The sequence below is a fragment of the Microcaecilia unicolor genome, chromosome 6 (genome assembly GCF_901765095.1).
Source record: "Microcaecilia unicolor chromosome 6, aMicUni1.1, whole genome shotgun sequence".
In the NCBI taxonomy this organism is placed as follows: domain Eukaryota; kingdom Metazoa; phylum Chordata; class Amphibia; order Gymnophiona; family Siphonopidae; genus Microcaecilia; species Microcaecilia unicolor.
Window position 1 is genome coordinate 120,230,995 of NC_044036.1, and position 1,020,078 is coordinate 121,251,072.

Here is a 1,020,078-nt window from a genome sequence, read left to right on the forward strand (position 1 = left end):
AATTGCAGATGCAATTCATAACAGTTTGGTCTTTTTCTTGTCTAATGACATTTCCAAATGACCATCTAGCCAGATTTATTGAAGTCAGATCAAGTTTCACATTTCAAGTATATTTGATACACTGCAAATCAAACAGACATCTACACAGTTTACAAAATAAATTGGGGAGAACATTAAACAGGGGTTGGATGTAGAAAGAGACATATGGGAGGAACAAGATACAAGATTACAATAAACTCGTAAGGTACATAGGAAACAGGGAGGAATGTGAAGGGCCTGGATGGAAAATCATACTGCTGCCATTCATATAGGCGGGACAGGGCAAAAGAGGCAAGGAGCTGTACTTATGCCCGGGGAAAAGCATGGGAGAAAACGTAGGCTTTAAGAGAGCCTTTATATTTTTTTTAAAGAGTACTAAGCTCTAATGTATGGGGAGATGATTCCAGAGAGTGAGAGCAATTATGCTAAAACAAGAGTGCCAGGTACAATCGGCAGATCTGACAATGGGAGCAGTCAAGAGGTTATGCCGAGAGAAGTGAAGTGTTCTCTTTGGGGAATATGGAATAAGTAAGCTAGAAAGGAATAAAGATAAAACAGTGTAGAAGACTTGGTGGGTAGTAATCAAGATCTTAAAGGGAACCCTATAAGCGACATGGAGCCAGTGTTTGGGGAGGAAGAGTGGGGTGATGTGATCAAATTGTTTCATATCAAAAAGTAATTTGATATCTGTGTTTGGACTAGCTGCAGTTTCCTAAGCTGCGTAACCTGTAAGCCATGATTTTAAAAAACATAGTTACAATAATCCATATGGGAGATGTCAAAGGCAAGGAGAATCCTAACAGAGGGCAATTTGAGGAAAGAGCAAACAGAACCTATTTGCCTCCAAGCAAAGTAACATCTTGTGACAACACTAGAGATTTGGGGGTGGCAAGGGAGTGTACAGTCATATTTGACCCCACTTTCTTAACTCTTCAGGATTACTTCAGGATTCACATTACTATAGTTCCTAAAGACACGTGTGGCATCTCTTTCAGGATGTGCCTATAGCACCCAAAGGCTATAATAAGAGAACCATGTCAGGACGGAGGACTGTAAGTAATGTAGCAGCCCCTAGGCAATAAGTAGAAAGTAGAAAAAGGGAAGAGGGACCCAGCCTGGTACTCACCTACTTCTTTATTACTGTCCTCCTTCCCTAGAAGATCCTTAGAAGCCTTACATGCATGTAGGGTTCATCAATCTTATACTAAACTGAGCATAGTGAAGAAGACCTATCTTATCAATTTAATTAACACCTTGGTTAACTATCCCAAAATATTTTCTTAGTATTATGTAACCTAATTCCTTGTAATAAGAGCACCTCTTCCTTATTCTCACCTTGTGTTCTGCCCCCTTATTACTGGAAGCAGGGTACATAAGTACATAAGTATTGCCATACTGGGAAAGACCAAAGGTCCATCAAGCCCAGCATCCTGTTTCCAACAGTGGCCAATCCAGGTCACAAATACCTGGCAAGATCCCAAAAAAGTACAAAACGTTTTATACTGTTTATTCCAGAAATAATGGATTTTCCCCAAGTCCATTTAATAACAGTCTATGGACTTCTTTTAGGAAGCCGTCCAAACCTTTTTAAAACTCCACTAAGCTAACCGCCTTTACCACATTCTCTGGCAACGAATTCCAGAGTTTAATTACACGTTGAGTGAAGAAACATTTTCTCTGATTCGTTTTAAATTTACTACATTGTAGCTTCATCACATACCCCCTAGTCCTAGTATTTTTGGAAAGCGTAAACAGACACTTCACATCTACCCGTTCAATTCCACTCATTATTTTATAGACCTCTATCATATCTCCCCTCAGCCGCCTTTTCTCCAAGCTGAAGAGCCCTAGCTGCTTTAACCTTTCCTCATAGGGAAGTCATCCCTTCCCTTTTATCATTTTCGTCACCCTTCTCTGTACCTTTTCTAATTCCACTATATCTTTTTTTAGATGCGGCAACCAGAATTGAACACAATATTCGAGGTGCAGTCGCACCATGGAGCGATACAAAGGCATTATAGCATCCTCATTTTTGTTTTCCATTCCTTTTCTAATAATACCTAACATTCTATTTGCTTTCTTAGCCGCAGCAGCACACTGAGCAGAAGGTTTCAACATATCATCAACGACGACACCTAGATCCCTTTCTTGGTCCATGACTCCTAACATCGAACCTTGCATGACATAGCTATAATTTGGGTTCCTCTTTCCCACGTGCATCACTTTGCACTTGCTCACATTAAACGTCATCTGCCATTTAGACGCCCAGTCTCCCAGTCTCGTAAGGTCCTCTTGTAATTTTTCACAATCCTACCGCGATTTAACGACTTTGAATAACTTTGTGTCGTCAGCCAATTTAATTACCTCACTAGTTACTCCCATCTCTAGGTCTAGTCTACTGGTAAAGTTGTTACTTGGGAATGGTTTAGCTGGCTATTGAAGCTTTGACACCTACCTAGCCTAGAACAGCTGAGGAATCAGTTGAATATTTTATTTCTAATATCTGTACTGTCCTGGCAAGTTCCCCCTCCAGATAGGACTGCCCAATTATTGAGCTCCAATCATCCACTATCAAGTTCCAATCAAGAGGTATCAAAATCTGACTTACTTTCACAATCATGGTCATCTTTTAATTTGGTTTCAAACCTCTTGTTATCCAAATTTCTTATCTCTATCCGATTATCTGCCCATTAGATTCTATCCCTTTCAAATTGGATCAATATCCCTATCTGTGACTTCCTCCCTTTAGCTCTTATTACGGTTAATCGTAGCTTATCCTTGAGAACTGTGCCAAGCTCTAGGAAACAAGCTATTGTTCACCATCTTTACAGCTTTTTTTTTTAAAGTCCATAGTATGGTAAAGTGGCATTGGAGGTTTCCTTGGACCTGTCTAGTCCCTTTGATCTTGTGGACCATAATCTGCTGCTCACCAAACTCGTTGAGTTTTTCAGTGGTTTACATCCTTTCTGCAAAGGTCATTTAGTTACAGTATCCACTGCCTCTTCTGTTATCTTTTATTTACCAGCTGCCTTGTGGTGTGCCACAGGGTTCAGTTCTTCCCCATTATTGTTTAATATCCTACTTAGCCCATTAGTTACTCTTATACAAGACTTGTGGGCTCATTTTCGAAACAGAAGGACGCCCATCTTTCGACACAAATCGGAAGATGGACGTCCTTCTTCCAGGGTCATCCAAATCGGTATAATCGAAAGCTGATTTTGGACGTCCCCAACTGCACTCCGTCGCAGGGATGGCCAAAGTTCATGGGGACGTGTTGGAGGCATAGCAAAGGCGGGACTTGGGCATGCCTAACACTTGGACGCCCAGTTGGTGTCTTGGCATGTCAGGGGGACCAGTGCACTAAAAATGCTGGCTCCTCCCACAACCAAATGGCTTGCATTTGGTCGTTTCTGACATGGACATCCTTGGTTTCCATTATTGTCGAAAATCAGAAACGACCAAGTCTAGGGGCGGTATTTTCGAAACGAAAGATGGACGTCCATCGTTTCAAAAATATGGGTTCACCACCCCTGGATTTCGCTGTTTTGCAAGGACGTCCAAATCACAACTTGGACGTCCCTTTCGAAAATGCCCCTCCACGAGGCTCATTTTCAAAGCACTTAGACTTACAAAGTTCCATAGGTTACGTATGAGGCTCATTTTCAAAGCACTTAGACTTATAAAGTTCCATAGGTTACTATCTGGCTCATTTTCGAAAGAGAAGAACGCCCACCTTTCGACACAAATCGGAAGATGGGCGTCCTTCTCACAGGGTTGCCCACATCAGTATAATCGAAAGCCGATTTTGGACGGACCCAACTGTTTTCCGTCGCGGGGATGACCAAAGTTCACGGGGGCGTGTCAGAGGCGTAGCGAAGGTGGGACTTGGGCATGCCTAACACATGGGCGTCCTCGACCCATAATGGAAAAACGGGCGTCCCTGACAAGCACTTGGATGACTTTACCTGCTCCTGTTTTTCTTACGACCAAGGCACAAAAAGGTGCCTAAACTGACCAGATGACCACCAAAGAGAATCAGGGATGACCTCCCCTTACTCCCCCAGTGATCACTAACCCCTCTCACCCTCAAAAAAAATCTTTCTAAATATTTTGTGCCATCCTCTATGCCAGCCTCAAATGTCATACTCAGGTCCATCACAGCAGTATGCAGGTCCCTGGAGCAGTTTTAGTGGGTGCAGTGCACTTCAGGCAGGCGGACCCAGCCCCATCCCCCTTCTACCTGTTACACTTGTGGTGCTAAATGTGAGCCCTCCAAAACCCACCAGAAACCCACTGTACCCACATCTAGATGCCCCCCTTCACCCATAAGGGCTATGGTAGTGGTGTACAGTTGTGGGTAGTGGGTTTTGGGGGGGTCTAGGAGGCTCAGCACACAAGGTAATGGAGCTATGTACCTGGGAGAAATTTATGAAGTCCACTGCAGTGCCCCCTAGGGTGCCCGGTTGGTGTCCTGGCATGTCAGGGGGACCAGTGCACTACGAACGCTGGCTCCTCCCATCACCAAAGGGCTTCCATTTGGTTGTTTCTGAGATGGGCATCCTTAGTTTCCATTATTGTCGAAAATCAGAAACGACCAAGTCTAGGGACGACCATCTCTAAGGACGACCTAAATTTCAAGATTTGGGCATCCCCGACCCTATTATCAAAACAAAAGATGGACGTCCATCTTGTTTTGATAATACGGGTTTCCCCGCCCCTCCATCGGGATGTTTTGCGAGGACATTCTCAGCAAAACTTGGGCGTCCCTTTTGATTATGCCCCTCTATGGGGCTCATTTTCAAAGCACAGACTTTCAAAGTTCCATAGGTTGCTATGGGGATCACTCTTAGACTTACAAATGGACTGATGATCGAAAGCACTGAACTGTTCCAAGCAGCGCTCTAAAAATAGCGCTGGAACAGCGGGGATGCTTTGCCGCCCCATGATCAGACATAATAGCATGCAAATTTAAGCACGCTATTCTCTCTGATCATAGGGTAAAAGTGCGGGAGGATTGTGCCTGAGCATGCACTCGGGCACAATCCTCCCGCACTTGTTTGACAGGTCTAGGCTGTCAAACGCCCAGACCTGTCAAACACAGGGGTTGGAGGTCCATGGAACCACCAGACCCCAAGTACCCCCACCCGAGCCAAGTGACTCCCCTATATGGTGTGAAGACCCACCCAGCACATTCCAGGATGCACTGAGCAGGGCTGGGCACTGCCATTTTTGAGGCGGCGCAAATGGAAGGAGAGAGGCCACCTCCCTCCTCCACTGAAGGTAGGGGTTGGGGATGGGCTGCTAAGACCATCAGGGGTGGGGATTGATTCGCAGCCCACTGGGCCACCAGGGCTCCATTCATGTGAGGGGATGCCAGGGGGCTAGGGGGGCTGGAGACCCCACGGGTCTCTAGCCCCCCCTGAACCTGTGTTGGGGGGGGTCAGGAGGGACTGGAAGTCCACCAGGCCTCCAGCCCCAGTGTCACTGGGGGGGGGGGGTGTCAGGTCAGGTTCCTGCTTCTGCGAGGGGTGCGTGGGCTGCTAAATTGGGGGGATTGGGGGTCCTGCTAGCATGCAAATGCATGCTGGACAGGGCTCACCATTCCTCCCCTATGGTCTGCAAACCCTAACGCTAGCTCTGAGCTGGCATAGGGTTTGGCGCGGCCAGTGAGCCAATGTTTGGAGCACTGGTCACTGATCATTGGGGAGGAATGGGTTTAGCATGCATTTGCATGCTACTTGCGCTGAGCCCTGTTTTGCATGCATTTGTATGCTACTTGCGTTCAGAGCCCACAAGCATGTTGTTTCACGCGCTTGGGGGCTCTGATCATGGGGCGGGAGAAACGCAGGTGCTAGTATGGTACTAACAGCCTGTGTATGCTTCTGATCATTGGTCCAAAAGTTACATAGTTTACTATTAGGCTTATTTTCGAAAGAGAAGGGCGCCCATCTTTCGACACAAATCGGGAGATGGGCATCCTTCTCTCAGGGTCGCCCAAATCGGCATAATCGAAAGCCGATTTTGGGTGTCCCCAACTGGTTCCCGTCACGGGGACGACCAAAGTTCCGGGGGGCGTGTCGGAGGCGTAGCGAAGGCGGGACTGGGGCGTGCCTAACAGATGGGCGTCCTCGAGCATTAACGGAAAAAAGAAGGGCGTCCCTGACGAGCACTTGGCCGACCTTACTTGGTCCATTTTTTCTTACGACCAAGCCTCAAAAAGGGTCCACGACCAGATGACCACCAGAGGGAATCGGGGATTACCTCCCCTGACTCCCCCAGTGGTGACTAACCCCCTCCCACCCTGAAAAAAACAACTTTAAATACTTTTTTTGCCAGACTCAAATATCATACTCAGGTCTATTGCAGCAGTATGCAGGTCCCTGAGGGGGGGAGGTGTGTGTGTGTCAGCGGAGGCATAGCAAAGGCATGGACGTCCTTCTTTCAAACATTTTGGACGTCCTGAACTGCCCCCCCCCCCCCCCCCACAGGGATGGCCAAATTTCAAGGGAGTGGAGTGGAGGAGTGGCCTAGTGGTTAGAGCACTGGTCTTGCAATCCAGAGGTGGCCAATTCATATCCCACTGCTGCTACTTGTGATCCAAAATCGAAATAAATAAATAAAGGGGGTGTCAGAGGCATAGCAAAGGCATGGATGTCCTTCCCACAGAAACATCCACATTTTGGACAACCTCAACTGCCCGTCGCAGGGACGGAGGCATAGCGAAGGTGCCTAACACTTGGACGTCCTTCACCCATACTAAAAAAAAAAAAGACGTCCTTGACGAGCACTTGGACGTTTTCACCTGGACTTGTGTTTTTTTTAAGGTTGTAGATGGCTATTATACACGCAGAATGTCCAGAGTCAGGTGAGGGGCTCCAGAGAGCAGCTACTTCTGGCAGTTTCATCACAGACAGGTGGACTGTTGGACTACCCTGGTGTGGATGTCACCCTCAGTCTGGAACTAAGAACCTCTCCTGCATTGCCAAGTGCATCTTTTTCCCAGACCATGGGAGTCTTACAGACACATACCAAAGTTGTTAGCGTTCTGCAGGCCCAAGATGGAGTGAGCAGATAGTGGGGGTCTGTGTCCCACATCTAGGAGAATTGGTAATGGGCCTGAGGGGTCAGAAGTGGATAGAACTTTGGACTTGGTTGTTAGATTTGGAGGCTTTCCTTCTGAAGACGCTGATCAGTTTTCTTTGAATTCTGCTCCATTGCATTTTGCTTTAAGTTGTCCTGAACAGTTTACCATGGAGACAATATAGCAAGTTTATTTTGGATCTGGGCCAAGCTTTAGTCCCTCCGTGAACAGTTTGTCAGAACAAATTAATGAGCAGGGAAATAAGCTGTAAGTCCATGCTGCTGAAGTTATAAATTGAAGCAACTTGTGGAAAAGTGTGAGTCTGATATAATGGCTATTCAGTCTCGTCATGCCTCCTTGATTAAAGATAATTTGGCTTTTAAAATGAAGATGGAGGCTACAGAAAGAAGCTCATTCTTCAAATTTACATTTAATAAATTTTCCTCACCTCCCACTTAGTTTACCGAGGGAGACTCATTTGATATTTGACTGACACTTTCAACATAGCTCCTGATTCAATTCCTCCAATAGTGATCAGTTCCTCCAATGGTTAATTACTTGCCTACAGCTAAGAAGAAACTCCAAGTGTTTCTATTGAAGTTGTACCATCTGCTCTACTGGATATCTTTGATGTCTTAGAATTTTTTTATAGGGTTCTAGCAGTATCTGAAACATTAGTAGTCTCTTTTGATAAATGGTTGCTGTGACTATTTTTTAAACATCAGAATGAGCCATTTATAAATTACAGGAAAAGGATGCGTCCAGATGTTACTAAACTGACACACAAACTGGCTATTTACTTCCTTAAATTCCCCTGTCAATGCATTGTTAAGAAGAAATCTGTATATATTTTTCAACCTTTACAGTTAACCTTTTAACTGTGAATCGACCAGTTGTTCCTGTGATCACTACCCCTCCTGTGGCTGCAGATATGGAAATTTCATATAGTAATGCTTGAGAAGTTAGTCAACCCGTCTTTTTCCTTAATTCTGAAATTATAATTGTAATTTTTTTCTTACTAATAATCAGTGGATTCTCTCCATAATTGGTGAACTTTAGTGTACTGATCTAATTTTTTCTTTAATTTTTTTCCTATCACTTCACTTTTTCTTTACAAGTAATTTTGCTTAGCTATTGTTCCACTGGAACTTTTCTTAAAAGAAAAGCAAAATTAAACTTAAAATTAAAAGATCAAAAAGATAAAGGGGATGGAGTAGGGTTCTTCAGCCTGGAAACTGACAGCTGAGAGGAGACATAAGAGAGTTTTGCAACTCATGAATTGAGTGGGACGGGTTAGTAGGAATGCTTATTTGGACTTTCCAATAGCACTAAGACTAGAGATATCTCATGAATCTTACAAATAACAGGTTTAAACTAACTTGAAGAAGTATTTTTTAGCCAATACAGAAGTAACGTATGAAATTTGCTGCCAAGCTTGGAATGAGCAGTATGAAATGGGGTTCACTGAGTTCTCCATATAACCTGGACTGGCCACTTTTGGGGCCAAATACTAGGGGCCCTGTTTTCAGTGCCGTCGCTGTGATTAAAATAAAAGTTTTATCGCAGAGTGGCAGGAATGGAGAGGAGGACTCTCTGGGAGCTGAGGGGGGAAAGAAGGAATCGAGAGCTGCCTGCAACCGGCCCTGCGTTTGGGGGGCAATGTCCCCTCTCCCCCCCAAACTATGCCCATGCTCTAAACTATGTGTCAGCTTTCTCCCACATTCCGCTTTAAAAGCTGTTCTATCTCATTTTTAAATGTTAGCATAAACAGTCTGCTTCCATCCTGGTTAAGGTGGAGACCACCTTTTCGGAACAGGCTTCTTTCTCAGAATCTAAATCCCTCATCCCTGTACCACTGTCTACCTCTTGGATCCTGCATCTGTAATGTAGCGCTAAACAATAAAGACACCAATGTATTCCTATGGGTGTCTTTAGCGTGCACCTATTTTTAACGCATGCTAAAAACGCCAGCGCGCCTTAGTAAAAGACACCCTTAAATTCTTATCTTTTGAATTCAACAATCAAAAAAGTTCGCAGTTCTTCATCCTCCCCTTGCCGGATCATAAAGATGTCGTAGATATATCTCTGCCTTTTAGAAGCAAAATCAGATGTTTTTAGATGGCAACATGTTTCCAGTACTTTTTCTATTGTGCCCTAATCCCAATTATGTCATTGCTGTGTCATTGGAAAGCACAAAATTAACACTGGTACACATATGATTTTCTGGCATTTTTAAATCATTTTTACAGTGTTTTGATGCAATTTGTTAGTGATTCTAGAAGAGCACTATATACTATTTTGATTTCAATCATCATTTTTGATTTTTAAGGATGTCACAAAAATGATCAATTTTAAATGCACAACGTAGATTTTTGATGTCCTTCTTAAATTCTGTCAGCGTCTTTTAGTGATGATAATGCTGGAATCACACCTAATAGAGATTTCTACTTTTTTAAGTATTCTTAATAGTGATCTTTGACCTATAAGCTTGGTTGATTTCCTGAGAGAATTCATGCTGAGAGTTGCTGTGGCTGTAAGTAACATTCATTTCAATGTCTGAAGTCCAGGTCTAAGGCATTGCTCTCTATGCACTTCATTTATTCAAACATCCTTTAAATATATATTTTTTTAGATTTGCCAATATTACTGTTAGTTCTAGATGGAAGTGCGTTTGAATCATTCCCTGTAGGTAATTGTCATAGTTGGTTCTTTTAGTCACTATCTCATTACCACACAGTACAAATGAATATTATTATGAATCACAACACTCTGCTCTGTACTGTAATTACTTTTAGTTCACTTTTCACTCTTTTAAGCTCACATTTTATGTCTCAGTTGTCACAGTGACTGTTTCAATGGTTGGAGTGTACATATGCATGTTCATTATAATCTTTCATCAATGTGTTATCAAGTAATGAGTTCATCATTTTAATTCATTTTTGTCTTATGTGTGGTTAAGTTTTAAGATATTATTTATTGATTATGTTCGCTATGATTCAAGTTTTTAGGATTTTGTTTTTAATTTTATGGCTGTTTAACAGTTATTTGCCCCTGATGCAGCCTTATATAGGTGAAATGTGACCATGTCAGGCGTTGTTATTTTCATCTTTTCCACACCAATAAATTGTATATTGATGGATACCATATCTGCTGGATAGCTAGACTCAGGTAGGCTGTGGAGCTGCTCATTCTAATTCCAAGGCAAATAAGAAAGATAAAGAAAAATTAAACATAAAAATGAAAATAAGAAAAGCAAAAATTTGACACCCCCCCCCCCCGACCCTGGAACTCCCTTGAGGCATTTCATATCTGGGACTTGGCAGCACTTGCTCAGGAACCTGTACTGGAAGGCCCCATGCCAGCGCAGAGCACTTTTGGAGTGCCAGAAGAAGCATATGCTGACAAAATACCACAACATCACCCTGTATTTGTTCACACCGGAGCCTGCAAAGGCCTCTCCGGTACTATGTAAGCCACATTGAGCCTACAAATAGGTGGGGAAAATGTGGGATACAAATGTAACAAATAAATAAATAAAATTTATGAGCTGACTGAGGAAATGGAAGAAGATCTATTAAAGTTTCAAATCCAGATCGCAGTGCTACAGACTTCTCAAAAAGAATATCCATTGTACAGAAGAAACTATGAGTGATGAGACAGCAAAATTAAGATAACAAGAGTAGACCAAGTCAAAAACAACAAAAGAAGGAAAGCAAGATGAGGAGATTATTCAGATTTATATGTTTCTGCTAAGCACATAATGTTTTCAGGGTATAAGAAGCTCAGCAGACAGGAAAGGAAAGGCTGAATATGCAAATTGTTCTTACGTTACTCAATTCCTTTCCACTTGATTTGGCAATGCCAAATATTCCCCTGCAACCTCTAACTTTACCCAGTGGATTCACTTCCTACTCAGCTCCACAAAAATGGCTTCCAAAATATACAAGCAAATTCATGAACTGGAACCTCACTCCAATCACTCACTTGAAATAACATGGGAACAAGATCTAGGTACAGTATCTCCACTGACAAAATAAACTGGCAAGAATTATGGTTAAAATCTACTAGGCCAATAATGTCCATGTACATCAAACAACCATCATTTTTTATACTCTACAAACCTTACTGGACACACTCTAAATTGGCCAAACTATCTTCTAACTCATCACATATCTCTATATCTAGCAACTGCTGGTCCTGCCACCAAAAAGCAGGAGATCTATCACACTTTATCTTCTACTGCCCTAATGTTCAATCCTTTTGGAAAGGGATCTGGGAAAGAATAACTGTTACTCAGATGATAAATGCACCAGCTATATCTTATGGAATAGTCATCCTTAGATCCTTACACCCAGATATATCACTACCAGAAAAGTCTACCCGATTATTCAACATATTGATGGCTAGCATCATCTATCTCATTGTGCTGCATTGGAAAGACAATTTGAAATTGCACTTCAATGAATGGCAGTCTACTATCTGTAAAACTAGGAAATATGAAGCTTTAAATGCCCTCTTACTCCATAATATACTACACATTTCAGAAGACATGGTGCCCCTTAGATGACTTTTGTATTGACTTAGGACCCTGTTTAATAAGGTGTGTTAGCGTTTTTAACACGCCTACAATTAGCACATATGCTAACCGTGTAGGTGCCTATAGGGCATCTACATGGGTGCCCTATAGGAACGGGTAGATGTGAAGCGTCTGTTTACGCTTTCCAAAAATACTAGGACTAAGGTGCATGCGATGAAGCTACAATGTAGTAAATTTTAAACGAATCAGAGAAAAGTTTTCTTCACTCAACGTGTTATTAAACTCTGGAATTCGTTGCCAGAGAATGTGGTAAAGGCGGTTAGCTTAGTGGAGTTTAAAAAAGGTTTGGACGGCTTCCTAAAGGAAAAGTCCATAGACCGTTATTAAATGGACTTGGGGAAAATCCACTATTTCTGGGATAAGCAATATAAAATGTTTTGTATTTTTTGGGATCTTGCCAGGTATTTGTGACCTGGATTGGCCACTGTTGGAAACAGGATGCTGGGCTTGATGGACCTTTGGTCTTTCCCAGTATGGCAATACTTATGTACTTATTGTAGGTCTATAATGTGGCTTTGTAAACAGGGCCCTTAAACTCCAATGTGTGACCTCTACTTCATTTATGAAAAGGTGCTGTAACCTCCCTATCCCCCCCTTTTTTTTTTGTTCTTTCTTCCTTTCCTTATTTTCCTTATTCATTCCATTCATTATGATCTGTTAACAATGAAAAAAGAGATTTCTTTTAATCATGATTAATCCAATGTTTATGAACAATTATTGTTATTCTAACATTAGTTTTTACCATCCTGTACAATATTTGACTTTGTTAAAATTGTGAAAAGTTAATACAAAATTTAAAAAAAACATATATACTTGTAACCCACCTAGAATTTTAGATATTGCAGGATATATATTTTTTAAATAAATAGAATATATCAAGACAGCCAACTCCTCCCTAGTACTGTCTAAAATCTTACCTAGGTGATGTATGAGGTCTGCCACCTTCACACCAAGCAGGCAAGTGATCAAGCGAATGTCATGAAAATCCAGATTACAGTAACTAAGCTAACTCACCAAATGGTTTCCATATTAGAGAAGTACACGATAACTACATGACATTTAATATTTGGATGTATTTTCAAACCTATAGCAAAAGTCAAAAAACAGTATCTCTCGATAAATGGGAAATATGTTAAGCCAGAACACAGTACTGTGTTTTGGTCTGACTTCAGTTGGCAAAGTAGCTAAAAGAAAGAACTAGTAACAAGAATATTTACAAAATTGCCATTATAAACATTGTCATTATTCCGTTATCACTGAAAGTTGCTTCTGAGACTGATTTTCTTTAAAATCATGAATATCCAAGTAAAATTCATTCAGAAAAATATCATTCATGTAATTGTGTATTATTTCATCAAATATCAAAGTTTCATTGGACTTTTAATGTTTGAGCTGGCAAGGGCGAAAGTTGTGGTGCAAATAAGAATATTTGAACATAAGCATTGCCATTCTGGGACAGACCGAAGGTCCATCAAGCCCAGCATCCTGTCTCCAACAGTGGCCAAACCAGGCCACAAGAACCCGACAAGATCCCAAAACAGTACAATACATTCCATACTGCATCCCAGAAACAAGCAGTGGATTTTCCCCATCTCAATAATGGCTCATGGACTTTTCTTTTGGAATGTCATCCTAACCTTTTTAAACCCCACTAAGCTAACTGCTTTTTTCCACATTCTCTGGCAATGAATTCCAGAGTAATTACACATTGAATGAAGAAATATTTTCTCCGATTTGTTTTAAATTTACTACTTTGTAGCTTCATTGCGTGCTCCCTAGTCCTAGTATTTTTGGAAAGAGTAAACAAGCCTTTCACGTCTACCTGTTCCATTCCACTCATTATTTTACAGACTTCTATCATATCTCCCCTTAGCCGTCTTTTCTCCAAGCTGAAGAGCCCTAGCCGCTTTAGCCTTTCCTTGTAAGGAAGTCGTCCCATCCCCTTTATCATTTTCATTGTCCTTCTCTGTACCTTTCCAATTCTACTATATCTTTTTTGAGATGCAGTAACCAGAACTGTACACAGTATTCGGGGTGAGGTCTCACCATGGAGCGATACAAAGGCATTATATCGTCCTCATTTTTGTTTTCCATTCCTTTCCTAATAATACCTAAATTTCTATTTGCTTTCTTAGCCGCCGCAGCAAGTTGAGCAGGTTTCAATGTATCATCAATAATGACACCTAGATTCTTTTCCTGGTCGGTGGCTCCTAATGTGGAACCTTGCATCACATAGCTATAGTTCAGGTTCTTCTTTCCCACATGCATCACTTTGCACTTGTTCACGTTAAATGTCATATGCAATTTGGATGCACAGTCTCCCAGTCTCATAAGGTTCTCTTGTAATTTTTCACAATCCTCTTGCAATTTAACAACTTTGAATAACTATCAGGCTTATTTTTGAAAGAGAAGGGAGCCCATCTTTCGACACAAATCAGGAGATGGGCATCCTTCTCCCAGGGTCGCCTAAATCAGCATAATTGAAAGCCAATTTTGGGCGTCCTCAACTGCTTAGTTCCCGGGGCCATGTTGGAAGCATAGCGAAGGCGGGACTGTGGCATGCTTAACACATGGGCATCCTCGGCCAATAATGGAAAAAAGAAGGGCGTCCCTGATGAGCACTTGGCCGACTTTACTTGGTCCATTTTTTCTTGCAACCAAGCCTCAAAAAGGTACCTGAACTGACTAGATGACCACCAGAGGGAATCGGGGATGACCTCCCTTTACTACCCCAGTGGTCACTAACCCCCACCCACCCTAAAAATATTTTTCCCAGTCTCTATGCCAGCCTCAAATACCATACCCAGCTCCCTGACAGCAGTATGCAGGTCCCTGGAGCAGTTTTAGTGGGTACTGCAGTGCACTTCAGGCAGGTGGACCCAGGACCATCCCCCTCCCCCCCACCTGTTACACTTGTGGTGGTAAATGTGAGCCCTTCAAAACCCACCAGAAACCCACTGTACCCACATGTAGGTGCCCCCCTTCACCTATAAGGGCTATGGTATTGTTGTACAGTTGTAAGGAGTGGGTTTGGGGGGGGTTGGGGAGCTCAGTACACAAGGTAAGGGAGCTATGCACCTGGGAGCAATTTCTGAAGTCCACAGCAGTGCCCCCTAGGGTGCCTGGTTGGTGTCCTGGCATGTCAGGGGGACAAGTGCATTACAAATGCTGGCTCCTCCCACGACCAAAGGGCTTGGATTTAGTCGTTTCTGAGATGGGCGTCCTCGGTTTCCAATATCGCTGAAAACCAGGGACAACCATCTCTAAGGACGACCATCTCTAAGGTCGACCTAAATGTTGAGATTTGGGCGTCCCCGACCGTATTATCAAAATGAAAGATGGACGCCCATCTTGTTTCGATAATACGGGTTTCCCCGCCTCTTTGCCAGGACGTCTTGCAGCGACGCCCTCAGGAAAACTTGGGCGCCCCGTTCAATTATGCCCCTCCACATGTTGTCAGCAAATTTAATTACCTCACTAGTTTCTCCCATCTCTAGATCATTTATAAACTAGTAAAAAAAAGGCCTGTTTCTGAATGCAATGAAACGGGCACTAGCAAGGTAGTGATTTTCTGCCATTAATGTTTCCACAGTTGTATTCAGAGTATAATTGTTGTTAACATTTGTAAGATTTCTTTATATTAAAGAGACTTTCTGTGACATGAGGAAGACATATGAAACATATTCAGTGCAATGGTTCCCAAACCAAGTCCTGGAAGAAACCCCAGCCAGTCAGGTTTTCAGGATGGCCACAATGAGAGATTAGCATGCAGTGGAGGCAGTGCATGCAAATCTCTGTCATGAATATTCATTAGGAGTATCCTGAAAACCTGAGTGTCTGTGATGCCTCCAGGACCAGGTATGGGAACCACTGAGTCAATACATGCTACAGTTGCTGAAAAGAATGCAGCATCACAGTAACAGAAGAAAAATTAAAACAGGGTGGGGGGGAACTTGGAGGGTGGGGGCAAGTGTCTATATGTGTGTGATAGAGATTGTGTGTGTGTGTGTGTGTGTGTGTGTGTGTGTGTCAGTGTGTCAGTGGCATAGCCAGAAGGCAATTTTTGGGTGGGCCAACAGGTTGGATGGGTGGGCACTAGAGTTGCCAACTTTTTTGAAAGAGAAAAAACAGCAACCTGATGCACCCATGCTCTGTCCCTACCCCACTCCCCATAACTTCAATGAAGGTTGCAGTGCAGGCTTCAGTGGCTGCAGGCAACTTTGGCAAGATGTGCATTCCAAATCCAACATATTATATTCACAACATTGAAAATAAAATAATTTTTTATACCTTTTTGTTGTCTGGTCATTTTTTTCTCAAATCATATTGGTCCCAGTCTGTGGTTTCTGCTTCCCTCTGTCTTCTCTTAACTCACTTGCTGGGGTCTCCTATTTGACATTTCTTCTTTCTCCATGTGCATCATCCATCTCCCATCTCTGTTTTCCTACATTTCCTTGTCCAGTATCTCCCCTGTGTTCATATCCCCTCATCCATCATCATTCTTCTGTGCACCTATGCACCCCATGCCCAGCATATCCCTTCTGTGTTCCTATTCTCCCCCTTGTCTGGTATCTCTCCCCCCCCCCCCATGTCCATATACCCTCCTCTCCAGCATTTTATCTCTATTCCATATCCCTGTTCCCCCCCCCCCTTGTCAGGCATTACCCCTCTGTGCCCATGTGCCATCCCCATACAGCATCTCACATTTGTGTCCCTGCCCCCATGCTCCCACCTAATGCCCATCATCTCCCTTTTGTATCTGTATACTTCCCTATGTCCCCTTTCTCCCTCCTCCACACCAATGTGTCCCTCTCCTCTCTGATCCCACCCCCCAACCAGCTTCTCTTCCTCTTTCCTTCCCCTTATGCATCTGGATCTTTCTCCTGCAACCTCTCCCCTTCCTTCCAACCTCCCCTCTGCAAATCCCAAACCTCTCCCCTTCCTTCCAACCTCCCCTCTGCAAATCCAAAACCTCTCCCCTTCCCTCCAACCTCCCCTCTGCAAATTCAAAACCTTTCCCCTTCCCTCCAACCTCCCCTCTACAAATCCAAAACCTCTCCCCTTCCTTCCAACCTCCCCTCTGTAAATCCCAAACCTCTCCCCTTCCCTCCAACCTCCCCTCTGCAAATTCAAAACCTCTCCCCTTCCTTCCAACCTCCCCTCTGCAAATCCAAAACCTCTCCCCTTCCTTCCAACCTCCCCTCTGCAAATCCCAAACCTCTCTCCCTTCCCTCCAACCCTCCCCCCCCCCCCGGCAAGTCCAGCACCCTTCTGTTCCCTTCAGGCCCCTCCCCTCCCAGCCTCCCCTTACTGGGCCAGCACCCCACTGACTTCCTCACCCTCTCCCACCCCTGCCGCCGCAGCGCTTCATTTAATGCTGTCGGTGCTGCTGTTGCACAGTCTTCCACCCCCGCGGCGGCGCTTATACTTCGCTATGGCGCTGCCTGTTCTCCAAAGACAAGCAGGCTGATATTCTCACAAGTGGGTGACGCCACGTCGGCCCCGGAGGATTTTAAAGCAAAATCTCAAAATCTCTTTACGGCGTTCCGTCGCACGAGCGATCGTACTGCGCATGTGCGCACACCTCTTCCCGCTCGCCGTGCGGACACGCCCCTCAGTTTTTCTTTTTCCGCGTCTGAGGAGACACGGAGTTCGTTAGGGCTTCGTGTTTTCTTCAGGTCTTCGGAGTTAAATCTCTTTTTTATTTTTTCATTTGTACTTTTCATGGCAGGCTCATTGTGGCTTATATATACAGGTATTTTTTGTACCTGAGGCAAGAAAAAATTTAAGTAATTGCCAGAGTCACAAGGGGCTGTGCCTGAACAAAGCATATAAGCTTCTCTTTTCTTTTTTCTTGAAAGTGCTGGTATATTGTTATCTGTGGGCTCTCTCTAGCCAGCAAACTAAACAAGCCCACATTTTTAGGATCCATTTATTAAAACTTTACAAATGGCTCTCCAGAGCTGTGACAGCCTGCTCCAGCACACCACTGTCTTTAAGCCCCAACAAGTGGTAAAGGTGTATGTCACAGGAAAAACCAGGAACCTAAGCAGGTGCATCCCTGGTCAGCCACTGAATGGGCAACCTGGTGACACAATATCAGTGGTGTAACCTTTGAAGTGAGTCTCCACCCGCCTCGGCGCCTCCTGCTCTGCAGGTCATTCGGGCGCATCGGAGGATGTGTCTTGGGCCGGATCATCTCCCTGTGAAGCGCAAGTAGTGTCTCAAAGAAACGAGACGTATTCTACTCTGCCAGGGATGCCCAAAGGAGATCATTCTGGAGTCCGACAGAGACCGATGCACGCTGGGTATAGTTATGCATCGAATAGGTCTCCACCTGCCTCGGCGCCTCCTGCTTGGCAGGTCATTCGGGCGCATCGGCGGATGTGTCTTGGGCCGGATCATCTCCCTGTGAAGCGCAAGTAGTGTCTCAAAGAAACGAGACGTATTCTACTCTGCCAGGGATGCCCAAAGGAGATGCCCAGAGCTTTGCTCCCTCGGTTATGGAGGTATCCGGGCTTCAGACATCAGTCGGTGCCGAGAGCGTTGCTCCCTCTGTTATGGAGGTATCCTGGCATTGGACGTCGATGCACCGGTACGTCGGTACCAGGTATCATCGGTACCATGGGTCCCGTCGGCACCGGGTATCATCGGTACCATGGGTGCCGTCGATGCCGAGTGTCATCGGTGCCATGGGTGCTGTCGGTACCGGGTATCATCGGTGCCATGAGTGCCGTCGGTACCGAGTATCATCGGTGCCATGGGTACTGTCGGTACCGAATATCATCGGTGCGTCGGTACCGAGGAGTATCGATACCAACTACATTGGTACCATGGTCGGTGTCATGGGTCCCGTCGGTACCGGGTATCGTCGGTACCATGGGTCCCGTCGGCACCGGGTATCATCGGTACCATGGGTGCCGTTGATGCCGAGTGTCATCGGTGCCATGGGTGCTGTCGGTACCGGGAATCATGGGCACCATCGGCACCAGGTATCATGGGCACCATCGACTATCGGTACCAGGTATCATCGCCCATCGGTACCGAGTATCATGACTGCCATCGGTACCATAGTATCAGGTATCGTCGGTACCGTGGATACATGGGTATCAGGTATCATGGATGCCGTCGGCACATGAGTACCATCGATACCAGATATCATGACCAGGTACCATCGGTGCCATGGGTGCCATTGGTACCAGGTGTCATGAGCACCGTCGGTGCCATGTGTACCATCGGTACCGTCGGTGCTGTTGGTGCCGGATATCATGGGTACCATTGGTACCACATGTCATGGCTACCATCGGTACCAGGTATCATGGGTACCATCGATACCAGATACCATGACTATCATCGGTACCAAGTACCATGGGTACCATCGGTACCATGTGTATCATCGGTACCATGTGTATCATCGGTACCGTCGGTGCCATGGTCTAGCAGTCTGGTTTCGATTCCCTTGCATTTCCAGACTTTGTCCTTGGCTTCGGGACCATGGGTACCATTGGATGCCATGGGTGCTACCGCCTCCTGCGGCATCTGGCTTTTCACCTGGTCTCCTTCACCGATGCTGCCTCTGGTATGGGTGTTCGCACCCTACTGGGGCAACTTCTCGACCCATAGTAGCCTCCATATCGGACGTGTTTGGATCTGAGCTGCTCTGTTTGAGTAGTTAGTTCAGTTCAATGATGGTCATCTGACATTACAGTGGAGATTGTGAATCCCAATGCCCAGATGCTAGAGGTCCTGGACTACTATCTTCACCTGAGTCTTCTGCACTCAGAACAGATAGGAGTTCTAAGAACTTACTTCGGCGCCCCCGGGGCCAGAGCATACATCCTTAGCCTCTTTTGGAGAATGGCGTACCAGGCTGGCATGATCGCATCCCAAATCAAGTCTTGTCAGATCTTTACGAGCATTCCCACCGGAGTAGGCTAGACCTTTTCACCAAGTGGTCAGGTAGCACACGGTGTGTCGCAGGTTCCTGTCCAAGGGCATTTTCGACACTTGTAATGTAACACCTAGATTTCTGCTCTAGGTACAGTGATGCGCAGACTCTCATGACTGTGTGCCTCTCTCCTGGAGGAGGAGACTCAGCAGAAAACTGTAGATATGCTGTACATACACTTCCACATCTTGGAAGTTCTTTAGAGAGAGGAGTAGTTTTCCTTGTGCCTTAAGGGGTCGTACCTATACTCCTACTTCTCGACAGCCGGTTCGGGCTATGCCTCAGCACGCTCGTTCTAGTCAGTGGCGTGCACCTAATCAGGCCCCTGCAGCTATTCCCCAGGAAACAGAGGGGTTTTTGACTGGCTCCAATTCAGTATAGCCATTAAAAAAAAAAAAAAAAAAAAAAATGTCCGTACCGGCCATTCTGCCTGTCGGGGGGGAAGTTTACATTTTCTCCACCAAAGGTGACTTCTTTTATCCTCCAACCGGTGGGGTTTTTCAACTAGTCCGGTTAGGATACATTCTCAATCTGGAATCAAACCCTCCACATTGTTCATTGGAAGCTTAATCCTTTAGCTTCCATCAAAAGTGAGTACTTGCAGAGGAACTCTCTGCTTTTCTCAGCGCCAATGCAGTCGAGCCCGTTCCACCAGGGCAAGAAGGGTTGAGATTCTATTCCAGGTCTTTCTTTGTGGGTTGCGTCCCATCATAAACATAAGGGGCCTAAACAGATTTGGTTCAGGATGCTTTCCCTGGGCATCCTTCTTCCCATACTTCAGGAAAACGATTGGTTATGCTCTCTGGATTTACAGGATACTTATACTCTCTTTGCATCCAGAGTATGTTTTTTTCCTAGTGCCTGGCTGTTGTTGCAGCGTATCTTCATGGACTGGGAGTGCATGTGTTCCCTTAACACGATGATTGCCCGTCTCAACAGATTACAGCACAGTACATATTGAGACTTCTAGACACATGGCTTCCGCAGTTCATGTAACTCCCATGGCACTTTTGCACATGACATCCGCTCAGTGCATCCTAGCTTCCCAGTGGTATCAAGTTTAGGGTATCTAGAGGATGTAACCCAACTGTTCGCCAGTCTTCGGTATTCCCCTCAGAGGTGGTTAATTCTCTCTATTTTGATTCTGAGGCATCTTACTCAGTCAAAAGCTGCTGACGAAGGTTGCATCCCTCCTGGCTATCCAACCAAATTATTTTAATTCAACAAACAATCGGGTTGTGATGTACTCGATAACAAAGGAGTACTGGATCTTGCCCTCTGAGTTAGGATGCCATGCAGATGTAGCGGTGGGCCCGCAATGCGGCATGTTTTCTCCAAGCCACTTATCTAATTGGCGTAAACAGCAGTCTGGCTGACAGGCTGAGCAGGATAATGCTACAGTTGAGCATGCCTATAGTTCGAAAGACCCCTCAGTGGATCTTTTGCTACTTAGTCCAATCGCAAAGTCCCTCAGTTCTGTTCCAGGCTGCAGGTTCACGGCAGGCTACCATCGGATGCCTTTCTCCTTCTTTGGGAGACAGGTTTTCCGTATGCGTATCCTCCCATACATCTAGTGGAAAAGACTTTGCTGTTTCTCAAGCAAGATTGTGGAGCCATGATTCTGATTGCTCTTTTCTAGCTGCGTCAGATAGGATTCCCTCTTCTTCTAGAGTTGGAATGTTTTCCAGCTCTCATTACGCAGAACGAGGGGGCACTTCTACATCCCAACCTCCAATCTCTGGCTCACACGGTCTGGATGTTGAGAGTGGGGTTTCGTTGAGTTTTCCAGAGTGTCTCCCGACTCTTGCTTGCTTTCAGAAAAGATTTCACAAAGAGGTGTTATTCTTTTTCATGGAAGAGGTTTGCCGTCTAGTGTTACAGCAAGGCCCTAGATCCTGCATCTTGTCTTATACAGACCTTGCTTGAGTTCTTTCTACACCTGTCTGAGTCTGGTCTCAAGACCAACTCTGTCAGTATTCATCTTTGTGCAATAGAGCTTATCATCAACGTGTGAAAGGTCAGCCTTTAGCTGTCCACTTCACGAGAGGTTTATCTCTCCCCCAATATTGAGAGAATTCCTTGTATGTGTCTAGGGGAGATTATTTCTGTTGGGCTTAGCACCCACAATAATTTTGACAGTTGGCTCTTATGCTTCGGTCAGAGTTCCTATCACTCCTTATCCAGTATCTTGGGGTCCCAATGTCGTTTTCATCCAGCTGCTGCAAGCTCAATTCGGGCCACTGGATTCCTGCCATCTGAAGTATTGGACCTGGAAGGTCATTTTCCTTAGTGGCTGTTCCTTCAACTCGTAAGGTCGGTGAGCTTCGGTCTCTAGTAGCTCAAGCGCCTTACCTTACTTCTCATCTTAACAGAGTAGTTCTCTGCATGCAGACAAAGTTCTTACTGGCGCTGGAATCAGAGTACCAGCTGATCCAGTCAGTTGTCTTGCCAACATTCTTTCTCCCTCATCTTACAAGCCCTGGCGAAAGCAAGCTCCGCACTTTTTGCGTGGAGCAGACGAGCTCCCTCGGACGGTCCGCCCAGTTGTTTATTTCTTTTAATGCCAGTTGCTGTCGGAAACTGCATAATTTCTTCTTGGATAGCAGAGTGCATCTCCTTCATTTTTGTCCAAGCTGGACTGACTCTAGAAGGCCATGTCACGGCTCACAAAATTAGAGCCATGGCTGAGTCGGTGGCTCATCTAAGATCAGTCACTATTGAATAGATCTGCAAAGCTGCGGTGTGGTCATCAGTCCACACATTTTCATCTTACTACTGCCTTCAGCAATAGCCGACTCGTCAGTCGGTTTGGGCAGTCGGGGCTGCAGAACTTCTTTGGTGTTTAGAATCCAACTCCAACCCTCCTAAGCCCATTTTTGTTCTGTTCCAGGCTACACTCATTTAGATATTTCTTCTTTTCAGGTCAATTTTATTCTGGCCTCGCCGTTGCGAGACTCAATTGACCACTGTTTGTTGTGTTGTGTAAGCCTGGAAGCTAGGGATACCCCACTTGTGAGAATATCAGCCTGCTTGTCTTTGGAGAAAGAGTAGTTACTTACCTGTAACAGGTGTTCTCCGAAGACAGCAGGCTGCATATTCTCACAAACCCTCCCACCTTCCCCTTTTGGAGTTGTCTCCTCCATCTTTTGGATTTAACTGAGGGGCGTGTCCGCACGGCGAGCGGGAAGAGGTGTGCGCACATGCGCAGTACGATCGCTCGCGCGACGGAACGCCGTAAAGAGATTTTGAGATTTTGCTTTAAAATCCTCCGGGGCCGACGTGGCGTCACCCACTTGTGAGAATATGCAGCCTGCTGTCTTCGGAGAACACCTGTTACAGGTAAGTAACTACTCTACATCAACACTACAGATGCTGCATCAACGTCCAACATCCTGCTCCGGGGCCTTCCGCGTCCCACCTCCGTAAACAGGAAGTTACATCAGCGCGGCAGATGGAAGGCCCTGGAGCACATCGGACATCGGTGCCGCATCTGTAGCGTTGCTGTCAGGCAGCGCCATAGTGAAGTATAAGCGCCGCCGCGGGGCTGGGAGACTGTGCAACAGCAGCACCGACAGCATTAAATGAAGCGCTGCGGCTGCAGGGGTGGGAGTGGGTAAGGATCTGCTTCTGGGTGGGCGGGCGGGCCTGAGCCCATCCAGGCCCACCCGTAGCTACGCCCCTGGTGTGTGTGTCAGAATGACAGAGGGGGGGCTTGGAGTGGGGTCAGCGTTGCTGGGGTGATACAGAGAGAGAGAGAGAGAGAGAGTGTGAGTGTCCATCTATCCATCTCCCGCATCAGTGTGTGTGTGTGTGAGATTGACAGATGTTGGGGGGGATTGGCAGCAGGTGTGTGTGTGTCACAGTCTATAGAGAGATCATGAGTGTCACACAGAGAGATTGTGTGTGAAAGTGATAGAGGGTGGGGCGTAGTTGGAGTTTGGATGTGAATATCTGTGTGTGTGTGATAGAAATTGTGTGTGTGTGTGTGTAGCAATGTTTGAGGGGACGTGTGTGGTGGGAGGTGGTGTACTTGGAGGGGTTGGCGGAGGGCTTGTAGGGTGTTGCTGTGCGAGGTTGATGAATCCTTCAGACTGTGTTGTGGTTGGCTGTCATTATTGTACCTTTTGTTTGGTGTGTGATAATGTTTAGAGTGTTGCTCATTGTTTTTGTGTGAAGTATCTTTTTTTTTCTGTCTTTCAGCTTTGGGAAATGCATTTCTCTGAGCCTCCTCCTCCCTAAGAGGTCTCCCTTGTTCTTAGTGTTTTTTTATTTTATTTTTTTGAAGGGGGGGGTACCGGGCTGGCAAACTGAGAGGGAGTGCTGGGGGGGGCTTTGATTTTGTTGATTGTTGCTGGAGTGTTAGAGAGAGAGAGATCTGAAGGCGCTGCAGCAGGCATCAGCTGTTGGTTTCTGTTCCGGCCTCCCTCCTTCCCTCCCTGTCCCGTCCTTGTTTTTCGTAAATTATGTGAGTACAGCTTGGTTTGTGTGTGTGTGTGTGAATGTTTGGGGGGGTTGACTTGGAGGGGGGTCAGCATTGCAGGGGGGTGGTCTTAAAGTGAGAGACGGTGGTTTGCCTTGTTAGTTTGCCTTGTTAGGGGTGTAGGGGTGAGGGGTAGTGACTTTGGGGGGGCGTGGGTGTGGGTGAGCAGCGTGTAGTGGTGTACATCGATGTCTGCCACGCCCTCGCGTCAAACGTGATGACGTGGAGGGCGGAGCGATGCGATTGGTTGAGTGCCATTGCTCCACTCTTAACGTCATCACGTTTGACGCGAGGGCGGGGCAAACAGTCATGGGCGAATTTGGGTTTCACCACCATGCAGTTAGAACGTTGGGACTTGTGGAGGCTTCATTAGAACGTTGGGGTTGTGAATTATGTCTAGATGGGGCGTGGCTGAGGGTGGGTCCATGAGTGACAGTGAGTGGGGTCCATGAATGACACTGAGTGGTGCTGACAGCCTAGCCTACCAATAGTACAGAGATTGTAAGCTCTCTTGAGCAGGGACTGTCCTTCCCCATGTTTAAACTTGTACAGCGCTGCGTAACCCTGGCAGCGCTAAAGAAATGCTAAGTAGTAGTAGTAGTAGTAGATTCAGTGTTTCCCTGCCACAGAGTGAGCTTCAGAACGTAGGAGGTGAGAATTATTTATATAGATATGTTAAAAAGCAGCGGTCCTAGCACAGACGCAGATCAATATAATTCCAACACCATTGTAAAAACAAGTTTTGTTACTATTTCAGCAGTTAGTATTTTAGAAATCATTCAGTCTGCCAGATCTTCGAATAATTACAGTGAAGGAGAAGCACCTGAAAATCATAATGAAGGGTCTGTTAGTATTTTCTACCATAGATTCACTTTCAGCTCATTTGCCACAGTGGTATCAGTGTTATGGAGGAGAAGATACAAATGATGTTGATGACAGTGACCCTGATGACTTTTCAGAGAGCATTTTAATAAAATGTGAAAGAAAACTAACTGCTAGAATACAATCAGCAGCAGCAAAACATCAATTCAAAGAAATTGACTGCCAAAAGGAATGTGAAAAATTACTGGAATGAAGAAAAGATACACAGTCAATTCTGGAAAATGAGCTACGATGGCAAAAGGAAATGGCAGGGAAATAAAAGCAGCAGACAGTGAGTCATGTGACTAAATGTCAAAATTCATACACATATTCATTAAAGGACATGGATGGACAAGCATTTCAGGTATACAAAGTATTTTATTTCTTTCCACAGTTGACTGCAATTACAGCTGTTATGAAGGCAACACCACTAAATTCCATTATGGCTGTATCTGATAAGTGTGGTAAACATCCTCCAGGCCAAGAAATGCAACATAGTAACATAGTAGATGATGGCAGAAAAAGACCTGCACGGTCCATCCAGTCTGCCCAACAAGATAAACTCACATGTGCTACTTTTTGTGTATACCTTACCTTGATTTGTACCTGTCCTTTTCAGGGAACGGACCGTATAAGTCTGCCCAGCACTATCCCCGCCTCCCACCACCAATTCTGGCACAGACCGTATAAGTCTGCCCAGCACTATCCCTGCCTCAAAACCACCAGTCCCGCTTCCCACCACCGGCTCTGGCACAGACCATATAAGTCTGCCCAGCACCATCTCCATCTCCCGCCACCGGCTTTGCCACCCAATCTCGTCTAAGCTCATAGATGCTATATCTGAACAAATTGAAAGGTACAGTCCATAGATAAGTCATTATCGTTGTGAACATGCTTCTCTTCGACAACATCTGCCAATCAATGTAACGGTGGTTGACATGCAGGATTCTAGGGTGAAGCATCCTGAAATCATATGTTGTTACCAAATATATCACAAGGCTGTATAGGCAAAAACCTTAGTTTTACCAAACTTGGAGAGGAGCAAAGTGAACTCTGCAAAGAGCATGATAATTGAAAGGAAGAATATAATCATGGGCAGCAGCTTGATAATAGAGTCATGGATACTGCAACAATCGACTGCACAGAGTTCACAATGTGAAAAAGTCACCTGCAAAAGGCTAAGACAGAAAGAGAAATGTACAGATTGGGTGGAAGCCCAAGACACACTGGTCAGCTGTGAGAAGTGTTCTCACAGCTGACCAGTGTTGCTCTGCAAAAGATGATTATGTTGCCCCATATGCCAGGAGTAAAAAGAGCAGTATTTACTAAGTGAGTTGTTGCTTTTCATGAGACTTTTGCACCATCGGGTAACAAGAAAAAAATAAATGTAGAAAGAAAACTATTTCAGTAGCGTGGCATGAACGAATCACTGGTTGAAAAGTGGAAGAAGTTATGGCATCGTTTGTCAAAGCAATACAGAATGAGTGTGAGGCCGTGCATATCATATATTGGCTGGGCAATTGTTCTGGCCAGAATAAGAAGTGGTGCTTGTACATGACACTCATCTGCCTGGTGAATTCACCTAGCATTAAAGTCAAAGATATCATCCTCAAATGCTGCGACACTGGGCACCATAGTTTCACCATGGTGTAGAAAAACGCAATGTTTATGATTTCTGCAATGTTATCCGAGGTTCACATGGCAAAACTGTGAATCTGATAACTCTGGAAAATGACTTCCTGAAATTTACAAGTTTTTGTTTTTCATTTTATTTGGATTTTGCTCACACCTTTGTCAGTAGTAGCTCAAGGTGAGTTACATTCAGATACACTGGGTATTTTCCTGTCCCTGGCGGGCTCACAATCCAAGTTTGTTCCTGAGGCAATGAAGGGTTGTGACTTGCCCAAGATCACAAGAAGCAGCAGTAGGATTTGAACTATCCATCTCTGGATGTCAAGACCAATGCTCTAACCACTAGGCCACTTCTCCACTCAATCTCAGACAAAGCTGAAAGATGGCAAAAGACCTTTGATGTCTGGCATTGTAGTGGCACAGTTCTATCATGGGTCAAGACTTGCATTTTAAAACTGACCATACACAATTTTCATTTGCCACTTTTAGGGCTCTTTAGACAAAGCAGCGCAACCAATTAGTGGTGCACTGAATGCGAAGAAGCCCATTCAATTCTCATGGGCTTCTTCGCATTCAGCACATGCTAATCAGTAGTGCCGTTTTGTAAAAGGAGCCCTTAAGGTTTTGAAAAAAAAAACATTCAAAACTGCTATGCCCTGTATACTTCTTCAAGCACAAGCTTGAGGCATTCACAAAAACAGGAAGAATGACATTATAAAGAATCTGTACCCTCTCATGCCAACCAACAAACAATTATTCTTTGTTATCATCTGACAATGTTGTTGACTTGGTTCAAAATTATCAATAAGATTGAATTATAAGAGATCCCAAACAGATTAAATAACAAAATGACTCAGGACAAAGCAACTATTAAAATTAAACTAATATTTGATGTTAGACTTGTTCTAGACTGTTTGCTGCTGTCATCTAAAGATTCTGTAACTTAGCTGAAAATTACATTAAGCACAGCAAACATGCATATTAACTAAGATATTTGATTCAACTATATTTTTGCTTTGCATTGTAAGTGAAAACCTTTATAACTGTGTAAAGCCAAAACACAGCCAGAATCAAACTTCTCATATTTCTACAAATTCACTTAAAGTGACAAACTGATTTCAGTAGAGAATAAACATCACACCTATATAGTAGTAAAAGATGAAATTAGTTTTGGTCAAGAATTACACCATGGGGATTTATTCAAATTTATTTCAATACTCAACAGTTACTATGTTTTCGGTTTTGACAATACTCATTATATCCACCAGCCACCCAGCTATCTATTTGCTTAATAATTCAATCTCCAATTAAAATGGCCATTCTAACCCTTCCCTCCTGGGCAGAAGCCAATTGAGACACAGCCTTTGTGCAACAGGATACTGCACCCCCTGGAGGGCAGGTCCTGGCTGCAGGATCACTTCTTGTGATGCTCTCCTTTCAGGTGGTCTTTCTCCTCCATGGCAGCACAGAGGTTGCCAGACTGGAGGTGGAACTTCTCTACTATGTCCCTGTAGGTCTCTTCTATATACCTCTGTGCCTGAGCTTCTCCAAGTCTGCAGTTCTAGCCTCCAGGGATCAGACTCATTTCCTGAGTGTTAGCAGCTTTTTTCACCGAGTACACTGTGATAAATAAGAGGCTGTCCTAGCCGGGGCAGGCCACTAGATGGCGCTGTTCCCCTAAAAATGTCCAGGATGTCCGGGGTATGCCACTAGAGGGCGCTAGGAGAATAGGTGGAGGTCGCTAGGGCCGGGGAGAGCCCTGGGAGGTCCACAGGTGAAGGAGGTTATGGGCTGGGTCCTGGGTAGCTAATTAACCACTTTATACCCCACCTGAGATGGGAAAGGAAAGGAAGAGAGCTGGTAGCTGAAGAAAGAGAATCCCCCTGGAAAGAACTGGCTAAACCCTATGGACTTGTGGTGGACTGTGTGCTCAAGGAAGAAAAACAGTCTGGGGTAAGAAGTCCCTAAAGCATTAGTGTTGGACTGTGTAGCCTCAGTACTTAGAGGAACTGTGAGTCTAAAGAAAGAAAGGACTGGGTGTCCAAGGAAGGAAGGACTGGGTGCCCAAAGAAGAAGTAGGGCTGTGTGTCCCAATACTGAGAAGCAGGCTGCAAAGCCTGGAGGTTAGAAGTCCCCAAAGTATTGAGGTTAATGCTGAGCCCAGGAATCTGTGTGGGGAGGCTCAGTGTGAAGATATGTAAATGTATAAAGTATTTAAGCTAGAAGAACTGTGCCCAGGGGCTGGAATAAAGAGTTGCCTGAATATGCTGTTGGTAAGACCTGTTTAATTTTGCCTCTAGAGAAGCAGGTCACCCTGAGCATGAAAGGATAACATGCTAATCTGCATACAATTTGCATACTGAGAACCAGCTCACCCTGAGTGAGAAAGGGGCCCAGGAGCTTGAGGTTGGATTGCTCAGGATGTTGGGAAGAGACTGTTTGGAATCCTGTTCAGAGGCCACAGGCCAGTGAGGCCTGCTGGAGAGTGGGAGCAGAAGCTTCATCTTCACAACACGCATATGACATCTCATCAAATAGGAGATAATCAAGCATGTGACACTTAGGGCCCTGTTTACTAAGCTGCATTATAAGCATCTTAGCATTTTTAATATGTGTTAACCGTGTTCGTGCCTATAATATTCCTATAAGCGCCTACACGATTAATGCACATACTAATTGTAGGCACGTTAAAAATGCCAATGCTCCTTATTAAACAGGGCCCTTAGTGCAAAAGTCAGAATATCCCCATCTCACTGTTGGACTGCTTCCTGCATCTTAATATTCATGAGTTGTTAAATTGCTATTAGAGCAGGAAAATGAAAACTAAAGTGTCTTAAGATTACTAGTTATATGGTATGCTATTATTTAGTTATTTTTTAGGTTTTCCTTTAAGACCTACAAACACAGTATTGCTAAAAGCTAATTACTGGCAGATGAAGATGCCCTAATTAAACCTCCAACCAGTGGTGTGCTGGAAAATTTTTAACAGGCTCTCTTTCCGGGCATAGCCAGCCCTGCAATTTGGGAGGGCCCTGGGTGTAGGGGAGCAATGCATTCCTCTCTCTCTCTCTCCCCCTCCCCCCATGCGGGGATGCTAGACATACCTTTGCTGGTAGAGAGGCCGAGCCCCACCAGCCAAATCAATGGACCACCGCCACTCCCCGCTGCTTATTTCTGGCTCTGAGCAGCATGCCAGGAATTCTCATGCATACTTGCGTAAGAAGTCCTGGCATGCTGCTCAGAGCCAGAAACAAGCAGCGGTGCTTTGGCTGGCTGGACTTGGTATCCTTGCCAGCAAAGGTGGCCTATCTGAACGCTGGAGATTTACCATTGCTATTCTGCTCATTGAAGACCAATGAGTAAGGTTTTTCTTGTGAGCCCCAGGCCCCCAGCCATGTCTAAAACCAGTTCTGGCAGACGCACATTCCATAAACTTACATATTCTAAACAATAAATAGAAAATAAATGTCATTTTCTACCTTCATTGTTTGGTCATTTTATTGTTCTTATTGTGTTGGTCCCAGTCTCTGATTTCTGCTTTCCTCTTTCTTCCTTAACTGTTTTGCCAGAGTCTACTTGTCCATTTGGCACTTCCTCTCTCTTCATGTCCACCATCCATCTTCTCTCTCTGCATCCCTATCTGTCTGATCCAGCATCACCCCCTATCTTCCTACCATGTTGAGCATCTCCCATCTCTGTGTTCCTATTCTTGACCTGTCCAACATCTCTCTTCTGTGTCCCTATGCCCCCTGCCACATGCTAGCATCTCCCCCTCTCTCTCCCCCCAGGGGACCAGCAAGTATTCTTCGCTCTTCCCTCACTTCTTTTCTGTCTCCTTTTTACAGTGTCAGCACTTCTCCCTCTTCCTTCTTTCCCCGCACCTCTCTCTTTTTCTTGTCCTTCCAATCCTCATCCCCAAAGTCCAGCACCTCTTGCCATAGGCGGTCGGTGGCCCAACTGTTGGGGAGGCTAATGGGGGTGGGGTTAGGGGTGGAGCCAGGGGAGGAGCTTATAGCCACAATTAACACAGGAAAAAAATAAGTAAAAATAAAATAGTCACAATTAATACCTTTTATTAAATTTAGACATTAGATATGTATCATATGTCAAAGAATAAAGTGGTTGCTCAAAGCATATACTAACCACAATCGCTCAACTGCAAAACACTATGCACAAATTTGTGCAAAAACACACTCAGAACCTTACTGTACCATAACACTAGGCAGACCCTAATACACCAATATACCACCCATATAGAAAATGCAGACCGTCAACAATATGAAACAAGGGATCATAATATCACAATTCTCATGCAGAGCCACAAAACACCCTTTCAGGGTGGATAGTGTTCACAATGAGCTCCTTTTATTAACAACTATATGCAGATCCTTCAAGAGGTAGTGTGTCATGATTTAGGCTCTAAAACCCTTTCTGATGTTTTGGTGCAACCTCAGTAATGCCAATACACAATCTCTCCACTGCAAAACACTATACACAAACTTATGCAAAAACACACTCATATCCTTAGCAAACCATAACAGAACTAATTCCAAGGACAGGACGAGCTACAACCTTATGCGTGGAAAAGCAGCACTGTAATTACACCAGGCTCTAAAACACCAGTACACAACCTAGTGAAACAAAAAAAAAAAAAACCCAAAAAGGCCTGTAAATTCTAAACACTAGTAGAATACTGCACCTTGATTAGCCTCCCCAAGCCTCTTATACCGGGCGCCTATGCCTCTTGCCTTCTCTGTGGCCCTTCTCTTCCTCATTCCCCTCACCCTCCTGAATTTCTTTCTTTGTTACCTAACCTCCCTGTCCAGCACTTCTCTGCTTATTTGCATCCATCTTGATGCAGTACCTCTGTCCCTCATTGACTCACCCTTTATTCAGCAACTCTGTCCCTCTCTACCCCTCCTGATGCAGCACTACACTCTCTCCTTGCCCCTCCCCATGCAGTACCTGTCTCCCTCATTGCTCCCTGCAATGCAGCACCCCTCTCCTTCCTTATCCCCCATGCAGCACTTCTCTCCCTCCCTCCAACCTCCTCCCATGCAGTACCTGGCTGCCTGGCTCCCTTGTTCCCCCCCCCCCCCCATGATGGAGTATCTGTATCCCTTGTTGCCCTCCCCCTAAGCAGCACCTCTCTCCCGAGTCTCGACCCTACCCCTCTTGATGCAGCATCTCTCTCTTTCCCTCCCTCCTCTTCCACATGCAGTACCTAGCTGACTGTCTCCCTTGTCGCCGTCCCCCCCCCCCCCCCCAAGCAGCACCTCTCTGCTCTCTCCCCTCGCACTTCCTTGCCTCTTGCCCGTCTTCTGTGTTTAATTTTTCTTTAAGCTGTGCTGGCACCAGGGGCGTAGCCAGGCAACAGATTTTGGGTGGGCCTAGGCAAGAAATGGGTGGGCACCAAGTGTTCTCCCAACCACCACCCAAAAAATATCTTAGCTGGCGGGAAAACGCTTCTTTCCATCTTGGCAGTCTGCAGCAGGCATGAGCTGAAAATTGAGCATGTGCATGTGCTGGTATCATGGAGAGTAGAGTTTTCGTTACCATCAGGGAGAAGTCTTCAGCTGGCAGAGAGTGGGATCTCCACCAGCTACCGCTAAACATGTGCTACTGTTGGGTGGGCCTGAGCCCTAAGTGGGTGAGCCCCAGCCCACCCAGGCCCACCTGTGGCTACGCCACTGGCTGGCACGTCAGCAGGAACAGGCTGCTTCAGCCAATCCCAGGGGTCTTCCTTCAGCGTGTTCTACCCCTGAGGGCTGAAGGAAGGCCCAAGGGATTGGCTGAAGCAGCCTATGCTGACATGTTAACACTGCTTAAAAAAAAATTAAGCTCGGGTTCACATGCAGCAAAAGAAGAGAGGTTGGGAGGGGAGGAGGAGAAGTGCTGCATGTGAGAAGAAGATGCCCAAAGCCACAGGGGATGCCATCGACACTGCCAGGAGGAGAACAGAGCCCAAATTTTGGGAGTCGGTTGTTAAAGTAGCTACTTTAACAGCCGGCTCCCAAAATTCTGAAAAAAATAACCGGCGAGCCGGCTCCAGCACACCACTGCCTCCAACTCTTTTAATTGGCTTAAAAGTCTATGAATGAAAGATCAGGCAAGGGTGAGTGGGACTTAAGCTCTAAACAGAAGCTTCCATTATCTACCAGGTATGTTCTAATATTATGGTAAACCATAAAACAGCAACTTTAAATGCAGACATAATGTCAAGTAAATATCAAAATTGACTCAGATTGCGACTCTATCTGGAATACAACATAAAACATACCTGCCTCTGCCAGACTTTATGGATGCTGAATAATGGCTTAAATAAATAATATTCTTAGGATTACTGCTGGTTTTATAAGTTGATAAATGACCAAAGTTATCTGGTTCAACCTATTTTAAGCTTATTTTATAAAGGCAAGCTAGGATCTTATGTGCCTTTATAAAATAGGCTCACAAAGCCAGCCCCTGAAATCAGGGCTGTAGCAAAGTATGTGTGGCCGGGTGCAAGGGAGATAGGGGCACCAAAACTATGCCCCATCCATTCCCTCCCCTGCTTGCCCAGCATCTCCAGTTGCTCGCCCTATGCCACCACTCCAAAAACACTCACCCACCTTCCCATAGGTTCCACCCTTCACAGCCTACCTGACTAATGTCCTGGTGGTTTAAGGTAGAGTGGGTAGCAGCGATACTCACTCACTGATACCCATACTGGCTCTGGATTCCAAATGTCTGCCACAATATCTAGTGGTAGTCTTGCGAAAGGCAATAGGAGATTTTTTAAATATAAGATATATAACAGATTGATATAGGCTAACATGAGATATAACTTGGTTGCTATACCATATGTATAGACCTCTAAGGTTCTGCCCTGCTTCGATGGCAGAAACTTCTAGTGGCTCCACTAACATATTGTATTATGAGCAATTCATACACTTGGAATTTCTAGAACAAGGGAGGGCTCTCTTAACCAGTGAAGTAATGGTGGGAGGAGATCTTTCTTGGATAGAACTGGAACTGGTCTGTGGCTGGCCAAATCATGGTATCACAAAGGTGCATGTTGGGGGGGGGGGGGGGGGGGGGTGGAGGAAGGGTGGCATGCCTAAACCAGCACATTTAAAAACATAATATGTCATGGGAATTCCAGGTAAGTAATCTTGTTAAACACTGTTTCTGGCTGATGAGTAAATATTTAACCTTAACCTTACAGACTTTTCAACTGCTAGTGCAAGCATTAATACTTACAAAGCTTGACTATTGTAATATTGTATATGTTGGTTGTATGAAAAATCTATTAAGAAGACTTAGAAGCATCCAAAATACAGCAATTTGTCTTTTATGTGGTTTGGACATATTTGATGGAGCTTTGCACAGCATGAAGAAACTCGATTGCCAGTGGAAGCCAGAATTTTTTATATGCTTTGTTGTTTTGTTCATAAGATTCTGAAGGAAATGGCACTATATTATATGCCTTTGTTGATTAATATAATGACTTCTAAATACAACACTCGTAATAATTTAGACCTCTCTGTTCCATCTTATACAGGTTTATGTTCAAAGAAATATTTAACTGCTTTATTTTCATATCAAGCCTCTCAAATTTGGAACTCTATACCAATTCAGGTTACTTGATCTTTCATAAACTTCTAAAAGCAGAGTTATTTAAAAGATTCGTGTAATCTAGCTAAATATTGATGTGATACTGTTACTTTATATTACTGTCAGGGGCTCATTTTCAAAGCACTTAGACATACAAAGTTCCATAGGTTACTATCCAGCTTATTTTCGAAAGAGAAAAACGCCTATAGTGTGACCTAAATCGGGAGATAGATGTTTGTCTCGCAAAGGCGCCCAAATCGGTATAATTGAAAGCCAATTTTGGGCATTTCCAACTGCACTCCGTCGCAGAAACGAATAAAGTTGACGGGGGCGTGTCGGAGGCATGGTGGAGGCAGAACTGGGGCATGGTTATCAGCTGAGGAGAGATGGGCGTCTTTAGCTGATAATCAAAAAAAAAAGGCGTTTTTACCTCAATTTTGGGTCACTTTTTTGGACCCTTTTTTTTCATGAACAAGTCCCAAAAAAGTGCTCCAACTGCCCAGATGACCACTGGAGGGAATGGGGATGACCTCCCCGGACTCCCCCAGTGGTCACTAACCCCCTCCCACCAAAAAAAACCCCACTTTACAAACTTTTTTTCCAGCCTCTATGCCAGCCTCAAATGCCGTACCCACCTCCATGACAACAGAATGTGTTCGATCCTCTCACAGCCTTTCCCAGGGTTAGATGTGGCTCTCGGGTGCACTACAGGGTCACATCAGCATTGCATTGTGGTGGGTGTAGGGTATTGGGCTCCGTGATTTCATTAGCTTGAGTTACAGTCTCACGATGTTGGTAGTTGGTAGGCTCTTCTCCCATGGTGCTTTTCCCCCTCCCTACTGGGTCAGAGTGTGCCCTGTTGTGTTTCCTGTTGTAGTCCATGCGGTAGTGGCCATTTTTGTAAGCCAGTTTTAGATCCCTTTCACCTGTTAGCCACGTTAGAGAACTTAGTTCTTACCTTGAATGTGGCTGAAAGAGGGCATTGTACAGCATTCTGCCAGCTCTGACCTACTGCTAATCTCAGTACCAGGGAGACTCGTTGCCAGTGGGGCACAACCTCTGATCTGCAGTTAACTGTGAGTAAAGGCGGTTATTCCAATAAAGGACGTTTTCGGAGAGATTAGTCTTCAGGTGTCAACTGGTGTGCCAATGTTATATAGCAGCAACCAGTCCTAGAGGCCTGCGTGTATGCAGGTCCCTGGAGCACTTTTAGTGGGTACCGCAGTGCACTTCAGCCAGGTGGCCCCAGGCCCATCCCCCCCCCACCTGTAACACTTGTGCTGGTAAATGGGAGGCCTCCAAAACCCACTGTACCCACATGTAGGTGCCCCCTTCACCCCTAAGAGCTATGGTAGTGTTGTACATTTGTGGGTAGTGGGTTTTGGGGGAGGGGGGTTGGGAGCTCAGCACCTGTGGTAAGGGAGCTATGCATGTGGGAGCTTTTTCTGAAGTCCACCGCACTGACCTAGGGTGCCCAGTTGGTGTCCTGGCATATCAGGGGGGCCAGTGTACTACGAATCCTGGCCCCTCCCACAACCAAATGGCTCGGATTAGGACGTTTTTGAGCTGGGCGTTTTTAGTTTCCATTATCGCTAAAAAAAAACAAAAAAACGCCCAGCTCAAGAACGTCCATTTTTTCGAAAATTCGGTTCGGCCCGCCCCTTCACGGACCCGTTCTCGGAGATAAACGCCCATGGAGATAGGCGTTTCCATTCGATTATGCCCCTCCATGCAACTTTTGTAAGTCTCTAAGTGCTTTGAAAATACTCCTCCAATTTGTCTTATTTTACAAATGTGAGCTCCCAGTCTTATTGACTAGTTAAGTTGAATTGTAATCCACTCCGAACCTATTATAGGTGTTGAGGGGAATATAACATTAACATAAGGACCTGGAAGCTCCATTCCCACTGGCAGATGGCTAATTAAACCTTTCAGAGCTGTGGTAAATTGTTTTCTTTACCCCAAAGCAGCTGTTGTGGAAGATGGATGCCACCACTAGCCTCAACCAGGTAACTTTTTATGTTAGAAAATATCTTCTTGCTGTCTTATTGTGCAAAGCATGTCAGTCCTTTGGTGATTTTGGCAAGGCTGACAAGCTACCTAAATAGCAGTCATCTTATTTTATAGGGTCAATCTCCAGTTAATTTCCTATAACCTTGGTTGCTTCTTCCTATACATGGGCCAAAGGGAAGCATTTCATTCTCCTGGTCAGAACTGTTGAACTATTACCCAGAACGGGGAATGAAAAATGCAAGATAAATATAGATGTATTGTGGATCTTCATGGTTGCACTAATTGCTTAAACAAAAAGATTTCTAGAGTTTAGGCCATACAGTCTTTATCTGCCATCACATTGTAGGTTTCTACATGGGACAAACAGAGGATCTCAAAGGGAGAGGAAGGGATAGTAGATATTAGTAGGTGGTATGGATGGGCAGACAATATAGGTCATTATGATCTTTATCTGCTGTCATTTTCTTTGTTTCCATGTTAAATACAAGTCCAGTTGGAAGAAGATACTTGGTGCCATCTAGTGACCAGGCCTAGCAATGCATGCTTTATGTTCTTTACTCCTGGGGAAATGCTGTGCAAAAAAAAATTGAAACTTCTGCAAAATTCTGTATACTTTTGCTGGGGTTTATTAAGCCGCTAGCACAGCTGGCTGTGCGCTAGTGCCGACACAGCCCATTCACTTTGAATGGGCTGTGTCAGCAATACCGCGTGGAAGCCGCTAGAGCAGCTTAGTAAACAGACCCCATTATTTGTAACTTTTTTGTGCAGAATTCCCCCAGGTATGAAATACCCCCACCACCACCATAGCAGTTTCCCTCCTCAAGTTCCATCTGTATATAACCTATGTAAAACCGCTTTGGTTGTAACACAGAAAGGTGGTATATCAAAATCCATGACCCTTTACCACTTCTCTTTTTCTCTCTTAGCTTCCATCCCTTCCCCTGGTAAATTCAATCCCCAGCTTTCTCTACCCCTTCTCCAGGGTGAATACCATCAATTTTTCTCCCTCTCCTCCACACCCTTTTTGATCACCCATTCTCTACCCTCTAGCACAACAGCAAGGGGTGGAAGCAAAACCAAGTCCGAATGACCAGCCCAAACAGAAGAAAAGAATGTCGAAAAAGTTTATTGACACAAAAGACCCTACACAGTCCCTGTTTCGGCAACAAAGCCTTCCTCAGGGGTCTAAAAACATAAAAACAATGTTTCAAAACAAATATTTAAAAATATAAATTATAAAAATATGAATTATAAAAATTGTAAAAATGGAGATAATAGTATTAAGAATACACACAGCCTATAAATAGAAAATAGTATAAATATAGAAATACAATCAGATAAAACATCAGTATTAAATTATGACAATAAGATGAAGTCAAAAGGAAGTAAAATCAAAGTTTCAATTCGAAAGTATACAGTGAATATAGATGCATCAGGGAATAAGTCTTGTAACTAAAAATACAGGAACCATCACATAAGTAATGCCACACTGGGAAAAGACCAAGGGTCCATCGAGCCCAGCAACCCGTCCATGACAGCGGCCAATCCAGGCCAAGGGCACCTGGCAAGCTTCCCAAATGTACAAACATTCTATACATGTTATTCCTGGAATTGTGGATTTTTCCCAAGTCCATTTAGTAGTGGTTTATGGACTTGTCCTTTAGGAAACTGTTTAACCCCTTTTTAAACTCTGCCAAGCTAACTGCCTTCACCAAGTTCTCCGGCAACAAATTCCAGAGTTTAATTACGCGTTGGGTGAAGAAAAATTTTCTCCGATTTGTTTTAAATTTACTACACTGTAGTTTCATCGCATGCCCCCTAGTCCTAGTATTTTTGGAAAGCGTGAACAGATGCTTCACATCCACCTATTCCACTCCACTCATTATTTTATATACCTCCATCATGTCTCCCCTCAGCTGTCTCTTCTCCAAGCTGAAAAGCCCTAACCTCCTTAGTCTTTCTTCATAGGGAAGTCGCCCCATCCCCGCTATCATTTTAGTCGCCCTTCGCTGCACCTTTTCCAATTCTACTATATCTTTCTTGAGATACGGCGACCAGAATTGAACACAATACTCAAGGTGCGGTAGCACCATGGAGCGATATAACGGCATTATAACATCCTCACACCTGTTTTCCATACCTTTCCTAATAATACCCAACATTCTATTCGCTTTCCGAGCCGCAGCAGTACACTGAGCAGAAGGTTTCAGTGTATTATCGACAACGACACCCAGATCCCTTTCTTGGTCCGTAACTCCTAACGTGGAACCTTGCATGACGTAGCTATAATTCGGGTTCTTTTTTCCCATATGCATCACCTTGCACTTGCTGACATTAAATGTCATCTGCCATTTAGCCGCCCAGTCTCTCAGTCTCGTAAGGTCCTTCTGTAATTTTTCACAATCCTGTCGCGAGTTAACGACTTTGAATAACTTTGTGTCATCAGCAAATTTAATTACCTTGCTAGTTACTCCCATCTCTAAATCAGACCCCTGTGGAACCCCACTAACTACCCCTCTCCATTGTGAATACTGCCCATTTAACCCTACTCTCTGTTTCCTATCCTTCAACCAGTTTTTAATCCACAATAGGACTTTTCCTCCTATCCCATGACCCTCCAATTTCCTCTGTAGCCTTTCATGAGGTACCTTGTCATCGCCTTTTGAAAATCCAGATACACAATATCAACCAGCTCCCCTTTGTCCACATGTTTGTTTACTCCTCCAAAGAATTGAAGAATTTGTTTGTTTTACAAACAAAGATAAATGTATAACTGGAAACCAAAATACAAATACAGGTATAATCATTTTGGAGTGTCAATAGGAGAGAAAGAGAGAGAGAAATGTAATAAATAAAGAGAAACGAGAAGGGGTAATAGAACAAGAAGTGACCCACTACATACACACCAAATGCTTGGGAGTACAATAGTGCTGCAGAGGGCGTAAAAAGCCCTTTTAAAACAAGCAACCTGCGCTAAAATCAAAACAGAGGTGAATGAAATGACAGGCAAACTATACCCTCCATGTGCATTGCAAAACAAAGGATGTCACCATATGGAAGAAAGGCTCATGAAGAGAAACGACACTAAATCGATGTATAAACATATAGAAACCCAAACACAGATAAACCAAAAGAAATGAGAGCGGTGGCAAACTGCGTGAACCAGAAGAAAAAAACGTGAACTGTGTTACTGAAAGGTAAGCACAGAGGTGTCAAAACAGTGAACCACCATGAAAAAGTGGGGGCAAATGGTGAAACAATAGAGGCAACACTCTGCCTTCTAGAGTTCTCTCTTCCCTTCTCTCAACCTTCACTCTCCTCCCTATGCTCTACCACTAACTCCCATCAAGACCTCTGTTCTGTCTACCCTACTTTTCTCTGCCCCAGTCCCCACAGCATATACACTCCATCCATCTTTTACTAGCCCTCCCCCTCCCATGGTGCATGCATCCCCCATCCACCCATTTCTAGCTGTCTCAGACAGCCTGAAAATTCTCGTAGTAACAATCGACCGTAACCTATCACTACAGACCCAAGTGAAATCCACCATAAAGAAAATGTTTCTCTCAATGTGGAAACTCAAACGCATAAAACCATTCTTCCTGAGGGAAATATTTCGTAATCTGATACAATCAATGGAACTAAGCCACGCAGACTACTGTAATGGAATCTATGCGGGATGCAAAGATCAAAGAAACTTCAGACCGCCCAAAACACTGCAGCCAGGCTTATATTTGGAAAAAACACGTTTTGACAGCGCCAAACCACTCAGAGAAAAATTGCACTGGCTACCAATCAAAGAACGTATCACTCAAAATCTGCACGACTGGTCATAAAATTATTTACAACGAGGCACCAGGATACATGACAGACCTCATAGACCTGCCAACCAGAAACACCACAAAATCTGCATGATCATATCTAAACCTCCACTACCCAAGCAGCAAAGGACTCAAATAAAAGTCCACCTATGCAACCAGCTTTTCCTACCTAAGCGCACAACTATGGAAAGCATTGCCAAAAGCAGTAAAAACTACGCTCGACCACCTACATTTTCGGAAAGCACTAAAGACAGACCTGTTCAGAAGAGCATACCCCAACAACCCAATATAAAAATACCTGGACACTTGCGACACAATGTAACCAAAGACCGTAATGAATATTACCTGTCTCTTCTTCCCCCTTTTCCTCTCTAAGTTCCTCCCAACTGTACCTACCTTACATGTACCTCATTCTACCACAATATCACTTTGTATTCATTCATACCATGTATTTGTTCAGACCGTAAGCGGCTAACGCTGTTATCGGTTATATGTAAGCTTGGGTGATGGAGATTTAGGTATGTGCGTGTTGATCTTGTAGTGTTTCTGGCTGGGAGGTCAATGAGGTCTGTCATGTATCCTGGGGTCTCGCCATAGATGATTTTATGCACTAGAGTACAGATTTTAAAGGCAATGCGTTCTTTGATCGGGAGACAATGTAGTTTTTTGCGTAGAGGTTTGGCACTTTCGTATTTCATTTTTCCAAAAATAAGTCCGGCTGCGGTGTTTTGCGCGGTTTGGAGTTTCTTTATGATTTGGGAGGATATGCAACATATTCAAAGAAATACATTCCAAATAAAACATTTTTTCCTTACCTTTGTTGTCTGAGCACTGTATTTTTCCTTTTGATTTGGTCCAAGTGTCTCTTTTCTGCATTTCTGATTTCCTCTTTCTAGGGTCTCCTTTCCATTTGATGTTTCTAATCTCTACATGTCCACCATCTATCTTCCCTCTGTGTTGCAATCTGTCCTGTCCAGCAACTGCTCTCAGAATCCCTTTCAAATCTCCCCCCCTCATGTTCAGCATCTTCCCTCTCAGTGTCCCTATCTTCCCCCATCAGCATTTCCCCCTCTATGTCCCTATCCCACCCATTTTCCAGCATTGCCCCTCTGTAACCCTGTCCCTATACTCCACCCATGCAGTGGCGATCCTAGCCAGCATGACACCCGGGGCGGATCGCCGATGCACCCCCCCGGGTGCACGCCGCTGGGGGGGTGCCGCGGTGCGCGCCTGTCAGCTGAGTTCGCTAACTTCGCTGCAGCTCCCTCTGCCCTGGCCGGAACAGGAAGTAACCTGTTCCGGGACAGAGGGAGCTGCAGCGAAGTTAGAGAACTCAGCTGACACATGCGGGCCGCAGCACCCCCCAGCGGCGTGCACCCGGGGCGGACCGCCCCCACCGCCCCCCCTTGGTACGCCACTGCACCCATGCCCAGCATCTCTTCTGTGTCTCTGTCCCTCAACTTCTCTTTTCCCATCCTCACCCACACCCCACCCTGGGGCCAGCATCTCTATACATAAGTATATAAGTATTGCCGTACTAGGGCAGACCAAAGGTCCATCAAGCCCAGCATCCTGTTTCCAACAGTGGCCAATCCAGGTCACAAGTACCTGGCAAAATCCCAAAACAGTACAATACATTTTATGCTGCTTATTCTGGAAATAAGCAGTGGATTTTCCCCAAGTCCATTTTAATAATGGTCTATGGGCCTTTAGGAAGCCATCCAAACCTTTTTAAAACCCCGCTAAGCTAACTGCTTTTACTACATTCTCTGGCAAAAAATTCCAGAGTTTAAGTACATGTTGAGCGAAGAAAAATTTTCTCTGATTCGTTTTAAATTTACTGCTTTGTAGCTTCACTGCGTGCTCCCTAGTCCTAGTATTTTTGGAAAGAGTAAACAAGCCATTCACGTCTACCCGTTCCACTCCACTCATTATTTTATAGACCTCTATCATATCTCCACTCAGCCGCCTTTTCTCCAAGCTGAAGAGCCCTAGCCGCTTAAGCCTGTCCTCGTTGGGAAGTTGTCCCATCCCTTTTATCATTTTCGTCACCCTTCTCTGTACCTTTTCTAATTCCATTATATCTTTTTTGAGATGCGGTGACCAGAATTGAACACAATATTCGAGGAGCGGTCGCACCATGGAGTGATACAAAGGCATCCCCAGCACACATGGATCCAGCATCTTTTCCTCTCCCTCTATACTCCCCCTCCCCCCAGCAGATCCAGAATATCTCCCTCTCTCTCCTTCCCCTTCCCTGGTGGATCCAGCATCTTTCCTTCTCCCTCCCCCTTCTCCTAGAGAATCCAGCATCTCTTCTTCTCTCTCTCTCCCCTTCACCAGTGGATCCAGCATCTCTTGAATCCTTCACACTGAAGACCAAGAGCAGTATCTTGAGTCATGTGGTGCAATAGTGTTAGCCAGTGTGCAGATTTAAGAAGTGGATTTACATGATCATATTTCCTGCTTCCAGTAATGATTTTTATGGTTGTATTTTGTATGATCTGATGACGGTGAAGGTCTTTTGCCTTGTTACCTTTGTAGAGGGCATTGTAGTAGTAGTCCAGTTGATTGATGATCAAGGAATGAACGAGGTTGTTAATGGCAGGAGGGTTAATCAGTTTTTGATCAAAGTGGATCAGACATAGTTTGAAAAAAGAACATTTAACAACTGCAGATACCTAGGAGGAGAATGCGAGTGAGGTGTCAATGATGAGTCCTAAAATTTTTATAGCAGGTACAAGTGGAACTGGGATGGAGCAGACTAGGATAGGAGTTATCAGCATCTAAGCTGTACTTTTTGTGAAGAAAAGGGATCTAAACTTACTAAGGTTTAAGTTGAGCTTCTTATCTTGCAGCCAGTTTTTTATTTGAGCCAACTTTGAATTAACATCATGGATTTGGAATGGGACAGAGGGATTGAGGGTGCAGAGGACATGAATGTCATCAGCATAGACATATCAGGAAGTCTAATGATTGAAGAAGTTTGAGAAGAGGTGTCAGAAAGATATTAAATAGCACTGGAGCCTTGAGGGACTCCTGATGCCAACAAAAAAGGTGCAGACTGGTCACCATTATGTTTAATAAATAACTTTGGTTGGAAAGGTATGATGAGAACCAGAAAAGAGCAGTATCCCTTAACCTGAACTGTTGAAGTCTGGAAAGTAGAATGGTATGATCAACCATAACAAAAGCTGCAGACAGATCAAGGGAGAGGAGGACAGACCTGGCATGGTCTAGTTGGGAGTAGATGTAGGTCATGATATCAAGGAGAGTTGTCTCTGTACTGTGGTACTGTCGAAAACCAGTCTGGGGGACATAGCCATCAGATAGGCTAGTAGAGATCATGGATAAAATAAATGGAAGGAAGATATCTAAGAACCTTTTGACTAGACAAAAGGACAAAGGATCATGTGATCATGTGGAGCGCTTGTTAGTTTCATAGTCATAAAGGCCACGTAGAGGGTATGGGGGGAAGGAACAGTGAAGGCTCCTAGTGAACTATGTGGCAGATGCGTGAGGGAGATTGGTATGGTAGGGACTAAGGTAGAAGCAGTTACTAGGGTGGTGCATAAAGCTGATGTTTTGAAAAGCAGTCTGGCTGCTACTAGTCATTAAATTCCCCAAGTAAGCTGTCCATGATGCTTCTGGCCAACCAGCCAGGCTGGCAGTTCTTTCAAAATTGTCAGGAAATAGTCCAGGTCATCGTCCAGTACCATCTGTGGTAACACAAGGACCAGAGTGTGTAACCTAGAAGTCTGTAATACCTATGTCACTTGGGTCAGAGAGTTCTGATGGACTTGTAGGGTTCTCTGGGAAGCCTGCTGGTACTCCCATTGCCTTGGTGCAGCTGCTACTGGCCCTCCATTAAGGCCTGGAGTAGCCTTTCCATGTTTTTGCTGTATTGTTAGCAACCCAAAGTGCACACTGCATGAGAGAACAAAAATAAAACCCTGCCTGTCTGGCACTAATTATACTTCCCCTCCCCCCCCCCCCCCCCCCCCCCCCCCCCCCCACTACTAACTAGAACAGGGTTAACTCCTTTTGCACAATGTTCCAGCGTGGCAGTCCTATAAAGTCCAGAGCCCTGGAGACTAAGGATTCCAGCTTTTCAGGCAGGGTAAACTCAGTCCAGCACTGCTGCCACCATATCCCGTGAGCCAAGGCGAGCCTGGAGCCGAGGTAAGACAGACCACAGAGTGGTTGAGGTAAAGACAAATAGTTTTTATTGAAGGTGTTGAGAGAGGGGTCCTGTTCAATTCACAGGGAGGAAGAAGGCAAACTCATAGCAAAATCCTTGAATGTGACAATATCTTTTGGTGGCCTGATCCTGCAGGGCCACAGCACAATAGCACACTCTGCTCTTCTCTGGCCTGGCTCTCCAGTTACTAGTGCATGTAGCCTGGTGAATGGTAGTATAGCCCTACCTGTATTCACTTTCCTTTCACACATGAAATTTCTATCCATAAGGATTCCACATCACTCTTCACCCCTCCCCCAATTTGATCTACAGCTTCTCTGCTAGAGCCTAGAAGGGTTTTTAATGGTCACTATTGGGGGGGGGTCTCAAGGTCCACTAGAGAAACTGTACTTTGTAGGGATATAAGAATACCAAGAGGCGTATTTTCAAAGCACTTAGACTTACAAGTTACATATAAGTAAACTTTGTAAATCTAAGTACTTTGAAAATGAGCCCTCAAGTCACCCAAGCTTAAACAAACTGGTGATTTTGTTCTATTGCACACAAGGAGAACTAGTTCTAATTAGCCCATTTGTTTCCTTTTTTTTTTTTTTTAATAAAGTTTCACTTTTAGTTACAGAAATATATTAAGAAATAAAAATATACAATTAAGGAAACACCATAAAAATCATTCAGTTCTTTTAATCAAAACTAGAAATCTATGTAGCAAAACTAGAACCAATCAGCCTGTTTAGCTGACATGATGAAAGTACAGGCAACTGTGGGGTTTAGGTAAAGGGTTATGGATAGCTCTTCTCCGCATACTAGAGAGAGAGACGGAGAATGTTTTGTACTGAGGAGGTACTTCTTTTGACTTGAGGGTTAGATTATGTATATCAGGGAGCATATGTATATTGAGACTAGAGAGGGGACTATGGTTCAATGGAAGTTGAAGAGTCCAACCTCTTGTATCTTCCCCTCATAATCTGCAGGGGCTGATGCCTGCTCAGCTGTCACTGCAATTATTAGCTGAAGGGTGAAGCAGGGGCAGGACAATGGAGGAGCATGGGCAGCAACAGGTGGTGAGGTTTTCTGTTTCAAAAAGTTGGCAACCCTAGGCCCAATGCTCAAAACTCTGGTGCTGTACAGAACAACTCTCTAATGCTCAATGCATGCAAATATAGGTGTGATGTTAGCGTTGAGCATTAGGAAGTTAAGGGGAAGGATTCTGCCTTACGCATGTGCTCAAGAGTTGTGCATCAAGCACAGCTCTTGTGCACTTGCCCAGTTAAACTGGGAACAGGAGCAGAGGCGCAGCTAGGTGGGTCACCAGGGGAGTGGCATGCTTCCCCAAATGAACTTCCGACAGCACCGGCACCTATTTTTCACGTGATCTGTTGCATTTAAAATACCCATCGGAAGTCTGCTCTCCTCTCCCCTCGCGCACTCAATCTAGCTACTCTACTGAACAGGAGCCTGCACCGATGAGTGGAGACCGGTAGGGAGGAGAGCAAAAACTGCTGCCCCTCCACGTACAAGTCTGAAATCAAGTTGTGCAGTTACTTCTTTATGAATAACTGGTGAGGCTCTCTTTCCAGGGATTTTTTTTTTTTAGGGGGAGGGGCCAGTGATATCATTCCTAATTTTTCCTGCAGCAGAAATTCCGTGTAATATTTGCACCTGGCTGGATCTGCCTGCAGTAATGGGCTGTTACAGGATTCAGAGCTGGCATAGGATTTACAGGGTTTACAGCAGTAAGGGCACCCTTGTAAAGCACACTGTTCTCTAAGATTCGGAGGAAATAGGAGATGCCCTCATTTACATTCTTCTGCCTACATTAGCAAGATATATGCGCTGTTCTTTCCTGCACTCGTTTCCTGACCTGCAGTGAGGGACTCTGAGTATAGTGCACTGCTAAATGAAGGCACTAGTGCAGTGCTAATGGCCTTTAGCACCCGCGTTTACTTCTGAGCATTGGAGCCCTAGTGAGAAAGAGAGCTGGGGACCTTGCTGGAGAGAAGGGGATGAAGTGATAGGGCTTAGGGAAAGAGAAGAGGGGAACAGAGAGAAAGAAAGCTGGAGTGGGAGGAGTAAGAACTAGGGAGCTGAGACAGACCCAGAAGTTCTCAAGCCAGGAGGGGACAGAGAAAGTTGAAGGTTAGACTTGCTGGGGGAAGACATCAGGCCTGGGGAGGGGTTTAAGATGAAGCTAGGGAGAGTCAAGCTTGATGTAGGAGAAAGCTGGGAGTCTGTCAGGTCTTATGTTCAAAGAATTCTACACAAAGAAAATTACAAAAGAATTATGTAGAATTTTGTTGAATTTTAAAATATTGTACAACCCTAAGTTAAGGGATATCCTGTCAGAATATCTTTCTCCCACTCTAACCTGTTGGTATCAGTCAGTAAAAAAAAATGACTTGAACCATTCAAGAACAGAATCACTTAAAGCCCAAGGCATAACTGAGTAGCTTAGCGTATCAAAGGCAGACAAGATATCTATAAAGACCACCAAAACAGCATTCCTCATCCCTCTCCTCCCTCCAATTTAGCACTCAGTACAGGGAGTCCAGCAGAGAGGCTAATAAGATATCTGTGCTGTACCTCTGAGAAATCCAGATGGTCCCCCAGGAAATCCTCCGTTTTGAGAAAGTATTGTCTGTTCAATCACCTTCCCCATGAAAAGGAAGATTAAAAGGTGGGATAATAATTTCTAGGTCCGGCATATCTAAGGATGATCTTTTTAGTACTTCTGGGCAGTTTACAAAAATAACATTCATAATAAAATCTACAGAAAAAATAAAAACAAACACTCCAATAATAAAGAGGAAAAATTAACTCAGTATGGGAGGCATCAATATTTACAGTCACATCTCAAACAGGGAAGTTTTAATCGCATTAACCACCCACGATGGGCAGGGAGCCATTGTACAATAGGAGGAATTCATCTGAGAATGTGGTTTAGCTACTTCAGTATCCAACCTAAAAGTATCCCAAAGCCACAGTCATCCAATTTTAGATCCTCTAAGCAAATTAAAACTTGTTTTTGTTAAAGCTAAGCCAACTTGATTTTTGACCTGTTAAGAAGGTTACTAAACTAATGTTTTGCTTGCTAATAAAAGTAAAACACAGAATTTATCATAAACCTACAATCTGTCTTCTTTGCCAAGCTTTAAGTACCAAATTTCCCAGCAAAGCAATATTTACTTACTGAACCTGCAGAGGAAGGAGTTAGCAAATCTACCTGTCCCAGCTTCTCTTTCCATATTTCAATCAGTTTATCCTTCCTACTACCACCACAGGATGGACCAATAGTATTCACTAAAGGTCATTGAGAGCCACAAATGGTTCAGGATTTCAAGATATCCCTACTGAATATGCATAATCACAAAACAATCAAAGGACTAACACATTTCAATATAGTTACAAGTTGTGTAGGGGACGAGTCTGGTTGACATTTAAGCTTACTACCCAGGTGTTTCATCACCTGTTCTCTACTCTCTAGCAACACTTTGCCTTCTAGAGTTCTCTCTTCCCATCCCTCAACCTTCACTCTCCTCCCTCTACTCCTAACTCCCATCATGACCTCTGTTCTGCCCACCTTACTTTTCTCTGCCCCAGTCCCCATGGCATGCACACTCCATCCACCTTTTACCAGCCCTCCCCCTCCCATGATGCACACATCCCCCATCCAACTTTTTCTAGCCCTCTACCCTATGAAACATACACACGCAAACAGCAAGGGTCTGTGTTGTGGGTATGTCTAGAGTGGGACTAAGTAGAGCCCAAATTTAGGACATCCAACAGCGATATTCAAACAGGAAGAATCATTCAACTAATAAAAGAAGAGTGTCCTATGCTAGACCTGTTTCAATCACATCCAGAGTATAGAAAGGTGCCTGGACTGAATAGCAGACCACTGAAGGGATTAAGGCATGACCTCCTTAATCCCCCAGTGGTTAATGTCCTCCTTCCTCACCACTTAACGTGACACTGGAAAGGGAAACTAGGCTCCTTGACAACATCAGGTATTATGGGCATTCTGGACACAGTAGTAAGCAGGTCTGAAGGGTAGCCTAGTGTTCAATGCAGTGGAATGTAAACCAGGGGACCCAGGTCCAAATCCCACTTCCGCTCTCTCTTTTTTTTTTATCTTTAAATTGTGAGCCCTCCAGAAACAGTGATATACCTACTGTACCTAAATATTAAAGACACCTGCAAGCCTGAGGGCTGTTGAGGTGGTACACATTTAGGTACAGTGGGAATTTCCCTGCCTCTGGAAGGCTCACTGTGTAAAATAACAGAATCACAGTGGAATTTTCATTGCATGTAGTGAGTGATATATTGTATGTATATATTTTTAGTTTCAACCCAGAAAAATGCTTTCTTAGCGAAACATGGCCTATGTCGGGTTTTGAGGAGAAGAACTTGACAGCGATTGCTATTTTCTAATCAAGTCTGCTTAAGCTGATATAACACTTGGAAAATGTTTGGACATGGAATTATGAGAACTTTCCCTGGATTCAACGATTAGAGAGAACCTGGAAGTGGTCACCATAAATCCCAGGGAGCAAAGCACTTAAACAGATACTTTTTTTAGTTATTGAACTGTTGAGTATTATCAGGTCAATGACACGCAAGCTCCAGAAAGACTGTGTTATATAAGGGATATTATTACGTTTCCAGCAACCATTGTGCAAAACATTTGCATGTAGAAATTGTATGTTGAGTGGAGTATAAGATCATAAGTATGTGCAATGAGGGGTATGTGTTTTATTAGAACATATTTTGGGATATGAATAAAAGTATTTTAATGTGGTAATAGTTACCTATATTATTTGATATTACTGAATATGCATGAGATAAATTAGAAGAGATATCACTTCCATTGTATGCAAATCTCTCCAGTGGTGTTTTCAGACAAAAGGGAGGTTCAGCAGCTGAAAGACAGCAGAGCCACAGTCCCAGAGAGGTAAATTGCAAAACACACAATATATCAAATAGAGAAGCTTAAACCTAATTCTGAACTGCAGTGGTAACCAGTGCAGATTCAATTGCTCTGGTGTAATGTGAGCTAATCTGCTACAACCTGTAATGAGATGAACTGCCATATTCTGTATCAACTGCAACAGTCATATATATTTAGCTGCAATCTATTTTAGTGGGTTCCTGAAAAAAATGTCAGCTGCTGAACTGTGTGCAGATATGACTCTAACAACAGGTATTTCAACTGCCACAATAATTTGATTTTGAAAAAGATATTATGCAACACTGAAATTATGTTCCTTGTGTCAACCTTACTCCTTCCAATTGCTTAATCACAACTGGCTGAATGTGCTTGCTGTGACCTACCACCATGAATTGGATCAAGGACCTGACTAGTCAGTTGTCCTACATCCCTGTATCTCTGAGGAACTGTATAGCCAACTGAACACCATCAGCATAAAGCTTTTAAATTACCCCTAACTAGATAACAAAGAGCAAACAGTACATACGTCTTGACACACTGACACAACTGAATGTGAAAAATGTTTAACAGCCACTGTAGGTTCCAAATGTTTATTGCACGGATTTTAATAATTGTTTTGGACAGTGCCACAGAACAGCTGTGCATGTAAATATAATATGTCAGTCATAGTTATATTTCAGAGGACTGGACTTTGAATATCTCTGTGTGTCATATACTTAAATGTTCAATTACCAGATTCTCCTTTTTCATGTGCAATGTTGAAATGGCATGCTTATTTTAACTATTCAGGCTCCACAATACACACTCTCCCACCACATACAAATCTTGCCAACACACTCTCCTCATCAATACACAAACACACGAGCATTCCTATACACTTATCCTAAAAAGTATCAATCAGTCCACACTTAAAAACTCAGGCTCCTACACACACACTATCTTTTTTCCCTCCATTCCTGTCCCCTGTGGTCCAGCATCTGTCCTTTTCTCTTTCTCCCTCCCTCTTGTCCAACATCTCTCTCTCCCTCCCCTCTGTATCAACATTCCTCCACTCCCCTCCTGCCTGTGATCCTGCATCTCTTCCTGTCAACCCCACCACCAATACCACAACCACCTTTAAACTTGCCTTTATCTCCAGAGGTCACTGGCACCAGAACCTTCCCTGTACTTCCCCCCCCCCCACCCCAGCAAAGACAAGAAGTTAGGTCAGAGGGGCAGGATACAGTACAGGGAAGGCTCTGGGAACAGCCCCAGTAAGCATGTGTAAATCGCTGTTAGCAAACTCTGAAGGTAAAGACAAATTGAAAAGTAGACAGGGGAGTGGTTAAGAGAGATGGAGAGATGCTGGACGGCAGGCAAGAGGGGAGGGGAAGAGAAGGAGAGAGATACTGCACACATCATCTTTCCTGCCAGGCAGCAACTATAGGAATCAAGGCACCTACGCACCACCACAAAACAATGTGACATCTTTACATTACGTTATGTTGATTCTTGCATTCCACAACTAGCCATAAACTTCAATGCGGATCACAGAAAGACAGGCAAACTCTGCGAGCGAACAGCGCATGATAAAAATGTAAAGCTATACTATACAGCGATGCAACATAAAACTAGTGGAACTTGTGAAGAAACAGTATGTTTTAAGCCTGTAAAATGTAAGGGATATTGTCCTATCTTAAATATGTCTGAAGTGTATTTCTTCTATGTCACCAGCAGATGGTGTAAGTTTATGCTTAAAGCTGTTATGGAGGACTGACTTCTCTTTCTTTTAGTTGGCACACAGATAATAGGAAGTGCCTGTAGTGATGTAATCAGTTTTTATTTGAAACTTGATTGTTCAGGCTCCGATTGGCCTGGAGTTTGAAATTACCCAGCAGATGCTGACTGTTGCTTCAGTTTCAGCCCGGGAGAAGGAGAGATCTCTTTGCTGAAGCTCTGTGAACAGATAGATGCCCTGATCTCCCCAGGTACTTTCTAGGAAGTATGCAAGTGTTTTGTTAGTGTTATAATTGATCCATATTTCAGGTACCTGTTATTGTTTAAATCTATATAAATGGAAGAACAAATGTAAATATCCCAAGTCAAACTTACTACCTTATACAACAACTTGGACAAGAACAACTGTTTTTTAACTTAATGCAATTAAAGAATTTTTTTTATACAAACAAATTTTATATGTGATTAAATGTGCTCAGTCCGTGCCTAGTGCGACCATTATATCCCCAGGAAGAATATGTGGTTGTATCACAGATGGAACCATCATTGCACATTCGATGTTCCGCCTCCTTATACGTATGTACATACACCTAGACCAAACGTAAGGCCTTCACCATGTGCAAGATAATACAATAACACAATATAGCAATCAAATTTTACACAACAAAATGATATAATCACTTCCCTTAAGGATATAGCATGCTCATGTCAGTGCTCAAATCACCTCATTCATCCACCTATTGAACACCTATTGAAATGGCAAGAATGAGTGGATGAATGAGTTTGATATGAGCACTGACACGAGCACGCTATATCCTTAAGGGAAGTGATTATATCATTTTGTTGTGTCTTTGGACAGATTTGTATGTCTTGATTGTGGGGTTAGCAATATGGGTGTCACTGAATGTGCATGTACCTCCATATATATTTACAACAATTAAATTACTGGCATGTGCTGGATCTATAGTCTAGCACTTCATCATGTAGGATACAACTGGCAGTGTCAGAAATGTTGGGAAATGTTTTCTAATACACAGTAAAATTTGATTGCTATATTGTATTATTGTATTATCTTGCACATGGTGAAGGCCTTATGTTTGGTCCAGGTGTATGTACATATATATAAGGAGGCGGAACATCGAATGTGCAATGATGGTTCCATCTGTGACACGACCACATATTCTTCCTGGGGATATAATGGCCGCACTAGGCACGGACTGAGCACATTTAATCACATATAAAATTTGTTTGTATAAAAAAATTCTTTAATTGCATTAAGAAAAAAGTTTTAAAAAACAGTTGTTCTTGTCCAACCTGTTATTGTTTGCCAATTGCACTATTTTGTTCCACAGTTCAATATTTAAGAGAAGCAGTGCTTTTTTTATGCCAGTATGCACCAGTACGGCGTACCGGCACCTTTTTTGTGCGGTCTGGCTCACCTGCCCGCTCCCTTCCGTTTGTGCACCCGGCTGTGCTCCCTGCGTTGTAAAACTTTTGTTTACCCGGTCGCGGCGAACCGGCAGTGAAAGCAGCAGGCAGGCTCGCCTCCTCATTGCTCACTTCACTTCCCTTCCCTCTCAGCACGTCCCACCCTCCTCTGATGTAATTTCCTTTCCGCGAGGGCAGGACGCACTGAGAGGGAAGGGAAGCGGAGCGAGCGACGAGGAGGCAAGCCTGTCTGCCTGCTGCTTTCACTGCCAGTTCGCCGCGACTTCGGTAAACAAAAGTTTTGCAACACAGGGAGCACAGCCGGGTGCACGAACGGAAGGGAGTGGCCAGGTGAGGGTCGAGCAGGTTGGGCTGGAGTTTGAATGATCTTGGGGGCAGGTGGAGGCAGGGGCAAGTCAATGGACATGGAAGGGAGGGGGAGGGGAGAGAGGAGAATCGCTGGACATGGAGTGGAGGGGAGAGAGTAGAGGAGAATTGCTGGACATGGAGGGGAGGGGAGAGAGGGAGAAGAATCGCTGGACATGGAGTGGAGGGGAGAGAGTAGAGGAGAATTGCTGGACATGGAGGGGAGGGGAGAGAGGGAGAAGAATCGCTGGACATGGATGGGAGGGAAGGACAGGGGAGAGAGGAGAATCATTCTGGACATGGATTGGATGGGATGGCAGGGGAAAGAGGAGAATTGCTGGACATGGATGGGAGGGGAAGGCAGGGGAAAGAGGAGAATTGCTGGACATGGATAGGAGGGGAGGGCAGGGGAGAGAGGAGAAATGCTTGACTTGGATGTAGGAGAGAGGAGAGAGAATTATTGCTTTATATGGATACAGGGGAGGGAAGAGAGAGGAGAAATGCTGGACATGAATGAAGGGGAAGAGAGAGGAGAAGTGCTGGGGCTTATTCTGTTTAATATATTTTGTGGGAGATATTGCTGAAGGGTTGGAAGGAAAGGTGTGCCTTTTTGCTGATGACACAAAAATAGCCAATAGAGTGGATACCCTGGAGGGAGTAGAAACCATGAGAAGGGATCTCTGAACGTTAGAATGGTCTAGAGTCTGGCAGTTAAAATTTAATAAGTTATTCAATTGATACCAGAATTATAGATGCATTACCTCAACAAAAATGTTTATTGTTATACTATTTTTTTCTTTTTTATTATGCAGTGCTCAGTATGTGTTGCTGTGCCTATACCATTTGCCATGGTAACTTACCAGCACTTCAACTTCAAAACATCACAGCACTGGACCTACCTCCACCACCCATATTAAATGCTGTTAATATTGAGGCATATTTTCAAAGCACTTTGGGAGGCTAAGTTCCATAGGTTTCTATGGAACTTTGGGAGGCTAAGTGCTTTGAAAATGAGCCTCAATTGTATAATAAGAAAACAAATAATTATGTCCACTTATCTCAAATCCACAAAAACGGGCTTTTGGTGTAGTTTATATTGAAGGTAGAACACTTGTGGTGCTGTGCTGTTAGTAGCTGTGGCTATCATTCATCAATCATCGTGTCTGTGCTCTGTGATTTAAAAACGATTTTGAAGGCACACCAACACATACTGAGCAGTGCATAATAAAAAAGAAAAAAATAGTAATAACAATAAAACATTTTGTTGAGGCAATGCATATATAATTCTGGTATCAATTGAATAACTTATTCATAATTTTTATATACCAGTTAGCAGAATCTTAAGCACCCACATAGGTAGTTTTTGCATAGTTAAAATTTAATGCCAAGAAGTGTAGAGTGATGCACTTAGGGTGCGGAAACCCAAAAGAGAGATACCGGATAGGAGGGGGAGAGATTAGTAAGCTCGACTCAGGAGAGAGACCTTGGGGTGTTGGTGTCGGAGGATCTGAAGGTGAAGAAACAATGCGACAAGGCGACGACCGTGGCCAGAAGGATGCTAGGCTGCGTAGAGAGGGGCATAACCAGCAGAAGAAAGGAGGTGTTGATGCCCCTTTACAAGTCATTGGTGAGGCCCCACTTGGAGCATTGTGTTCAGTTTTGGAGGCCGTATCTTGCTAAAGATGTAAAAAGACTGGAAGTGGTGCAAAGAAAAGCTACGAAAATGGTATGGGATTTGCGTTGCAAATCGTACGAGGAGAGACTTGCTGACCTGAACATGTATACCTTGAAGGAAAGGAGAAACAGGGGTGATATGATACAGATGTTCAAATATTTTAAAGGTATTAATCTGCAAACGAACCTTTTCCGGAGATGGGAAGGCGGTAGAACTAGGGGACATGAATAGAGGTTGAAGGGGGGCAGACTCAGGACTAATGTCAGGAAGTATTTTTTCACGGAGAGGGTGGTGGATATGTGGAATGCCCTCCCACAGGAGGCGGTGGAGATGAAAACGGTAATGGAATTCAAACATGCGTGGGATAAACACAAAGGAATCCTGTTTAGAAGGAACGGTTCCGTGGAATCTTAGAGGAGATTGGGTGGCAACGCCGGTAACTGGAAACAAAACGAAAGCTGGGCAGACTTCTACGGTCTACGCCTTGATCATGACTGAATAGATAGGGATGGGCTGGAGTGTAAATTTTAAGGGGCTTCGATGTTAGCTTCAAAACTTAGTACAAGAACAGTGCTGGGCAGACTTCTACGGTCTGTGCCCTGAGAAAGGCAAGGACAAATCAAACATATAAAGTATCACATACCATGTAAAATTAGTTTATCTTGTTGGGCAGACTGGATGAACCGTACAGGTCATTATCTGCCATCATTTACCATGTTACTATGTTACATGGATGGAGGGGAGGAAAGAAAAAAGAAGAAGATGCACATGGATGGAGATGAGGGAAAGGGAAGAGAGGAGAAAAACTGCACATGGATGGAGAAAATAGGCAAAAGCGGGATCCACGTTATACCTCCTCCAGTCAATTCCACGAAGGAGGACCCAGCTTTTACTTATGGATGCAAGGCAAGAAATGAAGAAGAAAGGAGGAAAGTAAAGAAATAAATAGAAAGGAAGCCCTGGAAATGGAGTTAAGAGAACAGATAGAGAGCAGCAGAATCAGAGACTGGGACCAATATGGATAGAAAAACAAAGTCACCAGACAACAAAGGTAGAAAAAATCATTTTATTTTCATTTTAGTGTTTGGAATATGTCCAAATTGAGAATTTACATCTGCTGTCTTATTTTGCACTGGGTATACTGGAGCTGTAACAGCTTACAGAAATTATTTATAATGAAAAAAAATCACAAGTTATTTTTTTCTCCTATACTAGTATAATATTTTCAATGATGTCTGTTTATATGCGCCATGGCTGGTATAAGTGGTGTGGCTAATATGGGTGTAGCTATCATAGGGGCGGAGCCATATGTGATTACCCAGCCCATAATGAGTACCGGCACCTTTTTTTCTACAAAAAAAGCACTGAAGAAAATAAACATAATTGAATCCTGGTGGTTTGTGTGTTGGGCCTGTGAATGTTTTCTGGGAACTGTGGGACCACTGGGAGTGTGATTTCAGTAACCTAGAAATCACTGGGGATAATTGGAGAGCGGGAGACTCGCACAGAGGCGGTTGTGACCAAGTCAGGCCTAGGCGTTTTGTGACAGAACTCAAATATTAAGCTAGAAATTTCTTAAAGATTTCCTGAAATCAACATAATTTTGAATTTTTCTTAAATACAATGGAACTGAATTCCAAATGGCAGGTGCTTGGTAGAAAAGACTAGCAGAAAAAGTGGTCTTATGTACCCGTACACACTCAGCTTAGAGGGAACACTGTTCCGCGCTATCTTCTTGAAATGCCTCTACCACTGGACCTCACAGCTCCATCTGAGCTGCTTGGGGTCATATGTCATTGCAGCCCTGCCTGTCAGTTGTGTCCTTTGAGTACCATTTCTCCTCTGCCACCCCACCTATGGGCTGTGTCATCTGGACACCATCTCTTCACTGCCACCTCACCTCCAGGCTCTGTCCTTCAGGTGGAGCAGAAACAGCGTAGAGGGCCTCTGATAGAACAGACGACTGAAGCCAAACTACCAAGGAAGCAATTTTATTAAAGGACTCGACATGGCCTGCGTTTCGGCAAGTGTCTGAGTTAGGGGTCTGCATATAGAAAAAATATGCACAGGGAAAAATAAATAACAATAAAAACATGCCAATAACAATTATTTGTTATTCTTTATATAGTTGTATTGGCATTTTTTGAATGTTTTTATTGATATTTATTTTTCCCTGTATATATTTTTGTATGTGCAATTCCCTGTCGCAGGCATCTACTGAAACATGGGCTATGTCGGGTCGTTTAATAAAATTGCTTCCTTGGTAGTTTGGCTGCACTCATCTGTCACATCAGAGGCCCTCTACCACTGTTTCTGCTCCATGCCTATTTGTGTTGCCGTTTCCCTCCGATCTGCTGGTTCTGTCCTCCAGGTGCCATATTTCCACTACTGCCTCTCCTCTAGGCTGTGTCCTCCAGGCGTGGCCTCTCTGCCACTACATCTCCACCTCCAGCTGTGTCCTCTGGATGCCACCTTTCTTCCTCAAAATTTGGAAGGTCTGTCCTCTTCAGGAGAGATTTCCCTTGGCATAGAATCCCTGCTAGGTCCAAGGCTCTGCAGTTCTAACTCTTCTTTTTTGTGTGAGAATCCAACTCTTTACGAGTGCTACTCAGAGTCCATGGACTGCATTTGGGAGGATTCCTCCCCCCCCCCCCCCCCCCCCCCCCCAGCCAAAGTGCCAAGAACTAGGTAGAATAGTGAATGGTCTCGCCTGCAAATTTCCTGTATTTGGAAAACTAGAGTAACTCTGAAGTCAGGGACTGGGGCAGAATCCTAGCCTTTCTGATTATGGTGAAAGGGTTGCTCCCCCATTGAACACATTTCTGCTATCTCCTTACAAAATGTATATCCCAGTACATACGTTCTTACCCTTTGACTTTGAAGGTTATTATTTATGTGTGTTAATAATAGTGGCATGTGATTTTCCTCACAGCAGTGAAGCCAGCGAGTTGCATGCCCTGCTCCTGCTGTCCCCTCTATTCTGGGAACAATTAGCTAGATTACAGCTTGTATCTTCTGCTTTCCTGTGCTGGCAGTTTATTCCAGCTTTCAATAATAGCCCCTTCTTTTACTTTTGCAAACAGTTAACTCCTGCATAATAATTCTTGATCTCTCCAAAACCCCAAGGGAGGGGGGGGGGGTTCATTGATGTCTGTGGTATAAAATTATAATGTTCTCCAGAATCCTCTCCTAAAGCACACTGTGCCGGCTGTGTAATCTGTGGATAGTCTCTGGACACACACACCAAACCCACAGTGGAAAAAAGGGGATGATAATGATTAGAATAAAAATATCCATGTATTGGATCCTCCCCAAAGGCACAAAAATACACAAAAGTTGAGCTATGAGAACCATAAGATACATGGTCCATAAAAAAAATACATAAAGTCATAGCAAGAAGTATCAAAAGTGGTTAAAGTATTTACAGTCCTTCATTGCCTCTGTGGTGTGCTCTTTTCTCTATTCTCCTGCATTTCTTGTGCTCTTCCATTAGTGGATGGGGTTTTGAACCTCCTCTGTTGAACCTGTTGTTGAACCTGCTCTCAAGACTTTTAGAAGCCTCAGCCTGCGCCTCCTAGATACTCTTAGATACTCTTAGATATAGTCAACTTTTAAGGCATGGTATATACCCTGGACTCCAATATCTCATTCCTCTCCTCTTTCACATTCGTCACAGCCTGTGCAGTTTTTCAGTACATAAGAAAACTCCCTTCTCTCTTCTCTATGACTTAATTCTCTCATTCCGTAATGTATCCTCATGCTCAGCCTCTCTGGACTAGCCAAGAAGTATGCACCCATGATTTTGGTTCCACTTCCTATTACAGAGGCTTCCAGAATTAACTCATGATTAGGGTTACCATATTTTGTCCTCTGAAAAAGAGGACACATGTCCCGCCCTTGCCCCGCCCTGCCCCTTGCCCACACCCCACCCCCTGTCACATATTCCCCTCCCCTGCCCCCGTCACCTCCCCTGCCCTTACTTACTGTCTACTGCCGTGGTGGTCTCTTCGGGGCAGGAAAGAGCCCCCTCTTTCCTGCCCCGAAGAGGTCACTAGACCACCAGGGCAGTAGATAGTAAGTAAGGGGAGGGGAGGCTAGGATAGGCCCGCCGCCCGCTTGTCCAGAAATCCGGATAAACGGGCGGACTGGCAAAACCCGTCTGGACGCCCGGACATGTCCTCAAAAAGAGGACATGTCCGGGTAAATCCAGACGTATGGTAAACCTACTCATAATGCTTCTAGGTTCCTCAACTCGGATGTGGAATTGGTTTTGTTTTCTGTCTCTTTACTTTTCCTTGAGGACAGGACAAAATCTCTCCAATTATCCCTCCTTTCTCCTCCTTAAGGCAACTTATGCCCTAGGGCTCAACTGGTTTTCCACTCTTTATTTACAGTACCAGACCTCCACTCCTGGCCTTTCCCTTCTCCTGACTGCTCCTCCTTAGCCTCTTGGGTAGAAGACCAAGGTTCCAATGGGCCCCAGGGCAGGAAACATACCACTCTGAGCACTATATTTTCCCTCATTACTAGACTCCTATGAGTGAGGGAGAGAAAGGCTCCTCCTTGAAGATCTACTGCTACAGGGCTACTTCCTCAGAGTAGACCAACACACCTTCATTAGTTTGACTGGAATTACTCTTGAGCAGGTATAATGTTCCTCTTGCCACTGCATAAGGCACATTGTGATGCTCTGGTACAGGAAGTAAAACTTTTATCTGGGTTGCCCCACAGCTATGGACTTTATGGCCTTTAGAGATACAGTTTTGCAAAGGTTTGAAGACACGGCTTTTTGCAGAAACATTTAGGTGCCAATGCTCAGAACCAAATGAGGGCACTAGAACTGACAAGTGCCAGACTAGCACCTGCATGAGTGAGCGCAGAATGCTAAGAGGCTCTAGAGCTGAGACATGTATGTCAAAGAATAGCACAAATAGCATGCTAATGTAGTCAAACAGATGATAATGATGTAATTTCCTATTCCCTCCCAATACTCAGACAACAGCGCACAAAACAAAACCACCTTAGCACTGAAAAAATAATGCCAGATTGGAGCAGGCGTTAGTATGTTTGAAGAGAGTATTTCTCATAATTCTTTCTTTAAAATCTGCCGTTTTTATAATATAATTTGGAAGCAGAAGGAAGCCTGTGAAAGCCCCTTAGCACTGTTAGTGAGAGACCAATGTGTGCGAGTCAGAGCAAACCCAAAAGTGAAAGCACACATTGGTGCATGTTTCCTGCCTTGAAATATAAACCTAAGTGAAAAAAAATGGAAACACTTATATTTAAAGGTGCAGAAAACAGATGCCAATGTGTGCTTTCTCTTTCAGGTTTGCCAGGTGCATGCGCACAAGAGTTGAACTTACTGCAAAACTGTTCTGTGCATACGCCAAGCATGGTCCCCCCCTTGCTTTCACTTTTACAGCCCGCATATAATTTAAATACCATTTCCTGTGAGCACTGGCAAGACAGGCTTCTGCACTGTTCCAGTGGTATGGTTTCTGCACTGTTGGCTTACCACGGCAGTTCTGAGCATCAGCTTATTAAGAGAGACATTCTTTAATAGGGTGCCCACTACAGGCGCTGGTTATGGTACCTGTTTTAAGCCTACTTTTCTTTACAGAATACTAGTGTACATGACCAAAAATGTATATACATCAAGGTGCAATCATTTGCGCCAGCCCTATAGCTGGGGGTGGGGGTAACAGATGCCAGATGGTAGGTGAGGGGAGAGAGAGGGAGTGATGCGGCGCCACAGGAAACACTTATCTAGTCAGGAGCAGTTTGCAGAGTAGTAGTTTTTTAAAAAGGTGTGAAGCCATGAAGCCTAGAGGGAACAGTGTCAGGATACTCCTTGTAGCTGTGGGACCCACAGCAACACCAGCCCTGGCTGTGTTGGGTTTGTGCTAAAACATTGTATTTTGCAATCAAAGACAAAAAGTTCTAATTTATTTTTCTCAGACCAATAAAATAATTTCTTGTGTGTTTCTTTATATATATCAAATGGGATTCAAGATAGGCTCTCTTTAGTAGTACCTTCTTTATTGTTATACAGGTCAGATTTGGATATTTCTGTCAAAAACATACATACTTCTCTCTTGGCCACGGAAGCCTGTATCTCCATCAAATTTGCTTGGGGCAGAGATGCCAAGTTACCTAGTTCAATGCTACAGATTTCAGGACAATCCTGGATTTCTGACCACCACAATCTGGTGCATTATAGGACTTGCTTCACTGATTTCAATGGACAGGATCAGGCACTACAAATTCCACAACGCTTTGAGATATAAGTTCAAAACCAAAACTGTCCAAAAATCCCCAGTCTAGAACTGGGTAACTTGGCATCTCGGTTGCAGGTTTGCCTCCTTCATCAGTTTCCTTCCTGCTCAGCCATCCAGTTCAGATGGATGGCTGGTGTAATCCAGGCAAGGTCTTGGTGGTAACACCCAAAAAATATATCAAAACATTCCACCCAATGTAAGCCAATAACTATCCTTAAGCAACACAACATTAATACAATACGCAATATTATGTGACAGAATAGCACATGGAAATATTGAGAACAGGAAGGAAAAAGCCTCAGAGAAGTTCAACAGGCTCAACCATCAATATAAAAAGCCATCCTGTGCCACAAACAACATTTCTGCAGTTAATTTTTACCAACAACATTTTAAAAATAAATTTAACTTAAATATTCAGTCCTCCTCCTATGGGGGGTCAGCATTTTACTGTCACTTAACATGCTGCTGCTTCAGGGAGTTAACTGGACCCAGGGGCAGACTGACCATTGGGACAATGGGGCAGTACTCAAGGGCCCACAACAGTAGTGGGCCCACTCTCCCCTAGCTTCCATCTATTTTTGATCACTTTTGATAGGTGGTTAGGGGCCCAGATTACTGTCAGTCCACCCCTGACCGGAACATCAAATCTGGTATTCTGCAACCTGCTCACTTCTTCCTGTGGCAGTGCCATGTGCCTTCCAGCAATTTGCAATTCTTTTATACCCATTCCTCAATCTATGCCTTTTCACAACTTTGTCCCAGAGCTCTTGTAATCCGTTGGGTTGGTCGTGAGCCCTTGGGCCCTGGCCGAGGCCAGCAGGGCGCCGACCCAGGCCAAGGGGAGACCGACCCACCACCGCACACCCCAGCTACACAATACCCCCTAAGCTACCCCTCCCCCCAGTCCCTCAGGAAGAAGGGAAATAGGCATACAGGCGGGCCTCGCGGCCGAACCGGAACCCACGCAGACAGAGCCACTCGTGCGAGCCTCACGGCTGAACTGGAACCCAATCACACACAGGGAGGGGTGAAAGAACCCAGAGGGCCCCAAGATGCCAGACACGCGCTGAACACCAGCAATAGGGCAGAGGGGGAAACAAAGGACCAGAGCGGGCCACGCCCACGCAGGGGACTAGCGCAGGACAGGGGAACTAACACAGCAACCCCCTCCCCACCAGGGTAGGAGCCCCAGGCAGAAGCCAGAGGAACCAAACACAAAGGAAGGCAAAAAGCCTTTGCCACAAACACACTGGCAGAGGCAGGAATACAATACACACAGTACACAAAGGGTTAAACTCACTGAGCCAGCAGGCCAGGACACTGGGAAGAGAAATCCTTAAAACAAACAAACAAAGGAGAACGCTCTCACTCAGCCCAGAGCCCCCGGAGGCTGAGCAATGCCCAGCCCCCACTAAACAAACGAGCAGCTGACCCTGATTACAGAGCTACGCCCACACACACACACACACACAGCAGCAGCTAACCCAGAGGGAAGGAAAAGAATACTCTAAATCAACACAGATCCCTGTCAGAACCTAGAGCACGTTCTGAGAGAAACCTATCAGGCTTTCCTGTTACCACCAGATAAGTAACGCAAAAGCAGAGAAACTCTTCAGCTGCAGGCTAAAGTACTATCCCCTGACGTCAGCACAACCCCTGGCAGCCAATCAGAAGAGACGTCCCCCCTCCCCCTCAGCCAAACCGGCAGAATCATAACATCACCCCCCCTTCAAGGGTCCCCCCTACCCCATCCACGAGGTTTAGGTTTGTGAGGGAAAAGGCGATGGAACCGTCTGACTAGGATTGGCGCGTGGACATGAGTAGCGTCCTCCCAGGAATTGTCTGCCGGTCCATATCCCATCCACGCAATGAGATACTGGAGATGTCCCCGGAAGCGCCTTGCATCCAAGACATCCCGGACTTCGTATTCCCCCTGGGAGGCTGAGATGGCTGGACTAGCAGGCAACGCGGGCAAAGCCCCTTTTCTCAGAATCACAGGCTTCAGCAAGGACACATGAAAGGTGTTATGTACCCGTAATGTAGGTGGTAACTTTAGCTGATAACAGACCCGATTCACTTGCCTCACAATGGGATACGGGCCCACAAATCGAGGTGCAAAGCGGGAGGAGGGAATCTTCAGACGAAGATTACGCGTGGACAACCACACCAAGTCGCCAGGCTGGAAGTGCGAGAACGCAAAAGCCATGAGCTCGACCGATCCATCCCCCATGCAGCTGCTCCAGCAATTGCATGCTCAGCTACAACAGGTATCGGGAGTCGTGAACGCACTGTCTCAACGGGTAGACTCGCTGACTGTCACGGGGGCTGCGGAGGTCCCGCCAGCAGCTACTCCGCCTAGTTCCCACGCATGTGGCCGAGAGATTCGGGTGGCTACGCCCCCGAGGTACGAGGGCGACAGTAAGACCTGCCGGGGGTTCCTCAATCAATGCCAAATTGTCTTCGAGTTGCAGGCCCGGGATTTTCCTTCGGATCGGGCGAAGGTGGCTTATATTATCTCTCTACTGGCAGGCCCCGCTCTGGCCTGGGCCTCGCCCTTATGGGAGAAGAAGGATCCCCTCCTGGATAATTTGGCAGAGTTTTTGAAACAATTTCGGCTCATCTTTGAGGAACCCGGGAAGCCCTCCTCGGCAGCGACTCAGCTGTTGAACCTAAATCAGGGGCGACTCTCTCTGGGTGAGTACGCCATCCAGTTTCGGACTTTGGCCGCAGAGCTAGGTTGGGATAACCCAAGCCTGACTGCGGTATTTTGGCATGGTGTCTCGGCCAACATTAAGGACGAACTCACAGGCCGGGAGCTGCCCTCAGATCTGAATGACCTCATCCGTCTCTGTACCCAGGTGGACATCCGGTTCAGGGAGCGGGCCTGTGAACGTCGCGCTGGTCAGCAGGTTGCAGGGGCTAACTCGAGGAGCTCGCACAAGAGCCCTGCTTCCCCGTCGCTGGGTGTGCCCGATGGGTCTGAACCTATGCAGGTTGACCGGGCGGCCCAGGAGAGACAAAGGAGAACGCTCTCACTCAGCCCAGAGCCCCGGAGGCTGAGCAATGTCCAGCCCCCACTAAACAAACGAGCAGCTGACCCTGATTACAGAGCTACGCGCACACACACACACACACAGCAGCAGCTAACCCAGAGGGAAGGAAAAGAATACTCTAAATCAACACAGATCCCTGTCAGAACCTAGAGCACGTTCTGAGAGAAACCTATCAGGCTTTCCTGTTACCACCAGATAAGTAACGCAAAAGCAGAGAAACTCTTCAGCTGCAGGCTAAAGTACTATCCCCTGACGTCAGCACAACCCCTGGCAGCCAATCAGAAGAGACGTCCCCCCTCCCCCTCAGCCAAACCGGCAGAATCATAACAGCTCTTTTGCCAATTATTTGGTACTCATGGTAGGATATTTGCTTTGAATTGCACTACCAGCAGAGAAACAAACAAGTATTTCTGAATTTATCCTACCATGTCAATCAATACAATTCAAGAAAGGGTGGGTCAATTCACTTTGGTGTGTCCTATTGAAGAGGATAGAATATATCAGAACTTAAAGTATCTAGGAATGCCTTAGAAGTACAAAGGGGTGGACACTTATTCAACCAAGCTTACCCATGTTTTCTTTCTACATCATTTTCTAAGGATATCTGGAATATATTTTTCACTTATATCCATGCATCCTACTCCACAACAGCCAACTGAAAGCACTCTTAAGGTATTTTACCTACAGGCAACAAAGAACGAACATTTTGGAAAGGGACAAAAAATTAATATAGCAAAACTGCCATACCAAAATAGCACTATCTCACAGAATCCACACAGCAATAGCTCTACCTAGGAAAAGACAGCACTGTAAATAGTGCATTCAGCCCTAGAACACCAATACATCTTCTAGTAGGAAAACTGAGCAAGCTAAACTGCTATAGATCGCTATACAATAATTACATGCTAGAAGAATACTTCACTGCAGTCACACAGGCAGCGCATGCACAGACCGACTAAATATAGTCAGGCAAGCAGTGCGTCTCAGCCTGCTCTTGGAGGAACATCTACAGAATCAGGTTTTTAGGATTACCACAATGAATATGTATGAAATAAACTTGCACACAGTGGATCTTCAATATACTCAAGCCTATCTTATGCATATTCATTATGGTAATCCTGAAAACCTGACTGGATAGCTGCGATTCCACAGGACTAAGAAATAATAGAAATGTGATAATTACTCTCAGTCTGCGAGTGGTGCCAACATAGGTTTTCAGGATATCCCGTATGAATATGAATGAGCAGGCCTGCCATTGGGAATGAAGACCTAGGGTGCAGACAAACCGGAACTGGAAACCTCAAAAAGAAAGACGCTGAATGAAGTGCAGTACTAAAGCTGATATATTGTACTAAAAGAGCTGAAAATAAAATATTTTTCATAGATTTGCTGTGTGAACATTTTATTGATTCCTTTTTTTTTTTTATAAATGTTTTTATTGTTCCATGGATTCATATACAGGCATCAAGAGCAACATTAATACAAACAACAAAGCATGTCTTGACAACTCTGCCAACAATCTACTGAATTCCATGTTTTTATTTTTATTCCCCCCCCCCCGTTTCTTCCCCTCCCCCAGCAAAGACCCCTCCCCCCTATCCTTTATCACTTAAACAGCGCACTGACTTAATCAATTATACTCTTCTTATGTAGGCATCATGAACAAGGCACATGTTCTTCCCCACAAGTCACGATATTGACGAGCACCCAGCGAGGTCACAAATTTGTATCTCATAGCCACCCAATGAGCCATCTCAAGCATACTATGTTTCCACACTGCAAGGGCCGGGGGCTCTCTCTGCACCCACTGTTTCAGCACACACCTTTTAAGCAAAATCAAGGCTAGCAAAACAAATTTACATTGTGAGACTCTCAACCCCTGCTCCCTAAGAGCCTGCCCACAACCCATTAATGTGATTGAATATTGCCACTCCACTGAGCGCTGTAATATCTCTTCCAAAGTTGTTAGCGCCCCAGACCATAGTTCCTGCAGAGTAGGACATTCCATGAAGGAGTGCAAAAAGGTGCCCACTGCCCCCCCGCACTTGTCACATGTATCACTGTCCCACATTCCCAGGGCTTTCCCCCTAACTTTAGTGATATGCACCCTGTAAAGGATTCTATACTGTGTGTCTTGTAAAGACGCATTCGGTGTTAGCCCCCGCAGACCTCGAAAGACTGCGCTCAATCTCTCTACCGACACCTCTTCCACAGTATCCTCACTCCACGTTGCAGCTAGTGATTTTAAGTGGGGGGATTGCATGTTCTCCCTAATCAACTGACACCAGCCAGTCAGCCTATTATGAAGCGGGGTCATCTGCATAAAGGTGTGATCAAGTTTTGTAAATCGTGCTATCGCCTTGCTCTGACGCTCCACACTCAGTACGTAATCTCGCGCCTGGAGGTATGCAAAGAAGTGAGAGCTAGGAATCTGTAATTCGTCACACACTGTGGCGAACGTGGGAAAGACATCTTCCCCCTCCCCCCGGAATTGACCTATAAACCGACAACCTTTATCCCTCCATTTACAGAAGACTGACCTTCCCATCCCCGCCGGGAAAGCCGTGTTCCCCACCAACGGTAGGAACGGGCTGATCCCCACTTTATTTCCCGCCTGTCCTCTCCACCATCTCCAAGCCAATTGAAGGGCTGCTACATAGGGATTATCCACTTTCTTTCTTGCCCCCTGTACTGCCCAGGATTCTAAAGCTGTAAAAGGGTCATTTGGCCTGCACCAGCTCTCTCAAAAGCCCCGGGGGGCATAAAAACCCTTCTCCGTAATCAATTCATGTATCCACCGCATCAGTGCTGCTACATTATAAACCCGTAGGTCTGGGAGTCGGAGTCCCCCCTGCCCATTATTCCTAGTCAATTTGGTAAACGCTATCCGCGAGCATTTGGCATGCCAGATGAAGGTACCTACAATACCTCTATAGGAACGCTCCTCCGAAGCCCTAACCCATAAAGGGAGCATTTGTAACGGGTAAAGTATCTTGGGCAATAAGACCATTTTAACCAGCGCTATGCGCCCTAAAAAATTCACAGGTAGGTCTTTCCATTTTTGGCATATGTTTTTTATCTCTCCTAATCGGTCTAACACATTTTTTTTGTATACCCATGCCAAATTTGCACTAATGTGGATCCCCAAATATTTAATACCCTCTGTAGCCCAACGTAATGGAAAGGAGTCTAATGCTCTACTAATACACGGGTCATTTACCGGTAGGGCCTCGGACTTGTCGAAGTTTATACTGAGGCCCGAAAAGCTCGGATAAAGGACATAACCAGTGGCAGGGTCCGAGATGCCTCATCCAACAAAAGCAGCATATCGTCTGCAAATAAATTAATAATATATTCCTCCCCACCCACCTTTAGTCCTTTCAGCGTGGTGTCCTGCCTTAGCTTTGCTGCCAGGGGTTCCAGAGTCAGAACAAATAGCAGCGGTGAGAGGGGGCAGCCCTGCCTAGTCCCTCCCCCCAAAGTAAATGTATCAGACAGGGACTCATTGACAAGAAGCTGCGCTGTTGGGTGGCAGTATAGCGCTTGAACCCATCCCAGAAAATCTCCCTGAATACCAAAGCGGTCTAGGATCCAAAACAAGTAAGGCCAAACGACCTTATCGAAAGCCTTTTCTGCATCAAGGCTTGCCACTATTGCGTCTCCCTTTCTGCCAGCACCCTCCATTAGTATTCGGCTCACCTTCAGGATGTTAGCTGACGCATACCTCCCTTTGACAAAACCCACCTGGTCCGGGTGGACCAGGTCGGGAACCACCTTCCCCAATCTGTCCGCCAACACCGCTGTCAGGATCTTGATGTCTTGATTTAATAACGATATGGGCCTGTAGGAACCCACCAATTCCTCATCTTTTCCCGGTTTAGGGATCAACACAATATGCGCATGATTTAATACCGCCCCCAATGCCCCCTTTTCCTTGCTCTCTTCACACATAGCTATAAAGGGTGCAACCATGACATCCTGCAATATTTTATAATACTCCACCCCTAGGCCATCTGGGCCTGGCGCCTTGGCCAACTTAAGGCGCTTAATCACTTGTTGCACTTCCTTACCCTGAATAGGTGCGTTTAGCCCCCTCCTCTGTTCCTCAGAAATCCTGGGCAGCCCTAACCCTTCAAAGAATTCCAGGCATTTATCTTCTGAGAAATCCCCTGCTTGGTATAACGCTGAATAATACTCAACAAACTCTTTTTTAATATCAGCTAACTGAGTTCTAACTTCACCCTCCCTATTCCTTATTTTAGTTATAAATCTTTTTGCCGTTCTTTGCTTCACTAGGGATGCTAGTAATTTACCCGTCTTATTGCCCCACCGGTGTAATTTGTATTTGTATAATTTTATGTTATATAGTGCACTTTCCTCCAACACTTTTTGCACCTCTTTCCTCCGTTCCATATATGCCTTCCTAGTGGAGTCAGAGGAACACCCGATGAGCGCTCGTCGCGCTTCTTTCAATTGCGAGGTAAGTGTTCGAGTTCTCTCCCCTCGTTTTTTATTCATTGAGGCCACATACGAGATAATCTTCCCTCGTAGTACTGCCTTTGAGGCCTCCCAGAATACTCTTGGGGTCACATCCTGTACATCATTTTCTGCGACATAATCTATCCAGCTCTTTCTCAAATAGGTATGGAACTCCCTGCTTTGATACAGTGCCGGGTTCATACGCCACCGGTCAGCCCCCTCCCGTCCTCCCCCTTGCCACTCCATCCACACCGGTGAATGATCAGATACCTCTGGCTCTCCCGATTGACACACCCCCAGGACTACCGAGTAAGGCACGAGCAAGTAGTCAAGGCGAGAGTGCGTCCCATGAGGGTGCGAGAAAAATGTATAATCAGCCTCATCTAGATGTTGGTGTCGCCATATATCCACTAAATCTAACTCCTTCATCAAAAAGTTGACTCCTCTGTCGTCTTGATCTTTGCCTGCCCTTCTGGGGGGTTTACAATCTATAGAAGGGTCACTGACAACATTAAAATCCCCCCCTATTACTAAGTGATATTGATCAAATGTTACCAATTTAGCGGCCAGCAAGGTGAAAAAACTGTGTGAGTATACATTGGGTGCGTACACACTACACAACCCCACCCGTTTGCCCTGTAGTTCTCCTGCTACTATGAGAAATCTTCCATCTGGGTCTTGGTACATTCTGTGTAAGTTAAAGGAAACAGATTTCTTAAACAGTATGGCTACCCCTCGTTGTCTCCCATTGTAAGAGGCAAAAAATACGTCTCCTACCCAGTCCCTTTTTAATTTTAAATGTTCCATCTTACTTAGGTGGGTCTCTTGCAACATAGCTATATCAGCTTTCTGCCTCTTGAGTGCCTGCAATATTTTCGTACGCTTAACTGGGGAGTGCACTCCATCAACATTTAAAGTCACATTCCTCAAATTAGCCATTCAACTGCCATTCATCGTCTCCCCTTGCTGGAATTTCCTTTGCAGGACCCAAGAGCCTCCCAGCTAAGCCCTCGGGCCATTCGTTCACTCTTGTCTCTTTCCGTTCTGTGCCTTGTCTACCTACTAGTTTTCCAAATCTCCACCCCTTGGTGATCGTTCCAGTGCTGTTCAATGGTTTAACCGCTAAGCCCCCCGATTCCCCCTCTCCCTGCTCCCTTCCCCTAATCCCACCCTCCCTCTCCCCCTTCCAGGTCCCCATCTTAATAATCCCCCCCCCCCAGAACCTTTTCCCCTCGCTCACCCAGTTCATCATACACACACCCTTCTGACACACCACCAACTCTTCCCGGCTGCTCCACCCCCTTCCTCTTCCCTCCCTTTCCCTGACTCCCCAACATTTGTCCCGGTTAATAACGATAACCTTAACACATAACAATGTACAATACAACCTGTCATCAATGCATACTGTCAGAAAGTTTTCATCAGGAAGCCCCCACACTTTTAAAGTCTGATAATCTGGACTTATTATTGCAGCGGGTCGGACCAAAAGCTTCTCATAACCGCAGGGCCCGCAAGTGTAGTAGCCATGACCTTCGCCACCCTGTTGTCCTGCCCTGCTGCTTTCATTATAATCGCCATCTCTGGTCATCAAGACCAACTCGTGCATGGTGGCTCCCTTTCCTTCAAGATGTCTCCTGACGAATGCTTCAGTGTCCTTCAGCCCTCCTCAACTAGCTGTGTCACAAAATCCTTGCAGTTCAGCAGCTCCCACCTCATTTTAAGTTAGTCACAAAGGTTTCCAGAGCTTCCGATTTCGTGAAAAACAAAGTCTTATTCTCGTGCAGCACACGTACTTTAGCCGGGTACAATAGAGAGAAGCGAACTCCCTTCTCATACAGTCTCTTACACTGGCGACCCATAATCCTCCGCTGGTCAGCCACCACCGCCGAATAGTCCTGAAAAAGCAGGATTTTTTTACCATTGTACTCCAAGTCAGGTTTTCGTCGGTAGGCCTGCAAGATAGCTTCTTTATCCATATAATTCAGTAACTTCGCCAGGACCTGTCTCGGTCTGCTATCAGCTGGCCGTTCTGCTCCCACTCTGTGTATGCGTTCCACTTGTGGTGGTTTCCCGCCAAAATCCAGCCCTAATTGTTCCGGGAGCCAGTGTTCTAAAAGTTTCCTGAGCTCCGACGCTTTGACCGCTTCGGGCAGGCCCACAATCCGCAAGTTATTGCGCCTACTGCGGTTTTCTAAGTCATCCGCCTTTCTCTCCAATTGCTCACACTTCCGTTCCAGCGCTGCAATTCTCCCGCTCGCGCCCGAAGCCTCATCTTCACACTGTGACACTCGGTCCTCAACTTGTTGCAAACGGGCGCTCTGGCGTTCCACCGCTTCACGGATATTGTCCACTGATGTCTGCAATTTAGATAGCTTTTCCTCTAGGACCACTGACAGCTGCTGCGCCAATTCTTTAATTAACTCGGGCGGGATCGGCCCCATTATCGCAGTCTCTGTAGCCGCCGCCATCTTGTTTTCCTCGCAGCAGGTGCTTTTCTTCCCCCGCGGGGTCTTTGCTGGCATACCCTGCTTCTCTTTCTTTTTATAGGCACTCGCGAGCTTCTCAATTTGTTGCGCTCACAATCCTGTGCACGGATATCTCGCTGAGGGGTCACTTCGGGAGGGATTAGCGGGTTATTTCGCCGATTTATTTAAGGGCGGGCTGGAGCCGGTGCTTCGGGTGTCCGCTCAGCTCCGCGTCATCACGTGACCATTTTATTGATTCCAATTTATTTATTTCCACTTTTCTCTTGTTGATCTAACTGCAGAGCACCAGGTACACACAGTGGATCCAAAAAAGAGTCCTCTCTCATGTAATGTCTTCCCAAACAATGTCTTTATTAAAATCAATAAAAGCCTGACACGAATCGTGTTTTGGCCACACCGGCCTGCATCAGGGGTTTATCAGCTTTGGTTGGAACAGATGAAACAGCTGAATTACAATGAAATTGTAAAGAACAAGGATGTCTCGTCAGGTTACAGGCAACGGCAGGAGTGAAAAGCACGCTTTTCACTCCTGCCGCTGCCTGTACTCGCACGCTTTTCACTGTCCCCCCTGCCCCCCCTCGGTGGCCCTGCTGCTGTAGGGCTGTTAACTAACTGTAGAGCCTATGATATGATCATGGTATCACATCTAAAATCCTTACTTTGGCTGCCTATCATGTGAACTCTATAGTGATTTATCAAATGTCTGCTAGAGCCCTGCAGACCTCTAACACTGGCAATTCCTTCTATAGTTACTATCTGGGCAGCTTGTTGCCACTCATATGATTTGATCCTTTCAAGTACTGTCCATCTTAATTCGAGTTTGGAGTCAGACTTCCGCACTTTTCTCAAAAGAGGTAAAGACATTAGTTCTGTTAGGTTATCCAGACTATTTGTTTCTGATGCTGCTTTGTATATTTTCTAGTTATATGTTCTGGATAAATATATTTTTCAGATTAGCATGCATTTAAAACTATTGAAATTAATAAATATGCTTTATGTGGAAGGCGTCTTATGTCACTTTATAAATAGGGAGCACCATATTGAAGGCTTAGAACCGAATTAAGAAGCAAGAGTGATTGCAGCAAACAAGTGAGGTTATGCTTGAGTTGTATACAGAAAGTGTGAAAGCACAAGGGAAGCTTTGTAATCGGCTACAATATTTGAATTTTTGCTTTAGAAGTTGTGTGACCACAGACCCTGAAGCAGGACTTGAAACTTTGGCCACAGTCGGCTGTGGACAGCATCAGACTGTATGACTGCAAAGATAATTGTATATATATAAAAAAAAGTTTGAACATTTCACTTGACTCTGATTTAGAATGATTAAGGTTCAGTATTGAATAAATAAAGTTGGACACACTGGCGTTTTTTATGCCAATGATGCAAGTGAATACTCCGTAAGTGTACGACAGTATAACTGCGAAGTTCGGAGTCACTTCACGACACTGAGGCTTTTCCTCCACTTTATAAAAGATGACAACACACTGTTGACAATAGAAAGGATTCCATTTGATCAGCTTGTATGGTTATGTGGGCCTCTCTGTGGGAGGCTCTGACAGTTTGTACTCTGTGTGTGTAGTACCTGTAGCAATGTGTGCTGCTCTTTGTGTGCTCCTTTGTATGTAATACTCTGTATCTCTTTGTGAGGCAACTGCAGTATGTGGCTCTGGCATTGTATTTTGCTCTTTGTGTATCAGTTTGTGGCTCTGGCAGCATGTTCTACTTTGTGCCTGTATATCAGCTTGTGGTTCTGGCTGTGTGTGCTCTTTGTGTGTCCGTGTGTGGCTCTGGCAGTATGTGCTGCCCTGTATGAGTGTGTACTGCCCTATGAGTTTGTATGGTATGTGTGCTGTTGTATGTGTGTGACTATGGCAGTATATGCTGCTGTGTGTGTGTATGTGGGCATGTGTGTGTGTGTGTCTTTGGCAGTATGTGTTGCTCTATTTGTGTGTGTGTCTGACTGATAGTGTATATACTGCTTTGGTTGTCTGCGTAAGAGTTTAGTCACTTGTGGTGCTCTGTGTTTGTATGGGGTTCTGGCAGTGGGAGCTCCCGTGTGTTTCTGCTTGCTGCTCGGGTTTTGTGAAGTTCTTCTAGCACGAGTTGGTGTGTGTATATGGGACTACAGCCGTGCGTGGTTGGCAGTATTATATGTGCTGGTTTAGTATATGACTGGGACTCGGTGTTTCTCACTCAGCCTGCTTCTGTTGCTCTGGTTATATGTGCGCGCTGTTTGCTTTGCTGCTCTGTATGTGTGACAGAGAGACACCCTGTGTTGTGTGTTTCTCAGTCAATATGTTTATTGCTGTGCCAAGAGTGTGTTTCTATTGCTCTGGTTGTATGTGTGCCTGGAACAACGTGTGCTTGTTACTTGTGTCACTGTGGGTGTATGTGTGTTTTTCGGTGGGTGTCAGTGCGTGTTGCTCACTCGCTCACTCACTCACTCACTGTGTTTCCGTTTCTCGGTGTCTTGTACCGCTCCTCCTCCTCCCTCCCCTCGCCCCCTCCTCCTCTTCCCGAGCTGCATTGCGGTGTTGCCTCTCGTCTCGCCATATTGCTCCGCTGCTAGAACCGGAGGAGCCCTGGTGCTGTGCCGCTGCCTTCGCTGAATGGTGAGTGCCCGGGACCTCGGGTCGCGGGCGAGTCGCGCGCTCTCTCTCCTTCCCGGATTCAGTGCAGTGTGAATAAGGGTAATGGGGTGATGGCAGACCAGGAGCTCGGTTCCTGCCTTTCTTCCCCTGTACAGACCCTTCGTCTGGTGCTCTCTGCCTCTTCCCCGGGCTCCCCTCAGTCTGTCCGGGAACCCCACCACCCCTCCCCCTCTCCAGACTGTCCTTGCTTTATTCCTTGGGCTCCTGCTACCCCGTAGTTTCTGTACGCACTGTAGCAGCCCCCTGATTTCATTCACTCCTCAAAGACTTTCTAACAATAGCCCCGGACTGCGGGGTTTCGGGGATTACATTGTGCGAGAGTTCCAACCCGCAGCTCCTTTGCTCTCTCATACCTGCTCTTTGCTGAGGGGGGGAGGGGAATGGGATTGGGCCCTTGCTTTATGTTTACATTGCACACACAGCTGCACGGTGAGGCAGCGGTGTTTTCAATAGGTCTGCTGAACTCCAAACCTTTTCGGTTGCTTCTGCACCACCGAGTGTGTCAGTCAGTGCTGGTAGCCTCAATCATCTTACTGCTAGTGCTACTGTAGGTGCCGGCTTTGGGGTTGCTGTAGCCGCTTAAGCATCCCAAATATTGAGCAAATTCTTTCTCTGTTTCTAGAGATTCATAGTTTGTGTTGATTTTAGCACCTTCGTCCTCATCTTTTTGAAAAGTTAACTCTTGTGCCTTCTACTAAGGCAGAGGGATCCAGAACGAGTCCCACAGTCCATCCCATTGTGTTGCATCTGAGGGCTGTGCTGTTGTTTAACACTGAGATGAGCTGAAATGCTTACATTTAAAGGGGGGCATGGTTGCTGTCAGATCATTGAAAGACAAGATGTGCTAAGACAGAGGTTGGGTTTCAGGTGCCTGTCACATTTTTTTTTCTTTCTTCAGCTGAATCCGTGGTGGGTGCACAATAAGCCAAGCAGTCTCATTACAAATTGCGGGCATCCAAATCTAGGACTGGACCCAGTAAAATTGCTTTGTTAAAAAAAATATTTGCTGAAAGATGTGATTTGGTTTATTAACTTGATGGTTTTAAAGCTGTTTACAAAAACACAATTAAAATATAACATGATAAAACAAACAGCAATGTAACAGAAGCATAGTTAAGCATAATAATACATGTGGAGGGGAGAAGAAAGCCCAGATATAGTAAGAGATTATGGTATTCAGGAGGAAGAGAATGGGGAAGAGATTGTTGCAGGAATCATTCCTATGGTAATTGGAGAAAGTTGGGACTCGTTTAGTGACACATTGGAGATAAATTATCTTGTAATTCATAGTGATGCTATCATCTAACCATGTCCTCAGGGCATCTAGATCAATATTGTTTATATGCTGTTTTGGCTTTGAGGTTTTGTGTGTTAAACTGTATCAATTTTGAATATTCGCTGGTTATTTAGTATGCTTCTGCAACTTTTCCTTGAAAGCATTCCATAAATAAGTTTTAACACATCTATCTTCTTTCCAGTGATCCTGTTAGAAGAAAAGAATTTTTAGAGTTGCTGAGAATAACTTATTCTGGTGTTTAGCAAGAGTTTTCTTGGTACTATCAACAAGAGAATTTGCTGCCCTTTTTTGTATCAGGATTTCAGATCATAGGGAAATAGAAAGGGCAGAAATGGATCATTTAATGATGGTGCTTCAGAAGCTCAAACCGTGCAGAAACGGTGAGGTTGAGCAGTATGGCCTCATCATATCAACAGTTTGTATCCTGGGCACAGAGCAAGAAGATGATGTGATTGTGCAAATCCTTCCACATCCTCGCTACCTTTCATCAGTGCTTGTAGCACTATAATAGTCTGAATCGGTGTAATGGGATGGTGTACATTTTCTTCCAATGACAAAAAAGGTTACAAGAAGCCCAAAGATAGTATACCGAAACTCTATATATAATACATTCAAGGATTTATAATGCTCAAGTTAGTTCATCGGCAGAGAGACACTCCAAAGCACTCACAACCGTAAGTGGAGAAAAAAGCCTCATAAAGCCACCTAGCCGACCAAAATACTAAGGCATGGGACCAGCTCACCATCATCTGGCTAAAAAAAAAACTCCACTCGGACCTCAAATTATTCTCTCAAAAGAACTCTGTCAATGTAACAAACTTGAGTATATCTCGCAGGAGTTGCAAAAATAGAATCATAGTCCAGACTTAATTCAAAAACATATTCTTGACATCATTGTAAACGACTTATCTTATCTGTTGATGGACACTTCAACCGCATCGCCTGGACATCACACCCAACAGGGAAACCCCATTTCGCAAATCTGCATCAGGGTATTAATCCTGTGTCTTGTCTACTGCATCTGAAACTCCTGTGAGATATACTTGTTACATTGATAGAGTTCTTTTGAGAGAATAATTTGAGCATTCTGGTCCGAGTGGAGTTTTTTTTTTTTTTAGCCAGATGATGGTGAGCCAGTCCCATGCCTTAGTACTTTGGGCGGCTGGGTGGCTTTACTGAAGCTTTTTTCTGCACTTACGGTTGGAGTGTCTCTCTGCCAATGAACTAACTTGAGTATTATAAATACTTGAATGTATTAGAGTTTCGGTATTACATTTTCTTCCTCCATGTGTTGAGTTCCAGCAATAAAAGCAAAGACAGTGAAATGAATTTGTTTATTTCTTTACTTGATATACTGCCTTTACATAGGTGAGGTCAGAGTGGTTTATATACAATAATAAAAGAGGGAAAGGAACTCCATATAATTAAAGAAAAGAAAACAAGCGAGTGAGGATCCTAGAATGACACCTGTAGGGTGGGGGGCATACCTGTGTACACATCTGATGGGCTGTGGAGAATATGGCATTAGTAAGCAATGGGAGTGTCCAGAGGTGGGACATGACGTGCTAAAATGACATTACGGGAGTGAGCAATGAGGAATGTATCCTGCCAGGTACATATGACCTGGATTTTCCACAGCTGGAAACAGGATACTGAGCTCAATGGACCTTTGATCTAACCCAGCATAGCATATCTTGGAGGTCATTTTTAGAAGCTTCATGCAGCCTATAAACTTGTAAATAGCATTTATATGTGTATACTGCATGCGACATGTAAATGGTAATTAGAATGCTGCTGTTTACATGGAGATGAGCTGAAATGTTTAGATTTAAAGAAGGAATGGTTTGGGTGCATCAAAATATTATACGTGAATTTTAGTTTGTCAGCTCTTGGGAGAGATGCATATAGTTCTGCAAAGTGCTCATTTCATCTAAGACTAGAGTGATTGAGCGCAGTGCTTTCCCAATCTTTTTGTGTCTTTGAGCCCCATGTTTGCAGCCAGATAAAATTGTGTGCCCCCCCCCCCCCCAGAGGTGCTAAATAATGATGTATGTATGGAGAGCCAACCTAGGTTGTGACCCCAGTCTAGGAAGCTCTGCATTGAGGGGTAATTCTGCTTAGCACCCAGTACTTTGTTTCACCTTTCAAAATTGTAGATTTACATGTCAGTGCCTTGTTTCTTTAATTGGATGTACTTATGTATTAAGTGTCTAGAAGAGTATAGCTCTTATGTATAAAACTGCCTCCTTATATGGAAGAAGCAAGTATTGGTACTTCATATATATATTACTGATAATTATATGTGGAAGATGCTAAGTGATCCCACTCTTTTTCTGTGAGGTCTTGAGATCGCTGATTCTTCTGTATCTGCTGGTAAATACATTAGTATTTGCTGGCAACCTTATAAGTATTTTATAAAAAATCTCTGCATTCAGCAGAGCCTTTTTTAATACTGGGGAAATTTTGAATATCCTGACCAGGACATCCCAGTTCTTACCTTAATGCCTTATGCTTATGTAAAATGGGCCTTCACATGTTATAAATGTATTCATTTTAAAAGTCTATAGCCCAAATGATCTATAATTCTCAGCAGATTACAAGTGAAACATCCTATAACTAAAACAAGTACAACTCAGCAAGAGCTACTTAAAAGGTGAGATCACCATTATCGTTCACAATTTAGGGATGAGCCCGTTTAAAAAAAAAAAAACGTTTGCTTGCAATTGCTTCCAAAATGGAGCCAACCATTCAGTGCCATGGAACACAGTGCATTCCAAAGTTATGGACCCTCTGAAATACGTGAAATACGCCCCTGCTGCATTAAGCTGTCTGCAGTTACACCAGGTGTGTAATTTTTTGGCACTGGTGCCAGGTTATTATAGAATAGGTTCTCAGTGTGCAGCATCGGGCTGCCTAAATGGAAGTGCCCACTTAAAGGATTTCCCCTGAAGTGTCTGAATCCCCACTGGTCTCCACAGGTGATAAGTACAAACACCAAGATAAGAAATGTTCAGTCTTGGACTTGACACAGCACAAAGGCCTGCTTCAGGAGTCTAAATGACATATACAATATAAATTATAATTTACATATAAAAAATGATTACAAATAGTCTAAATAAAAGACATACAATTGATAAATATAAAAAAAACATAAATATAATATAAAACTATAACATATTGCAGGGCTCATACATTAAATACATGTATGTGTACACATATTAAAGACTAATAAATACAAATGTGTACATATGCTGGAGAACAATACATTTGAATAACAAAAAACTATCCTTTGTATTTATTGGCTTTAATATATGCACACATGTATTTAATGTATGAGCCCTGCAGTATTTTATAATTTTACATTATATTTATGATGGGTTTTTGATATATATCAATTGTATGTCTTTTATTTAGACTATTTGTACTCATGTTCTTTATATGTAAACTAGTAAGAAAGGCCCGTTTCTGAGGCCAATGAAACGGGTGCTAGCAAGGCGCTTTCGTTACCATCCCCCTCCCCTTGTTGCTGGACTTACCCTCCGTGCTTGAGGGTGGTCATGGGCGCCTCGCCCCGCGACGTAGAGAGTGGCTGGCTGGCTGGCTCCCTCGCTGCGTGTGACCTACAGCCTGCCTGCCTCACACTCCCTCCGTTCATCCTCATGTAATAGATCGATGTATGTCCCGCCCTCACGTCAAACGTGATGACGTCGAGGGCGGAGCATTGCGATTGGTGAAGTGTCATTGCTCCGCTCTCGATGTCATCACGTTTGACGCGAGGGCGGGGCAAAAAGTAATGGGGATAAATTCCAATCGCTGCCGCCTCACAAACCGGAAGTTGCAGCTTCATTAGAACGATGAGGTAGGGAATTATGTGCGGAAGGGGCGTGGCTGCGGGGGCGGGTCTATCAGTGAGAGTGAGTGGTGCCTGAGTGACAGTGAGTGGTGACAGCCTAAGTGCAGGGCTCCAGTGTTTCCCTGCCACAGAGTGAACTTCAGAATGTTTGAGGTGAGAATTATTTATATAGATGTATATGTTATTTAGACGCCTGAAGTAGGCCTATTGGCTGAAACATAGTGCTGTGTTGAGTCTTCTATCAATGAATATTGTTTTACTGAAGATTTGAAGTGTCCCTTACTTGTCATGGGAGCGCCTTGGTCCACTTCCCACTGTCCTTTCTGTTTCGCATTCTTTGTGGGATTTCAGCATTCCATCACGGTGGAGTTTCTTTGCACCGGAAATAATTAAAATCTTCATTTTCTTCTGGTGATGCGATAGACTCATATCCTACTTTTCAAGGACCCTTTAAGTTCTGCACAGGGCTGATTTATAAAACTTCTGCTAGTCCTACAGATTTATCAATGGCAATATCTCTGCATTTTTAGAGGGAATAATTTGAGCAGAAAAATATTAGAGAAACTCTGAAGTGATATTTCCATCATGCTCACCTGCTGTGCCCAAGGAAATAGTTTGCTTTGTGTCTCTGTCTTTTAGTACTGCCAGTTCTCACATCCTCCTGGGCCATCGTCCCACTTCAACGTGTTGTACAGGAGGGCACATCCTTGGCTGGCCTGATGACAGGGCTGCATGCTGCAGTATGGAAACGGAGGCCTATTTCTGCTTCTTGGTCTGGCTGAGGAAGATGTGGATACTGTGTTTGTGGCACCCTGTCAGATGCGAGAATTTCAGCTGTGGCACAACAGCAAGATACACTGGTTGGCTGGGAGTGTGCTTCTGCTTGGTTTGACTTGATATATTGCCTCTTGAACACATGGCCTTTTAGCCAGGCCACTGTTTATGACAGAGCAGAATGGGAGGGGTTAAAAGTAGTGGAGGGAGAAACATTGATTAGCTGCAAATGCAGGCTTATGGTGCCCTAGTCCTAATAAGGTTGATATGGATGGAAGCCCAAAGGAGCAGGTGAAAAACACTAGGTCAAAAAAAAAATCTAAAAAACAAGTATAGGGCTCCTTTTGTAAAACTGCAGTAAAAATTGACTTTAGTGTGTCCTTGTACCATTTTTACCTCGGCCGTAAATAACTTCGATTTTGTATAATTTCACTAATGACAATGCGCTCATGTTACCATTAGTGCATAGCCATTTTTAAAAATTACTGTGGGGACACTTCCGTATTTTGTAGTCAGTAAGGAAGGGCTCCCTTGTTATCCATGTGCTAACCAGTAGATATGCTAAGTAGTTAATGCAGGAATGTCCATTCTCTGCCCCAACACGCCCCCTAAAAAAATACAAAAAATATTTAGTGGACAGCATGCATGCGTGGCAAAACTACCAAAAACTTTAGCATGTTCCACGTTGGGTCATTTTGCTGTGTTAGGTGTGCGTTAGCCCCTAACGCAGCTTAGTAGAAGGACCCAATAATGAACTGAGGTAAAATTGAGGAGGGGGGAGGAGATGAATCTTTTAATCCTTATCTCACTTTTCAGTACAATAATGTTCCCCCATCGGCAATTAACGCACAGGGTTCATCCCTCCTGATCTCAGACCACTTGAAAATCTTAGGAATAACAATTGACCGCAACCTAACGCTTGAAAGCCAAGCTAAGAACACGACCAAGAAAATGTTCCACACTATGTGGAAGCTCAAATGTATGAAACCTTACTTTCCCAGGGAGTCATTCCGCAGCATGATCCAATCCATGGTGCTAAACCATGTAGACTTCTGCAATAGTAAATAAGTATGCTGCAAAGATCAAATTATAAGAAAACTACAGACAGCACAAAACATGGTTGCCAGACTCATCTTCGGAAAAACATGCTTCGAAAGCGCGAAACCCCTCCTAAGAAGCTTACATTGGCTTCCTATTAACGCTTGCATAACATTCAAAATATGCACAATAGTTCACAGAATCATCTACGGACTCACACCAGATTACATGACGGAACTTATCGATCTACCATTAAGAAACGTGACAAGAACAGCAAGAACCTACCTAACCCTTCACTTTCCCAATTGCAAAGGTATAAAATACAAATCTTCACGTGCCACCAGCCCTCCTTTATAGGCACGCAACTTTGGAACTCAGTACCCAAAGACCTGAAACTTGCAGAAAACTACCTACAATTCAGAAAAAACCTGAAAACACATCTTTTCAGAAGTCTTCCCCCTGGATCTGCCTAATCTCACATCACCATACATCACAAAAAGTTCAGAAATGGAAAACAATAATATTAACCTCTCTCACAATATGCTAATATATCAACCTAAGCGTTTATTGTACTTCTGTATTATGTACTAGACTTCTACAAATCTAAATTTTGTAATCACCTTTTTAGCAATATGTAAGCCACATTCAATCTGCCATACGGTGAGAAAATGTGGGATACAAATGCAATAAATAAAGCAATCCACTTAAAGCTCCATCGCCAAGAGTCCTATTACCAGCCTCCTTCTTCTCCCCTCATCCCTGTGGGGGATTTTAAAAAAAATCTTTCTTATGGGAACAGCCTGATAATATTTATTAGATAGAAGCAAACTTAGGGGTCCTTTTGCAAAGGCGCATAAGGGCCTATGCGAGTCCAGCGCACACCAAATCGGCATTACTGCCGGGCTACCGCATGCCCCGGGCGGTAATTCTGAATATGGGGCACGCTGAAAACGCGGTAGAAAATATTTTCTATTTTCTACCATGTGGCGCTTGCCCACTGCCGTTTATCACTGGGTACGTGCTGCATGCCTACCGCCTGGGTAGCATGTGAGACCTTACCGCTAAGTCAGTGTGTGGCGGTAAGGTCTCGGGGCAAAATCGGACGCATGCTGGTTTTAATTTTGCCGCATGTCCATTTCCAGCCTAAAAAAAAAAAGGGCCCTTTTTCCAGGACACGGTAAAAACTGGCCCAGCGCATGCGCCCAAAAGACGCACTGCCGCAGATTAATATAAGGGCCCCTTAGATAGGAATTCATTGAATGTACCGAATGTGTTTTCGGAGTACAGATATCCTCTGGCTAATATTTTCAAATCTCTGTATAGTTTGCAGCATATTTGAGAAAATCACTTCTGATGCCCAGAACAGAAAAAAAGCAGATTTAGTTTGTATACTGGGTAATATAGAATTTTGTTTTTAAACCACAAAATAATTTTATTTTTCCTCTGGGCTTTAGATTGCCACTGAACTGCTAGGGTTAGAAGAGCAGCTTCCGGTGCTAGGTGCCTCCAGGCTGGCTCCACTTTAAAGCAGCAGTGGAAGAGTAACAAACTGCAAACAAGTCCCATTTCTAACACACACGTTACAGCTCTGAGCTAACTGAGAAAATAACCCATGGGTCTTCGGCTTGCTACTTCCTACTCTGTAGTTCTCTCAGTCTTGGTGGGCATAAAATGAGTTGTGGGGTGGAAGGAGAGGCTGCTGGTCATTTTCTCACTGTTGTTTTAGAGACTTGTGCTGCTTTATTATCTACAAAGGTATCTGTGTTAGTCTGTAGTAGCCAAAATGTGCAGGGCAGGTGGCAGATTTATTGAGACATAAGTTGATGAGTTAGACTCTTGTCCTCAAGAGATTATTCTTCAATAATGCTGTCAAGGCTGTGATGTTTTTGTATTAAACCTCCTCCGTTCACTCTCATCATCAGAATGTTTAATGTCTTTCCCCTGTTTGTGTGAGCAGTGACCACATGACCTTTCCTACCACCAAAGGATGGCTGAGCAATCTGTAGTTTCCTATCTGTTCATGCCTTTGTCCCAATCCAGTCCCATGGCTTTGTCCATATTCAGTTTTGTAAATTCTTCATAAAACCTTTCTTCTGTGAGTGGTGTGGTATCTAAGCTATCCCCATATATATACTTTGTATGTTTGAGATTCTTGAGATACCACCTTTCAGTGGTACCCCTAAGTGCATATTATACAGGTCCTTTCTCTGTTCTTAATGAGCTCACAATTTAAGTTGTCAGTCCTATGTAGCCGTTCTCCAGGTTTTTCTTTACTGAATACTGAACAGAAGTAATTGCTGAGTAATTCTGCTATTCCCTCACATCTATCTACACATCTCAATATCTTTGAATCTTGAATTCCACTGCCTTCCTCCTGTATTTTATTCATTTATTATTGCAGCCACCTCTTTGGAGAACTGTATTGGTTTCCTTTTCCTCTTGTTTTTACTTACTTATATAAAGATCTGTTGCCCCTTTTATGGTCTTTCAGTTTATCTCTTCCCACCCTGCTAGTTCTTACTTCAAGTGCTTCTTCATTTTGATGAAATCTGCATGTTTGAAATCCAGGACTGAATTTGTTGTGACTGGACTCTACTTTAGCTCTTACATCAAATCATACAGTTTAATGATGACTGCAGCTTAGGTGGATGGCTAGGAATGACCCTACTCTGGTAGGTTCTCTAACGATTTGTTTAAGCAAATCACCTTGTAAGACATCCACAGTCTTTCTACTTTTCAGATTTGAGGATGGGATGCTCCAATCCATGTCTAGTAGATTAGAGTTGCCCAATAGCAGTTCCTCTCCCTTCATTCCCACCTTTGCTGTATCATCAATCAAGTCTCCTTTCAGTTTTTCTTTCTGAATGAAAGGTCTGTAGAGTACACTAAGGTGGATTAGTGCCATCCTCTCTTTCCAACACAACCCACAGGGCTTCCCTTTTACCCCACACCTCCTACAGTTCAGCTGCTTTAGTATTGTCTTTACATAGAGAGCTGTCCATCCTCCTTTTTTCCCTTCTCTGTCTCTCCTCAATAAGTTATAGCCAGGTATAGTGAGATCCCTTTCAAGAGGTGAATAGGCAAACTGTCCAAGCCTTTGTCCACCATTAGAACTTCAAGTTCAAGTGTTTCATTGGTTAGACTATGAGAGTTTGTACCTATAGCCTCTCACTAATATTTAGTTTGCTTGTGTCACCTCTTCCTCTTTACTGAGATCATGCCTCTTGTTCTTTATACTGAGGGTGCCTTCCTGAAATTATTTTATTCCATCTGTCACCCCCTTCCTCTAGTTTAAATGCTTTTCCACATATTGATTTTCACTTGGGATCCTTTTTACCTGCCACAGAAAGATGTAGTCCATCATTACAGTATAGCTTCTTGTTCTTCCATCTGTATCCCCAGCTACCTATATATTTCCACCTTATTTACACCAGGCATGGAACCAAGTGTTAAAGTCTGTTGTGCATCGCAGCCTCGTTTCTACCTTCCCATGAACAATTAGAAAAGTACATAAGTACTGCCATACTGGGAAAGACCAAAGGCCCATCAAGCCCAGCATCCTGTTTCCAACAGTGGCCAATCCAGGTTACAAATACAAAACATTTTATACTGCTTATCCCAGAAATAGTGGATTTTCTCAAGTTCATTTAATAATGGTCTATGGAGTTTTCCTTTAGGAAGCTGTCCAGACCTTTTTTTTTTAACTCCGCTAAGCTAACCGTCTTTACCTCATTCTCTGGCAACAAATTCCAGAGTTTAATTACACGTTGAGTGAAGAAACCTTTTCTTTGATTCGTTTTAAATTTACTACACTGTAGCTTGAAGAGATAGCTTCATCGCATGCCCCCTAGTCCTAGTATTTTTGGAAAGCATAAACAGACGCTTCACATCTACCTGTTAAACTCCACTCATTATTTTATAGACCTCTATCATATCTCCCCCTCAGCCGCCTTTTCTCCAAGCTGAAGAGCCCTAGCCGCAATTTCTCCTTTAAACCCCAATCTTTAAGTTCCCAAAGCACAAAGCAAAATAGCGTTCACTTACCAGAGAAATGTTCTCTTCTCTCGGAACTTCTCAGAAAGAAAGTTCAGTGGGACCTTTCCTCTTTATATAGTTTTGAATCTAAGGGGCCTTTTTTTAAACAGTCTCTTTGAAGCTGACTCAGCAACCTATGCAAGTATTCTATTTCCCCACACCTTAAATAACACTTAATTGAGGTCCCTGGATGAGCTACCTCTCCAGCAGCCAAGGAACAGAAAATAACTGCCTTTTAGAACGTCTGTAAATGCCACAATATTGACAAATCTTCCCCCACCTCCCTCCAAAATAAAGAAATTGGAAGTCTTTCTACTGCAGAGGTGCTATTTTCTATCCAAACCATTTGTACCCAAATGGATAATAAAATCAGTTTTATCATCTTTATTTTATTTTCTGATGTCACTAATAATTTGACTGTGTTCCTGCTAGCTGAGAATCCTGGGAGGTGTTTATTTAATCTTTTTCTGTCCCTTGGACTGTGATCCCAAGCTGATTCCTCTAGTTACTAGCTTTTTGATTTTACTTTTGAGTTCTTTTGACATTATATAAGGCACATAAAGCACGTTTGGTGTAACTTAACTTTACAGAACTCGCTTCAGATTTTATTCCTGGAGCTTCCTCATTTTCCAGGGCAACCTCTGGAAAAGTTACTGGGGGGGGGGGGGGGGCATCCTGTGGAGAAATGGGTTTTTCTATGTAATCAGTCGTACCCTGCAAGAGCTCACAGTAAGCCATTTATTCCTGGATTTTTTGAGTGTGAGAATGGGGGTGGATAGTCTTCATATTGAGTTCCTGGGGAAGCTTCTTTTAGTACCAAAACTCCCTCTTTTTTTCTCTGGTTTCCCAGCCCTCTTCCTAATCTAGTGGAGGAGTGGCCTAGTGGTTAGGGTGGTGGACTTTGGTCCTGAGGAACTGAGTTCAATTCCCACTTCAGGCACAGGCAGGTCCTTGTGACTCTGGGCAAGTCACTTAACCCTCCATTGCCCCATGTAAGCCGCATTGAGCCTGCCATGAGTGGGAAAGCGCGGGGTACAAATGTAATTAAAAAAAAAAAATCTACTGTGGGTGGGTTAAGCTAGAGAGTTGGAGGACCATAAATGGGATTGATTTTCAAAGTAACCTAGCAATGCAAATGACACTTATTCTTAAACAAAACACATGCAGGGATATCTCATAAATATTCATTGCAGTTATCCCAAAAACCAGATGTGTGCAGCCCTCCAGGACTGCAGCTGTGCACATCAGTTTTGCTCTCCTCAGTAATGTACTAGATACCTCATACTGTTTGTTTCCATGCTGTTTTATGTACCTCTCAATTCTTGTTTTTCCCCTGTTTGTTCTGTTCTCAGTCTTTGACTCTCCCTTGCTCAAGACAGGCTACTTCGAGTTTGCCTCCAGCACACTGGGGAACAAAGTATCCCTACACACTGTCACTGCTGTAACTTCTCTTTAGTTCAGCGCACTTCTGAAGACCTGTCTTTTTTTTTCAAAGCTGTTTGCCTTGAAACCTTTTGGCCAAATCTGTTTACTTCTCACCTGGGTTATCTGGCTGCCACTTCTACCATTCTGTTCTTATTTTTTGTAAGGTGCCTTGATAAACATGAATACAAATGGTTTTGCTTCTGCTTTTTGTTGTTGGCAGATCTTGGGTGATTTAATATCCATGTTTTGTTTTCGTTTTGCTTTGACTTCTGCTTATGGAGATTCTCAGCACAAGTTAGCAGCAATTAGCAAGGGGTATGTGGAATCTCATTCACAACACTAGTAGGAGCATTGTGTTTAAGGAAGTTGTACATGGATGAATCTTTGTGTGTTCCTGGGTGGTGTTCTGCATCATGACATCTTGATTTCTTGCAGAGCAGGAGTGAGATGAGAGAGGGTTATCTTCAGGTTAGGAATGTGGTGGTCTCCTGCTGCCTTCAAGATACCAAACCTTCATTCCAAAATTGTATGCAAATGAACTCTTGCATTCCCAGAACTGTTCATTGAGTGGTCAGGAGATCAGAGCAAGAGACTTCTACAAGGGAGCTGTGTAGCATTGTTCCTGCCATGGTTCGGAATATTTCCAGGCACAGCAACCAAATATATCAAGCGTGCTTGTGAAAATTGAAATAGTGCTGTTTACCAGAGACAGTGGGGGGGAGGGGGGTTGTTCTTATCCAGAATGGCTGGACCCTGCAGGGCCATGCCCTCCTGATTAATTTTCAGGAGGGCAGATGATACATAGCTGGGTGTATTGGCAGTCTCTGTGGGGAACTTTGCCTCATACTCGCTCTTTAGCGTGAAAGAAAAAGGTAATTTCCTGTAGCATGCCTTCGAGGGAGTTGAAACCGTCCTACACGCCTGTGTCTGGAGCCAGTAATTGAACTAGGGGAAGCAGCACCAATGTGCCTGCTAAAATGGTTTGCTGTGCCTTATTTTGAGAGACTATAATAGAATGATTTAATTGGCTTTCCCGTTGGTAGATGTCCCGTCTTGTCTCTCTGTGTGAAGGGTTCCAGTCATGGCACCCATGTTGGCTTTATTTGGTAAAGTGTGTAGCCAAAATACTGACAATTATGCACATTGTTGGTGGCCTCCTTCATAAAATTACCCTCCCTGCATAAGTGATTAGAATAATGGCAAATATGCACACGTGTGCACAGATGCACATAATGAAAAAATTCACTTTAAGCGCTGTTCTGTGAATATGCACAAATCTTACAGATAGGCAGAATCTGGGCAGGACTCATATTTACATACATAATTATTGTGAAAAATTACAAGAGGACCTTACGAGACTGGGAGACTGAGCATCCAAATGGCAGATGGCATTTAATGTAAGCAAGTGCAAAGTTATGACCCCTTCCCGCTGCCTCCTTTTCTTCTTACGGTGCTCTTTTTTTCTTTTTGTATATCACTTTGCTAACCTTGTGATGAAAAGTGATTAAGTCCCAATAAATAAAATCAAATAAATTCCAGCTCCAATGTGCTGCTTCACCTCCCTCACCTCAGCTGACATTGCAATGACCTTCCATGGCTGAGGGCAGCTTCTTATGATGCACTATCCCTAAACACTTCTAAGCTACCAGCAGGTATCACTGGCTAAGCAGTGCTTCAGTCACCTTCATCTTACAGCTCCCTGAGGGTATGAGCACTACAACAAGCCTAGGAATTTGAGATGAACTGCATGTACCGAGAGTCTGCTTACTCCTGCTGTGCTTGAAATTATATACTGTTTGTGTAGCACAGGAAACATGACTAGCTTTCAGCTGTAGCCTGTACAGTGTGATTCAAGGCCCTTTTTTTTTCTTTTGTTCTGCGTCTGTCTTGTGTACTGTTCTGATTCTTACTTTTCATTTGCAGCGATGGCACAGGCTGTGCAAACCAACGGGACGCAGCCACTCAGTAAAACATGGGAGCTCAGCCTGTATGAGTTACAGAGAACACCTCAGGTTTGTGTAATGCACACAGATTATGGAACGTTTTATAATGTTCTCAGATTGTTTTTGCATTGGGAGAGAGAGGATGAAGGGAAATCGAATGTTAATCCTTGGGTAATTGCTTGTATTTTATTGGGGTAATTTTATGAGCAACATGAACACGTAGACCAGTGTTCTTACATGTTCAAATAAATGCTTAAAAACAGTGCCCCAGCGTGTATATCGGTAGTTCTCAAACCTGGTCCTGGAGGCACCCCAGCCTATCAGGTTTTCAGGATATCCACAATGAATATTCACGAAAGAGATTTGCATTTAGTGGAGGCAGTGCATGCAAATCTCTCATGAATATTCATAGTGGATATCCTGAAAACCTGACTGGCTGGGGTACCTCCAGTTTGGGAATTACTGGTGTAGGTGCATAAAAGTAGGCGCTCAGTAAACATAGTAATTCTGTAAAGGGGAGAGGGGCCTGTTTAGAAGTGATTTTATAAAGAAAAGTAGGTGCCTACTCTCTTTTATAGAGCACTAGCTTAGTGGGGCAAATATATACCACTTATATCAGCTGTAGAGCAGGTGTGCCTAGACGGCTTATAAACCGCATGTAAATTATAGTATTGAATAATAGGCGTAACTGTGTGCACTGCCCAGAATTCGCCCATATGTGCACTCTCGTATTACACGGCATTGTGTTATAGGCGCCGTTTTGTAGAATAGTGTGTAGCCAAAATATTGACAGTTATGCACATTGTTGGTGACCTCCTTTATAAAATTACCCTGCCTGCATAAGTGATTAGAATAATGGCATATATGCACGCATGTGTGCACAGATGCATACTAATGGCAAAATTCACTTTAAACGCTGTTCTGTGAATATGCACGAATCTTACAGATAGGCAGAATCTGGGAAGGACTCTTATATCTACGCATATAATTGTACAATAAGATAAGTTACACGTCCATCTCTGACATCTCTGACATCTAGACACACCAGCTCTCTGGCTAGCACGTGTGCTGGTTTCCAAATTATAGGCACTTATGTCACCTGTTATGTTTGTAATCGGAAAGGAAAATAGCTGTCTACTTACCTTTATAGAAGAGGCATACTCTTACAGAATTGCCCTCCCACCAAAGGTGTTTTTATTTATTTATTTGTCATGCATTATTTAAAAATCCTAAGCAGATAATAAAGTATGCACAATTTGTAAAAAAAAATGTACATATGAAAGTAATACAATTGTGATTATACATGTAGTCATTGATAAGATTGGGTGAGGAGGGGGGTTGGCTGTTCAGATCAAAATTAAATCAAATACTAACTTGTTGGTTGATCTCTAGAATCCCTGCGTTGGGTTCAGTAAGGTGTACAAAGTAGATAAAATACAAAATTAATTCAAATTAAAATCAATAAAAACAACAACAAAAAAGTCCTACTAATCATTAGCATTTTAAAGAAATAAAAAAAGTTTTCAACATCTTCCTGAAAACAACTTAGATATGTTCAATCCTAATATAAGAAAGAAGAGAATTCCACACTGATACTCTCAAAACTGAGAATATAGCATTTACTATTTTCAAAACCTGGCATTTTTATAAAGAGGTGGACATAAGATCAGTTGATCTCAAAGACGCAGAGAAGGTCCAACAAAAAGTGAAGTGAGTTTAATCAGTAATTCTGAAGTGAGCCCATATAGAAATTAAATGAACTGCTTTAACTTTAATTCTCTCATTAACAGGGAGCCAATGTAATTTCTCAGTATATGGTGAGATACTGCTGTTTAAAAATTAATCTTAGCGCAGTGTTCTGTATCAGCTGCAGTTTTTAAAGGTTATTGGAAAGCAAACCAATAAACAGGACACTGCAGTAATCCAAATGAGACAGAGAGACAGAAAAAAAAAAGTGGAAAAACAACTTCAAGGGATCAATCCAAGACAAGAGATAAGATGCTCCCAAAAACTTTATTGAGGACCCAACACGGTCCGTGTTTCGGTTTTTGAAAAAACCTTCATCAGGGGTCAATCAGTAGTTGCACAGAAGATATACTGACAGACATTGGAGCTCATAAAATGTGGTCTCTTAAATGTATAGAAGAGTGTAGCCTAGTACCAGCGTATTCAGTGTAAAATAATGTCAAAAAATCCAAATGAGGCAGCATACGCATTTGAACTAGCAAAGCATAAGTATGTTAGTAAAAAAAACAAAAAACAAAAACCTGACTAAACGTAACTGCCTCATTTTAAAAAATGTTGTCCGCCAGAGTTGATTAATTTGTGATCCATAAGTTAAAGAGGAGTCAAGAAACCCCCCCAATGTGTGTATAAAATGCATGCATATGTGCTGATTTCTACTGATACATACATGGAAAGAATTGCTGCTACTTTAGAGCAGGGGTAAATTTGTGCTGGAGATTTTGGTAGGCTGTTTTATAAGGCACATAGGCTATATGTTGTCTTTTTATAAATTAGGTGCCACCTCTGTGCCTTCACTGACTGGGATCTCTGTTTTAAAATTACCCTTCAGATGCGTTACTGTAGATTAAAAAATTATAGTTCCTAGGCTATGATCTATTATCTGGAAAACAAATCTTATTATCCAAAATTGTTTTATTAAGAAATGTCCAGTATCCTGAGAATTCTATTGTCTGGGACAGCTTTGGCCCTAATTGTATAGCACCTTCCTGCATTTATATTGTCAACCCGATTTTTATATCATATGGACTTGGGTTAGAAGCAGATAGTGGGGTTCCCCAGGGGTCTGTACTGAGACCGCTGCTTTTTAACATATTTATAAATGATCTAGAGATGGGAGTAGCTAGTGAGGTAATTAAATTTGCTGATGATACAAAGTTAGTCAAAGTTGTTAAATCGCAAGAGGATTGTGAAAAATTACAAGAGGACCTTACGAGACTGGGAGATTAAGCATCCAAATTACAAATGACGTTTAATGTGAGCAAGTGATGCATGTGAGAAAGAGGAACCTGAACTATAGCTATGTAATACAAGGAGTCCCCGACCAGCAAAGGGATCTAAGCGTCATCGTTGATGATACATTGAAACCCTCTGCTCAGTTTGTAGCGGCGGCTAAGAAAGCAAATAGAATGTTAGGTATTATTAGGAAAGGAATGGAAAACAAAAATGAGGACATTCTAATGCCTTTGTGTCTATCGCTCCATGGTGCGAAAAGACGGCTGAGGGGAGATATGATAGAGGTCTATATAATAATGAGTGGAATGGGTAGATGTGAATCTCAGATTTCCAAAAATACTAGGACTAGGGTGCAAGCAATGAAGCTACAAAAAAGTAAATTTAAAACAAATCAGAGAAAATATTTCTTCACTCAATGTGTAATTTAAACTCTGGAATTCGTAGCCAGAGAATGTGGTAAAAGCAGTTAGATTAGTGGGGTTTAAAAAAAGGTTTGGCTAGGCTTCCTAAAAGAATATGTCCATAAGCCATTATTAAGATGGATTTAGGGAAAATCCACTGCTTATTTCTCAGATAAGCAGCATAAAATGTATTGTACTTTTTGGGGATTTTGCCAGGTACATAAACTGGATTGGCCACTGTTGGAAACAGGATGCTGGGCTTGATGGACCTTCGGTCTGTCCCAGTATGGCAACACTTATATAAACTGAATTTTTATACAATAAAATGAAAAACATGCCCCCATCCTCCACTTTACATGTTATAATCTCTGTCTGGATGTTCTCATGCTGTGAATTTCTTCTTCTCTTGCAGGAAGCAATAACAGATGGACTGGAGATTGTGGTGTCCCCAAGGAGCCTGCACAGCGAGCTCATGTGCCCTATCTGTCTGGACATGTTGAAGAACACTATGACCACCAAGGAGTGCCTGCACCGCTTCTGCGCAGACTGCATCATCACCGCGCTACGCAGTGGGTCAGTAGTGATGTTGAGCTCAGTCTTTCCGTGCATTCTTGGGCAGGGAGAGCTTGCTAGTGTGTGGATGAAGGCTAACTGGTGCTATTCCTTGATGCCAGTGGAAGTGTTATTCCTGGCAAAGGGGCTCTAGGGTCTACTTCTTGAGACCCTCAAACAGGTCTGATGTTCAAGATATTTAAAATATGCAAATTAGCCTAGCTTTTAGTCTCAAATACTGCATAAATATTCACTGCAAAGTAGTCCATTGTATACTTCCAGTATGTTTTATTTTATTTTCCTTATATTGGTTATTAGTGTTAACAAGATTCCTCAATTTGATGTTTGACTACATTGATTTCTTTTTGGATCTGTTTTTATTCACCTTATATTTATCTGTATTTATGTTTTATGTTGCTTTTGGCCTCTCTTGCCTTTCTCTCCATAAGAGCTTTCAACTAGTTTGACTCCTATGACAGGCTTCCTGCTCCCTCCCATTAGGATAGGGATGAGTGAAGGTGAACATAAGAATAGCCATAGTGGGTCATACCAATGGTCATCTAGCCCAGTATCCTGTTTCTAACAGTGGCCAATCCAGGTGACAAGTACCTGACAGAAAACGAAATAGTAGCAACATTCCATGCTACCAATCCTAGGGCAAGCAGAGTGGCTTCCCCTCAATAACAGACTATGGACTTTTCCTCCAGGAACTTGTCCAAACCTTTTTTTTAAACCCAGATACACTAACGGCTCCTACCACATCTTCTGCCAATGAGTTCCAGAGTTTAACTATTCATTGAGTGAAAAAATATTTCCTCATATTTGTTTTAAAAGTATTTCAATGTAACTTCATTGAGTGTCCCCTAATCTTTGTACTTTTTGAAAGAGTAAAAAATAGATTCACTTCTACTCATTCTGCACTAAGACACCGTGCATCCTCATTCGCAGCCGCCTGGAGATTTTAAGCCAGTGAGGACCTCTTTTTTTTTTTTTTTTTTTTTCCTTTATTCAACCTAGCCATTACAGCATGAGTTGTTTTAAGTGTACTTTGGAGCACAGTTCTGTTTGTAGCATGTTTGCATCCTGTATCCTACCTATTGGTGGCACTGTTGTGATGTGGCCAGAATTCCCTCCTTCCTGATTTGGACCCCTCCCAGGAGGTGTAAAACCCCTTATTATTTTTAAACAACATTTTGACCATAGTCTTTTTTTTTTTTTTTTTTTTTCTTTTTGCTACCCACTCTTATGCTGCATTTGCTGTATGCAAGCACTTACATATCTGTTGATGATTGGTATACTCAGTGGCATAGCTAGGAGTGAATGGGCCCAGGTGGAAAAACTGAGATGGGCCCAGTGGTGTGCTAGAGCCGTCTCGTGAGAACCAGTTGTAAACTTTTCATGAATTTTACGAGCTGTTTGTTGAGCCCTCCAGCACAGCTCGCTCAACAAGCAGAGCAGGAAATGAACCACTGTATAGCAGATCACTTCCTCCTCTTGCTCCAGCTTAGACTCGACTGTTTATGTGAACCGCGTGGTTTACGTACTACTACTACTATTTAGCATTTCTATAGCGCTACAAGGCGTACGCAGCGCTGCACAAACATAGAAGAAAGACAGTCCCTGCTCAAAGAGCTTACAATCTAATAGATAAAAAATAAATAAAGTAAGCAAATCAAATCAATTAATGTGAACGGGAAGGAAGAGAGGAGGGTAGGTGGAGGCGAGTGGTTACAAGTGGTTACGAGTCAAAAGCAGTGTTAAAGAGGTGGGCTTTCAGTCTAGATTTAAAGGTGGCCAAGGATAAGTACATAAGTACATAAGTAGTGCCATACTGGGAAAGACCAAAGGTCCATCTAGCCCAGCATCCTGTCACCGACAGTGGCCAATCCAGGTCAAGGGCACCTGGCACGCTCCCCAAACGTAAAAACATTCCAGACAAGTTATACCTAAAAATGCGGAATTTTTCCAAGTCCATTTAATAGCGGTCTATGGACTTGTCCTTTAGGAATCTATCTAACCCTTTTTTAAGCTCCGTCAAGCTAACCGCCCGTACCACGTTCTCCGGCAACGAATTCCAGAGTCTAATTACACGTTGGGTGAAGAAACATTTTCTCCGATTCGTTTTAAATTTACCACACTGTAGCTTCAACTCATGCCCTCTAGTCCTAGTATTTTTGGATAGCGTGAACAGTCGCTTCACATCCACCCGATCCATTCCACTCATTATTTTATACACTTCTATCATATCTCCCCTCAGCCGTCTCTTCTCCAAGCTGAAAAGCCCTAGCCTTCTCAGCCTCTCTTCATAGGATGGGGCAAGACGTAGGGGCTCAGGAAGTTTATTCCAGGCGTAGGGTGCAGCGAGACAGAAGGCGCGAAGTCTGGAGTTGGCAGTAGTGGAGAAGGGAACAGATAAGAAGGATTTATCCATGGAGCAGAGTGCACTGGAAGGGGTGTAGGGAAGGACGAGTGTGGAGAGATACTGGGGAGCAGCAGAGTGAGTACATTTATAGGTTAGTAGAAGAAGTTTGAACAGGATGCGAAAACAGATAGGGAGCCAGTGAAGGGTCTTGAGGAGAGGGGTAGTATGAGTAAAGCGACCCTGGCGGAAGACGAGACGGGCAGCAGAGTTTTGAACCGACTGGAGAGGGGAGAGGTGACTAAGTGGGAGGCCAGCAAGAAGCAGATTGCAGTAGTCTAAACGAGAGGTGACAAGGGTGTGGATGAGGGTTTTGGTAGAGTGCTCGGAAAGAAAGGGGCGGATTTTACGGATGTTGTAAAGAAAGAAACGACAGGTCTTGGCAATCTGCTGGATATGAGCAGAGAAGGAGAGAGAAGAGTCAAAGATGACCCCAAGGTTTCGAGCTGAGGAGACAGGGAGAATGAGAGAGCCATCAACAGAAATAGAAAACGGGGGGAGCGGGGAGGTGGGTTTGGGGGGGGGGGGGGGGGGGGGAAATGAGAAGCTCGGTTTTGGTCATATTTAATTTCAGGTGGCGTTGAGACATCCAGACAGCAATGTCAGACAAGCACGCTGAAACTTTGGTTTGGATGCAAGGTGAGATATCAGGGGTAGATTTGGGAGTCATCAGCATAGAGATGGTAGGAAAAGCCATGGGATGAGATTAATGAACCAAGGGAAGAAGTGTAGATAGAAAAGAGGAGGGGACCAAGAACAGAACCCTGAGGTACGCCGACAGGCAGAGGGATAGAAGTAGAAGAGGATCCTCCAGAGTGAACACTAAAGGTGTGGAGGGAGAGGTAGGAAGAGAACCAGGAAAGGACAGAGCCCTGGAATCCAAGTGAGGACAGGGTATCGAGAAGTATGCTGTGATCGACAGTGTCAAAAGCAGCGGAAAGATCAAGAAGAATGAGGATGGAATATTGACCTCTGGATTTAGCCAGTAATAGGTCATTGGAGACTTTAGTAAGCGCAGTTTCGGTTGAGTGGAGAGGGCGAAAACCAGATTGTAGTGGGTCAAGAATAGCATGTGAGGAGAGAAAATCAAGGCAGCGGCGGTGAACAGCACGCTCAAGTAATTTGGAGAGAAAAGGAAGGAGGGAGATGGGTCGGTAATTAGAGGGACAAGTAGGGTCGAGTGAAGGCTTCTTAAGGAGAGGTGTGACCACAGCATGTTTAAAGGCAGCAGGGACAGTCGCAGTGGAAAGTGAGAGTTTGAGAATGTGACAGATAAAAGGAATAAGAGTAGGAGAGATGGCATTAAGAAGGTGGGTGGGAATGGGATCAGAGGAACAGGTGGTACATTTTGAGGAAGAAAGGAGAAGTGTAGTTTCCTCAATAGTAACTTCAGGAAAGGAGGAAAGGGATTGAGGAGAAGGAGAGAGAGGGGAACGGACTAGTGGAGGGAGAGGTGGTGAGGTAGAGAAAGCAAGGTTTATCTTTTGAACCTTGTTGTGAAAGAATTCAGCAAGGGTCTGAGGAGATAATGAAGGGGGAGTTGGGGGAGGGGGCACCTTGAGGAGAGAGTTCAATGTGGTGAAGAGAAGTCGAGGATTAGAGCCAAGAGAGTTGGTCAGTTGGATATAATAATCCTGTTTGGCACGTAAAAGAGCAGATTGGAAGGAGGTCAGCATGAACTTAAAGTGTAAGAAATCAGCAAGGGCCCGAGATTTCCGCCAGAGGCGTTCGGCGGAGCGGGTACAGGAACGTAGGTAGCGGATATTAGAAGTCAGCCAAGGTTGGGGTTTTGTACGCCTTACAGGGCGGGTCATCAAAGGTGCAAGAGTGTCTAAGGCAGAGGATAGAGTATTGTTGTAAGAAGAAACAGCCTCGTTGACAGACGTGGATGGTGCCACAGTAGAGAGGAGGTTTGAAACATGGGAGGATAGAGATGAAGGGTCAATATCGTGAAGATTCCTAGATAAATTAGATAAGATAGGACGGGACTGGGAGGGAGGAGATTTAAGTGTGAAAGTTATAAGATGGTGATCAGAGGAGGGAAGATCAGAGGCAAGGAAACTAGAGGGTGAACAGTTGGAGGAGAAGATGAGATCAAGACAGTGACCATTTTGATGAGTGGGGGAGGTGGAGCATAGTTGGAGATTAAAGGAGGACATTAAAGCGAGTAACTTGGAAATTTAAGAGTTGGAAGGATCATTAGCAGGAATATTAAAGTCACCAAGGATGAGAGAGGGGGAGGAAGGATCATGGAAGAAGGCAAGCCAGGCGTCAAAGTCACTGAGAGAGGATGAAAGGGACTTATCAGGGGGATGATAAATGACCGCTATTCGAAGAGGCAGAGAAGAGAAAAGGCGGATAGAGTGGACTTCAAAGGAGGAAAAACAGTGAGATTGAGGTGGAAGAAGGGGTTGAAATCTGGAGGAGGGAGAGAGAAGTAGTCCAACACCGCCCCCACGGCGAGGAGTATGTGAAAATAGATAACCGCCACGGCACAGGGCTGTGACTGAAGCAGAGTCATCAGGGCAGAGCCAGGTTTCTGTTATGGCGAGCAGATGGAGGTGATGCGAGATAAAGAGGTCCTGGATATAGGCGAGTTTGTTACAGATAGAGCGGGCATTCCATAGGGCGCAAGAGAAGGGCAGAGAAGAGGAGGGGAGTAGAGAAATAGAGATGAGGTTAGAGAGGTCGCGGTGAGATCTATAGAGTTGGGATAATAGTTGGTGAGGGGGGCCAGGATTGGGATTGATGTCACCGGCTGAGAGTAAGAGAAGGAGTAAAAGAGAGCGGAGGAGAGTAGGAGAGGTGTGGCCACGAAGGCGTCGAAGGCGAAAGGTATTTAGGTGGAATGGGGAAGGCAAAATGGACGGAAGAAAGAGGCGGAGATTAAAAGCCAAGAGGGAGGAAGAGGGTAGGAGAGAAGGTGAGGTGATGAAGTCGATGGATGGGCAGTGAGTTCCTGTAGCGGAGAGAGGTAGGGAGTGAGGGAAAAGATTAGGAAGGGACAGGGCTAGGAAGAGAATGTGAATAGGGGCCATAAATGACTGAGGTACTTTAGCAACTGGGAAGAAGATTAGATGTAAAGAGAAAAATGCCCCGCGTGCCGCACCTAGAGCAGAGGCCCTGAGTGGATCGGAGTGGACCTGGGTGTCACCCCGGAGAAGGCTGTAAGGATATGCAGATGAGCTGCAAGTCCTCCACAGCACCTGAAAGGCAGCCGGTGGTAGAGCTGGGCACAGGAGAAAAAAGTGACATTCATTGACCTATTGGGCAGCGGGAAGCAGGGAAGGAGAAGAGAGAGTGAGTAGAGCTACTATCATGGCTGAAAGTGAGAAGGGACCAGAAAAAAGGTGAGGGTGTAGTGGAGGATTGGGGGGCAGAGAAGGGATGACTCGTGCAGGGGGGGATGGGGGCAGAGTAAAAGGATGTGTATATCATGGGGAAGGGATTTGGGGCAGACAAAAGGGGTGTGTCTTGGGGAGGGGGGTTTGGGGTATACAAAAGCGGTGAGTGTGCCATGGGATGGGGGTGTTGGGGTTAGAGTAAAGGGTGAATGTTCCATGGTTGGGGGGGTGGTTCCCGGGCTTTCCGTCCTGCTAAGCACAGTAAGGGAAGGACACCGACGCTGTGGGTGCACCAGGTTTTTTGTTTGAGAGCCCGTTTAAACATTTACCAGCACACCTTTTTTTTTCCCCTACTTTTGTTTGAGACATCTGCTTTTCTATTTCTTTAAAACTCTCTCCAGGGTCTCCTATCCTTTTGACATGTCTTCTCTTTGTTCACCATCCATCTTACTTATGTCATGTGTGTCTGCCCATCCTGTCCAGTGTCTCTCCTCTGTGTCCCTATCCTCCTTACAGATCCAGCATTTCTTTTGTGTCCCTGTTCCTCCTTATGGCTGGCTTTCCCCTTCCTCTTGTGCCTGCAGCCCCCTCCCCTACCTTCTGTAATCTGGTATCTCTCTCCCCCTCCCCTCCGTTGGGCCAGCATCTCTTCCCCCCTCCCCTTTATGTTTCAGGTCTTTCTCTCTTGCGCTCTCTCTCTTCCTCTTTGCTTCAGGTATCTCTTGCTCTATATTTGCCTCCCAAAGTCCTCCAAATGCTGTGGCAGGTCACAGCAGAGGCAGTGCTGAAATCTGCTCTGTTTTGCAGGGCTTTTCCTCTGCTGCATCCTGCCCACAGGAAGTTGCATCAGAGATGGGACGTGTCAGAGGAAAGCCCTGCCAGACAGAGAGCAGTTTTCAGTGCTGCCTCTGCCACAACCCGCTACAGTGTTTGGAGAACTGGTGTGGGTAGATAGATGCTAGACTTATGCAGGTGCACAGGCAGGGTAGGCAGACAGCCAGATCTGAGGGTTGGGAAGAGGAGAACAAAGGGGGGATGCAATCTCTGTTGGCCCCTACCATTTTGCAGCCCTGGGCATTTTGCCGGGCTCGCTCAGTGGTGTCTACACCCCTGAGTATACTTTTGCCTCAGTTTTCCTTATACTGAAGATTACTAGCCGTTGAGCCTGTGAAAACGGGCTACTTTTGGAATGGGGGGGTTTCTGAGCCGCCCCCCCGAGGTCGGGCCTGCCCCGCCTCCCCCGGAGTCGCCGCCGCCGCCCCTCCACCCAGCCCGAGCAGCACTGTAAACTTACATCAGCACGCAGCAGCAGGCACATCAGCAAAGCTGCCGTCAGGGCGGGCTTTCTTCTCTGCCTATGTCCTGCCCTCGTGTGACGCAACGTCGGCGAGGGCGGGACAAAGGCAGAGAAGGAAGCCCGACGGCAGCTTTGCTGATGTGCCTGCTGCTGCGTGGTGATGTAAGTTCACAGTGCTCGGGCCAGATGGAGGGGCGGCGGCGATTCCAGGGGGGGGGAGGGGGAACGGTTCTGACGTCTGCAGCATGCCAGTAGAGACTTCCCTCTGTCCCGCCCCCGTCATCACGTATTGACGCGGGGGCGGGGCAGAGAGGGAAGTCTCTACTGCGCATTTGCGAGTGAGTACGGTCACTCGCCATTTATATGTTTGATGGAAACCACTTACAGTAGGATCTTTGCATTGTGGTTCATCTGCAAATTGAAGTGTATCCTACAAAAAACAAAAATGAAACCTGTAAATCTACAATATATTAAAAAAAAATACAATGGAAAAAGCTAAATGTTTCATGGGCAGAAATAATGTTCTTTCTTTCTCTCTCTTGCTCACATGCTTATATGCAGTGTTGTTAGCTACTGACCGTTTTAGTTCACATTTGGTTTGAGCTGCAGTGCAACGAGTCCCACTCTACTAAGTAATAGTTCTCTGCTTGTCTTAACATCTCAAGGCAGAAGATGTTGACATGAACTTGTGTCATGGGTGCTGTGGCACACTTCAAACCTTCTGTCTTTCCTCTTGATGTGACTTCAAGAGGGGACCGTTTGCTCAATGTTTCCTCTCATATTTCCTGTTACCATTTGTTGTTTTCCATTAGTCAGCCCTTTGAAGGATGACATTTTATCAATACCCAATAAGGAGACTGGTTCATGCAAGAAGGAGCTTGCAGTACCAATGAGAACATTCAGTACCAGCTAATTCTTCTTCTTTTTTTATTTTAATCAAAATTTCTGATAATACAACCAACATAGGAAAGCTCATCCTAGAACCATATAAACGAAATAACCAATACTGCAATGAAATTATTAACTTATATCCAGTCCACGACACCATGGGGAGGAAAGCAAGCAGAAAATCAATGGAAAAAAATTTTATTCTGTTCTCAAAAAAGAAAAAGTTCGCTATAGCACGTGACCTTCCAGGTAAACTGAGCTAAATTATACAAACTTCTACTCTCTCCAGTGAGCTAGAAGTGACTCTCCTACTGTTAATAAAAGCTGTAAGCAGATCAAACAAAACATATTTCACTGACTGCAATTTCATAATACACTTACAGGGATACTTTAGAAAGAAAAGTATTGCCAATTTACATAATGGCTTTTGGTATCCAGAGTGTGAGTGTTTGGAGGCTACACTGAGTTGCACGTTCATTTGAAGGTGAAACATTTGTTGGTAAGACCCCTGACAGGAAGGCATAAGTGCTGAAACTTGGCCAAGTCAAGTCAATGTCCAATAAATTATTTTGTGGCTAATCTTGTCTGCTGCTTCTCTGGACTACCTCTGCTTTGCGTTGCTGCCAATTGGAGAACACCTGGTTTAAGTAACAGGAAGCTTTCTCCTTTTCTGGGTTTGCTTTGCTTTGGTCAGGTCAGGAAAAATCCTGACCCGAGAACCCAGAAACAAAACAGTCACAGTCAGAGGGCAAAGCTAATGTTATCATGAGGGTAGTAAAAGTTACAGATCCAGAGTTGGAGGTCTCCAGATTTCAGGCACATTTATAACATTCATGTCTGGGTTACAATCTCCTTGTGCCAGAAGCGGCTCTTTTTTAGCTGATGACAAATAATAAGCCCGAGTTATTGAAGGAATAGATTCCTCTGGAACCAATAAAGTCTCCTTTAAATAATATTTAAACATGTTTCTTGGTGTAACAAGGAAATCTAGGAAATTGAAAACCCAAAGATCAGCAAACTTTATATTGTTTTCTAGACTTTCAATCCTCCTTTTCATAAGGGAATTTTCTTAGAGATGTATTCACCTCTTGATTAGATTTAATTTGTAAGGTACGTTCTTCTAAAGACTCTGAGAGAGGAAGCATTGGATTGAACATTCAAAGTTACAGTGGCAAACTGCGCAAAAAGCGCTTTACCTAAGTCTGCAACAGCCATCCAAATTGCTTCCAGAGTGAAAACTGGAGGCCTCTAAAGAATGATCTCTGGAACTGTCACCAGTGATGGTGAACTTTGGCTCACAGCGGGTGCCGCCTCCACTCCTTGTTCGACAGCTGCTCCCCCTGCTGCTGTTTCTGGCTGTTGACCTGGAAATAGAGAAGAAATTTCCTCTTCAGATGCTAAGCCCTTCCCTCATGGTTCTGAAACTTCCAGTGACCTCTGCTGAGCATCTGGGTCTGGACTTGGCGTACCAAGCAGAAACAGCTGTGACGGAGGAGGGGGGGGCAGATTGGGTGTCGGTAAGATGTCAATGCCGATATCGGATGACGCTCATCTGGCAGCGGTGTCCAAACTGCTGGTAACTCACTGGGGGCTGAAGAGCTTTTCACCCTCAAGTCTGAGGTAAACATCCATAGGACCAGTAGAAACCGGAGCACAATGCTGCTGGGATTCAGAGGATATACCCTCAGCTTGTCTTTCTTCTTCACCATAACAAGTATCTGTGAGAACTACACGCTGTGCTGTAGGCACCATCTTGGCTCCTCCCCCTCAGAACCAGCTAATTTTTTAAAGAACAGCCGTGTTCAAACATAGTTACTATATAAGGGTCAAAGTACACAGAAGAATGGCGCTTGCATAAATGCAAAAAGTGAGAACCCTGCTAATTAAATTCATTTGGTAATTATTTTTGTATTGCAGTGTTGAAAATTTTATGTGCATGCGGTTTTGTGTTTTCAACTGAGAAGCAAGATAGTTTTGTATAGTAATGTACCAACAATGCTAATATTTTTTCTTCTTTTATTTGTTTTATATACTGTACTACAGCATCATCATGGGCATAAATGTTATTTTTCATGTTGACAATTTCTTAGTTAAATTTCAGTGTGCTAATTTTTTGCTTACTAGGGTATGCTTTTCCTTTCCCTTTGGGGTAGGTCCTTTAGGGTCTCTTTTACTAAGCTGCATTAGGCATTAACGTGTGCCTAATGCAGCTAAACATGGAGCACCATGGGATGCAACTAGGGTGTCCTGCAGTAACTCTAAAATGTGTGCGTATTGCGCACAAAAATTTGTTTGAGGGGGTGTGTCATGGGCGGATAGTGGGTATTGATTTTAGTGCATGGATACCTCGTGAGCCCTTACCAACTACAAAATGGTTGGCTGTAAGTGCTCACACGGTAATTTTTTTTTTTAATGGCATTATTAACATATGATGTTTAATACAAAAAAGAGAAGCTAAGTCATTTTAAGGCTGTGGTAAAAATGGCCTTAGCATGTGGGGAAGATTCGTGTAAGGGTGCTCTGAAGTCACTTTTTACTGCAGCTTACTAAAAGGACCCCATGGTTTGGTCATTCTGCTCTGTAGGAAGCCTGAACCGAGACATTTTTCTTGGAGCTGGTGTCATTTTGGTATGTTCTAAAGGTGGTACTTTGGGCCTTAGAGCTGATAGGGTCACAAAGAAGCCAGAATTGGAGAAAGTCTCTTTCTGGGGTACCATGCAGTGAAGGGACCATAGAAAGAAATCTTTTGAGTGATACCTGTGATCTAGTGGTTGATGGGACGGACATTTCAGAGTCCAGTGGTTTTGTCACAATTAATTCCATTTTGAGAATGACAGCACAGTGCTTAGGAGAATGACAGCATAGTATGAGAACTGTCAAATTGGATCAGACCAGTGTTCCATCCAGTCCAGTATTGGGTCTCTGGAAGTAGGAAGCAAGGGCACTTAGAAGTGAATTAGAAACCAGTAAGAGTTGTGTGAACAATACTTGCTTTGTTTAAGACATGTCCAGACTTTCAGGTAGAGCAGAATTTGAGTCCTGTTTGTGAGAGAGGTCATTTGAGATTTGTAACTCCTGAGATCCAATGTGAAGAACAGAGTTACCCACTAAGAATACTAACATGCCCTTACCCTCCCTTCCTCTCATTAGAAACAAAGAGTGTCCCACCTGTCGGAAAAAACTTGTTTCTAAAAGATCCCTCCGGCCGGATCCGAATTTTGATGCGCTCATCAGCAAAATCTATCCAAGCCGTGATGAGTATGAAGCCCATCAGGAGCGTGTACTGGCAAGGATAAGCAAACACAACAACCAGCAGGCTCTGAGCCACAGCATCGAGGAAGGGCTGAAGATACAGGCAATGAACAGGTATGAGAGAATGCCGACAGCAGATAGCGCATGCACATTCTGAGACACCTCAAATTACCTGAGAACTCTTCCACTTTGTATGTGGCTAAAGCTGACAACTCTGGAATCTGTAAAGAGGAGAGAGGTTGTGAGGTCCTAAATACTTACCCCCCTCCCCCCCTTTACAAAGTCACGCTTGTGGCTGCTGGTGCAATAATGCCGACACAGCCCATTCAAAGTGAATGGGCTGTGTAAAGTGTGTGTGGGTGGGTGGGGGGTGGGTGGGTGGGTTAGTTTGGTAGGACCACAGTTGGAATCAGAAGAATCAAATTATTGTGTATACAGATCCATCTGATGAATGCTGGTTATGGACGTCCTGAAAGCCAGGCTTGTTTATGGCCCTCCATGTTTAGCACTGAGAGTCCCTGCTCTGACAAGTTCCTAATGAGATCTGAACAAGTGTTATGAAGTGACCATCCAATTCTGTCAGCTAAAGTGATTTCTATAGGTGTCTCTAGCGTTTAGCGAGTTCTAAAAACGCTAGCGCACCTTAGTAAACAGGGTTCTAAATCTTTTGTTCTGGATCTAAAGTATGGGTAAATGTAACATTTACCTGTACTTTAGATCAGGACAAATATATTTAAGTATGAAATGATGCATTTACCATATGTTGTAAGTGTTTTTTATTTTGAAGTTGGACTCGGTAAGTACCAACTCCACCCAAAATTGCTTGACTCTGACTCCACAGCCCTGATTTTGTGGCCGCTAATGTTTACTACATTTTATGAAGGATAGGTTTTAATGGCTACTTCTAATCTGGGATTTGTAATTTGCTGTTAAATTTAAATTAGTATTGCTGTAGCAGGATGTATTTGTCTTTGGTATGGATATTTACATATTTTTTTATTACTTTTATGCAGATGGAGTTGTAGTGGATATGATTTATTGTTGTTTTTGTAAAGTGTTTTATCATAAGGCTGCTTTCATGTGGTTATGTATGCCTCTTAAGGTAATGTAAGCACCTTCAGCTTGCAGTTCTTTATTTGCCAGTGTGATTTTTGCACTTAAGGGTGGACACACTTCTTAAATTTTCCTTCCCCTTCTCCCTTTCTTCCTTTGTATTTTTTGTAAGTTTTTAGCAATCTTAATATCCCGTCCTTCTTTTGTTTTTATGGTTTGTCTTTCTGGTCCTTTTTACTCTTTTTTTCTCATTGGTAAATATTTTGTTTGCTCCTATGCCTTCCATATGTAGGAGGTGCAAATTTAATTGTCTAGAATAAAAAAAACAAATTATTTAATTGCCCTGACGTAAGCATAGCACTGAAACATGCTGGACCATTGATTAAATTGTCATCTACACTGGACTTTCTATGTGGGACTTCCAGGTTTATTTCAGCTTGTTCTTATGGATGTTCTACTTTCAATAAAGTTGTTTAATACATACTAGTTCTTCTGTTTGTTTGCTCAGTTTGTCCACCATGGCTGGACACACCTCTTTCGTTTGGTTGTTCCCCATTAGTAATATGCCACAGGGTTGTAAGGGACAAATATGTTTCTATTGCAATGCTACACAATGTAGTAACATAGTAGATGATGGCAGATAAAGACCTGAACGGTCTATCCAGTCTGTCCAACAGTTGCTCATTATCAATTCATGATTAAACCAACAATGAACGTGGTATAAAATACTTAATCCTGGTCTTTCTTTGCCATTTCTGAGACATAGACTGTAGAAGTTCACCCAGCACTGTGCATGCATTCCAATTACTGGAGTTGCCGTCAAAGCCAAGTCCAGCCTATCCCAATCTGTCTTGTCAAAAAAGTTCATAACAGGCTTTAAAAAAAAAAAAGGAGGTGAAAAGAATTGGAAGAATGGTCAAAGGTTTGGACAGTAATCTTTAATGTTTAAAAAGTGCAAAATCCATATATGTGGGCACAGGTATAAACTAGCTGCTTATCATTTGGAAATTTTAAAACAAGACACAGATTGAGGAGTAATTGTCTCCAGCTGCATGAAAGTAGCCAGTCAATATAGTAAAGCAAGAGAGAAAGCTTACGATGTGCTGGATAGTGTAGATCCCCTATGGGTGAGGTTTAAAAGCGGATGGTAAAAAGGATTCAATCACGGTGTAAGGTTCCCACGCTAAACACTCACCAATTAGGGTAAATACAGGAAAAATAAGGAAATTCTATATTATATATGGTAAGTAGCGTGCAATTCAAGATATTAGATGAATTTCCTTTGCTGTTTCAGATTTTTTTTTAAAGAATGACAATACTGCACACTGTACTTTAGATTAAAATGATTCAGATGATTTATTGCACAAGATGCTTCCTTTTAAAATGCAATAAATATTGGTTATAAATATATTAAGGAACAGCTGTATTAAAATTGATTTTTGGATATGCAATTTATATCTCTGTAATAGTCCCTATGACCCTTTTCCTTTAGCTATAGAAAAGTATAAAAGGATATTTTTGTAGACTTTACTATGATAGTCTTCTTTTCCCTTTTCCTTCTTTCCTCTTCAAACGGTGGGTACCATGAGGAGATGTGATGGCGCGATGACCCCTGGCCAGGGAGCAAGAACCAGGAACAGGGATACCTACTACACTACGCTTTAACAAATCAATAAACTCTAAACTCTAGCTAACAGTCTGATTCAATTAGGTCTGTGATAACACTCCCTATCTACCTTCCAGAAAAAAACATATAATTAGGAATCCCTAGTCTTTCCCTCCCACGGTTGACAAATACAAGGAGTGTTGAGAGTAATTTTCTTTAAACTGGCTGAGAACATAAAAATGACCTGGGATTAAAATAAATAACTCCCAGCAATATGACATATACACTGCCGCCTAAATACGGTGCAGTCAATGTTCTCCCATAGATGAACTCATTCATGGTTACAGGGAATTTTTATACTTTTAAATCTCCTTCCCAGACCATTTAGATTTGAAAGAATATTTGAATACAAAATAGTCGGCGCTTATGCTGAGGTCTCACAAGTATAACGAGACGCTTCGCCAACAAGATTTTATAAAGGTCTTTTTCAAGACTATCCGACCCCAAGTTTTTTACAAGGATCACCAAGACTCCTGAGGCAGGCCTTCTGGCCGAAACACAGTTTTTCTTGTGTCGAGTCATTGAATAAAGTGGTTCTTTGGTATTTTATTTCCCGTTTTCCTGGAGTCATTGGTCCATTTCCCACTCTTTTTTTGTGCTGTTATTTTCACGTGGGAGTTTGTGTTCATCCACTTAGGTGGATGACTCTCTCGAGGTCTCACATATAACACTTTATTAAATCCACCCGCTTCACCAGCTCATTTACACATTAACAGTCTGGTAGGGTTTGTGGTCAGAGCCTTTCCACACCACGTCTCAGTCAGCTTAGGCCTTTCTAAAGCCTCTAAACCGCGTCAGGCTTTTTAGTTTAAGTACTAAATCTTACTCATTCACTCCACACTCCTTCGTGTCATTTAAAATACTCCCAGAACTGTTCTAAAACAGATTTGGTGTGACATCTGAGCCCAGAGCATTTACACAGGTCTGCCCAGTGTTTCACTCACCTCCCAACTGACCAGCAAGCTGTTGCCAAGGCAATCAGGTCTCAGCTTGCTCAGCTGTTCTCCCAGATTGATGTCACTTTAGAACCCTCTCCCCAGCTCTAGCCCTCAGCACAAGCCCAACACTCCAAATTCCCCCAGCACACAAACCCAGCGTTTAAAAATTAATTAACACCAATTCCAAACATATACACATAAGCAGCTTTTTTAAATTAATGGTAATATTAGTACCTGAGTGTCCCTTGAGCCCCAAAAATCCACCGGACCCCGGAGCAGGTAAACCCCTATAAAGGGGCACTGATCATTTTAATTTTTTTTATTACCCCATCTACAATAGTATAAGCAGAGATAGCAGCAGTAAGAAAAGATGGGGTAATATTACCCTTGTATGGGACTCCTTTGTTGAGCTGTGAGGTCGTACCTTTTGTATGGATGTTGATGGAATGGAAGAAGCTCTGAGAGGCTACTAAACTGCTACATAACCTACAACACAAATCCTACAAAGAAGGGCTTAGCACGCTTACCCCCTAATTCTCTAAACTTGTGCGCTCAAATTTGTACATGCAAGTTATAGGGTAAGGTCAGTTGTGTTCGTAACATAATTCAGTAGTTTCAGGTTTATTCAAGACAATATACTGCTATGAGAAAACTTTCTTTTTTTTTTGTTTTGTTTATATTATGAGAAAACTTTCAAAGTGGATTACAAATTTAATATTGGAAAGAAAAGTAGAAAAAGAACTACAATAATACAGTAAAAGAGAGAAGACACTGGAGAGAACAGGAAAGAACAAAGAATCTAGAATCTGTTAATTGGAGTTAACAGCCAATTGGCTATAATTGGTGCCAGTTAGCAGTTGTGTATAACTGCCCTTGGTCGTTATTCCATAAGTTGCATTTTGAAATTCCAAAGCGTGTAACTTTTAGGGAGCGTGGAACTGGGAGGAGCATGGACAGGCCAGGGACATGTCAGGGAGATAAGCACCCAGGTTATAGAATACTATCATTTATGTACCTGATTGCCTACCATTGAGCTGTTGTAAGTGCTTCAGCCTAAAGTTTGGCGCATAAGTACTAGTATTCTATAACGGCAATTGCACACACGGCTGCTATTATGGAATGAGCATGTACTGCCGGATTCTGTGTAGTGCGCCTAGCATTCTGCACTGAAATCTAAGCGTATTCCATAGCAACACGCGCAACTTAATTGCCTTAAAAAGCTAATCAGCGTTGATAACGGCACCTAACAAGCAATAATGAGCACTAATCGGCAATAATTAGAATTTACACGCACAACTCGGTAAGCATTATCTAAACTGCACCTAAATTCTAATGCGTGCAATTCACAAGGGGTATGGTTATTATAGGTGGGGAAATGGGCGTTCTAAAATGTATGCGTTTAGTTGTAGAATATGGCTCAGTGCGCATAAACCTACATGCAGGGATTTATGACACATTTTCATTGGTGTAAATGGAGGTGCATAGTTTTAGGCGCTGGGATAATCAACTAAAAGTATTTTATATACCGCGTTTAACTTTAGGTGCTGCTTATAGAATATGCTTAGTCGGAAATGTGTACTGTGCAGATTTTTTTTAGGCACCTTATATAGAATCTGGCCTTTAATGCACATCATCTCAGTGACTAAATTTCTATGACCTATTGAGAACTTACCCTTTAACATATACTCTCTGAGGAAGAAGAGAAGGGGGATATGCTAGAAATGTTCAGTTAATTACCGGAAGGTTCCATGTGCAAGGAGCCTAAGACCTAGAATGCTCTGTATGATTTATACCCAGCGTACATGTGCTGTTTCATCACTGACCTGATGGAGAGAGAAGTCTGAAAAGGTTGTCACAGATGTATTTAGTCTAGTTGAAAAAGTCTGACCTACAACTTTTTTGTGGACTCTTATTTTTATTATTAAGAGAAGGAATTCCATGGGCAAGGGGTCATCACATGAATTTGGAAGAAGGAAGGTTCAGAGGACACATGAGGAAATACTTCTTTAGTAAGATGGTGGTAGATGGCAGGACTAGTCAACGACAGAGCTAGTGAATACTGAATGACAGAACCACAGTGTCTCTGGGACAAATATAGAAAACATTCCCTTGAGAGCACAGACAAAGGAAGAAATGACAAGGAGCAGTTAGCAATATTGCAACCCACAACTCCCTGGAAACCAGCTATCAGTGCCAGCAGGGTGGTGGTGGGTATACATTGTCCAGTATAGCCATGGTGTGCCTGAGTGGTTAGATTTCAGACAACAGCTTCACTAGTTTTGGTAGCTCTTAAGACTATTATAAAGCTTTTTAGTAAGACATGGGGAGGAGAAGCTGGTTATTGGTTTAAATGTGAGAACTTGCATACTCCTTTAGTTTAATCGGAGCATTTTTATTCCGCTTTCAAGGTGGATTACAGAGCAACATATATCCCGAATATTACAAGGTCAGTGTGTCCACCCAAAATTATAGCACCATATCAATTAATATAGCAGAAACATGCAAACAAAGCTACTTTTAGACTTTAACTCATCTACCCATTGCTATAGAAGACTGATATCCTATAACCAGTCAAGCTTCCGCTTCCAGCAGCCAGGATTTATCTTTAGCATTGTGGACTGGAATAACAGGGGAGATTGGATGAGCCAGTTGGTCTTAATCTTTTGTCAAGTACTGTTGTACTGTGACTCTTTCTGAGGTTGCAAAGAACCAATTCACATTCCAGAGTGGAACCATTGTAACCTAGATCTGTCCTTGAAATTGCTCAATTCCAGTTGTATCAAGTATTTGGCCTTTTTTTTAATAATACCAGTTACTGGGCAGACTTATACGGTCTGTGCCAGAGCCGGTGGTGGGAGGCGGGGATAGTGCTGGGCAGACTTATACGGTCTGTGCCCTGAAAAAGACAGGTACAAATCAAGGTAAGGTATACACAAAAAATGGCACATGTGAGTTTATCTTGTTGGGCAGACTGGGTGGACCGTGCAGGTCTTTTTCTGCCGTCATCTACTATGTTACTTCTTCTGGACATGGTGATCTGAAATACAATCTTGCATAATCCAGGAGTTGACCTGTACAGTTGTACATTTAAATACCTACGTGGCATATATGCACAGGAGGCGAGTCTCTTTCAGTTGGAAGCTTGAATGAGGGGGCATAGGGTAAAGGTGAAAGGGGATAGACTCAGAAGTAACATGAGGCAATGCTTCTTCATGGAAAGGGTGGTGAATGAGTGGAACAGCTTCCCGGTGAAAGTGGAGACGAAAACAGTATCTGATGTCGAGGGAGCTTGGGACAAGTACATAGGATCTCTAAGGGAGTGATCTAGTAAAATAGATGGCATGGATGTGCAGACTGGATAGGCCACATGGTCTTTAACTGCCTACATTTTTTTCTGTGTTTCTGTAACCAGTACTTTAACTGCACAGTGTAAGGTCAATCCTTGTAGGCTGTTAGGAGCAGATGGCCTAGCTGCTGATGCTGAAATCTTTAAGGGACAAAGTCTCACTGCATGGGGCTCGAATGGGAGATCCATTATATAAGGATCTGCCATTTTGTTTTACTCGCTGTTTAGTACATGGCCTTATCCTACTTTGGCCCAGCATCCTGAAATTTGGGGAAACTCTTCCTGCACTTCCTCCTCTTGCTGTACTTGCTGATGCTCCTGTATGTCATTTTTGGGTTAGTTAAAGAAATTATTTCCTTCTTCATGTCTCTTCTAGAAGTCCATATTGTTAGAACGTGGACTCTTCTTTCTCATTTGTTGAAGTGAGAGAGAGAGAGCAGATCCATTCCTGTTTTGCTGATCAGATGAAGCAAAACAAAACTGAGGAGGAGGAGCAATGATCACACAGAACAACAGAACAGAGCACTTGCACATGCCCAGGATTGTTTTTTATTCTCTTCTGGACTCTGGGAGAGTGGAGTTGTCAGGGATGCGGTCGCCTATGTGTATGGTTGATTATATCCTGTGTTGTCGTCCATAATGCTCTGTGCATAATGAAATAAAGTGACTGCAAAATAGCAACAGAAGCAAGTTGTCTGTTACCAAAAGGCAAAAAAATTGACCTCTGCTTATAATTATTAGTTAGTTTACAAGACGTATCAGAACTCCAAGAGGAATCTAAGTGTACCTAGTGCTACAGAATCCAATGAAATCAAAAGTTTGTAAATTCTTGAAGCAAACGTTACCCAACGTTAAGGTCTCGGTCATCACAGTTGTTATATCAGTATTTTCAGATAAGGAAGCAATATCCTTAACATTGGACATAATACATGAGTGAAATTATAAGTAGTGGAAGAATTGTGATTTGGGTAAATTAAATTTAGAACATAACTGAGAGAGACTATAGCATTAGCAGATACAACATCTCTCACTACATACACACCAGCAGCAATCCAAATAGGCAAAAAAAAGAAAGGATTTATGAGTCACACAAAATGTTGGGTTGTTCCAAAGTGGAGCATTAAGGAACTTATTAATTTGTCAACTTGGAAAGAGTACTGTAAAAATTATCATACTCATCCTCAGGAAAAAAGGATACCATAGAACATGCCACCCAAATCAGATTCTAAGGAAAGCCAAATAGGTTGAGTGTCTGGAGGATTATCGGTTACCCACCAAGCATCAGCTCTGGATAAGAAAGCATAATTATATAACAAAAAATTTGGGAAATTTACTCCACCTAGATGATTCAGAAGTTTAAGCTTTTTCAAGGCTATCTGTGGAGGTTTCTTATTCCATAAGAAACTAGATAGAAGCTTGTCAATAGATTGCAAAAACCTGAGAGGCAAAATATATGGGAGCATGAACAATAATTCCATATCATCAAGCTGATCAATCCATAGACTGGTGGGTTGTGTCCATCTACCAGCAGGTGGAGATAGAGAGCAAACTTTTGCCTCCCTATATGTGGTAATGTGCTGCCGGAAACTCCTCGGTATGTTCTCTATCTCAGCAGGTGGTGGTCACACACAGCAGCAGCTCTGGCTAGGCCTCCAAGCCTAATTTTTAGGTTTTGTTGAGTGCCTGGGGTTGAGGGCTCTTTTGAGCAAGTGCATTTTGGATGCGCAGCATGTCTCTCCCCCGCTATTGCGAGCGCCGGTTGAGGGTGCGTCTAGGGCTGTTGCCCAGGCTGCGGAAGTGCACAGTCTGGGGGGTTTCTCCCCCGAGTTTGTTTTGCTGCTGCATCAGGCCTTCCTCATGCACAACGCTGCCCCTGCTCCCTCGTCTGGTAAAGAGGTTGAGGTTCCCAGAGGTAAACGCCCTCGGGTTGATTCACAGGCCTTGGAGGAATTTGTCTCCTCCGATGTAGATGAGGGCAGCGTGTCTGAGGTCTCCCAACGGTCCTTTGCGGATTCCTTGGAGGAGACGGATCCCCGCTCGAATGGAGCGGATGACCCCTCTGCAGCGCGGCTTTTTAGCCCAGAGGATTTGCCCAACCTGTTGTTACAGGCCATGGACACTTTGAAGATTTCCTCTCCGGAGGACGTCTCTCCCTCAGCCCCTGTTGGCTCTGCCATTATGCTGGGGACGAAGCGCCCGCCTAGAACCTTCCACGTGCATGATGCCATGCACACCTTAATTTCGGCTCAATGGGATGTCCCAGAAGCGAGCCTTAAAGTGGCTAGGGCTATGTCCCGCCTCTATCCTTTGGCTGTGAGTGAACGTGAGGCCTATCTGTGGCCTACCGTGGATTCTTTAATCACTGCGGTGACTAAGAAAACGGCGTTGCCGGTGGAAGGTGGCACGGCCCTAAAGGACGCCCAAGACAGAAGATTGGAGGCGGCCTTAAGGTCGTCCTTTGAGGCGGCTGCTTTAAGTTTGCAGGCCTCAGTTTGCGGCTCCTATGTGGCCAGGGCGTGCCTGACTATGGTGCAGCGGGCTTCCCCCTCGGATCATTCCTTGAGGGCTGATTGGCCGGCCCTGGAATCGGGCTTAGCCTATTTGGCAGACTTGCTGTATGATGTCTTGAGGGCCTCAGCGAAAGGCATGGCTCAGACAATCTCTGCGCGGCGGTGGCTTTGGCTGAAACATTGGTCTGCTGACCACGCCTCTAAATCCCGCCTGGCTAGGTTGCCTTTTAAAGGCAAGCTGCTCTTTGGGGTCGAGCTGGACAAAATCGTGACCGATCTCGGCACGTCTAAGGGCAAGAAATTACCAGAGGTCAGGGCTCGGGCTAGTACTCGTCCCGGTACCTCCAGAGGACGGTTGCAGGAAGCCCGTCGGTACCGCCCGGGCAAGTCGGGTTCCTCTGCCCCCTCTTCCTTCAAGAGGAATTTCTCCCCCAAGCAGCATTCCTTTCGCAGAGACCGCCGTCCCGGAGGTGCTCCCTCCGGTCCTCCCCCAGGGTCTCGTACCCAATGACGGGGTCTTGGTCCACGCCCCAGTGCAGATTGGAGGACGGCTGTCCTCGTTTCTGGGCGAGTGGACCACAATAACTTCAGACGCGTGGGTGCTGGAAGTCATCAGAGACGGCTACAAACTAGAGTTCTGCCGACCCTTAAAAGACGGGTTTGTACTCTCTCCCTGCAAGTCTCCGGTCAAAGCTGTGGCAGTGCAGCAGACCTTGGACAATCTGATCCGCCTGGGCGCGGTCGTTCCGGTGCCAGAAAGTCAGCTTGGCAAGGGACGTTACTCCATTTACTTTGTGGTACCAAAGAAAGGAGGTTCTGTCCGGCCTATCCTCGACCTCAAAGGGGTCAATCGGGCCTTGAAAGTGCGGCACTTTCGCATGGAGACTCTCCGCTCTGTTATAGCGGCAGTGAAGGCAGGAGAGTTCCTGGCATCCTTGGACATCAAGGAAGCGTACCTGCATATTCCCATCTGGCCTCCTCATCAACGCTTTCTGCGTTTTGCAGTCCTGGGACGACACTTCCAGTTCAGAGCCCTCCCTTTCGGGTTGGCTACTGCTCCGCGGACCTTTTCCAAAGTAATGGTGGTCATCGCGGCCTTCCTACGAAAGGAAGGGGTACAAGTCCATCCTTATCTGGACGACTGGTTGATCCGAGCCCCCTCTTATGCAGAGTGCGGCAAAGCTGTGGACCGGGTAGTTGCTCTTTTGAGCTCCCTGGGATGGATCATCAACTGGGAGAAAAGCCAGCTGCGCCCGACTCAGTCCCTGGAGTACCTGGGAGTTCGATTCGACACCCAAGTGGGCAGAGTGTTCCTGCCAGACAATCGGATTGTCAAACTTCAGGCTCAGGTGGACCAGTTCCTAGTAGCCTCTCCCCTTCGGGCTTGGGACTATGTGCAGCTGTTGGGCTCTATGACGGCCACGATGGAAGTTGTGCCCTGGGCCAGGGCTCATATGAGACCACTTCAACACTCTTTGCTGCAGCGCTGGACTCCGATGTCGGAGGATTATGCTGTGCGCCTTCCCTTGGACCCAGCAGTGCGCAAGGCGCTGAGCTGGTGGATGCAGACAGACAAGTTGTCTGCGGGAATGCCTCTGGTGACCCCAGAGTGGATTGTCGTCACGACGGACGCCTCGTTGTCGGGCTGGGGAGCCCACTGCTTGGGAAGGACAGCGCAGGGGCTCTGGTCTCCTGCAGAGGCAAAGTGGTCTATCAACCTCCTGGAACTCAGAGCCATTCGGTTGGCGCTTTTGGAGTTCATCCCGGTACTGGTGTTGAAGCCTGTACGGGTCCTGTCGGACAATGCCACGGCTGTGGCCTATGTCAACCGCCAGGGAGGTACCAAGAGCGCCCCTCTAGCCAAGGAGGCTATGAATCTTTGCCAGTGGGCGGAAGCGAACCTGGAGCAGCTTTCAGCGGCCCACATTGCCGGAGTCATGAATGTCAAGGCGGACTTTCTCAGTCGCCATACCTTGGAGCCCGGAGAGTGGCAGCTATCTGCTCAGGCGTTCTTGGACATCACGAAGCGCTGGGGCCAGCCGAGCCTAGATCTGATGGCGTCATCGGCCAATTGCCAAGTGCCGCGCTTTTTCAGCAGAGGACGGGACCCTCGATCCCTGGGAGTAGATGCTCTTCTCCAACAGTGGCCGACACAAGAGCTTCTCTATGTGTTCCCGCCCTGGCCCATGTTGGGCAGGGTGCTAGACCGGGTGGCAAAGCATCCCGGCAGGGTAATCCTGGTGGGTCCGGATTGGCCCAGGCGTCCCTGGTATGCGGACTTGATCAGGCTCTCAGTCGACGATCCTCTGCGGCTGCCAGTGGAGCAGGGCCTGTTACATCAGGGTCCCGTGGTGATGGAGGATCCCTCCCCCTTTGGTCTTACGGCCTGGCTATTGAGCGGCAGCGTCTGAGGAAGAAGGGCTTCTCAGACAAGGTCATCGCCACTATGCTGAGAGCGAGGAAGCGCTCTACTTCTACTGCTTACGCCAGTGTTTGGCGTATCTTTGCAGCGTGGTGTGAAGCAGGCTCACTTTCTCCCTTCACTGCTCCAATTTCTTCAGTGTTGGCGTTCCTGCAAGAAGGTCTGGAGAAAGGCCTGTCGCTCAGTTCCCTTAAAGTCCAGGTAGCGGCTCTGGCTTGCTTCAGGGGCCGCCTGAAAGGTGCTTCCCTGGCTTCGCAGCCAGATGTGGTGCGCTTTCTCAAGGGAGTTAATCACCTGCGCCCTCCTCTGCACTCAGTGGTGCCTGCGTGGAATCTCAACCTGGTACTAAGAGCATTGCAGAAGCCGCCTTTTGAACCCTTGTCGAGGGCATCTCTGAAAGACCTGACGTTGAAAGCAGTCTTTTTGGTGGCTATCACTTCAGCCAGAAGAGTTTCCGAGCTCCAGGCGCTCTCATGTCGAGAGCCTTTTCTGCAGTTCACTGAGGCAGGAGTGACTATTCGCACAGTGCCTTCCTTCCTGCCCAAGATTGTTTCTCGCTTCCATGTGAATCAGCAGCTCTGTCTCCCTTCCTTTCGTAGGGAGGACTACCCAGAGGAGTACTCTGCTCTTAAATATCTGGATGTGAGACGAGTCATCATCAGATACTTGGAAGTGACCAATGATTTCCGGAAATCGGATCATCTGTTTGTCCTGTTTGCAGGTCCTCGTAAGGGTCTGCAGGCTGCTAAGCCTACAGTGGCAAGATGGGTCAAGGAAGCCATTGCAGCGGCTTATGTGGCCGCGGGGAAGGTGCCGCCTATCCAGCTGAAGGCTCACTCCACGAGAGCTCAGGCGGCCTCGATGGCAGAGGCCGGATCCGTCTCCTTGGAAGAGATATGCAAGGCGGCAACTTGGGCTTCGGCTCATACATTCTCCAAGCATTACCGTTTGACTGTGGCTGCACGGGCGGAGGCCCGGTTTGGAGCTTCAGTGTTGAGGTCAGGGATTTCAATGTCCCGCCCTGGGTGAGTACTGCTTCGGTACATCCCACCAGTCTATGGATTGATCAGCTTGATGATATGGAAGGTAAAATTATGTATAATCATACCTGATAATTTTCTTTCCATTAATCATAGCTGATCAATCCATAGCCCCTCCCAGATATCTGTACTGTTTTTATTCTGGTTGCATTTCAGGTTCAAGTTTTTAGTCTTCAGTTACTTCAGAAAGACTTCGTGTTCAAGTTTTTTCACTTGGATTCTTCAAGAGTTAAGACGAGTTTGTGTTACAGTGAGCTGCTGCATTCCTCTCCCCTCCGTTTTACGGGGCTGGATTGAGACTTAAAATTCTGCCGGCACTCCCTCCCGCTTCGTGCGGCTGTAGGGCAGCTTTGTACCCCTCCCGCTTCGGCGGTGTTAGGGTCAGTCAGCTCCTCCCGCGGTTGCGGTTGCAGGATAAGCCAGATCCCCCCGCATCGGCGGGTGTGGTGTCCCTCCCCCGCTCCGCGGGGATGAGCTGGACGGATTCCCCTCCCCCACTTGTGTGGGGATGAGCTGGGTTAATTCCCCTCCCCCGTTTCGGCGGTGGTGAGCTGGGCAGAGTGTCCCTTCGTGGGTGTAATTCTCTAAGTGCTGAGTCCTGCGGATGGAGCTTTGATATCGACATACTGAGGAGTTTCCGGCAGCACATGACCACATATAGGGAGGCAAAAGTTTGCTCTCTATCTCCACCTGCTGGTAGATGGACACAACCCACCAGTCTATGGATTGATCAGCTATGATTAATGGAAAGAAAATTATCAGGTATGATTATACATAATTTTACCATACAATACTTTACAGGCTAATATCATCTTTATACTATCTAATCTACCCCACCAGGTGATATGAAGTGGAGCCCACTTTGTATGTTATTCCTATTATGGAAACTGTAAAAGCAAGTCTTAAATATTTTAGACCAGATCTACACCAGCATATAGGTAAATCTGAGAAGTCAGCAGGTACACAGAATATGTTCAAGGGTAAAATTTCTGTTTTTGACCAGTTGATCGTATACCCAGATAAAGACCCAACATTTTCTATTAATTGAAATAGTTTAGGAATGGATGTTTCAGGAGATGATATATATAGCAAAATATCATCGGCATATGCAGATAGAATGACCAGTTAGGGATATCCCCCTCACTTCTGCAGATTGCCCAATAGATATTAACAGAGGTTCAAGCACAATAATAAATAGCAGAGGCGAGAGGGGGCACCCCTGCCTTGTGCCTCTGGTGAGGGAGAAAACCGGGGACATATTATTAACATAAACACAGGCTAGGGGATTTGAATATAATATAGACACCATGTCAATAACAGTATCGCCCAACTGAAACCACCTCAGTACCTCAAACAAAAACTTCCACTCTATGTGGTCAAAAGCCTTCTCAGCATCTAGGGATACAGTACAAGCCGATGACCCCAGACGCTGAGCAGCTTGGATAACATGACAGAAAATTCTGGTGTTAGCAGATAACCTACCACCAATAAATCCAGTCTTTGAGGGATGTATAATGGATGGAATCACTTTAGCCAGTCAATCAGCTGTAATCTTGGCTTATAACTTAGTCATAATTGAAAAAGGGATATAGGTTTGTAGTTCTTCAGTAATAATGGGTCCCTACCAAATCTTTCCAGGATGACAAGGTTGCTTCAGTAAAAGTACCTTTATTTTTTTTTTTTTTACCTCTGAAAAGCTGGAAAACAATCTAAGTAATTTTGGTGATATGAAAGAAGAAGAAAGTAGAAATCATTTCCATGAGCTTTATTCTTTTTCAGTGATTTAAGAGCAGTGCAAAGCTCATCAAGAGATAATGGGAGATTCAAGGATTCTACCATTTCTGTAGATATTGTAGGTTTGTCAAGGGATTGTAGAAAGTCATTTATTTGACCAGTGGTTGATGACTTCTGTGATGAGTAGATTCTAGAATAAAATCTAAAAACTGTTGAGCAATATCCTTTGGGTCAGAATACAACAAATCTCTTTCCTTTATAGCCAACAAGTAACTACCTTGCTCTTTATAATGTATTAAATTTCTTTATTGAAAACTTTCAACTTTAAAATAATATAAAATGTTAATATATCTTCTAATAATATAGACCCCACACTTCTTCTCATTCTCGCCATTCATTCCTCCATTCAACCACATGGGTACAGACAACCACAGAGTTCTATATCTACGCGGATGATGTGCAGCTGCTACTCATTCCCATTGAACCTGAGTTACCTACAGCCCTGAATAAACTGAATACCTGTCTAACATCAATTCAAGAATGGGCTAAGCACAGCAAACTTTGCCTGAACCCAAATAAACCCGAGTTTCTCTGGGTCACTAACACAAGTGTACATGTACCTGACATCAAAATCTCTTTTGGGAAGTATGAATTCCCCCTCAAATCACAAGTTAGGAATGTTGGAATACAGTTAGATTCAACACTTATTCTGATTTCCCAAATCCAAGCAACCTTCAAGAGCTGCTTCTACTATTTACTACAACTAAGCTGCCTCTCTCCTTACATCGAGAAGGAAAATCTTATCCCAGTTGTGCATGCCATGATAACATCGACTGGATTACTGTAATGCACTCTACACTGGTCTGACTACAAAGGGTCTGCAGCAGCTCCAATTGATTTAGAATGCTGCAGCAAGACTCATAGAAGGTTGCAAGCAACGTGACCACATCACACCATTTTGCAAAAACCGGTACAATACAGGGCTAAATTTAAAACTCTGTCTGATCTTCAAGGCCCTTAAAGGAAATGGCCCTGAGTACTTAAAGAACAGGATGACCCTCTACACACCTCCAAGGACACTAAGGTCCTCCCAAGGGGTATCTCTAACCACACCCTCTCCAAAATACATTACACGATGTGATACCCACAAGTGAGGCTTCTCTGGAGTAGCCCCCACATTTTGGAATGCACTCCCTGAAATGCTCCGCTTAACGCAAAACTATATTTCTACTTCAGTAAGCAGGTGAAAGCTTGGCTCTTCAACCAGGCCTTTAATGGAAGAAGTAACTAATTTTTTAGTCTCACGCACAAGGAGTGACACAGGCTGCACGTACTGCAGCAGGACGTGTACCTACCCTAGCTGAGATAACATTTAATCATCTCTCTGACCTCATGTGCAACTTTCTTTAAGCTAGTCACCTTGTTTTCTAACTCCTCTTACTCTTAACTATCTATACGTTCCATCTTTGCTTATACCCTACACTGTCTATTAAAATGTTCTATTATATATTGTGTTGACGTAAGTAGTATACTATGCCATACTTTGTTTTGTTTGAATATTTTTACTGCTGTAATTGTCTGTTGCTTATGTTTGATAGATTTATTCTTACTGCCTTGAGTGAATTCTTTCAAAAGGCGGTAAATAAATCTTAATAAATAAATCATAGAGGGTATTAGGGAATTAAAGACAAAAATATAATATAATCTCGAATATTAGGGAATTAGAGACAAAAATATAATCTAATCTCGAATATGTATTGTGAGGTTTAGAGTAAAAAGAAAAGTCAATATCCTTGGGGTGTAATAATCTCCATGAGTCAGGTGCCATGACTCAATGAAATGAAGTAGAGCCGTTTGAGACTTCAGTGGTTTAGGTTTAGAATTGGATCTTCTATCTAGAGTATTATCCAAGGGAAGATTTATGTCCCCTGCCATTATTAACAGATTGGAGCCAGCAGAGGCAATTTGAGAATTCAGCTGTTGAAAGAATGATGTGGCCACTCTTTTCTTGGCTTTAGGGCAGATAGATCCCTCACAGATCTCCCAAAGTGGAGGGTTTTTATGATAAATCAGCATATAAGGTCTCACTTTAAGACTGATGGGCAGAATCCAAACACAGCGATCTCTGTGAGACAAAGGAATGGTGAACATATCATACATGATAGTACTGGCCTATTCACTGTCTTCATTTTGGTTTCTGCAATTGTCGAGGCACATGTTTATCCTCTTAGTAGAAGCCAAAACTGAAACTGTGCTATTTCCAGCAGCACCCCAATCCCCCACCACCACCTTACACTCACGAGAATGCCACTAGAGGTTGCAGCAGCCATTTTGACAGCAGAGCTAGAATGAACAGGAGCGACTGGGCTCCTGATCTGACTACACTGTTAGACCACTCAACCACCAGCGAGTTTAAGTAGGCCGGGGGTGGTAGCATTTCAGCGGTGGTGTGTCCTGGTTTAAAAACCTGTTTCATTCTCCCTCTGCCTCCTAGCATTCAAGGAGAAAAAAAAACTTGGATGGTTGGAGCTGGCTGAAGTGTTACGAGTTACACTGGGAATAATTTCTCTCTTGCTTATTTGTTTTCTTTACCAAAGCTACTAGAAAATGCAGCTTTCTAATTCTGAATATCATAACCAGGTCCCCAGGGCCAGTATAAGGGTACAGAGTGCCCTAGGCAACACACACACAACCACTTTCCTACCCAGCCAACTCTGTTTTCTTCAGCTAGCAAGGCTTAAGAATCCTTGTCAGCTGTATTTTTAATATTTTGTTACCATATCTGCAAATTCTGGTACCCCGGTGAGTACCTAATTTGCCTTATGGAGGACTGGCCTTGGAGCTTTCATACAAGTCATGCTTGACTAAGATTCTACAAGTTGATTGGCTTTCAAAAATCCCCCAAATCTCTCAGGTACTTAGAATACAGTATATGGTGTTATACCATAAAGAAGATATTAGTGCAGGAAGACTAATTTAGAAGGCTAAGAATGTTCCATAGCAAAGTTATGTACATCATACTAGACTGTGCATAGTACTTTTTAATATTTCATCTGCTTTTTTTGTTTGTTTTCCAAAGGCTCCAAAGAGGCAAGAAACAGCAGATTGAGAATGGCAGCGGAGCAGAAGATAACGGTGACAGCTCACACTGCAGCAATGCATCTGTGCACAGCAATCAGGAAGCCGGGCCCAGTAACAAAAGGACCAAGACGTCTGATGACTCGGGGCTGGAGCTGGATAATAACAATGAGACTGTAGCCATGGACCCTGTGCTGGATGGTGCTAGTGAAATTGAATTAGTCTTTAGGCCTCATCCGACGCTCATGGAGAAAGACGACAGTGCACAGACAAGGCAAGAGCTTTGCAAGTGGTCTCCACACCTTGAATCTTTGGGTGTGATTTGTCTTAGTATCTTGAGTTTTCTTGGAACTGTTTAAAAATGGAGAGATGTGATGTGTTTTCTTTCTACCTGCACTGAGACAATTTAGTTAAGGCAGTTTTCTGAAGAGTTGATTAATTTGAAAGGTTTCCTGCTTGGCTGTGTGTGAAATTATTATAAAATCACTAAAACAGCAAAACATATTTCCTTACATAAGAACAAGGTCAGAGCAAAGTTCATTGAGCCCAGGATCCTGTCTGTGAAAGTTGCCAGTCAAGGTTGCAAGTACCCAATAGATCCCAAAAAGTAGATCTAGTCCTGATAGCTCATTTCCAGAAATGAACAGTGCTTTTCTCAGGTCTGTGTTGCTACTATTTTTTGTGGACTTTACCTCCAGGAATTTGTCCAGTCCTCTTTTGAATCCTGCTATGTTGGTTGCCTTAGCCATATTCTCTTGACATGAAGTTCTACAACTTAATTATGCACTTTGTGAAAAAAAAAAAAACCTTTCTACAATTTGTATTTAGTCTGTTGGTCATTAGTTTCCGTTTTTTTATGGTATTTGACAAGTTGAACAACTATTCTCTATTTCACTCCACTCATAATTTTATAAACTTCTATCATAACCCCTTTCGGTCGTTCTTTTCGTAGTAATCTGAGACCTGTTTCTGGTTTACTGCACCTGATTTCCTACTGTGTGCACTGGGATTCATAAAGGGATTGTGGTTCTCCATATGCATACTAAGCTTGAGGTTGCAGAGAAAAAAAAATATTTGCAGTCATTTACCCCATTTATAGATGGATTGTGTTTTATATTTTAGAGGCCATACATTCGATCTAGTATTCCTTCCTCAAGCTAGCAAATCCTCCCTTCTAGATGAGGTGTGGGCTTGACTATATCCATAATATGCCTCTCTGTAAGAGCCAGCCTGGGAAGCACATACACTAATGCCTTCTGCAGGATTATAGGTTTCCTGTGAATGTTGAGTATCAATATCCTTGGACCATTTCAAAGCACCTTATGCCCTTCTTAGACTGTACAGAGAGTTCCACACTTTGATACATGTTGTACACCCTGTTGAGGCATCCTGCTGGTATTCCCAGTGTTGAGGCTCTTACAGCGCTATTTGTTAGTATTCAAAAGCTATACTGTAGCTACCATGAGACTGGACTTTCATGCACCATAGCTTTCTGCTAAGTGTAGCTTTCTGCTAAGTGTCGTACTGAAGGCCTCCTTGACTTTATGCACCTGGATATCCTGCAGACTCCATGCTTTCAGGTACCTTATTGTTCATGACCAACTACCAGGATCGGTGACCTTTTAGTGCTGCCTCTGTGCTAAAATCTGCTGATGGTTTCTTTTTTAGAGTCCTGGTGTATTCTTGGAATTGAAGATCACCTAGTGGCCTCCCTCCTCTTGGAGTTCCCTTTTAGATCATGCCTTTTAGAGCCGGGGCTTCTCTGGCTCTAGGACATTCTTTGCCCGAGAGTGATGCCCTGAGTTTATCACCTGGACTGCCAAAAATATTTTTTAATCTCTTGAATGATCTTGCGCCCTGACTCAGCCTTCCTCACTGTCTTGGAGCACACTGTGCAGTCTTAGGCTCTGGTGCCCTATATTAGGGTGTAAAACAAACGTGTTGATTTCTAAAGGTAGCATATGAAACACCTTTTTAAGAGGTTTTCAGTAAGACATGGGTTGTGTGTGTTAAACAGGCTAGCATTTTGTTTGTGAGATTTATGTGTTAGTTTTGATATGACATGACTTTTGTGTGCTACCAGTGAAATGCCTCTCCCCCCCCCCCCCCCCCCCCCGTCTCCATAGTAGCCTGTGCTTGGGAGGAGGAGGAAGTAGTTTTCTGAGGAGAGAGTAAATACAGAAGGGTTTCTCTGCTCGGGGAGAGATCTGTGAAGTCTGTCAGGAGTGAAGGTCACAGATAAAGGAGTGGAAAAGCTTAAGAGAGTTAAATTTACAGAAGTAGGTTTTTTTTGTTGTTGTTGTTTCCTGAGGAAAAGAGAGAGAAATCCTACTCATTAAAACCCTTTTAACTTAGGTGGAAGCACACTGTGCCATATAAGGGATTGACTGGGCTGACCTAGGGGGTATGTATAAGATTGCCAGTATTTAGAAATTCTCAGCTGGAAAGTGATACTCCTGGGGGAATTCTGTACAAAACAAATTTCAAATTTGGGGCAGAATATTTATTTGTAGTGTTTTTGTGCGGAACTCCCTCATCATAAGGCCTGAAAATCCCCTCCTGCATTTTCCTTCCTCAGGCTCCAGCTCTCTCACTCCAACTACAACTCTCTCACCCTCTAACGCCTAGCAAGAACCCTAATTTTGTCTGTCCCCAATGTCTTCTCTTGCAATACCTCTACCTCTCATTCTTTCTTCCCAGGCATGCACCCCCCACCTTTCATTTATTTTTTTACCCTTCCGAGCTGTTACAGCTCTTCCCCATGGCACGCCCTCAGTCTTAGCTTTATCCCCCTACATGGATGGCACACTCTCTGCTTTGCTTCCCATCCCTATGGCACACTCAGCCTGCAGCATCAGTTGTTCTCCTTAATTTCACTTTCCCTTTGCAGAGATCGAGAGAGGAGGAGAAAATGAATGGCTGCACATTGGGCCACTTCCTCCTCCTGTGCTGGCCTAGATCTGACAGTTCATGTGAACTACATGGGCTTTTGTACAGCCCTGTGGTTCAAATTAACAGTTAAGTCTAGGCTAGCACACGAGGAGGAAGCGGCCTGATGTGTAGCCATTCAGTTCCTCCTGCTCTTGTCGTTTGATCTCTGTGAAGGAGGGGGAGAGAGATTGAGGAGAGCAGTGGATGCCGGTGGCTGTACAGAATTCTGCAGCCTCTCCACAACAAGTGCAGATTTCTGCACAGATGGTTAATTCTGCAAGCATTGAGCAGTTGCACATTGCCACTAAATAGTGGCAAACTTACACGTTGGCTGCCTATGGGCATAGACTGCTGGCTATCACTTCTGGATGGGATGTGTCTCCCTCCAAAATCACAGGCCAGTGCAAGTAAGAATCCTCATTTGGTGATACAGCTGGACCACTGGAGTTTACTTGTACCTGTGCAGCTCTAGAGGATACTTCCCACTCCAGGTCTGTTTTCATGCCATCTGGCATTCAAAGCAGTCCATTGAGGTTCCCATATAATGATGCAGCTTCCGATTAGTAATAGTGTAAGAGCTCTTTCTGTACTGTAGCAATAGTGGTGAAATGGAGTGCTATTGTCCAGCACCCTGCAAAGGTGCATTGTTGCCTCTGACCAAGTGCCCGCTCCTTATAATGGTTCTGCTTATTCTGTGTCCCCCCACCCCCAGCTGCCTGCCTGCCTATAGGAAATTAACTGTCCAGCCCTGCTGTTTCAACAAGGATAAATTATTTTTGACTGGAACATTAAATTAGGCCTCTAATTAACTCTAGTTGTTGGGTATTTATCCAGGTCTCTGGTACCTGGCACCTCTTTACTTGTCAGAATTTGGCTGGTAGACATTAACTCTTGGTAACTGTCCATACACTGTTTGGGTATCATGCACGTTCATCTGTCTGACATCTTCATATTACTTTTATAATTAGTCAAAAAAGCTTTGCCACTCCTTTTCTTTACAGCTGCTTATGATTTTCAAATACAAAAGATGTCTGTCTTATGGAGTTTTGGTATCTGTAACTCACATTGCTTAGATTTCCAACATTACTTTGCAAGAAAAATAACAGCAAGTATTTTACCCACCCACACCAACTACAAAGCTTTACAGTCCCTTCCTCTCCCTTAGAGATTTTCTTTGCTTCTCCCATGCCTTCTTGAATTCAAGTATTTGACCTTGTCTCCACCACCTCCGCTGGGAGGCTCTTCACATGTCTACCACTCTTTTGGATTTGCTTACACCTTTTGGTTTTTTTTTTTTCCCAAGTAGCTCGAGGTGAGTTACATTCAAGTACACTAGTAACCTAAAGAAACCTTTTCTTTAGATTACTCCTGAACTTAAACAGTAGATGGTTGTTTTGGCTCTGATGTCTCTCATTCCTTCTTCTCTTCTTGGTATAATATTCTGCCCCAATCCTCCCACCAAAAGTGTGCACTCAGCACTGTTTATTGGCTTGGAGAGTGATATCATAGTAGTGTCTGTCTGTCTTCCCTCTCTTCTTGGGCCCAAGTTCATCGCCACAATGGTCACTCCCTGGGCTCACTGGCTAGGCTGCCTCTACTGTGGAGGGGGGGGGGGGGGGGAATGCCATTCTTTGGCTAACAGCTTTTGATGCACATTTTTAGACTGTTCCTTCATTATTTGACTATAAGCATTAAGTCGTGATCAGTCTTATTAAAAATCATGTCTGAATGCTTGCCCTGGTGTTTTGTTTTAAAGGTAGTAGTTTTATATTGAAGGAGGTCCATCATTTCACCAGTTTTGTTCAGGATCCTTGGTTCCTGTATGTCCTAGGTTTATATTATGTAGTTCCTTAATTGTGAATAGTTGTCTCCTTGGACATGGTTTTCTCTGACAGTGTTACAGTTGTTTCTTACCTTCTAAAGGTGCTGAGTGTTCATGTCTTATGACATTGTATCAGGTTTTGGTTTTTCAAACTCAAATCTGTAAGTGATTTTCAGTATTTTGCAACTCAAACTCGCTGAGAACAGGTAGAGCTATTACAGAGGAAGTGCCACCAACAAGTCTGTGGAGAAGGTGGAGGGAGGGAATAAGTACTGGAGGAACAATCAGGTTTGATTGGAGCCACTATAGGCCTCTGGGCCTTACAGTGAAGAAGGCTGCTATAGGTTGTTGTTGTTGGTCAACTATTTGATGTGCAAGACTGTCCTATTGTCCTTGATACAAATTGAAACCTGGAAGAGGAGAAAGCTCAAACCCTCTGGGCTCTATCAGTCTTTTCCCAGATTTTTTTGGTCTTCATCATCATTGTGCTATTTGTGGGGACTCTGCTATTGCTCTGCAGAGAAATGTTTTAAACTTTTGATTTTCATCATTTTCTTTCCCTCTTGATTGATTCTTATTAGAACATGAAATGTGAGTCCTGGCTAGTCTGCAGGTGAGTTAATCTTGGAGAATCTTGGTGCTTATGTGTCTTCATGTTGAAAGAATAATAATGTCTTTGATAGCAAGGAGCGTACAGTTAATTGCCATTGCCCTCAACATAGGACTTCTGTCAAATTTATTTCCAACTTCTGATTTTTAGATATCGTTACCTTTATCCTTCAAGTAGCTGACTTTGTAATACCTTTGGGCTTGATGATACTGTTACAGGTACATAAAGACTTCAGGCAATGCCACTGTTGATCACTTATCCAAGTACCTAGCTGTGAGGCTGGCCCTGGAGGAACTACGGAGTAAAGGAGACTCCAACCAAATGAACCTGGACACAGCCAGTGAAAAACAGTACACCATATACATTGCAACAGCAAATGGCCAGTTCACTGTAAGTAGCCAAAGTAGAGAGTTCTTTTACAGTAATGTTCATCTGCCTTGCAGTACAAAAATCTTTTATCAGATATGATTCTTTTTTTCACAGAAATAAAATTGCCTGACATTCTAGGTTCTGTAGTTGTGTTGGTTTGATTAGGAACATACAGTGGGGGAAATAAGTATTTGATCCCTTGCTGATTTTGTAAGTTTGCCCACTGACAAAGACATGAGCAGCCCATAATTGAAGGGTAGGTTATTGGTAACAGTGAGAGATAGCACATCACAAATTAAATCCGGAAAATCACATTGTGGAAAGTATATGAATTTATTTGCATTCTGCAGAGGGAAATAAGTATTTAATCCCTCTGGCAAACAAGACCTAATACTTGGTGGCAAAACCCTTGTTGGCAAGCACAGCGGTCAGACGTCTTCTGTAGTTGATGATGAGGTTTGCACACATGTCAGGAGGAATTTTGGTCCACTCCTCTTTGCAGATCATCTCTAAATCATTAAGAGTTCTGGGCTGTCGCTTGGCAACTCGCAGCTTCAGCTCCCTCCATAAGTTTTCAATGGGATTAAGGTCTGGTGACTGGCTAGGCCACTCCATGACCCTAATGTGCTTCTTCCTGAGCCACTCCTTTGTTGCCTTGGCTGTATGTTTTGGGTCATTGTCGTGCTGGAAGACCCAGCCACGACCCATTTTTAAGGCCCTGGCGGAGGGAAGGAGGTTGTCACTCAGAATTGTACGGTACATGGCCCCATCCATTCTCCCATTGATGCGGTGAAGTAGTCCTGTGCCCTTAGCAGAGAAACACCCCCAAAACATAACATTTCCACCTCCATGCTTGACAGTGGGGACGGTGTTCTTTGGGTCATAGGCAGCATTTCTCTTCCTCCAAACACGGCGAGTTGAGTTCATGCCAAAGAGCTCAATTTTTGTCTCATCTGACCACAGCACCTTCTCCCAATCACTCTCGGCATCATCCAGGTGTTCACTGGCAAACTTCAGACGGGCCGTCACATGTGCCTTCCGGAGCAGGGGGACCTTGCGGGCACTGCAGGATTGCAATCCGTTATGTCGTAATGTGTTACCAATGGTTTTCGTGGTGACAGTGGTCCCAGCTGCCTTGAGAGGATTGACAAGTTCCCCCCTTGTAGTTGTAGGCTGATTTCTAACCTTCCTCATGATCAAGGATACCCCACGAGGTGAGATTTTGCGTGGAGCCCCAGATCTTTGTCGATTGACAGTCATTTTGTACTTCTTCCATTTTCTTACTATGGCACCAACAGTTGTCTCCTTCTCGCCCAGCGTCTTACTGATGGTTTTGTAGCCCATTCCAGCCTTGTGCAGGTGTATGATCTTGTCCCTGACATCCTTAGACAGCTCCTTGCTCTTGGCCATTTTGTAGAGGTTAGAGTCTGACTGATTCACTGAGTCTGTGGACAGGTGTCTTTCATACAGGTGACCATTGCCGACAGCTGTCTGTCATGCAGGTAACGAGTTGATTTGGAGCATCTACCTGGTCTGTAGGGGCCAGATCTCTTACTGGTTGGTGGGGGATCAAATACTTATTTCCCTCTGCAGAATGCAAATAAATTCATATACTTTCCACAATGTGATTTTCCGGATTTAATTTGTGATGTGCTATCTCTCACTGTTACCAATAACCTACCCTTCAATTATGGGCTGCTCATGTCTTTGTCAGTGGGCAAACTTACAAAATCAGCAAGGGATCAAATACTTATTTCCCCCACTGTATGTATTTCTTACACTTAGGCAAAGACAATGGCAATAGAACTTTTGTAAAGCCAGATCGGTGACGATGATCTTCTGACTCAAAGATTATTCTACAAGTTTACTATGAGGTTCTGGCTCTGCTATGCATAAGATGACAGGTGCCAGGATGGTCTCCAGTTAAATCCTCACATGAGATCATGCACTCCCTGGGTTGGCTGGGGCTGGCAATGCTTCAGGGAGGGAGTTGAGCTGATTGCTTCAGGGTGACTTCTAGTGAATAGACATAGGATCCATAATTCATGGTTTTGGAAGGAGTCCTGGTGCACGGCCCCCCAAGACTTTCACTATAACAACTAGGCTATGTATGTTGGGTGCAGGATGTGTAGAATAGAGGAGAACTTCTCAGGGGATTGTGGATGAAAGCTCACAATGCCAGGATCTCATCTGGTTCCAATTTGAGCTGGATGTGTGATAAACCCTTTTATTTTACTAGCACTGAATTTTATTTCATCATATGAAATTTAAAATGTCAAGAATTAATTTGTAGAATGTATTACCGAGCTTCAGTATGTTTTCAGTTCCTAAGCAGTTTTTCATGTACATTTTGTTGTTGCTGTAGGCACAGGTAAATGCTAAAGGAAAATAGTAAAATTATTAAAACACTAGAACCAAAACTTTCTGTTCTGCCCTAAACCAGAAGTGAAAAAGAAAAGTGAGAGCTTATAATGAATCCTGTTGACTACAATGACACTCAACAAATTTCTTACAGAAATCTTTTTTTTTTTAATTTGTAGAAGTCTTTATTAAGATTTGAGAGATATAACAGAGGCAGATAAGTCACAACCAACAACATCAGCAAATACAACGTAGATGTAAAACAATACAAAGACCAAAGTACACTAGAGACTAATAAACAGTGTAATAATCTCTCAAGAATAAGGTAACCGCTTACCATATACTCCTTAGGTTTTTTTTAACAAGAGTTTACAAATTACCTCTCCCCCCAAAGAAAGCAAAAAAAAAAAAATTGTATCCCACCCCCTTCTCCCCCCCCCACCTTCCAACCATAGACTCTCAGCACGAACAGTGTGATACAAAGGGTTCCTAAATAGCTTCCCACTTGGACAGTGTTTTGTGACGTATGGAAGAAATGAAATAAAAGTGGGAGGACGACCAAGGATTCCAAAGACTGAAAGGATATATAATAATAAAGATGTTTATTGAGGTATAAAGACTCGACACAACGTCGTGTTTCGGCCGTTAGGCCTGCATCAGGAGTCTATAATCGAATTTTGAATACATAAATTATAAAAACAATATAAAAGTAGACAACATATATATCCGTTTAAATATTTAAAATTAATTTTATAATTTTAAATATTATATAAAAAAGTATGTATAATAACAAATTAGATTCACAATTGTTTCACCTCTTAACCAGACCTCCCTTTGTTGAGGATTTGCCTTCATCAAATAGTTCTCAAAAGCATTCGGCATTAAGGTCAGTGTTACCACACTCATTATCAGGATATCCACAATGAATATGCAGGAGATAGATTTGCAAGCACTGTCTCCATGGTATGCAAATCTATCTCCTGCATATTCATTGTGGATATCCTGAAAACCTGACCTGCCTGCGGCTCTCGAGGACCGGAGTTGCCTACCCCTGCCCTAGACAAAGGGAAAGTAGGAGAATTACCACCATTAATTTGCACACACGCGCTAGGAGAGTTATAAAGAGCTTGAGTCCAATCCCTAAAGCCCGACCCAAATCCCAATCGCTCCATAACACTGATCATAAAAGGCAAATGAACCCGGTCAAATGCTTTTTCGGCGTCTAATCCTATAACACACAAGGGTTTTTTAAACTTGTTAGCTTCATGCAGCAAGTTAACCATACGGCAAACGTTATCTTTAGCTTGTCTTTGGAGAACGAACCCTACTTGATCAGGAAGGACTTTCGCTAGTCGATTCACTAGGACTTTAGCTGTAATTTTAACATCAGAATTAAGAATGGAAATAGGTCGATAGGAGGCACAGTCCATCTTATCCTTGCCTGGCTTCGGAATCACTGCTATCCAGGCTTCCATCATAGAGGGGAGCAACGCCTCCCCATCCCAAACCCCATTAAGAATCTCTACCAACAGAGGGGCAAGCTCCCCCCTAAAAGTCCTGTAAAAGTCGTTCGGTAAGCCATCCAAACCCGGTACCTTCCCAGTGGGCAGGTCCTTAATAATTTTTTTCAGCCTCATCCACTTGGATGAGACCATCCAACAGGCATCGCTGCTCTTCTGTCAAGGAAGGAAGGTCTTGGGATGATAAAAAGGCCTCAGTAGCATCCGGGTGAATCGTAGAGTCAGCCGAGTATAAGGACTGGTAAAAAGACTGGAAACGCTGATGAATCAAAGAAGACCTAGTCAGCACTGTGTTCTTACTGTCTCCAATGCGAAGAATAGTACGATCAGATCTTTGCTGCCTCAATTTAAGGGCCAATAAACGCCCCCCGGCTTATTATGATTAAAATACTGAAGTTGCTGTTGTTGACCCCGGATAAATTGCAATTGGTCTGAGTAAATATTGTCTAATTTTAACTGGAGAGCCTGAATCTGCCTCAGAGTAGAGATCCTCCAAGTGGGACAATTGTGAAATGCAGTCAGCAACTTCCTTTCACCTGGCCCGAGCCCGAGTGCTTGCCTGTTTTAGAAAAAACCTCCTCGTTACAGCCTTTAAAGCATTCCAAACAATCCCCAGAGAAGGACCCATTAGTATCAAGATATTCTACTACTACTACTATTTAACATTTTAAAGCGCTACCAGGGTTACGCAGCGCTGTACAGTCTAACAAAGAAGGACAGTCCCTGCTCAAAGAAGCTTACAATCTAAAGGACAAAAAAGTGCAGTCAATCAAATTGGGGGCAGTCTAGATTTCCTGGATAGAGGTACAATGGTTAGGTGCCGAAAGCGACATTGAAGAGGTGGGCTTTGAGCAAGGATTTGAAGATGGGCAGGGAGGGGCTTGGCGTATGGGCTCAGGGAGTTTATTCCAAGCATAGGGTGAGGCGAGGCAGAAAGGGCGGAGCCTGGTGGTGGAGAAGGGTACTGAGAGAGGAGGGATTTGTCCTGTGAGCGGAGGTTACGGGTAGGAGCATAAGGGGTAATGAGGGGCTGCAGATTGAGTGCATTTGTAGGTTAGTAGGAGAAGCTTCAAGAGTGTTCTATAGTTGGCTAAGATCATATCCTCCTTCAGCAAAGAGGTGTTCAAAGTCCACCTACTGTCCTTATCTTCCTCACGAAAGGATGAAAGCTGAACCCAGGTCGGAGTGTGGTCCGAAATGGTAATGGGGCCAATACCTGAGAGACCCTGAATCAATGAGATTTCAAATAATAAATTATCAATACGGGAGTATGAATCGTGAGCATGGGAATAGAAAGAATAATCCCTTTCCTTTGGATGATGTAGACGCCACGCATCGCATACAGCTAAAGATCGAGCCAGACCAACCAACGCTTTAGGATTTTTAACATCTATTCCCGACACTGCACCAGATCTATCCAAGGCTGGGTCAAAAGATGCATTAAAGTTGCCTCCTAACACCAGTTTACCATAGGGATCATATTGGACCATCCTGCCAAACCTGACAAAAAATTCCCCCTGAGATTTGTTGGGCACATAAACAGCGACCAGGGTAAAAGCTAAATTATTCAATAATACGTGCAGAAGCAAAAATCTACCAGCAGGGTCACGCTTGGTTTTCAACACCTGAACCTGCAAGGAAGAATGAAGCAAGATTGCAACCCCCCGTTTTTTTTGATGCGTCAGCAGCAGAAGCGCATTAGACATATGGGTAGTGATGATGAGACAAATATTTCTCATGTTCCCCCTTTAAATGAGTCTCCTGTAGAAATGTAACTTGAGGTTTATGGAACAGCAATTCCTTAAATAACTTTTGACGCTTTTGAAGAGAGTTCAGACCCTTGACCTTGTATGTCAAGAACTTTAGATCCACACTCATTTAGAATTCAACACACAAGCTTGTTAACTCTGATACAACTTGGAAACCAAGTAGCCTTGAAAATGTTGGAAGGAGAGGGAGAGAAGGAAAAAGAAAAACCAATCCCCCCTCCCACCCTCTTCTGCACACCACCACACAAACAAGAGTACGGAAAAAAATAGCTAAGCGAGATAGTACCAGCCGATGTCATCCTGAAACAGAGGTAACAATAAGGCACTCTAGCCCGATGAGAACTACCTAACCCACCACCCACCACTAGACGGGGACAAAGCCCCCTAACTAGGAAAGCAGGAGAAAGAACCCCACCACACCCTAAACACTACCCAAGTTGCCCCTCCCCACGCATCCCCACCTCCACACAAACACCCTAACCACCCGAATATGAAACAATACTAACACACACATAGAGGGAAAAAAAAACCCCACACTCAGCCCCAGATCCCCAAATCATACCAAACCCCCTCATACAACCCTTTCTCAATGACTGCTGATGCACACATCATGAACACATCGTATATAACCTAAATTATAACCATAGCAACAAAGTCAGATATGACTGCAAACAGACCAAGCAATCCATTCAGGTGTCTGTCGGGGCAGTCTTAGATTTGCTGGGAACACGTTTCCATTTTTGGAGTTTAGCCCGAGTTGTGGTGGCTAGGTCTACGGGCGGAGTCTCAGTAGTCGTCAAACCCTCGCCGTACAGGATCTTCCAAACCTCAGAAAGGAGTCGAATCCGGTGTAGTTTCCCCCCCCCCCACCGTAAAGCATAGAGTAAAAGGAAAAGCCCAGCAGTAAGGGATCTTATTTTTTATTAAAATGTCCAGTGCAGGTTTCATCACACGTCGTTGGGACAACGTAAGATGGAATAAATCTTGGTACACCTTAATTTGAGCTTCATTATAGTCAATGTGTGGAACCTGGTGGGCCCGCTGCAGCACTTGCTCTTTAGTGGAAAAGGTGGTGAAACAGACAACAATGTCCCGAGGTCTGTTATCTACTCTCATTCCTAGGGCTCTATGCGCCCTTTCAATAGCTATGTCCTCCGTCCCGAGCAACTTTCCACAGAGCATCTTAACAGTCGTAGCAACATCTTCTTTGTCCTCCACCTCAGGAACCCCACGAAAACGGAGGTTGTTCTTGCGGCCTCGGTTTTCTAAGTCGTCCACTTTGTATTGCAGGTCTTCATAATACTCAAAAAGCTTTGATAATCGTAAATCATCCCCGCTCAGCTGCTCATCCGCTCATACCTCCAAGTCCTCCACGCGCCCGCCCAACTCTCGCAGATCAACGCTCAGGACATCCATGTGCTCTAGAATTTCCTCTTTAGAAGATTTGATCTCCTCCCGAATCTCTGTTAAGCATTTGGTTAGGTCTTTTGAAAGGCCCCATTTAGAAGAGGCTTTGCCTGCCTCGGTAGGAGACATAGTGGAGTCAGAGTCCGAGTGCGAGCCAACGACAACACGTGGCACCGCAGGGCCTTACTCGCTTGCCTTACTGGTTGGCACTCGCTCTCCTTCCGAGCTATTGGCATGACTTCCATACGACCAGAAAAGCCCTCACTCAAGTCAAACGCCTTGCCTCGATAAAAAAATTTCCAATTCAGGGGTGGATGGTTGCTGATATTGCTTAAAGAAGGCAGGGATGCGTCTTAGCTACAGACTCAGGCAGCCATTCAGGTCCGTGACGTCACTTCCTCCCCCCTTACAGAAATCTTTTTAGAGATTTAATAATCCAAACATCAAAAAAATTAGAAATATTAGATTATCAAAATATAAATCTAATAATAATAATAATCTACATTGCAAAGGGCAATAATCAAGCAAAATAGTAATAAAACAAAAACAATGAAAAATTATAAAACCAAAAGAGAATTACTTGAGACCACTGACTGACTGAAGTGGAAAAATGAAGATATGCCTGTAAGGGTGTAGAGATTAGTGTGCTTTTGAAACCCACAGGACTTAGGTCAACCAATATATCCATTCAGTGAAGGTATATTTTTAAAAATAATATAAATGTAAACTGGATGATATGCTATTTAACCTTTTCTGTAAATAACAATTGAAAAAATTATAAACAAATTAAACTAAATAAAAATATGAACCAATATAATTGAGAACTTACCTAGAATGATTTACAATATGGATTACTTCTTGGGTGCAGTAGTCTGGTTGATATTCAGCATGACAACCAGGTATGAGAAAAAGTCTGGGTAGTTTATCCAGGTTTCGCCTCTTAATAACAGTGGTACCTGGGTAACAACCCGGCAGCCACCTAATATGCATGTATTCAGCACCAGTATCCGGCTAAGGCCTGGTACCAAGTACTCCCGAGAAGCCCACTGTGGTCAGTGTTTAAAAGACATGGACTTTTTCAAGCTCAACTCATTCTTATATTCCACAAATAGCTCAGTGGAGTTCATTGCAGTTATGTTCCTCAAGGACTGAGGTTGCCTGCCCCTGAACTACATGCACAAAGTGGTGGAGGGGGGGAGATTGCATTTGTTGTGTTTGCAAGTTGATGAATTATATTAACATTGCAACATGCTGTTTTTTTTTTTTTTTTTTTTTTGCTGACTTGTAGGTGTTAAATGGCTCTTTCTCCTTGGAACTCGTCAGTGAGAAGTACTGGAAGGTGAACAAACCCATGGAACTGTATTATGCACCAACAAAGGAACATAAATAGCCTTTGTCAGGAAACCTAGAGTAAGACTTCAGGTTTTTTTTTTTTTTTTCTAGCTGTGATCTCATAAGAATAAAGAGATTCTACCATCATTCTCTTCATGGACAAACTCTAGCCACATTTTGAGACAGAAGCATTCTTTGTTTCCAGCAAAAAAATGAGCTCTGACACTGCAGTGGGTTCAGCAGTCCAGCTTCATTTTTAAGGAACAGTTTTTGGTTATATCATTCCTCTGGGATTTCGAAAGATGTAGCTGGCTCCCAGTGAAGGCATTCCGAAAACAGAGGCAGCATGTTGTATTGCTTTGGATGAGAAAAGGCCCATTTGAGCCATGAAAATTGGCTTCAATGAATGCATCGATCTCTTCTTCCCACGTCCTTTCAAAATAATAATTAATTGTATTTAACCAAGTATAAAAAATGGTAGGATGTATGATTATAGTGTGTCCTCTAATGTTATAAAAGTCAAGACATAGGGTGCATCACATCCAGGATGTCAGAAGTGCTACCTATAATGTTTTTTGAATAATATTTATCCATGAAATTTTCCTGGTGTTGCAGGAGTGTATTGACTCTAGCCTCTGGTTTGTGTAAAGAGTCAGGCATACTGGTGAGGGAAAAAAACCCCAAAACAACTCAGAATTGTTTTCTTAACTGAACTTAGGAAAAAGTATCATATCTTATAGCAAAGAAAACTTTTTTTTCTTCCTGTTTCACTCGTGTGGGACTCATCTTGCTACATTAAGTGTGGTCTGTTATTCAAAACAAAAATGATCTGCAGTTTGCTTGGCCTGACTGGAAATGGTTGCCCGGTGAAACAAGTTTGCTAACACAAAATATGTAGTAAAGTTGAAATGACCCCCAAGTATGTATATTGTTAAACTTGAGTGCTGTAGGCCCTTGGAAGAAAACTTTTTAAAAGCTATCTCTGATTTGGGAGTTGCTTGAAGTGTTTCCATGTGCAGGCATGGTGGTCTTCAACCTTGTTTTATTTCACAACACACTCTCAGTTGGTTAGATCCTCACAGCATAGCAAACGATTTGGTTTGATTTGTTGACTTAATATTCCACCCTTTGAAAAAGCATAACAATGTCATATTTTCATTACATGTTATATACTTACTGTAGTAGCTTAGCCTGCACCAATCTCTCGCCCCATCTGCTCATGTGACCTTTTGCTTCCTTCACGATCCACTCTCAATAGAGCATTGTATTCTCCTTTCTTTAAATCTGTTTGGCACGATCTTCCTCCGCCCACACAAGATGAGGAGCAATTCTTCTCAGTGGATATCTATTTGTACTGGCTGATCACTTAAGGATGACTCTTAGTTGATGGGCACAGGATCCATGATTGCATGATTCCAGAAGGAGCCCTTGTGCATGGCCCCACTGCCACTATAACAACCAGGCTAGGTATATTAGGTGCAGGCAATAAAGAATATGGGAAAATTCTCAGGTAATTGTGAGCAAAAGCTCACGGCACCAGGACTTATGTTCTTATAACCCATCCTAGGTTCTAATTTGAACTGGGCACGTAGTAAATCCTTTTATTTTATATGCTTTGTATTTTGATCTATCACATGAAATTAAAATGCCAAAAAATTGTTTGTAGTGAGACTTCAAGGCTCCATATTTATAATGTTTGAAATGAAGGAGGAGGAGGAGTCAGTCACAGCATGAAGTTCCACTCTCTTCCTGTTTAGCTACAAAGTAGATCACATGGCACAATGGAGACTTTGTTCTGTTTCAGAGGACTGCTCTAACTTAGCCAGTTGGAACTCTACCGAAGATGAACATAATTCATTGATAGTATATGGAGGAGTCTTTAGAAGAATTGGTAGAGAGAACATGAGGTTATGGCATACTGCAGGTCATGAACAAAATGAGAGATGTTCTTAGTTAGCAGTTGTTAACTCCAAATAGAACTAGTGGGCATCTTAGGGCCACTGCTTGGAGTCTACTGGAGTACAAAATTGAATTGGCTCCTCTTTTTAACTAGATTGCTCCTTTCCTACAGTTAGAGACTGAAGAAGATAATGTCTTTTTAACAAGTAGATAACTGAGCAGATATGTAGTAGTGTGAAAAATGCATAAAATATTTACCGTCAGACTACTAAAAAAATCATGCATATATGCATTTAATGCACGCTGGATAGAAACCTACAGAAATGCCAGCCTGAATGTTGAGTTGTTGATTTTTAAGTTTAACAGCTAAGAAATATTCTTTTGTTACATACCATTAGTTGGTGCTATTTGGTCATACCTCCGTAGTATCGTATTGACTTGGGTCTACCATAGCATAGAGAACTAATTTTGCAAAACATGAATCTGTAGACGACTCTTAAAAATACTGCTTGCAAATTGCAGGTGCTGTTGTTGAAATTGCATTTCTGGCCATGGGTGCCCATGTTTCTACTTGTACCCCAAATGCATAGGATAAATCCAATAGCAAGGTTGTACTGAGAGCAATCTGACAGGCTCAACCTCCTCTTTCTTAGGGTTCCTGTATCAAAAAACGTATGTAGGATAGGGTGAGACATGGAAATGGAAGAAGTAGTAATAATCTGCGTAGGAGGAATGAAAGCATAGGCCCTAGGGCTTGCAAATTGTGTTTGCTTATATTTGTTGAAGATGATCTGAAAAGACACATTTGTCCAGTGAATGCCTGGTATTAGCAAAATACACCAAAAGTGTATATTGCTTTTTATGCTTTTAGATTCAAAGGAACTGAATTTTTCTTGTCACCACCAGAGATAAAGCTATAAATGTTATCTGGAAATCAATTTTAGAGGCTGGTAATTTTCTTACATACCATGGAAACTTCCTGTAAAACTTTATTTTCCAAATAAAATTTAAGTCCATCTTGTAAATTAGAGAGTGAGAATGAAATGGTTTTTTTTTTTGTTGTTGTTGTTTTGCAATAATATGATGTAGGATGCACTGTCAGAAGAATTAGTGTGTGAGCCAAAAAAATCATCTTCAGGGTGAGGCTACTTAGCTATGATTAACTCTTCAGTGATTAGATCACACTTGATAGATTTTAGTCACTATTCTGCTCCAAGTTGATAAGCTGTAGAGATGGCTTTATTGGCTCCTTTTTGATTAAAGAATTATAGATCCAAAACTAAAGCAATTGGCCTCAAAATGCAAGGAAACTGACTCTGGTGTCTCCATTGATACCTCATCTCTGATTATGTTGGATTCTTCAGACTCTGCAGATGATGCTAAAAAGCCAGAAAGGAGACACTTTTAAAAGTTGGTCTGTGGACTTTCCTCCATGGGCAACATCTGAGGAGACCTGTTTATCTTAAGAGGAGTGACTCTCATATTTAATGATTGTATTTTGCAAGAGGGACAGAAGAAAATAATCTCTTCTCATGTAGCCTGAGGACTCTGTCTATGGTTTTGGCATCATCTTGCCCATAAGATATATAGTTAGTTAGTATATGTGTCAACCTTCATATCAAAGATAGCACCTGACAGTGTTGTGCTCTAAGGTTTTTGAGGACTGTCTGAACCCTGGTATTTTTCCTTTTGATGCACAGGCATAACAGCTGTGAATAACATAGGGATATACAACCAGGAAAAATGTGACTTCCATCAGCATGTGTTTTGAGTTTAATTTTTCTTTTTACACTGGTGGCACTTGATCCTTTCATGGTATTTTTTTGGGTAGTTGGGGCAGTGGGTTAAGCCTTCTGTTGTACAACCGGTGCAGCTATGCTATAGCATTCTATCTGGTGTCTGTCAATATTTGGAATGTAGCACATAGCCTTGGCGGGTTCAAAGTACACATGGCCTCCAAAAAGAAAGACCATCTTTACTCAAGCCAGGAAGAAGTATACCACCACTCCCAGCACTGTAAGTTGAACAGGTGTAAATACAACATTTTCAGTGAGTGCTGTTTGGACACCTGCATTTATGAAATATTTAATCCAGCATGAAAACCTAGTGACCTCCATTTGTAAATCAATTTTATACTTGGATTTTAGTATTCAAAATTTATGTAATGTTTTTGAAATTTTTTCTGTGTACTTGTGCTACAATTTGAGCTACCAAAACTTGTGAATAATAATTGTTTTTTTTCTTACTCTGAACATTTTGGCATAATCTTTGGTTGAATAGACTCCTTGTATATGGCCTTTAAATATAATCCTAGTCTGAATGCCATTAATTTTGGGTTATAGGTGACAAACTTAGCTGTTGCATTGGTAACAATTCTCATTTTCCCAGAGTGAGAGGAATTTTGTGAAGCTGAATTGTTTGTACTTAGAGAAAATGTTCAGGGTTCTTTCCCCTATGTACACACAGTACAGGAGAATGTGAACTGTATATTTATTTTGCAGCATTGGTGAAGTTGCTGAGTGTTTGTTATCTATAAAAAACATAAAACTTAGAAGATTGATAAATGACCTGTTGTACCCTGGTTTGTTTTTCTTTAGCTGTTAAACTAGATTTATAAAAACCGTATCACCTTTGGTTCAGCAAAGCTGACTAAAATAAAGCTGTATATACCTTGATGTGCCATCACAGCAAGCACAGTGCAGAAACGAGCCATCATTGTAAGGAAATTGTAGTAGCTCTTTATGTTCAAATTATTTTTTTATTAAGAGCAGGAGTGAAAAAAACAGTCTGGACAATAAAGGCATACAGAACAGTCATATCTTAAACCACAGATGCTAGTACAACAGATATGATATTAAAACGTTTCCAGTATAAACAAAAATTAGCTCCTGCGCTTAATATCGTCAAACAATTTATCATCTGTTCCTATCCTCCATGGGTCATCAAATATCAGTTTCAAAAAAAAGAAACAAAGCTGCAGCTATAAATTTAAGATTTTACTATACCCTACTGGGGACAAAGTGTTCCAAAAAGACGCCCGATGTTTCTAGAGCATCAATCCCTTGGAAGACACCATGTCTAGAACTCCCACTCGTTCCATAGTTAACAAGAGTATCATTTGTGAGCAATATCCAGTTCAATAAAATAGTTCTCTTGGACATTAAAACTGCACATTCATAGGGGCACAGGGTGCTTTCTTCAGGAGTTTGCACAGATACAAACAAAAACATATGAAATCATATAAAAAATGTGTATGAAAATTTATGTGAACATATATGATTTGTTCATATGCTTTTATTTGTGTCTGTGCAGACAGGAGTCTGCACAGACACAAAGTACCATATATGGCACACAGGGTGCCTTCAGGAGAAGAAGGCACCCTGTGTGCCAAAATATGGTACTTTGACTCCTGAAGAAGGCACCCTGTGTGCCAAAATATGGTACTTTGTTGAGTCATCCTTCATTAAAGTTTACTATCCGCATCCAGTGTCTCTGGCCTTTTTCAAAGAGCCTGACTCAATTCCTACTCCTTGGCTTTTCCTGTGACTCTTTGAGGGATATCTGTGTTCTTTCCACTCCTGTGGTTTAATTAAGGATACCATGATCTTACATAGAAAAGTGGGAGCACTGGATAAGATCAGGAAATACAACCTGCTAATATCTTCAAATGCATTTGATAAGGGGTCTCACAAAAAGTTCTTGAAGAAACTAAGCTGACATGCAGTAAGAGGACAGAATGTCATCTCGTGGATTAAAAAGTAGGTGAAAAATAGGAACCATAGAAACAAAGGCATTATGGGCTTCATATTCTATCTGGTCTATTCATTATCATCTCCTTTGATAGATTGTCTATAATGGAAGGCTATAAACTATGATGTCTCACAGCAATTTCTGCCAGGATTAATGCTATTATACATTCTTAAACAATATTGAAAAAGAGACCGCACAGAGGAGAGAGAGAGAGGACTGTTGTTGCCTGGGAAATAGAGGAGTGCTGGACAGTCTTCTAACCCATGCTGGTGTGATTCCCTGTGCTGTGTCAACATACCTGTGTGTTTTTTAAGAGTCCGTTTATATAGTATTTGGGTGGGTTAGGGAGTGAGGGTTTGAATTGTTATGGGGAAGCTATGATAGAAGTATACTGAAAAGTGTTTTTGTAGTTAGGAAAAAGGTGTTGGAAGAGTAGTTTGGAGCTGGGTAGTTGGCCTGTGCTTTATTATTATTGTGTGTTGAGTTTGGGAGGGGGTTGTTATGTGGTTAGGTGGAAATGGAATACTATGGGGAGGGAGGGAGAGGTTTGGGGGCAGGGAACAAAAGAGGTTTTTAGGGGGCAGGGTTTGGACTTGTTTTGGTGGCTGTGGAGGGTAGATATTCTGGGCCTTATAGAGAGTTGGATGGAGAACACAGTGTTATCATTAGCCTTGGCTTGTCCTGGAGGTTACAAGGAGGAACAAAAGGAGTAGGGGAGACTTATTGTTTAAAGCAGTGGTTCCCAAACTTGGTCCTGGAGGCATCTCAGCCAGTCAGGTTTTCAGGATATTCATGAGATTGATTTCCATACCAAGGAGGCAGTGCATGCAACTCTCTCTCTCTTGAATATTCATTGTGGATATCCTCAAAAACTGACTGGCTAGGATGCTTTCAGTACCAGGTTTGGGAACCACTGGTTTAAAGAACCATTTAATGCTGACTTGTGTGAATCATTGCATATGTTGGGTTGGGAGAGTTTGATGTGAAAGTTGAATATGAATGACAGGTTGATTTAGGTCTATCAGGCTCCAGATCCTGGCCTTCTGGCTCTGCACTCATTACCACAGTTTGATTCAGAGATAGTGCTTGGGTTTTATTAGATAGTGATATGTTGATTGCCCATAAGCAGCAGAATGGGGTGGCCTGTGGCCCCACTAATATTTTGCCTAATAAGGCATAGCAACCAGAGAATTTGGGGGCAAAGCTAGAGACGTTTCTTTGGCCCCTCTAACCAAATCAATATTTTGCTGCCCCTGCTATATAGCCTGTACTGCAAGGAAGAAGTATCATTTTTATTTTAGGGAGCCAACACATATAGGGGTCAGTTCTGTAAGCTAAGTACTAACATTAGTTGCACAATACACGTGTATATGTTTTGAATTTACACAAAGGCACAGCAAACAGGAAAAAAACTTCTATGAAAACCAGGCTGGCTAAAGGACAAATCACCACAGGAGATGTAGTTAGAATACTCTTTTTTCGAAGTACCAGTAAAGGACCCAACACTGGCAGTGTTTCGGCAGAGAGAACTGCCTCCCTCAGGTATCACAGACAACCTCTATATACAAAAAAACGATGCCTAATATAATTGTAAATTACAAAAGAAATAGCGGAAGGTACTAGTCAGAGATGTGCGCACTGAAGTCTCATAATGATTCATTTGCACTTATACATGTATATGCCAGCATGGTGTTTAAGTGCCATTCTGCAAATACCTGTTTAACTTAACAGTACATATTTGCATAGGGTGAGGCATGGGCAGGGCTCCCACTTATGCATGTAACTTACTGAATATTCTAAGATATACAAGTACCTGCTGCACTTAGGTTGGCATAAGGGAGAGTGCCTGAATGTTAATACTTGATTATACTAGTATTCTATAAAGGAAAGTAGGTGCCTGCACCTATGAACCATGCATGCTAAGAACACTATGTCATGAAACACCTAGCCACCCGCCTGAGGTTACTCTGTGGCCATTACAGGGTCTATCCCCCAGCACAGCTCAGGTCCATCTGCAGCTGTTGCTTGTGCTCTACACTAACTCCCTCCTCCCATTGACTGGGTCCCAACCACCTCTGGGCCAGTCTCCCGCTCTCAAATTATCCCCACTGATTTCTAGGTTACTGGGCCCTCACTCCCAGTGGTCCCACAATTCCCAGAAAGCACTCACAGACCCATCACATAAACCACCAGGATTATCAGTCCAGGCAGCACAGGCAATAAACTGAGTAGTGTTTATTGTCTTAACAAATATTGAACAATGAACATAAAGTGTCAACAATAACAGGTAACTGAAATATGGATCAATTATAACACTAACTAAACATCTCTCATTTGTTCAAACATAACTAAATGGGCTATAAGCCCCTAGTGCAGTCCATTGGTTTTCTTACATTTTGTCCTTGTGATGACTTATACTGTGCCAAAACTGGAAATACAGTGAGACAGAATAATAGAATTCAGTAGCATCCAAAACGTATTAACATTATAATTGTGTTTGAATTTGGGTAATAACTGAGAAAATGCTGTTGAAAACTGACATTTAGAATAAATATATATCAGAACTGGAAAATGTTGGCACATTTAGACTGACTCTGGACTTATGCATGAAGGTGGCTCTGCTGTCATTATTTATCTTTTTTTTTAAAATAGTAATAATAATAAGTGCATTTTTATGATATACCACTGCATAAAACAAGTTTGAAAGTATAGGAAGGTCTCAAATTTGAAACGGTACTGCTCCTTATGAAGCTGGTGGCGAAACGGGAGCTCGCTGTAGGGCGTACCGGAAGTCCTATATGGGAAGCAGCAGATAAGTGTACCTTTTAAATAGAATATTATAAAGTGACACGAAAAAAGAAAAAGTAGAAGTTTCAGGCTAATGAGGATACTCGAGGTAGGCTTATTATACTACAATGGAAGCCACCGGTTAGAGTCAGTGAGCTACATATTTTATGATTCGCTCACTGAGTGTCTGAAGCCGATTCTCCTACGATTAGAAAAACAGAGGGATGTTGTCTTGCTGTACACAGTAGACTTGAGAAAAGAAAATAAGCAAGTTCCATTACTTTATTTAATTATAAAACAAAAGGAGCAAGTTCCCACAAACCATCTTTCTCTTTTGATCTAGGCACAGGAAAAAAAAAAAGAGATTTTAAATGCTCCCAGGTTTCAACTTAATTCATGTTTAATGTGGGATATAACTACCATAAATATATAAATAAATAGAAACTCTGAATGTTGAGCAAGTGATTCTCATAACATGATGTCTCTTTACCAGGAGAAAATAAAATCCCTGCACGAATATAACACATGGTAGGGTGTCCCTATAACCAGCCCTCCAAATGACACACTGTTATGATTTATAACAAATTACTACTCTACCTATGAAAAGTTATTCTGTTGTTATACTTCCTCTGTGTACATCCACATGCTGCAAAAGCTGGCATGTTTGAAAATATAAGTGAGATTAAATAAAAATGCTACCAACAATGTGGATGCAGCAGCTCATATGTTTGTTTGCTTTGTTTTGAATGTACACAGAACAATAGCTGCGTCGGAAAGGGGAAATATAGACTAACTAAGTGGCTTCAACTTTTTGACATGGCAGGAAAATAGAAGAACTGTAACCCTTTTAGACACAATCACAACAAGGGTGACAAAGAAAAGGGCAGCAGACGATGTCCAAACAAACACCTTTATTGTAAACATCCAGGACTCGACACGAGTCGTGTTTCGGCCCACAAAGGCCTTCTTCAGGATCTATAAATACATATATAAAAATTAAAATCAACATAAATAAAATATATGTAGAAGATTGACAGCAAAAATACATGAAGGAACAATATATATATACTAGTAAAAAAGGCCCGTTTCTGTTAGAAATGAAACGGGCGCTAGCAAGGTTTTCCTTGGAGTGTATGTTTCAGAAAGAGCGTGTGTGAGAGATGGAGCGTGTGTGTCAGAGAGAGAATGTGTGAGAGAGAGTGTGTGAGAGATAGTGTTTGTGTTTCTGTGTGACACTGTGTGTGAGAGAGGGACAAAGACAGTGAGTGTGTGAGTGAGAGTGTATGTGGCAGACAGAGAATGAGTGACTGCGTGTGTGGTGTGAGGAATCCCCTCACCCCCTCCCTCTCCCCTGCCCCCTTGCAGCCAGGCATGTGCAGCGACCCTCCTCTCCCCGGGTTCCCCCTGCAGTCACCCATGCCCATCAACCCTCCTCTCCCCCTGCTGCTTCCTTCCTGTCTCCCCTGCTTCCCCTGCAGCCACCCATGTGGTCTCAGGCCCCCCCTCAGCATCCCTCCTGTCCCCCTGCAGGCAGCGTCCCTCCTCTCTCCCCTGTCCCCCCTGCAGCCAGCCATGTCCAGCGACCCTTCTGTCCCCCTGCCCCGCCTGCAGCTACCCATGTCCAGCGACCCTACTCTCCTGTGCAGCCACCCATGTCTGAGGACACTCCTCTCCTTTTTTCCCTGTTCCTCCCCTGTGGCCAGCCATGTCCATCGACCCACCTGTCCCCTCTGATGACCACCAACCCTTCTGTCCCCCTGCCCGCCCTGCAGTGTCTGTCCTGTATCCCCTGTCCCCCTTGTAGGCACCCATGTGGTGTGTGGTGCCCCATCCCTATCTCCCTGTCCCCCCCCCTGCAGCCACCCATGTGCAGCGACCCTCCCCTCCCCCTGCTTCCTTCCAGCCACCCATGTCCAGCAAGACCCCCACTTCCCCCCCCCCAGCCGGCGCAGCACCCAAAGAAAGCCCCTTGTCCCCCCCTTCGCGCATCACCCGACCCCCCCCACCATGGCACATCACCAAGCCCCTCCCCCCTCATCAACCCCCTCGCCACCCGCAACCGCTAATACAAACTGTGTCCGGCGGCTGCTGCTTCTGCTGTTCAGCAGCAGCAGCCCGTACATAAAGAAAACCAAAAAAAATAATCCTCCTAAAACGCACCTCCGTTGAGAAGCAACTCACATTGGCTGAAGTCTCAGCATGCGCTCCTCCTTTCCCCTCGGCGTTTCTCCGGGGTCTTCCGGCAGGGGCACTGATGTTGAGGGGAGAGGAGGAGCGGCTGCAGAGACGTCAGCCAATGTGAGATGGTTCTCCACGGAGGTGCGTTTTAGGAGGTCGTTTTTTTGTTTGTTTGTTTTCTTTATGTATGGGCTGCTGCTGCTGAATAGAAGCAGCAGCAGCCACCGGACAGAGTTTGTATTAGCGGTCGCGGGTGGCGAGGTGGTTGTTGTGGGGGGGGAGGGGCTTGGTGAAGCGGCGGGGGAGGGGTTGGGTGATGCGGCGAGGAGGGAAGGGGGTAGGGGCTTTCTGATGCCCCGTTGCATGGGTTGTTGTGGCGATGCAGCGGGGGGGGGGGCACTTAGAGGTGCACTGTCGAGGCTGTTTGTGTGTGCGTTTGTGTGTGTGTGTTTGCTTGTGTGTGTGTGCATTTGTGTGTGTGTTTGTGTTTATGTGTGTGTTTGCGTTTATGTGTGTTTATGTGTGTGTGTGCGTTCATGTGTGTGTTTGCATGTGTGTGTTTATGTGTGAGTTTATGTGTTTGTGTGTGTGTGTGTGTGGGGGGGGGGGGGGGTTGCAGGTGGCTTTTGTGGTCGTGTGGTTGGGGAGTTTGCCAGCAGCCTGTAGCGATTCCTAGGCAGGGGAAGGAGTACAGAAACACTCCCCCTGCCTGGGTCGTTGTTTGTTGGAGGGGGTTGCCAGCAGTGTTGCCAGGTGGAAAATTTTTTTCCCACCCAATCCAGCGTAAAAACCGCCCAAAACCCGCCCAAACTCAAACCCCGCCCCTGACACCCCCACCCCGCGTAATCACCCCCGCCCCCGCCGTCATCAACCCCGCCGTCACCGGCCCCGCCTCCCCCGTCATCGGCCCCGCCCAAAACATCACTAACCCCGCCCCCGCGGCCAAAAAAACCGCGGAAAAGAAAAAAAAGAAGCCCAAAAAACCGCGACCCGCCGCGGGCAAAAATTTCCCACGGCGGGTCAAGGAAAACCGCCCAATTGGGCGGGAAAACCGCCCACCTGGCAACACTGGTTGCCAGTTGGTAGGGGTGCCTTTATGGATCCCTTTACTCTCTGTGTTCCGCCCTCGAGGGCGGGGCAGAGAGACATGGTGAGTTGGATGGCTTCACCACCATGAACTTACAAACTGTTTAGGGATTTTGCAGATGGCTTCAGCAGGTTGTCTTCAGAATGTTGAGGTAGCGTTTTATGTACAGATGGGGCGTGGCTGAGGGCGGGTCTATGAGTGAGGGTGACTGGTCCTAGCCTATGAAGACTACAGGATTTTTGTGCTTCTCTGCCTTGGAGTGAGCTTCAGAATGTTCAAGGTGGGATTTATTAATATAGATATAGGCATAAAAACATACAGTAAATGAAACATGATAAAAATTAATACAACTTTAGAATATATAAATAGATGCAAGTACAGTTCTAAAAATGTATGAACAAACACAATATAAAAGGCACAGCGAGGTCCAAGTACCTTAATTTGGATATATGTTGATGTAAAGCTAAGCTCAATGTGATACAGGTGATGTTCAATATCTGAAAAGGGGGAACATTGGCAAATGAATAGGAGTTTGTTTTGGCATCTTTTCAACTGGCTGTTCTTTACAAACACTGCACCTTCACATCACCTGATCAACAAACTCTTTTATATGAGCATATTGTTGATTTTAATTGTTCACCTTACATATTTTTATTTTTCTCTCTCTATTTTGGGTTCAAAATATTTTTTGTATACCATGAAAACACTAAAAAGCTGTCATTTTTTGACTACATGTCATTCATTCAGCTGTTACTATCTGACTTAATTTTCTTCATTATCTTGTTTATAATATGCCTGACATTACTCAGTTTGCTTCACATAGTTTTTATATATTTATTCCATAGAAAGGTACAAAACTCCTATTCATTTGCCTTCCTTGCCCAGAGCTCCTGCTTCCACTAAGATCCCGAATAGGACTATTTTAAATAGGATGTTTATTATTCAAGATTGTATGTGGCTTGATTCCTTAATATTTGATTTCTCTTGTATGTTATTCAAATGTAGGACAATATTATAATACTCAAAGTTTGTTCTCATTTTCCTTTCCTAGCCCTTGAGGGGATTACCTCAAGGAAGTCGTTTACCTGTTTATTTGCATATTAGGCTGCTGGTTTATGGAACTCTCTGCCTTTTAGACTAAGGCATACTTTTAGGTATATTTTAAAGAAGGGATAGAAGACGTTTTATAAACATGTGATTAATATACTGCAGTTATTTTAGTAACTATGTTGTTAGTGCAAAGTATATTGATGACTGTGAAAGTAATACTTATGGCAACCTTGGTGATCTAATATTTTAGTTGTAATCCGCTATGAACTATGTAAATGATATTAGTGGGCTATAAATGAAGTAACTGTAGATTTCAATTTGCTGTTTTAAAGTTTTCCTCTTTCATACCTTTCCATGAAAATAGAGATTCACTTTGAGGATACACATGTTCAAATATCAAAGTCAGAAAATAAATTCAGTTTGGACATAGTTTCAACCTGGTTTACAGGTCATGACCTTTCAAATCATTTCTTACAGGGTGTAATACAGAAGCATGCTTCTCTTATTCTGTGGATATTTTGATAGGGACTTGCTTTAAATTTATATACAGTAGTGATTTTAAACAATACAGTAATGTGTTTTATATGATTTGTTTATCTTGATTTAATTTATAAAAGACTATGAAGATGTCAACAGATAATTAACTCTGTCTAAGCCGTTTGACCATTTGTGGCAAACTACCGTGCTTTAACCCCCCCCCCCCCCCCCCCCCCCCAATTAAGGACCATACTTTTTGGCCTTTACCATCTTTGCCAAGCTCTCTTCCAGGTGACTACCACTTTTAGTGAAAATATATATATTTTTTACAATCCTTTCAAGCTTCCCTCCACAACTTTATTTTATGACCCCTTGTCCTTCAGTTTCCTTCTTCTTTTACACTGCCAACCAGTCCAGACAGGTAGGTATTGAGCCTCCTTTTAGAAGATGGAGACAGAGTCCAAGATATTCAGTGACATCACATTTCTCCGCTGAGGGCATGGTGCAGCAGACCGTAGTATGTCACTACAGCAGTGGTATGTTAAGGCTCCTGGGGCAACAACCTTGTGGAGCTCACCCTTCCCCAGTGGAGCACATATAGAAATACCAAGGTGGAGATTTTTAGCATACACCCCTAGCCTCACCTTACTGTACCTCCTAGCTCCATCCCCTGCCTTACAGCCACCACAAAATCATTCCAGGAAATAGCGAATGCTACATACCTGTAGAGGGTATTCTCCGAGGACAGCAGGCTGATTGTTCTCACTGATGGGTGACGTCCACGGCAGCCCCTCCAATCGGAAACTTCACTAGCAAAGTCCTTTGCTAGTCCTCGCGCGCACCGCGCATGCGCGGCCGTCTTCCCGCCCGAAACCGGCTCGAGCCGGCCAGTCCAGTATGTAGCAAGACAATACTCTTAAGGGAAGACACAACTCCAAAGGGGAGGCGGGCGGGTTTGTGAGAACAATCAGCCTGCTGTCCTCGGAGAATACCCTCTACAGGTATGTAGCATTCGCTTTCTCCGAGGACAAGCAGGCTGCTTGTTCTCACTGATGGGGTATCCCTAGCCCCCAGGCTCACTCAAAACAACAACCATGGTCAATTGGGCCTCGCAACGGCGAGGACATAACAGAGATTGACCTAAAAAAATTTACCAACTAACTGAGAGTGTAGCCTGGAACAGAACAAACAGGGCCTTCGGGGGGTGGAGTTGGATCCTAAAGCCCAAACAGGTTCTGAAGAACTGACTGCCCGAACCGACTGTCGCGTTGGGTATCCTGCTGCAGGCAGTAATGGGATGTGAATGTGTGGACAGAAGCCCACGTCGCAGCTTTGCAAATTTCTTCAATGGAGGCTGACTTCAAGTGGGCTACCGACGCAGCCATGGCTCTAACATTATGAGCCGTGACATGACCCTCAAGAGCCAGCCCCGCCTGGGCGTAAGTGAAGGAAATGCAATCTGCTAGCCAATTGGATATGGTGCGTTTCCCTACAGCCACTCCCCTCCTATTGGGATCAAAAGAAACAAACAATTGGGCGGACTGTCTGTGGGGCTGTGTCCGCTCCAAGTAGAAGGCCAATGCTCTCTTGCAGTCCAATGTGTGCAGCTGACGTTCAGCAGGGCAGGAATGAGGACGGGGAAAGAATGTTGGCAAGACAATTGACTGGTTCAGATGGAACTCCGACACGACCTTTGGCAAGAACTTAGGGTGAGTGCGGAGGACTACTCTGTTATGATGAAATTTGGTGTAAGGGGCCTGGGCTACCAGGGCCTGAAGCTCACTGACTCTACGAGCTGAAGTAACTGCCACCAAGAAAATGACCTTCCAGGTCAAGTACTTCGGATGGCAGGAATTCAGTGGCTCAAACGGAGGTTTCATCAGCTGGGTGAGAACGACATTGAGATCCCATGACACTGTAGGAGGCTTGACAGGGGGCTTTGACAAAAGCAAACCTCTCATGAAGCGAACAACTAAAGGCTGTCCTGAGATCGGCTTACCTTCCACATGGTAATGGTATGCACTGATTGCACTAAGATGAACTCTTACAGAGTTGGTCTTGAGACCAGACTCAGACAAGTGCAGAAGGTATTCAAGCAGGGTCTGTGTAGGACAAGAGCGAGGATCTAGGGCCTTGCTGTCACACCAGACGGCAAACCTCCGCCAATGAAAGAAGTAACTTCTCTTAGTGGAGTCTTTCCTGGAAGCAAGCAAGATGCGGGAGACACCCTCTGGCAGACCCAAAGAGGCAAAATCTACGCCCTCAACATCCAGGCCGTGAGAGCCAGAGACTGGAGGTTGGGATGCAGAAGAGCCCCTTCGTCCTGCGTGATGAGGGTCGGAAAACACTCCAATCTCCACGGTTCTTCGGAGGACAACTCCAGAAGAAGAGGGAACCAGATCTGACGCGGCCAAAAGGGAGCAATCAGGATCATGGTGCCTCGGTCTTGCTTGAGTTTCAACAAAGTCTTCCCCACCAGGGGAATGGGAGGATAAGCATACAGCAGACCCTCCCCCCAGTCCAGGAGGAAGGCATCCGATGCCAGTCTGCCGTGGGCCTGAAGCCTGGAACAGAACTGAGGGACTTTGTGGTTCACTCGAGATGCGAAGAGATCCACCAAGGGGGTGCCCCACGCTTGGAAGATCTGGCGCACCACTTTGGAATTGAGCGACCACTCGTGAGGTTGCATAATCCTGCTCAGTCTGTCGGCCAGACTGTTGTTTACGCCTGCCAGATATGTGGCTTGGAGCACCATGCCGTTCCGGCGAGCCCAGGTCCACATGCTGACGGCTTCCTGACACAGGGGGCGAGATCCGGTGCCCCCCTGCTTGTTCACATAATACATGGCAACCTGGTTGTCTGTCTGAATTTGGATAATTTGGTGGGACAGCCGATCTCTGAAAGCCTTCAGAGCGTTCCAGATCGCTCGTAACTCCAGAAGATTGATCTGTAGATCGCGTTCTTGGAGGGACCAGCTTCCTTGGGTGTGAAGCCCATCGACATGAGCTCCCCATCCCAGGAGAGACGCATCCGTGGTCAGCACTTTTTGTGGCTGAGGAATTTGGAAGGGACGTCCCAGAGTCAAATTGGTCCAAATCGTCCACCAATACAGGGATTCGAGAAAACTCGTGGACAGGTGGATCACGTCCTCTAGTCCCCCAGCGGCCTGATACCACTGGGAGGCTAGGGTCCATTGAGCAGATCTCATGTGAAGGCGGGCCATGGGAGTCACATGAACTGTGGAGGCCATGTGGCCCAGCAATCTCAACATCTGCCGAGCTGTGATCTGCTGGGACGCCCGCACCCGGGAGACGAGGGACAACAAGTTGTTGGCTCTCGTCTCTGGGAGATAGGCGCGAGCCGTCCGAGAATCCAGCAGGGCTCCTATGAATTCGAGGTTCTGCACTGGAAGAAGATGGGACTTTGGGTAATTTATCACAAACCCCAGTAGCTCCAGAAGGCGAATAGTCATCTGCATGGACTGCAGGGCTCCTGCCTCGGATGTGTTCTTCACCAGCCAATCGTCGAGATATGGGAACACGTGCACTCCCAGCCTGCGAAGTGCCGCTGCTACCACAGCTAGGCACTTTGTGAACACCCTGGGCGCAGAGGCGAGCCCAAAGGGTAGCACACAGTACTGGAAGTGGCGGGTGCCCAACTGAAATCGCAGATACTGTCTGTGAGCTGGCAGTATCGGGATGTGTGTATAGGCATCCTTCAAGTCCAGAGAGCATAGCCAATCGTTTTGCTGAATCATGGGAAGAAGGGTGCCCAGGGAAAGCATCCTGAACTTTTCTTTTACGAGATATTTGTTCAGGGCCCTTAGGTCTAGGATGGGACGCATCCCCCCTGTTTTCTTTTCCACAAGGAAGTACCTGGAATAGAATCCCAGCCCTTCTTGCCCGGATGGCACGGGCTCGACCGCATTGGCGCTGAGAAGGGCGGAGAGTTCCTCTGCAAGTACCCTCTTGTGCTGGAAGCTGTAAGACTGAGCTCCCGGTGGACAATTTGGAGGGTTTGATGCCAAATTGAGGGTGTATCCTTGCCGGACTATTTGCAGAACCCACTGATCGGAGGTTATGAGAGGCCACCTTTGGTGAAAAGCTTTCAACCTCCCTCCGACTGGCAGGTCGCCCGGCACGGACACTTGGATGTCGGCTATGCTCTGCTGGAGCCAGTCAAAAGCTCGCCCCTTGCTTTTGCTGGGGAGCCGCGGGGCCTTGCTGAGTCGCACGCTGCTGACGAGAGCGAGCGCGCTGGGGCTTAGCCTGGGCCGCAGGCTGTCGGGAAGGAGGATTGTACCTACGCCTGCCAGAAGAGTAGGGAACAGTCTTCCTTCCCCCGAAAAATCGTCTACCTGTAGAGGTAGAAGCTGAAGGCTGCCGGCGGGCGAATTTGTCGAATGCGGTGTCCCGCTGGTGGAGAGACTCTACCACCTGTTCGACTTTTTCGCCAAAAATGTTGTCCGCACGGCAAGGCGAGTCCGCAATCCGCTGCTGGATTCTATTCTCCAGGTCGGCGGCGCGCAGCCATGAGAGCCTGCGCATCACCACACCTTGAGCAGCGGCCCTGGACGCAACATCAAAAGTGTCATAAACTCCTCTGGCCAGGAATTTTCTGCACGCCTTCAGCTGCCTGACCACCTCCTGAAAAGGCTTGGCTTGCTCAGGGGGTAGAGCATCAACCAAGCCCGCCAACTGCCGCACATTGTTCCGCATGTGCATGCTCGTGTAGAGCTGGTAAGACTGGATCTTGGACACGAGCATAGAGGAATGGTAGGCCTTCCTCCCAAAGGAGTCTAAGGTTCTAGCGTCCTTGCCCGGGGGCGCCGAAGCATGTTCCCTAGAACTCTTAGCCTTCTTTAGGGCCAAATCCACAACTCCAGAGTCGTGAGGCAACTGAGTGCGCATCAGCTCTGGGTCCCCATGGATCCGGTACTGGGACTCGATCTTCTTGGGGATGTGGGGATTACTTAATGGCTTGGTCCAGTTCGCAAGCAATGTCTTTTTCAGGACATGGTGCAAGGGAACAGTGGACGCTTCCTTAGGTGGAGAAGGATAGTCCAGGAGCTCAAACATTTCAGCCCTGGGCTCGTCCTCCACAACCACCGGGAAGGGGATGGCCGTAGACATCTCCCAGACAAAGGAAGCAAAAGACAGACTCTCGGGAGGAGAAAGCTGTCTTTCAGGAGAGGGAGTGGGATCAGAAGGAAGACCCTCCGACTCCTCGTCAGAGAAATATCGAGGATCTTCCTCTTCCTCCCACGAGGCCTCACCCTCGGTGTCAGACACAAGTTCACGAACCTGTGTCTGCAACCTCGCCCTGCTCGACTCAGTGGAGAAGGTCGATCTCGGGGGGGCTGTACCGCAGGAGCCCTCAGGGTAGGAGGAGACCCACCCGAGGGCTCACCGCCACCAGCAGGGGAATGGACAGCCCTCACCTGCACTCCACCCGATGCACCACCGTCCGACGACATCAGCAGACGAGGTCCTGGTACCACCGACGTCGATGCAGCTATCCGATGTCTCGGCGCCGATGCAGAGGCCCGATGCCTCGATGCACTCGATGCAGGGGCGGCCGAGGAAGATGGTCTGGACGCTGACGACGTCGATGCACTCGAAGATCCCGGTGCCGATGCCGACGAAGAGCCCGAGAACAACACGTTCCACTGGGCTAGTCTCGCTACCTGAGTCCGCCTTTGAAGAAGGGAACACAGACTACAGTTCTGAGGGCGGTGCTCGGCCCCCAGACACTGAAGACACGACGAGTGTCGATCAGTGAGCGAGATAACCCGGGCGCACTGGGTGCACTTCTTGAAGCCGCTGGAAGGCTTCGATGTCATGGGCGGAAAAATCACGCCGGCGAAATCAAAAGCCGAAATGGCGAAATTTGAAGCACCAAAATTTAGAGGGAGAAAAATTCTCGACCGAGGCCGAAAAGAGGCCTACCCCGACGACGAAAGAAAACTTACCGGGGCAAAAAGCTGGAAGTACGGAGAGGATTGACACGAAACCCAGCGGAGGGTTTCCGGAGCACTTCCCGACTTAGGCAAAGCTTTCCCGAAGGAAAAAACACGCTCAAAAATAATTTGGACGCGCGAGGTCGACTTTCCGGGGCTCGACACGGCGAAAACATGACCGTACCGAGTGCGGACAAAAGAAGACTGGCCGGCTCGAGCCGGTTTCGGGCGGGAAGACGGCCGCGCATGCGCGGTGCGCGCGAGGACTAGCAAAGGACTTTGCTAGTGAAGTTTCCGATTGGAGGGGCTGCCGTGGACGTCACCCATCAGTGAGAACAAGCAGCCTGCTTGTCCTCGGAGAAACCTTATTTATACTGGTAACAATAAGGATAAATGAGGACTACAGTAACCATTTCCTATACTTTGTGTGGCATCTCTCACAACTCTTCTTTTAACTTACCTGTTTTTTTAATCTGTCACTTTGTCTTAGGATGTAGGACAACACTGTAAAAATTACATCAGGTCCTAAACCCAGTCCTTGGGGCATACCAAATCAGCCATGTTTTCAGGATATCCACAATGAATATGCATGAGATAGATTTGTATACCAAGGAGGCAATGTATGCAAATCTATCTCATGTATATAGATTGTGGATATTCTGAAAACCCGACTGGCTGCATGTGCCCTGAGGACTAGCTTGAGAACCACTGCCCTAAGAGTATTCATGGGCTGATGATCAGAAGCAAACGCAGGCACTAGAGGCTATTAGCGCCATACTAGCACCAGTGTTTGCAGGGCCGTGCCTAGGGTCTCCGGTGCCCCCCTGCAGTTGGCCCCGCCGACGCGCCCCCCCCCCCGAAAACGATCGCTACACTACCCGCCCTCTTCTCCCCAGATCCTTTTCCTTTAAATTTACCTCTCCGGCGCGCAGCAGCGTAGCGTTAGTGAGGCGGCGCTCCCCCGCCCCGACGTGTCTTCTTCCCTTCCCTCAGTGTCCCGCCTTCTTCTGACCTCATTTCTGATGTCAGAGCGAAGGGAAGAGACTGACACGTCGGGGCGGGGGAGCGCCGCCTCCTCACTAACGCTACGCTGCCACGCGCCGGAGGTAAATTTAAACAAAACAAAAAAAAGGACAAGGATCTGGGGAGAAGAGGGCGAGGTAAGCATGGTGCGGCGGGGCGCCCCCCAGAGGATGGCGCCCTCCTGCCATGCTTACCTCGCTTTCCGTGTCGGCACGGCCCTGAGTGTTTGCTTCCGCCCCATGATCAGAGCCCCTAAGAGTGTGAAACAACTTGCTCGTGGGCTCTGAACATAACTAGCATGCAAATGCATGCTAAACATATTCCTCCCCAATGATCAGCAAGCAGCGCACCAGTCTGCAGCAAACTATGCCAGCGCGGAGTTGACGTTAAGGTTTGCAGACCATTGGAGGAGTGGCCTAGTGGTTAGAGCACTGGTCTTGAAATCCAGAGATGGCTGGTTCAAATCCCACTGCTGCTCCTTGTGATCTTGGGCAAGTCACTTAATCCTCCATTGCCTCAGGTACAAACTAGGAATCATGAGCCCTGTCCAGAATGCATTTGCATGATGGCAGGCCCTCCATTCCCTCCAATACAGTCCCCCACCCCGCAGGAACAGGAACCCTGACCCCCACACCCCGAGGCAGCAACATTGGAGCTAGAGGTCCAGTACACCTCCAGTCCCCCCGACCTTAGTTCAGGGGGACTAGAGATCCGGGGGGCCTCCAGCTCGCCTAACATCCCCCTCAAAAAAGCCCTGGAGGCCCAGTGGGCCGCAAATCAAGCCCCCCAACTTGGTGGTCTAGTGGCTCTCTTCCCCCCCCCCCCCAATACCTTTGTTGGAGGAGGTAGTACACTCCCTCCTCTTCCAGCAGCGCTGCCTCAAAAATGACAGCACCCAGCCATGCCCAGTGCATCACTGCCTTTGGTCTTCCTCTCGCCATTGCTGCTGTTCCTTTCACCGCAGCTGGCCTAGCTGCTGTCACTCTAGTATGTAGATCTGCCAGATCTCAGCTGATGTAGCCTCTGCCTAGAAGGGGTCTGCTCGTTGAGGCCATCCAGTTGCTCGTGTTCGGTCAGGCATCTCCAGTGGCTGAGAGCTGCTACCAGTCGCTATTAGCATGTTGCTAATCTAACACTACAAAAAAAAAAAAACCTGAACAGGAAAGGGACCTGCTACTGCTGCACTTGCTCATTGTGCTCTGTGTCCAGAGGTTACAGATAAAAAAAAAAACAACTCTGAACCACTCAGTAGATGGTGACCCTCACGCCACTCACTGAGCCTGAGAATCCCACTGCTGCCACTAGAAAAGGTCTGTCACGAAACACCTAGACAGCCGCCTGGGGTTTCCCCATGGCCACTTAGAGGGTCTATCCCCAGCACAGATCAGGTCCACCTGCCGCTTGTGCTCTACACTAGCACCCTCCTTCCACTGACTGGGTCACAACTGCCTCTGGTGAGTCTCCTGCTCTCAAATTATCTCCAGTGATTTCTAGGTAACTGGAGCCACACTCCCAGTGGTCCCACAGTTCCCAGAAAACACTCACAGACCATCAGGATTCTTTATCAGTGCAGACAGGCAGGGCGAACAAACAAATGTGTTTATTCTCAGAACTTGGACAGAAAATGTGCAATCAGCAAACACTAACAGGTAACTGAAAAATGGATCAATTATAACACTAACTAAACATTTGTTTACTTTCTAAAAAGAACCTGGGAAGATCAGGACATACAATTCACTGAGCCTCAGCAGAGAGATCTGTCTTTCTTTTCTCCCTGGATAAGACTGAAGCAACAGCCAGCAACTGCTGGGTAACTTCAAACTCCAGGCCAATTAGAACCCAGAACAACAGCATTCAAAAAAAGCTGGTTACATCACTACATGTATTTCCTTTATCTGTGTTAACTTAAGAAGGGAAAGATCAGTTCTTTAAAACAGCTTAAAACATGCACCACCTGCTGGCCAAACTAGAGAAATGCACTTCAAGAATCAATAAAGACCTTTCTACAGACTTAAAACATACTGGGGTCCTTTTACTAAGCTGCGTAACATAGTAGATGACGGCAGAAAAAGACCTGTACAGTCCATCCAGTCTGCCCAACAAGATAACTCATATTTGCTGCTTTTTGTGTGTATACCCTACTTTGATTTGTACCTGTGCTCTTCAGGGCACAGACCGTATAAGTCTGCCCAGCACTATCCCCGCCTCCCAATCACCTGCCCCTCCTCCCAACCACCGGCTCTGGCACAGACCGTATAAGTCTGCCCAGCACTATCCTCACCTCCCAACCATCAGCCCTGCCTCCCAACCACCGGCTCTGGTACAGACCGTACAAGTCTGTCCAGCACTATCCCCGCCTCCCAACCACCAGTCCCGCTGCCAACCACCGGCTCTGGCACAGACCGTACAAGTCTGTCCAGCACTATCCCTGCCTCCCAACCACCAGCCCCGTAGGTGCCTATGCGTGCCCAACGTGCGCCCAATTGGAATTACCGTGTTGCCTTACGGTAATTTCAATTTTGGCATGCATCTGCTATGTGTGTCTGTAAACTATTTTTTATTTTTTTGACATGCCTAGACCATTACCACCTGGTTACCGCGTGAGACCTTACTGTTAGGTCAATGGCTTGTGGTAAGGTCTCAGACCCAAAATGGATATGCGACAATTTTCATTTTACCGCACATCCATTTTTGGCAAAAGGGCAGGCATTTTTTTGTAGGTGTGCTAAAAAATAATTTTGAGCGTGCCCAAAACACGAATCTACACTATCGCAGGCCATTTTTCTGGGCACCTTAGTAAAAGGACCCCAGTGTTTTTTCACAGGTGTCCTTTTACAAAGGCGCACTACCATTTTTAGTGCACTCTAAAAATAAGAGTGCACTAAACGTTAGACACCCATATATTTCTATGGGCATTTAGCATGCGCTAATCATTAGCGTGCGCTAAAAACGCTAGCACACCTTTGTAAAAGACCCCCTTAGAGACTAATTAGAATGAAGGTCTGATTTGCACAAGGTAATACTTTTGTATTTCATAATCACATAAAATAGTGTTGATTTTGACCATTTCTGATTGAATGTACTACTTTGAAACTTTTTTTTTGTATATTTCTCATGTTTATACACATCATTGTAATATGTTTTTATTATTTATATATATATATATATATATATATATATATATATATATATATATATGTTATGCAGTTGAAACTCTAGCCACCTTGTTGGGCAGACAGCGAAGATACTTCCCTGTAGCAGGTATTCTCTGAGGACAGCAGGCTGATTGTTCTCACATGTGGGTCGACGTCAGTGTTGGCCCAGGAATCGGCATTTTGGAAGCAAAATATTAAAAACGTTTTGCCAGAGTCTTCTGGTGTGCGTGCAGCGCGCATGCGTGGACTGATTTCACACCCGTCACGTGAGCACTTCTCTTTAAAGAGTATATAGAGAAATAACAACTCCAAATGGGAGGTGGGCGGATTTGTGAGAATCAGCCTGCTGTCCTCGGAGAATACCTGCTACAGGTAAGTATCTTCGCTTTCTCCGAGGACAAGCAGACTGCTTGTTCTCACATGTGGGGTATCTCTAGCACCCAGGCTCACTCAAAACAATGAACATTGGTCAATTGGGCCTCGCAATGGCGAGGATATAACATAGATTGACCTTAAACCATAAACAACTGAGAGTGCAGCCTGGAACAGAACAAAAATGGGTCTAGGGGGGGTGGAGTTGGATCCTAAACCCCGAACAAATTCTGCAGCACTGACTGCCCAAACCGACTGTCGCGTCGGGTATCCTACTGAAGGCAGTAGTGAGATGTGAATGTGTGGACTAATGACCACGTTGCAGCCTTGCAAATCTCCTCAATGGAGGCCGACTTTAAGTGAGCCACTGATGCAGCCACGGCTCTAACATTATGAGTCGTTACATGACCCTCTAGAGTCAGCCCAACTTGGGCATAAGTAAAGGAAATGCAATCTGCTAGCCAATTGGAGATGGTGCGTTTCCCGATGGAGTCGACTCCCCTCCTGTTGGGCTTAAAAGAAACAAACAACTGGGCGGACTGTCTGAAGGGCTTTGTCCGCTCCACGTAAAACGCCAATGCTCTCCTGCAGTCCAAGGTATGCAAACTGCTTTCGCCAGGGCGGGTATGAGGACGGGGAAAGAATATTGGCAAGACGATTGACTGGTTCAGATGGAACTCCGACATCACCTTCAGCAGGAACTTAGGGTGCATGCGAAGGACTGCTCTGTTGTGATGGACCTTGACATAAGGTGCATTCACTACCAAGGCCTGAAGCTCACTGACCCTACGAGCTGAAGTAACAGCCACCAAGAAAATGACCTTCCAGATCAAGTACTTCAGATGGCAGCAATTCAGTGGCTCAAAAGGAGTTTTCATCAGCTGGGTGAGAACAACGTTGAGATCCCATGACACTGGTGGAGGTTTGACAGGGGGCTTTGACAAAAGTAAACCTCTCATGAAGCAAACTAAAGACTGTCCAGAGATAGGCTTACCCTCTACACGCTGATGAACCCTTACAGAGTTGGTCTTGAGACCAGACTCTGATAAATGTAGAAGGTATTCAAGCAGGGTCTGTGTAGGACAAGAGGATCTAGGGCCTTGCTGTCACACCAGACGGCAAACCTCCTCCATTTGAAAGAGTAACACCTCTTCGTGGAATCTTTCATGGAAACAAGCAAGACTCGGAAGACACCCTCTGAAAGACCCAAGGAGGCGAATTCTAAGCTCTCAAGATCCAGGCTGTGAGAGCCAGAGACTGGAGGTTGGGATGCAGAAGCGACCCCTCATTCTGGGTGATGAGGGTTGGAAAACACTCCAATCTCCATGGTTCCTCGGAGGACAACTCCAGAAGAAGAGGGAACCAAATCTGATGTGGCCAGAACGGCGCAATAAGAATCATAGTTCCACGGTCTTGCTTTTGTTTCAGCAGTCTTCCCTACAAGAGGTATGGGAGGATACGCATACAGAAGGCCTGTCCCCCAATGTAGGAGAAAGGCATCCGAAGCTAGTCTGTTGTGAGCCTGAAGCAGAACTGAGGGGACCTTGTGATTGATCTGAGTGACGAAAAGATCCACCGAGGGGGTGCCCCATGCACAGATGTTGCGGACAATGCCCATGTTCAGTGACCACTCGTGAGGTTGCATTATCCTGCTCAATCTGTCGGCCAGACTGTTTACACCTGCCAGATAAGTGGCTTGGAGAAACATGACATGACGGCGCACCCACAACCACATCGGGACGGGTTCCTGACATAGAGGGCGAGAACCAGTGACCCCCTGCTTATTGGTGTAATACATGGCAATCTGATTGTCTGTCTGAATCAATATGATTTGGTTGGACAGCCGGTCTCTGAAAGCCTTTAGAGCGTTCCAGATCGCTCGTAATTCCAGGAGATTGATCTGAAGACCTTTTTCCTGAAAGGACAAGGCTCCTTGAGTGTGAAGCCCATCTACATGAGCTCCCCACCCCAGGAGGGATGCATCCGTCGTCAGCACTTTTTGTGACTGAGGAATTCGGAATGGACGTCCCATGGTCAAATTGGATCGAATCATCCACCACTGCAGAGAATTCTGAATGTCGGTGGACAGTTGGATTACATCCTCTAGACTCCCCGCAGCTTGGTACCACTGGGAAGCTAGGGTCCATTGAGCCAATCTCATGTGTAGGCATGCCATGGGAGTCACATGAACTGTGGAGTGTGGAGGCCATGTGGCCCAGAAGCCTCAACATCTGCCGAGCCATGACCTGTTGAGACGCTCGAGCTATGAACACCAGTGACATGAGGTTGTCTGCCCTCACCTCGGGAAGATAAGCTCGAACTGTCTTTGTGTTCAACAGGGCTCCAATGAATTCCAACTTCTAGACTGGAGTGAGATGGGATTTGGGGTAATTGATCACAAACCCCAGTAGTTCTAGCATCTGAATAGTCATTTGAATGGACTGCTGAGCACCTGCCTTCGAGGTGCTCTTCACCAGCCAGCCATTGAGATAAGGGAACACATGCACTCCCAGTCTGCATAGCGATGCTGCGACTACCGCTAGGCACTTCGTGAATACTCTGGGTGCAGACGCCAGACCAAAAGGCAGCACACAGTACTGAAAGTGATGAGTTCCCAGCCAAAATCGAAGATACTTCCTGTGAGCTGGAAGTATCGAGATGTGTGTGTAAGAATCCTTTAAGTCCAGAGAGCATAGCCAATCTTTTTCCTGAATCATGGGAAGAAGGGTGCCCAGGGAAACCATCCTGAACTTTTCTTGAACTAGAAATTTGTTCAGGCCTCTTAGGTCTAGGATAGGACGCATCCCCCATTTTCTTTTGCACAAGGAAGTACCTGGAATAGAATCCCAGCCCTTCTTCCCCTGGTGAAACGGGTTCAACCGCACTGGCCTTTAGAAGGGTGGAGAGTTCCTCTGCAAGTACCTGCTTGTTCTGGGAACTGTAAGATTGAGCTCCCGGTGGGCAATTTGGAGGTTTGGATTCCAGATTGAGGGTGTATCCTGACCAGACTATTTGAAGAACCCACCGGTTGGAGGTAATGGGAGGCCACTTTTGGTGAAAAAACATCAACCTCCCCTCTACCGGTAAGTCATCTGGAATGGACACTTTTACTGAGGCTATGCTGAACTGGAGCCAGTCAAATGCCAGTCCCTTGCTTTTGCTGGGGAGTAGAATGGGCCTTAGTTGCACGCTGTTGACGAGAACAAGCGCACTAGGGTTGAGCCTGGGCAGGCTGCAGAGAAGCAGGAGTGTACCTACGCCTAGAATAGGTATAGGGGGACTCCTCTTCCCTCCAAAAAACCTCCTAGATGAGGAGGCAGTAGCAGAAGGCACTCGGTGGGAGAGAAAATCCATAGCATCATTATGTTTCTTGATTTGATCAACTAGATCCTCTACTTTTTCTCCAAAAAGATTGTCCCCCTGGCAAGGAACATCCGCCATTCGCTGCTGGACAGAATGATCCAGGTCAGAGACACGCAGCCATGAGAGTCTGCGCATCACTATACCTTGAGCAGCGATTCTGGATGTCACGTCAAAAGTACCCCGGCCAGGAACTTGCGACACGCCTTCTGCTGCCTGACCACCTGGCGAAAAGGCTCAGCCAGCTCCGTAGGGAGTGCACCAAGCTGGACATTTGACGTATCGAGTCCCGCAAGTGTACGCTCGTGAAGAGCTGGTATGATTGGATTTTGACAGCGAGCATAGCGGCCTGATACGTCTTCCTCCCAAAAGAATCAAGAGTCCTAGCTTCTCTGCCTGGGGGCGCCGAAGCATAGTCTTTAGTACTCCTGGCTCTCTTGAGAGCAGAGTCCACCACCATGGAATTGTGGGGTAACTGAGACCTCATCAACTCAGGTTCACTGTGGATCCGATACTAGGATTCAGCTTTTTTTGAGGACCACGGGGCCAGACAGAGGGGCTGACCAGTTTCGCATAAGGACTTCCTTCAGTACCTTATGCAGAGGAACTGTCACAGCCTCTTTAGGTTTAGAAGAATAATCCAAGACCTCAATCATCTCAGTCCTGGGCTCATCCTCAACCTCCACAGGGAAGGGAATAGCCGTAGCCTTTTCCCGGACAAAAGAGGAAAAGGACAGACTCTCCAGTGAAGACAAGTCTCCTTTCTAGTGGAGGGGAAGTATCAGAGGGAATCCCAAAGGACTCATCAGAAGAGAAGTACCTGGGATCCTCATCTGACTCCCACGAACACTCCTGCTCAGTGTCAGATAAAACCTGAGTTAAGGTGCTTCGACACTGGACCTGCCTCGACGCCGAGGAATGATGTCCTCTATGGCGATGTCGAGAAGTCGATGCCCTGTCCGACTGCGGCAAAGCTCCTTCCACCAATGTCGAAGGGGAGTTGACCTGGGTGGCAGCTGACATCGATGCCGCGGTCAGGGCGATTGTGCCTAAAAAAAAAAAAAAAAAAACAGAAAACGGCACAAAAGAGCAAAGGGGAGAACCTGACCACGGAGCCTAAAGGCCAGCCGCGACGAAAAAGAAAGAAAACTTGAAATAGGTGAAAAAACTAAAAGGAAACTACGGGAACCTTATTTTTTTTTTATCTTGTAAGAAAAAAATTAAAGAAATAGAAGCGAACGAACTTGCAATCAGTGAAGTCTTCCTGGGCCTGAAGAGGAGCAGAAATGATCGCTGCTGCACCTCAACGCGGAGAAAGAAAAACTGAAGAGAAGTGCTCACGCGATGGGTGGGAAATCAGTCTGCACATGCGCGGTGCGCCAGAAGACTCTGGCAAAAACATTTTAATTATTTGGCTTGAAAAATGCCGATTCCTGGGCCGACGCGGACATCAACCCACATGTGATGACAAGCAGCCTGCTTGTCCTCGGAGAATGGATGGACCATACAGGTCTTCATCTGCCATCACTTACAATGTTACAAGATTTAATTTTGTTTTGCTGTCTTGTATTAAGGGTGCTTTTTTGTCCCTGAGGCAAGTGTTTGTCAAAACATTGCCATGTTGCGTTTTATTGTACTTTTAACAAATTTTGAACTTAGTTTCTTTTGCTTGGCAATAGGACTCTCTCTGTTTCTCTGTGTCTGTATATGATACCTAGCTTCTTGTCTGGACTATTAAGACCAAGCCTTAGTCTTAAACCACTGTAGGCAGGTTTCTATCTTGTCCAAAATACTTGTAGTGATCAAGTCTTTCTCTGCTCTTTGAACTCCAGTAGCTCCTGCTTTCCTACTGCATAAAAGTTTGAAATCCTTTGTCTCACCTGTCGAGCATTCTACTGGGGATTACTTTTTTTTGTTCAGACCTTAGTTATTCCCTACTGTTCCTTTTGACCTCTGTGGTCTTCTCTATACCTCCTAACAGTCCCTCCTCTGTCTGTAATTCATTTTGACTCTACATATCAGACTACCTTCTGCAGTTCGACTTATCCAGTGCATTTGACATGGTAGACCATAATATTCTCACAAAATTACTGGACAAACTAGGGATCGGCGGAAACATCATTAAGTGGATAAAAAGTTTTATTACTACAAGATCATATCAGGTCAAATCAACCTCATCATTATCGCCTATGTGGTCATCAAAATGTGGAGTCCCCCCAAGGCTCACCTCTATCCCCGATCCTCTTCAACCTTATGATGATTCCTCTGGCCAAATCCCTATCCAAATCCGGCCTTAACCCCTTCATTTACGCTGATGGCGTCACAATATTCATCCCTTTCCAATCCCTTACAGAAATCTCAGAGAAAATAATCACTGCCATGAACATCCTAGCATCCTGGGCCAACGCTTTCAAGATCAAAATGAACAAAGAAAAAACTCACTGCCTAATCCTTTCATCACAACACGCCACTCTGCTCCCAACCACCCTGATCACCCCCGATGTTACAATCCCAATATCTGACAATCTAAAAATCCTAGGAGTAACATTAGACAACCACCTAACTTTGGAAACTCATGCAAAAGCCACGATGAAGATGTTCAACATGATGTGGGTACTGAAAAGAGTAAAACCATTCCTCCCACAAAAAACTTTCCGCAATCTAGTACAATCCACAGTACTCACCCATGCCGACTACTGCAACAACATCTTCATTGGTTGCAAAGCCCAAATCATGAAAAAACTCCAAACCACCCAAAACACAGCAGCCAGACTCATTTTTGGCAAATCACGATTTGAAAGTGCTACACCACTACGTGAAAAACTTCACTGGCTCCCTATCAAGGAACACAAACTTCAAAGCCAACACAATGATCCAAAAGATCCTCCATGGCAAATCTCCAAGCTACATGACCGACTTGATCAATCTTCCAGCCAGGAACGGGTCCAAATCTTCTCAAACATATCTCAATCCTCATCTTCCCAATTGCAAAGGCCTCAAATATAAAACCTACTACGCATCCAACTTCTCCGTTATAGGCAGCCAACTCTGGAACTCAATACCTCGACAAATCCGAACAACCAATGAACATCTACCCTTCCGAAAGCTGCTGAAAACTTACCTCTTCAAACAAGCCTACCCAAACAACCCAACTTAATTCTCAAACCTAATCCACACCACTAGCACTACCCTACTCCAATCCTCTCCCCCACGTCTCTTCCTATTGTCCTACTCTCTATAACTGGGTTATTTCTGTGATACTTCATACCACACTTTGTATTATCTCTGTGATACTTTGTACCATACCTTGTAAGCCGCACTGAACCTGCTATCGAGAGGGAAAGAGAGGGTATAAATGCTATAAATAAATACAAAAAATAAAAAATAAATTTTGGGGGCTCAATGCTATTTGGCATGGCTCCTTTTCTGATTTAAAACAAAAATTAGGAATGGTCTGTCATTTGAAAAAAATGTAGTCCACTGGTAATAGTGTACCCTCTTTGCACACAGTGCATATTCTTTTTCCCCAAGGGCACAGGCCTACGTGCACCCTATTGGGAAAGAGTGTGCTCTATGTACAAAGAGGGCACACTATTAACATTTGTTGGAAACAAAAAATAATTCCAAATTTAATGCTTTAGGGTAAGGGCTGGGGATGACATTCAAAGCTAGGAAGATCCCTCTTGTATTGCAGATACATTATCTCATCTTGGTGCAATAATATATTTCCCCCCTCCTGTATCTTGCTGATAGATGCGCTATTGTTGTCAGATTGTATTTTTTTCCCTGTAAAAATCCTGAGATTGCACACTGCAATGATGCCAAGCTAATTTTGAGCAACTCACAGAATAAAAATGTTAAAAATAAATAAAAGGTATAGGCCAGGCAAGTCTCCTTTGCTACAGAAAGGCATGACTGTTAGCAAGGGGGCATTCCTTTCCTGGGGATAGCAGTTTTTTTTTGAGAAGACGATTCAAGTGCAACAAGGGGTACTTCAAGGAGGCTATACCCTAGCCTTTTCTTCTTAAGTTTCCAACACATCTATTGTAATGCTCCACTAGCTGGTTCACAAAAGGATAAATGGGCAAGTTGTCCTTAAACTGGTGGCTCCAGTTGGTAGCAGCACTGCTGGTACAAGAACACCACTGCTAGCAAACAATCTATGTTACTCTTTCCAAAGACTTGGTACCAGAGACTGCTGGTTCTAAGGTAGCTGCTAACTGCTAGAGAGCAGCTGGAGATCTGGCTTGTTGGTCATAGAAACAGTTATAGCTGCTCCAGAAGATCCTCCTAGCAGGAGAGCAACTGAGTTTCTGGAATATGAGGTGGTATTTCTCCTAGAGCTATACCAAATAGCATATTTTACTATTCAACCAAATACGAATGGGCATTGAGCTTTAACATAACAAATAATAAAAGCAGCAACATGAAATCAGAGATCAAGTATTTATTTCAGTAGGATTTAGCACAGTAAAGTCCCCGATTATTTATATTTGAATTTAAATATTTGGTACAACCTTAATTTCTTCTTTCATAAAATACTGGCTAGTGCCTAGAACAGCAGTTTCCCAGGCTCAATTGGCTAGAATCCATACGAATGTCCTCTCATGACATGGGGATAGCCCTAGGTACAGAAACTGGAACCTCTGGGGGTAGCTGTTCTGGCATTCTCAGGACCTCCTGGAGTCTCCTTCAAGTGGTTCTGCTGGAATATCTTTTAACCTGTACCCAGCCAAGGAGAGTGGGTGCCAGGTTGCTCTGGGGATTACTGTCATAGAATCAGAATGGGGTGAGGGTGGGTCACAACATGCAGTTTGTTTTACGGCTTCACCCTGGGGAGAGCAAGGCTGCACATATGGTGATCCTTCAGAGTTTCTGGATTAAGTTTACTCCTTTCAGGAGTAGCTTTAGGTGACTTAAATACAGGCACAATGGGTGGTGAATACACAGATGTAATCTTTCCTTGCATATATCAGGGTTTGGAGGCTTTGATGCCCGGTGTTCGGGCAGGCCCTTTATCCCTAAGGCTTCCATCTCCACCTGTCTGTCTTTCCTGTGTGTAGATCTGGACAAGAGTATGGATCTTAGTTCCCTCAAGGAGAAGGCAGCAGTTACATATCATATGGGGATGAGTACAATGGGAATCAATTGAGCTCATCCAGACATAGTTCATTTTCTTACTGGGGAAGCATGCTCAGTTTGTAGTCTGGCCACTAGAGCCTCCATGGGATCCTAATTTGGTCCTTAAAGCCTTGGTCTTATTTCTCCATGCACACTTAAAGGTTTCCCTCAAGAACATGACACTGAACTCAGCCATCTTAGTGGCTATCTGATCAGCTGTGTTTTGGCGGTGCAGACACATCTCATACAGGGAACACTTAGGTATTTCAAAGAAAAAGGTGATGTATTCTTTTCTCTCAAATATAGTGTTTCCTGTTCACTTGAATCTACTTCACTCATAGCCTTCAGGATAGATTTCCCAAAGATCAAAAACAATGTGCAATGTTTGGATGCTCATATGTTTTACTGTGGTATTAAAGGCATTCTAGGGCAACTAGGAGCAGGGCAATTGGTGGCAGAAAAATTGGTGCAGACTTGGGCTTCTTTTTATTCCTCCTTAAAACACTGTTGACTGGAGGTTGAGAGCAGGGAGAGTATCGTCACACCAAGCTTGACATCCTTCTGCCCAACTTGAAGGAACTGGACTAGTCTTACAGGACAATTAAGAACAAGAAATTTTACCTGTTTCCTTTCCTTGAACCAACCCAGTGTGGAAGGCTTTGGAGCTTTTTCTAAAATGTTTTATTTATGCATTTTACATACATGTCCATATAAACTCTTGTACAAGAAACTGCTACTGAAAAGAAATCAATCCAAAAAGAAAGACAATAATTAACTTTTAAGATCTTGTATCAATCTGGTTTTCGCCCCCTTCACTCTACTGAAACAGCACTTACTAAAGTCTCTAATGATCTGTTGCTGGCTAAATCCAGGTCTGTATTCTATCCTTATCCTTCTTGACCTATCTGCTGCTTTCAACACTGTTGACCGCACAATACTTCTGGATACGCTGTCCTCACTTGGATTCCAGGGCCCTGTTCTTTCCTGGTTCTCCTCTTACCTCTCACTTCGTTCTTTCAGTGTTCACTCTAGTGGATCCTCTTCAACTTCCATCCCGCTTTCTGTTGGTGTGCCTCAGGGTTCTTGTCCTTGGACCCCTCCTTTTCTCCATCTATACCTCTTCTCTTGGTACCTTGATTTCATCCCATGGCTTTCAATACCATCTTTACACTGATGACTCTCAGATCTCTACATCTCCACCCCTGAAATCTCAACCTCGATCCAGGACAAAATCTAAGCCTGCTTGTCCGACATTGCTGCTTGGATGTCTCAACGCCATCTAAAGCTCAACATGTCCAAAACTGAACTTCTCGTTTTTCCCCCCTAAACCCACCTCCCCTCTTCCCCCTTTCTCTATCTCTGTTAATGGCTCTCACATCCTCTGTCTCCTTGGCTCGTAACCTTGGAGTCATCTTTGATTCCTCTCTCTCCTTCTCTGCACATATTCAACAGATCGCCAAAACCTGTCATTTCTTTATCTACAATATTAGCAAAATTAGCCCCTTCCTTTCTGAATACGCTGCCAGAACCCTTATCCACACCCTTGTCACCTCTCGCTTAGACTATTGCAATGTACTTCTCACTGGTCTTCCGCTCAGCCATCTCTCTCCTCTCCAATCTGTCCAAAATTCCGTGGCACGACTTATTTTCCACCAGAATCGTTATACCCACCCTAGCCCACTCCTCAAGTCACTTCACTGGCTCCCTGTCCGCTTCCGCATTCAACTTAAACTTCTCATACTGACCTTTAAATGCATCCACTCTGCAGCCCCCCATTACCTCTCTACTCTCATCTCTCCCTACATTCCTCCCCGTGAACTCCTCTCACTGGCCAAATCTCTCGTCGTCCCCCTTCTCCTGCATTGCTAACTCCAGGCTTCGCTCCTTTTCTCTTGTGGCACCTTATGCCTGGAATAGACTTCCTGGACCTATACGTCTAGCTCCATCTCTACCTGTTTTCAAATCTATGCTGAAAACCCACCTTTTCACTGCTGTTTTTTTAGCTCCCATTACTCCCTCACCCGTAACTGTCTTGTCTGTCTGTATTATTTAGATTGTAAGTTCTTTTGAGCAGGGACTGTCTCTTTGTATCAGGTGTTCAGTGCTGCATGCGTCTGGTAGCGCTATACAAATGCTAATAATAATAATAATCTAGCTTATAAGGCTTTATCTACAGATAGTCCACAGTATCTCTTCAATCTCTTGGGGGCCCTTTTACTAAGGTGCGTACACTGTGCGTCAAATTAGAACTACTGCCCCGCTACCGCGTGCCCCTAGTTATATCTAATTTTAACACTTGTCCAAAATGTGCGGACGAAAATAATTTCTATTTTCTACCGCGTGGCACTAACTGGGCTGTAATCGCCAGTGTATGCACGCTGATTAAAGCCCAGTTAACGCATGAGACCTTACCGCTAAGTCAATGGGTGGTGGTAAGGTGTCAGGCCCAAAATGGACGTGTGCTTTTTATTTTGCCGCATGTCCACTTTGGCTAAAAAAAAAGGCCTTTGCAGGTGCACTGAAAAATGGACCTGCACACATCCAATATACGCACCTACACCAGCGGCCATTTTTCAGCACGCCTATGCTTTCTTTTAAGAGACAATTAAAAACTTTTTGTTTACAGCTGCTGTTGGCTCCTGATTATTGGTTTTTACCTCCCCTGATTCGCTCCCTCTGGGGGGGTTTTCCTTGGGAACCCCTGGGATCTGCTGTATGAGTGTTTGTGGTGGTGTATTTCTGTTCATTCTCTAGTTTCTTTACTGTCAAGATTGACATTTTTTTCAATTTTAATTTGATTTTATTGTAGTAAACCACTTAGCATTTTAACTGAACAGTATATCAAAATTTTAATGAACTTGGATTAAAAATATCTAAATAAATCTAAATTTCAGATCCTGTAATGTCCACAACAGTGAGGAGACAGAGTCAACAAATTCCAATAAGAAAGTTAGATAGAGAAGGCCTAGGTGCTCTATAGCACATTAGGGTAGGGTAGGGTAGGGTAAGATGGGGGAAAAAAAAGTCAAAGGGTGCTCCTGAGGAAGAGTGAAGTGGAGAGAGCATCCAGACAGTGACATCCAAGGAGCCCTCTCATTTATTCATAAGCTTAGCTTTGTCATATGATTTCTGACGGGCTTTTTGTTGTACCACACTCTTATAGGGGGAAGTGATGTTATTAAAATATTGGTCTTGTCTCAATCTGCTGGTTGGAAGGCAAATAACTACTCATGTGTATGGTTTATCCAGACTTAAAGAAAGGAAATTAGCTCCATATTGAAGCCTTCCAGATATTTTTGTTGCCATCGGCTTTTTCAAGGGAGCAAGTCAAAGTGAAGCAATTCCACTGCCTCTGTATATGATCCCCTTCCAGCTACACCTTGACTACACTTGACACGCTCCCTTGAAAAAGCCGACGGCAGCAAAACGGATATCCATTGGGACATATAGAGTCTAAGTTAAGTGTTACTCTGCTGAAGATATAACAGTTTAGAGTTTAAGATAACCGTCACGCTGCTGAAGATACAATAGTGTATTCATGGTTAATTTTTCACAGTTTTGTATTCACATATTACTTGAACTTTTTGTGTCACCAACAGACGGAGGTTTTCTTTTTGTTGATTATTAAACTCAGTAACCAAAGAGGTCTTTGAAGCAAAAATAATAGGACCTGGTATTTAATGAGACTTTTCCCTCACATTCAAAAATGAGTGTATTTTGAGATTGCATGGTCCAATTTAGGTTGTTAAACAAGGAAGCCCAGGGTCGTGCTTCCTTGTGTCAGGACACAATCAGGATACAAAGATTGACATCTGGCAATGGCACTGTGTTCTGAGGCTCATACCTGAGAGGGATGAACAACTGTTTGGCTTTGCAGGCTGAGCTAGAAAATGCAACCATACAAACAGTCTCTCAACAAGGGTGTAGTCTGATTGATCTTTCGAGAGTGAGGTACACCCTCAATAGACCTCCTCACCACTCACCTCAACAAGGCCCTTTAGTACTGCTCCAGGCTGGGATCACACAACAGACTAGATGCCTTTCTCCTCAATTATGTACTTTCTGTATGCATATCCTCCAGTATCTCTCATAGCGAAAACTCTCCTCAAGCTCAAGCAGGACAAGAGAATCATGATCCTCATTGCGCCTTACTGGTTGAGGCAGATTTGGTTCACTTTACTTCAAGAATTAGCTATCAGGGACCAGTGGAGACTGAAGTGTTTTCCAACTTTTATCACCAGAAGGAAGGGTCCCTTCTACATCCCAGCCTTCAGTCCCTGGCCCTCACAGATTAGATTTTGAAAGGTTAGACATTAACTCTCTCCAACTGCAGGAGGGTGTCTCCTGTGTTCTGTTTGTCAATGTCAATATTGTTCTTATCAATCGCTATTTCCCCTAAAATTAGGGCTCAATGTGATGTACAAATAAAAATAATACTAAATTAAACACACCACTATTGACATAATAGATTAATAATTGATGTACTAAATTAGTAACAATGTTCAAAAAAATGAATTTTCAACTGTCTATGAAAATTCAAATAGTTCATCTCAGTTCTAATAATTAATGGAAGAGAGTTCCATAATGGTAATATAAACAGCAAAAATGGTATTAAGTATCCTAAGAAACCATATTATATCATAAGACAAAGGACATAAGCTGTTTAAGCAGCCTAGGAGAGTGACCAAAAAGCGATTCTGAAACCGAGGTAATCAATAAATGCGAAGTGGAACCATAAATAATCTGATGTTATAACTTCCCGCTCCGCCTCTCCCCTCTCCTCTCCGAGTTCCAGGACCCCCCCCTCCTCTTTCTTCCCCTCCCTCCCCCCCCTGATCCAGGAACCCCCTCCCCTTCCAGTGGATTTCCAGGAATCCCCTCCCCCCCATGTCGTTTCAGGACCCCCCCTTCCCCCGTCATTTCAGGACCCCCGTCCCCCACCTCTCTGGCCTCCCTCTTGTAAGAGCCAGCTGTTGATGAAAGTTTTTACCTCTTGCACGGTGACGCCGCTTCACACAGCTTTTCTCCCCCCCCCCGCGTCGTTCATGACCCCCCCCCTCCCTCCCATCGTTTCAGGACCCCCTTCCCCACATCTCTGGCCCTCCCCCTCATAAAAGCCGGCTGTTGCTTAAAAGTTTTTACCCTCCTGCACGCTGTGACGCCACTTCAGACAGCTTTTTCTTTCGTTTGTGTTTCAGCTGTTCCTGTGGTCCCACCCTCAAGGGCGGGAACACAGGAACAGCTGAAACTCAAGCGAAAGAAGAGGCTGTCTGAAGCGGCGTCCCTGCATGCAGGAGGTAAAAACTTTTAAGCAGCCGGCTCTTACGAAGGGGAGGGCCAGAGAGGGGGGAGTGGGAGGGGGGGTCCTGAAACGACAGAGTGGGGGAATAGGGGTGTTTGTGGCGCCATTATGTTCGACTTACGCGCTCCACATTTTCCTCACGGAGCTGCTTCAGCAGCAATATCAGAAATTCTCACCTCCAATGTTCTGTGTTGCCTGGGATCGTGGCTCCCTCGGAGTTGGTCTGCTAGGACCACGTTATAATGCTGCCAGTGACATCTCTGTCTGATCTACGGAGCCTTCCTCACCACCTCCGACGGAGGCACGGTCCCAGGCAAGACAGAACATTGGAGGTGAGAATTATTATATAGGATTACTTAGTAATATTAATTCAAAAGGAGTGAAGCCTGTTAAACTGGGATTACTTTAATCAGTGGGAATTGGATTAGAGACTCAAATATTTGCATTGTTAAATAATTTCTGGTTTTAAAAGAGAAAAAATGAAATTAGGTATATTATTTTTACTAATATTGGACAATAAGAATGTTTCCAACGAAATAAATTGAATATACACCGTTTTGTGTTTGAAGCCAACCAGACGACCAATGTGGAATAATGATTCAGATAAATAATAACTGGGGATAATCAGGTTAATACCACGTTTTTTCTGTTTACTGTTGTTTAATTGATCTCCTTGTCTTGTTTCACTCTCCCTATTTTGTGGTCTAAGGAAGAGTATAGAATTACCTGATTGAAATAATTCTTGTGTATTACTTTCTCTGTATTTCTGGCAAGTTATTTTATTGCTTGTAAATTTGAATTCTTATTAAAAAAATTAATAAAGAGTGTTCATATGTAAAAAGAAAAAAAATTAATCTTACAGCAGTTTTTTTTGTATAAGTTGAAGCTTCTTTAGATACTTGGAACTGAGCCCCAAATACAGCACAATAATCAAGATGGGGCAAGATCATCATCTGAACCACAAGAGCAAATGCTTCCCTAGTGAGAAAAGCTCATATCAATCTAATTTGCCTCAGCTTAAAAAAGGTCTTACATAGTAACATAGTCCATCCAGTCTTCTTCCATAAATGATTCACCTGAGAGCCATAAGACAATGAGGAATCCATAATCACTCCCAATACCCGAGATTCTGTTTCAATAGGTAAGATCTTATCCTTAGCCAGTCTGATAGTAGAAGGAATAATTTCAACTGATCTATTGAACCACAAGACCTTATAGTCTTGTTAGAGTTTAGTTTTAACTTATTTAGTGAAGCCCATTTTTGAATTTTAGATATCCCCGATGTAATGATATCAGATAGTTCAGAAATTTTACAAACTGGCAAAAGAAGCCAAATATCATCAGAATAAGATAACATCTCTTCCAGGAAAGATTCCACTAAGAGATCATATAATTTCAAGTTGAGGAGGTTTGCTGTCTGGTGTGGGGCAGGCCCTAGATCTTTTCTCCTGTTCTATACAAACATTGCTTGGATACCTTCTGCACCTTTCCAAATCTGGCCTAAAAATCAACTCTTTACGGCTTACCTCAGTGCAACTGGTGCTTACCATCACCATGTGAAGAGTAAGCCTGTATTTGTACAGCCTTCTAGTTGGTTTCATGAGGTTCTTGATATTGTTGGCGTCCCCAGTAAAGCCTCCCAGTGTCATGGGATCTCAATGTTGTCCTCATCCAACTGATGAAAACTTTTTTGAGCGGCTTGATTCTTGCCATCTGAAGCATCTGACCTAGAAGTTATTTTTGGTGGTGGTCAATTCAGCCTGCAGGGACAGTGAGCTCCAGGCACTAGTAGCAGATCCACCTTATACAAGATTTCGTCATAAAGGAGTACTTATCTGCATGCATCCTAAGTTCCTTTCTAAAGTGCAGGAGGAATTCCATTTTAACGAGTCAATTGTTCTGCCAAGATTCTTCCCAAAACCTCACGCTCATCCTGGTGAAAGCACACTGCACACTCTGGATTGCAAGAGAGCCTTGGCCTTCTATCTGAAGCCCAGACACTATCTAATTAGCTAACAGATTGCATCTTCTTCACTTATGCCCAGGCTGGGCTGAATCTGGAGGGATATGTCATGATTCATAATGTAATAGTTAGCTGTTTAAGTTCACAAAATGTAAGAGCCATGGTGGTGGATTGGTTGCCAACCTGAGGTCAGCCTCCATAGAGGAGATTTGTACAGCTGCGATGTGACTTTCTGTCCACATCTCACTACTATCTTGAGCAACAGTCCCGACATGACAGCTGGGGAGACAGTCCTTCAGCATTTATTTGGGGTCTAGAATCTAACTCCTCCCCCCTAGGCCCATTATGTGGAGTGGAGGAGTAGCCTAGTGTTTAGTGCAGTGGACTTTGATCCTGGGGAACCGAGTTCGATTCCTACTGCAGCTCCTTGTGACTCTGGGCAAGTCACTTAACCCTCCATTGCCCCTGGTACAAAATAAGTACCTGAATATATGTAAACCACTTTGAATGTAGTTGCAAAAACCTCAGAAATGCGGTATATCAAGTCCCATTTCCCTTTCTGTTCCAGGCTGCTCCAAAGAAATAAAACACACAAAAAAGAAAAACAAAAAAATATGTTCTTGGCCTTGCTAGTTGCAGACTTCTTGTGTTTCTTCCCCCCCCCCCCCCCCCTTTTTTTTGGACAGCCTGGTAGCTAGGAATTCTCAGATTTGAGTCCTTGGAGAAAGCAAGGTTACTTACTTGTAGCAGGTGTTTTCCAAGGTCAGGACACATTCTCACACCCCTGCCCTCCTCTCCTGAAAGTTGTATTCTATAAGCTAGTATATTAGACTGCCCTGTGCAGTAGTAGGCAGGAATGCATGCATGTGTACAGTCCTAAAAGTTTCTAGGAATGGAATGCTGAGGAGCATCTCCACAGCAGGCTCTGTCAGATGACATCACCCAGATGTGAGAATATCATCCTGCTGTCCTCAAAGAACATCTGCTACAGGTGAGAAAATCATCCTGCTGTCCTCAAAGAACATCTGCTACAGGTGAGAAACTTTCATTCAAGTTGTTCTGTCTCTTTGTGTAGAAAGACACGGCAGAATACAGCAGCTCAGTTACTGTGCTCAGCCCATCCAATTTGACAGGGCAAACCTGCTGCTTCAAAGATTACATTGACTTCCTATAGAAGTGTGAATAATTTTTAAATTATGAATTTTAGAATTTAAGCTGCTATATGACCAGGTGCCAAGTTACATGGCACATCTGTTGAGTCCATAGACAAGACAGAAAGATAGGCTTTCTTGATCTCGTATTTCACCTTCCAAGTCCAAAGGGAGTAAAAATGCAAAAAGAGTTTCAAACAATGATTACCTTTTCAGATAGCAATGGTGTGGGAAAAATGTCCCCAGAGATTAAATCAGTTTCAAATTACATGACGTTCTATAGGATGTTGAAAACAAATCTATTTCAAAGATTTTATAATTTATAAAATTGATTGGTTTATTGTTTTACTTGATTGTTTTTTTTTTTACAGTTGTAACTCACAGTAATTGACTAATCTCTTTAGTTGTAATCTGCACTGAACTTCCAGGTATCTAATGGAATACATATGATGTTAATGTATTATATTGCATACCATTTTGGTGGCCCTCCTCTGATTTATCTGCAGAATATTAATGCATGTTTAAAGATATTGTCTCCAGCCAAAAATATAAACAATAGCCACTGCTGAGAGAACTATGCATACCATGCAGATCTTGGGTTACAAGGGAACTCTCACAGAATCCAAGGAAATATTTCTTCACAGAAGTTGGTAAATGCATGCACTTCTCAACAGAAGTGATGAATAAAAAAAACTACTGGAATTCAAGAAAGCTTTGGACAAAGAAAGTTAAAGTTGCAGGTAAAGTTGGACGCTGTTCTGCTGTAACATGAAAATTGGATAGGCCTTGTAGTTTCTGTCATCAAATTCTCTGTATTGAAGAACTATAGATCTCAATGTGGTTTGTTGCACTGATAAAATAATTAAGTCTTCCTATAGAAAGTATGAATGAATAGTACACTTGGAATATTTTGAAAAATAAATATTACAATTGATATGGGTTTAAGTATACTTAGCTCAGGGAAGTATTTAGATTTATCAGTATTTGACCATGCTGTGCCAAAACAGCTTAAATGACCAGAAAACAAGAGAAACTGCGAAGTGAAGCTTTTGAACAATCAGAACAGAAAATCATTACCCTATAAAGAGGAAAAAACATTTGAAAAAAACTATTTTAACTAGGACTTGCCATCCTCTCTCATAAAAGATCGCAGTTTCTGCAAGAAAACCTTCATCTTATACATACAACCTGAATTCGGACTTCCACAGGGATCCCCCCCTCACCGACCTTATTTAACCTAATGATGACACCCTTAGCCAACTACTATCAAATCAAACCTCAACCAATACATATACGCTGATGACGTAACAATCTACATCCCATTTAAACAAGATTTAAAGGAAATCTCAACAAAATCAACCAAAGTCTACACATAATGCATTCATGGGCAGATGCATTTCAGCTGAAACTTAACACAGAAAAAACTCAATGTCTAATACTCACCTCCAACACAACACGAACAAATTCACCACCATCAACACACCAAAACTGAATCTACCAATTTCGGACACCCTAAAAATTCTTGGCGTTACCATTGACCGACACCTAACGCTTGAGAGTCACGCGAAAAACACAACCAAAAAGATGTTCCACTCAATGTGGAAATTAAAAAGAGTAACACAATACTTCCCAAGGACCGTCTTCCGTAACCTGATACAATCATTGGTACTCAGTCATCTAGACTATTGTAATGCACTCTACGTTGGCTGCAAAGAACAAATACTCAAAAAACTGCAAACAGCCCAGAATACAGCAGCTAGACTCATATTCGGAAAATCAAAATATGAAAGTGCTAAACTCTTATGAGAAAAGCTACACTGGCTCCCACTCAAAGAACGCATCACGTTCAAAATATGTACCCTAGTTCACAAAATCATTCATGGCGAAGCCCCAGCCTACATGTCAGTCTTGATAGACTTACCACCCAGGAATGCTAAAAAATCAGCTCGCATATTCCTAAATCTTCATTTCCCCAACTGTAAAGGTCTAAAATACAAACTAATGCACGCATCAACCTTTTCCTATATGAGCACACAATTCTGGAACGCGCTGCCGCGCAACCTAAAAACAATCTATGAACTAACCAACTTCCGCAAACTACTGAAGATCCATCTTTTAGACAGGACATACCACAAAGATCAACACATGTGAATCCCCACATGTATCCAAAACTGTCTTACAATGCTTTCTTGTTATATTACTATCATGTTTTTCATCATCATGTAACCCCAAATCCTTCTGTAATACCAAATGTCTATTCACTTCTTATTTCCACTATTCATGATGTATTGTAAGCCACATTGAGCCTGCAAAAAGGTGGGAAAATGTGGGGTACAAATGTAATAATAAATAAATAAATAAAATTGACTTGTTTGTTAAACCATAGCACATTCACACATAACATAGTAACATAGTAGATGATGGCAGAAAAAGACCTGCACGGTCCATCTAGTCTGCCCAACAAGATAAACTCATATGTGCTACTTTTTGTGTATACCTTACCTTGATTTGTATCTGCCATTTTCAAGGCACAGACCGTAGAAGTCTTGCCCCGCCTCCCAATCTCAGCTAAGCTTCTAAGGATCCATTCCTTCTGAACAGGATTCCTTTATGTTTATCCCATGCATGCTTGAATTCCGCTATCGTTTTCATCTCCACCACCTCCCGCGGGAGGGCATTCCAAGTATCTACCACTCTCTCCGTGAAAAAATACTTCTTGACATTTTTCTTGAGTCTGCCCCCCTTCAATCTGATATCATGTCCTTTAGTTCTACCGCCTTCCCATCTATTTTATGTTGCACTCTAGAGAAGCTAAAACCTAGATACAAAAAGCAGCTTGTTCACGCAACCTATTCCAAGTCTTCTAACAACATGAAATCAAGCAAGCTCCACAGACTTGCACAGAATGAAGGTGGAAACAATTTATGTCAGATATGGAAAGAGGGCAAATCTGTGACCTCCAGACAAGATATCTAAATTCTCTTACTTCCACCCAAGGGCATTTCCTTAAAAGACAAGAACCAGTCAAAAAAAAAAGTTTGAAGCCAGATTGGTTTAAAGCAAACAAAAAATAAAATTCTCATAAACCCAAAACAATCTCTGGTGCTATCACATTAACACCTAATGTTGTCAGGATAGCAATAATCAACACTTGCATGTTTTGCTATATTATTTATAAAAATGTATATTACAACATAGTTGGACCACAAACAAGTGGCAGAAATATTTCTGGCAGTTTTTCAAAGTGCCAGGATTAGTTTCACATCTAATCCTCAAGATTCTGAGGACAGATAAAAAATGACACATCTTGCTTAGCCTGCGGCTCTTTGTTGGGCTGCCGAGATTCTGATGAGGTATCTTCTGTGGACTGAGAATAGTCACCTGCCTGTCCTCCAGCCAACCCAGTATTCAAGGGATTGCTATACTCCTTCAAAGTGGACTTAATTTGCTCCAGGGTAGCATCAGTACGAACTCCTGTAGGATCAAATGGGTGCGGCTAACTTGGAAACCAGAGTCTGTTAGGTACTGTAAGAATCTGTTTAGCCTGTAAATATATAAAAATAAAAAGTTTATTTTTGATCATTTAGGTGCTATTATTTAACATTTCTAGGGATTCAGTATAGGAAGTTTGTGCCTTACTTTGGCATGTTCATTCCTCGGATACTATGTCTATGGATGCTGTAGTAAAAGGCAGGGTGCTCCGTTACAAACTTTCCCTGCTTGGGTGATCCTTTGACAATGTCTAGATGTTTCCGCTTTCCTAAAATAGACAGCCGTGAGTCAAACAATGGAATACAGATATATTAAATACAGTTAGAAACAAAATTCAGATGACTCAAAATTATACATATAGGAAGTAATTCTATATGTGGGTGCCTCCCTTTAGGTGCCCTGATGCTGGACGGTGAAAGCCTATTCTACAATGGCATGTGGGCACCATACCAATGTAGATAATTAGTGTACCTGGTATCAAGGTGCCTATAATCTAGGTGCCTGCACTTACATCAGCCACAGATCTTGTGTAAATGCCGGCACAAAATATTGCAAGGATGTGAGTAAAGCAAAGTTACTCACCTGTAGCAGGTGTTCTTCAGTGACAGGACTGGTGTTCTCATATGTGGGCGACGCCCTCAACGAAGCTCCGGTGCTGATGCTAGCTACCCAGCATACCTATCACTTTAAGAAGTCTTTGGTAGACCTGTACCGTGCATATGCGAGTGCCTTCCCACCCACTGGAGTCGTGCAGGACCACGAGTATGATCCAAAAGCATATGGACGAGGATGCAACTCCTAAAAGAAGTGGAAGGCGAGAATACTACTCCTGCTGTCCTCAGAGAACACCTGCTACAGGTAATTTCTCTTTCTCTGAGGGGAAGTAGGACGTAGTTTCTCACGTGTGGGGAACCCCTAGCTACCAGGCCTACTGAAAACAAGAAACTACCGCCAATAGGGACATGCAACAGCAAGGCCAAGAAAAACCAATAGCACTAACGACCTTGTCCCATGACAAAGTAGATTAGATTTAGATTTATATTTATAATCCGCCCTAGATGGGCGGCTTCATTAACAGCAAACCTCTCATGAAGCGAACAACTAGAGGCTAGTACTACTACTACTACTACTATTTAGCATTTCTATAGCGCTACAAGGCATACGCAGCGCTGTACAAACATAGAACATAGTACAGAAATGGACTTACCTCCAATACAGTGATAAGCACTGATTGCACCGAGGTGAACCCTTACAGAGTTGGTCTTCAAACCACACTCAGAGAGGTGGAGGTCTTAGCAGTTTTTATGCAGGGCAAGCGAGAGGATCTAGGGCCCTGCCCTCACACCATATAACAAACCTCTTCCATTTAAAAGCATAACACCTCTTAGCGGAATCTTTTCTAGATACTAGCAAGATCTTGGAGACACTTCCAAGCAGTCGCACTGTGTCAAACTCTACGCTCTCAACATCCAGGCTGTGAGGGCCAGGGAATGGAGGTCGGGTTGCAGAAGAGCCACTTTATCCTGCATGATAAGAGTTGGAAAGCAGTCCAGCTTCGGCCAGTAAGGAGCAATGATGATCATGGTGCCCCAGTCCTGCTTGAGTTTCAGCGAAGTCTTCCAGAGCAGAGGAATAGATATGGAGCCAGGAGAGTCTCCGAATCCCAATACTTAAGGCAGATTTTCTAGATGTCACATCAAAAGAATCAAAAATGCCCCTAGCCAGATGTTTCCTGTACACCTTCTGCTTACCGGCCAACTGGTGAAGTTGAGTAGCCTGCTCCCGAGGGAGTATGTCCACAAATGCTAGCACATTGCCAACCAAGGACTGCAAGTACATGCTTGTGTAGAGCTCTTAGGCCTGGACACGGGAAATGAGCATCGATGCCTGAAAAGCTTTTCTCCCAAAAGATTACAGGGTTTGAGCATCCTTGCCTGGGGGAGCCAAAGCATGGGACTTCGAACTCCTGGCCCTCTTGTGAGAGGATTCTACCACTATGGAATGGTGGGGCAGCTGCACCTTCTCAAATCTAGGAGCCTTTTGGATTTGATACATAGAGCCTGCCATCTTTGGAATGACCTACACAGAGACAGGTTTCCAAGTACCTCATCTGTGCATCCCTAAGGACGTTGTGAACAGGAATCTTCATGGCATCTCTAGGCAGAAAATCACTGTCCAGGATTCCCATCAATTCAGTCCTGGGCTCATCTTCCAGTTCTAACTCTGAAAAAAATTAGCAAAGGAGAGGTCCTCTGGAGGGGATTTACATCTCTCCTGTGGCAGGAAGTGGTCTGAAGCAGGCCCAAAGACCTCTCCTCTGAGAAGTCATTAGGCGCCTCCTCGGATAACCAGGAACAATCTTATCTCGAAATCAGAAAAATACTTTTCGTAAGCCTGGTGAGTCGTCTCCTGCCTTGGGGCACTGAGGTGCAGTCACTCTCTTGCTCTCTAAGGAAGCTTCCTCCCCCGATGGACTGGAAAGGTAACTGCATTGGACAGTGCCAGCTCCACCACCTCTCAGAGCACTGGTGTTGACGACCACCTGATAGGTAAAGCACGGGCTTCCAGTACGGGCTGGAGTGCCTCCAGAGTCGACATGAGCACCTTCAATGCCTCAGCACCTCATAGTCTCACAAGGCGCCCCAGCTTCACCTGAAGCAAAGCCTGGATCTGTTCCTTGAGGGCAAAGGTGGGGGAGCGCTGGTGTGGCCACAGCCTGAGGTGATGTTGGTGCCAAATTGAGTGCGGGGTCTGAGCCTCAGGGACACTGTCAGGTTGCCACTGCTACATGGAGAGGGAGCAGTCCTCACTGTGCTGATGCTTCTCAGGTGGCGATAACATTGATAGTCCAGATCTCCTGGAATCATGCGTTGAGGATTGATGCTTCTTTGATTTTGCTCAGGGCGGAAGAGGACACCGCAGAATCCAGGGGCTTCCTCATGTCCAAGTGAACTCGATTCGTAGGCCCACTACTGGTGCTAGATATCGAGGCAGGCGGAGACCTCCTCAACACTAGAGCATCACCAGTGTTCGGTGCAGCTCCAGAGGCAATAGGAACCAATGTTCTCAATGCCAATGTCGATGAATTGGAATTCTGGAGGACAAAGAGCTTCTCTCAAACCAGGTCTCTGATTTTCATGGGTCTCTTTTGCATTTAGACACAGAGAGTACAGGTTAAAGGATCACTTGAGTCATTCCTCATGGGGGGGGGGGGGGGGGGGGGCGATGAACATCATGGTCCGAGTGCACAAAGTACACTTTTTGAACCTACTGGCCAGCCTTAAGGACATTGAGGGAAAAATAGTGGCAGCAAAATCAAATAGTTCAATAGTACAGGGAGGAAAATAAACAAAACCAAGCCCTGGCCTAAAATGGCCATGGGCCGCTAAAAAAATAAACAAAAGTGCTGAAAAACTAAAGGGAGGAAGGGGAGGCAACGGTTCAGATACCCCAAGTGAACCAAAAATACAGGGCAGAAAGGCACCAAAAGAAAAAAAAAACCTGAAGAGAATCGTGCCATAAGGAAGACACGTCTTCTCAGTTCCATGGAAAGAAAAAGACTAGGAGTCCCACATGACTCCAGCAGGTTCAAAGGCATTTGAACATGAAGTGTAAATGATAGGTTCACTGGGTAGTGTCCAAACTGGGGTTCCATTGGGGATGTCACTCACAGGTGAGAAACTAACTTCTGCTTGTCCTTGGAGAACATAGAATATTCTTTAAGTTGCACGTATAAGTGGCAGCTCTACCCATGCTCCATCCCTGTGTATGCCCCCTTGCATTTAACTGTTGTGCCACTTAGGTACACCCCTAAATCCTACAGAGATCACATCTGTACTGTAGGCTGGAGAGGTGTAAATGTCTGGACGTACATTATTGAAATACACACATAAATTAAAGTATTTTATAATGTGAAGGCACATTTTACAACTCTGCCTGTGCTCTACAGACCCTATCCCTGGCAATTGCTACTTTAAAAATATGTGCATGCATACTTTCATCCTAGGTACAATTTTATAAAAAGCATTTTATGTGGGAAAATGACTTTATAAATTAGCCACAATACAACAAAGCAGTGGGTAAAAAACCAGGAGTCCCAGAGTGGAGATGAACAAAATTTTATTAATCAATATATCGACTCGACACAATGTTGTGTTTCGGCCAAAACGCCTACATCAGGAGTCTAAGTGCCGAAGTGGAGAATGATAGCGATGATCCAGATTAAAGCAATACTGGAAATTGAAGACTGTTTTAGCAAGAAACAGGGGAGATATCTAAATGCACTCCTCCCTGCAGTTAAAGCTTTCTTGCTAGATTGAAGATTAATTCCCTTGAAAAGCTTTGAAGTGAACGTGGCTCCACGTTGGGGATTATTATGGAGTCGGAATTTTAACCACAAAGCACTAGTTTTATGGTGTCTGGAGGTGCCACAGCCAGCACACATCGCCAATCAAGATAAGTTTCATTCTTCTATAAAGTTCTACATTATATCACATTTAGAGTATTTAACCAGTATTGTAAATGGTAGGAAGGAAGGAAGGACATGTGCAATGATGTTTGGTGACTGTGTACCCTATCCAGAGTTTGTTTTGGTATAATGGGCACGACGGTGTGACTGAGCACAGCATAAAAATTTATATTAAAATATTAGAAATCTCGACACTGGTGACATTGAGAATTGAATGATATCCAACAACAGGTTTATTGTTTCAATCCCATACCTGATTAAGTAATAGTGTTAAATGCAAACATATATTTCGCATTTACAGAAACCTTCCTGACAGAACAGTGGGTATGGAGCAGAACTATTGCACTTCCCCATAGAATTCACCATACATAGAGAGTCTGATTCTGGTTTTATCTCAGTTGCAACATAATCTCTCCTCATTAGTCAGTATATTATGAATTTATAGAAAACTCTACAAAGTCACTTGCATCCTATATAGAACAAATCTACCACTTCGTAACAGCACTAACAAGGACCTTCCTAGGTAAAGACAGCATTGTAAACACTGCTGTGAGCCTACAGTGTCAATACACGTTTTGGGAAAATTGAACAAGCTGGATTACTGCAGGTCAATGCTAACACAGAATATCCGGCCTTGGTCACACATACAGAACACAAATAGACCCTCTCCGAATACAGGATAAGTGACCACAAGTGTTACAATGATTTAAAGAATGAACCCATCGTTCAGATGAAACAATCTAATATCAACATACAAAACAATATACAATCTAATATCAATATACCCTGTCCTGATATCATTATGTCATGTTATGTTATCCATTTATCCTAATTACTGACAATTATACCTTGTCCTGATATCATTATGTTGTTATCCACTTACCCACTTCTTAATCAACATAATTTTCGTATGAACCTTAATAGCAATAATTCTGAAATTCTTCTCCATTAATATGATTGCCATAATATTCCTATGCACCTTTTCTGTTATATATACTCTGATTCTCTATTCCATCAATGTGATTGTAGTTGTATTATATTGTAAGCCACATTGAGCCTGCAAATAGGTGGGAGAATGTGGGATATAAATGCAGCAAAATAAATAAATAAATAAATAAATAAATATCTCTAACATAATAAAAAAAATTAAACCAATATCTTAATTAGAAACATATTTCCTAAATAAAAAGGTCTTAAGCAACTCCTAAAAAGCTGCTAATTTCTTGTCGTTCTAAGATCGAGAGGCAAAGAATTCCAAAAGGTTGCAGCCTGATATGAAAGAGAAGTAGACAAAAATCTAACAGGCTTAACCTTTTGCACTGAAGGGTCAGATTAAAAAAAAAATTGCTCAAGCAACCGACCCGATTTACATCCTAAAAACAAATTAACCATATGCACCATATAAAGAGGGGCCTCACCATACAATATTTTAAGAACTGCAACCACTAATTTAAAATAGACCTGTGCCTCAACAGGGAGGCAATGCAATTTAATCATATTAGTCGTATTGCTGAATTCTGCACAACCTGCAGTCATCTCAAACAGACCTTAGTGCAACCTGAATAAATATTGTAAAGACTGAAATACCAGCCGGAAATTAGAATTATCAAAATATTTCTTTATAAGATGAAGTTTTTTTTAAGTAGAAAAAAGGATTTAACAACTGAATTTATATTAGATTTCATACTATGGGTATTATCAACCTCTACCCCAAGAATTCTAGAATTGTCCTCAAGAGATAAATAATCTGCTCAGATAGTGAGTTGTCGACATCAAAAAGGATGATCCGTCGACCCTAACCACAAAATCTTTCCCTTATTTAACTTAAGCCTTTTGAGACATACTTAAAATTTCAATTACGTTAAAATACTTTAAAATTGAGTTCTAATCCAATCATCAAAAACAGGACAAAGAAACCAAAATGTCATTAGCGTACTTAAAGAAACTGCAATTTAACTAAATACTCCCAATGACTGCAACAAAATATTTAAGTTCAAATAGTTTTATTAAAGATTTAAAGATGACTGCAACAAAATATTAAATGTAAGGGAAAGTGGAGAGTCTTGCGGGACTCCACAAGGAACTGTCCAAGGTTCTGAGATAGTATCATTGCTCTTAACATGGTAAGACTGATTGGTGAGAAAACCATTTAGCCACTGCAAAACTACACTTTGAAGACCAAAACTATTCAACACAGATAACAGAATCTCATGGTCCACCAAACTGAATACACTTGAAAGATCAAACTGCACTAAAATAGCATACTTTCCTTGACTCAATGTCTTTCGCAAAGCAACAATAGTACCCCACCACCATTTCCATGCTAAAGTGCCTCCGAATCTCAGATTGGGAGTAATGTAAAATATCAAACTTTTCTAAATAATTTTCCAGTTGTTGAATAACTAAGTCTTCCATTGTTTTCATAATAAGTGGAATGGAAGCTAATAACACTGAAGCATGCTTCATTAAATAAGCAGGATAAGCGTCTAAACTATAAGATGATTTGGCATATTTGTGTAACATTTTCCTGGTATGATTGATAGTAATTTCCTCAAATGAATTATCAAGCCTCTTCAGCTTAGAGACAGCTGGGGGGGGGGGGGGGGGGGGGTCATGATTGAGGTCTATAAAATCCTGACATGTGTAGAATAGGTAAAAGTGAATCGATTTTCACTCTTTCAAAAAGTACAAAGACTAGGGAATACTCACTGAGACTATATGGAAATATTTGTAAAACAAATATGAGGACATATTTTTTTCACTCAAAGAATAGTTAAGCTCTGTAACCTACTATTCAGCGAATGCTACATACCTGTAGAAGGTATTCTCCGAGGACAGCAGGCTGATTGTTCTCACTGATGGGTTGACGTCCTCGGCAGCCCCCTCCATCGGAAAGTTTACTAGCAAAGGCCTTTGTTAGTCCTCGCGCGCCCATGCGCACTGCGCATGCGCGGCCGTCTTCCCGCCCGAAACCGGCTCGAGCCGGCCAGTCCAGTATGTAGCAAGACAATACACTTCAAGGGAAGACTCAACTCCAAAGGGGAGGCGGGCGGGTTTGTGAGAACAATCAGCCTGCTGTCCTCGGAGAATACCTTCTACAGGTATGTAGCATTCGCTTTCTCCGAGGACAAGCAGGCTGTTTGTTCTCACTGATGGGGTATCCCTAGCCCCCAGGCTCACTCAAAACAACAACCATGGTCAATTGGCCTCGCAACGGCGAGGACAAACTGAGATTGACCTAAAAAATTTACCAACTAACTGGTGAGTGCAGCCTGGAACAGAACAAACAGGGCCCTCGGGGGGTGGAGTTGGATCCTAAAGCCCAAACAGGTTCTGAAGAACTGACTGCCCGAACCGACTGTCGCGTCGGGTATCCTGCTGCAGGCAGTAATGAGATGTGAATGTGTGGACAGATGACCACGTCGCAGCTTTGCAAATGTCTTCAATGGAGGCTGACTTCAAGTGGGCTACCGACGCAGCCATGGCTCTAACATTATGAGCCGTGACATGACCCTCAAGAGCCAGCCCCGCCTGGGCGTAAGTGAAGGAAATGCAATCTGCTAGCCAATGGATATGGTGCGTTTCCCTACAGCCACTCCCTCCTATTGGGATCAAAAGAAACAAACAATTGGGCGGACTGTCTGTGGGGCTGTGTCCGCTCCAGGTAGAAGGCCAATGCTCTCTTGCAGTCCAATGTGTGCAGCTGACGTTCAGCAGGGCAGGAATGAGGACGGGGAAAGAATGTTGGCAAGACAATTGACTGGTTCAGATGGAACTCCGACACGACCTTTGGCAGGAACTTAGGGTGAGTGCGGAGGACTACTCTGTTATGATGAAATTTGGTGTAAGGGGCCTGGGCTACCAGGGCCTGAAGCTCACTGACTCTACGAGCTGAAGTAACTGCCACCAAGAAAATGACCTTCCAAGTCAAGTACTTCAGATGGCAGGAATTCAGTGGCTCGAAAGGAGGTTTCATCAGCTGGGTGAGAACGACATTGAGATCCCATGACACTGTAGGAGGCTTGACAGGGGGCTTTGACAAAAGCAAACCTCTCATGAAGCGAACAACTAAAGGCTGTCCTGAGATCGGCTTACCTTCCACACGGTAATGGTACGCACTGATTGCACTAAGGTGAACCCTTACAGAGTTGGTCTTGAGACCAGACTCAGACAAGTGCAGAAGGTATTCAAGCAGGGTCTGTGTAGGACAAGAGCGAGGATCTAGGGCCTTGCTGTCACACCAGACGGCAAACCTCCTCCAATGGAAGAAGTAACATCTCTTAGTGGAATCTTTCCTGGAAGCAAGCAAGATGCGGGAGACACCCTCTGACAGACCCAAAGAGGCAAAGTCTACGCCCTCAACATCCAGCCCGTAAGAGCCAGCGACTGGAGGCTGGGATGCAGAAGTGCCCCTTCGTCCTGTGTGATGAGGGTCGGAAAACACTCCAATCTCCACGGTTCTTCGGAGGACAACTCCAGAAGAAGAGGGAACCAGATCTGACGCGGCCAAAAAGGAGCAATTAGAATCATGGTGCCTTGGTCTTGCTTGAGTTTCAACAAAGTCTTCCCCACCAGAGGTATGGGAGGATAAGCATACAGCAGACCCTCCCCCCAGTCCAGGAGGAAGGCATCCGATGCCAGTCTGCCATGGGCCTGAAGCCTGGAACAGAACTGAGGGACTTTGTGGTTCACTCGAGATGCGAAGAGATCTACCAAAGGGGTGCCCCACACCTGAAAGATCTGTCATACCACACGGGAATTGAGCGACCACTCGTGAGGTTGCATAATCCTGCTCAACCTGTCGGCCAGACTGTTGTTTACGCCTGCCAGATATGTGGCTTGGAGCACCATGTCGTGACGGCGAGCCAGAGCACATGCTGACGGCTTCCTGACACAGGGGGCGAGATCCGGTGCCCCCCTGCTTGTTGACATAGTACATGGCAACCTGGTTGTCTGTCTGAATTTGGATAATTTGGTGGGACAGCCGATCTCTGAAAGCCTTCAGAGCGTTCCAGATCGCTCGTAACTCCAGAAGATTGATCTGCAGATCGCGTTCCTGGAGGGACCAGCTTCCTTGGGTGTGAAGCCCATCGACATGAGCTCCCCATCCCAGGAGGGACGCATCCGTGGTCAGCACCTTTTGTGGCTGAAGAATTTGGAAGGGACGTCCCAGAGTCAAATTGGAGCAAATCGTCCACCAATATAGGGATTTGAGAAAACTCGTGGACAGGTGGATCACGTCCTCTAGACCCCCAGCGGCCTGATACCACTGGGAGGCTAGGGTCCATTGAGCAGATCTCATGTGAAGGCGGGCCATGGGAGTCACATGAACTGTGGAGGCCATGTGGCCCAGCAATCTCAACATCTGCCGAGCTGTGACCTGCTGGGACGCTCGCACCCGCGAGACGAGGGACAACAAGTTGTTGGCCCTCGTCTCTGGGAGATAGGCGCGAGCCGTCCGAGAATCCAGCAGAGCTCCTATGAATTCGAGTCTCTGCATTGGGAGAAGATGGGACTTTGGATAATTTATCACAAACCCCAGTAGCTCCAGTAGGCGAATAGTCATCTGCATGGACTGCAGGGCTCCTGCCTCGGATGTGTTCTTCACCAGCCAATCGTCGAGATATGGGAACACATGCACCCCCAGCCTGCGAAGTGCCGCTGCTACCACGGCTAGGCATTTTTGTGAACACCCTGGGCGCAGAGGCGAGCCCAAAGGGTAGCACACAGTACTGGAAGTGGCGTGTGCCCAGCTGGAATCGCAGATACTGTCTGTGAGCTGGCAGTATCGGGATGTGAGTGTAGGCCTCCTTCAAGTCCAGAGAGCATAGCCAATCGTTTTGCTGAATCATGGGGAGGAGGGTGCCCAGGGAAAGCATCCTGAACTTTTCTTTTACGAGATATTTGTTCAGGGCCCTTAGGTCTAGGATGGGACGCATCCCCCCCTGTTTTCTTTTCCATAAGGAAGTACCTGGAATAGAATCCCAGCCCTTCCTGCCCGGATGGCACGGGCTCGACCGCATTGGCGCTGAGAAGGGCGGAGAGTTCCTCTGCAAGTACCTGCTTGTGCTGGAAGCCGTAAGACTGAGCTCCCGGTGGACAATTTGGAGGTTTTGAGGCCAAATTGAGGGTGTATCCCTGCCGGACTATTTGCAGAACCCACTGTTCGGAGGTTATGAGAGGCCACCTTTGGTGAAAAGCTATCAACCTCCCTCCGACCGGCAGGTCGCCCGGCACTGACACTGGGATGTCGGCTATGCTCTGCTGGAGCCAGTCAAAAGCTCGCCCCTTGCTTTTGCTGGGGAGCTGCGGGGCCTTGCTGAGGCGCACGCTGCTGACGAGAGCGAGCGCGCTGGGGCTTAGCCTGGGCCGCAGGCTGTCGGGAAGGAGGATTGTACCTACGCTTACCAGAAGCATAGGGACCAGTCTTCCTTCCCCCGAAAAATCTTCTACCTGTAGAGGTAGATGCTGAAGGCTGCCGGCAGGAGAACTTGTCGAATGCGGTGTCCCGCTGGTGGAGAGACTCTACCACCTGCTCGACTTTTTCCCCAAAAATGTTGTCCGCACGGCAAGGCGAGTCCGCAATCCGCTGCTGGATTCTATTCTCCAGGTCGGCGGCACGCAGCCATGAGAGCCTGCGCATCACCACACCTTGAGCAGCGGCCCTGGACGCAACATCAAAAGTGTCATAAACTCCTCTGGCCAGGAATTTTCTGCACGCCTTCAGCTGCCTGACCACCTCCTGAAAAGGCTTGGCTTGCTCAGGGGGAAGAGCATCAACCAAGCCCGCCAACTGCCGCACATTGTTCCGCATGTGTATGCTCGTGTAGAGCTGGTAAGACTGGATCTTGGCCACGAGCATAGAAGAATGGTAGGCCTTCCTCCCAAAGGAGTCTAAGGTTCTAGGGTCTTTGCCCGGGGGCGCCGAAGCATGCTCCCTAGAACTCTTTGCTTTCTTTAGGGCCAAATCCACAACTCCAGAGTCATGAGGCAACTGAGTGCGCATCAGCTCTGGGTCCCCATGGATTCGGTACTGGGACTCGATCTTCTTGGGAATGTGGGGATTACTTAATGGCTTGGTCCAGTTCGCAAGCAATGTCTTTTTCAGGACATGGTGCAAGGGAACAGTGGACGCTTCCTTAGGTGGAGAAGGATAGTCCAGGAGCTCAAACATTTCAGCCCTGGGCTCGTCCTCCACAACCACCGGGAAGGGGATGGCCGTAGACATCTCCCGGACAAAGGAAGCGAAAGACAGACTCTCAGGAGGAGAAAGCTGCCTTTCAGGAGAGGGAGTGGGATCAGAAGGAAGACCCTCAGACTCCTCGTCCGAGAAATATCTGGGGTCTTCTTCGTCCTCCCACGAGGCCTCACCCTCGGTGTCAGACACAAGTTCACGGACCTGTGTCTGCAACCTCGCCCGGCTTGACTCCGTGGAGCCACGTCCACGATGGGGGCGTCGAGAGGTAGACTCCCTCGCCCGCATCGGCGAAGCTCCCTCCGCCGACGTAGTCGGGGAGCCTTCCTGGGAGGTGGCCGCGGTCGGCACCGCACGCGGTACCGACGTCAGGGACCTCAACCTGGGCGATGGACCAGCCGGCGCCACGCTCGACGGTACCGGAGGCGCAAGCACCGCCGGTACCGGAGGGGTAGGGCGCAACAGCTCTCCCAGAATCTCTGGGAGAACGGCCCGGAGGCTCTCGTTCAGAGTAGCTGCAGAAAAAGACTGAGAGGTCGATGCAGGCGTCAACGTCAGAACCTGTTCCGGGCGAGGAGGCTGTTCCGGGCTGTCCAGAGTGGAGCGCATCGACACCTCCTGAACAGAGGGTGAGCGGTCCTCTCGGTGCCGATGCCTGCTGGGTGCCGAATCCCTCGGCGACCCAGAGCTCTCGGTGCCGACATGGGGAGGAGACCGGTGTCGATGCTTCTTCGACTTCTTCCGAAGCATGTCACCGGAGCTCCCCGGCACCGACGAGGAGGACGTAGAATCCATCCGTCGCTTCCTCGGGGCCGAGACCGAAGAGGGTCGATCCCGGGGGGGCTGTACCGCAGGAGCCCTCAGGGTAGGAGGAGACCCACCCGAAGGCTCACCGCCACCAGCAGGGGAATGGACAGCCCTCACCTGCACTCCTGACGATGCACCTCCGTCCGACGACATCAGCAGACGAAGTCTCGGTACCACCGACGTCGATGCAGTCGCCCGATGCCTCAGCGCCGATGCAGAGGTCCGATGCCTCGATGCAGTCGATGGAGCGGCAGCCAAGGAAGATGGTCCGGACGCTGACGACGTCGATGCACTCGATGCCTCCGGTGCCGATGTCGACGAAGAGCCCGAGAACAAAACGTTCCACTGGGCTAATCTCGCTACCTGAGTCCGCCTTTGTAACAGGGAACACAGACTGCAGTTCTGAGGGCGGTGCTGGGCCCCTAGACACTGAAGACACGCAGAGTGCCTATCAGTGAGCGAGATTACCCGGGCGCACTGGGTGCACTTCTTGAAGCCGCTGGAAGGCTTCGATGTCATGGGCGGAAAAATCACGTCGGCGAAATGGCGAAAATTGAAGCACCAAAATTTAAAGGGAGAAAAATCTCGACCGAGGCCAAACTAGGCCTACCCCGACAACGAAAGAAACTTACGGGGCAAAAGTTGAGAAAATTACGGGAAGGGCAGAAAACCCGAAAGGGTCTTCCGGAACACTTCCGGAGCGCTTCCCGAACTTTTTAAAAGAAAAACTAGGAAAAAACACGTCGAAAAGGGCGCGCGAGGTCGACTCTCTGGGGCACGAACGGCGTAACACGACCGTACCGAGCGCGGACAAAAGAAGACTGGCCGGCTCGAGCCGGTTTCGGGCGGGAAGACGGCCGCGCATGCGCGGTGCGCATGGGCGCGCGAGGACTAGCAAAGGCCTTTGCTAGTAAACTTTCCGATGGAGGGGGCTGCTGAGGACGTCAACCCATCAGTGAGAACAAGCAGCCTGCTTGTCCTCGGAGAAAGGGTATGATACATACCTGTAGCAGGTGTTCTCCGAGGACAGCAGGCTGATTGTTCTCACGACTGGGTGACGTCCGCGGCAGCCCCCACCAACCGGAAAGAAGCTTCGCGGGACGGTCGGCACGCAGGGCACGCCCACCGCGCATGCGCGGCCGTCTTCCCGCCCGTGCGCGACCGCTCCCGCCAGTTGAATGACTAGCAAAAGATGAAACACACAACTCCAAAGGGGAGGAGGGAGGGTAGGTGAGAACAATCAGCCTGCTGTCCTCGGAGAAAGGGTATGATACATACCTGTAGAAGGTATTCTCCGAGGACAGCAGGCTGATTGTTCTCACTGATGGGTGACGTCCACGGCAGCCCCTCCAATCGGAATCTTCACTAGCAAAGTCCTTTGCTAGCCCTCGCGCGCATGCGCGGCCGTCTTCCCGCCCGAAACCGGCTCGAGCCGGCCAGTCCAGTATGTAGCAAGACAATACTCTTAAGGGAAGACACAACTCCAAAGGGGAGGCGGGCGGGTTTGTGAGAACAATCAGCCTGCTGTCCTCGGAGAATACCTTCTACAGGTATGTAGCATTCGCTTTCTCCGAGGACAAGCAGGCTGCTTGTTCTCACTGATGGGGTATCCCTAGCCCCCAGGCTCACTCAAAACAACAACCATGGTCAATTGGGCCTCGCAACGGCGAGGACATAACAGAGATTGACCTAAAAAATTTTATCAACTAACTGAGAGTGTAGCCTGGAACAGAACAAACAGGGCCCTCGGGGGGTGGAGTTGGATCCTAAAGCCCAAACAGGTTCTGAAGAACTGACTGCCCGAACCGACTGTCGCGTCGGGTATCCTGCTGCAGGCAGTAATGGGATGTGAATGTGTGGACAGAAGCCCACGTCGCAGCTTTGCAAATTTCTTCAATGGAGGCTGACTTCAAGTGGGCTACCGACGCAGCCATGGCTCTAACATTATGAGCCGTGACATGACCCTCAAGAGCCAGCCCCGCCTGGGCGTAAGTGAAGGAAATGCAATCTGCTAGCCAATTGGATATGGTGCGTTTCCCTACAGCCACTCCCCTCCTATTGGGATCAAAAGAAACAAACAATTGGGCGGACTGTCTGTGGGGCTGTGTCCGCTCCAAGTAGAAGGCCAATGCTCTCTTGCAGTCCAATGTGTGCAGCTGACGTTCAGCAGGGCAGGAATGAGGACGGGGAAAGAAAGTTGGCAAGACAATTGACTGGTTCAGATGGAACTCCGACACAACCTTCGGCAAGAACTTAGGGTGAGTGCGGAGGACTACTCTGTTATGATGAAATTTGGTGTAAGGGGCCTGGGCTACCAGGGCCTGAAGCTCACTGACTCTACGAGCTGAAGTAACTGCCACCAAGAAAATGACCTTCCAGGTCAAGTACTTCAGATGGCAGGAATTCAGTGGCTCAAAAGGAGGTTTCATCAGCTGGGTGAGAACGACATTGAGATCCCATGACACTGTAGGAGGCTTGACAGGGGGCTTTGACAAAAGCAAACCTCTCATGAAGCGAACAACTAAAGGCTGTCCTGAGATCGGCTTACCTTCCACATGGTAATGGTATGCACTGATTGCACTAAGATGAACTCTTACAGAGTTGGTCTTGAGACCAGACTCAGACAAGTGCAGAAGGTATTCAAGCAGGGTCTGTGTAGGACAAGAGCGAGGATCTAGGGCCTTGCTGTCACACCAGACGGCAAACCTCCGCCAATGAAAGAAGTAACTTCTCTTAGTGGAGTCTTTCCTGGAAGCAAGCAAGATGCGGGAGACACCCTCTGGCAGACCCAAAGCGGCAAAATCTACGCCCTCAACATCCAGGCCGTGAGAGCCAGAGACCGGAGGTTGGGATGCAGAAGAGCCCCTTCATCCTGCGTGATGAGGGTCGGAAAACACTCCAATCTCCACGGTTCTTCGGAGGATAACTCCAGAAGAAGAGGGAACCAGATCTGACGCGGCCAAAAAGGAGCAATCAGGATCATGGTGCCTCGGTCTTGCTTGAGTTTCAACAAAGTCTTCCCCACCAGAGGAATGGGAGGATAAGCATACAGCAGACCCTTCCCCCAGTCCAGGAGGAAGGCATCCGATGCCAGTCTGCCGTGGGCCTGAAGCCTGGAACAGAACTGAGGGACTTTGTGGTTCACTCGAGATGCGAAGAGATCCACCAAGGGGGTGCCCCACGCTTGGAAGATCTGGCGCACCACTTTGGAATTGAGCGACCACTCGTGAGGTTGCATAATCCTGCTCAGTCTGTCGGCCAGACTGTTGTTTACGCCTGCCAGATATGTGGCTTGGAGTACCATGCCGTTCCGGCGAGCCCAGGTCCACATGCTGACGGCTTCCTGACACAGGGGGCGAGATCCGGTGCCCCCCTGCTTGTTTACATAATACATGGCAACCTGGTTGTCTGTCTGAATTTGGATAATTTGGTGGGACAGCCGATCTCTGAAAGCCTTCAGAGCGTTCCAGATCGCTCGTAACTCCAGAAGATTGATCTGTAGATCGCGTTCTTGGAGGGACCAGCTTCCTTGGGTGTGAAGCCCATCGACATGAGCTCCCCATCCCAGGAGAGACGCATCCGTGGTCAGCACTTTTTGTGGCTGAGGAATTTGGAAGGGACGTCCCAGAGTCAAATTGGTCCAAATCGTCCACCAATACAGGGATTCGAGAAAACTCGTGGACAGGTGGATCACGTCCTCTAGTCCCCCCGCGGCCTGATACCACTGGGAGGCTAGGGTCCATTGAGCAGATCTCATGTGAAGGCGGGCCATGGGAGTCACATGAACTGTGGAGGCCATGTGGCCCAGCAATCTCAACATCTGCCGAGCTGTGATCTGCTGGGACGCCCGCACCCGGGAGACGAGGGACAACAAGTTGTTGGCTCTCGTCTCTGGGAGATAGGCGCGAGCCGTCCGAGAATCCAGCAGGGCTCCTATGAATTCGAGGTTCTGCACTGGAAGAAGATGGGACTTTGGGTAATTTATCACAAACCCCAGCAGCTCCAGAAGGCGAATAGTCATCTGCATGGACTGCAGGGCTCCTGCCTCGGATGTGTTCTTCACCAGCCAATCGTCGAGATATGGGAACACGTGCACTCCCAGCCTGCGAAGTGCCGCTGCTACCACAGCTAGGCACTTTGTGAACACCCTGGGCGCAGAGGCGAGCCCAAAGGGTAGCACACAGTACTGGAAGTGGCGGGTGCCCAACTGAAATCGCAGATACTGTCTGTGAGCTGGCAGTATCGGGATGTGTGTATAGGCATCCTTCAAGTCCAGAGAGCATAGCCAATCGTTTTGCTGAATCATGGGGAGAAGGGTGCCCAGGGAAAGCATCCTGAACTTTTCTTTTACGAGATATTTGTTCAGGGCCCTTAGGTCTAGGATGGGACGCATCCCCCCTGTTTTCTTTTCCACAAGGAAGTACCTGGAATAGAATCCCAGCCCTTCTTGCCCGGATGGCACGGGCTCGACCGCATTGGCGCTGAGAAGGGCGGAGAGTTCCTCTGCAAGTACCCTCATGTGCTGGAAGCTGTAAGACTGAGCTCCCGGTGGACAATTTGGAGGGTTTGATGCCAAATTGAGGGTGTATCCTTGCCGGACTATTTGCAGAACCCACTGATCGGAGGTTATGAGAGGCCACCTTTGGTGAAAAGTTTTCAACCTCCCTCCGACTGGCAGGTCGCCCGGCACGGACACTTGGATGTCGGCTATGCTCTGCTGGAGCCAGTCAAAAGCTCGCCCCTTGCTTTTGCTGGGGAGCCGCGGGGCCTTGCTGAGTCGCACGCTGCTGACGAGAGCGCGCGCGCTGGGGCTTAGCCTGGGCCGCAGGCTGTCGGGAAGGAGGATTGTACCTACGCCTGCCAGAAGAGTAGGGAACAGTCTTCCTTCCCCCGAAAAATCGTCTACCTGTAGAGGTAGAAGCTGAAGGCTGCCGGCGGGCGAATTTGTCGAATGCGGTGTCCCGCTGGTGGAGAGACTCTACCACCTGTTCGACTTTTTCGCCAAAAATGTTGTCCGCACGGCAAGGCGAGTCCGCAATCCGCTGCTGGATTCTATTCTCCAGGTCGGCGGCGCGCAGCCATGAGAGCCTGCGCATCACCACACCTTGAGCAGCGGCCCTGGACGCAACATCAAAAGTGTCATAAACTCCTCTGGCCAGGAATTTTCTGCACGCCTTCAGCTGCCTGACCACCTCCTGAAAAGGCTTGGCTTGCTCAGGGGGAAGAGCATCAACCAAGCCCGCCAACTGCCGCACATTGTTCCGCATGTGCATGCTCGTGTAGAGCTGGTAAGACTGGATCTTGGACACGAGCATAGAGGAATGGTAGGCCTTCCTCCCAAAGGAGTCTAAGGTTCTAGCGTCCTTGCCCGGGGGCGCCGAAGCATGTTCCCTAGAACTCTTAGCCTTCTTTAGGGCCAAATCCACAACTCCAGAGTCGTGAGGCAACTGAGTGCGCATCAGCTCTGGGTCCCCATGGATCCGGTACTGGGACTCGATCTTCTTGGGAATGTGGGGATTACTTAATGGCTTGGTCCAGTTCGCAAGCAATGTCTTTTTCAGGACATGGTGCAAGGGAACAGTGGACGCTTCCTTAGGTGGAGAAGGATAGTCCAGGAGCTCAAACATTTCAGCCCTGGGCTCGTCCTCCACAACCACCGGGAAGGGGATGGCCGTAGACATCTCCCGGACAAAGGAAGCAAAAGACAGACTCTCGGGAGGAGAAAGCTGTCTTTCAGGAGAGGGAGTGGGATCAGAAGGAAGACCCTCAGACTCCTCGTCAGAGAAATATCGAGGATCTTCCTCTTCCTCCCACGAGGCCTCACCCTCGGTGTCAGATACAAGTTCACGAACCTGTGTCTGCAACCTCGCCCTGCTCGACTCAGTGGAGCCACGTCCACGATGGGGGCGTCGAGAGGTAGACTCCCTCGCCCGCATCGGCGAAGCTCCCTCCGCCGACGTAGTCGGGGAGCCTTCCTGGGAGGTGGCCGCGGTCGGTACCGCACGCGGTACCGACGTCGGGGACCTCAACCTGGGCGATGGGCCAGCCGGCGCCACGCTCGACGGTACCGGAGGCGCAAGCACCGCCGGTACCGGAGGGGTAGGGCGCAACAGCTCTCCCAGAATCTCTGGGAGAACGGCCCGGAGGCTCTCGTTTAGAGCGGCTGTATAGAAAGGCTGTGAGGTCGATGCAGGCGTCGACGTCAGTACCTGTTCCGGGCGTGGAGGCTGTACCGGGCTGTCCAGAGCGGAGCGCATCGACACCTCCTGAACAGAGGGTGAGCGGTCCTCTCGGTGCCGATGCCTGCTGGGTGCCGAATCCCTCGGCGACCCAGAGCTCTCGGTGCCGACATGGGGAGGAGACCGGTGTCGATGCTTCTTCGATTTCTTCCGAAGCATGTCACCGGAGCTCCCCGGCACCGACGAGGAGGACGTCGAATCCATCCGTCGCTTCCTCGGGGCCGAGACTGAAGAAGGTCGATCTCGGGGGGGCTGTACCGCAGGAGCCCTCAGGGTAGGAGGAGACCCACCCGAGGGCTCACCGCCACCAGCAGGGGAATGGACAGCCCTCACCTGCACTCCACCCGATGCACCACCGTCCGACGACATCAGCAGACGAGGTCCTGGTACCACCGACGTCGATGCAGCTATCCGATGTCTCGGCGCCGATGCAGAGGCCCGATGCCTCGATGCACTCGATGCAGGGGCGGCCGAGGAAGATGGTCTGGACGCTGACGACGTCGATGCACTCGAAGATCCCGGTGCCGATGCCGACGAAGAGCCCGAGAACAACACGTTCCACTGGGCTAGTCTCGCTACCTGAGTCCGCCTTTGAAGAAGGGAACACAGACTACAGTTCTGAGGGCGGTGCTCGGCCCCCAGACACTGAAGACACGACGAGTGTCGATCAGTGAGCGAGATAACCCGGGCGCACTGGGTGCACTTCTTGAAGCCGCTGGAAGGCTTCGATGTCATGGGCGGAAAAATCACGCCGGCGAAATCAAAAGCCGAAATGGCGAAAATGGAAGCACCAAAAATTTAGAGGGAGAAAAAATCTCGACCGAGGCCGAAAAGAGGCCTACCCCGACGACGAAAGAAAACTTACCGGGGCAAAAAGCTGGAAGTACGGGGAGGATTGACACGAAACCCGGTCGAAGGGTTTCCGGAGCACTTCCCGACTAACAAAGCTTTCCTGAAGGAAAAAAAAAACACGCTCAAACAGAATTTGGACGCGCGAGGTCGACTTTCCGGGGCTCGACACGGCGAAAACACGACCGTACCGAGTGCGGACAAAAGAAGACTGGCCGGCTCGAGACGGTTTCGGGCGGGAAGACGGCCGCGCATGCGCGGTGCGCGCGGGCGCGCGAGGGCTAGCAAAGGACTTTGCTAGTGAAGATTCCGATTGGAGGGGCTGCCGTGGACGTCACCCATCAGTGAGAACAAGCAGCCTGCTTGTCCTCGGAGAACACCTGCTACAGGTATGTATCATACCCTTTCTCCGAGGACAAGCAGGCTGCTTGTTCTCACGACTGGGGTATCCCTAGCTCTCAGGCTCACTCAAAACAAGAACCCAGGTCAATGGAACCTCGCAACGGCGAGGAAACAACAGAAATTGACCTACGAAGAACAACTAACTGAGAGTGCAGCCTGACCAGAATAAATTCGGGTCCTGGAGGGTGGAGTTGGGTTTACACCCCAAACAGATTCTGCAGCACCGACTGCCCGAACCGACTGTCGCGTCGGGTATCCTGCTGGAGGCAGTAATGTGATGTGAATGTGTGGACAGATGACCACGTCGCAGCCTTGCAAATCTCTTCAATAGTGGCTGACTTCAAGTGGGCCACTGACGCTGCCATGGCTCTAACACTATGAGCCGTGACATGACCCTCAAGAGTCAGCCCAGCCTGGGCGTAAGTGAAGGAAATGCAATCTGCTAGCCAATTAGAGATGGTGCGTTTCCCGACAGCGACCCCTAGCCTGTTAGGGTCGAAAGAAATAAACAATTGGGCGGACTGTCTGTTGGGCTGTGTCCGCTCCAAGTAGAAGGCCAATGCTCTCTTGCAGTCCAATGTGTGCAACTGACGTTCAGCAGGGCGGGTATGCGGCCTGGGGAAGAAAGTTGGCAAGACAATTGACTGGTTAAGATGGAACTCCGACACCACCTTCGGCAGGAACTTTGGGTGGGTGCGGAGCACTACTCTGTTGTGATGAAATTTGGTATATGGAGCATGAGCTACTAGGGCTTGAAGCTCACTGACCCTACGAGCTGAAGTAACTGCCACCAAGAAAATGACCTTCCAGGTCAAGTACTTCAGATGGCAGGTATTCAGTGGCTCAAAAGGAGGTTTCATCAGCTGGGTGAGGACGACGTTGAGATCCCATGACACTGTAGGAGGCTTGATAGGGGGCTTTGACAAAAGCAAGCCTCTCATGAATCGAACGACTAAAGGCTCTCCAGAGATGGCTTTACCTTCCACACGATAATGGTAAGCACTAATCGCACTAAGGTGATTCCTTACTGAGTTGGTCTTGAGGCCAGACTCTGATAAGTGCAGAAGGTATTCAAGCAGGTTCTGTGCAGGGCAAGAACGAGGTTCTAGGGCCTTGCTCTCACACCAAACGACAAACCTCCTCCACTTGAAAAAGTAACTCTTTTTAGTGGAATCCTTCCTAGAGGCAAGCAAGACCCGGGAGACACCCTCAGACAGACCCAACGCAGCGAAGTCTACGCCCTCAACATCCAGGCCGTGAGAGCCAGGGATTGAAGGTTGGGGTGCAGCAACGCTCCGTCGTTCTGCGAAATGAGAGTCGGAAAACACTCCAATCTCCACGGTTCTTCTGAGGACAACTCCAGAAGAAGAGGGAACCAGATCTGACGGGGCCAAAAGGGCGCTATCAGAATCATGGTGCCGCGGTCTTGCTTGAGCTTCAGTAAGGTCTTCCCCACCAAAGGTATGGGAGGATAAGCATACAGGAGGCCGGTCCCCCAATGAAGGAGAAAGGCATCTGACGCTAGCCTGCCGTGTGTCTGAAGTCTGGAACAGAACAGAGGCAGCTTGTGGTTGGTCTGAGAGGCGAAAAGATCCACCGAGGGGGTGCCCCACTCTCGGAAGATCTTGCGTACCACTCTGGAATGGAGCGACCACTCGTGCGGTTGCATGACTCTGCTCAGTCTGTCGGCCAGACTGTTGTTTACGCCTGCCAGGTATGTGGCTTGGAGGAGCATGCCGAACCGGCACGCCCAACGCCACATCCCGACGGCTTCCTGACACAGGGGGCGAGATCCGGTGCCCCCCTGCTTGTTGACGTAATACATTGCAACCTGATTGTCTGTCCGAATTTGGATAATTTGGTAGGACAGCCGATCTCTGAAAGCCTTCAGTGCGTTCCAGATCGCTCGGAGCTCCAGGAGGTTGATCTGTAGATCCTTTTCCTGGAGGGACCACAGACCCTGGGTGTGAAGCCCATCGACGTGAGCTCCCCACCCCAGGCGAGATGCATCCGTCGTCAGCACTTTCGAGGGCTGCGGAATTTGGAATGGACGTCCCAGGGTCAAATTGGTCCGGATGGTCCACCAGAGCAGTGAAGTGCGGCAACTGGTGGAGAGGCGGATGACATCTTCTAGATTCCCGGTGGCTTGGAACCACTGGGAAGCTAGGGTCCATTGAGCAGATCTCATGTGAAGACGAGCCATGGGAGTCACATGAACTGTGGAAGCCATATGACCCAGAAGTCTCAACATCTGCCGAGCTGTGACCTGCTGAGACGCTCTGGTCTGCGAAGCCAGGGCCAGGAGATTGGTGGCCCGCGCTTCGGGAAGGTAGGCCTGAGCCGTCTGGGTATTCAGCAGCGCTCCTATGAATTCCAGAGACTGGGATGGCTGGAGATGGGACTTTGGGTAATTTATCACAAACCCCAGCAGCTCCAGAAGTTGAATAGTGCACTGCATGGACCGGAGGGCTCCTGCCTCCGAGGTGTTCTTGACCAGCCAATCGTCGAGATATGGGAACACGTGCACTCCCAGCTTGCGTAGGTAGGCCGCTACCACCACGAGGCACTTGGTAAACACTCGTGGGGCAGAGGCGAGCCCAAAGGGCAGCACACAATACTGAAAGTGCCGTGCGCCCAGGCGGAATCTGAGATACTGTCTGTGAGCTGGCAGTATCGGTATGTGAGTATATGCGTCCTTTAAATCCAGGGAACATAGCCAATCGTTTTTCTGAATCATTGGCAGAAGGGTGCCCAAGGAAAGCATCCTGAACTTTTCTTTGACCAGGAATTTGTTCAGGCCTCTCAGGTCTAGGATGGGACGCATCCCCCCTGTTTTCTTTTCCACAAGGAAGTACCTGGAATAGAATCCCTGCCCTTCCTGCCCGGGTGGTACGGGCTCGACCGCATTGGCGCTGAGAAGGGCGGAGAGTTCCTCTGCAAGTACCTGCTTGTGATGGGAGCTGAAAGACTGAGCTCCCGGGGGACAATTTGGAGGCAGGGAGGCCAAATTCAGGGCGTATCCGCACCGCACTATTTGGAGAACCCACTGGTCGGAGGTTATGAGAGGCCACCTTTGGTGAAAGAATTTTAACCTCCCTCCGACCGGCAGATCGTCCGGTACAGACACTTGTAGGGCGGCTATGTTCCCGTGGATCCAGTCAAAAGCCCGTCCCCGGCTTTTGCTGTGGAGGCGCAGGGGGCTGCTTAGGCGCACGCTGTTGACGAGAACGAGCGCGCTGGGGCTGTCCCTGTGCCTGACGAGGCCTTCGGGCCGGCTGGTTGTACCTACGCTTCGCAAAAGAATAGGGTGCAGCCTGCCGGGCCCGGGAAAAACGTCCACCTGTGGAGGTGGATGCTGAAGGCGCCCGGTGGGAGAGCTTGTCGAGAGCGGTTTTCCGCTGATGCAGTTGGTCCACCATCTGCTCGACCTTCTTACCGAAAATGTTATCCCCCCGGCAAGGGACGTCAGCCAGTCTCTGCTGGGTGCGGTTGTCCAGGTCAGAGGCACGCAGCCATGAGAGCCTGCGCATCACTATACCTTGGGCCGCAGCACGAGATGCCACGTCACAGGTGTCAAAAATACCCCTGGACAGGAACTTTCTGCACGCCTTCAGCTGCCTGACCACCTCCTGATAAGGCCTGGACTACTCCGGCGGGAGCTTCTCGACCAGGTCCGCCAGTTGTTGCACATAGGTCCGCATGTGAATGCTCATATAGAGCAGGTATGACTGGATGCGGGTCACGAGCATGGAGGATTGGTAGGCCTTCCTCCCAAACGAGTCCAGAGTGCGAGACTCCCGCCCCGGGGGCGCCGAGGCGGTATCCCTCGAACTCCGTGCCCTCTTGAGAGCAGAATCCACGACCGCTGAGTCATGGGGCAATTGGGGCCGCATGAGCTCTGGGTCAGAGTGGATCCTGTACTGGGACTCTGCTTTCTTGGGCATGGTGGGGTTAGTTAATGGTCGCACCCAGTTCCGGAGCAGCGTCTCCTTCAGGACATTGTGCAGCGGTACCGTGGAGGACTCTCTAGGTGGTGATGGATAGTCGAGGACCTCGAGCATCTCGGCCCTCGGCTCTTCCACAGAGACCACGGGGAAGGGAATGCTGATAGACATATCCCGCACAAAGGAGGCAAAGGAGAGACTCTCAGGAGGTGAGAGCTTCCTCTCCGGTGAAGGCGTGGGGTCCGAGGGAAGGCCCGTAGACTCCTCTGAGGAGAAATATCTAGGGTCCTCCTCTTCCCCCCACGAGTCCTCATCCTCGGTATCGGACATTAGCTCATGTAGCTGAGTCCTGTACCGGGCCCGGCTCGACGTCGAGGCACCGAGGTCTCGGTGTCGTCGAGCGGTGGACTCCCGCGCCGGCGGGGACGGAGCTCCCTCCATCGACGTCGACGGGGACTCCACCTGCGTGGCGGTCGAGACCGGCACCGCAAGCGGCGGCGGTGTCGACAGCCCCGGCGCCGGGTTAGAGCTCGCCGGCGCCACAGTCATCGGCGCCGAGGGCGCAAGCACCCCCGGCACCGGCACAGCCTGGCGCATCAGCCCTTCCAGGATCCCCGGAAGGATGGCTCTGAGGCACTCGTCCAGGCCCGCTGCCGGGAAAGGCGGTGGGGCCGGTAAGGGTGTCGGTGCCGGAAGCTGCTGGGGGCCAGGAGACGGCACCGAGGTGCCGGAACCCCGACGCGTCGGTACCTCCACAACCGACGGAGACCTCTCCTCACGACGATGACGCTTCGGCGTCGTCTCCTCTCCGACATCGGGATGCACCGAAGGCGACCGGTGACGACGCTTCTTGTCTTTCTTCCGATGCACGTCACCGGCGCCGGAGGGCATGGAGGAGGAGGAGGTCGATCCCCCTCGGTCTCGAGGTACCGGGTCAGACAGGGTTCGGTCTCGCGGCCCACGAGCTGAGGGCTTGACCGGGGCCGACTGCCCACGCGGCCTCTCACCCCCACTCTCACCGGAAGACCGGCGGGCCGACGGGACCTGTTCTCCTGGGGTCGCTGCCATCGGTGCCGATGTCTCGGGCATCGATACCGGTACCGAAGGGCCGGGCGTCGATACCGATGCCTTCGAGGTCGACGTCGAGGGGCCGGCGCAAGTTCCAAAAAGACGGTCCCGCAGAACTTGCCTCGCAACCTGGGTCCGTTTCCGGAGACCGAGACACAAAGAACACGACTTGAGATTGTGCTCCGGCCCGAGGCACTGGAGGCACCAAGCGTGGGTGTCGGTCTGCGAGATCGGCCGGCCGCAGCGACCACACTTTTTAAATCCACTCGGGACCTTCGAGGACATCGACGGAAAAATCGCGTCGGCGAAGTCAAAGTCGTCAATGGTGGCTAAAATCACACCACGAAAAACAAACGACCGAGCGGCCACTAGGCTGCAACGTGGCGTCCCCGCTGGAAGCGAGGGAAAAAAGGGAGCGCGTGTCCCACACGCGCAGGGTTTCTTTTTTTTTTTTTTTTTTTAAAAGGAAACCGGGCGGTAACTAAAACCGATAAACAAAGTTAGAAAAAAACACGATCAGCGTATACGCGATCGAACGATCCGGCGGCTGAACAGAGAGAGCGCAAAACACGACTCTCTCCAGGCGCGGAAAAAAAGGAACTGGCGGGAGCGGTCGCGCACGGGCGGGAAGACGGCCGCGCATGCACGGTGGGCGTGCCCTGCGTGCCGACCGTCCCGCGAAGCTTCTTTCCGGTTGGTGGGGGCTGCCGCGGACGTCACCCAGTCGTGAGAACAAGCAGCCTGCTAGTCCTCGGAGAATCTACTTTATTTTTAAAAATATGAAGCTAATTCAGCAGCTGTAGGAACCTGCAAACCACTATGCTTAACTATATCCTCCACATTAACAAAAGTATCCAGCAGATTATATAATTTCTTACAATTCACTTTATCTCCACCCATCATTTTAGAATAAAATTGTTTCTTCTTGGCAGATGATATATTTTTGTAATCATGAACTGCTATAGAGATATTAAACAACTTCCTCCTGGACAGTCAGCCCTGTTAGTGTAAGCAAGAAAACAAGCTCTCTCAGACTATGTTACTTCCTATTTATACAATCTTCTATGGCAGTGTTTCCCAAGTCCAGTCCTGGAGTATCCCTACTTGCCAGCCAGGTTTTCAGGATATACACAATGAATATGAATGGACTTGATTTGCATACACTACCTCCATTATATGCAAATATCTTTCATGCATATTCATTGTGGATATCCTGAAAACCTGACTGGCAAAGGGTACTCCAGGACCGGACTTGGGAAACACTGTTCTATGGCACTTACATTTACGCCCATCAGAGTCTAAGTGTGATTTAACCCAGTGATGTTCCAAGTGTCTGGCCTTTTTGTTGTAAAGTAAGCAAGGAATGGGACGACTTCCTATGAAGAAAGACTAAGGAGGCTAGGGCCTTTCAGCTTGGAGAAGAGACAGCTGAGGGGAGACATGATAGAGGTATATAAAATGAGTGGAGTGGAACAGGTGGATGTGAAGCGTTTGTTCACGCTTTCCAAAAATACTAGGACTAGGGGGCATGCGATGAAACTACAGTGTAGTAAATTTAAAACAAATAAGAGAAAATGTTTCTTTACCCAACACGTAATTAAACTCTGGAATTCATTGCTGGAGAACGTAGTGAAGGCGGTTAGCTTGGCAGAGTTTAAAAAGGGGTTGGACGGTTTCCTAAAGGACAAGTCCATAGACCGTTACTAAATGGACTTGGGGAAAAGTCACAATTTCGGGAATAACATCTATAAAATGTTCGTACGTTTAGGTAGCTTGCCAGGTGCCCTTGACCTGGACTGGCCACTGTCGGGGACAGGATGCTGGGCTCGATAGACCTTTGGTCTTTTCCTAGTATAGTATTACTTATGTAATTATAAAACAAGACAGGCACATGAAGTTGCTCATTCTCCTTACAGTTTTGGATGCCAATTTATTTCTTCACTCCTCTATTCCGTAGGGAGGCAGAAGCTTCCATGGACAGTTTTAAGTTAAAAAAAGACACATCCAGACCCTCCACAAATTTTTCTGGTGCAATCCTAAGTTTTTTTTTTATCCCCCTTAAAGTCCAATCAACTTTTATTAAAATGTTAATAAAGTGAAGATACTTACCTGTAGCAAGTATTCTCCGAGGACAGCAGGCTGATTGTTCTTACATGTGGGTCGACGTCTGCGTCAGTCCAGGAATCGGCATTTTGCAAGCAAAATATAAACAAAGTTTTGCCAGAGTCTTCTGGCGAGTGTGCAGCGCGCACCGCGGACGACTTCCCACCCGTCGTGTGAACGTGCCTACTCAGTTTAATCAAAAAGCATAAAAACAAATAAACAACAACAACTCCATGTGGGGTGTCCCTAGCACCCAAGCTCACTCAAAACAATGAACAGTGGTCAATTGGGCCTCGCAACAGTGAGGACATAACATAGATTGACCTGAAACCATAAACAACTAACTGGGAGTGCAACCTGGAACAGAGCAAAAATGGGTCTAGGGGGTGGAGTTGGATTCTAAACCCCGAACAGATTCTGCAGCACTGACTGCCCAAACCGACTGTCGCGTCGGGTATCCTGCTGAAGGCAGTAGTGAGATGTGAATGTGTGAACTGATGACCACGTTGCAGCCTTGCAAATCTCTTCAATGGAGGCTGACTTTAAGTGAGCCACTGACGCAGCCATGGCGCTAGCATTATGAGCCGTGACATGACCCTCTAGAGTCAGCCCAGATTGGGTATAAGTGAAGGAAATGCAATCTGCTAGCCAACTGGAGATTGTGCGTTTTCCAATGGTGACTCCCCTCCTGATGGGATCGAAAGAAACAAACAACTGGGCGGACTTGTCTGAAGGGCTTTGTCCGCTCCACGTAAAAGGCCAATGCTCTCTTGCAGTCCAAGGTATGCAAACTGCTTTCGCCAGGGCGGGTATGAGGACAGGGAAAGAATGTTGGCAAGACGATTGACTGGTTCAGATGGAACTCCGACACCACCTTTGGCAGGAACTTAGGGTGCGTGCGGAGGACTACTCAGTTGTGATGGAACTTGATATAAGGTGCATGCACTACCAGGACCTGAAGCTCACTGACTCTACGAGCTGAAGTAACAGCCACCAAAAAAACTACACTCCAGGTCAAGTACTTCAGACGGCAGGAATTCAGTGGCTCAAAAGGAGCTTTCATCAGCTGGGTGAGAACGACGTTGAGATCCCATGACACTGGTGGAGGTTTGACCGGGGGCTTTGACAAAAGCAAACCTCTCATGAAGTGAACAACTAAAGGCTGTCCAGAGATAGGCTTATCCTCTACACACGATGATAAGCACTAATTGCACTGAGGTGAACCCTTATGGAGTTGGTCTTGAGACCAGACTCTGACAAGTGTGGAAGGTATTCAAGCAGGGTCTGTGTAGGACAAGAAAGAGGATCTATGGTTTTGCTGTCACACCAGATGGCAAACCTCCTCCATTTGAAAGAGTAACACCTCTTCACGGAATCCTTCCTAGAAGCAAGACTCGAGAGACACCCTCTGAAAGACCCAAGGAGGCAAATTCTAAGCTCTCAACATCCAGGCCATGAGAGCTAGCAACTGGAGGTTGGGATGCAGAAGCATCCCCTCGTGCTGGGTGATGAGGGTTGGAAAACAAGCCAATCTCCACGGTTCCTCGGAGGACAACTCCAGAAGAAGAGGGAACCAAATCTGATGCAGCCAGAAGGGAGTAATCAGAATCATGGTTCCGCTTGAGTTTAAGCAAAGTCTTCCCTACTAGAGGTATGGGAGGATATGCATACAGGATGCCTATTCCCCAATGCAGGAGAAAGGCATCTGACACTAGCCTGTCATGGGCCTGAAGCCTGGAAAAGAACTGAGGGACCTTGTGATTGACCTGAGTGGCAAAAAAGATCCACCGAGGGGGTGACCCATACTCGGAAGATCTTGCGGGCAACATTAATATCCAGTGACCACTCGTGAGGTTGCATTATCCTGCTCAGCCTGTTGGCCAGACTACTGTTTACGCCTGCCAGATAAGTGGCTTGGAGAAACATGCCGTGACGGCGTACCCAAAATCACATCTGGACGGCTTCCTGACACAGAGGGGGAAAAAACTAAAAGAGAACTACGGGGATAGGTTTTTCTTTTTTTTAGAAATGACGCTAAAATAGGAAGAAGGAAAATAAAGTCATCATCTGTTCCTGGGCCAAAACGAGGAGAACATGAAAATTCCTGTTACCTCGTCGCGGACAAAAAAGAACTGAGGAGGCACGCTCACGCGATGGGAAGTTGTCTGCGCATGCGCGGTGCGTGCTGAACGTGCGACAGAAGACTCTGGCAAAACTTTGTTTATATTTTGCTTGCCGATTCCTGGGCCGACGCGGACGTCGACCCACATGTGAGAACAATCAGCCAAGCTCACTACAACCTTGCTTAATAAACTAGAATGTAGAGATGTCCTTCTCAGTATTACAACACATAGAGATGACATCATGTACACAATCCCAGAGCTACAGGTGTTCAATTCCAGATTTGAGATCCAGTTTTTAAAGGATCCAGTTTTCTCAGCCAGAAGTAGCTCATAATTGTTATGAATTTGACATATGGTACATCCCACCGAAAATGAACCTTTAATAAGGTAACATCTTTTCAACAACTTAATAACGTCTAAGATGCTGTAGACATATGAATATCCAATAGAATCACCTGACATTTGTTCCAAACAAAAAGAGGAAATGTGTCTTGCAGTCAACAAACCAAACACACCAAGAGTGAAGGAGCCAAAGTCGTCACATTTGCCTCTCTCATTATTGAAGAACGTTTTTCCTTATTTGAGAAGTTTAAGACTTTTTGGTACTGCATTGTGATACCTGCAATAATTCTTCTGTATATGGTACCCATGCCCAATGTGGACTGTACATTTTTTTTTAACATTAATTTGCTTATGATCCCTGACCCTGAAACATAACTGCTGTTGAGCTTTTTACTGTTTGTCCTATTAATAAAAATCTTTGTTTTTCTACTGGGTTTTCTTTTGGCACCTTAATAATCATCCAAATCAAACAGACCAAGAGCAAAGACAATAGACTAAAAAATAACTATAGTAGTCTTGATTATCCAACTTAATCAAGACTGACAGCTTGTTGGAGAACCAAAAAGTCGATGAGGCACACTGCATTCCACTTCCTCCCCCTCACCCACCAGACACCCACTCATTGCAGCCTCCCTGTCCACCCACTGGAACACCAGACACCTCCCCATCCACCCAACACAAGGAAGCCCCCCCCCCCCCCCCCACCGGTCTACCTTAAAAACCCTGGTGGTCCAGTGGTGAGTTTAAGACACCAGCAATCCCCACTCACTCCAGCCCATGAGGGCTCCTGTTTCAAAATGGCTGCCACAAACTCTAGTGGCGCCTTATGAAACTGCTGCCAGAGCTTACGGCAGCCATTTTGAAAGTGGAACCTACATGGGCAGGAATGGGGATCGCTCCTGGCTGACCTCACTGCTGGACGACCAGGGCTTCTAAGGATAGAAAACAGGTTAAATGGTCAGTATTCTCAATGGTGAGGGGTAGATAGTGGGGTTCCCCAGGGTTCTGTGTGGGAAGCTGCTTTTTAACATACTTATAAATGATCTAGAGATGGGCGTGAGGTAATTAAATTTACTGACGACACAAAGTTATTCAAAGTTGCTAAATCGCAAGAGGATTGTGAAAAATTACAAGAAGACCTTACGAGACTGGGCATCTAAATGGCAGATGACATTTAATGTGAGCAAAGTGCAAAGTGAATCGTGTGGGAAAGAGGAACCCGAAATATAGCTATGTAATAATTCAAGGTTACATGTTAGGAGTTACCGACCAAGAAAGAGATCTTGGCGTTGTTGATGATATGTTGAAACCATCTGCTCAGTGTGCTTAAATAGAATGTTAGGTATTATTAGGAAAGGAATGGAAAACAAAAGTGAAGACATTATAATGCCTTTGTATCGGTCCATGGTGCGACCAAACGTTGAATATTGTGTTTAATTCTGGTCGCCGCATCTCAAAAAAGATATAGTGGAATTAGAAAAGGTACAGAGAAGGGCGACGAAAATGATAAAGCGGATGGGACGACTTCCCTATGAGGAAAGGCTAAAGTGTCTAGGGCTCTTCAGCTTGGAGAAAAGATGGCTGAGGGGAGATATGATAGAGGTCTATAAAATAATGAGTGGAGTGGATTTGGGTAGACGTAAATCGTTTGTTTACGTTCCAAAAATACTAGGACTAACTAGGAGGCATGTGATGAAGCTAGAAAGTAGTAAATTTAATATGAATCAGAGAAAATATTTCTCCACTCAACGTGTAATTAAACTCCGGAATGTAAAGGCGGTTAGCTTAGCGGTGTAAGAAATGTTTAAATATATTGCATTTTCATATAACATAGTTGCAAATGTAGAATATAGGCCCTAGTTAAGCTGTCTCTAAAAGAAAGTATTATATTATAGCTTAGCTGTCTGAGTCATTAAACAAAGGACCTGTGTGAAAGAGACAGGAGGAGGGGTGTAAAAGCTCACACACTGCTTGCCTGCAAACTTCAAAGTCAGGCCCCAGAGCTGAGATAAACTGTAGCATAAGACCATAAAGGAGGACAGGAAAGGGGGGTTATATCAGCCCAAGGCCTAACTAACATCTGCCAGATAGCAGGGAACTATAAACAAAGAACACAGAGGGGAGGGGGGAGTTAGGGGGGGGAAGAGTGAGAAATTCCAGATGCTAGCAGTACACTAGCAGACGAACTAACAAAGACAGGCATGTGATCAGTGTCCAATGAGAAAACTTAAGGGCAGACAGTTAAATGTAACTATAAAATCTGTAGAATCTTATGGAAGTGTGTGTGTGTACTGGCTTGCATTTTAGAGACACAGAGACACACCCATTCTTGCAAGGATGAATTTGGATTTTTGAACAATAAATTAATTAATTAAGCCTTGGTTCATCAATCTGAATTTGTGAGTCCTATTTTGGTATAGGTCCCTGTTATCTGGTGGCTATTTATAACAGCGGGGTTTAAAAAAGGTCTGGACAGCTTCCTAAAGGAAAAGTCCATAGACCAATATTAAATTGACTTGGGGGAAATCCACTGCTATTTCTGGGATAAGCAGCATAAAACATATTGAACGTTTTCGGGATCTTGCCAGGTATTTGTGACCTGGATTGGCCAATGTTGGAAACAGGATGTTGGGATTGATAGACCTTTGTTCAGTCCCAGTGTGGCAATACTTATGTACTTATAACATGTTTATTATAAATTTTAGAATTCATTATGTATGGGGAGTTATGAGCCTCCTAAAACTTTAGTGATAAGTGCGGTATATACGTTTGTAAATAAATAAATAAAAATATTAGGGAATTTCATTCATTATGGGAAATGATTAAAACAGAACTGTTCTACAAAATGCAATAATAATTGATAAGCACAAAAGCAGTACCTTGCTGAGACCGATACTCTGTAGGAATGTCTGGTCTTCTGATAATAACACCACTCTCCCCTATAACAGAATATAAATAAATTGAACACAATTCCCTAAAAGATGACAAGCAGAACTTGCTCTTATGAAATTCCCTTTATGATGAAGCATATAAACAAGAGAATGACATGCATCACTCTCAAAGTAATCTTGAATTTAGATATCCTGGATATTGACAAATTCCCTAAGAAAATACCGTGTATGGGTAGGCCATTGTATTTGAAATAAGAACATAATATCACTTCATAATATCACTTCATATTCTACCTGTTTCATAGACTTAACAGGGTTGGTAAAATGGTATAAATTTCCTTTTAATTTTCTAGATCTGACAGTTTCCTCCTGTTCCCTGGTACTTCCAAGTTCAAGCACAACTAGGACTGGACCTTCTTCTGTGACTACTCGTGAGTTTTTGCTCCTATCTTATTAAACCCCAACATAAGTAGTCTGCAGTGATGGTCCTTGGCTGGGGGCCAGACACTGCAGCTTTTTCTGGAACCCTGCTGTAATGAGCCCTGAATCTGACCACCAGATGCCACTCTTTAAAACAATGATTATGAGTACCAACAGGAAAATCATTGGTACTAAAACATTTATTTATTTGTTACTATGTTTAATTCAGACAATAAGAGGAGAAAGAAATGCAAGAAATATATTAACAAAGCTATGTACCAGTCATTAGTAACCATTTTGCCTTAAGAAGAGCTGGATCTTATATAATTCTCTTATATAATGTCACATCACTTTAAGTTGTCCCTTATTTCAGCCCTTTTCATGATGTTGGTGTGATGCCACTGGGGAATTGGTCAGCTGATATGCATAAATATGGCAATGGAAGGACACTGCTGCCATCTTGAAGATACCAATAGGACCGTTTAAACTAAAAATGACTTTTGAGAGAGTGTGCATGTGAAGGTATGATTTTGCATCTTAAATATGTTGAAACCATAGAAGAGTTTTCGATCTTTACTGCTTTGTCTTTTCTAAAGGATTATCTGCCCCCATGCAGTTAAGACAAAACACGATCATGTCAGGAAGTTGCCTACACTTGGAATTTAGTCATTAAGATAAATGTATTTTTATGATTGGAAATCTGTGTGTTTGAAAAGTTATGTTAAATCAAAAAATTATACAGAAAATAGAAAATGGATCTATGAAGAAGTCAGTGTTAAACCAGCAAAAGGCTGAATATGCTGAGATCACCGTCTGAAGATTCGTTCATATTAAGAATTGTATGGAGTGCTCAGATTTGAACTATTGCTTTCCAGTGTTCTACTATGGTTACTGAAAAAACAGCTTTGGAAAAGATAATTGATATGAAGGTTAAACTTGGACATTTTGATGCTAAGCAGGAACCCCTTAAAACACGGGATCTCACATGGATGAAATAGAGTGGAAATATCCATCAGAAACTGGAAAACTTGGAGAACTCTGTTAGACGTCAAAACCTTAGAGTGATTAATTTCCCTAAGGCTTTTGCTGCTTCTCCTCTGGATATGTTTAAGTGCTATTTGTCTGAGATGCTGAAGGGCCCACTTGTCTCCCATCCTCCTATCTCTAAGATATATTTACCTGAGGGCAAAAAGAAGCCTGTTTCTACACAGCAAGAGTTGTCTGCTGACAGCCTTGATTTGACAAATTTCCTTGAGAGTTTGGATATGGAGGCTGTGGTACAGCTAGCATTACATTCAGACTGAGACTGGCTGCTTAAATTGTTTTTTAAATATAGAGATGTTACTGTTTATGTATGTTTCTGGATGTCTCAAGCGCTACTCAAAAGAAAAGGCAACAGTTTTCACTTTTAAGGCCACAGTTCTTACAGATTGCCCCCCCCCCCCCCCCCCCCCCCGCCAGGTTCGTCTTCTCCTACCCTGATATGAAAATTCATTTGGTCTGCCATTGAGAATCCACCTTTATTTTCTTTATTACTACTCAGTAATTGTTCTCTGTCTTATAGAAGTTTCTCCCCTTGATTTGTAGACTGACTACAGAGTATGAAGTTAATTAGTTTCCCTTTGACTTTGAGTAATAGTTTTACTTTTATTTCAAACATATATTGTTTTTCCCAATGACGTGGCTTTTCTGTCATATTCTATTTAAAAATCCTATAAATAAAAGTTTTTAAAAAAGTATGTGTGTGGGTTCTTTTGTACCTTTTTGGAGTTTTATGTGAACTTCTCCCACATCATTATATATGTACATAAAACTTTTATGCAACATCGCTTTAATTTTGGCACAGAAACTATATTGAAAGATGAAAGAGAGTATTGCGCTTAAAACATGATTATCCCCAAAATAAAAAATCATTTTTGATGATCTTAAGTTGGCCCCACCATGTTAAAAAGAGTGGAGACCAAGAATGAATATATTTTTGAATTATGGATTTCAAACGCTCTATATTCCTTGACATCTCTTCTATAGTGGGATTGAACCAGACCCCAAAATATATGATGGAGTTACTACTATTCCACTGAATTGGAAATTAAGAAACTTGCTCTCATTGCATATTTATTCAACAGAACTGCTATACAATTATCCCAATAACTTTATAATTAGAAAGCTGGAAGAACTCCTTCATCAATTCTAACAATCTGGGCTTCGAAACTATAGTAATGTAGGCCATATCATCTGTATAGATGAAGTTTTTACAGTGGGTCTTAGAAAGCGAATGATACATACCTGTAGCAGGTGTTCTCCGAGGACAGCAGGCCGATTGTTCTCACGACTGGGTTGACGTCCACGGCAGCCCCCACCAACCGTAACAAAACTTTGCGGGCGGTCACGCACGCAGGGCACGCCCACCGCGCATGCGCGGCCGTCTTCCCGCCCGTGCGCGACCGTTCCCGCCCAGTTGAATGACAAGCAAAAATGAGTAAAAACGCAACTCCAAAGGGGAGGAGGGAGGGCAGGTGAGAACAATCAGCCTGCTGTCCTCGGAGAACACCTGCTACAGGTATGTATCATTTGCTTTCTCCGAGGACAAGCAGGCTGCTTGTTCTCACGACTGGGGTATCCCTAGCTCTCAGGCTCACTCAAAACAAGAACCCAGGTCAATTGAACCTCGCAACGGCGAGGGCATAACAGAAATTGACCTACGAAGAACAACTAACTGAGAGTGCAGCCTGACCAGAATAAATTCGGGTCCTGGAGGGTGGAGTTGGATTTAAACCCCAAACAGATTCTGCAGCACCGACTGCCCGAACCGACTGTCGCGTTGGGTATCCTGCTGGAGGCAGTAATGTGATGTGAATGTGTGGATAGATGACCACGTCGCAGCCTTGCAAATCTCTTCAATAGTGGCTGACTTCAAGTGGGCCACCGACGCTGCCATGGCTCTGACACTATGAGCCGTGACATGACCCTCAAGAGTCAGCCCAGCCTGGGCGTAAGTGAAGGAAATGCAATCTGCTAGCCAATTGGAGATGGTGCGTTTCCCGACAGCGACCCCTTTCCTATTGGGGTCGAAAGAAACTGAGCGGGAACGGTCGCGCACGGGCGGGAAGACGGCCGTGCATGCGCGGTGGGCGTGCTCTGCGTGCGGGACCGCCCGCAAAGTTTTGTTCCGGTTGGTGGGGGCTGCCGTGGACGTCAACCCAGTCGTGAGAACAAGCAGCCTGCTTGTCCTCGGAGAAGATATAATACGCTCAGCATCTGAATCTTGATGAATAGCAATGTCTAAAAGTTCCACTGCTTTAGTAGGAGTGATAGAAGACAACCTTGTCTAGTTCCTCTTTTTAAGTTAACTAGTGAGAACAGTAAACCGTTAAGCAAAATCTTGGCCACAGGTACCCTGCATAAAACTGATAGACCATCTGTATGAATAATGGACCAAATCTGAACCAGTGAAGTACATTGAATAAGTATACTCATTTGATTTGATCAAATGCTTTTTCGGTGTCAAACAAGACTGCTAGCAGAGAGACATCAATTTGAACTGCACCAAAACGATACTGCAAAACAGCTGAGTGTTATCTGCAGTGGATCTGACATAAAACCATTTTAATCTTGATGAATTATGGAGACTAGTACCTTATTCAAATCGCTTGCCAGAATTTTAAATATATCTTACAGCTGATGTTAAATTTGTGAAATAGGTCTTAGATAATATGGAGTCTTTCCCAGGTTTCTCTAATACCAATATCACCTGCATAGGGGCCAACTTTTTAAAATGATTGGGGGTGCTTAATTTTTTTTTTTTTTTTACAGGTGGTGCATTTCTCCCCCCCCTCTCCTCAGAGTTCCAGCCTCCCCTCTCTTCAGAGTTCCAGGCCCCCTCCCTCTCCTCAGAGTTCCAGCCCCCCCTCTCCTCAGAGTTCCAGACGCTCCCTCCGAGTTCCAGACACCCTTCCTCTCTCCGAGTTCCAGCCCCTCCCTCTGACTCGAGTTCCAGCCTGACCTCTTCTCCCACTCCCACAACAGTCCTTCGCACGTCCCTCGCCTTCCTGCATGCCGCCCATAACTTAAAGGTCATCTTACCGGGGTCCCGGCGGCAGCAGTAGTGAAAGGCGACCACGAGCAGGCTCAGCAAGTCGGCGCTAAGTTCAGCCTGCCTTCCCGTCTCGTTGCTCTCAGCTTTGCCTCTGGTCCCGTCCTCATTTCCTGTTTCTGCAAGGGCAGGACCAGAGGCAGAGCTGAGAGCAACGAGAAGGGAAGGCAGGCTGAAGCGCCGACTCGACGAGCCTGCTCGTGCTCGCCTTTCACTACTGCTGCCGCCGGGACCCCGGTAAGATGACTTTTAAGTTATGGGCGGCATGCAGGAAGGTGAGAGGCAGGCGAAGGACTGTTGTGGGAGTGGGAGAAGAGGTTGGGCAGCGGGCTGGCTACTGGGGAATTTCCTGTTCCGGCGGGGAAATATTGGGGGTGATCGAGCACCCACAGCACCCACGGAGTCGGCGCCAATGATCACCTATGCTTTAAAAAAAAAACGACCTGGAGGTTTCTTCATACATATAAAGGTCAGAGAATAGCTTATTAAGTCTCAGTGCTAGTTTTGCAGAAAATATTTGATAGAATTCTGCCATGAGTCCAGAGCTGGGGATCTTTGTCAGAGGAAGCGCTTTAATTCCCACTGCAAACTCAACTTCTGCAACTGGATCTGTCCAACCTCTTCACTTATATGAGGAAAGGATGTTCTAATCTTTTTGAGAAACTGAGGGGGTAATATTCAGCCTTCAGCAGTAAAGCAGCTTGTAAGCTGCTCACAGATGAAAGCTGAACGAATCTTGGATATTCAATGCTGGGGCATGTACTGTTTCTAGAACTGAATATCTAAGTACATAAGTAATGCCACACTGGGAAAAGACCAAGGGTCCATCGAGCCCAGCATCCTGTCCACGACAGCGGCCAATCCAGGCCAAGGGCACCTGGCAAGCTTCCCAAACGTATAAACATTCTATACATGTTATTCCTGGAATTGCGGATTTTTCCCAAATCCATTTAGTAGCGGTCTATGGACTTGTCCTTTAGGAAACCGTCTAACCTCTTTTTAAACTCTGCTAAGCTAACCGCCTTCACCACGTTCTCCGGCAATGAATTCCAGAGTTTAATTAAGCGTTGGGTGAAGAAACATTTTCTCCGATTTGTTTTAAATTTACTACACTGTAGTTTCATCGCATGCCCCCTAGTCCTAGTATTTTTGGAAAGCGTGAACAGACGCTTCACATCCACCTGTTCCACTCCACTCATTATTTTATATACCTCTATCATGTCTCCCCTCAGCTGTCTCTTCTCCAAGCTGAAAAACCCTAGCCTCCTTAGTCTTTCTTCATAGGGAAGTCGTCCCATCCCTGCTATTATTTTAGTCGCCCTTCGCTGCACCTTTTCCAATTCTACTATATCTTTCTTGAGATGCGGCGACCAGAATTGAACACAATACTCAAGGTGCGGTCGCACCATGGAGCGATACAATGGCATTATAACATCCTCACACCTGTTTTCCATACTTTTCCTAATAATACCCAACATTCTATTCACTTTCCTAGCCGCAGCAGCACACTGAGCAGAAGGTTTCAGTGTATTATCGACGATGACACCCAGATCCTTTTCTTGGTCCGTAACTCCTAACGTGGAGCCTTGCATGACATAGCTATAATTCAGGTTCTTTTTTCCCACATGCATCACCTTGCACTTGCTCACATTAAACGTCATCTGCCATTTAGCCGCCCAATCTCCCAGTCTCGTAAGGTCCTTCTGTAATTTTTCACAATCCTGTCGCGAGTTAACGACTTTGAATAACTTTGTGTCATCAGCAAATTTTATTACCTCACTAGTTACTCCCAACTCTATATCATTTATAAATATATTAAAAAGCAGCGGTCCTAGCACGGACCCCTGAGGAACCCCACTAACTACCCTTCTCCATTGTGAATACTGCCCATTTAACCCCACTCTCTGTTTCCTATCCCTGAAATTAACTGGCGGTGAACAAAAGCAGATCAGTCTCAGGAATATAAACTTCAAGCAACTTTATTAATGGAATAAAAAAACAAACAAACAAGCAAGCCTAACACTGGCTGTGTTTTGTCCAAGAAAGGACAATATCAGGGCTAGAGAGTACCAAGTGGTGTTCACAATAGATTAGAAAAACGTAAAAGAATCAGTGATATCTGAAAAATATAGCTTCTAACGAAAATAAAATTAATCAATCAACCAGGGAGGGATTCTGGACTGGTCTGATAAGACTAGGAAAGAAAGCTATCAGGCAAGACATAATTTTTCCGTCCATAGCATTCTATCAGGCCAATGGGATGTAGCAAAGCAGTGTCCCCAACTTAAGGCGGGACCAAAAGATTGAAACACTCAAAAACAAACAAACAAAAAAAAAGAGTAAACTGAAATAGCCTTAGCAATTCTTTCCAGTGGAACCCAGTAGAAAGAACCAAGAGCAATCAGAAGAACTCTAGAAAGACAAAGGGTATGGAAGAGAAGGAAGCAAGTCTTATGATAAGTAGGAATAATAGAAAATAGCATTGATAGACCATGGAAGAGATGTGTAAGCAAGAAACAAACCCAACTGGTGATTTGTCTTGAATGGGTCTTTCCAGGCAACAGCCTAACACCAAAGTACATCTATGAAAGGAATACTATAACTATAATAGACGTCCTGAAGGAGCTGAATATCCAGAGAAAAGAATATAAAAAGAAACCTATCAGGAGCTGAAAAACCATTGTCCTTCCCACAAGTTCTGGACTGGTCTGTTATTGATACCAAGGAAATTAACATTGGAAAGTTGGTCTAGAAATACACAATAGGGGTTGATATTCAAAATGATTTAACTGCCCAGAAACAGCTCCTGGCAGGTTAAAATGGCCTGTTCAGGGCTAACTGCTAATTTTCAGCAGCACTTAACCAGTCAGTGCTGCTAAAAATAACTGGGTAGCACCAAATTCAAAACAGTCTATTTTGGGGGTGTTTCAGGGGTGGAGTTGAGACTTGGCCTGTTAAGTGCTGATATTCAGCACTTAACCAGCCAGGTTAACCGCATAAATAGGATCGCATAAAAGTCAGTCCTATGTTTATGCGGTAACCCATAGCCAGTTAAGTGCTGAATATCGCACTTAACTGGCTATGCATTAACTGGCTCCACAAACTTGGAAATTCAATACCACTGCCCAGACGTGGCCCAGTATTGAATTTCCGGGTTTAATGCTGGTGGTAGTCTGCAAAACGCTGATCACTGCCAACTGAATAGAGAGTGGTAGATACTTGGAATGCCCTCCCGCGGGAGGTGGTGGAGACGAAAACGGTAACGGAATTCAAACATGCGTGGGATAAACATAAAGGAATCCTGTTCGGAAGAAATGGATCCTCAGAAGCTTGGCCGAGATTGGGTGACAGAACCGATGGGGGGAGGCGGGGATGGTGGTTGGGAGGTGGGGCTAGTGCTGGGCAAGACTTCTACGGTCTGTGCCCTGAAAATGGCAGATACAAATCAAGGTAAGGTATACACAAAAAGTAGCACATATGAGTTTATCTTGTTGGGCAGACTGGATGGACCATGCAGGTCTTTTTCTGCCGTCATCTACTATGTTACTATTACAACAGAACAGCAACAATTGCTCCCCGTATTCCCTCCCACCCAATGCTGGAGCTGGCCATAGAAAACATCCTCTGGCCTCCTCTGACTACTGCATTGAAAAACGATCCCCTGGGGTGGCTCTGTAATTCAGTACTGCTGACCCTGACAGGGAACTTCTCTCTCCACAAAGCAAAGGGAAGTCCCTTGAACTTTCGCCACCAATTGCTGCTGGTGCAGGCTGCATCAGAGAGCTCTCCTAAAGCCTCTCTTTGCTTCTTTTTTCTTTTGTGAAACTATTACATGCAGCAAAGCAGTGAGCCCCTTATTGAGACCACTGCAGATGAGGAAATCCCTCTAACTACGTACCCATCACTGACATTGGTCCCATAGACTTCCTGCCAGCCCCAGCCTCATCAAGTTCAGGCCCGCAGGTCGAGGCCTGGGGCTCTGACTCCCTCAGGTTTCACTTAATAGTCAGACACCAGCTCACCAAATCAAGGTCTGAAGGCTAGTATTGGGGTTCCCAGGGGAAAGGGGGGAGGACTCCACTTGTTCAATTAGGAGAAAGGCCCACAGTTGAGACACTTACTACCTACCCCTGGAAGCCAGGCCCAAAGAACTACCCTCATTCTGCTGCACATCTATCTATGCCAATCACAAACAGAAGTCAAGTTGCTCCACTGAAGGGAAAACACCAAGCAAGTAACAGTAGAGCAAGGGGACCTCTCGCAGATGGTGTTCAGAAATGTCTTTATTAAAACGTTCTTCTAAAACAACGACTCGTGTTTTGGCCTAACTGGCCTGCATCAAGGGTCTAGGAATTTATCATTCAATGCGTGTTCCTAGAGAAGTTGTCAAACAGCAAAATCTCCTGTCCTGAAGCCTCCGGGTAGTGGCGAGTGTCTGTGGAGAGGCTCTACTGTTACTTGCTTGGCACATCTATCTGTACCATCTGCTGGAGACAGAGAACTACTGACAATTTCCTGGGCTACATTCTCCTTATACTAGTAATGACATCACAGAAATGTCTGCAGGATAGGGAGAATACCCTGCTCATCTGGACTGGTCTAGCAGGATGGTAAAGAATGGTAGATTTCTGGACAATAATTCACAGATATTACTAAAGAGCATCTTCTTTTGGAAGGACACATTCTGTCACTTTGTCTCACCTTGGTCCTGGTATGATTGAAGACAAAATGATTTTTGAATTGTACAATCTGCTTCACAGATTAACGTCTTTAATAATCCCTGAATTTCTTTGATTCCGTACCGAACAGATTCGCACAGCATTCTTTTCAAGAATCCAGAATTAAAAATATTGCCAGACCTAAAACAAGGGTAGAAAACAGAAGTTCCTTTAGTAGTTTTACAGCATAAAGCAGCAGAATAAGGAAAGCCCCAAGAGCTCAGCAGTAAATATGCATCCTTCTATTAATGAACGCCCCTAGGTCTTTCTTTTAATGTCATCATTTTGGAGTAGCATTCTTACTTATGTTTTTACCTACCATTCTCACAACCCTCCTCCCTTACGTGTCTTCCCCTTCCCTACTTACCATTTCAAAGGCTTAACAGACTCCTTGATGTGATTCTTTCTCTTTTCTGATTGTAATATTACTTATCTGATAAGCTATTTAGTGGTTAGGGTGGTGGACTTTGGTTCTGGGGAACTGAGGAACTGAGTTCGATTCCCACTTCAGGCACAGGCAGCTCCTTGTGACTCTGGGCAAGTCACTTAACCCTCCATTGCCCCATGTAAGCCGCGTTGAGCCTGCCATGAGTGGGAAAGCGCGGGGTACAAATGTAACAAAAATTTAAAATAAAATAAAAAAATATACCCTCACCATATAGATTTTTATGGATAGATAGATAGATATAGATATGCATGTGTGTTTTAAAATGTGTAACCTAGGATTCCTCATGGTTCTCCTCTCCAATCCACACCTTCAAATTTATTTTATGTAAATGCCTAGATATTATTTTTAACTAGCGGCATATTAAACTGTGAATGTGAAATATGACTACTAGAATAGAATGTTAGGAGCCTGTTTACTAAACTGCAGTAAATTCTTACAATTACCACATGTTAGTTGCAGTAGTAAAGTTTTGCAGTTAAGTTTCTCATCTGGCAGTTTGATCCCCAGTGATAGTACCATAAGACTATCACTAGGGGTCAGAGATGCTATTTTAGACCAGGAAGCAGATAGGGCTCCTGTCCTTTACTAGTCACCAGTGTTTGGAGGTGGGCAATGTCAGCCGGTGGTAAGGCCAACCACATAGTAAGGAGGCGGTAAGTGCATCTGTGCTATTTGCAATGGTGACAGCTAACTGCGAGGTGCTGTCCACAACCATAAGCCCCTATTCTCTATGTGGCAATTGAAGTTTATGTCTGGCAAATGGATGCAGCTCCTATACAATGAAATTAATTTTCTACAGTTACTTCTCACTGTTCATAAATTCACACTTGTTGGCCATAATTATTTGGTCACCTGTTGCATATTCAACCCCACCCCCCCCCCCCCCCCAAAAAAAAAAAAATTCTTCCATTGTTTATTATAGAAGCCCCAACCACCACAGACTATAACCTAACTGCAATGGCTCTTTCAACCACTAAGGAGAAATTATATCTTACCTGTTGATTTTCTATTAGTCCCTTCAGACCAGTCCTGACGTGTCGGTCTGCCTTCTCCTGCCAGTAGATGGAGACTGAGAACTACGAACTAGTGACATCATCGTATAAAGTTTCCTGTGAATTCACTCACTAGCCAATATTTCGAAAAAGCAGATAAGAGACACAGTGTTTCCCCAAAAATCCCCGGGAACAAGAAAAAGTAAAAATACTTTGATCCAAACTGAACAAGGCCACAGTGACAATACAGGAACAACCCTCAACTGTAGCAACCAAGGTCCATTAATTACAACCTCCTTCACCTAGCTTAATACACTTCACTCCACATGGCAGGTTCTGGACCAGTCTGGAGGGACTAAAGGAAAGAAAATTAGCAGGTAAGATCTAATTTCTCTCTCCTTACAGACCAGCCCACAAATGGGAATTACCAAAGCAGTAAACTTCAAGGACAAAGACTAGACAGGCCAGTCCTCTAAATCCTAGCACCAAAGGCTGCATCTTCTGCTGCTTGCACATCTAAACTATAGTGATGCACAAAGGAATATAGGGATGACCACGTGGCCACTCTGCAAATATCCTGAGGGAGAATAAGGCTGTGCTCTACCCAAGATGAAGCCTGTCCCCTTGTACAATGTACCTTAAATTCCAAAGGAACTGAACAACCTTTAAGCAGGTAAGTGGATGCGATTGACTCCATCACTCAACAGGCCACAGTTGCCTTAGAGGTGGCCTCATCTTTCCTGTTTCCTCCAAACAGGACAAATAACCTGTCTGACCTCAGGAATGCTTCCATACTCCAACAGTGCAAGGCCCTTTTCTGTCTAGCCTATGAAGACGGTCCAAAACTTTGTGTTCAGAATTTCAGTGAAGCACCAGAAGAGAAATGGCCTGATTAAGATGAAAAGGAGACACTACCTTCAGGATAAAGAATGGAATTGGCCAAAGAACCATCTTCTCCCAAGACATGACCAAGAATGGTTCTCAACAAGATAAGGCCTGCAGCTGTAAAATCCTCCTCTCTGAACAGATAACCATAAGTAATGCACTTTTCAAAGATTTTTAAAGGTGGGATCCTGCAGGGACTCAACTGATGCATTTATCATCACAGAGAGGACCAGATTCAGATCCTATGGAGGTGCCACCAACCTCCTGGGAGGGTTCAACAACTTCATGCCTGTGATGAACCTAACCATATCGACATGGGATGCCAGATACTGACCCCATATCAAACCTCTATAGCACAATATGACCGCCATCAGTACATTCAGTGATGCCATAGCCAAACTTTTGTCCAAACCATCCTGCAGAAAATCTAAAATCACCACAACAGAGACCTCAAAGGTGGCACTTGACGCTGTTCACACTATTACAATACTGCATGAATAATTGTCACACCTTAACATACGCTAAGAAAGTCAAGGTGGTCTTTGAATGTGACAACATATCTTCTCTTCCACAATCACACCCTTTCAAGATCCAAGCCATAAGGCAAAATCGATCCATGTCTGGCATCTGAAATTGAACTTTACAGTAATAGGCCTTCTGCTGACTGCAGTTCTAGCTGCACATCTGCCTGTAATCTCATGATGTCTCCATATCAGAGCTTCCTTGCCGATCTGGCATCATTAGCACTATAGGACCCCAATGACCCTCTACCCTCTGAAGGACTCGATTCAGCTGTTGTCATGAAGGGAAGCTATATAACTCCTCCTGAGGCCACAACTGTATAAGTGTATTTACACCATTTGCTTGAGGTTCTTGCTTTTGATTGAAAACCCTGGGAACCTTGGCAATTTGTCCCACTGCCATAAGACCCATCACTGGCATCCCCCCCCCCCCCCCCCTCCATACTATGGCTTGGAAAACCTCACCCACCAAACTCCACTCTCCAGGATATGCCTGTTCAAGAAATCCACCTGCATAGTCTCCACTATGATGTAATGAACTGCTGGCTGACAGAGGTAGTAGTTTGCGTTCCGCCCAGGACATCAAAATCTCGAATGCTCATGCTAGTCCTTGGCACTTGGTGCCTTTCTGGCAATTGATATAAGCAACTGCCATGGCACTGTCCAACAACAAGCATGCCGCTGTGCCCTGTACCAACCTCTGCAAGGCCTCCAGTACCAAGCACATGGCTTTGGTCTCCAAGCGATTCATCAGCCATGAGGCCTCCTCCGTGGACCATCATCTCCGAGCCACCTTGTCCTGACAATGACCATCCCATCATTTGAGGCTGGTATCTGTTGTCACTAGCAGCCAGTCCAGCATCTTTAGATTCATTCTCCATCTCAGATTCAATGGCTGTAACTACCAAGACAGGCTTGCTCCTCACCTCCTCTCAGGGAGCAGCTCCTCCCAACATTGGTTCTGCAGTGACCAACAGAACAGTAGTGATCTCTGAAAAAGGTATATTTGTACTCTGGCTCAAGGTATCAACTCCAGAGCAGCCGCCATGGATTCCAAGACCTGAAGGTAATCCCAAGCTGTTGGCTTAAAATTCCAAAGTAGCTTCTGCATTTGATCATGTAACATCAACTACCTCTTTTGGGTCAAAAATACTTTGCCCTGCTGGGTATCAAATAAGGCTCCTATTTTCTGAGCCAGAACCAGTTTGCTCTTCACTGTGTTGACCACTCAGTCCAACTCTTCCAGAAGGCCTATCATCTGAGCAGTGACCTCCATGCTCTCTTGGTATGATTTTGTTCTTTTTAAACAGCTGTCCAAGTACAGATGTACTAACCCACCTACTCTCTTCAAAGCTGCTGCTATGACTATTATCACCTTGGAAAAGGTTCACGGAGCCACGGCCAGACCAAATAGCATTGCACAAAACTGGAAACGCTTTCCCAGGATTGTAAAATGCACTGTGTGAATGGGGATATGCAAGCACACCTTAATTAGATCCAGCAGCATGAGAAACTCTCCTTGCTGGACTGCTACTATGACAGATTGCATTCACATGTGAAATCAAGGAACTCTCAACACCGTTGACTTGTTTGAGATCCAATATGGGCTGAAAGGGCCCTTCCTACTTGAGTACTACAAAGTAAATGGAAAATTGACTCATTACTTGCGTCTCTAAAGGAACTGGTAACACTGCCTGGAATTGGATCAATTTTTCCAGAGTTTACTTGAGCACTGCTGCCTTTGTAGCCGACAGGCAAGGGATTCTACGAGCTGTTGGGGAGAGGTCAAGTGAACTTGGGAGCATAGCCATCTTGAACCACCTCAAGTATCCACTGATCTGAAATTTATTTATTTGGATTTATGCTGGAGAATAATGGTTTTCTATCATACATTTATGCAGATGACATTTCAGTTCTTATTCCATTTAACACCATCTCTGAGATTGATCCTTTTAGAGTTCAATATTGTATGGACTTGTTAGGGAGGTGGACGTTTCATCAAAATTAAAGGTTAACACTGACAAGACTACATTTTTGTGTATTGATGGTAAAACCAGATTCCATACCTAGTTTAGTCCAGGCATTATTACTTTCACAATTAGACTACTGTAATTTAGCTTATTTGGGATGTACCAAAGGGGATTACAAACAGTTCAAAATATGGTTGAATGTTTAATTTTTGGTTTGTCCAACTATGATAGTATTTCTTCTTTTTATGATTAACTTCAATGGTTGCCCATTGAGGCAAGGAATCTTTTTAAGTTGGCCTGCTTCTTATTTAAGACTCTGCATGATCAGCCTCCCTCTTTATCTTTATTCACATTTCCAGTATGCTATTTCTTCAAGACTTAGAAGATCAAATTATGTTTATCTGTTTTCTTTTCCTTCACTTAGAGGTAAGAAAAGATTAAGAATGTTGGAATTAACCCTGACATTTCAAGCTGCTAGACTTTGGAAGGAACTTGATAAAATTTTTTCATCCTCTCAACTCATATCTTGTATTTGGAAAAAAGTTAAAAGCTTTGTTATTTCAGAAGTTCAATCTAGGAAATATCTAATTTGAATAGATATCTTCTCAGAAGTTTGTTATCTGGCACTCTTGTTGTGTAATACACTTGGAACTGAAAGGTATTAGCGGAATATAAATCAGGTTATGTTATGTTATTTACCACCTTTTTTGAAGGAATTCACTGAAGGTGGTGAATGGCAAGAGTAAGTCCAACACAAGCAACAGACGATTACAAAGTAAAAATATTCAAATAACAATACAAAGTACAAAGATTATTTGGAGAAACCTCTTCAGACATTCTCCAATGGGGGAACCAGAGCGTGGGCCCACAAAACCTCATTATGCAGACCTAATACCTCCATCACTCTCTGTGGAGTCTCCTGTTACCATGAAAGGACTGGATTCAGGACCCAAAACTTACATGCTGAAAGTTGCTCACTCTGCTAGGCCTATACATTCTGGAATCCTGGAAATGACCCCTAGCTGACTGAATGTGTGCTAACCTCGATTGGTCCTCTAGGAGCTATGGTGTATTGAATTCTTTTAAATTCTTCACCACCTTCTTTAAATCCTCCACAAACAATAAATTATCCTTGGAAAAACTACTTACTACTACTACTTAACATTTCTAGAGCGCTACTAGGGTTATGCAGCGCTGTACAGTTTAAACAAAAAGGACAGTCCCTACTCAAAGGAGCTTACAATCTAAAGGATGAAATGTCAAGTTAGGGCAGTCTAGAATTCTTGAATAGAGGTATAGTGGTGGTTAGGTGCCACAGGCGACATTGAAGAGGTGGACTTTGAGCAAGGATTTGAAGATGGGCAGGGAGGGGGCCTGGCGTAAGGGCTCAGGGAGTTTATTCCAAGAATGGGGTGAGGAGTGGCAGAAAGGGCGAAGCCTGGAGTTGGCGGTGGTGGAGAAGGGTATTGAAAGGAGGGATTTGTCTTGAGAGCAGAGATTACGGATAGGAACGTAAGGGGAGATGAGGGTAAGAGGTAGGGAGAGGCTGCAGAAGCTACATTTGCTACTCAGCTCCCTCAACCACAAGAAACGGTGTGCTACCACATGAGTCATACCCTTGGCCAATGTCCAAATAAAGATGTAAAAAGTGCACAAGTATTGCCACACTGGGACAGACCAAAGATCCATCAAGCCCAGCATTCTGTTTCCAACATTGGACAATTCAGGTCACAAATACCTGGCAAGATCCTGAAAAAGTTCAATACATTTTATGCTGCTTATCCCAGAAATAAGCAGTGTATTGCCCCCAAATCAATTTAATAATGGTCTATGGACTTTTCCTTTAGGAAGCCGTCCAAACCTTTTTTTAAACCCTGCTAAGCTAACCACCTTTACCACATTCCCTGGCAACAAATTCCAGAGTTTAATTACACGTTCAGTGAAGAAACATTTTCTCTGATTCATATTAAATTTATTACTTTGTAGCTTAATCGCATGCCCCCTAGTCCTAGTATTTTTTAAAAGAGTAAACAAACGATTCACGTCTACCCGTTCCACTCCACTCATCATTTTATAGACCTCTATCATATCTCCCCTCAGCAGTCTTTTCTCCAAGCTGAAGAGCCCTAGCCGCTTCAGCCTTTCCTCATAGGGAAGTTGTCCCATTCCCTTTATCATTTTCGTCGCCCTTCTCTGTATCTTTCCCAATTCCACTATATATTTTTGGGGGGATGCAGTGACCACAATTGAACACAATATTTGAGGTGCGGTCGCACCATGGACCGATACAAAGGTATTATAACGTCCTCACTTTTGTTTTCCATTCCTTTCCTAATAATACCAAATATTCTATTTGCTTTCTTAGCTGCTGCCGCACACTGAGCAGAGGGTTTCAACGTATCATCAACAACGACGCCGAGATCCCTTTCTTGGTTGGTGACTCCTAACGTGGACCCTTGCATTACGTAGCTATATAGTTCGGGTTCCTCTTTCCAACATGCATCACTTTGCAGTTACTCTCATTAAACATCATCTGCCATTTAGACGTCCAGTCTCCCAGTCTCGTGAGGTCCTCTTGTAATTTTCACAATCCTCTTGCGATTTAACGACTTTGAATAACTTTGTGTCGTCAGCAAATTTAATTACCTCACTAGTTACTCCCATCTCTAGATCATTTATAAATACGTTAAAAAGCAGCGGTCCCAGCACAGACCCCTGGGGAACCCCACTAACTACCCTTCTCCATTGAGAATACTGACCATTTAACTCTACTCTTTGTTTTCTATCCTTTAACCAGTTCTTAATCCACAATAGGACACTACCTCCTACCCATGACTCTCCAATTTCTTCTGGAGTCTTTCATGAGGTACTTTGTCAAGAGCTTTTTGAAAATCCAGATACACAATATCAACCGGCTCACCTTTATCCACGTTTGGTCACCCCTTCAAAGAAATGCAATAGACTGGTGAGGCAAGATTTCCCTTCACTAAATTCATGTTAGCTTTGTCTCATTAATCCATGCTTTTGAATATGCTCTGTAATTTTATTCTTTATAATAGTCTCTACCATTCTGCCCGGCACCGACGTCAGGCTCACTTGGTCTATAATTTCCCGGGTCCCCTCTGGAACCTTTTTAAAATATCAGCAGTACATGGGCTACCCTCCAATCTTCCGGTACCATACTCTATTTTAAAGATAAATAGTTACGCCAGTTCGGTTTTTTTTTATTCTTCATTTATAATTTTTTATATACAACTCCAAAGCGAACTTTGTCAAGAAATATGCCATAATATTCCAAAGAAACGATATACTAAGGGAAACAATTTCCCATTTCCAACTTCTCATTTTTATGCAGTAGTCCACAAAAAGGGGAGACTGATACACAAATCCTTATAAGAGGATAAGGCTACTAAGCAGTGGCGTAGCCAGACTGCCAATTTTGGGTGGGCCTGAACCCAAAGTGGGTGGGCACAAATTTTTTCTCTACCCCCCTCCCCCAGCAAAATTTAGTCACACTTTTCAGTGAGCTTTCAGAGGCCAAAACCTCCTGCCTCAGGTCAGTATAATGCTGTTACGGTATCCTCTTCTGACCTAAGGAAGGAAGTATTGGTCTCTGAAACTTTATTAACACAGGTACCATATTACTTTATCCTAAATTAAAAATAAAATTATTTTCTTTACCTTTGTTGTATGGCCATTTACTTTTTCTCATTGTGTTGCTCCCAGTCTCTAGATTCCGCTTTCCTTCGTCTTTCTCTTGCCAGGGTTTCCTGTCCATTCATCACCTATGGCTTTTCATCTTTTCCTCACCCTTGTTCGCCACATGCCCCTTCCTCTTATTCTCCAGTCTTTCCCTACTCTGTCCTCTCCCTCTTTCTTTTGCATCCAGCGTCTCCTTTTTTTCCCTACCCTTCCATCCAGTGTCTTCCCTCTTTCTCTCCTTATCCTTCCACTCATCTACCCTCTCCCTGATCCTTCCATCTAGTGTCTCTATCTCCCCTCTCCTTCTATCCAGTGCCTATCTCTCTACCCTTTTCTGTTCAGTCTCCTCCCTCTCTCCACATCCTTCTAGTTTCTCCCCTTTCTCTCTGCATCCTTTCATCCATCTCACCTCTTTCTCTCCCTATCCTCCCATGTCCAGCAGCTCTCTTCCCTCTAGTCCCTTCTTCCTCTTCCTTCCTTGTCCAGCAGCTCTCCAGCCCCTTCCTCCTCTACCTCCCATGTCCAGCAGCCCTTTCCCTTCCATCCAATCCCCTCCTCCTCTCCATCTCATGTCCAGCAGCTCTCTCCCTTCCCTCTAGTCCCTTCTTCCTCCCTTGTCCAGCAGCTCTCCAGTCCCTTCCTCCTCTCCCTCCCATGTCCCAGCAGCTCTCCCTTCCCGTCAGTCCCTTCTTCCTCTCCCTCCCATGTCCCAGCAGCTTCTCCCTTCCCTCCAGTCCCTTCTTCCTCTCCCTCCTATATCCCAGCAGCTTCTCCCTTCCCTCCAGTCCCTTCTTCCTCTCCCTCCCATGTCCCAGCAGCTTCTCCCTTCCCTCCAGTCCCTTCTTCCTCTCCCTCCCATGTCCTAGCAGCTTCTCCCTTCCCTCCAGTCCCTTCTTCCTCTCCCTCCCATGTCCCAGCAGCTCTCTCTTCCTTCCCTTAAGTCCGTTCCTCCTCTCCCTCCTATGTCCCAGCAGCTCAGCCATTTCCCCCCCAGGCCAGCGAATCCACATCCTTCCCGCGCTGTCGCTGCCCTTTTGTCCCGCGGAGGCAGCGTTCAGCGTTTCCTTCCTGCCCTGTCTTCTCCCCAGGCTCCGCTGCATCGTCCCTGCAAGTGGAATCCTTTTCCTTTTCGGCCGTCGCGCTGCGCTGCCATACACATAGGCAGCTTCGCTCCTCCCCCGCCGCATCCATTCTGGCCCTCTCTGATGCACTTCCTGTTAGGGCCGGATGATCGCGGTGGGGGAGGAGCGAAGCTGCCTGTGTGTATGGCAGCGCAGCGCGACGGCCGAAAAGGATTCCACTGGGACGATGCAGCGGAGCCTGGGGAGAACACAGTACAGGAAGTAAACGCTGAACGCTGCCACCGCCGGACAAAAGGGCAGCGACAGCGTACGAAGGATGGGCGGGCCTGGAGGGAAAATGGGTGGGCCTGGGCCCGTCCAGGCCCACCCGTGGCTACGCCCCTGCTACTAAGTAAGAAAAACAACATTACATCAAAAAGGATAGCATTTTAGATAGAACGATCACTTCTACATATAATATCCAATAAGATCTCTGTAGTCATTTAGGGATTCTTGCATCAATAAATGTACGAAGTTGAAATGGTTAAAAAAAAAATGATATGTCATATCCTCTAATTGAATCACACATTTACAAGGGAACCTTAGTTGGAATTTGGCTCCCAAAGTCAAGGTCTCTTGTCTCATAGACAGAAATCTCTTCCTTCTTTCCTGTGTCGCTCTAGATATGTCCGGAAATATCTGGACCTTTTCTCCCATGAAAAGAACTGGAGTTGATTGTCTTAAATAAAGTCTTATTACTGCCTCTTTATCTTGAAGAAAAACAAATGAAACCAATAAGGTAGACCTAAAGTCTACTACATCTTGTGAGTTCTCAAGAAGAGCAGATACATCTAAACTTTCAGAGGAAACATTTAATGGCAATTGAACTGCTGGTCCGGTTTCTCGAGTAGGCAAATAATAAAGCTTCTGTAGTGGAGGAAATGCGTTTTCAGAATAGTGGAGAACTTCTTTTAAAAACTTCTGAAATATTTCTCTTGTTGGGGTATATTTTGTAGAGGGAAAGTTTAAAAGTCTCAAGTTCAATGATCTAGCCCCATTTTCTAAGTTCTCTAGTTTACGATGTACTACCATCAGCATTCTGAAGCAATTTAATCTCCATTTCTTTTACTTGGGTTAATGAAACATCGAGCTTTTTAAGATTAATTTCTTGAGAGACAATTTGAGATTGAAGAGTGTCTATCTTACAGGTATTAGACCTTGTATTAGTAACAAAGGTAAGACATACCTTGTGCAATGATTCCATTGCTGACCACAGAGAATCTAATGTTACCTTAGCTGGTTTTTCTAAAGTCAGTAGGGCTGTCTCAGGAAGAGGCCGTGCTTCCTCATCCCGCATCGCAGCAGAACTTTCCTCTGGGACGATCTCTCTAAACCCAACTTCTTTAGAGGAAAGCGAGAGGTTTAAATTTTCGGGAGAATCTCCCATTGAGGACAGTGCAATGGCCTGGGAGAGCTTCTCCTCTGCTCGTTTCTCTGCCACTTCTTCCGACGGTTTAGTGAGTTGTTCTCCCAGCCTGCTCTCTGCCTCTAAAACCTGTCGCGTTGGACTTCGTGGGCTAAGTGATAATTCACTTCCCTGGCCGGGGCTCCTCTCTGCACCGGCCGCTGGAACACCCCGTGTAGTAATCGGCGTCGTAAATGCTGTGATCGGTACCTGTCACAGAGTAGGGTCAGAAGAGGCTGAGGAGAAACCTCCTCTAATTTTCCCTTTCCTCTTAGGCATGATTGAGAAAGAAATCCATTAAAAAGAAAAAGAAGGAAACTCCCCAGAGCTCAGCAAGATGTGACTGCTCTCGACGCCATCTTAGTCAGTCTCCCCCGCCAGTTCATTTTGCAATTCTATCAGTACTCTGGGATGAATATCATCCAGTCCATTTGCTACTCTTCAGTTTGTCAAATTGCCCCATTACATCCTCTAGGTTTATTTTATTTATTTGTTGCATTTGTATCCCACATTTTCCCACCTATTTGCAGGCTCAATGTGGCTTACATTTTACTGGTCAAGGCGATCGCCTAGAACGGTATGGAAACAAATACAATTTGATGTTAGGGTCAGGTAAAACTAATATATTTGGGTGCCTAGGGATGAAGGATAGGATGTAATATGTATTGTCCAGTACAGCTTGAGGTTTGCATATTGGAGGCATCTAGGTTAGATTGGTGGGGAATGCTTTTCTGAACAGGTAGGTCTTTAATGATCTCCTGAAGTCTAGATGGTCGTAAATTGATTTCACAGTCTTTGGGAGTATATTCCATAATTGTGTGCTTATGTAGGAGAAGTTTGATGCATAGGTTAATTTGTATCTGAGACCTTTGCAGCTCGGGTAGTGGAAATTTAGGTACGTGTGTGATGCTCTAGTTCTGTTTCTGTCCGGAATGTCAATCAGGTTGACCATGTATCCTGGGGCTTCACCATAGATAATCTTGTGGACCAAGGTGCAGATTTTGAAGGTGATACGTTCTTTGATAGGGAGCCAATGCAGTTTTTCTCGGAGGGGTTTGGCAGATTCGAAACGTGATTTACTGAATATCAACCTGGCTGTCGTGTTTTGGGCTGTCTGGAGTTTCTTTATGAGTTGTTCTTTGCATCCCGCATATATTCCGTTGCAGTAATCTGCATGGCTCATTACCACTGATTGTATTAGGTTATGGAAAACTTCTCTCGGGGGAAAAAAAGGTTTATACGCTTAAGCTTCCACATTGAATGAAACATTTTCTTTATAGTGAAGTTTACTTGGCTCTCAAGTGTGAGATTGCAGTCAATTGTAACGCCTAGTATTTTGAGGCTGTCTGAGATAGGGAGGGTGTAATCTGGGGTGTTTAAGGTCGTGGGTTTATATTTATTATGTTGGGATGAGAGGATGAGGCAGTGTGTTTTTTCAGTGTTTAATTTCAGTTGGAATGAATTTGCCCACAAGTCCAAACCGCATTTGATTTCATCGGTGATTTCTGTTAGGTCGTGTTTGAAAGGGATATAAATTGTGACATCATCTGCATATATGAACGGATGAAGGTTTCGGTTGGATAGGGATTTGGCCAGTGGGGTCATCATTATGTTGAATAGTATTGGTGAGAGTGAAGATCCTTGAGGTACTCCACAGTCTGCTTTCCATGGTGGTGATATGTTTGTTTTTGATTTAACTTGGTATGTTCTGGTGCTTAGGAAGCCCTTGATCCAGTTAAGTGTGTTTCCTCCAATCCCGAAATGGTCTAGGAGGCGTAGAAGTATGTTGTGGTTTACCATGTCGAATGCGCTCGATATGTCGAATTGGAGGAGGAATATGCTTTTACCTGTGGCAATTTCGTGCTTGAATTTGGCCAGTAGAGTGACTAGTAGTTTCTGTGCTATAGGAAGGGCGAAATCCTAATTGTGAATCATGCAATAATGAGACCTTGTCCATGTAATCCATAAGCTGTTTTGTCACCATACTCTCCATCAGTTTGACTACTAGTGGGATGGATGCAACTGGGTGATAATTGGTAAGGTCGTTCGTTTTTTTCTTTGTGTCTTTTGGTAGTGGGGTGAGTAGTATGTTGTCATGTTCCTTGGGGAACAGACCTTGTTGGAGCACGCAGTTTAGATAGGATGTGAGGTCTTCGATGAAGCGATTGGGTGCTGATTTAAGTAAGTAACTGGGGCAGGTGTCCAGTTTACAATGAGTATTGGAGAATTTATGAATTGCTTGGGTAACCGATTCAGTGGAGAGAGTAGCAAATTGTGACCAGGTGCGGTCTGCGGGGTATTCTTCCAGGTTTGGGTCCAATAGGTTGAAGAATTGTTCAATATCAGTGTTCTGTTGAGGAAGTGTCTTGCGTAGTTTTATTATTATTTCCTTGAAGTAATTGGCAACATCATCTGCAGATGGGATGTTGGTGTTGGTTGTGATGATAGGAGTGGTATCTATGAGCGTGTTTACTAGTTGGTATAGTTTCTTCAGGTCTTTGTAGTCTGGTCCTATTTTAGTTTTATAGTAGGATCTTTTGGTTTGCCTTATTGCATATTTGTATTTTCTTTGTGTTTGTTTCCATGTGTTAAGTGTGTGCTGGTCTTTTATTTTTGCCCACGCTCGTTCGAGTTTTCTGGTTTGAGTTTTTTTAGTTCATTGTTGAACCTTGGGGCTACATTCTGTCTACGTGATGTTCTGGTTCTTAGGGGTACTATTTTGTCTAGTACACTCTTGCATCTTTCATCCCAATCAGAGAGATAATGTGTGGAGTCTTTTCGGTCATTCCATAGAGATTTCATTCATTTTCTCTGACTCGTCAGCACTGAATACCATTTCTGGCACCGGTATCTCTCCCAAATCTTCCTCGGTGAAGACTGAAGCAAAGAATTCATTTAATCTCTCCGCTATGGCTTTGTCTTTCCTGATTGCCCCTTTTACCCCTCGGTCATCTAGCGGTCCAACCGATTGTTTTACTATGTGTTTTTTGTCTCCAACACAATCTTTTTTTCAAAGTCCCTCTTAGCCTTCCTTATCAGCGCTTTGCATTTGACTTGACATTCCTTATGTTGTTTCTTATTATTTTCAGTCGGTTCCATCTTCCATTTTCTGAAGGATTTTCTTTTAGCTCTAATAGCTTCCTTCACCTCACTTTTTAACGATGCCGGCTTTCATTTGGTCTTCCTCCCTCTTTAATTAATACACGGAATATATATAGCCTGGGTTTCCAGGATGGTATTTTTCAACAGCATCCACACCTGATGTAAATTTTTGACCCTTGCAGCCGCTCCTCTAAGTTTTTTTTTTCACCGTTCCTCTCATTTTATCATAGTCTCCTTTTTGAAAGTTAAACGCTAATGTATTGGATTTCCTGTTTATACTTACTCCAAGCTAATATCAAATCTGATCATATCATGATCACTGTTGTCAAGCAGCCCCATCACTATTACCTCCCTCATCAGATCATGCACTCACTAAGGACTAGGTCTAGATTTTTTTCTCCTCTTGTCGGTTCCTATACCAGCTGCTCCATAAAGCAGTCCTTTGATTTTGTCAAGGAATTTTACCTCCCTAGCATGCCCCTATGTTACATTTACCTAGACAATATCAGGGTAATTGAAATCACCTATTATGTTCAAATCTATTTATTAATTTTATATTTTAACAAGCATTCTACTTGTACAGAAATACAGCGTTAAATATAAACCATAAAGAAAAAATATATATATATCATACATTATTATTCATGACATAATATTTATATATATATTCAACGTTTCCTTAGACCACTATTTTGGGACATAGTCAAAACTTGAGAAGAATTATTTGTGGATTAACTTAGCATATAGTAAGGCTACACATGGTTGCTTTGCGTAATTCTTATATTATCTCAGTTGTTTAGTATCTAGAAAAGATTTCAATTGTTCTGGTACAAAAAAAGAATATTTAGTCTCAGCAAAACGGACCAAACATTTACAGGGGTATGCAAGGAAAAATGTCCCTCCCAATTTCAAGACTTCCTTGTTTCATTTTCAGAAAATCTTTCCTCCTATCTTGAGTCTGTCAGGTTATGTCAGGATAAATCCAGATTTTCTCCCCACAAAAAGGGGTCTTTGGTAACTTAAAGTAAAGTCTCAAGATTGCATTTAAGTCCTGTTCAAACACAAATGTAATTAGCAAAGTGGCTCTGATGGTTATTATTTCAATTGATTGCTCCAGAAATGAAGAAATATTATCAACATCAATATTAGGCTGTTCATTTACGTGTTCAAGTTGTCCCTCTTTCATACCTGTTTTTTGCGTTATATAATATAGCTTTGTTATAGGAGGAATAGCTTCTTTAGGCATTTTTAAATTTTCAATCAGGAATTTCTTAAATAAATCAATAGGTAACATTCCAGGTATTTTAGGAAAATTCAATATTCGTAAATTCAGCCTTCTATTATAATATTCTCTCTGTTCAATCCGTCTGTTCAGCAAAATCTTATCTTTAGCTACTGTTGCTTTAAAACTTTGCAAATGTTCCAGTTCTTTTCCCATTTGAGTTTCTCTTATAATTAAGTCCTTTTTCAATTCCTCCACATTATTAACCAGTTCATCAAACTTAAGGAATAAAACATTTACCTCGCCAGAAGATTTTTGTAATGTTGAGTCCATTTTGTTAAGTTTGAGCCAAATCTTTTCCAGATTAACCTCCGTGTTATTTTCAGAGGCCTCAGATGTTTTTTTGGGCCTCTGACTCCGAGCACTGAACCGACAATATAGGTTCCCCACCAAGAGAATCTTTCCCCACCACTTTGGAGGTTTGTGGATTCCTTGCCTGCAGTGCAGCCAGTGCCGGGCATGAGGAGTGTTAGAATTGAGGGCAGTGAGAGCGACGCCTCAGCTCCCAGCAGGAGCTCCGCTTCTCCGGAGGGCTCTGCTAAGGGGTTCCCCACCCCCTGTTCACTTCGAGAAGCCTTCGTTAGGAAGCGTTCTAAACTCTGTTGGTTCGGCGACGAGGTTGAGGTAGGTGGGGGGATAGACCGCACCAAGCCTTTCCTTTTACTATGAGGCATTTTTAACTTTCAGAAAAAAAGGGGAAATTCTTCAAAGGAATGAAGAACGCCGAGCCAAGAGCTGCTTCCTACATTCACCATGTCGCCATCTTGACACGCCCAGCTTCCCTCTCATCACCATTATTGTGTTGCCCAGTTTGTTAGCCTCCCTAATTTCCGATAACATTTCTGAATCCATATGTTCATCCTGGCCAGGCGGACAGAAGTACACTTCTATCACTATCCTTTTCCCCTTTACACGTGGAATTTCAATCCATAGGGATTCCGAGATGTGTTTTGTCTCCTGCAGAATTTTCAATCTGTTTAATTCAAGGCCTTCCTTAACATACAGTGCTACCCCTCCACTAATTTGATCCACCCTATCACTATGATATAATTTGTACCTTGGTATGACAGTGTCCCACTGGTTATCCTCTTTCCACCAGGTCTCAGAGATGACTATTATATCTAATTTTTCATTTAGTGCAATATATTCTAACTCTCCCATCTTATTTTTTAGGCTTCTAGCATTCGCATATAGACATTTCAAACTGTGTTTGTTGTTCCTATTTACAACATGCTCAGCACTTGACAGTATTAATTTGCAATCTTTTGTCTGATTTTTATTTAAGGACACCTGATCTACTATCATCTTTTATGCAACCTCACTATCGAGATACCCTATCTTCCCTGTTTTGGTGATATCTTTAAAAGATACCTTATTCCGAACCATGCGCTTTTGAGCGACTGTCGGCCTTCCCCCAATCTCTAGTTTAAAAGCTGCTCTATCTCCTTTTTAAATGCCGATGCCAGCAGCCTGGTCCCACTCTGGTTAAAGTGGAGCCCATCCATTCGGGATAGGCTCCTCCTTCCCCAGAATGTTGCCCAGTTCCTAACAAATCTAAAACCCTCCTCCCTGCACCATCGTCTCACCCATGCATTGAGACTCCGGAGCTCTGCCTGTCTCTTGGGCCCTGTGCGTGGAACGGGTAGCACTTCAGAAAATGCTACCCTAGAGGTCCTAGATTTGAGCTTTCTACCTAAGAGCCTAAAAGGATTCATCACCTCAAGATCCTATCAAATTAAATCACCCACTGATATCTCATCCCTCTGGTCACCTATCTGCGGAGTACCTCAAGGATCACCTTTATCGCCGATACTCTTCAATCTATTGATGATCCCACTAGCCAAAGCCCTATTCAGACATGGTCTAAACCCTATCATTTATGCTGATGATGTTACTATATTCATTCCCTTTAAATCAAACCTAACAGAAATCTCTGATAGAATATCCATGGGCATGAACATCTTAACCTCCTGGGCCAACGCCTTTAGGATGAAATTGAACAAAGAAAAAACACAGTGCCTAATCCTTTCATCTCAGCACTCTACAATTCCCCCATCTAATCTCACCATCTCTGGCACTACAATCCCCATTTCTGAAAACCTGAAAATCCTTGGAGTGACACTAGACAGCCACCTCTCCCTCGACAATCATGCCACATCCACCACAAAGAAAACGTTCACAATGATGTGGATATTGAAACGCGTAAAACCATATCTATCCCAGAAAACATTCCAGAATTTAGTGCAATCCATGGTACTTACCCATGCTGATTACTGCAACTGTATTTTCTTAGGCTGCAAAGCCTATATCCTAAAAAAACTTCAGACCACCCAAAATATAGCAGCAAGACTCATCTTTGGCAGATCACGTTTTGAGAGTGCAACTCCTCTCCGTGCAAGACTGCACTGGCTCCCAATCAAAGAACGTATCAATTTCAAAGCCCAGACTTTAATCCACAAGATAATACACGGAGAATCTCCGAACTATATGATAAATCTGGTCGACCTTCCAGCAAGAAACATGTCTGTATCCTCACGAAAGTACCTCAACCTGCACTACCCCAGCTGTAAAGGTCTCAAGTACAAAACTTATTATGGATCCAATTTCTCCTTCCTGGGAAGCCGTCTATGGAACGCTCTCCCTAGACCTATTCGAGCAATCCATGACCACCTACCATTCAGAAAAGCACTAAAAACCCATCCATTCAAACAAGCCTACCCAAAAGACCCAGATTAATCTCATGAACCCATCTACCTTACATATACTGAAGAGAAAACGACATTGACCCAGAATCTATCTCCCACCTTACCCTCCTCTCTCTATCACCTGTCTCTACCTACCTACCCATCCATTTACTCCCATCCATCCTTCTATTATGTTATACTTAATTTCCTAATTTACATAACAAAATTCTGTGTTACCTATTACTATGTAAGCCGCATTGAGCCTGCTTTTAGTGGGAAAGTGCGGGATACAAATATAATAAATAAATAAATAAATTTGGCTTCCAGAACCTCCCTCCCACATTTTCCTATGTCATTGGTACCCACATGTACCAAGACAGACGGCTCCTCCCCAGCACTATCTATGTCACGTGTAAGGTCCAACACCTTTGCACCAGGCAAGCAAGTCACCAGGTGATCCTCACGTCCACCAGCCACCCAGCTATCTACATGCCTAATAATCGAATCACCAACTACAACAGTGTCCTAACCCTTCCCACCTAGGCACTAGCTCGTGGAGACACATCCTCGGTGTAAGAGGATATTACATTCCCTGATGTGGTGGTCCTGTCTACAGGATTACTTCCATCCTCACCAGGGTGATGCTCTCCGTTTAGAAGGCCTCTCTCCTCCAAGGCAGCACAGGGGCTGCCAGATTGAAGGTGGGACTTCTCTACAACGTCCCTGTAGGCCTCCTCTCTGTCTCCCTCAGCTCCTCCAAGTCTGCTACTCTAGCCTCAAGAGAACGGGCTCATTCTCTGACAGCTAGGAGATCTTTGCATCGAGCACACACATATGACATCTCACCAACTGGGAGATAGTCATACATGTGACACTCAATGCAAAAGGCTGGATAGCACCAGACAAGAAGACAAAGCCCATCTCAAGAAGAGGTACATACAAACAACCCTTCTGAGCCACCCATCAGGCCCTCTATGGGCAATCATTCCATCCATGAAAAAGAGGCCCTGGCTACCAAACCTTCACAGACTGCTGCCTGCAAGACCAAGGCAGACACCTTGAAGGCTTGTTTCAACGATGCTTCAATATGATAATCCTGTGAATGCATCCTTCAAGGCCACACCTCCTTCCACTGGGATAATGTTTTTCTTTGTAATTGCAGACACCAATGTGTCTACCATCAGGAGGCACGAGACTTCTTGTTCTGCTGTTGTTACAGGTTATAAATGTGTCACAGACCTTGCCACCTTCAGACCAGCATTCAGCAAGTTCCATTCTGTGCCTATCATATAAATGATAACTCGATGTACTGGGGAAGGCTTGTGGAAGTTTATTAATCCCTTCTACTAGATGATCCTCAGATTTTATATTCTCCACCAGTTCTGAGTCAGAGAACCAAAGCACCGAGAAAACTTCAGTAATTAGGGAATCGACTCATTTCAATTAAATATTCTAACCACCATAGTGCCCCTTCACTGGCGGGACTTCTTCCACTGGCAACCACACATCCTGATCTCTGAACTGGGTACTAAACCTCACACTCATTCCCAGGGATCTTACTAATGCTAGCAAAGTCCTTTCCAACAAATTCTCCTTCAGTGACAAATGCAGCTTCTTGGCCCTGTATATTCCCATTACACCAAATGCCTGTTCAAAAAATGTCTTAATTGTTTAACTTTCTACCCATCCACAAATGAATTGATTGAGCTATTATTAAAGAACATACTTTTTAGCAGCTATTATAGTCAGTAGGAGGAAATTTCTCTGCAATGTTCCTAGAAAGATGGATTTCACAAAACAATTTTCAAGAGGCATTTTCATTCAGGAATTTCTCCATTTCAATCCAAAGATTTGAGCCTACTTCCACAACTCCAATATCCACAAATCATGGGGTTCTTTTGTCTTTTTGTTACAAGTATAAGCCATTAAAAATCCCTATGAGGACCAAAAAATTGTAATTTTTACATCCAATGCAATTTTAAAATTGGCAACCACAACTGCTGTAAGAGCAGCGAGTGTTTGAAATGAGTCATTTTTAAAAACATTAAGAATGCTTTTCCAATGATCTTAATCATGTTCACCATTTGCTCTTATTACTTCTTTTTTTCCCCATTACCTTTAGTACTTTGGGCTTAAGTGCTGCAAGACTTTGAATCCATATCATTAGCTTATTTCTCTGGACAGAGATGAAATCAGAAAACAATTCCCTAGTTCTACTCAAATAATCAAATGAGACAACAAAGTAATAATTACATACCACATAGGACCAATCTCTACTGCTGTCTTCCCAGCCATACCTTTATTGCAGGTACAAGGTAGCTGTTTGTATGGGTTTTCTAGAATACAAAATTGAAACATTTTCTTTCTTGAATACAGAAAGGTACTAAGGATATGCATTTTTGTTTTGTTGTAGCACACACTAAAGCAAAACAAATAACTCAATGAAAATTGTAGAATGTTTTGAAGTGCATAACTAGCTTGTGGAATCAATTGCTGAAGGACATGATGCAGTGATATATTCCTGGAGCTGTATGGCCAATACCACATGCTCAGGGCAACAGTGTGACTAATTTATTGATTTATTGCTCTGTGTAGTCATTTTGAACTTTTCTGTTATCTACCGTAATACTTCTCAAAAAATGTATCTCTCTCATATCCTTCTGTTTCTCCCTTCTTTTCTTTGCATGTATAAGAAGCACAAAAAAGTCATACCCCAAGTAAACACCTCCAACCTCCCCCCAAGGACTTGGTGCAATATTACTGTACAGTTTTCTGGTTTGACCCCTTAAAAAAGGGCTATAAAACTCAAAGTCCACCTCCTATTCGCTGTTAAGTGGCCCATAAAGTATATGTTCCATATTTTTGCATACAGAGGGAAAGGGAAGGGAAATGGGACTTGATATACCGCCTTTCTGTGGTACTTTGCAACTACATTCAAAGCGCTTTACATATATACAGGTACTTATTTTGTACCTGGGGCAATGGAGGGTTAAGTGACTTGCCCACAGTCACAAGGAGCTGCAGTGGGAACCGAACCCAGTTCCCCAGGATCAAAGTCCCCTGCACTAACCACTAGGCTACTCCTCCACTCCAGGAATAGGACAATGAGCTGTCTCTTCAACTTTGTACTGTGCCACAAACACAAATCAATTCAACATACTACTACTACTAACCATTTCTATAGCGCTACTAGACGTCCGCAGCACTGTACACATTATATGTTGGTACTTTCTCTGTCCTTAGAAGGCTCACAATCTCCCTCTCTTTTCCTTCAGTCCCTCTGGAGCCCCATGCAACAGTATGATTTGCAACCAGGCATACCTTTTTGTAAAGCATAAAGGCAGAATTAACTCTTCAAAAGGGGTAGAAAAATGTTTTGTGTGATCCACTGAGTTAGTTATTAGAGACCTTTGATTACTAAGGAGCCCTTTTACTAAAGCACATCCTATTTTATACCTATGAGCCAAGTGGCACTTAGTGCACGCTAATGTCTGTTAGCATGCATTAAGCTTTAGTAAAAGGGCCCTTAAGTTATTCACTTTTTCTAACAACAAGCAGCTTCAATTTTTTTTTATTGAAAATTCTGTAATGCCATACTTAATATAGCAAAAAAAATGTTACCATATACAGAAGCTAATACACGTGGAGGGGAAAGGGAAGGGAAGAGAAATGGGACTTGATATACCGCCTTTCTGAAGTTTTTTTGCAACTACATATATTCAGGTACTTATTTTGTACCAGGGGCAATGGAGAGTTAAGTGACTTGCCCAGAGTCACAAGGAACTGCAGTGGGAATCGAACTCAGTTCCCCAGGATCAAAGTCCACTGCACTAACCACTAGGCTACTCCTCCACAGGGGCATAATCGAACGGGGCGCCCAAGATTTCATGAGGGCGTCCTCGCAGGACGGCCTGGCGAAGGGGCGGGGAAACCCGTATTATCAAAACAAGATAGGCGTCCATCTTTTGTTTCGATAATACAGTCGGGGGACGCCCAAATCTCAACATTTAGGTCGACCTTAGAGATGGTTGACCTAAATGTTGAGATGGTCGACCTTAGAGATGGTCGTCCCCGGTTTTCGGCCATAATGGAAATTGAGGATGCCCATCTCAAAAACGACGAAATACAAGCCCTTTGGTCGTGGGAGGAGCCAGAGTTCGTAGTGCACTGGTCCCCCTGACATGCCAGGACACCAACCGGGCACCCTAGGGGGCACTGCAGTGGACTTCACAAATTCCTCCCAGGTGCATAGCTCCCTTACCTTCGGTGCTGAGCCACCCAAAACCCACTCTCCACAACTGTACACCACTACCATATCCCTAAGGGGTGAAGGGGGGCACCTAGATGTGGGTACAGTGGGTTTCGGGTGGGTTTTGGAGGCCTCACATTTACCACCACAAGTGTAACAGGTAGGGGGGGATGGGCCTGGGTCCGCCTGGCTGAAGTGCACTGCACCCACTAAAACTGCTCCAGGGACCTGCATACTGCTGTCATGGAGCTGGGAATGACATTTGAGGCTGGCATAGAGGCTTTTAAGTTTTTTTTTTTTTTTAGGGTGGGAGGGGGTTGGTGACCACTGGGGGAGTAAGGGGAGGTCATCCCCGATTTCCTCCGGTGGTCATCTGGTCAGTTTGGGCACCTTTTCACGGCTTGGTCGCAAGAAAAAATGGACCAAGTAAAGTCGGTCAAGTGCTATTCAGGGACGCTCTTCTTTTTTCCATTATCAGCCGAGGACACCCATCTCTTAATCACGCCCCAGTACCGTGTTTGCTATGGTTCCGACACGCCCCCCGTGAACTTTGGTCATCCCCGCGATGGGAAGCAATCAAGGACGCCCAAAATCGGCTTTCGATTATGCCGATTTGGGAGACCCTAAGAGAAGAAAGCCCATCTCCCGATTTGTGTCGGAAGATGGGCACCCTTCTCTTTCGAAAATAAGCCTGTTAGTAAACTAGTTTCCTTCCTCCCCCTGGATATCATGGTGACACTGACAACTGTGTGGTCTCTTCTCATTGCAGTAAGTTTAGACATTTGGTATTATAAGTAATCCACTTTATGCAGTATAAGTCGTATGGATGGTAGAGTTTGTTGCTTCCAAGCCCTTGCCAAAGACAGCTTTGTATCCACAAAAAACTGAATTGCAAGCTTATGTTGGGAGACAAATCTCCGGAGGTTTAAAATGTAGCAGGCAGTATTACGCTTTACAAGAATAATGTTGTTGCAGTGTATGATGGACCAGCTGGAGTACTTGTTTCCAGTATGTCTGGGCCACCGGGCACTCCCACCGTATGTGCAAGAAGGAGCCCCTAGCACAACAGTTACGCTAACAGTCTGCAGATACCCTGGGATACATTTGCTGTAATCTATCAGGGGTATAATACCACCAGTAAAACATTTTAAAACCATTTTCTACCATAGGCTGAGCTAAAGATGGTTTGAGCAAGAATCTGTACCCCCTCAACCAAGTTTCCTGTGGGTGGGTGCTCTGTAATGTTAACTCCCATCTTTAATTATAATATAATTGAGGGTTAGTGTAGAATAGGAGGGCTAGATATAAACGAGATATACTTCCTTTACCCCCCCCCCCCCCCCAACTCCGCAGGGCCTTCTCTAATGCTGTTTCAGTTAGGTCCAGTTCCTCCCTTGCCCGTCTGTGGATAAAGTTTCGTAAGCAGCTATAATAAAATAGGTCACTTTCAACCAGCCCATATTCCTCTTGGAGTTCTTCAAAATTAAGTATCCTCCCATCAGCCCATACCTGTCCCAGAATATACGGCCTGAGCCCACCGCCTTTATACCAGTTCTGAGGAGCCTGCAGGGAAAGCCTGAGACCCAACAGATAGTTGTTTACATATACGGTACCATGTGGAAAGCAAGTGGCTCACCCCTAAGGGGACTCTCCGAATTATAGCCAATAAATCACTCCCGGTAGCCACATAACATCATAAGTACATAAGTACTGCCACGCTGGGAAAAGACCAAAGGCCCATCAAGCCCAGCACTCTGTCTCCGATAGCACCTGGCAAAAACCCAAAATGTAATCTGTCCAGACCCCCTTTAAACTCAGCAAGTACAGTTGCCGTCACTACCTTCTCCGGCAATGAGTTACAGAGTCTAACTATGCGCTGAGTAAAGAAAAACTTTCTCCGTTTTTTTTTTTTAAACCTACCACATTCTAATTTCATCTTGTGTCCCCTGGTTCTATTATTGTTAGAAAGTGTAAACAAACACTTCACATCTGTCCGCTCTACCCCACTCAATATTTTGTAGACCTCTATCATATCACCCCTCAGCCGCCTTTTCTCCAGGCTAAAGAGTCCTAGTCATCTTAACCTCTCCTTATAGGGTAGTTGTCCCATCCCTTTTATCATTTTTGTCACCCTTCTCTGCACCTTCTCCAATTCCTTTATATCTTTTTTGAGATGAGGCAACCAGAACTGAGCACAATACTCCAGGTGCGGTCGCACCATGGAGCAATATAACGGCATTATAACATCCTCATGCTTGTTTTCCATCCCTTTTCTAATAATACTCATCATTCTGTTCGCCTTCTTAGCCGCAGCACATTGAGCTGAAGATTTCAACGTCCTATCCAAGATGACTCCCAGATCCCTTTCTTGGTCCGTAACTCCTAAAGCGGAACCTTGCATGACATAGCTGTAATTCGTGTTCCTCCTTCCCACATGCATCACTTTGCACTTTTCAACATTGAACTTCATCTGCCATTTGGACGCCCAATCCCCTAGTCTCATGAGGTCTTCTTGTAATCTTTCACTCTCCTCCTGCGACGAGACGACCCTGGATAACTTTGTGTCATCTACGAATTTAATTACCTCACTAGTTACTCCCATCTCAAGGTCATTTATAAATATGTTAAAAAGCAGCGGTCCCAGCACAGACCCTGAGGGACCCCACTAACTACCCTTCTCCATCGAGAATAATGACCATTCAACCCTACTCTCTGCTTCCTATCTTCTAACCAGCTCTTAATCCATAATAATACACTACCTCCGATCTCATGACTCTCCAGTTTCCTTTGGAGTCTTTCATGAGGCACTTTGTCAAACGCCTTCTGAAAATCTAGATATATAATATCCACTGGCTCCCCTTTGTCCACGTTTGTTCACCCCCTCGCACCCCTTCGAAAAAATGCAGTAGATTTGTGAGGCAAGACTTCTCTTCACTAAATCCGTGCTCCAAAGGAGCAGGTCCCCAGCCAGGCTCGCTCCCAGCGGAGCCATTTCTTAGTAGCAGTCGCAGTCCATTCCGCTAATACTTTCAGCTGGGCCACTTGATAGTACAGAGAGAAGTTGGGGACTCCCATACCCCCCCTACCATGTGTCTGGTACATCATGGCCCAGCGCACCCAAGGTGGGCGCTTCCGCCAGATGTAAGCAAACATTTTTTGATTCAGTTGAGCAAAAAAACTGCGAGGAACTGGGATCGGGAGAGCTAGAAATAGATATAATAGTTTAGGGAACAACATCATTTTGATTGCATTAATACGCCCTGTCCACGATATTGTCAGTTCCTCCCATCTGTCGAGCTCCACAAAAAGTTCCCCAATCTTCTTAGCGTAATTAGCTGAGAATAATCCCTCCACATTGGGTGTTATGTGTTTCCCCACATATTTAATGGATTTGGTGGCCCAAACAAATGGGAAGGCAGCTTTCAGCTGAGAAATTGCCTGTGGGGGAACAGTGAGATTAAGGATTTCCGATTTGGTAATATTGATCTTAAACCCTGGTAATTGGCCATATTGTGTAATAGTTTCCATAGTCTGTTGCAGAGAGGACTCTAGGCAGGACAAGGTCAGGAGCACATCATCTGCAAATAGCATGATTTTATATTACCTTCGTCCCCTGACCAGGCCCCAAATCCCAGGGTTCCCCCTAATCAAGCTAGCAAGGGGTTCGATGGACAAAACAAATAGTAGTGGAGAAACTGCACAACCCTGTCTGGTTCCCCTATGGAGCTCCAAAGGTTTAGTATATGTGCCATTTATTTTTTAGAATTGCTATCGGGCTTGTATACAGCAATTTGAGCCACACCATGTAACGCTCTCCTAGCTCCACATGCTTCAGGACAGCAAACAAGAATGTCCAGTTCACACAGTCGAATGCTTTTTCACCATCAATCGAGAGCAACAGTGCTGCTGTCCGGTCATCTCTTGCCTGATGAATTATGTGTAGCAAGCATCTAATGTTATCATGAGTCTGGCAACCCGTAATAAACCCAACCTGGTCCTCGTGTATCAGCCGAGGCAGAACCAGCTGAAGTCTATGAGCTAGGATCTTCGTAAAGATTTTATAGTCTGTATTTAAGAGGGAGATTGGTCTATAGGGGGCACATTGCTGGGGATCTTTCCCTGGTTTCAACAGCAAAGTGACTGCTGCCAATCTCCAGGAATGGGGCAGTTTCTGTGCAGTATCAAAGGAGGTGAAGACTCTAAGCAATACAGGAGCCAATCGCTTAGTAAACAGTTTATAAAACCTGGTGGGGAAGCCATCTGGGCCAGGGGCCTTATAGTGGGGTAGGTCTGATATCGCCCATTCAATATTCTCTAATGTTATGGATGCAGATAGCAACGCTGTCTCTCCCTGCGATAGCTGACGAAGACTAACCTCCTGGAGGTAGGCTTCTATGGCCGATGGAGATGGAGTTACTTCAGGTAGATAAAGCTCTGTATAATAATCATAGAAATCCTCCTGAATTTGCTCTGATTGGCTACACTGTACCCCCGAGGTGTTTTTAATGTTAAAGATATGGTTGCGTTGGGCTTGTTTCTTTAATTTGCAAGCTAATAATCTACTAGCTTTGTCACCAAATTCAAAGTGCTCTTGCTGTACCCGTTGTAATTGAGCTGAAAGCTCAGTCATTTGAACCCCCCATTAAGCTTTATTCTGAGCTGATGTAAAGTTTTGGTTCTCTTGGGATCTGCAGCTTCTCCAACTGTGCTATATTGCCTCCAAGATCCTGTTCCTGAACAGCCCGAGTTTTAGTAAGATAGGCTTGTAATGTTATGATGTGTCCGTTGACTGCTTTTAAGCCTTTCCATAAAGTGGGTGGTTGTATCTCTCCTAGGTCATTGAATTCTAAATATTCCACAATGTATTTCTCCACAGTAGAAATGTTCTGTGGGTCTTGTAATAACGTCTCATTAAGCCGTCAATATCTAGGGCTCTTAGGTATATTTATTGTTCCCAGAGTCAACACCACCGGGAAGTGATCAGACCATGTGCGTGGTTCAATAGTTACTGCTTGCAGATTACCTTTTTTTTTAATCCAGCTTCCAGTATTGAAAGACCACAGATAAGTCTGGCTGGTTTTGCTAGTCTTTGGCCATTATTTGTATAGATTCTACAGATAGATTTTGCAGAAAACAGTCCACTAGTTTTAAGTTTATTCCACCCAAATTACAACTGTTTCTGAAAGTAAACCATTCATCAACACATTTTACCTTGGCTTATATTCTGTCTGATTGTAAGGGTAGGATTACACACATGCACTAGCACTGTACAGATAATGTCTTATATCTCGACCGATGATTGTGCATCAGTCTAACACTGATTCCTGTTCAGAACCATAGTACTATTGAAATGTGAAAATTTGATGATATCTCGTAATTACCCTAGTTTCACTCAATTGTATACATATTGATGCTACCTCTGCTACCACCAACCAATCCTCTTATCCCATCAGTACACAGTGTAACTATCTATTCATAGTCCCATTCTCCCATTCCTCTACCATCCTCTACCCCCATCCCCCCAGACCAGTAAGTCCAAACCTCCCTCATCTAACTTACAGAAAGACACTCGCCCTTCATAGCTCTCCTCTCTTTTACCCCCACCCCAACCAAGCCAAGCCATACAAACCAAGTCAACAAAAACAACACACTCCATAGTTTCTACTCTCCTATGCCCAATCCAACCAAGCCTACAAGAACAATCCACCCTACCCCCACCTAACCCACCCTTAACCCGCACACACCATAACCAACCCCTTCCACTCTCACCCCAACTGACCCTCCACACACATATCCCCTATCCAATCAAAATCATCTCACCAACATGCTATTTCTAAAAATAATCATCATTATCCATGCACTCACTATTATTCACGCAACTCTTAACACCCCCCCCCCAACAGAAATCAACATGATAGCAGTTCTTCACCATCACTCAAGAACACCCAAATCAATCACATCCCCACGAAACAGCAACAACCACAGAAACCAACCAACTCCCAGACATCCATCCTCAAAAACAGAACACTCCCACCTAAGTCTAAAACACCTAAAACGAGACAACTTATCAAAATCCGCCCTTCACTCCAGAATGCCGAACCACACCTACCTGTCCGAGCGGGATACATCAATGCAAGATCAGCAGTTAATAAAACCGAAATTATCACAGACTGGATTGCATCTGACAACCTCGACCTACTCTTCATCACAGAAACCTGGGTCCGAAACTCAAAAGATTGCATCATAAATGATCTATGCTCCCCTAGCTATAAAATATCACACTGGCCTAGAAAAGACAAAAGAGGCGGAGGCATTGCACTCATTTACAGATCCAAATTCTCTGCAGAACCCATCTCAGAGTCCATTTCACCACAACTCGAGATTGCTTCAATCAAACTTCATTGCCCCACACTATACGACCATTTAACCTGCATACTGTTTTACAGACCTCCCAGCAACTGAAACAACCACCAAACCATATTCATGGACTTTATATCAAACACATGCGTTAACTACTCCAATATATTATTAACTGGAGACTTGAACCTTCATCTAGAAGACTCCAACTCTGCCCACACTCGGGAATGTAAAGACTTCCTCCAACTATGTGACTTCAACCTCCCTCCAATGCAACCAACCCATTTCAAAGGACACTCACTAGACATCATCACCCACAAACACTCCACAGACCAAAACTTCCTCTTATCAGACATACATTGGTCTGCTTCCCCCTGGTCTGACCATCACAAAGCGAACCTGTCCATACAATGGCGAAAAAAAAGACCAGCCTAGACCACATGATCCCATAACAATTAGCACCAGAGGATGGATAGACAAAGAAACTTTCTGGCAACAAATCTATGACAACGACTGGTCAACAGATCCAAACTCAAACCACTGGTTCATAAGTACATAAGTACATAAGTAGTGCCATACTGGGAAAGACCAAAGGTCCATCTAGCCCAGCATCCTGTCACCGACAGTGGCCAATCCAGGTCAAGGGCACCTGGCACGCTCCCCAAACGTAAAAACATTCCAGACAAGTTATACCTAAAAATGAGGAATTTTTCCAGTCCATTTAATAGCGGTCTATGGACTTGTCCTTTAGGAATCTATCTAACCCCTTTTTAAACTCCGTCAAGCTAACCGCCCGTACCACGTTCTCCGGCAATGAATTCCAGAGTCTAATTACACGTTGGGTGAAGAAAAATTTTCTCCAATTCGTTTTAAATTTACCACACTGTAGCTTCAACTCATGCCCTCTAGTCCTAGTATTTTTGGATAGCGTGAACAGTCGCTTCACATCCACCCGATCCATTCCACTCATTATTTTATACACTTCTATCATATCTCCCCTCAGCCGTCTCTTCTCCAAGCTGAAAAGCCCTAGCCTTCTCAGCCTCTCTTCATAGGAAAGTCGTCCCATCCCCACTATCATTTTCGTCGCCCTTCGCTGTACCTTTTCCAATTCTACTATATCTTTTTTGAGATACGGAGACCAGTACTGAACACAATACTCCAGGTGCGGTCGCACCATGGAGCGATACAACGGCATTATAACATCCGCACACCTGGACTCCATACCCTTCTTAATAACACCCAACATTCTATTCGCTTTCCTAGCCGCAGCAGCACACTGAGCAGAAGGTTTCAGCGTATCATCGACGACGACACCCAGATCCCTTTCTTGATCCGTAACTCCTAACGCGGAACCTTGCAAGACGTAGCTATAATTCGGGTTCCTCTTACCCACATGCATCACTTTGCACTTGTCAACATTGAACTTCATCTGCCACTTGCACGCCCATTCTCCCAGTCTCGCAAGGTCCTCCTGTAATCGTTCACATTCCTCCTGCGACTTGACGACCCTGAATAATTTTGTGTCATCGGCGAATTTAATTACCTCACTAGTTATTCCCATCTCTAGGTCATTTATAAATACATTAAAAAGCAACGGACCCAGCACAGACCCCTGCGGGACCCCACTAACTACCCTCCTCCACTGAGAATACTGGCCACGCAATCCTACTCTCTGCTTCCTATCTTTCAACCAGTTCTTAATCCATAATAATACCCTACCTCCGATTCCATGACTCTGCAATTTCTTCAGGAGTCTTTCGTGCGGCACTTTGTCAAACGCCTTCTGAAAATCCAGATATACAATATCAACCGGCTCCCCATTGTCCACATGTTTGCTTACCCCCTCAAAAAAATGCATTAGATTGGTGAGGCAAGACTTCCCTTCACTAAATCCGTGCTGACTTTGTCTCATCAGTCCATGTTTTTGTATATGCTCTGCAATTTTATTCTTAATAATAGCCTCCACCATCTTGCCCGGCACCGACGTCAGACTCACCGGTCTATAATTTCCCGGATCTCCTCTGGAACCTTTCTTAAAAATCGGAGTAACATTGGCTACCCTCCAGTCTTCCGGTATTACACTCGATTTTAGGGACAGATTGCATATTTCTAACAGTAGCTCCGCAAGTTCATTTTTTAGTTCTATTAATACTCTGGGATGAATACCATCAGGTCCCGGTGATTTACTACTCTTCAGCTTGCTGAACTGACCCATTACATCCTCCAAGGTTACAGAGAATTTGTTTAGTTTCTCCGACTCCCCCGCTTCAAATATTCTTTCCGGCACCGGTGTCCCCCCCAAATCCTCCTCGGTGAAGACCGAAGCAAAGAATTCATTTAATTTCTCCGCTACGGCTTTGTCCTCCTTGATCGCCCCTTTAACACCATTTTCGTCCAGCGGCCCAACCGACTCTTTGGCCGGTTTCCTGCTTTTAATGTATCTAAAAAAGTTTTTACTATGTATTTTTGCTTCCAACGCTAATTTCTTCTCAAAGTCCTTTTTTGCCCTCCTTATCTCCGCTTTGCATTTGGCTTGGCATTCCTTATGATCTATCCTGTTACTTTCAGTTGGTTCTCTTCTCCACTTTCTGAAGGATTGTTTTTTGGCTCTAATGATTTCCTTTATCTTACTGTTAGCCACGCCGGCTGACGTTTAGTCTTTTTTCCCTTTTTTCTAATACGTGGAATATATTTGTCCTGAACCTCCAGGATGGTGTTTTTAAACAGCATCCACGCCTGATGCAAGTTTTTTACTCTGCGAGCTGCTCCTTTCAGTCTTTTTTTCACCATTTTTCTCATTTTGTCGTAATCACCCTTTCTATAGTTAAACGCTAGCGTACTTGATTTCCTAGTTTCACTTCCTTCAATGCCAATATCAAAACCGATCATATTATGATCACTGTTATCAAGCGGCCCTCGTATCGTTACCCCCTGCACTAGATCATGAGCACCACTAAGGACTGGGATAATAGGTGCAGCCTTATTCTAGATGAAATTGCTCCAATACACTCAAACTCTGCGTAGATGAAACCCTTCACCATGGTTTAACGACAAATTAAAAAATCTAAAGACACAAACCAGAAAACTTGAAAATACTTGGAGCAAATCAAAAAACACTCTCACCCTTAAATGCATGGAAGCAGACACAAAAGAACTACAAAAATGCCATTAAACGAGCCAAAAGATCCTATTATACAAAACAATTACATCCACCGGAACACACATAAAAAAAACAATATCAAATTATAAAGAATCTGCTCAACACCGATCCAGTCACAATTTCATCCTCAAACTACCCATCTGCCGACCAGCTGGCCAAATACTTTAACGACAAAATTATCAATCTGTGCAACACAATTCCCCAAGACGATGCCAGCATCGACAGTTTCCTTGACGAACTGGACCCCAACATCGACGAAATCCCGGTAGACCACTCCTGGACAAACTTCATCCTCCTCACCACTGAGGAAATTTTCACAGTATTATCCAAACTCTCCAAGTCACACTGCCACCTGGACCCCTGCCCCAACTATCTAATGAAAAATGCGCCAGCACGATTCATTACAGACCTCACCACCCACTTAAACTTCAACAGGGTTCCTTCCCCACTGAGCACGGAAACATACTACTCACACCAATACCAAAAAACCGCAAGAAACCTGCAAATGACATCACCAATTACCGCCCTGTGGCCTCCATCCCTCTACTGATCAAACTAATGGAAAACAGAGTAACCTCCCAACTCAACGAATTTATAACAAAAATTCTCCATACTGCATGAGTTGCAATCGGGATTTAGGCCTGCACACAGCACTGAAACGGTACTACTCACCTTAATATCCAAGTTCAAACAAGAAATATCATTCGGAAACAACATACTTCTCCTGCAGTTTGACTTATCTAGCGCATTTGACATGGTAAATCATGACGTTCTTACAAAACTACTGCAGAAACATCATTAAATGGATAAAAAGTTTCACCACCACAAGATCCTACCAAGTCAAATCAACCACAACAATCTCGTCTGCGTGGTCATAAAAATATGGAGTTCCCCAAGGATCGCCTCTATCCCCGATTCTCTTCAATCTTATGATGATCCCCTTGGCCAAGACCCTATCTAAACATGGACTAAACCCCTTCATTTATGCAGACGACGTTACCATATTCATCCCTTTCCAATCCAGCCTAGCAGAAATCTCCGATAAAATAATCACTGGCATGAACAACTTAGCTTCCTGGGCTAACGATTTTAAGATGAAAATGAATAAGGAGAAAACACAATGCCTAATCCTCTCATCCCAATACTCTACACTCCTCCCAACTACCCTGATTACCCCTGATGTCTCAATCCCCATATCCGACAAGCTAAAAATCCTAGGAGTAACATTAGAGAATCACCTAACTCTGGAAACTCACGCAAAAGCCATGACGAAGAAGATGTTCAACATGATGTGGGTGCTGAAACGAGTAAAACCATATCTCCCCCTAAAAACTTTCCGCAATTTGGTACAATACACTGTACTTACCCACGCTGACTACTGCAACAGCATTTTCATTGGCTGTAAGGCCCAAAATCCTGAAAAAACTCCAGACCGCCCAGAACACTGCAGCCAGACTCATTTTTGGTAAATCACAATTTGAAAGCGCAACACCGCTTCGTGAAAAACTCCATTGGCTCCTTGTCAACCAACGAATAAACTTCAAAGTCCAATCACTGATTCACAAGATTATCTATGGAGAATCTCCAAGCTACATGACCAACCTAAATGACCAAGGAAACAAAGGGGCAAACGATCTGCAAACTCCAAGATGGAAAGTATACAAAGCAGATCGTTGATGGATAAAAATGATTTTAATAATAAATTAAAATGTGCATACAATAGCCCCACACGGGCCGTGTTTCGCCCTACTGGGCTGCTTCAGGGGCTACAAAACAAAATAATATATAATAAATAATCAAACATGAAATTAAAATTAAAATTAAAAAAATTCAATCTAGAGCTTATGATTATTCTACCTCATATAATAGTTATTTATGCTGGCCATCATTATTGCCCTTATTTGTTTTTCATTTTTTAGTATATTACAGTTGCTTTTATCACCTTACTCCTCCTTTGGTTGTGGAGAAACATTGAAGAGGTGGGTGTCTTATGCATTTCATTCAGTTTTTGTTTGTATTTACACGCATGACAGAATTATGATAATATTATTTGGAACAAAAAAATATATTGTTTTTGACTATATATATAACCATATATATATATATGTGTGTTTCGATTTATCTGTTCTTTTCTCTCTCTCTCTCTCTATATATATATATATATATATATGATATTTTACTATATATATATGTATATTTTGATTTATGTGATATTTTACCTTATACATATGTATGTTTTGATTTACCTGTTCTTTTATATTATATATATGTTATTCTGTGGGATCTAGATTTAATTTTTTAATTTTAATTTCATGTTTGATTATTTATTATATATTATTTTGTTTTGTAGCCCCTGAAGCAGCCCAGTAGGGCGAAACACGGCCCGTGTCGGGCTATTGTATGCACATTTTAATTTATTATTAAAATCATTTTTATCCATCAACGATCTGCTTTGTATATTTTCCAACCTAAATGACCTACCAGCTAGAAACGGATCAAAATCCTCTCGAACATATCTTAATCTACACCTTCCCAACTGCAAAGGTCTCAAGTACAAAACGTACTACGTATCCAACTTCTCCGTTACAGGCAGCCAACTCTGGAATGCCTTACCAAGACCCATCTGAACAGTTAGCGACCATCTACCCCCTTCCGGAAGTTGCTAAAAACTTACCTCTTCAAACAAGCCTACCCAAATGACCAGACAACCTAGGAACCCACTCTACAGCACTCCTACCTCTCCTACCCCTACATCCCCTGCCCATTTCACCTATCTCAACCTATCTCTGTGTTCTTTCTGTGATACTATGTAATTCCATACTATGTAAGCCGCACTGAGCCTGCTACTGAGCGGGAAAGAGCGGGGTATAAATGCAACAAATAAAAATAATAATAAAATACTTGCTATAGCCCCGTCCCCCAGCCAGAGGTCAATCCTGGAATATGTATTATACTTAGGTGAGAAGTATGTGTAATCCCTCTCTTGACCATGTTTCCCGCGTCATAGGTCAACCAGCCCCCAGTGTGCCAGAAAGCGTTTAAGTATGGTTCTATCCTGCTTAGCACTGTTCACCTGCCCTGTTGAATTATCTAGTGGCGGGTCTATTGTAAGATTAAGGTCACCCCCTATCACTAGTTGTTCCTGTGCATGGCGTTGTAAAACCCTTTCCAGATCTGCTAAGAAGGACCCTTGCCCCTCATTAGGTGTATAAATTGATAACATAGTATATTGAGTGCTATAAAGGGATGCTGTAACTAAAAGATATCTGCCTTCTTTATCAGATATAGTATAATATATTTGCCATGGAAGAGCATCTGAAAAAGCTACAAGGACCCCTTTTGTTTTTTGATTAGTTGTGTTGGATGCAAATAAAACAGTGGGAAACCTCTTATAATTGACTAATTTTTCATGCTGCTGTTTCAAATGGGTCTCCTGAAGGAATATCACATCTGCCCTTAGGCGCAACATCTCAATATACATTAATTTGCGTTTCATAGGCATGTTAAGACCATGAACATTCAGAGTAACACAACTGAACATAGGCCCTCTATCATTTAGCAAGCCTAGTCAGCCACCACCAGATGCCATATAATTTGCCCCGTCCCCTCCAACCCCCCTCTAACCTCCTCCCAATACCAACCATGACACATCAGTTTACCAACCTGTGACATGTCTGCGGGAAAAGGAAGTGAGTCCTCGATCCATCTGCCAGTCAAATATAGTTGAACCTCAACACTCGCCAGGATTTAACGCTTGTCATCATCCGGCCATCCTATGTAGTACAGCAAACTTTTGGAGCTGTTAGTCTCATCCTGGGCCTGATGGCGATGTAACTTGTCTTCCAGAGATCTGTCCCCGCAGGCAGCCCTTCCCTTGAGATACTCGATGCCATTTCGGCCTGCCTTGCTTCTTACTGCCCGGCTGCTGATGCTTCTCTGGTGGGTCGACTTGATCGCCAGTGGATAAACATTCTTGTGCTTCTTCCAGCGAGGCCACTCTGCGTTGTTTGCCCTCCTTGTAAAACACTAGGGCAAAAGTGTGCTGCCATTTATACTGAATCCCTTCCTCTCTCAATCAGTAGGTTAGAGGGCATAGTTCGCTCCGCCGTTTGAGGGTGGTAGTTGAAAGGTCATGGTAAATCTCTATGGGGTAACTGTCCCACACTATAGGGCTAGCCGCCCTCACTTTGTGCATCACAGCTTCCTTCAATTTGAATTCAGCAAAGCATACCACAATATCTTTAGGCACATTTGGTTTTCTCGTCCCCAAGGCTCGGTGGGCACCCTTTCAATGTGAATGGATGCAGGTGCTCTCAGGGTCAAAGAGCAAGTGGGCCGCAAGGCGCTGCACAACTTCTTCACAATCTGAATACTCAGGTAACAGCCCACTCACCCTTATGTTGGAGCGACAGCTCTGATTTTCTAAATCTTCCACCTTATCCAATAGGTACCTGGTTTCACTTTTTTGGTCCTGAAGCTGCTATTCAAGCATGGTTAGAGACTCTGCGTGTTCTTCCAGGCCCACTTCCGTTTCAGCCACGCGATTACCCAGTTCTGCTATTTCTCCTCGGAGGTCTGTTCCCAGCGTTGCCAAGTCTTGGCGCATTGCCTTTTAATCTGATCTGATTTCTTGAAGCCAAGTGCATAATGTTTCATGTTGTGGTAAAGGCACCTTTCCGATCTCACTAGGCATTGCAATCTCCAGCGAGAGCTGTTGGTTCTCCACATCTCGGGTGCCATGCTCCTCGGGGTACGTATCTGGAGACATCGCCTTCCGCTGAAACGCATACACTTGTATATCGAGTGATTTCACTCGCGAGGCCGTCATAGCCCACGTAGCTCTTCGTGCCCTTCAATCGAGAATGTGTCCTGCGTGATTATAGCATTGAGGAAAGCTATTAATTAAGCTAATTCTTGGCAGTGGCTTGGAAGCTCAATTTTCAAGCTGCCATTCGGGTCTGTGACGTCACTTCCTCAAGCAGCCTCAATTTGTAGAGATAGGAATTCAATGCATGCTGACATCAATGAATTAATAAGTGGGGAAAGCATGTGAAAAATGGCTCATGGAATTCTTTCCAGTCTCTTTGGGCATGCAAGTGGGTGGGCATACATGTTTTTGAATCTGTGTTGCCTCTGTGTGTGAGTTTGTATCTGTGTGGCATATGTGAGAATACTAAGACAAAATTTTGAGATACATTACAGGATGATTGTCATCATGGAGATTAAAAACTCCTATCACAATAAGCTGACACAAACTCCAACGACCTTTCTGTAAGGACTTCTAACAGAGAATTTAGTCTTTCTCTTCCCAATCCTGGAGGGACTAAAAGTCAGGAGACTGACATATTTATTGAACTCACTCTAACAAAAAGTCACATCCCTAAGACCATCCAAATGCACCTGCAATATAGGTAAATCCATTTAAAGAACCACTGTTACTTCCTCTTCTCTTCCTATTAATCTATTCTGATGGGAATACTCAAATCCTGAAGGGCAAATTTGAGAAAACACTCCCCACCCTCAGCTTAGAGACAAGACACTATTAAAAACATCACAACTAATTTCTCACCCTTTGATAAATAAAAAACAATTATAAAGCACTCTAGGAAATGTGGTATAAAAAAAAAAAAGGAGGAAAAATGTTATGGGATATATTTACTAAAAGTTGCTACTGTGTTCTAAGGCTAATTAACATGTGTTATATACTACTGGTCCCATTTTATGCAGTGGGACCTCTTTACTAATAATGTGTTTTAACAGCAGTAGCACACTCCTGTTAATTGCTAGAAAGATTCAGGTATTCTTTCTACGAAAGCACGAAGTTACACACCTGCAGGGAAGCATTTCAACCTAGCTGCTTAACTTGCTTTAAGTAACTGGTAGGAGCTAGGTATTCAAAAGTATAAAAGGGATCCATTCACCTTCCAGCAGATTCCCCCCTTTCTGAAAGATTCGTTCCTCGCACCACTGGCAATGGATGAGGTGGCGAATTTTCGTTACACATTCATCTGCCTGAAGTGGACCTCTCAATATCCTTACTATCACCAACACGAAATGTTCCAATGCAACAGAGAGCAAAACCTCGATGCCTTTGTTACTCCGAGCTGCAGCTCTACAAAACAAGATAAAACACAATGCTAAAAGCTAAACCCTCTCTAATTAATTCCACAAATTCTTAACTGCTCAATTAATCATTAAATGCATATAAGTTGGCCAATAGACTTATTTTCCAGGACACTTCTACAGTAATCCTAACCACATGAGAGGTTAACTCTTCCCTTGCTGTACAGTATCTCCTCTCTCCTACCCAAGCCATCAGGGTCCTTTCCTCTGTCTCTCTTTCTTCCCCCTATTGAGCATACCCCTTTCTCAGTCTCTTCCACCCCCCCCCCCCCGCCCACCATTCAGCATTAAATATGCAGCCCTAGTTATAAACAGTGTTTTTGTTGTTTCAATAAAAATGCTTTTCTTTTATGGATGTAGTAAAAATAAACAGACAAGAAACTTAAAGAGGATTTACAATAAGTCTCCTGTGATTGGTGTTAAGGAACACAAAATCTGCATGCGCCACACTGCACTGCCTGCTCCCCCACCTGGGCCTGGCCCGCAGTGTGCATGGCATGATGGCACCACGCCACACATGGTGTTGAATAGAAAAGGCTGCTGGCCTGGCTCCTTAGTCCACACTGTGCCTGCCTGAGCCTGGTGCCCTGTCAGCCAGGTCTAGATGATTTTCAGTGGTTGTTGGTTCTCGAGTCAATCAAATCGATCACAGTCACACATCATCATTGCAGTAGCACTCCCCTGCAGCCCCACAACACAGCTACAGGAGCCAGGGTGTTCTGAACCACGTGCAACTGCATCTGCCCAGCAGGTAATAAATACACGTATTTTTAAATTTTTTTTAATGTGTCATGACTGTACTCAAAATGCTGGCTGGTGCTGGTGGGCTTCTGGGTGGGGTAAGCACTTCACTGCCTAGGGCAAAAAAGGTAAATTTAATGATTAAAATACCTATCTTTTTGCCTTGGGCAGTGAAGAGTCCACCCCCACCCAGCATTTTGATTACTCTTGTAATCAAAATGATGACTCTGGTGGTGGGCTTCTGGGTGGGGGGTGGACTCTTCACTGCCTTTGTGCAAAAAAAAAGGTATATTTAATCATTAAATTTCTCTCTTTTGCCCTAGGCAATGAAGAGCCAATCTGCACCCAGAAATCCACCAGCAATAAATTTTAATAGTGCCCAGGTTAATTTTTAAAAAGTTGTCTATTTCTCTTATTTTGGTGGGTTTTTGGGTGGGGATGGTCTCTGCTTTAAAAAAGTTGTCCTATTGCTCTCATTTTGGTGGGTTTTTGGGTGGACCGGTGAGGACATGGCTCTAATTTGCCCAGGACATTAAAAAAAAGTATTTCATATTTAATGCCATGGGGGGGGGGGGGGGGGGGGGTGGATAGGGAGTAGGACAGGGCTGACGCTAGGCTACAGGGAAGGGTGGGGTGGTAGGACAGGGCTGATGCTTAGCTATGGGATGGATGGTGGGGAAGTGAATGATTGATACTGGGCTAAAGGGATGGACTGGGGGGTAAGGTAGAGAAGGGAAGGACTGATGCTGAGCTGCGGGGGATGGATAGGGAGTACGGAAGGGAAAAGCTGATGCCAGGCTGCTGGGATGGATGGGGGGGGGGGGGGGGGAGGGAGGGAGGGGACTACACTCATGTTTAGAGACCACTCGTGAGGTTTCATTATCCTGCTCAGTTTATCGGCCAGATTGTTGTTTACACCACCCAGATAAGTGGCTTGGAGAAACATGCCGTGACGGAGTGCCCAAAGCCTCATCTGAACGGCTTCCTGACACAGAGGGCGAGATCCGGTGCCCCCCTGCTTGTTGGTGTAGTACATAGCAACCTGATTGTCTGTCTGAATTAAGATGACTTGGTTGGACAGCCGATCTCTGAAAACCTTTAGAGCGTTCCAGATCGCTCTTAATTCCAGGAGGTTGATCTGCAGACCTTTTTCCTGAAAGGACCAGGCTCCCTGAGTGTGGAGCCCATCTACATGAGCTCCCCACCCCAGGAGATATGCATCCGTCATCAGCACTTTCTGTGGCTGAAGAATTTGGAATGGTCGCCCCAAGATCAAATTTGATCAAATCATTCACCACTGAAGAGAATTCCGAAAGCTGGTGGACAGTTGGACTACATCTTCTAGATCTTCCGCAGCTTGAAACCACTGGGACGCTTGGGTCCATTGAGCTGATCTCATATGTAGACGTGCCATGGGAGTTACATGAACTGTAGAGGAAATGTGCTCCAGAAGTCTTAACATCTGCCGAGCCATGACCTGCTGGGACACTTTAACCATGGACACCAGGGATAGAAGGTTGTCCGCCCTTGCGTCGGGAAGGTAAGCTCGGGCTGTCTGAGTGTTCAACAGGGCTCCAATAAATTCCAATTTTTGGATTGGGGTGAGATGGGACTTGGGATAATTTATGACGAACCCCAGTAGCGCTAGCACCCGAATAGTCATTCGCATGGACTCCAGAGCACCCTCCTCCGAGGTGCTCTTCAGCAGCCAATCGTTGAGATAAAGAAACACATGCACTCCCAGTCTATGTAGCGATGCTGCGACTACAGCTAGGCATTTGGTAAACACTCTGGGTGCAGATGCCAGGCCTAAAGGCAGTACACGGTACTGAAAGTGTTGTGTTCCTAGCTGAAATCGAAGATACTTCCTGTGAGCTGGGAGTATCGAGATGTGGGTGTAAGCATCCTTTCAGTCCAGAGAGCATAGCCAATCATTTTCCTGAATTATGGGAAGAAGGGTGCCCAGGAAAATCATCCTGAACTTTTCTCGGACTAGAAATTTGTTCAGGGCCCTTAGGTCTAGGATGAGATGCATCCCCCCTGTTTTCTTTTGCACAAGGAAGTACCTGGAATAGAATCCCAGCCCTTCTTCCCCTGGTGGAACGGGTTCAACCGCTTGGGCCTGTAGAAGGGCGGAGAGTACCTCTGCAAGTACCTGTTTGTGCTGGGAACTGTAAGAATGAGCTCCAGGTGGACAATTTGGAGGTTTGGATTCCAGATTGAGGGTGCATCCTGACCGGACTATTTGAAGAACCTACCAATAGGAGGTTATGAGAGGCCACCTTTGGTGAAAAAATATCAACCTCCCCCCGATCGGCAAGTCGTCTGGCACGGATACTTATTTCTGAGGGTATGCTGAACTGGAGACAGTCAAAAGTCCGTCCCTTGCTTTTGCTGGGGAGCTGCAGAGGCCTTAGGCGCATGCTGTTGACGAGAACGAGCGCACTGGGACTGAGCCTGGACAGGCTGCCGAGAAGCAGGAGTGTACCTACGCCTAGCATAGGAATAGGGAGCACTCCTCTTCCCTCCAAAAAAACCTCCTAGATGAGGAGGTATTAGCAGAAGACGCCCAGCGGGAGAGAGAATCCATAGCATCATTGTGCTTTTTGAGTTGGTCAAGCAGATCCTCTACTTTCTCACCAAAAAGGTTATCCCCCCGGCAAGGAACATCCGCCATTCGCTGCTGGACAGAATGATCCAGGTCAGACACACGCAACCATGAGAGTCTGCGCATCACTATACCTTGGGCAGCTATTCTGGATGCTACGTCAAAAGTGTCGAACGTACCCCTGGCCAGGAATTTTTGACACAACTTCTGCTGCCTGACTACCATGACGAAAAAGCTCGGCCTGCTCCGGAGGAAGTGCATCAACCAAGCTAGACAGTTGCCTCACTGAGTTCAGCAAATGGATACTCGTGAAGAGCTGGTATGTTTGGATTTTGGCAGTGAGCATAGTGGCCTGATATGCCTTCCTCCCAAAAGAGTCCAAGGTTCTAGATTCTCTGTCTGGGGGCGCCAAGGCATAGTCCGTAGTACTCTTGGCCCTTTTGAGAGCGGAGTCCACCACCATGGAATTGTGAGATAGCTGAGACTTCATCAATCCAAGTTCCCCATGGATCCGATATTGGGATTCAGTTCTCTTAGGGATCACGGGGTTAGACAGAGGGAACGACTAGTTTTGCATAAGGACTTCCTTCAGTACATTATGCAAAGGAGCACTTGCAGCCTCTCTAGGTGGAGAAGGATAATCCAGGACCTCGAGCATCTCAGCCCTGGGCTCATCCTCAACCTCCATAGGGAAGGGAATAGCCGCAGCCATTTCCTGGACAAAGGAGGTAAAGGATAGACTCTCCAGTGGAGACAGTCTCCACTAGAAAGTGGAGGGGAAGTTCAGAAGGAATCCCAAAGGACTCGTCAGAAGAAAAGTACCTGGGATCCTCCTCTTCCTCTCACGAATGCTCATCTTCAGTATCGGACAAGACATCTCTCAGAGCAGTCCGAAACTGAGCCTGCCTCGACGCCTGCCTGGACTCCGGTGAAGCTTCCTCCACCGACATCAAGGGAGAGTTGACCTGGGTGGCAGCCGACACCGATGTCGCAGACGGCACCGAGGTCGGGGACCTCACCACAGGTGAAAGGCCAGATACCGCTGCAGCAGACGGTATGGAAGGTGCAAGCACTCCCGACACCAAAGCAGCCTGGCGCAGTAACCATTCCAGAAGCCCTGGAAGCAGGGCCCTGATGCGCTGATTGAGAGCTGCCTTCAGACAAGGCTGCGGGGTCGGTACAGTAGCCGGTAGCAGAATCTGTTGAGGCTCGGGAGTAGGTACCGGGCTGCTAGACCGACGCATCGGCACCTCCTGTATAGAGGGAGTGCGATCCTCTCGGCGCCGACGCTTCTCGGGTGCCGAATCCCTCAATGCCCCAGAGCTCCCGGCACCGTGTGTCAAAGGAGCACGATGACGGTGCTTCTTCGCCTTCGCTCGACGCCCGTCATCGAGACTCCTCAGTACCGATGAGGAAGATGTGGAATCCTCACGTCTCCTCGGGGCTGGGTCCGACAAATGTCGGTCCCGGGGGGCCTGCATAACAGGAGGCCTCGAGACAGGTGGAGACCCAGTTGATGCCTCACTGCTCCCAGCACAAGTTGGTCATTCTGCAGCCATTACCTTAGCTCCTGACGTCGATTCGTCCCTCGATGTCGACGCCGCCGACCTCGGTACCGATGTCGATATTGAAGGACCGGACTGAGACCCAAAAAACTTCTCTCGTTGGGCTTCTCGAGATGCTTGGGTCCATTACTTCATACGAAGACACAGACTAAAAGCGGCTGGGCTGTGGTCAGGCTCAAGGCACTAGATACACCAAGTGTGGGTATCGGTACCTGAGATAGTCCGGTTGCACCGAGTACAACATTTGAAGCCGCTGGGTGTCTTCGATGACATGGAAGAAAAAACGGCTTTGGTGAATTCAAAAGACGGGATCATGCCTATTAAAAGAAAAAAGGGCACGAAAAAAAGGGAGCAACCCGGCCACGTTGAAAAACCAAGGAAACTTAAAAAGGGGCAAAAAATATAAAGAAAACTAAGGGAGTTTTTTTTTTTTTTTAAAATACTATAAATTCTACTACAAATAAGAAAAGAACAAAAAAACAAAAAAGTAGTCAGAAAATTCTTTCCCGGGCCTGTGAGGAGCGGGGGAAAACTCGACTGCACCTAACCGCGGAGAAAAAATAACTGAGCGGGAACGCTCGCGCGACAGGCAGGAAGACAGCTGCGCATGCGTGCCAGAAGACTATGGAAAGGTTTTTTTAATATTTTGCTTGCAAAATAGCCATCCGATTCCCGGGCCGACGCGGACGTTGACCTACATGTGAGAACAAGCAGCCTGCTTGTCCTCAGAGAACTATATTTACAAATATCGGTTTTTCCATTAAGTATGTATGTGGTTTATGTTGATGCAGGGCAGCTGTTGGGCAGCCTACTTAGAAATCCATCAAGTGCATTCTAAGGCATTATTTTGTAGTATCCCAAGAAACACTACTCATACATAGTGCCCATCCATATTAGCTCTGGGCCCACCCAAAATGTCAGGTCTGGCTACGTCACTGCACTGAAACTTTCTAAATGCCTTTTTTCGGCTGTTGAGCATCTTCAATAGAAGCCTGATGAATTAAAAATATAAATGTAATTGTTATTTCATGTATATCCTGCCTATCACCTAAGTAGGTTACAAAACAACAATTCTTGGGGAAAAGGTATGCATGAGCTTGCTTCAGCAACAGGAATAGAAGCAGCCTGAGAGCCTGACGCTGAAACAGAGGGAAGAGAAGTTGTCTGTACTGGTGGAAGAGGGCTGGTAGCAGAGGAGAGACACTCACGGGAATCTGAAATGGCTGCCACTACTGTGGTGTTTGAGACTGAAAGAGCAGCTTGAGGGGACCAAAATGAACTCTCTTGCATGGGAATCCAAGGCCCGTGTCATTAAACTCGAGGTATCTGAAATAGCTTGAGAGGAAAAACAAGTTGCACACTGCCCTGAAGGTGATCTCTGCATCCCACAGTAGGAACTGCCTCAGCCTCCATAAAACCAAAAGAGAAAATGAAACTGTGACTAAATAAAACCCAATATTGCTGGGAAATTTAAAGGTGTACTCACCTCAAGGCAAGAAACTTTACCGGGAAACCAAAGTTTTTGGTTTCTCTGTGATCATTACTGTATGCTTTTCACTGAAAGGAAAACAGTACTTCACACCCTCCTAACAGGCAGTTGCATTAAATAGAAAGCCTCTATGCTTTTTTTTTTTTTTAAAGCTGCAATCAGAAAGGAGAAGTTACCAGCAGGAAGGGGGGGGGGGGGGGGAAACCTAGCACCACCAGATGTACCCTAAGGCACCAGCATTAGCCTAATCACTCCCAAGCTCAACCAAAACCAGGAAAGCCACAACAAGAGCAAATTTCCACAAAAGAGACCAGAAGCTGCTGGAAGACTGTCCACCATCTGCTGGAGATAGAGGAATATGGACTGACCAAGTTGATCTCCGTCCTATATTAGACTTCAATTTGTTGTCCTCTATCTCCACTTGCTGGTAGAGGTCATAACCCACAATTTCTGGACTCATCTGCTGCTGACAAGGAAACCCAACTCTTTCTCTTACCCCCAAAGCCTGCACACATAGACAGCCAGTGTTCTCTTCCCCACCCCACACCCTAACCTCTGTAGCACACAGAGGTCTAGCTTTCCCTCCCCCATAGCACACAGGCACCCAGCTTTCACTCCTCCTCCCTGAAGACACATAGGCTGCCAGCTTTCACCCCCAGCACTCATATTCCCCACGACTCTATATCCTCACAGAATTCCAGTGCTCTCTTCCCTCCCCCAGCCCACCACTGAGACACGCGGAAGGAAAGAAGCACAGCTGCGTGTCAGGAATGCAAAATCAGAACCACCCGATTCAAATTCTGCATTTATAATTGGCGCCAGAAAAGGAGGCTGCTGCCTGACATGCAGCTGCTCTCCTTTCCTTCCACTCAACTCTATAGTGGGCTGGGTTGGGGAGATATATGCCTTTGCATGCATGTGTCGGAGGTTCTATCGTGGGAGGGGGAGACAGAGTGAAGAAAGGCTGTTAGTGCTTGCTTTCTGCAGCTCCAATGGAGCTGCCCACTGCCTTGTAGTAGTCTGGCAAAACCTAGGCACCTGGCTGATTTTTCAGTTGCCGTGGCGACCTGGTGCATGGAGTTTGTCAGCCCTGGAGTAAGGAGATCAAAGCAGGTGTGCAATGTGAGTAACAGGATTGGACGGACATGTACGGAAGAGTGAGGGGTCATCAGGCGTGAGGAGAGTCACTGAGAAAAAGGATCCCTGTCTGAAGTGGGAGTACATCATCCTTCCATCTTCTAACCCTGGATACTCTCTTTCCTCCTTCTTCCTCTGCTCCCAATTTCCTCTCTTTAGCCCTCTTTTCTTCATCCCTTGAACCTTTTTGCCTGAGATCCAATCTCCACTTCCTTCTTCTAAAACCCACTCTCCTTCTGCTGAGATTCCCTATGCTCTCCCTCTCTTCTCAGCATGGATCAGGCGCATCTCTTTTCTCCCCCCCCCCCCCCCCCCCCAAAAAAAAGCTAACAAAACTGTGCACACACAAAATGCCAGAAAATGACTTCTTTACAAAGTTTATCAAAACAACATAATTCAATGGACTTTCCTGCTGAATATGCTGCAAAATACGTGCATTTTTCCTTTGGCCTTAGAGGTATTTTAAAATCTAACTTTGTCACAATTCTGCTATTGCAGAATTTATCATATACCGTGGAATTATCTCCTTCAGCTTCAATTCCACCACCATAATCCTACCTATGCATCCCTTCCAACTATGCCAACATGAAACATGTGGAGACTCCACTTGGTCATCTCCACTCCTGGTTCTGTATCTCCCTTCCAGGTAAAGCCACAGCCACTGACCCCTGTCTTGATTTTCCCACTTTTGAACAGTTAATAGTACTTACTATGAAAAGGCAATAGGTACATCTCATTAGTCATTGCTCATGTACATAAAGAGGAAGTTTTAAACCACTCTAAATAAGTTACCTTGCCAAAGCAGCAACAACAATTCTAACTCCAGCTTCTCTGAAGTACTCTGTCCTAATAATATTGGAACCATAATTCCGTTGTACCATATGCAGGTTCTTTGCATACAAGGAACTGGTATCTGTAGAAGTGACTGATAATATTCCAAGATTTCGGACATTCCTGAAAGCTGAATCCAAGTAGTTCACTGCTGTTCCATAGGGGTCTAGGTGTCTAAAATAGGAATCAAACTTGATCAATCAGTTCACATTTTTTTCAAAATAATTATTTCAATATGCATATACATATTTAAGCAGTTCACAAGTTAAAATTCAATAAATTCATCAACATAAAATTAATTACAAAATTATAGAGTACATACATAAGTATGGATTAATGAGACAAAGTCAATATGGATTTAGTGAAGGGAAATCTTGCCTTACTAATCTACTACAATTCTTTGAAGGGGGTGAACATGTGAATAAAAGTGAACTGGTCGATATTGTGCATCTGGATTTTCAAAAGGCATTTGACAAAGTACTTCATGAACAACTCCTGAGAAAATTAGAAAGTCATGGGATAGGAGGTATTGTCCTATTCTGGATTAAGAATTGGTAAAAAGACAGAAAACAGAGAGCAGGTCTAAATGGTCAGTATTCTCAATGGAGAAGGGTAGTGGAGTTCCCAAGAAGTCTGTGCTGGGACTGCTGCTTTTTAACATACTGATAAATGATTTAGAGATGGGAATAACTAGTGAAGTAATTAAATTTGCTGATAATACAAAGTTATTGGAAGTCGTTAAACGCAAGAGGATTGTAAAAAAATTGCAAGAGGACCTTATGAGACTGGGCAGTCACATGGCAGGTGATGTTTAATGCGAGCAAGTGCAAAGTGATGCATGTGGGAAAGAGGAACCCAAACTATAGCTATGTGATGCAAGTTTCCACATTAGGAATCTCTGCTCAGGCAAAAGATCTAGGTGTCATCATTGATGATACATTGAAACCCTCTGCTCAGTGTGGAGCGGCGGCTAAGAAAGCAAATAGAATGTTAGGAATTTTTAGGAAAGGAATAGAAAACAAAAATAAGAACATAAAAATTCTTTTGTATCACTCCATGGTGCAACCGCACCTCGAATACTGTGTGCAATTCTGGTCAACACATCTCAAAAAAGATATAGAAGAATTAGAAAAGGTACAGAGAAGGTCGATGAAAACAATAAAGGGGATGGGACAACTTCCCTATGAGGAAGGGATAAAGCAGCTAGGGCTCTTCAGCTTTTGGAAGAGATGGCTGAGGGGAGATATGATAGAGGTGTATAAAATACTGAGTGAAGTGGAATGGGTAGATGTGAATCACTTGTTTACTCTTTCCAAAAATACTAGTACTAGGGGGCATACAATGAAGCTACTAAGCAGTAAATTTAAAACAAACTGGAGAAAATATTTCTTCACTCAACGTGTAATTAAACTCTGGGATTTGTTGCCAGAGAATGTGTTAAAGGCAGTTAGCTTAGCAGGGTTTAAAAAAAAGGTTTGTATAATTTTCTAAAAGAAAAGACCATAAGCCATTATGGGAAAATCCATGCTTATTTCTAGGATAAACAGCATAAAATCTGTTTTACTGTTCCGGGACCTTGCCAGGTACTTCTGACCTGGATTGACCACTGTTGGAAACAGAATACTGGGCTTGATGGACCTTCAGTCTATCCAGAATGGCAACACTTATGTTCATATGTTAATTATTAAAATTCAGTTATATTAATCATAATGGACAGACAGGTAAGAGACAAAAGAAGGGAAAGCTGATTCTTTTAATTCCTAAGTTTCTGTAGCTTTAGGTGCAGTGATGTTTACAAACTGGAGAAATGGAGCTCAACTGCAAGCCTTAAGAACCATGTCTTTGAACAATCCTAAATTGAGCATTTGTTACAAGAGGAGAATTTTATTTAAGTGCTTCTCCTACAGGCTCCAGGCATTTCACGAAAATGAAGGATTTCTAAAATGCATGAATTTCACACTTTTCTTCCTTTACTCCAGGGGTTCTCAACACACCCAGATGGTCTGGCTTCAAGGATATCCTCAACAAATGAGATGGATCTTCATGTACTGCCTCTAGGATCTTCAGCTACAAGATGTATAGACCAAATACTACTACTTATTTCTATAGAGCTACTAGACGTACAAAGCGCTGTACACTTGAACATAAAGAGAGAGTCCCTGCTCGACAGAGCTTACAATCTAATTAGGACAGACAAACAAGAGATAAGGGAACATTAAAGTGAGGATGATAAAATAAGGGTTCTGAACAAGCGAATAAGGGTTAGGAGTTAAAAGCAGCATCAAAAAGGTGGGCTTTTAGCTTAGATTTGAAGACGACCAGAGATGGAGCTTGACGTACCGGCTCAGGAAGTGTATTCCAGGCATATGGTGCAGCAAGATAAAAGGAACGGAGTCCGGAGTTAGCGGTGGAGGAGAAAGGTGCAGATAAGAGAGATTTACCCAGTGAACTGAGTTCTCGAGGAGGAATGTAGGGAGAGATGAGAGTGGAGAGATACTGAGGAGGTACTGAGGTTCATGAATGCATTTATAAGTCAATAAGAGGAGTTTGAACTGTATGCGGAAATGGACAGAAAGCCAGTGAATTGACTTGAGGAGAGGGCTAATATGAGCATAACGACACTAGCAGAATATTAGTCGTGCAGCAGAATTTTGAACAGATTGAAGAGGAGAGAGATCTAACTGAATTTCTTGAACAATCAGATGTTACAGTTTATGAGCGGAAAACATTATTGGTTTCGATGGTCTTTGAACAAGATCGAAATTCAATCCTGAAATTATTCTTCAAAAACTCTACAAAGCCTTTCTTGGGAGATAGAATTTGGATCTATCCAGATGTGGTGAAGACCACACAGGATAGACGAAAGGCATTCTTGACTCTTAGAGAAGAGACTCGTTCATTAGGGGATAGTTTTACTCTTTCCTATCCTTGTAAATGCTTAGTAAAGTATTTAGATAAAAAATATATTTTCTTCGAACCTGAGCAACTGAAAGAATTCTTGGAAATTAAAAAAGTTACCAGATAGAGTCTGAATAGTAAGAAATCTGATTAAGGCTTAATTAGGTGGATCTTACATCCAGGCCATCTTTGTTTCATTTCTTTCTTGTTCTTCTTAAGAATTATTTACCACCAAATTTTCTTAACGCCCTCACTAAGTTTGATTAGGTGGTCTAAGAAAGAGTTAATTTCCTTTTTTTCTTTTTAGTTTCTACTTATTTATAAAGGAGAGACTAATTGTTAATATTTCCTTGAATATCAATGTACTCTGTTTTTCTGTAACAAGATGTAATGCTTGTAAGTTATTTTGAAACTTAAAAAAAAAAAAAGTAGAGGAGAGAGATGGCTAAGTGGGAGACCTGTGAGAAGCAAGTTGCAACAGTCTAAGCGAGAGGTGATAAGAGTGTGAATGAGCGTTCTGGTAGTGTGCTCAGAAAGGAAAGGGCAAATTTTGGTAAAATTATAGAGAAAGAAATGACAGGTTTTAGCAGTCTGCTGAATATGTGCAGAGAAGGAGAGGGAGGAGTCGAAGATGACCCCAAGGTTACGAGCTGATGAGACAGGAAAGATGAGAGTGTTATCCACAGAAATAGAGAATGGGGAAGGAGGAGAGGTTGGTTTAGGCGAAAAGATAAGAAGCTCAGTCTTGGTCATGTTTAATTTCAGATGGCACTGAGACATCCAGGCAGCAATGTCAGACAGGCAGGCTGATACTTTTGGCCTGGATTTCGGTTGAGATTTCTGGTGTGGAGAGGTAGATCTGGGAGTCATCAGCGTAAAGATGATACTGAAAACCATGGGATGAGATCAGAGTACCAAGGGAAGAAGTATAGATGGAGAAAAGAAGAGGTACCAGGACAGATCCCTGAAGTACACCAACTGACAATGGGATAGAAGTAGAGAAGGATCTAGAGTATACACTAAAGGTACGCTGGAAGAGATAAGAAGAAAACCAGGAATGAACAAAGCCCTGAAATCAAAGTGAGGACAGCGTATCAAGGAGTACGCTGTGATCAACAGTGTCAAAAGCAGCATATAGATCGAGAAGGATGAGGATAGAATACTAAAAGTGATCCGAGAAGAGAGCGAGGCTTCTAATGCTGATGTTGTAATTCACCTGGGGACAAATGACCTGGCCAACAATAGCAAGTTTACAGCACAGAGAGTGTTCCAGAAGTTTGGGGAGGGATTGAAATCTTTGGTTCGGACTGTGGCTTTTTCTGAAGTAATTCCTACGTTGGGGAGGGGAGAGGAAAGACTACGCAAAAACAGAGAAATTCAAAAAGTGGCTTGAGTCTTTCAAGATGTAGATGGGCTACATCTTTCTGTGATTGGAAAAAGGATCCTTGGGGAGAAATTCAGACAGTATGTTTCTAGACATTTAAACTAGAGGGTGGGGGTGACAAAAGGAAACAGGGGATTTCGGAAAGTCAACCCCAGAATAAACATGATGGTAGAGGGAAAGGTCATGTAAATATAAAAAAAACATCCAAAACTCACTAAGCACATGGAAAGCTATGTGCACAAATGCTCGTAGTCTAATGTTTGAAGAAAACTTGGATATTGTTGCTATTATGGAGACGTGGTTCAACCATTCTACTACTACTACTAATCATTTCTATAGCGCTACTAGACATACGCAGCGCTGTACACATTATATGCAGGTACTTTCTCATTCTCATGAATAGGATGTGACCATACCGGGCTATTATCTTTTTAGGAAGGATAGAGAGGGCAGAAGAGATGGAGGAGTGGCTCTGTATGTGAGAGAGAATATCAGAGCAGTTTAAATGTGGGGAACCTGGGGAAAAGAAGAAGCTTTAAGGATCGTCCTGGAAAGAGAAGACAGAACCTGTATCCACACGGGAATTATCTACAGACTTCCTGTGCAAACAGAGAAGTTAGACAAGGATCTGATAGAAGAAATTCAAAAGATTGGTATGAAAGGGGAGGTGCTACTGTTGGGAGATTTCAATTTGTCTGATGTGGATTGGAATGTCCCATCTGTGGAATTGGAATGAAGTAGGGAGATTGTGGATGCCTGTTAAAGTGCCTTGCTCAGACAAATAGTGACGGAACCCACGAGGGAAGGGTCGATCCTGGATCTAGTGCTCACTAATGGAGGTAGTGTTTCCGATATCCGGGTGGGTGCCCACCTATGTAATAGTGATCATCAAACCCTTTGGTTTGATATAAGGGCAAAAGTCGAGTGTGGACGAACAAAACTCAAAGTACTGGATTTCAGACATACTGATTTTGATAAAATGGGGGAAAACCTGAAGAAGGAGCTGTTGGCGTGGGAAGGCATAGGAGAAGTGGAAAAACAGTGGTCCAAGCGAAAGGCTGCTATAAATATGGCGACTGATCTTTTTGTGAGGAAAGTAAACAAAACAAGAGAAGAAGGAAGCCTATATGGTTCTCCAAACAAGTAGCTGAAAATAAATAGAGCAAAAGAGGCTTTGTTCAAGAAATACAAAAGAACGAGAGGATCACGGAAAAGATTATCGGATTAAACTGAAAGAAGTGAAGAGGGAAATACGGCTAAAGCGCGAACGGAAGAAAAAATGGCTAAAAATTAGAGAGAGGTGACAAGACTTTTTTCAGATATATTGGAGAAAGGAGAAGAGATAGGAATGGAATTGCGAGACTGAAAGATAATGAGAATGGCTATGTGGAGAGTGATGAAGATAAAGCAAACATGCTAAACAATTATTTCTCTTCGGTGTTCATGGAGGAAAATCCTGGAGAAGGACCGTGGTTGGCTGCCGAGGGAACGTTTGGGAATGGAGTGGATACTGCGCCGTTTACGGAAAAAGTTGTTTATAAACAGCTGGAGAATCTGAAGGTAGATAAAGCTATGGGGCCGGATGGGATACATCCCAGGATACTGAAGGAGCTTGGAGAGGTCCTGGCGGGACCTCGTAAAGATTTAATAGATCTTTAGAGACGGGAGAGGTTCCGCAAGATTGGAGACGAGCGGATGTGGTCCCTCTTCACAAAAGTGGAGACAGGGAAGAAGTGGGAAACTACAGACCGGTAAGTCTCACGTCGGTGGTAGGAAAAATAATGGAGTCGCTGCGGAAGGATAGTTAACTTTCCAGAAACCGACAGGTTACAGGACCCGAGGCAAAATGGCTTTACCAAAGAAAAATCCTGCCAAACGATTCTTATTGACTTTTTTGACTGGGTGACCAAAGAACTGGATGAGGGACGTGCGCTAGATGTAATCTACTTGGACTTCAGCAAAGCCTTTGATACGGTCCCCCACAGAAGACTCATGAATAAGCTGAAAGGGTTGAACTTAGGACCGAAAGTGGTGAACTGGATAAGAAACTGGTTGACTGACAGGTGGCAGAGGGAGGTGGTAAATGGAATCTGCTCGGAGGAAAGGAAGGTGAGCAGTGGAGTTCCTCAGGGGTCGGTTCTGGGGCCTATTCTGTTTAATATATTTGTGGGAGATATTGCTGAAGGGTTGGAAGGAAAGGTGTGCCTTTTTGCGGATGACACGAAAATAGCCAAGAGTGGATACCCTGGAGGGAGCAGAAACGATGAGAAGGGATCTCCGAACGTTAGAAGAATAGTCGAGGGTCTGGCAGTTAAAAATTGAATTAATACACTCTTCCGGGGTGACTAAATAGTGTCTGGTTTCCACAGGCTTGTTCCTAAATATTATATCAAGAAACCTGTTGACACTTAAAAAATAATCTAAAAATATGTAACAGTGCACTGTAAAACAAAATTTTTTTTTTTAATTATTTTAAATATGCTAATAGTGCTCAGTGGAGGGGGTTATGTTCACAGGACTCATTCGCAGTATGTACTGCTTTAAACCCCTTTAAAACATCATTGCACACCTTCTCCCTGTCCTATTCTCTACTACATCAAATATAACACTAGTGCTTGGATGTATCTATTACAACCAACAAAAGTAGGAGAAATGTTGAACGGATGTTTCTACTTAGCTCATTCCGGAACGATAGTACAAGAACAGTACTGGGCAGACTTCTACGGTCTATGCCCTGAGAAAGGCAAGGACAAATCAAACGCGGGTATACATATAAAGTATCACATACCATGTAAAATGAGTTTACCTTGTTGGGCAGACTGGATGGACCGTACAGGTCTTTATCTGCCGTCATTTACTGTACATGCAGATCTCTCTCACACATATTTGTTGTACATATCCTGAAAGTAGACTGGCTGGGTATGTTTCAAGGACTGGCTGAGAATCTATGCTTTACTCTGAATGGTGTATTTTTGTCCTCATGGGGCAAGTCAAATACTCAGCACTCTAGATACTGGTGAACCCTACAGCCTTCTTTCTGCCTGATATGCTGCTTAATATTGTCACTAAACACTCTGGCACTATCCAGGCAGTGACGGGGAATTCCAGTGGAAGAGCCAGAAGTTATTTTGTGTCCTACCTTACCTGGATAGCTATCAAGGTACTGGCACTGAATATCAGCTGTTCATGGATAACGTCCGGTGGTTGCACTATTCCCAGATATCCCATGCTGGTATCCAGGTACCAGCCAGTGTTGAATATTCCAAAATAACTTTAAACACCACTAGATGCAAATCTTACATGTCAGGGGGACAGACTGCAAACACATTACCCAACCGGGTATACAGTTTAGCTTATAATAACAAACATGGCTAAAAGACTGGTAAGAATGGTGGCTAACAACCAGTCTGATCATTTCTAAGCTGTGAGGACACAGTAACTTAAAACAAATAATTTCTTTTGTTGGTCTTATTTACTGGAACTGATAAATTAGCTAATAAAATTGACTAATATTGCTAAATTATATCCAACTAATACAGGAACACACAAATAAATTCTAATTACAATAAGAAACAAAATAAAAACAATGTGTTACAAAAAGCTGCTAATACAGGGGGCAATTTTATGGAGCTTTTTTCATGTGGAAAAGGTTTTGTATAAAATTGCATTGGTGTGTGTGTGTGGGGGGGGGGGGGGGGGGCTGGGGAATAAAGTTACTTACCTGTAGCAGGTATTCTCTGAAGTCAGAAGTACTTGAATCCTCACGCATGGAATGACATTGACAACAAAACCTGGCATGGAAAAAGTACCCCAGAAACTTTTTCTAAAAGACTTTGGGCCATTTCATCATGATGCACGCTCATTCCCACCTGCCACTGTTCAGTTTATTACTAGCTAAAGGAATACAACTCCTTGGTGAGGTGGAAGGGTTGTGGGGATTCAAGTCCTGCTGTCTTCAAAGAACACCCGCTATAGGGTACGTAACTTCATTTTCTCTGAGGACAAACAAGACTAAATCTTCATGTACAGAAGTTCCTAGCTACAGGTTGACTTCAAAAGAAAAAGGGAAAAGGACACAAGTGGTGCTGCAACACAAAGACACCAACATTTGTTTTGGTAGCAACAGGCCATTTTTAATATTTTATTTCTTTCTGGGGGGGGGGGGGGGGGGGGGGAGGGAGGGGGAGGAAGCAGACTGGAACTGAAAAAAAAGGGCCGGGGGGAGGGGGGAGGACCGTCTGGCCAAATCTATTGTCGCACCAGGAGTCTTGATCTAGGCAGTAGTAGGATGTGAGATGTCCATGTTGCAGCTCTGCATATCTCCTTCATGAAGGCTGATTTTAAGTGGACTACAGAGGCAGCCACAGCTCTGACATTATGAGCTATGACAAGACCTAAAATCACACCAGCCTAGGCATAAGTGAAGGAAATACAGTCTGCTAGCCCTGGAGAGTGTGCACTCAACAATGGCAGCCTCCATTCTGTTTGGGTCCAAAGAAACAAAAAGCTAGGTGTTCTTTCTATGGGTTTTATTCTGCTCCAAACAGAAAGCCAAGGCTCTCTTGCAGTCCAAAGTATGCAATGTGCTTTCACCTTTCTGTGCATTTTGATTAGAGAAAAAAAAGGTTAGAAGGGTTATTGATTCTTTAAAGTCGAATTCCAACACAATATTAGGAAGGAACTTCAGAATGATGTGCAAAACCACTCTATTATTTCAAAATTTGGTACACCAAGTATAAGGTGAATCAATTACTAGGGCCTGGAGCTCACTAACCCTGCACCCTCTGCAGACCTGAGGTCATCCATTTTATTTTAACAGCCAGATGCTGGGCATGCTCCATGAACAAGTCAGAGGGATACTGAGTTTCCCAGGCAGTGTGTGAAAACACGTATCCTTTCCTCACCATGACCATGCTGAAAGACTGCAAAATGACAGTAATGGGACAGCTTGAAAGTCTTACCCAGGCTGAGGACCTCATAAACCAGCAGACCTTCAAGCATGGACTCCAACCACACCTATCTCGTGTCAGAACGCTTGGAAAGGGAAGAACGGAACAAAATCCAGGTGATGAGGCATACCTAGCATCTCTCCGAGCAGATCAAGAAAAGGACTGAAAGAAGCAAGAGAAACAAGAGCAGAAATGACGAGATGAGGAGGCGGCCCATCAGCAAATGCTGGCAGAAGAAAGGAGACGGCAGAACCTGCAGCAGGAAAAAGAGCGAAGGTCTGAATGCCTTCCTCCGGAATCACTCCCAGATGAGCCAGACAGTGTAAAAATCATCTTCAAGATGCCAAATGATTCTAGAGTGGAGAGATATTTTCTCTTTACTCAGCCATTAACAGTGATCTATGATTTCCTCTTTTCTCTGAAGGAAAGCCCTTAGAAATTTCAGATCATGGCTAATTTTCCTCGCTGAAGTAACCAGCACCAAAAATAAGACCTTTTAAGTCAGGTTCTTCAAGTGACAGATACCTAGTAGCTCAAAAGAATCTTTCATTGGCTGGGTAAGAACAATATTAGGGTCCCAAGTGAGCCCAGGGAAGGACATCTTGAGTTACTACTACTACTATAAATCATTTCTATAGCGCTACCAGTCATACGGAGCACTTCACAATTTAACATGAAGAAAAGACAGTCCCTGCTCAAAAGAGCTTACAATCTAAATCAGGACAGACAGACAGGACAAATAAGGGATAAGGGTAGGACGGACAGACAGGACATAAGGGAAGGGACTAATGAAGGGTAGGATAGACAGGATATATGGGGAAAGGGACTATTGAAGAGAGGAAGACAAGATAAAGGTTACGAGCAGGTGACGTTAGGAATTAAAAGCAGCATCAAACAGGTAGGCCTTTAGCCCGGATTTGAAGGCGGCCAGGGATGGAGCTTGATGCAATGGCTCAGGGAGGCTATTCCAGGCATAAGATGCGGCAAGATAAAAGGAACAGCGTCTGAGTTAGCGATGGGGGAGAAGGGTACAATTAGGAGAGATATGCCTAGTGAACGGAGTTCCTGGGAAGGAGTGCAGGGAGAGATAAGGGTGGAGAGGTAGTGAGGGGCAGCAGCGTGAATGCACTTATAGGTTAATAAGAGGAGCTTGAATTGTATATGGAAACGGACAGGGAGCCAGTGAAGTGACTTCAGAAGAGGGCTGATATGGGCATAGCGACTTTGGCAAAATATTAATCGTGCAGCAGCATTTTGAACAGATTGAAGAGGAAAGAGATGGCTGAGTGGAAGACCGGTGAGAAGTAAGTTCCAGTAGTCCAAGCGAGAGGTGATGAGAGTGTGGATGAGGGTTCTGGTAGCGTGCTCAGAAAGGAGAGGGCGAATTTTGGTGATGTTATAGAGGAAGAAACAACAGGTTTTAGCAATCTGTTGAATATGTGCAGAGAAGGAGAGGGAGGAGTCGAAGATGACCCCAAGGTTACGAGCAGATGAGACATGAAGAATGAGCGTGTTGTTGACAGAAATAGAGAGTGGGGGAAGGGGAGAGGCTGGTTTAGGTGGGAAGATAAGGAGCTCAGTTTTGGACATATTGAGCTTCAGGTGGCGGTGAGACATCCAGGCAGCAATGTCAGACAGGCAGGCAGATATCTTGGCCTGGATTTCTGCCAAGATTTCTGGTGTGGAGAAGTAGATCTGGGAGTCATCAGCGTAAAGGTGATATTGAAAACCTTGGGCTGAAATCAGAGCACCAAGGGAGGAAGTATAGATGGAGAAAAGGAGAGGTCCTAGGACAGATCCCTGAGGTACACCCACTGAGAGCGGGATAGAGGAAGAGGAGGATCCACCAGAGTAAACACTAAAAGTACACTGAGAGAGATATGAAGAAAACCAGGAAAGAGCAGAGTTCCGAAATCCAAGTGAGGACAGCGTGTCAAGGAGTAGGTTGTGATCAACAGTGTCAAAAGCAGCAGAAAGATCAAGAAGGATGAGGACAGAGTAGAGCTCTTTGGATTTAGCCAGGAATAGATCATTGGAGACTTTAGCAAGTGCAGTTTCAGTTGAATGAAGGCCCCGGGGCGAAAGCCAGACTGGAGAGGATCAAGAATAGCCTGAGAAGAAAGAAAGTTGAGGCAGCGATGGAGGACAGCACGTTCTAGTAACTTGGATAAGAAAGGGAGGAGGGAGATGGGGCGATAGTTGGAAGGAGGTAGGATCCAGAGAAGGTTTTTTTGAGGAGTGGGGTGAGTACGGCATGTTTGAAGGCATCAGGGACAATTGCAGTGGAAAGTGACAGATTGAGAATATGACAGATGAAAGGAGTGACAGCAGGAGAGATAGTGTTGAGTAGATGAGTGGGGACGGGGTCAGTGGGGCAAGTGGTTAGTTTTGAAGATGAAAGAAGAAGTAAGGTTTCTTCTTCAGTGATTTCGGAAAAGGAAGGAAAGGAGGAAGGGTAAGAGGGTTGAGAGAGTGGACTAAGGGAAGGGGGGGGGTGGAGGAGAGCTGGTTGCAAATTCAAGTTTAATCCTGTGAACCTTATTGAGAAAGTAATCAGCCAAAGTCTGGGGAGAAAGTGAAGGGGGAGTTGGAGGAGAAGGCACTTTGAGGAGAGAGTTTAGCGTGGCAAAGAGACGTCGAGGATTCGAACCAATAGAGTTAGTCAATTGGATATAATAATCCTGTTTGGCAAGTTGGAGAGCAGATTGATGCCATAGAGTTGATGCCATAGAGCCCAAGACTGGTACGTAATCCCAATTCATGGATCTCTGAAGAGACAAAAGATACCGGATCTGGGTCTCAAGTTTCAGCTGGTGATCAAGGGGAAGGAATACCTTAGCCTGGCGAGTATCGAACCAGACCCCTAAATAGTCTAAGGTCTGTGTTGGAACAAGGAAACTCTTGTCAAAGTTTACCACTCAACTTAGAGAAGTTAACGACACCATTCTGAAGGATGCCGAATACTCTACTACTACTACTACTTAGCACTTATATAGCGCTACAAAGCGTACGCAGCGCTGCTTGGAAGGGGCCCAAATCACCCAATTGTCCAGATAAAGGATGGCCCTGAACGCCCTCCCTCCTCAGAATGGCTGCCACCACTACCATGGCCTTGGAGAAGGTTTAGGGTGCTGTGGAGAGCCCAAAGGGCATTGAAAGTGTTTCCCAGAATGACAAATTGGAGGAATTTCCTGTGAAGAGGCCAAATACAAATATGCAAATAAGCCTCCTTGAAGTCAAATAATGTTAAAAACTCTCCCGGCTGGACTGAGTCTATCACAACATCTCATCCAAGACTGGTTGACCCCTTTGAGGTCCAAAACTAGATGGAAAGACCCCCCTTATTGGGAACTACAGATAGAATACCTGACGGTCCCCATTCCTGAGGAGGCACTGGCTGCACTGCTCTGAGCTCTAAGAGCAACTGCAGAGTGGACAAAACCCCCTGTTGCTTGGCTAGAGCCTTGGAAGGGGATTCCAAGAACAGACACCCTCCTACAGTGGCTGGAGCAACCCATCACTGGGCGATCGCTGAGGAGGAAGACAGTCTAGGACTGGGGACAGAACCGTTTTTGGTGCCCCAAAATGAAAACCCACCCAAAGAGAAATCAGACTCAAATCGGCAAAACTAAGGGTTAGCTCACTTGTCCATAAGACCATCCAATTGTATGAAGTTGTGGAAAGTATATGCATACCTTCCACTCTATGAATTTGGCAGAATTTTCAAAGAACTCACATACTCTAATTTGAAAACTACCTCAGAAAAAAGTACCCATATGCATTTACACCTATGCATGTGGAGGGAAATATCATATATACTTTTGAAATGGAAAAGTGCAGACTCTGTCCCCCCTGGGAAAGCATCTTCAAAATACAAGTAATCTCATGTACGTACAGGCACCACACACACTTACAAGTTTACTCACGCATGGTGGGCAATTATATAAAAGCTTGTTTCTGTATGTAAAGCACATTTTTACCTGCATGAACAGCTTCAAAAATTATTCTCATATTGGAGAACTGAGGCAATGGAGTATTTTCAGTTGTATCATGAATAATATTATTATTGGGGTCCCAGGCCTGACCTTGGCTCAGGATTTAAAATGAGAGAAAATCTTATAGGCCTGTGTCTCTGATTTGAACTCCGGTGTTGAGATACTGCAGAGCAGGCTGAAAACCGCAAGGGTGGGGGGGGGTCTAACTGATAGAGTTGCACGAATGTGAACAGGTGTTCAGAAATACAGAACTCATGATCTGTTGTGACACTCTCATGTAGCAGAATGAGGAAGGGGCATGAGTGGGAAAGAACAGAGTAACACTGTTTAGCAACCGTGTGGTTTAACAGATGTTCTTCAAAAACAACAAGATGGCTTCTCAGGGACTTTTCAGTAAATATTAACCAACTTATTACCATAGCCAATCAGTATTAACTATGACATTAACATAGAGCCAATAAGGTGTGCTTACTGTCATATTATCCGTATCATGAGTGGACATATAAAAATAAGTGTGCTTCCTACTTCAAGCCAGAGAGATGGTCACAACTGCTCTCTCCATGAGAAACCAATCTATTGCAAATAATCCAATTGCTTTCTCATGAGTAGTTTTGAGTCTTTTATATCTACTAATTGGCTCTGAGTGGTAAAATATAACATTAAAGACTCAGACCCAGAAAACACCTATGTATAGCTGGGATACTATATTCCCATAACCAACTGATTGTACATGTTGCTTGTATATTCACTGGAGTCTCAGATAACTACTGATTTGACTTGTACCTGGTAAATAAAATTGAGTTGTACCTCTCATTACAAATGGTGTTCTGTAAACTGCACTTACAGAGCAATGGCTAACTGTAATTATATTTGATTGGTTCCTCCTTAACTATTCAGAGTAAGTGCACTGCTCTGGGATCTTGGGGAGTTTAGATTAGCGAGGTAAATACACCAGAAGCAGCCTGGGGTGCGTCTTATTCATTCTTAGATTGTAGAGACTTTCCCTCTGCATTAGAAGAAATAAATCTCACCCTAAATAGGGGGTGACTAGTCCCCCTAGAAAAACAATCATTACATATTTTTTTTCTGCTTGTTAAATTAAGCCAGCTTTATTTCAGTCAATCCAACATTTAGAAGTCTGGAGCAGAAGAAGAAGAAAAGAGGCACTGGGTGAATGTAACATTCCAATGGAGAACAAAGAGGCTACCAGAAATTAAATATGTATGGATGGAAAAAAACTGAGTGTTAAAAGTACAGGGTGATCTGATGTCCTGTCTATTTCTCTGTTTTTCTGCCTTGACAGTCAATCTAATGTATAGCAGACAAAATCCATAACAGCAAAGCAAAATAGAACCATGGGTAAATGTTCTACACTTACATGTAATCAAAAGCTCGCAAATGCATTAAGACATTGGCGTCCAGATTTGTCACCTCAACCATGTTTATATATTCTTCCCCTTCTTCTATGACGTCAGCAGCCTCTTGCTCGTCCTTTTGCTTCATCACCTTGATTTTGTTGAGAGAACAGTTTTCCTGGATCATAGCCACCGAATTCTCATTCAAGTCATTGATTGTCACTTTTACAGCCCTCCCAAAGTGCTTTGCCCACTGTAATCCCATTATACCTGTGAAGTGAAAGTAAAAAATTATAAAATAAGACAGTGCATCAACGGCACAACTACATTTCTTTGCACCCAGGGCAAGTTCTATAAATTGCGCCTCCATGCTTGTATTTCTGCAACCAACACGCCAACATATGCATCTCAGGCATATGTCCTGCTTGTCCTGGTCCTAATTACGTTAATCTTTGCAGATTCACTGAACATTATGGACACCAAATTCTTATCAGCAATCTGGACCCCAAACAAAACAAAGAAAATCTACTGAAATTAATTTATTAGAATACCTGGAAAGAGTCCCAGTGTTGTTTTCTCCTGGCTCTCATTCCCCCATTCGCCCTCTCCTACACTAACATGGTGTCTTTAATATTTATCTAAATAAATTCTCTCTGTGCTATAATTTTTTTATTTAAGCTGCTATATATATTTTGTACTGAGAATTTGCAACAGAACATAACAAAATACAATCATTTATATTCTGCTAGCTTCCTAGAAGGGTGAACAACGTATTACAATAATAGAACTAGTAGAGTATACTGGGAAGTACAAATAGCTTAAATATTAATTACCAAAACAAAAAATATCAATACATTTAAGAAAATTTTATGAAATAAAGTTTTCAATTGTCAATAAAATAATTACATAAGATGGAAGAGACCTAAAGTACTGGGTAGGCTATTCCAAACTGTAAATGCTCAATATGAAAAAAAAAATATTTAGTTGTTTTATGCAACATAAGCTTTGCACTGATGGAAAAATGTTGTTGTGGGCCGAGTTATGATCTGATTCTGCCAAGGGAGATTTGCAGGACAGTTACCTGGTTATCATCACACTCTTTTTTGCATCATTACCATTTAGATGTGCAGGCTTCTCAGGATGCAGCCTAAGGGGTTAAAGTGCTGGAGGCAGGGTTCTGTGGGTCCCACCCTCAGTAAATATTACTTGGGTACTTTCAAAGTATCTGGACTGGTCTGGAGGGATAAGGAAGGAGAAATTAGGTCTTACCTACTAGTCTATTTTACTTGAGTTTCACCTAACCAGTCCAGAACAGCCAGTGGCTATTTCTGGTAGAGATTTGGATAGTTGAAGCATCCTATATAATAAAACGCACCTCCAACATTCTGAAGCTGACTGCATGGCTGAGGCATTCCTGCTCTCTGTATTCATCTCCTGAATTGACATCACATACTTCCGGGTTCATCACAAGCAGAAGTGACCAACCACACGAGGTTTCTCAGCTTCAGAATGTTGGAGGTGCATTCCATTAAACAAGATTGGTCAGTTCCTTGAAGCACAGCCAGAGCTCAGCGTCCTGCACAGTAATGCTCAGACACCAGAGAGAAGGGGGGGGGGGGCTGACACCAGAGGGGGGGAGGGTATCTCTGTCACACACACATTCTCTCCCTCTCTCACTCTCACACACTGTCTCTCACACACTGTATGTCTCACACTGTATCACATTCACTATGTGTCATACAGTCACTCACACACTCTCTTGGTCTTATACACTCAGTCTCACAGAGAGTCTGTGTCTCACACACACTCTCTCTCTCTCTCGAACACACTGTATCTGTGTGAAACACTCTCTCTCTCTCACACACACACAGTGTCTCACATACTCACTTGCACAAACTCTTATTCTCACACTCTCTCTCTCACAGACACACACGCACCCAGACTCACTCTCTCTCTCACACACACACACACACACATTCACTCTCTCTCTCTCACACACAGTCACTCTCACATACCCTCTCTCAAACATACACACTCCGAGGAAAACCTTGCTAGTGCTCGTTTCATTTGTGTCAGAAACGGGCCTTTTTTTACCAGTCATTTTGTAATTTAGTTCTCTTAGTTGCTCTAATTTCCATCTACTGCAGACTGCAGGAAGGCCTTGGTTAAGAATGAATGCTATGGCTGAATTTTGATGTTTTTTTTTTGTTGTTGTTCAGGTTTGTGGGAAAGTTAGTTACTTTTTTGCTTTATCAAAACACTGACTGGAAAGAAATTGCACAGGATACCTATAGGGTTATGTCACTGGTTCAGTGGTTCTTGGTCTCCATCTGCTGGCAGGAAAAGGCAAACCCATGCATCTGACTAGTCTGGAGGAACTCAAGGAAAGTAAATTAGTAGGTATGACCTAATGTTTCCTTAATTTTCATCCTGTTAGACATTTCCAGAACAAAAGGTTATGTCACCCTTCCAGCAGATGAAGGCAGAAAAGCTGAATCTTCCAGTGACATCACTGTTATAAGGAGAGGTGAAACCTGGAACTTGACAATATTTCTGTGTCTTCTGCAGATGGTACAAGTTGGACTGGTGCAGGAGTTCTTCAGTGTAGGCCTGACTCCCCATAGTGTAGCCCATCCTTTGGCTGGTGTTGAATTCCAGTGATTGGATCACAAACCTTCACTCTGGTTGAGCCTACAGGGGGGTCTACACAACTGCAGCCCCAAGCCTTAGCCCGTGGAGTCTCACTTGGACTGGCAGGCTGAGGTCTTGCCTCTGGCTAGATAAATTGGTAAAGGTGATCCCAGCACAGATTGGTGCGGCTTTGAAAAATCTGTAGGATTGAAGACTTGATGAAACAAGTCTTTCAGATGCTTTCCCAGGGTCTATAGGCTTTAGTGTGTAGTGATGTCATGTTTAGGGCCTGTTTGTGTTGGGCTCAGAGGTTACTTACAGATCTCTTGATCCTTGTTGCTCGGCTGGAATCTGGTTTGCAGTGTATTATCTCATCAGGGGAATGGCGGTGGCAGTGTCAGCCCTTCGGCGCTTTTGGTAAAGGAATTAGGTGGCAGATACAGCCTCCAAGTTCAGACTTAACAAGCTACCATTTCAGGGCAAATGAAGGACCTGGGGAATCAAAGTATTTACAAGCAAAGGAGTACTGCATTTTCAGAAGGCAAAGTGCTACTGCCCAGGTTAAGGGGTCCAGGCCAGCACTCCCAATTCCTGGGTGCAGCATCATCCTTTCATGCCAACAGGAAGATGGGGGGATGGGATGGGGCTCGCAAGAACACTTAATGATGGGCTGTGGATCCCTTCCTCAGAAGAATGGGGGAGTGGGAGCAGGCTGATTTTCTCAAGGGGTGGATCCAGATCACTTAAACCAGTGGGTTTTGGACATGGAGAGGCAGGGCTATATTCTGAAAATGTTTCCGCCCACTCACAGATTATTTTATGATTTCACCCTGCTCAGCACTATTCAAGAGGTTGGTGGATCTAGATACCCTAGAAAGTCTGTAATGCCTGAGAAAGGTAATTCCTGTGCCGAGAGAGGAATAAGGACTGGATATTAAGAGAGCACTTGGTTAGATCAAAGGATAAGAACAGAACTGCTGTGCAAACTTCCTCACTGGTCTAAAAAACCTTCTAGCGATCAATTTTTTAATTTTTGTAATTACTTTTTTCTTAATTTTTTTATTAAGTCCTTTCCTTCCTTTTCTTTCAATCTTAATGATTTTTCCCTATTAGGGCCCTTAAAGCGAATGCTACATACCTGTAGAAGGTATTCTCCGAGGACAGCAGGCTGATTGTTCTCACTGATGGGTGACGTCCACGGCAGCCCCTCCAATCGGAAACTTCACTAGCAAAGTCCTTTGCTAGTCCTCGCGCGCCCGCGCGCACCGCGCATGCGCGGCCGTCTTCCCGCCCGAAACCGGCTCGAGCCGGCCAGTCCAGTATGTAGCAAGACAATACACTTCAAGGGAAGACACAACTCCAACGGGGAGGCGGGCGGGTTTGTGAGAACAATCAGCCTGCTGTCCTCGGAGAATACCTTCTACAGGTATGTAGCATTCGCTTTCTCCGAGGACAAGCAGGCTGCTTGTTCTCACTGATGGGGTATCCCTAGCCCCCAGGCTCACTCAAAACAACAACCATGGTCAATTGGGCCTCGCAACGGCGAGGACATAACTGAGATTGACCTAAAAAATTTACCAACTAACTGAGAGTGTAGCCTGGAACAGAACAAACAGGGCCCTCGGGGGGTGGAGTTGGATCCTAAAGCCCAAACAGGTTCTGAAGAACTGACTGCCCGAACCGACTGTCACGTCGGGTATCCTGCTGCAGGCAGTAATGAGATGTGAATGTGTGGACAGATGACCACGTCGCAGCTTTGCAAATTTCTTCAATTGAGGCTGACTTCAAGTGGGCTACCGACGCAGCCATGGCTCTAACATTATGAGCCGTGACATGACCCTCAAGAGTCAGCCCCGCCTGGGCGTAAGTGAAGGAAATGCAATCTGCTAGCCAATTGGATATGGTGCGTTTCCCTACAGCCACTCCCCTCCTATTGGGATCAAAAGAAACAAACAATTGGGCGGACTGTCTGTGGGGCTGTGTCCGCTCCAGGTAGAAGGCCAATGCTCTCTTGCAGTCCAATGCATGCAGCTGACGTTCAGCAGGGCAGGAATGAGGACGGGGAAAGAATGTTGGCAAGACAATTGACTGGTTCAGATGGAACTCCGACACGACCTTTGGCAGAAACTTAGGGTGAGTGCGGAGGACTACCCTGTTGTGATGAAATTTGGTGTAAGGGGCCTGGGCTACCAGGGCCTGAAGCTCACTGACTCTACGAGCCGAAGTAACTGCCACCAAGAAAATGACCTTCCAGGTCAAGTACTTCGGATGGCAGGAATTCAGTGGCTCAAAAGGAGGTTTCATCAGCTGGGTGAGAACGACATTGAGATCCCATGACACTGTAGGAGGTTTGACAGGGGGCTTTGACAAAAGCAAACCTCTCATGAAGCGAACAACTAAAGGCTGTCCTGAGATCGGCTTACCTTCCACTTGGTAATGGTATGCACTGATTGCACTAAGGTGAACCCTTACGGAGTTGGTCTTAAGACCAGACTCAGACAAGTGCAGAAGGTATTCAAGCAGGGTCTGTGTAGGACAAGAGCGAGGATCTAGGGCCTTGCTGTCACACCAGACGGCAAACCTCCTCCAATGAAAGAAGTAACTTCTCTTAGTGGAGTCTTTCCTGGAAGCAAGCAAGATGCGGGAGACACCCTCTGACAGACCCAAAGAGGCAAAGTCTACGCCCTCAACATCCAGGCCGTGAGAGCCAGAGACTGGAGGTTGGGATGCAGAAGAGCCCCTTCGTCCTGCGTGATGAGGGTCGGAAAACACTCCAATCTCCACGGTTCTTTGGAGGATAACTCCAGAAGAAGAGGAAACCAGATCTGACGCGGCCAAAAAGGAGCAATCAGAATCATGGTGCCTCGGTCTTGCTTGAGTTTCAACAAAGTCTTCCCCACCAGAGGGATGGGAGGATAAGCATACAGCAGGCCCTCCCCCCAATCCAGGAGGAAGGCATCCGAAGCCAGTCTGCCGTGGGCCTGAAGCCTGGAACAGAACTGAGGGACTTTGTGGTTCACTCGAGATGCGAAGAGATCCACCAAGGGGGTGCCCCACGCTTGGAAGATCTGGCGCACCACTCGGGAGTTGAGCGACCACTCGTGAGGCTGCATAATCCTGCTCAACCTGTCGGCCAGACTGTTGTTTACGCCTGCCAGATATGTGGCTTGGAGCACCATGCCGAGACGGCGAGCCCAGAGCCACATGCTGACGGCTTCCTGACACAGGGGGCGAGATCCGGTGCCCCCCTGCTTGTTGACATAATACATGGCAACCTGGTTGTCTGTCTGAATTTGGATAATTTGGTGGGACAGCCGATCTCTGAAAGCCTTCAGAGCGTTCCAGATCGCTCGTAACTCCAGGAGATTGATCTGTAGACCGCGTTCCTGGAGGGACCAGCATCCTTGGGTGTGAAGCCCATCGACATGAGCTCCCCATCCCAGGAGGGACGCATCCGTAGTCAGCACTTTCCGTGGCTGAGGAATTTGGAAGGGACGTCCCAGAGTCAAATTGGAGCAAATGGTCCACCAATACAGGGATTCGAGAAAACTCGTGGACAGGTGGATCACGTCCTCCAGACCCCCAGCGGCCTGATACCACTGGGAGGCTAGGGTCCATTGAGCAGATCTCATGTGAAGGCGGGCCATGGGAGTCACATGAACTGTGGAGGCCATGTGGCCCAGCAATCTCAACATCTGCCGAGCTGTGATCTGCTGGGACGCTCGCACCCGCGAGACGAGGGACAACAAGTTGTTGGCTCTCGTCTCTGGGAGATAGGCGCGAGCCGTCCGAGAATCCAGCAGAGCTCCTATGAATTCGAGGTTCTGCACTGGAAGAAGGTGGGACTTTGGATAATTTATCACAAACCCCAGTAGCTCCAGTAGGCGAATAGTCATCTGCATGGACTGCAGGGCTCCTGCCTCGGATGTGTTCTTCACCAGCCAATCGTCGAGATATGGGAACACGTGCACCCCCAGCCTGCGAAGCGCCGCTGCTACCACAGCTAGGCACTTGGTGAACAGCCTGGGCGCAGAGGCGAGCCCAAAGGGTAGCACACAGTACTGGAAGTGGCGTGTGCCCAACTGAAATCGCAGATACTGTCTGTGAGCTGGCAGTATCGGGATGTGTGTGTAGGCATCCTTCAAGTCCAGAGAGCATAGCCAATCGTTTTGCTGAATCATGGGGAGAAGGGTGCCCAGGGAAAGCATCCTGAACTTTTCTTTTTCGAGATATTTGTTCAGGGCCCTTAGGTCTAGGATGGGACGCATCCCCCCTGTTTTCTTTTCCACAAGGAAGTACCTGGAATAGAATCCCAGCCCTTCTTGCCCGGATGGCACGGGCTCGACCGCATTGGCGCTGAGAAGGGCGGAGAGTTCCTCTGCAAGTACCTTCTTGTGCTGGAAGCTGTAAGACTGAGCTCCCGGTGGACAATTTGGAGGTTTTGAGGTCAAATTGAGGGTGTACCCCTGCCGGACTATTTGCAGAACCCACTGATCGGAGGTTATGAGAGGCCACCTTCGGTGAAAAGCTTTCAACCTCCCTCCGACTGGCAGGTCGCCCGGCACGGACACTTGGATGTCGGCTATGCTCTGCTGGAGCCAGTCAAAAGCTCGCCCCTTGCTTTTGCTGGGGAGCCGCGGGGCCTTGCTGAGTCGCACGCTGCTGACGAGAGCGAGCGCGCTGGGGCTTAGCCTGGGCCGCAGGCTGTCGGGAAGGAGGATTGTACCTACGCTTGCCAGAAGAGTAGGGAACAGTCTTCCTTCCCCCGAAAAATCGTCTACCTGTAGAGGTAGAAGCTGAAGGCTGCCGGCGGGCGAATTTGTCGAATGCGGTGTCCCGCTGGTGGAGAGACTCTACCACCTGTTCGACTTTTTCACCAAAAATATTGTCCGCACGGCAAGGCGAGTCCGCAATCCGCTGCTGGATTCTATTCTCCAGGTCGGCGGCACGCAGCCATGAGAGCCTGCGCATCACCACACCTTGAGCAGCGGCCCTGGACGCAACATCAAAAGTGTCATAAACTCCTCTGGCCAGGAATTTTCTGCACGCCTTCAGCTGCCTGACCACCTCCTGAAAAGGCTTGGCTTGCTCAGGGGGAAGAGCATCAACCAAGCCCGCCAACTGCCGCACATTGTTCCGCATGTGTATGCTCGTGTAGAGCTGGTAAGACTGGATCTTGGACACGAGCATAGAGGAATGGTAGGCCTTCCTCCCAAAGGAGTCTAAGGTTCTAGCGTCCTTGCCCGGGGGCGCCGAAGCATGTTCCCTAGAACTCTTAGCCTTCTTTAGGGCCAAATCCACAACTCCAGAGTCATGAGGCAACTGAGTGCGCATCAGCTCTGGGTCCCCATGGATCCGGTACTGGGACTCGATCTTCTTGGGAATGTGGGGATTAGTTAATGGCTTGGTCCAGTTCGCAAGCAATGTCTTTTTCAGGACATGGTGCAAGGGAACAGTGGACGCTTCCTTAGGTGGAGAAGGATAGTCCAGGAGCTCAAACATTTCAGCCCTGGGCTCGTCCTCCACAACCACCGGGAAGGGGATGGCCGTAGACATCTCCCGGACAAAGGAGGCAAAAGACAGACTCTCGGGAGGAGAAAGCTGTCTCTCAGGAGAGGGAGTGGGATCAGACGGAAGACCCTCAGACTCCTCGTCAGAGAAATATCTGGGATCTTCCTCTTCCTCCCACGAGGCCTCACCCTCGGTGTCAGACACAAGTTCACGGACCTGTGTCTGCAACCTCGCCCTGCTCGACTCCGTGGAACCACGTCCACGATGGGGGCGTCGAGAGGTAGACTCCCTGGCCCGCATCGGCGAAGCTCCCTCCGCCGACGTAGTCGGGGAGCCCTCCTGGGAGGTGGCCGCGGTCGGCACCGCACGCGGTACCGACGTCGGGGACCTCAACCTGGGCGATGGGCCAGCCGGCGCCACGCTCGACGGTACCGGAGGCGCAAGCACCGCCGGTACCGGAGGGGTAGGGCGCAACAGCTCTCCCAGAATCTCTGGGAGAACGGCCCGGAGGCTCTCGTTCAGAGTGGCTGCAGAAAAAGACTGAGAGGTCGATGCAGGCGTCGACGTCAGAACCTGTTCCGGGCGAGGAGGCTGTTCCGGGCTGTCCAGAGTGGAGCGCATCGACACCTCTTGAACAGAGGGTGAGCGGTCCTCTCGGTGCCGATGCCTGCTGGGTGCCGAATCCCTCGGCGACCCAGAGCTCTCGGTGCCGACACGGGGAGGAGACCGGTGTCGATGCTTCTTCGATTTCTTCCGAAGCATGTCACCGGAGCTCCCCGGCACCGACGAGGACGTAGAATCCATCCGTCGCTTCCTCGGGGCCGAGGCCGAAGGAGGTCGGTCTCGGGGGGGCTGTACCGCAGGAGCCCTCAGGGTAGGAGGAGACCCACCCGAAGGCTCACCGCCACCAGCAGGGGAATGGACAGCCCTCACCTGCACTCCTGACGATGCACCACCGTCCGACGACATCAGCAGACGAGGTCCCGGTACCACCGACGTCGATGCAGCTATCCGATGTCTCGGCGCCGATGCAGAGGCCCGATGCCTCGATGCACTCGATGCAGGGGCGGCCGAGGAAGATGGTCTGGACGCTGACGACGTCGATGCACTCGAAGATCCCGGTGCCGATGCCGACGAAGAGCCCGAGAACAACACGTTCCACTGGGCTAGTCTCGCTACCTGAGTCCGCCTCTGAAGCAGGGAACACAGACTGCAGTTCTGAGGGCGGTGCTCGGCCCCCAGACACTGAAGACACGACGCATTGGGTGCACTTCTTGAAGCCGCTGGAAGGCTTCGATGTCATGGGCGGAAAAATCACGCCGGCGAAATCAAAATCCGAAATGACGGAAAAGAGCACCAAAACTTTAGAGGGAGAAAATCTCGACCGAGGCCGAAAAGAGGCCTACCCCGACGACGAAAGAAAACTTACTGGGGCAAAAAGCTGGAAGTACGGGGAGGATTGACACGAAACCCGGTGGAGGGTTTCCGGAGCACTTCCCGACTTAAGCAAAAGCTTTTCCGAAGAAAAAACACGCTCAAAACAATTTGGACGCGCGAGGTCGACTTTCCGGGGCTCGACACGGCGAAAATACGACCGTACCGAGTGCGGACAAAAGAAGACTGGCCGGCTCGAGCCGGTTTCGGGCGGGAAGACGGCCGCGCATGCGCGGTGCGCGCGGGCGCGCGAGGACTAGCAAAGGACTTTGCTAGTGAAGTTTCCGATTGGAGGGGCTGCCGTGGACGTCACCCATCAGTGAGAACAAGCAGCCTGCTTGTCCTCGGAGAAAAAATTAATCTTGATTGTTGAACTAATTACAACAAGCCAAGCATCTGAGGTCTTTTCCTCCATCTATAAAGTGAAGTAAAATCAGGTAAGTTTGCTACTATGTACATTTAGATAATTCTCTTCAGCAAGATATTTGCCACACAGTGCTTTCTCAATAGGGGTAATATTGGCTCTGTGGAGACTACCAATGCTCTGCAACAGCAGCATGTTAGCCCTGGCCCATGGGGTCAGAGACAAAGGGGTCACCATACTGACCTCAAGATTTAATCCCAGGTTCTTGACCTCATCTTCTCCAATAAGTTCCAAATCTACAACTGTAACGTGTAGCAAGTTTCAAATAGAGCTCCCAAATACTTTATCCTCTGCAACGGAGCTAACTTTCTCTTTGCTGAGTTAATGATCCAACTCAGTTCCTACAGGAAATGAACCATTTAAACCATCTCTTCTTTGCTCTCCTTGTGCAATTTCACTGTAATCAACCAATCATCCAAGTTGTTCTGAGTAGCTGGCTGATGATCTGCTGGAGATATGATAGAAATATTGGGAGCAGTGCAATCTTATTTGGACTCCAGCCAAGACTATGGGCTCTGTTAGTGGCCATGCATCACATCCTGTGGCTGAAACTCTGGTCACTGGATGATGCCTTGAAAGGTTATCTTAGCAAACTTCCCCTTAAAGGGAACCCACCGTATGGTCAGGATCTGACAAGTTATTCAAGAGTTTAGGTAATTTTAATGTGCCCAAACACCTGAAAGACTGCGCTAGAGCACTGTTCCACCAAAATTAGGTCTTCTCTTGTGTCAGCCTGCTTACTATTTGAAGGGCTGTAACTTGACTGAACCCCACATGACTCCTTGCTTCAGGTCATGCTGACTGCAGGAGCTATGCCAGAGACAGCTGCTGCATAATGCAGGTCAATAGATTCTCTGAGCAGCCATGCTCCCACAGACTGAGCTGCTTGTCTGATACATGACTCCACCAGCCTAGAGCACGCTTCGAGGCAGATGACCTCACGCACTTCCCCACCAGATAAGGACACCCCTAGCTGCTGCTACTACCATTGCAAAAACATTTTGGTTTTTTTTAATGGCATTGAACTTTGTCCCTGGGACAGGCGCTCAAGGGTCTCCTCCCAAAGGAAACCCTTAAGGTGGTAGGGAGGGCCCTGGCCCAGCCAGGTTTAGCATCCCTAAGCTAGCAACCCAACCAGTCCCAACCCTTGTCCTTTACCTTCTTTTTAATTTTTTTTTTTAATTTAACACCCAGTAGGGGAGAAAGCCAATTGCTCCAGAACTAACTGCCTAGCCCTGGCCTACCTGATAAGCTAGTCTGCACAGATGTCTCACCTACCATCTGCTGCAGACTGAAATATACTGACTAGGGAGAGACTGCACAGGATACATACAGGGTGATGTCACTGGCTTTCAGTCTCCATCTGCTGGTAGAAGGTAAACCCGTGAGTCTGGACAGGTCTGAAGAAAAATATATGTAGCACGTGCATAAAGCGCTATGCTAAATTACACCCTCAGTAACTACTTGTTTAATCCTTTGGAACATAACGTAGGGGTCTCTTCCTGCTGTCTCACCTTTGATGGTTAGGCCTGAACCATCTTTTTCTGATTTAAAGTGGATTCTGCAGCTTGAGGCCTGAATACATCAGAAACTATCTTTCTACAAAGAAAAACTACCATTTAGCACAGCTGTGCTGGCTTCATCAAGGACATGTGTACATGCATTAGCCTTCCCAGTTATCTCCTGGGAAGGTGCATAGGAGCTTGTCTTACAGAGATAGAGTCTCCAGAAGCATATGTGAACCATGGAGGGGAGTTTGCTACCATCAAGCTTGTGACAGATAAAGAGATTCTTGCTGCAATCACAAGGCCTCTCATTGTCATAACTGTGAATTCTGCTGAACAGAAGTACACAGTTTGTGATTGGTCCATATGTGTTACCTGGACTGAGAGGGATGCCAAGGTTGGACAAGAAAGAAAGAAGATCAGAAGAAAAGAAGATTTGATGGTGAATGGATCTCTCTCAGAGGAGACAGACTAATTTGCCCCAAACACCTGTGAACTGAACTCTATGCTGAGCACTGCACGAAAAAGTTCAGAAGCAGCTCTGAAGCTTTCTATAAGTAACCAGCTGCAGAGAGCAGGGACTTTGAACTATTCCTGATCTATCAGAGCTCGCAGGTAATCAGCTAGAGCCTAGAAGAGAAGCCGATTCAACACCCCCCCCCCCCCTTGGACTCTGAACCTACGGGACCTCAAGGGTGAAATTCAGGGTTTTTCTTCTTATAGTTCAGGGTGTAGTTAGTCTTGGTTTTGCCTGTGAAGGACTGGTTTGCCCCAGGATCTGTGGTCACTAGCCTAATTTTGTTGCTAAGTTGGTGATCTCTTCTCAGGATATTATAGTTGTATAGTTACATACATATTTTCATATATCTATTGGTGTAATATATACTTTGGTAGTGTACATAGTTTTGTAACTTGCTTTGCATTTTGCCATATTGTTATTTTTATATCTATAATAGATATTTCCACTTTGGCATTATTCCTTTCATTGGTTCACAGCCTGACAAGAATCTAAGGGACAACTAGGTACTCTCATATCCTTAGTAAACAAGTCCAGAATAATTGCTATTATGATTATCTGATATAAATGTATCTGAATGTAACTCATCTTGAGCTACTACTGAAAAGGTGTGAGCAAAATCCAAATAAATAAATAATAAATAAAAGTACCTGCAATAAATATCTTTGAAGTACATAATCTATTAAACTGTTAGAAACCTTTGAGTTAATGATTCTCGTCTTACTCAAACATACTGAATAATCTTTAAAACATTCACCCTTACCAGTGCCTCCAAAGGCATCCAAGCATGCAGTGGGGTTTCTTTCTTTTATATAGGTAGCCAATGTACAGAAAATCAGCTGCCTGGAAGACAACAAAAACAACATGAACAATTGTTTTATCAGAGAATAAATGAACACTTTTCTACACGGTCCTAAGGGACTACATCCAAGGACATTAAGGTAACATAGTCTCTGCTGTCCATTTAATTTTTGAGCGTTCAGTCAAGATGGTAAATGTGTCAGCATGGATACTAGTTTAAGTGGTGTGACTAAACTGGGACCATCATTTTATATAGGCTACTTGACGACCTTCAGACAGTCATAATCCTTACTCACTATTTACCTGAGTAGGGTATATGATACTACTAATCCAGCTTTATTACTTCAATAGTATTCACAGTCTCTCCTGAAGGGTTGAGCTCCCACAGAAAGATAATGTGAATAATCTCAGCTGTGGCATATAAAAGAATACATATATTCAGCACAGTTATGAGAGCAGCGCTGAATATACATGTAGTAAGCTGACCACTACTGGCTATAAGTACACTGATCACATTCAGCTGCTAAATACATAGCCCTCTATTTAGTTAACTATGACATGCTGCTGTTTCCTCAGTTAAGGGTAAAAGCCTGGTGATTATTGCCCTTTGAGACTGTGGAAGGATACTGCTGGAATGTTTTTATTTTCTCAATCCTATCTTTTATTTAGAAGGAAGGTCAAAACATTTTTTTGTTTAATTCCCAGAGGATTGTTCTGGTTTTCTTGGTATCGGCGCCCCGCTTAGAACTGAAAGGTGGTAGCAGGATACAAGTTGTGAGAAGTAAGAGGCTGTCCTATCCTGGGCAGGCCACTAGATGGTGCTGTTCCCCTAAAAAATGTCCAGGGAAAATGTCTGGGTGAGCCACTACAGGGAGCCCAGTAGGGGCCGGGACAGGTGGAGGTTGCTAGGACCGGGGAGAGTCCTGGGGGTGGCAACAGGTGTAGCAGGTTATGGGTTGGGTACTGTTTGGCTAATTAACCCCTTTATACCCACCTGAGTTGTGAAAGGGAAGAGAAGAGAGCTGGCAGTAGAAGAAGAGAGATCCCCTGGAAGATACTGGCTAACCCTATGGACTTGTGGTGGACGGTGTGTCCAAAGGAGACAAGCAGGCTGAAAATCCTGGGGTAAGAAGTCCCTAAAGCATTAGTGTTGGACTGTGTGTCCTCAGTACTTATAAGAACTGTGTGTTCAAAGAAAGGACTGTGTGTCCAAAGAAGGGGGGGGGGGGGGGGACTGTGTGTCCCAGTACTGAGAGAAGCAGGCTGCAAAGCCTGGGGTTAAAAGTCCCCAACGTATTGAAGTTAGTACTGAGCCCATGTATCTGTGTGGGGAGGCTCAGTGTGAAGACCTATGAAAGTATAAAGTATTAAGCTAGAAGAAGTGTGCCCAGGGGCTGGAATAAAGAGTTGCCTGAGAAATATGCTGTTAGTGAGACCTGTCTAATTTGCTTAGTGAGAACCAGGTCACCCTGAGCGAGAAGGGGTAGCACACTAATCTGCATATTGAGAACCAGGTCACCCTGAGTGAGAAGGGGGATATCACAAAGTCAAGGTGTTAATATTAGCATATGACAGTTTGAGGGGAGGGTTGGGAAGGGATGATTGTACATTGTTATACAGCAGTGCAGGCCTAGGACCCTGATGCAGTTGGTGCATAAGTACATAAGTATTGCCACACTGGGACAGACCAAAGGTCCATCAAGCCCAGTATCCTATTTCCAACAGTGGCCACAAATACCTGGCAAGATCCTGAAAAAGTTCAATACATTTTATGCTTTTTCCAGAAAAAAGCAGTGAATTTTTCTCAAGTCAATTTATGATCTTTATCTCTTCGGCCACCCCTTTCTTAAACAAAATCGCCACGCCCCCTTTCTTCCCCTGGGCGTCTTCGGCGACACACTCACCCACCAAGTTTTTAGTTTGGCGTGCTCAGTGGTGTTCAGATGTGTCTCCTGCAACATAGCCACTTCCACTTTATGTCTATTCATGTGTTGTAAAATTTTTGATCTTTTAATTGGCGAAGATATCCCTCCCCACATTCCAAGTGATTAACTTTACCATGGCATCCCTACATTTGTCAGCTTCATTTTTTCCGTTTTTTGAAATTGCCATGGCAAGGGACGTCCAAGCCTCCGTCCCCCGCCCCACCTCCTGTCCAGCCCAGCTCCCCCTTCTCTCCCTGTCAGCCCCACTCTCGATTTCCTTGTAGTTCTCAATAGCCGTCGATACCGATCCTCCCTTACCCTCCCCCCTTGTCGCTACCCCTCCCTCCCCCTTGAACCCCACCTGCCCCATCCTTCCCCCAGCAACATATTCCCAGAATGGGAACAATCACATCAAACGCCCCCCCAACAGCCCCGATTACTGAACACTTCAACCCCCCCTGCATACATATACCTTAAACACTTACCACCACCCCTCCATTCCTCTGTCCCGATTCCTTCAGTCATATTTATATACTCACACCCTTATCACACATCCTTCAGGCTACAGCATCTTAGACCCTTTGCTGCCCACTTAAAAAGTTTTGCGTGCAAGTCCCTTACAGCCCTCGAGATGCACGGTGTTCCACTTAGTCAGTGTTTTTTAATAGTTTTATATACCATCATCCTATGTTGTGCTCTCCTTAACCTGGACAGCATTGCAAGTTCACTCTTGTTCACTTTCCACCTCCGCTGTCTTTTGAGAATCCACCAAGCAGTTTCTCTGGTTCTCAGGTCTTCCGTGGTCCTTCTCCTTCAGCCTCTTCTACGCGTGCCATAAATTTACGGGCCTCCTCCACCGCTGTATATGATGTAGTTGAACCGCCGTGTGTTACTCTGAGAGTTGCTGGGTACACCAAGGCAAACTTAATCTTAAGGGCAAACAGTTTTGAGCACATTGGGGAAAAGGCTCTGCGTTGAGCCGCCACTCCTGCAGAGTAATCTTGAAAACACAATACTTTCTTACTGTCATAAGTAAGTGTCTTTCCCACTCTAATTGCTTGCATTATATCCTGCTTGTGAGCAAAGTGGAGAATCCTCAAAATAATCACTCTTGGTCTTTGTAGTGCTTGTGTCCTCGGCCCTATCCTGTGTGCTCTTTCAATGCATAGGGGGCCATTGCTCTCTGGGAGCTGCAACTCCTCAGCTAGCCATTTTTCCAAAAATGCCTGTAGATTCCTGTCTGGCAGAGATTCCGGCATGCCTACTAGTCTCAGGTTGTTTCTTCTGGACCTATTTTCCAGGTCCTCCAGTTTGGCCTCCAGCTCCGCCATTTACTTTTTTTGTGTGCTCTGATCATTTTCCACTGCAGCTACCCTGTCTTCCACGTCTGACGTTCGGGTCTGTAAAGCTGCCCATTCTTTTGACCAGTCCTCCAATCGGGTATGCAAGCGCTCTAATTTAGAATCCAGCGGGGTCAGGCGTCTCTCCAACATCTCCTCCATTATGGTAGATATCTCCGCGGTGACCTCCGTGGGATGAAACCGTGGGTGTCGCCAGGCTCGGAGGCGCCGCTATTTTGTCCTCCACCACCTTGTTTCTTGTTTTATCTTTATTCGCCGCTCTCGCCACCATGATCTCTCCACCGAGGCACTCACCAGCTACACCGACTGTTCAGCGTTCGTTCCCCGCTAAATTCTGGGGTAGGTTTTGCTTTTAAAGCTTTGCAAAAGTACGGGAGTTGTTTAGGGGCTCGGAGAGACTCTCACTAGCATCTTCCTCCGAGCATAGCGTCACGTGATCTCTCTCCTCAAGTCAATTTAATAATGGTCTATGGACTTTTCCTTTAGGAAGCCGTCCAGACCTTTCTTAAAACCCCACTAAGCTAACCACCTTTACCACATTCTCTGGCAACAAATTCCAGAGTTTAATTACGCGTTGGGAGAAGAAACATTTTCTCCGATTCGTATTAAATTTACTACTTTGTAAATTCATTGCATGCCCCCCTAGTCCTAGTATTTTTGGAAAGCGTAAACAAATGATTCAAGTCTACCCGTTCCACATCACTCATTATTTTATAGACCTCTATCAATTCTCCCCTCAGCCGTCTTCTCTCCAAGCAGAAGAGCCCTAGACGCTTTAGCCTTTCCTCATAAGGAAGTCGTCCCATCCCCTTTATCATTTTTGTCGCCCTTCTCTGTACCTTTTCTAATTCTGCAATATCTTTTTTGAGATGCGGTGACCAGAATTGAACACAATATTCGAGGTGTGGTTGCACCATGGACCGATACAAAAATATTATAACGTCTTCACTTTTGTTTTCCATTCCTTTCCTAATAATACCTAATGTTTTATTTGCTTTCTTAGCTGCTGCAGCATACTGAGCAGAGGGTTTCAACATATCATCAACGACGCCACTGAGACACCTTTCTTGGTCGGTGACTCCTAACGTGGAACCTTGCATTACGTAGCTATAGTTCAGGTTCCTCCTTCCCACATGCATCACTTTGCACTTTTTCACATTAAACGTCATCTGCCATTTAGATGCCCAGTCTCCCAGTCTTTTAAGGTCCTCTTGTAATTTTTCACAATCCTCGCGTGATTTAACAACTCTGAATAACTTTATGTTGTCAGCAAATTTAATTACCTCACTAGTTACTCCCATCTCTAGATCACTTATAAATATGTTAAAAAGCAGCGGTCCCAGCATCAACCCCTGGGGGAATCCCACTATCTGCCCTTCTCCATTGAGAATACTAACCATTTAACCCTACTCTCTGTTTTCTATCGTTTAACCAGTTTTTAATCCACAATAGGACACTACCTCCTATCCCATGACTCTCCAATTTCTTCTGGAGTCTTTAATGAGGTACTTTGTCAAACAAAATTCAGATATCCAATATCTGGTGGATTTGTCTGATTTCTTAAATGTTGTTGTTAAATGTCAAACGCCTTTTGAAAATCCAGATACACAGTATCTGGTGAATTTGTCTGATTTCTTAAATGTTGTTTAGGGTGGATGGGGCAGGCTATAATGGAGAGGGAAGGGGGAAATCAAATCAAAAACTTGACAGAATCATTGATGTTTGTTGGAAGATTATCGTTTTTGGCTTACTTGTTTTTATTATGACAGTATATGGTGTGCTGTGTTGGCCAGTTTTGCACATAAAAAGATTACAGATCATCCAGAACACCATGGTTACATTGTTTCATACCCATAAATTTAATACTGTGCGTGCTAAAAGCCACTGGTATGCTTTACCATTAGATTAAAATTGAAAATCATTGTACTTGTCCACAGAGCTCTCCATTCTGGTTTATCCGAATATTTGTCTGATGCCTTAGTTCTTTATGTTCTCTCCAGACCCTCTGGTCACAACACAAGAACCTTCCCTCTATGCCCTCCCCCCCAACCACTAGCATGTGCATGTCTTGAGAGTACACATCGCTTGGCTTTCTTTTTCTAGCCACATTCCTTTGGAACTCTATTCCTTTCTGAACAAGTCTTTGTTTACCATATTTAACACTGGGTTAAAGACTTCTTTTTTTTTTTTTTTTTAAACACAAGCTTTCAATGGGATAGCTGGATGCTGAGATATGGGTATATAGCTGGGGTTAGTCACTGATCTGTTTCTTTTCTTCCTCAGCTCCATTCCTCTGTTCTCTTCTACTTCTCTACTGCTTTCCCCTTAGCTCCCACTGTTTTCTTTCTTATTTTTCATCTTTCTGCTTAAATGTCCCTGTTTTCTGTCCCTCCTCAAGGAAACTCTATTTTCACTATTATATTAGAAAATATTGTAATAAACAAACCTACTCAACCACTTCACCCCAAAGGGCACTTCACTCATAATACTACCATAAAGGTCTGTGGAGAGGAGAAAAGAATCACTTTACTGAGGGACAGGAAATCATCTAATCATGTCAGTGAAAGAGAAAAATACAAGAATAAACTGAAAATTATAGGAAAGACCTTGTACCCAGGTGCATCCTTCATCTGCAGCTCGAAGACTTAGTACTATGATAGAATGGACCTGCCTCCAGGTACTACCCTTACTTTCCACCTACTGAGTTACTTAGTATATATTTTGCTGAATATTTTTACACTTCACTCTTGAGGACTGCAAGTGAATCTTTAATCCATGCTTCCCTACAGAAGGTACGGTACATGCCCCACTTTTGGGAGGGATTAAAACAGGGTTTTGATGTCTATTATCCAAAACTTAACTACACTAATGAAGGTATGAATTAAGTTCCTAACCATATGAAGAAGCAGCTATTTTCTCCAAGGAGAACAATAGTTTGCAAAAGAATGAGGAGGAAGGTACTCACCTAGGAACCATCAAAGTGAATATGTGAGATAAATGCCAAGGACAGCTCTAAGTCCAAGAACTCTGAACAACTCATATTTTGTCTTATATACTGTTTTGCCTGACTTAAAGGGCTGTAAATACTAATTTTGGAGGAAGAGGGAGAATCACCTAATAAAGGTGTTAAAAACACTACTTTTCCTTTTGTATTCTGCCTCTTCTAATTTACCTCAGTTTAGGACTTGAGCTCTGTCTCCCCTTGTCCACAAGCACCCTTTACCTTGATTTTGGTACATTGCTCTGCTGTTTTCCTTATTTTCTCCTTATCTAAAGCGTCAGAAACCCCTAAACATTTCTTGTGTGCAGCACATTCAGGGCTACCTTCGTCCCCTAGTAAGAGGCTGGCTACACTTGTGCAATATCAGGGCAACAGATTTATTTTTGTTAATCCAGCTATGTGTATTATGATTATTCCTATACCTAGAGAGACTAATTATTGGTTATTTTTATCTTTTTCAACTGATGTTTATCTCACCACTCAGAACCTCGTAATTTATATATATATATATATATATATATATATATAATCGCCTTTTTGAAGGAATTCACTCAAGGCGGTGTACAGTAAGAATAGATTAAACATGAGTAATAGGCAATTACAGCAGTAAAAATATTCAACAATACAAAATATGGCATGGTATACTACTTGCAATGACAATACGATACCTAATAGAACATTGTAATTGGTAGTGAAGGGTAACATATAGATGAGTAAGAAAATAGGAAGAATTTGAAAGTAAGGTGACTGATTTGAAGAAAGTTGCACATGAGGTCAGAGAGATGGTTAAATATTATCTCAGTTAGGCTAGGATAAACATGTCCCGCTGCAGTATGTGCAGCCCGAGTCAATCCTTGTGTGAGTGAGACTAACAAGTTAGTTACTTCTTTCATTAAAGGCTTGGTTGACGAGCCAAGCTTTCACCTGCTTCCTGAAGTAGAGACAGTCTTGTGTTAAGCGGAGCCTTTCAGGCAATGCATTCCAGAGTGTGGCAGCTACTCCGGAGAAGGCTCGCTTGTGGGTATCACATCGTGTAATGTCTTTTGGAGAGGGTGTAGTTAGTGAAAGTCCTTGGGAGGACCTTAGTGTGTGTGTATGTGTGTGTGTGTGTGTATATATATATATATATATATATATATACATATATATATATACATACATACATACACACGCACGCACGCATCATTGTTCCTTTTTGCAAAATACGCTTGGTGCCGGCCAAATCTCTCGTCGGGTTTACAATAGGATCGCCGGGTTTATATGAAATGGCTGGCTTCGGTTTTCAGCCATAATGGAAACCAGGCCCGGCCAACTCAAACCTGGCAAAATGGAAGCCTTTTGGTCGTGGGAGGAGCCAGCATTTGTAGTGCACTGGCCCCCCTGACATGCCAGGACATCAACTGGGCACCCTAGGGGGCACCTACAAAAATTTAAAATAAAAACAAAAATAGCATCCAGGTGCATAGCACCCTTACCTTGTGTGCTGAGCCCCTCAAATACCCCCAAAACCCACTCGCCACAACTCTACACCATTACCATAGCCCTAAGGGGTGAAGGGGGGCACCTACAGTGGGTACAGTGGATTTTCAGGGGTTTTGGAGGGCTCTACATTAACCACCACAAGTGTAACAGGTGGGGGGGGGGGGGGATGGGCCTGGGTCCACCTGCCTGAAGTGCACTGCACCGACTAAAAACTGCTCCAGGAACCTGCATACTGCTGTCAAGGAGTTGGGTATGACATTTCAGGCTGGCATACAAGTTGGCAAAAAAAAGTTCTAGTTTTTTCTTTTTGGGTGGGAGGGGGTTGGTGACTACTGGGGGAGTAAGGGGAGGTCATCCCCGCTTCCCTCCGGTGGTCATCTGGTCAGTTGGGGCACTTTTTCCAAACTTGGTCCTAAAAATAAATGGACGAAGTCCAGCTGGCGAAATGCTCGTTCGAGCCGGCCTCTTTTTTTCCATTATAAGGCGAAGCCGGCCATCTTGTTCCCATGCCCCCATCCCGCCTTCGCTACCTTCCCAACACGCCCCCTTGAAGGTTGGCCGGCGCCGCGACGAAACAGCAGTTGAAGCCGGCCAAAATCGGCTTTTGATAATACCGATTTGGCCGGGATCAGGAGATCGCCAGCCATCTCCCGATTTATGTGGGAAGATCGCCGGCGATCCCTTTCGAAAATAAGCCTGATAGAAACATAGTAGATGACGGCAGAAAAAGACCTGCTGCACGGTCCATCCAGTCTGCCCAACAAGATAAACTCATATGTGCTACTTTTTGTGTGTACCTTACCTTGATTTGTATCTGCCATTTTCAGGGCACAGACCATAGAAGTCTGCCCAGCACTAGCCCCGCCTCCCAACCACCAGCCCTGCCTCCCACCACCGGCTCTGCCACCCAATCTCAGCTAAGCTTCTGAGGATCCATTCCATCTGAACAGGATTCCTTTATGTTTATCCCACGCATGTTTGAATTCCGTTACAGTTTTCACCTCCACCACCTCCCGCAGGAGGGCATTCCAAGTATCCACCACTCTCTCCGTGAAAAAATACTTCCTGACATTTTTCTTGAGTCTGCCCCCCTTCAATCTCATTTCATGTCTAGTTCTACCGCCTTCCCATCTACGAAAAAGGTTTGTTTGCGGATTAATACCTTTCAAATATTTGAATGTCTGTATCATATCACTCCTGTTTCTCCTTTCCTCCAGGGTATACATGTTCAGGTCAGCAAGTCTCTCCTCATACGTCTTGTAAAGCAAACCCCATACTATTCTCGTAGCTTTTCTTTGCACCGCTTCAATTCTTTTTACATCGTTAGCAAGATACGGCCTCCAAAACTGAACACAATACTCCAGGTGGGGCCTCACCAACCAGAGCAATTCAGTAACAAGGTGCTTGGTAGGAGTTTATTTTATAAAACAAAGTAGGTGCTTATTTATCTTTGCAGAATACTAGCTTAACCGGTTATATATGTACATAGCATTTAGATGCAACACTTACAACAGCCACAGTTGCTTAATTCTAGAGACATCATGAGCCTAATGTATAAGTTACATGTAAGTGGGAGCTCTACCCCTGTGAATGGCCTCCTTGCAAATATTTTCTATGTAAGATATGTGTATATTTACAGAATAGCACTTAGGTGAAATACTGGAATGTACGTGCATATGTGCACATATGTGCTAGTATTCTACACTAATAGTAACACATGTATAAATGTTAATGTCTAGGTTACAGAATTGTCCCCAAAATGACTATTATGTATGAGAATAAATAAAAAACAGCAAAACTCTAAATCCAAAGTCTATGCTGTGACTTTTTGATATTTGTGATTTGTCTTGAAGCGTCTTTGTAATCTATACTTGAGTTCAATTATTACAAGCCAGTGGTTCTCAAACCTCTCCTAGGAGGGTGCATTAGCCGGTCTGGTGTTCAATATACTCATAATGAATGTGAATAAGATAAGGCAAAGTTACTTGTAGCAGGATAAATATTCTTTACAAGAAGGTGACACCATCTGATGGAACCCATGTGGAAATCCTTATTATCTTATTACAACTTTCCAGAGAATTGTACCATGTATGTGTACACCTTCCTGTCGCTGCTGTCATGCAGGAACTAACCAGTCTCGATTTTTCCAGGAAGAAGTTCCATAGCTCTTCTCAATTTGTGTCTTGAGATTTTGTGTCTAACTTTCTTGGGCAGAATTTGCCCGTCTATCATGTGAACATCCTCTTATTGCTCTGCGGGGCTGAGGTTCCTGGTTTTTTAAGCTTTTTTTTTTTTTTTTTTTGCACAGCCCACTGGGCCCTTTTAGGTCTTGGTAAATGTTTTCACAGTTGCGTCATTTGATTTCACTGTGGCTATTTGGGCATGTCCCAGAAAAAAGGTCTTAGTAGCTTTCACAAGTGTTCTAGATGTGACAGGGATCATATTCATCACAGATACTCATAATTGGTACCTGCAATACCTGGGACCCAAACATAATTCCTCCATTGTAAACTCTGTTTGCAGATGTCAAGGAGAGGAATCAGAGGTCATAAAAAGCAGTGCAAAAGGTTTTTTGGTGAAGAAAAGTCCAGTCCATCAATATCAGAATGTAAGCACCAATTTCTATGATTCCAGGAGCGGCATCAGATACTGAAGATACACCGACATTCAGAGGATCTCAACCTCCCTTGATATCAGCGTCAATATGTTATCCTGCTTGTGCTTGGAGAAATTTGATACTCTGTCCATTGCATACACATTTATCTCATGCATATTCATTATGGATATCTTGAAAACCTAAGGACAAGTTTGAGAACTTCTGCTGACATTTATTATGTAGTAAACACTTTGTACCTACAGGATGTATCAGTGTGAACTGAGGGTAAGAAACACCAATCTGAGACATAATAAAGGTTCCTGCCTAGAAAACACACCTTTGTGAATGATGATCTCAAATTAATCAATCACATTTGCAAAGATTTAAAGTCATAATATGTATATTTAGAAGCCCCAAATGAATTATCAAAAGTTCCAAAAAGAGGGCCCCTATCAACTGCTGTTCTCTTACCTACTTATTTTCATCTTTGGATTAAAGTAAGTATCTGATTTCTGGGGTGTCGAGTAATTAGGAAGAACCCATACATTTGTGTCTGCTTCCATCTGCGCTGTAAAAAAGAAGGTCAGAAATGACTGAAGGATAATGCAACTGCAGGCAACCAAGGCACTGATCAAGCAAACATGGCTGTTTGAAGCTTGTTGCTCCATTTCAGCTCCAAACGTTCCTTGAAAAAAAACAAAAACAAATAAAAAATAGAAGCAGCTCCATTGTGTTTCCAGCAAGAACCAGTAACAAGATGGATTTCTGCTGTCAACCCCATTCAAGTCAACTACAGACAACAAAGTTGTAGTACAAACCATGGACCTTAGGAAAGGGGACCACAGCCACCATGGTGAAGAGTTACACTGTTGAGACAGAAATTCTGGTGGAGGCAGCCCTGAGGGAATTCCTCTTTCACACAGTGCAGTAGCAATGCTGGACTATTAAGAAGACAAATATTCTAATAACTGCTGAGCAACTAAAATAAAGGACTTATTTTAGCTTCTTGTTTAGAATACATTTTCAGAAAAACCTAATCAACTAGGTTTTCAGCTTAATATTCTCCTATATCTAGCCAAATTTTGACCAGCAAGATTCACTGTGGCTGGGTTCTCAAAAAAAAAAAAAAAACTAATAAAAAAAATCAACTCTCCCTTCCCCCAAAGGAAAGGTACCCTACGTCATGCCTGGATAAGCTTATAGGCTGGACTTACTCTTGCATAACTTTTATCATTGCTATGACAACCATTGTGCCATACTGCCATTGTGCCATAGTGGGTTTCTAAGGTGACAGTAAGGAAAGCAAAGCAGGCCCAGTGTGGGGAAAGGCAGCTGGGGGTCATCAAATTTGACAACAGGTGTGAAAGGGGGGGGGGGGCATTATTTTGACACTAGGCATGAGAAGTTGACTATTAATTTGACATGGGTGCAGAAGGGAGGGCATATCCTTTATAAACTGGTATAGAAATGGAAAGAAGGGAGTCAGCAGTCTGTAGATAAATTTTGTTTGGATAGGCATATGGGAAGGTTTTGCTGGCTAGATTTAGGTCTCCTTTTGCAGTACTCAGATCTGCCCAGTCAAGACAGGGTGTTACAAATGAAACACATTCTCCCAACCAGTTGTGCTTATCTCGACTATCACTTTGATGTGAGTACAAATTGGGCTTGCACCAAGACAGATGGTGAATTATAACATCTTGGGTCTGAATGATCTTCAGGTGGAATTTTATAGAAGTGATGGATCATCACATTTTGCCCACATTAATAGTAATATCTTTGTGAATGCTGCAAGAATGGGGGTCCTTTCCCTCTCTACCAAATGAAGCATTAATAACATTAACATCTAAGAAGGATAAAGATGCATTTTTGGTGGATTCCTGTCAGCTTATCACTTTGATTAACTTGGATACAAAACTTTACACTAGGGAAAACGGGTGAATAGTCAGCAAGTTGGTTTTGTTCTTAGTAGAAATGCTGTGGTGAATATCCACAGTGTGATAGCCATGGTTCAAGAAGATTAGCATTTAAAATGTAAAGGAGCACCGATTTACTTTGATATTCAGAAAGCTTTTGATACTGTTTTATGGCAGTATTTGCAGTGGATATTATGGGTGTTAGGTTTTTATGGTCAGATTTTAATATTAATTCAGTCTCCCTTAATGATCCTAAGACATGAGTTCTAACTAAGGAGTGCAGTCTGATATATTTCCTCTGGTGCATGGGACACAGCAAGATTGTCCCTTCACAATTATCTTTTGTCCTGAAGGATCTGAAGGTGAAGGATCTGCGGATGGGTATATATGGGGTTAGAGCCCAACCGAACCCATGATCTCCAGATTTTGTCTATACTGAATCCATGACCGAAACTGGCTGCTTGGTTCAATTAGAAACCAAATCCGCCTCCCTTCCTCCTCCCCTGAGCCTACCCCCGGAGCCTAGCAGTTCTCGCAAACCAAATGAGAGGAAGCCCATAGGAACTGAATGGGCTTCCTCTCATTTGCTGCACCAAGAATTGGTAGTGCGGCTTTGTAAAAGAGGCCCAGAGTTTGCAAAGTACAGCATCATTGTACATCACACTTTTATTTAAGAAAAGGTGGTATATATCAAACAAAATACACCATAAACCATCATGGTCGGGTGCTAGACACAGCAAGCACCAAATGATCTTGTCCACTGGGAGTTTCCTGGGACATGTCCGAGAAAACCGCAGAAGCAAAATCAACGACAATCTTGAATAAATAAATAAAAACAAATCCTGACTGGGATACCCAGGCCTAAAGGGGCCTGTACAGGTCGTGGAAAAACAAAAATGCCAAAATGCCAAAATAAATTTTAAAAATAAAAAATCCCACATCTACAGTGGGAAAGGAAGGTCCCATGCATCACTTAAAGACAAGAAAGAAAAAAAAAAGACAACAGTGGGAAGACCAAAAAACAACAAAACCGGGCAGGATGTTATAGTGTGAAGTATTGTAATCAGACATGAGGAGCTGTAAGAAACAAGGTCCCTCCTGTTTTTTTTTTGGAGGGGGGGAAGGTTTTTATTTGCATATATAGGACTTCTGTATATGTTTTCGTTTACAGATATTGTTGCATGGTTCATTTTTTAATTAAAAACATCTATATAAATAATTCTCACCTCCAACGTTCTGAAGCTCACTCTGTGGCAGGGAAACACTGAAGCCCTGTACTGAAGCCCTGTACTGTTGGTAGGCTAGGATGTGAGCACCACTCACTCTCACTCATGGACCAGCCCTCAGCCACGCCCCATCCAGACATAATTCACAACCCCAACGTTCTAATGAAGCCTCAGAAATTTCCAACGTTCTAAAGTTGTAGTTGTGTAGATCCCAGTTGGTCTGCCCCGCCCTCACGTCACAACATGATGACATCGAGGGCGGAGCACTGACACTGAACAAATCGGGTCGTCGTCAGAAGCATCGTGCAATGGAGCAATCATGAGCAACTGCATGGAAACAAGGGAGGAGACTCAGCAGTCAGCAGCACAATGAGTCAATTTCTGTGCAGCACAGAAACTAGGAACGTCGCTGGAAGGAGAAAACTATTTTGATGCCTATGCTCCTGCTCCCGTATGTGCAGCCACCCTAACAAATGACCACCCAGACAAAACTAACCACTGACTCCACGTCTACACCCCCTCGCCCCCCCCCCACCCACCCAAAATCTAAACGCAGCCTTCCACAGAAGCAGGAATCCTAACAAATACACATGGAGTTACAATTAGCAAACACAGCTCTCCAGAACCCAGGCATATTAGCGACTTGGCAGGCAGGTTCCCAACTGTTTAAAGGAGCTTCACTCCCCTCCCCCCCCCCCAAAAAAAAAACCACAGCCTTCCACACAAGCAGAAAACCAGACAAATACAAATGGAGTTAAAATTAACAAACACAGGTAAATATGGAAAAATACAGAAAATAATACAATTCAAAACATTAATGGCAGAAACTAATCACCTTGCTAGCGCCCGTTTCATTTGTTACGGAAACGGGCCTTTTTTTACTAGTTTGTTTATAAAATCATACATAGATTACATATGCATCTGACCTGGGTAGACAAAGTTTAGAGAGGAAGGTCAGCAAAGTGTGTCAAATGTAACACTGTGGATGGAACTTACATCCATTGTTTCTGAGCATGTGCACAAATAAAGAAATTTTGGGAAGAGTTATGAACACATTTGGAGCATTTATTAAATGAACTTATCTATAACGCTGGAAGTGTTTCTTGGACCTTATTAAGGATCTTGACCTGCATTCTGCTGAATATTAGTTATTTTCTTGTAAAGCTTGTCTTACAGCTAAGAAATTTATCATGATTTGGTGGATTAAACCAGATCTACCAGGAGTTATAAAGGGGAGAAACCAAATGTATGACTAGTTGAGGATGAAGAGATTGTGTGTCAAGCTCGTGAAAAAGTGTGATAATTTGGGAACCCTTTACCTAATGGTTAGTGCAGTGGGCTGAGAACCGAGCTTCTCATTTTCCCCCCCAAACCCACCTCCCCGCTCCCCCCGTTTTCTATTTCTGTCGATGGCTCTCTCATTCTCCCTGTCTCCTCAGCTCGAAACCTTGGGGTCATCTTTGACTCTTCTCTCTCCTTCTCTGCTCATATCCAGCAGATTGCCAAGACCTGTCGTTTCTTTCTTTACAACATCCGTAAAATCCGCCCCTTTCTTTCCGAGCACTCTACCAAAACCCTCATCCACACCCTTGTCACCTCTCGTTTAGACTACTGCAATCTGCTTCTTGCTGGCCTCCCACTTAGTCACCTCTCCCCTCTCCAGTCGGTTCAAAACTCTGCTGCCCGTCTCGTCTTCCGCCAGGGTCGCTTGACTCATACTACCCCTCTCCTCAAGACCCTTCACTGGCTCCCTATCTGTTTTCGCATCCTGTTCAAACTTCTTCTACTAACCTATAAATGTACTCACTCTGCTGCTCCCCAGTATCTCTCCACACTCGTCCTTCCCTACACCGTTTCCCGTGCACTCCGCTCCATGGATAAATCCTTCTTATCTGTTCCCTTCTCCACTACTGCCAACTCCAGACTTCGCGCCTTCTGTCTCACTGCACCCTACGCCTGGAATAAACTTCCTGAGCCCCTACGTCTTGCCCCATCCTTGGCCCCCATCCTTGGCCACCTTTAAATCTAGACTGAAAGCCCACCTCTTTAACATTGCTTTTGACTCGTAACCACTTGTAACCACTCGCCTCCACCTACCCTCCTCTCTTCCTTCCCGTCCACATTAATTGATTTGATTTGCTTACTTTATTTATTTTTTGTCTATTAGATTGTAAGCTCTTTGAGCAGGGACTGTCTTTCTTCTATGTTTGTGCAGCGCTGCGTACGCCTTGTTGCGCTATAGAAATGCTAAATAGTAGTAGTAAATAGTAGTAGTAGGATTCAACTGAACTGGGTTAAATTCCTATGGCGGCTCCTTGCAACACTGGGTGAGTTACTTAACCCTCCACTGCCCCAAGTACAAAATCATATTGTAAGCCCACTAGAGACAGAGACAGTAACTGCGTATAATAAATGTAAACCGCTTTGACTGTACCAGAGGAAGGTGGTATATTCAACCCATTACCCTTTATGGGCTCCCTGACAATACAACTGTGAAACATGCTTTTGAACTCCCTAATGAATTGGAGCAAGCTGGATCTGTATTTAAAGGGGTTTAGATTAAGGTAAGACTGCCAACTGGATCCAGATTCACAGGACATGGTTGATCCAGTCCTGTCTGCCCCAGTGCTGGGACTTGTAGTCTTGCTTTTCTTAGGGAATCACCAAATGTGGAAAGGTGAATACTCTAACACACCATACGTCTCACTTTTGTTTTAATGTATTTGTGACAAAACAGTGAGTCTTAAGCCTTTAAAACTGTATTATTTCATGAAGTGTATTCTCTAGGTTGGCCATGTTTATGTTTAAAACTGTTACTGAGAAATGACTGTTACCTCTTTAGTTAACACAGATTAAGAGGTAACCTGCAATGATGTGGCCAGCTATTTTTGAAACTTGTTGTTCTGGGCTATGATTGGCCCAGGAGCTCAAAACTCATCTAGGAAATACTGGATTTTTCTCCAGTCTCAGCTTGGAAGTAAAGAGAGAAAGATCTCTATGCTGAGGCCCTGTGAACAGATATATTTGATAACTTGTGAGCAGCTATAAGTCCTGAGCTTCCCAGGTACTATTTAATGTTATAATTGATCCATATTCAGTTACCTGCTATGTGATGTTTTGTTCCATATGTTTTTATGATTCACTGTTCAATAATTTTTCATGACAATAAACACTTTTAGTTTATTGCCTATGCTTGTCTGGACTGACTAAGAATCCTGGTGGTTTGTGTGTTGGGTCTGTGAGTGCTTTCTGGGAACTGTGGGACTACTGGGAGCAGGGGCATAGCTACGGGTGGGCCTGGGTGGGCCCAGGCCCACCCAATCTTGGCTCAGGCCCGCCCACCTGCCAAGTCTGAGATGATCCTCCGCTCCCGCCGCCGCTGTGTCTCTGTGAGCAGCCTCGGCAAAAGAAGAAAATGAAGTTCGGGGCCGCAGCAGCCTTCAGGCATGCGCTGTCGGCTCTGCCATTCTCTGCCCCCGCTGACATCAATTTCCTGTTCCGAGGGCTGAGGACCGGCAGACCAAAAGTGCATGCTTGAAGGCTGCTGCGGGCGGGGGGGAGAAGCACAAAAAGGGCCCGGGCTGGCCAGCTAAGCAGTACTAGTACCACACGTGGAGGAAGAGGCAGAGCACATAGGTGAGCAAGATGGGGATTGGAGATGTCGCTGTTTTTAGGCTGGGGAATTTTAACGCTATCTGGCAACCCATTCACAAAACGTACTTTGTCGCAACGGATAGCTGCTTGTATTTTTTTTCTCTCCCATGAAAAATGCAAATCCCTCATGACACGGCTCTTCATCTTCGGACTTTGGCTAGTACAAAAGCGCATCTTCCCAGAGCTTCCCCATAGATATTTGTAAGTGGGTATCCTTGCATACTTTTAGTGATCCGATATTGCCTCATTGTGTACCAACTCCCAAATCATCGTCAGTTTCGGACTTGATGTTGCGCTCTCCTCTGCTTTGACTCCATTTTTTGATAGGAAAGAGCAAACACTCACATAATGACATCACTCTACCTTTTCTTACCATCCTTCTTAGCCTTCCCGATCTCCTTGATGTTTGTTATCCCATCTTAGCTTGCATTTATATCAAACCCTACAACTATTCGTTTACTACATTTAGTATGTTTCTTTTCATGACTGTAATTGTATTTACTATGTAAGCCGTATTGAACCTGCAACATGTGGGAAAGCGCGGGGTACAAATGTAATAATAATAATAATAATAATAAAAGGTCCATGGAAACAAAAAATGCTGGGGTGGAGGAGCATAGAAAAAATATATTGTTTGGAAGGGAAGGAGGAAGAAAGTGTGTCAAGGTGTATGTTGCATGGTGGGGGGGGGGGGGGGGGGGAGAGAGATCAAAGATGTTGGATGGGTACAGAAAAGGGGAGACATTAGATGAAAGGAGGAAGAGAGAGGAGATGGATGAAAGGAGGGAGACACTGGACAGAAGGTGGAGAGCGAGGGAAGATGTTGGTGGAAGGGAGAGAGAGAAAGGGACATGCTGGATGGAGGTGAGGGAGAAGCTGGATGGAACGAAAGTTGGGATGCTGGATAGAAGAGGGGTACAGAGAAAAAGATGAATGGAAAGATGGTGGGAGAAAGAGGGACATGGAAAAGGGCAGGGGAGAGACGAGCTGTTGGGGAGAAGGAAGGGGAGCAACGGGGAGACCCTGGTTGGTCAGATGGAGAGAGAAACAGGAGAAATGCTGGATGAAAGGAGGGAGAGAGAGGAAAAATGCTAGAAGTAGGGCACACTACTCATGCCTATATATATATTAGTGCCCACCCATATTACCTCTGGGCCCAGCCAAAATGTCAGGTCTGGCTACGCCACTGACTGGGAGTGTGGCCCCCAGTAACCTAGAAATCACTGGTAATAATTTGAGAGCAGGAGACTCGCCCAGAGGTGGTTGGGACCCAGTCAGTGGGAGGAGGGTGCTGGTGTACAGCACAAGCGGCAGGTGCAGGCAGACATGAGCTGTGCTGGGAATACAAGTGGCTATGGGAGTACCCCAGGCAGTTAGCTAGGTGTTTTGTGACAATACTATTTATTGCATAATTAGGGAATGCAATGGGGAAATCGGAACTACAAGTCCCTGCATGCAGTGGGTTAAACCCATGAGTGGATCAACCCTGTCTTGTGAATCTGGATCCAGCTGGCAGCCTTAGATTAAAGGAAAACATATTTGGAGAGTGGGGAGGATATTATTTTTAAGGGCTATGGGATATTTGGAAAATTGTTGTTGGTTTTCAGATTATGAAGTTTTGTGATATTATGGCTGTGTATTTAATAATTTAAATAAAGATGATTTTTCATAAAAACTTTCTCCCAACTCCAACCACAAGTCCACCCAGAATTTCACCAGCTAATTTAGTTGGCCAGTGAAACTTAGGCATCTTCTTAACTACTCACTGGGGGGACAGGAAGAGGAAATTTTCAAAGAATTTTATTCTTACTTCCCTGGCCAGATCCCTTTGAATGGAGAAATTACATCTTACCTGATAATTTTCTTTCCTTTAGTCCCTTCATACAGTTCAGATGTGAGGATATATGTACTTTTACCAGCATATGGGGACCGAGAATGATTGGCTTCAAATGTCACCCTATAAGTATCCTGTGCAGCACACAGCTAATATTTTCTTACCAATGCAAGATCATTTAACAATACCTAATAACCTATATAAAACCCCTTTACAATCTGGAATCAACTCACAACAGACTCCAATTTACAGTGTGTTGTAGACTTAGGTAGACTATACCTTGCAGCTCTGCGCACACCAAAAGATAAAGGCTTCCAGTCCTAACAACCTTTCCACCCTGGATCTGGATGGACTAAATGAAAAAAAAAAAATTAGCAGATAAGATCTAACTTATCCTTTTATAGCACCCCTCCATAACAGCCCAATGTGAGGGACTCCTTTTGGGCAGGACCCAGACAAATCTGCAGTAAGCATCCTTGCCCCCAAAGTCTGTTTCCTGGTGGGCCTGTACATCTAAGTGACAGTACCACACAAAGGGATGCAATGAAGACTACGCAGTCGCCTTACAAATTTCCTGAGGAGGAATACAACAATGCTCTGCTTAAGAGGTGGCCGGTCCCCTAATGAAATATGTTATCAAAACCGAGAGAACTGAATGGCTTCATATAATATACGCTGATGCAATGGCCTCCTTAGTACAAGAGCCACAGATGTCTTTGAGGTTGTTTCCCCTTTCTTAGGGCCTCTAAACAGCACAAAAAGCAATCCGACCAACAGAATTCTTCAGCCTTAAGATAATAATGTGTCGCTCTCCTCACATCCGGCCAATGCAAGTGTCTTTAGTCTTCAACTCTTCCTGATTCTCCCAACACTGTGAGCAAGATGCTCTGACTAACATGGAATGAAGACAACACCTTCGGGAGAAAGGAGGGAAACTGCTAAATCACCACTTTCTCCTTTAAAATCACCAAGTTTCCAACATGGCACGGCATGCAACTCTGAAATTCTCCTAGCAGAACAAATTTGAGAACTAACAACAATTTTCCAAATATTTCATACCCTTAGAAACATCTTCTTCAAAGTAGCTACCTCAAGAGGTTCAAAGGGTGTGCGCTCCAACACCAATAGCAGTAGGTTTAAAACCTACAGATGCACCACCAGATATCTCAGGGGTCTCAAAAACGTTACTCCTCTCAGAAACTGCACCACATCTGGGTGGGAAGCCAGTGCTCTGCCTTGGACTAAACCTATGTAGCATTCCAGGGCCAAAATATACAACTCTAGGAAGGCTTTTTTTTTTTCAATCCATCTTAAGACTATCTGTTGTACTAGACACCACCCTTTGAAAATTCATCATACCCTAATGTACTCCAAGGAAGTGGATGTCTTTCTGGAATGCACCAGGGTGGTTAAAATTTGACTGGCGTAACCTCCCTTCCATAGCCTTGCCCTTTTAAGAGCCAAGCCATAAAAGACAGAATTAGCCCCTTCATTCTGGGCAACAGTAATGGATCTCCAGCTGGTACTAGATCCATGTACTAAGGCTTTCTCGGCCAGTTTGGGGTCACCAGAACTGTCAGCCCTACTCAGTTCCCTATGATTCTGGATGCTTCTGTCCAACAAGGGTCACAGTGGGAAGACGCACAATACACTGATGTGGATCATATGTCTGCACCAACAAGTCTGCTCCCTCTGACCATAGCTCCTTTCTGTGACTGAAGAACTTGGGAACCAATAACTATGAGATCAATGGCTGGATATCACCAATGCTGCAAAATGCATGTGAAGGCCTCCTCCATCAGGCTCCATTCTCCTGGATCCATCAGGCTTCTGCTTAGGCAATCTGCCTGGACATTCTCCAATCCAGCAGGTGCCTTTCTGCCCAATCCATGAGCACTCATTTCCTCCATGTGCTGGCTCTTTGTGCTCCCGACAATTCACATATGCTACCACTGTTGCATTGTCCAAAAATATCCGTGCTGTCTTGGTCTGGATCAGGAAAGTCTACAGAGCTAACCATGTGAATCTTGCCTCCAGATGGTTGATCAGCCAAGCAGCTTCCTCCGCCCACCAGTGACACCGGGCCATCTAACCCACAAAAGCAACTCAGGAATTTAAATCAAATTTGATCACTGATGGGAAACGTTTTACTCTCGATCAATCTAGTAAAAGTTTGGGCATTAACCTAGATAGTATTCTGACTTTGGAACTTCAGTTAAATTCTATTGTCAAGAATTCTTTTTACATTATGAGAAAGTTAAGGGCCATTCGTACATTTTTTTTCAGTTGATCAGTTCAGACTTTAGTTCAGTCACTAATTCTTAGTAGACTGGACTACTGCAATATTATTTATCTGGGATTACCAAAATACTTACTGAAAAAATTACAAACAATTCACAATGTAGCAGTTCGTTTGATCTACTCTCTCAGAAAATCAGACAGAATTACAATCTATTATGGCAAATTACATTGGCTCCTGGTAGAAGCCCAGATATACTTTAAATTAGGATGTATACTATGGAAAATTGCTCAAGGACTAGTTTCACAATATCTAATTTCTCTTGTACATTATGCATTAGGAAGAAAACTATATAATACCCATCATTTTCTTCTTTTTGATTTTCTGAATCCTAAGGGCATCTCTGGGAAGAAACGTTTCATATGCTTGCTTGCGTATCAGGCTGCTAAGTTTTGGAAATATTTGCGTACAGAATTATGATTTCTATTATCTTATGACACATTTAAGAAGGGACTAAAGACTATTGTTTTCTCAATATATGGAAAGGAAATAGCGTATGTTAATTCTGTTATATTCTCTTTGATAATGTTACATCTTGGACACTTTTAGGCATATTTTCAAAGCACTTAGCCTTCCAAAGTTCCATAGAAACCTATGGAACTTTGGAAGGCTAAGTGCTTTGAAAATGGAGAAATTAGACCTTACCTGCTAATTTGCTTTCCTTTAATCCCTCCGGACCGGCAGGCGAGCACAACCCATCAGTCCAATCCTGGGCCGGTCCGGAGGGATGCTAAGGAAATGCCTCTTTGTGATCTAGTGTCTTTCTGTAATCCACTTTGAACTATGCAAATAGAATTAGTGGAATATAAGAAAAAAACTGTAACTGTATGATGCGGCTCCAAGTCCTTGAGATTGACGCCTATCACCACTGTCTACTCTGCCATCTCCAGGCTCATTCCTCTTTTTAGTTCGGGAGTCCAAAGCCACCACAACAGGCTTCTCCTCACCTCCAATGGAAGGGCTAAGTATGCATCCAGGTCCTGAGTTTGCAGCAACCAACAAGATAGCAGGGCACTCTGCAAAGGCCATGTGCGGGTCCTGGCCCATGCCAGCACTTCCATAGTTGCTGGACCCTATCACCTAGAGATAATCCCCAGCTCTTGGACTCACCCTGCTGTAAAGGCCCTAATATGTGATCTCAACTTTCAAACAGGAACACTCATCTTTGTACAGTGTGAAAACATGCTCCCAAATAGTTTATGATCTGTGAAGGCCATAGCTTGCTCTTGGATGAGTTGACCACCCATCCTAATTCCTGCATAAACTGAACCATACGATTCATGGCTCTCTTGCTCTCCTGGAATGACTCTATTCAAATTCATCAGTCATCCAAACAGGGATGCATTAGAATTCCCTCCTTGTGCAAAGAAGCATTTAAACTGACCATCAACTTGAAAAACATCCTCAGTACTGTAACCATTCCAAATGGAACAGCACAAAACTGGAAATGCAGACTGCGAACTAAAGAAACTGCTGATGCACCTGCAGAATGGAAATATGAAGATATGCACTGTCAGCTTCAAAGATATCAGGAACTCTCCCCACAGAGCCGCCACTATGATCGTTTATTAACTTTTGTTATCCCGCATTGTTGCAAATGCAAATCATAGCGGCTAACAAATACAAATATCCTTTAGAAAAGAACCCCATATAATAAAAAAAAGCTAAAAACAATCCATAACATACAATCATCATCCTCATGTTACTCCAAGACTAACACACTAAAAGCAGAGAGACAGTATCTATTCCTAGTTCTCAATCTTTTGGTCTCTGGTACTTCCCGCATGTGCTGCAGACAAAAAATTATTAAGTAGACTCAAAAGCACATAAAAACAAAAATGTTTTCAGCTCCAACCTAAATTCCCAGTATGAGTTGATTAACTGTAACGATCTTGGTAAAGAATTCCATAATGATAGAGCAAGATTAAAAAAAACAGACTTTTGGAAAGATTCCTTCCCATTTAGCTCCACTCGGGAATGGTACAATCAGATGACAATCATTAAATGACTGCAAACAGCATGCAGGAGTATATGGAAGAGTATGCGATGATAAATAGATAGGTGTATTTTCATAAACAGCCTTATAAGAGTGAGAATTTAAAATTTCACCCGAATCTGAATGGGAAGCCAGTGCAATTGCTGCAAAGTTGTAATCTATTTAAAGAATATTTTGGAAGCCCTGCATAGAAAGAATTACAATAATCATTGCAAAAATTAGTAAGGGTATAACAAGTAGTATGTAATGTGGTTTGATCAAAATAACTTAATGACTGAATTTTCCGAAGGGCATAAAAACCCACTTTCATAACTGCAGAAATATGTGGCACAAATGAAAGAGCAGAATCTATAATAACTCTAAGATACTTAAATGAGATAGATGGAGAAAAAGGGGGCCCAAAAAGGAGTAATTTATGTATTTTGCAGGTTTAGTACTAACTGATGGGTTTGGAGCCAGGTAGCAATTTCATCAAAGACAAAGCTGAAGCTTAGTAAGATCAGGAAACAAAGGAGTAATGTAATATACCAATAACGTGTTGTCTGCATAATAATAGATCTGACAGAATCCTGGGACAATGAAGAGATCACTTGAAAAGCCCGACTGCGCAAAAATGCTGAAAACAAACTCAGAACCGTTCCACCAGTGCAGATCACGGCAAGTCTCTCAAGAAAAAGAGTATGATTGACAAAGTTGAAGGCTGAGGACAGAACAAAACATCTACTATAATAATTTGCACCTCCAACGTTCTGAAGCTGACTGCCAGGAAGTTGAAGCCCGGTTCGTAATGTCTGAAGCCTTCCGGTGACGTCACCGTGTTGCCTGGGAAACCGTGTTGCAGTAACAGATCTGAACTCAAGCACGATCCGCGGCAGTTGCATGAAGGTAATGGACAAACACGTCCAATAGCAGCCCCCCTCCCCCATACTGCACCCGTCAGCAAGCCAGTTTAGTCCATCCTCCACACTCTCCACAGACAATCTGCAAATAAACACGACACTAAACTTAAGCACGCAGTGTGCAGAGGAAAATCACAGTTTTACAGTACCTGGTCCGGCGAGCAGAAGATGAGCACCAAGGTGAGTCCAAAAAGGGAGGAGACCATTCTCCGCTTCGGCGGTACTACCATGCTTCCCCTCACCCGATCAGTGTCCATGTCATACGCAGCAGGGAATTCCCCCTGTTCCCAAACTGCAGGAAACCCCCCAGAGGGCGACGATTTACTAGCGAACTGTTTTCGAACTTCTGCGGATTTTAACGTCAGGTTTGCGGGGGCTGTGTCCTCTTCCCCTTCCGCTCCGCCCGTGCGTGACCCAGGCAGTGCCGAGAGAGCTAGAAAGCTGTCAGCCATCCGCATTAATTGTCCGATCCGGCGCCCGAGACACGTTGTTGCTTTAAATGTATGTTTGCATACTAGGCGTGCGTCAAAGAGGGGGCTCGCCCACCTTGCATTTCTTAAAGCGATACTACGACTGTGTGGGGCATCCTGGAACTCGAAGGAGAGGGAAGGGAGGGGGTCCTGGAATTCGAAGGGGAGGGGGGTCCTGGAACTCAAAGGGGAGGGGAGGGGGTCCTGGAACTCGAAGGGGAGGGGTGCCTGGAACTCGGAGGACAGGGAGGGAGGGAAGGATGTAGGGGGGCATGGAACTCAAGAGGGGAGGCGGGCATGGAACTCAGAGGGGAGGGGGGCTGGAACTCTAAGGAGAAAGAGAGGGAGGGAGGGAGGGAGGGAGTGGGCCATGGAACCTTGTTAGCACCCGTTTCATTTCTTTCGGAAACGGGCCTCTTATTTATTTCTATAGTGCTACTAGACATACGCAACGCTGTACACTGAACATGTAACAGACAGTCCCTGCTCAACAGAGCTTACAATCTAATCAAGACAGACAAACAGGACAATAAGGGATAAGGGAATTACTTAAGATGGGAATTATAAAACAGACACGGGTACTGAACAAGTTAATAGAAGTTAGGAATTAAAAGCAGCCTCAAAAAGGTGGGCTTTTAGCTTAAATTTGAAAACTGCCAGAGCTGAAGTTTGACATACTTATCTTTCCCCTAAACCCATCTCTCCTTTTCCTCCATTCTCTATCTCTGTGGATAACACACTCATCCTCCTTGTCTCATCAGCTTGTAACCTTGGGGTCATCTTTGACTCCTCTCTCTTTCTCTGCACATATCCAACAGAATGCAAAAACCTGTTGTTTCTTTTTCTATATCACCAAAATTTGACTCTTCCTTTCAGAGCACACTACCGAAAACCTTTATCTACTACTCACTTAGACTACTGCAACTTACTTCTCAAGGCTCTCCCACTAAGCCAGCTCTGTTCAAAACTGTGCTGCACGACTTATATTCCACTAGTGTTGTGCTCACATTAGACCTCTACTCAAATTACTTCATTGGCTCCCTATCCGTTTCCACATACAATTCAAACTCCTCTGATACCTCTCCACTCTTATCTCTCCCTACACTCCTCCTTGGGAACTCCGTTCATTGGGTAAAATCTCTTATCTGTACTAGAGAGTTGCACGGGGCCAGAAATCTTACCCATCCCCGCTCGTCCCTGCTAGAATCTCACCCATCCCCACTGGAATCTTACCCATCCCCACAAAAATTTAACCCATCCCAACCCGTCCCCGCAAGAATTTAACCCATCCCCACCCATCTCTGCAAGAATTTAATGGTACATAAAAGAAAATTCTGGTCAGCACCCTCAGTCTCTCTCTGGATTTGAGCCACATCACTGTAGGCAAGGAAGGAATGGAAGCTGAAACAGAACACTCTGGTGTGCACATGTAAGATTTGTCTCTGATTTCTGGCACTGTGTGCTGAGAGGTCACCACATGCACGCGCCAGTAGGTCAGGTGACATCCGATGCTCTTGCCTGTGTCAGAACTGAGGTCTGCGCATCAGCCCGGGAGCAAAGAGGATTAATTGTAACATAGTAAGTGACAGCAAATAAAGACCTGAACGGTCCATCCAGTCAGCCCAATAGTCACACTCATTATCAATTCATGATTAAATCAACGAGTGTGATATTATATATTTTCTTTCGTGTTTCTGGAACATAGACCATAGAAGTCTATCTGGCCCTATACTTATGTTCCAACTGCTGGAGTTCTCGCTGAAGCCCACTCCAGTCTATTCGTCTTCTCATTTGTGGGATACAGACCGTAAAAATCTGTCCAGCATTGTCCTTATGCTCCAGCCACTGAAGTTGCTGTCTAAGCCCTTTCTAGCCCATTCTAAACCAGACTGCCATATATAAGTAGATGTACTGATGTATAACTGAACAGTGAGTGTGAGCTTTATGTGTTGTGGTTTCTTCCGTAGATTTTATCAAAAAGATGTGTCTTTAGTGATTTACGGAAGTTGGTTTGTTCGTAGATCGTTTTCAGGTTCCGCGGTAGTTCATTCCAGTACTGCGTGCTCATGTAGGTAAAGGTTGATGCGTGCATCGTCTTGTATATCAGGCCCTTGCAATTAGGGAAGTGGAGGTTGAGGAAGGTTCGGGATGATCTCTTAGCGTTTCTGATCCCTTATTTGTCCTGTTTTTCAATTTTTCTGTCCTAATTAGATTGTAGGCTCTGTCGAGCAGGGACTGTCTCTTCATCTCCAGTGTGCAGCGCTTCATACGTCTAGTGGTGCTGGAGAAATGATAAGTAGTAGTAGTAAAAAAAGTTTTGGCCTGCCTTTCAGACATCGCTGCCTGGATGTCCAACCGGCATCTGAAACTGAACATGGCAAAGACTGAGCTCCTTGTCTTTCCACCCAAACCCTCCTCTCCTCTTCCCCCACTCTCCGTCTCTGTTGAAAACGCCCTCATCCTCCCCGTCTCTTCAGCCCGCAATCTCGGAGTCATTTTCGACTCCTCCCTCTCCTTCTCTGCCCATATCCAGCAGACAGCTAAGACCTGTCGCTTCTTCCTCTATAATATTAGCAAAATTCGCCCATTCCTCTCTGAACAGACCACCCGAACCCTCGTCCACTCGCTCGTTACTTCTCGTCTTGACTATTGCAACCTTCTACTCGCTGGTCTCCCGCTCAGCCACCTATCCCCCCTTCAATCTGTCCAAAATTCCGCAGCACGTCTTATCTACCGCGTGAACCGATACTCTCATATCACCCCTCTCCTCAAGTCGCTTCACTGGCTCCCGATCCGCTACCGTATACAGTTCAAGCCTCTCCTATTGACCTTCAACTGCACTCAATCCACAGCCCCCCATTACCTCTCTACCCTCCTCTCCCCCTATGTTCCCACCCGTAACCTCCGCTCTCAGGACAAATCACTCCTATCTGTACCCTTTTCCACCACCGCTAACTCCAGACTCCGCCCCTTCTGCCTCGCATCACCTTATGCCTGGAACAGACTTCCCGAGCCCATACGCCATGCACCCTCCCTGCCCATTTTCAAGTCCTTACTCAAAGCCCATCTCTTTTCCCTTGCTTTTGGCGCCTAACCACCTTCCCCATTCATGATACCTACACTGACTACATAGTTTGTTACCTTTAGATTGTAAGCTCTCTCGAGCAGGGACTGTCCTTCCCCATGTTTAAACTTGTACAGCGCTGCGTAACCCTAGCAGCGCTATAGAAATGCTAAGTAGTAGTAGTAGTATTAGACACAGACCATACAAGTCTGCCCGGTATCGGCCCTAGTTAATCACAGCTAGAGTCGCCATCTAAGCGTCACTTGAAACATCCACACACATGCAGCCATTTAAGGTTAGGATTTTTATAACTTCAGTTTACTTTTTTTTTTTGAGTAATCTTTTTATTAATAACAAGCAGAGCGTTTCAATACAAACAATAAGCATATACAGTCAAAGTTCAAGCTGTAATACTAGCTCATTGTCATCTGTAAGATACCTTACATTTGTTGCTCACTCTAATGGAAATATGGCTGCCCATGTCCCGCTTAACACATCAAAACACAATTGCGACCTCTAAGCTCCTGCTCATTCATTTTTCATTTTATTCTCCCTATCCCCCCCCCCCCCAAATCCCAACCACCCCGCTACTCCCCGTAACCTTATACTCCCTCCTCCCCGCCCTGGACTCATTCTCATTAAGAAGAATTAGGACCCACAGCAGAAAAACCAGAAGAAGTACTATTCAGAGGACGATCCGAAATGCATTCCAAGCAATGCTTCCAGATACCAAGTTCGCTGTTCTTCGAATCTCCCACTCTGCCATCTGGCGTAGATGCCCATACCATTCTTCAATGGGAGGCGGGAGCTGACTTGTCCATTGTTGTAATATTACCTTCCTAGCCAGCAGCAGTGCCAATAATACAAATTTACAGTTACTGCTATTTATCCCCTGCTCCTGCAGTTCCGCATCCGATCCCATCAACGTGACTCCATATGTCCAATCATAAGAGCCTTGCAGTACCTTCTCTAGCAGCGCCTCAACTTTAGGCCAGTATTCTTGGAGCTTGGTGCATTCCAAAAAATGATGTGCTAGGGACCCCCTATTGATGTTGCATCTGGTACACGTGTCCGTGTCCCACAACCCCATTCCTTTCCCCTTACTTCTAGTAATGTAGGCATTGTGCAATATTCTGTATTGGATCTCGTGTAACCCCACATTTGGCGTGACCTTAAAGGCCAGTTCATAGCATCTAGACAATTCATGTTCAGTTACTTCTCTCCCCAAACGCATACTCCATTCCTCCCTGTGCATACAAAAAAAACCGTGAAGGCCTACGGTCCCTTCCCTCTTTGTCAATTTTCTAATTAGAGATCCTCTGTGTTTATCCCAAGCCTTTTTGAATTCCATCATCATTTGTGTCTCTACCACCTAATGGAAGACTTTCCACATTTGTGCTGTTAAAGCAAGGAGGAGAAGGAGACAGCACTCAAGGTACTCGGTAGATGAGAGGCTGATGCAGTGCAGCTTACACTTCCACGGGAACCCCACAGAACTGCTTCCATCCCCGTGGGAACCCTGCAGAACTGCTTCCATCCCTACAGGAACCCCACAGAACTGCTTCCGTCCCCACAGGAACCCCGCAGAACTGCTTCCGTCCGTTCCCGTGCAGCTCTCTAAGCTGTACCCTTCTCCTCCACTGCCAACTCCAGACTCTGTTCCTTTTATCTTGCTCCACCAAACAGCTGGAATAGACATCCTGAGTCAGTACATGAAGTAGAAACAGCTGAAGATTGGTCCAGAATTGCAGGAAAGGAGACGTGTAAAGTCTGTGCTTTAGAAAAAAAAGTATTCTGCTAAGACATCTGGAGAAAGAGGTAGACATTTATTATTCAATGTACCCACTTGTAAGAGATTGCAAAGTTTGAAAGATCTGTTTACTAGAATTAGAAGCCTTAGGAGTACGATTTGAAAAACAGCACTTCTTAGCCTGACGTAAATGAATGACATAATATGATTGATGGATCTTGAGAGTTTCCAGCAGGAATCTTGGGATCACGAGCACCCTGCTTACTCTCTTGAGATCTAAATGAGCCAAAACGTGTCCTCACGTTTTGGGCACTTTGAAATATATCAAGTATCTACTTGTCCTTTGCTTGCTTTGAGGGATCGACATGAAAACCTCCAATTGTATGAGAGGTTGCAGTGTCTCTGACTTCTGTTGCCTTTTGCAGGGAACAAGGAGACTCCACAAAACCATCTGGAAGAGGATGAGCAATTCTAATGCGTAACTTTCATGAATAACCTGAAGTACTCACTGATCCAAGATTATTTGAACCCTTCTCTGGTATAACCATTTAATCCTCTTCCTTTCTGCTAGTACCAGAAAACGAGTCCTTAATACTTCATTGTTAAGTTTGGGCTGGTTTGGAACCGACCTACTCTGCCCCTCTACTTCCTCCCCCCCCCCCCCCCCCCCCAACAAAAGGGTTGGCCCCTCACAAAATACCTATTCAGCTGCATTCCCCTCACTGTCCCTGGATGATAATTCCTAGCCTCTCTAAAGCAGTCTCTAGAGGTAGAGGACCAACTGGGTGTCATGATCTGATCCTCTGGAAGTCTATGCACCTTAGATTCCCTAAAACTCCACTAACTTTTACAGATCTTCTGTGAACAACAATTTCCCCTCTGAAAGGAAGCTTGTTGAGCTAAGAAATCAAAAAACTATGTCTGTAGACCAACTGTGCAGTCATAGAAGACATGCCACTGCTAAAAAGCCACACTCTTGACTGAAGCCCTAATAAGATCATACAAGGCATCTGCCAGGATGACTGACCCCATCTTCAACTGCTCCTCTAGGTTGCCTGCTGACGGCCCTTCCATGGTCTCTTTGGATAACTGCTTAGCCCAACAGAAACCTGCTTGGGTCATATAACCCCCCAGAAACCATCGCCTACAGGGACAGTGCCACCAGTTCGAAGGCCTGCTTTAAAAAGGGCTTCCATTCACTGGTCCTGAGGGTCCTTCAGGGCTGTGATCCCTCCACTGAGAATAAAAAGGTCTTGATCATCGCTGACACCAATATGTCCATTTTTGGGAGTTGTAGGATGTCCCTTTTGTCCCCTCACCATAGAGCACCCCATGTTGAACCCCACATCTGGGGCACCCCATTCTGCTGTCATCTGATGGCTCTGCGCATGGGAAAGACCTTAGCTAGTATAATTCCCTGCAGAAGAGGGTCTTCTGTAGTAGTGCTATCTGCAGGATGCTAGTCAAAAATGTAATGAGTGAACGGTCTTGACACATTAGAGTAGGTAGTACCTCTCAGTGGAAGATCACAACATTGTGGGATCCTCTCCTGAAGACATCTCTTCTTCTTCCAGAAGTCTTCCATAAGACCTTCCCAGACCCCCACAGGATCCACCCCTAGGGTCCATGGAACCGGCCGAAACCATCCACTCCACATTCTCCATGTCTCTGTCTCAGGTGAGTCATGGGTGCTTCATTAAAGGCAGGGCCCTTCCTTTAAAGGAGCTACTTGATCCAGAGCAGTTCATCCCCCCCTGCCTCCTTCATCAGAAATATTTTGTGCATTACTAGAACAAATTCAGAGGAAAAACCCTGCAATGCCGCAGAGCCTAAATCTTGGCCACTGCCCAAAACTGAGCCTTTCTGTTCTGCCATACACATCAGCTTTGGGGCTGTTCCTGCAGCTGCTCCAATTCTCCCAATTCCAAGATGGCAACAGTTCTCACAAAAATTGGATCCATTACCATCTCAGAGCTCATTTATGGCTCAGGTCCATGGCCTGCTCCGCTGCGCTGTACTGGCACACTGGTTGGGTCCCACACAGAAGGCATGCTGGTGCAATCCTCCTTGCATCTATGACATCATCTGTTTGGTGCAACAATTTTCCAACAGATGCCTCATGACAGACAGTGCCAGCCTTGCTCTCTCTCTGTGCTGCCTTCAGGAGCATCTGCTGCTTGCTGACCATGACTCCTGCTCAGGCTTCACCACACCACCATCTCTGCCTCCAGCTCCCAAGTTCCTAAATTACAGTGTTTTGGGGAGGTGGGGGAGAGGGCCTGTGTATAATACCCCTCAACAAAGGTACAGCTCTATCCATCTCAGCCTCCATCACTCTTTCAATCACCCAGACATATTTTAGTATTTTTTATCTCAATGCTGCATCAATTAGTCTCAATGGCCATAATAAGGCCTAACTGACCAGACCTAGGCTGAATAGGAAAACACACCTGAATAGGAAAACACGTCAGAAATACTGGCTGACTGTGAGCTTCATAGGATATTTATAGGGTGACATTTGAAGCCAGTAATTCTTAGTCCCCATCTGCTGATAGGGGTGCATGTACCCTTCATGCCTGAGGGATGCTAAGAAAACTAAATTCAACAGAGGTATCCACTTGTACCAATTTTAGAGAAGCATAATAGAGAATAACTTCAGCTAACTCTGCTCCTACTTAACAGCAATTAGATACTGTTTGTAATGTAACCAAAACGTGTAAGCATAAATCTTCTCCGAGACTGTATTAGAGCAAAATCTGTCATGAATATTGATTAGGAATATCCTGAAAGCCTATTTACAGCTCTTCTGAACCTAGTTTAATTTTGCACTCCTATGTAACTAAACTAATACATTGGCCTAAGAAAATGCTAAGGTAGCCATTTACTAACACATATGTTTAGTAAAGGAACCCCCCCCCCCCCCCCCGAGTTGATTTACACATGATCTTTCATCCAGAAGTCTATTTCTATGACTCAATCCAAATCTACATGCCTTAACCCACCTTGCTATTTTGACTATGGCAAACATGATGTACATCTTGCGATGAAAAGGTTAAAATTATTCAATTCTATATGAGCACAATGGTGACAACATATTACACATAGGTTTAAAAAAAAATTGAAAGGCCCAATATTCAAAGGATTTATGCTCCTAAACTGACCTCTCTGAAAATTAAGTAGGGCTAGATACCTAAATCTGTTTTCAAAATTCAACTAAAATTTAGGAGCATAAAAAGTGGGTGGCATCAGGGGTGGATTTATTTCCAGCACTAGGCTCAAATCTAGGCAAATGAATGGAAGGCCTATGGGGATGAATTTTCAGCCAAAAACTGAGGCTCCTAAGTTTGGCTGAAAATAGGACACAAATTTAGGAGCCTAGAACTTCCAGTCTGGAGTATATGGAGAGTAGTCCTCTGGCTACCCCGCTGCCTTCCATCCCCTGTGACCCCTTACTGAGGGCCAGTGTGAGGGGATAGCTTAGCATGCTGAAAGTTATGAAAGGAAACCTCACCCGGCCCGGACACGGAAAGGATTGACAGATCGATAGCTCTTTCTCAATTCTGTGGGTGGTGGTGCATGGCCGTTCTTAGTTGGTGGAGTGATTTGTCTGGTTAATTCCGATAACGAACGAGACTCCTCCATGCTAACTAGTTACGTGACCCCCGGTTTGTTCCCAAAGGTCTCGGGAGTTGCTCCTCCTGATGAAGGGCAACACGAAATGCGGTCTCACATTGAGGAGCTAAAGCGAAATCAGCTGCTGAGTGTTTGGTGATATCCTATGGAAGCTCTCTTCAAGCTGCGCTTTGCTATCGAGTTATCCCACTTTGACTCTTTGTAACAGTGGATGTTCTTTGGAAAAATTGCTTTTTACAAACATTGCTGCACAGAGGTGACACAGCACAGAGGTTATAGAATTCCAAAAGGACCAATTTTGATCTTGAGAAACTGTCCTGAGCTAGCCATATGGACTTAAGTGGAAGCAACTGAAGTATATGTCTGTACTTGTTTAGATATTCCGGACATATTGATATAAAGAATACATATTGGATATAGTGTGTGGGGGGCTTGACAGTGATATGAAAGGCTTGAATGAGTGAGTTCCTTAGATATCTGGATAGGTTAAGATGTATGCATGTATATGTTATAATGATGATTAAAACGTCATTGTGATAAGAATAAAAAATGAGTATGGTGGTATTTTAGAAAGTTAAAATTTAATACCAAGACATGCAGAGTGATACACGTCTTGGCATTAACCCAAAAGAGAGATACCGAATAGGAGGGGAGAGATTAGTAAGCTTGACTCAGGAGAGAGACCATGGGGTGATGGTGTCCGAGGATCTGAAGGCGAAGAAACAATGTGACAAGGCGATGGCCATAGCCAGAAGGATGTTAGGCTGCATAGAGAGGGTATAACCAGCAGAAGAAAGGTGTTGATGCCCCTCTACAAGTCGTTGGCGAGGCCCCACTTGAAGTATTGTGCTCAGTTTTGGAGGCCTTATCTTGCTAAAGATGTAAGAAGACAGGAAGTGGTGCAAAGAAAAGCTACAAAAATGGTATGGGATTTGTGTTGCAAACCCTCTTGTTGGGCAGACTGGATGGACTGTACAGGTCTTTATGTGCCGACATCTACTATGTTTACATGATACAAACTTTCAAATATTTGAAAAGTATTAATCCGCAAACAAACCTTTTCTGGAGATGGGAAGGCAGTAGAACTAGATGACATGAATTGAGGTTGAAAGGGGGCAGACTCAGGAGTAATGGCAGGAATTATTTTTTCACGGAGAGGATGGTGGATACATGAAATGCCCTCCTGTGGGAGATGGTGGAGATGAAAACAGTAATGGAATTCAAACATATGTGGGATAAACACAAAGGAATTCTGTTTAGAAGAAATGGATCCACAGAATCTTAGCGGAGATTGGGTGGTAACACCAGCAATTGGGAAGCAAAACCAGTGCTGGGCAGACTTCTACGGTCTACGCCCTGATCGTGACTAAATAGATATGGATGGGCTGGAGTGTAAATTTTAAGGGGCTTCAACGTTAGCTTTTAGTACAAGAAGAGTGCTGGGTAGACTTCTACGGTCTGTGCCCTGAAAATGGCAAGGACAAATTAAGCCCGGGTATACATATATAGTATCGCATACCACGTAAAATGAGTTTATCTTGTTGGGCAGGCTGGATGGACTGTACAGGTCCTTATCTGCTGTCATTTACTATGTTACTATGCATGTGTGAAATATGCATACAACCAGCCTGGACTGAGACCATGGCCGAATCAGAGCATTCAGACCCTCTGACATGCACTTCCTCTTGACATCATCATGAGATCCATGACAAGACGGCCCCACTTCTGAACCACTCCAGAAGATGAAGAACATTTTGTCTGAGGAAGTCCACCTGAACGTCTTCTACTCTGGCCGTGAGCTGCTGAGAGATCCAACAAATAACACTCCACCCAGGTCATCAACCAACCTGTTTGGTCTGTAAACACCTGACTCTCTGCCGGTGCCCCTTCTTGCTTGTTCATGTATATTACTGCTGGCATGTTGCTGGACAGGACTTGCACCAATTTTCCCTCCAGCATTTGCCGAAAGGTTTGAAGCGCAAGATAGACTAAACTGATCTTTAGCCTGTTGATCTACCGACACGCTTCCTCCGAAGACCAGCTACCCTGAGATACCTGGCCTGAACAATGGCCTAACCAACCGGAGAGACTGCTATCCATTGTTACCACTGTCCACTGAGGCACATTCAGGCACATGTTCCCCTCCAGGTTGGGAGAGTGGAGCCACAAAAGGAGACTGCTTCTTGACCACCCACAGAAAGGAAGACAAGCCTCCAGCGGATGAAGCTGTAGGGACCATCAAGAAAGTAAGGGTCCCTCTGTAAAGGTCTCGTGTGAACTCTGGCCCTTTCTCACTATCTCTAGCGTGGCTGCTATGAAGCACAACATCTGATACATCTGAGCTGAAGGAGAAGGCGCGACAAGGAGGGAGTGAATCTGCGACTGGATTTTCACTATCCTGGCTGATGGAAGAAAAACCCAGTCGATGTGAGTGTCAAAGCGGACACCCACATACTCCAGGGTCTAGGAAGGGATCAGATTGCTTTTGAATTAGTTAACAACCCACCCCGATAACTCCAGAACCTACACCACCTGAACAGTGGCCTGTTCGCTCTCCTGGGCAGACTTCGCCCAGAACAGCCAGTCATCCACACAGAGGTGGACGAGGATCCATTCCTTTCATAAAGCCATGGCTGCCACCACCACCATTACAAGGTACAGTTTGCTGTTGTCAGACCAAAGGGGAGAGCACAAAACTGAAACTGACCCAAAGTTGCCAAGTGAAATTAATTTAGATGATACACCCAGATGGAAATCTGAAGATATGCTTCTATCAGATCCAAGGAAGTCAGGAAGTCTTTGGGCTGCACCATTATCATAACCGAGTGCAGAGTTTCCTTCTGAAAACTGGGGACCTTGAGCACCTGATTTACTCCTTCAAGATCCCAAATGGGGTGAAAAGTACCTTATTTCTTTGGGACAACAAAGTAGATGGAGTAGTGCCCTCTTCCAAGCTTGCAGGGAGGAACTGGGCAAACTGTTTTTTGAGATTCAACAGCCTTTGTAGGGTCTCCTAGACCTTTCCCGCCTTCTGAGACCAAGAGAGGTACTCCACAAAGGCTTTCCGCAAAGGATGTGTGCCCTCCAGGGCATACCCACCCTGGATGACATCTAGGACCCAGTGGTCTGAAGTAACCTGGGCCCACCTCCAGTAGAAGTCCTGCAAGCAAACTCCAGCCACCACCGGAGGCTGGGTCTCGACACTTTCATTGGGCACCGCATCCCTGATCAGAAGCAGCCAGGCTGGCGTCTCTACTCCTGTGCTGGCCTCTCTAAAAGGACTGCGGCCTTTGGAAAAAATGACTACACTGACCACTGCCAACTCATCCAGGCTGAAAATGACAGACCCCTGATTGAGCCCCGCTCCTTTAGGTGATCCTCAGGCAACCAGGGCACCTTGGACTCACCAAGACTCTTCACTAACTTGTCCAATTTGTCCGCAAACAAGAGTGAACCTGCTGTGCTTCGACTTAAGAGGCCACATCTGTCGATAAACCTCGAAGCCAAAACAACTTCCTGGTCGTGACACCAAGTGCCATGGACTTAGCCAAGGCCCAAAGCAAATCATATAAAGTAGCAGCAAGAAAAGATGCACCCATTTCAATCTTAGCTACTTCCAGATCCACAAGAGAGAAATTGTCTACCACCTTTTCTACCAAGCAAAAACACGCTCAACCTACCAAGCCTCCACAAATGGCAGCTTGCACCGCTAGGGCGGAAACATCAAAACTCTTTAAGAAGAGACACTATCCTAAGGTACTGAGGTTCTTTCAAGGATGCATAGGAACTGTATTTTTCTTCATCACTGCAGAAGAGTGAAGATTCTTACCTGTAGGAGGTATTCTCCAAGGACAGCAAGCTCTGACATTATGAGCTGTGATATGACCCTCTAGAGCCTGTTCAGACTGGGCATAAATAAAAAAAAAAATGCAATATGCCAGCCATTTAGAGACTGTGCATTTCCCGATGGCGACCCCATCCTGTTGGAATCAAAAGAAACAAAAAGTTGGGTGGACTGTCTGTGGTGCCTGGTCCGCTCCATATAGTAGGCCAATACTCTCCTGCAATTCAAGGTGTGCAAGCAGCTTTTCCCAAGATGGGCATGAGGACGGGGAAGGAATACTGGCAAGACAATCGAATGGTTCAGATGGAACTCCGACACCACCTTTGGCAGAAACTTAGGGTGAGTGCGGAGGACTGTTCTGTTGTGATGAAACTTAGTATAAGGTGCATCTATCACTAAGGCCTGAAGCTCATTGGCTCTATGAGCTGCAGTAACAGCCACCAAGAAAATGACCTTCCAGGTCAAATATTTCAGATAGCAGGAATTCAGTGGCTCAAAAGGAGCTTTCATCAGCTGGATAAGAACAACAGGTGGAGGTTTGACAGGGGGTTTTGACAAAAACAAACATCTCATGAAGCGAACAACTAGAGGCTGTCCAGAGATGGGCATACCTTCTACACGCAGATGAAAAGCACTAATTGCACTTAGGTGAATCCTTATGAAGTTAGGCTTGAGACCAGACTAACAGTTGTAGAAAGTATTCAACCAGGATCTGCATAGGGCTAGAAAGGGGATCTAGGGTCTTGCTCTCACACCAGACTGCAAACCTCCTCCATTTGAAAGAAAAGCACCTCTTAGTGGAGTCTTTCCTGGAAGCTACCAAGACCTGGGAGACACCCTCTGAAAGACCCAAGGAAGCAAATTTCTAGGCTCTCAACATCCAAGGTGTGAGGGAAAGGCTGGAGGCTGGGATGTAGAAGAGAGTTCTCGTTCTGCGTGATGAGTGTCGGAAAACATTCCAATCTCCACAGTTCTTCAGAGGATAACTCCAGAAGAACAGGAAACTATATTTGCCACGGCCAGTATAGAACGATCAGAATCATAGATCCATGGTCTTGGTTGAGTTTCAACAAAGTTTTCCCCAGTAGAGATATGCGAGGATATGCATACAAAAGATCTGTCCTCCAATTGAGGAGGAATGCATCTGACGCTAGTCTGTCATGGGTCTGAAGCTTGGTACAGAACTGAGGGACTTTGTGGCTGAGCTGAGTAGCAAAAAGATCTAATGAGGAGGTGCCCCACGCTCGGAAGATCTTACAGGCTTTGCCCATATTGAGAGACCACTCATGTGGTTGCATTATCCTACTCAGTCTGTCAGCCAGGGTATTGTTTTTGCCCACTAGATAAGTGGCTTGAAGGAACTTGCCATGCTGGCAAGCCTAACAGCACATCTGCACAGCCTCCTGACATAGAAGGCGTGCCCCCCCCCCCCCCCCCCCCCGCTTGTTGGTCTAATACATTGCATCTTGATTGTCTGTTTGAATGAGTACGATTTGATGAGATAGCCAATATCTGAAAGCCTTTAGAGCATTCCAGATCGCCCACAGCTCCAGGAAGTTGATCTGAAGATTTGTTTCCTAGATGGACCAAACACCTTGTGTGTGAAGCCCATCTACATGAATCCCCCATTCCAGGAGAGATGCATCTATCATCAACACTTTTTGTGGCTGAGGAGTTTGGAAAGGAAGTTCCAGAGTCAAACTGGATCGAATGGTCCACCACTGAAGAGAGCGTACAAGCTCTGGGGACCACTTGGATGACATCTTCCAGGCTCCCCGTGGCTTGATGCCACTGAGAAGCCAGAGTCCATTGCACTGACCTCATGTGAAGACATGTCATGGGTGTAACATACACTGTGGAAGCCATGTGGCCCAACAATCTCAACATCTGTCGAGCTGTGACCTGCTGAGAGGCTTGAATCAAGGAACCGAGTGTGACAAGAGTATCTGCTCTCATCTCTGGAAGGTAGGCTCGAACCTCCTGTGTATCGAGCAGGGCTCCTACAAATTCTAATCGCTGGACAGGATGAATATGGGATTTGGGATAATTTAAAACTAACCCTAGTAGCTCGAGCACCCAAATAGTCATTCGCATGGACTCCTGAGCACCACCTGAAGAAGTGCTCTTCACTAGCCAATCATCGAGATATGGGAACACATGGATTCCCAGTCTGCGTAGACATTTGGTAAAGACCCTGGGAGCTGACGCGAGAACAAAAAGCAACATGCAGTGAGCTCCTAGGGTCTTCATCAAGTGATACAGGTAAAGAATGTATTTTCCCTGTCCATGCTGGGCTCAGAATCTAAGTTCATACCTGAGACAATGGAGGGTTAAATGAGCTGCCCAAGGTAGATTGTAAGCTCTTTGAGCAGGGACTGTCTTTCTTCTATGTTTGTGCAGCGCTGCGTTCGCCTTGTAGCGCTATAGAAATGCTAAATAGTAGTAGTAGTAGTCACACGGAGTCAAACTGTGATTTGAATCTGGTTACCCTGTTCTTAGATTGTTGCTCTAACCATTAGGCTACTCCTTCAGGTTAGCAAAATTGTCCAATGGGAGCAGGAGCTAGATCCTAAGTTGTTTGTTGCGGTTAGGTAGCTGCCCAAGGTTGGAAGCAGGGAAAAAGGAGTTGATTAGGAGTCTTTTGATGGCAATACAGTTAGCCATTGCAGTGCACTAGCTGCAAGACAAGAACCCCACATCAGATGACTGGAAGAACAAATTGATGATGACAAAGTACAAAACATTTACACGGTCACTTTGGGGAAATGTGGAGAAATTTGAGACCATCTGATGCTGGTTATATTGTTTTGAATAAGGACAGAAACAGGGGTTGATCAACAGATGGGAGAGGGCATTATAGTGAGGATGGGATGTTCAGGACTAGGTGGGAATCAACAGAGGGTGGAGTCGCACAAAGGCTGATCAAAGTAGAAGGGTTTGGAGATAAGGAGGGAGAAGGGAGTTGGGGAATGGACCTGATCTTAGGAAAGCAATGCTGCATGGGAAGAATGAGACCTGTTTGGCAAGGTGAGAACGAAATGGACTGCTCTGTAAATAGAAAGTTGATGCTTCTGTGTAGTTTTTAATTGTTTCAGTTAAGCTGTCCCCTGTTTTTTATTTCTGGAGTATTTGGTCTTGAACTGTTAAGTCTGAACAGACTATCTAAAATAGTGGTTTCCAAACCTGTCCTAAGGTACCCCCAAGCTAGATGAGTTTTCAGAATATCCACAGTGGATATGAATAAGATAGATTTGTATATAGGGCAGGTTTGTGAACTACAGATCTCATGACTGCTATCAATGTCTTCCTTTCCTTTAATTACACAGATGTGTGTGTGTGTGTGTGGGGGGGGGGGGGGGGGGGGGGGGAGAACAGGGATCATACAGTAGCACAAGGGGAGGGCGGAATTTACAGTTCAAAATATGTTGTTGCCCTGAATACTTGGCTCTACTGGGTGAATAAACCCTGCACAAAGCTTGGCTGGAAATGCACTGAAAACTGCCAAGGGAGAACAGAAAGCAGGAAGCCTATGCTTGCTACAGAGAAGCTAAGGACCATGCAATTAGGATAACAAACCAGGAGGGATGGGCGAACTCTCCGAGAATAAAGACTCCATAGCTAGAAAGCAAAGCAGGAGACCTGTAGATACGCTGCTAGAGCTTTTCCCATGTGAGTTACAACTGTAATTTCACATCATTGCTTTAAGGAAATAATTTTGGAAAAAGCAGTATGCGAAAGCTATTTCTGTGGCCTGAGTCATAGTTAAAGCCAAATTCTGTGCAAGGAACAAAAGAACAGCTCCCGTGGTGTATTCCAAGGCAGACTAAAGACTTTTTACTTTGGCTTAACTCCAGTCTTGAAGTGAGGGCCAGCCTCCTGGAGCAAAGAAACTGCTCTATATCTATTAATGACTGCTTCTCAGCACTCTAGTAGTTGGTTACTTTAGTTTACACAGAAGTTTCACAGTGTTATGTTAAAGTTTGACAAGAATAGCTCAGAAGAAGCATCATCTTGAGTAATTCTAGTGATCCACAATACATAAACTACCCACCTGCAGCAAATCCAGCTGAAGTCTCACCCTTGGTCACATGACGTTTAATATGTGATACCATTTCAGCTCTTCGTGGAATGGTTGCTGCACAAACAATGCAGTGGTAATGGGCTCCTACTTTTACGGTAAACTAAAAGAGAAAACATGGTTTTATTTTTTTTTTTAAACCCTCTCAGCAAACATGAAGGCTATTACAAAATAAGTAACTATTCAGTGTTGGTCACTTTGCATACTGGTATCTCTCACTGATACTACACATGCTATACAACTGACCTGTCTGTCAAGACCCTTAGATCTTACTGCTACTTCAGAAGCTGCTATCTGACCGGACCTACTGACCTGATGTCTGCCAAGCTGACACCAGTGACTTCTGTCAAATTCACTTGAATCATGGTGAGCTGAATTATTTACTGTCTGTCACTTTGCATGTTGTTACCTTTGTCAGTGACTGAAGTGCATGTCTCCTCTCTCGCTGCTACTACACACACTGTATCTGATCAAATTCACTCGGACTGCGGTACACACCAAAGAAGCACCACAAAGGAGAAGGTTTTGCTCCTTTGCGTGCCTCCAATGTGGCCCTTTTTGTGCTCTCTGTTCTTCTCTCATTCTTGGCCAGGTCCACACTATGCACAATTGCTGCCCTCAGCATTTCCTGTTTACTATGGTTTTTGGCCCCCTGCCCCTGCTTACACCCTTCTTGACTGGAGAGATATCTTGTAACACTGGCCTACTGCACGATGACCACTCTATGTCCTATGGGGAGCTCACTATCTATTTTAGCATGTGTTCTCTTTTGAGATCTTGCCAGGTACTTGGACCTGGACTGGCCACTGCTGGAAACCTTCAGTCTGTCCCAGTATGGCAATGTTTATGTTCTTAGATACATCTTAACTTCTAGTCCCTGAAAAACAAATACTGTTTACTACCCAACCTTTTCTTGGGATACCGCCACTCATTTCTATGACTGAGACATGGATGAACGGGGAGTCCTATCTTGCCCAGTCCTGCCCTAAATTGCATTCCCTTCTGTTCTTGTTCTTTCTGCATGGGAAAGCGCTGTTTGTGCTGTCCTCTTTCAAACCATGGGAAATTACCTCTCATTCTTCTTACATCAACTGTCTATTGCTGCAACTCAAGGGGGTCCCCCTCCCAGGGCCGGTCTTAGCAATTGCAGGGCCCTGTGCAGATCAGTTCAGTGGGGCCCACGCCCCCTGCCCCCCCCCCCCCCCGCCTGTGCACCGCACCCCCATAAGCCATAACTTATCAGAGTTTAAAAGGAGGTTTAGAGCTCTCGGAACCCTACCTCACTCCCTACCTTGATGTGCATCCACCACACTTCAGCAGAGAGCAGCAGACAGCGGCAGCGATTTTCATATCCCATCAGCTGCCAAGCCCAGAGCCTCCTCGCTGCTGCATCCTGCCCTTGTGGAAGCAGGAAGTGACATCAAAAGGCGGCGGGATGCAGCAGCGAGGAGGCTCTGGGCTCAGCAGCTGACAGGATATGAAAATCGCTGCTGCTGTCTGCCGCTCTCTACTGAAACATGGAGGAAGCACATCAAGGTACGGAGCAGGGAGGTGTTTCGAGACAGGAGGACAGAGATGCGGGGGCCCCTGGCAGCGCGGGGCCCTGTGCGACTGGCCCTGCCCCCTCCATTTTCTGTCTTCTGTCCTCCCTCCCCCCCTTCCCCAGTCTGCCTCAACATGCATGGGATAAGCATAAAGGAATCCTGTGCCGAAGAAATGGATCCTCAGGAGCTTAGTCAAGATAGGGAGGCGGGGCTGGTGGTTGGGAGGCGGGGATAGTGCTGGGCAGACTTATACGGTCTGTGCCAGAGCCGGTGGTGGGAAGCGGGACTGGTGGTTGGGAGGCGGGGATAGTGCTGGACAGACTTGTACGGTCCGTGCCAGGGCTGGTGGTTGGGAGGTGAGGATAGTGCTGGGCAGACTTATACGGTCTGTGCCAGAGCCGGTGGTTGGGAGGAGGGGCTGGTGGTTGGGAGGCGGGGATAGTGCTGGGCAGACTTATACGGTCTGTGCCCTGAAGAGCACAGGTACAAATCAAAGTAGGGTATACACAAAAAGCAGCAAATATGAGTTATCTTGTTGGGCAGACTGGATGGACCGTGCAGGTCTTTTTCTGCCGTCATCTACTATGTTACTATGTTACCCTTAGCGGACTTTGCACCTCCTCTGGGCCCTGCTCATCTATTTTTTTCCCTTTTTTACTGTCTTCCCCTGCCCTCATGTATTCAGTTACTGTGTATTTTCTCAGGTTTACTTTCTTGTGCTATTCATCACTTCTCCTCACTATTTCTTGTACAATACTCCTCCATATTTGTTATGTTTTAGTGCAGTATTATTGCTTGTGCCTCTGCTGTATTAATTTGCTAGTTCTGTTTACCATGATGTTTCCTATGAATGACAGATAAATAATAAATAAAACCTTTCCAAGTAATAAAAATATTTTTTTTTTCAGAAACCTAGTATTCAGTAAAGGATAGGTGTGTCCCATACTGTTGAAGAAAAATTTAATTTTGGATCTGCTGAACTCCATTAAAATTCATAATGGGAGGCTCTCTCATAGATATTTCTAGAAATAAAGGTTAAATCAACAACCTGTAGAATGATTCCTCTTTATTGGAATACTGCAATACAATTGCAACTAGATGTATATTATTTATAAGGTTGTTTAACCAGCAACTTTCAAACTAAAAGTCATACAGTGTGGGATACAACATCCATTACCCTTATCTCTTCTCTCCCAATGACCAAACATTATACAAGTTCAATAAAATGTTATCACCTACAGATTTGTTTGTTGACCCTCATAAGTTCTCTCTGTGCTTGCCCCAAACTTTCTTGAATTCAGATACTATTTTTTTCTCTATCACCTTCACTACCAGACTGTTCCATGCATCCCGGACCTTTTCTGTATATAAATATTTCCTTAGGTTACTCCTGAATATAGTAACATAGTAGCATAGTAAATGACGGCAGATAAAGACCTGGATTGTTCATCCAGTCTGCCCAACAAGATAAACTCATTTTACATGGTATGTGATACTTTATATGTATACCCGACTTTGATTTGTCCTTGCCATTCTCAGGGCACAGACAGTAGAAGTCTGCCCAGCACTGTTCTTGCACTAAGTTCTTAAGCTAAAGTCGAAGCACCTTAAAATTTACACTCAAGCCCATCCATATCTATTCAGTCACAATCATGGCATAGACTGTAGAAGTCTGCCCAGCACCGGTTTTGCTTCGCCACCCAATCTCCGCTAAGATTCCGTGGATCCATTCCTTCTAAATAGGATTCCTTTGTGTTTATCCCATGCACATTTGAATTTAATTACCATTTTCATCTCCACCATCTCCTGTGGGAGGGCATTCCACGAATCCACCACCCTCTCTGTGAAAAAATACTTCCTGACATTACTCCCGAGTCTGCCCCCCTTCAACCTCAATTCATGTCCTCTAGTTCTATCACCTTCCCATCTCTGGAAAAGGTTTGTTTGCGGATTAATACCTTTCAAATATTTGAACGTCTGTATCATGTCACCCCTGTTTCTCCTTTCCTCCAAGGTATACATGCTCAGGTTGGCACGTCTCTCCTCATATGGTTTGCAACGCAAATCCCATACCATTTTTGTAGCTTTTCTTTGCACCGCTTCCAGTCTTTTTACATTTTTAAGCAAGACATGGCCTCCAAAACTGAACACAATACTCCAAATGGAGCCTCACCAACGACTTGCAGAGGGGCATCAACACCTCCTTTCTTCTGAATCTACCTCCATCCACCCTTAACTTACTGCCCCTTGTTCCATACAGAGCCATTAATAGTGATTTAAGACTGATGTAGACCTAGCCAGAATCCCTTAATTGTCCTGCAGGTTGAGAGAATATGATCCTTCAAAATGGTAGAACAAAACAACAATATTCTCAACTGTAAGAGAAATGCAAATTTCCCGTACAGCTGAGGATACTGCAACCAAGCAGGACTGAGGCCAAATATCTTCTCTATTAGCAGAAGCTACCTGCAGCAGACAATTGGCAAGTGAGTTTCCCATCTTTGTCAGCTGTGATAACTGGACAGATGATCAGACATTCTTAAGACTTTTCTGGTACAATGCAGATTTTATAATTCCTTCAATAACGGGAAGTTTTCAGGTCCCGAGGAAGCAAAGCATCCCCACACCATCACACTACCACCACCATGTTTGACTGTTGGTATGAATGTTTATGGTTTATTTATCTCTCTATATAAAAGGCAAAACCAACGTTCTATGAAGCCTCCAGCCGGAAGTGTGAAGGGGGCGAGATATCCGGTTTCCTTATGAGTGTCTGCCCCGCCCTCTCTGTAACACAGTCAGTGAAGGAAAACAGCAGAGCAGGAAATCAAATCGCTGGCTCTGTAACAGTGAAGGACTCAGACGGGGGAGGGGAGAGAGGCCAGAGGGCAGGGACACACACACTCCCACATGCACACAGAAGAAAACATTGCTAGCCCCCGTTTCATTTGCATCAGAAACGGGGCTTTTTTACTAGTTACTTAATATACCACTTCTAACACACAGTATAGCAAAGTGGTGTACAAAGGACAAAAAAAGCATCCAAAACCAAAGGAAAAAAATCCTAGAAAATGTTATGCATATCTGAGTCTCTTGCAGGCAAGACCCCTAGTCGTCAAGGAAAAGCCTTTTTAAACAAGTTTTTAGCTCGGTTTTAAAATTTTAAGGAAAACAGGCTTGTCTCTTAAGTTGCAAGGGAATGAGTTTCATAATTGTGGTCCAAGAAAGTGAAAAGCTGGTGTGTACTTTCAAGGCAAGCCCAGGCAGGAGATAGACGAGAGAGGAAGAATTCATTTGAGGAACGTAAGTAGCAAGATGGTTTATAGCATTGTTTCCCAAATCTTGTCCTGGAGTATCCTTTCCAATCAGGTTTTCAGGACATCTACAATGAATATGCATGAAAGATTTGCATAAAATGAAGGCAATGTATGCAAATCAGGTTCATGCATATTCATTGCCCATTATTGTGGCTGTTAATTGCTAGGTCAAAATTTTTCAAGTCACCTGTAGCAATTAACAGCCACTATAATGGGTAAACTGCTTCATTCTTGGCCAATGGAAGGAAAAAAAAAATCACTATTTGGGTGGTCACATCACCTGTGCCATGTGTACATCAGAAGATGCTTTCAACATTTCAAAGAAAAGATTTCAAGCATGTGTAGAAGGTTTCCTGCCCCCACTGTGGTCTGCATTTAGCAAAATATTTCAACAAAATGCTAAGCCAACTCTCAACAGGGGATGGGGGTGGGTGTGTAGTGGGACTTCCAATTCTGCTGTCGCAGAGATAAAGCAATTATGGTATACCTCTCTTACCTTGCGAACTACTTCAATGAAAAAATCATAAAGCTTCAACTCATGATACCCACTACCACAACAGACTACACAAATATCCTTGAATGTCTAGACCCAAAACCTGGAGAATGCTCAGCAGATCGATCATGGACCGACTTTGACACGCTCTCATCAAAAGAAATTTCATACTGGCTAGGAAAATATGCCAAATCGCAATGCCAATTAGACATCTGCCCTAACAGTCTAATAAGATCCGCACCCAAACAATTCAAAACAGACCTCACGAAGCATATAAACTACAGGCTTCAAAATGGACTCTTTCCTACGGATAAAGGAAACATCCTATTCACTCCGTTACCGAAAGATGCTAAAAAAAGCACGATGGACTTAACTAACTACCGACCAGTAGCATCTATTCCACTCAAGACCAAACTCATGGAAGGCATAGTGATGAAACAACTTACTGAATACCTAAATAAACACTCAATTCTGCACAAGTCCCAATCAGGATTTCAGACGAATCACAGCACTGAAACCGTACTAGTGTCCGCAATGAACTCATTCAAACAAGCAATTGCGACAGGTAACAACATCCTCCTCCTGCAATTCGACATGTCCAGTGCCTTTGACATGGTCAACCATGAAATACTAATACATATACTAGAATACTTCAGAGTAGGAGGCACAGTTCTAAAATGGTTCAAAGGATTCTTGACCACAAGATCATACCAAGTAACAATGAACGCGGACAGACCACCACCATGGATACCTAAATGTGGTGTCCCCCAGGGATCCCCTCTCTCACCAACATTGTTCAACCTAATGATGATACCTCTAGCCAAACTATTAACCAATCAAAACCTCAACCCCTACATTTATGCAGATGACATCACAATCTACATCCCATTCAAACAAGATCTAATTGAAATCACCAACGAGATCAACCAAAGCCTCCAAATAATGCACACCTGGGCAGATGCATTCCAATTAAAACTTAACGCAGAAAAAAAACACAATGTCTTGTACTCACCTCACAACATAACACAAAAAACTTCAACGCCATAATCACACCATACTGCTCTCTTCCAGTCTCACAAAACTTGAAAATTCTCAGAGTCACCATTGACCGAAACCTCACTCTTGATACCCACGTGAAAAGCACAACGAAAAAGATGTTCTACACCATGTGAAAACTTAAAAGAGTAAAACCTTTCTTCCTGAGATACATCTTCCGTACCCTGGTACAGTCAATGGTAATAAGCCATCTGGACTACTGCAATGCACTATACGCCGGGTGCAAAGAACAAACAATAAAAAAACTTCAAACTGCCCAGAATACAGCCGCCAGACTCATATTTGGAAAAGCCAAATATGAAAGCGCAAAACCACTAAGACAGAAACTTCACCGGCTTCCACTGAAGGGACGCATTGCGTTCAAGATCTGCACGATGGTACACAAAATTATTCATGCAGACGCCCCAAACTACATGCTAAACCTCGTAGACCTACCTCCCAGAAACGCCACAAGATCATCCCGTAAATTTCTCAACCTGCACTACCCCAGCTGCAAAGGACTTAAATACAAGATGATGCACGCCACTACCTTCTCTTACAAGAGCACGCAGATATGGAATGCATTACCTACAGACCTGAAAGCAATCAAAGAAACATCTAACTTTCGAAAATCTCTGAAAACATTCTTCTTCAACAAGGCATACAATGAGAACTTATAACCTCACTAAGTCCACTCAACTATGAACGCACACCTCCTATAATTACCCTAACAACTCTCTTCCCTCACCCCTTCCTAAGCGCTACACATTACTAACTGTATCCGATATCCTGCTATGACACTTATCAAATCTATGTAAGCCATATTGAGCCTGCAAATAGGTGGGGGAATGTGGGATACAAATGCAATAAATAATAATAGTAATAATAATAATAATAATAATAATAATAAAACAAGCAATTTGGAACTGTACATGCTATAACAAACAGTAATATGCTCTGGGCTACATCTGTTGTACTAACTTAAACACAATCCTTATCTAGTAAGTAGGTTAAGTAAAAATAAAATAACTTCCTCCCAAAAGAAAAAAAAAAAAAAAAAAAAAAAAAAAGTGCAGGAGTGGCCTAGTGGTTAGGGTGGTGGACTTTGGTCATGGGGGACTGAGTTCGATTCCCGGCACAGGCAGCTCCTTGTGACTCTGGGCAAGTCACCCTCCATTGCCCCATGTAAGCCGCATTGAGCCTGCCATGAGTGGGAAAGCGCGGGGTACAAATGTAACAAAAAAAAAAAAAAGCAAAATACACAGAAGGATGTTTCAGTATGAATAAAATCTTTTCCTATGTCTTATTTTCGAATGTTTTAAAATGGAACTGTAAAGTACAATGAAATAGGAAGAGAAGAAGCCAACAATTAGAAAAAAACAGAAATTTAGACCCTTGGAGGGCAGAAGCTAAATTCTCTCCTGCAAACAGATATCTGAATGGACTGACTAAATCGCGAATCCCAAAGACAGACCACATTAAGCCAGTAGTACCTGGTGAATGATACCCTATGTTGCAGCTCCCTGCCTTAGCCCTAAGGACACGTTCATAGCTGTATTGCTCTGGTTTTACAGCCTGCCTAATCAATCACTAACACAGCACTAACACAGACTGCTCAACAATTACTGTGGATTCTTTTGGATTCATATTAGGTAAATGAGACTTCTTATTAGAGATTCACTTTAAATGGAGAGTGTATAAGTCATTATTGTCTAAGATACACAATGATTAAGATATATATATATATATATATACAGTGGTGGAAATAAGTATTTGATCCCTTGCTGATTTTGTAAGTTTGCCCACTGACAAAGACATGAGCAGCCCATAATTGAAGGGTAGGTTATTGGTAACAGTGAGAGATAGCACATCACAAATTAAATCCGGAAAATCACATTGTGGAAAGTATATGAATTTATTTGCATTCTGCAGAGGGAAATAAGTATTTGATCCCCCACCAACCAGTAAGAGATCTGGCCCCTACAGACCAGGTAGATGCTCCAAATCAACTCGTTACCTGCATGACAGACAGCTGTCGGCAATGGTCACCTGTATGAAAGACACCTGTCCACAGACTCAGTGAATCAGTCAGACTCTAACCTCTACAAAATGGCCAAGAGCAAGGAGCTGTCTAAGGATGTCAGGGACAAGATCATACACCTGCACAAGGCTGGAATGGGCTACAAAACCATCAGTAAGACGCTGGGCGAGAAGGAGACAACTGTTGGTGCCATAGTAAGAAAATGGAAGAAGTACAAAATGACTGTCAATCGACAAAGATCTGGGGCTCCACGCAAAATCTCACCTCGTGGGTATCCTTGATCATGAGGAAGGTTAGAAATCAGCCTACAACTACAAGGGGGGAACTTGTCAATGATCTCAAGGCAGCTGGGACCACTGTCACCACGAAAACCATTGGTAACACATTACGACATAACGGATTGCAATCCTGCAGTGCCCGCAAGGTCCCCCTGCTCCGGAAGGCACATGTGACGGCCCGTCTGAAGTTTGCCAGTGAACACCTGGATGATGCCGAGAGTGATTGGGAGAAGGTGCTGTGGTCAGATGAGACAAAAATTGAGCTCTTTGGCATGAACTCAACTCGCCGTGTTTGGAGGAAGAGAAATGCTGCCTATGACCCAAAGAACACCGTCCCCACTGTCAAGCATGGAGGTGGAAATGTTATGTTTTGGGGGTGTTTCTCTGCTAAGGGCACAGGACTACTTCACCGCATCAATGGGAGAATGGATGGGGCCATGTACCGTACAATTCTGAGTGACAACCTCCTTCCCTCCGCCAGGGCCTTAAAAATGGGTCGTGGCTGGGTCTTCCAGCACGACAATGACCCAAACATACAGCCAAGGCAACAAAGGAGTGGCTCAGGAAGAAGCACATTAGGGTCATGGAGTGGCCTAGCCAGTCACCAGACCTTAATCCCATTGAAAACTTATGGAGGGAGCTGAAGCTGCGAGTTGCCAAGCGACAGCCCAGAACTCTTAATGATTTAGAGATGATCTGCAAAGAGGAGTGGACCAAAATTCCTCCTGACATGTGTGCAAACCTCATCATCAACTACAGAAGACGTCTGACCGCTGTGCTTGCCAACAAGGGTTTTGCCACCAAGTATTAGGTCTTGTTTGCCAGAGGGATTAAATACTTATTTCCCTCTGCAGAATGCAAATAAATTCATATACTTTCCACAATGTGATTTTCCGGATTTAATTTGTGATGTGCTATCTCTCACTGTTACCAATAACCTACCCTTCAATTATGGGCTGCTCATGTCTTTGTCAGTGGGCAAACTTACAAAATCAGCAAGGGATCAAATACTTATTTCCACCACTGTATATATATATCTTAATCATTGTGTATATAACTGAAGAGAAACAATAATAAAGAAATATGAATGGAGGAGTGGCCTAGTGGTTAGGGTGGTGGACTTTGGTCCTGGGGAACTGAGGAACTGAGTTCAATTCCCACTTCAGGCACAGGCAGCTCCTTGTGACTCTGGGCAAGTCACTTAACCCTCCATTGCCCCATGTAAGCCGCATTGAGCCTGCCATGAGTGGGAAAGCGTGGAGTACAAATGTAACAAAAATAAAAATCACATCATTGGTCATGCATCACTACATCCAAGCAAAGCCAGGAGTCTCTAGACCAGGAGAAGCAATAATAAAGAAAGAAATATCACATATATACATCGCATCACTGGTCATGTATCACTACATCCAGGCTCTTATCAGCTGGGAGAGCCGTTTACATGTGATAGCAAGGAGTCTCTAGACCAGGAAAATACAGTCCCCCTGTGCAGTACGTACATTTACTCACAGGTGAGCTCCCAATTTCGCTGTCACAGATTTCCCTTTTATAAGCCTAATAAAAAGGAAAATCTCTGACAGCAAGATTGGAAGCTCACCTGTGAGTAAACGTACGTACTGCAGAGGGGACTGTATTTCCTGGTCTAGAAACTCCTGGCTATCGCTGTAAACGGGGCTCCCCCAGCTGATGACAAGAGCCTAGATGTAGAGATACATGATCAGTGATGTGATGTATGTATATATGTGTTCTTTCTTTATTATTGCTTCTCCTAGTCTAGAGACGCTTGACTTTGCTTGGGTGTAGTGATGCATGACCAGTGATGTGATATTTCTTTATTATTGTTTCTCTTCAGTTACATATCTTAATCATTGTGTATCTTAGACAATAATGACTTATACACTCTCCATTTAAAGTGAACCTCTAATAAAAGTCTCATTTACCTAATATGAATCCAAAAGAATCCACAATTAATTGTTGAGCAATCTGTGTTAGTGATTGATTAGGCAGGCTGTAAAACCAGAGAAGTACAATAGCTTGAAGGAGATTCCCTTGTTGTCAGAGGAACATTTTCCACCAGTACTGGATCTATTTTTGAACCCCAAAGTATTGCACAGACCAACAGTATTTAGCATTGGGGGGGGGGGGGGGGGTTAACAGAAATCTCTTATGGGTTGGGGGGGGAGGTGGAGCATGAACACCACTGATTTGAACTACCACAGCTGATAGAAATAGGAAGTTCAGTTGCCAGATGTCCTCTATAGATGGCTTATGCTAATAGAGAGGATATTTTGCCTTGATTAATCCAGCTCGGCTGTAGAATCTGATTAGATGTTTGATCAATTTTTATTAAGATTCATTAAATGTCTTCATGAAGAGATTCACCCAAGGCAGTATACAACAGGTGTAGACACAGGCAACTTTCCAGACATCAGCAGTAGAAGATCTGGTGACTGAACCAACTCGTAAACAGCAGTTAAAACTTTAGACTATTTGGAAGGTTACATCTGAAAACATTCTGATACAATTGCTATATTTTCCTGACAAACTGTTTATCATATGAGCCCACTTTATTGGAACATTCTGGGAAGCTGGAAAAATTTTCAGAGGTTTCCAGACGTAATGCTGCTTTTATTAAAAAATGATCTGGTTATAAAACTCAAAGTTTGTAACTTGGAGAATGTTGCGAGAAAATGTAAGTTGTGAGTTTTAATTTTTCCAAAAACATCCAGTGATCTGTGGTAGAGAAATGTTCAGGGAAAATATATATTTGCAGGTTTTGGGGGTACTCTATGGAAGCACTGCCTCCAAATGTTAAAATGTATTATTTATCAAAGAAAAACAAACAAACAAACTGAAGAATAGGTGGATAAGGCTTAACCAAACCAGGTGGCTGACTTCACACTGGATATTCTAGATGCCTTTCAAGTTTAATAACTCTTCATGGAATTGAAAATATGCCAGTCTCATTTTCCGTTTCCTTTGCATTAGTAATAGTAAGATTTTCTACTGAAATTTTTTTCATCCTAGAGCAGTGGTCTTCAGTAACTTTTAAGCGAAGGCCATGGATGAATATCTTTCCATGCAGAGACAGTGTTGCTGACTAGTGTGTGGCAAGAGTTGTTGCTGTCTTTCTCAAACCCCCTAACCACTCTCTCTCAAACCCTTAAATTTGTGCCACCATTCTCTCTTCCATCCCCTTCCCCCATACTATCCCTAGCATTCCACTTTTTGGTTCCCATCCCCTTCCACCAGCACTTTTTACATTTGGAACTGTACATGTTATAACAAACAGTGATATGCTCTGGACTCCCAAGGGCTTTCAGAAGATCTTTACTAATTACTTTTGTGAAAACAAAGATAACCACATCAGGAGGAGCAACATAGGGAAACCTTTACTGTTTAATATATACCTGAGTTTATTAGCTACACTCATTGAAGACTTAGTTATCTTGGCCTATTATTATGCCGATGGCATCCTTCTACTTTATATTACAGATTCTCATTCTCCAGATATCCTCCTCCTTCAGAAATGCCTTTCAGCTGTTTCTTCAAGGCTTTTGGAACGCTGTCTGGTATTCATCCCATCTAAAACAGTTGCTCTATGGCTTTCTAATAGTCTTCAAGCACCTTTACTGGAACCTACACTGTCTGGATTCCAAATTCAGTTTCTTACATCGTTTAAATATTTAGGAGTAGTTTTGGACTCACATCTCTTTTTTGATAACCATGTCTCATTATTAGTTAAACTTAGGGGTTTTTTTTTGCGCTGTGTCAAATACAAGAAGTTTGTAACCTTGTGACACTCTCAGCCCACTATCATGTGTGCTGATTGTCCTTTCTTGACTAGACTACTGCAATGCAATATTTGCTGGTTTAGCAAATATTGCTGGTCAAAGCCCCATGAAACATCTTCAAAGAGTACAAAATACTATCATCAGGATACTCTGTCAAGCTCATAAATTTAATCATGTAATAACGCTATTCATCTGACATTTGTTTTCAATTCAAAATCCTTACTTTAATACATAAGGTGTGATATTACAGAGCACCCTCATATTTAGCCTCACAGTTATGACCCTATAAACCAGTGAATCCCAAGTCCAGTCCTGGAGTACCCCTTGCCAGTCAAGTTTTCAGGATATCCACAATGAATATGCATGACCCTGATTTGCATACACTGCCTTCATTATATGCAAATCTTTCATGCATATTCATTGTAGATATCCTGAAAACCTGACTGGAAAGGGTACTGCAGGACCAGACTGGGAAAACACTGCTATAAATCATCTCGCTATTTATGTTCCTCAAATGAACTCCACCTCTCTCTTCTATCTCCTATATGGGCTCGCCTTGAAAGTACACACCACTCTGCTTTTCACTTTCTTGGACCACAATTAAGAAACTCCTTCCCTTGCAACTTAAGAGACGAGCCTGTTTTCCTTAAAATTTAAAACTGAGCTAAAAACCTGTTTAAAAAGGCTTTTCCTTAAGACGAGTAGGGGACTTGCCTGCAAGGGACAGATATGCAGAACATTTTCTGGGATTTTTTTTTCCTTTGGTTTTGGATGCTTTTTTGTCCTTTGTACACCACTATGCTATACTGTGTGTTAGAAGTGGTATATTAAGTAATAAATAAACCATAATCATTCATGCCAACAAACATAGTGATGGTAGTGTGATGGTGTGAGGATGCTTTGTTGCCTCGGGACCTGAAAACTTCCCATTATTGAAGGAACTATAAGATCTGCATTGTATCAGAAAATTAAGCAGAATGTCCGGTCAACTGTCCATGTGCTGAAGCTGAAGCATATATAATTGGGTTATGCAGCAAGACAATGATCCACAACACAGAAGTAAGTCTAACATCTAATGGCTAAGGAGAAACATTAACATTTTGGACAGGCCTAGTCAAAGCCCTGACTTGAACACAATCAAAATGCTGTTGCAGGACCTAAAATGAGCAGTTCATGCACAAAAGCCTATGAATATGTCTGAGTTAAAGCAGTTCTGCAAAGAGTGGATTATGATTTCTCAACAGCAATGTGAAAGACTGATATCACATTATAGGAAGCAACCATTGCTGCTAAAGTGGGGGTGCAACAAGTTATTAAGCTTAGGAGGATTACTTTTTCACATGCGTAATTTGGGTGTTGGATAACAATGGAGAATGCATTAAAAAGGAAAGTTTTACAGTCTCCTTTCTATGGCTGTCTACGTTTCACATCTCTTTCAACTGGTCCATACTCCTGGCTCTCCCATTCCAAATATAATGAGTGCTATCAATACTTGTGTATAAAAGGACTGTGACAGAATCAGAAGGTGTATTTTAACTACTTCAGCTCTGAGCACTAAAGCAAGTTCATGTAACGCTTGCACTACCTGGTCTCCATTGACATTTGGTTTCGTAAGCTCGCAAGGTAAGTAGCAGATGCACATTCTATACCCTGAAAAGGAAAAGTAACATTTTTGTACTCCAGCATAATCAACACCAACAACTATTTATGCATCACTGTGATCCATATAACATGTAAGTGCATCATGTGCGTGGTCATTTTACCACAAGGCATCTATGAAAAAATTGGAAAACACATGCCTAAAACACTTCTAACCCTGCTTTCTCATGTCCAAAATGGCCTATGCATATATGTGCCTTTAAAAAAAAAAAAAAAAAAAAAAAAAAGGCTTGTAGAATAACCTTAGCTGCATTCAAACACTTCTGTACAGTGCTACCTACTCCAAGCATATGCAACTCTTCATGTGTATATTTTATAGAGAACATGCATATCTTGCAGCTTGAGCCATATACTGCTGTACTGACAATTAAATGCAGTCCACAAAGTGTGTGCACTTGTTGGCATATGTACAAGTAAGGTATCTAGTTTTCTCAGGTAAAGGTGAAATTTGTTCTTATTAATTCTTGGTCCTTGAATCCAGATAGACCAGTCCATACCTATGGTTTATGCCCCCTACTATCAGATTTTAAATAACACCATTCGTAAAAGACGAGGTGTAGCTGGGGAAACATCCAGTATGTTAATGGCATATCAAATTAACAAAAGGTAAAATAAGCAACAGATAACACCAACAAAACAAACCAGGAGGAAATTTAAGAGGGCTTCCTTTGTAATAGACTAAATACAAACTATATATACAGATCAATGTCAGATTAAGACCCAAGAAAAATACTGGACTACACATTTTTCTGGTCTAGGTAGATTCAAAGAAAAGGAAATTGGCAGGCAAGAACAAATGTCACACCTTTCTCGTCCTCCTGCTAGACCAGTCCATTCCTATGGGATGTACCAAATCTCTTACCCCATAAGAAGGGAGATGGCACAACCTCTCCAAAGACTGCTCTACAAAAGGCAAAATTTCACCTAGACGAAACATCAAGCTCAGAGTGGAGGAATGGCTAGAGTAGTGTGCTGAGAACCTGGGGAGCCCAGTTTAAATACAACTACAGCTCCTTATGGTCTTTGGCAAGTCGCTTAACCCTCCCATTACCTCCAGGGACAGAAAAAAACAAATTAATATATATAAATAATGTTTGACAAAAGAATGCAGAAAGACTACATCACAGCCCTGCAAATAACTTCCAGATTAACCGCTCTTGACTCTACCCAGAACACAGCCTGAGATGTGATTGAATAGTTCTATATAGGGGTAAGACCCCAACTACTAACAGTGCTGCTAACAACCTCAGCACCAGGTAATTCAAGCCATGTATCAATATAGCATGAACTGTACCCTGATTTCACCAAGATCTTGCCTCAGCAAGAAAGAATTGCTTAAGAACTACTTGCCTAATGCAATCACCTGACAAACATTCTTGTACAGTGACATGTACCCCAGGTAAGGCTAACCCAGCCACTTTGGTGCCAGAGCCCAAGTCACTAGACTGTTCGGTGCCTGAGTTCCAGGGGATCGCAACCTTGCTGATGCAAAACGGACATTCCAGTGGTTTGCCAGGTCAGAAGGTCCAGAACACGGGGTATTATGTTAGCCTTGCAGCCATGTGCTACAGCCAGAAACTGTATATAAGAGGCACTCCTGTGGTCAAAAAGTTGTCTGGTGATCTCACCAGATTCAAGCTAACATTCTTTTATGTTCCCCAGCTTGTAAAACTCTACCGATGACCTCTACTCCTCCCTGCACTGCTGGGACTCTTCTGCACCACTAGACCCTTCAGTGCTCCTGCTTGCCTCCTGCCACATATCTCCAAGAGAAGACATCATCATCAGGTTGTACAAAAACCAGCTCTGTACTGCTACTGGGTAATAAGCAGGTGGTCCCTAGATGCTGGGTCCAGGGTCTAAGTTTGTGTTTACTTTAAATTCCTTTTAATAAGCGCAAGTTATTTTTCTATGAATGACCAAGCATTATGCATAATTTTCCTGTACTTGCTGCCTCCTTATTCCAGTGATTTACTTGCTGATACTGCTACAATAAATCTATTTCTATTTTTCATAAACTTTGGGCCTTGGGTCTGTTGCTTGTCAGTAGTCTATGGAGCTTAGATCTGCATAGATAGGGGACATACTTTGTATTTTCCTGACCCTAGAGTGCTAAAAATGACATTACACTTCAGGTCGTCCCCATCTTATATGGTGCTACAGGAAAACACTATATAGCTGTGAGTCCACTCCACTTACACCTCTCAAGGCCAAGAGACACTGGCTTCCCATGAAGAATATAGGCCAATAATAGCCAACGTAATCTAATGTGCAATAAAACACACAGAAACAAAGGTCCTGAAATAGTACAAAAAGATGACCCAAAATACAAAAAGAATTCGCTGGTTCATTGGTAAAGGAGACTTAATCTTTGAGAGGAAAGAAAGAACCATCCGAAAGGAAACTGCGTCAGAGGAGAAGGTAAAGTAAGGGCTCCTGTAGACAGCACTTGGAATTCCAAATCCTTCCAATGGAACAGATGGCCACTAGGAAAACCATTATTATTAGCATTCTGTTCAATATCTACCATAAGCCACTAGCTGAGCTGATTCGATCAATGGACACTCAGTTCTACATCTACATGGATGGTGTGCAGCTACTCATACCCACTGAACCTGTCTTACCTACATCCCTGAATAAACTGATTATCTGTCTAACATCAATTCAAGAACGGGCTAAACTCAACAAACTTTGTCTGAACCCAAGTAAAACCGAGCTTCTCTGGGTCCCTAACACAAGTGGATACATACCGGACATCAAAATCTCTTTGGAAGTACGAGCTCCCCCTCAAATCACAAGTCAGGAACCCTGGAATACAGTTACTCTGGTTCCCCAAATCCAAGCAAACTTCAAAAGCTGCTTCTACTATTTGCAACAGCTACGCTGCCTCTCTCCGTACATCGAGAAGGTAAATCTTATCCCAGTTGTGATAACATCAAGACTGGATTACTGTAATGCACTCTACAATGGTCTGACTACAAAGGGCCTGCACCAGCTCCAACTGATTCAGAATGCTGCAGCAAGACTAATAGAAGGTTGCAAGCGATGTGACCACATCAGACCATTTTTGCAAAATCTTCACTGGCTACCACTATGTCTAGTCTTCAAAGCCCTTAAAGGAAATGGCCCCGAGTACCTGAAGAACAGGATGATCCTCTACACACCTCCAGGGACACTAAGGTCCTCCCAAGGAGTATCCCTAACCATACCCTCTCCAAAAGACATTACATGATGTGATACCCACAAGTGAGCCTTCTCCGGAGTAACTCTCAATCTCTGGAATGCACTTCCTGAAAGGTTCCGTTTAACAAAAGACCATTTCTACTTCAAGGAGCAGGTGAAAACTTGGCTCTTCAACCAAGCCTTTAATAGAAGAAGTAACTAACTTGTTAGTCTCACTCACACACACAAGCAGTGACAAGGGCTGCACATACTGCAGCAGGACAGTACCTACTGAGATAATATTTAATCATCTGACCTCATGTGCACCTTTCTTTAAATTAGTCACCTTATTTTTTTTAACTCCTCTTAACTCTCTTACCTATTTGTTAACCATATCTCTGACCTCTTGTGCAACTTTCTTTAAATTAGTCACCTTACTTTCTAACTCCTCTTACTCTCTTACCTATCAACATGTTCCATCTTTGCTTATACTCTACACTGTCAATTAAAATGTTATATTACATATTATGTTGGCATTGTAAGTAGTATAGTATGTGTTGACATAAGACAGCCAATGCATGGAGAGATCATGATTTTGTCAGGCTTGGGTTTTTTCTCGAGATGAGTTTTTCCCCAGCATGGTTAAAATTATGAGAATTGGATATTAAAGGCCTATGATAAGAACAACCCCACAGAATCCCTGGAATCCTTTTATTAAGGTTCTGTTTCACCAGTTGGTGATAGACCAGGGATGGAGGTGTTGAGGTCAGTTTGGTAAATTAATAACAGGGATCAAGTATTGGAGGTCCTGGTCAACACATCTGATAATCCTTGGGAGAGAGAGATTATAGATTATAGTAGACCAAGGAACCCAATTAAAGGAAAAGTAGTATACTATGCCATACTTTGTATTGTTATTTGAATGTTTTTACTACTGTTATTGTCTATTGCTCATGTTTGATTTATTCTTATTGTACACCAGCTTGAGTGAATTCCTTCAAAAAAGGCAGTAAGTTCCAATAAATAAATAAATAAATTTTAAGAGTAAGATCTTTTCTGGAAGCTTGATATAGGAACTCAACCAGCATGAAATCCAAAACCAGACTAAGGTACCATTGAGGAACAACTGATTAAAGTAGTAGCTCAATTAATGTAACTGTCCACAAGAAACGCACCACGTCTCGACGGGCTACAATACAGGAACCATCTACCTTAACTCTAAAGCAGGCAAGTGCTTTAATGTTCCTTGATAGAATTAAGCATCAGCCCCTGATTGAGGCCTCCTTGTAAAAATTACAAAATAGCTCAATGTCCCATCACCAGGTGCTGGAGCACCACTTTTCAAACACTTTCTAAACTTTAATGTAAGCCGAAACAGCAAAGGATTTTCTTGCCTTCAACAGAGTGGCAATGAACAAGGGAGAAAACCCTTTCTTTTTCAGTCGGTGCCTTTCAACTGCCAAGCTGTAAGCCAAAAAGGATCCAGATCCTCCATGAGCACCAGGCCTTTGAGAAGTCGTTCTGCACCCCTTAACCCCATAAAGGGTATGATACATACCTGTAGCAGTTGTTCTCCGAGGACAGCAGGCTGATTGTTCTCACGACTGGGTTGACGTCCGCGGCAGCCCCCACCAACCGGAAGAAGCTTCGCGGGACGGTCGGCACGCAGGGCACGCCCACCGCGCATGCGCGGCCGTCTTCCCGCCCGTGCGCGACCGCTCCCGCCAGTTGAATGACTAGCAAAAGATGAAACACACAACTCCAAAGGGGAGGAGGGAGGGTAGGTGAGAACAATCAGCCTGCTGTCCTCGGAGAACAACTGCTACAGGTATGTATCATACCCTTTCTCCGAGGACAAGCAGGCTGCTTGTTCTCACGACTGGGGTATCCCTAGCTCTCAGGCTCACTCAAAACAAGAACCCAGGTCAATTGAACCTCGCAACGGCGAGGGAACAACAGAAATTGACCTACGAAGAACAACTAACTGAGAGTGCAGCCTGACCAGAATAAATTCGGGTCCTGGAGGGTGGAGTTGGATTTACACCCCAAACAGATTCTGCGAGCACCGACTGCCCGAACCGACTGTCGCGTCGGGTATCCTGCTGGAGGCAGTAATGAGATGTGAATGTGTGGACAGATGACCACGTCGCAGCCTTGCAGATCTCTTCAATAGTGGCTGACTTCAAGTGGGCCACCGACGCTGCCATGGCTCTGACACTATGAGCCGTGACATGACCCTCAAGAGTCAGCCCAGCCTGGGCGTAAGTGAAGGAAATGCAGTCTGCTAGCCAATTGGAGATGGTGCATTTCCCGACAGCGACCCCTAGCCTGTTAGGGTCGAAAGAAATAAACAATTGGGCGGACTGTCTGTTGGGCTGTGTCCGCTCCAAGTAGAAGGCCAATGCTCTCTTGCAGTCCAATGTGTGCAACTGACGTTCAGCAGGGCGGGTATGCGGCCTGGGGAAGAATGTTGGCAAGACAATTGACTGGTTAAGATGGAACTCCGACACCACCTTCGGCAGGAACTTTGGGTGGGTGCGGAGCACTACTCTGTTGTGATGAAATTTGGTATATGGAGCATGAGCTACCAGGGCTTGAAGCTCACTGACCCTACGAGCTGAAGTAACTGCCACCAAGAAAATGACCTTCCAGGTCAAGTACTTCAGATGGCAGGTATTCAGTGGCTCAAAAGGAGGTTTCATCAGCTGGGTGAGGACGACGTTGAGATCCCATGACACAGTAGGAGGCTTGATAGGGGGCTTTGACAAAAGCAAACCTCTCATGAATCGAACGACTAAAGGCTCTCCAGAGATGGCTTTACCTTCCACACGATAATGGTAAGCACTAATCGCACTAAGGTGATTCCTTACTGAGTTGGTCTTGAGGCCAGACTCTGATAAGTGCAGAAGGTATTCAAGCAGGTTCTGTGCAGGGCAAGAACGAGGTTCTAGGGCCTTGCTCTCACACCAAACGACAAACCTCCTCCACTTGAAAAAGTAACTCTTTTTAGTGGAATCCTTCCTAGAGGCAAGCAAGACCCGGGAGACAGACAGACCCAACGCAGCGAAGTCTACGCCCTCAACATCCAGGCCGTGAGAGCCAGGGATTGAAGGTTGGGGTGCAGCAACGCTCCGTCGTTCTGCGAAATGAGAGTCGGAAAACACTCCAATCTCCACGGTTCTTCGGAGGATAACTCCAGAAGAAGAGGGAACCAGATCTGACGGGGCCAAAAGGGCGCTATCAGAATCATGGTGCCGCGGTCTTGCTTGAGCTTCAGTAAGGTCTTCCCCACCAAAGGTATGGGAGGATAAGCATACAGGAGGCCGGTCCCCCAATGAAGGAGAAAGGCATCTGACGCTAGCCTGCCGTGTGTCTGAAGCCTGGAACAGAACAGAGGCAGCTTGTGGTTGGTCTGAGAGGCGAAAAGATCCACCGAGGGGGTGCCCCACTCTCGGAAGATCTTGCGTACCACTCTGGAATGGAGCGACCACTCGTGCGGTTGCATGACTCTGCTCAGTCTGTCGGCCAGACTGTTGTTTACGCCTGCCAGGTACGTGGCTTGGAGAAGCATGCCGAAGCGACACGCCCAACGCCACATACCGACGGCTTCCTGACACAGGGGGCGAGATCCGGTGCCCCCCTGCTTGTTGACGTAATACATTGCAACCTGGTTGTCTGTCCGAATTTGGATAATTTGGCAGGACAGCCGATCTCTGAAAGCCTTCAGTGCGTTCCAGATCGCTCGGAGCTCCAGGAGGTTGATCTGCAGATCCTTTTCCTGGAGGGACCACAGACCCTGGGTGTGAAGCCCATCGACATGGGCTCCCCACCCCAGGCGGGATGCATCCGTCGTCAGCACTTTCGTGGGCTGCGGAATTTGGAATGGACGTCCCAGGGTCAAATTGGTCCGTATGGTCCACCAGAGCAGTGAAGTGCGGCAACTGGTGGAGAGGCTGATGACATCCTCTAGATTCCCGGTGGCTTGGAACCACTGGGAAGCTAGGGTCCATTGAGCAGATCTCATGTGAAGACGAGCCATGGGAGTCACATGAACTGTGGAGGCCATATGACCCAGAAGTCTCAACATCTGCCGAGCTGTGATCTGCTGAGACGCTCTGGTCTGCGAAGCCAGGGCCAAGAGATTGGTGGCCCTCGCTTCGGGAAGGTAGGCCTGAACCGTCTGGGAATTCAGCAGCGCTCCTATGAATTCCAGAGACTGAGTTGGCTGGAGATGGGACTTTGGGTAATTTATCACAAACCCCAGCAGCTCCAGAAGTTGAATAGTGCACTGCATGGACCGGAGGGCTCCTGCCTTCGAGGTGTTCTTGACCAGCCAATCGTCGAGATATGGGAACACGTGCACTCCCAGCTTGCGCAGGTAGGCCGCTACCACCACGAGGCACTTTGTAAACACTCGTGGGGCAGAGGCGAGCCCAAAGGGCAGCACACAATACTGAAAGTGCCGTGCGCCCAGGCGGAATCTGAGATACTGTCTGTGAGCTGGCAGTATCGGGATGTGAGTGTATGCGTCCTTTAAATCCAGGGAACATAGCCAATCGTTTTTTCTGAATCATTGGCAGAAGGGTGCCCAAGGAAAGCATCCTGAACTTTTCTTTGACCAGGAATTTGTTCAGGCCTCTCAGGTCTAGGATGGGACGCATCCCCCCTGTTTTCTTTTCCACAAGGAAGTACCTGGAATAGAATCCCTGCCCTTCCTGCCCGGGTGGTACGGGCTCGACCGCATTGGCGCTGAGAAGGGCGGAGAGTTCCTCTGCAAGTACCTGCTTGTGATGGGAGCTGAAAGACTGAGCTCCCGGAGGACAATTTGGAGGCAGGGAGGTCAAATTCAGGGCGTATCCGCACCGCACTATTTGGAGAACCCACTGGTCGGAGGTTATGAGAGGCCACCTTTGGTGAAAGAATTTTAACCTCCCTCCGACCGGCAGGTCGTCCGGTACGGACACTTGTAGGGCGGCTATGTTCCCGTGGATCCAGTCAAAAGCCCGTCCCCGGCTTTTGCTGTGGAGGCGCAGGGGGCTGCTTAGGCGCACGCTGTTGACGGGAACGAGCGCGCTGGGGCTGTCCCTGTGCCTGACGAGGCCTTCGGGCCGGCTGGTTGTACCTACGCTTCGCAAAAGAATAGGGTGCAGCCTGCCGAGCCCGGGAAAAACGCCCGCCCGCGGGGGCGGGTGCTGAAGGCGCCCGGTGGGAGAGCTTGTCGAGAGCGGTTTCCCGCTGATGCAGTTGGTCAACCATCTGCTCGACCTTCTCGCCAAAAATATTATCCCCCGGCAAGGGACGTCAGCCAGTCTCTGCTGGGTGCGGTTGTCCAGGTCAGAGGCACGCAGCCATGAGAGCCTGCGCATCACTATACCTTGGGCCGCAGCACGAGATGCCACGTCACAGGTGTCAAAAATCCCCCTGGACAGGAACTTTCTGCACGCCTTCAGCTGCCTGACCACCTCCTGATATGGCCTGGACTGCTCCGGCGGGAGCTTATCGACCAGGTCCGCCAGCTGTTGCACATTGGTCCGCATGTGGATGCTCATATAGAGCAGGTAAGATTGGATGCGGGTCACGAGCATGGAGGATTGGTAGGCCTTCCTCCCAAATGAGTCCAGAGTGCGAGACTCCCGCCCCGGGGGCGCCGAGGCGGTATCCCTCGAACTCCGTGCCCTCTTGAGAGCAGAATCCACGACCGCTGAGTCATGGGGCAACTGGGGCCGCATGAGCTCTGGGTCAGAGTGGATCCTGTACTGGGACTCTGCTTTCTTGGGAATGGTGGGGTTAGTTAGTGGTCGCACCCAGTTCCGAAGCAGCGTCTCCTTCAGGACATTGTGCAGCGGTACCGTGGAGGACTCTCTAGGTGGTGATGGATAGTCGAGGACCTCGAGCATCTCGGCCCTCGGCTCTTCCACAGAGACCACGGGAAAGGGAATGCTTATAGACATATCCCGCACAAAGGAGGCAAAGGAGAGACTCTCAGGAGGTGAGAGCTTCCTCTCCGGTGACGGCGTGGGGTCCGAGGGAAGGCCCGTAGACTCCTCTGAGGAGAAATATCTCGGGTCTTCCTCTTCCCCCCACGAGTCCTCATCCTCGGTATCGGACATTAGCTCATGTAGCTGAGTCCGGTACCGGGCCCGGCTCGACGTCGAGGCACCGAGGTCTCGGTGTCGTCGAGCGGTGGACTCCCGCGCCGGCGGGGACGGAGCTCCCTCCATCGACGTCGACTCCACCTGCGTGGCGGTCGAGACCGGCACCGCAAGCGGCGGCGGTGTCGACAGCCCCGGCGCCGGGCTAGAGCTCGCCGGCGCCACAGTCATCGGCGCCGGGGGCGCAAGCACCCCCGACGCCGGCACAGCCTGGCGCATCAGCCCTTCCAGGATCCCCGGAAGGATGGCTCTGAGGCACTCGTCCAGGCCCGCTGCCGGGAAAGGCGGTGGGGCCGGTAAGGGTGTCGGTGCCAGAAGCTGCTGGGGGCCAGGAGACGGCACCGAGGTGCCGGAACCCCGACGCGTCGGTACCTCCACCACCGACGGAGATCTCTCCTCTCTGCGATGACGCTTCGGCATCGACTCCCCTTCAGGGTGCACCGAGGGCTCCCGGTGACGGCGCTTCTTATCTTTTTTCCGGTGCACGTCACCGGCGCCGGAGGGCATGGAGGAGGAGGAGGTCGATCCCCCTCGGTCTCGAGGTACCGGGTCCGACAGGGTTCGGTCCCGTGGCTCACGAGCTGAGGGAGTGACCGGGGCCGACAGCCCACGCGGCCTCTCAACCCCACTCTCACCGGCGGACCGGCGGGCCGACGGGACCTGTTCTCCTGGGGTCGCTGCCATCGGTGCCGATGTCTCGGGCATCGATACCGGTACCGAAGATCCGGCCTTCGATACCGATGCCGTCGAGGTCGACGTCGAGGGGCCGGCGCAAGTTCCAAAAAGACGGTCCCGCAGAACTTGCCTCGCAACCTGAGTCCGTTTCCGGAGACCGAGACACAGCGCGCACGACTTGAGATTGTGCTCCGGCCCGAGGCACTGGAGGCACCAAGCGTGGGTGTCGGTCTGCGAGATCGGCCGGCCGCAGCGACCACACTTTTTAAATCCACTCGGGACCTTCGAGGACATCGACGGAAAAATCGCGTCGGCGAAGTCAAAGTCGGCAATGGTGGCTAAAATCACACCACGAAAAACTAGCCGACCGAGCGGCCACTAGGCCGCAACGAGGCGTCCCCGCTGGAAGCGAGGGAAAAGGGGAGCGCGTGCTCCACACGCGCGAAAATCTTTTTTTTTTTTTTTTTTTTAACAATACGAAGAAAGAAAGAAAGAAAGAGGAACCGAACGGGTCAAAGCAACGATCCGCGTAAACGCGGTCGAAAAATCCGGCGGCTGAACGGAGAGAGAGGCAATTGCACAACTCTCTCCAGTCGCGGAAAAAAAGTAACTGGCGGGAGCGGTCGCGCACGGGCGGGAAGACGGCCGCGCATGCGCGGTGGGCGTGCCCTGCGTGCCGACCGTCCCGCGAAGCTTCTTCCGGTTGGTGGGGGCTGCCGCGGACGTCAACCCAGTCGTGAGAACAAGCAGCCTGCTTGTCCTCGGAGAAGAACGAGATTCATGTACCAAGGACAATAGGGTGAATCTAGCACAAATAGAATACCTAAGACTGGGTGCCTTAAAATCCTGTAAATCACCCAACCCACCAGAAGCCACAGAAGAAAGCTGTACAGAGGCTGGAGCTTAGGCAAGAGACCATAGCATCCCAGCTCCTTTGACCAGTACTCTCTTCTTCTACTGAGGATACTTAGTATTCTGACAAGTTGCTATCAAGATGCTAACTGGGACTCCCCAGCAATGAACCACTAGGCGGTAAGCTGCTGGACTGAGCTCCCATTCCCTGGGGTCCAGTGTCCGACAGCTAAGAAAGTCTGCTTGCACATTGTCCAATCTTGCCACATGGGACACAGACAGAGTTAAAGTGCGCTCTTGGTCCCACCCTGTTTGTTGACATATGTCACAGCAATTGTCGGAGAGTACACATCCAGCTCAACCTTGAAGAAGAAAGTGATACAAGGTCAGGTGAATCACTCTCTCCTCCAGTGATTGATGGGCTATTTGGCTTCCATGTCCAACCAGCACTCCAAAGCATCATTCCCAGACAATCAGTCCCCCTCCATCACAGGATCCAAAAGGCACCCTCTTTAGAAGATAGTGGGGACCTGACCACCACACTAACAATGTTGAGAGTGGAAGTCAGACTCTGAACAGCTGAGAATTCAAAAACCAGAGGGACAAGAGAGAACGTTGTAGAGGGTGCATTTGGCCCTTGGCCCAAGACACCATCTCCAGGGTCACAGCCATGGACCCCAGCAACTACAAGTACTCCCCAGCCCTTGTCACTGGGACAGCACAGGTGGCCTGGAGTTAGGACCAAAGCTTGCCCACTCAAGCCTGACTCCTGAATGGTATCAAAAGAATCCCCAGGTATTCTAGTATGAGCTGATTACGGGTGACTTTTGGTAAAAATTTACCACCCAACCAAGACTCTGCAAAAAGGGTATATTTGAACTACTGCCCACCAGAATTAAAGCACTGAGCTTGCCCAAATTAGCCAAATACTGTGGTAGGGATGAACCTTGATCTCTTCCTTGTGAAGGAATGCTGCAACCACAGCCATAAACTTCGTAAAGGTTCGAGGTGCTGTAGTCACACAAGAGGTAGATGGGAAGATGGTAGAACGAGAGGACATGAAATGAGATTGAAGGGGGGCAGACTCAAGAAAAATGTCAGGAAGTATTTTTTCACGGAGAGAGTAGTGGATGCTTGGAATGCCCTCCCGCGGGAGGTGGTGGAAATGAAAACGGTAACGGAATTCAAACATGCGTGGGATAAGCATAAAGGAATCCTGTGCCGAAGGAATGGATCCTCAGGAGCTTAGTCAAGATCGGGAGGCGGGGCTGGTGGTTGGGAGGCGGGGATAGTGCTGGGCAGACTTATACGGTCTGTGCCACAGCAGGTGGTGGGAAGCAGGACTGGTGGTTGGGAGGCAGGGATAGTGCTGGACAGACTTGTATGGTCTGTGCCAGAGCCGGTGGTTGGGATGCAGGGCTTGTGGTTGGGAGGTGAGGATAGTGCTGGGCAGACTTATACGGTCTGTGCCAGAGCCGGTGGTTGGGAGGAGGGGCTGGTGGTTGGGAGGCAGGGATATTGCTGGGCAGACTTATACGGTCTGTGCCCTGAAGAGCACAGGTACAAATCAAAGTAGGGTATACTCAAAAAGCAGCAAATATGAGTTATCTTGTTGGGCAGACTGGATGGACCGTGCAGGTCTTTTTCTGCCGTCATCTACTATGTTACTATGTAACTGGAAATATTTTCGTAAGACACAAAGTGTAAGAAGTGTTTGTGGTGGTCTCTGATGGCAATGTGAAAATACAGCTCAAAGATCGAGAGAGGTCAAAATCTCCTCAGAACAAACAGTTGCTATCACTGATTGAAGAGTCTTCATGAGAAAATGCAGGACCTTCAACAAGGTGGCATTGATCCTCTTGAAATCCAAAAATCAGACAAGAAGTCTTTCCTTTCTCAGGCCCTGGCTATATCTTGGAGCAGGCTCTATGGCTCACAGAGTTAGCTGACACAGCAGCACGATTCTTGGGACCTGCCCCACAAGGGGATATCATAAAGGCATCTGAAATAGGTTCTGTGTATTCATGTGCATAGCCCAAGTGTACCATCTCCAGCACCCATTAATCTGAAGTCAAATATTGAGGGTTTACTCCCGGTGGAAATGATGAAGCTTCCACTGCAGAAGAGACCCAGTGATAGTCCCTCCAATTGGAAAGGAGAAGGGCCTTGAAGCCCCCTGCCTTCCTGCACCCCAGAAGGGCTGGCCTTTCTGAGGATCCATAGAAGCGTGAAAAGAAAACTTCTTGCTAGAACAAGGACAGCTCCATGCTAGCACAAAGCTGCTCCAATGCTGGTCTAGAGACTTAGCTCCTATCCTCCAGGAGTCACTGAGGCCTGGCCTCACTCAGGTCCTTAATGACCTTCTCCAGATCTTCACAAAAAAGAAGACATCTTTAAAACAGCTTATTGAGGCGTGTTTTAGAGGTGGTGTTCTTCGACTAATTCCTGAGCCAGAGTCATCTCCGTGCTACTACACCCAAAGCTAGGGAGCTTTGAGTAAGTACAAATCAGATCATGCAAAACAACAGCCACCAGGAAAGTCACTCCTCACTTGAGGAGGGCCACCTCAGGAAATGAAGGAAGTCACTGGATCCAGTGGAGAACCATCAGGATGCGTAACCACCGTAAACAGTTGAATGGACTCCCAGTGCCGAGGAGGCAAAGAGCTGTTTAAGGAGCATCTCAATCTTGCAGTTGTGAGCCTAAGTGCTGTACTGAACCCTACAGGAAGAAATCTTTGGGAAGTGGCTAAGCCTGCTCATCATTCTTGCCGCCCTTTAGGATGAGGTCTGGAGCCTCCCACTCTGTGAGCACTAAGCATGAGAGCGCTTTTTTTTAGGGGAAAGGTCTTAAAGGAACCCTTCAGACCCTCCAAAATTGGGTGTTCCTCCAAAGAGGTCTCTGGCATCACCAAAGGAATTGACAGAGATAAAAGAACCTGGACCACCAGAGAAAAAAAGGTCTTCCTGGTGAAATATGCGTACAACCAGAGAACCACTCTTAAATGGGCGAGATCTCACCAGGCTCCAAAGAGTCGTCCTTAGAAGGACCTGCCTCCTGTGAGAACTAAAGGTCTCCCCCCCAACGGTCCTACAGGAATGAGGAAGAAGGGACCCTAGCTAGCCCAGCCATTCCTGCAACTTCAGGAGAACATGGCCATTTAGGCTTGAGCCCAGGGAAAATCAGGGACTTGTGAGACCAAATCATTTAACCAACTCTAGCTTAGACAGACTCCTAGCGACCAGAGATTGCCTGACGAGATCTCTATCAGAAAAACAAAACTAGGGGCCTACAGATCCTCCCTGCAACCCCAAATCTAACAAAAGAGGAAGTGCCTCCCTCCCCAAACATGCCTCCCAAAAGGAGAGAATTGTCCCTCTCAGACTGCATGTTTAAAAATGTGTTCCAAAGCTAAAACGACTGCTCTTCCCACCAAAATAGGATTTGAGCTCAGCCGCAGTTGATGTAGGACTGAAGTGGAGAGCTTCCCGGGTTGTCATTTTACTGTGGAAGCGTTTCATCATCATACATGGGGCAGAATGGAACCAACTGCTGTGCTTGTCTGCTGGGACATGCAAACTACACAGTGATGGCCCACTGGCACCGAGAAAAAAAACTGCTGTGTTCTGAACAGTAGCAGCCACGCAAACCTTTTCGCCACCCTCTGAGGAGCCAAAAGAGCTAACTCAGGCCTGAAAACAAATGGCCTGCCACCTGTCTGAGAGAGGCTACGCAAGCTTTTCTTGGCTCATCCTGCTCATCTGCCACATAGAGCAGCTTCAATAAGCAATTCTTTTTTTCCTTTTTTATAACTGTAGTTCTTTTGACGGGAAAGCAGTTTGTACCCCTGGAATTTTTTTTTTTAAATAGATATAAGGCCACTGGTGGGGGGGGGGGGGGGGGAGAGGGGACTTACCCCTGCTGCTGGGCCAACAGGCTCTCATGCAGCATAAGCACATGGACTAAGGCTCCGGACCACTAAGGAAAAAAACTCCTCAGCCTCAACCAAGAAACTGGTCACAGCACAGATCTTAGTTGTCGACAAACACAGTGGAACAAAAGTCCTCCGCACAGGAAAACCAAGGCAAACAAGCGGAGCTGACACAAAAGATGATGCAAAACAAAAATTCCAATGGACTCAAAGAGTTCATATCAGAAGCTTTATCAAAGTATAATGGACTCACTTTGAATAAAGCTTCTGTGAGTGCACTGGACATTTTGTTTTACATCATCTTTCGCGTCACCTCCACTGTATTTGTTCGCACAGATCTTAGTTGCTCCTGGTTAGACAACAACCGCACTACCAAGGGCCATAGCCTGAGCCCCAGGAAGAATAGTCCTAGGCAAAGAAAAATAACAAAAACCTTGTTGCACGAATCCACCTGTTGGATGCTGGAGGTAGAGAAATATTGTAAGTTTCCTTATATGGATGATGTAACTGGAATCTTTTAGTTCTTTGCCTTCATCTGCTGGTAAGGGGACATAACCTGTACGCATGGACTGATCTAACGGGAAAAGGAAACATGCTTTATCTGCAGCAAATGTTTTATAAAATTACCCTATTTACAAAGTGCTACTTATTTTTAAATTATTTGTAATAACTATTAGCAATGTGCCCTTTTGTCTACTTTGGTTCCATTTCATTTTAGAGCACACTATTTAATTCAGTGTGTGCTCTAAATTAACATGCTAAAAAGAAATAGCGTATACTGCTTTATTTTAGCATGTATTATTTTATGTTAGCATGTAGTAAATCAAAACATTAAGATAAGCAAGTTCTATCCTAATAAATTGTAATTACCAAGAAGTAACTCCCTGGGACCTTATCTAACAGGTCTGATTTTCAGGACACACTGAAGGAATATGCACGAGTAACAGCAGGTCTCCAACATATGCAAACCCATTCCATGCATACCTGCTGTTAATATTTCAAAGTCCACACCAAAACCTGGGAATCACTGTCAGAGTACTAATGTATTACTTCCTTTCAACTCAATGTTTTCAAGAATTTAACTGGAAGAGACAGGGACGGGGAGAGAGATGCAAATTTGGCAACAGAATAGGGGGTAAGAATGAAGAAGAAAGAACTATCAAAAAGGAAGATGTCTGCATTGGTATGCATAATATACAATTTATGTAAGTCACTGGAATTTCAGTGTAAACTTTCATGATGGGGGCAGTCTACTACTTATCATTTCTATAGAGCTACAAGGCATATGCAGCGCTGTACACCATACACAAAAGACAGTCCTAATAAAACACTGAACGTAGAAACCTGGACTAATTGAAATGTAATGATTTCATCAGATAGTTCACTACCAAGCCACCTCCTCCTCTTCACCCTTCAACCAACCAACCCAGACCTCCTTCTCCTCCTTTCCTGATATCTCCGAGGAGGAAACCGCCCGCCTTCTTTCCTCCTCAAAATGCACCACTTGTTCCTCTGATCCCTTCCCCACCAACTTACTTAACACCATCTCTCCTACTATCACCCCCTCCATCTGTCATATCCTCAACCTCTCTTCTCTCCACTGCAACTGTCCCCAACACCTTCAAGCATGCCGTAGTCACGCCACTCCTCAAAAAACCATCACTAGACCCTACCTGTCCCTCCAACTACCGCCCCATCTCCCTCCTACCCTTCCTCTCCAAGATACTTGAGCGCGCAGTCCACAGCCGCTGCCTTGATTTTCTCTCCTCTCATGCAATCCTCGATCCACTTCAATCCGGTTTTCGCCCTCTTCACTCCACAGAAACAGCACTCTCTAAAGTCTGTAATGACTTGTTCCTTGACAAATCCAGAGGCCACTACTCCATCCTCATCCTCCTCGATCTATCCACCACTTTTGACACTGTCAATCATGACTTACTTCTTGCCACACTGTCCTCATTTGGGTTCCAGGGCTCCGAACTTTGAAGGTGCGGTGGGAGAGATAGGAGGAGAACCAGGAGAGGACAGAGCCCTGGAACCCAAATGAGGACAGTGTGGCAAGAAGTAAGTCATGATGACACCCAACTGTATCTCTCCACACCAGACATCACCGCGGAGACTCAGGCAAAGGTATTGGCCTGCTTATCCGACATTGCTGCCTGGATGTCCAACCGCCACCTGAAACTGAACATGTCCAAGACCGAGCTTATCGTCTTTCCACCAAAACCCACTTCTCCTCTTCCTCCACTTTCTATCTCAGTTGATAACACCCTCATCCTCCCCGTCTCATCTGCCCGCAACCTCGGAGTCATCTTTGACTCCTCTCTCTCCTTCTCTGCGCATATCCAGCAGATAGCCAAGACCTGTCGCTTTTTACTCTTTAACATCAGCAAAATTCGCCTTTTCCTCTCTGAACACACCACCCGAACTCTCGTCCACGCTCTCATTACCTCTCGCCTGGACTACTGCAACTTACTCCTCACCGGCCTCCCACTTAGCCATCTATCCCCCCTTCAATCTGTTCAGAACTCTGCTGCACGTCTCATATTCCGCCAGAACCGATATACTCATATCACCCCTCTCCTCAGGTCACTTCACTGGCTTCCGATCAGATACCTCATTCAATTCAAGCTTCTCCTTCTTACCTACAAATGCACTCAGTCTGCTGCCCCTCACTATCTTTCTACCTCATCTTCCCTTACGTTCCCGCTCGTAACCTCCGTTCACAGGATAAATCCCTCCTCTCAGTACCCTTCTCCACCACCGCCAACTCCAGGCTCCGCTCATTCTGCCTCGCCTCACCCTATGCTTGGAACAACCTTCCTGAGCCCTTACGCCAAGCCCCCTCCCTGCCCGTCTTCAAGTCTTTGCTTAAAGCCCACCTCTTCAATGCTGCGTACGGCACCTAACCCTTACCGTTCAGTGAATCCAGACTGCCCCAATTTGACTGCCCCTATCGGACCAACCGTTCACTTGTCTATTAGATTGTAAGCTCTTTGAGCAGGGACTGTCTCTCTTTGTTAAATTGTACAGCGCTGCGTAACCCTAGTAGCGCTCTAGAAATGTTAAGTAGTAGTAGTAGTAGTAGTATAGTGATGAAAAGATACAACTAGAGGCTTAGCAATGAACTAGAATTTAACTATTACGTTCCACAGGAAGATTATTATTATTAGCATTTGTATAGCGCTACCAGACGCACGCAGAACTGAACACCTGACCCAGAGAGAGAGAGACAGTCCCTGCTCAATAGAGCTTACAATCTAAAAAATACAGACAGACAAGACAATTAAAGGCGAGGGAAGTACTGGGTGAGAAAGGAACAAAAGGAGGGCAATTGAGTAGTGGCTAGGAGCCAAAAGCAGTGGTGAAAAGGTGGGTTTTCAGCATAGATTTGAAAACAGGTAGAGATGGAGCTAGATGTACAGGCTTAGGACGTCTATTCCAGGCATAAGGTGCTGCGAGGGAAATAGAACGAAGTCTGGAGTTAGCAGTGGAGAAGGGGGACGACAAGAGAGATTTGTCCAGTGAGCGTTGTTCACGGGGAGGAATGTAGGGAGAGATGAGAGTGGAGAGGTAATGGGGGGCTGCAGAATGGATGCATTTAAAGGTCAGTAAGAGAAGTTTGAACTGTATGCGGAAGCGGACAGGGAGCCAGTGAAGTGACCTGAAGAGTGGGCTAGTGTGGGTATAACGATTTTGGCGGAAAATAAGTCCCTCCACTCATCACCACACCCCATCCAATTCTGTGGCATGTATATTTCATTTAATTAGGATAATTTACTAACAGCATGCATTAATACTTACCAAATTGGTATCGACCACAGGGCCCATTTTAAGCAAGGGGCTCTGAAGAATATAATGTGTGATAACAGCATTAGCGTGTTTAAACATCAGTGATCTTAAACTATTGGGGGGGTCATGGAAAATAAGTGAATATGACTTGTATGCATGATGAATCTATCTGAATTACCTTAATTTATACCAAATCTCATTAGTTCAAACAAAAACATTCTGAATCTGTTCCATCATAAGAAAACTTGAAGGAGAATAAGAAATAATTTACTCCTCTCTTTAATATCAGCAAACATAAATGCAATGAGCAACTGTAATAAGAATAAGAAATATTTAGCACCTTCAAGTTCAACAGAGATTTTCCAATGTAAATTTTGAAGGTGGCGCTGCAACTTCTGGCTATGGGAAGCCTTAAACTTATCTTCTGGACACAAGGGGCAAGGTATCTTCCCAACTATGAAACAAAAGAGAAAAATGCATTTATATTCCTTCCTACCACACAAAAGTCTGCTGCTAAGAGCATTGCAAAATTTTACATTTGTGATAAACTTATAGTACCTTTAATTAAATTTGTTATTAGTGGTGATACCTTTAAAGTCCAAAACAGGAGAAAACCAGTCCTCCTACTCAAATGTGAAAGCAAAATCTCAAGAGAAGTGGTAGGAATAAAGTACCAAGATGATCCAAAATGATGAAAACAATATCTTTATTGATTGTTTGTATATTCAAAGTAATCAATGAAGATATTGTTTTCATCATCTTGGATCATCTTGGTACTCTATCCTTGCCACTTCTATGAGGTTTTGATAATTTTAATTGACCCAATATATGAACTACCAACAGAGGACAGTGCACATCAACTTAAGAGCCCTGCAGGTCTCTCCTGCAAGAATTCATTTGCTGGTCCCATGTCATACTTCTTTGCTTATCTAAATCCTTTTCTCTGGAACACTCTCCCTACAATCTCAGATTTGAACCATCATAAAAAAAAAGTTAATCTGGCCTTAATCCATAGCTTTTATTTATTTATTTATGGTTCGCTTATATCCCACATTTTCCCACTCATGCACGCACAATGTGGCTTACAAAAAGTTAAGTAAAATTACAAGGTAGGAAACTGAGAAAAGTATACAAGGAGTAGACAGGGGGAAACAGTATCTAACAGTGTGAATCTAAGCAGGGTAGGGGTCAGGGAGGGTGCATCAATCAGCGGTGTAAAGTGGGGAGTAAGTCTTAGCAAAGAAGTAAGTCTTCAACAACTTCTTGAAGAGGGATTTGGTCCGCTTGACTTTTAAGGTGCTGCGGGAGAGCATTCCAGTGTTTAGGACTCCAATAGCGGAAGGACAAGGTGAAAATCTTCTTGTACTTGACACCCTTACAGTTCGGGAAGTGTAGATGGAGAAAGGACCGAGCAGCAGGATTGGCATTCCTGGGCGGAAGGTCGATCAAGGGGTGCATATAATCCGGAGCAGCCCCAAAGATGATTTTATGGGTTAAGGAGCAGAGCTTAAAGGCAATGCACTCCTGTACAGGCAGCCAATGGAGTTTGAAGCGCAAGGGTTCGGCATGTGCAAAACGTCATTCTCTTAGGATGAGTCTCGCGGCAGTGTTCTGAACTGTTTGGAACTTTTTCAACAGTGAGGCCTGGCAGCCTACATAAATTCCACTGCAATAGTCCAAGTGGGAGAGGACAAGTCAGTGGACAAGTGTACGGAACAAATCTCTAGTGAGGAAGTATCTTATGCGCCAAAGCCTCCACATGGCGTGAAACATTTTTCTGGAGACCAAGTGCACATGATTGTCCAACTGAAGGTGTGTGTCCAGATGCACTCATAAAAGCTGCAGGCTATTGGCAATCGGAAGAGCAGAGCCCATTACTGGAAGCATTGTGTCAATTACTCGGGTGTGGATGGACGAGAGTATGAGACACTGTGTTTTGTCCTTGTTTATTTTGAAACGGAATACCTGAGCCCAATGCGCTATGGTGGAGAAGAAGGCTTCAATGAGGTTTGCAATTTCTGATACGGTGGTGCGAAAGGGGATATAGACTGTAATATCATCAGCATAGATGAAAGGGTTGAGGTCCAGTTTTGTGAGAGCTGAGGCTAAAGGCATCATCATAATATTGAATAAGGTAGGTGAAAGGGGAGAGCCCTGCGGAACCCCGCAGGAGGCCTTCCACGGATCAGAAGTAGCGGAGTTCACTATGACCTGGTACGTTCTGGTAGTCAAAAAGCCCTCGAACCAGTGTAAGACAGGTCCTCCTATGCCAAAAGAGTCCAGCAGATGAAGTAAGAGATCATGGTCCACCATATTGAAAGGACTAGATATGTCAAATTGAAGCAAAAGAACCTTCCGTCCGATGGATAGTTCACGTTTAAAGTTAGATAAGAGGGTGACCAGGACAGTCTCTGTGCTATATTGAGCTCGGAAACCAGACTGCGAGTGGTGGAGGATATCAAAATCAGCCAGGAATTTGTTGAGCTGGACGTTGACCATACTCTCCATTAACTTGGCAACTAGGGGTATCGAAGATGACATCAGGCTTGATCTTTAGGTTCTTCAGAATGGGGGTGAGGAGGATGTTACCATGTCCTGGCGGGAAAGATCCTGCACTTAACATGAAGTAGAGGTAGCAAGTCAGTTCTTCAATAAAACACTTTGGTGCAACTTTTAGGAGATGGGTCGGACAAACGTCCATTCTCCAGTATTTATTGGAGAACTGAAGTAAAGCAGTGGATACATTTTCAAGTGATAGGCGATTGAAGTTGGTCCAAATGCGATCGGCCGGGCAGACACCCGTTGGCATGGCCAAAGATTCCAGGAAGTCATCCACATCAGAGAGGCAGCTAACAGTTGAAGACCGCAAGGTTAGGACTTTCTCCTTGAAGTTGCAAGTTGGGTAGCAGAAGGAAGATCAACACTTGAGAATTCTAGATTACGGGTGTCTAGGAAAGAGTTTAACAGCTGATATATCTTTTTAGTGTCTCGGCCAGCAGACTGCAGCTTAGATGAAAAGTAGTGACAGCTTTTCCAAGCCCCCAGAGCAAGATCCCTTTTCCGTTTATGCCAAGTTCTTTCCAGTCGTCTAGTATTGTTTTTAGGGCTCTGAGATCTGCAGAGAACCATGGTGTTGATTTACGGATGTAGGAAGTTTTGAGATGTAGAGGTGCAATATAATCCAGCACAACCTTGCAATTGTCTTCCCAGTCAGAGGTAGGTGGGCATGGTTGGTTGCAATTCCATGCCGTAACTGTAGAGGGACTTCCAGAATAGGCTGGGGGTCGATGACACCTCTAGTGTAATATTGACGAGTCTTACAAGGCTGGGGGGTGGGGGGCCTGAGGTTTGCCAACGCAAAGAGAACTGCAACTTAAAGTGGTCCGACCAAGTCGTTTCGAGCCAGCCAATATCATGTAGGGAAAAATTCTTATTGTCTAAATATTTAAGTGAGAGGAGATCTAGAGAATGACCTTTGCAGTGAGATGGACCAGTAATAGGGCATTCGAGGTCACAAAGGCGGAGAAAATCCAGGAACTGGGATGTATCCGGAGAAGCGAGATTATCTAAATGTAGGTTGAGATCACCCAATAGGAGTATATTCGAGTTATTCTAGTAGATGTGTGATATGAAATCCAGTAGCTCAGATTGACTGCTAGACCAGGCAACCGGAGGTCTGCAGAACAGCACACAGACTAAGTGACCATGAAGGGAGGAGTGATGAATCTTGACTGCTGCGATTTCCAGCGACGAAGATATCAAATCCGAACTTGTGTCTACCGTGAGGTAGGAATGATAAATGAGTGCCAGCCCACCACCTCTTTTGTCTGTTCTGTCCCAGTGGATGATCTTGTAGCTTTTCGGGCAGAGATCTAGCACGATGGGGTCTTTAGGTGTTCTGATCCAGGTTTCCGTGATGAACAGCATATCAAGAGCATCAGAGGAGATCCAGTCAGAAATCAGCTCAGGTTTACTCACTACGGATCTTGCGTTTATATAACCCACTCTGAATAATTGGAATTGCACAGGTTTCGCTCACACGAGAGGAACAAGTGTATGATGATATTGCATGTTAAGATGGGACTGAGATGCGACTGGAGCAGACCGTAGGTCGACCTGGGGTGCGAAGCGAGGCTGCATACGGGATGAAAGTCTCCTGTGACCAGAGATGAGTGGAATGTGAGCATAAGATTATTCAGTGGCAGTAAGGACAGAATGTATTAGGGCTGACAGGTAGAAAATTTGAATTGCAGATGACGAGAACATGATTGGTTCAGGAGGTAGCAGTAGTAAAAGTAGGATGGGGTAGAGTTAAAATCCAGGTGTTGAATATTGGTTAATGATTAGTATGAGGGTGTAGCCTTCAGACAGCCAATGACATAGGGAGTATAGTGCAGAGATGCAGGTAAGGTGTCAGCTGACGAGATAGATGAAACGGATGCCCTCTGGTGTTGATGGCTGAATCAACAGTTTGTAAATCTGCAGGCATTAAACTAGCAGAACCGAGGCTAGGTGGAGTAGGTTAGAAGCAGTCCAACACCTCCCAACACTCACAGTGTAACTAGAGCCCAGATCGCTCTTCCTAGACCCAGGCTCAAAGCAGCTGCAATCAGAAACAGGAGGGAGGATCTTGCACAGAACAGCTGATCAGCGGATGAAGGCTGTGCAAGGAGGAGAAGAAACGGAAACTGTCCCAGACGCAGCAACACGATGGCTCCTCCTATGGGCTGTAGGCAGCTGCAATAGGCTGGTTTCTCAGCAGGGCTGATGATCCTGTAACACGCGTTGCAAGATGAAGTTGGTAACTTCAAGTTTCCCTGCGCTATGCTGCCTGGACTTCCAGCTGAAGTTGAAGAGCCCGCTGAACAGACAGGCAGTGGAGCTGGTGCAACCCCCGACAAACAGCAGGGGTGAGGATGATGGCAATCCCCAGCTGGGTCTATGCAAGAGGGGTGGCACTTGACAGCTGTGCCTCTCCCTTTCCAGGAACGACCGGTAGCGAAACTGCGCTCAGGAATATGGGAAGATGAAAAACGCTCAGTTGATCAACAGCGACGGAGAGGGAGCGGTAGGCCGCGGTGGACCAACGGTTGAGCCGTTAACGCGACGACAACAGGCAATATGGACACGACCGTGCAGATGGTTAAGTATGCGAGGAAATCCATGCCCGGAGAGGGTAAGGGCCAGATGAAATAAGCCCAACTGCCGTGCCTCTTTCACACAGGCCTTTCAATTATACTAGCTGGATGAATTGGAGCTGATCACTGGACCAGATGGTATACTCCTTTCTAAATGCTGAACTCTTTATTCCATTTTGGAGCAAATGGTTTTCTACACTAAGGAGAAATTAAGTCTTACCTGATAATTTCTTTCCATTATTCCTTCCCACTGTTCCAGAACCTGTGGAATAGTTGTGCCCATCAACTAGTAGGCGGAGACAGAGAACTGAAAACTGAGTTGAGACATACCACTGTTGGCATCCTGTCCAGCTCCTCAGTAGTTATGTAGACAAGTAGTAAGAAGAAACTCAGAATAAACACAATACCCTTACACAATTCACTAACCTAACACTAACCAGATGAGCAAACATGTGCAGTGGATCTCTCTCATCTCTGGACAACTTGTAGAGAACAAAAGATATGCAGGAAGAACCATGCAAGGTGACAGCCGTTCCTTGACCCATTACTTCGCAACAACTAAACATCTCGGAAACCTTAGGCGGGCCTCTGGAACAGTGGGAAGGACAAATGGAAAGAAAATTATCAGGTAAGACCTAAATTTCTCCTTCCATTAAGCAGTTTCCCACTATTCTAGAACCTGTGAGATGTTCAAAAGCAATCGCTAGAGTGGGTAGGATCCTGGAACTGCCACCCTGAGGACCGAAGCCCCAAAACAAGCTTCTCAGCGCACTGCAATGTCCACCCTGTATGCTTGGCAAAGATATGCAGAGTCAACCATGTCACTGCCTTGCAAATATCTACTGCAGACAATAAGGTAAGTCTCTGCATAGGATGTAGCAGTACGCCTGATATAATGAGACCGCAAGACCCGAGGAGCCTGCTTCCCCATAAACAAACAAGATGACATGATTGTCTTCTTCAGTCATCTAGCAATTGTGGGCTTGGAAGCCATGAGTACAAGCTTCTGTTTACCAAAAATCACAGGATGTCCAATTTGTGAAATTTATTTGTGACTTCCAGATATCTAATGAAGTTTCTACGCACATCAAGAAGCTTCAAGAAAGAATACTGAGCATCCTTATCCTCTCTGCAAAAGGGTAGAAACTCCATAGATTGGTTGAGATGAAATGCTGATACCACTTTCAGAAGGAAGGAAGGAACTGTGTGAAGGGAGACCTCTGCCTCCTAAAAGCAAAGAAAGGGATCCTGACAAGAGACCATGAAGCTCTGAAACCCAACATGCTGACACAACCACCACCAAGAGCACTTCTTTAGCATAAGATCTTTCAAGGTGGCCTTCCGGAGTGGTTCAAAAGGAGGCTTCTGAACAGCCCAAAAGACTAAATTAAGGTTCTACTCTGGACATGGTGTACAAAAAGCCCATTCCCCACAAGAATTGAACAATATCCGGGTGAGTCGCAAGAGACGTGTTCTGTAGTCCCCCTGAAACAGGCCAATGTCATAACCTGAACTTTTAAAAAACCCAAAGCCAATCCTTTCTGAAGGCCTGCCTGGAGAAACACTAAGAACTGCACGATCTGAGTACAGAAGGGAGAAAGTTCACACTCAAAACACCAGCCTTGAACATCCTCCACACCCTTGCATACACCATGAATGTAGAGCATTTCTGAGCCTGAAATAAGGTAGCAATGACCAAATCATAACCTTTCATCTTGATCGAGCCCATTCAATGGCCAAACAGTAAGACTAAAGAGGCATGGATCCTCCATGAGCACTGGACCTTGCTTCTGTAGGATGTGTACCTGTGGAATATAGAGATGACCCTCCTATCCAGCAGTCGAATCAGGTCCACGTAACAAGGCCTCCACAGCCAATTCAGGGCTACAAGAATTATATCGACCCTGGTACAATACAATACAATTATGGCTTATAGGCCGCGCATACCATAAATAGTCTAGCGTGGCTTACAAACAGATAAAGGGAACTCAGAATCCCAAATTTACATAAAACTACCATAATTAGTTTCCCAGCAAATAAAGGGTGGTAATTGATTCCACCATTTTGCAGCCTGATACATAAACCTTAATGAAATACAGTCATATAACGCACCCCCAGAAGAGAGGGAAACTGAAGCAGTAAATAATACCTGGAAGTACGAGAATAATTCTTATCCAGCACCGCACTCAAGGGTAGCATATATTGAGGGCAAGTGTGTACAATATTAAAAAAATAACAACACGAGAGCGGTGACGTCACGCGGTAAGATGGCAGCATGAGTGAACAGCTCTGCATGCCCAACAAACAAAAGCGTTTTCCATAGCGATCTCGGAGCTCCAAGTCCCCCAAGTTCGACTGATTCCGATATCGGAAGTGCGGGTGAGGCATATAATGGCCGGGAAAGAGCTGGGTGGGCCCCGCAAATCGCTGAAAGCATTCACTTACCAGCCGCAGTCCGAGGGAAACAAGATGGCGACCGGGCTTAGGCCTGCACAGTCAGATAATAGCAGGCGGGAAGCGGAGCGGAACACGATGGCGGGAGAAGGCGAGCTCTCGGCGAAAGAAATGCATGCGCTATTGGTGGAGATCCGGGCAGAAGTAAAAGATGGCCGAGAAGACATTACAAAGTTGGCCACAGAGCTTCGCGGCGAATTGGCAGAGATGGGGAGACGGGTAGCAGAAGTGGACGAGCGTATCGATGAACATCAAGAAACTTTAAGCACGCTGACATCCGCTCTCAGAGAGCAACAGGACATCTGCGAATCGCTCATGAATAAAGTGGAGGATTTAGAAAATCGAAGTAGAAGATCGAATATCAGAATCCGAGGTATTCTGGAACAACCAGAGTACATGAACTGTGAAAAGGTTGTGCAACAAGTTGCCAGCATGATACTCTCGGAGGAAAAGCAGGCGATGCAGCCGGATGATATCAAAATCGATCGGGCACACAGAGTGATGGGCCGTACCCGGGCAAATGTGCCTAGAGATATAATAGCATGCCTTTCAGAATACCGGATTAAAGAAGACATTATGAGCAAAGCCCGCAAAATGGACGTAATCAAATGGGATTTACTCCCGATTGAGATATATCAAGATGTGGCCCCGCAGACTCTGAAACGTCGTGCAGAATTCCGGAATTTTACGAGATATCTACGTGATCAAGGATTATTATATCGCTGGCAATACCCATTTGCGCTGTCTTATAAGGTGGATGGAAAGTGGAACAAACTTCAGTCGGTGGAGGAAGCACGTGCAACATGGCCAGAGGTGGAGGCGATGCAGGACACTCCGGAGTATCCTACAGAGCCTGCAGCACGTCCGAAACATCAAGGATAGACCCGGGTGACCAGAGGTAAAGGGCACCTCACTCGACAACAATCAAGCCAGCTGCAGAAATCCACTTCCACAGATGGACTTTGATAGACAGACTTGGAAGGCTATAACCCTGCTTGGTTAAGGGTGAGATATGAGCAGGCGGAACGGGACAGACTGCTTTCCTTCTTGAATGTGTGGGGCTTGGTGGATATTTGGAGGGTCTTACATGGGGCGGAAAGAGATTATACGTTTTACTCGGCACCCCATGGTACACACTCTAGAATTGATATGTGGATGGGTAGTGAAGGAATGATGTTGCAGGTCATATCCACAGAAATAGAGACACGCACATGGTCCGATCATGCTCCGGTTCTCCTTTCTTTGAGGGGAAAGCGGGAAGTGCGTGGCCAAAGAATTTGGCAGTTCCCAGATAACTTGTTAACTGACCTTAAGCAGGTGAAGGCAATCGAAGGTGAACTAAAAGAATTTCTCTCTATTAATGACACACCAGATATTGCACCGGGGATATTATGGGAATCTTTGAAGGCCGTGATAAGGGGAAAGATGATATCTCTTCAAGCATATATACATAAAGATACTAAGCAACAGGAAAAAGTATTAAGAAACAAGATACAGGACCTAGATAACTTAGTGAAACAGCAGCGTGCTACCCCAGATCAGCACGGAGAATTACATAAAACTAGTGTCCAATTGGCTGCTTTAGAAAATCATTCAAGAGCAGCTGCAGAGAGTTCAGCAAGAATACTATGAGTTCAACAACAAGGCCAGTAGGATATTGGCATATAAATTAAGACAGCTAGCTAGTCGTAATAATATCCACAGCATAAAAGATGATGAAGGGAAGATATGGGATCAGTCAGAGGATATTCAAAGAGAATTTGTAACCTATTATGAACGGCTCTATCGGCCGGAGATTTCTCCATCGGAGGAACAGATTCGCTCCATACTAGAGGCCGTAGATTTTCCCGTACTGACAGAGGCAGATCAGGCTATGCTGTCGGCCCCTATAGATCAGGAGGAAATAGACATAGTTATTAGGGGACTCCCGGGGGGGAAGGCCCCCGGGCTAGATGGTTTTGGCAACCGTTTTTATAAATGCTTTCGGACTATTTTGACCCCAGTACTGATCCGAGTGTATAACAACATTACATCTGAGGCCATCCTTCCACACTCCTGGAGGTTAGCAGATGTGGTGTTGTTGCTTAAACCACAGAAGGACCTGCAGAGGTGTGGATCTTACCGCCCAATTTCCCTGCTAGGGACGGACTATAAAATCCTTACCATTATTCTGGCCAATAGGTTACAAAAAGTGTTACCTCGTTTGATCCATGAGGACCAGGCGGGTTTTATCGCTAACAGACAGACCTTTGATAACACTAGACAAGCACAATATATATTGGATAGAATTCAGAGACGGACAGTCAGCGGTGTTCCTTTCATTGGACGCAGAAAAAGCTTTCGATAGAGTGCTGGGGCCCTTTCTTTTTGCATTGTTGAAACGAGCTGGTTTTGGCGGACAGTTTCTGCATTGGGTATCGGCGCTCTACCGACAGCCACTGACTCAACTAAAAATTAATGGTACTCATACTATGCCTTTTGAGTTGTTCCGTGGAACACGGCAGGGATGTGCATTGTCCCCCCTGCTGTTTGTTCTAACCATGGAACCGCTTGCTAGGATGATAAGACAGGAGCCGCGGGTACAGGGAATACATATAGAAAGACAAGAAACTAAAATCCTGCTGTACGCAGATGATGTCCTGTTAACCTTGGCAAGCCCAGGGACCTCATTGCCAGTGGTATTGGATATTCTTAACTTATATGGGGAAGCAGCGGGCCTAAAGGTTAACATACAAAAATTGGAACTTATGCCTTTACAGTTTCCTCCAGGTCTGCAGGCTGAACTCCAACCTCTTTTTCCCTTTAGATGGGCGTCTAAAGCTATACGGTACTTGGGGGTTAATTTGACTCCTAGTACTTCTGATCTTTTTAAAGAAAACTTTGTGCCCAAAGCCCAAGAGATGTTTCAGGATCTAGAACGATGGGGGGGGGACTAGGTATGTCCTGGATGGGTAGGATAGCAGCGGTGAAGATGACTCTACTCCCCAGACTACTTTATCTGTTTATGGCCATCCCCACCCACATTCCGAAAGCGTTTTTTCGGACGCTTTCTCGGAAGGTTTTTGCCTTTATATGGAGGAGGAGACCTCCACGAGTCAAACGGAATGTGCTGTATCAATCTAGAAAGGATGGTGGAATGGGGGTGCCCAATTTTTGGTTATACTATAGAGATACACTATTCCAGATGTTGTCCATAGGACAGAAAGGGATACTCTCAAACCCTGGTCACATGCGGCACAATGGGGCCTGAGGGGAGTTCCCCTGTGGGCAGCGCCTTGGCTCCCACTACCACTGCTGAGAGGCCTCATTGAGGGATTACAGGGACAGATGGGAGTGGCTCTTGGGGAGTGGGTCAGATGCAGGAAAGCATGGTTTCCAGGACGAAAGTATCATCTGAATACCCCCATAATATATGCGCTGGATTTCCCAGCGGGGAGGGAAGAAGGAGTATATGGGCAGTGGTCCGCACTTTCACTGAGATTGGGACAACTATGGGACGATGGGCACTGTCACACATTTGATGACCTGAACGATGAATATGGCCTGACTGACAGGGACAGATTTCATTATAAACAGTTTCGTGACTTTATACAGAGGAAAGCTAAAGATGAGTTGTTATTAGCTGTCACGGAACTGGAATTGGCAATGGGATCTGGGTCGGGGAAGGGAGGAGTATCTAGAATTTATAAAGCATTACTACATCATACTCTCCCTTTGACCCCATATATTGCAAAATGGGAGGCCCTGCTATCAGTCACGTATGCACCCGAGAAATGGACTAAGATATTTAAAAACTTACTGTCTTTTTCGGTGTCGACGCCCCTGGTGGAAAATGGGTATAAGATGCTATATCAGTGGTATCTTACACCACATAGGTTGGCACGGATATATAAAACAGGGGCGTCGACATGCTGGCGGGGGTGCGGGGCACAGGGCACATTTTGGCACATCTGGTGGGAATGCCCGATTATTCAGTCCTTTTGGGTAAACTTGACAACTTACATTCAAAGTAACCTGGGAATCTCAGTCCAGTTATCCCCAGGTTTATGCCTGCTTAACATACAAGAGGCAGGTTTACGACATCCACAAAACTGTTTGCTTACCTATATAGCCACAGCGGCCCGTACTCTAATCGCAAGACAGTGGAAGCAAGCAGTAGCCCCCACAGTGGAACAGCTATTTGCGAAAGTGGACTTTTGTTGTGTGATGGATAAATTAACAGCTATGAAAAGAGGAAAGGTGGTACAATTTTTTTAAATATGGAGCAACTATATGGAATGGAGGGGCCTGCTGGTATAATAGGGCACATGGGTCAAAATAACAGTGGATTGTGTTGTAAGGTTTGAGTTACCTTGGGAGAGGGGAGGGGAGGGTGGGGGTTGGATTATGCAACCTGTTCACATCTGATGTTATATGTAAAAGCTGTTATGAAAAACATATATCGTCTGTATTTTGATATGTTAAAATAATAAATATACTTTAAAAAAATAAATAAGGGCGATCCAAGATGGCGGCGTAACAAGCTGTGTGAAGAGACGCTCTGAATCCTGACTTGGAAATACTAATTTTCCAGCGTAAAATGCCGCATACTAAAAGAAAGGGGGTGACACGGATAGTTCCCCCACCTACCTCGACTCCCTCGATGACCCAAGCAGGCCTCGAACGTTTCTTCGCGCCAGTCTCCCAATTTATAGGAGGTATGGATCCTATAGCGGGGATCTCTGGGGAAGCGGAGACCCTGCTGGGAGAGGAAATATCTCTCTCTCTCCACTGTTAACTACGAAACCTCTGTGTCCGGCGTCAGTAGCGAAGCCTGATGAGGAGCGCTGCCCTACCGGAAGTGTTGCGGCCAAGGTTCCCAGTGAGGGTCGGGAGACGTTAGAGCAGACGCCGGGAGCAAAGGCAGGAGCCTCAGGACGAACGCAGGAGGTAAATCTAGCTATGATATGGACAATGCTGAATAAAATGGATGTGACGTTACAACAGACCTCAGGAGAAGTCAGCACTTTTGATAAAAAATTTCAAGATTTGAACTCAAAGATAGACCTGATTAAAGGGGAAATAGCTGAGAAAGTAACTGCTCTTCAGCAGAAAGTTGATTCTATTCAAGAATTTAAAAGTGGAGTGATAAAAGATAATCTTGAGATCCGAAGAAAAGTGGAACAAATTGAAAATTTTAATAGAAGACTTAATTTGCGACTATTGAACTTTCCTCAACTCCCTGGCATTAATCCACAAGATTTATTCAAAAAATACCTCAATGAAGTTCTGAAAATTCCTCTGGATGCAATACCCCCTGTAAACAAATTATATTATATCTCAGCTTCTAAGGGAGAACTGGAAAAAAAACAAGATGTATCACACACTAATTTAGATCTTGATGATATATCAGCTATATTGGAACAAACTGTAGATGAGACTACGCAAAGGTCAACTTTGATTGTTTCCTTAATTTTTTTGAACAGGATTTGAATAATATCATGAAAATGTATTTTAGGAATTTACAAACCTGTTTTGGTGGAGTAAAGGTGCAGATTTTTCCTGACGTTACAAAATCGACCCAACAGAGAAGGAAAGCCTTCTTGGCATTAAAAAAAAGAACGCTTGAGATAGGAGGGATGTTTTTCTTGCCTATCCCTGTAAATGTCTTGTTAGGTTGGGCCAGGTTAAATACACCTTTTATTCACCAGATAGTCTAAAATCATTTCTTGATTCTAAACAACTGTAGTAGTTAGAAATATTATGGGGGAATATATGCCGCCTTAATTACTTTTGATTAAAGATTTGTAATAATTCTTCCCTAATTCTGATCGCCCTTTTCAATATAATGGGGTCTAAGAAAGCTTAATGAATCATGTTTAAAAGAAAAAGTTTTATGTTTAGGAAGTATGTTATTACTTTCTTTGATGATTTGATTCTGAAATGTTGTTATTGTTTCTTAAATAATGTGTTATGGCTGTATTTCAAAACAAGTGTATTCTTGTTTAAATGAAAAATTAATAAACAAATTGAATCATAAAAAAATAAATAAATAACACAACACAGTTTAAATGTAGATCGGGCCTCAATAGCAAGCCAATGCAGCTTCTGAACTAAAGGCCTGGTGTTCTCGTACCTAGAAACTCTACATTTTAGTCTGGTAGCCTTATTTTGTAATGTCTGCAAATGACAATGTACAGCCCTACTGCAACCCACATATATAATATGATGCAGTAGTCCAAATTGGACATTACCAGCGTTTGGACTATTAAGTGAAATGTACCCATTGCAAAATATATCTGAACACGATGCAGTTTCCACAGAAGTTTGAACACCCTAGCTGTATTTGGCTATGAGGATCAAAAATTAAATGCTTGTTTTATTTTTATTTTTGGTTACATTTGTACCCCGCGCTTTCCCACTCATAGCAGGTTCAATGCGGCTTACATATTATATACAGGTACTTATTTGTACCTGGAGCAATGGAGGGTTAAGTGACTTGCCCAGAGTCACAAGGAGCTGCCTGTGCCTGCAGTGGGAATCGAACCCAGTTCCCCAGGACCAAAGTCCACCACACTAACCACTAGGCCACTCCTCCACTCTATAGAGTTATTCCTATAATTTTTAAAGAAGGTTTTTAAAGAAGGTGGCTGTGCTCCGTGTGTCTACTATGTGCCAAGAAGGGAAGACATACAGTAGATGTGTCTCTGGCCAGGGCTGCAACAGGGCATTGATCCCGGTTCTGGATAGAAGGGTTTTATTTAAAGGAGTACTGATTATGTATAGCGCGCTTATAGTGAGCCGTTTTACTACGACTAGTCTCACTAAAAAATAGCTCAGCTGAAGAGCAGCCTATACTGAATCCCTTCTACCTAATATATATTCTTGATCCAGAGTTTGGGATTCTTCTTTTTTGAACATCCCCAGTCCCCATATAGGTATTGACTACATTTTTGAGAATTTCACTGGAGTGTCTCTCCCTCTAAGGATTTATATTGAGATTGTTCAATTTTGGTAACTCCTTGAGATCGAGGGCAGTGAGAAATTCCCGAGGCTATGACTGCTCTTACTGTCTCCATGCAAAAGCAGGACACTCAGAGGCAGCAGTTTAGACCTTTGAGATCTAAGATCAGATGAAAAGTGCCTTCCTTCTTCAGGACTATGAATTAGACGGAGTATCTGTCTTGTCCCTGTTCAGCCTGGGGAACTGAAACAATGGTCCAGAGTGCCAGCAAAGGAATCTACGGTGGCCTAAACCTCGACCGCCTTGGTTACCTTTCGAGAAGGAGACTGTAAGAAGAGAGAATTGACCGGGTGAGAGAGCTTCAACTTGAAACTTTCTGTTTGAAAATTCAGAACCCACTGGTCTGATGTGATTTTGGCCTCCTCTTGATGAAGATGCCCTCCCACTGAAGAGAAGAGTGAACCAGCCTCACATCACTGCGAAGCTCTGGAGGTATTGGACATTCTAACTAAGAGTTGGCCTTCCTGTCCACACAAAAGGAAGATTAGTGTGTCTGAAAATGGGCCTTCTGAGCATATTGCTGACAGCCAGGCTGGTACCATCTGGTATCTTCAAATCGAGAGCTCCCTGAAGATGGACAACCAAAGGTTTTCAGCTTATCCTTCAGCAACTGCTGTGGCTTAGTTTCTCCCAGTTCTTTCACCAAGTTACTGAGATCTGCTCCAAATAGCCACTTGCCCTGAAAGAGAAGTTTAACTAGATATGACTTTGATGCTGCATCTGCTACTCTTGCCGGAATTCTGCTCTCTCTCTCCTTTAATGATGGCTCCTCTGAACAGACTGAAGCCACATCCGATAAGGAGGGAAAAGCAGAAATAGCCTTATCTTGCCACTCCTAGAGGTCTAAATGAGATCTCTTAGGAGCCAGAGGGGCAGCAGGGTGAGAAACTAAAGCACCATGCAGCAACTCTGACAGTCCCTGCTTCAGTAAATAGGCCTGGTAGAAGAGCAATAAAAACTCCAGCGAAAACAAAGATCCCAATGCAGTTCAATACTCTGTCGGGCCCTGAGGAGGCTGTATAATGGTGGCTGGGCTCCGTGTGTGATCAGACACAGGTTGCATCTCACTGCTAGTCGGCCCTGACAAAATGGCACCCATTCCAAGCTCTCCTGCATCAAACTGCGCACTGATCCTGTCGGAGAGTCCAAATACTCCGGCATATTCAGATGCTGCTCCAAATCTGAAGATGTGCTTCTGCCAACTGTTTCCTCCAAATCTTGTGGGAATTCCAGCTTGCACGCACTGCAATACCCTGACGTCGGCCCATGGGTCCCACATTGGGGACACTGCTTAACTGCCTCTGCGGGAGTCACTATTCACCCTGTCACTAGTGAAGCACAACGCGTCCCAAGTGGTGAGTCAGGATCCGTCCCCTACACTAGAACTTGGAGCCCTTCAAGTGCTTCCGCGTCAAACTTTAGTTGGACTTACCACTTCTAGATGCTCCCCCCAAGCTGACAATCTCCACAAGTCTTATCCCACATGAGAAAGGATCAGGATTGATACTCTGTCCTATGACTCAGGCAAACCTCTTTGCTTCTCCTTTTTTGCTTGTTTGTAAAGTGAGCCGTCCTTAGAATTGTGCTACATAAGACCAGTAGGAAAACCTGACCTGGATTGTGGAGTTTGAGCAAGGTCAGGCAAAAGATTTAAGTAAGAGGTTGCAGGAATATATGGAATGTACTCTGTTTGTTATATGCTGTTTAGTTCAGAGATAGCGAAGAAACTTACCTGTAGCAGGTATTCTCAAAGGACAGCAGGTCTTATATTCTCACATATGGCTAACACGGTCCCGCGTTGCCAGTCTGGAGCTTATGACAAGCTATTAAGAGTTTTGAGGAGCGCGAAACATGCTAACATGGCGCATGCGCGAGTGACTTCCTGCCCACCATGAGAGCGCCCACCATGAGAGCGCGGTTAATGCAGTACAGTACTACAGCACATAAAATAAAAAGACAAAAAAATAGACAATTCCAAGGGGAGGCGGGAAGGTTGTGAGAATATAAGGCCTGCTGTCCTCGGAGAATACCTGCTACAGGTAAGTATCTTTGCTTTCTCTGAGGACAAGCAGGCCTAGTTTCACTTTTAGGGAATCCCTAGCTAGCAGGCTCACCGAAAACAACCGCCATTGGTCAACTGGGCCTTGCAACAGCAAGGACATAAAGATTAACCTAAAACTATATACAAACTATGTGAGAGTGCAGCCTGGAACAAAAGAAAAAGGGCCTGGGGGGGTGGAGTTGGATTCTAGACCCCCAAACAGATTCTGCAATATTTTCTGTCTAAACTGACTGTCGCGACAGGTATCTTGATCAAGGCAGTAGTGTGATGTGAATGTGTGGACTGAAGACCATGTTGCAGCTTTGCAAATTTCTTCAATGGAGGCAGCCATGGCTCTGACACTGTGAACCTTGACATGACCTCCAGAGTTAGCTCAGCCTGTGAAATCTGCCAGCCAATTAGAGATTGTTCATTTTCCAATGGTGCCCCCCCCCCCACAATCCTGTTGGGATTAAAAGAAACAAAAAGTTGGGCGGACTGTCTGTGGGGCTTAGTCCCCTCCATGTAATAGGCCAATGCTCACATGCAATCCAAGGTGTTCAACATGTTCTTGCCAGGATAGGTGTGATATCAGGGAAAGAATGCTGACAAAACAATCGACTGGTTCAGATGGAACTCCACCACCTTAAGCAGGAACTTAGAGTGCGCGTGGAGGACTACTCTGTTGTGATGAAATTTTGTATAAGATGCATCCACTACTAAAGCCAGAAGCTCACTGACTCTACGAGCTGAAGTAACAGCCACCAAGAAAATAACCTTCCAGGTCAAGTTAATCAAGTAGCTCAAAAGGAGCTTTGATCAGCTGGGTGAGAACAATGTAGAGGTCCCATGACACTGGTGGAGACTTGAAAGGGAGCTTTGACAAAAGCAAACCTCTCATGAAGCAAACAACTGCTGCCCAGAGATGGGCTTACCCTCTACACGTTGATATGCACTAATTGCACTGAGGTGAACACTTAAGGTGTTGGTCATAAGACCGGACTCGGAAAGGTGTAGAAGGTAATCAAGCAGAGTGTGTGTAGGACATGAAATGGGATCTAAGGCCTTGCCCTCACATCAGATGCCAAACCTCCTCCATTTAAAAGAGTAACAACTCTTAGTGGAATCTTTTGTGGAAGCCAGCAAGACCCAGGAGACACCCTCTGGCAGACCCAAGGAAGCAAATTCTAGGCTCTCAACATCCAGGCCGTGAGGGCCAGAGACTGGAGGTAGGGATAAAGAAAAGACCCCTCGTTCTGTTTGATGAGGGTTGGAAAACACTCCAATCTCCATGGTTCTTCGGAGAATAACTCCAGAAGAGCAGGGAACCAGATCTGCTGAGGCCAGTACAGAGTGATCAGAATCATGGTCCCACAGTCTTGCTTGAGTTTCAACAAAGCCTTCTCCACAACAGGTATGGGAGGATACGCATAAAGGCGACCTGATCCCCAATGTGGGAGGAAGGCTTCCAACACTAGTCTGTCATGGGCCAGAAGCCTGAAACAGAACTGAGGGACCTTATGATTGATGTGAGTTGCAAAGAGATCCACTGAGGGGGTGCCCCACACTCAGAAGATCTCGCGGGCAACATCCATGTGGAGAGAACACTTGTGCGGATGCATTACTCTGCTCAATCTGTCGGCTAGGCTGTTTTTGCCCACCGGGTAAGTAGTACAAACAAGCATACCATGCCGGAAAACCAACGCCATACCCAAATGGCCTGCTGACACAGAAGTCATGATCCGGTGCACCCCTGCTTGTTGGTGTAAAAGATTGCAACCTGACAGTCCGTTTGAATTAGTACAGTTTGGTGACAGAGCCAATCTCTGAAAGTCTTTAGATCGTTCCAAATAGCCCGAAGCTCCAGGAGATTGATCTGGAGATCTGTTTTCCTGGGTGGACCAAGCACCTTGACTATGAAGCCCATCTACATGGACTCCCCAACTGAGGCGAGATGCATCCGTCATCGGCACTTTTTGCAGCTGAGGAATTTGGAAAGGAAGTCCCAGAGTCAAATTGGATCGAATGGTCCACCACAACAGGAAGAGAGGAAGCTCCGGGGACACTCGGATGACATCTTCCAGGTTCCCAGTGGCTTGGCACCACTGAGAAACTAGGACCCATTGGGCAATTCTCATATAAAGACTTGTCATGGGCAGCACATAAACTGTGGATGCCATGTGTTCCAACAACCGCAACATCTGCCGAACTGTGAACTACTGACACTCGAAGCAGTTGGCTGCTCAAAAAGGGACAGGGCTAAAAAGCTTATGTTTTCCCATTCATAAAGTTTTCATCTATACCTCTTGCTGTTTTTTCCTTTTAATGAAACTTTATTGGCTGCTTAGCTCCCAGACCTACAGCCTGCACCAATCACCGAGTCCAAAGCTGACTCTCCTCTGCTAACCAAGTACCTGGCTCCACAGCCTTCAGCCAGCCAAACCGCCACCACACATCCACTCTGTATAGGATCAACCCCACAGGGATCTCCTTCTGCTGGAACTAGGGAAAGTAGCTCTCTGAGGACTGTAGCCTAGAAGCTCTGGAGCCTCAACCTGGTCCAGTGAGAGAATTAGAGTTGTCACCCTCTGCCCTCCTTGCCTAAATCCTCTCTGGCTTAACCAGTTCAGTTCAGACCAGATGTCTGCACCATCTGTTACAGACAGAGAAATATTAACAATAGAGAACTGAATCACTATCCTTATAGGGTAGGAGTGTCTGTTTTCTATCTTTTTCTCTGTCTACATCTGCTGGCAGAGGGGCATAATCCACTTGTCTAGGCTGATCTGGTAAAGACAATAAGGAAATCTTGGTTTAATGAATAGTGATTTGTTCCTTACCACCAAGAGCAGTGCAACTAACAATTCTGGGGTTTTGACTTTTGTTTTCTGATTTTCACAATTACATTTTTTTTTACATCTAAATCAATGAGAATAGATATACTAAAAGTTATCTCTCTCTGATTTGAGATGCAATAGTACTCTCCTTCAAGAGGCTATAGATGGATCAGTAATACTTGGTCATTATAAATGCAGCCACTGTTTAAACATGGCTCAACAAATCAAAGGGTGGGGTGGCTGACTTGCTGTTTAGATAGTGAAGGCTAGTTGTGGGAGGTGGCTGACTGGCTTGTTGGGGTGGAGAGAACCGGATTACGTGGAAGAGGGTGGCTGACTGGCTTTCTAGGTGGTAAGGGCTAGCTGGGCTGAGGGGCTGACTGGCTAATTGAGGGGTGAGGGCCTGCGTTGGAGATGGCCAATTTATGAAAAGTGAGACATTGTGAGGAGGAACAGCATAAAAGAGAGAGAGAAAGGGAGACAACACTCTGGGGGTAGGGAAAGAGAGATAGAGAGAGATTGGGTAACAACAGGGTCAGGGAATGAGAGAAAGACAGGACAGAGATGGGAGCTACTGGCTATATATTTCTTCCAGTGACTTGAAATGGTGCATTAGAAGTCTGATTTACTTTAGACATGGAATGGGAAAACAGCCTTAGTAAATCAGTCCATCTGGCCCTAAACACTATGCATATCTCAGAGGAGATCACGTCTTATTCTCAGTGCTAAGTTTCTGGCCTGGCTTCTAAATTAAAAAAAAATTTGTCAAGACTTGGTTTAATCTGGAAGGAAAAATAGATCTTACCTGCTAATTTTTTTTTCTTTTAATCCCAACAGATCAGTCCAGAAATTGTGGGTTATGCCCATCTACCAGCAGGCAGCGAGAAGAAACAAACTAAGCTCTGCCATATAGGATGGTGTGCAGCTGGATAGGAAAGCTAAGAAAATTTAAAGTGAGGAGAGGGCCACGTGAACATGTCCTCTCAGCTACGTGGGGGGGGGGGGGAGAAAAGAGAGACTGAGGGACCTGTGCTTAACCGTCAGGTGGGAAGGCACCAACGCATGCATGGTGGTACGTTGCTAGAAGTTTCTCTAGTGCTAGTAAATTTGCATCCGTATCAAGACTCTGTTGGATGACATCACTCACATGTGGGAATAGCACGGCCTGCTTGTCCTCAAAGAATGAGTGATATTTGGAGTTCCTCTTTTGTTTTATATTGTTTGTTATTATAAATCTCTGTGTGCTGTATAAGTTAAGCGGTATATCAAGTTTTAATAAAAACAAACACTGAAATTCCACCCTAGCTTTGACCAAATTGTCTCTCCAAGAATGGAGGAGCAGCCTAGTGGTTAGTGCACGGACTTTGATCCTGGGGAACTGAGTTGATTCCCAATGCAGCTCCTTGTGACTCTGGGCAAGTCACTTAGCCCTCCATTGCCCCAGGTACAAATAAGTACCTGTATATACTATGTAAACTGCTTTGAAAATTGTATGTTTCCCGATGGACTGTTATTTAGCAAATTATGTCGTCTTACATTCAACTCAATATGGTGTTCGATCCTTTCACAGTACTGAGACAGTGGTAGTTTCTATTTTTGACATAGCCCAATGTTTTATGTGTGAAAATGGTAAGGCTCTTCTGTTTGTAGGCATACAGCCTGTGTAAATGCATTTTCTCAATAAAGAGTTTAAATGTGGGAAAAAAATGGTAAGGCTCTGCAGTTTGACCTTTTGTCTGCGTTTGAATGTAGTTGCAAAAACCAGAGAAAGGTGGTATATCCCATTCCCTTATGCACACAAATGTATAAAAGCAGGTGTTGTCTTTCTATGTGCCTATTTTTTTACGTTAAACAGTTAATTTAATGTCTCTAAAAATCAACGTCCATTTCCACAACCAAAATAATCTATAATACATAATCAAATAATCCATCAAGGGTTGTTTTTCTGGGGGCCATACAATGATGATTTTCAGAAACTTACCAGCTGTTACAGAGACCTTAAACAGTCAATTAACACTCATTATCTGAATGTTCTCCACATATGTACATTATGAACTTTTGAATTTGTTCATCGAGAATTTTGTGTGTCACTAGACGTTATCTACTTGTATTTTTATTTGTCAACGTGAACTGTTTAGTCATATTCCACTCCATTACTGGAAAGTTATTTACTCAACCCATAACTCAATGTGTGACCCCTGGACAAATCATGCTCAGGAAGTATTAATCCTTCTGGACATGGATACTGTGGTCATGTAAATCATCTTGTACAATGAACATTGCATAAACTAATGAAACTAGGTATATTAATAGGACTTAAAAATACTTATTTTGAAAGAGGGAGAAGTCTATTTAAAACGTACCTTTATCCAGCTCAGCCAGTGATTCTATATCTGAAAGTTCCCTTTGAATCGAGATGTGCCTTACTGAAAGTGAGAAAGATTTCGGCTTAGAAGACTCTAAATTACACAGTTCTAGAAAAAGAACATAAATCGAACAGTTTAAACGTACAGGACATATAAAGTTGTATTGTTACTAAACAAATGTTTGATTATGCAGCTATTCCAGAAACTTTAAAGCTTCAGTTAGCAACTAACTTGAGGAATTCCCTTATTGATCATAACATGGGACGTCACTACTAGAAGTGAAAGTACACTCCCTGACATAATTCAAGAATTTTTTTTTAGTGACCAGAAGTTTTCCCATTAAATATTCACTACCGAACAAAAGAGTATACCTTATGTACACTGGGAGGCACTGTTGTCTTTTCAGCAGTCAATAAAAGGATAGGTCAAGCAAAGGCTCTGTGCTGCTGAGTGGGGTATGAGATACAGCCTCATACCACTTTGAATTTAAGGTACACTATGGACTCTTTACATTGTCCACACCCCTAGACAGGAAGCTGCAGTGGTAAGGGAATCCTCTTTCTTGCACTGTATCTGCCAAGCCAGCAACGCCTCACAACCAGCTTCAGGCTAGAGGAAAGCAGTGATATGGCGTGTTTTATCACATGCAGCACTGCACATAAACATTTTTCAGTAAGTCAAGGGTTGGGTGGTTGATAAGTAAGGAGGAGCAGGAGGTGGACATGCTTTCAAAGAATTTAAATCCCAGAAGTATAATGATGCAGCCCAGGGTGGGAGGTACTTGGCACATGTGCTGTGTGTTGTCAACTTATTTTAGACGTTTTGCCTACATTCTCAACCAAATAAAACTTACTCATGAAGGAAGAGAAAACAGCAAAAATTATAAGCTCACATCAGTAGCAATTAGACATCTTATACCAAGCCACGAGCTCTCCAGATATACAAAGTTTAGACAGAGACAACAACATGCAGCACTTCTCCACAGTAACCTCTCCCCCTCAAACTCCAAGTCCTCCATTTTTAAATTTATTAGCAAGCCTTTTAAAGTTCAGTACAACATGGTAAATCAAGTTTTTATGACATTATTCCATTAGGACCACAACAGTCTTACCTTCAGAACATTCATTCAGCAAAGCCATATTTTCTGCAGAGACTTCAGCAGCTAAACAGCCTAAACAAAAAGTATTCACAAATCAGGTCATGATACTCTAGTACAGGGGTGGGCAACCTTTTTAAACAAAGAGCCACAGGAATGCCAGTACTATCCCCTAGAGCAGTGATGGCGAACCTTTCAGAGGCCGAGTGCCCAAACAGCAACCCAAGATCTAATTACTCATCGCAAAGTGCCGGTACTCATTATGGGCGGGGTCACCACATATGACTCCACCCCATGATAGCCACACACCCTTACACCATCCTTGGCGAATATAAACAAACATCATTGAAAATATACTAGTATAGGAGAAAAAAATAACATGATTTTCTTTCATTATAAATCATTTCTGTAAGTTATTACAGCTCCAGTATACCCAGTGCAAAATAAGACAGCAGATGTAAATTCTCAAATTGGACATATTCCAAACACTAAAATGAAAATAAAATGATTTTTTTCTACTTTGGTTGTCTGGTGATTTTGTTTTTCTATCCATATTGGTCCTAGTCGCTGATTCTGCTGCTATCTGTTCTCTTAACTCTGTTTCCAGGGCTTCCTTTCCATTTATTTCTTTACTTTCCTCCTTTCTTCTTCATTTCTTGCCCTCCATCCATGTCCAGCAACCCTCCTCTCCCCTCCAGCCACAAATGTCCAGCCACCCTCCTCTCCCCACCAGCCGCCCATGTCCAGACACCCTCCCCTCCAGCCACCCTCCTCTCCCCTCCAGCCGCCCATGTCCAGCCACCCTCCTCTCCCCCCTGCCCTCCCAGCGGCAGGCCTCCCTCCCACCCAGCACCAAGCCACCCAGCATCAAGCCTCCCTCCCTCCCACCCAGCACCAGGCCATGCACCCACCCAGCACTCCCACCCAAGCACCAGGCCTCCCACCCAAGCACCCAGGCCTCGCTCCCTCTCACCCAGCACCAGGCCATCCACCCACCCAGCACTCCCACCCAAGCACCAGGACACCCACCCAAGCACCAGGCAGGCCTCTCTCCCACCTACCCAAGCACCAGGCAGGCCTCTCTCCCACCCACCCAAGCACCAGGCCATGCACCCACCCAAGCACCAGGCCTCCCACCCAAGCCTCCCTCCCTCCCACCCAGCACCAGGCCTGCCTCCCTCTCACCCAAGCACCAGGCCATGCACTCACCCAGCACTCCCACCCAAGCACCAGGCCACCCAAGCACCCAAGCCTCCCTCCCTCCCACCCAAGCACCAGGCCTCCCACCCACCCACCAGGCAGGCCACCCACCCTCCCACCCGGCACCAGGCCTCGCTCCCTCCCTCCCACCCAGCGTGTACCAGGGCACCCTCCCACCCACCGTCAAGCATTCCTCCCTCCCTCCCACCCGGCACCAGCCCACCATCCCTCCCTTCCTCCGAACCCCAAGAAATGTAAAAGTCTTCCCTTGTCCGAGTAGGCGGCGTCAGCATCAGCAGTAGCAGCGAAAAGCGTGCTGCTGGTTTGGCGCATCTTCAGCCTTCGGTCTCTCAAGCTCTCTGATCCCGCCCTAACAGGAAATGAGGGCGGGACCAGAGAGCTTGAGAGACAGAAGGCTGAAGACGCGACGAACCAGCGCACGCTTTTCGCTGCTACTGCTGATGCTGACGCCGCCTACTCGAACAAGGGAAGGCTTTTAAATTTCTTCGGGTTCGGAGGGAGGGATGGAGGCCGGGCGGGCTGGTGCCGGGTGGGAGGGAGGGAGGAATGCTTGATGCCGGGTGGGTGGGAGGGCTAAGTTTCGGGTGAGGCGACCGGCGGCGCGCGTGCCCTCTCTGGCACGCGTGCCATAGGTTCGCCATCACTGCCCTAGAGGATCGCAACAATACCTAACTTTAGAAATGGAAATGCACAGAGCTCCACAAACCATCTGTGATAAATAAATAAATAAGTAAAAATTTAACTAAAAATTATGGAAACTGCTAGAGTGGCTGTTTCTGAAAATATTTGCGAAACACTGTATTTAAAATTGCCAACACTCTGGTTAATTAAATTTTCTGTGTATACTTCCCATTGTCTCGAGGGCTGCATAAAATTCAATAGCAGGCTGCGTTTGACCAGTGGGGCGCAGGTTGCCTAACCCTGCTCTAGTACGTCACTGAAACGCTTCTCTCCTTTTAAAGAAAAGAGGTGTGAAGGGATCACATTTCCCCATTTACTACCTCTTCCTCAATACACTCTTAGTGCTGCACTATGCTTTCACATAACTGGAAGTTTAAACCACTTCTTAAAGCAATCACATTTTTAAGCCCTTGCATAACACTGTAAAACATGACTTCAGCCACATATATCAGTCTTGGAGCTGGTATCGAAAATGCCTAGATTTTACATAGAAGCAAGCCTCATTTGCAAAATAGAGGAGACAGTTAAAAAGCAAATCCTGAACAATGCAAAGATTGTGACAGAAGAAGCCAAATTGCTTTTAGATATTCATTTGCTATATATACTGGTGCTAATTTTAAAAGAGTACTTAAAGGAAAAGTTCAGAAAAGCATGTATTTTATAAAAGGCAACACAGGTGCCTATGTGTGATTATATAAGACTCCCAGACCAAGCCACAACAGAGGCCACTTATTCTCACATGTGGGTGACATCATCCACGGCATCCAGTACGGAAACGCTGCCCAGAGTATTGTATCTTTAAGAGCTTGAGGCAGCGTTCCCACTGCGCATGCACGGGTGCTTTCCTGCCTAACTCACAAGCATGAGACCAATTAGTACAACAACATAGCTAAATAAGAACTCCAAGGGGAGGCGGGAGGATATGCGAGAATAAGTGGTCTGCTGTCCTCTGAGAATACCTGCTACAGGTAAGTAGCTTTGCTTGCTCCGAGGACAAGAAGGCCAGCTAATTCTCATATGTGGGAATCCCTAGCTACCAGGCTCATGGAAAACATAACATTAGGACAATAGGAACTTGCAACAGTGAGGACAAAGAAGTCAATTAACCTGAAAAATATATACATACTGTGTCACATTTATGGCTGTGCCCCAGGTCTACACTCACCTCTCCTTCCAGTGACTAGGCCCTGTGGTTGCTGTGGACTGCCTCATCCCTGTTTCCCAATCATGTTCCAGAGATCATTCCAGTCCTATTCTGATGTTCCAGCATTCCAGCCTTGCTTCGATGTTCCTGAAGCCAAGCCTCGTCCTGGTGTTTCTGCTGCCAAATCTCATTCTTATTTCTGACATCATCAGTAAATGCCTTTTTAAAGCACCTGGGAACTTTCAGGCTTTGCCTTTGCAACAGAGGTCTTCAGAGGAGTTTTTGTCTGTGTGTGTTTGTTGCAGTTCCAGCCCTGCTTGTTCCTGTCCTGCTAGTCTTCAACTTCAATCCCAACCCTACTTGCTCCAGTCCTGTAAGTCTTCAACTTCAGTTCCACCACTGCTTGTTTCAACCCCTTCTTTCTTCAGATTCAGTTCCACCCATGCTTGTTCCAGCCCTGTCTGCCTTCAGCTTCAGTTGTAGCCCTATCTGCCTTCAGCTCCGGTCCTGCTTGTTCTAATCCTGCTGTTCCAGCCTGCCTGCCTTCAGCTTCAGCCCTGCTTGTTCCATTCTTGCTGTTCCAGCCCTGCCTGCCTTTAGCTTCAGCCCTGCTTGCTCCATTCTTGCTGTTCCAGCCCTAGTCCTGCTTGTTCCTGCCCTGCCAGCCTTCAGCTTCAGTTCCAGTCCTGCTTGTTCCTGCCCCACCAGCCTTCAGCTTCAGTTCCAGTCCTGCCTGTCTTCCGCTTCAATTCCAGTCCTGCTTGTACTGGAGTCCTGTCTGTTTTCAGCCTCGATCCTTGTTTAGTTGGATTCTTGCTCATTATTCCTGACTTTTGTGTCATACTGGTTGTAAGAGTGCAGCCTGGAACTGAAGAAAATGGCCCTAGGAGGGTGGAGGTGGATTCTAGATCCCAAACACATTCTGAAGAACTGTCCAAACTGACTGCTGCGTTGGGTGTCTTGGTAAACGCAAAAATGGGATGTGAATGTGTAGACTGAAGACCACATTGCAGCCTTACAAATCTCTTCAATAGAGGCTAATCTCAAATGGGCTACCAACAATGCCATGGCACTGACATCATGAGCCTTGACATGATCCTCAAGAGTCAGCCCATCTTGGGCTTAAGTAAAAGATATGCAATCTGCAAGCCAACTGGAAATTGTACATTTCCAGATGGACTCTTATTTAGCAAATTATAATGTCTTACATTCTACTCAATCAAGTTTTCGATCCTTTCACAGTACTGAGACAGTGGTAGTTTCTATTTTTGACACAGCCCGACATTTTATGTGTGAAAATGGTAAGGCTCTTCTGTTTGTAGGCATACAGCCTGTGCAAATGCATTTTCTCAATATATGGGAAAAAATGGTAAGGCTCTGCTGCTGCAGCTTGACCTTTTATCTGCATTTGATTTAGTAGACCATGGTTTACTGCTTCTCAAATTTACATCAGTACTGATGGGAATATGTTGAATTGGTTTAAGGGGTTTTTAAAATTAATATCATATAGGGTGAAGAACAATTGAGTTTCGAGAGTTGGAGTAACCCTTGTGGTGTCCCCCAAGGTTCTCCACTATTGCCTACCCTATTTAATGTTTCTTTGCACTCTTTGGGTTCAGTACTAATGAATATCGGCTTCATCACACATAGTTATGAGGACAATATAACTGTTATACTTCCAGTTCTCCCTTCTCTGTCTCAAGTACCCTTATGGGTTCAAAACTGTCTTATAATAATTAGTTCTTAGATGTCTTATCACTTGAAATTAAATGCTGAAAAAACTACATTTCTGTTGCTTGACAATAATCATGATCCTGTCTTAGATCATATATTAGTTGATCAGACTAGGCATTCTTTGTCACCAGTAGTGAGGATATTGGGGATTTATATAGGTCAGGCACTTACTATTGATTTCCATCTTAACACCAAGAGTGCTTTTTTTCTCTTCCATAATTTAAGGCGAATCCGTAAATTTTCTGAATTTGAACAGTTTAGATTATTGGTTCAGTCACTGTTATTATCAAAACTGGATTACTGTAATCTTATTTATCTGGATGCTCTAAAACAGACTATTCATAAATTACAAACTATTCAAAATACAGCAGTAAGATTAATTTTTTTCTTTATGGAAAAGGAACAGAATTTCATCCCATTACGCTGAATTACATTGGCTGCCTGTGAAGGCAAGGATTTTTTAAAATTCTCTTACCTGACCTATAAGATCTTTCATGGAGATTGTCCAGCCTATCTACAGTTTCATTCTAATAATAGAAATAGGAGGTCATCTCATAATTCACTGCTTGTGCTACCTTCCAATAAAGGGATAAAGAGATTCAAGATATTTAACCAGCTTTTGGCTATTCAGGCCCCAAAATTATGGAAATATCTGTATCTTTGTGTAAACTTTGAACTAGACTTTTCTTCAAGAAAAATCTAAAAAAACACTCTTTTTGGTAGGTTTGCTTCCCTATGTCTGACTTGGCTTCTTGTATATAAACAGCTTTGAACCTGGAGGTACTATGCTCTAATTGCCTCCTGCTCATGTTTGATCTATTCTTACTGTACACCGCCTTGAGTGAATTCCTTCAAAAAGGCGGTAAATAAATCCAAATAAATCCTATATAATAATTCTCACCTCCAACGTTCTAATGTGCCTGGTACCGTGGCTCCCTCGGAGGTGGTCTGCTAGGCAGTTTAGAATGCACTGACGTCAATGATGTCACTGACAGCTGATTCCAAGGCAAGGGGTGTTTCCCTACTCCTCCCCCTGCCTGGGAAACAGCTGTCAGTGCTCCTTCCTCGGCGCAATACCCAAGCCCCTGCCCTGCAAAACCGTGAGCCAGGCAGGGGGAGGAGTAGGGAAACATGCTCCGCGTGTTTCCCTACTCCTCCCCCTGCCTACCAATCAGCTCTCAGTGCCCCCCCTTGGCGCAACACCCAAGCTCCTCCGCCCCGGCGCAGCACCCAAGCCCCTACCCCCCCGACGCATCACCCAAGCCCCTCCCCTCCCCGGCGCATCACCAAAGCCCCTACCCCCCCCCCCTCGGGCACATCAACTCCCTCGCCACCCGCAGCCGCCAATACTAACGCTGTCCAGCCGCTGCTGCTTCTCCTGTGGAGCAGCAGCGGCCGGTACAAAAAGAAAAAAGCCAAAAAAAGATTTTTAACCTGAAACGCTGCTCCATAGACAGCCATCTGGCATTGGCTGTCGTCACTGCAGCCGCTCCTCCTCTCCCCTCCACGTCACTGCCCCTGCAGGAAGACCCCGGAGGAGCGCAGCGACGTCAGAGGGGAGAGGAGGAGCGGCTGCAGAGATGACAGCCAATGCCAGACGGCTGTCTACGGAGCCGTGTTTCAGGTTTAAAATCTATTTTTGGCTTTTTTCTTTTTGTACCGGCCGCTGCTGCTCAACAGGAGACGCAGCAGCGGCCGGACAGCGTTAGTATTGGCGGCTGCGGGTGGCGAGGGGGTTGATGTGCCCGAGGGGGGAGGGGCTTGGGTGATGCGCTGGGGGGATAGGGGTTTGGGTGATGCGCCGAGGGGGGAGGGGAGGGTCGCTGGACTTGGGTGGCTGGAGGGGGGGAGGGGAGGGTCGCTGGATATGGGTGGCTGCAGGGGGAGAGGAGGGTCGCTGGACATGGATGGCTGGGGGGGGGGGGGCAGGGAAGAGGGAAGTGGGTCCTGAGACCAGATGGGTGGCTGCAGGGGAGGGCAGGGGAGACAGAAGGGACGCTGCAGGGGGAGAGGAGGGTCACGACATGGGTGGCTGCAGGGGCGGCAGGGGAGAGAGGTGGGTCGTTGGACATGGGTGGCTACAGGGGGGCAAGGGAAAAGGAGAGGAGGGTTGTTGGACATGGGTGGCTGCAGGGGGAGAGGAGGGTTGGTGGACATGGGTGGCTGCAGGGGGGGCAGGGGGAGAGGAGAGTCGCTGGACATGGGTGGCTGCAGGGGGAGCAGGGGAGAGAGGAGGGCCGCTGCACATGCGTGGCTGCAGTGGCCGAGGAGGGTTGGTGGGGAGGGGGTCCTGAGACCAGATTGGTGGCTGCAGGGGGGGCAGGGGAGACAGGAAGGACGCTGTGGGGGGGGGGGGGATTACCTTGCTAGCGCCCGTTTCATTGCCTACCGAAACGGGCCTTTTATACTAGTAAATAAATAAATAAAGTGTATGTACGTATTTTAAATCTGCTATTTGTGTGTATATGGTATTTTAAAGAAATCGGTGTTCCATACTTACCAACCTGTTTACTAAGCCTCACTGTGTCAGCAGCCACTAGTGTAGCTTAGTAAACATGGGGGTAATTTTGGAATTGGTGCCTGGTGCCGAATATGCAGCTGTAGTGCACCCTTACCAACTTTAGTGTCACTTTCCAACTCAATTTTGCTTTCAGCACCTTTTTTATACCTATGTTTTATTTTTACCCATCAGTTTTTGCTTTATACCTATTTAACTAGCCTTTATTTGCACATTTTGCATATAATTTCCATTGATTCCTATTTATGACTATCTCTATATATATAAAAGGCACCTCCAACGTTCTAATTGAAGCCTCCAGCTGGAAACTTGAGGTGGCATAGATATCCGGTTTAGCAAGTAGCACTAAAACAAGCAGAGAGAAATAGCTGAGGGAGATAATTGTTTTCTCAAGCACCTGGAGTGGTTGCCCTGGGTGATTAACAAGGTCAGCTGGAGGGCACAGCTCCTTGCAAGTAAACAGCTCCTTGCAAAGCAATTAACTCCTCCCAGAGTCTTGCCCTCGGTGATTTAACAAGGTCAGCTGTGGTGCACAGCTAACTCGGACTGGGAGGGGGGACGACCCTGGAACTGGGGAGGTAGGAGGAGGGAGGGGGCCCTGGAACTGGGAGGGAGGAGGGAGTGATGGGCCCCTAGCACACACTGATTCTTATACATACACTACACACTCGCACCCAGTCACACTCTCTCTGTCACACACACACTCTCTCTCTCAAACATACACACTCCGAGGAAAACCTTGCTAGCGCCCGTTTCATTTGTCAGAAACGGGCCTTTTTTACTAGTATCTACAGAATAATCTAAAAATACAAATTGCAAATCTTTTATATTTTATCATTTATTTTAGTAAATAACATTGCTTTGCTTGTTTTTATATTCCAGTCTCTCAGGAGAAATTCTTCACACACATAGATTCATTGAAAACTTATTTTGTCTACATATGAATTTGACATCTACTTGGCTAGGTATGTTTACTCTTTGAAGTAAATTCTTCATATTTCATATAGTTTTAGTATTTCTACTTGTGAAATCTAACTGCCATTTTAAATTTTTATGTGGTTATGTTTAACATGTGGGCAAATATGATAAGAAATATTTTAAGGGCAAGAAACCTTTTTTGTTGGGAAACTAAGTAAGCCACTTTAGTTCTAAAAAAGCAGCTGGAAAGGTAAGGAAAGAGAAGCTAGCCTTCATAAACTACAAGAGACTGCAGAAAGAGGAATACAGGCAACCTTACTGGAAAAGCTAAGAGAAGCTGGTAAAGTAGTCAGGAAAGCAGAGATGTAAATGGAAGAAAAATAGGCTATACAGTAAAATGGGGAAACAAAACATTTTTCAAATGTGTTGGTAAAAGGAAGTGTAAAAGTGGGATTGTGAGACTCAAGAATATGATGGGGGAAACATGTAGAAGCTGTTGAGGATAAAGCAGAGCTGTTTAACAAATAATTTTGTTCTGTGCTCACAGATGAAAGGCTGGGGGTAGAACCACTAAATCAAACACACATCGGAATGGAAGTGAGGTAGGCTTTAAATGATTTTCAGAAGACTGCGTTCATGAGGAACTAACTAAATTAAAGATAAACAAAGTGATGAGGTCAGATGGGATACATCTGAGGAAACTAAAGGAAATTAAGGAAGTTCCAGTGGCTCTGATGTCTGTCCTTTTCAGTGCTTCGAGTTAGGAGTGGACCCAGAGGACTGAAGAAGGGCAGATACAGTCCCTCTCCAGAAAAGCTGAACTACGGAGCATGTTGAGAACTACTACCTGGTTCATCTGACTTCTGTGTTGAGTAAATTAATGAAAATGTTTCTAAAACAGAGGATAGTGCTGTTTCTGGAAACTAATGGATTGCAAGGCTTGAGACGGCATTAGATGTAGGTCTTGTCAAAATATTTGATCAATTTCTTTTGACTGGGTGACCAGAGAGTTGGATCAAGAGTGTGTTAGATGTGCTGTAATAAATTTCAGCAAAGCCTTTGACACCATTCTGTACAGGTGACATCAATAAACCGAGCACCCATGGTATGGGCCCTACAGCGACTGACTGGTTAAAAACTGATTCAGTGGAAGGCAGCAAAGGGTAGCAGTAAATGGTATTCATTCCTAGGGAAAATCTGTTACCATTTGTGTCCTTCAGGGGATTGGTTCTTGCTCCAATTTGCCTCTCTGCAAATACCACCTGTAGGGGTGTTCCCTGTATCTCACCTTTGGTAGGCCTGAGGTCTGGTTAGGCCATGAACCATCTTTTGTGAACCAAACAACATGAATTCTGCATTACTTCCTAGAACAGTTGTGCTAGCAGACTTCATCCAAGGACATGTTTACTTGAATTTGTTCTCCGCTTTATCTCATGGGAAGTTGCAGAGTACAGAGAACACAGAGTCTGCAGTATCTGGTTTGAAGATGTATAGGAGTTTCACAGAAAGCCTGGGGCAAGGTCGTGCTTGTTGTTTACCTAGTGGCAAGTCATCCAGGACTACTACAGAAAAGGTGGTCTGTGAGACCAGAGGCCCCTCATTGTAGTGATATGACACTTGCTGGACAGAAGTATACAGTTCCTCATTGGTCCTGGATCATCATCTGTGAACCCTGGGGGCAGTGCCAACACTGAACTTGGGGAAAAGAGAAGCAGACCAAGGAGAAGATGATTTAATGGTATATGCATTTCTCTGAGGAGAAGCACTGAATTGCCAGTACACTTATTAACTGTATCTTTCGGCGCTAAGCTTGGCACAAGGAGGAACTCGGGAGATATTTATCGGCTGCTGCCAGACTGAGAATCTGCTGCCTGTGCCAAACTAATACAAGATTACAGGGGTGTAATAAAAAGGATTTGAGAGATTGCTTTTCAACTCTATCTGCCTTGACCAACAAGTGCACTTGAGGTCTGTCTTTAATTAGACGTAATTCTGTTTAACTTTGTGTGAAAATAAGTTGGAATGCAGAAGATAAGACACAGCTGTAATTAATTTGGTATGTGAAGAGGAGGATGGCGCTTGTTTTCGAGTTCAGACTTGTCACCTGGACTTGGAAACATGTGACCACATTCCCACAGTATGGCTTGTTTACCTATTCTCAAGCATTCTGTAATTTTCCTTAGCTCTGAACATGACTTCTAAGCCTTACAAAAAGGGGAGTTTCTTTCAGTGAAATTGGGAGCTCATCTGTGAGTAACGTACGAACTGTGCAGAGAACCTTGTTTCCTGGTCAAAGAAGCTCCTGGCTTTTGCTGTGAACGGGGCCCCCCCCCCAGCTGATAAGAGCCTGGATGATGTAAGGACCAGTGATGATTGTATGTAGTGTATTATTGCTTTTTTCCTGGTCTAGGAACTCTTAGCATTGCTTAGATGTAGAGACCAATGATGTAATGATTGTTTATAGATAGGTATTGTTTCTTTTTAGTTACATAGCTAATCATTGTGTCTATATAGCTAATCATTGTATATATCTTAATCATTGTAGATTTTAGCACCTCTAATAAAGGTCTCATTTACCTAATACAAATCCAAAAGAATCCACAGTAATTACTGAGTAGTCTGTGTTAGTGAAGCAGGCTGTAAATTCATAGCAGTATAAGGGGCTACCTGGGAGACAGCTAGAGCCTTGAAGAGGAGCCAATTCTGCACCCCATCTGGAGCTGATGCTGTAGACTACAGGGTGAGATGTTGCAAAATAACTCTCCTCTCGTGTGTCTGGGCAAAAAACTCTTTATTTGGGAGTCAATCCCCTTCTTATATACTCTATGAATATTCATGGATATTACATGTATTATCATTACTATTGGTTACATTTTGCTTACACAACCATGATCATGCATTGCTTACAAGAACAACTCTACATGAACAGCTCGTGAACCTGCTCAGGAATGTACAAACATCACCTGCTATTCTGCTACTTTCTCAGGAAAGAACAAAAACATCACATGCTAGATTCTCAGGAATATACAAAACATCATCTGCTGCCTGTATCCAAATACATTCTATCTACATCTCCACCTTTTTTTTTTTTTTTTTTTAATGAAATCTCCGTGGTGTGCCAGCTGGAGATGGAGGTGGAGATGTTTGTAATAGCTTATAAACATATTGAGCAGAGTGACGTGTTGGAGCGAATGGACGAGGAAAACATAAAGAAAAAAGGTTAGGAATGCATTGTATACAACAGCAAAAAATAGTGAAAACAAAAATACCAATGACTAAATACTGGATAATAGGGCGGAGCCAGGTCCAAGGGATCCATTGCCACAATTGATCCCATACATCAGAGAGTAGGTTATTATGAATAGTAATATGAGTAGTTAAATTCCGTAGGAAAGCTAATTGTTTGTCAATGGCCTTTGAATTGTCAGATAAATTAAAACAGCACATGTCCTGAAACTCTTCGCAACCATGATGGTTAAGTAATAAAGATAATCAATGGCTGCTCGATTTTGTAAAACTCCATGACGTAATTGCTGTTGCTCAGCATTAAGTAAACTAATAGCAGTGGAGGTTGCATTGATTGATTTAATTGCCCAACAGGCTAATTCACGAATATTTTTTGCATTTGCCGCTGCCAATGCAGGGACACCTATTAATGAAAATGCAAGTGCCAGATATTCAGTTTGACTCAGAAATTTAACATTATCATTGCAATTGGCAGCAAGGGTCATACGCTTGGATCGCATATGTGAGGAGTTAGAAAATAAAATATGTTTACTGGGAAGTACCATAGTGAGTCGACTTAGACAGCATGTAGTACCATCAGATATATTAGCTGGAATATAATTAAAGGTATACATTCCACATGACCAAAACCAGCCAGGGTTAAATGAGTAAATTTATAAATATATGAAACATTTTCGTAGGAGCTACAATTTAACAAAGTTGGTCCAAAATTAACACAATTTGATCGGGTACAATTAACCATACGAGCACATGTCATATTGATACTAGCTATTTGATTGGTTCTCACATGCATTGCCAAAGTAGGCGGCAACAGGGTTTGTGTTCCCCAATTATGGTATTCATAAGAAGCATTTCGATAGGATGAATTAACAGGAAGCTGTGAATAAAACCAAGTATCATTTTGCATATCTTTAGGATCATGACATACTGGAATCAGGCAAGTTGCCAAAAACTTCTCCAACTGCCTTTTGATGAGAAAGACAGAAATCAGTTTGGTTCAGTGAAATTGCAAACGCTTCCCAAATATTTTTGTGGGAAGTAATTGTGACTGTCCACAAGGTATGTACAAACAACAACACAGTAGAAGCAATGTAATGGAATTAGCATTAAGCGCTGCAATAATAGCCACTACGAAGTTATCATCAGTCTTTTCAATATGAGCTTTTTCTAAAGTCTCTGTAGCTTGTTGACTCAAGGCTTTAATTTGTCCCCAAGTAACAGGAGCATTAGGTTGACGAGTCACTGACCGTTTGCGTGTTTGCATCTGCGGTCCTTGAAGGGTGAGTGTGAAATTGGGAATTGGGTTGTGAAGACCTTGATGCCACGACATGAGGTTTCACCCACTTTGCTGGAATCCACACCGGGCCAGAATCTGTTTGAACAGCAGCGTAACCACGACCCCAGGTAAGGAGAGGCACAGGGGAACTCCACTGATCAGAAGGTAGTTGTCGGTATATGACCAAAGGACGAGATAAAGGTGGGGCAGGAGTACGAAAATGTTGTTCAAATCTGTCGCGTAGATCCAAAGCCCCCTGTACGAGAGACAGTAGAAGGAATAGGTGCTGTAAAATATGGTAAAATAATTAATTGTGCCCACGAGTCCCCGGGAGAAATTGTTAAAGGTGATGAGGACCATACTTGAATTTTAACAATGCCTGTGTAATCAGCATCAATAACTCCAGGGATAACATGAATACCTGCCTTCGATGCAGAGGAGCGAGGTAATACTAAACCTACAGTAGCCGCTGGAATGGGTCCTTTAAAGGTAGTATTATATACCAAAACTTCATGAGGTAAGATGGCAGTTTTACATTCCGCTGCAATAAGGTCAATTCCTGCACTACCTTGTGTAGCAGTAGTACTATGAGCAAAAGACCCTTGCACTCCCTTTGGACCGAGGTTAGGAGTTAACCCGGAGCAAAGTTTTTTGGGGGTGGCGGTGTGGAATTAATTGGATTAGAGCGACATTGATTGGCCCAATGATATCCTTTTTGACATCGAGGACATTTTCGAGAAGGTCGAGAAGGTCCTTTTGCAAAGTTGGCACCCCCTCCTGGGGCTCTACACTGAGCTCGAAAATGTCCTGGTTTCTTACAATTAAAACACGTCCCCTGTGGCTTATTACCTTTTTGTATAGCTCCTGCTAACAAATTCATAGAATAACCATGAGTCCCCACATCTGCACATGCGCTCAATAAATCTGCTAAAGTAATTCCTGGGCGATGAGCTACAGTCTGCAATGCCTTTTTGCAATCTGAATTTGCATTTTCTTGGGCTAATTTAATCAATAACTCTGTTTGCGCATCAAGATTATCAATTTGCCTAGTTACAGCTTCCTGCAATCGATTAACAAATTGAAGGTAAGATTCGGTTGCACCCTGTTTAATTGATGCAAAAGATTTTGTTGGTTTATTCCCTTCTGGTGTTCTTTTAAATGCTCGCAAGATACAAGTGCCTATGGCTTGAAAACAGGTATCGTTTTGTTGAATTTGCATATCAAGGGTTGAAAATGGTCCCGATCCATAAATTTGATCAGGCACCAAATTAGTCCCAGTGATAAGTTGTGCTGCTTGCTTATATTCATTATCCCACACTACATATTGCGCAGGAGTTAACAGCATACGGAAAAGGTCTTTCCAATCTTTTGGAGTCATTAAGTAACCGTTACTAATCCCTTCTATCATGCCTTGAACAAATGAACTTTTTAAACCTGATTCTACGATAGCTCTACGTAATTCTCTCAAAACTTGATAAGGTAGAGCAGTCCATTCTGCATGATGTGTTTCGTTCCCTGCCTCTATTGTTGTAGTTCTAGTAACTGGGTATAAATTAGGATTAGGTTCCGAATTATCCCATAGATCATCGTTCCAAATGAATTCACCATTTTTTTCGTGCTTGCTGTATACCTAATTGAATTAAACTAGGTCGTTCTACGCTCTTTAGTGTTTGGTAATAATAACGCTATCATTAGCGTTGTTGTTTTGGATATTTTCAATTGGTTTATTAGGGGTAGTAGTAGTAAAGTCAGGAGTTTTGTTTTGCTCTTCCCTTCCCATATCGGTGGCCAGCCGACAAGAAGGAGGAGAAGGTGTAGGTCCAAGAGTCGCGGGAGGTAAAAGAGACCAGGTCTTGCCTGGCAATTTGTTGGATATATTTTCGTTAGTAATGCCTGTCAATCCAGAAGAGAGAATTACTATAGTAGAATATATCTCTCTCCAAGTCAATAATATAGGAGTCGAAACTCTAGGCTCTAAACGAAACTGCTGCCCTATCTTTTCCCATGTTTGAGGATCGAATGATCCCTTCTCTGGATACCAGGGACATTGACAAACTATTTCCTCAATTAAACGCTCTATATCTTTAAGAGTTATTGGATTTCGGGAGGAACCATATCTTTGCGTTATAGTATATAGCTCCTGTGCATGTTGTTTATGTGATGATGTTAAATTTCCCCCCATACTTACAGTGTTCCGTAGAAGGAATGGCGCGCTGACTGTTCCAGTCGTAGTAAGTACGTCACGTTTTCACCGATCACGTCGGGGATCACCAGATGTTGCAAAATAACTCTCCTCTCGTGTGTCTGGGCAAAAAACTCTTTATTTGGGAGTCAATCCCCTTCTTATATACTCTATGAATATTCATGGATATTACATGTATTATCATTACTATTGGTTACATTTTGCTTACACAACCATGATCATGCATTGCTTACAAGAACAACTCTACATGAACAGCTCGTGAACCTGCTCAGGAATGTACAAACATCACCTGCTATTCTGCTACTTTCTCAGGAAAGAACAAAAGCATCACATGCTAGATTCTCAGGAATATACAAAACATCATCTGCTGCCTGTATCCAAATACATTCTATCTACAGTGAGAGAAAGGGATTTTCTTCTACAGTCAGGGGCGCTAGTTAGTGACCTGTGATTTTGCTGGCTAAGGACTGGTTACTGCTCAGGCACACATGGTCATTAGCCTACTATAGCTGCTGAGTTGGTAATGTCTTCTCAGGATAGTATTGGTGTAATCATATATATCCAAATATCTATTTTGGTGCACTCCTTAGTATTTTTGTGCAGTATATTTTTGTATTTTGTCATATTTGCTTATTTTCATATATATAATAAATAATATATATTTTCATACTGGCATTATTCCTTCTTTGGGGACAGCCTAGCTAGGACTTTAAGAGCCAATTTAGGTGCAATCATATCTCTAGTAATATGAGTCCAGAGTAATTACTGAGTGTCTACCTGTCAGTATATGCACCTACACACCAAAATCTGCAATAGGATGGTGTGAATAATATGAGGAGGGATGTAATGAAGCTTGAAGAAAGGTCTACAATTTTGCAGCTAAAACTTAATGCTAAAAAATGTAGGGTCATGCATCTGGGCTGCAAAACCCCAAGAAAGCAGTACAGTATGGGGCGAAATACTTCTGTGTATGAAAAAAGAACGGACTGGGGGTGATCATAACCAATGATCTTGATGATCTTAAGGTGGCTAAACAGGTAGAAAAAATGAAGGCAAAAGCAAGAAGGATGTTTGGGTGCAAAGGAAAAGGAATAGACAGCAAGAAAAAGGAAGCGATAGAAATCCAAAACAAGGATAACCACAATAATCCATCAACAGGCAATCCATGACCCTCTCCAGTGGAAGGGCCTCTCATCTTCATCAAAGGAGAGAATAATCTCTAACATAAGTACATAAGTACATAAGTAATGCCACACTGGGAAAAGACCAAGGGTCCATCGAGCCCAGCATCCTGTCCACGACAGCGGCCAATCCAGGCCAAGGGCACCTGGCAAGCTTCCCAAACGTACAAACATTCTATACATGTTATTCCCGGAATTGTGGATTTTTCCCAAGTCCATTTAGTAGCGGTTTATGGACTTGTCCTTTAGGAAACCGTCTAACCCTTTTTAAACTCTGCCAAGCTAACTGCCTTCACCACGTTCTCCGGCAACAAATTCCAGAGTTTAATTACACGTTGGGTGAAGAACAATTTTCACCGATTTGTTTTAAATTTACTACACTGTAGTTTCATCGCATGCCCCCTAGTCCTAGTATTTTTGGAAAGCGTGAACAAACGCTTCACATCCACCTGTTCCACTCCACTCATTTTATATACCTCTATCATGTCTCCCTTCAGCCGTCTCTTCTCCTTTGCCTCATCATTTGCAGGGTCCTGAATTGGATCTCCCTTTATGGTCAGGGTGAGTTGGTTGAGTAGTCCATCCCCTATTGGTCCTAGAAAGTCCTGGGGGAGAATAGACATTTCTCTTTTGAGCTTAACAGAGGCCTTTTCTCCCTTCTCCGATCCTATTTGCAAGGAATATCCATAATTTACCCACCTATGCAAATCCTGTGTAAATGAGTTGCCTATTTATTACAGCTTCTAGATGCTTGTCTCACACACCCAATGCTCAGGGAATTATATAAATGGATCCTAGGAAGGTTAGCCCCCTCTCCCCCACCACCTCCCATGTAGTTTTCCCTGATCAGCTACTACTTCCCATGCAGGATCCCAAAGCCCTTGTCCTAAGCGGGTGGGTCATGGGACTGACCTCAAATCCGAGTAGTTAACTGATATATTCTAGTTCTAGCACCCTTCCTGTGGCGGGATATACACCCTGTCATAGAAATGCTGCTTTATGTATGGTATTGTGTGTGTTTGGTTGTAATCTGCTACAGTGTATGGCGGAATATAAATAAAAATACAGAAATCCTTATGTGATTTCCTTACAGTTTTTACATATAAAGTCAATGCTTCTTACATTCTAACTACATACGTAATTTCACATTAATACAATATTTATATTCTGCCTTAGCCCAGGGATTTAAGCTCAGTGGGTCACAAAAGAATTAAAACAATGAAAACACCTGGAACAGCACAAATAAGCTACAAACAGAAAAAAAGAATTACAACCTTTGGATGCAAATGCCCCAAACTAAACCTAGATAACATTCAAAAATAACCTAAGGCATATCCTTTAATCATCATCTTGAAGAAACTTTGTAAATAGCAAAGTCTCAAACATTGTACAAACGGCAAATACAATCGTTCTGAGCAAATCTATAATGGAAGTTTATTCTAGCACCTAGGAGCAACCCCCTGGAAAGTCTTGTCTCGCATACTCAACCATCTGTAGTTCTACTCTTTAGTGCACCTCCACATTCTCTCAAGCTGCCTACCCTTCCTTTTCAACCGTCACAATTCTAATGCATACCACAAATATTAAATATCTATCACAGAACAGAAGGGCACAATTTCTTCAGATGATTATATGAAAGGCACAGGTTACAGTACATTGGGAGACACTGTTGCCTTTGTAGCAGACAGCTAGTAAGAGAAGAGTGTGTGAGGGCTCTGTGCTATTCGGTGAATATGGGGTGCAATCTCATATCATTGTGAATTTATTGGATACCAACTTACATGTTCTTTTTCTCATGCTCCATGTCTGGCTCTGGCTAAATCCACACTGCTAGGTAGAAAGCTGCAGTTTGAAACAGTGGTACTTAGGGAGCTCTCTCCCCCTGCACTAGATCTGCAGTGCTGGCAACCCCTTACCCCCTCCCAATCAGTTTTGAGCTAGGTGAGAAGGTGAGGAAGGAGAGCTGGTCATGTGCAGCATTGCTCTCAGCAGCATTTTCTGGTAGGTGGAGAAACACTATTCACATTTTAAACATGCATAAATCAGCATTTAGACATGTATATTACATACACATCTGATTTTGGAAAGCCGGGATATACAAGCCTAAAACACAAAAAAGTGCGTGTGATCAGGAATGGGATGGGCACAAAAGATAGCACATGCATTTCCCATTTCAGAAGGGGAATGCATGTTATGTCCACATATGTGAACATTGGGATTTATGCTCATTCTGGGAGATATCTAGGTTTTATAAAGTTGCTTGTTTTGTGTAGTGCTCCACTGGAGGAACTAGGGGTAGTGGTCACATTATTCCCCTAGAGTTTTTTTGTCCCCCACCCACAAGTGATAATGACAAGGAATAATTGGAATCTGTGATGGCTTCATGAAAAATACATGTCTGTGTTTCTCAAATGGCTAACAAAGGTGTATGTTCCGGGACATACAGGTATGGTAAAATTATGTATCATACCTGATAATTTTCTTTCCATTAATCATAGCTGATCAATCCATAGACTGGTGGGTTGTGTCCATCTACCAGCAGGTGGAGATAGAGAGCAATCCTTTTGCCTCCCTATATGTGGTCATGTGCTGCCGGAAACTCCTCAGTATGTCGATATCCAAGCTCCATCCGCAGGACTCAGCACTTAGAGAATTACACCCACAAAGGGACACTCTGCCCAGCTCACCACCGCCGAAACGGGGGAGGGGAATCCGTCCAGCTCATCCCCGCGGAGTGGGGGAGGGACACGACACCCGCCGATGCGGGGGGATCTGGCTTATCCTGCAACCGCAACCGCGGGAGGAGCTGACTGACCCTAACACCGTCGAAGCGGGAGGGGTACAAAGCTGCCCTACAACCGCCCGAAGCGGGAGGGAACGCCGGCAGAATTTAGGTCTCAATCCAGCCCCGTAAAACGGAGGGGAGAGGAATGCAGCAGCTCACTGTAACACAAACTCGTCTCAACTCTTGAAGAATCCAATTGAAAAAACTTGAACACGAAGTCCTCCTGAACTGAAGACTAAACTTGCACCTGAAATGCAACCAGAATACAAACAGTAGAGATATCTGGGAGGGGCTATGGATTGATCAGCTATGATTAATGGAAAGAAAATTATCAGGTATGATACATAATTTTACCTTCCATATCATCAAGCTGATCAATCCATAGACTGGTGGGATGTACCGAAGCAGTACTCACCCAGGGCGGGACATAGAAATCCCTGACCACAACACTGAAGCTCCAAACCGGGCCTCCGCCCGAGCAGCCACAGTCAAGCGGTAATGCCTGGAGAAGGTATGGGCCGATGCCCAAGTTGCCGCCTTGCAAATCTCTTCCAAGGAGATGGACCCGGCCTCTGCCATCGAGGCCGCCTGAGCTCTAGTGGAGTGAGCCTTCAGCTGGATAGGCGGCACCTTCCCTGCGGCCACATAAGCCGCTGCAATGGCTTCCTTGACCCATCTTGCAACTGTAGGCTTAGCAGCCTGCAGACGCTTACGAGGACCTGCAAACAGGACAAACAGATGATCCAATTTCCGGAAATCATTGGTCACTTCCAAGTATCTGATGATGACTCGTCTCACATCCAGATATTTGAGAGCAGAGTATTCCTCTGGGTAGTCCTCCCTACGAAAGGAAGGGAGACAGAGCTGCTGATTCACATGGAAGCGAGAAACAATCTTGGGCAGGAAGGAAGGCACTGTGCGAATAGACACTCCTGCCTCAGTGAACTGCAGAAAAGGCTCTCGACAAGAGAGCGCCTGGAGCTCGGAAACTCTTCTGGCTGAAGTGATAGCCACCAAAAAGACTGCATTCAACGTCAGGTCTTTCAGAGATGCCCTTGACAAGGGTTCAAAAGGCGGCTTCTGCAAGGCTCTTAGTACCAGATTGAGATTCCACGCAGGCACCACTGAGTGTAGAGGAGGGCGCAGGTGATTAACTCCCTTGAGAAAACGCACCACATCTGGCTGTGAAGCCAGGGAAGCACCCTTCAGGCGGCCCCTGAAGCAAGACAGAGCCGCTACCTGGACTTTAAGGGAACTGAGCGACAGGCCTTTCTCCAGACCTTCTTGCAGGAACACCAACACTGAAGAGATTGGAGCAGTGAAGGGAGAAAGTGAGCCTGCTTCACACCACGCTGCAAAGGTACGCCAAACCCTGGCGTAAGCAGTAGAAGTACAGCGCTTCCTCGCTCTCAGCATAGTGGCGATGACCTTGTCTGAGAAGCCCTTCTTCCTCAGACGCTGCCGCTCAATAGCCAGGCCGTAAGACCAAAGGGGGAGGGATCCTCCATCACCACGGGACCCTGATGCAACAGGCCCTGCTCCACTGGCAGTCGCAGAGGTTCGTCCACTGAGAGCCTGATCAAGTCCGCATACCAGGGACGTCTGGGCCAGTCTAGACCCACCAGGATTACCCGGCCCAGATGCTTTGCCACCCGGTCTAGCACCCTGCCCAACATGGGCCAGGGCGGGAACACATAGAGAAGCTCCTGTGTTGGCCACTGTTGGAGGAGAGCATCTACTCCCAGAGATCGAGGGTCCCGTCCTCTGCTGAAAAAGCGCGGCACTTGGCAATTGGCCGATGACGCCATCAGATCTAGGCTCGGCTGGCCCCAGCGCTTCGTGATGTCCAAGAACGCCTGAACCGATAGCTGCCACTCTCCGGGATCCAAGGTATGGCGACTGAGAAAGTCCGCCTTGACATTCATGACTCCGGCAATGTGGGCCGCTGACAGCTGTTCCAGGTTCGCTTCTGCCCACTGGCACAGATTCATAGCCTCCTTGGCTAGAGGGGCGCTCTTGGTACCTCCCTGGCGGTTGACATAGGCCACAGCCGTGGCATTGTCCGACAGAACCCGTACTGGCTTCAACGCCAGTACCGGGAGGAACTCCACAAGCGCCAACCGAATGGCTCTGAGTTCCAGGAGGTTGATAGACCACTTTGCCTCTGCAGGAGACCAGAGCCCCTGCGCTGTCCTTCCCAAGCAATGGGCTCCCTAGCCCGTCAAAGAGGCGTCCGTCGTGACCACAATCCACTCCGGGGTCACAAGAGGCATTCCTGCAGACAACTTGTCTGTCTTCAGCCACCAGCTCAGCGCCTTGCGCACTGCTGGGTCCAAGGGAAGGCGCACAGCATAATCCTCCGACACTGGAGTCCAGCGCTGCAGCAGAGAGTGTTGGAGTGGTCTCATATGAGCCCTGGCCCAGGGCACTACTTCCATTGTGGCCGTCATAGAGCCCAACAGCTGCACATAGTCCCAAGCCCGAAGAGGAGAGGCTACTAGGAACTGGTCCACCTGAGCCTGAAGTTTGACAATCCGATTGTCCGGCAGGAACACTCTGCCCACTTGGGTGTCGAAACGAACTCCCAGATACTCCAGGGACTGAGTCGGGCGCAGCTGGCTTTTCTCCCAGTTGATGATCCACCCCAGGGAGCTCAAAAGAGCAATCACCCGGTCCACAGCTTTGCCGCACTCTGCATAAGAGGGGGCTCGGATCAACCAGTCGTCCAGATAAGGATGGACTTGGACTCCTTCCTTTCTCAGGAAGGCCGCGATGACCACCATTACTTTGGAGAAGGTCCGCGGAGCAGTAGCCAACCCGAACGGGAGGGCTCTGAACTGGAAGTGTCGGCCCAGGACTGCAAAACGCAGAAAGCGTTGATGAGGAGGCCAGATGGGAATATGCAAGTACGCTTCCTTGATGTCCAAGGATGCCAGGAACTCCCCTGCCTTCACTGCCGCTATAACAGAGCGGAGAGTCTCCATGCGAAAGTGCCGAACTTTCAAGGCCCGATTGACCCCTTTGAGGTCGAGGATAGGCCGGACAGAACCTCCTTTCTTTGGTACCACAAAGTAAATGGAGTAACGTCCCTTGCCAAGCTGATTTACTGGCACCGGAACGACCGCGCCCAGGCGGATCAGATTGTCCAAAGTCTGCTGCACTGACACAGCTTTGACCGGAGACTTGCAGGGAGAGAGTACAAACCCGTCTCTTAAGGGTCGGCAGAACTCTAGCTTGTAGCCGTCTCTGATGACTTCCAGCACCCAAGCGTCTGAAGTTACTCTGGTCCACTCGCCCAGAAACGAGGACAGCCGTCCTCCAATCTGCACTGGGGCGTGGACCAAGGCCCCGTCATTGGGTACGAGACCCTGGGGGAGGACCGGAGGGCGCACCTCCGGGACGGCGGTCTCTGCGAAAGGAACGCTGCTTGGGGGAGAAGTTCCTCTTGAAGGAAGAGGGGGCAGAAGAGCCCGACCTGCCCGGGCGGTACCGACGGGCTTCCTGAAACCGTCCTCTGGAGGTACCGGGGCGAGTACTGACCCGAGCCCTGACCTCTGGTAACCTCTTGCCCTTAAACGTGCCGAGATCGGTCACGATTTTGTCCAGCTCGACCCCAAAGAGCAGCTTGCCTTTAAAAGGCAATTTGGCCAGGCGGGACTTAGAAGCGTGGTCAGCAGACCAATACTTCAGCCAAAGCCACCGCCGCGCAGAGATTGTCTGAGCCATTCCTTTAGCCGAGGCTCTCAAGACATCATACAGCAAGTCTGCCAAATAGGCCAAGCCCGATTCCAGGGCCAGCCAATCAGCCCTCAAGGAAGGATCCGAGGGTGAAGCCCGCTGCACCATAGTCAGGCACGCCCTAGCCACATAGGAGCCGCACACTGAGGCCTGCAAACTTAAAGCAGCCGCCTCAAAGGACGACCTTAAGGCCGCCTTCAATCTTCTGTCTTGGGCGTCCTTTAGGGCCGTGCCACCTTCCACCGGCAATGCCGTTTTCTTAGTCACCGCAGTGATTAAAGAATCCACGGTAGGCCACAAAAAGGCCTCACGTTCACCTTCAGGCAAAGGATAGAGGCGGGACATAGCCCTAGCCACTTTGAGGCTCGCTTCCGGGACATCCCATTGAGCTGAAATCAAGGTGTGCATGGCCTCATGCACGTGGAAGGTTCTAGGCGGGCGCTTCGTCCCCAGCATAATGGCGGAGCCAACAGGGGCTGAGGGAGAGACGTCCTCCGGAGAGGAAATCTTCAAAATGCTCATGGCCTGCAAAAACAGGTTGGGCAAATCCTCTGAGCAAAAGATCCGCGCTGCAGAGGGGTCATCCGCTCCATCCGAGCGGGGATCCGTCTCCTCCAAGGAATCCCCAAAGGACCGTTGGGAGAACTCTGATACGCTGCCCTCATCTACATCGGAGGAGACAAAGTCCTCCAAGGCCTGGGAATCCACCCGAGGGCGTTTACTTCCAGAGGCCTCAACCTCTTTATCAGATGAGGGAGCAGGGGCAGCGTTTTGCATAAGGAAGGCCTGATGCAGCAGCAAAATAAACTCGGGGGAGAAACCCCCCCCGGCTGTGCACTTCAGCAGCCTGGGCCACAGCCCTAGACGCACCCTCAACCGGCGCTCGCAAGAGCGAGGGAGAAACATGCTGCGCATCCAAGATGGCGTCCGGCGCGACACTCCGCGAAGGAGCCGCGCGGGAAGAACGGCGCTTAACTTTAGCCGCTTTTATGCCGTCGCCCAAATTAAGGGCGTTCATGGCATTTACGTCTCCCACCTCAAGGGCGGCCCAAGAAGAAGCCGTCCGAGTAGCGTGGCCGGCCAAGATGGCGGAGGCGAGCAGCGGGGGATGGGCGCTTATGGCGGGAAAAACCGCCACACCGGAGGAAGAACCGGGACACTCATCGGTCACCAAACTGTCACCCAACAAGGGCGAATCAGGCTTTAAGACCCCCGCATCCCCTCTAGGAGCGCACACGCGATCCGGGGAGCGATTTTTTGCGCCCTCGCCCTCCGACACCATAGGCCACGTGGAGATCAATCGGGGAACCCCCTGCCTGCTATAAAAAGGTAAAAATTACCTGCTTTCCGCTCCGAGCTGTAACGAACCGGTGTCCCAGTGAGTAGCTGCAGTAAACGTTTAAATAAACGTCGAAATAAACGCCCTTAAGGACGTTCAAAAATTTTTTTTTTTTTTACGGAGCCAGCGGGAGGGGGGAGAAAAGGAGGGACCTGGCGCCACCAGGTTTGCACTTGCTCAAGTAGAGCCCTCAACCCCAGGTACTCAACAAAACCTAAAAATTAGGCTTGGAGACCTAGCCAGAGCTGCTGCTGTGTGTGACCACCACCTGCTGAGATAGAGAACATACTGAGGAGTTTCCGGCAGCACATGACCACATATAGGGAGGCAAAAGGATTGCTCTCTATCTCCACCTGCTGGTAGATGGACACAACCCACCAGTCTATGGATTGATCAGCTTGATGATATGGAAATGCTGTTATTTCAGAACATATATGTTTATGTTGCCGTGTTGATCTCGTGCATATTTTAGACATTTATGGTTATAAAAAATGATGTTCCCACCATACGTAACCAGCGTACAAACATCCATTCCTCGATGTATTTTAAAATATGCTCTACATCTGCAGATCCTGTTCTAAAATACTAGTAGAACTTGACACATCCCGACCTGGAGGTCTAAATTCCGATTTGCACAAACTTTCTAACATGCTGCTCTTGATTTCCAAGACTTTGCTTTTCAGTGAAGCACGTACAACTCCTGCTGCTCTATACCCATCACTACCCAGTGCTCTATTCTCAACTAGAAAGCTGGAAATATGATCATTTCCAAGAATCCTAAGCTGGCCAGGTTGATCTCCTATATTGTAAGATCAGCACAGTCAACTCACAAATTTCAAACTGACTGTGCTGATATCATTCTAAGTTGGAATGGTGCGCACGATGGGAAGAACATGGCATGTGCACTGTGAGTTGCCAACCTGTCTTAGACATATTGCCTACATTCTCATTTAAATAAAAACATATTTAAGGAAACACAAAGGGAGGGAAGGCAACAATAAATATAAACTCACATAAATTTCAACTAGATATCCAACACCGATTCAAGAACTTTCCTGATCTATACAGTTTAGAAAGAAACAATTACATGCATTACTGCTATTACTTCTTTCTACAGGGCTACCAGATGTATACAACAATGTATAAATAAATACCTGAGAAGTCCACTCTCTGTTGAACTTACATTCATGATTATCTCATCTCCACTATTAACCTTTTATCCTCATACTCCTACTCTCCCTTTTTTAAATCAATTAGAAACCCTGTTTAAGTTTAATTCAACAGTGTTTACGACATTATTCCATTAGGACCATGGCACTCCTACCTTCAGTACTGTCATTCATCATGACCACATCTTCTGTATAGACTTCAGCAGCTAAACATCCTAAAAAATAATCACAAATCAGTTCCTGCTACATTATTATTACCGAAATGCTTCTCTCCCTATTTAATGTAAAAAGGTATTTCAAGAAATGTCACAATGTAGCTCTAGTGCAAAGGGTCACATTTCCCCATTTATTGCCAATTCCTCAATATACTCCTAGCACTACACTAGACTTATATTTCACAGAAACTAACTGAAAATTTACACCACTTGTTAAATATGGGAAAATTAGGTTCTTACCTTGGTAATTTTCTTTCCTTTAGTCATAGCAGATGAAGCCATTACGTATGGGTTGTGTCCATCAACCAGCAGGGGGCGATAGAGAGCACTCAACTTTTCACAGTGCCTCATGGCCAGCCAGCTCCACTGCCTCTTCAGTATTTGAAGCTTCCAAAGCAGTGTGGCAAACCGCAATGGGAATAACATGAATTTCCTCACAGCGAACGATGGCCCCTTAACAAGGGCATGAACTCAAAAGGAGGGAATGAACACATCCTCCTGGAGGGAATAAACTCGTCCTCCTTATTGTATAACTGGAGGGGATACACGCAATCTCCTGAAGACTGTTTTCCAACTTTCTCCCAAGGAAGGAACTTCAGGAAACAAGAACAGAACCTGAAACAGATTCACAGCATACAGACAGACAATCATATAGGGAGGGCTCATGGCTTCATCTGCTATGACTAAAGGAAAGAAAATTACCAAGGTAAGAACCTAATTTTCCCTTCCTTGTCATCAAGTAGATGAAGCCATTATGTATGGGATGTAACAAAGCAATCCCTATATAGGGTGGGAACAGGTCACACCATGCGCTAGCACTTGTGCTCCAAAACGCGCATCCCTCCTAGCAGCCACATCCAGCCTGTAATGTTGGGCAAAAGAGAGCTTAGAAGCCCATGTTGCTGCACTGCATATCTCTTGACGAGAGAGTGCTCCAATTTCAGCCCAAGAGGAAGAAATCGCTCTGGTAGAATGCGCCTTAAAGGCTACAGGCGGAGACCGGCCAGCAAGCAGATAAGCTGAAAAGATAGTTTCTTTGAGCCAGCGGGCAATAGTGGCTTTAGACGCTGGAGACCCTCTGCGAGGACCTGATAGCAAAACAAACAGATGATCATAGATCCTGAAAGAGATAGTAACTCGCAGATACTGCAGCAGAGTCCTGCGCACATCCAACAGGTGCAACTGCCCAAAAGATTCTGGAAACTCCTCCTTATTAAAGGAGGGCAAGAAAATAGGCTGGTTTAGGTGAAACGCTGAAACCACCTTAGGCATGAAGGAAGGCACGGTCCGAACCGTGACCCCGGACTCTGAGAATTGCAGGAATGGGTCTCTACTGGACAGCGCCTGGAGCTCTGACACCCGTCTCGCCAAAGTAATGGCCACAAGAAAAACGGCCTTTAGTGTCAAATCTTTCTCCGATGCTCGCCGAAGGGGCTCAAAAGGAGAAGCCTGCAGGGCCTTCAAAACTAGCCCCAGGTTCCAAGCTGGACAGGGTGCTCGCACGGAAGGCCGGAGCCGAAGCACCCCACTAAGAAACCGTGCCACATCTGGATGAGCAGCTAAAGACATGCCTTCAACCTTACCACGAAGGGAGGCCAACACTGCCACTTGCACCCGCAGGGAATTATAGGCCAAGCCTATTTGTACACCATCCTGCAAAAAGTCCAGAATCGGTGAGACAGGAGCCCACATGAGTGTGATCACTTTTGAAGCACACCAAGACTCAAACTGGTGCCAAATCCTGGCATAAGCCATGGAAGTGGAACGCTTGCGGGCCTGCAGGAGAGTGGAAATGACTGTGTTTGAATAGCCTTTGTCCCTTAATTGCGCCCTCTCAATCGCCATGCCATAAGACCAAAGCGGCAGGCGTCCTCCATGGCTACCGGGCCCTGTGACAACAGGTTTGGTACCAGAGGTAAAGGAAGGGGAGCCTCCACTAGCATCTGTCGGAGGTCTGCATACCAAGGCCTCCTGGGCCAATCCGGGGCGATGAGGACCACTTCTCCTGGGTGCAGCCGAATCCGCAGGAGCACGCGCCCTATCAAGGGCCACGGAGGGAACACATATAGTAGGCCCGGAGGCCAGGGCTGAGTCAAGGCATCCAACCCTGCCGAGCGAGGATCTCTCCGTCTGCTGAAGAAGCACGGGCCTTTGGCATTTGAACTTGTCGCCATAAGATCCATCACGGGCTTGCCCCATTTGGCACATATCTGCAGGAATACTTCGTCTGCTAGTTCCCATTCTGCTGGACAAATCTGATGCTTGCTTAATCGGCTTGCACGTTGCTCTGACCTGCAATGTGAGCTGCCGACAGAAACTGAAGATGCAGCTCGGCCCAGTGGCAAATCTGTTCGGCCTGCGCGGCCAGTGCTCTGCACTGAGTGCCGCCTTGTCGATTTTGGTAGGTCACTGCTGTTGTGTTGTCCGACATCACTCTGACAGCCAATCCTTCCAGGGTCACTTGAAAGGCCAGAAGCGCCTGAAACACCGCTTTCAACTCCAGGCGGTTGATGGACCACTCCAACTCCTCGGGTGTCCATAGACTCTGGGCATGCTTCCCCTTGCAATGTGCGCCCCAGCCCTTCAGGCTGGCATCTGTCACTACTAGATACCAATCGGGGAGCGCCAGCGGCATTCCTCTCCGCAGCATGCTGTCTGAGAGCCACCACTCCGTGCTGAGTCGGGCCGCAGGGAGCCAAGAAAGTCTGCATTGATAATTCTGAGAAACTGGAGACCATCTTTAAAGTAGGGAATACTGTAGAGGTCTCAGGTGCGCTCTCGCCCAGGGCACCACTTCCAATGTGGCTGTCATCGATCCCAGCAGCTGGACAATGTCCCAAGCTCGCGGGCGGGGCATCCTCAGGAGCAGACGGACCTGATTCTGAAGCTTGCACCGCCTTAGCTCGGGTAGGTATACATAGCCCGAGTCTGTGTCGAACCTGGCCCCCAAATATTCTAGAGATTGCGAGGGGGTCAGGTGACTTTTGGCCAAATTGACGACCCAGCCTAGAGATTGAAGTACTGAGACCACTCTGGCTGTAGCTTGATAGCTCTCTGTTACAGAGTCTGCTCTGATGAGCCAGTCGTCTAGGTACGGGTGAACCCTGATACCTTCTCGCCTGAGCAAAGCAGCTACTACCACCATTACCTTCGAAAAGGTTCGGGGAGCTGTGGCAAGGCCAAAAGGCAAGGCCCGGAACTGGAAATGTTTTCCCAACACCGCAAACCTCAGAAACTTCTGGTGCGGGGGCCAAATTGGTATGTGCAAGTAAGCTTCTTTCAGGTCTAGCGACGTGAGAAACTCTCCTGGCTGTACCGCAGCAATGACGGAGTGCAGGGTTTCCATGTGGAAATGCCGCACTCTCAGGGACTTGTTTGATTCTTTTAAGTCCAGAATAGGGCGAAAAGACCCACCTTTTTCGCGGCACCACAAAGTAGATGGAGTATCGGCCATAGCCGTGTTCGGCGGGAGGTACCGGGGACACGGCCCCTAACTGAATCAGACCTTGCAAAGTCTCCTCTACTGCCGCCCGTTTGGCGGCAGAACCGCATCGGTACTCCACAAACACGTCTCTTACTGGGGCGTTGAATTCTATTCTGTAGCCATCTCTGATCAGGTCCAGAACCCACTGATCTGAGGAAATATTGGCCCACTCCTCGGCAAAGAGGGAAAGACGTCCTCCGATGACAGGAAGCGAGGAGGGGGCCGGTGCACCATCATTAAGAGGGTCGCCCCTGAACTCCAGGCCTAGAGCCGGTGGCTGCGAAACGCTTGTCCGAGCGAAAGGAGTTCCCCTGCTGAAAAACGGGCACGAGAAGTGAACCCAGCAGAACGCCCCAAGCGGTACCTTCTAGCTTCACGGAAGCGAGGTCTATAAGAGGAGTGGACCGCCTGGCCCTTGGAGGAAGGCCTCGGCCTATCTTCGGGCAAGCGCTGGGGTTTAGGATCTCCCAGGCCTTTAACAATTTTTTTTCCAACTCCTCACCAAATAGGAGAAGGCCTTGAAAGGGCAACTTCACCAACCTTTGCTTAGAGGCCATGTCCGCTGCCCAATGTCGTAGCCAAATAAGACGGCGAGCCGCCACTGCTACTGCCATTTGTTTAGCCGAAGCTCTGACAATATCATAAAGGGCATCAGCCAAAAAGGACAAGGCCGACTCCAGCCGTGGAGCCACATCCGAGAAGGGCTCCGCTCCATCTCCGGGCTGTTCTACTGCCTGTTGCAACCACGCCAGGCAGGCTCTAGCAGCATAACAACTGCATGCAGACGCCCGAACAGTAAGACCTGCAATTTCAAAGGACCGTTTAAGTGCTGCTTCCAGCCTACGGTCTGGTATATCCTTCAGGGCAACTCCTCCTTCCACACGGAGGGTAGTTCTCTTTGTCACCGCAGTGACTAGGGCATCTACTTTAGGCATTGCAAAGCGAGCCAAATGCTCCTCACGCAGAGGGTATAATTGCCCCATAGCCCTGGAAACTTTCAAAGGTCCCTCAGGGTCAGCCCACTGAGCGGAAATAAGCTCTTGGATGGAATCATGCAAAGGAAAGGCTCGAGCAGGCTTTTTGGTACTAGCCATCCTAGGATTCACAGAGGAGGCCGTGCCACTGTCAGGCTCTTCAATAGAAAGGACCTGTAGGGCATCTGAAATAAGCGCTGGCAGCTCATCACGGTGGAAAATCCTCACCGCGGAGGGATCATCCAGATCCTGTGGTAATTCTGCACCTGACTCTGGCTCCTCAGACCACGAAGGCCTGCCAGAACTCTCCAAATCCTCACAGCCCGACCACAGGGGGGGGGGGGGGGGTGGGGAAAGGAGGTGCACCACAATCTGAAGGGGAATTAGCCCTTCTACGCTTTTCTTTATGCCAATTATCAGGGGAAAATAGCCTCAGCGGGCAGTCCCAGGCCAGAATCCACCGGGGGGGGGGGGGGGGGGGGGAGAACAATAGAAGGGGCCTCAGACGACCCTTGAGGGAGAGCTCTTTTCAGCATGTATGCTTTATGCAATAACAACACAAAATCAGGGGAGAAAAACTCGCCCTGGGCACCCAGATCCCGTCCGGGGCTAGCCGCTCCCTGAATAGCCTCAATTCGAGGTCCCCCCCCCCCCCCCCCCGGGCTCAGGGCTCTCCGTCTCTATGGAGGCCGTGCCATGCAGAGAATTCAAAATGGCGTCCGCTGCCAGCTCTGAGCGGGAAGAATCATCGCTCGCCATGCTCGGGCCGGCTCTTATACCTGTACAGCACGATTTACAGAGCCCCGCTGCTGATTTGCGCTTGCCACACCGGGAACAGCGCTTTACATTCTCTGCAGCCATCGCCGAAAACGGCGGGAAAATTCAAAATGGCGGTTTCGCGCCAAAAACGCCCCGATCGCAGGCCCACCCCGGAGGAGTTAGAAAACACTCTTACCTCACTGGACCGAGTATCACAGCTCCAGTCCCATAGAAGAATCAAAGGAAAACCTCTGTTCTATTTTTTTTTTTTTAACGCTGTGAGGAAAGCAGAGGTAATAAGAACTCCGGAGGCTCAGATGAGTGGGAAAGGACAGGGAAAAGCAACCTAATATGTCCACATCCACGGGGGCATGGGTAAGGCAGGGAAAGGGCTAACCTATGTGCCTTCAAAGTGAAGCTGCTATAGCCTCTAACACCCTGGCTAACAACTGGCAAGCCAGGAGCCACCCCCCCGGCAGATTTTTGATGGAGCTCGAAGAAGCTGCAGCCACCCTGCTTGGGGAGATAGAGAATACTGAAGAGGCAGTGGAGCTGGCTGGCCATGAGGCACTGTGAAAAGTTGAGTGCTCTCTATCTCCCCCTGCTGGTTGATGGACACAACCCATACGTAATGGCTTCACCTGCTTGATGACAAGGAATGGCTCTATAAAACAAGTGAGCTTTTAAGGTGCTTCTAGATCACTGCCAGACCTGACTCCAGTCAAAGATATCAATTTCTAAGGGCTGCTACCAAAAATGAACGGTTTTGTACAGAAGCAAGCCTCACTTGCAAAACAGAGGGGAAAATTAAAAAGTCCCTGCTAAGGAGAATGCAGGGATTGTGACAGAAGATAAGAAGTTAAATTGTCCTCAGATATCCAACTGCTATGTATATTGGGGCTAATTTTACAATAAGCACTTAAGTGAAAAGTCCAAAAGAGTGCTTATTTTATAAAGACAACATAGGCGCCTATGAGTCTTTATAAAACAGACTCCCACATCTAGCCCCAATGGTACACAAATACTCTTGCATAATATCTACAGCTGCTCTGAAGAGGGAAGATTAAGTGCCATTCACCTTCCAACATGCTAGAGCAATATTTCCCAAGTCCAGTCCTGGAGTACCCCATGCCAGTCAGGTTTTCAGGATATCTACAATGAATATGTATGAACTTGAGTTGCACATACTGCCTCCATTATATGCAAATCTCTTTCATGAATATAAAAACTGATTGTCAAGTGGTATTACAAGACCGGAATTGGAAAACACTGTGCTAGAGGTTCAGTATATACTACTTGAATCCAATCTATAATATGCAAACCCAGTCCCACCTTTTCCAGGGTACCAAACATAAATGGCCAGTAAGCCCTGTCAAAAGCTTTCCCTGCATCCACAGAAAGAAGTGTCATGTCTGCCTTATGAGCCAAGCAGAACATGTTAACCACTCTATGCACATTATTCACCGTTTGCCTTCCCATCATGAATCTTGCCTTATCTTCTTTCACTAGGCCCAGCATGTGAAGCATCAAGTGATTGGCCAGGATCCTCATTAGAAGTTTAATATCCAAACCCAGCAGAATGAGTCTGTACAGACCCACAGAGGGCACTACATTTACCTTTCTTATGAAGTATTGTGATACCTGCTTTTCTTATGAAATATGGAAGGCTACTTCCTTTAACAAGCGAATTAAAGCCCTCTGCCAGTGATATGAGAAGCATTTTTAAAAGTTTTATAAAAAAAACTTAGAGGTGTATCCATCTAACCCAAGGAATTTGCCTGGTTTCAGCTTCTGAAAAGAAGCATCCACCTCCTGATCTATGTCTCGACAGTTAACCTGTCTACGTTTTTTCAAAACAACTCTTGGTTTATCTATCATCAATCTTTATTATTCTTTCTATTAATCATTACATCTATCCACTTAATGCTATATTCTTTTAATAAAACCATTTACACTATCCACATTCTTCCATCTCATTTATAACCACAATTTTAAAACTCTCTTTACACAGCTCTCATGAAAATAGCAATCCACATTCCTAATGTTGTTCTACAATAAAGATACACATTTTCATTTGTATCTAAATTCACAACAATATCTATAAAGGTTAACTGTATGCAGATTTAATTTCGTCCACAGGTCCTTGCTTCACCTAATTGAAGCTAGCACAGTTCAATTTCTTGCTTTACTTTCAAAATCAACCCTCCACGATTGGGTTGCATTAATTGATCCGTTCTTTAATCCCTTAAAACCGCGGACTTCTTTCAACTGTTTCACTACATGTGTCAAGTTTTTCATCCCATTCAAGGAACATATTATTGTGCCTTCATATCCTTCTAACTTGTTCATACGTGCTGGTATCTCAAACTTTATCCATGCTAGATTTTGTCCATGCTGAATTTTCATGCTGTGACCCTACACGTACGCGTTTCGCATTATGTTGTGACTTCAGGGGTCAATAATTCTAAATGAAACAGCAGGAAATATTTTCCAATTTAACTACTTCAATCTTACCATACAATAACTTCTAAACAGACTTGCAATTCTTACCGACTGCCAAAAACCCGCTGGACACTCTCACCGCATCATACCTGCGTGGAGCGTCAAAACGACGCCCACGCATGCGAATGATGTGGCTCAGGGAATCGGTGCTTTAAATACCCTCCCTCAGAGATTTCACCAATCGATTTCTTTATTAAGACCTTGCGGGACAACCGTATTCCACTGGAAAATCAACCTCTGCTCTTTCCTTAACAACATATGGGGGATATTGCCTCCTCTTTGTACTTTAATCTGGTACAGGACTACAAATCGTAGTTCCTGTATTACATGCTGTTTTTGTGTCCAGTGGGACACCAAAGAAGCTTCCATGTGTCTAGTACGCAAGTTACTTAAATGTTGGGCTACTCGTTTTTTAATCTGGCGTGTGGTTTGGCCAATGTACCAAAGAAAACATAGACAACAGATGCTATATACACAATTAGATGAATTGCAATCCTTTCTTCTTTGTAATACATACCTTCTACATGTAAAATTGGGAATTTGAATTTCTTTAACTTGTAAAGTGAATGATACATACCTGTAGCAGGTGTTCTCCGAGGACAGCAGGCTGATTGTTCTCACGACTGGGTGACGTCCGCGGCAGCCCCCACCAACCGGAAAGAAGCTTCGCGGGACGGTCGGCACGCAGGGCACGCCCACCGCGCATGCGCGGCCGTCTTCCCGCCCGTGCGCGACCGCTCCCGCCAGTTGAATGACTAGCAAAAGATGAAACACACAACTCCAAAGGGGAGGAGGGAGGGTAGGTGAGAACAATCAGCCTGCTGTCCTCGGAGAACACCTGCTACAGGTATGTATCATTCACTTTCTCCGAGGACAAGCAGGCTGCTTGTTCTCACGACTGGGGTATCCCTAGCTCTCAGGCTCACTCAAAACAAGAACCCAGGTCAATTGAACCTCGCAACGGCGAGGGTACAACAGAAATTGACCTACGAAGAACAACTAACAGAGTGCAGCCTGACCAGAATAAATTCGGGTCCTGGAGGGTGGAGTTGGATTTACACCCCAAACAGATTCTGCAGCACCGACTGCCCGAACCGACTGTCGCGTCGGGTATCCTGCTGGAGGCAGTAATGTGATGTGAATGTGTGGACAGATGACCACGTCGCAGCCTTGCAAATCTCTTCAATAGTGGCTGACTTCAAGTGGGCCACTGACGCTGCCATGGCTCTAACACTATGAGCCGTGACATGACCCTCAAGAGCCAGCCCAGCCTGGGCGTAAGTGAAGGAAATGCAATCTGCTAGCCAATTGGAGATGGTGCGTTTCCCGACAGCGACCCCTAGCCTGTTAGGGTCGAAAGAAACAAACAATTGGGCGGACTGTCTGTGGGGCTGTGTCCGCTCCAAGTAGAAGGCCAATGCTCTCTTGCAGTCCAATGTGTGCAACTGACGTTCAGCAGGGCGGGTATGCGGCCTGGGGAAGAATGTTGGCAAGACAATTGACTGGTTAAGATGGAACTCCGACACCACCTTCGGCAGGAACTTTGGGTGGGTGCGGAGCACTACTCTGTTATGATGAAATTTGGTATATGGAGCATGAGCTACTAGGGCTTGAAGCTCACTGACCCTACGAGCTGAAGTAACTGCCACCAAGAAAATGACCTTCCAGGTCAAGTACTTCAGATGGCAGGTATTCAGTGGCTCAAAAGGAGGTTTCATCAGCTGGGTGAGGACGACGTTGAGATCCCATGACACAGTAGGAGGCTTGATAGGGGGCTTTGACAAAAGCAAGCCTCTCATGAACCGAACGACTAAAGGCTCTCCAGAGATGGCTTTACCTTCCACACGATAATGGTAAGCACTAATCGCACTGAGTTGGTCTTGAGGCCAGACTCTGATAAGTGCAGAAGGTATTCAAGCAGGTTCTGTGCAGGGCAAGAACGAGGTTCTAGGGCCTTGCTCTCACACCACACGACAAACCTCCTCCACTTGAAAAAGTAACTCTTTTTAGTGGAATCCTTCCTAGAGGCAAGCAAGACTCGGGAGACACCCTCAGACAGACCCAACGCAGCGAAGTCTACGCCCTCAACATCCAGGCTGTGAAAGCCAGGGATTGAAGGTTGGGGTGCAGCAACGCTCCGTCGTTCTGCGAGATGAGAGTCGGAAAACACTCCAATCTCCACGGTTCTTCGGAGGACAACTCCAGAAGAAGAGGGAACCAGATCTGACGGGGCCAAAAGGGCGCCACCAGAATCATGGTGCCGCGGTCTTGCTTGAGCTTCAGTAAGGTCTTCCCCACCAAAGGTATGGGAGGATAAGCATACAGGAGGCCGGTCCCCCAATGGAGGAGAAAGGCATCCGACGCTAGCCTGCCGTGTGCCTGAAGTCTGGAACAGAACAGAGGCAGCTTGTGGTTGGTCTGAGAGGCGAAAAGGTCCACCGAGGGGGTGCCCCACGCTCGGAAGATCTTGCGTACCACTCTGGCATGGAGCGACCACTCGTGCGGTTGCATGACTCTGCTCAGTCTGTCGGCCAGACTGTTGTTTACGCCTGCCAGGTACGTGGCTTGGAGGAGCATGCCGAACCGACACGCCCAACGCCACATCCCGACGGCCTCCTGACACAGGGGGCGAGATCCGGTGCCCCCCTGCTTGTTGACGTAATACATTGCAACCTGATTGTCTGTCCGAATTTGGATAATTTGGCAGGACAGCCGATCTCTGAAAGCCTTCAGTGCGTTCCAGATCGCTCGGAGCTCCAGGAGGTTGATCTGCAGATCCTTTTCCTGGAGGGACCACAGACCCTGGGTGTGAAGCCCATCGACATGGGCTCCCCACCCCAGGCGAGATGCATCCGTCGTCAGCACTTTCGTGGGCTGCGGAATTTGGAATGGACGTCCCAGGGTCAAATTGGTCCGGATGGTCCACCAGAGCAGTGAAGTGCGGCAACTGGTGGAGAGGCGGATGACATCTTCTAGATTCCCGGTGGCTTGGAACCACTGGGAAGCTAGGGTCCATTGAGCAGATCTCATGTGAAGACGAGCCATGGGAGTCACATGAACTGTGGAGGCCATATGACCCAGAAGTCTCAACATCTGCCGAGCTGTGATCTGCTGAGACGCTCTGGTCTGCGAAGCCAGGGCCAAGAGGTTGGTGGCCCTCGCTTCGGGAAGGTAGGCCTGAGCCGTCTGGGAATTCAGCAGCGCTCCTATGAATTCCAGAGACTGAGTTGGCTGGAGATGGGACTTTGGGTAATTTATCACAAACCTAAGCAGCTCCAGAAGTTGAATAGTGCACTGCATGGACCGGAGGGCTCCTGCCTCCGAGGTGTTCTTGACCAGCCAATCGTCGAGATATGGGAACACGTGCACTCCCAGCTTGCGCAGGTAGGCCGCTACCACCACGAGGCACTTGGTAAACACTCGTGGGGCAGAGGCGAGCCCAAAGGGCAGCACACAATACTGAAAGTGCCGTGCGCCCAGGCGGAATCTGAGATACTGTCTGTGAGCTGGCAGTATCGGTATGTGAGTATATGCGTCCTTTAAATCCAGGGAACATAGCCAATCGTTTTTCTGAATCATTGGCAGAAGGGTGCCCAAGGAAAGCATCCTGAACTTTTCTTTGACCAGGAATTTGTTCAGGCCTCTCAGGTCTAGGATGGGACGCATCCCCCCTGTTTTCTTTTCCACAAGGAAGTACCTGGAATAGAATCCCTGCCCTTCCTGCCCGGGTGGTACGGGCTCGACCGCATTGGCGCTGAGAAGGGCGGAGAGTTCCTCTGCAAGTACCTGCTTGTGATGGGAGCTGAAAGACTGAGCTCCCGGGGGACAATTTGGAGGCAGGGAGGCCAAATTCAGGGCGTATCCGCACCGCACTATTTGGAGAACCCACTGGTCGGAGGTTATGAGAGGCCACCTTTGGTGAAAGAATTTTAACCTCCCTCCGACCGGCAGATCGTCCGGTACGGACACTTGTAGGGCGGCTATGTTCCCGTGGATCCAGTCAAAAGCCCGTCCCCGGCTTTTGCTGTGGAGGCGCAGGGGGCTGCTTAGGCGCACGCTGTTGACGAGAACGAGCGCGCTGGGGCTGTCCCTGTGCCTGACGAGGCCTTCGGGCCGGCTGGTTGTACCTACGCTTCGCAAAAGAATAGGGTGCAGCCTGCCGGGCCCGGGAAAAACGTCCACCTGTGGAGGTGGATGCTGAAGGCGCCCGGTGGGAGAGCTTGTCGAGAGCGGTTTCCCGCTGATGCAGTTGGTCCACCATCTGCTCGACCTTCTCGCCAAAAATGTTATCCCCCCGGCAAGGGACGTCAGCCAGTCTCTGCTGGGTGCGGTTGTCCAGGTCAGAGGCACGCAGCCATGAGAGCCTGCGCATCACTATACCTTGGGCCGCAGCACGAGATGCCACGTCACAGGTGTCAAAAATACCCCTGGACAGGAACTTTCTGCACGCCTTCAGCTGCCTGACCACCTCCTGATAAGGCCTGGACTGCTCCGGCGGGAGCTTCTCGACCAGGTCCGCCAGCTGTTGCACATAGGTCCGCATGTGGATGCTCATATAGAGCAGGTATGACTGGATGCGGGTCACGAGCATGGAGGATTGGTAGGCCTTCCTCCCAAACGAGTCCAGAGTGCGAGACTCCCGCCCCGGGGGCGCCGAGGCGGTATCCCTCGAACTCCGTGCCCTCTTGAGAGCAGAATCCACGACCGCTGAGTCATGGGGCAATTGGGGCCGCATGAGCTCTGGGTCAGAGTGGATCCTGTACTGGGACTCTGCTTTCTTGGGAATGGTGGGGTTAGTTAATGGTCGCACCCAGTTCCGGAGCAGCGTCTCCTTCAGGACATTGTGCAGCGGCACCGTGGAGGACTCTCTAGGTGGTGATGGATAGTCGAGGACCTCGAGCATCTCGGCCCTCGGCTCTTCCACAGAGACCACGGGGAAGGGAATGCTGATAGACATATCCCGCACAAAGGAGGCAAAGGAGAGACTCTCAGGAGGTGAGAGCTTCCTCTCCGGTGAAGGCGTGGGGTCCGAGGGAAGGCCCGTAGACTCCTCTGAGGAGAAATATCTAGGGTCCTCCTCTTCCCCCCACGAGTCCTCATCCTCGGTATCGGACATTAGCTCATGTAGCTGAGTCCTGTACCGGGCCCGGCTCGACGTCGAGGCACCGAGGTCTCGGTGTCGTCGAGCGGTGGACTCCCGCGCCGGCGGGGACGGAGCTCCCTCCATCGACGTCGACGGGGACTCCACCTGCGTGGCGGTCGAGACCGGCACCGCAAGCGGCGGCGGTGTCGACAGCCCCGGCGCCGGGCTAGAGCTCGCCGGCGCCACAGTCATCGGCGCCGAGGGCGCAAGCACCCCCGGCGCCGGCACAGCCTGGCGCATCAGCCCTTCCAGGATCCCCGGAAGGATGGCTCTGAGGCACTCGTCCAGGCCCGCTGCCGGGAAAGGCGGTGGGGCCGGTAAGGGTGTCGGTGCCGGAAGCTGCTGGGGGCCAGGAGACGGCACCGAGGTGCCGGAACCCCGATGCGTCGGTACCTCCACAACCGACGGAGACCTCTCCTCACGACGATGACGCTTCGGCGTCGTCTCCTCTCCGACATCGGGATGCACCGAAGGCGACCGGTGACGACGCTTCTTGTCTTTCTTCCGATGCACGTCACCGGCGCCGGAGGGCATGGAGGAGGAGGAGGTCGATCCCCCTCGGTCTCGAGGTACCGGGTCAGACAGGGTTCGGTCCCGCGGCCCACGAGCTGAGGGCGTGACCGGGGCCGACTGCCCACGCGGCCTCTCACCCCCACTCTCACCGGAGGACCGGCGGGCCGACGGGACCTGTTCTCCTGGGGTCGCTGCCATCGGTGCCGAAGTCTCGGGCATCGATACCGGTACCGAAGGGCCGGGCGTCGATACCGATGCCTTCGAGGTCGACGTCGAGGGGCCGGCGCAAGTTCCAAAAAGACGGTCCCGCAGAACTTGCCTCGCAACCTGAGTCCGTTTCCGGAGACCGAGACACAAAGAACACGACTTGAGATTGTGCTCCGGCCCGAGGCACTGGAGGCACCAAGCGTGGGTGTCGGTCTGCGAGATCGGCCGGCCGCAGCGACCACACTTTTTAAATCCACTCGGGACCTTCGAGGACATCGACGGAAAAATCGCGTCGGCGAAGTCAAAGTCGTCAATGGTGGCTAAAATCACACCACGAAAAACAAACGACCGAGCGGCCACTAGGCCGCAACGTGGCATCCCCACTGGAAGCGAGGGAAAAAAGGGAGCGCGTGTCCCACACGCGCAGGGTTTCTTTTTTTTTTTTTTTTAAAAGGAAACCGGGCGGTAACTAAAACCGATAAACAAAGTTAGAAAAAACACGATCAGCGTAAACGCGATCGAACGATCCGGCGGCTGAACAGAGAGAGCGCAAAACACTACTCTCTCCAGGCGCGGAAAAAAAGGAACTGGCGGGAGCGGTCGCGCACGGGCGGGAAGACGGCCGCGCATGCGCGGTGGGCGTGCCCTGCGTGCCGACCGTCCCGCGAAGCTTCTTTCCGGTTGGTGGGGGCTGCCGCGGACGTCACCCAGTCGTGAGAACAAGCAGCCTGCTTGTCCTCGGAGAATGCATATTGACAGTGCACACACTGATGACAAATGTGATGTCCAGTATCTCTCTCTCTTCTTCCATGGTATCTATCACTATTTTTATTTAAATTTAAAGATTCTCCCAAATTCATACCTCAAGTGAACGCAAATCTTGTCATATTCCTAAGTGGCTTGTGAATACCTATGCATCGCCCAATGATTCTTATAATTTGTATACCCTTATTGGACATATGGGTATATGGTAACACGTTGGTTAAAGGAGACTCTTTTTTTTTTTTTTTTTTTTTCATTTTTTGATGACTCCATTCTCGCTGAAAATTATAAGCTCTTTTTACTGCCTTTTTCAAACTTTTATGAGGATATCCTCTATGCCTAAACCTAGTTATCATTTGTTCAGATTGCACTTGGAATTCTCTCCGAGAGTTACATAATCTCCGAATACGGAGAAACTGACTAACTGGAATACTGTTTTTCAGTCTCTGTGGGTGATGGATGCGATAATGAAGTATGGCATTTCGGTCAGTCTCTTTACAAAATGCTTTTGTGATACAGTGACCATTTATCCACTGAAATTAACATCTAGAAAGTTCACTTCATGGTACCCAATATGGTGAACAAATTTAATATGCATGTTCACTGAATCTAAATATTCAATTAAAATTTCTACACCCCCCCAATACTATCCAACAGATGGAAAAATTAGTTCTTACCTGATAATTTTCTTTCCTTTAGTCCCAAAGGATTAGTCAAAAGTTATAGGTTGTCTTATCTACCAGCAGGTGGAGACAGCGAGCAAATTAGAACTTTGCCACATAAAGTTGCTGTGCACTAAGTTCCATTCAGTATTCGGATAGCCAAGCAGTAAGAAGTTAATGGAAAGAAGCAGAACTCCTGCCTCAACAAATTTTTATAATATTTGAAGAACACTAACCTTGTGCCTAAAACATGAAAATCAACAAATAACCCAACAAAACAGAAGAAGGAGTGACGGGTGGGATCTGGACTAATCCTTTGGGACTAAAGGAAACAAAATAGAAGATAAAAACTAATTTTTCCTTCCTTGGCATATCCGAAGGATTAGGCCATACTTGTGAGATGTATAAAAGTAGTCCTCAAGATAGGAGGGATCTCGATAACCCTTCCACAAAAACAGACACTCCAAAGAAAGCTTCTGCTCTAGCTGCCACATCTAGAAGATAAGGCTTAGAAAATATATGAAATGTGGATTATTTGGCGGCCCTACAAACTTTATCTACAGAAACAGTATGGGATTCTACAAAGAAAGCAGATAGTGCCTTTATAGAATGAGTTTTAAGACAGAAGGCAGTTCTTTTCCCTGCTAACACATAGGCTGAAGAGATGGTGTATTTTAACCATCAAGCTCAGGCACAACCAAGCTGTGCGGCCACAGCCAGCAGAGTAAGGAGCTAGGCCAGAGACCAGGAGCACCAGACAGAACAACATACCATCTGCTGAGGTAAAGAAAATACTAGATCATTCAAGAGAGTACCACCGGCTAAGTCACTGGTAAAACTCAGGTTTGTTCTCTACCTCCATCTGCTGGAAGTAGGTGATTACACTCACTTGTGTAGAACAGTGTAGCTATACCTAACCCAGTTATACCTTCTGAATTTTCCCCCTCTAAATGTAAGAGCGTTCAAAGATTTAGTCCATGCTTAACCTGTCTTGATGGGCTGCATAGCATGCATAAAAATGGTTACATTCCCATCTTATCATTATTTTTGTCAGATGTCAGTCCAGGTGCCTGACAAGGATCTTAACAGATTCTAAAGGAGGGTCTTCAGGTTTAGAAGATCCCCAAACTGCCTGGACAGACTCTCTGTTGGCAAATAACAGAGAAGACATGGGTGTTGCAGAGTTCCTTAAATATTACTTTGCAGTGCAACTCTGAGCTACCTTTGATTGGCAAGGTATATGCAGTATCCACATAGGGAGGGGATGGGATTCTTTTTTTTTTTTCTTATTATTTTATTTATCATTTTACTTAATTACATTCACATGTATCACATACATGTAAGGAAATACAGAAATTAATATAAAAAGGAAAACATTTTCTCTCAACAATATATATTTAAATAATTGTCCACAATTGGAAGATCCAAGATCAGAAAAACAATCTTAAAGAAAATAAGAAAAACTCAAAATGGTTAATCTTACACTTCACATTTTCTGAGGGAGGAAGGTTAATCGGTTATTGCAGCCGGTACAGTGGTAACTGAAGAAAGTTACTGCAGAGGATTCTTCATCTGTTTCCACAAACTCTATAATTTCTTAGGTTCAAACAAATAAGTAATAAGGAAAATAAAAGGGAATCGTGCTAGGAAGGTCCCACCTGGGGCAATGATTCCTGGCTGAAAAGCCAAGACTTCACACCTCCCAGTCTGCAATTCCCTTAATGTGTCAGGCAATATATTCATCTTTGAACCCAAAAAACTATCAACCATATATCGGAAATACAATTTCAAAATGTTGTTCCTATCTAATCAAAGACGAAAGTCACTAATAATATAACGCTATCTATAACTTCTGAATTTTCCAAAATGTCAGTTAAACACATCTCTTTTCTCTGAAAGAAGATTTTAAAGGAAATATAATTTTAGTCACCAAAAGGTGGCTATCAGAAGGTATTAGCAAAGTATCAGAGAAATATTTCTTCCAGAATTCAGTAGCTAATATATAGGGGGATGGGATTCTTATATGTTATTATCATTTTGTTTATTGCATTATTTTCCCCAAGTGTTTTACGCTAATGGATTCCCTTTTATCCTTTTTTGTAGGTAAAAATGTTTCCTGAAGGGTCCTCTATTAGGGCGATCTAAGATGGCGGTGTAACAGGACGCATGAAGTAGCAGCTCTGGCCCTGAATCGGGAAAATATTAATTCTATAACAGAATGCCGCATACTAAACGAAAGGGGGCGACGCGGATAGTCCCCCCACCTACCTCGTCTCCCTCGAAGCCTCAGACGGTGCTCGAGCGCTATTTTCTGCCAGTCTCCCATATAGTAGGAGATATGGATCCTATAGTGAGGTCTTCCGGGGAAGCGGAGACACTGCTAGGAGAAGAAATATCTCTGTCACCACCAGCAACTGTGAGGCCTCCGTGTCCGGCGTCTACAGCGGAGCCCGAGGAGCAGGGACGCCATACCGGAAGTGTCGCGGGCGAGACTGCTTGTGAGGGGCGGGAAACGCTGGAACAGACGCTGAGAACAGAAGGAAGAACAGCAGGGTCATCGAAGGAGGTAAACCTGGACATGATATGGACTGTTTTGAATAAAATGGATGCTACACTACAACGAACTTCAGGAGAAGTGAGTACTTTTGAAAAAAAATTCCAAGAATTGAATTTAAGAGTTGACCAGTTAAAAACGGACATTGCTGAAAAGGTAACAGATTTTCAGAATAAAGTAGACTCTTTTCAAGAATTTAAAGTTGGTGTGGTCAAAGATAATACAGAAATACGAAGAAAATTGGAGCAAATTGAGAATTTTAATAGAAGATTAAATCTACGATTACTAAATTTCCCCAAACTCTCTGGGATTAATCCTCATGACTTGTTCAAAAGATATTTGAATGATGTCTTAAAAATTCCCCAAGAAGCGATTCCGCCAGTTAACAAGATTTATTATATTCCAAATCCCAAGGGAGAGAAAGGGAAAAGACAAGAAGGACTACAACCAAATTTAGATTTAGAGAACATCTCAGCAATACTAGAGAGTTCAGTGGACGAAAATACAGAGAGGTCAACTTTGATAGTTTCCTTTATTTTTGAACAGGACTTGAATAATATCATGAGACTTTACTTTAAAAATTTAGAAACTTGTTTCGGCGGAGTAAAAGTACAAATCTTCCCTGATGTCACAAAATCTACCCAACAAAGAAGGAAAGCTTTTCTAGCACTGAAAGCAAGAACTCTAGAGATAGGCGGGATGTTTTTCCTCGCCTATCCGTGTAAATGTTTGGTTAGGTTGGGTCAGGTTAAATATACCTTTTATTCACCAGACAGTCTAAAATCATTCCTGGAAGTTAAGCAATTGAAATAATTAAATAAGGGAGGATTTACGCCACCGAATTTCTTTTTTCTTTTATTGTATACTGGAACTTCCCTAACTCTGATCGCCCAATATTGTACATGAGGTCTAAGGAAGTATAAAGAATGTGTTGTTAAGAAATGGAATGTATCTCATTATTTGCCTTTTTGGCTTGTTGTTAATGAAAATTATTAATTATTAAGAAAATTACTATGGCTGTATTTCAAACAAGTGAATTCTTGTTAAAAGTGAAAACGAATAAATATATTAAATATAAAAAAAAAGTTTCCTGAAGAAGCCCATTATCTGGATGAAACCAAAGGTCTGCATGGATATGAAAATAATATTGACAATTTTGGGGCAACTGTCATTTAAAAATAAGTGCACTTTAAGGGTTTTTTAAAAATATATATTTGAAGGTTTTATTTTTATAGAAACATTTTGAGTGGGGAACAGATGAAAAAAAGCCACCTAAGTTGATTTAAGCAGCTGAGTGTGAGCTGAAGTTTATTGGCAGGCTGTTTAAAAAAAGCCCTACTCTTTATAAGAACAATTCCCATAGTAAAATTGTGATATGAAAAATATAGTATCCAAGATGTATGCACAATCTGAAGAAAAAATCATAAGTCATTACACACATATATAAAAAAAAATTGAGGGAGGAGGGATAAGCAAATGTGTTGGTGATAAATGTGAATGAAAAAAAATTTAAAACAAAATTCAAAAATGGGTCAATTTTTATTAGTATGGGAAGGAAGTTATTAGCATAAAACGAGAATTAACAGCAATTTTACTAAATTTTAGACATTTACAACCTCTTCACATATGTAGAAATTAGGTCTTACCTGATAATTTTCTTCCCATTACTCCTTCCCACTATTCCAGAAAATGTGGGATAGTGTTGTCCATCAACCAGCAGGTGGAGATAGAGAACTGAAAACTGAGCTGAGACATATCTCTGTGCATCCCGCCCAGCTCCTCAGTATTTACATAGGCAAGAAGTAAGGAGAAACTCAGAATAAACAAAATCTTTAAACAACTCACTAACCTAACACTAACAGCCTAGAAAACATGTGGGGACCTCTCTCATCTCTGGACAACTTGTGGAGAACAAGGGATATGCAGGAAGCACCAAGCAAGGTGACAGTTGTTATCTGAACCATTACTTCGCAGCAACTAAACATCTCAGAAACCTTGGGCGGACCTCTGGAATAGTGGGAAGGACTAATGAAAAGAAATTTATCAGGTAAGACTTTCTCCTTCCATTACATAGCTTCCCACTATTCCAGAACCTGTGGGATGTTCTAAAGCTAACCCTAGAGTGGGTGGGATCCTGACGCCACCATCCTGAGGATCAAAGCCCCCAAACTGGCTTCCAAGCGTTCTGCAACGTCCACTCTACTATTTGGCAAAGGTATGCCGGAGACAGTAAGGTAGTCTCTGCACAGGATATCACTGAACAACTTGTAAAATGAGCACACAAGATCTGAGGAGCCTGCTTCCCCACAAACAAATAAGCTGATATGATAGTCTCCTTCAGCCATCTAGCAAACGTGGGCTTGGGAGCTATGAGGTCAAGCATCTGTTTACTAAAAAGCACAATCTGTACGATTTGTGAAACTCATTTGTGACTTCATCTAATGAGAACTCTACGCGCATCAAGAAGCTTCAAGGAAGAATATTGAGCCTCCTGGTCCTCTCTGCAAAAGGACGGAAGCTCCACAGATTGGTTGAGATGAAATGCTGATACCTCTTTCAGAAAAAAGGAAAGAACCATGCACAAGAAGACCCCACTACCTCGGAAAGCAGAAAAAGGGATTCCGACAAGAGATCCTGAAGCTCCAAAACTTTACGTGCTGACGCAACAGCCACCAAGAATGCTGTCTTTAGTGTAAGATCTTTCAAGGAGGCATTCCAGAGTGGCTCAAAAGGAATCTTCTGAAGAGCCCGAAGGACTATATTAAGTTTCTACTCCAGATATGGAATGCAAAAGGAAGCCACAGGTGGCTCGTTCCTCACAAGAATCGAACAATATCCAGGTGAGTCATAAGAGACTTCTTTTGTAGTTGACCCCTGAAACAGGTCAAAGCCACAACCTGAACTGTTACAGAACCCAACGCCAATCCTTTCTTAAGACCTGACTGGAGAAACGCTAGGATGTGCACAATCTGAGCAAAGAAGGGAGAAAGTCCACACGCAGAACATCAGCCCTCAAATGACTCCACACTCTCACATATGTAATGAATGTAGAGCATTTCCGAGCCTGATGCAAGGTAGCAATGACTGAATCAGAATAACCTGTTCGTCTCAACCGAGCCTTTTCAATGGCCAATCCATTAAGACCAAAGGGGCACTGAACCCCCATGAGCACCAGACCTCGAGTCAGTAAGCTGCATACCTGCGGAAGATAGAAAGGATCTTCATCCAGCAGTTGAATCAGGTCCGTGTAACAAGGTCTACGCAGCCAGTCTAGGGCTATGAAAATTATTTGACCACAGTATAAACCTTTTCAACACACAGCTAACCATGGGCCAAGGAGGAAAGACATACAGTAGGTGTCTCCAGCCAGGGCTGCAGTAGGACATCAATCCCCATCAAGCCAGGTTCTTTCCAATGGCTGAAGAACTTGGGCACTTTGGCATTCCTTTTCGTCACCATTAAATCCACAAACAGAGAAACCCATTGGTCCACTGTCAGCTGAAAACCCTGGTGGAATAGTTACCATTCTCTCAGGTCCAAGAAGTGCATGCTGAGAACTTCCACCTTCACCTTCCAGAACCCAGCGATGTGAGCTGCTGACAAGCAGAGATGATTTTTTGCCACCCAATTCATAAGGGATGCCAGCTCCACCACCATCGGATAGGTGCGGGACCTGTCTTGCTTGTTGAAATAAGCCATCACCATCACATTGTCAGAGAAATCTCAGACTGGGGCCTCAGACAGAAAGGGAACGGGAAATGACGTAAGGCATTCTACAATTCCATACTGGGTCAGACCAATGATCCATCTAGCCCAGTTTCCCGTTTCCAAAAGGTGGCTAAGCCAGGTCACAAGTACCTGGCAGAAGCCCATGCCTCCCCATGTCTGTCTCAATAGCAAATTATAGACTTTCCTCTAGGAAGTTATCCAAACCTTTCTTAAACCCAGATACGCTGCTGTTACCACATCCTCCGGCAAAGAGTTCCACAGGTTAACTATTCGTTGGGTGAAAAAGATTTCCTCTGAATTGTTCTATAAGTACTTCCACGTAACTTCCTTGAGCATCCCCTAGTCTTTGTACTTTAGGAACAAGTAAAAAAAAATCGATTTACTTCTACTACACCACTCAGGATTTTGTAGACCTCAGTCATATGCACACTATGCTAGACTGGGACAACTCATTTCAGTTCAAGCTCAATACTGAGAAATCTCATTGCCTAATTCTCTCCTCCCCCTATAACAAATACATACTCCCAACATTAATCACTCCGGAGCTTGCCGTACCAATCTCTGAGACCCTAAAAATATTAGGAATGATTGTTGACAAAAACTTAACACTGGAGCAACATATGAACTCTACTGTCAGACATGTTCTTCACTCTTTGGAAACTAAAACGTATAAAACCTTATTTTCCTAGCGAAGTCTTTTGCAATTTAGTTCCATCATTAGACATAAGCTGCCTTGATTACTGCAATGGAATATATGCAGCGTGCAAAGATATGCTTCTAAAAAAATTACAAACTGCCCAGAATACAGCTGCCAGGCTAATTTATGGTACATCGAGATTCGAAAGTTCAAGACAACTGCGTGAGAAACTGCACTGGCTTCCTGTCAAGGACCGCATCACTTTTCAAATTTGCACTCTGGTGCATAAAATCATCTATGGTGAAGCCCCAGCCTATATGGACACCCTAATCAACTTGCCACCTAGCAACTCAAACAGATCAGCTCGTTAGTACCTAAATCCCCAGTATATAGTGGCCTCAAGTACAAGTCTACCTACGCATCCTCCTTCTCCTATATTAGCGCTCATTTGTGGAATGGTCTACCTAAATTGGTGAAACTTACTCCTGATCACCTGACCTTCAAAAAGCGCCTCAAGACCTTTTTATTTGGAAAAGCTTACGCTCAAATCCCACCTACCATCTTTTACTTCTGAACTGTCTCTGTCAAGGCGTCATGTTGATCACCACTACTCTTTCTTTTTTCCCTTCTTTGCTTTTACCCTCTCTCTCTTACACTTCTAAGAAATTGATTGTTTGCTTGCTGACTTGATGTATGTTTTTTCATTGAGCCTGCCCGTGGGTGGGAAATTGTGGGATATAAATGCTATAAATAAATAAATCTCCCCTCATCTGTCTCTTTTCCAAGCTGAATAGCCCTAACCTCTTCAGCCTTTCCTCATACAAGTTCCATCCCATTTATCATTTTAGTCGGTCTTCTTTGAACCTTTTCTAATTCCATACATTTTTGAGATACGGTGACCAGAACTGAAAGCAATACTCAAGGTGCAGTCGCACCATGGAGCAATACAGAGGCATTATAGTATTCTCAGTCCTATTCACCATCCCTTTCCTAATAACTCCTAGCATCCTGTTTGCTTTTTGGCCACTGTCACACACTGAGCAGAAGATTTCAGCATATTATATACACCACTTAGATCTTTTTCTTGAGTGCTCACCCCCCACCCAAGGTGGATCTTAGCATCAGGTATCTATGATTTGGATTATTCTTTCCAATGAGCATCAACTTGCAGTTGTCCACATTAAATTTCATCTGGCATTCGTTTGCCCAGTCTTCTAATTTCCTAAGGGCTTCCTGCAATATTTCATACTCCACATGTGTTTCAACAGCGTTGTTCTGATTTCCATATCACATATAAGTATGTTAAATAGCACCAGTCCCAGTACAGATCCCTGTGGCACTCCACTGTTCACCCTCCTCCACTGAATGACCATTTAACCCTACCCTCTGTTTTCTGTCAAACAACCAATTCCTTATCCACACCAGAACCTTGCCTCATATCCCAAGATTCTTATTTTCTCAGAAGTCTCTCATGAGGAACTTTATCAAAAGCTTTCTGAAAATCTAGATACACTACATCAACCGGCACACCTTATCCACATGTTTATTCATGCTTTCAAAGAAACAAAGCAAATTGGTGAGGAAAGACATCCCTTGGCTGAACCCATGCTGCCTCATTAAACCATGTTTGCCTATGTGTTCTGTAATTTTATTCTTTATAATAGTTTCCACTATTTTGTCCAACACTGACGTCAGGCATACCTGTCTGTAATTTCCCGGATCACCCCAGAACGCTTTATAAAAATCTGTGTCACATTGGCCACCCTCCAATCTTCAGGTACTATGGACAATTTTAACAACAGGTTACATATTACTAGCAGAAGATCAGCAATTTCATGCTCGAGTTCCTTGAGTACCCTTGGACTTATGCCATCAGGTCCAGGTGATTTACTACTCTTAAATTTATCAATTTGGCTCAATACAACTTCCAAGTTCACCGAGATTTCTTTCAGTTTCTCTGCATCATCACCCTTGAAAGCCATTTCCGGTACAGGCAGATCTCTTACATCTTCTGTAAAGACAGAAGCAAAGGAATCATTCAGTTTCTCCGCTATGGCCTTGTCCTCCCTGAGTGCCCCTTTTGCTCCTTCGTGATCTAACAGTACCACAGATTCCCTTGCAGGCTTTCTGCTTCTGATACACCTGAAAAAGTTGTTACTGTGAGTTTTAGCCTCTGTGGCAAGTTTCTCTTCATATTCTCCTTTAGCCTTCTTTATTAATGCTTTGCTATGACTTCCCAGTGTTTATGATGCTTCTTATTGTCTTCATTTGGGTCCTTTTCCCATTCTTTGAAGGACAATCTTTTGGATGTAATAGCCACCTTTTAACAATGCTAGTTTGGTTTACTCTTCTTTCCACCTTTGCAAATACGTGGAATGCATCTGGACTGAGCTTCCAAGATGGTATTTTTGAATAACGTCCATGCCTGATTTAGTGGCCTAACTTTTGAAGCCGATCCTTTTAGTTTCTTTTTAACCATTTTCCTCATTTTATTATAGTTGCCCTTTTGAAAATTAAATGCAACTACTACAGTAGATTTCCCTTGCGGGTTCATCTCAGATAGTAGCTCAAACTTGATCATGTTATGATCACTTTTACAAGGGGACCCACCGCCGCCACCTATCGAACTATGCCCTGCACACCACCAAGGACCAGATCCAAAATGGCTCCCCCTCTTGTCAGTTCCTGGACCAGCTGCTCCAAGAAGCAGTTGTTTAATACATCTAGAAATGTTATCTCCCTGGCACTCCCTGATGTAACATTTATCCAGTCAGTATTGGGACAGTTGAAATCATCCATTATTACAGCATTGCCCAATTTGCCAGCTTTCCTAATCTCTGTAAACATTTCTTTATCCATCCGTTTGTTCTGTCCCGGCGGACGGTAGTACAGCCCTACAACAATACCGGTCTTGAAATCCAGAGGTGGCTGGTTCAAATCCCACTGCTGCTCCTTGTGATCTTGGGCAAGTCACTTAACCTTCCATTGCCTCAGGTACAAACTTAGATTGTGAGCCCTCCTGGGACAGAGAAATATCCAGTGTACCTGAATGTAACTCACCTTGAGCTACTGCTGAAAAAGCTGTGAGCAAAATCCAAATAAATAAATAAATGATTCCAAGCAGCTGTTTCATGTGGAATGTTTATTGTATTTGACTCAATTCCCTCTAACATATAGCGCAATCCCCCTTCCAATTTGATCCTATAATTGTGACACAATTTGTACCCTCACAACACAGTGTCCCATTGATTGTCCTCTTTCCACCAAGACTCTAAGATGCCTATTATATCTACCTCATTATTTAGTGCTATATACTCTTCCATCTTATTTTTTAGGCTTCTAGAATTTGTATACAGGGACTTCAAAATGTGTTTTTTCCTTTGATCTACAAGCTGCTTTGAAGTTGAATGGGATAATGTACATCCTTTATCCTGCTCTCTCATTAAGCACAATTTGAAACTTGCTGCGTTGTATGCACCAAAGTAGAGCAGGGCTATCATCTCCTCCAAAACTGTGGAGTTAAACTCTAAGTCAATAATATGTTCACAACTGTGGGGTTGAGCTCGTAGTTAGAAAGTATTAAACCTTGCAGTTGTGAACATATTATTGACTTCGAGTTTAGCTCCACAGTTTTGGAGGAGATAATAGCCCTGCTCTGCTTTGGTGCATACAACGCAGAAAGTTTCAAATTGAGATACCAATAACAAATAGACAAAACAAGTAAGACTCCTGATGCAGGCCTTTTAGGCCAAAACACAGCTGTGTCGAGTCCTGTTGTTATCTAATAAACAAACAGTTATTCTCAACTGGAGCGTCGTCCACTTTTTGAGTCACCTTTGCTGTCCTGCGACACATTATATCTTCTTGCAAAGATTTGCTTCTTCTGTTTTACATTGACCTCTCATTAAGCACACCTGGCTTACTTTCAGCATTGTTGAAATCTCTCTACTGGGATTCCCTAAATGTACTGATTCAATAGCATCCTTCAAGGATACTCCATACTGATCCATGCGCTCCTGGGCGACTGCTGGCTCCCCCTACCCCACCCCCCATTCTAGTTTAAAAGATGCTCTCTCTCTCTCCTTTTTAAAAGTTAGCGCCAGCAACCTGGTTCCATCCCAGCTTAAGTTAGTCCATCCTTTTGGAACAATCTCCCCCTTTCCCAGAACATGGCCCAGTTCCTAACAAATCTAAATCCCTCATCCCTGTACCTTCGTCTCAAACACGCATTGAAACTGCGGAGCTCTGCCTGCCTTTTGGGTCCTGCACGTGGAACAGGAAGCATCTCTGAAAATGCTATCATGGAGGACCTGGACTTCAGCTTTCTACCTAAGAGCCTAAATTTGGCTTCCAAAACCTTCCTCCCATATTTTCCTATGTCAGTGGTACCCACATGTACCAAATACAGCTGACTCCACCCCAGCACTATCTAAGATCCTTTCTAGGTGATGTATGAGGTCCGCAACCTTTGCCCCAGGCAGGCAAATGACCAGGCGATCCTCATGTCCACCAGTCACCCAGCTATCTACATGCCTAATGATTGACTCACCAACTACAACAGCTGTGCCAACCCTTCCCGCCTGGGCAGAACGTCTTGGAGACATATCCTTGGTGCGAGAGGATAGTGCATCCCCTAATGGGCTGGTCCTGGCTACAGGAGTACTTCCTACTTCACCAGTGTGATGCTCTCCTACTAGGAGACCTCCCTCCTCCAACCCTCCAACTTCTCTACAATGACTCTGTTTGTCTCCTCTATGTATCTCTCTGTCTCCCTGAGCTCCACCAAGTCTGCTACTCTAGCCTCAAGAGAACAGACCTGTTCTCTGAGAGCCAGGAGCTCTTTGCATCGGGCACACAAATATAACCGCTCACCAACTGGAAGATAATCATAAATGTGACACTCAATGCACAATCAGGGCATAGACTGTAGAAGTCTGACCAGGTCCCATTTTGTTTCCCAATTACCGGCGTCACCACCCAATCTCCGCTAAGATTCCGTGAAACCATTCCTTCTAAACAGGATTCCTTTGTGTTTATCCCACGCATGTTTAAATTCCATTACCATTTTCATCTCCACCACCTCCTGCGGGAGGGCATTCCACATATCCACCACCCTCTCCGTGAAAAAATACTTCCTGACATTAGTTCTGAGTCTGCCCCCCATTCAACCTCAATTCATATCCTCCAGTTCTACCGCCTTCCTGTTCCCGAAAAAGGTTCATTTGCGGATTAATACCTTTCAAATATTTGAACGTCTGTATCATTTCACCCCTGTTTCTCCTTTCCTCTAAGGTATACATGTTCAGGTCAGCAAGTCTCTCCTCATACGGTTTGCAACGCAAATCCCATACCATTTTTGTAGCTTTTCTTTGCACCGCTTCCAGTCTTTTTACATCTTTAGCAAGATACGGCCTCCTAAACTGAACACAGTACTACAAGTGGGGCCTCACCAATGACTTGTAGAGGGGCATCAAGACCTCCTTTCTTCTGCTGGTTATGCCCCTCTCTATGCAGCTGTTGCCTTGTCGCATTGTTTCTTCACCTTTGGATCCTCAGACACCAACACCCCAAGGTCTCTCTCCTGAGTCGAGCTTACTAATCTCTCCCCTCCTATTCGGTATCTTTCTTTCGGGTTTCTGCACCCCAAGTGCATCACTCTACACTTTCGATGACATATGCTGAATAAGCTGAGACTTGACGCTACACTGGACTGTTGTGGATTATTCTAAAAATCAACTAAGAACGCTATTTTATAATCCTGAAACTGCACAGTGCTATATATATTTGATTTGCCTATATTTGCAATATTGTGATGCTTCGCTGTACTGCACACATATAACCAATGTGGATATAGAGGTGAAGGGCGGTGTGAAAGACTTGTATGAGTGAGTTCCTAAGGTATCATATTTGTATGTGATTAGTGGTATTGTTTGTCATAATGTGTATTAAAGAGCAAGTGCTATAAAATACGAGAGTACTTTTGTAATGGTGTTTATATGATCTGTACTCTGTTTTAAGCAATTTCCCCCAGAGTGAAATAGATTAAATTTTAACTGCCAGACCCTCGACCATTCTTCTAAGGTTTGGAGATCCCTTCTCATCATTTCTACTCCCTGCAGGGTATCCACTCTATTGGCTATTTTCGTGTCATCCGCAAAAAGGCACACCTTTCCTTCCAACTCTTCAGCAATATCTCCCACAAATATATTAAACAGAATAGGCCCCAGCACCAACCCCTGAGGAACTCCTCTGCTCACCTTCCTTTCCTCCGAGACGATTCCATTTACCTGTCGGTCAACCAGTTTCTTATCCAGTTCACCACTTTCGGTCCTAAGTTCAACCCTTTCAGTTTATTCACAAGTCTTCTGTGGGGGACTGTATCAAAGGCTTTGCTGAAGTCCAAGTACATTACATCTAGCGCACATCCTTCATCCAGTTCTTTGATCACCCAGTCAAAGAAGTCAATAAGATTCGTTTGGCAGGATTTTCCTTTGGTAAAGGAAAAGTTGCCTCGGGTCCTGTAACCCGTCGGCTTCCAGAAAGTTAACTATCCTTTCTTTCAGCGGCGACTCCATTATTTTTCCTACCACCAACGTGAGACTTAACGGTCTGTAGTTCCCCACTTCTTCTGTCTCCACTTTTGTGAAGAGGGACCACATCCGCCCATCTCCAATCCCGCGGAACCTCTCCCGTCTCTAAAGATCTATTAAGTAAATCTTTAAGAGGTCCCGCCAGGACCTTCCTAAGCTCCCTCAGTATCCTGGGATGTATCCCATCTGGCCCCATAACTTTGTCCACCTTCAGATTCTCAAGCTGTTTATAAACATACAACACATAAGGCATACCACAAAGATCAACAAATGTGAACATACACCACTCCTCCACATATATTCAGAATTGTTTTATAATATCTGCTTGTTTACTACTATCATGCTTTTTCATTATCATGTTACCCAAGATTTTTCTGTTACACTAAATGTCTATTTTCTAATATAATTCCACTATTCATGATGTATTGTAAGCCACATTGAGCCCGCAAATAGGTGGGAAAATGGCGCAGTATCCACTCCATTCCTAGACGATCCCTCGCCAGCCGACCGCGGTCCTTCTCCAGGATTTTCCTCCGTGAACACCGAAGAGAAAGGTAAAATTATGTATCATACCTGATAATTTTCTTTCCATTAATCATAGCTGATCAATCCATAGACTGGTGGGTTGTGTCCATACCAGCAGGTGGAGATAGAGAGCAATCCTTTTGCCTCCCTATATGTGGTCATGTGCTGCCGGAAACTCCTCAGTATGTCGATATCAAAGCTCCATCCGCAAGACTCAGCACTTAGAGAATTACACCCACAAAGGGACACTCTGCCCAGCTCACCACTGCCGAAACGGGGGAGGGGAATTAACCCAGCTCATCCCCACACAAGTGGGGGAGGGGAATCTGTCCAGCTCATCCCCGCGAAGCGGGGGAGGGACACCACCCCGCCGATGCGGGGGGATCTGGCTTATCCTGCAACCGCAACCGCGGGAGGAGCTGACTGACCCTAACACCGCCGAAGCGGGAGGGGTACAAAGCTGCCCTACAGCCGCACGAAGCGGGAGAGAGCGCCGGCAGAATTTAGGTCTCAATCCAGCCCTGAAAAACGGAGGGGAGAGGAATGCAGCAGCTCATTGTAACACAAAATCGTCTCAACTCCTGAAGAATCCAATTGAAAAAACTTGAACACGAAGTCCTCCTAAACAGGAACTGAAGACTAAACTTGAACCTGAAATGCAACCAGAATAAAAACAGTACAGATATCTGGGAGGGGCTATGGACTGATCACCTATGATTAATGGAAAGAAAATTATCAGGTATGATACATAATTTTACCTTCCATATCATCATGCTGATCAATCCATAGACTGGTGGGATGTACCGAAGCAGTACTCACCCAGGGCGGGACATAGAAATCCCTGACCGCAACACTGAAGCTCCAAACCGGGCCTCCGCCCGAGCAGCCACAGTCAAGCGGTAATGCCTGGAGAAGGTATGAGCCGATGCCCAAGTTGCCGCCTTGTAAATCTCTTCCAAGGAGAAGGACCCGGCCTCTGCCATCGAGGCCGCCTGAGCTCTAGTGAAGTGAGCCTTCAGCTGGATAGGCGGCACCTTCCCCGCGGCCACATAAGCCGCTGCAATGGCTTCCTTGACCCATCTTGCCACTGTAGGCTTAGCAGCCTGCAGACTCTTACGAGGACCTGCAAACAGGACAAACAGATGATCCGACTTCCGGAAATCATTGGTCACTTCCAAGTATCTGATGATGACTCGTCTCACATCCAGATATTTGAGAGCAGAATACTCCTCTGGGTAGTCCTCCCTACGAAAGGATGGGAGACAGAGCTGCTGATTCACATGGAAGCGAGAAACAATCTTGGGCAGGAAGGAAGGCACTGTGCGAATAGACACTCCTGCCTCAGTGAACTGCAGAAAGGGCTCTTGACATGATAGCGCCTGAGCTCGGAAACTCTTCTGGCTGAAGTGATAGCCACCAAAAACACTGCTTTCAACGTCAGGTCTTTCAGAGATGCCCTCGACAAGGGTTCAAAAGGCAGCTTCTGCAAGGCTCTTAGATTGAGATTCCACGCAGGTACCACTGAGTGCAGAGGAGGGCGCAGGTGATTAACTCCCTTGAGAAAGCGCACCACATCTGGCTGCGAAGCCAGGGAAGCACCCTTCAGGCGGCCCCTGAAGCAAGACAGAGCCGCTACCTGGACTTTAAGGGAACTGAGCGACAGGCCTTTCTCCAGACCTTCTTGCAGGAACGCCAACACTGAAGAAATTGGAGCAGTGAAGGGAGAAAGGGAGCCTGTCTCACACCACGATGCAAAGGTACGCCAAACCCTGGCATAAGCAGTAGAAGTAGAGTGCTTCTTCGCTCTCAGCATAGTGGCGATGACCTTGTCTGAGAAGCCTTTCTTCCTCAGACGCTGCCGCTCAATAGCCAGGCTGTAAGACCAAAGGGGGAGGGATCCTCCATCACCACGGGACCCTGATGCAACAGGCCCTGCTCCGCTGGCAGTCGCAGAGGTCCGTCCACTGAGAGCCTGATCAAGTCCGCATACCAGGGACGTCAGGGCCAGTCTGGACCCACCAGGATTACCCGGCCCGGATGCTTTGCCACCCAGTCTAGTACCCTGCCCAACATGGGCCAGGGCGGGAACACATAGAGAAGCTCCTGTGTCGGCCACTTTTGGAGGAGAGCATCTACTCCCAGAGATCGAGGGTCCCGTCCTCTGCTGAAAAAGCGCGGCACTTGGCAATTGGCCGATGACGCCATCAGGTCTAGGCTCGGCTGGCCCCAGCGCTTCGTGATGTCCAAGAACGCCTGAGCCGATAGCTGCCACTCTCCGGGATCCAAGGTATGGCGACTGAGAAAGTCCGCCTTGACATTCATGCCTCCAGCAATGTGGGCCGCCGACAGCTGTTCCAGGTTCGCTTCCGCCCACTGGCATAGATTCATGGCCTCCTTGGCTAGAGGGGCGCTCTTGGTACCTCCCTGGCGATTGACATAGGCCACAGCCGTGGCATTGTCCGACAGGACCCGTACTGGCTTCAACGCCAGTACCGGAAGAAACTCCACAAGCGCCAACCGAATGGCTCTGAGTTCCAGGAGGTTGATAGACCACTTTGCCTCTGCAGGAGACCAGAGCCCCTGCGCTGTCCTTCCCAAGCAATGGGCTCCCTAGCCCGTCAAAGAGGCGTCCGTCGTGACGATAACCCACTCCGGGGTCAAAAGAGGCATCCCTGCGGACAACTTGTTTGTCCTCAGCCACCAGCTCAGCGCCTAGCGCACCGCTAGGTCCAAGGGAAGGCGCACAGCGTAATCCTCCGACACTGGAGTCCAGCGCTGCAGCAGAGAGAGTTGGAGTGGTCTCATATGAGCCCTGGCCCAAGGCACTACTTCCATCGTGGCCGTCATAGAGCCCAACAGCTGCACATAGTCCCAAGCCCGAAGAGGAGAGGCTACTAAGAACTGGTCCACCTGAGCCTGAAGCTTGACAATCCGATTGTCCGGCAGGAACACTCTGCCCACTTGGGTGTCGAAACGAACTCCCAGATATTCCAGGGACTGAGTCGGGCGCAGCTGGCTTTTCTCCCAGTTGATGATCCACCCCAGGGAGCTCAGAAGAGCAATCACCCGGTCTACAGCTCTGCCGCACTCTGCATAAGAGGGGGCTCGGATCAACCAGTCATCCAGATAAGGATGGACTTGTACTCCTTCCTTTCGTAGGAAGGCCGCGATGACCACCATTACTTTGGAGAAGGTCCGCGGAGCAGTAGCCAACCCGAACGGGAGGGCTCTGAACTGGAAGTGTCGGCCCAGGACTGCAAAACGCAGAAAGCGTTGATGAGGAGGCCAGATGGGAATATGCAGGTAAGCTTCCTTGATGTTCAAGGATGCCAGGAACTCCCCTGCCTTCACTGCTGCTATAACAGAGCGGAGAGTCTCCATTCGGAAGTGCCGAACTTTCAAGGCCCGATTGACCCCTTTGAGGTTGAGGATAGGCCGTACAGAACCTCCTTTCTTTGGTACCACAAAGTAAATGGAGTAACGTCCCTTGCCAAGCTGATCTTCTGGCACCGGAACGACCGCACCCAGGCGGATCAGATTGTCCAAAGTCTGCTGCACTGACACAGCTTTGACCGGAGACTTGCAGGGAGAGTGTACAAACCCGTCTCTTAAGGTTCGGCAGAACTCTAGCTTGTAGCCGTCTCTGATGACTTCCAGCACCCAAGCGTCTGAATTAACCCTGGTCCAAATTAACCCTGGTCCACTCGCCCAGAAACGAGGACAGGCGTCCTCCAATCTGCACTGGGCCATGGACCAGGGCCCCGTCATTGGGTACGAGACCCTGGGGGAGGACCGGAGGAAGCACCTCCGGGACGGCGGTCTCTGCGAAAGGAATGCTGCTTGGGGGAGAAGTTCCTCTTGAAGGAAGAGGGGGCAGAGGAGCCCGACTTGCCCGGGCAATACCGACGGGCTTCCTGAAACCGTCCTTTGGAGTTACCGGGGCGAGCACTGGCCCGAGCCCTGACCTCTGGTAACCTCTTGCCCTTAGACGTGCCGAGATTGGTCACAATTTTGTCCAGCTCGACCCCAAAAAGCAGCTTGCCTTTAAAAGGCAACTTAGCCAGGCGAGACTTAGAGGCGTGGTCCGCAGACCAATGCTTCAGCCAAAGCCACCGCCGCGCAGAGACTGTCTGAGCCATACCTTTAGCTGAGGCTCTCAAGACATCATACAGCAAGTCTGCCAAATAAGCCAAGCTCGATTCCAGGGCTGGCCAATCAGCCCTCAAGGAAGGATCCGAGGGGGAAGCCCGCTGCACAATCGTCAGGCACGCCCTGGCCACATAGGAGCCGCAAACTGAGGCCTGCAAACTTAAAGCAGCCGCCTCAAAGGACGACCTTAAGGCCGCCTCCAATCTTCTGTCTTGGGCGTCCTTTAGGGCCGTGCCACCTTCCACAGGCAACGCCGTTTTCTTAGTCACCGCAGTGATTAAAGAATCCACGGTAGGCCAAAGAAAGGCCTCCCGTTCACTTTCAGGCAGAGGATAGAGGCGGGACATAGCCCTAGCCACTTTGAGGCTCGCTTCTGGGACATCCCATTGAGCCGAAATCAAGGTGCGCATGGCCTCATGCACGTGGAAGGTTCTAGGCGGGCGCTTCGTCCCCAGCATAATGCCGGAGCCAACAGAGGCTGAGGGAGAGACGTCCTCCGGAGAGGAAATCTTCAAAATGCTCATGGCCTGCACTAACAGGTTGGGCAAATCCTCTGAGCGAAAGATCCGCGCTGCAGAGGGGTCATCTGCTCCATCCGAGCGGGAATCCGTCTCCTCCAAAGAATCCCCAAAGGACCATTGGGAGAACTCAGATACGCTGCCCTCATCTACATCAGAGGAGACAGAGTCCTCTAGGGCCTGGAAATCCACCCGAGGGCGTTTGCTTCCGGAGGCCTCAACCCCTTTATTAGACAGGGGGGCAGGGGCAGCGTTTTGCATAAGAAAAGCCTGATGCAGCAGCAAAATGAACTCAGGGGAGAATCCCCCCCCCCCGAACAGTGCACTTCTGCAGCTTGGGCCACGGCCCTAGCCGCACCCTCAACCAGCGCTCGCAAGAGCGGGGGAGAAACGTGCTGCGCATCCAAAATGGCGTCCGGCGCGAAACTCCGAGAAGGAGCCGCGCGGGAAGAACGGCGCTTAACTTTGGCCGCTTTCTTACCGTCGCCCGAATCAAGGGCGACCATAGTATTAACGTCTCCCAGCTCGAGGGCGGCCCAAGAAGAAGCCGTCCGAGCAGATTGCCCGACCAACATGGAGTGGGCGAGCAGCGGGGGATGGGCGCTTATGGCGGGAAAAACCGCCGCACCGGAGGAAGAACCGGGACACTGACCGGCCTCCAAACTGATGCTTAACAAAGGCGATTCAGGTTTTGAAATCCCCGCATCCCCGCTAGAGGCACCCACGCGGTCCGGGGAGCGAATCCTCGCGCCCTCGCCCTCCGACGCCATAAGCCATGTGGAGACCGAACGGGGAACCCCCTGCCCGCTATAAAAAGGTAAAATTACCTGCTTCTCGCTCCGAGCTGTAACAAACTGGTGTCCCAGTGAGCAGCTGCAATAGACGTTGAAATAAACGCCCTTAAAAACGTCCAATTTTTTTTTTTTTTTTAACGGAGCCAGCGGGAGGGGGGAGAAAAGGAGGGACCTGGCACCACAAGGTTTGCACTTGCTCAAGAAGAGCCCTCAACCCCAGGTACTCAACAAAACCTAAAAATTAGGCTTGGAGACCTAGCCAGAGCTGCTGCTGTGTGTGACCACCACCTGCTGAGATAGAGAACATACTGAGGAGTTTCCGGCAGCACATGACCACATATAGGGAGGCAAAAGGATTGCTCTCTATCTCCACCTGCTGGTAGATGGACACAACCCCACCAGTCTATGGATTGATCAGCATGATGATATGGAATAATTGTTTAGCACGTTTGCTTTATCTTCATCACTCTCCACATAACCACTCTCATTATCTTTCAGTCTCACAATTCCATTCTTATCTCTTCTCCTTTCTCCAATATATCTGAAAAAGGTCTCGCCATCTCTCTTTACATATTTAGCCATTTTTTCTTCCGCTCGCGCTTTCGCTAGCCGTATTTTCCTCTTCGCTTCTTTGAGTTTAATCCGATAGTCTTTTCTGTGATCCTCTCAATGCGTTCTTTTGTATTTCTTGAACAAAGCCTTTTTTAATTTATTTTTTCAGCTACTTGTTTGGAGAACAATATAGGCTTCCTGCTTCTCTTGTTTTTGTTTACTTTCCTCACAAAAAGATCAGTCGCCATATTTAGAGCAGCCTTTAGCTTGGACCACTGTTTTTCCACATCTTCTGCACCTTCCCACGCCAACAGCTCCTTCTTCAGATATTCCCCCATTTCATCAAAATCAGTACATCTGAAATCCATACGGTGTGATGATCACTATTACATAGGTGGGCACCCACCCGGATATCAGAAACACTAACCCCATTAGTGAGCACTAGATCCAGCGTCAACCTTTCCCTCTTGGGTTCCGTCACCATTTGTCTGAACAAGGCACTTTGACAGGCATCCACAGTCTCCCTACTTCTTTCCGATTCCGCAGATGGGACGTTCCAATCCACGTCAGACAAACTGAAATCTCCCAACAGTAGCACCTCCCCTTTCATACCAATCTTTTGAATATCTTCTATTAGATCCTTGTCTAACTTCTCCATTTGCGCCGGAGGTCTATAGATAACCCCCATGTGGATACAGGTTCCATCTTCTCTTTCCAGGATGATCCATAAAGCTTCTTCCTTTCCCCATGTTTCCTACATTTCAGCCGCTCTGATATAGTCTCTGACATAGAGCCACTCCTCCACTTGTTCGGCCCTCTCTATCCTTCCTAAAAAGATTATAGCCCGGTACGGTCACATCCCATTCATGGGAATCGTTCAACCACGTCTCTGTAATAGCAACAATAGTAACGTTTTCTTCAAACATCAAGGCTTGCAAGTCTTGAACCTTTTTACTTAGACTACGAGCATTTGTGCACATAGCTTTCCATGTGATTAGTGAGTTTAGGTGGTTTACTATATTTACATGACCTTTCCCTCTGTCATCATGTTTATTCTGGGGGTGACATTCCAAAATCCCTTGTTTCCTTTTGTCACCCCCACCCTGTAGTTTAAACGTCTAGAAGCATATTGTCTGAATTTCTCCCCAAAGATCCTTTTTCCCATCACAGAAAGATGTAGCCCATCATTACAGTACAGCCTGTTATTTTTTCCACGTATTACCCCATGCTCCTATGTATCTAAAGCTTTCTTCTTTACACCAAGACTCAAACCACTTATTGAATTCCTCTGTTTTGCGTAGTCTTTCCTCTCCCCTCCCTAACGTAGGAATTACTTCAGAAAAAAGCCACAGTCCGAACCAAAGATTTCAGTCCCTCCCCAAGCTTCTGGAACGCTCTCTGTGCGGTAAACTTGCTATTGTTGGCCAGGTCATTTGTCCCCAGGTGAATTACATCAGCATTTGAAGCCTCGCTCTCTTCTCGGATCACTTTCAGTATTTGGTCTGTACATCTTGAAGCTGAAGAGCCTAGAAGACTTTTCACTAGGTTGGAACACCCGAACTGTGTTCCTAAGTTAATGCCTCTGATAATGGAGTCTCCAAGCAGTAAGAATTTTCTGCTTTTCACCATTCTGTCATTATTTGGGGGATGTTTCTTGAGTTGTGCTACTTTCATTGCTTCTGGTTCCTCCACAGTACTTCTTTTTTCACCATCGTAATGATGCAACGCTGCAAAAGAATTTGACAGGGGCAAGGCTTGGGAGGGCGAGTGTTTCTGTGTCACAGATTAGTCTACCAGCGCCTACTGTTACCCAGCTATTCTTTTGATGTTTCATTCTTTGAGGCAGTGGTGGTGGTAAATTAGCTGGAAAATGAGTAATCCTGGATGCTTCTTTAATTGTAGCTAATTCCTTCTTGAGTTTGTTGATCTCTTCTTTCAAGGCTGACATTTGGAGACAGATAGGACAAGCTCTAAGGTTCCAGATAGTTTGCCTTAGGATTAATGCAGAACATGTTCTGCACTGAACAAAGGTATGATTCACAAGTGAGAAAAGGTGAAGTATGACAGGGAGTAACAAGAATTAGGACTGACCAACTAAGTGTAATGAAGATACTTGTCCCTTGATTGCCCTAGATATAAAGGGAGTTTACCTAGGGGTGGGTGGGACTAGGACACAGGTAACCTCAGTTACCAATCAAACCAAGTCTGAAAATGCCCAGCGTAGTTCACAAGGTAAACTTAAGTTCTGGTTTTTTTTTTTTTCTTTTATCACAACAGATCTATACAAACTGCCCCTCCTCCAGAGCTATGAGTCACTAGATGCTATGTAACCAAATTGATTGAATTAAGTCTCTGGCAATGTAGATTCAACACACAATTCTAAAGAATGCAACTTTAAAACAGACACCAGAGTCACCAGATTCTATGTAACCAGATTCATTGGATAAGTCACAGGTTTAAAATACTTGGCACAGGTTGAAACACAGTTCCAATGAAAACACCTTTAAGACAATTCCCGCATAAAAAGATGAAATCACTAGCACAGATGTTCAAAACACAGTTCTATAAAATCCCTTTAAGACAATACCAGCATAAAAATATAAAATCACAGTGCAATATAGGCAATAGGATGGAGACAGATAAGGAACTTATAGAGGTCAGACCCTCTGCAAGTGAAAGGACAGGGTTTTTTTGTGTGTGTGTGTGTTAATAGGATAGAATAAAAATGAGGTGAAATAAAGGAGTCAATAGTTTATCAGGAAGATATTAAGAGCAGGACACAGGTAACCTCAGTTACCAATCAAACCAAGTCTGAAAATGCCCAGCGTAGCTCACAGGATAAACTTAAGTTCAGTTTTTTTTCTCTTTCACCAAAACAGATTATACAAACTGCCCCTCCTCCAGAGCTATGAGTCACCAGACGTAATGTAACCAAATTGATTGAATTAAGTCTCTGGCAATGTAGCATCAACACATAATTCTAAAGAATGCAACTTTAAAGTTTTTATATTAGTCTAATTCTAAATAATGTAACTTTAAAGTTTTTATATTAGTCTAATATAAAAAAAGTATTTAGCTTATATGGTATATTGTGTGATTTATTTAGTGTTTTCTTGTACTTAAGGATCGCAGAAAGATATACAGTACTGGGGACAACAGAGAGCCCTGAGAAACTCCACAGGAATTACTCCAGTTAAATGACAAATCTGAATGTAGCTTGACTCTATATGATCTACAGCCCAAAAAATCTTTAAACCACCCCAGAACTATCTCCGCAATTCCCAACTCCTCCAGATTCTGCAGCAGTAGAGTATGATCCACCAGATCAAGGGCTGAGGATAGATCAAATTGAAAAAGTAGAGCACATTTTCCTTTGCTCAATAGTGACTTTGCATGATTTAGCAATGAAGCTAGTACTGTCTCTGTACTAAAGGATGAATGGAACCCAGACTGAGCTGAAGAAAGAATATCATACATCTGTGGATAGTGATTCAACTGTAGTGTTACTAGTCCCTTCATAAGCTTTACAACAAATGAACAGAAGCCACTGGTCTATAGTTGGCAACTTCGAGCTTGGGTAGCTTCAAATCTTTTGGAATAATAATTACAATTTCAGCTATATTGTTTGGAAAAAATCCATCAGATAGCTGATTTTTTATCCATGAAAAGACATTTAAATGAAAGAAGGACATTGGAGCTTCTTTCATAATGTAAGGAGAACAAGTATTCAGTATGCAGAAGGATGAAGAATATTTTTGAAATAAATCAGAAAATGCACTCCATGAGAGACTATTAAATTCCATCCATGATCTACCTACAGGAATCCTCTGCCTCATATTCTTCTCAACGGTTAACATTTCACCCTCATACCCCTAAATCCTCCTTTTTTAAATCAATCAGCAAGCCTTTCAGCGTGAAGGGTTAGGTTGATCTTTATATGCCCTCCCCCAACACGGAACCTATCAGTTCTTTATTCTAAATTCCCCTGAAGAGGTCAAGTGAAGTTGAAATAAAGCATATATATATATAACCAAAGGCCAATGCAGAGCAAGCTCCTGAGTCTCTTAAACTGCAGAGATTCTACAGGGCTAGCTCAAAGATACACTTCAGCCGTCTTCTTTTTATTGGTAAGCAAAGCCACATCATCATTAGATTCAGGAATTACATGTTATCAGCATCATATGGAAAACATTACTCACTAATCATTACCTTTGTTGTAATATCAGAATATGTCAGCAGTTGTCCATCCAGCATATTAGTAACAAGCTGACCTATATTTTATCTTTCTAATTCACGTGAAGTCACTTAATGCTGACAAAGCTATGATTTCCCAAAAGCAATGGGATCATGGACATGGCCTAATTATCATTCTGCTAGCTTAGAAATATGTATTATGTCTAGCATCTATTTCAAGTTATTTCAACATTAGCTCAATGTCCAGTAAATTATTATTCAGCAGTTGTTGTAAGCAGAATCATCTAGCTTTAAGCTTTTTGTCTCCCCTGATTTAATTATTACATTAATCATAATCATTTTCAACCCGAATCCAGGGGTCTCTATTCTCAGACAGATTTTCCAGACCATCAGTTAAATCCCATATGGTAGTATCAATTTTTTATGACATTATTCCATGAGAACCATAGCAATCTTACCTTCAGTATTGTCATTCTGTACTTCCACATTTTCTGTATAGACTTCAGCAGCTAAACAATCTAAACAAAAAATAATCATAAATCTCACTGGTGTATTATAGAATGAACACTACACTCCCACATGAACCAGAAAATGCTGAATGGAACACCCATGCTATCAGTATCACTTAAGTATCTAAATAGAGCTACACTAAGCTTAGCACAGCTAATTATTTCCTGTTTATCTATTCTTTGTGCACTAAAATTTCAAGTACCTACTAATAAATCACTTTTACAACTACTCTGAAGACATACAGAAAGTAATATTAAGACAGCATACAAAAATCACAATCCACAAAAATAAAACACAAAATATATATTCCAAATAAAAGTGAAGGTACAAATGGATAATCATTCAAATGCAAGATGGCTCCCAGGCTACATGTACAATCTGAACAGCACTGAATCATCATCCTGCATTACAGGTTCTATAGAAAAACATAGATGTTAGGCGTTTGCAAAAGATTGCCAGATCTAACTCCAGCCATTGATCTCAAAGACTAGGAGCTGCTACAGAAAATGCTTGGTTTTGTGTATAAATTAACTACCAACAACCAAAACTCCAATCAAAAATAGTCAATCCCAAAGTATAAAAAAATACATATCAGATACCTAGAGAATTGCACAATCCTGTAACAAGGGAACAAAGGAGAAATTCAGAATAGTCTGTAACCAAAGCCAAGCTTAATTTCAGCAAGTTTAGCCAAGAAATGGCTCACTTGAAAGCTCTATACATCATTAATACTCCCAATTTTGTATCCCTTAATTTATTTCATATATATATATATATATATATATATATATCTCAAATGCTTATCTTGCATATTATAATTAATTATATTGAACCAGGATTATGAGAATTCAATAAGAATCCGTATAAACAAAACCCTCCAATCCATAGACTGAAAAACAATGATCAAAAAATATAAATAATGTCCATACACTTAAAGTACCAAAAAATTGAGGAGCAGAAAGGAGCAAACTTATCTCAGCTCATGTTGCGTTGCTATTTCACTGAATCATTGTTTTCAGTCTACGGATTGGGAGTTATACCGGATTTCTACTGAATTTCTCATAATCCTGGTTCAACATAATTAATTATAATATACAAGATAAGCAATTGATATGTATATTTAAAAAATAAATTTGTTACATTTGTACCCCGCGCTTTCCCACTCATAGCAGGTTCAATGCGGCTTACATATTATATACAGGTAGTTATTTGTACCTGGGGCAATGGAGGGTTAAGTGACTTGCCCATAGTGCCTGCAGTGGGAATCGAACCCAGTTCCCCAGGACCAAAGTCCACGCTAACCACTAGGCCACTCCTCCACTCCAAATACATGAAGGGATACAAAAATTGGGAGTATTAATGTACAGAGCATTCAAGTGAGCCGGTTCTCAGCTAAAGTCACTGAAATTAAGCTCAGTTGTGGTTAGAGCCTATACCGAATTTTCCTTTGTTCCCTTTTTAAATAAAGTTACAGGACTGCAAAATTCTCTAGGTATCTGATATATATTTTTTATACTTTGGGACTGACTATTTTTGATTTTGTGTAGAAGCCTGTCTTGTGAAACAGAAGAGACAATTAAAAAGTCCCTCCTGATGAGAATGCATAAATCATAATGGAAGATATGGGAACTGTCCTCAAATATTATGTTATATATGTTGGGGCTAATTTTATAGCCGAGCACCTATGTGCAAAGCCCATAAGGGAAGACAGGTGTTGTGTTCTTTTTTTCAGCAGAAGATAAGGGTCTTTGAAACACGATACCAACTCCCAACCTGTGATCTGAGCCTAACTTTCCTGAAGCCATTACCCTGATAAGATAAACAATAACGACATGGACAGTCTAGAAGACTGGGGGTAATCTCCTGTACTCCAAAGTTAGAACCAGACCACGTGGGAATAAATTATAAAATAGGTTGAGTGCCCTACAGCATGTGAGGTAACAGTCACTGCTTGTATATAACTTAAAGTTGACAAATGGGGCATGATTCAGCTTTAAGCCATCCCACTGGTATTACACCGCTGTGTTCCCATAAGGTTGTGAGCTATCACTGGCATCAAGGTAATTAAAACAGGTAGTTCTATGGGGCCCAGTATGCCACTAATATATCTATATAACACAATAATAAGCGTGCTTAAATCAATCTGGGTAATAACATGAACTGAAGCATGCTGTAGTCACACCACTCCTCAAAAACCATCACTTGACCCTACCTGTCCCTCCAACTACCGCCCCATTTCCCTCCTACCCTTCCTCTCCAAGTTACTTGAACGCGCCTGCCTTTCACAGCCGCTGCCTTGATTTTTTCTCCTCTCATGCCATCCTCGATCCGCTTCAATCCAGCTTTCGCCCCTTACGCTCGACAGAAACGGTGCTATCTAAAGTCTGCAATGACCTCTTCCTTGCCAAATCCAAAGGCCATGACTCCATCCTCATCCTCCTCGACCTATCCGCCGCTTTTGACACTGTCAATCACAATTTACTTCTTGCCACACTGTCCTCATTTGGGTTCCAGGGCTCTGTCCTCTCCTGGTTCTCCTCTTATCTCTCCCACCGTACCTTCAGAGTACATTCTCATGGTTCTTCCTCCACCCCCATCCCGCTCTCTGTTGGAGTTTCTCAGGGATCTGTCCTTGGACCCCTTCTTTTTTCAATCTACACCTCTTCCCTGGGCTCGCTGATCTCATCTCATGGTTTCCAATATCATCTTTAGGCTGACGACACCCAGCTTTATCTGTCCACACCAGACATCACTGAGGAAACCCAGGACAAAGTATTGGCCTTCTTATCCGACATTGCTGCCTGGATGCCAACACCACCTGAAACTGAACATGGCCAAAACCGAGCTTATTGTCTTCCCTCCAAAACCCACTTCTCCTCTCCCTCCACTCTCTATCTCAGTTGATAACACCCTCATCCTCCCCGTCTCATATGCCCGCAACCTCGGAGTCATCTTTGACTCCTCCCTCTCCTCTGCGCATATCCAGCAGATAGCCAAGACCTGTCGCTTCTTCCTCTATAACATCAGCAAAATTCGCCCTTTCCTCTCTGAGCACACCACCCGAACTCTCATCCACTCTCTCATTACCTCTCGCCTTGACTACTGCAACCTACTCCTCACTGGCCTCCCACTTAGCCATCTATCCCCCCTTCAATCCGTTCAGAACTCTGCTGCACGTCTTATCTTCTGCCTGGACCAATAAATTCATATCACCCCTCTCCTCAAGTCACTTCACTGGCTTCCGATCAGGTACCGCATACAGTTCAAGCTTCTCCTACTAACTTACAAATGCAATCTGCAGCCCCTCCTTACCTCTCTACCCTCATGTCCCCTTACGTTCCTACCCTAACCTCCGCTCTCAAGACAAATCACTCCTTTCAGTACCCTTCTCCACCACCGCCAACTCCAGGCTCCGCCCTTTCTGCCTCGCCTCACCCCATGCTTGGAATAAACTCCCTGAGCCCATACGCCAGGCCCCCATCCCTGCCCATCTTCAAATCCTTGCTCAAAGCCCACCTCTTCAATGTCGCCTTCGGCACCTAACCACTATACCTCTATTCAGGAAATCTAGACTGCCCCAACTTGACATTTCATCCTTTAGATTGTAAGCTCCTTTGAGCAGGGACTGTCCTTCTTTGTTAAACTGTACAGCGCTGCGTAACCCTAGTAGCGCTCTAGCAGTAACTCTTATAAGAAACCACCAAATCAAGTCACAAAATAATCAATGAATAAACATATCGTTTGCTTCAGCGGTGCAACTCATTGAACTTAACTGTTACCAACAAGATTTCTAGGACCCATTGTCGGTCATTTCAGCCCCTCACCGGCTATTTATTTCTAAAACGTTTCCTACAGGATTTCATAAAAGATACATTTTTAAAAATTATTTACAAAACGCTTTAATTGAAAGTTTACTAAGTTATATTTTGAGAGATTTGCTATATTGTTTGGCCGATGAGGAGGTAGGTGGGTGCTGGAAATCTCACTGATATAACAGTCAAGTTCAATGAGTTGCACTGCTGAGGCAAACAATGTTTATTAAATGATTATTTTGTGATTTGATTTAATGGTATCTTATAAAAGAGCAATATATCTATTGAATTCTTAGCAGCAACACTAACAGATCCTTGGCCTTCATCTCCCAGTCACTTTCTCCACTCCTAAAGAATCCAGTTTCAAGACACATACATCCAGGACTCCTTCACCTATCCATCATCTATTCCACTCTGCATCCCATTAACCAAACTACAAATCCATCCCCTTCCATCTAACCATTCTATGGGTATCGGTAGATATGTGGAGGTTCATTACGATTTAGTAAGTGGGTACTGTGGGAACTAGGTGGGTGAGCACTATTTTAAAATGACATTGGGTTGGTGGGAATTTTAAAATGGGGGTGGGTGTGTCTTTGGTCCAAGGGCAAAGTCAGACAAGAAAGTTTCCAAAGTAACAGAAGTGGCTGTATTTAACTTTCACCTCTATCCATTCAGATTAAAATGGATGTATAATTAACCCCACAGTTCCATTTTAATGTGCTTCTTAAACTTTGCTTTCACTTTAATGCACACTTTTAACTATTGTTCAGTATGCATCCTTTTACTTTAGTAAATCTGAAATAAATAAAAAAAATAGCACAAAAGTAAAAAGTGTGCCAAAACTTTTTCATAGATTTTCAACACACTCATTACATTGGTCTATGAATAAGCAAACCCCAAAGTTCCCAGCTTTGTCAACAGGTCCACAAGAGGAAGAGTTCTGCCACTTTTGCCATGAGTGATACTTTGATGATGAAAGAAAAAAAAAGTTCAAAGAAATTGTTATTACTGCCAAAGGGCTCCTAGGCAGAAAAAAATGGGGATTTGTTAGTATAATTGTCACATATAGTCACTCTTAGAAATTACTGACTAAAACGCAATTAACTATATGTTCTGGAAGGCTACAGAGCACAGAAGTCAGCTCAGTGGGTGTCAATGAGTGTATACATCTCCAATACTAAGCGAGCTCCCTCATTATATCCAAGTTGGGATAATGTGTATTGATTTTGGCACCCTAGTCATTTTGGAGGTTTAGCATCTATTCTGTAGAGAATTTTTTTTCAATTAGAAGTACAGAAGAGATGTTATTGTAACGCTGCCTTTTCAATTTGCTTCTAAGCGACAAGTGAAATCGATGTCAGCCTATCTTTTACAGAACATGTTCATGCAATGTAGTAGTCACATCCCACACTCTGAATACTAAGGAAGAAGTTTACACAAATTGCTCAAGATAGGGAATAATTAGGATGAGGTGGCCATGGCAAAAAGGCTAGGCAAAGCCAGTCCTGGTTTTGCCGGCAATACAGGTCCCCTTTCTGTAGGACTAAGGCCCTGGCCTTCACCTAGCTCTGTCTCCTCTTCATCGTCTTCTTCCATCACTCCCTCGTGCGTGTCCTGCACAGTCTCCACTTCCAGGCGTGGTGCGGCCATCTTTTCCACGGAACACTGCCAACAAGCTGTGTCCCACGCGTATTACCTCTTAGACCCAAGCTAGCCTCACTCACTCAGGCGCAAGACAAGGCCGCGACGTACGTAAGCGCAAGTGCACTAGAATCAGGATACCCAAGCAGTGCGCATGCTCTGTGCCTTCTGTGACCTCAGCTAAGAGACAGATGGGAAGTTTTCTGGCTGCAAAGATACATTTTAAAATTGTTATTCCTGCTGAAATCCAACTAGATACATTTAGAAATTAATTTTCAGCCGCCTTTTTTTTTGTTATGGGCGTGCTCGTTGTTTGTACCCGTATTGGAGCCTGAGCCACGGCAAAAAAGAACCACAAGACCCAAGAGGCACCGCGGTGCCGTGGCACACGTACACCGGACGGAAGCGTGGCCTAGTGGTAAGTCTATCTGTGTATGTAATATTTTGGAAGATTACTTGTACCATCCTTTCTTCAGCTCTTACTGTTACTTAGTATTATAATATTGCTTCGTGTAGACAGTGCTGTATAGATCTGTAGGAAAACATTCCTTGTTTTTGATACAATGCCCTACTTTTCTGTTATTCTCCATCTACTGTCGTACACTCCTCCCCCCGTCCGCTTTCACACTTTTTCTTCCACCCTGATCGTTTTACATAACCTTTCTTATTTGTCTTCGTCCGTCTCCCGCACGATTTCTCTTTTACCTATATTTTGTTTTATGTATTAATTTTACTTCTTTTTCTTTTTATTCAGAAAGTCTCTAAATAAAGAATAGTAAATGTATTTATTTTATTTGTTTAGCCACATTTGTACAGCGCTTATCCTGCAAACACTGTGAATCATGACTTACTTCTTGCCACACTGTCCTCATTTGGGTTCCAGGGCTCTGTCCTCTCCTGGTTCTCCTCCTGTCTCTCCCACCGCACCTTCAGAGTTCACTCTCATGGATCTTCCTCCACCCCTATCCTATCTGTTGGTGTTCCCCAGGGATCTGTCCTTGGACCCCTTCTCTTCTCAATCTACACCTCTTCCCTGGGCGCCCTGATCTCATCTCATGGTTTCCAGTATCATCTCTATGCTGATGACATCCAGCTATATCTGTCCACACCAGACATCACCGCAGAGACCCAGGCAAAGGTATCAGCCTGCCTATCCGACATTGCTGCCTGGATGTCCAACCGCCACCTGAAACTGAACATGTCCAAGACCGAGCTCATCGTCTTTCCACCAAAACCCACGTCTCCTCTTCCTCCACTTTCTATTTCAGTTGATAACACCCTCATCCTCCCCGTCTCATCTGCCCGCAACCTCGGAGTCATCTTTGACTCCCCCCTCTCCTTCTCTGAGCATATCCAGCAGACAGCCAAGACCTGCCGCTTCTTCCTCTTTAACATCAGCAAAATTTGCCCTTTCCTCTCTGAACACACCACCCGAACTCTCGTCCATGCTCTCATTACCTCTCGCCTTGACTACTGCAACTTACTCCTCACTGGCCTCCCACTTAGCCATCTATCCCCCTTTAGTCTGTTCAGAACTCTGCTGCACGTCTCGTATTCCGCCAAAACCGATTTACTCATATCACCCCTCTCCTCAGGTCACTTCACTGGCTTCCAATCAGATACCGCATTCAATTCAAGCTTCTCCTTCTTACCTACAAATGCATTCAGTCTGCTGCCCCTCACTACCTCTCCTCCCTCATCTCCCCCTATGTTCCCGCCCGTAACCTCCGTTCACAGGACAAATCCCTCCTCTCTGTACCCTTCTCCAACACCGCCAACTCCAGGCTCCGCTCATTCCTGAGCCCTTACGCCAAGCCCCTCCCTGCCCATCTTCAAGTCTTTGCTTAAAACCCACCTCTTCAATGCTGCATTCGGCACCTAACTCTTACCGTTCACTAAATCCAGACTGCCCCAATTTGACCGCCCCTATCGGACTGTCCGTTCACTTGTCTATTAGATTGTAAGCTCCTTGAGCAGGGACCGTCCCTCTATGTTAAATTGTACAGCGCTGCGTAACCCTAGTAGCGCTTTAGAAATGTTAAGTAGTAGTAGTAAAGGTTATATTAGCAGTGAACAAACAAACCAACATAACATGGAAGAAGAAAAAGAAAAACAAAACAAAAGACCAAGACAAAGTAATATAATGGACAACACCCAAACGCCACCTGCAACACACACTCTAGAGAGGCCAAGTGGCCCCATCCCAAAGATGGAGATTTACCACCAAAATGCTGGAGATTGAAGGCCAATGAGTGAGGTTTTTCTCGCGAGCCCCAGCTATGTATATAACTAGTTCTGGCAGATGCACATTCCAAAGACTGACATATTCCAATCAGTCAATAACAGAGTAGCCATACTGGGTCAGACCAATGGTCCATCTAGCCCAGTATCCTGTTTTCCAAACAATGGCCAAACCAGGTCACAAGTACCTGGAAGAAACCCAAATCGTGGCAACACTCCATACAACAAATCCCAGGGCAAGCAGTTGCTTCCCATGTCTGTCTCAATAGCAGACTATGGACTTTTCCTCTAGGAATTTGTCTAAGCTTTTAATAAACCCAGATTCGCTAACCGCTGTTACCACATCCTCCTGCAAAGAGTTCCAGAGCTTAACTATTCTTTGAGTGAAGAAATATTTCCTCCTATTTGTTTTAAAAGTATTTCCATGTAAGTTCCTCGAGTGTCCCCTAGTTTTTGTAACTTTGGAACAAGTAAAAAAATTGATCTATTACACCACTCAGGATTTTGTAGACCTCAGTCATAACTCCCCTCATCCATCTCTTTTCCAAGCTGAAGAGCCCTAACCTCTTAACCTTTCCTCATATGAGAGGAGTTCCATCCCCTTCATCATTTTGGTCGCTCTTCTTTGAGCCTTTTCTAATTCCGCTATATCATTTTTGAGATACGGCGACCGGAACTGAAAGCGATACTCAAGGTGTGGACGCACCATGGAGCGATACAAAGGCATTATAGTATATTTGGTGTTATTCACTATTCCATTCCTAAATTCCTAGCATCCTGTTTGCTTTTTTTGGCCGCTGCCGCCGCCACCACCACACACTCAGAAGATTTCAGCGTATTATCTACAATGACACCCAGATCTTTTTCTTGAGTGCTGACCCCCATGGTAGACCCTAGCATCAGGTAACTATGATTCGGATTATTCTTTCCAATGTGCATCACCTTGCATTTGTCCACTTTATTTGCATTTATTTACCTCCTTTTTGAAGGAATTCATTCAAGGCAGTGTACAGTAAGAATAGATCAAACTTGAGCAATAGGCAATTACAGCAGTAAAAATATTCAAATAATACAAAGTATGGCATAGTATAGTATTTACAATGTCAACACAATACGTAATAGAACATTTTAATTGTTAGTGAAGGGTAAAGCAAAGAAGGAACATATAGATAGGTAAGAGTTAGAAAGTAAGGTGACTAATGTAAAGAAAATTGCACATGAGCTCAGAGAGATGGTTAAATATGATCTCATCTAGGGTAGGAGTGGATAAACATGTCCTGCTGGAGCATGTGCAGCCTGTGTCACTCTTTCTGTGTGAGAGTGAGACTAACAAGTTAGTTACTTCTTCCATTAAAGGCCTGGTTGAAGAGCCAAGCTTTCATCTGCTTCCTGAAGTAGAGATAGTCTTGTGTTAAGTGGAGCCTTTCAGGCAGTGCATTCCAGAGTGTGGGGCTACTCCGGCGAAGGCTCGCTTGTGGGTATCACATCATGTAATGTCTTTTGCAGAGGGTGTGGTTAGTGATGGTCCTTGAGAGGACCTTAGTGTCCTTGGCGGTGTGTAGCGGATCATCCTATTCTTCAGGTACTCTGGGCCATTTCTTTTAAGGGTCTTGAAGATCAGACAGAGTTTTAAATTTAGCCCTGTATTGTACTGGTAGCCAGTGAAGATTTGCAAAAATGGTGTGATTTGGTCACGTAGCTTGCAACCTTCTATTAGTCTTGATACTGCATTCTGAATCAGTTGGAGCTGGTGCAGGCCCTTTGTAGTCAGGCCATTGTATAGTGCATTGCAGTAATCCAATCTTGATGTTATCACAACTGGGATAAGATTTACCTTCTCGATGTACGGAGAGAGGCAGCATAGCTGTCGCAAATAGTAGAAGCAACTTTTGAAGGTTGCTTGGATTTGGGGAACCAGAGTAACTGTATTCCAAGGTGTCATGGTTGTGCCCTTATGTTCAGACCTACTGTTTCTCTGTATCTAACTCTGTGACCTCTCCAGTCTGCCTTTTTCCCTGTTGTTGTTCTTCCTGTAAGCCAAGCCTCACTTTGGTCTCCCTGCTTCAGCTTCATTTCCTGTAGTTCTTCCTGTTAGCCAAGCCCCGCTTTGGTCTCCCTGCTTCTGCTTCATTTCCTACTTGTGACATCATTAGCCTACTCCTTTATAAGGACCCAGGGAGCTTTTCTACATTGCCTTTGCAAGAGGTCTCTTAATCTTGTGCTATCTGTTTAGATCATTTCCATGCTTGGCTTTGTTCCTGAGTGTTTTATTCCTGAAGGTCTGTGTGCAGTGTTTCTCTGAGTCTTGTGTTTCAGTTCTTTCCTTTGTTTCTGTGAGTTTGCTTTTGAATCTTGTTTCCTGAAAGCCTGGCCTTTCCCTTCCAGCTGTGGATGCTGGTAAGTACATTGCTTCTTTGTTTGTCTTCACTTAGTCTGCTTAATCCTTTGCCTGCTATGTTTGCTTCCTGGCTCTTGAGCTCTGTTTCTGCGAAGTTCTGTTCCTGTTGTGTGTTTGAGCCAGGTTCAGCCCCTGCTGTGTGTTTGAGCTAGTTTCTGGCCCTTCTGTCTGTCAAGCCATGTCCCTTTCAGTATCCTGTTCCCTGTCAAGCCTGTTTGAGAATCCAGAATCCGGTTCCAGCCAGGCCAAGCCCGTTCCAGAATCCGGTTCCAGCCAAGCCTCTTCAAGAATCCAGAATCCTTTACCTGCCTTGTTTATTGTCTTGCTTCTGTTATTCTTGTTGCCTAGCTCCTACCCTGTCTTGCCTGTCTAGTTATGCTTTGTCTTGTCTTTTTCAGTCTAGTCCTGTCCAGATCCAGTCCTTGCCTTGTCCTTGTCTTGCCCTTTTCTGGACCCAGTTTTAATCTACTTCCGTGTTTTGTCTTGTCTTGCATTTCTGGGTCCCAATCCCAGTTTTAAGTCTTGCCTTGTCCTGTCTGGGTTCCAGTTCTGGCCCTTTGCCTTCTTTTCCTTGCCTCGTCTGGATCCAGTTCTTGTGTTGTCCATTGTGTTTAGTTACCTCTGTCCCGCCTTGTTGAGTCTGTTAGTTTATCCTAGTCCAGTCTGTTCTGATTCCTGCCTGTGCCAGCCCAGGTGATTTGTCTGCCAAAGCTCCGGCTTTCGTGCAAGGGTTCACTATTCCTGACAGTTGTGACACAAGGTCCTTATGATTTGAGGGGGAGTTCATACTTCCCAAGAGAATTTGATGCTAGGTATGTATCCACTTGTGTTAGGGACCCAGAGAAGCTTGGTTTTATTTGGGTTCAGGCAAGGTTTGTTGTGTTTAGCCCATTCTTGAATTGATGTTAAACAGGTAATCAGTTTATTCAGGGCTGTAGGTAAGTCAGGCTCAATGGGTATGAGGAGCTGCACATCCTCCATGTAGATGTAGAACTGAGTGGGCATTGATCAAATCGGCTCAGCTAGTGGCTTGAGGTAGATATTGAATAGAGTAGGTGATGGTATCGATCTTTGTGGTACCCCGCAGGTCAGTGCCCATGGTGGTGATGAGTTGCTGCCAAACATTATGGATTGTTGCCTGTCTAATAGATAGGATCTGAACCAGGCAAGTACTGTTCCATTGATACCTGTTGCTGTCAGTCGTGCTAGCATGATATCATGATCCACAGTGTCAAAAGCTGCTGAGAAATCTAGCAATACTAACACCGAGGCGAATCCCCTGTCTCAGTTTCTGTGAAGATCTAGTAGTGATACTAGGACCATTTCTGTTCCATGACTGGGTCTGAATCTAGATTGACATGGATCTAGCCAGTTTCTCTGTTCTAGCCAATCATTAAGTTGAGCACAGACTGTTTGTTCTGTAAGTTTCCCTAGAAATGGGATGTTGGATACTGGCCGGTAACTTTCAAGATTGTCCTGGTCAAGGTTGTTTTTCTTTAGCAAAAGGTGAACCACTGCCCATTTTAATGCTGTTGGTAGTTGCCCATTAGAAAGAGAGGTGTTCACAATTTTTGTAGTGCCTTCTATGAGGCCCATACGTGCCTTTTGCACTATCTCTGATGAGCAGGTAGTTGGTCGAAGTTCTCTTAGGATTTTGTCACGGCTCTCCTTTGTCATGGAGTTAAGTGTCCCATCTGTCTGTCAGCAGGAGCCAGTTTGTGCACTCCTAGTTAACTGTTTGGGGACTGGGTGGGTAAATCTTGGCGGCGACTTTTAATTTTGTTGGCAAAGTATGCAGCAAAATCATTGCAGTTCAGTTTAGACTGGGCAGGCTGGTTCTGTTGTGAGAGTTGCAGTAGGCTGTTTACTATACTGAACAACTGCTTGGTTGAATTGGCAGCCTGTGCAATGCATTGAGGGAAATATTGTTTTTTGGTTGATACTAAGGCTTGGCGGTACTTTGTCATTTGTTTCCTACAGTTTACCCTGTCTTCAACCAGGCAAGATTTATGCCATCTCCTTTTCCAGTTTCCATCCTTTGCGTTTAAGGAGCCAAAGTTCTGGAGAAAACCAAGGTGAGCATTTGTGAGTAGGGCAAAAGACCTTTTTTTACTGGTGCTGTTTTCTCTCAGGTCTTGGCTAAGTGTGTATTCCAATTGTCATCCTATTGTTACACTGTAGTTGTTTTTTTCATCTACATGTGGATAGTCCAAGGCCTCTACGAAATTCTCAATGGTCATTTTTTTTTTGTCTCTGATCTCCTTCCAAACTTTGGGAGGTGTCATATGTTTCAGGTGGTCACGTAGGGAAAATGTAATTAGAAAATGGTCTGACCATGATAGGGGTGTTATTTTAATACTGTTATCCCAGAATTCTGATATCCACCCCTTTGTAGAATACCGGGTCTAGTATGTGACCCTTCTCGTGGGTTGGAGAATTGATCACCTGTGTAAATCCTAGTGTTGCCATAGTGTCCAGAAAGGAAGCTGTGGTGATATCTGGGGTTTTATTTTTATTTTTTTATTTTTGTTACATTTGTACCCCGTGCTTTCCCACTCATGGCAGGCTCAATGCGGCTTACATGGGGCAATGGAGGGTTAAGTGACTTGCCCAGAGTCACAAGGAGCTGCCTGTGCCTGAAGTGGGAATCGAACTCAGTTCCTCAGTTCCCCAGGACCAAAGTCTACCACCCTAACCACTAGGCCACTCCTCCACTCCTCTATCTCCCAGCAGGTGTGGACGTAGCTTAATCAGCTCCTGGATTTCAGACTGCCTGGGGTGGCTCCTGTGCTTTGCCAGTTGAGCAGGGGTGTTGTGGCTGGTGGTGCCCACTTTAAAGGCATATAGGTTCACCCTTTCCCTGCCTTACCTATTCCCCCCGCCTCCCTGAGTCCCTCTGTTGATGCCTGCCTTCAACTTTCCTCACAGCGTTAAAAAAAAAAGAGCACGGTTTTACTGCGTTGCTGTTCTGAGGCTTTTTCCAGTGATCCTGGTTCTGTGCAGCTTGACCAGAGCTCGTTGACTTAGTCTTCTGAGGTGAGAGTGGTGCCCAGCTCCTCCGGGGAGGTCCCGCGGGCGCCATTCTGATTGGGGTAAGTTTTGGCGCGAAGCCGCCATATTATTGCTATATTCCCATCCTGTGACAAAACGGACAATGGCTGCTGAAGGAGTTAAGCGCTGCTGCCATTGTGGTAAACGCAGATCACAGTGAGGCTGTGTAAAACGTGCTCCTTAGACGCTCACTCTAGTATGAGCATGCCGAGCGATGTTTCTTCCCGCTTGATGGAGCTGGCAGCGAGTGCCATTTTGGAAGCGCCACATGCCTCGACCCTTGTGGTTGTGGGGGAGTCTGAGTGCAGGGGGACGCCTCGTTTAGAGGCTGCCAGAGGAGCTCCTACATCCGTTTCTCCTTATTCGGAGGCAGAGGGTCAAGGTGAGTTTTTCTCCCCTGAGTTTGTGCTTTTAATGCATAAGGCTTTTATGCTGAAAAGAGCTCTGCCACAGGTGTCTGACACTACGTTGCCTCCTGGCTTCCCTCTGGGTGTTGATGCCCCGGGGATGACTTCAGAGGTTATTTCCTCCCCCTAGCGTTGGAAATACGCTAAACATAGACGGGTAAATTCCCCGTCTGAAAGTGGCGCATATCCTCCTCCCCCCCCCCCCCCCCTGTGGTCGGGCTGTGGAGAGTCTGAGGGATCTGGCAGACCCTCAGGGACGGATGATACAGAGGAGGGTACCTGTTTGCCACTGGATTTGGATGATCCCAATGTGGTCCGGAGTTTCCACCGCGACGAGCTGCCAGCTCTCATTACTGACGCCTTGCAGGCCCTATCGATTGATGATCCTGCTGAAGGCGACACCTCCTCTGTTAATCTTAGGATGGCAAGTACTAAGAAGCCTACTCAGGCCTTTCCTGTGCATGACTCCATCCAAGAGCTTATTTCTGCTCAATGGTCTGACCCCGATGGGCCTTTGAAAGTGGCCAAGGCTATGGGTCAGCTTTACCCTCTGCGTGAGGAGCACTTGGCCCCTTTGAGGATGCCCAAAGTGGATGCATTGGTCACGGTGGTGACAAAAAAGGCTACTCTCCCAGTAGAGGGAGGAGTCGCTTTGAAAGACATGCAGGACCGGCGGCTTGAGTCCGCGCTGGAAGCGGTCCTTTGAAATTACGGGCCTTGCCTTGAGGACATATATTTGCAGTTCCTATACAGCCCAGGCATGTGATTCCTGGCTACAGCAGGTGGTGGAACAGCCCGCCGATGGTGCGGGCCCCTTTTCTGAGGTTGCCCCGCAGATGGAGTCAGCCCTGTCATTTTTGGCTGACGTCCTGTATGATCTAGTCAGAGCTTCGGCTAAACAGATGTCTGTGGCGGTGTCCGCCCGCCACCTTCTTTGGCTGTGGCATTGGGCGGCTGACATGGCTTCTAAGCAAAGACTGGTGAGGCTTCCCTTTCGGGGCCTCCTGTTATTTGGAGAGGAATTGGAGAAGATTGTGAAAGACCTGGGGGAATATAAACCCCAGAGGTTACCTGAGGATAGGCTGCGGCCTTCTTCCAAGGGTTCTGTGTTTCCCTCCTCTTCTAGACCTCGCTTCCGTGAAACTCGAAGGTATCGCCTGGGGCGCTCTGCTGGGTTTTCTCAACGTGCCCGTTTTCAGCAGAGGAACTCCTTTCGCTTGGACAAACGTTCCGCAGGGGCCGGTTCAAGGCCAGGAGTTCATGGGCGTCCTCCACAATGATGGGACGCCGGTCCACTCCTTGCCTGCAATAGGAGGACGTCTTTCCCTCTTTCTAGAGGAGTGGACCAAAATTACCTCAGATCAGTGGGTTCTGGACCTGATCAGAGAAGGTTACCGACTGGAATTCGATGCCCCGATGAGAGACGTGTTTGTGGAGTCCCGATGCGGCACTGCCGTAAAACAGGCGGCGGTAGAGGAGACCTTACAAGTCTTGCTGCACCTCGGAGCGGTGATCCCAGTGCCTCCCGCCGAAAGCGGCTATGGCCGCTATTCCATTAATTTTGTCGTGCCTCGAAAAAGAGGGTCTTTCAGGCCGATCCTCGACTTACGAAGAGTAAACGAGGCTCTCAGAGTACGACATTTTCATATGGAAACCCTGTGCTCCGTCATTGCGGCGGTACAGCCAGGTGAGTTTCTCACGTCTCTGGACCTAAAAGAAGCTTATTTGCACATTCCTATCTGACCTCCACACCAGCAGTAACTCCGCTTTGCAGTGTTGGAAAAGCATTTCCAGTTTCAGGCCTTGCCTTTCAGCCTAGCCACAGCTCCCCGTACCTTTTCCAAGGTAATGGTGGTAGTAGCTGCCTGTGAGGGTATCAGAGTTCACCCTTATCTCGACAACTGGCTCATCAGAGCGGACTTGGCAACCAAGAGTCGTCTTGCCACAGCCAGAGTGGTGGCGGTCCTGCAGGCGCTAGGCTGGGTGGTCAATATACCCAAAGGTCACCTGACCCCCTCTCAGTCTCTCGAGTATTTGGGGGTCCGGTTCGACACGGCATCGGGGTTGGTCTTTCTCCCCGACCAAAGGCGGTACAAGCTTCAGAATCAGGTCCGTCTGCTCCTGCGGATGCCTCGCCCGCGAGCTTGGGACTTTGTCCAGCTGCTGGGGTCGATGACGGCCACCTTGGAGGTGGTGCCTTGGGCGAGAGCGCATATGAGGCCTCTGCAGATTTCCCTGCTTCAACAATGGTCTCCGATGTCCCAGGAATATCAACGCAGACTAACGTTGCTCCCTGTGGCCCAGCTCAGTTTGTGGAGTGGTGGCTCTCCGACAGGATGCTGTGCCATGGAATGCCTCTGGCGCTTCCTTCCGGGTGCCTGGTGATAACACATGCCAGCCTTCTAGGCTGGGGAGCGCATTGCCAAGGTGGTAGAACTAGAAGACATGAAATGAGATTGAAGGGGGGCAGACTCAAAAAAAAATGTCAGGAAGTATTTTTTCATGGAGAGAGTGTTGGATGCTTGGAATGCCCTCCCGCGGGAGGTGGTGGATATGAAAACAGTAACGGAATTCAAACATGCGTGGGATAAACATAAAGGAATCCTGTTTGGAAGGAAGGGATCCTCAGGAGCTTAGCTGAGATTGGATGGCAGAGGCGGGGCTGGTGGTTGGGAGGCGGGGTTAGTGCTGGGCAGACTTATACGGTCTGTGCCCTGAAAAAGACAGATACAAATCAAGGGGCTGGTGGTTGGGAGGCGAGGCTAGTGCTGGGCAGACTTATACGGTCTGTGCCCTGAAAAAGACAAATACAAATCAAGGTAAGGTATAAACAAAAAGTAGCACATGTGAGTTATCTTGTTGGGCAGACTGGATGGACCGTGCAGGTCTTTTTCTGCCGTCATCTACTATGTTACTACGTTACGCTATGCTCAGGGTCTGTGGACCCCGTGGAAGCGGGTAGTCCATCAATCGCTTGGAACTGAGAGCGATATTTCAGGCTCATGGCCTTTCAAAAGACTCTGAAAGGGCTTGCTGTCCGGGTTCTGTCAGACAACACGACAGCGGTGGCATACATAAATTGTCAGGGCGGAGGCCGCTCAGATTTGCCACTGGGCCGAACTCCACCTGCAGCTTCTGTCAGCAGCTCACATAGCAGCTCAGAGCAATGTGCAAGCCGATTTTCTCAGCAGGCATCAAATCGACCCGGCGGAATGGGAACTGGCAGAAGTTTGCCTTCTTCAGATTTGTGCCAAATGGGGGACTCCCAGTATGGATCTAATGGCGTCAAGTGCAAACCGCCAAAGTACCTCGCTTTTTCAGCAGAAGGAGAGATCCTCACTCGGCGGGATTGGATGCTCTGGCTCAACCCTTTGTCCTCGGGCCTCCTGTATGTGTTCCCTCCTTGGCCCTTGATAGGACGAGTCCTACTGCGGATTCGACTGCACTGAGGTCTGGTGATTTTCATTGCTCCAGATTGGCCAAGGCATCCGTGGTATGCGGATCTCCACCGGATGTTGGTGGATGCTCTGGTGCATTTGCCCCTGGTGCCGAACCTGTTGGTTCAGGGTCTGGTGTCTATGGAGGATCCCTGCCGATTTGGTCTTACGGCCTGGCTATTGAGAGGGCGCAATTGAGAGACAAGGGCTACTCTAACAAGGTCATCTCCACTCTCTTGCAGGCCCACAAGCGGTCCACCTCTGCAGCTTATGCTTGGATCTGGCGCAAATTTGAGGCGTGGGGTGTTTCAAAGACGATCACACCCACCCAAGATACTGTCTCAACTGTGCTGGACTTTTTGCAGGAGGGCTTACAAAAAGGCCTGGCTTACAATTCCCTGCGGGTGCAAGTGGCAGCATTATCATGCTATCGAGGGAAGGTCGCTGGCATGCCCCTTGCTGCTCATCTGGACATTGCCAGATTTCTCAGAGAGGTGCTTAGGCGCCGTCCTCCTGTCCGGTTGCCCTGTCCGGCCTGGAACCTGGGGCTAGTGTTGAAGGATCTTCAGTGTTCGCCCTTTGAGCCGCTTAAGCGAGCTTCGGAGAAGGATGTGATTCTCAAGACAGTCTTTTTGGTGGCCATGACATCGGCTAGACGCATGTCTGAGCTGCAGGCGCTGTCCTGTTGGGGCCTTTTTCTGCAATTCTCAGAGTCTAGAGTAACGGTACGTACAGTGCCTTCCTTCCTGCCTAAGGTGGTTTCAGCATGTCACCTGAACCAGCCCATTTTTCTTCCTTCCTTTTCTTCCTTCCCAGACTCCTTTGAGCAGTTACTGCAACAGCGCCCTGCGGACATCCAGAAGATGTATCTACAGATGTCAAATGACTTCAGGACTTCTGATCACCTTTTTGTCTTGTTGTCAGGTGGAGGTGCAGCGTCTAAGGCCACTATGGCCCGTTGGCTCAAGGAAGTCATTTTTGCTGCGTATTGCTTTCAGGTTGGTCTCTGCCTGAAGCGTTTTAAGGCACATTCCATGAGAGCCATCTCCTCCTCGTGGGGTGAAACGGGTACACTGTCTCTTCAAGAGATCTGTATTGCGGCTACTTGGGCTTCTCAGCTCTCTTTTGCCCGGCATTACAGGCTGGATGATGCAGCGAAGCAGGACGCTGTTTTTGGAGCTCAAGTATTGGCTCGTGGCCTGTTCCCACCCTAAGTAGGGATTGCTTTTGTACATCCCATCAGTTAATGGATTCATCTGCTGCTGATGACACGGAAGGGAAAATTAGGTTCTTACTTTGGTAATTTTCTTTCCTTTAGTCACAGCAGATGAATCCATGATCCCTCCCTGTCTGACTTGTTTTTTGTTCAGATCTTTCATGCAGATATAAATCTCATTGGGAGAAGTTAGAAAACAGTTACCAGAATTTCTACTTGATGTTCTACTACAGGAGCCTGGTTACAACAGGCAGTGGAACAGCTCGGAGATGGAGCGGAGCCCCTTACAGAGGTGGCACCGCAGATGGAGTTGGCCTTGTCATTTTTGGCTGACGCCCTTTATGATCTGGTCAGAGCTTCGGCTAAACAGATGGCTGTAATGGTGGCGGCTCACCGTCTTCTGTGGCTATGGCATTGGGCAGCTGACATGGCCTCTAAGCAAAGGTTGGTGAAGTTGCCCTTTCAAGGCCTTCTCCTGTTTGGTGAGGAGTTGGAGAAAATTGTGAAAGGCCTGGGGGATGCCAAACCCCAGCACTTACCTGAGGATAGGCCGCGGCCTTCTTCCAAGGGTCAGGTTCCCTCCTCTTACAGACCTCGCTTCCGTGAAGCTAGAAGGTACCGCCCGGGGCGTTCTGCTGGGTTCACTTTGCGTGCCTGTTTTCAGCAGAGGAACTCTTTTTGCTCGGACAAACGTTCCGCAGCAGCAGGCTCAAGATCTGGAGTTCAAGGGCGACCCTCTCAATGATGGTGCGCCGGCCCCCTCCTCGATTCTTGTGATAGGAGGACGACTTTCCCTCTTTCTCGAGGAGTGGGCCAAGATTACCTCAGATCAGTGGGTCTTGGGCCTGATCAGAGAAGGCTACAGAATAGAATTCAATGCTCCGATAAGAGACGTGTTTGTGGAGTCCCGATGCGGTTCTGCCGCGGTAGAGGAGACCTTGCAAGGCTTGAGTCACATAGGAGCGGTTTCCCCCGTGCCTCCTGCCGAATGTGGCTCTGGCCGTTACTCCATTTACTTTGTGGTGCCGCGAAAAGGAGGGTCTTTTCGGCCTATCCTAGACTTAAAAGAAGTCAACAAGTCTCTGAACGTGCGGCATTTTCACATGGAAACCCTGCGCTCCGTCGTAGCGGCAGTACAGCCAGGAGAGTTTCTCACGTCTCTGGACCTGAAAGAAGCTTACTTTGACATACCAATTTGGCCCCCGCACCAGAGGTTTCTGCGTTTTGCGGTGGTGGGAAAACATTTCCAGTTTCGGGCCTTGCCTTTTGGCCTCGCCACAGCTCCCCGAACCTTTTCCAAGGTAATGGTGGTAGTAGCTGCTTTCCTTAGGCGAGAGGGTATCCGGGTTCACCCATATCTAGACGACTGGCTTATCAGAGCAGACTCTGCAGATGAGAGTCATCAGGTTACAGCCAGAGTGGTCTCAGTACTGCAATCTCTGGGCTGGGTCGTCAATATAGTGAAACGTCACCTGACCCCCTCTCAATCTCTAGAATATTTGGGGGTCCGGTTCGACACAGCCTCGGGGATGGTCTTCCTACCCAAGCACAGGCGGTGCAAGCTTCAGAACCAGGTCCATCTGCTCCTGCCTCGCCCGCGAGCTTGGGATATAGTCCAGCTTTTGGGGTCGATGATGGCCACTTTGGAAGTGGTGCCTTGGGCGAGAGTGCACCTGAGGCCTCTGCAGTGTTCCCTGCTTCAAAGGTGGTCTCCAATATCTCAGGATTATCAGTGCAGACTCACGTGGCTCCCTGCGGCCCAGCTCAGTATAGAGTGGTGGCTCTCAGACAGCATGCTGTAGCGAGGAATGCCGCTAGAGCTCCCCGATTAGTGCCTGGTGGTAACAGATGCCAGCCTGAAGGGCTGGGGTGCACATTGCCGGGGAAGGTATGCCCAGGGTCTCTGGACACCCGAGGAGTCGGAGTGGTCCATCAATCGCTTGGAGTTGAAAGCGATTTTCCAGGCTTCTGGCCTTTCATTTGACCCTGGAAGGATTGGCTGTCAGAGTTCTGTCGGACAACACGACAGCAGTGGCCTACATAAATCGCCAAGGAGGCACTCAGTGCGTAGCACTTGCAGCACAGGCCGTGCAGATTTGCCACTGGGCCGAGCTTCATCTGCAGTTTCTGTCAGCAGCTCATATTGCAGGTCAGAGCAACGTGCAAGCCGATTATCTGAGCAGGGATCAAATCGACCCAGCGGTGGGAACTTGCAGAAGAAGTATTCCTGCAGATATGTGCCAAATGGGGAAAGCCCATAATGGATCTTATGGCGTCAAGCACAGATGCCAAAGTCCCATGCTTCTACAGCAGACGGAGAGATCCTCGCTCGGCAGGGTTGGATGCCTTGGCGCAACCCTGGCCTCAGGGCCTCCTGTATGTGTTCCCTCCGTGGCCCTTGATTGGGCGAGTACTCCTGCGGATTCGGCTCCATCAAGGAGAGGTGGTTCTCATTGCCCCGGATTGGCCCAGGAGGCCTTGGTATGTGGACCTCCGGCGGATGCTGGTAGAGGATCCCCTGCCGTTACCTCTGGTACCGAACCTGTTGTCACAGGGCCCGGTGACCATGCAGGACGCCTGCCGCTTTGGTCTTTCGGCATGGCTATTGAGAGGGCGCAATTGAGAGACAAGGGATATTCCAGTAAAGTCATTTCCACTCTCCTACAGGCCCACAAGCTTTCCACTTCCGTGGCTTATGCCAGGATTTGGCGCCAGTTTGAGGCTTGGTGTGCTTCTAAAGCGATTACACCCATGCGGGCTTCTGTCTCGCCGATACTTGACTTTTTGCAGGATGGTTTACAAAAAGGCTTGGCCTATAATTCCCTGCGTGTTCAAGTGGCAGCCTTAGCATGTTTTCGAGGGAAGGTCGCTGGCCTCTCTCTGGCTACTTGCCCGGATGTGACACAGTTTCTTAGAGGGGTACCTCGGTTCCGTCCTCCCGTGCGGCCTCCGTGTCTGGCCTGGAACCTGGGGTTAGTTTTAAAGGCCCTTCAGTGTTCGCCCTTCGAGCCGCTCAGGCGAGCTTCGGAGAAGGATGTGACCTTAAAGACGGTCTTTTGGTGGCCGTGACATCGGCGAGACGGGTATCCGAGCTCCAGGCGCTGTCCTGTCGAGACCCATTTCTGCAGTTCTCAGAGTACGGAGTAATGGTACGTACGGTGCCTTCCTTCATGCCTAAGGTGGTTTCATCGTTCCACCTAAACCAGCCTATTTTCCTTCCCTCCTTTTCTAAAGAGGAGTTTCCAGAAGCCTATGGGCAGTTGCACCTTCTGGATGTGTGAAGGGCTCTGTTGCAATATCTGCGCATGTCAAATGCCTTCAGGACCTCTGAGCATCTCGGTTTGTTCTTTTGTCAGGTCCGCGCAGAGGGTCTCCAGCGTCTAAGGCCACTATAGCCCGTTGGCTCAAAGAAGCTATCTTTTCAGCATATCTGTTATCTGGCCGGCCTCCGCCTGAAGCCTTTAAGGCACATTCCACAAGAGCGATTTCCTCTTCTTGGGCTGAAACTGGAGCACTCTCTCTTCAAGAGATATGTAGTGCAGCTACTTGGGCTTCTAAGCTCTCGTTTGCCCGACATTACAGGCTGGATGTGGCTGCCAGGAGAGACGCGCATTTTGGAGCACAAGTACTGGCGCGTGGTGTGGCTTGTTCCCACCCTATCTAGGGATTGCCTTGATACATCCCACTCGTAATGGATTCATCTGCTTGATGACAAGGAAGGGAAAATTAGGTTCTTACCTTGGTAATTTTCTTTCCTTTAGTCATAGCAGATGAATCCACGAGCCCTCCCTCAGTGGTTCATTATGTGATTTATGTTCCTTTTATGTTCAGTTTTTCCTGTAGATATGTTCCCTCATTGGGAGAAGTTGGAAAACAAGTCTTCAGGATTTCTATTCAGTTACAGGAAGATGAGTTCATTCCTTCCAGGAGGATGAGTCCATTCCCTCCTTTGACTTATAGCTCCAGTTTTGGGGCGTTCATCCGCTGTGAGGAAAGTTCATGTTATTGTGCTTTGCAGTGTAACACTGCTTTGGAAGCTTCAAATACTGAAGAGGCAGATGGAGCTAGCTGGCCAAGAGGCACTATGGTTTTTCAGTGCTCTCTTTCTTCACCTGCTGGTTGATGGACACAACCCACTCGTAATGGATTCATCCGCTATGACTAAAGGAAAGAAAATTACCAAGGAAAGAACCTAATTTTCCCATAAGCGTAGAAACAACTCAGACAAAGAAACGCATAGTACCCAGCTTGTTTCAGAAGATCAAAAGCTAGTATTGCTTCCTTAGGCCACTACTATGTATTAACTTTCTTCTGAGTTAAGACTGTACGTGGAACGACAGTGAGTAACCATGAATGAAATGATGATAGTAATTCTCAAAGCCCAGGCAATATTGTAAGGCTTGTCGCCTCAGGAGACGAGACCAGTCTCAGATGGCGAATAGCTTAGTGGGATCCATTTTAAAGCCCTGATCTGATATGATGTAGCCTGGAAAAAGGCAACTTGTTCCATTCAAAGGTGCACATCTCCAGTTTAACGTAAAGGTGATTCTTACGGAGATGTTGAAGGACCTTGTTTCTTGTTCCTGATGTTGAGCAAGCATTTTGGAATATATCAGTATGTCATCTAAGTAGACCAGAACACAGCTCTGAAGCAAGTCACGGAAGACATGATTCACAAATTTTGGAAGACGGCTGAGGCATTCGAGAGTCCGAAAGGTATAACCAGATAATCATAATGCCCATTTCTTGTGTTAAAAGCTGTCTTCCATTCTTCTCCCTCACGGATGCAAATCAGATTGTAGGCTCCTCTGAGGTCCAACTTTGTAAAGACGCGTGCTCCTTGGACTGGAATGTAGTAAGGCCAGGTGTTTTTTTAGGAAAAAGAAAAAATTCAGGGGACCATTTAATAGGCTTATCTGAAGTCTATGCTGTACCGCTTTCCAAAAAGCACGTACCTTAACACAAGACCACCAGAGATGACCCATGGTGCCTTGCTTCCCACACTCTCCAACAAAGTGGGGAGACCGTAGGGAACATGTGATGAAGGTGGGCAGGAGTCAAAATACCATCTATGTAAGACTTTAACAGCATTTTTCTTTAAAAGGAACAGAAATAGAAATCTTTAATAAAGCATTTTCCAAAAGAGTCCAGTCGTCATCCCCCAATGTCACTCCCAGCTCTTGGTGCCATTGCAGGCGATGCTCAACAGGGGGTCGCACCTGTCTATGCTGGTAGGTATATAGACAAGTTATAAGACCTCTCGTTCCCTTCGAGTCCACGCACAAATTCTCCAAAAAGGAGTCTTCTCGGGTTACCTTAGTCTTTATTTCAACAGCAGAAAGAAAGTGTTTCACCTGAGTATATGCAAAGATATCCCTAGGAGAAAGTGCATATGTTTCCGCCAATGTATTTATTTATTTATTTATTTATTGCATTTGTATCCCACATTTTCCCACCTCTTTGCAGGCTCAATGTGGCTTACAGTACAACATGGATGTTGAAATTATATTAGAAAATATACATTTACTGTAACAGAAGGATCTTGAGCAGCATGATAATGATAAAACATAATAGTAGGATAACAAGCAGATAGTGTAAGACATTTAGTGTTACAGAAGAATCTTGGGCAACATTATAATGATCAAACCTAATGGTAGTATAACAAGCAGATACTGTATTGAATGGAATAAAAGCCTCATCGTCAAAAAATTGACCCCAAGTCTCTAGTCCTCCAGAGAACCAATGAGAAAAAGGACCGGGTTCAAGACCTGACAGAAAAAGTGGATTGTATGTTAACGGTGTAAGCTTGGATAAAACCAAGTCAGGCTTTGCAAATAAACTATCCCAATAGTAAAAAGTTGTCAAAATAGAAGGACAAACATCCCTACCCACTGAGCGATATTTCCGAGGAAGCCACATAGACGACCGCAAGGGACACGGGCCTACCAAGGCCTGCTCGAACCCAATCCACCACTTCTGGAACACCCAACCCACCCAGATCCCGATATAGCAACATCCGAGAAAGACGTGGCCGCTTATTAAACCAGATAAAGCGAAGAAGGCAATTTTGGAGCCCGGAGAGAAAGCTATGAGACAAACGAAGGGGAAGAACCTGAAAAAGATACATCAATCGTGGCAACATGTTCATTTTTAAAGTAGCAATCCGCCCAAACCACAATATCTCAATTGAACCCCAAGCCTCCAAATCATTATATAAGTCTCTCAAGAGAGTGGGATAGTTAGTCTTGAATAAATCAGAGAAATTTTTAGTAAGAAGAATCCCTAAATATTTGATACCACGCGTTACCCACCGAAAAGGGAAAGCTTGTTGTAAGGAATATAAAATTGAATTTGAAATACCAATAGCCATGGATTCTGATTTAGTCATGTTAAGCTTAAATCCTGAGACAGAGGAATGCTCTTCTAGAAGCTTAATTAAATTAGGCATGGATATTAACAGTTTAGTTAAGGAGAGCAGGATATCATCAGCAAACAATGCCAACTTATACTCCTGACCACCCACCAAAACGCCAGAGATATCAGGATTATTACGAATTGCATTAGCCAGGGGTTCCATTACCAAAGCAAAAAGCATTGGCGAAAGAGGGCACCCCTGACGTGTCCCCCTTGACAAAGGGAACATAGGAGAATTACCCCCATTTACGTGTATACATGCTTTAGGAGAGTTATAAAGAGCTTGAGTCCAATCTCTAAAGCCAGGCCCAAATCCCAACCTCTCCATGACACTAATCATGAAAGGCCAATGGACACGGTCAAAAGCCTTTTCCGCATCCAACCCCTAAAGACACAAAGGAGTTCTAGACTTCTTAGTTACATGTAATAGATTAACCATTCGGCGAACATTATCTTTAGCTTGTCTTTGGGGAACAAACCCAACTTGATCAGGATGAATTAAATCCGGAGGAACTGTCGCTAGCCTATTTGCTAAGACCTTAGCTATTATTTTAACATCCGAATTAAGAATAGAAATAGGACGGTAGTAGGCACAGTCATTTCTATCCTTCCCAGGCTTCGGAATTACAGCTATCCAAGCTTCCAACATAGAGGGAGGCAAAGCTTTCCCTTCTCGGACTCCGTTTAGAATCTCAACCAAAAGGAGAGCCAGCTCCCCGCGAAAAGTCCTATAAAATTCGTTTGGCAAGCCATCCAATCCAGGAGCCTTCCCGAAGGGGCAAATCCTTAATAACCTTAACAACCTCATCCACATGGATAATTCCGTCTAACCGACTACGTTGTTCCTCCATCAAAGAGGGAAGATTCTGGGATGATAAAAAGGCCCCAACAGCATCTGGGTCGATCGTAGAGTCAGCTGAATACAATGACTGATAAAAGGACTGAAACCGTTGGCAAATCAGAGCAGACTTAGAACCGTATTCTTCCCATCTCCAATCCGAAGAATAGTACGATCAAATCTTTGCTGCCTTAAGGGCCAAAGAGCGTCCCAGCTTGTTATGATTAAAGTAATGAAGCTGCTGCTGTTGGCCCCTAACAAAATGCAATTGGTCCGAATAAATGTTGTCTAACTGTAACTGGGCAGCCTGAATCTGCCGCAAAATAGAGATTGAGTAAGAAGATTTATGAAGTTCCTCCAGTTGAGACAATTGGGATATACAATCCAACACTTCCTTTCGCCGGGCCCGAGCCCTAATGCTTGCCTGCTTTAAGAAGAAACCTCTCGTTACTGCCTTCAAAGCATCCCAAACTATCTCCAGCGACGGGCCAGAGTTCAAATTAATATCAAGATATTCTCTGAAAAGTGTTCTGTACTTTGCTAACATCTGATCCTCCTTTAGCAAAGAAACATTTAAAGTCCACCTGCGATCCTTAACTTCATCAGAAAAGGGTAAGAGCTCAACCCAGGCCGGCGCATGATCCGAGATGGTAATAGGGCCAATAGCAGATTGACAATTTCCCTGAATCAAGGAGATATCCATCAACAGATGGTCAATACGAGAATAGGAATCATGAGAATGGGAATAAAATGAATAATCCCGCTCCTTTGAATGGTGTAGTCGCCAAACATCGCACAAGGCTAAGGTCCGGGCCAGGTCAACCAATGCTTTTGAAGTTTTAACATCCATACCCGACACTACCCCTGACCTATCCAAAGCAGGGTCAAAAGACGCATTGAAATCACCTCCAACTACCAATTTACCATAGGGATCCGATTGGACAACCTTACGAAGCCTGACAAAAAATGACCCCTGGGATTCATTAGGTGCAAAGACCGCAACCAGAGTAAAAGCTATGTTATTCAATAATACCTGTACAAGCAAAAACCTACCAGCAGGGTCACGTCTAGATTTCAACACCTGAATCTGCAACGAAGAGTGAAACAGAATAACTACCCCTCACCAGTGCAACCCCGCCCCCAAGGACTAAATCCCCTAACTAGGAATAGAGGAGAAAGAACCTCCGAACCCTTAACCACCCCCCACCCTTACATCCTAACTCAAAACAATTCTTGCCCTGAATTTCACATCTCCAGAACACACACAATCACTCCACCCACCCTCCCCTCATCCACTTTCCCACTTCCCCACACATCCCAAGCTTAGTAACCAACCTAGTGGTCTTCATAACATGAACATCTTACATAAAACTGCACTTGTAAGCAAAAGAACAACTTCATCTCAAAGAGCTGAGTTATAGTTACAGCTAAACCAAACAATCCTTTCATGTATCAGTTCTATCACTCCTAGACTTGCTAGGAACACGCTTCCATTTTTGAAATTTGGCCCGGATTGTAGTAGCTTGATCCATTTGTGGAGATTCAGTTGTCGTCAAACCCTCATCCTTCAGGATCTTCCAGACCTCAGTAAGAAGTCGAATCCGGTGAAGCTTTCCTCCTACCGTGAAGCAGAGGGCGAATGGAAAAGCCCAGCGATATGGGATCTTGTTTTTAATTAAAATGTCCAGCGCTGGTTTCATGGCCCATCGTTGGGACAACGTGAGCTGGGTGGGATAGATCTTGAAACACCCGAACTTGGGCTTCATTATAATCAATGTGTGATAGCTGGCGTGCCCGCTGCAGCGCCTGCTCTTTCGTGGAGAAAGCAGTAAAACAAACAACTGTGTCCCTGGGTCTGTTATCCAGTCTTTTCCCTAGGGCTCTGTGGGCCCTTTCAATAGCAATGTCCTCAGTCCCAAGCAACTGTCGACACAGCAACTTAACAATCGTGCTGACGTCCTCTTTGTCCCCTGCCTCAGGGACCCTGCGAAAACGCAAGTTGTTCCGGCGTCCACGATTTTCTAAATTGTTCATTTTAAACTGCAGGTCCTCATATGACTCGAGCAGCTTCGAGAAACGCGATTCAGTCTCAGCTAGCTTCACATCTTGCTCATCTGCACGCACTTCCAAATCCTCTACCCTCATGCCCAACTCACGTAAATCCACGCTCAATACATCCATTCTGTCAAGTATTTCTTCCTTGGAAGCTTTAATCTCTTCATGAATTTCAGTTAAGCATTTAGGTAATTCTTTAGAAAGACCCCTTTTAGAGGAGGTTTTACCCACTTCATTTAGGGACATAGCGGAGTCAGAGTCTGAATGGGAAGCAAGGGCCAACGCAAGCACATGGCGCCTCAGAGCTTTGCCAGCCTGACGTTCAGAATGGCGTTCGCTCTCCTTCCGAGCGGTCGACATGACAGCCAGCGAGTCCGTCAATCTCTGCTGCACAACAAACGCCGTGCCCTGATGCGAAATTTTCCCTGATGCAAGGGTGGATGGTTGCTTATTTTGCTAAAAAGGAGAGGGGTGCGTCGGAGCTACGGACTTAGGCAGTCATTCGGGCTCGTGACGTCACTTCCTCCCCAGCTCCGAAATTTTATTAAAGAAATAAATGTTAAGTGGAAAGAAAATGTCTGATCAGAGAGAAAGAGAAAGAAAGGATACAGACACGGGTCCATAATTCCATGGGGTCCAATTTCTCCCTCTTGGTCTGCTGCTGGGGTTGGAAGCTGTCCTCAACTCTGGATGCTTCCTGCCTCATACTCTCTGTTTGCTTCTTTCGAGTATTTGTGTGCGGGTCCATGGGAATGGCTTTGCACATGGTTAAGATTTTCTTGGGAATGTCCATGGCCATGGTGAAGATCCTCATGTGAATGTCCGTGGTGGGAATGGCTGTGCTCATGGTGAAGATCTTCATGTGACTGTCCATGACCAGACACCTGCTGCATCAGCACGATCACTGTTCCAGTGTGGAGTCTGCCTTGTGTCCTGGTTGCTAGTCCTTTTTTCCCAGTCTCTCTGCTAAATCCATTAGCAAACCTTAGTAAAAGGACTCCTAAATTTGAAATTACAGGGTTCACATTTCATTACTGAACTTTATAGCTCTCTGAAAGTATTTGTTAAAAACTTGGACTTGTTTCGATCAGGTGCAGGAGAAATTAAGTGTTTTCCCAATTTAAAGTAAATGTCAGTGAATATGTCACCTCCTCGGAAAGAAAAAGAATCAAAAACTGCTATTGGGTGATTTTCTGTCATGCTTGGAAAACTATAGCAGGAATTTAAAAATAGGTTTATGGATTACGAATGTGCAAGATGAATTATGAGCCACGATATGCTGTACTGGTAAACAATATGTAGACACCTGTATTTCATTAATGATATTTGCCACAGCTGCGACCACAATTAAGTGAGTTTAAATATATCCTATGTTGTAGAATCAATATTTCATGTTTAATAATCACTTGATATAGTAATTGCAAACAATCTCTCTTTAAGTGTGTTACTCAGGTGTCTCATTTATGATATTTACTACTGTTGACAAGCCAAAATAAAATGAGTTTTTAAAATATGTCCTTGAAGTGTTGTAGAGTCAGTATTAGTAGTAATGTTTAATACCCGTTCCGAAGAAGCAGCTAAAAGTGGTTTATAGATTCCTTAGTATTTAACTAGTATAGGCTTATATGTAAGCTTGAAATATTTTGGTGGCCCTAAGAGCTTTCTCATATTCACATTGTGACCTTTTACATGAAATAGGTTGGAGACCACTGCTGTAGAGGGAACCATAATGGCTCCCATTACTATACCTTTAATCTGACTCTAAAATTGATATTGAAATTTAAAAAAGGTTTTGTTCAGTGTCATCCATGTCATCTCAATCAGCAATGTCTTTCCAGCAGAAGATATAGAATAAGTTGGCTACACGGTTGCCACATCATCCTGCAGAAGTTAGTGTATAAGGAGATAATATCAAGAGTGATGAGTAAACTATCCTACATCTGCTGAACAGTTTTCAAGAAAGTAATGAAATCACCCGAAAGCCCTCCCCGGGCCTACCTTTAAATGTCCTGGTGGTCTAGTAGCCTCTTCCAGGCAAAATAGATCCCCAGTCGCTCTTGCTTTCGCCAGTTCCTCAGCCAAAATGGCTGCCAGAACTTCCTATGGCAGCCTCATGCGACTGCTTCGGGAGGTCCCATTGGCCATTTTGAGATTGAAGACAGCATAAGCAAGAATTGCAAGACTGCCGCAGAAAGAGGCCTTTAGACCACTAGGACATTTAAAGGTTCTTGTATCCTACACTAGCCTTTTGAGTTCTGTGTGGTTAACAATCCTCCACGTAAAAGACAAACTAACTGAACAGACTCGGTAAATTAAGTTTATCAGTTTATTAAATTTTACATTAGTCTGAAATCTTATTTCAGATGGTAACCTATTCCATCATTTTGCAGCATTGAAAAAGAATGTTAATGTAAACAATCTTCTTGCGCATATATCCTGGAGCCCCACCATACAGAATACGATGAATAAAGAACAAAGTTTAAATTTAAAACATGCCTCCACTGGGAGCCAATGCAGTCTGTGAGAAACATGGAAACTACAGATCCCAGAATGCATTGCAGGAGAGGAAGAAGCAGGTACGGGGAAACTACAGATCCCAGAATGCATGGCAAGATAGGAGGTGTCAGGACAAGGGTAATGCTCAGTTGCAGGAGAAGGGAGGAGATGGGGCTGATTGGGAAATGGAATCAGCTGAGGAGAGGGTGGAACACCTGAGTGAGGGGGTGGGGAATGAGGGGATGGAATGGGAGGAGTTGGAACAAGTAGGAGGAGAAAGGATGGAAGAGGAGATGGGGTTGGTAGAGGAAGTTACCGGGGAAGAAGAGTGACTTCTAGAAGAGCCCAAAGTAACAAGGAAAGAATAATAGCAGAGATCTGGTGGGTGGATGTCAAGAGGTAAATGGTTGACAGATGAGGGTGGTGGATCTTTAAAGCCTGGCTAGCTGAACTGTGTTTAAAGCTGGGCTAGCTGAACTGTGTTTGAAAGCCTGGCAAGCTGAACTGTTTTGAGGCCTTGCTGAAGTGGGATGTGTTTAAAGCCTGGCTAGCTGAACTGTCTTTAAAGCCTGGCTAGCTGAACTGTCTTTAAAGCCTGGCTAGCTGAACTGTTTGAAAGCCTGGCTAGCTGAACTGTGTTTGAAAGCCTGGCAAGCTGAACTGTTTTTGAGGCCTTGCTGAAGTGGGCTGTGTTTAAAGCCTGGCTAGCTGAACTGTCTTTAAAGCCTGGCTAGCTGAACTGTGTTTGAAAGCCTGGCAAGCTGAACTGTTTTTGAGGCCTTGCTGAAGTGGGCTGTGTTTAAAGCCTGGCTAGCTGAGCTGTGTTTGAAAGCCTGGCTAGCGGAACTTTGTTTGAAAGCCTGGCTAGCGGAACTTTGTTTGAAAGCCTGGCTAGCTGAAATGGGTTTGAAAGCCTGGTCAGCTGAACTGTGTTTGAAGGCTGGACTAAGTTGAACTGTGTTTTTTTTTTTCTTTGAGTCCTGCTTTTGAGGGAGCTGACTTTTGAAAGGTGTTTTGGAGTACTGCATTCCTATATGCCCTAAAGGTGGATAGAAGTGAGTCTGGATTCAGATCCTCTCTTCAGGAATATTGTGGTGAAAGGAAGCTCGGTCTGACAAGGCCCATCAGCAAACAAGTGACAACCTCAAATTTAGGCTCACCAGATCGAATGCAAGGTTGCCAGGTGGAAAATTTTTTTCCCACCCAAAACAGCCTAAATCCAGCCCAAACCCCGCCCCCGACACCCCCACCCCCGCATCATCGGCCCCGCCCAAAACGTCACTAACCCCGCCCCGCGGCCGGAAAAAATGCCAAAAAAACCGCCCAAAAACTAAAAAAGAAGCCCAAAAAACCGCAACCCGCCGCGGGCAAAAATTTCCCGCGGCGGGTCGCGGAAAACCGCCCAATTGGGAGGTAAAACCGCCCACCTGGCAACACTGATCGAATGCCCCTAGGCATGTCAAATGTAGAAGTAGTAGGTTTTTTTTACCAGCACTAATTTCTTGATGTTAAAGTGGTCACTCCTGTTTTGGTGCTCAAGTTACTTCTAAAGCTTGTCTGAGTATCATTCAAAACATATATAGTGTTAAGTATTCAGTGAGCTGCAATAGTATGCTTCCCTTGACTTTTACTAGCAAAAGTATTTATGCCACTGGTCTATAATTGCTAACTTCATTTAATTTAGTGGACGTTCCTTTGGGAATTAGAGTCGATACTATATTACCCTTCTCTTACGGAAACATATCTATAACATTATTACTAAAGATTTTGTTAAGTATACAATAAATTTCTGTGGTGCTTCTTTGAATTAATAGACAGAGCAGCTGGTAAAATAATAATAAACTGTAACACTTATGCTGGTGGGTAGTTAGCATGAGTGAAAAGTGGGCTTTCAGTATAGTTGTAATCTCATTACAAAATCAGTGCCTTTCAAAAATCTTCAGACCCTTGTATTTAATTTTTGGTGTTACAATTCAAAATACTTTACAGTAGGCATTAGATTCAGGGGTCTTTTACTAAAGCTTATCACGGTATCTGCTGCAGGGCCCATAGGAATAAAATGGGCCCTGCAGCAGATACCGTGATAAGCTTTAGTAAAAGACCCCTGAATCTAATGCCTACTTTAAAGTATTTTGAATTGTAACACCAAAAATTAAATACAAGGGTCTGAAGATTTTTGAAAGGCACTGATAGGAATAAAATGGGCCCTGCTGCAGATAACTCAAGCTAAGCTTTAGTAAAAAGACCCCCCCCCCCCCCCCCCCCCCCCCGGTGATTTACAAAACATATTCTAAACTTTCAATGTGAAAGAATGATGGCGTTTTTACAATTGAAGCTGGTAGACTCTCTGCACTTTTTTTTCTTTTCTTTTTATAAGCCCAATTTCTTTGAATCTCATAATTGTTGATATATTATATTATATAATTATGTTTCTTTGTCTTCTGTTTACCTGTTGTAAAGCACTGGTTCATTAGTAGAAAGACATGACCCAAGCTGAAATTGCATTGCATAATTTTTATTTTTAAGAAGGTATTAGCTATAGTACATTTGATAAAGGGCAGTGGTGACACAAAAATTTAAACTTTACCTGGTTATGTTTACTCACAAATTTGATCACTTGCCAACTCATGGACAAACCCAAATCTAAGCGATTTACAAAAAAAAAAAAAAATTAAAACAAAGAAAGGAATGCCAAAATAAGATAGGACAGAACACATCATACCTAACCATTAATGAAAACAAGAGAACTATTAAAAACAAAAATCCTATATAATAAAAAGCACCTCCAACGTTCTGAAGCTGACTCCGTGGCACTTAAACCATGAGCCATTCGTGCTCTCCGTGTGATGAAATGACGTCGGCACTTCCTGGTACGTCACCAGCGACACTAACCAACCACAAGAAAGCAACACGATCCACAGGAATCGCACTTGCTGTCATAGCCCTGCCCTCGGAGCACAGCTAACGCAACATCAAGAGAAGGAAACAAACACAGGCATCGCACTCGCTCTCATAGCCCCGCCCTCTGAGCCCTCCTGCCCTTGGAGCACAGCTAACACGACGTCAAGAGAAGAGACAAACCACAGGAATCGCACTCGCTCTCATAGCCCTGCCCTCAGAGCCCAGCTGATCTGAACAGCCAGCTGGCTAAGTTCCTCGCGCCCTGTCCCGCCCCTCCCTCCCCAGGATCGCCACCATTCCCCCCCCCCCCACCCCATGTTGCCACCGCTGAAAACAAGAGCCAGAGCTGGTATAGTTCAGAGGGGCAGAGATTAGACGTCTATGTGGAAAGTGCATGCTTTTGAACAGCAGGGTTTTTAATGAAACACAGACGCAGACAGGCACTTTGCACTGCAATTCAAACTATGCTTACAGCACAGAACAGTACTACAGGCTCCTATAAGAAGCAAACTCAACTCACACTGTCACACTGGATTCCAGCATTGTTTCTACCTTCAAACTGCATTTCAGAAAGAGCAGGAAAGATCCCAGAGTGGGGGAGACGAGATCAGAGGAAACCTTGAAAGAACACAGCAGCTCAGAGGACAGTAGAAGACGCAGAGCAGACGGCAAAAGGTTACGACATCGTACTACAAAGCAGACATACAGGATACCTGAAGTAGAGAAACAGTCACAGAAGCAACAGAGAAGATAATAGAACCTTGGGACAGAAATAAAAAAAACACTCAAATGCCTGAAAGAGAGAAGACATCCGAAGGGAGAAACCACAGAGCAGAGGGCAGAAAAAATCCACCAGGCAGCAGTCTCACAGAGAGTCTGTGTAACGCACACATACTCTCACACTCTGTCTCAACCACACTCTCTATCTCACACACACACTCGCACCCACACTCACTCTCTATGTCACACACACACATTCACACAGTAACTCTCACACACACTCTGTCAAACATACACACTCCGAGGAAAACCTTGCTAGCGCCCATTTCATTTGTGTCAGAAATGGACCTGATTTACTAGTTGTACATAAGACTCTACAAAACAGTAGCTGACTGCCGCTGCCATAGTGCTTGACAACGAGCCCATATTAAAAGTCTTTCATTTTTTCTTTAAATTTTTTAGTGAAGATTCCAACTGTAAGTCTAGAGGTAAATTGTTCCAATGATAAGGTGCCAGAAAAAAAGAAGGCACAGGGCCTTGTAGATTCCCAACGAGCACAAATAGGTGATGGAATCAGTTTGTGATCATTAATAGATCGAAGCAGCTGAGCAAGAATATAGGGAATAGTGCAATGTGCTAAGTAGTCTGGGGTACCTTCATGAAGGGCCTTTTAAAGGTTAGCACTAGAATTTTAAATTGAATAAGGGCTTGGACAGGAAGCCTACCTATGAAAAAGTGGGGTAATCCCAGTGTTTGGCCCTACAAAAAAAAACGAACAGTGGTTTTCTGCACAGACTGTAACCATTTAAGGATGGATCAAGGTAAGCCACCGTAGATGACATCTGCTTCAGCAAAACTTTATCACCTGTCAAAAGAGGTGAAAAGGTTGGAATTTTACATTTTTTGCTCTTGCAATTTCTCTCTTTTTTTTTTTTTAAACATCTTATCAAACTATGTAACTGCCATTTTCAGCCATTCATACAGAAATTCTTCTGTTAAATGTTTGGCTGAATATAATTGCAAAATGTTAATTTTTGCATATTCTAATGTTGATCAGTGCCACAAAACCTGGCTAAAGTGGTCCTTGTCAGTTCATAGAATGACCACAGAATTTTTTAAAAAATTCTTTTTAGGGGCCCTTTTACTAACCTACATTAAGCGCTAACCAGTGGCGTACCAAGGGTGGGGGCGGTCCGCCCCAGGTGCAAGTCGTAAGGGGGTGCTGCGGCAGCCAAAGGCATCTTCCCCCTCCTCCTCCGAGTGATGCGGTGCTTATGCTGCTGGGATGTACTGTGGTGGTGCTGCTGCTGCGATAAATAAGGGTTCCGTCCAAGCGCTGCCCCTCTCCGATTACTCCGATGTATTGTATGCTCTCCTTCCTCTCTCCACCCTCACTCTGCAGGCCTTTAAACTCTGAGAACTTCGGCAGCGTGCATCAGCGACATGAGCGCTGCCTTTGGCCAGCCCCGGAAGCCTCCTCTGTACAACGTCCCTCCTACGCGGGAAGCTGTACAGAGAAAGCTTCCGGGGCAGGCTAAAGGCAGCTCTTAACATCGCTGATGCTGTTTGTCAGTGGGGCTAAAAAGCTTGGAGGCCTGCAGAGCGGGGTAGTTGTGGAGAGAGCCGAGGTGGACCGTGGAAGAGAGCGTCGCGATGTCAGCCAGACTGCAGGGAAAAGGGGGTGGAGAGAGGAAGAAGATCACGCGATGCCAGTCCAAAGGGGTGGAGAGAGGAGGGAGAGTAAAGGCAGACCTCAAGGGAAGGGAAAAGGAGGGTGGACAGAGCAGGAAAAGCAACGTTAGACCGAAGGGGAAGAGGGGGTGGAGAGGCAGAGAGTGATTCCAGACTTCAGAGGGAGGGAAAGTGATACCACGAAGGAAGGAGAAAAGTAAAATATACAGGAGATACATACTGGAAAGCAGAAGATGGATGGGGAGAGGAGAGAGAAAGATGGAGGGGGGGGGGATGTTGGACTGCATCATGTAAAAAGGACAGAGGGGGCACATGCTGGATGGAAGGGGCAGAGAAAGCAGGCAGACACCAGTGGAAAGGGGGACAGGGCAGACAGAATGGAAGAGAGTGCAACAGTGAATGGAAGGGGCAGAGAAAGCAGGCAAATGCTGCATGGAAGGGAGAGAGAAAGGGCAGACACTGGGTGGGGCAGAGAAAATGGGCAAATGCTGGATAGAAGGGAGGGGGAGAGAGAGGGAGCACATGCTGGATGGAAGGGAGAGAGTGAAGAGAAGATGAGGAAAGCAGAAACCAGAGACAACAAAGGTAGAAAAAGATTTATTATTATTTTATTTTTTTGCTTTAAGATAAAGTAGTATTGTAGTTGTGGTGAGAAATAGAAAATGAGCCTGTGATTTTTCTGTTAGACTAATTTTAATACATTTTTGACTAACTTTCGGAGACCAAAACCCCATCCTCAGCTCAGGACAGGATACCGTAACATACTGACCTGAGGAAGGAGGTGTTGGCCTCTGAAAGCTAATTGAAAAAAATGTATTAGTCCAATAAAATGGTATCATCTTATTTTCCATTTTTTTGTTTTATTTCTGTTTGTTAATTTGTAAAATGGTGATTGGTATTTGTCAGTTTTTTCAAATTTACACCTGCTGTCTTTATATTGCACAGTACTAGGCGACATGCATCACTGTTTCTGTGGTGTTGAATTGCATGCAGAATCTGACTTATTGGGGGTTGTTTAATTTTTGTCTACATATTTCTGTTTTTAGTTTGTGGTTACTTGTTCTATACTTGGCGAGGATGTGTCTGTGTTCTATGTAAAAAAGACATGGTTTTGTGTTGGCAGGATCATTTTTACTAATGTCTTGTTTAGTTTTGCAGTGAGTGTATTGATGTTCTAGTGCTCACTGCAATGTTTAAGATGTTGCCTTTTCCTAGGTATACCCTTGTTGTGTGACTCGTGGATTATTATAAAAAATAATTTTTTCATATAGAGAGGGGGGTGTTAAAAATGATCAGCCCCGGGTGTCACATATGCTAGGTACGCCACTGGCGCTAACGCATGCTTAATGCAAAAAAATTGCCTAACACAGGACGTACTAAATCGTTCTGTGTTAGTTTTGTCATTGTGTGTTAATGCAAAGTAATTATTTTTTTTGTAAATTATTTTGGAGAGGGTGTGTCAGGGAAGGAGAGTGGGTGGTTAGCACACAATTAACATGAGAGCCCTTTATCTCCACCTAAATAGGTGGCGGTAAGTGCTTCCACAGTAATTCTTTAATGGATACGTACTAATGCTAACAGTGCATGTCTATTAATGAAACAAATTGAAAAAAGGCTTTTATATTAACTGTGCTAGAACTGGGCTTAGCAAGCAGGAAAGATCCGGTAAGGGTGCACTAAACCCATTTCTTAGTGCAGCTGAGTAAAAGGACTGCTTAGGGTTTTTGTTTTTTGTTTTTTTTTTTATTTTCATTGTGACACTAAATCCAAGCACTGTGTTCTGTGTGTGGCTTAATGTTTCAATTATTGCTTTGCAGCTTTTGTGGGCAACTGACATTTTTCAAAATGTCCAAGAAAAAATCAAAGAAGGAAAAAAAGGGGAATTCTCATAAAAAAAGAAGGACATCCTCTTCAAGCAGTTCTGAAGGAGATGTAAGAAGATTAACTCGATCTTTGTAAATGTCTATTGCAAAAAAAAAAAAGAGGGATTTTTATTTTCTGTATTCCAAAATGAAACTTGATTGAAGAAAATTATCTAGCTATCCTCATAATGTAAATGCTTACACTTCTCAGGAGCTGTACCTCTCTTCAGATTTTTTTTAGATGTCACTTCTTAAATATAAGGGGTTGTTTACTAAAGCTTACCTCAATTTGCAGCAGGTTCCATTGTATTCCTATGGGCCCTGCTGCAGATAACTCATGCTTAGCTTTCATAAACAACCCCCTTCTAGCAATGATTCCTCTCACTAATAATGCAGCCTACTACCTTCTCTAGTAGATCCCCAGAAGACCCATATTTGAGATTAATAGAGAAAAGCTAAATACATGGGCAAGATAGAAGGAATCTTAACAGGGTGAGAGATTTTCACATTTCATTTCTAACTCTTGTGCAGTATGAGCTTTGACAGTTCAAAGTCACAGCAGGTTTCTAGCCATTTTTTTCTTATAGGGGCTGACCGAATTTCAGTTTTGGCTGTGGCTTTGCCACTGAAACTGGCCTGAAATCCAGATTGTCATGTTATAGTTTCGGCCAAAATTGCTGGTTCATTTTCAGCTAAAACTGAATCGTCTCTGGCCCCCGGACTGAATGCCACCACCTGTAGGCCATCCTTAGAAGCCCTGGTGGTCTAGTGGTCTCATTGGGGCGGGAGCAATCTCCACTTGCACCTGCCCATGCAAGTTCCACAGTCAAAATGGTTGCAGGGGCCTCCCATAGCAGTCTCATGGCAGCCATTTTGGGATTGGAACTGGCATGGGCAGGAGCAACTGGAGATTGCTCCTGTCCTAATGAGACCACTAGATCATCAGGGCTTCTAAAGTAGGCAGGGGGGTGGGGGCCCAGGGGGCCAAGCAGTCCACTTTTTGTCATGGGGGGGGGGGGGGGTGCATTCCACCCGGTATCAGTTGAAAGTCTGCAACAGATTTTGGCCTCAGATTCTGTTTCAGCTGAAACAAACCCCCCCAGTTTTGGTTGCCCTCTAGTTTCGACTCATAGCAACAAAGATACCAAGACAAAAAAGAAGGCTTATTTCTTGTATCTTCCATCCATTTGGAAGCTTCTGAGGTTATAACATTCTATCAGCTAACCTTTTAATAAAGGCAATAGAATCCAGAAAGTGTGTCTTAGCAGCAAAAACCTATTTATTAACACAAATTACAGGTGCCTAGGTCCTAAAGTGTAAAGTGACTTCGCAATATGGAATTTGGGAGCAATTCTATAACTGGGTGTCTCCATAAAGGCTTCCTGAGGGCAGGCAGTAGAAGCCAATTCTGTAATGGGGTGAAAAACATGTGGATAAACGTGAGCCGGTCGATATTGTGTATCTGGATTTTCAAAAGGCGTTTGACAAAGTACCTCATGAAAGACTCCAAAGGAAATTGGAGAGTCATGGGATAGGAGGTAGTGTCCTATTGTGGATTAAAAACTGGTTAAAAGATAGAAAACAGAGAGTAGGGTTAAATGGTCAGTGTTTTCAATGGAGATGAGTATAGTGGGGTTCCCCAGAGGTCTGTGCTGGGACCGCTGCTTTTTAACATTTATAAATGATCTAGAGATGGGAGTAACTAGTGAGGTAATTAAATTTGCTGACTACAAAAAGTTATTCAAAGTTGTTAAAATCACAAGAGGATTGTGAAAAATTACAAGAGGACCTTACGAGACTGGGCATCTAAATGGCAGATGACGTTTAATGTGAAAAAGTGCGAAGTGATGCATGTGGGAAAGAGGAACCCGAATTACAGTTACATAATGCTAAGTTTCACATTAGGAGTCACTGACCAGGAAAGGGATCTAGGTGTCATCGTTGATGATACATTGAAACCCTCTGCTCAGTGTGCGGTGGTGGCTAAGAAAGCAAATAGAATATTAGGTATTATTAGGAAAGGAATGGAAAACAAAAATGAAGATGCTTTAATGCCTTTGTATCACTCCATGGTGCGACCGCACCTTGAATATTGTGTGTAATTCTGATTACCATATCTCAACAAAGATATAGTGGAATTAGAAAAGGTACAGAGAAAGGCGATGAAAATGATAACAGGGATGGAACGACTTCCTTATGAGGAAAAGCTAAAGCGGCTAGGGCTCTTCAGCTTGTAGAAAGATGATTGAGGGGAGATATGATAGAGGTCTATAAAATAATTAGTGGAGTGGAACAGGTAGATGTGAATCGCTTTTTACTCTTTCCAAAAATACTAGGACTGGAGGGAACGCAATGAATCTACAAAGTATTACATTTAAAACGAATTGGAGAAAATATTTCTTCACTCAATGTGTAATTAAACTCTGGACTCGTTACCAGAGAATGTAGTAAAATCAGGTAGCTTAAGCAGGGTTTAAAAAAAAGTTTGGATGGCTTCCTAAAGGAAAAGTCCATAGACCATTATTAAAATGGACTTGGGGAAAATCCACTGCTTATTTCTAGAATACTGCCAAACGCTCTTTGGCCTCACTCAGTCCACATCACAAAACCACTGACAGAGTGTGTTGAACGAGTTAGCTATATAGAAAGACTATATAGATTAACTATGTGAGGTAGAGTCTCATATTCCTGACACTGCTGTTCTCATTTCACTCTAGGGTGAATCACTTGCTCGTGTACATTATTTAATCATAGACTCATCCAGGGGCGTAGCCAGCCTTCCGTGGGAGAGGGGTCCGAGCCCAGGGGGAGGGGGCACATTTTAGCCCTCCCCCCGGCGCCGCCCCCCCCACCGCCGACATTGCCGCCCCCCCTCCCGCCGCGAACCCGCCGCCGCTGCAACCTACCTTTACTTTTGCTGGCGGGGGATCCCACTCCCCGCCAGCCGACGTCTTCTTCTTAGTCGCTTCCCGCTCTTCAATTTGTTTGCTGACGTCCTGCACGTTGTACGTGCAGGACGTCAGACTCAGAGAACAGAACTGTTCTCTGAGTCTGACGTCCTGCACGTATAATTACGTGCAGGACGTCAGCAAACAAATTGAAGTGCAGGAAGGACTGAAAAGACGTCGGCTGGCGGGGAATGGGATCCCCCGCCAGCAAAAGTAAAGGTAGGCGGGGGCGGGTTCGCCGGGAGGGGGGTCCTGGGGTGAATCTGCGGGGGCCCCGGCCCCCTCAGGCCCCACGTAGCTACGCCACTGGACTCATCCCCCACCACCTTATAACCAAATTCTATTACCACTATATTCTATTTTGAATAGTGTATATATCTTGACCACTCTCGTTGTTTCTAGGTTATACACACGACACTTATCTTATGCAGGTTGGTGAGCTCTTACACCCCAGCTCACCAACCTGTCAGGAATATGAGACTCTACCTCACATAGTTAATCTATATAGTCTTTCTATATAGCTAACTCGTTCAACACACTCTGTCAGTGGTTTTGTGATATTTCTAGAATAAGCAGCATAAAATGTACTGTTTTTGGACCTTGCCAGGTGTTTGTGACCTGTATTGACCACTGTTGGAAACAGGATGCTGGGCTTGATGGACCTTCGGTCTGTCCCAGTATAGCAATACTTGTGTACTTATGTACTAAACGCCTAGGTTCCCTTATAGAGTACTAGTGTAACCCAATATCAGTACATCTAACATTTGGGTGCTTGCATTTACACCAGCCATAAAAGTTATGCAAGTTATATGTATAAGTAGGATCTATGTATTTATTATTTATAGAATAGTGCTTACTTTTGTATGTGTCAATATGCTGCCTAAGTGCACACCTTGCATGCATGTTCTATTATTCTGAATGTTTTGTGATGAGCCCCTCATAGTCCAGGGCCCACTCCATATAATCTCCACTCTCCCTGGAGACTCTTTTAGGATACTAACTATCCTTTTCATTCCATTCTGGATTTTACTGTGAGTTCTCTGGTTCTCCTTGGACCAGTGGCCAGTTTACTTGTCAGCACGTTTCCCCTGGGATACCTTATGTGCTGAGGCCCCCTTGTGGTTCCTGTCTTGTATTACAAGCTCACCACCAGAGTTCACAAGAGCTTTGCCTCTAAGAAAGTCTCAGAGACAATTCTCACCTGTAGCAGCTGTAATCTCATTCTCAATGTTTGGGCTCCACTTTAAACTTAGGGTCACTGCTCCTCAGTTATCAGCCCTCCTGTTCTTGACCCCATCCTTGTGAGAGTCCCTTGATAACAGGTTGCAGTTTCCATTTACTTGTGTTACGACCTTCTGGCACCTTTTCTGGGGGACACCACTTTACTATTAGGATTCAGCAGGATATGCAAATTAACGACCTCTTAGGCAAATTATAGTTCTCTTAGCATTCCCTGCTCACTTAAGCAGGGAATTCTTCTTTCAGCAAACAGTTTCTCTATTCACTTGTCAACTGAGCCCACTTAATATGGGACCTGGGTCTCAGTTTAGAACAGCCACCTCCCCTGTACAGGACTTTCAACTCTCACTTTAACTTTACAGTCCTGTCCTCCACCCCACGGCTGTTAGTCCAATTCTTATTTCATTTTCTCCATTGTTTCTTCCTTTAAAGTTCCAGAACAGTATTATCCTCATTATCCCAATAACAAGGTAAGTACCCTCTTCTCATTATCCCAATAGCAAGGTAATTACTTTCTTCTGTCTTATAGGGATCCTTCGGGAGCCAGGCCCCAGGGTTTCCAACCCGACTTGATCTGCCCTTTCGTTTAGGCGTCCTTCCTTCTCATGCTCCTCAAAGGTCCCTTTTCCTTCTCCGGGGAGGTTCTTTTTATAGGGCTGCTAATAGCTCACCACACCCCTTCTGGGCCCCTCCTGGTTCCAAAAGGGTCCATTACCCTCTCCAGGTTGTTTCCTTCTTAAAGGGAATCCACTGCTATGGGTCCTCCTCAGCCCTATGTTCCTGGCCTTTGCTGGAGCTCCCTTTAGTTAACCCTTCAAGTCATTACACTGGTGTCCCCATTGGATCTCCCTCTAGTGACCAGTTTCTGGAATTTACAGGCTTTTTAACATGAAAGCACCTTCTTGTGGCCTCCTCAGGGTAGGGCATGTCCTGTGTTTATCACAATTTATGTGCGCAGTGAGCATGCCCTATAGTGTGAGCACCTAGTTTAGTTTATAGACTTGCCCTTCACATGTGTAAAGTAGCGTCATGTGTCTGGAAATGCACAATAAGCAAAAGTTCAGGCTTTTTTTGTTTGTTTGTTTGTTTGTTTTTTTACATGAAATGCACTTTTGCAAAGTTAGTTTGCAAAGATATACTTTGTAGTAGTAAACCATTGTACAGAATTTATGCAAATTTAGCCTTAAAGAACTGCTATGATGCAAAATCATGCAAAGCAGCTCATGCATAAAAATGTAAAAGAAAAGGCTTTGTTTGGGCCTGTTCTCACTAAGAAAATTAACTACAGCTCAAGAGCTTTATTTTTTTCCCCAAATGGCAAAAAAGCACTTTTTTGCAGTAGCATGGAAAGAATTATAAAGAGCCCACTGGCCAGAACTGGAGTCCCCCCCCCCCAGCCCCATTCACTAGGGTAACCTCAATGCCCTGGTGGCCCAGTGAGCCTGATGCCTCCCCTCCGTGGCCCTGCCATGTGGCTACTGGTGTGAAATCTCCCCTCCTCCTCAAAACCCTGCCCCTTAAAACATTAGTGTTGAGGATCTGGTAGACTCCCCCCTCATTATACCCTGACTTAGCACAAGATTCTGGTGGAGAGCTTGGCATAGGAATGATACCCTTTCACTCCTGCCATTATAAATTCCTTTTTTAGCAGTCTGACCCCTTAGTGATAGTTCTTCAAGACCACTGATACGGTCAGCAGTACCATTTTGCAGCCATCAGTCTGATGGGGCAGGAGCAATTTGGGATAATTCCTGCATCATTCTTCCCCAGATCTCTTATGGAGGATGACTGGACCCTCAATACATGTTTGAAGGGATAGGGCTTTGGTTAGGAGGAAGGATTCATTCCTGTAGCCCAGTGTAGGGTCTGGTCTACAGAGCCATTGGGGCATTGAGATCCCCCCCTGGGGGAAGAGGGTCAAAGGGTTCTCCAATTCGGGCTGGTGGAGTCTTTACATTTTCCTATGCCACCACATGAATGGGCAATTTATGTATATATTTATTTTATGTTTCAATCTTTTTATTGTGAAACAAAAAAAAGGCAAATAATAACCGGGTGTCATCTTTCACCAAAATCTTTGCATTCTTATAACCCCCTCCCCTGCCCCATTCTCCCCACCCAGGTCTATCAGATCTAGGAAGTCAAATATTTAGCAGATAGCTGTGGGCTTTTGATGTCGGGGTCCCCCCAAAAGGTTCCCAAATAGCTTGGAATTGCTGACCTGTAGTATGTGAAGAGTCCTTAACCTGAAACGGTCTATGCACATTTGAGTAATCATCAAAGTTCTCCATTGCTGCTGTGTGGGGTCACAAGCATCAAGTCACACAGTAAGGATTGTTCCATATCATCAAGCAGATCAAACCATAGACTGGTGGGTTGTGTCCATCTGCCAGCAGGTGGGGATAGAGAGCAATCTTTTGCCTCTCTATATGTGGTCATGTGCTACCAGGAAATCCTCAGTATTCTGTCTATCTAGCAGGTGTGTGGTCACATGCAGCAGCTCTGGCTTGGTCTCCACACCTATTTACTTAGGCTTTGTTGAGTACCTGGGGTTGAGGGCTCTTCGCGAGCAAGTGCAAACCTGGTGGTGCCAGTTCCCAGGGCCGTGCTGACACGGTAAGCGAGGTAAGCAATGCAGGGGGGCGCCGACCTCTAGAGGGCGCCACTCACTTGCAAAATCTTTTACCTGAAGTTGTGATTCTCCTCTCTCCCCTGCCCTTCCCGCATCAGGAAGTGAAGGTAGCCCAGCAGACATGCTGCTCTGCTAAAGCTGCTTCAAAGAGTACAACCAGCAGCTATTTATGGCCTTGGTGTGTGAATAACTTTCATTCAGGGTGAGCTGGAACAACATTCAAATTAAAGAGAACAGGTTTGGAGGCAGGTGTGCAAGTGAAACTGGGGAGAAATCAAAAATAAATAGTGTAATTGTTATCTGTAAGTGGTTCAAAGTTTTTGTTTTTTGAGCATGTACACTGAGACGAGGGCATGACTGCAATGATGTGTACATAATTATCATAGCTACAGCTAAAATCCATTTAATTGGCTGAGGAAGTTTAGCTGACGTATAGTGTAGAATAGCTGGTAAGTAAAAATCTGATTGCTTTTTTTGTGTGTTTGTTTTTATATAAAACATTCTGCTTGGATAGGGAGAGTTTGTGATATTTGAAAATACATTTGCTTTAATGAAATTGCTAAACTTTAGAGTCAGAGACTTATCAATGAGGGATACATACAGTGGAAAGGAAGCCCTGGAAACAGAGTTAAGAGGACAGATACCAGCAACAGAATCAGATACTGAGCCAGCATGATCAGAAAAAGAAAGTCACCAGCCAACAAAAGTAGAAAAAATAGTTTTATTTTCATTTTAGTGTTTGGAATATGTCCACTTTGAGAATTTACATCTGCTATCTTATTTTGCAATGTATAGCAGTCTCCAAGAGACTGGGCTCCCAGTGAGCCAGGGAGGTCAGACTGTGTAAATGAGATGAAGAGACCCCCCCCCCCCCCCCCCACTGTAACAAAGACAGGAACATGCATAATCAAAGCTTACGTCTCTGCAGTTACAAGGGCTGGCCATTCCTAATTATGCTAATAGTTTTTAATAGGCTAAGTCCCACTGAAAAGCCTCTTTATAAAGGCAGTGCTTTCTCTGGAGAGCAACATCTAATGAAGGGGGGGGGGGGCACCAACTGATAAGTCTGCAGGGGGGCACCAGAGACCCTTGGCACGGCCCTGCCAGGTCCCTCCTTTTCTCCCCCCTCCCGCTGGCTCCGTTAAAAAAAACAAACAAAAAAAAAACCATAACCATCTTGAAGCAGAAAAGATTTTACTTGCAGCTGCTCACTGGGACACAATTCGTTGCAGCTTGGAGCAAGAAGCAGGTAATTTTACCTTTTCCTAGCGGGCAGGGGGTTCCCCGAACGTTTCCCTCATGGCTCATGGCGTTGGATGGTAAAAGCGCTCCCCGGACCGCGATCGCGCGGCTAGTGGGGAGGCGCGGGGATCGGAGGCAGAGAAGCCCTTTTTGGGCGCCCTTCCGGACTTTGCTGATTTAGCCAGTTTTTCCTCCGCTGGGGCGTCAGCGGCCTTTCCCGCCTTAGGCGCCCATCCCCCGATATCCGCCCTTCTGACGTCAGCCGCCCATGCAGTTCGGACGGCCTCTGGTATGGCCACCTTTGAGTTGGGTGGCAGTAAGAAGATGGCGACGTTTAAGTGCCATGCTTCCCGCGCGGCTTCTTTACGGAGTGACGCGCTGGACGCCATTTTGGATGCGCAGCGCGCCTCTCCCACGCTCTATGGAGTGGAGGTTGAGAGTTCCTCTAGGGCTGTGGCCCAGGTTGCAGAGGTGCACAAACAGGGGGGGTTTCTTTCCCGAGTTTATTTTGTTGTTGCATCAGGCCTTTCAACTGCAAAACGCTGCTCCTGCTCCCCTGTCAGATATGGGGGAAGAGGCTTCCGGTGGATCTTCAGGTCTTGGGGGACTCTGTCTCCTCTGATGTAGATGAGGGCAGCGTTTCTGAGTTCTCCCAAAGGTCCCTTGGGGATTCTTTGGAGGAGGCTGATCCTCGCCCTGATGGGGGAGATGACCCCTCTGCAGCGCGGCTTTTTCGCTCAGAGGAATTTCCTAACCTGTTCAGGCTATGAGCATCTTGAGTATTTCCTCTCCGGAGGAAGGCCCTCCTTCAGCCTCGGCGGGTTCCGCTATTATGTTGGGAACCAAGTGCCCTTCCAGGACCTTCCACATCCACGAAGCCATGAAAACTCTAATTTCGGCTCAATGGGATTCTCCTGAGGTGAGCCTCAAGGTAGCCAGGGCCATGACTCGTCTGTACCCTCTGCCAGAGGGTGAACAGGAGGCCTTGCGCTGGCCAGCAGTGGACTCTCTAATCACTGCTGTGACAAAAAAGACAGCTTTGCCGGTGGAAGGTGGCTCTGCCCTTAAGGCTTCACAGGACAGGAAATTGGAAGCGGCCTTAAAGTTAGCTTTTGAAGTGGCCACCTTGAGTTTGCAGGCCTCGGTTTGCGACTCCTATGTGGCCAGGGCATGCCTGGCGGTGGTGCAGGGGGCCTCCCCCTCGGATCCTTCCTTGAGGGCGGATTGGCCGGTCCTGGAGTCGGGCTGGGCTTATTTGGCAGACTTGCTGTATGATGTTTTGAGAGCCTTGGCTAAAGGTATGTCTCAGACAGTCTGTGCCCGTCGATGGCTATGGCTTAAGCATTGGGCAGCTGACCATGCCTCCAAATCCCACTTAGCCAAGTTGCCTTTTAAGGGCAAGCTGCTCTTCGGGGATGAGCTGGACAAGATCGTGACGGATCTCGGCAGTTCTAAAGGCAAGAAGTTGCCGGAGGTCAAGGCAAGGGCCAGCAGTGCTCGCCCTGGTTCCTCTAAGGGCCGTTTTCGAGAAGCCCGTCGGTATCGCCCGGGCAAGTCGGGCTCCTCCTCCTCCTTCAAGCAGAGGTTCTTCCCGAAGCAGCATTCCTTTCGCAGAGACTGCCGCTCAGGAGGTTCTTCCTTCGGTCCTCCCCCAGGGTCTCATACCCAATGACGGGGCCCTGGTCCATGGCCCAGAGCAGATAGGAGGAAGGCTGTCCTCTTTTCTGGGCAAGTGGACCAGGGTAACTTCAGACGCTTGGGTTCTAGAAGTCATCAGAGACGGCTACAAGTTGGAGTTCTGCCAGCCCCTGAGAGACGGGTTCGTGAACTCTCCCTGCAAGTCTCCTCTCAAAGTGGCAGCAGTTCAGCAGAGTCTGGACAACTTGCTCCGCCTTGGGGCGGTGGTCCCAGTGCCCATAGAGCAGCGTGGCACAGGACGTTACTCCATTTACTTTGTGGTGCCAAAGAAAGGAGGCTCTTCTTGGCCTATTCTCGACCTCAAGGGAGTCAATCGGGCCTTGTGAATACGGCATTTCCGTATGGAGACTCTCCGCTCTGTGATTGCTGCGGTACAAGAAGGAGAATTCCTGGCATCCTTGGACATCAAGAAAGCTTTATCTCACATTCCCATCTGGCCGCCTCATCAGCACTTCCTGCGCTTTGCAGTGCTGGGCCGGCACTTCCAGTTCAGAGCCCTCCTGTTCGGGTTGGCTACAGCTCCGCGGACCTTCTCCAAAGTGATGGTGGTCATTGCGGCTTATCTCCGCAAGGAAGGAGTGCAAGTCCATCCCTACCTGGATGACTGGCTGATTCGAGCTCCCTCCTTTGCGGAGTGTGGGAGAGCAATGGACAGAGTCATTGCTCTTCTGAGCTCCCTGGGATGGATCATCAACCAGGAGAAAAGTCAGCTGCGCCCGACTCCGTCCCTGGAGTATCTGGGTATTCGGTTCAACACCCAAGTGGGCAGAGTGTTCCTGCCGGACAACCGGAGCCTCAAGCTTCAGGCCCAGGTGGGCCAGTTCCTAGCCTCCTCAGCTTCTCGGGCTTGGGATTATGTGCAACTGTTGGGCTCCATGACGGCCACGATGGAGGTAGTGCCCTGGGCCAGGGCCCATATGAGGCCACTACAGCACTCTCTTTTGCGGCGCTGGACTCCGGTTTCGGAGGATTACACAGTTCGCCTTCCCTTGGACCCGGCGGTGAAAGGGCTCTAAGTTGGTGGCTGATGTCAGACAAGTTGTCAGCCAGTATGCCTCTCACATCCCCGGAGTGGATTATCGTTACGACGGACGCCTGCTTGACGGGCTGGGGAGCCCACTGCCTGGGAAGGAGAGTGCAGGGGATATGGTCGCCAGCGGAGGTGAAGTGGTCCATCAACCTCTTGGAACTTCGGGCCATTCAGTTGGCGCTTCAAGCGTTTCTTCAGGTACTGATACTGAGGCCAGTTCGAATCCTGTCAGACAATGCCACGGCCGTGGCCTATGTCAATCACCAGGGAGGTACCAGGAGCGCCCCCCTTGCCAGGGAGGCCATGATGTTATGCCAGTGGGCAGAGGTGAATCTGGACCAGCTGTCGGCGGCTCACATTGCGGGAGTCCTGAATGTCGAGGCGGACTTTCTCAGTCACCATACTTTGGATCCCGGAGAGTGGTAACTGTCTGCTCGGGTGTTCTTGGAGATCACGAAGCGCTGGGGCATGCCGACCTTGGATCTGATGGCAACCTCGGCCAATTGCCAAGTGCCGCGGTTCTTCAGCAGAGGACGGGACCCTCGATCTCTGGGGTCGATGCTCTTCTCCAGCAGTGGCCAGTACAGGAGCTTCTCTACGTGTTCCCACCTTGGCCTATGCTGGGCAAAATTCTCGGCCAGGTGGCGAAACACCCAGGCCGGGTGGTCCTGGTGGGTCCAGACTGGCCCAGACGCCCTTGGTATGCGGACCTGATCCGGCTTTCCGTAGACAGTCCTCTGCGGCTTCCAGCGGAGCGGGGCCTCTTACATCAGGGTCCCATGGTGATGAAGGATCCCTCCCCCTTTGGTCTTACGGCCTGGCTCTTGAGCGGAAGCGGCTGAAGAAGAAGGGCGTCTCGGACAAGGTCATCGCCACTATGCTGAGAGCACAGAAGCGCTCTACTTCTACTATGTACGCCAGGGTATGGTGTACCTTTGTATCATGGTGCGAGGCAGGATCTCTGTCGCCCTTCATGGCGCCAATTGCTTCAGTGTTGGCGTTCCTGCAAGAAGGTCTAGAGAAAGGCCTGTCGCTCAGCTCTCTTAAGGTCCAGGTAGCGGCTCTAGCTTGCTTCAGGAGTCGCCTGAAGGGTGCTTCCCTGGCTTCTCAGCCAGATGTGGTGTGTTTTCTCAAAGGGGTTAATCACCTACGCCCTCCTCTGCACGCGATAGTGCCTACATGGAATCTCAATCTGGTGCTGCGGGCCTTGCAGAAGCCGCCCTTTAAGCCATTATCGCGGCTGTCTCTGAAGGACCTGACATTGAAAGCGGTCTTTTTGGTGGCAATCGCTTCAGCCAGTAGGGTTTCCAAGCTCTGGGCGCTCTCATGTAGAGAGCCATTCCTGCGGTTCACGGAGGCAGGAGTGTCTATTTGCCCAGTGCTTTCCTTTCTGCCCAAGATTGTTTCTCGCTTCCATGTGAATCAGCAGCTTTGTCTACCCTCCTTCCGTAGGGAGGATTATCCAGAGGAGTATCGTGCTCTCAGATGCCTGGATGTTAGACGAGTTATCATCAGATACTTGGAAGTGACCAACGATTTCCGGAAGTCGGATCACCTGCTCGTGCTGTTCGCAGGCCCCCGCAGGGGTGTGCAGGCATCTAAACCTACCGTGGCACGTTGGGTCAAGGAAACGATTGTGGCGGCTTATGTGGCCGCAGGGAAAGTGCCGCCTATCCAGCTGAAGGCTGATTCTACTAGAGCACAGGCGACTTCGATGGCAGAGTCCAGGTCCGTTTCCTTGGAGGAGATTTGCAGATCGGCGACTTGGGCATAGGCACATACCTTCTCACGGCATTATTGCTTGGACGTGGCAGCACGGGCCGAGGCCCAGTTTGGAGCTTCAGTGTTGCGTTCTGGGATTTCCATGTCCCGCCCTGGGTGAGTACTGCTTGGGTACATCCCACCAGTCTATGGATTGATCTGCTTGATGATATGGAAGGTAAAATTATGTATCATACCTGATAATTTTCTTTCCATTAATCATATATCAATCCATAGTCCTTCCCAGACATCTGTACTGTTTGTTCTAGTTCAGTTATATTTCAGGTTCAAGGTTAGACTTCGAGTTCAAGTTCTTCCACTTGGATTTCCCTGGAGTTGGGACGACTTTGTGTTACAGTGAGCTGCTGCTTCTTTCCCCCCGTTTTGACGGTGGTTGGATTCATAACTAAAATATGCCAGTGCTCCCTCCCGCTTCGTGCGGTAGTAGGGTAGCTTTCCCTCCCGCTTCGTGCGGTAGTAAGGTAGCTTTGTTTCCCTCTCGCTTTGACGGTGATAGGTTAAGCCAGCTCCTCCCGTGGTTGCGGTAGCAGGACATGCCAGTCCCCGTTCCCCCCCCCTCCCCCCCGCTTCGGCGGTGGGTGGGTGGCGAAGTGTTCCTTTGTGGATGTAATTCTCTATGTTTGGTGATTCCTGAGGATGGAGCTTTGATATCGACTATACTGAGGATTTCCTGGTAGCACATGACCACATATAGAGAGGCAAAAGATTGCTCTCTATCTCCACCTGCTGGTAGATGGACACAACCCACCTGGATGGATTGATCTGCTATGATTAATGGAAAGAAAATTATCAGGTATGATACATAATTTTACCTTCTTAAAGCCATCAAATGTGCATAGCGTAAGAAGCCCTGGAATCCCTCAAACAGCAAGAGCAGGGTCCTAGGACATACACAATCCCATAAGGCACAAATGTAGTAATCAAGTCCAAAAGTCTTGTATCGCCTGGCAGTGCCAAAACGTATGCCCAAGCATCACTTCAAGAGTCCTGCACTTAGGACGTGCTCCTGAGGATGACAAGCCCACATATTGGGCTCGGTGTGGGGAGATATATATGCGGAGAGCAAATTTGTAGAGAGTCTCATGGCGTACTGTGTTCACTATATGTTTATACATATTCAAAATAAAGTCCCTCAACAAGGCAGGCGTGAGACACACCTGCAAATCTGCAGACCATTGAGCCGCCAGGTGGGCATAATCAATCTCTGCCATTGTGTTTTGCAGGAATTTTTGTTGAAATGAGAGGGAGATCTTCAGCTGTGATTCTGAAGTCATGGCCTTCATTGGAGTCTCTTGCACGTCTTCTGTAAGATCTGTCCACTCCATCAATTAAATATAGTGTTGGAGCTGGAAGTATGCAAAGTAAATCTTGAAGTAGCAATGAATATTCCTGCTGCAGATCTTGAAAGGCCTTCATCCTGCCCTCCTTAGTGATGACCTGCAGAAGAAAGCACACGCCCCATCAGGCCCAGTCTGCAAACATACTGTGTCCTTATCAGGTGGAAAAGTGGGATTATCCTGTATAGACACACAGGGAGTTCTGCAAGCAGAAAAGTGGTGGCGCCGGCACATCCAGCGCCACACTTCCCTACTAGTTCTTAGTAAAGGATATGTACATATAGCTCCTGCTAGCAAACCGCCAGTGGTGTGAAGCAGAGTACTAAAGTGAAGAGTCGATAACGGTTGAATTTCCAGGGACGACACCAAAAAACTGTTGGTGTTCCTGAATTAGTTAGATGTTAGGCACTAACATTGAGATGCTGGAGATTAAGGAAACCCATCCCACCTAGAGCCCATGGGGTCTGCAGAACACTCAACGGCAAATGGGATTTTTTTCCATGCCAAAAGTTGAATTACATGTTCATCTCTCTTGGATCCCACACATTCTAACAGATGACTATAGTACTTTGTCGAAGGCTTTCTCTGCCTCTAAACTGAGAGCCATTGCAGGGATATCATGAGCCTTGCAATAACACATAGCTATTAGAATATTTCTAATATTAACCATTGATTGACACTCTCAGATACAGTCTGCATACTTCCCTCCCACCAACTGAGGCAAATGCCTTCCAGCTGGTTTGCAAGAATTTTGGAAAGAAGTTTTATGTCCACATTCAGGAGCAAGATTGGCCGGTAAGAGTCAGCCAATTCCCTGAGTTTATTTGGTTTAGGAATTAAAGTTATTAGATCTGTATTTGCATAATAAGCTAAAAGAGGCTTCACTAATGACACTTGTAGTGTCTTATAGAAGCAATAAGGTTTCAATGGTTTTATTGCTATCTGGAGGAGTTCCTTCACCTGTAGAAGAGCATTCAAAGCTTGCTCCGCCTTGGCTATTAACTTGGGGAGATTTGTTCTGGCCAGAAAACTCTGGCCCTCCAACGAGGAGACTGTAGGTCCCTTTTCATAGAGAGGTTGAAAATGAGCAAGCATAATCGCGGAAATTTGGTCGTTATGGGTGGTAACTACGCCAGCGGAATCCTGCAATGAAGGAATTGCTTGGAATCCCTCGAAGATTTAACTTTGTGGGCTAGGAGGCATCCCGTTTTATTCTCGTATTCATGGAAGTGATATTTCATATATAGGAGACTATGGGTAGCATGTTCATGGATTAGAGTATTAAGAGAAGCTTGTAAAGAAATCAGGATCTCTTTTGTTACTGTGAGTGGGAGCTCATATGTAGCACTGTTTCACCTGGCATAATTGTTTCTCCATGCTTATTATCCCTGCTGCTATTTTCCTATTCCATGTGCTATGATATCTCTCCTGATCATGATGTTAGCCACGCTCCAGAATAGTAGTGGTTGAGACTCATGTTGGACATTGTTAGAAACATAATATTGGCAAAGCACACAGGGGTGAAAGTGAACCAAGTCCAAATGACCAGCCCAAAGCACAGTAGTAAGCGCACCAAAACAAAGTTTATTGGTCCGTGTTTCGGCTAAATGCCTTCCTCAGGGGTCAAAAAACGTTTAAGAGTGCAAATACGACCAGGAGCAAAGGAACCTCTAGGAAAGAGGTACAAATATACTACGTCGGTGCAGTTCACGGTCTCGAGGGACAAACAAACAAACCATTACCCCAAATACGCACCAGCCACTGCCTGACTGAGATAGTGTCACTGTCCACCCACACCAGGAAATGGTCTGAGATCTCCCCAGGGCCCATGTCTGTCGATTTATAATCAGAGAAAATAGGGGTTGAGTACCAAAATGTAATCCTAAATGGGAGTAGGTTCCATGGACTCTGGAGAGATGTGTGAAGTCCCTATCAGTAGGATGGAGGAGCTTCCAGGGGTCCACTAGATTCAATACTGTGACAAAGTTATGCAGAGTCCTGGTCCCCTGGGCTTCCCAACTCCAACCCGTTGACTCTTGATCGAACCAAGGTCCATCACCGCATTTAGGTCTCCAACCACCACCAGTTCTTGATAGGGCAAGAGGCGCTGTAGCAATTTGAAGTATAAGCATGCATCAAATGGGTTTGGTCCATAACACGGGTTTAGTCTCAACCGTGTACCCAAACTCTCAAGAGCATACAACGGCCTTGTGAGCCATTAAACAATAATGTAGCCTTATAGGGAAGTGTTTTGTGGAACCCCCCCCCCCCCATGATGACCGCTGGAGAAGGTATAGAAAACATCTTCCACCCATTGTCACTGCAATTTCTGATGCTCACCATCTGTAAGTCTTGTCTCTTGAAAGCAAGCAATGTCCACATGCTAGCGCTTAAGAGAATTCAGAATCTTAGAGTGTTTAATAGGGGAGGTTACCCCACCCCCCACCCCCACTCGTTCCAGGAAGCTATCCAACAGTCAGATTGCATCAGAGCTGAGGTAAACCTAGGTAATTCTACTGATGGTACTGTGCTAATGTATCCCTAGGGTGCCCAGCTTTCACACCAGGGATCCCCAGATCTTCAATGCCCCTATGAAGACTCCTGCATGCAGCCCACTATTACTTCCCAAAAGCATTACAAAATCGTATTATAGAGCCCAAGATAGTAGCTAAACCTCCCGCCATCCTACCTATCTGCTAAATTCCCCCACCCCCCTCCCCTCCTCCCCAACCTCCCTCGGTCCTCCCACCTCTCCACCCCCCAACAGCTCCCTGTAACCCACCAAGAAAAAACCCCAAACAGAACCCACCACACCATGGTGTAGTGAAATAGAGAATCACCCTGAAGAATGCGCCCCCCTAACACCTCATCCCAGCAATACATACCAATTAGATCCCCTCATGGCTAGCATAGCTGGTCACACAACTAATAAAGTATACTAGGTAAGCGTACATTAAACCAGAAAACTGTAACAAACAACAGGTAAATAAGGCCACAACAAAAGTTCAAAAGTTGGGTAAGTTCTTCTTTTGGGATTTGTTGAGACAATCTTGGGCAGCTTGGGGTGTATCAGTGGATTGCCAGCAGCCATCTAAGTAGATTTTAAGAATAGCTGGGTACAAAAGCATAAATCTGATCTGTTTCTTACGCAAGGTAGAACATAATGGAGAAAATATTTTCTGTGTTCTTGTAGCGCTACGGAGTAATCCTGAAAGATTTTTCTGGGTTCATTCTCATATCGCAGAGATTCTCTTTTTAGACGAAAACCTCGGAGTATTTTCATTTTGTGTACATAATTATGAAGCTTAATGATAACATAACAGCACATCGCTTATGACGACTTGCCTGCTGCCATCCAATTCAGTGGGCCAACTCTAAACATAAGGGTCCCGTACAGTGCGAACTCCTCTTCAATCCAGGTTTCCAATAATGTGGGCAACAGGTGCTCGGGTGAACTCTCTGGGAGACCTACAATACGTAAGTTTCCACGCCATGAGCAATTTTCCAGCTCATCAGTCTTGTCCGCCTGCTCGTGTACCTGGGTCTCCAGCCTGTTAATTGTCTCCTCAGTCCTGGTCCCTATTTTGTCAACTGCGGTGACACATTGTTCAAGGTCCCCTGTTTGTCACATTGTCTCTGCTAAAAGGGCTTCAACATTAGCAAGCTGATCCTCAAGCTGGTCGAGGCACGGCTCCAGGGCTCTCCCAACCGCTTCTGTGATTTGCTGCAGCTGAGAACAAAGGTGCCGTGGGGGCTTCTGTCGCCATTCTCCATGCCACAATTTCTCCTCTGCTTTACCTTTTTACCCCAACATTGAGATTTCCGGCTGGGTAAGAAATACAACCATGTGCTGGGGATATTAAATATCGTGTTTTGAGTCTCCAAAACTCACTTATGCTGGGTAATGAGGGCCTGAAGGCGCGGGAGCCCTGTAGGGAGATTAAAACACATCCTCTCTCCCTAACGCATCATGTGATCCTCTATATATTTATTTTAAATTTTTGCATGTTGCCACAACCCAGAATGCATGGAAAGTTACCTGTGAAGTTTAAGGATATAAATGAGCCAGTATTACACCTTTTGTTTCTGAAATATCATTGGCTGCCAGTGGCTTTTAGAGTACAGTTTAAAATTTTAGCATTAACTCATAATGCTTTTTATTCTCTACAACCAGGGTATTTACTACACATTGGCTATTCTTTATACACCAGCCAGGGTCTTAAGATCTGTGCAGGATCAGAGATTGGTCATCTATTCATAGGACCAGGTTAAGCTCCACTAGAGCGGGAGCATTTTATTTACTTGGCCCCATTCTTGTGGAATCAGCTTTCAAATTATATACATTTTAGAAGAAAAATTTAGGAAATTTAAAGTTGCATTGAAATCTTTTCTGTTTAAAGAAGCGTTTAACTTAGATATTTTTGGGGAGGGTATGATAACGCTAGGGTCTCTAAGGAAGATAATTTCCTTTGATAATTGTGGAGTCCTTTTGCAAAGTGGTCTTAAGGTGCACTAATCAGCGTGTGCTAAATGCTAGCAATGCCCATAGAAATATATGGATGATTCTAACATTTAGCATATGCTCATTTTTAGTGTGTACTAAAAACGCTTGCGTGCCTTTTATTAAAGGACCCCTGAATGTTTCATTGATTGTGTATCTTAAGGATGAGTAGTTCTTTCCTATCAATTTTATTTCATTGTTATGTGTATTTTATTGTATTGTAAACCACTTTGGTATTTTAAAGTTAAGCAGTATATTAAATTTTAGTAAACATAAACATTTCCTTAGCTTGATTTGGTGGAAATATTTTCATGGGTTAGTACATGAGACCCACAGTTATTACTGAGATAACTCTAACTTTCTGGTTAAAGCGCTGTGGGATAATTTTAAACATGTCCAAAAACATGCCTATTTTATAAAAGGATTGTAGGCTTCTAGATGCTTTCTATAAAATAGGCTCCCAGAATCATCCCCGGTAGCATGCAAATGCTGTTGTATGTTCAAAGATAAAAACTATGAGGGATCTTTACTAAGCTTTGTTGAGCAGCTAATGCAAGGTTTACTGGGTGACATAGACAGTAATGCCAGCCCATGCTACTGGCTACATGAAAAAGGCGGCCGCTGGGGTAAAATCTCTATATTAGCTGCTGTAACACAGGAGAGAGCAGAATCTGGGCATGACATGGGTGAGTGGAGGAGTAGCTGGCTGTACAGCGCACAGGTTATTACTGTGTTCTAGCTGTCAGGAGTACCAATGGCACAGCCAAACTTAAACTCCACCTTAGGAGGAGGTGGTAAGTACAGTTCTACTAGCAGCAGTCCCAAAAGCATATCAGGTACTGCAGCAGTGCAGTGCATCCTTGGCACCTGTTCCTAAGTCTGTGAAGTCAGTCTGAAGCTGGAGTCAGAGTTGGTAAAAAATTACCGACTCCAACTCCTGCTTCAAAATAAAAACTTACAACATTATAATATATGATAAATGTATGATTTTATGCTTATAGTTTTTGTCCTGGATCTAAAGTACTGGTAAATATAACTGTCACGTCTGTGGCCGTGACCACCCTCAGCCTTACCTTCTTTCTCGGGGTCAGCAGCTCTGCTGGCTTCTGTCTGTCTTTGTGTTAGTCTTGTCTCTGGCTCTGTGTGCTGATTACTTCACTAGACCTCACCTGTGTGTGCTATGCCTCTCTGGGGAGCCAGCATCTAAGATGGCTGCCACCGGCTCTGTGCCAGCTTCCAAGATGGCTCCTGCCTGTCTTTCCTGTGGGCTCACTTCCTATGTGTGTCAAGCCTCTCTTTGGGGTCAGTGTACAGTACTTCCTGCTTCTGTCCTGCTGCTGGTGTCTTATCAGTGAGAGCCTTCATAAGGAAGGGCTGTGCTTGCAGTCAGGGCCTTTGCATGAAGTGTTATGCTCTTAGGCCAGGTCAGGTTAGTAAGTGTCTGCTGCACTACTGCTTAGCCTCTCTCTGGGTTCCAGCCCAGTTTCTTTCTGTGTCTGTGTCTCTGTTGTCCTTCCGTGGGGGGTCTTCCCTGCCACTGTCTGTCTGTGGACTGCGGGTCCTTCCTGGCTTACCCTGTGTTTGGGGTGAAGCCTCTATTCCTGGCTTACCCTGTGTTTGGGGTGAAGCCTCTGTTCCTGGCTTACCCTGTGTTTGGGGTGAAGCCTCTGCTCCAGGCTTACCCTGTGTTGGGGTGAAGCCTCTGTTCCTGGCTTACCCTGTGTTTGGGGTGAAGCCTCTGCTCCAGGCTTACCCTGTGTTGGGGTGAAGCCTCTGTTCCTGGCTTACCCTGGGTTGGGGTGAAGCCTTTGTCCAGGTTTGTTCTCTGTCTGTTTGCGAAGCCTCAGCCTTTGTGGGTTCCCCAGTCAGTGTGTGGAACGGCTGTGGCTTCAGACCCTTGGCCTGTTCTTCCTGGTTACTCTGTTTGCTGTACTGCCTGCTCAAGGCCCTTGGCGTGTTATTCCTGGTTTGCTCTCTTTACCCTGAACCCTGCCTTGCCTAGCCTGTGTGCCTACCCTGCTTGTATATCCTGAGGGTATATCCTGATTCCTGTATCTGTCTGGCTAGTGTGTTTTCCTGGGTGATTATTCCTGTATCCTGTCTCCACCTAGATAGAGGGTGTACCCTGTGGGTATTCCCGGATCCCCGTTCTGCCTAGTGTGTTGCTGCCCTAGTCCTTGCTCCTGCTAGCTTCTGTACGCCTTGTGTTCCTTGGTCTGTCTTCTGGGTCTTGCTAGTGGCTGTGCAGCAGCACACTGTCTGAGTCTAGTTCCGTGCCCTGTCACCCTCGTGTATCCCAGACCCAGGGTGGGTCCTCTGGATCTTCAGTTCCTGCCTTATCCTGCAAGTCCTGCCGGCCGCCTGCACTTCGGAGCTCAACTCCGGAGGAACGGTGGCTAGGTGCAGGTGAAGCTGTTCCTGTCTCATCTGTTCTAGTTGCCTGCCTTGTACTACTCCAGTCCAAAGTTCCAGTACTGCTCTTCTGTGTTTCCAGTCCCGAGGTGGTCTTGCCTGCCGCTGCCGCTCCTCGGCAGTGGCCCAAGGGCTCACGAACTCCAGTCCTGCCTCGAGGACCTGACAGAATGCCAAGGCCCTCGAGAACGCAACAATAACATCTTATTGGTACACCGCCTTGAGTGAATTCCTGCAAAAAGGCGGTAAATAAATCCTAATAAATAAATAAATAAATATTTAATAGGGCTGCAGTTTAATCATGATTAACGCCATGATTAACATGTTAATCATTAATCGCAAGTAATGATTAACCACCCTCCCCTGCCCACATGTCCAGTCCGGCATCTCTTCTTCCCCTCCTGGACTTTCGGTGAGTCTCCCCTCCCATCCCGGTTTTCCTTGTTGTTTGTCTTGGAGTAAGTTTTTGCCCTGCAATGGCAGTGTATTGAAACGCTGCCTTGGCCTGCACTGGGCCTTCTGACCCATCCTGTCCCCTTCTGATGCAAATTCATGTTCTCAGAAGGGGGCACTGGGTCAGTAGGAAAGGCCCAGTGCAGGCTAAGGCAGCATTTCAATATGCTGCTGCTTGCAGGGCGAAGACTGCAAGACAAAGTAATAAGGTAAACCGGGAGGGGAGAGCCACCAGCGGTGGTCCGGAAGAGATGGCAGGTGGGGGAGCGAGGGAAAATGCGGGAGGGCAGAGGGAATTGAGAGAAAACATTGGTGGAAGAGGGGAATTGAGGGAAAATGCGGGATGGGAGGCATATTTCAGAGAGAGAATGAGTGAAGGCACATGGGACACATGCAGAGAGATAGAGAATGAGCAAAGTCATGGGGGGGGGAGGCAAATGGAGGGGAAGAGAGAGACAGAATGGATGAAGACAAAGGGGGCCACATGGGGATAGAGAGAATGGGTGACGGCACAAGGGGGAGAGAGAGAAAATGGAAGAAGGCACAGGGGGCACATGAGAGAGAGAATGGGTGAAAACCCCCTCCAAAGCTACTGTACCTGTTCAATGGCTGGTGATGTAGTTGAAGCCCCGCCAGCCGAAGAAATCCACTGCCTGTGTCACCTCTTTCCTCCTTGTACTGCCTCAGGAACGAGGAAGTCAGCGGGGTGCCTCCAGCCACCAACTCTTGCACTCCCCATGCATGTTCAGTTTGTGCATGAATTGAGCATGCTCAGGGAGTGCTGGCATTGGTGGCTAGAGGCACCCTGCTGACTTCCCTCGCTCCTGAGGCAACATAAGGAGGAAGGGGGATGCTTTGGCAGTGGATTTCTTTGACTTGCTTTGGCATCCCCACCAGCAAAAGTGTGATATCTAATGTAGGGGGGGAGGGAGAGGAAATGTTTGCCCCCAGTCCATCCCTGTACCTCCTTCCCCAGTCCATCTATATTCTCCCTCATGGAAAACTGGCTATGATCCAACTTTAATCGCGATTAAAAAATTTAATTGAGCTGCATCCCTGGAGGCAGGGCAGACTTCTACGGTCTGTGCCCTGAAAATGGCAGATACAAATCAAGGTAATGTATACACAAAAAGTAGCACATATGAGTTTATCTTGTTGGGCAGACTGGATGGACCGTGCAGGTCTTTTTCTGCCGTCATCTACTATGTTACTATGTTAATACTTCAGATCCAGAACAAAACATTTTAAGCCTGTTATCAGTAGGAGTTGGAGCCAGAGTCAGACAGTAGAAAAAGAGAAATCAGGGTTGAAGGTTTGGTGTACTGACTCCACAGCCCTTTCTCTCCCCTAGCAGTGTAGTCTTGCAGTGACCGCTGCCACTGGTGTAAATTTTTGGATTAATAGGTCCCCGGGTAGTTTCCAGGGTGGGGCATTGGGGGGGGAGGGGATTTGCATGGTATAAGGGTGGGGCTTTTCTGGAGGTGGGTTGATTGGGAGTGTCGGGGGGGGGGGACTGGATGCCTTATTTGGTGGGGGGGGGTGGGAGGATAGGATGCCTTGTTTGGCAGGTCAAAATGGTTTCTTAAGCAAACCGTCACCTACAGTATCTGGGAGTCCATGTTTGTGGTTTTGGTTTGAATAATAGTTAGAGCAATTGTAGCGCTGGGAAGGTTTGAAAACAGAATTTTGACACATTCAAAATTCACTCAAAGGGGAGGAGATCCTGTGATGTAGAAAACATCTTTTTGCAAGGGAAACTTTGTTAAAGTAATCCTAAAATTGTTTAATAACGGAACAAACTGGTAACAATATCAAAATTATGAATATTCAACTCATCTTCCTGAGGCAGTGAGCTTTGGCGAAACAAGGCGCTCTTGTAGAAGATTAAAGGATTGTATGGTTATTAAATAAGGACAGTGGAACATTGACAATGATTGCAGAGTAACCATAGGAGTTCCGGAGACTGGTAGTGGCCATTTACTGTCGCAGGACTCACCAGCAGCGAGGAGTAGATTGAACAGAAAAGAAATGGCTTCCCTTCAGATAAGTGTGGTGGTGCACCACTTTGGGGGGGGGGTGTTGAAATTAACCCTCACTGGCTTTGATTCAATAGTGGATATTGATATAGTTAGAATTGGATTGCATATTCTTTAGGTAAACATTGGACACTTTTTCTCACAAGTATTTTACATATATGTTCATACAAGGGTTTGTTTGTTTTTTTTGATGAACCAGTGATTTTTCTCTCTAATGAGGTTTTTTTCACTGGTACGTTTTTTACACTTTGTTGCAATAAGTATATGAACCAATGATAAAACTTTGCTCCGAATACAGAGGAGACCACCTAATATGGGAGCAAGTATTCATGAATGATTTGTCTCACTGGGAAGCTTTGCGGTCCTTTATTTCATTATAATAATTCATTGAATACTGTGAGAGAAACGGTCCAATTATACAATCTGGTTTGTGAGTTTGTATTTTAAAGTTATCCTATAAATATACAGCAGCAGGTTTTAAAGTAGCTAGTCTTCTGTCACTTCTTTACTATAAATCATTGGGAAGGAAGAATAGATAAAATACTTACTAATATAATCATATTATCATTTTATTCCCAATTCAAAGAGAGTTATTGCATTATTTAAGATCTGTTTAGCTGTGCCTGGTGATAGGAAGTTGGTAGATACTACAGCACTAAAGTGTCTGAAACTGAACTATCATCTTGCCAGTATAACTGTCATATAAAAAGACCTGAAAAGCAGAAGTGATCATTTTACTGCTGCTCAGAGGAAACCAGGTGGAAATAATTCTTAATTTGTATGGAAGCCTATACAGAAGTGGCATATCTTACCTTTAGGGGGGAAAAGTTCAAACCTAGCAGGAGGTACTAATTAAGGTACATTTCAGCCATAATGCAAGTTATTTGCCCCTTAACACTCATTAAATGGCAACAAAGTTCATTATCCTATATAATAATTCTCTCCTCCTTGCTGCCTGTGTCCGTGGCTTTCTTCAGAGTTGGTCTGCTAGGCTCCGAAGCCCAGGCTGACATCACAGGCAGCACTGACCAACCTCACGACAGCAGCACGAGGCCCCGCACTCGCTGACACGCCCCTCCCCCAAGGTCGTCGCCGCCGCTCACCCCTCCACCCCCCCCCCCTCGAGGACACCACCGCTTCCCCCTCTCCACCCCCCACGAGGTCGCCGCAGCCATTACTCCCCCCCCCCCCCCCCGAGGTCGCCGCCCAGGCCCAGCCACTTTCCCTCCAGGCCCGCCCACCCAACACAGACCTGCCAAGTCTCCCGCAAAACACGTGCCGCCAGCTCCCATTTCCAGCCACTGCTGCTTCTCCTGTTGAGCAGCACGGCCGCTACAAAAACAAAACCAGCTGTTTTTAAAAAGAAAGCACGGCACTGCAGGCAGCCATCAGGCATTGGCTATCGGCTCTGCAGCCGCTCCTCTCGTCTCTCACATCACTGCCCCTGGAGGAGAACCCCGGAGGAGTGCAGCGACGTGAGAGGCAAGAGGAGCAGCTGCAGAGCTGACAGCCAATGCCTGATGGCTGCCTGCGGTGCCTCGCTTTCTTTTTAAAAACAGCTGTTTTTGTAGCGGCTGCTGCTGCTCAACAGGAGAAGCGGCAGTGGCCGGAAATGGGAGCTGGCGCCGCGTGTTCCACAGGAGACTTGGCAGGTCTGTGTTGGGTGGGTGGGCCTGGAGGGAAAGAAGGGGATAGAGAGAGAGAGAGACACGGGATGGAAGAATCGGGAGAGGGGGGTAGACAGATGGAAGGATGGGGAGAGAAAGAGGGAAAACAGATGGAAGGATGGGGAGAGAAAGGGGGAGATGGATGAATGGATGCAGAGAGAAAGGGGAGAGACTGGAAGGATGTGGAGAGAGAAGGGACACTGAACAGAAAGGGGTAGAGAGATAGACACTGGATAGAAGGAGGGGGAGAGAGACATTAGATGGAAGGATCAAGAGAGAGGGTAGATGGGTGAAAGGATGGGGAGAGAAAGAAGGAAGACGCTGGATGGAAGGGCACCGATAAAAAAAAGGAGACACTGGATGGAAGGATGCAGAAAGAAACAGGGGAGACATTGGAAGAGGGGGTCCTGAGACCAGAGGGGGAGGGGGTTCTGAGACCAGAGAGGGAGGGGGGGGAGGTATCTCTGTCACACACACACTCTCTCTCTCACTCACAGTCAGTGTCTTTCTCTCTCACTCTCACACTGTATCACATTCACTCTTTTATGTGTCACACAGTCACTCTCAAACACTCTCTCGATCTCATACACTCGGTCTCACAGAGAGTCTGTGTATCGCACACATACTCTCACACTGTCTCACACACTCACACAGTCACTCTCACACACACTCAAACATACACACTCCGAGGAAAATCTTGCTAGCGCCCGTTTCATTTGTGTCAGAAACGGGCCTTTTTTACTAGTAATAAATAAAAGTATTTGATTGCCTATATATAATTTGGAGTCTCAGATATAGCAGTACTTTTTTACTAGTATTACCATAATGCATGTTAATACTGGTTACCATGGCATACACGGTAATGAGATGCAAATGCAGGTAAAACACCTCATTATTATGTAAATGAAATAATGCAACTTGACTTCTGGCATTGTTACTGTGAGACTACTGCTAGGGGTTGCTGCCGCTATTTTGAACATGGCACCACCAGGGGCAGGGTTAACCGGGGATCACCCCTGCCCTATACACAATAGATCCCAGGGATTTCTCAAGGTAGGCCCACTTTGTTTTTGTTTTTTGGAAAGGGGTTTTGTAGGAGAGGGGTTATGAGGAGGGGAACATTGGGGTGGGTGTGAAGGGATTTCAGAAGGAAGGAAGGGGGACATGCTATTTGTAGTCCGGAGTGTGGAGATTCTTGCATTCTCTATATATAAAAGGCACCACCAACGTTCTAAATGAAGCCTCCAGCCGGAAGTGTGAAGCGGTGTAGATATCCGGTTTCCCCATGAATGTCTGCCCCTCCCTCGCTCTCTCTGTAACACAGCTCCTGAGTCCTGACAAATATAAACAGTGAAGGAAAACACAGCAGGAATCCTGTATAATTACCAAACACTGCTTGGAGCCTCCTCTCTCTGTAACACAGCAGGAATCCTGACAAATACAAACTGTGAAAAACACAGCAGGAATCCTGTATAATTACCAAACACTGCTCTCCGAAACTGGGAGAGGGGAGAGAGGGAAGGGGGAAGACTCTCACTCTCTCTCTGTCACACACACACTCGCACATTCACTCTCTCAAACGTGCACACTCTGATAAAAACCTTGCTAGCGCCTGTTTCATTTGCATGAGAAACGGGCCTTTTTTACTAGTGTCTATATAACTTTCTTATAATCTTTAATGTTGGATAGTATTTTAGTATTATGTAGTGTCTGAGTGATACTTTGTTTGAATGTGGGCTATGTCTTTTCTTTCAATAATGGAGTTCTTTTCTTTCTTTTCTTTTCTTTTCATTTTATTTGGAATAAGTTTTGTTAACTGCTCTGAAAGGCAAGTGGTATATCAAGTTTTTAATAAAGATAAAGTGTAGATTGGCTGACCCCTTTAACCTGTGGCCTAGGAGCATCAGGCTGTATCCTACAGCCTGATTCTCCCGGGCGGTATAAATGTTCATGTACTGCTGGGATCACTAACCTGCAGTACTGAGAGACCCTATTTTTCTGACCCTGGGAAAACACCTAATTGCCTCAAAAAATAAACCCCTAATATTCCAGAAAATAAAGAGCTAGTTCAAGCCTAACATATATAATGCAAGGTGGATGCTGAGAAAGAGAAGAAGGTACTGTAGAAGAATTAGAAGTTTTCTTGGAGGAGGAATAGCTTCCTTTCCTGATTCCATTTCATTTTTACCAAGGAAAATCAAGAAAATCATCAGATTGTTTTGTTTGAAGAAATGAAAGCGTATGGTAGTAATTAACCCTGGAATTTTGGATAAAATTTGTGGTAATCAATAGGCTCAGGAATAATCTGAGGAAAGGGTGTTCAATGTGTAGAATAGCCTCCCGGTGGAGGAGTTGGAGATAGACCTGTTTCTGAATTGAAGAAAGTGTGGGACTGTCATGTGGGATCTCTTACGGAGAGGAGGAGATAATGGATGCAGCGGATGGGCCATTGAGCCTTTATCTGCCATCATGCTTATATGTTTCTTCTTTCTATGTTTCTTCTATCCTTAGAGATGCATTTATTTATTTAAAATTCATCTACAAAACCCTATAGATTAATACCCAATATCATGATATTCGTAGTGCCTATATTGTAGGTCAAAACTTTGAAGGAAGCTAAGATGCATAATCACTAACATAACCTAAAGTATGTCTCTCATAATAGCTCAAGTTCAGGCAACATAAGGGGATGTCTCCCATTCATTTAATCAAATACACATTCCAACCTAACACATTCCATTGTGGGGGCTCATTAAAAGATATGGCATATTGGCAGCAGGCAACAAAAGCAAAAAGGAGGTGAAAACCCTCACGAAACCGTGAGATAAAAAGTAAAAAGTGAGGAGAATAGTTGAGGATACCAAAAACGTATATGTTTATTCACATAAAAAAACAATTGTATGTATAAAATATAAAACGGACCCGACACGGCCGTGTTTCGGCCCTAAGGCCTGCCTCAGGGGTCTTTGCAACCTCGGAAGATGTTTCTCAGAATGTATATTCCAAGGAAAATATCAGGACGATAATCTCTTAAGATCTATGTACTCCTCTCTTTTAAAAAAAAACATATATATAAGAAATGTACTAAAAAGCACAACGTTCAAATGATGCTTCTCTCCAGAGAGATGTCTACGAATTGTAAAGACATCTGAGAAACATCTTCCAAGGTTGCAAAGACCCCTGAGGCAGGCCTTAGGGCCGAAACACGGCCGTGTCGGGTCCGTTTTATATTTTATACGTACAATTGTTTTTTTATGTGAATAAACATATACGTTTTTGGTATCCTCAACTATTCTCCTCACTTTTTACTTTTTATATTGGCAGCAGGTCCATCAGAGAATTAAGATAAGTGGTGTTGAGCTCAGATATAAAATGTAAGAGAGAGAATTTATTTTAAAGTTTTGGTAGTACTATGAAGGGTTATAAATGGTAATTAATTAACAGCGACTGATGAGGAAACAGGCAAACCGTGGATTGAGTGGTCCATGTGAAAAAGTTGCCAGTAAGGTCCAGAAGAATATGGTGTTGCGATAAATTGAATTGTTAGTGTTGAATGATATATGGCATATCACATTCATTAAAAGCACTATTAAGGGAACAAGCTGTCCTTATATAATACCGGGAAACCTGGAAGTAACACACACATAACTTAATGCACTTTACGTATCCTTTAAAATCATGAAATGCATAACGCATGTCATAATCCAAAGTGTCTGACTTTTAGGAAGTCGCTTAAGACCTGCTTATTTGAGCAAGCATACCCCAAAGATCCAGTCCAACCCCACTAACCTCAGGACGCTGCCATTATGGACTGGCGCTGCTATTATGGACTGCCCATTTCTTTATCCTTACCTCTTTGCCCTGCTTCCCTCTTTCCATTCACTGTACCCTGTCTATTTGTTATTCAAATGTTGTAAGCCACATTGAGCCTACCAGAGGTAGGAAATTGTGGGATATAAGCACTGTAAAATAAATAATAATAACTGTAGAACATACCTTCAAGCCAGGAGTTCTCAATCCAATCAGGTTTTCGGGATATCTACAGTGAATATGTGTGAGATAAATATGCATGTGCTACCTCCCATTGTATGCAAATCTATATCTTGTATATTACTAAGAAGCGTATTTTCAAAGCACTCAGACTTACAAAGTTCCATAGTTACCTTTGGAACTTTATAAGTCATTACATATGGTATGTGGCAGTAGCGTAGCCTGACTTCAGTTATTGGGTGGGTCAGGGAATGAACCAGGTGGTCATGACCCACATTTCCTCTCTGCCTGCTACTCACCCGCCCCTGCAGCACTAAAAATAAATACCTTGACTGGCAGGGATTCCCGGGCCCCGCCAGCTGAAGAATCCCAAGCAGTCTTATCCTCGTGGCTGTTAGCAGCCCATTTGCATCCGCCAACACCAACACTGCCCCACTCCAGGCTTCCACGCATGCTTTGTTCAACCAGCATGCCCCTTGCACACATGCACAGGGATGCCAATTGTACTGAGCATGCGCAAGGGGGGTGGGGGGGGGGGAGAGTGCCAGTGTCAGCAGCTGAAAACGTGCTGCTGACTGCTCCAGGAACGAGACTGACAGGGGAGGAAACGTTAGAGAGGATTCGTCAGCAGCCCCTCCAGCTACACTAATGATGTGCGCTGTCACTAGAAGGGCCTGAAGCAAAACTGGGTGGGCCCCTGCCCACCCGTGGCTACGCCACGGGTATGTGATACTTCATTTCCTTAGCTTCAGCAGCAGATGAATCCAGGAACTTGTGGGTTGTATCCGTCTACCAGCAGGTGGAGACAGAGAACACTAAAAGAACGGGCAGTGACCCTCTGTGTACCGGTCCTTCTCCCTTCAGTATAACTTTACCTCCAGCAGGTGGTGGACGGAGCTTGCCAGCTCCTAGATTGCCTGTGTTTAGGGGGCTCCTGGGGTGCCAGTTGAGCTGGGGTGTGTGGCTGGTGATGCCCACTTTAAAGGCATACTTGTTTTTTCAGGTCCCTGCCTTCCCCTTGTTTCCCCTGCTCCCAGTCGTTTGCTGTGCTGTGGATTCTGTGTCTGTCTGAATTTTGGCTCACAGTAAAAGAAAAAAAACAGATTAGAACAAACTCGGCACTCAGGCAGCAGCTGCAGCACATTCCCAGACCTGAAGCTCTTTGGACCGGCTGCTGGAGGATTGGGAAGCCGTTTGGCAGCTCCTCGGGGACGGGCTTTGCCGCCCTCGTTGAAAGGGTGAGTGCTGTTTATTTCTCTGCCGGTCCCCGCGTTCGCACGAGCCGTCAGCATTGCCGGTCATGGCAGCTGAGACTGCCAAGTGCTGTTCGCGCTTTGGGAAAAGGTGCGGCGTAGCGGGACTCTGCAGCGCCGGCTGTATGGAGGAGTCGGGGGCAGCGGTGATCTCCGATGCGGTTTCTCGCACTCCGCAGCTCATTTTAGATTCGGTGGGGGACGCTTCCAGCGCGGCCCCGGAGGCAGAGGAGCGCACGGTAGTGGTGAAAAGGCTGGCAGAGGGCAGCCAGTTACCACGAGAGTCTCGGGGGCCAGTAGCATCGGAGACGGTGCCAACTCGGGGGCAGGGAGACCCGTTTTCCCCCGAGTTTATTTTGCTTATGCACCAGGCATTTTTATTAAAAAAGGCCTCTCCGGGTGTTTTGGTGTCTCCCCTGCAGTCTTCGCTCCCTTCAGACCAGGTGGGGTCAGGTTTGGGAATTGGAGCAGCGTCATCATTTTCTGAGGCCCCGCCGTCGCTGAAGCGCAGGAGGCTGGGGTCAGGGTCTGAGTCGGGATCAGTGGCTTTGCTGGGGCCACAGCCTTTTCTAATTGAGGGGGCCTGAGGGTCCACCCAAGAGTCATCAAACTCGGGACTCGGAGATCTTGAACTTGTTCAGGAGGAACAGGATGACACTAAGGTGGTACGAATTTTTCATAGAGATGAGTTGCCTTCCCTCATTTCAGAGTCCTTGTGGGCGTGGAATATTCAAGATTCTGAAGCAGTGGCTGCGGCAGCAGTGAATGTTAAAATGGCTAGCACTAGGAAGCCGACTCGAGACTTTCCGGTCCATGAAGCTATTCAGGAGCTCATTTCGGACCAGTGGTCGGAGCCTGAGGGGAACCTAAAGGTAGCTCGCACTATGGTTCGCCTTTATCCGGTGGGGGAGTCTCATTTGAGCCTCTTCGCTTTTCCGAAGGTAGATTCCCTGGTGACGGCGGTCACCAAGAAGACCACTCTTCCAGTGGAGGGGGGCGTTGCCCTCAAAGACATGCAGGATCGCCGTTTGGAGGCATCCCTAAAGCGTGCCTTCGAGGTGTCGGCCTTGACTCTGCAGGCCTCAGTTTGTAGTTTGTATGCGGCCCGGGCCTGTTTGTCTTGGCTACAACAGGCTGTGCAGTAGGAGTTGGAGGCCTCGGCTCCATTGGCAGAGGTTGCCCCTCTTATGGAGTCAGGTCTTGCGTATTTGGCTGATGCTCTTTACGATTTGGTTAGAGCCTCGGCTAAGCAGATGTCTCTGGCGGTCTCTGCTCGGCGGCTGCTATGGCTGCGCCACTGGGCAGTTGATATGGCTTCAAAGCAGCGGCTCACAAAGTTGCCCTTTAGGGGTAAGCTGCTGTTCGGAGATGATTTGGAAAAGATTGTTAAAGATTTGGGAGATTCCAAGACTCAGCGTCTGCCGGAGGACAGACCCAAATCCGGGCCTCGAACTTCTACGACGAGACCGAGGTTTCGGGAGGCATGGCATTATCGCCCTGGTAGGGCCTCTGCTCCTTTTCAGCGTTCCAGATTTCAGCAGCGTTCCTTTCGTCCAGACAAAAGGGCAGCTGGTTCTGTTCAGCGACAGGGAGGCGCTAACCAAGCTTCCCAATGACGGGGTTCCGGTCTACTCTTCCACTCCTTGCATTGGAGGTCATTTGACCCTGTTTCTGGGGGAGTGGGCCAAGATCACGTCAGACCTCGATCTGATAGAGCACGGTTACAAGTTGGAATTGCTGGCTCCAATCAAGGACGCCTTTTTGGAGTCCCGCTGCACTACAGTAGGGAAGCGGAAAGCGGTGGCAGAAACTTTGTTCTCTCTTTGGAGTTAGCGGTAGTTTCTGTGCCTCAGTCCGAGCTTCGGGAAGGTCGCTATGCCATTTATTTCATGGTAGCCTGGAAAGAAGGGTCCTTTCGGCCGGTGCTTGATTTACAGAAGGTGAACTAGTCTCTTGTCAGTTTGGCACTTCCGCATGGAGACTCTGCGGTCGGTGATAGCGGCAGTGCAGCCTGGGGAGTTCCTCACCTCGTTGGACCTCAAGGAGGCGTATCTTCATATCTCAATTTGGCCTCCTCATCAAAGATTTCTGCCGGTTTGCCGCGCCTTGCCGTTTGGGCTGGCCACGGCGCCTCGCACCTTTTCTAAGGTGATGGTGGCGGCATTTTTGTGGAAAGAGGGAGTCAAGAGTCCATCCTTATCTGGACGATTGGCTGATCCGAGCGGACTCAGAGGTGGAGAGTCGGGCGGCCACGTCTTGGGTGATAGAAGTGTTACAATCCCTGGGTTGGGTTGTCAATTTCCCAAAGAGCCATCTAACTCCCTCTCAGTCTCTTGATTATTTGGGAATTTCAACACGGATCTGGGGTGCGTTTTTCTTCCCAACAGCAGACGTCTAAAGTTACAATTGCAGATGCGAAGGTTGTTGGGGCTGCCTCCGGGGTGGGATTACGTACAGGTGCTGGGACTTATGGCGGCTACATTGGAAGTGATTCTGTGGGTGAGGACTCACATGAGGCCGCTGCAGCAAGCCCTACTCAGTCGTTGGTCTCCGACATCTCTGGAATATCGGTGCTGGTTGCCTTGGACTCTGTCGGCCAAGGCCAGCTTAGCTTAGTGGCTTTCCGACGTCCATCTCAGGCGGGGGATGCCCCTTGCTTTTCCGCAATGGGTGATAGTGACTATGGATGCCAGTCTTTCGGGATGGGGGGCTCACTGTCTACATCATTGCGTGCAGGGCCGCTGGTCGGTGGAGGAGTCCACGTAGTCCATCAATCGTCTGGAGCTGAGGGCGGTACGGCTAGCCCTTCTAGCGTTTCACGAAGCTCTGGAAGGCTTTCTGAGGGTGAGGGTCCTGTCGGACAATACGACAGTAGTGGCTTATATCAATCGTCAGGGCGGCACACGGAACAGGCCCTTGTCGGTCGAGGCCGCTGTCATTCTGGCTTGGGCAGAGATTCATCTTCTCTTATCTGCGGCCCGCATCGCCGGTATGGACAATGTACACATGGATTTTCTCAGTCATCACGCTCTAGATCCCGCGGAATGGAAGTTGGCTACGGAAGCTTTTCAGCAGATTTGCAGCAAGTGGGGCATTCCAGGGATAGATCTCATGGCGTCCAGTTTCAACTCCAAAGTAGTGCGATTCTTCAGCAGAAGACGAGAGCGCGGAGCAGAGGGGATAGATGCCCTCTGTCAATCGTGGCCACCTTCCACGCTTCTCTATATGTTTCCCCCTGGCCATTGAACAGTCGAGTGCTTCAGTGGATTCGCCTTCACTCAGGTCTTGTGATTCTGGTGGCTCCGGATTGGCCACGGCATCCGTGGTATGCGGATTTGAGGCGGCTTCTGGTCGAGGATCCGTTCCGGCTTCCGTTTCTTCCAGACCTTCTGCATCAGGGTCCAGTGGCTATGGAAGATCCTTGCCACTTTGGTCTTACGGCTTGGCTCTTGAGAGGGCAAAGTTAAGGAGGAAAGGTTATTTGTAGGAAGTGATAGCTACTTTGCTGAGGGCTCACAAGCGGTCTACGACTACAGCTTACGCTCGGGTTGACGTGTTTTAAGTGTGGTGTGACGCTCGTGTATGGTCGCCTATGCGGGCTTCCGTGTCCCAGATGTTGGTGTTCTTGCAGGAAGGTTTGCAAAAAGGACTGGCTTACAATTCTGTGCGGGTACAGGTGACAGCACTGGCGTGTTTCAGAGGCTGGGTAGCGGGTGCGTCGATTGCGGCTCACCCGGATGTGGTACGATTCTTGCAGGGAGTCTTGAAGCTTCGGCCGCCAGTGTGTTGTCCATGTCCTATGTGGAGTTTGAAGCTGGTGTTGCATGCGTTGCAGTCGGCGCCCTTTGAACCTCTTCGGCAGGCGTCTGAAAAGGATCTTACACTTAAAGCAGTGTTTTGTGGCTCTGGAGTCGGCCCGGATGGTGTCTGAGATTCAGGCCCTGTCATGTCAGGATCCTTTTTTACAGTTTTCGGAATCCGGGGTTATGGTTTGTACGGTTCCTTCGTTTCTTCCTAAGGTGGTGTCGGTGTTTCATTTGAATCAGCCGCTTTTTCTACCCTCTTTCCGGAAAGAGGATTGTCTGGATCCTTTTCAGCGATTGCGCCTTTTGGATGTCCGGCACATTCGTTGGCAGTACTTCAGATGTCGAATGAGTTTCGGTGTTCTGATCACTTGTTCGTTGTTTTTGCCAGGCCGCAATAGGGGTTTGCGGCTTCTAAGGCCACGGTGGCGCGATGGCTCAAAGAGACTATTGTTTTAGTTTATCTTCTGTCGGGGAAGTCTCCTCCAATCGGACTCAGTCTTCTTCTTGGGTGGAGACGAGCCTGTTTTCGGTTCTCGAGATCTGTTGGGCGACGACGTGGGCGGCGCGCGTCTTTCTTTTGCTAAACATTATTGTTTGGATGAGGCGGCAGTTCTCTCTCAGGGAGCTGCAACTTCCCGCCCAGTTTAGGGACTGCTTGGGTACATCCCACCAGTTCCTGGATTCATCTGCTGCTGAAACTAAGGAAGGAAAAATTAAGACATACCTGATAATTTTCTTTCCTTTAGTCGCAGCAGATGAATCCAGGATCCCTCCCTGTTGCAGTCTGTGTTCATTTTCAGCAGAATCTGTGTTAGGCAATGCCGTTAGTTACTCAGTTTGAGTATTGTTCACTCCGGTTGAGGGTGTTTTCTTTTGTTGTGAGTTATGTGATGTTCCTGTTCTTTTCTCTGCTTTGGGATTGGTGCTATACTAAAGGGAGAAGGACCAGTACACAGAGGGTAACTGCCTGTTCTTTTAGTGTTCTCTATCTCCACCTGCTGGTAGACGGATACAACCCACCAGTTCCTGGATTCATCTGCTGTGACTAAAGGAAAGAAAATTATCAGGTATGTCTTAACTTTTCCATGCATACCTTGTCTTGATTTGTCCTTGCCATTTTCAGGGCATAGACCGTAGAAGTCTGCCCAGCACTGTCCTTGTTCTAAAATTTGTGGGTATCCTGAAAACCTGACTAGCTTAAGAACTACTGGGTTAAGAATTGTGCCTCAAACAATATGCAGGAACATCTCATGTTGCATGTATAAAAATTAGGGCTGTATATCAATTAAAAATTTTAAATGCATGATTAATTGCATAAAGCACCCCTCACGTTTTCTCTTATACAGAGCAGTATATAGGTACCAGATGTAAATTCTCAAAATTGACCTATTTCAATTATGAAACTAAAAATAAAATCATTTATTTTACTCCTGTTGTCTGGTGATTTTATCTTTCTAATTATCTCGTTCCCAGTCTCTGGTTATGCTTCCCTGTGCTCCCAGCATGCTGAACTCTGTTTCCAGGGTCTCTTGTCTATTCACTATTCCTTCTTTTTTTTTTCCCTCCTCCTCATCCTGCCCTATATCCATCTTTCACATTCTTCATCCATTTATCTTCCTCCTTTTCAAAGCTGTCTAGTTTCCATCTCTTCCCTTCCCCCTCCATGTTCATCATCTCCTCCTTTCTGTCTTCCCTTCCATTCATAGGCATCATCTCCTTCTTTCTGTCTTGCCTTCCCCTCCCATTCATGGGCACCATCTCCTCCCTTCCCCTCTATTCATGGATACCATCTCCTCCTGTTTCTCTTCTCTCTTCTTTCCTTCCCCTTCTTGGGCACTGGCTCATGCTTTCTTTCTTCTCTTCCCTCTTCTCTCCTCCCCTCCATTCCATGATCACAATTTCTCTCCTCCCCTCCCTTCCTCTCCATTCCATGATCACCATTTCTCCCCTCCACAGTCACCATCTTCCTTGTTTTTTCCATCCCCTATTTTTGGCAAATCTTATTGCACTCCTGAACCCACCTTCCAGCCCCCCCCCCCCCCCCCCCAGCTGTGGTTCTCATTCTCCCTCTTTTCTTGGCAAATCTTCCCCTAGCTCCTAAACCCCCCCCCCCCCCCCCCCCCCCCACGGTCGCCGTTTCTCTCCTTTTCTCCCTTGGCAGATTTTCCTTTGCTCCTGAACCCGCCCTCTTGTGATTCCCATTCTCTCCCTAACCTCCCCAGTATGTTTTTCTGCATTCCTGATCCCTTGCCCCCTGTGCTCTATGTTCTCTTTCTCCTTCTACCTGCCCCTCTCGGCCCTCCAACCTTGCCTTTAGTACTGCCTTTCACCTGCCCAAAATTTCTCTCTGTAACAGCCTGCTTGGAAAAGGCAGGATGCTACAGAGAGGCTTTGGGCAAGTGAAAGAAGCAGCTGCAGCACTAAAGGCAAGGTTAGAGGGCCGAGAGGGGCAAGTAAGAGAGAATGCAGTCCACAAGCAAGGGCTGCAGCCTTCAACTCCAACTGGCCACCTCTTCTGGGCCCCAGTGCTGCCGCCCTGAGTCTCTCCTGTCTTGCCCCAGACCCAAAGTGCTGTAGTACTTCCTTCTGGGTCACAGGTGTGCGGCTCTGCCTTCCCCACAGCACTTGGCAGCCTTGGGAACTCTTTCCACAACAGCAGGGCTGACCCAGGACCCAGCAGCTGATTTTTGCAGCCCAGGTGAGCCTGCAAAATGGAACAATGCTGGATCAGTGTGTGTGATGGGGAGAGACCTGCCATTAACATATGTTAAACATTTAACGTGTTAATCACGTTAAGGGCCTCTTTTATAAAACTGCGCTAGTGGTCTCTGATGCAGTAATGCCGACAAAGACCATTCACTTTGAATGGGCTTCATTGGCATTGTTGTGTGACTTGATAAGAGGCCCTTAATGTGCAGCTCAAATAAAATAAATATGCTAACTTTTAGCACACTTACAATGGTTTTAGTACATCAGCCCATTATGGAAGCTTTTTCAGGTCGGGGAACTTTTTAATACTCTGATTTTCTTTCATTACACCATTATTCCTTCTAAATTACATGGATATTCCATACCTACTTGAGCCTCTCTTCTGCTGCATGGCACTATTTAGAAGAAGTTTTCTGACCGTTATTTTCTAGGAAAGAGATATATTTGTTCAATGCATAGAAACTGAAACAAAAGAAATTGAATATTTATATAAATCTAGATCTTTGAAAATGTCCATATGTGAGTGAATAATTGAAGAATATCCCAGAGAATTTAGCTGATAATCCAGTAAGTATTTTGGTTAGTGCTAAACATGTTTGGATTTTTTTTTCTCTTTTAGAATGATAAAGTGACTGAAGTTTTTAATGCCAGTTCACAATATCAACATGAAGTTCGAAGGCAAGTATTTGTTCTATTTCAGCTTTAAAGGAATATGTTTGCCAGGAGCAGTTCAAGCAATCTGCTGCATAAGATAAAAGATGAGATGGTGCCTTCCCCTCTCCATAGCTCTAATGAGAAAATGAGGTAGGGAAGGATCCTCTCAATCACAATGCCATGGAAAAAGGCAGTGCAAAAATGTAAAAACAGACTGCCATCTGTTTTTAAAGAGCCCTTTACCTCAGCTTTGAAAAGGAAATTAAAAAAAAAAAAAAAGAATTTTTAACCTTTTACTCTTCAGGCTCCCCATATGCCTAATCCATTCTGTTTTTCACTCATCTAATCTTTCACATGAAATATTTTTGACTGCCATTGTTTTATTTTTTTTCTTTCAAGAAGTAGAGAGGTGTGGTAGCCGTGTTAGTCCACTCTTAAAGGTTATCAATAGAAATCAAACAAAATAAAACATGGAAAAGAAAATAAGATGATACCTTTTTTATTGGACATAACTTAATACATTTCTTGATTAGCTTTCGAAGGTTGCCCTTCTTTGTCAGATCGGAAATAAGCAAATGTGTTAGTTGATAGTATATATAAGTGAAGCTTCAAAGCATTTCAATGACAGTCTAGCAAGGTGGGGGTGGGTAGGATGTATGCATGGGTACATCAAAGCATTTCATTTCATTGATAGTCTAACAGGATGGGTGTGGGTAGTTGAGAGGAGAGTGATAAACAGAGAAATACAACTTTATGGTTTATAGTGGGCTAGAAAACCCAGATCCTTGTTAAGTCCTGTCTGTTGGGTGTCAAAATATTCAATCATTCTGACATCAAAGGTCTTACGTTCCTGTATTGTTTTAAAGTTACCTTTCAGGATTCTTACTGTGAAATCACTGGTGCAGTGTCCTGGTCCTGTAAAGTGTTGGCCCACAGGGGTGGGAATCTGACTGGCACCAGCTTTCTTCATGTTGTGTCTATGTAAATTGAATCTTGTCTTAAGCATCTGGCCTGTTTCTCCAATATAGCATCCTTCGTTACATTTTTTACACTGAATGATATATACCACATTGGAAGATGAGCATGTGAAAGATTCCTTTATGTTGAATGTTTTTCCTTTGTGAATGACTATGGGGTCCTGTGAAATGTGTTGGCATAGCTTGCAGCTGGATCTGTTACAGGGAAACGTGCCCTTTTCTTTTTCAGTCTGTGTTGGGAGTTTACTTCTGATTAGCTTGTGTTTTAAGTTGGGTGGCTGTCGGAAGGCCAGCACTGGTGGGGATGGGAATATCTCTTTCAGTAATTCATCCTCCTGGAGTAGGGGCTGTAGGTCTCTTATGATTTTCCTCAGTTTCTCCAGTTCTGGGTTGTATGTAACTACAAGGGGGATTCTGTCTGTGGCTTTCTTTCTTTGTACTGTAGCAGATTCTCCCTGGGTGTTTTGAGGGAGCAGGCAATATTCCTGGAGATTATTTTGGGGTTGTAGCCTTTCTGTTTGAAGGATGTGGTCAGGATTTCAAGGTGTCTGTCTCTATCCCCTGGGTCAGAGCAGATACGGTGGTATCTTGTGGCTTGGCTGTAAATAATGGATCTTTTTGTATGTGAAGGATGGAAGCTGGAGTTGTGGAGGTAGCTGCATCTGTCTGTGGGTTTCTTGTATATAGATGTTTGTATACAGCCATCACTGATTGAGACCGTGGTGTCCAAAAAATTGACTTTTCTGGGTGGTAGTCAATTTTGAATCTGATTGTAGGATGGCATGTATTAAAGGAATTGTAAAATTGTTTCAGAGTTTCTTCCCCCTCTGTCCAAATCATAAAAATGTCATCGATGTACCGGTAGTATTTTAGAGGTTTGGTCTGGTATGTATTCAGAAATGTCTCTTCCAGCTCAGCCATAAAAAGGTTGGCATATTGGGGTGCTGTCCTGGTGCCCATCGTAGTGCCCATTATTTGTAGATAGATATCATTGTTAAAGCAGAAGTAGTTGTGAGTTAAAATAAATTTGATTAATTTTGTAATAGTTTCTGGTGAGTATTGATGGTCCAGTGTGGATGTTTTTAGGAGTCTCCCACATGCGGCTATGCCATCCGCATGTGGAATGTTGCTGTATAGTGATTCTACATCCATCGTGACCAGAAGGGTGTTTGATGGTAATTGCTTGATAATTTTCAATTTATTCAGAAAGTCTGTGGTGTCTTGTATGAAGCAGGGGCGTAGCCAGCCTTCCGTGAGGGAGGGGTCCAGAGCCCGGGGAGAGGGGGCACATTTTAGCCCTCCCCCGGCGCCGCCCCCCCACCGCCGACATTGCCGCCCCCCCCTCCCGCCGCGAACCCGCCGCCGCTGCAGCCTACCTTTACTTTTGCTGGCGGGGGATCCCACTCCCCGCCAGCCGACGTCTTCTTCTCAGTCGCTTCCTGCTCTTCAATTTGTTTGCTGACGTCCTGCACGTTGTACGTGCAGGACGTCAGACTCAGAGAACAGAACTGTTCTCTGAGTCTGACGTCCTGCACGTACAATTACGTGCAGGACGTCAGCAAACAAATTGAAGAGCAGGAAGGACTGAGAAGACGTCGGCTGGCGGGGAGTGGGATCCCCCGCCAGCAAAAGTAAAGGTAGGCGCCGGCGGGGGCGGGTTCGCCGGGAGGGGGGTCCTGAGGTGAATCTGCGGGGGCCCCGGCCCCCTCAGGCCCCACGTAGCTACGCCACTGGTATGAAGCTGTTAGTTTTGTGCACGAGAGGTTTCAGAATTCTCTCTACGAATCCAGATGTTTCCTCCGTGAGTGTGCCAATACCTGATATGATTGGTCTGCCAGGGTTTCCCGGTTTGTGGATTTTGGGTAGCATATAGAATGTGCCCACAGAAGGCTTGTTTGGTATGAGTTTCTTCAAGACAATCTGGGTAAGTCAACAAACAAATACTACAAATATTTTAACGTTATAAAAAGGTTTTGTGAAAGGACAGGCACTGTTGAAAAAAGAAAGGCAGGAACACCATGTGCTGTGGTGCCCTTCCAGTCATTATATTCATTAAGGTGCGCTTTAATATGCGAAGGATTGTGAAAGGAGTAAGAGACCAAAGGATGGGAAGAAATATTATCATATGTTTTTCTTGTAAATGTGAACTGTGTGACATAACTAATTTCTTAGCCCCTTTTAGGTAAAAATTTTAAAAATGTGTTTAGGGCCGTGCCAACACGGTAAGCGGGGTAAGCGCCGCAGGGGGGCGCCTGCCTTCAAGGGTGCCGCACCGTCAAGTTGTATTTTTTTAAAAAAACCTTACTTCTCCGCTCCATCCCCGATTCCCCGGCGCTTTAAAATTACCTCGCTCCGCCTTCGACGTCTGCGCAGCGTCAGTGAAAGCGCTGCCTGTCTGACATCTCCCCACCAGCCTTCCCTTCGCTCGTTCGTTCCCTCTGTGTCCTGCCTTCTTCTGACGTCATTTCCTTGAGGGCGGGACACAGAGGGAACAAACAAGCGAAGGGATGGCTGGTGGAGAGACGTCCGTCAGACATGCAGCGCTTTCACTGACGCTTGCACAGATGTTGGAGGCGGAGTGAGGTAAATTTAAAGCGCCGGGGAATCGGGGATGAAGCGGAGGCGGCTCAGGCTGACTGAGAAGTATGTTCAGAGCCTCCTTTGCAGGCCAAACCCAGCCATTTCATCCGTCGTGCCCCAGACGGAAGCTTGGGGGAGCAGCGCTTGGCTCTTTGGCACCGCCCAGCTCTTCTATGCGCCTTGGAGCCAGGCAGGTCCGGAGGGGGGACGCGCACCAACTGATAGTCTGCAGGGGGACGCCAGAGACCCTAGGCACGGCCCTGAATGTGTTGAGCAGATAAGATAAATTTTATCTGGTTATTTATAGCCAGATATTTTAGCCATACTTACCTGACTAAAAGTGTTACTGAAAGTTGGAATAAATTTATCTGGTCAAAGTTTGACTGGCTAGATTTTGGATACTTTAGCCTGATTAACGCTAAAAAATCAACACTAAACAGCTAAAATAGAGCCTGGTATGACTTCCTCTTCTCTGTCTTTTCTTGGTTTTATTTCTCTTTAGATTAGAAGCATACCTCCTCTTACCATTCAGTGATTGTAGCCTGCATTCCCTGATTACCTGTTTGAGTTTTAAAAAGATGAGTTCCCCCTTGGGGAAATAGCAACCTCCCCCACCCACAAAGCTTCAGATTTTAAGAGGAAGTTACCCCCTCACCAATAGGTTGAACACCAGACTTCTCCCTCACCTCAATTTTAAATAATATGGGGGAATATCCTAGTGGTTAGAGCACTGGATTGACAACTGAGGAAGCCCAGTTGAAATCCCACTGCTGTCCTTTGTGATCTTGGACAAGTCACTTAACCTTCCATTGCCTCAGGTGCAAACTTAGATTGTAAACCCAGATTGCAAACTTAGATTGTAACTCACCTTGAGCTACCGCTGAAAAATGTATGAGGCTCTTCAGTCCCACAGTCTTGACATGAGGCCACAATGAACAGGCAAGAGGACTCTTGCTCCTCCTGTCCACTCAGCTCCAATGTTGCTATGACAATATGTAACATAGCACGGTTGTCATAGCAACACTGGAGCCAAACAGAAGCAAGAAGTAAGTTTTTCCTGCTCACTGTGTCCTTGGGCATAAGCTAGGAATTGGAGGGGTTGAGGGGAGAATGTTATTGAATAGATGGGAGGTAAATTGACAGGGCACGAAGTTAAGGGGGAGGGGGTAACAATCGCTTCACAAGAGTAGACAATTTTCTGTTTATAATCAAAATTATGAAGGAAGAAGTGGGAACCATAGTCATCCCTTTTTTTTAACTATAACCTAGTCATCTCTTTTAAGGGTGGGGGCACATTCTTTTCTTAAATTAATCAAGAGAGAGGAAGACATTGGGGCCCTTTTTTGTGTGTGTTGGCTGAACAAATTTAAGTCTAATATTCCCTTTTCCATGGACCAGAAACATCCCCCAGGGGAAACAAGAGAGTTGAAGGAAGAACAGATCAGGAGGAATACTTGTGCAAGGCAGGGAGTGGTAGGAGGGAGAAAGAAGGAGCAGAGTTGCATGAAGGGGTCTATGGAGATATATTACGACTTCCAGTCTCCCACCATTGCTCTTAGGTATGTATGTATGTCTATATATATATATATATCTGTATCTGTATCGATATCTATAGATAGATATAGATAGGTGAGGGAGGGGGACAACAATCTTTTTGTTGGGGCTGCCAAGCCTCCATTATTTTTGTGTAAGCCCTATTTCTCTGAGGACAAGCAGGCTGCTTGTTCTCACTGATGGGTGACGTCCACGGCAGCCCCTCCAATCGGAACACTTTCTAGCAAAGTCCTTTGCTAGTCCTCGCGCGCCGATGCGCACCGCGTATGCGCGGCCGTCTTCCCGCCCGAACCGGCTCGTGCCGGCCAGTCTTCTTTTGTCCGCGCTCGGTACGGTCGTGTTTCGCCGTTCGCGCCCCAAAGTTGACCTTGCGCGTCGTTTATCGACTTCGTTCTCAAAAAAAAAAAAAAAAAAGGTGTCGGACCTTTATGGTTTTCTCCCTTCCCGTACTTCCAGTCTCTGCCCCGGTAAGTTTTCTTTCGTCGTCGGGGTAGGCCCTATTTAGGCTTCGGTCGAAGTTTTTCTTCCCCCTATTTTTGCGGTGCCATTTTCGCCATTTCGAGTTTTGATCTCGCCGGCGCGATTTTTCCGCCCATGACATCGAAGTCTTCCAGCGGCTTCAAGAAGTGCACCCAGTGCGCCCGGGTAATCTCGCTCACTGACAGGCACGCGTCGTGTCTTCAGTGTCTGGGGGCTGGGCACCGCCCTCAGGCCTGTAGTCTGTGTTCCCTTTTACAAAAGCGGACTCAGGTAGCGAGATTAGCCCAGTGGAACATTTTGTTCTCGGGCTCTTCGTCGTCATCGGCACCGGGAGTATCGACTGCTTCGACGTCGTCGGCGCCTGGACCTTCATCTTCGCCCCCGATTGCATCGAGTGCATCGAGGCATCGGCCCTCTGCATCGGAGCGACATCGGAAGGCTGCGTCGGCGTCGGTGGTATCGAGACCTCCTCGTCTGCTGATGTCGTCGGATGGTGGTGCTTCGTCTGGAGTGCAGGTGAGGGCTGTCCATTCCCCTGCTGGTGGCGGTGAGCCTTCGGGTGGGTCTCCCCCCATCCCGAGGGCTCCTGCGGTACAGCCCCCCCGAGACCGACCTCCTTCGGTCTCGGCCCCGAGGAAGCGACGGCTGGATTCTACGTCCTCCTCGTCGGTGCCGGGAAGCTCCGGTGACATGCTTCGTCCCAAGAAGTCGAAGAAGCATCGTCACCGATCCCCTTCCCGTGTCGGCACCAAGATCTCTGGGTCGCCGAGGGAGTCGGCACCCAGTAGGCATCGGCACCGAGAGGACCGCTCGCCCTCTGTTCAAGAGGTGTCGATGCGCTCCCCTTTGGACAGCCCGGAACAGCCTCCACACCCGGAACAGACTCTGACATCGACGCCTGCATCGGCTTCCATGCCTTTTTCTACAGCCGCTCTGAACGAGAGTCTCCGGGCCGTTCTCCCAGAGATCCTGGGAGAGCTGTTGCGCCCTACCCCTCCGGTACCGGGGGTGCTTGCGCCACCGGTACCGTCGAGCGAGGCGCCGGCTGGCCCATTGCCCGGGGTGAGGTCTCCGGCGTCGGTGCCGCGTGCGGTACCGACTGCGGTAGCCTCCCAGGAAGGCTCCCCGACTACGTCGGCGGAGGGAGCTTTGCCGGTGCGAACGAGGGAGTCTACCTCTCGACGCTCCCACCGTGGCCGTGGTTCCACGAAGTCGAGTCGGGCACGGTTGCAGACACAGGTCCGTGAACTTGTGTCTGACACCGATGGTGAGGCCTCGTGGGAAGAAGAAGAAGACATCAGATATTTCTCTGACGAGGAGTCTGAGGGTCTCCCTTCTGATCCCACTCCCTCTCCTGAAAGACAGCTTTCTCCCCCCGAGAGTCTGTCTTTCGCTTCCTTTGTCCGGGAGATGTCTACGGCCATCCCCTTCCCGGTGGATGTGGAGGACGAGCCCAGGGCTGAAATGTTTGAGCTCCTGGACTATCCTTCTCCACCTAAGGAAGCGTCCACAGTACCCATGCATCATGTCCTCAAAAAGACATTGCTGGCAAACTGGACCAAGCCATTAAGTATTCCCCACATCCCCAAGAAGATTGAGTCCCAGTACCGAATCCATGGGGACCCAGAGCTGATGCGCACTCAGTTGCCTCACGACTCTGGAGTTGTGGATTTGGCCCTAAAGAAGGCCAAGAGTTCTAGGGAGCATGCTTCGGCGCCCCCGGGCAAGGACTCTAGAACCTTGGACTCCTTTGGGAGGAAGGCCTACCATTCTTCTATGCTCGTGGCCAAAATTCAGTCGTACCAGCTCTACACGAGCATACACATGCGGTACAATGTGCGGCAGTTGGCGGGCTTGGTGGATAAGCTCCCCCCTGAGCAAGCCAAGCCATTTCAGGAGGTGGTCAGGCAGCTGAAGGCGTGCAGAAAATTCCTGGCCAGAGGGGTGTATGACACCTTTGATGTTGCGTCCAGGGCCGCTGCTCAAGGTGTGGTGATGCGCAGACTCTCATGGCTGCGTGCCTCCGACCTGGAGAATAGAATCCAGCAGCGGATTGCGGACTCGCCTTGCCGTGCGGATAATATTTTTGGAGAGAAAGTCGAACAGGTGGTAGAGCAGCTCCACCAGCGGGACACCGCATTCGACAAGTTCTCCCGCCGGCAGCCTTCAGCCTCTACCTCTACAGGTAGAAGATTTTTTGGGGGAAGGAAGACTGTTCCCTACTCTTCTGGCAAGCGTAGGTACAATCCTCCTTCTCGACAGCCTGCGGCCCAGGCTAAGCCCCAGCGCGCTCGCTCTCGTCAGCAGCGTGCGCCTCAGCAAGGCCCCTCGGCTCCCCAGCAAAAGCAAGGGACGAGCTTTTGACTGCCTCCAGCAGAGCATAGCCGACATCCAAGTGTAAGTGCCGGGCGACCTACCAGTCGGGGGGAGGTTGAAAGCTTTTCACCTAAGGTGGCCTCTCATAACCTCCGATCAGTGGGTTCTCCAAATAGTCCGGCAAGGATACACCCTCAATTTGGCCTCAAAACCTCCAAATTGTCCACCGGGAGCTCAATCTTACAGCTTCCAACACAAGCAGGTACTTGCAGAGGAACTCTCCGCCCTTCTCAGCGCCAATGCGGTCGAGCCCGTGCCATCCGGGCAAGAAGGGCTGGGATTCTGTTCCAGGTACTTCCTTGTGGAAAAGAAAACAGGGGGGATGCGTCCCATCCTAGACCTAAGGGCCCTGAACAAATATCTGGTCAAAGAAAAGTTCAGGATGCTTTCCCTGGGCACCCTTCTCCCCATGATTCAGCAAAACGACTGGCTATGCTCTCTGGACTTAAAGGACGCCTACACACACATCCCGATACTGCCAGCTCACAGACAGTATCTGCGATTTCAGCTGGGCACACGTCACTTCCAGTACTGTGTGCTACCCTTTGGGCTCGCCTCTGCGCCCAGAGTGTTCATGAAGTGCTTGGCTCTAGTAGCAGCGGCACTTCGCAGACTGGGGGTACACGTGTTCCCATATCTCGACGATTGGCTGGTGAAGAACACATCCGAGGCAGGAGCCCTGCAGTCCATGCAGATGACTATTCGCCTCCTGGAGCTACTGGGGTTTGTGATAAATTATCCAAAGTCCCATCTTCTCCCAGTTCAGAGACTCGAATTCATAGGAGCTCTGCTGGATTCTCGGACGGCTCGCGCCTATCTCCCAGAGACAAAAGCCAACAACTTGTTGTCCCTCGTCTCGCGGGTGCGAGCGTCCCAGCAGGTCACAGCTCGGCAGATGTTGAGATTGCTGGGCCACATGGCCTCCACAGTTCATGTGACTCCCATGGCCCGCCTTCACATGAGATCTGCCCAATGGACCCTAGCTTCCCAGTGGTTTCAGGCTGCTGGGGATCTAGAAGACGTGATCCACCTGTCCACGAGTTTTCTCAAATCCCTGTATTGGTGGACGATTTGGTCCAATTTGACTCTGGGACGTCCTTTCCAAATTCCTCAGCCACAAAAAGTGCTGACCACGGATGCGTCTCTCCTGGGGTGGGGAGCTCATGTCGATGGGCTTCACACCCAAGGAAGCTGGTCCCTCCAGGAACGCGATCTACAGATCAATCTCCTGGAGTTACGAGCGGTCTGGAATGCTCTGAAGGCTTTCAGAGATCGGCTGTCCCACCAAATTATCCAAATTCAGACAGACAACCAGGTTGCCATGTATTACATCAACAAGCAGGGGGGCACCGGATCTCGCCCCCTGTGTCAGGAAGCCGTCAGCATGTGGCTCTGGGCTCGCCATCACGGCATGGTGCTCCAAGCCACATATCTGGCAGGCGTAAACAACAGTCTGGCCGACAGGTTGAGCAGGATTATGCAACCTCACGAGTGGTCGCTCAATTCCCGTGTAGTGCGACAGATCTTCCAGGTGTGGGGCACCCCCTTGGTAGATCTCTTCGCATCTCGAGCCAACCACAAAGTCCCTCAGTTCTGTTCCAGGCTTCAGGCCCACGGCAGACTGGCATCAGATGCCTTCCTCCTGGACTGGGGGGAGGGTCTGCTGTATGCTTATCCTCCCATACCTCTGGTCGGGAAGACTTTGTTGAAACTCAAGCAAGACCGAGGCACCATGATTCTGATTGCTCCTTTTTGGCCGCGTCAGATCTGGTTCCCTCTTCTTCTGGAGTTGTCCTCCGAAGAACCGTGGAGATTGGAGTGTTTTCCGACCCTCATCACACAGGACGAAGGGGCGCTTCTGCATCCCAGCCTCCGTTCCCTGGCTCTCACGGCCTGGATGTTGAGAGCATAGACTTTGCCTCTTTGGGTCTGTCAGAGGGTATCTCCCGCATCTTGCTTGCTTCCAGGAAAGATTCCACTAAGAGGAGTTACTTCTTTCTATGGAGGAGGTTTGCCGTCTGGTGTGACAGCAAGGCCCTAGATCCTCGCTCTTGTCCTACACAGACCCTGCTTGAATACCTTCTGTACCTGTCTGAGTCTGGTCTCAAGACCAACTCTGTAAGGGTTCACCTTAGTGCAATCAGTGCATACCATTACCGTGTGGAAGGTAAGCCGATCTCAGGACGCCTGTAGTGGTTCACTTCATGAGAGGTTTGCTTTTGTCAAAGCCCCCTGTCAAGCCTCCTACAGTGTCATGGGATCTCAATGTCGTTCTCACCCAGCTGATGAAACCTCCTTTTGAGCCACTTAATTCCTGCCATCTGAAGTACTTGACCTGGAAGGTCATTTTCTTGGTGGCAGTTACTTCAGCTCGTAGAGTCAGTGAGCTTCAGGCCCTGGTAGCCCAGGCCCCTTACACCAAATTTCATCATAACAGAGTAGTCCTCCGCACTCACCCTAAGTTCTTGCCGAAGGTTGTGTCGGAGTTCCATCTGAACCAGTCAATTGTCTTGCCAACATTCTTTCCCCGTCCTCATTCCTGCCCTGCTGAACGTCAGCTGCACACATTGGACTGCAAGAGAGCATTGGCCTTCTATCTGGAGCGGACACAGCCCAACAGACAGTCCGCCCAATTGTTTGTTTCTTTTGATCCCAACAGGAGGGGAGTGGCTGTGGGAAAACGCACCATATCCAATTGGCTAGCAGATTGCATTTCCTTCACTTACGCCCAGGCTGGGCTGGCTCTTGAGGGTCATGTCACGGCTCATAATGTTAGAGCCATGGCAGCGTCGGTAGCCCACTTGAAGTCAGCCACTATTGAAGAGATTTGCAAAGCTGCGACGTGGTCATCTGTCCACACATTCACATCTCATTACTGCCTGCAGCAGGATACCCGACACGACAGTCGGTTCGGGCAGTCAGGGCTTCAGAATCTGTTCGGGGTTTAGAATCCAACTCCACCCCCCTAGGCCCATGTTTGTTCTGTTCCAGGCTGCACTCTCAGTTAGTTGGTAAATTTTTTAGGTCAATCTCAGTTATGTCCTCGCCGTTGCGAGGCCCAATTGACCATGGTTGTTGTTTTGAGTGAGCCTGGGGGCTAGGGATACCCCATCAGTGAGAACAAGCAGCCTGCTTGTCCTCGGAGAAAGCGAATGCTACATACCTGTAGAAGGTATTCTCCGAGGACAGCAGGCTGATTGTTCTCACAAACCCACCCGCCTCCCCTTTGGAGTTGTGTCTTCCCTTCTCTTTGTCTTGCTACATATGAGACTGGCCGGCACGAGCCGGTTCGGGCGGGAAGACGGCCGCGCTTGCGCGGTGCGCATTGGCGCACGAGGACTAGCAAAGGACTTTGCTAGAAAGTGTTCCGATTGGAGGGGCTGCCGTGGACGTCACCCATCAGTGAGAACAATCAGCCTGCTGTCCTCGGAGAATACCTTCTACAGGTATGTAGCATTCGCTATCCAAGAAAAGCTAGGTACATAAGGAAATATATTTCTGTTTCTATTAATTTTCTCCAGTGTTACACTGCATGCAGAGTCTGTCTGCTTGGTAGTTTCAGTTTAGCTTTTGCTCAAAAGGAAATTCTGTTTCTATTTCTGAATTGTAGTCATTATTTGTGAATTTGGTGAGGGTTTGTATACGTCTTTAGTGTGTAATCATGTTCCGTAAGTATGTCGTTTCCAAAGCAAATGTGAAAAATATTCAGCTGGTGGTAGTTTGGGTTTTTTTTGTTTTAAATGCTGACTGACTGATGCAGGTAGAATTAGGATCTAGTATTCAGCGCTGGACAGCAGTTCTGCAGTGTTTGTGAGACCTGCTAAGGATAGGGGCTATCGTGCCTGTTCCTCCTCTCGAAAGGCGCACAGGTCGGTACTCCATCTTCTTTGTGGTTCCAAAGAAGGGAGGGGCTTTTCGGCCTATTCTCAATCTCAGAAAAGTAAACCAGTTTTTGCAGGTTCGTCACTTCTGCATGGAGACATTAAGGGCAGTTATTGCTGCTGTTCAACCAGGCGAGTTTTTGACGGCTCTCAATTTGAGGGAAGCTTACCTGCGCATTCCCATTTGGCAGCCCCATCAGAGATTTCTCAGATTTGCGGTGCTGGGTCAGCACTTCCAGTTTCGGGCCCTTCCTTTCAAAATGGCCACTGCCCCACGCACTTTTTTCAAGGTCATGGTGGTGGCAGCATTCCTGCGGAAGGAGGGGATTTGAGTGCATCCATTTCTCGACAACTGGCTTATTCGGATGGCAACAGCAGAGGAGAGTCGAGTGGTCACCGACCGAGTGATTGCAGTGTTGCAATCCTTAGGTTGGGTGGACAATATGGACAAGAGTCATCTGGTTCCTACTCAGTCTGGAGTATCTTGGGAGTGCAATTCAATATGAAGCGGGGGAAGGTGTTTCTCCCCGAGGGGCGAAGGATCAGATTGCTTTCTCAGGTACAGACCTTATTGAGTTGTCACGCTCCCCGAGTGTGGGACTATGTTCAGCTCTTCGGTTCCATGACGGCGACCTTGGAGGTCATTCCATGGGCAAGGACTCACATGCGGCCTCTTCAGAATTTCCTTTTGAGCAGATGGTCACCGACGTCGCTGGATTATCAACGACGCCTTCCTTGGTCGAGCCGGGCCAGAGACAGTCTCACGTGGTGACTCCAGACAGCCAATTTGCAGAAGGTGGTTTCTCTGGCGTCTCCCAATTGGATGGTAGACGTGATGGATGCCAGCCTTGCGGGCTGGGGAGCCCATTTTGTTCATCGAGTAGCCCAGGGATCGTGGACCCCTCTCGAAGCGACTTGACCGCATAAATCGTCTGGAGTTGCGAGCAGTCATGAATGTGCTGTGGAGTTTGCAGAGGCAGGCGTTTCGTCTATTCTCGGACAACACCACGACGGTGGCCTACATCAATCGGAAGGGGGTACTCGCAGTCTTCCCTTGGCAGTGGAAGCATCTCGTCTTCAGAGTCTGTCGGCAGCGTACATTGCGGTTCAAGACAACGTTCAAGCGGATTTTCTCAGCCGAACTCTTTTGGACACAGCGGAATAGACGCTGTCGGACTCAGCTTTTCAGCTGATCTGTCAATGTTGGGGAAGACCAATAATGGATCTCATGGCCATGGCTTGCAATGCCAAAGTTCCCCAGTTCTTCAGCCGCAAACGGCAGCCAGGATCTGCAGGATTGGATGCTCTTCTCCAGCCATGGCCATAACAATAGCTACTGTATGTTTTTCCTCCGTGACCTCTGATAGGGAGAGTTCTTTGCCGCATAGTGCGGCATCGGGGGCTGGTTGTTCTAGTGGTTCCAGACTGGCCCCGACGGCCGTGGTATGCGGATCTCGTTCGAGCAATCTCAGAGCCACCATTGCAACTTCCGGTGACTCCTGATCTGCTGCATCAAGGGCCAGTTCAGATGGAAAATCCCTCCCGCTTTGGTCTTACGGCCTGGCCTGGCTATTGAGAGGCGGCAGCTGAGGAAGAAGGGATTTTCAGGACAAGTCATTGCCACTCTTTTGGGGGCACGGAAACAGTCTACTTAAGCAGCGTACACGCGAGTGTGGAAAGCTTTTCAGCTTTCCTTGCTGAATCGCCATTTCGGGCGGACATTCCAGTTATTCTGGAGTTCCTTCAGGATGGTCTTCAAAAGGAATTGGCATATAATTCCCTTCAAGTGCAGGTGGCTGTGCTAGCTTGTTTTAGGGGCAAACTGGATGGTTCCTCTTTAGCAGCTCACTCTGATGTGGTCCGTTTCCTACGCAGGGCTTTTTGGCTTCGGCCTCCTCTGCAGCAGCCGTGCCCGGCGTGGCATTTGAATGTGGTACTGCGAGCCCTCCAGGCCCCACCATTTGAGCCATTGAGTAAGGTTTTTGAGAAGGATCTAACACTTAAAACAGTACTTTTGGTGGCCATTGCTTCGGCTAGGAGGATTTCTGAAATTCAGACTTTGTCTTGCAGAGATCCTTTTTTGCAGTTTCCTGAAGCAGGGGTGTTGATATGGACGGTGCCGTGGTTTCTACCTAAAGTGGTTTCGGCTTTCCATGTCAATCAGGCGGTTTATCTTCCGTCTTTTTGAAGAGAGGATTATCCGGGGGAGTTTGCCTCGCTATGTTTCCTGGACGTGTGGAGAGCCTTGTTTCGGTACTTGCAGATCTCTAACGAGTTTCGACGCTCGAATCATCTATTTGTGCTCTTGTTGGGATCGAAAAGAGGTGAGGTGGCTTCTAAGGCTTCCATTGCTCGCTGGATTAGGGAAGCCATCAGAGTGGCGTATCTGCTACAAGGGCAGGTGTCTCCAGTGGCCCTGAAGGCGCATTCTACTCGGGCACAAGCAGCTTCTTGGGCAGAGCCGTCGGCCTTATCTCTGAAAGAGATTTGTCGGGCGGCTACTTGGGTGTCCCTTCATACTTTTGCGAAGCATTACAGGCTAGTCGTGTGTGCTCGGGAGGATGAGAGTTTTGGGGCGGGAGTGTTGGCGCGGGGAGCGTTGGCTTCCCACCCTACTTGCTATGGTACATCCCACTAGTTCCTGGATTCATCTGCTGCAAGTGACAAGGAAGGTAAAATTATGTCTTACCTGATAATTTTCTTTCCTTTAATGCAGCAGATGAATCTAGGATCCCTCCCTAGTTCAGCTGACGGTTTTTTCATTTTCCGCGCAGTGTGGCTATTTTTTTCCTTCTGGGTTCCCTTTTGCAGAGTTCAGACAGATATGGGAACACGGAAAGGATTCCAATTTCTGGATCAAGTTGCAGTTATTTTGAAGTTCTTATTTGGTTCTCTGTTTTTCATAGATAAGATGGTTTCTGGTTGTTATTGGTTTCATATTTTTGGCCTTGGCAAATGCTTACGAATGACATACTAACTGAGGAAGGAGCTGGCCATCTGGCATCATTGCCTTTAGTTTGTTTATCTCTATGTCCACCTGCTGGTAGGCGGACTTAACCCCCACTAGTTCCTGGATTCATCTGCTGCGTTAAAGGAAAGAAAATTATCAAGTAAGACATAATTTTACCATTTTTGACAAAGTCAACATAAAAAAATATTGGGTCAGCGTTAAACCATCATCTGTACCTGTGTCTTTCTGCTTGTTCATAATCTGACAAAGAAAGGCAAGTTTTTTGCTATTTCAGTTAACACATTTCCAAGTTTTAGAATGAATTATCCCAAAAGAAAGAAAACATTCTCTGTACACCTGTATAATTAGTTATTGCTGTTAAAAGATGGAGTACAACTTAAGTGGTCTCTAAATCCAAATGTTTAAATGATTTCCATCAGCTCATTATAGTACCTTTCTTTCAAATCTTATCAGCAAGCATATTTCTTGAATGGGTCACCATTATCCCAGAAAGATGTTTATTAGATACTGATGCCAAATGACTTTTCCAGGGGTAGCCAACCTCTGGCTTGCCATTGAATTTTATGTGGACTGCGAGACCATAAGAAGTATATACAGAAAATGTCATTAACCAGAGTTGTGGCGATTTTAAATACTGTATTTAACAAGTATTTTCAGAATAGCCATTCTAACAGTTTGTTTCCATTGTTTAGTTACATTTTTACTTATTTTGTTTATCACAGAAGGTGTATGGAGCTCTGTGTATGTCTGGTTCCAACATTACATAATGTTGTGACCCTACCACGGTTAGTACTGACATTCATGCTACCCTCTATGCAAAAAAGTTCCCCACCCCTGGCCCATTCTGCTCTTCAGCAGTTGAGGATTGACCCTGGTAGTGAGGATTGAGAATAATGTCAAGAGAATGAGTTATGGTTAGTGATGCTTATAGGGGATTTGCAAGGGCTAATCAGGTCTGTTATTTCTAGTTTCCCTATACTGCTGCAGCAAACATGTTCAGAGAATATAATTAGAAGTTACAATTAAGATTCATGATGATATCTTGGAGCTAGGTTCATTTTTTTTTACAAAATGTTTTTTTTTATTTATTTATGAAATTTTCAAAAATTACACGTCACTTGCAACAGAAACTCAGATAATTAATTCAAGGTAGTAATTAATCAAAAGAAAAGAAAAAAATATACTTAAATATCTTCCTTAGACCATTAATTTTAATCCGCAAAAGAGATTGATTCTCAGGTTTATGCAGATACATCAAAGTTCACCACATGCACACATACATATATATATAATTTTAACACAGGAATTTCCTGTGCGGTAAATGCAAAATTAGCGTGTTTGTTTTTTTAGAGCTTTTTCCTTTTAAGTTTTTTTTTCAGGTTGTGCACTAATATTGCCTATTTAGGAGGTGCTAAGTGCTCCTGTGTTATATCCTTATTAACCAGTTAGCACTTGCTAATCAAATTGTGCCCATACCATGCCCCCTCCCAAAAATGTTTTTTAAAAATTTGTAGCTTATGTTTAGCATTTGAAAACAGGGAAAATGCAGCAAAATGTTTTAATGCATATGTGTTGTATCCTGTTGTTGTGCACTAACTGTGTGTTATGGCAGTGTTGTGGAATTGGAGTCGGAAGTCGGAGTCATCAAAAATGTACCAACTCCAACTTCAAAATTTAAAAAAAACATATATGGTAAATGTATTATTTTATACTTATATATACATATCTTTGCCTTGGATCTAAAGTTATATGTACCAGTATTTTAGATCCAGAGCAAAAAATTTAAAGCCTAATATCAGTAAGAGTTGGAGCCCGTTTCAGAGTCGGGCAGTAGAAAAATAGAGGAGTCTGAATCGAAGATTTGGTGTACTACTCCACAGCCCTGGTTAAGAGCTTAATGCCTTTTAGTAAAAGGACCTTTAAATAAGTAAGTTAACTGTTTAAGTTTAGGACTGCTTAAGAAAGAGTCTGCTTAAACATCCGGGGATAATTTTATGAGGAGCCACCTAGTTTTAGATGCTTTGAAAGTCCATAAATGTCAGTGTTTTAGCTATTTATGCATGTAAGTGCTCTTTTTATAAAATATCGACTAGCATGAAAGTACATGCATGAGTGTAATGGAGTGTACTTTCAATGTGGGCTTCCGCAGGGTTGCAGTCCATACATAAATGTGGAATTATAAAATTCCTTATGTGTATATATGGAAAGTATGAACTAACATTTACACCAGATCTTATTTATTCATAAAGACGTACAAAAAAGATTCCCCATAACGATCTGACTCCCAAATTACTCCAAATACAACTATTATGGAACTCTCCTAATTTGTTTATTTTAATTACATCCTCATTACTGAATATTATATCTTGTCCTGATATCGTTATGTTATGTTTTATCTATTTATCCACTTCCAATCCTACATGATATACTTATGCACCTTTATTTGTAACAATTCTGAAATTATTATTCCGTTAATATGATTGCCATGATATTCTTATGCACCTATCTGTATCTATATTCTGAAATTCTTATTCTATCAATGTGAATGTCGTTGTAACATTTTGTAAGCCACATTGAGCCTGCAAATGGGTGGGAAAATGTGGGATACAAGTGCAGCAAATAAATAAATAAATAAATCTGGAGCTGGTATATTTGCTAGCATTACTTTTGTATGTGTTCTTTCTCACCTGCACTAGTATTTTATAAGGTCAAATAAGCATGTATTTTATGAAATTGATATAAAATAGGCATGTGATAAAGCACTTTAATTAGATGTGTCTTATAAAGTTACCCTCATAGGGGATATTATAGCAGGATGCCTATGTAGAAAGTCCAAAAAGGCACTTATTTTAAAGGCAACATAGATACCTATGTGCCTTTATAAAACAGGCACCCCAAACCAGTCCCAGTAGCACTCCAATGCCCCACACAAATTTACATCTGTCCTTTTGCAGTCTCTTTCTTCTTTCCCACCCTGTTCACAGGATTTTCTCTCTTATACCCCCATTCTAAAGAAAACAGGGATGAGCACAAGAACTAGAAAATTTAGATATTAAAAAGTAATAAGGCAGGTCAAGAGATAAGAACTAATACTAAATCTAAGCAAAGATTCACCTGAATCATGTGGAGGGGCATAATCGAACGGGGACGACCATCTTCTCTAAGGACGCTCATCTCTGAGGACGTCCCCAAGAATGGGCGGGGCATCCCGTATTATCGAAACAAGATGGGCGTCCATCTTTAATTTCGATAATAAGGTCAGGGACGCCAAAATCTCATCATTTAGGTCGACGTTAGAGGTGGTCGACCTAAATGTTGAGATGGTCGACCTTAGAGATGGGCGACCTCGGTTTTCGCCGATAATGGAAACTGAGGACGCCCATCTCAAAAACGACCAAATCCAAGGCATTTGGTCATGGGAGGAGCCAGCATTCATAGTGCACTGGTCCCCCTGACATGCCAGGACACCAACCGGGCACCCTAGGGGGCACTGCAGTGGACTTCACAAATTGCTCCCAGGTGCATAGCTCCCTTACATTCGGTGCTGAGCCCCCCAAAACCCACTCCCCATAACTGTACACCACTACCATAGCCCTTAGGGATGAAGGGGGGCACCTACATGTGGGTACAGTGGGTTTCTGGTGGGTTTTGGAGGGCTCACATTTACCACCACAAGTGTAACAGGTGGAGGGGGGGATGGGTCTGGGTCCGCCTGCCTGACGTGCACTGCACCCACTAAAAACTGCTCCAGGGACCTGCATACTGCTGTCATGGAGCTGGGTATGACATGAGAGGCTGGAAAAAAATGTTTAAATTTTTTTTTTTTTGGGTGGGATGCGGTTGATGACCACTGGAGGAGTAAGGGGAGGTCATCCCCGATTCCCTTCGGTGGTCATCTGGTCAGTTCGGGCACCTTTTTGACACTTGGTCATGAAAAAAAAAGGGACCAAGTAAAGTCGGCCAAATGCTCGTCAGGGACGCCCTTCTTTTTTCCATTATCGGCCGAAGATGCTCATCTCTTAACCACGCCCCCATCCCGCCTTCGCTATCCTGCTGACACGCCCCTGCCCAAAATCGGCTTTCGATTATGCAGATTTGGGAAGCCCTGAGAGAAGGGCGCCCATCTCCCGATTTGTGTCGGAAGATGGGCACCCTTCTCTTTCGATTATGCCCCTGAAAGTCCCTCAATTCTGTTCCACATTTCAGGCTAACAGGTTAGTGTCAGACACCTTCATCCTGCATTGAGGGACAGGTGTTCTGTATGTATATCCTCTCATTTGTTTTGTGAGGAACACTTTGCTGAAACTCAAGCAAGACCACAGGATCATGATCTTGATCACACCTTACTGGCCACGGCAGAAATGGTTCCCTTTTCAGTATATACATAACTCCAGTAGATCCTCGAAAGAACTGCGGAGCTTGGAGTGTTTTCCGACCCTCATCATGCAGAACGAGAGATCTCTTCTGCATCCCAACCTTCAGTCTGTGGCCCTCACAGCTTGGATGTTGAGAGCCTAGAATTTGCTTCCTTAGGTCTGTCAGAGAGTATCTCCCGGGTCTTGCTGACTTCTAGGAAAGATTCCACTAAGAGGTATTATTCTTTCAAATGGAGGAGGTTTGCCGTCTGTTGTGAGGACATCCTGTTTTCTGCCCTACACAGACCCTGCCTGAATACCTTCTGCACCACTCTGAGTCTGGTCTCAAGACCAACTCAGTGCAATTAGTGCTTATCATCAATGTATAGAGGGTAAGGCCACCTCTGGACAGCCTCTAGTTGTTCGCTTCGTGAGAGGTTTGCTTTTGACAAAGCCCCCTGTCAAATCTCCACCTGTGTTATGGACCTCAACATTGTTCTCACCCAGCTGATGAAAGCTCTTTTGAAGCCAGTGAATTCCTGCCAACTGAAGTACTTGACTTGGAAGTTCATTTTCTTGGTGGCTGTTACTTAACTCATAGGGTCAGTGAGCTGCAGGATCCTAGTAGTGGATGCACCTTGTACTAAGTTTCATCATAACAGAGTAGTCCTCTGTACACACCTTAAATTCCTTCCAAAGGTTGTGTCAAAGTTCCATCTGAACCAGTCGATTGTCTTGCCAACATTCTTTCCCCGACCTCGTGCCCATCCTGGCGATAGCCCCTTGCACACCTTGGACTGCACGAGAGCATTGGCCTATTATGTGGAGCATACAAGGCCCCACAGACAGTCTGCCTAACTTTTTGTTTCTTTTGATCCCAACAGGATGGGGTCGCCATCGGGAAATGCATAATCACTAATTGGCTGGCAGACTGCATTTCTTTCACTTATGCCCAGGCTGGTCATAATTAATGTAGATTAATACCTTTCAAATATTTGAATGTCTGTGTCATAGTACCCCTATCTCACCTTTCCTCCAAGGTATACGATCACAAGGACCCCATAATCCTAGAACTCTGCCCCCCAGGCTACAAAATTACACACTGGACAAGGAAAGAAAAAAGAGGAGGTGGAATAGCACTAATCTATAGATCCCACTTCACCATAACAACAACTGCTGAGTCTATAACACCAAAACTTGAAATTGCCTCAGTTAGAATCCACCATGCTACCCTGCTCGACCATCTAAATGTGGTCCTGTTTTATAGACCACCAGGAAATTGGCAAGAATTCCAGTCAAACTTTATGGATTTTATATCGAATACATGTGTATCCAACTCCAACTTACACATAGTAGGGGATATTAACCTACACCTGGAAGACCCTAATGCAGCCAATACACGCGACTGCAAAGAATTCCTACACCTATGGGACCTTAACTCGCCCAATATGCAAGCCACACATGTCAAAGGACACACAATTGACCTCCTTACACACAAACTATCCTTAGACTCAAACCTTATACTAACAGATACAAAATGGATGGCCATACCATGGTCAGACCACCATAAATTAAACATAGCTCTACAATGGCGGAAAAAAGACACGCACCCCAAGCAAGAAAGCACAACATACACCACTAGAGGTCAGATCGTTCCTGTTACTTTCTGGCAACAGATCTACAAAAATGAATGGCTAGCACAGACAGACTCCAAACACTATCTCCAAAAGTGGGACGACAGATGCAGGAGCATACTAGATGAAACTGCACCACTACAAACAAGAACCACACGAAGACACAGCTCGATACCTTGGTTCAACGAAGAACTGAAAAAACTAAAAACACAAGTCAGGAGATTCAAACGCGCGTGGCAAAAAATGAAAAATGAACATACACTTAAAGATTGGAAACAAACACAAAGAAAATACAAATATACAATAAGACAAACCAAAAGAGCATACTACAAAACCAAAATAGGACCAGACTACAAAGATGCACATAAACTCTACCAACTTGTTAATAAATTAATAGACACCACACCGGTTACCACAGCCAGCACAGACACCCCATCAGCAGATCAACTTGCCAAATACTTCAATGAGAAAATTATAAAACTTCGATCCACATTACCACTCAACACAACTGATCACGAAAAATTTATGGATTGCCTGGACCCTACTCCCGGTGAATACCCAGCAGATCGAACCTGGAATGACTTCAACCTGCTAACCGAAGAAACCATAACCCAAGCACTCAACAAATTCTCCAAAACCCACTCCAAACTGGATATCTGCCCCAGTAGCCTAATAAGGTTCGCCCCCAAATGCTTCATAACAGACCTTACATCACACCTGAACTACATGCTACAACGTGGACTTTTCCCCAAGGACAAAGGAAATATACTACTGACACCCATACCCAAAGACTTAAAGAAAAAAACTAAATGACACAACCAACTATCGACCAGTCACATCCATCCCCCTGATAGTAAAACTAATGGAAAGTATGGTAACCAAACAACTCACCAACTACCTAAACAAATTCACAATACTACATGAATCACAGTCAGGATTTCGATCCAACCATAGCACTGAAACAGTGCTAACCACTCTTATAACCAAATTTAAACAACTAATTGCAACTGGAAACAATGTGCTACTACAATTCAATATGTCCAGCGCGTTCGACATGGTCAGCCACCAAATACTCTCGAACATCCTAGACTACTTCGGGATCGGAGGAAACGTACTAAGATGGTTTAAAGGCTTCTTAACAACAAGAACTTACCAAGTGACTTCAAACTCAAAAACGTCAACACCATGGAAACCTGAATGCGGAGTACCACAAGGATCACCGCTCTCACCAACCCTTTTTAACTTTATGATGACACCTTTAGCCAAATTGCTATCCAACCAAGGACTCAACCCATATATCTATGGAGACGATGTCACGATATACATCCCGTTCAAACAAGACATAACTGAAATCACAAATGAAATCACACACAGCCTCCAAATAATGTACTCATGAGCGGACGCATTCCAACTAAAGCTAAACGCAGAAAAAACATGATGTCTCATCCTGTCCTCACAATACAACACAAACAAACCCAATACCATAAATACCCCAGACTACACTCTTCCGATGTCAGACAGCTTGAAAATTCTGGGAGCCACAATTGACCGAAATCTCACATTCGAAGAACATGCGAAAAATACAGCAAAGAAAATGTTCTACTCAATGTGGAAACTTAGAAGAATCAAACCTTTCTTCCCAAGAGAAGTATTCCGCAGCCTAGTACAATCAATGGTGTTAAGCCATCTAGACTACTGCAATGTCATTTATGCCGGATGCAAAGAACAAATCATTTAGAAGCTTCAAACCGCTCAAAACACAGCGGCCAGACTCACATTTGGGAAAGCGAAATACAAAAGTGCCAAACCCCTAAGAGAAAAACTACACTGGCTCCCACTGAAAGAATGAATTGCGTTTAAAGTTTTCTCCCTGGTCCACAAAATCGTTCACGGAGAAGCTCCGACCTATATGTCAGACCTTATAGACTTGCCTACTAGGAATGCAAAAAGGTCATCAAGCACATTCCTCAATCTCCACTATCCTAACTGTAAAGGGCTAAAGTATAAATCCACATACGCGACCAGTTTCTGATACATCTGCACGCAGCTATGGAACGCACTACTGAAGGCCATAAAAACAACACAAGTCCTATCCATCTTCCGAAGGCTACTGAAAACAGATCTTTTCAAGAAGGCATACCACAAACATCCATCTTAGATACTAAATAATAATACTATACATGATCTATACAAAGCCGATCTCTTATCACATGACTGATTAACCTCTTTGATATCAATGATCAAGCAATACCACTTTAAACCTTATGCTGAATAGGGTCTTTCTATAGTCAATGACCTAATGTATGTTACAATCCAATTTATTACTCAAGAACCTCATGCAATACCATAATCTATTCTTCTTTACCATGTATGTAAGCACATGGTGTATATATATACCATGATCTGTTCCATATATGTTATGTTCCATGTATGTTACCATGTATGTATGCACCTTATCGTAATACCACATGTAATTCTGTTACCCGGAATGGCAACCGCCATTACGGCAAATGTAAGCCACATTGAGCCTGCAAATTGGTGGGAAAATGGGGGATACAAATACTACAAATAAATAAATACATCTTCAGATCCACAAGTCTCTCCTCATACGTCTTGCGGCGCAAATCCCGTACCATTTTTGTCGCTTGTCTCTGAACTGTTTCAAGTCCTTTCATGTCCTTAGCAAGATATGGCCTCCAAAACTGAATACAGTACTCCAAGTGGGGCCTCACCAACAACTTGTACAGGTGTATCAACACCTCCTTCTGCTGGTTATACCCCTCCCTATGCAGTGTAGCATCCTTCTGACCACAGCCACCAACTTGTCACATTATATGTCACCTTGAGATCCTCAGATACCATCACCCCAAGGTCTCTTTCCTCAGCTATACTTATCAATCTCCCGCCTCCCATCTTGTACATCTCCTTTGGATTTTTGCACCTGAAGTGCATCATTCTGTACTTCTTTGCATTAAATTTTAACTTCCAGACCTTTGACCATTTTTCTAATTTTTGGAGATTTCTTCTCATGGTTTCTATTCCCTCCGGGTTATCTGCTCTTTTGGCGTTCTACGTGTCATCTGCAAAAAGGCAAACTTTTCTTTCTCACCCTTCAGCAGTATTTTTCATGAATATATTAAATAGATTTGGCCCCAATACCGACCCCTGAGGTACTCCACTATTCACCTTCCTTTCCTCTGAGCAAATTCCTTTTACCACCACCCTCTGTCGCCTGTCGGTTAACCAGTTTCCAATCCAGTTCACCACTTTGGGTCCTAAGTTCAACTCTCTTAGCTTATTCATGAGTCTGTGAGGAACCATATCAAAAGCTTTGCTGAAATCAAAGTAGATTACATCTAGCACATGTCCTTTACCCAGTATTTTGGTCACCCAGTCAATGAAATCTGTCAGATTTGTTTGGCAGGATTTTCCTTTGATAAAGCCATGTGGCCTCAGATCATGCAACCCACTAGATTCTAGAACGTTAAGTATCTTTTATAAGTACATAAGTACATAAGTAGTGCCATACTGGGAAAGACCAAAGGTCCATCTAGCCCAGCATCCTGTCACCGACAGTGGCCAATCCAGGTCAAGGGCACCTGGCACGCTCCCCAAACGTAAAAACATTCCAGACAAGTTGTACCTAAAAATGAGGAATTTTTCCAGTCCATTTAATAGCGGTCTATGGACTTGTCCTTTAGGAATCTATCTAACCCCTTTTTAAACTCCGTCAAGCTAACCGCCCGTACCACGTTCTCCGGCAATGAATTCCAGAGTCTAATTACACGTTGGGTGAAGAAAAATTTTCTCCGATTCGTTTTAAATTTACCACACTGTAGCTTCAACTCATGCCCTCTAGTCCTAGTATTTTTGGATAGCGTGAACAGTCGCTTCACATCCACCCGATCCATTCCACTCATTATTTTATACACTTCTATCATATCTCCCCTCAGCCGTCTCTTCTCCAAGCTGAAAAGCCCTAGCCTTCTCAGCCTCTCTTCATAGGAAAGTCGTCCCATCCCCACTATCATTTTCGTCGCCCTTCGCTGTACCTTTTCCAATTCTACTATATCTTTTTTGAGATACGGAGACCAGTACTGAACACAATACTCCAGGTGCGGTCGCACCATGGAGCGATACAACGGCATTATAACATCCGCACACCTGGACTCCATACCCTTCTTAATAACACCCAACATTCTATTCGCTTTCCTAGCCGCAGCAGCACACTGAGCAGAAGGTTTCAGCGTATCATCGACGACGACACCCAGATCCCTTTCTTGATCCGTAACTCCTAACGCGGAACCTTGCAAGACGTAGCTATAATTCGGGTTCCTCTTACCCACATGCATCACTTTGCACTTGTCAACATTGAACTTCATCTGCCACTTGCACGCCCATTCTCCCAGTCTCGCAAGGTCCTCCTGTAATCGTTCACATTCCTCCTGCGACTTGACGACCCTGAATAATTTTTGTGTCATCGGCGAATTTAATTACCTCACTAGTTATTCCCATCTCTAGGTCATTTATAAATACATTAAAAAGCAACGGACCCAGCACAGACCCCTGCGGGACCCCACTAACTACCCTCCTCCACTGAGAATACTGGCCACGCAATCCTACTCTCTGTTTCCTATCTTTCAACCAGTTCTTAATCCATAATAATACCCTACCTCCGATTCCATGACTCTGCAATTTCTTCAGCTGTGATGCCATTATTTTTCCTAGCACCAACGTGAGACTTGGAAATAGAAACATAGAAACATGACGGCAGATAAAGGCCATATGGCCCATCCAGTCTGCCCATCCTCTGTAACACCCAATTCTACCTGTTCCTAAGCGATCCCACATGCTTATCCCATGCATTTTTAAATTCTGGAACAGTCCTCGACTCCATCACCTCCACCGGGAGGCCATTCCATGCCTCCACCACCCTTTCTGTGAAATAATACTTCCTTAGGTTACTCCTAAGCCTATTCCCTCTTAACTTTGTCATATGCCCCCTCATTCCAGAGCTCTCTTTCATTTGGAAAAGGCTCTCTTCCTGTACATAAATGCCTTTGAGATATTTAAAAGTTTGTATCATGTCTCCTGTCTCCCAGCGTATACATGTCAAGGTTCATAAGCTTGTCCCTATAATTTTTGCATTCAAGACCGCTTGCTAATTTCGTAGCCACCCTCTGGACCGACTCCATCCTGTTTATATCTTTCCGTAGGTGCGGTCTCCAGAACTGCACGCAGTACTCCAAATGGGGCCTCACCAGAGACTTGTACAACGGCACTATCACCTCCTTTTTCCTGCTGGTCATGCCTCTCTTTATGCACCCAAGCATCCTTACTGGCATATAGTTTCCTACTTCTTCCCTGTCCCTGCTTTTGTGACCACATTCACTCATCTCCAGTCCTGCGGAACCTCTCCTGTCTCTAAAAGCTCTATTGAAGAGTTCCCACCAGGATTCCTCTGAGCTCCCTTAGTATTCTGGGATGTCTCCCATCTGGCCCCATAGCTTTTTCCACTTTCAGATTTTCAAATTGTTTATAAATGGTTTCTTCTGTGAACAGTGCAGTATTCACGCCATTCCAAGATATACCTTCAGCAGATGACCACTGTCTTTCTCCAGGATATTCCTCCGTGAACACTGAAGATAAGTATTTGTTTAGCATGTTTGCTTTATCCTTGTCACTTTCCACATAGCTGTACTCAGCATCTTTCAGTCTTACAATTCCATTCCTAGCCTTTCTCCTTACCCCAGTATATCTGAAAAAGGTCTTGTCACCTCTCTTTACATCTTTAGTCATTTTTTCATCCACCTGTACTTTTGCTAGCTGTATTTCCCTTTTCACTTCTTCCAGTAGTCTTTTCCATGATCCTCTTGTTGCGTTTTTCTGTATTTCTTGAACACAGTCTCTTATGTCCTTACAGCCACTCTATTTGGAGAACCATATTGGCTTCTTGTTTCTTTTGTTTTTGTTTACTTTCCTTGTATAAAGATTTGTTGCCATATTTATAGCTGTTTTTAGCTTGGACCACTGCCCTTTCACTTCTCTTGTGTCTGCCCATGCTTTCAGCTCCTTCATCAAGTACTCCCCCATTTTACCAAAATCAACATGTCTGAAATCTAGTACCTTGAGTCTTGTGTATCTGCACTCCAGTTTTGCTCTTATATCAAACTGTTGTGTGATTATCACTATTTTCTAGGTGTGCAGCCTAGGTTCTATCACCATTTGTCTGAGCAAGGTACTTTGACAGGCATTCTCAATCTCTCTGCTTCTTTCCAATTTTGCCAAAGGATTGTTTCAATCCACATCAAACAAGTTGAAATTTCCCAGCAACAGCACTTTCCCTTTCATTCCAACCTTATGAATATCTTCAATCAGATCCTTGTCCAGCTTCTTCATTTGTTCTGGAGGTCTGTAGTTATCACCTGTGTAGCTACAGGCGCCATCTTCCCTTTCCAGGACGATCCATATCGCTTCTTCATTTCCTCAGGTTTCTTGCATTTCAGCCACTCTGATACTGTTTTTCACATGCAGTGCCACTCCTCCACCTCTTTGACCCTATCTATCCTTCTTAAAAAGATTATAGCCCAGTATGGTTGCATTGAACCACATCTCTGTAATAGCAACAATATAGCACATTCATAAATAATCTGGTGTGATAAGTGAGTTGAACAGATTTGCAAATTACACAAAATTATTCAAAGTCATTAAAACAGCAGAAGATTGCAAGCATTTGCAAAAGAATTTTGCAGGGCTGTGTAGTCTGAGTCAGAAACAATTTTGGGTGAAGTCGGAGTTGGTAAAAATGTACCGACTCCAACTCCAGTTTCAAATTAAAAACTTCCATCATTATAATATATGTAAAATTTATCATTTTATACTCATGTATTTTTTGTTCAGGTTCTTTGTGGTCTGCAATTCTAATTTTGTACATAAGGAAATATCTGATGCTTTGGTAATTAAATTTCTCTTAGATTTACTATTCATAGGAGGAGTGGGAGTCAGACAGTATTTAAATAGAGTAGTTGAATTCGAAGGTTTAGTATACTGACTCCACAGCCGTGGGATCATGTGATACAAGGAGACTGGGTGGCTAAATGGCAGATAAAATTTCAATTGGACAAAGGCACAGTAAGGCATGTAAGGATAAATAATCCAACTACAGGTACAAAATACTAAGTTTTGAGTTGTTGTTGCCCAAGAAAAAGATCCTGTAGTCACTGTGTAAAAGGCATTGAAATGTTAAGCCCAGTGTGCCATGGCTGCTAAAAAACAAAAAAATATTATCTGGAAAAAGATGAAGAATAAAACTGAGAATATAATTATACCCAGTGTAGGTGTTCAGTGGAATTGCACGTTGAGAGTTGTGTGCAGGTATGTATGGTTGCCCCATTTCAAAAAGGGTATAGCAGAACTGGAAAATACTTGTAAAAGGTTGACCAAACTGATAAAAGAGATGAAGTGACTCCTCTGTGAGGAAAGGATATAGAGCTCTTCGGCTTGGAGATGATTTGGCTGAGGGGAGATTTGATAGACATCTATAAAATAATAAGTGGAGCAGAACAGGTACATGTGAATTGGTTGCTTTTCAAAAAGTAGAGAGACTAGAGGATATACTATGAAATTACTGAGTATTACAAATAAAAGAAATCATAGACACCATTTTTTCAGCTGATGAACTATTTCCCTTGGCGACAGCCCTTTTTCAGTGGACAAAGAGGTGGCCTGGACACAAGTTCCAGTACAGCCTGAGATTCTCATTGGTGTCCAGGTCGTTCTTTGATAGTGGTCAGAGGTGGTCTGCAGCAGTCTTTACCAGAAGTGGGTCCAAATCACATCAGACCATTGGGTCCTAGAAGTCATCTGAGAGGGTTACACCTTGGAATTGGACATTTTCCTGGAGTTTCTATCTCACTCTTGGGTAAAGGCAAGAGTGGTCAGGGACAAATCTGCAGAGAGTATGCAAACTCTCGGTGGTGGTACCTGTACCTCCTGCAGTTGTACTCCGAAGGATACATTTTGGTCTGCTTTGTATTTTTGAATGGAAACCTTGAGGTCCATTGTTGAAGCAGTCTGGCAAGGGGAAATGTTATTTCTGTCAGCAAGTGTACTCAAACTGCAGGCACAGATTCGGGGTCTTTTCGATAGTTGCACGCCTGCAGTGCCTTACTATCAACAAGTCTTTGGATCCATTGCTGCAATGCTGGAGGGTGGTCCCTGGTATAGAGCTCACATGCATCTGCTTCAGGAAACCATGCTGTCCAGGTGGTCCTTTCAGATGCAGAAGTGAGGCTTCTACTTTGGGGACAAGCAAGGAAGAGTATGGAATGGTAGCTCAGGGTTCCCAATTTGGTCTGTGGAATGAGTCTAGAATCTCCAAACTGGTTGGTAGTCACTACGGATGCCAGTCATCAGAGCAGAGGAGCCCATTGCTACATCAGGTGACCAAGGGCAGCTGGTCTGCATTGGAAGCCATGGTCCATCAACAGGTTGAAGACCAGGGTAGTGCTTCTGTCACTACAAGCCTTTCAGCCCTGGGTCCAGGTCTACGCAGTGTGAGTTAAGTCCTACATTTAACAGTGGTAGCCTGTGTCAACTGCCAGTGTGGCACGAAGAGTTGCCAGATGGTGTCTGAAGTGGCTGCCTTGGCAACCTAGGTGGAGCATGATATGACAGATCTTACCACAGTGCATGTGGCAAGAATACAGAATGTACAACCTTTGAAGGTGCTTCTCCAAGTTTTTTTTTTCACCATTCTTCTCATTTTATTATAGTCTCCTTTTTGAAAGTTAAATGCTAACATTTTGGATTTCCTGTGTATTCTTACTGCAGAATTGATATCAAATCTGATCATATTATGATCACTGTTATCAAGCAGCTCTACTACTACTACTACTACTATTTAGCATTTCTATAGCGCTACAAGGCATACACAGCGCTGCACAAACATAGAAGAAAGACAGTCCCTGCTCAAAGAGCTTACATTACCTCTTGCAAAAGATCATGCGCTCCACTAAGGACTAGGTCTAGAATTTTTCCTCTTCTTCTTGGCTCCTGTACCAGCTGCTTCATAAAGCAGTCCTTGATTTTGTCAAGGAATTTTACCTCCCTAGCATGCCTTGATGTTATATTTACCCAGTCAATATTAGGGTAATTGAAATCACCCATTACTATTGTGTTCCCCAGTTTGTTAGCCTCCATAATTTCTGATAACATTTGTACATCTATCTGTTCTTCCTGGCTAGGTGGAAGATAGTACAGTCCTATCACTATCATTTTCCCCTTTACACATGGAATTTCAATTCATACGTCACGTTCCTCACCTCGGTGAGGGACGCTCCTGCGATCCAGAGCGCCGGCCATCTTGGCAGGTCTGGCGCTCCAGGGATTCCCCTGCCTGTTCCAACGCACCAGGGGGGGTTCCTCGGTCCTCTGCATTCTCACAATGCTCCGGGTGCTCCTCTTCTTCCTGCAGTGCGGAGCACCAGCCATCTTTGCTGGCCCGGTTCTCCAGGAATTCCTCTGCCACGCAGAACGCCGAGTTCCTCGCCCCGCCTCCCGCTCCTCGAGATGCCCCGCCTCCTGCTCTTCGGGATTAGACCCGGTTCCTCCTTCTCCTTCGGCTGGCCAGCCAATGGGAGTCTTTCTCTGCTGTTTTCCCTGATGGTAGGGGCTATTTTAGGAGCAGCTTCAATCCACTTCATTGCTTCAGCTTCTACTTTGGTAGGTAACTGTTGGATTCCTTGCTGTTCTTGTTTGACTGTTTCCTGACACCGCCTGACTTTGGGCTCTTCTTTGCTTGCCGCCTGCCTTGACCACTGCCTGACTTCGGACTCTTCTTTGCTTGCTGCCTGCCTCAACCACTGCCAGTCTCCTGACCAGTCCGTTGCTCGCTGCCTGACTCCAATTCCGGCCGCGTCTGGAAGTCCTGCCAGCCGCCTGCAGCTGGGGGCTCAACCCTCGGGGAATGGCGGTTGTCACAGGTGAAGCTTTGGGAATTGTTTGGCCGCCAGCTGAGCACGGGCTTCCTGCCGGTGCTTTGCATGGCACAAGAACTCACTAACCGTAACATCATAGGGATTCCAAGATGTTTTTTGTGCCCTGCAGAATTTTTAGTGTATTTGATTCAAAGCCCTCGTTAACTTACAATGCTGCCCCTCCACCAATTCAATCCACTACAATATAAATTCTACCCTGGCATAACAGTGTCCCACTGGTTATCCTTCTTCCACCAGGTCTCAGAGATTCCTGTTATAGCTAATTTTTCATTTAGTGCAATATATTCTAACACTCCCATCTTATTTCTTAGGCTTCTGGTACTTGCATATAGACATTTCAAACTATGTTTGTCGTTCCTTTTTTCGTCTTGCTCACAACTATTTAGACAATTTAAACCGTTGATTCCCAAAGTGAGTGGTACTGCCCCCTGGGGGGATTGGACTAGTTTAGGGGAGCATTGAAAGACAAGGTGGCAGTATGGGGGCGCTACACTGTCATAGGGGGACGCTGGAGGGATAAGCACAATATAGAGGCGTGAACACCTAAGAAGTAAGAAAATAAAATACCATTTTATCAACGTGGTAGCTTGGCAAATGGGCCTGCTTATAGCACTGTTTACCTGCTTATGCACATGAGCATATGTTTGCACTGTCACTAGTGAACCAACAGTGCATATATTTGCACCATTGCAAATAAATGTGCAAAGCGTTGTATTAGTTATGAGAAGTCAGTAGTACAAGCCAAGCCACCACTTGGGTAAGCGTTGAAAGCAGGAGTGATATTGCTTATTTGTCAGATCTATTTGAAAAGTTTAATGAAATGAATTTGCAGCTACAAGGGAATGACATCAACCTGATTAAAGCCAAGACTGTTGTTACTACATTTATTTCAAATCGAAGTATGTTCAAATGTAATATGGGACGTCATGACTTTTGCCGGTTTCAGAACCCTGCTAATCTAGAAGAGAAAGGAAGGATACAAAATGATGATCTTCAAGTCTATTGTAACCAATTTGATATGCTGCATACTGACATGTCTGGATGATTTGAGGACCTTCTTTTGATGGAAATTCCGTATTAGGTTATTAATCTGTTTGCAGGAATTGAGGAAGCACTTGGAAGAAGAACTAATTGAATTACAAAATGATTTGGAACTAAAACCAAAATTTAAGAACAGTTATCAACATTTTTGGTTAAGAAAGAAATTTCAGATAACTATTCTGCACTATGGGCTGTAGTTTTAAGAAACTGCAAATCGCATTTTCAACATCATGTTTGGTAGAACATGGTTTTAGTGTGGTGGCCCAACTTCCGATCAAACAACAAAAACGACTCCAAATAGTTGAACATGGAGATTTAAGACGCTTACTCAGTAACTTTAAACCACATTGAGAAACTGGTATCGCTTCATCAAGCCCATCCATCCCTTTAAACATTTTTAATAGTTCTAATAGGTACACTATTTTATTAAATTTGTTTTATCAAAAATGTGAATTGCTTTTGTGTTGTAAATTAAATAAAAATTTCAATTCCATCATTAATATTATGATTCTATTTGTTATTAATTAAATAAAAATGTATCAAAATGTTGAATAATTTGTTTTGAGTAATAGCCTCCATGGGTGAGGGGGGGGGGGGAGCAAAGTACTAAATTTATGGAACCAGAAGATTTTGGGAATCACTGATTTAAATGAATCATATTTCACACTCCGTTTTTATATGTAGCCTTTCCCATTAACTCCCCTTATACTCCCTTCCTGCCTTTTATTAAAGCACAATATTTAAATGTCCTCCAGGGTAGAGTGTCAATATATACAAACCAGCCTGGGATTTGAAAGATTTGCCGAGCTGTTGCGGAAGGCTTGCTTTGCAGAGTTCAGTGCATACTTAAACAACACACTTTCCATGTGTCACCAGATCCCTAGCAGCTCAAGTCACTTTGAAGAGCAGTTCCACATGCCAGGTGTATAACAGCAATCCCAAGTGTGCGTTTGATATTTCTCCAACCCTCTGAGCAGAGTCCGTGTCTAGTAGTGTCTCATTCCCAAAGCAACAGACTAGGAATCATTAAAAATCACCAGTTAATTACCTTTATCCACATTGACTAATAGTGACTAGCACCATGTTTTTCTAGCACTTTGGACCTCCTGAACAAAGAATTAACTAATCTCATGCTGCATCATGCTATTGAACAAAATCAGCAAATATCTGGAAAAAGTCCAATATGTAACATTAAGATTAACAAATTTTCCCCATTCTCTTAAACAAACTTTTCTGGAGACTGAAATATAACCTTTAACAGATCTCAAAAACTGATAGTCTTTCAGCCTACAGGTTGATTCTTTCTCCAACTAATAAAAGGCAAAGGACTGAGGCATAATTGATATCCTCCCTTTTTTGGGGAGGTGAGAAAATTCTTAGCAATGCGGGTTGTCCATGATGGGGTAACCCACATTTTTGTGACTCCATCAACTTTGCTGGGTACATTAAGGAGAATTTTATTTCCTTTTGAAACAGGTTGGCAAATATTGGGGAGCATTCCTTATGCTCAATCACCGTTTTAGTAGAATAGTCCTGAAAACATATTTTCTTACCTTCATAAAACAGTAGCTTACTGCAGGCTTTGACAGATTTTCTTAGGACTTATGAGCCATGCCAAGAATGTAGGAGCCAGATTTGGAACAACTGAGATTTATCTGTCTCTGCATATGGATCATCCAAGGTGATATACAACAAACTACTTATTACAGCAGCAGTTTAAATGTAGAAAAATGTAATAAAGATGTGAAACAGTAGTAAATACAGTGATGTAATAATGTTTTTGTCCCCCTCCTGATTTCACCTGATATTGCATATATGTCATACTGAGTGGTTTCTTTTTTTTTTTTTTTTTGGAAACTGTTTTTATTGTCAGGAGAATTACATAAGCAACATAGGTAAACCACAAAAGCCACATCACATTGCTCTAACCGTACAGAAACAGTGCTGTTGCAATAAGCATTGAGATGTTAAACGACTAATACAGGAGACAAACTGACCGTGTTACCCACAATATAATTAAGGAAAAGCAAACATAACCCACTCTCCCCTTCTTTTCTTCTCTTAAAACAGTTCACATACCCCCTGCCCCCTCCCCCATCCTCCCTCCCTACCCTTGAGGCTGATCCACTCTACACTCATTGAGGTTATTTGTTGCCCGCTTCGCCAAGCAGTCCTGGCATCTCTGCCAGATGTCAGTGTAGACTTGAAGCCTTTTGCGGGCAGGATTCAGAGACCCCCTCCCTCACCCACATCCCCATCTGTGCTATACTTGCGTACTACTTAGCAATGGGGGGGGGGGGGGGCCTTGTCCACCGAGTGTTGTAGGATGACCTTTTTCGCCAACACCAAAGCTAGAAGGATAAACTGACATTGCATATCAAAGAGGTCCTGTGTCACAAGGTCTGAATCCGACCCCATAAGCATGATCCCGTAAGACCATTCCACCGAGGTGCCCAAGGTCTCCTCCAGAAAAGCCTGAATTCCCCCCCAAAAGTCCCACAGGTGAAGGCACTCCAAGAAATGATGAACCAGTGTCCCCCTCCCCCACATACATTTATCACATTCCTCAGAATCCCACATACCCACGGCTTTGCCTCTACTTCTAGTAAGGTATGCATTATGCAAAAAATTTAAAATTGAATTTCATGAAGCCCTACATTAGGAGTGATTTTAAATGCTAACAAAAAGCATTGTGTCAGTTCCTGTGTGGTTACCTCCATCCCCATGGATATTCCCCATTGACTTGAGAGTTGTTCAAAGAAAGGAGAGGGGTGCCAAGTCCTCCCCAGGCGATACCATTTTGAAAGCTTATTATGTTCACTGGGCGTCTGGATGAATGTCTTGTCTAACGCAGTGAAGGCTGCGGGTTCCAATCTGTTCCCTTCAACGTGTGAATATAATGACGAAGCTGCATATACGAAAAAGATGAGTTCTGGGAGAGATACCAATAATGCCGGCATTCCGCAAAGGTTGAAAAAACCCCCCTCCCACCTCAGACAACTGACCCACATAATGACACCCCTGGCTCGCCCACGCCATAAACTGCGATTTACCCTGCCCTTCAGGGAAGCTCGGGTTGTTTTGAATTTCCAAAAAAGGGGAAGGGCCTGTCGCACCCCCCAGGTGACTTCACCACTCCCAGGCCAGCCTAAGAGGTCGTAGAAGTGGGAATACCTTAACTCGTTTTCCCCTGGAATGTATTACATTAAAGGCTGAAAAAAGGGGATGCCACTGATTCCCATATGCCCGCGGGTGCAAATACAAAGTGCCCAGTGTGAAGTTCATGTATCCAGCGTACTACCACAGCAACATTATACAGTCTAAGATCAGGCAACCTGACTCCCCCCTCTATCCTATCTCTTGTCATTTTGTTTTGCCCTATACGGGCCCGCCTCATGCCCCAAATGAATGAAGATATTATTCCCCTATATAGTTTCTCATCTTTGCTAGATACCCAAAGTGGCATCATTTGGAGGGTGTACAAAAGTTTAGGGAACAAAACCATTTTAACTAGTGCCACCCATCCTAAAAATGAAATAAGAAAGTCTTTCCACCGCTTACAAAGGTTCCTAATGGCCTCTATTTTCTCCCAAACGTTTTTTCTATGGATGACACTATGATCCAGGTGTAAGAACACACCTAAGTACTTCATAGGACCTGAAGTCCAAGCTAAAGGGAAGTCAGGTAACCGCTTACAGGTGCAATTATTAGAAATCGCCATTGCCTCCGACTTATCGAAGTTAATCTTAAGCCCGTAAAAGGCCCCAAACTGTTGGATGAGATCATTTAGCACCGGTATCCCCCCTGACACCTGACTCAAGAATATCAGCATGTCATCAGCAACCAGGTTAATTTTATACTCCTGGTTCCCTACCTTAATACCCCTCAACCTGCTGGTCTGTCTAATTTTACACGCCAAAGGTTCCAGAGCTAGCACAAACAGCATAGGTGAAAGGGGGCACCCCTGTCTCGTCCCCCGTTCCAACACAAAGGACTCAGTAAGTTCACCATTGATAAGAATTTGTGCCGTAGGTTTACTGTAAAGGGCTCTGATGCCTGTTAAGAACTCCGCAAAGATACCAAACTGTGGCAGTATCCAAAATAGTGATCCCACCCCCCCCCCCCCCCCCCCCCCCGTGTCTGGAGCGTGTTCAGAGCTCGGAAGATATTAGTAGAGGCATATCTGTCTGGCACAAAGCCAGTCTGATCCTCTTGTATTAAATGAAGGAGAACTTTCTCCAGCCTGGAAGCTAAAACTCCAGCAAATATCTTTATGTCCTGATTTAACAGTGAAATGGGATGATAAGAGCCTAAATTCTCCAGGTCTCGCCCTGGCTTGGGTAGAACTATTATAGAGACATGCATCAGGGAACCCGTGGACTGACCTGGAGTACATAGTGCCTGACATAGGTCACAGAGTGGACCAATGACCTGAGCCCCCAGCATCTTGTAAAATTCAGGGCCCAGCCCATCTGGTCCTGGTGCTTTGGTCAATTTGAGTCCCTTAATAGCAGACTGAATTTCTTCCTCCCCCCTCCCCCCCTCCCCCCCCCCCCCCCCCCCCCCCCCCCCCGGAAAGGTGCGTTTAAGCAGTCTAGTTGCTCCACTGTCAGTGACGGGAGGCGGAGTTTCCTAAAAAAAAAAACCTCACGCTTGGCAGCATCACTGTGACCTGAGTCATATAATGATTCATAAAAATCCACAAATGCGGTTTTGATCTCTTTCGCTTTCATGGCCCGCTGCCCTGACATTAGTTTAATACTAGAGATTAGCTGTTTTGCTGGCCGGTTGTGGACTAATGTGGCCAATAATCTTCCTGCTTTATTTCCCCACCTAAGCAAGTTATATTTATATAGTTGGATATCCCGCATGCCTCGTTGATTTAAAATCACGTTTATGCAATTTTTCAGGGCGTTGTAATCTTCTCTAGTGCCCTGATCCCCTGGTACCACATTCCCCCAGGCCTCCTGAAGCTGTCTGAGCAAGTCTAATAACTCCTTATCTCGTTTCTTGCGTGTACGAGCAGTGTATTCTATGATTTTCCTTCTCATAACCACCTTTCCAGCTTCCCAGAAATTGATGGTAGATGTGTCGCCTGGTTTGTTATCCGTTAAGTAGTGTTGCCACTCCTCTATGAGGAAACCCCTAAATTCAGGGTCCAGGTAGAGAGTGGGATTCATATGCCAGCCTGCTGAGGCTTTCCTTCCCGCTATTCCCATGTCTGCCCATACCATGTGGTCCAATACTGCCTCTGCCTCAATACCAGCAGAGCGAGCCGCAGAGAAAAGAGAAGGGGCTACCAAAATGTAATCTAGCCTAGCTTGCACTTTGTGGACCTTGGAATAGAAAGTGTATTCTGGTAAATCAGGATGTAACACCCGCCAAATATCAATCAGTCCTAATTCAGACTGCAGCAAACCTATCCCCCTACTCTCTAGCCCTTTGGGCCTCTGCTTGGACGGGTTTCAGTCAACGGTGGGATCTGCAGTGATATTAAAATCTCCACCTACCACTAGCTGATAGTCTCACAAAGGCACTAGTGCCGCCAAAAGTGAGGAGAAAAATTTCTGAGAGTACACATTTGGGGCATATACCAAGTACAAGACGATCTTCTGACCTTGCAACACCCCCACCCATAGTACAAATCTCCCTTCTGGGTCCTGTATTAACTTGTGCCTAGTGAATTCCAAAGCTTTATGGATAAGAATAGTCACACCCCGCTGCCTATTGTTAAAGGAAGCAAAAGCAATCTCTCCCACCCACTCTTGCTGTAACTTAGCATGCTGTGAGGAAGAGAGGTGTGTCTTGTGAGCCAGAAGGACATCTACTTTAAGACACTTGCAATAACTTAAATTTTTTTTCCTCTTTATAAGGGAGTGAATATCATCCACATTTAAAGTAGCCACCTGCAAACTACCCATACCACCAATACACCTGGAAACATCTACAAGTCCACAATATTATTGTTAACCCTAGGGGTAGTGTCCCAGATAGACCACCCCATATGGCCTGTGTATTTTTTTTTCATTAGTGAGTCTCGCCTCAACCATCCAACCACGATTCTGAGATCAATCAGCCCCAACCCCCAAACCACCCCTACAGTCCCTTTAAGTTTGACTCCCTACACGTCCCTCATCCTGTAAGTTTGACTCCCTGTACGTCCCTCATCCTGTTTATGGTAGGAAATCCCCCCTCCTCTCCCCTTACATCCCCTCTAATCACTCGCCCTCCATCAATGATCCACATCTGCCAAACACCCCCAAATCCACACAAGACCCAACCATACCCCCCCCACACACCCAGCCCCTGAAACCACTCTCGCCCAATGAAATCCCCCCTCCCTCATCCTCCCCCGACCCACCACTTCTGCCCCCCCCCCTCCACAGATCTCCCACATACGTACTTCCCTCTGCGCTCTAGTCCAGCCATGACCCACTGTCCCCTCTCAGTTCCCCCTACTGTCACTCCCAGCTCTCCCAGAAATCCCAAAAAATAAACGCCCGACCCACCCACCCACCTTACGCACTAAACAACTAGTGGCCTAAGCCACTTTAATTTTCCAGAACCTGCATTGTAAAAATATAAAGCCACCATTAAAACATAAGCTGCCCAACAAAACAAAACAGAGTGGCTAAGACACTTTGTAGGCCCCGCCGTTACACCTGTAGTTTTCAGTCCTGCGACGTAATTCCATTGCCCTGATTCTCACGTGCAATACAGCACACATGTAGCCAACCAATCTCTCAGTCAAATCGGGCGTACGAGTGGTAACCTTGCCACAGGGACATCTCTGCATAGGACTGATCGCTATCAATGTCTGATGGAACAGTTAGTTGCATTAAGCAGCCTCTGTTCAAGTTGCACCATCGGGCCCCAACCTCATAAAACAGACCAAGATTTTACCCCTCAGGCATCTTCTCCAGAAAAGCCTTTAGTTCCTCTACTTTAGTCAGGCTTACAGTTCGATTGTCATAGGTGATCCTCACTTTGGCCGGGTACTGGAAAGCAAATCGAATGCCTTTCGCATGAGTTGTGAGCAGTAGGGAGCCAGAACTTTCCAGTGCTCCGTTACCCTCAGCGAAAAATCTTGGCAAAGCAGTAACTTATTACCTTTGTACTCTAGCACTCGTTTTTTGTACAGCTCCAACAGTTTCGCCTTGACTGCGTAATTCAGGAACCTAGCGATTACTGGGCATGCTCTTCCCGATTCCTCCCTCTGCACTCCTACCCTGTGAGCACGCTCCACTAGGACTGGGCCTACCTCTGAAGGGAGCCCCAGAGATTTCGGCATCCAATGCTCCAGCAACTCCTTCAGCTCAGGGTCAGGAACCGATTCAGGCAAACCAATAATACGAAGATTTTTCCGACGGCCTGAATTTTCTTGATCCTCGGCCCTGTCTGTTAGGGTGCGTACCCTGGACTCCAGGTCACGAATTCGAGTCTCTGCCACCGCCGTGAGGTCCTCTTGGGTGGAGATGCGCTCCTCCGCCTGCTGGAGCCGCGCCGCGTGCCCCGTTATGCCATCTTTAATCTCCTCCATACTCTCATACAGTTTGGCCAGCTTATCATCAAGTAGCTGAGACAAGTGCCGCATGGATACCTGCATGTTGTCGTCTTGCAGGCCAGGAGGGTGGGCTGGCGGTTGGGCTAGAGGCGGCGACTCCGCCATTTTCTTGTGCACTGCGCTGTTTTTCTCTCGACCTGGCTGCAGCGTCTTAACTGGCATCCCTCAGAGGGAGGAAGACTCCGTTTCCCCTCCAGTTACCTCTACTACCGTTCCGAAGGCACTGAACGTGCTTTTTGGGCACTTTCCTGCGCAGGTTCTCTCAGTTAAGTGGGTTTTAAGAGTTGAGGGGCGAGGAGCCGAGCCGTCAGGCGTCCACTCAGGTCAATTCCATCACGTGACCCCTGAGTGGTTTCTGATCTTTAAACAAAAAGTAATACTAGACAAAGGGAAACTGAATAAACACATAACATTGAAACAGAAGGAAACTGGTGTACTAATGCACTACTATTAAAAATATCTGTGAATGCAGAATCTGTACGGTTTGCCATGCTTTGTTTACACTCAACAAGGGAAACGGAGAAACTAGCTGTAACTTTCTCTCTCAGGAGTCTCAGCCTGCCCTTTCACAGTCTTTAAAGCTCTTATCACCAAATGTTCTGTGCTTTTTCCATCCCAATAAGAAATATCTTCGCATGACATCTTAAGAATTTTCAAAACATACCGTTGTGTCTGTTTATTCTGTCCCTCTTCTTGCAGTTTGCATATGTTATCCTATCAGTGCTGGAGCTAGTAGGAGAGAAGGGAGTAAATTGAACTGATTGTGGTACTATACTTTTGCCAGAAGGGGTCAGTGTTACTACACTACCCTTCCCCTTTGTACGTCATTGCTTCTATTTTTAGTCCATGAGTCTATAAAATGTGGCTCTGAATAATGACATAATCTGTACAAGTTAAGCAGTACATTAAATTTTAATAAACATAAACATAATTCTATGAATGATGTTTTATTAATTCCTGGTGTGTTATCAAAAGCAATCTCATTTTGAACATGTGCATTTCAGCTTTACAGCAAGTTTCTTCTTTTTCTTGTAAAAGTCAGTTATTAGAGGTAGAAGATCTAGCACTTTATTTGCTTCATCTCTCAATTGTACTTTCAGCTTCAAATAAACGTCTGATTCTCAGTTTTTAAATTATCGTGTCATTTATTTAAGAAACAAAGTTATTCAACGCCCATATGACCCATGTGGAAAAATAACTGCTTCCTAAACTTAATAACTGGTTTCATCGCCTTTAGCCTGTTGTACATCACCTTGGGTGAATCTCTTCATAAAAATGATTAATAGATCCAAATAAATAAATAGCAGCAATAAGTGCAACAAAATGCTTCCTATAATTTGGTGTAAATCTTTCACATCATTTCAGGAATCTTAGCCCACTCTTCTTTGCAGAACTGCTTTAATTCAGACACATTTCTAGATTTTTGTATATGAACTGCTTGTTTCAGGTCCTGCCACAACATTTCCATTGGGTTCAAGTTAGTACTTTGACAAGGCCAATCCAAAACTTTAATTTAGTTTCTCCTCATCCATTCAGATGTAGACTTGCTTTTGTATTTTGAATCATTGTCTTGCTACATAACCCAATTATGCTTCAGCTCACAGACACATGGCTGGACAATCTGCTTAAGAATTTCCTGGTACAGTGCAGAATTCATGGTTCCTTCAATAATGGCAAGTTTTCCAGGTCCTAAGGTAGCAAAGTATCCTGACACCATCATATGACCAAACAGGCACAGAGTGGAAGAAATGAGTTCCAAGAACAACCAGAAGTCCAATATCTTCAAGATATGAAAAGTTTATTCTCCAAAAAAAAAGTTGCATAAACAGTCTAGACCCAACACGGATGTTGTTTCAGCAATATGCATTCCTCAGGGGTCTCAACTTTGCGGTTATTCTCCGTATGGTTTTTTGCATTCCAACAAAGTCAGTAGATCATGCAGAAGTACTCCAAAAGTAGATTTAAAAATTCATATGAACTAAGGTATTTTGGAAAATGTTCCTATGCCTTCAGACCTATTTCTAATGTCTGTTATGGCCATGTACATGTCTTGTAATTTTTGAACTGAAGTAACAGTGGTCCAAAGCCTTTGAGGGATCAAATTCCATCACGGAGGGGCTATTCATGTTGATCACATGTCATTTTTCTTTTTCCACTGATGATCTGAATCTGTTTTTTTATTAAATTAATTAAGCTGAAACCTATTTCATAGCACATAGTGGAAACAGGCAGAACAGAAACTAAGGACAACAATTTTCCCAAAACAGGAAATATTTCATTATTAGTTAGGGCTAAATTCAGCAGCTCACTGAGTTTGGGGGGAGGGGGGTTCCCCCTTTCCAAGGACTTTGAATTCATATCACTCGTTACGGACACCTTGTATGCATTCATTATAAGTGTTTGGTGGTGAAAGTTGTTTCTAGAAATGTTGAACCAGTTTTGTTATTTCACTGACACCATACTCTTCCAGTCTGATTCAGGTCGACCAAGCAAAAGTATCAAAAACTGTGGTACACCTTTCAATGTTTCCATGATGAGTTAGAAACTGTTCTTCCAAATATTTGATTGCATGCAGGGTCAAGTTTTCCTTCACAGCTTTAGTAGAAGAACTTGTAGCACTATTTAGTCCATGTAACTGTACTAGAGAGTGGCACAGGGATGGGGACAGACTTCGTGGGAATGTGGACAGAGCTCACGGGGACAAGCTTTGTCCCCATGTCATCTCTACTTTGAAGGCTGTTAATGAATTGGACAGTTATTTATGTTTGAGTGATGCAGATGATCAGGGCCGGTCTTAGCAAGTGCGGGGCCCTGTGCAGACCAATTTGGTGGGGCCCCGCCCTAACCCCGCCCCAGCTCCACCCCATTGATTATTAACTTTTTAGAACATTTTTTATTTATGAAATTTCAAATAAAGGCAAATGAAGCTAAATTTGTGCAGAAAAACTGATTGAAATAATAAGCACAATGCTATCATGAACCCCCCCCCCCCCCCAGAAATTATTCAGTTCAAGTCCACTACAATTAGTAGTTCCAATTCTCATAACCCCGGGGTGTCAGAGGTGCGGACACACAATCTCTCCACTGCAAAACACAGTATACACAAACTTGTGCAAAAACACACTCATAACCTTACCAAACCATAACAGCACTAATTCCAAGGACAGGACGAGCTACAACCAGGCTCTAAAACACCATTACACTACCTCATGAAAAAAAAAAAGGGCTGCAAATACTACACGCTAGCAGGATACTGCACCTTGATCACACATGAAAAACACATGACACAACAGATATGAAGGCAAAATACTGAACTGGAAAGTTACCTCAAGAAGTCAGACTCAGCATGCAGCAATACTAGAAAAATTGAAACTTACATGCAAAATATCACAGATGCACATTTCCAAAAGCTGACATATTCCAATTAATAAATTCTGAATAAAATACTTTTTCTACCTTTGTTGTCTGATCATTTAGTTTTTCTATTCGCTTTGGTCCCAGTGTCTTCTGTTTTATGCAGTGTCTTCTTTCCATTTGATATTTTTTCTCTCACCATGTCCACCATCCTCCTGTGTCCTGTCTACCATCTGTAGCCCTGTCCCTATCCTTTCTCCAGTTTCAGCATCTGCCTTGAAAGTGTTCCGATCCAGCCCTTAAATTCAGCAATTTCCTCTCCATCCATGTACATCTACTTTCCTCCCCTCCCCTACATCCATGTCCAGCATTTCTCCTCTCTCCCTTCCCTCCATCCATGTGCATCTCCTTCCTTTGTCTTTCCTTCCCTCCATTCTATATCCAGCAATTCTCCTGTCTCCCCTGCCCTCCCCTCCTCTCCCTGGGCCCTGCCCTCCCATCTATGTCCAGCAATTTTCCTCTCTCCCTGGGCCCTGCCCTGCCCTCCCATCCATGTCCATCGATGCTCCTCTCTCCCTTTCCCTCCTCCATCTGTCCAGATCCAGCAATTCTCCTCCCTCCCCTCCATGCCCAGCAATTTTCCTCTCTCCCTGGGCCCTGCCCTCCCATCCATGTCCATCGATGCTCCTCTCTCCCCTTCCCTCCTCCATCTATCCAAATCCAGCAATTTTCCTCCCTCCCCTCCATGTCCAGCAATTAATCCTCTCTCCCTGGGCCTTGCCCTCCCATCCATGTCTATTGATGCTCCTCTCTCCCCTTCCTTCCTCCATCTATCCAAATCCAGCAATATTCCTCCCTCCCCTCCATGTCCAGCAATTAATCATCTCTCCCTGGGCCCTAACCTTCCATCTATGTCCATCGATCAATGCTCTCCTCTCTCCCCATCCCTCCCGCTCCCATATCCACCCGCCCGCCCTCTTCTCTTCAAATCTTCAAGTATTTAAATTTACCTCCGTTGCAGGCAGCTTGGCAGCGTCAGTGAAAATGCTGTCTGACGTCCCACCAGCCCTTCGCTCGTTCGTTCCTTCAGTGCCCCGCCTTCTTCTGACGTCATTTCCTTGGGGGCGGGACACTGAGAGGGAACGAACGAGCGAAGGGAAGGCTGGTGGGACTTCACGTTTTCACTGACGCTGCCAAGCTGCCTGCAACAGAGGTAAATTTAAATACCGCCAGAGCGCTGGGAATCGGGACGAAGGAGGCTGACTGAGGCGCGCCACGTGGCCCCCCTTAAGCGCGAGGCCCTATGCGGTCGCCTCGGCTTAAGACCAGCCCTGCAGATGATGACGTTTCATTTTTTGAAAAACAAGCATAAGTGCTGGCCACAACTGGCAAAATTTGCACGGGGATCCTGTGCATTCCTGCTACCAGCACATCTTCTGAGAAGACATTTTCTGTTGCAAAAAGGACTGTGGAAGACAGGAGAGCTAGACTGAAACCTGAGCTTGTTGATGACTTATTCAACCACAGATTTAAAAAAAATCATAACAGTGCTTTGTAGGGACATATTTCTCCCCCATAGGGCATACAGAGTGGGTTGTATTTTGTACCCCTGGACATTGTAACAGGGTGAATTACGATTTCTTGGGGTAGCAAAAGTCAGCTATTGGGTTTGGAAGGGTAGAGAGTGGTGTTGGGGGGGGGGGGGTTATTATAGCTGCTTGTTGTTATTATTGTTTTCTGTTTGTGATTTATGAAGTTTTAAGTTTATTAAGCACTTGCTATCCCGTCTATCGACGATGCCAACTAAGTGGCTTATAGACTAAAATAAGAGGAAAGAGGAAGAAGAAAAGAGAGAAGGACAGAACGGCAAGCAGAGGGAAGGAGGGAGAACTGAATGGCCTCCCGGTGGAGGTCGTGAAGTCAAAGATTGTCAGAATTTAAGAAAGCGTGGGACAGGAGTAGAGGGAGGGAGGAAGGATTCCTGTGTGCCAATATGCTCTGATGATACACACTCTCTAGCACCGTTCACGGAAGAGAGTGTGTATCAACAACTTGGAAAGCTAAAGGTGGACAAAGCCATGGGACCGGACGGGATCCACCCCAGAATATTGAGGGAGCTCAGAGAGGTTCTGGCGGGTCCTCTTAAAGATTTGTTTAATAAATCCTTGGAGACGGGAGAGGTTCCGAGGGACTGGAGGAGGTGGTCCCTCTTCACAAAAGTGGTGATAGGGAAGAAGCTGGAAACTACAGGCCGGTAAGCCTCACTTCGGTTATTGGAAAAGTAATGGAAGCGATGCTGAAGGAAAGGATAGTGAATTTCCTGGAAGCCAATAAGTTGCAAGAGCCGAGACAACATGGTTTTACCAGAGGGAAATCGTGCCAAACGAATCTCATTGAATTCTTTGATTGGGTAACTGGAGAATTGAATCATCGACGTGCTGTAGACGTAATCTACTTAGATTTTAGCAAAGCTTTTGACACGGTTCCCCACAGGAGGCTCTTAAATAAACTAGATGGGCTGAAGATAGGTCCCGAAGTAGTGAACTGGATTAGGAACTGGTTGACGGACAGATGACAGAGGGTGGTGGTAAATGGAGTTCGCTCGGAGGAGGGAAAGGTGAGTAGTGGAGTTCCTCAGGGATCGGTGCTGGGGCCGATTCTGTTCAATATATTTGTGAGTGACATTGCCGAAGGGTTAGAAGGCAAAGTTTGCCTATTTGCGGATGATACTAAGATTTGCAACAGAGTGGACACCCGGGAGGGAGTGGAAAGCATGAAAAGGGATCTGAGGAAGCTAGAAGAATGGTCTAAGGTTTGGCAATTAAAATTCAATGTGAAGAAATGCAAAGTGATGCATTTAGGGAGTAGAAACCCACGAGAGACTTATGTGTTAGGCGGTGAGAGTCTGATAGGTACTGAGGGGGAGAGGGATCTTGGGGTGATAGTACGAGAAATGGAAGGACATTTTTGTTCAATATATTTGTGAGTGACATTGCCGAAGGGTTAGAAGGTAAAGTTTGCCTATTTGCGGATGATACTAAGATCTGCAACAGAGTGGACACCTGGGAGGGAGTGGAAAGCATGAAAAGGGATCTGAGGAAGCTAGAAGAATGGTCTAAGGTTTGGCAATTAAAATTCAATGCGAAGAAATGCAAAGTGATGCACTTAGGGAATAGAAACCCTCGGGAGATGTATGTGTTAGGCGGGGAGAATCTGATAGGTACGGACGGGGAGCGGGATCTTGGGGTGATAGTATCTGAGGATCTGAAGGCGACGAAACAGTGTGACAAGGCGGTGGCCGTAGCTAGAAGGTTGTTAGGCTGTATAGAGAGAGGTGTGACCAGCAGAAGAAAGGAGGTGTTAATGCCCCTGTTTAAGTTGTTGGTGAGGCCCCACCTAGAGTATTGTGTTCAGTTTTGGAGGCCATACCTTGCGAAGGATGTAAAAAGAATTGAAGCGATGCAAAGAAAAGCTACGAGAATGGTAAGGGATTTGCGTTACAAGACGTATGAGGAGAGACTTGATGACCTGAACATGTATACTTTGGAAGAAAGGAGAAACAGGGGTGATATGATACAGACATTCAAATATTTGAAAAGTATTAATCCGCAAACGAACCTTTTCCGGAGGTGCGAAGGCAGTAGAACGAGAGGACATGAAATGAGATTGAAGGGGGGCAGACTCAAGAAAAATGTCAGGAAGTATTTTTTCAAGGAGAGAGTAGTGGATGCTTGGAATGCCCTCCCGTGGGAGGTGGTGGAAATGAAAACGGTAACAGAATTCAAACACGCATGGGATAAACATAAAGGAATCCTATTCAGAAGGACTGGATCCTAAGGAGCTTAGCCGAGATTGGGTGGCAGAGCCAGCCGGTGGTGGGAGGCGAGGATAGTGCTGGGCAGACTTATACGGTCTGTGCCAGAGCCAGTGGTGGGAGGCGGGGATAGTGCTGGACAGACTTATACGGTCTGTGCCCTGAAGAGGACAGGTACAAATCAAAGTAGGGTATACACAAAAAGTAGCACATATGAGCTTGTCTTGTTGGGCAGACTGGATGGACCATGCAGGTCTTTTTTTGCCGTCATTTACTATGTTACTATCCGAGGATCTGAAGGCGACAAAACAGTGTGACAAGGCAGTGGCTGTAGCGAGAAGGTTGCTAAGCTGTATAGAGAGAGGTGTGATCAGCAGAAGAAAGGAAGTGTTGATGACCCTGTACAAGTCATTGGTGAGGCCCCACCTGTAGTATTGTGTTCAGTTTTGGAGGCCGTACCTTGCAAAGGATGTTAAAAAAATGGAAGTGGTGCAAAGAAAAGCTACGAGAATGGTATGGGATTTGCGTTCCAAGACGTATGAGCAGAGACTTGCTGACCTGAACATGTATACCCTGGAGGAAAGGAGGAACAGGGGTGATATGATACAGACGTTCAAATACTTGAAAGGTATTAATCCGCAAAAAAATCTTTTCCGGAGATGGGAAGGCGGTAGAATGAGAGGACATGAAATGAGATTGAAGGGGGGCAGACTCAAAAAAGATGTCAGGAAGTATTTTTTCACGGAGAGGGTGGTGGATGCTTGGAATGCCCTCCCGCGGGAGGTGGTGGAGATGAAAACGGTAACGGAATTCAAACATGCGTGTGATAATCATAAAGGAATCCTATGCAGTAGGAATGGATCCTCAGAAGCTTAGCCAAAATTGGGTGGCGGAGCAGGTGGGGGAAGAGGGGTTGGTGGTTGGGAGGCGAGGATAGTGGAGGGCAGACTTATACGGTCTGTGCCAGAGCCAGTGATGGGAGGCGGGACTGGTGGTTGGGAGGCGGGAAATACTGCTGGGCAGACTTGTACGGTCTGTGCCCTGTAAAAGGCAGGTACAAATCAAGGTAAGGTATACACATATGAGTTTATCTTGTTGGGCAGACTGGATGGACCATGCAGGCCTTTTTCTGCCGTCATCTACTATGTTACTATGAAATAGCTGGTATGTCAACAGAGTATTGTGAAGATAGAAACAGAGCATGGAGCTGCTGGATCTTATTTTCAAAGAAAGTTACCATGGACTGAGCGTCAGGGACAGTGTCAACAGATCTCTGAGGTTTATGAAATGTGGTTAATAACCAAAGGATAGGATATAGCTTAGAAGAAGTAGGAACTCTAGCAATCAGTGCAGAATAGTAATCCTGTTTCCGAGATAGCAAAGAGACCTTATAGGAATGAGCGAGTGTTTTATATGCATTAACCTGAGAAGCTGTTGGGTGACGGCGTGAGTTCCTCTCTGTCTGGCAAAGCTGTTGTTTGATTTGCCACAATTTGGTATTGTATCAAGGTTCAGTATAGGCACGATTGGGTAAGGGGAGACAAGGAGAGAGTAGAGCAATTGTGTCACAAGCTTGTTTTATCTCAGAGTTCCAGAATGAGACCTGGTCAGCCATGGAGAGGTCAGCAAAAGAAGATGTGAATGTACAGCTACCAAGTAAGCAGTCCGAGGAGAGTTTACTAAGGTCCCTATGGAAATTAATCTTACTGGTGGGGCGGACTAGGCGTTCAGAAAAAGGGCATGTAAAGGAGACCAATGAGTGATCAATCCAAGATAGAGAAAAGAGGGAGAAAGCATTTATTAATGGGGAGGTCCTGGTATTGGAAAGAACTAGATCCAGAAGATGCCTGCCTCAATGAGTCAGGCCAGTCACATGCTGGATAAGACTTAAGTCAGAGAAAAGCTGCTGGAGATCTGATGTAAAGGATGACGTGAGATCATCATAGTGTATGTTGAAGTCTCCCAAGGTTATGAACTGAGGGTAGGAAGTACCATAATCAGTAAGCAAAATTGTAGAAGCTTGAAAGAGGAGGGTGTTGGCAGGGAAGGGTGGTAAATCAAAAGAAAATGAAGCGGGGAGGAATCCAGGCGGAGTTGTAAAGCTTCTAGGGAGAAGGTAGAGAAGCTGAATTTGGAAGAGTAGATAACTGCAAGGCCCCTTCCACGGCGGTCAGGCCTATTGGCAAGATAATATTGGTAACCCGCAGGAACCACCTGTCAGGAAATGCCTAGCCACCCACCTGGGGTTACCCCTTGGCCACTTAAGAGGGTATGTCCCTAGCACAGCTCAGGTCCGCCTGCACCTGCTGCTTGTGCTCTACATTAGCACCCTCTTCCCACCGACTGGGTCACAACTGGTCAAGTCTCCTGCTCTCAAATTATCCCCATTGATTTCTAGGTTACTGGGGCCACACTCCCAGTGGTCCTACAGTTCCCGGGAAGCACTCACAGACCCAACACACAAACCACCAGGATTCTTTATCAGTCCAGATGGAGAGGCAATAAACTAGTGCAAACAGGTAACTGAAATATAGATCAATTATAACATTAACTAAATATTTGCATACTATCTAAACAGTACCTGGGAACATAAGGACATATAATTCACCAAGCCTTAGCAAAGAGATCTTTCTCTCTCTTCTCCCGGGTTAATACTGAAGCAACAACCATCAACAACTGCTGGGTAATTTTTCAAACTCTAGCCAGTCAGAGCCCAGTCAACAAGTTTTAAAAGTATAGTGATCACAGTACTATAGATTTACCTCTTCACTAAGTGAAACTAAAAGTTGCCTAGTGGTTAGTGCAGCCAACTTTGATCCTGGGGAATTGGGTTTGATTCCCATTGCAGATCCTTGTGACTGGGCAAGTCATTTAACCCTCCATTGCCCCAGATACAAATGAATACCTGTATATACTATGTAAACCGCTTTGAATGTAGTTGTAGAAACCACAGAAAGGCGGTATATCAAGTCTCATTCCCTTTCCCCTAACAGCTTTAACATAAAACATGCACCACCTGCTGGCCAAACTAGAGAAATGCACTTCAAGAGGTAATAAAGGCAATTTTACAGGTTTAAATTAAAACACACTGTTCTGTCACACCACATGATTAATGCATGAAGCGTCTGCAGCGGAAAGTCAGGTCTCTGTGAGAGAGAGTAGATCCAGAGAATAAAGATCATGGATTAAGAAGTATTTACTTCGCAAGGAGCGAGTGTTTAACAAACTGACGACTACTGGAACCCGCTACAGGAAGTGGTATAAGTACCTATTGGGAAGGTGAAGGTCGGGAAAATTGAAGCCTGTGGCCCCAGTGAACAGGGATATTCTGTGAGAAACACATGACAAGCTGTGTGATTGAATGAAATACACTGATGGAGGGAAGCCAGGGAGGACGTGTTGCCATACTCACGGGGAAGAGCGCATTCAGGATGTGTATGAAGGAGCAGGACATGCTCCTTGCTTGCGCTCCTTTGTTACACGCATGAGCCACTTGAGCAGTACACAGATAAAGGTACAAACTTCCTAACATCACTTCCAATGTAGGGCAGGAATAGCAGCCTGAAAATCGCAGATGAAGTCAGAGCTCACAGGGACTGCGACAGAGATGGGGCCCACGGGGACAAGATGGGGACTGGGACAGAGCCTGCAGGGATAGGAAAGGGACAGACTTTGTCCCCATGTCATTCTCTAGGGATGTGTTGGAAATAAATCTGTCTTTGTGTTGCCCTGGAACACCTTTCAGTAGTGCAAGGGATGTTACTGTGTTTCTTACATACAATTCCACTGTACTGAGAAAAAGTTACATAAGTACATAAGTATTGCCATACTGGGAAAGACCAAAGGTCCATCGAGCCCAGCATCCTGTTTCCAACAGTGGGCAATCCAGGTCACAAATACCCAGCAAGATCTCAAAAATGTACAAAACATTTTACACTGCTTATCCCCAAAATAGTGAATTTTCTCCAAGTTCATTTAATAACAGTCTATGGACTTTTCCTTTAGGAAGCCATCCAAACCTTTTTAAAACTCCGCTAAGCTAACCGCATTTACCACATTCTCTGGCAACGAATTCCAGAGTTTAATTACACGTTGAGTGAAGAAACATTTTCTCTGATTTGTTTTAAATTTACTACATTGTAGCTTCATTGCATGCCCCCTAGTCCTAGTATTTTTGGAAAGTGTAAACAGACGCTTCACATCTACCCATTCAACTCCACTCATTATTTTATATAACTCTATCATATCTCCCCTCAGCCGCTTTTTCTCCAAGCTGAAGAGCCCTAGCCGCTTTAGCCTTTCCTCATAGGGAAGTCGTCCCATCTCCTTTATCATTTTCGTCGCCCTTCTCTGCACCTTTTCTAATTCCACTATATCTTTTTTGAGATGTGGCAACCAGAATTAAACACAATATTCGAGGTGTGGTCGCACCATGGAGCGATACAAAGGCATTATAACATTCTCATTTTTGTTTTCCATTCCTTTTCTAATAATACCTAACATTCTATTTGCTTTCTTAGCCGCAGCAGCACACTGAGCAAGCAATCCTCACGTTCACCAGCCACTCAGCTATCTGCATGCTTAATGATCGAATCGCCAACTACAATAGCTGTCCTAACCCTTCTTGCCTGGGCAGAAGTTCTTGGAGGCATAACTTCAGTGTGAGAGGATAGTGCATCTCCTGGTGGGCATATCCTGGCAATAGGAGTACTTTGTACTTCACCAGGTTGATGCTCTCCTTCTAGGAAACCTTTCTCCTCCAAGGCAGCACAGGGGCTACCAGACTGCAGTTGGGAATTCTCTACAATATTCCTGTAGGTCTCCTCTATGTATCTCTCTGTCTTCCTCAGCTACACCAAGTCTGCTACTCTAGCCTCAAGAGAATGGATCTGTTCACTGAGAGCTAAGAGCACTTTGCTTCCGGCACACACATATAACCACTCACCAACTGGGAGATAATCATGCATGTGACACTCAATGCAAAATACTGGATAGCACCCCTCTCGCTGTTGGACTGCTATCTCCATCTTAGTATTTTTTGAGTGTTTCAATAATTTAAAACTTGCTAAGGTATCAAGGATATTAGTCTAATATAAAAAAAAGTAGTTAGCTTATATAGAGGGGCATAATTGAACGAAAACGCCTATCTCCATGGGCGTTTATCTCCGAGAACGGGTCCGTGAAGGGATGGACCGAACCGTATTTTGGGAAAAAATAGACGCCCATGTTTTATTCAACAATGTGTGAGCTGGGCGTTTTTGTTTTTCAGCGATAATGGAAAATGAAAGCGCCCAGCTCAAAAACGAATAAATCCAAGACATTTATTCGTGGGAGGGGCCAGGATTCGTAGTGCACTGGTCCCCCTCACATGCCAGGACATCAACCGGGCACCCTAGGGGGCACTTTTACAAAACCAAAAAAACAGGTAAAAGAGCTCCCAGGTGCATAGCACCCTTCCCTTGTGTGTTGAGCCCCCCCAAATCCCCCTCAAAACCCACTGCCCACAAGTCTACACCATTACTATAGCCCTAAGGGGTGAAGGGGGGCACCTACATGTGGGTACAGTGGGTTTGGGGGGGTTGGACGACTAATAAGCATTAAGCAGCACAATTGTAACAGGTAGGGGGGATGGGCCTGGGTCCACCTGCCTGAAGTCCACTGCACCCCCTAACAACTCCTCCAGTGACCTGCATACTGCTGCCAGGGAGCTGGGTATGACATTTGAGGGTGAAAATAAAAAGTTGTGAAACATCATTTTTTTGTGGTGGGAGGGGGTTAGTGACCACTGGGGGAGTCAGGGGAGGTCATCCCCGATTCCCTCCAGTGGTCATCTGGTCATTTAGGGCACTTTTTGGGGCTTTATTCGTGAAAAAACAGGGTCCAGGAAAAGTGTCCTAAATTCTAGCTAAAAACGCATACTTTTTTCCCATTATCGGTGAAATGCGCCCATCTTTGTTCGGCAGATAACCACGCCCCAGTTCCGCCTTCGCCACACCTCTGACACGCCCCATCAACTTTGTCCGCATCCGCGACGGAGTGCAGTTGAAAACGTCCAAAAATCGGCTTTCGATTATACCGCTTTATTCGTTTTTGTGAGATAAACGTCCATCTCCCGATTTAGGTCGGAACTTGGGCGTTTTTCTCATTCGATTATAAGCAGGATGGTATATTGTGTGATTTATTTAGTGAAATGTAATTAAAACTCTGTAAGAAGACTCCTCCCTTGTTATTCTAATTAGAATAACTGACTATAAATGAAGAGTTGTGCTGGGGTGGGTGAGAGTTGGGGATGGTGGGTTGGTTTGAAGACTAAACTAGGTCCTGCTTTTCCTTCTATAAGTTATATGTTAATGTTGTAGGCTGTGCCAAAAAGTTCAAGCTAACTCTGTAATCATATCGCACTTAAAAACTTTTGCAAATATTCTACTTCCTCAGATCTTAATTAACACCTGGTTCAGGTCAGTAGCAATGCTACCTCTCCAGCAGCCAAAGAACAGAAAATAATTGTCTTTTAGAACAATATTTGAGCCTTGCTTCTATCCTTTTTATTATTCTTTGGCTGTTAAGTTTCTACCTGTAGAAAAAGTTTCATTTTAAAACTGTGGGAAAAGTTTCTACCTCGGTTGAAATTTTCTGTTTAAAACTATGGGAAAAGGGATGCACACAATGGAAACTAGTTAATAATGTTTGCCTTTCTCCCCCCCCCCCCCTCCGAGTCTGAACTAGGCCCTGCTGTGCCTGCTAGAGGCTACGTTTTAAAACTAGGGGGAAAAGGTATGAAGATTAGTTGGTAAAGTTCACTTTTTTTTTGTTTGTATTCTGCCTATCAATAACCTACAATTCCTCATTGAAACCCCAATCTTTCCCAGAGCACAGAGCAAAATAATGGTCACTTATCAGCAGTGGCGTACCTAGGGTAGTTGACACCCGGGGCCGGTCATTTTTTAACACCCCCCCCCCCCCCCCCCCCCCCCCCCCAAAATCCAGTACTAGGCATACCGAGAATACAAAACACTCAGGACCTATAGAGCAATTCTACCATACCATAAGCAGTCATTTCTATGAGTCACACAAGGAAAAGGAAAGCATCTTAAACATTACAGTGAGCACTAGAACATCAATTCACCTATTGTAAAACGAAACCAGACAGATAGTACAGATCGTCAATCCTGCACAGTCAATGCCAACTGAAAGTCATGTCTTTTTCACAAACACAGATACACCCTAATCCACTATAGAATAAGTAATCATAAACTTTCTATTTAGACAAAAATTAAACTGAACCCCCAATGCCAGACTCTGCATACAATGCAACACCACAGAAACAGAAACTGTCCCCTAGTACTGTGCAAAATATAAAAACAGCAGATGTAAATTTGAAAAAACTAACAAATACCAATCACCACTTTACAAATTAACAAATAGAAATAAAACAAATACAGAAAATAAAATAATACCATTTTACTGGACTAATACATTTAGCTTCCAGAGGCCAAAATCTCCTTCCTCAGGTCAGTACAGTATAGTGCTGTTACAGTATCTTATCCTGACCTGAGGAAGGGGGTTTTGTTCTCTGAAAGTTAAGTCAAAATGTATTAAAATTAGTCCAATAAAAAGATTACCTTATTTACATGTTCTATTTATAAACAACACAGCTACAATACTATATCCTAAAGCAAAATAATAAAAATATATATTTACAGTTTGTTGTCTCTGGTTTCTGCTTTCATCTTCTTTTCACTGTCTTCCTTCCATCCAGGATCTGTCTTTGCTCTCTCTCTCTGCCATCCAGTGTCTGCCCTCTCTAATGTCCCTTCCATCCACTGTCTGCCCTCTCTCTCTCTCTGCCCCTTCCATCCACTGTCTGCCCTCTCTCTCCCTTCCATCTACCATTTGCCCCAGTCTGCCTTCTTTCTCTCTCCCCCTTCCACCCACCATCTGACCTTTCTCTCTGCCCCTTCAATCCGTCTGCCCTCCCTCTCCCATCCATCCAGGGTCTGCCCTCCCTCATGCTCCCCACTTCCTTCCAGGGTCTGTTGTCCCCTCTCTCTCTGCCCCCCCTTTTCAGCCCCCAGTTCCACCTGCCCCTAGTTCCAGCCCCAGCCCACATCTCCCACCGGCCCCCCTTTTCAGCCCCACTATCCCACCAGTCCCCAGCCCTTTTCTCCCATCAGTCCTGAGCTTCAGCCCCCAGCCACTTCTCCCTGTCCCCTTTTCAGCCCCTAGTTTCAACCCCAGCCCTTTTCTCTCACCAGTCCTGAGCTTCAGCCCCAGCCAGTTCTCCCTGTCCCCTTTAAATCCCACAGTTTCAGCCCCTGCCCGTTTCAGCCCACAGTTCTAGCACTAGCCCCCTTATCCCAAATACCCTCCTTTTCAGCCCCCAGTTCCAGCCCCCTTCATCCACCACATGCTTTGCAACCCCCCTTTTCAGCCCCAGACCCATTCTCCCACCTGCCCCAGGCATGGACCCATTCTCCCTCCTGCCCCCTTGTCGGACCCCAGTTCCAGCTTCAGACCCCTTCTCCCCTCTGAGCACCCCCACCCCTCCCCAATCCCCTTCTCCCCTCTGAGCACCCCTCTGAGCTCCCCCACCCCTCCCCAGTTCCCTTGTCCCCAGTTCCCTTCTCCCCTCTGAGAACCCCTCTAAGCTCCCTTGTCCCCTCTGCGAACCCCTCTGAGCTCCCCCACCCCTCCCCAGTTCCCTTCTCTCTTCTGCGAACCCCTCTGAGCTCCCCCCACCCCTCCCCAATTCCCTTCTCCCTTCTGTGAACCCGAGTTCCCCCACCCCTCCCCAATTCCCTTCTCCCTTCTGCGAACCCCTGAGCTCCCCCACCCCTCCCCAGTTCCCTTCAACCCTCTGTGAACCCCTCTGAGCTCCCCCACCCCTCCCCAGTTCCCTTCTCCCCTCTGCGAACCCCTCTGAGCTCCCCCACCCCTCCCCAGTTCCCTTCTCCCTTCTGCGGACCCCTCTGAGCTCCCCCACCCCTCCCCAGTTCCCTTCTCCCCTCTGCGAACCCCTCTGAGCTCCCCCACCCCTCCCCAGTTCCCTTCTCCCTTCTGCGGACCCCTCTGAGCTCCCCCACCCCTCCCCAGTTCCCTTCTCCCCTCTGCGAACCCCTCTGAGCTCCCCCACCCCTCCCCAGTTCCCTTTTCCCTTCTGCGGACCCCTCTGAGCTCCCCCACCCCTCCCCAGTTCCCTTCTCCCTTCTGCGAACCCCTCTGAGTTCCCCCCACCCCTCCCCAATTCCCTTCTCCCTTCTGCGAACCCCTGAGCTCCCCCACCCCTCCCCAGTTCCCTTCAACCCTCTGTGAACTCCTCTGAGCTCCCCCACCCCTCCCCAGTTCCCTTCTCCCCTCTGCGAACCCCTCTGAGCTCCCCCACCCCTCCCCAGTTCCCTTCTCCCTTCTGCGGACCCCTCTGAGCTCCCCTCACCCCTCCCCAATTCCCTTCTCCCCTCTGAGCTCCCCCACCTCCTTCTCCCATCTGAGCCCCCCCCCCCTCCGTGGAGAGCGACAGAGCCCTCTTCTCCTGCTACCATCCTGCGTTTTTTTTTTTTTTTAAATCCATGCAGCGACGCAGGCAGCGCCTCGTGTCTGCCCTGCAGTGTGCTGTCAAAAAAGAAAATCGCTTTGCCGGCGTCGGGCCTTCTCTCGCTATGTCCCGCCCACTTTTGAGGTAACTTCCTATTTCCTCGAGGGCGGGACATAGTGAGAGAAGGCCCGACGCCGGCAAAGCGATTTTCTTTTTTGACAGCACACTGCAGGGCAGACACGAGGCGCTGCCTGCGTCGCTGCATGGATTAAAAAAAAAAAACGCAGGATGGTAGCAGGAGACGACGGAGCACCCCCCCCACCCGCCGACACCCGGGGCGGACCACCCCCACCGCCCCCCCCTTGGTACGCCACTGCTTATCAGAGGAATGTCCTCTTCTCTCAGAACTTCTCAGAAAGAGAGCACTTTAAGCTAGAGTACATTGATTAGCAGTAAACATAAAAGTATAACCAATACATATATTTTTGATTGTTATATGATACCAGCAAACATCAAGAAAGAAAAAATATTAATCTGCATGGAAATCTTTTTTAGTATGTCATTATACACCATAAATTCATATTTTCATGTATATCTATTAACAGTTACAATGTTTTATCATTTTCTTTTACTTTAGATCTAAATGTGATTCTAGTCTGTCGAAGGAGAAAAGAGAAGCAAGTCAGCACTGTTTGAAAGACATTGTTGGGATGGACCTCAAAAGGTATAAGGAGAAAAAAGCAAGCACTCCCTTGCCAAGGTCAACAGCAGCAGATACCAAACAAAAAAGCATTAAGGAAAGAAAACGTAAGAGAGATTCAAATAGTGAAGAGTCTGAAACACGAGGTGCTAACAAACACATATATGGAACGTTAAACTATAAGGACAACAGCAAGGAGGCCAGACAGGAATTGCACAGTTCAAGTGTGCAAATTGACATTCTGAAAGGGAAAGAGAAGAAGAAAACTAAAAAGTTGGACCATGATAAAAAGCAGCATAAATGTAGAAAAACAGAGTTGGAAGAAGAAATTAAGATCAAACATTCCAAAATGTGTTCTTATGTTTTTAGCAAGAAGTTGCATATGCCTGAAAAGTGGAACAAAAGTTTTAAGATTACCAAAAAGTTGTGTGACCCCCTTCAGACATCTGTAAATAAAGGCTCCCCAAATCCCCAAACCTCAAACGTTCTCGGTAAGGAAGACAAACAGTTTACTGAAACAAAAAATGTTTCTAATTGTTGCCTCCCTGAAATGACTTATGCTTTGCCAATGTCTTCAGAAAAGTCATCTTCCACACCAGCGTGCTGGACACAGAAAGAATATGAGCAAAAATGCAGTAAGCTTGCTGGCCACTCAGAAGCAAAAACTACAGGCTTTCACAGTAACAGTGATTTCAATTTGAAACAGGTAAAGTAATTAATTCATATGTAGCATCTTGAAGGTAATCTAATAGCAAATTATCACGTCATTCTGATAACTGATATATATTGGAATAATTTCATACTTTCTTGATGTATTATCCTCACTGATAAATGAGGGGTTTCTCCATATCTCAAGAGGTGAAGCTATGATATACAAATCCAAAGCCCTTCCTTTAAGAGTGAAAATTATAAATGAACATTTAATCTAGTGGACAACTATTATGCAGTTTATTTCTGCCATATATTAATGATGTTACTACTACTACTATTACTTATCCTTTCTATAGCACTACTAGATGTATACAGTGCTGTACACTTGAACATGAAGAGACAGTACCCTGCTCAGAGAGCTTACAATCTAATCAGGACATACAAACATGACAAATAAGAGATAAGGGAATTACTAAGGTGGGAATGATAAGGTGGAGTGGAGGAGTCGCCTAGTGGTTAGAGCACCAGTCTTGACATCCAGAGGTGGCTGATTCAAATCCCACTGCTGCTCCCAGTGCCTCGGTTACAAACTTAGATTGCAAGCCCTCCAGGGACAGGGGAAATACACAGTGTACTTGAATGTAACTCGCCTTAGCAACTACTGAAAAGGCGTGAGCAAAATCCAAATAATAAAACATACATGGGTACTATACAAGTGAATAGGGGTTAGGAGTTAAAAGCAGCATCAAAAAGGTAGGCTTTTAGTCTAGATTTGAAGACGGCCAGAGATGGAGCTTGATGTACTGCCTTGGGAAGTCTGTCCCAGGCATGTGTTGCAGCAAGATAAAAGAAACGGAGTCTGAAGCTGGCATTGGAGGAGAAGGATACAGATAAGAGAGACTTACCCAGTGATAGGAGTTCCCGGGGAGAAGTGTAGGGAGAGGTACTGAGGTGCTGCAGAGTTGAATGCACTAGTAAGTTTATAAGAGAAGTTTGAACTGTATGCAGAAACAGATAGGGAGCCAATGAAGTAACTTGAGGAGAGAGCTAATATGAGCATAGCGACACTGGCGGAATATAAGTTGTGCTGCAGAATTTTGACAGATGGTTTAGTGGGAGACCTGTGAGAAGCAAGTTGCAATAGAATAAGCAAGAAGTGATAAGAGTGTGAATAAAGGTTTTGGTAGTGTGCTCAGAAAGGAAAGGACAAATTTTGGTTGGATATGTGCAGAGAAAGAGAGAACAAAATTCCTTCTTCCAGTCAACCCTTCCTAGCAGAGATTAAATACCACCTATAGGGAATTTTGTTGGCATTCTCTTTTATGAGGGTACTGACTAAACGTTTCACCATTTCTTTAACAAAAGTGTTTAGATAAACAAGCTAGTCCAGATACTGAGTGGATAATCAGTCACCACATGTGTTAAAGGCTTTGGAGAAGGGCCAGGATTTCACCTGCTTCATGAAGTAGAGGTAGTCTTGACTTAGGTGTAGCTCCTCTGGGAATGAGTTTGAGTGTGGGGGTTGCTCCTTTGAAAGCTCGCTGGCGGATATCACATCATGTAATTTCTGTTGACGAGGGTACAGATAGAGACCTCAAATTTATGTAAAGGGATAATATTCTCTAGGTACTCTGGCTCATTTTGTCTGAGGACCTCGAACACCAATCATACAGTTTTAAATCTGACCCTGCAGAGTACTGGTAGCCAGTACAGTTTTTGCAGGAAGGGTATGATGAGGTCATACTGCTTGCAACCCTTTTATCCATCATGCCACAGTATTCTGAATTAGTTGGAGCAGATGCAAATTTATTTGGTTTGATCAAAGTACAGGACATTTACAGTAGTCTATCCATGACATTACCATGACATGGACCATTATGATGAGACCTGATTTTTTGATATACAGGGAGAGAGATTTTGTAGTTGCCACAGCTGATATAAACAGTTTTTTAAAGTTGTTTGAATTTGCAGGATCAAAGTAAGTGATGTCTAGAAGTAGTCCAAGATTTCTGACCTGAGATTTTAGGGGGCGTTCATACTTTCCAAATGGGTCATTCCATGCCAAGTGGTCTAAAATTAAAAAAAGTTCCCACCATCATATTCTCCAATTTTGTTCAAATTTTATCTGTTGCGCGAGTCAGGTGTTAAACGAAGATTTCCAAAATTTGAGATCTCTAACTGCAATAGTTGCAGATCTAGATCCCTTTTCAGAAAGGTTGTCAGTCCATGAGCACATGACATTTACCAAAATGCCATTTTTGGGGTCTAATAAAATCCAAACACATTTATAAGAATGGCTAAAAAATTCAAATTCTGTACAGCTTTTGATGCTAATTCCGATGAAATACATTTTAACATTATGGATGCAAAATCCAGTCAAACAAGTTGACTCAAAGTGTGCATCAAAATTGGTCGCGACTCATCGGAACATATTTGGGCCAATATTCAGACCGCAACAACTTCCATGCAAACAAAGATACGGACTTGAAATTTTGAACACGCATTATGCTTGTGCTGGACATAATACTGCCAGATTTGCAACTAACCAGCATCTATAACCGCCCTGCAGGATCTCTTCAAAGTTGGCACTGTCAGCGCAAATGGTAAAATGTACCAAAGTTCAAAGCCAATTATTAAAAAAGAGTCTGCCTGAATCAGCTTGTGAACAGTATCATCTGAAAGAGAAAATTGTGCTCTACAACACTGATATGTTTTTGTTTTGCAATGCCACCATTAAGTAGCCATTTACTCAGGTCAAAGTATGTTATATTTTGTGTGCGCGATGTATTGCGTTGGTCCATGATGGCTGAGCCATTACTGGTTATCACATTGAAACCAGCATCCCCATTGCCATAGGGGCCACACCCGATAGCCATGCAGTAACAGCCACGGGTGGGTATCTTTACTGCAGGATCCCAAGCCTGATTGTGGGTTTCTTAACTGTAGGATCCCAAGCCTGATTGTGTGTTTCTTTACTGCAGGTTTCCAAGCCTGCCTTCTTCAGTTACTTCACTGCAGATTCCCAAGCCTGCATTCTTCAGTTACTTCACTGCAGGTTCCCAAGCATGCCTTCTCACTTACTACATCATTCTGAAAGCATCATTGATCTGCAAGAGAACGGTTTCAGGGGACTATATTGCCGACCAGATAATCATGAGGCATATTTTCAAAGCACTTTGGGAGGCTAAGTTCCATAGGTTTCTATGGAACTTTGGGAGGCTAAGTGCTTTGAAAATGAGCCTGTCTGTCACTGATAGAGCTGGAATAACAGCAGTGATAAGTTGTTCTGGGATCCAGCAAGTATCGCGTCTTACCGGCCAATAAAATGAAGTAGCGGGACCATGAGGATGCATAAAGCTTATGAAAGCATCTTTCTGTTCAACTGACGTTTCACAAACGTTTCCAATCCACCATTTATTTTCATAAATGCAAGCAACATACTGCCCAGGCTGAAGATTTGTGACTTTATCTATTTGTTCATCATCACTAATTTTTGTTCAGATTGAGATGATGATGATGCTGATGGTTCTAGCTTTTTATTTAGTGTCAACTTGCAGGCAGGACAAAGCTTCTGACCTGGTTTTATATTTATCACTTCTTTTTTATTTAGCTCACGAAGTTTGGCAGCTGTTTCAATATCAATGACTCTAAATCCAGCTCTTACATTATGATTCTTCTTGAATGGATTAAAACATTTCTTTTGCATTGATTGATATTCACTTAGGAAAAGGGATTCATGGTGAAAGCAAATGACGGAATCTTCATCAAGTTTTGCTTCTGAACACATAAGAAGCAATTTCTGGTCACATTCTGTGAAATCCCCAAAAGGTTTGAATCCTGCTTTCTTAGCATAGAAGATTACGTGGCACTTTGATGTACCAGCATTTTTCCCAATTGAGCAGGGAGCCAAGGATTCTTCATTTTTCTTGTCGTCTGACATCTATAATTAAATGGTACAACAGATGATAAACACACTTTTTAAAAGATTTTATTAAGCTGGAATATTCACCTGAGATGGCACGACCAAACTGATAACAGCGCACAATAAACAACTGGACAATCAGCGAATAAAATACGAATGAATAAATAATTATATCAATACTTTTATATTTCAACGTTTTTATTGATGACACTTCAACACAAAGTAACATTTCACCTTTTAAAATATATAGACTCGGTTCTGAACAGTTAAACTGAAACCCAGATGCTTCTTTTAGTCATCAACCTTTTATCATTGTATCCCCCCTTCCCCCCCCCCTTCATTATATCAACCCTACGACCTCTCTATTGTCCCACATATATCAATACTTTTAAGCGACTATTAAGACTCAATTTCCTAGAAATGAAGAAAAATTATCGCATCAAGCGTACTAAATATAACATACTTTGACCTGAGTAAATGGCTACTTAATGGTGGCATTGCAAAACAAAAACATATCAGTGTTGTAGAGCACAATTTTCTCTTTCAGATGATACTATTCACAAGCTGATTCAGGCAGACTCTTTTTTAATAATTGGCTTTGAACTTTGGTACATTTTACCATTTGCGCTGACAGTGCCAACTTTGAAGAGATCCTGCAGGGCGGTTATAGATGCTGGTTAGTTGCAAATCTGGCAGTATTATGTCCAGCACAAACATAATGCTTGCTCAGAATTTCAAGTCTGTATCTTTGCATGGAAGGTGTTGCGGTCTGAATATTGGTCCAAATATGTTCCGATGAGTCGCAACTAATTTTGATGCACACTTTGAGTCAACTTGTTTGACTGGATTTTGCATCCATAATGTTAAAATGTATTTCATTGGAATTAGCATCAAAAACTGTACAGGATTTGAATTTTTTAGCCATTCTTATAAATGTGTTTGGATTTTATTAGACCCCAAAAATGGCATTTTGGTAAATGTCGCGCGCTCATGGACTGACAACCTTTAAGAAAAGGGGGTCTAAATCTGCAACTATTGCAGTTAGAGATCTCAAATTTTGGGAAACTTCGTTTAACACCTGACTCGCGCAACAGATAAAATTTGAACAAAATTGGAGACATGATGATGGGAACGTTTAGACCACTTGGCATGGAATGACCCAAATAGTATTTTGAAGTGCACTTTCTCATTGTCTCTTGTGAGCAACGTAGCTGGATCTGTCGTTTATTGTTTATTTGATATACCATCTTTTTCGAGCACGAGTCAAGGTGGTTTGCATACAATTGTACAGGTGGTTGCACTGTCACTAATGGCTGCTCTCTGATCTGCTCACTTCACATTCAGGGTCCTTTTGATACTATTGTCAGCCTGCCACCCTGGGATTAAACCAGTTTAGTCAGTAGAAATTTAAGTCTGGGAGTATCTCTGAAAGTCTTGAAGCTAGTATCTTGGACAAGATTTTGACATCAATGTTCAGCAACAAGATTGGGTGAAATAAACTACAAATAGCCATATCTTTCCCTTCCTTGGGCAGGACTGTTATACCTGCTCTGTGCATAGATAGGCAACATAAATAAAGTGTATAGAAAAAAAGAATTCCCTGCAACAGCTATTAAACGCCTTCTTGTGGAGCGACCCCATCTTGCTACTAAATTTCTTATAAAACCTTGCTCTCAGCCCATCTAGCTCTGGTGTCTTATCTCCCGGTAAATTATTTATTAACCACTGCAATTTCCTTCAATACTGAAATGGGTTCATTTAACCTCCTTTAAGGAATATTTAGCCAAGATTTCCCTACGTAAGATGAATCTGGAAGCCCAGTTTCTTCTCTCAGCCACTCCCTCCCTAGCATATAATTTCCTATAAAATTGAACAAACTGGTCCCTTATTTTCCTATTATACACAAGGATGCACCCTTTACTTTTGCCTTTCTTCTCATTTGTGGATGAGACCTTTGCTTTTAATTCCTAGTCAGGAGATTCCTGTTTTTATTCCCATGCTCAAAAAAATTCTGCCTGTCTTGCCAGCTGATTGATGCTCAATATCCTCTAACTGGTAAACTTTCAAATTGCTGGTGAGGGTCCCTCTTTTGGGGGTAATTATAGTTAGCTGCATATTATATAAAGGAAAGTTGTTGCCCTTATGCCAGCCGTACATTAGAATAATGGGTTCAGTATAACACTTCTACTATGGACAGACAACTTTCTGATCAGATTTTCTCTGTGACCACCTGAAGCAAATGGTGCCTTCCAGAGTTTGTGAAGAGATCAGAGATAAAAAGCTGATTGTTGAGAATTTCCTAGATGCCTTGGATTATTCACATGTGGATGGAAAGACAACATCAATGTCAGAGGAGGTTGATATTGGGAATACACATTTAGCTAAGGCCTTAGAGAAAGCAACACCACTAAAATAAGTCTTATGCTCCGCTCATAAATGCTCACCTTGGTTCTCTCCAGAACATCAGAAATGTAAGCACGAAGGTCCCAACAACTTTTTATGCCCACCCACATGATTCCTGCCACGACGATTATTATGCCTTTGACCATGTCTCACAATCTCCTTATGCTCATTCCTCAATCTCTTCCTCTCCATCCTTCCTACTCCTTACCCCTCCCAATCTCTTCTCCTTTTGCTCATCCTATCTTTGTTTACCTCTCCATGCTCAATTTACATATCCTCAAAACCCCACTACTACTATGTTTACTTCAACTTGTAAAATTCTCCTTCAAGACTTTGTAATTCTATTTACTATGTAAGCCGCATTGAACCTGTTATGTGTGGGAAAGTACGGGGTACAAATGTAATTAGTAATAATAATAATAATAAATTATAGGAAACAAATGACAAAGTACCACCAAGCCTTAAAAGCATCCAAAAAATCATTTAGTTTTCTCAGTGCATGAAACAGGCTGCCAGTTCAATAAAGCACTTGTTCAGCATAATAAACATCCCATAATAAACATAATAGCCCCCACAACAGAACCAGCCTGCCCAGGCAAAACTGAACTGCACCAATTTTGCTACATTCTTTGCTAACAAAATCAAGGGCTCCTTTTACAAAGCTGTGCTAACGATTCCCATGCGGCAAATGCGACGAAGCCCATAGGAATTGAATCACTAGCGTGGCTTTGTAAAAGGAGCCCCAAGTCTCCACCAGGATTTACAGGCAGTCTAACCCAGTTTCCTGTCAGTTAACCAGGAGTACACAAGCTTGCCCTCTCCTTATACAGATATATGGGACTCTCTTAACCCAATAACAGAGGAGGGGGGGCCTCATAGCCTCCATGGGCATTGACCTGTAGGGTACCAAAAGGATACTGCCTATTCTGTTTAACATCTGCCTCAAACCACTAGCTGCGCTGATATGGTTGATGGGTGCTCAGTTCTATATTTATATGCATGATGTGCAGCTACATATGCCTGTTGAACCAGACTTACCTACCGCTCTGAATAAATTGACTATCTGTTTAAAGCAATTCAAGAATGGTCTAAGAACAGCAAACTGCCTGAACACAAGTAAAACTGAGCTCCTGTGGGTGGATATCTAAACCAAGTGGTCACATACCTACCATCAAAATACTTTGTTGGACCTACAAATTGTCCCTTAAATCACAAGTCAGGATCAAAAAAAGACAACTATTTCTAAAGTTGAGATGGTGAGTTTTGCAGATGGGGGGGGGGGTTATTTTGGTTGAACTTCCCATGTAAATATTTTCTTAAAGTAAACTCAGTTAAATATGTTTATTATGATTCCAGTCAATTTACTTTCGTTTTTTGAACTCAAACTATTGGATCTCCACTCTCTTTGGTGGACCCTCCAACTTCCACTTCATGAGAAATTAGCCCCTATAGCCTCCTTTTATTTCCTGAGGGAAGGTTATATTGTTTTATATAACTTGTCTATTTCTCGAATTGTACCTTGCTTCTGTATATTTGATTAACTAAGAAAATAGAGTTAAGTTTAAATATTTTCTTTTTCTTTTTTTTCTGTATTTCCGTGGATATTTTGTGATTCTTTCCATATTATTTCTGTAACAAAAGTTTTTCTTGGATTTATGATTATGGGGCCCTTTTACTAAATCGTGGTAAAAAGTGGTGTGTGCTGTTTTTAGCGTGTGGATTTCCCACGCACTGAGTCCACTTTTAGCTTGGCAGTAAAATGGCCACAATTTTGTGTTTTTTTTTTTTTCTTTAATGGCCACATGTTAATTTCCCAATTAGCACAAGGCCATTAGCATGGGATCCCTTACTACCACCTATTTACTAGGTGCTAATCGTTAGTGCACAGTGATTTGCCGATTAGCAAAAGGCACATCAACTCTCCACCCCCAAACACTAATATTTGAGATTTTTTAGCATAGGATTAGAGTGTGCCAATCCCAGTACTACTGCAGGATGCTTGAGCTCATCCCACGATAGTGCCTTTTAGCATGTGGTAAACATGCGTTAATGCTTGCCATCAGTAAGTAAAAGGGCCCCTAAATGCTATAGATTAAAAAAAAAAAATCACAAGTCAGGAACCTTAGGGTACAACTAGACTCGGCACTAAAACACTGATTCCTCAAATCCAAGCAGGAACTACACTGTTGAGAAGGCAAGTCCTGTCACAGTAGTTCATGTCATAATAACATGACTGGGTTACTGGAATGCACTCTACATTGGTCTGACTACAAAGGGTTTGCAGCAGCTCCAATTGATTCAGAATGCTACAGCACAACTGATAGAAGGTTGTAAGTGGCATGGTCACATTACACCATTTATTCAAAACCTTCACTGACTACCACTACAGTATAGGGCTAACTCTGTCTGACTTTCAATGCCCTTAAAGGAAATGGACCAGAGTATTTGAAGATCAGGATCTCTCTCTACACACCTCCAGGTTCACTAAGGTCCTCCCAAGGAATATCTTTAACCACACCGTCTTCAAAGGAAATCACACAGTGTGACACCTGCCAATCAGACTCCTTCGAAGCAGCTCCCACATTCTGGAACATATTCCCTGTTTATCGTTCATTAGTATTTGATATACTTCTGCTCCAGAAAAGATCACACTTGGAGCCCCCTTTGTGGCAGACCTTCTTACAGATTAATTGAAACACATTTATGAGATCTCTAGTATTGTAGGATTACTGGAACAACAATATACATTTTTATTGAGGGCACACATCTCCCCTAAAAGCAGTAAAAATGGGTATTTTGTTGGAAGAGAAATGTCTCAAGTGTGGAGTGGGGGATGCTTCTATAGGTCGTCAGTTGTAGAGTTATTGAGTAATCCAAGATTTTTTGGACTAAAGAAGTGTTTTTTTTTTTTTTAGAACAGATGCTATAGTTTGCTCTGCATAAACAGGTACAATTGTTCTCTGAGGTCAAGCAGGACAGAAGATTACCACATATGGGTGACATCACCGACAGAGTCCTAGCATGGACGCTGTCCAGTGTTCAGAAGATTCCTGAAGCCTTTGGCAGGCTTGATCACGCATGCATGCCTGCCTTCCCACCCATTTGATTTACATAGGACCCACAGACTTTTCTTCTGCAGAGCTGTGCAGATATCTGTTGCTACCCTCTCTGTCCTGCTGTCTTTGAGAGACTTTCTTGGCCTTCCCTGCCTCTGGAGTAGAAGAGTAGCCTATTGGTTAGTGCAGTGGACTGAGAACCAGAGGAACTGTGTTCAATTCCCACTACAGCTCCTTGTGACTCTGGGCAAGTCACTTAACCCTCCATCGCCCTAGGAATACAATAAGTTCCTGTGTATAACATGTAAACCACTTTGATTGTAACCACAGAAGTGCGGTATGCCAAATCCCATTCCCTTTCCTCAGGACCTTTTACTTTTATTTTGTTTCCTTTATTTCTTAGTGTTTTCAGTATTCTTAAGCTTCCTTTAGTTTTTTCACTGCTTGTGGCCCAATTAGCCCTAAGATTCCGATCAAGACTTTTCCCTTTCTCTTTAAAAAAAAAAAAAGAAAGAAAAATTGAGCCATTTGCTTTCGCTTCAGCTATTTTTCTGACTATGTCCCAGAAAACACCCAGTGGTTTCAAGAAATGCTCCAGGTGCAGCAGGATCATGTCTATGACTGACCCTCATAAATGGTGCCTGGGCACTGATCATCAGTCCTCTCATTGTAAGCTCTGCTTTAAAATGCAGAAAAACCCCAGAAGAGTCAAGAGGCCCTGTGTGAGAGACTTTTTGGCATGCCAAATTCCAATCTATAGGCATCGGAGGCAACTATCCCTATGGTTTCAGGAACTACACTGGACACTGATGATGCATCAGCATCGAGGTAGTCTCCCCCTGCATCAGACTCGACACCATGGAACCCATGAGGATTCCACATTCATCATCCTCATGAACCCAAAGGATCCCGATGTCATGCATCGAATGGAAACAAAAAAGCATGGACATCGATTCTTTTCAAAGCACGGCACTAGAAGCGGGACACCAGCATCACTGGTACTCAAGAAGTGTCATTACTGAGAGGACCGCTCCCCCTCTATGGAAGTGGTGCCAATTCACCAGTCTCCCTGAAATTAGGGCATTACCTCTGATTTGGCACCTACATCTTCGCAGACTGTCACCACTCTTGCACTGACCCTGTCTTTACAGATGTCCTCGAGGAACAGTTCTGGTCATGTTACAGGAGGAGCTGGAGTGCATCCTAGGTCGGCATGATGCCAAGGCATCAAGGGTATCAGTTCCAACTATAGGACGGTGAAGGTCCTTGAGGAATACCGCAGCAAACACTCTACGCATCTGATAAATAGACCTTTCGTTTTCACTCTATATGATCTTTGTGATTAAAAAAAAAACAGATTTAAATCATTTTAAGTATATTTGCCAAAATGCCAGATTCGCTCAGAGTTTGTAACAGGATATCATGGTTTTCAAGATCAAAGGCACTTGACAAATCAAATTGAGTAAGTACCAGTTGCTGACCCAAACTTAATAATGATTTCCCATGGGCTATCAGTGAACCTACTTCAGTCTCTGTACTAAACTCCTTTCTCAACCCTGATTGAGAGGGATACAAAATATCGAAGCTATCCAAAGAACTCTCCAACTGCTTAGTAACCCAAACATCTATGATCTTATAGAGAGATAGAAGCCACAGGTCTATAATTTGTCACATTTATCTGATAGCCTTATTGTTCTTAATAATAGGGGTTGAAACTGTCACCACCTGCTACATGAAAATTACCTGATTGAAATTCATAGTTTAACAAACTAGTTACCGCCTTCAAAAAGAACTTAGCAGGACTTAGCTTCATTAGATAAGCAGGACACGCATCCAAACTGCAATGTGACTTAGCATATTTTCCCATCAAAACACTAACCACATCCACTGTAACTGCAGGAAATTCAGTCCGTATTCTCTCTGCAGAGGAAGAAAACGACCCCAGAGTCCAGGAGGAGGACCTGTACATTGGCGCTCTTGCCCAAAGCTCGGTCATCCATCCAGCAGTCTGAAGCATGTGCAGACTCAGATGTCTCATGAGGAGTATTTTGCTGAGTCTGATATAGACCACTCTTGGGGGTCTGAGTTGGAACCAGAGGAGCCCTCAGAGGAAAGATCCCTTGGTCTGTCTTCAGATCCCTCTCCACCCCAGCAAAGAAGATCATCTCCCCAGAAGAATTTTTCTTTGCCAACATTTTGAGGAAGATGGTGAGGCCATCTCATTTAATTTGGAGATTGAGGACAAGCCCAGGATTGAGATGTTGGATGTCCTTGATTATGATACTCCTTCTAAGGAAGCTGTGACTTTGCTTGTGCACATCATCCTTAAGGCAGCACAGATGAGGAATTGAGAGTCCCAGATTTAAGAAGCAACAGCTTCCACACTATTCTATGGTGGTCGAATTCACCCTTGAAAGGGCCAGAAGTTTGAAAACCCATTCGTTGACGCCCCCAGGTAGAGAATCTTGCTCTGGAGTCTTTTGGGAGGAAGGTGTTTTAAGGCTCTATACTTTTCTCCTGCATACAGACCTTCCAGTTCTACATGAGCCTCTACTTGAAGAACTTTGTGCGCAATGTGACAGAGTTTGCAGACACTCCACCCTCAGGGAAGGCCGCTGAGCTCCGCTAGTTAGTAGCCAAGCAGAAAGAGTATCAAAAGCACATGGCCCGGGCAACCTATGATGATTTTGATGTGACGTCCAGGGGTTCCGCTTTAGTTATTGGTATGATCAGACTCTTATGGCTGTGTGTCTCGGACCTAGAACATAGAGTTCAGGAAAAAATGGCAGACAACCTGTCTCAGCCCACCTCTCGGAGGCTTTTGGTCCTTAGAAGAATTTATACTACTCTCAAAGGCATAGGTAGACTTCCGCAACTCACCCTCAAGAGTCCCAGACCCCACGCTTCCACTCTCAGCAGCAGTGGGCCCAGAAACCCCAGCCAGCTCCCCAGTCAAAGCAGTGGACAAGCTTTTAACTAGCTCCAGTAGAGCATAGCCACCATAAAAGTGTCCATACTGGATGGTCTACCAGTCAGAGAGAGGCTGAATTTTTTTCCAAGCAATGTGACCCCTTATAACCTCAGACCAGTGAGGAGGAGTAGCCTGATGGATAGTGCAGTAAGCTGAGATCTTTGGGAACTGGGTTTGATTCCCACCTCAACTCCTTGTGACACTGTGCAAGTCACTTAACCCTCTGTTGCCCCAGATACAAAAAACATCTTAGACTGTGAGCCCACTAAGGACAGAGAAAGTACCTGTTTATAATGTATACAGCTCTGTGTACATCTAGTAGCACTATATAAATGAAAAATAGTAGTAGTAGTAGTAGTAATAGAGTTCTTCCAGTAGTCCAGGAGGGTTACACTGTTCATTGGCAACAACTTCTTCCAAATTGCCTACTGAGAGCATTAATACTCAGCATCAGGTAGTACTTGCAGAGGAGCTCTCTTCCCTTTTAAAGGACCATGCAGTCAAACCCATTCCACAAGGGAAGGGATTCTATTCCAATTATATCCCTGTGGCCCCAAAAAACAGGGTTTTTTTTTATCCCATCCTAGACCTATGGGCCCTAAAAAAATACGTGGTCAAGGAAAAGTTCAGGATAGCTTCACTGGGCACCCTTCTTTCCATGATTCAGGGAAACAATTGGTTATGCTCTCTGGATTTAAAGGATACTTATACCCACATCCAGATATGTCCCAGTCACAAGGAAGTATCTAAGATTTAGAACAGGGAAATACAACTACCAATATTGTGTCCTGCGTTTTGGTCTGGCATTTGCTCCCAATATATTTACTCCCATGGCATGCCTTTGCTTGTGGGATTCCCAGTGATATGAAGCCAAAGAAAATCTGGCAGATGTCATCTCTGTCACTCTGGAATTAACGGAGTCGCTTCTGTGGTGGACAATTCGAAGTAATTTGACTCTGGGGCTCATTTGTGAAAGAGAAAAATATCTAAAAAGTTGCATGAAGCAGCATTTGGACATTTTTCTCACAAAAACATCCAAAGCACTATTTTCAAAACCTATTTTTCAGATTTTTTGTATGCTGTTCTTCAGTGCATCCAAATCTCAAGGGGGCATGTTTAAGGGCAGGATTTGGGCATTCCTAAGACTTGGACATTTTTCAGCCATAATGGAACAAAACAGGCCCGTCCAGGACTAAAACAAATAAGGCACAAAAATGTGCCCTAAATGACAAGAAGACCACTGGAGGGAATCAGGGGTGACCCCCCCCCATACCCCCCAGGGATCACTAACCCCCTACCACCCCCCAAAAATATGAGTAAAAATGACTTACCAGCTTCTGATAGCCTCAGATGTTCAAGTCAGGTCTATTAGAGCAGTATGCAGGTCCCTGGAGTAGTGTAGTAGTTGATGCAGTGCACTATGGACTGGGGGACTCGGGTCCCTATCTCCCTCTACCTGTCACACTTGTGGTGGAAACTGTGACTCCTCCCAAAGTCACAAAAACCCTACTGTACCCACATAGGTGCCCCCTTCACCCATAAGGGCTATTGAAGTGGTGTACAGTTGGGGGTAGTGGGTTTTAGATGGGTTTTGGAGGGCTCAGGCACAAGATAAGGGTCAAAGGTGAGATGCGTACCTGGGAGCATTTTTATGAAGTGCACAGAAGTGCCCTCTAGGGTGCCCCATTGCACTCCTGGGATGTCTGGGGGACCAGTCTACTAAAAATGCTCACTCCTCCTACATCCCAATGGCATGAATTTCTACATTTTAACCTTATTCATTTTTTTTTTTTAATGGACCAAAAAATAAAACGTCCAAAGCCTTGTTCGAAACAGTATTTTCAGGAAAAAAAAGGGTAGATGTTTTTCTTTTTTGAAAATAATCTTTCTTGTTTGGATTTTGGACGTTTTGTGCAAAACGTCCAAAATCAGACTTAGACATCATATTGAAAATGCCCCTCTCTGGGACTTCCATTACAAATTCCTACTTGCCACAGGATCCTGACCACAGATGCATCCAACCTAGGCAAGGGATCTCAGGTAGATGGGCTTCACACTCAAGGTCATTGGTCTAATCAGGGGACTTGGTTCCACATCAACTTCCTAGAGCTGTGAACAATTTGGAACGTCTAAAGGCTTTCAGAGATCTGCTCTTGAACAAAATTATTCTAATACAAACAGACAATCAGCTTGTCATGTGAACAAGCACAGAGGTATGGGATTCTACTTCTTGTGTCAGGAAGCAGTCAGGATGTGGAACTGGGACGCCAGCCATGGCATGGCATTTAGGGCCACATATCTGACGGGCTTTGACAAAGTCTGGTAGACAGACTTAGCAGGGTGATGCACCCACATGAGTGGTCTCTGAACATGGGCATTGCCTGGAAGATATTACGAGAGTGGGGCACTCCCTTGGTGGATCTTTTTTCCACTCATCTCAACAACAAAGTCCCTCAGTACTACTCCAGCCTCAGGTCACTTGGCAGACTAGAGTGAGATGTCTTTCTCTTGGATTGAGGGTTTGGTCTTCTTTATACATATCCTCTCATACCTCTGGTCAGGAAAAAACTCTGCTGAAACTCAAGCAGGACCAGGGCACCAAGTTCCTCATCACATCTTACTGGCTGAGGCAGATATAGTTCCCTTTTCTTCAAGAGTTATCCTTCTAAGAACCTAGAAGATTAGAGTATTTTCTGACCCTCATTATTCAGCCTCTAATCCTTGGCCCCCATGACTTGGATGTTAGGAGCATAGAATGTGCCACCTGTCAGCTGCTGGAGGGTGTTTCCAGGGTTCGACTGGCTTCAAGGAAAGTCTCCATTAAGAGGTCTTATACTTTTAAGTGGAGAAGGCTTGCTGTCTGGTGTGAGGGCAGGACCCTAGATCCTTTCTTTTGTGCTACACAAAAACTACTTGAGTACCTTCTACACCTTTCTTAGTCTGGTTTAAAAAACAACTCTGTAAGGGTTAATCTCACTGCAATCAGCACTTAACCATCATCATGTAAGCCCATCTCTGCACAGCCTCTAGTTGTTTGCTTATGTGAGGTTTGCTTTTGACAAAGCCTTCATCAAACCTCCAGCTGTGTCATGGGACCTCAGTTCCATTCTCACTCCTTTTGCGCTGCTTGATTCTTGCCATCTGAAGAACCTGACCTGGAAGGTCTTGTTTTTGATGGCAATCACTTCAGCATGTAGAGTCAGTGAACTTCAGACCCTAGTAACTGATCCACCTTACACAAAATTTCATCATAACAGGGTAGTTCACCGCACACATCCTAAGTTCCTTCCTAAAGTAGTGTTGAAGTTCCTCCTTAGTAAATTGTCCCTCTAAACTGTTTCCCAAAACCTCATTCCCATCCTGGCAAAAGCACACTACACACCTTGGACTGCAAGCGAGCCTTAGCCTTCTATCTTGAGCGGACTAAAGCCCAAAGACAGTCCACCCAGCTTTTTGTTTCCTTTGACCCAAACTGGATGGGGACAACCATCGGTAAACATACTCTATCCAATTGGCTAGTGGACTGGTTCTCCTTCACTTATGCCAAGGCTGGGCTGACTGTGGAGGGCAATGTCACAGCTCACAATGTCAGGGCCATGGCTGCATCGGTAGTCCACTTGAAGAGATTTGCAGAGCTGCAACATGATCTTCAGTCCACACATTCACATCTCGTTACTGCCTTGAGCAGGATTCCTGATGAGACAGCTGGCTCAGTCAAGCAGTTCTATAGAATTTGTTTGGAATCTAGAATCCAGCTCCACCCTCCTAGGCCCATTCTGTTTTGTTCCAAGTTGCACCTCCAATACAGAAGTCTGTATTTTATTATTGTTTAATTGGATTCTGATTGACCTAGCCTGTTAAAAATCCTTACTGTGTTGTTTGTTGTTTTCGGTGAGACTGGTAGCTACGGATTCTCATATTTGGTAATTTTCTGTCCTGTATGTTCTCAGAGAAATCATAGTTACACACTTGCATCAAGTGTTATCAGAGGACGGCAAGACATAGGTTACTACATCTTGCCCTCTTTCCTGGGAGTTGCATTCTTTATGCTTTTTTATACAACTGCAGGTCCCGCATGAGTCGGACGTTTTGGAAAGCACGTGCCCATGCATGATTGGACCTGCCAAAGACTTCAGGAATCTTCTGAATGCGGGACAGCATCCATGCCGGGATTCTGTTGGGTTCTGTATCTGTCCTGGTGTTCTCGTGTTTCTGTTTTCGCCCCGTTCAAATTTTAGACATTGTGTTATCTAACATGGATGTTCATGCTGCACATAACCAGTGCATGAACATCGTTTTGGCATATATTTTAGGATGATAGGATGAGCTCTATTTTGGCAGATCCTGTTCTGAAATACAAGTGCTGTCTGCGACATACCGACCTGGCACCTTTATTCTGAGTTGACCGTCCTTTCTAAAATACCATTCTTGGTCATTTATCTTTGCCAATTTCCTGATGAAATACGTGTAACTAATAGTGTTCTATAATTCTATAAAGCAGGCATTAACATTTAAGTTCCAGTTAGGTGCATAAATGTTTAGAATATTAGCATATGTGAATATTATCAGTTACATGTGTCACTTGGTACACTTAGGCACGACCATTTAATCTAGTGTTGACACGGTATAAGTGATCATGCCTACGTTTTGATGCATCAATGTGCGTTTGTGCTAGTATTTATAATGACTTTTAGGCATGCCTAGGTGCTGGTATAAAATTGGCACTAAGCACACTCCATTATAGCACAGGTAGACATAAATCGTTTGTTTCCAAAAATACAAGGTCCGGGGGGGGGGGGGGGGGGGGGTCATGCAATGGAAGCTACTAAGTAGTAAATTTAAAACAAATCAGAGAAAATATTTCTTCACTCAACCTGTAATTAAACTCTGGAATTCATTGCCAGTGAATGTGGTAAAAGCAGTTAGCAGGGTTTACAAAAGGTTTGGATAATTTCCTAAAAGAAAAGTCCATAAGACATTATTAAGATGGACTTGAGAAAATCCACTGCTTATTTCTAGGATAAGCAGCATAAAATCTGTCACGAATCTGGAATATCAAACGTGGAGCCAGATGTACTCACCTATGACGCTCTTATACCTCTCTTTGAATATCTCCAGTTTGGGCGTGCTTACTCTTAGGGCGCGTCTACACTTTGGGTGCATCTACACTGACGTCAGATGCCTTCAACTTTATAACCAGGAACTGCTCACTACCTCTTTGCCTCAGCTACAACCTGTTTGGTGTCTGGTGTGTTTTTCTTGTTGCTGTTCTGCCTGATCTGACTAGTGTCTGGACATGACCATTGCTGGATCGCTGCCTGACCTGACTACTGCTGGACCTGACCTCTGCTGGATCGCTGCCTGACTTGACTACTGCCTGGACCTGACCTCTGCTGAATCTCTGCCTGACCTGCCTGGACCTGACCACTGCTGGATCGCCGCCTGCCTTGACCACTGCCTGGTACTGACTTTTGCTCTGCTCTGTCTGTGCCGGGTCCTCTTCCTCACCCGACTCCTAAGTCCTTTTGGCCACCTTAACTCAGGGGCTCAATCGCTGGGGAACGGTGGTCGCTGCAGGTGAAGTGTTGGGTTTCTGACAGTTGGTCCTTGGATCAGCACAAGGGCTCACTTCTACTCCTACCTCGTGACAGATAGCTGAGGCCATGAACTTGTCAGATAAGCCCGACCTACCTGACCTAGAGTAGATGGTACGACAGCAACAGTCCCAACTGCATCAGTTATCGGGAGTTCTCCAAGATGTCTGTTCCTAGCTTTCTGCTATCCAGGCGCAGCACTGAACGGCAGGTGCCTCCACACCCACTCCGGCAGGCTTGCCACTCCGGGTTCCTGAACCACCTCGTTTTTGATGGATCTCCCATGGCCTGTCGAGGCTTCTTTAGCCGGTGCCTTATGCATTTTGAACTTCTGCCAGCGTCTTTCCCAACGGACTGCATTAAGGTAGTCTACATCATATCTCTGTAATCGAGTCAAGCCCTAGCTTGGGCTTCTCCCCTATGGGAACAACAGAATCCTATATTTACGGATCTTCCAGCTTTCCTTCATTGTTTCAGGATGGTGTTTGACGAGCCTGGGTGTCCTTCGGCCACTAGTGAGCTCCTCCGGCTCCAGCTTAAGCAAATCATTTTCGGACCCTTGCTTCAGAGTTGCGTTGGAATCAAGAAGCCCTAACTGCCATGTTTTGGCAGGGACTAGCTAAACCAATAAAGGATGAGCTTGTGGGACGGGACCGACTGGCCACGCTCGATGAACTTATAGCCTTATGCATTCAAATTGACATTTGGTTCCAGGAGAGGGCTCAAGAATGCGCTGCCCAGCGGCGGCCTCCTCGCCTAGCTCTTCGCTTTCAGTGACCCCTGCTACTGTCTTCTAGTCTGGATTCCTCACCAGAGGAATCTGATGAACCCATGGTGCTTGGTCGTTACCGCTTATTGGAACAGGAGAGGTCCCATCGTCGACTCAACAACCTCTGTCTTTATTGCGGATAGGCTGGTCATTTTCTCAGCAAATGCCCTCAGAAGGTGGGAAATGCCTATGCCTGGGAACTTCAAGGAGAGTGATCCTGGGCCTGTCGTCAAACCTTCCTAAGTCTTTGCTAACCTTCCAAGTCACCCTCCAATGGACTGGGACAACGATTGAGACTGTCACCCTCATAGACTTATGGGCTGCAAGAAACTTTATTAGTGCTAAGCTACTGCGGCAGTATGGGATTCCCGCACTACACGTGAATCCAGTTCTACAGGTAACTTCTGTTCAAAGAGAGGTTCTTCCTGGGGTGGTCTCTTGGATCTCTATTCCTCTTTGCCTATAATTGGGAAGCCTGTATCACGAAACCATCCAGCTTCTAGTTTTACCGCAATCCATCCACCCCGTAGTCCTAGGTCTTCCTTGGCTGTGTCTGTTGGATTATTTGCAGTAAATAATTAGCAGATTTTAGTACACACAGCTTCAGCTTTAGAAATGTTAATTTCTTTCTTCATCTCTCTCTCATTCACCCCTGAATAATTCACTGCTGAGTCACTTTAAAGTTGAAGTAACAAAACATCTGTTTACTCACAGTTTGTAGTTAGATTATAATCAGACAGGCTTTTATATACATATTACTATACATTTGTATTATCAGCTCCTTCCATGTGCTTAGATGGTAATGGATGCTCACACCACCATAGATCCTCTCAGGTTAGGAGAGATCATGAGCTCCATGTGCTCCATGTGCTGCATCTGCTGCATCTAACCCCCCACAGGAAGTTGCATAGCACTGTGACCTCTCTAAGTAATTCACATCAGAGGTCACAGAGTAATCACAGAGAAATAATAGGTGACAGGCAATGCATGCAAAATACAATTACATTCCAACAAACCCCTTCTCATGCATAACTGTCATGCAATTATTTATTCATACAAAGTCCAAGCTTTATACGCAAATTCACAAAATGTTCTCTGGGTAACGGTTTGGTCATGATGTCAGCTGTCATCTCACTGGTGTGACAATAGTGTAGACTGATGACCCCTTCTTTCGCCAACTCTCGCACGTTGTGGTATTTCGTTGCGATGTGCTTGGTGCGTGACTGAACCTTGTCATTCTGTGACAGTCGGATGCAGCTCTGATTATCTTCCATTATCTGGATTGGTCTCTTTTCAGCTATTCCAAAATCCAGCAAAAGTTTTTCAATCCACATCAGTTCTCTGCACGCTTCCGATACAGCCACATATTCAGCTTCTGTAGAAGACAAACTCACAATACTTTGTTTATGACTGGCCCATGAAATGTGTACATTTCCATACATAAACACATATCCACTTGTGGATTTATAATCAGAATGATCCCCTGCCCAATCTGAATCACAGTAACATATTAGTTTTGGATTACTATTGGCTGAAATCTTTAATTTACAATCAATGGTACCCTTTAAATACCTTACCATCCTTTTAACTGCAGTCCAATCTGATTTGGTAGGTGAGCTGACCCTTCTGCTCAAAATTCCTACTGCATTTGCTATATCAGCCCTGTATGTGGTAGCTAGATATAAAAGCTTACCTATGGCTGATCTATATTGGATGTTATCTGGTAAAGGTTCTCTTACTGTTTCATCCTTCAGAAAATCAGTGATCATGGGAGTGCTTACAACTTGGGCATCTTGCATACCTAAACTTTCAATAAGCTCATTTATTTTCTGCTTCTGGCTTAGAAGATAAGAACCATCATTTTGTTTCTCAATTTCTATACCAAGATAGTATGACACATTACCCAGTTCTTTTATCTCAACATTGAGGTTTAAACACTTTACAATGTCCTTGTACTCTTGCTCACTTTTGCTTGCAATGAGCAGATCATCAACAAAAGCTAAAATGTATGCATATTGTCCATTTGTGCACCTAGTGTACAAACATTTATCTGCTTCACCTTGCTTAAATCCTAAATTTGTCAATATTTCATGCAATTTATCATTCCAACATTCTGCACTTTGCTTTAATCCATAAAGACCTTTGTTTAATTTACACACTAGCTGTCTTTGTTTTGTATTTATGAAACCTGTTGGTTGTTCCATGTACAAGTCTTCAGTTATATCTCCATGAAGAAACGCTGTTTTCACATCAATGTGTTTGACTTGCATGCCTTTTGAGACTGCAATGCTCAGAAGTGTTCTGATTGTCGTGTGTTTCACTACAGGTGCAAACACTTCATCAAAATCTTCTCCATATTTTTGAAGATATCCCTTTGCGACTAATCTTGCTTTATACCTTTCCACTTTTCCTTGTGCATTCCTTTTTAACTTGAATACCCATTTGCATCCTATAGCTTTCTTGCCAGGAGGTAATTTTGTAAGAATCCAAGTATTATTTTTATCCAATGCATCAATTTCTTCTTGTGCAGCTTTATGCCATTCAGCAGCTTCTTCTGCTGGCATTTTCTCAATCTCATCCCATGTTAAGGGCTCTTGAGCTTCTGCTGACTTCGTTAGGTAAGACAGTCTTGGGGGTGGAACACCTTTGTTTTCCCTGGATGAGCGTCTGACAACAGGTTGGTCTGACCTTTCCGCATCCTCTAAATCTGAGAGTTCTTCTCCAATTGATTCCCCTTCTCCAACTGTACTGTCTTCTTCAATGATCCTTTCTGTGTCTGCTTCCTCTGCCTGTTCCTCGTTAGATACAGATGAGTTGCTTTCAGACATCTGCCTTGGTATGGCGTTTATATACACTGGCATGTCTATTATGGTTCTAGTTTCATATTCTGGATGATAAGGCTCATCTGGGATAATCCAGCCTTTATCAACCCTTTTGTTTTCATCAAAATATGTAACATGTCTTATGCCAACAATGCCAGTTTTCAGATTCAAAATTCTATATCCTTTGTGTCCTGGAGCATAGCCAACTAAAATGCCCCTTTCTGTTGTGGAATCCAGCTTATGCCTTCTTTGCTTTGGTACATGAGCATATGCTGTACTTCCAAATGTTCTTATGTGTGACAGGTTTGGCTTCCTACCATGCCATGTCTCATGTGGTGTGCGCTCAGCGCCTTTAGTTGGCATTCTGTTTTGTAGGTACACTGCTGTGAGAATGGCTTCCCCCCATAGTCTTTTAGGGAGATTGCTATCTGACAGCATACATCTGGTCATTTCCACAAGTGACCTAAATTTTCTCTCTGCAACAGAATTTTGCTCTGGTGTATAAGCTACTGTTGTGATATGTTGAATGCCTTCTTGTTCTAGAAATGTGCGCATGCTTTGTGAAGTGAACTCACCACCATTGTCGGTCTGAAGAACCTTTGGTTTTCTTTCAAATTTATTTCTCACCATGGCTACGTATTTCTTCAGCATGTCTGTGACTTGACTTTTTTCTTTCAGCAAATAGGCCACACAGTATCTAGAGAAATCATCCAAGAATATTAGCACAAATCTGTTATTTCCCAATGATGGGATATTAAACGGTCCACATAAGTCACTGTGTATTAAGTCCAGTACTTTATTACTCCTATTTCCTGTGTATGCAGGAAATGAGGGTCTTACACCTTTTTGAGTAACACAGTCTATGCATTTCTCAATTTTGCCAGCATCTGCACTTATCTGAATGCCTGTGGCTAGTTGCCTACTGTAAAGATCCTGGATCACCTTAGAATCACGATGTCCCAGGCGGCGGTGCCAGATTTCCAGACTACATTTACCATCATTCTTCCTTACTTGCACCATATGTGAGGCTTCACCTGAAATGTTCAGCTTATAAACATCATTATGCATAAAAGCTTCAGCATACACTTCATCATTTTTAGAGATTGTGCACTTACTGTTTTCAAAATGAATCACAAATCCCTTCTTATCTAATGTAGATACACTAAGCATATTGCAAACTGCTTGGGGAATATACAAGACATCACTTACAGGAATTTCTTTAACTTCATTAGACACTTTGCATTTTAAGAATCCAATACCTTTTGCTTGGATCTTAGCAGTCCCTGCGTTTGCAGTTTTAAGAATACCTTCCTCTGGACACATTTCCTGAAAGAAATCTTTACAATTGGTTAAATGGCATGTGCTCCCTGAATCCAAAATCCAAGTACTTTCATTTGAATTATTATTTACCATAGTCAAAGATTTTTCTGCCATTAGAAAACCCTTGTGTTTATCTTTGTCCTTCATACATTTCCTGGTTTGAAAATTCTTTAGTTCCATTGGCTTAGGTGAGCTAGAGGGAGTGTTTTGTGTTTCCTTACACCATTTAGATACATGTCCCTCCTTTCCACATGAGTAGCAAATCAGCTTGCCCTTGGGTGGAGTTTTCCCATAGCTCCGCCTTCCTCTGTTCTTTGCCAAGAAATTTGTTTCATTTCTCTCTGACTTGCTTTGAGAACACATCTCCTCAGAATCATTTATTATGCATTCCTGCCTTAGTTTTGATGTTGTCTGTTCAAAAGATTGCCCTTCAATGGCCTCATTTACAGACCTAAAAACATCAAACTTCTTTGATAGTGAGGTAAAAAGAAATGCTCTTTTCAATGCATCACACATGGGAATTCCAGAAAGTTCTAGCTTTTGAAATGAAGACATAAGATGCATAATGTGATCATTACATTTACTTTTATCCCTTAATTTGGTTTCATTCAACTCTGCCAGCCAAATTGGTTGCTGCTTTGCATATGTAGTTGCATACATAGTTCTCAGTTTATATAAAATGTCCTTTGGTGTATCTTTTCCCTCCACTAATATGGCTTGTTTCTCTGAGAGAGCTTCCAAAAGCATGCACTTCACATAATAGTTTGCATTGTCCCATTCAGCCATATTTTCAGCTGTTCTGTCTTGGTCTAAGCATATATTTAATCTTTTTGCTCGAAGGAGACATATGAATCTTAGTTCCCACTGCTGATAATTAAACTCAGTTAATTTAGGCACCTTGAGAGAATAGAACAATGGTGAATTTCTTCCCTCAGCCATTTTCTTAGCCTTCTGTCTGCTGTGTGGGGGGAGAGAGAGACAGACTGAATCTTTCCTTTAAAACTTAAGAGAAAAATGTGGCCTTTTTTTCTGCCTGGTAATATTTCTCTTCTTTTTCAATTCCTGGACCCTGGGCCCATAACCCTTTTGTTGGATTATTTGCAGTAAATAATTAGCAGATTTTAGTACACACAGCTTCAGCTTTAGAAATGTTAATTTCTTTCTTCATCTCTCTCTCATTCACCCCTGAATAATTCACTGCTGAGTCACTTTAAAGTTGAAGTAACAAAACATCTGTTTACTCACAGTTTGTAGTTAGATTATAATCAGACAGGCTTTTATATACATATTACTATACATTTGTATTATCAGCTCCTTCCATGTGCTTAGATGGTAATGGATGCTCACACCACCATAGATCCTCTCAGGTTAGGAGAGATCATGAGCTCCATGTGCTCCATGTGCTGCATCTGCTGCATCTAACCCCCCACAGGAAGTTGCATAGCACTGTGACCTCTCTAAGTAATTCACATCAGAGGTCACAGAGTAATCACAGAGAAATAATAGGTGACAGGCAATGCATGCAAAATACAATTACATTCCAACAGTGTCTGCACTCTCCTAACATCAACAGGAGCATCTGTGAGATCGTCAAGTGGGGGCAACAATGTTTTTCTAACAGTCTGGATGCTGTTCTGCTATGCCCCAGATCCCTAACCCATCCTACCCTTTCTTGCGCCACCCAGGGATCCCATCTGTCACCTGAATATGCTGACTTTTCTGACGTCTTCAGCAAGAAGGAGGCCAATCGGCTTTCTCCCCACAGGGACTTTGACTGTTCCATCGACTTACTCCCTGGGAAGAATCCTCCACGCAGTCGACTGTATACTCTTTCTCGAGATGAGTCCCAGGCCAAGAAGGACTACATTCAAGAGAACCTTAAAAAAGGGTTTATCCGTCCTTCCGCGCCAGCAGGGGCTGGGTTTTTCTTTGTCACCAAGAAAGATGGGACTCTTCTACCCTGCATAGTTTATCGAGGATTAAACGACATCACTGTCAAGAATCGCTATCCACTTCCACTCATACCAGAATTATTTGATCCCCTATAAGGGTCTACCGTTTTCACCAAACTGAATTTCCAAGGAGCCTACAATCTGATCCAAATTTGCAGTGACGACGAATGGAAGACGGCTTTTAATACGCACGATGGGCATTATGAATACCGGGTCATGCTATTCGGCCTATGCAATGCTCCAGCTGTCTTCCAAAACTTCATCAATCACATTCTCCGGGATCTCCTATATTCCTCTGCTATAGTGTACCTGGATGATATACTCATCTTCTCTTCATCCCCTCAAGAACATCCGATCCACGTACAAACTGTGCTCCTATGAGTTCGAGACAATCAACTATATGCTAAACTCGAGACGTGCTCCTTTCTTCAAACCTCCATTCCCTTTTTGGGATACATTATTTCTGCTACTGGACTACAAATGGATCTGGATAAATTACAGGCTATTCAAAAATGGCCTCAACCCCAAACCCTGTGAGCTTTGCAATGTTTTTTGGGCTTCGCCAACTACTACAGACAGTTCATCAACCAATACTGTCTCATCGCAGCCCCTCTTACTGCTCTCACCGAAAAAGGGGCAGACATCAAGAATTGGACTCCTGCAGCCCTTCAAGCTTTCGACCATCTGAAACAGGCTTTTCTTTCTGCCCGATTCTCCGGAGCCTGGACGTGACTCGACCCTTCATATTGGAAGTGGATGCCTCCTCTCTGTGGGCTGGAGCAATTTTGTCCTAACCCTCCTCGGCCAGGAAATGCCACCTATGTTTCTTCTTTTCCATAACGTTTACACCCACTGAACGTAACTACACAATTGGGGACCGGGAATCATTAGCTTTGAAGCTCATGCTTCAAGAATGGCGTTATCTCTTAGAGGGAACAAGTCACCCATTCACAGTCATAACAGATCACAAGAACCTCCTATATCTACAAGACGTGAAATGTCTGAATCCAAGACAGGCTCGATGGTCCTTGTTTTTTGCCCATTTTGACTTCTGCCTGACATTTCGGCTGGCAGAGAAGAATAGTCGGGCTGATGCTTTGTCCAGGGCCTTTCAACCACAAGAAGACACTGACAAACCTCGACCCATGTTAAATTCTGCTTGTGTTGTAGCTTCAGCTTATCTGCCCATTCCTCTAGGAATCACTCCGGTTCCCTCCAGACTTCGTTGTTCTATTCTGAGATGGGGTCACTCTTCACATCTGGCTAGACATCCAGGGTTTCGTAAGACTCTGCATCTCATCCAGCGGTACTACCGATGGCCTCAGATGGCTCAGGACATCTGACACTTCATTACTTCCTGCCCTACCTGTGCACGTAATAAGAACACTCATGCTAAACCCTGGGGCTCCTTCAACCTTTGCCTGTCTCTAGCGTCCCTTGGCAGGAACTCTTCATGGACTTGATCACCGACCTGCCTGCTTCTGACAGGAACATGGTAATCTGGGTGGTGGTGGATTGACTGTCCAAGATGGCCCATTTCGTTCCTATGCCCTCTCTTCCGTCAGCGACAAGTTTGGCTCGGGCCTTCATCCAGCACATATTCCACCTCCATGGGCTTCCTCAAAGGATAGTGAGTGACCGGGGCCCTCAGTTTACTTCTCGATTCTGGAGAACTCTTTGCTCCACTTTTGGAATCACCACTGATTACTTGGCTGCTTACCATCCACAGACGAACGGACTGGTAGAACGAACCAATCAAACACTCAAGAATTTTCTTCGTATGCATGTAAACAGCAAGCAGGACAATTGGTCCGCCCTTCTTCCCTGGCCTGAATTTGCATACAACAATAACCTGCATGAGTCCTCCCGCATGTCTCCATTCTATGTAGTTTATGGTCGCCATCCTCGTTTACCTCTGCCCATTCCTGGAGCCTCGGAACTCCAGCAGCTCATTCCGCTCTCCAAAACATTCAGGACACCTGGGATCAAGTTCAGACTCTTCTCCAGCAAGCTGCAGCCCATCATAAGCGCTTCGCTGATCAACAGCGTAGACCAGCTCCTGTCTTCCAACCAGGACAAAAGGTCTGGTTAAGTACCGAATACCTGTGCCTTCGGCTACCCTCCTATAAATTTGCCCCACCCTCTAAGTGGCACCCTGAACCCATATGACCCAATCTCCTTGACACTTCTCCAGACCCTGAATTCGAGGTAGCAGAAATCTTTGACTCTAAACGCTGTGCAGGCAAACTGTATTACCTAATCTCATGGAAACATTATGGTCCAGAAGATAATTCCTGGGAGCCCGCTAGTAATCTACATGCTCCTGACCTGCTCAGATTTCCATTCTTGTTATCCATCCAAGCCCAGACCGGACCAGAGAGTGGGCCATGAAGGGGGGGTACTGTCACAAACCTGGAATATCAAACATGGAGCCAGATGTACTCACCTATGACGCGCTTTTACCTCTCCTTTGAATATCTCCAGTTTGGGCACGCATACACTTTGGGCGTGTCTACACTGACGTCAGACGCCTTCACCTTATTTTTTTTTTAAATCTTTATTTATGATTTTTAATCACATTACAAGCATCAAACACTTGAGTAGGTAATTCAGAAAGAAAACATTTACATAAGAATATATTCTTATATATATAAAAAAAGGAAAAAAAAAAAAGGAAAATGATATGTCTTGTCTTAGACCACCATCTGAGGGGGGTTGATTAATTATACTCAGGAGAGAAAAATCATGAGGAAAAAAAAAACTTAAAGAAAGGCTTAACGGTTTGTCCACTATACAATTATCCATCTTAACCCTGGAACCAATATTAGGCGTCTCCAATCTGTTTCATGACAACTTTTTCTGATCTATAAATTGTTTCAAATGAATAGGATTAAGGAAAATGTATTTAACACCCAAATATTTTATGTTGCATTTACATGGATAGTTCAAATTAAAGGTAGCTCCCAATGCCAAAGTAGCTGGTCGTAGTTCTAGGAATTCTTTTCTTCTGGCCTGTGTCAATTTGGTGACGTCTGGGAAAACCCAGATCTTCCCTCCATAAAAAGGAGTCTGCAAATTCCTTAAGGCCATTTTTCTCACATGATCTAAGTCTTGTTGGAATACAAACGACACCAGCAATGTTTGTCTATCAGTTATAGTAGTCAATGAAGTTTCCAACAATTCTGAAACATTAAGGTCTCTTTGTAGATTCAGAGATTCCTGTAAATCTCCATTTGTTTTTTTTTTTATTGGGAGATAATAAATTTTATTCAAAGGTGGTATATCAGTAGAAGCAAACTTTAAATTTTCAGTCAGATACCTTTTAAATATATCTAAAGGCGAGTACACAGATGTTCGAGGAAAATTTATCAATCGGAGATTTAATCTCCGATTGTAATTTTCAAAGTATTCAAGTCTATGGTGTATCTGTGTGTTGTCCTGTATCAATTTTGAGGTAATTTCCTTCATTTTAATAGAATCCACATTCAAAAGGTTTATCTTTTCATTCAAATCATTTTTCATATCTGCAAATGCAACATTTAAACTTTGAAAATTTTCAGAAAGTTTGTCAATCTTGCCTGTTGAAGTCTTCATAGTATTGTCCAAACGCTGGAGGACTTCCCAAATCGCCTCCAGCGTTACCTTCGCAGTTGGTGGGGCTCTTGTTGTTGTTGGCCTCTCTTGCAGGGTCACATTGCCCTTCGATTCCGTTGTTAGGGGAATTCCGGCAGATAATCCGACTTGTTGGCCCAGCAGCGAGGCTCCTTCTCCGACTTCCGGGGTCCTAGCTTCACCTTCAAAGTCGAGTACTGCCGGCTGCAAAGGCGGGAAAAGCGTCGGAGGAGACAACGAAGTGTCTATTCCCTGGTTCTCAGCGTCTCTCTGCGCCGGTAAATCAGCGGGACCTCCAGACGTCAATAGAGTGGATTGCCGCATTAGGAACCGTTCCATCGTCTGCTGGTCGGGCGTTGATGTCAGTGACGGCTGGGCTCCCGTCCTAACGGTTCCCTTCCTCTTAGTATGAGGCATAACGAGGGAAAAAATTTTCAAGTAAGTTTTAGAGAAAACTAAGAGGAATCAAAAAAAAAACTTAAGCAGCGTTGGAGTAGTCACAGATGCGAGCAGTTGTTACCGCCGCCATCTTGCTCCCCCCCCAATATGTTTACTCTTCAGATGCCTTCACCTTATAACCAGGAACTGCTCACTACCTCTTTGCCTCAGCTACAACCTGTTTGGTGTCTGGTGCATTTTTCTTATTGCTATTTTGCTGACCTGACTACTGCCTGGACCTGACCTCTGCTGGATTGCTGCCTGACCTGACTACTGCTGTACCTGACCTCTGCTGGATCGCTGCCTGACCTGACTACTGCCTGGACCTGACCTTTGCTGAATCGCTGCCTGACCTGACTACTGCCTGGACCTGACCTTTGCTGAATCGCTGTCTGACCTGACTACTACCTGGACCTAACCTCTGCTAGATCGCTGCCTGACCTGACTTCTGCCTGGACCTGACCACTGCTTGGATTGCTGCCTGACCTGACTTCTACCTGGTACTGACTTTTGCTCTGCTCTGTCTGAGCCGAGTCCTCTTTCTCACCCGACTCCTAAGTCCTGTTGGCCACCTAAACCCAGGGGCTCAACCGCTGGGGAACGGTGGTCGCCGCAGGTGAAGTGTTGGGTTTCTGACAGCTGGTCCTTGGATCAGCACAAGGGCTCACTTCTACTCCTACCTCGTGACAAAATCTGTTTTACTGTTATGAGATCTTGCCAAGTACTTGTGACTTGGAAACAGGATACTGGGCTTGATGGACCTTTGGTCTGTTCCAGTAAGGCAATGCTTATGTTTTTATGTTTTTAGGTGAGTAACTACGCTTTACTGAGAAGGGGATAATAAAAAGCTACTTCAGAAAACATTTGTATTGGCTCGAAAATCAATTTTGCAAAATTGAAGGATTGATGAACCTCCATCAATCATCCAGTAGTCTAATGGGGATGGAGCGCTTGTGAGCACAGGGTCCCAGTCCCCAGCTATGGAAGAAGTTTCAGCAGGTCTGGGAGCCTCTGTGGATCAATATAACACATAGAACTTGTAGTTGGCTTTTGAATTGCTGAACTGGTTGAATCACTGTCATATATTGGGAGGGAGGGTAAATAGGGGGAAAAGTGTGGTATAGCTGGCATCAGAGAGACAACATTTTGTAAGTTAGTCCTCAGAGGAGAGTGAAAATTCAACACATTTCTCTTAGGTGATATTAACTGTTTAGCTGAAAGGAGTATGGGGGAGTTGGAGAGTATGGGTGACTAGGAGGAGGGGGAGAGACCAAAACAAACCGGGGTTCTTATAGTATACTACTTCAGTAAACATGGTAGCTTGTGACAGCTGCTGCTTGTTGAATTTTACCTACAAAAGGACAAATTGGTACATTATCTTTTTATACAGCAATTTGTATCTTTATTTGTGTAGCCATACAAAGTGTTTGGCTGTTTAAGATGATTTTTTAAAAATAGTGGTTTACAGCACAAGACTATCTGTACTTCAGCAAAAAGCAACTACTAGCTAGTCACACTTGCAGCAAGGATTAACACTGGCTGCACATACTGTAGCAGGGTTTGCTTAATCACTCATACTCTAGCTGACATCATTTTCAGGCACCTTTATGACTTCGCATGCAATTTTCCTTAAGTTAGTCACTCATATTTCTATCTAATCTGTCTATATGTTCCACCTCTGCGTACATTCTATGCTGGCTGTTAAGACTGTGTTCCCTAAACCTGTCCTGGGGACTCCCCAGCCTGTTAGGTTTTCAGGATATCCACAATGCATATTCATGAGATGTTTGCATGCAGTGGGGCCAGTACATGTAAATGTCTCTCATAAATATTCATTGAAGATATCTGAAAACTTGACTGGCTGGAGAGCCCCCAGGGCAGGTTTGGGAACCACTGTGTTAAGGTGTTATAATGTGTATTGTATTGACATTGGTAAGTAGCGTACTATACCATAATGTATACTGCTATTTGAAATTTTTCTTCTGCTGTTATTGTCTGTTGCCTATGTCTAATTATTCTTGATGTGCACTGCCTTGGATGAATTTCTTCAAAATGGCGGTAAATAAATAAATCTACTGTTGATAGCAACTGTGTTTCTTGAGTAATAAATACATGATGCTGAAAAGTTGTATCAAATGTCATACTTGCTGATGAGTTTTAATAACAATATATGTGTCCCTGTAAGTTTTCTATAAATCAGTTTATAACACACACTAGCAAACCAAGGATTCAGTTGTAAAATAAATAGTAAATGTACAATGTTGATATTTATCAAATTCAAGATCAGAAAATTGAATACTGTTATTTTTGTCAGTATTTGGCAACTGGTATCTTAAATCTTTTAAGAAATTTTCTTGTTTTTATATGTGTATACTGACAATCTTTCTTTTCCTGCTGGTCTTTCCTAATCACTAAAATTATGTACATCAGAGCTCTGAAGTTCCAGGTCCAGCCATCTGTCAACAGGTTTCTGAGGATACAGACCAAGAGGTAAGTTGCCATGAACACAGTTTAATTCCTAAAAATTCTTTCTTTTATACAGTTTGCAATGTAGGAATATCTAAGTAGCAGTACCTGCTGAAGGTATATCTAAACATTTGTTATTTCCTATTCTTTCTGCTAGACCAGTCCAGACCAGTGGGTTGAGTTCCTTTACCTATCTGCAGGTGGAGGTAGCAATACTGAACTATTCCTGCAACATCACAGGTATAAGGGCTGCTGCAGCCTGAAATTCTCCACTATTTCTCTACCTCCAGCAGATGGTGTAGGTTGGTCTGATCTGGTGCAGCTGATCCTTTGCCTAGTTATGATCCCCAGGACATAGTCCTCAGCATGCATCCTTAGGGTTCATACCATGGGAAGGGGGAAAGGGTTAGGTGCCCCCCCCCCCCCACACACACACAAAGCTTACTGCTGCAAAATAATTAAAAAAAAAAAGATAAATTTGACCTTTGAGCTTTATATTATACAGTACAATATATTTAACATTTTGTCTGCTAAATTACCAAAAGGTGAATTAAGAATAGGAGAACAATATACTCCTCAAATTACAAAATAAAAGAAAATAACAAGACATTTAAAATCAAGATAGCAAAAATTTCTTAAACATGAAAGTCTTTAACAATCTCCTAAAACGAATATAAGAAGGTTCTGTACATATTACAGAAGGTAATGAGTTCCAATATTTTATAGCCTGAAATAAAAAAGAATTGGTAAAATAGTTTTTTGAGCGAACATTAATCAATGATGGAAAATGTAATAGCAAAGTATTCTGAGTACGAGAATTTCGGCTGAAAGAAGAGGTAGAAGAGGCTTACACATGTAGCTTGGACCTAGTCCATGAAGAGCTCTAAATACCATTGTACAAATTTTGAAAAAGCAGCAGACGTGTATAGGTAGCCGATGAAGCTTAATAAGATATGGGCTCGCCCTTTCAGTGCAACTAGCATTAAAGACTAATTGTACCAAAAAGGCAAGCCCATATCTTATTATTATTTCTCTTGTTTGTAAAGAGAATAAAGTTCTTTCACAAAAAATATATATAGAAGAGTCAAAGTGAAAGCAGTTTTACATAAACTCTGGGGGCTGTCAGTGAAAGAAGCAGCAGGCAAACCTGGCTGCTCTGGTGAGTACCAGGCTGGGTTCTGTGTCCCAGTGAGGTTTTATTGACACAACACCACAGGCAGGGGGATGCCCGGTGGCAGGCAGTGTGGTGCTTGTGGAAGCTAGTTCTGCAACCCAACTTGTCATAGCCCCCTCTCCAGATCAGCTGTGGTAGAGTTGGAAGGAATCCTCCTAGGGGGAGTGCATTATTGCTAACCACCCCCCCCCCCAATTCAGCCATGTTTTTTGTGAGCCTGAGCTTTTTGGTGGAAACAGTGGCCATCTTGTCACTGTCCCACCAGAACATAGAGTAGTGCTGAGAGTTGCAGCATTCCACTTAGGTGAGAGTGAGATCTTGAATCCTCATGCAGACCCACAGCCCAACTCAGAAGGTTCCCATCAAGGTCCCCAGGGGCATTGCTGGCTTCAAATGATCATAGAAGGGATCAAGATGTCCCTAGAAGGAAGGACTTTCACTGAAGGGGCTGCCCTGCATCCCCCGTGCAATAGAGGGCCCCTGGAACTTCCACGCAAAGCGACAACAGCAGTTCAGCGGAGATTCCAATACTGATTGGCTCGAGTCTCCTCAATGACACCTCTTGAACCCTGAGGACAGGCACAAGGAGAAATGACCAATTCATGTACAAAGAAGTGGATTCTGAGTAGTTACATTCTTTAGAAGGGAGTGGCTTGGGCAGCTCATTGACATGGTCTTTGAGGGTCTGCCCATTCCATTACTGTTTCTAGAGGTTCTGTCTGGAGTGGTTTTGCACAGCTTTGAAAGCTTTTCCCCCTTCATATGGTCCTTTCCCAGATGGTCCTGTTGGAGTGGGAGGTTCCATATGGCATGTTCCCAGGCACCAGGCTTCTGGGTAGACTACCCTCTACCATGGGAGGATTTAGACAAGATGTTGTGACTCCCCAGGGTGGACATGCTGGTCATAGCAGTGACCAAGAAGATGATTATCTCTGTAGAAGGGAGCATGGCATGAAAGAAAACCTATGACAGGAGGATGGAGCAGCACTTGAAGCAGTCCCTCACCACTTCATCTTCATAAGTTCAGGTCTCTATATGTGAGGGCTATGTAGCCCATGCTCTCCTATAGTGGGTCCAGCAACTTCCTGAGTCTCCAGAGGCTGCACACTGGATCCAGGGGCAGCCTTCTTGGTTGACATCCTCTACTCTCTCATCTGCATTTCCTCCTGATCAGCAGTAGTGGCTCAGAGATAGCTAGCATATCAGCCTCCAAAATGCAATTGAGCAAGCTGCCCTTTAGTGGCTATATACTCTTTGTGGAAGATCTGGAGAAACTGGTCAAGGACCTGGGGGAGGCCAGGCCACAGTGTCTCCCTGAGGATTGACCTGTGTCTTGGGTCTTATTGAGCAGGTACAGAGCAAAGAATGGCAGATGGTTTTGCTTTGTGCAGCATCCTTCTGGCTTTTGGGTTCCCAGTGAGGCACAGCCAGGCCCCTCAGTGGTGAAAATGGGAGGCAGGCTTTTCCTGTTCCGCCATGAGTGAACCTGCGTCATCTCCAAACAGTGGGTCTTGGAGATGATATGCCAAGAGTATTCTCTGAAATTCACAGAACCCTATTCTGATGCCTTTATGACATATCTATGCAATTCTGCAAACAAGAGAAAGGTCACTGTATCCACCTTCTAGCAATTGCTACAACTAGGAGCAGTGTAGTCTGTACCAAGTAGAAGAACCAGGGGCATTACTCCATTTATTTCATAGTGATCAAGAAAATTGGCTCACATATGCCAATCCTGGGTCTTAAGGGGGTCAACGTCTCCCTCTGAGTACCTCACTTCCACATGGTGGCCCTGGAATTGGTTATTGCATCAGTCTGGCCAGATGTTTTTCCAGCAGCTCTAGATCTCATGGAAGCCTACCTGCACATCCCCAATTCAGAAACCCCACAAGTGTTTCCTCCATTTTTGCATGATGGGCAAACATTTTCAGTTCAAGGATGGCAACAGCACCCCAGACCTTCTCCAAGGTTTGATGGTAGTAGTGGTGGCTTATGTCCACCAACAGGACATCTGAATACATCCCTATCTGAATAATTTGTTGGTCCAAGCTGACTTGAAGGAGGACTTGCAAAGAGCCACAGCGGTGGTGATCTTTCTGTGGAATTCTTGGGATGGGTAGTAAATCATATCAAGAGTCAGTTATCCAAAACCCAGGAATTGGAATATCTCTGTGTCCACTTCCGCACCAAGTAGGGAGTAGTATTCCTTCCCCAGCAGCACATGCTCAGATTGGATACTCAGAAATGGCAACTTTGTGGCATCCGTGTGAGTGGCACATACCTGCTGCTCTTCTGATCCTTCCAGTGGTTTGGTTTGAGCTTGATTCTTTTCCCTGGTGTTATGGGGAACGGAAGGGAACAGCAAAGGCTAGGCTTCCAGCATCTAATCGACTCCCTCCTGTGCGGCGGACCATGCTTTAAGGTTTTCAGGTTGCCACAGAGTCTACATACATTATCCCTTCTGCCCAAGTGCTGTTGGCATCTGTTCTCAGCGGCAATGGGTTTCCCTGAGCTCTGCAAATTGAATGGCTGCCCACCAACCTGGAGGAAGTTTGCTGGAGGATGAACAGCAAGGAGTAGAGCCAGGAAATTCTACAACCTCTGGCAGTTTCCTCTCCCTGAGAAGGATCCATCCCAAAGAAACTGGCACTCTTGGAATCTCAGGCTCATCCAGCTCTGAGTGAAGGAAGTGGAGAGAATTTAGCACTGGCTAGAACTTTGCGGAAGGTTCTCGACCTGTTGTTATTACCATGGAGGTTCTCTTTGAGGCAATGCAAGGTTTGAACACCTCTTTTACAACTTTTTTAAGGGAAACCTGATGGTGATATGAAAGATTTGCATAAGAAAATTGCTTTCCAGGCCCAGGAGTTTGACCAGCGATCTGCTAAAGTGCCATCTTTAGAACAGAGAGTCAAAGAAATTCAAGAGTTTGATGAAGTGACTGTGAGGGATAGAACATTTATGCAGAGAAAGTCAGAATATCTCAAGAACCAGTTGAGAAGTAACATTTTGCGCTTCTTGAATTTTCCCGTCCCCACTTGGTGAGAGGCGTTAATTAAAAGAAGTTCTTAAGATCCCAGAAGAAGCTCTTCCTCCTACTATTAGAGCGCGGTATATTGTTGTAAAATATGCTGGAGGAATGGAGAATCCTGGTCAACATACTTCAGAGATGAACTTAACTGGTTTTCTTGAATCATCACTTGAAGTAGTGACTCAGAGACTCACTTTGGTTGTCACATTTGCACTGGAACTGGATCAGAATAACATACTGCATTTATATTTCTGTAATATTAATCAGCAGAAGAAGTGCCAGGACTTCTTGGTTCTTCGGCCAAGAGTGGTGGCATTGAAAGGCAATTTTGTTGTGAAATTACCCTGTATATGTGTGGTACTTAAAGATGGTGTAACATATAATTTCTTTGACCTTAAATAGCTCTTGGAATTTGAAGTGGCACAGGAGGAAAATAAGATTTCTTTATAGTGTACCCAGCATTTGGTTACCACTGTTAGACGGGCTAGGATGGGCTTAGTGGAATGACATTCTCATTTTTTTTCTTTTTTCTCTTGATATCTTTTTGCTAGATATTGGATCCATTTTTATGTACTGTATTTGGATTTATTTTATTGTGTGATTGATTATATTGCCTCTATTCATTTTTCCTATTATGGATATTTTTAAATTATTTTAATCTTTAAATTGTTAAAAATAAAAGTTAAAAAATAAATCGCAACTTTGCACCCAAAAAGCTCTGTGGGCCTGGGATTACTGGCAGCCAGGACCCTGGAGATAGTTCTGTGGGCCAAAGCTCATATGCGCCTGCTACATCATACCTTGCTGTCTCACTGGGCACCTCAATTCTGGGATTTTGAGGTGTGACTGCCTCTACCAAGAGCAGTATCTCACAGCCTGAGTTGGTGAGACCATGCCAATAATCTTTTCTGGGGAGTGGGTTCCCTTGGACTCTCCCAAGTGAATAGTAGTGACTAATCAGGTGCTTCAAGGGCAGTGGCCCATCAGTTGCCTGGAGATCAGAGCCTTTTAGTTGGTGTTGCACCACTTTTTTCCCCTGGTAAAAGGGAAGGTAGTCAGGGTGATATCAGACATTGCCACAGGACACCCAGTGGTTGCTTACATCAACAAGCAGGAAAGGACCCAGAGTACAGTGGTGACCCTGGAAGCCAGATGGATTTGCAGGTGGGCCAATAGTCACCTCTCAGCCATTTCGGTGATGCACATCACCGGCAGTGAGAATGTGCAAGTGGACCTACTCACCCACTATACTGGACCCAGGGGAGTGAAAGCTGATCTCCTTGGTGTTCCAGCTACTAATGGATCACTGGGGCCTTTTGACGTTCAATCTCATGGCAATGTGACAGAAAACCAGGTGCAATTGTTTCTTCAGTTGCAGGAAGGAACTCAGCTTGGCGAGCATCGATGCAGTGGTTCAGCCTTGGCCTCAGCAGGTGCTCCTCTATATGCCCCCCCTTTGGCCTCTCATAGGCAGGATCCTCCAAAGGATCACCAGGCATTCATTTCTTCTAATTGCCCTGAACTGACCACACCATCCCTGGTATTTGACCCTAGTCTTGAGACCTTTGCTGCCCCTTTCAGGGGAGCAGGACCTTCTAATTCAAGGCCTGGTGGCCATGGAAAACCCAGATCTCTTTTGGCTTATAGCATGGACCTCGAAAGGAGGTATCTGAGGAACAAGGCATATTCATCCTTAGTTATTTCTAAACTGCTTAAAGCCTGTTGTTGATCTACCTCCCTAGTGTACATCAGGGTCTGGCGGGTCTTTGAGCACTGGTGCTTGGATCTTGGAAGATAGAGGTTACAGAAATTCTAGAATTCTTAGAGAGAGGTCTGAAGCAGAAGCTAATTCTCCACTCCTTGAAAGTGCAGGCAGCAGCCCTATCATATTGTACAAGTAAGCTCCAAGGGACCTTTCTTGCATTGCAAGCTGATATTTGGTGGGTTTATAACTTCCATTATGGCCTGCCTTCCACAATATGATCTTAATTTGGTCTTATACGTGCAGGTTCCCCTTTCGAGCCTTTGAAAGGCACCTCGCTAAAGGATCTTACTTTTGAAGACAATATTTCTGGTGGCCATCTGTTGTCTAGACAAATCTCAGAACTGCAAGCTTTGTCTTGCAGAGATCCTATCCTGTTCTTGGCAGAGGAGTCAGTGTTGCTACTTATGGTGCCTTCGTTTTTACCAAATGTAATCTCTCTGTTTCATGTGAACCGGGTGGCAGTACTTTCAGCCTTTTCAGAGCGCGGACGGTCAGAGTCCTCATGAAAGCTTCAAAACTGGATATCTATAGTGTTTCATTGCTTAAAGGCAACCAGTCCCTTCCATTTGTCAGACAGACTTTTGGTTCTGTTTCAGAGTTGTATAGACAGCAGGTAGCCTCCAAGTCCTCATTAGCACATTGGATCAAGGTAACATCATTTGAGAAAAGGTGGTTCCAGTGAGCTTCAAGGCTAATTGTGCACAAGCTCAGGCAACATCCTGGATAGAGACACAGGCAGTCATGCCTGAAGGTATCTGCAAGACGGCGATGTCATTGCTGCATTTCATTGTGAAGCATTAGAATCTTGATTGTTGAAAGGTGTAACATGGCAGAGTGGTGATTCAGGGAGCTTTTTCTTCCACCTCCAGGTAAGATAGTTCTTTTGTACATCCCATAGGTTTGGCCTGATCTAGCAGGATAGAAGGGAAGGTGAAATTATACCCAGCCAGGAAGACTTCAGCATATGAGATATTATTCAAACTTAGTCTGCTTGCTTCCCCCCACTCTCTCTCGCTCTCTCTCTTTCTCTCATGGTTTTTATCTTCATATATAGTTTTTGCTTCATGTGGATTGTTAATTCAGTGATAGTGGATGATAGATGCTGCAGCGAATTTGTTGGGGCATTACCTTGGTGGGTAGTAAGGTGGACTTATTTCTGCTTTGGCATTGGCATAATGCTGAATTCCAGGCTGCATCATCCCCTGAACCGATGGTAATTCTGGAGTAGTTCAGTATCTCTACCTCCATCTGCTGATAAAAGGATTCAACCCACTGGTCTGCACAGGTCTAGCAGGATTCAAGGAAAGAAAACAGGTAACCATTTTCTCATTCTATGAAAGCATTTTCCATTCTCCTATTTATTAATATAGTAGATGATAGCAGATAAAGACAAACTATGTATTCACTATGCCTACTTTTTCTGGTTTATGTGCTTATTCCAACAAGCTTTTGGTACTTGTATTGGAAAAAAATCTAATTTTTTAAACAAGTTAATCTGTTGGAAGAATTGTGGTTATCAAAAATTAGCAATTAAAATATTTTCTGCTAACTTGTGGCCAGATTCACTGAGTTAATTTAAAGACTGATGTGACATTTAAACTAGCTTTCTCAGTGGACAAGCAAGAAAATATCAGGCACATTTGTGGGTGACATCATCCTTATGGCGAGCCTCTCCGGGAACCTAATTTTCCCATGTTAGAGACCTCCTCCCGCCCCCAAGTCTCTTCTTCACAGGGTTTCTGTTGGACACACAGCTCTCCTCACAGGAAAAAATTACAAGAACAGAATAGCTTCCCCACTAACCCCAATGGGTTAAGGATTGGGTGGGGGAGTGGAAAACTAAAGGTTTACAATGACTTTAACCTTGAAAACAAAGGGGAGCCTGTGCAAGTTTAGAGCTGCACAGTGTGTTGACTTCAGAATTGGTGCAGTAATAGAAAGAAATGACTTGAGATTTCTCAACTTTCTTTTGCCCATCAAGTCTACTTCCCCAAAGAACACATAGAAGTTGCCATCAAGTCTATTTCCCCAAAAAGCACACCGAAGTCAAACAACATTTTTTAACATGACTGTTTTTCTAAATTAGATGCAGATAATAGAAGAATTACATGCTGCCCGTAATGAAAGAAAGATAGATTTGACTGTTGTGCAAAGCTGTGGAGAACTAACCAGTATGGATGTTGAGCTTGCTGAAGAAGACCCAACTCTAAACCTTTTTCCTGGTACGCCAACTACAGTATGCTAATGAAGGCACCTTGTGTATAATTTATAACGATGCATTTACTTCACAATTTTCAGAGCTGTTAAAGCATGAAAGAGAGACCTTTCCTTATTTAAAGAAAACAGTTCTTTTCATTGTTAGATTTGTAATAAAATCTTATTTTTTTCAGCTGAACAGGATCTGACAAAGTACTTTCATTTGCTACCAGTACTGATCATGAAATAATTTATCAGTGCTTGTCTCTATTCTTTCCTTCAGGTATCACTGCTACTCAATTGAGCTTATTAATTGTGCTTGACACGAATATCCTACTAAGTCATCTTCAGTTTATTGAGAAGTTAAAGACTGGAGGAATACCAGGTATGTGAATTTAGCAATTCGCAGGGGAACACAATTAACTGGAGGGTATAGTGTGTGTTGGTGTACCATGAGTAATTGATTTCAGAAGTTATGAGAGAAGAAACTTAATCTAGAATGCTTATGTCTATGAATATCTATGGTAGCCCAATCAAGATCTCATCTGCTCAAGCACTGTAGTATTCTCTATTGACAAATTTTTGCTACATACATACCTTTATGCAGCTACCCCTTTGTAGAAAGACACATTTTCTTAATCTCCTCAGTCCATCTACTTTATTTACAATGGATGCTACACTTAAATTATTTATTGACTCCTCTTCATACATATCCCTTAAATATTGGGGCCGGGGGGGGGGGGGGGGGGGGGGGGGTCACGTGATGCAGTGAGCCAGGAGGCTGTATTTTTCCTGAGGCCCTCAGTCTCTTGTCTTCGGGATTACTCTTTGAGTTATATTTATTGCAATATCACTATTCCTTCGCTACTAATTGATTGCTCCACTCTATGGACAAATTTATTTGGAAATCTGGGGTGGAAATGGCGTCAACAGGCACCAGAAGGAGACAAATAAAGTGCGATCCACTACGCTGGGAAACCCTAAGATGGCAGAGGGTCAAAAGGATGGCTCCGCTACGAGTGACATGTTAATAACGAAGCTTACGGAGGCAGTAGTGGCGGCTTTAGTCACTAAACTCGGTGCACTGAATAATAGTGTCCAGACCTTGTACCAGTTGGTTGTGGAATTTAACCAGGGTTAGCTCCACGAAAGATGCTCTGAGCAGAGTCACAGAGTTGCTGGAGAGACTTAAACAGCTTGTGATGAGTTGTACTACAAAGATGGATGATCTAGAAAATAGATTGAGATGGAACAATATTCGTTTGGTGGGAATTCTGGAGTCGCTTAAAGATAAAGACTTTCCGGGTTTGCTGGTGAGCTGGTTTACTATGGAGCTCCTGCAAGATTCGTCATTAAGGCCTTTCGGTATTGAATGCGCACACCGCATGGGCAGATTCACCAATGGTGCAGCTATGCCACAAATAGTAGTGGCTCAGATTCTCAACTTTGCACATAGAGTAGATTTTGAGATGGTACAGAGCAATGCAGGAGGTGAAATTTCAAAATGTGAGAGTGCTGCTGTTCCAGGATTACTCTGCAACAGTGGCGCAGCTTTGCAGAGGGTATGTAAACACCTTGTGGAGAAACAGCACGGGATGGTACAGTTCATGTCTTTGAGACCAGCGAAGCAGCTAAGTTCCAAGTGCAACAATGGTTTCTGAATTGACTCTTTGAATAGATTTGTTAACTGTTTTACTTGTTATCTACTGTTTAGAATTTACACTATCTTACACTGCGTTTGCATGCTGATTTACATGGTCACTTCTATCTTTAACTGGGAGCAGTGTGTAGGGATGGATACCTTTGCATTGTTTGTCAACTTTTGCTCTTTTCTGGACAGCTGTTTTTTCTTTGTGTGCTTGACTTATTCTGTGAGATGGAGGGGAATGGTTGTAGGCTAGAGGGGGTGTTTGTGTGGTATGTATGGAGGGAAGGTGGCTGAGTGCATTAATAGATGTGTGGTAGTGGTGTATGGACAGTTGGGGTTGTGGGAGGGGAGGTTGGGGTTTGGGCAGGGATTTCCATCTTGGGAGCATACACAGGACAATATTTGGCACACAGTATAGTTCCCATTCCTTTTATATTGGTTTTGCGGTTGTCAGGTCGCTGGGAAGGAGGTTGGGCTTCCTGGTGATGGATTATCTGGTTTTCTTGCTTCTCTCTGTATAATGGTTGCTCTACTCATGTCCCATAATGGTTTGAAGGCCATTTCTTAGAATGTATCTGGTATGAATTCTGCTATTAAGAGGTCCCAAATATTACAGAGATTGAATAGAATGGGGGCTCGGATAGTGGGTTTGCAAGAAACAAGACGGAATGACTGCGAACACCAAAAATTGCAATACTATAGGGTGGCCCAATGTTTCTAGGCATCTGCACCTAAAAGTAAGGCAGGTGGTGGCTTTGCATAGATCTGTACCTTTTCAGCCCTACAGGGTTATTAAAGATCCTGAGGGACACTAATCATTCTAGAGGGTGTTTTACACAGGGTTACAGTTACAATTGCCTCAGTCTATGCCCGTAATGAAGCTAAATAGTCATTTTTTTAGGACCCTTTTAGCACAGTTAACCACTTCCACCAGTTCTTACAAACTCTTGATTGGGGATTTTAATGCTACTTTAGATTTGCAGTTAGACACTAATGCTGATGATGGGTTAGGCATTTTTCTTACTAGCTTAGAGATGGTAGATCCTTGGTGGGTCTTGCATCCGCAAGAGAAAGATTTTACTCACAGCTCCCAAAATGCACAGTACTGTGTCTCGAATAGATTATGTTTTTGTGTCTAAGGATTTATTTCATACTGTATTGACAGCAGATATTGTACCTCTAGTGGTTTCTGATCATACGCTTATTTGGATAACCATTGACTTGGGGGAAACCCCAGGGGGGAGGGGTGGACGATGGCATTTTCCAGATTATCTTTACAAGGACTAGACATTTCGGCACTATCGCATGAACAAGTGGGATGACTTTGTGAAAATGAGGCCTGTGCCTCTGATCCTCTTTTAATGTTGTATACAGGAAAGGCTGTGATCAGGGGGGAGATCATCGCTTATTTCTCTGGGCGCAAGAAACAGCTAACAGCTCGATTATTGGATTTGGAAAGGCATATGACATTGTTGAAGAGGCTGATGCAGAAACCCACCCCACTGCTCAAAATAAACACTCAGCCGGACGCAAGCAGCATTAAATGCTCTTCTCCAGGAGCGAGCCAAGAAAAATATTTTTTTTATAAATATAAACTTTACAGGTTTGGCAACCGTCCTGGTAGGTTGTTGGTAGGGCTTGCAAAGAAAGAGCTGGGCCAGACCTACTGTGGTTTCAGTGTTGTGTGATGTTAATGGCCAGATTGTGACTGAACAGAAGCTTCTGGAATTTTTATTTCTTCGGTTTTATAGCTTTTTTTACAGAGCTGAAGTTCAGGGAACTGCTGAGCAATTACAGTCCTTTTTGTGGGATTGTGGTGTGCCATCATTATCGAAGGAAGAGAGGGTTCATTTAAGTTCACCTATTTCTGGAGAGGAGTTACAAAAGACTATTAAAGCTTTAAAATTGAACAAATCACCAGGCCCAGATGGGTTTAGTGGAGAGTTTTTTTTAATCTTGAATTTTAAGTTAGTGGGCATTTTGGGGGCATATTATGACTCAGCAGTGCAGTGTGGCTCATTTCCTCCTTGGTCTAATCAGGCTTTGATTACGGTCTTACCTAAACCTGGAAAAGACCCTCATTTACCTGAGTCTTACAGACCCATTTTTCTCATAAAAGGAAGATCTTAAATTGTTTGCTAGATTCTTGGTGGCTAGATTGGCAACTTATGTGCCTAAGTTGGTGGGGGAGATCAGGTTGTTATTGTGAAAGGTAGACACGCTGTGGTAAATGTCAGAAAGCTAATTTTAGCCTTAGAAAGATTTGCTCGCTTGTCAATTCCAGCCTTGGCAATACGTTTTGACTCAGAAAAGGCTTTTGACAGGGTGGAATGGCCCTTTTTGTTTTCTTTGTTAGGCCAATATGGTATAGATGGTGTATTTTTTTAGGGTGTATTTATCCCTCCCAATATGGTGGTCCACCTACCAATACCTAGGAAGAAATAAATCACCCAAGGCTGCATCAGTTTGCTCTTTATTAGATACCTTATTTCTTATCAAGTATTTGTACTATTAGCAGATCAGTGATATCTCACTGGGAGTACAGAACATTGCTATACAAAAGTCTTCTATATCTGAGACTCCAAATTATATATAGGCAATCAAATACTTTTATTTATTACTAGTAAAAAAGGCCCATTTCTGACACAAATGAAACGGGTGCTAGCAAGGTTTTCCTCGCAGTGTGTATGTTTGAGAGAGTGTGTGTGAGAGTGAGTGTGTGAGAGAGAGAGAGTGAATGTGCGAGTGTGTGTGTGTGACAGAGAGAGAGTGAGTCTGGTTGCGAGTGTGTGAGAGAGTGTGTGTTTGACACAGATACACTGTGTGAGAGAGAGAGAGTGTGTGTGACACAGAGTGAGAGACTATGTATGCGATACACAGACTCTCTGTGAGAGCAAGTGTATGAGACCGAGAGTGTGTGTGACACCGAGAGTGTGTGAGACTGACTGTGAGACACATAGAGAGTGAATGTGATACAGTGTGAGACATAGTGTGACTGTGAGAGTGAGAGACAGAAACACACTGACTGTGAGAGAGTGTGTGTGTGTGACAGAGATAGCTCCCCCTCCCTCTGTGGTCTCTGCACCCCCTCCTCTGGTGTCAGGACCCCCTCCTCCCCTCTGTAGCAGAAGGTGGATTTTGATGAGCGTGGGTTAGTTATTGTTTTGTTGGGGAGTGTGTGAGTTGCATGAGCAATCAGTGCTGCCATTTCGGTGTTGGGGGTTTGTCTGGGGGAGGGTACCGTTGTTCCACATAATTGTATGTGTTTCTGTTGTTTGTGGAGGGGTTGGGGGGGTCAGAGGGTGTGTGTGGGTGATTCAGCTACATAGGTGTGTGTGTGTGTGTGTGTGTGTGTGTGAGTGAGTGAGAGAGATGCTGTCTGTGCATGGCACAGTGTGTGTTTATGTGTGTGTGAGTAAGATAGATGCTTTTGGGCGGGAGGGAGGGAGTCTGGTGGAGCTGGGTAACTTGTGTGCTTTCGCTCTGGGGTATGCCATTGGAGCTCAGCCTGTCCTCCTATATAGCATGATTTTTTTTTGTTCTTTTAAAAAGAAGGGAGCGAAGGGAGGAAGAAGACACTATCATCTCCTATACTTGCTTGACACCCATGTATATAAATAATTCTGACCTCTAACGTTGTGAAGCTCCGAGTTCACGTGCACACTGTTGTTAGTGTTGATGACCGGCATCCGTTAACTTTTGTTTCAACACCACCTCCAACCACTCCTGCTTGCTGCAAAGCTCCGCCTTTCCTAGGCATCTGATTGTTAGCTCTCTGCCCACCGAAGTTGCTGGTGGGCCTTTGTTTGGGCTGTTGCGAAGTCACTTTGGAGATCTGACAAAGAAGGGCGGAGTGTAGAGGCGGTCAATGGTGGGCTGTGACTCGGAATCAGCCCGCGGTGGGGAAATGTTGGGGCTCGTTTGTACAGATTCCTTGGGAGCTATGTACTTGGGGGGGAGGGCTTGGGTGATGCGCCGAGGAGAGGGGCACTGCCAGCTGATTCCTAGGCAGGGGGAGGAGTAGGGAAACATGCCCCCTGCCTGGCTCGCGGTTTTCTGTGGTTTTGCATTTATCCGACCTTCTTTGCGACTCGTGCCTTGTGCCTTCCCCGCCCCGCCCTCGACGTCATCGTGTTTTGACGCGAGGGCGGAGCTACACTGCACCCCATTCAGTGAGTGTCAGTGCTCCCCCCTCAACGTCATAACGTTGTGACGCGAGGGCAGGGCACACACTCATGGGGGAACAGCGATCTACACCACCACGGAAGTTGAAGACTTTGCAGCTTCCGGCTTCATTAGAACGTTGGAGTTGTGAATTATGTCTGGATGGAGCGTGGCTAAGGGCGGGTCTATGAGTGAGAGTGAGTGGTGCTGACAGCCTAGCCTACCAACAGTACAGGGCTTCAGTGTTTCCGTGCCACACAGTGAGCTTCAGAACGTTGGAGGTGAGAATTATTTATATAGATTCTCCAAGTATATGTACAGTCAGTTGCTTATGGGAGTACAGTACCACAGCTACAAATAAGTGTTCTTCTGGGTCTGAGTCTCTAATGTATTATTTTAGGGTCTTTTTCGCCCTCACCCCAAATTACCAGCTAAAGCCAATTTGCAGATATAAAATACTCAAGGCTGCTTATGAGAAACCAATAGGATTACTTGCCAATGCAGATAAAATTGATTGGTTTCTCATGTGAGAGAGCAGCCCTGCTTGCACAAAGGTACTGGCTGTGACTGTCTCTCTCAGTTGAAGTAGGAAGTACAATCACTTATATACGCTCATTAACATAACAGGTCATACATAGGCAATCTGACAACAATACCATCTATTGGATATTCTAATATAATGGTTAACCCTGATTGTTTATGGTAATGAGTTGATTAGTATTTACTGGAAAAGCTAATAATAGACCAGCTCTTACTGGAAGACTAAGAGGCATATTTTCAAAGCACTTAGCCTTCCAAAGTTCCATAGAAACCTATGGAACTTTGGAAGGCTAAGTGCTTTGAAAATATGCCTCTAAGTCATCTTCCTGAGGAGTTGTCTTGTTCTATTTTTCACTAAAACATCTGTGACCACTATGTTGCTAAATGATGTTACTGTGTTTTTCCACTTATGCCCGTTCCTCATTCTGCAGCACAACAGATCATGAGTTCTGCAGTCACACTGAAGTTCAGGTTAGAGTCATGGGCCTGTAAGGGTTTTTTTTTTCTCATTTTAGATCCTGAACCAAAGTCAGGCTTTGAATCAAAGCTCTTAGCTATGATGATAATATTCAATGGTTTCTTTCTCCAGGCTTTGTGGGCTCTGTATTCTAACCCCACTGCTGTTGTTTTGGTAAATGGACTCTCTTCGGAGGTTTTTCCTTTAGGTTGTGGTACTCAACAGGGGTGTCCGTTGTCTCCTTTATTGTATATTTTATTTTTAGAGCCCTTGTTGATCCAGCTTTGCAATAATCCCCAAATCCCAGGCATTCATATTCTGTTTGCTCAAGTTCCTATAAAGTGTATGGCTTTTGCCAATGATATTATGTTAGTTGTGACTGATCCTCAAAAGGCCTTACCGATTGTGTTGCAAACCTTCTTGGATTTTGTTTTCATATCATACCTTAAACTCAATGCTTTAAAGTCTGAAGCTTTGTCAGTCCAGTTAACTATTGAGAAACTTGTGGAGTGATTTTCCCTTAAAGGAAGCAGGCAGTTAAGTTAAATATTTGAGAACCTACATACTGGCTAATTTACAGAGTGTTCCTGTATAATATGCTTATTGTGCCATGGTGGCTATATTTGTCTGCTCCTGTGGCTTCAGGAGAAAGATTTAAAGAGGTCGTATGGAGCACTTCATCTTTTTCTATGGAGAGGCCGGAAGGCCTGCATATCTCTTGCTGTACTCATTCGTCTGAGGTCCGGGGAGATTAAGACCCACATAGGAGAACACATTAGCAACATTAAAACGGAAAAAGTGGATGCCCTGTTATCGGCATATTGGAAAGAACATCATCATGCAATTACTGAGCTAAGACATACAGTACTATTACAAGTGATTTTGGATAGGGGAGGTCCATTGGCAGATATATGTTGATTCGTATGTTTGTTTTATGTGTGCACATAGAATCCCCTTTTCAGAAAGCAATCGTGAAACTCGGCCAGAGTCAAGGGGACCAAGGTTATGTGAGTGTGTTGTCAGAATGGTATTTTTAAAGTTTTTCACTTCATCATGGGTTAGTAATCCCCTAAGGACAGAGGGTAGCATTTTGGACATGGCAATAACTCGATAGTAAAATCTCATTAGTAATTACCGGTATGGGGAGAACATCTATAGGGTTTTTTTTTTTCATCTATGCTGACTATGTTATAATATACAGTACATTCCTTACAAACCAAATCTGTCTGAAATCACCAATGAAATCAAGATCAGCTTCAACATCATGGACACTTGGGCAAATGCATTTCAACTGAAACTCAACAAAGAAAAAACACACTGTTGTCTCATCTCAAACACAGCGTGGACAACCCCACAATTATCAACACTCCAGACCACACCCTCCCTATCTCAGACAGCCTGAAAATCCTCGGCGTCACAATAAACCACTACCTAACACTAGAGAACCAAGTGGCATCTGCAATGAAGAAAATGTTTCACTCAATGTGGAAACTCAAACGCATGAAGCAATACTTCCCAAGGGAAACATTTCGCAATCTGATACAATCAATGGTACTAAGCCATGTAGACTAGTGCAATGGAATCTATGCAGGATGTAAAGAACAAACCTTAAAGAGACTCCAGACCACTCAGAATACGGCAGCCAAACTTATCTTTGGAAAAACCCGATACGATAGCGCAAAACCCCTCCGCGAAAAACTACATTGGCTCCCAATTAAAGAACGCATTGCTTTCAAGATCTGCACAATGGTTCACAAGATTATCTACGGTGAAGCCCCGGGATACATGACAGACTTGATCGACCTACCTACAAGAAACACATCCGAATCATCACGAACGTACCTAAACCTGCACTACCCAAGCTGCAAAGGACTCAAATACAAATCAACCTACGCATCCAACTTTTCCTACATAAGTACCCAATTGTGGAACGCATTACCAAAAATCATGAAAACCTCATACGACCACCTACACTTCCAGAGAACACTAAAAACTTATCTTTTTAAAAAGGCATACCCTACCAACCCAACAAATGCCTGATCTCTGCAACACAATAACACTAGAATTCAAAACGCACAAAACACAACTCTCCCACTGTTCAACAACGTTATGTGGCTGTCCCACATTAAATTTATCTCAACATCACTCTGTATTTGTAAACACCAGAGACTGCAAAAGCACCTCCAGTACGATGTAAGCCACATTGAGCCTGCAAATAGGTGAGAAAATGTGGGATACAAATTCAACAAATAAATAAATAAATGTGTATAATAGGATTAATATAGTAACCACATTGCAATTAGGCGCACTTGTGACTTTTTAGTAGTGAATTATAGATGTGTATGTACTAGTGCAATAGAATGAATTATAAAAATGTAAACAAATCATAATATTTGCATGGTTCATATATGTTTTGCAAAATTGGTGTCGCTGGTATACAAAGTAAAATATGTACATACCTTGAAGAAAAGTAGGAACACCTAATGTGCAATGATGGTTCCATCTATTCTACCAAGAGTCTCTTTGGGGATTTAATGGTAAGAGTGGTTCAGAACTGAACACATTATATTCACATTTTAAAATCAATAGTTTATTAAGATTTTTGTAATATTGAGCATAATTTAATTGTTACTTACATTAAGGCTCAGTATATTTCATTGGTGTAATTCTTCCAGAAAACTTATAGTTGGAGTTAAAATTTAATGCCAAGAAGTGCAGAGTGATGCACTTGGGGTGCAGAAACCCAAAAGAAAGATACCAAATAGGAAGGGAGAGATTAGTAAGCTCGATTTAGGTGAGAGACCTTGGGGTGTTGGTGTCAGAGGATATGAAGGTGAAGAAACAATGTGACAAGGCGGGGGCTGTGGCCAGAAGGATGCCAGGCTGCATAGAGAGGGTTATAACCAGCAGAAGAAAGGAGGTGTTGATGCCCCTCTACAAGTCGTTGGTGAAGCCCCTCTTGGAATATTGTGTTCAGTTTTGGAGGCCGTATCGTGCTAAAGATGTAAAAAGACTAGAAACGGTGCAAAGAAAATCTACAAAAATGGTATGGGATTTGCATTGCAAACAGTACAAGGAGAGACTTGCCAACCTGAACATGTATCCCTTGGAGGAAAGGAGAAACAGGAGTGACTTGATACAGACGTTCAAATATTTGAAAGGTATTAATCAGCAAACAAACCTTACTGGAGACGGGAAGGTGGTAGAACTAAAGGACATGAATTGAGGTTGAAGGGGGGCAGACTCAGGAGTAATGTCAGGAACTATTTTTTCACGGAGAGGGTGGTGGATATGTGGAATGCCCTCCCGCGGGAGGCGGTGGAGATGAAAACGGTAATGGAATTTAAACATGCGTGGGATGAACACAAAAGAATCCTGTTAAGAAGGAATGGATCTAAGGAATCTTAGCTGAGATTGGTTGACAACGCTGGTAATTGGGAAGCAAAACTACTACTACTACTATTTAGCATTTCTATAATGCTACAAATCATACGCAGCGCTGCACAAACATAGAAAAAAGACAGTCCCTGCTCAAAGAGCTTACAATCTAATAGACAAAAATAAAGCAAGCAAATCAATTAATGTGTAGAGGAAAGAGGAGAGGAGGGTAGGTGGGGCGAGTGGTTACAAGTCAGAAGCAATGTTAAAGAGGTGGGCTTTCAATCTAGATTTAAAGATGGTCAAGGATGGGGCAAGACGCAGTGCTGGACAGACATAAGTACATAAGTACATAAGTAGTGCCATACTGGGAAAGACCAAAGGTCCATCTAGCCCAGCATCCTGTCACCGACAGTGGCCAATCCAGGTCAAGGGCACCTGGCACGCTCCCCAAACGTAAAAACATTCCAGACAAGTTGTACCTAAAAATGAGGAATTTTCCAGTCCATTTAATAGCGGTCTATGGACTTGTCCTTTAGGAATCTATCTAACCCCTTTTTAAACTCCGTCAAGCTAACCGCCCGTACCACGTTCTCCGGCAATGAATTCCAGAGTCTAATTACACGTTGGGTGAAGAAAAATTTTCTCCGATTCGTTTTAAATTTACCACACTGTAGCTTCAACTCATGCCCTCTAGTCCTAGTATTTTTGGATAGCGTGAACAGTCGCTTCACATCCACCCGATCCATTCCACTCATTATTTTATACACTTCTATCATATCTCCCCTCAGCCGTCTCTTCTCCAAGCTGAAAAGCCCTAGCCTTCTCAGCCTCTCTTCATAGGAAAGTCGTCCCATCCCCACTATCATTTTCGTCGCCCTTCGCTGTACCTTTTCCAATTCTACTATATCTTTTTTGAGATACGGAGACCAGTACTGAACACAATACTCCAGGTGCGGTCGCACCATGGAGCGATACAACGGCATTATAACATCCGCACACCTGGACTCCATACCCTTCTTAATAACACCCAACATTCTATTCGCTTTCCTAGCCGCAGCAGCACACTGAGCAGAAGGTTTCAGCGTATCATCGACGACGACACCCAGATCCCTTTCTTGATCCGTAACTCCTAACGCGGAACCTTGCAAGACGTAGCTATAATTCGGGTTCCTCTTACCCACATGCATCACTTTGCACTTGTCAACATTGAACTTCATCTGCCACTTGCACGCCCATTCTCCCAGTCTCGCAAGGTCCTCCTGTAATCGTTCACATTCCTCCTGCGACTTGACGACCCTGAATAATTTTGTGTCATCGGCGAATTTAATTACCTCACTAGTTATTCCCATCTCTAGGTCATTTATAAATACATTAAAAAGCAACGGACCCAGCACAGACCCCTGCGGGACCCCACTAACTACCCTCCTCCACTGAGAATACTGGCCACGCAATCCTACTCTCTGCTTCCTATCTTTCAACCAGTTCTTAATCCATAATAATACCCTACCTCCGATTCCATGACTCTGCAATTTCTTCAGGAGTCTTTCGTGCGGCACTTTGTCAAACGCCTTCTGAAAGTCCAGATATACAATATCAACCGGCTCCCCATTGTCCACATGTTTGCTTACCCCCTCAAAAAAAAAATGCATTAGACTTCTACGGTCTACACCCTGATCGTAACTGAATAGATGGGCTGGAGTGTAAATTTTAAGGGGCTTCGACATTAGCTTCATAGCTTTTAGTACAAGAAAAGTGATGGGCAGATTTCTACGGTCTGTGCCCTGAGAATGGCAAGGACAAATCAAACGAGTATACATATAAAGTATCACATACCATGAAAAATGAGTTTATCTTGTTGAGCAGACTGGATGGACCGTATAGGTCTTTATCTGCCGTCATTTACTGTGTTACTATGTTAATAGAAAATAATTAGATCCTATACCTCACTTAATAGTTTATGGTGCTAATTTTCAAAGCATATAGACTTACAAAGTTACTTAGATGGGCATAATCGAAAGGGACACCCAAGTTTTGCTGAGGACATCCTCGCAAAACGTCCTGATAGAGGGGCGGGGAAACCCATATTATCGAAACAAGATGGACGTCCATCTTTCGTTTCGATAATACAGTTGGGGATGCCCAAATCCTGCAATTTAGGTCGTCCTTAGAGATGGTCGTCCCTAGACTTGGTTATTTCTGATTTTTGCTGATAATGGAAACCAAGGACGCCCATCTCAGAAATGACCAAATGCAAGCCCTTTGGTCGTGGGAGGAGCCAGTATTTGTAGTGCACTGGTCCCCCTGACATGCCAGGATACCAACCAGGCACCCTAGAAGGCACTGCAGTGGACTTCATAAATTGCTCCCAGGTACATAGCTCCCTTACCTTGTGTTCTGAACCCCCCAAAACCCACTCCCCACAACTGTACACCACTACCATAGCCCTTATGGGTGAAGGGGGGCATCTAGATGTGGGTACAGTGGGTTTGTGGTGGGTTTTGAAGGGCTCACATTTACCACCACAAATGTAACAGGTAGGGGGGGGGGGTGGGCCTGGGTCCGCCTGTCTGAAGTGCACTGCATCCACTAAAACTGCTCCAGGGACCTGCATACTGCTGTGAAGGACCTGAGCATGACATTTGAGGCTGGCAAAATATATTTTGAAAGATTTTTTTTGAGGGTGGGAGGGGGTTAGTGACCACTGGGGGAGTAAGGGGAGGTGATCCCCGATTCTCTCCGGTGGTCATCTGGTCAGTTCGGGCACCTTTTTGTGCCTTGGTCATAAAAAAACAGGACTAGGTAAAGTCGTCCAAGTGCTGAGGGACACCCTTTTTTTCCATTATGGGTCGAGGATGTCCATGTGTTAGGCACACCCAAGTCCCGCCTTCGCCACGCTTCCGACACACCCCGTGAACTTTGGTCGGAAAGCAGTTGAGGATGCCCAAAATCGGCTTTCGATTATACCGATTTGGGCGACCCTGTGAGAAGGACGCCCATCTTCCGATGTGTATCGAAAGATGGGCGTCCTTCTCTTTCAAAAATGAGCCTTATAGTAACCTAGGTAACTTCATTTTTTTCTTCAGCTTTTCCTCCTGCATAAATGTTTTATGCCCTCCCTTATTCCTTTTTTCCCTTCCCCTCCTTTTTTTTTCGCACCACCCTCAGTTTCAGAACTAGTATTGTTCTTAATGTTGTAAACCGCTTAGTCGCCTATATAGACTCAATTTGCAGTATATCAAATGCCTGGAAATAAATACAATAAATAATAAATAAGTCTGTGGGCCCGATAGTCAACGCTCTTCAAACTGCCTGGCAGGAATGACTCCTGGCTAGTTAAATTTCACGTAGTCGGTTAAACATTAATATTCAGCGCAAGATAGCCGGTTATCTCCGCTGAATATTAGTGCTTAGCGCATAGTGGCTAACCAGTTACATCACAAATATTCAAGCGCTGGCTGGCTAAGTTTAGTGGGAAATAGGTCCACATATTTAGCAGTCCTATCTTTGCCCGCTATTAACTTAACCTTCCAGCGCTGAAAATTCACATAGAGGGACATTTTCGATAGAATGTCTAAATCAGAATTTGGATATTTTACAAAAATGTCCAAATTCTGAACAGGAAAGAGGGTCATTTTCGAAAAAGATAGACATCTATCTTTTGTATTCGAAAATACTATGAACGTCTTGTGATTGGACTTCTTTTTTTGGTCCATGTTCGAACAAAAACGCCAAAATGCAACACATCCAAAACAGAGGAGGAGTGGCTTAACAGTTAGTGCAGCGGGATTTGATCCTCGCAACATGGGTTCAATTCCCACAACTTCTCCTTGTGATTTTGGACAAGTCAAATGTCATATCCAAAAATGCCCCTTGTACATCTAAGTTGGACGTTTTTTGTAAAACGTCCAAAATCAGAACAGGAAAGGTCATTATCTACAAAAAAAAGTCTATCTTTTCCTTTTGAAAATGCTGTTTGGAAAAACATTTTGTGATTTGGACGTTTCATTGTTTGGTCCATGTGCAAACAAAAATTGTCCAAATTCAAAACGTACAAAATACACAAGAAAATCTACAATAGAGTGAAACCATTCACATGTTCTAAGTATGGTAAAAGCTTTGGTTGTAATGTAAATCTCAAAGTGCATCAGAAAGTCCACATGGGAGAGAAACCATTTGCATGTATAGAGACTGGGAAAAACTTTGGTCAGAAGGTAAACCTCACAATGCACCAGAGAATACACACAAGAGTGAAACCATTTACATGTCCTGAGTGTGGTAAAAACTTTGGTTGGAAAGAAAGCCTCACACGGCATCAGAGAATCCACACAGGAATGAAACCATTCACATGCACTGAGGAGGTAAAAGCTTCGGTTGTATTGGGACAGGTAATTAGGGAATGTACACTCTTTCTATGAAGCATGGAAAAATAGCACTCTGGTATGTAGATATATATAATGAGACCTCCTTTTTATCTATAGATCTGAATTCAAAGCCCAAATGTACTGATAAACAATAGACACAAGGCTCAGATGTTATAAACAAAAAATAGAAAGCTTGGCATTAGGTAGAATAGTGAAAAAGTGACATCCCAGGAAAGCAATAGGGCATCCTTGGGGACACTGCAGTGGACTTTATAAAATGCCCCCCAGGTACACATCTCACCATTGCTCCTTTACCTTGTCTGCTGAGCCCCCCAAAACCCACTACCCCCAACTGTACACCATTACCGTAGCCCTTACAGGTGAAGGGAACACCAATATGTGGGTACAGTGGTACAGGTTTTGGAGGACTCACGGTTTCCTCCACAAGTGTAACAGGTAGGGGGAGGTAGAAGCCTGGGTCAACCTGTCTGCAGTGCACTGCACCACTACTAGACTACTCCAGGGACCTGCATGCTATGCTAATGGACCTGAGTATAACATCAGAGTCTGGCAAGTAATAATTTTAATCACATTTTTTTGGGGTGGAGAGGGTTAGTGGCCACTGGGGGAGTAAGGGTTTCCTTTTGTGTGGAGTGGAGGAGTAGCCTAGTGGTTAGTGCAGTGGACTTTGATCCTGAGTAGTGGGTTCAATTCCCACTGCAGCTATTCATTATAAAAACAGGTCTAGCTCAAAACGTCAAAGTTTTAGTCCTGGACGTTTTTGTTTTGTTCCATTATGGCTGAAAGATGTCTAAGTCTTAGGAACGCCCATCCTGCCTTGAACATGCCCCTGGCATGCCCCATTGTGATTTAGACATCCGTTGTCTATTAGGGGTATTATGCAGGCCTGAAATCATATTTTGGTTCAGGCTCTGAAATGACAGTAAAACTGACAGGCCCATTTCTATGTGACTTTCAGTTGAACTAATGTGTGACTCAAGATCTCATGATCTGTTGAGACACAATGTCACAAGCTATATGAGGGAGGGTGCAGGTGCAAAATAGCTGACCACAGGGGTTTAGAAATATAACAGTTAGCAACTGTTAACAGATGTTCAGGAGAAGAGGGAACAAAGTAGTTCCTCGGGAAGATGATGATGCCGCCGAGAAGTGTAGGCCTTTTCATTATCATACAACCAATTATCTGCAGCTAATTAATTACCATGAACCTATCATATGTAACCAATTAACATGTAGCCAATTACCTGTAACCACAATGTTACAATATGCAATTGAAATTACCTGTATAAAAGTGATTGTACCAGGAAGCAAGAACCAGAGTAGCAGATGTAGCCAGTACTTCTGTATAAGCAAGTCTGTACTCTCAATGAGAAATTACAATTTGTTATCTGTGCTTGGTGAGTAGAAATAAACGATCACATTTCTCATTCCAAAGGTAGCCTTGGTTGCTGGTCCATACACTTTAGTAAGGGATAAATAAGCCTAAAATTCACCTTCTGACGGACTTATGTCACTTTTTGGATGTTTTTCTCTTTTGAAAATGAGCCCCATAGCCAGTTAAGTTAGAGCCTGCCAAAAATTCCCCAGATATTCAATGCTGGTCACCGGAAACAGCCTGGCATTGAATATCTAGGGTCAACAGTGGCAGCTAACTACGCTGCCTGCCACTGGCTAAATATCGGGGGTGTATGTGCTTTGAAAATTAGCCTCTATAAGTCATTAAAAATGTTTTAAAAACAATAGATTTAAAGAAGTATTCCATGTATTCATATGGCATTTTTAATTGAAACAATTTTCCAGTAACTTGTATTGTTCAGCCATTTTTTTCAGTGGACTGATCTACATGACATTTTTCAGTGAGAAAGTGTGTTGCTTTTATTTCCAATTTATAGCTGTACATGTTGAAGCACAGGCAGATGATGACTTGCTTAATGTCACACAGAGTTAGTGGCAGAATTGCAACTAGTACTGGGACACTGTGCCTGAGTGGGAGTTCAAGGAGGTTGGACTGAAAACTGAAAGCAGTCCTCCACCTTCCAGGGGACCCACAGAGAGGCACTGCCACCTCCGCCTTCCTAAGCCCCAGGACAGAGAGATTTAGAAAAAAGCAATTTATCTGATAAATCACTACTAAACTGTAGCTGCAGATTACAAATATTGTTGAAATGTAATACTATCAGCGTTGATTACAAAATAGCCAGTTGTATGAGTAAGGAGGTGTAAATTATTGGAACATGCTTAAACTACAGATGTTACTATAGCCAAGGTATGGTACTAATGCAGAAAAGCAGGCCAAATAAATTTCACCCAGCCACATCATACAGGCTTTTCTTGTAAATGAGAAAGTGAAAACTGAACTCCCCAGGCTAATACTTGCAGTATTTTTCAGCAGCAACACGTTATATTTTTTAAAATTTCCAGGCATTGGCACATTCGTCCTAATAATTCCCTGGGTAGTACTACAAGAACTGGACTACATGAAACATGGGAAACTATTGGAACACATGAAGAACAAAGCCATTCCTGCAGTTCACTTTATCTACAACAGTCTGAAAAAGCAGGATTCTCGCTTGTGGGGACAATCTATGCAACTGGCATCTGAAAAAATATGTAAGTTTTGTTTTCTCTTATTCACATATTTACAAACGTGTGCTTAAACAAATTTAGAAAAATTTGTGATTCAAATATCTGACTTTCCTCACTGTTTACTACTCTTCACCTATCTAGTGGAGAGTGTTGGACTAGATGGAGGAGTAGCTTAACGGTTAGAGTAGTGGACTATGAACAAGGAAAGGCCGTTTCAAAATCCCACTGCAGCTGCTTGTGACATTGGGAAAGTCACACATGTGTGTGTGTGTGGGGGGGGGGGGGGGGGGGGGCTTTTACAATGTCACACTAGCATTTTTAGCTCGCAGTAACAATCAGCTGGCGGTAAACACCAAGGCACCCATTATATTCCTATGGGCGTCTCGGCATTTACCGCCTGCTGATTTCTACTGTGAGCTAAAAATGATACTGCGGCTTAGTAAAAGACCTCCTTAACTCTCCATTGCCTCAGGTACAAACTTTTGAGTGTGAGCCTTTGAGAGACAGGGAAATTCCTACTGTACCTGAATGTAACTTGCCTTGAACTGCAGCTGAAAAAGGCATGAGCCAAATATAAATAAATAAATAAGGCACAAACACTTCATCTTTCATTCACTAGTTTAGATACAGTCCCTTTCAGTAGTGACTGAACGTGATTAACATCAGATGGCTGTCTCACAGCTTGTGTGAAATGAAATGTTGGTCTCCTGAATATTCAGTGACAAGTTTTCCCAGTCAATAAAGGAACCATTTACATATGCCAGAGATGATGATCTTATTGTAGCTGAGAAGCCCACAATTAATTGGACATGGAAAACACATTGTTCCTAATCGTTCTTACCAGACCAGTCCAGAACCTGTGGATTGTGTCTATCTATCAGCAGATGAAAAGAGAAAAACAAAGTAGTTCCTCATGATTCTCATAATAAGGGCACAGGAGTTTAGTATTTTTCTCTGTCTCCAGGGATGGCACAGCATGCAGCATCTGAGCTGCCTTGCCCTGGTTCAGTTCCTGTACCATTTTTTTTCTGGTTATATAGAGCTAAATTTTTTTGGAATAAGAACGTATATACGGAATCTTTAAAAAAAAGTACTTGGATGATTCTGAATCCCTTTCCTCTCTGTTTTTACCATCTCTCTATCTCTCTCTTTTTTTTAAGCTCCAGAAGGGTTTTTGGGGTTGATAAGACTTCAGACTAAATAACAATTGTGTGAGATTAGATCCTGATCCTGATCCAATTCAAGGACTGGCTCTAAGATGAGTGAGGGATGCTCAGTTTTTAAAGTGTTGTGAACTAGAGGGCAATACTGAGTTTTCCTTTCCCCTTCAACATCTTTTGCTGCAGCACTTTCACCTCAAGAAACAGCAAGTATGCCTTTTGCTTAATATCTCATTGAGGTAAGGCTTAGGTTCATCTGTAGCAGGTGATACTCGCATTGTACAGATGTTAGAATAATGGGGGGCTGTTTAGGCTTTGGGCGACTTCCCATTCATAGATCTGGAGGTTGGCTTCATTGTCTGTACTAGCTTTTTATCAGAGCCTAGAGTGTGGTTGACCAGGCTCTCTCTCTCTGTTTCATCTCTTCCTATATTTTGGCAAATGCTTTGTGATTTTTATTAGTAAGAATTCTGGGTTGCAGAGTTTAATATTTTGTAAGGACTCTTAGCACTATACTGTCTCCTATTGATTTGTTGTATTTGCTGTGTTTTCATTCTTCCTGCCAAAATTTTCTCCTGTCAGTGCGCTGCTCAGGCATGTTTGCTCCCCTTTTGACTTAACAGCACCCTTAGTTCTTTCCTCATCCAACCAGGTTTGCAATTTCTCACTCTTTTTTACAAAATGTCCTAGTGAGGATTAAGTAGACAGCGTCTGGTTTAATGACAGCCTGGAACTCTTGCAGCAGGAACATCAACCATTGTTCTTTGAACCAGGGGCTTAGGCAGAACTCCATTTTGTGGAAAGGGGCTTGGGGGAACTGCAGGGGGACCACACATTCCTCTCAGTTCTTCCATCTGCATGTCCGCCCTGCTGCCATTGCCACATCATACCTTTAGTACATAAGTACATAAGTAGTGCCATACTGGGAAAGACCAAAGGTCCATCTAGCCCAGCATCCTGTCACCGACAGTGGCCAATCCAGGTCAAGGGCACCTGGCACGCTCCCCAAACGTAAAAACATTCCAGACAAGTTATACCTAAAAATGCGGAATTTTTCCAAGTCCATTTAATAGCGGTCTATGGACTTGTCCTTTAGGAATCTATCTAACCCCTTTTTAAACTCCGTCAAGCTAACCGCCCGTACCACGTTCTCCGGCAAAGAATTCCAGAGTCTAATTACACGTTGGGTGAAGAAAAATTTTCTCCGATTCGTTTTAAATTTACCACACTGTAGCATCAACTCATGCCCTCTAGTCCTAGTATTTTTGGATAGCGTGAACAGTCGCTTCACATCCACCCGATCCATTCCACTCATTATTTTATACACTTCTATCATATCTCCCCTCAGCCGTCTCTTCTCCAAGCTGAAAAGCCCTAGCCTTCTCAGCCTCTCTTCATAGGAAAGTCGTCCCATCCCCACTATCATTTTCGTCGCCCTTCGCTGTACCTTTTCCAATTCTACTATATCTTTTTTGAGATACGGAGACCAGTACTGAACACAATACTCCAGGTGCGGTCGCACCATGGAGCGATACAACGGCATTATAACATCCGCACACCTGGACTCCATACCCTTCCTAATAACACCCAACATTCTATTCGCTTTCCTAGCCGCAGCAGCACACTGAGCAGAAGGTTTCAGCGTATCATCGACGACGACACCCAGATCCCTTTCTTGATCCGTAACTCCTAACGCGGAACCTTGCAAGACGTAGCTATAATTCGGGTTCCTCTTACCCACATGCATCACTTTGCACTTGTCAACATTGAACTTCATCTGCCACTTGCACGCCCATTCTCCCAGTCTCGCAAGGTCCTCCTGTAATCGTTCACATTCCTCCTGCGACTTGACGACCCTGAATAATTTTGTGTCATCGGCGAATTTAATTACCTCACTAGTTATTCCCATCTCTAGGTCATTTATAAATACATTAAAAAGCAACGGACCCAGCACAGACCCCTGCGGGACCCCACTAACTACCCTCCTCCACTGAGAATACTGGCCACGCAATCCTACTCTCTGCTTCCTATCTTTCAACCAGTTCTTAATCCATAATAATACCCTACCTCCGATTCCATGACTCTGCAATTTCTTCAGGAGTCTTTCGTGCGGCACTTTGTCAAACGCCTTCTGAAAATCCAGATATACAATATCAACCGGCTCCCCACTGTCCACATGTTTGCTTACCCCCTCAAAAAAATGCATTAGATTGGTGAGGCAAGACTTCCCTTCACTAAATCCGTACTGACTTTGTCTCATCAGTCCATGTTTTTGTATATGCTCTGCAATTTTATTCTTAATAATAGCCTCCACCATCTTGCCCGGCACCGATGTCAGACTCACCGGTCTATAATTTCCCGGATCTCCTCTGGAACCCTTCTTAAAAATCGGAGTAACATTGGCTACCCTCCAGTCTTCCGGTACTACACTCGATTTTAGGGACAGATTGCATATTTCTAACAGTAGCTCCGCAAGTTCATTTTTTAGTTCTATTAATACTCTGGGATGAATACCATCAGGTCCCGGTGATTTACTACTCTTCAGCTTGCTGAACTGACCCATTACATCCTCCAAGGTTACAGAGAATTTGTTTAGTTTCTCCGACTCCCCCGCTTCAAATATTCTTTCCGGCACCGGTGTCCCCCCCAAATCCTCCTCGGTGAAGACCGAAGCAAAGAATTCATTTAATTTCTCCTAGTAAGAAAGTGAGTAAGATTTGATATACTGCCTTTCTGTGGTACAAGCCTTGCCAGCCAAAGTGATACGCTGCTGGAGCCCCCACACATTGCCTGAACAACAAGGAAGTCTGCAGGGTGCTCCACCACCACTGCAGGCACATATGCATGTGCTCAGTTCACTGCTTGAACAGAACATTCATTGCACTGCCTGCATCGGCAGCTGGAACACCCCACCGTCTTCCTGCTGCTCAGGCAGCATGGGCGTAGGATTCGGCAGCAAATCCCTTTGCTTTGTGGGGCTTGAGCATCCCCGCCAGCCGTGCATCTGGTGCTGCAATTTTGGAGGGGGCTTGAGCCCAAAGTGTGGGGACCCAGGCCCCCAAGGCCCTCCCCCCAATAGCTATGCCTCTGCTTTGAGCTCCAATGTTTTCACAGCTGCTGAGGCAGACCATATAGCTTTCTAGAAGGTACAAAACATTTTCCTGGTACCCTGGTAAACTCTATGGCAGTGTATGGCAAAGATTTAAACTAAAAGAAAACAAAACGAGATACATTTTTTTAACTGAAGTTCAGATGTTTTTCTGTTTTGGTCTCAAAAGAGCATTCCTACACCTCCGTTATTAGTGCACCATGACCTGCAGTGGTCACTGCTTATTATTCTTTTCTCATTGCTAGTTCTGTGAAGTGAGAATTAGAAAATATATTAATCATGAACAGTTTCAATTGGTAGTTAAGTCTCTAATTTTGAGTATGTTACAAGAAATGATTTATCTTGGGGGAAAGAGCTCTAGAGCACTCGCTACTGTTTATAATTTAAGAGCAGGTGCTGTATTTATAAGTTTTAGGATATTAATTTCTCCACCAATCACCAAAGGTGATAATTGCAATAAATTAAATATATATAAAAGATACCATATACTCTAGAACACAAAGAGACCGTATTTTTAGCTTCAAAAAGATTGATTTAATATACAATTGCACACGAGAGGTAGGTTTTTAAAAGGATCTTAGAACAGAGAATTTGTGCATAAAATAGAACAAAGTAGCAGGTAGGTTAACTTACAAGTCCTTGTTACAAGCATGCCGTGGTGGTCCAGCTGATTGATGAGCACATGTTTCAGGAGCAAGGCATCAGCGGACCCCAAAGAGAGCAGCAGGTCCCAAGAGGAGGCAGGTTCCAAGAGAGCGAGCTGGGCTGTTTCCAGGCCTTTTATAATGTTAGCAGAGAAGCATGGTGTGTGCATGTCCTGGATATTTTGCAAGGCATTATGGTTAATGTAGTCTGTTCACATGACCACATTATAAGTCCTTCTTTCTGCAGATGTCTGAAAGCTGATGGGAGGGGCAGGTATACCCCTCCCATCAAATGTCCTGTTTATGCTTTTCCTCTGAGTTCTTTGTCTTCAATGGCTTCTCCAGACTTTCTGTCTCTTGGGTCTTTGGTTTTCAGAGATGTCCTGATGAGTGTCCAGGTACCCACCTTAGTCAAGCTTTTGTTCAGTCTTTTTAGGTGGGAGGGCAGAGAGAGTTATATATCTCTCTTTTGTCTTTGTTAAGTGTTTGTAATTGACTATCCCTGCTATCAGAAGTTCCCAGAAAAAGGGATAGGGAGAGAGGGGCTTGAAATGAAACTATTTTCTCTGCTGCAGTGTCAAATATATAAAAGCTGCACAAATATATTGGTGTATATATATGTATCTGATCCAACACAACATCATGCTACACATTTAATTCTGATGATTGGCTTATACCATAACAAGTAAACTGGATTACTGTTATATAGTATATTTAGGGGTGGCTAAGAGTCTTTTAAAATGGTTGCAAATGATACAAAATACTGCCATTGGCCTTCTCACTAAAGATTTCTTCGCATATTACTTGTGCTCTTCAGGGAGGACTTGGAAGAGTGGTCAAGGATGAGGGTGAGGCCAGGCCTCATCATCTCAAGGACAAGTTGTGTTCAGTAGTCAGAAGGTCTGGGAGGTGGTTCTTTGTGAGGGACTAGAGTCAATTCTGCTCTGGGAGTTCTGCCTCTTTCTCCTCTGGGCCCAGAAGTGACCTTTCAGGGGCCAGGAGGATGAGGGCCAGTAGACCCTCTTCCTTCACAGCCATTGCCAAGGGTCCCCAATAAGGAACAATGGGCTATTCAGAGAGGTGCAGGTGAGGGGTTGGCTTTGCCTGTTCTACAGAGGTTGTGGCCTTCACGCAGGTTTCCTTAATATTTCTGCTAAAGCCTAGTTCAGAACTTCAACTTGGAGTCCATTGTCCTATCTATCCTATTTTAGTTTCCAACCTAGTGAAATGCCTCCCAGGATCTTCAGCTACTAGATGTACTGATCAAATACTGAAAGTGATCTGAGAAGAGAGCAGGCTTTGAATACTGATGTTGTAATTCACCTGGGGACAAATGACCTGGCCAACAATTGCAAGTTTACAGCACAGAGAGTGTTCCAGAAGCTTGGGGAGGGACTGAAATTTTTGGTTCGGACTGTGGCTTTTTTCTGAAGTAATTCCCACATGGGGGAAGGGAGAGGAAAGACTACGCAAAACAGTGGACTTCAATAAGTGTCTCGAGTCTTGGTGTAAAGAAGAAGGTTTTAGATACATAGGAGTATGGGGTAATATGTGGAAAAAATAGGCTCTACTGTAATGATTGGCTACATCTTTCTGTGACTGAAAAAAGGATCCTTGTGGAGAAATTCAGACAGTACGTTTCTAGACATTTAAACTAGAAGGTGGGGGTGACAAAAGGAAAGAAGGGAATTCGGACTGTCACTGTCACGATCTCTGGCTTCTCTGACACTGGGATAAACGTGAGCCCTTGGGCTACTGCCATAAAGCGGCAGCAGCAGGCAAAACCCCCCAACCAGAACTGGATTACCAAACAAACAAAGACAAGAGCTGCAGATGCAGACAAACAAGGCAACAGCACACAGGGCTAGAGATTGGAGTGGAACTAAGCTATAGGCAAGCAAAGCTGGAAAGACAGGACTGGACCAACTGGACTTCACCTGCGGTGGCCGCCGTTCCCCAGAGGTTGAGCCCCTATGTGCGGGCGGCCTGCAGGACTTCAGGATTCCACACAAGACACATGGTATAGGAACAAGCTAGACTGAAGCAGAGTTAGGGTTCAGAGGGGAAAGGAATAAACATGAAAGGCAAGGCAGAATACTAGGCTAGGACTCACAGACAAATAACACAACACTAGGCAGAAAACAGACAGACTAAGGAACAGGGACTGAAAGCTGTCAAGCAGCCACTAGGAGAGATACAATCAATATGCTAAAAGCTAAACTACACACAGACTGAACAGGAACCAGGCAAGACAAACAGACAAGAAACAAGACTAGGAAGTAATCAAACTTAAGCTAACCAACACAGACTGAACAAGAACCAGACAAGGAATTCAGACAAGAAGCTAAACTAGGCAGAAGTGCAACAGAGCACACCAACTCACCCAGAGACCTTTGGCAATGCAAAGGCAAAGTAGCAAAGCCCACAGGTGCTTAATAAAGACCATCACCTGCTGAGGCTCAGCTGCAGGAATCCCAAGACAAGTACGGGTGCTGCTTATAGACAAACAAGGCAAGCAATTCTGGCAGACAGGAAGATCCGGCCCGGACCGGCCTCTGACACAGGCTTGGGAAACAGCAACAGCTAGTCTATAGCAGTCACTGGTACTGGCCACCAGAGGGTGAGGGGAGCACAAACCAGGAAAACAGTCATAATCATGACAGTCACTCCCAGAATAAACATGATGACAGAGGGAAAGGTCATCTAAATATAGAAAAACACCTAAACTCACTATGCAAATGGAAAGCAATGAGCACAAATTCTCGTAGTCTAGGTAAAAAGTTTCAAGACTTGCAAGCTCTGATGTTTGAAGAAAACTTGGATATTGTTGCTATTACAGAAACGTGGTTCAATGATTCCCATGAATGGGATGTGACTATACCAGGCTTTAATCTTTTTAGGAAGAATAGAGAGGGCCGAAGGGGTGGAGGAGTTGTGCTGTGAGAGACAATATCAGAGCGACTGAAATGCGGGGGACCTGGGGAGAGGAAGACGCTTTATGGATCGACCTGGAATGAGTAGGTGGAACCTGTATCCACACGGGGGTTATCTACAGACCTCCGGCACAAACGGAGAAGCTAGACAAATGGTAACGGAACCAACAAGGGAAGGGTCAATGCTGGATCTAGTGCCCACAAATGGAGGAAGTGTTTCCAATATCCGGGTGGGTGCCCACCTATCTAGTAGCGATCATCACACCATATGGTTTGATATAAGGTCAAAGGTGGAGTGTGGACACACAAAACTCAAAGTACTGGATTTCAGACGTACTGATTTTGATAAAATGGGGGAATACCGGAAGAAGGAAGGAGCTGTTGGAGTGGGAAGGCGTAGAAGAAGTGGAAAATCAGTGGTCAAAGCTAAAGGCCCCTATGAGTATGGCAACTGATCTTTATGCGAGGAAAGTAAACAAAACCAAGAGAAGCAGGAAGCCTATATGGTTCTCCAAAGCTGAAAAAAAAGAGCAAAAGAGGCTTTGTTCAAGAAATACAAAAGAACGGTACAAGAGAATCACGGAAAAGATTATCGAATTAAACTCAAAGAAGCAAAGAGGGAAATACAGCTAGCGAAAGCTCGAGTGGAAGAAAAAATGGCTAAAGATGTAAAGAGAGGTGACAAGACCTTTTTCAGATATATTGGAGAAAGGAGAAAAGAAAAGAATGGAATTGCGAGAACTTATGACTGAAAGTGGTGAACTGGATAAGAAACTGGTTGACCAACAGGTGGCAGAGGGTGGTGGTACATGGAATCCGCTCGGAGGAAAGGAAGATGAGCAGTGGAGTTCCTCAGGGGTCGGTGCTGGGGCCTATTCTGTTTAATATATTTGTGAGAGATATTGCTGAAGGGTTGGAAGGAAAGGTTTGCCTTTTTGCGGATGACACAAAGATAGCCAATAGAGTGGATACCCTGGAGGGAGTAGAAACGATGAGAAGGGATCTCCAAAAGTTAGAAGAATGGTGGAGGGTCTGGCATTTAAAATTTAATGTTAAACACTCCTGGGGTACTCGAAACAGCGTTCGTTTTTTCTGTTTTCTAAATAAAGTACTGTCCCAAGGATATAGTGTAAAGAAACAATGAACTCTATCTAACGTCTTGCTCACAAATATAATCACTGAATGATATACTCAAAAATGCAAAAAAAAAAAAAAGTTCAAAAAGATATCTGTAGGCTGACCTGTGGTGGGAACTGCCCAACTTCTGAGTCTGATCTACCCTGAAGACGCCTTCGGGTGAAACATGCTTCCTTGTAGGGAGCCAAGAATGGAGATCGGGAACAATTTATAATTTTCTACACGTCACCAATTAGACAGGGATTCGTGCTGAGCGGTACTATGTTGCCTGTTACCTCGCCATAACACCAAGCTATGTAACCCGCCCTTATGCTAAAATTATGCTGAGAAACTGCTAAGGAAAACTTATTATTGTTTATTGGCACAGGAAAAGTTCCGAATATAGCATCAGGGAAATACTATCATCCCTTATTGATATATGAGAAGCATCATTGCACTGCAATAGTAAGGGTAGGGAGGAGGCATTGGTGCTATGATGTTTGAATGAGTATATGCTATTTAGAATTGTCAGTCAGTCCAGCATGATTTACCCTGTTACTGAGCACTTTAAGCAAATTTTATAAAATATACAGATCACCAATAGTGGTTTTTGGGACAGTACTTTAGTTAAACTTTAATGCCAAGAAGTGCAGAGTGATGCATTTGGGGTGCAGAAACCCAAAAGAGAGATAGCGAATAGTAAGCTCGACTCAAGAGAGGAGTGTTGGTATCCGAGGATCTGAAGATTAAGAAACAATGTGACAAGGCGACAGCCGTGGCCAGAAGGATGCTAGGCTACATAGAGAGGGGTGTAACCAGCAGACGAAAGAAGGTGTTGATGCCCCTCTACAAGTCGATAGTGAGGTCCCACTTGGAGTATTGTGTTCAGGTTTGGAGACCATATCTTGCTAAAGATGTGAAAAGACTGGAAGCAGTGCAAAGAAAAGCTACAAAAATGGTATGGGAATTGCATTGCAAACCGTACGAGGAGAGACTTGCTAACCTGAACATGTATACCTTGAAGGAAAGGAGAAACGGGTGACATGATACAGACATTCAAATATTAGAAAGGTAATAATCCGCAAACTAACCTTTTCCGGAGACGGGAAGGTGGTAGAGCTAGAGGACATGAATTGAGGTTGGAGGGAGGACAGACTCGGGTAATGTCAGGAAGTATTTTTTAATGGAAAGGGTGGTAGATATGTGGAATGCCCTCCCGCAGGAGATGGTGGAGATAAAAACGGTAATGGAATTCAAACATGCATGGGATAAACACAAAGGAATCCTCTTTAGAAGGAATGGATCTATAGAAACTTAGCGGAGATTGGGTGGCGACGCTGCTAATTGGCTGAATAGATATGTATGGGCTGGAGTGTAAATTTTAAGGGGCTCTGACGTTAGCTTCAGAACTTGTAGTACAAGAACTGTGCTGGGCAAACTTTTACGGCCTGTACTCTGAGAAAGGCAGGGGCAAATCAAACTCGGGTATACTTTTAAAGTAGCACATACCATGTAAAATGAGTTTATCTTGTTGGGCAGACTGGATGGACCATTCAGGTCTTTATCTACCGTCATTTACTATGTTACTATGTTATACTAACCTGTCTTGTGTCCCGTAGGCTTCACTCTTTTGGCACTAGATCTGCCAGTGTAGAACCCACTGTCCATTTTCAGATGCACCAAGTCCAGGTCACTGATTTCAGGGGGTATAGCCACCACCCGGAAGAAGCGCAGTGTGGGCTCAGACAAATTGTAGCCAATACCAGTAGCAGAAATGTAGTGTTCTTGTTCATTGGATCTGGTGAAATCAGTGAGAAGAATAAGACTCTTGCTTACAACCTATGTCATGAGAATCTTGACCTGGCAAAAGAAAACAGCTTTAAAGCTTAACCTGATACATAGCAAATCAGGACTTGCCTTAGATAATCTGGCCAGTTTTCATGCAGCATTTTAAAATTATAGAAACCTACTAACCCCAGAAAATAACCGCACTACACAGTTTTTTATTGTAAGGGCTTTAGGCTACTTCCAGTAACCTCAAGTCCGTTATAGTAATTCACTCAGCTTACACTTAAGGCCTGAAAGGCAGTTCTGAACTCATCACAGACATAATCCTATATAATAATTTGGACCTCTGCACATCCATCTGGATGCCTGGGTTTGTAACACCTGGGTTCGTAACACAGTTCCCATTGGTCCGCCGTGGGGGTGACGTCACAGGGCGGACCAATGGGAAGTGAGAAGGAAGGGAACCCAGCAGCAGGCACCGGAGGTAAGTAAACAATCGCCCCCCCCTGCCCCCCCTTCCGAGTTGCAGGACTCCCCCTCCCTCCCTCCTTCCACTCCCCTCCAAGTTCCACGCCCCCCCTCTCCTCCGAGTTCAAGCCCCCCCCCCCCTCGCCTCCCTCCCTCGAAGTGCAAGCAGGACCTGTCCTCCGGCAGCCCCTCGCCTTCCTGCGTGCCGACTCTAATTTAAAAATTGTTACCTCGGGGTCCGGCGTCAGCATTCTGGAAACAGGAAATGAGGGTGGGACCGGTCCTGCTTGCATTTCGAGGGAGGGAGGCGCGGGGGCATGGAGGTGAGTGGAGGGAGGGAGGGGGCGTCCTGCAACTTGAAGGGGAGGGAGCGGGGGGGTCCTGCAACTTGAAGGGGGGGTGTCCTGCAGCTTAAAGGGGAGGGGGCCGTTCTGCAGCTTGAAGGCGAGGGGGCCATGGAACTCGAAGGGCAGGGGAGGGGGGGGCGCTGCAACTCGAAGAGGAGGGGGGCCTGGAACTTGGAGGAGACTGAGGGAGGGGGGCTGGAACTCGGACGACAGAGAGGGAAGGAGGGAGGGAGGGGGCCATGGAACTCGGAGGGGAAGGGGGCTGGAACTCAGACAACAGACAGGGAGTTAGGGAGGGGGGCTTGGAACCTTGCTAACCTGCCTTCCCATCTGTCTCAGCTCTGCCTTTGGTCCCGCCCTTCCGGAAAAAGGAAATGAGGGCTGGACCAGAGGCAGAGCTCAAACAGATGGGAAGGCAGTGTGAAGCGCCACTCGCCTTCAATGCTGACGGCAGACCCCGAGGTAACAATTTTTACATTAGAGCCGGCACACAGGAAGGCGAGGGGCTGCTTCGAGGGAGGGAGGCACGGGGGCATTGAACTCGAAGGAGAGGGGGGCGTTGAACTCGGAGGGGAGTGGAGGGAGGGAGGGGGGCGTCCTACAACTTGAAGGGGGGCATCCTGCAGCTTGAAGGGGAGGGGGCCGTGGAACTCGAAGGGGAGGGGGCTGGAACTCAGACAACAGGAAGGGAGGGAGGGGGCCATGGAACTCGGAGGGGAGGGTGGCTGGAACTCAGACGACAGACAGGGAGGGAGGGAGGGGGGCGTGGAACCTTGCTAGCGCCCTTTTCATTCCTCTGTGTAACGGGCCTCTTTTACTAGTAAAGTTTATAAAAGGCAAATGTACTACCCTATTCACCTGATTCTTATCTGATGAGCCAGATTCCATCCAGAAACCCTAGTCACAGACCTTGGATTATATCAGCCTCTCAAATATCTCATTGTGCCCCATTAATGCCAAACTAATCTGATAGAACTAGTCTGATAGATTCAGCCCCTAACCAAACAAACAGCTGCACAGCACTAAGGGAGCCACTGACGACTTCATAATAGGGATAATGATCTATATAATGGTGTATATACAAAAAGTAAAACCCTTCTCTGCTATGGGCAGACAGCCCACCTGCTACATATCTCTGGGGACATCACAAACTGTTCTTATTGTGCAGAAAAGCCAGTGAGAGCAAAGTGCTTCAGAGCCTAACAATATTGCTCTTTAGCTGAAGGGTTCAAGACAGGCCATCTAACCATCTGAAGAAAAGTGCAAGTAGTCCTTTCAACAGAGGAGTGAGCCCTCACCATGGGAGATGGATTAAGAGTTGAATCACAAATGGTGGGACAGTAAAGAAGACCCCCCCCCCCCCCCCAATACATACACACACACACACCAAAAGACTTATGTTTGATTTTATAACATTGCACATCTGAGTGCAGGGATGTTCAGCTACAAACTGTAAAACATAAAGAACATCTGCCTACGGAACTAAAGATACATCCAAGGCTAGTCTTGTCAAATCTGTTTTCCTTGACTGTATCAGTTATCCATCAGGACATCGATTTGTGAGAATTCACTTCTCTAATCAGGATAAAGGCATGATTCTTCATCCAAATATCCATTCACTAGTATTCATGGTATGGATGGTAGGTGCTCATTGATCTCCCCACCTTTCTCAGGAGATGGAAGATCAATTGATAGTTTCTAGGAGCACTCCAATAGAAGGTCTTGCAGCTTCAAGACTCCTTAACCTGCTCACCTAGAAATCTGCCTCAGAATCTTCTCCACCTGTTCTCACCTGGCCTGCAGACTTAGTAAAGGTACAGCTAAGTGCAGTAACAGCATACCACTGTTGTGTACCCATACCCATTGCTGGCCTCCAGGTTCATGCAAGGCCCCAATCAGAACCCCTGTAGCTCTCTTAGCTTTTCTGTGATTTTGGCTCAGCTCATAAAACCTCCATTTGAGCCTATGGAAACAGCAGAACTGAAGTCCATAACTTAAACGTTCTCTTCCTAATAGCAGTAACTTCAGCCAGAAGGATAAATACACTTTAGTCACTTCATATCTACAATTTTTTCTGCAACAGAGTAGTTCTCACTTTTTTCACATTGATCGAGGCATAGTGTTTCCACTTTGTTTTTTCAAGGCCTCGTATGCAAATAGGTGAACAGGCCTTACGCACTGGATTGTAAGAGAATGCTGACTTCCCGAAGGAAAAGAATAGTCACTATAGCCAGTTCACATAGCTGTACAGTTCCTTTGTTTCTAATAAACCAGGAGATGCACTGACAAAAAGAACTTTGTCAAACTGATTTCTCACTGGTACAGTGTAGCAGGGTTGCATCTAAATTATTCACCAAAGGCACATCAAGTCACAGCCATAGAAATATTGCTTATATGGAAGAAATATGTAGAACTGGGACTTGGTACTCTATTCACATTTCGCTACCGTCTAGATATGTTTTCAAGAGACATTGCATTTGGACAAGCTGGTTCAGGTTCAGAACATAAGAATTAGCCATATTGGGTCAGACATGATACATCCATCTAGCCCAGTATAAGCACTACTAGACGTACGCAGCGCTGTACACTTGAACATGAAGAGACAGTCCCTGCTCGACAGAGCTTACAATCTAATTAGGACAGACAAACAAGAGATAAGGGAACATTAAAGTGAGGATGATAAAATAAGGGTTCTGAACAAGTGAACAAGGGTTAGGAGTTAAAAGCAGCATCAAAATGGTGGGCTTTTAGCATAGATTTGAAGATGGTCAGAGATAGAGCTTGACGTGCCGGCTCAGGAAGTCTATTCCAGGCATATGGTGCAGCAAGATAAAAGGAATGGAGTCTGGAGTTAGCAATGGAGGAGAAGGGTGCAGATAAGAGAGATTTACCCAGTGAACGGAGTTCCCAGGGAGGAATGTAGGGAGAGATGAGAGTGGAGAGGTACTGAGGAGCTGCAGAGTGAATGCACTTATAGGTCAATAAGAGGAGTTTGAACTGTATGCGGAAACGGATAGGAAGCCAGTGAAGTGACTTGAGGAGAGGGCTAATATGAACATAACGACCCTGGCGGAATATTAGTCGTGCAGCAGAATTTTGAACAGGTTGAAGAGGAGAGAGATGGCGAAGTGGGAGACCTGTGAGAAGCAAGTTGCAATAGTCTAAGCGAGAGGTGATAAGAACATGGATGAGGGTTCTGGTAGTATGCTCAGAAAGGAAAGGGTGAATTTTGCTGATATTGTAGAGAAAGAAATAAGTTTTAGCAGTCTGTTGAATATGTGCAGAGAAGGAGAGGGAGGAGTCGAAGATGACCCCAAGGTTACGAGCTGATGAGACAGGAAGGATGAGAGTGTTATCCACAGAAATAGAGAATGGGGGAGGAGGAGAGGTTGGTTTAGGGGGAAAGATAAGAAGCTCAGTCTTGGTCATGTTTAGTTTCAGATGGTACTGAGACATCCAGGCAGCAATGTCAGACAGGCAGGCTGATACTTTGGCCTGGATTTCGGCTGAGATTTCTGGTGTGGAGAGGTAGATCTGGGAGTCATCAGCGTAAAGATGATACTGAAAACCGTGGGATGAGATCAGAGTACCAAGGGAAGAAGTATAGATGGAGAAGAGAAGAGGTCCCAGGACAGATCCCTGAGGTACACCAACTGACAGTGGGATAGAAGTAGAGGAGGATCCACTAGAGTATACACTAAAGGTATGCTGGGAGAGATAAGAAGAAAACCAGGAAAGAACAGAGCCCTGAAATCCAAGTGAGGACAGCGTATCAAGGAGTAGGCTGTGATCAACAGTGTCAAAAGCAGCAGATAGATAGAATAGAGACCTTTGGATCTGGCTAGGAACAGAACATTGGAGACTTTAGCCAGCGCTGTTTCAGTTGAATGAAGGGGGCGAAAGCCAGATTGAAGTGGATCAAGAATAGCTTGAGATGAAAGAAAGTGAAGGCAATGGTGGTGAACAGCACGTTCAAGTATCTTGGATAGGAAAGGGAGGAGGGAGATGGGGCGATAGTTGGAAGGACAGGTTCATCTTTATTTGATGTACCTCCACAGGGACATACCATCTAGGCAGTTAACAATAATCTATATATATATAAAACTCACCCTCAACGTTCTATTGTCGGATGACGTCACTGAAGCCAAGGTTCGTAAGTTCGAAGCTCTGAAGCCAAGAAAATCACAGCCTCGGGGCCCCACCCTCGCGTCAAACATTATGACGTTGAGGGCGGAGGCGGAGCAATTCACCCATATCGACGACGGGTGGGGGGGGGCACAGGAAAGCCTTGCTAGCGCCCGTTTCATTGGCTCCAGAAACGGGCCTTTTTTTACTAGTCAAATATAAATGATAGCAAGATCATCATATGAGAGCTACAAATCCAAACAGGAAAGAGAAAAAGAGCAGAACATATAGGAAATAAATGCATATTTCCCTGGGCAGCGCTAAACTTAGACTCTGCTGCAAGCTACAGCTGTGTGTACCCTCAGAGATATTTTTATCAGTTACTTGAATGTGCTTCATATATTTAATGTTTTTCAAACAGATAGAAGTATTCTCTTTTGTCAAAGCTCCCACCAGATTGCTGTAGAGAGAAAAGACGATGTGTTACAATATGTGGACTAAACAGTTCTTGCAAGGACTTTTTCAGTCAATAGTAAAGTCTCCCATTAGTACTCTTGTCTGGTTTGTCTGAAAATACAGTGGGATTCCCCACTTTTGTGATTGATTCATCCTGTTTGTCAACAGAGCAAGTAAAGTTGCTTACTTGTAACAAGGGTTCTCTGTAGATAAAAGGATAACTCAAACACATATGGAGCTAACTGCTAAGTTTTGTGGTAGAAGGAAGAGACTTCTGAGGAACAGCTGCACAAGAAGTTTCATGCATACTCAGAAAACTGGTACATGTTGGTGCTGTTGGATGACGTCACCTAATTGTGTGTCTTGATTGATTTACTTATTTATTGGTATTTGTTAACTAACTTTATGAATGTTAAGGAAGCAGGTGAAAACGTGGCTCTTTACCCAGGCCTTTAATGGAAGAAGTAACTAACTAACTTGGTAGTAACACTTATACATAAGGAGTGACACCGGCTGCACGTACTATAGCAGAACAAGTTTATCCCCTCCTACCCTAGCTAAGATAATATTCAAGCACCTTTCTGACCTCATGTGCAACTTTCTTTAAATTAGTTCCTTTTATTTTCTAACTTCTGTTTCTCTGTGTTATCTATCTGTATCTTTGCTTACACCCTATGCTGTCTATTAAAATGATTTATTCTGTATTGTAGCGACATTGTAACATAGCATAGTGTGCCATATTTTCTATTGTTGTTTCAATATTTTTACTGCTGTAATTGCCTATTCCTTATATTTGACATATTCTTACTGTACACTTCCTTAAGTACATAAGTAATGCCACACTGGGAAAAGACCAAGGATCCATCGAGCCCAGCATCCTGTCCACGACAGTGGCAAATCCAGGCCAAGGGCACCTGGTGAGCTTCCCAAATGTACAAACATTCTATACGTGTTATTCCTGGAATTGTGGATTTCTCCCAACTCCATTTAGTAGTGGTTTATGGACTTGTTCTTTAGGAAACCGTCTAACCCCTTTTTAAACTTTGCCAAGCTAACCGCCTTCACCACGTTCTCCGGCAACGAATTCCAGAGTTTAATTATGCGTTGGGTGAAGAAAGATTTTCTCCGATTTGTTTTAAATTTACTACACTGTAGTTTCATCGCATGCCCCCTAGTCCTAGTATTTTTGGAAAGCGTGAACAGACGCTTCACATCCACCTGTTCCACTCCACTCATTATTTTATATACCTCTATCATGTCTCCCCTCAGCCGTCTCTTCTCCAAGCCTCCTTAGTCTTTCTTCATAGGGAAGTCATCCCATCCCCGCTATCATTTTAGTCGCCCTTCGCTGCACCTTTTCCAATTCTCCTATATCTTTCATGAGATGCGGCAACCAGAATTGAACACAATACTCAAGGTACCATGGAGCGATACAACGGCATTATAACATCTTCACACCTGTTTTCCATACCTTTCATAATAATACCCAACATTCTATTCGTTTTCCTAGCCACAGCAGCACACTGAGCAGAAGGTTTCAGTGTATTATCGACGACGACACCCAGATCCCTTTCTTGAGTGAATTCCTTCAAAAAGGCGGTAAATAAATTCTAATAATAAATGAAGAGATTCACCCAAGGCAGTGTCCATCAGGTACAGTTTAACATAAAATTTACAATTTTATTAACAGCAAGTCATTTGGGATAAATGGATGGTTGGTTAAACTGAAGGCAAATTATATGTACAATTGAATCAAATATGAGGAACTGGTCTAAGTAACAGGGTGTGGAGCAAGCTATTTTAGGTATTGTCTACAAAGAACCTCTTACAGGTAAGCAACCTTGTTGTATATGCCTTGGATTATTGTAATTCACTCTACTCTGGTATCTCAGTAAAGCAGTTAAAACAGTTGCAGTTGATACAAAACAAAGCTATTAGTTGATTTGTACATAAGTACATAAGTACATAAGTAGTGCCATACTGGGAAAGACCAAAGGTCCATCTAGCCCAGCATCCTGTCACCGACAGTGGCCAATCCAGGTCAAGGGCACCTGGCACGCTCCCCAAACGTAAAAACATTCCAGACAAGTTATACCTAAAAATGCGGAATTTTTCCAAGTCCATTTAATAGCGGTCTATGGACTTGTCCTTTAGGAATCTATCTAACCCCTTTTTAAACTCCGTCAAGCTAACCGCCCGTACCACGTTCTCCGGCAACGAATTCCAGAGTCTAATTACACGTTGGGTGAAGAAAAATTTTCTCCGATTCGTTTTAAATTTACCACACTGTAGCTTCAACTCATGCCCTCTAGTCCTAGTATTTTTGGATAGCGTGAACAGTCGCTTCACATCCACCCGATCCATTCCACTCATTATTTTATACACTTCTATCATATCTCCCCTCAGCCGTCTCTTCTCCAAGCTGAAAAGCCCTAGCCTTCTCAGCCTCTCTTCATAGGAAAGTCGTCCCATCCCCACTATCATTTTCGTCGCCCTTCGCTGTACCTTTTCCAATTCTACTATATCTTTTTTGAGATACGGAGACCAGTACTGAACACAATACTCCAGGTGCGGTCGCACCATGGAGCGATACAACGGCATTATAACATCCGCACACCTGGACTCCATACCCTTCCTAATAACACCCAACATTCTATTCGCTTTCCTAGCCGCAGCAGCACACTGAGCAGAAGGTTTCAGCGTATCATCGACGACGACACCCAGATCCCTTTCTTGATCCGTAACTCCTAACGCGGAACCTTGCAAGACGTAGCTATAATTCGGGTTCCTCTTACCCACATGCATCACTTTGCACTTGTCAACATTGAACTTCATCTGCCACTTGCACGCCCATTCTCCCAGTCTCGCAAGGTCCTCCTGTAATCGTTCACATTCCTCCTGCGACTTGACGACCCTGAATAATTTTGTGTCATCGGCGAATTTAATTACCTCACTAGTTATTCCCATCTCTAGGTCATTTATAAATACATTAAAAAGCAACGGACCCAGCACAGACCCCTGCGGGACCCCACTAACTACCCTCCTCCACTGAGAATACTGGCCACGCAATCCTACTCTCTGCTTCCTATCTTTCAACCAGTTCTTAATCCATAATAATACCCTACCTCCGATTCCATGACTCTGCAATTTCTTCAGGAGTCTTTCGTGCGGCACTTTGTCAAACGCCTTCTGAAAATCCAGATATACAATATCAACCGGCTCAGACATTTTGATAGTGTTACCTTTGATTTAACAAGATTTTCACTGGCTTAAGATAATTAAGCGTATTGAATTTAAGATTTTATATTTGATTTTAAGTCCATTTTTGGTCTAAATTCTGACGGAATAACTGAATTACTGACCTTTTCATCTGTAGTAAGGCCATCAGGCTTTTTGAGAACTTTGAAACTGGGTTTTCCTTCTTTGAAAAAGTTGGTTTAAATCTGTTTTTGAAACCTTTTCCATGTGTTGGAGCTAGACTATGGAATAAACCTCCTTTAGATTTGTGATTTGCATTTTCTTTTTCCTCTTTTAGGATACACTTAAAACCTATTTGTTCAACTGAAAATTTTAAGTTAGCTTTTTTTAGAATAAGTTTTTGTTTTTAACAACTCTGCTGTTTTGATATTTGTTATTCTCTCCATTATCACTGATTTCTTTTTAATATATAAATCGCTTTGAATCCCCTCGGAAATATTAGCAGTATAGAAAATTCCAATAGAATAGAATCAATAAATGTAGATTAACCAAAATGTTTACAGGTACAGAGAGAATTAAACAACCAGTGTTTGGCAGAGAACACTGTATTTTGCAGGCCTTTGCTACAGTTATAAACTTGACTTTTGTATCTCCCTGTTCTTTGTAAAGCATTGTATTAGTCTAATGTTACATTCTACTTTTTTATTATGATATTTACATTTATTAATGATATTTTTAATCAATTGCAATTGGTTTCATTATATTTGTAGATGGGTTGAGTAATACAAACAATGATGATCGGGTTTTGCAGTGCTGCTTACAGTATCAGAAGTTATATCCCCATACTGTAATCATATTGTGCACGTAAGTAAGCAGTCTGTTCTTTACTTTATTCTGAATTCGGAACTATGATTAAAAAAAAAACATATGCCAACTCCTAATCTTATTGTGGTACAAATAGTGTGTGTCAGGTAGGATGTGTAAGGCCTATCCAGTCTTTTTATTGTCCCCTAGCACTTGCATAAATATGACTCTGCCATTTAGGATCAGGGTCAGAGGGGGCAGATTCAGAAGTAATCTAAAAGTAGCCATTTCTCAGCCACTGTGCCATGGTGCCTAATGCACTGCTCTCAGCGCTTCACTGCAACAAGAGGCACAAGTAGTGACAGAAGCTCCTTTGTGAGCACACATTTAGTTGTACAAGCCCCTATTCTTCCTAAATAAGCATGAGTCCTAGAATGGGGGAATTAACAGACAGCATGTAAGTTGTGGGTAGCCAGCTCACACATTGTACAAAGCACTACCTCGTTGTCTCCTTCCTGAATCGCCTCCTTTTAATCCTTCTAGCCTCTAGTGGGGTTGTCAGTCAGGGGTGGCCCTACCATTAGGCCAACTGAGGTGAGGACCTCAGGTGGCACTCTTCTGAGGCGGTATCACCTCCCCACTCTTCCTTCCCAAACCCCCTTTCTTGAATTTACCTTTTCTTTTTTTATTTTTTTAAAAGGTGGCGGCGACGGCAGCAGCAGAGGCAGCGATTCCCATAGACTGCCCTGCCACTAGTCCCAGTCCCTTCTCTCTACTGTGGCCCACCTCTCTGATGTAACTTTCTGTTTCCTTGGAGAAGGACCGCAGTAGAGAGAAGGAGCTTGGACTGGCGGCAGGGCAGCCTATGGAAATCGCTGCCACCTTCATCGCTGCTGCCTTTTATAAAACAAGAAAAGGCAAATTCAGGGAAGGGGGTTGGGGAAGGAAGAGGGGGAAATGACAGATCATGGCGTGGGGGGGGGGGCGGCAGAGGAGGAGCAGGGGCGGTAGCTCATTCTTCACCTCAAGCAGCAGATTGTCTTGGGCTGCCACTGTTGTCAGTGCTTTGCTAGCTTTTCTTTTGGCCATATGAGTCCTCTCCCATGTCCATATGTGGAAGTTTGTGTGCCACTCAATATTTTTGAAAATGTAAGTGTACCTTGGGCAGTGCTTTTTTTATAGGAAAAAAGGTACCGGTACTCATTATGGGCGGGGTCACCACCTATGATAGCCACACCCATGTTAGGCACACCCCTTATACCAACCATGGCGCATATAAGCAGGCATCATTGATAGCTCTTCCCTCCTCCCCCGCAGTCCTCACCCACTAGCAGAATGGCAGGAATGCACAGTGTTATTTGAAAATCAGGTAAACTCGAGTCGAGAGAGACAGTGGAATGAATGACCAAGGCACATTCGATACCAAGCTAAAAACAGCAAACATTACAGCAACAGGTGAAAAAAAAGAATGGTGTGTTCCACCTAGGTTCTGAAATAAATACGCACACACACAATCATTTCATGTTTTCATTTTGTGCTAATTTGCCTTTTCACATTAATTGTCATCCACAATTGCAGCCCATTACAACCTGAGGTCAATGGTACTACTACTACTACTACTTTTCATTTCGATAGTGCTACCGGATGAACGCAGCGCTTCACACTTGAACATGGAGAGAGAGTCCCTGCTCAATAGAGCTTACAATCTAATTATGACAGACAGAGGTAGCAGTAAATCAAGCAGTCATTCACAGGATCAAGGAACTCCAAAGAGCCGTCTAGAAAGGCAAACTAATTAGCGAGTTAACTAACACACTGCGCTTTAGTACATGATCAGCTCTCAAGAACCTTAAAAATACAGTTTATATTCCTGCCTCACGCCACCTTGCTGAAGCTATACAACACAGGCAAAGCACAAAACCTGCACTTTACCTTGTCTAAAAGCACTCAACTACTCACACTTTTCCTTAAGAGTTACGAAAACTTGAAGTTTAAGAAGAAGGGCGCGCGGCTGCCGAGGAACAGCCCTGCTCCTCACCTGGGTCAGCGCTCTTCCAGCCATCTTTGCTCGCCACGTGCAAGACTTAAACAGTGGGCTAAATAGTCTCTCTTCCACTCCAATCTCTATTTACTCGAAGTCACAGCGGAGAACCGGCGAGCGGTGGCAGTGATCCCTGAGGTACTCCTGTATCATTCTCTTTCAACTTTGATATATCAACACAAAATTGTTTATTCTCTAAAAAAGATGCAAACCAACATAGTACCTTGTTGTCAATTCCAATTGAGCTTAATCTATTCAGCAGTATCTTATGATTAATTGTATCAAAGGCTGCAGGAATGTCTAACGTTACAAGGAGAAAAAAAAGTCTACCTTCATTAAATCCCATTCTAATCTCATCAAAAAGTGACAACAGAGTTTCTGTATTGTGATTAATCCAAAAACCAAATTGGTTTACATCCAACGCATTGTTTGTCTCTAAGAAATCTAACAACTTAGAATACACAATTTTCTCCATTATCTTAGTTAAAAAAGGCAGTGAAGAAACAGTAATTATCTACTGAATCATTACCCCCTTTCTATCTTTCAATATCGGTCAAACTACAACTTTATTCAATTCAACCCAAATCATTATTTGCACCAGAACTGGAGCAACCTATTCTTCAAATCTAGACAGTGGATGCATAGATCAGTCTTTCAATGGAAATAGTAGAGACAAGGACAATATCTGAATTCAAGAAAGCATGGGAAAGGCACAGAGAACCTCTGAGGGAGAGGAAAGGATTATAAAATTGTAGATTTGGTTTGGATGTACAAATTAGATAGGCCCTATGGTCTTTGTCTGCCATTGTTTTTCTCTCTTTAGCCTTGGGTGAACTTCTCCTATATCCCAAATGTCTTTTTTAAGCATCCTTCAATTCCTTAGTGAAATATCTTTAAGACGAAGACACCTAAAAGAGCAGGACATAAAGGACCAAATTCAGTAAATGGTGCTCAACTTTGGGCACCGAAAAAAAATGTTTGCTGAGTGCTAGTCTATAAACAGTACTTCGAGTTGGACGCCATTTATAGAATAGTGCGTAGCACCGGGATCTGCGCCAGCTTTTAGGCATGAGGATTCATAGTAACATAGTAGATGATGGCAGAAAAAGACCTATACGATTTATCCAGTCTGCCCAACAAGATAAACTCATATGTGCTACTTTTTGTGTATACCTTACCTTGATTTGTATCAGTCATTTTCAGGGCACAGACTGTATAAGTCTGCCCAGCACTATCCCTGCCTCCAAACCATCAGCCCCGCCTCCCACCACTAAACCCTGATGTAAATCCCTGCACCTAAATCAGGCACAGATTTCCCAAATTCTGTAAAGGTGTGCACATCTTTAGTGAATACCCCTGACTTTCCCATGGCCATTTCCTCTTTTCATTTGTGCACTAAAATATTTGTGCTCATCTTTATACATTAGAGCATAGCAAGACGTGCATGTAAATCCAAATTGTTGCCAATTAACATCAATGATAGCACCCAATTATTGGCACTAATACACTCATTCAATTATATTGCGTGCACAAATTAGACACGCACCCAAATTTGTATAAGTGCCATTTATAGAATTCCCCTGAAAGAAAAGTAAGCAGACAGGCAAAAAAGTAGATTCTGAGAAGATAACAAAAGAAAGTGGAGAATGGTTTAAAGGGTATTCAGACAAGCAGAATATTAAGAGAAAAGTGTGTTTGAGAAAACTCCCAAGACCTCTGAGAACCTCATAGCACCATCGATAGGCATGAACCTAGGCTCAGTTTTATCACACATTGTATAGTGCTTATAGCAGGTGTAGCAGCACAGTGGAGATTCTAGTGTATGGTGGACAGAAAGCAGAGGTCCCGCTCCTTTAATGGGGACTGATTAGCGATACAATTGAGGTGAATAGATGTGAAACAGCAGAGCTCCATCCACAAAACTGGCAACAATCTGAAAAACAGTTTTTATTGGTGAACAAACAGAAGGCAGAACAGAGTACATGAGATTCTAGTTCAGCATGAAAACACATAATGCTATATACAGTAGAAAATACCAAAAACCTCAATCCAAGTTTACCATTTTGTGAAGCACAAATCCCCCACCCTCACTGATCCCAAACTAATCACAATGATCACCTTCATCCTGGTTTCTGATGGCTTCCAGTTATTAAGAAAAATAATTTTTAAGGAATGAAAAAAGTCAAATCCTTCCCACCCCCCACCAAAATACAAGATCATCAATTATGTGCCATTCCCTTTATAATGTGTTCAAAATAAAACTCCTCCCTCGTGGTGTCATGTGCTGAATGTATTTATCCCAGATCATCATGAAGTGCTTTTTGCACTGAAAGGAACCACGCGCTTCCCAAGCTTCCTATACAAGAAGTTGATGGATTTGATTCCTCCACTGCCATTAAGCTGGCAGTTCATTAACTATTCAGGACTACAAAATCATTTACAAGACACTAAGCATAGTTTACAAATCAGTGTTGTCTCAGTCCTAGAGTTCCCCCGGTAGCTCCTGCTTTATCTAAGAGCAGAGTCACAATTGAGTACAAAAGAGTCTTGCCAGTAAGTATAGACATGTACTGGACAGTAGCAGTCCAAAACTGCCCAATCTTAGGGCAGGCCCCACAGGAGCAAAAGTATTATCAGAACTCAAGCTTTTACCACATACAGGGGATTGTATCTGGCCAGATTTATAGAGCCATACTTGGGTAAAGTATGCCCTATGCAGCGTACTAAAATAACATTCCCTGAGATCTGCATTAAAGGTAAGCCCGGAATACCTTTATTATTATTAAGCATTTTCCAGTTCTCCAGTCCCTACCCAATATCTTGTTTCTGTCAATGTCTAACTTCCCCCATATCTTTGACATCATCTAACTTCCCCCATATCTTTGACATCATCTAACTTGACAAGCGCTTTATGTAGAGACGAAATTGAGACCTCATCTTCTGAAATATCAGTAAAGAAAGCTCTCAATTTATCCCCTTTTCACAAACCAAGAAATTGCCATTCAAAGGAGAAAATATAAGGTTTGAGTTGACAGTAAGCGAATGTGTCCCCCCCAGTGAGCTCCTGTGTGCAATTGAAGAGCCTCAAGGGATAAAAGGGATATGGAATGATATGTTCCAATAGAGTAACCATGAGAAAACCGCAGAAGTGGAAGGAACACCAAAGTCCCCCCAAGTAACACTTGGTTTGTAATTTTTGTCCATAACTCTTTCATCAATACTTGTTTTGTTATTATTTTTTTTATATATATCTTACATCTATTTTGGAGAGATATTTTCTCTAATATAAAAAAGCATGCTATAATCCCGACCCCTGCCCCTTGGGAGGGGACTTCACTTCAGCCTTAAAGAAGTTCTTGCTTGGAGAAAAACTCCTTGGCTGTGTTGAGCCTTATACCTATGACTCCTTATCAGACAGGTTACAAGATACAAGGCTAAACTTTCAGACATATATTCCTTGGATAAAATAATTTGGTTTAAAGAACACAGGAAGAGATACACCATTAGCCAATCATAATTTTTCATAGAAGCTTATTTATTACAAATAGGAAAACGGACATCTAATTGCTGCTTTGCCAATTACAGTTCATAAGTAGTACATGCAAAAAGTCTTTTTCCTTTCTATGTTCCTGTGGAGGAATTACCAGCCTGATGCAAAAGCACTACGCAGTGCAATCAAGATTCTTGTTTCTGTAGTAATAAACCATTCCTTTTATACGTTTATCTAACTGTGTGTACGTGACCATATTATTATTATTATTAGCATTTGTAAAGTGCTACCAGACGCACGCAGCGCTGAACACCTGACACAGAGAGAGACAGTCCCTGCTCAAAAGAGCTTACAGTCTAAAAAATACAGACAGACAAGACAATTAAGGGCGAGGGAAGTACTGGGTGAGAAGGAATATCACATAACTCTATTACTATAGCACATGACTTTATGGTATCATGTCCCAGTTAACATAACTTCCACCAATCAGCCTACCAGACTCATCTGCTTTCCCCCCTTGCATAAACATGTGTAGGTGTCATTTCACATACTCAGCTCATTCCATTCTAAACACCTAGTTTGCTCCGTCTCCTTAGACACAATACCCTAGAGAGATTTCTTCAGACCATCTCTTTGTCTTGTTTGCTGTTAACCACTTATCCAGCATAGCTTATCTCTGCAGCACAAGATTGCCTGCAGCTGGCCAAAGACACCAGGGGAACTTATAAGCCATCTATTTTTATTCAATACTTCAGATCCTTAGACTTAGTCATGCTGGACCTTACAGGGCATAAATTACAGTACATTTCTACAATACATTTCCCCTCATAAGAATAGAGGTGCAGACTCTCAAAAGTTGAGTTGCATACTTTCAATTTTTTTCATCTTGCAGTTACTCTATACACAAACGCCCTCTAGTGGCATCTTTTTCAGTATCGCACTCCTGTCAGTTTAATCTCAATATTTGGTCCTGTTTTTTTATAACACACAGGATTATTCAGCATCAGTATATTTCATATTTTTCTACCATTGTCATAAATATATAGACATATTACGTTTCATCACTTCAGCACTACAGATGCATTTCTTTCTCTCACCAGCCCCTCTTTCCTCACTCGAGTCGACATGAGCATGCGCAATTCTTTTGTCTACACTTGTTTTGTAAATGATATTCCTTTTTTTTTTTTTTGAGAAACACATTAATGGAGTATTCTTGAGGAGTACACCATATTCATTTTACATACTTCCATGCCGTCAGCATTTTTTAAGTTACATATACAACTTTTGTGATTTATTCCAAAATGCTCACCAGCACACGTGCGTTCCCCATTTTGGCATCTTTCTGTCTCTTTTTAAACCTCCTTAGTACACAGTCTGAGTTTTCTCGCCTGTCAGTGGTGTCTATAAGCGACACTACTTCAAATTCATAAACAGTTTTTTTTTAAGGTAAGGTATATTCACTTACAGCTAGCACTTTCCCCCTACTGCATCAATTCAGGTTTAAATAGCAATAGTCCATTGGTCTTACAACATATCTTTGTACACATATCACTTTTGTGTATATCTTTGTGTCACTACTGCAAAATGTCTTCTGTGCCAGTACACTAACCTTTTATATTACCTAGCATGAGTTTCAGTTTTTTTCTGTATTCAGCACACTCCTTATTTTTCACACTGTTTTGGGTCGAAAATGTTTATCCATATAATGCATTATATGTATTTTTTAAGTAGGTTTCAATATATGTCACCTTGTTTGCTGCCACTGGTAAAATGTATTTTTCATCTTTCCACATAGTGCATGTTATAACTTCACTGTAAACATTAGCGAGTATTTTCTGCACAAATCATGCTGCACCAATTATTTAAGTTCTAGTCCAAATAAACAATACTTTTTAAGAACATAAGAATAGCCATACTGGGTCAGACCAATGGTCCATCTAGTCCAGAATCCTGTTTTCCAAACAGTGGCCAAGCCAGGTCACAAGTACCTGGCAGAAACCCAAATTGTGGCAACACTCCATACTACAAATCCCAGGGCAAGCAGTTGCTTCCCATGTCTACCTCAATAACAGACTGTAGACTTTTCCTCCAGGAATTTGTCCAAACCTTTTTTAAACCAAGGCACGCTAACTGCTGTAACCACATCCTCTGGCAAAGAGTTCCAGAGCTTAACTATTCATTGAGTGAAAAATTATTTCCTCCTATTTGTTTTAAAAGTATTTCCTTGTATCTTCCTCGAGTGTCCTCTAGTCTTTGTACTTTTTGAACGAGTAAAATATTGATTTACTTCTAGTTGTTCTACAGCACTCAGGATTTTGTAGACCTCAATCATATCTCCCCTCATCCATCTCTTTTCCAAACTGAAGAGCCCTAACCTCTTTAGCCTTTCCTCATACAAGAGGAGTTCCATCCCCTTTATCATTTTAGTCGCTCTTCTTTGAACCTATTCTAATTCCGCTATACCTTTTTTGAGATACGAAAACCAGAATTGAACGCAATACTCAAGATACAGACGCACCATGTAGTGATACAAAGGCATTATAGTATTTTCAGTCTTATTCACCATCCCTTTCCTAATAATTCCTAGCATCCTATTTGCTTTTTTGACCGCCACCACACACTGAGCAGAAGATTTCAGCATATTATCTACAACAACACCTAGATCTTTTTCTTGGGTGCTGACCCCCAAGGTGGACCCTAGCATCAGATAACTATGATTCGGATTATTCTTTGCAATGTGCATCACCTTACATTTGTCCACATTAAATTTCATCTGCCATTTGGATGCCAGTCTTCCAATTTCCTAAGGTCTTCCTGCAATATTTCACAGTCTGCACATGTTTTAACAACCTTGAATAATTTTGTATCTTTTGCAAATTTGATCACTTCACTCGTCGTTCCGATTTCCATATCATATATAAATATGTTAAATAGTACCGGTCCCAGTACAAATCCCTCTGGCACTCCACTGTTCACCCTCCTCCATTGAGAGAAATGACCATTTAACCCTACCCTCTGTTTTCTGTCCAATAACCAATTCCTAATCCACACCAGATTTGCCGTTGAATTAAAGTGTTCCGTACCTCTCTCAAGGGACATATGAGTATACTGCTACCCAAACAAGAAGGTAACTTCTGTGCCAAGGCCTGTAGCAAAGAGAAAATATGATAGGGAGCATAATAACCTGTCTCTAAATCTAGGGGAGTATAATGAGCACTATCAAGAAGCCAATCTTTAATGTGCCATAACAAACAAGCATTATTATATTGACATATATTGGGGAGTCCCAAGCCACCTTGCAGCCAGTTACATAGTAACATAGTAGATGACGGCAGAAAAAGACCTGCACGGTCCATCCAGTCTGCCCAACAAGACAACTCGTGTGCTACTTTTGTGTATACCCTACTTTGATTTGTACCTGTGCTCTTCAGAGCACAGACCGTATAAGTCTGCCCAGCACTAGCCCCGCCTCCCAACCACCAGCTCTGGCACAGACTGTATAAGTCTGCCCAGCACTATCCCCGCCTCCCACCACCGACTCTGGCACAGACCGTATAAGTCTGCCCCGCACTATCCCCGCCTCCTAACCTCCAGCCCCGCCTCCCACTACCGGCTCTGCTATCCAATCTCGGTTAAGCTCCTGAGGATCCTTTCCTTCTGAACAGGATTCCTTTATGTTTATCCCACGAATGTTTGAATTCCATTACCGTTTTCCTCTCCACCACCTCCCGCGGGAGGGCATTCCAAGCATCCACCACTCTCTCCGTGAAGAAATACTTCCTGACATTTTTCTTGAGTCTGCCCCCCTTCAATCTCATTTCATGTCCTCTCGTTCTACCGCCTTCGTATCTCCGGAAAAGGTTCGTTTGCGGATTAATACCTTTCAAATATTTGAACGTCTGTATCATATCACCCCTATTTCTCCTTTCCTCCAGGGTATACATGTTCAGGTCAGCAAGTCTCTCCTCATACGTCTTGTTACGCAAATCCCATACCATTCTCGTAGCTTTTCTTTGCACCGCTTCGATTCTTTTTACATCCTTAGCAAGATACGGCCTCCAAAACTGAACACAATACTCTAGATGGGGCCTCACGAACGACTTATACAGGGGCATCAACACTCCCTTTCTTCTGCTGGTCACACCTCTCTCTATACAGCCCAACAACCTTCTAGATACAGCCACCGCCTTGTCACACTATTTCGTCGCCTTCAAATCCTCAGATACTATCACCCCAAGGTCCCTCTCCCCGTCCGAACCTATAAGACTCTCGCCACCTAACACATACGTCTCCCGTGGATTTCTATTCCCTAAGTGCATCACTTTGCATTTCTTCGCATTGAATTTTAATTGCCAGACCTTAGACCATTGTTCTAGCTTCTTCAGATCCTTTTTCATGTTTTCCACTCCCTCCGGGGTGTCCACTCTGTTACAGATCTTAGTATCATCCGCAAATAGGCAAACTTTACCTTCTAACCCTTCGGCAAGATCACTCACAAATATATTGAACAGAATTGGCCCCAGCACCGATCCTTGAGGCACTCCACTACTCACCTTTCCCTCCTCCGAGCTAACTCCATTCACCACCACCCTCTGGTGTCTGTCCGTCTACCAGTTCCTAATCCAGTTCACCACTTTAGGTCCTATCTTCAGCCCATCCAGTTTATTTAAAAGCCTCCTGTGGGGAACCGTGTCAAAAGCTTTGCTGAAATCTAAGTAGATTACGTCCATAGCTCGTCCCTGATTCAATTCTCCTGTCACCCAATCAAAAAACTCAATGAGATTCGTTTGGCACGATTTCCCTTTGGTAAAACCATGTTGTCTTGGATCTTGCAACTTATTGGCTTCCAGGAAATTCACTATCCTTTCCTTCAGCATCGCTTCCATTACTTTTCCAATAACCGAAGTGAGGCTTACCGGCCTGTAGTTTCCAGCTACTTCCCTATCACCACTTTTGTGAAGAGTGACCACCTCCGCCATTCTCCATTCCCTCGGAACATCTCCCGTCTCCAAGAATTTATTAAACAAATCTTTAAGAGGACCTGCCAGAACCTCTCTGAGCTCCCTTAATATCCTGGGGTGGATCCCGTCCGGTCCCATGGCTTTGTCCACCTTTAGCTTTACAAGTTGTTCATACACACTCTCTTCTGTAAATGATGCTGTATCCACTCCATTTTCATTTGTACTTTTTCCAGTCCATCGCGGTCCTGCTCCAGGATTTTCTTCTGTGAAAACAGAACAAAAGTATCTATTTAGCAAATTTGCTTTTTCTTCATCACTATCTACATAGCGGTTCGCAGTATCTTTTAGTCTCACAATTCCCTTTTTAGTCATTCTCCTTTCACTTATACACCTGAAGAAATTTTTGTCACCCCTCCTTACATTTCTAGCCATTAGTTCCCCAACAAAATGGAGAATTTTGATTTGGGTTTGCACTTGGTCCAGCAAAATTTAGAAAACAGAGTGAATACACTTCAAATCTTTTTGCAGCAGTCACAATGGCAGTGTTTGTAGCAGATAGAGCTATCTAGGGAAGATAATCATTTAAATAGGGCTTTTTCTACCAGATAGTGAAATTGGGAGATCAATGGCGTTCTGTGGCTTCCAACACTTTTTTAAACATTTAAATCAGTGGTTTCCAAACCTGGTCCTGGAGGCACCCCAACCCGTCAAGTTTTCAGGATACCCACAATGAATACACGTGAGACCAATTTGCATTCACTTCCTCCACTGCATGGAAATCTATCTCATGAATATTCATTGTGGATATACTGAATACCTGAATGGCTGGGTTGCCTCCAGGACCATGTTTGGGAACCACTGATTTAAAGGTCCTTGGTGGAAACTGACAGTTGAATACCCAAACAGAGGTAGTGAAAGTTTCTGCCTGCTTCACAGGGCTTAACAAACAACAATGTGGAACAGGAACCTCACACCCTCTCTCTCTCTCTCTCTCTCTTTTCCACTTTTTTGTAGAAACAGTAATGGAGAAATCCGCCCCAAGGGTGTATAAAGCTCCATAAATCCTTCCAAACCCAAGCATTTCATCCCTCAGGATTACCTTCCACTCCATGGTTGCCTTCTCAGGAGTCAGGCCTTTCTTCCATGTCTGGGTTACCTTCCCAATCCAAGGGAAGCCCTTGAGCTGGCTGACTGTCCATCTGCCTCCCCTTTCCCACTGCTCACTCTCTCCTTTCTAGCTCCAAGCTGGGTGGAGGTCAGAGACAGAAGCTCTGGGGCAGAGCATGTACTGACTGTTTTCCCAGGAAAGTGTCTGGGAATTCCCTCCCCTGCGATTCTAAGAGATCAGCCCCAGCTCTTTGGAACAACCCACTTCGAGGCTGGATTTCCACTTTCCCCTCTCCCTCAGGGTGGGTAACCTTTCTATGCAGCACAGGGAAAAGAGGAGACATCCTTTCAAAAGGTAAATTCATGATCAAGTGGGCGTCTGCCAGGGACAGCTTCTCTCTTCCCACTGATGTCTCTTAAGGGCTGATATGTTTCCCCTCAGGACTGCTGCAGCCTAAGGAAAAATCTCTTCCTAATCCAGGGGCTCCATTCTGGGTATTCCTCCCCTTCTTTGAACTCTAAACCCCTCCTGCAGCTCTTGGGCGAATCTGGCTGTAACAAGGGTAATGTAAACACAGGGACAGTGCCTTAAACATCACAACACTTATCCCATTGACCTGATTGTAACCTTGGACCACACATGGGTGGAATTGCAGTTGGCTTATGGTCCTTCAAATACTGCTGAATGGATGTTCCACGTTAGACTGTAGAAGGATAATACATTTTTATCATTTTGTGACCTAAATGGAAAAATGTTGAACATAATCAAGCTCATAAGGATAATCCTATACTTCATTGGGAAACAGTGAAAAGGCAATCTTACGAGGTGAAATGATAGCCTACTTGTTTCCAGAAGAAAGCCCAGAATTAGGAGATTCTGAGATTGGAGGAAAAGGTTACTTCCTAAAGACATCAATATAATCTTCATAATACTTAGATTGTGAGCTCGTTGAGCAGGGACTGTCTTTTTTGTGTATGATGTACATCGCTACGTATGCCTTGAAGCACTATAGAAGTGATAAGTAGTAGTACTCTACATAATAACGCACAGTTACTGGATACTCAACAGGTTTTAAACAAGCTATTGCACCAAAATGCTGGTTTGTTTTTTTGTCACAGGACCAGTTATGTGGAATGTACTCCCTTTAGAGAATCATCAAACTACCTCATTGTCAATGTTTAAGAAACAGACTCTTTTGTTTCATGAGGCATTTTGCTGATGTAAGCAAACTTTGTGCTGAACACTGTGTTTCTCATAGAGATTGTTGTATGTTTTATATTTTTATTTTATTATATAGTATGTCTTACTTTTGAATTACGTATTAATTTTTTTTTTTTAGTGTAAGTTACAACCCACTTAGATGTTTTGGATAGGTGGGATATAAATTTGACAAATAAATGCTCAAAAATCTATGAGCTATTACAAATACCAGTTGTACAGTGTGGTAATAAAAGCAGTAGTTTAGGGGGCGTGTTAAGATGGCGGCCGGAGCGTTTGTGAATCGCTCACGGTAGATTTGCCGGGAGCCTAATTCCTCTGATTTTCTTCGAAATGCCTCATACAAAAAGGAAGGGGCTAGTAAAGGAAGTTAGGGGCCTGACGCCAGCGGCCCGAACTTCCTCCCGTCCCCAACAAACACTGGACCCGATTCACGACGCCTATCTCTCGTAAGGCGAGCGAAGCTGATTTGGGAGCTATTGGAGGAGCCATATCTCCCTCAGCACTGGAAATCTCTCTTTCGCCGCCAGATAATCGACCTCCGCCGCCAGCGATTTCGGGGCGGAGGGAGGAGGATGAAGCCACTACGGAAGGCGTGTTGGACCAAACCTCAGAAGGCGCTAACTCCCCCCCGAACGCTGAGGATATTTCTTTGGAGGGGAACCCTCCAGCGGAGATTGATCTGCAGATGATATGGAAGATACTGCAAGGTTTAACCCAGACGGTAACAAAATCTGCTCGAGAGACTTCTCTCTTAGTAAGCAAAATTGACTCTTTAACTAATTCCCTTGAAAAAACTAAACAGGAATCGTTCTTACAAACTGAAGTACTTCAGCAGGAAGTTAAATCTCTGAAATCTGTGACTGAATCTTTAGTAGCAGACAAAATGGTAACCCACAAGAAAATTGAACACTTTGAGAACTTTAATAGAAGATTGAATCTTAGAATATTGAATTTTCCCTGGATTAAAGAATTGAGCCCTACTGAAATGTTTAAGAAATACTTAAAAGAAATTTTGTTATATCCAGACTCAGCTATTCCTCCTTTAAATAGGATATATTACCTTTTAATTCCTCAACAAGCTGAACCTGGAGACAAGGGTAAAACAACTGAAATGGGGAATATAATCTTGGATCCTCAAGCACAATTGGATATTTCAGCAATATTAGACTTATCTTTATCTGAAATTGAACAGCGTAGGACTCTTTTGATATCTTTTGTTTTTGAACAGGATTTAAATGCTGTATTGAAGTTATATTTTAAAAATGCTTTAAAAACCTTTTGTGGTCAAAGACTGTGGATATACCCGGATGTTTGTAAGACAACACAAGATAGGAGAAAATTGTTTCTTTCATATAGAGAAGAGACTCGAGCTCTGGGGGCAACATATTTGCTTGCTTACCCATGTAAATGTTTGGTGAAATATATGGGAGTAAAATATATTTTTTTGAACCGGAACATCTCAAGCATTTTTAGCGATGAAAAAACTAGCCATAACACCTGCAGAATAATTGATGTTACCAGATTATCATAGTAGCAAGGCTAAGATAGGCCAGGCCAGGCCATAAACGATATTTTCTTTTTCTTTTTGAGATCTCCTATAATCTAACTCACGTTCCCCTGAAAGTCATAGTTGTGGCCTAATTAATTGTATAACCTGCTCTTATTTGGTGAATTTGTGTATTTGCAAATTATTATTAATGTATTGTTTAGATTAAGGATCAAGGTATACAATGTATTTCCAATTACATGTTAATGTGTAAAAAATTTTGAAACTTAATAAATAAAAAAAAATAAAAAAATAAAAAAAAGCAGTAGTTTACTGGCTAAATTTATTAAACGTAGTTCGGGTGTCAATAGAATTACCATGTTGAGAGATTCTGGAGGGAGTTGGTCCATGCCGATGAAGAAATTAATGCTATCCTGCGTTCTGTGTTTGCCTCTTTGTGTTCTGAACCAGTGCTTCCGCCTTTAGACAGTGATATTTATCTGTCCAGTTTGAATATACACCAGGTGTTAGAGGCTGATGTTCAAGTGCTTAACGCACATATAGTCCGGAGGAAATGGAGTAGGCAATTACACAGAGCCCCTTGGAAAGAAGCTCCGGGCCCTGATGGGTATAGGAGTGTTGGTTTTTTTTTTTTTTAAATACTGAAAGATGCCATAGTGCTTACATTGACCACTGTATTTAATACTATAATAACCAAGGCTATCTGCCACATCTGCACATCTCAAATTATAGTTCTCTTGAAACCAGGAAAAGACCCAGAACGGCTGGAATCATATCGACCCAAGTCATTATTAAATTATGAAGTCAAATAGATGGCAAAATTTCTAGCTAATAGATTATCCTGGGTGCTACCCTTCTTAATAGCAGGAACTGCTAGTTGGGTTTGTAAGTTTCAGGATAATATCTAAAAAGTATGAGGAGAATTTTGGCAGCATAGGAATCTGTGCAATCTGGGAGAACCCTCTTATTACTTATCAGCTTTGTTGCCAAAAATACTTTTGAAAGAGTGGTGTGGGGGTTCTTACATGATGCAATTATGGCTTATGGGTTGGAAGAATTTTGTCTTAGGGCGGTAAAGGCTTTATATTTTAACCCCACGGCCCAAGTATGGGCTAATGGAATGATATCAGATTCCTTCTTGATTCAACAAGGAACTAGGCAGGGTTGCCTACTATCTCCCTTGCTGTTTGTATTAACTGTAGACCCTCTTACTAGGGAAATACAGTCCAACCTGGAGATTCAGGGATTTCGCACTGGCTCACATACCCATTTTGTGGATGATTTGCTAATCTTTCTCACTGAACTGCATACCTCCCTTCCTATTCTCCTTCACTGCTATCGAGAATACGGAGATTTTTATGGGTTTCAGTTGAAGTATGCAAAATCAGAGGCATTAAGGTAGCCAGGCTCATTGCAGAGAACCTGGGGTGCTTCTTTCCCATTACACTGAGTGACTGACTCTTTTCGCTACTTAGGTATCATCAATGGATATGGCTTCCTTATATAGATTAAATGTAGATAAATTGTTCCGTGATACAAAATCCCGTCTAGACCATTGAAGTTTTGTCTTTGATGGGTAGAATTTGTTTATATTTTATGGCTATTTTCCCATGTTGGTTCTACATCCTCCAGTCTCTTCCTCTCCATCTGCTTCATCTGGATTTAAACTCCTTGTGGAATCTGGTGGTGAAATTCTGTTGGGGAGGACATAAACCTAAGATGAGGTGGAGTTATCTTTTGGGTAGCTGGAAGCAAGGAGGGATGGAATTGCCAGATATCAAGCTGAATAATCAGGCCTGTATTTTAAGGCATTTGAGGGACTGGGTGTTGGATTCCAGCCAGTTCACAGATGCATCTTTTGAGAGGGTGTATTTTCAGCCATGATATTTAATTATCTTTTACATGCCAGATTACCTACCTTACCACCTCCCATCAGGAAAAGTATCTTACTAAGACCATTTTGGTCGGTGTGGAGAGATTTTCTTGGAGTTTGGCACCAGGATCCTATTGCCATTGATAGGAAATGCAGAATTTTCCCTGGGTATGGACAATGTAGTTTTCAGCCATCAATCAAAAGGCATATATTTGGTAGAACATATGCTCCAGATGGGTCACTGTTGAAGTTTGAAGCTTTATGACAACAAATATTGCTTGGAATTGCAGACCAATTTGTAGATGGCTCATTATTTACATACTAAACCTTCCCAAAGTTTATCCCTAAGCTTTGGATGTCAAATCTGAGAGTTTTTGGAAGGAGATGCCTTGAGTCGGGTCTCAATTTCCTGGTTTCATAAGAAGTTACTCAGTCTCCAACACCCTAAAAAGTGCATGCCTGAGGGATCACGTGGTGCGATGCAGGAGTGAAGACGTGTCTGAGAGACGCTCCTGCCAGTCCCGCTCAATCTAACGAAATAATCAGCTGTAACGCGAACTAATTGGCTTACCTGCTATCGCAGTGGATAAGAGTAAGATCGAACGCTGTACGGCTGGAAGATCTGACAGCGAAAACTCGAATGGCGGCGAAAATACAGCGTAAAGAGAAAGACAAAAGTAAAACGGCCGCGGAGCCTAAGATGGCCGCCGGACAACAATCCCCAAGTTTCAAGCGTGGGGTCCATGTGGACAGCGGAAATTACGGCCCGAAGTTACAGCGGCGGTGGAAGCAGCACTCGATAAAAAGCTGCAAGCAATATTTGACCGAGCGGATGCGGCACATGAGCGGCTGGACGGCTTCCACCTCGACCTAGATCAAATGCAGCAGCGTATTAGTGATGTGGAAGACCGCCTGACAGAATATGAGCAGCCAACGGGGGCTTTGTTAAAAAAGATCACAGACTTAGAAAGCAAGATTGATGATCTAGAAAATAGATCAAGAAGGAATAATCTGCAGCTAATTGGGATACCAGAACAAATTAAAGAAACAGAGCTGGGCACGTTTTTGGAGAATTGGATCCCGAAAACCTTACGCCTCAACAACTTACCGGGCCCGCTGAGGATTGAAAGAGCGCATAGGTTGGGCCCGAAGAGAGCGGGAAACGCGCGGCCTCGTGCGGTGATCTTAAAAATTCTGCATTATGGACACAAACAAGCAATCCTGCAGGCGATACGCTCTGGAGGGGAATTGAAGCACGAGGGACAGAAAGTCCTTTGTTTTCAAGACTATTCAGCACGAGTGGCAGCAGCCAGAAAAGAATTTTCACCCATTTGTGCGGAGTTACACCGGAGAAAAATCAGATTTGCCCTGATATATCCCGCAAAGCTGAAAATCCAACATGGCGGAACAGAGAAGCTCTTTGCGGAGGTGACAAAGGCGCAGGAGTTTATTAACAATTTGCAGCAAGAAGGCACGGCATGAGTTGCAGGAGCAGGGGGCAGCAAGCCAATACCAGGAGCCGGTGAGGCGATACTGTTCACCCCAGAGCGCAGAGGAGCGCACAGAAGATGCAAGTTTAAGCGACTGTGGGTATAGAATTCAGTTTAAGTTTGCTGAACAGGGGGACACTTTAGAGCGAATGAAGCTCAGATTTGTTTGGGGGGGCAGGTTCAAATGAAGATGGATGGTTAATCGAGGTAAAGAGGACTTGGGTAATAGTTATGTTTATGGTTAATAACATGTTCGTGTTAAGCTGTTGGGAATGTATTCATGGGGGACGGAGAGCATCTATACGTGATGGTTCTTACAAGAACTTACAGAATGGGGAAGGGAGTTGGGGAGGAGGGTGGGGAACAGGGGAGAATTGGAGCGGCAAGGAGGGGAGAGAAGGGGGAAGAATAAAGGGGCTGGAATACCATAGGAGTAAACGAGGGAAGCTTGTGGAATTGACTAGAAGATTTGGTGAGTGAGGAGGAAGACCGGGGAGAGGGGTAAGCTGGATATCCTCTTTCCCTTATTAATGAATGACTGGGGAAAAATGATACACAATGGATTGACTGAGGGGGAGTGATGGTAAAGATCATTTCATGGAATGTGGGGGGGATAAATTCTCCCATTAAACGCACGAAGATATTGCAGACATTGAACAGACATAAGGCACACATAGCCATGCTGCAGGAAACGCACTTAACTGCATTAGAACACAGCAAACTATGCCGCTGGTGGGTTGGGGAGGTGGTGGATAGCCCTGCTCTCAATAAAAAAGCAGGGGTGGCCATATTGATCCGTAAGGGGGTGCAATGTGTACTGAATCGTAAGATTATAGACCCACAGGGCCGATATGTTATACAACATGTTACACTTGGGACTAAACCACTTTTGCTGGTTAATATATATGCCCCCAATCAGTATGATAAAAAGTTTTTCCAGAATGTGGTTCGACAGATACAAAAATTTGAGCAAACCCCAATAATAGTGGGAGAGGATATTTCAATATGGTCTTTGATCCATGGGTTGACAGCACCGGCCCCTCGAAGCTCAGGCAGGTGAACTATTCTAAGGGGGTGCCATGGGTGTGCACAGCTTGGATCTGTTGGATTCATGGCGCCTGTTACATCCGGGGGAGCGGGACTTTACACACCTTTCCAGGGCGCATGGAACGCAGTCCCGTATAGATTATTTGTTACTGTCTCACAGCATTACCACTGTACTGACACATGCAGAGATAGGTCCACACAAGTGTCTGATCACGCTATGATATGGGTCCACACTGCAAATGGGATAGGGATTTGAGAAGCCGGTTTCAATGGAAATTCCCAAGAGCGTTATATTATGATGCAATGTTTCATGCTTTTTTAAAAGACAAATGGAAGGAATATGCAGAGCTTAATGGAGACAGCTATCAATCAGATCCTATACTCTTTTGGGAAGCAGCTAAAGCTGTGCTGCGGGGACACATCATTTCATACTCAGCACATAAGAAAAAGTGAGAGAGGCTGAAATGATTAGACTGGAGGCTAGAGTGCGGCACCTTCGACAGAGCTATGGTAAGACACGCTCTGTTGCTCAAAAAAAATTATACATGGAGGCACAGGTAGAATTAAACCAAGTAAACCATTCTCGTGCACAACATTCTTTGATATACTATAGATATCAGATGTACAAGCATGCTAACAAACAGGGGAAACTATTGGCGCGATTAGTACAGCAGGTGGGGGGTAGGAGATGGGTGACACAGATTCAGGATGCGCAGGGCGTGAAACATCATAGGAACGAGGATATGGTGAGGGTCTTTGAATCTTTCTATGCAGAGCTGTATTCCCCACCGGGGGATGAGGGACTAGAGCCACTGGCGTATTTACAAGGAAAAGACTTACCACAAATTACAGATAGGCAGCAGACTGTATTGGAAGCGAAATTTCTGAGGAGGAGGTTAGTTGGAACATACGAAGTAGCCCACTGAACAAAACTCCGGGAGTGGATGGGTTCTCGGCAGAGTTGTATAAACTCTTGGTCGAGGATGTTGCACCGTGCATGACAAGGGTATTAAATGCACATGTGCTTAAGGGAGAATTGCCGGGATCACTGAGAGTAGCGCAGATAATAGTGCTCTTAAAGCCAGGAAAAGACCCGGATAGAGCAGAATCATATCGACCCATATCTTTAATAGCTTTTGAGGCTAATTGTTGGCCAAGATAATGGCCAATAGGTTGGCTAGATTTCTCCTTGCTTGATCTCAGACCCACAGGTTGGGGTTCGTTAGGGGACGTTCAGTGGCAAGAACATGAGAAAGATCCTACTAGCGCTGGAACAGATTAACAGACGAAGACCTCCCTCGCTCCTTGTTAGCTTTGATGCACACAAAGCTTTTGACAGAGTGCGCTGGGATTTATGTTTGCGGCGCTGGAAGCCTATGGAATTCGGGGCTTTTTTATGGAGGCTATAAAGCAATATATAATCATCCAGTGGCGGAAGTGCTAGTAAACGGAGTGGCTTCCAAACAATTTGACATTGCTAGAGGCACTAGACAAGGGTGTCCGCTTTCACCTCTTTTATTTGTGCTGGTGTTGGATCCCTTGATCAGAGACATTGCACATACAACTGACGTTAAGGGAGTGCTTGTGGAACTGAACAATTTAAATCTCTGCTTTTGCGGATGATCTTTTGGTAATTCTTCAGACCCAAGGGAGTCATTAGCAAATATTTTGGAATATTTAGAGAGTTTGGTGATTTTTCAGGATTTTGTCTTAATCTAGACAAGTCAGAGGTACAAACACTATATATGCAGGAGACGGACTGGGGTAACTTGAATTGTCCATTCAGAAGAACTGATCATTCATTCACATACTTGGGCATACAATTACCGGGAGATCCGGCACAATTATATAGAATAAAACAGGACACAGTTATATTGAATATACAAGGAGATTGCTGGGAAGGTGGTCAGATCTGCCAATTTCCCTATCGGGGAGGATCTCCCTGTATAATATGATACTTTTTCCAAAGTGGCTATATTATTTCCAGGTTCTGCCGCTCTATCTTACTAAAAGGGATTGGAAGAATATGATGGGCATGCTTTCCAAGTTTTTTTGGAATAAGAAGCGGCCACAAATAAAATGGCAGAACCTGATGGACCCCTGGTACAGGGGGGGCTTTGGAGTCTTAGATCTGTATCGATACAATAGAGCGTGTTTGTTGAGACATATAGGAGACTGGATGAGGGATACTTCGCATTATACACCGAGGGAGGTGGAAGAGGATTGGGTACGCCCTTTGAAGCTGAAATATGTATTACAGGCGCACCACAGAACATTACCAACACACGTAAGGAATAATATAGTGATCAGACCTCTCCCGAATGGTATGGAAAGAATTGGGTCGGGGAATGGCACTTTGATGAACACTATGGTAGGCTACTGCCTATATGGGAATGGAGATTTTCTGCCAGGTATAGAAAATTCCTGTTTAAAAGATGGTGTCAAAAAGGGATTGTCCTGCTTCATGATATAGTAGATCCAGATGGAGTTATTAGGAAGTTGGACCAACTTGGGGTTAGGAGAGTTAATGTGGATGGATAAATTCGCATATCAGCAGATTTCCCACTATGTGGCGAGTCTTCCTCGTGGGGCGCTAGCGGTAGACGTAATTGACGTGATGGATAGGCTTTTTGAAACGCCTAATGAGGAAGCAGTATCGATATCTTTGCTTCACAAAAGGTTGATGCAACATAACACAAACAGAGAACTCCAGCATTTATCGTACAAATGGTCAACAGATTTGAAGACAGCAGTAACAACGCAAATGATAATTAATAATATGCGACAAATTCCACAGAAAATAACTAGCGCAGATCTTCGGGAATGCCAGGGTAGAGTACTGTATCGAGCATACACCTCTAAGTCGAGACTATATAAAATGGGGGGGGGTGGATTCACAGAGTTTGTAGTAAATGTGGGGAAACAGTGAGTTCATATTTCCATGCTTTTTGGGATTGCCCAGAGATACAGAATTTTTGGATAAAGCTGAAAGTAACAGGATAGATCATAAGGAATGCCAAGCCAAATGCAAAGCGGAGATAAGGAGGGCAAAAAAGGACTTTGAGAAGAAATTAGCGTTGGAAGCAAAAATACATAGTAAAAAATTTTTTAGATACATTAAAAGCAGGAAACCGGCCAAAGAGTCGGTTGGGCCGCTGGACGAAAATGGTGTTAAAGGGGCGATCAAGGAGGACAAAGCCGTAGCGGAGAAATTAAATGAATTCTTTGCTTCGGTTCTCACCGAGGAGGATTTGGGGGGGACACCGGTGCCGGAAGATATTTGAAGCAGGGGAGTCGGAGAAACTAAACAAATTCTCTGTAACCTTGGAGGATGTAATGGGTCAGTTCAGCAAGCTGAAGAGTAGTAAATCACCGGGACCTGATGGTATTCATCCCAGAGTATTAATAGAACTAAAAAATGAACTTGCGGAGCTACTGTTAGAAATATGCAATCTGTCCCTAAAATCGAGTGTAGTACCGGAAGACTGGAGGGATGCCAATGTTACTCCGATTTTTAAGAAGGGTTCCAGAGGAGATCCGGGAAATTATAGACCGGTGAGTCTGACGTCGGTGCCGGGCAAGATGGTGGAGGCTATTATTAAGAATAAAATTGCAGAGCATATACAAAAACATGGACTGATGAGACAAAGTCAGCACGGATTTAGTGAAGGGAAGTCTTGCCTCACCAATCTAATGCATTTTTTTGAGGGGGTAAGCAAACATGTGGACAATGGGGAGCCGGTTGATATTGTATATCTGGATTTTCAGAAGGCGTTTGACAAAGTGCCGCACGAAAGACTCCTGAAGAAATTGCAGAGTCATGGAATCGGAGGTAGGGTATTATTATGGATTAAGAACTGGTTGAAAGATAGGAAGCAGAGAGTAGGAGTGCGTGGCCAGTATTCTCAGTGGAGGAGGGTAGTTAGTGGGGTCCCGCAGGGGTCTGTGCTGGGTCCGTTGCTTTTTAATGTATTTATAAATGACCTAGAGATGGAATAACTAGTGAGGTAATTAAATTCGCCGATGACACAAAATTATTCAGGGTCGTCAAGTCGCAGGAGGAATGTGAACGATTACAGGAGGACCTTGCGAGACTGGGAGAATGGGCGTGCAAGTGGCAGATGAAGTTCAATGTTGACAAGTGCAAAGTGATGCATGTGGGTAAGAGGAACCCGAATTATAGCTACGTCTTGCAAGGTTCCGCGTTAGGAGTTACGGATCAAGAAAGGGATCTGGTGTCGTCGTCGATGATACGCTGAAACCTTCTGCTCAGTGTGCTGCTGCGGCTAGGAAAGCGAATAGAATGTTGGGTGTTATTAGGAAGGGTATGGAGTCCAGGTGTGCGGATGTTATAATGCCGTTGTATCGCTCCATGGTGCGACCGCACCTGGAGTATTGTGTTCAGTACTGGTCTCCGTATCTCAAAAAAGATATAGTAGAATTGGAAAAGGTACAGCGAAGGGCGACGAAAATGATAGTGGGGATGGGACGACTTTCCTATGAAGAGAGGCTGAGAAGGCTAGGGCTTTTCAGCTTGGAGAAGAGACGGCTGAGGGGAGATATGATAGAAGTGTATAAAATAATGAGTGGAATGGATCGGGTGGATGTGAAGCGACTGTTCACGCTATCCAAAAATACTAGGACTAGAGGGGCATGAGTTGAAGCTACAGTGTGGTAAATTTAAAAACGAATCGGAGAAAATTTTTTCTTCACCAACGTGTAATTAGACTCTGGAATTCGTTGCCGGAGAACGTGGTACGGGCGTTAGCTTGACGGAGTTTAAAAAGGGGTTAGATAGATTCCTAAAGGACAAGTCCATAGACCGCTATTAAATGGACTTGGAAAATTCCGCATTTTTAGGTATAACTTGTCTGGAATGTTTTTACGTTTGGGGAGCGTGCCAGGTGCCCTTGACCTGGATTGGCCACTGTCGGTGACAGGATGCTGGGCTAGATGGACCTTTGGTCTTTCCCAGTATGGCACTACTTATGTACTTATGTACTTATGTAGCTGAATAGTTTCATGGGACGTATTTTGAATAAACAGGTGCCATTGAAGCCGGAGAGCGCATTGCTGGGATTGGGGCCATTGAGAGGGGCTGGTGCTGTTCATCATAATTTGCTGTTATATAGGGCATATCTTATAGGTAAAAAATGCATCTTAGCAAATTGGGTTCAACAAGAGACGCCTTCTTATTGGCAGTGGCGAAATAGACTGCAGTGCATTATTATTAATGGAATTACGGGAGGTGCATTTAAAAATATCAAGAAACAAAGAGAATTTTATTTAATTTGGAAATGTTACATAAATAACCTTGCCCCACTGGCTCGTAGTGCTGTTCTTAATCAGTTGGGGGGCCCAATTGGTAGGTAACAGATGAGACTATTAAGGGAGAATTCACCAATTTTTAGAAGATGAAATACTCCTTATGAGAGAGCTACCGATACAATAGGGGGGAGGCTGGGAATGGGAGGTGGGAAGGGGGTGGTGGGGAGGGTTTACAATCGACGATTGGGTTGAATGTGTAGACATGGACTTGAGAAACACATTGCCAGACAATTTAATCTTCACATGTTATGGAGTTGGTCTCCGGACTCACCTGAAAACTGTGGACACTTGTAGGAGATTAATAATTTCAATTGGTGACAATAATTGCTACTACTACGAATATGGAGAATAATTCCAGAGTAGATGTAAATGTCTGGTGGAAAGGTTGGATAAAGGTCTGTATATTCAATTTAGTTCAAGTTAAACGGATATTGGTAAATATGAGGGATTCAGAGCTTAAGGGAGGGAAGGGGGGGGGGGGGAGAAAGCAATATTAAAATAGATGATGACATGTAAATAGAAGGCACAGAATTTTGGTGTACATTGAGATTTCATGCATACAAGATGTGATATGTACATGCTATGTATAATCATCAATAAAAAATTGTTGAATCCTAAAAAAGTGCATGCCAATACAGAAATCCTGGGCTAGGGATCTTGGCTGACCTATTAAGCTTCAAGTACTTAGGCAAGGTTTTACTATACCTGGGGTGGTACATAGTGCGGAATTGCATGAGTGTCAGTTCCAGGTAATCCATAGGTCATACTTCTCCTGGAAGCAGGCATTTAAAGCTGGTTGTGCAGATGTTTCACTATGCAAAAAAATATCACTTGGGCACCAATTCTTTGTCTCATGGCCTCTGGCAGTGTAGGAAAAGTAAAGCTTTATGGCTTTCCCTGCTTACTTATATTCAATCAGTTCTCGTTTGAAGGGATCATTCTTAATCAGCTTGCTTCTCTAGGAAGCCAGGGATGGGGAGAAAAATTGTTTCTGGGTAAAGCCTATATACTTGGTAAGAAGTGTATACTTAATCATTGGCTTAATGACCATCCTCCAAGTTTCTGATACTGGTGAAATAAACTTCATACCCTAATGGTATTGGAATCGTTTGTCGCTCACTATCATTTAAAAAGGCAAAAAACATTTTCTTCTGATTTGGGATCCTTATTTACAATCAATTTCTCCCAAAGTTCGTAGTCAAGTATGAAATAGTTTTCAAGATGTGGTAGAGGTGGGCTAGGAGCACTGGAAAATACCCAAGGGGAGGGGGATTAGTGGGGGGAGAGTCTACTGATAGTAGGTTGGGGGGCTATAAGAGTCCAAGCCTCTGACCATTGATAGTTCTGAAGCTTACTATCTTGGGATCAGACAGTTGGGCTAGGAGGAAAGTTGGGGAAGGGTCTTCTGTATAAAATTGATTTTTGTACTTGGTATGTTTCAGTTGTTTGTTATACTTACAGGTTCCTTATTGTTCTACAAACATTACTTCGAATAAAAACAGATGTCATAAATAAATAAATAATGGCTAAGCACAAGTTATTAGTGGAGATGTGAGGATAAAGACAGAAATCTTGTGGTGTGTGCAGTTTTGCAGGAAGAGGGGAATATAGGCAAACTGGGTATGCCTTGTGATACATATCTACTACAACAGTAAATATGTGTATGACAAAAATATTTTTTCTGTAAAATAATGGCTTCCACTCTCTGGTAAAAAGAAAAATGCTTAACTTCTTTCAAATTATATTTGTTTTTTATTCTTTCCAGCCCAACTGATGTCAGAAAAAAAATTATACATAAGGGGATTGAGAATGTTTGGCTCCCTGGGGGCAAGATAACTCTCTGAATATTTAACTGAATGGGATCAAAATTTGGTATGGGAGAAAAACTAATGAAAAAATACATCAAATCAAAAATGGTCCAGATCAAACTGGGGGCCCCAGAGAAAAAAGCTCCACCTAAAATGGACCAATGAATTCATATAGGAGAAGTAAGTCCAACTTCTGAAACAAAGCAGTTATGGAATTGGTCCCGTCAAACTGTCTCTGTCCTGTTCTATATTTTCCCACAACAGACGGACAGACACCACACGTGCTCACAGATAGAAAGTAATTTGATGAGGATGTTCCGAATGCTTTTCCTACTACCCCTGCCCCTGTGATACCACACCCCTAACTTTTCTGGGTTGGCTGTTCATAATTTAAATATGTTTTATTGCCTTTATTGTAAATTGTTTTTTGAATCTAGTGACTAAACTGTGTAGTTTTTTTTCTTGGTTACTGTGGCAGCAATTCTGTAACTGGTCACCTCCATTTAGGCACCCTGAGGCTGCACAATAGGAGCCTAACAAATCTTGGGTGTCAGGTCACCATGGCGCCTAGAAATTTCATCCTGGCACCGGGAATTTCATATTTCGGTTGTTTTTTTCCCTTCCTCAGCACTACCCTCAAACTGCTTCTCTTCCCCTGCATGGCGATTGGGCTCTGCATATACTTGAGCTGCACAGTGCAGAGGGTTCAGGAAGTTTCACAAGACTTGAAACCACAAAACTTTCCCAACTTTCTGCACCACATGGGTCAAGTATATGCAGAGCCCAGTTGCCTTGCAGGGCTGAGAGAAGCAGTCTGAGGCAGCAAGGGGTACAAGAGAGACTGGAGGAAGGCTGGAGAGGGGCACAAGAGAGCCTAGGGGAAGGCTGGAGGGGCCACGAGAGAGACTGAGGGAAGGCTGGAGAGGGGCACAAGAGAGACAGATATGGGGGGGGGGGGGGGTTGAGCCACACACACACACACACACAGTCTGGGGGAAGGCTGCTGGTGGTGGGGGGAGTATGAGAAAGACAATGAAGGCTGTTGGGGGTATTGGAGAGAAACTAATGGGGACCCAGGCTATGGTGATAGTCGAAACAGAGGCAATTGCCTCTTTGCTTCACCTATCTAGAGGGTGACAGCTGACAGCATGCTCTAGGAAGGAAGGCTATTAACTTTGCAGTTGATTAGCAGGCACAAAATAGGGGGGGGGGGGTGAATCTTAGTCAATTTCTAAAGGAGCTACTGCTAATCTAGAAGGGGATTCCAACACCCCCCCCCCAAAAAAAATAAAAAATTAACTAGGGACAATTTTGGATGGGTGTGAAAGGAGAAGCGAGAAAGGTCTTAGATGCTAGCTTCTAAGTTTTTGGGCTGGCTCCTGGAATTAATGAAAATATGTCAATGCCTGGCCTAACCTATAACAAAACCTGGGCACCCGAGCTCTGTTACAGAATATAGGCATAAAACGGTATCGATGTGCCTAATATGTAGGCACTGCAGTTACACCAGCCATAGAGCAGGGACATACTTAACTTACAGTATTCCATAAGTTACCCACATGAGTGGGAGACACTCCCTTGTCCCGCATATTCTCTACCCTATATATGTCCCTTCTGCAAATATGGCCTGTGTAAGTTAAGTGCATATTTGCAGAATAGTGCTTGGGCACCTTGCTAGCACTTACATAGGTGTGTGTGCACATGTGTGCATAAGTGCTAGTATTCCAAAAATTGTGGACTAGATTCTATATATCACGCCTAAAAATTTGGCACCGAAATGAAATTTGCGTAAGCGAATTGTATAAGGTACGCCTTAATTTAGGCATACTTTATAGAATAAGCCAAAATTTCCATTCAGTATATAGAATACGGCGTGTGGCCATGATAGCATCTAACTCTAGGCACAGCCATTTACGCCAAGTAAAACTTGGTGTAAATATCAACGCTTAAGTTAGATGGAGAGCAGGTATATTCTGTAACCCTGCGTGTAGTTTTCTAGAATACCCATGACCCACCCATTCCACGCCCATAGCCACACTTCCTTTTCAGCAGCGTGCATTAGAATTTACATGTACCACTTTACAGAATACGCTTAGTGGGTAGTGCTCATAAGTTCTAATTAATTCCAATTAGTGCTGATAATTGCTTGTTAACATACAATTATCAGCGCTGATTAGCTTGTTAACTAATCAAATTATGCAGATTGTTATAGAATATGCTTCAATTTCTGCTTGGAAATCTCAGCACCATATATAGAATCTGGTAGTGTATATGTGTAAATGCGGGCACCTAGGTTATAGAACTGCCCTGTGTGTATGGTAGTACCTAGTAACTGGACTGTTTAGTTTGCTGCGGTAACCAAGTGAACAGCTTCAAAGTGGTGGACAATACCTGTTGTCTTGGGAAAGGAGTGGATCGTTGATGGATAAAAATGATTTAATAATAAATTAGAATATGCATACAATAGCCCGACACAGGCCGTGTTTCGCCCTACTGGGCTGCTTCAGGGGCTCTTCAATGTTTCTCCACTACCAAAGCAGGAGTAAAATGATAAAAGTAACTGTGATATAATATACAGTTGATATCTTGAAAAAACGGCTCTCTCAGAGATGTTGAAACCAATGATCAATAGCATACAATCAATCAGACAGTCACTTATCTCCCAGAATGCCGGCCTGTGTCGGGCTATTGTATGCATATTCTAATTTATTATTAAAATCATTTTTATCCATCAACGATCTGCTTTGTATATTTTCCATCTTGGAGCTTGCAGATCGTCTGCCCCTTTGTTTCCTTGGGAAAGGAGTGTCCTGTAATTAAGCTGTAAAATCCAGCCTTTTAAATCTGACAGTAACAACTAATTGTGTTATGTTGTAACACTTCAGTTTCATTTTTTTATTATTTCCAAACTAACAGAATGTTTGAGTATTGCTCTAAACTGCCCCTCCTCGCTCCCTTCCTGGTTAGAGAGAGAAAAAAACACAAATACATGTACACAAAGGAGTTGGAAAAAAATTCTATGAGCCACACTCCATATGCCTTTCCCTTTTATTTTAAATAGAATGCTGTAGAGGAGTGAACTCATATATGTGTAAATCTAAAAATGGGAAAACAAATCATGTAGGTCTGTCTATAGACATTAACTTGACTTCATTGTTCTATTTCCTAACCAAACAGCAGGAGGGTCATAGTAGATTGATAATCAGTGAATGAAGAATGCAAGTGTGCAATTCCAGTTAATTTCATGCAATATGAATATTATGCCAAAATTTAAAGAAGACCCATTAACTGTTTCCCTACATGGCCATGTTTTGGTTTCAAGCAACAAAGTTCATGTATGACAGTTACCAAAGTTAGAAGCATCTTATGCACATGCTTACAGATATTAATCTGTATTCGGCTCCAGTAAGTACAAATCTCCATCGAGAGGCTGAAAGTTCCAGGTTTTCTGTAACTCTGTTTTTTTATGATTTGTTTTTTTTCAAGTGTATGCTTGAATGTTATGTTGAAATTCTAAAATATATATATTTTTTTAATGGGAGAAGGATAGGGAGGAAAAAAAGAAGTGTGACAATAGAAATTACTAGCCATTAAATATAAAACTAGCATGTTTGGAAACACCTATCCAGTGAATAGTACACCTTCTCCCAAAAAAATGCTTAAGGCTCCTCAGCATCTGAAGAAGCAGAAAATATTTGTGAAAATGCTCTGTTATATAGTTATAAAAAGTCACAGAGATTAGTAGAAGGAGGTCCATAATTTATATGCCTAAGGATGAATAGAGAAGGGAGGATAATATTTACAAATTAATAACATTTTAAAAAAGAATAACATATAAAAATGGAATTAGTAAAAAAAAATGGTAAGTGAGGGTTTAATATTTTTGTAATCATCTTAAAAGACCCAGAACACTCACAGCAGTAGAATGGAGGAAGGAGTTCTTACTGAAAACCACAACTCAAACCAGACACTGGTTAAAGATAATTATAAAATAAAAAATAAAATATGTGTAGATACATATAGACATAAATACACACACAAGGCTGTTAAAACTCCACTAAATAGATTTTATTCATTAAAAGCAAACCAGAATTTGTTTTAAAAACCAAATACAAGAGAATTGATTTACTCTTTCAAAAAGTACAAAGTCAGGGGACTCAATGAAGTTACATGGAAATACTTTTAAAACAAATAGGAGGAAATATTTTTCATTTAATGAATAGTTAAGCCTCTGGAAACTCTTTGCCGGGGGGATGTAGTAATAGTGGTTAGCATATCTGGGTTTAAAAAAGGTTTGGACCAATTCCTTGCTTGCCCTGGGATTGGTAGCATGGATTGTTGCTACTATTTGGGATTCTATCAGGTACTTGTGACCTGGATTGGCCACTGTTGGAAACAGGATACTGGGCTAGATGGTCCATTGGTCTGACTCCGTATGGCTATTCTTATGTTCTAGAAATTAATCCCGTATCAGATCTATAAAAAAATGCCCCTTACTGGATTATATGCATGGTTTCAAAACATCAGCAGTACAAACATAGAAGCAGGACAGGCAGATAAATGGCCAAATGGCTCAATCAGTCTGCCCATCCTCTGGTAACCTTACCTCTTCTTTTTCCTAAGGGATCCCACATGCTTGTCCCACACTTTCTTGAATTCTGACACAGTCCTCATCGCCATGACCTCTACTAGAAGGCCATTCCACACTTCCCACCGCCCTTTCCGTAAATGAATACTTTCTTAGATTCCTCCTAAGCCTATTTCCTTTTAACTTCATCATATGCCCCCTCATTCCAGGATTTTCTTCATCTTGAAAAAGTTTCACTTCCTGTATATTAATGCCCCTGAGATGTTTAAACGTCTTCTATCATATCCCCTCTCTCCTTTCTTTTCATCCAGCATATACATGTTGAGGTTTCTGAGCTTGTCCCTATATGTTTAATGTTCAAGTCCGCTTACCAGTTTTGTAGCTGTCCTCTGGACAGACTCCATCCTGTTTATATCCTTCCATAGGTTTCGGTCTCCAGAATTGCACACGGTACTCTAAATGGGGCCTCACCAGATACATACAAGGGCACTATCACTATCACCTCTTTGTTCCCGTTGCTCATTCCTCTCCTTATGCACCCAAGCATCCTTCTGGCTATGACCGTCACTTTTTCCACCTGTGTGGAAACTTTAAGATCATCAGACACAATGACCCCCAAGTCTCGCTCTTCCTTTGTACACAGAAACACTTCACCCCCTATATTGTACCATTCCCTCGGATTCCTGTGACACAAGTGCATGACCCTGCATTTTTTAGCATTAAGTCTCAGTTGCCAAATATTGGACCATTCCTCAAGTTTCGCAAGGTCCTTCCTCATGTCATCCACCCCTTCCGGGGTGTCCACCCTGTTGCAAAGTTTGGTATCAACCACAAAGAGACAAACCTTACCAGACAGCCTTTCCACAATATTACTTACAAAGATATTAAAAAGAGCCTGCCCTAGGATCGATCCCTGCGGCACTCCACAGATAACATCCCTGTCTTCAGAGCAAGCGCCATTTACCACTTCCCTCTGTCTCCTTCTGTTTCAACCAATTTTTAAACCCAGTCAGTTACTCTAGGTCCCATATTAAGGGTACTCAGTTAATTATGAGTCACCTGTGTGGAAGCCTGTCGAAGGCTTTGCTGAAATCTAAGTACACCACATCCAACTGTTTGAAGCCATGCTGCCTCAGATACCTGCATTCAATTTAGTTCAAGAACCTCACAATCCTCCGCTTTAGAAGCGTTTCCATTAGTTTACTCACCACCGAGGTCAGTACTGACAGGTCTGTAATTTCCAACCTCCTTTTACTTACACTGTTGTGCAAAGGGACCAATCCTCCCTTCTCCCAGTCCTCTGGACCACTCCAGACTCTAAGGAAGCATTGAAGAGGTTCACCAGTGGAGCCGCCAGAACTTCTCTGAGTTCCTTGAGCACTCTCAGATGTATCCCATCAGGCCCCATCACTTTGTCCACTTTTAGTTTAGCTAGCTCCTCAAGAACACAGTCCTCTGAGAACAGGTCTTGGTCTACCACACATCTATCCCCATTTGCATTTGTTTTCTGTAGTCCTGTCCCTGGCTTTTCATCCGTGAACACAGAACAAAAATAGTTAAGCAGTTCGGCTTTATCCTTATCAGCTTCCACATATTCCTCCCTCTCAGCTTTGAGCCTCACAATGCTATTATGAATACTCTCCTCCTGTCGCTTACATATCTGAAAAAGTCCTATCCCCAATTTTACCATATTAGCTATCTTTTCTTCCATTTGCCTTTTCACTTTCCTGACAACTTTTCCAGCTTCTCTTAGCTTATCCAGGTATTCTCGCCTGTGCTATGGTAAGGGACTAATCATAGGATTACCACCATTTTCAACTTGAAAGATAACAACAATGTGCAGTGAATAATCTAATAAATTTGTGTAATTGCGTGATATCTAATTGGAACCGACCACTCACATCCTTTGATTTAGTGATAGCCAGTCTGCTGTATTCCTCCTGTTTGATTTGAATTTATTTACCTGCAGAGGTTTTCCCCTCTATTTTTCTGATTCTATAGTGACATCACTGTGGAAACCCAGGCCAAAGTATCGGCCTGCTTATCCGACATCGCCACCTGGATGTCCAACCGCCACCTGAAACTGAACATGGCCAAAACCGAGCTCATTGTCTTTCCACCTAAACCCACTTCTCCTCTCCCTCCACTCTCTATTTCAGTCGACAACACCCCCATCCTCCCCGTCTCATGTGCCCGCAACCTAGGAGTCATCTTCAACTCCTCCCTCTCCTTCTCTGCCCATATCCAGCAGACAGCCAAAACCTGTCGCTTCTTTCTCTATAACATCAGCAAAATTTGCCCCTTCCTCTCCGAGCACACCACCCGAACTCTCATCCACTCTCTCATCTCCTCTCGCCTTGACTATTGCAACCTACTCCTCACTGGCCTCCCTCTTAACCATCTATCCCCCCTTCAATCCGTTCAGAACTCTGCTGCCCATCTTATCTTCCGCCTAGACCGATATGCTCATATCACCCCTCTCCTCAAGTCACTTCACTGGCTTCCGATCAGGTATCGCATACAATTCAAGCTTCTCCTACTAACCTACAAATGCACTCAATCTGCAGCTCCCCATTACCTCTCTACCCTCATCTCCCCTATGCCCCTACCCATAACCTCCGCTCACAGGACAAATCCTCCTCCTCTCAGTACCCTTCTCCACCACCGCCAACTCCAGGCTCCGCCCTTCTGCCTCGCCTCACCCTATGCTTGGAATAAAACTCCCTGAGCCCATACGCCAGCCCCCCCTCCCTGCCAATCTTCAAATCCTTGCTTAAAGCCCACCTCTTCAATGTCGCCTTTGGCACCTAACCATTGGACCTCTATCCAGGAAATCCAGATTGCCCCAATTTGATTGACTGCATTTTTTGTCCTTTAGATTGTAAGCTCCTTTGAGCAGGGACTGTCCTTCTTTGTTAAATTGTACAGCGCTGCGCAACCCTTGCAGCGCTTTAGAAATGTTAAATAGTAGTAGTAGTAGTAGGCCAAATGGCATCTGCAAGTGTATTGGTGATTGGTAATAAAGGGAGGGCAGGTCCGGGAAGTTGTGGTAATTAGCATCCAGGAAGGGGAGAACCAAGGTGGAGTCTGAAAAGAAAGAAAGTGGAAAGAAAAGTGATGATAGATAAGAGAGGGTTGGAGTAAAGTGGAGGAATAATGGGTTAGGAGGAGAAAGACTGATGAGAGAAGAGGGTAAAGAGAAGGAGTAGATAGACTGAAAGGGGAGATACAGACTGAAGGCGCACAATAAGGCGCAAAGGATATGAGAATTAACATTGTAAGCAAGTAATACTGATTTAAAGCATAGGAAGCGTTGTGTAATATAACAATACTGTGAGTGTTTACAAAAGATTTATATGGTAAAACATAAGTTCTATGATGATTCTTTCACAGGGATGACAAGAATTTGTGCAGCAAAGCCCTGATCAGTGGTGTTAAGGCCCTGTGCAAGGTGGATCTGACATTAGAGCTACAGAAGTTGAGTGAAACCTGTAGCCAAATAAATCATCAACCTCATGTTACCCCTTCCACATTACTGACAAAGGTTAGTTTGCTTTAGCATTTTTAAAGAGTGTTTTGTGTCTTTAAATTTCACGAGGTTTTTAAAACACTTTACACCCAGCATCTGCACTTTAGTGGATTAATCAGCTCTAAACCTCTCAACAGTGTTGCAGATAAGGAGTGGAGCACTAGCCAGGGATTAGAGCAGTTAGCTGAGAACCAGGGGGCCGATGCTCAAAACTAATGCCAGTGCTAAAAGGGGATTAGTGCTGGTTTGCACACACATTATTGTGTGCCAAATGTTCTAATGGTTTCAGTACAGGCACTGAAACCATTTCCACAGACCGCATTTAAATGTCGTCATGGTTACCCTGCTACCTATGTTTAAAAAAAAAAAAAAGTTTCACAAACACTTTTAGCGCAAAGAAACTTTCCACCAGGTCCGGGGCAACTTTACCAGCCCCTCCAAAGATCCTGGTGGTCTAATGCCCCCACCAACCCGTTTTGAGCATTGCCCCCCCTTCCCCCCACATATAAAAGAAAATGCCTGGTGGTCCATTGCACCTTTGTGTCAATATCCATGGGTGGGACTGGGTGTGCTAGGACCCCCCAATTTGAGCTCAGGCCCACCCAAAATTTCATCTCCCTTAGTGTAGCTGGCAGGGATCACCAAGCCCTGTCAGCCGAAGACCTCCTCCCTGCTGAAAGAACTTACATCAAGTTGCTGCTGCCAACCACAGGCCCCACTGTATACATGCTCAGTTTTCATGCATGTGCGAAACTGAGCATATGTGAAGGCCAGCGGCTCAGAGACAGTGTCAGCAGCCACCCAAGATTAAGCTCGTTTGTGGGGAGGAGGTCTTAGCTGGTGGGGCTTGGGGATCTCCGCCAGCACAGGTATGTCATTTACTTTGGGGAAGGAGAGGTGCCGGGAGGAAAAAGCCAGAATTAAATTTGGGGTTTGCTTTAGTTGGGTGGGGGGGAGGCGGGGGGTGGCAGACATAATATTTGTGCCCAGCCACTTTGGTCTTGGGCCCACCTTAAATCAGCTGTCTGGCCATGCTAGTTTACTGGTGCCCCCTCCATCTCTCCCAGCTAGACCAGGCCTTCCCAGGCACCTTAGCCTGGTGATCTATTGAGGCCCAGCGCAGACCCCTATACCTTATAGAAAGCAGGAGCGATGCCATCTTGAAAATGGTGTTGCCCTGTGATGCATCCTAGCTTATTTACTTAATGGCAGACCATTGCTGGAGGAGTTGGAAAGCGCAATTTCTACCAGAGCTCAGGTCTCATCTTGGGCAGCAACGTTGCTTGATTTCTTCGCAGGATACTTGGAGGGGCATAATCGAACGGGGCGCCAAGTTTTCATGAGGGCGTCCTCGCAGGACGGCCCCCCGCGAAGTGGCGGGGAAACCCGTATTATCGAAACAAGATGGGCGTCCATCTTTCGTTTCGATAATACAGTCGGGGACGCCCAAATCTCAAAATTTAGGTCAACCTTAAGATGGTCGACCTAATGTTGAGATGGTCGACCTTAGAGATGGTCCGTCCCCGGTTTTTCAGCCATAACAGGACAACCGAGGACGCCCATCTCAAAAACGACCAAATCCAAGCTCTTTGGTCATGGGAGGAGCCATAATTCATAGTGCACTGGTCCCCTTGACATGCCAGGACACCAACGGGGCACCCTAGGGGACACTGAAGTGGACTTCACAAATTGCTCCCAGGTGGATAGCTCCCTTACCTTGGGTGCTGAGCCCCCCAAAACCCACTCTCCACAACTGTACACCACTACCACAGCCCTAAGGGGTGAAGGGGGGGTACCTACATGTGGGTACAGTGGGTTTCGGGTGGGTTTTGGAGGGCTCAAATTTACCAACACAAGTGTAACAGGTAGGGGGGGGGGGGCCTGGGTCCGCCTTCCTGAAGTGCACTGCACCCAATACAACTGCTCCAGGGACCTGCATACTGCTGTCATGGAGCTGGGTATGACATTTGAGGCTGGAAAAAAAAAATTTTAAGTTTTTTTTTTTTTTAGGTTGGGAGGGGGTTGGTGACCACTGGGGGAGTAAGGGGAAGTCATCCCTGATGCCCTGCAGTGGTCATCTGGTCAGTTTGGTCACCTTTTCACGGCTTGGTCGCAAGAAAAAATGGACCAAGTAAAGTCGTCAAAGTGCTCATTAGGGACGCCCTTCTTTTTTCCATTATCGGCCGAGGATGCCCATTTCTTAATCACGCCCCAGTCCCGCCTTCGCTACAGTGCCAACACGCCCCCTTGAACTTTGGTCATCCCCGCGACGGGAAGCAGTTGAGGACATCCAAAATTGGCTTTCGATTATGCTGATTTGGGCGACCTTGAGAGAAGGACGCCCATCTCCCGATTTGTGTCGGAAGATGGGCACCCTTCTCTTTCGAAAATAAGCCTGTTGGTCAACCCTTCATTTTGGAAATGTTTACCGCACTGATTTTTTTAGGCGCCTTATATAGAATCTGGCCCATAATGCTTGTTTTGCTCATACACATCTGCTGGTAGGAGAAGCATACACCCACTCCTCAGGAATGGTCAGGATAGACTCAAGGAAAAAAAAATTAGCAGGTAACACATAACAAACAAGGTGTGGACTTTGTTGCCAGAGGATATGATCAAGACACTAACATAGCTGGGTTTAAAATGGATTTAGGCAATATGCTAGAGGAGAAATCTATAAACAATCATGTTACATTACATATCATATTTATCAACCACCAATACTACAAAGTTCAGGGCGGCTTACAACATGGGTGTAGTTTGACTGTTTCATTTGGGGGGGCAAAGGATGGGGCGGGGCATATTAGCATATATAAATTTGCTAATATGGAGGAAGGAAGGAAGGAAGAGCTGGCTTTTTTGGGAATAACCACAATGAATATGTATGAGATATCTCATACATAAACATTATGGTTATTCCCAAAAAAGCCAGCTCTTTCTCCCTTCCTTCCTTCTTTCCTCCTTACCCAGCACGCCCTCTTCCTCTCCAATAGTATTTCCCCACCCCCTTTTCCATACCATGCCAGTGTAGACCTTAGAAATGCATAAGCTCTATATGTAGATCCTTCAAGAGGTAATGTGTCATGATTAGGCTCTAAAACCCTTTCTGATGTTTTGGTGCCACCTCAGTAAGGCTAACACACAATCTCTCCACTGCAAAACACTATACACAAACTTGTGCAAAAACACACTCATAACCTTACCAAACCATAACAGCACTAATTCCAAGGACAGGACGAGCTATAACCTTATGCGTGGAAAGGCAGCACTGTAATTATACCGGGCTCTAAAACACCAGTACACTACCTAGTGAAAAAAAAACAAAAAGGGCTGCAAATACTACACACTAGCAGAATACTGCACCTTGATCACACATGAAAAACACATGACACAACAGATACGACACAAGGAACTAGAAATAAAAAAATATGAAAGCAAAATATTGAACTGGAAAGTTACCTCAAGAAGTCAGGCTTGGCATGCAACAATACTAGAAAAATTGAAACTTACATGCAAAATATCACAGATGTACATTTCCAAAAGCTGAAGAGAGAGTAATCCACCTAAGTGGATGAACACAAACTCCCACGTAAAAATAACAGTACAGAAAAAAGAGAGTGGGAAATGGACCAATGACTCCAGGACAACGGGAAATGAAATACCAAGGAACCACTTTATTAAATGACTCGACACAAAAAAAACTGTGTTTCGGCCAGAAGGCCTGCCTCAGGAGTCTAAAAACAACAAATATTTAAAAACATAAATAAGCATTTGGTAACATAATTTGAAATAAACAACAAAATTAAAAAATGATGATAGGAGATAATACAACAAAAAAATACCTAACAATATGTATCTAAAATAGAAATATCTAAAGTAAATATATCTAAAGTGAAATGAAATTATAAACATGGAGACATGATATATACATAAACAATGCAGAATAATAAAATATCTGAAAACATGAATAAACATTAAGTGACAAATTGAGGTAAGCATCAAAAATAAAAATGATAATAAAAGATTATACAACAAAAAATTCTTAACAATATGTATCTAAAATAAAATTATCTAAAGTGAAATGAAATTATAAGCATGAAGGCATGATGTAAACAATGCGGAATAATAAAATGAACATATAGGGTCTAAAAAAGGCACATATATATGCATGTATAATTATGTGTCCATATGTGGGGACTCTATATGATATAACAGTTGAAAAAATTCTGATATGTAATGTTAAGGTAATATGTCCAAATGTTAAGTTGATATGTCCAAATGTAGATCTGTGATTTAAGGCAAAAAAAGGGGGTCAGAGGAAATATATATATATATATATACATGTGCATACATACGCACATATACACATATACATACACACAACTACATACACATACACATTAAATGTCCATGTATTTTTGAACATCACTGTTATTTAGTAATGTATGAACAAACAGTGGATAAGAAAAAAATGAAATAAAGATGTTACTATAAAAGAAAAACAGAATGACCGACCTTGGTGATCCTTGTAAAGAACTTGGGGTCGGATAGTCTATAGGAAAAAATATATATAGTAAACAGAAGAGGACAAGCATCTTTGATACGACCAAAATTACATCAGAAATATATTGTCTTTTTTAAAAGGAAATATCAACAGAGCATAACATTATCAATCAAAAAAGTGTAGGGCAGGAAGATATATATGATGCTTCCACTGCATGGCGTTGTTGTATTATCTCCTATCATCATTTTTTAATTTTGTTGTTTATTTCAAATTATGTTACCAAATGCTTATTTATGTTTTTAAATATTTGTTGTTTTTAGACTCCTGAGGCAGGCCTTCTGGCCGAAACACAGTTTTTTTTGTGTCGAGTCATTTAATAAAGTGGTTCCTTGGTATTTCATTTCCCGTTGTCCTGGAGTCATTGGTCCATTTCCCACTCTCTTTTTTCTGTACTGTCATTTCCAAAAGTTGACATATTCCAATTAATAAATTCTGAGCAAAATACTTTTTTCTACCTTTGTTGTCTGATCATTTAGTTTTTCTATTCACTTTGGTCCCAGTGTCTTCTGTTTTATGCAGTGGCTTCTTTCCATTTGATATTTTTTCACTCACCATGTCCACCATCCTCTTGTGTCCTTATGTGTCCTGCCTGTCTACCATCTGTAGCCCTGTCCCTATCCTTCCTCGAGTTTCAGTATCTGCCCTCAAAGTATTCTGATCCAGCCCTTAAACTCAGCAGTTTCCCCTCCATCCATATCCAGCATTTCTCCTCACTCCCTTCCCCTCCATCCATGTGCATCTACTTCCTCTGTCTTCCCTCCCCTCCATTCATGTCCAGCATTTCTCCTCTCTCCCTTCCTCTCTATCCATATGCATCTCCTTCCTTTGTCTTTCCTTCTCTCTTCCCCACCTCCATCCATGTTCATCTCCTTTCTGACTTCTCTCCCCTCCGTCCATCCATGTCAAGCAGCTCTCCATTCTCCCCTGCCCTCTCCTCCATCCATCCATATCCAGCAAATTTCCTCCCTCCCCTGTCCCCTCCATCCATCCATCCATCCATCCATTTCCAGCAATTCTCCTCTCTCCCCTCCATGTCTAGCGATTTCTCTTCTCTCCCCCTGCCCTCCCCTCCATCCATGTGCATCTCTTTCCTCTCTTCCCTCTCCTCCATCCATGTCCAACAACTCTCCTCTCTCCCCTGCCCCACCCTCCATCCATCCATATCCAGCAACTCTCCATTCTCCCCTGTCCTCTCCTCCATCCATCCATATCCAGCAAATTTCCTCCCTCCCCTGCCCCCTCCATCCATCCATCATGTCCAGTAATTCTCCTCTCTCCCCTGCCCTCTAGTGATTTCTGTTCTCTCCCCCTGCCCTCCCCTCCCATCCATGTCCAGCAATTCTCCTCTGCATTCCCCCCATCTATGTCCAACAATTCTCCTTTGAACCCCACCCTCCCATCCATGTCCAGTGACTTCCCCAGCTCCCCCGTTTCAGTCTCCGAATTCTAGTTCCCTCCTCTCCATCCATGTCCAGCAACTCCCCATTCTCCCCTGCCCTCTCCTCCATCCATATCCAGCAAATGTTCTCTCTCCCCTGCCCCCTCCATCCATCCATGTCCACCAATTCTCCTCACTCTTCTGCCCTCCCCTCCATGTCCAGCGATTTCTCTTCTCTCCCCTACCTTCCCCTCCATGTCCAGCGATTCTCCTCTGTTCCTCCCCTCCATGTCCAGCGATTCTTCTCTACCCCTTCCCTCCATGTCCAGCAATTCTTCTCTGCCCCTGCCCCCCCTCCATGTCCAGTGATTTTGGCTCTCTCCCCTGCCTTCCCCTCCCATCCATGTCCAATGATTATCCTTTGACCCACCCACCCTCCCATCCCATCCATGTTCAGTGACTTCCCCAGCTCCCCCTTTTCAGTTCCAACCCAGCCCCACCTGCCCTCCCTCAGCTCCCCGACAGCCCACCTCACCATTCCTTCCTGCCCCCCCCCCCCCCCCACATGTTTAAACCTTTTATTTTCAGTCGCAGCAATGACAGTGAAGAAAACAGCACAGCGCGCTGGCCTCCAGCCTTTCCCTTCTCTTCCCTCACAGACAGTGTCCCGCCCTCGCGGAAACAGGAAATACGTCATCACAGGAAGGCGGGACACTCTCTGTGAGGGAAGGGAAAGGCTGGAGGCGAGCCCGCTGTGCTGTTTTCTTCACTGTTGTCGCTACAACTGAAAATAAAAGGCTTAAATGCACAGGGGGGTGCTATTGGGGAGCTGAGGGCGGGAAGGAGGGACCAGAGCTACCTGCAGCGTTGTGCCAGCCCTGCGTTTGGGGGGGGGCAATACCCCCCTCATCCCCCCAAACTACGCCATGGCTTACAATAAGAAACTTAGCTGAGCATTCCTCAGGAATAGAACTGCAAGAAATTGATCTGCCAGATACTTTTTGGTGACCCAGATTGGCCCCTGTCAGAAGATGATGAGCTTGATTCAATTTAGGTCTTGTATACTGCTAATATCTCCTGTTTAGGGTTTATATCACATAAGTGGTATGAAATTATTACAATATTATAGGGAGGACATTTTGTGAATACAGTCGGGTTGGATTTGATACAGTGTTACAATATAATAGGTGAGACATTGTGGCCTGACCCAGCATGGCATTTCTTAAAATGGTCTGATGTCAATAAAATTATGTTCATTGCCCATGGGCACTCTGTTTTTCCCATCTTCCTCCTTTTTTTGTTAAAGGCAAGCTTGTAGCTAGGGATTTCATGTGCTTGTACTTGAAGAAAACGAAGTTGCTTACCTGTAATAAGTGTTCTCTAAGCACAACAGGATGTTAGTTCTCATGAAGCTCAAACCAGCCCCACCCCTGCTCACCCAATTTTATACAAAACATATGTTTGATTGAATGTTCTAGAAGCTCTGGCAGCTTAGAGAGGTTTGTGTCCTTTTGTTTTTTTCAACCTGGGCTCCATTTGACAATGTTGCCCATATGTAAGGCCTTATATCATGGTAAACTTAGCAAACAGCTCTTAAAGTAAACAAATGTGCTATCATTGAGTGGCACAAGGGTGGTTTTCAAACCTGGAGATATAATTAGCTACCATATCACATTTGTTAATAAACAGGTTTTATTGCAAACACTTTGTGGTTTATAAGCATGCTCTTTGATCAACAGCAGTGCTGATTTTTTTTTTTTTACCTGCAACCTTTTTGAGTTGAAGCAAATTGATTCTTTTTCTCCATCATAAATGGTTTGAAATATAAAGGCCACCGCTAACCCTGGTTCTGGAACCTTCCCTCTCCCTGTCCCCTCAAGAAAATTACCATGGTGAATGATATACTTATTTTTGAAATGTAGAATATGGGGGGGTGGGCTTTTGAAATATAGGGTGTGACTATTAAACATTTTTAGTATATTAACAGCAACAATATATTGTGTTGACTTACCAGATGCAGAACCCCAAAAGGATGACAAAGAAGCTGCTATAAAGAACTTCCTTTCAAGTGCAATTTTGGACCTTGAAAAGTACTTAGGGAAAGTCTTATCCTTTATATTAGAAACAGAAATGAAGATTGCTTTTGAAGAGCTATGGATGGAGGTAACATTTTGCACTCTAATGCTTCAGAAAGTTAATTCGTTATGTCAGTGGTTCCCAAACCTGGTCCTGGAGTCACCTCTGCCAGTCAGGTTTTCAGAATATCCACAATAAATATTCATGAGATAGATTTGCAGGCAGTGGAGGCAGCACATGCAAATCTCTCTCATGAATATTCTTTGTAGATATCCTGAAAACCTGACTGGCTGGGGTGCCTCCAGGACCAGGTTTGAGAAACACTGGGTTAGGATGATCACTGGAACTAGAAATGTGATACTAGCTGATTATGTTGGTATGAGGAAAAACTTCAGTTTTAGCCATACATGTTCACTCCAAAATAATTATTTTATTTAACGCCGCATATTATATAGCTGATTATGTTGAAGTGTGGCCCTGGAAGTGGAGAGAAGCAAATTAATTTCTATATTGTAAAATAGTGTGGTTGGCTTGTTTAGTCCACTTGAATGCACATCACCCATGCATATTGCCAGTCTGGGCATCTCTGGTTTGTACCAGAGGAAGTGGAAGGTAAAAATATGTTCTGAACATCCCTGGTACCTAGCTGTTCAGAACCACAAAGTTACCCAGTTCCAGCAGGGAGACAGTTTGGCCAGTCCTGTTTTTGACCTTACATCTTTATTAAGTGTGCTTTCGTAGTTCCTGATTTTATTCAGTGAACACAGTGCCACAAGTTCCATAGTGCACCAAGAAAGGATTGTCAGAAATCCAGAACCAGCCTAAAATCTCCCTCCTAGAACTGGGTAATTTGTCAACTGTGGCTATAATCATTAAGCCACTCTGTTCAAACCATGTGCTTGCCTGGTCCCCTTTTTGCTCGCTCAGTCACAAATTCTTACTGCCACCATTTCCACAACTAGATTCTATACTTTTCCCCTGCTACTCCAGGAGAGAAATGGTGGGGGGAAAACCTTGAATTAAGATTGGGACGGGGGCAGCAGGGAAAGTGAATGTGACTCAGAAGCTGAGTTTCCTACCTATAATGGTTTTTTTTCTTTTCAGGTTGTGAAGCCGTGACTGTGTATTCCTAGCCTGTTGAGCTATTTCTTCCTTTTTTATTCTGTCCCTTTCTATTTCCTATCATTATTGGAGTTCATTTCTCAGATCTCTCATATTATTATTATGTTGTACACCGCTACGATGGTACGCCCTTAGCGGTATATCAAGAATAAAGCACATTGATCTTGACCTTAATGGGGATTCTCCATAGTTTTATTTAAATCTCAATATACTGCTTAGCCTTAATAGACTGCAGCCGTTTACAATAAATAAAAATCATAAAACCTAAAGGAAAAGAACTCCATTAAGTATAGGAAAGATATCCACAATTGATCAACAAAGCAACAAACACACAAACATTACCAGTACCATTGCAGACAGACCACCACTGGGAAATCTACACCCCATGCACTCCAAATGCCTTGACAAAGAAATGAGCCTTATGTAAACCCTTAAATTTTGACAGGGTTGGCTTAGATCTTAAAACAAGAGGAAGCTGGTTCCAAAAACTGCCCAGTCCGCCTGATCCAGCTCGCTCCAGTCTGTCCCAGCTTGTCCCAGTCTCTCTGCTCTGCTGCATTCTTCTGCTCCTGATTACTCCAGTCCAATTGTTCCAGCTTATCCCAGTTCTCCTGCTCAGCTCTTCTCTGCTCCAGCTTATTCCAGTCCATCTGCCCCAGCTTGTTCCAGTCCGCCTGATCCAGCTTATTCCAGTCCACCTGATCCAGCGTGTTCCAGTCCGCCTGATCCAGCTTGTTCCAGCGTGTCCCAGTCCTGATCCAGCTTGTCCCAGCGTGTTCCAGTCCGACTGACCCAGCTTATTCCAGCGTGTTCTAGCCCGCCTGATCCAGCTCCTCCCTGCTTGTTCCAGTCTATCGGCCCCAGCTTGTTCCAGTCCGCCTGATCCAGCTTCTCCCTGCCTGTTCCAGTCCATCTGCTCCAGCTTGTTCCAGTCCGCTTGATCCAGCTTCTCCAGCTTGTTCCTGTCCGCCTAATCCACCTTCTTCCTGCCTGCTTGCTCCAGTCTGCCTCCCTGCCTGCTAGCCAATCAACCAACCTCCAAATTATTCCATCCTGTTCCAGTCCTGCTGACAAGCTCTCCACCGCACTCACCTGTTCCTGCCTGCCTGCGAGCCAATCAACCATCCTGCCCGTCAACTTGCCTGCTTGTCTGCCAATCAACAACCTGCCTGCCTCCTAGCCTGCACAACTACCTACCTGCCTCCCTGCCTGCCACCTTGCCAGCCCATCACTCTCCTGACTGACTGGCCACCCTTCAACCTGCCTGCCTCCCAGCCCATCTACCTGCCTGCCTGCCCTAGCCCAGCAACCTGCCTGCCTGCCCCCCCCAGCAACCTACCTGCCTGCCAGCCCCTCTACCTACCTTCCCACCTGCCAATCTGCCAAACCATCATCACTACTTATGCACCCGTAAACACCTCAGTCAGTACTCAGGGCCCCCTTACACATTCTCTTCATTGTCCTGTCCCTTCCTAATCTACTCCCCCTTCCCCCACTGCGGTATATCGTATGAACTCACTGCCCATCCATGTCCTCTCCCATCCTGCTCACTACTACAATGCCCTACCCACCCCCGTCCCCCACAACCACACCATCTCTACTGTCCTCCTCCTCCTTCCTAGCTCTGAACCTTCAATACCTCCTTCCTGCCATGAACCCTTCCCCATTCCTCCTAAGCGCATCCCGTCTTCGTCGCCTTCATCACCCTACCTCCTCCGCACTCTCTTGCTCCTTCTCCTGCTATCCGCAGGAGACATCAATCCCAACCCAGGTCCCCCACACCTATCCTCGTCTCATCCATGCAAACGTTTCCGCGATATCTCCAATCTCATTTCTGTTCCCCTCCTGCCCCCCTCCTCCCTCCCCTTCTCGTGTGCCCTGTGAAATGCCCGCTCGATTTGCAACAAACTTTCCTTCAGCCATGATCTCTTCATCTCCCGTTCCCTTCAACTGCGCGCCCTAACTGAAACCTGGCTCACCCCCGACGACTCTGCCTCAGTCGCGGCCCTCTGCCATGGAGGTTATCTCTTCTCCCATTCTCCCCGCCCTGTTGGCCACGGTGGCAGCGTCGGGTTACTACTTTCACCCTCCTGCAGTTTTCAACCTCTCCTACCGTGGTCTCACTGCTTCTCGTCCTTTGAAGTTCACTCCATCCGTCTATTCTACCCGCTGCCACTCAAAGTTGCAGTCATTTACCGCCCCCCTGATAAGTCCCTCCCTTCCTTACCGACTTCGACGCCTGGCTCTCCTTTTTTCTTGAGCCCTCATCCTCATCCCTCATTCTTGGAGACTTTAACATACACACTGATGACCCATAACTCCCTCCTCAAAGTGCCCTCCGCTCCCACCCCCCCCACTCTCTCCTCAATCATTGGCTGATTACTTCCATGACAAGGTGAAGAAGATCAACCTTGAATTCACCTCCAAACCATCTCCTCCTCTTCACCCCTTAACCCACCCCCTCAACCAACCAACCCAGGCCTCCTTCTCCTCTTTTCCTGATATCACCGATGAGGAAACCGCCCATCTTCTCTCCTCCTCGAAATGCACCACCTGTTCTTCTGACCCCATCCCCACCAATCTACTCAACACCATCTCTCCTACTGTCACCCCCCCCCCCCCGCCATCTGTCATATACTGCGCTGCGTAACCCTAGTAGCGCTTTAGAAATGTCAAGTAGTAGTAGTATTCTCAACCTCTCTCTCTCCACTGCAACTGTCCCTGACACCTTCTAGCAAGCTGTAGTCACACCACTCCTCAAAAAACCATCATTTGACCCTACCTGTCCCTCCAACTATCGCCCCATTTCCCTCCTACCCTTCCTCTCCAAGATACTTGAATGCGCCGTTCTTAGCCGTTGCCTAGATTTTCTCTCCTCTCATGCCATCCTCGATCCGCTTCAATCCGGCTTTCTCCCCCTACACTCGACGGAAACGGCACTATCTAAAGTCTGTAATGACCAATTCCTTGCCAAATCCAAAGGCTACTACTCCATCCTCATCCTCCTCGACCTATCCGCCACTTTTGACACTGTCAATCACAACTTACTTCTTGCCACACTGTCCTCATTTGGGTTCCAGGGCTCCGTCCTCTCCTGGTTCTCCTCTTATCTCTCCCACCACACCTTCAGAGTACATTCTCATGGCTCTTCCTCTATCCCCATCCCACTCTCTGTTGGAATTCCTCAGGGATCTGGCCTTGGACCCCTTCTTTTTTCAATTTACACCTCTTCCCTAGGCTCCCTGATCTCATCTCACGGTTTCCAATACCATCTCTATGCCGACGACACCCAGCTTTATCTCTCCACATCAGACAACACTGCGGAAACCCAGGCCAAGGTATCGGCTTGCTTATCCAACAATGCAGCCTGGATGTCCAGCCGCCACCTGAAACTGAACATTGCCAAGACCGAGCTTATTGTCTTCCCTCCCAAACCCACTTCTCCTCTCCCTCCACTCTCTATCTCAGTTGATAACACCCTCATCCTCCCCGTCTCATCTACCCGCAAACTCGGAGTCATCTTTGACTCCTCCCTCTCCTCTGCGCATATCCAGCAGTCAGGGCCGTGCCTAGGGCCTCTGGTGCCCCCCTGCAGACTATCAGTTGGCGCCCCCCCCCCCCCCCCCCCCACATAATCAGGCACTCTTTTATAATTTCAGTCAACTTTGATCAAACAACAATTCTCTCTTTCAAGTCTTACACACATGGAGCTCACAGCTGCATGTCTCTCTTGGCCAAACTGTCAGTTGCTCTCACTCTGTTCCCGGGCAGATTTCTAACAGGAGCTGATCATCCAATTAGAGAGCTCTATTTGAATGCAGATTAACATACAGACACTCTAATGGGAATTTTTAGTCAAAAACACTAGATAAACCCTTCGTTTTTGATCAAACTAAACAGTTTTGAGCAAAGCCATGCCCTAACATTAAGGTTGTAAACATTTCCATCAATTTTTACCCATAAATATGCAAATGAGAACCTCCCAAAAACAGACTAATTTGCATATGATTTAAACAAATCTGAGCATATGACAACCAAGTACAGACTCCTAGCACCTGAATTCTGCAATTAGATTTTAATGCAAATACTTTTAAAGCTTAAAAAAAGCAATCAGATTTTCACTTACCAGCTCTTCCTCTTTGAAACTACTGTTGAAACCATCAGCCAATGAAATGGCTTTTAGCTGTAGCTATCCCAGAATACCTGATAATTATGCACACATCATGCCTTTTCTCGGTGTACATGATGCTCAGGAAAAAAAAAAACTTTGAACCACTTACAGATTTTAACAATTACACTATTTATTTTTTTTATTTCTCCCCAGTCTCACTTGCACACCTCCCTCCAAACCTGTTCTCTTTAATTTGAATGTTGTTCACTTCAAGCTCACCACGAATGAGAAGTTGTTCCCACACCAAAGACATATATAGCACTCGTTGTATTCTTTTAAGCAACTTCAGCAGAAGTGTCTGCCTCAGTTAGTACTGCTGGGCTGCCTTCACTTTCTGACATGGAGGGGGAAGGGCAGGGGAGAGAGGAGAATCACAACTACAGGTAAAAGATTTTGCAAGTGAACGGACCTGGGCAGCGCCCTCCAGAGGCTGGCGCCCCCCTGCAGTGCTTACCCCGCTTACCGTGTTGGCACGGCCCTGCCAGCAGTTAGCCAAAACCTGTCGCTTCTTCCTCTATAACATTAGCAAAATTCGCTCTTTCCTCTCAGACCACACCACCCGAACTCTCATCCACTCTCTAATTACCTCTCACCTTGATTACTGCAACCTACTCCTCACTGGCCTCCCACTTAGCCACCTATCTCCACTTCAGTCCGTTCAGAACTCTGCTGCACGTCTTATCTTCCGCCTGGACCGATATACTCATATCACCCCTCTCCTCAAGTCACTTCACTGGCTTCCGATTAGGTACCGCATACAGTTCAAGCTTCTCCTACTAACCTACAAATGCACTCGATCTGCAGCCCCTCCCTACCTCTCTACCCTCATCTCCCCCTACGTCCCTACCCGTAACCTCCGTTCTCAAGACAAATCCCTCCTTTCAGTACCCTTCTCCACCACCGCCAACTCCAGGCTCCGCCCTTTCTGCCTTGCCTCACCCCATGCTTGGAACAAACTCCCTGAGACCATTCGCCAGGCCCCCTCCCTGCCCATCTTCAAATCCTTACTCAAAGCCCATCTCTTCAATGTCGCCTTCAGCACCTAACCACCATACCTCCATTCAGGAAATCTAGACTGCCCTAACTTTAGATTGTAAGCTCCTTTGAGCAGGGACTGGCCTTCATTGTTAAACTGTACAGCGCTGCGTAACCCTACTAGCGCTCTAGAAATGTTAAGTAGTAGTAGTAGTACCTGCCAGAAGAAGATACTCTCACATGTCAGCTTTCTGCAGGCTCTAGATAACTGAAGAGTAACAGATTACCAGATTCAGAGTACATCTTCTGATGGCTGTAATCATGGAATTGCCCTCTAAAGACTAGAAAGTTCTATAAAATATTGTAAGCACTCACTTATCTTTCTATGCAGAGCACTCATCTTTCAATCAGTGTAAACTCATACAGTGCTGTACAGGAATTCCATCATTTTTATTGATTAATATTTTTTCCCTTCTGGGTTTTGGAGGGAACAGCGGATGAGATGGTGTGTTTGCATCATCCTGCTGTCTACAGAGAACTCCTATTACAAGTAAGTTACTCCACTTGGTCTAGTAACAGCCAGGATGGTGCAGCCAAACCTCTGGCAACTAATGAACTGAATATTACGTTTAAAAAATTCTTATATTCCGCTATCACCCAATAGAGTTCTACGCAGATCACAATATCTAGAGGTAATCAGGCAGACCCTGAGAAATTACAACTTAATCAATACAACATCAATGGCTATTCAGACTTCAAACTTTCAAAAATGTCTTAAAGAGAAAAGTTTTTAGTAATTTTCCAAAGGTCAAATACTTTCTTGTCTCTCTGATAAAAACAGAAAGGGAATTCCAAAGATTGAAGGTTGCCTGGGATTGTTCATTTTGGCAATCTGGGATGCAAGTGTAGGCATTTTGAAGTTTTAAACAAATAGACTGTGCAGGAGAAAAAGTTGTCCACTGTGAAAGAAGTGTTCAAGCAATAATGACATGCCATGCAAAGAAATGGACCAAAGACCATGTGGTCGGTTTGCAAACGTCTGTTAAAGGAATTGAGCAGAGGTTTGCCATGGACATAGATGTAGTCCTTAGCTGATGAACTTCAATGTGGCACAGTCTTGACCAACAACAACAAAGAGAGTCCAAATCTCCCGTAAAAAACACCAAAAAACAACAAGAACGGAAGATGTACAGAAAGACCAAACTAAAATCACAGATGTAAAAAAAGCCAAATTCATTTATTAAGACCCTACACGGTCTGTGTTTCGGCCAAAGAGGCCTTCTTCAGGGGTCTATGGATTGGCATATATAGATATTCTTCCAACGGTTCACTCAAATTAAGACAAATCTTTTTAGTTGAATCATTTTTATTGATGAACAACAAAATACAGAAATTAAACAGTTCTATTCAGAATCCGTACGTAACACCAACTTGTCAAACTACACAGTGCTTCTTTGCTTTGTCATCATGAATTTAATTTCCCCCCCCCCCCCTCCCATTCCCTTATCTTATGGTCAATCTACTCATTAAACCTCCATTTAGGCTATAATGCTTATATATCGCATAAAATCCACTGATACTGCAGTACCCACAAATACACAATAGAAGAACATGTCGGTAACTATGTACTGCAACACCTACTGCAAAATAGCCCTCTTTAAAAGCCTTCCCTTGCTCCACCCTCCCCCTCCCAGTTATCCCCTTTATTAATTAAACAACAAATCTATATCAACACTACAACTAACTCCTAGCTCCCTCTCGCTGAACTTCCCAGGCTACACCGTAGCCTGTTAATCTATTATTGAGCAAGAGGAGCTTACATTGCGGTTGCCTGAAATAGGATTCAGGCAAGGCCCCCCCTGAAACAGTCTCCCTAGTTATCAACACAGCGATGCACCTTGTCTCTGATGGCCCACCACCATGACTATGGATCCAATGGGACTTTACGCTACTACCACCCTCCTCTTCCTGTTAACCTATGGTCCCCTTATACAATAGGGAACCCTCTAGCTTGCGAGAAGAAAATATAAGATAAAAAAGGAGAAAAAAAAAAATATATATATATATATACATATATATTATATAATCACAAACACTAAATAAATTATAATAATAATAAATAAAAATGTTCAGAGCCTATTTAATATTAAACTCCGTGCCCTAGGTGACAGCGACTGTATGTATGGATCCCAAATGTCCAGAAATGCCTTTCGTCTCTTGGGGAAGGATCCCACCCCTCTACGCTCCATAATCATGATCTCATGAAACTTGTTCCTCCAATGCCAGTATTCTGGAGATTTCTCACTCTTCCATGCGCCCATAATAAGTTTTTTACCCACTATGCTGGCCTTGCGTATGAGCTGCTGAGCCCCTCTACCACAAATTCTGAATACTTCGTATTTGTCCAAAAGTATTCCCAAGGGCGAAAACGGAATCTTGTGCATCACCAGGGATTCCAGATATCTGAATATCTGTTTCCAAAAGATCTGAATCATGCTGCACTTCCAAAGAGAATGAAAGAACGTGCCTTCTCCCCGTTTGCACTTGGAACATAACGGGTCCTCGACACCTCCAAATTTAAACACTTGGTTCTTAGCCATATATGCTCTAAAAATTATTCTGTATTGGCATTCCCGCAATCCCGCATTTACAGAAATCTGCGGAATGCGAGATATCAATTTCCGAAAATCCAGCTGTAGCTGTGGTTGCTCCAAATCCACCGCCCACCTCTGACCAACTTGTCCCATGTCTTTTCCACCCTCTAGCTCTCCCAGAGCTTTCTGTAATCCCGATACGGACAATCTATCTCCGGGGATATCCCCGAAAAAAGCTCTTAATCTACGCCCGTGACCTCCCTCCAACTTACTGGGCTCCAAGGATCTAACATAGTGTGTCAACTGAAGATATGCAAATAGATGTGTCGGACTAATGCCCACCCCCAGTGCACCCAGAGATAAAATCCTCCCTCCAGAATCCAAAACGTGTTCAAGTCTTGTGATCCCCAGCTCTGCCCATCTGCGAAATGTTGGACTGTCAGAACCTGGTGTAAACTCTAAATTCCCCTGTAACGGAAGTAAGTCAGAGGTATCTGCTCCCAATCCCCACAGCCCATTGAGGTCCCTCCACACCTCTCTCAGTGGGCCCAGTAGTACGCTATTGCGCACATGTTCTGGTAGTTCTCTTCTGGCACAATGTAACAGATAATACGGATGAGTTGGCCTAAAGAAATCAAATTCCATATTACGTGGTGTGTAATCTTGTCTCCCCAACATCCAATCTCCTAGGTGTCTCAACAAACACGCTTGATTGTATCTCCGCATATTCGGAAGCCCCAAACCCCCCTCCCTCCATGGTCCAAAGAGACATTGCAATGTTACCTTGGGCTTCGCATCTCTCCACACGAACTTCCGCAGGTGTCTATACAACTGGCGGAGATCTTTTTGTCTGAGTCGCAAAGGTAACACCTGAAATGCATACAGCCACTTGGAAAATTCCACCATACGAAATAGGTGAACTCTCCCGTGTAAAGTAAGCGGCAGCGTCCCCCATTGACCCAACCGGCCCTTCATCTTATCTAATAAATTTGTGTAGTTCATTTGATATAATTTGGTCGTGCTCATTGCGACTCTCACACCTAAGTACGGGAGGAAATCCGTCGCCCATTTAAGCGGGAACCCCGACTCCCACTCCCTCTTTACACTTGCGTGTGCTGTTAGTGCTAAGGATTTAGAGTAGTTAATCCGGAGACCCGCAAAATCCCCATACTCCTGGAACAGTTCCAATAGGGCTCTCAATGAACGACCCGGTTGTGTAAGGTGGACTAATATATCGTCTGCAAATGCAGAAACCTTGAATGAAGAAGCACCCCAGGTCACCCCCTCCACCTCTGGATGTGACTCGATCTCCCTAATCAGAGGGTCCAATGCGAGCACAAAAAGCAGGGGGGACAATGGGCACCCCTGCCTCGTGCCCCTCCTGATTTTGAACAATGAAGATTGCTCCCCATTCACCCATAGAAACGCCCTGGGATTGTAGTAAAGCGCCCCCACAGCATCTCGAAACATACCTTCTATACCAACTCTTTCCATCACCTGGAACATAAAGTTCCAAACTACGCGATCAAAGGCCTTCTCTGCGTCAAAACTGACCAACAGAGAAGGCCTTTTCCCGGCCTCCACAATTTCAAGAGACGCCAAAAGCGCCCTAACATTCCTTCCCACAGATCTACCCTTCACAAACCCGACTTGTGGGGAAGCAATCAAGTCTGGCAATACTCTAGACAGTCGATTCGCCAGAATCTTAGCATATATCTTAACGTCACAGTTTAGCAATGATATAGGTCTATATGACCCTACTTCTAATCCATCCTTTCCTGGTTTCTTTAACACTATCACTTTCGCTATGTTCATGGAGTCCGACATCTCTCCTGTATTGGCCATCTCATTATATAAATTTAACAAGGGAAGTGTCACCCGCTCCTGGACTATCTTAAAGTAGGCCATAGTAAAACCATCTGGCCCCGGCGCTTTTTGTATCTTACTTTGTTGGAATGCCAACATCACTTCACCTTCCGTAATTGGACCATTTAGATATAACTTTTGTGAATCCGATATCTGGGGCAGGGTATGATTAAGTAAATAAAGCATACTATCTGGCACTATATCTGTGGGCTCCCGATATAAACATTCATAATATCTTTTAAAGCACTCCGTTATATCTTTAGCTGTCCTAAGAAGTCGACCTCCCTCTTCCCTTATTTCCAAAATGCTCTTATTACCCCCTTCCCTTCTTAACAATCTACCCATCAACGCTCCTGCCTTATTTCCATGGATAAAGTATTCGTATTTATAATACATATGCGATTTCTTCGCCCTCTGATGGAGCAATTCATTCAAGGCCTGCTGTGTAGCTAGAAGAGCACCTTTCCCTTCCGGTGTCATTTTTACCCCACATCTTACCCTTTGTAAACGGATTTCTTTTTCCAATCTAAGAATCTCCTTATCTCTCATCTTTTTGACCCTGGCCCTATAAGCTATGATCTCACCCCGCATCACTGCTTTGGAGGTTTCCCAGTATAAACGAGGTTGGTGTTGATGCTCCTTATTGTGGTCCGCGAATTCCCTCCATTTCCCATCTATGTACTCCTTAAACTTAGAGTCCCAAAACAATTCCAATGGGAATCTCCAGCCTCCCCTACTCCCCACTTCCCCTAACCCTTGCATCTGTAGCCAGATAAGCGAATGATCCGATATTTCACAAGGACCTATCTCTGCAACTGATACTTTAGAGAAGAGATCTCTGGAAATGAACAAGTAATCAATGCGTGACTGCGTGAGGTGTGCTCTAGACACATGTGTGTAATCCTTCTGGGTGGGATGTAGAACCCTCCACGCATCAATCAAGTCCAGTGTCTTACAGAGAAAAGGCAGGCCCCAAGCAGCATGACCCACATTCGGCGCTTGCACGCCCGTTTTGTCCATCTGAATATCATATACTAAATTAAAGTCTCCACCCAGTATGACATTTTTCCCCTGGTAGGGACTCAGCAGCTCTATAAGAGTTTTGTAAAATTTGCGATCCCAAACATTAGGTGCATAAACATTGCAAAAGGTGTATGTGACATTCCCCATCTCCACTTCTGCCAGCACAAATCTACCCTCTGGGCTCCGTTTAACCTTTTTGATCTGAAATTGCAGGCCCTTACGGAACATTATAAGTACTCCCCCTTTCTTGCCTAACGCCGGTGCGCCCACTACCTGTTCTATCCAACCTTTCTGAAACTTACTATGTTCCGATGTCGTCAAATGCGTTTCTTGTAAGAACACTATATCCACCTTATGTCGCTTCATGGCTTGTAAGACTTTGGTACGTTTGATGGGTGATGAAATCCCCCCCACATTCCATGATATTACTTTAACCATGCCTCATTAGTTCCCAAGCTTCCCAATTAAACTTGATTCCTAACACTTTGGTACAGGCCACACCCACCAGCCCCTGGGTATGCCCTCCCTCCGATATAAAACTGAGAATGCACCACAACGCTGCAACCCAAGTCTGCTCTGATATAATTATAAGAAAGAAGAGAAAAAAACAAAACAAAACATACAAATCCCCGCCACCCTCGTCTGCTGTATCCCCCCCCTCCCTCCCATTCCCCCCCCCCCCCCCCCCACATACCAAAAGCGTTACTTGGGTCCTCTTTGAGAACCGGTCACGTTCCTGCCCCTCCCCTCACCCCGCGACATCTTGCACCATACTGATTTATGTTACCCCTACATAACACACATCTCCCCCCTCTCGGAAATGAATGACACATAGTCTCTCCCTCCACATTCTAGAACATACATTCAACCTGCATTTATATTGTTCCATGTAGCTGCTTGTTTATGTCACAGCCATCTTCTTCTTTTGCACGTGCTTCAGACCAATCTATCTGTCCCTTTTCCCAATCAATGCACTGGACTGCTTCTGGAGTCCACAACTGCACTACTCTCCTCTGGGTGAATCGTCATCCGCTTTACAAACTCCTTCGCCTCCTCTGGGGAAGTAAAAACATGTAGCTTGCCATCATTCTGGACTCTCAGCTTGGCGGGAAATAACAGAGCAAAACGTGCTCTTTTCTCATGTAGTTGCTTGCAGACCTCTGAAAACCGTCTACGCTGGGCTGTCACCGCTGCCGAAAAGTCCTGGAAACATAGAACAGTTGATTCTTCATATTGAATCCTTCCCCTCTGTCTCCAGGCACGCAAAATTTCCTGCTTATGATCATAATTCAGCACTCTGCAAATCACGATTCGTGGTCTCTCTTCCCCTTGTCTTCGCTGCCCCAGGCGATGCGCCCTTTCAATCTTAAAGCAGTTCTCCAATTGGTTCAGGGCAAGTACCTGAGGCAGCCATTTTTCCAGGAACCCCCGAAGATCTACCTCTCTCAGGGACTCCGGCAGTCCCACCAGCCTTAGGTTGTTGCGTCTGGACCTATTCTCTAGGTCCTCAATTTTTGCCTCCAGACTTTCCACCTTTTTTTGCATAGCGCTTTGGGCTGCCACTTGCTGTGTAGATTGATCTTCTACATCTGACAGGCGCTGTTGGAAGCCTGCCATATCCGTTTTTAATCCTTCGAGTTTCCCGTCCATCTTTTCTATTTGGTCAGAGATCAGTTGCAGTTTTCTATCGACCGATGCCTCCAGATGGCTCGAGACTTCTGCTGCGATCTCCGCCGCTCAGACTGATCCAACCGATTCTCCCGAGGAGGCCGCGTCCGCCATTTTACCCTCTCCCACGCGGCTCCTCGTCCCGTCCTTTCTGTTCGCTTTGGTTGTCATCGCGGCTTAAACAGAGATTGCCGCTGATTTACACCGCTGGGAGGTTCACACTGCTCGATCTACGCTTTTTTAGAGGTTTTATCGCTGATTTTGATGTCGCTAAGGGCAGATGTTAGCGAGGGTCCGCGGAGCTCTAACGTGCGGCGTCCTCCCCTTAGCCTAGCATCACGTGACCCCTCAAGACAAATCTTTTTAATTTTTAGAGGGATCCTTCTCTCTCAACTTCCAAGGGATCTCAGTGCAGGAAGTCCGGCACATGCCTACAAGGTATTATAGAACTTTCTAGTCTTTAGAGGGCAGTTTTATGCTGACAGCTGTAACTAGACATGTGTCTACATCATCATCATATTCTTTGCTGTCAACAGAGACTAGATGGAAGTTTGTGGTAGGAAGGCCCACAAATATATGTTTGCCTAGGGCCCAATGAAGAGTTAATTTGGCCCTGAATATATATCCAATAACAGTATGCATTGTTCAGTGTAAAAAGTTTGAAAAAGGGTGCTTTGGTGAAACAGACCAGAAGTTAAAGATAAGAATTACTTCACATAGACCAGTGTATCCCAAGTCCGGTCCTGGGATACTCCTTGCCAGTCAGGTTTTCAGGATATCCACAATGAATATGCATGCATGAAAGAGATTTACATATAATGGAGGCAGTGTATGCAAATCAAGTTCATGCATATTTAATGTGGATATTCTGAAAACCTGACTGGCAAGGGGTTACTCCAGGACTGGACTTGGGAAACAATGACATATAGGCCAAGGTGTCACCTTTATTGGGGAGCACTTTTCAAGACTAAAGCCTTGTATCCATGATATTTTAGTCTAGATGCTGAAAGAAAATGTTAATGTACGTTAAAATGATCAGATACATCAGAACTGACAAAATAAAAATTAACAAAGATGTGGGCTTCCAAACATAATAGGGATGTAATTTTTATAAAGTCATTTTTGTGCATATGTAGCCATATATGCATGAAAAAAACCTGTTACGAAATTCTGGCTAACTTAAAAGTATACATGTTGACATTATGGCACATACTTTGCTGGTATGCATGTACAGGGCTGGAATTTGGATAGCGTTCAGGTGGGGCATAACTTACATGCCTCTCTCTCAAATCTAGGTGCAAGAATTTATACTTGCTCTGTTGCTGATGTAAGTGATCACGCCTAATCACATACAAGCATCTATACCTGGTTCCACTAATATTCTACAGAGAAAAGTAGGCACCTACTCTCTTTTATGGAATAGGCTTCATTTAGTATCCTTTAGGCACCTAAATATAGATGCCCTTTTATAGACTTGTGTGTAAATAGTATGCGTATAGGTTTATAAAATCTAATTTATGGATATAGTTAAATAATCTAGGTGCAGTCATTGACTGTCTCTTGAGGTACAAATGTCCACAACCTACAAGATAGGTATGATTTCTGCTGCTTATGTATCTTTATAAAGTAACGACAAGTAACAAAAATAACGTTAAGTTTATGCCTTCTTAAACTAGACACCATCTTAAAAAATTACCCTCCATAATTCATAAAATTCTATTACTTGACCCCTTTCACCTCCCATCCCTCCCCCTCCCCACACACACACTCTTCTCCTTCAGGGTATCATGAGAATGGTTTTCATGATTGAGTGTTATTTTCTAGTATGCCATTTTTTATTCATTCTGTCCTGATCTGGATGGAGGATTTAATTAGTCCAAGAACTTATTTGCTTATTTTGTTTTTATTCATTAATCTTTATTTCTGTACTGTGATCATGAAACTTATCAACATAATGTCAAGTTTCAATTCCTCTTTTCTAAGTTTCTTTTTCAAGAATGTGTAAAACCTAAAACATTAAATACAGAGATACCACAGCTAGGGCTGACAGTTTGATGAAAGTTTGAAAAATATTTAAGAATTTGCAGGCTGACTCTCCTGTGTTCAAGTTTAAGAGTGACATGCAATGTATTCTTGAAAAATATTTACGTAGAAAAAGAAGATTACAGACTAAAGCAAAAGTCATGAGTATCTGAAATTAAATTATTCAGAAAGACTAAACTGTTTTTGTAGGTGCTGTATTTGAAGCCCCCTTGGACTCTGGCAGATCTGTTACAGTGCTTCAGAAAGCACTGGATTGCTGTCTTTGGACTAATAGTGAAAAGAGATTTGTTGGAGACTGTGGATAGCCTATATGAAAATCTTCGTAAAGGTATGTAATGTCTCTTTTCCTAACATAAACTGGATTCAAGGTCAGCCCAAGACAATCTGCTGCCTGAGGCGAGGGATAAGATGGCGCCCCCGGCATCCCTCCCCAACTCCCTCCTTAGAGTTACAATGATAGAAAAACTGACAGTAGCCAGGCAATTGTTTATTACAAAATCATGAAAATACATAAACATATATATTTATATGCACATAAAACCAAAGTGGACCATCCTAATGGAGTCAAACAAAAGAAAAATATCTCATTAATTCCACCAGGGTTGAGCCCTCTGGTGCTGGTAGCTGCCAGGACCTAGCTACACACTTCTGAGGCCTGGGGTGAGGAGCTCAAGTACTTACAGAGAATATAGAATATAATTATTCATTTATGGAGCATTCCCAGATCAACCAATAAAACTCTTCCAACAAGAGGTACAGTGCAGAAATAGAATGTTTCAGTTTACAACTTAACATACAAACTCTTGTGTGAAATCAATGATAGCAACACAAACTTCCTCCACTACCAGACACTGTGGGGCTCATTTTCAGAAGTGGCATAAAGCAGCATTTGGGCATTTTTCTCACAAAAATGTCCAAATCAGTATTTTCAAAACCTGTTTTTCAGGCATTTTTCTATGCTGTTCGTCTGCAGTGTGTCCAAATCTCAAGGGGTTGTTTTGAGAGCATGTTAAGGGCGGGATTTGGGTGTTCTTAAGACTTGGATGTTTTTCAGACATAATGGAACAAAACAAAACTGAAAATTGTGCAGGACTAAAACTAAGATGTTTTGATCTAGACCTGTTTTTATAACGAATAAGGCACAAAAAGGTGTCCTAAATGACCAGATGACACCTGGAGGGAATCAGGGATGACCTCCCCTTACTCCCTCAGTGGTCGCTGAACCCCTCCTATCCCCCAATAATTTGATTAAAAACATTACTTACCAGCCTCTATGCCAGCCTCAGATGTTATACTCGGATCTATTAGAGCAGCATGCAGGTACTTGGAGTAGTCTAGTGGTAGGTGCGGTGCATTGCAGACAGGTGGACCCAAGCCCATACCTCCTCCGGCCTGTTACACTTGTGGTGAAAACTGTGAGCCCTCCAAAGCTCACCAGAAACCCACTGTACCTATATATAGGTGCCCCCTTCACCCATAAGGGCTATTTATTGTAGTGGTGTACAGTTGCGGGTAGTGGGTTTGGGGGGGGGAGGACTTTGCAGACAAGATAAGGTAGGAATGGTGAGATGTGTACCTAGGAGCATTTATTTGAAGTCCACTGCAGTACCCCGTAGGGTAGCCCATTGCTCTCTTGGGATGTCTGGGGGACTAGTCTACTAAAAATGCTGGCCCCTCCTATATCCCAATGGCTTGATTTTCTGCGTTTTTCACTTGGACTTTTTTTTTTTTTCCAAAAATAGTGCAAAAAAAACACATACAAAGCACAAAACCTTGTTTGATGGTATTTTTGTAAAAAAAAAAAAAAAAAAGACAATTTCCTTTGTTTGAAAATTACCTTCTTTCCTAATCGGATTTTGGACATTTTTAGCAAAACGTTCAAAGTTGGATTTAGACGTCATATCGAAAATGCCCCTCTGTGTGATGTAAGACAAAACCTTGTAAATAGACACTCAAGCTTACAATACCAGCATCAAATAAAGGACTCAAACTGCACTAACCCTACCAACGAAAGGTTAGCACTACAAATGTTCTAGAACACCATCATACTTTTAGGGTTCAGGAGTACGAGTATTTTATTAAGCATAGGGGGTGATGTGCTCCTTTCCAGCTCTAAACGATAGGCCACTACAGATTCCTGTACAGAACCTACATATCGACTGAATCCCTCATCCTTACACAAGGAAAACACAGGCCATCATTTAGCAAAAAAAAAATGAGATTATAAATTAGAAACATAATGTAGACAAAAAAAAAGTGAAATGGAAAACAAAAGAAACCAAACTTGAGCAGTAAAACCCCAGAGATGCGTTTTCTTCAGTACAGAACAAAATCCAAGAAGTGCACATTTTCAAAGCTGACATTATCTTTCTCTAAATACCAAAAATAAATGTATATGTATCCTTGTTTTCTGACCAATTTAGTTTTCAAATTGGGTGGTCTTGGTTTCTCTTTTCCACTTACTTTTTTTTTTGCTTTTCACGGAATCCTTTCCCAGGATCTTATTTTCATTTTCTGTTTCTTCACTGTCTTGTCTTTTCCTTGTGCCTAACTCTGACACTGATCCTTCTGTTTCATTTTTGTCTCCATTTCTATCATCTGCCTTTTTATGAACCTGCAACTAGATTTCATTCCTCCTTCTCCCTATAATCTTGATCTCCTCTTTCACCTATTTATCAACTTTCCATTTCCTACACTCTCTCCCTTCTCCTTTCTTCTCCACCCCTCTTATATTCCTTCTCCATCCTCCTATTCCCTGAATTTCACTCACTTTCCAGTCCCTAATTTCCATCCCCTGTATTAATTGCCTCCCAGGTCTCATCAATTTCTGTCTCTCAGTGGTCACTGTTCAGTCTGTCCTAGTGGGGCAGACTTGAGTCCATTAAAATGATGGTTGTCCCCAAAATTACATATATCTTGAGCATGTTCTCCTTGCTCTTTCCAAAAGCATTTTATACATCCATTGAAAGATTATTATCTCACCCTTTCCTTGGCAGCATAAATTTTCCTGACATATTATTATATCACAAGGCCTTTATTCTCCGCAAAAGCTTCACATGAATCTCCCTCCAAGACCCACTTTTAGCTCCCCTTTGAGCCTCAATTGAAATGCATAGTTTTAAACCCTTCCCTCTGAATCTTAGTTGATGCTGGAGTGCACTTTAGGAGTCAGCACTCAAGAAAAATACCTAGGTGTCACTAGACAATACGCTGAAATCAAACAGGGTGCTAGAAATTATTAGGAGAGGGATGCAAAATAAGATCAAAAATATAATGCCTCTGTATCGCTCCATGGTACGACCTCATCTTGAGTATTGCATTCATTTCTGGTCCCATATGAGGAGAGGCTAAAGAGGTTAGGGCTCTTCAGCTTGGAAAAGAGACAGCTGAGGGGAGATATGATTGAGGTCTACAAAATCCTGAGTGGTGTAGAATGGGTAGAAATGAATCAATTTTTCATTCTTTCAAAAAGTACAAAGACCAGGAGACACTCAATGAAATTGCATGGAAATACTTTTAAAACAAATAGGAGGAAATATTTTTTCACTCAAAGAATAGTTAAGCTCTGGAACTCATTGCTGGAGGATGTGATAACGGTGGTTAACGTATCTGGGTTTAAAAAAGGTTTGGACAAGTTCCTGGAGGAAATGTCCATAGGCTGTTATTGAGATAGACATGGGGGAAGCCACTGCTTGCCCTGGGATTGATAGCATTGAAAGTTGTTACTAGTTGGGTTTCTGCCAGGTATTTGTGGCCACTGTTAGAAGCAGGATACTCGGCTAGATGGACCATTGGTCTGACCCAATATGGCTATTCTTTTGTTGTTATGGTGGAACCATGTGAGAGAGGCCAAGTGGGGGTGGCAAGGAAATAAATGAGAGAAGGTTAATGATAAATTGGAGTAAAAGTATGGTAATAGGGAGTAGATTGAAGATAGAAGGGAATAGAAGGCTGGGGAAGGAGTGAGATGGGGAATAGGAGAGCTAGCGGGTGAAAGGAGGTGGAACTCTGATAGGTATCTGAAAAGGTAAAAGAAGGAAATGTGTTAGAAAGAGGGTGAAATTTGAGTGGACAGAAAACAGAAAAGAAAAAAAAGAGAGGAAAGAGCTAAAATGGAAAGATCAGTATGTCAGAGGCATGAGTAGTGAGGGAATGGAATGAGAGAGGAGAAAAGACAAATGGACAGCAACTGCTTGAAGGATAATTAACAGAAAGACAGGAAAGTGGAAAAGAAAATCTGGAACCAACATGACAGAAAAATAACATGACTAGACAACAAAGATAGAAAAGGCATTTTATTTTGAATTTATTAACTGAAATATGTTAGCTTGAGAAATGTGCAATAGCGGGTGTCATTTTATTGTGTTCAGTAGAAAAGGAAATACATTTCTGTTTTTATTTCTCCACTGTTGCAATACATGCTGAGGTTCCGAGTTCAATTTTTGTCTACATATTTTTATTTCTAATTTGTGATCCCTTGTTGGTTAGAGTCTGTCAGTGTAATTGTAATGGTAGGTGGGGAGGTTGGAGGCGAGACAGGGAGGAGAGGGAATTGAGGGGGGGAGCCTTCTTTATTTTCTGCCCTGGGCCCTAGCATGTCTAACACCAGTCCTCACCCTTACTGTAGCTGGATCCCCAGTCTCCATCAGCTGAGGTCCTCCTCTGAAGGCAGCCAAAACTCCCTTCTACTAAGCTTGACAGACAGCAGCAACATCCTTGAACCACCAATAGCTAAGCATGCATGGGGTGCTGGCATAGGTGGCTCAAGGAGTTGCTGCCGCTGCCTGCCAAGCATGGTAAAAGGGAGTTCTGGCCATCCTCGGAGGAAGTCTTCAGCTGACAGAGCTTGGAGATCCTCATGAGGTAAAATATTTATATTTTAAGGTAGGAGGTGCCGGGAGAGGGGTAGAGAGTGGGGGGAGAAAGGGGCTGGAGCAAAGAGAAAATTTTGGTCTCAGACCCACTCAGAATTGGCTGTCTGGCTCTGCCACTGATTTCACTGATTGGCTCACCGTACAATGTTAGTTGCTGTGTTAGTGCATATTTAAAAACAGTCTCGATTCTAATGATTATGTACATTACCTAGGGTGATTGGATAGAGGGGTTTATAAATATTTTGCATAAATAAATAAGTTTCCCCTCAATCTACTCTTCTGAAGTAAAGACTGAATTAAAGAATTCATTTTATCTCTCCACTATGGCCTTGTCTTCCTTGCGTGCTCCTTGAACTCTGTGATGATCTAATTGTCCAACTGACTCTCTCAGACCTGCCAAATCTCTCATTTTTGCGGGTCATCTCCTGCATTCCCACTAAGGAGCTGGGATCTCATGCTGAGTGGCCTCCCCTTCCAACAGCAGCAGCAGCATGTCATCTCCTGCTGCTGTTGGTCCCGCAGTAGCAGGAAATGATGTTTTAAGAAGGCCTCTCCTGCTGCCACTGGAAGGAGAGATCACCGCTGATGCTGTTATGAGCAGGTGGGGTGGAGTTATGAGCGGGGCAGAGTGGGTCCTAAATCTCTCACATTGAAGGTTGGCCCCTTGGAATCTATGATCTCTTACAGGCTTCCTTTTAGGAGAAGGGGCCTAGCCAACATTTCTGGTCCAGGTCCCTCCTGTGGTAGATTCTAGAACCAAAAGCGCTCTGGCTTGGGGTGCCCTAGACTGAATTGACCTGGCAGATGAGGATAAGAGTGGGGATAGGTGATACTGGCCTGCTAGCGTTTTCATTTCTTCTTCTTTTTTTTTTTTTGATCTGCCTTTCTGTCATTGTGCAAGTATTCCTGCTCATTCAATGCCAGGAAGGGAGATATTTTACTTATGTTACTCCTAATATAGCAAATGGCAGTAGATTATTGCAACATTGTATGCTGCAGTTTTTTTCTGATAGTGTACCCTTTTTAATGTATGTTGTGACATCCCCACCTCTCTCTTGTGAGATGAGGCTCCAACCTCTAGATCCCAGGTCCCTCTTTCACTCAGGGTGAGCTGGATTTTAGTATGCAGATTATATGCAAATTAGTCTCATACCCCTTTAAGCTCGGGGTGACCTGCTTCTCAAAAAGGCAAACACAGTCAGGTCTCACCAAAAGAATATTACTCATACAAAACTTTATTTCAGCCCCTAGGGCACACTTCCTTTAGCTCCACAATACTTTGGGGACTTCTATCTCCAGGCTTTGCAGCCTGCTTCTCTCAGTACAGCAATACTTTGGGGACTTCCAACCCCAGGCTTTGCAGCCTGCCTCTCTCTGTACTTGGACACACAGTTCTTATACTTAAAGCTCAAGGGCCTTCTTACCCCAGCCAGCTTCCTTTCTTTATACACACAGTTCACCACCAGTCCATAGGGCTCAACCAGTACTTTCCATGGGGATCTTTCTGCATCAGCTCCCAGCTCTCTGCTTCAGCTGCTAGCTCTCCTCTCTCCCTCACACTCAGGTGGGGTATTAAGTGGTTAATGGCTAAACAGGACCCAGCCCATAACCTGCTGCACCTGTTTCCTCCTCCCGGACTCTCCTCGGTCCTAGCGACCTCCTGCTATACAACCCCTTACTGGCTCCCTTTAGTGACTCACCCAGCCCTTCTCCCTGGACATTTTAGGGGAACAGCGCCCTCTAGGGGCCTAACCAGGGTAGGACAGCCTCATACTTATCACAATGTACATTAGAATTTTATATGCTGAAGCTTTGAATGGTGTGCTAATGAGCCACTTACTTCATCAAGGCCTGTATGTGATGAGGGTTATTGGCACTCTGGTACTTGGACCCTGCTTATCCTTGTAGGACATCTGTGCCCTGGTGCCAGTCTCAGGCCGTGATGCTCAGAACTCCGACACTGTACAGAACAGTGCCAGAAAAAGAAGAAGAAGTAGTGTTGCAGGAATTACCACTATTGTTAGCAGAATCTGTGGTACTTCAGGAGTCAAACACCACACACCAGAATGAGAGAGAAATCTTCTTTATTTGCCAGCAAACAAAGTAGGACATCAGCGCTAGCTCTCTCCTTCTCTTCAGCTCTCTGTGTCTTGTGTCTCCTGTCTTGGTTCCTTCTCGTCTAACGTAAGCTGCTTCTGTTCTCCTTTATATAGGGTCCTAAACCCCTCTAGCCCCCCTTTCTCACCAGATGGTAAAGAATAGATTGATTACCCTGTCTTGAACTAATTATCTCTACACATTTACTCAAAAATATCAGTTACATAGGTTTGATATTTCCTAAACTGACCTATGACCTGGGGCCTCTCAAACTAGACAATGTGGCACCTATCTCCTGCATTTTATTATTATTCACATAATCAGATTCCCGGTTAACTTCATAACTTGAGCTGGGTTCATAAAGGGGCTAAGGGGCCAGTCTTGCTTAATGGCACACAGACATGGTTTGTTATTACTTTCAGGAGACCAGTCCTACACTTAGCTATAATCAATCAAGGAGAAGACTTGACTTTTCCTGACCTCTTTCACCTTCTAGCTTCATACACAGAACTAGCTAGGACTGTGGATAATTCAAACCAGATGATGACCTCTTAAACTGCAGACAAATCTCACTTGAAAAGTCAGACACTGAATTGAAAAGATATTTTACATAGAGAAATAGAACTTATTAATTAAACAGAATAAAACATATTTTAAAATAAGCAGAAATCAGAATTCCTTATAAGACAAAATCTAAATTATCTAGAATTATTTAAATCTACTCTATCTCCTTCTAAACAGCATTCAGTCTAATCTTTTAAAACAGCTTGCTTGCTGATCCCCTCGAGATTGTCCACTATGCCTTAGCTTAGAATGGCATCCGATGTGGTAAAATATACCTATGAACCAGCCTTAACAATCCATCACTCAAAAAGGGACAAAGAAAGTTTCATTTCTCTCTGACCTTTCTAACCTCTAGTCTAGCAAAAGCTAGACATTTGAGTAATTAAAACCAGATGGCATTCTACCACTTTACAGGACTGAACCAAAATTAAACAGAATTAACAAATTAATATGATTTCTCTGCCCAGGCTACCTCAGTAGAAGCCTGGCCTTGCCCTGGTGGTCCGGTGAACCCCTAGCCTCCCTCTTCATAATAGATAAAACCTTGGTGGTCCGGTGGACCCCTGACCCACCCCTTCAAATCTTTGTAAAAGCCTTGGCGGTCCAGCGTTTCTTTTCCCCCTCCCGGTCTACCATGGTGGCCTAGTAGTACCCCCATCCTCATCATACCTGGGAGAAGGAGGAAGGAAAGAGTCCTATTTCCTCCTGCAGGGTGCATCATCAAATGGCCGGCTCTCCTGCCCTGCACCAGTGCATCCTGGGATACACTGGTGGGGCCTAACCACACTTCCCTCTATTCCCTCTTCACTCCATGGTGTGCTCTCCTTCCCCCAATCCCTTTTCTTCTTTTCCTTCTTCTTTTCTTTCTTCTAAGTTGTTAAGGCTTTTTTTTGTAAATCATATTGAAGCTTAGGTTAGGCCACATGCAGTATATCAAGCATGTGAAAAAAATACATAAATACAATGGGAAACTCCCTTATATGGTAGTTAGGCCCTGCCTAGTGCATCTCGCCGCCATTTTGATGGCGCGCCCAGCAGGAGGGAGTAGGAATCCTTCCCTCCTCCTCCTCCTCCTCCAAAGTTTAATGGGGTTGGGGGTAGGGTTACCATATGGCTCCAGAAAAAGGAGGACGGATTGAGCCAGCCGGGTTTTACTTCCATTGCTTTCAATGGAAGTAATTGAGCTAGCCGGGTTTTATTTCCATTGCTTTCAATGGAAAGCAATGGAAGTAAAACCCGGCGTGCTCAATCCGTCCTCCTTTTTCTGGAGCCATATGGTAACCCTAGTTGGGGGGTGCTACCTCTAGGCCACCAGGGTAGACTCCGAGGGGGGGGGGTTGTGTCCTGGCCGGGGTCCCACTGGACCACCAGGTCTTTTACAAAAGATTTTGAAAGGGGGGGGGGGGGTGGGGGGGGGTCTGGGTCTATCGGACCACCAAGGCTTTGCTCAGGCTCCTCAACTCTCTCTACACAAATTGGGACTCTGACACCCTAACGCCAGCTCCAAGCCTGAAATATTTATTTTAAATATTTGGGCTGATATTGAACATGAGTTAACCAGGTAACTTTGGGAGTTAATTCTGGTAAGTCCACAGTTTAAAAAATTCAGGCACAGGAAATGGATAGCTTTTAGCCAGACATCAAGATGTCTGGCCAAAACTTATCCAAATAAAGAAGAAGCAAGGGGGGCAGTCTGAGGATGTACCAAATATTTATCCAGATAACAGCAATATTTAGCCACTATTTACTATACATTTGCTTTTTGAGCTTCAGGATTTTTTTAGAGACACATCAGTTATTGGATCCAAATTAACTTAACCTTCTGTAAAACTCTGAAGACCCTGACTTTTGTTCAGGTATCTTCCAGGGTTTATTTCTCTTGTTTGTCTTGTCCTTTTGGGAAAGTATGGTTGTCATAATATTTGAATGTTTGGGGGGGTTTGTGTGTGGATATTATCTGTGGATAAGTTTGTATTGATTTTATAGTTGAAAATTATATCATACAAAAATGATTTTATTTTGATTTATTTTATAAAGGGAAATGGGACTTGATATACCGCCTTTCTGTGGTATTTTGCAACTACATTCAAAGCGGTTTACATATATTCAGGTACTTATTTTGTACCTGGGGCAATGGAGGTTTAAGTGACTTGCCCACAGTCACAAGGAGCTGCAGTGGGAATGGAACCCAGTTCCCCAGGATCAAAGTCCACTGCACTAACAACTAGGCTACTCCTCCACATAAATGCTTTCTCTCCCAATGTTGAAAGTTTATAATCTGTTATTAAGTCTGTGAGGTTTGCTGTGGAATATAAATGTGCTTTTATTTAAATTAAATACAGTTAGCTGTTTATCTGACTATCTCAAATGCAGATACAGGAGGCCTAAGATATCCTCATATCTTTAAGACACTATCCTCCTAATTCTGTAAACTTGTGCACCCAATTTTATGTTTAGCACAGAACGTTGTGTGTGCAAGTTATGGAATAGTCGTTCATATGTAAACTAATATAAATAATTAGATGCTAAGCGGTATTAGCTATCAATTCTTGCTATAGGGGTTAATTGCGCTAATTGGCACAAATTAACAGTTTACACAGTTAACTGTTCTTAAGGGGGTCTTTACCAAGCCACGGTAGCATTTTTTTGCTTGTGCGGGAGACCACACCAAGACGCCCATAAGGAATATTGGGTGAAACAAGGAATTTTCCTGCTTGTAAATTATATAGCTATTGTTTATGATGAGCATTTCCTTTGTTTGGCCAGCAGATGGTGACTGTCTTTGTTTGTAAAGGTTGTTACAAAACATCAGTTTCTTCTTCCCGCCAAAAGCTGTTAACTCTTAAGCTGTGAAGCAATTTTTTTTAGCCGCAGATAAGGAAGGTGGAAAGAGTATGTTCTCTTTTCCTGAGGCACTGTGACAGTTAGGTCTTCATAGCTTGTGAGCAGCTATATCTTTTTCCTGAACTCCCCAGGTACTAGTTAGGGTAGTAGAATAGTTTTATATTTAAGTCCATATTCAGTTATCTGTTATTGTTTGTTCTTTTCCACCTGTTTATATGGTTCACTGTTCTACCTGACAATAAACCTGATTAGTTTATTGACTCTGCTGTCCTGGACTGACTAGAATCCTGGTGGTTTGTATTTTGATCTGTTGGTGTTTTCTGGGAACTGATGGGATCCCTGGAGAGGTGGCCCCAGTAACCTAGAAAATCACCAGGAAATAACCTGAGAGTTTGGAGACTTGCCCAGAGGCAAGTGAGACCCAGTCAATAGGTGTGAGGGTGCTAGTTTAGAACACAATCTGCAGGCAGACCTGAGCTATACCCGCCAGGTGGCCACAGGGTTGGCCCAGGTGGGTGGCTAGGCGTTTCGTCACAGAATATAATGGGCATCCCTACTTGTTCTGCCAGCTGATTTGTACCACAAGCTAAAACCACTAACGCACCTTAGTAAAAGACCCCCTTAGTCTAGATTTTAGAAATTGCATGTAGAAATTCTATAATGCGACTGCAAAGGGGAGCATAGACATGGGAGGGCATGGGCAGGCCAGGGGTGTGCTTAGCACTTACGCACTCGGCTTTTAGAATACTAGAAGTTGCACGCCTTACTACTTGCAGTAAACACGTAGGTATTCAACTGTGGACTTGTGCACACAATTGCTGTGTTAGAATTTATGGTTAGCACACATTATCCTGGCACCTAACCTTAGACGATCTACAGAGAATTATCTCCGCTATTCAGTGGCAGTGAGATATCTGAATATCTTACTGAACATCCAACAAAAGATATCTCAGTAGCTTTATCTAGATATCTTTAATTGGATGGTTTCTGCTGAATTTCAGTCCACTTTTTAAAAAATTGTGGGAATGATAATGACAATCTTAATATTATGGCCAAGGTTTCTGTATTTAAAGTAGTCCTCCAGCCTCAGCAAAGTTAAAAAGGTGGCTAAGTTGAAATGTAGTCTTCAGGTTTCTGCTTTATGTTTACAGTGGGGGAAATAAGTATTTGATCCCTTGCTGGATTTTGTAAGTTTGCCCACTGACAAAGACATGAGCAGCCCATATTGAAGGGTAGGTTATTGGTAACAGTGAGAGATAGCACATCACAAATTAAATCCGGAAAATCACATTGTGGAAAGTATATGAATTTATTTGCATTCTGCAGAGGGAAATAATATTTGATCCCCCACCAACCAGTAAGAGATCTGGCCCCTACAGACCAGGTGGATGCTCCAAATCAACTCGTTACCTGCATGACAGACAGCTGTCGGCAATGGTCACCTGTATGAAAGACACCTGTCCACAGACTCAGTGAATCAGCAGACTCTAACCTCTACAAAATGGCCAAGAGCAAGGAGCTGTCTAAGGATGTCAGGGACAAGATCATACACCTGCACAAGGCTGGAATGGGCTACAAAACCATCAGTAAGACGCTGGGCGAGAAGGAGACAACTGTTGGTGCCATAGTAAGAAAATGGAAGAAGTACAAAATGAATGTCAATCGACAAAGATCTGGGGCTCCAACGCAAAATCTCACCTCGTGGGGTATCCTTGATCATGAGGAGGTTAGAAATCAGCCTACAACTACAAGGGGGGAACTTCTCAATGATCTCAAGGCAGCTGGGACCACTGTCACCACGAAAACCATTGGTAACACATTACGACATAACAGATGTGCACTCCTGCAGTGCCCGCAAGGTCCCCCTGCTCCGGAAGGCACATGTGACGGCCCGTCTGAAGTTTGCCAGTTGAACACCTGGATGATGCCGAGAGTGATTGGGAGAAGGTGCTGTGGTCAGATGAGACAAAAATTGAGCTCTTTGGCATGAACTCAAGCTCCCGTGTTGGAGGAAGAGAAATGCTGCCTATGACCCAAAGAACACCGTCCCCACTGTCAAGCATGGAGGTGGAAATGTTATGTTTGGGGGTGTTTCTCTGCTAAGGGGCACAGGACTACTTCACCGCATCAATGGGAGAATGGATGGGGCCATGTACCGTACAATTCTGAGTGACAACCTCCTTCCCTCCGCCAGGGCCTTAAAAATGGGTCGTGCTGGTCTTCCAGCACGACATGACCCAAAACATACAGCCAAGGCAACAAAGGAGTGGCTCAGGAAGAAGCACATTAGGTCATGGAGTGGCCTAGCCAGTCACCAGACCTTAATCCCATTGAAAACTTAGGGAGGGAGCTGAAGCTGGCGAGTTGCCAAGCGACAGCCCAGAACTCTTAATGATTTAGAGATGATCTGCAAAGAGGAGTGGACCAAAATTCCTCCTGACATGTGTGCAAACCGCATCATCAACTACAGAAGACGTCTGACCGCTGTGCTTGCCAACAAGGGTTTTGCCACCAAGTATTAGGTCTTGTTTGCCAGAGGGATTAATACTTATTTTCCCTCTGCAGAATGCAAATAAATTATATACTTTCCACAATGTGATTTTCCGGATTTAATTTGGTGATGTGCTATCTCTCACTGTTACCAATAACCTACCCTTCAATTATGGGCTGCTCCTGTCTTTGTCAGTGGGGCCAACCTTACAAAATCAGCAAGGGATCAAATACTTATTTCCCCCCACTGTAAATCTGTTTTGTTGAAAACAGAGAACCACAGCAGTACTGAAAATATAGACAAAGTGATCATAACCAACAAGATAACCTGCCAGTTGTACAACCTTAATAAAGAACGTGTGTACTTTTTAACTCCAGAATTCAACCTTAAATTATTGCATGGGATGCCTGAGCTCTTATAGCATCCCACATGAAACCTCCCTCCCCCTTTCCCATCCTGCCCACTCCCTCCTGCTAATGAACTACAACCCTGCTCTTGGTGGTCTCATATTCCTTCGCTCACCAATTTCCAATTTATTCAAAATTAAGATATGAGTTCTAGGAGTTAAAGATTATAAATAAGGGTCCCAGACCCTTAAAAATTGTTTCCACTGTTTGAAAGGAATGAGCAGGATCCTGAGCTTCCAAACACAGAAATAATATGAATTGATTCCTCCAGTACCAATAGTCTGGTGGGATCCCTTGCATCCATTTCTGCAGTATAACTTTTTTTCCGCTACCCCCCACACCCAGCAGTAACCTGTGTCTCCAAAAGCCTCCTGCTTCTCAAAGAGAAACCCAAGGGTGATTTCCAAATAGGGTGACCCAGTATCCTCTCCATGCATTTAATAATAGTATCCAATAATAGCTTATATAGGGGAAACTCCAAAGCAAATGAGAACAATAGTAACATAGTAGGATGACGGCAGAAAAAGACCTGCACGGCCCATCCAGTCTGTCCAACAAGATAACTCACATGTGCCATTTTTTGTGTATACCTTAGCCTTGATTTGTACCTGTCTTTTTCAGGGCACAGACCGTATAAGTCTGCCCAGCACTATCCCTGCCCCGCCTGCCACCACCCGGCTCTGGCACAGACCGTATAAGTCTGCCCAGCAACTATCCCCAGCCTCACAACCACCAGCCCCGCCTCCCACCACCGGCTCTGGCACAGACCGTATAAGTCTGCCCAGCACTATCCCTGCCTCCCAACCACCAGCCCCGCCTCCCACCACCGGCTCTGGCACAGACCGTATAAGTCTGCCCAGCACTATCCCCACCTCCCAACCACCAGCCCTGCCTCCCACCACCGGCTAAGCTTCTGGGGATCCCTTCCTTCTGAGCAGGATTCCTTTATGTTTATCCCACGTATGTTTGAATTCCGTTACCGTTTTCCTCTCCACCACCTCCCGCGGGAGGGCATTCCAAGCATCCACCACTCTCTCCGTGAAAAAATACTTCCTGACATTTTTCTTGAGTCTGCCCCCCTTCAATCTCATTTCATGTCCTCTAGTTCTACTGCCTTCCATCTCTGTCCCACAATTAAAAACATGTAGGTGATGGGGCTAATTTTTATTTCAGTATTTATATACTGCTTAGACCTAAGTGGTTACAGTTTCATTTTACAGGTACTGGGTCTATCTCTAGTGGGCTCAACAATCTAAGTAGTACATTGTATTACTGATGTACCTGGGCAACGGAGGGTCAAGTAACTTGCCCAGGGACACATGGAGCTGCAGAGGGGAATTGAACCCTGGTTCCCCAGGGTCTCAACTAGAGAGTTGCACGGGGACAGAAATCTTACCCATCCCCGCCCGTCCCTGCTGGAATCTTACCCGTCCCCAACCCATCCCCACTGGAATCTTACCCATCCCACCCATCCCCGCAAAAATTAAACCATCCCAACCCGTCCCCGCAAGAATTTAACCCATCCCCACCCATCCCCGTAAGAATTTAGCCCATCCCCACCCATCCCCATAAGAATTTAATAGTACATAAAAGAAAGTTCCAGTCAGCCTCCCCAGTCTCTCTCTGGATTTGAGCCACAGCACTGTAGGCAAGGGAAGGAACGGAAGTGGAACTTGGAACACTCTGGTGCGCACATGTAAGATTTGTCTCTGATTCACTGGCAGTGTGTGCTGAGAGGTCGCCACATGCACGCGCCAGTAGGTCAGGTGACATCTGATTCTTGGCCTGTGTCAGAGCTGAGGTCTGTGCACCAGCCTGGGAGCAAAGAGGATTAATAGTAACATAGTAAGTGACAGCAAATAGACCTGAACGGTCCATCCACTGCTGCCCAATAGTCACACTCATGATCAATTCATCATTAAATCAACGAGTGTGTATTATATACTTGATTATGGTCTTTCTTTCGTGTTTCGGAACAAAGACCACAGAAGTCTATCTGGCCCCAACCTTATGTTCCAACTGCTGGAGTTGCCATCGAAGCCCACTCCAGCTATTCATGTTCTCATTTGTGGGACACAGACCATAAAAGTCTGTCCCAGCACTGTCCTCATGTTCCAGCCACTGAAGTTGCTGCCTAAGCCCTTTCCAGCCCATCCTACATCAGATTGCCATGTATGAGACACAGACCATACAAGTCTGCCAGGTATCAGCTCTAGTTCATCACAGCCAGAGTCGCCATCTAAGTGTCACTTGACATATCCACACACATGCAGCCATTTAAGGTTAGCACGCCTTTTGAATTCCGTCATCATTTGTGACTCTACCACCGTCCTTAATGGAAGACTGTCCACATTTATGCTATTAAAGCAAGGAAGAAGAGGAGGAGAAGGAGACAGCACTCAAATAAATTGGGTATTCGGTAGATGAGAGGCTGGTGCAGGTGCAGCTTACACTTCCACGGGGAAGCCCACAGAACTGGTTCCATCCCCGCGGGAACCCCGCAGGAACTGCCTCCGTCCCCACGGGAACCCTGCAGAACTGGTTCCATCCCCGCGGGAACCCCGCAGGAACTGCCTCCGTCCCCACGGGAACCCCGCAGAACTGTTCCATCCCCGCGGGAACCCCGCAGAACTGGTTCCATCCCCGCGGGAATCCCGCGGGATTCCCGTGGGACGGAAGCCGTGCAGCTCTCTAGTCTCAACCCACTGCCAACCACAGGCAGTAGCGGGAATCAAACCCAGTTCCCCAGGTCTGCAACCCGTTACACTAACCATTAGGCCACTCCTCCACTCTACTCATTTCAAAGCACTTAGACTTACAAAATTCCATAGGTTACAATGTAACTTGTAAGTGTAAGTGCTTTGAAAATTCGCCTCCAGGTGTCCGAGTCTGGGAAAAACATTCTCTGTGCAGAATTCTGAATTGACATTCCCGGAGATAGGTGCTGTGTACTAAATTGGGTATTTTCTTAACTAAGGTAAGAACATCCAAAGAAGCCACTGTATCCCCAATCTATGCTCCATTTAGCACAGAGGTCGCCATAGGTTCTGGGTGGACCCTTGGCATATAATGCTCAATAAATACCTAAGACAGAAACATGCTCAGGATCTCCTGAGTTGCAGGTTTCTTGCTTTAAATCAGATACAGTTTTGTGAACGTAGGACAAGAAAACTATTGTGAAAATAATCATCTTCCTTTGAAGCACAGTATAAGCCTCTTTGATAGACCTCAGCAAGGGATTAATAGGGGATTTGGGTATATGATACTTGTAAGAAGCCCCAAAAGGGTAATTATTTTAGTTTATATGGCAGTTCTATTTTAACATTGTATACCTATTGGGCACATTTTAACACAGTTTCTCAGTCAGCTAAGATAATGTGCTGTTTTAATATGATTTTTCTTTTCATGATTTCCGTTCTAGAACTACACTGTTGCTTTACTTAGTAAAATTGTGCTTATATGAAAATGTAAAATTAATTTCTAACATTCATTTATTTACACTTCTTCTAGTATTTACTTGTATTTGGTGATCTTTTATCTTCTGTATTAGGTGGACCAGTTGACTACTTAACAACTGTGTTTGTGGTTCAGGAATCATGTAAATTGTTGCATGCATTCAGCTCAAGGTCAGACTATGATGGAGTTCTGCCACAAGCATATTCGGAATTGAATCAGCTTCTTGAAAGAATCTTAGAGGTAAGGCATGGTGAAAGTAAACATTTGTGCTAGCTTGTGGAAATACTAGCTATGCCTTTAAATCTGCACAAGTTGTGCCTGCCCAGTGTCCCAGTATCAGCACCATACACTGTCATATTTGCAAGCCAGGTCTAACTTCCACCTCAGGCCATCAGAGAACATTCACTTGCTTCTCAGTGGAGAAGCATCAGGCAAAGAAACTGACAAAGACAGGACAGGATCAAGTATGTGTATTTTATATCACATATCATATGTTATAAGTGCTGGTGCTATATATCTCTATGGGGAAGTGGAAGACATCTTGAAGTTGAAATCAGAGAGTAAAATGTTGTTAATTAGCAATATGATTGGATTGTTACTTTACCAATTGTTTATGAAAAATGTGGCTATGCTGAGGCCATACTGTCTATATGTGATAGGCATGGTAACAAATTGTAAACTGCCCTGATTGTGATGCCAATGTTCAGTCATAGGAGTGTAACTTGTACAGAGTGGCAGGTGTGACTCTGGTTACCTTGTTGGGCAGACTGGATGGACTATGTCCTCATTTACGGTGTTACTGTGTTAGATTCCTCAGCCATTCCAGCTAGCTGACTCTAATGGGAATTGTCTTATTTTTGTTAATTTGTATCATTACTTAGTTGGCCACACCTTTCTGGATCCCAGGGCATTTGCTGTCTCTCTCTGTGGGTTCATACTAGCACTAAAGGACTTTTAAAAAGTGACCTCATCTATATTATTTCACCAGTCTCAAGCTGTGCTGCCCCCAAGTCAAAAGCTTCTATAGCTCTCTTAAAAACTAAAATGGAGGACAAGTTGGAGCCAAGATGGCAGCAGCATGAGTGCAACTTCCATGTCTCCTTACCTGAAGGAAGGGGAAAACAAGGGTCCATTCCTCAGAGACCACCAGATCTTCCCTCCTAGGACCTATGGATAAATTTATGATACACGGGGAGCCCAAAGCTGATAGTATTGAGGCTTTTCAGCCACTTGACATTTTTCACGCTTTAGCTTCTGAGACATTGGTTAGCCCAGTCTGCCAAACACTGCTGCAGCAACCAGGAACTTCCTCAGAATTGAGCATGAAACCCAATCAAATGCCAAAGTGCTGGCAATGACTTGGGACCAAGGAAAAAGAACAGGCATTTGTTCTATTGTGCCTGATACTACACTGACCATTCTGGGGATGGAGAAAAGAGTTCTGGGTATTCTTCTGGCAGTCTCTTTTCCACTGAAGGAAGACCTTTCGACATCTTTGTAAGGGACAGATCTAGGTCAAGTTGCCACATTTCCACAGTTTGTTTTTCAACCGCAGTACCCTGTGCATTTCTGTTTGGAGGCAATTTGAAATGTGGTTACTCAATTGGGTCAAGCCCTATTGGTGCTGTTTAATTCATTGAACTTAAAACTTCAAGAGCAGGAGACATAGACTAAAGATTTGGAAGGTAATTAAATCCTTACAGCCTGTAGTGGAAGACTCACAGACATATATTTTTGATACAGGAGGTGAATAGAGCTCTAATTAAAGATAATACTAACTTGAGATTTAAAATTGAATCTCTGGAAAATCAAGCAAGAGCTTTGAATTTGAGGGTAATTGACTTTCCAAAAGTTCCTCTAAGATCACCTCGAGAGGTGTTTATGAGATACTAGTAAAACATGCCCGTTTCTTGCGGCAATGAAACGGCACTAGCACGGTTTCCTTCCGGACCCCCCCCCCATCCCTACTCACCCCGGCGTTCGTCCGCCATTGTTGCGGACCTCGGCACCACCTTCAATTTGCTGACATTGCTCCGCCCTCGATGTCATCACGTTTGACGCGAGGGCGGGGCCCCAACACAGTGTTTTCGGTGGCTTCACCACCATGAAGGCTTTGAACCGGAAGGAAGTGCCCGGAGGACCTGACAGTTGACGTCAGTGTCCTCAGAACGTTGAGTGTGAGTTTTATTATATAGGATTTAACAGATTTGAAAATATTTAAGGAAGCTATACCACTGATGGTACAATTGTATTATTTGCCACCAGTAAAGAATGATGCAATAGAAGGCCTTCAGATTGTAAAAGAAAAAGCAGCTTTCAGTGACCCTGAGATCCTCGAGATTTTAGCTACTGAAATGAAAGAACTGATGACTCAGATAGTGAGATTTGCCTTAAAGACAGATAGGGATCTGGTTCTGAGACTCTTTTTTAAAATATAAGATGTTTAGTTTATGAACAGTAAGTTTAGGATTTACCCTGATTTTTCGAGAGGCACTGAAAAACAGAGAAGAGATTTCTTCTACTGAGACCGGGGGTCCTTCAGTTGGAGGCCCTTTTCTTTCTAAAATTCCTTCTAAATGTATTGTTAAGTATAACTTGGTTAAATATGGGGGGGTTCACCCTCCCTACTCAATTGTCATCTTTTTTAGCTGCTAATAAGAAAGTGGGAGCTAAATTTGTTATTCCAACTATGAGAACAGCACCAGTTGAGTAGTTCAGCTTGAAATTATTGTTTTATAGGTTTATGCACTCGTTTGTTTCTTTTTTTTAATTATTTAGTAATTTCCTTATTCATATGATGGATTTCATCCTCATTATGGGGATTTAGAAGGTTAATACTTGTATTTCCTTTTATTCGTTTCTTTTTTTTTTGTGGTATTCTTGGATTAACCCTTTTCTGTACAAGTGGAATATGCTTGGTTAATATGTTTGTAACCATTATGTATTTGAAAACTTAAAAAACAACAAAAAACAAAACCTAAAACTAAATTAAGCAGAAGTCAGGCAAGCAAAATAACATTGTTCAAACCATAACAAGGAGCATAAGAAAAACAAACAAAAGAATATGGTAGCTTTTTTTCTGTTCAAAATTTGTATTAAATTTTGTAAATTACAATATAAAAGTGTGGAAATGTTGTTGAAATTGTAATCTTTTAAGTACAAACTTACTAATACATATCAGTAATATAGCAAAATAATTACAATATACAAACAACACGAGTGTCTAGTGAAAGTCAAATAATAATGTAAAATGTGTCTCTATACTGAAAATTACAATATTGAACTTATTATGTACTAGTATATTTTATTACAGGTATCCAGATTTTTTTCATAAGCCAACATAATTCTACTTTTTTCCGCTGCAACTCTTTCAAATTTAGCGATTAAACATACAGAGTTCCATGAGTGGGTATATTCCAGTTTAGAGGAGTCTTTCCAATTCTGTAGTATCAATTTTATTGCAGTGTACAACAATATAAGCAAAATTTAGAGCTATGAACATCTATTGTGTGAGATAGAGCTTGCACTCCTGTCACTATGATAGCATGAGTCAATGGTTCATCTAATTGTATTAGTTTACATATTGTTGTCCATATAGAAGACCAAAATTGCTTTAGATTAACACAATCAAAAATTGTGTGTTTTAAAGTTCCAAGTTGTACATGACATGACCAGCATTTATTATTGCCATTTTGGCAAAAGTTTTCTATTTTTGAAGGAGTTAAATGGGCTGTATATAAAAAAAAAAAAAGTAAATGGATTGTGTCATAGAAGAAGATCAAGAAGACTTGAGTAATAAAGGCCATAATAGCTTCCAATTATCAATATAAATACATAAGTAATGCCACACTGGGAAAAGACCAAGGGTCCATCGAGCCCAGCATCCTGTCCACGACAGTGGCCAATCCAGACCAAGGGCACCTGGCAAGCTTCCCAATCGTACAAACATTCTATACATGTTATTCCTAGAATTATGGATTTTTTCCAAGTCCATTTAGTAGCGGTTTATGGACTTGTCCTTTAGGAAACCGTCTAACCCCTTTTTTAACTCTGCCAAGCTAACCGCCTCCACCACGTTCTCCGGCAACGAATTCCAGAGTTTAATTACGCGTTGGGTGAGGAAAATTTTTCTCCGATCTGTTTTAAATTTACTACACTGTAGTTTCATCGCATGCCCCCTAGTCCTAGTATTTTGGAAAGCGTGAACAGAAGCTTCACATCCACCTGTTCCACTCCACTCATTATTTTATATACCTCTATCATGTCTCCCCTCAGCCATCTCTTCTCTAAGCTGAAAAGCCCTAGCCTCCTTAGTCTTTCTTTATAGGGACGTCATCCCATCCCCGCTATCATTTTAGTCGCCCTTCGCTGCACCTTTTCCAATTCCACTGTATCTTTCTTGAGATGCGGCGACCAGAATTGAATACAATACTCAAGGTACGGTCGCACCATGGAGCGATATAACGGCATTATAACATCCTCACACCTGTTTTCCATACCTTTCCTAATAATACAACATTCTATTCATTTTCCGAGCCGCAGCAGCACACTGAGCAGAAGGTTTCAGTGTATTATCGACAACGACACCCAGATCCCTTTCTTGGTCCGTAACTCCTAACATGGAACCTTGCATGACGTAGCTATAATTCGGGTTCTTTTTTCCCACATGCATCACCTTGCACTTACTCACATTAAACGTCATCTGCCATCTAGCCACCCAGTCTCCCAGTCTCGTAAGGTCCTTCTGTAATTTTTCACAATCCTGTCGCGAGTTAACGACTTTGAATAACTTTGTGTCATCAGCAAATGTAATTACCTCGCTAGTTACTCCCATCTCTAAATCATTTATAAATATATTAAAAAGCAGCGGTCCTAGCACAGACCCCTGAGGAACCCCACTAACTACCCTTCTCCATTGTGAATACTGCCCATTTAACCCCACTCTCTGTTTCCTATCCTTCAACCAGTTTTTAATCCACAATAGGACTTTTCCTCCTATCCCATGACCCTTGAATTTCCTCTGTAGCCTTTCATGAGGTACCTTGTCAAACGCCTTTTGAAAATCCAGATACACGATATCAACCGGCTCCCCTTTGTCCACATGTTTGTTTACTCCTTCAAAGAATTGAAGTAAATTGGTCAGGCAAGATTTCCCCACACAAAAGCCGTGCTGACTCGGTCTCAGTAATCCATGTCCTTGGATGTGCTCTGTAATTTTGATTTTACTAATAGCCTCTACCATTTTCCCCAGCACCGACGTCAGACTCACCGGTCTATAATTTCCCGGATCTCCCCTGGAACCTTTTTTTTAAAAATGGGCGTTATATTGGCCACCCTCCAATCTTCCGGTACCACGCTCGATTTTAAGGATAAATTGGATATCACTAGCAGTAGCTCCGCAAGCTCATTTTTCAGTTCTATCAGTACTCTAGGATGAATACCATCCGGTCCAGGAGATTTGCTACTCTTCAGTTTGCTGGACTCTTTTGTTTGCTGATCTGTTCCATTACGTCCTCCAGGTTTACCGTGAAGTCAGTAAGTTTCTCCGACTCGTCTGCTTGAAATATCATTTCCGACACCGGTATCCCACCCAAATCTTCCTCAGTGAAGACCAAAGCAAAGAAGAATTCATTCAATCTCTCCGCTACGTCTTTGTCTTCCTTGATCGCCCCTTTTACCCCTCGGTCATCCAGCGGCCCAACCGATTCTTTTGCCGGCTTCCTGCTTTTAATATACCGAAAAAATTTTTTACTATGTTTTTTTGCCTCTAATGCTATCTTTTTTTCCGTAATCCCTCTTGGCCTTCTTTATCTGCGCCTTGCATTTGCTTTGACACTCCTTATGCTGCTTCTTGTTATTTTCAGACGGTTCTTTCGTCCGTTTTCTGAAGGCATTTCTTTTAGCCCTAATAGCTTCCTTCACCTCACTTTTCAACCAGGCTGGCTGTCTTTTGGAGTTCCGTCTTTCTTTTCTAATTAGTGGAATATGTTTGGCCTGGGCCTCCAGGATGGTATTTTTGAACAGCGTCCATGCCTGTTGTACAGTTTTTACCCTCTCAGTTGTCCCCTTAAGTTTTTTTTCCACTGTTCTTCTCATTTTATCATAGTCTCCTTTTTTAAAGTTAAATGCTAACGTATTTGACTTCCTGTATATAGTTACTTCAAGGTCGATATTAAAACTGATCATATTATGATCACTGTTATCAAGCGGCCCCAGTACCATAACGTCCCTCACCAGATCATGCGCTCCACTAAGGACCAAGTCTAGTATTTTTCCTTCTCTCGTCGGCTCCTGCACCAGCTGCTCCATAAAGCTGTCCTTGATTTCATCAAGGAATTGTACCTCTTTAGCGTGTCCCGTAGTTACATTTACCCAGTCTATATTTGGATAATTGAAGTCACCCATTGTTATTACATTGCCCATTTTGTTTGCGTCTCTGATTTCTTTTAACATTTAATTTTATGTTCAATTCTTTATTCCATTTATCTTCAGATTTAGTGAATATAATGTCTTTCCAAGATTGGAACATTTTGTTCCAATTAGATGCAGATTTGCTGTTTTTAGAAATTGTACGACATAACTCCCAAGAACTAGGATGTTCAGTAGATAATGTTTTAATATTCAGTTTGGTAGCTATACAGTGTTTGAGTTGTATCCATTTAAAGTATTGATTGTTAGGTAAATTATAACTTTTAAAGTTCACCAGGCGGTGTATTGCTTTGATTTTACAGCCTGCCTAATCAATCACTGACACAGACTGCTCAGTAATTACTGTGAATTCTTTTGGATTCGTATTAGGTAAATGAGACTTTTATTAGAGGTTCACTTAAGTGGAGAGTGTATAAGTCATTTTTGTCTAAGATACGCAATGATTAAGCTATATAGTTGAAGAGAAACAATAATACCTATCTATAGTTGAGAAGAAACAATCATCACATCACTGGTCATACACCACTACATCCAGGCATTTTTGTCAGCGAAGCCAGGATTCTCTTGACCAGGCAAGAAGCAATAACATTTTTTTTTTTGGTATATAATCAAGTTACAAGTCATAACCACTTGATCAAGAAATTCAGAAAAGAAAATAGAAGCTTTACATCAGTAATATAAAGGCAAAAGAAAACAAATGGTCAATCATCTTTTAGACCACAATTAAGGGGGGTAAGTAACATACATCTCAGGAGATAAGCTACACAATATCATTACACAGGTCACAAACAAACTCTATAGCGCGCTATTCCCCACCCCTTTTACTTATTCTCAACCAAGGGTACATAAGCACCGCCATACTGGGAAAAGACCAAGGGTCCATCAAGCCCTGCATCCTGTCTCCGACAGTGGCCAATCCAGGCCTCAAGAACCCAGCAAAAACCCCAAAACAAAACAAAAATTTTAATTAATAATGTTCAATGGACTTTCCTTCAGGAATCTAGCCAAACCCCCTTTAAACTCAGCAATGCCAACTGCTGTCACTACATTTTCCGGCAACGAGTTCCAGAGTCTAACTACGCACTAAGTAAAGAAAAGCTTCCTCCTATTTGTTTTAAATCTACCACATTCTAGCTTCATCTTATGTCCCCTGGTTCTATTATTGTTAGAAAGTGTAAACAAACGCTTCACATCTGTCCGCTCCATTCCACTCATCTTGTAGACTTCTATCATATCATTCCTCAGCCGCCTCTTCTCCAAGCTGAAGAGCCCTAACCATCTTAGCCTTTCCTCATAGGGAAGTCCTCCCATCCCTTTTACCATTTTCGTTGCCCTTCTCTGCACCTTCTCCAATTCCTTTATATCGTTTTTGAGGTGCAGTGACCAGAACTGAACACAATACTCGAGGTGCGCTCTCACCATGGAGTGATACAACGGCATTATAACATCCGCGTGTTTGTTTTCCATCCCTTTCCTAATAATACTCAACATTCTGTGCGCCTTCTTAGCCGCCGCAGCACACTGTGCAGAAGTTTTCAACGTCTTATCCACGATGACTCCCAGATCCAGCTTGTTCCAGTCCGCCCGATCCTGCTCTCCCTGCTTGCTCCAGTCCGCTCCAACCTGTTCCAGTCCGCTTGATCCAGCTTCTCCCTGCTTGCTCCAGTCATTCTGCTCCAGCTTGTTCCAGTCCGCCTGATCCAGCTTCTCCCTGCTTACTCCAGGCTTTCTGCTCCAGCCAGCCTGCTCCAGACTGCCTGATTCAGCCTGTTCCAGTCCGTCTGCTTCAGCTTGTTCCAGCCTGTTCCAGTCTGTCTGCTTCAGCTTGTTCTAGTCCACCAGCTCCTACTTCAAACCATCCCAGCTTGTTCCAGTACTGCTGCTGTGCTCTCCACCGCACTCACCTGCTCCTGCCTGCCTGCTGCCCAATCCACCTGCTCCTGCCACTCAACCTGCCTACTAGCCAATCACCTGACTGACTGACTACCACCCACCCTGAAACCTACCTGCCTCCCAGCCCATCTTCCTACCAACTCATCACTCCCCTGCCCAACTGCTCACCCTCACCTGCCTGTCTCCCAGCCCACCTACCTGCCCTGTGAACACCTCAGTCACTACTCATGGCTCCCATTCACATCCTATTCCTTGCCCTGTCCCTCTCTAATCTTTTCCCCCTCCCACCGCTGTATACCACACGATCTCACTACCCATCCCTGTCCCCTTCTGTCCTGCTCACTACTGCAATACCCTGCCTACCCCTGTCCCCCACCACCATCCCTACTGTCGTCCTCCTCCTTCCTAGCTCTCAACCTTCAACACCTCCTTCCTGCCATGAACCCTTCCCCTTTCCTCCTAAGTGCATCCCGCCTTCGTCGCCCTTCCTCACCCACCCTTCTCCGCACTCTCTTGCTCCTTCTCCTGCTATCCGCGGGTGACATCAATCCCAACCCAGGTCCCCCACACCTGTCCTTGCCCTCATCTCATCTATGCAAACATTCCCGCGATATCTCCAATCTCATCTCTATTCCCCTCCTCCCCCCCTCCTCCCTCCCATTCTCGTGCGCCCTGTGGAACGCCCACTCGATCTGCAACAAACTTCCCTTCACCCACGATCTCTTCATCTCCCATTCCCTTCAACTGCTCACCCTAACTGAAACCTGGTTCACCCCTGACGACTCTGCCTCAATCGCAGCCCTATGCCATGGAGGTTCTCCCATTCGCCCCGCCCAGTTGGCCGCGGTGGCGACGTCTGGCTACTACTTTCGCCCTCCTGCAGTTTTCAACCTCTCCACCTACCTCAATCTCACTGCTTCTCATCCTTTGAAGTTCACTCCATCCATCTATTCCACCCACTGCCACTCAGAGTTGCAGTCATTTACCGCCCCCCTGATAAATCCCTCCCTTCCTTCCTTACCGACTTCGATGCCTGGCTCTCCGTTTTTCTTGAGCCCTCATCCCCATCCCTCATTCTTGGTGACTTCAACATTCACACTGATAACCCATCCGACTCATATGTTTCTCAGTTCCTCACTCTTACCTCCTCCTTCTTCAACCTCCAACTGAACCCCACCACCCCTACTCACAAATCTGGCCACTGTCTTGATCTCGTCCTCTCTTCTACTTGCTCACCCTCCAATTTCTGCGTTCAGCTCTTCCTATCTCTGACCATCACCTAATCACATTCACACTTCAGCACCCTCCCCCTCAATCTCACCCAACACTAACTACTACGTCCAGAAATCTCCAGGCTGGTGCCCCCCCCCCCCCACCTTATCCTCTAGTATCTCTGATCTCCTCCCTTCCATCATGTCCTCCAAATCTGTTGACAAAGCTGTCTCCACTTACAATGCCACTCTCTCCTCTGCTCTAGACACCCTTGCACCGTCCATCTCCCGTCCCACAAGGCGTACCAATCCCCAGCCCTGGCTGACCCCTTGCACCCAATACCTTCGCTCCTGCGCCCGTTCGGGCTGAATGCCTCTGGAGGAAATCTCGCACCCATACTGACTCATTCACTTCAAATTCATGCTATCCTCCTTCCAATCTTCCCTATTCGTCGCTAAACAGGACTATTACACCCCAACTGACTAATTCCCTCAGCTCTAACCCACGTCGTCTGTTCGCCACCCTCAACTCCCCTCCTCAAAGTGCCCTCCGCTCCCACCCCCCCCCCCCCCCCCAGTCTCTGGCCGACTACTTCCGTGACAAGGTCCAGAAGATCAACCTCGAATTCACCACCAAACCTTCTCCTCCTCTTCATCCTATAACCCACTCTCTCAACTCTCTCAACCAACCTACCCAGGCCTACTTCTCCTCTTTTCCCGCTATCACCGAAGAGGAAACCGCCCATCTCCTCTCCTCCTCGAAATCCACCACCTGTTCCTCAGACCCATTCCCCACCAACTTACTTAACACCATCACTCCTACTATCACCCCCACCATCTGTCATATCCTCAACCTCTCTCTCTCCACTGCAACAGTCCCGGACACCTTCAAGCATGCTGTGGTCACACCACTCCTCAAAAAACCATCACTTGACCCTACCTGTCCCTCCAACTACCGCCCCATTTCCCTCCTACCCTTCCTCTCCAAAATACTTGAACGCGCCATTCACAGCCGCTGCATTGATTTCCTCTCCACTCATGCCATCCTCGATTCGCTTCAATCCAGCTTTCGCCCCCTACACTCGACAGAAACGGCACTATCTAAGGTCTGCAATGACCTGTTCCTCGCCAAATCCAAAGGTCACTACTCCATCCTCATCCTCCTCGACCTATCCGCCGCTTTTGATACTGTCAATCACAACCTACTTCTTGACACACTGTCCTCCTTTGGGTTCCAGGGCTCTGTCCTCTCATGATTCGTCTTTCTCCCCTATCCCGCTCTCTGTTGGAGTTCCTCAGGAATCTGTCCTTGGGCCCCTTCTTTTTTCAATCTACACCTCTTTCTTAGACTCCCTGATCTCTTCTCATGGTTTCCACTATCATCTTTATGCTGATGACACCCAGCTTTATCTCTCCACACCAGAAATCACTGCGGAAACCCAGGCCAAAGTATCGGCCTGCTTATCCGACATTGCTGCCTGGATGTCCAACCGCCACCTGAAACTGAATATGGCCAAGACTGAACTTATTGTTTTCCCACCCAAACCCACTTCTCCTCTCCCTTCACTCTCTATCTCAGTTGATAACATCCTCATCGTCCCCGTCTCATCTGCCCGCAACCTCGGTGTCATCTTCGACTCCTCCCTCTCCTTCTCTGCGCATATCCAGCAGATAGCCAAGACCTGTCGCTTCTTCCTCTATAACATTAGCAAAATTCGCCCCTTCCTCTCCGAGCACACCACCCGAACTCTCATTCACTCTCTCATTACCTCTCGCCTTGACTACTGCAACCTACTCCTCACCGGCCTCCCACTTAGCCATCTACCCCCCTTCAGTCCATTCAGAACTCTGCCACACGTCTTATCTTCCGCCTTAACCGATATACTCATATCACCCCTCTCCTCAAGTCACTTCACTGGCTTCTGATCAGATACCGCATACAGTTCAAGCTTCTCCTACTCACCTACAAATGCACTCGATCTGCAGCCCCTCCTTACCTCTCTACCCTCATCTCCCCTTACGTCCCTACCCGTAACCTCCGCTCTCAAGACAAATCCCTCCTTTCAGTACCCTTCTCCACCACCGCCAACTCTAGGCTTCGCCCTTTCTGCCTCGCCTCACCCCATGCTTGGAATAAACTCCCTGAGCCCATACGCCGGGCCCCCTCCCTACCCATCTTCAAATCATTGCTCAAAGCCCACCTCTTCAATGTCGCCTTCGGCACCTAATCACTAGACCTCTTCTCAGGAAATCTCAACTACCCCAACTTGACATTTCGTCCTTTAGATTGTAAGCTCTTCTGAGCAGGGACCGTCCTTATTCGTTAATTTGTACAACGCTGCGTAACCCTAGTAGCGCTCTAGAAATGTTAAGTAGTAGTAGTAGGTCTGTAACTCCTAACGTGGAACCTTGCATGACATAGCTGTAATTCGGGTTCCTCTTTCCCACATGCATCACTTTGCACTTGTCAACATTGAACTTCATCTGCCATTTGAATGCCCAATCTCCTAGTCTCGCGAGGTCCTTCTGTAATCTTTCACACTCCTCCTGCGACTTGAAGACCCTGAATAACTTTGTGTCATCTGCGAATTTAATTACCTCACTAGTTACTCCCATCTCTAGGTCATTTATAAATATATTAAAAAGCAGCGGTCCCAGCACAGACCCCTGAGGGACCCCACTTACCCTTCTCCATTGAGAATACTGACCATTTATTTTATTTATTTATTGCATTTATACCCCACATTTTCCCACCTATTTGCAGGCTCAATGTGGCTTACAGAGTGTTGTTATGACATAGTCATGAGAAGATCTTAGATACATTCGGTGGTAAGCCGAAGATATTAGAAGATAGAGTAGGGGGTGTTAGATAGGGTGGTGTAGGAGGTGTATTTATATGATTGGGTGGGTTGTGTGGTGATTTGTGTCTTTAAGGGTTCTTTTTGTAGGCTCTATTGAAGAGATGTGGCTTCAAAGATTTGCGAAAGTTGCTTAGATGGTCCATAGTTTTTAGGGCTGGGGGTAGCGCATTCCATAGCTGTGTACTTCTGTAGGAGAAGGTAGTGGCGTATGCCTGCTTATATTTAAGTCCTTTACAACTGGGGAAGTTCAGATTGAGGAATTTGCGTGTTTCTGGGCGGTAGGTCCACTAGGTTTAACATGTAAAGTGGGGCATCTGCATGAATGATCTTGTGTACGGTCGTGCATATCTTGAATTGATGCGTTCCTTGAGTGGTAGCCAGTGAAGTTTTTCTCTTAAGGGTTTCGTACTTTCGTATTTGGTCTTTCCAAATATGAGTCTGGCTGCGGTATTTTGGGCTGTTTGGAGTTTCTTAATAGTCTGTTCTTTGCAGCCAGCGTACAGAGTGTTACAGTAGTCCAGGTGACTTATTACCATATATTGTACCAGGGTACGGAAAATGTTTCTCGGGAAGAAAGGCTTAACTCTTTTGAGTTTCCACATCGAGTAGAACATCTTTTTTGTCGTGTTCTTCATGTGGGTATCGAGAGTGAGGTTTCGGTCGATGGTAACTCCAAGAATCTTCAGGTTTTCTGAAATACGAAGAGTGCAGTATGGTGTGGTTATAGTGGAGTAGTTGTTTGTGTTGTATTGAGAAGTGAGTACTAGGCATACTCTCTGCTTCCTATGTTTCAACCAGCTCTTAATCCACAGTAATACCCTACCTCCGATCCCATGACTCTCCAATTTCCTCTGGAGTCTTTCATGAGGCACTTTGTCAAACGCCTTCTGAAAATCCAGATACACAGTATCCACCGGCTCCCCATTGTCCACATGTTTGTTCACCCCCTCAAAAAAATGCAGTAGATTAGTGAGGCAAGACCTCCCTCCACCAAATCTGTGCTGACTTTGTCTCACGAGCTCATGTTTTTCTATGTGCTCTGTAATTTTATTCTTAATAATAGCCTCTACCATTTTGACCGGCACCAACGTCAGACTCGCCGGTCTTTAATTTCCTGGATCTCCTCTGGAAACTTTTTTAAATATCGGCATTACATTGGCCACCCTTCAGTCTTTCGGTACCTCACCTGATATTAGGGATAGATTGCATATTACTAGCAGTAGCTCTACAAGTACATCGATGACATTTTTATGATTTGGACGGAGGGTGAAGAAACTCTGAAACAATTTTATTCTGCCTTCAATACATACCATCCTACAATCAGATTCAAAATTGACTACTCCCCAGAAAAAGTCAATTTTTTGGACACCACGGTCTCAATCAGTGATGGCTGTATACAAACATCTATATACAAGAAACCCACAGACAGATGCAGCTACCTCCACAACTCCAGCTTCCATCCTTCACATACAAAAAGATCCATCATTTACAGCCAAGCCACAAGATACCACCGTATCTGCTCTGACCCAGGGGACAGAGACAGACACCTTAAAAGCCTGAGTGCATCCTTCAAACAGAAAGGCTAGAACCCCAAAATAATCTCCAAGAATATTGCCTCCTCCGTAAAAACACCCAGGGAAAATCTGCTACAGTACAAGGAGAAAAAATCCACAAACAGAATTCCCCTTGTAGTGACATACAATCCAGAACTGGAAAAACTGAGGAAAATCATAAGAGATCTACAACCTATACTCCAGGAGGATGAATTACTGAATGAGATATTCCCATCCCCACCAGTACTGGCCTTCCGACAACCACCCAACTTAAAACACAAGCTAATCAGAAGTAAACTTCCACCACAGACTGAAAAGGAACAGAAGGGCACACTTCCCTGTAATTTATCCAGTTGCAAACTATGCCAAAATATTTCACAGGACCCCACAGTTACCCACAAAGGAAAGATATTCAACATAAAGGAATCTTTCACTTGCTCATCTTCCAATGTGGTATATATCATTCAGTGTAAAAAATGTAACGAAGGATGCTATATTGGAGAAACAGGCCAGATGCTTAAGACAAGATTCAATTTACATAGACATCACATGAACAATACTGGTGCCAGTGGGGTTCCCACGCCTGTTGGTCAACATTTTACAGGGCCAGGACATTGTACCAGTGACTTCACAGTGAGAATCCTGAAAGGTAACTTTAAAACCATACAAGAACGTAAGACCTTTGAAGTCAGAATGATTGAATATTTTAACACCCAACAGAAAGGACTTAACAAGGATCTGGGGTTCCTTGCCCATTATAAACCATAAAGCTGTATTTCTCTGTTGATCACCCCACCCCTCAATTATCCACACCCATCCTGTTAGAATATCAATGATATGCTTTGATGTCCCCATGCATACCTCCGACCCACCCCCATCCTCCCACCCTGTCAGACTGTCATAGTAATGCTTGAATGTTTTCACTTATATACACTGTCCGCTAGCACATTTGCTTATTTCCGATCTGACAAAGAAGGGCAACCTTCGAAAGCTAATCAAGAAATGTATTAAGTTATGTCCAATAAAAAAGGTATCATCTTATTTTCTTTTCCATGTTTTATTTTGTTTGATTTCTATTGATAACCTTAAGAGTGGACTAACACGGCTACCACACTCTTCCCATAGTATAAAACCTTTCCACAACAGTTTTAAAACTTGAACTTTCTGCCACAGCCTACAACATTAACAGACAGCTAGAGGCACAGCAGGGCCTAGTTTAGTCTTCAATCCCACCCCTAGCACAAGACTTCATTTATAGTCAGTTATTCTAATTAGGATAATAAGGGAGGAATACTCTTACAGAGTTTTAATTACATTTCATTACTTTCTAAAAAGAAAACACTAAATAAATCACACAATATACCATATAAGCTATATTAGATTAATGTCCTTAGTACCTTAGCAGGTTTTAAATCATTGAAAAACTCAAAAATACTAAGATGGAGACAGCAGTCCAGCAGTGAGAGGGGTGCTATCCAGTCTTTTCCATTGGGTCACATATATGATTATCTCCCACTTGGTGAAAGGTTTGTGCGTACCCAATTGAAAGAGCTCCTAGCTCTCAGAGAACAGGTCCATTCTCTTGAGGCTAGAGTAGCAGACTTGGAGGAGGTGAGGGAGACAGAGAGGTACATAGAGGAGACCTACAGGGACATTGTAAAGAAGCCCCACCTCCAGTCTGGCAGCCCCTTTGCGGCCTTGGAGGACGGAGGTCTCTTAGAAGGAGAGCAGCACTCTGGTGAAGTAGGAAGTACCCTGTAGCCAGGACCTGCGCACCAGGGGATGTACTATCTTCCTGCACCGAGAATGTGTCTCCAAGAACTTCTGCCCAAGCGGGAAGGGTTAGGACATCTTTTGTAGTTGGTGATTTGATCATTAAGCATGTAGATAGCTGGGTGGCGGGTGGACATGAGGATTGCCTGGTCACTTGTCTTCCTGGTGCGAAGGTTGCGGACCTCACGCTTCACCTAGACAGGATCTTAGATAGTGCTGTGGAGGGAGCTGGCTGTCTTGGTACATGTGGATATCAATGACTTAGAAAAATGTGGGAGGGAGGTTCTGGAAGCCAAATTTAGGTTCTTAGGTAGAAAGCTGAAGTCCAGATCCTCCAGGGTAGCATTTTCAGAAATGTTCTCCGTTCCATGTACAGGACCCAAAAGGTAGGCAGAGCTCCAAAGTCTCAATGTATGGTTGAGACGAAGGTGCAGGGATGAGGAATTTAGATTTGTTAGGAACTGGGCAACATTCTGGGAAAGGGGGAGACTGTTCCAAAAGGATGGGCTCTACCTTAACTGGGATGGAACCAGGCTGCTGACGCTAACTTTTAAAAAAGGAGATAGAGCAGCTTTTAAACTAGGATGGGGGAAAAGCTTACATTCACCCAGAAGCACATGGTTCAGTGTGGAATATCCTTGAAGGATACTATTGAAACAGGACATATAGGGAAACCCAGTAGAGAGGTTTCAACAATGCTGAAAGTAAGCCAAGTGTGCTTAATGAGAGAGCAAGATAAAGGATGCATAATATCCCTGTCAACTTCTAAGCAGCTTGTAGATCCAAGGGAAAAAACACAATTTCAGGTGCCTGTATATAAATTCTAGAAGCCTAAAAAATAACATGGGAGCGTTAGCGTATTTATCTCTAAGTGGATAAAAACAGGATATAAATGTATTAAATAAATAAATGATGAGGTAGATATAGGCATCTCAGAGACTTGATGGAAAGAGGACAATCGATGGAACACTGTGTTAACAGGGTGCAAATTGTATCACAGTGATAGAAAGGATCAAATTGGAGGGGGAATGCTATATGTTAAAGATGGAATTAATAAAATAAACATTACACATGAAACAGAAGTGTGGAATCATTATGGATAGAAATTCCATGTGTGAAAGGAAGGAGTATTCTTGTAGGGCTGTACTACCGTCCACCAGGACATAACGAACAGACAAATGAAGAAATGTTTACAGAAATTAGGAAAGCTGGCAAATTGGGCAACACTATAATAATGGGTGATTTCAATCACCTGAGTATTGACTGAATAAATGTTACATCAGGGAGTTCAGGGAGATAACATTTCTAGATGTAATAAATGACTGCTTCTTAGAGCAACTAGTCCAGGAACTGACAACAGGGGGAGCCATTTTGGATCTGGTCCTTGGTGGTGTGCAGGGCATAGTCCGAGAGGTGGCGGTGTTAAGTCCCCTGGGAAACAGTGGTCATAGCATGATCAAGTTTGAGCTACTATCTGGGATGAACCCGCGTTTAATTTTTGAAAGGGCAACTTTAATAAAATGAGGAAAATGATTAAAAAGAAGGATTGGCTGCAAAGATTAAGACTTTAAATCAGGTGTGGATGTTATTCAAAAATACCATCTTGGAAGCCTAGACCAGACGCATTCCATGTATTTGCAAAGAAGAAAAGACAACAGCCAGCATGGTTAAAAGGTGACGTGAAAGAGGCTATTACAGCTGAAACAATGTCCTTCAAAGAATGGAAAAAGAACCCAAATGAAGAAAAGAAGTGACATAAGCACTGGTGAGTCAGAAAAAAGCATTAATAAAGAAGGCTAAAAGAGAATATGAAGAGAAATTTGCTGCACAGGCTAAAACTCACAGTAACAACTTTTTCAGGTACATCAGAAGCAGAAAGCCTGCAAGTGAATCCGTGGGACTGTTAGATCTCAAAGGAGCAAAAGGGGCACTCAGGGAGGACAAGGCCATAACGGTGAAACTGAATGAATTCTTTGTTTCGGTCTCTATGAAAGAAGATGTAAGAGATCTGCCTGTACCGGAAATGGTTTTCAAGGGTAATGATGCAGAGGAACTAAAAGAAATCTCAGTGAACCTGGATGATGTACTCAGCCAAATTGACAAATTAAAGAGTAGTAAATCACCATGACCAGATGGCATACATCCAAGGGTATTCAAATAACTCAACATGAAATTGCTGATCTACTGTTAGTAATATATAACCTGTCGTTAAAATTGTCCATAGTACCTAAAGATTGGAAAGTGGCCAATGTGACGCCGATTTTTAAAAAGGGTTCCAGGGGTGATCCAGGAAATTACAGATTGATAAGCCTGACGTCAATGATGGGCAAAATAGTAGAATATATTATAAAGAATAAAATTATGGAACTCATAGACAAGCATGGTTTAATTAACTACACCTTCTCCAAAAGACATTACATGATGTGATACCCGCAAGCGAGCCTTCTCCGGAGTAGCCCCCACACTCTGGAATGCATTGCCTGAAAGGCTCCGCTTAACACAAGACTATCTGTACTTCAGGAAGCAGGTGAAAGCTTGGCTCTTCAACCAAGCCTTTAATGGAAGAAGTAACTAACTTGTTAGTCTCACTCACACACACAAGGATTGACTCGGGCTGCACATACTACAGCGGGACATGTTTATCCACTCCTACCCTAGCTGAGATGATATTTAACCATCTCTATGACCTCATGTGCAACTTTCTTCAAATCAGTCACCTTACTTTCTAATTCTTCCTACTTTTTTACTCATCTATATGTTACAACTTTGCCTTACCTTTCACTACCAATTATAATGTTCTGTTACGTATTGTGTAGTCATTGCAAGTAGTATACCATATTTAGTTTAATCCAAGGATACTTTAAATGTAGTTTTCACATGATCATACCTGTTAATTACATGCAGTTATTAACCAGACCTCAATACTACCACTCCTGGTCTATCACCTATTCAGGTGTAAAAGAACCTTTTTTTCAAAAGGATTCCAGGAAACTGTGTGGAGTTAGTCTTATCATAGGTCCTATTTTATCCGCCCCCAATGTAAACATCAATGAAAAAAACTCCTACTGAGAAAAACCATTCATGTTACACTGTTGGTCTATTAAATTTCTACACCCAGTGAGAACACATTACTTCAGCTATCGGACATTACATTCACCCTTAATGTCTCTATGTTTACACCACTTCTCAATACATTTTCTATCATGGTAATTGAACTGCCTTATGCAAACCCCCCTCTTATCTTGTATCTCTTATATTTTCCAGCTGGCTGATGTTAGTCAATCTCCTCTCTGCTTTTCTGTCATGTGAGCTTTCTTCCTTTTGTTGTGGGTATGCACTGCTGATTTCTCTGGCGGGCTTTCCGTGCCTGTACTTTAGTTGTATTTCATGTGGATTCAAAACATATAGAACATTATTATTCATCTTCTAATCGACAAGAACGTCTTGTTTCGCGAGTATCATCGCTGCTTCAGGAAATCTTTCTTTCTCCTTGCATGTCTTTCTTTTCTGAAGTTTTTTATACATCCGATTCCCTGCTCCAAGATGGCTGCGGTATTTAAACTGACGCACTCATTGACCAAGGCCAATCAGTTTTTGTCTACCTTTTAAAGGGACCTCTCAGTAAAATGCCTTCCATTCTACATTTTTGTTCATTCCATTTGGTGTTATTTTATCAAATTGAAATATCAGTCGCTGTTCACGTTGCCATAATTGTTGTTTTATATCCCTCTCTTACCCTTATATACCACTTCTAAGACTATAAATTTAATCTGTTCAAAAGTATGGTTTTCTTTTACACAATGCAATGCCATAGGTGTTTCTGGTCTTTTATGCGTGATGCCATGTTTATGTTCTATTATTCGTGTTTTCAGCTTTCGTGTTGTGTGCCCAATGTAGATTTTACTACACGGACACCTGCATGCATATATTACATTAATCGAGTCACAATCTGATTGTCCCCTTACTTTTATTATTTTTTGACCATGTTGCCACACCAGAGTGGAACCCTCAAGTATATTAGGGCAGACACTACATCTGCCACATTTCTTTTGCATTCCACTAGTGGTTACTGCTGTAGTCCACACATCTGATCTGCATAAAGTATCTTGCAAATTCGTGTTTCTGCTATAAGAAACCATGAGTCTTTGATCTTTAAATACCTCCTTTGTTTGTATAATCCCCCAATGTTTTTTTATTATTGAGGTTATTTTTTCTGATTCTTTTGTGTACTTCAAAATGCAGTTAATGTGTGGGTCCTGCTGTCTAGCCCTTGTTTGTAATAACCACTCTCTATCATTAAATCTTGCTCTTTTCTGTGCCCGTTTTATGCTTTTTGTAGGGTATCCCCGCTCTATAAATTTACACCTTAGGTCTTCTGATTTCGCTCTGTATTTGTGGGTCGAATCACATATTCTTCTATAACGTATAAACTGTGAAAAGGGTAAACTACCCAAAAGATGTTTTGGATGCATGCTGTCAAATGCTAGTAGCGAATTGCTGTCTGTAGGTTTAGTATACAAATCAGTGTGTAACTCCAGACCCTCTTTTTGAATCCAAATGTCCTAGAAGTTCATTTGATTCAGAGGTATGCTGTGGTCAAATTTGATAGTTGGATGACACTGGTTCAGGCTATTAACAAATTGATTACATTCTTGTTCTGTGCCTGACCACAGTACAAAAATATCATCTATGAAGCGTCCCCAATATATAATTCTACTCCATACTGGGGCTCCATAGACATGCATTTTCTCAAATCTGGCCATGAACAGATTTGCTATCGAGGGGGCGAACGTAGCCCCCATTGCAATTCCTGATGTTTGTAAATATAGTCGGTCGTCAAACAGAAAAAAATTGTTTAGCGCCAATTCTATTAGTTGTTGCAAAAATGATGTAGGAACTGTCCATGGCTTTTCACGTGAGTCTAGTGCTTCTCTAGTCACTGCCAATGCTTCTTCTTGGGGGATTGAAGTATACAATGCCTGTACATCTAAAGTCGCTAATTTTGTTGTTTCCTTGATCTTCACTTTTTTAAGTTGGTTCAAAAAATGTGTCGAATCCTTTATGTAAGATGGTATACCTGTCATTAATGGGTGCAAGAAAGTGTCCACATATTGACAAATGCGTTCCGACTGCTTTTCAGTTTATTTGAAAGCTTCCCTTATGTAGATATAAATATCATGAAACAACAATTGAGTATCACTAAAACAGCTTAAAAATTATAACTGGTAGAAACAGCAGTAATAAATGCTGTATTTTGTGCTCATTTTTCTACACTGTTCTATATAATGCAGATGGCCAAATTTCAGTGAGGATACCCTGTTTCCTGATGGGTTCATGTTAACTGTTGTAATCTGCCTTGGGAGGCCTAGTGTTATAAAGATGGAAAGCAGGACTAGAGGAGGAAGATGGTGGACCATAGGAGGAGGAGCAGAAGGGAAAGTGAGTAAGAGAAGGGGAGAAATGCTGGACCCACAGATGCAGCTACACAAACCCCAATGGCTTGCTCCTTCCCGGATTGTGTATGCAGTAAACCACACTTAGCAGGCTTTCCCTTCTGGTGTGCGGTTTGCTGCCTATACGAACTGGAAGACTCACGCCATTAGGGATTTCTGTAGCCATGTCTCCTGGCACAATAAAAAGGAAAGGGGGACAGAGGGGATAGGGAATTGCTGGACCATAGTGGTGGAGGGGACAGGGAGAGGGGATAGGGAAATGCTGGACCATAGTGGTGGAGGAGAAAGAGGGGTTGGGGGACATTGAGATGCTGGGCTACAAGGTTGTAAGGGGAGATATTGGCATGGTGGAACAATGTGGGGGGAAACCATGGCAGTTCTCAAGGAGAGATGAGTGAGAATAGGATGGTAAGTACAGAGGGTAGAATTGTATAATGGGAAGTGGGTGAAAGAAGGGAATATGAGGCCAGGGCAGGAGTGAGACAGGAGAGGTAGGGGTGAGAGGAGAAGATGGAAAATTGATAGGTACTGGTAAGTGAAATATAGGTGGAGGACTGAAGATTGAGAAGATGAAATCTAGGGGGAGAGAGAAAACAGAGAAAGAGGAAATGTGTCAGAGACAGATATAGTGAGGGAATAAAAGAGAAAAGGAAAATGGAGAAAGGACAAATGGATCATACCCTCTGGAAAGAGGAGAGCAGAAGACAGATAGGAAAACAAAAGAAGAAACTGGGACCAACATGCTTGAAAAAAATCAAATATCCATACAACAAAGGTAGGAAAAAGTGTTTTATTCTGAGTTTATTTGTTGAAATATGTTAGCTTTGGGAAATGTGCAACACGGATGTCTTTGTAATTTATTTATTTTTTGTTCAGTACAAGAGGAATTACATTTGTGTTTTCATCCTATGTTGTGGAGCATACCTAGTTTGAATTCTTGGGGTTCTCAATTCAGTTTTTATCTTTTATTTCTAATTTGTAATTCCTTGTTCTGTATTTGGTGTGTGACCTAGGTGTGGTATTCTGTGGGCAAGTAGTTTCTGCGTACAACTCTGTAGCAGTCCCACTTTTTCTGTTTTACCAGTAGTAGTTGTATTGGTGTTCTAGAGCCCCATAAAATATTTGTAGTGCTGTATGTTAAGTAGGATTCTTGTTTAAAACAGTGTTACCGTTCTATAGCAGATTGCTTCATGTATGTCGAGTTAGGATTTTTTTTCAAGTTTTGTGTTATTTCACAATGTGCCTGGTAGTGGACAGATTTATTTCACTGTTATTGAGATAACTAGTAAAAAAGGCCCGTTTCTGACACAAATGAAACGGGCGCTAGCAAGGTTTTCCTCAGTGTGTGTATGTTTGAGAGAGTGTGTGTGAGAGTGACTGTGTGAGAGAGAGAGAGTGAATGTGTGTGTGTGTGACAGAGAGTGAGTGAGTGTGGGTGCAAGTGTGTCTGTGAGAGAGTGTGTGTGTGAATGTGACACAGTGTGAGACATAGAGTGTGTGGTGGACAGTGTATGAGAGTGAGAGAGAGACTGTGTGTGTGCCAGAGATACCTCCCCCCCCCCCTTTGTGATTGCAGGACCCCTTTCCCCCTCTCCCCCTCCTCTCAGGTCTCAGGACCCCCCCCTTTCCCCCTCTGGTCTCAGGACCCCTCCCCCTTCCTTCTCCTCCCTCTTCCGTCTCCTTCCCCCCTCTCAGGACTGAACCCCCTCCCCTCTGGCCTCAGGACGACAGGTGACGTCCCATTGCAACGTTGGAGGCGCAGTATCCGCCCTCCACCACACCCCCCAAAGTCGCCGCCCCTCCTCCCTTCCCCCACATGTTGCCACTGCTCCCCCCCCCCCTCTACGCACCCCCCGAGGTCGCACCAGCCAGTGCTCCACCTTCCCCCCCCCAGGTCGCACCAGCCACTGCTCCACCCCCCCCCCAAACAGGTCACCGCCGCTCCCCCCCCACCGTCCTACATCAGCTCAGCGCCACTCCCCCCCCCCCCCCCTCCGTCCGATACAAAAACAAAAAAATCAAATTGTACCTTTAAAAATGGTTTTAAAAAGGAAGCGGGGCCCTGCAGCCAGCCATCGTTTTTCAGCTGTGCATCCGCTCCTCCTCTCACATTTGACGTCACTGCCCCTGGAGGAGAACCCCGGAGGAGCGCATTGCGCAGCGACGTGATAGGTGAGAGGAGGAGCCGATGCACAGCTGACAAACGATGGCTGCCTGCGGTGCCCCGCTTCCTTTTTAAAAGCATTTTTGCAGTTTCATTTTTTTGTTTGTTTTTGTATCGGACGGGGGGGGGGGGGGTAGCGTCGCTGAGCTGATGTAGGACGGGGGGGGGTGAGTGGCGGCGACCTGTTGGGGGGGGTGGAGGGTGCAGCAGTGGCTGGTGCGACCTTGGTGGGGGTGGAGGGTGGAGCAGTGGCTGTTGCAACCTCGGGGGGTGGGTGGAGGGGGGGAGCGGTGCCAACGTGGGGGGGAGGGTGGTACTGGTGGCAACTTGGGGGGTGAAGGGGTGAGGTGCTGCGACTTTGGGGGGCGTGGCAAAGGGCGGATACTGTGCCTCCAACATTGCTATGGGACGTCATCTGTCTATGTGAAACACACCTCCAACGTGTCAAATAGATTGAGCGATGCGGTTGGTTGAGTGTCAGTACTCCGCCCTCGACGTCATCACGTAGTGACGCGAGGGCCGGGCAGACACTCATGGAGGAAAAGCGATCTCAGCCACTTCACTTTTAGAACGTTGGGAAAGTGAGGCTTCATTAGAACGTTGGAGGTGTGCTTTATATAGAGAGATGTGAGAGTCATAAATTTTTATTTTTTTTTAATTTTTGTATGGTAACTTCCATGGAGAAAATGTGCTAGTTATGATCTACCCTGTTGTTGTGGGGGGATACGGTTTTAGTGGACGCAGAGCATGTTTACATTTAACATATGAGAACTGATATACTGTTTCAGACCAAGGTCCATGAGGATTATGTGAGCAGGGTGTAATGGATGCAAGCATCATCCATCATATGTGTCCTACGGGGTCACATGGGGAATTGCACAGCACTTGATCCAGGATTTTTCCCTCTTTCCCCTGTCCTGCGTAGTCCTATATCTCTCTTGGCCTTTCTCCTCGGCAGACCTCCAGTGTTTCTATGCCTGCTGGCAGCATCGACAAGTAGAGCAAACTGCCTCTGGCTGGATCCACAAGCGTTCCCTGTATAGGTTTTAGTGTCTTTTTGCAGGGTTTTGTGTTATTTCATAAACTGGCTGTATTTGAAAGTAGGCTCTGGGGCAAGGGCTGCCTTTGGTGGCCCTTGTCACCAAAAATAAAAATGCTCAGGACTAATGAGCTCCACATCCTGTAGAGTCACCGCACACACTAACAAAAGCCCATCTGATTTAAACAAAAGTGTCTATTGGTGGAAGGAGTATTCTGAGGTGATGGTCACAATTTGAATAATTTTACTTGCATTTAAGACAGGCTGCTTGCTTTGGTTGGTCCCAGGACCTCTGCTACCTCCCGCCTCCTGATGTAACTTCCATTTTCCTTGTAGGTGGGATTCAGCAGAGGCAGCCTGTATTAATCATTGCCAGACACAGTCACTGTACCTGAGCAACAATACTGGCACTGCCGCCTGTCCGACACCAACCAGCGCCTAATTTACAAAATGTCTGCTCCCGCTGACATGAAAACCTGGCTACGCCTCTGCTACTCTTTTATGTCAGTGGCGTAGCCAAGGGTGGGCCCAGGTGGGCCCAGCATACCTTGTAAATAGAAGATCTTGGCCTGCAGCGAGCAGTGACTGACACATACTGTTCACACCAACCCCACAGCCTTCCCTTTGATGTATTCCCGCCTATGTGGAAACAGGAAGTTGCATTAGAGAGAAGGCTGTGGAGCCAACATGAGCAGCACGTATTAGTTGCTGTTCGCTGCCGGTGAAAATCTGCTATTTAAAAGGTATGCAGGGAAGGGGGGATGTTTGAGAGACCATATCGCAAGCAGGCGAGAGAGGGAGAAACCAAATCACTCATGGGACAGGGTGGAGTTCTGCCCACCTATCTTGGGCCCAGGCCCACCCAAAATTGGGTGTCTGCGTATGCCCCTGTTTTATGTTCTTACCGTGTTTCCCCAAAAATAAGACACTGTCTTATATTTATTTTTCCTCCCCAAAATGCGCTAGGTCTTATTTTCGGGGGGATGTCTTATTTTCTGGGAAACATCGGTCGCCCCCCCCCCACCTGAGGTCGCCGGGCCCCCCCTCCGTTGCTCCCAGAACTAACCTGAAGCTCCTTTCACGTTCACAAGTTCGGGTTCGGATTCGAAGCAGCAGCGCAGCAAGGCAGACCTCTCCTTCCTTCCGTGTCCCGCCCTCGCCTGACGTAACGTAACGTCAGGCGAGGGCGGGACACGGAAGGAAGGAGAGGTCTGCCCTGCTGCGCTGCTGCTTCGAATCCGAACTTGCGAAGGTGAAGGGAGCTTCAGGTTAGTTCCGGGAGCGACGGAGGGGGGGCCCGGCGACCTCGGGTGGGGGGGTGCGACCTCGGGTGGCTCTCGGCGGCCCTGCTTAAAAACAAAGTTTGGTAGGTCTTACTTTTGGGGGATGTCTTATATTTTAAATTTGCAGGAAAACCCCAGTAGGGTTATTTTCGGGGAAACACAGTATGTAAGTCCAAAGGGGAAGATCCGTCCGTATCACACTCCTCCCTGCTGCAACTGAGCTGTAACCTCACAAAACTTTCTCCTGCTTTGTAGGTTAGCTGCTGCCAGATCTGGTTGAATGATCACTTCATGTTCCTCCCAGCTCAAGGTGTGCACTTTCCACTTAGCAAATGAGATTTTTTTTCTTTCAAATGTTAATGTTTCTTGGCTTATTGTTCCACAACTGCCCAAGAGCTCCTTGTAAATGGTCCAGTTTGACCTCTTCCTTTGCCTCATCGTGGGCTGTTACACTGAGTACTGCCGTGCAGACTTGTTTGGCAGTCATTTTATAGAGGAATCACTTTCATGGATGCCTCAAATCTGTAGGTTATTGCGTCACATTCTGTTTTCCAGTTTTTCTGTTTTCTCTTGTAGATAACGTTCCACAGCATCCATTTTATGCAGCTGTGCTTGCGCTCCACCAAACTCCTCTCCCTGTTCTTCCACTTTCACCTCAGTGTCCTTCAGTTTTTTCACCATCTCACTGATCACCTCTTTCAATTCACTGACCATTGCTGCGAGATTGGTGTGTACATTGCAGTGAGTTCACCCTTAAGTTTGCCAAACCAGCACAAGAAATCACAGTACTGCATGGGTGTTTTGTTGTTCTCCTCTTTGTCGTGCTCACGTGGCTGCACGGCCTTCCCAGTGCTGCCTTGAGGCTGCTCTATCACCATCTTGTTGCTTTCTGCTACTGTGCTCTTGCTGCATTCAAAAGTGAATTCCTGCAAATCAGCTGGCCACCTGTGAGTTACCGCCATTAATTTCGGACACCCAGTATAGTGCATTCACTGGGATGACTCCTTTAATTGCAATTAGGTGGTTTTGGAGCAGTTACAACATGATTACTTCAGGTCTAGGATTTGAGCTTTCTCAGCTCGGGTCCATTCGGGTGAGTGATGTCACTTCCTCCCCTCTAAATGGATGGTATTGTGAAGTTATAAGATGGATGCTTAGACTGGCAGATAGGCTGCAAACAGTTGTTTGGAAATTGTCATGAAATATTTTATTTTTTTAATCATGGAAAGAATGGTAGATGTGATGAAGATAAAAAATGGTAATGGAATTTAGAAAGGAGTGGGACAAGACAAACACAGAGCATCAGTACATGGCAGGATGATAGGAACCAAATATTGAGTACTTCATCTCAAAACAGCATTGAACTGACTTTTTGCACTTTTAATAAGATGTAGTGTGGTTACCTGTACAGGATGAGTATTCTTATTCATGGGTAACCCCACAGGATGAGTATTCTCTATGTGTAGAGCCCTTTCCTATTTGATATTGCAGTTTCTTTTCCTACTTCTTGTTTTTTTTTTAAGTCTGTTAAACCACTTAAGTCTTCCAGTTAGGTTAGGCAGTACAGCAAGTATTAATAAACTATACTCACTCATGGGTGTCATCATCCGACAGAGCCCAATGTGAGAAACTTTCCCCAAAGTCTATTCCAGAAGCTTTTGGAACCGGTTCACCATGCATGCGCACTCCTTCCTGCCCACCATTTCTGTGTGGACCAGCTCACTATGATACAGTAGCTGATAGGATTCAACTCCAAGGGGAGGTGGATGGTGCAATGAAAATACTCAACCTGGTGTCTTTGGAGCAAAAGTAATTTTGCTTTCTCCATCTTCTCACTGATAGGAATCTCTGGCTTCCAGACTGTCTTAAAAGAAAAAGGGAGATACAACTGGAATAGGTGAGACCCTTAATCAAACTAACAAGATACTTTTTTTCCTTTGGACAGCCTGGAGCAGAAACAGATGGGACTAGAGGGGTAGAGTTGGATTCTAGAACCAAAATAAGTTCTGAAGGACTGTCTGACCAAACCAACTGTTATGTCGGGAGACCTGTTTTAGACAGTAATGAGAGGTGAATGTGTGGATTGAAGTTCATGTCACAGCAATGCAGATCTCTTCTATTGAGGCAAACATCAAGTGGGCTACTGATGCAGCCATGGCGTTAAGTGCAGATTATCCAATTGGGTTAATTTTGTACATATTATGACAGAAATGAACCTCACTCCTAACCCCCAGGGTATGTGGCATATAATCTTGGTCTCTCAAATTCAGTGCCCATGCTCGCTATAAAACTTGCATTGGTCCAAAGAGTCCTTCCCTCTAGAGTTCATTGACACCCCATCTGTTCCTGGAATATAACCCTGAGCCTCTTCTTGTGAGCTTCCTTCGATGAATTCTGGGGCTCAGCTGGATTGGTCATATCCTTCAGAGTCATCAGGGGAATATCAATGACTAAATCTCAGCTTGATGTAGGCTGTTGCATCCACTTTGTTTCCCAGGAGGGTGAGCAGCCTTAATGTTGGAGATACTTCAAGGACATTGGTGACCTCGAGGCCTCAGTACTGTCAACACTACACTTCAAGAGGGGATGATGTTGATGCTTCTTGTCCTCTGCCCAACACATGGTATCGTAGCCCTTGGCATCCAATAAGGATAATAACGAATTCTTCCTCACCCTCAGGAGTGGATTAGAGGATTCTCAATCCCAGCAGTTGCTATCAACACTCAGTGTCGAAAACAGTGAAGGCCCTCTCGATGTCAATACATCCCCAGTATCTGATGCAGCTGCTAGAGGCATTCAGACTGATGTCCACAATGCTGAAGTTGATGGACCAGAATTCCTGGCGCCAAAAATCCATTTGCCCTGCTTCTTTTGACTCTTGATATACCTGTCCTTGCTATCTGTGAACAGAGTTTACAAGAAGAGAGCTCATGATCGCACTTCAAGCACCAGTTATGAGTTTCCATGAGGGACATGGTCCTGTTGCACCGGGAGAACTTTTTAAAACCACTTGGAGTTTTCTGAGACATATCAGGAAAAATAGCCAAGGCAAAATCAAACAACTGGATGATGACGAAAGTCCCCAGTAAGGTGCTCAAGGCCTAACGGGGCCTAATGCACTTTTAAGTTTTCTAACTAAGAAGACATGAGAGAGGTCAGAAGGTTAGTGGCCCTGCCCGACATTTACATAGTAAAAACTGCAAAAAATAACACCACAAATCATGATGAAGAAAAGAGAGGCACGAGCTATCTGGAGCACTGGTGATGTATGCCTTCGGTTCTCCACGGAAAACTAAAGACTGAGCTGGTCTCACACAGTGCAACGGACAGGAAGGCACATGCATGCCCAGTGGGCCACTTCCAAAGGCTTCTGGAGTAGGTGCTGGAGAGCATTTCCCATGCTGGGCTTTGTCAGATGATGTTGCCCATTAGTAAGAAGAATACATCCTGCTTGTCCTCATAGAACAGCATTTACAAACCTTAAAACCTTCCCGGGTAGATCAGGTGGGCCATTTCAGCCTTTATCCACTGTCATTTACGAGGTTAACTTTGTTACTATTGGGCTCATTTTCGAAAGAGAATGGCACCCATCTTTCGACACAAATCTGGAGATGGGCATCCTTCTCCCAGGGTCGCCCAAATCGGCATAATCGAAAGCCGATTTTGGGCACCCTCAACTGCTTTCCGTCGCGGGGACGACCAAAGTTCCCGTGGGCATGTCGGAAGCATAGCGAAGGCGAGACTGGGGCGTGCTTAACACATGGACGTCCACGGCCAATAATGGAAAAAAGAAGGGCATCCCTGACGAGCACTTGAACGACTTTTCTTGGTCCATTTTTTCTTGCGACCAAGTCTCAAAAAGGTGCCCGGACTGACCAGATGACCTCCGGAGGGAATCGGGGATGACCTCCCCTTACTCCCCCAGTGGTCACTATAACCCCCTCCCACCCTAAAAAAAACCTTTAAATATATTTTTTGCTAGCCTCAAATGTCATACCCAGCTCCCTGACAGCAGTATGCAGGTCCCTGGAGCAGTTTTAGTGGGTGCAGTGCATTTCAGGCAGGCAAACCCAGGTCCATCCTCCCCTACCTGTTACACCTGTGGTGGTAAATGTGAGCCCTTCAAAACCCACCACATGTAGGTGCCCCCCTTCACCCCTTAGGGCTGTGGTAGTGGTGTACAGTTGTGGATAGTGAGTTTTGGGGGGCTCAGCACCCAAGGTAAAGGAGCTATCCACCTGGGAGCAATTTGTGAAGGCCACTGCAGTGCCCCCTAGGGTGCCCGGTTGGTGTCCTGGCATGTGAGGGGGACCAGTGCACTACGAATGCTGGCTGCTCCCACGACCAAATGGCTTGGATTTGGTCGTTTTTGAGATGGGCGTCCTCGGTTTCCATTATTGCTGAAAACCGGGGACGACCATCTCTAAGGTCGACCTAAATGTTGAGATTTGGGCGTCCCCAACTGTATTATCAAAACAAGAGATGGCGCCCATCTTTTCTTGATAATACTGGTTTCCCCACACCTTCGCGAGGGCATCCTGCGAGTACGCCCTCAGGAAAACTTGGGCGCCCCATTCGATTATGCCCCTCTATGTCTCTCTTTCTAAGATCAATGTGATTTCCTTAAAGAAAATATTTTGACAGATTGCTTTTATCCTTTTGTTTCACTGAAGGCAAGATTTATTAATTCATAAATATCTGTAGCTATTTTGCTCATTTCCTTTTTAACACAACATATTACTTTTATTAAATTCTGTTCTGTTTCTTTCCTAAGCTGGATAACGGCAATTTGCAACATTCTGCTGGAGCTAGGAAGACCTTGTCAGGAAAATCCCCCTGTAATAAAATAGAAGATGCTGCTTTGCACTTGAATACAAACAAAGAGAACAAGGTATCAAACACAGCGACATCCCCAGGATCTAACAGAGCCCAGGAGATCTGGTCTATCCTTGAACATGTTTGGAATACAATTTCTGAGTACAGGTAATTATTATTCAAATTTATACAATTCCTGTCATTTAATAGGATCCTAGCAGCAGGGGCAGACTGAGAGTGGTCTGGGCCCCCAGGAACTGAGGGTGGTCTGGGTTTCCCACCCAGCCACTGCCCGACATCCCCCCCTTACTGCCACAGATGATGCCCCCGCTGCCCTGGTATGTGGTCTCTGTGGGGAGGGGAGCATGTTCTTTTCTGCCCGCTGCACTGCCGCTATTCCCCCACCTGCTGGCACCACCGTCTTTTTAAAATGGCGGCCGAGACTTCCTGCGGTAGTCTCATGGATCTCGACAGTCTTTCGAGACTTCTACAGGGAGTCTCGGTGCCATTTTTACTACTACTACTTAACATTTCTAAAGCGCTACTAGGGTTACGCAGCGCTGTACAGTTTAACATGGAAGGACAGTCCCTGTTCAAGGAGCTTACAATCTAAAAGACAGGTGTACAATCTAAAGACAAGTGTACAATCTAAAAGACAGGTGTAGTCAATCTGATAGGGCATACTATATTTCTCGAAAGGTTAGGTGCCGAAGGCAGCATTGAAGAGATGAGTTTTAAGCAGAGATTTGAAGATGGGTAGGGAGGGGGCTTGGCGTAGGGGTTGAGGAAGATTGTTCCAGGCATAGGGTGAGGCAAGGCAAAATGAGCGGAGCCTGGAGTTGGCAGTGGTGGAGAAGGGTACTGAAAGGAGGGATTTGTCCTGTGAGCGGAGGTTACGGGCGGAAACATAGGGGGAGATGAGGGTAGAGAGGTAGTGAGGAGCCGCAGACCGGGTGCATTTGTAGGTAAGGAGTAGAAGCTTGAATTGTATGCGGTATCTGATCGGAAGCCAGTGAAGTGACTTGAGGAGAGGGGTGATATGAGTATATCGGTTCTGGCAGAATATAAGACGTGCGGCAGCATTCTGAACGGATTGAAGGGGGGATAGATGGCTAAGTGGGAGGCCGGTGAGGAGTAAGTTGCAGTAGTCAAGGCGAGAGGTAATGAGAGCGTGGACGAGAGTTCGTGTGGTGTGCTCAGAGAGAAAAGGGCGAATTTTGCTGATGTTGAAGAGGAAGAAGCGACAGGTCTTGGCAGTCTATTGGATATGCGCAGAGAAGGAGAGGGAGGAGTCAAAGATGACTCCGAGGTTGCGGGCAGATGGGACGGGGAGGATGAGGGTGTTATCAACTGAGATAGAGAGTGGAGACAGATGAGAAGTGGGTTTAGGTGGAAAGACGAGGAGCTCGGTTTTGGACATGTTCAGCTTCAGGTGGCGGTTGGACATCCAGGCAGCAATGTCGGATAAGCAGGCTGATACCTTGGCCTGGGTCTCGGTGGTGATGTCTGGTGTGGAGAGATAAAGCTGGGTGTCATCAGCATAAAGATGATACTGAAAACCATGAGATGAGATCAGTGAGCCTAGGGAAGAGGTGTAGATTGAGAAGAGAAGGGGTCCAAGGACAGATCCGTGAGGAACTCCAACAGATAGTGGGATGGGAGTGGAGGAAGATCCATGAGAGTGTACCCTGAAGGTGCGGTGGGAGAGATAAGAGGAGAACCAGGAGAGGACAGAGCCTTGGAACCCAAAAGAGGTCAGTGTGGCAAGAAGTAAATCATGATTGACAGTGTCAAACGCAGCGGATAGATCGAGGAGGATGAGGATGGAATAGTGGCCTCTGGATTTGGCGAGGAGCAGGTCGTTGCAGACTTTAGAGAGTGCTGTTTCTGTCGAGTGAAGAGGGCGAAAACCGGATTGAAGTGGACCGAGGATGGCATGAGAGGAGAGAAAATCAAGGCAGCGACTGTGAATGGCGCGCTCAAGTATTTTAAAATTTTTAAAGTACGGCAGTGCCGGGCAGGGTGAATAGTGGCAGCACAACGGGCAGGAAAGAACATGTTCCCCCTTCAAAGGCCACTAGATCACCAGCGGCATGCCTTTAAAGGTACGATCAGAAAGGGCTGTAGTGTGCAGTGGGCATCCAAGCAAGCCTGTGGGCCCCCTAGAGCTTCTGGGGCCTCAGGCACTACCCAGTTGTCCAAATGGTCAGTCCGCCCCTGCCTAGCAAGCATTATAATGGAAGATTTGAGAAATATGCATGTATCTATGTCTGCACTGCGTGGCTAGGAAATGCATTTCTGGTACTTTAATGTCTGACGTACATAAGTATTGCCATACTGAGACAGGCCAAAGGTCAATCAAGCCCAGCATCCTGTTTCCAACAGTGGTCAATCTGGGTCAAAGATACCTGGCAAGATCCCCAAAAAGTTCAAAACATTTTATGCTGCTTATCCCAGAAATAGTGGATTTTCCCCAAGTCCAATTCAATAATGGTCTATGGACTTTTCCTTTAGGAAGCCGTCCAAACCTTTTTTAAAACTCTGCTAAACTCACCACCTTTACCACATTCTCTGGCAACAAATTCCAGAGTTTAATTACACATTGAGTGAAAAAGAATTTTGTCCAATTCGTTTTAAATTACTACTTTGTAGCTTCATCGCATGCCCCCTAGTCCTAGTATTTTTGGAAAGCGTAAACAGAGGCTTCACTTATACCTATTCCACTCCACTCATTATTTTATAGACCTATATCATTTCTCCCCTCAGCTGTCTTTTCTCCAAGCTGAAGAGCCATAGCCGCTTTCGTTTTTCTTCATAGGGAAGTCGTTCCATCCCCTTTATCATTTTCGTTGCCCTTCTCTGCACCTTTTCTAATTCCACTATATCTTTTTTGAGATGCGGCGACCAGAATTGAACACAGTATTTGAGGTGCGGTCGCACTATGGAGCAATACAAAGGCATTATAACGTGCTCATTTTTGTTTTCCATTCCTTTCCTAATAATACCTAACATTCTATTTGCTTTCTTAGCCACAGCAGCACACTGAGCAAAAGGTTTCAACATATCATCAATGACGACACCTAGATCCCTTCCTTGGTCCGTGGAACCTTGCATGACGTAGCTATAATTCGGGTTCCTCTTTCCCACATGCATCACTTTGCACTTGCTCACATTAAACGTCATCTGCCATTTAGACGCCCTGTCTCCCAGTCTGGTTAGGTCCTCTTGTAATTTTTCACAATCGTCCCGCGATTTAACTACTTTGAATAACTTTGTGTCGTCAGCAAATTTAATTACCTCACTAGTTACTCCCATCTCTAGGTCATTTATAAATATGTTAAAAAGCAGCGGTCCCAGCACAGACCCCTGGGGAACCCCACTAACTACCCTTCTCCATTGAGAATACTGACTATTTAACCCTATTCTCTGTTTCTATCTTTTAACCAGTTTTTAATCCACAATAGGACAGTACCTCCTATCCCATGGCTCTCCAATTTCCTCTGGAGTCTTTCATGAGGTACTTTGTCAAACGCCTTCTGAAAATCCAGATACACAATATCAACTGGCTCACCTTTATCCACATGTTTGTTCACCCCTTCAAAGAAATGTAATTGGTGAGGCAAGAGTTCCCTTCACTAAACCCATGTTGGCTTTGTCCATGCTTTTGAATATGCTCTGTAATTTTGTTCTTTATAATAGTCTCTACCATTTTGCCCGGCACCGACGTCAGACTCACTGGTCTATAATTTCCCGGATCCCCTCTGGAACCTTTTAAAAAAAAATCGACATTACATTGGCCACCCTCCAATCTTCCTGTACCACACTTGATTTTAAGGATAAATTACATATTACTAACAATAGTTCCGCAAGTTCATTTTTTCAGTTATATCAGTACTCTGGGATGAATACCATCCTGTCCAGGAGATTTGCTACTCTTCAATTTGTAGAACTTCCCCATTACATCCTCCAGGTTTTTAGAGATTTCATTCAGTTTCTCCAACAGCTTTGAATACCATTTCTGGCACCGATATCTCTTCCAAATCTTCCTCAGTGAAGACTGAAGCAAAGATTTCATTTAATCTCCCCACTATGACTTTGTCTTCCCTGATTGCCCCTTTTATCCCTCAGTCATCTAGCGATCCAACCGATTCTTTTGCCGGCTTCCTGCTTTTATCTTTCAACATTTTTATTGATGACAATCAAAATTAGACATATTCCATATCTAGCCTTAATAACATAGCCACAACATTACATACATATCAAAAAGCTAGTATAGAAGTCTGTCATCAATTTTTGCTTTTTCCCCTTTTCATCCCCCCCCCCCTCTTCCTCCCCCCTCCTCCTACCCCTCCCTCTCGTGCCCCAGGGCTTGGACTCTGATAGTCCTAGGGCAACCCCCCCTCCCCCCAGTGGAGCCATATATATCATTTGGGCGCTCTCTGGGACTCCTTATAGTATCCTCTTACCCCTTATTCAGAAGCAAGCTTCGCCCCTTAGGACTCAATGTTTGTAAATAGGGGCCCCACACCTGTGTGAACTGCGCTAAACTCTTCGGGGACCCCTTAGCCCCCCTAGCTTCCCAAGTAGCCAGCAAATGTACTTGATTTCTCCAGTGCCAGTAAGCTGGCACCTCCGGTACAGTCCAGTATTGTAAGATGCTTTTCTGGGCCACCAAGCACAATTTACGGCTCAGGAGACGAGCTGTCTTAGAGCACCTACCAAATGCCCCTTGCGTATTCAGCACAAAGTGGTCCCAGGATCCTGTCACAGCGGCTTCCTGCTTTTAATATACTAAAAAAAAAATTTTGTGTTTTTGCCTCCAACACAATCTTTTTTTCAAAGTCCCTCTTAGCCTTTCTTATCAGCGCTTTGCATTTGACATTCCCTATGCTATTTCTTATTATTTTCAGTCGGTTTCATCTTCCATTTTCTGAAGGATTTTCTTTTCTCTCTAATAGCTTCCTTCACCTCACTTTTTAACCATGCCGGCTGTCGTTTGGTCATCCATCTTCCTTTTTTAATACGCGGAATATATTTTGCCTGAGCTTCCAGGATGGTGTTTTTGAACAGCATCCATGCCTAATGTAAATTTTTGACCCTCGCAGCCGCTCCTCTAAGTTTTTTTTTTCTCACAATTCTTCTCATTTTATTATAGTCTCCTTTTTTAAAGTTAAACGTTAACGTATTGGATTTCCTGTGTATACTTACTTCAAAGCTAATATCAAATCTGATCATATTATGATATCAAGCGGCCCCAGCACCATTACCTCATGTGCTCCACTAAGGACTAGGTCTAGAATTTTTTCTTCTCTCGTCGGCTCGTGTTCCAGCTGCTCCATAAAACAGTCCTTGATTTTGTCAAGGAAATTTACCTCCCTAGCATGCCCCGATGTTACATTTACCCAGTCAGTATCAGGGTAATTGAAATCACCCATTATTATTGTGTTGCCCAGTTTGTTTGCGTCCCTAATTTCCTTTAACATTTCTACATCCGTCTGTTCATCCTGGCCAGGCAGACGGTAGTGCACTCCTATCAATATCCTTTTCCCCTTTACACGTGGAATTTCCGGTATTGGCAGCTGGAGGCACCCCACTGACTTCCTCACTGCTGAGGCAGCAAAAAGAGGAGAGGTGGACACATTGGCAGTGGATTTCTTTGACTGGCTTCAGCATCCCCACCAGCAAAGGTAAGATATCTAGTGGGAGTGGGAAGAGGAAATGTCCCTCCACGCATCCCTGAGCCCCTTCCCCCGCCCCCATGATCAGCTGGCTGACTTTAACCGCATGATTAATTGCAAGATTGAAATTTTTGATCTTGTGCTTCAGCACATTTTGATATTTTGATCGAAATGCAGTCCTGGTTTTTAGTGGCAAAGTTTGAACTCATGGATAATCAAGACATGACTTGAACAAAATAAGTATGGTGAGAGTGGGGCAACACTAGTAGAGATACGAGTTTGAAAAGCACCTTAATGCTACAGCTTGCAGCCTTCAGCTACAGTGTAAAGGTGGAAGAACATTTAAGCAAGTTCTGAATGGAAATGGTAAAGAATATGTGGATCAAGTGAGAAGGTATTTAAAGACAGCTGAGAGAGACTGCTAAAAAAAACACACTGTGCAACATGGATGCTCTCCTGATATAGAAAGATTCTAAAATGAATGAACTTTCGGATCTTTGTGACGGATTTTGAGAATAGCTGACATACCTTGTATTGGGAATTTCACGTGTTATGATCTTCTGGTCAAAGATTTAAAAAATAGTAGTAAAAATGCTAAAGACTGTTGTGTCACAAGTGTCTCTCTGGGAACCTGTCTAATAGAGAGAGTAATCCCAGTTCTCCGAGGACAAGCAGGCTGCTTGTTCTCACGACTGGGTTGACGTCCACGGCAGCCCCCACCAACCGGAACAAAAACTTCGCGAGCGGTCCCGCACGCAGGGCACGCCCACCGCACATGCGCGGCTGTCTTCTCGCCCGTGCGCGACCGTTCCCGCTCAGTTTTTTTCGATTCCGCGCTGGAGAGAGACTTGTTATCGTCTCTCTCCTTGTCAGCCCCGGAAACCGGACGCGAGCTTTTTTCTCTTTTCGTGCGCGTTCGCGCTTCTTTTCTTTATTTTCTGTGTAAAAAAAAAAAAAAAGAAGAAATTTGGTTGTCCCCTCGTCATCTTTAGCCGCGGGGGCGCCTCGTTGCGGCCTTGTGGCCGCGCGGTCGTTTCTTTTTCGGGTGTGCTTTTCACCGCCACCATCGATGACTTTGACTTCGCCGACGCAATTTTTCCGTCGATGTCCTCGAAGGTCCCTAGTGGATTCAAAAAGTGTGGTCGGTGCGGCCGGCAGATCTCGCAAACCGATACCCACGCTTGGTGCCTCCAGTGCCTTGGCCCGGAGCATAATACCAAGACGTGCACCTTGTGTCTCGGCTTGCGGAAGCGGACACAGGTGGCGAGGCAAGTTCTTCGGGACCAGCTTTTTGGAACTTGCGCCGGCCCTTCGACGTCGACGGCATCGGTGTCGATGGCCGGATCTTCGGTACCGGTACCGATGTCGGCGAAATCGGCACCGACGATGGCACCGACCCCAGGAGCACAGGTACCGTTGGCCCGCCGGATACTGAAGCTCAAGCAAGACCACGGCACCATGATTCTGATAGCGCCTTTTTGGCCCCATCAGATCTGGTTCCCTCTACTTCTGGAGTTGTTCTCCGAAGAACCATGGAGATTGGAGTATTTTCCGACTCTCATTTCGCAGAACGACGGAGCACTTCTGCACTCCAACCTTCAGTCTCTGGCTCTTACGGCCTGGATGTTGAGGGCGTAGATTTTGCTTCATTGGGTTTGTCTGAGGGTGTCTCCCGTGTCTTGCTTGCCTCTAGAAAGGATTCCACTAAAAAGAGTTACTTTTTCAAGTGGAGGAGGTTTGTCGTTTGGTGTGAGAGCAAGGCCCTAGAACCTCGTTCTTGTCCTGCACAGAACCTGCTTGAATACCTTCTGCACTTATCAGAGTCTGGCCTCAAGACCAACTCAGTAAGGAAACAGCTTAGTGCGATTAGTGCTTACCATCATCGTGTAGATAAAGCCATCTCTGGAGAGCCTTTAGTCGTTCGATTCATGAGAGGCTTGCTTTTGTCAAGGCCCCCTGTCAAGCCTTCTGCAGTGTCATGGGATATCAATGTCGTCCTCACCCAGCTGATGAAACCTCCTTTTGAGCCACTGAATTCCTGCCATCTGAAGTACTTGACCTGGAAGGTCATTTTCTTGGTGGCAGTTACTTCAGCTCGTAGAGTCAGTGAGCTACAAGCCCTGGTAGCTCATGCTCCTTATACCAAATTTCATCATAATAGAGTAGTACTCCGCACTCACCCTAAGTTCCTGCCAAAGGTGGTGTCGGAGTTCCATCTTAACCAGTCAGTTGTCTTGCCAACATTCTTTCCCAGACCACATACCCGCCCTGCTGAACGTCAGTTGCACACATTGGACTGCAAGCGAGCGTTGGCCTTCTATCTGGAGCGGACACAGCCTCACAGACAGTGCGCCCAATTGTTTATTTCTTTCGACCCCAATAGGAAAGGGGTCGCTGTCGGGAAACGCACCATCTCCAATTGGCTAGCAGATTGCATTTCCTTCACTTATGCCCAGGCTGGGCTGGCTCTTGAGGGTCATGTCACGGCTCATAGTGTTAGAGCCATGGCAGCGTCAGTGGCCCACTTGAAGTCAGCCACTATTGAAGAGATTTGCAAGGCTGCGACGTGGTCATCTGTCCACACATTCACATCACATTACTGCCTCCAGCAGGATACCCGACGCGACAGTCGGTTCGGGCAGTCGGTGCTGCAGAATCTGTTTGGGGTTTGAATCCAACTCCACCCTCCAGGACCCGATTTTGTTCTGTTCAGGCTGCACTCTCAGTTAGTTGTTCTTCGTAGGTCAATTTCTGTTATGCCCTCGTCGTTGCGAGGTTCAATTGACCTGGGTTCTTGTTTTGAGTGAGCCTGAGAGCTAGGGATACCCCAGTCGTGAGAACAAGCAGCCTGCTTGTCCTCGGAGAAAGCGAATGATACAAACCTGTAGCAGGTGTTCTCCGAGGACAGCAGGCTGATTGTTCTCACCTACCCTCCCTCCTCCCCTTTGGAGTTGCGTTTCTTTCCTCATTCCTTTGCTTGTCATTCAACTGAGCGGGAACGGTCGTGCACTGGCGGGAAGACGGCCGCGCATGCGCGGTGGGTGTGCCCTGCGTGCGGGACCACCCGCGAAGTTTTTGTTCCGGTTGGTGGGGGCTGCCGTGGACGTCAACCCAGTTGTGAGAACAATCAGCCTGCTGTCCTCGGAGAACACCTGCTACAGGTATGTATCATTCGCTTTCTGGAGAAGTGGTACTATCTCTCTTCAGCCACTAAAGACGTGCCTGCAAGAACCATATGCTAGACTAACCACAAGGGGGCAACATGTATTAATTTATTTTTCTTTTTGTTATGACTTTTAATTTCTTTGCATGTTTAATTTACTTTTCTTATGTCCGTTTTCAAAGGAAATAATTAGCTTTGAAAATTCACTTGAGGAAAGTCTGTGCCCAGATTTGCACCTGCAGTTTGTGCTGATACTTTTTCCATAAATACTTGCAACATGCTTTTGGAGATCAAAAAGTATGAACTTAAATTCATTCTTTACTCCAACTCTTTTCTTGATGCACAAGCACACTTACACTTGTATTGACTGTATAAACATCCACATACATGTGTTGGGTAATTTTCAAAAGCCTCATTTCTGAACATAAAATCCTGTTTTTTTTGAGTGTGGAAATACCTTTCAAAAATTGTCCTTTACAGTTTTTAACTGAGCAAAATTGACATTTCAGAACGCAATTTAGCTATGGTCGTTTTTGTGATTTTTGAGCGTGTCTGAATCTCTTTTTTTAGTTGTTGCTCAGACAATTCTGGACATTTTAGTCATACCTTTCTAATACCAAAGCAGGATTACAGAGTGCCTTAAGATAAGCAAGGTTCCAAGAATGTTGGGAAGACCTGTATGGAAAGACCATAGAGGGAAAACCCATTGGGAGGTTATTTTATTTATTTATTTATTTATACATACATACATATATACATACATACTACAGTGTCACTAACCTGGGCAGTTGAGAGAATTATTACAAAGCTTGGTAATAAACCTTACAAAGGGGCCTGAGTGTTGGCATAGGTGATCTGGTAGAATCGCATTTGAAGATGGCAGGATCTGAGATGATCTGCAACCGGAGATGGAAGTCATGACCATGGCAACATTTTGAGCATGCTTTGGACTGGTGTGAAAAGCAGTGATAAAAACGGAATTGAGATAGAAGACCTGGGGAGAAGGGAGCTTGCACATGGAAAAGTGTCTATCCAAAGTAGACAAATCTCCTGAGCAGACTGAATGGTTTATTTTAGTCTATATTGGATGTAATTACTGTGATACTAAGTAGATGGGTTCTACAAGGTTTATCTCAGGGGCAAAAGGTGTACGTCAGATCCTAGGACTTGTTAAGAATTAAGTGTTGGGGTCACTTGATAGATACGTGATCTTCCATTTTGTAAATGCAAAAATGTTGAAAATGTATTTTTTGACCTTCAAAGTAAAACGAAGGATGTCATTTTTTTCTTCCCTTTGTTACTAGTGCTGAAGTATTCCAGAAACTTAATTATAGCCAAACACTTCTTCCACCACAGTCTACCACAAAGTTGGTGTCTGCTGAAGATGCTTTCCTTTGTCTGCAGAAATTGATGGCCACAGTAAAGGATGTTCTTGCTGGAATTCAGAGGTAAGTGAGGGAATGCTAGCAACCAATAACTCCAGGATTTCTTGCAGCAGTTCATGAGCATGTTTTGTAATGAAGGATAGAAAAATTTTGATACGCGCCCTTTCATTTGCATATAGTTTTATTTCTTGTATTATATTTGTATTCATCCGATATTTTTCTCTTCCTGTGGTTAAGCACAGGATAGATTATTGAAGAAATGTTACAAATAAAATAGTACCTATAAATGAAATGGTACATATAAATGAAGAGTATGACAGAAAAATAAACAATGTAAGCCCCCAAGAAATGGTGTGAGATATGAGGAACACAAGAAGAGGTAAATAGCAGAGACTGGGTAATGTAATCCCTAAGAGAATGTTGCAGATATCCTTAATATGAACAAATAAATATTTCTAGAAAATCTTTATTTTTTTAAATAATATTTTCTTCCTTCCTTCTAGTGGCATCAGTAACCTTGTTGATATTTACTGATAGTGTCAGAGAGAGGTATAAAGTACTAGCTCAAACACTTCCCATTGGGAAGTGTCTTTCAGAGGTCTACATTTCTATAAAACTCATGGGCCCACTTTAGGCCTTGTTTTTTCTTCTCTTCTTTCCTTTCCTAGGATTGTGCAATAGCTTAAGGGATGAGCTCCCAGGCATCCAGAAGTGAGAGTTTCTGGGTGTTCTCAAGAGAGCAGGCTAAATGTTTGAATGCATGAATAAATAAATAAATAAATAAAGAGTGATCTGGAGACCGAGAGGACCCAAGGCTAGAACTGGTGAAAGGGAAGTTAGACTTGTTTTGTTTGAATTCATTATTTCAGGTGTTTAAAATGTGTAGTTTTTGTTTGAAATTCAAAAGTACGACTGTCAAATAAATAGAAGTTGTACAGAGGAAATATGCAAGAGTTTTTTTAAGTGGTTACACATAACATTGTACTCTTTGTTGGGCTGCATTTCGATTAAAACTTTAATTGCAATTAATCCCGTGATTAAAGATACGTTCTCAGAAGACAACCAGGCCATATGGGTAATGTCATCCACGTCGCCTGATACAAACACTTGAAATGGTGTATTACAGCTTTGTCCCCCCACTGCACATGCGCGCATGCCTTCCCACCCACCGCAAGAGCACAGGACCAGCAGTCTTCTCTCATCCGCTGTGGGCAGTGTGCTGTTCTTTATTTTCTGACAGCTTTTTGCACCTTCCCGATGGGATTTTTACCCTTGTTCTTCATTTTACCCTTTTGGGGTTTTTTTTTCCATTTACCCCTTATAGGTTTAGTTTGTTTTTCCTCACTTTTAGATTTTCTTTATTTTTTCCATTCTCATAAGTTCAACACACAAACAACACTCTTAGGCCTGAGCGCCAGTTGGGCTCTTTTCTTTACTTTTTTTCTTGAAGATTTGCCCCTTTTTAAGTTGTTTGATTTAGCTGTGGCTGTTTTCTCTTTCATGTCATCGAAGGTTCTCAGTGGTTTTAAGCACTGTGCCCGGTGCAAAAGGACCATCTCTGGACAGCTCAAGAATTGGATCATCAGATCAACCTCTTAGAACTACAGGCAATCTGGAACATTCTAAAGGCTTTCAGAGATCGGCTGTTCAAACAAATTGTACTCATTCAAACGGACAATTAGGTTGCAATGTATTACACCAGCAAGCAGGGGGGGTACCGGATCATATCCTTTGTGTCAGGAGGCTCTTCACATATGGCTCTGGGCTGTCCAGCACAGGATAGGTCTCAGGGCCACGTACCAGGCAGGCAAATCCAACACCCTAGCCCAACAGGCTGAGCAGGGTCATGCAACCACATGAGTAGTCTCTCAGTACAAGTGTTATGAGATCTTCTGAGCATTGGGGCACCCCCTCAGTAAATCTCTTTGCCACTCCGCTCAACCACAAAGTCCCTTAGTACTGTTCCTGGGTCAGGGCATATGACAGACTAGTGTCAGATGCCTTCCTCTTTCATTGGGGGAATGGTCTTCTGTATGTGTATCCTCTTATGGGGAAGACTTTGCTGAAATTCAAGCAAGACCAGGGGACCATGATTCTGATCACTCCTTATTGGCCCAGGCAGATCTGGTTCCCTCTTCTCCTGGAGTTATCCTCCTAAGAACCTTGGAGATTGGAGTGTTTCCAGCTCCCATCATGCAGAACGAGGGATCTCTTCTGCATCCCAACCTCCCAACCTCTAAAAGCATGCAGAAAAGCTATAAACTGCCTTAATTTCTAGTACTGAAAAGTAAAACTGCATCAAGCCTTATAGTTACCAATATGGAGAAAACTCAGGGTAGGTCCCTCTTCACAGAGTGCATTTGCAGATTTTTAAGTGACTATATGGATATGGATTTTTGGACTTCTTCTGTATGATTTTGACTAGATATAAATGTACTGTTCGCCAAATAATTCATTTACGTCAATATCTCCAGTAAACTGTTTTTCATTTTGTACATCCTCAGACTAGTGTGTTTGAGGTGCTGTTCTGCTGTGACTTGGCAAGATTATTTTTCATAAGCCAGAGGGCTTGACAGATAACTTCCCTCCATCAGGAAAGAACTGTGGGAGCATGGCTTGTTTGATGGTCCTTAAGCTGTCCCAAAGGCCCAGTGTGTAACTAGAGAATGGAGCAAGGCTTATATTTTCTTTGGTGCAGTTTTATACTTTGTCATGCATTGTTCATTTTAGTCCTTTCTTCCTTTTTGTTCTGTTTCCTTATCTGATCCAATCGCTTTACATGGAAGGCTGACCACAAGTGGTAGTACTGCGAGACTACAGATGGGGGTCTTGGGGGCCATTTTGAGAGACAGAGCTGGATGAGTGGGAGCAGAGGGGGATAACTCCCATCCAGTCCATTGTACCACTAACAATCACCTCTTGGGTAAGGCCTGTGGGTGATGGGGGGCCAGAGGGTGCTGTGGAGATTCTGATGTACATATGTGGGTGGGGCTTTGAGAAGGAGAAGGGGCTTAATTACTTTTGCTGTCAGGGGATAAATGCAGGGCAGATGCTGGGCACACTGGTAGCCGCCTGTCAGCCTTTCACTTCCCATCAGTTGCAGAAGTTCAGTCCACTCTTCAGCAGCTCAAGGCAACCACTTCTCCCATGGATCCACATCCAGTCTGCCTCATGCAAAAATTTATGACCTCCCTATCCTCGCCTCTTCACTCCATGATTCACCAAAGCCTGAACATAGGCTGTATGCCTCTGTCTTGGGAAAACTGCTTGAATCGTCCCTAAATGCAGGGACCTTAGGGTATGTCCTTCTTCACTATCCAATATCGTCCAATTTCACAGCTCCCTTTTGTTTCTAAGCTGACAAAACACATAGTTCTACAACAACTCAGTGATCACCTGGAATTGTCCCATGGTTTACACCTTCATCAGACAGGTTTTTGGACCTCACCTTGTACTGAAACTGCACCTTTAGGCCTGACGTTTATCATTCTCCACCACTTGGATCAAAACAAACTTGGCATCCTCTTTTCTCTGGACCTATCTGCCGCCTTCAATCTGGTGATTACACCATCCTCCTTCTCTAACTTTGGTATGTCTAGGCACAACTCTTTGCTGGTTCCGAGACTCTCTCTCTGACAGACAATGTGTACAATGGCATGATTCTTCCTCGGAGCTTTAGCATCTGCCCTGTGGGGTCCCCCAGGGCTTCCTACTAGCCCTCTCTTGAATATTTACGTGGCTCCTCTTTTATCTGTTATCCATTTTTTGGGCTTAACTTCTTATATATACACATGATATTCAGCTTGTAGCCACTCTGAACACCCCTGACCCCTCTTCTACCACTACTCTAAACAACAAACTTCTTACCATTGCTGACTGGCTCTCTTCCATGAAACTAAAATTTAATCCTGAGAAGACATGGGCCTTACTCCTCACCTGAGCACCCATTTCTAATCTGACATTCTCTATTAGTATGGCTGGATTCCCCGTCTTTTTCCAATCTACTCTGAAAATTCTGTGTGTCACCTTAGACTCTCTCCTACCTGTCCCACATCTCAGTGGTGCTTCAGCATTGCTTTTTCAAGCTTAGATTGATCGCGTCCATCTGCCACCTCTTCACGAAGCCAGCACTGCGTGTCTTTGTCCACTCCCTTATCTCACAACTGAACTGCAACAGTCTCTTACAGGGGTTGTCTCTTCTGAATGACAGTGACTTCAATTGGTCCAAAATATGGCTGTTAAACATTTGACTAACTCAAGAAAGTATGATCATGTGACCCCCCCTTCTCATGGAGAAACATTGGCTTCCTGTCAAGTATCATTTTAAAAATCCTCCTTTTGGTTTACAAAATTCTCCATTCAGATTCGCTGCCCTAGCTCTCTCAACAGTTACTGCCTTATACCCCCCTCCAGAGTGCTCCTTTCATCTCAGTCCCATTTGTTTTCTGTTTCTTCTGGCAGGTTCACTGTGCCTCTGTTCTGAACAAGGCTTTTCACATTGTAGGTGCTTCCCTCCTCTTTAACTGAGGACTTTGCCTGTCCCCAGGGACTTTCGCTGTGCTCTTAAAAATCTTCTCTTCAAGGACGCTTTCAACCTTAATCCCTGGTTCTCATGGCTCCTGCCCTCTCCCTCCCTTGGTTCTAGCTGGAGGGTATGATATGGAGTGTTGGTGATAGCATTACAGCTTACTGTCTCTGCTCACTGCTTTCCTATCCTATGGTAAACGGAGTTCCTCTTCCCTTCTGCTTTTCAATCTTCAATTCCTCTCTGCCTGCCAATTTCTATAGTAGCTGCAATAATGTAAACTGCTCTGAAGGCTGTTGCCCTAGGGCAGTATATCAAGCCTTAATTAAACTTGAAACTCCTGCATTTACTATAAGGGCTCTGCACTTAGTGTGCATTCATTTTTCCTGTTAATTATTTTATTTAAAACTTGATATACTGCCTTTTCTATTAAAAAAAAAAAGTTGAAGCGGTTTACAAATAAAAATAGTAATAAGTAAACAAATTAAATCAAGAAAGAAACTCCATTAACTGATAAGAAAGCAAACACTCATACCCACAAATAAAGAGAACAAGACCCAATAGACAGTAAATACTAGACACTGGTGTTTCAAGGGTGTACCCACAGGATCGGCTTTCCACAAGGAAAAATATGGAACACTTCATGAATTTGCATGTCATCCTTGCACAAAGTAAATGCAAAACCTTCCTGAACTTTAGTAAAACATGCTCCACAGTATTAACATATCCTGAGCAGCTGAAAGAATGCCAACAGCAACAACTCTCCTCACTAATATTGGATTTACTGAAGTAGTTTTATAACCACATATGTTTAGAATATTGCAAATTAATGGAGGAAAAGCCTCAACAGCTTCCTATACATTAGGCTCACAGGCCATCAATTACATGGAGTGCTTGCTGTCATCATTGGCACAAAAACCTCCATAGATCATTAAAGTCTTTAAAGTTTATGAAAACAAAAACTTATCTTTTATGGAAGCACAGTCACTTCATACTTTCCACGACTGACAATGGCCAAAGTTTCGTATACTTCATCAGGGTCTGTGGTCTATGCAATTCACTACTGCAGCTCGTCTCTGTGTCCGGTACATTGTCAGATAAGTTGTTTTCACTTTAATACTTTATAACAGTTTTGGTGCAATTGATTGAATGAAGGGTTAACAGCCTTAATAGCATTTTATTGCTATGTTAGTTGTGACCACCGGTGATCACTGAGCTGGTTTCATATATTTATATATATAAAAAATGTTCATTCATTAGTAGATAACTTTACACAAGGCTGCCATATATCATATCCCATGGGAGAATCGTTTGTTACACTGTTCACATTTGTTGCAACAGTGATTCACTGGTTGTGGCAGCTGTGGCTTTCAATCGGCAATTGATATCTAGCGTTTGAAGGTTGATGACTCAATTGATAAAAGGATTTTTTAAATATTTTAAACCCATATCTTCCCTGTGAGAGAAGCAGACTCCTGACGCAAGCCCTATCACCAAAAACAGCTGTGTTGAATCATATTGAGGAATTGCCATTAAAGATCTACAACCATTCTTGTCACCTCCGCTGCTGTTGTTGGCTTTGTGCGGAGTGCGGACTCTTGTTTCCTTGCTTGAACTATCTTTCAGCAGAGGAGAGGGTAAGACTTACAAACATAGCATCCGCTCTTGAAGATCTAGTTAGGATTGTAAGCGCCCCCCTATAATTAAAACGGCACAGATATCACTGGAATCATTGTGGACAGTAATGACGTCTGTTAATGCCTCAGTTTCAGCTTTGATTAAAGTTTTGTTCTGCTACATATGCTGGCTTGCAATCCCAGGAAATGTGGATAGAGGATTATAAAAAACAGATTTTGTTACTGGAGAAGAATTGTGAGAGAGTACCGGCAGTGCAATCCGGTTTGGTTCAGGATAAAGTAATACTCCACAGGAAGATCGAGACACTTGAGAATAGGTCAAGAATTTTAGAACAACCCATTGATTTTAAGAAGTATCTTTAGAATGTTTTTGGTTACAAACCAGAGCTATTCCCTCCTATGAGCAGAGTTTATCTACCCACCCTTGGCAGAGAGGGTAGAAGAGAGAGGTCTGTGCTTTCTGGTGAGGTCTCTGTGGATACTCTGGATGTATCTGGACTTTTGAAAGATCAAGATGGAGAGGAATTGAATAGAGCAACACTCCTTGTGTCGTTTGTCTTCTCCTCAGACAGGGATCATGTCATGAGACCCTTTTTTATGTTTCAACATTTTTATTGATGGTAATCATGAAAAAGACACAAACAGCAAGACAAGAATTCAAAGCAATATGAACACAAAAAGCTCATACTACAAACATGCTAAACCATCAACTTCAACTTTTAGTTTAGCCCAACATCTTCCCCAACCCACTCCTCCCCCACCGATATATTTATACACACAGTGAATTAATAACCTCGACTAGATACCGACAACCCATCCTAACAATAATAGTATCATATCAACCTCCCCTCCCCCCTAGTATCTCAATATCTGGCCCATGGGCTGAGCCTCTACAAGCCCATGGACCCAGTTACCTCCCGTTAAAGAACCCCCCCCTCCTCCTTCTACCCAGGAAGAAGCTGAACAAAGAATAGCAAGAGTAGAAATGTCCCATGCAACACTTATAGATTATTAACAATGAGGTTTTGTCCCCGAGGACTCAATATTTGTAGATAAGGGTTCCAAAGCAACAGAGTTCTTCTTATGTCTGGGGGACAGCCTTGTCTCCCTAGCCTCCCAAGTAGCCAAAAGATGCACCTGGTTCCTCCTGTGCCAAAACGCCTGAGGATCCGGTGAAGTCCTATACTGTAAAATAACTTTCCGGGCCACCAGGCTTAGTTTAAAGCACAGGAGGATAGCATGTCTAGGCAAGAGATGGAAGGCTCTGGATTTATCAAGTACGAGTTGTTCTACCATCCCTTGTATGTCACGTTCCAACAATCTAGACAAAAATCTCCTAACCTGTTCCCAAAAATTCTGAATTTTAGGACACGACCAAAAAGCATGGAAGAAATTATGAAGGGGATGGCCACATTTAGAACAATTAGACTCCCAGGACTTCCCCACATGAGCCAGTTGAGCTTTGGTCATATATGCCTGAAGTATCACTCTGTATCCACATTGTCTTAATCTCACATCTGTTGTCAGGGCAGGAATACCCCAAAGTGTGGCAGCGACATCATAACTCTCCAAAGGGGCCCCTGAATCCACTACCCACCTATTCCTCAAAAGGGAGAAGTCTTTTGAATGTGAGCAAATCACCCCCTCCCCCAGTATATGTTCTAGAAGGGAAATCCCCCTCTGCTCCCATGCAAGAAACGTAGAATTGTATAATCCTGATCCTGAATGGAAAGCTGATCGGATGTGTATGCGTTCCCCCCTCCCCCCCCCCCCCCCCCCCCCCCCCATTTCCTCACTAGTACCCTCCACACTTCCATTAAAGGACCAAGCTACACACTCTCTCTTAAATGACCAAGAATCTGGGCTGTCGTGTGGTGTAACAGGGTGTAAAAGTTGGACGGGGCGCAATATGAGAATTCCAACTCTACTGGTGTGTGAATTTGTGTCTGCCCAAAGCAGTCTCAAGTGTAGTAAACACGCTTGATTGTAGTATTTCAAGGTGGGAACCCTGATACCTCCTTACCTCCAATCGCCTAACATAGTGGCCATTCTAATTTTGGGGTTTTTACCCGCCCAACAAAAGCGGTTAAATAATCCATCACTCTTCAAATCCTTCTGTAGTAGCTTGAAAGGTAAAGTCTCTAATGTCATTGTAATTGATTCATCAGTACATTGTAAGCCACTTTGAGTCTGCTTTATATGGAAAAAGTGGGGTATAAATGTTCAAAAATAAAATAAATATAACCATCGAGGGAACTGGACCATTTTCAAAAACTTACCCTACCCAACAGTGATAAAGAAAGATCTTTCCAGCACTCCAATTTCCGCCATGTGTCCTCCAGGAGGACCAAGACATTAAGACAGTATAATGACACTACATCCATTGCCAAACAGATACCCAAATATCTGAATGAGCCAGTCGCCCACTGTAAGGGAAAGTCTGATTCCCAAGAAATTTGTAACTGCGGGGATGATGCCAAGGCTTCAGATTTCTCTGTTTAGTCGAAACCCTACACAGTCCCCATACTCCCGAAATGTGTCTAATAGCGCTGTGAGGGATTCCCTAGGATTTCTTGAGGTGGACCAAGAGGTCATCACTGAAAGCCGTCACCTTGAAGTAATAGGAACCGATCTGAACACCCCGAATGTCCGGGTTCGCCACAATATCCCGAAGGAGAGGATCCAATGACAACACAAAAAGGGGGGGAAAGGGTCAGCCCTGCCTAGTTCCCCTAAGCACAGGAAAGGTCTGAGACTCCAGCCCATTGACCAGCACCCTTGTCTGGGGTGTAGAGTATTACACCTTAATGACCGAAACAAAGTGACCCGAGAAACCATATGCATTCAAAGAGGCAAAAAGAAAATCCCAGTGCACTCGGTCGAAGGCCTTGTCAGCGTCAAAGCTGATAAGCATTGACTGAAAATCCTTTTGACATCTATACTCCAAAGTGGTCAATATTGTCCGAAGATTCTTAGCTATGGAACGGCCCCAAACAAAGCCCACCTGCGATTCACGGAGTAGATCAGACAAAATCCAAGCTAGTCGATTAGCCATTATTTTTGTAAATAGTTTGACCTCGTATAAGAGAGAAATAGGTTGATAAGACTCTAGCAATGTAGGGTCCTTACCTGGCTTAGGTAAAACAATGATTTGTGCCATATCAAGCTTGTAAAATTCTGCCCTGAAGCTGTCCTCACACGGGGCCTTGAACAGTGGACTTCAATATATATTGCCAATGCAACCTCATTTTCTTGTATCGGGGAGTTTAAGTAATCCCTATCTTCCTGTCCATTAAAGGGCAATGAGACTGTGTCTAGGTATAACTCTCCTGGGAGACCCAAATCTGGAGGTGAAGTGTAGAGACAGCGGCAGTAGTTGTGAAAAATGTCACATATGGCCTCATCTGGGGCTCCCATTCCCTTATCATCGCAAAGCGTCAGGATTTTTTGTTGGCTCCCTTTAGGTCGAATAAGCCAGGCTACTAAGCACCCCGCCTTGTTACCATGCCGGTATAACATATAACAATAGTACATATGCGACTTAAGAGCTCGTTGATGTAGAAGCGTATTCAACGCCACTTGAATATCTAGCACTTGTTGACAATGCATCCCTGCGTGAGAGGCCCCAAAACGTTGCCCGGCATGGCGAAGTTGTGATCCCAGCCTCAAGATTTCCCTATCACGCGCCACCGTGACATAATGTGAATAACTTATAATTCCCACCCAAAGTACCAACTTTGCAGCTTCCCAGTATAATACAGGGTTTGTATGGGCAGCATTAGTTGTCTTATAGGTCCTCCAACAACTTAGAAGACGCTCTTGAAAAACAGGATCTTTGTACAAATCAAGAGGAATCAGCCAACGGCCACAGCAAGACTCAGTTGGCCCTAAGACCCAATCCATCCACACCCAGGCATGATCTGATATGACATAAGGTCCTATCTCCGCCTTCACCACAGAACCAAACTCCTTCCTCGATAACAGAAGATAGTCTATTCGGGCCTGGGTGGAGTGTGCTAGATAGGTGGTTATAGTCTTTATCCGAGGGATGTAACTCTCTCCATACATCAACAAGATCCAACAAGTGGCACATCTGAAGCAATCCTTTATTAGAATGATAGGATGCAGGTTGTCCCGGCATGGATTTGTCCACACTAGGGTCCCACACTGCATTAAAATCCCCAACCACCACTAAGGAAGAGTGCTTGTGTTGGATAAGGAGATTAATTATTGTTTGGTAGAATTTTTTGTCATACTGATTCGGGGCATAAAAATTTCAAAAGAGAAAGGTGTAATTGTTAATGACACTTCAGCTAGGATAAATCAACCTCTCCACCACTTTCTTCTGAACAGAATTGCAACCCCCACCCCCCCCCCCCCCCTTTTTCCCCTGGGCTACCACTGCCACACATTCCTAGGGTTACCATATTTGGTCCCCCCAAAGAGGACACATGCCCCTCCCATCACATATTATCCAACCCCTTTCACCGCCCCACCCCACCCTGTCATACACTCCTAAGGGTGTCCTCCCCTTACCTTACTCTACTGCCCTGGTGGTCTAGTGACCTCTTCGGGGCAGGAAAGAACCTCCTCTTTCCTGCCCAGAGCACTGGCCTGCGTCCTGTTCCCCTTGCAGTGCTGACGGTCCCGGCACCGATTCAAAATGGCCGCCAAGAGTTGAACTCTTGCAAGGCCACTTCAACTGTCGGCGGCCATTTTGAATCTGCGCCGGGACCGTCAACACTCAGCATTGCAAGGAGAACAGGATGCAGGGCAGCGCTCCTGGCAGGAAAGAGGGCTGTTTCCTGCCCTGAAGAGGTCATTAGACCACCAGTGCAGTAGAGTAAGTAAGGGGAGGGGAGGCTAGGATAGGACACCATTAGGCCCACCCGCCAGCCTGCCTGTTTTTCCGGAAATCCAGACAAACAGGCAGACTGGCAAAACTCGCCCAGTTGGCCGGCCATATCCTCAAAAAGAGGACATGTCCGGGTAAAACCGGACATATGGTAACCCTACACATTCCCCCACCTACCAAGTTTTGAGATTAGCATGTTCCAAAGTATTTAGATGTGTCTCCTGTAACAGGGCAATATCAATTTTGTTTCTGTGTAAGTGTTGAAGAATTTTAGACCTTTTTATTGACCGCCCCCCCACCCCCAACACACACACACACATTCCAAGACACTAATTTCACCATTGAGAAAATGAGCAAAAGGCAACTACATTTGCTACACCTGAATTTTGAGTCCAGGAGGGACGTCCCAACCAGTGCCTCCCCCCCTCCCAGAATAGCATCCATCTAATTGTGAAAGGAATGCTCGAGCCTCCTCCACCAACGTGTAACTCCATGATGAGCCATTGTGAGTGATCTTAAGGGTGGCAGGGTACAGCAGGGCAAATCTTATTTTTAAAGAGAGCAACTTAGAGCAGATGGAAGCAAAGGTTCTGCACTGCGCTGCTACTCCAGCCGAGTAATCCTGAAAACAGAGGATGCTATGATTGTTGTAGGTTAAAAATCTCCCTGCTCGTATTGCCTATAAAATTGCCTGCTTGTGGGTAAAGTTCAGTTTTCGAAGAATAACCACCCTAGGCTTAGGCGGTGAAGACTGCCACGGCCCCATTCAATGAGTTCGCTGTACTCACAGGGGACCGCTACTGTCCGATATATGTAATTTTTTCATAAGCCAGTGCTCCAAAAAGCTGACTAGATCTTTATCTACTATGGATTCCGGGAGACCCACCAGACGTGTTTCTTTGCAACCTGTTTTCCAGGACTTCTACCTTGGCTTCCAGCGCAGAGATCTTTATGTGCATTGAATCTTGTGCCTCCTCCATGCTAGTGACCCTGTCTTCCAATGCGCTTGTGTAATTCTGGAATGCCACACAGTCTGGAAAGTTCCACCAGCTGGGCTTGTAATCACTCCAATTTGGAATCAATAGGAGACAATCGCTTCTCCAGCAAATCCTCCAGGACTGCTGTCATTTCAGTGGTAATTTCTGTAATCCACACCGAGGACGTGAAGACAAAAGAGGAGGTAAAAAATCCTCACGAAACCGTGAAGATGAAACAAAAAAGTGAGGAGAATGGATGAGGATACCAACTGTTTTATATTTATTCACTTAAAAAATTATGTGTACATAACAGCGACCCGACACGGCCGTGTTTCGGCACAATGGCCTGCTTCAGGGGTCTTTATAACCTTGAATGCTGTAGTTTAGAGTATATTCTCCAAGGAAATAAACAGGAAACAAATTTCTCTGGTCTCCTCTCTTCAAAATAATATATATGAGATGTATATATTTTGAAAAACGAGCATCTAAATACTCCTCTCCTAAGAGTTATCTGCAAATTGTGAAAACTTGCAGATAACTCTTAGGAGAGGAGTATTTAGATGCTCGTTTTTCAAAATATATACATCTCATATATATTATTTTGAAGAGAGGAGACCAGAGAAATTTGTTTCCTGTTTATTTCCTTGGAGAATATACTCTAAACTACAGCATTCAAGGTTATAAAGACCCCTGAAGCAGGCCATTGTGCCGAAACACGGCCGTGTCGGGTCGCTGTTATGTACACATAATTTTTTAAGTGAATAAATATAAAACAGTTGGTATCCTCATCCATTCTCCTCACTTTTTTGTTTCATCATCCACACCGAGGACACCATAAGGCCAGCCGGGCTTGGAGGTGCCGCCATCTTGTCCTCTGCAGCTTTACCTCGGGATTTTTCTTTGTGAGCTGTTCTCGCCGCCATTGACTGACCACCAAATTAACAGGTGAAACCGGTTCGCGCTCCTCTTCCTACTCAAGCCCAAAACGAGTGTTTGCAGGGTCCAATACACTTTTAAACTTTAGGGGAAATGACTGGGGGTCCGGAGGAGCTCAGTCTAGCATTTTCCTTTGGGTATGGCATCACGTGACACCCCATGAGACCCTTTTTTTGACATACATACTTTATTTCTTGGTCAAAAAATTTAAATTTTTCCAGATCTTTGTAAGACCTGAATTTGCAGCAACTTAGTGCTAACAGTAAAAAGAGAGGGGGCATCTATGGTGTCCAAGGGTACAAGAACTTGTACATGTACAGTATCAAACCCAAAGTCTCAATTAAAAAAGCTAACGTGACCATAAAGATATTAAACAGAGTCAGCATAAAGAGTGATCCCTGAGGCACCCCCACAAGGCAGTGAAAAAGGGGCCAAACTCTCATTCTGCCTGAGGACATGATGTGTTCTACCCGAAAGGTAGGAACGGAGCCACTGCAGAACCCAAGTAGCTACCCCAATGGTTAATAAACTCTCTATATATTCAACAGGGTAATTGCTTAGCATTCTTTACTTTGGAAACGCCATAGTGGAACGATCTAAGGGTTCATGCCCAGCTATTGCAGATGGTTCTGGTCTTTTCAGGAAGAATGTGAAACATGGGCCATGTTGAGACCAGGCTCATATTGCATTTTGCACATGAATGAGAGCGCGCAAAGGATTTTTCATTGAAGTTTTTAAACTTTGCATTAAATCCTGCGGAACCTACTAGGAGCTTTAGTAGGTGACAGTGGATCCTTCTGGTGACGAGAACTATGAAGTTTTTGAACATTTGACACAACTTAATTTCTTCACTTTCAATCTTAAGTAGAGGAATGTGGTAGCCGTGTTAGTCCACTCTTAAGGTTATCAATAGAAATCAAACAAAATAAAACATGGAAAAGAAAATAAGATGATACCTTTTTTATTGGACATAACTTAATACATTTCTTGATTAGCTTTCGAAGGTCGCCCTTCTTCCTCAGATCGGAAATAAGCAAAACTTTTTGCTTATTTCCGATCTGAGGAAGAAGGGCGACCTTCGAAAGCTAATCAAGAAATGTATTAAGTTATGTCCAATAAAAAAGGTATCATCTTATTTTCTTTTCCATGTTTTATTTTGTTTGATTTCTATTGATTCACTTTCAATGAAGCTGTGTGTTTAAGTGTGAGACTTTTGCCAAGACTAACGGACTGTGGAAGTGAGTCAGAAAGGAATACACTAATGAACACACTCTGGGGGTGTGAATGTTTGATTTTATAAGAGAAGTTGTAATGTTTGAATAAAATGATTATATTTGGAATTGTGAACTTGAAGTTTAGATCAATGTTTGATATATATTGTAATGGCTAATAAGCAGGATAACAATAACTCATGGTCCACTAAATCAAAGGCGGCTATCATATCAAAGACAGCAAAATAACAGTGATTCGCCATTAGTGCTTTAATATTTGTAAGTATGGCTAGTAGAGCTGTTTCCGTACCGTGATGCAGGTGAAAACCAGTCTGATTAGAATGCAATACAGAATGTGAGTTAAGAAAAGAAACTAGGTAATCAGCTATAACCTGTTCTGTAACCTTAGAAATAAAAGAAATTTGAACAATAGGCCTATAATTAGTGATGAAATTCCTACTCTGATGGGATCCTTCTGCTGGGGTCTAATCATAGCCAATTTCCAAACAGAGGGTACAAACCCCTCTGCAATGCTGTTCTGCACCATTTGAATAACAAAGATAAGGAAAAGCATTTGATAGCATTTGATCAGGTAAGGGGTCATGGGGAGCTGTAATGGATCTTACCCTTCTTAAGGCCTCTTGGACCTCCCTCAGAGTTGGAATGTCAAACAGCACAGGAGTAGTGGTATTTGAAACTAGAGGAGTAGCAGAAGATAGAGGTGAGGAGATCATCAGTACCAAGGATGAGCTCTGGAATGGTTGTTCCAGAGCCGAGCACAAGATGTTAAAATTGGGCTTCTGAATCGTTAGCTGTAAATGATGTGGGTGGGGAAGCGCCCTGAGATGGAGCAGTAAGGCCCTTCAAAATATACAGTTTCTTCAAGGTAGGTGCCTTAAGGATCAACTGAGAAATAGTGCTTTTTGCTGTATTCATCTCCCTCTTATAAAAATAGGCTGAAATCTGAACAGCCGGAGCTCATCCATCCTATGCTTACTCCAGAGCTGCTCACAATGGTGAAGCTGTGTCCTTAGTAACTTGTTCTTGAAACCACGGTTCTTGTCTGTGTTTGTAGGGAGCAGAAGAGTGCACAACTCTCAAAGGGGCAACTCTATTAAACACAAGAGATAAGGAATGGTTCCATTGGTCAGCCCTTTCCTCCTAACTGAAAGCATTGAATATATTCAAATTCACATCCCAAGCCTGGGAAAATGAATCTTCAGTAATGGCTAACAAATTCCTAGTATTTTTCTGTGTGCTGTCACGAATACCAAGCTCTTGTCTATGGACAAAGTCCATAACTACTTAAAAAATTATCAAAATAGGGCAACGAGAAAAAGACAGGGATAGAAAAGATCACTGAGCCATTTATTGCAGAAAGTAGCGCCTCTAGCATCTGACCTGCAAGCTCTATAGGTGCAAAGGTTTGTAGAGTCAGGTCAGCATCTGCCATTAGTATCAGATATTCTGCCACAAATGGCGCTGAAAGATCCTCAAGTTGGAGATTAAAGTCCCCCAATATTAAATTTGGGAACCCAAGCGTGTGATAAATAATAGCTGCCTGCAATTCCTAGAACAACTCAGTAGAAACTGGAGACAGATGGCACAACACCAGCAGATCAAGACACAACAGGTTATATATGTGAAGAAAAAGAAATTTGAAAATAACATGCAACTCCTGATCTGGAAAATAAACAGACATAGATGATAAATAAAATACAGCCATATCCACTTTCTGCTCCACTGCTTATCAATCTTTTTGTGACTGTGACTCCATGATCACAGCCAAAAAAATGTGTGACCCCCGGGAGGTGCAGAATAATGATGCACCTATGGAGAGTTCACCCAGATCGTGACCCCAAACCCAGGTTTTATGATCCCTTTTGGGGAACTGACCCACAGTTTGAGAAGCTCTAATCTACTCTTTTGCTGAATATCTGTGCAGATCCCAGCCTTTCTTTGTATAATACATGAACATGGGGCATCCCTTTTGGATATCTTATCACTGGAATGGGTAGCAGTAAATTATATCATATTAGCTTCACTACATTAATGATACTCTGCCTTTATTACTCTTCAGTAATCAGCTGATAGTGAAAGCATCAAACTCAAATGATAATTTTATTACATAAGTTATAACACATAATCCAAATTTATCCTGTTTGTCCTAATTAGATTGTAAGCTCTGTAGAGCAGGGACTGTCTTTTCATGTTCAAGTGTACAGCACTGCGTACATCTTGTAGTGCTATAGAAATGATAAGTAATAGTAGTAGTGGTAACAAACAAATGGCATAGATTTCCCCCCCCCCCCCCCCCCCCCAAAAAAAAAAAAAAAACAAGAAAAAGTATATTCTGTACTGTGGTAAAAGGTTTTCAGTCAATTTTCATGTCCTCTTGCAATTGCATTAACTGTGTTCTGAGATTCTGCATATATTACTGGAAAGACAAAACACTATTGTTGCTTCTTTGGCAGGAAGACAGGACTTGGCTTTGAAACTACAGCACTACAATCAGTCAAGCTTAGAACACTCCTGCTTTTATAATGAATACTGCTTGTATTACATAAACAAAAAGTAATATTTGGAAATTTTGCAATGATGCATCTTCTTTATTAATGTACTTCTAATAATTAGATGCTGGAATGTTTAATCTCAGTGACATGAAAATTGCTTGAAGGGTGTGTACTGACAGGGCTGCAAAAATGATTGTCATTAAGTAACATCTAATAATGGCAGGATTACTCAGCACTCTAAGGGATGAGTGAATTAAAAAAAAAAATTTGTAGATATGGATGTTGTCTCAGTCTTTTTTGTTCATGCATATTTTCCAACTGAAATATTTATTTATTTATTTATTTGTTACATTTGTATCCCACATTTTCCCACACATTTGCAGGCACAATGTGGCTTACATAGTACCGTGAAGGCATTCACCAAGTCCGGTATGGATAAATACAAAATGTTGTAGTGGGATAGGGAAGATAAGATTCAATCAAGTTAGGTTTGAGGTAAAGGGGTTTGTCAATGTTCAATACGATCTTTAATACTGAAGTGTTAAAGGGTTGAGTTATTTAAGTTGGGTCATTCGGATATGCCCTTCCGAATAGTTCTCTGTGAACTTGGGCTTCCATTGTATGTAAATATTTTCAGAATTTCACAAACATTCTTTACAAGCAACTTATGTTTCTGTCTCTGTGCAAACAGGGTTATATGGCAGGAAAAACTAGTTAAGACACTCAGGAACCTTTTTCCCAGTTTATACTTATCAAGCAGATTTTCAAATGCAAATCATTTTGGATTTGAAAGTAAATGTAAGGATTCACTGAACCTGTACAGATTTTATGCCTTGAATTTGTGCAGTACAATTAAACCAAGTGATTCGTCCCTTAACTGTATCATGCAGCATTGAATGTTCAGAATTTCTCTGTATCCCAAATGGATGGATGACAGGCTAACAGCCCTACTTCTGACCTGGTTTCTAAATAGTTTCAGTTGAGCTTTAACTACCCTCTTGGGCTTTTGTGCTCCTGAGCTAGTTTTATGCTGAGTCTCAGTTGAGTTGGAGGTGCCCTCCTTGGTTTGTTCTCCTGACCCATGCCTGGGTTTCAGTTGAGTTGGGGGTGCCTTCTTTGGCATAAGCAACTCTTGAAAAAAAAAAAGACACCTGCTCTATGGAGCTGAGGTATGTCTCAGAAGTTTTTGAGATCCCTACCTCCTCCCTCCCTCCCCCCCCCCCCCCCCCCCCCCCCGGAATGACCAACGTCTCCTTTGAAAGTCAGCCTGCATTTGGTGACTAAAAGGGAAAGATTTTGAGGATTGGTTTTCAGCTCTGTCTTGACCGACACTGCACTCTAAATCTGTGTTTTTGACCAAAGGTAACTTTTTCTTGTTCATGTGAAAATAATTTGTAATGTGTAGGGAGATAAGACACAGCTCTAATTAATCTGGTATGTGCAGGGAGGGGGTGGGGCGTGTCTGAAGTTCAGGAGATAAGACATCTGGCCAATGTCTTGATTATCTGAACGGAGAACATGTGAACACATTCTCAAGCACATTCTGTAATTTTCCGTAGCTCTGAAAATGAGTTCTAAGCCTAATTAAAAGGGAAGCCTCTTACAGCAAAATTAGAAGCTCACCTGTGGGTAGACATACTATGCAGGGACTCCTGGTCATGAGAATGCCTGGCTTCGCTGAAAAGGGGCTTCCTCAGCTGATGAAAAAGTCTGGATGTAGTGATGTATGACCAGTGATGTGATGTATGTATGTATGTATATTATATTATATTCCTTTATTATTGCTTTTCCTGGTTAAGACTCCTGGCTTCGCTGATAAAGGTGCTTTCTCAGCTGATGAAAAAGCCTGGATGTAGTGATTCATGACCAGTGATGTTATGTATGTATATATAGATATACATATATATATATAGAGAGAGAGAGAGATCGCTAAATTCAAAACAACCGTTAACATTTATTAAATTCATCACAAAACTTTATTTAGCTCAAAAATTCTTATAGCAAATCTAACTTGAATTAATTACATGCACACTCTATCATCCATCCATCCATTCATACAAGTACTTATACAATCATTTTACTAAACGTTTCTTTACTCCGAAAAATCTTGAGGCTAAAGAAAGTTTGATGGACACCAATACTGGACGTTCAACAATTTTGTGATTGAACAAGAGGTGCCCTTTATATCTAACGGTCAGTGATTATGACATTGGTCCCAATACAAAAATAATAGATGAATGCAGTTCATGCAAATTCTGGTGGAAGATCAGAAATGATGGACAATAACAGTCAAATCAAGTGATAATACGGGACAATATATATGATGTTATATCGGGTATACTAAGATTGTGTTAAGGAAGGACCAGTCAATATGTGATGGATTAATATTTATATAAGCACAAGCTGTTTTAATGATTAGTAAGATGATTGTATTAGTACTTGTATGAATGGATGGATGGATGATAGAGTGTGCATGTAATTAATTCAAGTTAGATTTGCTATAAGAATTTTTGAGCTAAATAAAGTTTTGTGATGAATTTAACAAGTGTTAACGGTTGTTTTGAATAGCGATATATGAGCAATACAACCAATCAAAAAATGTAAACCTATATTTTAAGAGTATATATATATATATATATATTCCTTTCTCCCAAAGGTTATAAAGTCCAAAGATCACTCCCAAAAGTTATAAAGTTCAAGGATCACTTCAAAAACCTGTACTCTGTGATCCGCAGCTGGTCTCCTCAATTCAGTGTACCCAGCTGTATCTCATTGCAGTCCTGGTCAGCCGCAGTGGCTCTGCCAAAAGTCTAAGCTTAAAGACACTTCTTCCACAGCTCTGCAGACTTATTCCCCTCTATTCACAAGGTAGCAAACTTATTTCCCTTTTTGTCAGTCTACTACTACTAGTAACTAACATTTCTAAAGCGCTACTAGGGTTACGCAGCGCTGTACAATTTAAACATAGAAGGACAGTCCCAACCCTCTGCACTTTCACAGTCACAGTTTAAACCCACACTTTCCTCTCCTTTACCTTGTACTGGAGAAGAAAGGACCCACCTCCCTCACTTGCCAGATAACAAACACCTGGCAACCACCCACATAGGTCTGGATTTTACTGCCTCAGATCTTCATAGAGTGGGAAAAAGACAAAAGGGAAACTCAGCAATCACTATAAACAACAAGCCCAAGAGTCCTTACCCTCCTGATAATCACTCACAGCGTAATACTTCTCCCTGTCTTTGAGCCAGTGCAGAGACTTCCATTCTCTCTGCCTCTTCCTCCTCCTCCTGCATTGTGTCACCTTTATCCCAGTCCATTAGCTCTAATCCTCCTTGACATCCCAGCTGATCCTCATTCTCCTGATTAGACTCTTTCTCCCAATCTTCCCCTCCCCCGTCCTGCTGCTGGGAGTTGTAGTCTTCCTCTTCCTGCTTCTTCCCTTGTGGCAAAGGCTTCTGGGTGTTATACCTCTCCCTCTTTCCCTGGTTGCTCACTTGATCCCTTCCCCCTGGGGGCAGAGCTTAGCCCCACTGGAACTCTGGGACTTGTAGTTTAACAGTTTGGAAGGGATAGTGTTCTCTATTATCGCTCCAAGCACTTGGCTTCGTCCGGACACCAAACTTCTCACGATATATAATATTATATTGTATTATATATGTCTTTATTATTGTTTCTCTTCAACTATATAGCTTAATCATTGTGTATATTTCTTAATCATTGTTTATCTTAGACAATAATAACTTATATACTCTCTCTGTTTGAAGTGAACCTCTACTAACAGTCTCATTTACCTAATACGAATCCAAAAGAATCTGCAGTAATTTCTAAAGCAGTCTGTGTTAGTGATTGAGCAGGCTGTACTGGTAAAGCAAAACAGTGAGCTTATTATGATTTATTACAGCAATTTCAGTGCACTAGTGTTTTCTTTGTTTCTGTTCCTTTTTAAACGCACACAAGTATTTGGCTTGTTCATTCCTCAAAGCAAGGACTCTCTCCTCCTCAGTTGTCCCAGTTTCGGACAGAGGCCCCAATGCTTAAAAACAAATGCGGGCGTTAGAGGCTATTAGTGCTGGCCTAGCGCGCGCATTTGCTAGCACAAAATGCTAAGAGCCGACGAGCACATGAACTAATAAGCTCACCAGTTCTCAGCGCAATGATGATGCAAATGCATGCTGATTAGATCATTTGCTATTCTCTCCCAATGCTCAGTGGACAGCATGCCAAACAAGGTGCACTTTCCACTGTAAATCCTATGCCATTTCAGAGCTGGCATTAGGGTGTCTAGAGAAAGGAGACGCAAGAAGATTATAGCAGGTATACTCATTGATTGTGTGTGCCTGTTTATAAACCATTACCCAAGAGCAGTTGAGGCGAAGGACTGGAGGGGCTAGTAATTCGGCTATCTCTCTTGGTGTCCATAATACGGATCGTAAGGCTGTGATTATTTCCAGTGTCTGGAGCATTCATATATGGCATGACTTTGAAGCCTGAGTGGCCAGGAAGAGGGAGGCAAAGGCAGGGAAGGGGCTGCCGGTGCCTGGGTCTGGTCGCTCTCCCTTTCATCCTCTTCCTGTTACTGATGGGATGCCTCCTCCTCCCCCCCCTTCCCCAGTGTTCTGGGCATGCACTCAAGAGCTGTGCCTAACAACAACTCTGAGTGCATGTGCCAGGCACAATCCTGCTGCAGAAGTCCCTAAGTCCCTTATGTATATGACTGCGCCTAAATTTGCATGTTATTAGCATTGAGCATTAGGACGTTCCTTTGCCGCACTGTTCAGACATTGTGATCATCGGGGCCAAAAAGCCTTGCTCTTCCAGTTTCTTTAAGTAGCTATTATTTCTCTGTGATTCTCTACGTAGATGACTAGTTTCTTTGTTTCCTGCCATAATTCTCTTCTTGTTTCTGTCAGCTGGGAGTTTATTTTTTGATAACTGTGCTGCCCAACTATCCTAGATGTATGACTCACAGTAGGCAAGTCGAGACATTTATTCTTTTCTCCTTGCATTAAAAAAAAAGGCAGCCACTATTAAGTGCCTCTCCCTTTTATTCTCTTTATCAGGTGTGGATCCTGAGGTCAACTAATTGCTAATCTTGTGAGCTGTATTTGTGAAAATACTGGAACATACTGCTGTTCATTTGTATGTCGGTTCTCATATCAACAGTATGTTGCACCTTATGTATTCTTATTCTTCACAGCATAAGATTTCCAATCTATACGTCTGTGCTGGAGATTAGACTGTTTATCATGGTTTAGGACCTTGGCTGTATTTCCCATAAGAGTAGATTCTCTGTTTTTTGATAATATCAAGTTATCTATAGTTTTAGCTGAGAAAATAATCTCAGTTTCAGCAAGGGAGAAGGGATCCCTTTTTTCCTTTATTTTCTGTCCTAGGGACATTTCCTACTCATTTAAAACAAACAAAAAAAATCTTCTGAACTGAATTGTTCAACTATACATAGAACTGTCCTGGCCAGCTCTTTTTTAAGGTAAAGGCAGTTGTGTTTTTTCATTTTGTTTACATTTCCTATCTGGTCAAAGCTGTACAGTTTAGCTGTTGACTGTGTTCTACCAAATTAGATGGGCATAATCTACTTCAACATGGCTTACCAGATTCAGCATGGTCGCACTATTTTTCAGTTATAGAAATAATACAGTCAAATAAGTTTGGTAGCCAGTGATGAAAGGGGATGGGATTTTATCTATCACCTTTCTGTGGTTTACAATCAAAGTGGTTTACATATTATATACAGGTAATTTTGTACCTGGAGCAATAGAGGGTTAAATAATTTACATAGAGTCACAGGGAGCTGCAATGGGAATTGAACCCAGTTCCCCTGGTTCTCAGGCCATTGCACTAACCATTAGGCTACTCCTCCACTCAGATTCAAAGCTTGCTCATTTGCCCACTTGCACAGTCCTTCCATTCAGCTGTGGTGCACTTTCTCATGCAGTGTACAGCTCTTGCTATATCTTCCTGTGTTTTACAGCCCATGTGTGACACAGATGACCGGCTGAGTTGCTCAACAACACCTGCCACCTGGGTTGCAAGCTTTCTGTACCCACTTGTATCGCATGGGACGACAGCCTCCTGGGTTGCACAGTGGCACAGGCCACCAGTGTCATATTTGCAGCAATTATCTTGATTGCACAGTGGCACAGGCCACCTGAGTGGCACATTTGCATCAATTGTCTTGGTTGCATGGTGGCACATTTGAATCAACTGTCTTAGTTGCACAAAGCTGCAGGCCACCTAGGTGGCACATTTGCAGCACAGTGCCACAGGCCACCTGTTTTTACAGTGGCAGCAGCCACCTATATTGCAAAATTGCAGCACTCCTTTGGGTCTCTTCCTGGTAGCAGCCTGTATTGCTCTCATACCTGTGTGGCTCCTGCTACTACCACCTCTGTTGTGTAGTTGCAACAGTCATCCTGTTTTGCATAACTGCAAGAACTGGATCGTTTTCATAGTTGCAACGACTCCAGTACTACTCAGCTTAAACAGCTGCCTATTTCTGTCTCTGCAACCACTACCTGAGTCACACAGAACCAGTATTTCATAGATGCGACAACTTATCTGTCTTATACAGTTGCACAATCAGCTGTGTTATGTGAATAAAACATCCAGATTTCTTCTTTACCTTCAGTAGTTGCCTATATGTTGTAGTGTTCCAAGTCAGCAGTATAGCGCTGTTCTAGTACCCAGCTGTGTAGTACGACGACTGTGTCACCCTGTATTTGCATTGGCTACCTGTATAACACAGTCCCAGCAATTGTATGTCTCAGTTATGGAAGCTGTGTATATGGCACAGTTGCAAAGGTGCCTGTGTGGAATTATATATACTACTACTACTACTTAACATTTCTAGAGCGCTACTAGGGTTACGCAGCGCTGTACAATTTAACAAAAACAGTCCCTGCTCAAAGGAGCTTACAATCTAAAGGACGAAATGTCAAGTTGGTGCAGTCTAGATTTCTTGAATAGAGGTATAGTGGTTAGGTGCCGAAGGCGACATTGAAGAGGTGGGCTTTGAGCAAGGATTTGAAGATGGGCAGGGAGGGGGCCTGGCGTATGGACTCAGGGAGATTATTCCAAGCATGGAGTGAGGCGAGGCAGAAGGGGTGGAGCCTGGAGTTTTCGGTGGTGGAGAAGGGTACTGAAAGGAGGGATTTGTCTTGAGAGTGGAGGTTATGGGTAGGAACGTAAGGGGAGATGAGGGTAGAGAGGTAAGGGGGGGGCTGCAGATCGATTGCATTTGTAGGTTAGTAGGAGAAGCTTGAACTGTATGCGGTACCTGATCGGAAGCCAGTGAAGTGATTTGAGGAGAGGGGTGATATGAGTATATCGGTCCAGGCGAAAAATAAGACGTGCAGCAGAGTTCTGAACGGACTGAAGGGGGGATAGATGGCAAAGTGGGAGGCCAGTGAGGAGTAGGTTGCAGTAGTCAAGGCGAGAGGTAATGAGAGAGTGGATGAGAGTTCGGGTGGTGTGGTCAGAGAGGAAAGGGCGAATTTTGCTAATGTTATAGTGGAAGAAGCGACAGGTCTTGGCTATCTGCTGGATATGTGCAGAGAAGGAGGGGGGGAGTCGAAGATGACTCTGAGGTTGCAGGCAGATGAGACGGGGGCGATGAGGGTGTTATCAACTGAGATAGAGAGTGGAGGGAGAGGAGAAGTGGGTTTTGGAGGGAAGACAATAAGCTCGGTCTTGGCCATGTTCAGTTTCAGGTGGCGGTTGGACATCCAGGCAGCAATATCGGATAAGCAGGCCGATACTTTGGCCTGGGTTTCCGCAGTGATGTCTGGTGTGGAGAGATAAAGCTGGGTGTCATCGGCATAAAGATATATACCAGCTGTCTGTGAGACATTAGATGTACGTTTGTGTGGCTTCCCAGACTGCAGCTAATTGCATGACCTAGGCTATGTTACCCATAAGTTGGGTATCAGATGCAGCATTCATGCACTTTCCATATCTATTTAGATTTGGCTTCAGCTGCAGTGACCACCTGTATGATGCCAGTTACCGCAGCTACCTCTACCACTCTGCTGCCAGAATGTTCAAGAGCAGAGTCAAACTGTAACAGAAACCAGGAGCAGGGGTTGGCTATAGCAGGAGCCAGGCTTTCAGGAGCAAGGTTCAGAAGCAAGACACACAGGAACAAGGATTGAGACAAAGCCAAGCAGGAATCAAGACATACAGGAATATGGCTTCCATGAACAAGGTTAGCAAGAGCAAGGCTTTCAGGAACAAGGTTTACAGAAGCAAGGCTTTCAGGTACAAGACTCAGAGAAACACAGGTAGGCAGGAACAAGACTACACAGAAGTAAAGCTTCAGGAACAAAGTTTTACAGAAGCAAGGCTTTCACGTACAAAACTCACAGAAACATAGGTAGGCAGGAACAAGACTACACAAAGGAACAAGGTTTACAGAAGCAAGGCTTTCAGGTACAAGATTCATAGAAACACCGTTAGGCAAGAACAGGACTACAGAGGAGTAAGGCTTCAAGGACAAGACTCACAGGAATCAGACTAGGCAGGAACAAGAAACATACAGGAACAAACTTCAGGAACCAATCAAGAACTTGACAAGGCAAGCCTGAAGACAGGAACTAGCACCAAGCAGAGAACTCAAAGACAAGGTTAAAAGACCTCTTGCAAAGGCAAAGCATGAAAATTCCAAGATGCGCATTATAAAGGACTTTGCTGCTGATGTCACGACTTGGAATGAGGCTTGAATAGATTGGAGTGAAGCTTGGATTTAGGAACACCAGAGCAAGACTTGAATGCAAGAACACCAGAGCGAGGCTTGGATAACAGGAAAACAGGCAGCAGATGCATCAATGCAGGGACAAGGCAGTCCAGAGAAGCCACAGAGCCCCAACCATTGGAAAAAGATGAGTCTAGACACGGGGGCATGGCCACAGCCGTGACAGATGGTTTGCATCGGCAGGGATTCAAGTAGAAAGATGGATGGTATAAAGTACAGGCAGATCTGGAGGAGAACCTGTTCCACTCTGCTATAGAGCTGGAACAGGGAGAACATTCACCTTTCAGTATAACAGTGATCCCATGTACAAAGCAAATACAACTATGGTGTGGCTTAGCAAGAAGGAAATGAATGTTTTTGAGTAGCCCAGTCAAGCCCAGACCTGAGTCCAGTAGAAAATCTGTGGCAAGATTTTTTTTTCCAGTCACTTATCACTCTTCTGTCCCCAACCAACTTGAGTTTATTCTACCAAAAAGAATAAGTAAAAACCGAACCATTCTGCTGTGCAAGGTTGGTAGACACTTATCTTAAATGACTCATGGCTGTTATTGATACAAAATGGGCTTCCACTAAGAATTGAGTCAAAGGGTGTATCGCTCCATGGTGCGACCGCACCTGGAGTATTGTGTTCAGTACTGGTCTCCGTATCTCAAAAAAGATATAGTAGAATTGGAAAAGGTACAGCGAAGGGCGACGAAAATGATAGTGGGGATGGGACGACTTTCCTATGAAGAGAGGCTGAGAAGGCTAGGGCTTTTCAGCTTGGAGAAGAGACGGCTGAGGGGAGATATGATAGAAGTGTATAAAATAATGAGTGGAATGGATCGGGTGGATGTGAAGCGACTGTTCACGCTATCCAAAAATACTAGGACTAGAGGGCATGAGTTGAAGCTACAGTGTGGTAAATTTAAAACGAATCGGAGAAAATTTTTCTTCACCCAACGTGTAATTAGACTCTGGAATTCGTTGCCGGAGAACGTGGTACGGGCGGTTAGCTTGACGGAGTTTAAAAAGGGGTTAGATAGATTCCTAAAGGACAAGTCCATAGACCGCTATTAAATGGACTTGGAAAAATTCCGCATTTTTAGGTATAACTTGTCTGGAATGTTTTTACGTTTGGGGAGCGTGCCAGGTGCCCTTGACCTGGATTGGCCACTGTCGGTGACAGGATGCTGGGCTAGATGGACCTTTGGTCTTTCCCAGTATGGCACTACTTATGTACTTATGACTTATGCAGTGTAAACCTTTTGGTTTCTTATTCATATTTGCTTGTTGAATATTTCTGTATTTGCTCTTTCATGGCAAAACTGCATTATGAGGGCAGATCTAGGGTTACCATTCGTCCGGATTTCCCCGGACATGTCCTCTTTTTGAGGGCATGTCCGGGGCGTCCAGCGAGTTTTGCCCGCACGCACGTTTGTCCGGATTTCTGGATAAACATATGTGCGGGCGGGCGAGCGAGCGACGCCGTGGGTCTCCCCTCCCCTTCCTTACTATCTTCCCTGGTGGTCTAGTGACCTCTTTGGGGCAGGAAAGAGCCCCCTAATTCTATGAATGGTGAGCACAGTCATAGGCGCACAGTCATAGGCCCCAGCTCTGGCACCCCCAATATTTTTCCATGTAGATCTGAGGCAGTAAGCTCCATTCTGCAGTGCTATAGGAAAACACAGGAAGGAAGTGCTTCTGTATCTTAGTTACTGCTCCTGCCACCCCTGCAGGAGGTTGGCTAGCTGTGTCTGTCAGACTGCAAGGGCAGAAGAGAGTTTCTGTAGCCTTGCAGCTGCCAATGGGAAAGGTGCAGCAGACAGACATTGACTAAAGAAATGACCACATTCAGATAACTTTATTGACATGACAATTTTGCCAGTGTTGCTACAGTAATACCTGTAGCAGTTAAGGTCAGTGGCGTTCCTAGGGTGGCTGACACCCTGGGCGGATCGCCGATGCACCCCCCCCCCCCCGGCGAAAGGACACACCCCCCCCCGGGTGCAGCATGACCCCCCCACCCCCATCGAAAGGACCCCCCCCCCCGGGTGCATTTTTATCTGCTGGGGGGGTGCCGCGTGCCCCAGGAAGTAACCTGTTCCGGGGCAGAGGGAGCACGGAACGAGCAGAGCAGACAGGCACGCGGCACCCCCCCCCCCCCCCAGCGGCGTGCACCCGGGGCGGACCGCCCTCACCGCCCCCCCCCCCCCCCCCCCTTGGTACGCTACTGGTTAAGGTTTTTAAAAAAAAAAAAGGCAGACAAGTACTGGGAGAGGAATAAAGGAGGCTAGGAAGGGGTGAAAGATTTTAAAGAGTTTACTTGCTAGGAGAGAGAAATATTGGAAGAGACAGAAAGAGAAGAGAGGCTGGGTGGCCAGAACAGGGACTGATAGTGTAGCAGTGGGAGAGGAGCAGACAAGCTGTGAGGGTGAGAGGAACTCAGGAGGAGCATGGGCTTTGTGGGGGAAGGTTGCTAGGTAAAGAGACATCTGGGAGAGAGCTGGTAGAGCGGATACAAGCTGCAGACAGAAGAGGACCTGAAAGAGATGGAGAATAGCTGAGGGAAAGGGGGGTCATGGTGGAAAGAACAGACATGAAGATGAGAAAAGGATTAGAAGTGGAGGAGGGAATAAGACTGGAAGAAAGTGATATGAAACAAAGTAGCTGTAGAGAGAAACCATGGAGTCACAAATATACATGGAGGAAAGAGAAATTATGATGATATGGGAGGAAGACTGGAAGGCTTTAAAAGAAGGAATGTGAGAACAGAGAAAACCAAGAACAAGTAGAGACAGAGGACTGAATTTAAACTACAGACACAAAGGTTAGGAAATTAAATTTTTTTTGTAAACATTTCTGTGCCAGCAGGGCTGAATCAAGGGTAGGTAATAGCTGTATTTTGTTATTCTCCTCCAGCCCTGTAGTCACCAGAATTGAATTAATATATTATTTTACTGGAAGGACATGGAGGAGCAGGATGGGGGATTGTAAACTCTGAAATGCAGGGACCTATGATTGAGTCTCAAATTAAAAGGAGAATAGAAAGTAACACCATCTCCTTTTTTCACAAAAATAAGTCATTCCCCTGTTACATCTTATGGGAGAGAATGGTGCTAGACTAAGAGGGCTCATTATGCAGTATCAGCCCAAAAAACAGCATGGCAGCAGCAGAAAGAGGTGACAGGAAAGATGGATAGGGAGTCTGAAAGGGAGTAAAAGATACATTGCCCTCCAGCTATGTGTTTCTTGGTTTGGTTTTCCTCCTGGCTCAGCTACTAAGCCCAGGCTTTCCATTCTCAGCACAGCTCTGGTACCAGCTAGCTTTTGAGCTGTTTGACCTGTGTGGCTGTGCAGGGCACCATGAATAAGGGGTTACTACTATAGTGATGTGATGTGCCATGCCAATATCCTTCTACATCATGGACCAGGGAAAGAGGAAAGTGGGGACATAATGGTGCTAAGAAGAGAATGGAGGAGAAAAAAAAGGGATGTAAAACACAGTCCTTGCTTGACACAGCTTATAATCTAATCAGGACAGACAACAGGACAAATAAGAAGATAAGGGAATTTCAAATCCTTCTGTAGTAGCTTGAAAGGTAAACCTGCTTATAATCGAATGAGAAAAAACGCCCAAGTTCCGACCTAAATCGGGAGATGGACGTTTATCTCACAAAAACGAATAAAGCGGTATAATCGAAAGCCGATTTTTGGACGTTTTCAACTGCAATCCGTCGCGGATGCGGACAAAGTTGATGGGGGCGTGTCAGAGGTGTGGCGAAGGCGGAAACTGGGGCGTGGTTATCTGCCGAACAGAGATGGGCGCATTTCACCGATAATGGGAAAAAAGTATGCGTTTTTAGCTAGAATTTAGGACACTTTTCCTGGACCCTGTTTTTTCACGAATAAGGCCCCAAAAAGTGCCCTAAATGACCAGATGACCACTGGAGGGAATCGGGGATGACCTCCCCTGACTCCCCCAGTGGTCACTAACCCCCTCCCACCACAAAAAATGAAGTTTCTCAACTTTTATTTTCACCCTCAAATGTCATACCCAGCTCCCTGACAGCAGTATGCAGGTCACTGGAGGAGTTGTTAGGGGGTGCAGTGGACTTCAGGCAGGTGGACCCAGGCCCATCCCCCCTACCTGTTACAATTGTGCTGCTTAATGCTTATTAGTCGTCCACCCCCCCCAAACCCACTGTACCCACATGTAGGTGCCCCCTTCACCTCTTAGGGCTATAGTAATGGTGTAGACTTGTGGGCAGTGGGTTTTGAGGGGGATTTGGGGGGCTCAACACACAAGGGAAGGGTGCTATGCACCTGGGAGCTCTTTTACCTTTTTTTTTGTTTTTGTAAAAGTGCCCCCTAGGGTGCCCGGTTGGTGTCCTGGCATGTGAGGGGGACCAGTGCACTACGAATCCTGGCCCCTCCCACGAACAAATGCCTTGGATTTATTCGTTTTTGAGCTGGGCGCTTTCATTTTCCATTATCGCTGAAAAACAAAAACGCCCAGCTCACACATTGTTGAATAAAACATGGGCGTCTATTTTTTCCCAAAATACGGTTCGGTCCGCCCCTTCACGGACCCGTTCTTGGAGATAAACGCCCATGGAGATAGGCGTTTCGTTCAATTATGCCCCTCAAAGTCTCTAAAGTCATTGTAATTGATTCATCAGTACATTGTAAGCCACTTTGAGTCTGCTTTATGTGGAAAAAGTGGGGTATAAATGTTCAAAAATAAATAAAAATACATAAGGTGGGAGTGATGAAACAGACATATTTTTATCAGGAAGTGGCTAAACCATGTACATGTAAGCCTAAGTTATTCAGACATCTGTGTGAGTGGATTTGTTTTCAGTCAGCTGAAATTCCAGAGCTGTTTTACCTTGGCTTTCCTTTGACAGTTTTAACATCTACATTGAGATTTCACATTTCCATATCATGACTGTTTGCATTGTCATTGCACCAATATAAAGAGTTCTTAGTTTTGCATCTGTAACTGTATAAAACACTCCTATTCCCAGGCTTCTCACGCTGATATCAGTAGAATAACTGTAGCAACTAAAACTTATCAGTTTCTTTGCCATAGTTTGCCTAGAAAAGCAAAAATTGGCTTTAAAACACAATTATATATTGCTCTTGTTGTGCAGTGCTCCAAACATGAAGGCTGATGCAGACCTTTTATGCATCCCTATACTGGGTGTTCATTCGTATGGAAAAGATAAATTGGTTGCTCTGTTCACACTGTGAAGGGTAGTTCTATAAAGGGAACCTAAATATTTGGGCACACTCAGATATATGCTGTATTTAAAGTGCACTCTTTATAGAATAGATGTAACACGGGTCAAAAGTACATGCAAAAATACTCAAAAGTGGTGATGTCATCCAAACCTCCATAGACTCCACCTTCCACCAATATTATATATTTAAATATAATAAACCAAACCTCAACAACTCCCCGGGGAGTCTGTTCAACATTAACTCCTCACATTTGGAGACTCAATTCTTATCATTGTTTTGGAATATCCAACATATATACCAGCCTATCAGGTAAAAAAAAACTCCACTGAGCCAATTTGTGGGGAAAACTTGACAGCATAATCTTTTAAATAATGCATATACAGTGGTGGACATCTAGGAAATGATAAGAATTAACAGAGACAGAGCTCAAATCTAAAATACAAAAATTAAAAAATACATCAGACACGTGTGTGGAAAAAACTTACCTGAAAAGTTCCTAAGCAAGCTTGACCTCATACTGCTCGAGAATGTGGATCTTGCATCATCCACCAAGCTTCAAATATCACTCCTTGGACTCAAACAATGAGCCCATTCTTTTTCAACGTAATCCAGGAATTAAGTCAACATGCCATACATTCAATCAACTTCCACCCCACTGGTCTGTTCCTCCAAGGACCTCTTGTTTCATGATTACTGCTTCAGGAAGGAGAGCACTCATCAAATCCCTATGGTGCCAGATGGCACCCCAGCTTAAAACAGCACCATCATTCCATTCTACCATTCATGCACAGCTTATTATCAGCATCCTCAAATAAATGAATTCTACTCAATTGCATTGTTTAATCTGTTTGGTTCCACGGTGTCTAACTCATAAATCCAGCATTTCTTGTGCTGCCTTAACCATCTACTCATATCACCTACCCTTAAAGAGACCTTCAGTTGACGTATTGCCATGCATCGAAGCTCATTAAATTCATGTCCCACCTGTACACAATGACATACCAAAGGCTCTTCCATTTACTTTGAGGTCACACAATGCCTATGTTCAATCACTTATGGCTTCAGTGCTCTAGAAGTTTATCCAATATATATCAAACCGTAAGGACAGTGTAAAGTACAGCCAAAAGTACATGCCCATCTGTGGTAAGGTTGTACAAATATATGTGCACATCTCCTCTTGTGCACATAGTTGAATGTGCTATGCAGTCTGTTGTCACAAGTTTGGGGAACATCTGAGAGCCTCTTCATTTCATCTGACAGCTGTATCATTCTTTGGGACTTGCTAGACTGAACACTATTACTTGAAGGAGAACAGAATCACGAGAAGCACTTTTTCTCCAAGGATAAGCAGGCCAATAATTCTCACATGTGGGTAATACGGTCCACGTTTCCTGGTCCAGAGCTTGAAAAAGCTATATATAACTTTAAGAGCACATGCATGAGTGGCTTCCCGCCTGATTAAAGAGCACAGGATCTGCTATTCTCTTTTTTCTGCGGTGCGGAGAGGATATCATTTATGACAGCTCCTTACAGCCAGCTCAGGATTGCTTTGAGAGTGAATTTTCTTGTGTCTTCCTTGTTCTTTTGGTTTTTGTTGTTTTTTAAAAATATTGGCCTTTTTTTGGGGGGGTTCTCTTATTTCCCTTTCCCTTATGGTTTAGGTTATTTTTGCCATCTTTTAAGTTTCCTTAGTTTTTACCATGCTCAGTAGGCCGTACTTAGGCCTGAGCTTTGGTCAGGCTTTCCGATCTTTTTTGTGGTGCTTTGCACCTTTATTTCAGCACAGAGTCTTTTGATTTGGCCATGGCTGTTTTTCCCTTCCATGTCATCGAAGGTTCCCAGTGGCTTTAAACGTTGCAACTAGTGCCATAGGACCATCTCTGGCAAGGACACCCATTTTTTGGTGTTGTGTTTGGGGCCTGAGCATTCCCCATCTAACTGTGTTGTTTGTCTTCCTCTGAAGAAAAGAACCCAGTTGGCCAGAGAGGCTCAACGGGAAAAACTGTTTAGAGCCAGGTCCAAAGCCTCAACATCGTCATTGTCGTTTTCGATGTCAGCGTCGACAGTTTCATTGGCATTGAGTACATTAGTCCATATGGCTGCTAGGCCTGTAGACACTGGGAGTTGCCATGCATCAAGTGTGTCTCCACCTACCTTGACGTTGGTTGCTGTGCAGGCACCCTTGGACTGGTCAAAATTGGACCCAACCCCAAGGTGACATGAGGATTCGACGTCACCCAGGAATGTCAATGCTGGGCACTGGGGGAAGCCCAAGAAGTATCGACATCGATCTCCCTCATTGCACAGTGCCGGGAGCTGTGGGGCACCAAGGGAACACTCGGTACATGAGAAGCCTTGACGCCGAGAGGATCACTCCCCTTCCATACAAGAGGTGCCGGTTTCCATGTCGCCAGGACCAGGCACTTTCTCTGACCTCAACTATTCAGCAGCCTGTCTTTACACTGACACCCCAGCTTTTTCCCGATGTCAGCCCTCATTGAGTGCCTCCAGGCTTTGCTCCCTGAGCTTTTGACGGAGCTCATACATCAGAGTGCATCGGTGTCTGGGGTGCTTGCACCTGCCGTTCCTCTTGCTGCCAACTGCCTGCAGTGAGTTCTGTGGCGCTGGTGCCGCTTGCTGCCTCAGCGTCGACTACTGCCCATGTTGGTACCCCCTCAACATCGGTGGAGGACGCTTCACCGGAGTCAAGGCTGGAGCCAACACCTTGATGCCCTTCTCAATGACGTAGTTCCTTCTTGTCAAGGCAGGCTTGGTCCTATCCTTCCCATGAGGAGTTTCTCACTGACACCAATGAGGAGCACTCATGGGAGTCTGATGAGGATCTATGATACTTCTGGGAGGAGGAGTCCTATGGTATCCCATTGGACCCCTCCACAGGACAGAATAAAGTCTCCACCAGAGAGTCTTTCCTTCCCATCTTTTGTAAAGGAAATGGCAGCTGCTATTCCTTTGGAAGTGGAAGACGAGCCCGAGGCTAAAATGTTCGAGGTCTTGGACTACGAGTCTCCTCCTAGAGAGGCTGTGACAGTCCTGCTTTAAGAGATCTTGCTGGACATTCAAGTGAAGAACTGAGCATCCCCTCTGTCGGTCCCTGGCCTCCCTAAGAAGATTGACACCATGCACCGGATTCAGTCTTCCCTGGGATTTAATAGGCCGCAGTTGCCTCATCATTCCTTGGTGATGAAATCTGCGCACAAAAGAGCCAGGAGTTCTAGGGACTACGCTTAGATACCCCCTGGCAAAAAGCAGCTAGAACCCTGGATTCTTTTGGGCGTAAGATGTATCAGGCCTCGATGCTCATCTCCCTTATTTAATCATACCAGCTACATACGAGCCTGTACTTGCAGTCCTTGGTGCATAGTATGTCTGATTTGGCAGACTCTCTCCCACTGGAGCAGGCCGAGTCACTTCACAAGTTGTTCAAGCAGCAGAAGACATGTCATAAGTTCTTGGCCAGGGGCGCCTATGATACTTTTAATGTTTATGATTATTTCTTTACTTGATATACCACCTTTATATGTGGCATCCAGGATCTCTTAAGGCTGCGGGTCTGACTTGGACCTGCAGTCCAGTAGAGGTTGGCAGATGCCACATGCTGGGAGGATAACCTTTTTGGACAGAATGTGGAGGAGGTCACTGACCTCATCAAGAAACATACTGATACTATCAACACTCTCTCTCTCTCACCGGACACCTTCTGCAACTGCCTCCTCCTCTAGGAGGTTTTTGGTCAAGTCAAAGAGAGGTCCCTACTATTCACAGAGGTGTAGGTACATTTCTTCTTCTCAGCAGGCTCAGCCCTAGCGAGTTTGTTTTGTCAACAGCAAGCACCTAAGTCCCAGACAGCTCCCCAGTCAAAACCAAGGACTGGGTTTTGATTGACTCCTGTGGAGCCTAGCCAAAGTAAAAGTGACGTTGGACGACCTGTTCAGGGGAAGGCCGAAGTTTATACAAGAAAGGTGGCTCCTTGTAACCTCCGACTGGTGGGTACATCAAATTGTCTCGGTTGCGCCCTGCATTGTCGACAGAGACCACCAGATTCCCCATTGAGATCAAGTCATTTTGATCTCAGCACAAGCAGGTACTTGCAGAGGAACTCTCCGCCCTTCTCAAGGCCCGTGTTGTTGAACCCATTCCACCAGGAGAAAAAGGGAAGGGATTCTATTCCAGGTACTTCCTTGTGCAAAAGAAGTCAGAGGAATGTGTCCCATCCTAAACTAAGGGCCCTAAACAAATTCCTAGTCAAAGAAAAGTTCAGGATGGTTTCCCTAGGTTCCTTTCTCTCCATGATTCATGAAAACAATTGGCTATGCTCCGAGGTCTTGAAGGATGATTACACTCGCATCCCGATACTTTCAGATCACAGGAAGTATCTTCAATTTCGGCTGGGGACACATCACTTCCAGTATCGCATGTTACCTTTTGGCCTTATGTCGGCTCTCAGAATCTTTACCAAAGGTCTAGCAATAGTCGCATGTGTCCCCTTATCCATGGAGTCCATGTGTCCCCTTATCTAGACAATTGGCTGATGAAGAGCATGTTGAGGGACGGTGCTCAGGAGTCCATACGGAGAACTATTTGAGTGTAGGGAACGCCTAGGGTTCATTTTAAACTACCACAAGTCCCATCTACTCCATCCAACAATTGTAGTTCATTGGAGTCCAGCTAGATACACGGCAGGTGTGAGCTTTCCTCCCTGTGCCGAGATCAGACACTCTTGCCACTCAGGTTCGAGCCAGTCAGCTGGTCACAGCTCAGCAAATGTTGAGTTTGGCTTCCACCGTCCTTGTGACATCCATGGCATATCTTCATATGAGAACTGCCCAGTGAACCTTAGCTTCCCAGTGGTGTCAGGCCACGGAGAACCTAGCGGATGCCATCTAAGTGTCCCTAGAGCTGGTTCAATCTTTACTCTGGTGGACGATTTGATCCAGTTTGACAGACTTGCATTTCAAATTCCTTAGCTCCAAAAGGTGCTGACGATGGATGCATCCTACTTGAACTGGAGTGCCCATTTAGACAGGCTTCACACTCAAGGTGCCTGGTCAGCAATCTGGAATGCTCCATGCTTTCAGAGATCGGCTGCTGAACCAAATTATACTCATTCAGATGTGTTGCAATGTATTACATCAACAAGCGGGGGCCACCAGATCATGCCATATGACATTGGGCAACCCGGTATGGGATGGCCCTCAAAGTCACTTATCTGTCGGGCAAATCCAACAGCCTGGCCAACAGACTACGCAGGGTTATGCAACCACACAAATGATCCCTCAGCATGGGCATTGCCCACAAGATCTTACAGAGTGGGACACCCCCTCAGTGGATCTCTTTGCCACTTGGTTCAATCATAAGGTCCTCCAGTACTGTTCAAAACTTCAGGCCCTTGACAGACTAGCATTGAATGCCTTCCTCCATTGGGCGATTGGTCTTCTATATGTGTATCCTTCCATACCTCTTGTGGGGAAGACTTTGCTGAAACTCAAGCAAGACTGCGGGACCATGATCCTGATCGCCCTATATTGGCCCAGGCACATCTGGTTCCCTCTTCTTCTGGAGTTATCCTCCGAAGAACCTTGGAGATTGGAGTGTTTTCCAACTCTCATCACTCAGAACGAGAGGTCTCTTCTTCACTCAACGTCCAATCTCTGGCCCTCACAGCTTGGATGTTGAAAGCGTAGAGTTTGCTTTCTTGCATTTTCCGGAGGGTGTCTCCAAGGTCCTGCTGGCTTCCAGGAAAGATTCCACTAAGAGATGTTAAAACTCTTTCAAGTGGAAGAAGTTTGCCATCTGGTGTGACTGCAAGGTCCTAGATCCTATTTTCTGTCCTACATAGACCCTGCTTGAACACCTTCTACATCTCTCTGAGTCTGGTCTCAAGACCAACCCTGTAAGGGTTCACCTCGGTGCAATTAGTGCTTATCATCTTGTAGAGGGCAAGCCCATCTCTGGACAACTTCTATTTCTTCAATTTATGAGAGGTTTGCTGTTGGCAAAGCCCCCTGTCAAGCCTCCACCAGTGTCATGGGTTTCAACGTCGTTCTCACCCAGCTGATGAAAGCTCCTTTTGAGCCTCCGAATTCCTGTCATCTTATGTACTTGACCTGGAAAGTCATTTTCTTGGTGGCTGTTACGTCAGCTCATAGGGTCAGTGAACTTCAAGCCTTAGTAGTGGATGCACCTTATACTAAGTTTATTCACAACAGAGTAGTTCTCTGCACAACCCTAAGTTCTTGCCGAAGGTGCTGTTGGAGTTCCATCTGAACCAGTCGATTGTCTTGTCAACATTTTTTCCACGACCTCATGCTCATCCTGGCGAAAGCAACTTGCACACCTTGGACTACAAGAGAGCATTGGCCTACTACATGGAGCGGACAAGGCCCCACAGACAGTCCACCCAGCTTTTTGTTTCTTTTGATCCAAACAGGATGGGGATTTCCATCAGGAAATGCACCACCTCAATTTAGCTGGCAGATTGCATTTCCTTCAGTTATGCCCAGGCTAGGCTGGCCTTGGAGGGTCATATCCTGGCTCATAATGTCAGAGCCATGGCAGCGTCGGTAGCCCACTTGAGGTCAGCCTCCATGAAGAAATTTGCAAGGCTGCAATGTGGTCGTCAGTCCACACATTCACATCTTACTACTGCCTTGAGCAGGATACTTGACATGACAGTCGGTTGGGCAGTCAGTGTTGCAGAATCTAGGGTCTAGAATCCACTCCACCCTCCTAGGCCCGTTTATTCTGTTCCTTGCTGCACTCATTTAGATTGTATATAGTTTCAGGTTAATCTGTGTAATGTCCTCGCTGTTGCGAGACCCAATTGACCAATGTTTGTTGTTTTGGGTGAGCCTGGATGCTAGTGATTCCCCATGTATGAGAATATGCAAGCCTGCTAGTCCTCGGAGAAAGCCTTTTGTAGCAGGTATTCTCCGAGGACAGCAGGCTTCATATTCTTACAGTCCCGCCCTCCTCCCCTTGGAGTTGTCGCCTTCATTATTTTTATTTTTATTCTTTTGCTTTGAAATTTAACTGAGAGGACTGCGTTCTCGCGGTGGGTGGGAAGGCAATCGCACATGTACAGTGGAGCATGGCTCGCGCTTCACAAAGCTCTGGATTTTTTACTTTGGCATAAATGCCGGACTGGACGACGTGGACTGGCGTCGACTTATGTGTGAGAATATGAATCCTGCTGTCCTCGGAGAATGTCTGCTACAGGTAAGTATCTTCGCTTTTTCACATGGGTGATATGGGTATTTGTTCAGGAGTGCGATGCAGTGTTACCACAAGAGCAACAACTGACTGTACTGGTGTCGTGACTTTCTTACATGACTCATCTCTTCAGGAACTTCCTGTCCAACGAAATCACATTGCTAAGGTGATCCCGTCCACCACACCACAGACTTAATCTTACCAGACTAACGATGACCCTCCACAACTTAATATTTGTATACCTAAACTAATTGTAAGCCACATTGAACTTGCCAATAGGTTGGAAAATGTGGGGTACAAATGCAGAAAATAAAATAAATAAAATAAAACTGGTTTGTACTAGTTTGCAGATAAAACCGTTATCAGGCCTCTGGCTACACTGAACAGGATGTGCTGAGGGCTGCAGTAACAGGCCCCAGAACAAATATGTACAGAGCACAGGTCTTATCTGAGTTTGTAGACATTCCTGTATAACAACATCAGCAGAAACCACATTGTGAAACAGAAGTATTAGGAATAGGCCTGAAAATTCTAGAACATTGATACTTTGTTCCTTACATAAATGAAGTAATAATTTAAGAACTGTGCTGTATGTTTACTGAGGTTTCCCTCTGACTATATTATATTTGGTTTAAAGATCAGAATCCATTCCATTGTGACATATATTTATTATTTGTTACTTTGTATCCCACATTTTCCACCATTTGTAGGCTCAGTGTGCTTACATTAGGCGCCGGTGTGAACAAATACAGGGTGATGTTGTGGTAAGATCAAGTTCATGTGGCACAGCCACATTAGGGAATCGGAGAACGGAAGAGTTGTGTATGTCCATTACGTTCTTTAGTTTGGTTGTGTTGCAGAGATTAGGCATTTAAAGTTGGATCGGTACGGTATGCCTTTTAAACAGGTTGTTTTTATATGCAATAAAAGGGAATCAGGAGGGGGGATAAATACTTTTTACATCACGTAGCACCTTAGAATTACAATGAAATGAAGGACCTTTGAGTGCAAAGTAGAAGGTCTATCTCAGTTTCATGGCAAATGTGATGACCCTCGATCACTAGAGGTCAAAGGGAAAGAGTGTGAGAAACACATGGTCTGTTTGTCCTTTGATTTTGAGATGGCATCAAGAGCCTTTGCAGTAGGTATCAGTGCCTATAGACTCATATGGCTGCAAGCCTCAGACCTAAATTCTGATGTGCAGGAACTGCTTGCTGACATTCCTCTGTCTCTGGGTCCTCATCAAGGAGGTACTAGAGTGGGACACCAAGGAAGCACTTCCATCCTTCAAAGAAGCATTACCTTCTTTCCCTTCACCCTGTAGGGATCTCACTATCATTATCATTCCAGATTGCTGGGAACTCAGAAACTAAAGGAACTAGGATGTAGCCACAATCCCAGAATCAATATTAAAGAACCTTCTAAACTGTTGGCCCAATATATTCTTGAGCACGTTGTTTCTCAGTATAATATGGAAATACCACCAAATTGCCTACTGGCAAAGAACTCTACTTTCTGTCCTAGACTTAAGGACCTTGAACTAGTTTCTCATAAGGGAAAGGGAAATGGGACGTGATATACTGCCTTTCTGAGGTTTTTTGCAACTACATACAAGCGGTTTACATATATTCAGGTACTTATTTTGTACCAGGGGCAATGGAGAGTTAAGTGACTTGCCCAGAGTTCACAAGGAGCTGCAGTGGGAATCAAACTCAGTTCCCCAGAATCAAGGTCCACTGCACTAACCACTAGGCTACTCCAGTTCATGATGAATTGCCTGGGCACCTTAGTCCCCTTTCTTCCTGGTCTAAAGGAATGTTAACAGCTAGTCAAAGGCCAACAGAATTTGGGTTTGGTTTGGTTTCAAATCTCTTTTATTAAATTTAAATGAACAATAAACAAAAGTCACACTTATAAAAACAAGAACAAAATGAGCATATAAATAAATGAACAAATATATCAAAACATGCAAGTAGTTAATAAATGTTGGCACCCTGTTTTAGCATTGTCCTTTATATGTGTAACTAAGTGGTTTAATAGATAACTTAGGACATCATTTTTATAGGCCTAAATTAAACCGCTTTAGCTACATAAATTGTACTACTATCAGTATAGTTGGAAGTTCTGCCCTTCTTCCCCTGGCACTATTTGTATAATTCCACAGTTTTTAAAGGGATTTTCAGTGATACTATCCACAGATAGGGGACTTACACATGTAGAGGGAAATTCTATAACAATGCACCTATGTTTAGGTATCTTTCCTTTATAGAAGTAGGATATATGTATATTTACAGAATAGTGGTTAGCAGGGGCATAATGGCCAGACACCCAATTTTGGGTGGGCAGAAGAACTGTGCCTTGTCCCACAAGTGATTTGGTCTCTCTCTCTCTCTTGCCTGCATGCCATATTGTCTCGCAAACATCCCCCCTCCCCCGCATACCTTTTAAATAGCAGCAACTAATACACACTGCTCATGTTGGCCCCATAGCCTTCCCTCTGATGCAACTTCCTGTTTCCACCTAGGCAGGAATACATCAGAGGGAAGGCTGTGGGGCCGGTTCGAGCAGTATGTATCAATTGCTGCTCACTGCAGGCAAAAATCTGCTATTTACAAGGTATGCAAGAGGGACAGTTGTTGAGAGTTTTCAGCTGGTGGGGCTTGGCCCTGCCAGCCACATCACAGGTATGCCAGGCCCACCCAGGCCCACCCTTGGCTACGCCACTGGTGGTTAGGCAGATTTTTCACATTTACACATATGCGCAAAGTGCGTTGCTTGTATATGCTGGTATTGTAGTCATTTACACACGCATCTGGCATATAAGTAATAGTCCCCTTTATAGAATTTACCTCAGTGATGACTACTAATCATATAAGTTTTTTTTGAATACTGACTATTCATTATTTTGTACATTTTAATGATTCCTTGTTACGATATACATTCTTATAGATGTTTTTTTTTCCAGGATATTAGCTCCTAACAGCAGTTGTGAAGATGCCTGGACTCTTTGTAACTTTTTAACAACTACTGAGGTAGGAAATGCAGTTTCAGACCAGACAAAAAGATGCTATTTACCAGCTGCAAAACAATAATAATATTGGAGTTTATTAATTGGCCCAATTTACATTTTGAGCTTTTATCATTATGATCCAAGGAAGACAAAGCTGCTGGGGACTGTTTGTAAACACACATGACTTATTCATCTAATTTGTGCATGATTGGTAATTTTTTGTTTCCTATCAACAGTCAGAGTCAGATGAAAATCTTGTGATTAGCCCTGTATTCTAAAGCAACAAGCAGATTGATACTGTACATATAGCAGCCTTCTCACATACTGGAGCTGAGGGATACTCCTGAGGCCAATGCACAAACAGTTAAGATCTGTGGCCAAATTTCCCAAAAACCTTCTTTCCCAATGCACACAGATTATTAAAGGGTTCTCTAATGATAGGCTTAAAAAGTATTAAATAGTCACAATAAATTCAAAGGTAAAAAGGTAGCTGAGAGTGTGTTCTTAATTATGATAACATTCCATTTATTGGGCCTTTCAGTAATGCAGAAGGATATACAAAAGAATTGATAGAAAAACAAAGAGACAAACAGACCATGAGAAGACTCATGGTCTCCTCTCAGCATTGCTTTCTCCTTCCAGCTCATACATCCTTCATAGCTAACATACAGACTGAACATTCCTCTGTATGATACTTTTATTCTTCTTTAAGTTGGTTAGTAGCCTCCCTTTCTTCTTTATTAGCCTTTCATATCTATCCTTTAGCTTTTGGGCATGGTTTAAGCTTTATTCTTTTATTACTCCTCTCACTCTCTTTTTTAAGTAAGCAAACAGATTGTCGCGTTCTCGAGGGCCTTGGCATGCTGTCAGGTCCTCAAGGCAGCACTGGGAATCGTGAGCCCTTAAGACCGTCTTGGAACTGGACGTCCGGAAGGACCGGACCGGAACTCTGGACTGGAAGTAGGCAACTGAACCGGCAGAACAGGAACCGCTTCACCTGTACTTAGCCACCTTTCCGCTAGAGTTGAGCTCTAGCGTGCAGGCGGCCGACAGGACTTGTAGGGCAAGGCCGGAACTGAAGATCCAGAGGACCCACCTTGGTTCTAGGAAACACAGGGGAACAATACTAGACTGCACTAAGCGCTGCACGCAGCCGCTAAGCCAGGCACACCAGACAGACAGAAGCTTATCAGGAGCAGGAACTAGAGCAGACATGCAAGCAAGGAAGAAGGGGAGACAGGGAATACCCACAGGGCAAACCCACTAGCTAGGTCGAGGCAGGTAACAGGTGTTTTAAATGCCCCCTCTTGTAGACCTCTTTCTGACTCCGTCACATGGGGGGCTAAAGGTACTTATTTCATATATCAGGTTCTGTATAGTTTCTCTAACCTCCATTGTCACCCAATCATAAGGGGGTGGCATTAGGAGCTGTAATTGAGAACTAATTCCCATAACTACTGCTTTCTGTCCAAAACTGAGTGTCACTTGTATGTGATCTACCTTGTAGGCTAAATGTTAGGTGAAGAGAAGAGAAGATAGACTCAATAAAAATAGAGGCAGAGATAGGTTTAGATAGATAAGTACATTTTATTTCTTACCCAAAGACAAGCCTTCAAGTTGATACAAATACAGACATCAGACAGATTCTGGGTTAATCTGCACAGCGCCCTGCCGTCTGAGAGAAGCGTTGGAGAGGACTCTCAACTAAGGCAAAATCTCCCATCTTTTATACCCTATCCTCCTCCATAGAAGTTAATGGTGAGATACCTAGCTCCTAATATTTCGCATTTCTGAGAGCATACTTTCCCCATGCGGTCTGCTGCCTGATGTGCCCACCTCCTTCCGTTCTCAGCTACTGCTAATTATCAACATGTTTTGGGAAGCGTTGAGATAACAGTTTCACATCTTCCGGCTGCAATACTTTTCATACCTTTCATACCATCTCATGAACTCTGTATTACCTCTGTATCATTATATACCAAAACTAATAAGCTCCATTTTATTCATCTGATCTTTCATTACAGGTGCTATATTTGATTTAAAAGTTGTACCAGTTTGTATCAGGACTCATTGTTCAGACCTGCTTTTTGCAGATTCTCAAATATTAAATCACTTGCTTATTGTTTGGCCTAATCAGTACTTTTCAAGTTGTCATAGGCTGCATAGGCTGCATAGCTCTGGCCATCACTATTCCAGTGGTAGCCTTAAAGCTAGGCCATATATTAACACAGGGTAAATCCCACAGAAGATACACGCTAGCTAGACAGATACAGGAATCAGGATACATAAGCAGGGATCCGGATAAGCACACCGGATATACAAGCAAGGTACAAGGTAGACACACAGGACAGAAGGTAGCTAGGCAGAACGGAAAGCCGGATAACACTAGCTAGTCAAAACCAGGACTCAGGATGAACAAGCAAGGACCAGGACGTGCACACAGGATATACAAGTATCAGGATGTGCACACAGGGAAGATGGCAGCTAGGCAGAGCGGAAAGCCGGATAACACTAGCTAGCCAAAACCAGGACTCAGGATGAACAAGCAAGGACCAGGATGTGCACACAGGATATACAAGGTTCAGGATGTGCACACAGAATATACAAGCAAGGAGTAGGGCAGGCTGCAAATACAGACTAAAGGCAGAAAGCTAGCAGCCCACAGGTACTGGGAACCGAAGGGCACTAGCCCACACAGAACGGCAAGCAGCCCACAGGTACTAAACAGAAGGGCAAGCCCCCACAGAAGGGCAAGAAGCCCACAGGTACTAAACAGAAGGGCAGCCCACTCAGAAGGGCAAGAAGCCCACAGGTACTAAGCAGAAGGGCAAGCCCACACAGAAGGGCAAGAAGCCCACAGGTACCAGACAGAAGGGCAAGAAGCCCACACAGAAGACAGGCTTAGAAGCAGCGCAGCAACACACTAACTAACCTGTTGGCCTCTGGGTATGACACCAGACAATGACACCATGCGAAGGCACTGACTGCAAGCACAGGCCTTCCTTATAAAGGAACTCACTGATGAGTCACCACCAGCAGGACAGAAGCAGGAAGTTCCTTGCCTCCAAACAGAGGCTTGACACACAGAGGAAGTGAGCCCACAGGAAGGACAAGCAGGAGCCATCTTGGATACTGGCATAGAGGCGGCGGCAGCCATCTTGGAAGAGGCATAGCCCACACAGGTGAGGTCCAGTAAAGCAATCAGCACACAGAGCCAGAGAGAAACTAAGACAGAGACAGACACAGAGACAAGCAGAAGCCAGCACAGCCACTGACTCCCAGAAACAGGGTAAGTCTGAGGGGTGGTCACGGCCACAGACGTGACACAGATCTCCTGTTTTCCAGTCACATATCTATGCACTCTGTCATTCTGTTGTGCCTCTGTGATCCCCAGTGTTCCTTGTCTCTTAGAACAGGCCAGTTGATCAACACCCAAGAGTTGGGCCCTACCTCTAGTCTCTTTTAAGCTATCAAAAGTGGCTTCAAGGCTCTGGGAGAGAGGGTGAAGCAGACAGGTGCACAGGTGGTGTTCTTGTTGATCCTCCCTGATGAGGGTAAAGGCCAAGGCAGAGAAGCTCGCATCCTGGAGATGAACATGTGGCTGTGCAGATGGTGTTGTGCATTTTGGCTTCCTGGACCATGGGATGCTTTTCCAAGGGCTGCTGAGCAAAGATGGTGTCCATCTATCGAAGAAGGGAAGAAGTGTTTTCAGCAGCAGACTGGCCAACCTACTGAATAGAGCTTTAAACTAGAATTGTTGGGACAGAGTAATCAAAGCCCCCAGGTAAGTACAAGCCCTCAGGTAAGTGAAGCATTAAATGCAGTGCAATCCGCTTAAGTGGAAGGGTCTGGAACCAAAGAAATACATGCAGTTAACTGGAGCGTGCACTTAACCGTTGTGACACAAAGAAGCTTGACATCTGATAAACATATGTACAGTACTGTTTATTATATGTACAGTATACAGTCTCCGTTAACTGACGTTAGGCTTACTTGAAGTAATCAGTCATAGTCCTCTGTACACTCTTGTGTCTGTGAGTTCCATAGACTAAGTCTGCCAGACGATAAAAACTGTCATAGCACTGACATCCAGTGGCCTCCAGATAGGCCTGCACGGTGTTGAGACTCTGCAGCGCTCTTGCAAAAGTGACAGGAGGTTGTTGAATTTCATCAGCATGTGCCTCGCTGCTCATTTCATCATCTGTTTCATCATCAGCCGTTGCCTGTGTAGGCGCATATCTGGACATCAGTGCTGCCATCAGTTGTTTGTAGATCGTAATCAACAGCTACGTAGTGATGAAACTCCTCTTCAGTAACACAGGCTGGGATGTCAGTAGCCTGTTCATCTGACGCGTTGGCGACAGCTGCATCTGTTTCGTCCCTCTCTACGGCCCTAACAAAGCTTGCCCGCTTGTAGCAGTTCACAATGGTTGCCTGTGTAACATGATTCCAGGCTTCTTTCTGCATACAAACTGGGCAACACAATAATAATGGGGGATTTCAATTACCCGCATATAGACTGGGGTAATGTAACATCTGTACACGCAAGGGACATAAGATTTCTGGATGAAATCAAGGACAGCTTCATGGAACAGCTAGTTCAGGAGCCGACAAGAGAAGGAAAAATACTAGACTTAGTCCTTAGTGGTGCTCGATGATCTAGTGCAGGGGGTAACGATACGAGGGCCGCTTGATAAAGTGATCATAATATGATCGGTTTTGATATTGGCATTGAAGGAAGTGAAACTAGGAAATCAAGTACGCTAGCGTTTAACTATAGAAAAGGTGATTACGACAAAATGAGAAAAATGGTGAAAAAAGACTGAAAGGAGCAGCTCGCAGAGTAAAAAAACTTGCATCAGGCGTGGATGCTGTTTAAAAACACCATCCTGGAGGTTCAGGACAAATATATTCCACGTATTAGAAAAAGGGAAAAAAGACTAACGTCAGCCGCGTGGCTAAACAAGTAAGATAAAGGAAATCATTAGAGCCAAAAAAACAATCCTTCAGAAAGTGGAGAAGAGAACCAACTGCAAGTAACAGGATAGATCATAAGGAATGCCAAGCCAAATGCAAGCGGAGATAAGGAGGGCAAAAAGGACTTTGAGAAGAAATTAGCGTTGGAAGCAAAAATACATAGTAAAAACTTTTTAGATACATTAAAAGCAGGAAACCGGCCAAAGAGTCGGTTGGGCCGCTGGACGAAAATGGTGTTAAAGGGGCGATCAAGGAGGACAAAGCCGTAGCGGAGAAATTAAATGAATTCTTGCTTCGGTCTTCACCCGAGGAGGATTTGGGGGGGGACACCGGTGCCGGAAAGAATATTTGAAGCGGGGAGTCGGAGAAACTAAACAAATTCTCTGTAACCTTGGAGGATGTAATGGGTCAGTTCAGCAAGCTGAAGAGTAGTAAATCACCGGACCTGATGGTATTCATCCCAGAGTATTAATAGAACTAAAAATGAACTTGCGGAGCTACTGTTAGAAATATGCAATCTGTCCCTAAAATCGAGTGTAATACCGGAAGACTGGAGGGTAGCCAATGTTACTACTCCGATTTTAAGAAAGGTTCCAGAGGAGATCCGGGAAATTATAGACCGGTGAGTCTGACGTCGGTGCCGGGCAAGATGGTGGAGGCTATTATTAAGAATAAATTGCAGAGCATATACAAAAACATGGACTGATGAGACAAAGTCAGCACGGATTTAGTGAAGGGAAGTCTTGCCTCACCAATCTAATGCATTTTTTTGAGGGGGTAAGCAAACATGTGACAATGGGGGAGCCGTTGATATTGTATATCTGGATTTTCAGAGGCGTTTGACAAAGTGCCGCACGAAAGACTCCTGAAGAAATTGCAGAGTCATGGAATCGGAGGGAGGGTATTATTATGGATTAAGAACTGGTTGAAAGATAGGAAGCAGAGAGTAGGATTGCGTGGCCAGTATTCTCAGTGGAGGAGGGTAGTTAGTGGGGTCCCGCAGGGGTCTGTGCTGGGTCCGTTGCTTTTTAATGTATTTATAAATGACCTAGAGATGGGAATAACTAGTGAGGTAATTAAATTCGCCGATGACACAAAATTATTCAGGGTCGTCAAGTCGCAGAGGAATGTGAACGATTACAGGAGGACCCTTGCGAGACTGGGGAGAATGGGCGTGCAAGTGGCAGATTAAGTTCAATGTTGACAAGTGCAAAGTGATGCATGTGGGTAAGAGGAACCCGAATTATAGCTACGTCTTGCAAGGTTCCGCGTTAGGAGTTACGGATCAAGAAAGGGATCTGGGTGTCGTCGTCGATGATACGCTGAAACCTTCTGCTCAGTGTGCTGCTGCGCTAGGAAAGCGAATAGAATGTTGGGTGTTATTAAGAAGGGTATGGAGTCCAGGTGTGCGGATGTTATAATGCCGTTGTATCGCTCCATGGTGCGACCGCACCTGAGTATTGTGTTCAGTATGGTCCTCCGTATCTCAAAAAGATATAGTAGAATTGGAAAAGGTACAGCGAAGGGCGACGAAAATGATAGTGGGGATGGGAACGACTTTCCTATGAAGAGAGGCTGAGAAGGCTAGGGCTTTTCAGCTTGGAGAAGAGACGGCTGAGGGGAGATATGATAAAGTGTATAAAATAATGAGTGGAATGGATCGGGTGGATGTGAAGCGACTGTTCACGCTATCCAAAAATACTAGGACTAGAGGGCATGAGTTGAAGCTACAGTGTGGTAAATTTAAAACGAATCGGAGAAAATTTTTCTTCACCCAACGTGTAATTAGACTCTGGAATTCATTGCCGGAGAACGTGGTACGGGCGGTTAGCTTGACGGAGTTTAAAAAAGGGGTTAGATAGATTCCTAAAGGACAAGTCCATAGACCGCTATTAAATGGACTGGAAAAATTCCTCATTTTTAGGTATAACTTGTCTGGAATGTTTTTACGTTTGGGGAGCGTGCCAGGTGCCCTTGACCTGGATTGGCCACTGTCGGTGACAGGATGCTGGGCTAGATGGACCTTTGGTCTTTCCCAGTATGGCACTACTTATGTACTTATGTAGGGAATCCAACAGTGATAGATTATGAGCCAGGTCAACAGCACATTTATCCTTGCCAGTCTGGTCATCCATAATGCTCATCAGACAACGTAGCACAAGAGCCCGATAATGTTGTTTGAAATTGGCTATTATGCCCTGATCCATAGGTTGGATCAGAGGAAGTAGTGTTTGGTGGCAGGAAGACCACACTTGACGTTAGACAGCCTGACATCATCACTATGTGCAGCACAATTATCACAAAGCAACAAAATCTGACACTTTTGTGCCTGCATTCTAGTGTCTAACTTCTTTAGCCACTGCTTCCAAATTTACCCAGTCATCCATGAATTTGCATTAGCCTCTTATGACACAGGAAGTCGCTTAACATTCTTGAAGCAACGAGGCTATTTTCTCTTTCCAATGACGAGTGGTTCCAAATTCTCCCTCCCATCCATATTACAGCAAAGGAGGATCATCAGTCCTTCGACATTTTACCTCCTGTAGTTTCGGCTTGTTTGAATGCAGGTGTTCCATCAGGAATCACTCGCCAGTAGAGATCATTTTCGTCACCATTGAAAATGTCACGAGGTGCAAACTTGTTCAAGATGGTAGGAAGAACTGAAACAACCCAATTTTCAGCACCAAAGTCATCAGCATCTTGTTTTTCACCATGCTGTTTCTTGAATTTTATGTTCCTCTCCTTCCATCTTTCCAACCATCCAATAGTGGCTTTGAATTCAGTTAGTCCAAGACTTTCAGCTAGCTGATTAGCTTTCTCCATAAGCAGTGGACCACTGACAGGAAACTGTCTCCTCCTGATTCGAGAAAACCACCGAAGAAGAGCATCTTCTACCTCCTCAGCTTTTCCTGCCCGTTTTTGTTTCCTGTGTGGATTTGTATTGTTTGGCCAGTCTTCAGAAGCTGGTCTTTCTGCTTCAAGATACGTGAAATTTGACTGGGATTGACACCATATTCTTTAGCAATAGATGCTTGACTTTGTTTGTTTCTAATTTTTTAAGAACTTCAGCCAGTGTTAAAGTCTTACAATTGCGCAAAGACAATGACCCCAGTGTACACTGTAACAACATTCTTTCGTTTATTCTGCCTGTGGCAGTTAAAGGGGCGGTAAATTTGAAATCTCGTTGGTTTGTCACGCGCCAATCAGCTTCCATATTCCGTGCGCAGCGCTTATGCGGAGTCTTTCCTGCAGAGGAGCGGGCTTAAACCATGCATATAAGCGAATCTTGCACTTATCAGTGGTGCACTAAACTGAAGTTTGTCCCCATAGAAATTGATGGCGCCAAAAAACAGGACCGAAGTACGTCATGCAGTTAAACAGAGCATGCGCTTATCCGACATGCACTTAAATGGAGTGCACTGTACCTCTATGCAAATGGGAGAAAGGTGCAACATATGAAAAGCAGTATATACTAATGGAAAATAAGGCTTTAGATCTTGAGGCGGTGATAGAGGCGGCTGATTTGGATTTAGTGGGAATCACACAGACACGTTCACAGAGATCCATGACTGGGATATAGTTATACCAGGCTATATGTGTTCAGGAAGACAGAGTAGGAAGAAAGGGAGGGGAGTAGCATTACATATTAAAGATGATGTTAAAGCCACACAGTTGCAGGACCTACAGAGTAAGGAGGAGTCAATCTGTAAAGAGGGAATGGCAAATGTATTTACATTGATGTGATGTATAGACCTCCTTCACAGACAGAAGAAGTGGACAAAGATTTAATTGAAGACATTCAAAATATAGCTGTGAAAAGGGAAGTATTACTAATAGGTGATTTTAATATGCTAGATGTTGATTGGGGTATCCCCACTGCAGGGTCTTTTAGAAGCAAGGAGATCCTGGATTCTCTACAGGGGAAACCCCCTGTTGCCCATCCAGCTCCTAAGAGATCTCATTTAGTCCTCCAGGATTGTTTAGATGAGAGACTCTGCTTTTCTCTCTGTATATAATGTGGCCTCAGTCTATTCAGAGGAGCCATTGTTGAAGGGCCATTTGAGGAGGAAGAGCTGCCTCCTGAGGAGAGGGATGACCCGAAAGTACTGAAGTGGTTTCATCAAGAGGAACTCAGTACTCTTATTTCTGAGGAACTGGCAGTGCCTTCCATTGAGGAGCCTTCTGCTTTGGCAATGGGAGTTCCGTCTTCGTCATTCATGAGGGGGCTTAGAGGGCCTTCTAAGGCCTTTCCAATGTATCCTGACATTCAGGACCTCAGATAGCAGAATGGGTCTCACCGGACATGGGACTGAGAGTGGGAAGAGCCATGGCTCGCTCTACCTGTTGGTTCCGGAGGAGAAAGAGAAATTGCAGCTTTCCAAGGTGAGCTCCCTTATTAAGGCAGTGACTAAGAAGACCACCTGCTGGTGGAAGGACATTGCCCTAAAAGACCTACACAATAGGAAGCTAGAAGCTTGTTGAAACAAAGCTTTCAAGTGGCCTCTTTGGCCTTCAAGCAACATTGTGCAGCTCATTCATGTCAAGGGCATGCCTAAAGTGGCATCAGCAATCTGCAGCACAAGATGGGCGCCATAACACCCAGCTGGAAGCAGGATTGGCCTACTTGACGGATGCTATTTATGACGTGTTCTGGGTTATGGCCCACACTATGTCTTTGGCTGTCACGATACATCAGCAGCTCTGGTTGAGCATTGGGCAGCGGATGCAGTGTCAAAGTCACATCTAGTTAAACTACCCTTTCAGGTCAAATGACTATTTGGAGAAGATCTCAGTAACTTAGTGAAAGAACTGGCAAGAAACTAAACACAGCGGTTGGTCGGAGGTAAGCTGAAAGCCTCTGGTTATCCATCTTCAAGGGTTCTCAATCTCGATTGTGAGACAGCCGACGGTACTAACACAGTAGATGACAGCAGATAAAGACCTGTATGGTCCATCTAGTATGCCTGAATAGATAAACTCATTGCATAAGGATGAGGTGATGCAACATATGTATACCTGAACTTGATTTGTCCATGCTGTTTTAGGGCAAAGACTGTAGATGTCTGCCTGGCACTGTCCTTGTTCAAAAACTTTTGAAGTTGTTATCGAGGTCCTTGATAAGCTCCATTCCAGCCCATCCAAATCTATCCAGCCACGATCCAGGCACAGACCGTAGAAGTCTGCCCGCTCTGCTTTGCTTCCCAATTACTAGTGTTGCTGCTAAGCTTCTTTGGATCGATTTCTTCTAAACAGGATTCCTACGTGGTTTATCCCATGCATTTTTGAATTCCGTTGCAGTTTTCATCTCCACTACCTGCCATGGTAGGGCATTCAAAGTATCCACCACCCTGTTAGTGAAAAATGCTTCCTAACATTATTCCTGAGTCTTCCTCCCTTCATGTCCTCTAGTTCTATCACCTTCCCGTTTCTGGAATAGTTTTGTTTGCGGATTTATACTTGTCAAATATTTGAACATCTGTGTCATATCACCCTGATTCTCCCTTCCTCCAGGGTATACATGTTCAGGTCATCAAGTCTCTCGTATGTCTTGCTATGCAAACTGCATACCATTTTCATCACTTTTCTTTGAACTACTTCCAGCCTTTTTACATCCTTAGCAAGATTCGGCCTCCAAAACTGAACACAATACTCCAAGTGGGGCCTCACCAGTGACTTGTACACGGGCATCAACACCTCCTTCTTCTACTGGTTATACCCCTCTCTGTGCAGCCTAGCTTCTTTCTGGCCATGGCCACACCTTGTCACATTGTTTCGTCACCTTGAGATTCTCAGACATCATCACTCCTAGGTCCTTCTCTTGAGCCAAGCTTACCAATCTTTCCTGTCCTGCCCAGTACATCTCTTTTGGATTTTTGCACCCCAAGTACATCACTCTGCACTTCTTTGCATTAAATTTTAACTAACTCTTCCAATAGAGGGATTATTTAATAATCAGAGTACCACCAAGACTACCAATCACACACTGTACTCCAAAATCATTGATTAAATATATAATTTATACTTTATTGAACCACATGTGTTCAAATCAGAAAGCACAACCTACTGCCGCGAAACTCGCATCCACTCACTCCGCAGCATTCATACCTGGCTTATTGCAAGTCTACACAGTTGATTTATACATTATTATATGTTCTATGTATTATACATTATTATAAACACCACTGTATAATAATTCAGTAGTTCTATAAAGCACGTAGAATGTTGCTTCACGTACTACCACCGCACCTTCTTCAAAAGTGCTTCTTTAAAGAGATTCTGTTGTTCAAAGTCCACTATATCAGATCTGTGCCCTAGACGGGCGAGTATTGCAGCTCTCCTCTCTCCCCTGGCTTCACCCCGTCCACCGATCCTTCCCCCCCCCCCCAATCCAGCAACCCTCCTCTTTCCCTTGGCCTCCCCCCTCCCCCCATGTCCAGCAACCCTCCTCTCTGCCCTGCTCTCACCCCATGTCCAGCAACCATGCCCTCTCCCCCCTGCCCTCCCCCCATGTCCAGCTACCCTCCTCGCTGCCGCTCCCTCCCCCCTCTGTGCCGGGCCCCCTGCACTGACCTGACAGTGCCTCTCACCTCCTTGTAAAAGCGCTACAGGCAGCAGCAGATCGTTCTGCTGCTGCCTGCAGCGCTTCCACACGGAGGTGAGAGGTGCTGTCAGGTCAGTGCAGGGGGCCCGATATGGAGGGGGGGGCGGGAGCGGCGGTGGGGAGGAGGGTGGAGGTTGATTCGTGCGATATTCGTTTCCAAGCGGCGGCGGCGTCCGACAGTCTGACTCCTTTTCCCTCTCTGTTCCGCCCTCTGACGTCTTGACGCGAGGGCGGGACAGAGAGGGAAGTCTGTACTGCGCATTTGCAGGTGAGTCGGTCACTTGCTGTTTATATGTTTGATTGAATTATTATACAGTGGTGTTTATAATAATGTATAATACATAGAACATATAATCTAATATAATAAAACGCACCGTGAACGTTCTGAAGACAACGTTCTGAGTCACTCAAACACTCCCTGCTGTAGGGTTTCGTGGATTCATGGTGTGAAGCCAGCCAGCCGTCTCTGCCCCCGCCCTCCGCGTCAAACGTCATGACGTCGAGGGCGGAAAAAAAAAAAAACAACGGATCGCACCCACGCATGGTGCGTTTTATTATATTACATTTACCCTCCATGGGGGCGGTTCCGCAGCCGCAGCGTCAGGGAAGGAGGCGGCGCTCCCGACGTCTCTAGCCTTCCCTTCGCTGTGTTCCGCCTTCTTCTGACGTCAAGGATGATGTCAGAAGAAGGCGGAACACAGCGAAGGAAGGCTAGACGTCGGGAGCGCCGCCTCCTTCCTGATGCTGCGCTGCCGGAACCGCCACGGAGGTAAATTTAAAAAGAAAAAAAAAAAAGGGATGTTGGGGGGAGAAGAAGAGGGTGGGCAGTAAAGTTGAACAATGGGAGCGGGAGGGCAGGGGAAGAAACGACAGCATGGATGCGAGGGGGGGGGGCATGGATGCGAAGGGGGGGGAGAAGAGGACGGGCCAGGCTGGGACATGGGAGAGAGAGGAGCATGGATGCGAGGGGGGGTCATGGAAGGGAGAGAAGGGAATTGCTGGAAAAGGATGAATGGAGGGGGCAGGGGACAGAGGAGCATGAGTGGGCATGGATTGGGAGGGCAGGGCTCAGGGAGAGAGGGGAATTGCTGGAAAAGGATGAATGGAGGGGGCAGGGGACAGAGGAGCATGGATGGGCATGGATTGGGAGGGCAGAGCTCAGGGAGAGAGGGGAATTGCTGGAAAGGGATGAATGGAGGGGGCAGGGGACAGAGGAGCATGGATGGGCATGGATTGGGAGGGCAGGGCTCAGGGAGAGAGGGGAATTGCAGGAAAGGGATGAATGGAGGGGGCAGGGGACAGAGGAGCATGGATGGGCATGGATGGGAGGGCAGGCTCAGGGAGAGAGGGGAATTGCTGGATAGGGATGAATGGAGGGGACAGATGGGCATGGATGGATATGGATTACAGGGCAGGGCTTAGGGAGAGAGGGGAATTGCTGGATAGGGATGAATGGAGGGGGCAGGTGACAGAGGAGCATGGATGGGCATGGATTGGGAGGGTAGGGCTCAGGGAGAGAGGGGAATTGCTGGATAGGGATGAATGGAGGGGACAGATGGGCATGGATGGATATGGATTGCAGGGCAGGGCTCAGGGAGAGAGGGGAATTGCTGGATAGGGATGAATGGAGGGGGCAGGTGACAGAGGAGCATGGATGGGCATGGATTGGGAGGGCAGGGCTCAGGGAGAGAGGGGAATTGCTGGAAAAGGATGAATGGAGGGGGTAGGGGACAGATGGGCATGGATTGGGAGGGCAGGGCTCACACTCTCTCTCTCATATACAATGTCTTTCTGACTCACACTCTTACACACTCTGTCTCACACTGTATCACATTCACTTTCTATGTGCCACACAGTCACTCACACACTCGCTTGGTCTCATACACTCACTCTCACAGAGAATCTGTGTCTCACACACACTCTCTCTCTCGCACACACACACACACACACACTCTCTCTCACACTGTGTCTCACATACACACTTGCACACACTCTCATTCTCACACACACACTCTCTCACAACACACACTCACACCCAGACTCACTCTCTCTCTCTCACACACACACTCACACTTTCACTCTGTCTCTCACACAGTCACTCTCACATACACTCTCCCAAACATACACACTCCGAGGAAACCTTGCTAGCGCCCGTTTCATTTGTGTCAGAAACGGGCCTTTTTTACTAGTAATGTATAAATCAACTGTATAGACTTGCAATAAGCCAGGTATGAATGCTGTAGAGTGAGTGGATGTGAGTTTCGCGGCAGTAGGTTGTGCTTTGTGATTGAACACATGTGGTTCAATAAAGTATAAATTATATAGAAATGCTAAGTAGTAGTAGTAGTAATATATTAATCAATGATTTGGAGTACAGTGTGTGATTAAATTTTAACTGCCAGATCCTTGACCCTTCTTCCAACGTTCGGAGATCTCTCCTCATGGTTCTTCGACATCCTCCAAAGTATCCACTCTATTGGCTTTGTGTCATCCGCAAAAAGGCAAACTTTCCTTCTAACCTCCAGCAATGTCTCTCACAAATATATTAAACAGAATCTGCCCCAGCACCAACCCCTGAGACACTCCACTGCTCACTTTACTTTCCTCCAAGCAGGTTCCATTTACCACCACCCTCTGTCGCCTGTTGGTCAACCAGTTTCCAATCCATTTTACTACTTTGATCCTAAGTTCAGCCTTCTCAACCTATTCACAAGTCTTCTGTGAGGACCGTATTAAAGGCTTTGTTGAAGTCCAAGTAGATTACATCTAGCGCATGTCCTTTATCCAGTTCTCTGGTCACCCAGTCAAAGAAGTCAATCACATTCTTTTGGCAAGATTTTCCTTTGGTAAAGCATGTTGCCTCAGATCCTGTAACCCTTTGGCTTCCAGAAAGTTAATATCCTTTTCTTCAGCAGTGACTCCGTTATTTTTCCTACCACCAACATAAAGCTTACCAGCCTGTAGTTTCCCACTTCTTCCTTTCCCCACTTTTGTGAAGAGGGACCACATCCGTTCATCTCCAGTTCTAATGGAACTTATCCTGCCTCTAAAGATCTATTAAATAAATCCTAACAGGACCCACCAGGACTTCTCTGAGCTCCCTCAGTATCCTGGGATGTATCCCATCTGGCTCCATAGCTTTCCTCCACTATCAGATTTTCAAGCTGGTTATAATCGCTTTCTTCCATGAACGGCATAATATCCACTCCATTCCTAGATATACCCTTGGCCAGTCAACTGCAGTTTCTTCTCCAGGATTGTTCTTCCATGAACAACAGAAGAGAAGTATTTGTTTAGCACATTCGCTTTAGCCTCATCACTCTCCACATAGCTATTCTCAGCATCTTCAATCTTACAATGCCATTCCTATCTTTTCTCCTTTTGCCCAATATATCTGAAAATGTCTCATCACATCTCTTTACATCTTTAGCCATTTTTCTTTCACCTGTACTTGTGCTTGCCGATTTCCCTCTTGGCTTCTTTGAATTTAAGCCGATAATCTTTTCCATGATCCACCTGTTGCGCTCTTCTGTATTTCTTGAACGAAGCCTCTTTTGCCCTTATCTTTTCAGCCAACCTGCTTGGATAACCATATAGGCTTCCTGTTTCTCTTGTTTTTGTTTACTTTCCTTGTGTAAAGATCAGTTACCATACTTATAGCAGCTTTTAGCTTGGACCACTGTGCTTCTGCTTCACCTGTGCCTACACATGCCATCAGATCCTTCATCAGGTATTCCCCCATTTTACCAAAACCAGCACATCTGAAATCCAGTATTTTAAGTTTTGTGCAGCTGCACTCTGCTTTCGCTCTTATGTCAAACCATATTGTGTTAATTATCACTATTGCCTAGGTGGGCAGTCACCCAGACATTGGAAATACTGCCTCCATTTGTGAGCACTTGATCCAGCGTCAACCCTTCCCTCATGGGTTCCGTCACCATTTGTCTGAGCAAGGCACTTTTTCAGGCATCCATGTTCTCCCTACTTCTTTCCAATTCTGCCGACAGGACGTTCCAATTCATATTAGGCAAGTTGAAATCTCCCAACAACAATGTGTCCCCTTTCTTACCAAGCTTATGGACATCTTGATCAGATCCTTGTCTAGTTTCTCCATTTGTACCGGAGGTCTGTAGATAATACCTGTGTGTATAAAGGTTCCATCTTCTCTTTGCAGAGTAATCCATATGGCTTCTTCCTTTCCCCAGGTCTCCTGCATTTCAGCTACTCTGATATTATTTTTCACATACAGTGCTTCTTCTTCACCTCTTCGTTCCATCTTCTCTTTGCAGAGTAATCCATATGGCTTCTTCCTTTCCCCAGGTCTCCTGCATTTCAGCTACTCTGATATTATTTTTCACATACAGTGCTTCTTCTTCACCTCTTCGGCCCTTCCTGTCCTTCCTATAAAGATTATAACCTGGTATGGTCGCATCCCATTCATGAGAGTCATTGAACCATGTCTCTCTAATAGCAATACTATCCAAGTCGTCTTCAGACATTAGGACTTGCAAGTCTTGAACCATATAGTCAGGTGACAGAAATATAGAACTTATAGAAACTAGTAGATCTGATTCAGAGGAAAGGAAGTTTTTGTTTTTGTTAATTTTTGTTAATATAGGATGGATAGAGGTCAAGAAATCTATTAAGAAGGGGGGGATATACAAGAGAAGAGAGCAGTTTAGAATTTGTCAAAACAATCCCAAATACAAATTTGATAATATAAAAATTCAAAAGAGCTTAACTTCAGCCTTGCACTGCTTTTCAAATTTCCTAGTCAGAGGACAGAAATATAGGACTTATGGAACTAGTAATCTAATTCAGAGGAAAGGAAGTATTTTTTGTTGTTGTTTTTTCTTAATATAGGATAGACAGAGGTCAAGAAATCTACTAAGAAAGGGGGACACACAGAGAAAAGAGCAGTTTAGAATTTATCAAAACAATCCCAAATACAAATATAAATTTCAAAAGAGCTTAGCTTCTATAGGCTTGGTCGTCAGCAATATGGTCAGAAGTCCCGCTTTCAGGCACGCCAATCTTCCTTTCATTTGGACAGAAAGTCCTCCTCTCAGTCAGCTACGGTGCCCAATGCCTCCTGAGCATTGCAGTAAGGTGAGGCTGGTCCACTCTTCTCTTCCTCCTGTGGGAGGACATCTTCAGGCATTTCAGGAGGAATGGGCCAAAATTATGTCAAACCAGTGGATTCTAATATTCTTACAGAAGGTTGTAAGTGGGAGTTCTCCTGCCTGGTTTGCTTCTCTCTTCTTTCAGTCTCCTTGTCAAAAGGGAACCAAAGCAGTTGAGGTTTAGGCCACTGTGGATTTCTTGCTGGCACTCTGGACCATTTTTCCAGCTTCCCAGGCCAAACAGGGACAACGCAGATACTCCGTCTACTTCATTGTCCCAAGGAAGGCAGGCACCTTTTGTCCAGTCTTAGATCTCTAAAGTCTAAACCGCTGCCCCCCGAGTGTCCTGCTTTCGAATGGAAAAGCTAAGAACAGTCATAGCCTTGGTTCAAGCAGGAGAATTTGCCACCACCCGCGATCTCAAAGAGGCATACTTGCATCAGAGGTTTCTATATTTTTGTGGTGCTGGGCCATCACTTCCAGTTAGGGTTTTGCCCTTCAATCTTGCCACGGCACCAAGAATGTTTACCAAGGTTATGGTAAACATTCTTGGTGCCTTCCTTCAGCACCAAGAAATCAGAGTTCATCTGTATCTCAACAACTGGCTCATTCATGCATCACCTGTTCATGGCAGCAACAAACACTTGTCCATCTTCTGCAGTCATTGGGTTGGGTCATCATTCAATTTTGAGAAGCAAAGACTAACTCCATCACAGAACCTGGAGTATCTGGGAGTTCTATTTGACCCAGCAAGAGGATCTTTCTCACGGAACACAGGAGGTCGAAGCTGGTTCAACAGATTTGTCTTCTCCTCAGTGATGGCAGGCCCAGGGTCTAGGATTACATCCAGGTTCTGGGGTCAGTGACAGCGGTGATGGAAGTGGTGTCATGGGAAAGGGCTCATATGTGGCCTTTACAGGAGTCTCTTCTCAGCCTCTGGTCTCCATTGTCACAGAAGTATGGCCTTCATCTTCCTTGGACGCTGGTTGCCAGACAGAGTACGCATTGGTGGTTGTCATCTCTAATTTTTTTTTTACACTTTATTTATAAATTCAAACAAAAATTTTACAAGTGAAACATTTGACAAAGCAACATGGATTAATTATATAACAAGAAACAATAAAGAATTATGGAATCCTAATAGACCACAATTAAGCCAGGAGACATTTAGAAGGAGATCCTAAAAAAAAAAAAAAAAAAATCTTCATTTCAAGGAAAAGGCTTATAAACCCTTCACTATATTTTAATCCCAACCTTGCCCAGGAATTTGACCATCAAAGATCCCTTTTCTGATAACACAGTGGGAGGTGGTGACAATGGACGCCAGTAAGTCAGGCTGGGGAGCTCATTACAAGTTCCATCTTGCACAGGGCATTTGGAAAAAATGGACTAAATAGGAGTTTGTGGTTGATAAATCGCTTGGAGCTCAGGGCAGTGCAGAATGCCTTGTGCGACTTCGCTTCCGTTCTGGTTGGGGCCCCAGTTAGAGTTTTCTGTGACAATGCAATGACGGTGACATATCAACAAGCAAGGTGGGACCTGTAGCTATCCAATGGTGGTGGCGGTGACCTTCCCCATGCGTTGGGTGGAGAAAAACCTTCTCTGCTTGTTGGCAGCTCACATCACTGGGTCCTTGAATATGGAGGCAGATTTTCTCAACAGGGACTCTGGAGAATGGGACCTACCCAGCCAGGGTTTTCAGCTGAGAGTGGACCGATGGGCCTCATGGAAGATCCGTGCCCCTTTGGTCTTGCGGCTTGACCATTGAAAGGGTTCGGTTGAGATATAAAGGTTATTCTGATTTGGTCATATTTGGTCATTGCTACCTTGCATCATGCTCAGAAATGCTGTACATCCATGGTGTATGCGACAGTGTGGAGTCATTTGAGGGCTAGAGTTCTGAGCATGAACTTTCTCCCTTCTCTGCTCAGATCCCATACATCCTAGCATTTCTCTAGGCAGACCTTCAGAAAGAATTGGTGTTGGGTTCTCTAAAAGTTCAGGTTGCGGATTTGACTTGTTTCAGGGGCCAACTACAGAAGGCATCTCTTGTAGAAATCCTTTTCTCTGCGTTTCATAGGCGGGACTCTGCATGTGCACAGTTCCTTTCTTTCTTCTAAAAAATTTCCTCTCAACCAATCTGTGGAGCTTCTGTCCTTTCACAGAGAGGACAAAGAGGCTCGTATTCTTCCTTGAAGCTTCTCGATGTCGTTAGATATCTGGAAGTCACGAATGAGTTTTGCAAATTGGACAGACTGTTTTGCTTTTGGTAAAAAGAGGCTTGGCCTTTTGGCTTCCAAGCCCACAATTGGTAGATAACAGAAGGAGACTATCGTGGTAGCTTATTTCCATGCAGGGAAGCAGGCTCTTCAGGCCTTGTGGACTCATTCTACAAGGTGTACAGCAACATCCTTGGTGGAGACTATCTACTGTCTCTGGCAGATATTAGCTAGGCGGTGATTTGGTCAACACTGCATACATATACCAAGCACTACAGGGTGGACGTTGCGGTACACTCGGCAGCCTGTTTTGGGGCTTCAGTCCTCAGGGCGGCAGTGCCAGGATCTCACCCACTCTAGGGATTGCTTTTATGTATCCCACAGGTTCTGGAATAGTGGGAAGCTACGTAATGGAAGGAGAAATTAGGTCTTACCTGACAAATTTCTTCCATTAGTCCTTCCCACTATTCCAGAGGCCCATCCAAGGTTTCTAAGATGTTTAGTCGGTACGACGTAATGGGCCAAATAATATGTCCCCACCTTCTGGTTGATGGACACAACTATCCCACAGGTTCTGGTATATTGGGAAGGACCAATGGAAAGAAAATTATCACGTAAGACCTAATTTCTCTTTGTGTTTCTTAAATATTTCACTGTTTCCAGCCTAATTTCTGTTGTCAAAACATTCCAAATTTTTGCAGATTGGTAGGGATTGTTAGAGAATGGACGTGGTTTGTATCTAATACCATCAATAGATGGGTAATCTAGCTTTAACTGTCCATTTGAACAAAGACTTTTCACAGAGGATGAAAATGACAGAATCAATGTGAATGGCAAAGGCACGTTGGATTGTTTTGAAGATATTCATTAAGACATTTGTACACCAGTTTTTGTCGTCTCCACTGTTTCTTGTACTAATGTTCAATATTAACATATATAATTTAAACAGTATTTGTGTTTCTATAGGAAGCCAATGCAGTTCCCTCAGCAGTGGAGTTGCTCTTTCCCATTTGTTTGCCTGACAGATCAATCTAGCTGCAGTAGTCTGCAGTGTCCTACATAAAATCCATGAGCAACCAACATAAAGTAAATTACAATAATCCAATTTGCTAATTATAAGGGTGTGGACTATTAAACTGAACTGAGTAAAAAAGTTTTATACTTTCCTCCAAAAAGCTATCACTTCAATTATATTGGGCTACTGTCCTTAAACTAACCACTTCCTAATCAGATTTGATTAGCACCTTTCTGGAGCAGAGGCCCAGAAATCCTTTCTTCAGCTGCACAAAAAATCCCACATTTTGGCAGACTGCTGCAAAGGGCCGGTCTTAGCAATTGCGGGGCCCTTTGCAGACAAGTTTGGTGGCCCCCCCCTGTTCTACCTAGCCCCGCCCCTTGTTGACAAGATGTGTTTTAAACATTTTTTTATTTCAAATAAAGACAAATCAAGCAAAACTTGTACAGAAAAACTAATTCAAATGTGCAAAATCATGTGAGTGTAAGGGCTGGATAAATGAATTAAAACAAATCCCCTTAATATGTAATACTTGGTAGCAATAATGAAACAGTGATTGAATGTTCAGATAGCAAGCAGCCTGAGCCAACAGATTTATTTTCCACTAAACATAATTAACTTTGTATGAACTTGGTAGCTAATAGTGTGCTGAACTGGACAATGTTGGCACATTTAGGATGACTCTGGACAGTTCTGCACAAAGGAAATCCTTCCCTCATTAATCAATACCTTCTCTGTGAAATAGTAATAATTAAAAAAAAAAAAAAAGCAAGTGCATTTTTATAATATACCCTCATTCCACAAAGCAAAAGGAGCAAGTTCCCACATGCCATCTTTTTTCTTTCGATGTAGGCATAGGAAAAAAAAAGATTTAAAATGCTGTCAGGTTTCAATCTAATTCATCTTTAATGTGGAATGAAATGCCGTAAATAAATAAGATAGAAACTCTGAATGTTGAGCACCTGATTCTCATAACATAATGTCAGTTTAGTGGCCCTTTACCAGGAGAAATAAAATCTGTGCACGAATATAATAGTACTAGGGTGTCCTTTTAACCAGCCCCTCCAAATGACACAGATATTACCTTGATTTTTTTTTATAGTATCCTCCTCTCCCTGTCCCTTCAGCCAGCCTCTCCAAATGACACAGATAGTACCTTGATTTGTTTTTTTCACAGTATTCTCCCCTCCCTTTCCCTTTAACCGGCCCTTCCAAATGACCAAATGACAGAGATAGTACCTTGATTTTTTTTTCACAGTATCCTCCCCTCCCTTTCCCTTTAACCGGCCCTTCCAAATGACCAAATGACAGAGATAGTACCTTGATTTTTTTGTTCACAGTATCCTCCCCTCCCCATCCCTTTAGCCAGCCCCTCCAAGTGATACAGATAATACCTTGATTTTTTTTTGTTTTTGCAGTATCCTCCCCTCCCTGTCCTACCCACCCACCCACCTTCCTATTCCAGACCTCTTCCCCACTCCCCCGAGCCACAGGGTACTCTCCTTGCACATACCTCAAGCCACCCTGGTGGTCTAGTGGAGTCTTTGGGGCAGGAAAGATCCCCAGTCTTTCCTGCCCTCTGTCAGCGCTGACCCTCTTGCTGCCACATCTTCTTTGAAATGGCTGCCGAGACATCCAACAACTGCCTTGCAAATCTTCAGCGGAAATATCACACGGCTGCCGCTGGAAGTCTCAGCAGCCATTTTTAAAGAGTGATACAGCAGTAAGAGGGTCAGCGGGCAGGAAAAACTGGGAATCTTTTCTGCCCCAAAGATTCCATTAGACCACCAGGATGACTTCAGGTTTGTGCCAGGAGGGCACCATGCGGATTGGGGGTGGAGAGGCAAAGAGTTTGTTCGTGGCAATATCAGGGATCGGGAGGGAGCGCCGCAGGGTGCGAGGCCAACCACCTCATCGCCCCTGCCTAAGTCTGACCCTGCTGCTGCATACATTAGTTCACATCTGTTGTAATGGGATCTCATTGCCAAGGACCCAGCTATTATCAGGGGCACAATAATTCATGAAAAAATGTAAAGTTACCAGCATTTATGTCAGGACAGTATAAAATTGCCAGTATCAACAGAATACATAACTATTGGCTACCGTGGCAGATTTAGCAATACAGAGTAATCAATGTACTTTAAAAACAGGAAGCTGAAGTCTCAGGATGCCAAGTTTGTGACAATCATATAATCATTTGTCCTTTAATTTTTATATAATATAAAATTGAGCTTCTAGGGTTTTGTTTGTTTTCCAGATAAATGTTTGCAAGCATCAGATTTACAGCTCAGGAGTTATATGAGTGTTTGTCTCAGAGGGAATATAGGTAAGTCCTTCAGCCTCTTAGATCACATTCTTAAAATGGTCTTACCTACCTGAAAGCAGCGTTGAGCAAGTTACGTTCTGAAAATAATATATTAAAATTACTAGTAAATGCAAGGAAAAAATAATATATTGCAGTTACTTGTTTAATGAAAGTAATGTGTTACTTTAGTACATTTTAATTCTTGGATATAATTAATTGTTTCATAAAATTAATTCTAGAAATTGGAAATCCATCCTTTATCAAAGAAAACATATATATAGAAAATGTTCAATACATAGGGATCCAATACAATTAAAGAGATACAAATAATGAGGGGGGAAAAGCCATGAAACTAGCTAACATATAAGCAGTGCGGAAATCAATCAAACATTATCTATATTTGGTAGTCCTCAGTGTGGCAGCACCAAGCAGAGCTGCCTTCTGGCGTCAGTGCCAGCAAAGAGACAAAATCTTGTTCAGTCATAGGGTTTCAGTTTTTGAAGTGTCATGTAGAAATAGGTCCTATGATAGTTTCCTCATATCTAGACACTTTTTGAAGTATAACACCTGCTAATGCTTTAACTAAAACTGTTCCTATTACAGTGAAGCAGCAATTGCATTTCAAAATGTTTGTCATTCTTTATCTTCTTGGGATCATAATTTGTCTGCCCATGCTGAAAGCTTTTCAGCAGGAGCACTTGAAACCCATGTTATTCTTCAAAACAGTGCCTTGATACGAGGAAACTATGATACACTGATTACCTCACGAGAATTGTAATTTAGAAATAGGTCCAATTCAGCAGCAACTTCATTTCTGTCACTGCCATATTGAGAGCAGAGCACATGTGCTCATAAAGGCCAATCACAGAGGACTGCAGAAATGCAGGGACCAGGTCCATTATGCACAGCTTAATAAATATACAGACACACAATCTGTTACACAAACAGCACAAACTGCCCCATGTAATGAGGGCAGAACAACACTTGAACAATTTCACTCAAAAGAAAATTTGCCAGAAACCGGAAGCAGCCCAGTTATGAGCCTAGTGCACGGGCTGTACCAAATTTTAAAAATAGCTATATAAAATAACTAGACATTATGGACTCAATTCTATAAATGGCACCCAAAAATCGGCACCAATAAAATTTTGTGTTAAGCGGAGGAACTGAAAGAAATCTTGGTGAACCTAGAAGACATACTGAGACAGATTTACAAGTTAAAAAGTGATAAATCACCTGGACCAGATGGCATGCACACCAGAGTAACTCAAAGAACTCAAGCATGAAATTGCTGATCTGTTGTCAGTAATAAGTAACCTGTCATTAAAATTGTCCTTAGTACCTGAAGATTGCAGGGTGGCCAATGTGACCCTGATTTTTAAAAAGGGTTCTAGGGGTAATCCAGGAAATTATAGACTGTTAAGCCTGACGTCAGTGCTATGGAAAACAGTGAAAACTATTATAAAAAATAAAATTACAGAACATGTAGACAAACATGGTTTAATGGGACAGAGACAGCATGGGTTCAGCCGAGGGAAATCTTGCCTCACCAGTTTGCTTCATTTCTTTGAAGGCGTGAATAAACATGTGGATAAAGGTGAGCCGGTTGATGTAGTGTATCTAGATTTTCAGAAAGCTTTTGATGAAGTTCCTCATGAGAGACTCCTGAGAAATTTAAAAAGTCATGAGATAGGAGGCAAGGTTCTGGTGTGCATTAGGAATTGGTTATTGAACAGAAAACAGAGGGTAGGGTTCAATGGTCATTTCTCTCAATGGAGGAGGGTGAACAGTGGAGTGCCACAGGGACCAGTACTGGGACCAGTACAATTTAACATATTTATAAATGATATGGAAATCGGAACAATGAGTGAGGTGATCAAATTTGCAGATGATGCAAAATTATTCAAGGTTGTTAAAACCACGAGCAAGGTGATGCACATTGGAAAGAATAATCCGAATCATAGTTACCTGATGCTAGGGTCCACCTTGGGGGGTCAGCACTAAAGAAAAAGATCTGGGTGTCACTGAAATTTTCTGCTCAGTGTGCGGCAGCAGCCAAAAAAGCAAATAGGGTGCTAGGAATTATTAGGAAACGGATGGTGAATAAGACCAAAAACATTATAATGCCTTTGTATCACTCCATGGTTCGTCCGCACCTTGAGTGTTGTGTTCAGTTCTGGTCTCTGTATCTCAAAAAAGATATAGTGGAATTAGAAAAGGTTCAAAGAAGAGTGACCAAAATGATAAAGGGGATGGAACTCCTCTTGTATAAGGAAAAGCTAAAGAGGTTAGGGCTCTTCAGCTTGGAAAAGAGGTGGCTGAGGGGAGATATGATTGATGTCTACTAAATCCTGAGTGGTATAGAACAAGTAGAAGTAAATCAATTTTTTACTCGTTCCAAAAGTACAAAGACTAGGGGGACACTCGAGGAAGTTACATAGAAATACTTTTAAAATAAATAAGAGGAAATATTTTTTCACTCAATGAATATTTAAGCTCTGGAACTCTTTGCCGGAGGATGTGGTTACAGCAGTTAGCGTGCCTTGATTTAAAAAAGGTTCGGACAAATTCCTGGAGGAAAAGTCCATAGTCTGTGATTGAGGCAGACATGGGAAGCAACTGCTTGTCCTGGGATTTGTAGTATGGAGTGTTGCCATGATTTGGGTTTCTGCCAGGTCCTTGTGACCTGGCTTGGCCGCTGTTTGGAAAACAGGATACTGGGCTAGATAGCCCATTGGTTTGACCCAGTAAGGTTATTCTTTTGTTCTTATGGGTTCAGCCAAGGGAAGCCTTGCCTCTCCAGTTTGCTTCATTTCTTTGAAGGCGTAAATAAACATGTGGATAAAGGTGAGCTGGTTGATGTATTTGGATTTTCAGAATGCTTTTGACAAAGTTCCTCATGAAAGACTCCTGAGAAAATTAAAAAGTCATGGGATAGAAGGCAATGTCCTTGTGTGGATTAGGAATTGGTTATTGGACAGAAAATAGAGGGTAAGGTTACATGGCCATTTTTTTTTTTTCAATGGAGGAGGGCGAATAGTGGAGTGCCGCAGGGATCTGGACTGGGACCGGTGCTATTTAACATATTTATAAATGATCTGGAAAATGGAATGACGAGTGAGGTGATTAAATTTGCAGATGACAAACAACTGTTCAAAGTTGTCAAAACGCATGCGGATTATGAAAAATTGCAGGAAGAACTTAGGAAATTGGAAGACTGGGCATCCAAATGGCAGCCTACAAATAGGTGGGAAAATGTGGGATACAAATGTAACAAATAAATAAATGTGGACAAATACAAGGTAATGCAAATTGGAAACAATAATCCGAATTATGTGCAGATCTCCCTTATTCTATAAAACTGTGCATAAATTTCAGGAATGACTTCGATCCACCCATTCCCCTCCCATGGTTATGCCCCCCCCCCCCCCCTTTTGGATCCGCACGTAAATTTTAATTAATGCCAATTAGTACCGATAATTGATCATTAGCACTCAATTACCAGCACTAATTGACTTGTTCAAATTAATTGTGCACGTAAATTGGGCATGTGCCCAAATTTCCGCTCGCAATTTTTACTGCCATATATAGAATTAGGCCGCGTTTTACTCATTACTGAAAAATATAATATATTAGTTATTTCATTACATTTTCACATAAGTAATCATCACAGTTACTCATTACTTTTAAAAGTAATATATTACTGCCAAACACTACCTAAAAGTGAAGAACTCCCTAGCTTTTGAACCCACCTCCTACCTTCATAAACATGGCTCCACCCCTCAGTTTCAACAGGTGAAAAAAACTTTTTTCCTTTGTTTTAAATAGCAGTTTAATGGCAATTTAAGTTAATTATGAATTAGACAGTGTTTGATTAATGACTGTACTGAATCTGTTGGATTGGATGTGTCTTTTGCTCTTTTATTAAAAAAAGGTTTGCCAGTAAACGAGAGAGAGCAGCTATTTTGCACTGATTCTGTAGCAATGTTGACTCATTTCCTCAGATGTCACTGTGAGAATAATCTGCACACAAGTATACTAACCAAGAATAGATAAAATGCGAAGCATGTCTACGCTCAGTTTTTGTATTTTTGCCACATGAGCTCTACAATTCACATTTTTTATTGTATGGCTTTTTGTGTGTGGTTGGCAGAAAACATTGGAAGGATGATTTTAAAACATTACATTTTGGTGCATGAGGCAGTATTTTATGATCAGAAACAGGCACTTATAAAAGTGCATGAATGCTAAGCATGTAACTTTACCCAAATTGAGCAGAAAAAATATAGAAAAGGGTGACCAGCTTGGAGAAGAGATGGATGAGGGGGAGATATGTTAGAGGTCTATAAAATAATGAGTGAAGTGGAACAGGTAAATGCAGATTTGTTAATTTTTCAAAAAGTACAAAGACTGTCATTTGTTACCAGATGATAGGATAAAAGTAGTTTTTGATTTATTAGAAAAGGAATAGAGAACAAAGCTGAGAATATTATAATACCTTTGTATCGCTCCATGGTGTGACTACATCATGAAAATTGTATGCAATTCTGGTCCACATCTCAAGAAAGATATAGTGGAATTAAAAAAGTATAGAGAAGGATGGCGAACATGATAAAGAGGATAGGATGACTTTCCTACTTAAGCGTCGCTCTTGCTTCAGCAGGTCCCCAGTAGCAATTCCCACACACTGATTCCCACTAAGCTGTAAGCCTCTTTTCTGCTGCGTCCCATCTACTCAGAAACAGAACGTTGTGACAGAGGGGGGTGGGCATGGTAGAAAGGATGTTTCCAGTTTAGCGGCAGGCAGCTGTGGGAATCGCTGCCAGGGAACCCGTTCACACAAGAGCGATACTTAAGGGAGGGAGATACAGGACCGCAGGAGCCCAGTCTGCTCCCCTGCACGCCATTGATGTTAATAGTGCACCACTGCTGGTTGGGTACGCCCCTGGACAGTCCACTCAGCTTTTTATTTCTTTTGACCCGAACAGGATGGGGCAGCCATCAGTAAACGCACTTTGTCCAATTGGCTAGCAGATTTTACCTGCTTCATTTATTCCCAGGCTGGGTTAACTTTGGAAGGTCACATCACAGCTCACAAGGTCAGAGTTATGACTGCACTAATAGCCCACTTAAGATCAGCCTCCATTGAGGAGAGGTGCAAAACGTAATCTTTGGTCCACATATTCACATCTCACTACTGCCTTGAGAAGGATTCCTGAGGCAACAGTTGGTTTGGTCAAACATTTCTGCAAATTTGTTTGGAGAACCCTCCTAGGCCCGTTTTTGTTCTTTTCCAGGCTGGACCATGTACATAAATTTACTTTAATTGTTTGCTGGTAGGCCTTGCCTGTTGCAAATCCCTGTGCCCATGTTTGTTGTTTTCAGTGAGTCTGGTAGCTAGGGATTCCCAACTATGGTAAGTGCTGTCCTGTTATCCTCAGAGAAAGCAAAGTTAGTCACCTGTAGCAGATGTTTTCTAAGGATAGCAAGATACACATTACCACAGCCCTCTGTCCTCCCATAGGAGTTATATTCTCTGAGCTTTTGTACTCAACTGCTGGTTCCACGTGATTGAGGTGGGCAGGGAGGCACCTACATATGCGCAGTTCGGGGCTGCCAAAGGCTTCTAGAAAAATCATAACACTGGGTGGCATCCGTGTGGGGCCCTGTCAGATGATGTCATGCAACTGTGCTAATGTGTATCCTGCTATCCTCTGAGAACACTTGCTACAAGTGAGTAACTTCATTGTACAGTTGACCCATGAGCCCCTTTGCCTTTAAGGATGAATGTTACCTTTCAATCAGCTCCCTTGAAAGTGCAGAGATTCACACTTGGAGTGAGGGGTCGTATTCAGAGCACTACACAGGATCAGAGCTCAGGACTACTCTTTAGAAAACCTATATGATGACAAAATGCCTCTTCCTGGTCCCTGTCATGTATAGATTTTCTAAAAGGGCCTGTTTCAGCCAGCCCTGTACGGGAGGGATTAAGGGAGATATCCTCCTCAATTTCTGGTTGTTAATTTTCCTCTCCAAATTGATAAATACAGAGGTCACAATCTTTATTTAATTAGCAGCATTCACAGGAGGCCTTAAGCAGCTTCTGTCTCTCTCTCTCTCTCTCTCTCTCTCTCTCTCTCTCTCCCTCCCTCCATACTTTCCACTGTCTCAATAAGCCAGTCCACTGCAAAGGCTGTGAAAGCAAGTTTTTATGCAACAAAATACAACATGGGGCAGATAAAGGCTAGAGGCAGTGGCAACTACAGTTATTTACTTCTAATTCAAGATCTCAGAGAAAATTTTAACTCCTCTCTTCTCTAAACTTACTACTATGGGTAGAGTGGACAGATACATATTCTTTCAGTAGTCACAGTTACAATGGTAGCTGTGACAAGACTCGGGCTTTGAGAGTCAGATGCAGGTCACATGCAGTCAGGATCAGCTGAGTTGTGTTGGATCCTCAGGAACCCTGTTGATTTTGAGAGATTTGCAGAGAATGAGGTAGTGCATGCAAATTTATCTTATGCATATTCATGTGGATATCCTGAAAATCTGACTGGCAAAATGTGTCCTTAAGACTGGGTTGACTACAGGGGCGTATCTGCGTGGGGCCTCAGGGGCCTGGGCCCCCGCAGATTTCGCCCTGGACCCCCCTACCGCTGCCAACCCTCCCCCTCCGTTGCTCGCCTACCTTCGCTGGCGGGGGACCCCAACCCCCGCCAGCCGAGGTCCGCGTCCTCCTGCCGCTGCCGGCTGCCTTTGGTCCTTTAATTCTTCCATTGAAGCTGGCGCCGACGAAAGTTTCTTTTGAGTCTGACGTCGCTGCACGTTGTACGTGCAGGACGTCAGACTCAGAAATTGTTTCTGAGTCTGACGTCCTGCACGTACAACGTGCAACGTGCAGCGCCAGCGACGTCAGATTCAAAAGAAACTTTTTCGTCGGCGCCAGCTTCAATGGAAGAATGAAAGGACCAAAGGCAGCCGGCAGCGGCAGGAGGACGCGGACCTCGGCTGGCGGGGGTTGGGGTCCCCCGCCAGCGAAGGTAGGCGAGCAACGGAGGGGGAGGGTTAGCAATGGCAGCGGCTGGGGGGAGGGGGATCGGCAATGGCGGCGGCGGGGGGGGGGGGCTATAATGTGCCCCCCCTCTCTGGCCCTGGCCCCCCCTACCGCCGCAGTTCAGATACGCCCCTGGTTGACTACCCTGGGCTAGAAGGTACAAAAGTCATGTATTGCTGTGCCTGGCGAACACTGATATCAGACAAAGGGCAAAATTACATTGCTTCCAGTAGAAGCACTGAGAATTCATGCAGGCACCCATACTGCTAGATTTCAGCTACCCTATACAAAAATGTAGAAAGAACAATTATATCAAGGAATGGATCTCATGTGTATATTATATAAGCATGAGAAGAAAAAGAAATAAAACCTTATACATAAGAATCAAACATCCCCCATGGAGGAAAGAGGTCAGCACTTCAATAAGAGAATGGGAAAAAAAACACTAAATCATTTACTGAAGTAAAAACTCACATTACAAATGACCCCACAGAGAGGCCATTTAGTTATACATAAAGATTTCTGTAATTTAGTTGGGATAGAAATAAAACATTCTGGACTTAATCAGGGTAGCAGTGGCTCCTACCTGGGTGAGTACCCACTCACCAGGACAAGCCACTGATTTTCCACAGCATTATCATGATAATGTCACTGAAAATCTTTACTGACCTCCCCGTCCCCCCCACCAGTGGAACCCAACTTGTGCAGATACTTATCTAGGTACCAGCACTGAATATTGCCTGTTTTAGACCTGAATATTCAGCACAGGTATCTCGTACAGTCTGGTGCTGAATATCCCGGTATAAAAGTTTAAACACTGCAGTTGGCATTTTAAAGTAGTTCCACTTGTGGAGTTTTAATATTGGGGAAGCATAAGTTTTGGTCTGATTCAGGTGCTGGCGTCTTGGGGTACCCCAGATGAGTGTTCCCAGTGAAGTAAAATGAGTGTGTAACGTTGAAAATGTGAGGTATGCATAAACATCCAATGTACACTTCCAGAATGACACCTTTTATGCAGACAAGTTTGTGTACTTTATGAAAGTACATGGGTACTTCCAAACAGCTGAAAATCCATTTACTTATATATGGCTGACTTCAATGGTTTAAGTCTCCTTTGTTAGGTGAAACTTTGAAGTTTTAACCCAGAAGGTTTCCAGGCTGATGATTATTTGCTATTCTGATGTTTTTCTGATAATATTTATTTTTCCTTCCCATTAAGAGAAAAGTTAACAGTTGGATGTGGCCAGCTGGCTCAGTTAGAATATACTATGAAGCACTGCCATGCATCTGTGGAAGCCAAAACGAGAAGCTGGATGTGATGTAAGCCTCACCTGCAAGACTTCTGTGTTCTCAGCTCATGGAAGAATCTCATCAACTGCATTCTTTATTGCAGAAATCAAGCAGTTTTCTCTCATTGCAAGAAACTCATTATTCCGCCTTTGTTCAGGATGCCGTTTGAGTTGACTGATTTTCAAATTAATGTACAACACTGAGTCACTTTACAATTGAACCAAGCCTCAATATAATTACCTTAATGCTTCCCCTACCCTTTTTTTTTTAACAGGAATACTGCCTGGTTGATTTGTGCATGTGCGTATGTATATATTTAATCTCAAAGACTGTGATATAAGTGGTTAGTAAATCCAAGATATATAACATAGAAGATAACATAAAGGTTATATACATATACATATACATATACATACAAGATAACATAACGGTAATTTGAGACGGTCTGATTATGCCTTTTTGAGGGAGGTAGGGAGTATCAGTTTCCGCCTGCTCCTTTTTTGGGCCTCCAGTTCCTTTGATACTGGAGCTGGGATCCAGTGCATGAGTATTTATTTTCAGCTAGCTGAAAATTTTCCCACGTATCCTATTCTAACTCACCTAATTCAGTCCTTGCCCAGGGAAATATGCAGCAGGACTCCTTCTGGAAACCTTATCAGTGTCCCTAAATCCAGCTAGTAGGTGTTGACTCCATCTCCCTAGGAACTCTGAACACTGCCTCCACTGCATCTCCAGCCATAGCCTTTAAAATAAACTGGCCCAGTGTTCAGCACTACTTAACCAGTTAGGAGAGCTCCTGCCTGGATAAAAAGTGCTGACTGGGTCATACTCAGATTTTCAATGGCACATAACTGGATAGTGCCACTGAAAATCCAGGCAGACATACATGGCACTATCTGGTTAGGGACAGGGTAACTCCTGGAGCTGCTTTGTGCCCAGTTATTCAGTGCCAGTACCCAGATAAGGCCCGACGCTGATTATCCAGGAATAATTTAGCTGCCACCGTCTAGCATTTAACAAAATGTTGACCACTGCTGGCTGAATATTATCCCAATTTCTTTTGGTCTTGGTAGATGTTTAAAAAAACATCGAGTTAGGCTAGAAGACTTTGTTTTACTAGTAACTAAACAATTGAGAATGTTAATGAAAAATGTCTAAGAAGCAAACAAAAAACCAACAAAAAGTGGAGAAACTAGATCCGCTACGTGGATAAAAATAAAAGAACAGCAAAAAAGTAGTGGGATCAACATGACACTTCCAAGACACCGGGTAATGACAGATGAATGCGCCAAGCATAGGCAGTGGTGCTAAGCAAGAAGCGGTGAGGCAGCCTCAGCGCTTCTAGCACCACTGTGGTTGATTTCTGTTCCAGTTTTGTTGTTTTAAGCCTATGCTTGGCGCATTCATCTGTCATTAACCTTTCTAAAGGCTTGTTTTGGCTGCCTTGCTTATGTTTTTCTATTCATTGGCTCCATTCATTGGCTTAAACAATAAACAGACTCCTGAAGCAGGCGGTTTTTTTGCCGAAACACAACTCCGTGTTGAGTCTTTTTAACTTTCATTTAATAAAACATTTTGATTACTCGCCTCCACGGTGTTTTGGAAGTGTCGTGTTGATCTCACTACTTTTTTGCTGTTCTTTTAATGAAAAATGTCTGTCATGATTATTTTAAGAGCTACCTCTTTTCTCTTTAGCATTGCTAAAATTGTATAGCACCTAGCTAACAGCACGGGTTCAGAATGCCTTTTTTATAGTATTATTTTGTATCATTGGTTTTGTAAAGTATTTTTTTCAAAATGAGATATAATATATTCTTACCATATTTTTAAAAAGTATGGAAATGAATAGTGTTTTTTAAATATTGCTGTCTTAACAAATTAATTTTGTCATAAATAAACCCAGTACCAACAAAAAAAAGATGTCTCATAATTGGCCTACTTATAAAACTTAACCTACCAGAGAGACAGCTAAACAAAAATTTAGTCTGAGAACTTAAGGATCTGATAATATTGTCTTGTTCACACACTGTGTCATTTATTATATACTAGTAAAACAGGCCCGTTTCTGTCAGAAATGAAATGGGCGCTAGCAAGGTTTTCCTCGGAGTGTATGTTTGAGAGAGAGTGTGTGTAAGAGATGTAGACTGTGATAGACAGAGAGTGTGTCAGAGACAGTATATGTGATAGACAGAGAGTAAGAGTGAGTGTGCACCCCCTCCCTTTATGGTCTGAGGCCCCCCTTCCACCCCCACCTTTCTGGTCTTCGAACCCCCCCCCCACCTTTCTGGTCTTAGGACCCCCCTCTCCCTCCAACCACCCCTGTCCACCAACCCTCCTCTCCCCCTGTCCACCAACCCTCCCCTCTCCACGACCCGACCCTCCCCCCCTGCAGCCACCCCTCCCCCCTGCAGCCACCCATGTCCAGTGACTCTCCCCTGCAGCCACCCCTGTCCACCGACCCTCCCCCCTGCAGCCACCCGTCCAGCAACCCTCCCCTGCCCCCACCCATGTACAGCGACCTTCCCCTGCCCCCCTGCAGCCACCCATGCCCAGCGATCCTCCTCTCCCCTGCCCCCTTGCAGCCACCCATGTCCTGCGGCGACCCTCCTCTCCCCCTGCCACCCATGCCCAGTGACCCTGCTCTCTCACCTGCCCCTCCTTCATCCACCCAGGTTGTGTTTAACGAAATCTTCGTGGCAGGCAGGAAAGATCCACGTTCCTGCCTGCTGGCGCTCCCCCGCTGCCGGATCGCTGTTGAAAATGCCCAATGAGACTTCCAATGGCGGTCTCTCGAGACTTCTGATGAAGTCTTGGAGGCCGCCCTTGTTAGTATCGGCGGCCATTTTCAACAGCGATCCGGCATCGGGGGAGCGCCAGCAGCAGGCAGACAGGAACGTGGATCTTTCCTGCCTGCCACGAAGAGAGGAGGGTCGCCGCTGGACATGGGTGGCTGCAAGTGGGCAGGGGGAGAGGAGGGTCGCAGGACATGGGTGGCTGGAGAGGGGCAGGGGGAGATGTGTTACGGGTGGGGGAAGGGGGTGTTCGATGTACCGGGGGGGGGGGGCTTGGGTGATGCTCCGAGGGGGGGGGGTCTGTGTTTCCCCGCTTGTAGTTTTTTGATGTACCTCTCCCTGCCACTTGCTTCGAAGTGGCAGGGAGCGGCGCACTGACAGCTGATTCCCAGGCAGGGGAAGTAGTTTCCCTACTCCTCCCCTTGCCTGGGAATCAGCTGTGAGTGACGTCATCCTGGCTATGGAGCCTAGCTCAGCAACTCCAGGAGCCACGGACACAGGCAGTCCCGCATTAGAACATTGGTGGTGATAATTATTATATAGGATGTTATGATATGAAACTCCCATGCTGAAATTAAATTGTTCAATAAAGATGAGGATCACTTCCCTGAAAGGATATACATTCCCACAAAAGTCACGAAGAACACTAAGCTGGACAAGCTATAACGGTTTCCATATAAATGTGATGGAAATCCACAAATCAAGTCCTGATATCAGCCAGTGTTTCAGATAACTGCATCAGGAGAAGAAATGGAGGCATCCTTTTACTAAGCTGCGGTAAGCAGTAATGCATATTTATCACAGATTAAATGCACTATCGTGGGGTGCACTCAGATGTCCCGCGGTAGTTTTTGCATGTGCACTTACTACCCACACACTAAAAAATAGTTTTTATTTTTTAGCTCTGGGGGTGGAGAGGTGTCTTCTGCGCTTATCAGCGCAGCTACATTACCACGCACTTACTGATTAGTGCATGAGCTTTTACTGCCTACAAAATAGGTGTTGGTAAGTGCTCATGCACTAATGAAAAATTAGTGTGTGTCCATTTCCCAGCAGCACTAAAAATAGCCTTAGCGTGTGGGAAAGATACTTGTACAAAATGGAGTGATGCAGGATTATCCAAAACATTGGCCAAGTAGTGCAGAGTCAGCAGACATTAGCCTAGGACGTGTTGAGGATGTTGGGCCATATGATTTTAACTGATCATGCCATTCTCTTGGCATTATCTCCATATGCCTAATGGACTTTACAATAGCACTGAAATCAGGATCTAAATAGTCACAGAGGTAAGAATGCAATCGGTCTACAATAGCCACTGTGGAACAAAAGACAAAGAGCAGACCTTGCTGAAGAAAATGCAGTCTTTATTAATACTCCTAGGATACACTCTCAATTGCCCGACATAGCCATGTTTCACCTAGAATTCCGGCTGTGTCAAGGGGCATACAATACCAGTTGGTGCAAATCTAACACTCCACCAACATAGGGAAAGATCAATGTCAGAGACAGACTGAGTGAAGCTTCCTGGACCTGACATTCGTATTATTTATACTTTTTTATTTATTTGGATTTATTTACTGCCATTTTGAAGGAATTCACTCAAGGTGGTGTACAGTATTTATTTGATTCATTAACGTGTTTTGTGTCTGATCAGCAGTTGCTCCTGACATAGCCTCCCTTGTAGGCAAACAGTGGCCATAGTGGGCATTGTGATTTTATTTGTGCATTAAAGGTTCTACTTCTACCGCTGTTTTATGTTTACTCGGTGGTCTGCTGTCATTGTTGCTAGTCAAGCCATGCAGAGAACAGTTTTCTTTATGTTTCAGTAGCAAGGCGGACAACAGATGTTCAGTCCGTTCAGAACTCTGCTGCATGTCTTATCTTCCACCTTGACCGATATACTCATATCATCCCTCTCCTCAAGTCACTTCACTGGCTTCCGATCAGATACCGCATACAGTTCAAGCTTCTACTACTAACCTACAAATGCACTCGAGCTGCAGCCCCTCCTTACCTCTCTACCCTCATCTCCCCTTACGTTCCTACCCGTAACCTCCACTCTCAAGACAAATCCCTCCTTTCAGTACCCTTCTCCACCACCGCCAACTCCAGGCTCTGCCCTTTCTGCCTCGCCTCACCCCATGCTTGGAACAAACTCCCTGAGCCCATACGCCAGGCCCCCTCCCTGCCCATCTTCAAATCATTGCTCAAAGCCCACCTCTTCAGTGTCGCCTTCGGCACCTAACCACTACACCTCTACTCAGGAAATCTAGACCGCCCCAACTTGACATTTCGTCCTTTAAATTGTAAGCTCCTTTGAGCAGGGACTGTCCTTCTTTGTTAATTTGTACAGCACTGCATAACCCTAGTAGCGCTCTAGAAATGTTAAGTAGTAGTAGTAGTACTGTATGGGTATGCCCTAATTCCATTGCAGCAAGTGGCTTGGAGGTTCCCAGGTGAGTATAGTAAGCAAGGATTGAACAGGCAGGAAGGATGTGTTGAATCAAGGGGCTATTGCAGCTTCTGTCAGCTCCAGTGCAGCAGAAGAAAATAAAAATCACAGGTGTGTCAGGGCCATCACCAGCAGGAGAAGATGGATACAGTGAGTTCTCAAACCCCGTAGCAGTGGCATCATGTGTTTCAAAAACAGTAAGTAGAAAGAAAAAAAAAAGATTTTCTTCCAGGTCAAGTGATGGGCATCTGGGATCAAAGTCCTTGTCTTGCTTGGTGTCCTCCGAAAATGTGCGTAAACAGGACCCTTAAGAAAAGGGCCTCCAGCACTGGAAGCTATAGGAGAGAGCACCTAGGCTATAGCACAAACACATTGGTTGGTCATATATCAAATAAAATTGAACTTGGACTTGATCTTTACTGTTTCAAGAGTGCCAGCGTTTTACATTCCAATGGATAAGGTGTTTCGTCAGGAGATTACCCACATCCAGAACTGGCACTCAGTTTACTTTATCTGTTTGAAGAGGTGCATGCACAAGAACCTAGCAATTTGGGAGACCTTTTAGATCCCTTTAATAGAGTCTGTGGTGGTGAGAAGTAATATTAAACAAAGTTAAGAGCACAGCTGCAGGAAAATATTTTGGAGCATATGTGGAAGTTGAATGGACAGCAGTTCAGAGGCTGAACACATGGGTCAAGATATGGCTAAAAAAAAAAGCATCACTTTCTTGGAATTGTTTCTACTAGTGCACTAAAGAAGATATTTCATTGTGACAATCTAGGTTTAGTGGAGGTGATAAATAGCCAAATTCTTGTGTTGCAGACCTGCTCAGGGAATCCATATTTTGATGTTTGAAATTAAATATATTTTTTGTAAGCAAAACATGCCCTATGGCTTCACAATTGAATTGCCAATGCTGTATCTTTGTAAGTCTAAGTGCTTTGAAAATATGCCTCCAGGTCAACTCCCTAGACCATGATAGTTTAAAATGTAAAACAGGAAGAAAAATAAGAGGATTCCTTGAATCAGTGGTGGCCGATAGGCTGTCCATCTCCGGCCTTATTGAGGCAGCCGAGCCCCTGGCAGGAGAGAAGAACTTTTAATTGGTTAAAGCTAGGGTGGGAAACAGATTTGGGGAGAGACCTCTTGGAGTGGAATACAATGCAAGCTATTAGTAGGATCCCTTCCTTGACTCTGGGAGCTGATCTAAGGGAGTATGCAGTGGTGTGCGGGTAAATTTTTAACAACAGGCTCTCTCCTCCCTGCACCTCTGCGCCGCGCCGCCCCCCCCCCCCCCCCCCCCCACCCCCACACACACACACAAATTGCAGAGCTGGCTATTCCCAGGGAGAGAGTTAGCTGGTAAAGTATTAACAACATGTAATTTTATTATACATTATTGGTGCAAAGGATATACACATGGTTTTGCTTTTTAAACCCAAGGTAAATCCTTGGTTGAACAATAAACTGTGTTGTTTCTGACTTTACTTGTTTTGGAGTGCTTTGGGTCCTCCTACTGATCTGTACATGTGCTGTCTGGAATTTTGGAAGAAAGAAATAAGGAAATAAAAATTAAATTTTGGACGTACTCTGTAGAAGTTGTTTTCTTTTGCAATGTGATGTGATGGATGCCTGTTCTGGTGTATGAATGTGATAATCTTTGAATAACTACCTATACTAAATGGCTATGGATTTCTGAACATATGGTATCTTTAAAGGACAAACTTTTAAATGCTCAGTTGGGTATATATCATATATATGCTAATCTCAAATGTTTCAGATGTATCATCTATTTGTTCCCATGATATAACTGAACTCTATTATTCTGTCTCAGTGTACTTTGAAATATGTAAGCCAACTTTGCTTGGAATGTGTGATAAATGTTTTTAAAAAAATCCTTTATCCTCCATCTTTTAAGACACTGCCTACCTGCTGTATAGTGATGGTGGCACAAGGAAAGCAAGTTTGGTCCAGTGAAGACTAACTCAAAATAACCTGGCTGTTCCTTAGCTGGGCCGTAGTATTACCATATTGAAAATGTGACCATACCAAGACACAAAACAACCTTTTAGGGTAGATAGTGTTCACAACGAGCTCCTTTTACTACCGACCAGACAGAGATAAGAGTTTTCAGTTTTGGCACAATATAAGTTATCACAAGAACAAAATATAAGAAAACCAATAAGGGCTGCATTAGGGGCTTATATAGCCCATTTATGTAAAAACAAAAGAAATCTGCATGAAACAAAATAATCCATTTATGTATCTAAAAGGTAAACTTCTACAAAACAGATGAAGATCTGATTCTATGTGTGCCCCCAATGAAAGGAGAGTTTAATTCTGCTTCCATTTAATTTCAATATTGCATCAACTTTATAGATTACAACAACAGTTAAGACGAACCCAGCAGGAAACAGGATATCCTCACTGAAATTTGGCCATTCATGCCCATTGCTATTGTCCTCTTTCTCCCATCTAGAGTAGTGCTCTATCTTGCCCCCCCCCGGGCCCCCTTCCTTTCACACTTTATGATTCCCCCCCCCAGCCCCCTAGCTGCAGCTTGCTGCTCTTGTCAAAGTAGCACTAGCAGCAGCAGAAATACAATGAAAAATGTTTTTAAAAGTTAATTAATTAAATAAATAAATATTAGATCGCTGCGGGGCCTACCTGGCTGGATTCACAGTGAAGATCCAAGATTCTTCTGCGACAAGGAGGAGTGGAGGACGATAGAAGACTGGTGGCCAGCAGCGGCAGGGGTGTGAGGAGACAGAGACACGGAGACGGAGTGCACTAGCAGTGCAGGAAGCAGAAGGCGCCAAACACCTGCAGGACTCAGGGCGGAGCCGTTACAGAAGCAAGAGAACAGAGAAGGGCGCATTCACTGGTGCGCAGGGGGAGGAAGCCGGCGTCATGACGTTAGGGTCATCATCGGCGGGACTCGAAGACCGGAGAGGCGGGGAGAGAGCGAAAGGAGCTGCAGAGGGAGGAAGCAGCACTGGCAGAGGTGGTTAAAGTGCAAGGAACCGCTGGGAGGAGTCAAGTGAGCGGAGGTAGGTAGGGCAGCACAGACAGAGCAGAAGTTAGGACACCCCCCCATATGGTTTGCGCTTTCACCCGGGGCAGTCCGCCCCCACTGGAACCAGCCCAATGCAGGACGACGAGGCCTCCCGCGTAGGGGGGGAAAAAACTTTCCCATCCCTGCTGACAGAGACAGCTGAACAACCGGCTCGCAAAACTGCTCACTGGAACCAGCCCAATGCAGGACGACGAGGCCTCCCGCGTAGGGGGGAAAAAAACTTTCCCATCCCTGCTGACAGAGACAGCTGAACAACCGGCTCGCAAAACTGCTCAAAAATTAACAACCGGCTCTGCAGAGCCGTTGCGAGCCGGTTCCAGCACACCACTGGGAGTATGCATTTTGGGTACTTTACAGGGCTTCACTCACATACAGCTTGGGGGGGGGGGGTGCTCTGATGTTCCAGGGAAGACAATACCTTCTATCACGCTATATGGGCCTGTGTTTCTATCCAGCGATTCTGGTCAGGAGTGGCCTCCTATTTGAGCAGCTTATATGACTGAAACATCCAATTCACCGAGGATCTGGTGTTTTTGGACCAGATAAGAGGCCTAGACAGGGTAAGCAGAGAAAAGAAGACTTTACTTAGAAAGTTTATAGTCTATATCCCCTGGTGTAAGGAGTAAGATCTGGAATCACTTATATTCCGCAGGTGGCTGAGTTAGGGAGGGGATGAGACACATACTAGCACCTAAAGCTAATATTCAGTTTCCAATGTGGCTCTCAACCTGGTTACCGCCTCCTACCTATGGTCATGATGTTCAGGTGGATTTTGGGAGGGTGGAGGGAGGGGGGTCAGTTTAGGGGGTGATATCAACTCAAGAGCAATTTGAGCTCAGAGCCCATGTCACAAAGATGTTTTGCAAGTACTTGTAACTTGTTGAATTTTCCCTTTTTTTGTATGATTTACAATAAAATGTATTTGTTATGATGGGGGCCCAACCTGCTGGTTTGCCTAGGTTCCATCCTACCCTGACATCAACAAGTAATATATAGTCCGCAATGTAAGGTGAAATTCAAAGGAATTACAAGGAAAAATTGTTAGCAATAAACTCAGCCAACTGAGAAGATAAAAAAGAAAACATAATTTGTCTGATTGCAGTTTAACAACAAATTTACAGGGAAACTTAAAAAAAACAACAACCTAGCTTCAAAACCCCAGGTTTGAAATTGTTGCCTGCAGTTCTGGGTGTCCCTTTATACATTTGGAAATAGCCTAACAATTCAAAATGGAAACATCAGCGTACCTAAAAAAAACAAATGTGTTAACTAGTCTCAATCAGAACTCAAGGCTAAAGTCAACACCATTGTATCAGGGACCACATCATCACTATCGCTGTAGGCCAAGTCCAGCGCGCTACATGGGCCTCCCTGTAGTTGGGGTATACTGAGGACAGTCTCCCCAGATGACAGTTGCACCAGGAGTAAGGGGAGGTCCATTCCCTTTCTCTCCCACCACTCTCGCAGGCAGGACTGTTCTGGAGGGGGGCACAGCGTCAGTATTGTCACATCCAACAGTTGTGTAGTATTGATTTCAGAGGTGTGTTGCTGATTCAAAACTTCCCCTTGGTGTAGGGAGATTTAACTATAGAAGAAATTAAGGTCTCTGGTATGTTTAAAGTCTCTAACATACATTTCCTAAGCATTTCATGAGACAATATGACAAAAGACTTAAGAAAGTTACTAATCCTCAAATTAGAACTTCTTGAAACATTTTCCAGGGTCTTGACCTTCTTTGAGGATTTATAATATACTTGACCAGAACAGCCTCTAATTGAGTTTGTCTTTTAAAAATATCTATAGTAGATTTAACATTAGAAAGTTCTCAATTTACAATCATGTGACTCCATAATCTATTTGTCCTATCTGTCTTGAATAGATTGTAAACTCCATCGAGAATGGCTTATGAGTTTGTATACAGTGCTTTGTAAGTCTAGAAGTGCTATAGAAATGATAAGTAGTAGTGGCAGTAATAGCAGTAAACTTTTAATTTCTGGAGCAAGAACTTTACCCAGTCCCATAACTGCTTCCCATATTGTTTCCAAAGTAAATTCAGTAGGATGTTCCAAGGCAAAACCATGCACATTGACTAAAGCATAGCAGAACCCAGAGGCAATACAGCTGCTACATTAGTGGCTGAATCACTTATTTCAACCACACGAGTTATGTTTTAAGTGTCACCTGCTACTCTTCTTCCAGAGCTTCCCCATCATAATCCTATATCTTGTAAATTGGTTTCTGCCCCATGTTTAATAGGTCCATTATAAATATGTCATCGGTCTACATTTATTCGAACTCCGTTTGAAAAGTGCCTTTTGGTTTTGACAGTCTTACGTGATCATGTTTTGTAAAATGTTTCATGGCCATATCTAATTTTGCATCCCCTCTATAGATCGTTATCTAGACCTGTAGAGAATTCAGAGGCGTCAAGTTGATCTATCTGTCCCATATGGTTCTATTAAAACTCCAATTATAGCTCTGTAGCAAGGCCTGCTACAGCTACATAGCGAAAAGTATTGAGTGAAGCACTGCCACATTTTAGATTTTAAGGTGCAGTCGCAGCACCCCACCACAGCTGCTTTTACATCATTGTCAGTCACAAAATGACAGATTCCTTTTCTTTTTAATGATATTTGTAGAGGTTTATTTAAAATCTCTTTACATTTTGTCTGTATTTTGTTAGGCTTCAGCCACTTTAACTAGTTTTTGTTTTTAGACTCATGGCCCACACATATTTTAATAAAGATGTCAATAATTGTTAGAATGTATTTATAGCCACCATTATAACAAGACAGTGCTGATAAATCCATCAAGTCAACTTGCCAGTGCCTGTCCACTCCTGAGACTATGGGTTTTTTAAAAAATGTTTAAATGGTTTTTATTCACGTTCACAGAATAAACAATATAATAATACAATAAGAATGTTGCTACTAATTGGCTTCTTGCTTATACCTAAAAAAGTTTCATTTTTCAAAGTCTTTCTTTGCCTTCCTTATAAGCGCTTTACATTTGACTCACCATTGAGAAAATGTATCTTGTAACACCTTGAGAAATAATCTGAAGTACCCAGCAATCGAATGTGATGGTTTTCCATTGATTGAGAAAGGGTAGGAACCTGCTACCCACAAAAAGCTAAAGGCAGAGCTTGCAATTTTCATGCTCTTGGTTTTTGCTTCCGAACATACAGTTGTGATGGTTGAAGTAAAGTTGAAAACATCATTTTGGAAATATTGATATTGGTGGTCTTTTAAACTGATGTTTTGAGCTGAATGATAACCTTCTGTGGCTGCAATAAGAGCTCTCTAATTGAAGAATAATCTTTAACTTGGGCGACAGGCATCAACAGCTTATCTTCTAGACAGGGAGCATCTGTAAGAGAATTATGAAGGCCCTCTCAGCAGTAGCCACAGCAGCTGCTCTGGAAACAAAATCATAGGTATATGTGGATCATATTAAATGTGGCTTTGAGTTGCTGAAGTTTGGAGTGTTGAAAATGAAACATCTGAAGTTGGTGAGCTACTATTTTGAGGGATTACGTGAACTTAAAAAAAAAAAATTTTTTTAAAGCAGCTTATGAAACAACAGACTGGAAAGGAAGTTGATTATGGCCTGGCACCTGTCATACCTTGTAACAGAGTTCTAGTCATCTTTATGCTAGCAGCATGGGTAAAGCCATCCGTTCCTTTTGTCACCAAACAAGACTGGAAGATGATGTGAAATCCTGTTCTGTTCTCTAGAGACAGAGAAACACATACAAGCAGGGGGTTCTCAACCCAGTCCTCAAGGCTCACCTAGCCAGTCAGGTTTTCAAGAGTCCTACAATGAATACAATAGAATCAATGCATGCAATTGTTTCATGCATATTAATCATGGGTACCCTGAAAACCTGACTTGTTAGGTGTGTCCTGAGGACAGAGTTAAGAGCCCCCAACCTAGAGAAAGATCTTTTGCAATCTTCTGGATAAATTTTGTAAAGAATTCTTCTGGTGGTTATTCAACTTGTTCATGCAGTAGATGTGGTGACTGCCCTAGCAGAATTGAAATAATGTCCCAATTACAGGAACAATGAGGACTCTAGGGAAGGCTCTCACTCTGGAGAATTTTGCAACAACTGAACAGGAGGTGAAGAAGATGGGAACAAACAACTGTACTGGATTTGCAGAAGGGCATTGCATGGTTGGTTGGAGTCTCTGGTGACTGAAGAGCAACTCTGTCCTGCACAAATCTGAGTTGCTCTATGAGAGTAGTGTGTGTAGCACCCTGAAGGAGTGGACCCAATGTCCCAAGGTCAGCTGGATTAATAAAAGGCATTGAATTATGAGTACTTTTGCTGCTTTATTGATGAACTCTATGGTCCAATGCAGCCTCTGCTGACCCTTTAAGTGATAGATGATTTAACACTTTTTAGCTTGTCAGGATAGGACTAACTTTCAGGAAGTGTATTTTTCTTTTCTTTTAGCTTACTCAGATTTCTGCTTAAGCATGGTCACAGCAAGAGGAATTAGCAGAGAGTATTAGTCCGATTCAGCAGGGTTGACTTGCCCCCATCTCTGAGCGGCTGATTTTTGAGTAGCTGAATTTGAAGCAGGTCTCAGAGACTGAATTGAGGGAGGACTGCCCACAGAGCTTCTGAAATCACATATCAAAAATGAAAGGAAACAAGGGACTAGTCAGCACAATTAAAAAGAAATTGTAATTGAAGAGTTGTTCCATCTAAATATTCCCCACTGAGGAGAGCAATGAGGCATGAAGCTGTCCACAAAGCCACACAGATTAAAAACACTACAGGAATCACAGTGAGATGGCGTAGGAACTCCTGCACGTGCTCAGAGCTGTTTTGTATTGTTTCCCAATATGCCTGGTAGCAAAGTCTGTGCTTGCTCTCTGAAGACAGCTGTTCAGTCATCCATGCAGCACAGATGACCATATTAGATTCTTCAGTGCGCACACACCTTTCATATTGCACATGCATAGCAGTTCCTGAACAAATCACTGACATCCTTCCATTTAGCACCAAGGCCCTGATGCTCAGAAGCAAATATGGGCAGTAGAGGCCATTAGCACCAGACTACACCCATGTTTGCTGGTGTATCATGCTCCCCATCGCGGGGAATGAGTGCACAGAGGCATAGTGCAAGTTGCATTCAAATCACATTTAAATGAGGCTCATTCCCTATTCCCCCTCATGCTCGAAAAATGCAGTAGAAAACCTTACACCAGCTCAGAGCTGGTGTTAGGGTTTCTGAAGCAGGAGGAAGCCTCAGCAGCAGGAAGAAGGGTGACTGTCCTTATATCACCACCATGCCAATTAGATTCATACAATGAAGGTGGCTCTAGTTTTGTGCAGTTCGGGACCCTTGAGGTTACTGCTCAGACAGGGACTTGCTTTTTCCCAGTCCTTCCCCTTGAGATGCCTCATTTGAAATGTCAGATTGGAAATGGGGCTCCAAGGACTGGGAGGAGTATTTTTCCCTTTCTGATTGGAATGAAGCTTTTGTTTTACATGTAACAACAAGTAGACCACTGCCTTGGACAGTCTAGCAGGCAGGCTGCTCCCCAGCACAGCCATCCATCCTGTCACAACCTCACATACAAGGCAGTACAAGACTCAATCCACTTTGCGTTCTGCTCGGACCAAGTTTCATGGTTCCCAGTTAGTATGGCAACTCCCCAATTTTATTCAATAGTGGGAACCCTTGGTCGGTTTTCACTTTGAGTAACTTTTTTTTTTTTTTCTTCTTGGTATTTGGGAGTGCCCAACTCTTGTGTGAAGTGGAGTAGCCGCCTAGTGGTTAGTGCAGCAGACTGATCCAGAGGAACTGGGTTTGATTCCAACTACAGCTCCTTGTGACTCTGGGCAAGTCACTTATCCCTCTATTAGCCCAGGTATAAATAAATACCTGTATATACTATGTAAACCACTTTGAATGTAGTTGCACAAACCGCAACAATACAAGTCCCATTCCCTTGCCCCTGGACTCCCTAACGCTCAAAGCTAGTAGTGTGCCTATTTTTGCATATAAGGTAAAATTATGTCTTACCTGATAATTTTCTTTCCTTGAGTCGCAGCAGATGAATCCAGGAACTGATGGGTTGTATCCACCTACCAGCAGGTGGAGATAGAGAACACAAAGCAGTGACACTGGATGCCCAGCTCCCTGTCTCTTCAGTATAGGTCATATCCCAAAGCAGAGAAAAAGGAGACAGGAAAAGAACACTCTCCTCACAACAAAACGGCAACAGGCCAAACATAAAAAACCTGAAACTGTAATAAAGTACGACTCCAGGAACTCAAAGGAGTCGAATAGATTAAAATTCACCATCTTCTGTCAATTTTCTCTGCTTCTTCGATCTTGCTCAAATGTCTGCAAATGCCAATAATCACGGCGAGGTATCAGGAAGCAGGGAAGGATCCTGGATTCATCTGCTGCAACTAAATGAATGAAAATTTTCAGGTAAGACAATTTTACCTTCCTTAGCATCAGCAGCAGATGAGTCCAGGAACTGGTGGGATGAACCAAAGAAATCCCTAAACAGGGTGGGAAGACACCGCTCCCCGAGAGAGCACCGCCATTCCAAAACACGCATCCCTCTTTTCTCTACATCAAACATATAGCGTTTAACAAATGAATGACACAAAGCCCAAGTAGCTGCCCAACAAATGTCCTCCAAGAGAACTGCAGTCTCCGCCCAAGAAGCCACCTGCACACAAGTCAAATGAGCTTGCAGACCTTCTGGAGGAAGGGAACTTTTCAGCAGATACACAGATGAGATGGCTTCTTTAAGCCAATGAGCAATCGTCGCTTTGGAAGTTGCGTAACCCCATCTGGGCACAGAAAAGAGAACAGATGATTCAAGCACCAGAATTCGTTAGTCAAGTGCAGATACTGGATTAACGAATGCCGAACATCTAAAAGATGCAGTTGAGCAAAGTGATCAGGAAAATCCGCACTTCGAAAGGAAGGAAGAGGCTGATTTAAGTGAAAGGTTGATACCACCTTTGGCAAAAAGGAAGGAACCATTCTCAAGGTGACGCCAGATTCCGAGAACTGCAGAAAGGGCTCATGACATGACAAAGCCTGCAATTCTGAAACTGCGTGCCGAGTAAATAGCCACCAGAAACACCATCTTCGATCTTTCACTGAAGCAACACGCAACAGCTCAAAAGGGGGGCCCTGAAGTGCACTAAGGACCAAATTTAATTCCCAAGACGGACAAGGACGCTGAAAATGAGGGCGGAGGTGAAGCAAACCTTTCAGAAAACGTATATCATCTGAATGAGCTGCAAGAGAAACACCAGTTGGTGCCCTCGGAAACAATCCAGCTCTGCAACCTGACCAGAAGAGAGTTACAAGCCAGTTCCTGACCATCCTGCAGAAACAGAAGCCTTAAAGGTAGACCAAGCATGGTCGGCACACTGCGCCTCAAACGTGCGCCACATGTGGGCATAAGCTGAAGTTGTGGCACATTTATGAGAGCACGTAGCAATGTAGCAATCACAGAATCATAATCTTTCTTCTTCAGTTTCACCCTCTCAAGAGCCATGCCATAAGACCAAAGCGGGAGACTTCCTCTATCTGAACTGGGCCTTGAAGAAGTAACCCCGGAAAAACCAGAAGCCGCATGAGATCGGCGTACCAAGGCCAGTCTGGGGCTACCAACAGCAATGAAGCCTGATTCGATGCAGCAGTCGTCTGATTAGTGGCTGAGGGAAGACAGAGGAGACCGGCTGTTGGCCAAAGCTGTAAGAGCGCGTCTAGGCCTGCAGAATCTGACTACCGCCTTCTGCTGAAGAACTTGAACACTTTTGCATTCCATTTGCTCGCCACGAGATCCATCACTGAATGCCCCACCGCTGACAGATTAGACAGAAGCCTTTTGTCGTTACTTCCCACTCCGCCGGATCCAGAAGATGATGGCTGAGGAAGCTGGCCTGCATGTTGCTCTGACACAATATGCACCGCTGAGAGACAAAGAAGATGGCTTTCCGCCCAAAGAAGCAGATTGGACGCCTCTGAGGCCAAAGCTACACTCTGAGTGCCTCCCTGGTGATTTATGTAAGCTACTGCCGAAGTGTTGTCTGACAGGACTCGAACCGCTTGACCCTCCAGAAGATCTCGGAACTTCCTGAGAGCTAGATTGATTGCTCTCAATTCCAGTCGGTTGATGGACCACTTCGCCTCTGTCTCAGGCCACTATCCCTGAGCCACCCAATGAAGACAATGAGCTCCCCAGCCCGAGAGACTGGCATCCATCACCACAATCACCCGAGGGGATGCCAAAGGCATCCCCCTCCGGAGCTTGTTGGCACAGCGCCACCAGGCCATGCTGTCTCTCAAACTTGGAAGCCACGCCTACAGACAAAGATAATTCTGGGACATAGGAGACCATCGATTTAACAAGGAATGTTGAAAAGGTCGCATGTGAACCCTCACCCACGGAACTACTTCCAGAGTGGCCGTCATCGACCCCAGAACTTGTACATAATCCTAAGCTCGAGGACGTGAGCCCAGCAAAACTTGAGAACAAAACTTGAGTCTGCTACTCTGACGGGAAGACTTGTCCCCGAGCCACATCAAACAGAACTCCCAGGTATTCCAACATCTGGGAGGGAAGTAAACGGCTTTTGGGAAAGTTGATCACCAGCCAAGGGACTGTAGAAACTTGATGACAGAGGTCGCCGCCAAACTTTCCTGAGCCAAATCCGCTCAAATGAGCCAATCGTTGAGATATGGATGAACTTTGATTCCCTCTTTCCAAAGAGAGGCTACCACAACCATCATTACCTTGGAAAAAGTACGACCGTGGCGAGGCCGAAAGGAAGAGCGCAAAACTGAAAATGATGCCCCAAAACCGCGAAGTGAAGAAACTTTTGATGGGGAGGCCAAGTGGGAATGTGTAAATAGGCCTCTTTCAGATCCAAGGCAGTGAGGAACTCTCCTGGCTGAATAGAGGAGATCTCCGATCGTACTGTCTACATGGGGAAGTGGCGAACCCATAGGCACTCATTCACTTCCCTGAGGTCAATAGACCTGAAGGCGCCCCCTTTGCCAGGGACGACAAAGTAGATTGAATGGCTGGCACCCAATTCGGCTCGCGGAACAGGGACCACCACCTCGAGATCCAACAGCGTTTGCAGGATATCCCGGACGGCCTACTTCCTGAAAGACGTGGCACAGTGAGACTCCAAAAATCTGTCTCCAATGAGAAAGGCAAACTCTAACCTGTAGCCATCTTCTATAAGATCCAAGACCCACTGGTCTGACGTTATAGTGGTCCACACCTCGTGATAGAGGGATAACCACCCACTATGGGAACAGTCGAGGGATGGACCTGCACCCCATCATTGTGCAGGCTGATTGGCAGCCTGAGCATTGCTGGAAGCTCCTGATGATCTCTTGTCTTTCCGAAAGGAAGACTTCTGCTGGAACCTGGAATGCTGAAAGGAAGAAGTACGACCCGGACGATAACAGCGTACCTCACGAAAGCGAGGTCTAGAAAAACTAGACTTAGCACCGGGCCTAGGCTTGTCTTCAGGAAGACGCTGAGATGTAGAATCTCCCAAATCCTTAGATCCTCCCCGAAAAGCAACTTCCCACGAAAAGGAAGCCTTGTGAGACGCTGCTTTGAGGCCATATCAGCAGCCCAGTGGCGCAGCCAAAGCAAATGTCGTGCTGAAACCACCAGGGCCATCTGCTTGGCTGAAGCCCTGACCAAATCATAAAGAGCATCCGCTAAATAAGCGAGAGCAGACTCCATCGAAGAACTAGCCAAGGACCCAAGAGGCAGAATCCTGTTCTTGGCTCCAGACTCTGCTGAAACCAGGAAAAAGAAGCTCTGGCTGCATAAGAACTACAAATAGAAGCCTGTAAAGCTAGTGTGGCCACCTCAAAGGAATGCTTAAGGGAAGCTTCAAGACGTCTGACTTGCATGTCCTTAACAGGAACTCCCCCCTTCAACCGGGAGAGTGGTCTTCTTCGTGACTGACATCACCAAAGCGTCCATCTTAGGAAGAGAAACGGTCTCCAGGGTAGCAGGAGCCACCAGATAGAGTCGGGTCATGGCCCTAGCCACTTTTAAAGACCCCTCAGTGTCAGCCCACTGAGTGGAAATAAGTTCTTGGATAGACTCATGCATGGGAAATGTTCTAGAAGGTTTTCTCATGCTCGCCATCCTAGGATTAACCGTAGCCAGGGAAATTTCCTTGGGGTTGGAGATATTAACCGCTGCTAATGCTTCGGAGATCAGTGAAGGCAGCTCTTCATGATGAAAAATCTGCACCGCAGAAGGATCATCCTGTTCCCCCAACAAAGGCTCCCCCTCCTCAAAATCTTACAATTTAGAGGGTCTAGAGGATTCCTCCAACCCCAGCAACACCGAAGGCGGGGAAGACCCAGGTGCAATGGACCCTCCCATCAGGGAGAGAAGATAAATGTCTGCGCTTAGCAATCAAGTCATCTGAACACAAAGACCAAAATCCCCCTGAGAAGAAAGGGTCTCCCTGGGTTCCAAAGGAGTCTCAGGGAAGGAGGGAGTCCCCGAAGGCATATCCTTCTTTAGCAAAAAAGCCTGGTGTAGTAAAATCAAAAATCGGGGGAGAATCCCATCTCAACCCCAGAAGGGTAAAATGCACCACTAAATGAACCAGGAGCTGCTCCAGCGCTGTTGCTCCCCGTACCCGCAGAACCGGGAAGGTGGGAAGAGCCCGTAGAAGGAAAAAGCATGGGCTCCATAGGCGCCTCCGAAATGGCTGCAGAACCACGGGCCACGTGGTCCAAGACGTGGGAAGAATCACTAATCTGCTCTACCGACTCAGCCGTCACTTCAGAGCAGTGCGCTACAGAGTCCTGCTGCAGAACGGCACACGCCGCAGCGGGAACATCTCTTAACCACCTCCGTTGCCATTAAACAGAATTTGCGAGCATTCGCCGAGCCCTGCCACCCAGACCACAAAAGGGAGCACAAGGTACTATGGTGGTCACTCTCCCAAGGAGCCCAAAATGGTGCTCCTGTCCTCCCCACAGACTGATAGCAAGCTCAAGCAAAGCAGCAGACTCCAGCAGAGGCAGAAATAAATTCTATGTTTCACCCTCTGCAAATTAGCCGGTGCTAAAATTATATATATCTATATATATTTTTTTAAATATATATATTGGCTGACAGCTGCAAAGGTTGTGAGGAGAGATTTGTTCTTCTTTTTGGAAGAGAGGGAGGCAACAGAGAGGGGTAGGGGGGTTGGACAGGGACCTGCAGCACATGTATGTCCTCAAGGCCGGCACCCTCAGCCAGACAACCCCATGCTAAACTGGCCAAAGGGCCCAGGCGCACCCCTAGAATCCAGGAGCTGGGAAGGATCCATCCACCACCTACTGGAGATAGAGATATACTGAGGAGACAGGGAGCTGGGCGTCCAGTGTCACTGCTTTCGGTGTTCTCTATCTCCACCTGCTGGTAGACGGATACAATCCACCAGTTCCTGGATTCATCTGCTGCTGCTGCTAAGGAATTAGCATTGACCATTAGGGTGTACTTTGTGCTGTCCCAACCGTAGTTTTCCGGCACTATTCCATATAGTGCTGGAATTTGGGATTAAGTGAGGTCACTTGATCCCAAGTGTGACTGAACACATCTTCAGAGAATTAAAGATCTATTCACTGCTGTTATCTAGTATCTCTAGGTATTCAGCATAGCTCTTAAGACTGTTGCTCAAGAAGAAGTATTTGTCCACAATGGAAAGTCAAAACAATCATGACTTCAGAGTAAATGTTGATACCTCATTTTTAATGCATCCACTGTTTTCTCCTTTCTGCATACACAAAATTAGCAAGTATACTCATTTTCAGAGTTAAAAACACAAGTTCAGTTTAATGTAAAAAAAAAACAAAACCCCCACAAACACTTCAAATATAAAAGTTGATGTATTTGAGTATTTATTATGAACTACCAAATATTACCCACTGTACTTGACAATGCTGAATGAAGTTCACATCATTTTATTTTTTTATAAACATCTCAGCTTATAACAAAACTGCTATTCTTAAAGCACCCCCTACGTACTCAAAATATTTAGAGCCAAAACAATTGTCAAATACTGAAAAATCACAACTATAACATTCACAAATGCCACTTAATCTATGCAGCAGCGTTGAATACCAAACTACAGTACTGCAGCAGAGGCAAAAGATCACAAGCTCATGTATTGTAAATAAAAATGTGCTACTCAGATTGTCTTATTACATCAATAGCCATTTGCATCTGCTGCTTCAGATAAAATTCTCAGCTGAGCATATAAAAAGTTATAAAAAGGCATTCATAAAAGATTAAAATGTTGGTAGGCATGTCAACTTCGAATGAAAAAAAATTAGTCATCTTGGTTTAAAACAAGGCTTTTTGCTGCAGGTTATTCCAGTTACTGAAAAAGGTCATTAACGGTTTACTTCAAAACCGTACCCTTCACTATCTCCCCCCACCCCCAAAAAATATTCCTTGTGCAAATCAGCAAAACCACGCTCAGGGAAGCTTTTGAAATGATATGCCCAATTTGTAATTTATTCCTTAAATTATCTATTTTCAAAATCCACAGTAACAAAAGTCTAATCCACAACTTCATAGCTTAGCATTCTTTCAAATCACAAAAAAACAAACCCTAAAACATATATATACTTAGCACAATAGTATGCAATATGCAAAAGCTTTTGTGTTGCTGTTGGCAGCAACTAGTTCCTCCCAACCTCTATTCAATAATGTACCTTTAAGACAATTACATCATTAAGCCTGTTAGTTTCAAAAGGGCCACATTTAGAATTTGAAAACTTTGGTAAAAGGACTCCATTCATTGGATTCAGGGTTATAGACTTCAATGGTATTAAGAAAATCATTTCCATCAAAGCCTCCCACTGCATACACTGTGCCTCCCACGGATATGACACCAGCATTGCTTCTTGGAGTGGTCATTTCCCCTATCATCTTCCATTCGTTTTTCAATGGATCATAAGCCTCCACACAGCTGAGAGCATGAGATCCATCAAAGCCTCCTACAACAATGAGTTTACCTATTAAAAATAAAAATTACAGTCAACAGGACTATCAAACTATTTGTAGAAAGAAACTTGAATTTTCATTTAAAAATTTTGACACAAACAAGAAAAACAGAATTGTCATAAAACCTTTAAACTTCTGCTTTACTATTAACTTCTTGCTCTACATTTTTGCGATAAGGATATCACAGCAATTACAATTTAGGCTAGTGGTGAGCAAACTAGAGGCTGACTGAAAATGCTAGTGCATTTTTTGGCTAGAACCAAAACTCTCCCCCCTCCCCACCACCATATGATCATTCTCTGCCCACTGTCCTCCAACCACCTGAAGGCCCTTCCCCAGGCCTAACTTTAGAAACTGATGTCTAATGGCCTCTTCAGAACAGGAGCAATCCCCAGTTTTAAGTGGAGGAGTAGCCTAGTGGTTAGTGCAGTGGACCTTGATCCTGGGGAACCGAGTTTGATTCCCACTGTAGCTCCTTGTGACTCTGGTCACTTAACCCCCCATTGCCCCTGGTACAAAGTAAGTACCTGAATATATGTAAACCGCTTTGAATGTAGTTGCAAAAAACTCAGAAAGGCGGTATATCAAGTCCCCTTTCCCTAGTCAAAATGGCCATCGCAACTTCCTGCTGCAGCTATTTTCAGATTGGAACTGGCATGGGTAAGAATGACTAGGGATTGCTCTTGCCCCGAAGAAGATACTAGACTACCAGGGCTTCTAAAGGTAGGCTCAGAAAAGGCCACATAGCAGTTTTGCTTCAAACTTCGATTTGGGTGGCAGTAAAACTGGATGGAAGTTACCACTTTCCCTTTCTCCAGCCTGAAACTCAAAGTAGATCTCCTCCACCTCAACCAGGTTCCCTAACCCAATGTTTTAAACCAAAAGCTTTCCAAAATTACACAACTTTTATATCACAGATAACTTGTACCATTGCTTTTGAACTTCAAAGTGGTGTTGCTTACCTGTAATGGAGCATACTTGTGCTAATGTCATCTGCACACCCAACACAGAGGCTGTCTTTGATGTCTTCATTATTTTATGGTCTCAGGACTCCTATATACTGAGCCCCCAATGCTTCATTAAAGACATGAGAAATGAGGCATCTGTTAGGAATTAGGTTCAACTCATCCTGATTGCCCCCAGATGACCCTGTCTCTTTTGCATGACCATCCAATATAGGTAATCAGCCAACCTTACTGACCCAGAACCATTGCTACAGAACCTCAATAGTCTCTCCCTGATGGCCTGGAAACTAAATGGGAAGACATTGAGACAAGTTAACTTCCTCTCCCATTCTCACAAGCCTCCTTGCTGCCAGAAACCCACATCCAGAAAATCATATCACTTCAAATGGAAACACTTTGCATGCCAGGCACAGGCTCCCTCTCACGTTTTGGCATACATCCTGCATCTCTCACAGTCTGGCCAAGACCACCTATTCATGTCAAACTTGGCAGCACTTACAACCTACCATGACTCAGTAAAGGACAAATGAGTTTCCACCCATCTGGGGGTCTCCAAGGTCAAGAAAGGGCTCGTAAATCTTCACCCATTTCTCCAGCGACCCCACCTGAAATCTCATCAACCAGCTTATGGTGCTGCCTTTTGAACCCTTCACTGGCATCCCTCCAGCACCTTACCTGGAAAATGGTATTTCTCATCACCATGGGTCAAGCAAGCAGCAGGCTTTATTTTCCCTCTCTACCTCCAATTCCTACCCAACAAAGTTCTCCTGTGCACTAATCCCAGATTCCCTGCAAAGGTCATCTCTGACTTCCACCTTAATCATGCTGCCCCCCCCCCCCCCCCCAATATATCTACAGCTAAACAGACCCTCCACATGAGCCCTCTTGTTTTACCTCAGAGCTACACAGGACTTATACCCATCTTCTCAGCTCTGTCACCTACAACCCTAGTAACCCCAGCCCTCCCTGCCTCCAAGTGTACCCTCCCCATATGGGTGTCAGATTTATTTTACTCTGTTACCATCAAGTCAAGGAACCCTCGCCTCAACGAGTGGGATCTCACATGCTCCATGCAATTACTATTTCAGTGGCCCACCTTCGTTCTACACCCATACTGGACATCTGCAGAGCCACAACATAGTTCTCAGTCCACACATTTATCAAGCATATTGCCTGGACTGTTTCCTCCAGAGATGCTACTTTTGGACACGTCGTAGTTCACAATCTCTTTGCCTACGGACCTGTTTTCACCCATTGCTAGAGGGTCACTGTCTGGCAACGCGCTCCACATACAACCACGACCCTCAGCTAGGGAACCATGACAAGTGAGCCTGCATCTTCCATGTTCGTCTGCAAAGAATATTGAGGTTCTCCATAGCTAGCAGGGGAAATGCTGTCACACTTTCCCACCCTCCAACATTCCAAAGACCAACTCATCTGTGTGCTATGGGACTAAGAGGAGGAAGGACGGACCTTGGCTAGAGTGCGTGCGTGTGTGTGTGTGGGGGGGAGGGGGGGGGGGGGCAATGTTCAGCAGAAATTAGATCTTACCTACTAGTTTTATTAGTTTTGCTTTCCTTTATTTTTGCTAAGAGAATGAGTGAGAGAATAAGTGAGAGAATGAGTGATAGGATAGAAGCCATAACAGGACCATTTTGTGGCTTTTTCAATATATATTGTAAAGTTTAATTGTAAATCACTTTGAGTATGTTAGAAAAGTAACATAGCAAGTGACGGTACATAAAGGCCTGATTGGTCCATCCAATCTGCCCAAAAGTCACATTCATTCTCAATTCTAGATTAAAACAATGAATGTGATATTATATACTTGATCATGGTCTTTCTTTGTGGTTTCTTGGACACAGACGTCCACCTAGCTCTGTCCTTATGTTCCAACTACTGGAGTTGCTGTCAAAGCTTATACGAATCTGTTTTGTTGTTTGCGGAGACCGTGAAAGTCTTCCCAGCACTGTCCTCGTGTTCCAAATTACTGAAGTTTCTTTCAAAGCTCTCTCCAGCCCATTCTAAATTGGATTGCTATATATGGAACTCCGATGGAACTCCGACCGTACAAGCCAGCCCAAAACCAGCCTTAGTTGATACAGCCGGAGTTGCCATCTAAGCATAACTTGATATGCAAAAACATATGCATAACTTGATATGCAAAAACATATGCAACTCCTAAGTTTTTTTTTAATATATATATATATATACCATTCATACCTCCTCCCACACCATGTTGAATTCCACCACAGTTTTTTTTTCTCCATCACTTCCCTCAGGAGGGCATTCCAAGCATCAACCACCCTCTCCGTGAAAAATCATTTTCAGACATTACTCTTAAGTCTACAAAACCTCACTTTATGTCCTCTAGATTTACCATTTTCACTTCTCTGGAAAATATCTGTTTCTATATTCTGAAAGGATGGGCTCCACCTTAACCAGGGTGCTGGCATCGGCATTTAAAAAGGAGATAGAGCAGCTTTTAAACTAGAAATGCGGGGAAGGCAGTCGCTCAAAAGCGCATGGTTCGGGATAAGGTATCTTGCAAGGATACCTCACAAACAGGGAAGATAGGGTTTCTGGATAGTGAGGTTGCACAACAGACCGTGGTAGGCCAGGTGCCCTTAAATACAACCAAAGATCAGACAAAAGATGGCAAATCATTAGTGTCAAGTACTAAGCATCATGCAAATAGGAACATCAAACATGAGTGGAGGAGTGGCCTAGTGGTTAGGGTGGTGGACTTTGGTCCTGGGGAACTGAGTTCAATTCCCACTTCTGGCACAGGCAGCTCCTTGTGACTCTGAGCAAGTCACTTAACCCTCCATTGCCCCATGTAAGCCGCATTGAGCCTGCCATGAGTGGGAAAGCGCAAGGTACAAACGTAATAATAATACTCTGAAATGTCTATATGCAAATGCTAGGAGTCTAAGAAATAAGATGGGAGAGCTGGAATATATTGCACTAAATGAAAAACTGGATATAATAGGCATTACTGAGACCTGGTGGAAGGAGGATAACCAGTGGGACACTGTCATACCGGGATACAAAGTATATCGTAGTGATAGGGTGGACCGGACTGGTGGAGGGGTAGCATTGTATATTAACGAGAGCCTTGACTCAGATATATTACAAATTCAGCAGGACACAAATCACACCTTTGAATCATTGTGGGTTAAAATTCCATGTATAAAAGGGAAAAAGACGGTGATAGGAGTGTACTACCGTCCGCCTCGCCAGGATGAGCAGGTAGACGCAGAAATGATAAAAGAAATCAGAGACACAAACAAAATGGGCAATTTGATAATAATGGGTGACTTCAATATAGACTGGGTAAATGTAACATCGGGACACGCTAAAGAGGTACAATTCCTTGATGAAATCAAGGACAGCTTTATGGAGTAGCTGGTGCAGGAGCCGACGAGAGAAGGAAAAATTATAGACTTGGTCCTTAGTGGAGCGCATGATCTGGTGAGGGACGTTATGGTACTGGGGCCGCTTGATAACAGTGATCATAATATGATCAGTTTTGATATCAACCTTGAAGTAACTACACACAGGAAGTCAAATACATTAGCGTTTAACTTTAAAAAAGGACTATGATAAAATGAGAAGAATGGTTTAAAAAAAAAAAAAAAACTTAGGGGGGCAACTGAGAGGGTAAAAACTGTATAACAGCCATGGACACTGTTCAAAAATACCATCCTGGAGGCCTAGGCCAAACATATTCCGCAAATTAGAAAAGAAAGACGGAAGTCCAAAAGACAGCCAGCGTGGTTGAAAAGTGAGGTGAAGGAAGCTATTAGTGCTAAAAGAAACGCCTTCAGAAAATGGAAGAAGGAACCGTCTGAAAATAACAAGAAGCAGCATAAGGAGTGTCAAAGCAAATGCAAGGCGCAGATAAAGAAGGCCAAGTGGGATTATGAAAAAAAGATAGCATTAGAGGCAAAAAAACATAGCAAAAACTTTTTTCGGTATATTAAAGGCAGGAAGCCGGCAAAAGAATCGGTTGGGCCGCTGGATGACCGAGGAGCAAAAGGGGCAATCAAGGAAGATAAAGTCATAGCGGAGAGATTGAATGAATTCTTTGCTTCGGTCTTCACCGAGGAAGATTTGGGTGGGATACCGATGTCGGAAATGGTATTTCAAGCGGACAAGTGGGAGAAACTTGCTGACTTCACGGTAAACCTGGAGGATCTAATGGGGCAGTTCAGCAAACTGAAGAGTAGCAAATCTCCTGGACCGGATGGTATTCATCCTAGAGTACTGACAGAACTGAAAAATGAACTTGCGGAGCTACTGTTAGTGATATGCAATTTATCCTTAAAATCGAGCGTGGTACCGGAAGATTGGAGGGTGGCCAATGTAACGCCGATTTTTAAAAAAGGTTCCAGGGGAGATCCGGGAAATTATAGACCGGTGAGTCTGACGTCGGTCGGTGCTGGGGAAAATGGTAGAGGCTATTATCAAAAACAAAATTACAGAGCACATCCAAGGACATGGATTACTGAGACCAAGTCAGCACGGCTTTTGTGTGGGGAAATCTTGCCTGACCAATTTACTTCAATTCTTTGAAGTAAACAAACATGTGGACAAAGGGGAGACGGTTGATACCATGTATCTGGATTTTCAAAAGGCGTTTGACAAGGTACCTCATGAAAGGCTACAGAGGAAATTGGAGGGTCATGGGATAGAAGGAAATGTCCTATTGTGGATTAAAAACTGGTTGAAGGATAGGAAACAGAGAGTGGGGTTAAATGGGCAGTATTCACAATAGAGAAGGGTAGTTAGTGGGGTTCCTCAGGAGTCTGTGCTAGGACCGCTGCTTTTTAATATATTTATAAATGATTTAGATATGGAGTAACTAGCGAGGTAATTAAATTTGCTGATGACACAAAGTTATTCAAAGTCGTTAACTCGCGACAGGATTGTGAAAAATTACAGAAGGACCTTACGAGACTGGGCAGCTAAACGGCAGATGACGTTTAATGTGAGCAAGTGCAAGGTGATGCACGTGGGAAAAAAGAACCCGATTATAGCTACATGTCATGCAAGGTTCCACGTTAGGAGTTACGGACCAAGAAAGGGATCTGGGTGTCGTCGTCAATAATACACTGAAACCTTCTGCTCAGTGTGCTGCTGCGGCTAGGAAAGCGAATAGAATGTTGGGTATTAGGAAAGGTATGGAAAACAGGTGTGAGGATGTTATAATGCCGTTGTATCGCTCCATGGTGCGACCACACCTTGAGTATTGTGTTCAATTCTGGTCACCGCATCTCAAGAAAGATATAGTAGAATTGAAAAAGGTGCAGTGAAGGGCGACTAAAATGATAGCAGGGATGGGACAACTTCCCTATGAAGAAAGACTAAGGAGTCTAGGGCTTTTCAGCTTGGAGAAGAGACAGCTGAGGGGAGACATGATAGAGGTATAGAAAATGAGTGGAGTGGAACAGGTGGATGTGAAGCGTCTGTTCACGCTTTCCAAAATACTAGGACTAGGGGGCATGCAATGAAACTATAGTGTAGTAAATTTAAAACAAATCGGAGAAAAAAGTTTTCACCACCCAACGCATAATTAAACTCTGGAAATCGTTGTCAGAGAACGTGGTGAAGGCAGTTAGCTTAGCAGAGTTTAAAAAGGGGTTAGACTGTTCCCTAAAGGACAAGTCCATAAACCACTACTAAATTCCAGGAATAACATGTATAGAATGTTTGTACGTTTGGGGAGCTCGCCAGGTGCCCTTGGCCTGGATTGGCCGCTGTCGTGGACAGGATGCTGGGCTTGATGGACCCTTGGTCTTTTCCCAGTGTGGCATTACTTATGTACATATATATTCATACCTTCCAAGTATTTAAATGTCTATATTATATCTCCCATGTCGCTCCTCTCCACTATATTTAGGTATTCCAGTCTCCTCTCATATGTCTTTTGGCACAATCCCCATATCATTTTTGTCGCCGCCTTCTGAACCGTTTCAGGTCTTCTTACATTTTTAGCAAGATATGGCCTTCAAGTAGTATATCAAGATGATTAAACTATTACTTTACTTCCCTCGGATCTCTCCAAACCATTCCCAAGTGGGTATATGCAGTCCCTACCAGCAGAGGGAGACTGAGAACTACTGACTAAAGTCATTGTATAAGGAGCTGTGCAACCCCGACTGGACAGAAAACGGAGTAGGGTTAAACAATCAGTATTCTCAATGGAAAAGGATACATAGTGGGGTTCCCCAGGGGTCTGTGCTGCGACTGCTGCTTAAGATGGGAATAACTAGTGAGGTAATTAAATCTGCTAATGAGACAAAGTTACTCAAAGTTGTTATATCACATATCACAAGAGGATTGCGAAAAATTGCAAGAGGACCTTAAGAAACTGGGCATCGAAATGGCAGATGACAATGTGAGCAAGTGAAAAATGATGAATGTGGGGAAACAGGAACTCAAATCATAGTTACGTGATGCAAAGTTCCACATTAGGAGTCATGGTCCAGGAAAAAGATCTAGGCATCATTGATATGTTGAAACCCTCTGCTCAATGTACAGCAGCGGCTAAGAAAGCAAATAGAATGTTAGGAATTATTAGGAAAGGAATGGAAAAAACTGAGAATGTTATAATGCCTTTGTCGAACTCCATGGTGTGGACCACACTTTGAGCAACGCGTGCAGTCACTGCATCTAAAAAAAAAGATATAGTGGAATTAGAAAAAGGTTCAGAGAAGGGCACAAAAATAATAAAGGGGATGGGACAACTTCCCTATGAGGAAAGGCTAAAGCAGCTACGGCTCTTCAGTTTGGAAGAGGTAGCTGAGGGGAGATATGATAAGAGGTTTATAAAATACTGAGTGGCGTCAACAGGTAGATGTGAATTGCTTGTTTAGTCTTTTCAAAATAATAGGACTAGGGGACACGCAATGAATCTACAAAGTAGTAAAACAAATCGGAGAAAATATTTCTTCACTCACGCACAGAACTGATAACGCCCCTCCAATTTTTGAACTGGGGTGAGATGGGACTTGGGATAATTGATGACAAACCGCAGTAGCTTCAGCACCCGAAGAGTCATTCGCATTGACTCCAGAGCACCTTCCTTGGAGGTGCTCTTCACCACCCAATTGTCGAGATAAAGAAGCACATGCACTCCCAGTCTGCGTAGCGACGCTGCGACTACAGCTAGGCATTTGGTAAACATTCTGGGCGCAGATGCCACGGTACTGAAAGTGCTGTGTTTCCAGCCGAAATCGAAGATACTTCCTGTGAGCTGGAAGTACTGAGATGTGTGTGTAAGCATCCTTTAAGTCCAGAGAGCATAGCCAATCATTTTCCTGAATCATGGGAAGAAGGGTGCCCAGGGAAACCATCCTGAAATTCTCTTGGACCAAGAATTTGTTCAGGGGCCTTGGGTCTAGGGTGGGACGCATCCCCCGTCTTTTCCTGTACAAGGAAGTGCCTGGAATAGAATCTCTACCCTTCTTCCCCTGGTGGAATAGGTTCGACTGCATGGGCCTTGAGAAGGGAAGTTTCCCTCTGCAAGTACCTGCCTGTGGCAAGACCTTAATGAATGAGCTCTTGGAGGGCAATTTGGAGGTTTGGATAAACTGTGTATCTGAGTCGGACTATTTAAAGAACTCACTGGTCGGAGGTTATGAGAGGCCACCTTTAGTGAAAAAATTTCAACCTCCCTCCATTCAGCAAGTCGTCCGGCACGGACACTGATAGCAGCTATGCTCTGCTGGAGCCAGTCAAAAGCTCGTCCCTTGCTTTTGCTGGGGAGCAGCAGGGGCCTTGGGCTCATGCTGTTGACGAGAACAAGTGCGCTGGGGATGAGCCTGAGCAGGCTGGCAAGCTGCACGAGCATACCTATGTCTACAGTAGGAATAGGGAGCACTCCACGACCAAAATACCTCCTGGATGAGGAAGTGGCTGCAAATGACGTCCGGCATGAGAGAGAAGACAGCTTCAGTGTGTTTTAACTAGTCAGCGACCTCTTCGACCTTCTCTCCGAAAAGGTTATGGCCCCCCTCCCCCAGCAAGGAGCAGCTGCCATTCTCTGCTGGACTGAATGGTCCAGGTCAGAAACGTGCAGCCATGAGAGTCTGCACATTGCTATACCCTGGACATAAATTCTGGATTACACATCAAAAGTGTCATAAGTGCCCCTGGCCAAGAACTTGCAACACACCTTCTGCTGCTTGACCAACTGGTGAAAAGGCTCGGCCTGCTCCGGAGGGAGCGTGTCGACCAAGTCAGACAGCTGACTCACCGAGTTCCGCAAGTAGACGCTCGTGAAGAACTGGTAAGACTGAATAAGGGCGATAAGCATAGCGGCCCAATACATCTTTCTCCCAAAAGAGTCCAGGGTTCTAGCTTCTCTACCTGGGAGAGCTGAGGCATAGTCCCTAGAACTCCTGGCCTTTTTGAGAGCAGCATCCACCAGCATGAAGTAATGGGTAAATGAGACCTTACCAACCTAGGTTCCCTGTGGATCCGATATTGGGTATTTATTTTCTTGGGGACCACACAAGGACCATACAAGGACTGCCTTGAGAACCTCATGGAGAGCAGCCATCACTGCCTTCATAAGTACATAAGTAGTGCCATACTGGGAAAGACCAAAGGTCCATCTAGCCCAGCATCCTGTCACCGACAGTGGCCAATCCAGGTCAAGGGCACCTGGCACGCTCCCCAAACGTAAAAACATTCCAGACAAGTTATACCTAAAAATGAGGAATTTTTCCAGTCCATTTAATAGCGGTCTATGGACTTGTCCTTTAGGAATCTATCTAACCCCTTTTTAAACTCCGTCAAGCTAACCGCCCGTACCACGTTCTCCGGCAATGAATTCCAGAGTCTAATTACACGTTGGGTGAAGAAAAATTTTCTCCGATTCGTTTTAAATTTACCACACTGTAGCTTCAACTCATGCCCTCTAGTCCTAGTATTTTTGGATAGCGTGAACAGTCGCTTCACATCCACCCGATCCATTCCACTCATTATTTTATACACTTCTATCATATCTCCCCTCAGCCGTCTCTTCTCCAAGCTGAAAAGCCCTAGCCTTCTCAGCCTCTCTTCATAGGAAAGTCGTCCCATCCCCACTATCATTTTCGTCGCCCTTCGCTGTACCTTTTCCAATTCTACTATATCTTTTTTGAGATACGGAGACCAGTACTGAACACAATACTCCAGGTGCGGTCGCACCATGGAGCGATACAACGGCATTATAACATCCGCACACCTGGACTCCATACCCTTCTTAATAACACCCAACATTCTATTCGCTTTCCTAGCCGCAGCAGCACACTGAGCAGAAGGTTTCAGCGTATCATCGACGACGACACCCAGATCCCTTTCTTGATCCGTAACTCCTAACGCGGAACCTTGCAAGACGTAGCTATAATTCGGGTTCCTCTTACCCACATGCATCACTTTGCACTTGTCAACATTGAACTTCATCTGCCACTTGCACGCCCATTCTCCCAGTCTCGCAAGGTCCTCCTGTAATCGTTCACATTCCTCCTGCGACTTGACGACCCTGAATAATTTTGTGTCATCGGCGAATTTAATTACCTCACTAGTTATTCCCATCTCTAGGTCATTTATAAATACATTAAAAAGCAACGGACCCAGCACAGACCCCTGCGGGACCCCACTAACTACCCTCCTCCACTGAGAATACTGGCCACGCAATCCTACTCTCTGCTTCCTATCTTTCAACCAGTTCTTAATCCATAATAATACCCTACCTCCGATTCCATGACTCTGCAATTTCTTCAGGAGTCTTTCGTGCGGCACTTTGTCAAACGCCTTCTGAAAATCCAGATATACAATATCAACCGGCTCCCCATTGTCCACGTTTGCTTACCCCCTCAAAAAAATGCATTAGATTGGTGAGGCAAGACTTCCCTTCACTAAATCCGTGCTGACTTTGTCTCATCAGTCCATGTTTTTGTATATGCTCTGCAATTTTATTCTTAATAATAGCCTCCACCATCTTGCCCGGCACCGACGTCAGACTCACCGGTCTATAATTTCCCGGATCTCCTCTGGAACCCTTCTTAAAAATCGGAGTAACATTGGCTACCCTCCAGTCTTCCGGTACTACACTCGATTTTAGGGACAGATTGCATATTTCTAACAGTAGCTCCGCAAGTTCATTTTTTAGTTCTATTAATACTCTGGGATGAATACCATCAGGTCCCGGTGATTTACTACTCTTCAGCTTGCTGAACTGACCCATTACATCCTCCAAGGTTACAGAGAATTTGTTTAGTTTCTCCGACTCCCCCGCTTCAAATATTCTTTCCGGCACCGGTGTCCCCCCCAAATCCTCCTCGGTGAAGACCGAAGCAAAGAATTCATTTAATTTCTCCGCTACGGCTTTGTCCTCCTTGATCGCCCCTTTAACACCATTTTCGTCCAGCGGCCCAACCGACTCTTTGGCCGGTTTCCTGCTTTTAATGTATCTAAAAAAGTTTTTACTATGTATTTTTGCTTCCAACGCTAATTTCTTCTCAAAGTCCTTTTTTGCCCTCCTTATCTCCGCTTTGCATTTGGCTTGGCATTCCTTATGATCTATCCTGTTACTTTCAGTTGGTTCTCTTCTCCACTTTCTGAAGGATTGTTTTTTGGCTCTAATGATTTCCTTTATCTTACTGTTTAGCCACGCCGGCTGACGTTTAGTCTTTTTTCCCTTTTTTCTAATATGTGGAATATATTTGTCCTGAACCTCCAGGATGGTGTTTTTAAACAGCATCCACGCCTGATGCAAGTTTTTTACTCTGCGAGCTGCTCCTTTCAGTCTTTTTTTCACCATTTTTCTCATTTTGTCGTAATCTCCTTTTCTATAGTTAAACGCTAGCGTACTTGATTTCCTAGTTTCACTTCCTTCAATGCCAATATCAAAACCGATCATATTATGATCACTGTTATCAAGCGGCCCTCGTATCGTTACCCCCTGCACTAGATCATGAGCACCACTAAGGACTAAGTCTAGTATTTTTCCTTCTCTTGTCAGCTCCTGAACTAGCTGTTCCATGAAGCTGTCCTTGATTTCATCAAGAAATCTTATGTCCCTTGCGTGTACAGATGTTACATTACCCCAGTCTATATGCGGGTAATTGAAATCCCCCATTATTATTGTGTTGCCCAGTTTGTTTGCGTCCCTGATTTCCTTTAACATTTCCGCATCCGTCTGTTCGTCCTGGCCAGGGTGGAGAGATGTAGTCCAGGATCTCGAGCATCTTGGCCCTGGGCTCCTCCTCCACTTCTACGAAGAATGGAATGGCCTCCGCCATTTCCCGTACAAAAGAGGTGAAGGAGAGACTATCCAGTGAGGACAGTCTCCTCTCAGGTGGAGGGGAAGTCTCAGAAGGGATCCCATAGGACTAATCAGAGGAAAAGTACCTGGGATCCTCCTCCGATTCCCATGGGTGCTCCTCCTCGGTATCTGAGAGTACTTCCCCCTCAGGGATGTCAGAGACAAGACCCGCCACAACGTGGAGAACCTGTGACCTCAAGAATGGTGAAGGAGCCGGGTCCCACCTCCAGCAAAGCTACCTCCACTGATGTTGAAGGAGAACTGGCCTGGGTGGCAATCAACAACCAGAGCTGCAAGTGGTGGCGGAGGCCACATCATGGGCCAGGGGAAGCCGCAGCAGAAGGTATGGCAGGCCTAGGCACTCCTGATGCACATCGCTGCATCAATCCCCACAAAAGCTCTGGGAGCAAGGCCCGGATATGCTCGTCGAGAGCCACCATTGGCAAAGGCTGAGGGGCCGGTTGGGGCTCAGGTTGCCAAACTGCCTGGGGTGTGGGAGCAGATCTCAGCTACTAGGAAAAGTACGCATCAGCATCTCTTGAATGGAGTGGTCCTCCCAGCACCGATGCTTCTTGGGTGCTGAGTCCCTTAGCGTCCCAGAGCTCCTGGCACCGTGCGGAGATAGATGACTGTGCTTCTTGGCCTTTGCCCGATGCACCTCATCCAAGCTCCTCGGTGCCGATGACGTCAAATCCTCCCGTTGCCTCGGGGTCAGGTCCGACAATGGACAGTCCCAGGGGGCCTGCAGTGCAGGAGGCCTCGAAGCAGGTAGAGACCCACTCGATGCCTCATTGCTCCCAGTGTCTCTGGGTTTCTCAGCAGCCATTCCTACCTTGACTCCTGACAATGATGCTTCCTTCGATGTCGACGCAGATGACCTCGATGTCGAAGAACCAGACCGAGCTCCAGAAAGTTTTCCACGTTGAGCTGTTAGGGAAATTTGTGTCCTTTTCTTCATACAAAGGACATAATTTGCCGGGCTGCACTGAGTACACAAAGAATATGTATCAGTAACCGAGATGGTCCGGGTGCACCGAGAGCAACGTTTGAAGCCACTGGGAGTCTTTGATGACATGACAGGGAAAACGGCTCCAGCAAAATCAAAAGTCTCGATTGTGGTTAATTAAAAAAAAGGGTGAGAAAGGCACAAAAATAATACCCGTCCGAGCAGGCCTAAAAGACGGCCCACAATGAAAAATGAAGGAAACGCGGGAAAATAAGAAATAAGGGAAAACTTTTTTTTTTTTAATGAAAAGGGATGAAAAGAGGTACAAAAGGCAACAAAATAGCGCCGAAAACACAGTAAATGCTCTTCCCGGGTTTGTGAGGAGAAACAAACACAGCTACTTCCTACCGTGGAAAAGAAAGAACTGAGAAGTGGATGTGCTGCGGGTGTGAAGGTGCTCCGCGCATGCATGGTGGGGTGAAGCACATGCTCCAGAAGGGTCTCAAATTTTTAGCTGGCTAGTATGCCGATTCCTGGGCAACACGGATTGTCTCCTCACTTGTGAGAATGTAAGTCTGCTTGTCCTTGGAGAAAGATGTTTCCACATTTATCACAAAGTTCACTACAATGATACTAAATTTAGGGCTGAATGTTAGCAAATCATCAAATGCAAGATTTCAAATACATACCATCATGTACAGCTACACCTGCTCCACGCCTGGCCATATTCATGGGTGCAATTAACGTCCAGGTATTGCTATCTGGATTATATCGTTCCACTGTATTTAGACAGTTCCAGGACTCTGCTCCGCCAATAATGTACAAATACCCATCAAGCTCGCACACAGCAGACTGATGTCGACCTATAAGTAAAGTTAACCTATTAAGAGTGACACTACCACCATCTGTAACCCTATAAATTCAAAATGTCTAGAAGTACATTATTTCAATCCCAGATGGGAAAGGACAATGTTTCAAATCTTTTTTTTTTTTTTTTTTACAAAAATTGCTAAAAGTAGGGAGACTAGCAACTTACGTATGTTGAGAGGAGTACCACTTGTCCAGGACCTTGTCACGGGATTGAAGATATCACAGTTCTTAAGACCCTTTTGACCATATGGATCAGAGCCACCAACAACAAACAACTTCCCATTCAGTGCACATACCCCTGTGTACAAAAAAAAAAAAAAGATGTTAGGTTTGTCATCAAATCACTATACAGCCAAGTTCATATATACTCTTTATGTTGATTTTTTTTAAAACAATTTCAAGTAGTTCATTGAACTCCTTATGCAATAAACCAAAAGTTGTTTCTGTGTGCTCTCTATGAACAATCCATACAAAAGTGAAATCTAAACTCACCTATCTCCTTTCCTTGAGATTTATCAGACCAGTCTAGGCAAGTGGGTTATGTCACTCTGCCAGCAGATTGCGACAAGCTCTTCCCTATAAGGCTTTATCCAAGCCAAGCAAGCCTAATTATGGGATTCCAAGCAACAGTGAAAATCAATCACCAACCAAGCTACATGCCTTGATCCCATTGCCCAGACTTACCAGGTGGCCTCAAAGGCCAAATTAAACAAACCACCACCTCACAGATCAGCCTTTTTTTTTTTTTAAACTCCAGTCACCACCTTTGAGTTGCCACCATAGGAGGGCTCTAAACTGGTCTGTTAAGCGCCAAGGAAAGAAAATTAATGAGCCAGTTTAAAATTCACCTTCACCATCCTTACCAGACCAATCTAAACAAGTAGGATGCATCCAAGTTCTCTGAAACTATACAGAGTGGACAGCAGCTCTGAACGTTAGTGCTTTGAAGAATGTAACAATGCCCAGGTCATTGCTCTGCAGATGTCTGCTGGTGAAACCATATTCTCCCTAGAACAATGTTAAGCACTGGCAAGTGAGCTCAGAAGCCATTTGGAATTGCCTCTTGTTAGCAATATATGTGGGGCTATGATCTCTAATCCACAGCACACAATGGATGCCTTAGAAGGTGCCTCACTATTATTCTCTGGGTCCCCAAAAAGGCAAAAGGCCTATCCATCTTTTAGAAATGATTGAAACATCCGTGGTGACTACACAATGATAATGCTAAACAGAGTCCCTTGAGCAGGTTGGACACTGGTCTACCATTGCAGAATGGCTTGCAGACATGGTGGCAAGACCTTGGAGGAGAAGTGTTAGAAAGTGATTTTATTGAAACTTCATCATTGTGGTCAATATCTTGAAACATGCAAGAACTACATGCATTATAAATACTGTATAGCTTAGAATTTCTAATCAGACTAGCTGTGATCCAAGGGGAATGCTGAATCATTTTAGAAACCTTGACAAGACTCTACAGTCTGTCTGAGCAAAGAAAAACTTCAGTTTGATTCATGTCTAGAAGCGTTTCAGTGAAGGGAAGTCTCCATGTCTGGAAGAGGCTGGACTTTGTCAAACTTTACAGTTGCTGCTAGAAGCCAATCTCTGGATAGACCTCCTTTGCATAGGTGAGCTATAGAGACTGACCAAATTTCAGTTTCAATGCCAAAACTAGCACAAAATCTTTCTTCTGTCTGGTTTCAGCCGACTACAGCCATGCTTTCAATTTTGGCCAAATTATTTTCGGTGGAAGCCAAAAATTTGTACTTTGTCCTGTTTGTCTCCCTCCCTCTTCCCTCCAAACAGGGGTTTGTCTCCACCTCTGGCCACCTGTAGGAACTGCCCTTGGGCCCATCTTACAATCCCTGGCAGTCTAGGGGCGTAGTGAGAGCAGGAGAAATCCCCAGTTGCCCATGTTGGCTCTGCTCTCAAAATGGCTGCCATGACCTCTAGTGGCAATCTTGTGAGACTGCCTCAAGAGGTCACAACAGCCATTCTGAGAGAAGAGCTGACATGAGCAAGAGAAACTGGGGATCGCTCCTGCCCTGAATATATCACTAGACCACTAGGGATTGTAAAGAAGCCGGGGGAGAGGGGGGGGGGGGGGACAGGGGGGGGGAGAAGGGGGCTACTCTTTGCATTTTTGTAATGCGACTGCAAGTAATGTAGTTACAATCTTGCATAGTAGTTTATATGGTAGAGTGCTCCAGATAAATGCTTTGGATACAAAAGTTTAGCAGGAATTTAAGATGATAAACTCAAAAGGAATTAGCCTCTCTGGGTGTTTCTAAAGAATTTCTAGGCTCTGTTGGGTATGATGAAGATGCAGTGCTTTCATCGAACTTGAGGTGTAGAGAAGCTAGATTCTATGAGAGGAACATGCGGTAGTTGTTTTCAAGTACAAGTACTGGTCAGCTTACGTTAGTAGGGAGATATTACAATGAAATGAAGTTTATATTATAAAATAATTTAAGAAATATATTAAGAACATAAGGATTGCCACACTGGCACAGACCAAAGGTCCATCAAGCCTAGTATCCTGTTTCCAATAGTGGCCAATCCAGACTACAAGTACCTGGCAAGATCAAAACAGGAAAACAGATTTTATGCTGCTTATCGTAGAATATGCAGTAGATTTTCCTAAGTCCATCTTAATAATGGCTTATGGATTTTTCTTTTAGGAAATTATCCAAACCTTTTTTTAAACCCTGCCAACTGCTTTTACCACATTCTCTGGCAACAAATTCCAGAGTATAATTACTTGCTGAGTGAAGAAATAATTTTCTCCGGTTTTAAATTTACAACTTAGTAGCTTCTGTGCATGCCCCCCTAGTCCTACTATTTTTGGATAAACAAGCAATTCACATCTACCTGTTCCACTCCGCTCAGTATTTTATAAACCTCTATCACTATTTCCAGTTAGAATCTTCATAAAATATTCTTCCTACTCAAGCTACATTGCTGGTTACTTTCCAAACTGAGGTAGAAAAAGAAATTTATGAAGTTGTATTTTGCTAAGAGTGGTCAGCCAATAACTTTTTTCCTACTGTAACTAGGAAGGCAGACAGCAGAGATGGAAGGTTTTTATATTTAAAGGCTACGGAGAAGATGGCAGTCCGACTGCAAAATGACACTTCTTAAAAATCTGGGACTCTTATCTGGCTACTTTGACTATGAGATATCTTGACCTTTAGTATGCTTCGTATCCAATCTGGAGGGTTGCTTGGGTATATATAAACAAATTTAAAGGCAAAAGTCTTGGCTGTAGGTAACTCTTTCCTTTCTTAAAGTTCCATGTAAGTACTTAATCACATATGGGAGCAATAAGGGTGGGGCTTTTCTTTTTTTTTTTTTTAGTTTCCTGCATTTAGAAAATTTTCTAGACCTGTTCATGACATTACATGATTTTTTAGGTAGTTAAGGTCATTGGATTTAGAAGATAGATGACCATGTCAAGGGTAAAATAATGAAAGCATCTCCAGGGGGAAAAAAGAACCAAACAGATAAATCTCACAGTATGTTTAGGATAAGGCTCCTACCTCAAGAAGACAGAGTAGCCAATTAAGCACTCCAAATTTTCAAAAATCGGGATTTACATTTGAAAGAACCCCTTGCCTCCCTCGCTTCCCAGGACAACAGCAAGTACACAAGGTTATGACAATGCCAAAAGTCAGGCAAGTGCGCCAAAGTCGCAGCCTACAAGATACATTTTCTCGCCAACAGGCACAGCTTATGGAACAGCAATAACTTCCGCCATGGACCCCCTAAAGGACCCAGGGCAGTCCAGCACCAGGTGAACCGGAGTATCATCAATTTTACATAAGAAAAGGAAAGACAGATATTCAGTAACCTGACACCATAAACATCGTACTATCACACAGCCCCTAAAAGCATGGAAACAGTTGTTGTCTGACAACTTACATTTAGGACAAAGAGGCAACTGCAAGTCTCCTGCCCGAACTGAACTTGAGTAGAGTAGGCACTCTGTAACACTTTAAATGCGCATTCTCTATAACTAGCACTGCTGACAAGCTGCAGAATACTCCTAATAGAAGCTAGTAAATCCAAGGAGGTCAGCTTCTCCCCCATATCCTGTTCCCACTTATATTTGATCAAATCAAAACCTTTAGACTTCCAAAATTTCTATAGGGCCACATGGATGCCAGATATAGCAGAGGCACTATCCAATATAGCATCAAAAAAATTTAGTACACTGGCCCCAGTGTGAAGACGCAGAGCCTCTGCATTTAAAGACTGAATGTAATGTTTTAACTGACTGTGTGCAAAGGTGTCACCCCACTGAATATTCTCCTGACCTTTTAAAAGATCTAACTATTTCAATACTCCACCCGCTTCCACAACATGCACCAAACATCCAAGACCCAGCACCTCCCACTGAGCAAAAACTGGATTATCCAAGTCCGGTGGGAAAGCAGGATTACCTCTGAGAGACAGCAAATCCGTAACTTGTAGAATCTCTCCCAAGCCACTCACCAACATCCACCATGCCTCTCTCAGTGGGCCCAAGTGCAAACTATTTTTTAGACAACTGGGGATCAGGGATCTATCCACATGCAAAAGGGAAAGCAAATTATATGGGGGCAAAGTAAGCTAACTCGAAGCCCAACGGCATATAACAGCTAGAAGAGTACATCCAATCCCAGACATGTCGTAGTAGGCAAGCGATATTATAAAGCCTCAAAATTGGGAAGACCCAGCCCTCCCTGAGCCCAGCTTCCTAACAGAAAATGACACCGCAACTTTGCCTTCTTAGCCCAACAAAAACGCATAGCCAATCAGTTAAAACGTCATATCTCTCTGTAATAGTCGTAGGAGTAAAGTCTGGAGCAGGTACAACCACCTAGGAAATATCACCAGTCTAAGGATGCTAATACGTCCTATCAAAGGTACAGGTAGTGCATGCCATAACTCCACCTGTTGCTCAGTTTTAAGCATCATCTGAGTATAATGTGGTTTATTTATCGTTCTTATATCTCACAATTATCCAAAAACAAGTTTTGGTTCAATGTGGCTTACTTTCATCAGTCAGAATGTATTACATTGTTATTAAACACTTACAATCAGACTAAGAACATTTGGTACCAGTGATTGGTTACCCAATAAGATTTCTTGAAAGGATATGTTTGCAGTTCTTTTGAAATGGTTTTACTATAGAAGTTCTTGAAAAAGATGTGTTTTAGTTTTCTTCTGAAATGGAGATAGTTGGTAGTGTTTCTTGTGACACTCAAATTATTCAAATGAGTAGATTTATTTTTTTTTATAGTGGAACATTCCACCCACTTGCACAGAAAGGGCCCTCCTATCATCACTGGAGACCTTTGAGGCTGGAGGAGAAGAAGCTCAACTGCCAGTTCACATAATCCCATAGCATCTACTGCTTAGCACATCAACCACACCAGCAGCTGCATACACTGCCTGCTCCTCCATCTGACTCACTCGATTGCAAGATTCATCACAATGCTGACCAGGCCTGCCAAATGCCTCTGGTCTTGAAAAAGAACCCCTTTTCTCGTACTTTACTGACAAAGCAGTCCTATGAGAAACAGAAAAATGTAGGCAGATATGGCTTATCCAGTCTGACCATCCATGCCATCTACTCTCCCTATCACTTCCTTAGAGACCCTATGTACTTATCTCAAGCCCTCTTGAATTCAGATACTGTTTTCATTTCCATTTCCACCAGAAGGCCAGTCCACAAACTCACCACCCTTTTTGTGAAGTAGTACGTCCTCAGGCTACTTCAGAGTCCATCGTCTTTGAACTTCATCCTATGCCCCCTCATTCCAGACTCGCTTCCTGTGCATTTATGCTGCATAGGTATTTAAATGTATCTCTCTTCTCTCCTCTCCTGCCTGTCTTCTGAAGTACGCATATTGAGATGAAGATCACTGACCATTTTAGTAGCCACCCTCTGGACCAACTCCATCCTGTTTGTATTTTTTTGAAGTTGTGGTCTCCAAAATTGTACACAATATTCTAAATGAGATCTCACCAGTTTTATACAGGGACATCACCACCTTTCTACTTGCCATACTGGGAAAGACCAAAGGTCCATCAAGCCCAGCATCCTGTTTCCAACAGTGGCCAATCCAGGTCACAAATACCTGGCAAGATCCCCAAAAAATACAAAACAATCTATACTGCTTATCCCAGAAATAGTGGATTTTCCCCCAAGTCCATTTAATAATGGTCTATGGACTTTTCCTTTAGGAAGCCGTCCAAATCTAACTGTCTTTACCACATTACACGTTGAGTTTAATTACACGTTGAGTGAAGAAATATTTTCTCCGACTTGTTTTAAATTTACTATATTGTAGCTTCATTGCATGCCCCCTTGTCCTAGTATTTTTGGAAGGCGTAAACAGACGCTTCACATCTACCCGTTCAACTCCACTTATTATTTTATAGACCTCTATCATATCTCCCCTCAGCCTCCTTTTCTACAAGCTGAAGAGAGCTAACCGCTTTAGCCTTTCCTCATAGGGAAGTCATCCCCATCCCCTTTATCATTTTCATCACCCTTCTCTGTACCTTTTCTAATTCCACTACACTTTTTTTGAGATGAGATGACCAGAACTGAACACAATATTCGAGAAGTGGTCGCACCATGGAGCGATACAAAGGCATTATAACATCCTCATTTTTGTTTTCCATTCCTTTCCTAATACCACCTAACATTCTATTTGCTTTCTTAGCCGCAGCAGCACACTGAGCAGAAGGTTTCAACGTATCATCGACGACACCTAGATCTCTTTCTTGGTCTGTGACTCCTAACGTGGAACCTTGCATAATGTAGCTATAATTCGGGTTCCTCTTTCCCACATGCATCACTTTGCACTTGCTCACATTAAACGTCATCTGCCATTTAGACGCACAGTCTCACAGTCTCATACGGTCCTCTTGTAATTTTTCACAATCTTCCCACGATTTAACGACTTTGAATAACTTTGTACCATCAGCAAATTTAATTACCTCACTGGTTACTCCCATCTCTAGGTAATTTATAAATATGTTAAAAACCAGCAGTCCCAGTACAGACCCCTGGGAAACCCCACTAACTACCCTTCTCCATTGAGAATACTGACTATTTAACCCTATTCTCTGTTTTTTTATCTTTTAACCAGTTTTTAATCCACAATAGGACAGTACCTCCTATCCCATGGCTCTCCAATTTCCTCTGGAGTCTTTCATGAGGTACTTTGTCAAACGCCTTCTGAAAATCTAGATACACAATATCAACCGGCTCACCTTTATCCACATGTTTGTTCACCCCTTCAAAGAAATGTAATAGATAGGTGAGGCAAGATTTCCTTTCACTAAACCCATGTTGGCTTTGTCTCATTAATCCATGCTTTTGAATATGCTCTGTAATTTTGTTCTTTATAATAGTCTCTACCATTTTGCCCGGCACAGACGTCAGACTCACTGGTCTATAATTTCCCAGATCTCCTCTGGAACCTTTAAAAAAAAATCAACGTTACATTGGCCACCCTCCAATCTTCCTGTACCACGCTCGATTTTAAGGATAAATTACATATTACTAATAGCTTCGCAAGCTCATTTTTCAGTTCTATCAGTACTCTAGAATGAATACCATCCGGTCCAGGACATTTGCTACTCTTCAGTTTGTAGAATTGCCCCATTACATTCTCCAGGTTTACAGAGAATTCATTAAGTTTCTCTGACTATTCAGCTTTAAATACCATTTCTGGCAACGGTATCCCACCCAAATCTTCCTCGGTGAAGACCAAAGCAAAGAATTCATTTAATCTCTCCGCTACAGCTTTGTCTCCCCTGATCGCCCCTTTTACCCCTCGGTCATCTAGCAGTCCAACCGATTATTTTGCTGGCTTCCTGTTTAATATACGAAAAAACTTTTTAATATGTGTTTTTGTCTCCAACACAATCTTTTTTTCAAAGTTCCTCTTAGCCTTCCTTATCAGCGCTTTGCATTTGACAACATTCCTTATGCTGTTTCTTATTATTTTCAGTCGGTTCCATCTTACATTTTCTGAAGGATTTTAGCTCTAATAGCTTCCTTCACCTCACTTTTTAACCATGCCAGCTGTCGTTTGGTCTTCCGTCCTCCTTTAACACGCGGAATATATTTGGCCTGGGCTTCCATGCACAAAAGTTCTTCACCCCCGTTTCCTCAGGTTTCTGCAGCCCAAATGCATGATCCTGCATTTTTTAGTATTAAATCTAAGCTGACAAATTCCAAACCATTCCTCTACTTTGAAGTCCTTCCTCACATTATCCACACCATCAGGGGTTTCAATTGCATATTTTGGTATCATCCACAAAGTGGCAAAACTTACTGGACAACCCTTCAGCAAAGCGAAGTTTCTTACCTGAAGCAGGTATTCTCCGAGGACAGCAGGCTGGATATTCTCATGTGTGGGTGATGTCACGTCGGCCCCGGAGGATTTTCAGCAAGAAATCTACAGAAGTCTCTTCTGGAGCGTTCCACCATGAGTGGCGCTCCAACTGCGCATGCGCGCGCGGTTTCCCACCCGTTGCGCGGTCACGCTCCTCAGTTGAATCCAATAGTTAAACAGAAAAACAACTCCAAAGGGGAGGAGGGAGGGTTTGTGAGAATATCCAGCCTGCTGTCCTCGGAGAATACCTGCTTCAGGTAAGAATATTCGCTTTCTCCGAGGACAAGCAGGCTGATATTCTCACGTGTGGGGTATCCCTAGCCCCCAGGCTCACTCAAAACAATAACCATTGGTCAATTGGACCTCGCAACGGCGAGGGCATAACAAGGATTGACCTGAAACAAGAAACATCTAACTGAGAGTGCAGCCTGGAACAGAATAAAAATGGGCATAGGAGGGTTGGAGTTGGATTCTAAACCTCAAACAGATTCTGCAGCACCGACTGCCCAAACCGACTGTCGCGTCAACTGTCCTGCTGAAGGCAGTAGTGAGATGTGAATGTGTGGACTGATGACCACGTCACAGCCTTGCAGATCTCTTCAATGGTGGCTGACCTCAGATGAGCCACTGACGCAGCCATGGCTCTAACATTATGAGCCGTGACATGGCCCTCTAAAGTCAGCCCAGCTTGGGCATAAGTGAAGGAAATGCAATCGGCTAGCCAATTAGATATGGTGCGTTTCCCGACAGCAACTCCCCTCTTGTTGGGATTAAAAGAAATAAACAACTGGGCGGACTGTCTATGGGGGCTTGTCCGCTCCACGTAAAAGGCCAATGCTCTTTTGCAGTCCAAAGTGTGCAGCTTGCTTTCGCCAGGACTTGTATGAGGACATGGAAAAAATGTTGGCAAGACAATTGACTGGTTCAGATGGAACTCCGACACCACCTTTGGCAAGAACTTAGGGTGCGTGTGGAGGACTACTCTGTTTTGATGAAATTAAAGGTAATGAGCATGAACTACTAGGGCCTGAAGCTCACTGACCCTACGAGCTGAAGTAACAGCCACCAAGAAAATGACCTTCCAGGTCAAGTACTTCAGATGGCAGGAATTCAGTGGCTCAAAAGGGGGTTTCATCAGCTGGGTGAGAACGACATTGAGATCCCATGACACTGGTGGAGGTTTGACAGGGGGCTTTGACAAAAGAAAATCTCTCATGAGGCGAACAACTAAAGGCTGTCCAGAAATAGGCTGACCTTCTACACGTTGATGGTAAGCATTAATCGCACTAAGGTGAACTCTTACGGAGTTGGTCTTGAGACCAGACTCTGATAAATGTAGAAGATACTCAAGCAAGGTCTGTGTAGAACATGAAAAGGGCCTAGGGCCCTGCTGTCATACCAGACGGCAAACCTCTTCCATTTAAATGAGTAACACCTTTCAGTGGAATCTTTCCTGGAAGCAAGACTCAGGAGACACCCTCAGAAAGACCCAAGGAGGCAAATTCTAAGCTCTCAACATCCAGGCCATGAGAGCCAGAGACTGGAGGTTGGGATGTAGAAGTGCCCCCTCGTTCTAAGTGATGAGGGTTGGAAAACACTCCAATCTCCACGGTTCTTCGGAGGACAACTCCAGAAGAAGAGGGAACCAGATCTGACACGGCCAGAAGGGCGCAATCAGAATCATGGTTCCGCGGGGTCTTGCTTGAGTTTCAGCAAAGTTTTCCCCACCAGAGGTATGGGAGGATACGCTTACAGAAGGCCTGTCCCCCAATGAAGGAGAAAGGCATCTGACGCTAGCCTGCCGTGGGCCTGAAGTCTGGAACAAAACTGAGGAACCTTGTGATTGAATTGAGTGGCAAAAAGATCCACCGAGGGGGTGCCCCATGCTCAGAAGATCTTCCTGGCGACAGCCATGTTCAGTGACCACTCGTGAGGTTGCATTATCCTGCAATTGTCCATTCACTGAAGTGAATTCCGAAAGTCAATGGACAGCTGGATCACATCTTCTAGATTCCCTGCAGCTTGAAACCACTGGAAAGCTAGGGTCCAGTGAGCCGATCTCATGTGAAGATATGCCATGGGAGTTACATGAACTGTGGAAGCCATGTGCCCCAGAAGTCTCAACATCTGTCGAGCCGTGATCTGCTGAGACGCTTGAACCCTGGAGGCTAGAGACAGAAGGTTGTCCGCTCTTGGCTCCGGAAGGTAGGCACAAGCTGTCTTCGTACACAACAGGGGCCCCAATGAATTCCAATTTTTGAACTGGGTTGAGATGGGACTTTGGGTAATTGATGACAAACCCTAGAAGCTCCAGCACTTGAAAAGTCATCCGCATGGAGCTCCTGCCTGGGAGGTGCTCTTCACCTGCCAATTGTCCAGATAAGGGAACACATGCACTCCCAGTCTGCGTAGGGACGCTGCAACAACTGCCAGGCACTTGGTAAATACCCTGGGCACAGACGCCAAGCCAAAGGGCAGCACACAGTACTGAAAGTGCTGCGTTCCCAGCCGAAACCGCAGATATTTCCTGTGAGCTGGAAGTATCGAAATGTGAGTGTAAGCGTCAAGTCCAGAGAGATTAGCTAATCATTTTCCTGAATCATGGGGAGAAGGGTGCCCAGGGAAAGCATCCTGAACTTTTCTCGAACCAGATATTTGTTCAGGCCCCTGAAGTCTAGGATGGGACGCATCCCCCCTGTTTTCTTTTCCACAAGGAAGTACCTGGAATAGAATCCCAGCCCTTCTTGCCCTGGTGGCAAGGGCTCGACCACATTGGCGCTGAGAAGGGCGGACAGTTCCTCTGCAAGTATCTGCTTGTGCTGGGAGCCGAAGGACTGAGCTTCCGGTGGGCAAATTGGAGGTTTGGTTTCAGGTTTGGTTTCCAGATTGAGGGTGTATCCTAACCGGACTATTTGAAGAACCCACCGATCAGAGGTTCTCAGAGGCCACCTTTGGTGAAAAAATTTTAACCTCCCCCCGACAGGCAGATCATCCGGCACGGACACATTTATGGTGGCTATGCTCAACTGGAGCGAGTCAAAAACCCGTCCCCGGTTTTTGCTGGGGAGCTGCAAGGGCCTGTTTAGGCGCACGACAAGAACGAGCGTGCTGTGGCAGAGCCTGAACCCGGCGTGCATTGGTCTCTTGGCAGCCTGTACCCGGTCTCCCGATGCCAACGCTGGTACCGGACCCAAAAAGCTTTTCTCTTTGGGCCTCTCGAGAAAGTTGAGTGCGCTTTTTCATTTTCAGGCACAACTTACAACTTTCCTGAAGATGGTCGGGCCCAAGGCACCACGAGTGCGGATAAGTGCCAGAGATGGTCCGGTTGCAGCGGGCGCATGGCTTGAAGCAGCTGGGCGTCTTCGATGACATCGCAGGAAAAATCGCCTCCGCAAAATCAAAGGACGCGATTGTGTCAGAAAAAAAGACACACAAAAAAGGGAAAAAATACCCGGTCGAGCGACCTAAGAACGGTCGCACGAAAAAAGAAAGGAAATTTAGAAAAATGAAAAAACTACGAAAGTAAAGGTTTTTTTTTAAACAACACCCGAAAGGGTAAAAACGATTTGAAGACAACTTCAACTCCGAAGGCCTAGGAAAAACATGAAGCGCTTGACAGAACTCTGTGTCTCCTCAGACGCGGAAAAGAAAGAACTGAGGAACGTGACTGAGCGATGGGCGGGAAACTACGCGCGCACATGCGCAGTTGGAGCGCTCCAGAAGAGACTTCTGTAGATTTCCTTGCTGAAAATCCTCCGGAGTTGACGTGACGTCACCCACACGTGAGAATATCAGCCTGCTTGTCCTCGGAGAATATCGCTTACAAAAATGTTAAGAACTAGCCCAAGAACGGAACCTTGCAGCACACCACTGGTAACATCTTTTCTTCAGAATGAGCTCCATTTATCACTAGCCTGTTACCACTCAATCCACTCAACCAGTTCCTAACCCAGTGAACCACTTTAGGGCCCATACCAAGAGCATTGTTTATTTATTGGTAATCTATACAGAACCGTGTCAAAGACTTGCTAAAATCTAAATACACTACATCTAGTGCTCTCCCTCGATACAACTCTCCAGGCACCCAAAGAAATCAATCAGATTTGTCTGTCTGCTCCACCCTCTCCCCCAGAGCGCTATGAAGTCACTTTTGATATGCTTGGAGGGGTACCTAGCAGTATCATTTGTGCCAACATGGATGAGCAGTAGGGTGTGGATTATTTTTTTTATTTGTCAAGGCTCTGCCTCCAGAGGGGAAGACAGCAAAAAGGGTATTTACCCACACAGGCAGGGCCGGCAGAATATGGTAAGCAGGATATGCATGGGGGGGGGGGGGGGGGGGGGGCACCAGAAATGGCACGTGCTAGACCAACTTATCTTCCCCTCTTCTCTCTACCCCCGTCCGTCTCCCTTACCTGCCCGGTCTAACTTAAATTTTGTGGGTTTTTTGTAAATAGGTTTCCATCGTGGGAGCGATTCAAACATGCTGTCTTTGGCCTCCTTGGCACTCTCCCTCTGCTGCCACAGTCCACCCAGGTGGAAACAGAAAGTTGCATCTGAGGTGGGGCGGACCATGGCAGAGGGAGAGTGCTGAGGAGGCGAAGGAAGTATGTTTGAATCACTCCCACGATGGAAACCCTCTGCTTAGGAAAAAAAAACCAAAACATATTTTAAGTTAGACTGGGCAGGCGAGGGAGACGCCAGAGGGTGGGGTGGAAGAAATAATCGGCTTGGAAAAAGGGAATGGGTGGGAGAATGGGGAGAGAGAAAGGAGACACTGGAATTGGGGGGGGGGGGGGGGGGGCACAGACATATGTTGCAGGGGGGCACCAGAGTCCCTAGCACCTGCCCTGCACACAGGCAGAAGCCCTTTTGCACCTCAGTCAGTCAACCCCAATGAACGAAAGCTCATAGGCTAATGCTCAGGGCCATAGAGAAATGTCCTCTAAATTCAACAAGGGTAAGGTCCATGGACGAAGCCTTAACAGTCAACTCTAGACAAAGGTCTTAACTTTGGGGCTGTTATGTCGGTCACAGACTGCAACCAAAGCAGTCAGGCCTGAAAGGAGAAATCCTGTTGCACCAGTCCAACCTGCGCCATCTGCTGCAGGAAGAACCACCGACAAGATCCAGGATGAACCGTTCATTATGCCAGTACATCACTGAATGAGTTCAGCTTCTCTATTGCCATCTGTTGATAGGGGAACATAATCCGTCTGGACTAGTCTAGAAAAATGAAAAGGGATAAAAGTTTCAACCTACCTGCATTGCAGCGATTGGTCCTCAATTCTGGGACAGGAGTCCAGTCATCTGCATTTGGATCGTACATTTCCCCACAGCTCAGGTCATCTGAGTGGCCATTGGATCCACCCACAACATACAGTTGACCCTGAAAGACATTAAATATAACTTACAATTCATGAACACAATAAAACAAAGTGCTAAGGTCTAGGGCTAGGACAAGGGTATTAGGCATCCTATATAAATCTTTAGGATTATAATCAGCCCCTCTCCCCCACCTGCGTCAATTAACTTTAAGGCATCCTTAGACTCCATCTTACCCCATCCCTCCCAGAACAATCCCATAAAACTGCATATCATACTTTTATATAGAACTTTATTTCAAAATTTATACTTCAGAGCAATTTCCAAAAGCCATTTACAACTCTATACACTCTTCTTGTAGAAGCAAATTTCACATCTTTGAAATTATATAAAGTAATGGATTTTTTTTTTGAGTAGTCTCCAACTTATCTCCTTAAAGCAGAGTAGACTAAAGGTTTTCTCACTTACAAAACACAGCCCAAGGGAATTCATGGCTTGATATATTAAAATCATCATCCTAAAGTAAACCCTAAATTTCACAAGATGCCTTGCAGTCTTTAAAGAATAGGTAAAATACAGACCCATTTTCCACACTGACATATATGTTGCTACAAATTTTACCACCTGCAGCTTTTTAAGGTTGCATTATAACGCTGTTTAAAATCACTACTGCATGCATTTCTAAGGTCCTTCTCAAACAGGAGTTATAGGTAAGTAACTGTCTTCTCCAAGGGCATGTAGGATACTAATATCCTCACATGAAGCAAACAACTACAGGCTGCCTTCAACAATAAAAAAAAAAAAAAAAAAGTGAATAAAATGATAGCTTTACAACAAGGCTTAACAAAGTAACCATCAAGCTTTTTTTTTTTTGTTTTTGAACAGCAGCCTGGATCAGAAAATAAAATGGGCTGGATTCTAGACCTCAAATTCTAGAGGACTGTCTGGCCAAACTGACCATCACGGTGCAAATCCTGGTTCACACAATGAGATGTGAATGCGTTAAGACAAGAACACGTTCCAGCTCTGCAGATCTCTTCTATGTAGGTCAATTTCAAGTGGACTACCAACATACATAAGTGAACTCACCATGTTTGCAGAAAGCCCAACTCACGAGCAAGGCCACATGCTGGCTTGCCTTACTTCATACCCCAACAACCTGATTAACCCATTCAAATGGAAACCTATACCATGGTTTGACCACTTCCAACTAGACTTCACTATTAACCTGATCACTCAGCTTAAGCACCAACCTCCTAAGCTTATAACCTCTGGGGGAAAATCAATGAATCCAGCTTCTGGACTGACTCCCTTACCCCTGGAATCCCTACACAAGAATCAATAAAATCTGTTTCGGATACTACAGTTAAATGAGTGTTGGATAAATTGCCCCTGTGACTACTAAAAGGGTCAAAACAATTCGAAAATCCCCTTGGTTCTCTGAAGAACTATCACAGCTGAAACAGAAATATAGACATCTTGAAAAGCAATGGAGAAAAAGCAAAACAACTGATAGATCCAAATGGAAACTTGACTCCCAACACCATAAACTAAAATAGCAGACGCCAAATGAAAATACTACAGCAGATTAGTTGGTCCAGACAACCTTGACAAACTATTCACCCTAGTCAAAAGCCTGACAGCCACCAAGTCTACTGACATATCGCATAAGAAGGCCCCTCTGCTAAAGAATTAGCAGACTTTTTTTTTTTTTTTTTTAGAACAAGATCGATCAAATCAGATCCGACTTAGACCAAAGCAACCCAACAGAGGAAACCTTTAAAAAAATCTCAAAATCAGGAGCCCATCCTACACACCAGACTCATATGAGGGGAACTAAAGTCAAATACGGGAAGCTTTTCCACCACTATCATTTCAAGAAGCAAAATCACTACTACTGAAATGCTCTCACTCACACTGCTTCCTGGATTACTACCCAGAATTCCTGTTCCAAACCACTTCGCCAGAGGTGGTTCAATGGCTAATAGACTGCCTTAACAAGCTACTTGAATCAGGATCTCTGGCAGCAGTATTTTGGGCTGTCTGGAGTCTCTTAATAATTTGGGCTTTACATCCTGCATAAATGGAGTTGCAATAGTCCAAATGACTCAAAACAAGTGATTGCACCAAATTATGGAATACCTCCCTTGGGAAGAAAGGTTTCACTCTTTTTAGCTTCCACATAGCATGGAACATCTTCTTTGTTACATCATTCATTCCAACAGACAAAGAACAATTGATCTTAGCCCCACTATTCCATAAGGGAATCACATTTCAGAAGATCTTCAACTCACTCTTCCCTGTATCAGGTGTCTCTCTGGAACTCTCTCACTTTAGCTGTTAGATCAGAGTCCAACTACCTCAGCTTCCGGAGGCGGCTAAAAACCTACTTCCCAAAGACTGCTATATAACATCTTCGTTAACTCCCCAAACGGACTAAAAACTATCAAATGGAAACAACCCACCCTCACCTCTATAGTATAACACATTACATCTAAACAAGTCTGTATTCACATAAGGTCCTAATTATAAACAAGACTGTATTCACATAAGGAGAAATTAGACCTTACCTGCTAATTTGCTTTCCTTTAATCCCTCCGGACCGGCCCAGGATTGGACTGATGGGTTGTGCTCGCCTACCAGCAGGTGGAGACTGAGAAAAAACTCTGACTCTAGATAGCTAATAAGAGCCCTGGTCATGTGACCTTAGCCTCAGTATTTGAATAACAAAGCAGAAAGGAAAGATCAGACCTATCTTCTGTGCCATGAGGAATATAAGCAGCCAGAAAGCACTAGCAAACAAAACGTGCTTATCATACGGCGGAGCCGTGATCTTGGGCTCACCAACAACTCATTGTAGAGCTGAGGTATGGCCAACTATGTACAGATTTATGAGCATATAAATATACGAATTTATTTCACTGTGAAAAGATATAAACAGGAAAACTTGCAGAATATTTAAGATATAGCCTTGTAACTTGTAGAACCTTTAAGCATTTTCTTAAGACTGTCTAACTCACAGAAATCGCTCTGTAGACGACAGTTTAAAATCTGTACACAGTAAAGTGGAATATATATATTCTGAAAGATACCACGGGAGGGGCCTGGGCCGGTCCGGAGCGATTAAAGGAAAGCAAATTAGCAGGTAAGGTCTAATTTCTCCTTCCTTAGCATCCCTCCGGACCGGCCCAGGATTGGACTGATGGGACGTAACAAAGCAGTAGTCCTAAGGGAGGGACCCCCGCAAACCAGCGGTGAGCACTCTTGATGCGAAGATGGCCTCCTGACGACACTGAACATCCAGCCTGTAATGCTTAGAGAACGAATGAAGAGAGGACCATGTCACCGCCTTACAGATTTCCGCTGGCGGAACCAAGGAGCACTCTGCCCACGAGGCTGCCTGTCCTCGAGTAGAATGAGCTTTAACCGTCTCCGGGACTGGTCTGCCTGATAAAAGGTAAGCAGACGCTATCATCTCCTTAATCCAGCGAGACAAAGTTGCCTTAGAAGCTGACAACCCTTTGCGGTGACCCGCAAAAAGAAGAAAGAGACGGTCCGAGCGACGGAAGTCTTCAGTAACCGCGAGATACCTTTTAAGGACTCTCTTAACGTCCAGAGTACGCAAGTTCCACTGCTCCTGTGTTCCTGAGGCCGATCCCAGTACCGGGAGAAAAACCGACTGGGAGAGATGAAAACGAGATAGCACCTTAGGCAAAAAGGAAGGAACTGGCCGAAGGACCACGCGAATTCCAGGAATGGAGATCTACAGGAAAAGCTTGCAACTCTGAGACCCTCCGAGCAGATGCAATAGCCACCAAGAACAGCGCCTTAAGCGTTAAATCCTTCAAAGAACAAGCTTGTAAAGGCTCAAAAGGAGGTTTTGTTAGAGTCGTGAGAACCAGATTGAGATCCCAAGATGGAAACACCGCCCTGACCGGAGGACGAAGAAGACTTACCCCCTTCAAAAAACGGACCACATCGGGAAGGCTGGCGACAGACTTACCCCGAATGCGACCTCTGAAACAGGAGAGAGCTGCCGCCTGCACTTTGAGTGAAGAAAGAGAAAGTCCTTTATCAAAACCTCGCTGCAGAAAATCTAACATCTGAGCCACGGACGCCCGGAAAGGGACAACGCCCGCCTCTGCACACCAAGCCTCAAAAATTCTCCAAGTACGAATATAGCTCAGAGAGGTGGAACGCCGACGAGAACGAAGCATGGTGGAAATCACAGGTGCTGAGAAACCCTTCTTAGCTAACCGGGCTCGTTCAAGACAAAATCGAGCCGGATCTGGATGTGGTACTGGTCCTTGCACCAGCAAGTCCTTGTGCACGGGAAGCTGAAGAGGAACCACTGCCGACAGACGTTGGAGATCCGCGTACCAAGGACGCCAAGGCCAGTCTGGAGCCACCAAAATCACTGGCCCCTCGTGTTCCTCGATCCTCTGTAGGAGACGACCTATTAGAGGCCATGGCGGAAACGCATAAAGAAGACCGGAGGGCCACTGCTGTAACAGAGCGTCTACCCCTGCCGCTCTGACATCCCTGCGGCGACTGAAGAACCGAGGGACCTTGGAGTTGAGCCCTGAGGCGAACAGATCCAGAACTGGAGTGCCCCAGCGTTGCACTATGCAGTGAAAGGCCTGATCGCTGAGAGCCCACTCCCCGGGATCGAGAGTGTGTCGACTGAGAAAGTCTGCCCGCACATTGTCGACCCCTGCTACATGCGAGGCTGATATGGCGGAGAGGTGAACCTCCGCCCACGCGAGGAGACTCTCCGCTTCTCGATACAAGAGACGACACCTCGTTCCTCCCTGGCGGTTGATGTAGGCCACTGCCGAGGCATTGTCTGAGAGGACTCGTACCGCCTTGCCTACTAGGAGATGACCAAAGTGCTGCAGGGCTAACCGAATCACCCTGGTCTCCAAGAAATTGATGGATTGAGCTGCTTCCAGCGGGGACCACAGCCCCTGGGTCCACTTGTCCAGGCAGTGAGCTCCCCAGCCCCGGAGACTGGCATCTGTTGTTAATGGTATCCACCGAGGAGACTCCAACGGCATTCCTGCCGAGAGATTCTTCATCCGTAGCCACCAGCAAAGAGAGCTGCGTTCTGGATGACGGAGTAACAACTTCATCTTGAGAGGATGTCGCTGAGAAGACCACCGGGAGAGCAGGGACCACTGAAGAGACCTCATGTGCAATCTGGCCCAGGGCACTACCTCTATTGTTGCTGCCATCGAACAGAGAACCTGCAGATAATCCCGAGCCGACGGGGTTTTCTGATGAAGTAATCCCAGAACCTGAGACCTGAGCTTCAAGACTCTTCCCTGCGGGAGGAAAACTCGACCCTTCTCTGTATCGAAGGTGACTCCCAAATACTCTAGTGACTGAGAGGGAACCAACCGGCTCTTGGCCAGATTCACTACCCAACCTAGGGACTGCAAGAAAGCTACCACTCGCTGAGTGACCTGACAACTCTCCTGATAAGACTTCGCTCTGATCAACCAGTCGTCTAAGTAAGGATGAACGAGGATTCCCTCTTTCCTGAGAGCCGCTGCCACCACTACCATAACCTTGGTAAACGTGCGTGGAGCCGTCGCGAGACCAAAGGGCAGAGCTCGAAACTGGTAATGCTTTCCTAGGATGGCAAAGCGCAAGAACTGGTGGTGAGCCGGACATATCGGGATATGCAAATAAGCCTCTGTGAGATCTAATGCTGTTAAATACTCTCCTTGGCGAACTGCCACTATGACGGAGCGAAGAGTCTCCATACGAAAGCTTGTGACTTTGAGCGCCCGATTGACAGCCTTGAGATCTAAAATTGGCCGAAAAGCATCTTCTTTCTTTGGGACCACAAAATAAATTGAATAGCGACCCCGCTTCTGCTCCGAGGGAGGAACTGGATAAATTGCTTGAAGATCTAAGAGCCTCTGCAGAGTCTCCCGAACCGCCCGCGCTTTGCAGCGAGCGACAGGGGGACTCCAGAAAGGCTTCTGCAATAGGCCTTGCGAACTCTAAGGCATAACCGTCTCGAACAACGTCCAAGACCCACTGATCCGAAGTAATGTGGACCCACCTCTGATAGAACTGTGAAAGACGAGCTCCCACAGGGACCAGTGGAGAGTCCTTCGCACCTTCATTGGGAAGCACGAGACGGGGAGCGAAAATTCGCAGAAGAAAATCTACCTGCTCTTCAGTAACCCCGAAAGGACTGAGTTCTGTTAAAAAATCGAGACCTCTGCGTCTGAGGACCCCTATCAGATAGAAATCTACGGAAAGGACGAATACCACGACGACCAAACAAAGCACCCCGACTAGGCAACCGAGGCCTATCTTCCGGGAGACGGGGAACTTTAGCGTCACCTAGAGACTGCACCAACTTATCCAATTCCTCTCCAAACAAGAAAGAGCCCCGAAAAGGGAATCTACTTAACTTAGATTTAGAGGCTGCATCCGCCGACCACCCTTTCAACCAGAGGGAGCGACGTGCAGCGACCCCCAAGGCCAAGGACTTAGAAGATGCCCTCAACAGATCATATAGGGCATCGGCTAAAAAGGCAGAGCCCGTCTCAATCTTGGCCACTTCTACATCAATAGCACCTAGATCATCCGAAGATCTATCCAAAACTCTTTCCGCCCAACGAAAACAAGCTCTGGCCACCAAAGAACCACAGATGGCGGCCTGCACTGCCAGAGAAGAAACATGAAAACTATTCTTTAGAAGAGTGTCTAGCCTCCTATCCTGAGCATCCCGCAGAGCAGTCCCTCCATCCACAGGGACCGTATTGCGCTTAGTAACCGCCGAGACCATGGCATCCACCACGGGAAGCTTAAGCAGAGCTCCATCCGCCTCCGGGACAGGATAAAGCCGATTCATAGATTTGGAGAAACGAAAAACGGCATCCGGGGCCTCCCATTGTGCCTTAATAACCTCCCAAATATCCTGATGCATAGGGAAAGTTTTAGAGGAAGACCTAGATCCCTTTATCAAAACATCAATCTTCCTCACCTCTGAGACAGGGAGCGGATCGTCAAAATGCAACGTTGAGGCTACCATGGAAATAAGTTCCTGCAAGTCCTCCTTGTGGAACACTCTAGCCACCGAGGGACCCTCCCCCTGTGACAAGGGCACTGAGTCTGAATCCAAGGAGGGAAAATCCTCCCAAGAAGGATCTGCTAGGTCCTGAAGACCCTCTTCTTCCTCTAAAAGGGGCATATCCAGATCCTGGTGAGAAAAAACATCCAACTGTGAGTCCCAATCCCTAGGTCTCTTGGGAGGGAGAACAGAGCTAACAGGATCCCCTGGCGCTGCTGCTCCTGCCTTGTCCTTCTGCATAAGAAAAGCGCGGTACATCTGCAGCACAAACTCAGGAGGAAATCCCCCTGCCTGAGTGCCTGCAGCCTGCACCATCGCCCCTGATTCTGGATTCCCTAAGGCCCCTGAAGTGCGGGAAAGAGACTGACCCCCCGAAGGAGAAACCGGAGGAGGAACCAAAATGGCCGCCGTTCGCGCCAAACTTCCAGCACCACCCCCCCCCCCGATACCGCGCCTGAGGCCTCCGCACTCAGCGGCAAAGATAACGAGGGAGAAGGAAGAACCGCCGCACTGGCCCCCGAAACCGACGAAGGGACGGAGGAATCATGCGCTGTGCAGTACTTACAAGCGCCGGAGGAATTAACTCCCCGACGCTGACATACAGAACATCGTTTCAACTTTTCCGACATATTGAAGTAAGACACGTGCACGCGCCGGCGCCTTTTTTTTTTTTTTTTTTAATGCTCCCCAAGAAAAAAATAGCGATAGCTTCAGCAAAATAAACAGAAATAAATTCTGGCCCCAATCAATAGACTGCAAGTTCTACTTAGGCTGGCTGTTTGTCTTAGAGCTCTTTTCTTTTTTTTTTTTTTTTTAACAGCTGCCTCAAACAAAGCTCAATGCTCGTTAGGTCAGAGGGGAAAAAAGATTCCTCTTTTAAATTACACTGGCTGCCTCTCCCAAAGGCGAACACCTTTCCTCAGAAAGGGTGGCCCTTTCCTCTTATTTTTTTTTTTGAAGTATATATTTTTAATAATTATCACTGCACAGGAGGGAGATGGGGAGGAAGGGGGGAGGGACTCGGGACACTCGAGTGTAACACCCCAGAGGCTACAAATAATGATAATCTGGGAAAAGCCTCTAATCAATACTTCTCAGGCACAGAAAAGAAGATACACAGAAAAGAAACCTATATATTAGAGAAGAGACTAATGGGCTCGCTTCCTACCTGCTGGGAGACTGAGAAAATACTGAGGCTAAGGTCACATGACCAGGGCTCTTATTGGCTATCTAGAGTCAGAGTTTTTTCTCAGTCTCCACCTGCTGGTAGGCGAGCACAACCCATCAGTCCAATCCTGGGCCGGTCCGGAGGGATGCTAAGGAATGTCCCCTTACCTATATTATACCAATGTTATTCCACCTTGGTTGCAAACAGCCCACCATGCCCCGATACTAAGCTGTGCCACCTGCCATCAAGAACCATCAAAACCCGACGCTGCCAGAGAAGAAGGAACTAGCAGTAAGCTGCAGGAACCACTGAGTCAACAGTAATTACAGATTTACAGTTGTACTCACCCTAAATCAGTAGCGAGAAAGCAGTTTTGCGAGGAATACACTGGATTTTAACAGTGTTCAACCTTCTCATTATATTACACAAGTCTTATAGCCCACAAATACCATGTTATGGTTCACTGCAGGTAACATAAGGCTGAACCAACCATTCAGAAATTCACATAATAGATTATACTAAACAATACATTTGACAAACCTTTGTAACAAAAAACTTTTAGTACAGCCTGCAAAGATTACATTACAATAGTTGATCCTTGACAATATTAAAGTTTGAACTACTAATCAAAATGTAGGGGGATCAAAATATTTCCTTACAAGCCTAAGTCTCTTTAACAAGAAAAAACATTTCTTTATAACAAAATTTGTAAGAGGCTTCAGACTAATAGTACTATCCACCTCAACCCCCAGTATTCAAAATGATTTTTCAAAAGAAAATCTGTTCCAATTATAAGTTGTTGGAAGTGCATAGCTGCCCGGAGCAGTACCTTTATGTTTTTGTGAGGAAGGAGAAGCTAGGGGCGGGGAAGGACCTGGCACCTCCAGGTGTATCCCAAGGCACCAGCCTAAGCACCCCTGCTCTCAACTGAAGGAGAAATCCAAACAGGAGCCAATAATCCCTGAAGAGACCAGAAGCTGTCTGGAGACTGTCCACTGCCTGCTGGAGATAAAGGAATATTGACCACCAGAATGTTTACCATCCTAGAAGACAGCATTCAGTTTGCTGTACTCTATCTACACTTGCTGGTAGATAAATCATAAACCACAAGATTCTGGATTCAAATGCTGCTGACAAGTAAGTGACCCACACATCAGCCTCTGATAAGATGGCTAAGTCTTGAGCCTGTGGTGAGAGACTAGATGAAAATATCTGTACGTCTGTGCGAAACTATGCATTTATTGCACAATATACAACTGATGAATAGCAATGTGTGCCAACAGCATGGCCTCCCTGGAATACTAACTTACACAGAGGTCCAAGATCCGTAATCTTCACCAGAAGTACCGAAAAATTTCCTTGATGTCTTCATGGCTACTTCAGAGTTCCAAACACAGCGAAGGCTGCTTCAACCATGACAAAGTATGAGCACTGGACTTTTCTGAAATGAAGTGCTGGTTGGACTTGTCATTTCACATCCACTTTCTTGGAAGCAGGTTGTAGTGGAGTTTACCACATTGATGATATCTTGCATGAATCCAAGAATTGTTTAGTTTCTTATAAGAATATACCACCTTTTGTAAAATTCAAAGCAGTTTACAATAATTAAAATACATAATATAGACAGTGCAACTGTAAGAAGCCTTTGGGGGTTTAACCTTTAGGAGGAAAAAGGCATCCATCTATGGTTCTGCTTCTTGCTATAGTGAGGACATCTCCATACCATGAACTGAACAAGATGTCTTCATAAGGAAACTTATTCCTTGCTGGAAATGGGGGATAGATTAGAAGATATTCCTTTGAGTCTAACCCAGAAGGGTAAAGTCTAGATTTAAGAACTCCTTCAGTCCACTTTGCAAAATGCTGAAGCCTGGAGACAAAGGTGGCATCGAGTGTGCAGTTTCAGGCTCTGAATCAAGAATGGTGTATTGAGGTTTCTCTGCACGAGTTACCCCACTCAGTTGAGAAGGCATTTATATTTTCCTTCTTAAGCTCATGCAACTTGCTGGAAAAAATCTAGTTGTTCCGGTAGAGGTAGTGAAGCATGTGAAGATTCATCTGCCACAGTCACCAGTACTAGAGTCTGACAAAGTACATACTACTATTGTGCAGAGGAGTCCTGAACAAGTGAGGCAGAAGAATCCAGTTAGTAAGACAAAGATATTGTGCACTGATGTGTATCTGATCTGTACTATGTTTGTCCAGAAAAAAAGACTATGCTGCATCGAGGTCTTGGCACAAACATTTTGAGGTAGTGGTTTGTGCTGCAATCGCATGGTTCTGTTCCTGGGAAAAACTTGAGATCTTTAGCGCTGATGTGGTTCCCACCTTCTCCTCTGGCCTGTGCAAGCACTTAGGCTTTGCACTGAGTCTACAAACCTCCAGGGAACTATGCAGCACTTTAATACCTGGCAGTCACCTTTGTTGGGTGGCTGGACTGTGACTGTACCAAGGTACAGACAACAGTCCCATCAGACTTTCCCCTCAAACTTGGTGGATACATGCAACGGCCTCCCGGTGGAGGTCGTGGAGATGAAGGATGCGTCAGAGTTTAAGAAGGAGTGGGATCTCTTAGCAAAAGGAGTTAGTGGTTACTGAGGATGGGCAGACTGGATGGGCCATATGACCCTTATCTGCTGTCATGTCTCTATGTTACTTGTAGTCGGCCTCTCTCTGGGTAGAGACTGCCCTCTTCTCATCCTCCTTCACTTGAAGCAGCCTCTCTTCAGCTTCACATGTTCCAAAGGTGGCTGAGACAAGAGAATATTCACATTCTGCTCGATTACGGTTGGAGCTCAAGCAGATCAAACACTTGGAATATGTGTCAAAGTTTTGAAATCCTGAGTCTGGCAACATGTTAAGAACAAATTGAGTAAAAGTGAACTTATTATTTATTTTTTAAAGGAGGAAAAAAACAGATCACCAGAGGTTAAAAAAAAAAAAAAAAAAAAAAAAAAAAAAAAGAAAATCTCAAAGCACATCCATTTATCAAAGCATAAAAACAAAATGGAGCCAAGGAGACTGCTCTGTAATGCAAGGCCACACAGGTTCAGAATTTTACATTAAATTCTAAGCTTGACAATTCTGCTTGCTAACAAAATGCTATATACCAATATAAATGGTTACATCGCACCTCAAGCAGACTCAAGTTTATAATTACTGGACAGTGATCAAGTCCTGATAGGAATCTTTAGAAGATAAAAGTTCTGTCATATGGCAGAACATGTTCTACTGAGGAAATAAAGAATGTTTGTATAGCTAATGGATGCTGGGATATGGCTTTTGCCCAGACACATTGAAATATTCAATACTAGTAAAAAAAGGTCCGTTTCTTAACGCAATGAAACGGGCGCTAGCAATGTAATGAGTTCCTGCCATTGTTTCCACGGTTGTATTCTGAATATAATTGTTGTTTACATGTGTAAGATTTCTTTATATACAATATTTTGTGTAAACTGTGTTACAATGTGGTAAAAGTTTTCCTTGTTCAGGCCCTTCAATCAGTTTAACAATCACATCAGAAGAGCTCCTTACTCGTGAGAATGCAACATACAGTTGCCCATGTGAGAGACAGAGTGACAGTGTGTTTTACAGACAGTGTAAGAGAGAGATAGACAGAGTGACAGTGTGTGTGTGTGAGTGACAAAGTGATTAAAGGTTTGTCTTCCCTTCCGTTCTGTGCACTTGCCTCCACTGATGTTCATACCTCCCTGTATATGATTGTTTGTTAGAGATTCAATTCACTCCACTTCCCTCCTCCAAGTTCCGTTCTGTCTGATTGGTGAGGGCGGGGACAGTGAAAGCCAATAAAACACTGAACTACAGACTTACGAACTCTACACTGCCACAGTGCCAAGGAGTCAGCTTCAGAATGTTGGAGGTGCTTTTCATTATATAGGAGATAGCTCATAAGGCACATCTTCTGCGACTTCAAGAACTGTAGACTTGCTTCTCAGTTACAGAATATTGACATTTTTGTAAATGCATCAGCAGGAAAAAATGAGTGGTCTGGCTACAATTCCATACAGTTTTGCTTAAAAAAAACCCCCACACATTTTTAGCACAGCAATGACTAACAGAATGTAACCAGTGTACCAAAAACCATAAAGGAAGGCTGAAAACCAAACTAAGTGAAACTACTTACCGAGGAGCAATCCTGAGGAATGTCCTCAAGCTGAAGAAAAATTAAGGCACTAATTTGTAGTCCAGTGGCATGCGAAGATAGCTTTGAACTAACCCATGTAGACATGAAGCTGAAGGCACATAACCTGTGTAGCTGTTTCTAGTTTGTTATAAAAAAGAATGTTCCTAACAGATACACCCAAGTATTCCCCTAGAAGCTTCATATTATTCAGCATAGATGCAGGAACTAATTACAATTTTGCTGATAGGACTGATATTAAGAGCAGCTATGGTCAACCTTCAAAACTTCTAAAACTTTGGGGCCCTGAACACAACTTTTGGCTGCTCATTTTTATATCCAGCCAAATGTTATGCATTTAGAAGGAGGAGGGTTGGAATAAATTCCAGGGGCATATATATATTAAAATAAAAAATAAATAAAAAAAAGTTACCAGATAGCACTGATACCAATATTGAACAGTGAAGTTGGATCACACAAAAAGATGTCCCAAAGTGGACAGCTGATTATATTCAGTGGTCTGACAACCACCTTAGTCTGCTAAATGTTTCACTTGTCTATTGTCAGATACTGACTTCACTGAATATCAACTCCAAAGTGTCCATCTTTTTCCCTTATTTCCCAATAGAGCTGCATTCAAGGCACATTGGAAGACACAGACACTGCTTCCTCAAGAGTTCTCATGAACCTCTGCATAGATACAGCTTTATCTTTTCTAAACAGAAGCTTTTATGAAATCCTCTACTTAGGACAGTCTTGAAAAATCAAGATTCAAGATTAAAAACCAATTAGAAATATTACAATATATAAAATAAGTGTCATACCATTAACACTGCCATCTGAAATCGAGCTCTTGGTGTTCTCATTGGAGCAATGAAAGTCCAGCTGTCTTTTTGTGGACAGTAGCATTCAACTGTGCGCAGACATTCCTCCCTGTTGTAACCACCTGATTAAAAAAAAAAGAAATCCTATTTCAACCAGTTTTCAAAATACAAGACCAAATGTTAAGCACATTAAAAATAACATATTGAGTTGTAATCTTTTGACTTAAGAATTAAGGCTAACCAGTTCACTTTGCCAGAACATCAAAAATAGATGCATCAGGCCTCAAATCTTAATCAGGTCGAAAAAAGAAAAAAATTGCTTCCCTGTAATGGGAGTTCTTTGTAGACAGCAGAGAAATGCAGCTACAAATGAGGTCATCCCTGATATTTTCTGATGAATCTCTCTGCTCTCCGAAAGCACATGAAATCAGGAGGGCCACCTGAGCACGTCAGAACACTTCTTAGAGGTTAGAAAGGTAATCAGCCATATAAGTGGATAAACCTAGAGGCCTTTGCTGGATTCTGCTGAATTCCATGCATACATACAGGAAATCCATTTTGAAAAAGCCGGTAGTGATTGCAGCTCCTGCTAGCTATAGATCAATCTCAAATTTACCACTAGCATCTAAGATCACTGAATAGGATTGTTCATAATGACATTTCCAGACAATACCGCCTTACCTCTAAAACAGGGTTTAAGGATACAGTATTGAAACTGCATTAACAGGAATGCTCAATGAAATTTATTTACACATTTATACAGGTAAGAAAATCCTGCCCATTTCATTAGATAAAGCTTTTGGCCTATAACCCCTTCCTGGCCTGACCTCTTCCCACCTGTAGACCACTCTGTGCCCATGGAATCCAAATAAGCACAAGAGTAAGTAATGTTTACCACCAAAAGAGGTCAAACATGTAAACATTATCTATAAAATGGAAAACTTGAAACTAAATATGACCTTTTTTGGTGGTAAAGTGGCATTACTCACTTGTAAGCAGGTATTCTCTGAGGAAGGAGGACAATGGAGCCTGGTGCAGGAACATCCCCAGCTTCTTTTCCAGCTTTTGGGAGTTCTACTGCACACGTGCCATCCTGCCCACTGTGACTGTGCAGGACCTAACCAGTCTATTAGAAAGATAATAAAATACAACTCCTAGGGGAGGAGGTCAGGACATGTGTAAATGTGTCTGTTCAAGAATAGTGAGATGTGAATATGAACTGACCACACTGCAGCTCTGCAAATCCCCTGAATGCTGGTCTCAAGTGGGCTACTGACAGATGTAAGCTGTGACATTACTTTCTAGTATCAGCACAGCATGGACATTAAGGAAATGCAGTCTGCCAGCCAATTAGATACTGCCCTTATGTTGTTGCACCTAGTTTATAGGAAACCCCCAACGCAAGCATTAAGCCAAAACAAGTCGGGCATTTAGCACAGTGTTTTCAACCATGACGGATCAACAATGGACAGTGATAGTATCTTTCTCTATCATTTATGGACTTTGGCAACCCACCATACTATCCGAATTGCTTTTATGTGATGTTGTAATTGATGCGACTACATATTTGATTGTAGACATAACGGTATTACAGAACTGTTTAGAATAAACCACTGTTTGACTAAAAGGATCACCTGATTCTGAATGCAGATAAAACTTTGTTGGATTTTCAGTAATAGGAATGAGCCCTCAGTGCCACTTTTTAGGTAAAGCAAAGTTACTCACCAGTAGGACGTGTTTTCTGAAGACAGGACAACACATTCTCACATATGGGTGATGTCATCCGATGAAGCCCCGGTGTGTACACTACCCATAAGAACATAAGAGTAGCCATACAGAGTCAGACCAATGGTCCATCTAGCCCAGTATCCTGTTTCCAACAGTGGTCAAGCCAAGTCACAAGTACCTGGCAGAAACCCCAAATCGCTCCATGCTACCAATCCCAGGGCAAGCAGTGGCTTCTCCATATCTGTCTCAACAGCAGACTCTGGACTTTTCCTCCAGGAACTTGTCCAAAACTTTTTGAAACCCAGATACACTAACTGCTGTTACTACATCCTCCAGCACTGAGTTCCAGAGTTTAACTATTCATTGAGTGAAAAAATATTTCCTGCTATTTGTAAAAGTATTTCCATGTAGCTTCCTTGAGAGTCTCCTAAGTTTTGTACTTTTGGAACGAGCTAAAAAAAAATGGTTACTTCTACTTGTTCTACATCACTCAGGATTTTGTAGACCTCAATCATATCTCCCCTCATCTGTCTTTTCCAAGCTGAAGAGCCCTAACCTCTTTAGCCTTTCCTCATATGAGAAGAGTTCCATCCCCTTCATCATTTTGGTCGCTCTCCTCTGAACCTTTTCTAATTCCCAGCTTTCGATTGCTTTAAGAAGCCTTTGTCAGCATTCTGCCGCACACACGAGTGCCTTCTCTCCACGCATGATCGCCTGGTACCAGTAGCATAATATCAAAGCAAAAGAATACAACTCCTAGGGGAGAAGGGAGGGAATGTGAGAATATATGTCTTGCTGTCCTCAGAGAACATCTGCTAAAGGTAACTTTCATTTCTCTGAGGACAAGCAGGACAGTTTCTCACATATGGGAATCCCAAGATACCAGGCTAACCGAAAAATCAAGGGGCTTGCAATAGCAATGCCAACCAGAACCAAGTAACCTGAAACTATATACAGTCTAGTTAAGGTGCAGCCTGACAGAAGAAAATGGACCTAGGAGGGTGGAATGGGATTCTAGACACCAAACAAATTATGCCGGATTGTGACCAAACCAGCTAATACGTCAGGTATACTGCTCAAGTGAATGTGTGGCCTGAAGACCATATTGCAGCTCTGTAAGTCTCCTCAATGGAAGCTGATGTGGATTACTGATACAGCCATGGCCCCAATGACATGGGTCGTGAAATACCCCTCTCCAGGGTCAGACCAGTCTAAGCATAAGTGAAGGAGATGCAGTGTGCTAGCTGGATAAAATGCATTTAATGATGGCTGCCCACATCCTGTTCAGGTCAAGGGAAACAAAAAGCTGAGTGGACCGTCTATGGGTTTTAGTCTGCTTCAGGCTGAAGGCCAAAGCTCATCTACAGGCCAAGGTGTGCAGTGCGTTCTCACCAGGATGGACATGAGACTTGGGAACATGCTGGCAGGATGACTAACTGGTTACGATGGAACTGACACCACCCTAGGAAGGCACTTAGGATGAGTACGGAGAACTAATCTTAAGATGTAAAGATGTATAAGGCAGATTAGCTACTAGGGCCTGTCACCAAAACAAAACTTTCCAGATGGGAAAATTAGGTTCTTACCATGATAATTTTCTTTCCTTTAGTCATAGCAGATGAAGCCATTACGTATGGGTTGTGTCCATCAACCAGCAGGGGAAGATAGAGAGCACTCAACTTTTCACAGTGCCTCATGGCCAGCTAGCTCCACTGCCTCTTCAGTATTTGAAGCTTCCAAAGCAGTATGGCAAACTGCAATGGGAATAACATGAACTTTCTTCACAGCAAACGATGGCCCCTTAACAAGGGCATAAACTCAAAAAAGGAGGGAATGAACTCATCCTCCTGGAGGGAATAAACTCGTCCTCCACTTTGTATAAACGGAGGGAATACTTGCATCCTCCTGGAGGGAATAAACTCATCCTCCCAAAACATGAACTGGAGGGAATGAACTCATCCTCCTATAACTGTAACAAGAATCCTGAAAACTGTTTTCCGACTCCCCAAGGAAGGAATATAACTTCAGGAAACAAGAACAGCACCTAAAATCAGAATCACTGCAATACAATCATACAGGGAGGGCTCATGGCTTCATCTGCTATGACTAAAGGAAAGAAAATTATCATGGTAAGAACCTAATTTTCCCTTCCTTGTCGTCAAGCAGATGAAGCCATTACGTATGGTATGTAACAAAGCAATCCCTAAATAGGGTGGGAACAAGTCACACCACGCGCTAGCACCTGTGCTCCAAAACACGCATCCCTCCTGGCAGCCACATCCAGCCTGTAATGTCGGGCGAAAGAGAGCTTAGAAGTCCATGTTGCAGCACTGCAAATCTCATGAAGAGAGAGTGCTCCAGTTTCCGCCCAGGAAGAGGAAATCGCTCTTGTGGAATGTGCCTTAAAGGCTTCAGGCGGAGCCCGGCCAGACAGCAGATATGCTGAAAAGATAGCTTCTTTGAGCCAACGGGCAATAGTAGCTTTAGACGCTGAAGACCCTCTGCGAGGACCTGCAAACAGCACAAAAAGATGATCAGAGGTCCTGAAAGAATTTGTAATTCGCAGATACTGCAACAGAGTCCTGTGCACATTCAAAAGGTGCAACTGCCCAAATGAATCTGGAAACTCCTCATCAACAAAGGAGAGACGAAAAACAGGCTGGTTTAGGTGAAACGCTGAAACCACCTTAGGCATAAAGGAAGACACGGTCCAAACCGTTACCCCTGACTCTGAGAATTGCAGAAAAGGGTCTCTTACAGGACAGCGCCTGGAGCTCTGACACCCGTCTCGCCGAGGTAATGGCCACTAAAAAGACGGCCTTCAGTGTCAAATCTTTCTCTGAAGCATGCCGGAGCGGTTCAAAGGGAGCCCCTGAAGGGCCTTCAATATTAACCCCAGGTTCCAAGCTGGACAAGGTGCCCGCACGGGAGGACGGAGCCGAAGCACCCCTCTAAGAAACCGTGCCACATCTGGATGAGCAGCTAAGGACACGCCTTCAACCTTGCCATGCAGGGAGGCCAATGTTGCCACTTGCACCCGCAGGGAAATATAGGCCAAGCCTTTGTGTACACCATCCTGCAAAAAGTCCAGAATCGGCGAGACAGGAGCCCGCAACGGAGAAAGCGTTCTTGAAACACACCAGACTTCAAACTGGCGCCAAATCCTGGTCATAAGCCACGGAAGTGGAGCGCTTACGGGCCTGCAGGAGAGTGGAAATTACCTTATTTGAGTAGCCTTTCTCTCTCAATTGCGCCCTCTCAATCGCCATGCCATAAGAACAAAGTGGCAGGCATCCTCCATGGCCACCGGACCCTGTGACAACAGGTGCGGAACCAGAGGTAACGGAAAGGGAGCCTCCAACAGCATCTGTCGGAGGTCCGCACACCAAGGCCTCCTGGGCCAATCCGGGGCGATGAGCACCACTTCTCCTGGATGCAGCCGAATCCGCAGGAGCACTCACCCTATCAAGGGCCACAGAGGGAAGACATACAGCAAGCCCAGGGGCCAGGGTTGAGCCAAGGCATCCAACCCGGCAGAGCGAGGATCCCTCCGTCTGCTGAAGAAGCACGGGACTTTGGCATTGGAACTGGTCGCCATAAGATCCATCACTAGCTTGCCCCATTTGGCACATATCTGCAGAAATACATCGTCTGCTAGTTCCCACTCCGCTGGATCGATCTGATGCCTGCTTAGATAGTCGCCTTGCACGTTGCTCTGACCTGCAATGTGAGCTGCTGACAGGGACTGTAGATGCAGCTCGGCCCAGTGGCAAATTTGTTCGGCCTGCGCGGCTAGAGCTCTGCACTGAGTGGCGGCTTGTCGATTTATGTAGGCCACTGCTGTCGTGTTGTCCGACATCGCTCAGACAGCCAATCCTTCCAGGGTCACTTGAAAGGCCAGAAGAGCCAGAAACACCGCTTTCAACTCCAGGCGGTTGATAGACCACTCCGACTCGTCGGGCGTCCACAGACCCTGGGCATGTGCGCCCCAGCCCTTCAGGCTGGCATCTGTCACCACTAAGCACCAATCGGGAAGCGCCAGCGGCATTCCCCACCACAACATGCTGTCCGAGAGCCACCACTCCATACTGAGGCGGGCCGCAGGGAGCCAAGAAAGTCTGCACTGATAATCCTGAGATACTGGAGACCATCTGCACTGATAATCCTGAGATACTGGAGACCATCGTTGAAGTAGAGAATACTGTAGAGGTCTCAGGTGCGCTCTCACCCATGGCACCACTTCCAAGGTGGCAGTCATCGATCCCAACAGCTGGACAATGTCCCAAGCTCGCGGGCGGGGCATCCTCAGGAGCAGACAGACCTGATTCTGAAGCTTGCACCACCTTTGCTCGGGAAGAAACACATAGCCCGAGGCTGTGTCGAACCTGGCCCCCAAATATTCTAGAGATTGCGAGGGGGTCAGGTAACTTTTGGCCATATTGATGACCCAGCCCAGAGATTGAAGGACTGAAACCACTCTGGCTGTAGCTAGATGACTCTTTTTCTGAGTCTGCTCTGATGAGCCAGTCGTCTAGGTACGGGTGAACCCGGATACCCTCTCACCTGAGAAAGGCAGCTACTACCACCATTACCTTGGAGAAGGTTCGGGGAGCTGTGGCGAGGCCAAAAGGCAAACCGCAGAAACTTCTGGTGCGGGGGACAAATTGGTATGTGCAAGTAAGCTTCTTTCAGGTCCAGAGACGTGAGAAACTCTTCTGGCTATACCACCGTAATGACGGAGCGCAGGGTTTCCATGTGAAAATGCCGCACTCTTAAGGACTTGTTTAGCTCTTTTAAGTCCAGGATCGGGCGAAAAGACCCGCCTTTTCGTGGCACCACAAAGTAAATGGAGTAGCGGCCTAAACCTTGTTCGGCGGGAGGCACCAAGGTCACAGCCCCTATCTAGCACAGACTGTGCAAAGTCTCCTCTACCGCCGCCCGTTTGGCGGCAGAACCGCATTGGGACTCCACAAACACGTCTCTCATCGGGACATCGAATTCTATTCGGTATCCGTCTCTGATCAGGTCCAAGATCCACTGATCTGCGGATTTTTTGGCCCACTCCTCGAAAAAGAGGGAAAGTCTTCCTCGGATGACAGGAAACGAGGAGGGGGCGGCGCACAATCATTGAGAGGGTTGCCCCTGAACTCCAGGCCTTGAACCGGCAGCTGCGGAACGTTTGTCTGAGCAAAAGGAGTTTCTCTGCTGAAAGCGGGCACGCGAAGTGAACCCAGCAGCACGCCCCGGGCGGTACCTTCTAGTTTCACGGAAGCAAGGTCTGTAAGAGGAGCGGACCGCCTGACCCTTAGAGGAATGCTTCGGCCTATCTTCGGGCAAGCGCTGAGGTTTGGAATCCCCCAGGCCTTTAACAATGTTTTCCAGCTCCTCACCAAACAGGAGAAGGACTTGAAAGGGCAACTTCACCAACCTTTGCTTACAGGCCATGTCCCCCGCCCAATGTCGTAGCCAAAGAGTGCGGCGAGCTGCCACTGCTACAGCCATTTGTTTAGCCGAAGCTCTGACCATATCATAAAGGGCGTCAGCCAAAAAGGACAAGGCCGACTCCATCCGCGGAACCACTACAGATAAGGTCTTCACTCCATCACCGGGCTGTTCCACTGCCTGCTGTAACCAAGCCAGGCAGGCTCTAGCAGCATAACAACTGCATGCAGACGCCTGAACAGTGAGACCTGCCAAATCAAAGGACCGCTTCAGAGCTGAATCAAGCCTGCAGTCTTGAATATCCTTCAGGGCAACACCTCCTTCAACAGGGAGGGTAGTTCTCTTTGTCACCGCAGTGACTAGGGCATCCACTGTAGGCATTTGAAAGCGAGCCATATGCCCCTCACGCAGAGGGTATAACTGCCCCATAGCCCTGGAAACTCTCAAAGGTCCCTCAGGGTCAGCCCACTGAGCCGACACAAGCTCTAGGATGGAGTCATGCAAAGGGAAGGCCCGAGCAGCTTTCTTGGTACTAGCCATCCTGGGATTACCCGAGGAGGCCATGCCACTGTCAGGATCTTCAATCGAGAGGGCCTGCAGGGTATCTGAAATAAGCGCTGGCATCTCATCACGGTGGAAAATCCTCACCGCGGAGGGATCATCCAGATCCTGTGGTAAATCCGCACCTGACTCCGGTTCCTCAGACCAAGAACGTCTGTCAGAGTTCTCCGAATCCTCACACCCCGACCACGGGGGGGGGGGGGGGGGGGGGGGGGGGGGGGGGGGGGGGGGGAAGGTGCACCACAATCTGAAGGGGAATTAACCCTTCTGCGCTTAACTTTGGGCCAATCATCCGGGAAAACCTCACTGGGCAGACCCAGGCCAGAATCCATCGGGGGGGGGGGGGGGGGGGGGGGGGGCAATCAAAGGGGCCTCAGGCGACCCTTGAGGGAGGGCTCTTTTCATCATGTATGCTTTATGCAGCAAAAGCACAAAATCCGGGGAGAAAATCTCACCCTGGGCACCCAAATCCTGTCCGGTGCTAGCCACTCCTGAAATAACCTCATCTCGAGGTGCCCCACCCGGCTCAGGTCTCTCCGTGTCCACGGAGGCCGCGCCATGCGGTGTAAGCAAAATGGCGCCCGCTGCCAGCTCAGAGCGGGAAGAAACATCGCTTGCCATGCTCGGGCCGGCTCCTACGCCTGTAAAGCACGATTTACAGAGCCCTGCTGCTGATTTGCGCTTGCCACACGTGGAACAGCGCTTTACATTGTCCGCAGCCATCGCCGAAAAACGGCGGTAAAATCCAAAATGGCGGTTTCGCGCCAAAATCGCCCCAATCGCGGGCCCACCCCGGAGGAGTTGGAAAACACTCTTACCTCAAAGGATCTAGCGTACAACTACGATCCTGCTGAAAATCAGGTCAAAAACCTCTGTTCCAGCGTCTCTGAGTTTAAAAACGCGACGCGACTTTTTTTTTTTTTTTTTTTTAAGGCTGTGAGGAAAGCAGAGGTATTGAAGACTCCGGAGGCTCAGATGAGTGGGAAAGGCAGGGAAAGGGCAAACCTATATGCCTGCATCCACTGTTGGTGGGTAAGGACAGGGAAAGCAAAGCAATATGTCCACAACCACGGAGGTATGGGTAAGGCAGGGAAAGGGCTAACCTATGTGCCTTTAAAGTGAAGCTGCTACAGCCTCCAACACCCCGGTTAACAACTGGCAAGCCAGGAACCACCTCCCGGCAGATTTTTCTGGAGCTCTAAGAAGCTGCAGCCACCCTGCTAGGGGAGATAGAGAATACTGAAGAGGCAGGGGAGCTAGCTGGCCAAGAGGGCACTGAGAAAGTTTGAGTGCTATCTCCCCTGCTGGTTGATGGACATAACCCATACGTAATGGCTTCATCTGCTTGATGACAACGAATGTGTTTCTTTTTATGTTTTAGATTTGTAAACCACTGTGATCACTTACAAATTGGCGATCTAGAATACGTTTTGTAAAACAAATATTTATCTTTGCATATCCTGATTACTCTTTTTGCTTAACATGTTGGTTTCAATGTTTTTGTTGTTCAAATCACACAGGAGAGCATACATCCAACAATCAGTATCAAAAAAAAGGACAAGGGAGCACAAATACAAGGGAGTATCACAAGTAAGCATGAATACAACAATTTCCACACATGCACAGAAAACCTTTCCAAGCTTTTACACAACTTATACCATCTCTGGCAGTCCGGAGGGCATCCCTTTTGTGGATTATTGTTTCTGCTTGCCCTCAAATGCCAAATTGACACCCTTACATAAAGTGGTATTATTTCACCTACAAAGCACCAGAATGGATTGATCTGAGGGACTTTATGGAATACGTCAATTTGATAGATATTCTTGATATGTAAAATGCAGAATCATTACCAGGTGAACGGACCTCAAAGTGTCACCCTCATACCTTTCATAGGGACTATCAGCAGATTCAATTCATCATTGGTCCAGTGAATTTTATTCCACAACCAACTAAGATAAATAAGATCCAAATAATCTAAGCTTTTGTTATTTTTATGTTTTTCCAGAAAACAATTGTAAGATTTTTGACATGATCATGTTTTGAATCTGCATCAGGGAGCCCAGAACTAAATCCAAACTTGTTTTATCATCAAAAACTGAAGGAAAAAAAAAAAAAAAAAAAAAAAAAAGACAGAAACAGCATCTTAAAAGAAAACAAAATTTATGTTACAAGGCTATGAAAAAAATGACAACCAATAACCAAAATGAAACTATTTAAAGTGACATCCACTTAATCTCTGTATTTAACGCAAAAGAATACAAAACTTGTAATTTGTAAAGCCACTCATAGGATGAGGCTGATTTTTCAAGAATACAAGAAAAAAAACAAAAAGTTTAAAGACACAAAAGCTGCACTGAAACATACTTGTATTAATAAACTCCCCATCATCTCAATGCACCAAAAAGACTACTACACACAAGCAATAAAAGTATGTAGTGAAGACATTACCAGCAGAACAACCCCACAAGTGGATTATTGCACTTGCTTTAATCGTACATTATCTGATATTAGATGGACTACTGATTATATTCCTTCTAATAATGACCAATGAGTCCAATGGTGGATTTACAAATTAAACTTTGCACCCTTTTGGTTTAATTATGGAGATTAAGTCAGTGGTGTGCTGGAGCCAGCTCGCACTGGCTCGCAAAAGCCGGTTGTTAAATTTTCTTCCGGCTTGTGAGCCGGTTGTTGAAAATAACGAGCCGGCTCTGGCTCTCCTCCCTCCCTCCGGATCCGCCTCACCGCCCGCTTGTTTTTTTAATTCTTCGGGGCAGGCAGTCTTGCCTGCCCGCTTCCAGCGCTGACTGTCCTCCCTTGCCGATTCGCCCTTTAAAAATGGCCGCCGAGACTTCCAGAGGCGGCCTCACGAGACTTCGGCTGAAGTCTCGGCGGCCATTCTGAAGCGTGAGTCGGCAAGGGAGGACAGTCGGCGCTGGAAGCGGGCAGGCAAGACTGCCTGCCCCGAAGAATTCAAAAAACAAGCGGGCGGTGAGGGACCGGATCGGGAGGGAGGGTGGAGAAGAATTCACGAAACAACTCGGGAGGGGGTGGCAGGGGGGAAAAGGGAGTCGCTGCTGGGCATGGGTGGATAGAGGGGGTCCCTGGGTATGGGTGCATGCAGGGCAGGGGAGAGGAGGGTACACTGCTGGACATGGGTGCATGCAGGGGAGAGGAGGGTCACTGCTGGACATCTGAGTGCATGCAGGGGAGAGGAGTGTCACTGCTGGACATCTGAGTGCATCCAGGGCAGAGGAGGGTCACTGGGTATGGGTGCATGCAGGGCAGGGGAGAGGAGGGGAGAGAGAAGAAATGCTGGACATGGATAGAGGGGAGAGAAGAGTGAGGAAGGAGATGAGATGAGGGAAAAGGAAGAGAGGAGAAAAACTGCACATGGATGAAGAAAATAGGCAGAAGCTGAGAACCAGAAATGAAGAAGAAAGGAGGAAAGAAATAAATGGAAAGGAAGCCCTGGAAACGGAGTTAAGAGGACAGATAGCAGCAGAATCGGATACTGGGCCAGCATGATCAGAAAAACAGTCACCAGACAACAAAGGTAGAAAGAAAATCATTTTCATTACAGTGTTTGGAATATGTTCACTTTGAGAATCAGGTGCTCAACATTAAAAGTTTATATTTATTTACTTATTTATGGCATTTTATCCCACATTAAACATGAATTAGATTGGAACCTGGGATCATTTAATTTTTTTTCCTGAGAGAGTAATGCATTGCCCCCCCCCCCCCCCCCCCGGCTATAGCCAGCTCTGCAATTTGGGGGGGGGGGGCACCGAGGTGGACTGGGGAGAGAGCCTGTTAAAAATTTACCAGCACACCACTGGATTAAGTGGATGTACTTTTAAATAGTTTCGCTGTGATGACTAGTTCTAACATTTTTTTTTTTTTTTAAACCTAGTGATGTCAGAAGTTGTTCCCTTTAAGATGCTGCCATTTGGTTTCAACAACGAAAAGCAGAATTAGAAGAAAACAATTTTGGATTTAGAGTTCCCAGCTCCCTGATGCAGATTCAAAACATGATCATGTCAAAAATAAGTCTTAAAAATATTTTCTGAATATAACAAAATCTTGGATTTGGACACTGGGATTTATCTTAGTTTGGGGTGGCATGAAATTCATCACACCGATGATAAATTAGATGTGCCGATAGTCCCTATGAAATGTTATGAGGGTAGCACTTTGAGGACCATTAATCTATTAATGATTTGGCTTTCTATATAAGTTTTACAATTTGACTTAGTTAATAGATGTTGTGTACTCACCAATCAAAAAGAGAACAATTTTAGCTTCAAATTAAGAGTCATTTAAGATCACAACTTATCTTGCATGCAAAGACACACCCTGATTAGTTTTCCACCACTAACAGTGCTAATAGTTCTCTCTACACTTAATTGTTTTACTGTATTTACCTGCAGCTATTAGTTTTCCATTTAATTCTGCTGTTCCTAGTCCAGATCGAGCATACTGCATAGGGGCCATGATCTTCTCCACAGGGTCATCTTGCTTTACCTCAAAACTCATGCTTTTCAGCAAACGTGGCGTACTAGATGGGGAACTTTGAGGACTGTTACGTCCATGCAGGAAAATCACACACAATACACCATTTAGGACAGCAAGACACAGGTAGGTGTTACCTGAAATTAAAACAATAACATTCTAGGCATTTGTCAAGTAACTGAACATTTGTTGTGCAACATGCTGCTCAATGTCTGAACGAGTGTCCACTGAAATATAAAAATAAACAATTTACCTATTACAAATCACATTTTCACCTTTTTATTTTCTAAATTAGCTAAATTTCCAACATAAGCAGTTTGCTGAAAATAACACACTAACTTCAAGCTACACTTCCACTGCTGTGATGAACTACAAAGCTGCAGAAGCAAAATAACTTACTTGATGTTTTCTCTGAGGCAATGATTTTCCATTCATGTTTGGGGTTGTACACCATAGCACTTGGAGGAGAGAGACTTCCAGAACAGCTGCTACTTATCTGCTTGTGATCATTCTCACGTGGTGGCTTTTTCTGCAAAACCAAAAGGTAGCTACAGACACCTAACCAAAGACCACACCCTGAACTACCTTACTCTTTTGGACTAATCCACACCAGCAATTGGAAACAGCCTATAGCAATATATTCTCCACCTCTACAGATCATTTATAGCACACCTAAATATAATAAGAGGGCTTATCTTGTCCGGCCTGGTAAGACTATAAAAACTCTTTGGTCTGATCCCTGGGTCAGCTGAGACTGCTGCAACGGTAGTATTCACAGTAACTTGGGGGGGTGGAAGGATCATGATTCCATGATAGAGTTGCAGAAGGCATCCTGGTATACGGTCCCCACCCTCAGGTTTTTTTCTAGACTACAAATAGAGGGAAAATCCCTGGGAAGTTGTAATAGAAGGCTAAACGCACTGAAATCTCAACACTTTCCTCAACTGAGCTGGATAGAAAAAAAGTTTTGTTTTAATCTTTCAACATGCAAAACTCGTATTCATTTTATGAGTGGAAGAGTGGCCTAATGGTTAGTGCAGCGGACTTTGATCCCAGCATCCTGGGCTTGATCCCCACTGCAGCTCGTTGTGACCCTGAGCAAGTCACTTAACCCTCCATTGCCTTAGGTACAAAAACCAAGATTATGAGCCCTCTAGGGACAAAGATAGTACCTGCTTATAATTGGATTGTAAGCCACATTGAACCTGAACTCTGTTTGGGATAATGCAGGATACAAATGTCACAATAAAAATAAATAAATCTAAGTACTACTATAAAAAGCTAAATTATATTGAATGCTTTCTGATCCTAAAGGTACTATCAGATTAAATGCACTATGCTATCAAGCTAAATGCAGTTACATTATAGGTTATATGAATTCTAGTACTCTAATTACCACGTATTTTACATTCAGAAACTCCTTGAATATTCTCATTTTCAGGCTACCAGTACTGACTGGATAAGCATTCAGCAATTTTTACAGAAATTAAGTTAGTATGTTTATGGTGGCTACAGGTCTACACCCCCGTCTAAAATGGAATCATCTTCTACTAACCTTATAGTGTGGAAACAAAGCACATTAAAACTGCGCTTCTTTCATGTAAAGTGATGTGAAAAATACCCTTTTCCCTCTGATTTCTCTTATTACATATGTATCACACTGAATGGTTTATAATCTAAAACAAAATATAATTAGACAAAGGGAACCTGAATACACAGCACAGTTTTTAAATTACTTCATGTAATTAAGGAACAAGGCTATGCAACACCCATATCGCCCATGTGAAAAACTGTCCCCTCAGATACTCAACTAAGTAACTGACCAAATTTAAACGATAGATTCAACTGATTGCAATCAAGCCTGGCTGTGTTCAACCAGCCATGTTAAACCTAAACCTCACCATGAGTATGAAGTAGTCATCACAAAGTTTCTACATAACAGCATGCCACTATCAAAGGCAATTCCAGAACAGATGAGAAAGGATTACAAAATTATATTTCAAAAGCTCTGACTCCATTGAATTACAAAAAGAAGACTTAGAACAGTGGTTAACCTTCCCAGCAGTGGCCAGCCTGCAAAAGTACTCCAACGGCACAGCGACAACTCATCCAGGAAGTCACAAAACTACCCAGATCATCCAAAGAACTGCACCCCTCTCTAGCCTCGGCTAAATCAGTGTTCATGAGTCCACAATCAAAGAGACTAGACCAAAATAGGATTCATGGGAAAAAGTAGCAAGGCAGAAACTACTACTATCTGACAGTAATCTTCAATGCTCAACTTTCATTTGTAAACACACCCCTGGATGACTCCCAAGCCTTTTGGGGCAATGTTCTATGGATAGGACCCATTATATGTCTACCATAAAACAAATTCAGCCCTCCACAGTAAAATCATCACATCAACAGTCAAACATGGTGGTGATAGCATGATGGTTACGGATGCTTTACTGTCTGCCTCAGGACCTGGAAAACTTGTCATTATTGAAGGAACCAGAAAATTTTTACAGAGACTGGTTATCTGCCCATGATCAGATGCTGAAGCATAAAGCAAAGATACTTACCTGTAGCTGATGTTGTCGGACAGTAGGCCAGTATTTCTCACATCTGGGCGACATCATCCGACGGAGCCCAATGCAGATGCTGACTAGCTAGTAAGGTAGAAAGTTCTAGTAGCGTCCCATTTACACATACTCTGGTGCCTTCCTGCACGACACACAAACCCGGATCCTCCAGTCAGATGAAAAAGCAAAAAGCCAACTCCTAGGGGAGGTGGGAGGGTATGTGAGAATAATAAGCCTACTGCCCTCAGAGAAAGCGAATGATACATACCTGTAGAAGGTGTTCTCCGAGGACAGCAGGCTGATTGTTCTCACGACTGGGTTGACATCCACGGCAGCCCCCACCAACCGGAACAAAAACTTCGCGGGCGGTGCCGCACGCAGGGCACGCCCACCGCGCATGCGCGGCCGTCTTCCCGCCCGTGCGCGACCGTTCCCGCTCAGTTGAATGACAAGCAAAGGAATGAGGAAAACGCAACTCCAAAGGGGAGGAGGGAGGGTAGGTGAGAACAATCAGCCTGCTGTCCTCGGAGAACACCTGCTACAGGTATGTATCATTCGCTTTCTCAGAGGACAAGCAGGCTGCTTGTTCTCACGACTGGGGTAGCCCTAGCTCTCAGGCTCACTCAAAACAAGAACCCAGGTCAATTGAACCTCACAACGGTGAGGGCATAACAGAAATTGACCTACGAAGAACAACTAACAGAGTGCAGCCTGACCAGAATAAATTCGGGTCCTGGAGGGTGGAGTTGGATTCAAACCCCAAACAGATTCTGCAGCACCGACTGCCCGAACCGACTGTCGCGTCGGGTATCCTGCTGTAGGCAGTAATGAGATGTGAATGCTTGGACCGATGACCACGTCGCAGCTTTGCAAATCTCTTCAATAGTGGCTGACCAAGTGGGCCACCGACGCTGCCATGGCTCTAACACTATGAGCCGTGACATGACCCTCAAGAGCCAGCCCAGCCTGGGCATAAGTGAAGGAAATGCAATCTGCTAGCCAATTGGAGATGGTGCGTTTCCCGACAGCGACCCCTTTCCTATTGGGGTCGAAACAAACAATTGGGCGGACTGTCTGTGGGGCTGTGTCTGCTCCAAATAGAAGGCCAACGCTCGCTTGCAGTCCAATGTGTGCAACTGACGCTCAGCAGGGCGGGTATGTGGTCTGGGAAAGAATGTTGGCAAGACAATTGACTGGTTAAGATGGAACTCCGACACCACCTTTGGCAGGAACTTAGGGTGAATGCGGAGTACTATTCTGTTATGATGAAATTTGGTATAAGGAGCATGAGCTACCAGGGCTTGCAGCTCACTGACTCTACGAGCTGAAGTAACTGCCACCAAGAAAATGACCTTCCAGGTCAAGTACTTCAGATGGCAGGAATTCAGTGGCTCAAAAGGAGCTTTCATCAGCTGGGTGAGGACGACGTTGAGATCCCATGACACTGCAGGAGGCTTGACAGGGGGCCTTGACAAAAGCAAGCCTCTCATGAATCGAACGACTAAAGGCTCTCCAGAGATGGCTTTACCCTCTACACGAAGATGGTAAGCACTAATCGCACTAAGGTGATTCCTTACTGAGTTGGTCTTGAGGCCAGACTCTGATAAGTGCAGAAGGTATTCAAGCAGGTTGTGTGCAGGACAAGAGCGAGGTTCTAGGGCCTTGCTCTCACACCAAACGACAAACCTCCTCCACTTGAAAAAGTAACTCTTTTTAGTGGAATCCTTTCTAGAGGCAAGCAAGACGCGGGAGACACCCTCAGACAGACCCAACGAAGCAAAGTCTACGCCCTCAACATCCAGGCCGTGAGAGCCAGAGACTGAAGGTTGGGGTGCAGAAGCGCTCCGTCGTTCTGCGAAATGAGAGTCGGAAAACACTCCAATCTCCACGGTTCTTCGGAGGACAACTCCAGAAGTAGAGGGAACCAGATCTGACGGGGCCAAAAAGGCGCTATCAGAATCATGGTGCCGTGGTCTTGCTTGAGCTTCAGTAAGGTCTTCCCCACCAAAGGTATGGGAGGATAAGCATACAGGAGGCCGGTCCCCCAATGGAGGAGAAAGGCATCTGACGCTAGTCTGCCGTGTGCCTGTAGTCTGGAACAGAACAGAGGCAGCTTGTGGTTGGTCTGAGAGGCGAAAAGGTCCACCGAGGGAGTGCCCCACTCTCGGAAGATCTTGCGTACCACTCTGGAACGGAGCGACCACTCGTGCGGTTGCATGACTCTGCTCAGTCTGTTGTTTACACCTGCCAGGTATGTGGCTTGAAGAAGCATGCCGAACTGGCAGGCCCAACGCCACATCCCGGCGGCTTCCTGACACAGGGGGCGAGATCCTGTGCCCCCCTGCTTGTTGATGTAATACATTGCAACCTGATTGTCTGTCCAAATTTGGATAATTTGATAGGACAGTCGATCTCTGAAGGCCTTCAGTGCGTTCCAGACCGCTCGGAGCTCCAGGAGGTTGATCTGAAGATCCTGATCCTGGAGGGACCACAGTCCCTGGGTGTGAAGCCCATTGACATGAGCTCCCCACCCCAGGCGGGATGCATCCGTCGTCAGCACTTTCGTGGGCTGCGGAATTTGGAATGGACGTCCCAGGGTCAAATTGGTCCGAAGTGTCCACCAGTGCAGCGAATTGCGACAACTGAGGGACAGGCGGATGACATCTTCTAGATCCCTGGTGGCTTGGCACCACTGGGAAGCTAGGGTCCATTGAGCAAATCTCATGTGAAGATGAGCCATGGGAGTCACATGAACTGTAGAGGCCATATGACCTAGGAGTCTCAACATCTGCCGAGCTGTGACCTGCTGAGACGCTCTGGTCTGGGAAGCGAGGGACAGGAGGTTGTGGGCCCTCGCTTCGGGAAGAAAGGCCTGAGCCGTCTGTGAATTCAGCAGAGCTCCTATGAATTCCAGAGATTGGACTGGCTGGAGATGGGACTTTGGGTAATTTATCACAAACCCCAGCAGCTCCAGGAGGTGAATAGTGCACTGCATGGACCGGAGAGCCTCTGCCTCCGAGGTGCTCTTGACCAGCCAATCGTCGAGATATGGGAACACTTGCACTCCCAGCTTGCGTAGATACGCCGCGACCACCACGAGGCACTTCGTGAACACTCGTGGGGCAGAGGCGAGCCCAAAGGGCAGCACACAATACTGAAAGTGCCGTGTCCCCAGGCGGAATCGGAGATACTGTCTGTGAGCTGGCAGTATCGGGATGTGGGTATAAGCGTCCTTTAAATCCAGGGAGCGTAGCCAATCGTCTTTCTGAATCATGGGGAGAAGGGTGCCCAAGGAAAGCATCCTGAACTTCTCTTTGACCAGGTATTTGTTCAGGCCTCTCAGGTCTAGGATGGGGCGCATCCCCCGTTTTCTTTTCCACAAGGAAGTACCTGGAATAGAATCCCTGCCCTTCCTGCCCGGGTGGTACGGGCTCGACCGCATTGGCGCTGAGAAGGGCGGAGAGTTCCTCTGCAAGTACCTGCTTGTGATGGGAGCTGAAGGATTGAGCTCCCGGTGGGCAATTTGGTGGAGTGGAGGCCAAATTCATGGCGTATCCACACCGCACTATTTGGAGAACCCACTGGTCGGAGATTATAAGAGGCCACCTTTGGTGAAAAGCTTTCAACCTCCCCCCGACCGGCAGGCCGTCCGGTACGGACACTTTGATGACGGCTATGTTCCCATGGATCCAGTCAAAAGCCCGTCCCCGGCTTTTGCTGTGGAGGCGCAGGGGGCTGCTTAGGCGCACGCTGTTGACGGGAACGAGCGCGCTGGGACTGTCCCTGTGTCTGAGGAGGCCTTCAGGCCAGCTGGGTGTACCTACGCTTGTTGTAGGTGTAGGGCGCAGCCTGCCTGGCCCGGGAAAAACGTCCACCTGTAGAGGTGGATGCTGAAGGCGCCCGGTGAGAGAGCTTGTCGAGGGCGGTTTCCCGCTGGTGTAGTTGGTCCACCAACTGCTCGACCTTCTTGCCGAAAATGTTATCCCCCCCGGCAAGGGACATCCGCCAGGCATTGCTGGGTGCGGTTGTCCAGGTCAGAGGCACGCAGCCAGGAGAGTCTGCGCATCACTATACCTTGGGCCGTAGCTCGAGATGCCACATCACAGGTGTTATATATACCCCTGGACAGGAACTTTCTACACGCCTTCAGCTGCCTGACCACCTCCTGAAAAGGCCTGGACTGCTCCGGAGGGAGCTTATCGACCAGGTCCGCCAGTTGCTTCACATTGTTCCGCATGTGAATGCTCGTGTAGAGCTGGTACGACTGGATGCGAGTCACGAGCATGGAAGACTGGAAGGCCTTCCTCCCAAACAAGTCCAGAGTGCGAAACTCCCGCCCCGGGGGCGCCGAGGCGGTATCCCTCGAACTCCGTGCCCTCTTGAGAGCAGAGTCCACGACCGCCGAGTCATGAGACAATTGGGGCCGCATTAACTCTGGGTCAGAGTGGATTCTGTATTGGGACTCCGCTTTCTTGGGAATGGTGGGGTTAGATAATGGCTTCAGCCAGTTCCGAAGCAGTGTCTCTTTGAGGACATTGTGCAACGGTACCGTAGAAGACTCTCTAGGTGGTGATGGATAGTCGAGGACCTCGACCATCTCAGCCCTCGGCTCATCCACAGAGACCACGGGGAAGGGAATGCATATAGACATATCCCTGACAAAGGAGAGGCTCTCAGGGGGCGAGAGCTTCCTCTCCGGTGAAGGAGTGGGGTCGGAGGGAAGGCCCTCAGACTCCTCTGAGGAGAAATATCTGGGGTCCTCCTCCTCCCCCCACGAGGCCTCTTCCTCGGTGTCGGACATGAGCTCTTTCAGCTCAGACCTGAACCGGGCCCGTCTAGACTGCGAGGAACCACGTCCTCGATGGTGGCGTCGAGCGGTGGACTCCCGTGCCGGCGGGGATGAAGCTCCCTCCATCGACGGGGATTCCACCTGCGTGGCGGTCGACACCGGTACCGCAAGCGGCGTCGGTGTCGGAGGCCTCTGCATCGGGCTGCAGCACGCTGGCGCCTCCATCAACGGCGCCGGGGGCGCAAGCACCCCCAGGGCCGGCAAGGCCTGGCGCATCAGCCCTTCCAGAATCCCTGGAAGGATGGCTCGGAGGCACTCGACCAGGCCCGCTGTCGGGAAAGGCAGGGGGGCCGGTGTGGGTGCCGGAAGCTGCTCGGGTCCAGGAGACGGTACCGAAGCACCCATGGACTGACGCAGCGACACCTCTTCGACCGAGGGGGAACGCTCCTGTCGGCACTGCCATTTCCTCAGTGTCGATTCATCTCTGGAGGCGCTGGAACTAGCAGTCCCGTGAGCCGTGGGCGACCGATGCCGATGCTTCTTTGGTTTCTTTCTGTGCCCATCATCGACGCTCGGATCGGGTCTGAAAGGGTTCGGTCCCGATGGCCCTGGGTAGAGGGAGTGGCCAGGGCCGACTGCCCGCGCGGCCGCTCACCCCCGCCGTCGCCGGAGGTCCGGCGGGCCAACAGTACCTGTGCTGCTGGGGTCGATGCCATCGTCGGTGTCGATTTAGTTGACATCGGTACCGGTACCGAAGACCCGGCCTCGCCACCTGTGTCCGCTTTCTCAATCCGAGACACAAGGTGCATGTCTTGGTATTATGCTCCGGGCCAAGGCACTGGAGGCACCAAGCGTGAGTATCGGTTTGCGAGATGTGCCGGCCGCACCGACCACACTTCTTGAATCCACTCGGGACCTTCGAGGACATCGACGGAAAAATCGTGTCGGCGAAGTCAAAGTCGTCGATGGTTGCAGTGAAAAGCACACCCGAAAAAGAAACGACCACGCGGCCACAAGGCCGCAACGAAGCGTCCCCGCGCTAAGACGACGAGGGGACAAACAAACTTTTTTTTTTTTTTTTTTTTAGATAAGAAAGAAAAGAAGCGCGAACGCGCACGAAAAAGAAAATTCGCAGCTAGGCCGCGATCCGGTTTCCGGGGCTGACCAACAGAGAGACGGTAACACGTCTCTCCTCAGCGCGGAATCGGAAAAAACTGAGCGGGAACGGTCGCGCACGGGCGGGAAGACGGTCGCGCACGGGCGGGAAGACGGCCGCGCATGCGCGGTGGGCGTGCCCTGCGTGCGGGACCGCCTGCGAAGTTTTTGTTCCGGTTGGTGGGGGCTGCCGTGGACGTCAACCCAGTCGTGAGAACAAGCAGCCTGCTTGTCCTCGGAGAACACCAGCTACAGCTAAGTTATCTTTGCTTTCTCAGAGGACAAGCAAGCTTTCTTATCCCTAGCTACCATGCTCACCACAGAACAAGAAAGCAAGGATAATTAAGACTTATCAAAACAAACTTCAATCAACCTGAAACTATAACCGTACTCAGGTGTAGGAGGTATTCAAGCAGCTTGAGTGCAGGACACAAGAGGAGGCCTAGGGCCCTGCCCTCACAACAAAGGCCAAACCTCTTCCATTTGAAAGTACCTTATAGTGGAATTTCTTCTGAAGCCAGCAAGATGTGAAACACCCTCCAACAAATCCAAGGATTCAAATTCTATGCTCTTAACATACAAGCCATGAGGGCCAGTGACTGGAGGTTGGGATGCAGAAGGGAACCATCGTTCTGCGTGATGAGGGTTGAAAAACATTCCACAAATCCTCAGAGAATAACTCCAGAAGAGGAAACACAGATCCGTCAGTAAGGAGGGATCAGGATCATGGTAGCGTGATCCTGAGTTTCAGCAAAGTCTTCTCTATGTGGGAGGTACACACACAGAAAACCTTCTCCCCAATGAAGGAGAAAGGTATCCAATGCTAGTCTACCATGTGGTTCAAGCCTGGAACTGAAGGGCCTTTTTGAGATGAGTGGCAAAAAGATCAGAGGAGTTGCCCCACACTTGGAAGATCTTGTGGGCCATGCGCACATATTGAGACTACTCGTAAGGTTAAGGTACCCTGCTCAGTCTGTCCACCAGACAATGCTTTCCTGAGCAGGTATGTAGTGCAGAGGACCCAGTGCCAATCTTCACTGCCTCCTGACACAAGGGGTAGGAGCCTGTACACCTCCTCCCCCTCCCTTTTTACACAGAACATTGCAACCTAGGTGTTTGGATGAGAACAATTTGGTTCTGCATTCAATCTCTGAAAGTCTTTAGAATGTTCCAGATTGCCCTGAGCTCGAGATGGTTGATGTGAAAGTCTCCTGAGCAGACCACTAACCCGAGTGTGAAGCCCCTCTTCATGAGCCCCCAATCCCAAGTTGCATGCATCTGTTGTCTACACCTTTTGAGGTGGTAGAATTTGGAATGGTAGTCCCACAGTCAAATTGTAATGAACTGTCCACCAGAGGTGGTCATGGGACAACTCTGGGGTAATCTGGATTACATTTGCCAGATTCCAAGTCACCTAAGACCACTCAGAAGCTAGAGTCTATTGGGGTTCTCTCTAGTGGAGACACGCCACGGAAGTGAGATGCACAGCGGAGGCCATGTGGCCCATCAATCTCATTTGTGGAGCTGAAACCTGCTTGCTACTGCGGACCCGTGAGGTGAGTGACACCAATGTATCTGCCCTTACTTGTGGAAGAAAAGCTCGAGCATGCACTGTGTCTAGCAGGGCTCTTATGTACTTTACTTTGTGAACTGGATTAAGGTGGAACTTGGGGTAATTGATGACAAACCCTAGTAGCTCCAACACCTGAATAGTTAAGCACACTAACTGTCGCTCCTTCCTGTGATGTGCTCGTGATCAGCCAATCGTCCAGGTAGGGAAACACATACACTCCCAAGTCTGCGCAGATACAATGTAACTACTGCTAAACACTAAGGGCCAGATGCACAAAGCTTACAGTGCTATTAACGTTTGCTTTAGACTGGTTCTAGCCAGTCTAAAGCAAACGTTTAGGTACTTAGTAATGCACAAAGGAATTTTCTATGGCTCTAACGTGTGCCAGTTAGCAGCCACCGAGAACTCCATGGAAATGTATTACAGTGAGCTCATTAGTATTCTAATGAGCTCATTCGTAGTCTAATGTGTATTCCAGGGAATGCACTGCTCCAGAGCAGCCCTAATTTAACAAGCAAATTTTATGGCTGCTGTGGAACTGTTGGAGAGCTGTTCCTACCTCTCACCGCTTGGTGCCCCTCCACCATTTTTTTTCTTTAATTAATTTCACTGGTTTTCCAATGGACAGCAACCCCTGAATTTTTTTAAAACATTTTCCGTGGTGGTCCAGTGGACCGCGACCCCCCCCCCCCCCCCCCCCCCCCCGCCCCTCCATCGACCCCCGAACCTTTTAAAAACATTATCCCTGGTGGTCCAGTGGATCAAACTCCTTCCCCTGTGCGTGGGCACACACACCCTCCCGTATCCGACCCCCACCCTGCCCCTCCCTTTACAACAAGGTGGAGACAGGAGGAGTGGAGCAACAGCTCCTTCCTCCTGCCAGCCTGGAACAAAATGGTGGAGCCCAGGCCACGCTCAGTGCAGCCTAGGATTCACTGGGTGGGGCTAAACACCATTGTAAAGGTACAGGGAGGGGGTGTAAACTTGCAAGGGAAGGAGTTCAATCCACTGAACCACCAGAGAAAATGTTTTTAAAAGGTTCAGGGGTCATTGGGGGGGGAGGGGTCGCAGTTCATTGGACCACCAGGGTAAATTTTTATATTTTTTTTTTAAGTATGGGATCGGGGAGGTCCAGTGCATCAGAGCTGTCAAATCCATTTCACAGCGAGGATGCACAAAGGGGGATCCGTGCTGTTCATCTGAATTTTATTGAGGCAGCTGTATTTTATGGCTGCCTTTGTGCATCAGGGCCTTGGTAAACACTCCGAGAGCTGACATGAGATCAAACAGCAGAACATGATACTGGCAGTGATGTTTTCCCCACACAGAAACTGAAACACTTCCTTTGACTGGGAAGTATTGAAATGTGGGTATAGGCAGCCTTTAAGTCCAGAGAGCATAGCCAATCGTTTGCCTGAATCATGGGTAGTAGGGTGCCCAGGGAAATCATCCAGAGCTATTGACCAAAAATTTATTCATGGCCCTTAGGTCTACGATGGGATGGAATCCTCCCATTTTCTTGGGCACAAAGAAGTAACCTGGAATAGAATTCCTTCCCTTATTACCCAGGTGGCATGGGATTGACCGCACTGGCCAGAAGGGCAGAGATTCCACTACAAGTACATGCTGAAAGATAAGATGCTCTTGGTGGGCAATTTGGTGGTCTTTGACACCAATTCAGGGTGTAACAGACTATTTGAAGAACCCACCAGTTGGATTACAAAGGGCCACCTATGATAAAAATTCTGCCTCCCCCTACCGGTAGGCAGTCCGGGATGGTGACTTGGAACGCAGCTATGCTGTTCAGGAGCCAAAAGCCCATTCCCTACTTTGACTGGGGAGCCTATTGAGGCTTCTGGATGTGGGGCTGGCGATGCCTAGGACGCCTGGGTTGAGCAAGAAGGTGGCGGAAACCTACACCTCTGAGTAACAGGTCCACCGCCTTGGCTTACCTGAAATCTCTAGTGGAAGATGTAACAGAGGGTGCCAAGAGAGTGTAGATGATGTTGGTATGCTTCTTGATACGATCAGCAACCTCTTCCACTTTATGCCCAATTAAGACTGTCCACTCAGCTTGGCACATCTGCTAACATTACATTACAATTTCTTCTTATAGTCCGCAACCACCACCAAGTTTTCTATGCGGATTACAAAAAAAGAGCAACTCTGACAAATCCTCAGGAATTAGAAATTTCTGAAACAAAAATGTTTTTGAAAGCTTTCTAAATTGGCCATAGATTACAATTTTTATTCCAAACCCAAACAGCCAGAAAAGAAAAGGTGGTCGAAAAAACTGACTTCAAACTTTCTTTAAACTCAGTGTAATAAAAGGTCAGAAACATGCAGCCATGAGAGTCTGCGCATTTCTACACCCATGCCAGAGAGTATGGACACATCGAAAGTATTGTACATGCCCCTGGCCAGGTATGTCCTACACTCCATCTGCTTATGGGCCAACTGGCAAACCTCTCTGGCCTGCTCCTGAGGCAGAGTCCGCAAGTTTACCAAACACTTCAAGTAGAGACTCATGTAGAGCTGGTAGGACTGGATGCAGGCAATGCGCATCAAGGCCTGAAAAGTGTTTCTCCCAAATGAGTCTTAAGGGCCTAACCTCTCTACCAGGGGGTGCAGAGACATGGAAACCTGGAACTCCTAGCCCATATTCAACCACCATAGACTGGTGTGGAAGTTGTGCCTTCTTGAATCCGGGAGCCTTCTGGACACGATACCGGGTATCCATCTTCTTGGTACTGGAAATGGTACTGGGTTTACATCTTCTTGGGTGCAATCTGCACTGAGAGGGGAGATTCCTAGTTCAGTGGACCCTGAAGGAGAGGGTACAATGGCACAGTGACCCCCCGTCTTTAGGAGGTGACTTGTAGCCCAATGGTGACAACATCTCTGCCCTGGGCTCTTCCTTAATTTCCAACTTAAATGGGACAGCAGCTGCCATCTCCCTCACGAAACCTGTGAAAGTGTTCCTTAGGATGGGATTTTAGTCTCACTTGAGGAGAGGAATCAAAGTGAAGTCCATAAAACGACTCCTCCGAGAAACAACATGGATCTTCCTCTGAATCCCAGGAGTGGTCCCAATTAGACTCCTCAGCATATTCAGTCAGCTTCTACAGACTGTGCCTCAGCCTAGTGTAGCCATGACAAAATGTCCTGAAGGGCCCCCGAGACTCAATCCTGCCTTTCAGCCCAGGGAACACTTCCTCCCCACGAAGTCAAGGGGAGTCCTGAGTGCTTCGACATCCATTGAGGTGCCAGATTGAGGATCTCCGCCCAGCCATTGGTGGCTCCTCAAAAAGATGTTGGGGCTGATTCTCCTATGGCCCAAGCACCTTCAAATACTGGAGCAGCCTGCATTTGTAGTAACTGTGCCAGCTCCTCTGATAGTCCAGAACTGCTCATCGAAGGTGAGCAGTTCTGGACTATCAGAGGAGCTGGCACAGGTGCGCACTGAAAAAGGTGTGGGCAACGGTAGAGTGGCAGGCAAAATAGTTGGTGTCAAAACGGAAGCTAGGACCTGACTGGAGACTGCTGCACCGATACCTCTTCTACAGAGGGGAAGAGTTCCTCTTAGTGCCAGTGCCTCTTGGATACCGGTGCATCCGATGCCCCGGCGCTCCAGGCATCGTGCATTTAGGGAAAAAGGTTTCTTGTGATTTCTGGGCTTCTGCCAAGGCACTACATTGTGATCCTTCATTGCTGATGAAGACACTGGGGTACCCAAGCGTGCCCTTGGTGTCGAGTCCGATGCTAACCGGTCCTGGGGCCTAATATCAGCGTCTGATATCTCGAGAGGTGGAGCTCTTCTCGATACTGGTGCACTTCCAGTGGATGCTGAAGTCTGTGCAGCCATTGAGGTCAATGCATCGGATTTCGAGGTGCCAAAAAGCCTCTCCTCCTGGGTCCTGCCATGCTCTGTGTTCTCAGCTTCATTTTCAAACAGAGCAAAAATTAGGGTCATGGTCAGGCCCGAGAACTTGATACACCATGAGTGTGGGTCCATCATGGAAATCACTACTTCACTGGGCGCTGTCTGGGACATCGAAAAAAGGAATCGAGGGCAACATGAACTCCCTAATTATGGCACTGAAAAAGCAGGGCAGAAGCCAAATTGGCCAAACATGAAAACAAAGAAAACTTAATACCGCATAAAGAAATCATACGAGGAAGGCACTTGAAAAATCTAAATGCCACATAGAGAAGATGGGTCCTCTCAGCTCTGCGGAACAACTAAGACTGAGGTGATGACGCTCATGTGTTGGGCAGGAAGGCACCCAATGCATGTGAGATGCTGCTTGAAAGTTCTACATGTAGCTAGTCAGCATCCATGACAGGCTCGGCTGGATGACATCACCCATCTGTGAGAATATGAAGACCTGCTTGTCCTTGGAGGAGAAATTAGGTCTTACCTGAATTTTCGTTCCATTAGTCCTTCCCACTATTCCAAAACCTGTGGGATAGTTATGTCTATCAACCAGCAGGTGTAGAAAGAGCAAGAACTGAAAACTCAGCTGAGACATCTCATGGCATCCAGTCCAGCTCCTCAGTATTTACTTAGGCAAGCAATAAAAATAAAACTCAGAATAAACACAGCCACCTTAAACAACTTGCTAACTTACCACTAGATAAGCAAACATGTGTGGACCTAATCTCTGGACAACTTGTAGAGGACAAGAGATATGCAGGAAGCACCAGGCAAGGTAACAGTCGTTATTTGACCCATTACTTTGCACCAACTAAACAATTCAGAAAAGAGAAGCTGAGGGAAGTATTTTATGAACTAAGGTTAGAATTCTGTAAGTGATTCAAGTTCATATGGGCAACTAACGTTCTTGCTTAAGTAGAGATGGAGTTGTAGTCTTTTCATCTTGGTCAACCAGAAAATAGTGAATTAGACTGAAGAAATTAGATCTTACATGCTATTTGCTTTCCTTTAGTCCCTCCGGACCAGCCCAGAATGCAACTGATGGGCTGTGCACGCCTTCCAGCAGGTGGAGAATGAAAACTCTGACTCTGAGCCAATAAGAGCCCTGGCTAACTATAACTACACTCAGTATTATCTTAAAGCAGAAGAAGAAAGCAAGCCTATTCTGTGCCACCGAGAAACTTGAGCAGCCACCCAGGACATACTACCAATACACATATGTCCCTTGCATAACGTGCCTGAACCAATAATTTTTTTTTTTTTCAATAAGACAGCAAATTTGCAAAGCAGCTCCATAGAAAAAAAACGAAGCAACCACAAAAAAAACAAATATCTCTGCAAGCACTTAGAGGGAGGGATCTGGGCCAGTCCAGAGGGACTAAAGGAAAGTAAATTAGCAGGCAAGATCTAATTTCTCCTTCCTCAGCGTCCCTCTGGACCGGCCCAGAATGCAACTGATGAGAAGTAAAGCAGTATCTTCATAGGAAGGACCCTAGAAATCCAGCCATGAAAACACATGTGCCAAAAATTGCCTCCTGACGACACTGAACATCTAACCAGTAATGCTTTGAAAACAACGCAAGGAAGACCACGTAGCCGCCTTACAAATTTCCAAAGGAGGCACCAGGAAAGACTCCGCACATGACACAGCTTGACCTCTGGTTGAATGTGTCTTCACCCCTTCTGGGATAGGTTTCCCGGAGAGCAGGTAAGCGGAAGCAATCATCTCTTAAAGCCACCTGGAAATGGTAGGCTTAGACGCTGCCAAACCTTTCCTGGACCCTCCAAGCAACAGGAACAATCTGTGCGCCTAATGTTCTCACTCATTTTCACATAGTGCTTCAGAACTTCAGACATCCAGACACTATAAGCGACGCTGATCCTCCAAGCCAGAGGAAGAACCTAAAACAGGTAAAACCACAGACTGAGATAAATGAAACCGTGACAAGATCTTAGGGAGAAAGTAAGGAACCAAACGTAAAACGACCCGCTCCTTAGAGAATTCCAAAAATATGGATTGACAAGAAAAAGCCTGGAGCTCTGATACTCTCCGAGCCAAGGCAACGGCTACTAAAATTACTGTTTTGTGTTAAACCCTTTAGAAAGCAGGAAGCCAAGGGCTCAAAGGGTGCCCTAGTAAGAACTGACAGGACTAAGTTCAAATCCAAAAACTAGAAAGATAACCCTAGAAGGAGGACGTAGAAGACTTGCTCCCCAAAGGAACCGAGAAATATCCAGATGGCTAGACAAAACCTTACCCCGAATGCTCCCTCGAAAACACTATTTGGACTTTAAAGAGAAGCTAGCACCAAGCCTTTATCAAAGCCCTGCTGCAAGAAATCCAAGACCTAGGGCACAGAAGCAAGAAATGGATAAATGTTGTGATCGGAAACCATGCCTCAAACACCCAAGTTCTGATATAATTAAGAGAAGTTAGAACGATGACGTGATCAAAGCATCGTGGCAATCACATTGGCAGAGTAAGCGAATGATACATACCTGTAGCAGGTGTTCTCCGAGGACAGCAGGCTGATTGTTCTCACGACTGGGTTGACGTCCACGGCAGACCCTCGAAACCGGAAGAAAAATCTCGCGAGAGGTCCTGCACGCAGGGTACGCCCACCACGCATGCGCGGTCGTCTTCCCGCCCAAGCACGACCACTCCCGCTCAGTTAAATGACAAGCAAAGAAATGAGGAAAAACGCAACTCCAAAGGGGAGGAGGGAGAGTAGGTGAGAACAATCAGCCTGCTGTCCTCAGAGAACACCTGCTACAGGTATGTATCATTCGCTTTCTCCGAGGACAAGAAGGCTGCTTGTTCTCACGACTGGGGTATCCGTAGCTCCCAGGCTCACTCAAAACAATAAACAGGGTCAATTGGGCCTTACAACGGCGAGGGCATAACAGAAATTGACCTATGAAGAACAACTAACTGGGAGTGCAGCCTGAACAGAATAAAAACCGGGTCCTGGAGGGTGGAGTTGGATTCAAACCCCAAACAGATTCTGCAGCACCGACTGCCGCATCAGGTATCCTGCTGGAGGCAGTAATGTGATGTGAATGTGTGGACAGATGACCACGTCGCAGCCTTGCAAATCTCTTCAATAGTGGCTGACTTCAAGTGGGCCACTGACGCTGCCATGGCTCTAACACTATGAGCCGTGACATGACCCTCAAGAGTCAGCCCAGCCTGGGCGTAAGTGAAGGAAAAGCAATCTGCTAGCCAACTGGAAATGGTGCGTTTCCCGACAGCGACCCCCTTCCTATTGGGGTCGAAAGAAACAATTACTTCCATCTTCTAACTAGGAAGTACATACCACTTCGATAAACTAATTTGAATCATAATCATTTAAAATAAAAGGAAAAAAAAAAAAAAAAAACTGCATCATTTCACTATATTAGAAGTGAAAGGATCATGGGATGCTGTGGTTGGCTGAACAGCTTTTACAGCCTGGGAAAAAGCAACAGATTAGTGTGTAGCCCAGGCTTGAGGTTAAAGTAAAAAGCGGCATATCAAAATCAGAATCAAGTGTGAAGCCAATAGGATTAAATAGAACAGCAATATGTCCTGTCTCCTCTACCACAAATGGACAAGATATCAAAACTTTATAGAAAAGTTTGGGAGTTTTTAGCTCAGCCTTGACCTTTGATTTGCAAGTTGCTGCTATCACCAAATCTTGCTTTTGCACTGTGCACTGGTCTAAGAAACCCTTGTATAATTGGGATGCTTTGCTTACCTTACTTCTTAGTAACTAGTTATGTAGACTACAGTAACAATGGTATTTGGATAGCCTTTGGACTGCTTCAGTTCATTCAGAATACAGCCAGTCTTCTTTACAATCTCAAGACACTGATCTCAAAGCAGCTCATGACTACCAGTAGGTTATAGGATTAATGAACTCCTTGCCTTCAAGGACACGAGACTAGCAACTCACGCCCCATACTCCTGTCCCCCTACTAGTCTCACAATCGCTTGGTTTGTCAGCAACAGCACATCATGAAATAATTTCATACTCTAGTTTTTGTATCTTGGCCCTACTATTTTGGAATGCACTTCCAAAGTATCTTCAAACTGGAACTTATCAGGTTCATCAGGTTAAAGGCCTACTACTTCACCTTAGTTTGGGAAAATGATACTTCGGACTACAGCGGACTATATCTGACTGCAGGTTTTCCTTTATTCATGCTATTGTTTTAGCCATTATTGTAAACTGCTCTGTTTTTAATGAAGGGGATACAGAAAAGTTCTGAACAATTTAATATGTGCATAAATATGAAACACCAGGATGAAAGTCAATCAGCTTTTAAGGTCCCCATTTGAACTCTCTAATGTGACTGACTCCATCAAGGCTTGGATTAGGACATTTACTGATGTTTATGCACATTAGACAAAGTGGTCTTTCCAGCGACATACGGCATAAAGCTAGCATCTGCAGCTCGAGACTTTCCTGTTTGGAAGGCCGGCTAGGGAGGCCTCGAATAGCAACTGATTTTTCCTTACTTTGAATGCAGTTGAGAATTTAGTTCATACCGATTTAGTATTTATAATGCTTGTCCTGAATGTAGCTATGTATGTTTCTCTTCAGTCAGAGTTTGGTAGGTATTCCTGTGATGTGATTAGAAAAATTGTAATATGTTTCAAGGTTTGTATTTTGTATATTTATCCTTAATTTTTCCTATAAAGATAATTTTAAAAAATAATAAAGCTATCTCTCATCTTCAATTGAAAGATATACCTAACAGCAACAAAATCAAAAAGGTATCCGACAAGTCAAATCCCAGTAATATTCAGACTCTAGAACCTTAGATCCTAGCCTCACCCCACAAAAAATTTAAATTTGAGGTCAGTTTTTCTGAAATGCATGCTTAACCTTTATGTAAACAGTTACCAAAAGTGATCAAATGTAAGATTTTACCTGATGTTTGCTAGTAGGAACTGTATAACAAATGATCAAAGAGATGCTCTTTCAATCAATATTTACAAAAGAGGTATCTCTAGCTTCCTTTAAGTAGTTCTAAAATTTAGGTGTGCCATAATGATCTAATTAACAATTAGCCTACTGTTACCTCTGACCATGTGCATTTTGTACCTGCACAAACTGAATGTGGTCATCACAGCCAAACACCTCAGCCTGTCCATCTAGCAGATTCCCATCAAGCAGCTTGTGATCAGCTGAATAGTACAAGGTTTGCACCTGCAAAACAGCAACAGAATACCCATGTGGCTATTGTCTCCATAGCTACTCCACTAGATAAACTCCACAAGGCAATCACCAGTGCAGCTCTTGCAGCAACCGAATCTAGCAAAAATCACAAAAATATTAAGCAGTAAATAGGACCCATGTCATTCAAACGTTCGCTGAAGAATCCTTGCTTCTTGGTTTGAAACATCCTCTTCAATTTTTGAAAATGCTTGTTTTCTATTATGGTAACATTAAATCAGAGAAGCACAACTGTACAGTATACTGCAGAGCAAAGCATTTCTGATCAATCTCCTTAACCGGGCAACAATTACACCACTCAGACTGCAAGTTGTTATATTTAGCTTGCAATTTCCTGAAGACGTGCTAGTTTACATAAATGACCTGTCCCAGCAGAGAAAATGGGCTTATGAAAAATGAAAAAAAAATTCTCAACTCCTAAAATTATAGCCAGCAAATCATATGCATCAGCAAGCCCAACAACAATCAACTCAACACAAGTGGGGAAGGGTTGCTGTTTTTTTTTCCCTAAAAGCAGCTTGATTTGCTGTATATGGAGGTAAATCCTTCATCCTCTTAGGTCAGTTTGATGTCCCCTTTATATATAAACATTTAAGACTGATAAAATGCTCCCTATGCTTGAAATGTAGCTGCTCTACACAAAAGTTTCAATGCCAAAAATCTTTAGAGACATATCCTGTAATGAGTAAACACCATTAAATCATCATGGTTCTCTGCCCACAGCGGATTTTCTTAGGAGAACTGGGGCAGGACTGCTGCTTCGTTACGTGTCAATACCCTTGTGGTTTCTTCCTGTTCTTCAGATCCTGGGTATCCTAGTTTTGTTAATAAACCTATGGGGAGATAAATCAATGGGGAGGAACAACCATTAGAAGTTTTTACCTTTTTTTTTGTTTTCCATTTTAAGCATAAACCTGTGTGGGGGAATAGCATTTAAGTGTCTAAAGAAAATTTCAGAACCAAAATCCCCATTGCTAATCCAAATGTTTGTCCTACTTTTAAGAGAGATCAACAGTATGTGATGAAAAAGAAAAAGGAAAGCAGAAGATCAGACTGAACATTTCATACAGCTCACCTGGACACCCCCCAGTTTCTCTGCTTAGGGGTACCTACAGCAAAATTTAAATTCTTTAGGGTCATGGTTAAAAGGTAAATAGGGCATCCTTGATATGGTACAAATTATGAAAACTCTTTGTCCCACCATTTTTTCTTAAGACTAACCTCTTCCATGAGGTCTTCTAGATTGTCTCCGTTCTCCCAGATGCTACGCTGCACCCAGTTGATTACCTTTGTATACAATTTGCCATTGCTGGGCAGACAGACAGTATCTTCAAGCATTACCTCCAGCTAGAGGAAGAAAAAGGCAAACTTAAAAACAATTCAAATTATCAAACTGTTAAGCTAAACATTTTGGCACCTTTTTACTAAGGCGCTTTGTCATTTCTAACATGCCTACAATTAGCACACACGCTAACTGTGTAGGCACCTACAGGGATATTGTAGGTGCATACACAGTTAATGCTCATTAAAGACGCTAACGAGCCTATAGCGCGGCCTAGTAAACCATCAACTTCAAATATAAACCAGAACAGTCACCCATCTAGGTAACAAATACAAGTCCTCTGGAAAATGGCAGTCATTTATATAAGATAAGGATTTAAATCTTGTGTATTTACACAGCTAGAAATGGCAAGTTAGTTCTTACCCTATCAGCATTGGGCAATAAATTAACTACTTCAAGCAACCTACTAACCTTTAGCCGTGGAAGTTTAAGAAACTCCTCCTGTTCAGAGACCCCCAGCAGATGTTCCTGGATGTAACCATCAATCTTATTCAGCAAACGTGAATCTCCCATACAACTTGCAAAGTTCCGGTAAGAGATACAGCTTTCAACATCCATCTTGGAGAGTAAATAATCTCCGCACACCTTTATAAGCACAGAAATTCCCAAGTCAGGAAATCTAGATAGTGCACACTTGAGTTCTTAAGGAAAAGGAGTATCCTTGCCCCAGCATTAAGTTGCTGGCAAACTGTTTATAGCTTCAACGTTGTCTTTAAAAAAGCCACACTGTTAAGTTCTGGACTAAGATGACCTTGCCATGAACAGATGCAAGTGTGCTTAAGCAGAACATAAGCTATTAGAGGCAAAACTGTTAAATGCTTTACCCCTCAGTTAACTCAGGACTGAACTTTCTTTACTGATCTCTTCAATAAGGAAAAGGGAACTATTACATACACATCCAGTTTTATTTAACAGACTTAACTATTCCTTTTGAGGATGCAGCTTCAATGGTTAAGGTACAGTGAGAAAGCAAAACTGTTTACCAAAATGCTTTCCAAACCTGTTCTACTGACCCCCACAACCTGTCAGGTTTTTAAATACCTACAACAGATATGTATGAGAAACTTATATATGCCGAGTCTCCAACATATGCACATTTGCCTTATTACATATTCATTATGGACAAGGAGCAGGTGTTTTTTTTTTTTAATTTATAGGTCAGGACTTGACAAATTCCAAGCACCAGGTTATGATGGTGACAAGAAGTTTTTTAAACTCAAAATAGAAAAAACTTGTTTGAATCTCTTCATAAAGGTGATTAATAAATTCCAATAAAAAATGATTATCCACAGCACCTTCTATTACACAAAAAATAGACAGAGGAAGCGAACATACTAACCTGTAGCAGGTATTCTCCGAGGACAGCAGGCTGATTGTTCTCACATATGGGTCGACGTCCGCGGCGACCCAGGAAAAAAGTTTGCAAGCAAAATAAAACAAAGTCTTTCCAGAGAGTTCCATCGCGTGGGCAGCGCGAACCGCGCATGTGCAAACGACTTCCCGCCCGCCGCACAAGCACGCCTCTTCAGTTTAATCAAAAAGCATAAAAACCAACAAACAACTCCAAAGGGGAGGAGGGCGGATTTGTGAGAACAATCAGCCTGCAGTCCTCAGGTTGCTTGTTCTCACATGTGGGGTATTCCTAGCAACCAGGCTCACTCAAAACAATGAACATTGGTTAATTGGGACATAACATAGATTGACATGAAACCAAAATCAACTAACAGAGCGCAGCCTGGAACAGAATCAAAATGAGTCTAGGGGGCAGAGTTGGATTCTAAACCCTGAACAGATTCTGCAGCACTGCCTGCCCAAACCGACCGTCTCATCGGGTATCCTGCTGAAGGCAGTAGTGAGATGTGAATGTGTGGACAGATGACCACGTTGCAGCTTTGCAAATCTCTTCAATGGAGGCCAACTTTAAGTGGGCCACTGATGCAGCCATGGCTCTAACTTTATGAGCCGTGACATGACCCTGTAGAGTCAGCCCAGCTTAGGCATAAGTGAAGGAAATGCAATCAGCTAGCCAATTGGAAATTGTGCGTTTTCCGATTGCAACTCCAATCCTATTGGGATCGAAAAAACAAACTGGGCGGACTGTCTGAAGGGCTGTGTCCGCTCCACGTAAAAGGCCAATGCTCTCTTGCAGTCCAAGGTATGCAAACTGCTTTCGCCACGGCGGGTATGAGGATGGGGAAAAAATGATGGCAAGACAATTGACTGGTTCATATGGAACTCCCAGCAGGCAAACGTAGAGGCAGACCAAACACGAATCAACGCTGGAGATATGAATCCAACAGTTTTTATTGATATAAATAAAAGAAGGACCCTATTTATATCAATGAAGACTGTTGGATTCATATCTACAGCATTGATTCATCTTTGGTCTGCCTCTACTTTTGCCTGCTGTGATTAGTCATCTTAGAGGATTTTCCTGTTCTGTACTTTGGATCAGATGGAACTCCGACACCATCTTAGGAGGAACTTAGGGTGCATGCGGAGGACTACTCTATTATGATGGAACTTTATATAAGGTGCATGCACCACCAAGGCCTGAAGCTCACTGACTCTACGAGCTGAAGTAACAGTCACCAAGAAAATGACCTTCCAGGTCAAGGACTTCAGATGGCAGGAATCAGTGGCTCAAAAGGAGCTTTCATCAGCTGGGTGAGTACGACGTTGAGATCCCATGACACTGGTGGAGGTTTAACTGGGGGCTTTGACAAAAGCAAACCTCTCATGAAGTGAACAACTAAAGGCTGTCCAGAGATAAGCTTACCTTCTACACGACAATAAGCAGCACTAATCACACTAAGGTGAACTCTTACGGAGTTGGTCTTGAGACCAGACTCTGATAAGTGTAGAAGGTATTCAAGCAGGGTCTGTGTAGGACAAGAAAGAGGATCTAGGGCCTTGCTGTCACACCAGACGGCAAACTCTTGGTGGAATCTTTTCTGGAAGAAAGCAAGACTCGAGAGAAACCCTCTGAAAGACCCAAGGAGGCGAATTCTAAGCTCTCAACATCCAGGCCGTGAGAGCCAAAGACTGGAGGTTGAGATGTAGAAGCGACCCCTCGTTCTGGGTGATGAGGGTTGGAAAACATTCCAATCTCCACGGTTCCTCAGAGGACAACTCCAGAAGAGGGAACCAAATCTGACGTGGCCAGAAGGGAGTTATCAGAATCATGGTTCCGCAGTCTTGTTTGAGTTTCAGCAAAGTCTTCCCTATTAGAGATATGGGAGGATACGGATTCAGAAGGCCTGTTCCCCAAAGCAGGAGAAAGGCATCCGACGCTAGTCTGTCGTGGGCCTGAAGCCTGGAACAGAACTGAGGAACCTTGTGATTGATGTGAGTGGCAAAAAGATCCACCGAGGGGGTGCCCCAAGCTCAGAAGAACTTGCGGACTACACCCATGTTCAGTGACCACTCGTGAGGTTGCATTACCCTGCTCAGTCTGTCGGCCAGACTGTTTACGCCTGCCAGATAAGTGGCTTGGAGAAACATGATGTGACGGCGTGCCCAAAGCCACATCTGGACGGCTTCCTGACACAGAGGGCGAGATCCGGTGCCCCCCTGCTTGATGGTATAATACATGGCAACCTGATTGTCTGTCTGAATCAATATGACTTGGTTGGACAGCCGGTCTCTGAAAGAGTTTAGAGCGTTCCAGATCGCTCACAATTCCAGGAGATTGATCTGAAGACCTTTTTCCTGAAAGGACCAGGCTCCTTTGGTGTGAAGACCATCTACATGAGCTCCCCACCCCAGGAGGGATGCATCCGTTGTCAGCACTTTTTGTGGCTGAGGAATTTGGAATGGACGTCCCAAGGTCAAATTGGGTCAAATCGTCCACCACGGCAAGGAATTCCGAAAGTCGGTGGACAGTTGGATCACATTCTCTAGACTTCCTGCAGCTTGATACCACTGGGAAGATAGGGTCCATTGAGCTGATCTCATGTGTAGGCGTGCCATGGGAGTCACATGAACCATGGAGGCCATGTGCCCCAGAAGTCTCAACATCTGCCAAGCCGTGCTCTGTTGAGAAGCTCGAACCATGGATACTAGGGACAGGAGGTTGCCTGCCCTCAACGCGGGAATATAAACTCAAGCTGTCTTTGTGTTCAACAGTGCTCCAATGAATTCCAATTTTTGAACTGGGGTGAAGAGGCACACTCGCGCGGCGTGCGGGAAGCGGTTTGCGCTGCCTGCGCAACAGAATTCTCTGGAAAGACTTTTATTTTGCTTGCAAAATTTTTTCCTGATTCCTGGGCCACCGCAGACGACCCACATGTGAGAACAAGCAGCCTGCTTGTCCTCGGAGAAAGTTACATTCACCCTCTTGAAAACCTGGTTTTTTGGAAGATGTCTCCTAAAGACAGTGGTGTGCTGGAAAATTTGTAACAAAGGGCTCTCAAGGTGGACGGGGGGGGGGGGGGGGGGGGGGGGGGGGGAGGCAATACTATCCTCTCCCCTCCCCACATGTGGACATGCTAGGCATTACCTTTGATGGCAGGCATACAGAGCCCAACCAGCCAAATAAATGGACTACCGCTGCTCCCCACTGCTTGTTTCTGGCTGAGCAGAATGCGAGGGCTCGTATAAGAAGTCCTGGCATGCTGCTGACAGCCAGAAAACAAGCAACAGCAGTACATTTATTTAGCTGGCAGGACTAGGTATCCCTGCTAGAAAAGGTTAAGGAGTTCACAGACACCAAGGGAGGTCCCATTTCAAAGCTGGAAATTTACCACTGCTGTTCTGGAGACTGAAGGCCAACAAGGGGTTTTTCTTGTAGGCTTCAACCATGTCTAAAACAAGTTCTGGCAGATGCACATGCCAAGAACTAACATTCTAATCAACAAAGAAAAAATAAAATTCTTTTTCTACTTTTGTCTGGTCATTTTATTTTTCTTATTGTGTTGGTCCCAGTTTCTGCTTTCCTCTTCTCTTAACTGTTTTGCCTGAGTCTCCCTGTCCATTTGGCACTTCCTTTCTCTTTATGTCCATCTTCTCTATGCATCCCTATCTAACTCAGCATCACCTCCGTCTTCCCACCAGGTTGACCATCTCTCATCTCTGCATTCCTATTCTTGCCCTGTCCAATATAACTTGTGTCCCTATGCCCCCTGCCATGTGACAGACTCTCTCCCCTTTTCCCTCTCCAGGGGGTCTAGCAAGCGTTCCTCTTCCCTCACTCCTGTTCTGTCTACTTCCTCCTCTCTTCCTTTTCCCGCCAGTCCTGGCACCACCTTTCTCAACCTTCAAATCACCCCAACCCCAAGTCCAGCACCTTTTTTTCCCTTTCTGTGCCCCCTTCTTTTCATTCCCCTCACTGAATCTTTCTTCCCTACCTAACCTCCCTGTCCAGCATCTCTCCTTCCTTGTGTCCTTCCAGACGCACCTCTGTCCCTTCCTTGCACCCTTCCTGATGCAGCACCTCTGTCCCTTCCTACCGCCCCCCCCAACCATGCATTACCTGGCTATCTGTCTCCCTTGTTGCCCCCACCACCACCACCACCAAAGCAGCACCTCTCTGCTCTCTCCCTCTTTTCCTCCCCTCGCAACTACTTGCCTCTTCTGCTGCGATTAATTTTTTTTAAGCTGTCCTGGCGCACATCAGCAAGAGCAGGCTGCTTCAGCCAATCCCAGGAGCCTTCCCTTCAGCCTGTCCCTGCTGACATGTGCCAGCACTGCTTTAAAAAATTAATCACGGCAAAGGAGGCAAGGAGGTGTTGGGGGACGATGACAAAGAGCGAGCCCAGAGAGGTGCTTCATTGGGGAGAGAGGGGGGCAGTGGAAAGAGAAGATGCCCAAGCCACATGGAAGGAGGAGGATGCTGACACCAGGAGGGGACCCCAGTTGTTCCTGCCCATGCCAGGTTCTCTTTCAAAATGGCTGCCACAAACTCTTGCGGCAGTCTCCCTATTGTCTATTAAAAAAAAAAAGTATGCTCTTCGGGTTTGTCTTTTTTGATGTTATTGAAATGTACAAGCGTTACAAAAAGAAGCGTATCATGGTGTCACATTTCAAGTCAGAAGACTAATTTAATGCATTTGTTAAGAATTATAATCCCTTCAACAGGGCTGTGTTAACCTTTTTGTCAGACTTATCACCTAAATATGTTAACTTGTTTCTATGAAGTCAGAACAATAGAGTAGCAACACTTTCCCCCGTCTTAAGGTTTCATTTTCATAGCAACTACAATTATACCTGCTTTACTCGATCCATCTTCAATTTCTTGGCTGCAGAGTACACATCTTTTACCAGCTCTTTGTCTGCTTTCAACCTATGGTAGAAAAAGGGTTTCCACATAGAAAGTGAAGTTAAGATATCTACACACATACTCAACACAATAAAACACTACTCCAACAAAAATGTTACTCACTGTGCAGTGTAAGCATAATTTAATACAACTTCAACTGCTTCAGGCTTGAGATCATCAAATTTAACGTGAGAAACCCCATGGGAATCACTGTCGCTGTTGAAAATTTCAAACAGAAAGGGACTGCAACAAGCCAGGACTGCCCTGTGTGCCAACATTTCATGTCCACACACCTTAAGTTGTACAAGAAAAAAAAAGCCAGTTTAATTCACTATATAAGTTATGATCTAATCTAAGAGATCAGATTATATGAAATTACGCCTTACAAAAACCTTCTAGATATACCTACTACAGGACAATTTCCAAAAAATGAAATTCAGTACTACACAGTTAACCTAATGTCACATTTACGGACCTATGCACCAAGTATTTTTCTCTCCAAACAGGAAAACACAAAGAAAATTTTCAGTTCATTTATATTCTATAAGGACCCACTATTTAACGCAAAACTACTTTAAGAAGCTATTTACTAACCATTATAGGAGAAAGGTTTGTGAAATTTTAGTATAATAGTCAGCATTACCTGCAGCTTGACATCACAGAACTGTCCGCTTTTGCGCAGTGCATTCAATTTTGCAACAGATGATTCAATGAAGTTCTCATCTTCAAACATCAAATATCCATTGGGAATCATTGTGTTATCTGTTTGGCTAAAAAAAAAAAAATAGGATTACATATACCTCAGTTTTCTCAGCAGATTCAGGGAAGAATTGACATACCTTGTTTAAAAGGCTAACCAGGTCAAATTCAGAGCTAGTTCTCAAGCACCTCAGATCTCCTCCACAGCTTAACTGATCAATGAAACTTACACTGGGGGGTGGGGGTGGGGGGGTATCATGGATTTGATATACTGCCTGGGTAACACCAAAGCGGTTTATACATATGTATTACTCCTGCCAGAATTCTAAACAAAAACAAAATTTTGTGCACAAAATTTGCAAATTTCTCATAATTTAACTATTACAGCTCCCTACCTGTACACAGATACCATCCATATTTTTCCTAGCCCCACCCCCAGCATCCTTTACAGATCCGCTCCCCCAACAGCATCCCCCCTGTTTTTTTTTAAACAGCCCCCTCCTCCCTCCACAGCATTTTTTTTTGAAAGCCTCTCCCTCCCTGCACCCACCCACAGAATAGCTAAGGTACTTACCTGTAGCAGGTATTCTCCGAGGACAGTACTCCTTAATTCTCAGATGGGTAATTGAGGATCCACGTTACTGGTATGGAGCTTGTAACAAGCTTATAAATAGGTTTTGAGAGCTAGCTGTGTTCCACCTGGTATGTGTGAAAGCCTTCCTGCCCACTGCGAGAGCGCAGGACCAGCAGTACAATATGAAGCATAACAAAAAGGAGACAACTCCAAGGAGAGGTGGAAGGGTATGTGAGAACATAAGGCCTGCTGTAGCAGGTATTCTCTGAGGACAGGCAGGTCTATAATTCTCACAGATGGAAATCCCTAGCTATCAGGCTCACCAAAACACACCAGTGGTCAACTGGACCTCACAATGGTGAGGGCAAAAAAGTAATTAACCTGAAACTAAATACAACTGGGTGAGTGCAGCCTGAAGAGAACAAAATGGGCCTAGGAGGGTGGAATTGGACTCTAGACCCCAGACAAATTTTGCAGTACTGTCCAAACAGACTGGCGAATCACGTATCCTGCTCAAGGCAGTAATGAGATATGTGTGGACTAAAGACCACGCTGCAGCCTTGCAATTTCTTCAACGGAGGCCGACCTCAAGTGGGCTACCAACATAGAAATGGCTCTGATATTATGAGCCCTGACATGACCCTCGAGAGTCAGCACAGCCTGGGCATAAGTGTAAGAAATGCAATCTGCCAGCCAATTGGAAATGGTGCGTTTCCCAATGGCGACTCCAAACCTACTGGGATCAAAAGACACAAAGTTGGGTATACTGTCTTTAGGGCTTAGTCTGCTCCAAGTAAAGGCTAATGCTCGCCTCTAGTCCAAGGTATGCAGTGCGTTTTGCCAGGATGGGCATGAGGTCAGGGAAAGAATGTTGCAAGACAATCGACTAATAGAACTCCAACACAATTTGCATGTGGAAGGCAACTTACGATGAAACTTTGTAAAAGGTGCATCCACCACTGAGGCCTGAAGCTCACCAACCCTGCGAGCTGAAGTAAACAGCCACCAAAAATGACCTTTCAGGTCAAGTATTTCAGATGACAGGAATCAAGTGGCTCAAAAGGAGCTTTTATCAGCTGGGTGAGAATGACGTTCAGGTCCCATGACACAAGTGGAGGTATGACAGGAAGTTTGTCAACAGCAGACCTTTCATGAAGTGAACTAGAGGCTGCCCAGAGATGGGCTTACCTTCTACATGTTAAGCACTCATTGCACCAAGGTGAACCCTTAAGGAGTTGGTCTTGATCCAGTACCCCCTGCTTGTTCACGTAGTACATGGCAACCTGATTGAATGAGTACAATTTGGTTGTTTAGCTGATCCCTGAAAGCCTTTAGAGCATTCCAGATTGCCTGGAGCTCCAGAAGATTGTTTTGGAGATCTGTTTCCAAGCACCTTGAAGCCTGTCTAAATGAGCTCCCATCCTAGGTGGGATGCGTCCATCAGAACTTTCATAGGTTGTGAAATTGGGAACGCAAGTCCCAGAGTCAAACTGGATCAAATTGTCCACTAGAGTTGGGACTGGCGGAACTCTGATAACACCCTCTAGGTTACCTGCGGCCTGACACTACTAGGAAGATAAGTTCCATTGAGCAGTTCTCATGTGAAGATGTGCCATGGGTGTCAACTGTAAAGCTTTGACCTGCTGAGTTGTTCGGATTCAAGTGGCGAGAGCAACAAGAGCATTTACCCATGCTACAAGGAGAAAAGCCCAATCCAGCTGAGTGTCTAGCATGGCTCCAATGAACTCCAATCGCTGGACAGGGAGCAGATGGTAGTTTAAAACGAATCCTAATAGCTCTAACACCTGAGTAAATCCTCTGCATGGACTCCCGAGTCCTATCCCATGACATGCTCTTCACCAGCCAGTCATCAAGATGGGGTACACATGGACACCCAGTCTGCGTAGCAATGCTGCAACTACTGCAAGATACTTGGTGAAAACCCAGGAAGTTGATGCATGGTCAAAAGGCAACAAAAGTGACGTGTCCCCTGCCAAATTCAAAGATACTTCTTGTGAGCTGGATGTATTGGGATACGAGTAGAAGGTAAAATTAGTCCTTATCTGATAATCTATTAGTCCCAACAGAAAAAAAAAAAAAATCAAAATTTTGTGCACAAAATTTGCAAATTTCTCATAATTTAACTATTACAGCTCCCTACCTGTACACAGATACCATCCATATTTTTCCCAGCCCCACCCTCAGCATCCTTTACAGATCCGCTCCCCCAACAGCATTCCCGTTTTTTTTTTTTTTAAAACAGCCTCCTCCTCCCTCCACAGCATTTTTTTGAAAGCCTCTCCCTCCCTGAACAGATCAATCCAGAGACCAGTGGGTTACGTCCCTCTACCAGCAGGTGGCGATAGAGAAAACTTCAGAGATTTAGTATATGTGGACATGTGCAGCCACCTTAATCTCAGTATTGTTGATACCAAAGCAGTGGAAGGAAAAAGGAAATCCAATATGGAAGCCCTCTGCTGCCTTTATAAAATCTGTGTAGGCTCATCCTCTACCACCACAGCGGGAGGGAAAATTTCAGTGTGGCAAACTGCAGCATGCTGGTCCTCCACCATAGTTATTTATGTATATGACAGTGCCAAATGATAGAACCTTATGGACTACAAACAGGAAGAGAATAGCCCCTCCAACAGGGAAAAATACTCAGGCAAGAGCAGCAAAGGGTGAGCCTCTGGATTGATCTGTTGGGACTAATGGAAAGAAAATTATCACGTAAGGATTCATTTTACCTTCCACAGCGTCCCACAGATCAAACCAGAGACGAATGGGATGTACCAAAGCAGTCCCCAAGTATGGTGGGATTTCCGAAACAGGCCAATGCCTGATTGCCAATACCAGAGCCCAAGACGGGTGGAGGGGGGGGGCAGATTAGGCACAAGACCCCAAGCAGACTTGCCATCTCCAAACGAAGCCAAAAAGACTCCCTCTAAGGCAAAAAGAAAGGGGATGCCCAATTAGAGCCAGAAGAAAGGAGACAGATTCAGCTCTCGAAAAGACCCCAATACTCGAAAGGCTCGAAACCTCAAGCCAGAAAACCAAGAAAGTAAGACACCCGGCAGGAAGTTCCAAAGTATCGCGCTGGAACCACTGCAGATGTGCCAATTACAGAAGAAAATCCAGCCTCCGTTGTTCAAAGCAGTAGCATCATCCCATAGAAGAGGAAGCTTGACAACCAATGAAAGAGCAGAGTCCCGGAAGACCAAGAACCAGAGACCGTTCCAGCCTGAATGAAAAGGGAGACTACTGCCGCGCTCATCCACTACAATGCCAAGACTAGCGGTCAGCACTGCAGAGCCAGACCAGTAGAAAGGACATCATGCTTGAAAGATAGCGAAGATGAAGGGCTCAGTTGCCAGAGACAGAAAGAGGTCGCCAGTCAGCCATCCAGAAGGGCAAGAGAACAACACCCGACTTCCCGCGGATCCAAGGCCCCACATCCAACACCAGAACCACAGCCACAGATGGCCTCCAGTACGTCTGGTAAGAAGGCTAGGTCCACCCACCAGAGACAGAGCTAGGCTCGACTGAGGAGCCATGCCCGACAGCCAACAAGGGAGCCTGGCAAAAACGGCAGAGACTGAACAAGGCCCTACCCACAAAAACCGGGGAGGACCAAGAATTAGAGACAGGGCCAAGCTGGATTCCAAGGGATTAGAACAATTGCAACCTGCCAAAATAGGCCAGGTAGACCTGGAACAGCTGAGCAAACTAAAACCTGGACACAGGTTAAGACTTGTCTCTAGTACTAGTAGAAGACAGTCTCTGGAGATGGAGCCCCAGCCTACCTCCAGGCCATGACCAGTCAAGACAGAGCGAGATCGTGTGCCCAGACTGGGCGAAGAGTGGCAGCCAAGGGCTGGAGATTGAGCCAGCCCAGTAGCCCTAGCTGGCGAAGTCTTGGCATCCAGTGCCCAAGGAAGGGCCGGCCAACTGAAACCGGACGCGCGATAACAAGCAACAAAGTCTCACTCTTCAACCACAGATGGGGCAAGGGCTGACCCCATACAACGGCACTCTGACACCCAGAGACGGCACCACGCTCCACCGCCGCAGGGCAGCACCAGACCCATCACTCAGAAACTGAGGAATGCTGTGCATCCAGTGATGGAATGATAAATTGAGTGACTTCAGCAAGGCCTGCCAGTCAGAGACAGAACAAAGCCCAATGTCCTGGGACGGAGTATGGCTCAAAGTCCAGAGACAAAGCAAGGCTCGACATCAGCCAGAGCAAGGCTCAATGTCCAAAGAAGAAAGGTCTGCCTGCCAGAGACAGAACGAAGTCCAACATCCAAGGACGGAGAACGATTCCATGTCCAGAGATGAACTAAAGCCTGACATCAGCCGGAGTAAATCTCGATGCCCAGAACGGACCAAGGGCAGACGGCTTCAGGTGGAGTAAGGCTCAATGTCCATAAACAGGTTCAATATCTATAAGAGCAATGCTCAACGGCCTCAGCTGGAGAAAAGATCAACGTACTGAACTGCATCAAGCATTGTTGTCCTGAGACGTGGTAAGGTGCAACATTTAGCAACGGAGTCAGATATGATGTCCAAAGTAGCAGCAAGGCTTAACATCCAGAGAAGGAGCAAGATGTGCCTTTCAGAGATAAACAGTCACAAGAGAGAGGGTAAAACAGCATACAAGAATAAACAAACAGAAAAAGCAACAGTGGGCCTTCAGGATAGAGATAAATGTCGTCCTTTAATCTGAAAATGGCTGTGTTTCGGCACACAAACACCTGCACCTGCCTCAGGGGTCAGAATGGTTCTTTTAGGTATAAATATGTACAATTAGAGATAATCAAATCAGGGTATATTACCCAGAACCTGCTAAATATCCATGTAATCAAACAAGACGCTGTCGGTAAAAAAACCGACAGCGTCTTGATTACATGGACATTTAGCAGGCTCTAGGTAATATACCTAAAAGAACCACTCTGACCCAAGGCAGGCATATGTGTGCCGAAACACGGCCCGTGTCAGGTCATTTTAAAATAAAAGGATGTATCTCTATCCTGAAAGCCCAGTGTTGCTTTTTTCTGTTTCCTTTCAGAGGTACAGCCAGTACCGACAACAAGAGATCAAATATAACCTGTTGCGGATAACCAAAAAGGTGAACTAGGCTGGTGAACTAGGGTGACATCGAAAGCAAAGCTCAACATCCAAAAAGGGCTCAAAATCCAAAGACAGAGCAAGGCCCAATGTTCAAAGACTGAGCAAGGCTCAATGCCCAAAAACAGAACAAGGCCTGACAACCAAAGATGGAGAAAAACTCGGCGCCCAAAATGCTGTATTGGTGGTACTACACTGCTGATCGGCTACAAAGATTGTACCTGGGAGTGTCGGGACAGTGTTGGTGGGAATGTGGTCACAGGGGCATGTTCTTACACATCTGGTGGGAATGTGCGAAAGTAAAAACCTATTGGGCTAAGGTGTTGGAGTTGGTCAATAAAGTGATTCAGCAGGTATACCCATTTAGGGCGGAGCACTGCCGTCTCCATTTCAGATCTGCATCAATCCCCAGCTGGCAACATAGACTGGCGATGCAATACTTTGTAGCGGCAAAAATAGCCTTGGCCCGAGCTTGGAGGCAAGTGGAAACACCGGCTATACATGTGGAAACTCAGAAGGTGGACTTCCTCTACCAGATGTCGAAGCTAACGGCCCTGCGGAGAGGTTCCTTGATGCCTTTCACCAAAATACGGTCTTTATATGAACAGTATCGGGATCAGGATAATTCACCACTGGACTATGGGGGGGAAGGGAGGGGGGGGTAAAGTTGGGGAAACTGGGGAGTATTCTGTATGAAGCTATATGTGTAAGTTTGGGTTGGGGTGTACTTTGATTTGTTATTAATAAAAACTTCTAAAAAAAAAAAAAAAAAAAGACTAGTGAGGTAATTAAATTCGCTGATAACACAGTTATTCAAAGTTGTTAAATCGCAGCAGCATTGTGAAAAATTACAAGAGGACCTTACGAGACTGGGCATCTAAATGGCAGATGACGATACCCTGTCCTCACTTGGATTCCAGGGCTCTGTCCTTTCCTAGTTCTCTTCCTACCTCTCCCTCCGCACCTTCAGTGTTCACTCTGGTGGATCCTCTTCTACTTCTATCCCTCTGCCTGTCGGCGTACCTCAGGGTTCTGTTCTTGGTCCCCTCCTCTTTTCTATCTACACTTCTTCCCTTGGTTCATTAATCTCATCCCATGGCTTTTTCTACCATCTCTATGCTGATGACTCCCAAATCTACCTTTCTACCCCTGATATCTCACCTTGCATCCAAACCAAAGTTTCAGCGTGCTTGTCTGACATTGCTGTCTGGATGTCTCAACGCCACCTGAAATTAAACATGACCAAAACCGAGCTTCTCATTTTTCCCCCCCAAACCCACCTCCCCACTCTCTATTTCTGTTGATGGCTCTCTCATTCTCCGTCTCCTCAGCTCGAAACCTTGGGGTCATCTTTGACTCTTCTCTCTCCTTCTCTGCTCATATCCAGCAGATCGCCAAGACCCGTCGTTTCTTTCTTTACAACATCCATAAAATCCGCCCCTTTCTTTCCGAGCACTCTACCAAAACTCATCCACACCCTTGTCACCTCTCGTTTAGACTACTGCAATCTGCTTCTTGCTGGCCTCCCACTTAGTCACCTCTCCCCTCTCCAATCAGTTCAAAACTCTGCTGCCCGTCTCATCTTCTGCCAGGGTCGCTTTACTCATACTACCCCTCTTCAAGTCGCTTCACTGGCTCCCTATCCGTTTTCGCATCCTGTTCAAACTTCTTCTACTAACCTATAAATGTACTCACTCTGCTACTCCCCAGTATCTCGCCACACTCGTCCTTCCCTACACCCCCTTCCCGTGCACTCCGCTCCATGGATAAATCCTTCTTATCTGTTCCCTTCTCCACTACTGCCAACTCCAGACTTTGCGCCTTCTGTCTCGCTGCACCCTACACCTGGAATAAACTTCCTGAGCCCCTACGTCTTGCCCCATCCTTGGCCACCTTTAAATCTAGACTGAAAGCCCACCTCTTTAACATTGCTTTTGACTCGTAACCGCTTGCCTCCACCTACCCTCCTCTCCTCCTTCCTGTACACATTAATTGATTTGATTACTTTATTTTTTGTCTATTAGATTGTAAGCTCTTTGAGCAGGGACTGTCTTTCTTCTATGTTTGTGCAGCGCTGCGTACGCCTTGTAGCGCTGTAGAAATGCTAAGTAGTAGTAGTAGTAATGTGAGCAAGTGCAAAGTGATGCATGTGGGAAAGGGGAACCTGAATTATAGCTACGTAATGCAAGGTTCCACGTTAGGAGTCACCAACTAAGAAAGGATCTAGGCGTAATAACTGATGATACCTTGAAACTCTCTGCGCAGTGTGCTGCGGCAGCTAAGAAAGCAAATAGAATGTTAGGTATTATTAGGAAAGGAATGGAAAAATGAGGACGTTATAATGCCTTTGTATCGGTCCATGGTACAACCGCACCTCGAATACTGTGTTCAATTCTGGTCACCGAATCTCAAAAAGGATATAGTGGAATAAGAAAGGTACAGAGAAGGGCGATGAAAATGATAAAGGAGATGGGACAATTTCCCTATGAAGAAAGGCTGAAGCGGCCAGGGCTCTTCAGCTTGGAGAAAAGATGGCTGAGAGGAGATACGATAGAGGTCTATAAAATAATGAGTGGAGTGGAACGTGTAGACGTGAATTGTGTTTACTGTTTCCAAAATAAACTAGGACTAGGAGTGTGGAGTAGAATGGGTAGGCGTGAATCATTTGTTTACTCTTTCCAAAAATACTAGGACTAGGGGGCATGGATAAAGCAACAAAGTAGTAAATTTAAAACGAATCAGAGAAAATCTTTCACAACGTGTAATTAACCTCTGGAATTCATTGCCAGAGAATGTGGTAAAGGCGGTTAAAGCTTAGCAGGGTTTTAAAAAGGTTTGGGCGGCTTCCTAAAGGAAAAGTCCATAGACCATTATTAAAATGGATTTGGGGAGTGGAGGAGTGGCCTAGTGGTTAGGGTGGTGGACTTTGGTCCTGGGGAACTGAGGAACAGGCAGCTCTCCTTGTGACTCTGGGCAAGTCACTTAACCCTCCATTGCCCCATGTAAGCCGCATTGAGCCTGCCATGAGTGGGAAGCGCGAGGTACAAATGTAACAAAAAAATCCATTGCTTATTTCTGGGATAAGCAGCATAAAATATTTTGTACTTTTTGGGGATCTTGCCAGGTATTTGTGACCTGGATTGGCAACTGTTGGAAACAGAATGCTGGGCTTGATGGACCTTTGGTCTGTCCCAGTATTTATTTGCTGCATTTGTACCCCACATTCTCCCACCTATCTGCAGGCTCAATGTGGCTTACATAGTACCGTGAGGTGATAGCCACCTCCGGTGATGAAACAAATACAGTGTGATATTTGTTACAGGCACAGAGAATTAAGAGAAGAAGAGTGATATATTGTTCATTGCAGGTTATGGTTTTGTTATGTTGTTGAGTTCAGGTACTTAAGTTGGATCAGTAGGGTATGCCTTTTCGAACAGATCAGCCTTTAGTGATTTCCGGAAGTTGAGGTAATCCTGCGTTGTCTTTATGGCTTTCGGTAATGTGTTCCATAATTGCATGCTTATATAGGAGTAGCTGGATCCGTAAATTGATTTGTACTTGAGTCCTTTGCAGCTAGGGTAGTGAAGATTTAGGTATGGCAATACTTATGTACTTATGACTTCCCTTGGCTGTGAGCCCATGCTGACCGTCCCATTAATCCATATTTGTGAGTTCTATAATTTTATCCTTTATACTAGTTTCCATAGCATAGCTCAGTTCTGTGCTCTCTATTCTCTATCAGGCAAAAACTAATTTTTCCTTCCACAGCGTCTCACAGATCAATCCAGAGACTTGTGGGATGTACCAGAGCAGTCCTCAAGTAGGGCGGGAAAGGTCCACCCCAGAAGCAAGAACCAACACTTTGAATGCCGCCTCCTGATGGGCTGCCACATCCGACCTGTAATGCTTCGTGAAGGAATATACCGAGGACCAAGTAACGGCTCTGCAAATGTCCTCCAAGGACACCAAACGGGCTTCCACAGGAGACGCCACATGTGCTCTCACTGAATGCGCCCGTACCTGCAGAGGAGGAGATCCGTCCCCCAACTACATAGGCTGAGGCTACGGCCTCCCGCAACCAACGCACCACTGTGGGCTTAGAAGTCACGTCCCCTTTGTTCCTCCCTGTGTAGCATGATATAAGTTTAATTCTCAGAGTTATTGGTTTTGCTGGATCAGATCCAAATCATATAAAATATACAGCTGCAAAGACTTTACTTCCCCCCTCTCCTCTGGAAAACTACTGAGAAGCTGGGTGAATACCTAAGGCCATCAACACCTCTCCAAAAATAGCAGCACCTAACAAGGTAAATTATGTCTTACCTGATAATTTTCTTTCCATTAGTCCTTCAGATCAATCCAGAGACTTGTGGGTTATGCCCCTCCTCCAGCAGGTTAGATAGAGAGAACACAGAAGTTTGGCTCTATTGATCGTGTGCAGCCATCCTCTCTTCAGTATACACGATACCAAAGCAGTAGGACATTAAAGTATAACCATAAACCAGTCTCCTGCCTCTGTAAAAGCAGCATAATTCAGGAGAATTCTCCAAGCTGCCATAAAGTACAACATGTAACTGCAACTTACATAAACCTGTATAAACTATCCAATCAAAACAGGAACGTGAACAGAACCGACTGAAACATACTGACTATAGCCGCCGTTAAGAAAACGAATCCCAGGGAGGGCCTCTGGATTGATCTGAAGGACTAATGGAAAAAAAATTATCAGGTAAGACATAATTTTACCTTCCATAGCGTCCTCAGATCAATCCAGAGATTTGTGGGATGTACCAAAGCAATCCTCACCAAGGGTGGGACCGCACAACCCCGGCCGTCAAAACTGACGCTCCAAAAATCGCTTCCCGACGCGCTTCTACATCAATTCGGTAATGCTTCGCAAAAGTATGAAGAGACGACCAAGTCGCTGCTTTACAAATGTCTTCCAACGGTACAAGACGCGACTCTGCAAACGATGCTGCTTGAGCTCTCGTGGAAAGTGCTCTAATGTGAAGAGGAGAAGACTTTCCCATCAAAAGATACGCTGACGCAATCGTCTCCTTAAGCCATCAAGCAATTGTTGCCTTAGAGGCCATGTTCCCCTTCTTAGCTCCCGCAAACAGCACAAACAGATGGTCTGACTTCCGAAAAGAATTAGTCGCCTCCAAATACCTGATTAGAGCCCTCCGAACATCCAAGCAACGTAGAGCCCGAAAGTTGTCAGGATAATCCTCGCGCTTGGAAGACGGCAACACCACTTCCTGGTTAACATGAAAACGCGTGACCACTTTAGGAACAAAGGACGGTACCGGCCTAACCGATACTCCTGCTTCTGAAAATCGGAGAAAAGGGTCTCTGCACGACAGCGCCTAATTCTCAGACACTCTCCTCGCTGAAGTCATAGCCACCAAAAACACTGTCTTCAACGTGATGTCCTTCAGAGATGACTTACCCAAAGGCTCAAACGGAGGTCGCTGTAAAGCCCTAAGTACCAAATTCAAATTCCAAGCTGGCACTACCAGCACCCGAGGAGGCCTCATATGCCTCACTCCACGGAGAAAACGAACCACATCTGGATGAGAGGCTAAGGAATGCTTCCCCAAATGCCCCCTAAAACACGCCAAAGCTGCTACTTGAACCTTTAGCGTGCTCAACGACAACTCCTTATCCATTCCTTGTTGCAGAAAAGCAAAGAATCCCCAGAGAGGCAGAATGCGGATTAATCCCTGCCGTGGAACACCAAGAAACAAAGGTTCTCCAGACTCTGGCATATGCGGTCGAAGTAGAACGCTTGCGGGCATGTAACATTGCCACGATCACGGCCTCCGGGTAACCCTTACGTCTCAGACGTGACCTTTCAATAGCCAGGCCGTAAGCCGAAATGGAGCGTGATCCTTCATGTGCACCAGACCCTGCATCAGAAGATCCGGCAGATGCGATAGATTGAACGGGTCGTCGATCAGGCAACGAATCAAATCCGCGTACCAGGAACGCCTGGGCCAATCTGGAGCAATCAGAATTACCGACCCCGGATGATGAGAAATCCTGGCCACCGTCCGACCAATCATTGGCCACGGAGGAAACAAAGCATCTCGTCCGGCCACGGTTGAAGAAGAGCGTCTATGCCCTCGGACCCCGACTCCCTGCCCCTGCTGAAAAAAACGGGGCACTTTTGCGTTGGAGAATCAAGCCATGAGGTCCAGTACCGGAATTCCCCACCGATCCGTAATCTGTTGAAAGGCTGCTGGAGCGAGCTCCCACTCGCCAGCATCCAAGCGATTGCGACTGAGAAAGTCGGCCTGTACGTTTAGCGCTCCCGCAATGTGAGCCACCGACAACAGCGGAAGACGGCCCTCCTCCCAACTGCAAATCAGAGCCGCCCCCTTCGCTAGCGGAGCACTTCTCGTCCCCCCCTGCCGATTGACATAGGCCACCGCCGTCGCGTTGTCTGAGAGGACTCGTACTGGCTGACCGTTGAGAAGATCCTCGAACGACACAAGCGCCAACCGGATTGCTCAAAGTTCGAGCAGGTTGATCTGTAGCTTGGACTCCTCCTGTGACCAAATGCCCTGTGCAGCATGCCCGAGACAGTGAGCCCCCCATCCCGCCAGATTTGCATCCGTCGTCACTACACGCCATTCTGGCGTGGCCAGAGGCATTCCCCGAAAAAAATTCTCCGCCTTGAGCCACCACCGAAGAGCAAAACGAGCTTGCGGGGACCAGGGAATTCTGACTGTGTAATCCTCTGACAGGGGAGACCAGTGATCGAGAAGATGCCATTGCAAAGAACGCATGTGACTTTGAGCCCAAGGAACGACCTCGAGCGTCGCCGCCATCGAGCCCAACTCCTAGACATAATCCCACGCCCTTGGAGCCGGAATCTGAAGAATGGCACAAATTTGCTTCACCAATTTCAACTGACGCTGTTCCTGAGAAACATTCTGCCCACCTGTGTATCTAGACGGGCTCCTAAGTATTCCAGAGTCTGGGTTGGTTCTAGATGACTCTTTTGTAGATTGATCACCCAACCCAGCGAGCGCAGAAGATCTGTCACCTTCTGAGAAGCCTGAATACACTCTGATTGAGACGGAGCCCGGATCAACCAGTCGTCGAGATAAGGGTGAACCTGCAGACCTCTGGTACGCAGAAAGGCCGCTACAACCACCTCCCAGAGCATTAACTCATGAAATCTGTTTCTCCAGTATCAAAAAGAGGGAGGTTCCTCTTGCCTCCAGTATTTAAGAATACATTTTTTCCCCACTGCGTAGGCCTTGCACAGCAATAGAACCAAATAGTAATCTGTAGTCCCATAAGCCTCCCGCTTATTTAACACACCCCTCCATGAGGGAGTTATTCTTTGACCCAAAAGATTCTCTAAATATTTATGAAATGAGCTCCAAAATGTTTTTGTAATCCGTTGGGTTGGACGTGAGCCCTCGGGCCCTGGCCAAGGCCAGCAGGGCGCCGACCCAGGCCAAGGGGAGACCGACCTACCACCACTCACCCCAGCTACACAATACCCCTAAGCTACCCCTCCCCACAGTTCCTCAGGAAGAAGGGAAATAGGCATACAGGCGGGCCTCGCGGCCGAACCGGAACCCACGCACACAGAGCCACTTGTGCGGGCCTCACGGCCGAACGGGAACCCAGATACACACAGGGAGGGGTGAAAGAACCCAGAGGGCCCCCGGGACCCCAAGATGCCAGACACGCGCTGAACACCAGCAATAGGGCAGAGGGAGAAACAAAAGAACCATAGCGGGCTGCGCCCACCCAGGGGACTAGCACAGGGCAGGGGAACACAGCAACCCCCAACAGGGTTAGAAAGCCCCCAGGCAGAAGCCAGAGGAACAAGACACAAAAAAGGGAGACAAAGCCTATGCCTTACTCCCACAGCAGACAGAGGCAGAAATACAGCACACAAAGGGTTAAGCTAGCAGGGTCAGAACACGAGAGAGAGAGAGAGCTCCTATAACAACAAACAAGCTGAGAGAAAGCTCCCCGCGGAGGGGAAGCACAGCCCTACTAAATAACACACGGAAAGAGACAGGGACATAGCACCCACAGTACACAAAGGGTTACTCACTGCACACGGGGAGAGAAATCCTATAATCAAACAATGGAGATAAGCTCTCACTCAGCCCAGAGCCCCAGAGGCTGAACAACGCCCAGCCCCCACTAAGAAGCAAGCAGCTGGCCCTGATTACAGAGCTCCACACAAACACACACGCAGCAGCAGCTAACCCAGAGGGAAGGAAACGAAAACTCTAACACAAACACAGATCCTTGTCAGAACCCAGAGCACATTCTGAGATAAAACTATCCGGCTTTCCAGTTACCACCAAGGTAAGTAACGCCAAAGCAGAGGGACTCTCCAGCTGCAGGTTAAAGTACTATCTCCTGACGTCAGCACAAACCCTGGCAGCCAATCAGAAGAGATGTCCCCCCACCCCCTCAGTAAACTCGGCAGAATCATAACAGTTTTAACTCTGTCACATCTCCAAAATGCATGTAAAAAAGTGTTGCTCCCTCTTTTACACTTAGGACATTGATCATCTGATACCCATCCTGCTCTCGCTGCTTGTGTTTGTGATATATATCCCCTGTGTATTATCCTGTATTGACTCTCTTGGAGCTCTGCCCCGCCTACTTGCTTTGGAATGTCTTATCAATTTTACAAAATTTACTCTCTTCAATTCATACCCCAGTTCTTTGCTCCATGCCCCTTTAAGCGCAGCATAATTACGAGGGGGAAGAAGCAACACTAAAGCTTTATGCAAACTAGATATTGAAACCTGACCATAGACATCCTCACGTAGGAATTCTCTAAGCCTTTGGCCCATTCTCGTGCCCAAAGCTTCCTGGTCTAAACTAAACCAGTAATGATGTAACTGTCTATATATATAACGATCTTTATAGGTTAGGGAAAGCCTCTGCTGTAGATCTTGAAAACTATACAAACCCCCATCATCGTTTAATAGGTGTTCAATTAAAGTGATGTCTATTTCTGACCAGTTTTTGACTAGCCCTTTTTCCAGTCCTGGCTGAAAATCAACGTTTCCTTGAAGTGGTAGCTGATTGCTGATATTTGGGTTCTGATTCCAAGATGCCATAAGAAAACGCCAAATATTTCTTAGGGGCTGTAATAACATACTTTCCGGCAAGCAGGTGGTAGCCTTTTTGATTGGGCCTGCAAAAGCGAATTCAAATGCCAAGGCCTATATAGTGCCCACTCCCAACTAGTCGGAGTAAACTGGTCTGTATCTAATAACCAGTCCCTCAGATGTCTCAAGAGACAGGCCTGGTTGTATCGTCTAAGACTATGTAATCCTAACCCGCCTTGTGCCCAATTATCAAAGATATTCTAAGCGTAATTTTGGTTTCTTCCTGCCCCACAGAAATTTCCTACATAGCCTATTCAGTTTTTGGAGGTCTTTTCTTAATATATATAGTGGCAATACTTGTAGAACGTATAGCCATCTAGGGAATATGATCATTTTGAACAGATTGATTCTGCCTATTAGCGACAGGGGTAGGTGGCTCCACTTCTCAAAAGAGTGACCTGTAGCTTGTAACAACCTCTCTATATTCATTTGATATATTTTTGACATATCCATGGACAACCTCACCCCTAGGTACCGAAAGGAGTCGTCAGCCCATTTTAATGGGAATCGGTCCTTCCAGTTACCCTCCTGGTCCCCCTCTCTTTGCAGTGCTTCCGATTTCTCTAAATTTAACTTGAATCCCGAAAAGTCTCCATATTCTGCCATACATTCTAAAAGAGCCCCCACTGAAGTGCTAGGGTGAGTCACATGAGCGAGTAAATCATCAGCGAAGGCTGCTATTTTAAAGGTTTCTGTACCCACCTCAATACCCTGTATGTCTGGTGTCCTCTGAATATCCCTTATCAGAGGATCTAAAGTAAGAACAAAGAGCGGTGACAATGGGCATCCCTGTCTGGTTCCCTGGTGTATTGAGAAGGGGGAGGATAGTATTCCATTAACCCACACCTGAGCTTGAGGGAGAAAGTATAACGCTTGAATCGCCTCCTGGAAAAACCCGCATATTCCGTATGCATCTAATGCCCCAAATAAAAAAATCCCATACCACCCTATCGAACGCCTTCTCGGCATCAAAACTGACTAGCATGGATGGAATGGCTTGATTGGACACTGCTTCCAGCGTTGTTAATATCTTCCTCACATTTTTGGTAATATTTCTACCCTGTACAAAGCCCACTTGAGATTCCTCAATAATCTCTGGTAATATTCGTGATAAACGGTTAGCTAAGACTTTTGCAAATAATTTGGCTTCGTAATTAAGTAGCGAGATCGGTCTATAAGACTCTGGTTTCTTTGTGTCCTGACCCGGTTTTGGCAACACAATGATTTGTGCTAATCATAAAGATGTAGGCATTTGTCTCCCCTTTACTATTACATTAAACATAGATGTTAAAGGTAAAATCTCCTCCCTCAACCAACACTTCTAATTTTAATAGCAAAACTATTAATCATCTAAAACAATCACTTTAAATTATTAATACAGTACTAACATACTTAGGTTGTTTCAAGTAGATCAAACCCTTAAAAAGCAGTGTAAGCTTACAGTCAAAGATCACATTGGGAGACTCTCCCTAAAAGGGCCGGGTGTGGGTTTGGCTGCATGACACCGCAAGCAGGATGACATTTTCCTTTGTACAACCACTGGCCAGGGGCAATAATTTTAGAGACCCTACCTAGCATGCTAGCTGTAGTTTGGACACTGTTGAATACTTGCTATGGATATTTGCCAGGTACAATGAAAATGAAAAAAAGCTTGCAAATGGCAGATCCTTAGGTTATCTAAAAAAAAAAAAAAGATTAAACACTTACCTGGTAGATTATGACCATGTAAGATGGAACCTGAGGAGACAAACTGACCAAGGCCCTGCTGGGTTTAAAGTCTGACAATTTCAAGATCTTCTTCCAAATGCAGGAAGATGTGTGTGTTCAGCCACAGTGGGGACCCCAAAACTATCAGGCTTGAAAATGATGTAATCGAGTCTCAGAGCTATAGACATGAATTTCTTTTGTAATAATCATGCATCATAATCTGTAATAAAGGAGATTGGAAAGAAAACATTTTACTATTAGGACAAACAAGGCAATCACATTTTTACCCTTTACACATTTTGTGTTTAAAACCCCAGTAGGTATTATATTTTAACTTTAAATACTTCTTTTTAAACTGAATCACTGACTGAAGCATTTACTTTTTCTAGCAACTTGCTCAGAATGTGTTTAAAACTCTACCCTTTGGCACAGAATGTTATTCAAGAGTATATAATTGAGACCCAACAGTATGTCATTACGATTTTGCTTAACAAGACTAAAATATGTTCTGCTTTTAATACAGTAGCTTCAAACTTTATACACAGGAATGGCTGCTTCACTTTCAGCCTTCTCACATCAATGAAAAGTGTCAGCTGTACCAAAACCAGATATCACCCTTTAGAAGAATCTAAAGGGTTTCACATTAAGACAGGTATAATCTTTCCTTTTTTTTTAATGTAGCTGAAGTTACTTTCATCAGCATATTGTACTTGTGCCCCTTTCAAACATATTTGGGCTCCTTCAGCATATTGTACTTATGCCCCTTTCAAACGTATTTGGGCTCCTGTAAGATGTTCTATTTCTTTTAACCCACTACTGAAAACAAGAGCTCAAAGCTGCTTCTTGGCAAGTAGGAGCAAACTCAGTCACATTGCCTCACTCACCAAGCCTGACCACATCACCTTCAAAGCATGTTTCTACTTGACTTGCAACACATAATCTGAACTCATTAAAACAACTATTGCAGAAATGGACTAATTGGAGGATAATAAAATAGAAAATAGCTGCTAGGGATGTACATTCCATCAGAACACATTTGGCTTAAGGCGCATTTAAGATGATTTTGCATAAGCATTATAATGTGCATTAACCTATAGATTAAATGCACATTAAGACCGATTACCACATACAGTACAAGTCAAAAATCTGGACTGTTCAGGGATTGGGTCAGTCCGGCTTTTCAGATTTTCAGGACGTACTTTTAAAATTCAAATTTAAGGAAGAATAAAGAGATGAACAGGCATCTAGCATCTGTCTCTCCCCCCATCCGTCTTTGCAGCTTAAAAACTGCCTGAGCTCAAAGGAGAGGGGCCCAGAGCCACCCCACTGCAGCTCTCACTCCCCCCCCCCCCCCCCCCAAACAACTCCTGGTGTACCTTTTCAGAAGCAAGTCTTTGGTGCTGAAGCACCAGCCTTGCTCACAGGCTCTCTCTGGCCTCCATGAGGCCTCTCCATCTGACCCGCCCCTTCTGATACAACTTCTCGTTTTTAGAAGGATGGGACGGTCAGAAGAGGCCAGGTGCAGACCGGAGGCAGCCTGTGAATGGCATTGGAGGAGAATCTTCATTTCTATCCTCTCATTACTTTTTACATTACCACTGACTTAAAGGCCGCCCACAGTCAGTAATACACGAATCTAATTGATAAAAGCTGCCAACTGCCCAAAGAAGTTGTTCTCGCTGGTCTCCAAGCTATCCACTATCTTCTCCTCCTGCCCGTTTTGGGTCTTTCTGTACATATTTTGCCTCTTTTTCTTCCAAAAATATCTCCCTGAGTCTTTCATTCCTCCCTCTCCTACTTCTGCCCATGCAGCTACTGTCTCAACTCCTCTCTCTCCTTCTGCTCCTCTGGATTCTTCTAAACATGTGGTCCCCATTCCTCCCTTCTTCTTCTCCTTTGTCCCATATTGCTTGATTCCCTAGCCCCTTTCTGGGTCTAACCCAATTTGACAAAATGCTCCAATTAGGAAAACTAGTCCACTTGATCCAGTCCCATCAAACTGGTTGCTAGTTATTGGCTCAGTCCCCTAGCTTACTCCACGATCATTAGTAGCTTGACGACTGGAGAAGTCCCCATACACTAGAAATCTGCTTCAGTCAGGCCTATTTTGAAAAAAAAAAACCTTCCCTTGATCCCACCCTTTTTTGTAATTACCTCCCTGTATCTAACCTCCTGTTTTGAGTAAACTGATGGGACAATTTGTTTTCACTCAGCTCTCTCAACATCTTGAATCCTCAAAAATGCTCCACACTTTCCAGGCCACTTTTAGGTCAGATCACTCGACTGAAAGAATAACTGATACTCTTCTGAATGACTGCTGCTCTACCAATCAGGGTAGACCTCTTCTCAGTCTCATTAGACCTCTCTTCAGCATTTGATCTGGTTAGTCACGCTCTGCTACAGAAAGCTTATATCTTTAGGATTGTGTGATACTGTGCTTTACTGGTTCTCTTCTAACAGGTCCTTTAAGGTTGCCCTTTCTGATTCCATCTCTCCCCACTTCTCTGTGGTGTCCCCTCAAAGGTCTACACTTTCCCTGTTATTTTTTAATATCTCTCTGTCTCCTGACCACTCTCATTCGTTGTTACTTCTATGTAGACATTATTTTGGTCTCTTCCCAAGACCCTTAGAACTGTGATCTTTCTGGATTGCAATCCTGCCTTGATAAGGTTGTGCGCTGGCTCTCCCATCATCGTCTTCTTAATCAGCAGAATGCTGCTCTGTGGGTTACAGGACAACGTGCCTGTCCTTCGCTTTCTCCTTCCATTCAAGGTACTCCTATCCAACTGGTTGACTCTTGAATATTTTGAGTCCACCCCAATAGTGCCCTGACCTTTTCTACCTGGATTTCTTCTACTGTTACAGCTTTTTTTTTTCTCTAAGCCTAATCCATGTGCTCCACCCTTACATTAGCAATGAGAACTGTGCTACCCTTCTCTATGCCCTGGCCACATCCAAATTAGGATTGTAACATTGTCTCTATGCAGGTCTCCTAGCTATTGCTCAAACTACAAACAGTCCAGAATACTGCCGTACACATCCTCTCATGCCAGACGATAAGACATCTGTCCCTTCCTAAAATAGCATCACTGGTTGCCCATTTCATTTCAATTCACCCATAAAGTTCTCATTACCACCTTCACAGCTCTCCGATTAGGCACCCTCCTTACTAACGAATGCCCCCTACTGCCCCTTCTAGGATCCTTTGGTTTGCTTAAGACTCGTCTATCTGTCCCTTCAGTTTTTTTGTATGAGACTAGACTACCTGACATTCTGCATTTTTTTTTTTAATCTCGCTCCTTCTCTATGGAATTCCTTCACTCAGACTTAAAATCGGTGTTATTGTACCCTCGCTTTGGTAGCCTGCTGAAGGTTCATGTATTCTCTGTAGAGTTTAATGACCCCCTTTAGTTAATTCTCCGTGGGGGTTTTTTTGCCTCTGGAGGTGAACCTTGATCTAAGAAGTTCCAAGAGAAGAGAACATTTCTCTGGTAAGTGAACGCTATTTTGCTTTGTGCTTTGGGAACTTAAAAGGTTGGGGTTTAAAGGAGGAAGGGAAGGAGACCACATGGGATCATGAGTTGAGCGGCAGCGTTTTGCTGGAGCTCCGAGTCCCGTGCCCGATACCTGACAAAACTCCAGGTCCCTAAACCTCGTTGGACTGTAGCAAGTCACGCATTATATGGACAAATACCTGAGGAAGACAGCAGGGGCGATGGCACAAAGACCAGCGAAAAAAGAAAAGATAGAGAAAGTAAAATCAGCCAGCCCAGAGAAAAACAAAATGGCCGAGGAAGACGCGCCGCCACTTGGTGGATTCTCCGAAATGCAACTCACACAGCTTACCACAGCGGTGGTGAAAGCATGGGATCCGAAATGGGCAGAGATGGAGCAGAAACTAGAAGCCCTGGCCACGCGGATGGACGGAATGGGAACACAAGTAGGGGATCTAGAGACCTGCGTCTCAGCTCTGGAGGACGACAGCCGTAGCTACGGCCCAGACATAGGGACACTTGAACAACTGAAAGAGAGCCATGAGAAATTAGAAGAACTAGAAAATCGTTCCAGAAGGATCAACATCAGAATTGTTGGTTTAAAGGAGAAGGTTCCGGAACGTAACCTCGAATGTTTGCTTGAAACCTGGCTTGCTAAAGAATTGGCACTGACACCACAGGCCCGCTTGTAATAGAGCGGGCACACAGGGTTGGACGCAAAGCAGAAGATAACAACAGGCCGAGAGTAATTGTGGCGAAAATTTTCAACTATCGGCATAAAACAGAGATTTTGCAAGGCTTCCAGATGTGGCGAGACACCCTGACACATGACGGGAGCAAAATCCTAATCTTTCAAGATTTCTCCGCAGAGGTCCAACAGCAGAGACGACAGTTTCACCCTCTATGCACGACGTTAGTGCAGAGAAATATAAGATTTTCCCTGAAATTTCCCGCAGTGCTACAGATATCTATTCAAGGCCAATGGAAATCGTTTAAAATGGTACCAGCAGCGACGACAGCGATATAGGAAGCAGGCCTGATGGATGACATGTGAAACAGAAGGCCCACATTGGGACAACGGAGAAACAGTAAGAGACTAATTAATGAGACAATAAAGGGCATAGGCTTGAGAACCTAGGTGATCTCCACACTTCATCTTTGTAGTTTTAGAAGATGAAGGAAAAAGGTTTAAGAAGGTGGGTAAAGGGTAAGGTTAAGGGAAGGGGGGAAGGGGAAGACAAGCGCACATAGCCATAAGCCATGGTTTCCTAGAGTTAAACAGAGGTCAAGTAAGGAACAAATAGATCTAATAAGATCACATAAAAATATCCTACATGCCAATTAGAATCATCACGTGGAACATAGGGGGGGGGCTAAACTCTCCAATTAAGCGGGCAAAAATATTGACGGCGTTGAATAGGCACCATGCAGACATTGCGTGTCTGCAGGAGACCCACTTAACTGACAAAGAACATGACAAATTAAAAAAGAGATGGGTAGGGGAAGTATACTCTGTGCCAGCACGCAGGAAGAAAGGAGGGATAGCCATTCTCTTCCGTAAAGGTTTAACATACAAGGCTACGGAAATAGCGGCTGGACAAGATGGCAGATCTCATTCTTAAGGTGTGGATGCCAGGACTGGAGATAAAGCTGGTGGCTATTTATGGGTCCAATATCTACAACCCGGCTTTTCTTAGGACAGTGAGAAACCAGTGCATAACAAACGGAAAAGAGAAATTGATAATTGTAGGGGACTTCAACTTGGTAGCAAACCCTCAAATAGATTGCTCTAATAGCGCTTCCCCGCACCACACAGGGCAGAAGGCAAAAGCGCTGACACTGTTCACTAGAGAACACTCACAGGTCCAGGGCGCATGGAACGCTATCCAGACTAGATTATATACTGATAGAATGAACAGAACTCCCTTATGTGGTAACAGCAGACATTGGTCCAGAGGAAATCTCGGATCATGCTTTTGTAAGACTAGACCTGGATACGCAAGCTACCCGGTAAGGGATCAGGGGGTGGAGATTCCCAGCATACTTATACTCAGACAACAAGTTCGCACAATACATAGCAGTCAAATGGGAAGATTACGCAAAAAATAATGCTCAGCACACGCAGGCACAGCCGACCTTGTTTTGGTCCGCATCTAAAGCGGTTCTCAAGAGGAGACATTATGGCATATTGCAGTAAGCGCAATAAACGAAGGGTTCAAGGTATATTACTGTTAAAAGGTAGACTTAAAAAGGCGCAAAAAGAATATGCGCGGAACCCGTCGCGCACCACTGTGGAAGCTCTTAAAAGCATATAGACCACACTAAATTCCCTGCTGCATGAGAAAGAAAGCAGATCGGCATTATATTACAAATTTAGGAACAAGACTGGGCGATTGTTAGCTAAGATAATCAAAACTCAGGGAGGCCCCAGAGCAGTGACCACTATAAGAAATGCAATGGGGAACCTGCACACTGACCATGAGCAAATTGGACAAACATTCACTGAATATTTTATCAAGCTATATACACAACCCAAGAGATAAATCAGCCGGAGGGCATAGCTAGCTATATCCAAGAGGCAAAACTCCCTAGCCTTACAAGGCTGCAGGTGGAGAGTCTCAATGCACCACTGACCATGGAAGAGCTGCAGAAAGCCATCAAGGCGCTCAAATTAAGATCGGCCCCAGGTCCTGATGGGCTTACTGGCAAGTACTATAAGTTGTTACCCCCGAAAGCCCTGACTCACTTATTGGGCTACTTTGAAGAAGTGATACAGGACGGACACTTTCCAGATTTTGCCAACAGTGCTTTAATAACATTAATCCCTAAAGCAGGGATGCCCCCAGAACAGCCAGGATCTTACAGACCGATCTCACTTCTAAATGTGGAGGTCAAGCTGATGGCGAGAATACTGGCAGAACGTTTAACAGGGTGCCTACCCGACGCGATTGGCCCGGAACAGGTGGGCTTTATCAAAAAGCGTAGAGCAGTCCATAATGTCCGGAAATTGTTAATGGCGATGACGACATGCAGGGTGCGAGACTCTCCTGCCTGGGTAGTAAGTTTAGATGCCGAAAAGGCGTTTGACCAAGTGAATTGGAATTTCTTGTTTGCGGTTCTATCAAATATAGGCATATCAGGGTGGTTTATCAAGGCAATAAAAGTTCTATACACAGACCCCAGGGCTAGTGTGCTGGTGAATGGCAGAAAGGAGAGAGAGTTGCCCATAAAAAAAGGAACTAGACAGGGGTGCCCGCTCTCGCCTCTATTGTTTGTGCTGTCAGTAGAGCCCCTACTGCGCTAATGCAGAAAAAGAAAGTGAAAGGAGTTCAAATAAATGACAGGCTGCTAAAGGTGTTCGCTTACGCGGATGACCTGATGCTAATACTGACAGACCCCCTACATTCTTTAGCAGAGGTGTTGAGGCAAATAGAGAGGTTTGGGAAGCTGTCTGGGTTTAGACTGAATTATACAAAATCTCACATCCTCCTAGTCACTGAAGATAAGGGGGGGAATATGGTCAGGCCCTCAACAATTGAATTGGACCCGAGAACCAATTACATACCTGGGGATACAACTACCAATCTAGAGGCCCTCTACAGAGAAAATGTTAGAAAACTATTAGTAGAAACAGAGGAGAAGTTGAGTATGTGGAGATCACTGCCCATAACACTGTTGGGAAGGATTGCCCTCTTTAACATGTGTATAGCGCCCAAGTGGCTATATGTATTCCAAACCATCCCACTGCACTTGAGAAAAACAGACGAGAAGAAATTGACTAACATCATACAGACCTTCCTTTGGCGAGGGAGAAAAGCAAGACTCCTGCTGTCGACATTAACTATTCCAGTTGAATATGGAGGTCTTGGACTATTGAGTGTGCGACATCTAACAGTAGCTTGTGGGATGCGTCATATTAATGACTGGTTCAGAGGTACAGAGGAGTTTTCCAACACCAGCTTAGAATTGCAAGCAACACAGGGGATGCATTTTACGGACTATTTGCATGTGGGTGGAGGGCCCACTCCAGACCTGTTGAAATATTAAGGGATAATGCCGCAAGCTAAGAGGACATGGATTTGGATATGTCGGCTACATAAATTCTCAGCTAAAACGACACCATTTAGGTCCATATGCGGAAATAGGAATTTTGCCCCTGGAAATTTGTACGCAGTGTTCCACAAATGGAAATAAAAAGGTGCTCACTTTAGAAGGCAAACTGAAACCATTCCCAGACCTTCAAAGAGAGTATGGGATCGCAGAAAAAGACAAATTCCATTTCCTGCAGCTCAAACACTATGTAGATACCTTGCCGTGGGAGGACTTAACAGAAGATGTGCAAGAAGAACTAGCGACAGCGTTCTCATTAGAGGCTCAATGTTATGATTGGGGTCAGAACCCCTCTCAAACTTACCTCTTTCCTGGGGGTCAGCTTCTTAGCTGGCTTCTGTTTCTTTTGTCTGTCCTGTCTGAGCCGGCTCTGTCTCTCTGTGCTGGCAGCTTCCAGCAGCATGGCTCTAATTGTTTCACTATACTGCACCTGTGTGTGTTGCCTGAGTTGCTCTACCTCTCTTTGGATGTACTGGCTTCAAGTGTTTCACGGTGCTGTATTGGTGTGGGTTGGGCCTCTCTGGGTTTCAGTGTGCTCTCTGGGCCAGTGTGCTGTTGCCTGGGTCTAGGGAGTGTGACATCATCAGGGAGGGCCTTGATAAGGAAGTGGTGTTGTTTCCTTCAGAGCCTTTGCAACGGTGGTGTTTGCTTTAGGTAGGGTGGTGCAGTGTGCACTTCTGACTGTGTCTAGTTTCCCTGCTTGCTTTTGTTAAGGTCCAGGTTAGTGTTAGTGCAGTGTGCACTGGTGACTGTGTGTTTAACTTTCCTGCTTTTCCCTTATGGTTCCCCTGCTTTTCCCTCTTGGTTTTGGAAGCATTGCTATGTGTAGGGCTTTGGAAGCTCTGTTGCTGATAGAAGTACTTCAGGGTTTGGTGTTGTTAGGAACACTGCAGAATTTGCTGTTAGAAGTACTTCTGGTGTTTGTGCTATTAGGAGCATTGCAGTCTTTGCTGTTGGTGTTTGGTGATTTAGAATCACTTTTGGCTTATGTGTTAGCTTCCCTGCTTTTTCCTTGTGCCTCCCTTGTCTTCCCTTTTAGTGCTAGGAGCTCTTCTGGTTGCTTGCCAGAGTAGTGCTTAGGAAGCACCTTGTTAGTTGTATCTAGCTTGCTAGAGCAGTGCTTAGGTAGCTGGTTAGTTTTGTGTTTAGCTTATTAGTGTAAAGCTCTGCTTGTAGCTTGGTGCTTAGTAGCACCTGTGTTAGCTTTGTGTTTAGTTCCCTGCTCTGTTAGTTTAGGGCTTAGGAAGTCCCTTTCTTGAGCAGGGCTTAGGAGCTCCTGTTTAGTATAGGGCTTAGGAAGTCCTTTTGTCAGTTTACTGTTAGGAACACTCCTGCTGGTTTAGGGCTTGGGAGCACGTACATCAGTTTAGGTTTAGGAGTACTTCTGTTTCCAGTCCTGGTCCCTGTGTCATCCGGTATCCAGTAAGTCCTGCCAGCTACTCGAACCCAGGAGCTCAACTCCTGGGGGGCTTAGTAGCTAAGTGCAGGTGAAGCTGTGTGGACCAGTCCGGTGTTCCAGTCCTGTGTCCTCCAGTCCGGGGGATTCCAGTCCAGTGTTCCAGTCCGGGGGGTTCCAGTCCTGTGTCCTCCTGTCCGGGGGATTTCAGTCCAGTGTTCCAGTCCGGGGAATTCCAGTCCAGTGTTCCAGTCCATGAGTTCCGGCTCACTGGGCGGTGCCTGCAGTCCCTGCCGGTGTGCTTGCCCAGCGTTGGTTGGTGGGTTTTGCCTGCTGCTGTCGCTCCTCGTCAGCAGCCCAAGGGCTCACGTTTGCTCCAGAGCCCAGCCCCGCAGGCTCTGAACCTGAGAACCTGACACTCAACAAGTAGTACCTCTTAAATACCATCATCGGCACATCAGAGACACGGCAACGGAACTAGACTACAATCGATTGGCAGAACAATGGAATAAAGACTTACAGGCAGAAATATCAGTAACCCAGTTGAAAACATATATACTATCTATTCAACGGATAACCAAAGCAGCGAGCCACTGGGAAATGTTATACAAATTCGCACTGCGATTATACATGACCCTGCGGCGGGCATTTCATGTGGGGGTGTCCCCGTGGGGCACGTGTCCAAAGTGTTTAGAATAGGGAGCCACCTTAGGCCATATGTTCTGGAGATGCAAGCACATGGAAAGATTCTGGAGGATAATTACGAATTATGTCTCGAGACTGTGGAACTCAAGATGGACATATGACGCTGCCTTACTGTTTGGACATCCAGGGATAAAAATACGTAGGCCTAAAGGTTATATGGATTTTATAACTAAAGCAACAATCGCAACCAAACAGGTGATCTTGGCAGAGTGGATAACAGACAAACCACTGACCGAACAATTATAGAGAGTTAAAATGTTGTCTTTAATGCGCCTAGAACGGCAAGAACATTTTAATCTAGACTCACTGGCAGGGAACAAAATTTCAACAATGTTGGGCACCGTTGTGGCAAACTCTTACACCGGCAGCCAGAAGTTATTTACTTAACTTTTAGTAGTAGTTTATATGTTATGGTTAAATGAGGGAACTGTCGCTGGAGCTATGTGTCTTGGAAGGGTGGGATAGAGCGGGATGGGAGGGATAGGGACGGGGATAAGTGTTAGAGGGAGGGAGGAAGCAAGGAGGGGGAGGGGAAGAATAAAAGGGCGACGCCACCAGAAATCTGTGCAGAAGATCATGGAAGAGAGTTTACATAAAATCCTAGAAAATGTAAGATTGTCATAGGTGAATGGCGCAAGTTGTAATGTGTTTTTACTCTGATGGTTTGCCTTAATAAAAAAAGATTGAAACATAAAAGAGAAAGGGAAAATTAGGTTCTTACCGTGATAATTTTCTTTCCTTTAGTCATAGCAGATGAAGCCATTACGTATGGGTTGTGTCCATCAACCAGCAGGGGGAGATAGAGAGCACTCAACTTTTCGCAGTGCCTCATGGCCAGCTAGCTCCACTGCCTCTTCAGTATTTGAAGCTTCCAAAGCAGTATGGCAAACCGCAATGGGAATAACATGAACTTTCCTGACTGCAAACGATGGCCCCTTAACAAGGGCATAAACTCAAAAAAGGAGGGAATGAACTCATCCTCCTGGAGGGAATAAACTCGTCCTCCACTTTGTATAAACGGAGGGAATACTTGCATCCTCCTGGAGGGAATAAACATCCTCCCAAAACATGAACTGGAGGGAATGAACTCATCCTCCTATAACTGAAACAAGACAGCGCCTGGAGCTCTGACACCCGTCTCGCCTAGGTAATGGCCACTAAAAAGATGGCCTTCAGTGTCAAATCTTTCTCTGAAGCACGCCGAAGCGGTTCAAAGGGAGCTCCCTGAAGGGCCTTCAATACTAACCCCAGGTTCCAAGCTGGACAAGGTGCCCGCACGAGAGGACGGAACCGAAGCACCCCTCTAAGAAACCGTGCCACATCTGGATGAGCAGCTAAGTACACGCCTTCAACCTTGCCACGCAGGGAGGCCAATCCTGCCACTTGCACCAGCAGGGAATTACAAGCCTTTGTGTACACCATCCTGCAAAAAGTCCAGAATCGGCGAGACAGGAGCCCGCAACGGAGATAGCGCTCTTGAAACACACCAGACTTCAAACTGGCACCAAATCCTGGTATAAGCCACGGAATTGGAACGCTTACGGGCCTGCAGGAGAGTGAAAGTTACCTTATTTGAGTAGCCTTTATCTCTCAATTGCGCCCTCTCAATCGCCATGCCATAAGACCAAAGCGGCAGGCGTCCTCCATGGCCACCGGACCCTGTGACAACAGGTGCGGAACCAGAGGTAACGGAAAGGGAGCCTCCAACAGCATCTGTCAGAGGTCCACATACCAAGGCCTCCTGGACCAATCCGGGGCGATGAGCACCACTTCTCCTGGATGCAGCCGAATCCGCAGGAGCACTCGCCCTATCAAGGGCACGGAGGGAAAACATACAGCAAGCCCAGGGGCCAGGGTTGAGCCAAGGCATCCAACCCGGCAGAGCGAGGATCTGCTGAAAAAGCACGGGACTTTGGCATTGGAACTGGTCGCCATTATTAATTTCCTTTTTTTTTTCCTGCTCCCCTTGAATTCCTAATTTTGGATCTCCAATTTATGGACTTGAGTATCAATATTTACCTGTTTGATTGTTAATTTCTGTTGATATACTTTTATTTTTATGATGCTTTTCCAATCAAGAAGTTTCTTGTATATTTCTTTAAATTGAATAAATAAAATAAAAAAAATAAAAAAATAAAAAAAAGGAACTGGTCGCCATAAGATCCATCACTGGCTTGCCCCATTTGGCACATATCTGCAGAAATACATCGTCTGCTAGTTCCCACTCCGCTGGATCGATCTGATGCCTGCTTAGAGAGTCGCCTTGCACGTTGCTCTGACCTGCAATGTGAGCTGCTGACAGGGACTGTAGATGCAGCTCGGCCCAGTAGCAAATTTGTTCGGCCTGCGCGGCTAGAACTCTGCACTCAGTGCCGCCTTCTCGATTTATGTAGGCCACTGCTGTCGTGTTGTCAGACATCACCCGGACAGCCAATCCTTCCAGGGTCACTTGAAAGGCCAGAAGAGCCAGAAACACCGCTTTCAACTCCAGGCGGTTGATAGACCACTCCGACTCGTCGGGCGTCCACAGACTCTGGGCATGCTTCCCCTGGCAATGTGCGCCCCAGCCCTTCAGGCTGGCATCTGTCACCACTAGGCACCAATCGGGGAGCACCAGCGGCATTCCCCACCACAACATGCTGTCCGAGAGCCACCACTCCATACTGAGGCGGGCCGCAGGGAGCCAAGAAAGTCTGCACTGATAATCCTGAGATACTGGAGACCATCGTTGAAGTAGAGAATACTGTAGATGTCTCAGGTGCGCTCTCGCCCATGGCACCACTTCCAAGGTGGCCGTCATCGATCCCAACAGCTGGACAATGTCCCAAGCTTGCAGGCGGGGCATCCTCAGGAGCAGATGGACCTGATTCTGAAGCTTGCACCGCCCGCCTTTGCTCGGGAAGAAACACATAGCCCGAGGCTGTGTCGCACCTGGCCCCCAAATATTCTAGAGATTGCGAGGGGGGTCAGGTAACTTTTGGCCATATTGACAACCCAGCCCAGATTCGCCTTAAATCTGATGTTTTGTTTTTTTTAAACTTGCCCTGGGCAGTGTCAAAACAAACTCTCAGGTATTCCAGAGGCTGTGCAGGAACAAGATGACTCTTGGGTAAATTGATAACCCAACCCAGTCATCCAGAAAGGGAGTGGAGGAGTGGCCTAGTGGTTAGGGTGGTGGACTTTGGTCCTGGAGAACTGAGGAACTGAGTTCGATTCCCACTTCAGGCACAGGTAGCTCCTTGTGACTCTGGGCAAGTCACTTAACCCTCCATTGCCCCATGTAAGCCGCATTGAGCCTGCCATGAGTGGGAAAGCGCGGGGTACAAATGTAACAAAAATAAATAAATGCACCCTGATTGTATTTGAGGAAAGAAGCAGCCACAACCACCATCACTTTGGAAAAGGTTCTGGGCACAATCACGAGTCCAAAAGGCATCACTTGGAACTGAAAGTGCTGATCTAGTATGGAAAACCTGAGAAAATGATGAAGCTGCCAGAGCTGAAATTCCCCCAGTGGACAGCAGCTAGTACAGACTGCAAGGTTTCTATGCAAAAATGCCTAAGAAACTTGTTTATCTTCTTGAGGTCCAAAATGAGGCAGCCAAGCCCCCTTTGTTTGGCATCACAAAGTAATGAAAGAGCATCCAAGCCCCCTTTGTTTGGCACCACAAAGTAATGAAAGAGCATCAATGACCCCTATTAGGAACTGGAGTCAGAAATACAGCTGCTAACTCTTTAAAGAAAAGTTGAAAGAACCATGACCCACTTTGAAAATGTTTTCCACGGGGATTCCAAGAAAAAAATTCCTATGGGATGTGAGAATTCTAACTTGTATCCATCTCTGATAATTTCAAGGACCCAACGATCTGTAGTGGTCTTCGCCTTCTTGTAAAAGCTGGACAAATATCCCCCTACTGCAATACAATAAAATTTATATTCCGCTATATACCTCCAAAGGATCAATGCAGACTACAACATAAAAAAACGAAACTTAGGCAAATACTAGGAAGAAGTACAAGATTCATAACCTAAGATGACTTAATTCATCAAGTAATTTCAATAAGCTAATTTTAGATAGCAAATATGCTATATCTTTAATAACTAGTGAAATCTCAAATAAGACAATCTCAGCGCCAAAGGAAGGGAGTTCCAGGACTGAACTACACAATAAACTGCTTGAGTTGAGGAGCAGACAATCAATACGCAAGTCTAATGGTGGAAGTGTGTTCAGAATTTTGACCGGAATATTGTTTGTCTGAAAAAAAGGACTGCTTATGCCGACATTTAGATTTCTTGAAAGGATGAAGAGTGGCCCAGATGATAGTGCTTGGTGTCCTTCAGCCTAAATTGAGATTCAGCAGACATGAAGGATTTGGGTTTGTCCTCTAGCAAGCACAAAGTCTTAACAGTTACCCATATCTTTAACCAATTTTTCAAGATCCTCCCCGAAATGAAGTTTGCCTCTAAAAGGCAACTTTGTAAGGCGCTGCTTAGAGGCAGCATCCACGGACCAGTGACACAGGGGCGATCAAGGAAGATAAAGACGTAGCGGAGAGATTGAATGAATTCTTTGCTTCGGTCTTCACCGAGGAAGATTTGGGTGGGATACCGGTGTCGGAAATGGTATTTCAAGCGAACGAGTCGGAGAAACTTACTGACTTCACGGTAAACCTGGAGGACATAATGGGGCAGTTCAGCAAACTGAAGAGTAGCAAATCTCCTGGACCGGATGGTATTCATCCTAGAGTACTGATAGAACTGAAAAATGAACTTGCGGAGCTACTGTTAATGATATGCAACTTATCCTTAAAATCAAGCGTGGTACCGGAAGATTGGCGGGTGGCCAATGTAACGCCGATTTTTTAAAAAGGTTCCAGGGGAGATCCGGGAAATTATAGACCGGTGAGTCTGACGTCAGTGCCGGGGAAAATGGTAGAGGCTATTATCAAAAACAAAATTACAGAGCACATCCAAGGACATGGATTACTGAGACCAAGTCAGCACGGCTTTTGTGTGGGGAAATCTTGCCTGACCAATTTACTTCAATTCTTTGAAGGAGTAAACAAACATGTGAACAAAGGGGAGCCAGTTGATATTGTGTATCTGGATTTTCAAAAGGCGTTTGACAAGTTACCTCATGAAAGGCTACAGAGGAAATTGGAGGGTCATAGGATGCGAGGAAATGTCCTATTGCGGATTAAAAACTGGTTGAAGGATAGGAAACAGAGTGGGGTTAAATGGGCAGTATTCACAATGAAGAAGGGTAGTTAGTGGGGTTCCTCAGGGGTCTGTGCTAGGACCGCTGCTTTTAATCTATATATATATAAAAGGCAAGACCAACGTTCTATGAAGCCTCCAGCCGGAAGTGTGAAGCGCCAGAGATATCCAGTTTCCCCATGAGTGAAGGAAAACAGCACAGCACGAAATCTCACACAGTGAAGGACTCAGAGGGGGGAGGGGAGAGAGATGCCCTCACTCTCTCTGTAACAAAAACATAGAACAGCAGGAAAAAACACTGAAGGACTGGACTCGGAGGGGGAGAGGGCAGGGACACACACTCCCACATGCACACTCTGAAGAAAACCTTGCTAGCCCCATTTCATTTGCATCAGAAACGGGGCTTTTTTACTAGTATATTTATAAATGTTTCAGAGATGGGAGTAACTAGCGAGGTAATTAAATTTGCTGACGACACAAAGTTATTCAAAGTCGTTAACTCGTGACAGGATTGTGAAAAATTACAGAAGGACCTTACAAGACTGGGCGGCTAAACAGCAGATGACGTTTAATGTGAGCAAGTGCAAGGTGATGCACATGGGAAAAAAGAACCCGATTATAGCTACATGTCATGCAAGGTTCCACGTTAGGAATTACGGACCAAGAAAGGGATCTGGGTGTCGTCGATAATACACTGAAACCTTCTGCTCAGTGTGCTGCTGCGGCTAGGAAAGCGAATAGAACGTTGGGTATTATTAGGAAAGGTATGGAAAACAGGTGTGAGGATGTTATAATGTCGTTGTATCGCTCCATGGTGCGACTGCACCTTGAGTATTGTGTTCAATTCTGGTCGCCCCATCTCAAGAAAGATATGGTGAAATTAGATCTTACCTGCTAATTTTCTTTCCTCTAGACCCTCCAGACCGGTCACGACGCGTGGGTTATGTCCTCCTACCAGCAGAGGGAGACTGAGAAACACTGAGCTTTTGAATACTACTACTACTATTTAGCATTTCTATAGCGCTACAAGGCATACACAGCGCTGTATATATAACCTGTGCAGTACATCCACTAGCCAGTATAACACTAACAAAGCAGAGAAACCATAACACTAACTATCATGAGCAACCCTGTACGTGGTCATTGCCAACTGGACACTATTTCTCTTACTGTGTCCCTTTTTCGTGTGTGCTTCCACAGGTGGACTACCAAACACTGTCACACCTGTCCAGACTCAAACCAACAAAAACTGGTAAACCAGAGTCTGAATCCATAGACACAACAATCAACAGCTGCCAAGAAATAACAACAGACCAAACATACCTCCTGGCCTAAAATACAGACAGACAGGGCGGGCCTTGACCGGTCTTGAGGGTCTAGAGGAAAGAAAATTAGCAGGTAAGATCTAATTTCACCTTCCTCCACGACCCTCCAGACCGGTCAAGACGCATGGGACATACCAAAGCAGTAAATATCCTACGGGCGGGATCCATGAAGGCCAGAGGTCAACACTGCAGCCCCATAGCCTGCCTCTTCCTTGGCATGCACATCAATCCTATAATGCTTAACAAAGGAATGCAAAGAAGACCAAACCGCCGCTCGACAAATATCTAACGGAGGAATCATACTACACTCCGCCCAAGAGGCCGCCATTCCCCTGGTAGAATGGGCCGAAAACTCCTTAGGAGCCAAGCGACCTTATAGCAAATAAGCCGAAACAATCGCCTCCTTTAACCACCTTGCTATCGTTGCCTTGGAAGCTGCCGCGCCCTTTTTTGCACCACCATGCAGAACGAACAAACGATCAGAAACTCTATACTCCCGAGTTCTGGAAATATAACAGCGCAAGACTCTCCGCACATCTAGCTTTGCCAGACGACGCTGCTCCGTATCCCCCGCTAAATTACCCAAAACTGGCAAGGAAATGACTTGATTAACATGAAACTGAGACCACCTTGGGCAAAAAGGACGGCACTAGCTGCAACGAAACCTTTTCCTTGGAAAAAATCAAAAAGGGTTCTCTACAAGACAAAGCATGAAGCTCCGACACCCTCCGAGCTGAAGTAATGGCCACCAAGAAAACCGTCTTTAAGGAAAGATCCTTGTCCGAAACAGCAACCAAGGGCTCAAATGGCGGCCTAACCAAAGCATCCAGAACGAGATTCAAATCCCACGGAGGCACCATCCGCCGCCGGGGCGGTCGCAACAACTTAACACCCTTCAAAAAACGAACAACGTCAGGACTAGAAGCTAAAGACTTCCCCTGAACCTTCCCCCAAAAACAGGACAAAGCTGCCACTTGTACTTTTAAAGAGGACAAGGCCAGACCCCTGTCCATACCATCCTGTAAGAACTCCAATACATCAGTCACAGACGCCCGAAAAGGAAGTACCTGTCTACCTGCGCACCAACGTTCAAAAACTCTCCAGACCCGGACGTAAGCCAACGAAGTAGATTGCCTACGAGAGCTCAACATTGTGGTGATAACTCTGGACGAAAAACCTTTCTTCTTTAACCTGTGCCTCTCAAGAGCCAGGCCGTAAGCGAGAACCGATCCGGATCTGGCATAACTATTGGTCCCTGACACAACACCACTGAATCTGACAACGGAAGAGGGTCTGCTACCGCCAGCTGTACCAGATCTCCGAACCACGGCCGACGCGGCCAATTCGGGGCTATCAAAATCACCCGTCCGGGGTGCCGAGCTATGCGTTGAACTACGCGTCCCACTAATGGCCTTGGAGGAAAAACATACAGCAACTCCTGATGCCAGGGCACCAGAAGAGCGTCGATCCCTTCCGCTCAAGGGTCCCTCCAACGACTGAAAAACCTCGGCACTTGAGCATTGTGGGCCGTTGCCATCAGGTCCACCTCGGGAAGACCCCAGACCGACACAATGCGCTCGAACACCGACCGATGCAGAGACCACTCTCCGGGGTCTAGAGTATGCCTGCTCAGGTAATCTGCGTCCACATTGTCCACTCCGGCCACATGTACCGCGGAGAGCGCTAGAAGGTGACTCTCCGCCCATTGGCACAACAGCGCCGCCTCCTCCGCGACCGCCTGACTCTTCGTGCCCCCCTGACGGTTGACATAAGCCACGGCGGTGGCGTTGTCGCAGAACACCCTGACTGCTTTCCGGAACAGGACACTCTGAAAAGCCTGAAGCGCGAACCGAATGGCCCGAGTTTCCAAACGATTGATGGACCACTGAGCTTCTGAGTCCACCGACCTTGAGCCACTTGTCCGAGACAATGAGCTCCCCAGCCTTGTAGACTGGTGTCTGTGACGAGGACCACCCACTGCGGGGGCCTCCAACGGCATTCCCTTTCCAGATTGTCTGTGTCTAGCCACCACCGGAGACTGAGGCGAGGGATTACCGCCAGCTGAAGACAAATGTCCAACTCCTGGCTCAGTGGTGACCAACGACTGAGAAGAGCTGACTGCAACTGCTGCATGTGCGCCCGGGCCCACGGAACTACCTCTATGGTGGCCGCCATCAACCCCAGGACTTGCAGATACTCCCGGGCCGTCGGTGCTGAGTCCGCCAGAAACCAACGAATCTGACCCTGCAACTTGCGAATCCGGGGACCCGGCAAGAATACTCGACCCTTCTTGGTATCGAAAAGCACCCCCAGATATTCCAGAGACTGCGACGGCACCAGATGACTCTTGCTGAAGTTCACTACCCAGCCCAGAGACTGAAGAAACTGAACCACTCGAGCAATAGCCATCTCGCTCTCCGACCTGGACTTGGCCCAAATCAGCCAATCGTCCAGGTACAGGTGTACCAGAACACCCTGCCTCCGCAAAGCCGCCGCCACTACCACCATAACTTTGGAAAAAGTTCAGGGAGCCGTTGCTAGTCCGAAAGGTAGAGCACAGAACTGAAAGTGCTTCCCTAATACCGAAAAGCGAAGAAATCACTGATGAGCGGCACGAATAGGAATGTAGAGATAAGCTTCCGTCAAATCCAAAAACTCTCCATCCTGAACCGCGACAATGACCGACCGCAATGTTTCCATGCGAAACGAGGGAACCTTGAGAGCTGCATTGACCCTCTTTAGATCTAAGATAGGCCGAAAGGCATCCTCCTTCTTTGGGACCACAAAATAGATCGAATAGCAGCCCGAGCCGCGCTGAGCGAGGGGAACCGGTACCACCGCCCCCAGCCTGATCAAACGAGCCAAAGTGTCCCGCACTGCTGCCCGCTTGAGCCTCAAATGACAAGGGGACTCCAAGAACCTTTCGGGAGGCGAACTGTCGAACTCCAAGGCATAGCCGTCTCGCACCACCTCGAGAACCCACTGATCTGAAGTGATTTGGGCCCAGTTCTGGTAAAAAAGACTCAGACGAGCCCCTACCCTACCTGTGAAAAATACGAACCACCGAGGGATCCTCACCAGGAATTAAGCACTCCGCATCCTGCGAGCCTTCAAACCCCTGAGTCCCCCAATTCACTAAGCGCTCCATCAGAACCACCCGGAGAAAAAAACTCCCCGTCCTCTGACCAATCCACTCGTGGTCTTTTGCCAACAAGGTACTAGCCCCCTCCTCCAATTGGGGGGGTCCCGTCCTCCATGCCTGATAGAGGGTCCACACGAACTCAGGGGGGAACCAGCCCCTCCAGGAGCCTCAGACGGGCCTTTTGCGACCAAAACGGGGGAAGCGGGCCCAAAAACCGCTGATTCCACAGTGCGCGCCGCTGACAAAATGGCGGACGTTCCTGCCAAAACCGGAACCGCCGACGATGTCCCGAGCGGCGTCCCCACTGCCCCAGCAACTCCCGAAACTGCCGGGACCTCCGCAGTTAACTTGGGGGGAGCCGCTGCCACCGGCACCTGCTTCGGTTCGCCACAAAGACGGCACTGAGCTCCTGGGGATTCCACATCGCGGCGCGCGCAACACCGGAGCAGTTTGCCCGCCATCCAAACACAAGGGCAAAACAAAAAACAATGCCGCGCGAGCCGGATCCAAAATGCTTTCACTCACTCAACACACTCGCGCTGCTCTCACGCTCTAACAAAGAACTGAAACTCCGTTCGTTCCGAGCAGGAGAAAATTCACTGTTGCCCTTAAAGAGACAGGAACATCAAATTGGCAGCTGAGAATTGTGAGGCACTCAAGGCTACAGTACCAGGAAAGCAGCCGAGGCACAAAGCTGCCAGGTTCTCAAACAGAGAGCAGCACAGGGGGAGGGACCCAAAATAGGTGTGACACCCCAAGGGGAAAACACTGGGCCCCACCGGACCCAGGGCCCCGAAGCACTTATTATTCTGATTTTTTTTTTTAAACACACGTACAGGGTATGTCAAGAAACAGAAAATGGTCAAGAAACCAACCAGTCCCCGTGACCTAGTATCCAAACTACCTCACCAGACTATTGAAGACTGCACAGGCTGTCCTTCTACCTCTGCTGAGACTGAGAAAATACTGGCTAGTGGATGTACTGCACAGGTTATATATACAGTATTCAAACGCTCAGTGTTTCTCAGTCTCCCTCTGCTGGTAGGAGGACATAACCCACGCGTCTTGACCGGTCTGGAGGGTCGTGGAGGAAAGAAGAATTGGAAAAGGTGCACCGAAGGGCAACTAAAATGATAGCGGGGATGAGATGACTTCCCTATGAAGAAAGACTAAGGAGGTTAGGGCTTTTCAGCTTGGAGAAGAGATGGCTGAGGGGAGACATGATAGAGGTATCAAACATATAAATGGCAAGTGACTGACACCTGCAAATGCGCAGTAGAGACTTCCCTCTCTGCCCCACCCCCGCGTCAGGGAAACTGCACTGAGGAGTGCACTACAAGGAAGGGGAGGGAGGGAGGGAACCGCCAAGGTCGCCGCCGGCCCCCCTCCACCCGGGCCCCTCTCTTCTCCATTGAACTTACAGCGCCAAAACCGCAGCAGGCAGATCAGCTTCCGGTGACCTTCCTTCCCTGCCTGTGTCCCACCCTCACCGACGTTACGTCACACGAGGGTAGGACACAGGCAGGGAAGGAAGGCCAACTGGAGGCGATCTGCCTGCTGCGGTTTCGGGGGTGAGGCGCTGTACGTTTAATGGAGAGGGCCCGACTTGGGTGGAGGGGGGCGGCGGCAGTTACGAGGGGGGAGGGGCTGCAGCGACCTCGGGGGAGAGGGCAGGAGAAATGCTGGACATGGGAGGTCTCAGAAGGAGGGGGGCCTTGGAGCTGGCAGGGAAGGAGGGAGGGCAGGTGGCCTTGCAGCTAGGAGGGGAGAGGGAATGGGGCCTTGCAGCTGGGAGGGAGTTAGACATCAAAATAGAACATACCAATATTCGCCTGTTTTAACGGGCTTAACGGCTAGTATAAAATAATGAGTGGAGTGGAACAGGTGGATGTGAAGCATCTGTTCACGCTTTCCAAAAATACTAGGACTAGGGGGCATGCGATGAAACTACAGTGTAGTAAATTTAAAACAAATCTGAGAAAATGTTTCTTCACCCAACGCATAAACTCTGGAATTCGTTGCCGGAGAACGTTGGGATTCGTTGCCAGAGATCGTGGTGAAGGCGGTTAGCTTAGCAGAGTTTAAAAATGGGTTAGATGGTTTCCTAAAGGACAAGTCCATAAACCACTACTAAATGGACTTGGGAAAAATCCATAATTCTAGGAATAACATGTATAGAATGTTTGTACGTTTGGGAAGCTTGCCAGGTGCCCTTGGCCTGGATTGGCCGCTGTCGTGGACAGGATGATGGGCTCGATGGACCCTTGGTCTTTTCCCAGTGTGGCATTACTTATGTACAGCCACAATAAACTGTGGGCAGTGACGCCAGTGCCGTTTGCTTGGCTGAAGCCCAAACCCGATCATGCAAAGAATCCACTAAATAAGCAAGCCCTGTCTGAATATGAGAAAATCTCACAGAAAGGAGACTCCAAGTCCTTTGCTGATCCTAAGGCAAGACCTAGCTGCATAAGAACCGTAGGCACAAAGACCATAAAGGACAGTTTCAAAGAAGAACTTCCTGCCCTGCACATCTTTGAAGGCGATTCCATCATCCACAGGTAAAGTGGTTTTCTTTGTGACCACCACTAATGCTTTGGGTGATGAATTTCTCCAAATCTTCCTGATCAATAGGGTAAAGAGCCGTGACCCTGGCCACACAGTAACTCATTGGACAGTTATGAACTACTGCATAGCCTCATGCACTGGAAACACTTTAGGTGGATTCCTGGTACTAGCCATCTTAGAATTGAATGCACAGTAGAGTGGGGTTAGAAATGTTCAGATCCTCTAAAGCCCCGGAAATCAATGAAGACAACTCCTCTGTGAAACATTAGCACTGCAATGGGATTATCTGCCTCATCTGGAACAATTTCACCTTCTTCATGAAGTACAGGAGGTTGAGAAGCAAGAGAGGCTGCTGACAAGCCTCATTTAGAACAAGGAGGGGATAGCGGAGACAAGGAGTACACCTCAGAAACCCCTTCCACGGGTCTCCTTTCCCATGAAAGATGTGCCTGCGGAGAATGTGATGCTTGCACAGACCCAGAGTGAGGTGCTGCTTAGGCCACAAGGCAGACTACTGGGTTCAGTTCTGGTCGCTGTATATAGTGGAATTAGAAAAGGTTAAAAAAAAAAGCAACCAAAATGATAAAAGGCATGTAACTCATGAGGAAAGGCTAACGAGATTAGGACTCTTCAGCTTGGAAAACAGAAGGCTGAGGAGAGATATGATTGAGGTCTACAAAATCCTGAGTGGTGTAGAACGAGCAAAATGTGAACCAATATTTTACACTTTTCAAAAAGTACAAAGACTAGGGGACACTCAATGAAGTTACATAGAAATACATTTAACACAAATAGGAAGACATTTTTTCACACACAGAATAGTAAGCTCTGGAACTTGCTGCCAGAGGATGTAGTAACAGCATTTAGCTTATATGGTTTAAAAAAAAGTTTGGACAAGATCCTGAAGGAAAAGTCCATAGTCTGATATTGAGAGACATGGGGAATTGGTAGCACGGAATGTTGCTACTATTTGGATTTCTGCCAGGCACTTGTGACCGGGACTGGCCAGTGTTGGAAAACAGGATACTTGGAAAGATGGACCACTGGTCTGACCCAGTATGGCTATTCTTATGTTCTTAAGTAGAGTGATGTCTTAAGAAAATGTATATTAAGTTATGTTCTTAAGAAAATTCTGCTCACTTAAAATGGCCACAGAAACACGTCTGAGGGGAATGAGGCCACAAATCCCAGCGCATGAAATAGCTCTGCAGAGAGACACAAGGGCTCTGGTAACACTAAACAGCCCTGACACTGCTCTTTGCAATCCGACAATTAAAGAAAATTTAAAGGAACAGTCACCCCATTGCAGTAAATTAGTCACATCTCTGTGTAAATGCTGACTAGTTACTCTAAACCCCTTCCAAATGCCATAGAACAGGAAGCCTGCTTAGTGCCTCTTTTTTTTTTTTTTAATGTGTGAGGAAGGAGAATAAAACAGGTGGCTGGATAGAGTCATGGGGGGGGGGAGGGGAGGGCCCTAGTACCACTAAATGTACCCTCTAAAGTTGGCACCAGTCAAGACACCCCAATCTCAAATGGGCAAGAGAACCCAGAACAGGCACTATGGTACTGATGAAACCAGGAGCTTTAAGAGACCTTCCACACCTACTGGAGATTGAGATATAACTGACCAAGGAGCATATACCATCCTATAAAACAGTTCAGCGCTCTATCTCCACCTGCCGGTAGATGGTCATAACTCACAAATTTCTGGGTTCATCTGCTGCAGATGCCAAGGAATTCTTAGATTTGTTTCTCTACCTTCTATTTAGAAACAAAGCAACATGGGCACTGCTTGGCGCAGACAGCCCTTCCTCCTCAAATGTTGTGGTTATAAACGCTGAACTAGCCCACTACGCCCCCACCCCATTAATATTAGTTCCTTAACCTTTTGTGTTTTATTTTATTTATTTGGATTTATTTACCGCCGTTAAGTGTAAAAATATTCAAACAATACAAAGTATGGCATACTTCCGCCCTCCCACACCAAAGTATGCAAAACTGCAGCAATGGAACGCGGTCTGCTGGAACCAAGCAAGAGCCCTTAAAATCACTAAAACTCCATGACCCGTCTAATTTGCCTTAAAGCTGACAGGCGGTGGCCCTGACTAATCTGGGAGAGCCCAATCCCCACCAGCCACAGAACAACGTGGCTCAGTCAGACAAAGAAAAGAAAATGGTGAAAGATTCACTCTGGGATACAAATCTGCAATGACCGTTAAAACATTACAATGAAGAAGTAGGGGAGGGGGTTGACACAGACGTGGTGTAATCTCATCTCCCTACCACTTGGCTTGAGTCAGAGAACACTCCATCAAACCTATAAATGGCAAGTGACCGACTCACCTGCAAATGCGCAGTAGAGACTTCCCTCTCTGTCCCGCCCCCGCGTCAAGACGTGATGACGGGAGGAGGGGGGCGGGACAGAGAGGGAAACTGCGCTGAAGGGAACCGCTGACGTCGCTACCGCTCCCCCCCCCCAAGGTAGCCACTACCGCCCCCCCCCCGGAGTCGCCACCACCCCCCCTTCACCCGGCCCGGGCCCTCTCTTCGTTATTCAACTTACAGCAGCGCCGAAACAGCAGCAAGCAGCAGCTCCCATTGGCCTTCCTTCACTGCCTGTGCCCCGCCCTCGCCGACGTGACGTCACACGAGGGCGAGGCACAGGCAGTGAAGGAAGGCCAACGGGAGCTGCTGCTTGCTGCTGTTTCGGCGCTGCTGTAAGTTGAATAACGAAGAGAGGGCCCGGGCCGGGTGAAGGGGGGGGTGGTGGCGACTCCGGCGTGGGGGGGGGGGGGGGGGGGCGGTAACGGCTACCTTGGGGGGGGGAGGGGAGGGGACATGGGAGGTCTCAGAAGGAGGGGGGCCTTGGAACTGGGAGGGCTGGACTGAAGGGGGCCTTCCAGCTTCCTGGGAAGAAGGGGGGCCTTGGAACTGGGAGGGGGCCTTGGGAGCTGGGGGGGCCTTGGGAGCTGGGGGGCCTTGGGAGCTGGGGGGGCCTGGGGCCTTGGAACTGGGAGGGAGGGAGGGCCGGGGGCCTTGGGAGCTGGGGGGAGGGCCTGGGGCCTTGGAACTGGGAGGGAGGGAGGGCAGGCAGGGGGCCTTGCAGCTGGGAAGGGGGGAGGACTGGAGCCTTGGAGCTGGGAGGGAGGGCAGGGGGGCCCCTTACAGTTGTGAGGGAATGGGGCCCCTTACAGTTGTGAGGGAGAGCAGGTGGCCTTGGAACTGGGAGGGAGGGATGGGGGCCTTGGGAGCTGGGGGGGAGGGCCTGGGGCCTTGGAGGGAGGGAGGGAGGAAGGACAGGGGGCCTTGCAGCTGGGAAGGGGGGAGGACTGGAGCCTTGGAGCTGGGAGGGAGGGACAGAGGGGGCCTTGGAGCTGGCAGGGAAGGAGGATGGCAGGGGGCTTTGCAGCTGCAACGGGAGGGGGGCCTTGGGGAAAAAAACATTCCAATACCCGCCCGTTTTTACGGGCTTAACGGCTAGTCCTTCTATAAACGTTTAAGTGAGCAATTATATCACGCATGCAACTAATCTTCTTTCCTCACCTAATCCGAGTCTGGGTGCATCCCGCTGAATTTGAAGGTGACAGCTTGCCCCTTACCTGAAGTATTTTTGATAAACGGTGCAGACGGCCGACCGCCAGCGCAGTATAACTTTGGCACGATAAGGTACAGTATCATGGTTAACATTAGCAGTAAACCTCAGACTGAAATCATACTCCGCGTAACTAATGGGCTTTACTTCTGAGCCAGACATTCCACACTTGATATACCCTTTTCTGTAGATACTATCTGTAAAGCGCTTTGACTGTACCATAAGCAACCTGATTTACATTGCCCCGGAGAAGCTTGATCACACTACCCCAGGCGGATGTACGCGCCGCAGGAGAGCACGAGAGATAACAAGGCCTCCCTCCCAGCTCCCACTATCCTCTCCCCTCTGTAAGCGCACACCACACTTCCCGCCAATAATACCATGCCTAATCCCCCACCCCCAGCACACAACGGCGAGCTTCGACTTACCCGATTCCTTCCGGAACATACGAGAAAATTCATATTCGTCGCTTCGAGGAAGCTAAAGGAAAACGAGCAGTACGAAGAGATGCTGCAGCCACCTTCCAGAGCTCCTGTTTATCAGAGGAGACTGAGGACTCCGCCGCTTGCTTGCAAACAACAGAAAGCCCAGTAGCACCGGCCCCAACCGTTAACCGTCACAGAGACGTTCACGCGCTGTGATCGTTACACGTATGGAACAATCACTCTCTCCAGAGTCGCTCGCTGCTTCGCTTTGGGCGCGCGCCGCCCTGCTCCCCGCCGTTTAAAGTGGTGACGTCAGTACGTGCGCTCGCCGCTTTACTGCTGGCAGGCCAATCAGAGCTGCTGGTTGGAGCTAACGATGCGGCGGAACGTGCGAGAGATGGAGCTGCTGGCATGTGCGAGGGTGGGAGATCATGGGACTGGTTGTGCTTGTGGAAACTGTGCAATCTGCGGAAGAGTATCAATAGGGTTTGTCATGCTGGCGCCACCTTGTCCGTGGTGCGGCTTAAGCCGGTCCATTCATCGTACTCAATTGCGGTAGGGACCTCCTCGTGTTCCATTCCGAAGCATGTTGGTATTTGTGTAGTACTTGAGACGCTGAAGCTCAAAAAACTGCGAAGTCGAACTGGGTGAGATTCCACACCAATCTCACACCGCTACTAAATGGACTTGGGAAAAATCCACAATTCCAGGAATAACATGTATAGAATGTTTGTACGTTTGGGAAGCATGCCAGGTGCCCTTGGCCTGGATTGGCCACTGTCATGGATAGGATGCTGGGCTCGATGGACCCTTGGTCTTTTCCCAGGGTGGCATTACTTATGTACTTATTCATGGATGATGTACAGACAGTGGTAACAGGCGGGCACAGCTCAAGTGCTGCATTCTAATGCATATAGTAATAGAGTAAATGATGGTGGATAGAGACAAATGTGATCCATCCATTCTGCCTAGGAAGGTTATTTAGAAATGTTAAGTAGTAGTAGTAGTTATAGCTGCTGCTCCATGTAGGTCACATCTTCCCTTTTTAGTGTAATTTCTGTCTCACAGATTTCACACTGCTCAGTACAACCCAGTATAATAGGCTGACTCATTTTCTACTTACTCAGTGTAGTAATGTGAGCAAGGGCGGGCCTGGGGCCAGGACAAGCGGGAGCCACACAGTGAGTACAAGTAAATGAAAATACGATTTATTATAAGTATCGGGAAGGGGTCCTGTTCCAGTCATAGTTTGGGGGGGGGGGGGGGAGAAAATAAACACAAAAATGTTCCCCAGACATAACAAGGCTCTCCATTGGCCTGTGCCTGCAGGGCTACAGCATATGTTATTGTCTTCAGCATGGCAGTACACTTTACTTGTCTCTGGCCTGGTTCCTCAGAGTTACAAATGTAATGTCTATCAGTTACGTCAGTCAAAATCCAAAGTTGCAAGGTTTCAAGTTGAACTTGGCCTACCTGACTGTAGCAGTTGCAGTTCCCACGCAGGTGGTGGAGGCAAATGCAGTTTGCATCACTGCTTCACTTTGGGTCTCCTTAACCTAGCTGTGCGCCAGGCTTTTATACTTTTTGGATGGTACCCTCCTGGCTCCACCCCTCCAGTGTTACTTCCCCCTTGGGCATGACTGTGGGTTTTAAGGTGGCTCTGACACTGTGAGGGAGTACCCTTAAGGGGGGAAAGTGGTAATATTCTATAGATCCCCTCACACTCAGCTTCTTGGCTTATGTCAGGGCCAACACTACCAATGAGCAACTTATTTTGCATATGGCCCTGCCTGACTGTTTAATTTCTGAATTTACAAAGAATAGTATTGCTTACATTGTTTTCCAAATGCAAAATTGTATGCAGATTAAGTTAAATAAGCTGAAAATAGCTCATTAACTATTACAGTGTAGTTAAACCATGTGTAAATTTGTGTTTCTAAGCCATATATCATAATTGTTTTGAGAAATTTCGCAGAAGAAAATTCAGAATGGACTTATTTGCATATAAGTCATGGTAGAAAAATTGGGCATGCTATTTTGTAAATTACATGCCAATTTTTTTATCCTTTAGTTCATTGGTATCTTTTGTATAGTTTTTTTCAACCAGGTACCCTTCAGTTACAGAGTCAATTTCATGCCAGTAAATTCTGTATCTGATTGCCATCATATTTCTAGGAAACCTCCTGGATCAAACCTATGCTTGGATGATTAGACTGGGAATGAAGAAATAAAGGATGATGAATTAGACACTCTTAAGTATACTGAAATATGAGATCTGAGCACCTATGACTAAATGGACTATTAGTCACAACGGAAAGGTGCATGCTACCAACTGACATTTTCCATGCCATCCTGAAATCATGCTCCAGTTAACATCGAGCTTTTTCATACTGAGCATTAGTATCCTAAAATCTGCCTTGAAAGCATTATTGTTGCATATAAACACATCAGTTAATGACAGTGTGACGAAATCTATAGAAAGCTGCCACTTCCCCTTAAGGATACTCCCTTAAAAACGCATAGTCCCCACCAAGAGGGAAGTGACACAAGAGGGATGAAGCCAGGAGTCAGGGCATGGTCCAGAAAGTATAAAAGCTCAGGGCACAGTTAGGTTAAGGAGGCCTAGAGGGAAGCAGTGACACCTGACTGCATATACTTCTACCATGTGTCTGTGAACTGCAACTGCCACAGTCAGGTAGGCCATGTTCAACTTGGAACCTTGCAAACCAATATCTTTGACCTGGCCAGACTTAGGTTGGCCTGTGTTGACTGCTAAAGATTGTACTGGTATTCTAGGGAGCCAAACCAGATCCCAGCAGTGTATTCTACCTTGAATACTGTGCATGCCGTGGCCCTGCAGGAGCAGGCCACAAAAGGGCATTCTTATATCTAGGGTCTAGTTTTATGTTTACTTTCCCCCCCCACACACACACACACATGTGAAGTAAACAGGACCCCCCTACCTGACACCTGAAATAAATATTATTTATTCACCTTAACCCACTGTGTAGCTCCAGTTTATCCTGGCTCCAGAGCCCTTCTTCATTCACATTACTACAGAAAGACTGAACATTTTTGAAACTTGAAATTGATTTTTATTCATTTTGATATGTTTGGGAGGCCAGTAATGGAACTATCTCCATATTACATCCCTATGCCATCCTTTACCACTCTTTAGTATACAGTAAGTATTGTGAAACTCTTAGGTCTTGGACCAAAGCTTTAGTAATTTGTTAATTACATATCATTAATTTCCTGGCATTGCTAAACTGGAGAATTTATGGGAGGTTACTCTGTTACTGGCCTATCTGTTTGAAACCTGATCCAAACACTGGTGACACAGAAGAGGTTCAGTACTTGTGACACAATTTCAAGACTAGTAATTATGAAAGAAGGTAATGCTCCTTTGGTGCACAAAATATAATTACTTTTCATTAAGAAAGGAAAAATGTATTGACATACTCCAGATTGCCAATCATTTACTATTTATTTTTATGATGTATACAATGCAGTACATTATGGACCAAATTATATAAATGGCACCAAAAAATTGGCGCCAAATAAAAATAGCGCTAAGCACTATTCTGTAAACGATGCTTTGAGAGGTCTTTTACCAAGCTGTGGTAAAAAGGGACCTGCGCTAGCAGCGGGGGCTGTTTTTACTGCAGCCGGTAAAAAAAGCAATGGCCATGCAGTAAGATTACTCTTGAAGTGGCGGTATGTGCTCCCACACTAACCGGATGGCATGTGGTGCTATCCGATACCACCAGGTTAGCGCCTCACTAAAAAATACAAGTTGGTATTGCTCTTGCTTCCATTTGGTCCCATTTAGCCAGGGCTTAAAGGGTTAATTTGTTATTAAATCTAATGGAATTTATGAGAACCTCTTTAGGTGGATGGATTAGTGCTTTAAAAGTTTTGGAAAAAAATCATTTTGGGATTAAAACGTGAAGGTTTTAGTTTGTGCCAGTTCTGGATTTTAAATCTGTTTTTTTTTTAACAGGCGTCACTTGGAGGTATACGTGGGGTGATGCTGAGTAGTTCTAGAGTGGACATTTCTGGTTCTTTAGGGTTTTGAGGGGTAATTTTTGGCAAAAATGTGTAGATGTCTGTAAATGTGGAGCACAAGGTTGGAGAAAAATATGGTATGTGTAGTTTGATGGGACCAAGGATTACAGGACATTTTGGATAAATCTTATAGAACTTTTTGTGATAATTTTGGCAAAAATGTGCTTTTCACATTATGCTTTATGGGCTGAAAATGGAGACCATGGAGTTTTGTGTGCTGTGGTTTGACTGACTACTGGAGGTCAGCTGGTGACTCACAGTCACCATTAACCTTAGCAGCAGCTGCTCTGGCTGTGGTCAGAAGAGCTGAAGATTTCAGAGAGAACAGAAATGTGATGGTGTGCTCCTTATGTGAAAGTATTGTAATACTGCAGACTGATTTTAATTTGATCCTGAATGAATGAGCAGTGTCTCCTCGGATCACAGTCAGTTGTGAGTGGCAGTTCTAATGAAAAAGTGAACCTGTATGCACCATGTTTTGGGTATGCTGAGAGGTTGCTATGACAATGTCTGTTATTTAAGCACATATGTGAGTAACTCTGGGAGTGAGTGAGATCTGAGTTCTACTTATTTTATTCAGATCCTAATAAGAACAGGGTGAAATCTGGAGTCCTTACCTTGACTATAGTGAACGTGAAGGTTGGATGTGATTCTTTTTGAGTGAACAAGCTCAACTAAGCAGTGCTCTTCCAGGGAACAGGGAAAGGTGATGCGAATAGGCCTGGAAGACAGGGACACCTAATTTATTTTTATTTTATTTATAGTTAGTGAAGCTCATGTACAGTATATGATGTCACAGTAAGTGAATGTGCTAATTAATGGAGTAGGAAGTTAAGGTTTTCCTTCATTGGGTTGTTAAAGCACAGATTAGTAGCTACAGGCTGGCAGAGACCTGTGCTGGATGTCGGAGAAGGGCCCCACCATGCAAGAAAGACCAAAGCCTCTCTGAAGACAGATCTCAGCTAAGTGAAACTTCATCAGGTGGACACAATGGGACTACATCTTTACTGAGTAATATAAGGGGGTGGAAGTTCTGGATGGGAAAGCCATTAAAGCCATACTTACTTGATAGGGAAGGTTGAAGTCCCTAGGAGGTCAGAAAGACAAAAATTGGACACAGAGTCATTCTCTAGTAAAAAAGTATTTCCTTCAGAAGAAGTTAACATTGTAAGTGAAATTATGTGATTAGTAACAGTTATCTGATATCCTGGTTCACTCTTTAATTGCTGTCAGGAATATTTAGTTGCATCTATAAAATAAATTTTAATTTAAAAATCCCAGACTTGTTAGTAAGAAACTTACATTTACCATTGTAACATCTGTCTGGTTCTTGTCTTCTTTAGTTTCCTTCCTTCTCTTTGTTTTGAACTAAGAGAATGTGGTTAGTTTAATGTACTCTGTTACTTGGGATTGTTTGATGGCTTGAGGTAAGCAGCCAAACAAGATTACAATCAATGGTAAATAGGCAGTAGAGGTTTACATTAGGGCCCTAAAATATCATAGGTAGAATCCTTGTTGTGGAAGTTAGTACTGGCGTGATAGATTTGATCTAGCTTCTGAGTGACTTGTGTTACTTTACACTATGGGCCTCTTTTACTAAACTGTGCTAGCAATTCACGGCACACAAACGCAACACAGCACATTAATTTTGAATAGTCTGCCTCACATTTGCCGCATGGGATTCGCTAGTGCATTTTAGTAAGAGGCCGTATATCTGTTATTGAGATTACACTAGAGATAAATGTTTATTTGTATGGTGAGTTTTATGGGGAAATGTTCTAGCTTTGCTCTGCATCCACTGTTGGAGGAGGGTCAGGGGGTCTGAAGATGCAGAATGTATTTGGCTTCATAAGAGAAAGCTTCCCAAACTGTGGGTTGGGACACCAAATGGGGGTCACAAAACTCACATATGGGGTCATGACCTGAGTGGGCTTTCCATAGGTACCTAATTATTCTGCAACTCTGGTGGGGGGTCACAGTTTTATTTGGCCATGATTATGGGGTTGTAGCCACAAAAGAATTGACAAGCCCTGATATAGGGGAAGCATATTTGTGTTGAGGGACCACGGTTCAATGGAGACTGAAGAGTGTAGTCTCTTGGACTTCCCAAAGCTTCAGTATAGCCTGCACTGCTACTCTCATTGAAGTTATTGGGAGCGGGGTAGGGATGGAGCATAGGGTGAGGTAGGGCATGGGTGCATCAGGTGGTGGTTTTTTTCTTTGACAACCCTAGTGCCCACCCATCCAACCTGTTGGCCACTCAAAAATTGCTTCTGGCTATGCTGCTAGAGCAGAGGAGAGGCCTAGTGGTTAGTGTAGTATACTTTAAAAATCCCACTTTCTCTTTTTTTATTTTGTAATTTTGAACCCTCCAAGAACAGAAAAATACCTACTGTACCTGAATGTATACCACTTCAATAACCTTCAGGCTTGCAGTGGCTTATATATTTAGGTACAGTAGGTATATTTTTGTTTCTGGGGGCTCACAATTAAAATACAAATGAGTTAAAGTGAGATTTGAACCAGGATCCCCTGGTTTAAAGTCCACTGCACTAACCACTAGGCTGCCCCTCATACTTTCCTCCTGAGTTGGTCAGAATGCTTATAATACCTGAAGCTGTCATAGAGCCTGCTATTCCTTTAAAGTTTCACTTTGAGGGGAAAGGTAAGGGGACAGTAACCACTGGGGAATTACAGAGGGGGTCATACCTTAATTCAACCTCGGTTCTCGAGAGCTGCAATCCAGTGGGGTGTTTAGGATTGCCCTAATTAATATGCATAAAAATTCTATACCTTAATCAGCTTGTATCCTATTGAGTGAATGCAACTCCAGGCTGTTCGTCCCAACAGACTTATTGCTCAATGGTGTCTAACAACACTAAGGCACACAAGCATGCGCATTACAAGAACTATCTCATCCATGATAGGCTGAAACTTGACATGTCACTCAAATCACTGGCCATTCGACTTCTTTGTTCAATCCCATAAGAATTACCATTCTCCAATCAAATATAAATCTCTTTGCTGTAACAATACGGAGATATCTCTGCCTGTGCTAGGGTTTACTTTAATCAGAAGCACAACCCTAAAGTCTTCTAATTATGTGGGACTTGTTCCCAATGTTGCACGAGAGGGGCATTAATCTGTTTTAATCTGATATTACTTAAATGCTGAACCAAATGATGCTTAACCTTCCTGATAGTCTGCCCTATCAAACATATAAATGGCGAGTGACCGTACTCACCCGCAAATGCGCAGTAGAAACTTCCCTCTCTGTCCTGCCCCCGTGTCAATACGTGATGACGGGGGCGGGACAGAGACGGAAATTGCGCGAAGGGAAGGGAGGGAACCGCCGACGTCGCTACTGCTCCCTCTCCCTCCACCCGGAGTCGCCGCCGCCCCCCTCCACCCAGCCCGAGCACTCTCTTCGTTATTGAACTTACATCGCCGACACGCAGCAGGCAGATCAGCTGAGCTGCCGTCGGCCTTCCTTCCCTGCCTGTGTCCCGCCCTCGCCGACGTTACGTCACACGAGGGCAGGACACAGGCAGAGAAGGAAGGCCGACGGGAGCTCTGCTGATCTGTGTGCTGCGTTTCGGCGACGTAAGTTCAATAGCGAAGAGAGGGCCCGGGCCGGTGGAGGGGTGGCGGCGACTCCGGGGGGGGGGGGGGCGGTAGCGGCGATCGAGGGGAGGGGCCCTGCAGCGGCGAGGGGAGGGGACCTTGGAAAAAACCCATACTAGCCCGTTTTAACAGGCTCAATGGCTAGTATACCATAAACCACAAGAGCATTCACTCTGCAGCTCCTCAGTACCTCTCCACTCTCATCTCTCCCTACATTCCTCCCTGGGAACTCCGTTCACTGGGTAAATCTCTTCTCCTCCACTGCTAACTCCAGACTCCGTTCCTTTTGTCTTGCTGCACCTTATACCTGGAATAGACTTCCTGAGCCGGTACATCAAGCTCCATCTCTGGCCGTCTTCAAATGTAAGCTAAAAGCCCACCTTTTTGATGCTGTTTTTAACTCCTAACCCTTGTACACTTGTTCAGAACCCTTATTTTATCATCCTCACTTTAATATTCCCTTATCTCTTGTTTGTCCTGTTTGTTTGTCCTAATTAGATTGTAAGCTCTGTCGAGCAGGGACTGTCTCTTCATGTTCAAGTGTACAGCGCTGCGTACGTCTAGTAGCGCTATAGAAATGATAAGTAGTAGTAGTAGTAAGAGCATGTTATTGCAGAAATCACAACTTGTGAATTACATTCTGTTTCTATTTTGTAAGAAAAAATATTGGATATTAGATCTATTTGCGTGCTCTGCCTCTATTGTATGTAACTAGATCTCATGCATATTCATTGGGGAAATCCTGAAAACCTGACCTGGCGAGGGCACCCCTGCCTTAATTCCTGCAGTGACCAGCTGCTCAATCAATTACCCTGGACGTGATTGAAACATGGGTGACTAACCTATTGCAGATTTTGGTATCATCCACAAAGAGGCAAACCTTACCAGACAGCCCTTCAGCAATATCACTTAGAAAAATGTAAGCCGCATTGAGCCTGCCATGAGTGGGAAAGTGCGGGGTACAAATGTAACAAAAAAAAAATGCTAAAAAGAACCAGCCCAAGAACAGAACCTTGCGGCACACCACTGGTAACATCCTTTTCCTCAGAATGAGCTCCATACAGGTTATCCTAATGCAGTGCTTCTCAACCCAGTCCTTGAGGCACACCTAGTCCTATCAGGTTTTCAGGATATCCACAATGATTATGCATGAGAGAGATTTTCATGCAATTCCTCCTTGGTGCATAAATCTATCTCATGCATATTCATTGTAGGTATCCTGAAAACCTGATGGGACTCTTGTGTGCCTAATGTTTACTGTTAGGGTTATAACTGCTGCTCTGTGCAGGTGACCCCAGTACATACTTGCAAAAACAAAGCAGTCATGCCACTTCTGTTATGGGCTAAACTGCTTCTCCCAGCAGGTTACTAAGTGCTTCTCATTACCATCCCTATGCCTCTAGGGATCTTCTGTGTTTATCTCATTGTTTTTGAGTTCTGTTTGCTGTTCTTTGTGTCCACCTCCTCTGGAAGGAAAGGAAATTCCAAACATCCACCACTGTCTCTGATAAATTATTTCCAGACATTTTTCCTGAGCCTAGCCCTTAGGTCTTTATATCATGACTCCTTTATATCATGCACTTGCTTCTTGTGCATTAATACATCAGGTACTTAAATGTCTATATTATATCCCCCTCCCCCCCCCCCCCCGGCTCTATTCTTCTTTTTCCATGGAAAGGAAGTTGTAGTGAAACATCATTATATAGATACAGTATGCTAATGATCAGTTAGACCATAATTATAAGCCTTAACAGCTCTTGACTACTTCCTAACAGTCACACATATTAAAGAAATCCTTGAAGACACAGGGCAATTGTGGTAGCCAAGGATACTAATGTATTAGATAACAGAAGGAAAATAGTGAGAAGAATCAGCATAGGAACATGACTGTCAACAATTAAAACTTAAAATCCTAATTGAGAACCATTGGACATAGAATGAAGGAGGGTAAATGGACTGGAAAGTGTGTGTGGATGTTTTTGCAAAAAGAAGTTGTACATTATTTGTTAAATTTATTGTCTCATTGTGAATAATAATGCCTGTTTGTTTCTGCCTGAAGGTGTGAATAATGTTTGCCTGCCATTAGGTAACTGTGTAGGTTGATTTTTTTTTAAATCTGAATCGCTTAGGGCCAGACAAACAAAAATTATCATCCTCAGTGTCTGGGTCCTGTCATAGAACAAAATGTTGAGTTAACATCAAGGACAATTTTATTTTATTATTTATTTGGATTAAGCTCACACCTTTTTTTCAGTAGTGGCTCAAGAAGAGGTACATTCAGGTACACTAGGTATTTCCCTGTCCCTGAAGTGCTTACAATCTAAGGGTCCCTTTTACTAAAGCATTGCGTGTGCTAACAGACATTCATGCACGCTAAATGCTGCATGTTCTATTTTATACCTATGGGCTACCGAGCACTTAGTGCACACTAATGTCCATTAGTGCATGCTAAGCTTTAGTAAAAGGGCCCCTATGCTGGTACCTGAGGCAATGGAGGAGTGGCCTAGTGGTTAGGGTGGTGGACTTTGGTCCTGGGGAACTGAGGAACTGAGTTCCATTCCCACTTCAGGCACAAGCAGCTCCTTGTGACTCTGGGCGTTACTTAACCCTCCATTGCCCCATGTAAGCCGCATTGAGCCTGCCATGAGTAGGAAAGCGCGGGGTGCCGGGGTACAAATGAAACAAAAAAAAAATGACTTGCAGCAGTGGGATTTGAACCAGTCTTCCCAGTGGTTGTCAACCCAGTCCTCAGGACACACATATGGGCCGCCGCTCAGAACTCCCGCGGTAAAGCTATCAGTGCAGAACCCATACCACCAGAACAGCACAGAAAACTAGCTCACCAGTGCTCAAAGGAAATGGTATAAAAATTATATACACACTCTAAAAGCGAAAGCAAAGGGGGAACGTGCTCGGCACATGCGCAGAAGAGTTTCGTGTCAAGCTCAGCCCTTGTGCATATGCGCCAGGCCAGGGCCGCCGGGCCAGGGCCTGGACAAGACCGCCCCCCCCCCCCCCCGAGGTCGCATCACACCCCGCCCCCCCACCCGAAGTCGCCGGGCCCCCCCTCCACCCGCTGCCAGGCCCTCCGAACTAACCTGAAGCGCCTTTATGTTCACATCGCAGTAAGCAGCAGCAGCATCAGCAGAGCAGACCTCTCCTTCCTTCCGTGCCCCGCCCTCGCGGAAGTTACATCAGGCGAGGGCGGGACACAGAAGGAAGGAGTGGCCTGCCCTGCTGCTGCTGCTTGCTGCGATGCGAACGTGAAGGCGCTTCAGGTTAGTTCCGGGAGCTACAGAGGGCGGGCCGGAACCCAAAAGTGAAGCATACATTAGCATTTTGTTTCTGTGTCTTTAAAAATAAGATTTCAATTTTTTTTTTTACTTGGAAGGCTTATATTTAAGCACAGGAAACAGGTGCCAAATGTGTGCTTTCACTTTCGGGTTTGCTCTGACTCACACACGTTCATCTCTCACTACCAGAGGGGCTTGCACGGACTTCCTTTTGCTTCTAAATTAAATAAAAACCAACAGATTTTAAGGAAAGAATTGTGAGAAATCCTCTCTTCAAACATTCTAATGCCTGCTCCGAGCTGGTGTTAGGTTTTTAGTGGTAAGAGCGGCTTTGTTTTGTTGCTGTTCTCTGAGCATTGGGAAATGACCTCATTAACATCCGTTTGACTATATTTGCATGCTATTTGTGCTAATCTTTGGCACACAAATTGAGGGGCATAATCGAACGGAAATGCCTATCTCCATGGGCGTTTATCTCCGAGAACGGGTCCGTGAAGGGGCAGGCCGAACCATATTTTCAAAAAAATGGACGTTTTTGAGCTGGGCGTTTGTTTTTTTTAGCGATAATGGAAACTAAAAACGCCCAGCTCAAAAACATCTTAATCCGAGCCATTTGGTCGTGGGAGGGGCCAGGATTCGTAGTACACTGGCCCCCCTGATATGCCAGGACACCAACTGGGCACCCTAGAGATCAGTGCAGTGGACTTCAGAAAAAGCTCCCACATGCATAGCTCCCTTACCACGGGTGCTGAGCTCCCAACCCCCCTCCCCCAAAACCCACTACCAACAAATGTACAACACTACCATAGCTCTTAGGGGTGAAGGGGGCACCTACATGTGGGTACAGTGGGTTTTGGAGGCCTCCCATTTACCAGCACAAGTGTTACAGGTGGGAGGGGGACGGGCCTGGGTCTGCCTGCCTGAAGTGCACTGCGGTACCCACTAAAAGTGCTCCAGGGACCTGCATACACGCAGGCCTCTAGGACTTGTTACTGCTGTATAGCATTGGCACACCAGTTGACACCTGAAGACTAATCTCTCCGAAAACGTCCTTTATTGGAATAACCGCGTTTACTCACAGTTAACTGCAGATCAGAGGTTCTCCCTGGCAACGAGTCTCCCTGGTAGTGAGATTAGCAGGTCAGAGCTGGCAGAATGCTGTACAATGCCCTCTTTCAGCCACATTCAAGGTAAGAACTAAGTTCTCTAACGTGGCTAACACATGGAAGGGATCTAAAACTGGCTTACAAAAATGGCCACTACCTCATGGACTACCGGAAACACAACAGGGCACACTCTGACCCAGTAGGCAGGGGGAAAAGCACCATGGGAGAAGAGCCTACCAACTGCCAACATTGTGAGACTGTAACACAAGCTAATGAAATCACGGAGCCCAATACCCTACACCCACCACAATGCAATGCTGATGTGACCCTGTACTGCACCCGAGAGCCACATCTGACCCAGGGAAAGGCTGTGAGAGGATCGAACATATTCTGCTGTCATGGAGGTGGGTACGGAATTTGAGGCTGGCATACAGGCTGGGAAAAAAAGTTTTTAAAGTGGGTTTTTTTTGGTGGGAGGGGGTTAGTGACCACTGGGGGAGTCCGGGGAGGCCATCCTCAATTCCCTCCAGTGGTCATCTGGTCAGTTTGGGCACTTTTTTGGGACTTGTTCGTGGAAAAAAAAGGATAAAAAAAAAAGTGACCCAAAATCGCGGTAAAAACGCCTTTTTTTTTTCGATTATCAACTAAAGACGTCCATCTCTCCTCGGCTGCTAACCACGCCCCAGTCCCGCCTCCGATGCCCCGTCAACTTTATTCGTTTCCGCCACGGAGTGCAGTTGGAAACGCCCAAAATTGGCTTTCGATTATACCGATTTGGGCGCCTTTGCCAGAAAAACGCCCATCTCCCGATTTGGGTCGAAATATAGGCGTTTTTCTCTTTCGATTATAAGCAGGATAGTCTCCCAAGCTAGAGCCCTCTGAGTATTCTGTGCTCACTAACGACAGTGCTAGGCCAGCGCTAATTGCCTCTAGCGTCAGAGTTACATTTTGAGCATTGGCACAAAAATCAGCCAGGTTTTCAGAGTATCCATTATGTATTATGTATAAGATAAATTTGCATGCACCACTTCCATTGTATATAAATCTCTCATGTATATTCATTGTGGATATCCTGAAAACCTGACTGGCTTGAGGTGTAGCAAGGACTGGGTTGAGAATCCCTGAAACTAGACTATTCTTCCACTCCATTGCTGCTTTCTTCAGCCTAATTTGCTCTTAAAGTTTTGATTCTAGGAAGAATTAATTAACTTATTCATTAACTTATTTCAGCAAAGTTTTGATACAGTCTTGCATGGGAGGCTCATAAATAGAATGCGAACTCGGTGCTGTGTTTCATGGTGGAGAGCAAGATTAAACACTGGTTGAGGGATTGAGTGTGTTGGTAAATGCAATTTACTCTGAGGAAAGATAGATGGGTAATAGCTGAGTGTCTCAAAAATCTGTTGTAAGCTGGTTGCATTCAATATATTTGTGAATGAGATTCTGAAGGTGTTGGATGGAAAATTTTGTTTTATGGATGACATGAAGGTCTGCAACAGAATGGACACCTTTGAGGAATAATACAAATTGAGAAGTGTGGGGGGGGGGGGGGGGGGGGAGATAACTAGCATACTGATGTTGCACCTTTCTCCTTAGGAGGGGAAAGGGAAATGGGACTTGATATACCGCCTTTCTGAGGTTTTTGCAACTACATTCAAAGCAGTTTACATATATTCAGGTACTTATTGGGGGAATGGAGGGTTAAGTGACTTGCCCAGAGTCACAAGGAGCTGCAGTGCTGTATCAAACTATGATTTTGCAAGTCTTGAGCCATTGCTCCAATACACCTCATAGAAATGGGTACCAAACTACGGCGCCCTTTTACAGAGTGGAAGTAAGCCCAACATTGTAGTCCCACCCAGAGTGTGCACCATTTCTGGGGGAAAAAGAAAACCCCCGGAAATGGCTTGTCCGGCGGTAACCCAGCAGTAGTTTACTTCCTGTGGTTCCAAAACAGAAGGGTACAGAGGTGTAGCTAGACCTTGATTTTGGCGGAGACTGAGCCCAAAATGGGGGGGGGGGGCTCATTTTGCCTTCCTGCCACTCTCGACCCCCACCACAACTCCACATACCTGGGCTGGCGGGGGTCCCCAAGCCCCGCAAGTAGAATCCTTCCTGTAGCAATATTCGATGCCACACTGCCTGCCTCACTTGCCAGTCCCAATGCGCATGCTCGGTTTTAGTGAAATTTCACAAACTGAGCATGTGCATGGGGGAGGGGAAAGCAAGACAGGCAGTGCGGCACCGAATATCGCCACAGGAAAGGGAGATATCAGGCTACGAGAGTGGGGAGGGGAGAAAGAGGGAGGAGGTGCTGGGCTATAAGGGTGGAGGGAGGAAGGTGCTGGGAACGGTGGAACTATGAGGGAGAGCCAGGAGGGGGAGGAGAGGGTGGCAAAGAAATGAATGGGAGGATAGTGATTACAGCAGTGACATAGCCAGACAAGTGATTTTGGGTGGGCCTGAGCTCAAACTGGATGGGCACCAAATTTTATGTCAGCCTCCACCCTCCCTTCACTCTCCACCCCTTCCCTGGCGCCTCGCAACTCAAAATATAAATACTTTAGCTAATGAGGATCCTCAAGGTCTGTCAGCTGAAGGTGGCCAAAACTTCCTTTTACCAAGCTTGGCAGACAGCAGAGACATCCATGAGCCACCAATGCCAGCACCTCATGCATGCTTAGTTGATAGTGGATCAAGGATGCTGCTGCCAACTGCAGAGCTTGGTAGAAAAGAGTTCTGGCCGTCTTTGGAGAAGGCCCTCAGCTGGTGATGCTTGGGAATCCCCACAAGCTACAGCAACAGTCAGGGACAGTGTTAGACATGCTAGGGCCCAGGTCAGAAAATAAAGGAGGGGGCCCCCTGGATACTTCCTCCTCTCTGCCTCACCTCTGATCTCCCCACCTACCAGTACTATCCCATCAACATACCCTCACCAAATACAGAACAAGGGATCACGGATCACAAATTAGAAATAAAAATACATAAACAAAAATTGGACTGGGAACCCCAAGAAGTTAAACAGCATGTACTGTAACAATGGAGAGATAAGAAGGAAATGCATTTTCTTTTCTAGTGAACACAATACAAAGACATCTGCTATGTACATTCCCCAAAGCTAACACAACTGGTGGGGACCCCCAAGTATCCCCAGCTGAGGATCTCCTTCAAAGATGGCCAGAACTCCCTTCTACCAAGCTCTGCAGCCAGTGATAGCATCCTTGAGCCACCAACGACTAAGCATGCATGGGGTGCTGGCATCAGTGGTTTAGGGATGTTGCTGCTGCCTGTCAAGCTTGGTAAAAGGGAATTTTGGCCACCTTCAGAGAAGGTCTTCAGCTGATAGAGCTTGAGGATCCTCATTAGCTAATGCAGTGGGGTAGCTAAGTGGGGCCATGGGGGCCTGGGCCCCCCCAAATTTCCTCTGGGACCCTGGTTTTGCTGGTGGGGGTCCCCAACCCCCGCCAGCTGAAGCCTTGTCCAGCACTGGTCTCCGGCACCGTCATGTTGCCTGCCCTGCTCTGTCTTCCACTCATGTCCGGCACGCTCCTTTTAGTGAAACTGAGCATGCTCAGTTTCACTAAAAGGAGTGTGCAGAACGTGAGGGGAAGAGAAAGCAGGGCAGGCAATGCAATGACGCCGGAGACTGGCGCTGGACAAGTCTTCAGCTGGCGGGGGTTGGGGACCTCCGCCAGCCAAGGTATTTGCTGCAGCAGTGGGTGGGGAGCAGCAGGGTGGTGAGGAGGTAGGAGGGGCAGTGGCGGCGGGGCGGCAGACCAAAATGTGCATCCCACCTTGGGCTCTGGACCCCTCCCACCACAAGGTCTGGCTACGCCCCTGAGCTAATGTGGGGGTAGGGCGGGGCATAGAAAAGTTTGTGCCGACCCTCTTTGGACTCAGGCCCACCCAAAATTGGCTGTCTGGCTACACCACTGCTGAAAGTCTTTAAATGAGGGAGCCTTTTCAGTAAAATGCACAGCAAGGGGAGTTGATGCTATACCAGTCTTGGTATATGTTGGAAGAACAAAATGATCTATGAGGTTACATTGGATTGACAATTTGTATTGAGTCAGGTTTTCAGAACAGGAAGAGAAAGTGGACTTTTTTTCAATAGTATAAAATAACTAATATATTCAACATTAACTAATCAGCAGAACTGCCTACTGCATTTTCCCCAATGGGTCTTGATAAGGAGTTCTTAGAGGAGGAAACAATGTTTAGGGCAAGCGAAGAACAATATTAACAGATAAAAATCCATTTTTCATCACACTTCTATTAAAGATCAGATACTGTACATTCAACAATATTGCAATCAATAAGTAACAAGCAACCAAATCTTAAAAACATCATCACAGCAATTATAACTGACCCACATTTCAATAATACCCCCCTCAAAACAGATCCAGAATTGTCACATGCGCAAATTCCCCCCCCCCCCCAAAAAAAAAAAAGTGTAAACAGGTCAGAAAGATTATAGGATCAATAATGAAACCTAGACATATCCCAAGGAAGACTTCACAAACTTAAGGTGTTCAAAATCATTCTCCTTAGCCTCATCTATAAAGAGTCTAGAAAAGGTACCCAAATGTTGATAAATTTCTTTACTTGTCATTCACCTCTTCCCTGTACGGACATGTGCTCGATATGGAGCAGGTGATGCATTTGAACCATGTGGGTGATTCCTCCTTGATCCACTGAAGTAGAAAACAGTGTTTTGACAGCAGACAAGCTTTCTGAATAAATAGACAGTGGTCATCACACTCTAATTCCAAATCCAGATCTAAGACACAGATGTAACTTTGTAAGTCTAAGTGCTTTGAAATACACTTCATAGGGGTCAATATTCAAAGTGATTCAACCGGCCAGAAATAGCTTCTGGCTGATTAAATTGATTGTACGGAGTTAAGCGCTAATTTTCAGTGGCACTTAAATGGTTAGTGCTGCTGAAAATAACCAGTTAGAGCCGAATTGAAAAATGGCTACATTGGGGACCATTCTGGGGGTGGAGTCGCACCAATTGAAGGCACTCACACATATTTTAGAAACAATGCATGTGCCTGTGGTCCACCCATACTCTGCCTCTAAACATGCCTACACTTGAATTGCATAAAAGTAACACACCTTCTTTTCAAAATGCATACTCTTCCATATGAAACCCCTAGGGCAATTTTATAAAGGCTCTTTATTGTGTGAAATCATTTATAAAATTACCCCCATATGGTAGGACGATGTGTTACTGTGACTGAGATCTTATAGTATTTGATAGGACGCCCTCCTGAATTTGAATTTTGGCAGGTATGAAGGTGGTATGGATGATTAGGCTTTTTTTCTGAGAATCACAAAATACAAACCCAATATAAGGCTCAGTCTTGATGAAGGGGAAATAAGGTAAATACCACTGTTTTACTTTTTATTTGTATATTTTTGTCATCTTCTCCCCCTTTTATTCTGGGATCTCCAATTCCTATTTGGGGCTTGGTGGGTGGCCTCTAAAGTTTTGTTATTATTGATTTGAAGTTTTTCTTGTTGTTCTGTAAACGATCTCCTATTGCTGGACAAAGTTATCTTTGTTTGTTTAATTTTAGATTAAAAACAAATACAAAAATGAGAATACCAGTTATCTGATCCCATTCCTTAGAGATGCACAGAAAGAACTAGATTAAGTTTTGGGCAAAAATTGAAGAAGAAAAAAAAAAGATTACAAGTCAGTTTGCTTGCACGGTTATGAAATATCACAGCTGTTGGCCAATGATTTCATTTCCTACCACATTTATTAAGGAAAATATTCCACAGGAAGAAAAAAAACATTCAGCCAAAACTTATGCAAAATGCACAGTAGAACTTTTGCATACCACTTTGTGTGGGTGTTTTTACTAGCTGTGAGCTGAGGATGGTCTCTTCCTGGCCTTTAGACCGAGACTGAGAACTTGCATACAGTAGTATTAGGGTATAACATACTGTCTCTTGAACCCATTAAGATGATCTTGTGATCATTACTAAGGCAGAAGAATTAAACATGCTACTAGAAAATAAAATGCTGACTGGAACTTGTGGTCACTGGTATTGCTTCTTGGCCTCTTAGCTAAGGTCCAAGTGGAGAGTTTAAGCTATAGGCGGAGTGCGGAGGGTTTCGTATGATGGTTGTATGTAATTGTTTTAACTATTATGTGTGTTTTTGGTTTTAATTTATGGATGCTCTTCTGTGACCCAGTTAGATTAAGTGTAGATAATGCAGGATATAAAAGTGATAATAAATACATAAATAAATAATACCTTGACACTCTGTTCCACAGAGGATATGATTGTGTTATGATCAGTGCCAAAGCAGGAGAAGAAATCAGTTTGCCTTCAAATTTAAATCTTATGAGCAGGACACAAGAGACCTCAGGAGAAGAGTGAGATAGCTGGAACTTTAAAACTACAAGTTCTTTACAAAGACAAATAAGCTATTAATCAACTTTGCTGTATTTGCCAGAAGCACTGAGTAGGGAAAAGCATGTACTGAGCAGTTGTCTTGGGCACCCATACTGATGACATTTTCCCTCCTTTGTAGAGCTGTACATAATGTATAATAACTCTTGTCAGCTGCTGAAAGAGACCATGCACTTGATTTGTAGTGTCCAAGGTGAATGAATACAAAATGAAGTAATACAAATGCTAGCACAAAGGGGAAGATGCCAAGCTCCTAAATTTGTGTCCTATTTTCAACTGAAAATACATTTTAATTTAGGAAATCAAAAGTTATGCTCATAAATTCAGACCTGCTATTCATTTGCCTAGATCTATGAGCTGAGGGGTAGATATTCAAAGCCATTTAAACAGCCAGAAATGTCTCCTGGCTGTTTAAATTGCTTGTCCAAGGTTAACCGAGCATATTCAGCAGCATGTAACCAGACAGTGCCGCTGAAAATGCCCAGCAGTCAAGCGGAAACAAGCTACTTTGTGGGCATTTAGGGGTGGAGTCATAGGACTACATAAAACACAGTCCTACCTTTATAAGTGCTAAATATTGCACTTAACCAGCTATGTTTTATCCAGTGGTGTACCTAGGGTAGTTGACACCTGGGGCTGGTCATTTTTTAACACCCCCTCCAAAATCCAGTACTAGGCATACCGAGAATGCAAAACACTCAGGACCTATAGAGCAATTCTACTATACCATAAGCAGTAATTTCTACAAGTCACACAAGGAAAAGGAAAGCATCTTAAATGCTACAGTGAGCACTAGAACATCAATTCACCTATTGTAAAACGAAACCAGCCAGAATAGTACAGATCATTGATCCTACACAGTCAGTGCCAACTGAAAGCCATGTCTTTTTCACAAACACAGATACACCCTAATCCACTATAGACAAAAATTAAACTGAACCCCCAAGGTGCCAGACTCTGCATACAGTGCAACACCACAGAAACAGAAAATGTCCCCTAGTGCCGTGCAAAATATAAAGACAGCAGATGTAAATTTGAAAAAACTAACAAATACCAATCACCACTTTACAAATTAACAAATAGAAATAAAACGAATATAGAAAATAAAATAATACCATTTTATTGGACTAATACATTTAGCTTTCAGAGGCCAAAACCTCCTTCCTCAGGTCAATACAGTATAATGCTGTTACAGTATCCTATCTTGACCTGAGGAAGGGGGTTTTATTCTCCGAAAGTTAGTCAAAATGTATTAAAATTAGTCCAATAAAAAGATTACCTTATTTCCATGTTCTATTTATAAACATTTATTAACACAGCTACAATACTACTTTATCCTAAAGCAAAAAAATAAAAATATATTTTTTATTTATAGTTTGTTGTCTCTGGTTTCTGCTTTCCTCATCGTCTTTTCACTGTCTTCCTTCCATCCAGCATCTGTCTTCGCTCTATCTCTGCCATCCAGTGTCTGCCCTCTCTGCTATCCCCTCCATCCAATGTCAGCCCTCTCTCTCCCTTCCATCCACATCTGCCATCCATCTCTGCCCCATCCACCATCTGCCCGTCTGCCCTCTCTCCTCCCCCTTCCATCCACTGCCCTTTCTATCTCTTCCATCCACTGTCTGCCCTTTCTCTCTGCCCCTTCAGTCCACCATTTGCCCTCCCTCTCCCATCCATCCAGGGTCTTCTCTCCCTCTCGCTCCCCCTTCCATCCAGGATCTGTCCCCTCTCTCTGCCCCCTTTTTCAGCCCCCAGTTCCAGCCCTACTCTCCCACCTGCACCCCCTTTCAGCCCCCAGTTTCAGCCCCACTGTCCCACCAGTCCCCAGTTTCAGCCCCAGCCCTTTTCTCCCACCAGTCCCAAGCTTCAGCCACTTCTCCCTGTCCCCTTTTCAGTCCCCAGTTTCAACCCCAGCCCTTTTCTCCCACCAGTCCCAAGCTTCAGCCCCAGCCACTTCTCCCTGTCCCCTTTTCAACCCCCAGTCCCCACAGTTTCAGACCCTGCCCCTTTTCAGCCCCCAGTTCCAGTACTAGCCCCCTTATCCCACCTACTCTCCTTTTCAGCCCCCAGTTCCAGTCCCCTTCATCCACATGCCTTGCATTAGGGCCCCCCTTTTCAGCCCCAGACCCATTCTCCCACCTGCCCCAGGCATGGCCCCATTCTCCCTCCTGCCCCCTTCTGAGACCCCAGTTCCAGCTCCAGGCGCCTTCTCCCATCTGAGCCCCCCACCCCTCCCCACCCAGTCCCCTTCTCCCATCTGAGCCCCACCTCCCCGCCACAGTCCCCACCTGCCTACCAGCTCCGTCAACAGATTACACTCTTTTCCTGCCATCCAGCACCCAGCCTTTAAAAAAAAATATGTGAAGTGGCTGCGCAGCGCCTCGCGTCTGCATGTAAAAGAAGCAAGTCGCATCGGCCCTTCCCTCACTGTGTCCCGCCCTCGCGGAAATCGGAAGTTACATCAGAGGGTGGGCCACAGTGAGGGAAGGGCCGACACGACAAGGTGATTTGCTTCTTTACACGCAGAGCAGACGCGAGGCGCTGCACTGCCACTTCACAATTTTTTTTTAAAGGCTGGGTGCTGGGTGGCAGGAGAAGAGGGTCGCCTGTCGACAGAGCTGGTAGGCAGGTGAGGACTGCGGCGCCAGCAGAGCACCCCCCCCCCCCCCCACCTGCTGACACCCGGGGCGGACCGCCCCCACCGCCCCGCCCTTGGTATGCCACTGGTTTTATCTGGCTAAATATGCCCTGATATTCAGTGCTGGTTCTGGACATGGCTCAGCCTTGAATATCCAGGCATAAAGCTGGAAGTGGACAAAAACAAATTATGACCACGACCTTCTGAATATCTACTCCTTAGTGCTGAAAATCAGTGCTAAGCTCCTAACTTCTTTTCCCTGCCCTAAATCTGTCCTGTTATCACCCACTTTTTATTCTTCTATATTTACGAGTTTAGTGAAATTTTGAGTAAAACTTTATGCACTCAGCCCTAGTAAATTTTCAAAGAGGCCAGTTTATGAGCATAACTCTCAATGCATGTTTATTTCACGTGATATACCATCTTTACAAAAACATGATCAAAGCAGTCTACATGAGAATAAAAACAAAAGAAAAGAAATACAAATGTTGATAGGAAAGAAATCATGCATACACTCAACCAAAATGGAACTAATAACTGCAGGCAGGGACAGAACATGCACACGTAGAGGCAATCATACTGAACCAGCTAAAGCCATACACTATGCTTGGTTGAACCCGCAAGGTCAGTAGGAGATGGTGTCAGTAGAGAGATTAAATGCAAAAGCAAAAAAGTGGCACTTGAGAAGGGCTTTAAACCTGGGCAAAGAAAGTTCAGATCTGAGAGGGTGGGTAAGTCATTCCAGAATCTGGGGGCTAGAAAGTAAAATGGAGAGGACCGTGTGGTTTCATAATGGACAATTCTCGAAGACAGAAGTACTAGGCGGTGGGCATCGAGGGAACGGAGAGAGTGAGTAGGAGTAGAGGGAATCACGACCGCAGAAAGGTAGGAAGGGGAACCGAAATGGAGTATTTTGTGAGTGAGACCCAGGATTTTGAACCAGAACCGGAAAGGGAAGGGTAACCAATGGAGCTGAAGGTAAAGAGGAGTTACATGGTCAGATTTCTTAGCATTTAGAGATACTAGCATAAACTGAATTACAATAATCCAGACTTGAGATGACAAATGCATAAATGAGGGTATGCATAATGGAAAAGTTGAGGTATTTCTTAATAGATCGGAGTCATCGAAGCCAGTAGAAACCTAACTGGACTACGTTAGAGATTTGATGTTTGAATGTCAGATGGGAGTTGATAATGACCCCAAGGTAACGAAATAAAGAAACTGGAGTTAATGGTGTATTAAACAGTGTAAAAGGAAGTGAAGGGGCTAAATTAAATCCAGAAATCCAACAAGCAGTGGTCTACCTTATCATGGTAGTAGTTGGAGGAGGGAGGGACTAGCACTCCCTCCGCCTCTTCAGGTGCCTCCTCAAAATGGCGGCACCTTGCCCATCTTAGGATGCACAGGGCAGGGTTTAACTTCTAATCCAGCGCATCCCAGGATGCACTGGGGAGGGCAGGGCACTGTCATTTTGAGGAGGTGCCCGAAGAGGAAGGAGGAAGTGCTAGTCCCTCCCTCCTCCAACTACTACTACGATGAGGTAGTCCATGGCAGGGTGACGCTGGGGAGGGAGGGAGGGAGGGAGGGATAGTGGTCCCACTGGACCACCAGGGCATTTTTGTTCAATGTGGGGGATGGGAGGGGAGAAGCTAGCGGTCCCACTGGACCACCAGGGCATTTTTGTTCAACGTGGAAGTGGGGGGGAGGGGGGGAAGCTAGTGGTTCCACTGGACCACCTGGGTTTTTGTGTTATGGGGTGGGGGGGCCTGGAGGTCCACTGGACCTCTAGGCCTTGTGTTTAAGGGGGGCGGGCTTAGGTTTGATTGGTCTGGGAGAAAATTCTGGACCTGTCAAACCTCTTCAGCTGTTTGACAGGTCTGGGCTTTTGACAGCCTGGACCTGTCAAACAACTTCTGTGGGAGGATTGTACCTTGGGCGCATGCCCAGGCACAGTCCTCCCACAGAAGTACTCCTATGATCGGATCTAATAGCATGCTTAAATTTGCATGCTATTAGCTTTGATCATAGAGGCATTAATGCCCTGCGCTGTACCAGTGCTAATTTTACAGCACTGTTTGAAACAGCTCAGGGTTTCTGATCATTGGCCCATCAGTTCTTTCACTTCTTTCATGAGGGATTCAAGCTGAAGACATTTTGCACATGGAGCCAGCCCATCTCCTGGGATCACATTTTCTGTCTGCATAAAGCTGTAACTAGGGCAACAGCTTTGGTGATTCAATGTTTCCCAGCCATACTGCAGTTGCAGAAATATTTGCACCTGTAGAAAGAAACCAGAAAACTAAAAAAGCCCTACCAAACTCCCTAACTTTTCCTCAGCTGTCCAGTAGGCTAAAAATAGCAGCTGTCTTCTTTTGTGTAAGGTCCTAACCCTCAGAAGTGCGGAACTTTGAAAGAGAATATTTAGGTCACCTCTCCTTTTGAAATGAAGGCAAAAAGAAATCCTGGGGCAAGCAAGTAAACAAGCTCCTTAAAGAGAAAATTAAACTAATAAGTCCTCTCTACTAAGATTAAAAATAGGACATGGATGTTCATTCACTTTCTGTAATAGGGAATGAATGTCTATTATTTATGCCTGCCCAAGTCCTACCCAAAACATGCCAAGATCACACCCTCATGCTACAGTTTTGGATGTTCATGTCCTGGCTTTGTAAAATTGGGATTTAATGCCAAGATCTTTTTCCTGTAGTTTGGATTGTGTTTCATTATGTGAATTACTTTGATGCTTTCTGCATTCAATTGTTCCTGCCATTTAAGAGATCCTTTTACTAAGGTGCACTAATGGATTTAGCGCATGCTAACAATTACTGTGT

General features: G+C 45.0%; 4 protein-coding genes and 1 long non-coding RNA gene across 7 annotated transcripts; 3 read left to right on the forward strand and 2 right to left on the reverse strand.

Annotated features, from left to right (window-relative positions):
* The first annotated feature begins 73,233 nt into the window (after positions 1-73,233).
* RNF2 (ring finger protein 2) lies at positions 73,234-139,217 on the forward strand. 2 transcript variants are annotated; one of them, XM_030205960.1, is made up of 7 exons: positions 73,234-73,307; positions 87,692-87,780; positions 91,504-91,664; positions 102,742-102,957; positions 120,632-120,904; positions 126,212-126,383; positions 134,708-139,217. In XM_030205960.1, the coding sequence occupies exons 2-7, from the start codon at positions 87,694-87,696 to the stop codon at positions 134,807-134,809; spliced, it is 1,011 nt and encodes a 336-aa protein (XP_030061820.1). In that variant the 5' UTR covers positions 73,234-73,307; positions 87,692-87,693; the 3' UTR covers positions 134,810-139,217. The 2 variants fall into 2 exon arrangements, with proteins under 2 accessions (XP_030061820.1, XP_030061821.1); XM_030205961.1 differs by lacking the exon at positions 73,234-73,307 and adding an exon at positions 74,150-74,213.
* Positions 139,218-178,418: 39,201 nt separating this feature from the next.
* On the reverse strand, positions 178,419-461,687 carry TRMT1L (tRNA methyltransferase 1 like). Its single transcript, XM_030206540.1, is given in 19 exon segments — positions 178,419-178,871; positions 178,874-178,929; positions 179,025-179,145; positions 211,297-211,356; positions 220,523-220,680; positions 240,909-240,987; positions 258,342-258,532; positions 266,876-267,088; positions 281,519-281,765; positions 294,281-294,360; positions 305,155-305,251; positions 335,317-335,446; positions 349,431-349,495; positions 368,409-368,522; positions 389,905-389,967; positions 391,019-391,078; positions 416,312-416,371; positions 456,078-456,137; positions 461,507-461,687. Coding segments are annotated over 19 exon segments (2,163 nt in total). The 5' UTR covers positions 461,595-461,687; the 3' UTR covers positions 178,419-178,650.
* Positions 461,688-461,760: 73 nt separating this feature from the next.
* On the forward strand, positions 461,761-853,245 carry SWT1 (SWT1 RNA endoribonuclease homolog). The gene is made up of 21 exons (XM_030205715.1): positions 461,761-462,003; positions 468,205-468,299; positions 486,033-486,218; positions 493,269-493,383; positions 530,668-530,726; positions 587,451-588,219; positions 619,454-619,513; positions 627,546-627,681; positions 627,939-628,040; positions 644,649-644,837; positions 664,928-665,021; positions 698,817-698,914; positions 706,882-707,057; positions 722,622-722,760; positions 739,260-739,405; positions 769,599-769,807; positions 779,785-779,928; positions 820,711-820,777; positions 831,787-831,800; positions 842,963-843,016; positions 851,272-853,245. The coding sequence occupies exons 3-21, from the start codon at positions 486,154-486,156 to the stop codon at positions 851,369-851,371; spliced, it is 2,736 nt and encodes a 911-aa protein (XP_030061575.1). The 5' UTR covers positions 461,761-462,003; positions 468,205-468,299; positions 486,033-486,153; the 3' UTR covers positions 851,372-853,245.
* Positions 547,242-558,186, forward strand: LOC115471847. Its single transcript, XR_003942431.1, has 3 exons — positions 547,242-547,325; positions 550,055-550,058; positions 558,174-558,186. It is a non-coding gene; the product is annotated as an uncharacterized LOC115471847 (long non-coding RNA).
* An 18,177-nt stretch (positions 853,246-871,422) lies between the features above and the next one.
* IVNS1ABP (influenza virus NS1A binding protein) lies at positions 871,423-996,364 on the reverse strand. 2 transcript variants are annotated; one of them, XM_030206675.1, is made up of 15 exons: positions 996,087-996,364; positions 970,110-970,329; positions 953,482-953,600; positions 952,962-953,131; positions 952,787-952,862; positions 946,991-947,164; positions 946,459-946,584; positions 945,106-945,210; positions 926,397-926,526; positions 925,910-926,134; positions 913,752-913,873; positions 900,463-900,589; positions 886,971-887,102; positions 886,624-886,797; positions 871,423-872,714 (listed from the first exon to the last, which is right to left on the reverse strand). In XM_030206675.1, exons 3-15 carry the CDS (start codon positions 953,590-953,592, stop codon positions 872,461-872,463), a joined length of 1,926 nt encoding a protein of 641 aa, XP_030062535.1. In that variant the 5' UTR covers positions 953,593-953,600; positions 970,110-970,329; positions 996,087-996,364; the 3' UTR covers positions 871,423-872,460. The 2 variants fall into 2 exon arrangements, with proteins under 2 accessions (XP_030062535.1, XP_030062534.1); XM_030206674.1 differs by having other exon boundaries at positions 953,482-953,608.
* Between the last annotated feature and the right edge of the window lie 23,714 nt (positions 996,365-1,020,078).

Coding starts and splice junctions, on each gene's coding strand:
- RNF2 (XM_030205960.1), top strand. CDS start 87,694: ATGGCACAGGCTGTGCAAACCAACGGGACGCAGCCACTCAGTAAAACA. Junction 102,958..120,631: donor AAGATACAGGCAATGAACAG/GTATGAGAGAAT, acceptor TGTTTTCCAAAG/GCTCCAAAGAGGCAAGAAAC. Junction 126,384..134,707: donor CAGCAAATGGCCAGTTCACT/GTAAGTAGCCAA, acceptor GCTGACTTGTAG/GTGTTAAATGGCTCTTTCTC.
- IVNS1ABP (XM_030206675.1), bottom strand. CDS start 953,592: ATGATTCCCAATGGATATTTGATGTTTGAAGATGAGAACTTCATTGAA. Junction 952,863..952,961: donor AATTATGCTTACACTGCACA/GTGAGTAACATT, acceptor TTTCTACCATAG/GTTGAAAGCAGACAAAGAGC. Junction 926,135..926,396: donor TGCCTCAGAGAAAACATCAA/GTAAGTTATTTT, acceptor TTTTAATTTCAG/GTAACACCTACCTGTGTCTT.
- SWT1 (XM_030205715.1), top strand. CDS start 486,154: ATGCAGTCTGTGAGAAACATGGAAACTACAGATCCCAGAATGCATTGC. Junction 588,220..619,453: donor GTGATTTCAATTTGAAACAG/GTAAAGTAATTA, acceptor TATGTACATCAG/AGCTCTGAAGTTCCAGGTCC. Junction 722,761..739,259: donor ATATGAAAATCTTCGTAAAG/GTATGTAATGTC, acceptor CTTCTGTATTAG/GTGGACCAGTTGACTACTTA.